The sequence below is a fragment of the Sus scrofa genome, chromosome 9 (genome assembly GCF_054392235.1).
Source record: "Sus scrofa isolate SSC_HxYL_T2T_F1_AM1 chromosome 9, Sscrofa_HxYL_maternal_Yorkshire_Landrace_v2.0, whole genome shotgun sequence".
Classification (NCBI taxonomy): Eukaryota; Metazoa; Chordata; class Mammalia; order Artiodactyla; family Suidae; genus Sus; species Sus scrofa.
The window spans coordinates 48,790,340-49,775,138 of NC_139391.1; the positions used below are offsets into that span (position 1 = coordinate 48,790,340).

The window sequence follows — 984,799 nt, forward strand, 5'->3', positions numbered from 1 at the left end:
CCCTTCTTGTCCCACCCCGGTTCCCCTCAAGATTGAGGGGAATCAAAGAAAGGGGGCGATTGATACAGCAGGAAGCTGCAGGGCCTTCTGTGACCCTCACTTCTTGTTCGTAGAAAAAAGCTTTAGTCTCCTAGGCCTTCCTTGAGTTCCAAAGCGCAGATTCAAGCAATTACTAATTAGGGAACTGAGGGAACACAGAAACAAAGGAAAAGCAGTATGGGGGAAAAGTAATGATAATAGTTTAGCCCTAAAAGAGACCTAGTTTGTCCTCAAGGAATATACGTAGCATATATACCTTTGAGTTGTTCTTCAGCAACTAAGACCCCAGGGGCACGATGATGACAACACCCAGGCCACAAGCACAATGACCTCAGGCTGATTGAAACTAGAAGGTTGTTAATTAAGACTCCTGGAACACCACCCTGTTACCTCATCACCAACCAATCAGGAGAAAGTTATGCACCCTGCAGCCCCACCCCCTGTGTTGCCTTTAAAAACCCTTCCCTGAAAGCCAATGGGGAGGTCAGGACTTTTGAGCATGCAGTACTCGTTGTATTATCCCTGTTTGGTGCCTGCAATAAACACTGTATTTTCCTTCTCCACAACCTGGTGTCAGCAAATTGGCTTTGTTGTGGAGCAGGTAAGTGGACCCAAGTTTGATTTGCTGACATGTGCTGTTCCATGTTTACTGCTGGTGCTGCTGGATGTACAAAGAAAGAACCCAGGTCACTGGAACACCAAGGGTGCCTGACCTGGAGGGAGGGGAGGGGAGGACACCCCTGCATCACCAGCACTCTGTACTGGGGAGGGGAACCCCACTCTGCCTCTCCAGCACCTGGTAATAGCCCAGGCGAGGGTGATGCCCCAACCACACACCTCCTCACTCCAGGTCCTCTCAGAAGTCCCCCCCACTTTAAGCACTGGGGATGCAAAGACAAAGGGGGAGCCAGGCTACCCCCAGTCCACAGGCTGGAGGGCCCAGCACTGCCAAGCACTGTGACAGAGGCAGCGGATTGATGCTGTGGAATCTGAAGGGGATGGAAGAGCCATACATTTGGGAAGTTGGGAAAGGCACCTGGGTAGTGTTGGCACTTGACTGGGGCTTTGCTGAATGAGTAGGAATTTGCCCAGTAGGAGGGTTGGGGTGAGGGCAGGTGTGTGAAGATTTTGGTCTGTGACAGGAGGTAAGTTGGGTGTGCCTGCTGTGGGTCATGTGCTGGTTGAGGGGTGGTTTCCAGGTGAGGATCATATTGTTGAACCCAAGTCTATATGCTCAAAGCAGAATGAGGCTAAACACATTGAAATGTTGGGGTTTGAAGTGGAGAATGGTTTATTTCAGGACACCAAGCAAGAACAGGCAGCTTGTGTTCAAAAGACTAAAAGACTAAAAGCCCTGATGGCTATCAGGAAAGAGTTTTAAAGGCAGCATTTGGAGTGAGAGCTGCAGGGGGCATGAATTTCTTCTGATTGGGTGGTGACAAGGTCACAGGGATCTTAACCATCAACCCTCCAGTTCCAGTGAGTCTGGGGGAGGGGGGGTCTGCCTGCTCCTAGTCAGCATAGAGTCAATGTCCTTCACCTGGGCCAGGGGTCTTAACTTCTGCAGAACAATTCAAAGGTTTACATCAGATTGTGGTGTATATCCCTTGAGAAGGAACCAGGGCTCTAATTTTATCATTGAACTATTGTTTTCTGACTACTTTTCCTTTGTTTCTGCATTCCCTTGCTTCCCTAATTAGTAATTGCTTGAATCTGCTCTTTGGAATTCAGGGAAGGCCTAGGAAACTAAAACCTTTTTTCTACAGACCAGAAACAGGTGTGTGCTGGGGGGGGTTGGGCCTTGGAGAGCTTTTGTACCTGGGAGGTTGCTCAGTTTCAAGGACATGCTAATTAATATGTGGCAGAGCATCTGGAAAATCTTCTGAATTCTTCTTCAGTAAAGCTTTTTGTTCCTTCTAAATTTTATTGAAGTAGAGTTGATTTACAATGTTTTAATTTCTGCTGTACAGCAAAGTGATCCAGCCATATATATGCACATTCCCATATCAGTTATCATAGACTATCAAGTAGATTTCCCCGTGCTGTGCAGCAGGTTGGAAATTTTTTTCTAGAACACCTGCAGTATCCTTCAAGTCCAGAGGAAGCATGTTGGAGCTCCCACCTTTTCTTCTCCCAGTGCTCCAGAAAAAGACAGCTTTGAGCTTGGAGGAACTGGAACTGGAACTGAGCACACAGATCTTACCATGGGCTCTGACCTCCACTTTTCTCCTGTGTCTCATGGTCAGGGTGCTTACAAGGTTTTCACAGGTAGAAATGTGGGTGAGGAGAGTTGGATAGTGAAAGCAAGTACAGACATACCATGTTTTATGCCACAGATTTAGTCTGGAAATTTATGTCAGTCTGTTTTCTGCAAATTCAATAGAATCTTCAAGAAATTAGAGGGAGCTGTCTTTTAATGGAGTTCAAACCTGCCTCTTTTTTTTTTTTTTTTTAAATCAAATGAAGGGTCCTTTTGTGATGCAAATGTATCCCATTCATGAGCTGTGATTCTGTCTTGACTTTCTTTTAAGGAGACACACCTCTTTAGGGCAAAAACGTGGGGCTTATGGGCTTCATTTTCTAGGCGCCTTTGTTGTAACCACTTGGTTTGGTGGTCTTTGTTTATATCAGGTATTATTTTGGCCACTGGAGGGCCCTCCAGATAGAGAATGACTGGAGAATCCCAAATGTGTTCCGGAGCCCAGCCTCCAACTCACACTCTGATTTTTGAGCAGGCAGCACATCTTGCAAATCGGATTTAACTGGGGAGAGTAGCAGTAGCATTGATGTTTCTTTTATTTAGGAATTTAAGTATAAAAGAAACCGCTATTTAAAAGAGCAGCTTTTGGATTATAGTCTATTTGGAGCTGGAAAGGAGGTGCTAATCTTGTACGTGGAGAGTGATCTTGCAGAATTCAGCACAGCTTAGGAAAGCGGAGCTTTGAACAAAGGTTATTTCTCTGTGTGAAGAGAATCACACCAAGATGTGTGGAGTGAAGTGGGGCAATAGAATTTATTTTGATAATGAGGAAAAGAGAGTCTAGCTAGGACTGGGAAGATAGTTTGGAAGCCTGGCCTCTTATACCTGGTAAAGCACAAAATGACCACTGTTGATTTTCATGCCACGCCTTTTTGCCCGCAGATTTCTACTTTATTCTTTGAGTCTAGTTCAGAAATTTTATTTTGCTGCATGTTGCCCAAACACACTAACTTCTGAGCTCAAAGATGTCAGTGCAGCATGACAAATTCCATATCGAGCTGCCCCCCTCCCCCCCATGGAACAAAAGACAGACCTGTTGCAAAACCAGGTAAAAATCAGAAGAATTCAAGGAAAAGAGTCCTGAAAAGAAATAGGGGCCCGTTGTCAGATTTCTTCAGTTTATAAAACAAAGAAAATTCATCAAAATTCTCCAGGGCAGATCAATATCCAACCAGACTAAAATAAAGTCTCATGTTCTAATCTCTTGTTGCAAAAACTAAAGTTGATTGTATTGCTTTGCATGGTTCCCCTGAACTAGAAACCTTCCCACCACCAGAGCAGGGGCAGCCTTGACTTGCAGGCAGCTTTGAGGATGAGTTTGGGTCCTAACAATTTAAGAACTTGGGTCCTACAGAAACAGATATGATTACCGGGATATAGCTAGTGCATGGCAAGGTCTGTGAGGACTGAGCTGGTTCTCGTTATTTGTTCAGCCGTGAAATGGGCATGAACCTTTTTCTGACTCATCCCTTAGATGGTAGTGTTGCTGAACTCAGGTCTACTCACCTACTGCACAACCAAGCCAGTTTACTGACACCGGGTTGTAGTGAAGGAAAGTACAGTGTTTATTTGCAGGGAACAAAGCAAGGAGAATAGCTCATGCTCATAAGATTCCCAGACCCAGAGAGAGGGCAGCTCTTTCTATATTTTTTTTTTGGGGGGGTGGGGGTGGGGGATAAAACAGAAGAATGGGAAAGATTTAGCCCTAATGGAGAAACTTGGTTTCCCTCTGAACTAGGGAGTTTATAGGTAAGGTGGGAAAAAATGAAGCAGATAGATGGATTCCAGTCATATTATCAGACTTTCCTCTTTTGGGAACCTCCAAAGTAGGCAGCAGAGGGCTGAGGGTGTGTTCAGTAGATGCATGTAAGGGAGGTAAAGAGACTTAGTGAGATCAGCAAGCCTGGATCTTTTCATTTGACCAAAGCTCTTTCTCCTGTAGGTTAAGCCCTCACAACCTGTATTTTGTTGGGAAGCTCTGTTCATATCTCAGAATTTTGCTTCTTGCTCAGGGATCATGCCTGGCTGTTGAGCTTAGGATCCACCTAATTCAGATTTGGGGTGATAGGATGCAGTTTGGATGGTCCCCTGACAGTGTTTTCCTCTGGCAATGAGCTCCCCAGGAACTGGAGAGAAGGATTTAAGACTATAGAAATGGAGGTCAAGGCTCAAGCAGGGTGACTGAAACTAGCCATTTAGGGAATTAGACTACACAAGGGATGATTGGGGGATTCAAACTTCTCAGAATTGCACCCAAACACTGAGAAAAGGTCAATTGAGGGTCTGGAATCCCCTCACTCTTTCTAAACTCACAGCTGTCATTATCACTTGACATTAAACATACATTTTCCTCTGACATATTTGTATTGTTTTTAAAACTTTATGACAAATAGTTGTGCTGAGTGAGTGCCGGGCACCTTGCAGGCAGGCAGTAAATATTTGCTGAACATTGAAAAAAGGCAGTGGCTTGGCTGTCAGGATGGCTCCTGTTCAGAACCCACCCCCAGCCCTCCATTCATAGGAGGCTGGGTGGATTTCACGTTCAAGGCTTAATCCACCCTGGCCTGTCGGGAATGATCTCTGTGACTATTGGAACATTCTCACACATGCAGAGTGAAAGCCACCATAACAGGCAAGAGGGAAGGCTGGGAGAAGTGCAGCTGGGAATTTTCCGAGAGACACGGTGCTGTTTCTTTGTTCTGGTAGATTTCAGCCAGAAAGAACAGCAAATTTTACTGTCTGCAAACCACCAACGAGCTACTCTCCTCCCCCTTTACCTCCTTCCTTCTCAACCTGGGAATTCATTTGCTGCCTCCCTCTCCTCCTCCTCCTCTGCCCCAGAGCAGTCCCCAGGGACAAAGCTCTTTGTTGTGAACACTCCGAGGCAATACGGAATTGCACAGTCCCCAGGGCAAAATCAGGGCTATCCTCCAAGGCGAGTGATCACCGGGGCAGAGACCCCCGCTCCCCCCACCTGTTGATCTCCCCTCCTCTTGGGGTGAGTGGCAACCTGCATTGTGCTTGGGACGCAGGCGCTTCTACACCAGGCTCAGCAGATGGCGCTGGTGAGCAAACCCAGCCCTTCCCTCCCTCGCCCCTCCCCACCGCCAGAGCCTTGCTGGTCTAAAGCGAAAACAGATGTTTTCATCATTTCTGGATCTGGCATGTGACTTGCAGTTCAGCAGTGTGCCGACATAACCCAGAGTTGTGCGTTCTCTTCATCCCCCACAAAATAAAAATTCTTCCTTGAACGAGCCTTTCTCCTAAGTGAGCCACTAACACATGATCTGTTCAATCCAAGGGCACATGTTTCATCCGGCTCCAAGTGCAACTGCCTTTGTAGCCAGCCTTGGCTCTGTAATTGGGAGGTTGTCTTTTTTTTTTTTTCCCCCCAGAGCAAAGCTAGGGCGGCCAGACCAGCTATCTTTACACCGAGGGCTGGGGAGAGGTGCTAGCTTTTTAAAATAACCCTGGTCTGGCTGGCTGCGGAACGTGTGTGCGTGGGAGCCAGTGCGTTCTGAACAAAACAGGAAGGCCGGGGCGGCGCGCCCTGTTCCCTGCGCCCACGGCAGGTGGCAGCATCGGCCTGGCCTGGCCTCTGCCGCTGGCCGCCCCAAAGCTGGGCCCTTTTACTTTCGGTGGCCTCAAAATTATTAGTTCCAGATGAGTTCTTGCAATTGTAATATTTGGTTTAACCCAATCTGCCCGATTGCGTCAGCACGCGTTCAAATACAGCCGTCTGAAGTCTAACCAGACATCAGAGGCATGTTTCAGGGGGTGTCAACATTCCTTACGCTTTGAAAGAATTAGGGGGAAAAAAAAAAAACCCACACACAAAAAAAACCCCCAGAGTTTGATTTATCCCCCAAACGAAAGAAGGGTTAGCTGCCTGGGGCTGAAGTGCTGAGAGGGATGGAACAGGGGAAATTCAGGGAAGGCGTAACAATAGAACTTGTGGGTCAGAGTCTGCTAGAATGGAACTGGATTTATTTGTTGAACTAGGAAAGGACCTCTGGGCTCTTTGAAGGTTAGAGCAAATAAGCAAAACTGGTGGGCATTTGGTTTTCTAAGAGAAGAGCCCTTCAAGTCACGTAGCTGCTATTGTGAGACACAAAACACATGCTATCTGCCTGTGGCTGGACCTCTGCTTGCACTTGGCCTGGTGGCTCAGGAAGGGGGCTGAGAGGAGGGGCCTGTATTTTAACACAAGGCTTTGACGGGTAGCCCCAGCCTCCATGCTAAGGACACAGATGGGGGTTTCCTAAAGCTATCAGCTGAAGGCCCCAGTTAGAAAACGCAGGACGTCCTGAAGGCTTCTGGCCAGGGGCCTCAAGTGTCTTGTAAACAGCCCTGCTGCAGTTGGTCACTGCCACACCCTGGTGCCTTGATAGCTGGGAAACCAGGCACCCGCTCTGGAGGTCTCAGGTTTTACAGCAGAGGCTGAAGGACTCTCAGATCTCAGGAGCAGAGTAGCCCCATGTGCTAAGGCAGCCAAGGAATCCTGCTCCAATCACTGGAACCGAAAGGGTGTCATGCTTTCCTTAGAGGAGAGGGAGTAACCTGGTATTAGGAGACAGCCGCCCTCATTCGCTCCCCGTCCCTCTGCCTGCACCCCACTTTTAAATCTGTTCAGATCCTTCAAGCCCCTCTCTCAAGGGGACAGAGAGATTCCAGCCGGCCGGCCCCGGGAGGCTGGCCGTTTCCCTGCAGGTCTCTGGCTCGACATGCTGCTGATCAAAAGCCGGCACCCGCCTGGCAGATGCTTCATGTCCTGCGTGTTGGGGGCTGGTGGCTAGTGCTGGCGTCAGGCAGGCAGGCTGATCGGCCATCTTGTTAGATGTGGTTGGGACCCTGCTCCCCTCCTGCCTGCTCCAGTGGCCACTGCGCTGCCCGGATTAGACCCAGGAGGGGTGATGGGACCTCCATACAGTTGGCTGAACACTTCCAGAATATTTAGGGGTCCAAGCTGCTGGTCATTTTTCTCTCAGTTTGAAAAATGCACAGATTGCTGGGGAGATGCTGATTGTCAGTGGTCAGAGCCACACCTGGATCCCAGCAGTTGCTCAGCTTGGGGAAATCAGCCCAACAAGTGAGCATGATACTCATGATATTTTTTTCTGTTTTTTCTTTCTTTTTTTGGCTACTTTCCCTGCATGTGGAAGTTTCGGGCCAGGGATCGAACCCAGGGCTGCCATTACAGTCTGCATTGCAGCTGTGGCAACCCCAGATCCCTTACCACAGGAGAACTTCTATGGCATGCTGCTTTACCAGGTTTTTGTATATTTAAGGGTGGTTGAGAAATTCTGGTATTCCTCTCTACTGCCACACTACCTTTATTCCCTTCTGAGAATCAGCTTTTGGAGATTCTATGATCCAGGGATTCTCAGCCCTGGCTATTTAGGAATTGTCTGGACACTACCCCACAGATGTTGAAATCAGAACGGAAATGGAGTGGGAGATGGACATCATAATTTGAATCCCTAGTCTCCCCCAGGTGATTGTACTGTACATATGGAAATTAAAAAAAAAATCACTGTGATTCTATCCCAACTTCCTCATGGTACAAAAAGTTAAGGAGTCCAGCCAAGGTCTGAACTGCAGTTCAAGTGCAAGCCTGGAATTTCTCTGTTAAGACCGCTGGCTCCTCAGTGATGATTGAAGCTCTTCCTTCAATCACTGAGCCAGCCACCTCATCTCCACCTGCCACTTCCCCTGTTCAGTGAAACTCTCCAAGGATCACAAATCTGTGGCATGGTTGCCTCCAAGAAATTTGGAAAGAACAATTACTTCCTGAGGAGTTTTGCTGGTTTAAATAAATGCATATACTCAGTTGAAAATGAGAATTGCCCCCACCCAGAGGGCCCTCATTTATTGTTTATATTTCCAAATGGGATTTGTGCCTGCCAATGGCCATCATGTGATAAGTGCTCTGCGGTGACCTGTTTTTATGTGTGAGGCAAGTGGGCCCTGGAAAAGTTCAGTGTCCGGTTTAGAATTAAGTAGATGGTAAAGTGAACATGGAGCCATCCTATGTCTTAGCGGAGTGAGGCCCAGGGCTTTGCTCTTGCCAGCCTCCCTGGGACTGTTTAAGGTGCTCTTTGCTTCAGTCTTTCCCCACTGGGGACAACAAGCACCCTCTGAAATAACTCCATCCTGTGTGGGCAAGGAACAGTCACTGGCTCATCCTTTGAGGTGAGGTTTCGGAGACTAGGTTTGCCTTGAATACTTTGGGATCTGCGATGCCTGTAGGTTGAGTCAATGACCATAAGTCATGGGGAACAAGAGAGGCCAAGAGCCCAGATGTTGCTATAGCAGATAAGAATCAGGGTCAAAAGTTCACTGTGCGACCTTGAAGGAGAACTTGCATTTCTCTGAGCCTGAGTTCTCTCCCCTGGACATGACCTCCAAGGCCTCTTCTCATTCTGACATTCCATGAAAGGGCACGAGTCTCCACTCTTTGGGACCTCCCCATCCTCAGTTAAATGCAAGGGACCAGATTCTCCACTCTCCCTAAGTGAGTTATTCTAGAGCCATTTCCCCAGTGGCCCAAGGATTAGTTCAGGATGATGAAAGTGAAAGCGTGAAGATAAGCTGCCACAGGCAGACAATGACCTGGTCTCCTAACCAGTGCCTGGTGATTTTACTAAGCACACTTGAAAGTCCCTCTGGTAGAATTCTGTCTCTTCTTAGAGGAATTTCCCAGGGGTCTTGCATCACTGGGTTTCATTTGTCCATCCACCTGCTTCTTCCATCATTAAACATTTATTTCACTTTTTAAAGTTTTATTGAAGTATAGTTGATTTACAATGGTGTGATCATTTCTGCTGTACAACCAAGTGATTCAGTTATACACATACACATATCCATTCTTTTTCAGATTCTTTTCCCATAGAGGTTATCCCTATATAGGTTATCTCTGTGCTATACAGCAGGTCCCCACTGACCATCCATTCCATATACAGTAATGTGCACATGCCAATCCCAAACTCCTAGTCCATCCCTCCCCCTCATCACGGGTCCCCTTTGGTAACCATAAGTTTGTTTTTGAAGTCTGTGGGTCTGTTTCTGTTTTGTAAATAAGGTTATGGAGTTGCCATCGTGGCTCAGTGGAAATGAATCTGACTAGCATCCATGAGAATGCAAGTTCGATCCCTGACCTCGCTCAGTGGGTTGAGGATCTGGCGTTGCCATGAACTGTGGTGTAGATCGCAGACGTGGCTTGGATCTGGCGTTGTTGTGGCTGTGGTGTAGTTCTGATTTGACCCCTCACCTGGGAACTTCCATGTGCCTCAGGTGCGTTCCCCCCCCCCCCCGCAAAAAACAAACAAACAAAAAAAAGGTTACTTGTATCTTTTTTTTTTAAGATTCTATATATAGGAGTTCCTGTTGTGGTGCAGCAGAAACGAATCTGACTAGGAACGACGAGGTTGCGGGTTCAATCCCTGGCCTTGCTCAGTGGGTTAAGGATCTGGCATTGCTGTGGCTGTGGTGTAGGCCAGCAGCTGTAGCTCCGATTGGACCCCTAGCCTGGGAACCTCCATGTGCTGCAGAAGCAGCCCTAGAAAAGGCAAAAAAAAAAAAAAAAAAAAAGACAAAAAAAAAAAGACTCTACATGTAATATACATGTCTTTCTCTGTCTGACTTACTTCACTCAATATCTCTAGGTTCATCCATGTTGCTACAAATGGCATTATTTCATTCTTTTTTTATGGTTGAGTAACATTCCATGGTATATATGTACCGTATCTTCTTTATCCATTCCTCTGTCAGTGGACATTTAGGTTGCTTTCATGCCTTGGCTATTATAAATAATGCTGAAATGAACATTGGGGTGAATGTATATTTTCAAATTATGATTTTCTCTGAGATTGATGGATCACATGATAGTTCCATTTTTAGTTTTTTTGTGGCATCTTCTTACTGTTTTCCATCATGGTTGTACTGTAAACATTTATTAAGTCCCTACCATGTTTAAAAAAAAAAAGATGAGACATGCTAATACCCAAGAGGAACTCTTCCAGATTAAAAGAGACTAAAAAAACATCTTAACTAACTGGAATGTGTAAACCTTGACTGGACCCTAGATCCAAGAGGGAAAAAGCTTATAAAAGATATTTTTAGACAATTAGAGAAATATGAGTGTAGACTGCATGATGGGATTACTGATAATTTTTTAGATGTGATAATAATATTGTGATTTTATAGGAGAAAGCTCTCATCATCAGAGGCATGCTGAAGTATTTAGGAATGAGTGTCATGATGTTTGCAATTTATCTTCAGATGATTTGGGGGAAAAAAGGCAAATGTACCAGAATATTAGCAATTGGTAAATCAAGAATAAAGTGTATTAGATGTTAATTGACTAGTTTATTAAATTTTTCTGTATATGAAAATTTTCCAAGATTAAAAAAGACCAGGAGTTCTTGTTGTGGTACAGCAGGATAAAAATCCAGTGTTTCTGTGGCTGTGGTGTAGGTCACAGCTGTAGCTCAGGTTCATTCCCTGGCTGAGGAACTTGCACATGTGGTGGCTGTGGCCAAAAAAGAAAGAAAGAAAAAAAAAAAAAAAAAGCAAGACCAAAAAGAAGTTCCTGTGTCCTCAAGGATTTTATCATTTACTTACAATTTATTCTTCACCAGGGAAAGGGCAAGGCAGGGGATTATCAGCTGAGGAGACAACAGAAACAAAGTTACAGAACTGGAAGTTGTCCAGTGTGTGTGAAGGGATGCACTAGGATTTAGATAGTGGTTGATATTGGGTGATGGGTGGCCTTGAATGCATTGGAAAGAAAATTCAAACTCTGACCTTCTCAAGAAAAGATAAACCAAATGTATACTTCATCTTATATCCACAACTGTTTGCCATACAAGCATCAATGCTGTTATCTAATTAATGACTTTTCTATGGCAAACTTATGATTCTTCAAAATAAGCACATGTGACTCCACTCTAAAGTTTTCTGCAGGTAATGTTAGTCACTCTTTCCTCTTCCATTCCTGTTCCTGACTCTCACCCACACTCCACACCCGTGTTGTGAGGCGTGTGGAAGACCGATCTTGACAACTAGTTCTTTCCCTAGAACTAACCCATTTCTCGTTGTCCTTCTTTTTGGACTTCCAGTCCTTAAGCTCCACAATTCAGCTCTCAATCCTTGCCTCAAGCTCTGCTTGCTACGGTAACCAGCCAATATTCTCGTGGTTCATTGGTTTCTTCAGATTAGTTTGCTTTTCTGGCTCCATGAATCATGGCTGCAGGAAAGTGACCAGCTCATGCCAGAGACCCACATCATCTGGGTTAGATTCAGTGGGTAAGCTTCATCAGTACAGAAGATGAGCGCATTTCTGCTTTACAGTCTCAGCAAATCTGTGTGTCTTTATTGTGTATAGTATTTATCATCTTGTGCTGGGATTACTTTCTTTGTCCATTTCCCCTACTAGATTATAAGTTCCTAAAGGGCAAGTACCGTGTCTTAGCTTCAGATCTCTAAGACTTATCACACTGTCTGTTACATACTAGATACTCAGTAAATCCTTATTGAAAGAGTGGATAAAGCAGTAGACAAAGAGGAATATCTTTTCATTGGCCTCCATTTAGATTTCTGCACCATTAGTCCCTTATTTGAGTGCATAATTGAGAATTGATTCTTTGTGTAAAAATGAACAGCCATAAATACGTCACAGAGAGTCTACCTTATTGAGGTTCCATCTCTGGGTTTATTTGTATTAGTGTGAGTTTTAAATATGGCTCCTAAGACAGAGTTTCCAGTGGTGTTCTTCTGGGAAGCTGCTTTTCTAATGTATGGAAAAGGTATCAATTCTGCCTTTGGAATGGCTGTGGGATTTCAAAATGTATCAACACAGAGCTTGGGAAGGGAGTTGAGTCATAAACCATAATAATAATAGCACTTTGCTCTTACGTGTGGCCCTTTTCACTAGCAGATCTCCCTAATATACAGCAAACACTAATTAAAATTAAAAAATTGCCAGAGTTGTATTCCTGTCCAGTCTAAACGGGAAATGCATTGTCATTACATCTACAGAGGCATGGCCATTTCACCTCTCTTTCACACACCGGTAAATTATGAGCAGAGAGTCAAAAGAACCAACTTCAGAACCCAAAGTGGTTCCATGAAGAGCCTAGGCCAGGAACCATGGGGTCTGTTCTGATCACTAAGTAACCACCCTTAGTCCGTGTAACAGATGGCGGGTAATTGTGTTGGCTTGTATGTTTTGTGCTGGCAATGTTTCCTTGATTACTGTTTTCAAAATTTTCTCTCTGTCCCTGCCCCCCACATCTAGGCTCTATCTCTGTAGGACAGGAAATGATTCTCTAGTGCTTTCTGAATTTAGGACCAAGCTGACCACGTGTGCAGGATTCTCGAGAAAATAGCATTTTCATGATGTGTCATGTAGCAGCTTAAATCCCATGTAGGACAACTTGCAGTGGCTTTGGGGACTGATTCCACTGATCAAGAATGGAAACCTGACAACCTGATTGGGTTTAGGGACTCAACCCTGTGATAGAGAGGGCCTCTCATCTCTTTATCCACCTTCTGAAACTATTGGCACAAGAATCTTCTCCATACAAATGGCTAAGGAATGACATACCCTCTTCTGAGCACTACTCACAGAACCATTCAGGTTGACTTCAGTTTAATGAGATTCCCTGATTATTTATTGAGTAACTCTCATGAATAAGACACTGAACCAGGTGCTATGGGAGTGTGAAATTATATATTAGACAGCAGTCCTTCTCCTCAAGGCCTTCTAGATCTACATACCATCTTTGCCTCCACTTCTTGTAGGACCACAGAACTGATCTCATCCTCAGATTCTGTCAGATAAATTGGTAGGGAGAGCCCAGGAAATAGGAATATGGGTGGGGTGAGGGAGAGTATATTCAGCTGAATGTCTTAAATGAAATTTGCTAATGCAAAAATCTGTTGTAAATTCATTTTCCTAAGACACATTCCCTTAGAAGTATTATCTCTAAGTTCTCTGGCTTCAGAAACAACCATCCTTCTGCCTGCCATTCAGAGGTCTGGTGATAAGAAGGCTATCAACAGTCTACTTTCATTATTTTGGGACATTTCCTATTCCTTGTCTTGGGTACTAAAGGTCCACAGTCATCAGGACAGAGAGCTGGAACTATAGGTACTAGGTAGAGATGCATTAAAAGATAGACAAGTAGGGTCTCAAAGTGGCTAAAGGAAAATGCTGGGTAAGCTTTGTGTGTGGGAGCTCAAGTGCCCCTAGCTGAAAGGGAATGATAAGTTTTGACTGAATTTTGCTCATTTCCCAGATTTCTTTCCTGCAGGGCACTCTCTTGAGATACTGTGATTCTCAAAGATTCTATGTTCTAGGTCATGATGAAGGGGTTCCTCACAAGCCACCTCATCCCACTATCCATGAATCCCTAATTCAGGTTGAGTTTATTAAACATCTGCTAGATGTCTTGCATGGCACTCATTGCTGATGGTAAGGGGGCCAGCCCCATCCTTAAAGACTGGTTGTGTCCCTTCCTTGTTGTTTATCATCAAGTTATTCAACTCTTCTGAACCTCAGTTTCTGTATCTGTAAGTCAGGAATAGTCATCTTATATTGTGGCATTTCAGTGAAAGATAAATGAAATATGTTTGACAAACCCTGGTACTTGGTAGATGGTCAATAACCTGAGTTCCTTCTCTCTTCCTTTCTTTAAACCTGAATTTCTTCACTGCAAAATATGGATAGAATATAGCTCTTTCAGTGGGATGTTTTAAGGAGTAAGATAATGCCTGTTAAAATGTTTCATAAGCCCTTAACTACTGCAATAATAATAATTTATTATTAGAGTTACCCTCAAAGAGCTTACAGTCATTTATGTGGCCATGGCAAACCTTTACCCGAAGTGTACAGCTAAGCTCTTCATTGTACCTGTGCCCTCTGTCTGAGTACACCAGTACCCCTACTACACTCTAAGTATTTGTCCTAAACCATGTTTCTTCTTCAAACATGAAAATGGTGTAATAAAGGAGCCTGATGGGCACCGTTCATGATTTAATGGTTTTTGAGTAGTGCCAAGTTATCCTTTCTGCAAGCTTAGCCAAACGAAGGTATTGCTGAAAGTTGTTTGCACTGCTCTTTACCTCACAACTTTGGCTCCACCAGGCCCCTCCCTGTACAATCCCTCTGTTCCAGCCAGGCTGGCTACCCTTATTTTTATTTATTTTTTTTGTCTTTTTGCCATTTCTTGGGCCGCTCCCGCGGCATATGGAGGTTCCCAGGCTAGGGGTCTAATCGTAGCTGCCAGCCTACGCCAGAGCCACAGCAACGCAGGATCCGAGCCACCTCTGCGACCTACACCACAGCTCACGGCAATGCCGGATCCTTAACCCACTGAGCAAGGCCAGGGATTGAACCCGCAACCTCATGGTTCCTAGTTGGATTTGTTAACCACTGCACCACGATGGGAACTCCTGGGTACCCTTATTTTTCAATAAATCTCTCTGTCCTATTCTACCTCTGCATCTTTGCAAATGCTGGACTCTGAAGCTGGAACTGGTGTCCCCTTTCTGTCTATACCATTTGTTGCGTTGTTGACTCACTTTCTTTGTATGTTTTGTCTAAATCTTTGTAATCCCCATGACAACCAGCACAGGCCCTGCCCATGGTATGTGTTCAATAAACATTTATTGAATGAAGGGTTAATTTTCTTCTCCATATTATATTCAAAAAGACTTAATTAAGTGATTAGCTCAATGAGGCACTGTGCCAGGTGCCCTGCTGAGATAATTACATGAAGGATTCCTGTCCCTAAGTAGCTTAACATCTAAAACTGTTAAACAGATATAAACACTTATTTATAGCAGCAAATGACCTTGGTTCTTAACCTGGCATCTATTGATAAGCACCCCCCCCAATGAAACCTCTGAAATTGTATGGTAAAAGTTGCATATGTGCATATTCTGGGGCTAGGTTCCACAACCACTATGAGAATTAGAGCAGAAGAGGAGCAGCAGACGTCGGTTTTTCAGTCTGGATTTATTTTGGACTGGAGAAAGAGTGAGAGTAGGGGTAGAAGCAGAGATAACTTTGGGGTTTTCTATTTGAATAATTAAGTCTTGCCTTGTACTCATGAGAGTGATGGTTTGGTGATGGAGGTGGGAGCAGATTTGGGGGAAAGGGAAATCAGTGGGTAAATAATGAGGAAGCTTGAGATGTCTATTAGGCATCAAAGTACAGATGCCATGGAGCAATGGCATGTATGAAATAGAACTCACAGGGAGAAGTCTGGGCTGGAGACCTACATTTGGGAATTGTCAGTGTGTAGATGGTACTTAGAGCCACCAGGTCAGATATGACCCAGGGGAGGAGAAGGCAGGGAAAGAGCCCTGGGACTTTCTGAAATGTAGAGAGATGGGGGAGGAGGATCCAGAAGAGGAAACTGAGATGGAGAAGCCACTGATTGAGGAAGGAAACCAAGTCAGTGTGGGATCCTCAGAGCCAGAGAAGACAGCATCTGGAGGAAATCAATGGTCAGCCATGCCGAGTTTCTCTCCTGGAAACTGTATCACCTTAATGTACCTGTTTACTTCTCTGTCTCTTACTAGGCTGAACTTCTTGAGTGCAGGAATCATGTCTTATTTATTTCAGAGTCACCAGTGTATAGCACAAAGCTGGACACATGATTGGTACTTGCTCATTATCTAATGAATGGGAAAAAAATCTCAAAGATCAAGCAGGAGACTAAGATGCCCCCCAAGCAAAGACTTCTGGGGCTGAGACAGGCACTGCTTCTGACCCGCTTTGGGGGACGTGTAGGGGGTATGGGATGGCTTGTCTCCATACAGCAGGAGGCAGGACAAGTAGCATTGCTGAGATGAAGAGCTGAGCCTTGGTGGGACACTTAACCAACAATGTCATTTGTGCACAAGGGTACTTGGCTGGGGAGCAACTGCACTTCCACCGCCACCATCTGCTCAGTTAATTCCCAGCTCACTGGCCCCAGTGTCACTTACCTCTTAATTACCGGCCTTGGTTCCCACCTGGCTCAAGAGATGAGCTTTCCTTCCCTGCTACATTTTAAACAGTGACCTGATGAGCCCATCTCTCCTGGCTTAGATGACTCACCTTCATCCAGTCCTTCCCCTCTGAGATGTCCTGAACTTGCCCCTTTAAGGGTTTAGAGCAGCCTGGCATCCTGGCAGCTCTGAGCTGGTTCTGTCCACTCAGGGGCAATGCCTCACAGGACAAACTGGCATTTAGAGGCTCTTAGAGGAGCTGGCACAGGGTAAAACCAATTAAGAGGATGGTTGAGAGATGCCTAGCACCTGAGGCATATTCCACTGTAGGTGTATTTTCCAAGTCAAGATGATGGTAATTACTGAATCTTGGATGCTCTGTATCAGGTTCTGATATTCCGGAAAGGAGCCTGATTTTGTTTATCTCACCTCAGGTGATATCTATTCTTGAACTATCCTCCATTTGAAGAAGTTTAGCCTTGGAGTTCCCATTGTGGCTCAGCAGTAATGAACCCGACTAATATCCATGAGGACTCAGGTTTGATCCCTGGCCTTGCTCAGTGGGTCAAGGATCTGGTTTTGCTGTGAGCTGTGGTGTGGGTTGCAGAGGTGGCTTGAATCTGGCATGGCTGTGGCTGGCAGCTGCAGCTCTGATTAGACCCTGGGAACTTCCATATGCCATGGGTACAGCCCTAAAAAGCAAAGAAAGAAGTTCAGCCTTTTTTTTTTTTTTTTTTTTTTTCCCTTTTTCAAGTGGAAGAGGTGGTGCTGGGATTATGACATCTTGGTTTTATGGCCTGACCACAGAGTGGAAAGCTTTCCCCAGCTGAGTTGGCCAAATGTGCCCATCTTAATTAATGCTTTTTATTAAACCCTGGTCAATAAAGAAACCCATTCTTCTGAATTGAGTTGCTTCTCTTCTAGTTTATTTTAGTCTTCCCTTGTGTGGGAAAATTTTCCAGAACCCTAACATTGAAGAGGAGCATGATGCCTCGATTTATGAGTGTTGTCTTCTCATTAGGGGCCAAAACACATACTTGGGGTGTATGTGACAGCCCTAAAAGGTAGATTTGTCCCATATATTTATTTTTTAATTAAGAAACAAACAAGCAGGAAAACATATTTTCCCACCGTATTCCTTGCTTTCCTAAGGGAGAGGGAAGGAAAGAAGATTCTTTATTCCCCTTTTTACAGATGGTAACTAAGACATAGAAGGAACTAGTTACCCACCACGTGGATCTGGGACTTGAACCTGACTCTTTAGATTCCACCAAAGGCAGAGTTTCCTTGAGGGCTCAGCTATATCTCTACGTATCCAGTGCATATCAGAATCTTTAGAAAGTGAGTATTTACATTATGAATTGCTTAGTAGAGTTCCCTGGTGGCTCAGTGGGTTAAGGATCTGGCATTGTCACTGCTGTGGCTTGGGACCTTTTGTATGCTGCACGCACAGTGCCCCCCGCCAAAGATAAACTGCTTAGCAGAAGTCCTTATAAAATCTTGACTAATGAGGTATGGGTTAAAAAGTATTGAAACCTAGTTTTATCTCTTTTGACCTCTCAATTGAAGAACAATGGTCTCTGCAGCTGGGACAACCACTGCATGGCTCAGCCATCATCCCACCAAACCCCAGCAGGGCACAGAATCAGAAGTAGCTCTGGAGGAATCTGCTCTTATTACCAAGCTGTGGGCTCAGATGGAGTGGATTTTCAGGAGCTGGTGAACAGAAGTTGACCCTGTATTAATCACCAGTTCTTACTACCCACATGTTCAGTGCTATGCCAGGTCCTTTGGCCAATAGAGAAAACCCACAAAGGGTGTGTGTTTTAAGTAAGGAGTCAAAATAAAATGCTTGAAGTTGTATTGAGCAACATTAAATGATATGTTTTCTTTTCTTTTTTTTTTTTTTTTTTTTTTTGTCTTTTTGTCTTTTTAGGGCTGTACCCACGGCCTATGGAGGTTCCCAGGCTAGGAGTCCAGTCGGAGCTGTAGCCTCCGGCCTAAGCCACAGCCACAGCAACACCAGATCAAAGCCACGTCTGCAACCTACACCACAGCTCATGGCAATGCCAGATCTTTAACCCACTGAGCAAGGCGAGGGATCGCACCCATAACCTCATGGTTCCTAATCAGATTCGTTTCCTCTATGCCATGACAGGAACTCCATAAATAACATATTTTCTTAAAAAAGGTCATTTTATAATCATTCATTCAGCATCCAAAGATTAAATACCCTCTATGTGCTGAATTCCCCATGTCAAATTTTGAAAAGAAAGGGCGGTATATTAATCAGGATAACGTAGGCTATGCTGAAGTAACAACAGTCCCCACATTTCTGAGTTTTAAGACAGTGAAGATTTATTTCTTGCTCAGGTAACATATCCAACAAAGGTTGTCAGGAATTGTTGGCTCCATGCAATCATTAAGGACCCCTATTGATGTAAGCTTGCCATCATGGAGTTGAACTTTTGGGGATCATATGATTTCTAAGTTTTCCAAGGAAGGGAAGAGAAGAATAGATGAGGCCCATTAGCTTTCAATCACCAGTTGGAAGGTGACATCCACCACTTTTGCTTATAGCCTGTTGACCTAAGCTAGTCATATGACCCCCAAATCAGGCAAAAGATGCTGGAAAATACAGAACACCTGGTATGCTTGGTCACTAATAGTTTCTGCTCTAAGTGGAGAGTGGCTATAAAGGTAGATAGAGCTCTTACCTTCAATTACTGTGCAAAGCTGTAGTACAAGCTAAGCCTCATTAGAAAAATACAGATCATGTGCTGAGGATGTTTGGGCACTGGATAGATGAGTGGGACTGAATCCAGGACAGAATTTTGGAGAGCATGGTATTAGAGTGGGGCCTAGGCATCAGTAGATTTTGATAGACTTTATGAACAACAGGTGTTGTTGGAAAAGCCAAGTAAAATAGTGAACAGCCTGCTGGAGGGCAGGATTTGTGATGGGGGGAAATGATATTCATGATAATGATAATAAGAAATACATAGGCAGTGCCAAGAATATGCCAGGCCCTGTTCTAAGTGTTCACATATATTATCTCTGTAATCATCTCAATAATCCTTTGTCAAAATAGAGGCTCAAGGATGTGAAGTGATTGCCCATGTTTGTACCAGTTGCCACCAATGAATTTCTGGTCCAAATCGCTTCACCTGTTAGAAGGAACATTATTCTGCCTTCACATCTATGGGTCAATTCCAGACTGGTCTTTTGTCCCAGTGGCAAAACCATTTGATAGAGCATAGGGGATCTGACTGCCATGTGATCTTCCAGAGGCCAGTGTATGCAAATCTGGGTTCTCACCCAGGTTTTCTGGCTCCGAAGTGAGTAAACCACCACCACCCACTAGTTGGAGGGATAGACTATGACCAGATTTCAGAGGGTCTAATATGCCTGAGCATCTCTTCTGAAGAGGGAGAGTGTAACTGTTACTGGCAGGGGTTCTTGGCCTCCTTAATCAACAGATATTAATAATGGCTAGACAAGAAATTTAGGCAAGGCTTTACTGGGGCTCCTGCCACAGCAGGAGGGAGTGAAAACCAGTAACGGATTCTCTTGCTGAGAAGGGATGAATTGGTTTCTTCTATGGGATGAGGGTAGGGGTGGGTCTGGAGTTTAGGCTGAAGGTGGGGCTTGGGTAGTCTGCCTACCTCCTTGGTGCTGCTGTGTGCAGGATGCACGCACAGTACCCTGCTTTTGCACCTGACTCCTCAGAAGTGGCAGTTGGGTTTTTGGTCTTTTTGTATCTTGTTCATAATTTGCCCCAACTGCACACAGTTATTTTTAGTCCTTTATAGTTTCTTTGCAGTTTGTTGCTGGAAGTAATAGTGATGTTTGCGCAGGTGCAAGCCCTATAGCAAAGAGTTCCAAGTCCTGAGTTCCAGCCTGTTTCACAATGTCAGGTTTTAAAGCAGAGGGGTGACACCATCAGATATGCCAGTAACTCCTAGACATCTCAGGTCCTGCGTGTGAGGATCTGGGAGAAGAAAGCAGGAGGCTTTGTGGAGAAGGGGACTTGAAGCTGGGTTCTGAGAGCTGGGCTGACTAGGGCAGATCAGAGAGAAATAAAGGACATTCCAGGCAAGGGACAAGCTTACCAGGAACTTAGGTGTAGGAGTGAATGTGCTTGGGAACAAGGTAGTGGGATTTGCCTGACTGACCTGGAGCAGGTCTCCTCGGGTTGGGATGGATGGGGAAACGCATCATAGCGAAGGATTTTAATGTCAGGCCAAGGAGTTCCAATTTGATTTAGTAGGAAGGAAGGAGACATTGACTGCTTTGAAGACACAGCCGGGGAATGTGTCAAGAGGTGCCTCTCTGCCCTTCACTGTCCCCAGTCTGACTCTAGTCACAGGCCCCAACACACCTGGCATTTCAAAGCCTGGGGGCATTTTTCAAAGTAAACCTGAAAGGCTGGTTGTCATTCTTTCAAAAGATCTCCTCTGCCCTACAAGCAATCAAATAATTGAAGTCAGGTTGTTGCTTTTTTTTTACTTTTACAAGAACCATTACAAAGGTGTGCAATATTAGCCACTTACGCATATGTGAATAAGACTGTAGGCTAAAACATACGAGTTCCTATCTCAGCTAATGAACTGGAATATGGTTTTAATTTTTGAACTGCAAGAATGTTCTGCCTTTTTCAGTCGTCCCTACAGAAGATTTCATATTTTAATAATTCAGTGTAGCCTAATTACTTTAATTAATCACCTTCTTTTCAGAGATGTCAGTGGGCTTCGTTATTTTCTTGATACTGTAGGTAATGTTGAGAGTTTTAAAGAATTTTTTTTAAAAATGTAATAGTCCAGGTTAATTCGTGAAGTCTAAGACATGTTTCCTTTCCCTGGCAGTGATCTGTCATTCACAAATCATGGGTTTGTCCCCATAACTCCCATCTGTCATATTTCTTCCCTGTGACTGGTTAACACAACTATCTCTGGTCATTCTGTGCCTTAAAAACTGCTGTCTGGAGGCAAAAGTAAAATACTATTTTGAGCAAGTCAATATTTTTGCATCTTTCTGAGTCATGATGAATAAACTGTGCATGACAATAGCTCTTATTGTACAATCAATATAATTTGCTTCCCTTGCAGGAAAACATAATTAGCTCATGGTTGACACAGTGGCAATGAAAATGTGCTCATTTCTAAAGTTTGTGGGTGTAGGGTCCTTTCCTGCTCAGAATGGGGGTTCCCAGCTCCTGACCCAGGCAGACTGGGTGTCACTAAGCAGACCTCATAACTTTCAGGGCCTTTGGTAGTTCTTTTCAACAAGGAATGACAGTGCTTTTTTTTCTTTTTTCTTTTTTCTTTTTAGGGCTGCATCTGGGGCATATGAAGATTCCTAAGCTAGAGGTTGAATTGGAGCTACAGCTGCCAGTCACAGCCACTTGGGATCCGAGCCGTGTCTGTGACCTACACCACAGCTCACAGCAATGCTGATCCCTGACCTACTGAGCAAGGCCAGGGATTGAACCCACATCCTCATGGATCCTAGTCAGGTTCGTTAACCACAGTGCCATGAAGGGAATGCTGATGATACTTTTATATAGAGTTAATAATATCTAAATTTGATATGTAGAGACTTGAAGTTAGAGGCTGGCCTTGAATACAATATGTATCATTTAAATGATAAAGCTCTAATATTGATTAACTGGCCCCATATTTTTTTCTCTCTCTTTTTCAATGAAAGAGCTCAGATCTTGGGATCTTTACCTATTTTGCCAATAAATATAAAAGGGCCCCTAATTAGTTAAGGCATTGGGAGGACAGAAGACATCATGTAACCTTCCTTCTTCTTTTCTGGGACCCTTTTGTTCCCCCATAGGAGGCTGCCTGGCCCCTCACTCCTCATTGTGGGCTGGCTACTTGCAACATCATTCCCATGCATTTTACACTCCACGGCACTAGTTTCTGGAGCCCCTGCTTCGTTCAAGCCAGGCAGCTTTGTAAGCAATCTGAGGTTTTACTAGGACTGAGAACAAAGTGAGGTTTGAGTAGAGAACTTGACTGAGGTGCATCTCACAGGATTCCCTGTAAAAGGCTGCAAGGAGACCTCCTGTTTGGGGCTTAGGTTGAATGCTTTTATTTTGAAATGCTGACTGTCTGAAATCAGATTTACTCAACCTCAACTTTGGCTTTGAACTGAAGCACACATGCTACCTGTCACCTGAAGGGTGCAATTAGGGTCTGTACTTGGAGCTGTGTTCTCTATCAATGCTGACGGGTGGTTGTGAGTAGAGCCTGAGATTTATGTGGCTGAAAAGAAAAGAAAAACCTCTTCTAAAAATCATCCCCTTTTTGCTTTTATCTCCTCCCATTTTCTGCTCATCCTTCACACCCTTTTTCCTCAAATCTTGGGAAGTCAAAGAAATCCACAAGAAAGAAATTGATAATCAGATCAATTCCTGCCATGGATCCAGTAAAAGCTTATGGTTGAAAATGCTCCTGGTCCTTTCGAATCTCCTAAAATATTCTATTGCAATCAGAGATGTTAATTGGTTGAATCTGCCTGTGGTCTTAGGAAGTGCTCCGATTACAAGGAGAAATCCTTTTATGTTGCTGGATTTCAACCACAGAATCTCTGAAGTTAGGAATCTGGCAGAGGCAGAGCCCCCTCCAGGGTGTAAATAAACTGGCCAGGTCTATAACCCAATAAGAAGTCAGTTTATTGCATCTGTGTTTCAAGTCACCCAACACACACACCCTGCACGTTTTATTAAAGAAAAGGTGTGGATTACAGCCAGAGCCTGGACTGGAAAATGGCAAGGGAGGTGGATGCTTGTCAAGTCTACACCATCTATGGAAGGAAAGATGGGGCCCAGCAGGGATCAAACTTCTCTTCCTGCCCAAGTTTGCAAGGAAGGATCAAGCTTCTGAGCATGACTGGCACACAAGACTACTAATACTTTGCTAGCTGGTGGAAGAAGGCTGAGACTCGAAAGGCTTAAGTGGATGAATGTTTTATAGCCCAGGTCTGGAAACCCAGTGACATTTTCCTGTGGCAACAGGAGGTTGTTTTCAGAACTGGAGCTTTCGCTGGACCAGATCTCACTAGTGACCCACTGAGAGGCAGAGGGAGTGAGTTGGGCGGTGGCTCCAAAACCTTGGGCAGGGAACACGATGAGCCCCTAGTTTAAATACAAAAACGTTTCACTTCCATTGCCAAAGGGTGTTTGGGGTTCACCTAATGGTGATCAAGACCAGAGGAAGAATCCAGCCCTGTTCCACCTACACTTCCACCTCCCGCGACTCCAGCCCTAGCTTAGTTGCACCCCACCCCTCCCCACAAAAGTGTAAGGGGGTGAAATGTGCCCAGCCTCGTTTGCATACTGCTCTAGACTTCTGGTGACAGTGAGCTATTCGTGAAACCCAGGACAGTGTGAACAAAGCTGCCTCTTAATTCAGCATTAATCTCTCGGACAACACTACTCGCCCACACTTTAAAAAAACAGACTACCCCCCCCCAATAAATTTACAGTATCCCGCTTTAACATAGCAAATACAAAAGTCCAGCCAGAGTCTTTTTGTTGTTGTTGTTACTCCCCGCCCCCTCCACCTCCATCTCCTTCATTCCCATTGGCTCCTGAGAAGTCCCAGAGAACCAATGGGATTCCTCTCCTTCATTCATGTCCTAGCAACAAGCCCAATTCCAATCTTTCTCTGCCAAACTAACACCTGAAAAATTACATCATGAATAATGGCAAAAGCAGCAAGGGCCAGAGAAGGGCCTTTTTTTTTTTTTTTTTTCATCTGTCTGCTGCAGAGTTCATTTAAGGTGTTTTAGTCTAGATTCTTAAAGCAACAATGTCCTAGATTTTTGCCTCTTTTTTCAGCTCGTCTTATTAACATAAACTATAAAATGAACAGTAACCTGAATGTAGCAAGAGGCCTTTAGGTGAAGTGAGGGGAAAACATTTTGTTGGGAGCATTCTCTGAAGATTCCTTTTCAGTCTTTTTTCAGGGAAGCCCTCAAAGTGGAGAAGTAGATTGTTCATATAGTATATTTTTTGGGAGGGGGGTGACTAAAATACCCTAAACTACAGAAGTTCCCACCCACTTTCCCCCACAAAAAGCCTTCCCGTGGTTTCTCTTGCTCCTGTTAACTATACCCAAGGACTTTTCTATTTCTGCTTTGGAATAAAGGGCTTATTCTGTTAAGGGGTTTGGAGCCAGGGAAGGGGTTGCTTTATGAATCTGTGAACGGCGTGGGGTGGTCATGGTTAGGGGGCCGCAGGGTGGGTGCTGGGGGCACGGGTGTGTCTGTGCACGTGCAGGGCTGGAAATGCAGACGGGCAGCTGGGAAAGTGCAAGGACAACGAGATCCAGATGACTGGGGAGGGGGGAGGCGAGGCGTTAGGGAGTGAACGTGGAGGAGGGAGGGGGCCTGGGAGGGGAGGGGAGGGGCGCTGCACAGGCAGACTTGCTCTCTCCAAATGTGCAGGGGTTTCTCATGAAAATGTCCACCCTTGTAGGCATTTTTCAAGACCCAGACGCTGATTTGCTGCTTCCGGTTTCCCCCACCCCACCCAGTCTAGCGCACACAGCCAGCCAAGCCGCAGACACAAAGAGCTGTGCAGCCCTGCCTGCGCACCCGCGGGGAGAGGGAGCTGGGCGGTGGTTCGCACCTGCTCGCGTCCAAGTGTAGGCAGCCAGCAATTGCCCCCACCCGGTCCAATCCTGGCCACCGAGGCCCACGCCCCCTGGCATCCTGACCTCTTTGCAAGCATCTGTGGAGTGCCTGAGGCACGCACTGGAAAGAGACCCAGGGCCCCCAGGCTGCCTCGGGTGCCTTACTGGAGGAGCAGAAAATAGATATGTTCGGTGTCTGGCTCCGATGCGGAGTTTGAGACTCGCCTCAGCCATCGCCTTGGCAGCAGAGTGGTTGGATGTGTTGGCAGACAGTCTGCCTTGGGACTTGTGAAACCGCATGACTATATAAGGCCCGGGAAGGAAAGAGAAGGATGCCAACCTGAGGGATGGGATGGGAAGGGAGAGGAGGAAGTGCAGGGGATCCTGCTAGAGATGTTCCCACTTGTCCATCCCCTCAGGGATGCAGCGATAACTCATTCTGCAGAAGTTTTGCCATCAGCTGTGGAATAATAACAGAATAATGGAGGGGGGCCTGGGAGGGGCGCTGCTCTGTGTCCGTAGGAATAGGTACTGTTTTCCTGGAGGCTACTTGGCCTCCTCCTCTTCTGGCTGGAAAATCTGCTGGCTTCAGGGTGGGCCAGGAAGGCAGCGGTCCAAAGTCTCAAATATCTTGGTGTATACCACGTTTTACAGTACAGAGAATTTGGGTCCCCTAGCCCGAGGGACACTTCGGAGAAATCAATGGCTAGACAGGCAGGCCAGGGAAAAGGCAGTAGGGAAAAGGAGCACTGGAGTGGGAGCCATTGGTGTCTTGCATTAGTTCGGTCTCTGGCAGGAGAGCTGGAGCAGTGCTGTTTCCAATCCTACCCATGGGGGGCTGTTGTAGCTCAAATCAGATGATTGGTGCCTAGAATGCAAAATAAGTACTCAATCAGGTGAGACATCAGTACCCTCCCACTGGCTTTCTGCATGAGTTGGAAGCATCCTGTCCCCAGTTGCATCCTCCTTGAAATTCTCTCTTCCCTTCCTGGGCTCTTGTGGTATGCAGCATTTGTCTGTTCTCCCATCTCTTGGTTGCTTCATTGTTCTCTGTGGAAACTTCATCCTTTGGCAGGGCTTTGCATGTTGGTTCTCTTCTGGGCTCTGTCTTGAGCTCTACCCCCTCACGCCCCTGTTTTGTGATCTTGTCCTCCCAAAGGTTTTAAGGATTTGTTCTGTTGTGATAGCTGCTGGTGTACAGCTCCAGCCCAGCTCTCCCAAACTGCCAAGGGGAGGTGCCAGAAATCAGGACTTTCCATATCAGTGTCCTCCAGGTTCTTTAGATTTAGCATGTCTATCATCTCTTCCATCCACCACTCAATTTGCATCTTCACCTTTGTATAGTTTTCTCAAGGGAAGAATGTTTCCACCCATATTAGTGTTCAAGAAAGACACTTGGCTGGCATCCTGGACACCTCCTTCTCCCTCTTTCCCCATGTCCAGCCTCCATCCAGAACTACCCATTTTACCACCTAATTGGCAAATACATTCATTCCTCTGCCTCCCCATTGCCATTGCCTGAGTATAAGCAGCCCGTCTTGTCACCTGGACTGTTGCATCAATGGTGGATCACTACCACAGGGTCTGACCCCATGGCTACTGCCCAGAACCCCTCCAGGGGCTTTCATCATTTTCAGGACGTACTTGGACATGGCTCCCTGTCTTTCGTGCTTCTTCTTATTCTACTTACTCCCTTGCTGTTAGGGTTCTGTGCACGAATTTTCCTTTAAGCTCTTCAAAATGCTTCCCTCCCCCACTCAGGGACTTCCTAATGCAAAACGCAACTCTCCATGTGATAAATTCTACCTACTCATATTTAGCCTCCCATCTAGCTTGGAGAGTCCTCTATGGCAGCTTTAGACTCAGCAGGTTCCTTTTTAGGAATCTGAAACCAGCTCTCATGGAGCTGTTCAACTTCTGTCAGCTTAAAATTGTACATTCCACCTCTATCTCACCCATGAGTCTGTACTGCCATGAAAACAGAGACCTCAGTTTTTTCTTCTTCACCATTACAGCCTTAAATACATAGCACACAGTAGAGCTGAAAGAATATTTATTGGATGAACAAATAGAAGACACCCTTCCTAGTATGAGCCACCAGTGCATTTTATACACATTCTTGCTATATAAGAGTGCAGAAGCCAACTAGGTTGAGGACAAAGCTGGGTACTTTTAACCCGATTATATAATCTTTTTTGATTAATTAAAATCAACATCGTTGGAGTTCCCACTGTGGCTCAGTGCATTAAGAACCGTATGTTGTCTCAGTGGGATGTGGGTTCAATCCCTGGCCTCACTTAAGGATTTGGTGTTGCCACAAGCTGTGGTGTAGGTTGTAGATGCACCTCGGATCTGGAGTTGCTGTGGCTGTGGCGTAGGCTTCAGCTGCAGCCCAGGAACTTCTATATGCTGCAGGTGTGGCCATAAAAAGAAAAAAAAAATAAGGTAAGATTATTGGAATATAACTTACATATAAGTTACATATGTTATAATGAACCCTTAAATGTATACTTTGAGTTTTGACAAATACATGGACCTATGTAAGTACCAACCACAATCAAGATCTAGAACAATTCCATTACTTAACGTGCCATTTTGCAGGAAATCTTCACGCCTCCTGGACTCAGGCCCTGTGTTCTGTCACTACTGATTAGTACAATGTTGCCTGTTCTAGAATCTCATATAAGTGGAATCATCCAGTGTATACTGTTTGTGTCTGGCTATTTTAACTCAGTGTTCTACATTTGAGGGTTATTCATATGGTAGCATATATTAATTGTTTGGTAATTTGTTCTTTTTATTGCTGAGGAGTTTTCCATTATATGGATTTATCACAATTTTTTAATTCATTCATCTGTTGTTTTAGACGTTTGAGTTATTTCCAGTTTGGAGTATTGTGGTTAAATCAGTCTGAAACATTCGTACAAGTCTTTGCATGAACATATATTTCACTTCTCTTAGGTAAATGCCTAAGAGTGGAATTGTTAGGGCATGAGGTAAATGTGTGCTTAAATTTATTTGAAACTGTTCAACAGTTTTCCAAAGCGTTGTCCTATTTTGTCCTCCCACCAGCCATTATGAGCGTTCCAGTTGCTCTGCATACTTACCAACACCAATTACTGTGTAGTGGTAGCTCATTGTTCAGTAGATTATATTTTGATGATGACCAATGATATTGACCTTCTTTGCATATGCTTATTGGCTCTTCATAAATATTGTCATTTGTGAGGTGTTCAAATCTTCTGTGTCCATTTTTGAATTGAGTTGTTTGTATTCATCTTTGAAATATCAAATTATAAACATTCTTTATTTTATAATAAAGAACATATATAAAGGAGAGAGAAAGATCCCTCCTCCTTTCCTTCCTCCCTCTCTCTGCTTCTTTCCAGCTAGCTATCATCTTTATACCACCACGTCCATGGCTTTACTTTTTATTTTCTCAACAATGACTTTCAAAGAACAGAAATTTTAAATTTTGGTGGGTTTAATTTTCATTTTTTCTTTTATGTTTAATACTTTATTTGCCCTAATAAATCATTGCTACCTGAAGATTGATAAGATCTTTTTCTCCTAGATTTCCTTCTAGAATTTTTGTAGTTGTAAATTTTAGGTTCAGTGTGATGATCCATTATGAGTTACTTTTTTGTGTGTGATCTGAAGTCAAGATTTGTTTTCCCCCACAAATTCCAGTTATTCTAACACCATTTTTAAAAAAAAAAAAAAAAACTTCCCGCACTGAATTACCTTGGTAATTTACTTGTTTGAATTAACTGACCAAAATGTTGAAAAACCACCTGAACAAATACTGTGTAGGTCTATTTCTAGACCCTCTGTACTTTCCATTGACTTGTATGGCTACCCTCACACCAATCCTGTGCTATGTTGTTTAGTGTAGTTTTACAGAAAATCTGAAATCAGATTGTCTAAATCTTCCAACTTTGTTCTTTATCTAAAGTTTATACACATATATAAATTTTATACACATATATATTAAAACACTTGATATTTCCATATACATTTTAAAATCTGCTTGTGAAATTCTACAAGAAATGTAGATGATTGTATAATTTTCTCCTTAATTTTGTTATTATGATAATTTTCAGTGGTTGAATTTAAAATATTACACCAATATTGCATTTGTGGTATAAGCCCCATTTAGTTATGATGCACTGTTATTTTAAGACATCACTGAACTTAACTTGCTAATATTTTGTTAAGACTTCTATATCTATATTTTTGAAGAATATTGGTTTAAAATTTTCTTGTAACTTCATTGTTTGGTTTTGATATCATAATATTGCCATCCTGTGAAATGAGTTGGCAATTGTTCCCTCCTCTTCTGTTTTCTGAAAAAGTTTTTGCAAGATAGATATTATTTCTTCCATATAGGTTTGTTAGAACTCACCAGGGAAATCATCTGAAGTTGGAGTTTATATGAGGGAACATTTTAATTTACAAATTCAATGTATTTAAATATATTTTGTATTTACTCATACATTTACTATTTCAGCATTCTTCGTTTCTTTATGTAGATCTGAGTTCCCATCTGGTGTCATTTTTCTTCAGCTTGAATTTCATTAACATTTTTTTGGAGTGTAGATATGTTGGCAACACATTCTTTTAGCTTAAAAAAATTATTATTTTTCTTCTATTTTTAAGGAGTATTCACAATAAATATAGAATTCTGGGTTGACTATTTTTCTTTAAAGGTATCACTCAATTGCCTTCTGGCTTGCATTACATCTAAGGGAAGTCTGCCGTCATTATTACTTTGCTTTTTTGGATATATCTTTTTCTTCTGGATACTTTTACAATTTTCCCTTTACCTATGATTTACAACAATTTCACTATGATATTTCTAATTTTTTTTTCCTTTATACCTGTTCTTTGTTGGGTGTTTTGGATCTGTGGGTTTATAATATTTACCAAGTTGGGTAAGTTTGACTTATTTATTTAAATATTCTTTTATACTTCCCTTTCTGTGGCTCCAATTACACATATGTCAGACTGATTTATATTGTTTCTTTTTTCTTTTTCTCTTTTTCTTTTTATAGCCACACCTGCAGCATATGGAAGTTCTCAGGCTAAGGGTTGAATTAGAGCTGCAGCTTAGCCTAGTTTGTGTCAATTCTGGATCCTTAACCCACTGAGTGAGGCCAGAAATTAAACCTGCATCCTCACATACACTATGTCAGGTTCTTAATCTGCTGAGCCACAATGGGAACTCCTGAAGACTGATTCATATTGTCATGAAAGTTGATGATGTTATGAGCTTTTTTTTTTTTTAATCTATTTTTTCTCTTTCTTTTGTCTAACAGCTCAACAGTGTCCACCTCCACCACTACTCCTGTGGTATTTAATCTGCTATTAAGTACACAGTAAATTTTCAATTTCATATATAATATTTTTCAGCTTTGGAAATTTCATTTTTTTTCTATGTCTTTAATTTATCTCATTACTTTTATATTTTCCTTTAAATCTTCAAACATATGAATAGTAGCCATTTAAAAGTCTTTACCTGATACCTCCATTGTTTCTATCTGTCCTGTCATTTTTTTTATTGTTTTATTATTATTACTATTGCCTTTTTTTTTTCCCTAGGGCCACACTGATTGTAACATTATTCAGTATCTAGATTGTGTTGTCTTCTCTTTTGGCAGGCCCTTAGGTGATTTTTTTGAACAGCCCGATCCTTTTAAGACTTGTTTCAAAAATTTTAAGAGGTAGGTTTATTTATTTTAAAATAAGTTTACCCATGGGATAGTTTACCATATTTCTTAGTCTCTACTGAATGTGCCAAGGATCAACAAACTCTCTGTGCTAGCTGTGGTGGAAATTGACTATCTCCCAGCCTCACATGAGCTCTAGACATGTTTAGTTTACATCTCCTCAGTATTTGTTCTTTGCCTGGCCTCATAGTTTCTTCTTGAGCATGTGGTGCTTGGTACTTAATGAAAGACTCAGGAGGATTATTATGCACATTCTGAATCACTTTTCTTGTGTCTATTCCTTTTCTGTGGTATTCTGTCCCACAAATTGCAGCTGCCTCAGCCTACTCAAACTCTGATCTCTGCCTCCTCAATTCAGCAAGACTTACTATACTTTGCTTGGACTGTTTCTCTCTGCACTGTGGTCTTGGAAATGCTTTCGGGCAGAATGCCTAGCCCACTACAGGGCTCATCTAATTTGCATCTCGTTTCTTAGGGATCACAGTCAAGTGCTGCCTGTTTCCTAATGTTTGAAAATGATATTTTTATTGTTTTTGTCTAGTTTTCTAGTTACCACAGGAGGGCAAACCTGATATCATGGCCCTTGATCTTTTTCTAACCAGATTACCTAATAAAATTCTCATTTTATATATATTCTTCTAAAGAAATTACAAAAGAGTATAAAACATTTTGAAAAATGAAGATACACTACCTTCATTAGGTATAATCATGCTAATAATCCTTTTTAAATAGAAAATAAGATTGGTGGTTCATTAGTCATAATGAACACATGCTAACCTAAAGGGATCACTTCTTTCCCTTAGGTCATTATTGAATAATATTTTCTCTGATTCTGCCTATATCATGTTCACTATTAAGCTGTTTCCAGAATTTTTCTTTTTAAGTATGAAAACTTTTGTCTATTTTTGGTCTTATGGCACAATAAAATTTATAAATAACATCTATTATAGAATGCTTACTTTGTGCCAGGCAGCATGCTAGGTATTTTACATACGCTGTCTTTTTGATTCATCACTATACCATCAGTTTCTTCTATTAGCCTCACGAGGTAGTCAAAGGAACTGAAAATAAGAGATATAAAATAATGCCCAAAGGCACTCAACAAGAAAAAGGTGGAACTGGAATTTGAATCAAGATAGTGTGCTTAGAAAATGCCAGTTTAACTAAATTTACATTTCCTTTCTCAATTTTCATGATTTCTCAGAATCTGTATTGTAATCAAGCTTCTTAATTCTTCTTTGTTTCTAAATATCATTTACAATACCCAAGGAATGGCCAAAAAGAGCAATAATATGGGGATTGTCAGTGTGTATTGAGTATATCCTGCTGATGAATTCACTCAACCTCTTTCCACTCTTTAGGGCATTGCAGGCAAGTGGAACAATATGTAAAACAACAACAGAGACACAAGACTGCAGAACTCATTAATTCCAATGCAATATGGGGATGCTTCCTAGCAACTTTGTGAGGGTAAAAAAGGAGGAAACACATTTTAGACACATAAGGTACTAATAATGAGAATGTGCATTTAAAGTTCATAGATATATTTGGCAAAACAATGACTACAACACCTGCATGGATTTAATTAGTGCTTTTCTTGTGAAGAATGTAAAGTACTTAAATATATTATAGAATATTATTGTTAGTGGTTTTAGGAGGGGAAATCATTTACCAAACAAGACAGACAAGAAAACCACGAGAGCCAGACAAGAGCAATGTGTTGGAGGCAGAGGAGACCAAGAAAGAGAGAGATCAGCCCAACCCCTCTATTTAAAGAAGAGGAAGAATTTGCCAGGCAGATGGGAACAATAAGAACTGGAGAGAGGGCATTCCAGGCTAATGGAACAATATGTGTAACAATATGGAGGCATAAAACAGGCCACATTCTTTTTGACATTTATACAAATATACATATTACATATTGTATGTGTACAATATATATTTTCATAGACCACTCAAACTTCATTAAAATATTTTCTTCCCCAGAGATTTTATAACATAGACAAATAGATCAAATACATCAAGTGTTGGAGTTCCTGTCGTGGCTCAGTGGTTAACGAATCTGACTAGGAACCATGAGGTTGCAGGTTTGATCCCTGGCCTTGCTCAGTGCGTTAAGGATCCAGCATTGCTATGTGCTGTGGTATAGGTCGCAGACGCAGCTCGGATCCCAAGTTGCTGTGGCTCTGGTGTAGGCCAGTGGCTACAGCTCCGATTAGACCTCTAGCCTGGGAACCTCCATATGCCATGGGAGCTGCCCTAGAAAAGGCAAAAAGACAATAAATAAATAAATAAATAAATAAATAAATAAATAAATGGAGTATGGAAAGAGAATATTTATATGACACAGGCCTGATGGGATAAATATCTGTTAACTGAATAAGTGAATGATAAATGATTATCAGGTTATGCTAAATGACTAAGGATAACAGTGAGACCTATGGGAAGACATAGCAAAGGAAGATCATTTTTGGATAGGGTGATTAGGAGAGTCCTGGAAGAGAAGTGGGGCTGGATCCAGACTTTGAAGTGTGGATAGCGTTTGGTAAATTGATGAGAGAAGGTATTCCAGGAGGGTGAAGAACAGTATGAGTAGAAGCAAGCAGGAGAAAGGCACATTTTGATTCAGGGAGGGATGTGTATAGAGAAGGGGCAGACCATGAAGCAGGCATCACAATCACCAGATCATGGTGGCCCATAAATTCCAAGTGGAGTTTGAACTTTGTCCTGTAGTTTGTGGTGGAATTCTTCTTTTTTTCCAATAAAACTTTTTTTAATATAATGTTTATTTTTCATTATAGCTGGTTTATAGTATTCCGTCAATTTTCTACTGTACAGCATGGTGACCCAGTTACACATACATGTATAGATTCTTTTTTCTCACATTATCTTGCTCCATTGTAAGTGACTAGATATAGTTCCCAGTGCTATACAGCAGGATCTCATTGCTTATCCATTCCAAAGGCAATAGTTTGCATTTATTAGCCCCAAGTTCCCAATCCATCCCGCTCCCTCCCCCTTCCCCTTGGCAACCACAAGCCTCTTCTTCAAGTCCATGATTTTCTTTTCTGTGGAAAAGTTCATTTGTGCCATATGTTAGATTCCAGATATAAGTGATATCATGTGGTATTTGTCTTTCTCTTTCTGACTTAACTTCACTTAGTATGATAGTCTCTAGTTCCATCCATGTTGCTGCAAATGGCATTATTTTGTTACTTTTTATGGCTGAGTAGCATTCCATTGTGCATATATACCACATCTTCCTAATCCAATCATCTGTTGTTGGGCATTTGGTTTGTTTCCATGTCTTGTCTATTGTGAATAATGCTGCAATAAATATGCGGGTACATGTGTCTTTTTAAGGAAAGTTTTGTCCGGATCTATGCCCAAGAGTGGGATTACTGGGTCATATGGTAGTTCGACGTATAGCTTTCTAAGGTACCTCCATACTATTTTCCATAGTGGTCATACCAACTTAGATTCCCACCAACAGTGCAGTAGTGTTCCCTTTTCTCCCCACCCCCTCCAGCATTCGTTATTTGTGGACTTATTAATGATGGCCATTCTGACTGGTGTGAGGTGGTATCTCATGGTAGTTTTAATTTGCATTTCTCTAATAATCAGTGATGTTGAGTATTTTTTTCTTGTGCTTGTTGGCCATCTGTATATCTTCCTTGGAGAAATGTCTATTCAGGTCTTTTGACCGTTTTCCAATTAGGTTGTTGACTTTTTTGATGTTGAGTTTTACAAGTTGTTTGTATATTTTAGAGATTAAGCCCTTGTCAGTTGCACCGTTTGAAATTATTTTCCCCATTATGTATCCTTTTGGTTTTCTTTTTGGTTTCCTTTACTGTGCAAAAACTTGTCAGTTTGATTAGGTCCCATTGGTTTATTTTTGCTTTTATTTCTGTTGCTTTGGGAGACTGACCTGAGAAAACATTTGTAAGGTTGATGTCAGAATATGTTTTGCCTATGTTCTCTTCCAGGAGTTTGATGGTGTCTTGTCTTACATTTAAGTTTTTAAACCATTTTGAGTTTATTTTTGTGTATTGTGTGAGTGAAGAATTCAAGAATAAAAGCAACCTTCACATTTGTGGACTTAGACGAGTTATGAGTAATTTGACACATTAAAAAAATTTCTCACAATTCTTAATTAATTCTTACTTAGATAATAGGTGTGTGGATACAGCAGTGAACAGAAACAAAGCTTCTAACTCTTTTGGAACTTATGTTCTAGTAGGAGAAGACAGGCTGTCAATGAACAAACGAATGCGAATATAACATGTCAAAAGGTGGTGGTGTAGGAGTTCCCGTCATGGTGCAGTGGTTAATGAATATGACTAGGAACCATGAGGTTGCAGGTTTGATCCCTGGCCTTGCTCAGTGGGTTAAGGATCCGGTGTTGCCGTGAGCTGTGGTGTAGGTCACAGACGCAACATGGATCTGGTGTTGCTGTGGCTCTGGCGTAGGCTGGTGGCTACAGCTTCGATTGGACCCCTAGCCTGGGAACCTCCACATGCCGTGAGTGCAGCCCTAGAAAAGGCAAAAAGACATACAAAAAAAAAAAAAAACCCAAAAAACAAAAAAACAGTGGTGGTGTATAGGGGAGAATAAAGCCCAGTAAGGAATCAAAGAGTGATGGTGAGGTTTATATTATTTGCATAAAGTAATCAGGGGTGAACTCTCTGACCATCTGGCCTTTGAGAAGATAAGACAGGAAGGAGGCAAGCCATACAACTTTCTGGGGACCGAGCAGAGAGTGAGAACTGCAAATAGGATGGATCTGAGGTAGCAGTGAGCATAGCATATGTGGCAAAGAGGTTGTAGAGTGGCAAGGGAATGCAATGATACCTGAGAGATGGGGCAGGGACCTTCCCAGAGATCATGTGGGCACTAGTAGGTCATGGAAAGGGTCTTGAATTTTGCTCTGAGATGGGGAGCCATTGGAAGTTTTGAACAGAAGAGTGTTAAGATCTGACTTATTTTAACAGTATCACTCTGCCTCCTGGGCAGAGGACACACTTTGGGGGATCTTGTTAGAAGTTATTATATTTATGTGAAGACAGGAAGGTGGCTTGGATTAGGTTGATCTTAGCAGAAATGGTGATGATTCTGAATATTTTCTGAAGGTAGAACTAGTGATTTGGATTTGAAGTATAAGAGATAGAGAAGTATTAAGTTGTCTCTAAGATTTTTGACCTCAGATACTGAAAGAGATATTTCAGGGAAAAGTAGGCTGGGTTGTGTGTGTGTGTGTGCATGCGTGTTGGAAGCTGTGTCGAAAATGGACATATTAAATTTGAGTCTTGTTAGAATATCAAGCAGGGAGTTTGTGAAGTTTAGAGAGCACTCTGGCCTACAGATGTAATTTTTCCAAGTTTTCAGTGTCTAGATATTCTTTAAATCTGCGAGGCTAGGTGAGTAAGAAGAGAAAAAGACCATATGTTCTAAGAGTTGGAGGTTGAGAAGATGATAAAGAGCCAGAAAAGGAGGCTGAGTAAGAATAGGCAGTGAGCTCAGGAGAGATCCAAGGGAGAGTCCCATTGTAAGGCCAGATGAAAAAAGTGTTTCAAGAAGGAGCAGTGAACTATGTCAAGTGCTGATCTTAAGCGGAGTACTATGAGGGCTGGAGGTAGCAACTAGATTTGACAACATCAAGGTCACTGGTGACAAAGATGATTCTCTTGGATGGTAGTGACTCAAAAGCCTAACGGATGTTGATTCTGAGATGAGAGAAGGGTAGATACAATAAGTATCATAATTATTTTGAGAATGTCCATTAGAAAAGGAAGCAAAGAATGGGGATAATGTGGAATCGAGGAGTTTTTTAATGGAAAGAAGATTTGTTGGTAAATTTGTAGGTTGATGGGATGAGAATAGTCCATTTGAGGAGGAACTAGTAAGGTGAGGACAGGGCTGATGGAGGATGAGAACTGAAGGGTGTTGGCCTGGAAGACAGGAGCAGGGACCGTTCACTATGGTAATAGGGATACAGTAGACTGCCCTCATCTGTGGTTCTGCTTTCCATGGTCTATTACCTGAGGTCAACTGCAGTCTGAAAATATTGGAGAATTCCAGAAATAAACAATTCATAAGTTTTAAGTCACACACCGTTCTGAGTAGTGTGACAAAATCTCGCAGCATCCTGCTCTGTCTTGCCCAGGGTCCCCAGCAATCGACATGGCTTTTGATGCCCGACCTCAGTATGATCACAGCTGACAATCCACGTTCACCCGAAACAGATAATCCTCCTTCTGAGGTAAGTTCAGGTCCATAGTAGCCTAATGCTACTTTACAAGCCCGTCATTCACCTCCCTTCGTCTCATCTTCATCATCTCACATCATCACAAGAAGGATGAGGACAGTTGAGTAAGAAATTTTGAGAGAGAGACCATATTCACATAACTTTTATTACAGTGTATTGTTATAAATTTTTGATTGACTATTTTTGTTAATCTCATACTGTGCCTAATTTATCAATTAAGTGTTATCATAGGTATGTGTATGTATAGGAAAACACATAAAGCTTTACATAGGAAAATACATATATGTAGGTTTAGTACAATCCATGGTTTCAGGCATTCACTGGGGGTCTTGGAATGTAAACCCTATGGGTAAGAGGGGACTACTCTCAGGGTAGTGATGTGTAGATGGATACACCTAAGCTGGTTGACTTGGTGATGAGCTTTTAGAAGTGCTCTTCTGATTGCCGCTACCTCAGTGAAATAAGGAGAAAGGCCACCCCTGGAGACAGAAGAGGGGAGGACGTGTTGGAGGTTTGGGAAGGAAGATGATCAGTTTGCGTCTTCCTGTGTTGAATTTAACGAACTGCTCGATCTCCCAAATGAAAATACCTGGCAGGCAGTTAAGGCAATGTGACCACAACTTGGAGGGTTACCGTCAAGGAAAAGACCAGGGTGTCCTGTGTAAAGATCTGGAGGTCGAAGCCCTTCTAGTGGATGTGGATGAATTCTCATAGCAGGTGGTAAACCCCACTGTCTGGGGGTGGGGGTGGGGGTGGGGGGGGGAGGTGGGATCTGAGAATCAATAGAGGAGTGTAAAGCGGGGAAATCAGTGCGATGTTAAGGACCTTCAGCTTTTGGGACTTTTCTCTCTGGGTCTTAGTAAGTGGGAAGGCCAGTCAAAATTATCACGGGGCTGCCATATGCCCACCATTGTGCCCTTTCATGGAATTCTTTCAGGAACCCTATTATTCTTGTTCTGGTTTTACAAGTGAGAAACAAAGAATTGGCAGGCACAAATGAAAGGGGTGAGCCGGGATATGAGCCAAGTCTGTCATCTCCTTTCCATTATATCAAATATGGAAAGTTCCAGAAAGAGAGACAAATGCTTCATCAGATCCTAGAGAATGGCATTCTGAAAGACAGCCATGTCTGACCAAGTACCCTACGCATTATCTATCACAGTGAATCTTTAGAGAAAAAGCCCCTCCACCTGGGTAGACTTGGCATTGCAGTCACAGGGGGTAGACAGCATCTCTGAGAGGTTTAGGGAATGGCAACCCTGTTTTCTAGCCACCCTGCCTCGAACCATGTGGCCTGGTTGTACGAGGGCCAGAGAGACTGCAGCCCCAGCTCACCTCCTCAGCCATAGGTACCAACTCCAACCATTATCATCATCATTTGGAAAATGAGGAAATGAAGCTCGGAAAGGTTATGCAACCAACCCAAGGTCACACAGGTGCCAAGGAGCTGAGTCAGAACCTTGACTCACTCCATTTAGCTTCAGAACACACACCCTTAGCATCAGGCATTTTGGTCACTCTTAACCTTGTCAGAGCCAGGAAGCCCCCCCTGGATTTCTGTTAGAAAGAAGCTGCTGACTTTGTTCTGCCTGTCAGACCTATATTAAGCATGTCCCTCGTGCCAGGGATTACTGATAGGGTGTGGTGGGAGGCAGAAGGCTGAGTGAGCAGCCAGTGCTGCTGCAGTCAGGAGGCTGATGCTCATATCTGAGTGGGTCTTGGGTAAGTAGCCCACTTAGTTAGTGTGAGAAGAGACCTCTTGCTGGTGGTTTCTTGTTGTCTGGAGGTACTTGCTTGAGCAGCCTGTTGGAACCATGCAGCCAGCTCCCAAATGCCTTCTGAGATCACGTGAAAAAGGAGATGCGAGTGTAGCTGGATATATCTACATATTGCAAGCATCCAGAAGGCCTGCACCTGAAGTGCAGACTGTCACGATCATCTTGCGTACCAAGACTTGATGTATTGCTGTGTTTGTGTGTCAATAGAAAGAGACCTAGAAATCCATCTGGACCCCTTTGTTGAGCAATATTGCTGCTTAGGGAGGTATTCCAGGGATTTACAAGTGAGAGTGATGGGGAATAAGTGTGTATTCAAGGCTGCCTCTGGCCCAGGCAGGCTGAGAAATTGGAGCTGAAAAACTGGCTAAAACCCTTTCTGCCCCTCACAAGCAATTCGATGAACTAGCCTTGGTGTTCTGCTCTGTAAAATGGGGTAATTATACTCTTTCTCACCACAGAGATGTAGCAGTTCCCATAATATGTGTGAAAGTGCTTTGCATAAGAAAAAAAATCACACGAACCTAAATATCAGGCAACTAAAATCACTGGGAATATATTTTAATTTTTAATCCAAGGGAACGTTAGCTCAAGCTAACATGAAAAAAAAAAATTTTGTGACTTCTAACTATGTATTTTATTGTTGCCCAGGGTTTCAAAGCTCTGTATCAGTACTGCCCAATGACGTAATGAGAGCCACACTTGTAACTTAAACTTTTCTAGCAGCCACATTAAAAATATAAAAAGAAATAAATTAAATACTTTTATGACATTTATTATTTTACCCAAATGTATACATGTTCATTTAAACATGTAATCAATATTTATTAATTATTTTCCATTACTTTTTCACATGAAGTGTTTGAAATTCAGCCCATATTTTATGCTTGTAATACATCTCAATTTGAAAGCTACATTTTCAATGGTTAAAGTAAAATGTAGTCCTACCAGACAGTAAAGATGTGTTTAACAGAAAAAAGATTTCACCCTGTTTCAATTCCTTAGTCTCACCAGGTAATATTGGCTTGTGGCTGACATTTGAACAGAACAAATTTCTTATCTGCCCCCCCCCCCTTTGGTCTTTTTTTTAAGGCTGTCTGGAAGTTGCCAGACTAGGGGTCGAATCAGAGCTGTAGCCACTGGCCTACACCACAGCCAAGCAACGCCAGATCCGAGCCACATCTGCGACCTATACCATAGCTCATGGCAACACCAGATCCTTAACCCACGGAGTGAGGCCAGAGATTGAACCTGCATCCTCATGGATACTAGTCAGATTTGTTTCCACTGGGCCACAATGGAAACTTCCTCATCTGGCCCTTCTTTACTCTAGGTTATACTTCACTATGTCACCAGGCACACTTGCCATCATGATCAAGTAGGTTCCTACATTATCCCATGAACATAGCATGATGATGGAGGCTCAGTTTGCTTATCTGTCCAGTGGGGTTACTGAGAATGACTCCCTCCCATGGTTGCTGTAAGGAGTCCACACGATGACTTAGGGAAGTCCCTACCCCAGTGCCCTTTGCATAGTAGGTGTCTGCAAATATTAGTTTCTCTTTTCTGCTTTATTGTTTCTACCTCTCCAGGGCTCTGCCTTCTGCCTTCTATCTCACAAATAGATGTTATCCATTTTCAAGATTTCGCGTAGTCCCCATTTGCCATAACATCGTCACGGGTTACCCTGCATATTCATTTATCTTTAGAGTTTATTAACTACAGTTTGGCCCTTTTGTCATAGCCAGTTTTGTCACTTGTATTTTGTCACATATTATCGGTCTTATTTTTCTAACATCAGTGTAGCAGGGTAGGACCAGAGCCCTTCATATCTCTCAAGCATTTTCCACAATGCTGAACTCACAGGTTCAAATAAATACATACATTTACACTTTTTGATGGACAGATTGAAGGGGGTTGCCACAGAGAGGTTCTTAATGACCAGAGGAGTCCCATTTGGATTCAAAATATTGAGTGTAGACAAAACACTTTGTGAATTCAGAGGCACATGAATAATTAAGAATTGACTGCAATATGCCCTCATATGGAGTTCAGCAATTTCAAGTTACACTAAATTTTACAATAAGTTAAAATTTTTTTCTTTAAGTAATGTAATCAAATTTCAAAACCATTGGAAAATAAAGAACAGGAAAAAAATCCATCTATAACCTATCACAGTCCTTACTCTGCTGTTTTTTTTCCTCCTGATGCAAGTTATCCCAATATTGTATTATTGATACTGGTTGTTTAAGTAGAAGATATGATGCTTTTCCATTTTACAGATAGTGAAACTGAGGCTCAGAGATTGAAGAAAACTGCTCAGTTTTACATCAGAAATCAGGGTGAAGCATGAGAAATGTAGGTGTCTTGACAGCATCTCTCAGTCTGGTACTGGCTGGTTATGTTAGAGCAGCTTCCTTCAGGAATTCCGGTTCTGAGCTTCCCTGAATGATGTGACTTAAAGTGTAAGGCTTACTAAGGAATTGCATTGCCTTTATTTTCATCGCCTGTGTAGTTGCCTTCTAGGATTATGTCAAGGTTTCTTAACATCCATAGAAAAGGGGGAGTTTGCAAAAACCAAATGATTACAGCACTTGCTTGCATCTCTGAGAGGAACCTGGAGTCAGATCATGGAGGCTTTGTTTGACCTTAAACAGCTTTGACAGTCTAAATTTGAGATTTTAACCTCTCCATAAGGCTGTTAAACCAGCCAGAAAATCTGGAGCATTTGAGAAATTCTGCAGATCCGGGGGACACAAACGGACTGGAAGGAGCCCAGCGCTGGAGCTCAGTTCAAAGGTGCAGGTAGAAACCTGGGTGGGCAAAGGCTCTGGAGCTCCCTAAGTGATGGGGTTCCTTCTCTTTTGCTCTCCCCTGTCCCAGCATGCACATGCCTTCCTGGTCTCTCCCATAGGCTGGCTCTCCAGCACCCTGGCATTTTGAGTGAGCATCAGGAGAAAGTTATAACAGAGCCCCCTTGCTGTGCTGTGTGGAATGCACTGACTTGTCCTTGCAGTGAGTTTTTAAGAGCCTGTGGCACAGACCAAATGTGCAGAGTGTTCAGAAACAGATTCCGGTGACATGCAAGGTGGAAGGTGTTGTAGATGCATAATGGGCCTCAGAGAGATGCTGGGGCGCCCCTAATGAACCAGGTTGATGCCATTTGGATAATTCTAGGTGTCATCTTTCAAGACTGATTTGACACCACTTTTCTGAGTTTACAGTTTTTTGCTTCTCATTATCAAGTGGGAGCCCAGGCTTCCCATCTATGCAAAGGGCAGAGTGGAGTAAATTCCAGCCCCAAAGGCTGTTTCTCACCACTTGGCTTGCTGATATCTCCCAAATCTCCAAGCTTTAGATTTATATTATGATGTTTATTCTCCAGTGGCTTTTCCCATGTCCCTAGAGAGAATTAAGTCCCAAGGATTCCAGTGTGGCCACCGCTGGCCACTTCATCCAGAAGTAGCTTAAATATTATGGCAATGAATGGCCTTTCACTATCTGAGGAACTTATCACCTGAACGGATGTGGTCCCAGATGAGCAGGCATTGTGATAACCACTTTTTGATAGGGCCACTGAGATGTCAGAGAGGGTAACCGATCACCTCAGAGACACCCAGCAAATCAGGATTAACTCCCACCCCCAAGGGCACATGCTGGTACTTGATCTCAGACAGATGTGAGTGACCTAGAACTCCAGGGGTTGTGGCTTGGGCTGTCAGAGCCCTCATGGCCTCTGTATGCCTTCCTTCTCTCAGCCTGCAAAAGCTGAGCAGAAGCTTGCAAACAGCTTGAGTTTCGTTGGGGGATGTAGTGGGAGGCAGGCAGGGCTGGCTGCTGTTGTAATTTTTCTGGTTTACTAGGTTCGTTTCCTGCCAGGGGCTCACTGTGGTTTAAAATTATTGTGGAGCTGGTTTCTTATTGACAGAGGTTTATAAGCCCCCAGTAAGTCTGTGTCTGCATCCATCCTAGAGGGATCAGCTTCACCCTAACCTTTCCAGGCCTTGCTTCTGTTACTGTGGGCTAGATGCTGTTTTCTTGGGTAATCTGCGAGGCCCTGAGTTCCACATTTGGCTTTCCTTGGTCCTTTTTCTAGTGAAACACTTCTACTACCCAATTTCTTTTTTGAAGGAAATTCTACTGGATTTTCAATACAATCTATCTTAGTCTCCCTCCTCTTTCTATGTATATGAGGTGTCCTATATGGTAGTCATCAGTCACATGTGATTATTACATACTTGAAACAGGGCTAGTCTGAATTCAACCATTTTTTTTTTTTTTTTTGTCTTTCGTCTTTTTTTTTAGGGCCACACCCATGGTACATGGAGGTTCCTAGGCTAGGGGTCTCATTGGAGCTACAGCTGCCAGCCTACACCATGATGAAATGATAATACTTAAATAATATTGGGTTACATAAAAAACATTCAAGTCAACGTCATCTGTTTCTTTTTTCTTGGCTATGTGGCTCCTGGAAAGTTTGTGACTAACACATGTGGCTCACAATCTTTTTCTGCTGGGCAAGTCTGATCTACACCAACTTATTTTCTGAAGAATGCTGATTGCTCCTGTGTTATTATTTGAAAGACCTGAGTTGGTCCTTGGATCCCATATTGCTAGTTTATCATCTCCAGCAAGTTGCTTACCTAAACCTAGATTGAGATTCTTTGCTTCCTGCCAATAATACTGTCTGTGCTTCCTGTGTCTTATGACACTTTATCTGCAGATGGAAACACTTTGAAAGTGTGGCCCTGGCTGTAAAGAATTGCAGTTCTTATTAGGTGGTAGTGGTTACCACCTGCAATAGGGAATCCAGTCTGTTTGGGATTATTTCTTATCCTCCACTCTGCGAGGAGAAAATGGTGAGAGCCTTCATCTTCCTAAGAGTTAAGACGAGGCAGTTTGAGAGAATCAGCCTGTCTTTTGGTTAACAGCTCCCAAAATAGATCTGGGGAGGTAAAAACAAAAAGGCCATCGAATTGAGTGAGCAGACGGAAAGCTGCTGGCATTTCACTTCTTTTGTTCTCTCTCTTGGCCGTCAGAACAGAAACCGATGGGCAGTCAGTGGCGTGGACGGGCCTCTGCAAAGTGGCCTGATCGGATTCCTGAGCCCGTAGGTCATTGGGCAGGACGGAGACTGGCCGGAGCCAGCGCCACGCCCTCCTGACCTTGAAAGGTGCCCGAAGTGGACTTGCATTTGTTGCTCTCTGAGCCTCTGCTGGTATCTGTGATGTCCTGGGCATCGATCTTGTCTTTATGAGAATTGGGTGAGACAGCAAGGGAGTAAATAGAGGAAATGAGAAAAAATACCTGTCTGACCTTAAAGAACAGCAAGGATAAAGAAACAAACTAGAAACAGAGAAGCATATCAAATGCTCTTCCCTTCCTGTCCTTTCCATCCTTTTTATCCCCAGAATGTGGCTATGGCCCCGGTGCTTATGGCTCTCCAAAAGGAATGAATGAGTGAGTAAGAGTTGTTTGTATCAAAATAGACATTCATTTGCGAAATAAAACCATGTTGGGTGTTGCAACTTCTCTTTTTAATCCCCAAATACGCTGCCAGAAGATGTCAGGCAGCCATTAAGAGCAAAGCAGTATTCAAAAGATACCCCATATATTGGCAGTTAACCAGAGAAGCTGAACTCAGCTTATATTTAACTGATATCATAGATTTTTCTGAGGGGTGGAGGAAATTATTTCTCTTTTCTTCATACAAACATAATTGTATGTAAACATGAAATGCCATCATATTATAATACCCTTTGCTGCTATTGTTAGTGTGGTTTTTCTTTTCTATTTTTCTTGGCTCCTTCCTCCTCCCACTGCCTTCACCCACATAACTCATATCAGTACCCTGATATCTTTCTTTGCTCACTTTTCTCCGTGTTGATATAATCACACACGCACATTGTACATGGATAGTATTCCTTTGTTGAGATGTGTTTTAATTAAATGAAATTGTATTACTTATTCAATGATTCCTCCAAGAAATCCCACCACGGCAGCCCCTAGATCTCAAAGTCATTCTTTTTAATGACTACATGATATTCCAGAGAGTGGCTAGATCATCACTTCCCAGTTTTCCCCTTAGCAATAGGCATTCACTTTGTTTCCAGTTTGGTTGGTTTGTTTTTGGCCTCTTGAACAATACTTGTCCACCTATCCTTTTTTTTGGTATGAGGGTTTTTATTTATATTAGCTAAATTTCCAGGAGTGAGATTACAGAGTATATATGCATTTTGCCATTTTTTTTTTCTTTTTTGACCATACCTTTGGCATATGGAGGCTCCTGAGCCACGGACCGAATCTGAGCTGGAGCTGTGACCTACACAACAGCTGCAGCAATGCTGCATCCTTAAGCCACTGCACGGGGCTGGGGATCAAACCAGCACCTCCGCAGAGATAAGCCCAGATCATTAACCCAATGTGCCACAGCAGGAAGTCCTGCATTTTACAATTTTTAGAAACACTGCTGCATTACATTCTGTAAAGGCCGTTAACACGTCTCATTTTCATCAACTACCTAAGGAAGTACTTCTTTGTCACATCTTCCCCTGAAAAGGGTGTTTTTGTAGAAAGAACATTTTGCCAGTAGGATAAATTAATCATTCATTGCTCTAGACCAGGAGTTGTTAACCATTTTGTAGGGGGTAGGCTCCTCAGAAGACTGTTTTTTGAAGAGCAGTATAAAATACATAGGATTACAAAGAAATTTAATTATATTGAAATATGGTTTTCAAATATCAAAAAATCCCATAGATATTCTATGTATCTCTAGTCACTTTTTTTTTCTCTTTTGCTTTTTAGGGCCGCACCCGCGGCGTATGAAGGTTCCCAGGCTAGGGGTCTAATCAGAGCTACAGGTACCAGCCTACACCACAGCCACAGCAATGCAGGATCCGAGCACATCTGCAACCTATACCACAGCTCACGGCAACACTGGATCCTTAACCCACTGAGCGAGGCCAGGGATTGAACCCACAACCTCATGGTTTCCAGTTGGATTTGTTTCTGTTGTGCCACAAAGAGAATGCCTCTACTCACATTTTAAGTAACAAAATCTAGTTGCAGATCCAATAGCTACCATATATTCAAAGAAGTAATGAATACAGAAGATATTTCAACACACATGCCACAACTGTAATATGATAGGAAAATATCCTGACTTCTATTGGATACAAAGTTACAGGTATGCCTCACAGGACTGTGGCTGGTTGCCTACACTTGTAATTGAAGCAAACACTACATTTCAGCTGGAAATTAAACTCAAAATGGGGCGTTTTTTCATCTAAGCGCATGGACTGCTCAGTATCATCCATAGACTCCTGGGGGCACCCCTGAGCCCCAGGTTATGTCCCCCTGCTCTAGACTTTCAGAGAAGAGGCCCTAGAGACCGTCTTACTCTACTCTCATCTTATAAGCTCTTATAAGACATCATCTTCTACAGCTTGTGCCCTGACCAAGACCCATGTTCAGATATCCTGGTTCCCTGCCTGGTATTCTTTGCCACAAATTTCATCCTCTCTAAGGAGGTCCACCCCAGCAGGTGGAGTTTCCTTAGCTCCCTCTGTTTGGCTCCAAGTCCTGGTTAGACCAGGAGTTGAAAGTCTATGGCTCCTGGGTCAAATACAGCCTATACTGCCTCTTCGTATAAATAAAGTATTACTGAAACACAGCTGCATCCATTCATTTGCATATCGTCTATGGCAAGTTCCTGTTACAGTGGCAGGGTTTGGGGGCTTTTTTTTTTTCCGCTTTTTAGGGCCACTCCCATGGCATATGGAGGTTCCCAGGCTAGGGGTTGAATTGGAGCTACAGCTGCTGGCCTATACCACAGCCACAGCAACACAGCACCCAAGCCGTGTCTGCAACCTACACCATAGCTGGCGGCAATGTGGGAAACTTAACCCCCTGAGCAAGGTCAGGGATCCAATCTGCATCTTCATGGATCCTAATCGGGTTCCTTAACCACTGAGCCACAAAGGGAACTCCCTCCAGTGGCAGAGTTGAGTGGTGGCAGCCGACTACATGGGCCACAGAGCCTACAATATTTGCTGCCTGACCCTTTACAGGAAAAGTTAGCCAACTTCTGGCTTAGATCCACAGGTGATGTACCCTCTCACCTCACCTGTACATTGAGGCTCTACCTTCCAGTGGTGGAGCTGGGAGAACAATTGTACTCTTTCTTTAGGGATTTTGCATAAGCCCTTCCCTTCCTTGGGAATCCTGAAGCCCCACCCTCACTTCTGTGATTTCACTCCCTTCACAAATCTTTCCCTGATCTACCCCTTTCTCCAAGGCTGCTTTATGTGTCCCAAATGTGTCCCCTTTTAGTGCCCTGTGCCCACCCTGATTAGCACTAGGTATATTTTACTGCAACTGTCTTTTCTGTTACTGATGTGTCTCCCACACTAGACATAAGCTCCCCGAGGGTAGGGACTGTGTCCGTTTTGTTCAGTGATCTAAGCCTAGCATCTGGCATCTAAGGAGCTGCTTAAACATATTTGTGGAACAGATAAATGAATGGATGAGGTAGGTGAAATTTATTCTCAGGGGGTTTTGCTCTCCCACATTTTCATCCTTTTGCATTTCTGGTCAGGGACAGCTCATTTCCACTCGGCTCTCCTTTAGGTAGTCTCTCTTGGTCCCCTTCTATGGACAGTGTGCTTTCAAAATGATTAGACTCATTCTTCAATGACTGACAGAGAGTCATGGAAATGCCATGAGAGCAGAAAGTGTCTATGTTGTTTCCTCCATTTATTTAAGGCCCAGCACAGGGCCTAGCCTCAGTGGGGGTGTTCAATCGCTATTTGCTGAATAAATGAATGTTTATGGGAGCTTAAGGTTGGGTTCAAACCAAAGGAAAATGTTTCAAATTGTGGGGTTTCCGGTGTCAGGGAGCCAAGTTGGGAAATATTTTTGGAAACTGAATGTCTTCATGTGTGCTTGTGAAATTTAACTAGTTCAAAGACTTCCCCTTCCACTTAACTAGAACTAGCAGGCTAGTGCGTGGGGTAGTTTTGGCATCTTGTATCGATGTAGGTGGTAGGAAATGGCTAGTGTCACATGAATTAGGAGAGGTGTGAAAAGCCAGGGAAGGTGTGTATTTTGTGAGAATCTGCTATTTTTATAGCTCCCATATCTCAAAATTCTTTAACCCCTTAAATACAGGAGTTAATTTTTTTTTTCCTATGTCTATGAGTGGCCTTGACAGCTCAGCTTTGGAACTCCAATTCTAACTCTGCTCCAATTCTAGCCACTCCTGCCAGGTCTGGAGGAGGGAGTACACGCAGTGGCCCAGGTGCTAGAGGAATAGAAACCTTCTTCTCTGGGCCCGTGCCCTGTCATACTGTCAGCTTTCACTTTCTTTCCCCAGTGCCTCTGGAGGCCCTCAGCATCAGCGGTTTGGGCTGTTTGTGGCCATGGAGGCTGCTGAGAGGTACCCCCTATTACTGGCCAGTACCCTGTTTTGTTTTTGGTTTTTTGGTTTTTTTTCCCCCCAGGCTTGGCCCCTGTCTTTCTCTATTGCCCTGAGTCTGCACCGGTAAAGAGACCCGACTACCCTTCCAAAGTGCCAGAAGAGCTGGGATTCTCTCCGCAAATCTCCTGCATCTTTTGCATGCTTCCAGAGCCCTGGAGAGGGGATGATGGTGTTTCCCCCTCAGAGATTTTTCTTCCTGTTATCAGCTGGGAGAGAGCCCAAGCTAGAGGGGAAGGGCAGGGAGGGAAAATGGAAAAAAAAAAAAAAATGACAACCATTTTCCACATCTTTGCTGTCATCCTGGGGCTGAAGCTGGGAACCACTAGCTAGATGAGCCAGCAATGACCCTCTTCTACCATCGCCGATTCTCAGGTGGCTTTTCTTGAGGGGAGGGGATAGGATAGATTGCATTTTGATGTAATGCCTGTGGCTCTGCAGACCCCCTCTAGCAGGGCACTCTCTTCCTCAGCCCCCTCCCCTTTGTCCAGCCTGGTTGAGAAAATATTCTTGACTCCCCACAGAGATGAGGCTCCCCCTCTGCCCCAGGAGGTATGCTGATCACCAGAGGGCCTGTGGTCTCATCCTCCCCATTTGATGCCTTCTTTGCCTGGGCGGCCAGCCCACCTGCTCGGGGGGTGGGTGGGGGGGGAGTGAGGCCTTCATCCAACCCCCGGATGCTCTAGCGAAGTGTGCAGAAAGATCGTACCTTGGCCCAAATAATGCCTGTAGCAAGTCAGAGCGGGAAAATCGTGTAAGAGCTACCAACTTCTTGGTCCACAGGGCGACCACAGATCCCTTCTTTTCCGGAACGTCCCATCAGCCCAGGGATGGACTGTGACGAATATTTAGCCTCTGGCAACGCTGGAGCCCCGGGAATGCTTTCCGTGCCTGTGTGTTTTCTCACAGAATTATAAAGCCCGGCAGCTCTCGGTGCCAGAGGCTGCAGAGACTTTTCTGTGTTTTTCGACTATTCATTAGTGATTACATACCCCCCTGAACACCTGCAAGACCGATGCATAAAGCGAGCATTCATGGACTTTGGCAAGGCCTTCATGGGAACGGCAGAGTATGGGCCACGGTCATTGTATCTCCAGATAAAAACATTCTCTTACCAAGGAGGCCTCTGAAAATAGAAGCAGGCTGCAATTTCAGTTCGACACCGCGGGGTATTAAAAAGAAAAGTGTTACTTCACCTCGTCTCTTTACAGAGTCAGCCCGCAGCAGGGCTGCGGCGCTCCTGGACAAATCCCCTTTCAGGACCCTTTGGGGAGCGAGAAGAGGGGAGTGGTGGGCCCGGCATTGATTGTGACAGAGGACGGGCTGGCCATCGGTGTGTGGTGGCATGCTCTCCTGCAAGTTACACTGATTTACAGCAGGATAACAGGAAACACGGAGCCTGGGTGGCCTTCTGTGTAATGCCGGGTGACAGATTGCTCCTGCCACTTAGGAAAGCGGCGCCATAATTAATTCGAAAAGGCCAGCAATAATAAATAACCATAAAAAATAACATCTTTATACAAAATACAGGGTTGACTTTTCACATGATTCCTTGTCACCTTTATTTTTCCTTCGAAACGCTTGCTCGTACATGACAAGATGGCTGCGGCCGGCCGGGCAGCCTCCGAGCATCAGAGCCGGGCCTTCCCGGCCACGTCTGCCTGCGCCGGACAGACAGCGCCAGAAGTACGCGCGCAGCTACCGGGAGGAGCATTTTACAGAAGAAGCTGGGACTTCTCTGGGCATCTGAAAGCCCAGGCTCCTGAGAACGTACTTTGTCTGCAGAGGCCAAATGAAGTTGATGTGGATCCAGTAGCAGATGCAAGTGGCTTTCCTGGATAATTGAGCAGGGTTTTGCTTGAGTATGTGTGTAGGGGGGGAGGGGGGGGCTCCAGATCCCCCCCTCTGCTCTGCCTGTGTAGACAGCCTCCAGTGCTCAATTAGCCTCCTGAAGTGCCTCATTCTCAGATAACAGCTTATACACCAGGAGCAGGGATGCTCACAGTATGTTTTATCCTCACACGTATAAACACACATCGTCGCAAACTCATTTAGGTTAGAAAAGACTTTTAATGGGACATCTGGCTCCCTTCCACTACATCTTGTCCAGGCAAAGGAGGTTCTCTTCTTAATACCCTGTCACAACCACACAGGTGGTTAGAATCCGTGGTTAGGTAGAAAATTTTTTTGTGGCTTGTTATCAATGCAACTAGTACAAGGGGGCAAACATTAAATGGTTGAGCCTAAGACATTACAGTTGGGGAGTTCCCTGGTGGCTCAGTGGGTTAAGGACCTGGCATTATTACTGCTGTGCGGTGTGGCGTTTCATCCCTGGCCTGGAAACTTCCACACACTGGGGGTTCAGCCAAAAAAAAAAAAAAAAGAAAAGAAAAGAAAACCAAAGAAATTACAGTCAGAATTTCCATATTTATCGTTGCGTTGAAAGGGAGGGGAAGCTTAAGAACTAAACAAATAAGGGAAACAATGGCCAGGACTCTAACAGAGAGAGGACAGTGGCTATGGTGATGAGTTGACTTGGAACCATAGTAAAAATCCTGCTCTTCTTCGGTTAGGGGAAACAATAGTGGCTAGAATTACAGACTGTAGAGCTGGACTCCTTGGGTTTGAATCCCAGTTCTGTTATGTCCTAGCTGTGTGACCTTGGACCGGGTTTTTACAGCTTCATTTTTCAGAGTTTAAGTGTCAACTGAGTGAAGTAGAGGAGTTAGACAGTGAAAGACAAACAGCCTGTGATAGCCCTTATATGTAGAATCTAAAAAAAGGATACAAGTGAATTTATTTGCAGGACGGGAACAGTCTCACAGACTTTGAAAACAAACATGGTTACTAAAGGGGACAGATGGAGGCAGGGAAGGGCTGGACTGGGGATTTGGGAGTGGTGTACGCACACTGAGCTATTTGGAATGATTGGCCAACTGGGACCTTCTGTAAAGCACAGAGAACTCTACCCAATATTCTGTGATAATGTGGGAAAAGACTCTGAAAAAGAATGGATGTGCGTACATGTGTAACGGAATCACTTTGATGTACAGCAGAAATCATCAACATTGTGAATCAACTCCACTTCAGTGAAACTTGAAAAACTGAAGAATAATCTTCTGTCGCTTGGTCATGCAAAAATTTTAAAAAGGTGTCTTTCTCACCCTGTAAAAGAGCCACGATAACAACTGCAAACCTTGAAGGGCTGTTGCAAGTATGAAATGAGTTAAATAGTTAAATTTTTTTATATAAATGTTTTTATCTGGAGATATTTAAATGAGTTAAATAGAGCAGTTTAAAGAGTATCCAGCTACTGTCACTCAGCTCTCCAGATCCTGGGATTGTTTATATCATTCATTGCATTTCTAAGAATGATTGCTCTCCTCCATTTGTTTAACCATAACAATTATTAAGTGCTTACTGTGTGCCAGGCTTGCTCATGCCTCGTCTCTTTTGATACTTGGAATGGCCCTCCATTTTACAAAAGAGAACACGGAGCTTAGAGCAATTTGTTTAAGATCGTACAGCCCAGGAAATGGTAGATCCGAACTCAAACCAGGTTGACTCCAACAAGCGTGGTTTTAATTAGCAAGCGCTCTCACCTGTACTTGCCTCTGCAGCATTAAAAGCTATGCCACGTTTTCGATTCCATCCTTGTCACTGTTGTTCTGTCCTGACCAGTTCTTTGGAAAGTGTGACACAGGCCATGCTGAAAGTCAGCAAGATTCTTGTGGACACAGCAGTACTCTCTCTGGGGAGACCCAGGGCAGAGCACAGAGAGCACTCAGAATGTGATTAATCCCACCTGAGTTTCTAGTCCGCCACCACTGCTCATGATGTCCCAGATCTCAGTGGCCTCACCAGTAAAAGCGGGACAATGAAAACCTACCTTGAAGGGCCTTTTCCATGTTTAACTGAAATAATAAATGCTGAAGGCCTGGCATATCTTTGGCATTCAGTAAATATTTCATTAGGATCGGCAATGGCCAGCTTCTCAAAGATTCCCGTGGATTGATCTGGCGAAGCACAAGCTGATTAATGAGAAAATTTCAGAGCTCCTGTGGTGGCACAGCGGAAACGAATCCGACTAGGAACCATGAGGTTGTGGGTTCGATCCCTGGCCTCGCTCAGTGGGTAAAGGATCCAGTGTTGCCGTGACCTGTGGTGCAGACGTGGCCTGGATCTGGCATGGCTGTGGCTCTGGCGTAGGCTGGTGGCTACAGCTCCAATTAGACCCCTAGCCTGGGAACCTCCATAGGTCATGGGTGTGGCCTTAAAAAGACAAAAGACAAAAAAAAAAAAAAGAGAATGAGAAAATTTCATTAGCTGCAGAAACATCACAAAAATGCTAGATTGACTTCTATGTCCTAATGTTAATATATAGCAAGGTAATATGCAGCAAGCCATTATTCAAGTAATTCAATCTGTGCAGAAAGTCAATAAAACCAGGTCTCCGCCACGTCGAGATTTTCCTCATGGTAGGATTTGTTGTTTTGTTATAATTCCCTAAGCGTCCCATTGTACTTTGCATGGCGGTAACCAGGATCTGTGATACTTGAAAAGAGTGACTAGATTTTGTAAGATAATTTCTTGTTATCCTGTTCATGTCACCTGAAACTTGTTTTAGCTTTAGCCACAGGGTAGACTCGGTTTAGCAGGAAGTGGAGAAGGTTGTCAGTTAGCTCATAATGATGAGACTCTGGATAATTTAGGCAGGATAAAAAGCTTGCTCTTTTTTGGATGATCTGGTTAATTATCTGGTTAAATTAGGTTAAAACCTTTTTGTCAGGGGGGTTCTCTAATTATCTAGAAAACCAGGTAACTGTGTCCTTTTAAGAGCCTTGAATTATTCATCAACATAACCCAGTATCCTGGGAAAACACCCAATTTTTCACCTGCCTTTTTGTGCAGGGTTTTGGATTGAGGCGCTCAAGCTGTTCTGTTTACAGCTTCTTGGAGGAGCAAAATCGTCAAACTATCTCCATTTTTTTTTTTTTTTTTTTTTTTTAAACACAAAAGAGAGATCCACCTTTGAGCTATGAGCATGCTGGTGCTCAACTTGGAAGATTGGTAGCAAATTTTCCCAAGAGACACAAACAAACACATACATAACTGGAATATCAATGAGGTCTTTTTAGAAGCGACACATTAAAATGCAAGGCAGGAGATAATGAGATAAGCAGCAAGTTACAGGTTTCTGAATTCTAGCGTGAAACGAGATAGAAAACAGAAAACCCCTGTAAAGTAGCTTAGCACAAGGATCTCCTGGGCTTAATAGAAAGCTTCTTGAGGAGGGAGTCGGGGGTTGTTTTCACCAGTTACCTCAGTGACACATACAGAAACTAAAGAGTTGTTCTAGAGGTGATAGGCGAGAGATTAAAATCACACACACACACACACACACACAGAGTTTTTTTCGGATCCTGGTTTACGTCTTTTCCTCTCCCCTACTACCATATTCCTGAGTCGAATATACACCCTCTCTTCTGGTTATGGCTTGACTCTTTCCTGTCTGGGGAAAAAATTGGTACCACTTTTCAAAAACAGACAATGTACCAGGCATAGTGCTGGGGGCTCTGATCTCATTTACAGCAACCTTACAGCAATGCTGCAGACTGCTACTGTCACAGATGGGGGAGATTGAAGCGCCAGGGTTATTGTTCAAGGCTGGGAATCAGACCCAGGTTGCTCCGACTCCAAAACCAGGCTCATCCACAGCTGCCTTCTGAGCCACTGGAGTTACGCCCAAATTGTCTATCTGCCAGGCTTCAGTCTAACATAGGAAAGAAACAGAACAAGAATGAGTCTGGGGCTACTTAGTGGAGGTGCAGTTGGAAGAGCATTTGACTTGCAGCCAGAAAATCTGGGTACCAGGCTAACTGCTGCCTTTAGCTGTGTGGCCCTGGGCAAGCTACTTAACCTCTCTGAGTCAGTTTCCTCTTTGGTAAAACTAAGGTACTAATACCCAAATTTCAGAGGGTGTGCTGAGGCTTGATACAAGAGAAAGCATGGGAGTACGCAATTCATGTTTAAGAAATAAAACCCAAACTAATCGACAAAACAAGCAAAAACCGAGTTTCAAGGAGGAAATCAGGATAAATATCCAAATAATTTAGAGTTTACTTCCTTTCTAGCCCCACAGATAACCACTTCAATTTAGACCTCATCTTTTCATCTGGACTTTTGTGGCATTCCCTTTCAGCTTCACCTGCCCCAAGTTTTGTCTCTTTCAAGGCATCCTCTAGCTTACTACCAAAGAGAGCCTTCTAAAACCTAAAGGATAATCTTGGGACTTCCCTGCTTAAATTCCTCCAGTGGTACCTCATCAACTATGGGACAAAATCCCAGTTCCTCACTGTAATATGGGTCTGTAGCTTTTTTAGCCCCTGGTTCTGACAAGATTTTATCTGCCTACCTGCAACTTTTTTTTTTTTTTAATTTTCTTTGAGCTACTTTCGATTTCAATAATGAATTGGAGTGGATTAAGAAGATCTGGTACATATACCTAAAGGAATACTATTCAGCCATAAAAAAGAACAAGATAATGCCATTTCCAGCAACATGGATTCAACTAGAGAGTCTCAAACTAAGTGAAGTAAATCAGAGGAGGACAAACACCATATGATATTACTTATATGTGGAGTCTAAAATAGGGCACAAATGAACCTATCTACAAAACAGAAACAGATTCACAGACATAGAGAACAGACTTGGGGTTGCCAAGGGGGAAGGAGTGGGATGGACTGGGAGTTTTGGGTTAGTTGATGCAAACTATTACATTTAGGATGGATAAGCAATGAGGTCCTACTATAGCATAAGGAACTATATTCAATCTCTTGGGATAGACCATTGATGGAAGATGGTATGAGAAATGGAATGCATATATATGTATGACTGGGTCACTTTGCTGTATAGCCGAAATTGGCACAGCATTGTGAATCAACTATAATAAAAAATTAGAAAGAAAGAATTGGAATATTTCCTATCCTCAGGTTTTTGCACATGCTGTGCCTTCTTTTTGGAATGTTTCTCAGCTTGGATATCACCTCTACTCCAAATTCTCTAATTTTTTTTTTTTTTTGGTCTTATTTAGGGCCACACCCATGGCATATGGAAGTTCCCAGGCTAGGGGTTGAATCAGAGCTGCAGCTGCTCGCCTACACCACAGCCACCGCAATGCGGAATCTGAGCCAAGTCTGCAACCTACATTGCAGCTCATGGATCCTTAACCTACTAAGCGAAGCCAGGGATCAAACCTGCATCTTCATGGATACTAGTCAGGTTCATTACTGTTGAGCCACAATGAGAACTCCTGAAATCTCTGCTTTTTCTAGCCAGAAATTGCTGCATCTTCTTTTTTGAGACCAGAGCCAAAAACTTAACCTAATTTGGCAGTGATGTCACCTGTATCTCATTTTCTAGATTCCGAGTTCTTCGAAGGGAGGACCAGGGTGATTTAGCTCTGAGTCCTGGCAGCAAGCACGGTGTTTCATTTACATCATTTGTTCGAGGAGGACTGGGGGTGGGAGTTGGACAAGGAACCAATTAGGAGGCTGCTGCAATTGTCCAGGGAATAAGTGACAAAAGTCTGGACCAGAATGTAAAAGAGCTCTGGTTTTTACTTCTTGTACAACCCATTCTCTCCGTATTGATTGACTGCCCCCCTGCTAAGTGAGGACCCGACCCTTGCCTGCCTTCCCACAGACACCTCTGCGGAAGCACACCCTTCCCCAAGAGTGGAGGACCTGGACTGAAAGAGCAGCAATGGGATGGCAAGGGGGGAGTGAATTTAAGAGATTATTTAAAAGGAGGATTAAGAGAAACAGCTGTATGTGAAAGTCAAGGTAGAGAAAAGAATCCAGCATGAATTATCCCAATGAGTCAGGCAGAAGGGCACCTTTAACAAATCTATTTATCACTCAGACAGGGAGAAAACTGCTGATTAAGGGTGTTGCCCAGGCAGATCTGAATGTTTCAGAACTGACAGTGGAGCCACAGAGACTAAATTGTGGTCAGGTGGACACTAAGGGTCTTCACTAACCTCATGGGTGAGCTCACTTCTTTGCAGAGGAGGGAGGCGAGTTCATTTAAATTTTGGAGCTGGCCCAGAGGAACTGGGTTTCCTACCAGAGCAGAAAGATTCCTGGTCTTATAAAGGACCAAGAATGTGGTTGTCCTATTATCCTGTTGTCCAGCAAAAAGGTAAAGACCCTACATCTGGATTTTTCTCTACATACCCCTTCTGGTTTTTTCTCCACATAGTTGGCAGTTCTGAAAAGGGCAGATTTTGTTTTTATTGTCAGGGCACATGGGTGTACTTAAATGGATACAGTTTAACAAGGGGTGACACTTTACTCATTTCTGATCAATCAGACAGCTCCAGGGGCATGGTGGAGGAAACCATTTGAAGGCTGTGTTTCACCAACCTCCGGAGATATTCAATTTGCAGAGGAGCAGGTAAAGCTCCAAAATTTAAATGAACTCCTTCCCAGTAGCAGTAGGGTCTGAAACACACATCCCCATTCCTAGCCTTCCCACGACTCAGCCCTTGTATATTTTTCATTGTTCCCGGGTAACCTCCAGACTTCACAACAAAATGCTTCAAGGATCAGAAAGCTGGCACGGTAGCTGGGTAAATTTTTTGCAGTTTGGCTACATACCTTGGTTTAGAAGATAAGCCTTGATCTTCGGACCTGAAGTTTTATGCATGTCCGCTTCAAGAAGGAAGCTTTTTGTTTATTTTTATTTATTTATTTATTTATTTATTTTGTCTTTTTGCCTTTTCTAGTGTCTCTCCCGCGGCACATGGAGGTTCCCAGGCTAGGGGTCCAATAGGAGCTGTAGCCACCAGCCTTCGCCACAGCAGCTTGGGATCTGAGCCGCGTCTGCAACCTACACCACAGCTCACGGCAACGCCAGATCCTTAACCCATTGAGCGAGGCCAGGGATGGAACCCAAAACCTCATGGTTCCTAGTCGGGTTTGTTAACCACTGTGCCATGACAGGAACTCCGGAAGCTTTTTGTTCCTATATTTCCTACATATTATTTGGGGACGGAGAGAAAAGCTCTTGTGGTTTTTCAACATAATTGACTTTAAAATAATGGTTTCAGTGCCGACTACATACTGAGATCACTTCAGGGCTTAAAAAAAGAGCCATGTCTTGGTCCTACTCCCAGTGGCCAGTTTATTTGGCCTGAGGTGCCGTGTGGGGACAGGGATTTTTGAAGGATCCTCATGTGTTCCCAGTGCACAATCCACACTGAGAACAACTCTCAGCTGCCTTGGCCTCCCTTCGCTTGCAATGGTTCACATGAGCTGTTAGCCTCACCTTGTGATGGTGGTGGTTGGAGGCCTTAGAGGAAATTAGAATGAGAACAAAGAAAGGAAGTTAAGGCATAAGAAAGTATTGAGTATAAAGGTTCATTATGAACCAAACCCAGCAATGGAGGGGAAAGATATTTTCATTTCTGCCAAAGGCCATATGTGAGTGCCTGTGGGGGAAAGCGTATCCATAGCTTTGTGACTGAACCAATAACTCATATCTGATTCAGAAGCTGACTTTGTTGGATTATAGCTCTACAGCTGTTCTCATTCTAAGTCCAGCCTCTCCCAATGGGACTTATTGTAGCAACACGTCTCATTTATAGAACTCATATGCAGGGGCCTGGAGACCCCAAACTGTAAATTAAAACCTTATGTATATTACTTTGGTGAATTCCATTCAAAAGCATTGTGGCTTCTCCAAATAGGCCATTTTCACTAGAGAGGGGAGGGGAGAACACAATGGAAAGGAAATAGGGCTTTTATAGTCACCCTTCCTATTTCTGGTAGGAGGTCTTGACACAAAGGTAATAATGGAAATACATTCTCATAAAATGTTTGAGGCTTTGGTGAGGCTTGGTACTGGCCTGTGTGGAGGCAGGGGAGGGAAAAGCAAGCAAGCAAGCACCGAAGTAAGGATAGAACTTGGGCTTGAGTGTTAGAGCTAGAAAGTTCCTCAGAGAGCACCAGAAGAGCTGCTCAAAGTTTACCTAGTTGGGAGGCTTTTTTGTTTTTCAAGTTGACTCCCGAAGAGGAAACTGAGACCCAGAGAGGGAAAGCATGTTGAACAAAGTCACACAGTGAATGAGCAGACAAGGTGCAACTTCAAGCTCTGTGTCTGAGAGCACATGATCTGTGTCCCTCTCTTATCCTGTTGCCTTGAAACTACTATGGGGATATTAGAGGAGACCTAAGAGCCAAGGAAGTATTCTAGGTCCTGTTCCCAAAACGAGGGAAGACTATGAATCAGAAAACATTTCCAGGAGTTTCAGGTCGAGAGAATTTTCCTGGTTTGTCCCAGATAAGATATGGCTAGGGCTTGAGAGGGATGTAACATGTGGGAGATATTTTAGAGGGAGAACTGATGAGGTCTGGGATGTAACTGGAGAAGAGGAAAAGGAACAACAGGTCAGGACACACAGGTTGGATCTAGAAATGCTTTGCTGGATTGGAAAAAAAAAAAAAAGGATTGCTAATGACCTGGGATGCTCTGTTCATCCCCACTCTCTAACTTCATTTATTTTTCATTCCTGATGAACGCATCAGGGTGAAATATGGGGAAGGCAAAGAAATACAGCGCAGAGACAGAGCAGAGCAGGGCATGGATTTGATGGGAGTGGACAGCTCACCTGGGTTAACTCATTCAATACACAACAAACATTGCATTGAGCTCCCCCTGTGTACCAGGCACTCAGGATGTGGAAAGAAATAAGACTCAGCCCCCACCATGGCAGGAGTTTGGTCTAGTGAGACTCTCTTGTCATAAGCGGAGACCACTGTGACAGTCCTCTGTGAGGAAGCTGAGGAGGGGTTCAGGCTGCAGCGGGACAGAGCCGTGGTTGGAGAAGCATCCCAGAAGAAGGAACTTTTAAGCTGGTCCATGGGATGGGTGGGTGTTGGCTGAGGAAGGTAGCAAAGAAGAGAAAGTGCCAAAACCAAAGACGAGGGGATGTAAAAACTAGCCCATGTTTGGGGCTTGGTGACCGGGTTGGTGTGTCTAGAGAGCAGGATGTGAGGGGCCATGGAGAGAAATAAACCTGGACAGGGGGTCACATTTGGACGCCATGCTGAGGAGTACAGCCATGCCCCTCAAGGGACTGGGGTGGGGAGGCCTTCATGGCTTAGAAGCCCAGAAGTGACATGCTCAGACAGGAGAGTCATAAAGTCATTGTCAGCCTTGAAATGATGTATTCATCAAGGGGAAAAGTTGGGAGTGGGGTGGAGACAAGACAAGAATTTCTGGCATAGTCCAGAGGAGGGAGAGTAAGGGTTTGATGCTCTAAAAGTGGGGAGGGACGTGGGGGACATTTTAGAGGGAGAAGCCACAAGACCTGTGACCGATTGGGTTTTGGAGAAGAGGAAAAAAGATATGTGAGGAAATGATTCTCTCATTTTTATATCTCCAAGATCTATGTGTCCTCATCCAGTTTGTTTACTCAAATTTCTTAGAAAAGGGCCTAAAATGTATAGTTCTCCCTCCCCATACTGCTAGAGCCAGATGTTTTTCTCCTGTCGAATGTTACTCAGAAACCAAGGGCTAGAGTTTCCATCGCAGCTCAATGGGTTAAGAACCTGACTGGTATCCATGAGGATGAGGGTTCGATCCCTGGCCTTGATCAGTGGGTTTAGGATCTGGGTTGCCCCAAGCTGAGGCATAGGTTGCAGAGGAGGCTTGGATCCAGGGTGGCTATGGCTGTGGCTGTGGCTGTGGCTGGCAGTTGCAGCTCTGATTCGACCCCTAGCCCGGGAACTTCCATATGTCGGAGATGCGGCCGTTTAAAAAAAAAAAAAAAAAAAAGTAAACAAGAAATGAAGGGCTAATACACTGTTACTCTTCTGCCTCCCACTGTTACCACTACTATTATTGATGCTGCTACTGATGTGCTGTTTGGGGCGGTAAGATATTTACACCCCCAACAGATAAGCCCAAAGCCCTCCCTATTTTCTAGGCACCCCCTACTCCTAACATTTGTAATCAAAATGCATTCCTTAACCCAACATTAAAAAAGAGCTTACTGGGTAAAATACTGTGCCAAGCTCGAGGGAGTAGTCCCAGGGCCAGGATGAAAGGCATTGTGAGCATGTCAAAGAGTTCAGATGGGGGGACACCATGCAGGTGGGGCAACAGGACAGTCCTGCAGAGGAGGCAGGAATGAAAATGTGCATCCTGAAGAAAGGCGTGGGTCAGAATCAGCGCTCTGCACAAGGGAGACGGGAGGCCGAAAGGGTAGGAGGGAGAGGGAGCGCTTGAGTGAAGCCGTACACTGGACACGTCCTTGACGTATTGTGTGACAGTGACTGGACCGGGTGAAAAGCATCAGAGAGGGAGGAAGAAGGGACTGGATTGTGCCTTGGGCTCCGGCTTGCTTTCTAGGCATCTAGGCATGGCCAAGTGTTGGATGAAGCCACTTGCCCCTTGTTCTGAACTATGTCATGACCTGCACTTTGCACCAGTGAGGATTGGATGGGATTCTACTGATGGTGCCCAGCAAATGGTGACAGTTAATTGCTTTTGGGTCTGTGAAATAAGTGAGCAGGAGATTGAGCCTCTGAACTTGGTCACATTAGCACCTTGACCTCAGCAACTTGGAGACACTTCACAGCCTCTGCACTTTTTTGCCTGTGACCCAGGACAGCCTCATAAATGAAAAGTCTTTTCTAATACAGCCGTGGCTAAGTGGTTTTGAGAGGAGACACATGGTTTGTTTTCTCTCTTTCTCTCTCTCTTTTCTTCTGTGTTTCCCACATGGAGTATGGTTTGCTAACCACGGAGGCACATGCTGTGGTTGCCTCAGGTAGGGAAGACAATGCTGGGTGACTATATTCCCTTCCTGTGAGGCATCCTGCCATTTAACAAGAGGAGGTACGTGTGAATGGGAAGGGTGTAGTGAAGAGGAGTTCGAGGGTCTGGGTGGTTTTTGGTTATGGGGTAGCCCAGCAATTCCAAGTTGGATCTCTATGGTAACACTTGGGGGCTTCTTTTAAAGACCAGTCTGGTCTTGATTACAGTGGAGCCTTACCTTGGTTGCCCTCAGAGAGTAGACCGCTTGTAGGAGTGGTCTGTGAATTCCGTCTCACCTGGATCTGGGGAAGGAGCTCAGGTTCACCGCCAGGATATTATCCAGGGTAGGTCTCAGCCAACCTTCCTGCTTCTCCTCCGCCAAGGTCAGATCCAGAGTTGCTTCTAACCACAAAGCCTGTCCGCATCACTCCAGCTGGCTGAGATTGTTACCTGTGTTAACTTCATAAATCTCAACGTCGGCACCTCTCACTTGCAGATAATTACATATTATCTTGCCAAACCACTTGTCATGTTGTCTTTTCTATAATTTAATCCTTATGCTTTACTTATATTTGCGATGTTTATGCATTGTTCTTCCAAATTGGTTGCAAGCTCCTTGTGAGTGAGGATCGGACCCCATGCTGAATTGCATAATCATGTGACTTCATGTGTCTCTGGCACTTCTGAGTTCGTAAATCCCTTTCACGTACATTACCTTATTTGGGCATTACAATAATTCCATCCATTTGGAAGAGCTGGTATTATTAGTATCCTGATTTCTCAGATGGGGAGGCTTGGAGAAGGAAATAGTAAATGGCTTTCCCAAAGTTACACAGAACCATGATTTCCACAGAGCAGGAACGTCAGAGATAGTAAGTATTGTGGATTTATCTGTTCATCCAATCCTAGCTCAATTCTGCAGCCTGGCTGAGGTTTTAAGCAATAGGATCTGTATTTGGGGGAGATGATTGGCTGTAAAGACATCCTGAGCTCACTGGCTTCAGAGGCGACCTTCTGCTTCACCCTCTCTGTTGAAAATGCATTTGGTAAATCAGGATAACACAGACAGATGAGAAATCTGATTTTTACTGTGTACTCTCCCCTGATATTTGCCTCCAAAGTAAGTTCCAGAGAATCCCTTTGCTGCCTAGAAAGACACAGGTGGGGGTAATGAAACAGTGGGCTTTAAAATCCTCCTTTCCAGATGTCATCTATTTAGCTCTTGCGATATTAGTTGGCAGCCATATTCGATTTTAGAAGTGTGAGGATTACTTGAAACCATATGACAGAACTGTTTTTCTTATGGAGCCAAATGTTGAAAAAGGCTTCAGTAATAAAAGTGGTGCAACAAAAATGGAACTCGTAAAGAGGGCTTTTATACCTTTTATATTTCCAGGGGTCTGTCAACCTGGGAAGGACAAAAGTACAAGCACTTTTTAACATCCTCAGTGGAGGGAAGGCCTTTCTCTGCTCAAGTCTGTACAGCAGAAAGTGAATCAAAAAGTTGAGCAGATTAGCTGCTCTCCTTCCTTCCTCCATCTCCTCTCTCTCCCCATCGACTACCCCCTCTGCCTCCCATTCTGTCTTTAGTGTATTTAGACTAAAGTTTTCAATTTGTCTGAATTACCTGAAAAGTTGTGAGGATAAATGAAGTGTGAAAGCACTTTGAAAGTAGAGAATTGCTTTGAAGAATCCAAACTCAGTCTAAACAGAACCCTCTGTACTCTATAATCCAAGAAGAAAGAAGATGATGACAATGATTAAAATGAAATTCGGAACGAGGTACAAGGGAACTGAACTTCTAGGGTGTGTCTCTGGTTCAAAGGCAGCTGCAGTAGAGAAAGCAAAGCATGGAGGTGGAAGGTTTGCAACCACCCAACTGTCACTTACTCCTGGTGTCACCAGGGATGACTCATCAGGTCTCTTTGAGTGGGTTTCCTTATCAGTAAAGTGGTGATGATAATGCTTGTCTCCTAGGGTGGGCGTGAAGAGCAAATGCGATATACCACAGGGAAAGACTTTGTAAATGGAAAGGTGCTATACAAAGCTAAGGGATCACAGTTATTATTTACAGCAGTATCTTATGCCTTTGACATGCGCATTTATGGAAGTGTAGTGTGGCATTTAATGTTCCCAAGGACAGTTGAGGCCCCAGAATATCGACAATAATTGAGAAAAGACTCAGCTGTGTCCCTGAGTTACTGATTTAGAAAGTGAAGTACATGCCCTTGAGAAACCATGCCCCACCATTCCCCAAGAGCCCCCTCGCTCTTGCTTGGAGGACCTCTTCTTAAGCCCACACATGTCTTGGTTTCCTTTCTGCCTCTGTTCTTTAGTCCATCTTAGTGCTTCAGCCTGGGAAGGGGCAGGGGCTCTCTTATTTTCTGTTGTAATCCTGCCCATTCTGCAAGGCTCCCTTTTCCCTTGTTCTGTGAAGTCATTTCTTGAGCTCTCCAGGGGAAATTACTTCTGCAATTATTCTTCAGAAATTAATTCCCCTTTTAAAAATGTTTGCATCTGTATTTGAGAGAATTTTCATCACCCTTTTCTTCTAGAATTGTAGTTCTGCCAGGCAGTGTTCATGGTGCATTTCGTTTGGTTTCTCCATTGCCTGGCACAGAAGCTGCCTTACTCATGTTCGCACTCACTGAATGGTAGTGGTTTGGAATCTCTGCAAGGTGCCTGGGCTGAGCTGGACAAGAATAGCCGCAGAGCCCTGAAGGAAGTATGTAGTATGTATTTGGAAAATAATTGTTGGCTGATTACTTGATTTTCAGCAAAGAGATTCAGAAATGGTTCCTAATTAACCTGTAGTTTGTCGCAACATTAAATCCATGGAAACATTTCATCCCTCTGAGCATTTTGGCTACTCAAGGTCTCATAATACAAGCTGGTTTTAATTTTAGTTTTTTTTTTTTAATTTTAATACTGTAGGTATTTTGTTTCTGATATTCAAAGTAGCAGATGCTCAACATGGAAAATTTGGAAACTGCAGAGAATTTAAAGAAGAAAATGATGATGATGGTGATAAAATATTGAGATACCTGTTCTATTTTTATTGGGTATTTAATTTTTGAGATTAAAATTTAACATCCAATTTTATGGTATTTTTCACTTAATGGAACATAGAAGCATTTTTCATGTTATTAAAAATTGTGACGAAGTAGGAGTTCTACTGTGGTGCAGCAGGTTAAGGATCTGGTGTTGTCATTGCAGTGGCTCGGATCACTGCTGTGGTACAGGTTTGATCTTGACGCAGGAACTACTACATGCTGCGGGCATGGCTAAAAAGAAAAAAATTCTAACAAAATATATATTTTTTGTGGCTACATAATGTTTCATCATTTGGATACATCATAATTTACTAAACTATTACCTTATACTGGTGATTTAGATTGGATCCAAATCTTCTTTTATTATGGATGATTCATACATGAATATCTTTATTAAAAAAATAATTTGCATTTTAGATTTTTTTCCTTAGGATATTAATATTAATAAAAAAGGAGGAGTTCCTGTCGTGGCTCAGTGGTTAACGAATCTGACTAGGAACCATGAGGTTGTGGGTTCGATCCCTGCCCTTGCTCAGTGGGTTAACGATCCGGCGTTGCCGTGAGCTGTGGTGTAGGTCTCAGACATGGCTCGGATCCCACATTGCTGTGGCTCTGGCGTAGGCCGGCAGCTACAGCTCCAATTAGACCCCTAGTCTGGGAACCTCCGTATGCCGCGGGAGCGGCCCAAGAAATGGCAAAAAGACAAAAATAAATAAATAAATAAATAAATAAATAAATAAATAAATAAAATAAAAGAGGAATCGCTAAGGTACAAATTTTTTTTTCTTTTTGCTTTTTATACCTGTGGATATGGAGGTTTCCAGGCTAGCGGTCAAATCAGAGCTACAGCTGCTGGCCTACACCACAGCCACAGCAACACCAGATCTGAGCCGCATCTGTGATCTACACCACAGCTCAGGGCAATTTCGGATCCTTAATCCGCTGAGCAAGGCCAGGGATCAACCTGCATCCTGATGGATACTAGTCAGATTTGTTTCTGCTGAGCCGTGACGAGAACTCCAGGTACAAATATTTTTAAGGCCCTGGGTGCATTTTCTCAAATTTACTTCCAGAATGATTGTACTAATAAGATACATTTTCATGAATGGCTATTAGAGTGCCCATTTCATTATATTCACTTTATATTTTATAACAAACTATTTGGCTGATTTTACTTTTTAATAAAGAAAGTATTTAGGGACCAACCTCATTTTAATATGTGATACTTATTTAATGTTCATAATTTATTTCTAGAGGTTTTTTGAGGGTGTGAAATTGTAGGTGCTCTATTCTGAATGAGTGATCCAGTGCAAGTACAATTCTAATGAAAATGAAATCAACTTTATTTTTTAAATTTATTTTTATTAAAGTATATCTGATTTACAACACTGTTAGTTTCAGGTATATAGAAAAGTGATTCAGTTATATACACACATATATCTATTTTTTTCAGATACTTTTCCCTTGTAGGTTATTATAAAATATTGAGTATAATTGCCTGTGCTATACAGTTGGTCCTTGTTGGTTACCTATTTTATATATAGTAGTGTGTATATATTAATTCCAGACTCCTAATTTATCTCTCTACCTTCTTTCCCCTTTGGTAACTGTAAGTGTGTTTTCTATGTCTGGGGATCTATTTCTATTTTGTATACAAGTTCATTTGTTTTATTTATTTCTTTAAGATTTTATATATAAATGATATCATATAATGTTTATCTTTCTCTGTCTTGCTTATATCACTTAGAATAATACTCTCTAGTTCCATCCATGTTGCTACAAATGGCATTGTTTCATTCTTTTTAATGGCTGAGTAATATTTCATTGAAAAAAAAATATATTACATCTCCTGTATCCATTCCTCTGTTGATAGAAGAGACGACATTTAGATTGCTTCCATGTCTTGGCTATTGTAACTAATGCTACCGTGAACATTGGGGTACACGTATCTTTTTGAATTATGGTTTTATCTGAATATATGCCTGGCAGTGGGATTGCTGGATCATATGGTAGCTCTGTATTTAGTTTGTTTTGTTTTTGTTTTTGTTTTGCTTTTTGGGGCCATACCTGTGGCACATGGGAGTTCCCAGGCTAGGGGTCGAATCGGACCTGCTGCTGCAATCCTACGCCAGAGCCACAGAAACACCAGATCCAAGCTGTGTCTGTGACCTATACCACAGCTCATGGCAATGCCAGATCCTTAACCCACTGAGTGGGGGCCAGGGATTGAACCCACATCCTCATGGACACTAGTCAGGTTCTTTACTGCTGAGCCACAGTGTGAACTCCTATATTTAGTTTCTTAAGGAATTTCCATACTATTCTCCACAGTGGCTGCACCAATTTACATTCCCACCAACAGTGTAGGAGGGTTCCCTTTTCTCCACACCCTCTCCAGCATTTATTATTTGCAGACTTTTTGGTGATGGCCTTTCTGACTGGTGTGAGGTGATATCGCATTGTAGTTTTGATTTGCATTTCTCTAATAGTTAGCAATGTTGAGCATCTTTTCATATGTCTTTTGGCCATAACGTTTACTTTAATACAAGCCACAAAGTGCTATACAGGTACAAGCTATCATTGTTGTCATTGTTACTATTTTCCAAGAAACAATAGAATTTAGGCAACTGACATATCTAAGCTGTCTTCCTAGCAATTTAGGAAGGAAATGGTCTTCTGTAGACCACAGTATGTAAGGAAGTATATTAAAATTGAAGAAGAAGTCAAACATACATTAAAAAATGGAAAAAGAAATCTAGGTCCATTGTGTTAAGTATATTATCAATGTTTCCCCCCACCCCCAGGTAAATTAGACACACAAAACTAAACTTAAAAGGGTGTGTGTGTGTGTGTGTGTGTGTGTGTGTGTGTGTGTGTGTATGAGTGCATGTGTGTATACAGACACATTAGCATTTAACTTTCTTCTAAAGCTTTTACATCATTATTTTCTCTTTCTTTAAGGTAGTAAAAGGACAAATACTTTCAGAATGAGCATCTTCATGGAAGAATATCTTGAAAAATTGCTAAATTTATATCACAAACCCATCAGAACTGATCAGAACAGCAATGTGGGATCCAGCATTAAGAGCTCAAAGAGATATTGTAGTCAAACCTTTCTTTCCATAGGTGAAGAGACTGGAGTCCACTGAAATAATTCTAAGGAGAGATAGCAGCATGGTGCCAGAAAGGAGTCTCTAATACAAGGATTTCTTTCTGGTGTACCTCATTTTCTACTTAAACGACTCTGTGTATCGAAAAGTAATTTTTTTTTCGTTTTTTTTTAATTTTTTTTTTTTTATTTTCCCACTGTACAGCAAGGGGGTCAGGTTATCCTTACATATATACATTACAATTACAGTTTTTCCCCCACCCTTTCTTCTGTTGCAACATGAGTATCTAGACATAGTTTTCAATGCTATTCAGCAGGATCTCCTTGTAAATCTATGAAAAGTAATTTTGTTAGCAGAGGGTGTTGCACAGAAATTTGTGAACTCTTCTTTATATCTGTTCACTCAAGACTTTGGGGCTGGATGTGTGAAACAGAGCACCTTTTAGTCTACTATTTATGGGGAGATCACAGAGGAGCCAGGTGGATTGGATAAGGAAGCACCTAAACAATATACCAGGGAGGATACTCTACTGGTCCCCAGGAACTTGATGGTGTACCCCAAAAGACATTTTCCCATCTCTAACTCTTGTCCTTTGAAACAAATCAGAGTGAAATCACTGTAAATTATTGAGCTTTGTTTTCTCTAGTACAACTAAGACCTTACCAACTCCAAATGGGTCCTCTGTGAGTGTTACAGGTAAGGAAGAAGATTTTGGATTGAAGGTTAATGGATTCACATTTAAATAGCATTAGGCATTTGTTGGTTTGTCTCCAGGAAAATATTTCGACTGAATAACCAGGGGGCTGGGTCTTGGTTTCCTGGGGCAAAATGAAGAAGAGAATGAGAACAATTCCTATGATTAGGGTACCTAAAAACGACATCATGATGATTCTGAGGTTTTTTTTTTTTTTTTTTCCTTTGCCTCAAATAATCAACATTGGTCAATGTCACCAGATTACTTTCATTTTTGATTTTAAATGTCTACATGAACATTTTCCTTGGTAAACTAGACAAAAGCAGACCTGCAACATTTCCCAGCTCCTGTCCCCAGTCCTGGCTCTCTGATCCACTCCCTTGGTTAAACTGGATAATAAATCCCTCAAGTTCAAGTGGAGACTTGGGTTTTGTTGATTTTCCACCCAAAAGGAGGAAGGACAAAGAGGCCGTGAAAAGCTAATATTTTCTTCTTGTATAACTTGTCTACTTTAATTCCTGATTGCCACCCTCATCTCCATTTTTTTAGGTTAAAGAATCAGAAGGCCATCTCCCCCTGGGCTGCCTCCTTATCCGGACACTACAAGACTTACTCAGATCCTAACTTTCATTTTATTACACTTTTTGGGAGTACCAGGTAATAAATCAACTCGGCAAGGACAGATATGGAAAAGTAATGTTTAAAATGAGTTATGATGTAAAAGAGATGACTTGCTATTATGTTTTATCAAAGGCAGCGTCTAACAAGCATAATGTAATTCACAATGCTTAAGCAGGGCGACTTTAATTGCAACAGTCATTAAGCTCACAGGATCATTAAATGCTTTAAAAGAGAGAGCCAATGAGTTATTGTGAATGAAATAAGGGCCCCCCACTCACCCACTCCACCTATTTAACTGGAATTGAACTTAGTCTGTGTCACAGCCCTTGGCTTTCTCTCCTCTTTCTGTACCAAGTCACTGGGACTGTTTCAGAACAGAGGCAACACAGAAGCACTTAAGAGGAAAGAAAGGGAGACAGAGGTATGGTCAAACTCCAGTTTAAATTTACTAGCAGATTCAATTTTGCCTTTTACATTTTCATAACATTTTAAAGTTCGAAAGCTAGCCACTTAGCTATTTTTTGATAAGTTTATTATCTTCAGAAGCCCACAAGAAACAAAAGAATTACCAGCATACTAAAAGTTCCATTTCCCCAGTAATTACAGAAATGTAAATCAAAACTTATCAAATTGCTAAGAAATAGAAACAAAATGATATTTCCCATTGATGGAAAGCATATAGGGAAGAAGGTACTCTCACATTTCTGATGGGGCTTTAAAATGAATAAAAATTTGTGGAAAATGAGTTGGCACTAGGTATCAGACACCTTAAAAATGTATTTATGGAGGTTGAACCAGAAATTCTGTATCTAAGAAGTTAGCAGTGGGATAGATGGGGAGTTTGATATTAGTAGTAGAAAACTGTTACATTTAGAATGGATAAGCAATGAGGTCCTACTGTACAGCACAGGGAACTATAGAAAATTTCTTGGGACAGAACATGATGGAAGATGGTATATACATGACTGGGTCACCCTGCTGTATAGCAGAAATTGACACAACATTTTAAATCAACTACATTCTAAAAACTTTAAAGTTTAGCAATGAGGATAAATGTAAAAAGAAACGGGAAATACTTTAAACAACCTGCAATAACAGATTGGTTAAAAAAGCAATGTAGAGCCAATAGATGAATACTACACATTTATTTAAAGTGACATTTTAGATAAGTGTATTTATGAGGAAGCAAAAGATGTTAACAACATAAAGTGATGAAATGTGAACCACAAAACCTTATGAATGGCATGAATCCATTTGGGGACACACAATATTTTTTTAATGCATATCTGCCTTTATGTGGGAAAGAGTGGGGATTGAGGTTCTCTATTCTCTTCAATGTCATCTTTCCACATTCATACGCCTTCACCCTACTGTTCTGACATATCAGAGTTATTTCAGTGTTTTGGATGCAAATGCACTTTCTCTCTCTCTTTTCTCCTGGGCCTTCTAGAATATTGCTCCCCACTTTTAGAGCACTGACTCTCCTGCCCTCCCGTCCACACAAGCACCTCAAGTTGGACCCAGGTCCCATGTCCAGTAGTCTCTGCTCACAGAAACCCTTTCTTGACCTTTCAAGGTGGGGTGGAGTGCTCCTTCCATGGGCTCCTCTTCCACAGCATACCTCTCATGTCACTGGGGTGACCTGTTTACCTGTTTGTGTCGTCTGTTCTTTCTGTCAGCACAGAGACCATTTCTAGGTTCTTACAGTACTGTGTGTGGTAGCCTCGCTTGATGCCATCAAGTCTTTTCCTCCCTCTGTCTTCATGCCACAGCCCAAGGAGAGGTGGAGTCTAGTCCTTCCCTCCCCTTGGATCTGGGTTGGCCTTCATACTCACTTGGACCTACAGAGTGTGGCAGCATGATGCTCAGGGACTCTGAGGGCTTTCACTCAGGCTTGTAGAACACTTGCTGTGGGAAGTTAGTCATCATCTGAGGAATATGACTGCTGCGGGACAACCACACCGTGAGAAATACAAACTAACTGGAGACGCCCCAGAGAATGGGACCATTGTGTGGGGGGAGGGCAGAAGGGTGGGAGGGGGAGAGAGACAGAGAATAATGGTCAAGGAGCACTGAGGTTCTAGACAAGTGCGTGAAGCCGCCATCTTGGAAGTCACCCCTCCAGCCCACCAGCCCCCCAGCCCAGCAAACCATGAGTGTATTGAGATGAGTCATTCCCGAATTCTTGACCCATGAAATTTAGCAACTAAATTAAGCACTTATAGAAGCAACTAAGTTTTGAAGTGTTTTGTTAGAGTAACTGATATAACTATAATATCAGTCTGGCAGGTAGTGAGCCTTCAGTAAACACCTGGTAAAGGAATGTGTAATTCAGGTTTTTACTATTTTTTTTTCTTTTTTTTCTCCTAGTTACTTTTACATTTAGTTTAATTTTTGCAGCCATACTCGTGGCATATGGAAGTTCCCAGGCTAGGGCCAGGGGGTGAATCAGAGCTGCAGCTGCTGGCCTATGCTAACAGCCACAGCAACATGGATCCAAGACGCATCTGTGACCAACACCGCAGCTTTCGGCAATGCCGGATCCTTAACCCACCAAGTGAGGCCAGGGATCAAACCTGCATCCTCATGGACACTGTGTCAGATTCTTAACTTGCTGAGCCACAGTGGGAACTCCTTTTCTAGTTACTTTTTTTTTCTTTTTTGTCTTTTTAGGGCTGTACCTTCGGCATACGTAGGTTCCTGGGCTAGAGGTCTAATCGGAGCTACAGCTGCCGGCCTACACCACAGCCACAGCAACGTGGGATCCTTAACCCACTGAGCGAGGCCAGGGATAGAACTTGCAACCTAGTCGGATTCGTTTCTGCTGCGCTATGATGGGAACCTCCCTTCTTCTAGTTACTTTTTGATTTCTCTGTAATGTAATGTGTATAAACATTGAACCAAAAAAATTTTTTTTTTTATTTTATAAAAGAAAGAGGTTCCAAGAGAAGAACTAAAAAGGAAAAGGACATGAAAGTTGCCAGATTATGGCCAATTGGCCAGAGAGTATCTCTGACTTAACCCGATTCTGTAGAAATGTCCTTAATTCTGTCTGGAAGGCCAGCTTTTCCATGACAGCCTTTGTCTCACTGGAGACATGAATAGTTTTCTAAAAGCCTAATGCCCTGACAGGGAAATAGAAGCATGGCATTGAATTTTTAATCTGTTTCTAGAACCTCAAATGATCACAGACAACTTCACCAGGTCAGCTTAGCCTTCTCTGAGCTTGTCATTCCGTGTTATTTAGGGAAGAAAAACATTATGCCGCCTCTTTCCTCTTAACAGAATAGGCTCAAGTTCCTAAAGTTAAGAGCATGGAAGGCTTCCTCCTTCTTCTAACAGTGTTTCTGTGGGTTGAGAGGAAAATACCTATTGGCTCATTATGACGTGGTGGGGGTGGGGACATTATACCAGCATCCTTCTCATGAGAATTTCTTTCCAGTCTGGGCCACACCTAAGTTTTGCTTACGAAGCCGAGGGAGGGCCATTACTTTTAGTGACATTTCTAAACCAGTTGAGTGTCTGTGTGTAGGATGAATTAGGTGTCCTGGATGGATGGAGTGAAACACTCTTTAGTGACAAGTGGAGGATTAAACTAGATGATCTCTGCTAACTCTTAGCTCAGGAATTCTATGGCATCATGAATTTCCGCTTGGAAAGCTGAGTGCATTGAGATCTTTCCAACTCTAGTATTTTGGATCCCATTATCCCATAGATATGTCTGTACATTCTAGATTTCCTTTGAGACTAAAGTAAAATAAATGAATTCATGAATGGATAAATAAATTAAATACACAGCTTTATTAAAATTCTTTTGGTGGTAAAATATGCATACGATTTACATTATTAACCTTTTTTTCCCCTTTTGTACAGCTGTATTTAGAGTACATGGAAGTTCCTGGGCTAGGGGTCGAATTGGGGCTGCAGCTGCAGTCAACAACACTGAATTGAGCTTCATCTGCAACCTACACTACAGCTTGAGGCAACACTGGATCCTTAACCCACTGAGTGAGGCCAGGGATGGAACCCTCATCCTCACAGAGATAATACATGGTTCTTAACCCACGGAGCCACAAGGGGAACTCCTAAAATTTTAGCCATTTTAAGTGTACAATTCAGTAGCATTAAGTACATTCACAATGTTTTGTAACCATGACCAACCAGTGTGTAGTCCCTGAATTTTTTATCATCCCTGTAACTTGATTTTAAAAAATGCCTCTTCTGCCTATTCAAAGGCTATTTTTTTTCTTATTTCTAGATTTTATAATGGTTGATGTGGACAATAACTGACCTTGAGATAAGTGCCTTATGACCAAAATCCTCCGTGGATGAACTCTTCTCAGAACCATAGTCACCAGAATAGTAATACTGAGACAGATTTCTCAATGTAGGGGTCATGTCAGTGGTTTTAAATCCTCTGAGAAGAGTGAACATCTATAGACCTAATAGCTACAATTAGTGAATCATTCAGGACATTTCAAGTTTGGGGGTGAGCATGGCTCTGTGCACTCAGTGTCTATTCTGCCTTCTTTGGCTAATAGATTCCAGTCCCCTGGCTCAGGGATGATGCTGTGGTCCCGGCCAGGCTAGTCATAGTGTCCGAATTCTGGGTCATAGTGACTGGTCCAAGGGATGGGCATAAGATCCAAACCATGTTTGGAAGCTTTATCCTCCCCCCCCCCCAAATTCCAGTTGAGAGAAGAGAGCCTTCATTTTCATCTCTGGTTTTGCAGCATTTGGGATATACATCTGGAATAGCTGGGAGCAATGTACCCCACTGTTAGGTAAGAGATTTTGGGAAAATGAACCTGATGTTTAAAGAGATGCAGAGATGAGAGATGAAGAAACTCCTTAGAACATTTAGTTGTCCATAAGGCCAAATTCATTCCTGCCCTTTATGCTATTGGATGATTATTAATCCCTCTCTTTTGCTTGATTTTTTTTGTTGTTGTCTTTCTGTCCCTTGTAACCAGAGTACTCATCAATATGGTCAGATTTATAATTGTAGCTAAATCATGTATTTTGATCAGTAATATAGATGTCAGCCAGTGTTGCTACCCTGTGACTTTATGGGCTAAACATAGGGAGACAGGAAGATAGTGTTTCCCAAATCCATCCACCCACAAGTCCAACCACCTCTCCATCCATATTCCAGCCCCACGGATACTGCATGCATGTGAATATAAAGCAACACTCTAAACTGCTTTTTCAGTTACTAGAGACTTGAATAGGTATTCATTGCGACGTTGTCCATTTAGGCCAAGCTCTTTACTTTCCTCCATCTTCCTGGGGAACTGTGTCCATGTTAATGCTGGAGTTAGAAAGAAAGAAGAGGGAAAGTCTGGATGTGGCAGCTCTCTCAGGATCCAAAATAAGATCTTATGATGGGGCGGTGGTTATGTGGAAGTCAGGAGAGGGGAAAAACATGGCTGAACTAACCCTTTCAGACGTTAGAGAAAAATCAGAAATACCAGTGCCTCCCTAAAAAGGATTTTAGAAATTCATCCTGGAGTCCCCTGGTGGCCTAGCAGTTAAAGATTCACTGTTGTTACTGCTGTGGCTCAGATCACTGCTGTGGGTTGGGTTCAGTCCCTGGCCCAGGAACTTCTACATGCCAAGGGTGCCACCAGAAGAATGAAAGAAAGAAAGAGAGAGAAAAAGAGGAAAAAAAAAAAAAAAAGAGAAAGAGAGAAAAAGAAAAGAAATACATCCTGTGGGAGATTTTAGGTGGAACTGAGATTTGAATGAGGGGTGTAATGGGGTTTGGTATAAATTATAATAGTTACTGAGTATTGAGCATATTGCATATGTAACCCATATCATGTACTCCTCACAGCATCCTTTTGAGAGCTTTTTGATTTATGCACGAGGAAAATGGAGCTTACAAAGGCTAAATAACTTGTCCAAGGTAACACAGCTACTAAGGGACAGAGCTAGAATTTGAACCCCATAGCTTATGCATATGCATAAGCTACTGTATTGCAGTTCACGTCCAAGCTGTGAAAGAATCAAAATCCAGCCGGTCATGGAGCCTGGGCTGTTAACAACTTGACCTACATAGCAGGGCCAGGAGGGTAAGGGAAGGCAAATGTCAGAACTATTTGGGCAATGAACCAGCCACTTTTCTCTCTATAGTTGGGATAACACAGTCAAATCTATACATAGCCAGGAATGCTATTTTGAGACATCTGTAATAACTCATTTTACCACCATTTATTTCAGTCACGGTTTCTCATCCATAAAACAGAAATAAAAGTAACTGCCTCAAAAGGTTGATGCGAGGGTTCCTTGAGATAATGTATATAAAAGTGCAAGGGAATTGTCTTGAAAGGCCTCCTGCCCTCAAATCTTTCCTCTTTCAATCAAACATACCATCTGAAATTCCGTTCTGAGAAATTTATCCCTGGGTAAGTCACTGATTCGCAAACTTTGCTATACATCAGAATTGCCTGAAAAATTTACTTAAAATATTTTTTTTTTAAAAGATCTTTTTTTTTTTTTTTTTTTTTTGTTGTTGTTGTTGTTGCTATTTCCCGCGGCATATGGAGGTTCCCAGGCTAGGGGTCGAATTGCAGCTGTAGCCACCGGCCTACGCCAGAGCCACAGCAACGCGGGATCCGAGCCGCGTCTGCAACCTACACCACAGCTCACGGCAACGCCGGATCATTAACCCACTGAGCAAGGGCAGGGACCGAACCCGCAACCTCATGGTTCCTAGTCGGATTCGTTAACCACTGCGCCATGAAGGGAACTCCTACTTAAAATATTAACCCTGGGACAGTCAGACCCTTTGGGGTTGGGGATCAGGCAACTGTATTTTTACTAGATGAGTCTAGTGCACAGCAAAGTTTGAAAACACCCGATCAAGGCATTATATCTACAGAAGTCCCTATTAAATTTCAAAATTTCTCTCTGGGAGGTTGCCGTGGTTCTCAAATTATAGCCTCTGTTTCCTCATTCTACTAAAAGTGTTCCCATCAATATTATTGGTAATCTCTTTATTGTGAACTCCAGTGGATTCTTTTTGGTCCTCATATATTATGGCATCTCTCCTCAGCCTCTTCTGCCTCTCTTCATCTCTGAGATATCAGTTTTTCCAGTCTTACATCCTTGAATGCTTCTCAGTCTCCTTTGCTGGCTTCTCTTCCCTTTTTGAGTTCTAAGTAGGGAAGTTTCCATATGGAAATATGGCTTGTAGCCAGATCCCCTGTTCTTCTCTATATACTCTTTTCCTGGACTTACATAGCTGATGGCCAGCAATTTCCAGATTTTTGCCTCCCACCTAGTCTTCTCCTGGAGTTCCCATTTTGCACTGCTAACTGCCTACTTGGATATCTCATGATTATCTCAAACTCAGTGGGTTAAACGTGATCCCCTAGATTTTCTCTTTCCCCACATCCTCTTTAAACTGCACTTCTGGGAGATACCACAGTCCACCCAGTTACTCAAGCTAGAACCTAGACATCATGCTGCTTCCTCCTTCTCCCTCATCACCCCCACACACTCCAGCAGCAAGTCCCATCAATGTCCTCCCAAATAAATCTTGACTCTTCCCATCTCTCTATCTCCCCTGTCCACTATCCAGCATGCTACCATACTTCTTCCTAGGATCCCCCTAATACTCCCTTTACGTGATTATCAAGGAAGCCAGATCATCCTTTTAAATAACTCAAAACATAAAAACATAAATGAGATCATTAATTTCTTCTCTTAAACATTCTGAGGCTTCACACTGCATTTAGACTAAAGTTGATATCTTACTATGTCAGTAAGGCACCAATTAATTTCTTCTTCATCTTGGTCTACAAAGCTAGTTCTTCATCTTCTACATATTTTTTTTGGGGGGAAGGGGGCATGTCCGTGGCAGGCAGAATTTCCTGGGCCAGGGATTAAACCCACGCCACAGCTGTAACCAGAGCCACAGCAGTGACAAAACTATGTCCTTAACCCGCTGAGCCATGAGGGAACTCCCAAGGCTCTTTATCTTCTGATTCACTACATTCCTCGCTGTATTCCAGTCACGCTGGCCTTCTTTAAGTTCCTCAAGTACTCCAAATTCTCTTTCCTCAGGGCCTTTGCATATACAGTTCGTTCTGCCTGGAATGATCTTCAACTTCCATGACTAGCTGTTTCTTATCCTTCAGAGCTTAGTTTAAAACTCACCTTCTTTAACCACTCTCTCTGAGTAGGTATTCTCTGTTATTTTCCATTAATTCTTCATAGTACTTTAAACTTGTAATTATTTATTCATTCATTTGTTTATCATCTATCTTCCACTCTAGGAAATAAGTTCCATGAATTCAGGAAGAATGTCTACATATCCAGCTTCCAAAATAGTGTCTGGCATGTGATATCTGCTCAATAATAAAAATCTACTTAATAATAATAGTCATAATAATAAATAATCTTGAGAGTGTTAAAAGAAAATATGCAGAATATTTAAATTTTCTAGGAAGTTTTTTTTTTTTTTGTCTTTTTAGGGATGCACCTGTGGCATGTGGAGGTTCCCAGGCTAGGGGTCCAATCGGGCCTGTAGCCCCTGGCCTACGTCATAACCACAGCAATTCAGGATCTAAGCCACATCTGCCACCTACACCACAGCTCACCGCAATGCCGGATCCTTAAGCCACTGAGCAAGGCCAGGGATTGAACCCATGTCCTCATGGATGCTAGTCGGGTTCATTAATCTCTGTGCCATGATGGGCGCTCCAAATTTTCTAGGAACTTTAAAAAGGTTTTTCTAAGCATACAAAAAACCTAGAAATGAGGAGTTTCCCTTGTGGTTCAGTGGTTTACAAACCTGATTAGTATCCATGAGGATACTGGTTTGATCCCTGGCTTCACTCAGTGGGTTAAAGGATCTGGTGTTGCCTCAAACTATGGTGTAGGTTGCAGACACAGCTTGGATTAGGCGTTACCATGGCAGCTGCAGCTCCGATTAGACCATTAGCCCAGGAACTTCCATATGCTGAAGGTGCACCCCAAAAAACAAAAACAACAAAACTAGAAATGACTGACAGATTTAGCTACATTAAACATTAAACATTTCTATGTGAACAGAACTAAAAGGCAGAAAACAAACTGAAAAAACTTTTCTAAATTATTCAAAGGAGGAGTTCCCTTTGTGGCCCAGTGATTAACAAACCCCAATATGATCCATGAGGGTACAGGTTCAATCCCTGGCCTCATTCAGTGGATTAAAGATCTGGTGTTGCTGTGAGCTGTGGTGAAGGTGGCAGCCATAGCTCTGATTCGATCCCCTTAGCCTGGGAAACTCCATATGCCATGACTGTGGTGGTAAAATAGCAAAAAAAAAAAAAAATATTCAAAGGAATTTTTTCAAATCAGTAAGAAAAGATAAAAAAATAGAAAAATGGGCAAAAGACACATTTATAAAAGAAAAATAGGAGTTCTCTAGTGGCTCAATGGGTTTAGAGTCTGATGTTGTCTCTGCTGTGGCTCTGGTTCCTGCTGTGGTGCAGGTTTGAGCCCTGGCCCAGAAGCTTCTGCATATTGTAGATGTGGCCAAAAAAGAAAAAAAAAGAAAAATAATAAATGGTCAATAAAAATATCATAAGAAATATGCTCAACCTCACTCTTAAAAACATCAGATTTTCATACTGTTAAATTAGCAAGAATTCCAGAGATTTACAAATACCCAGGTCAGGTGTATGTGGAAACATTTAACTTTCATACATTAATGTCATACAAAACAGTTAACTTTCTTACATGTGTTGTAAATTAGTGTAATACTTTTGTTAAATGATTTGGCCATGTCTGTTGAAATTTAAAATGTGCTTTACCTTTGACCCAGCACTGCTTTGAATTAACAATTTTAGGAATTCTCCCTAAAATAATACTTTCACAATGTGCAGTGTATGTTTATATAAGGATATACAGTATATTTATATAGTAATGCATGATATACATCATCTATGTTCAGTTTGGCATTGTGGTAATAAAAATATGGATAACGTCTGATTATGCAATTAAATAATGGTACATTCATACAAAGAAATAGTATGCAGCCATTAGAAAGAACAATGGTGTAGATTTATATATTCTGTTTTGAAAAGATATCCTTTGATATATTGTTAAACAGATTTAATTGAGTGGTATGTGTAGTAAGATTCCCCCCTTTTAAAAATCTAAAAATGCCGGTATTTACAAAGTGTTTAAATATGTTCAGGTATACATGGAGAAATAAAGAAATGACTGAAATTATTACCCATGGCTATATTGGGGAACCTGGATTTTGGAAAATACTCCCTTTCTAGGTCTTACGTGTATGTTTGGTACATTTCTATATTGTTTGGCTTTTTTAAAAACCACAAGTGTGTATTGCTCTGTAAATCTTTAAAAAATGAGAGCAAGAGGGCGAGAAAGGAAGGGAAAAGACAGAACAGTGTGGAGACAAATGATTTCTCTTTCATGCATTTTGCCATGAGCCCTGTTTGGAGCTGCCCGGCTGGGCCTTGTGGAGGGTCAGACTGCAGAGTCCAGGGTTCAGAGGCACCAGTCCTTCACTCTTTACCCCAAGAAGGAGAGACACTTCAGTATCGTATGTTTTTGTAAGGATTACATGAGATAAAAGTCGTGAGAAAGCCTTATTGACTATAAAGCTCTTTCAAATACAAGAGATTATTATCATCAGGGTCCGTTTCCGGTCCCAGATACCAGGCGGGACTAGCTGGTTGCTGCAAAAAACCCTCCCCGTGTGTGCTGGTGCCAGAAACCTGCAGTCCCTTTTTTTCCAGAAGAGCCTTTACCCCAGAGTCCCCCCCCCTCCCCCTCCCCCAGGGAGGCTGTCAGGCCTGCCTCCTGCTCCATCACTTCACCCCGGCCCTGGCCCAGCCGCTTCCCAGCAGAGCTTGGCTGTTCCTTGAACTTTTAGCGTTGGTTCGATTTCCTCCAGCGGTACCACATGCTGCTGTGCAAACAGAGCACGTGGTCGGGCCAAACAAAGGAACATGTGTGCTGCAAACCATCCCCCTATCACGGGAGCGTGAGCCCCGCCAGGAGAGCGCCCGGCCGCGCTATAATTTTTCACTGCAGTTGAAACACCCCATAAGCTCTCAGGAAGCGGCGGGGGTGGGGAGCGGCCCAGAGAAGGGCCCGCGTCTCAGCTCTTTCCATCACGGTCCTGGAAATAGCAGCGATCGTGCACCGCCCCGACCCGGCTTCCCCCAAGCTGCTAAGATTTCATTTCACCTCCGACAGGCTGCTTGGGGACTCGCTGTGAAAAGATCACTCTCCTGGGATGCTGTCAGGGGGAAGGGGGTCGGGACTGTATACAGCTGTCTAAACGTCTCAGCCTGGGAGGCTCAGGCACATCTGCACGACTCTGTCTCAGGCTGCGGGGCACGCAGGGAGCGCCTCAAACCTATCAGTGTGCCGGCGAGCGGTAATTGCATTAGGATTAGTTATCTCCTGCACTCTGCTCATTAGCCCTGAGGATGGCTCACATCCAGCGAGAGGGTGGCACAGGCAGAGGGAGAGGACGTGCGCCTAACAGGTTGTGATAATGAAAGACTTGCTCTCCTAGAGTTTGCTTCCCTCCTCCCCACCCATCCCCGCCAGGCCCCCTCCTCTCCTCCTCCGTCTTCCTCTAAACCTCATTTCCTGACTTCTTCCTTAAGGTCTTATGAAATGCGCAATTTAGGAAGATTGCAATGGAAAAAAAAAAAAAAAAATCAAGACCGGCTGGCAGTGGGGGAGGGATGCTGTGGAGGGCATGGGGATGGGTTTGTTGCCTGAGTCAGAACATGACTGTCTTAGTAGTTGGCAAGTTCTGATGCCAAAGCCAGCGGCCAGAGAATGCCCAGGTGCTTTTTTTTATGGCAGGCCTGGTTCCTGATGTTTCAACTTCCTTCCCTGATGCCTAACACTAGGGCAGAAGGGAGAGGTGGCAGTTTCCAGGGGATCTGGATTCAGAAGAGCCCCACTTTGGATTGTGTCAACTCATCCACCCAGCTGAGCTGATGGCTCCCTGCTCTGTAAGCCCCTGGCTCTCTGGCTGGTTGGATCATGGAAGCACCACAGGACAGTTACTGATTTCACATTTGCTCCAAAAATGGGGACCCAGTCCATCTATTCTTTACTGCACCTGGCATACTGTCTGGCATACGGAAAGTGCTCCAAGGTGAATGGTGGGTAATAATAACAACTGGGTCACTCTGATGTACAGTAGAAATTGACAGAACACTGTAAACCAACTATAACGGAAAAATAAAAATTATTAATAAAAAAAAATTAAAAAAAAATCAAGGAAATCACCTTCAAGAGGCACCACCATCCCAAATTTGATTTTTAGGCAGGCAGATTTACTAGCAATGTGATCATACAGATAATCTAACATTTCTAGATGTGTTTTCTCATTGGCAAACCAGGATGAATAATTTACCCATAGTCTTATACTTGTGTAAGTCACCCCATAGAGAGCCTAACACATAGTAGGTGCTCAGTAAACATTAGTTCCTTTCTACATCTTGCTTTATTCATCCCTAAGATTGGGACTGGGAAAAAAAAAAACTTCTTTGATGTCTCAAGAGGAGGTAATTAACGTTCTCTTAACCCATCGGAAAGGGCCAATAGAGTACAAAGTTGTTTTATAATTAAGAAATGTATCAAACCCTGTGCAGGACTAATTGCTGTGCAAATTTGATTGAGGCCTGTGAGGACAAGATTGCCTTTAATGGGTTGCAGTGAAGGGGACTATTTAATATTCTTTAGGGAAGTTCCAATCCTCCAGTCTCCGCATTGGAAATTGCATCACCAACCATTAGGAGCGCTATTCAATGGTTGAGACTGAATACACCAGGGCTTAAATAATTATTTTGAAACTGGAAGGTTTATTGAGAGTTCAGGGTTCAGATTTAGAAATGTCAGAAATAGAGTTTTATTTGTTTCCATTGCACATAATGAATTGCCCTTTAAATAATGAAGCCATGAAAATGCCAAGTACCACATACTCCAATGGATTGCCAAATGTTGAATTAGGCCCCTGTGAGACTCAGGCTTCAAAGCCACATACATTAGAGAATGGGGGCATTTACAATTTCCAGAGAAATCACTGATCCAGAGGGAGTTTGATGGAGGCATACCCCTCACCAAGTCTATAACCTAAACTTTTCAACTTCTGTTGTGGTTCTATGGGACTACTTGGCAATCCTTCTTATTGGCCATCTGGAACAATACTTTGGAGGGGTGACAATGGAGAGAAACTCTTAGAACAGCCTGTGTGGATTCCATGTATTTGTACAGAACAAAGATGTTCTCCCTTAGACCAAGACCATGTGTATATACTCAGGTTGGGGTCCAAGGGGAATGAGGAGTGTGGTAGGCTCCCTTCTTTGTGGCCTGAAGCCATTAGTTTTGCTTATCATAAGTGAGTCCAGAAGACTGGTGTGGTTTAGCCTTGGGGCCAAATCTTCCTCCACCAGCCCAGGAGCCCCAGAATCTTTTTCCCTTCTTACACCTCATTCTCCCTTTGTCTCTTCTCCATCCTCTCCAGATAAAAGATTACCCTCTTTATCTCTCAGACTAATTCACCCATGACTTCATTCACTTATTCCCCCTTGACTTCATTACTCTGCCTCTATCTGGAGTTTTGTCCCTTCATTATCACTTTTCTCCTAACTATATTTTATATATTTTTTCCAACTGGAACTTTACTTGGTTTACTTCTGCTTTCAATCAAAGTCTAGTCTTTGATAATGAGAATAAACCTTCACTTGAGTTCGCTCTTTTTCTAGTATTTTTTCTAGGTCTCTCTCTCTCCTTTTACTGCCCTTCTTCTGTGTCTACATCTGCTGTCTCCACTGTGACATTATCCAGTGTTCCCTGAATCCCCTGAGGCTTGATTTTGCCTCCTCTGGCTTCCTGATTGCCCCTATCAGGGGTCCACTCTGACCCCTCCCTTCTTTGTTTATCAGTCTCTCCTTGAGATCCTCTGGGCACTATTCTAAACCTTTTCCAAATTTCTCAGATTTTTTTTCCCTCCTCTGGGTCCTCCAGGCCTCCCTTCCTCTTCTTTCTCCCCAAATATATAAGTGCCTCAATCACCAGAGCTCACATTTATGAAGTCCTTACTACGCATTTTCATCCTTCCAGCAACCCTGTAATGCAGGTACATTAGCTGTTTCATTTGTATACGGAGAACTGAGGCTAAGATAGCTGGTAGCTGTCAAATCCTGCTTTGCTCTCTCTGACTCAAGTCCAAGCACTTAGCCAGGTGGCTCTATATGCCCCAGATTTGGTTTTTTGATCTCAATCCCCATTTGTCTACCGTTGACAGGCACACCTCACCTTGCCTGTCTCGTGGGTCTGCCTGTACCACCAGATCTCAAACCCTGAATGTACCATGTAGATGAGTTGACTGCTCTCCCCTCCTTCCTGGCTTCTGTAACAGAAACAACATTTTTCCAGGACTAAGGCTTGACCCACAGAAGCCTCTTCTCTTTTTCTGGCTCATTTTGCTCAGCCCTTCATCTTATTCGACACTAGGCATTGAGCATTTCTTTTATGATGTCTCTTGAATACTTTATTTTATTCCATTCTCATTACTGTCCCTAAGACAGACCATTAGATGGTCCCTTGTTTGAACTAGCACACTATTCTAATGTCCTCTGACCTGTTTTTCTTGTGGTTCCACCTAGCTTGCCTTCTTTATCGTGGCCTGAACAATCTTCTTAAAACATTTCTTTTACATTCACACAGTTTTGTTCCAAGAACCCAAAAGATTTCTCTGTACCTGCAATAAAATGGATGCTCCTAAACTTATTGCTCAAGGTTCTTTATGTTCTGGTCCCCGACTTTCATTCCATAGCACCTTAATATTTTTAAATAACCTCTTAGCTCTGTTTTAATGAATTAGTTAAACAATTGATATCCTCCCTTTTGCCAAAAGGCCTTGAAGACCTCTGTTGCAACTTCACCTGCATGAACCTGGGCAGTGGTATTTAGGTGTAGTTTGCCAATGCACGAGCTATGGACCTGGATTCAAAGTCCAGCTCTGCATTTGTCAGCTAGGAAAGCTTGAGGAAGTTCCCTGGCTTCCCTCTATCTTCCTCTGCTTGTCTGTATAATGAGGAATTGCCTTGAAGTTTAGAGAAGAAAATAGATGCTTTCATCTATTGATGGAAAAGCAAAGATGTTTAATGAATCTTTTTCCCCAACATGCTTGGTGCTCTTCTGATTCCACACCTTTGATGCTGATCTCCTTTATGAAATTGCCTTCCTTTGGGTCTCCACCAATTAAAATTCTCCCAATTCCTCAAAGCACATTCATTCCATTGCCTAAGTGAAACCCTCCCCACAGTATCCCCCCCCTCAGAGACATTTCTCTCTAATATTGGCACTTAGAACAGGTACCATGTAAATCAGCCTGCAATTAACACTGTCTTGTGTGTCATCCTCCACATGCCCCAGCCCTTTATCCTCACTTGGCCACCTGCTCAGGGCTGCCCATCAGAACATCAGGAATCTGGGATGGAGGAAGATGTGGGAATGTTGAGTGGCTGCAATAATGGGGTCAAGGGGGGCGGAAGTAAGTATTTTAAACAGGAAAAGTCAGGGAGGGTGTCAGGCATCCTCTTTCTTTCTTCCTTTCTGCCTTCTTGGACAAAATAAGCAGTGCATTTAACTGATATCTTTAGCAAGCACAATCGAAGGATGTGATCAAAACAGAACTGTATTCTGTGATAATCTATGTGGGAAAAGAACCTGAAAGAGAATGGATGGGTACAGGTACAACTGACTCACTTGGTTGTACAGCAGAAATGATCACAACCTTGAAAATCAACTATCATTCAAAAAAACTTTAAAAAATGAAAAAAATTAGGAGTTCACATCGTGGCGCAGTGGTTAACGAATCCGACTAGGAACCATGAGGTTGCGGGTTCGGTCCCTGCCCTTGCTCAGTGGGTTAAGGATCCGGCATTGCCGTGAGCTGTGGTGTAGGTTGCAGACGCGGCTCGGATCCCGCGTTGCTGTGGCTGTGGCGTAGGCCGGCGGCTACCGCTCCGGTTCAACCCCTAGCCTGGGAACCTCCATATGCTGCCAGGAGCGGCCCAAGAAATAGCAAAAAGACAAAAAAAAAAAAAAAAAAAAAAAATTAAATAAGCAAAAAACCCCCAGAACTGTAGTTTCTTTCCCACTGCCCATTCATAATTTATTCAGTGGGGATAAAGTTTTCCTGCCCTTGGATATGGATGGGTCTGACAATTTAAAACAAACAAATAAAAAACCTGTTGAGTTCCCATTGTGGCTCAGCCTGGTAAGAACACAACATAGTGTCCGTAAGGATGCAGGTTCTCTCCCTGGCCTCACTCAGTGGGTTAAGGATCTGGCATAGCCACAAGTTGCAGGGCAGGTCGCAGATGCAGCTTGGATCTGGCATTTCTGTGGCTGGGGGAGTGTAGGCCGGTAGCTGCAGCTCTGATTCAACCCCTGGCCTGGGAACTTCCATATGCCACACATGTGGCCAGAAAAAGGAAAAAAAAAAAACAACAACAAAAACAAACAAACAAAACAAACCTGTCTATTTACTGACATAACTTACATACAATAATAAGCACAAATTGTAAGTGTTCGCTTTGATGAGTTCAATAATTCTGTGCACCTGTGAAACTGCCTCCCCCAAACAAGATATGAAACATTTCTACTATCTCAGAAAGTGCCTTCACTTCTTTTTCCAGGTATTTGCTTTCCCACTATCTCTAACCCCATTCCCCACTACCAGACACACCACTGTTCTGATTTCTCTCACACTAGATTAGTTTTGCCTGTTCCCAACTTCCCAGAAATGGAATTGTCCGATATGTACTCTTTTGTGTCTGGTTTCGTGGGCTCCACATAATGTTTTTAATGTTCACTCATGGAGTTGCCTATGTCAGTAGTTTGTGTATTCCTTTTTGTTGTGTGTTGTATTGCATTACTGTGGAGTTCTAAGAGCTCTCCTGTTAGATGAATATACCAGACTCTGTTTATCCATTCACCTGTTAATTGACATTTAGGTAGTTTCTAGATTTTAGCTCTTCTGAGTAAGGCTGCTATTAATATATTTGTGAAAGTCTTTTTGTGGACACAGAGTTTTATTTATTTTGGGTGAATGCCAGGAGTAAATTGCTGGGCCCTAGAGAAGTCAAATGTGTGATGAAAAATAGGCCCATGGGGTGTTCTGTAGGGCAGTGGACCTGTATGGCCAAAACAGAATCCCTTTATCAGTTGTTCCACCTGAGTCTTAATTTTCCATGAGTTCTTTTCTTTCAGAACTCTGTTGCAAGCTGAATCCTCATGTTGCCAGCAATTTGTCTACTTTTATTAAATATTTACAGAGCGTCTCATAAGGAGCTGGGTGAATAATGAACTAAAAATTGTTTCTTACATGGTGGCCTTTGATTTATTTATTCAAGTTTTTTTGTAAGGAGTTGAAGAGCTGTGGAGACATCACACTTCTTAATCCCTCCATGAACCAAAGACAAATCAGAGATGTCCGTTTTACAGTTGGAGAAGTTGAGGCACAGAGAGGCAGCAGAGGGGGCACTACTTGTCTGCAGAATAGGATTTTAGAATGTCCCAGTATTGGTTTGTACCCCCCCCAGACTGAGTTGTTTGCTACTGAACAAGCGTGCAAACAACTAGCATGACAGCCCACAATATCCGTGCGCGTGCGTGTATGCGCGTGTGCATGCCGACACTCAGGCCATGACTTTTCTGCTGCCCTACATCACAAAACTAATACCCCATTCCCTGTAGGGTATTTCACCCCGGTACTGCTGCTTGGTAACTCCCTTGAGATGCATTCCAGATGGAGAATATTTGGCTGAAAAATACTACAGCCAAGGTCTACAGCATCACTGCTGTGATCTTCCCAGTTCGTATAAACACACCAGAATTTGGTCTCATCTGTATTTAGATGAGAAGCTGCTCAGGAAATTTGCCAGAGCTGGGAGAATAGGGTTAGCAATTTAGTGGTGGGACAGAGATGGGCATTGGGCCACGCGCTGCATAATTTTATGAGTCAACTTGACTGGGCCACGTCAAACGTTACTCTGGGTGTGTCTTTGAGAGGGTTTCTGGATGAGATTAACATCTGAATCACTAGACTAAGTAAATCACATTGTTCTTTCTATTGTGTGTGGGCCTCATCCAAACAGTTAAAGACCTCATTAGAAGGAAAAGTCTGAGCTTTCCACAAGCAAGAGGGAATGCCTCCTGCCTGACTGCCTGGAGCTGGGGCATTGGTCTTTTCCTGACTTTGGACCTGAGCTCAAATGCAAACACTATGCCTGTGTCTGGAATTGCCACCTTCTGGATTAAAATTATACTATTGACTCTCCTGGATCTCCAGCTTGCTAGCTGCAGGTTTGGAGACCTAGCACCCTCCTTATTCCTTATTTTATGTATACAGTTGACCCTTGAACAACCTGGAGGTTCAAGGTATTGAAATTTTGCACATAACTTTACAGTTGGCCCTCTGTATCCTCGGTTTTGCAGCCGTGTTATTGAAGGCTCAACTGTATCTACCTACTTATCTATATCTTCACTGGTTCTCTTTCTCTGGAGAACTCTGACTAATCCAGGCCATCCGAGGAAGAAGGAGTTGCTGAAGTTAAATAATTCTCATGCTGAGGAGGCGGGGCGTAGGATCCTATGAATAAGAGTTATCTTTCTTCGAACTTACTCATGCTCAGAAAGATTTCTAAAACTTTGGTTAAATATGTCTATGAATTGAAAAGTGGTTATTTCTGCGTGGTGGCAATACGCATAATTTTTAAAGTTATTTTTCTGCATGTATATAGTCCAGATTTTCTAAAATTACTATTACTTTGAAGAAATTAAACTTTTAAATTTGAGGTCATTATAGATTCACACGCAGTTGCAAGAAATAATACAGAGTGATCCCATGTACCCTGGGTCCATTTTCCCCCAGAGGTAACATCTCACAAAGCTAAAATGCACTATCACAACCTGGATACTGATGTTGATACAGTCAAGATTTGTCACCCCAAGAATCTCTCATGCTGCCCTTTCATAACTACACACATCATGCTCCCACTTCTACCCACCTTAACCTTTGGCAACCACTGATCTGTTCTCCATGTCTGTAATGTTGTCTCACTAAGAATTTTATATACGAGGACTCCTATAATATGTCATGCTCTGAAGATTCACCCATGTTTTTATATGTATCAATAATTCATTCTTTTTTTAAAAAGTTGTTGAGTAGTATCCCATGGTATGGAGGCACCACAAGTTGTTTAATCATTCACCTGTTGAAGGAGATCTAGATTTTCTTCCATTTTTCACTATAATTAATAAAGTTTAAGTAAATACTTATGAATTTATCCATTTGTCCTTTCATAGGTTGTGCTTTTGGTGGCAACCCTGAGATCTCTTTGCCTAGACCTGGGTCCCAAGCATTCTCTCCTATTAAAAAAAAATATATATATAATTTTTTAAAATGTTTAAGTCTGTGATCCATTTTGATTTAATTTTTGTTTAAAGAGTGAAGTTAGGTTAGGGCTCTCCTCCTCTTTTCTCTTTCTCCTTCTTGTCTATAGTTGTCCAATTTTTCACCACTATTTGTTGTAAAGTCAGCCTTTCCACCATTGAATTGCTTTTGCACCTTTGTCAAAGCTCAGCTCAGCACACTTAGGTAAGTCTATTTCTGTTTCTTTATCCATTTCAGTGATACATGTGTCTATGCCTCTGCCTCTTGATTAATGTAGAGAGATAAGAAGTCTTAAAATCAGGTACATTTCCTTTTCAATTTGTATGTCTTTTATTTCTTTTACTTGCCTATTGTATTATTTGGAACTTCCAGTACTTCATTGAATAAGACTGGAGAGCTGAGTTCCTTTTACTTTATTCTCCCTTTAAAAATTATTTTGGTGGATTTTCCTGGTGGCTCAGCAGATTAAGGATCCTGCCTTGTCACTGCTGTGGCTCTGGTTTAATAAATAACTAATGTGGCATAGGTTCAGTCCCTGGCCTGGGAACTTACACATGCTATAGCCATGGCCAAATAAATAAATAAATAATATAAATTTTTTAGATCTTTTAGTTTGCCTTTCCATATAAATTTTTGAATAATCTTGTCTATAATTTTTTTTCTAAATTTTGATAGGAATTGCCTTAAACTTGTGTGTAAATTTGGGACCAAATGACATCTTATACTATGTTAAGTCTTACAATCCATGAATGCAGTACAGTAGTCTGTTTATTTCAATTTTATTTGATTTCTTCCATCTTTTTTTTGGGCGGTGGTGCCGGTACAGCATATGGAAGTTCCTGGGCTAGGGGTTGAATCGGAGCTGCAGCTGCCAACCTATGCCACAGCCACAGCAACACCAGATCTGAGCTGAGTCTGTAACTTACACCACAGCTCACGGCAAAGCCTGATCCTTAACCCACTGAGCAAGGCCAGGGATCGAACCCACATCGTGATGGATATTAGTTGGGCTCATTTCTGCTGAGCTACAATGGGAACTCCCTTGTTTTGTGTTTGTTAGCATACAAGTCCCAAACGTGTTTTGTTAGATTTACACACAAGTATTTAATTATTTTGAGTGATTGAAATTGTAGTGTAATTTCAGTGCCCACATGTTCATTGCTAGTGTATAAAAATATAAAAATAATTTGCATATGATATATATGCATATAAATCTATGTTTATCTTACGTCCTGCAATATCGCTACACTCACTTATTGGTTCCATAGTTCTGTCATTAGATCTTTTGTGATTTTCTTTTTTTTTTTTGTCTTTTTGCTATTTCTTGGGCCGCTCCTGCGGCATATGGAGGTTCCCAGGCTAGGGGTCTAATCGGAGCTGTGGCCGCCAGCCTACGCCAGAGCCACAGCAACACAGGATCCCAGCCGCATCTGCAACCTACACCACAGCTCACGGCAATGCCGGATCGTTAACCCACTGAGCAAGGGCAGGGACCGAACCCGCAACCTCATGGTTCCTAGTCGGATTCGTTAACCACTGCACCACGACGGGAACTCCAAAGATCTTTTGTGATTTTCTATATAGATAAGCATGCTATCTGCGAATAAGGACACTTTCATTTTTTCCTTTCCAATTTGTATGTCTTTTATTTCCTTTTCTTGCCTATTCTATTATTTAGAAAGTCTGGCACTATGTTGAATAAGATTGGAGAGCAGATATCTTTACCTTATTCACGATCTTGGAAGAAAAGCATTGCCTTTCATGATTGAGTGTTAATGTTAGTCACAGGTTTGTTTAGAGAAAGTCTTCGTCAAGTTTACAAAGTTCCTCAATCCTATTTTTTTTCCCGGGAGTTTTCACAATGTTAGGCATAGGTGTTGGATTTTATCAAATACTTTTTCTGCATTGATAGATATGATCATGTGATTTTAATGCTTTATTAATATAATGAATGACATGGATTGATATTTGAAAATTCAACTAGCTGTGCATCTCAGAATAAATTCCACTTGGCCATGGTATTTAATTCTTTTTATAATTTCTGAATTATATTTAATAATTTTTTGTGAAGAACTTTTGTGTTCACATTCTTGAGGGATATTGGACTGTATGTAGTTTTGGGGAGTTTTGGACTGTTTTTTCTTAGTTACAAATTTCCTAAATATCATAGGGATATTGAAATTTTCAATTTCATATTATATGAGTTGTGGTGGCTTTTGTTCCTCAAGTATTTGTTCCATTTCATCTAAGTTGTTAAATTTGTGTGTAGTACGTTTTGGCATTTTGTTTTGTTTTTGGCTCTGTGTGCCTTTGGCATACGGAAGTTTCTAGGCCAGCAATTGAACCCAAGCCACAGCAGTGACAATGTCGAATCCTTAATCCTCTAAGCCACGAGGGAAATCTTGGGTGTAGTAAGTTTTTAAATCAGGAAATCCAACTTTGTTCTTCTTTTTCAAGATTGTTGACTACTTGGAGTCCCTTAAGATTTCATATGAATTTTAAGATGGATTTCTCTATTTGTGCAAAAGTATTGTTGGGATTTTGAGAGAGATTGCATTGATTTTGTAGACTACTTTGTATAATAGTGACATCTTAACAACATTGCCTTCCAATTCATGAATGGAACATCTTTCCATTTATTTATTCTTCTTTAATTTCTTCAGGCATTTTTTTTTGGTTTTATTGTATAAGTCTTTACCTCCTAAGTTAATTTCTAAAAATTTTATTATTTTTGGTGCTATTGTAAATATAATTATTTTCTTAATTTTCTTTTCAGACTGTTCATTGTTAGTATACAGAAATACAAGTGGTTTTTACATATTGAATTTGTATCCTGCCACTTTGCTGAGTTAATTTGTTAGGTCTAAGAGTTTTATTTTGGTTTGGAATCTTTAGGATTTTATGCATATATAATCATATCATCTGTGAATGGAGGTAAATTACTTTTTTCTTTCCAATATGGATACTCTAAACTTCTTTTCTTCTTTCCTTCTTTCTTTCCTTCCTTCCTTCCTTCCTTTCCTTCCTTCCTTCCTTCCTTCCTTCCTTCCTTCCTTCCTTCCTTCCTTCCTTCCTTCCTTCCTTCCTTCCTTCCTTCCTTCCTTCTGCCTAATTGCTCTGGCTAGAACTTCCAGTACTACAAAAGTTGAATAGAAATGGTAAAGTGGGCACCCTTGTCTGTTCCTAATCTTAGAAGAAAAACTTCTAGTGTTTCACCATTGAGTGTGATATTTGTAGTGGGTTTTTCATATGTAGCTTTAGTATGTTGAGGTAGTTTTCTTCTATTCCTTATCTGTTGAGTGTTTTTTATCATAAAGGCTATTGAATTTTGTCAAATGTTTTTTCTGCATTGATTGAGATGATCATGAGTTTCTTTTCCTTCACTCCATTAATGTGGTATATTATATTGATTGATTTTTTTTGTATGTTGAACTGTCGTTTTATTCCAAAAATAAATCCAACTTGGTCATAGTATACAATCCTTTCAATAGGCTGCTTAATTCAGTTTTCTAGGATTTTGTTGAGATTTTGGATCAATGTTCTTAAGTAATATTAGCTTATAATTTTGTAGTGTTTTTGGCTTTGTTATCAGGGCCATGCTAACCTCATAGAATGAATTAGGAAATGTTCCCTCCTTTTCAATTTTTTGGAAAAGTTTGAGGATTAGTGTTCTCTAAATGTTTGGTAGAATTCACCAGTGAAGGCATCAGGTCTGAGGTTTTACTTTGCCAGGAGATTTTTGACTAGTGATTCAATTTCCTTTTTATTTATAGGTCTATTGAGGATTTCTATTTCTTAGTGATTTATTTTTGATAGACTTGGTATTTCTAGGAATTTTCCTACTTCATTTGGGTTATCCAGTTTGTTGTCATATAACTGTTTGTAGTAACAATAATACTTTCATAATCCTTTTTATTCCTATGGTGTCATAGTAGTGTCTCCACTTTTTCTTTCTTTCTTTCCCTTCTTTCTTTTTGGCCATACCTCACCTGCAGCATGTGGAAGTTCCTAGGCCAGAGATCAAACCTGTGCTGCAGTTGCAACCTGCACCATAGCTGCAGCAATGATGGATCCTTAACTCCCTGCATCAGGGGAACTTTCTCCACTTTCATTTCTAATTTTAATAATTTGAGTCCTCTCTTTTTTTTGTAGTCTAGCTAAAGGGTTAATTTTTAAAATCTTTTTAAAGAACCAGAGTTTGGTTTTGTTGATTTTCTCTATTATTTTTCTTTTCTCTGTTTCATTTATCTATGCTATAATCTTTTTTTTTTTTTCTTCTTTGCTTTTTAGGGCTGTACTCATGGCACATGGAAGTTCCCAGGCTAGGGGTCCAATTGGTGCTGCAGCTGCCAGCCTATGCCACAGCCACAGCAATGCTATGGGATCCGAGCCGTGTCTGCGACCTAAACCACAGCTTGTGGCAACACCGTATCCTTAACCCACTGAGCGAGGCCAGGGATCAAACCTGCAACCTCATGGTTCCTAGTTGGATTCATTAACCACTGAGCCACGACGGGAACTCCAGGTTTGTTACTTCTGAGCCATGACAGGAACTCCCTATCCATGCTCTAATCTTTATAATTTCCTTCCTTCTGCTAGCTTTGAGTTTAGTTTGTCCTTTTTCTAATTCTTTAAGTTGTAAAGTTAGGTCATCAATTTAAAGTCTTTCTTTTTATATATATAAACATTTTTAGATATAAATTTCACCCATTTTTTTGACATGTTGTATTTTCATTTTTATTTGTCCCAAGATATGTTCTAATTTCCCTTTTGATTTCTTCTTTGTCCCATGGTTCATAGTGTATTGCTGAATTTCTACAGATTTGTAAATTTCCCAGTTTTCCTTCTGTTACTGATTTCTAACTTCATTCTCTTGTAATGAGAGAACACGCTTTGTATGCTATCTAACTTTTAAATATCTATTGATATTTAATTTGTGACCTAATATGTTCTATCCTGGAGAATGCTCCATGTGCGCCTGGGAAGAATATGTATTCTATTATTGTTGGGCAGAGTGTTCTGTTTCTGTCTGTTAGATCCAGTTGGTTAATTATGTTATTCAAGCCCTCTATTTTATCTTCTGTTTAATTGTTCTATCCATTATTGACAGTGGGTTATTAAAATCTTTATTATCCTAGACTGCTTTCTCATATTTCTATTCTGTCAGTCTTTGCTTCATATGAGGTTTCCACCGACACTGTGGTCACTGTGGTCTTTGCAGGGCAGGGATAAAAGCTGTAGCTTCTCACTTGGCCTTTCCCCCCCCCATTATAGCTGGTTTACAGTGTTCTGTCAATTTTCTATTGTACAACATGGTGACCTGGTTACACATACATGTATACATTCTATTTTCTCACATTATCATGCTCCATCATAAGGGACCAGACATAGTTTCAGGGCTACACAGCAGGATCTCATTGCTAATCCATTCCAAAGGCAATAGTCTGCATCTGTTAACCCCAAGCACCCCATCCATTCCACTTCCCTCCCCCTCCCCCTTGGCAAGCACAAGTCTATTCTCCAGGTCCCTGATTTTCTTTTCTGTGGGATGGTTCATTTGTGCCCTATATTAGATTCCAGATATAAGTGCTATCATATGGTATTTGTCTTTCCCACTTGGCCTTTTCTGACAACACCTGATGGGGGCATTGGGTGCCTCATTACAGCTTGACAAGGATAGAAATCTAGCTTCCCCACTGGCTTTTGCTGGCATGGGTAGGGTTGGGACAAAGTATTTTCTGTGCTTTTTGGTAGGAATAGAGCAATTATTGCCTGGAAGTTTTCTATCCTGCTGGGCTCCCTCTTTCCTGCCTTTGGCTAGGGAGAACAGGCTTTTGTTGAAGCTATTTTTAATCTATGCCTGTTGCCATTTCTGAGTTTCTGGCTTGTTCAACTCCAAGTCTGGAGTATATGAAGCAAAAAGGAAACCTGGGAAATAAATGCTGTGTTGACTTTTGGTTCTTGAGGTCCCTAGACAGTCTTCCATCTTCTCCCCACCTTTCGGAGTCTTAAGTTTTTTTATACACATGTCCCAGGCTTTTCAGTTGTACTGAGTGGAAGAATAAGGAAATGTATGCCTACTCCACCTCCCTGGAAGTGGAAGTATATTCGTGTATTGTTTTTATAATAATAATAATAATAATGCAGGCGTTCCCTCTGTGATGCAATGGCATTGGCAACATCTATGGAGTGCTGGGATGCAGGTTCAATCCACAGCTTGGCACAGTGGGTTAAGGATCTGGCATTGCTGGGTTGTAGCTGCGGCTCAGATCTGACTCCTGGCCTGGGACTCTATATGCCTCGAGGTGGCCAAAAAATTAAAAGAAAAATCCACATATTTTTAAGGAAGCAAGGCTTAAATTGGAGTTAAAGGCATATGAGTAAATTGAGGGTTACTTGTCTGATTTAATCCAGAAACAATAAAACTGGTGATTATGATAATGGGTGGTGATTAAAGAGCATACCATACTTTATTGAGCACATGCTATGTGATTTGCATACCTTCTTGTTTTTCATGAACCCTTGCATCCAACCTGGGAGGCCAGCAACACTCCCATTTTATTGTGAAGTAAGCTGAGAGAGAGAGAGTTTAATAAAAGTCTTCCAATGCTATGTACCTAATGTGTGAGACAGGAGAGATCTAGCTTTTCTTAATCCAAAATCCATGTTCTCAATCTCTGTGTTTATTGCCTCTGTGGACTTCCTTTTAGGAGAGGAGAGAGGAAGTATTTAGATGACATCCTGTAGAGAACAGAAAATATATAATGTGACTGAGTAGCCCACATTACCTGTGGTTCTGGAGGAAGCACTTAAGGTCCCCTTGAAGCGATCTGTTTTCACATAGACTATGGATGGCATTTCTACAGAACTCGTATTTTGTATGACTTCCTTCTAACAACTTTGAGATGTAGGTGGAAGCCAGACTCACTGATGAACAGATGGGGAATCTGTAGCTCAGAGAGGCCGAGTGACTTGTCTAAGACCATATGGCATTTAATGCTGGAAGCAGACCTAAAAAGAGGGTCTTTTGAGTCAGGAGCCAGTATGCAGTCCACCAGCTCCCAGCACTGCTTCCAGCTTGGTCTCTGCACCACTGCTTTGTTCTTACCAAGCGGAGTCCTGGTGTGGGCAGAGCTTGCTGGAGTTCAATCAGGGCCTCCCTCCAGCAGCCTCCTGGCTTGCACCAGTTTGTAGACTGTATCTGATGGAAACCTTATGCGGAACGAAAAACAAACCTGAAGACCAGGCCCATCTCAATATCTCCATCCGCTGGATAAACATCTCCGAGACAGATACACAGGGAGGCCAAGCTCCCTTTGCCAAGTTTTTAACCTAAAGTTTGGAAGCAGCTTGCATTTTCCGTAGAGCAGTAAACTATTTTCATTCCTTTTACAGTGAACGACTCCTTATGGGGTGATAATTTACTTTTAATCTCTATTTCAGGAACTGAATGATTTTTGCCTTCTTGCCTGAAAGAAGTTGCGGGTTAAAAGAAAAGGCCCATTTTTTTTGAAGTTTTCTTCTTTCCCAACTTTTCTTTTTTCCCCTTTGAAAGCCGGCTTTGGGAGTCTTTGGAGCCTTGCCTCTTTATTCGGCAAGAACTTGGCTCCTTCATGGTGCCCCCATTCCTCTGCCGAATCTAATCTGACTGTTCTATTTATAATTCTTGAGCAAGATGAATCTCGTCTTTGTGTTTCTTTCTGAGCAACAGCGTCCCCTCCCTAGGACTCAAGCCATTTAACCTCTACAAGAATCTCTTTAATTTCTCTGCAAATTGCCAGAAAGCAGGCAGCTGAAACCCTATCAGGTCCTGGATCATATCAGACCTGCTTTAAACTGGCACCCTCCTCCACCCCCAGTCTCCTGGGAGTTCATTTAGGAGCAGGGCTGTGCAAAGAAGTTCCCAGCAGCCCTTTGGCGACGCCAGCACAGTCTGGGAAGTTGGACAGGGAGGGTGCACTCTCTGAAGAACGGGGAGGCTGTAGGATGGACCCCCTGCACACTCTGGACCATGGCTTGGTTCCTCCCAGCTTCCCTCAGGGTTTATACACACATTATGTTCTATTCACCCTTACTTTGATTCATCAAGTTATTTTGCTTGGAAACCGTCTGCCCCAAATGCGTTGTTTTGCAGAGAAGAAAATAGAGTTAAGAAGGGAACTGACTGATCCAAAGTCACACGGCTAGTTAGTTCAAGGGTTAAGACTACAGAGGAAATATCCTACTTTATCCCTCCATGAACTCGTGAAGACATTATTCTGATTTAATGTATCCATTCCAACTAGATGCCTTTTAAAAATACATTTCTATTTTTAATGCATTTCTAATTTATATGTGTCTCCCAATTCCTCTTTTCATTCCTTGCCTCCTATCCTTCATTCTTGCCCATGCCTCTCTCCTATGTCCAGGACAGGTCTCTCTGATCTCAAGGTGTGTTAATAGACTTAGAGGAGTAGAACCTCTTCAATCAGGATTTGAGGAAGAGGTGATGAGCCTCAGAATCCCACATCTAGGGCAGGAAGTTCCCTGAGTCTGTGGGGACCTCGAAAGCTATGGAGGGGCAGCTTCCCAGGTAGCACAGCAAGCTAAAGACCAAGCAGGATGAGAGTTGAGACCCTTCCCCCTTCCTGTCCAGCATTCTACACTGCTCAGAGTTCTTGCTCTCTTAGGGTGCATCCCAGTTGTGATCTGAGGCTGGAATGTCCATTTAGACCATTCTTTTTTAATTAGGGCTCATCCAGACCAACCGGAAGGGCAACCCCTTGTAATACGGGGGTGGTCCATCATACTCATAAATTCAATCATATTTTAACATCCTTTGCAATAAGCTTCCTTGTTAAAATCAAAAAAGCAAGGGTCAAGAGATTTACTTTGACCTCCATAACATAATTGGACTTTTCCAGCAAGATAAATTAAACTAAGATGGTCTTATATGTTTTTGTTTGTTTGTTTTGCTTTTTAGGGCTGCATCTGCGGTATATGGAAATTCCCAGGCAGGGGTCATTCAAGCTATGGCTGCCGGCCTACACCACAGCCATGGCAAGCAGGATCGGAGCCACGTGACCTACAACACAGCTCACAGCAATGCCAGATCCTTTTACCTACTGAGCAAGGCCGGGGATCGAACTCCTGGCCTCATGGATACTAGTTAGGTTTGTGACCCCTGAGCCACCATGGGGATTCCTGCATGATTACATTTAATTCACACTGAGATGTAGGTGGTGGAAAGGCCATCATCAATGGTTTCCTAAACCTGCAACTGTCTCAGTGCCCCTGCCTCCCTCTTTCTATGACATACCTTTTCTCTGGGAGGTGTGACATAGTGCACATTTTGAAAGCACCAAAGAGAGGAGGTGGGTTTAAACATTTTGAAAGAGCACACTTGCCTTCCTTGTTGGCTCCTGCCTTGCTTAAAATCAAGGAATTTCCTCCAATCAATTTAGGATGTGAACATCCATTTAGTACATGGGGAGATGGGAAATGATGTTCTTAAAATTTTAGTAAGCTTCAGGTGGTGTTCTACATGCTTCATAAATGGTTTTTTTTTTCTCTTTTAATTTGCACAATATTTCATGGGAAGATATGGTTCCCCATTTTCATAATGGGAAAATGGGTCCTCATTTTAATAATGGAAAAATTAAAGCTAAGAGAGATTTTAAGAACTTTTGTCTAAGGCTACTCAGAGAATGAATGTTAGATAAGATTTAATCCAGGTCTCTGGATTAAAACTAGCTATTTTTATACCTACCTAGCAATCCTAATACCAAAACTAGCTATTTTTAAAACTTGCTATTGAATACCTAGCTTGCTGTTTGAATACCTAACTAGCTATTTTAATATCAAAACTAGCTATTTTTTTCATTTTTAAAATTTCCTTGAAGTATAGTTGATTTATAATGTTGTGATAATTTCTGCTGTACAAAAAAGTGATTCCTTTTCAGATTCTTTTCCCATATAGACCATCACAGAATAGTGGGTAGAGTTTCCCTTGCTACACAGCAAAACCAGCTATTCTTATGAATATTCTTATTTGTTTTACCTTATGGGATATATGTGAGAATTGCATGGTGTGTGTGTGTGTAGAAACGGAATAACTGGGTTGTGAAGTGTGTACATCTTCAACAATTGTGAGACGTTCCAACTTGCTTTCCATAGTGGTTGTACTTACTTTTAGTCTCTCCAGCCGTGTTTAAGAATTCTCGTTACTCTAGATTCTTGTCAACATTTGGTGTGTTCAAAATTAATTTTTTCCCCCGGCACAATTTGGTATGTCATATGTTTTCTTGATTACAATGACATTGATTATCTTTTAGATGTTTATTATTGTCTCTTCAGGCTTTCGTTGTGAATTATCTGTTGACAATTTTTCTACCTCTTCTTTTTCAAGATTGTGTTTTCTATTTCTAGTTGATATGTAAGAGTTGACATATATACACACGTATGTACTCACTGTATTCTTCTTTTAAAATTTTTTAAATTGAAGTATAGTTGATTTATAATGTTGTATTAGTTTCAGGTGTACAGCAAATTGACTCAGGGTATACATCTTTTTCATATTCCTTTCCCTTATAGGTTGTTAGAGAATGTTTAGTATAGTTCCCTGTGCTATCCAGTAGGTCCTTGTTGGTTATCTCTTTTGTATATAGTAGTATGTATGTATTAATCCCAAACACCTAATTTATCCACCCCCCCTCCCTCTTTGGTAACCGTAAGTTTGTTTTCCATGTCTGTGAGTCTATATAAGCTCACATATACACTCACTCACAAACATATATAGTCTTAATTCTAACTCTTCTATGACTATATGAATTTCAAATACCTTCTCCCAATCTGTTCCTTCTTATCTTTTCAATGATGACTTTAAAAAAAAAACCAAACATGCTCTATTGAAGTATAGTTTGTATACCATGAAATGTGCTCATCATAAATGTCCAGATTGATGTGTTTTAGTAAATTTATGATTGGACAACTATTGCTACAATCCAATTTTAGGGTATTTTCTCCACTGCCAAAAGTTACCTTTTGCCCATTTTCAGTCAATCTTACCTCCCATTCCCAGTCCCAGGCAATTACAGACTTGCTTTGAGTCTCTAGTTTTTTCCAAAGATGTCATATAAATGGAAGTATATGGTATGTAGTGTTTTTATGTCTGCCTTTTTTCATCTAATAAAATATTTTAGAATTCATCCATGGTGTTGCATGTAATAGTAGTTTTCTTCTTTTTTATTGCTGAATAGTATTCCATTGTCTGTGTATACTGCATTTTGTTTATGTACCCATCATTTGCTCTGTTTCCAGCTTTCATTTGGAATACTCCTATGAACATTTGCATACTAATTTTTGGTCAATATGTGTTTTGATGTCTTTTGAGTAGAAATTCAGAATGGAATTGCTGACTTGTATGTCGATCCTGCACTTAACTTTTTAAAACACTGCCAAGCTGTTTTACAAAATGGTCATACGATTTTCATTCCTGCCAGAAGTATACAGATTTTTTTAAACAGGAAAATGATTTGAACGGACACCTCACTAAAGAAGATATGTGACTGGCTAATAAGAACGTGAAAAGATGCCTAGCATCATTAGTCAATAAGGAAATGTAAATTAAAAGCACAATGACTTCACATTAAATACCCACTAGAACAGCTATAATCAAGAAGGTTAACAATACCAAGTGTCAGTGGGCATGTAGAGAAGCTGTTTCTCCTAAGGTGTGTAGTCACGAAGTATCTGCAAAATTTTTTTATTCTTAATTTTATTTTGGCTTCCTAGAGGTCCTGCATAGCTTAGGTGCAAGCCAATGGGTGGACAGGGATTGGGCTTGATTTGGAAAGGCTTTTACCCTGTGCTGATTGTGTGTGAATTGAGAAATCATTTACACTTGCGACTTATTCTCAGGTCTCCCTTGGCTTTTATCTCTAGAACTTCTTGGGTCTCCCCTGAATATATCTGTAGTTTTGCAGTCATTCAGCTGTGTGTGGGAAGTTCATTTCAGTTCTTCTATGGCTTTCTAATTTCCTGGATCTCTCCGTTAAATTTCTGGTCCACCACTCACCACAACTAAGGTTCCAGTCTTGGACTAGCAAACTCTTCTGAGTTTCCCCCATTTATTTCCCACAGAATTCAGCTAGCTCCCTCTGGCAGCAAAGCTGCTGGTTTTGCAGCTAGCCCAGCACTGGCAAAACTAAAATTCTCATGTGCCAATATGGGGAAAGAAGTAGGCACAGTGAGAAGTGAGAAGACCACACACCCCTTCCATTCTCACCCAAAGTTCTAGCAGCTGTTCAAGAATGCTTTCCAAGTCATTATCTACCTTTGGTTGATTTCCAGAAGCTTGACATGGTTGGTTTTGAGAATTTTGTCCACTGTTTTTTGAAGAGCTACGTCTTCATCCTGCCATAACCTCAGATCCCTCCAATTATGTCTTTTTGAGGCACATAATACTTTAATTTTAAAACAGTCAGATTAATCAGTCTTTTATTTCATGATTTTTATACTTTGAGTATTTAAGGAATTCTTACCCATCACAGAGTCATGACTGTATTCCCCTACAACTCTTCCAAAATGTTTAATGTTTGTATTTTTTTGTTTTTCTTATAAATGGCTTTTAATGGGTGCGGTGTGAAGTAGAATTTTTTTTCATAAAGATGACAGTTAACCTAGCACCATTTATTGAATAGTCTATTCTTGCTCACTGATCAGCAGTTTGCTCTATTATATATGAAGTTTCCTCATATACACAAATCAGTTTTTGAACACTAAAGCCTGTTTTCATTTTAATTTTTCCATTTGTGCACCCCCGTTCCAATCCCACAATGCCAGTCTTGAAATCTGTTTGGGCAAGTTTTTTTCCAGAGTATCTTGGCCTTTTCTTGACTTTTTGCTTTTCCATACAATTGTAGAATTTGGCTGTTTGGGTTCCGTGAGCCTTCTGTTAAGAGTTGTTAATTAGAATTATTTGAATGGATAGATTAATTTAGAAGTGATAGACATATTTCAATTACATGGAGTATTATTATACATGAACTTGGTACATCTTTCTATTTGTTTAGATCTTTAAGTTATTTTTTCAATAATATTTTATCCTTAAAGATTTTTTACATTTTCTATGAGATTATTTGGTACTTTTACTGGGCGTCAAAAATGGTATTTGTAAAATTATATCTTTTTGGCTTGATTTATAAGGGGGCGCAACTCATTTTTGTATATTTATACTACATCTAACAATCTTAATGAGTGGTCTTATTTAATCTACCATTTTTTCCCCATAGATTTTTCTATTTTACTGTTCCATGTAGGAAATAATATCAACTGCAATTATGAGCATTTTGTTTCCTTTTCTATTCTTATACTTCTTATCTCGTTGGCTTTTCTTACTGCCCGTATTAGAGCCTCTATTATATAGTTATAAGTGCCAATAGTGGGATTTCAGCATCCTTCCTATAAATTTTGAACATTTGATTATTAAAAATGATGTTTCAGGGAAGTTTTTGGTAGATGTAAAAAGTTCTATTCTGGAGTTCCCACTGTAGTGCAACAAGATCAACAATGTCTCTGCAGTGGCAGGGATATGGGTTCAGTTGGTCCCTGGCCCAGCACCGTGGGTTAAGGATCTAGCCTTGTTGCAGTTGTGGCATAGTCACTACTCCGGCTTGGATTTGATCCCTGGCCTGGGAACTCCATATGTCACAGGGCTACCAAAAAAAAGGAAAAAAAAATTATATTCTTAGTTTGCTGAGCTTCTCCTCTTCAAATTACAAATAGATGTTAATTTTATCAATTTTTAATATTTTCCTGCATCCATGGGTCTATGATTTTTAGCATGTTGTTTTTCTGCTTTAGTCTGTTAGTGCAGTGAATTATATTAATCAAATTTCTAATGTTAAGCCATATATGAATTCCTGGCATAAACACAATTTGATCATAAAGTTCTCTTTATTCACTGCTTCATTTGTTATATTTTATTTAATATTGCCTTATCTGTGTTTTTAATGGAGTTAGGTCTATACTTTTTTTCATGCTATTGCCTATTTCAAATTTTAGAATAGTAACATAAATGCTATTGACTATCGAATGGGGTAATCTTCAAGACCTCTATTAGTGTGGAAACAGTGAAAATAGGTCATATGTGGAAGATAATAGAAAGGAAAAAGGAAAGGATTTGGTGAATATTTATATTCTGGAAACAAGTGCTTGAATATGAGTGCTACCATAAGCTCAGGGATGAAAGTAAGGAACAAAAACTGTTTAAGGTAAACATGGATGATAAAGAAAAAGCTTAAGTTCCATTTAGATATGGGTTTGGAGTGTTGATATAGTTAGTGAAACCGTCCAGTAGGCAGTTGGTGTTTTATAAATTGAAATGTAGTGGCTAGAGATAACTGTCATGGGAGCCATTTGTACATCATTAAACTATGTGGGTGGGTGACATCATCATCTGAGATGAGAACACAGGGAAGAGGGTAGAGGATGGAACCTTGAAGGGTGACCACAATGAGAGGGTGGGGGAGGAGGGGAAAGAGGAGCCTGAGGGCAAAGAGAGGAAAGGAATGGGAAGTTGGAATTTTCTGAGCTAGGGCTCAAAATAAAAAGTGATAGCAGATGGAGTCTGATACCTCCTCGCTTAATTCACACACTGGAGAAAAGAGGACCATTGCTTTTCTCAAAAGTTATTTGGAGGCATCAGTCTTATAAAAACTGCTTCCCTGGGCCCAGAAAAGTATGTCCCATCCCCTAGGTCAATGGTAGTCACACACATTCTATCATCCAACTGGCTTCAAGCTTATTTGCCTTTAAGTCTCATGACACTATTAATCCAGTCTCATGGAAAATTAGTTTAAGTATGACCTTGAATTCAGACAGCCAAATAAGTAATCAAACATGGGTTTTCTACTTTCTACCATAAATATCCTATAGGTTATAAGACTTCTTAGCCTTATCCTAAATATGATATTGTCTATGTTGGTAACATAGTCTATGTTTTCTTTAATATCAATGTATCATTGACATAAATCAATCAGCTAATACAGGCACATAGAATTTCAAAGTTAAAAAGGATTTGGGGATTTCTTTGGTGGCCTAGTGATTAAGGACCTGGGGTTGTCACTGCTGTGGCTCAGGTCCCTGCTGTGGCACAGGTTCAATCCCTGGCTCAGGAACTTCTGCATCCATGGGCATGGCAGAAAAAAAAAATGACATCTTTCTCACTTCATAGATGAGAATACTCAGGACCAGCATGAGGCAATGACTTGACCCAGGTCACTTAATGAGTTAGAGGCAGAACTTGGACTAGAGCCCAGATTTCCTGACTTGAAGCCTTTATGATCCAAAGCCTTACAAGTATCAACACATGAATCGCTTTTGCCTGTGACAAAACTTTTTCTTTCTGAACTAATAATCTGTTCATTTTATTGATGGCTTTTTCCTTAGTTATGAGCTGTTAGTTTATACAAATGATATTTGCTAGTGCCTACAAATCCTCTGTCATTGTGTCCAATTTTTTTTTTTAAAGTAAGTTCTTTTTTTTTTTTTTCATGTTTAAAAATACTGTTTGGATATATTGAAGGCCCATAATGGAGACAGTTAAATAAGCATGCCATTAGTTTGCAAACAGAAATGTCAACTGAGGCAAGATCCATTAATTTGTTGATAAGCAATTCACTGGATGACTCCTACAGCATATTTATCAGCTATCTTTATTTTATCTTTTCTGAAGCACAGACTGGGTTCTTAAAAACATATAAGCTAATATTTGTACAGCTCATCGTACTTATTAAACTGTGTAAGCTCTTAGTACCCGATATTCTTTTATTCAACACATATTTATTGAGTGCCTACTGTGTGCTAGGCCCTACGGATGCAACAGTGGGCAAGACGTAAAAAGAGGTCTTGCCCTCATGGAGCATATATTCTAGCAGTGGGGAGGCAGCCAATAAACATGCAAGTAAATAAATGATATTTTTTCAGACAGTGACAAGAGAAAAGGGATAGAGAATGACCAGAGAAGATGTGGCCAGGAAGGGCCCCTATTGCAGGGCAGGTTTTGGGAGAGGATGACTCAGATGGAGATTGGCATATAGAGAGTTTATTATGGAGCTCTTTTGGGATCCATACCCATGGGGGAGGATAGGAAGTAGGATTGAGAAGAGAAAGAAGATGGGCTGTTATGTCACAGCAAAGCCCCAGCCTCCAAAGCCATAAGGCACTTTGGAGCTGGGGTTACCCTGCACAGTATTCTGAATTGGGGCTTGGGATGGACCTTAGACCCTCTTATTGGCCAGTATTGTACATGGGATGCCTTGGGTGGGGGTGAGTAAGATCTTGGATGAGGTGGAATGCTGAGGGCAATCTATGAAAGGGGCCCAGCTGTAAGGGCTCAGTGGCCAACACTCTCAGCAATTAGAGGCTGACGTGTCAGTCCAGAAGGGGGATATCTGAACATCTATTAACTGCTCCTCTGAGCTGGGACATTTGAGTGGGACCTGGATGCTGTGATCTCATTTACTCCTGGGGTCATTATCCCCATTTTCCATCCCCATTTACCTCTTGGAAGCTCAGAGGTGAAGTGATTTGCTCCAAGTCACATAGCTAACAAGAAGCAATGCTTGGTGTCTCCTAGCTCAGGGCTCCTAGTGTGATCTAGTTATAAGTTATTCCATTTATGCTGATATTTGTGAAAGTGTCAATGGCATTTATTTCTGTAAACATTTTAATAAAGGATTTGGGTACATTGCCAGCAGAATATAGGTTAAGACTCTGTGTATTTCACTTTAAAGTAGAATTACAGGGCAAGTCCATAAGGTCATGTTTGCATTTTTTTCAGATAAGCCATTAGATAGTTTTCTGCAAAATAGATGCTTAGAGCTTAAAAAATTTTCAAACAGTATGTTGATGACTTAGTTAAAAGAAAAGAAATGGAACAGATATCACTCGATGTTACTTGTTCCAAAAGTCAAAAGGCTAACCAGAGCCATGCCAAACATCTGCAAATATTTTTAGGCTTCTAATCCCTGATCTTTCTTTGGTTTCAGGTATGAGTGGAGAGAACTGGGGTGCCGTGGTACTTATTATTGACTGCTCAAAGTTTGTTCCTTGCCTGGCTTTCAACCTTTGACCCATTTGGCGGATCTCCTTTCTGGGGTGAGTTTTGGTCTGACAATGTCTCATGTATCATGTTCCTTTGTAGTTTTTAAAGCGCTTTTGCATAAATTACTTCATCTGGTCCTTGCAAAAACATAAGGAGGTGTGGACCTTTATTCCTCTTTCATCGGCAAGGAAACCAAAGCCCTGAAAAGTTAAGTGACAGAGGTGCATAAGTTGAACTCAAGTCCTTTGTTACAAAATTTTACATTCTTTCAATTCTTACTTCTCTGCCTGCAGAGCTCTGAGCTGGGGTGTGAGTGGGGATAAAGAAGACATAGGTATGAGGAGGAGAGAACAGATTATTTTTTCTAACTACATGGGCAAGTCATGTAATGGCCTTGCGTCTCAGTTTTCTCATTGGAGAAGTGACAGAACTGGACGAGATTGCTTTCCAGGACTTTTCTCAACTTTAAGCTTCTCTGGTATTGAGGAGATAGAAAAGAAAAAAATGAAGAGCCATCACAATGAGACAAAGCAATGAGACATCAACAACAACAAAGAACAAACATGCTATCCCGGGTCTGTACCATCATTACAACCATATAGTGACTCTTCCTTTTGGATTTTTCCAATGACCAAATGGCTTCATTTTGAACACTCCACTGCTCAGGTAGCTGCTGGTTTTCTGGTACCAATAGTACTGTTTTGCACATAACGGCGAACAGACTGAAGAGATCAAATGAAATCCATTTCCACTTTAGGATGGGAAATCTGTTCGGAACAATCAAGAGAGTTTGGAGCAGTAAGCTGGGGTTTTCAACTGCCTTCACATGGTAAATTGCTTAATGTCGACTGGCATTAAGTGGACTGACTTGTACTGCCTAATTAATATTCCGTGGTTGGAAAGGAAGAAAACAATTTCATTTAGCTGGATTGTTCTTCTCTGGGTTCTTCCTTCATGGAACTCCGAGTAGTTTGTGGTCATTCTCTTTTATTCCATCAGTCCTCTGGCCCTGTGGGCCCCATCCTCCCTTGTTGGGAAGGACAGGCTTGGAGAAGCTCACTTTAACTTTTTTCATGCCCCAGAGTCCATTTAGGGATGAATTAAACACAACAGGGTTCCTAATGAAACACAACATTAGTGGCACAAAAGAGTTAAGGCAGCTTTTAGAAGCATTTTGTTTCCAACCAGAGCCCCATTCCGGCCCCGGAAAACGCTAGTTTCCTAGCTATTAGGCTGGCTCCATCCACTCCCAGAATGTGCCTGCAAGACTCTTGCTGGAGAATCTGAGGGATCAAAGTAGTGCTGGGTTGCAAATCAGACACATGAAGACTCAGTGATTCCACAAGATCTGGAACCCACCCCTCTGGCACTGATATACAAGAGCAGAGGAAACACAGATCCCTAGATCATGGCCAGATGAAAAGTTGGCACGCAGCAGCTCAGCTAAGGCCATGCTCCAGAGACTCCCCAAATGCGAGGAGCCGTGTGAAACCACACGGATAGTCTGAGCTGGATGAGGGCAGATAATAGTCTCATTTTCACATCCACAGATTTTATGCTCCCTTTGGTTGGTAATTTACATTTATATAGACTCTTTCAAATTCTGGGTTCTAAAATGGCTTTGCTGGTTTATATGGATAGGGCACCACTTTGTATCAGCAGTTTGCTCTGTAGATGTAAACAAAACCTGACCATCTGTATTTAAATAGAATCATGTGACTGAGTTTTAACTTGGTCATTTTAAGCCATACCATACTTGAATGAATTTCCCTGAGCGTTTTTTTTTTTTTTTTTTTAAGGGCACATAAATGTGCATGGTTCTACTGGATAAACCCTTTAGTCTGACTCCATTTTGATGCTACGAGGCTCTGTAGCTATACTTCTACCATGATTTATGTCTAAACATAAAGAGCTGTGATGTAGCTGATAAAAATTCAGGTGAGGGCTCTTTCTCACCTTCCATCTAAACTCAAAATGTGTTTTCCACTCCTTCCTGTGCACTTGCCCAAAGAAATACCTGAGGAGAAAAAGGATATACATGGAAATCATCTGTGAATTGCTGGACTCCCTGATGGTGCTGATGCCTATTGCTGTCATGGAAAGAGGCAGCTTCTAGCAATAGAAAGATTTGTGCATCTAGGGTGAGGTGGGGTGAGGTCTGAACCAAAAAAGTGCAAGTTCGGAGCAGAGAGATCTTAGTCATGTCACCAAACTTCAGTTTCCAAATCTAAACTGGAGGTGTGTATACCAACTCTGATTGCTTAGGAAATGGTTGAGGACTGATGTCTGGCGCATTTGACATTAGTGACTGCCAGAGTCACTTTGGCTGGCTGTTTGATGGGCTGGGCTGACGTCCCTGCCCCTCAGTTGGAGAGCATAGCCTTAAATAGTGGAGGACTGTTCTTCAGTCACAATTATTCAAATAGATGGAGGAGCTTTAAATAGGATTGTTGTGAGGATGGAACGTGAACATGTATACAAAAGAGCCTCATTACCTCTAAGAGGCCACATGGATATATATATATATATACACCCATGTGGGAACTTGGTGGAGCTTTGTTTTCCCTAGATGTAATTCCCAGGACTGCTAGTGAAATCTTGCTGCTGAATCTAAGATGCTGTCTCTCTACACAGCCTGAAGGAGCCCTGGAAACATGAATTGTTGCTTTTCAACTCTCTTGTACAAGAGTTATTTGTACACATTCTGTTGTATCCCTCAGATTAGAGTTTTTCAATCTTGGTACTATTAACATTTTAGATCAGATAATTCTTTGAGGTTAAGAGACTGTCCAGTGTGCTATAGGAATATTTAGCAGCACCTCTGGCCACTACACATGAGATGCCAGTAAGACAATAGTAGTGATAATCAAAAGTGTCTCTAGACATTGCCCAGTGTCCTCTAGGGGGGCAAAATGGGGGGGTTCTCCCTTGTTGAGAACCACTGACTTAGATTATGAGCTCCATGGAAGCAAGATTTTTTCCTTCCTTTCTTTCTTTCTCCCTTTCTTTCTTTTTCTTTCTTTCTCTTTCTTTCCTTCTTTCTTTCTTTCTTTCTTTCTTTCTTTCTTTCTTTCTTTCTTTCTTTCTTTCTTTCTTTCTTTCTTTCTTTCTTTCTTTCTTTCTTTCCTTCCTTCCTTCCTTCCTTCCTTCCTTCCTTCCTTCCTTCCTTCTTTCTTTCTTTTTTAAAGTTGTATCCTTAGAGTTCCTATTGTGGCTCAGTGGTAATGAACCTGACTAGTATTCATGAGGATGTGGGTTTAATCTCTGGTCTTGCTCAATGAGTTAAGTATCTGGCATTGTTGTGAGCTGTGATGTAGGCCAGTAGCTGAACCTCTGATTCAACCCCTAGCCTAAGAACTTCCATATGCTGCAGGTGCAGCTCTAAAAAGCAAATAAATAAATAAAGTTGTATCCTTGCACCAATCAGCATAGCATCCAGCCCTGGTAGGTGCCCAATAAAACCTAGTTGGGTGAAATAAAACTAAACAGCTAAGTTTCACTTTGGTATGAGAGTCACTTTCTGCCCACTTTTAAGTCTTCATTAAAGAAGCCAAGTTAAAAAGCTGACAGCATGTTGTAGCTGTTAAATGGCCCAGGCTCAATGGGGAAACACCTGTCAGCAAAGAATGTAAGTTCACAGTATCCCTTGATGTGGATTTAGAAGAGGTGATTGAAATGATCCAAGATGGGAGTTCCCATTGTGGCTCAGTAGATTAAGAACCCAACATTGTCTCTCTGAGGATGTGGGTTTGATCTCTGGCCTTGCTCAGTGAGTTAAGGATCTGGCATTGCCACAAGGTATGGTGTAGGTTGCAGATGTGGCTCAGATCTGGTGTGGCTATGGCTGTGGCATAGGCCCCAGCTGCAGCTCCAATTTGACCCCTGAACTGGGGACTTCCATATGCCATGGGTGCAGCCCTAAAAAGAAAAAAAAAAAAAAGAAAGAAAGAAAGAAAGAAACTATTTGAGATGGTCCCCAGGTATCCAAGTGCTCTGGGATCCAGGGTGCTGGGATCTGTTTATACCTGTCTATCCATTTTCTTATCCCCTTTCTTCCTTTTCTCCATCCTCCTTGACTAGACAGAGATTTGCTCACCATATGATTTGCCAGTTAGCTCTGTGTCCTTAACATTTTCAGATCTCAGGTTATTTGCAGGTTTTCTGAAAAACCTACAGGGAGTTGGCATCATGCTGGGGGCCAGGCCCAACTGTGCCCACAGACCCAGGCAGGAAGAGAAGAGATGTTGATGGGTGGTGGTTAAACCCAAGCTGATAAGGGGCTGCTGCCTTGGGCCTTGCAGTGAGACTGTGCCTTCTGTGATTTTAGCAAGGAGATGGAGTAGCACTTCCTGGAGGTTCTAAACCACAGGCACATCCTCTGAGGGTGCTTAGCCAACCTTTAGAGCATCTTTCCACCCTGTGAGTGAGGGATGTGCCCTCAAAAGGCAATGAGCTTTTTTCCTGGTGGGTCTTGAGCTAAAGCAGAAATGTTTGCTTTTTTCAAACTATCTTGCCTTTCTCTGCTCCCTTTCACATGAAATGCCTTAAAAGAGTGAGCGGTATTGGCTGCTCCTGTTCTCTGACCCACTGTCTCTTAAACCACTACAGTCAGAATTTCACCATCACTTGACAGAATTGCACTTTCAAGGTCATGGTGACCTACAGTTGCTAAATGCCTAGTTAATTTGCATCCCCATCCCACTCCATCTATGCCACTTAATCCAGCTTGTTACAGACTCTTTTGTCACTTGGCTCTCAGGACACCACACTCTCCCAAGGCCATATCTTCTCTATGATCATCACTGTCCCTGCCTCATCCCATCCCATCACCCCAGGGCTCCATTCTCTAAACCTTTCGTCTCCTCTCCTCCCCTTCCTTCTCTTCCTTTCCCCTCCCCTCTTTTCTCTTCTATGCATTTCTATGCACATGGCTTGAAACACTGCTATGGACTGAATTGTCCACGCCCCCCAAATTATGTATTGAACCCTTAACCTTTAATATACTGATATTTGGAGATGGGGCTTTTGGAAGGTGATTAGTTTTGGAGGAGGTCATGAGGGTGGGACACTTGTGATGGAATTAATGGCTTTATAAGGACATCAGAGAACTTGTTTCTTCTTTCTCCCTTGGTCCTATGAGGACACACAAGTAAAACAACTCGCTATAAGGCATGGAGAGAGCCCTTACCAGGGAACTGAACTGGCTGACACCTTGCTTTTGGACTTCCCAGTCTCCAGACTATGAGAAATAAATCTCTGTCGCTTAAGCCACCCAGACTGTGGTATTATGGCAGCCCAAGCAGACTAATGCAAATACTATTTATTGGCAACTCATATATTTATGTATCCAGCCTGACGTCTTCCCTGAACCCCAGTCTTACATCTAATTGCCTATTCAACATCTCTGTTGAATGGCTAATAGGTATCCCCAAATCAACATATACCAAACAGAACTCTGGCCTCACCCCAAAACCTACTCCCACAACATTTTCCATCTCAGTAAATGGCAGTGCTCTTCTTCCAACTGGTGAGGCTAAGAACCTTGGAATTTTTCATATCCAATCCTCCAGGAAAGCCTGTAGCTCTATCTTCAAATATTTATCTAGAACCCAGTCACTCCTCTCCATCCTCACTATTTGCCCACTTAGTCTAAGCCACCAGCATCCTGAATCATGGCAGTAGCCTCCTAATTGGCACCATTGTCTCCAAACTTGGCTCACACTCCTGCCATCTCTCAGGCTATGTCAACATCACAGCTAGAGTGATGCTTTTAAAATGTGGGTCAGATCACATCATACTTCAGTTCTACTTCTTCCCGAAGCATCCAACTTATCTTAGGGTAAAATCCAAATCTTACTGTATTCTAACTTCCTACATCTGGTGCACTGCTTTGCTTTTAGATCATCTCTTGCTACTTGTCACAACCTCATCTGTCTTCAGTCCTCTCTGCTACACTTGGCATTCTCTTCCTCACACACACCAAGTATTCTCTTGCCTCAGAGCCTTTGCACATACTGTTCCCTTTACCTGGAATAGTTTCCCCTCACATACTTGCAGAGGCCACCTAACTATCTCCTTCAGGTCAAATAGTCATCTCCTCCAAACAACATTCCCTGACCATCCATCCTTTCTAAAATATTGATCTCTCCATACATTTTGTTATCGTCACCCTGATTTATTTCCTCTGTTATCAGTCAACCATATTTCTTATTTGTTTACTTTCCTATACTGTTTCCTCCTCTAGAATACAATCTCCATCAGTTTCAGAACCTTGCCTTGTTCCACTGCCACAACCCTAAATCTTTGATATCTTCTAGCTCATAGTTGATGCTCAATACTGTCTGTTGGATGAACGAATGAATTTATATCTACAACCATAAAAATCCAACATGATATAGTGGATTTGTCAACATTTTCCTGAAAGATTATAGCTAGTGTTGGTTCTTTATCCAAGTAAACCATTTGAGCGTCAAAATGAGATTGCATGCGCCACTGCTTCTCTTTCCAATGTAAAATGAATTTTTCATTTTTTCCATTGAAAATGAGAGGTGTAGGTTGGATGAACAGTTCCACCTCTAGAATTCTACTAATGCATGAATGCACCAAGGTGTCCTTTTATTATGTTCAGTTTAATTCATCAAAATTGATTGCTCCCTGCCCTATGATGGGCTCTGTGCTGGAGTCAGAAATGCAGATTGCTTAGACATAATACTGCCCTCAAGATGCTCACAGGCATGAAGGGATGGGGACTACAGACCGTCATCAATGCTTCAAAAGTTAAAAATTCTGATGAGTAGTACCAAGTGTCTATTCCTATCAAGAGCTGTAAGCGAAATGGGAACATCAATGCCTTCAGGCAGATTTTACATCAAACTTCCTCTAAAGGAAAGTGCCAGAGCTAGAGAGATTCACGTGGTCCAAAGGGCATAGCAGTGATAGGTGCCTTAAGGGAGATGAAAACAAAGAACTGTGAGTTGGGAAATAGGAAGTTGCCGTCCTTGAGGGAATCTTATGGACAGTTCATGAAAGAGACCACAGCTGAGCTGGCAGATAGGGAAGCAGGGCAGCAAGAGAAAGGAGGGCCTCCAGACAGAGGGAAGAGGCACTGGAACACAGGTTGTGTGTGTGTGTGTGTGTGTGTGTGTGTGTGTGTGTGTGTGTGTGTGTGTGTGTGTGTGTGTTTAGGAAACTCTTGTCTTTTTCTAGGAATGGCCAACTGTGGCTAGAGCATTGTACAGGAACAGGGCAGTCATTGGAAGTGGCGATTGAGAGGAAAACCAAATCATATTTGGTAATATTATTTTTTTCCCCAAAGCAACAGGATTGACAAACAAGGGCCCTGTTTTTTTCAACAAATGCAACAATTCTATTCTAAATCTGACCATTCCCATTTGCAATGTAATGCCCATATGAAGGGTTGGAGAATCCTCAAAGAGGATTAATTTACTTATAGCAACTTTTTGGTATATTTCCATGTTTCTTTCAGCCTTTGAAAATTGATAATCCATGCAGCATCTATAAAGACTCTATTTGCCAACCACCAGAACAACCTGTTACTCTCCCTTGATGGATAACAGAGTTTACTGGAAGTGCCTTTTCATGACCATGATGGAATTTCCCCCATTCTTTTTCTTTTCCCATAAAGCCCACATCTGCTGACCTCCAGGGTTTGATAAAAGATCTCTCTCATTAGCTCAAGTAGCTCAAGCTCTGTCTGAAGGGGATTCCAGTAAGAATGGCTATGCAATGAATAACAGTCTGTTTTTCCAAATAGCATGGACCCAAATACCGAGAGAAGCACTGATTTTAGTAGTCAGGACATGCTATATACCGAGAATGACTACAAACCATTATAGCCCCCAATGCAGACCATCTTGACAAGAAGTCAGGGATCTGGCCTCCTGACAAAAATACAGCTGACATTCGCCTGTACTCACAGTCCATTTTAATAGTTTTATTGTGATGTGGGTCACAAAGCAAAGATCAAGGAAGGATTCACAGATTCAAAGCATTTCGGAGTCAGAGATATAATAGATTATTTGGTTTAATTGTTTTGGATTATAAATGAGGAAACTGAGGGGCAGAAGTGGTTTGAACAAAAGTCAGTTGATGGTAGAGGTTGAACTTGAACTGGGGACTTGCAGTTCATTCCACAATGGAAGGTGACTATCTCTCATGATCTTCTATGGGAGAATCTCTTCATGGCTTGGGCTCTGGATCCATGAACTTGAAGGGCTTCTGTAGCTCTTACCCTGTACTTATCAGATATGCCATCACTGCCTTAGAAGGTCTGGGCACTGGGAAGATGCTATACATCAGCTTGGCCCCCAGCCTACAGGTCAGGTTTGTCTGTATGCTGTGTTTTTGCACTGTGCCTGGTGCCTCAGAGAAGCTCCATGAATCTTAGTCTCCTTCCTTTCTACTGCAGAATCTACTTTTTGATTGAACGGATGTGGCTGGGGAAGAGGGTGGGTATTTGATGGAGGGAGGTCACAGTAACCATGTCATTCACCAAGGGTGGGAGGGCTGGAGGAAAAAAGAAATAGGAGGGCATGGGAGACTAAATGAAAAGAAAGACAAAGGATGAGGGGAAAGCTGGGAAAAGATCACAGTTAAAAGTACAAAACTGGTTCTCATTTAAAGGCAAACATGAGTCCAGAGCATGGCCCATGCGTTCAGCTGGTGCAAGTGATTATGCAAATTAGTCAAAAAGAGGGAGGAAAGAAGAGGGGAGGGGCTGATGGATCCACATGGAAGTGCTCCCAAATACCGCTTAGAATCTCATCCCTCCTCATCAGTTTTAGAGTTTTAGAGAAGGATATGGGTTCCATTTGCGCTGCTGCTGTGAGAAAGAGGTTTTGGTTCTGAGCAGTCATGAGAAGGTGGTTTTGACTGCACAGCCAGGGGTGTGGGTCTGATCAGCCACATGGCACAGGTGGGGTTAACTCCTATGCTATTGGCTCAGCAAGCCTCCAGGCAACTCGGTTTGCTGCTATTTGCCTGTTTTCCTTTCCTCTCAAAGGTACCAATTCCCTCAGCAACTGGGCCAGAGCCTCAGGGCAACCCAAATGCCCCACTTGCCTCCGGCTGGGGCTCAGACTGAGCTGGAGGCAGAGGGGCAGTTGGCAGTGTGGCTTCCCATCCTGAGACAGTGCCTCAGAGGGAGTTGGGCGGCTGGTCATCTTAGATACGGCTGGTGGGACTGGCGTGGCAGCCTCTGCGGGGGTTTTTGTCCCTGTTTCCCAAGCTGGCTCAGTGCAACAAGCTGAACAAGTTGGGGCTGGGACCCAGACACCAGGGACACTTGGGGAGTGAACCCTTCAGAGTGCCTGGCATCACGCCAGGCCAGAGCGCCTGCTGCGTGCAGGAAATATTGAACATTTTGAATCTTAAAGAGGGAACCTGGAGCAGATCCAAGATTACACTTAATACATCTGCTGGGAGCTAGAGAGAAGGGAGACGGGGAAATCTGCAAAAATAACCCTTGCAGGCCCAGGAGAGCCTGCAGCATCAGCATGGCATGGGTAATGGGCAGAAATAAAGATCACTCCTGACCTCAGGTAGTGCATACAGTCTCCAGAGCTTGTTCATACACACAACCTCTCTGTTCTTCCTTATGGTTCTGGGAAGTGGGTGAGGAATGTTATTTTAGATAAGTTCCTAGAATATACATTTTATGCTTCCTACTGCACCTCACCTGGCAGGTTGTGCAAGTAAATGGTGAGTAAATAAATGGATGGATGAGTGGATTAACTTGCATCTTGCAGGTGAAAACCTGATTCAGGATAGTTAAGTTCACTGGAAAGCTTTCCAAATAGGGCCCTTACTACAAGTGAGGCACGGTGCTAGAACCTGGGAAGACGTGGTCCCCTCCCTCAGTGAAGAACTCACTGTCTAGAGGGCAAGATGGCCAGAGGCCATTATGCAATCTGATAAGCATCTAGGCGATGGCCAAACGCTTGGGGAGACAAAAAGAGACGGACCCCAAGCAAGAGGATGCAAGTGCTTTGCCCGATGTAGCAGGAGTTAGTGCCGAAACTACTATCCAGGTGTTCAGACTCTTCTTTCTTTGTTGTGCCTTCCCTCTGATCAGGAAAGTCCCTCACTTGTTTCCCTCGCCTCCACGTCTACTCTGGCTGCCAGTTCATTCCTGAAGTTCTACCTTCATCTGGACTTTATCTTTTGGCTATATTAGTGGTTTAAATTAAAATAGCTCCTGGGAAGGACATTTATGTGAATTAGGGATAAGAGAGTAAGCTTTCCTGGGGCTGGAAGGGAGGTGCAAAGGTGAGGGCTGGAGGTCTCTGAGCTGTCCAGGGGTGTGAGTGGGTTTAGGGAGAGGGAAATAACAAGAGACCAAGCAACCGGGAATGGCTGAAAAGAAGCACTGCCTTTGCAATTTCACTTTTCTCCCTCTGGCAATCCCTGTATCAATATAAATAAACCATATACACACGGTCAGGCAGATATACATACGTATGTATATGTACACACACACACACACACACAGACACAGTCTTCAAATCTGTCACCAAGATGGGTTGCAAAGTTGTTGCCTGCCCTTCTTACCCTGACCAATTTTGTAATGATGTTTGCCCGATATTTGTGAGCATGGGGCTTCATGTAGCTTGACAGCTGTGGGTTTCAGATTTTATTAAACTTCTGCCTTGTTCACAGTCTGATTTCTTTAAGGCCTTATCTAATTGCCTTGGGCCATGGGGCCTGCCACCTTGGCCATGTGCAAAGATATAAATTTCACCACATAATTGAGGGCAAGTAATAAACTAATGTATAATAAATAGCGAAGGATTTTGATGATCTGTGTCCTGGTGAAAGAAGAACGGCTCATAAAAACAATTAGGACACGATACATGCCTGCATTATTTACAAGGTACATGCTTACTCTCCTTTCTCCAAGTGCTGTTGGGCATTTGGATCTAATCACCAGAAATCCGGGCGTTTCCAAACGCCTACGTGTGTGCAGACATACAGTCCAAACATCTGGGTTGTTGACCGAGAAATGGGATTTTCAGCAGACTCCTGAGTTCCGGGGGCCCACAGCCTGTAAGTCACCTCTTTTGGGAAGGTGTCTGTGATTCTTCTGATTCATGTCTCCAGAGTGCCGTGTATGTGCGTTTCCCTGTCCATCTCTCCTCGCCAGCATGGGATCCTTTTGAGGGAAGTGATGGTTATGTCCTCCCAGATATATGCTGAATGAGTGGAGTGCTGAGCATGTATGTCTACTCCCACGAATCTATAATGCAGTGCCTTGCACAGAGAAGAAACACAATAAATATTGAATGAACATCTACTTTTGTGAGGAGATTCCGATCAGCTGTGTTGCATTACACAGTCTTTTATTTAAATGTCTCAAAGCCTGAGAAGTCATTTTGACACTGCTTCCCCAGCCCCAGGGGAGAAAACAGATAAAAATAATGAAGAAATGGCCGCAGGAGGAGAAGGGGGGGGGTTGGGAGGGTGAGTTCCCCACGTTCACTTGGGGAATGAGGCCCAGAGCCCAGGGTTTGGATTTCACTTCCCTCTGCGTCTTCCCTCCTGCAAACGTGCCTCCCTCTGCCTTTCCCTTCACATTAGAAGTTACATATTCCAGGGCCTCTCTATGTAAATCCACATTCCAATAAATCCCAAAGCTTTTCTTCTGTTTCAGAGCAAGAGGTTGAACAAGATATATGTATTTTTTTTTAACCAGCAAATGTTTTTTTCTTTTCTTCTTCTTCTTTTTTTTTTTTTTAACGGATCCACCTCTTCTACTGACAGATTTGCCTTCGGTAGACTTTAGGAATCTGTTTCTCCATCTCTCTCTCCCTCCCCCCAAAATACCTCTTCCTTAAGTCCCCAGACACTAATTGCTTCCTCTTCTCCGTCTCTCTCTTCCCACAGGTTTATCTGATTTCAGCTCTGTTCATAAACTACCGGTTTCTCCGGAGTCTTGTATTTCCCGCCTGCTGCGGCCAGCATTTTACAGCGCTAGTCAGATTTTGCCGTTTTTTCTTCACCCCGAGTCCCTGCCCCATCCATTCTGCCCTCCTGACTCTTAACCCTCCCACCCTCACCTTCATGGTGCATGGGCCTATTAAATGGTGTCCAGTCCAATTTCTGGCACCCAATAAATCTAAATTTTCAAGCTTGGGAAGCCAGGCTCACCCCCTGGCACCTAGATAGATGAGTTCTCCGTGAGAAACCTACTCTGGTCATTACTCAACACTCCTGAAACCCCCGCACAAGATTTCAGGCCGGAGAAAGGCAAGTCCTCCTTTCCTGCCTCACCCTCTGAAAAAGAAAATCGCCCACAGCGAAGGGCCTTGTCTTCCTCTGTGTCTCCCGCCCCTCCATACGGATGCTCAGGGCGGTTCCCGGCCTCCAGCTCCCAGCACCCAGCCGCTCCCGTGCCTTCCTGCCACCGCAGCGGTTTTGAAATGAGACTTAACATCCGGCACACGCGCCTGCCCTGCTCAGTTCGCCAGGGCTTCGAGCTGGAGATGAACAAAGAGCCTCCGTGCGTCGTTTCATTGTTTGCAACCAGCGCGGGCTTCTCTCCCCAGCCCGCCCCCTTTAGGGGGTACGGTTTCAACACCCGAGATCTCCGCTCCATCTGATTGACAAAGACCTTGACATTGTCTCTTGCGGGAGCAAGGGGGCTATGGAGATAGGGGGCACTTGAAACCAGGATAGCTTCCGGGAAAACGGGTGGGGAGGAGGAGCCAGGAGCCAGGGCTGCGGAAGGAGCAACAGGGGTTGTGGTCTGTGTTTCATTCGAGACCTGGGGACGGTGATCCGCTCCTGAATTTGGGAACTATTTGTATTTACTTATTGGTTATTTTGACTTGTGAAATTACCCCCTTGCATTCCGCCAGCCGTCTGCCTCTGCACAATAAAAATTAATTACAATGAATTAGAAGCTTTATAAACCACCCTTAACAGTGCCCTGGTGCAGAGACATCCCGTCCTCTGGCCTCTGCTGGTCCACGGCTCAAAATCAGATCAGGCAATAGCAGTTCTAAAAGGCAAAAGTCTCTACCATCGAGTACCTGCTTTTGGCTTCTGTGGAGTGAATCTGGGATCTGATAGGGTGCTACGATGGTTAGTGTTATACGGCAGCTTGGCTGGGCTAGAGTATCCAGTTATTTAATCAAGCACTGATCCAGGTGTTGACCTGATGGGTATTTTGTAAATGTGCTTAATGCTACAGTTGATTGACTGATTACCCTGAGTAACTAGGGTGGGCTTCATCCAATCAGTGGAAGGTCTTGAGAAAAAAAAACAAACTGAGGTTTCCCAGAGGAGAAAGTAATTCTGCCTCAAAACCACAGTATCAACTTCTGTCTGAGTTTCCAGGCTATTGGCCTGCCCTACACACTTCAGACTTCCCAGCCCTATAATTTTTTGAAATAAATTTCATGTATGTATGTGATCTATACCTATATCTATATCATCTATATCTCAATCAATGTGTTATTGATTCTGCTTCTCTGGAGAACCCTGATGGACTCAAGGGTTTAGAAATCTTATGCTTAATTTGAATGGTTCATTGTATATCTGGAAGGATGTCTGCTCTTCATTTCCTGAGCAGGAAGCCTTGTGCTGTGCACATGGTAGGAGCTTAATAAATGTTCACTGAAGGGATTGAAAATCTAAGGAAATCCCATAATGCTTTTCTCAGCTTCTGCCACCACATGTCCAAGAGGAAACATTTACTCCCTCTCATCAGCCCCACTTCGGAGTCCAGGTCCTCTTGGGCCCTTTCGATAACATTGTCAAGTTCTGATGCCGTCATCACGCTCTGCTCTGCCTTTAACATCTATTGATTGAACCATATCTTCCCTGCAAAGGAATGAAGGCTTCACTGCAAAGTGTCCAGGCACATGACGTCCTCTTGCTTCCTCAACACTTGTACATGGGAATCTCTAGGTTGATGTTAGTTAGTGGCGCTTTTCTTTGCCTGGCATCTTAAGATGCTGTGGTCTTTCTCTCATTAGCTGGTGGACCCTCTGGGGGAATTCTAGGCTCTGATGCTGTGGAACATTTATGGTCTTTGGAACAGCCAGACCTAGTTTGAGACCTGGTTTTCACATGAGCTTTGAGAACATGATGAAGTCATATAACTTTTATGAGCCTTCCTTATTGGTAAGATGGGGGTAAAATGGCTCAGAGGAACATGTGAGGGATAAATAAAGCAAATAGTTATCAATTATTTTTTTTTAACATTAGCAGTAAAACACTCATGTTTCCGGTAGTGAAATTCTCGGTGGAACTGCAAAATACAAAGCAGATGAGCTGGGAATGACTCTGGCTGGCACTATGGGACCCCTCCTACCTGTGCCCTAGAACTCCAGTCCTCTCAACAATGTGCCTTTAGCTATTTTTCCTCTGCCTCCATATATCAACATGTAACACTGCTCTTCTAGATCCTTCCTGGCACCTGAAAACATGGTGGTATAGTCCCCATCTTTAAACCAAACCACCAGCCCAAATCATCTTCCTTCACCCTCTGTACCCCTGCAGTTACTACCCCATTTCTGTCATCTTCTCTGCACCAAAACTCACTGACAGAGTAGTTTATACATTCTGTCTCCATCATTTCTCCTCCAGTTTTGCCTGAACTCCCTCCACTTGGGTCTTTGTTCCCACTGCTCCACTTGGCTCTAGTCTTCTACTATTGCCAGAAGTTATGGGTGATTCTCAGGCACCATCTTTTTTTTTTTTTTTTTAAGGTATGTTGTAATTTCTTTTCTTCTGAAAAAATTTAAAATGTATTATTTTTTATTGATATATAATTGACTTACAGTGTTTCAGATGTACAGCAAAGTGATTCGGATATATATAATATATACTATATATAAATATATATACTTTTCAGATTCTTTTCCATTATGGATTATTACAAGATATTGAATGTACTTCCCTGTGCTATAGGTCCATGTTGATTATAATTTTATATATAGGAATGTGTATCTGTTAATCCCAAGCTTCTAACTTATCTCCCCCTCTTTGCCCTTTGGTAACCATGTTTGTTTTCCATGTCTGTGAGTCTATTTCTGTTTTGTAAATAAGTTTATTTGTATCATTTTTAAAGATTTCACATATAAGTGATATCATCTGATATTTGTCTCTCTCTGTCTGACTTACTTCACCTAATATTATAATCTCTAGCCCATTCATGTAGTTGCAAATGGCATTGTTTCATTCTTTTCTATGGCTGAGTAATATTCCTATCTCTATCTTATCTATGTATCTGTCCATCCCATATCTTCTTTATCCATTAATCTGTCAATGGGCATTTAAGTTGCCTCCATGTCTTGGCTGTTGTAAATAGTGCTGCTCTGAAGATTGTGGTTCATGTATCTTTCCTATTATGGTTTTCTACAGATATAGGTCTCAGGCACCATATTGCTTGATCAGCAACATGAGTGACAGTTGATCACTTGAAACACTTTCCACTCTCTCTGTGTTCTCCCCACCTTACTGGCATTTCCTCAATTTGTTTTTGTTTTTGTTTTTAGTATGGTTTCTTTTTCTCCTCACAACCTCAAAATCTTTGCATGCCATAGGACTCAGTTCTCCATACACACACTTGGGGGCAGGAAAAAGGGATTCATTTAACCCCATAGTTTTAAATACCATGTATATACTGATAAGTCCCCAGTGTCCCACCCATTTTGGCTGTCTCTCCTGAAAGGCAGACTCTTAGAGGCAGCTGCCTAACAACTCTGCTCGGATGTCTGACAGATGTCTCACATTCATCATGTCCCAAACCAAACTTCTTATTTTCCCCTGAAATCTACTATTGTGAATTTTTTTTCTATTTCAATAAATGACAATTACATGGTACAATTTACTTATCTCTAAAGACTTGGGATCATCTTTGACACATCATTTGTTATCACACCCTACGTTGACTCCAATGGCAAATACTATTGGCTCTACTTTCAAAAATATATCCAATCAAACAACCACTTCTTATTACTCTACAGACACATCTGAGTCTAGTTAAGTTCACCACCCTCTCTTGCGGGGGTTACTTTAACAGCCTCCTAACTCTCTCCTCCATTCAACTCCAGTTTAGTTTCAACACACTACCCAGAGTAATCCTCCTGAAATACTAGTCCTGCTATGTCTCTCCTCTGCTCATTCTCCTCCAATAGCTTTCTATCTCACGCAAAACACAAGCAAAGTAAAATTAAGGGCCCAAGATCCTATACAATCTTTCTCTGGTCGGTTAAGATGGAAGCTTAGTTTCTACCATTTTCCTTTTTATTATTATTGTCTTTTTGCCTTTTCTAGCACTGCTCTCGTGGCATATGGAGGTTCCCAGGCTAGGGGTCTAATCGGAGCTGTAGCCGCCGGCCTACGCCAGAGCCACAGCAACGCGGAATCCGAGCCACGTCTGAAACCTACACCACAGCTCACGGCAACGCTGGATCCCTAACCCACTGAGCAAGGCCAGGGATCAAACTCGCAACCTCATGGTTCCTAGTTGGATTCGTTAACCACTGCGCCACGACGGGAACTCCCCATTTCCCTTATTAACCCCCGGATATGATCATGACTTCAGTCCCAGTCTCCTGGCTATCCCCTAAATACGGTGAAATACACACGCACCTCAGGACTTGGGTAGGTGCTGTTTTCTCTACCAGGAATATTTTTCTCCTGTGTACCCACATGAATCTCCTAGCATATGGTCAGCTCCTGCCAAATGGCTGTTCTCTTGCTCTCTGTACATCCTCAGCCTGCACCCTCTGTACATTACTGCTCTTCCTACTTGCCCAGGCCCCAGCTAGTGATTGTTCTTATCAAAGGGGCAGTGAGGGGCATGCTTCTCTACTGGTTTTTCTGGTAACTAATGAGCCAACCTGATGTCAATTCCCCCTGTAACTAGCAATTTCCCCTTCCCCTTGGGAGTGAAGCCTGCTGTGTCCTGCTTGCTATCTACCACACTCAGTAGGGTGTTGCTCCAGGACCCTGCTTTAGACTTGTAAGCTTCCCCATCCATTAAACCATGGATGTTTCTGCCACTGATTTCAGGCTCTTTGGTCTTTTTTTGTCTTTTTTTTTTTCAATTGGAGTATAGTTGACTTACAGTGTTGTATTAGTTTCAGGTGTACAGCAAAGTGAATCAGTTATATGCATAAACATATCCATTGTTTTTTCCCATACAGGTTATTACACTATTGAGCAGATTTTCCTGTGCTATACAGTAGGCTCCTGTTAATCACCTATTTTACACAGAAGTGTGTATATTGTTATTCCCACCCTCCCAATTCTTCCCTCCCTCAATGGTTTCACCTATGGTAACCATAAGATGGGTTTTCAAATCTGTGAATTTATTTCTGTTTTATAATGTGTTCTTTTGAATCATTTTTTATTAGATTCCACATATAAGTGATGGGCAGGTTGTGCCTTGCAGGCAGTGTGGTGCAGCCCAACCCCTAGCCTGCCTATCCCCCATGCCCCCCAGATATGCACATGGATCATTCCGTGTCTTCAGAGAAGAGACTTTCTCAGCAATTTCAACCTGACGGCCCTCGGTAAAAGGGGGCACCCTCCCTCATCTCTTCATAACCTCTTTACCTGCCTTTATTTTTTATGGCACTTATCAATACATGGCATATTATGGATTCCTTGATCTACTTATTGTCTACTCCCATAAAACTATAAAGTTGGTGGCATCAGGAACTTGGTCTCTGTTTACTGTTATATTTATTAGCACTGAGTACAGTGCCTGGCATGCAGTAGAGTCTCAATAATTATTTGTTGAATAAGTGACTGATGAAGTGAAATTGACAGGCCAAGAGCCACATCCACTGTCTCATCCACCCACCCCACCGTGGGCTGTGCATGTATCCTCTGGAGCTTCAGAGATGGTCTCAACCCCAGAAAGCTATCCTATCCCTTCCTCTCAGGTCTTTGCTATTTCACAGTAAACCTCTCTGGTTCTTTCCACAGTTCTTTAAATAGGATGGTGGCTCTGACAGCACCTCTGAGTTTCTTTACACTCTGGAAAGTGGTTTGTTTAGATTTAGGGATCTGAACACTTAAAGTAAGTCCATTGTTTTCTGATGATTTTCTTATCTGCCTTGGGTTTCAGTTCCACTGTGTCTATGCTGGTTCCATCACTTGTGTCTGAGGACCAGTCTCCTTGATGGGAGAGCTGGAAATCCAGGACTTTGAACCCAGATAGACAGTGGATTTAAGCCTTGGACCTGTCAGTTTCCTCCTCTGTGAATTGTGCTGAACCCATAACCTCATGTCGTAATGTGAGAATTAATTTCCTCTCAAGTGTGTCGAACACAGTACCTGACACATAGCAGACTCAAACGTCAAGTTCCCCTAGACCTTCTCGGTCTCATGTCAAACTTGTGCCTTTGCTTTCAAGCAGTGGAACTATTCTTTCCAGTTTCTTCTTGCTCCATGTGAAGCTTTGGCAAAGCTCTTCTTATCCATACCCTGCACATGCTAGGGTTGCTGAGCAAAGGAAGTGACTTTTCCTAAATACCTGTGCATAGAAGTTCTCAAATTTCAACAGGAGAAATTTGGGCATAGAGCTAAAGTAAGCTCAAATATGAAAGTAACTCCAAAGCTCCAAGGTAGTATATTATAGACTTTGGATCACCTCTTATTGTACTTAAAGACTGGTTGAATTAGGGGTGTGGATAATGTAAGTGTCCTTTAATTAGAAGGAGGTGTCGAACAAAGAGAACTGCTAGAAACAGTCATTTTATCCCCCAAAGAGCACGTTATGGCCTAAGTACGTGATGGATGCAAAAGTATTTCCTAAAAAGCCTATTTAAAACTTAACATGTTCTCTAGGTCTGTGGGGGTCTGTTTCTGTTTTGTAGATAGGTTCATTTGTGCTATATTTTAGATTCCACATATAAGTGATATTGTGTGGTATTTGTCTTTTTCTTTCTGACTTACTTCACTTAGTAGGAGAATCTCTAGTTGCATCCATGTTGCTCCAAGTGGCTGTAGTTGCCAAGGAGGGGGTGGGGAGGAAGAGAGAGAGGGATGGACTGGGAGTTTGGGGTGAGTAGATGCAAATTACTACATTTATAAAGGATAGACAACAAGGTCCTACTATATAGCACAGGGAACTGTATCCAATCTCCTGGGATAGACCATAATGAAAAGAAATATTTTTAAAAATGTATATATTTGTGTGACTAAGTCGCTTAGAAAAGTGTGCAGTAGAAATTAGCACAACATTGTAAACCGACTATACTTTAATAGTAATAATAAAAAAACTTAACCCAGATGATAATCAGGAGCAGAAGACAGAACATTCAAAAGGAGCGACTGCTGAGAGTATAACGAAGGGGTTATTTACTAAGGTGTGGGAAGGATGAAGGAAAGCGGAGCAACCAGGCACGATCCTGAGCTGGGAATTGGGACCAGCCAGACCTGAAGAGTCAAGGGGAGGGGGCTGTTTCTCCTCTGGCAGAGAGCAGCCAGCTTTAGCAGAGGCTGCCTGAGGTGTAGCTTGCTCATAGCAAGGCTGGGAGAGAGTCAGGGGACTGAACCCCCCCACCTCACTCACTGCCCCCTGCCATCTAGAGCTAGTGCCTCCCTTGGTAGCTCCCAAGTGGACACCAGGTAGCCAGGAAGCTATTGACACAGCCACTAAGGCCAGCCTCCAGAATCCCAGAGGAGGACGAAGAGGGATGGAGGGAGGGTCTGAAAGAGCAGCTGGGGAAGATCCAATAGGATGTACTCAGTAATAAACAACTTCCTTTTTTTTTTTTTTGGTCTTTTGTCTTTTTTTAGGGCCACACCCTTGGCACATGGAGGTTCACAGGCTAGGGGTCTAATGGGAGCTGTAGCCACTGGCCTATGCCACAGCCACAGCAACGCCAGACCCAGCTGTGTCTGCAACCTACACCACAGCTCACAGCAATGCTGGATCCTTGACCCATCGAGCCAGGCCAGGGATCAAACCTGCAACCTCATGGTTCCCGATTGGATTTGTTTCCACTGCGCCACTATGGGAACTCCATAATAAACAATTTTTGAAGAAGTGAGGACTTTCCCAGATGCTTCTGTTCTGTCTGGAATCGCAAATGATAAGTATGTATCAATTGTTTGAACAGATGAGGGTTTTTCTTTTTGGTGGTATGGAGGTGGGATGAGGGCTTTCTCCTTTGTTTTTTTTTTTTTTTTTTTTTTTTTTCTGTTAAAAAAGTATATGCTGTTCTTGAAAAAGTACCAGGGGACTGCAGGATTCCATTTGTATGAATTTAGGAACTGGCTGACCCAGTGTATGGTGATAGACGTGAGAAGAGTGATTATCTCGGGAGGGAGTGGGTATCAACTGAGAAGAGGAACAAGGCGGTCTTTCTGGGAAATGTGTATATCTTACATGGTCATTTATATAGGTAAAAATTCATTGAGCTGTACACTTAAGATTTATGTTTATTTAATTGAGGTATAGCTGATTTAAAATATATCAGTTTCAGGTACATAACATAGTGACTCAATATCTTTATAGATTACACTCCATTTGAAGTTATTACTGGAGTCCCATCGTGGCTCAGTGGTTAACGAATCTGATTAGGAACCATGAGGTTGCGGGTTCAATCCCTGGCCTCGCTTAGTGGGTTAAGGATCTGGCGTCGCCTCTAGCTCCAATGTAGGTTGCAGACCCGGCTCGGATCCTGTGTTGCTATGGCTGTGGTGTAGGCTGGCAGCTCCAGCTCTGATTAGACCCCTAGCCTGGGAACCTCCATATGCCGCGGAAGCGGCCGTAGAAAAGGCAAAAAGACAAAAAAAAAAAAAAAAAAAAAATTAAAAAATTTAAAAAACGAAGTTATTACTAAATGATGGTTATAATTCCCTGTGCTGTATAATATATCCTTGTTGCTCATTCATTGTATTCATAGCAGTTTGTGTCTCTTAGTCCCCTACTCCTTTCTTGCCCCTTCCCCTTCCCTCCCCCACTGGTTACCACTAGTTTGTTTTTCTGTATCAGTGAGTCTGTTTCCTGTCTTGTTATAGTCATTTGCCCTTTCTTTTTTTTTTTTTTTTTTTTTTTTTCCTTTTTACAGCCACACCTGCAGCATATGGAAGTTCCCAGGCTAGGTGTTGAATCAGAGCTGCAGCTGCCAGCTTACGCCATAGCCACAGCAATGCCAGACAGGAGCCGAGTTTGCAACCTACACTGGAGCTAGCAGCAACGCCAGATCCTTAACCCCCTGAGTGCAGCCAGGGATTGAGCCCACATGCTCACAGACACTGTGTCAGGTTCTTATCCTGCTGAGTCACAATGGGAATTCTTCCCTCCCCTTTTTTCTTTTTTGGCCGCCCTGTGGCATATGGAGTTCCCAGGCCTGGGATTAGATCCAAGCTGCAGCTGTGGCAATGTGGGATCCTCCAACCCACTGCGCTGGGCCAGGGATTGAACTTGCGTCCTGGCACTGCAGAGATACTGTCAATCCTGTTGTACCACAGTGGGAACTCCTATTTTTTTAATTTATTTTTAATTTTTTTATTTTTATTTTTGGCCACTCCTGTGGAATGTGGAAGTTCCTAGGCTGGGGACTGAATCCAAGCTGCAATGCCAGGTCCTTGACCTGCTGTGGCACAGCAGGAACTCCCTTGTCTTGTTTTTTAGATTCCACATATATGTAATAACATAGAGTCTTTGTCTTTGTCTGATTTATTTCACTAAGCATAATATCCTGTAGAATCTACCCATGTTGTTGCAAGTGGCAGAACTTCATTCTTTTTGTTTGTCTGTGACTATGGCAAGTAAAAGTTCTCGGACTAGGGATCAAACCCATGTCACAGCATCAATGGAAGCTGCTACAGTAACAATGCCAGACCCTCAAGCCACTGTGTCATAAGGGAATTTCCCAGAATTTTACTCTTTTTTATAGCTGAATAATATTCCATTGTGTACATATACCACATCTTTTTTGTCCATTCATCTGATGAGGATACTTAAGTTGCTGCCTTATCTTGGCTCTTATGAATAATGCCTCTATGAACATTGGGGTGCATATATCTTTTTGAATTAGTGCTTTCATTATCTTTGGCTGTATACCCAGAACTTGAATTGCTGGATCTTATGGTAAATCTATTTTTAGTTATTTGCGGAACCCTCATAACTATTTTCCAGAGTGGCAGGATTTATGTATTTTATTGTATGTAAGTTATACCTTAATAAAGAATAAAATAAAAAGCAATATGGTTATGTTCTTGGAAAAGCAGTGTTTATAAGCAATATTTTTACATGTTTATACAATCTCTGTGAGCATTTTTATGCCAGATCTGCATTGTCTCATCTGTTCTCTCTACTCTTGTAACCTGCACTTAGTTTTTCAAGGGGCAAAGATAAGGGAGGGGTGTAGTCTAGTTTCAGAGAAAGCTATAGACAATTACCCTCAGTTAAAATAAACATAAAACTATAGAAGTCTAATTTTTGCAACTTGAGAGGGTTTTTTTTTTCTGCAGCTATTCACTTCTAATCACTCTCACCTAATAAATGAATAGAATAGCTAATGTGATTAGACTAATTCACTATTCATCAAGAATATTAAATGAATAGAATATTTTGCATTTCACCAGTCACACATCTTGAGTATTTACCTGATATTACAATCAGACATGTGTTAGATTTTCTCCCTGCTTCTGGGCCATAGCTCATGGGTAATTAGAGTGTTTAATTAGCCCCACACGGCACTTGGTTCTTGGGTGTGGATGCAAATTACAGGATGTAGAAGGAACGAATCAAAGGCTTTAAAGGAAAGTAGCCCTTTGCTATATCTCCTGAAAACATAGTAGGGGCCATAGGCCACGCAGGGTGAATTGCATTATTCCAATTGAATAGAAAATAAGTTGCTTTCAAAATGGTTTTTTTTTTTTTTCCACTTTTTATGGCCATACCCGCAGCATATGGAGGTTCCCAGGCTAGGGGTCAAATCAGAGCTACAGCTGCCAGCCACAACCACAGCCACAGCCACAGCAACGCCAGATCCAAGCTGCGTCTGTGACCTATGCCACAGCTCAGAGCAACGCCAGATTTTTAACTCACTGAGCGAGGCCAGGGATCAAACCTGCAACCTCATGGTTTCTAGTCGGATTTGTTTCTGCTGTACCACAATGGGAACTCCTCAAAAAGTTTTTAAAAGTACATTAAATTTTAAAAATGCAGTAGTTCCCATTGTGGCTCAGCAGGTTAAGGACCCAACATTGTCTCTGTGAGGATATGGGTTCGATCCCTGGCCGAGCTCTGTGGGTTAAGGGTCTGGTGTTGCCACAAGCTGCGGCATAGGTTATAGATGGGGCTTGGATCCAGTGTTGCTGTGGCTGTGATCTGGGCCTCAGCTGCAGCTCCAATTTGACCCCTAGCCTGGGAACTTCCATATGCCACAGATGCAGCCTTAAAAAGAAAATAAAAATGCACTGAGTGAGCATGAAACAAAAAGAAGCAGAGAGTTTAATGTACTTTTTATAAAGAGAATTTTCCCCCTGAACCCCAGATAATTCTTGACCACACCTTGCATTTGACAAAATCATAGACTCAGTTCGTTGGGAGTTCCCTTCCAGGAAGCTGGACAGATAACTGCAAACTTGGGCCATCAAGCTGACTGCCAGAGGTTCAGAAGACTGTTGTTCAGCTCCTGAGGCCTGGAAGTGCGATAGAACAGTCTAATAGCTAAATACCTCATTTACCAATTACATGCAATAATTTGAATCAATTCAGTTTCTTCTCACAAACTTATTGTGAGCATCTTCTCTGGTAAGACATGGTGCTAAGTGCTAGGGAGGAGAGAGAAATAATACCATATCACACCCTCTAAGCTTGGGAAGTGTGGGAAGAGAAAGGGGTAAAAAAGTAACCGGTGATTGCCCTTTAAGATGGGGCACTGGGGGAGGCCCAAGGGAGCAACAAGTCTATTCTCCAAGTCCATGATTTTCTTTTCTGTGGAAAGGTTCATTTGTGCCATATATTAGATTCCAGATATAAGTGATATCATACGGTATTTGTCTTTCTCTTTCTGACTTACTTCACTCAGTATGAGTCTCTAGTTCCATCCATGTTGCTGCAAATGGCATTATTTTGTTCTTTTTTATGGCTGAGTAGTATTCCCTTGTGTATATGTACCACATCTTCCTAATCCATTCATCTGTTGATGGACATTTGGGTTGTTGCCATGACTTGGCTATTGTGAATAGTGCTGCAAAGAACATGCAGGTGCCTGTGTCTTTTTCAAGGAAAGTTTTGTCCGGATGTATGCCCAAGAGTGGGATTGCTGGGTCATATGGTAGTTCTACTGGGGAAATAAAAAAAAAAAAATAAGATGGGGCGCTGGGGGAGACCCAAGGCAGGAGTGGTCACCCATGACCTGGGGGAATCAGGAAATATCTGAGGATGAAGATGGTGCTCCAGATGGATCTTGATGGGTGGAGCTTTGAGGAGCTGAGGTAAGGGCAGGCCTGGCAGAGGGTCATAAGAGCTAAGACGTGGCAGTGAGAAATCTAGTTTGTCTTGAGGAAAAAAAGGGAGGGAAGCCAAACTTTTCTGCTTTCCATTTAAGCTTACTACACATGAATCAAACTTGTTCAACAGCCCTTGTGATGAAAGAAAATATATAGCTCATTTGAATATCTTTTTTTTTTTTTTTTTCCCCATGAAGCTCTTGCTTTGTCCTTACCCTGACGTTGTAAGGGCTGAATTTCCTCATTCTCTAGGAGGGCTACAAGGTTATCCTAAGCCTTCTTTTTTTCAGCATATTTTCCACTAAAGAATACTATGTGGAGATAATGTCTGTTCTCTGATAGGTGAGGGATTGGACATTTTTCATGCGTTCAGCAAATATTCATTAAATACTTACTATGTTCCTGATACTACTAACTGAGGCTCTGGGACACAGCAGGGAACTGACTGAGTCATGGAGCCTACATGTGATGTGTTACTTCATATATATCAGGAGATGATAGTGCCATGGAGAAACTTAAACAAGGCACAGGAAATAGAGTTCCTAGGGTAGTGTTTTTGTATATAAGGTTATTGGGGGACTGCTCTCTGTTATTCTTGAGCAGAGAAGAAAAAAGTGAGAAAGTGAGCCTGACAGGTATCAGGAAGAAGAGCATGTGCAAAGGCCCCGTGGTAAGAATATACTTGGCTTATATGGGGGTGTGATAAGGGTACTGGGGTACAGTGGGGTGAGGATTAGCAGCATGACAGGAGATGAAGGGGACCACGGACCAGTTGTGAAGGGAAGACTTTGGCCTTTTCTCTGTATGAGATGGGAAGGCATTGGCACACATTTTCAGCAGAGGGATGGCATGATATATTTGATGTTTTAAAGGGATCCCTCCAGCTGCTGTGTGGGGAGTATATTGAGAAGGGGAAGGCAGGGATAAAGATGAAAATAAACAGGGTGGTCAGGTGTCTATTGCATAATCCAGTTGAGGTAGCTTGTTAGCAGCAGTAGTGAGCAATTGCCAGGTTTTCAATTCATTTTATTTTATTTTTATTTTTATTTTATTTTATTTTATTTTTTTATTACTCAAATGAATTTATCACATCTGTAGTTGTATAATGATCATAACAATCCAACTCCACAGGATTTCCATCCCACAACCCAAGCACATCCCCCTCCCCCCGAAACTGTCTCCTCTGGAGACCATAAGTTTTTCAATGTCTGTGAGTCAGCATCTGTTCTGCAAAGAAGTTCAGTCTGTCCTTTTTTCAGATTCCACATATCAGTGAAAGCATTGGATGTTGTTGTCTCATTGTATGGCTGACTTCACTTAGCATGATAATTTCTAGGTCCATCCATGTTGCTAAAAATGCTGGTATTTCATTCATTTTAATGGCTGAGTAATATTCCATTTTGTATATGTACCACATCATCTTGATCCATGCCTCTGTTGATGGACATTTAGGTTGTTGCCATGTCTTGGCTATTGCAAATAGTGCTGCAATGAACATCGGAGTACATGGTCTTTGCGTGTCATGATTTTCTCTGGATAGATGCCCAGGAGTGGGATTGCTGGATCCAGTGGTAGTTCTATGTTTAGTTTTTTGAGGAATCTCCAAACTGATTTCCACAGTGGTTGCAGCAATTTACAATCCCACCAACAGTGTACTAGGGTTCCTTTTTCTCCACACCCTCTCCAGCACTTATTGTTTGTAGACTTTTGGATGATGGCCATTCTGGCTGGTGTAAGGTGGTACCTCATCGTGGTTTTGATTTGCATTTCTCTAATAATGAGTAATGTTGAACATCTTTTCATGTGTTTTTTGGCCATCTGCATGTCTTCTTTGGAGGACTGTCTGTTTAGATCTTCTGCCCATTTTTTGATGGGGTTGTTTGTTTTTTTGGTATAGAGCTGCAGAAGGTGTTTATAAATTTTGGAGATTAATCCCTTGTCAGTCGATTCACTTGCAAAGATTTTCTCCCATTCTGTGGGTTGTCTTTTCATTTTGTTTAGGGTTTCCTTTGCTGTGCAGAAACTTTGAAGTTTGATTAGGTCCCATGTGTTTATTTTTGTTTTTATTGTCACTACTCTAAGAGGTGGATCTGAGATGTTGCTGTCATTTATGTCAGAGAGTGGCCTATATTTTCCTCTAAGAGTTTTATAGTGTCTGGTCTTATATCTAGGTCTTTAATCCATTTGGAGTTTATTTTTGTGTAGGGTGTTAGGGAGTGTTCTAATTTCATTCTTTTCCATGTGGCTGTCCAGTTTTCCCAGCACCACTTATTGAACAAGTTGTTCTTTCTCCATTGTATATTCTTGCCTCCTTTGTCATAGATTAGTTGGCTATAGGTGCGTGGGTTTAATTCTGGGCTTTCTATTCTGTTCCACTGATTAAATTTAAAGTGCAACCAAGGACTTTGGCTCTGGGGTGAGCAAGAGGGGAGTTAAAGAAGAGTTGCAATGTATTTATTTATTATTAGGGTATAGTTGATTTACAGTGTTGTGCCAATTTCCACGGTACAGAAAAGTGAACCAACCATACATATATATACGCATTATTTTTCTCATATCTTCTTCCATCAATGGTCTATCCCAAGAGACTGGCTATATTTCCCTTTGCTTGTTACAGGACCTTCTCGTTTATCCATTCCAAATGCAATTGTTTGAATCTACTAACCCAGAGTTGTCATTTATTAAGTCGAGGAGGACTTGAAGAGAAAGAGTTTGAGAAAAGTCAGAATCAAGCTTATTTTTAGACATGTTAGGTTTGATATACCTATTGACCAGGGAGTGAAGATATTAAGGAAGAGGTTGGGTATGTGAACCAGGAATTCAAGGGGAGAGGTCTGAGCTTTGAGGATAAATTAGGGGGCCATTGTATGTAGATGGTGTGTAGATGGTAGTTCAAACTCCATGTGAAGTGAGATTTCTAGGGAATGCTTTAAATAAAGAGAGGAGGTTAGAGTCCTGGGGAGATCCAACACTTGGAGGCTGGGGGGTTAGGAGAAACCAACACGGCAGCTTCCAGAGGGTTGGTCAGAGATTTAGAAGAGATTCAAGAAACTGGCTTCTCAGAGGACAAATGAAGAGTGGTTCAAGTAGAAGGGCAGCATAGACTCTTGGAAAAGAAAAAGAAAATTTTTGTGCATATAGCATGCCAGACAAAGGAAGGACACGGCTACCGAGTGTGGTAGGCAGAGTTCTAGGGGGTCCCCAGGATCTCCCATGTCCTTTGTATGTGTGCTGGGATGGGGACTGGGGTGGATTTTATTCCAGTGATTAGCTTATGCTATGGGGCCCAGTGGATACTCTGACCTCACCACACTGGACCTTTAAAGGCAAAGAGTTTTCTGTAGAAGAAGAAATCAGAAAGACAGACTCTAGCTGCTCTGGAAGGAAGCAAAGGCCACACCGTGCATGGTCTATGGGAGCACAGGACAAGGAACTGCCAGCAACCTCTGGGGAAGGAGAGAACTCCTTGGCAGATGGGCAGCAGGAAAAGGGGCATCTCTGTCCAACAGCCTTGAGGATACGAATTCTTCCAACAACCAGTGATCTTGGAAGCAGACTGCAGCCGCAGCTGACACCTTGATGTCAGCCCAGGGGGACCCTGAGCAGAGAATTAAGCCATGCTCTGCCCAGACTTCTGGCTGACTTCTAGATGATAAATTTGTGTCATTCTAAGATGCCGATGTTGTAATAATTTTATTTATTTATTTTTATTTTATTTCATTTTACTTTTTAGGTTCACACCTGCTGCATAGGGAAGTTTCCAGGCTAGGAATCAAATTGGAGCTGCAGTTGGCCTACGCCACAGCAACGTGAGATCCAGGCTACACCTGCAACCTACATCGCAGCTCATGGCAACGCTGGATCCTTAACTCACTGAACGAGGCCAGGGATGGAACCCGCATCCTCGTGGATACTAGTCATGTTCGTAACCTGCTGAATCACAAAGGGAACTCCAATGCTGTAGTCATTTTAAATGCAGCAAGAGAAAATAATATCCCAAACAAGACTGAGGATTCATCTTTTTTATTTTATTTTTTTTTGTCTTTTTATCCCACAGCCACAGCAATGCGGGATCCAAGCCATGTCTGCGAACTACACCACAGCTCATGGCAACGCCAGATCAGATCGTCAACCCACTGAGCGAGACCAGGGACCAAACCTGCAACCTCATGGTTCCTAGTCGGATTCACCTACCACTGCGCCACGATGGGAACTCCCAAGACTGAGGATTTAAAAGCTATGATAAAAAAAGCAAAATAGCCAATGGGGACCTGCTGTTTAGCACAGAAAACTCTACCCAATATTCTGTGATAATCTATGTGGGAAAAAAAATCTGAAAGAAAATGGAGGTTTGTACATGTATAACTGAATCACTTTGCTGTGCAGCAGAAATTATCACAACCTTGTAAACCAATGCTACTTTAATAAAACAATTTAAAAAAAAAAAGCCGAAAAGGGGAGTTCCCATCGTGGCTCAGTGGTTAATGAATCTGACTAGCACCCATGAGGTTGCAGGTTCAATCCCTGGTCTTGCTCAGTGGGTTAAGGATCCGGTGTTGCCGTGAGCTGGGGTGTAGGTCGCAGACGTGGCTCGGATCTGTCATGGCTGTGGCTGTGGTGTAGGCTGGCGGCTACAGCTCCGATTCGACCTTTAGCCTGGGAATCTCCATATGCCACAGGAGCAGCCCTAGAAAAGGCAAAAAGACAAAAATAAAATAAAAGCCAAAAAGGGGAAAAGAGGAAGTTAGGAGATGCTAAGGGGAGAGAGAGGGGAGGGAGAGAGAGGCGAGAGAGAGGTGATAAGGGAATGCATCTGCGAAGAGTTTCGGGGTACACTTAATCATAAAGTAACTGACTCTCCTCTTTGCAGAGAAAGAATTTAAGAAGGTAAACAATGATTTATTGCTGAATCCATGAGGGTTTCAGAGGAAATGCTTGGCCAGACATGAAATCAGGCTGCTCTAGCAGCTGGCTCATTTGGGAACCTCTGCTTCCCTCCCGTTCAGTGTATGATTCAGGGCTTTTCTCTGCCATAGTCACTGGCCTGGGTTGCATTTCTAGAGGCAAAATTCCCACTTCTGTTCTCATCTTGAATTGTCTCTGCAAATTCTTACTCTTTTCAATATGGTCCAAACCGTGACAGATTCTTGACCTGGAAATTCAGAAATTCGATCCTGAAGTGGGGGAGCCTGCAGTCTGTGTCACAGCTGCCATTTTTCTGGGCTGTTTGGAGCAAGTCGAGGAGGTCACAGAAACCCAAAGATTCAGGCTGCAGTTTGGCTGCATTTTCTCCAGCTGTGTGACCATAACATGTTGTTGATCCTGGGCTATAATTTGGGGAGAATGTCCAATTCTCTTTTTTTTCCTAACACAGAGGATGGTGCCGATAAAGTGAGAAATGTGAAGCATCACATAAAGATTACTGCTATTTCAGCTTTGAGAGCAAGCGCCATCCTGTATCGTTTATTTGAATCCCAAGGTTTCCACATTAAAGGCTGTTAACATCCTAGTCACATAGGACCTACCCTTAAATATCACAATGGTAGGATGTTTCTCTAAGTAATTAGACACACAGAGAATTGGGGAATGAGGTGGGTTGCCACGACATAATATTATCATAATGGTAAAATTCCACTGCCATGAATATTAGCACAGTATTATGTGTCAATGCTATCTCCAAAAGAGTAATTTCTCTAATTATCTAAAACAAACAAACAAAAAGAGCCTGCATAAGTGAATGTCCTTCATTTATGGTGAAAGAATTTTGATTATTAGCTGTCAGCCAAAGACAGGGAAAACCTGAATAGAGCCGTTTGTACCACTTTTTTTTTTTTTTTTTTTTCTTTTTAGGATCTCACCCATGGTATATGGAAGTTCTTAGCCTTGGGGTCAAATGGGAGCTGCAGCTGCTGGCCTATACCAAAGTCACAGCAATGCTGGATCTGAGCAGTATCTGTGACCTACACTGCAGCTTGCAGCAATGCTGGATCCTCAACCCACCAAGTAAGACCAGGGATTGAACCCACATCCTCATGGATACCAGTCAGGTTCTTAACTCACTAAGCTACAACAGGAACTCCTGCACCACTTCAAAAAAAAATTATTGGTGTATAGTTGACTTAGAAAGTTGTGTTAGTGTCAGGTGTACAGCAATGTTTGCCCCACTTTTGTCCTGCTGTGACGTGAACATTAACCTTCAGAGTTTCTTTTTATTTATTTTTATTTTTTTATTTTTTGCCTTTAAGGGCCACACCTGAGACGTATGGAGGTTCCCAGGCTAGGGGTCGAATCAGAGCCGTAGCCACCAGCCTACTCCACAGCCACAGCAACCTAGGATCCAAGCCTTATTTGTGATCTACACCACAGCTCACGGAAACACTGGATCCTTAACCCACTGAGTGAGGCCAGGGATCGAACCAGCAACCTCACAGTTCCTAGTCGGGTTCGTTTCCACTGTGCCACAATCAGAACTCCCAGAGTTTCTTCTTTTCCCTCTTTCGGTATCACAGAGGCTAAAATAGTATTTAACTTCCAAACCACCAACAAAACCGAGTGGTTGTGAGGAAGAAAGTAGAAGTGAAAGGAGTCAAAACACCTTTCTCTTAGAGGGTAGAAAGCATTCCTTTTAACCTTTCAATTCACCGAGGAGAGATCGGACATGTGTTTTATGTTTAGCTTTCGCAGATGGGAACAGCAGCGACCTATCCCAACAAAACCTCAGGGTATAGGCACATGACAAAGACATATGAGAAAAGAAAACCTCATAGCTTTTTCACGGGAAGATTATACTCTTGGAACAGCCTGTTTAAAGGGTTGATGCCATTATTTGATTTCTCCAGACACGACAAGAGAACAGGTAGGAAGGACTTTGACCTCCACGACTGTGTTCAATAGTCAAGCTCATTGCGGGGACAGATATTAATTGAGCACTTACAACACAGGACAGAAAAGGCTCCTGCTCACGTGGGGTGTGTGCCCTAGTGGGGAGACAGGATGAACGAACTGTCAAACATACCATATGTGGGGGTGGGGGTAAGTGCTGTGAAAAAAAAGCTGGAGCAGGGTCGAGATGTGGAGGTGACAGCTGGAGAGGTTGTTGCTATTTCCATAGGATGACCAGTGAGGCCGTCGCTGATAAGGTGACATTTGGGTAGAGAACTGAAAAGACGGCTGAGGAAACAAGCCATGTGACCATCCGGGAGGAAATCATCCTAGATGGCGGACCAGCAAATGTGGATGCCTTGAGCCAAGAGCCTGTTCAGCCTTCATTCATTCCTCCATACATTCTTTCAATTCATTTTTTTCCTTATAAATAGTAACTCGGTGCCACTGATGTACTTCTAGGGAACATCTTTTTGCTAAACTTGTTCTTCATTTTGGTTCTGAAATGCCTATGTGTTGACTAGCTAATATATATTTGGTAGATATGGAAAATAATAAGTCTGGCAAGATTCTCACACTTAAAATGAATAGAACCCAATCTAAGAGACAGATGTAAACACATAAATGTAGCATTCCAGGAGGCTTCAGGGTATTGAGAAAATAGCTGGGCTTTGGAAAGAGAGATCTTAGTCCAGCCTTTTTAGTTTTTATTTATTTATTGTTCATTTCAGGGCTGCATTCATGGCTTATGAAAGTTCCTAGGCCAGCAATTGAATCCCAGTTGCAGCTGTGACCTATGTCACAGCTTTGGTGATGCCAGGTCCTTTTAACCCACTGCCCTGGGCCAGGAAAAACCGATGCCTGTGCAGCAACCCAAGCTGCTGCAGTTGGATTCCTAACTTAGGGCACCACTCGGGAAGCCCTCGTCTTTTTAAATGCCTACCCTGGGCAAGTGACTTTCTTCTTTGAGCCATAGAGTCTAAGGCAAGTAATATCTACTATAGACAACCATTGTGAGGAGTAAATGAGATGACATATGAAGTATATAGTAAACAGTAGAGAGTCAATTAATGTAACTTCTGTCTCTCCTATAGTAAGAGTGCCATACAGCTGACTAGTGGAACACATACTATGAACAGTATGCATTCATAATCCTAATATTGTACATATTAGGCACATTGCATTGTGGTTAGAGATTATAGGCCTATCTCCCATACTAAACCAAGGTTTTCTTGAAGATAAGCAACATGTGTTAAAAATCATTATTTCTATTAGCCCAGCTCAACATCCAGCACATAGTGGGGTATTCAGTAAATGTTTACTGAGCGAGTGGAATTAATGAGTGCTCAGAACAGGAGTAGCCAGGATTATTTCTGCCATAAATAATTACATAGAAGTTCCGAAAGATTAGGTGAATCATTCTTGATTTGCAGCAGTGGTCAGAAGTCAGGTTTTCTACATGGTCTATATAGGGCCTGGACCATGTAAAGAAATCATTTAAAATCTTTCTGAACATGGTCTGTTTTAGAGGCCAGTCTATCCTTGGAATCAAACAGCATCCGTAGGCACATTTCTTTTACAATGTGTTTAAGTGATTAGGAGATGATAACCCCCTGATTCTTAATGGCAGAGGACACATAATTCGATCCCATGAATGATGCAGAAGATGAGTGTCCATTAGTTTCAACTTGCCTTAAGTGGACTTGGTTAATTTCATTTTCTCTTCCCATTCTTGCTCACTCTCAGGCAGAGACACCAAGCAGCTTTGAATTCTACGTGGCACATAGTAGATACTCAGGAAGTATTGGTTTAATGAATAAGTGAATGATGAATGAACTCTTTTACTCACAACCATTCCCTAAGATGCTGATCTTTACTTTCATTGAGATGCCGACATCCTCCACCTTCTCATTCACCATTTTACTGCATCCAAGTCATCTTCCTCCCTGCATCTCCCATTAATGCCTTGTTCCCAATCCTCGACCAGCCTTGGTACCCCCGCCTCCTCTGCCAGCCAAACTGAGTCCATCCCAGCTCTGCTTCTCAGCAGCACAGCATCATGTGAGAGGTTCTCAAAATGTTGATGGTATAGACTGACACACAGCCAGGCCATCTGACTTCAGTGGACCCCTGCTGGTGACCTTGTTATTTATTGTTTCTCCACATTCTCCAAGCCTCAGTCTTATTTTCTTCCAGCTGTTAGTGTCAGCAGACTATCTCAGCTGCTACTAAACTAGGAATTTGCAGGCCAGCAGAGTCCATCTCAACCCAAGTCAGAGCAGATCCACCACACGTGCTTTCTCACCAACTTGCTCATTTATTAGTGTTTGTCCATTCCTGAATCTTCCTGGACTGGTCCTTGCATTGACCTCCAGCCTTCTGGTGACTGCTTCCAGAACTTGCCATGCCCTTGGCTCTGCTTTTGCCTCCTCTTCCAGTTGTCTATTGCTGCATATCAAACTCCCCAAATCAGGGGCTTTTAAGGTCTCTATTTTATCTCACACAATTTTGTCAGATATTCAGGCTGTGCTTGGCTGGTTGGCATCAACTGGGTCATTCAGTGGCATTTAGCTGGTCTGCAGAGTCCACCCCAACTTCACTCAATTGCCTGGCATCTTGGTGAGGGTGCCTGGAAGGCTGGGCCCAGCTGAGTTCCTCTCCATCTCAGAGCTTCTCTGTATTTTATTTTATTTATTTTGCTTTTGCTTTTTAGGGCTGCCCCTGCGGCATATGGACGTTCCTGGGCTAGGGGTCAAAGTGGAACTACAGCTGCCGGCCTACACTACAGCCACGGCAACATGGGACATGAGCTGCATCTGAGATCTACATCACAGCTCATGGCAACACTGGACCCCCGACCAGCGAGCAAGGGCAGGGATCGAACCCGTCTCCTCATGGATACTAGTCGGATTTGTTTCCGCTGCCCCCCAACGGGAACTCCATTCTCTGTATTTTCTTACGAGCAGGTAAGGACTTCTTATTTGACCCCTCAGGGCTCCGAGAGACCAAGTTCTCCCAAAGGTGGGAAATAACACAATGTGTCTTCTAACATATTCTAGAGATCAAAACCATCACAGGCCAGCTCTGATCCGAGGGAAGGGGACATAGACTCTACCTCTTGGTGACAGGTATGTGAAAGAATTTACTGCATTTTTGATTTATTACCCCTAGCCATATTAAAATGGGGAATTCCTTTTACAGACCCACCCATTACAGGCTAACCTCAATCCATATACCCACTGCTTAGCTTTGCTGCCCCCGTACCGGCACTGACACAGAGGAAGACCACACTCTGCTCTGTGGGTTATGGCAGTTGACATACCTTTTTGTTTCTACACATTCTTTTAAAAATGAATAGACTTTCTCTAAGAGTGGTTTTAGGATCAGAGCAAAGTTGAAGGAAAAATTATGAAGATTTCCCATATACCTCCTGCTTCCACTTAGGCATAGCCTTCTGACCGGGGGGGTGCTTTTGTTACAACCGATGAGCCTCCACTGACACACCATTCTCATCACAAGTCCGCAGTTTACATTGGGGTTTACTCATGGTGTTGTGCATTTTATGGGTTTGGACAAAGGTATAATGACAGGTATCCTCCGCTGTAGCATCCTGCAGAGTAGTTTCACTGCCCTAAAGGCCCTCTATTCTTCCACCCTTACATGGCAGACGTGGAGATGCACCTTCTGGATCCATCTTTAAGGAAGGGATTGTGCCCCATCATGGGGAAGACAGAGAGCAGCTTTTAGCTGCCTCATCTTTGGAGCCTGCCTCAGCTCTGGAGAGCATGGCCTCTCCTGACATCACACCTCTCCCAGGACAGCCCATATCCTCTGACACCACACCTCTCCTGGGACAGCCCATATACAAGTGTATAAAGGCCCAGGCCCCTTGGTCCAGCTATTTCTCATTGATCCCCTAGCAGTACTCACTCCAGAGATCTCCTCTGGATTGTGGAAGGTCTGCGTTGTAGTTCTACTTGGTCCTCTGCCAAATATGGCGTCTCCCTTCCTTTCACAGGTGTTTATCAACAATAAACATCTTGCAAAGCAAAGTGTCTCAGCATCTGCTTTCAGAGGACCTGGCCTGTGACATACCTTTGCAATTATATAACCATACATGTGTATGTGTGGGCATATGTATAGATGCATATACACATTACGTATGTATAAATTATGTACATAATATACATGCATTCACACCCAACTGGGTGCCTCTCTTCCTAACTAAGGCTTACCTTGGCAAACTGACACTGGTTGTTTCTGTCTGTTCTGTCTCTCATTTCTTGCTGGTCAAGGAAGGCACCACACCCTTTGTGGGAGAGTGAAGAGGAATTCCTCCTCTTCCATGTATATGTTTCTCATGAGGACCAGGAACCCTAGCACGCTCTCTTCTCCCTCTTTCCCTTATCGTAGGACTGGGAAAAAATCTCAGATTGGGTCAGTTGGAGCCTTGTTGGCCTTTGACTAGAGCTGAGAAATACTTTCTTTTTTGATGGAAAAGTTGGAAACATATATGCCAGAAGCAGCCTGGGGAATGGATCTAGCCTATGCTTGTCTTCAGAGGAGAGAATAGGGAAGATGCATACAGTGTAGCAGAGATGAGACAGTGGTCCAGTGGTCCTGGAAACATCATATCTCTAGGTCCCATCATCTCTTGTTACACTCCTCCTCCTGCTGATTTTGTGAGCCAGTATGTTCCTGTTTTGGCCTAATTTGGTTGATGAAGATCTGTCATTTGCAGCCAAGAGTCCTGATGAATAGACTCCTCCAGTTTTGCTCTCTCATCCATGTTTTTGTGTTCCTTGCGGGAACTTTCTGCTTTAATTATCCCATCTTCCATCTTTATTCTGTCCCTCTCTCCCGGCTGCTTTTCCTTTGCATGGAACAAACATCGATCTCACTCACAGTGGAGAAAAGGCTGTCCACTGAGTCTTCAGTTTCTTTAGTTACATTTCTGCGCTCATTTTTTTTTTTTTTTTTTTTGCTGCACAGCTAACTTTCTCTTAATAATGGGCCATACACACCCTTACATCCTAACTTCATTCTCTTAACCTCCTACAATCTGTCTTCTGCCTCACCTCTCTACTAAAACAGCGATTTTGAAACCAGTTATCTAGTAATGGCCCAAACAAAACAACCTTTCCTCAAGGTCATTATCTCGGATCTATTTCTGGCACATGACACTATTAATCACTGACAACCTCTTCTGCCCTTTGGCAAGTCATGGTCTTGAACTTCCCTTCTAAGAGGCCCTGCATTCCACTGGCATTCCTGAGGAGTGAGGTGCTGGTGGAGAGTGAGAAGCTCAGAGCCTAAGAGAGGAGGAGGCTTCTACTTCAGAGTTGGGGGTGGGGGTGGGGGTGGGGAGCAGCTAGAGAGATGATTGGGAGAGCAGTGGGTGGAAATGGAGGGAATTGGTTGGGTGACTTTGTTCTCAGTAAAGTAAGCATGAAGACCATTGGCTGAGCGTGTGGAAGATGAGGTGAAAAGGTCAGTATTGAAGAAACTGGATAAACATCAGAAATATTTTAAAGAACAAATTGACAAATCCAAGAGAAATGAATATATGATCATAAACCAGCCGTGATGGCCCAGATTAAGACAGGTAGGCGAATTCAATCAGCACAATTGTGTAGCTTGTGCCCAAAGTCCAAATTTAGAGGATGCCAGTTAAGTAGCAATTGCAAGCTTAGAGGCCTCACGGACATGGCTGCCCAGGGTCCAGACATGGGTCTGAACCTCAGACCACGGCAAATATAAGATTAGCAAAGTTGAGAGAAGAGAAAAATGATGACAAGTTGGCAAAGCAGAGATCTCAGAGCCCCACTGATGGCATGATCCAGGTGGGGCATCCTCTGCATTAGTGGTTCTTAAACTTTTGTGTATCAGAGTCACCTGGAGGGCTTGTTAAAGCACGGCTTGCTGGCTCCACCCCTAAAGATTCTGACTCAACAGTCCTGGCTGAGCCTCCGATTTGCAGTTTCAGGTGATCCTGATCTTAGCGGTCCAGTCTGAGAACCATGCTTTGAGAGCCACTGCTCTGTTGTGAGAAAGAGAAAGGAGGTGAAAGTCATTGATGCTGAGGAGGTTGAGATCCTGGGAGGCGTAGGCCATTAGTCCACAATAAAAGCTCAGTGTGCTCAGGGACTCTCGAGTGAACAGGTGCTCAAAGCGTTCGGGGTCAGAAGGGTCCATTAAGGAGCGAGGGAGGAGAGCGGCAGAGGAGAAGCGCTTTTAGGTGATGGCTTCGGACCTGCTCTGCCAGGTAGGTTGAGAGCGAGTGTGACTTGCTCTGAGTTGGGGTCAGGGAAGAGAAAACAGCTTCGCGAAGGGGTTGGAAAGCCATTTACCAAGAAAGGAAAGCCATGTTTCCATTTGACAGTGAGATGGGAAGAACGCTGCCATAAGGATTTGCAGCTATGTGGGAGTTTGCTCCTTAAACAGGATCCCACAGGATGCCAAAGAAGAGACCTTTGAGAAGATAGAGGGAAATAGGTGGATGGAAAACTGGTGTTGGTTGTACGTGGGGCTGACTGAAAGGGAAAGCAGGGGAAGGAAACAAGGTGGGTGGGCTCTGGACTTAGACTAGAAGTAGGGGAGACCAGAGCTGAAGTTAGGCTGAGTATGGGGCTAGGAAATGTTGTGGACTTGTGCTAGCGATGGGGTGAGAGGGCCAACTAGGCATGCCACCTCCATTGTGGGACATCAACCCCCTCTGTTGTGTTGTGTGAAGATCTGGCTGTGTTTGCTGATGGTAATAGCGTTTAACTGGGGAGAAGGTAGGCAAAGGATGTTGTGAGTGGGAATAGGAGGCCAGGCAGAGGCTGTGCCTGTGTGGATATTTTTAACCCTAGGGTCTTTGTAGTATAGCAGGCAGAAGTCAATATTTGTCAAAATACTTGGTCCATATAACTGACCCCCTTTGCTGTCCTCCTTGTTATATTGAGTTAAGAGTTGTAATAGGAGAACACTAGACTCATTTTAGCAGTTTAATGGGGCAAACACACACTTTGAAGAAAACACAGCTTTGGTCACTTTGCTGCCATGCAAAATAAGACTGAGCTAAGGGAGTTCCCATTGTGGCTCAGTGGGTTAAGAACCCGATAGAGCATCTGTGAGGATGTTGTATTTGATCCCTGGCCTCGCTCAGTGGTTAAGGATCCAGTGTTGCCACAAGCTACGGCATAGGTCACAGATGCAATTTAGATCCACTGTTGCTGTGTCTGTGGGGTAGGCTGCAGTTCCCATTGCCTGGGAACTCCCATATGTCACAGGTGTGGCCCTAAAAAGAAGAAAGAAAGAAAAAAAAAGGACTGAGCTAAGAATCAAGATTCTTATTTGCACTTGTTTGTATTTTCACTAGTGTTTGGGTCTGTGGTTTCTGAAGACCCTTGCTGTTGGCCACAGTACCATAGCTTGGAAACAGATTGGCTTCAAAATTAGGTATGCTGTGACCCTAGTCCTCGCTTACCCCCTTCGACTGTGAAGTTTACCCACCCATCTTGTTCTCAGGGTCTTTAAGTGGAAAAAAAAGATAACGGATCTCATAAATGAAAATGATGAAATGAAGCAACCCTTGTAAAGTATCTTGTTTGGCAGGAAAGTTGCCTCCATGTTACTAGCTCCTTTTCCATGTGGAACGTGCTTGTAATGCAGGGCTTGGATATTCTAGAAAGGGAAAGCTTCTCAGCAGAAAATAGGGATTACATTTCCCTGCACATACGCTCAAGTTTGAAATTAAGAGGAAGAGGCTTTTGCCAAGTCTGGGTCCTGCTTGGATGATTGTTTTGAACCTGAAAGTTCTTGGCAGCTCTCACAGCACGTACCTCCCTTCATCTGTCCTTGGGCTGGACATACATTGAAAATTTATAGTTTATTTTCCCCATGCTTCATCTGCGTGCACGTCTCCGATGGTGTCAATTAGTGAAAAAAAAGTGGAAAACCTATATTTCCAATGTTCCCCATGCCACAGTGAGCACAGGCTGGCAATAACTTTCTCTGACACTGTGAATACTTGAAACTTTGTTTCAAAACATTTTGGGGAAAAAAACCCCTTTTTATAACCAACTCTGTGTATACTTTGAGGCTCCCAGAAAAACTTGCATAAATGTCACCAAAGTTAGTTGAGAAGGATGGGGTGGGGGGGAAGGTCCTGCTCTGAGTTCTATAGGTTTCTATCCTATTTGGGGACTTGAGGGGTGGGGAGAGGAATTACTCTTTGTGGAGTAAAAATATTAGGGCATCCTAAGGTTTTTGCACAATGCGTTGCTCTGACAAAATTTAGACTCTAGAAAAATCTACGCACTTCAGTTGAAAGTGAAGTAAAGAATGAGTGAGCCGACATCCTTGTTCACTTACTATGTAAATGTCAGCGCTGTGAGCATGGGTTTTACTTAGTCCTGCCTTATTTTGTTTCTGTCATAGAATGTTTCTCTTTAGATTCCTTGAGTTAGATGATGCAAATTTCTAGAGTATGAGTATGAGAGCGCCACCCTGAAGCTTTTCCTTCTTACAGCTGTGTGGGTGTGTGGACATTTCCCTAAGGAAATGATCCTGCTTCTGGGGATTATTTTCTTTATGTTTAGAAGGAAGATGAGGCTTGTTAGTGGAATGGGGGAGCACAGATTTGAACAAAGTGGACTTTACTGTTTGAGGGGCACAGTGTCCTCATCCTTCCCTGAGATGCCCTTTGGGTATGGCTCATTTTCCCAATGGGCAGGTTAGGTCTTGCTTTGTCTGCTGTACCCATTGTGATGCCTCACATTTTCTCTTAAGGGAGAAATTTAGAGGAACAATGATGATCGCACCCATAACCCATAGGGTTAGCAGTCTAAGGACTCTGAGGCTTTAGAGACTGCATGTAAAATGGGAGTAGAGAGTTCCTGTTGTGGCTCAGTGGGTTAAGAACCTGACTAGTTTCCACGAGGATGCAGGTTCAAACCCTGGCTTCACTCAGTGGGTTAAGGATCCGGTGTTTCTGCAAGCTGCCATGTAGGTCACAGGTGTGGCTCAGATCTTGTGTTGCCATGACCTGGTGTAGGCTGGCAGCTGAAGTGCCGATTTGACCCCTAGCCTGAGAACTTCTAAATGCCTCTGGAGCAGCCATAAAAAGAAAACAAACAAACAAACAAAAAGCAAAAAACAGGAGCAGAGGCTGGGGTGAGCAGCCTCATCCTGGGTATCAGCATTCTCCCTTTATTAGAGCACTGCCCTTGCATGTTTTTTGTTTGTTTGTTCTTCGGTTTGGGGATTTTTTTTGGCTGCACCCATGCATATAGTAGTTCCCAGGGCAGGGATTGAACCCATGCACAGCAGCAACCTTGAGCTGCTGCAGTGACAATGCAGAGCCTTAACCCACTGTGCCACAAGGGAACTCTGAGCCCTTGCAGCTTTGCTCCCTGGTTGGTTTGTGCGGCCCCTGCATATGCTGGTCCCCACAGACAGAGGTGAACCTGGCATGTGCATGGTGAGTCTGGTCTCTGACTTGCAGGCTTTGTTTCCAGAACAGGCTGATTTCCTTCAGGTTTAGCCATGCAGGAACACTGAAGCATCTGTATTTTCACTCTGAGGTCTCGAGGAAGCCTGCAGCCAGACAGGTCATCCTAAATGTTCCTGATCAGTCCTCCACGGAGGAGGCAGTGGTCAAGGTCCAGGTGGGCTGCCATGGTCCTCCCGTTCATCACTTCATGTACAACAACAATTTCTCCTTCCTCCGTTCCCCTTTCCAAAGGGGAGGGGGAGGAAGGAGGAGGTCATGCATATTTAATCAGGGGAAAGTAGGCACACATTATTTGGATAAACTACTTAATAGCGATGCTAGCCCCTCCTCGGATGGGGGTGGATGCTGCATTGCCTGCCTAGCCTGCTTTCATCTTTAATCATCTCTTCTCGGTGGTTTCCTTTGAGTGGGGATCTACGAAGGCTCTGTCTCTCCATCAAACCGCATCTCTAATTTAAACGGCTGTTAATAAGGGTTAAATCTGCAGGCTGAGCTGGCCCTTCACTTGTTACTCGCAAAGGGGGGAAAAAAAATCAATGGAGCAGGAAGCCAGAGGGGCGTCCATTTTGAGAAGCCGTAACGAATGATGCTTCCTTCCGAAAGCTGGCAACCTCCAGTTCGGCTCCCTCAGCCTCCTTTTCACATAGCCGAGCCCTCTGCGACACATCAAGCTTAATGAGACTGCACAGATCTCAAATAAGGAAGGGGAGCACCACTGCTGGGGCACTTGATTAAGGAGGATCAGAGAAAACTGGCTGGCTTTTAAAAGGAGCCCTTAATGGCAAAGGATCTTTTGGGAGCAGTGGAAGGAGGCCCCTAATTTCAGTGTTTCATGTCCCCTCTGGAGCACTTGAACGACCTAATTCAGTGTGAGCTTTTGGGTCTCTGCACTGGCAAACCGGTCCTCAAACCTCAGAACCACCGACAAGCCAGAGGATGGTGGTAGGTAATTAGGGATCTTTGATTTAAGCGCCACCCACCACCCCCATAGGCCATTAGAGGGAAATGGAGAGAGATCTTCTGTAACCGTCTTCCCTGTGATGAATCATCCTCGTAACCGTATTTTCCAAATCAATAATTAAATCACTTATTTAGCCAAGAGGAACTGCACTTGTGCACACAATGGCAAGATGTTTTGAAATCTAGAGAATCTGGTGGATGTATGGGCTCTAGGTTTAAGAAACGGAGCATTATCTGGGCATCCAGAGACTTTTGTTCAAATATCAGCTTTGCTGCTACTTTACAAACTCCTGTAATAAAATGCTCTAACTTGGATTTCAATGTACTTGTATATAAAATGAGCAGGTGAGGGCCATCTGTGCTTTTCCATTGAGACTTAGAGCTCTGAGTTGGTCTTGGAAGACAAGATACCATGGTGCTAAATCAAGAAAACTTGGGTATGCTAGACACAGCTCCAGGGAATAGCTACAACCCATCTCTTTGGAGGTGGTTTTTTTTTTTTTTTTTTTTTTTGTCTTTTTAGGGCTTCATCCATGGCATATGGAGGCTCCCAGGCTAGGTGTCAAATTGGAGCTGCGGCTGCCAGCCTACACCACAGCCACAGCAACTCAGGATCCGAGCCACATCTGCAACCTGCACCACAGATCACAGCAATACTGGATCCTTGACCCACTGAGCAAGGCCAGGGATCTAATCTGCGTCCTCATGGATACTAGTCAGGTTCATTACTGCTGAGCCATGACAGGAACTCCAGTGGGTCCTTTCTGAATTCTCCCAGAACAACTCTCCGGGCTTGCAGGGCTCCGGGTATTGCACTCCATAGCCTCTCTCTGTCCCCAGTCTCTATTGCAGAAAAGTTTTCCTTATATCCTAAGTAAGAAAAATAATCATCAAATGATAATTGACATGTCCAACACTTATTATCACATCGCAGGCACCTGGCTGAGTGATATATGGGCATGATATAGAAAGTCCTGGTAGATAAGAACATAGACTGGCACCAGTCTTCCTGGGTTCAAGTCACCATTTGGCTACTTGCTAGCTGTGTGACCTTGGGCAAGTTACGAAACAAACATAATGTTTATTAATGTCTGGCATATAGTAAGTGCAATAGAAGTGCTCATGTTATGATCTCATCTTAATCTTGAAATATTCCTATGTGGGTAGGATTATTCCCATTTTACAGATGGGAACCTGTAATTCAACAACTTACTTGAGATCAGCTGGTTGGCAGGAGGCAGTGCTGGGAACTGGGCAAAGTATGACCTCCTAACCAGGGTTCTCATACTCCTTTTGGTCTTTTAAAGGATCTTTGTGCCTCAGTAGAAGTAAAATGAATCAGCAACATTGATGGAGTAGGGATTTTAATACTTGCCTCCACATTGCTGTCTCAAAATCCTCAGATTTCTCTTTACTTGGTATCATAATTCCTGTTTCAATTCTTTTTCTTATTTGTGTGGCCTTCTCTCCAAGGTCATTGCATCTTTCCCTTGAGAATCTACTGAGACGTACTTAAGGTGTCTCCCTCTGTGCCTTGATTGGGCGAACCCCTGTTCACCCATTGCTAAGCAGCCCAGCAGTGGGGGCAGGGGCAGGCCTGACCATACTAATTGGAATTGAAAGGGAACCAACTCATCTAGATCACTTTGCATCCCAAATGTCACCTTTACAGAGCACAGAGGTCCAGAATAAATAGCGTTTGAAAGGAAGGATGGAGTCTGGATAGGGGAGGTCAGAGAATAAAGCGTTGTTACATGTGGGACCTTTTTTAGAATGATCTGGAGGGATAGCAGTGAAATTAGAGTTGTACCTCTTGAGGGCAATATTTTATTTTCTTCTCTGTTGTAAATTAGTATGGGTGGTTCAAACTGAAGAGTCCAGAAGTTGTTATGCCAAGGTGATGAAATTAGCTGTTTGGTCCATCTACACCTCTGGCTCCATACTCTAGCTCATGGTCTGATTTGATCTCTGGGTAGACAGAGGAGAAAGAATTTATGTGTATAATTTGAGTTTTTTGTTTGCTTGTTTGTTTTGTTTTTAAGGGCTGCAGCCGTGACATATGGAGGTTTCCAGGCTTGGGGTCAAATCCAAGCTACAGCTGCTGGCCTACACCACAGCCACAGTGACATCAGAGCTGAGCCATGTCTGCAACCTACACCACAGCTCAAGGCAATGCCAGATTCTTAACCCACTGAGCAAAGCCAGGGATCAAACCCGCAACCTTGTGATTCCTAGTCAGATTCATTTCCACTGTGCCACGAAGGGAACTCCTGAAATTTATTTAAAGTCATGTTTTCTTTGTGTCCTATGTCTTTTCAAGGAGGTGCATCCTATTTCTCTGCTCATGCCACCTTCTTAGTCTTGAAGCTTCTCGTGTGTTAGGACAACCTTATCTCCTCTTTGTGTCTTCAGTTCTTGTTCCAGTAAAGGGCACTATTGGTTCTATTGTTTCTTAGAAGAGTCTTTATTGCAATAACTGAGCATTCCAGAGAGGCCTTTCCTCTTTCTCCTGCCTTGTCTGGTTCTCAGCACCCAACCCTGGCAATTGGTGGACTCTGACAGTAGATTGAACTCAAGTTATTCAGCTTGTGATAAACGCTACTTCTAAGGGTAAAACCAAATTCCTTAGTCACTGTGGGTTGCAGCAATTACCTTCCCCTAATCTAGACAAACAGGCACGAGGTTTCCTTTGGTCTTGATCTAGAAAGGGAGCCAATGACAGAAATCTGAGACATAATTCATAAATACACTAACAGTTTCCAATAAAATGGTCACACATAAGGACTGCAACATCGCAATCTCCATTCAGTTCTGAAAGCATTGAAGAATGGCAAATTCAACTTTTTGATGACAAAACAAAAGCAGACAAACCAAAAAAAAGCCAAAAACAAACAAAAGACTGGACCTATACTATGATTTCGCAACAGGTAGTTTTTTGGGAAAAATACCTGTGTAAAATCCCATTTGCTGGTTTACTTTCAATAATTGATTCATTATCTTCATTGAGACACAGCCTGGGTTCCAACAACCGGTGCATATATAAGTATTTACAGCTGTTCTGCTCCTCACTAAGTGTGTGCACTTTGGCAAGTCCACTGGACTTCCTGGTGGAAAGAAACCCAGGCTGGTTAAAAAGTGGAGGCAAAGCTATGAAAAGCATCTAAACTTTAAAAAATTAACACCAGTTCTAGCTGGCAGTAAGCAAAGGGACTTGGCCACAGTAGACACTGGCCAAGAGAAGGTCCCCAGAAGGGCATTTGTAAGGGCACAAGGGGACAACTCGACAATAAGCCCATTTTGCTGCTCAAGGGGCAACACTTGAAGACTGTGTTCAGTGCCAGAGCCTGGGACAAGCCTGGAGACAAGGATCAGATTGTAGCTTTCTGAGGCGACTTCAATCAGTACAGCCAAAGGGAATTGCAGAGCAGCAGGGAAAGAGAATTCTGTTCTCCGGGCAGAGCAGCTGAACTGTCATCACCTGTGCTGCCTCCCCTACACCCCACCAGCCCACCTTGGAAACACTCCTGAGATGCTATGTCCTGGGGAGACTTTCCAAGGGCTCCTCTGTTGCTTTCTCTTCCCTCCTCCCGAAAAAGTCAAAAATGTAAAGAAAGAAAAGTTGGTGGCAGAGAGGGAAGAAGGGAAGGGAGGAAAGAAGGAAGGATCTCTTGCCAGGAAGGAAGGCACTTGGGTAACCAATGAAGCTTTAGTCAGAGAAGGGCAAGTGGAGGGTTAAATATATAAGAAAAAAGAATGCAAAACATCAAGGCTCAATGGTGCCAAGAGGTTTGGTCTCCTGAAAAGCCAAGGACGTTTGGCTGAGAGTGTGGTGAGGGAAGCAGTGTTAGATTCAGGCATTTCTGCTCTGCGACTTTGGGCGGACTTCAAAACCGACATAGCTGTGGTGCAGAGCAGTGATGGGGGGACGATCCCCAGGGTCTGCCCTGCCTCCCCCTCCCCTGAGCCCCTGACACGCCCCCTCCCCACCAGGGCCATGAAGGAATGTAGGTGGAATCCAAGCCAGGCTGGGGCTCAAGGAGGGATAACAGAATTCACGGCCGGGTTGGGGAGTGGGCCAGCACCCAGGGGCTCAGAAAGACAAGGGGTTTGTAAAGCGGGGAAAATATTAACTCCCTTGCTTCTGCGTTCTGTACTTGACTCCAAAATTGCAGGATGTGCTATTGTTTTCCCTTAGGTTTTCCGCTCCTTTCTTACGTTATTCATGTCCTTCTTTTAAGTGCCTCTGCTCTCTGTGTCTCTGCTCAGCGAAGGAGGGAGGCTGAGTGGGGGTTAGGCTGGGGGAGGATCGTGGAAGCAGGAAGGAACAGCTCAACAACTGGACCTTCCTCAGCGGCAGGAAAATCATTCCAGATTTGAAAAGGGCTTTGGTGAGATTTACGGATGGGGTGCCTGTGACTTTGCCAAACAAGCTCTTTTGTCTCAATCTTCCCTCATGCCTGGGTCTCTCCGCCACCCTGAGCTCCGCTACTTTTAAGGAGTTAAATCGGAGGGAAAGCACAGTTTGGACAAAGGTGTTGCACGGAGGTACAGAGAGCAGGCTGCCTGATATTTATGCGATCTGGCAGAAGGGAGGCTGTGTCTTGACACAGAAGCCAGTAATCAGGAAACAGGAGGGTAAGAAAGAGCAGGAAGGAAGGGAAGGGAAAGGAGGAGGGAATAAAGAAAGAGGGAAAGGAAGAAGAAAGGAAAGAGGGAAGAAAGGATAGAGGGAAGGGTCAGAGGAAAAGAAAGTGCAAATAAACCATAGCCTGAAGTCCCAGGAGGATGAATAAATGGGGGAAAGGAGTGGAAGGAACTAATATAATAAAAGTGAATGTTTCAAATTTCCCCACCACTGTCCCTTAGAATTACAGAGCTCTGAACAAACAACCTGATGAAGATGTGAACTTAACCTTCAAAAACAGGCAGGTTGGAAGTTTATAGCATTTTAAACATTTTAAACAATAACAACAAGCCTCATTGTTTATGCCTTGAGAGTTTAGGCATGTGAAGTTCATACTCAAAGCAACCAAGAGTCAGGAGTTGAAGTATGTATCAATAAGAACAGCCGTGAAAGCAAAGCTTCTGACTTAAATGAAAATAGAATACAGCGGGAACTATTGTTTGTGGTGTTTGCGCTGGGACTTACTTCTAATTGGGTTATTATCTTGAACCCAATGCAGTCTATCTCATAAAAGCTTGAAACTTAACTCCCAGCCTGTTTTTAGGAGGAAAAGTCCCTTAAGCCCTTTCTTTTCCTCCAAGGTCTTGAACTTCAAGTGTGGCATATACCTGATGGATAATAGGGAAATGCACTGATATTAGGGAAGTGCTCTGGGGCTTGCTTTATGTACGTGCACAGGGAACTGCAGGTGCATTAGCCCTACTGTGCCTCAAACTCGGGCCCCCATGCATGGAAGCACCACAAAAGCACAGATGAGCATGTGGGATGAAATGTCTGGATGCCCCCCCGCCACCTCCCCATCAGGGGGAAAAGGCTTTTACAGTATTTCGAACTGTTCTGCATCTCAGCACAAATAGAAAGTAGAAGAGATGGACCTAAAGATTTTCACACTAAGTGACGTTAGTGAAAGACACACATCATATGTTACTGCTTATACATGAAATCTAAAAAGTCGATACAAATGAAGGTCCTTGCAGAACAGGAACAGACTCACAGACTTTGAAAACAAACTCACAGTTACCAAAGGGGACAGGTGGCAGTGGGAGGGGGGTGGGTAGAGGGATGGACTGGGAGTTTGAGATTAGCATATGCACACTGAAGTATATGGAATGATTGGCCAACAGAGATCTACTGTCTGGCATAGGGAACTCTACCCACTATTCTGTAATCGTTTATGTGGGAAAAGAATCTGAAAGAGAATGGCTGTGTGTGTATGTATAACTGAGTCACTTTGTTGTAGAGCAGAAATTATCACAACATTGTAAATCAACTATATGTCAAAAAAACTTTAAAAAATGGGGGGAGTTCCCATTGTGGCTCAGTGGTAAAGAACCCCGCTAGTATCTATTAAGGACACGGGTTTGATCCCTGGTCTCTTTCAGTGAGTTAAGAATCCAGTGTTGCCATGAACTACAGTGTAGGCCACAGACATGGCTCGGATAACACGTTGCTGTGGCTGTAGCGTAGGCCCACGGCTACAGCTCCAATTCAACCCCTAGCCTGGGAATTTCCATATGCTGAAGGTGTGGCCCTAAAAAGCAAATAAATAAATAAGGGGAAGAAAAAGTAGGAGAGACAAAGAAATGAAGGAGAAATCTGCCCCTCATGGGACCAGCATCTACCACGAGTGGGGCATTGGGCTGAGCACACCTTTTCCATGTCACGTGGCATTTCATTTCATGTAACAGCTGCTTTTAGAATCCTGTTTAACACATTGCACAGTCAAAGCAATCTCTTCTGGTAAACGGCCTCAGAGAGAGCCATCTCGCTTTACAAAGCCAGCTGTGAGGAGCTGGAAGGCACACAGCTGCAGACAGCTGCAAGGCTGGGCCGAAAGGGGATCCCAGAGAAGAGAACTCCTGCTCACAGGCCTGAGGCTGCAGGAGGGAAGTGGGGAGTTGCTGCTTCTGCATTTGCTGTCCAGGGCTTCTGCCTCCTGCCTCACTTATCTGATGGAACCGAACACATCAGCTGAACTTACAGAACCAAATGACCTGGGAACCGGAGCAGGGTTCTCCAAACCCTGGTTCTATATTTATGTAGTTTTGCTGTGTAGAATACTGTGATTTTTATCCCCCTAAGACGACCACCTCCCCCTCCGCCTCCCTCTGACTTAATGGATTGTCTCTGGAGATCTAGAAGACGCCTTTTGTGGGCTCCAGGAGAAACAAGGCAAAACCCTTGAAGCCAAAGAAAATTGTAAAAGTACATTAGGCAGGAGGTGGAGGAAGCCCTCCTCCTCTACTGCCAGTGAAACGTGTCTGCCCCAGGCATGAGAAGGCCACCTATGCTTGTTGCTCTCCCTTCAGTTCTTCTAGAGAAAAAGGGGCTTGAGCCCTGGGAACATTGCCTGGTGATTTGACCTCATGGGAATTCCCTCATCATCTGTACGAAAACTAATATAGTTGGTGCAAGCTAATAATCCTTCCCAGCATGAGTTGTCCCCAGGCTTTCCTTTTGAACTTGGTCATCGAGACTTATCATTGAGTAATAGAAAATGCTTTTAAAAACATGTTCTGAGCAATGAGAATAAAGAGGTCATAAAATGATCCAAGAAGCAGCTCCTTATTGACCCTATGACCTGGCCTGAGCCTTGACCAGCCTTGCCACCTACAAAGTACCCAGGAAAGCCAAGGTTCCTGCCATTCTGATGGTTCAAAGCTGGCAGTGCTGGGGGAGCAGTATCAAATGTCAGCTGGAGGGGTGGGGACGGGGAGAATTTCAGACTAGAGACAGGAAATGTGTCTAGGGGTTAGGGGCCAAGGAGAGCAGCAATGGGTCAGGAAGGAGACTGTGAGGTGGGGCAAGAGCAAAAAAGGTTCAGGACACAGGTTGAGAAGCTGGCAAGAATGAGAGAGAGTCTGTACTTATCAGGTACTGGTCACGTGGAAGCATAGTGGGTCCCACCCAATTTTTTATCTCCTCCACCAAGGAAATGGTCTACTTCCAGGGAAACAGAATATTTGCTTTGTAGTTTACAACATCTTACAGCCCTGATGCTCTCATTGGAGCCTTCAACAACCCAACAAGGTGAGCAGAACAGCTGGTGTTGTTGGCGTTTAATTGACTGTGAAGCTCAGACTAAAAGAGATGAAGAGATTTGCCCACTGTTACTAATGGCAGAGGCAGACCTAGAACTCAGGGCTGGTGACACCCTGTTCAGTGCCCTATCTCCTATATCATATGACTCCCTAACATTGTTTAGAAAGGATTGAAACCCGAGAGGAGGAAGGACTGGATAAGGGGAGCTTCTGGAATGTCAGTCCCAGGCATTGGTAAACTTTTCCAGCCGTGCTTCCAGTGACTGAAATCTCTCCATCTGCTTTCTGTCCCTTGATGTTTTCTTCAAACCACAACATCACAAGAAATAATTTATTTGGTCCAACTGGACCTGTGATCATCCTTGAGCTCAGAAGGTGCCCCATGATTGGCAGCTGTGCATGGAGACAGAGGTGTTTCTCCCAAGAAGTTCTGTGTCCACCTTCCTTCTCTCCAAGGGCTGGAGGAAGGTGCCAGTGAGACAACATTTGCTAAATTTTTATTTTAAAGTGTGAAGCACTATACATATTCATTCATTTGTTAAATGAACCAAACAGAAAAATTCAAGCGCCTCTGCTGAGCTAGATACCATGTTAGGTGCTGGGGATAAAAAATTGAACAAAACACACCTGAATAGAGAAATGCTTGGGGGGAGGTGATAAGACTAAGTACTGTATTGCCTGGTTGTTTTGTTCCCAAAATTGCACAAAGCCCTGGACACAGATTGTCTTTTAGTTCTTCAACACACCCCAAAGAGGCAGTTATTACTACCCAATTACAGAAGAGGCACAAGGTTAAATAAACTGCCCAAGTAAGCCTGGGTTTAAAGTCTGGGATCTTGACTCCAGGGCTAGTGCTTTTGTGAGATAAGATATGATATATATAGGAGAGGGTTAGAGAGGCAGGCTAGGTGGAAGGACCATGATGAGGAAGGTGGAACAGGCTCCAATGGGAAGGGATGCTGGAAGATGGATGAGGAACTGACCAGGAGGCAGAATGATGGTAGGGGGTCTACCCCAGCTAAGGGGAGAGCATGTAAAATGGCAGGAAGTAGGATGGAGGAGAAGCAACAGGCAACAAGGAGCCGTTTCTTTTCTCTCTCTCTCCATTTTCTTGGTTCATTTCTTACAGTTTAATATCAACGCATAGAAAACTTCTGCTCTGAATTTCAGTGTTTGTCTTTCCATTGAGTAATAATTCCATCCAAGGAAAAACCATTCTGGGTGGTAAGGAGGGTCACTATTTATTTATTTAAGATGTGGGCAAACCCCTAATCAAAACTTCTACCATCATCTAAGCTAGCGTTTTCCGCCAAGGCACTTTGTGAAAACTTTTGCCTAAGGCTTTCAGATTTGGTTTGCTAGTTAAAATAATGTAATTTGGCAATTGCTGAGGCTTTGTGTGCGTCTGTTGTGTGTTTAAGTGGAACCTCATGGCAGATTTGGAAAATCAGGTCACAAAGGCTGCTTGAGAGCTACCTCCCTTTGGAAACACACCATAGGCTTCCATCTCTCTGTGTTACCATCTTTTACAAAGTGTTCACATTTTCATCATCATTGAGGTCATCCTTTTCAGCTGTGGGTTCTGTGAACATCTGTTGTCATTATGGGACCATGAGCTATTCCCCCTGGGGGAAAATGGAACATGTATGAATATGGTCAAAGAGAAATAGGTAAATATAGATGCAGAATGCATAAAAGATTCCAGGGAACTCTGAAATTAAGTTAGAAGGCTGAACATTCATAGGAGTTTAATTTGCAAGAGGCATTGATGAGACCGTGGGAAGTGGTGCTGAATAGGGAAGCAAACTTGCATATTTGCATAATTTCTATCCTTATTTGAACTTCCACTGTTAATTTTGAAACTTTTAACCATTTAGCATTCAAATCTATCATCTTTATAGGAAATAATATACACCCAAACTGCTTTATGACTTATAAAGTCCCAGTGACTGGTTAGTGGTTCCTACTTTTGTTTTGGCTGTAAAGGCTTATATGTGTCCTTTTCAGCTTCTGGAAACCAAGCCTCAGAAGTCTGGTGATGTGGACAGAATCCCTGAAGAAATTAACAGAATAAGATGGGACTAAAATTCTGGTGTTATGACTTTCTAGAGATTTTTAGAAAAGATCTTGCCACCAGTCGGCACCTTGCTTTTACTTCTTGGGAAAACCTCTTTGCAGAACATAGAATATACAAATATAATTGGCAGAATAGTTCCATTTGCAGAACCTATTTATAAAATCAGAATCTCCCTCTCTAGAGACTTATAAAGGAAAATTATCTTTTGGATATGACTTAAAAGAAGGCTTCCTTATCCTGAAGCAGGGGCAAGTCTAAAATATTCTTGATCAAGGTCTAGGATCCTGAGATTCCACTGAATAGGGTTTCTTGTCCTCACAGTGATAGAACAGGAGAGCATCGCAGTCAGCCATTCTTATTACCTTCCTTTACCCAGGCAAAGCATTGACCTTCGACTGTTCTCCATTTTTTTTCCATTGCCTCCACCAGTTGCATGTTCTTAATGTTGTTGCATAAATGAGTCTAATTAGGAACATAAGTCTCAGACTGCAGAAAATCGCTTAGCTGCTCTCCATGAACACTGAGTTTAAAGGAAATAGAATTAAAATGCAGAACAGTATCACAGTATCCGTTTCTCCATCTCCTCTCTCTCTCTCGGTCTATCCTCACTTCGTTACCACAGTGACTCTCATGACTCAATATTCCTAACAGACATCTTGCCGTTGGATTTTCATCTCCACTCATTCTTCTTTTATAGTCTTTTCCTACGCCTTACAGATAATGTGAAGCAGATATCTTCCCAAAGTCACTTCTGCTTTGTGTAGTAAATCATTTCCAGAGGCAAACTCTTCCCTTTTGTTCTGCAAGAACTCCCCCACACCCGCTAACCTCAGGTCTCATGTTGATCCATCCATTTATTCATCCATCCATCTTAAATAACAGTTTATCAAGAGCAGATCCATTCAGACTGTGTGTTAGCCAACACACAGGGAACACACTTTAAACTTTGCACCCACCTCCCTCACTATTGAAGCTGGAGGATGAAAGCTGTGTTCAGTTTTCAGCAAAACACACACATCAAGCTCTCCATAAATGCACAACTTGTGAGCACGTACTATATTCTTTTTCTGAAGGCATATCTACCTAAAAGAGGTTGGAAAAAAGTTAATCCTCCCCCCACTCTCTAGGAGACTGAACCAATTTGAAAAACTGCATAATAAGCAATTAGATATTAAACGAAGTAAAAGCCTAAGAGGCTATGCACACTTAGGGAAGGTTTGCATTGATCATAAAAAGCTCATTAAAGAATTAAGCTGGTGTTTGAAAGATGGGTAATATTTGGATAAAGAAGACAAAGGATAATATGGATAATCTACTATTTTCTAGACCTTAAGTGCTATATACATAGACACTTAAGTGCTATTATTTATATAATATTATATATATGTGTATGTATATTAACTCATTCAATCCATATGGAAACATGTGATGTAGTACTGTTAATATATTCATTTTGCAGATGATTAAATTGAACAGAGAGTTTAGGTAACACAGCTAGGAATTATCAGAGTCAGAAGTTGAACCTAGACAAGACTGGCTATAGGGCACAGGCTCTCAACCACTGTGCAACAGAATTCCTAATGGTAAACAAGAGGGGAGGAACAGGAGAGGCCAGATGAAAGAGGCCTGTGAAAGAACCAAATTCAGCTGGGTGAAGGATGGGATGTTAACATTCTCCAAAGAAATGAATAACATTATTTGTTTGGTAGCATTCACCAAATAAATGCATCTTTCTTTACATAAAATCTCTCTGCCACTTACCTGGTTTTTAAAAGGAATGTCTGCTGATCCTCACAAGTTAGGCTCCAGGAATCCACAACAATGGGTTAACTTTGTTCCATGGGCCAAGTTTTATTTTTTCCCTGATAAAAATAATATTTAATACAGAGCTCAGACTATTTGATTTATCGCCTGTTGGAAAATCCTTTTCATCACTGTATATTTTACCAGTAAATATTTAATCCTTGGCACCAGATGCCACCCTGTTTATTAACTTAAGGGTTCATATTTTAGAGTAAACTAAATTCTAAAATATCCTATGAAGAGAAGGATTGCTCATCTACATAGTCCACTGAGAAATAATCTCCCATAATACCACTTGATCACCCTTTTAATTATTGGAAAACTTCATCACTATAAAAATAAACTCTCCTTAACAATAATATCTATATTGTATTACGCTTGCTGTGGAATCCCAAGTTTTCTTCCCAAACAATTGTCTTAGGCCCCAAAACATGACCAGAACAAATGGCCTGGCTAGAAGCTTCAGGCCTTTGCTTGGGTGGCCCCAACTGCTTGACGATCCTGTTCTTCTGTCTTTGAAGCTTTGGTTTCAAAAACTTAAAACCACTAGACTCAGAAAAGATAAATCTTACTCAGTTTGCTTCAGAAAATCTAAACCCAATAAGAAGTCAGTGGCTTCTGGAGAGAGTTACTCATCTGTCTGTGAGGAATGGGCCTTTGGGCTCGCCCTGTTTTCTTCCCGGACTATTGGGGTTGTGCTGTACCGCATCACTCTAAAACATCTGAGTTTCCTCTCCTCGCTGCCCTTCCACAAATCCTCTATTTTAAAATATCCTATACTTCTATTCTGTTTATGCCCTTGACTTTGGAGGAACTGCCTTTCCTTCTCACCTTCCCCCTTGTAATTGAAATTGTAAATGACCATTATTTTACTCAAAGTTTAATATAGAGAGCTCACACATCTTTCATGAAGACTTCCCCAATTTTAAGTTGTGAATCTTTATACACATCTTAATTCTTAGTACACTAACACTTTTTTTTTTTGGCCATTCAATACTTCTTATTTCTTTATAGTTAGTAGAAAACTTAAGTTGTCTCAGTTTCTGCGGTGAGGAAAATGTCCAGGAAATTGGAGAAATATCAGAGCTATAATACACCCTAATCCTAATAAAATTAAAGTTGAAGTGAAAAGAATAACAAATAACTATGAAACAACTATTCATGATCTGAATAGTTGAGTGTTGCTTGTTACATTTAGTAAACACTTGATAAAGAAGGATTTACTAGGAGTGTTATATATGTATTTCCAGTAATCCATTTGATAGCATGTTATAAAGCATAAATAATTTTACAAATGATCACTAATTAATATTACTGTGTAGAATAGGATCTCTCTCAACATATCTCTTCTTAATTGATATCTTGGGTTAATGAACGTCCTTCATTTCCTCTGTAAGCCATTCTCACTGATGCCCCATAGTACAGTGAGTACTTGTAACTAATAGGCTACTTTCTAGTAAGCCTATGCAATTCTTTTCAGAAAAATCACATGTTCACTGAGTCAGTTGAATTTATTCCCAAACCTATTTATTTCCAATTGTACTTGGATTTATAATTATATAACTTAATTTGATACTATATAGGGAGTGCCCTCTTGGTCTAATGGTTCAATCTCTGGTCTTGGAACTGAGATCTCATATCAAGCCACTGCATGTTATGGCTCCCTCCAAAGTCGATAGTATGTAAGCCAATGGACTCTGAATGTGAAAATGTTTATTCGAAAAAAATATATTTTCAAAAGACTCAATAAATATAGATTCTATAACCAGATATGGGTGAGAAAACTACAATTTCAACAAAAATATCTTAAAAATCTAGAATTCTGTACTTAGCTTTCTGTACAAATAACTTTAAGTTCTGACTTCCCTTTAAAGAAACAAAAACTAGAGATTCTGGATGTTGCTTTAAAAGTATATTGTTTTTCAAACAAAAGTAGATTACATATTCTTCTCAAGTTCATATGGAACATTCACCAAGACACACCACATTTTCTGCCATAATATAAACCTTAACAAATTTAAAAGAATAGAAATCATACAATGTCTGCTCTCAGACCAAAACAGAATTAAACTAGAAATAGAAAGATAGTTGGAAAATTCCCAAACATGTAGAGATTAAACAACACATGTCTGAATAGTACATGGGTCAAAAAATAAATCCCAAGAAAAATTTAAATTATTTTAAACTAAATGAAAATAAAAATATTTATCAAAATATGTTTTGATAAGGATGCAGTAACAGCAGTTTTTAGAGGGAAGTTTGTAACATTTTAATATATGAGTGCATATATTAGAAAAGAAGAAAAATCTAAAACCAATAATCTAAGTTCCCACTTTAAAACTAGAAAAAGAAGAGCAAATTCAATCCAAAGTAAGGAAGAGAAAGGAAATAATAAGGATTAGAGCAGAAATCAAATTGAAAATAGGAAATCAATATGTAAAATCAACAAAACTAAAACCTGCTTCTTTAAAAAGATCAATAAAATCAGTAAACCTCTAGCCAGGCTAACTAATTAGGAAAAAAGTAGAGAGGACACAGAGAAATGAAAGAGAACTATAACTACAGATTGTATGATATTAAACAAATAATAAAACTGTGAACAACTTTATGCCCACAGATTTGCTAACCTGGATGAAATGAACCAATTTCTTGAAAAAACAAAAAATTTGCCAGAACTTATACAAGAAGAAATAGACAATATGGATAGGCCTACATCTATTAAAGAAATTAAATGAATGATTAATGGGCCATCAAAATAGAAAGCCCAAGCCCAGATGGTTTCACTGGTGAATTTTATCAAACATTTAAAGAAGAAATGATACAAATTCTCTAAAACCTCTTTCAGAAGATCAAAGTAGAGGGAATACTTCCTAACTCACTCTATGAGGCCAGCATTACCCTAGTACCAAAACCAAAGACATAATAAGATAAAAAAAACCTACAGACTAATCTCTCATGAATGTAGATGGAAAAATTCTCAACAAAATGTTAGCAAATAAAATATAACAATGTTAGAATTATATACATCATGAAAACATAGAATTTATCCCAGGTATACAAGACTGACTTGACATTTGAGATAGGTTAATGTAATCAATCACATTAATGGGGCAAAAAAAATCACATATCAATAGATGCAGAAAAAGCACTTGACAAAAATCCATTATCTGTTTCATGACAAATATTCTCAGGAAACTAGGAATAGAGAGGAACTTCCTTAACTTATTGAAGACATCTACAAGAAACTTACAGCTCACATGATACATAATGGTGAGAAACTTGAAGTTTTCCTACTAAGATCAGGTACCAAGCAAGAGTATCTCCTATCAACATCACACTGGAAGTTCTAGATAATGCAGTCAGACAAGAAAAGAAAAGGTAAATACATTGGAAAGGAAGAAACACAACTTTATTTGCAGATGACATGATTTTCTATAGAGAAAATTTGAGAGAAATGATGAAAAAAACATCCTGGAATTAATAAGCAATTCTAGCAAGATTGTAGGATTCCAGATTAATACACAAAAGTCAGTTTTCTGTATATCAGCAATGAACAAGTGGAATCTGAAATTAAAACATTAGCATTCCCCCCAGATAAAATAATTATGTATAAATCTCACAAAATACATGCAGGATTTATATGAGGAAAACTGCAAAACTCTGATAAATGAAATCAAAGAAGTAAATAAATGGAGTGATATTTTATGTTCAAGGGTGGAAAAACTCAATGTCATCATGATGTCAGTTTTCCCCAACTTGATCTATATAGTCTATGAGATAGTTTAATGCAATCTCAACCAAAATCCCAGTTATGTTATGAATATTGAGAAACTTATTCCAACGTTTATATGGAGAGGCACAAACCACAAAATAAACAACACAGTACTGAAGGATAAGAACTAAGTTGGAAGACCTGTACTTCCAGACTTTAAGACATACTAGAAAGCTACAGTAATCAAAGCAGTGTGGTACTGAGGAGAGAAATGATAAATAGATTGATGAATAGAGAATAGAGATCCCATAAACAAACCTACATAAATAAAGTCAACTGAATTTTGACAAAGAAGCCAAGGTGATACAATGGAGCAAAGATGGTCTTTTCAACCAAAGGAGTCTGGAACAACTGGGCATTCACATAGAAAAACAAATTTAAACACAGACTTTATATCCTTCATAAAAAGTAACTCAGAATGGATCACAGACCTAAATGTAAAGTGAAAACTATAAAACTCATAGACAATAACAGGTGAAAACCTACCTGATCTTTGGTATGGTAATGAGTCTTTAGATACAGCACCAAAGGCACAATCTATGAAATAAATAACTGATAAGCTGGACTTCATTAAAATTGAAAACTTCTGTTCTATGAAAAATAACATCAAGAGAATGAGAAGACAAGCCACAGACTGAGAAAAAAAATTTTTTTTCAAAAGGCATTATCTACTAAATGTCTATTTTTCCAAAATATATAAAAACTCAACAAGAAAACAAAAGCCCTGATTAAAAACTGGGTCCCACACCTTACTAGATCCCTTAACAAAGAAGATATACATATGGCAAATAACTATATGAAAAGATGCTTCACATCACATGTCATCAGGGAAATGCAAGTTAAAATAATAGTGAGATACCATTATATGCCTCTTAGAATGGCCAATATCTAGAACGCTGACAGCACTAAATGCCAGTCAAGATATGAAACAACAGGAAAGCTTGAGGGAATACAAAATGGTACAACCGTTTTTTACAAAACTAAAAACTAAAAACCATGCAACCTAATAACTGAGCACCTTGGTATTTACCCCCCCAAATTAAAAACATATGTCCACACAAAAACCTGCACATGGATGTTTACTGCAGTTTTATTTGTAATTGCCAAAACTTGGAACTAACTAAGATGTCCTTTGGTAGGTGAGTAGGTAAATAAATGTGTTATCTCCTAACAATGGAATATTATTCATCATTAATAAGAAATGAGCTCTCAAGCCACAAAAAGACATGGAAGAACCCTAACTGCATATTACAAAGTGAAAGTAGCCAACCTGACAAGATTAAATACCATATGGTTCTAACTACTGCATAAATAATACACTTTTAAAAGTTAAGAATTTATTTTTAAGAGCAGTTTAAGGTTACAGCAAAATTGAGAAGATTTTCATGTGGCCCCCCACCCCCACGCACACATAATATATTATTTATTTTTATTTATTTTTAATTTTAATTTTTATTTCTTTATATATATATTTTTTTCTACTGCACAGCATGGTGACCTAGTTACACATACATGTATACATTATTTTTTCTCACATTTATGCAATAAAAACTAAGCAGAACATTTATCAGCAGATCAATATTCAAAGAAAAATTTGTTCTCCTATATTATAAGGTTGGTAAATAAGTTTACATTAGCTTTTAGCTAAAATTAATGTTTATGGTACTTTTAGAAATAAGCTCCTTATTGAAAATAAGTCATCCTCAATTTGAATGACTTTTCTCATTAACTGTGAAACTAAGGATTTCTCCTGGAGCATGTTTCTGTTAGCTATCAATGTTGGACAGGGTTTGGTCCTAATGAGGTTAACCTTGTATGATACCTTCTGACCAATGACTCCTTAGATACAGGAATATCTGGACACTGGAGAGAGCATCAAACAGTAACTCAAGATCCAAGAACAAATGCAACAAGAAGCCCATCTCTCTGGTGAAAGAGCCCTCTTTATGTTCTGGATGGTATGACTGCTTAGATCTGGACTAGATCAAAACTAATGGGAGCTTTGGCAGATGCGTGGTACTGTAGCCTGCCCAATGCAATCCCAGATGTCAAGCCAAGTCAGGTGAGATGTTGACCCAGGATGATTGATGCCTCCAGAACTGGAAGGAAAATATGAATCATAGTAGAAGAAAAAAACCAAAAGGTCATATCCAGGGAAGTTGTGCCAAATGTTGGTCTAAGGGCTAAATGAGGTTGTGAATGGAAAGATGAGTCAAAAATCACAAAACTTTATTGATTGGAAGCCAGATGAAAAGTTTTATATGAGATTAGTCATAGCTAAAGCTGTGATCAGTGAAGGTATTTGAGAGACCAGATTTTATTCCCCCTGGTAAATTTTTATTTAAGAACCTAGAAGATGGAGAGAGGCTAGGGAAGGTTAAAACTTATAATCTTTTAGGGTTACATTTGTATATAATGCATTAATATTATGTAACCAATTTACTGATGAATTGTATTTTGTTGAAGATATAGATTTGAAAGAGTTTAATTTTTCTATAACTGTCCTCTGTGTAATGTTGAATTTTCCTTTCATTCTAGATGGTGACCCCCTTAATGTTATCTTGACCTTTCCATAACCTCTTCTCTGTGCACTAATGGTTTGGTATCTCTTTCTGAGATCCAGGACTTTCATCTTAAAATTTGCATCTTGAGGAGTTCCCGTCATGGCTCAGTGGTTAACGAATCCAAGTAGGAACCATGAGGTTGCGGGTTCAATCCCTGGCCTTGCTCAGTGGGTTAAGGATCTGGCGTTGCCATGAGCTGTGGTGTAGGTTGCAGACGCGGCTCGGATCTGGCGTTGCTATGGCTCTGGCGTAGGCCAGTGGCTACAGCTCCGATTAGACCCCTAGCCTGGGAGCCTCCATATGCCCCAGGAGAGGCCCTAGAAAAGGTAAAAAGACAAAAAAAATTTGCATCTTTAATATCCAAAGTGGTCTTTTCCTCTCCGCCCAGTTCCAGGACTTAGCTCTCTTGGAGTGAGGTTGTGGGTTGTGTGGCCTGGCTCTCAGGTAGCTCGACCTTTTCCCTCTTCCTCTCAGATGTTAGGACAGGAGAAAGAGAAAAAGAAGACAACTTTCTTTTTGACTGGGCAGTATTGCCATCTTGTCCTTGGGTGGTCTTGATGGCTGTGAACTCTAAGTACATGGATGGTTGCTCTCACATGCCTTATGTATGAAGAACTCCTCCCAAAGTAGGTTCCCTAGTCATTGGTGATGTCTTGTAAGATCTGTCCATATCTTCCTGGTGACTCCTAGGAGGTGGTATCATGCTTCACTTCTCAGGTGTTCTGCTGTCCTCAACCTTCTGGGTCAGCTGCTGAGAGACTGAGCCCTTATCTCTTCCCTGTGGCCTACAGGCCTATGGAATCATCGTCTGAATCGCTTTGAAGCTAAGAACAAAGGAAGTCAGTCCTGTCCCCGCTCATCACCGGTAGCCTCCTGCCACATCATCTCTTCCCCCTTCTTGTATCTCCTACATCCAGTAGCCCAATAGACATCTTCAGGTGTAACAGGCATCCAGTGGTGTCATTAAATACTGGTTTTCTTATTTTACTAACACCCTCAAGTTTTACAAAGTGATTCTCTCTTGGGTATGGGGGAAAATTACCCAGGGAATTTTCATCCTCTTCACAAGCCCTACGATGACTTCAAACAACTATTTTCACCAAGTTCTCTCCTCCTACTTGACAGGGCTTAATAGTGGCACCAGTTTATTGCAGGGCTGGCCCTCCGAATTGGCACTATTTGATAAACCTTAGGGTGGTAAATGATACACTCCTCAATAATCCTCTGAAATTGAGATGGGATTCTTGTTTTTTGTTTGTTTGTTTGTTTGTTTTTGGCCAAGACGTGCAGTGGCTTGATGTGGGATCTCAGTTCCCAGATCAGGGATTGAACCAGGTGGTGAAAGTGCCAAGTCTAACCACTAGACCGCTAGGGAACTCCTCCTCCCATTTCTTAAGAGTTTTTTTTTTTGTTTTTTTGTTTTTTTTTTTTTTAAAGACTGTTGCCTTGAGTCTTAACTAATAAGAAAATCTCAGTTTGATTTTCTCTGACATCGGCTTTGGTAGCAGTGGCTTCGAGTTACTTTTTTTCCTTTTTTCACCCATTACCACTGGTGATGTAGAGCACTTTCTTGGTTCCAGATAATCCAGATAACCCTGGGTCAGACATTCTAATGAATTCCACTAATCCCACCTAAGAAGAGTCAAGTATAAATGGTTGGGCATAGGCCAATTCACTATACATTTCTTTGAACTCAATTTAGTATACTTTTATAGTTTTTCTACTGTATACAAGTGCTACAGGGTGGCAAAGAGTCATGATTCCAGGCTTCAAGATATTCTAGACAGGTAGAAATGTTTTTTTATAATTGTGTAATTTATTGTTTTTGAAAAAGTCATTTGATAGGCATTCAGGAGACTCTTTTTTTTTTGGCTGTTCCACAAACAGTTTCCACACATGCAGTTGAGGCTGTATAACGAGCAAGTTGAATCAGCTCTCTTTGTCTAAACTTTCTTGTTTTTTTAATAATAGGGTATTGGGGGAGTTCATCTCCAAGGGCTCAGTTCTGATATTGCTTAATAATATGAACCATAGAGATCTGTTTATTCCTGCTCATGTCCTGTAGCATTAAAAGCAGCCTTCTCATTTCCTTTCTGCTTTAATTTTTTTACCTTTTTTTTTTTTGACGGATATATAACTCAAAGTTTAAGAATTACTCTAGTAAACATTTGCCTTGATCAATGAAAGGAAATGATGTCCTGAAGATATATGGTAGTAGACTGAATCTATAGATGATTGGAGAGAATTAAAATCTTAACAATATTAGAGCTGCCTTCCAATCCATGAATATGATAGCCATCTCCATTTATTTAGATCTTTAATTTCTTTCATGGTGTTTTTTTAGTTACAACATATTTTGGAAACACTTTAAACCTAAGTATTATATGGTGTGTGTTTTTTTACAGTGATTTTGTAAATGGAATTTTGAAAATAGTCAATTTCCGATTATCAGTAACTAGTATGTAGACATAAATTTGTTTTTGTTTTTGATTTTTTTTTTTGTTTTTTTTTTTAAATATTAACCTGAAACCTTGCTAAACTCACTTATGGATTCTAATGGTTGTTTTTTTTTTTTTTTTAAGTATCATCTGTGAAGATAAATAGCTTCTTCCTTCCAATTTTATATACCTTTTATTTATTTTTCTTTATTTTTCTTCTTCTATCCCTACTCCTATTCAACATTTAACTGATGGTTAAATAAGGTATGACCGGCTAGGACCATCAGTTAAATGTTGAATAGGAGTAGGGATAGAAGATATCCTTGCATTGTTCCAGAACTTAGGAGAAAAACATTTAGTCTGTTACCTTTAAGGTTTTTTCCCCCAAGGAAGTTTCCTTCTCAGTTTGTTCAAAAGTTCTACCATGAAAGCATATTGCATTTTAAGTGCCTTTTGTACGTATACTGAGGTTATCATTTTTTCCCTTTAGTCTGTTGAGATAGTGAACAGAACATTGATTTATGTTTGAATGTTGAGCCAGTCTTGGATCTCTAGCATAAATCTCTCTTAATCATGATGTATTACCCTTTTTATATATCATTATATTTGACTTCCTAATATTTTGTTAGGAAATTTTGCAACCTGTTCATGAGATCAATTGTACTATAGTTTTCTTGTAATCTCTTTTGTTTGGGAATAAGTAATGCTGATCTCATGAAATGATTTGGAGAGAATTTCTATTGCTTTTATTTTTTGGAAGAACTTGAATAGAATTTATATTATTTCTTTCTTTATTAAAATTTATATATAGATAGTAATATAATTTAAGAATGTTGAAAATATATATCTCATTACTTTTTTATGCTTTATTGCACTGGTTCTATGTTCCAGAAATACATCAAATACTAGTGTATAGTGTACATTTTTTATCCTTCCAATGAGAGTGTCTCCTGAATTTCACCATTAAGTACATTGAAATATGACCTTGGTTTGATAGGTTTACTGTGTTTAAAAAAAAATAAGTCTTACTTTGTAAAGATTTGTATCTATCATGATGGATTTAGAAGTTTATCAAATTACTTTCAAGCATTTATTTTTAAGAACCTTCTTGAAATATAATTCATACACCATACTATTTGCTATTTAAAGTGTAGAATTCAATAGTTTTTTGTATACTCAAGAGTTTTGCAGCCCTTGCCAGAACCTAATTTTAAACTTTTTCATCACTCCAAAAAGAAACTCCGTGCCCATTAGTGGTCACTCTGCATTTCCACCTCCCACTTTCATCTAGTAACCATTAATCTATTTCTATCTCTATAGATTTGCCTATTCTGGGAATTTAATATAAACAGAATCTTAAAATACATATTTTGTGTGTATACAGTTTGTTTCACCTAGCATGATATTTTTAAGGTTCATTCATGTTGCAGCATGGAACAGTACTTTATTTCCTTTTATTCTCAAATAATATTTCATTGTATGGATATAGTATAGTTTACCCATTTATCAGTTGATGGACATTTGGATTGTTTCTACTTTTGTTTATGCTGCTTTGATATTCACATATAAGTCATTGTGTAGGCATATGTTTTTATTTCTCTTGGATATGCCTAGAAGTGGAATTCCTGGGTCATATGGTAACTGTGTGTTTAACTTTTTTTTTTTTTGTATTTTCTAAACCAAAGTATCTTTCCCATTTTAAATTCTAACCAGCAATGGATGCGAGCTCTTATTTGTCTTTTGGGCTTAGCCATCCTAGTGAGTATGCAGTGGTAGTCCCTTATCAAATATCTGATTTGCACATATTTTCTCCTATTCTGTGCATTGTCTTTTCTTTGATGATTTCATTACAGCACAGTTTTTTTTTAATTTTGATGAAGTCCAGTTTACCTAATTTTTTCTTTTGTTGTTTGTGTTTTTACTCTTGTATCTAAAAAATTATTGATTAACCTAAGGTCATGAAAATTTACTTTTTTAAAAAAGTTTTATAGATTCAGTTCTTAAATTCATGTCTATGCTCTATTTGAGCTTATTTTGTCTATGGTATAAGAAAGGGTTCTAATTTTATTCTTTTACACTTCAATATTATTTTTTTCCAGCATCATTTTTGAAATGACCATTATTTCTCTATTTAAATGTCTCGACATCCTTGCCTAAAATCAATTGGCCTCAACTATAAGGGATTATTTTCAGTTTCTCAATTGTGTTCCATTGATTTTTATGTCTGTCATTAGGCCATTACCACACTGTCTTGATTACTGTAGCTTTGTAGCACACTTTGGAATCAAGAGTAGGTGCTCCAACTTTGTTCTCTTTTCAAGATTGTTTTGGCTATTCTTGGTCTTCAAAAATTGTTGATGTAACAAATTATACAATGAAGGTTCTGACAGTCAATCATCATTATCAGTCATCATTATTGAAACCATAAAGGAAAAAATTAAGCTCTATGACTACAGAATTCTATATATGACAAAGCATTGTAAATCAGTTTAAAAGGTAAAGTATAAAAGTATTTGCAAATTATGAGAAAGCCAATTGGTGAATATACTTAATTTATAAAGTATTACAGTAAGTTAAGCAGTAAAGCTAGTGTGGTAAGGAACATAATAAACAGTTAAATTTAGAAATAGCATAGGAAGTGAACAGATAATTTATGAGAGAAATACCAGTGGCAAATAAGCTTAGACAAAAAGTTCGAGTTTATAGTAATAAAAGAGATTGGAATTAAAACAACAAAATATTTCTTTTTTTCCATCTTTTCAATTAGCAAGTGCATATATTTTTCAGTGACTAATGTAGGTAAGGATTATTTAAACAGAAACTCGGGTCTTATTGCTGGTGGGTGAAAACTGGAGCCACCTCACTGGAGGTGATTTGACAGTGGTTGTTGAGAACCATATATATGCTCAAATCCTTTGATCACATAATCTCATTTCAAGGTATTTGTTTTGAAAAAATTATCAGAGGTTTTCCCAGAGATTTATGTACAAATAACCTCACAGTAGTATTAGATGTGAAAAACTGGGAAATGTAATGGTTGTATAACGATTATATAACTAATGAATATAGAACTGTAAAATATATTGTATATATAATGATTCTATAACAAAACCACAAAAAGTGAATAATAAAATAATTGGGATTTAGTTATATAATCAGATACTTTGGAGACACTAAAAATAAATAATTTGAAGCAAATTGATGAGACAAATGCTCCTGATTTAATATACTTTTAGGAGCATTTTGTCTCACCTGTAGTATCTGGTTGTATACCACTACAAATATTTTCATTTCCCCCCACTCATTACTTCCATTCATAGTTTACAGTTTATTATATCTGAAGAAAGTCTTCATAATCTCAGGCTGTAAATCAGCTAAAGCCATGTGAAAAATCAAATTTAATTGGCTGTATTTTAAAATATCTTCAAGAGTTATATGGCCCAAGTAATACTGAATAAAGCAAAAATCCCAATAAACACAAAGGTCTTAGTTTGTAGGCTATGCAGACTGACTCTTCCATGAAAAAAAAAAAAAAAAAGTAAAAATATCGAGAACCCAATGAGAGAAGCTGAAGAGAAACCAGAAATCTTGAAAGAGAAGTTGAATATGGAAGTTTCTTTTGTCCCAAGGATGTCCTTGCTCACTTAAACTATTATTTTGATGTGAGGTATGAGGTATAAAAATAAAACCTAAAATAGAGCCCCCAAATGTGAGGAGTCTCATAGACAATATATGGTGATCTTGGACCATTGGTACTTCTGCACACTTGACAGAAGAAAGTGCAAATATTCTATGGAGAAGGCCTGGGGTCATTCCTACAAAATTTCTTTCAAGTACAAAGACTAGCATACTGCCAAAGATAGCTAACTCCCCCCATCCCCCCCCAAAAAAAAACACCTGATATGAGTAAGAATCAACAAAAACAAAATAAAACAAGATAGGAAAATTCATGTAAAGATTTAGATATTGGAATATCAGACACAGCCTATAAAAGAGCCATGTTTAATATACTTCAAGAAATAGAAGATAAGTTTGGAAATGGCTTCAAGCAACAGGATACCATAAAAATGATACCACAAATTTGATGAAAAACTAAGTATAAAACACCCAGAAATAAAAATGCTGTAACTTACTTAGATTAAAATCTCAATGGTTGAGCAACAGATTAGCCATGACTGAAGAAAAAATAATTGGCAAACTGAAAGACAGGCCAGAAGAAATCACACAGCATGCAATATTAGGCAACAAAAGGTGGAGATCACAGAAGAAAGAGTAAGAGACACTTAGGACAGAGTAAGAAGGACAGAATAAGAACTTTAATAGGTCTCCAAATGAGAGAAGATACAGAAGCAATATTTTTTTTTTTTTTCCCACTGTACAGCAAGGGGGTCAGGTTATCCTTACATGTATACATTACAATTAAGAAGCAATATTTAAAGAGATATTTGCTGAGAATTTTTCAGAATATCTGAAAAACTCCAAGCCACAGTTTTCAAAGGCCCAATGAATCCCAATAGGATAAATAAATAAACTCCTACACTTCCACACATCAGAGTAAAACTGCATAGCACCAAAAACAAAGAGAAAAATCTTAAAAGCAGCCAGAGGAAAAAAAGATATATTATCTTTAAAGGAATAAGAATTAATCTGAGGTTGACTTCTCAGTAGCAAAAGTGGAAACAAGAAAGTAGTGGAATATTATTCTCAATTTGATGCAATAACTACAAACTGAAAATACCTTATTTAGGAAAAATATCTTTTAAGATGAAAGTAAGTAAAGATATTTTCAAATAAACAAAAACTGAGTTTGTCACTGGCATACCTTCTCTAGAGGATATTCTAAAATGTATTCTTCATGCAGAAAGGAAACCGATCTTTGATAGTAGTTCTAAAATGCAAGAAAAAAGAGTAAAGAAAACAGTAAAATTTATGGTAAATACAAATTATTTGTGTAAAACAAAAATAGCATTGACTTGTGACTTAAAAAACAATTTAAAAACATGACAATATCAGTATATATATTTGAAGGGAAAAATTTGTGGTGTCCACAGATCTTTCTATTGTCCAGCAAAAGAATAAAGTTGCTTATTAGTTTTAGATTTTAAGTATGCATACTCTAATCGTTCAGTTAACTACTTACAGGAAAGAAATTTGGTATGTAACTTCCAAACATAGGAAAGAAATGGAATGATAAATATGACCTCTAAAAAATATAAAAAAGAAATAATTACAAGCAGGACAAAATAAGCAAAAATAAGATATTAAGTTTAAATTCAAATATGTGTGATTATATTAAATGAAAACAAATTAAATTATCCAAATTAAAACTAATTTAAATATACACTGTCTACAAGAGACTCATCTAAAATTAAAGATATAAAGAGTTTAATTTAAAACCTTGGACAGTGAAATACCATGTAAATCATGAAAATGCAAATCGAAGTAGGAAATATATAGTTTTGTTAACATCAACAAAATTGACAAGTTAAAAGGTAATAATAGAGATAAAGAGCATTTCTTTTGGCATTGTTAGAGCTTAAATTCACCATGAACATGTAACAGTTTAAAATTCATATGTGCCTAATAACATAGTCTTACAAATATATGAAGTAAAAATGGACAGAACTACTAGGAGAAATCAATAAATCTACAATTAGAAAGATTTTAACTCTTCACTCTCAATCATCAAACAAATAGAAAATATGATTACTTCTCTGGAGGGCTCTGCCAAGCACAAAGTTCTTTAGATTTAGATGGAAAATACATGTTCATGAATTGAGAGTAAGAAAAATAAAAGTTCTAAGCAAGTGTTCAGTCTGGAAAAAATATGTTCATTTCTGAGGGTAGTCAGAGAAACAAAAACTTTCTATGCTGCCTCAAAGAGAGGTTCTGCGTTATGGCTGGGGTGGTAAGTGTCTGCAATTCAATTGTTCTCAGCAGATGTCCAGGGCTCTAAGATTTCAATCTGGTCAGTATCCCTGGTTATAAGGAACTCCAGTTAACTAGGGTGGTTGTGTCTTGCCTCATGGGTAGGCAAACTCAAGTAACTGTCTTTCTTGAATGATGATCCATCTTTTAATCCTAGGAAAATGTTAAGTATAGAAATATTTAAGAAGTTAAAAACCATAATAATTTATAATAAAGAATCTGCATATATATTTCATATATGTTAAATGTTTTATAGAACATATCTCAGATTAATAGCCTTATAACTTCAATTTAAACAGTATAATTGAGTAATTAATTTAGACTTGTAGGTTTAAGTTGAACTGTTATGTAAAGTATTGGGCTATATAAGATTCTAGGGTCACCATATTTTTAAATTATAAGAGCTTTTTAAGATACATAAGAATTATTTAGTACTCATAAAGTTTCTGTTTGCGGAGTCATACAACTGAATATTAGAAAGGAATTAGATGATATTACATCTACAAATTTAGTTCAACATACTTAAAGGGTCTAATTAACTACATTCATAAGCGGGAGCAAATATTATTTATAGATCCTTAAAATTTATTGTTAAAACTTATCAGATATATAAACAACTCCATAAGATTTATAATTTGAACTTAATGAGGTATTTGCATTTATAAATTAAATAAATAGAATATCAAATTCTTTAAACCAAAAATAATCTTTTCTATGTGCAAAAGCACTCTCAAGAGCATTGAAAGCCTCCATCTGAAGATGTTCAAACTTCCCCTTTTTTGCCTCATAACAATATCTTGGACAGATACTGTCTCTGTTTGCTTTCAGTTACTAGTAAATGCAATCCCATCCAGTTGAATTTAATTTGTTTTAAAATTTCATTTCCAATCGAATGCTCATACCCAATTCTCCCTGCCCCAGCAACAGCAAAGCTTCAGCTCGAAGGACATTTTTGCCCTTCTTCCATCCATGCCATTGGAACTTCCTTCACTGCATGATGGGGAAACGAGGTCTTCTGTCCCTAAGGAAGGGGACGAAAAATATCCCACACTCCCCATGAGGCTTGTGAATCTTATTTCTAGTCAAGCCTTTGAATCTTACCCCAAATCTTCCTTCCTATTTAGAATCTTCTACGCCCACAAGTCTGCACAGCGTATCATGTGTGTATGTGTCCACGTGAGGTTACTGGGGCAACGAACCCTGAGAAAATAGCTGACCCCAAATAATTTCAGCTTTTTTGGGGTACCTAGGGTACTTGATTTCTTCTTTGTCCTCAGTATAAGTTTCTAGATGCCAATTACAGGGCTATAGAAAGAAAAGAGAATTTTAGCGATTGTTAATTATCTCTGAAGGGGGGGTCACGGATAATTTTTATCTTTATGTTAAGGTATATTTTTTTGCTGTTTTTTTTTAAATTGTAGTTGATTTACAGTGTTGGGAAAGAAATCTTTTGAAAAGGCATTCAAAATAGATATAAAATTTGAGCTCTTTTTGTGATAATCATAGAAATTGTACTTAGTAAAGGATGAAAACATTTTAACTTGAAGAGAAAGAACGACAATGTTGTATACTTAGAAGTTAGGAGACACTTTCTCTTTAGTGTCTTTTGAAGAGATGCTTAGGCTTTGGGTTTTCCCACTCAGTATTCGAACATTCCCAAGTGTCTAGAGGGCCTTTTAGGGACCCGATTATCTTGAGAAGAAAACTGGGAGGGGAAACTTCTAATGGAAAATAAGGAAGGAACGCAGTGATTTCCTAACTGAAGGGCTAGCAGATGGAGGTGAAGGCTGAGGGTCCTTGAAAGGAGAAGCAAAGCCAGCTTCTCCAGGCTTCTGTTCATCAGGGTGAAGGGTGCGGAGGAGTCAAGTGCATGGGCTGGAAGGACGAGAAATTTGAAAGCAGGAGAGGATGGGATGAGGACACTGAGAACACCTAATATTTCCCCGCAAATTAGTCATCTCCTGCGGATGGACTCTATGACGCAAAGGTTACTTTCTGTCTTGTTTTTCAAAAGCCTGGTGATCCACACTGAGGGGAGCTGGAGGAGAGACACAGCAGACTGGCTGATGTCAGAGGGATAAAAGAGGATGACATGTCAGCAACACAAACATGAGTTTCTGCAGCTGACTGGCTCTGAGTGTGAAAATGTCAAAATTGGGCTCTGCCCTGAGATGCCGAGGAGGTGTGATGTTAGTGCCGATGACACAGATGGAGTCAGTGAGCAGTTTTGGCAGCAGACTCTCCAACGCAGCTCCAGCCTTCTTCTGGGGGGCCCGTGATGGCTTGAGTAGCTGTTACAGAGATGTCGGAACAGAGTTTCACCCCTAATCTTGTGGTTTCCAGTTGCAGAGCTAACTGTTCAGGGAGCTGGTGTGAGCTGATTCCTCAAGTTAGAATTTTATCCAGCTCTTTGAGGGAGGGTAGGCTTGTGGTGAAGAAAGTATTCAACTCTAAATTAGAATTGTCTGGTTGCTTCACTATCTCCTTCCTCATACCGTGATTTCCTTGAGGAAGAATAGCATTCACTATCTTTATATCACCCAGCATGAAATTAGTGCTCAGTAACAGCTTTTAAAAAAGTGAGTGGGAGTTCCCGTCATGGCTCAGTGGTTAATGAATCCGACTAGGAACCATGAGGTTGCAGGTTCAATTCGTGGCCTCACTTAGTGGCTTAAGGATCCGGTGTTGCTGTGAGCTGTGGTGTAGCTTGCAGACACGGCTTGGATCCTGCATTGCTGTGGCTGTGGTATAGGCTGGAGGCTACAGCCCGATTAGATCCCTAGCCTGGAAATTTCCATATGTCACGGGTGTGGCCCTAGAAAGACAAAAAGACCAAAAAAAAAAAAAAAAAAAAATAGTGAGTAGAAGTTTTTGTTGTGACTCAGCAGGTTAAGAACCTGACTAGTATCCATGAAGACAAAGGTTCAATCCCTGGCCTCACTCAGTGGGCTAAGGATTGGGCATTGCCCTGACCTGTGGCATAGGTCTCAGACACAGCTTGGATCTGGCGTTGCTGTGGCTGTGGCGTAGGCCAGCAGCTGCAACCCTGGTTTGACCCCTAGTCTGGGAACTTCCATGTGCTATGGGTGGGCCCTAAAAAGAAAAAAAAGTAAGTAAACATCCTCTTACCATGGCAACGATTGAAATACTGGCTTTCAAATTTATTCCATGTAGCATCTGTGGCATCTCTATTTTTCTTTTCTTCACTGAACACCTCTTAGGGAAGTTATTTGGTCTTAGCAAAATTTGGGGGGAAATGTGGTATCTTTTGGCCTTCTATGTAGTCACTTACCAGAATATTAGTATTGTCTTGTACTAATAATAAGTTTTAGGTTTTTTTGGTCCCATTCATCAGTTTTAACCTAACAACAGGCCAGGCAGTCCAACTTGTCAACATAAATGTGTATTCAAAAGTCACATTCAGAGAATTTTCCATTGGGGGAATTTTAAAGCTGTGACTTTTTTAAACAAAATAAATTACACTGGAGTATAGCAGACTTAGAAAGTTGCGTCAAGTTTCAGGTGTACAGTAAAGTAAATCTGTTATACGTATATCTGTTCCTTTTCAAACTCTTTTCCCATATAGATTATTTCATAGTATTGAGTAGATTACCCCATGCTTCACAGTAGGTTCTTGTTACCTATCTATTTTATGGATAGTAGTGTGTATATGTTCATTCCAATCCCCTAATTTAACCATGTTCCCCCTTTGGAAACCATAAATTTGGTTTCAAAATCTGAAAGCTGTGACTTTTATTAGCCAAGAAACTATCCAGTGGTATTGGAGAGAATGGAAATAAAAATAATGCCACTGGGCTGAGGTCACTTTGTACACCCTTGCTCCATTGCTAAGAGTTGGAAGTTAACACTTCCCAAAGGATCCCCCCCAATTTTTTTTTTTTTTTTTTTTTTTTTTTTTTTTTTTTAAGGAGAATGTTAATAATTGCTGACCAGGAGAAACTCCTCTCTCTTCCTTTTTCCTGTGACTAACTTTGGGAATAAGTTTCTTTTCTCCTTAATAATCTCAAATGATTTGATCGACATTGATAGTATCATGCTATGGTTCCTCAGGAACACCAAGGACCAGCACGCCTAATAGAGTCATCCGTAACTTTGTAATGCCTTTGGTCTTTCGGGGAGTCTTCCGCTTTGGACAGACCACACTGATGACTGTGTTAGTGAACCACTCCTTTAACTACACTCTGGTTACAAGATGAGATTGGGAAGAGATGATGAAGGTTTAGGAGAAGAGTTGTTGCAAATCCAAGCAGTGGATGAAATTCCAGAAGCTTAAGGCTTCAAGGAAAAAAAAAACAAACAAACTATGAGAGATTTAAATGAGATAATGCTGTTTCTCTGGTCCTTCTGAGTCCATACCAAAGCGTTGTCCTCTAAACATTTTAAGACAGTCAGGAAAATGCATAGTTTTGAGCCATGAGACCACCTCTTAGTCTAAGAAAATTTGTGGAGATGAAATGGATTTTAGAGGTAAAACACTAAAACTATATTTTAAAGCAGAGGACACACAGGACCAGAGAGATTTTTTTTTTTTTTTTTTTTTTTTGTCTTTTTAGGGCTGCACCCTTGGCATATGGAGTTCCCAGGCTAGGGGTCAAATCAGAGCTACAGCTGCTGGCCTACGCCACAGCCACAGAAATGCCAGATCCGAGCCTTGTCTGCAACCTACACCACCGGTCACAGCAATGCCTGAGTGAGGCCAGGGATCGAACCCACAACCTTGTGGTTCCTAGTCGGATTCGTTTCCTCTGTGCCACAATGGGAACTCCAAGACCAGAGATTTTAAGTGAAGTGTACAATCCTTCGTGCTCAGGTTGTGATTAGAATCTAGTTTTGCAGTCCATGACTTCATTCATAGTACTTGCTGATTTTCCACCTTATAAAAATGGTTCATAACACTGTATGGATTAAAATTTTAAAAATTTAAAAACGCTGTGATGCTCTCTTGAAAAGGCTGGAGGAGGAAGTGTGATAGGCAGGTCATGGCATAAACATGGACTTGATAGTCTGGGTTTATGCCACTTCTAAGCTATGTAATCCCAGGTAAATTTTCAAACCTCTTTGAGCCTAAGCTTCCTTTTCTGTGAAAGGGGGATAAACAATAAGGTTACCTATTTCAGGGTTGTGAGATTTAAGTGAAATAGTGCCTGGCAAAGTGCCAAGCACAGAGTCATTATTTTGAGACGTGACTCAGTGTGTCCTGATTTATTCCTTTGCTGACATGTATGCTGTGAGCACACTTCATCAGTCACTTTTTCACTGTCATGCCCGCAGTGACCCCACACTTGTTGCGGGTCCTCTCTTAACAAGTTGATGATAATTGGACAACTGCTAGGGAAGGTGAATGATGATGTCACATATTTACTTATGAAATAATAAGCCCTTGGAACTTTACAACTGGAGTGGTCTTTGAGGGTACATAGCTCAGTGCTCTCTGAGATAGCAACATTTTCTTTAGAATACTCCAGAGTTAAAAACAAAAATAATGCATCTGGATGTCTTAGTCCCCTTCCTCAATTCATTCAGTCTTGTCGATGTTACAACCTGCATCTGCTGAGTACCTACTGTGTCCTGGGCACTTCATTATATGTTCTGTGTGTGATCTCAGTGAACGCTCATCATAATTTTGAAAGTTCTGCTACTTTGGCCCCATTTTTAAAGATACGTAGACAGAGGTTCAGAGAAGTTAAACAATTTGCCTTTGGACACATACGAGTATTGTGATTTGAAGTGTACTTGACTTCAAATTCTCAGCTCTGAACCACTTCCCACACAAAGAATAAACCTGAAATCATTTCCTCTGGACTGTGTATATGTTCACTACCTCAATAAGCCTATTTTTGATACATTAGGGAGATGGGATTGCATGAAGGTAACTTTGAGATTTCTTATATAAAGCCTTAAACAGTGGTTTTTACCTGCTACAGACATAACATTGATGCCTACTATAACATCAAGCTAAAAAAGACCCCAAACAAATAGAAACATAACTTTGCCTCTTTTTTTTTTTTTTTTTTTTTTTGCTATATATTTCTATTCTTCCTGCTTTTCTTCCTTGACTCTTAAGGATGGTGATGCCAAAGCACTGGGCAGAGAAAATAATCTTGCCAATTATTTTTATTTTTTCTGATTCTTCAGATAATTTGACCTCATGGAACCCAAACATCCAGATAAGCTGCATCTACACACAAAGTAACCAAACTGTCACTGAGCCATTTCAGCCAAATCGGGCAGTCCGGGATCTAGAAGGACCACAGATTTTTGCCCCTTGCCAGGACCCATCCGCCTGATGTCGTTCCTTTCACCTGGCCTCATTTCTCTCCTTGGGGTTATTATGTTTTGCTGCGAAGACCGTAGGCACAATATGAATTTTACCATTTCCATTCAGGGTTTGGGTGAGGAGCAATCCTTTCCATCCCCGGTTCCGCTGACCTCGCTCCTCGGAATGCTGCTTCCACCCAGTGGGTTACTGAGACGTTCTCTCTCCCAAACGCTGGCCTGAGATTGAAAACCTCTCCCTCCCACTCCACCTCAGCACCCCACCCCGCCGCCCCGCTTTTTTTTTTTTTTTTTTTTCCCACCCTGTGAAAATTGTTTAATCCTCTTCTACGCAGCACTCTTTGCTGCCTCTCTTTTATCTGCCACGGTCACGTGTCAAGATACACCTTAACACCATCTCTTTTTTCTCCTTTGTGATGCTCACTCCTTGACGTGAGGGTGAAGCGATTTCTCTTTTAAAACAACTCCTGGCAAAGCCTCTGCCCTTTTGTTCTGCTTGGATCTGAGCACCCTGTCATTTCTTTGCAGGCCGCAGTTGTATTTTTGCTCTGGCGTCACTGGAAATCGTGGCGTCTCGCTGAGTGATTTGTTAGAAAGCTCTCGTTGAGCCACTTTACCCATCTCCCAGCCAACTGCAGAAGAGACTCAGACTCCTCTGACGTTGCTGCGTTTGCGCAGTTCAGTGGAGGTTACTGACTGGATTTCAGCAACATTCCCTCTCCAAGTTCTTACCAACAAAGATTTTCTTGCATTTTACTTCTGAGTCAGGAACTGCTCAATTGCTCTTGAGTACTTACGGTCAGCTCAGCCTTTCCGCAACAGACCTTTTATGTGCCTCATCGGGGCTCCCTGTTTCCCCTTGACCTGGCTCTTTGTCCTTCCTGTGAGTTCGTAGCATGGCACTCTGGAGCAGAAGGGGGAGCATTATTTGGGTTGCAAGGAGGAGACCCTTCATGTTCTGCAGTAAACGCTGGCATTTGGCAAGTTATAGCACTTCCTTGGGTCTTTGTTTTTTCCTTCTAAACACATGCACTAGATCAGATTATCTTTAAGGGGGCCCTCCTTTCGGGGGAGACATGTTGTGAAATGTTAGCGTCTTTTGAAAGCCCTGGAATAGATTGCTGAGTGGACAGTTAGTTGAATCAGTTGGCAGCAGTCCATGATGATACTATTAAAATTACCTTGATTTCAGGAGTTCCTGCTGTGGATCAACAGGTTAAGAACCCAGTGTAATCTCTGTGAGGATGCAGGGTTGATCCCTGGCCTTACTCAGTGGGTTAAGGATCTGGTGTTGCCACAAGCTGTGGCTTGGGTCACAGATATGGCTCAGATCCAGTGTTGCTGTGGCTGTGGTGCAGGCTGGCAGCTGCACCTCTGATTTGATCCCTAGCCCAGGAACTTCCATATGCCATGGGTGTGGCTATAAAAAGAAAAAAAATTACCTTGATTTCTGGCTAAGGAGACTAATGATTTTCTATAACACGCTTGTTATCACCGAAAGATATACTGAGTGATGGATCCAGTTTTGTTTACTACTGTCTCCAACTGTTTCATATTGTTTGGCCCATTGCTGACTAATGAAAAAGAGATTTGTTTAAAAAAATTATTCATTAATTCACTCCCTAATTTTTATTTTATTTGATTTTTTATGGACACACCTGGGGCATATGGAAGTTCCTGGGCCAGGGATTGAATCCAAGCTGCAGCTATAGCAATGCCAGATCCTTTAACCCACTTCTCTAGGACAGGGATCAAACCTGTGCCTCTACAGTGCCCCAAGCCACTGCAGTCAGATTCTTAACCCACTGCACCACAGTGGGAACTCTACTTACTCCCTAATTTGTCCACCAAAGGACCATGCTAGACGTGTTCTACATCCTCAAAGTGTTTATACTCAAGCTAACTTAATTTCTTTGGTTAAACTCTGTCTAGAAACAGGGTGAAAAATTACAGTTCTTGTGTTATTTTAGAAAGCAGAAATTAAAAAAAAAAACTCATTAAAGATTAATTCTACTTGGAAGGATTCCCTTAGGCTGGCTCTGAATTCTCTTGTAATTGGTATAATCCAGTTCATTGGGATCAATGCTAGAGGTTAACTTGGAAACACTGGCCTCACTAGAGCCTCAATTAATATGCTTTGAGAATGTTACACTTTATTATTGATAGAATGAGACCTTGGGTGAATTAGGTGTGTAATTCTGACACTAAGAAATATAAGATATTTACCATTCAGGTAGATTTTTTTTTTAAACCTCTTCATACATAGAAAGGGGAATTCAGTAGAAAATATATGTGAAGTATGTACTTTGATGGTAAAGCATCATTATTATTATCATGGGTGCTGCCAAGATTTGGTAATGGGGGAATAAAACTGCAGAGTGTTAGTCAGCAACTCAGCTATTGGGACGGAAGTCTGACCCATGCGTGTTTCACCGGATTCAAAAGATAGACTTTTCTCCTTGGATAAAGGGGAACGACTTCATGTGGTGACCTAAATGATATTGTGGCATTTGAGAGCCAAAGTGATTTTTGTGGGTCAATAGCACATTTTCAGGGAATATTACTTTGCCTTTGAAGGAAATGATCCAAACAAGATATAAAAATAAGATAATCTGAAAGACATCAGGGGAAAATTCTCCTTGCCTAAGTAGAGAGTAAGAAAATAACCTTATAATAATGATAACCTACTTGCAAAAAGAAAGCACTATTATATTAAGCAAACTACAAGTCTCTCTTCCCAAACCCTCTCCCTCTCCCCGCACCACCTTCCTCTATTCTATGCAAATCTTGGTATAATCCCAGGTTAGGATTGCTCTACTCTAGCCAGGGACACCCACAGCCAATTTTACTGACTCCTGCTTCTCAACCAGCATCCCCATCATTTCTCAGTAGCTGGACTGTTTTCCTTATTTCTAGTCATGTCTCCACAACTTACCCTTTCCTACAACAACTCTGTAGGATACCCTTGCAAACTCCTGCTTTATTTGGATTCTGAAGCATCCTTCACAGCAATTTGTCTCATTTGCCCCTGGACTTTAAGTTCTTGGAGAGACAGAATCCTCACACCTCTTTATCTTTCCTTACCCCCTTTGGTCCTGTCTTTTGAGCAGCTGGTGGGCAATATTTTTGCCAGAGAAACAGTCCTCTGGATAGAGTTAAGTTTTAGCAAGATCCTCTCCCAGGCTATTCAATGCCTTACGATGTCTGCCTGTAGAAAGGAAAAGACATTTTGGGGTGACATTCAATCCCCTCATCTCCCAGAAATACAAAAGGAGTCTAAACGTCAACTAAGTTTTAGGTTACTTAGAGACAAGCTTTCTACTTCAGTGATTTCAGAAATTGGGTGGATTGTTCTTTGTCTCATAAAGAATTCATTTTTGAGATGCTGATGGCCTCAGCCCTGGCTGGTGGCCAGCCTCAGGAAGTGTGGTTCACAAGCCGTCAAGGACTGTGCATACTCCACATTCCTTGGGTAATGCAATTCTGGACCCAAATCGATTCCAGAAGTCTGATCTTCCAGGAGGGGCCCATGCTCCGAGCTTGTTGAACAGTCCCTCCAGGTCCCCCCTGCCCACCGCCCCGATCAGCCTGGGAGGGTTACGCAGCCAATCAAGGAGCTAAGCAAGCAGTTTGGTGAGACCAAAGTTGCAAGGATATGAACAAGCTGATGAGCTTGGCAGCTTTTGTTTGAGGAGTTTGTTTCATGTGTTGGATAAAGTCTGGGAATTTACCCTTCAAAATTCCTTAGATTTAGTAACATGTCAATGCACTACGTTAATGCAAGTTTTTCTTTCTTTCTTTCTTTCTTTCTTTCTTTCTTTCTTTCTTTCTTTCTTTCTTTCTTTCTTTCTTTCTTTCTTTCTTTCTTTTTTTAAGGTTAAAAGCCGCCTTCCTTTTAAAGTATGAGTAATCCATCCAAATCCTGCCTAAGGGAACAAAAGGGGTGCCGGTAATTTTCTCTTTCACAAAATGCAGAGACTTCCTCTCTGTCCTCTCCAAGTACTATTCTATGAACTGAAGGGAAATTACACTCCTCACCATTGAAAAAGAGATTATGCAAAACGAGAAGGTAAAGCCAATCACCATAATACAAATACAAATACCAGCTTAGTTCTTGCATGGAATGAGCCCTGTGCCTTTTCTTTCCAGATGTGGGTGTATATACACATCTACCTCCCCCCCCCAAATTCTGTTATCTGGTATTTTTAAGAGCTCACACAAAGTAGAATCCTTGGTAGGAACATCATGAGCTCCAGCTCTAGACTCCAGATCTTACAAAACTCTCCTCTTCCCCTTAAAAGGGAGCATCTCCAGTGAATCTCTCCTGGTGCTGGGGAGTAGGGAGAGGGGGAGGAGGGAGGGAAGCGCCAAAACTCAAGGGTTGCCATTTTAGGTAGAAATTAACCAAAGAGAAAATGATAGAAGGCAGAGGCTTGAGCAGAACATCTCAAACAAAAGTGATAGTTGGAGACCATGGAATTTGGGGTGTTATAAGCAGCTCAAAATGATTTCATATCTCATAGTTACCACTCAGAAAATACTATGTGCTAAGCACTGGGCCAAGTGCATAGTGTACATTATCCTCTTTTACCCTGTAGACTTGGTGAAGGAGGTTCCCTCTAGTTTTAAATATGGACACTGAAATTGAGAGTGGGTAAACCATTTGCTCAAAGGCCAGATATTTAGCAAGGGATAGATACAGTATTCAAATCCAGGCAAATCTGGTTTCAACACTACTGGGAATGAGGATTCTATCTGTGGGGTTCTGTAGAAGTTGGATGCCAGACAAGGAAATGTGGAATTTATCCTGTAGGCAATACATGATGAGAAGAGAATTAAGTTCTTTGGGAAGGAGGCATGGTTAGATTACTGTTTTCTTTGTTTTTTTAAATATTTTTTGTCTTTTTAGAGCCACACCCACAGCACAGGGAAGTTCTCAGGCTTGGGGTCAAATCGGAGCTGTAGCTGCTGGCCTACACCATAGCCACAGCAACACTGGATCCGTAACCCACTGAATGAGGCCAGGGATCGAACCCGCATCTTCATGGATACTAGTTGGGTTCCTATGCCACCATAGGGGCTCCAAGATTAGTTTTCGAATGATTTCTTTTTTGGCCAGTTGTAGGTTAAGTTGGAAGGGTGTGAGTTCATATTTTTATTTTGTATTCATATCATTTCACATTATATTAAAGTCAGTAGTTTTCGAATTACTTTTCTGGTGGATAGGGGCTGTTTAACTCTTTATCCCTCTGATAGCATATGGTAGTAGATGAATGAATGTAGTTTTAACTTCTACATAGAAAATTTCTATGTATGGCCACTTCCCCAACTCCATTTGCTGTCCCCTAAAAATGTCATCAATATAAATGAAAAACTGGCACTAACTTTGGGAAGAAGTCTTATGGGGTATAAAAGTGCAGCTAATATTAGAGGAAAGATTGCCGAAGTGGAGAAAGCCCTAGTCTTTAGCAAACTGGGGATTTGAATCCCAGCCTTAATATTTGCTATGTGCACTTAGGCAGACCTCTTCCCTTTTCTGAGCTAGAATTTCCTCATCTCTCTAATGAGAGTAACCTTTGAGGAAAGCATGAATGATTCAAAGTATAAGGGGGGGATTCTGGATCCTAGTAATATTCGCTTTTTTTTTTATTAGCGTATAATTGATTTACAGTGTTGTGTCAATTTCTGCTGTACAGCATAGTGACCCAGTCATACATAGATATGCATTCTTTTTCTCATACTATCTTTCATCATGTTCTACTCCACGAGATTGGACATAGTTCCCTGTGCTTTAGAGTAGGACCCAACTGCTTATCCATTCTAAATGCAATACTTTGTATCTACCAACCCCAAACTCCCTGTCCGTCCTACTCCCTCCCCGACTCCCCCCTGGCAACCACAAGTCTGTTCTCCATGTCTGTGATCTATTAATGTTTGCTTTCTTGTTCTGAACAACGGTTATGTGGGTTGTTCACTGTGTGAAAAGTCATCAATTCCATATATATATCTGCATGCGTTTTATATTTCAATAAGTTATTATAGAAAAGGAAATGAGGAAATTTGGGTCTAATCTCATTTATTGCTTTTCCAGTTTGGGTACTCAGTAGGCATAATTATTGATCCTTGACAGAAATAAAATTATAGATATTGTCACATCCAAACACAAATATCATGAAAGACTCTCCCGTAAACTCTCTAGAACAGCCATTTAAAGAAAGAAAGAGACTAGAATAGAAGGACTGCTGGTTAAATGTGGCAGAATGAATACAACTGTTCAGTACTACTTCTCAAATCTCCCTAAAAGGACAGTAAACAAATATAAAATGCACAAAGAGACTATGACAGAGAAAATGGGAAAGTAAATGTCATGAAATGAAAATAATATTTCAAAATTTATTTTTATTTTTACTTTTAATTTGAAATAGTTTAATAGTCATGAGAAGTTGCAAAGATAGTATAAAAAATTTCACCCAGCTTTCCCCAATGAGAACATCTTATATAACCACAGTACATTGTGGAAACCAGGAAATTGACATTGGTACAATATTATGACTCATCGGTACAATATTATTACAGATCTTATTTGAATTTCACCAGTTATAACATTCTTTTTCTCTCCGGTCTCTCTCTCTCTCCCTTTCTTTTTTGTTTTATTTTTTTTGGTGTATACTTCTATGAAATTGTATCATATGTCTGGATTTGATGAATACTTAACCACACACAGAATACAGAACAATTCTATCACTACAAAGAAATTCCTTCATGTTACCGCTTAATAGTCACGTCTCTTCCCCAACCCCTAACAGCTACTGATCTGTTCTTGCACTACAATTTTGTCATGTTGAGAATATTCTATAAATGAAATTGTGTAGTATATAAATCTTTGATATGGGCTTTTTGTCCACAGTCAGCATAATACCTTTGAGTTCATGCATAGTTTGTTCCTTTTTTTTTTTTTTTTTTTTTCCAGGCCAGGGGTTGAATCAGAGCTGTAGCCGCCCGGCCTACAATACAGCCACAGTGACATGGGATCCGAGCTGCATCTGTGACCTATGCCACAGCTCACAGGCAATGTCGGATCCTTAACCCACTGAGTGAGGCCAGGGATCAAACCCTCATCCTCATGGATCCTAGTCGGGTTCGTTAACCACTGAGCCACAAAGAGAACTCCATAGTTTGTTCCTATTTGCAGAGTAATCTATTGTATGAACATACCAGTTTCTTTATCCATTCACCTGTTCAAGAACATCTGTGTTGTTTCTAGTTTGGGTCTATTATAAATAAAGCGGTACGATAAACATTTGTGTACAGGTATTTGTGTAAACGGATTTTTCATTTCTCCAGGATAAGTACTTACGGCCAAAACTTGGCCTCTGTCCACCAGTGCTGAATATAAATATGGAGACAGAGTTTGGGGCAAAGGAGAAAAAAAATAGCTTTATTGCTTTTCTAGGCAAGAGGTCACAGCAGGCTAATGCCCTTAAGACTGTGCCCTCCTTTGTGAGAGAATAGGAGGTGGTCTTTCAGTTTTAGGAGTGGAAAATAGGGCCACAGGTAAGGATCAGGGTAGGTGCAAGCTTTCATTCTTCTTCAAGCCTGGCGTTTAGTGGCCCTGGACTTGTTCTGGTTGTCTTCCTTCTTTCCGGAATGAAGAATGCTTAATAACATCTTTCATTGATTCATTGGTTCGGGGTTTATTTCTGCAGAAGAGCTCAAAGGTACTTTTATGTGTATTCCTTGAGGAGGAACCAGGACCCTGCCCTAGGGCTGCACTGTTTTTTCTGGACTACTTCTCCCTTCTCTCTTCATCCCCTCCCTTCCCTGATTAGCAATTGTTTGAACCTGCCCTTTGGAACTCAGGGAAGGTGTGGAGGCTGAATGAGGCCTATTTCCTAAAAACAAGAAGTGGGAGGATTTCCTGCTGTGGCGTAGTGGGTTAATGGTCCGGTTTGTCTCTTTGGTGGCGTATTTTGATTCTGGCCTGGTCCAATGGGTTAGGGATCGAGTGTTGCCACAGCTGTGGCAGAGGTCATAGCTCCAGCTTGGATTCAATCCCTGGCCGAGGAACATCCATATGCTGCAGGTGTGGCTGAAAAAGAAAAAAAGAAATGGGGAACACAGGAAGGCTTTTTTGCCCAGGAGCCCCACAGGGCCCTGCTCAGCTTCATACCTAGGAGTATGACTCCTGACCCAGAAGGATGACTGCTTAACCTTGTAAGAAACTATCAGATATTTCTAGTGTCTTTACCAGAAATGTATGAGAGATGCAGTTGTTCTTCTAGTCCTTGGTGTTATCAGTATTTTTATTACCAATTATTATTGGTATTTTAAAATTATAGCCATTCTAGTAGATGTAAAGTGATATCTTATTGGAGCTTTAATTTGCTTTTTTCCGTTGGCTAATGATGTTGAACATCTTTCCATGTGTGGATTTGTCATCCATTTATCTTCATGGGTCAAGGGTTTGTTCAAATTTTTTGCCCATTTTCTAATTGGATTGTTTGTTTTCTTATTGAGTTTAGAGAGGTCTTTATATATCCTGATATCTTTGTTGGCTGTATGATTGCAAATATTTTCTCCTTGTCTGTGACCAGGGTCTTATAAAGAGCAAACATTTTTAATTTTGACGACATCCAATTTATTGACTTTTTTGGAGCATGGTTTTGATGTTTAAGGACTCTTTTGCCTCACTCTTAGTCATAAGATTTCTTCAATGTTTTCTTCTTGAAGTTTTATGCTTTTATATGTTGCATGGAGATAATCCATTTTGAGTAAATTTTTGAATAAGTTTATGTGTGGAGTTTATGTTGAGGTGCTTTGTTTTGACTATGAATGTTTATCCCAAAAGCATTTGTTAAAAATATATCCTTCCTTCTTTGAAATGCTTTTGCACTTAGTCAAAAATTATTTGGCCACATATATGGGCTCTATTTTGTGTTTTTTGTTTGTTTGTTTGTTTGTTTGTTTTTTGTCTATTTGTCTTTTTCTAGGGCCGCTCTTGCAGCATATGGAGGTTCCCAGGCTAGGGGTCGAATCGGAGCTGTCGCTGCCAGCACAGCAGAGCCACAGCAACCTGGGATCCAAGCCACATATGCAACCTACACCATAGCTCACAGCAACGCTGGATCCTTAACCCACTGAGCAAGGCCAGGGATCAAACCCACAACTTCATGGTTCCTAGTCAGATTCGTTAACCACTGAGCCATGACAGGAACTCCGGGCTCTATTTTGGATTCTTTATTCCATTAATCTGTGTGACTGTCCCTTCATCAATACCACACTGTTTTTGTTTATTGTATCTATATAATAAGTCAAAATCAGATCATTTTTTTCTGTCTTTATTCTTCTTTTTAATACTGCTTTTGTTATCATAGTTTATTTTTCTGCTTATATAAATTTTGGCATCAGCTTGTCTATATCTGCAAAGAGTCATTCTGGGATTTTGATAGAAATTGCTTTAAACCCATAGATCAATTCTGGGGAAAATTGATATGTATACTATGTTGAGTCTTTTAATCCCTGAACATGGTATAACTTTTCATTTATGTAGATCTTTTTTTGACTTCTTTCATTAGCGTTTAGTAGTTTACAACATAGAGGTTATGTATATGTTTTAGTGGATTTATAACTTTATTTCATTTGGTGGTGATTTCAACTTGTACAGTGTTTTAAATTTTACTTCTATCATATTGAAATCTAATTGAATTTGTGTGTTGACCTTGACCTTGTGATCTTATGAAATCCCTTATTAGTTCCATAAATTTTTTATAGATTATTGGATTTTTCTATGTAGAAAGTCATGTCACCTAAAAATAGAGAAAATTTTTATTTCTTCTTTTCTGATCTGTATGCCTTTCATTTCCTTTTCCTGCCTTATTGCACTGGCTCAAATTTCCAGTACTATGTTTACTAGAAGTGGTAAGGATATCCTTGCCTTAGAGTTGATCTTACAGTTGGTGAAAGCGTTCGGTCTTTCACAATTAAGTATCATGTTAATTCTAGGTTAACATCAGATCTTTATCAGATTGAGAAAGTTTTATTCTATTCCTAATTTTCTGAGAATTTTTAGTATGAGTGGTATTGAAATTTGTCAAATGCTTTTTTCTGCATCAACTGATATGATCATATGGTTTTTCTTCTTTATTGACCGTTAATATGCTTGATTACACTGGTTGATTATCAAATATTGAACCAAGTTTGTATTTCTGGAATACATCCCTCTTAGTCATGGTGCAGTAAATACTATTTTGATATATTTCTGGATTTCAGTTGCTATTTTTTTTTTTTTTTTTGTCTTTTTGTCTTTTGTTGTTGTTGTTGCTATTTCTTGGGCCGCTCCTGCGGCATATGGAGGTTCCCAGGCTAGGGGTTGAATCGGAGCTGTAGCCACCGGCCTACGCCAAAGCCACAGCAACACGGGATCCGAGCCGCGTCTGCAACCTACACCACAGCTCACAGCAATGCCGGATCGTTAACCCACTGAGCAAGGGCAAGGACTGAACCCGCAACCTCATGGTTCCTAGTCGGATTCGTTAACCACTGCGCCACGACGGGTACTCCTTCAGTTGCTATTTTTTAAGATTTTATGGCTGCACCTGTGGCATATGGAAGTTCCCAGAGCAGGGATTTAATCTGAGCCATAGCTGCAACCTACACTGCATCTGTGGCAGTGCTGGATCCTTTAACCCACTGCACTGGGCCAGGGCTCGAACCTGTGCCTCTGCAGTTACCTGAGCTGCTTGCAGTCAGATTCTTAACCCACTGTACCATAGCAGGAACTCCTTGAATTGCTAATATTTTGATGAGGATTTTTTGCAATTCTGTTTAGAGGGATATTGTTTGTAGTTTTCCTTTTTATAAATTATGGATTCAATTTCTTTAATGTTGTAGGACTATACAGGTTATCTATTTTGTTTGGGTGAGTTTGGTAGTCTGTGATTTTTGAGGTATCAGACAAATTTATCTAAATTGTCAAATTTATGTCTTCATAGTTACTATAATATTTTTTTCCTTTTAATATCTATCCTTTTAAATTTCTATAGTGATATCCTTTCTCTTATTCCAAATATTGTCAATAGATGTATTTTAATTTGTCAGTCTTGCTGGAGGTTTAGTTTTACTGATTTTTTTTTAAATCAATTTTAGATTACTGTTTTAAATTTTATTGATTTCTGTCCTTTATTTCCTTCTTTCCTTTTGCTTTAGATTTCTTTTATTTTTTACTCTTTTGAGGTAGATTTTCAAAATACTAATTTGATACATTTTTTTCTTTTGTGATAGCAATCTTTTAGTGCTATAAATTTTCATGTTAGGACTGCTTTAGCTGCTTCCCATGTATTTTAATATGTTACATTTTCATTTGAATTCCGTTCAATATATTTTAAATTGTATTGAGGTTTTCTGTTTGAGCCATGAATTATTTAGAAACATGTCCTTTAATTTCCAAGTGTTTGGATTTTCCTGTTATATTTCTTCTATTGATTTTTAGTTTGATTATATGATAGTAATAGAATGTAGTTTGCATTTTCAGTTCTTTAGAATTTGTTTGTTTTATACTCAAGATATGATCTATAGTAATAGTTTTATTTGTCGACTTAACTGGATCATGGTATGCTCAGATATTTTTTAATTTTTTAATTGTTATTTCCCCAAAATAATTTTTTTCTACTGTATAGCATGGTGACACAGTTACACATACAGGTATATATTCTTTTTAAACATTATTTCTTGATATGTCTGTGAGAATGTTCCTGAATGAAATTAGCATTAAGTTTGCTTGTCCTCCACTATGAGTGGCACCATCCAATCCATTAAGCCTGAATAGAACTAATAGGTGGAAAAAGGACAAATTCAGTCTTTCCTACCTTATTGCTTGAGTTGAAACACTGACTTTCCCCTGCCCTTGCTAGTCCTGATTCTCAAGCCTTCAGACTTAGACTGAATTAGGCCACCAATTTTCCTGAGTCCTCAGCCTGCAGACAGCAAATTGTGGGATTTCACAGTCTATGTAATTGCATAAGTGTGTGAGCCAATCTCTTATAAAACACTCGTAGTGTGTGTGTTTATACATACACACACAGCATTAATTCTTGAACAATGCAGCGATTAGAGGTGCCATGGTTGAAAATTCATATATAACTTTATATTTGCCCCTCTGTGTCTATGGTTCCACATCTGCTGATTCAACTAAGCTCAGATTATGCAGTAATATAATATTTACTACTGAAAAAAATCCACATATAAAGGAACCTTGCAGTTCAAACCCATGTTGTTCAAGGGGCAACTTCATGCTCAAACTTTATACATAGAATACATATTTTATATATTGTATGTTTTTTAATACATTTATTTCTAAAAATTAAATTATAGTTGATTTGCAATATTAGTTCAGGTGTACAACAGTGATTCAAAATTTTTATAGCTTATATCCCATTTTAAGTTATTATAAAATATTGACTACTTTTTCCTGTGCTCTGCAACATATCCTTGTAGTTTATTTACTTTATATGTAGTAATTTGTAACTCTTAATCCTCTTATTTTGTCCCTCCCCACTTACTCCTCCCCAATGGCAACCAGTAGTTTGTTTTCTATACCTGTGTGTCTGTTTGTTTTGTTGGATTAATTCTTTTGTTTTATTTTTTAGATTCCACATATAAGTGATAACATACTTATCTTTCTCTGTATGACTTGCTCCACTAAGCATAATACCCTCCATTCACATTGATGCAAATGGAAAAATTTCATTTTTTTTATGGTTTGATAGCATTCCATTATAATACCACCTAATGGTAATGGTATTATATAAAGAAGGATAGATATACTTCTTTATCTTTCATCTGTCGATGGACACTTAGGTTGATTCTGTATCTTGGCTATTGCGAGTAATGCTGCTATGAACATGTACCTTTTTGAATTAATACGTCTATATTCTTGAATGTCCCATGAACAGTTGAAAATAATGTGTAGTCTGTTCTTGTTGGGGGAGTATTTGTAAATGTCATTTTCATTAATTAATTGAAAGTATTATTCAGTTCGTCTATATTCATGCTGACATTTTGTCTAGTAGTTCAATTACTGACAGAAATTCTGAAATCTCCGACTATATTTTTGAATTTTTCTGTTTCTCTGTTCTGTTAGTTTTTGATTCAGGAATTTTTTGCAGCTCTATTTTTTTTTTTTTTTTTTGGTGCATATACATTTAAGATTATGTCTTCTTAGTGAATTAACCTTTTTATTTTCATGTAATGTTTTTATGTCTAGTAATTTTCTCTGCTCTGAAGCTTATTTTGTCTGATCTTAACATAGTTTCTTCAGCTTTCTTTTGATTTATGTTTGTGTGTTTTTCTTTTATCATTTTATCTTTAATCTATTGCTATAATTATATTTGAATTGAGTTTTTTTTTTTTTTTTTTTTTTGGTCTTTTTTGTCTTTTTAGGGCCACACCCATGGCATATGGAGATTCCAGACTAGGGGTTGAATCGGAGCTGTAGCTGCTGGCCTATGCCACAGTCACAGCAACCCAGGATCTGAGCCATGTCTGTGACCTACACCACAGCTCACAGCAATGCCAGATCTTTAACCCACTGAGCATCCTCATGGATACTAGTCATGTTCGTTAGCCACTGAGCCATGACAGGAACTCCCCTGAAGTGAGTTTCTTAGAGATAGCATATGAGTGAATCATGATCCACCCCCTCCACTTTTTTTTGATATCTTTGGAAGTTTCCCTTTTAATGGATTTTCTGACATGATTTAAACCTGCATTGAACTTTGGGATTTATGTTTGTTCTTCCTGTTTTACCTTCCTATTCTCTTTCTCCTATCTTCATGTGGAATACCTGAACTTTAAAAAAATTCTATTTTAATTTATCTAGTTGTTGTTTTAGTGTATCTATTTCTATAGCTATGTTAATGATTGCTTTGGGGATTATGATATACATACATAACTTTTTTGCAGTTTACTAGTATCAACATTTTACCTCTTCAGATAGAATTGTAAATACCTCATCACCATTAGGTTCACTTCCCCTTTTGCCTTTAGGATATGGTTTTTAAATTTTTTTTTTAAATCGTGTATACAATTTTTAAAAGTTACTTTTTATTTATTGTTATTATATGATACAGTTGTCAATGTTACATTAAAACTATATAAGACAGTGTTATAACTTTAATTATCAAATGCAATTAAAAAACTCAAGAGGAAAGGAATTATATATTTACCTATATATTTGCTCTTGGCATTGCTTCTTTTATTCTTAATGCTAGTAGATTTCTTCTATTACTATTTCCTTTTTGCCTAAAGAGTTTCTTTAGCCATTCTTTTAAAGTACATTGGCTGACAACAGATTCTCTTTGCTTTTCTTCATCTGAGAATGCCCTTATTTCACCTTTATTATGGAAGGATATTTTCACTGAATATATAATTCTAAGGTGACAGTCCCTTTTTTTTTTCAGGACATGAAAAATGGTGTGCCACTTGCTTTTGGCCTCCATGAATGAGGAATCTGTCATCACTCAAATCATTTTTCTTGGAAAGGTAATGCACATATTTTCCTTGCTGTTAGTCTTTGAATGTTTGATTATGATGTGTCTTGACATGGAATTTTGGAGTTTATTTTGTTTGGGATTCACTCAGTCTCCTGAATCTACAGGTTTATGTCTTTCACCAAATTTGATATGTTTGGGGGCCATATTTCTTCAAGTACTTTTTTTCAAGCCCACTCTCTTTCTCCTCTCCTCTTGCGACTTTAATGACAGAGATGTTAATTATTTGTTATCGTCCATAGATGTCTCCTCTTTCCACCAGAAAAAAAAATTCAAATACTCAGATAATTTATAAGTGAGTTCAAGGAAGAGATAATCCTTGATTTATACAATACACAGGGACACATATTTTTCATAGTTATGAAGGAAATTGAACCTTGATTCCAAGATTCAGGTAAAGGCAGCACCATTAAAAAAAATTATAGATACATTTTATTTATGAACACAGATGCAGAGATGTAAGTTATAAGCCTGTCAAAATAATGTATTAAAAATAACTCAGGTGTTCCCGTCGTGGTGCAGTGGTTAACGAATCCGACTAGGAACCATGAGGTTGCGGGTTCGATCCCTGCCCTTGCTCAGTGGGTTAACGATCCGGCGTTGCTGTGAGCTGTGGTGTAGGTTGCAGATGCGGCTCAGATCCCTTGTTGCTGTGGCTCTGGCTTAGGCCGGTGGCTACAGCTCCGATTCGACCCCTAGCCTGGGAACCTCCATATGCCGTGAGAGCAGCCCAAGAAATGGCAAAAAGACAAAAAATAAAAAACAAAAAAACTTCATAAAGTACAATTTTTACCTTAAGTGAAAGGAACAAAATTCATGTGATTATCTCCATAGAGTCAGGAAAGGAAAAAAAAAAAAAAAAAAAAAAAGCTGATCAAGTTTAAATCTACTTATAATTTATAACTATCAAATAACAGGAGTTAAAGGGAATATCCTTAATAAGATAAAGGATATTAAAAATGATGTCAAACATCATGTCCAACAGGAAAACTTTAAATGCATAAGACTTAAAGAAGTATATTCATCATCATTATTATTGCTCAGCACAGTACTGACAGCTCTGGCCAATATAAGAAGAAAAGAAAAGATGTCAAATGTATAAAGTTAGGGAAAGGAAAGAGAAAAATGTTGTTATTCATGGATGATAAGGTTATCTACAAAGAAAATGTTAGAAAATCAGGCTGTTAGTATTAATAAGAGAGTTCTATAAAAATGATAATGATCTTCTACACAACAATTAAGCAATTTCAAAAGATAGACAATAAAATACCACTTAAAATATCATTAAAACCTATGATGGACGAAGGAATTAATGGAACTCTAAAGTTTTATGTGAAACATTTGAAAACTCAAAAAAATATAGAAGAGTTACACTGTGTATGTAGCTGCAATGAGTTAATTCTGTTAATATTTTTTCTTCAAATTTATTTTATATTCAATGAAATTCAAGTTAATTAAATTTCCTACAAGGTATTTTTGGAAAAAAGGCAAATTTAATATCTAAAATTAGGATTCATGAATGAATGAGGCCAGGGCTAAGGGAATTTTCATAAAAGAGCTAAAAGACATGGCTACTGTATGATGTATAGCATATAAAGACATACAATAAGGCATAAGAATTTAAAACAAAATGGTGTAGTGGAACAAGAAGAGACAAAAGAGAACACATAGTTTAAAAAGAGGTCATGTAGGAGTTCCTGTCGTGGCACAGTGGTTAACGAATCTGACTAGGAACCATGAGGTTGCAGGTTCGATCCCTGGCCTTGCTCAGTGGGTTGAGGATCTGGCGTTGCTGTGAGCTGTGGTGTAGGTCGCAGACGTAGCTCGGATTCTGTGTTGCTGTGGCTCTGGCATAGACTGGTGGCTACCACTCCAATTAGACCCCTAGCCTAGAAGGGGGAGGGAGTGGGATGGACTGGGAATTTGGGACTAATAGATGCAAAGTATTGCCTTTGGAATGGATAAGCAATGAGATCCTGCTGTATAATACTGGGAACTATATCTAGTCACTTATGATAGAACATGATAATGTGAGAAAAAAGAGTGTATACATGTACGTGTGACTGGGTCACCTTGCAGTACAGTAGAAAATTGACAGAACACTGTAAACCAGCTATAATAGAAAAAATAAAAATCATGATTAAAAAAAGATTAAATTAAAAAAGGTATTGAAGAAATAGCAAAGTTACTGTGGCTTGATCTGAGGAAGTTAAGGTGGAGAATAAGAGGAAATGAGATAAGAGAGAGAAAGGCAGATAACAAGGACGTTGTATGTATTTGAAGAATTTGGATTACACTCTGAATAGGATGGAAAGTCATTTGAAGAAAATGTTTTGCGGAAGGAGTTCTGATGGAAATTAGGTATGCTTATAGCCTAAGATTCAGCATTTCCACTACTGGCTAAATTCCACAGGAAAACCTGTATACAGATACCTAAGACATATGCAAGAATTTTTTTTTATTTTAAATTGAATTTATTTATTTATTTTTTGATGAAAGTGAGGAATAGGAGGCAATTGAGGCATCCTTCATTAGAGGAATGAATAAGTAAAACCCTTTCAACAATCAGTGCAATGAAGAACTACATATAACTTCTAAATAGCTCAGAATGAAAGAAACAAAAACAGAATGAGATCTATGGCAATATATACACATATAAACTACAAATATACCAAAGGCAATACTACCTTTCAAATATACCCAAATTTCCAAGGATATAGACCACTTAATGTGATTGCCTTTGAAGAGGTAATGAGAATGAAATGAGAATTGGGGATATAAAATAAAAATAAATTTTCAGAAAGAGAAAAGGCTTATGGAGAGGCTAAAACAATCATCGGCAATATTACATTTCCTCCGTCACAACCAGCAGTCTATTTCCCTCTTGAAAAAAAAAATCAAGAACTTTTTTTTGTTATTATAGGGAATTTTGAGTAACAGCAAATCTCTAAGTAGCCATCACCCAGCTTCCCAAATCATTAGCTCATGGCCAGTCTATGCCCATTTGCACCCTCATTCATTTTCCTCTGCTTGCTTTTATGTATTTTTTTGAGCATTTAAAATCAACTTTTTAAAGATGTAATTTACATATCTAATAAAATACACCCATTTACATGCATATGATTTAAATGGTGTTGGATTTTATTCTGGTAAGCAGTTAATTTACTTCTGGATCAGCTTTGTTCTTTGAGGCATATTTTTAAGCTTTGTTAGGGTGATTTTGGAAATTTTACTCTGCAATGATTTTAATCCCACTGCTAAAGCATGATATTTCTGTGTCTCAATGAAATTTTTTAAGTGTTCAATGAAGTCTTTTATTGGTCTGGATAGGATTTGAATGTCTCCTAGTCCTGTATGTGTTCTGGTAGCTGTTCAGTTTCTAGTTCCCTGGTACTTGATTGTTCCTTAGTAATTGTTCTTTACCAAGCCTTGTGCAGTCTTATCCTCTGCAGCCACAGTTTAGTATTCATACAAAACTCTAGGAGATCCCTTCCTAGATTTCTGGAGTTCTTTCTCGGCACAGATCCCTTCTCTCAAGTAAATCAACTTGAGTATTTCAGCCACACCAGCTTCCCGGACTTGGAGTTCTGTTTTCTCAATAAAAATTCTTTGCTCTGCTAAGGACCTTGCCTCCTGGCTTTATGTTCTGGAATATGTCTTCAGACAAAAAACAAAAGCTATCGTTAGGCTTACATTTTTATCTTTTCTCATTGGGTCACAGTCTGTATTTGTTTCCTATATTTTGACCAATTTTCTAGTTATTAAAGGAGGGATCTAGTCTGATACCACTTAGTCTATCACAGCCAAAAGCAGAAGTCTCAGAAATCTTGGGTAGTAAGCTTTTCAGAAGAATATTTAGACTGTAGCAAGGGCCATGATATATATTCTTCTGTTCAATTATTTTTATCTGTATAGAACTATCAATTATTTAGGGTTATGCCAGATTTTAAACTACTCTTACAGTATTTTGAAGCAAATATCAGGCATATATTATTGGTAAATATTTTGTAAATGTAAAGTATACCCTTTAAAGACAGGGATTATTAGAAAAATTATAATTCCATGATAATAGCTAAAAATTCAATAATAATTCCTCATTAAATATACAATGTTCAAATTTCCAGTTGATTGAAGTTTTTAAAATAAAAAAAATTTTTTTAAAATAATCAGAATTCAGGGAGTTCCCATCATGGCTCAGCAGATACAAATTTTACTAGCATCCATGAGGATGCTGGTTTGATCCCTGGCCTCACTCAGTGGGTTAGGGATCTGGCATTGCCGTGAGCTATGGTGTAGGTCGCAGATGCAACTTGGATCTGGTGTTGCTGTGGCTGTGGTATAGGCCAGCAGCTACAGCTCCGATTCAACCCCTAACCTGGGAACCTCCATACCCTGCAGATGAGGCCCTAAAAAGACAAAAAAAAATTTTTTTAATCAGAATTCAAGATTCACAAATTGTCACTGTTGTATCTTCTAAGTCTTTGTAATTCTCCGTGTTAATTTTTCATTTCTTTTGCATTTCTCTTGACATACATTGTTTTCGGACTGTAGCATTTCCCACACACTTATATTTTGCTGATTGCATCCCTATGGTGTAGTTTAACATGTTAGCTTATTAAATTATCCCCACTAACTACTAGTAGTTGGAGGAAGAAGTGACTGTTTACAATAATCCATGTTTCCATTCAGGTTGTTCCTCTTCATTTTGTAAGTTCTATTTTTTATCATCTTCCACAAAGTTTTTTCCCACAATTTACTAATCAGACATTTCCTTCTTTACTTTTTGGTTCCTTATAGTTTTCCTCTTGATGTTATATATAACCTACATTTTAACTTCCTCTAGTTAGTCAGCTTGTTGGATTTGAAATTACTGGGCAAACCCCACTGTCCAGATTTATCTGCATGATACAGAGGAAAGGCATATGATATACTGGATACCTTGTTTATATCATGGAAATGCTTGGATCCCCAAGCAGACATGAAGGCCAAATGAAAGTAGTACACGTGTTGCAATTGTTTCTATGTGTGCATGCTCATTTGACTGTTGCTTGGACTATGTGGCTGTTTTAAGATATGTCAGTCTCTCTTTAGTTGCTTAGTACAAAGTTTACTGTTAACCTTTTAAACAGGTCAGTTTAAAAGTCCAAGTGGCCTTTCTTAAATTTCACCTGCAGTTTCGAGACACTGGAAGAGCCTTGGATTTTAATCAGAAACCCTGGAGTTAGGCTCTGGCTCTTATTCCAAGGCTTGGTAAACCACAACTACCTGAACCTTTGTTTCTATATCTTTAAACCAGGGATTATAGTACCTATTTTAAGCAACTCATGGGGCTATTGTAAAAAAGAAATAGTTTTTTTTTTTTTTTTTTTTTTTTTTTGTCTTTTGGCCATACCCTTGGCATATGGAGGTTCCCAGGCTAGGGGTCTAATTGGAGCTGTAGCTGCCAGCCTATGCCAGAGCACAGCAACACCAGATCCGAGCCTCATCTGCAACTTACACCACAGCTCACGGCAACACCAGATCCTTAACCCACTGAACAAGGGCAGGGATCGAACCCGCAACCTCATGTTTCCTAGTCAGATTCATTTTCACTGCGCCACAACGGGAACTCTGGTTGGTATTTTTGAAATTGCTTTATAACAGTACTGTCTAATAGGAATATAATGTGAGCCACAGAAGTAATTTATATTTTTCTAAGCCACATGACCGAAATGTTAGAAGAGTCCAGTGAATTTAACTTTAATGATATATTTTGTTCAACCCAATATAAGCAAAATGTCATTTCAACAAGTGACCAATATGAAAAAATGATAAAGGAGATATTTTACATTCTTTTTTTTAACTTAGTTTTTGAATCCAGTGTATGTTACACTTTATAGCACAGCTCAATTTGGATCCTGAATGTATATTTAGATTACAAAATATTTACAGTTAAGTAAAATTTCCCAATGTAAAAAGTTTTTCAGTAATGGAATCAAGTATTGGTTTTTAAATTAAAATTCATTAAAATCACGAGGGGCTTGGAGTTCCTGTTGTAGCTCAACAGAAAAAAACTGACTAGTACCCATGAGGATGCAGGTTCCATCCCTGGCCTCACTCAGTGGATTAAGGATTCAGCATTGCCATGAGCTGTGGTGTAGGTTGCAGATGTGGCTTGGATCTGGCGTGGCTGTGGCATGGGCCGATGGCTACAGCTCTGATTTGACCCCGGGCTTGGGAACTTCCATATGCAGCAGGTATGCCCCCCCCCCAAAAAAAATTAAAACCACATAAAATTAGAAATTCCTTAGTCATGCCAGCCATATTTCAAGTGCTTAACAGCCATATGCAGCTAGTGGCTATTATATTGGATAATGTCACTATATCAACTATTGAGCTCTATGTACCTGACAGCTTTTACAGACATTCTTAAATCTCAGTTGGATGTTACACTGTTTGTTTCACTTTGGGCCTCTACATTAGAGAGATGAATTTCCTTTGCTTTGACCTACAAAAGAATTTCCCAAGGAAAACCTCCCAGCTTTCCTGACAACTGGACAACAGATTGCTTCCATTTCAGTAATCAGAATTTATTTTGTCTAAAGAGTCTCTACACTTTCTGGGAAATAAATACATCTCTAAGAGTAGAGGAAAGATGACCAAAATAGACTGTTTTTAAAGAGCTGAAAAATCAATTCCTGGTAGTAATGCAATCTGGAATACATGAAACCATTAGTATAGGGAGCCCACAGCAAGGTCAGGATCTATTCTGAGCTGTGGAGAATCGAGTTCCCATGTGACTTCAGTGCATTACCAAGAACAGATTGTGATTCTGGGTAAGACCAAACCCATCATCTCAGGGTGAGGAGCATCACATGGGGTCACCTCAGATATCTGGGATCTCCTGGCAGAGGTGAGTCAGGGCAGTGGGGCAATGATGAAGGACACTCTACCCCAAGCATCTTTTCTTTCATGAATGCATCACAGAATTTGGTTCCAAGGCGTTTCTTTCCTCCTCCTTACTTGAATAACTAGGAACTCTTCACAGTTCTTCTTGGTCCCCACAGAGAATCTTTGATCTGAAAGAGCCTACAGCATTCAGTTAGCTTGGGTTGTTTTATCCAACACTTATCTAGTACTTGCCACATCCCAGACATGTTCTAAGCCCTTAACCTATATTAACTCATTTAATTCTTGCAATGAATTTATGAGGTAGAGAGTATGATAATGGCTACAGATGAGGAAACTGAGGCAGAGGAAGCTTAAATAACTTGCACAAAGTCATACTGCTAGTAAGTGATGAGGAAGGGATTTGAACCCAGAAAATATAGATTTCTGACTCAATAAACCCCATGGCCTGTGCTACTACTGGGTGTAGATCAGAGGCTAGATTTCCATGCCCAACCCAGAGTCACCCAGTCATTAGGAACTCAGAGGACACTTTCCCTAATTAACTAGTGAAAATGGGGAGGAGCTCGGAAACCCATCTGCCTCTACAGCTTTGTCTTGCTCCCACACTCCTCTAAGTGCGGAGGGCTTCCATCTCCACGGCCTCTAACACGATTCAATGCATCTTCCAAGGCTCAGCTCAAAACATACCTTTTCCACTAGATTTCTTAAATCTCAGAGTCAAAATGATTCCCTTTTTCATCTCTCCAACCTTTTCCAACCTCCTACTGCCTAATCTCTATTGCAGTTTTCTGAAAGCTGCCTTGAATTACAGAGCCGTCTCTCTCTCCTCCATGGCTGTGAGCCCCTAGAGGATGGGAAGTATGTCTTAGTCATTGCATTCCCCTATCATGAAGCCTTTGCCTTCTATCACTCAGTAAATGTTCATTACTAATTCATTACTGCTTATGTATTTCTAATTTTGAATAGAAATATATTACATTGGAAAATGCACTGCAGTGGATTTCAAGAAACTTGAATTCTAGACTTGGTTCTGTCACCAACTAACTATGTACATTTGGGCAATTTATTTCCTCTCTTTGAGCCTTAGTTGTCTGTAATTGGATGAGATAATCTCTGAGGCCTCATGACATTTATGGAATAGGCTATTATTTGTTCTGAATTGATAGACACGAAAGGTTGTTAACAAGTCCCTGAAGGGTGTTTCATACATTCTGAGATTGCTCCTGGGCTACTGGGTTAAGGTTCTTCTCGACAGGAACACAGGAGAGGGGTCAGCAGAAGCAGCCACTTAAGATGGGCTCAGGCTGGCTGGTTGGTTGTGCTTTAAAATTCCAGCCTGCTGAAAGCTTGGATCCTTAAGGAAAGGGCCCTGCATGAAGGGTGGTTATGATGGAAGATGGCAGTAGGAAACAGAAGGGATGATTCTGTCGTCAGTGCACTTCATATGTGCTAAGAATCTCTGGCTAACTAGGCTTCCTTCAAGAACACCCTGGAAATAGCATGCAGATAAGAGGTATGCACATACAGGTGATAAGGCAGTTGAAAACAAAAGATAGCAAGTGTGGGTGAGACGGCAGAGAAGTTGGAACCATTTAATGCTGTTGGTGGGAATGTAAAATGATAAGCCTACTCTGGAGCACAGTAGGGTAGTTCCTCAAAAAATTAAAAAACAGAACTACTCTATGATCCAGCCATCCCACTTTTGGGGGGATATACCCCAAAATTAAAATCAGGATCTTAAGATAACTGCACTCAAGCATTCACTGCAGCACTATTCACAATAGCCAAGGTATGGAAACACTCCAGATGGATGGATAAAGAAATTATAGGATATACACACAGTAGTATTTTCAACCTTTTTTTTTTTTTCTTTTCTTTTTATGGTCATACCTGCAGCATAAGGAAGTTCCCAGGCAGGGGGTTGAATCAGAGCTACAGCTTACGCTATAGCTCACAGCTAGATCCAAGCATCTGTGACCTACACCACAACTGACAGCAATGTCATATCCTCAACCCACTGAGCAAGGCTAGGGATCAAATCCATATCTTCATGGATACTATGCCTGGTTCTTGACCCACTGAGCCACAATGGGAACTTCTAGTCAGCCTTTTAAAAAAAGGAAATCCTGTTATTTTTTATGGCTGAGTAGTATTCCATTGTGTATATATACCACATCTTCCTAATCCAATCATCTGTCAATGGACATTTGGGTTTTTCCCATGTCTTGGCTATTGTGAATAGTGCTGCAATGAACATATGGGTGCATGTGACTTTTTCAAGGAAAGTTTTGTCTGGATATATGCCCAAGAGTGGGATTGCTGGGTCATATGGTAGTTCTATGTATAGTTTTCTATGGTACCTCCATAATGTTCTCCACAGTGGTTGTACCAGCTTATATTCCCACCAACAGTGCAGGAGGGTTCCTTTTTCTCCACACCCCCTCCAGCATTTGTTATTTTTGGACTTATTAATGATGGCCATTCTGACTGGTGTGAGGTTGTATCTCATGGTAGTTTTGATTTGCATTTCTCTAGTAATCAGGGATGTTGAGCGTTTTTTCATGTGCTTGATAATGTCATTTGCAGCAACATGGATGGAACTAGAGACTCTCATACTGAGTAAAGTAAGTCAGAAAGAGAAAGACAAATACCATATGATATCACTTATTTCTGGAATCTAATATATGGCACAAATGAACCTTTCCACAGAAAAGAAAATCATGGACTTGGAGAATAGACTTGCAGTTGCCAAGGGGGAGGAAATGGGATGGATAGGGTCCTTGCGGTTAATAGATGCAGACTATTGCCTTTGGAATGGATTAGCAATGAGATCCTGCTATGTAGAACTGGGAACTATGTCTGGTCTCTTATGATGGAGCATGATAATGTGAGAAAATAGAATGTATACATGTATGTGTAACTGGGTCACGATGCTGTACAGTGGAAAATTGACAGAACACTGTAAACCAGCTATAATGGAAAAAAATAAAAATAATTATATAAAAAAATTAAAAAAAAGAAATCTTGCCATTTTGGACAACAGTGATGAACCTGGAGGACATTATGCTGAGTGAAATAAACCAGCTACAGAATGCCAAACACTGAATGTTACCCTTTAAATGAGACCAAAAATAATCAGACTCACAGAAGCAGAGGATAGAATGGTTATGACCAGGGGCTAAGGGATGGGGGAAGTGAGGAAACTGTTATTCAATTGGTATAAAATTTGAGTTACATAATCTGATTGTGCTCTAGAGATGTGTTTTACAACCTAGTGCCTAGAGTTAACAATTCGTGCTGCACTTAAAATTTTGTTAAGGAGAGCTCAAGTATTCTTACCACAAAAACCAAACAAAAAGCAGAGGGACACAGGGAAACTTTTGGGGGTGATGGATATGGTGGTGGTTTCCTAGGCATTTTTGGACATATGACCACACTAATCAAACGATACCCATTAAATATGTGCAGTGTTTTGTGTATCAATTATACCTCAATCAAATAGTAAAATTAAAAAGTAAGGCATTATGGTTTTCAAGCCAGAAAAAAAAAAAAAAAAAGATTGGGTCTGTCTGGATCACTTAGAATTAACATTCAACTTTAAGAACAAATGAAGAGGGTTAGAAGGCAGGAAATAGTGGGATTAGGAGATTAAATATTTGCCTGGGTCAAATAGTTTCAAAGTCCCTAAATGTCAAATATAATTTTTTAAGTTACGAAATAATGGATTTTAAAATTACTTCTCAGGGATGTATCCTACTTATCAGAGCCATAGAAGAGGAATCGGTCTCACATCTCCACCCTGGATAAAGCAATGCAGGTTTGTTTTTGTTTTCATTCCTTTACTGGCACATGCTGGAACAAACCCTGGCTTCTGAACCATGGGATCCAAACTCCAGGTCTTTCACAGCCATGGGGAAGGTGCCACTTGGGTAAATCACTTTACCTTGCTGGATCTTAGTAACAGCTTCTGCGAAATGAAGGGATTTATTATAAATCCTCTCTAATAGCCCTTTCAGCTGGAGAAAAGGTGACAGATATCTTCCTCTAGATTCTAAACCCCTCAAAGGCAGGAGCTGTGCCTTGCACATCTCTGTAGCATCAGGTGCCAGCCAAAGGTCCTGGCATATACTAGGGGCTCAATAAATGTCAGTTGAATTGAACTGAATTGGATACATGAGGAAGTAGGAAATAAGAACTAGAAAGGAAAAAAAAAAAAAAATGAAAGCAAGCTTTTCCCTCTCTCTGTGGGCAAAAGCTGGAAGAGACCATTTTCGTAACAGGAAAGGACATTCCATCACCTGAGCAGCAGAAGCCCCTAAGGTGTATAAATGCTTTGGGGGAAGGTTATTGATTATAAAATAAGAGAGTGCTGATAAATTACAAGGCCCAGATCTAATAAAAATGGAGGCACAATGTTAAGCCTCTACATATAATAATACATAAAAAATCAGTGGAAAAGCTCCCAAATTGTAGCTTACATTTTCAAAATGTAAATAATATTTGTGAGTAGGTAATGCATAAATGTAAAAGATTTTTAAAGCTTTTATTAGAAATATCAATTTGGTCTTTTTTTTTTTTTTTTTTTTTTGCTATTTCTTGGGCTACTCTTGTGGCACATGGAGGTTCCCAGGCTAGGGGTCTAATCGGAGCTGTAGCCGCCAGCCTACACCAGAGCCACAGCAACACGGGATCCGAGCTGCGTCTGTGACCTACACCACAGCTCACAGCAACGCTAGATCCTTAACCCACTGAGCAAGGCCAGGGATCGAACCCACAACCTCATGGTTCCTAGTTAGATTCGTTAACCACTGTGCCACAACGGGAACTCCTCAACTTGGTCTTTTTATAAGCCATTCGTTATTCAAATAAAAATTTACTTTCCTTTTGAAAGTGACCTTGGAGCGGAAACACCAGTTAGCCTGTCTGATACTGTACCACCTGGGACTGAAGGCCAGACCCCTCCAGACTGCTGCATAGTGGGACGGCAGGGGAAATGTTGGCATCTTGATGGTGAACCATGAGTAAGGTAAGGGTGACATTAGCCCATTGTACAGAATGGGAACCCAAGGCCTAGAATGGAGACAGATTTGACAAAGTCACTTAGAGGGACACTGGTGGAACCCAATTTGGAAAATCAGCTAGCCTCTCATTGGGTTCTTTATTGATCACGCCTTCCTGCCCAGGGCAGTTTATTTGAAAGGGACGCTCACTACAGTCCTGGGGTCAGGAGCCAAGCACCCCAATGGCTCAGTGCCTGCTGGAAGAGGCAAGAATGTTTCTCTGGCTGAGGCTTATGACAGTTTCCAAGGAGAGCCAGGTTCGCTTTGGAGAGGAGCACATTGGCATCTTTGTTCCCAAATGGGTCACATTGCCTCATGTTTATTGAATTCTCTCCATCACAAACTTGATCTCTGAGTCCCAGGAAGGAGGGCTTGCTAGCTAGCAAACATGCAAAGCTGAACTTTATTGACTCTGGGTAAAAGAATCAAAAAAGGGAAGTTAACTTTTCACTCATTCTCTCCTCAAAGCCATCAAAAGAATTATGAAATCTTTTCAAGATCAAACACGGAGGTTCTTCACAAAGGTTGTTTCTGTGAATTAATCTGCAGATCTCTCCTCATCTCCTGCTGTGCAGAAGCCAGGGGTGGGGCAGGTCGCCTCCTCTCTGCATAGGCGTAAAGGCCATCCAGGACCCTGTTCCCTGCTTCCTGCGTTCCCCATCTTCAGCACACGTGGTCCACATCTCAGGCCCTGTTCCATCTGGAGGGTTAGAGGAACTAAAGCTGGAATGCAGGAGTAGGGACCCACCTGTTCTGTCCAAATAAGAGACTATTAAGACATTTGGACGAGGCACGTTTTGAGGACGTAATTCTGGAGAAAGGCACTCATCCCCCAATAGGCCCAGTTTATTTTCCTGACTTCTCTCCCTCCGTGACACCGCTGCCTCCATGCACTGACTACATTGTCTTTTATTCTCAGTGCTCCCAACTTGCTCCAATCATCACGTTTCTTAAACTCCTTGAAAACCAGCTTGTTAGAGCTGTCTCCAATGCCATGCAGTTCTAACTTCCTCTGATTAATTGGGAGGCTTGGCAATGTGTGAGTATGTTTTAGAAACTGTGCCGTGGGTGATTATGGCACTGAGCAAGCTCCCTTCTTTAATATTTCATGCTGAGCTATTTTCTACTCTTAGAGGTAGATTGGGGGAAGGGGCAGTGTGTAGCCATTGAGTGTATTTTCATCTGTCCTTTTTGCCATGTGTTGCTAAACTACTTGGCTTCCCCCTCCTTCAGCCAGAAAAATAAGTGAAGAGAAGGGAAGACCATTGTTCTTTAGGCAGGTGCTAAAAGGAAGCGTTGCTAAATGATCCAGGCAGCTTGGATCCTCTGCTCCCTTTAAAGAAGACACCGCTGGGGATGTGTGCATGGTGATTCATTATAGGCGGCAAAAATATCTGTGATCCAATGTGCTGCTGCTGAGCCTTCTGCCCTCCTGTTTTGCAGAGTTAATGATAAAGGCCAGTACATCCTGGCAAACCTAGTCTAGGCTTAGGTGTTTCTCCATTTCCCTAAATACCCATTTTCTGTCTGGTCGCCAGGCAGCTAATCTAATCTATTTTATTTTGCTTCTTGTAATTTCATTATTGGGTGTAACCTTGTCCCAAAGTCTGAGACTGTCACAGCCATGAAGCTTCTCTAATAGCCTTTTACAGTTAGTCCATTGATTCATTTACCCATTAAATATTTATTTGTAATCTTTGTGCTGGATGTTGGGTATCCAAGGATGTTTAAGACAAATACATCCCCTCTGTTCTTTTGAAGGGTACTATCGAGCCTCAAAGGTGTTCACTGAACAAGAATTTGCAAATGTGATGGGTATGATGCCGATATGCAGGGAGCTATGGAGTCACGTCAGAGGAGACTTCACCTAGAATGCGGATGCGTCAGGAATGGCCTCTCTGACAAAGTGCCATTTAACTTTAAGGGAAGGAGTGAGCACCGAAGAATCCATGAAGAGAGGAGTCACACATGTGAAGGGTCTGAGGTAGAAAGGGGTATCCTGTGTTGTAAGTAACAGAAGGCCAGTGTGGTGGGAGCAGAATAACGACCAATGGTAACTTGGCATTTTATGAACCTGGCTGTGTTCAAAGCAGTTTACGTGTTTAATTTTTGTAACCTTCATGGCAAGTCTTTGATGAGGTCCCTGAGAACACAGAGGAGTGAACTAAGTTAACTAACCCAGGGTCATACAGCTAGGAAGTTCCATAGCTGGGATATGACCAAGACAGTCTGGAGCCAACCCCTGCCCCCTCTGAGCACAGCACCACACTTCAGAGATGGCAAAGCCAGGACAGTCAAGGACCACATCACTTGATTTAGGAAGTCTGGAGTAAGATCATAAGTTAATTTAGACCACACTGAGAGTTCAATACAGCACCCAGGTCTTCTCCATACTAACTTCAATTTCTTTCTTCATGTGGAAAATTGGGAGAACCCACCAAGAATCTGACTCTATGTTAGGCACCGGAGAACCATAAGAAGAGATCAAATTCGTCCTTAAAAGGCTAATAAAGTCCCCATAACTTTGAGGGAAAGAAGAGGTTCATGTGGGGTAGAGAGCTGAAGGGTTCATGGAGCAAGCTGAATCTTGAAGTGACCGAGTAGGAATCATTAGGGTCTAGACTGAGGGAAACAGTGGAAGCTTGTCCACACCTTTCCATTCTTTTATTTTTTTCAGTATATACTGATTACGTAGTTTCTCCATGGTTTGGGGCTAGGGATCAAGAAGAGTGCAGTGAATTGGACAAATAAAATAGAAACCAGCATGAGGAGGGCACAAGCATGAGAAAGCTTGTGACTCTGGATAACACAGAAGAAGCCAGTAGGCACCCAAGAAGCATGTGGAGAGTTCACGGGGGCTGAGCTTAAGAGGAGGGAAATGGGGATAGTGAGATAAAGCAATTGATTGTTCAAGGTGCTATCAGTGTCAGATGAAAAAAAAATTTCCCCTGACAGATGAGAAGCCATTTCTAGCTCTTGTGAAGGAAAGAAAAAGAATTCATCTCTAGAATGCTTTGCTGGCAGTTGTGTGAAGTCCACACTGGACAGCAGTGAAACACAAGTGTTAATATAATGTCATGTCAGGTGGGAGAAGGCTCAAGGAACAGAAAAGTAGGTCTAAATGTCTTTCATTTCTCACATGCCTTGCATATCCTTTAAGATGGTAGTTGCTGGGAAATTAGTATGCATTCTCATCCTTAGAGGTCAGGATTAAATCAGTTTCTCTTTGTTTCTAAAAGTAGACAGGACTTTTGGCTGATAGGTCAGTTTTATTAACCAAAAGCTACCTTTAAACTTGGCACTTCTTCATCCAGAAACAAACATAATATTCACTCTGGACTGCCCTGAACAGAGTAAGAGCAATGAATGTAATTTAAGGAGATGGTCTTTAATTAAAAGAGCTACTTGGTAAATTTCAATGGGTGCCTTGTTTTGGCTATGCATTCTTTTCCATTTGAATATACTTTTCCAAATCCTCTTATTTGTTGGAGGGTTTATCACGTTTGGCTTTTACCTGGTAAATTTTTATTTAATCTGAGAGAAGGCTGTGTCAGGTTAACTGTAATTCAGGCTGGGCACGTGCTGGGTACTCTAGCTTCAAAGTGTGTGGGAGGACGCTGAGTCCCAAGGAGTCAATGCAGGCTGTTGTGTGGTGAGCTCTCAGGGTGACAGTTTGGTGCCCAGCTTATCAGGGCAGTCAGGAGAGTGAAGGGTGGTTTCTTTTCTTTTTACTGGCATACACTTTAAGCCTGCCTCCTCTAAGTAGCTCCTCTGGATGGACTTTTCTCCACTCTGTGTGTATATTTTCACTCTTAACACAGTGTCACACATTTTGTTGGTTGGCATTATTTAGGGTGTTGGTTGAGGTGCTATAGCAATAAGTGAATGCTGCCCATAGTCAAACAGGTCAAGCAAGAATCATTGTACTGTTCTAGCAACCACCCTGCATTGCTAACTGTCACTTGCAGAGCTAATGCAAAGGCATGAACATGTTATCTGGTTTTACCCTCAAATATTTTTTCCATAGTATCACAGAATTTTGGAACTGGAAGGAACCTTATGGATGGTAAAATGTATCCCTGCTATTTATCGACAAGGAAACTGAGACATAGAAAATGGGGCATGGAGGCCAAAGGCCACAGGGCTAGTGATGAAGTGCCTGGTTTAGAATACCAATTTCCAGACTATGGTCTCTCTGAAAACCTCACCACCTAAAGTTCTCATACTTTATGAATGAAGAAACATGGACTTGTAAGACTGGAGACTTATTGAGTGTTTAAAAAAAAAAAGCAATCAACCTAGAAATCATGTGCATAGATCTGTCTTCAACTCAGGTCTCTGGACTCCCAGATCAGGATCATTCAACCATTCTATGGTAGAGGTATTTGGGACTGTTTAGATGCATTTGGAAAATGCATCTAAACAGGTAGAGGTAGAATGAAACAATTAAAAAGTTTCCCCAAACGCCATGCTCTGTAGATCCTGACCCTTTTAAACACTGACCCCATGTCTATATTTGTCTTAGACATGTCAGGGAACTGCAGAGAGTGGGGCTCAGAGTGTGCTGAGATAGCCCCCAGGTTAGATAATTCAACATAATACTTCCAGTCACCAGAGTTAATTACTTCAGACGTACAGCTTAAGTATAGTCCATGAGTCAGATCTGAACCAATTCCTGGAAATGAGGCTTAGATGATGAGAGCTTGGGGAGTCAAGAGTTCTAATCCCTTGGTCCCACTGGAGGGGAAATGGGGATCTAGACCTACCCCTTCCAACTCTCTGACTGCAGAAGCCTCACATTGCCTCCACGCAGGACTGCTGGGGGCTGCCCACTTCAGCATCTCCTCCTCTCCTGTCTTCCCTGGGCAGCACTTTGTATGCTGGAATATTCTTCCCTGTCTTCTCACAGTATCCCTTCGTTCAGCTAAGGTGGCCTCTTTTGTGTTCCAGAGCTCTCTTCTGCTCTCCTTCATGACTATCAGGGGTCTTACCCGTTGGTCTATTTGGGGACATTACTGTAAATATGGTGAATTTATCATTTGTGGGATTTGTACCTCTATTAGTCAGCTAGGGCTGCCATAACAGAATGTCACAGAATGGGTGGCTTAAACAATCAGAAATTTGTCTTCTCATAGTTCTGGAGGCTGGAAGTCCAAGATCAAGGTGCTGGCACGTAGGCTTCTCCCAGGACCACTTTCCTTAGCTTTCAGAAAGTCACCTTCTTAGAGTATCTTCACATGACTAAGTTTTCTCTCATCCATGGTATATGGCTCTTCTGATGAGGACACCAGTTGTACTGGATTAAGGCCCCACTCTTAGGACCCCATGTAACCTTAGTGACCTCCCTAAAGCCCTCATCTCCAAATATAATCGTACTGGGGGTTAGAGCTTCAACATGTGAATTTGTGAGGACACAAGTCAGTTCATAACAGGCCTGCAAGTCATTCGTTTCTAATAAAGTATATGCAGACTTACCCCAGAGCAGTAACTCTCTAGAAGCAATAATGGAAGGCATGACTACAGGCAAATGAGGGAAGTGTTTTGGACAGAGACCCCTACTCCTAAATACACATCTCCTACACTGCTTACAAATAAAGCTAGATATGGACAACTGAAGTTTTGCATTCCCAATCTCCTCGTGATGGATAAGTGGAGTGGTAAAATCTCCAGGATCATAACTCCCGAAGCTGCCCAGTTGGCACTTTCAGTTGGTGCAGAGAATTACCAAAGGGAGGTACCCATATTCATCACAAGCAAGTCAGTTTTCTTTTGTTTGATGACTTGAGTTTCATTTTTAATATTTTCAAAAGTAGAAAGATGTTTATGGGTATCTACATTCATATACAAATAAATGTGACTATGTTATGTATACCTGGAAATATTTTCTTTCATTGTGAGCTTTGAGAGGGTTAGAAAAATTCATAGATTAGATCAGATGCTGGAGACTAAGGTCACCATAATCTGGGGCTTCATTTTGCCCCATGAGACAAACTACTATGACACTGAGCCAAACATCCCCGCATCAGGCACTGATAACCTTGATAATAGCGAACAGTGAGCCAGTGGTGCTTTAATCGATTGTCACTGTAACTCTACAAGGATAGTGTTATATTATCCCCATTTTATGGAGTGGAAAGTGTGGCATGGTTTGCTCAAGGTCACAGTTCTACTAAGTGGGGAAAGGGTGAGTATCTATCAGCCCTCAAAATCCAGATACATTTGTGGTCACTCTGAAGAGACAAAACACAAACATTAGAAATGAAAAACAGAGGGCTAATCTGTGTAGTTGACTTAGTGCTGTAGCCTTTGAAGGAAACAGTTGGAAGATAAATTGCTGGAAAAATGCCTGTCAAAGAGACTTTACCTGAACCAAGCCTTGAGACACAGGTAGAATTAATTTTTTAAATTACTTTTATTTTAAAAAATTTTTATTGGAGTACAGTTGACTTATAATGTATTAGTTTCAGATGTACAGCAAAGTGAATCAGTTATATATAGACATATATCCATTCTTTTTTCCCATATAGGTTATTACATACTATTGAGTAGATTTACCTGTGCTATACAGTAGGTCCTAATTAATTATCTATTTTATATAAAGTAGTGTGTATAAAATATGGGTAGAATTTAGAGAAGGACAGAGGTGGGGAAAAGGTGTCTGCAGAACTGGAGGCAGAAATGGCAAATTGAAGGCAGGAAAGAGAAAGAAAATTGGCAGGTCTTTGAGGATTTGGAAGTAAGAATGAAAAGAGGCTGTGTTCCTATTTGTCAAGATTGGGGTACGTGCATCTTTTTGAATTATAGTTTTGTCCAGATCTATGAACTCTACCCAATATTCTGTGATAATCTATGTGGGGAAATAATCTGAAAGAGAAGGGATATGTGCACATGTATAACTGAATAACTTTGTTGTACAGCAGAAATTATCACAACCTTGTAAATCAACTATATTTCGATAAAACTTAAAAAAAAAAAAAGATTGGGAGCTCCCGTAGTGGCTCAGCCGAAACTAATCTGACTAGTAACCACGAGGTTGCCGGTGTAGGCATGAGACTGTAGCTCTGATTGGATCCCTAGCATGGAAACTTCCACATGCCACAGGTGCAGCCCTAAAAAGCAAAAAAGAAAAGATTGGCTCTGGATTCCATCTTGAAGGATAAGCAAAGTTCTCACTGAATCTTGGAAGGTGGGTGGGACTTGAGCTGGTAGATGTTCATGAACAGCAGTTCACCTTGGTCAGACATGTGACTCTTGAGTCAAGTGGTAGGAATTTGTATGTGAAATCTATTTTAATAGCAAAAAAGCCACCAGCCCTTCTGCTTACTGAAAAATAATAATTAAACATAAAGAAAAAAACAAAACAACAACAAACCATGACATTTTTGTAGCTTTGTTCTCTCTTGGGTGCACATGGATTTGTATGGAATTGTATGGAATTGTTCTTACAAGAGCTATAGTCTGAGTGAAAGTGTGAGTCATAGTTCTGTCTTCTCTGAGCCAGAAAAAAACTTCCTATGCAATCAGTAATATTATGTTCTCAACAAAAGACATGCTTAACATTGTCAATTCAGACTTGAGGCTCTCATTATGTATGAGTTACCTTGAAGTCATTTAACTTCCATCCATAGAATGAAGAAGTATAAGAAGATCACCTCAGAATTAATTATTTTTCAACATATGTATCTTCATTCTTCATGGGTTTACCTGACCTATAACTTTATTTTTAAAAGATTATTGAAATATAGTCAATTTACAATGTTGTATTAATTTCTGCTATATAGCAAACTGATTTAGTTACACACACACACACACATATATATATTTTTCTGTAATGGTTTATCACAGGATATTGAATATAGTTCTCAGCGCTATACAGTAGGACCATGTATACCCATCCTATGATAGTAGTTTGCATCTGCTAATCCCAGAATCCAAATCCTTTGCTCCCACACCCCCTCTTCCTCTTGGTAACCACAAGTCTGTTTTCTGTCTGTAAGTCTGTTTCTGTTTCATAGATATATTCACTTGTGTTGCATTTTAGGTTCCACATATAAGTGATATCATGGTATTTGTGTTTTGCTTTCTAATTTTGCATAGTATGATAATGTCTAGGTCCATCTATATTGCTGTAAATGGCATTATTTCATTCTTTTTATGGCCGAGTAGTATTCCACTGTGTGTGTATGTATATACACACATACATACCATATCTTCTTTATCCATTCATCGGTAGATGGAAATTGAGGTTGCTTCCATGTCTTGGCTATTGTAAATACTGCTGTTATGAGCATTGAGGGTGCATGCATTTTTTCAAGTTTTGTCTGAATATATGCCGTGGAGTAGAATTGTTGGACTGGATCATATGGTAACTCTATTTTTAGGTTGCTGAGGAACCTCCACAATATTTTCAGTAGTGGCTGCACCAATTTACATTTTCTCAACAGTGTAGGATCGTTGCCTTTTCTCCACACCCTCTCCAGCATTTCTTTTATGTAGACTTTTTAATGATGGCCATTCTCACAGGCGTGAGGTGATAGCGTATTATAGTTTTGATTTATATTTCTCTAATAATTAGTGATGTTGACCATCTTTTCATGTGCCTATTGGCCATCTGGATGTCTTCTTTGGAGAAAGGTCTATTTAGGTCTTTTGCTCATTTTTCAATTGAGTTGTTCGTTTTTTTGCTATCAAGTTTTATGAGCTGTTTGTATATTTTGGAAATTAAGCCCTTATCAGTCCCATCATTTGCAAATATTTTCTCCCATTACGCTTGTCTTGTCGTTTTGTTTATGGTTTTCTTTGCTGTGCACAACCTTATCAGTTTGATTAGGTCCCATTTGTTTACTTTTGCTTTTATTTCTATTGTTTTAGGAGGCTGATCTAAGAAAACATTGCTATGAATTATGTCAGAGAATGTTTTATCTGCAGTCTTTTCTAGTTTTATGGTATCATGTTTTATATTTAAGTCATTAAGTCATTTGAGGTTTTGGGGGGTTTTTTGTTTTTGGTTTCTTTTTTTTTTTTTTGCCTTTTAGGGCCACACCCCAAGCCTATGGAGGTTCCCAGGCTAGGGGTTGAATTAGAGCTACAGCTGCCAGCCTACACCACAGCTCACGGCAATGCTGGATCCTTAACCCACTGAGCAAGGCTGGGGATCAAACCTGCATCATCATGGATCCTAGTCGAGTTTGTTAACTGCTGAGCCATAAAGGGAACTCCTTGAGTTTATTTTTGTATGGTGTGAAGGTGTGTTCCAACTTCTTTGATTTACATGCAACTGTCCAACTTTCCCACCACCACTTGCTAAAGAGACTCTCTTTTCCCTATTGTGTATTCTTCTATCTTTTGTCAAAAATCAGTTGACCATAGGTGTGAAAGTTTATTTCTGGGCTCTCTGTTCTGTTCCATTGATCCATATGTCTGTTTTCGTGCCAGTATCACACTGTTTGGATTTCTGAAGCTTTGTAGTATTATCTGACATCTGGGAAGTTTACACCTCTTGCTTTGTTCTTTTCCCTCAGAATTGCTTTGGCAGATATGAATCTTTTGTGGTTCCATATAAATTTTAGAATTATTTGTTCTAGTTCTGTGAGAAATGTCTTGGGTAATTTCATATGGATCACATTAAATCTGTGAATTACTTGAGGCACTATGGCCATTTTAAAAATATTAATTCTTCCAATTTAAGAGCATAGGATATCTTTCCACTTCTTTGAGTCATCAGCAGCTTCTTTAATCAGATTTTATAATTCTCACTGTAAAAGTCTTTCACCTCCTTGATGAGGTTTATTCATAAGTTTTGCTTGCTTGCTTATTTATTTATTTATTTAACATTTTAGGCCCTCACTCATGGCATATGGAAGTTCCCAAGCTAGGGGTTGAGTTGGAGCTGCAGCTGCCAGCCTATGCCACAGCAACACCAGATCTCAGCCACATCTGTGACCTACACCACACCTCACAGCAACGCGGGATCCTTATCCCACTAGGCAGGGACAGAGATCGAACCCACATCCTCATGGATGCTAGTTGGGTTCATTATTGCTGAGCCTTAACACAAACTCCTATTCATAAGTAGTTTTTAATGATATTTTTAAAATTTATTTATTTATTGTCATTTTGCCATTTCTTGGGCCACTCCCGCAGCATATGGAGGTTCCCAGGCTAGGGGTCTAACTGGAGCTGTAGCCACCAGCCTACGCCAGAGCCACAGCAATGCGGGATCCGAGACACATCTGCAACCTACACCACAGCTCACGGCAATGCCAGATCCTTAACCCACTGAACAAGGCCAGGGATCGAACCCACAACATCATGGTTCCTAGTTGGATTCGTTAACCACTGCGCCACAATGGGAACTCCCAATGAAATTTTTTAAAGTGATTTTTGGAGTTCCTGTTGTGGCTCAGTAGAAATGAATCCAACTAGTATCCATGAGGACACAAGTTCAATCCCTGGCCTCACTCAGTGGGTTAAGGATCTGGTGGTTTTGTGAGCTGTGATGTAGGTCACAGATGTGGCTCAGATCTGGCATTGCTATGGCTGTGACGTAGGCCAGCGCTACAGCTCCAGTTTGACTCCTAGCCTGGGAACCTCCATATGCCAAGAGTTCAGCCCTAAAAAGACAAAAAGAAAAGTGATTGATTTTTAATTTCCCTTTGTGATTTTTCATTGTAATGTAAAAAAGTGCAACAGACTTCTACACGTTAATCTTGTATCCTGCTACCTTGATGAATTTATTTATTCTAGTAGATTTTGCATGGAGTCTTTAGGGTTTTCTGTATAGAATATCATATCATCTGCATAAAATGCCAATTTTACCTATTTCTTTCCAATTTGAATCCCTTTTCTTTTTCTTGTATGACTGCTGTGGCTAGGACTACCAAACTATGTTAAGTAGAAGAGCTTAGACTGGGCATCCTTGTCTTGCTCCAGATTTTGGTGGAAAGGTTTTCAGCTATTCACCATTGAATATTTTATTGACTGCTGGTTTGTCATAAATAGCTTTTTTTATGTTGAGATATGTTCCTTCTATACCCACTTTGGTGAGAGTTTCTATCATGAAAGATACTGAATTTTATCAATGCTTTTTCTGCATCTATTGAGATGATCATGTGCTTTTTTGCCTTTTTTTCCTTGATATGGTGTATCACATTGATTGATTTGCATATTTTGGACCATCCATGTGACCCTGGGACAAATCCTATTGATAACGGCGTATGACCTTTTTAATTTGGTTTTTGGGATTTGATTTGCTAACATTTTATTGACAATTTTTTGCAACTATATTCATCAAAGATACTGGCCTATAATTTTCTTTTTTGGTCTTTGTCTGATTTATTCTTTTGAAAGAATTTGAGAAGGATCAGATCAGTATAAGTTCTCCTTTGTACATCTGGTGGAATTCCCTACTGAAGCAATCCTGTCCTGGACTTTTATTTGCAGGGAGATATTATTATAGTTTCTGTTTTACTTCTAGTGGTCAGTCTGTTCAAATGATCTATTTCTTCTTGCTTTAGTTTTGGTGGGATGTATGTTTCTAAAAAGTTGTCCAGTTCTATGTTGTCCAATTTGTTGGTATATAATTTTTCATAGTATTAAAGTTTTTTTGTGTTTCTGCAGCATCAGCTTGTATTTCTCTTTTATATCTTATTTTGTTTATTTGGTTCCTTTCTCTTTTCTTCTTTGTGAGCCTGGACAGAGGATTTTCAATTTTGTTTACCCTTCCAAAAGATCAGCTCTTGGTTATGCTTATTTCTTTCTATTATCTTTTAAATTTCTATTTTATTTCCTCTCTGATCTCTCTTATTTCCTTCCTTCAGCTGACTTCAGGTTTTGTTTGTTCTTCTTTTTCTAATTCTTTTAAGTGGTGGGTTAGGTTGTTTATTTAATATATTTCTTGTTTTTTTGAAGAAGGCCTGTATCACTATGAACTTCCCTCTTAGGATTTCTTTTGCTATAGCCCAAAGATTTTGTATGGTTGTATTCTCATTGACATTGTCTAGAGTTATTTTTATGTTACCTCTTTGATTTCATTATTGACCCATTGATTCTTTTAGTAGAATGTTGTTTATTCTCCATGTAATCTTTTTTTTTTTTTCTCATCTCCCTTTCCATGCTAGATTTCTAGTTTTATGCCATTGTGGTCAGAAAAGATATTTTAAATAATTTCTATACTGTTAAATATATTGAGGCTTTTTTGGTATGTGTTCCTGGTACACAATCTATCCCAGAGAATATTCCATGTGCATTTAAAAAGAATACATAGTCTGTTTTTTTGGGATGTAATGTCCTGAAAATAATAATTAGGTCTAACTGTTCTGTTGTGTCATTTAGGATCTCTGTTGCCTCATTTATTTCTGTCCGGAAGATCTGTCCATTGATAAGAGTGTGTTGTTAAAATCTACTATTACTGTATTCCTGTCAATTTCTCCCTTTATGTCTGTTAGTATTTGTTTTATGTATGTAGGTGTTCCTATATTGGATGCATAGATATTAACGAGTGATCCTTGAATTGATCCCTTTATCATTATGTAATGTCCTTCTTTATCTTCCTTTATGCCCTTTGTTTTAAAGTCTATTTGTTTGATATGAGTATTGCTATCCCTGCAGTCTTCTCATTTCCATTTGCATGAAATATCTTTTTTCATCCTTTCACTTTCAATCTATGTGTGTCCTTTGCCCTAAAGTATGTCTCTTGTAGGCAGCATATTTTAGACTCTTATTATCCAACCTGCCACTCTATATCTTTTGATTGGAGCCTTCAGTCCATTGACATTTAAGGTAATTATTCATAGATATGTATTTATTGACAATTTAAACCTTGTTTTCCTGTTGATTTTTTTATTTCTTCTTTGTTCCTCTCTCCCTTTTTTCACTTTTGTAGTTTGATGGTTTCTTTTGTATTATGCTTGAATTTTATTCTTTTTGGTTTTTGTAAATTTATTGTACGTTTTTGATTTGTGGTTACCCTGGTTGTCAAGTATGTTAACCCCTTCCTATATCTATTTGTTTTTGACTAGTGGTCATGTAGGCTCAAACACATTCTGGAAAATAATCTACATTTCTATATTCTCCTCTCCCACATTTGATGATTGTGATGTTGTCTTTTACATCTTTCTGTTCATTTTTTTTCTGTTCATTGTGGTTATCATTACTTTCATAGATTTTTTTTATTAAAAAAAAAATTGCACCAGCTTATTTAAGTGATTTACTTTCCAATTGTGATTTTTATCTTTCCTATAGATTCCTGCTTCTTTTCTATTTACAGAAGACCTTTCAAGATTTCCTTGAGGATAGGTTTAGTACTTATGTATTCCCTTAATTTTTGCTTTTCTGAGAAATTCTTTCTCTCTCCTTCTATTCTAAATGATAATCTTACTGGGTAGAGTGTCCTAGGTAGCAGCTTTTCCCCTTTCACGACTTTGAATATATTTTGCCAGCCCCTCAGACCTACAACGTTTCTATCGAGAAATCAGCTGAGAGTCTTATGAAAGTTCCCTTGTAACTAATTGTTTTTCTCTTGCTGCCTTTAGAATCCTATATTTAACCTTTGCATTTTAATTATAATATGTCTTGGTATAGGTTTGTTTGGGTTCATCTTGTTTTGGACCCTCTGCACTTGTACCTGGATATTTTCTTTAGGTTTGGGATGTTCTTAGCCATAATTTCTTCAAATATATTTTCAGCCATCTTTTCTCCTTCTTCTCCTTGGATCCCTATTGTGCATAGATTTTTTTCATACTTTATATTATTCCAAAGGTCTCTTATGTTGCTTTCATTTTTTTCATTTGTTCTTAATCTGTACTTCTATCAACAGCCCTTAATTCCTTTAGTATTTTCATTATCTTCTTTTTGAACTTGATATCTATTAGACTGAAGAGGTGTATCTCATTGTTCTTTCTCTTTTTCCTAATTGGGAGTGGCTCCCCTGCTTCTTTATTTTACTTAAATTTCTCTTACTATATGAGTTTAGGAGAAACAATTATCTACTGAGTTCTTGAAGGGCTACTTTTATGTGGGAGTATCCCTGTGTAGCCTGCATGGGTTTAATGTTTGGTGTGAGGGATCCTTTTACTATAGCTGCATGTTGCCTGTTTCTTCAGTGTGTGCTGGCCATTATTCTCTTGAATAGGGAGTGTGACTGATGTTGTGGTGACCAAAGTCTGCACTGGATATTGAGCTGGGCCTCCTCTCTTCTTGGTGGTTATAACTGCCCTGATGTTATCAGAGTCTGCTCCCTAGATGTTGGAGTAGAAGCCCCGAAATCCACTTCTGAAGTGTGTGAAGTAGGCATGACTGGAGCAATCCTGATGGGAGAGGGGCCACTGAGTATGCCTTCAGCAGAGCTGTCCACCCAGGATTGCACTCTGTGGTGTCTCCTGCATGGACTCACAAAGTACACTATTACTGTTAATGCCCTCAACCCCATCTCTACTATATGAATGCAATTGACCCTGGTGTCCTTGAAGTGCTTTGTTCACAAAGCCACCAGCACAGATCCTTAGGCATCAATCCACTGAGGTCAGGTACCCAGGACCACAGTAGTCACACACCTGGACCCACCATGGAGTTATGGAAGCAGCTCAGGCTCCGACCCTGCCTTTGAATGCACACACCCACAAATCCCACAGCTGCCAGGGCCAGACCCATCACAGCCACAGGAGCACATGTTGTTCCCCTCCCAGAGCTCCTAGTGGTGATGCCAAGAAATAAGCTCCTAGGGCAGGCCCTTCTCCTCCCTGTGTGTGCTCCTCAGCAATGGCATTTCACTTATATGGTAGAGCGCCAGGACTTCTGTACAACCCACAGTTGTGGCCTGTACCACACTCCAGCCATTTCAGGCTGTCTTTGTGCAGCCAATCCCAGTCTTCTCCTTTGGTCTATCCTCTGAGTTTCAGCACCCAGCCCCCTACCTGTATCAGCTGGCTTGGGATTTGGGATTGCTGTGTCTGTCATCTCTGTTCTGCCTGCTGCCAGCTGGCTGCTGGGCTCTCCTCTGAGCCTCTGAAGCTTCCTTTATGTACCAGCAGATCTCCCTGCCAGCGAAGGGGCTTCCCTGGGTGAGGGAACTTTTCCTATTTCATAGCTCTCTCCCAGGGGTGCAGGTTCCATCTCAGTTCCTTTTCTTTTTTTCTTTTGTCCTCCCTGGTTACTTGGAGTTCTTTGTTGGTACTTCTGGGTACTTGATAGCTTTTGCCAGTGTTCAGTAAGGTATTTTGTAAGAACTGTTCCACATGTAGATATATTTTTGATGTATCTGTGGGAGGATGTTGGCTCCATGTGCTTCTATTCAGCCATCTTGATTTCTCCCTGATCAACCACTTTGGTTATGTCACTAGATATATCTGTATGTTTCCAACCAAAGGCAGCTTCTTACATGGGTCTGGATCTTTTATATAGATCCAAATAGCCACATTGCCTTTTTCCTCTGCTCTAGATTTCTCTTCTCTTCAGAGATAAAATATTAGGAAAGAATGGAGGGTTTTGGTAAGAAGTTTTGTCGTACAGTAATTTTACATTTGAGAAGTTGTTTCATGGAGGTGGTATCAGAAGTAACAGGAATATGTTGCTGTTGGGAGTGAGAGATTAATACCATTATAACATTGGATATGGGGAGTATGGACAGTGGGGAAGGGCTGGAAAATTCTCAAAATTCCTATCCCTAGGTGGGTAAGCTTTGTGACTTTACTAAGATGGGGGTCATGTTAAACCAGCATGCTCTCAGCCTGTCATCCTATAAAGTTGACAAAACCCAATTTATCATATTATTGAAAAACATTTTCTGAGCATCTCTTCCTGCACTAGGGAAGGGAAATATCAAGGAAATAAGCTATGGTTCCAGTCTAGGATATCATGGTTTGCTTCTGGAGGCTAGACTCAGCTCATGAAAAATTACGTGCCATACACAGCAATTTATAACAAGTCCTAAACAATCACACAGTGCCCAATAATTTGCAAATGATGTGCATCAGAATCTGCTTTGGGCTTGTGAAAGTATAGATTCTCAGGCTCTATTCCTGGAAACCCGGGCCTTTGCATCTGGGTTTCTTAACAAGCTCCAAGTCCACTACAGATCTATTGGTGAAAACAAGGAAAGAGCAGGGGGAAACTCACTTCAGGCTGGGACTTAAGGACAGCCCCCCACCCTGATCAGAGGTGGGAGATGCAAGTTCATGGAGATGAAGATGTATCAGTGGATAGGCAATTTGGGTGGAGTGAGAGATTTTAAGAGGAGGTGGTGTCCACTGGGTGGATGCCTGGATGGCTGTGGATTAGTACCATCCTGTGAGAGAAGGAAGAGAAAAATGGTTTAGAATGGACAAGAACCCTGACAGAGAAAGTGATGGTTTGAAGAGGCAAGTGGGAGGAGAGGAAAGTAGGTCTTGGATCCACTGGGCACTCAGCTGGTGAGGCCGCTCAGGAGAAAGGAGAGGGGTACGGACACCTGTGTTCTCCACCCCCCTCCCCACCCATATGTTCAGTAAAGCTAACTGATTTCTAGCACAATGCAGGCTGTACTTTAAACAAAACACTAAGAGGAGCCAATCCACTTAGCTCCCCCAAAGGAGCTCACTCACCCAGAGGAAGCCTGACAAATGATCACGTAAAACACTATGCTTTTAAGAAGGTCCCTTATATCTCTCAGAGAGTCAATATAGTCCATTATGTCAGTTCCTCTCCACTGGCTTCTTCCTTAGCTATTTATATTTCCATTTAGTTGAAGCTTAGGCAAAGCTCACCAAGACCCAGAAAATTAGAGTTATCAGAGCCTCGTTAGTTATCTTTTCTACAACCATCTATCTTTTTCATTCCACCCACTCCGAGCCTGGCAGTTTGTCTCTTGCTTTGGACTTCCTTCTGAGACCTTCCAGTGTGAGCTCCTTTCCAGTGTTTCCACTCCAGATCTTTTGATGGTATCTTTTCCTTCATGGGTCTTCCTTCCTGTGTTTGTTCTTTTGGAGGGGGGCAGAGAGTAAGGAGTTGGAGGAGGGAAAAGAGCTGGTCTGTTCTGATTTTCCTGCACGCTCCGGTCTTACTTCTCTATTTACATCCTACACTTTGTACACCCTAGTCTAATCCCTTAAACACCACTCACAAAATCATAGGAAAGATGGGATGAGTAAATACGGACACAGAGATAAGCTGACAGTGCCTTGAAAGATAAAGTTAGGGAGTAAGAAGAGATACTGCTGCAAAAGAAAGTAAAAGGTGGGGGTGCTGAGAAAGGGATGGGAAAGGCCAGTATAACAACAACGACAATAGCAACAGAAACAACAATAGCAGCAGCAGCAATTACTATGTATTAAGCAGCCAATATGTGCCAAGTATTATGATAGCATAAAATCACTTAATCTTTATAATGCTCCTTTGACAGTAGATTATTTCTTCATTTGGAAAATAGGTACAGTAAGACTCAAAGAGTTTAACCATATTTTTCAAGGTCATACTACTAGTATGAGGCACAGCTGGAATTCAAACTCTGTCTTTATCCACTACATCATGAAGAAGTAATCAGCAACTTTTTTTAGACTTAAACTCAAGATATAAATATTTTAAAATTGAGATATATTTATACACTCATATACTTGCACATGCACAGACACACAAATCAAGAGTAAAAACATTTATTTAGTTCACTAATATTCTTTCACTTTATCTCATAATCTTAGAATTGGAAAGACCACCGGATTCTTCAAGTTCAATGACAGGAATCTCTCTAAAATATTTCTTATTCTTCCTCAAGTATTTTAAGAAAAAGGAGAACTCACCACCACAAAGACAGTTGGACAGCTTTGAAGTTTATAAATTTGTTCCTCTGTTACAGTGCTGTAAGGATGATCTCAGACTTGTCCAACAATTTTTGCCTTCTCAAGTTACACAAAATATATCACATTGTTTTTCTCACAGTATAGCTCTTTGTGTGTGTTGCTAAGAATTTCCACACACATACAGAGCCTTAAAGTCTCCTCTTTTCTAGCTAAGTACCTCTAACTCTTGCGATTATGACTAATTTAACAGTTTTCATCTTGCTTATTGTCCTCTGACCAACCTGGGTCATACAATTGAGCACAGAACTCAAGATACAGTCAGACCACACAACCCAAAGAGGATTTTTGCTTCTTATTATTGGGTACCATGCTTTTGTTGAAATAGCCTAGATTACATTAGCATTTTGAAAGCCAGTGACACTGTTGATTCCTGTTATACTTGTAATCAACTGAGACCTATAGGCCTTCAATCTAAGGTAAGGTATTAGGAGGTATCTCTGTTATTTTTAACCTTGTTAGTTTGGCCCTTGTTCTCTTCTGGCAAGATCTTTCTAGGTGGTAATTCTTTTACCGGTGGCTTTCCTTCAGAACTTTGTGTAATCTATGATTTGGTAAGAATATTTTTAATTTTTTTCATAATATATTGTTGAACATAACTAATAAGTTAAAACAGTTTTATAGTATGATTTTTTTTTTGAAAATATCTCTTATTTGTACAGAAATGATCTGGATGAAAATATACTAAAATGTTAATAGTCCTTATCTCTGATCATATGACTTAGGATTTTTAATTTTTAATTATCCATTTTTCTGATTTAATAAATTGTTATTTTTAAGAGGAAAACTTCTAAGTGGAAAAACTGGTGTATTACACATCTTTTTGTTTTGAATGCACAGTATCTTTATTATTACCTAATTGCCATGTTTGTTTTGAGTCTTCAATTTGACTTGAAGTTTTTTGAGGACAGGGCACTTATACCTTCATTATTCTTTATGGAGCTGGCATAATGCTGGATTGATTGGTTTGCCTCTAAATTGACTTTTCCTTTCTCTAGTGCTAAAGTCATGGCCTTTGACTTTACCTCTTGTTCATGTCAATGTCCTAAAATAATGGGAACATGATGTTTTATCTGTGACCTACACTTAAACAAATTAGGCTGATTCATTTCTGGTGAATAATCATTTAGTGTGTTAACAAATCTATTTAGCCAATCGAAAGTCAATTATTTTGATTTGCCATGGCTGGCTAATAAATGTACAATGTAAACATAAATAATGAAATAATTTTGGTGAGAAAGGACTGTTGTAAACCCTCCAAGTAGTGATTTGTTGAGACCATCACTATGCTAAGAATTCCTACAAGTGGAGATGAAGACACGACTCTAGATTTTATTTATTTTTCTTTTGATTCATGATTTTAAAGTGCTTACAGCTTAGTTGGTGAGATGAGACTTTCAAGAACAAAAAGATGTCAGGTTGCATATTGGGATGTTGGGTTGGTATTTGATATTGTCTCAAGGTCATTAGATTTCTTTCTTTGACAGTATTTGGTTATGGGAAGTGGTGGGGGTGGGGATAGGATTGGGCCTCCAGTTGTAACCATTGGAAGATAATAAACTGACATTCACAGAAAAGTTATTCCTATAAGGTTTTTCTATGTATTTGCTTTGCAGGATTGTAGAAAATACACATTTTCTATAAGGTAGAAATAACTTACCCTGGCTCTTCCATTTTCTGCCATTGTCCAGCTCACCCTGATTTCCCCTTTTTCCTGAGTCCCTGGGAAATATGGGCTGAACAGATCCTTTGTCTTTCAGGAATAACACACAGATTATACGGAAAATATGGTTGTGATAATACCTTACATGCTCACAAAGGGCAAAAACCATGAGGAGACACAACAAAATTCTAAAATTTCTATCAATTAACTTGTAGCCGCTTGTAGTATGCAACGCTCCACAATTAAAGTTTGACACCCCTCCTTGGGTAAGGATTTTTTTTTTGTTTGTTTTTTGCTATTCTCTTTCATTGCCGCTTGATTGTTCTCATTCCTGAGAAGCCTAAACTGGACTAGAAAATGAATGACTCTTTCTCTCCTTCTCTCTATTATTCCTTTCTTTTCTCCCTCCTTTTCTTTATGATTCTATTTAATCTACCAAACCACAAAGAAAAGTAAGAATTATTACTTTCTCTTAAACAGCAGAAAAGAAGAATAAGTTTCCCCAAGGTCACATAGCTAGTGAGAGGCAGAGGCAGGGTTCAAATCTTTCCACTCCAAAGCCAGCATCATTTCTTTGACACCTGCAGGGCAGGTACTGGCCTTCATCTCTGTCTCTCTAGGACCTGGTATAGGTCTTGGTACAAGATGACCACCAACAAGCTTTTTTTTTTTTTTTTTGGAATTGGATTTTAGTTTGAATCTTGGAACATCGAGTTGGACAGGGCCTTGGAGGTCATCTAGCACCTTGTTTCTATAAGGCAGGTACCCACCTGGCATCCTAGAAAGAGTAGGACCCAGAGATTTCCTGCTTCAGTCCTTCTTTCTTCTCCCACTGCTCCCACACAGTGCTTCTGGCCAGAGTCCTATGCTATACAAATCACAGAGCATGCCTATTTGTCTTTTAACTAACTGAAAATCTTTTCCTTTATGTAAAATTAATATATCTATCTGCATTGTAGAAAATGTACAAAGCCAACTCAGTAAAAAGAAAATTAAAAACCATATAGATATTTTATACAGATTATTTAACAAAAATGCAATCATATTGTACAAACTCTTCTAACCAATTCTTTCACTCAACTATGTACTATAAACATCTTTCAGCATTAGTGGTTATAGATGAACCTCACCTTCAATGACTCCATAGCTTTCCCTATGCTGGATGGATGGTTGGATAAATTATCACTCACAGCTAGTTCCTAGAAGATTAATATTTAGATCACCACTTTTTTAAAATTTTCATTTAAATGGTTTCTAAATAATTTCATTCATCCAGAGATTTACTTGCAGAAGTGCAGGAGTCATTCATTTCTTAAGTTTGCTTCTCTGAGGTCTAGACTATCCTACACATTCACATTAGATCATAGAGGAATATATCATTTTCTTGTGTATATAGAAATATATTTAATTTGGTACAAGATGTATCTAATTGTTCAGAAAGTACAAGTTCAAATGTAAAACATTATTCAGAATCAATTTATGTTGATGTATACATAAATTCAGTTCCAATGGAGATAGCCTATCATATATAGAAATATGTCTTTACCCAAGAAAAATAATATTTAAATAGTGTTCCAGTTTTATGATTAACAAGGTATTGCTTAGTTAACAGTAATGGAAAATAATTAGTTGTTAATTTAATCTTATGTTTCCTTCTTTCTACTTCTTTTGGGAAAAGAGAAAATTCTCTGTCTATGAAGAGCCACCTTCCTGAAGGCATTTAACATAGGGAACTTGTTATAAAAGCCTTGAAGAGATAAAACCTTTTTCCTGGTAACCCAGAAATTATTTGCCACAGGAAGGAAATAAGGCTAAAGAAAAAAAGGAAAGGATTAGTGTTTCTGCTGTGCTAATTAGTGAGGGTACCATGTATAATGCTGTTACCATGGATGATGGAGGTACTTAGTGGATACTGAAGCCATGGGGTAGACCACCCAATAGACACTGACCTCACAGAGAGGGAATCTCATGGTCACTATCAGAACCACCAAAGGATTGTTGACACCAAATCTGGGATCATCAAAGCAATTCAGCCACTTCCACAGTTGCTGCCAGAAGCAAAAGAAGAAAAAGGAGGAATAATAACTTGTCTTCACTTCCCATTTCTGATCTCACTCCAGTGTTTTGTAAAATGCAGAACCCATTAGGAAGGCAGTTGGCACAGAAGTCTGAGCAGTGAATGGAAGGATAGGTATGGGAATGACAGACAGTACATAAATAACTGACATCATTTTCTTCCTACTACTTGGTGACATAGAGGAAGCTTCATTGCAAGGCAAGAGATCTGGTTCTGGTTCAATTAAAAGACCCTAGCAATCTTACCTGGAGTTCAAGTGAGAGTGTCAAGGGGAGGGATAGTAACCATCAAAAGGGCTTTTATCCTCCATACTCAGTCTTAGTTAAATGGGGAAGCAGATACCTTGCTTCTTGGTCCTGTAGAGATAGGGTCTGGGTCCTTCTGTCACTTATGGCAGTCTCAGGCATGGAAAAGCTGGCAAAATGCATAGCGCTGTGGAGATGGAGAATATAGCTCCAGTCAGCATGCTTTGATCTCTTCCATCCATCTCGTCCCTTCCCCAACTCCACCCTCCTGAGACAGGTCTCAAGAGGTAAAGTCCAAAAGCCAGCCTTGGTAAAGTTAAGAAAATTGAAATCACATTAAGCATCTTTTCTGACCATACCACTATGAGACTAGAAATCAACTACAAGAAAAAAAAACCTGCAAAAACACAAACACAGGGAGTTTAAACAATATGCTACTAAACAACCAATGGATCACTGAAAAAATCAAGAGGAAATTAAAAAAAATACAGAGATGAAAATGAGAACACAATGATCAAAAACCTGTGGAACACAGCAAAAGCAGTTCTAAGTGGGAAGTTTCTAGTAATACAAGCTTACCTCAGGAAACAAGAAAAACTTCAAACAGCCTAATCTTACAACTAAAGGAACCAGAGAGGGAGGAGCAAACAAAACCCAAAGTTAGTACAAGGAAAGAAATCATAAGGATCAGAGTAGAAATAGAGGCGAAAAATTAGGAAAGATTAATAAAACTAAAAGCTATTCTTTGAAAAGATACAAACAAAACTGATAAAACTTTAGCCAGACTCATTAAGAAAAAAAAGGGAGAGGGCTCAAACTAATAAAATCAGAAATGAAAAAAGTTATAAAAGGACACCATAGAAATACAAAGGATCATAAGAGACTAACTACTAGGAGCCTACTACAATAAAATGGATGACCTAGAAGAAGTGGACAAATTCTTAGAAAGGTATAATCTCCAAAGACTGAACCAGAGAGAAATAGAAAATATGAACAGACCAAATACCAGTAATGAAATTGAATCAGTAATTAAAAAACTCCCAGCAAACAAAATCCACCAGATGGGTTCACGGGTGAATTCTACCAAATATTTAGAGAAGAGTTAATATCTATCCTTCTGAAACTATTCAAAATATTTCAGAGGAAGGAAACTTGTACTCATTCTATGAGGCCACCATCACCAGACAAAAATATCACACAAAAAGAATTATGGGACAATATTATTGATGTACATATGTGCAAAAATCCTCAACAAAATATGAGCAAATCAAATCCAACAATACATTAAAAGAATCATATACCATGATCAAGTGGGATTTATCCCAGAGATGCAAGGAGTTTTCAATATCTGCAAATTAATCAATATGATATACCACATTAACAAACTGAAGAAAAAAAAACTATACAATTATATCAATAGATGCAGAAAAAGTTTTTTATTAGGGAGTTCCTGTCATGGCTCAGCAGTAACAAACCACACTAGTATCCATGAGAATGTGGGTTTTATCCTTGGACTTGCTCAGTGGATTAAGGAACCCAGTGTTGCTGTGAGCTGTGGTGTAGGTCACAGACGCAGTTCGGATCCAGCATTGCTGTGGTTGTGGTATAGGCTGGCAGCTGTCACTCTGATTAGGCCTGGGAACTTCCATATGCTGTGGAAGCAAGCAAACAAACAAGAAACAAACAAATAAAACCTTTTAAATTCAACATTCATTTACTATAAAAATTCTCCAGAAAGTGAGCATAGAGGGAACCTGCTTCAAAATAATAAGGCCATATATGACAAACCCATAGCTAACATCATACTCAAAGATTTTTCAACTGAAACCATTCCTTCTAAGATCAGAAACAAGACAAGGATGCTGACTTTTGACACCACTCTTGTTCAACACAGTTTTGGGAGTCCTAGCCACAGCAATCAGAGTAGAAAAAGAAATAGAATCTAAATTAGAAAGGAAGAAATAAAATTCATTGTTTGTGAATGATGTGATACTATATATAGAAAACCATAATGACTATCAGAGAACTACTAGAGCTCATCAATGAATCAGTAAAGCTGCTGGATACAAAATTAATTTACAAAAATCTGTTGCATTTCTGTACACTAATGAACTACAGAAACAGAAATTAAGGAAACTGCCCCATTTACCAGCGCATCAAAAAGAATAAAATATCCAGGAATAAGCCCACCTAAACAGATGAAAGACTTGTGCTCCAAAAAAAAATTTAAGACAGTGATGAAAGAGATTGAAGTGGACACAGACAGAAAGAAATGCCATGTTCTTGGATTGAAAGAATCAATAGTGTTAAAATGACTGTAATACCTAAGGCAGTATTACAGATTTAATACAATTCCTATGAAAATTCCAATGGCATTGTTCACAGAAATAGAACCAAAAATTTAAAAATTTGTATGGAAACACAAAAGACTTCAGTAACCAAAACAATCTTAAGAAGAACAGAGCTAGAAGAATCACATTCCTTGACTTCAGACTATACTACAAAGCTAAAGAAAAGATAGTCTTTTCAGTAAGTGGTGCTGGGAAAACTAGACAGCTACATTTAAGAGAATGAAATTAGAGTATTCTCTAAGACCATATGCAAAAATAAATTCCAAATGGTCTAAAAACATAAATGTAAGACCAGATACTATAAAACTCCTAGAGAAAAACATAGGCAGAATACTCTTTGATGTAAATCACAGTGATATATTTTTGGGTCTGTCTCCTAGAATGGAAAAAAAAATTTAAAAATTGGATCTAATAAAACTTAAAAGTTTTTGCATAGAAAAGAAAAACATAAACTATACAAAAAACTACCTAGAAAATGAGAGAAAATATTTGCAAAGGATGTTACTGATAAGGGCTCAATTCCCAACTATACAAATAGCTCCTACAACTCAACAACAACAACAGCAAAAACCCCAAACAACTCAAAAAATGAGCAGAAGACCTAAGCAGACATTTCTCCAAAAAGACATACAGATGGACAATGGGCACATGAAAAGATGCTCAGTATTGCTAATTATTAGAGAAATGTGCATTGGGGTGCACTGAGGTTGTGGGATGGAAATCCTATAAAATCAGATTGTGATGATCATTGTACAACTATAAATGTAATAAATTAAGTAATAAAAAATTTTTTAATTACAGTGAGGTATCACCTCACAACAGTCAGAATGTCCATTATTAAAGAGTCTATAGATAATAAATGCTGGAGGGGGTGCAGAGAAAAGGGAACCCTCCTACCCTGTTGGTGGGAATGTATATTGATGCAGCCACAATGAAGAATAGAGTGCAGAGGTTCCTTAAAAACCAAAAGCAGAGTTACTGTATGATCTAGCATCCCATTCCTGTGCATATATCCAAAGAAAATTCTTATTTCAAAAAGTACCTGTACCACAAAGTTCATAGCAGTACTATTTGCAGTAGCCAAGACATGGAAGCAACCTAAATGTTCATAGACATATGAATGGATAGAGAAGATGTGTTACATATATACATGGAATATTAGCCATAAAAAAGAATGAAATAATGCCATTTGCAGCAACATGGATGGACCTAGAGATTATCATACTAAGTGAAATAAGTCAGAGGAAGACAAATACCACATTATATCACTTTTATGTAGACTATAAAAAAAAGGATACAAATGAGCCTATTTATAAAACAGAAACAGACTCATGGATATAGAAAGAAAACTTATGGTTACCAAAGGAGAAAGGGAGGATAAATTAGGAGTCTGAGATTAACAGATACACATGACTATATATAAAAATAGATAAATATGTAAATATGCAAAGACTTACTATGTAGCACAGGGAACTATATTCAATATCTTATCATAACCTATAATGGAAACAATCTGAAAATATATATTAATATATATTATTTTATATGTATTAATATATGCATATGTTCAGTGATATGCACATGACTGAATAACTCTGCTATGCACTTGAAGTTAATACAACATTGTAAATTTAAAGCGAGCGAGTCTAGGCCTGAGCTTGGGTAAGGCATAGCACCCCTAGAGGAGGTGAATGGGCCCCAGATTTCTTACTCCACCTTCTGAATCCTCCTCTTCACCCCTGATCCATACCCCAAATCCCATCCCCGGGGCAGGGATGGTATTATGAGCTTTCATTTAACTTCTCTGAGTGCCCCAAGACCACCACACACAACTTCCACTACGCAGATAACTGGGTGGAGGGGTAGGGGGAGTTCCTCACTGATCTTGGCTCAAGCTAAGGTGTTTGTAAACTGAGCACTGAGAAGGGTATAGAGAAGCAGAAGAGAACTATTTCTATTTACCCAGCTCTTAAAACTTATGCATGTCCCTTGAATGAATGACTGCAGAAGCCACAATCCATTCTTTTTTTTTTTTTTGATGCATATTGAATGCAATGCCAACTATGTGCCATTCACTCTGCTAAGTCCTGAGGATAGAGTGATGAGAATCATGCAGAAAAGTTATGACACAAGCAAGAATTACTCCTGCCACAAACGTCTGTGAGATCCCTCCTCAGTGCCCTCTTTGGACTCTTGAACATTCCATGACGTACAGGTAATTCTACTTTACAGATAGATAAACTGAGACCTAAAGCAAATCACTAACTACTCCAGCTTACATCAGGTGTGCAGTATTCTACTGAAATAAGAACACAGAGCTATAGGGTCCTATAAGGACAGTGCCTCCTTCTACCTCATTCACTCCCACTCTACACTCCCAGGGTGGGGTCGTAAGAGCAGAGCTATTGATTTTGCAGTTATTTACCTGATAGCCTTAAATGAGATAGCCTTGTCCATATAGTTGATATTCCTGAAAATCTTTGTCAAAGAGAAATATCTGGCTATCATAAGCCCTTTCAAGCTCTGTGTTTACACTCTGTGGCCACCATCTGGGGTAGATGAGGTGGAGGTCTGGAGAGTTCTACCTGGGACAGACTCTCCAGAAAGCACCGAGAGAGTGCAACATGATGGGCAGGGGAGGGTAGCCCCTTCAGCAACAACAAGGTGCTGCCCCGTTGTTGGCCAAAGACCAGTAGAGAGTCTCTTCCTGTTATCACTGTGATCCCCTTCCACTTGTTACTGTGGCAATTGTCATTTAGTGGCTCCATGGTCCATCGCAGAAAGCTCAGGCTTATTGTTTCCCAGGATTTAGTCAGTCGTCATCTGGGCCAGACTTGAGATGCCAGAGGAAAATCCTTGGTTGAAACAAGGCTCCCTCCCTCTGATGCTGGCATGGCCCTGGGGTCTTACGGACTTCTACTCTATGATGATGATCTGCTTGCCAAGGGCAGGTGCTTGGAAAATGCTGGAGTTTGAACATGTGGATCTCAACATTTAGGACTTTCTTGTGATAGCCCACTGGAGAGACGCTGAAGAAAAGGTGGTTCTGTTTGATGTACTCTCCTTAAAAGATGAAAGCATATTGCCTGTAAGAGTGTTAGGATTATTGACTACCCTGCTGGGATGGACCCTATGGGAGAGATCCATCAGGAAGCTGGGTGGGAATCGGGGTGAGTCCTGCATGATATAGCTCTTTCACTGTGTACAGGTATTCCATACCCATCTCCCCCTTCACTTCTGATCCCTGTCAGCAAGTGCCACCAGGTGCCACCAACAGGGCTACAGACCAACAAGGCTTAGTCCAGGGTCCAGGGTAAGCACTGATGTGAACAGTCTCTCTGGCACTGGCCTTATGCTTTCACATAGCTCAGAACTGAATGAATAAATAAATGAGTAGAGGAATAAGTTAATCATATCTTTACCCAGAAAATCAGCCCTTGTTTATGACAACTTCGTTAAAGAACTCTAGGACTTTTCTATTACTAAAACATTCTCTGTCATGCCTTTATACTTCCTGTGATCATAATGGGAAGAAGGCACCACTGGATCACAAAATCCTACAGGAATTCAGAGAAGGAAAAAAGCATTTATTTGAGACTTTGAAAATAGATGGTATTTGAAGGAAATGTTGATTTCAGATGGCAGAATGATTAAGGGAAGTTGTCCTAGGCAAGAACAATAAGAACAAAGGCATGGAGGTAAGAAAGTAACTTCACATGTTAGTTCTAAAGCACTTATTGTTGGAAACCATGAGAGAAAATGTTGATAGGGGATGTTCTTGATGGATGGAGTATTTGTCAGTATTAGATTCAGGATATATAATTTGCTTTTGTTATCTTCAGTGCCTCACCCAGAACTTGATAAAGAATAGCATTTAGTAAATGTTTATTGAGTGAGTAAATGAATAAATGAGTGGATAAATGAACACATGGATTAATGAATAAATTCGATGGGAAAGAAAGTGTTCAAATTGAAGCCAATGAGCCTGGAAGGATGGTGATGTTATGGGCATAAATGGGACATTTAGGCACAGTTAGATAATGGTAGAAGCGTCAAGTGGAAATTTCCCATAGGAAGCAATTCCAAATTAAGAAGAATGTGGAGATTTGTGAATCATTATTACAATGGTAATTTAAACCACAAGTCTGGATATGCTCTTGAGGGCAATTAAAGCTAAAAAGCAGAAGCTAAGGGACTAAGCAGCATGGTTTACACTTTAGGCAGTGGTAGAAAAAGAAGATAGAAGAGAAACCAGGGACTCCATGTTTCCCCATGGAGAACTAGGAAAATAATATGAGTGTAAGATAAAGAAGCATTAAAAAAAAAGAGTGTGGAGGGTGATTATGAGACTATGCAGCAAATCTTAGAGACAGTAGGTTGAAAGGACAGGGTCTAGTTCCTTAGACAACCAAAGACAGTGCAGATGGAAGGTAGAATTAGTGTTGGGAAATGGCTGGTGTGTATTATGCTGGCAAACCTCCAGGATACAGAGAGAGGATGAGACATTGGCAGCTGGGGCCAAGGAGATTTCTCTGAGTGTGGGACGTCACCTGCAAAGCTAAAGTTTGAAACACCATAGATGATTTTCAGGGTCAAGGACAGAAGTGTTATTCTCAGAGAAGATGACCATGAGCAAAGAAAGAAGAAATGCATAAATAACTCATATTTGGGGTACAGATTATGAAGTAGGTCTAAGAATTTCACATTTAGCAGCTTTCAGGCTGAATCTCTCTCAGCTCTAATTTAAGTAGGCAAGCCATTTAAGAGAGAACTCAAGACCATCTAAAAAGGAAATAACTAGGTGTTCCCATCATGGCTCAGCAGAAATGAATCTGACTAGTATCCAAGAGGACACAGGTTCAATCCCTGGCCTCACTCAGAGGGTCAAGGATCTGTGTTGCTGTGAGCTGTGCTATAGGTCGCAGACATGGCTTGGACCTGGCATAGTTGTGGCTGTGATGTAGGCCAGTGGCTACAGCTCCGAGTCGACCCCTAGCCTGAGAACCTCCATGTGCTGTGGGTGTGGCCCTAAAAAGACCCCAAAAAAAAGTGTGTAAAAAGGAAATAACTAAAAATAAATAAATAGCAAGATGGCAGAATATGAGGACATGGAGCTCACCTCCTCCCTCAGATACACAAAAATATATCTACATGTAGAATAATTATTACAGAATACCTACCAATGGCTGGCAGAAAACCTCATACAACCAAAGCTGTAAAAAAGATCCCTACATAACCTGGTAGGATAAAAGGAATCAGAAAGGGAACTGTGGGGAGTTCCCGTCTTGGCGCAGTGGTTAACGAATCCGACTAGGAACCATGAGGTTGCGGGTTCGGTCCCTGCCCTTGCTCAGTGGGTTAACGATCCGGCGTTGCCGTGAGCTGTGGTGTAGGTTGCAGACGCGGCTCGGATCCCGCGTTGCTGTGGCTCTGGCGTAGGCCGGTGGCTACAGCTCTGATTCAACCCCTAGCCTGGGAACCTTCATATGCCGCGGGAGCGGCCGAAGAAGTAGCAACAACAACAACAAAAAAAAAGACAAAAAGACAAAAAAAAAAAAAAAGGGAACTGTGATCCTAGTAGGGAGCAGTGAAAGAAGAAGGATTCCTTTATCCTGGGAACCCTCTTCACTGGCTGGGAGATCAGCTAGGACAGAGGGAGCTTTGGAGGCTCAGATGAGAGTACATCAGCCAGCAGGCAGCAGGCAGAACAGAGAAAGACCAGCACAGATAACCCTGGCCACCTCACTGCAGTCACCAGCCTGGATGCTTGTCTGCTGGTGCACACTGGGACTAGGTGCTGAAACTTGGTCTTCAGCATACAGACCCAGCCAGAGGACTGGGGTTAGCTGCATGGAAACAGCCTGAAGAAACTGGAATGTGGACTGAGTCACAACTAGGGGTGTGCCCGTCAAGGAACCCCAGACCATCATAGGAACTCCATTGTTAACATGTATGCAAAAGGAAGGAGTAGGGCCCTGTCATAGCAACCTCTTTATCCACATGTTCATAATGGACATGGTTCCACCTCTACAAGCTTTAGGAGCTTGCAAGCACAATGTGTTGCCCACAGGAAATGAGGCTGAAATCTGAGCCATGTACCAGTGACTGAGCAAGTTTGGTGGATTTATGCACTGCTGGCTTTGTAAGCTCAGCACCAGCTAGACATCTGAGGGAGTGATGGGTGCACTTATGGTTGGGGCAGGTCTAGCTTTGCTGAGGCAGGCTTTATGGGCATGCCCACTCAGAGGTGGGGCTGGGGTCTGGGCTGATTCCATAGCTCCTATGGTGGGTCCTGGTGCCTGTTTTTAGCAGATCTTTGCTGGTGGCTTTGTAAGCACAGCACCAGAGGGACATCTAAGCCAATTACCTGCATCCCTAGGGCTAAAGTGGGGCTGAGGGCAATGCCAATAACAGTGTACTTCGTAAGTGCACACAAGGGGTGACAGACAATGCCACAGAGTGCACTACACAGAGCTCTGGAGAAGGAATACCCAGTGGCTCCACTCCCAGGCAAGTGCTCCAGTCCTACTAACCTCACACTGAAGCTCAGAACCAGATCGGGAGTCTTCTACTCCAACTGGGGAGCAGACCTTGTTCCCCAACAGGGCTGTGACAGCCACAGGGCAAAGAGCAGACCCTGCTGGACATGCAGTGCAGGCTTTTGTCACCACAATACTAATCCTGCCCCCATCAAAGGAATAATGGTCAACACACACTGAAGAAAGATGTGGCAGCCATCCATACTAAAAAGATCTCTCACACCACACGGGCTATAGAGAGATGCTCTCATGTAAAAATAGCCCTTCAAGACCTGAGTAAATGTTTCTTCTAAGTTCATAGAGTCAGAGAAATACAAGTAAAATGAAGAAGCAGAGAATCACTCCCAATTAAAAGAATGCAAAAAATTCCCTGAAAAAAAAAATGAAACAGACCTTTCCAGTCTACCAGAGCCTGATTTCAAAAAGTACGTAATAAAAATACTGTAGGAATTAAGAAAGGCTATCAATAGAAATGCAGATCAGTGTAACAAGGAACTAGAAACTATAAAGATGAGACAATCAAAATTTAAAAACTCATTTGCTGAGGTGAGAGCCAAGCCAAAGTCAATAAATAGCAAACTAAAGAATGCAAAAGAATAAATAAGTGATCTGGAAGATAGAATAATGGAAATCATCCAATCAGAAAGGCAAACAGAAAGACAATTTTTAAAAAAGAGAGCTATATAAAAGACTTATGAGATAATATAAAGCAATACAATTTATACATAATAGGGATCCCAGAAGAAAAAGACAGACAAAAAGGGTTTGAAAACATATCTTAAGAAATTATGGCTGAGAATTCTCCAAACTTAAAGAAGGAAAGAAATATCTGGGTACAGGAAGCACAGAAGGACCAGAACAAGATGAACCCAAACAGACCTATAACAAGACATAATTGAAATGGCAAAAGTTAAAGAGACAATTCTAAAGGTAGCAAGAGAAAGACAAAGAGTTAGTTACAAGGAAACCCCCATAGACATTTCTCTACAGAAACATTGCAGGCCAGAAGGGAGTGGCAAGATATGTTCAAAGACATAAGAGGGAAAAAAACCTGCAATCTAGGATACTCTATACAGCAAGATTATCATGGCAAGATATGTTCAAAGACATAAGAGGGAAAAAAACCTGCAATCTAGGATACTCTATACAGCAAGATTATCAATTAGAATAGAAAGAGAGAAAAAGAATTTCTCAGACAATCAAAAAACAAAGGAATACATAAATACTAAATCTGGAGTTCCCGTCATGGCTCAGTGGTTAATGAATCTACTGAGGAACCATGAGGTTTCAGCTTTGCTCAGTGGGTTAAGGATCCAGCGTTGCCCTGAGATGTGGTGTAGGTCACAGACACAGTTCAGATCCCATGTTGCTGTGGCTCTGGTGTAGACCAGTGGCTACAGCTCTGATTAGACCCCTAGCCTGGGAACCTCCATATGCCACGGGAGCAGCCCTAGAAAAGGCAAAAAGACAAAAATACATACATACATACATACTAAATCTATCCTAAAGGAAATACTGAAAAGTCTTCTCTAAAGAGAAAAGAAGCACAAATCTATATGAAAGATAAAATCACAACTGGAAAGTAAATAAATCAGTACACAGATTTTTTAAAAAATTGAAATGTCTGTGAAAGTGAAGGTAAATATAATGAACAGGAAGATGTAAAAGAAGATATCAAAATCATAAACTATGGGAGAGGAGAGTAAGAAAATGTAGACTTTTTTTAGAATGTTTGAGCTATTATGAATATCAGTGTAAAACAAATAGATATAGGAAGGGGTTAACATACTTGAAAACCAGGGTAACCACAAATCAAAAACATACAGTATATTCACCAAAACCAAAAAGAAAACTCAAGCAAAACACAAAAGACACTTATCTAACTACAAAAGGAAAAAAAGGAGAAAGGAACAAAGAAGCAATACAAAATCAATAGGAACACAAGGTTTAAATTGTCAATAAATGCATGTCTATCAATGACTACCTTAAAAGTCAGTGGACTGAATGCTCCAATCGAAAGACAGAGTCACAGGTTGGATAATAAAAAAGGATTTTACTATATGCTGCCTACAAGAGACCCACTTTAGGGAGAATGGCACACATAGATTGAATGTGAAGGAATGGAAAAAGATATTTCATGCAAATAGAAATGACAAGAAAGCAGTGATAGCAATACTCACATCAGACAAAATAGACTTTAAAACAAAGGGCATAAAGGAAGATAAAGAAGGACATTATATAATGATAAAAGGATCGATTCAGTAAGAGGATAGCACATTTGTTAACACATATGCACCTATATTTAGGAGCTCCTAAATATATAAAACAAATAGTAACAGGGAGTTCCCATTTGGTGTAATGGAAACGAATCTGACCAGTATCCATGAGAATGCAGGTTCGATCCCTGGCCTCGCTCAGTGGGTCGGAGATCTGGCATTGCCATGAGCTGTGGTGTAGGTTGCAGTTGTGGCTCAGATCCCTCCTTTGTTGTGGCTGTGGTACAGGCCGGTGGCTACAGCTCCAATTTTTTTTTTTTTTTTGTCTTTTTGTCTTTTTAGGGTTGTACCCACAGCATATGAAAGTTCTTAGGCTAGGGGTCGAATCAGAGCTATAGATGCTGGCCACAGCCACAGCAATGTCTGTGACCTATACCACAGCTCACAGCAACACCAGATCCTTAACCCATTGAGGGAGGCCAGGGATCAAGTCCAAGTCCTCATGACTACTATTTGGGTTCATTAATCACTAAGCTACATTGGGAACTCCTACAGCTCTAATTTTTTTTTTTCACTCTAATATTTTACTTTGTGTTTTATACTTTCTATTCTATTTTATTCTTTTTTTTAATTTTTTTTTTTTATTTTCCCACTGTACAGCAAGGGGGTCAGGTTATCCTTACATGTATACATTACAATTACATTTTTTCCCCCACCCTTTCTTCTGTTGCAACATGAGTATCTAGACAAAGTTCTCAATGCTATTCAGCAGGATCTCCTTGTAAATCTATTCTAAGTTGTGTCTGATAAGCCCAAGCTCCCGATCCCTCCCACTCCCTCCCCTCCCCCATCAGGCAGCCACAAGTCTCTTCTCCAAGTCCATGATTTTCTTTTCTGAGGAGATGTTCATTTGTGCTGGATATTAGATTCCAGTTATAAGTGATATCATATGGTATTTGTCTTTGTCTTTCTGGCTCATTTCACTCAGGATGAGAGTCTCTAGTTCCATCCATGTTGCTGCAAATGGCATTATGTCATTCTTTTTTATGGCTGAGTAGTATTCCATTGTGTATATATACCACCACTTCCGAATCCAATCATCTGTCGATGGATATTTAGGTTGTTTCCATGTCCTGGCTATTGTGAATAGGGCTGCAATGAACATGCGGGTGCATGTGTCTCTTTTAAGTAGAGTTTTGTCCGGATAGATGCCCAAGAGTGGGATTGCGGGGTCATATGGAAGTTCTATGTATAGATTTCTAAGGTATCTCCAGACTGTTCTCCATAGTGGCTGTACCAGTTTACATTCCCACCAGCAGTGCAGGAGTGTTCCCTTTTCTCCACAGCCCCTCTAGCACTTGTTATTTGTGGATTTATTAATGATGGCCATTCTGACTGGTGTGAGGTGGTATCTCATGGTAGTTTTGATTTGCATTTCTCTTATAATCAGCGATGTTTAGCATTTTTTTCATGTGTTTGTTGGCCATCTGTATATCTTCTTTGGAGAAATGTCTATTCAGGTCTTTTGCCCATTTTTCCATTGATTGATTGGTTTTTTTGGTGTTGGGTTGTATAAGTTGTTTATATATTCTAGAGATTAAGCCCTTGTCAGTTGCATCATTTGAAACTATTTTCTCCCATTCTGTAAGTTGTCTTTTTGTTTTCTTTTGGGTTTCCTTTGCTGTGCAAAAGCTTTTCAGTTTGATGAGGTCCCATGGGTTTATTTTTGCTCTAATTTCTATTGCTTTGGGAGACTGACCTGAGAAAATATTCATAATGTTGATGTCAGAGAGTGTTTTGCCTATGTTTTCTTCTAGGAGTTTGATGGTGTCCTGTCGTATATTTAAGTCTTTCAGCCATTTGGAGTTTATTTTTGTGCATGGTGTGAGGGTGTGTTCTAGTTTCATTGCTTTGCATGCAGCTGTCCAGGTTTCCCAGCAATGCTTGCTGAATAGACTTTCCTTTTCCCATTTTATGTTCTTGCCTCCCTTGTCAAAGATTAATTGACCATAGGTGTCAGGGTTTATTTCCAGATTCTCTATTCTGTTCCATTGTTCTGTCTGTCTGTTTTGGTACCCTACAGCTCTAATTTGACACCTAGCCTGGGAACTTCCATATACCCTGAGTGCGGCCCTAAAAAGCAAAAGAAACAACAACAAAAAATAGTAACAGAGGAATTGACAGGAATACAGTAATGGTAAGAGACTCTAACAACCCCACTCACATCAGTGGACAGATCTTCCAGAGAGAAAATCAGTAAAGCAACAGAGATCCTAAATGACACAATAGAACTGTTAGACTGGATATTTTCAGGACATTGCATCCCCCAAAACCAGAGTACTCATTCTTTCCAAATGTACATGGAATATTCTCTAGGATAGACTATGTCCTGGGACACAAAGCATCAACAACTTAAGAGTATAGAAAATATTTCAAGCATCTTTTCTGACAACAATGGTATGAAACTAAAAATCTAGCACAGAAAGGGAAATGAGGAAAAAAAAAACCCAATTACATGGGGACTAAACAATGTACTTACTAAACAAGCCAATGATTCAATAATGATATCAAAGAGGAAGTTAGAAAATACCTCTAGTCAATGACAATGAGAACACAACCATATAAAATCTATGGGCTATACCAAAAGAGATCCTAAGAGGGATGTTCTTAGTGATACAGGGCTTCTTCATAAAAAATAAGAAAAATATTAAATAAACAACATAACTCACTATCAAAAAGAATTAGAAAAAGAAGAACTAACAAAATCTAAAGTCAGCAGAAAGAAATAAAAAATATCAGAGGGAAAATAAAATAGAGATTTAAAAGATAATAAAAATAAATAAATATAACCAAGACCTGGTTTTTTGAAAGGGTAAGCAAAATTGGAAAACCTCAGGCCAGGTTCACCAAGAAGCTGAGAGAGGAACCAAATAAAAATAAGAAATAAAAAAGGAGAAAAGCCAGTCAATACAGCAGAAATGCAAAATATATACATATATATATGAAAATACTATGAACAAATACATACCAGCAAATTGGACAACATAGAAGAAATGGACAAGTTTCTAGAAACATGCATCTCACCAAAACTAAAGCAAGAAGAAATAGATCATTTGAATAGACTGATCACTAGAAGTGAAAAAGAATCTATAATTTAAAAAATAACCCTGCAAATAAAATCCAGGACAGGATTGCTTCATGGGGGAACTCTACCAAATATGCAAGGGAGAATTTATACCAAGCCTTCTCAAATTTTTCCAAAAGACTGAAGATGAGGGAACACTCCCAAAGTCATGCTATAAAGCCACCATCACTTTGAAACCAAAACCATACAAAGACACACCAAAAAAGAAAATTACAGGCCAATATCTTCGATGAATATAGATTCAGAAATTCTCAGTAAAATATTGGCAAATCAAATCCAACAAAACATAAAAATGGCCATATACCGTGACCAAGTAGGATCCATCTCAGGATCTTATGAATGGTTCAAAATACACAAGTCAATAAATGTGATACACCCATCAACAAAAGAAATGGCAAAAACTTGAGATTTCTCTGGTGGCTCAGTGGGTTAAGGATCCAGCACTGTCACTCCTGTGGCTTGGGCCACTGTTGTGGTGTGGGTTTGATTTCAGGCCTGGGGAACTTCTGCATGCCATGGGCATAGCAAACAAGCCACATAATCATCTCAATAATGCAGAAAAAACATTTGCTAAAATTCAACATAAATTCATGATAAAAACTCTCACGAAAGTGGGTATAGAGGGAATATATTGCAAAAATAAGAAAGCTATTTATGACAAACCTACAGCCAATATAATACTCAATAGAGCCAAAAGCCTTCCCACTAAAATCTTGAACAAGGCAAGGATGTCCACTCTCACCACTTCTATTCACCATGGTATTGGAGGTCCTAGCCACATCAATCAGACAAGAAAAAGAAATAAAAGAGATCCAAACTGGAAAAGAAGAGGTAAACTTGCCATTGTACACAGATGACATAATACTCTATGTAGAAAACCCTAAAGATTCCACACAAAATCTGCTAGAATTGATAACTGATTTCTGCAAGGTAGCAAGATACAAGATTAACATACAGAAATCGCTTGCATTTTTTTACACTAACAATGAAATATCAGAAAAGGATAGTAGAAAACAACCACTTTTAAAACCTCATTTAAAAAATACTTATGAGGCGTTCCCATCGTGGTGCAGCGGAAATGAATCCAACTAGGAACCATGAGGTTGCAGGTTTGATCCCTGGCCTTGCTCAGTGGGTTAAGGATCTGGCGCTGCCGTGAGCTGTGGTGTAGGTCACAGATGTGGCTCAGATCTGGCGTTGCTGTGGCTGTGGCGTAGGCCAGTCGCTATAGCTCCAATTCGACCGCTAGCCTGGGAACCTCCATATGCTGTGGGTACAGCCCTAAAAAGACAAAAGGAAAAAAAAATATGAATAAACCTGACCAAGGAGGTGAAAGTGTTTACACTGAGAACTATAAACCATTGGTAAAGGAAGTTGACAATGATTCAAAGAAATGGAAAAGTATTCCATGCTCTTGGTTTAGAAGAATGAATACTGTTAAAATGGCTATACTACCCTAAGAATTAACAGATTTAATGTAATCTTTATCAAATTATCCATGATATTTTTACAGAACTAAAATGAATAACCTTAAAAGTTATATGGAACCATAAAAGACCCAGAATTGCCAAAGCAATCCTGAAGAAAAAGAACAAAGCAGGAGGCATAATCTTCCCAGACTTCAGATAATACTACAAATCTATGGTAATCAAGAATGTGATATAAGCACAAAAACAGACATATGGAACAACGTAACAGAATAGAGTCCAGAAATAAATCCACACACCTGTGGTCAATTAATCTTTGAGAAAGGAGACCTGAATATAAAATGGGGAAAAGATAGACTCTCCTGTAAGTGGTGTTGGGAAAACTGACAGCCACATGTAAATCAATGAAGTTAGAATACATCTTCACACTATATACAAAAAATAAGTTTAAAATGATTTAAAGACTTAAATATGACATGACATCATAAAACTCCTAGAAGAGAATGTAGACAAAACATTCTCTGACATAAATCATACCCATGTTTTCTTAGGTCAGTTTCCTAAGGCAACAGAAATAAAGATAAACAAATAAGATAAACAAAGATTAGCAAATAAAAGCAAAGATAAATAAGATAAACAAACTAATCAAACATAAATTTCTGCATAGCAAAGGAAATCATAAAACAAAAGACAACCTATGGACTGGGAGAAGATATGTACAAATAACGCAACTTAAAACTGATTATTTCCAAAGTATACAAACAGCTCACAGAACTCCATAACCAAAAAAAAAAAAAACACCTCATATCAAAAATGAGCATAAGACCTAAATAAACATTTCTCCAAAGAAGACTTACAGATGGCCAATAGGCACATGGAAAGTTGCTCAACATTGCTAACTATTAGAGAAATGCATATCAAAACTGCAATGAGATCTCACCTTACAACAGTCAGAATAGCCAGTTTTAAAGAGACTAGAAATAATAAATGCTGGAGGGGGTTGTGAAGAAAAGGCAACCCTCTTCTGTTGGTGGGAATGTAAATTGGTGCAGCCACTATGGGGTATAGTATGGTGGTTCCTCAAAAAACCAAAAACTGAGTTACTATATGATCTAGCAATCCCAGTTCTGCATATATCCAGACAAAACTATAATTTGAAAAGGTATATGCACCCCAGTGTTCACCGTAGCACTATTAACAACAGCTCGTACATGAAAGAAACCTAAAAGTCTACCAACCAATGAATGCATTAAGATGTGGTATGTATATCTAGTAGAATATTACTTGGTCATGAAAAAGAATGAAATGATACCATTTGCAGACCTAGAGATTATCATACTAAGTGAATTAAATCAGAGAGAGAGGAGTTCCCGTCGTGGCGCAGTGCTTAACAAATCTGACTAGGAACCATGAGATTGCGGGTTCGATCCCTGGCCTTGCTCAGCGGGTTAAGGATCTGGCATTGCCGTGAGCGGTCGTGTAGGTTGCAGATGCGGCTCGCATCCCGCATTGCTGTGTCTCTGGCTTAGGCTGGTGACTACAGCTCCGATTCGACCCCTAGCCTGGGAGCCTCCGTATGCCGCAGGAAGCAGCCCTCGAAAAGGCAAAAAGACAAATAAATAAATAAATAATAAATAATTAAATAAATCATAGAAAGATATCATATAATATCACTCATATATGAAGTCTAAAAAATGAAAAGAATGAACTTATTTATAAAGGAGAAACAGACTCACAACATAGAAAACAAACTTACAGTAACTGAAAGGGAAAGGGTTGGTGGGGGGTGAATTAGTAGGTACAAACTGCTATGGGTAAAATGAACAATAAGATCCTACTGTATAGCAAAGGGAATGATATTCAATATCTTGTAAAAACTATAATGGAAAAACTAAATAGGAAGTCAGGGCCTCTATTTGATAGATCAATTACTATAAAAACTGTACAGGGTTTATTAAACCTTTTGGCTCTCTGTTGTTTTTTCCTGTGATGGTGGTTATCTAGAGCACGAGGAGGAAAGAGGGCAGTCAGGGTTACTACCCCCTGCTCCACTGCCAGCCTTAGCAGGGAAAGAACTTGAAGATGGAGGTATGTTTCAAACGAGGAAGAAATGAGATGGTTGAGAGTCCTTGATGCTGGAGGGAGGTAGGCAGGAAGGGAGGGAAGGAGGGAAGAGAAGGAAGATAGGAGCCAATTCAGGACTGAAAAAGCTGCCTACAGGCTTAGCCATATGCCCTTGAATGTAAGACCAGTGGTTAACCTCAGGACTTCAGAGTTCTAAAAATCCCAGAGTCAAGTTCTGCCCTCTCTACTCACCAGACAAATAACTTAATCCTCAGCTTATCAGTATGAAATAGCATAGCAACAATAAGAACAATGACGAAAGTAATAGAATCTACCTCTGGAGTTCTTGTGAAAATTATACAAAATAATGTGCCTGATATAAGACTTGACATTCAATAAATGGCAGTTTTTAGAAAAGTAGGTTCTTCACAGAGATATATTAACTCTTTGGACCCCCAATGGTCAGTCTTATTGGATAAATGAAAATTCCAGTATCAGTTTACCTAAGTCCTAGCCCTTCAGACTGCTAAACAGACCCTGGACACTAGAATGTTCTTCATGCCAGGTCATGAGAATGGTATGTCTGTTGTTTTCCAGGATGGTGGGGTGCCATTTAAAGCCAAGAAACTCAAATAAGACCCAAAGGAGAGAAATCCGCTAATGAGCCCATCAAAATAAAGAGGTAAGAGTGTCAGCTTCTGACCATCTGTCTTGTTCTGGCAGCTCGTGCTGAACAGACCCCACCCCCGTGCCTTGTCCGAAACTTGCCAATGCCATTGATTTGTATTAATCTGATTGAACATTCATTACTCCAAGTACCAACCTGTCACTGTTTGCTTAGCTTGCATGAAATCAGAGCTACACAAATCAATGTGTGAAATCTTTGTATCAACATATAAGAAATAAAAAGGTTTATGCTGGCAGGTGCAGGTTTTCCAACAGATTAAAACTGACACATTGGCATGATCCATGATGCAGGCAATGATGAGGTGCAGTGAAATGTCAAAGGTTTTGAAAATGGCATACTGAGGAAAGAAATGCATTGGTGTCAGGGGAAAAATGTGGAAAGAGAGGGTTGTTTACAATAAAGGGCTTCGGGGTTGGCACACATATGATGACTTTTTCTGAAGAACTGACTTGTTTTCAGCAGGGTTGGCTTGGCGCTCTTGTCCCCAAGGAACCAATAAGAAAAACAAAGGTTAATGACTTGAGCAGGGTCACCATGGGCCATGGCAGTGCCAGGACAGAAAGGAAGAGCCTGGATGCCTGTTTTCCCCAATCACTAAACCCCCTGATGCTCAGAGGAAGAAACACTCACCTCTTGCCCTCTATATATCTTCTCCCTCTAAGAAATGAATGAGGGAACTCATCCCCATCCAAACAATCACAAGCCCCCAACAGAATCCTAAAGCAGACTGATCAGGGCAAACATCTGCATGTTTTGTGCAACGAATGCTGTGTTCTATACTTCAACTTATAAGACACTCATTCATTGGGTAGAATGTCATAGTTTTGCTTGAAAGAACACCTTTAATAAAGATTATGGTCAGCTTAATAAAAAAAGAAAAAGCCGCTTCTACTTATGACATACACTGCACTTAAGTACCCACACACAAAGCACCATAGCACTTCATAACTGTGACAAAATGTCCCTTTAATTTCGATTCCCCATGTCTCACAGCATACTTGTGGACCATCTGCTTTCAACACCGATGGATTGTGTATGCTTCAGGAATGCAAATTCTTTTTTTTAAAAAATAGTAGCCAAGAAAGGTAAATAAATATGCTGCTGCTGAAGAAAAAGGAATCCACTACCAAACAACTCCTAATCTATTAATAGCACGTGTATGCAAAAACAAAAGAGAAATCATCTTTGGCAAATATGTAGGATGATGTGGTAAAAAGAGACTGAGCTCTGGAATTTGACTTGAGTTTGAATCACGCCCCTACCTCTCATTGGTGTGAGATGTTTTTTTAAAAAATCAATTTTTGAAATTTTTCTGACCCTATAAAATGAGAGTAAGAGTCTGTAGGAGTTTCATGAGCATGAGGTGAGGAAAGAGTGTGAAAAGTCTAACATTTTGCCTAAAACATAGTAGACTCTCAATGCAGTTTTGTTTTCCATTGGATCATTCATTCCACTGGATCATTATCTGCATCTCCACCTCCATCTGTTAGAATCTATACTATAGAAATGCTATGATTAATAATTTGTTAACTGGTTGTAAATAGATACCCATATTTCCCAGCTTTAAAATTTCATTTCTTAGAGCAATAGAGACATAATAAAGTAAATAAAATTGAGCTTTATTACCATTTGTCCAGGATTCATCAGTATGCCTGCTGGTTGATACACAAGTGACTCTTTCTTCCATTGTCTCTTTTTATTCTGGCTATCTGTGGTTGAACACTCAATCACCCCAAAATTTAGTAATTAAAGCAACAACAATCATTTATTTTGCCCTCAAATTTGCAATTTGGACAAAGCTCAGTCTGGAAGGTTTGTCTTTGCTCTGTGTGGCAATATCTGAACAGTTCAACTGGAGACTGGCAGATCTGCTTCCAAGATAACTTGCTCACAGTGCTAGTAAATTGGTGCTTGAGGTTGACAGGGATCTCAAGTGGCTAGGGGTCTCAGTTTCTCTCCAAAAGGGCCTGTGTGCCTGGCCTTTCTTGCAATTCAATGCCTGGGCCTCTATAGACAGGCATCCAAAGAGAGGGTGAACCAGATAGAAAGTATATCACTCTTTATGACATAGTCTTGGAGGTCACATACTGTTACTTTTGTCTATTAGTCCAAGCAGTCACAAAGCCCGCCTCAGGTTCATAGGAGGGGTCATGGACTCTACATCTTAAAGAGGAATGACAAGTTTCTAGAAGAACATATGGGATGGGAAAAATTATTATGGCTATTTTTAGAAAATATAATCTGCCACATTTTTTCCAGGTATTTCAGTTACCATCTTCATTCATACTTTTATTACTAACATTTTCTAAATGTACCAAAATAAACTCAAAATTGACTAAAACCTAAATGTAAGACCATATACTATAAAACTCCAGGAGGAAAACACAGGCAGAACACTGAAAAAAATCACAGCAATATTTTGGGGGGAACCACCTCCTAAAGTAAAAGAAATAAAAGCAAAAATAAACAAATGGGTCCTGATTTAACTTAAAAGTTTTGCATGGCAAAGAAAACCATTGACAAAAAGACAACCAACTAAATGGGAGAAAATATTTGCAAATGATATGACCAATAAGAGATTAACATCTGATTTATATAAACAGCTCATACAACTCAACTCAAAAAAACAACCCAAGTGTTCCTGTGGTGGCTCAGTGGTTAACGAATCCAACTAGGAACCATGAGGTTGTGGGTTCAATCCCTGGCCTCGCTCAGGGGGTTAAGGATCCAGCGTTGCCCTGAGCTGTGGTGTAGGTCGCAGATGTGGCTCGGATCTGGCATTGCTGTGGCTCTGGTGTAGGCCAGCGGCTACAGCTCCGATTAGACCCCTAGCCTGGGAACCTTCATATGCCATAGGTGTGGCCCTAGAAAAGGCAAAAAGACAAAAAAAAAATCAAAAATGGGCAGAACTTAATAGAAATTTTTCCAAAGAGGAAATGTAGATGGCCAAAAGGCATATGAAAAATGCTCAACATCACTAATCTCCAGGGAAAATTATATCAAAACTGCAATGAGATATATCACCTCACAACTGTCAGAATGGTTATCACCAAACAGAACACAACAAATGTTGATGAGGATGTGGAGAAAAGGGATGTTGTTGGGGATATAAATTGATATAGCCATTGTGGAAACAGTAGAGTGATTTCTCAAAAAAAAAAAACAAAAAAACAAAAAAAAACAAAAAATAGAACTACCATATGAACCAGCAATTCCATTACTGGGTATATATCAGAAAAAAACCCAAAACACTAATTTGAAAAGAAAATGCACGTCAATGTTCATAGCAGCATTATTTACAATTGCCAAGACAGGGAAACAACCTGTGCTTAACAGGTGAATGGATAAAGAAGATGTGGCTTGTGCAGGTACACACACACACACGCTGGAATACTACTCAGCCATTAAAAGGAATGAAAATTTTCCATTTGTGGCAACATGGATGGACTTAGAGGGCATTATGCTTAGTGAAATAAGAGAAAGACAAATACTGTATGATGTCACTTATATGTGGAATTAAAAAAATACAACAAACTACTGAATACAACAAAAAAAGCACATTCACAGATCTTGAGAACAAACTAGTGGTTACCAATGGGTGGGGGGAAGGGCAATGTAGGGGTGGGGGAACAGGAAGTACAAACTATTGGGTATAAGATAGGTTCAAGGGTGTATTATACAAAATAGGGTATGTAGCCAATATTTTGTAATAACTGTAAATGGAAAATAACCCTTAAAATTATGCTAAAAAACTAAATTTAAAAAATCCTTTCTTACTCACTTGCCAGAACTTGGACTTTTCTCCTATTTGCTTTTCATCTGGTCTCTCCTACTCTCTTCTATATTGAACTCTACTCTTAAGAGTGGGAAGGAAATTCCTGATTATTCCCCATCCTCATCCCATTCTAAAATCTTCTTTGACCTCCACATTGCCTATTGATCTTTTAACATGATAGTCAGTCATTCTACACCTTTCATGATTTGGATACAACTTTTCAGCCCTTGCTTATTCTAGTCCCATATATATATAGCCTAACATCTCAGTGAAATTAAACAATGTTCTGTTTTCTCAAGGTAAACCTGTGAGGTGGCAAGACCGTGGACTCATAGACTGGAGTCAATCAGATGTGGGTTCAAATCTCAGCTATGCCACTAGGCTGTACCATTTGTAAAATGAGCTTAGTCATTCTTATCTTGCAGAATTGCCATAATTAAATAAAACAATGTTGGTACATGACTGGCACAGAGTAGCATTTAAATGGATGTCATGGCTTCCTCCTTTTCCACTTTCAAGTATTTAATTTCAGCACCTGTTTGTAAGGAGTATCCTTATAAAGTGGGTTATGGACTTGGTTCCCAGACCTCATTGCCAGTGGTCTAAGCAGGAGCCACATGCTGGGCAGCTAGTCTGTGGAACTACCTGGCTTCGTTTCTTTGGCCACAGAAACCCACAATGTGAGTTGGTGGCATCATTGCCCAGGATGGACTTTCCACAGTCTTTCAGTCTGGGTTCTTAAGTGGCTTTTCATACATGGTGGAAATGCATCCTGGTTTACATGCCTTTTGGAGATAACTGTGGTGCTGTTACTGTATTCCACAAATCCACACTGGACTGAGCAGATGTCTAAAGCAGTATCACCGTGATCCCTAAAAGCACCCAGTAATTTCCTCCTCAGTCTCTTTACTGTTTATACGTTTCCAATCAATTAGGGCATTTTTTGGTTACTTCTAACATTTTGCCTAATCACTTCACTTATTAATTATATTAAATGTATATCTTTCGAATTAGATTTCCATTTAGCAGATGATTTACTCAACCAATCAATAGGAAAGTTCCAAGAATTGCAATCTCCCTATTTCCAATAATTTGTAGTCTTGAAGAGGTCATCTCCCTCATCTGTATCAGAAGCAGCAGATCTATGGCAAGCAAACCAAGTTATTAGACTTAACCTTTTAAGAAGTTATCCACACTAAGAATAGCTCAACATTACAGCACACTCAATTTTTAATGGAGTTATACAAAAGCTATTCTTCATTCTAGGATAGACTTTGCTTTAATGCTGGCATCTCCCCATGCCTCCTGTAAGTCATCCATCTACAGCCTCTCCAATGACATTCTGCTATTTTACTGTTCCACAGTGTGTTTAAAAATGTGAAAGTCTGTGGAGATAGTTTGGGCATCCACATTCAGAGATGGACATATCTGTGCCTATAGGAGCATGAGGGAGAAGAAACAATGCCAGACCCTAAACCTGCTTTCGTTTTTTTGGCCAGCCTGTGGCATATGAAAGTTCCCAGGCGAGGGGTCAAATCAGAGCTGCAGCTGGGGCCTGTGCCACAGCCATGGCAATACCAGATCTAAGATGCATTTGTGACCTACGCTGCAGCTTCCTGCCAACCCTTGATCCTTAACCCACTGATTGAGGCCAGGGTTGGAACCTGAATCCTCATGGACATTAAGTTGGGTTCTTAATGCACTGAGCCACAATGGGAACTCCCCCCAATCTTACTTTCAAATTCCTACTGCACTTTAATTTCCTCCATGAAACTTTTCCTAATTTAACTCCATTCAGTTTCATTGCTCTATTCACTGCATTATATGAATAGTTACTATTTAACATTTATTTAGCTCTTCCTATCTGTCAGACCCTGTGCTAAGCACTTTATATTAATTATCTCATTTACTCCTCAAAATAACACCATGAAAATGGTATTATTATTCTCATTTCATACATGATGAAACTGAAGCTCAGAGGTAAGGGAACATGTCCTGTCACAGAACATGGGTTAGAGCTGGGGCCAGAAATCACATCTGCTGCCTCCACAGCCACCCTCACCCCATGGTCACCCTGAGATGTGGGGGGCCTTTCCTGCTACCTACCCTACCACCAATTCCACAGTTCTTCTGACTGAAGGAAGATTTTCATGTGTTCATAGTTTTCCATGAGTCTTTTGTTTTGTTTTGTTTTGTTTTTGTTTTTGTTTTTGTTTTTGTTTTGGCCTTGTTATGGCCATGCCTGCTGTATATGGCAGTTCCCAGGCTAGAGGTCTAATCAGAGCTATAGCTGCCAGCCTACATCACAGCTACAGCAAGGCAGGATCCAGGCCGCATCTGTGACCTCCACCACAGCTCAGGGCAACGCCGGATCCCAGATTCACTGAGCAAGGCCAGGGATCAAACCTACACCCTCATGGATACTAGTTGGATTCGTTTCCCGTGTGCCACAACAGGAACTCCCATTTTCCATGAGTCTTAATGCTCATTTCCTTGAGTATCTGCCTCTCTGTTCTTTAGACTAAGAATTGCAATGGTAAGAAATATCTGATCAGTGATCCAGGGCTTTATTTTTTTTCCCCAGGAAGCACCTCTGGTGCAGTGGAAAGACTGTTGAACTTGATGCATCGTGATTTGAGGTCCAACTCTTGGTTTTCCCTCTTCTAATCTGTTCAACTCTTGGTTGAGCCAATCTTGGTGACACAATTTCCTTACCTTTCAAATGATGGTTATTATACCTTCAGTGGCACTTGCATGTGCACAAATGTTAGGTAAAGCACAGTAAAGATGTAAAGCCTTCTTACATGTCATCTCTCAAAGCCCCTGCAGGATCTTTTCTCAGGGGGTGATAAGTCACTTGCGATCATTTTAGGATCCTAAAGAACTGTGCCCCAAGTATGCAAAGTAACTCCTCAGAGGAGCCAGGGGTTCATGCCTGGGTTCCTGCTGGGTGGTAGGGAGCCAATCAACACATGCCCAGAGCTTCCTCCCCTGAACAATGGAAATGTGGAATGGTGTGACTGGCAAGGGGCCAGGCAGCTGTTCTTTGAATCCTCAGAGGATAACAGTGGTCTCCCATTGCAGCGAGAGGGATTTAAGTAAAACCTGAGGAAGTATTTCCTGAGTATAGGCACTGTGAGACCCTGGAATGCAAGGTTAAGGAAGACTGGAATGTTCTTTGGAAATGCTGAAAAAAGAACAAAAAAACCAATCTATTGTCGCGTTGCCTGGAGGCAGAAGAATGGATTAGCTCCTTTCAGACTGAGGAGTTAATATTGAGCAAAGAGATCTGCTTCATGTCTCGTCTCACCTTGCGTAATAGAAAACTTCTTTTCAATGCTGGAAAGAAGTGACTCATGTATTATACCCAGATAATCGTCCCAACACCTCTCCCCTTCCTCAAACATCTGGTCCAGCTATCAACATTGTTTCATATGGGGTGGGGGATGGGGCTGACTCTGTCTATGGAATTCTTTGGAAAGCACATGCCCCCAGAAACAGGATCCTGATACCTAAGAAAGCTTTGGGAGTCCAAATATATCATGGAATCCTGCCCTGAGACCTTTCCAAGCTTCTTTTCACAGGTAGCCCTTAGCTGTAGGTTTTACTTTGCAGCTACAATCCTAAGGTTTCCATCGATAGATCAGCAACCAGCAAATACAAGGCACCGATTTTATGAGTAAGAATGCACAAAATCTTTCCCCTTATTGTCTCATTCCTACCAGCAGAGAATATACTTAATTAAAAGTCGTTGGGAAAAGCTCCAAAGAAGAAATGACACCTCTGCAAGGTTCAACATGTGCAAGCTCTGGGCCCAGAAAATCATTAACCTTTGGAATCCTAGGAGTTGCCAACACACAGTGGTGAAGAGTGTGGCATTTCTCCACGCAATGTGGCAAGCATATCAAGGAAATATGCAGCCCTGCAAAATAACTTCCAAGTTTGCCTCATTTTTAAAGTTTGTTTTTTTAATTTTTTTATTACAGTTGATTTATAATGTTCTGTAAATTTCTGTTTTTATGCTGTTTTTAACCTTCTTAGTGTTTCTGAAACATAGTTGGTCCAGATAGGTGATGAGAATGATAAATAGTGCTACAATTTAAGAAAAAATTTCAGTTTCTAAGACTTGATATTTTTCCCCCCAAGGCAATGCTACTTTAGTTGCTGTTTAATGCACCAATGAATATAATTTTCTTGGTCATCAAAAACAGTATTAGGAGTTCCCCCTGTGTTGCAACAGGATGGGTGGCCCCTCTACAGCGCCAGGAGGCAGGGTCGCTCCCCAGCTTGATATGGTGGGTTAAAGGATCAGGATCTGGTGCTGCTGCAGTCGAAGCTTAGTCACAATTGCAGCTCAGATCTGATCCCTGGCCTAGGAACTCCATGTGCCTCAAAGTGGCCAGAAAAGAAGCCATTAAATCCGGGATTCTTAGCATCTATGATGGATTTGGGGAATTAAAACCTATTAAAATTATATTCAAAATATCACATCTATACACTCTGTTCTGGGAGAGGATCTAAGCTTTGTTCATATTCCCCTGGGGTTTGTGTTTGTAAACTGTAAATAACCATTGCATTTAAGGCAAACTTTTCAGTCACCCCTCTGCCAACAGAGCTTCCCTCCCACAAGCCACCAGTTCTCTCGTCAATGAATGGCTGAGGGAGGTCCCTCCTCTCACAGGTAGAATGCAAGCAGGGGCAGCAGCACTGCACAGGAGGCAGGCCAAGGAGATGTGTAGGCAGATGCAGCAGACATAGAGAGATGATCTAGAGAATCTTTAGGGTCTCTTTCAGTTCCAAGGTTCTAGGACTCAGTGAAATGTTACCCAGAAATGAGACTTTGGGGCCACATCATATTTCTTCCCCCTGCTTTTCTTTTAAGGAAAATTGTCATCCTCATGCCGCAATTTGCTTTTCAGTGGGGACTAAATCTGACGAGCAGAATAGGAGATGATTGTGTTGGCTACAAGGAGAGGCTGAAAACTCTCCGTATCAAGGGATCCAGAAAGTGGGTAGTTAGATGAGGTGCCCAAGGGGCAAAGCAGATGGTCTTAGAAAATGCGGTTGCTGCTGGTGTGAGGTCTCTGTGCAGGAGTGTGTCTGTGGTCTGTGTTTGGAAAGGGTCGGTGTAAGTATTTTGGTATCTCCAGAACTACTTTTAAAGAGCCGATAGTCCAGAGTTCCCATGTGGCTCAGTAGGTTAAGGATCTGGTGTCACTGCCGTGGCTTAAGTCACTGCTGTGGCAAGGATTTGACCCCTGGCCTGGAAACTTCCATATGCTGCAGGCATGACCAAAAAAATAAATAAATATAGAGTTGACAGTCCTATTGCCTTTCCTCTACTTTTTATTAAATGGGGCTAAGAATTGATTTGGCTAATTTGCAGCCAAGTGGAGGGATCTAGAGATTCGCACACAAAGTGAAGTAAGTCAGAAAGAGACAAAGATAAACACCGTACCATATCACTTATATGTGGAATCTAAAATATGGCACAAATGAACCTATCTACAAAACAGAAACAGACTCACAGACTTAGAGAACAGATCTACAGTTGCCAAGGGAAATGGGGGTAGGAGAGGGAAAGATTGGGAGTTTGGGATTAGCAGAAGTGAACTGTTATATACATAGGATGGATAAACCACAAAGTGCTACTGTATAGCACAGGGAACTATACGCAATATCCTCTGATAAACCATGATGGAAAAGAACATATGTTAAAAAAAAAAAAAAAAAAAAAAAAGAATTCATTTGGCCAAGGTCCTCCACCTGCCACTCTGCTTCCACTCTTTGGTAGGAACAGATGTTCCACAGCAAAAAGAACACCAATAAAGTATCATGGTGTGGTTACTCCATTTGCCTTCAAACCTTCCTCACTTTCTGGTCTCTGACCATGGAGAAGGTACGGTGTAGCTACAGTCCAGTGACCACAGGCAGAGGAGATCAATAGAAAGTTACAACAAACCCCTGATGCTCAGTGGAAAGGACAAAAAAGCCTAGCATGAAAGAGACAGAGGAGTAAATTTTTAAATAATTAATATGTTCCAAAAAATATTAATGTTCTTACCATGTAAATAGCTCTGTAGCACCACACGAGCCACTGTGGGAGAATATATCCTCAAGGAATTTGTAAGCCCTTTACATAAACCATAATATTTTGAAATCTGAAGTGCAAAGAGCCCAATTAACTAACTGGGTAAAGCCAGTAACAGAGAAGGGAAAGGTCCCTCTATGGGAAATGATTAAGAAAGGCTTTATGGAGGTAGTAAGAATTATAAGCAACTTTAGAAGATGGATAAGATTTGGAGAAGGAAGGGAATAGGGGAAACTCCAGTTTGGGAGGGGAAAGGTGAGTGTAACTCTAGAGTATGAAAATATCAGGTGTTATTGATCCATAGTGAGTTAGCATGAAGCTATTGCGAAATACTCTGAATGTCATACAAATGGGCTTAGATTTTATCTCATAAGCAAGAATTTCCCAAACTTTTTAACATATGCAACCCTTAATGATTTCTCTTCCTCCCTTTCTTTTTTTCCTTCTCATTCTCTTCCTTCTCTTTCTCCCTTTCTTATTTTTCTAAATTTAATATTTAAATTTTATACACTGATTGTTGTACATTTCATTCGTGGTTGAAACATCATGGAGTATACTGGGATTACGTTTCCCCCCCCTGGAAATAATAATTGTATTATTTTAAAATTTCTTTTCAGTGTGCTTGAAAATTTACCTCCAGACCTCACCTAAGGGCTACATCTTTTCTTAGAACTTCTGTTAAAACATATCAGGGAGTTCCTGTTGTGGCTTAGTGATTAACGAATCTGACTAGGAACCACGAGGTTGCGGGATCGATCCCTGGCCTCGCTCAGTGGATTGAGGATCCGGCATTGCTGTGAGCTGTGGTGTAGGTCACAGACGCGGCTCGGATCTGGTGTGGCTGTGGCTGTGGCATAGGCCGGTGGCTACAACTCCGATTAGACCCCTAGCCTGGGAACCCCCATATGCCTTGGCCATGGCCCTAGAAAAGGCCAAAAAAAATAAAAAAATACATTAAACTCATTGCTTCAGGTTTTTCTGGAGACATATTTTTGGAGCCCTCTGGGTCCCTGTTCCAATCTGGACCTGTTACTTCCTAGATCCTGCTCTACACAGGGTCTCTCTAACATTTCCCCTTAACCTTTTCGGATATTCTTTCCACTTCTCTCCTGACTTGGAGATCCTGATTCTTGGAGCTTGCCTCTCCCCATTTCTTATTGATTCTTCATTTTGGTAGAAGCCACCCTCTAGTATCTGAAGAATGAGGGCAGAAATCTTACTTTTTTCTGTAGTTGAAATTTCAAATCAGCATTTAAAAAAATTTTTATTGGAGTCCAGCTAATTTACAATGTTGTATTTTCAGGTGTACAGCAAAGCGAATCAATTATACATATACATATATCCATTCTTTTTTCCCATATAGGTTATTACACTATTGAGTAGATTTACCTGTGCTAGTGGATTCTTGTTAATCACCTATTTTATACAGTAATGTGTATATTGTTATTCTCACCTTCCTAATTCCTCCGTCCCCCCAAGGGTCTCACCTATGATAACCATAAGATTGGTCTTGAAATCTGAGTTTATTTCTGTTTTATAAATAATTTCTTTTGTATCATTTTTATTAGATTCCACATATAAGTGATATCATATGATATTTATCTTTCTGACTTATTTTACTTAGTATGATAATCTCTAAGTCCATCCAGGCCTTATTTCATTCTTTTTATGATTAATATTACATTGTATATATGTACCACATCTTAATCCATTCCTCTGTCAATGGACATTTAGGTTGCTTCCATGTCTTGGCTATTGTATATAGTGCTGCAGTGAACATTGGGGTGCATGTATATTTTAATATTATGGTTTTCTTCTGCAAGATGCTCAGGAGTGGGATTGCTGGATCATATAATAGTTCTATATTTAGTTTTTTAAGGAACCTCCATACTCCATAGTGGTTGTACCAGCTTACATTCCCACCAACAGTGTAAAAGGATTCCATTTTCATTTTCTCCACACCCTCTCCAGCATTTATTGTTCATAGATTTTTTGATGATGGCCATTCTGACTAGTGTGAGCTGATATCTCATAGTTTTGATTTGCATCTCTCTAATAATTAGTGATGTTGAGCATCTTTTTTTTTTTTTTTTTTTTTGGCCATCTGTCTGTCTTTGGAGAAATGTCTATTTAGATCTTATGCCCATTTTTTAGTGGGTTTTTTTTTCATATAAAGCTCCATGAGATGTTTGTGTATTTTCAAGATTAATCCCTTGTTGGTTGCTTCATTTGCAAAGATTTTCTCTCATTCTGTGGGTTGTCTTTTCAGTTTTTTTCTTTTTATGTTTTTTGTTTTTTTGGGGTTTTTTTGGCTGTGCAAAAAAATTTTAAGTTTATTTAGATCCTATTGGTTTATTTTTGTTTTTATTTTCGCTATTCTAGGAGATAAATCGAACAAGATTACTGCAATTTATGTCAAAGAGTGTTTGGTTTATGTTTTCCTCTAGGAGTTTTACAGTAAATGACCTTACCTTTAGGTACTTAATCTGTTTGGAGTTTATTTTTGTGTATGGTGTTAGAAAATATTCTAATTTCATCCTCTTAGAGGTAGCTGTGCAGTTTTCCCAGCACCACTTATCGAAGAGGCTGTCTTTGCTGTCTTTTCCTTCTTTCTGCCTCCTTTGTCATCCATTAGCTGGCATTAGGTGGAGATAATACTTCCTGGAGAATTTTCTTGTCTGAAAACATCTTTACTTTAACTCTTCATTGATGCTATGTGTAGAATTCTACTTTGAAAATCATTTTCCCTTGGCACTTTGAAGGTATTTTTCTGATGTCTTCTAGCTTCCAGTGTTGCTGAGAGAAGTCCTGTCCTCTTTGGATCTACCTTTCTTTGTAGTTTCCTGGCTTCCTCTCTCTAGAACCTTGCGAGATGTTCTTTTTCACTGTAGTCATCAGTTTTTCTGGATATTTACAGATATTTCTATCTGGAAAATTATGTCTGTCAGTTCTGAAAATGTCTCTTGAACTACCACCATGGTAATTTTCTCTCCTCTGTTTTCTCTATATTCTTTTTTTTTTTTTTCTGGAACTCTTCCTATTCAGATTCCAGATAGCCATAAGTTCTCAAATTTTCTTATGTTTTCCATTTTCTGTCTCTTCGTCTTTTTGCCCCACCTTCTGTGATATATCCTCAACTTTATTTTCCAATTATTGTATTGAATCTTTCATTTCTGCTCTTTTCTTTAATCTTTCTGAAGGTCTTGATTGTAATTTTCTTTCTCCTTTCACTCCTCCTTTACTGCTCCTGACATTATCTCTATTTCCTCTGGTTTCTTCATCTCAATTTGTTTTCAGATGGAGGTTTTCCTCAGGTATATGGTGAGCCTTGAATCTCTCTTTCTACTGAGGCTATCAATGTTAAAAAAAAAAAAAAAAAAAAAGACTACTGGAAGCTATTTTTACTTAGGAAATGCTTATTCATTGCTAATCTTCATTGCAGGTTAGCACATGTGGGAAATCCAGTGGTCAAAATCTCTAGGTCTTTCTTTTATGGGCTGGTAACTTGTTCCTTTACTAATTTTTAAAGAGAGAATTCCTCCAATTTCTTGACTGGTTGGAGGAAGGGATACATAAGGCAAAACTTATGTGTTAACATTCATGAGCCTAATAGGAAAAAGTGCCCAGATATGTCATTGTTCCATGTGTAGATTTTTATTTCATTCCCTCTCTTTTCACAAACACATCACATCATTAGCTGGCCTGCTACCCCCTGTCCAGAATCCCTCTGGTTCATTCCTCTCCAAGACCCTAAACCTTTGGTCTTCTGCCACAGTAGAGGAGGGGCAGCTGCTATTCTTATACAGACTTTTCATTTTATTTTTTTGTGTGTGTAAGTTCCACTTTTATTTTTTTTTCCAGGTATCTTAACAAGTGTGTCCTAATATAATTTTCTCCACTGATTTGCAGTGCCACTTTCATTATATACCAAATTCATATGAATACGTGGATTTGTTTCTGGATCTTTTACACTCTTCCAGTGGTTTGCTTATTTAAATATCAGAACAAAACTATTTTAATTATTGACATTTTATGCTATATTTTTATAACTGATAGGACTAGTGTCCCTTCATTTGTCTTTTTTTTTCTGCAGAAGTTTTCTAATGTTTCTCACTGTTCTTACTTGTTTATTTTTCTGCATAAACATTAGAGTAAACTTGTCCAGTTTAAAAATAAGCCCTGCATTATTTCTATTTTTTATTTTATAAAATTCTATTATCCTGAAATATGGAATACCTTTCTATTTGTTTAAGTCTTCCTTTTTGAACTTCAGAAGTGTTTAAAATTTTTCTTTATTTTACGATTTTTCCATTATATTTGATTTACAGTGTTCTGTCAATTTCTACTGTACAGCAAAGTGACCTAGTTTATATATATATATATATTTTTTTCTCACATTATCCTCCATCATGTTCCATCACAAATGACTGAATGTAGTTTTCTGTGCTATATGGCAGGATCTCATTTCTTATCCACTTCTAATGCAATAGTTTGCATCTATTAACCCCAGACTCCCAATCCATCTCACTCCCTCTCCCCTTCCCTTTGGCAACCATAAGTCCATTCTCCAAGTCCTTGAGTTTCTTTTCTGTGGAAAGGTTCATTTGTGCTATATATTAGATTCCAGATGTAAGTGATATAATATGGTATTTGTCTTTCTGACTTACTTCACTTAGCATGAGAGCCTCTAATTGCATCCATGTTGCTGCAAATGGCATTATTTTGTTCTATGTTATGGCTGAGTAGTATTCCATTGTGTATGTATAGCACATCTTAATCCATTTATCTGTTGATGGACATTTAGGTTGTTTTCCATGTCTTGACTATTCTGAATAGTGCTGCATTGAACATATGGATGCATGTATCTTTTTGAATGAAAGTTTTATCTGGATATATGCCCAGCAGTGGAATTGCTGGGTCATATGTTAGCTCTATATTTAGTTTACTGAGGTGCCGCCATACCATTTTCCATAGTGATTGTACCAATTTATATTCCCACCAACAGTGCAAGAGGGTTCCCTTTTTCCCACATCTTCTTCTGAGCCCTAATGATGGTCTTTGGAGCAAAGCAGCTTCAACTTTGCAAATCGTCTGAGTCGGTTATTGTTCTCCATTGGCTTTCTAGCCAAAATTCTGAGGTCCTATCTCTCTTTCCAGTTAAGTCTCTTAAGGATGTGTGTCCTTTCTATCCTTCTGCTATTGTTTTTTATGGAAATCCAGGAGGGATCAGAAGAAAACATGATGCTTTAATCCATCATTATGAACCAGAATTTAGGGCAATTTCTGTAGATAAAAGAAATTGCACATTTGAAAGACAATAGCTCATATATGCTCTTCTAGTCCAGAGATAAGTTGAGATATGTATATATCTTTGTGTTATATTCATAGTAATGCTACAGTATCACAAGCTAGGACAATGTCCTCATACTGCCATAAGCAATTTGGAAATGAGATATGGAAAAAGCAGGATTTTAGAAGATGACTCTTCAGAAAATGGGGTGAAGGGTAAATTGAATGAAGGAAGGGCTAAAGAGAAAGGCAATATTATAAACTGGGGAAAAGATAATAAGGTCCACACAGGGGGATAAGGGTCATCCATTCAATCAACCATTTATATTTAGAGAGAGACTATTAAGTGTCAGGCATTTTGCCAAGCCCTGGGTTTATAACTGTGGCAGGTTGTATTTTCTAAAGATGGCCACCTGGATGGCTATATCTTATCCTGCGTGCTCTTCTCATAGGTGTGATTTGAGCCTCCTCCATGGGGTTGAGAGATGCATTATATTCCCTCTCCACTGAATAATGGTCATCTAGAACTGTGGCAAAAGTGGCATTGTGAGATTGGGATAAGTGGTAAAAGGCAATATGGTTTCTGCCTGGTTCTCTGTCTCTTGGAACACCTGCCTTTGGGAGCCCTGAGTGTAAGATGTGTCTTTGCCAAAGCCGCTATGAAGGAGAGGCAATGAGGAAGGATTGCATAGGGATGGAGACTATTCCAAAGGGCCCCAGCTATTTGAGTTTTCTCTGCCTTAGCAGCAGCCATGTGTGTAATGAAGGCTTGGACATGATCCCAGCTCCAGCCCTGACCACGCTGACATCCCTTCTCTGATAGTAGTTGTGAAGAGACCCAGTGACAAATATGTAGCTGAGCCCAATTAAACCTGAGAACTATGAGAGATAACAATAATAATAAATTGTTGTTTTAAGCCACTAAGTTTTGAGGTGGCTTGTTATTCAGCCATAGAGAAGGGTAAATAAATAATTACAGCACAATGTGATAAATCTCCTAATAGCTGTGCTGACACTAGGCTGTTGAAGCATAGGGAGGGAAGTGCCTGGGTCTGGCAGCATGGTGGGGGAGGGGGAGTGTTGAGGTCAGGCAAGTGTTTACAAGGGAGGTGAAGAATGAGCTGAGATTTTATGGATGAGGAGGTGGGTGTCAACTACCTACTAGAAATGGAGAGAAAGACACACATAAGGCAGGAGAAAAAAAGAATTGATAGCATTTTGAGACTGCCTGGCTATGGGGAAAGGAGCAAAGGAAGAGAGAGGCTATAAATGGCTATGTGGGTTTCCTCTCTTCCTTTTATCCATTTAAATGTATTCTAGTACCACTGGCCACTGCCTACACAGCCTCTATTGCTTCATTTAAATGAACTTTACCTGAATTAGATCAAAACTGACAGTGTTCAATAAAAGCGTCTTTATTGGTAGAAGCAAGGCAAAGCCTGGAATCTAGAGGTGCCATAACAATATCCTCTAATAACTCATGTGTGATCTTTTCTCTCTATGCAAGATTAAAGGACTCTCTGTAGTCATCATGAAGCTTGGCTTGATTGTGTCCATGATTCATGGTCTGAGCAGCATCTATGCACCTGCCATGGGCTGGGGCCATGCTTCTCCCCCGGCACTCACACCTGCTCACAGATTGAGATAAAGGGGGATCGCTCCCCAGTCCCTTGGTATACCTACTTCTGGACACTAGCCCCTTATTTAGAGACATGTTGGGGGTGGTGAAGTGAGCTGGCTGTGGAAGAGATAGGAGGAGAAATAAGCATCTTCCTCGAAAAGCACTTCTTGGAATTCTTTTCTGATCGCGTGTGCGGAAGACAGCTTAATTAAGAGACAGTGCTTAATGACAAGGAAGGGAAATGCTCCTTAACTGGTGGATTTCTTTGCTAATGGATCTTCCAGCTTACCCTGGCTAAGTTCACTGACTATGCTATGAGGATTCATTGCCTTAAAATATCTAACATCCAATTGCCAGGGGCAGAAGCCCCCATGATTTGGGCACAGACTGTAGCTTTCCCATGTTTTTGGATGCTCTTCTAATATGGAAACACACCTGCAGGTATGCATCCAGGACTTTCCCAGAAAAGGGAGGTGTTTTGCATGGTCATGTTTCTTTGCCATGCACACCTCCTCCACCCCATGCATGAGCCATATTTATTCCCGAAACACCATCCTCTTTCAGGTCTTTCATGCTTGTCCTGGATTTTTCTTTCTTCCCTTCCTCATCTAACAAATTCCTCCTCATCCTTGGAAGCAGACGTCAAGGACACTTTGTAAAAGAGGTAGAATTGATTGTTCCCACTCCATGCTACCCGGGTCCATTGTCAGGAAAGTGCAGAGGCCATGAATATGGATATTGAGTTCAGGCAGACACAATCAAATCCTGACTCTGGAAATGACTAATTCTGTGATTTGGGGCAAGGCAGTTGTATTAGCTTTACAGGGTTGCTGTAACAAAGTACCATAAACAGAGATGTCTTAAAACAACAGAAATTTCTGGTCTCACAGATCTGGAGGCTTGAAGTCTAAAGTCAAGGTGTCAGGAAGGTCATGCTCCCTCTGAATGATCTGGTAGGAGACTCCTTCCTTGCCTCTCCTAGCTCCCAGTGTTTGTAATCCTGGGCATTTCTTGACTTGTAGATTTGTCATGCCCATTTCTGCCTCCATTGTCACATGGCTACCAGCTCCTGTGTGTCTCCGTACTGTCTTCCTTCAGTGCATGTCTGTCTCTGTGTTCAACTTACTGCTTCTTATAAGGACAAGGGTTGTATTGGATTAGGGCTTGCCCTAATGACCTCATCTAAACTTGGCTATATCACTAACAACTCTAATTCCAAATAAGGTCATGTTCATAGATACTGTAGGTTAGGATTTCGACATATCTTTTGGGGGACACACAATTCATTTCATCAGAACAGTTAACCTTTCTAAGCTTTAGTTTTCTTATCGGTAAAGTAAAGGATTATAATAACATCAAAGTCAAAGAGAAACTGTAGGGGATATCTCTGAAGTGTCGGACATGAGGCTTTGCAAATAGCCCTCAATAAAACATGGTCCTTATTAAGGAAAACAGGCATGTAGTAAGGAGCTGGCTAGCTTTCTCTTGTCTGCTACTGACCTCCAAAATGCACCTTCATCTTGAGATTTTTCACTAAACCCATTGCAACCTCTGTATGTACATAATTCCTTCTGAGGCCTGGGTGATGGGGGCAGTGATAATTAGTAAAAGTCACCAAAGGGTAAGTGTCTTCAAAGAAGAGAAGTTGAAACTTGTTCTGACCTTTTCTTTCATCTCAAACCATGGCTGATCCAAGTTTGATCTTATGAATGGAGCTGGCAGTTCTCTTTATACTTAAAACAAGTACCATTTAAAGGAGAAGCCACCAACTTAGCTTTAACTCTTTTCTTGTGTGATTCATGGGAGAGACTTACTCTTTTGGAAGCTTCCCAGGAAGCACCTTGACTCTCATCCTGGAGATACCCACAATTTCAGCACCTGAAGCCCTGGACAGAGGTCTGGCTGGGACAAACTTTCCCTGTGTGCCCTATGCATAGCCCCAGACTCAGAAACATGGCCCAGCTCCTGGGAAGAAGTATTGAGGGTGAGAAATGCCTGGCCTTCCCAGCCTAAGGAAACATCCTAGGGCCCTGACAATTTCTTCACATCAGTGCTCAAATGAAAGCCATCAGCAAAAATTTATTTCACTGGGGGAGCCCTTCTGGTCCAGGCTCAGCTGCCTTTGCTACATGATCATTCCTTGGCCTTCTAAATCTGTAATAGTCAAAGCAATAAAGACTAATTTTATGCTCTAGAACCTGACAGTGAAAAATATTTTAGGTGATGGTCTGTGACTGGTTGATTTAGGAAACCAAGAAACCTGACAGCTGAACATAACACAACCCTACAGGAGTGATGGGATGATCATATGTTCTGTTTTGCACCATGCAACACAATTGAAATGCAATTTGCAGATCAAATGCAGCTCTTATTGCCTTTTGCTCTTTTTTCTTTTAGAAAATAAATATTTCAGAGTATTCCCAGAATATCCCCTTATTTAGGTCACATTTTAAAAATAATATGGTTGATTTTTGCACAGTTAAGAATACGGTTTTTTGATTCTCAATGCCTGAGTTCAGATACACTCTCAGATATTTGCTAACTATATGGCCTTAGGTAGGTCACTTATATCACTGCCTCAGTTTCTTCAGCTGTAAAATGCAGATAATAATAATTACTTCATAGGGTTTGTGTAAAGATTAGTTCAAGAAAGTTTCTTAGCACAGCACCTGACCCAGAATAAATGCTCAAGTGTTAACTCTTTTATTCCTCCCTCCCTCTTTCTCTTCCTTCTTTGAACATTTATAAAATACATCCAAAGGATGGAATATAAAGATGAATTAGACATATTTTCTGCCATTGATGTATTAACGGTATAATAGAGGATGGCATGCTTTTTAGCAAGAACCACATATGTGTACATACACACACACACACACATACACACACATACGTAAGGGCATAAAGGAGCTTTGACTAGGTAGAGGTCACACAGCTTGTCATTCTGATATAAGGGCTGGGATAGAGCTCTCCATCAGGCACTTACACAATGGGTATGGATACAGGTTGGATCAGCAACCAATAACTTCCCCCTCAAACACTTCCTAGTTTCTTCTTCTCTTCATAACCAGGCTTCTAGAAAAGGTCTAAATTCTATCTTCCCACTTCTTTACTCTCAAACATACTGTAGCCAGGTTTCTGTTACCTCTCCTCCACCATAATTTTCCTTCTGCAGGCCAACTTCAAATGATTTCTTTTAAATTCTCTTACTCTGCTGTTTTGGGTTGACTTTCTGATTCCTTTTTGTTGAGCCTCTCCTGTTTGACAACTGGGATGCTATTCTTTTCCCTCCTCTCTGACTTCTCTTCCTTTCCACCTGCCCCTGAAGTATTGCACTTCTCTGTTTTGGACTTTTTTTTTTCTTGGCAGATGCACACTCCCAGACTGACCTCAACTATCATGTCTGTGCTGTACTCACAGCTCCATCCTCTCTCCTTGACTATGATGCCACACCTCCTGAATGTTTTCACTTGAATATTCTGTAGCAATTCAGACTCAACATGTGCCCTTGATTTTAATTCACCAGACTACCCTCCTCAGCCACCCAGATGGGAAACCTAGAGTCTCCTGGTTTTCCGTTTAAGTCTTCTCAACTCTATGAACAAGGTGCTCTCAAATTTTTCATGCTGTTTACGCTCCTCACTGACAATGTTTTCATTCTGATTTTCATCATCTTTACCTCACCTCATGACAATAGACTCCTGACTGGCCTAATATCTCCAGTTTTTCCTTTATCTGGGCTACCGACCTCATACTGTCAGTTTTCGTAGATGCATGTCTGATTGAGGCACACCCTTGCTTAAAACTCTTTTGTGTTGTTATTAGTTCAGGAAAATGTCCACATTCCTCACTTTGAAGTTCTTGACAATCTTATTCCTACCTGCCTTTCTAGCCTACTTTCTTCAAGACTCTGAAATATAGCAGCCTGTTTGTTATAGGATGATTTTGTCCTCTTTCAAATTCATGTGAAATCCAGCCCTTGGAATATGACAATATTTGGAGATAGGATCTTTAAGAGAGGTAATTAAATTAAAAATAAGGTCATTAGGGCCCTAACCTAACAGACCGGTATCCTTATAAAAGGAGGAATTAGACACACACTAACAATCAACTATCCAAAAGAGAAATTAAGGAATCAATTCCATTTACAATAACATCAAAAATAATAAAATACTTGGTAATATATTTAAGCAAGGAAGCAAAAGTGTTATATACTGAAAATTATAAGACGATGAGAGAAATTGAAAAAGACACAAATAAATGGAAAGATATCCTGTGCTCATGGACTGAAATGATTAATGCTATTAAAATATACATACTACCCAAAGTGACTTACACATTCAATGTAATACCTATCAAAAACCCCATGGCATTTTTCACAAAAATAGAAAAAATAACTTTAAGATTCCCATGGAACCACAAAAGACCTGAGTAGCTAAAGCAACATTGCAAAAGCCAAACAAAGCTGGACGCATCACACTTCCTAATTTTGGTTTATGTTACAAAACTGTAGTAACCAAAGCAGTATGGTATTGGCATAAAAATAGTCACAGAGACAGTGGAACAGAATAGAGTCTATAAATAAACCCATACATATATGGTTGACCTATCTTTAATAAGGGCATCAAGAGTACACAATGGGAAATAAAATCTCTTCAATGAATGGTGTTGGGAAAGCTGGAGAGCCTCATGTGAACTAATAAAATTGGACTCTATTTTATACCATAAAATTAACTCAAAATGGATTAAAGGCTTAAGTGAAACCATAAAACCCATAGAATAAAACATAGGGCAAAATCTTCTTAACATTAGTCTTGGCAATGGTTTTTTGGATATAACACCAAAAGTATAAGCAACAACAACCAAATAAATGAGTGGTACTACATTATACTAAAAAGCTTCTGTTACATTAAAGAGTCAACAAAGTGAAAAGGCAATCTATGAAATGGGAGAAAATGTTTTCAAACCATCTACGGTAAGGGGTTAATATCCAAAATATATTAGGAATTCATAGCACTCAATAGCAAACTAAACTAAAGTAACCTGATTAAAAGTTGGGCAACAGACATGAATAGGTCCAAAGAAGACCTACAAATTACCAGGCAGTATAAGAAAATGTGGTCAACATCACTAATCTTCAGGTAAATGCAAATCAAAACAATGGTTTGATATCACTTCATACCTATAATGTTAGCTGTTATCAAAAAGACAATAGATAATAAATACTGGCAAGATTCTGGAGAAAGGGAACTCTTCTACTCTGCTTGTAGGAATGTAAGTTGTTACAATGATTACAGAAAGAACTATGGAAGTTTCTCAAAAAATTTAAAAAATAATAGAACTACTATATGGTCCATCAATCCCACTCCTGGTTATATATCCAAAGAAAATAAAACCAGTATTTCGAAGAGATATCTGCATTCCTCCATTCACTGAAGCAGTATTCACAATAGCAAAGACATGGAAACAACCTAAGTGTTCATCAATGGATATATTGATAAAGAAACGGAATATTACTTAGCCATGAAAAGGAGGAAATCATTCCATCTGCAACAAAGTGAACGAACCTGGAGGACATTATGCTAAGTGAAACATGCCAGACATAGAAAAGCAGATAATATATGACCTCACTTACATATGAAATCTAAAACAAACCCATAGAAGCAGAGAGTAGGACAGTGTTTTTCAGAGGTGGGGGAAATATTAGTCAAAAGTAAAAACTTGTAGCATGGTGACACTAGTTAATACTGTATTATATATTTAAAATGTGCTATAGGGCATATCTTAAGTAACAACACACACACACAGTAACTATGTGAGGTGATGGATGTGTTAATTAACTTGATTGTGGTCATCATTTCACAATGTATATTAAATCATCATGTACATTCTAAAAAAAAAAAATGAAATAAAACAAAGAAATGGGCCATATCTTCCAACCTGGAAAAATAAATATTGGCTTCACTGCTTACTGAAAAAGAAAAAAAAAAAAAAAAGAGAGGAAGTTAGCACACAGCTGCACACACAGAGAAGAGAGACCTTATGAAGACAAAGAAGACAGCTATCTATAAGTCAAAGATAAAAGCATCCTAAGAAACCAGTCCTGTTAACAAGGTGATCCTGGACTTCCAACTTTCAGAATTGTGAGAAAATAAACTTTTATTGTTTAAGCCACCCAGTCCCTCTGGAACTTTGTTATGGCAGCTCTAGCAAACTAACACACAGCCTATAGAGTGTATTGTTTAATGTAGACTACGCTGATTTTGGAAAACACCATACTTTTGCTTATGAATTTTCTTCTACTTAGTGTCCTTTTCTAGCCAATATTTGTCTTTGAAAATATTTCACCTCTTTATCAAAGTATTTCTCAAAATTCTACGCTCATCAAAGCTAGAAGTAATTTTCCCCCTCTATGTTTCTTTGTACTTTGCTCTTTTTTCTACTAAAGCAACCATCATATTATAGTCTATTTTTCCTGTAAAATTATGCTCACCTTAGAAGATAAGATCAGAGCAGCAATGACAGTCAAGTTATGCATGATGGTTGCTTGAAGTGATGTAACGATGGTGTTGGTGGAAATGTGCAGAAAGGGAATGGATGCAGGTGTGGCCCTAAACAGCTAAAGAAAATAAAAATAAAGTCAGAGGGCAACTGTTGACCACGTCTCCTCCTCAACTGTTGGTGCAGATAATCTGGCTGGGAATAGAGGGAACTACCCCAATAGACTGTTAAGGAGAGCTAAGAGATTAAGGAGAGAACAGCAGGCAGCTGATACTACAGCATGGAGAAGCAAAATGTGTTGGCTGCCTGATGAGAATTTTCCTTGCCACACAGCTCTTCCATTTACGTTCCCAGAGCAGCCTCAGCTTCACTTGCCAAAAATGGCAGGGGGTGGGAACACTGTTGGCCTCATGCCCACCTGGGTACCTGCTGAGGGAATTTTGCACATGCTGCTAAGTGCCCAGTGGCACTCAGGGACTCCCTTTTACATTTTTAATTACCCTGAAATTCAGCCACATGGTCCTCCTGCCTGTCTGGACAAGTGCTTGATGGCAGCTGGTATTAGAAACCTACTGTGCTTCAAGAGCCTTCCTCTGTCAGGGAGAGTTCTCCCAAGTCACTCAGAGTGGTATGTATGTATGTGTGCATGTGTGGAGGTACATATGTGTGTGCACCTGGGTTCATGTATGTACTTCTTGGTTCCAGACAATGACTAGCATGCATGTGCATATGTGGAGGACATAGGCAGTTACATGCTTGTCAGAGGTTTTCTCTTGACTACTTCTCCTGATTAGAGTATTTTAAACTTTCTCTGGGAACCAGAAATGTTTCAATCTCAATGTAGGGAAGCACAGAAATACTTTGGTAAATAATAACTGACTGTGTTTGTATTATTTCTTAAAAGAGAAGAGGCAAGGTTTGGGGGATGTTGCTTCTTTATATTAGGGCAGAGGGGAAGGAAGTGAGGGTGGAGGTGTTGGAGAAATTTTTGAGTTGGCTCACTTCACCCTCCCTGCACAAAAATTCCCCACGTACCTCTTCTTCTGATATTGTTTCTGGAGGAGGGTTTTGAATTAAGTATTGTGTAGTATGCAATTCTACACACATTCACATATGCCCATATATAGACACGCAATGTATTAACGTGCTTACTGGGAAAGAAAAAGTAGTTTTCCATCTACCTCAAAGATCTCAAACTCTGTAAATGAGGACAAATATGGCAGAAAGCAGCAAGTGTAAGCATCTGAACTTACCAAGCATCTGGTAAGTTCATTATGTGGGGAAGAAGTTCAGAGATGGAGGGAGTCACTTCTCTGTGGTCAGGAGCTGAAACATGAACCAGGTCTCCGAGTATCAAGAGACTGTTCTCAGATGAGTGTGTTGCTGAAAACTGCCACTGGGGGAAATAATGGAAGAAGGCAAACCAGGAGAAAAAGAAGAGGGCAAATTATGAATATTTCCAGAAATCTATTATACCATGGTCATTGACCCTATATTGAAGAGTGATTGGTCTACTCATTTATTAAGTGGCCCAACTCTCCTTTCTAAGGTAACAGGGAAGTCTTATTCTGATTTCACAGGGAGATCTCTTGCCAACTTTTTCTCCTTGCAACATGAAGGTGAAAGAGCCAATCAGAGGAGATGGACAAATAGATAAATAGTTACTGCCCATTCAAAATGATTGCTTGCTTGATAGACCAAGTCTTCCTTTTTATTAGTTTAACTTATTTAACAAAAGCTTCATTAACCATCTATAAATTGTCAGGCATTATGCTAGGCATTTTCTCCAAAATGCTTAGTAAAGAAGAGTCATAGAAAAGTATCAGGACACACAATGGGATAGTGATGTGTTTAGGATGCTCCGGGGAGTCCTGAGAGGACTTTCAAGAAACAGGGAAATTAAGAATGGCTTTATGGAGAAGGAGAAATTTTAGCTGAGTTTATTTTTTTTCTGAGTTCTGAAAGAAAAAGAGGAGTTAATTTGATGAAAGGGGAACTGTGTCAATGATGAAAGGAGCATTGTGTCAGTTGTGTCAATGTGGTAAATTCTTATTGGTAAATATGATGCCATAAATATGATGTTGTAAATTTCTATTGGTAAATATATGACAATGCTCATAGCCATTGTTGCTTACAGTTACTCTCTACAGGATGTTACTTCAAACTTGATTCCTGGACAGACTCATTTAATGCTACCAAATCTGATGGTTTAACTCACAGCACCAAATAGCACTAAGGTAAAGGTTATATCAGAACTAGTCATTTGTAAAAGGTATCAAGATAAAGAACAGTTCAGTAATCCACTGTTGTTTGTATTTAAGTCTTTAGGCAGTAGAACACAGTGTTTAACCATATCATTTGTAATAATTTGGTTACACAATAGAGGGAAGAAGTCAAGAATTACCCTTGAAAATATTCTTGAAAAGTATTTTTAAAGTTCAGGTTAAATTAACAAAGACCAACAAGGAGTGCTATATATATGTTTAGTGGGAAGATGGTTCACAAAAGCATGCTAGATCATCCTTGGATGTGTATATCAAAAAAGAAATAAATATCAAAACTGCAGTCTAGGAGTTCCCGTCATGGCTCAGTGGTTAACGAATCCGACTAGGAACCATGAGGTTGCAGGTTCGGTCCCTGCCCTTGCTCAGTGGGTCAACGATCCGGCGTTGCCATGAGCTGTGGTGTAGGTTGCAGACGCGGCTCGGATCCCGCGTTGCTGTGGCTCTGGCGTAGGCCAGTGGCTACAGCTCCGATTGGACCCCTATCCTGGGAACCTCCATATGCCGTGGGAGCGGCCCAAAGAAATAGCAAAAAGACAAAAACAAAACAACAACAAAAAAAACTGCAGTCTATTTATAAAATGATGACAATAGAAACTGTTTGCCAAAATTCATTGCCTAAAATGATTAAGGTAGAGATAAATTCATTGATTAAAATGATTTAGTTATAAGAAAATATATAATCATTTTTATCGGATAGCTAGAAAACTGAGATCAACCCAAGGAAGGCAGGAGGAATAAAACAGAGTTAACAGAAATAAATAAAAATTTAAAATTTAAAATGCCATCACATTTGAAATAAATGAGTAAAAAATTATATAATGCTACATATCTGTGCTATTAAAATAATTAATATTTTAATTAATTTTAATGAAAAGGCTATATGTGAAACTTCATGCTTTTAAAAGCACAATATAATGGTAAATCTCTAGGGAACTTACAAATTATCAAAGTTGATTCAAAAAGAAATGGAGGAGTTCCTGTCATGGCACAGCAGAAATGAATCTGACTAAGAACCAGGAGGTTGAGGGCTCTATCCCGGGCCTCGCTCAGTGGGTTACGGATCCGGCATTGCCATAAGCTGTGGTGTATGTCACAGACACGGCTCAGATCTGGCATTGCTGTGGCTGTGGCATAGGCCAGCAGCTGTAGCTCCAATTAGACCCCTAGCCTGGGAACATTCATATGCTGCAGGTGTGGCCTTAAAAAGACAAAAAAAAAAGAGAGAGAGGTGGAAATTTAGAACAGATAAAATAATACGGCAAAAATTTCAAAGAATTAAGGAGTTATCCTATCAGATTAAAGATTTAGGGACAGATATTTCCACTGATGAGTTCTTTAAAATGCTAAAAGTAATGTGACTGTAAAAAATTCAAGGACAGAGAAAAATATTGAATATATTTAATTCATTTAATAAAGTAAATGTCAATGAAATAATAACCTAAATAAATTTAATAAATAAATGGACATATCTAATTCATTTATTATAAAAATTATACCAAAAAAATCTTACATACAATGCATATAATAATACTACAGAATTCTATTTTGAATTTATGAGTGTGGATATAAAATTCAAAATAAAAGATTGGTAAATAAATAATAAAGTAAATAGACTAATAAATGAAGTTAAACAGTATGGTTAAAAAAAAACCCACTTTGGAGTCCCCGTCGTGGCGCAGTGGTTAACGAATCCGACTAGGAACCATGAGGTTGCGGGTTCTGTCCCTGCCCTTGCTCAGTGGGTTAACGATCCGGCGTTGCCATGAGCTGTGGTGTAGGTTGCAGACGCGGCTCGGATCCCGCGTTGCTGTGGCTCTGGCGTAGGCCAGTGGCTACAGCTCCGATTGGACCCCTATCCTGGGAACCTCCATATGCCGTGGGAGCGGCCCAAGAAATAGCAAAAAGAAAAAAAAACAAAAACAAAAAAACAAACCCCACTTTGACATAGAAGAGTGAATACTTGAAAAAAAGAATCTAAGTTATGAAAATAATATGTCTGTCAAGTCAAAACATGAGAGGCTACATGACCATATCAATCACATCTGATTAAATTCAGTATCCAATATTGGAAAAAGAAAATCATACTGAAGTAGGACAAACAGTGTTTTTTCTTAATATGAAAGAGTCTGTATCTTAAACCAATTACAAACATCAAATTCATTAAAATCGGCAGGAGATGAGAGGGAAGATGCTGACATATGATACAGAATAGGTAAAATTATTCACAAGAAAGAAGCTTAATACTCAAAATTTTCAAAATATTTTAGAATTAGAATAATTTAGAATAATTAATTGAATCAAGTGGCAGGTTACAAAGTATGTATATGATATTCAATTACTTTTCTACTATAGATATTTAGAAAGTATAAAGAATAAGAGAATACACAAAGCATAGCAAGACTATAAACATAAACAATTATAATAAAATATGCAAAAAGCCTATATTAAAAAACAGAAAAATACAAATCCATTAAAAACGTATTGGAAACTAAGCACAAATTGGCCAAGTACAAAATAGGCTATCCTCCAAAAAATAAAACAAATGCTTATTGAGTATAAGAAGAAAATTATTCCATATCATTAGAAATCAAAGAAATAAAATACTATTTTCCACTGATAAAATTAATGTAATTTAAAAAATAATAATACTTTATTTTGAAAAGAATGCTGATAAATTGTTCTTGTAAATCATTGTTAAAATGGAAATGGGTACTAATGTTCTAGAAAGTGATTTGGCAATACTTATCAAGAACCATAGAGACATTTCTACCATTGGTCCTGGTAATGCCACTTATAAAAATATATCCTTGGAAAACTAGGAGAAATGTCTGAAAAGATTACATATAAGGCTCTTCATCATCAGTTTATTTATTATTGCAAATTATTAGAAGCAATCAAAATGCCCAATAATAAGTAAGAGTCTGGAATAACTATGATATGTCCATATGAGGTAACATTTTAAGACCATTACAAATCTGGTTTTCATAAAGTAGCTCATGACATGGGAGAATGCATATAATTTATATATATATATAGAGAGAGAGAGAGCAAGAGAGAGAGAGATGGGGAAAAACCAGGAGGAAGCACACTAAATATTAACAGTTCTAAATCTCTTTGTGACAGCATTACAAATTATTTAAAAATATTTTTACCTTTTCCTTAATTCTTTAAAGTTTCAAGAACCAAACTTAAAGAATATTCCTGATCATATTTTCTTTCTGCCAGTACCAAACATGACTCTTGTCTCGCACAGCATCCACGTTATGACTAGCATATTGGTACTGCCTTTCTCTTTCACTCTGCTTTTCAGTTCTTATTTCATTACTTCACATTGATAGCTTCTCCCCTTCCAGACCCCAGGGTCAGTTTCGATACTTAGTGGAATGAAGCAAGGGACTAACCAAATAGGGCAAATTGGAAGAAAAGTGAATCACATGTCGTAAGTACTCAGATCTCTTCAGTTTGAGTCCAGAGTATGTCCAGAACATGGCCTTGAAGGCTTCCCATTTGCAGTTAGACTTGCTCTTTCGTGTCTGATTAAACACCTCAACAGAGTTTGCTCCAGGGCTAGTGACAGTTAAGGTCAGAGCTCCTGGGAGCTGCAGCCCTTCTTATCTTATTTTTAAATTTTTTTATTTTTTTATGATTTTTTATTTTTTCCATTATAGTTGATTTACAGTGTTCTGTCAATTTCTACTGTACAGCAAAGTGACCCAGTCATACATATATACATACATTCTTTTTCTCACATTATCCTCCATCATGTTCCATCACAAGTAACTGGATATAGTTCCCTGTGCTCTACAGCAGGATCTCATTGCCCATCCGCTCCAAATACCATAGTTGCATCTGTTAACACCAGACTCCCAGTCTATCCCACTCTCTCTCCCCTTCCCCCTTGGCAATGACAAGTCTGTGCTCCGAGTCCATGAGTTTCTTTTCTGTGAAAAGGTTCATTTGTGCCGTATATTAGATTCCAGATATAAGTGATATCGTATGATATTTGGCTTTCTCTGAGTTACTTCACTTAGTATGAGAGTCTCTAGTTCCATCCATGTTGCTGCAAATGGCATTATTTTGTTCTATGTTATGGCTGAGTAGTATTCCATTGTGTATATGTACCTCATCTTTACATTAGCATTTGGTAAAAAGCAGGGACATTGGAGAGAGAAGGCATAGGCAAGTCCTACCACATCTTCCACTCCCTATGCCTAGTACTATGGTTGGACTCTTGATTACACTCAGTGTTTGATGGACCAAGAGAGAGGATCTTTTTTCTTATTGCTGAAAACCTGATAACTCTGGAGCCAGGTTGAGACAGATCATTTCTCCATAAAGTTTAGTTTTCTGCAAAAAAACGTAATGCTAAAGATTAAAACTAAATTTTAGTTATGAAAGTTTTAAGGGGCAATCCACAAAACCACCTTAATGTTCACTCTTTTCATGAGAGGGGGAAAAAAGATCATTCTATGAAATACTTGACATAATGCTACTCTGATAAGTCTAAAGAAGTGTGACTCATTACAGAACCATTCTCTCAACTCAGAACAAAAAACTTCATGGAATTACTGTGCTTTTAATCCAAAGAGTTGGGTGCTTGGCATTCCACAGTGCTTGGTGCTGTCATGCCAACCAGGGGAACCACTCATGAAAACAGTGTATTGTTGAATTGTGAGTCTCAGCTCTTTGGGTTTGATAAATGGCAGTCAATTTTTTTTAAAGATCCCTCTTGAATAGAGAAAAGGATTAGAGGATTAAGGTGTGTCCGAGAATGTTTTAAACATTTAATGTAAATTATATCTCATACTGGGGATTAATTAGAAGCTGTGTGTTGTAGAAATTATTTTTCCCCTTAATAGGAAGAGATGTAATGCTAAATCACACATGAAGGTTAAGTTTGTTTAGAAGACAGAACTTAACAGTGTAGCTATTCTTGGAATTAATGCTGAAGGAAAATTATGACCTGCTATCTCTAGGTGTGCTTGTGTGGGAGTGTGTATCTGTGTACATGTGAGATGCATTTGTTGTTGGAGGAGCCATGGTTGAGCAAGCAGGAATCAAACAATAGTTCTTTTCGTTAACAGGTGGGGTCACATGCTATCAGAGTTGGCTGGTTGGAGTCATGGAATGAATGCTAAATATTGCTTTGTTTTCAACCTGAATTTCAATGCTTTATCTGCCCTTCTCCTCCCTCTATCCTTCCCTTTCTTCATACTATACTGTTTGTTACATTGTTATATGTAGCAATAAAAAGCCAGAAAGCAATATTAAAGCCAGGTATAACTAGTTGGTTTAATTCTAATAGCTTTTGTATTTATTTGTTTCTACATCAACTGGGCCTCCTGACTTTTCTCCATCCTACTTGGAAAGTGGAGATTTTTTTTCATTGTATGACTCTATGTTTTTCATTTTCTTTCTCAAAAAAAAGGAGGATTTTTGAATTGTGTGAGCAAAAAATATAGTAGCACTACATGGGTTTGTGAAGTTTTGGTCCCAAATGCCCTCCCTCCTCCTCTCTTTTATCTCAGACAAGGAACTTGAATCTCAAAGCAAATGAAGATGCTGTAGTCTTTTTAGCACATTCATTTGGAGAGAAAAAAAATCCTAAGCTGTTAGAAAACTTGAAATATAACTTTCCCTACCCATTATATTCAGCAGGACACATTGAATTATTGGTGTTTGCACTTACTGCTGTAACAAACCCCAAATTATATAAAGTATAAAGGCTCAAACATGGAAGGTGTTTACTTTTCTCCTAAAGTATAAACAGGTGTTCCCAATGGATACACAGCCCTCTTCCAAACGGCAAATCAAGGACCCAGAATTTGTCCATTTCCTACTCCATCATCAACACTTTGGTTTCCCAAACTGTCATCATTAATCTGTGTCAAGTTAACACAAGAGGAAAGAAGATGAAGAATGGTATGTAAGTGATACTTAGGGCCAGGTCTTCGAGTGGAGCCCATCTTATGTTCGCTTAGGTTGAAATTCCACTGGCTGGAGCTCAGTCACATGACCACATTCAAAGGAAAAGGAAGGAAGGGGGATGGTCTAGCTATGTGGCAAGGGAAAGGGGGACACAGGCTTAGTGAACAGTTAGCTATGCTCTATTTCAACTGAAAATTCTACTTGCTTACAGCACTTGCCATGGTGTTTTGCTTCATGAGCAAATGTATTGAAACATGGTAGGGAGATAAGCTTTGGCTATTTGCTAAAATGAGAATCAGAGCAAAGCTTCTACAAACACAAAAATGTCTCAATAAGTAGAAATCTTTCCTTGCATCCATTTCAAATAAAAAATAAATCAAGGATGGGGTCTAATGGCAGATTAATGGGCATCTAAAGATATCTTTTTGGTGTCTTTGAGGACCAAGACTACCCACCTGAAGAATATAGGAGGATGTAATGAGCAGGTAGAGGTGCATCTCTGATCACAGTTATGACCAGTTGGAACACTCAAAATTTGGATATTGTTCCAGCTCTTATACTAGCTAAGATCTAGGTACACTGACAACCATTATTATCAGAATATAGTAATGACAGCAGACCCAGGGTTAAAAATCAAAAGACTGAGCAAAGTTGCAACTGTTCTAAAACCTATAGTATTTCCTCCTGTCATATTGCTGCAGCTGGGCCCACTGATTTATAAGTTATAGTCTCTGAGCCTCCATTAATTTCACTAAGGGCATTTGTACACGTACAATAAATGTTTGAATTAAGACATTTCTTCTAAAATTGAATTGCATGTTAACCAGTTATTGGTTGTTGCTGGTGGTCCATGCAATTATAGAGAAGAGCATTGATCTAGCAAGAATACACATTGGCTCTTTAAGGAGTTTGGATTTGACAGCTACAGATGATGAAGTGTCTCTCTAACAGATAATGTGATACAATGATCAGAGGTGTGAGAGACCTGCGAACCCTTCCTCTCAACTGCCCACTTCAACCTAGAAGGGCGGCTTCAATCTGCCTTTCCCCCTCAGTGCACATTAGCTGAATCCACTGATAGGGAATAATGCCCCAAATTATCTGGATGGTTGGTAAATTACCAATACCTCGGTTCATACTTTGAGATAGGCAGAGGTTACTAGGAGAAACCTTCTTGGTTCAATTAGGTAGCATTAGAAGTAATGTTGGTTCCAACTGCAAATGCCAGGCAGAAACAGATATAAACAGCCTCAGCCAGGCATGACAAAGTCCATCCCCCAGGGATGCAAGACCATCAAGGGTACTGGCCAGAGATTTCACACTATTCAAAGGAACCCAGATTCCAGTAGCTTTGGCTAGCAGACATCTACTGAGATGTATGGTTACATAGTTGCCCAGCAGTTGGTTTGCTGGCTTTTAGGAACTTGATCTGAGTTCAAACACTTTTTGGGGAGAATGACACAGGTCTGGTTCTATCTAGTGACCTCAGTTGAGAGCTAGAACCCCCAGCTTCCTTGTCATGAATATCAGCAGCTTGACCTCTGCCCTCCTTCTCTATCCCAGTCAAGGTAGGAGGCCTTCGGTGAACAGCTCAGCTCTGCCTATCTGATACCAAGGCTGCCTCCAATAGAAGCCGTTTTGGGGTAGATTCCTTTGATTTTTAAGAGTCATCTATACAACTCCTCCAATGTAAGATGATCTCATTGTAAAAATCTCTCTGTCCTCAGGGGAGTGATGAGCAGTATTCTTTTTAAGAGCTTCAGGTCAAAGTTGAGATTCCCAGCTTTATTCCATCTCTGGGTGCATCTAAAGGAGGCTATTACTTTCCAGGGGTCAAGCTTTCAGATCTTAGCCCATCGAGAAGATAATAAAAAAGCACTTGTAGTTGGATTTTATTCATCATTTATGTAATCACTGAAATTACAGATGAAATAGGCCATTATGTCATCCTGGCTCTCTTGCTGGCCAATGTGTGTGTGTATTTTCTCTTTTATAACATCCCATAAAAGCATCCTACACAGGGTTAGATCATAACAATCTCTTAGCCATTTGTGGCAAGTGCAAAATATTCCAAATGAACTGAGTCTCAGCCTGATTTCCATCTGGAGGACTCTGGATGGCTCTGTCTGAGCAGCCGTGCCTTTTTCCTCATCCTCCCGCTCCATATCTGTGATGGCAGCACCGCCAGCTCTGTCTGGATAGTGCTATAGGACCTGTGTCATCATGGGCTCTGACAAAAGCAGCTCACTCAGGTGGTTCCCTGGTCCTATTTGTCATGTGTGGATCCTCCAATGGGAGGCTAGAGTCATATTCTTGGAAAGTCAAAAGTTCTCTATGAGAAGTTTTCTATCTTATATCTTCATTTTGACAATAACACATATGCTATGCATCTAGAGCATCTGAAAGGGCTTGTAACTGAGAACTGCCATGTGACTCCACTATTTCGACTGCATTTGTGTAAGGGCCAAGTAGTACCGGTTTCACTAGTGGGAAAAGGGGTGCACTCTAGTGAAAACCAAAGGACTTTGACATACACTGAAAAAATGGTGGCTTCTCAGAATTTTCATTAAGAGAAGTACTTAAGGGATGGAGTCAGTGCATAGCAGGTGACAGCAGAGGCAAACCAAACTCAAAATCAAGTACACCATAGCACTTGGAGTTCCTGTCGTGGCTCAGTGGTTAACAAACCCAACTAGTATCCATGAGGATGTGGGTTTCAATCCCTGGCCTTGCTCAGTGGGTTAAGGATCCGGCATTGCTGTGAGCTGGGGTGTAGGTCACAGATGCAGCTAGGATCCCACCAGGCTTGCGGCTACAGCTCTGATTTGACCCCTAGCCTGGGAACCTCCATATGCCGCAGGTGCAGCCTTAAAAAAACAAAAGACCAAAAAAAAAGTATACCATAGCACTTGGAATCATACTCACATTCTGAGCAAAAATTAATTTTTACCAAGCTGTCCTATGCCATCCTAAATTAATGGTAATAATGCTAATATTAATTTTTTAGTTTTGCTTATTTGCAAATTAATTTCGACTCTGTTGCCTAAGGGCTAATATGCATAAGGAGTAGATGCCTAGTTTATGGTTGTGTACATATTTAAGCACATTAAAATAAAATGAAGTAATGTGGGATTCCATAGCAGTTGTTTTTCTCTAAAAGGACACTTACATATTGTTCAAGTTGAAATACCATTTTACTGGATTACCTTGTGTCTTTCTGGGGAGGGGGGTGAATTTAATCATTCTATTTTTATCTGCAAGGGCTAGGAACAGAAATCATCAATTCTTAATTTTAGTAAATTTGGAAGCTAAAGGATTGGACTAGGCTGGACCATATTTAAGGAGGAGGAAACAATTTTCTTTCACTTTCATTTTTCTTTACAGGATGTTCTGGCCACATTACTGGAACAAGACCTCCCATGGACCTCTCTGAGCAATTATTTGCAAGTATTGTGAACTAAGAAAAATAGATGAGCTGTATATGCCCTTCCTAAATACTTCTTTCTATCCTCTGATGAGAGGAAGGGATGCTATAGCCTTTTGATAACAACCTGTTCAACCTGTTTTATAAAAAGTGTTCAATAAGCTGAATGAATGAACCCAGGTCAACAAGAAGAAGATATTGAGACATGGAATAAACATTAGCAATTGGCTAGTTGGTCAAAGAATATTCCAGTAGGATGGAAGACATCTTCCAAAGCAATCTTTGGAAAGGTCCCTGATGCACAGTCTATTAACTGGGGTTCCCAGAGGCCTGATACAGATTAAGCGCCTTCCTTCATGCTGTAAAAACAGAAGAAATCTAGTCCACTAATCCTCTAGGCAAATGCTTGATTGTTCTCTGATAGAAATCCCCTGACATGTCAGATGAGGTAGTTTTGGAGCGGGTGAACCATCTGGAGGTTTATATAGGGACACAGAATAAAGAAATGAGCGGAAAGGTGCTCAAGGGAACTGTTGGGAAAGAATTATGCCAAAAACACAGAGAGTGAGAGAGGAAGGAGGAAGATGAGGTAGACAAGAAGCTGTGAAAGGTCACATTAACTCATCCCTATTTTTTCCTCTCTTTCTTTTTATATCTTTCTCTATAAAATAAAAAGATTTGATTGAGAGCTGGATGCCAGGGATAGGCACTTGTATCCTGGTTTCTCCTTGCTATCAAAAGTGGCGTGGTGTTAGAGAAATGCAAATCAAAACTACAATGAGGTATCACCTCACACCAGTCAGAATAGCCATGATCAAAACGGTCTACAAATAGGAGTTCCCACTGTGGCTCAACAGGTTAAGAACCCGACAATGTCTCCGTCAGGATGCAGGTTCAATCCCTGGGTGTGCTCAGTGGGTTAAGAATCTGGCATTGCTGCAAGCTGTAGCATAGGTTGCAGAGGCAGCTGGGATCTGCTGTGGCTGTGGCTGTGGTGTAGGCCTCAGCTGCAGCTCTAATTTGACCCTTAGCCTAGGAACTTCCATATTCCATATGGTGCAAGTTGGCCATTAAAAAAAAAAAAAAAAAAAAAAAAAAAAGGCTACAAACAGTAAATGCTGGAGAGGGTGTGGAAAAAAGGGAACCCTCCTACATTGTTTGTGGGAATGTAGGTGGTGCAACCTCTATGCCGGACAGTATGGAGTTTCCTTAAAAAACTAAATATAGAACTACCATATGATCCAGCAATCCCACTCCAGGGCATCTCTCTGGAGAAAACCATAATTTGAAAAGATACATGCAGCACTGTTTACAATAGCTCATACATGGAAGCAACCTAAATGTCCACTGACAGAGGAATGGATACAGAAAATGTGGTACATATATACAATGGAATACTACTCAGCCCTAAAAAAGAAGGAAATAATGCCATTTGCAACAATATAGATGGACCTAGAGATTATCATACTAAGTGAAGTCAGAGAAAGACGTATATGAATCACTAGTATGTGGAGTTTAATTTAAAAAATGATACAAAAAAGCTTGCAAAACAAACAGACTCAAAGATTTTGAAACCAAATTTATGGTTACCAAAGAGGAAGCATACTGGGGGGATAAATTAGAGGGTTGGTTGGGATTGACATATACACACTACTATATATAAAACACAGATATTAACAAGGTCCTACTGTATAGCACAGGGGACTCTACTCAATACTGTGTCATATCCTACATGGGAAAAGAATCTGAAAAGGAATAGATTTACTTTGCTATATATCCAAAATTAATACATAAGTATAATTTTATATATATAAGTCAACCATACTCCAATAAAATTTTTTTTGAAAGTGGCATGGTGTGATGGATCACTTCTTTTGAAGAAAGGTCTCTTCCACTGACCACTCAGCTCTGGGTGGGAGAGGACACCTACCCAGAAAGTCACAGCAGGTGAGTGGGAGCTGGTGGCCACTGGCTGTACTTGCATTGCATTCCTCTGTGAAGGGGGGGCAAGATGGAGCTTTATCTCCAGCCTGGAAAATATCTTTGGACAGTGCACCTTTTTTTAATGCCTCAGTTTTCTCCTCTGTAAAATAAAGGCAGTGATGCCCCTTACTTTGGGCATGTCTGTCCTTAAATTACTTTGAACTCTGTGGAAGGAAAAGTCCTCATGCAGTTCTTTCTTCATTATCCTGAACTGTCTATCCTGTGTTCCTTGGCTGTCCCCCTTCTCATCATCTACCTTTGGGAATATTACTAAACAGGTCCTTTGTCTGATATATCTCTCATTCTCTCAGAAATTGTCTCATTTCAAAGAAAAATGGAAGCAGTGGGGAGTTAATTTCTCTTTCCTTCCACTCACCATGGGGCGTCATATGTGTGATTGTTTCATTGACCTTCTTTTTCCTCATCTCTAAATTGGGACAATCTACTCAAATGCCAGGTACAAAGAGCTGGCAGTAATTGAGTAACATTACGATTTAGAGTCATCAAATCAAGAAATCTTTGTTTTTGGGAGCTTTATGACATTATCTTTGCTGGTCCCTGTTTCTTTGCTTCCTGACTCACCCTGCTCAGATGCAAAGTTTTCAGGTGGGACACTTAGGTGCACTTGAGATGCCCCATAACCTTAGTCTCTTCCCCTTTCTGACAGAATCTGTCACTTACACAGTATCCTCATCCTTGTACATTTAGTGCTAAGGTTGAAAATGGATGCATAAGTGAGAGTCTCTGGGCAAAGTTCATAACGTTTCTCCTTTGCTCCAATAACATCTTAAACAGAACTTTATTATATTTATGACCTGACTTATAATTATTTATCTGTTTATCTCCCCCCATTGACAACTCTTTGAAGGGAATATGGATTATCTGCATGTAATGTCAAGAACTTAGTCCAGTGTCCAGTGCAGAGTAAATGTGCAATACTAAATGAAGCAGTACTACCAGAATTTTCTTTCTTCCTTCCCTACTCATCACCCACAAGCACCTCTTCAGCACGTGGCCATTTGGCCATGCCTTCTATTTTGAATGAACTCGAACCCTAGTTGCTTCCACAAATCCGATCACCCTCTAAACCCAAAGCATAACTTCTTTTTTTTTTTTTTTTTTTTTTGTCTTTTTGTTGTTGCTATTTCTTGGGCCGCTCCTGCGGCATATGGAGGTTCCCAGGCTAGGGGTTGAATCGGAGCTGTAGCCACTGGCCTACGCCAGAGCCACAGCAACGTGGGATCCGAGCCGCGTCTGCAACCTACACCACAGCTCACGGCAACGCCGGATCGTTAACCCACTGAGCAAGGGCAGGGACCGAACCCGCAACCTCATGGTTCCTAGTCGGATTCGTTAACCACTGCGCCACGACGGGAACTCCCCAAAGCATAACTTCTTACCTGACACTGTTCAAGACCTCACATAGGATACATGGCCCTGAAGGTGAGGTCTATTTGCCTGTGTGATCTATTCGAATGGTCTTAAGGAAACTAGTGAAACTGCTAAATGTGTGGAATAAGGTAAAGAAAAGGAAAAAATAGAGGAAAATAAAAATAAAAACATAAGCTCAGAGGACAGTGGGAGAGCTACAGAGGGAATGTTTCTGCATTTGTTTAGCTAAGTGAAATTTCTGAAAACAAAACTCTGTTACCAATAAAGTGGAATTTATCTTGGCTTAGACACTAGTGTTTCTCAAAGTACAGTGCACAGAAACTAGTTCTGTTGCTATTTTTACATATTAGCTTCAAAAATATCCCATGTTCAAATAAGTTTGTAAGGCACAGTGTTATATAAACATGTTTCTTTACCCTAGAACCTTTTATAGGACCATGTAGCTTAGACATCTTCCAGAAGACATCATCACACTGCTTTGAACAATTTTTTGATCACCCTTAATTGGAGAATTCCAGATCAAGTGCTCCTTGGAACACATTTTGAGAAATGTTGCCTCAAAGATACATAATCAACTTTTATCAAGGCCCTTGACAATTAGTTCCATGGTAACATGGAGCAATATGGGTCTAATGACAATACAATTAGGTAGATTCTTGCCTGATTAAACTACTGTCTTCAAATGGTTTAATTAATAGGAGGTTGGCAAGCTGGGCATATTAATTCGACTTGTCTTCCCCCAGACTCTTTTTTACGTCCCTACCCTTGTCAACCCATCCATAAATACAAAATGTTATACTTTGCCTCAAAGAAACAAATGCAAAATAGGAGCTAATATGACAAACAATAGTCTGCAATGTCCAAGGACTTTTATTGTTTTCAAAGTCATTATGAGTCAATGTACAAGACAGTTACAGAAACATATACCTAATCAAAAGCTTCCTCAGTGGTTACTTAAGAGTTACAGATCAAGGGAGACAATGATCCAATTGCTTTGTTCCCCATTAGATCCCACATTTTAGTGGCTACATTAATAAAAGTATCTCTACAGGAAAGTAGCAAAGATGGTGGTGGGTTTGGTGGCCATATACTAGAATAAAACATCAAAGAAATTGAGAATATTTACCTTTAAGGAGAAAAGGCTTCAGGGAAGGAGTTGATGTCTCTTTTTAAATGTTTGAAGAGTCACATGAAGAAAGGGGAGTGTTATGGTCTTCAAGTTCATATGTTGAAGACATAACTCCCATTAGCTCAGAATGTGACTGAATTTTACAGGTAGGGTCTTTAAAGAAGTAAAGTTAAAATGAGGTCATTGGGGTGGACCCTAATCCAATATGACTGGTGTTCTCCTAAGAGGTGGAGATTAGGACACAGACACACACAGAGAAGAAAGACTAAGTGAAGATACAGGGAGAAAGAAGATGGAATCTACAAGACAAGGGAAGTGACCTCAGAAGAAACAACCCTCCCAACACTGTGATTCCAGGCTTCTAGTTCCCAGAACTGTGAGAGAATAAATTTCCACTGTTTAAGTCTCTCAACCTTGGGTACTTGCTAAGGCAGCCCTGGCAAACTAACGGGGTGTGTCAAATCGACTAGATGGCAGATGTTATGAGGAGGAAGCCTTGTTCTAGATGTCTTTCTGTGTAACCTTGTCACATAATAAGAGCCAGAAACATGCTCAATAAATGCATGTTGAATGAGGGAACCAAGTTATTCTCTAGGTTAGTAGAGGAAGAGCGAAGATGGATACATGGAGCAGCTAGAGTGAAGACCTATGACTCAAACATGGAGTGGACGGTTTGACGAAATAGTGAGCACCCAAGTCACTGAAAGTGTTCGAATAGAGACCGACGGTCTGCCTATTAGGGCTGTTGCAAAGGAGACACCTGAACTGGGTAGAAAGAGACCCAGAAGACCCTGAAAGACTTTTCCAGGGGTCTCTGTTTCTCAGGAAGTAGAAAGGAACTTCCTAACCCCCTGATGGTTCACCAGGTATAATTCCCTTCCAGTAGTGCCCAGAGATGTCTGAGGCCTACAGTGACCATCTTCCAAAGGCCATCGAAGTCATGGAGCAAGGGGGACTTATGAACCACTTAAGGGGGTGTGACTTTTGATGCATCTCGTACATTGTACATGTACACGAGCAAATATCTTCTTGTAAGTTTTGGTGTTTTAAAACAATGGCAAAATAAATGAACAAGTGTGAGTGCTAGATAGCAGGACCTTGATGTGGCAAGTGGAAAAACATATGTGGAATGAAATCTTCCAACCTATGACCTTGGGAATGTTGGCCTGAGTACTGGCAGAGGGCATCCTGTAGGCACTGGGCACTGGGACAGGCTGTCCTGTTTATCATTCCTAGAGGTGGGCTGGAAGTTCCTGCCTTACATTCTTCTGTGGCTCTAGCCTCAGATGTTAATAAAATAGATGGCTGCCTACAAGAGGAAACTGGTGAAGTGGAAATGGTCCCTTTTGTCTCTAAACATCTCCTATGACAATCTGAGAGGAGCTTCATTGCAGAAGAACTTTTTTATGAGTTATCATCTTGATTAGAACAAAATCCTGCATATTTCTACAGCACTTTTCTGTTTGCTAAGCTCTTTCCCAAGCATCATCTGTGATCCTTCATCCATCCGTGGCTTTATTCATCTCCATGAATGCATCCTGCTTTTGGTGGCACAGAATGTTCCCATGTTCTTTCCCTTTTTGGCAAATGCATATGTCCAAGCACCCATAGTTTTCTTTCATAGAAATAATCACACCTGTTGCTTATCTGTACTTCCTGTAGGCTTTAAGTTCCATGAGGACAGGAACTAAGTTTGCTTTGCCATTTGCTCTATCGTGAAGCCTTGTGTAGTCTCTGGCAAAAAAATGGGCACTGACTAAAGTTTTTTGTTTTGTTTTTTGCATATGTGAATGTTTAGGAATGGTCTTTATTTCAACCCTGTGATATTATCATTTTTATATTACCTATAAGTTTGGAAAAAAATTAAGTGGTTTACCCAAAATTTCACAACCAAGTACTCAAAATGAAGTCTCCAGACCCTCATATCACAGCTATCTCTACCAATAACTTGAGCCCATGCTCTTTCAGGATACTAATAATCTTGATGTGGACAACTGGACATGACTCTCCCATTTATAACTCAGGGTGGAAATGGAGCTGAAAGAATAGGGGTGTTTATAGATGAAAAAAAATAATAGCATTTATCTTGTACACATGGCCAAATCTATTTTTTAGGAGATACCATGAGGAAGAGTAGAATAGCTTCCTGAGGGTTCCTCAACCAAACTTACTTGCAGTCAAGACTGATGCAAAATTTGTTCATCCACAGGGATGAATGGTGTAGACATTGCCATCCTGGTGGATTCAGATCTGCAGTCTGTGTAGACCCTGTCTTCCACCATAATTTAGCCAATTAGAAATTCGACCCTTGGATCTTAAGGCTGTATATGCAGGTGTGGGGATTCAGGAATGAGGAAGAGAGTGGAGGGGGGAGAGAGTGGTGGCAATCATGGGCCAAGGAGTATGACAGTCTGCTTGGGCCATGTGGCTGACAACCCGCCTGACGCTTGTTTTGACTTTTCTCTAACTGCACAACCGGTGCATGCAGATGACTTTACATCTCATAGCAAAATGTGCGACAGCAACGTGCTAAGCAAATGCAAACAAAAATATGCTTCCCCCACTCTAAACAAATCTCTCACACGTTGTAACGATGCTGTGGCATGGCGAGAGACAGGAGACCCAGACCCCTGGGGACCAGATTTGCTCATTGTTTAAACCACTCTCTGGGGATCCATCTCAATGCCCTGGAAAGATCAACATTAGCTATGTTTGATGGCTTGCTATTGTTTGGACATGGCGTGAACTTTAATTGCACTCATTCATGCACATATGAAGGCCTGGTCCATCCAATTCATTCAACATTTATTGTGCACCTACTATGGTCCCGGCAGAGCCAGGCACTAAGGAGGCACATCCTCTGAAGGACAGGGCTGAGCCCTCTGCAGAGCCTGTCTTTTAGGAGTTCCTAGTTTCTTTGCTTCTGCTCATGCCTGTCCGTCCACCTGGGATGTAGCTCATTCTACTTTCTCCATTTGACAGTCGCTCCCATTCCTTAAGGACTAATGTGGGAGCATTTTGTTTCACTTCTTCACAATCTCTTCCTGCAGGAAGAATGAATCCCTCCCTTCCCAGTGCTCCAGCTGCACAGTACTTCTACTCTGAAGTTGCACACTAGGTATCTGATCAAAGTGCCTGCTGTCACCTTCCTTCTCCTGCCTTTATTTTTTCCCACCTCACCAAGGCTGGTACAACCAGATCTTCCCTCATTCTGGGAAAATTCAAACAGAAGGAGGAAGTTTATTAGTGGCCTAAACCTCATAAAAGGGAGCTTTATAATTTTGTAATTTTTGCATTGAAAATCTCTTTTGGCTCAAACATAGCTTCAGGGCTCCAATGTGCCTTTCTCAAAACTCCTAATGAACTAGAATAATGGCAAGGAATTATGCCTCATGCTCCTCCAGGGTAGTAGAGCATGGTGACTAGGAGTGTGGAATCTGAAGTCCCCATTTGGCTGGCTTCAAATCCTGATTCTGCCACCAATTAAATGTGGACTTTGTGGAAGTTATTTAACATTTGTGCCTAGGTTTCCTCATCTTTATGAGGATGATAATAGGACATATTTTTCAGGGTTGTGGGGCTTAAATGTGTTAATATATGTAATTACATACTTGGAACAGTGCATAGCCCTTAACACATCTTCAAGAGATTCTAGGTGTTAGTTATTATTCTCCAAATAAAATAACTCCTACCTGGAGTTTACTGTGGAATTGGCTTACTGATGGTTCTTTCTAATCACACGAACGTTTGGAGTACTCAATTTTACAAAGGTCACCGCTGGGAATATATACTTCAAATCCTCCTATATTTTTGAAGAGTAAATCATTTGGAGTTAGATCCTGGAACTTGAGATTCACTATTTTTTACCACCATTGGGTGTCTTCCCTGGGAGAAGTGATTCGGGTCTCCCTAAGCTTGTATTTCCTCAACTTAAAAAAGGAGAGGTAATCATATAGCCCTCACAGGGTTGCCCTCACAGTGTTGTGAGATTGAATTAAGTAAATAACATATGGAAGTGTCTAGCATCCTGTGTGACAGTCTTAAGAAATGTTTGTTTTATTCTTTTATTAAAAAAATAAATGACACACCTGGGATGAGCCCTGAGTAGTTTGATGGTGCTGAGTGACCATTGTGGTTTTCAAGGTGCAGTGTGATCTCACACACACACACAGAGAGAGAGAGAGAGAGAGAGAGAGAGAGAGAGATCAGGAGCTAGAGCTCAAAGCATTTAATCCTCACAATAGCCCTATGTGGTAGTACCATTAGGACCCCTTCTCTAAGATGAGGAGGTAGATGAGGACCTGTCTTGGGTTTGCTTCTTAGTCTTTCCACACATCTATTCTGGGAGCAGTTTCATTTTCCTTGAGGACTGGGTTTTGTCCCCCTGACACAGCTGGCCGCAGGCCTCTGCTATTGCTTCACTCAACACAGGATTCTTTTCTCTGGGATAGACTCAGGGGGTTGAGCTTTTGTGTTGAATGGGCTGATCTCATGAACTCATCCTTTGCCCCACCCTTCTTCCAAAGGTCCACTGGGTTGTGTCTCAGGTGCAAAGAATTTCTTGAACCAGACTCTTTGACTGTTGTGTCTTTGGGAGTCTGGCTACCTTCTGCAGAGTCTGCCTCTGCTATGAAATTGGTCTTCCTCCTGTGTTTCCTGCCCTAAAGAATATGTCATTTTCCAGACCTGGTCCCTCCTGGTCCTTGAGGCTCCTGTTGCTGGCTGAGCTCTCAACGTGTTACAGGCCACGTGGGTTGACTAATAAAATGCCTGCACTATCTCTTCCGGGTGCTGGGGTTCAACTTTGTGTAGTAGTGAGCTGGAAGTAACCCAAATCATCTGGAGGCCTCAATTCCACAAACAACACAATATTCAGATCTAGGAAAGGTGTACTATGTTTGGGGAACAAATGATCATGGGAGTAGTGAATGCAGGAAATCTGGTGTTTGCATCTGGGTCTTTCAGGAAGCTGGCTTTGTCATGGGCTCACCCAGCAGAAGGGATATATGAGAGACATGTGCTGTGACGCCATCTCATGGTGAATGAATGTGGATTGTCAGGCGACAGAGGAAACCCTGGCCAACTGACACTGGCTCTTGCAGCAGAACCACCCAGGGGCCATCCAGAAAAGAAGCAAATGACAACTGTGCAGCTTTTTCTGTGTTTAGTGACCACACTTGATGCTTTTAGAGAATGAAATCCATACATCTTACTTAGAGTGGTTGACTTGAGGGATAATCCACATGGTGAAGAGACGGGGTAACTTTTTAAATAGAGTAAGAGATGGACAATGGTAAGCATCTTGGACAAAATGCAGTGACAAGTGGGACGTGTCTCCAGCAGCCAGTGAAGCAATTTTTTGCCAAGACCCTCACCTTTGGCCTAGAGAGATGTCCTCTCACTAGATCAGAGCAAAGAACAGGATCCTGACCCTTCATTCCATGGCCTCCTGGCTGACACATGGAGGCCAACTGCGATGGAAGTGGGAGGGGAGGTTTCCTCTATTCCTCTGACCCTTGGAGTGACTCCATCTGTGTTGGAGGCCAGAGGGGTGGAGAGTGGGGGCTATTCTCTACTCATCTGGCCACAGTCAGCCCTGTGGGCAGTGCCTGTTCTGTTCCTTTGCCTTGATATCTTAAAGTCTTTCAGATCCACGGGATTGACAAGGCCCTCCTGTCTCCGCTAAACACAGAAATTCACTCCATTTATCATTTCTGAAGGTGGATGCTTGGTGGTGGGAGGAAGAAAGATAAAATATAAACACTAGTTATTGGTCCAATGTTGGTTTTGTTTTAAAAGTATTTATATGGGTAAAAGGTGGCAAATGTCAGCCCCACCAGCCACCACCCGCCTCCGGTGCCTGCCCTTTCCTCACTGTGGGACACAATGAATTAATTCACAAGAGGCATTGCAGATAAATGCTGAAATCTCATTGATCAGCGTTCTTCCAGGACTCCCAGCTAGTTTAAAATCTAACACACTTGCTAAATGTTAGGGCCCCGAAAGTACCCTAAAACATATTCATCGACTTCCAGAGATGACAATCAATGTGCTTTAGCAAACAACAACAACAACAATAACCACGGAAAATGCCAGCTGCCTTTGCAAACAGGGCATGGGGAAAGGACTATAATTGCGTCCTTTCCCGCCCTGTCCAGGAACTTTGACTGCTACAGTGCTACATCAGGTATGCAATGAAAGACAAACAACAGGGCCTCTAAACAGAAGAGGGAAGCTGGAGTAACTGTAGTTTTTATGTGAGTGAGAGCCTGCAAGAGAAAAGGAGCATTGTATCTGGGATTAACCGAACTGCAGGATTTCATTAATGACAGCCCAGCTTTTTAGCAAAAGGAAGATAGTTAGGGCAGTAAAAGAGAACATGACTAGAATGTGCTCCGCTAATTGGAAATGTATATTATCTTCAGGCGATGCGTGTGTGGGGAGAGGGAGGGGGAGGATGAGAGGGGACACATCCTGGGAGGCTGGCAGGGAGAAGGGGACCTAGGGCGCCCCAGGTTGGGCTGTACCAACAGGGCAGTTGAAGGGCCCTTTCTTGTAGATAGGAACGCGAGGGCCCAGAGCCCTCCCTCCCCCATTCCCTTTTAATTCAGTGGCTACGTAGGGGTTTCTTTGATGGCAGCTTTGAAGTTGGTGGCTTTGAGATTACTCTTCCTCTGTGACCTTGACCACCAGCCATGAGGTAAGGGGGGATGGGGAGGGGAGGAAGAAGGCACTAGAGTTGGAAAAAGGAAAGGAAGGAGAGGGGAGGGGAGGGAAAGCCGCCCTAAGACATTTCTGCAGCATTCCACGACTTTTCTGATCACTCTGCAAAGTTGAAATATGATTGCAGCCTTTGCACCGGGAAGGAAAGAAACCATTTAAATGAAAAATTAGCTGCCTTAGCAGGTCAAGCACATAGTTACATTAATGTCGTGTAGAACAATAAATCAACTTCGATCTCCAATTGAAAAAATGCTAATTTAGCTCAGCGATTCACTGATTGTACTTTCCTCTGATAGAAATCTTTTCTTTTATTTAATGCGAAGCCTTGATTTGACAGCCTCCTCTAATGGTGCTTGCAGACTCTCAGCATTTCAGTGGAATTCTGATCATGGTTTTAATATTCCGTGCAGCTCTGCCCCCTCTGATTTCACGCTCACACATTAACGAGAGCTGACACTGGAGATTAGACGCAGACAGCTGGAATGCCAGGTCTTTGTTGCGGCATGGACAGGAGCCAACGTCGTTCAACCACAGCCAAGAGGGACCTGGGAAAGTCTTCTTAAGAAGGAGGGGAAGGCGGGGTGGGGGGCTTGCGGGGGGGGGGGGGGGGGAGCGGGGGATGGGGGCCTGAAAGAAAGGCTAGGTAGTTTCTGAAGGGCATAGGAAAAGAGATATTTGCAGAAAGCCCCTTTGTCTCTGAAATTCGCATTTGAATCCATTCTGATTTATTGAGAGGAAGTGGATCATTACAGGGAAATCCCAGATTGGTTGCAGTATTTTTCTGTAAACTCTGAAAATACAAGTGCGATGCAATACACAGAGTAGAAATGGCTCCCTGCTTCAGCCTCTCACTGGCTTGTCTCTGAAACAATGGTGATTACAAGCTGGAGGAAGAATGCTTACATAAGGAAATGTGTTCTCCCCTTTGCCTTAAAAAAAAAAAATCACTTAGTTCCAGGTGAATAGATGAGGAAATAAAACTAGATTTATGAGCCAGGGCTGCCTGCTCAACTAGTGACTACCCAGGCAAGAGAGGAAGTCTCGTAGCCTAACTGCCTTGATCCTAATAAATTGTTTCCTGATACCAGAAATCAAATAAAGATCCTCTAGTTTCATCTAAACCATGAAGCAACTTGTGTTCCTTTTGCAGAGGAGCAGGCAGGGTGCAGCCTGCAACGGTGGCACAACTTTCTCCAAATAAAATGACAGATGATCAAAGTTGCGAAGACGGCACATTAATACTATGTCAAAAAAAAATTGTTTCTGCTCCCCGGGGAAACCAATTGAGTAGAAATAACAAATGTCCTTCTTGCTAACTGTATCATTAATAATCACCGTACTTTGCATTTTTATGGGATACCAGGATTCTAGAGCCCTTTATAAATATGCATGGGGAAGGCTGAAGAAGAGAGGTGAACATACCCATTCTCAACCCATAAATTGAGGCCCAGGGCCCTGTAGGGCCTTACTGGGGATGAAACAGCAAATTGGAGTCCACCTGCAGCAGCTGGCCCAAAGTCATCCAGGCACTTTCTCTGAAGCCCACTGCTCTTTACTGAGTGTTGCTTTAGTTTGGGGTTGAGGTGAACTGAACCATCTTCTGTCACTTTGGCTTATTGTTCTTTTTGCCCTTCTGCCTGGTCTTGGATGGATCTTGTCCTCTGACATGTGTTTATTCACTCAACCAGTATTTATCAAGCACTGAACGAGGCAACAGTTTCATTTAAAAGAAGTATGAGTTAGGATGGAGATGTACATGACCCCAGATCCCTAACATTTTAATAAAAAATGCAGGGGTCACATCTCAGTGGTTAAGAGCACACTTATCACATGGCCTGTATCAGAGTAATTAAGAACAAGTCAGACAAAGCTCTCCATGAACCTCAGTTTTTCTCTACTAGCTTCATGACCTTTTGGAAGGTACTTAACTCCTCTCTAAACCTCAGTTTTCTGGTCTGTAAGATGGAAATTAAAATGAAAGAAGCCTTGGTGTTCCCATTGTGGCTCAGCGGAAATGAATCTAACATCCATGAGAACACAGGTTGGATCCCTGGCTTGCTCAGTGGGTTAAGGATCTGACATTGCCATGAGCTGTGGTGTAGGTTGCAGACGCGGCTCGGATCTGGTGTTGTTGCTGTGGCTGTGGTGTAGGCCAGCAACTACAGCCCCAATTTGACCCCTAGCCTGGGAACTTCCATATGCCATGGGTACAGCCCTATAAAGACAAAAAAAAGAAAGAAAGAAAGAAACTTTAAACTCAGCGCCTGACCCATAGTAAGCACTCGATAAATATTAACTATTCTGTGTTGTTGTTAGTTTTATATAGTTGCAGTTGTTGGGAGGATTCAATGAGAACTCACACACATACACACAGGCATTGCTCGGTCACAGTAAATGCTCAATAAGTTCTGGTTATTATTATGGAGCATGTTAGAATATACAGTCCTAAAGCAGTCCTATTGCCTTCAAAGTAATCTCCTTGAGATATGTATGCTTATTTCCAAGATAATGAAAAATTTCTCAAAGCATTTTTGGAACCACTCCTTAGAATCATGTGTGGACACTCTTGGCATTCCCTAAATGTCTTCAAACATGGCACATCTTCATCCAAGAGTGGCTCTCTTTTTGGAAGCTATTTACATTTACCCAGAAGTTACATCCCATGACTGTGGTGGGCAGTCAAGATGGGGGGGATATTGTTTTGGAAATAATATGCCAATAAAAGAATTAGACTGCTTTTCTTATATGGAATATAAACTGAATCCAATCACAATTCCAAAAGAAGTTTCTTGAGCAAATGCAGCCCTTCAAAAATAGCCTTCTGAGGAGAGTATGTAGAAAGGATCACAGATAGTGGTAAGTTTTGGAGGAAAAGAATTAAACTTGTTATCCCATGGTCATATTTTGAAAGAACTGACTGTGCCTTGCAGAAGAGAAGGCCATGCCCAGGAGTTCTTCAGACGCTGCAAAATCTAAGGTTCATTTCTCTCAACTTGGCCCTTTGGCTTGTGTACAGCTTCAGCCCAGGGTCAATTTCCTCATTTATTCAGAATTGATGAACCACCTACTAGGCTTCTGGATAGGCATTAAGGATTCGAGTTGACTTAGTCATGATCCCTCCCTCCAAGGCCTCACAGTCTAATAGGGAAGGCAAACAAATAGTTGGCATAGAGAGAGGTGAGTCCTGCAGGGTCAGGCATGAGCAGATCCTGCAGGACCCTGTACATATTTCCTGCTCAAGTGTGTGGATGTATCTTAGAGGTGAGTGGGAGCCTTTGATGGTTAAAGCTGGAAAGTAACATGCTCCTATTCCCTTTTCCCTTTTGTTCTACCTATGCTTTTCCTGACTCCTGGCTTCCATAGCTTAAGAACTGACTAAATCTTAGACTCCCCACCCTAACCTGAGGCACAGCTGAAACACCATTGTGCTTTTTCTTGATTTCTCCCTTACGAAGGGGTTCTTTGGCACACAGAGAGAGGAGAGACCTTTCCCGAGTCCTAACTCCAGGATGATTTAGGAGGTTCGATTTCCTATAATTCATTTATAAAAGGTTTAGTTTTGGGTTAAAAAGTTTTTGTTTGGATGGGTTTTTTTGTTTGTTTGTTTGTTTTTGTTTTTGTTTTGCTTTTTAGGGCTGCACCCACAGCATATGGGGATTCCCAGGCTAGGGGTTGAATCAGAGCTACTGGCCTACACCACACAGCCACAGCACTGTGGGATCTGAGCCGCATCTGTGACCTACACCACAGCTCCCCAACCCACCTAGCAAGTCCAGGGATTGAACCCTCATGCTCATGGATCCTATTCAGGTTCATTAACTGCTGAGCCACGATGGGTACTCCTGTTTGTTTTTTTAAGGTACCAGTGTCTGAGTCTGTTCCAAGGGCTGTAAACCATGGCAGGCTTCCAGTGGCCCCAGGTAGCACCCCAGAGGCACATTTGCTTGCAATTGGTAGTAAATGGCTTTGACCGAAGGGGAGAGTAGATCAGCTGAATAGAATGCTTAAGTGCCAAAAGAGGGAGGAGACTGCTTCTGGGGGTTAGACATCATTGATCAAATCAGTAGCAGTATTGCATACATAGACTGTGCTAGAAGACAAGGAGCCTGGGGTGGTTTTACTTCTACTTCACTGCTTTGCCTCTGTGACATGGAGGCAGGAGTACCATTTGTGCCAACACGCTGTCACTGAAATAGAAGCATTTGTTCAGTGTGCACAGACAATTATCCTGACTCTGGGTATTCATTCTGGGTCAGAGCACCTAGAAGTATCCCAAGGAGATGTCAAAGATAGCAACTGTCTCCTTGGATCTGAATTGGCTTCAATATGTTTGAACCATTCTGGATGGTTATCGTGATAACAGCATCTTTTAGAGACTAACTCTCAATCTCAGTATTGTACACACCACACACAAGTTCCAGGGGGGTTACAAGCATAGCATTTTTGGATAATTGCTCAAGTTTGTAAAAAATTTGATTAGAAAAAAAATCTGGGGAGATTATCTCTAGAATGTCACTCTCATGATTCCCTTACCAGTATACTTTCTGGAGTGAGAGAGAAAGGTGTGCTTATAGGGAATTGGGGAAAATCTGAAGAGTCCCCAAAGACTGTGCCATATTTGCTAATTTATGTAAATGTCATGTGTGTCCCAGTGGAAAAAAGGTTGAGAGCTACTACGCTGGAAAATGACATTCAGCGTAAACACAGGTATTATCATGTACGCAATTCAAATGAAATTTAGTCATTGTGAGATGAGAAAAGACTACATCATGATGGAGTCTTTCAGAAACTGGGTTTCCAGGTGTAATTTTCAAGACTGATGTTTCCCGTTGGATCCAGAAGAATAGGATACATGCCGAGGAGTCTATTTTTCCCATTATTGTTTAATCCTTAGTTTGCTTATTTAGGCCTGCAGACTTCTCCACTGCTTCCATTTGTCTCTGAGCAGTTCCTGGGATTATTAGGGATTATAGGAGTCATGGAGGTCATGAGTATAGGGAATCAAAATTTACTGAACACCTACTGTGTTGATAGTATATATATATATATACAGTATCCAAAGTTGGTGTATACATATAAAATTTAATCTTCACAATAATCCTACAAGGTTTTATCCCCATTTCACAAATCAGGATTCTGAGACACAAAGAACCCTACATACTTGGTCCTCTAAAGTCAAATCCTAGAAATAAGAGAGGGATAATTTGAATCTAGATCTTTCTGAACCCCTAGGTCCTTGTTTCTCTTCTGGGTGTGTGCCTGTCATTGGGTTGCTGTGCGTGGTAAGATGCATATATTCCCAGGGGCACCCCACTAGGACTGGGCCCAGTGTAAAAACCCAAAGTCTTGGGACCAATTTAAAAAATCAGGGCCAAGTAGTGCTCACTTGGGACAGCATCTAATAGAATACATAGGTTGAACCATGTAAAATTGCTAATATTTGATCATTTTCATCTGCAAGAATGGAAATTTCCTGTGAGCCAACCTAATAAAAGTAGGCTAATTGATGCTAAACATGCTTCATGTTTTCTCACACATAGGATTGAAATAAAAAGCTGGCTATCAAGATGGAGACAGAGAAAGGTCATTCACTTTGGCTCCCCAAGTTGTCGATGACTCCAGGTCCTCTGAATGAGCAGTCTAGCTCGAGACTTGTGGCATCTGCAGAAGCAAGGCTTCCACGATGAAAAGAAGGGGAGAGGTGACCTCTCACCCCAGAAGGCCATCACAGGCCCTGGGATATGAGGTACAGTCCCTTTGCAACTAAAATCACCTGTCTGGCTCTCAGTCCTATGTCCCTTTAAGCTTCAAGGAAGGCTAGTGACCCAGTGTCATGGGCTGAATTGTGTCTTTCAAAGACGCATGTTGAAGTTCTAACCCCCACACTACAGAAAGTGACCTTTTTTGGGAATAGGCTTGCTGCAGATGTCATTAGTTAAGTTACTAGAGTAGAGTGGGCCCTTTCTCCAATAGGGCCAGTGTCCTTAAAAAGAGAAAAGACACAAAGCGGGAAGATGGCCACATGGCAACACTGAAGCATCCACAACCTAAGGAACACCAAAGATCGCAAACACCAGGAGCTTGGGGAAGCAAGACAGGAGGCTTCCCTACAAATTTCAGCAGAAGTATGGCCCTGCTGATACTTTGACTGTGGAGATCTAGCATCTAGAACTGAAGGATCATAAACCTCTGTCATTTTAAGCGCCTCTAGTTTGTGGTTCTTTGTTGTGGCTGCCCCAGCAAACTGTTACACTCACCTGTTAGGCTCCCTACCTGTCCCTGTCTCCTGTGGTTAGTCAAGATAATTAAGAAAATAGACTGTATAAAAAGGTAAATCCTAGATTGCAAAAAAACACAGCTTACTCAACTTGCTCATTTCCAGACTGTTCTGAAGCATTTCTTTTTCTTTTTCTTTTTTTTTTCCCCTGAACCTTAATTTTGAGGGCTATTTATGCAGACTGGCTTCTTCTTAGCAGGAGATTTTTGTTCAATTTATGACGGTCAATCTGCCTGTTAGATTTACGCAGAGCCTAAGTCACGGCCTAATGAATTCTGAGCAAACGGGCTGCTTTCCCACTGAACGACACAGGAAGGAAAGTCAATGAGTTCTTCTCTGGCAACTCTGATTGGCCTTCACACAATTGGCAATTAATTTGAGTTATGTTAAGTTGAAAACGTTATTGGGGAGGCACCCTATTTTACACCATTATCATCATTGGTAACTCATCCAGGATTCATTCATCAGGTTAGTGGATCATTAGCTGGACCCAGACACAAGATGGCCACACATAGATTCACCCAGTACTTATTGAGTATCTGCCATATATATATTTATATATATACATATAAAATATATTCCAAAGACTTTGATGGCATGATTTCATTGACCTTGCACCACAATTCCAATGCATAGTTACTTCCTTTAAAACACAATGAAAATAAGACTCAGAGAGGTGAAATGACCTGCCAAGAGTCACACCACTAATAAGAGGGTCATGGTGAGCTTTGGACATGAAGCTCAGACATGAGGATGGCAGAAGGAACAGCGCCCAAAAGTGTCCACTAAGAGAATTTGAGAAAATGAATGAGCACTGGAATGCTAGGGACGAGGAAGGGATATTCAAAAACCAACCACTGGGTGTGAGGATGGAAGTCTGGAGTAGCCCCTCCAGTCCCAGTGATGTCATAAGAGGTCTGAACTTGGAGTCCAAAGATCTGCTTTTCAGCTCTACCTTGTGTCCTGTGTGGGCCTTGTGTCCAGGGCTGGATACTGAATTGCCCTGGCCTCACTCTTCTAAACTGCAAGATGGGAGTAACTCTTTCTCCTTGGGCTATTCTGAGGTTTCCCCACAATAATGAATGTACGAATACATAGCAGACATGCAGAAATCAGTAAAATTTAGCCTTCTGTCTTTCTTTCCCAGTGACATCTTGGGCTGGCCCAAAGCTGAAGTCAGGTCTTTCTGAGATACCCTATGATACAATGTGCTATTACAAACTTGATTTTTCAGAAACAGCCATTTTATTTTTTAAGATGATGAATAAAATAATCTCCAAAAAATTCATCCATTTAGTCATTAGATATTGTTTCTACATAGACCAAGATTCTATATATACTAAGCATGGCTGGATCAGACATAAGGGATTAGAAGATACTGCCTACCCTTGAGAAACAGCCTTTATCCTTTCATGGAAGCATTTATATTTTTATATTTTTCAAAAGTCTTTTTTGATGTATGTCTGTGTGTGTATATATATATATATGCATGCATAATCATAGGGAAGGTATGTTTTTGTTTTACCCCTTTCTTATTATTTTCTGAACACTTTACATATGTGGGGAAGGTCATTCTTCAGCCTTAGGGCCTTTGCACTTCCCTCCTGTATACTCATAGCTTGCTTTTTAACTTTTCTCAGGTCTCTAAGCACACATCACCCATCAGAGAGGCTTCTCTGACCACTTACCTAAAACACTCTCTCACTACCCCTTGCTTTCTCTTCCCTTACCATTTTGAGGTAACCCTTAGATTGTTCATTACTTAACATTATCTCGTTGGTGTATTTACTTGCTCACGTATCATCCATTTTCTCTGTATCCACCCCTGCCTCTTGGTCTGACATATCCCCAACCCCTAGGACAGTGCCAGGCTCACTGTAAGTATTCAACAAACATTCCATGTTCAACATGTCTATTGACAATATCGTAAATCACATTGTTTCCCTTGTGCTTCCAGAGCCATGAAACATTTGCTAATGAGATTCCCCCCGCTTTATTCATTTTATAATTCCCTCAACATGCAGCAAACATATGGGCAAATTTTATTTTTATGTATTTTGAGAAGGCTCACTCTTATCTTCCCGTCCCCTCCTGGAGCCCCTGGCCTGTACCTCAACTGGGTGCCTCTAGGGCCCTGAGAGCAAGGATGTCCCATCAAAATTCCCTGGGAATAGCCTCTGTTTCTCTCCATCTAGACTTTCACTTCCAAGCTGCACCCACAGGGATCTAAAGCCAGTTCTGCCAACAGGCTCGTATTTGCAGGGCTCCCTAATTCCTCACTAATAGCTATAAATGGACAAAGAAAGGAAAAGTGAAAAGTCTGATGGGCAATGAATCAAAATTGACCTGGCCTACACGGGTGTCCTTCCTGACACACACCTGAGACCTCCCTCCTTGCTCTCATGATCTCTCATTAGAAGTGACTCAGGAAGCACAAGGTAAGCAGTTCTAGGATGCCATTTGGATTTGTAGGGCTGAGCTGATAACAAGCCACATTTTTTTTTCCCTCCCTCCTTCTCTCTCTCTCTCTGAGTGGCTGTGTAGCAGGACCTTTGGAGAGAAATGTTTAGAGGTTAGCAAGAAAGTAATTAGGCCCAGAAATGCACATCAGCAACATTTCTCTATTTTCAAATGGCTAGCATTGAGCATTTTACATTGATACCTCCGTGCTAAATTAGACCAGGTTTCTTGGCGCCTTAGCTTTAGAGTTTGTTTTTGTGTATTTTTCTTTGCTTGCTTTTGTATAATTCAAAATTTTTCTGTACTACCAGGATACCACTGGAGGTAGCTACTTTTCTTAGTTCCATTCCTCATCTTTCAGGAATTTTCTATGTATAGAGAAGCCTGCATGTACACTTTTCTTTTTTCCCTCTGCAAATGGTAGCCCACCTGCTATTCCATACATCACTTTTTGCTCTGCAATTTATCTCATAAATTTTTCTTCAATATATACATAGAGATGACCCCATTTTAAAATCACTACCTCATCTTTAACTCCATGAATGAATCATATTTTATTTTACCAAACCCCTATCAAGGGATATTTAATTTGTTCTCTCTCTCTCTTTTTTTTTTTTTTGCATTTACAAACAATGCAATAAATCATTTCACACATGTGCAAGTATATCACCAGGAAAAATTTATAGAGGTGGAATTTCTAGGTCACAGGATGTGGACTGTTTACATTTTGATAGATCATTACAGATGCTCCTCTGTAGACAATCTGACAACACACCCTTCCATACAGTCTGGGCAAAGCACACGCGAGAGTCACTCCTTCCTCACATCGTCACCAACCTTGTCATCTTTGAGAATCTAATTGGCCAACATATTATTTCATGGTTTCCACATGCATTTCCCATCTATTGTAATGCTATTTATATTTCTGGGGACTGTCAGTTCATGACTTTATTATTGTTCTGGGTTATTGATCCCAAGGCTTTTAACAAAGAAGTCTGTCTGTATTACAGATATCAGCCCTTTGGAATATGGGACTATTTTCTCCAGTTTTTGTTCATCATTAAAATTTATTTATATTTCATTTACTGGGCCAAAAATAAAAAACTTTGATTAAATGTATCACCTCTCCATTCTGATTTTAAATTCTTAGGTATTTTAACTTCTTTCCTTGTTTCGATTTTAAATGGAATATTTTCTTCCATTACATTTTCTTTAAACTTTTTGTTATGAAATACATCATGAAATGATATTTTTAAAGGCATAAACAATCACAAAAAAGTTGCCATATGTTTACCACTTAGCTTAATATATACAACGTGACTCATAAATTTGAAATCCCCAAGTTACTCTATCACATTCTTCTCATTCCCTTCCAGAGGTAACCATTGTCTGCATTTGGTCTATACCATTCCTATGCATTTTTAAAGGATTTTTACTATGTAAGTATGTATTCTTCAACAACACATGGAATTTTTCTGTATGTTTTTTTAAACTTTACATAAATATAGCCTTCTGCAGCTGGCTTTGGTTACCCAATAGGTTTGTAAGAATTTATCTATACTGATATGTATAATTCTAGTTCATGCATTATGCTAAATAATTATCTCACATTTTATTTTAACCCATCCTCCTGGAAATGTACATTTAGGGTGTCCTTTTTCTCTTTTTCCTATTTGAAATAATGATGTTAGGGACATTCTTGTCCAGATATCCTTGAACACAGGAGAGAGAGTGTCTCTGGGACCAGAATTGAAGGGTAATGGGGTAATTCACCACCAAACTTACCAGAATAGTGTCAAGTTGTGTCTAAGGTGATACACCTCCACCAGCTATGTTTAGAGTTTCCTATGTCCCACATCCCGGCTTTCACTTAATAGTGTGAAACTAAATTTTTTTCAGCCTGAGGGGATATCAAAGAGTGTCACATTTAATTTGGATTTCTCTTATTATTAGCGAGCCTGAGCATCTTTCATATGCTCATGAATAATATAGGTTTCTCTTTCAAAAATGCACTGCTTGTGTGCATATCCTTTGATTTCTTTTCTTTTTGTCTTTTTAGGATTGCACCCACAGCATATGAAGGTTCCCAGGTTAGGGATCAAATTGGAGCTGTAGTCACAAGCCTACGTCACAGGTCACAGCCACAGCAACGCCAGATCTGAGCTGCATCTGAGACCTACACCACAGCTCATGGCAACACCGGATCCTTAACCCAATGAGCAAGGCCAAGGATTGAACCTGCGTCCTCCTGGATGCTAGTCAGATTCATTTCCACTGAGCCACAATGGGAACTCCTGATTTCTTTTTCTTTTTATACCCATCATTTCTAGAGTATCTTATTAGGAAGTTTGTTGTATTGGTTTTTTAAATATTTTTTATTAAAGTATAATTGATTTACAATAATGTCGTGTCACTTTCTGCTGTACAGCAAAGTGACCCAGTCATATGTGTGTGTGTGTGTACACATATACATATATATACACATATATATACACATACATATATATATACATTCCTTTTCTCATATTATCTTCCATCTTGTTCTATCACAAGAGATTGGATATAGTCCCCTGTGCTACATGGTAGGGAGTGTTGTGTTGGTTTTGTATATGAATTATGTATCGCGTACCACAGTGGTAGATGATGTGGCACCATGATGGTATTGCATCCTTTAATATTTGTCCTTTCAAGAGATGGAGCTCGATTTCCCCTCCTTTGAATGGATACACTTAGCATCTTACTTCCAATAGAAAGGATGGGGTGCCACTTCGTAAACGAGGTCACAAACAGTACCACGACTTCCTGTTGTCTTACACTTCCTCTTGAAACCAGCTGCTATGTTGAGAGGACATTCAGGCAACTCTGTAGATAGGCCCATGTGGGAAAGGGCAGAAGCCAACAGTGAGAAACTGAGGCCTCCTGCCAACGGCCATGTGAGTGAGTCGTCTTGGATGCAAATTATCCAGCCCCTGACAAACCTTCAGATGCTTGTAGTGCTGGCCAACAGGACTGTAACCTCCGTGGGACCCCGAATCAGAATTTCCCAGCTAAGCTATTCCTATATTCCAACCCTCAGAAGTTATGTGAGAAAATAAATGTTCTTTTTTTTTTTTTTTTTGTCTTTTTGCTATTTCTTTGGGCCACTCCCACGGCATATGGAGGTTCCCAGGATAGGGGTCTAATCGGAGCTGTAGCCACCGGCCTACGCCAGAGCCGCAGCAACACGGGATCCGAGCCGCGTCTGCAACCTACACCACAGCTCACGGCAACGCCGGATCCTTAACCCACTGAGCAAGGGCAGGGACTGAACCCGCAACCTCATGGTTCCTAGTCGGATTCGTTAACCACTGTTGTTTTAAACTGCTAAATTTTGGGACATTTTGTCAAGCAGCAAGAAATAACTAATACATGTATCTTCCTGAACTATCTTATTAATTATCATAGTTCTTTTTAATGGATCCTCTTGTGTTACTTAAGAATTGCATTATCTGCATAGAATGATAATGGTTTTGATTTTTTAAAAATCACCTTATTCTTTCTCTAAAAAGCCCAAAGCCAGATTTAGGATAGAGTTTATGAATTTTGTTATGCTAAGGAAATCTATTCATGTATTCCCATTTTATTAAGAGCGTTTTGAAAGTCAAGTATGATGTTGAACTTTGTTAATTTCCTTTTCAACCCTTAAGAGTATTCTCTTATGATTTTTCTGCTGAATTATATTTAACAAGTTTCATTTTTGCATTAATATTCATAAGTGAGAATGATCTTATTTTGCTATTTACTGCTTGCAAAATGTTGGCTAAGCCTGAAGATTTTGTGACCTATTGGATATTTTTATAATCAATAGACATGGAAGCTTTCCTCATTTTTTTCTGTCTTGCAGCAGTATAAATCAGGGTAAGAAACTTTTTCCATAAAGGGCCAGACTGTATATATATTATGCTTTGTGGGTGAATGATCTCAGTCCCCAAATATTCAACTTACCAGTGTAGTGGGAAAGCCTCACTACACAATATGTAAACAAATGAGTGTGACTGTGTTCCAGTAAACTTTATTTATAAAAAGAAGAGGTGAGTTGGGTTTGGTCCATGGACCATAGTTTGCCAAACCTTGGTATAAATCAGTTTTCTCAAACTTTAATATGCATGCAGTCTCCAAGGAATCTTGTTAAAACCCGCTTTTTCTTCAGTAGGTTTGCAGTAGAACCTGAGACTGTTTCTCACTAGCTCCCAGGTGATGTGAATCCACTGGTCCCCAATCACTCTGAACAACAAGGCTTTAAATAATATTGAAATTGTCTGTTGTTAAAGTTGGGTTGAATCCATTTGTGAAAATATTAGACCTAGTTGTTGTTGTTTTTTTTCAAATTTGTATCTCTTTTTATGAATATTGATAGATCTCTTCAGGGGTTGGTTTTGGCAATTTATAGTTTCTTAGGAAAAGGATCCATTTTCAACTAGGTTCTCATATTTGTCTGCAAAGAGCTGAGCAAAGTCATTTTTAAAGATTATTTTCCTCTCTATTGTGGCTATTTCTTGATTCTTATTTCTTACTTTACTTACTGTGCTTTTTGTTTTTTTCTGTTTTTTTGCCAAGCCCATGGCACACAGATGTTCCTGGGCCAAGGATCGAGTCCATGGCACAGCAGGGACCCAAGTCACAGCATTGACAATGCTGGATCCTTAACCCAGTGAGCCACTAGGGAACTCCTATGTACTTATGCTTTGATTAGCTAATGTTTTATCTATTTTATTTCCCTTTTTTAAAGGTCTATTTTTTTTAAAGTTATTATTGATTTATAATATTGTATTAGTTTCTGGTATACAACATAGTGATTCAATATTTTTATGGATTATGTTCCATAAGGTTATAAAATATTGCCTATATTCCCTTGTTGTACAATATATCCTTGTATCTGATTTGTTTTATACATAGTAATTTATACCTCTTAATCCCCTACCCCTATCTTGACCCTTCTCTCATTATTTCAAAAAGATTCATGTATCCCAACGTTCATAGCACCATTATTTACAATGGCCAAGATATGGAAGCAACCTAAGTGTTCATGAACAGACAAATGGAAAAAGAAGATGGGAAATATTACTCAGCCATCAAACGAATAAAATTTTGGCATTTGCAAAAACATGGATGGACCTGGAGAGTAATATGCTTAGTAAAATAAGTCAGAGAAAGACAAATACCATGTGTTAACTGTCTACTTCTTGAGTACATATATATTTATTCTACCTTTTCAGATTTTCTTTTTCATTTCTGCTTTTATTTTTATTTTGTTTTCTTCTGGATTAGTTTTTTTCCCTGACTTCTTGAGTTTCATACTTAATCCATTTAAGCATGAATCTTTCTTTTATTAAAAGAAACAGTATTCAACCATAAAATTTCCACTGAACTTTGCTTTAATTGTATCACATAGGGAGTGATAATTTCTTAATAGATAATCTGATGCCATTATTATTTGATCTTATTCATTAATTTATTTTGTCTTTTCAGGGCTGCACCTACAGCATATGGAGGTTCCCAGGCTAGGAGTCAAATCAGAGCTGTAGGTGCCAGCCTATGCCACAGCCACACCAGATCCCATTGGCATCTGTGACCTATACCAGAGCAACGCTGGATCTGTAATCCACTGAGCAAGGCCAGGGATCAAATCTGCATCCTCATGGATGCTAGTCAGATTCATTACCATTCAGCCACAACGGGAACTCCAAGGGTGATAATAGTTTCTACATAGGAATCAATTCTCATTCTAATTTCCTCCTTGACTCAATAATTATTTAAAGTTTCTAAATTTCCTAGGTTTTTTTTCCCTACAAGTTTCCTAGAGTTTTTCCTAGAGATTTTTTTCCCCCTTGTTTTAATTTTATTATATTTTGATCAAGGAATGTTCTCTGTAATATCTACTCTTGATCTATCACTAGCTCAGAGAGGCCTAATAAGTTTCTTTCTACTGATGTTTCCCATAACTTCTGTGAACTTTGCTTCCTGAATTTTGAGGCTACAAATTATTATTTTTTTGATCCTTCCCTTATTTTTTTAAATTTTTTATTATAGTTGATTTACAATGTTCTGTGAATTTCTGCTGTACAGCAGAGTAACCCAATTATATATACATACATACACATTTTTTTCACATTATCCTCCATCATGTTCCATCACAAGTGATTAGATATAATTCCTTGGGCTATACAGCAGAATCTCATTGCTTATCCATTCCAAATGCAATAGTTTGCAGCTACTAACCACAAACTCCCAGTCCCTCCCACTCCTTCCCTCTCCCTCTCAGCAAGGCCACAAATTATTTACTGCACAGACAGTCATGAGAATTCTTCATTGTTCATTATAGCTTTTGTCATTTTGATGTGTCCTCTTCAACTTTTTTTAGAGCTGTCACCCTGTGACAATTTCCCTGTTTCTAGTCTTTCTTAGCTATCTTTAGCTGTACCCATTTTTGATGAAGCTTACCTATAGACCTGGGAAATTCTGGCTTCTGAAAGAAGTGAATGAAGATCCCCGGCTCTGATAGATGCTTGCCAAATTGATCTAGCTCCTAGTGTGTCAAGGCAGAGTAGTTCTTAATATTCACCCCCTACTCCCCAACCTCAATCGTCTCCATTGGTCCAGGCCATACAACTGCCCTTCTGCCTCCATTTCTTTCTAACCTCAGTTCAAAGTCTGACCCTGCCTGAAGCCACTCCTGCCTGGCTAAAGCCCCTTGGTCTTAACAGCTTGCTGCATTGGCCTGGACTGTTAGACTGACCTCCTGCAATAATACTGACAACAAAATTTTGAGAATTACCTCAATTTCTTCTTGAGCTTATGCTGTTAAGATGGCAGATATTTTAAATAACCACTTTACAAGTATAGCAGATATTTTAAATAACCACTTTACAAGTATATTCTCTCTCTCCTCAGTGTGAGGCCTGCAGGACACACACCTGAGCTGCCCATTCCCTCCCAATACATTGGACTCAATAAGTTGCTCTTTCTGGGGCCACTCATGGCAGCCAAGCCATCCCACCAGGTTCTGGATGCATTTTTCATCTTTCTTATCCACATGGATAGAGCTTCTCACTCCATGACCACAGCTACTCCAGAGGACAATCTAAGTGACAGCAATGTCTAAGTGATTATCCCTTTCCTAGATCTTGACAGAAAGCTCTTACATCTGGCAAATATGTTTTGGGGATATTGCTTCTTATGCTTTCCTACAAAGTTCACCTGTCACAGTAAAATCTTCTTATAGAACCTGTGGGGACTGTTGCCACTAGCCTTAGTGAAGTTCTTTTCGACTCTTCAATTAATTATATTCTCTACTTCCGTCTTCATCAAAACCTTATTTATCTCTCCTCAAAAAGCAAAAGAGACTATCAAAGGATTAATTTCTCTCCCCAAAATAACCAGATCGAACAATGATGATAATAATGGCTAACATTCTTTGAACAGTTTTTTATGTGTAGTTTCTGTGTACTTTTACAGAGATTATCTCAGTTAATTCTCACTGTAATCTTATCAGGAAACATATAATTGTTATTATTATTATCATCATCACCATCCTCATTTTATAGATTAGGAAACTGATTCAAATAAATTGAGTAAGAAATGTAAGGTTATAGATGTTAAAAGTGGTAGAAGAGAAAGGATACCAGGTTTGTGTAACTTCAAAGACCACACCTTTATCCCTTATATGATGTTGCTTACTAGCGGATTTTCCCCAGGCCAAGCAGATTATATTGTCTCATTGATTTATGATTTTATACTCTAGGATGGATTCCATATCATGATCATGGAAGTATGGAAGCAAAAGTTCCTAGTCCTTTACCCAGATTACATTGCAAGAATCAAAGTAACAATAGCAATTTATCAGTCATAGGGTATGGCAGATATTTTAAATAACCACTTTACAAGTATATTCTGGAAGTTTTTTCTTTTTACAGCTGCGCCTGCAGCATATGGAAGTTATCAGAGCCACATCTGTAACCTACACAGCAGCTTATGGCAACACTGGATCCTTCACCCACTGAGAGAGGCTGCGGATCGAACCTGCATCCTCACAGGCAACGTTAGGTTTTTAACTTGATGAGCCACAATGGGAACTCCTATTCCTGAATTTTCTAAAAAGCCCTTAGGTGAGTATAATTATATTAATTCATGTTCAGAAGATCTTATAGACTTAACATTATTTCATCTGTTATCTTTGAATGAAGTCCCTTAAAAGACAGTGAATTAGAATGTTATACTAGCTGCTATAATAAACAATCCTCCAACCTCCAAAGATTTAAAAAATAAAGTTTAGTTTTGCTCATGTGGATTCAAATCAGATGTGCTAGTCAGGCAAACTCCCAATTGCTCATTTGGGAACCTGGGCATCTTTCTTTTATGGCTCTGCCTTCTACTAAGTCCTTGAGTCATCTCCAATCAGTATCTCTACTCAATAGAGAAAAAAAGAGGAGGTAGAAGAATTTTTTATGGGGCAGGTCTAGAAAGGGTGGATATCCCATTGGACAGAACTTAGACTCACAGCCCCAGGTACCTATGGAGGTGGTTAAGACATGTGCTCAAAGGGAAAAGGAAATGTGTTCTGTGCACACAGCAGGCACATCCATCCAACAGCACGAGATCTTGCTAACTTCTTATTCAGAAAGATAAAATAGACCCCATTCATATTTTATTGTCTCCTTTCCATCTAAGATCTTTTAGAACAGGACCACCAATTCCATTTCTTAACTGAATTCATCTTTTAAATGCATATACTGGTTTGAAAGATGTGTCCACACCTTCTTTGATTCTCTTTTGCTTAAGAGGTGGAGTTTCATTCACCTCCCCCTGAGTGTAGGCTGCCCTTTGTGACTCACTTCTGGGGAGTTGAATAGGGTAGAAATCATGAGATGTTACTTCTCATATTAGGTTATAAAAAGATTGTGGATTCTGCCCTGGGTGCACTTCCCAAGCCCCCGACCCTCCCTTTTGAATCATTTGTTCTGAGAGGAGTCAGCTGTCAAGTCATGAGCAGCTATGGTGGGAGGACACTCAGGCAGCCTACGGAGAACTGTGAGGGCTGCAGGCAAGCATGTGAGTGATCCAAGAAGTGGATCCCTCCCCAGTCGAGCTCGGTGTTAACTGCAACCCAGCCAATATCAGGACTTCCGCTCACAGGAGACTCACAGCTAAGTTGCTCCTGGATTTCTGAACCACATAAACTGGGAGATAATGCCCACTGTTTTTAGCTTCTGAGTTTGGAATAATTTGTTATCCACAATAGATTATGAATGTAATGCACTTTTAAAACTTCTTGTGTTTTTGTTCCTTCTATGCTATCATGTGGGTCTGCGGTCAGTCTTCTAGAGACAACATAATGATTCTTAAGCTTTGCTGTTATTTATGTGCAAATCTCTCAGAGCCAATGCTCACTGTTGGCCCTTGTCTCCAGGATTATGTATTCTGTCCCTGGATCCATGTGTTAGTGCAGCTGCTAGATATATGTGGAGAATGTCCCTCAGCCTCCTGTGTGCAAGCCTGCTTTCCCTCTCAGAGAAGCGTGACACACTGGTGAAGAGTGGTGTTGATTTTTACCTTTGAGTATGTTATTCTCTGGGACTTCACTGTATCCTTAGGGAAATCCATTCTCCTCTGCCTTGGTGTTCCCTGTGTCTCCCTGACCCCATAAGGCCCAATTAATTCTCCAAAACTAAGGAGAATCACAAAGATGAGAAAATCCATTCCGATACTGGCCTTTTGATCTGGGGGCAACTGCCATTTTCCTAGCACATTCTATTAGCAAGCAGTTTGTTTCAGTTCTTACATTAGGCTTCATACCAGCCATGCAAGGCTCATATTCATTGCATCTGTTTACAGATGGGGAAATGTAGGGAGCTACAAAGTGGGGTAGGCAGAATTTGATTGCAAATCTGTGACTCCAAATCTCATGCTTTATCATGAAATCTTCTAGAGTTTGATAGGCATAAGCCTCCCCTCTCTCATAGAGACAGAAGCTATTATATATTCTATACCAGAAAGGAAAGAATTTTCCAATCAAAACTCAAATGGTTACATAAAAGTAGAGCATAAAACTTCTGTAAATCCATGGATGGAAGCCTGGCAGGGATTGAACAACTTGAACTGGGTCTTTTTTTTTTTAATGTGATTACTATATCAATTTTTACTTATGAGTCTCTCAGGGTTTTTGCCTTAAAAGAGATCTCAAAGATGATAGAATACATCTCCTTTAGTTTATAGATACATTTATTACTTGGCTTCATTTCTGGAAATAAGAAGTCACGTCTTTCTTCCTCAGCCCAAATAGACCTGAGCCATTCTGAAAAGGGAGCTGGGGACCAGACATATGCTACAGGGAGCGCCAAATGGGGCTGCCTATGGAAGTTCATGCTGTATCTCACTTTTTAAAGTCCTTGTGGTCTCAGAATGACAGTGTCCAAATACCACTCTTGCTTATAGGGTACTCTTGCTTATAGCTCTTATGCACATTCTCAATTTCCATGCATGCTTGGAGGGCACATGACTACCTGGTCAACAGGAGAGAATTCCATAATGAGGTATGCAAGAACCATCTGAAGATAGCTTCTTACAGCTCATGGGCTCCTCATCCTGTGAATGAACTTGAACTTGGGCACATGCCCCATGCTTAGAGACAGGGCATTAATGTCTCAGCTCTAAATACTCATTTGCATGCAGAATACACTATGAGTGATTTTAATCTGAGAATAAAAAAACCAATACATATTTAATGGTGTTCAATAGCACTAAATATATTAGTATTGATCTCTGAAGAAAACACCTATTGACTCAGATTTCCTGTCCCTTGAATTATATTGTCTGCCAACTACAGCAAGTTTCTTGGCCCTAGGTAAAGATTAGTTCCAAAGCCTCGGTTCAGAATAAGACCCCAAAGTCTTTATTCCTCAATGAGTATTCTACTGAAGTTAGAAAATAGTGGAAAAGCTCAATGGAGGGATAGGGAGTAAGATGACCTTCCTCCTTGAGTGGAGCTATCAGACCTGAAGCAACCATTTCCAGCCTCTGTGCTAGACCATAGGCTGTGCCTGTAGGGTGTCTGCTGTGTGCAGGTCATTGTTTTGGAATGCCATGAGCAGCGTTTGGAAGAAGGACTGAAAGGAGAAACTGCAGGGTGACTGCCCCAGATGCTCACAGGGAAGTGGGTAGATAACTCAATAACATCTTTTCCGGGCATGGTAGGATGAACTGGAGACAATTCCTAATGCCTCGGGAACTCTACCCTGGCACCTGTGCCAGATGGGCTCATGCACAAACCCACTAGCTAGAGAGTAAGATGTATATATCCTCTGAGGTCTTCAGAAATTGTTTTAGAATTTTAATATTGTTAGGATTTGTTCCCATTCGCTTTGTTTCTAATTTGCTCTGATCCCGATGCATTTGTGCTAGACTCAGAATGCCTTCTCCGACAAGATGTGACTTTTGTGGCAGCCACAGACATATGCTACTCAGGCGGGCCTTCAAGAGAACCGCTGTGAGGAGAGCATGTGACTGCAGCCTCTGCGGGCTGTACCCTTGGATCCTCCATAGCGTGGGTGCCAAGACCACAGTCTTTAGGGGGTGCTCCCAGCCAATGACTGATCACAGAAGGTACTAGAGCAGGGCTGTTGTCCCTAGTGAACTTGTGGTCAGGGCTCCCATCATTCTGCTTGAGATCTTCTCTGTGCTGGGATACCACCCAAGAATCATCCTACCCAAGCCTCCTTTCTTCTCGTTCTCCTTTCACAAGTATCAGACCAGCATTGCCATCTGAAGGCTTTCTCCACATTTTCATGCTGCCTGATCATGCATAGGTGCCTCCTCCAATAAATCCCTTGCAGGTTTAATTCTGCTCAGCGTCTGCTTCTTGGAGGGTCTACACAGGTCCAGCTCCCTTCTCTGGCCTCTGCACTCAGTGTCCTTGCCCGCTTTCACAGGCACTTGAGCCTTAACTCTGTCCAGCCCACCTTTGTCTTAACCATGCCTGTTGCTAACCCTTTCAGGTTGTCTTCTCCATTCCAGCTCCTGGCCTTCAGAACTTCACATTGACTGGCAAGACAGTCCAACTCCCGTAGGTAAAAGAAACAAATATTGAAGGAATCAGGCATCATAGAAATACAGGTAGCTTAAACAAAGGCTAATACCACCTGTGTGCAAGAGTGGACCCACAGTCATTTGCCAATCCCCTCACGGAGAACTGCATTTCAAAATACGGAATGTTTTACATTCCAGAAACAGGAAACATGGCACATATTGAATATTACGTAATACACTCAGGGGTTCTGTCACAGCAAAAGCAGTAATATTTCTGCAGCAAAACGTATATATACTCACACTAAGCTGAATAAATAGAGTTAAAAAGAATTTTTAAATGATTAAAAAATACAAGATTAACTTAAGGTCTGTGTAGGTGGAGTTTGCAGTGAAATAAGTTGTTTTTAATATTTTTGATATTCAGAGCTTTCATATTTCTGAATAGAAAGTAGATTGTGAATAGTTTTTAATAAAACTCCCATTTCTTAAGCACTGGCTTTGTGACAAGCATTGTATTGAGCTGGAGCACTCTATAGGAATTATTTTATTTAACCTTCGCCTCAGTATCATGAATAGCTCCATTTTACAGATAAGGATACAAAATTTCAAGTAACTTGTCTGAGGCCACACAAATAGCAAACACCAAAGCTAAGCTTTGAATGCCAAGGAATCTGCCTCCAAAATTATTGGTCTTAACCACTGTGCCACACTGCCTGTCCATGTGAGTACAATATACCCCTGACTCCCCAGCAAGATATGATGTACAAAGCCTGGCCTAGAAGTCAGAAGGCCTGGGAATTAGCACAGACCTCATTCTCTGTAGTTTGCCCTGTCAAGGCTCCATTTCCTAATAAAAAATCAGGGTCAGCAACACCTAACTCATAGGGAGGTTTTAATAAGTATCAAAGTATAAATTAAGTGTGGAAGCATTTTGTGATCACACTGTCAAGTGCCAAGTAAGATGACACCATGACGGTAGTGATGATAATAGGAGCCATTACCATGCCTTGTGCTATAGAAAACTTAGGGAAATAAATAATTGTTCCCTTGGCAAAGAAACAGAGCATTTTCCTTGAGCAGCTCTGCCTTTGAGCACCAAGGAAGACGTGAGACCTTGATGTAGGAAAACGGGCTTATTTGCCATAGCTGCACTGCATCATTGGAATCTAAGAAGGAAGAGCTGTCTGTTCTGCACTGTAACTGCTTCTCTAAAGATTCCATTTCCATGTGACACACACACAGAACAGGGAAGAGACACTGGGGGCTTCCAACTTGAGTGGCCATGACCCTTGCAAGGGAAGTCACTGCCTCTGGAACAAAAGCTTTGAGAGCTCTCTAGCATTGTGGCTTTTCTTCAAAATGCCTGGCTTTTGGTTTCTCAGTAACATTGCCACATTTGCCCATTTCATTAGTCTCTTTGGGCCAGTATGGGTGGCTGCTAAATAAGGCAGGAAACCAAGAAATGTTTCCAAGGTAGGTATACAAGACAGAGTCCTTTGCTGGAGAATTTGGAAATTTGTGGAGAAAGAGAGGCTGTCTGATTTCATGAATTCAGAGTGTGAGGCTAGTCAACATCTTTAATTTTGGGTCGAACTGGAAAGATAGATAAGAGGAAGAGAACAATTGATGTAGAGGGGGTAATAGATCAAAATCAGTGTGGGATATTCTAAATCATATGAGAAGGTAGAAGCTCAATCTAAGACACAGTGGGTGGTAGGGACTTAACACAAAAAGAGGAGAGGAAGACAGAATACATGTTTATTCATGAGAAATAACATTCCTGGGTCAAGGAAGGAGTAACAAGGAAGGTTCACGTAGCTGATGCGAGTCATGGAAGTTAGTCTGACCTAGTTTTGAAGTTCAGCTCTGCCTCTTAAATACTTGTGATATTAAGCAAGCTACCCAACTATCAAAATTCCAATATATTCATCTTAAAAATAGGGATGATAATTCCTATCTTGTAGGGTTATTATGAGATATACAAAACCTTTGAAGATATGCCTAGAATATGCTACATGCTCTATAAACACTGATGATGATAACGAACCATCATCATAATCTTCCTTTTCTAAGGAAAGGGACAGTCTGTCTTCAGTTCTAGTTGTAAGTCTCCTGAAAGTGGGTCCTGGAGATAGTTAGTGGCTTCTGGAAATCCCTTGCATTGACACTGTTATCCTAAATCCAGAACTTCCCGATTATTTTATTTAACAGCCTTGGATTAAGGATCAGGTGTTGTCACTGCTGTGGCTCAGGTCACTGCAGTGGTGCAGGTTCGAGCCCTGGCCCAGGAACTTCTGCCTGTGGGTGCAGCCCCTCAAAGAGTATTTTATTATTTCATCAATTTAATTAATTAATATTTATTTGTCTTTTGTCTTTTTAGGGCCGCACTCACGGCATATGGATGTTCCCAGGGTAGGGGTCTAATCGGAACTGTTGCTACCACAGCAATGCCACATCCGAGCCGCGTCTGCGACCTACACCACAGCTCATGGCAATGCTGGATCCTTAACCCACTGAGTGAGGCCAGGGATCAAACCCACAACCTCATGGTTTGGAGTTGGATTTGTTGCTGCTGCACCATGATGGGAACTCCCAATTTATTTATTTTTGATGCTACTTCAAGGAGATGTTATCAGTAAAGCAACCAGCACAGCAACAGGCACAAGATAAATATTTACTATATGTTAGCTGCTAAAATGCTACTAGTGGTGTTAGTAGTAGCCGTGATGGTGGCAGTAGTAGAAGCAACAAAGCTGGTGGCAAGAACAGTAGAAACAGACTTGGAAACCACATAAATCTCTTCGCTCTTTCTAGCAGAATGGTTGACTCATACATCTGTACTTAGGAAACTAGACTATTGTTTTACAGATGACATTTCTACAACAATTTCCTTTTATTTCCCTTGCGCATGGAGCAATGTTCCATTTGAAAACTGGAAACAATTCCAGCTGTTTCAAGAGTTGGGAGGAGGAGAAGCAAGAAGGAGAGGCTGTCCTCTCCTTGGTCAGAGACTAAAGGCAGAACAATAAAGACTGGAATAGGGATGGGTGGTGGTAGAAGAATCCCAAGGAGAAGATAGAACGGTTTCCCTTCCTAGCTGGCAATTCCCCAGCCCTGGCTCTTCAGTGATTTCCCAAAAACTTTGGGACCAAACACACACTCCTATGCATGGTGAGTACAAGCATTTTCCCCACCTGGCCTTGCCTGCTTCTTAAATTCCAATTCTCTGCATTTTCCACCCTCTGCTCCTTCAGGACACAGAGCTGTTTCAGACCTTGGTATCTGTGCATGCAGCATCTGGGGCCTGAGCACATGACAAACACCAACTCATTTTTGAAGATGTGTCTTGTGCTGCCTATTTTTGAAGATTTTCTGAACTCATCTCTCCTGAATGATACTGACCATCTCCTACTTGGTGCCCCCAATTTGTGCTATTTCTGTCAGCATCTGGAAAGCTTAATGCAATTTTGTCTCTTCCTATGAAATTCCTTGAAGTCAGAGGCTATGTCTTTCTGGTATTTTTATTCCTGACAAGTAAAAGGAACATAATTGATGCTTTTTGAATGAATGATGAAAAGAAGGGAGGGCTGGATAGATGGATGAATAAATAAATGAATAAACCGATGAGTGAATGGATAGTACCTGTGTGAAGACACAAGTGAAGGGATATTCCTAAAGTACCCTTTAGGGGGACTGGCACAGCTTCGTCAATATCTTCCATTCCCCTCCAACTCTAGCACTTCACTACCCACAACTTCAAAGTTTCTTAATTTTATTTCCTTGTGTCTTTTTCTTTATTTATTGGGAAATCAGGATAAAATGCAGGTACAAGAAACTGGTGATGACTTGGGTTTTTAATAATCCTGATCTGAGATGCTAAGAAGACATCCATGTGGAAATGTCAAGAAGGTAAATAGGAATATGGGGCAAATACTCAAATCAGAGGCCAAAAGAGAGTACAGATTTGGGAGTCCTGGGGAACAGTGATGGTTAAAGCCAGAAGAAAGGATGAGATGGCTGTGAGGATAAAGGGGAGTGGTGGGATGCCATAAGGCAAGGACTACTTAGGGAGTTCCCATCGTGGCACAGTGGTTAACGAATCCGAATAGGAACCATGAGGTTGAGGGTTCGATCCCTGCCCTTGCTCAGTGGGTTAAGGATCCAGCGTTGCTGTGAGCTGTGGTGTAGGTCGCAGACGCGGCTCGGATCCCGTGTTGCTGTGGCTCTGGTGTAGGCTGGCAGCTACAATTCCAATTAGACCCCTAGCCTGGGAACCTCCATATGCCGCTGGAGCGGCCCAAGAAATGGCAAAAAAAAGACAACAACAACAAAAAAAAGACAAGGGCTACTAGGGTAACATGGGGAAAACACAGTAAACAGGAAGAAGGAGTCAACCAAAGGGTACGAGGAGGCTTTGTCCTGAAGCCAGAGAGGAAATCCTCAAAAAGGGAATGAATGGTTAACAATGGCCACTGAAGAAGAGAAGGAAGGTTGAGAGCTGGGATGAGGCCATTGGATCTGCCAATATACTTGAATAATCACAATTTGCCAATTAGTAGCAGAACTTAGAGTCTTTAGAAACAGGAAGCTTCCTTGCACCGTCTCAAATTCAGATCAATTCTCATGGAAAGGAAAGAGTTACAAAACTGTTAACACTATTGTTCAAAAATATCAAACCAGCATTTTTGTTCATCAATTCAGATTTAAAATTTAATTTCATGGTACAATGAACCCATACACAGTTATATCTATTAAGGTCACCCACTCCCAGCTCATCGGCTTACTCTGGGCATTGATGACTGTAAAACTCTTTAGGAGATAAGCATCACTGTTTTCATACTTCCCAGTGCTCACCGTTTTCACGTGAGTCAAGATTTTCTGACTCTGAAATGCTCAGTGAAGTTTATCCCCCTAGTTCTCCCCTAATTGTTCCTCAATCCATGGTTTTAACTAAACAAACAAAATCTGCAAGAGATTCCCAAAGGTTTGAGGCATGAAGACGTGGGGAAGGGAGTTTTTGATCAAGTCTTTCATTGTTTCAAGAAGAAACACGTGTATTTTGCTTGACTATTTGTTTAGCTTCGCATTTAAAAAAAAAAAAATCATCTATTTCTTCTTTCTGCTGCTCAAAATACTGAGGCCAGAATCCATCTAGCTTTTACTATGCTTCTTATTACTGTAATAATGTGTGCTTAATTCATTAAATTCTTTTCATCTTCCACATAAAGTGAATATAGAATTTTCCTTTAAGGCAACATGACAATTAGTCAATTTGGATTTAAAGTGGCCTGAAAATTATTCACATCCAGGGTCAAATGAACATGGAGACACACATACAATATTACCTCTTTCTCTTTCTCTCTGTAAATGTATATTCACATATATAATATATATGCATATATATACATGTGATATAGATATAAACATATCTAGATATCAATATATTTTACATGTATATGGATATAGGCATAGATATAATTTAGTGTGAAAAGTCATGAAAAAAAATCTGCCTGCCCCCCCTTTCCCCCAGAAACCATGCCTTCAGTTCAATTGTTGAAAATTTAGCACTTTCTGAAACTTAAACTGGTTCAGCACCAAGGCCTTGAGAAAAGTGGAGGTGGACAACTTCAGGAAAATTTTAAAAGCGTAGTTAATGTGGAATATTGCAGATCTGGAGAGCTGTTGAGAGCTAGTCATCCACCCCAGCTAGGATACACTATCTGAATTTTCTGGACAATTGTCTGGTTTTCCTCGTCTCTTCTTTCTACTTTTTCCTTTCAGCGGGAGTATCCTTTTCTTTTCTTTTTTGGTGATAATTTGAAAAAAATACTAAATTCTGGGTTTTTTAATCATATGTGAAATTTTTAATCTTACTTCCCTAACCCAGAATACATGTGTGTATATGTGTGTGGGGGCGTGTATATATATTCTCAATACAGTAAAGATATAATAATAACTATTAAATACCATTTAGCCGCACATGTATTTAACCCTGGATTCAACCAGTGAACAGTGGTTAAGTCTTCTTATTCTGGCAATATGATAGAAACATGGACTAATAAGACCTATTCCCTGCCCTCAAATAGGAAAAAAAATAGATTGGAGGAGTACATTCTGTGTATAAATAATTACAACATCATGAGGTGCATGTTAACGGAAGTATATGCACAGCCACATGGGAGCACTGGAGATGAAGCACAGAGCTGCATGAAAATCGCAGGGGAATGTAATGTTCAGTTTTGATTTGTGGTTGCTCTGTTGGACTCATGGCTATTTAAAGGAAATCAAACTTTTAAAAAATTTCTGTTATTATTTTTTGTCTTTTTTTTTTTTTTTTTTTTTTAGGTGCGTACCCATGGCACATGGATGTTCCCAGGCTAGGGGATGAATCAGAGCTATAGCTGCTGACCTACACCACAGCCATAGCAATGCCAGACCAGAGCTGTGTCTGCAACCTACACCACAGCTCACAGCAACACTGGATTCTTAACCCACTGAGTGAGGTTGGGGATCGAACCTACATCCTCATGGATGCTAGTCAGATTCGTTTCTGCTAAGCCACGATGGGAACTCCTTAAACTCTTTTAAAAAGGTGTTATAGATGGGTTCATACAGGTAATTATACTTTGCTGCAATGCATTTATTTTTCTCTGTTCTGAAAGTATGATCCTTTAAGACATACAGTATTTGAAATAACTTAAGCTCTTTTGTATGGACAAAACTTAGAGTAATAAAGTAATTTAAGACGAGAGAGAGAGAAAGAGAGAGAGAAAGAGAGAGAGAAAGAGAGAAAGAGAGAGAGAGAGAGAGAAAGAGAGAGAGAGAGAGAAAGAGAGAAAGAGAGAAAGAGAGAGAAAGAAAGAAAGAAAGAAAGAGAGAGAGAGAGAGAGAGAGAAAGAAAGAAAGAAAGAAAGAAAGAAAGAAAGAAAGAAAGAAAGAAAGAAAGAGAGAGAAAGAGAAAGGAAATAAATCATAGGGGAAGACACTTAGCAGATCTGGAAGGAAGAGTAGGCAGGCACCTGGTAGGGTGGGGGATAGAGGCAGCCCAGGTAGTGAGAACGGCATTTGTAAAGAAGCAGAAACTAGTCTTGTTTGGGAAAACCAAGCGGCCTGACGTTGAGGTGAGAGATTAAAATAATAAGCTAAGGGGAAGGACAGAGGATTTACGCCAGGCTAAAAATGTTTAATGTTTTCCTAAATAGTTAAAGAATGAAGATTCCAAAATCCCTTTTCTTGCTAACCAGAAATAAGATATAAAATATTGAAGTTGATCTGGTTGTAAAAAAAAATGGGGGGATTATATCAGTGAAAAGAGTCAATGCCTGGAGAAATGTTGGGCTCTTGGCTCTGAATCTTTCATTTTTCTTCAAAGAAACATGTCTTGTTGCAATGGCTGGACACTGTGGTTTAATCTAGTAGATTGCAGTGTGGTGCGATAACGGAGGCCACATTGGGAGGACTTTTCATTGGGCCAAGCGAGAGAAGCAGTCTGAGCTGGGGACCTCACCACACCCCAAAAGGATGAACATATTTTCTTCCTTTGAGGTGCAGACCACAGGAAGGGCAGCTTCCCAATTTGGGAAGGAAAATATGATTTCAAGAGCTTAAAACATCAAGTGAGTCTTTCAAACTGTATTTCGATGAGGTAAGGGTAAATGAATGAGAAACATATGGATTCCATTTTCTTGAAGATCCCTACAGATTTAAAATTAAGGAACAAGGAGCTTGAGGCAAAACACGCTTTAGACTTAATCCAAACATAAATGTTTGAGGAATTGTTTGAAATTTTCACAAATCTGCACAGAAATTCAGTTATGCATCTTTCCATTATGTGCTCTGTGAATTTCGCTCAGAATCCAGCCCTTTTGGCAAATACAGAGTCCTTTGTGGAGAAATGGCCTAAACAGACTTGGGGAAAGCTAATTACTGTAATGAGTATTCAGTGACCTCAGACTCATCAATAAAAATATTGATTTCCTGAGCAAGGGTTCAGAGACCATGCCCAAAGCCCACATCTACCCCGCACCCCAGCACACAAACATATTCATTGTACTCATCAGATTTCACTAGGTCATGCTGCAGTAACAAGCAGTCCCCAAATCTTAGTGGCTTCCAGCAACAAAGCATTTATTTCTCATTCTTGTCTCACTCCCATTGGTTGTGGGAAGATTGAAGTGCCCCTCCATGAGCCATCTCTATTTAGGGATAGGTAGAAAAACACAGTCTGTATCTGGAGCACTCAATTCTCGAGGAAGAAAGAAAACAAGCAATGGCAAAACCACAAAGAGATTCTTTAAATTTTTGCCTAAATGTAGAATAGATCACTTCTGCTCACAGTTCACTGGTCAAAGCACATCACGCATCCAAGCTTGGTCCCAGTGAGGTAAGAGTACACTTCCTGTAGGGAATGCATCAGGGAAGTTCCCCAGAGGAAATGGCACAAGAAAGAAGGGCAGCCAAGTGTTTGAAAAATACAATAGAATCTGCAATAACCATTATTCCTTAGCGTTATTAAAAATGCAAAATTGTGTTAACTTGTTTACTGGCTCATTTCTCCCTCCCTCAGATTTGCAATCTGCATATGTAAGAGCACAGATCATCTTATATTCATCACATAGTAGGGTTGGTACTTAACAGTGCTCAATGGATATTTGCTGAATAAACAAATGAAGTTTCTGCCGCCCCTTTTGAGAATTGGGCACATTGATATTTGGTCCTTAAAGGAAATGTTAGATACGGAATCTTCTTCCCTTATTTTCAGGGCACAAGCTTACAGAAGTGTTTTAGACAAATAACGTGGAGACTCTCCAGATGGGTGAGAAAGAGTGTGCACCCCAGAAGGGATACCCTTACCTACAGTTCTCAGACTTTCTTCTAATTTCCAGCCTTCTCCCCACTATCTGCAGCATCAGAGGGTCCCTCTGTCAGCAGGGATTGGCCTGTTCCTGTATTTTGTCTCTAGGTGAACTTGTTCCAGGATATCTGGTCACACAGATACCCGTGCCTTATTAAGGCTCTGGGCTTCTCTATTAATGGGATAAGGTCTTTCGTACCCTGGTGCTGGACAATAACTCATCTGTGCTACTTCAAAATACCTCCATGAGAACCTCCTCTGGGTCAGATGGACAGAAGTGGCTTGCAAGTCCAGTGAGAACATCTAATCTGTTGCTGGAGACCTAAGACATTTTAAAGAAATGTTTTTAGAGGAAGATCCAAGAGTAACCCACATTGTATCCTCAAATTTCCCAGGGAAACAAGCAAGGTTCACATATATATTATAGACTGCTTTGAAAACAGGGAGCCAACAGGATCCCCAGCATGATAATAATAGTGCCACTTTTTCCATATTCTGGAGATTGAAAACAATGTTCATTATTAATCATAGCTCAGTTAATTCAATACAAGTCATCATTTGGATGCTTCAGTGTGTTTGTTATACTTCTGGGCACTATTATTACAATTACATATTTTTATCTTTTTTTTTTTCCCCTTGCTGGATATAGATCTCATATACTTGTTTTCTCTAGCTCCAAAGCAGAGAGTCTGGAGTTTACCCTTTATTAATCAGACTGTTTTGGGGTCCTTTCTGTTTGGGGAAGCTCTTGGGGAATGTGAACGTTTACCAGTTCCAATCACTCTTTGATGAATCCCAGGAAACCTGTCTCAGGAGCCCAGAATGCCTTTCTCAGAATGCCACTTAATGACCCCATCTTACCCGCACATTATGGACAAGGATAGTGGAATCTATCCAGGGACTGCAGAGATAACTAGCTTCTCCACCAACTTCAGCAATAACCAGAACAATGTGGGGGAGGATGAGTATTCTAATCCCTTAATAGCAGATGTCATGCCACTTGGCTTTCTTGCCCTTTGTGTTTCAGCAAAAGCCAACGGTCATACCCAATGGCCGCCTGCCTGGCAGATTTCATAGCAGGAAGAGAGCTAAGGTGCAGGAAGAGAAGATATGAATGGATACCTCTCCCCCATGCCTTGAATGCTTCAACTTGGAGGGATGCTTTTTGAAATCACTCAGTACTGTCCCTCTTGTCCCTTAAGTGTTGATTTCTTCCAGGCGTCCTCTTTAGCCCTTTCCCCCTTCTACCCATGATCTCTGAGTGGCCTTAGAATTCAATTTGCCTTTGTGTTCTGATAACCCCCAAAGCACAGCCCATATATCTCTCCTATCCCCAGGCTTCCATTTCTTTACCTGGTGTCCTGTGGTTATTTCAAATATACTGTGTTCAAAATGACACTCCTTATTGTTCCCCTCAAATCTGCTTTTCTTTCTCTGTGTTCCTTTTTATGAAATTGAGTCCTTCCTATCCACTTAACCTGAGCTGGTTTTCTCACATCAACCACTCTGCCTCGTTCTTCTTGCCTGTCCCTTCTGCTTTTTGAAAGTAAGGTTTTCTTATTCCTCTCTATAAGCCTCAATGGTGGAGCCAAAAAAGTGACAGGCTGTAAATATTGGTATAAAAAGGACCAAATGAAGTATTATCATAATGCGTGATGCCATCAAGCATGGCCTGGTCAGTTTCAGCAGCTTAGAGAGGCTCCAGAAGAGTATAGACGTGGGCCTATACTAGTTCATTTGAGAGTAGGGCTCAAGAGGAAGCTCAGTCTGAAAAGTGTGATATTGGCAGGCCTGAGTTCAAGTTGGGCAGTGATGCAGGCCCACAGAGAGCAGTAGAATATATACGGGCAAGGAGCAGGAGCTGGGCAGGGCTCCTGGGAGACACAGAAAGGACAGGCAAAGTCAAGGGCAAGGGCCTGAGTTATTCCCTAAGCTGGGAGGTAAGCACATAAGTATCCTGATGACGGCTCGGTGGGGACACTCCTCCTGTGAACGAGGTTGCTGGTTCAATGTGCAGCTGGCCCACATCTGGGGCCAAGAGCCAGCTGGGTTGTTCACAAGGGAAGCTTATGGCTGAGGGCCAGGACACATGGCTGGGTCTGCGCAGATTCCCCCTATGCTGGTTAGGCTTAGCCTAGAGGCCAAGAAGGGAATGTGGCACCAAGTAGGAGTTAAGGACTCCAGCTACTAGGAAAATATATGTTGCTGCAAATCAGACCTCAGAAGTTCTGAAAATCTGGTTTGGTACTATTTAAGGCAATTGTCTAGATGTAGCTAGGTATTAAAATTGATCTCCTAGAAACATGGAGGGTATAGGAGACCTTTGTCTTGCCTTTGCAACTTTTATGTAAATCTAAAATTATTCCAAAATGAAGTGGGTTTTTGGACTTGGTTTTTTGTTTTGGGTATGGGTATTTGTTTGTTTGTTTCTCCACACTCATGATACATGGAAGTTCCTGGACCAGGTTTTGAATCCAAGCTGCAACTGTGACCTATGCCACAGTTGTGGCAATGTGGAATCCTTAACGTGCTATGCTGGGCCGGGGATCAAACCTGTCCCTCGGCAGCAATCCAAGCCACTGCAGAGACAAAGCTAGATCCTTAACTGGCTGTACCACAGTAGGAACTCCCAAAATGAGTTTGTGGTTTTTTTTTTTTGTTTTTTTTGTTTTTTTTGTTTTTTTTTTTGTCTTTTTGTCTTTTTAGGGCCTCACTTGGGCAAATGGAAGTTCCCAGGCTAGGGGTCCAATTGGAGCTGTAACTGCTAGCCTACACCACAGCCACAACAACTCAGGATCTGAGCCATGTCTGCAACCTACACCACCACTCATGGCAACGCCAGATCCTTAACCCACTGAGCGAGGCCAGGGATCTAACCCGCATCTTCATGGATGCTAGTTGGGATCATTAACCACTGAGCCATGATGGGAACTCCCCAAATGAGTTATTTTGACAAAACATTTATTAAAAATGTGTAACCTAACTGGGTTTAGAATATTGAATGAAGATTAAACATTTGGGAGTCTTCCACTGGAGGAAAAATCAGATGGGTATACTCTATTCTGTACTGTTATCAGATGCACCCAGACTGGCTAGGTTCTCTGTGAAGGGTAGAAAGGCATTTACTTAGGAGATGACTTTGTAGCCACAATGGTTGATTTGGGGTCCTTGCCATGAATCCTATTCAGGAAACAGGCATGCTTCCTATATATCTCCCCTCTGACTCTACTACCAGAATGGGCTGAGAGATGGGCTGAGGACTCTGGAGAGGAGAAAAGGGTAGAGGGAGAGAGGGACCCAGCCACTGCTGTGCTACGGAATTGTCATCCACCCTTTCTTTGCTGCTGCTACTACTTTCAAACTCATCAACCCCTGCCTGTCCTTAGATGACCCAGGGAGTCTTTTTTCTCAAGCTGCCAGTTAACAAGTAAGGTTGCCAACGGAAGCCAGTTGCTCTCTTCTGAGGCTGGAACTTGCAACCTGTCATCTTTTGTTGTCTGCAGAACAGAGAACACAGCCAAGCCGGCAGGGAGAGTCTGTTGTTTGAATGCAGATCTCACTGGAATAGTGCGGTTTATTCACATAGATCAAGGAAGAGCAATAAATCCTTACCACTGCCACCTTTTCTCAGTCTCCGAATGGTCAGGAAAAAAATCATAATGGGTGTGGGATGGAAAGAACCTAACATGGTGACAATTTTTCCCTAAATCTTAACATACTAGAAAGAATGGGCACAACAGTCACAATATAGGTGTATTCACTGGCCTGCATATTTAAGAGCATCTTTATGTGGCTCCCTGATCTGAGAGCCAAAACTCCCAAATATATTGGTAAGTAGGAGTGGGGGAATTAATTGATTGAGAAGATTTCAAACAACCCGAGAGAAAGAGAGAGAGAGCGAAGGGTTCAATAACTAGAGATGGAAGCATGAAAGAGAAGATCCAGCAAAACCAAGTACAAATTAAAAATCCCTCTTGAGAGTTATTTTATCAGTGCAGATGTGAATGATGGGCAAAGAGTCAGTGAGCTCAGCAAGAAAATCTAAATTATTTCAAACCAGGCTGGGCTGCAGAGTTGCCAGGAATTGTGGTGTGCATTTGTTAAGGCACCTCGTTCATTGCTTCCTTCTCATCACCCTCCTTCTTTGACCAGAAATGCCAGGATGGGAGGCTCCTCAGGTAGAATCAGCAGAAGAGAGTATTTGGAGACCCGCCAGGGCCAAATGATAATGCCACAATTCAGGGCAGCCCTGGGGCCTTTGCTGACTCAAATATAGAGAATGGGTATTAATTGAACCTAATTATCAAGTCATTGAAAAAGGACCAATGAGAAGAAGATCCCCTAAAGAGAGAGGACAGTGTATTAGGACAGAACTGAAGCCTCAAAGAAAATATCTAATTCCCAGAGCAAATGAGGACAAGTGGGAAGTGCCTGAGCTCAGGAAGAATTACCTGGGATTCAGCCTGAACCTTCCTGTGTGTCCATCCTCTGATCCTGGGTGAACCCTCTGAGCCAGCTTCCTCATATATAAGAAGTGAACCTGACCTGGCTCTCTTAGTTAGGAGAATCAATTGCCACGACACATAAAAGTCTTTTACACAAAGGAAAATTGTGATTGTAACTGTAGACAAGATAAGGCCCTGCTGACCTTGACCAGGACCAATTTTAACTGTCTCTCCCCATACTGGCCTCTGCATTTGTGAAGCTAAGTGCTTGTTTGATTTTACTTTTATGACTGATATGCAAAGATCTTATTGGCCCTTTTTAATTTGCTCACATTACAGATAGGCAGTATTTCTGATGACTATTTAGGCTGTTAGGATATTGTATTTACAGTGAAATCCCTATTGATAGTTCTGCATTGATTTCTTTTCCCACATCCATCACAATTGCTTTCAAGTACCTACAAATTGACTAAAACTCCCTGCTCAACAGCTCTCCTTACCCACAGTGCAGTTCTTCCAGTCTCCTGAATCAATGAATGAGGAATTATCTATATATCTACATATCTTTGTGCGTTCACATGTATGCCCACAGCACCTGTCTCAATGGAAAACCAAGTCTTTTGGAAATATTGCACAAGGAGTCCTTTTGTCCTCATTCCAAACTTCATTTCCCAAAAAAGGAATAGATATTTCCTCCACTTTACGGATGAAAAGCAGAGGCCCAGGTGCTCATGGAATGAATATTACTACTTCTCTGGAGACCCAAGGCCTCTTATATCGTATACCATAGTCCTGTCATTTCCATAGGAAGGAATTAACCATGGCTGCCTTTCATATTTATTCCACTCTTTATGAAAAACTGCAATTTCTGGGCTAAAGGGCAGTCTGTGTAGGGTCAGGGGGATGGAAGCAGACAAAAGGGGGAACTTAATCTACTACAGGTCTACCCAGAATGAATACCTCTGGTACTACTTTCCCAGTTGGTCTGTGTGACTGATAAATCAATGTGGGGCTGGCTGAGTCTCGAATCCCCCTTCCCTGGAGCCTGCAATATCCGTGCGTGGATGCTGTAGAATACACTGAGTTAGCTGTTCATATCTTCTATCTATCACATACCTCCAAGGCACAGCAGAGGAATCTTAAGGTGCTCGGGCAAAAGAATAGATTTGAAGAGCTCAGGGGAAGAGAAGTATGCGAGCAACCTGCTTTCAGCCCAAGAGTCAGAGGTAGATGATGGGATGTCATTAGAGGAGAATTCCTAAGCCTGGGGACATAATTAACAGAACCATGGCCACCTGCTGTCAGGTGCCAGCATTGGGGGTAATTAGCAAACCGGGTACCTGAGGATCACTAGGTCTAAGATGGGAAAGAAGCAGAAAAAAAAAAAAAGCATTTAAAGGAGCAGAATGAAATCCCAGAAAAAACCTTGTGAATTCAGAATAGCAATCTGGGAAAAAAAAAAAAAAGTCAATTGGCTCCTTTATGAGCTGCTGATGCAACAACAAGCCTGGTCTGGTGAAATATCACTGGACCTATGTGCCCGAGGTCGGAGGTTGACCTGCCCATGTCCAAAGCCAGCGTCATTGTGCTGCAGGGTTCATCCTTAGCATCCAGTAAATAAAGAAAAGGGTAGCAATCGATACAGGACTTGACGAAAGCCCAGGAGAGCCAAAAGGAGTTGGCAGGTCACGGTAGAGAGAGGCAAGAGAAACAAAAAAGCCCCAGAGATGTCAGCCTCAGATTTCTCAAACAACACAAAGGATGCTGGATTTCAATGCACACTGCTTGGCTCTGTTCAGGGTAGAAAAGGGAACAAGGTGGTCAGTGTTAAAGGAGAGAGGGGAAAATGGCTGACGGCAGCCTTGGAGTTGAATTAAAAAACCCCAAATTAAAGGCGTGTGTACTGGACTGAGGCACTGAGTGGGGGTGCGCTCCCAAAGACTCTGCAATTACCAGACTTGGTACTGAGGCTCCCAGGCAGCATGTCACCCACTTGGGGTGGCCCAAATCATCCCCTGCGCACATTATTTCCCTCATTTGAAGGTTGAGCCTTTTAGCCTCTTACGTGGATTCCACTGATTGTCCAGATTCTCCTGTGGAGACATCACCTTAGTATGGATTTCAGCATTCTTCTCCAGAGCATGTTGGATGGAAGGTGGCACAGGAGAGATTTACATCCCATTTTTTTCATATTAAATCTTTAAAAATACTGGCCCATTCCCTAATGTGGCTGACCTGCCCTTCACAGGAGGTGATAAGAACGATACTCCACAGAGGTGTGCAAAATGGTGGCCCTGGACCCACAGGCTCCAAGCTAGTTTTTCCTTGAGATTGCCAGCTACCTCTGTTTCAAGCATTTTTGGCTCCTCGTGCTTTGGGTTTTCTGTGTTTGCTGCCTGCTTGATTCCTGATCTTCCCAGCCTTGGATTATATATAGGCTCTGTGAGTCTCTCGTTTCTGCATCCCTAGGTTTCTCTTAACATTCATCTCATAGAACCCCCCTGGTCTTACCTACTTCTGGCTTGTCCTTACATGATGTCTCTGACCTTGCCCTACCTCCTGCAGTTTTGGTTTACAACTGTTCTTTGGGCTCATCAACTGTTCACAGGCTTGGGTGAAACTGGATACCTGAGGAAGGTGGCAAAGAGGATCAGGAAAGAAGAGAAGGAAGGTGGAACACTGAAGCATAGACTACCTTCAACAGGATTGGTTGATGGTGAAAACCATTACGAAGCATGTATACCTGAATCCCTGAATCGCTGTGTTGTACAGCAGAAATTATCACAACATTGTACATCAACTGCACTTCAATAAAACTTTAAAAAATGAGCAAAAAAGCACTCTTTTAGCAGCTGCTGATGAGATGGTGTGTTGGGTTATTTTTAACACATTGCACACTCAGATCATGTTTCCCAGGGTTTCAACACCAAAGCAATTGCAGCTATTCTGAAACAGCCCTCTCAAAGAAGAAATAATTGTATACATTGGGAGGAAATTTCCATTGATGATTTTAATATGTGGATGTCTGAATAATTGAGACTCTCTAGTTCTAGTCCTAATTTTGTTTTTAATAAGAGTGCACAGATTTATCCATCTCAAATCTGTTTTCTTACAAAAACATAAAAGAAAATTATCATTGATAATTTATTAGAAATAAAATTTTTAGGAGATAAATTCACCAGAGATAAGTAGCAAAAAGGCCTGCAGGTATCAGTGTAAAAATCAACGGCTGAGAGTTAGGCTATACAAATGCTATGGTTCTGCCACTCAGCAGTGGCATCTAGATCAAGGCACTTAATTTTAATTTCCTGCAAAATTAACATCTCTTACCAGTTCTAAAATTCTAAAATCCTATGAATCTAAAAGAATAGAGCTTAAAAAACTTAGAAAAATTAAAATATTGAAGGAACTTTAACTAATTTCTCAGACTAATTTACTTTTAATCCTTTATAATAATATAGGATTCCGAGTCTGGGCTATATAAAGAATAAAACAAGCAAACTTATTTGTAGGAGCTGATTTGTTTCTGTACCAGTTACAAAGCTCCCCTATCATTCCTTCTATGATAATAGAGAAACTGGAAGATTATAAATAGAATGATGTTACAATAAAAATCTATAGGGTAAGTACCAAAGCTTACCAACAAAAACCATAAACCTATGATAAAAAAAAAAAAACACACAAACTTATATGACTGGAAAGATATGACATATTTGTGGAGTGGAAAACTCAAATGTCTTGGTCTCCTCAAATTGATCTATTAATTATCCACAATCCCAATAAAAAGCCCAGAAGTATTTTTTTTAATAAATCAAGTTGATTCTAAAATGAACATGAAAATATAAAGAGCCACGGATAGATAAGCCAATCTCAAAAAGAAGGAAAAGGCTAGAAGATTAAACTATTTGACTTAAGACTTACTATGTGGAGTTCCATCATGGTGTAGTGGAAACAATCCAACTAGGAACCGTGAGATTGTGGGTTTGATCCCTGGCCTCGCCCAGTGGGTTAAGGATCTGGCGTTGCTGTGTGCTGTGGTATAGGTTGCAGTTACAGCTCGGATCTGGCATTGATGTGGCTGTGGTGTAGGCCAGCAGCTGTAGCTCCAATTCGACCCCTAGCCTGGGAACCTTCACATGCCGTGGATGTGGCCCTAAAAAGGACAGAAGGACAAAAAAAAAAAAAAAAAAAAAAAAAAGACTTACCGTGGAGCTATAAAAATCAAGATAGTGTAGCACTAGCCTAATACGAACACAGAAAATGGTGGAACAGAAGAGAGTCCAGAAAGAGACCAACCTATACACAGTCAATTATTTTTGACAGGGGTGCTAAGGCAATTCAATGGAAGAATAATGTCTTTTCAACAAATTTTACTATTACAACTGGATAAACATAGGCAAAAAATAAAAATAAACACAATCCTGGAACTCTACCTTACACTACACACAAAAAGACAGTTGAGATAAATCACATATCTAAAAACCAAAAAACCTTACCAACAGACAAAGACTACTCATCAGACAATGCTGCAACAGAGCAGATGAAGCATGTGGCCATGAATTAAAATAGATAAAACAACTTAAAGGAAATATTGTCTTTAAAAGGGAGACCCCAAGGCAGAAATAGAAGAATCTAGAGAGAACAGATAACAGGAGGAAATGAAACCTGAGCTCCCAGAACCTAAGAAGATAGTAAAGGGGAAAATGTCACCACATAAATGAATTCAAAATTATAAGAAGCGCAGTGAAGAATAAACACTATAGAAAATACAGAATAGATTAGAAGATATAAAAATGAAACATGAGTTAAAGCGAACTAATTAAGCACCACAAAATCAACTTAATGTAAGCAGAAGAATCGAGTTTTAAAAGACAAAGTGACATTAAAGTACTAGAAAACAGGAAAACAGAAAAATGAATATATAAGAAAGTTAGCACTTTCATAAAAATTAATATAACAGATGAACTACAATTCAACCTAATCAGTGAAAACAGGAAGAAAAACAAAACAAAAACAAAAACAAATCATGCAAGCAGAAAAAAATTAAAATACTCTTAAGGAAGGACTTTGTTCAAATTTATGCAAGTTAAGTTTGAAAGGGAAAATATTTTGGGAAACTAGGATATGCCAATCCTACACTAGAAGGCATTTATAAAATATAAATGAATCAATTTCCCTTGAAAAGACCCATCTGTAAAAAAAGTTCTTGGCCTACTATGTTTCACAGAAGAATGTTATCAAAACTTTAAAAAGCATGTAATTCCAACGCTAATTAAACTGTTCCAAAGAATGGGAAAAGAAAATTCGGAGTTCCTGTCATGGATCAGTGGTTAAGGAATCCAAAACATTAGGTTGTGGGTTCGATCCCCGGCCTTGCTCAGTGGGTTAGGGATCCAGCTTTGCCGTGAGCTGCGGTGTAGGTCACAGGCATGGCTCGGGTCCCGAGCTGCTGTGGCTCTGGCGTAGGCCAGCGGCTACAGCTCCAATTAGACCCCTAGCCTGGGAACCTCCACATGCCGCAGGTATGGCCCTAGAAAAGACAAAAAGACCCCCCCCCCAAAAAAAAGGGTAAGTTTAAGGAAAGTCAAATCATATAATCATATTATAGGTGCTAAAAAAGATGGGCAAATACAACATTAAGAACCAAAACTGAGAACCAAACCCTTACCCCAATCATGAGCTTGCAGTGACACAATAGCAGTTTACTCTGGAGATGAGGAAAGAGCATGAAAAGAGACCTCCTCTATGGCAGAGACACAAAGATGTCTGAAACCTGAGGATGGAATTCAAATACTGAGAGAAACCTACCCACAGGTCCTACAAGGCAATAGAAGTCCATAACAAGAGGAATTTGAAGCCTGTCATGCACTGAAGATTATACCAGCAACAGCAAACTACACACCCATTTCAATTACTGACACCATTAAGATAAAAGGCCTCTCTATCCTGTCAATGACTTGATAGGAGAGACTTGACCATTTATGGACATAAATGATATTTATCTCTACATTTACTGTTTCCTACACTTAATTCCTGGCATTCTAAAAAAACTTATGGAGCAAACAGAAACAAGGGGGAAAAAATGATCCGTTTTCAAGAGACAGAGCAGTATACATCCAAAATTTGGTTTGGATGTTTAGACCAATGACACCTGCCACATACTGAAAAGGTTTGAAAAGTTTATTGTTCACATATTGAAACTTTATAAGGAGTACACAGAGGGCTCCCAAGCTGATCTGAATTGGTTTGAAAGAGTAGGGAAAAGAGACTTGCTCAGGTTTTATGGTGTTTAGGGGATGGGACGAGGGTGGGAGTTCCTATATACAGACCAAGGCTTGCATAGTTTGAAATTCCCAATGGTGCCAAAGAAGGGCACACCTGGGCTTTCTCATCAACACATCTAGGGTGGGACAGAAAGAGAAAGGGAAGTGGGAGGGCTTTAAACGGTAGTCAGACAGCAAAAGCGAGTCAGGCTCTAATACACAATAATATGAAGGATGGGAAGGGGAAAGCTGAAGTAAACCACTGTAGGCATCTTAAATGATAGTTGAAGTGATAGAATGTTATTTGAAGGTAGAATGTTGTACTTTAAATATCTGTATTATAAATCCTAGAATGGCATTTCTCAGCTTAAATTCTGTTGACTTTGGGGCCCGAGAATTCTTTGCTGTGAAGGGCTGCCCTGCACATTGTAGGATGTTTAGCTGCATTCTAGGCATCTGCCCATTAGATGCCATAATGAATCCTCACAATTGTGACAATTAAAAATGTATCCAGACATTGCCAAATATCCCCTAGAAGGCAAAATGTCCCCCTGTTGAGAACTGCTTCTCTAAAGCAATCACTAATTTTCTTAAAAAAAAAAGTATAACAAACAAGCCAATAATCAAGATAAAATGGAATCAAACTCAATTAATAAAAAAGAATTCATTAAAAGAAAATGGAACAAAAAAAGTACAACAAATAGAAATTTGGCCAAGTGTTAGATTTCAACTGAATCACAGCAATGAGTAAATATCAATGTTCTTATCACTTCAGTTAAGAGGCAGAGATAGTCATATTGTCTAAAAGCACAAGACTCAATCTTGTGCTAACTACAAGAAACTCATTTTATTTATTTATTTATTTTTTGTTTGTTTGTTTGTCTTTTTGTCTTTTCTAGGGCCACACCCACGGCATATAGAGGTTCCCAGGCTAGCGGTCTAATCAGAGCTGTAGCTGCCGGCCTACACCAGAGCCACAGCAATGCGGGATCTGAGCCATGTCTGCAACCTATACCACAGCTCATAGCAATACTGGATCCTCAACCTACTGAGCAAGGCCAGGGATCAAACCCTCAACCTCATGGTTCCTAGTCAGATTCATTAACCATTGAGCCACAATGGGAACTCCAGGAAACTCATTTTAAATATAAAAACTATATAGGTTAAAAGTAAAAGGATGGAAGATATATCTCATTCAGTTACTAGTTTTAAAAGTTTTTAAAAAGCTAGAATGGCTTTATTATAAGACAAGAGAAAAAGTAGACTTTAGAACAAGGCCAATCATTAGGGATAAAGATAGACATTACATGATAGTAAAGATTTATTAGTTGATAGTATAAGAATACTTCAAAGTACATAACCAAAAATTGATAGGATAAAGAGACAAATTCACAGGTAAAGTTGGAGACATCAATACTCCTCTCTCAGTAAGGATATAGACCTAAATATTTACAGAATTTTTTACCCAAAAAGCAAAATTTATTCTTTTTAAAGAATACATCATTTACTAAAGTACAACATATTCTAGGCTCTAAATGTGTCAAAAGTTAGAAAATAATTGAAATCATATAAAGTATGTTTTGTGACCACAATGGACTCAAACTAGAAATAAATAAGAGATGTATTTAATATCCCAAAATATTTTGAAATTAAACTAAATAAAATGAAACAAAGGTAAAATTACAATGTCGATTAAAATACTGAGTTGAAAAAAATGAAAATACAATATATCAAAATTTGTTAGATGTAGAAAAAGTAGCGATTAGATGGAAATTTTTAGAATAAAATGTTTATAATAGAAAAAAATCTCAAGTTAAAAATCTAATTCTGCTTTATTAAATTAGCAAGATAGCAAATTAAATGTACACCATAAGGAGGAAATAAACATAAGAGCAAAAATCAATGAAAATTTAAAAACAATAGAGAAAAATTAGTAAAACCAAGAAATGTCTTTTAAATATATATAATAAATATATAATATAAATATTTATATAGCTTTTAAACTTCCATTAAAAAAACCTTCAGGCACAGATAGTGTCACTGGTGAATTTTACCAAACATTTATGGGAGAAATGAAGCTAATTCTACACAAATACTTTCAGAAAATAGAAGACAAAGGAACAATTTTCAATTCATTTAATCATTAAATGAATACTACCTAAAACCAAAACTACACAGATATTACAACACAAGAAACTAAAGAATACAGTCCATCAAACATGGATGCAAAACCTCCTACCAAAACTTTGGCAGAAATATATCAATAGGATAATACATTATGATCATGTGGAGTTGACCCCAGGAATGCAAGGTTGGTTCAATATTTGAAAATTAATAAAGAAAACAATGATCAATATATTTTAAAAGGGAAAATTATATAATCATCTAAAATAGACTCAGGAAAAAAAGACAAAATTTAAAATCCATTTATAATATATAACAAAATATCTCTGAGTAAACTACCTGACCAAGAGCATCAATGAAAAACTTTCAGCTAAAATTATCTTCAGGAGTTCCCGTTGTGGCACAGTGGTTAATGAATCCAACTAGGAACCATGAGGTTGCGTGTTCAATCCCTGCCCTTGCTCAGTGGCTTAACGATCTGGGGTTGCCGTGAGCTGTGGTGTAGGTCACAGACGTGGCTCGGATCCTGCATTGCTGTGGCTCTGGTGCAGGCTGGCAGCTACAGCTCTGATGAGACCCCTAGCCTGGGAACCTCCATATGCCACGGGAGCAGCCCAAGAAATGGCAAAAAGACAAAAATTTTAAAAATTAAAGAAAAATTAAAATAAAATTATCTTCAAAGGTAATTAATTTTATCCCCCAAGATCAAGGAAAGAGACAAAGATATCCATTCTACAGCTACAATTCCACATTACTAAAGGTTCTAGCCAGAACAATAAGGAAGAAGAGATGAAAAGAAAAGGAAATAAAACAAAATAAAAAGCTGTCCAGATTGGAAAGGAGAAGTAAAACTATCTCTATTCTTAGATCACATTCTTATATGTTTAGAAAATCTTGTGGAGTATACAACAGAGCATTAAGAATAAATCAGTTTATCAGTGGCAGAGGTACAAGCTAAATGTACAAAAATCAGTTTCTGATATGTTAGCAATGAAAATCAGAAATTAAGGAAAAATCAAATCTGTAGAAGAGCATAAATAACATGAAATACTGATTGACAAATCCAACAAAACATGTGAAAGCCCTGTAAATAATACAAAACATTGCTGAAAGATTAAGAAATACTTAAAGAAATGGAGAAATAGATGGTTTTCATAGATTAAGACAATCGATATTGTTAAGAAATTAATTCCCCCCAAATTGAATTTTATGTAAATAACGAAACCCTAGCTTAAAAAAAAAAAAAAAAGAACATGTTTTGTAGATATTGTCAAACTGATTCTAAAACTTACATGGTAATATAAATGATCTAGAATAACCAGGACAGGAGTTCCCATTGTGGCTCAGTGGTAACGAACCCAACTAGTAAGCATGAGGATGTGGGTTTGATCCCTGGCCTCAATCAGTGGGTTAAGGATCCAGCATTGCCATGAGGTGTGGTGGAGGTCAAAGATTCAGCTCAGATCCCACATTGCTATGGCTGTGGTGTAGGCTGACAGCTACAGCAGATTCAAACCCTAGCCTGGGAAATTCCATGTACCATGGGTGTGGCCCTGAAAAAATTAATTATTTTTTTTTTAAAAAAAGAATAACCAGGACTACTTTTAAAAAGAATAAGGTGGGGGAGTTCCCGCCGTGGCACAGTGGTTAACGAATCCGACTAGGAACCATGAGGTTGCGGGTTCGGTCCCTGACCTTGCTCAGTGGGTTGATGATCCGGCATTGCCATGAGCTGTGGTGTAGGTTGCAGATGCAGCTCGGATCCCGTGTTGCTGTGGCTCTGGTGTAGGCCAGTGGCTACAGCTCCGATTAGACCCCTAGCCTGGGAACCTCCATATGCCACAGGAGTGGCACAAAGAAATAGCAAAAAGACAAAAAAAAAAAAAAAAAAAAAGGTGGGAAGACTTAACATTACCCGAGTTTAAAATTGAATCTACAAGAACCAAAACAATATTTTGCTATAAAGATAGCCTATAAATAGATAAATGGAACAAAAGTGGAAGTCCTAAAATGCCTAACTTGGTCAATCAATTTTAGAGAAAGCTGCAAGGCAAGTCAGTGGGGAAATGGTAGTCTTTTCAACAAAAGGTACTGGAAGAATCAGATATCCCTAAGCAAAAAAGCAAGTAAGCAAAGAAATAAACCTTCAATTCATACCTTTCCTTTACAAAAAATAACTCAAATAGATCATAGGCCTAAATGAAAATCTAAAATTATATTTTTAAAAAATTTACAAACCCCAAACTATAAAAAGTCTAAAAGGAAAAAAATGGAACACTGGACTAGGCAAAGATTTGTCATATATGACACCAAATGCATCATCCATACTGTAAAAAAAATTGGTAGAGTGGACTTGATCAAAATTAAGAACTTCTGTTCTTCAAAAGACATTGTTAAGAGAATCAAAAGACACACATTAGGAAGTAATATCTGCACATCATATTTCTGATTAAGAACTTGTCCCCAGAATATATAAAGAAACTACAAACTTCAATAATAAGAAAATAAATTAGCAATAAAAAAGGGATAAGACATGGAGTTCCCTGTGGCATAGTGTTTAAGGATTTAGTGTTGTTACTGCTATTGCTAGGATCCCTGGCCCAGGAACTTCTGCATGCCACAGGTGCAGTCAAAAGAAAAAGAAAAAAAGGGGGGGGGGCAGAATACAACTAAAAGTACATTTCACCATTTAAGAAAGTATACAGATAGCAAATAAATACATGAAAAGACATTCAATATACCACTTATTAGGAAAACACAAATTAAAACTGCAAAGAGGTATAAGTACATACCTATCAGAATACCTAAAACAAAAAAGCCCTGACCATGTAGAATACAGAATACAGAAGCACTACAACTCTCCAACACTGCCAATGGGAATATAAAATGGTACAACTACTTTAAAAAAGTTTGCCGAGTTACATCAACAAAAATGACAGAGTACCTCCAAAATGTTGTTTTCCATAAAAACAATGAAGAAACTGACAAAAATGATCCAACTCGCATTTTAAGAACTCTTAGAATTACCCAAATGCTTATAGCAATCCAGGGAACAGCTATTAAAAAAACAGCGGAATCTTGGTAAGAACAGTTAGTTTTGCAACATTTTAACTTGCCCTATTCCAAGGTCCTGTTCTTCAGCTCCATAGCCACTTTGAAAAATAACAGCTTGCATTCCCAGTGCAGCCTGGCAGCCACTAGAAGGAACATAATGAAGCCAAAGCTCTTGCAGAACCTCATGTGCAAAGCACAACTATAGTTTTATCTATTTGGTGGTTCCCCAGAAGATCCAGCTTACAAGGCTGCCTGTATTTTATTTAACATGCAGCTTACCCAGTATGAAAAGCCTTCTCTCTAGTGAGCCCCTGTCAAAAAGTCACTGACAGGTATTTTAACTTTGTGGCTGCATGAAGTGGGGAAAATAATTGGGGTAAACAGTAGTTAAATCAAAAGTATTAAAAGGAAAAGCTGGGTAACAGAGTTTGCTTGGCAGGAAGTGAGAGCTAAGGCAGAGAAGTGTCAGTGTTCCCAACACACACACACACAGCCTTTTGGCAAAGACTAGGAGATTTATGTGTTCTTGGCTGTGGTAGGATTAATAGTGGCTACCAAAGATGCCCAAGTCCTAATCTCTGCAAATGTTACCATACATTCAAGCTCTTGAATGTTACCATACCTGGCAAAAAAACAAAAACAAAAAAACAAAAAAACAAAAAAAACTAATGTTATGATAAGGATACTGAAATGGGGAGATTATCTGGATGGGCCATAATTTTGCAATAAAAATTGCACTTATATGAGGGAGGTCAAGGGAGATTTGGCACAGAAGGAAAGAGCAATGAGAAGACCAAAGCAATCTTCTCTGACCACAATGCCATGAAATTAGAAACCAACCATGGGAAAAGGAAAGAGAAAAAACCTACTACATGGAGACTAAACAACATGCTACTAAAAAACCAATGGGTCAATGAGGAAATCAAGAAGGAAATTAAAAACTACCTTGAAACAAATGATAATGAAGACACAACCTCTCAAAATCTATGGGATGCTGCGAAAGCAGTGCTCAGAGGAAAATTTATAGCAATACAGGCCCTTCTCAAAAAAGAAGAAAGATCCCAAATGGACAACTTAACCCTCCACCTAAACGAATTAGAAAAAGAACAAAAAAGTCCTAAAGTCAGCAGAAGGAAGGAAATTATAAAGATCAAAGAAGAAATCAATAAAATAGAGACTCAAAAAACAATAGAGAAAATTAATAAAACCAAGAGCTGGTTCTTTGAAAAGGTGAACAAAATTGACAAACCCCTGGCCAGACTCACTAAAAAGAGGAGAGAAAGAACCCAAATAACCAAAATTATAAATGAAAAAGGAGAAATCACAACGGGTACAGCAGAAATACAAAAAACCATAAGAGAATACTATGAACAACTGTATGGCAACAAGTTTGACAATCTGGAAGAAATGGACAATTTTCTAGAATCTTACAGCCTGCCAAAACTGAATCAAGCAGAAACAGACCAACTGAACAGACCGATCACTAGAAATGAAATTGAAGAGGTCATAAAATCACTCCCTACAAATAAAAGTCCAGGACCAGATGGCTTCACAGGTGAATTTTATCAAACATATAAAGAGGAATTGGTGCCCATCCTCCTTAAACTCTTTCAAAAGGTTGAAGAAGAAGGAATACTCCCAAAGACATTCTGTGAGGCCACCATCACCCTCATTCCAAAACCAGACAGAGATACCACCAAAAAAGAAAACTATCGCCCAATACCATTGATGCATACAGATGCAAAAATTCTCAACAAAATCTTAGCCAACCAAATCCAACAACATACCAAAAAAATTATACACCATGACCAGGTAGGGTTCATCCCAGGTTCACAAGGATGGTTCAACATATGCAAATCAATCAGCATCATACACCACATTAACAAAAAAAAGGTCAAAAATCATATGATCATCTCAATAGACGCAGAAAAAGCATTTGACAAAGTTCAACATCCATTCATGATCAAGACCCTCGCCAAAGTGGGTATAGAGGGAACATTCCTGAATATAATCAAAGCTATTTATGATAAACCCACAGCAAATATAATCCTCAATGGGGAAAAACTGAAAGCCTTCTCACTCAAATCTGGAACAAGACAGGGATGCCCACTCTCACCACTGCTCTTCAACATAGTTTTGGAAGTCTTAGCCACAGCAATTAGACAAACAAAAGAAATCAAAGGCATCCATATAGGAGGAGAAGAGATCAAACTGTCACTGTATGCAGATGATATGATACTATACCTAGAAAACCCTAAGGACTCAACCCCAAAACTCCTTGAACTGATTAATAAATTCAGCAAAGTGGCAGGATATAAGATTAACATTCAGAAGTCAGTTGCATTTCTGTATACCAGCAATGAAACATTAGAAAAGGAATACAAAAAAATGATACCTTTTAAAATTGTACCTCACAAAATCAAATACCTCGGAATACACCTGACCAAAGAGGTAAAGGACCTATATGCCGAGAACTATAAAACTTTAATCAAAGAAATCAAAGAAGATGTAAAGAAATGGAAAGATATTCCATGTTCCTGGATTGGAAAAATCAATATTTTGAAAATGGCCATACTACCCAAAGCAATCTACAGATTCAATGCAATCCCTATCAAATTACCCATGACATTTTTCACAGAACTAGAACAAACAATCCAAACATTTATATGGAACAACAAAAGACCCAGAATCGCCAAAGCAATCCTGAGAAACAAAAACCAAGCAGGAGGCATAACCCTCCCAGACTTCAAGAAATACTACAAAGCCACAGTCATCAAAACAGTGTGGTATTGGTACCAAAACAGACAGACAGACCAATGGAACAGAATAGAGAATCTGGAAATAAACCCTGACACCTATGGTCAATTAATCTTTGACAAGGGAGGCAAGAACATAAAATGGGAAAAAGAAAGTCTATTCAGCAAGCATTGCTGGGAAACCTGGACAGCTGCATGCAAAGCAATGAAACTAGAACACACCCTCACACCATGCACAAAAATAAACTCCAAATGGCTGAAAGACTTAAATATACGACAGGACACCATCAAACTCCTAGAAGAAAACATAGGCAAAACACTCTCTGACATCAACATCATGAATATTTTCTCAGGTCAGTCTCCCAAAGCAATAGAAATTAGAGCAAAAATAAACCCATGGGACCTCATCAAACTGAAAAGCTTTTGCACAGCAAAGGAAACCCAAAAGAAAACAAAAAGACAACTTACAGAATGGGAGAAAATAGTTTCAAATGATGCAACGGACAAGGGCTTAATCTCTAGAATATATAAACAACTTATACAACCCAACAGCAAAAAAGCCAATCAATCAATGGAAAAATGGGCAAAAGACCTGAATAGACATTTCTCCAAAGAAGATATACAGATGGCCAACAAACACATGAAAAAATGCTCAACATCGCTGGTTGTAAGAGAAATGCAAATCAAAACTACCATGAGATACCACCTCACACCAGTCAGAATGGCCATCATTAATAAATCCACAAATAACAAGTGCTGGAGGGGCTGTGGAGAAAAGGGAACCCTCCTGCACTGCTGGTGGGAATGTAAACTGGTACAGCCACTATGGAGAACAGTTTGGAGATACCTTAGAAATCTATACATAGAACTTCCATATGACCCTGCAATCCCACTCTTGGGCATCTTTCCGGACAAAACTCTACTTAAAAGAGACACATGCACCCGCATGTTCATTGCAGCACTATTCACAATAGCCAGGACATGGAAACAATCCAAATGTCCATCGACAGATGATTGGATTCGGAAGTGGTGGTATATATACACAATGGAATACTACTCAGCCATAAAAAAGAATGACATAATGCCATTTGTAGCAACATGGATGGAACTAGAGACTCTCATCCTGAGTGAAATGAGCCAGAAAGACAAAGACAAATACCATATGATATCACTTATAACTGGAATCTAATATCCAGCACAAATGAACATCTCCTCAGAAAAGAAAATCATGGACTTGGAGAAGAGACTTGTGGTTGCCTGATGGGAGGGGGAGGGAGTGGGAGGGATCGGGAGCTTGGGCTTATCAGACACAACTTAGAATAGATTTATAAAGAAATCCTGCTGAATAGCATTGAGAACTATGTCTAGATACTCATGTTGCAATAGAAGAAAGGGTGGGGGAAAAACTGTAATTGTAATGTATATGTGTAAGGATAACCTGACCCCCTTACCGTACAGTGGGAAAATAAAAAAAAATAATAATAAAAAAATAAAATAAAATAAAAATAGAAGTATAACCTAAAAAAAAAAAAAAAAAAAAAAAAGACCAAAGCAAGATGCTACACTGCTGGCTTGGAAGATGGGGTAAAGACCCATGAACCAAGGTATGCAACTCTAGAATTTGGAAATTACAGAGAAACAGATTCTCCCCCTTGATCTTCTGGAGAGATTGCAGCCCTACTAACACCACGATTTCAGTCCAATGAAAATTATTTCAGAGTTATTCAGAACTACAATAGAATAAATGTATGTTGTTTTAAGTCATCTAGTTTGTGGTAAATTTTTTAAAACCATAGAAAACAAATAGACAGCTTTTATGGAAATCTTTATCCAATCATTTGATGACCACAAAGCTAGACATAGAGAAAACAAATAACAAAATGCAGACATAAGTCCTGCCTTATCAGTAATTTGATTAAATACAACTAAATTAAACTCTTCAATTAAAAACATAGATTGGCAGAATATGTTGAAATCATTAAACTATATGCTATCTACAAGGGACACACTTTAGGTTCAGAGACACAAATTGGTTGAAAGTAAAAGGTTGGAAAATATATATTCCATGCACATAGTAACCAAATCAGAGTTTGAGTGATTCCACTAATATCAGAAAAAAATAGACCTTAAGACAAAACTGTTACTAGAGACAAAGCAGAGTATTTTATAATGATAAAAATATTCATCCATCAAGAAGATATAATTATCAACATGCATATAACTAACAAAGAGTAAAATTAGCATAATTCAGGGAGAAAAAGACAATTCAATGATAAGAGTTGGCAACTTCAATAACCTATTTTATTTTATTTTTATTTTTTTTGGCCACTGCTGTGGCACATGGAAGTTCTGGGACCAGGGGTTGAACCCATGCCACAGCAGTAACAACACCAGATCCTCAACCCACTGAGCCACTAGGGAATTCTTCCATAATGCTATCTTTTATGTTATAAATATATTTTGTAGAATGCTATTTTAATTCCTTTGTCCCTTTTACTGTCTATTTTGAGTTATTTTTCTTAGAGGTTTCCCTAGGGATTAACATTCTCATTTATAACAGTCTTGTTCAGATTTACAGCAACTTAATTTCAATAGCATATGTTACAGATTGAATGAATTGTACATGCCCCCAAAACATACTGTGAGGCCCTAACCCTCAATGTGACTGTATTTGGATAAAGGGCCATTAAAGAGGTAATCAAAATTAAGTAAGATCAAAAGACTGGGGTTATTATTTGATAGGACTGGTATCCTTATAAAAAGAGGGAGAAACACCAGAGGCCTCTCTCTATTCGTACACACAGTAAAGGACATGTGAGAACACAGTGACATAGTTGCTGTCCACAAGTCAGGAAGAGAAGCTTCACCAGAAACCAGTTCTGATGCCATTTTGATCTTAGACTTCAAGCTTTTGGAACCATAAGAAATAAATGATTGTTGTTTAAGCCATCCAGTCTGTGGCAATCTGTTATGGCAGCCCCAGCAGACAAATACAATTTATAAAAACTTAGTTTCTGTATAGTTCCATTCCCACATCCTCTTTATGCAGGTATCTTTACAATGTACACATACTTACACTGCATGCCTATAAACACAGATTTATAATTATTGCTCTATGCATTTGTCTTTCCAATCAGGAGAATTACAAATAATAACATATGATCTTTTATTTCCTCATGTGAGTTTGAATTACATCTAATATTCTTTCATCAGATCCACGCATAGAGTTAAAACTGTAAAATTCTTAGAATGTACATAGATGTAAATTTCCATGACTTCAGATTAGGCAATGGTTTATTAACCATGTCACCTAAAGCACAAACAACTAAAGAAAAAAAGATACATGGAGTTCCTGACATGGCTCAGGGGTTACTGAATCCGACTAGGAGATTGCAGGTTCAATCCCTGGCCTTGCTCAGTGGGTTAAGGATCTGGCATTGCTGTGAGCTGTGGTATATAGGTCGCAGATGCGGCTCGGATCTTGCGTTGCTGTAGCTCTGGTGTAGACCAGCAGCTACAGCTCCAATTAGACCTCTAGCCTGGAACCCTCCATATGCCATGGGTGCAGCCCAAGAAAAGACAAAAAGAAAAAGAAAAAAAAAATATATATATACATATATAAATTAGACGTCATAAAAATGAAAAATATTTGTGATTCAAAGAAGCCTATCCACAAAGTGAAAAGACAATACACAGAATGGATAAAAATATTTTCAAATTGCATATCTGAAAAGGGTTAATATCTAGAATATATTAAGAACACTTAGAATGCAAGAATTAAAAGACAAATAGCCCAACTTAAAAGTGGGCAAAGGCTTTAAGCACATATTTGTCCAAAGAAGATAGACAAATGGCCATTAAGCACATGAGAAAATGCTCAATATAATTAGTCATTAGTCAATGTAAATCAAAATCCCAATGAGATATCACTTCATGTCAACAATCTTTTTAAAAAAGGAAAATAAGTGTGGCAAGGATGTGGAGAAATTGGAACCCTGATGGGAATGTAAATTGGTGTATCTGCTGTGGAAAGCTTTTGGATGGTTTCTCAAAAAGTTAAACATAAGTAGCCATGTGATACAGCAATTCCACCTAAGTATACCCATGGCAATTGTAAAGACTCATTCACAAAAGAATTTTTACATGAATTTCAAAATGTGGAAACAAGCCAAATGTCCACCAAGAGAGGAGTATATAAACAAATTATGGTTCATCTATACTTAAAATACTATTTGAGCAACAACAAAAAATGAAGTGGAACATGGAATACATGGAACAACTTAGGCTTATCTCAAAATAATTATGCCAATGAAAGGAGCCACCATAAAAAGAATACATACTGTATGATTCCACTTATATAAAATTCTAGAAAATATGACTTAATCTCAAGTGACAGAGATCATGTTCTTGATTCCTTGGGGATGAGGGCCAGGGTTAGGAGGTATGAGAGAGAAGAATTATAATGGGTCAAGAAGAAATTTTTAGAGGTTGATAGGTATATTCATTATCTTGATTTTGGTGTCAAAACTTATCAAGTAGTATACTTTTAACATGTGCAATTTATTGCTTTTTAATTATACTTCATTAAGCTGTTAAAATAATTGGAAGAAGACCAAAGTCCCAATTAAAAGATGGGCAAAAATATTTGAACAGATACTTCAGCAAAGAATAGCTATAGATCGCAAATAAGCACATGAAAAGATGTTCAACATCATTAATTATTAAGAAAATGCAAATTAAAGTCACAATGAGATATTGCTAGACACCTACAAAATTATTCCCCGACCTAGCCCCCCACCCCCGCCCCACCCAGCCAAAAAGAAAAAGGGTAAAACAAAGGGTTGACAGGACTACACAGCAATCGTAATTTTCATACATGGAGGGAATGAATGTAAAATGATATAGCCACTTGGGAAAACAGTTTGGAAATTTCTAATAGTTAAACATACACTTACCATACAACTCATATTTTTCACTTCTAAATAGTTAAAGAAATGAAAGCATAAGTGTACACAAAGATCTGTAGGTTATTTATAACAGGCTTAAATCTAGAAACATTCCAAATGTAAATGGATAAATAAACAGTAGTACATCCATATAATGGACTCCTCAATAATAAAAAAATCTATTAATAAATATAATAATGGGAATGTATTTCAAAAGCATTATGATAAAGGGACAGAAGATACAAAAAAACTCTGTACTGTATAATTCCATTGGTTCTAGACAAAACAAAACCATGGGTAAAAATATCAGATCAGTGGTTGCCAGATGTGGAAATGTTGGGGAAGTGTCACAAGGGAACTTTTTGTGGTGTTGAAAATATTCTTTATCTTTAATGTACTGGCAATTAGCAACCTATATACATTTGTCAAAATTCTCTGAGCTCTACACCTAAAAGCATGAATTTACCCATATGAAAATGACTCAATAACCTGATTTTTAAAAAATTTTTCATTACTCTTGATTTAAAAAAAAAAGCCTCAATAAATAGAGCTAGATACTTTCTTAATATAATTAAACACTTCTTTCTGAGCCCCAGTTAAACATCACTCATAACTATAAAACTGTAGAGGATTCCCACAATCATGACTATTATTTAACACTGTACAGGAGGTACTAGCCAACACAAATGGAATAGAGGAAAAAGTTAGCAGTACAAAATTGGAAAGAAGGAAGAAGACACAATCACTATTTGAAGGTGTTTGATGGTAACCTGGAAAATGCTAGAGAACAAACTGCATAAAAGTATAAACTCAAAAAAACAAGTCAGTGGAGATATACACAGAATGTGAATTAATCAATGATTTCCATCTATGTAAACAATAGCCAGTTGGAACACACAATAGAAGAAAGAACCCCATTCACAACAGTGACACAAAAAGACAAAAGGCAGAAGAAAAAATTAACACAAAAACAAAACATATTAAGGAAACTTTATAAAACTAACTAAAGATAGTAAAATTTAACAAATGGAAGGATATATACTTTAGATAGGGAGAACCAACATCATAAAGATGTCAATTTTATCCAACTGAATTAAAATAATGTAATCTTAGTAAAATTACCAAATTTTTCAAAAAGCTAGATAATTCCTTAAATTCACATTTAAACAATATTTAAAATATAAATAAACAATATTTATAAAATTTCCGAAAGGGAAAAGCAAGGGAGAGAAATGAATGATCTATTTGATTTCAAACATACTATAAATCCATGACATTAAGGCATAAAGAACATAAAGAGATGGACACAGTTATGGAAGAAAAAATCAAGAAAATTTAGAAATAGAACTAGACAGATAGGTAGCTAGGTAGGTAGGTAGATATTATGCTATATAACAAAAGTGGCATCTCAAATCGGAGGGGAAAGCAGACTATTCAGCAAAAGTTCCTAGAACAATTGGATTCACATGCTACACCTCAAACAAGGATAAATTCCAAATAAATCAATATTTAAGTGTAAAACTTGAAACTATAAAAGTACTGCAAGAAAGCAAAGAAGGATTCTATTACAGGGTTGGGTAGGGAAAAGCCAATCTAAATGTAAATCAAAATCCCAAAATTTTCTAAATTGTTATATTCAGCTACAAAAAGCTAAAAGAAAAATAATGCAAAACTTAAAATTTAGCATGAAGACATACCATTAAACAATGAAAAATGTAAACGTTAAAACCGAATAAAAATATTTGCAACCAATACAAAGAAAAGGAGCTTATCTCCCAAATATATAGAGTCCCTACATTTTGATAAAAACCAATAAGAAAATGGCCCAAGAATATAAAAGCAAATATAAATTATTTTTACATACACGAAAATACTTATAAGTGAAATGCAGTTTTAAAATTACACTGAAACACTATTTTTCACTTATCAGATTGTCAAAAATCCAAAAGTGTGATGCAATCTGTCGGTGGGGCTATAGGCAGAGTTACTTTCATACATTGCTGATGGGAATGTAAATGGTTACAGCCCTTAGGGAGGGCAGTTTAGTAATATCTATTAAAATCACAAATGCATATGCACTTTGACCCAGCTATTCCACTTCTGGGACTGTACCTTACAGTTATACTAGGACACATGCAAAATGATATACATGAATATCTATTGCAGCATTGTTAGTGATAGCCAAAGATTGGAAACGACCCAAATCTTCCATCAATAGGAGACTGAGTTTTCATTTAGCTCGCTTTTATAACTTCAAAGTGGAAAAAAAAAAAAAAGTGAGCCCCTGTTCATAAGGCTAGAAAAGGGCTGGCCTTAGCCATCTACTCCATTCCTCCTTGCCCTGGAGTGCCCTTCTTTCATTCCAAGGGAGTGGAGCCCTCCCAAGTGGGAGATGACCTCAAGCCAGCTTGAGGACATCAGCACCATGAGAGGGGTGTCAGAAAAGGGAGCAATGCAAAAGACCTCCACCCTCTACCAGTGACTACATCACTTTTCTTTTCTGGGATAAGTTGAGGGGAGAATAGAGGGTAGGGTGTGAACTTGCCCTAGATCTAGGATGTGCCACGAATACTTATTTTTAAAATCTCACTTATCTTTTAATTAGGGCAAGATATGACTAATACTGCTTAAGGTTTACATTTATCTATTTCAGTAAAGTGGTCCATTTTCCCCTAAAAATTATAAAACTAAGAGGAAATGCATGCTGGTATTTTTTTCCTGGGTACGAATGTTTATGACTAGTCCATGAAACCGAATCAGGGCAAAAATACTTGCCCACTGACAGCTCTCTAACCTCAGACAAAGTATTTAGAATATGCAAATAGTGTCCTGAGTGAGGCTGTACAAACTAAGACGACAAGGATGATGGAAAACGCTCAAGTTAGATGTTCCTCTTCATCTGCATTTACCTACATTTCTTTTTAAGAATCACAGGATTTTGGTAAAATTTGTTGTTGCTGTTTATTTGTTGTCTGTTGGGTTTGATTTTTAATTTGAGTAAACACAAATTCTTCAAAAGCCAGTCAGAGAAAAGGAGGGGAATCTCCCTGGACCATAGGTGCTAGAATTTTGCTGGAGAGTCCTAGTTTAAATAGAAACCACTTTATGTAAAAAGGCTCATTTTAAGTGGGTCAATCTGTATTAGTTGCACCACTTGAAACACTGAAGACACACTTTTGTGTATCTAGTGTTTGGGGACGTTTTGGGAACACACTATATTTATAATCCATTAAACTAGGTCAGCTCCTTTGTTGGGACAATCCCTGAGGGAGCTATACATTTCACCTAAAGAGAGCAAGGAGAGTTCTGGTATTTTACTCATTTGTCCATTCTAACTCATTCGGCTAAAGTCTAATCTAGTAATGTCCTAAGTTCCAGTGAATAAACAGTGACTCATCCATTTAAAAATATTTCTTTAGCGTCTAGTGTGAGTTGTTCATTGTGCTCGGTGTTTTGGGAAATATGAATTCCATCTGTCAAGGAGTCTTCTCTCTAAAAGGATAGTACCACATCTATTCATAATGACAGAAAGGCAGAAAGATGAGTTAGGTAAAGAGGTTGAGTTTGAGGTGGAGACAAGTTACTCAAAAGAAAGTGTCCTATAGGAAGGTAGGAACTAAGACGTGTACTGGAGAGAGCCCAGGCACACACACACACACACACACACACACACAAAGACACACTAATATATACAAATATTAGTTTTGAGTGGTAGTAGATTAAGCTCTAGAAAGAAAAAAACCAACCAACCAAACAAAAACACCAGCGTCCTCCAACTATAATGGAAAAAATCAAAATCATTTAAAAAAAAAAAAAGGGTCCTGACTCACACATAGATTTTTCCTGATTAAAACAAATAAGTAACAACAAAATATGATTTTTTAAATATTTTTCAGCATGCTTTAACTTTAAAAATGATTTTTTAATAAAATTCATATAGTTAAAAACGTGTTAATCACTAGAACATCAGCAAAGCTCATTGGTTTAAAAGAAGGCTTAAAACAGTGATCGCTCTCTCTAAAAAATTGTGGTGCATGAGTATGATTCATCATTATTCCAGAGACCAGAAATAGGAAAGTCATAAGTGAAAGGTCCAAAGAAGCCATCTGCAACTCATGATGCAGAATGGTTGGCTAGCAATTACAGCTGTCCAAGCATAGGCTAAGGTGCTTCGTGTGTGTGTGAGCAACTTAAGCAGCTGTTGAATGGCTTGTGATTAGAGATGCTGCAGATGAAATGCTTCTTAAACTTGAAGGTGCATTTGAATCACCTGAGTCTTGTAAAACACTCCTGGTCACCAAGCATACTTTGAGTGCCAAGAACATAGAGAATTTTCCTTCACTTGTCTAGAATCTTTTGAATTAGAGATACCTTAAATTCCCTCCATCCTGAAAAGTCTATTATTCTATCATTTATTTGAGTCTCATTGCAAAGTATTTGATAAATGCTTTGGGGCTAAACGAAAGTCAGGGTCCCTGAAATATTACAGTAAATTCCAAAACAGAAGCATGAGTAGCACATTTGGAATATAATAATTTGATCACAAGAAATGTTTCTGGTAGGAGCAGGGTTAGAAACTGGCTTAGAGGCAGGCCAAGTATCTGCAGTGAATATGAGATTAAAAACTCTCTTTATCTCAGGGACTGAATGTACCTGTAAGTAACATACCTTTGGGATAGTGGCTTAAATATACAAATGTTTATTTTTCTATGTAAATAAAAAAGGTACAGAATTAGACAATTCAGGGATCATATGACAACTCCATGAACTTAGAGAATGTCTCCATCTTTCTGTTTAGCCACTTTCGGAGGTAACCTCCAACCTCAAGATTACCATAAGATTCAAGACAATTGTTAGAGTTCTGAAAACATGGTCACAGTCCAGCATCAGAAAGGAGGATGAAGAAATTGTTCCTTTTAAAGGAAACAATTCTCCCAAAGCAACAGAAATAAAAACAAAAATAAACAAATGGGACCTAATCAAACTGACAAGCTGACAAGCACAGTGAAAGAAACCAAAAAGAAAATGAAAAAGACAACTTATAGAATGGGAGAAAATAGTTTCAAATGATGCAACCGACAAGGGCCTAATCTCTAAAATATACAAACAACTTATACAACTCAACAGCAAAAAAACCAACAACCCAAATGAAAAATGGGCAAAGGACCTGAACAGATCTTTCTCCAAGAAAGATACACAGATGGCCAACAAGCACCTGAAACAATGCTCAACATGACCGATTATTAGAGAAATGCAAATCAAAACTACCATGATATACCACCTCACACCAGTCAGAATGGCCATCATTAATAAGTCCACAAATAACAAATGCTGAAGGGCGTGTGGAGAAAAGGGAACCCTCCTGCACTGTTGGTGGGAATGTAAGCTGGTATAACCACTATGGAGAACAGTATGGAGACACCTTAGAAAATTATACATAGAACTACCATATGACCCAGCAATCCCACTCTTGGGCATATACCTGGACAAAACTCTCCTTAAAAAAGACACATGCACCCACATGTTCACTGCAGCACTATTCACAATAGCCAAGACATGGAATCAACCCAAATGTCCACTGATAGATGATTGGATCAGGAAGATGTGGTATATATGGAATGGAATACTACTCAGCCATAAAAAGAACAAAATAATGCCATTTGCAGCAACATAGATGGAACTAGAGACTCTCATCCTGAGTGAAGTAAGTCAGAGAAAGACAAATACCGTATGAGATCACTTATATCTGGAATATAATATATGGCACAAAGGAAACTTTCCACAGAAAAGAAAATCATGGACTTGGAGAATAGACAAGAATTGCCAAGGGGGAGAGGGAGGGAGTGGGAGAGACTGGTAGCTTGGGGTAAATAGATGCAGAATGTTGCCTTTGGGATGGATTAGCAATGGGATCCTGCTGTGTAGCACTGGGAACTCTGTCTAGTCAATTATGATGGAACATGTAATATGAGAAAAAAGAATGTATACATGTAAGTACAACTGGGTCACCATGCTGTACAGTATAAAAAATAAATATATATAAATAAATGAAAAAAATAAAGGAAACAATCCAATGGACCTACACAACTGCTATTTACATCTCATGGAGCAGAATTTGGTCACATGACTGAATGTAACTGCAAGGGAACCTGGGAAATGTGGGCTTCTGATCTAAGCACATTGTCTAGGGTTTAGTTTCTAAGAAATAATGGATTGATGGACACTTGGAGTCATAGCAGTCTCTACCACAAAGGGTGGGTCAAGAAATAGCTCCGCATTGAAAGAGGACACTTGCAAAGGACTATTTTTGAAAGTCTGGTATGATAGTAATACAAAGAATGAAATTGGAGGCTGAGATGGCCTGTGGTTAAGATGACTTGTTTCTAGGTGTAATGGAATCCTGGGGATGTTGGACTAAACCAAAGTAGTAACAAATGAAATGGAAAGAGAGTGGATTATAGGATGGTCATTACACAGCTATGATGGATGGAACTCTGAATTGATCTGGGTAGAAAAGGAGAGCGAGGAGCCCGGACAGACTACCTGTGAGGTTGAGAAACTAGGTGACTTGGAAAACGATGAAATGCACAGCAGAAACAGGAATGGCATAAATAAAGCCAACGTGTTGAGAAGAAATGAGTTTTGTTTTAGATACCCTGGGTTTGCTGTGATGATGGAACATCAGAGGGGAGATGTGGAAATGTCTAAATCTTTCATGTTTAAGACTGTAGGACTCTAGCTCTAGAGACAGTTGGTGTTGAAAGGATGGCTTCTAAGGTTTTTCATACACTCCCCACTTCCACCTGAATGTCTATTAGTCCTCTCATTCTTGGTGTCCAGAACAGAATTCTCACCCACCTTCCCACTTCAAGGTGTTGAGAACACAGGAAATGCTAGTCTATTTTATAATGCATTTCAACAAAATACTAATGCATAGGAAAATATGCTAAATATGAATTAGGATAAAACTCTAAAGCCAAATATAAATTGTTTGATATTCTCTATTCTTTCAGAATAATCCCCTCTGAATTTTGAAGTATTTCCTATAATCCAGTCTTTGGATGCCTTCAAATTTAATTTATCCATTTGCTTAAAGGGAATGATAACTCATAAACACAAAGTATCCCAATATAACCAGCTTCCATAGCACTCTCCTCATGGATAGACCCAATTTTCCAAATATCAACACTATATGCATCTGTTAATTGAAATGTAGACAACATTTCCTACCTTTTCCCTGGCTAAGAATCTGATTTTCCCTTGACAACATATTTCTAATGCCAAAGGTCATGGCTTATACTAACCCCTTCTGAACCTTCCTTCATATAGTTAATGAAAGATCCCTGGAGCACAACCTTGACCTTAACCTGAGCTGCATTTTCTTTAATTGCATTGGCTTTTCCCCCTGTCCTTCCTTTGCTCCTCTAGGCTTCGATCAGAGAAAGAAACCAATTGAGCTCCTGGGATATATTAATTACATGTTTTGGCCAACCATGTTTTGGTTTTTCATTCTGTTTATGCCACCTCTTTATTGTCCTCTACCACAGAACATCACATGGACTAACTCCTGGCTACATGCCTCCTACTTGCATGTAGCCAGGAGGACAACCTACCTCATGTGATATCAAGTCATGAGACAGGATTCCCTTTCCACATTCCTAAAGCTCACAGGAGTGCAGGACATCCCACAGACAACTGGATAAATGCCAGACCATTCTCCATAGGAATTCTGATCTTTAGGGAAGAGAGTGAAACTTGTTACCAAACCAGAAAGCTGGAAATGCTTTGAACAATCTGAAAATAGAAAACAGCTTATTAAGCCTATTGTACTGAGTTCATAGTTCACATCGTGGCTCAGTGGTTAACAAATCTGACTAGGAACCATGAGGTTGCAGGTTCGATCCCTGGCCTTGCTCAGTGGGTTAAGGATCTGGAGTTGCTGTGAGCTGTAGTGTAGGTTGCAGACGTGGCTCGGATTCCATATTGCTGTGGCTCTGGCGTAGGCCAGCGGCTACAGCTCTGATTCGACCCCTAGCCTGGGAACCTCTATATGCCGCAGAAGTGGCCCTGGAAATGGAAAAAAAAAAAAAAAAAAAGAGAAAAAAAAATGCTCTCACTTTATAGCCCTATCTTTTAAGATAGATATGAGAAGCGCTACATTCATTTACAGATGAGAAAAGGACACTGAGAAAGCTCATGGATCTGCTAAAGGCTACACAGCTGACACTATGGCAGAGCTGCGACAGGTCCTACATTCTTTACTTCTTTCTGTTCCCTCCAGTAAAATTGTCTGCCAGTGTTTATTTACCAACCAGGGGGTGTAGCAGACTGCTCTAAACCATGGTTGTCAAATAGGGGGGATTCACAGAATTGAACTACAGATCTGAATTTACTCTACTCCTTTCTCCCTCCCCTCACCCCCTCACACAAACAGCATTCCCTCCTCTCCAAACACCTTCAACCTAGGCTAAGACTTGACCAAATTCCTCTCCACTCCCCAAATGGACCGAGCCATTTACACATGGCTGCCATGATACTCTTGTTGGCTTCTTCCTCCCCGACCTCATCTATATGCACTGAAGCCTATTTGGCTTCCATCTCTGTGCTGTGAAGTTGTTGCTCCTTCCTTATAACACTCATAACATCATGTTTAATCACGTAATCATTAAAGAGAAAATAGACCATAGAGTCCAGGACAGTGGGTGTACTCAATACATGATGATGACAAAGATGTTTCTTCTATTGGTATTTTAACTCAAACATAAGGATATTTTCTTATTTGGCTCAATATCCACCACATGGTGAGAAATCATTAGAGATATTTGTATTCAATGTATATGTTATCTATGCAGGTATTGTATAGATAGCAATAAAGGCAACATTTGTATTAGTTAACAATAGGGAGTGGGGAAACATATAAATAACTTTAGCAATGATCATTTTAAAGTGATGCAGCTACATTACAATCCCACAGTGTTTATGAGTTTGAAATGACATCAGAGAGCATCTATTCCAGTGTTCTCAAAGTGCAGGCTCCCAAACAGCAGCAGTGCCTGGGAAGTCATTAGAAATATAAATCTTCATCCTCACTCAAGATGTCTTGGAACAGAAACTCAGTGTGGGCCAGAGAACCATTTTTATAAGCCCGCTAGGTGATTGTGAAACAGTAAAGTTTAAGAACCACTGGTCTAGTCCGATCACCCAACTTAGATAAAAGAATAAAGGCACAGTGAGTTTAATGATGAAGCTGAGAGGTCACACAGCTGGTTAACGGCAGAAGTGAAGCTAGAATGGTGATCCTCTGACAACCTGACCTTAATATTTCCTCCTATTACTATTCATTCTTTTTTTCTGAAGGTTCTTTATCCAGTTCATAGTAGAATAATTACATTCAAAGATGTGCTGCAGCTAGCAGTGCTTGCTAGAGTACCAGGAAGCCTTTGCACGAGAACACTAGGGTATATCTTCCAGCTCACCCCCCTACTCTCCAAATAGCTATCTGCAGCTGCCCTTCAAGAGAAATCCCGCTGTGAGGAGTGCAGTCAGCTGACAAGCTCCAGCGGCAGTGCCTTTGGGGTCTGCCTCAGTGTTAAAGCCAAGGGCATGGGTTCTCATCTGATGACTGAGCACGGCATGGGGGCATGGATATGGGGGAGTGGCCATTTCTGCCCACTGTGAGATTCCTCTCCTGTCGATCCTTCCTTTGAAGCTGGCCTTGGGCTGTCCAAGACTATCAGACCTGTGCCACAATGTGAACTTGGCTCTTCCCTCCTATCTTTTCACAGGTATCTGACCTCACTGTGGTTTGAAGGCATCCTGTGCCTATTCCTCGTTATGCTTCATGGAAGCCACCCCCTCCCCCAAAATCTCTTTGCTTCTAACTCCACCATGGCACATGACTCTGGGATGACCCAAACCAACACGCTACTCTCTTTGAGCCTTACTTCCCAATGAGTAAGATGAGTAAAATGTGATTGTAAGAATTCATTTCTAATACAAACTTTAGAAATGATACATGGTTGTAATATTGTTATTACTAGCAAGATTATCAACGTTTCAAGGTTATTATGCTTAAGTGAAGACATTGACGTAAAGTGTGGCAGTTGCTTATGGGATATCCAGGTGATCACCCATATTTTCACCCCAGGTGGATGATTCTGGCCAATGTGCTCTGAGCAGAAGCGATGCATTTTCAATTTAGGCCAAAACACAGAAGAATGAATATCATCTGAGGCTAGCACAGCAAATGCCAAAAGCTTGTGGTAAAATGATGGGGTTTTCATCAACCTATGATTTGTAAGTTAATGTGGAAGTCATCCCCCAAGTAAACCATATTGGATATATTGTGCAACAAGAAATAAAGTTTTGGTGTGTTAAGAAGCAAGATTCTGGAGTTCCCATCATGGCTCAGCAGTTAATGAACCCGACTAGTATGCATGAACAAGTATCCATTTGCTCAGTGGATTAAAGATCCGGTGTTGCCATGAGCTGTGGTGTAGGTCACAGATGAGGCTTGGATCCCTCATTGCTATGGCTATGGCATAGGCTGGAGGCTACAGCTCTGATTGGACCCCTACCCTGGGAACCTCCCTATGCAGTGGGTGCAGCCCTAAAAAGACAAAAAAAAAAAAAAAAAGCAAGATTTTGGAATTAATTTGTTACTACAGCTTAAACTATCCTATCCTGACTAAAACAATATGTTTTGCAAAACATATGGCACCACGAAAATAAAAGACATTTACATTTTAACTATTTACTTTCTAGCATTATTTTTAATGGCACTTGGGAGAAAAATGTAAAAATGAAGACAATTCAAAGAGAGAAGAAAAATAAAACTTGATTTAGGAATAAAATTTTCAAAATGAAGGGAGGAAAAATCAGTCATTTTCTGAATCTTATTTGAAAATTCTTACTGGGAGTTCCCATCGTGGCACAGTGGAAATGAATCCAGCTAAGAACCTTGAGGTTGCAGGTTCAATCCCTGGCCTCACTCAGTTGGTTAAGGATCCGGCATTGCCATGAGCTGTGATATAGGTCACAGATGCAGCTCAGATCTGGCGTTGCTGTGGCTGTGGCATAGGCTGGCAGATGTAGCTCCAATTAGACCCCTAGCCTGGGAACCTCCGTATGCCATGAGTGCAGCCCTAAAAAGAAAGAAGAAAAAAGAAAAAGAGAAAAAAGAAAATTCTTACTGGAAAAAAAAAATCAGCATTTTTCTTGAAAAAATATTCCCGAGTTAATTATAAATTAGACATAATTTGTGAAAAGCTTTATAATCTCATGATGTAGTAGAGGGTAGTTTTTCCCACATTAGTTTTCTAGAGTGAAATAACTCAGTGTTATTCAAATTCCTTATTTTTTTAATTGCACTAAAACTAGAACTGGACATTTCTACGTCAGTGGACATGCATACACTGGGGATGGCTCGGGTGAAACTATAGAGAAGAACTGCTGGTTTTGACCTTTTCAATATCTGGTATGTTGATTATCTGGCAAGTTTTCTCTTCCAATACTTAGAACACAACCAACGTGCAGGAGGGGCGGCTGGCAAAGACCAGTCAGTCAGAACAAGCAAAAATGAAAAGGTCAAAACAGGAGAAGGGCCAGATTTCACAGTCTGGATAACATTTGAAGTTTCACCTCCTCACTGCCATCGGATAAAGGGCAAAGAGTAGAACTAGTTTATGTGCTGCATTTCCAGGGACAAGATTTCAACCAGAAATATCTTGGAGGGGAGTTCTTATAGTGGCTCAGTAGTAATCAACCTGACTAGAATCCATGAGGATGCGGGTTAGATCCCTGGCCCCACTCAGTGGGTTAGAGATAACGGTGTTGTGGTGAGCTGCAGTGTAGGTCCCAGACGTGGCTCGAATCTCACATGGCTGTGGGATAGGCCAACAGCTGTAGCTCCAACTCGACCCCTAGCCTGGGAACTACCATATGCTGCAGGTGTGGCCTTAAAAAGAAATAAAAGAAAGAAAGAAAGAAAGAAAGAAAGAAAGAAAGAAAGAAAGAAAGAAAGAAAGAAAGAAAGAAAGAAAAAAGAAAAGGAAGATAAAGAAAAAAACAAAACAAAATATCTTGGAGGGAGCCAACATCTTAGATTTGGAAGCAGAAAAGTGAATGCTTCTATGCCTCTTTAGAAAAAGAATAAAATTTGAAACTTCTAAATGACATAACCTAGGAAATCAGTTTACATAGATATTACCTTTTAACTATTCTTGGGTGCTCCTAACACTGGAAAAAGTAATACTAGGTCATTCACTTTGTAGTTTGCCATAAATTAAGAAAGGAGCTGCAGTTATTCTTATGGCAAAAACTGGAAAAAGGGTAAATTCAAGGACTCTGAAATCCAACAGTACTAAATAAATATCCAACTGAATCAAAGATAAAGGAACAACTTTTACAGAGAAATGGCAGTAGAATGGGGTACTTGTAAATCTGTTGCTTTTAAGCTACCAATCTGTACTCAATCTACTTTCCTTTGTAAGAAATTCCATATAAAATGTGCAGCATCTTGTCTGGGTACAGATTCCACAGAATCTTATATCTGAAGAATCAATTGCTCTCACCATCCCTCTTCCTCATCCCTCCTTCCCACCATGCCTTCCTTTATTCTTTCCTTCCTTCCAGCTGGATTTATTAGTCTGCAAAGCTGTTTATTGATGTGTTCCTATCTTAAAGCCACAGGATAATTTGGTTAACCTATAAAATGGAAACAAATGATAAGAAGTTTTGCTATGATAGATACAAAACAAAAACAAAAACTAAACAGAAATAAAGCCTGATGATTAGTTTGTCACTTGGTACTCTTGGCCCCTGGCTCTAGAAGTTTGAAAACATATGCTTAACTCCCAATGCGCCCACTGATTTCCTGGGCAACTGAACTTATTCAATGCAAAATTTATTTGAATTTTCTAGATATGTGCCAGGTATTAATCTAAGAGTTTTCACATATGCCATCTTAGTTCATTATTATAAAAGCTCAGGAGTTCCTGTTGTGGTGTAGCAGAAATGAATCCAACTAGTATCCATGAGGATGCAGTTTCCATCACTGGACTCACTCAATGGGTCAGGGATCTGGCATTGCTGTTAGCTCTGGTGTAGGTCACAGATGTAACTCGAATACTGCATTGCTGTGACTGTGGCATAGGTTGGCAGCTGCAGCTCCCAGCTGGGAACCTCCATATGCCGCTGGTGCAGCTCTAAAAAAAGCAAAAAAAAAAAAAAAAAAAAAGTTCAAAGAGGTTAGAATGACTATAAATCCTGGTTTGCCTCGGACAGTGCCCATTTTCCAGCATCCCACTTAGTTGGCGCTCTTTTCACTCTCCAAGGTGTCACAAGATGGAAAATGAATGACATCGCATCCTACATAGGATAGGTATTATTAGAACATTCTATTTGTAGGCCTTTCTGGATCTTAGTTCTCTTATTGACGAAAACAGGATGCTTGAGTAGATAACATTGCAAGTCCCTTCTACGTAATGTAAAGCCGTCATGTCTATGATCTCTTGCACACTGGTAGATTTCTTTGCATCAAAGCTTTCTATCTGCTTTAAAAATCTGTTAGGGCAAAGACTCTTCCTCAGCAACCTGTCAACACTGCAAAGGGGAAAGGGACTCTCACTTTGCCACAGGAAATAAGAGTTTCTAGGTCAAAAACAATGGCAAAAAAAAATTTACATGCAGTAATGATGCAAGACTCTGAAGTTACCAACAGCTTATGTAAGAAGCACAGAAGAAAGTATACCAAGGAACACAGTGCAGTATATAGCTAAAATAACTGGCTAATATTGGTTGAGTAGTAAAATGGTAAGATCTAATACATTTCAATTTAGAATCATTGCAACAACTTAAGAATTATGAACTGTTTCCATTGTATGTTACTGTATTCCATTTTTTTTTTCCTTTCATATGTTTGCTAATGCTATATCTAGAACTTAATTTTCACTTTACCCACAGGCTACCTCCTGGGAAGCATGCTTTAGTGGAAAGACCTTGGGCTTTGGAGTAAAATATCTGAGTTTTAATCCTGGCCCTGCCAGTTGTTCAACTGTATGCTGTTTACCGTATCTTTGAGACTCAGTTTCCTCGTTTATAAAAGAGGAACGGCAATCCAAATTTAGAGGATCATAGTGCTGGCACACTGAGGGCCTTAAGCCAAGATTCTTAATTCCAAACTGCCCCCAAAGAGATGTCTATATGACATGTGTCAAGTATGTATTTCACCATTATTTTGTCACTATGAGCCTAAACCTCTCATCTTTCAATGGCTTTGGAAATAGCGTAGGTGGGACTGCACCAGATGACGGCTTTATGGTAAGCAGCAAGTGGCAGCTTGTTTTCAGCTCTGATTTACATGGCAGTTCTTGAGGGAAGACTCTCTGCCTTGTATAAGGCTGCCTAGAAGTTTGTGGATGCTCCAAAGCTGAACATAACGTTCTATACACAGAAGATGTTGAATAAAGTCCATCTGTCATCAGTTCTTTGAGTCAATAACCCCCACCAGTGATTGACATGACTCTCAAGCTAAGAGAAAGCCAGGAGCAGACCTCACCTGCGGTACTGAATTTTGTTCATACCTTAAAAGCATCACCTGTGTAGTCTTAGGATTGATGGTTCTGCAATGATTAGAGAGTAAAATTGTGAACAGCTGTAGCCAGGAAGAACATTTCAAAGTGGGGATAAATGTTACTCTGATGGGAGCACTTTGTCCAGGGGCAGTGGGGGTGCTGCAAATGACCAATTCTGGACTAAAATGAGCAGAATATTCTTTCCTTCTGGAAACACAGTACAGATAGAACATAGAGGCATCTGAGGAAAAGACAGAGAGACACAGAGACAATAAAATGCAGAAGCACTTGGGGGAACAAATCGTTTCCAGAATAAAAAGTAATTGGTAGCAGACACTTCCAGTGCACATCAGAAGTATTCCTTTGCAACCACTGTAAGTCTTGCTATTGCAAGTGAATGTTAAGCAATTTCATTGTAGGGATTGATGGGGTTCTTGCATATTTTTGGTAATCAGTGACAGGGTAAACCCAATGTAGAGTCACCTAGGACAAAAGTAGTAACATGAGGAGTCAGAGTAATAGCAGCTCCAATAGCGTCTTGGTGGAAGAATGGCTTTTATCTTCCAAGAATTTCCATCACTTTCTAAAGCTACCCAAAGCAAAAACAATAATCTTTTAAGTGGACAATGGATAAGTTCTTAATCTTAGGTGTGGGGTGAGTTAAAGTATCTTTAGAGAACTTATTGTATTAACTGCTCTGTCATAAGCAATGTAGGTAACAATTTTATATACTGTGTAGACAGAGTTCCAGGACCAATCCTCTAGTTTCTCCTTCCAACGTGACTGCCCTCCCCCAGCACCCTTGGCTCAGTCTCAATTAATGACTCTCCAAATCATCATGGAGTCTCCTACATAATTCTCCAAGCCTTCCACAGCATTCCTGTGGTACTGGGTTTAAGCATCACTTCTATATGACATTTAAAATGTTTATTATCAAATTTACAGAAAATTTGTATGAGACTTTATTCTCTTGTATGAATTAGTGAATCCCATAAGCACCTATCTTTTTTAATCTTATTTTTTTACTTTTCCAAAGCCTTATTTAAATTTTTAAAGTGTTAGAAGAGATGGCCATATACTCTTAGTCATTCCAGTCTGGATTCTGATGCCAAAGTGGAGAAATTTCCGAATACCCCTTCCAAAAGGTTGCTGAGTGTGAAATTCAGATGCATACTGAGTCACCAAATAGTAAGGCAATTCAAAACTATATTATTTAATTAATGATAGAAAGAATTAGGGATATTTAGCCCAGAGAAGCAATGCTCCTGGTAGCTACTGTACATATCTAAAGGTCTGTGGAGTAGAAGAGAGATATGGATTGTTCTAAATGAACTTTTTTTCTTTTACATTTTTTATTATAGTTGACTTACAATGTTTTGCCAATTTCTGTTGTACAGCAGTGACCCAGTCATTCATATATATTGATATAGATATATAGATATAGACATGGATGTAGATATAATCTCTTTTCTGAACTAAAAATTGAAACTAGAGTAAAAGGTGAAAACTACATTGAAATACATCTTCCTGTATAAGGTCTATGTAGCAGTAACAGCAAAGATAGAACTGGAAAGCAATGGGTTTAAAGACAGAGCAGGACTTTGGAAGAGAAGGTGTGTAAAAGTTTCAAACATCAGATTGATATGTGGACCGTAAACCCATTCCAGTCTGAGAGACGATAATACTAAGGGGATAAAATGAGGATGAGGGTCAAGGTATGTAACAAGTTCATCTGAGTTGCAGAAGATGGGAAAGCATGAGGTTTAATGAGAACATCCATAGAATTGTAGAAAAGTTTTCTGCTGTGATCCAAATCACACAGAGATGAGAAGACTGATATTCCTCATAAATAATATCCAATGCATTGGGATTGGGCAGCCAGGTTCTAACACTGTGTATAAAGCAAAATCAATTGAGCGCTGAGAAAGAGACCCACAGTGGTCAGAATAACATAAAATCTGAGCACATTAGTATTTCTGTCAAGGCAACCAAGAGTGTTATGGCATATGTGTCGCCAGGAATGACAGAAGCTATTACTGAAATGAGATTAGAATCTTTTTTGAAATATCAACAGAAGCATTATAGTTGGTAACATACCATCTAAAATAGATGACATTGATGCTATACAATCAACATACTAGAGGTAACAGCATACAAAATTACAGACTAGATTATTTTGGTCTGTATTGATTTTTCCCTTAGGAGTTTTAGATTAGCTGTCAAATCAATTAGTTTTCCTCAATCCCAAGTACAATATCAAATTTCTGCGGGTTTTTTTTGTTTTTTTCTTTTTTTCCTCAGAGAATTGGGTTATGTCTGACTTTCCTTCTCTTTACCAGGGTGTAAACTGATTGGACAAATAAATGGATAAATGAGCTGTAAGTAATACCCAGGGTTGGGGTGGAGGTATTCCTTCTGTCTCATCTTCTCAGCCTAGGTCAAGGCTGTCTTGCTTCTCAGCTGGGTCAGTGCAGTGTGAGATCTGTGTTCCAGGTTTTGCAAATCCCTTGAGATGCAAAACACAGTAGGATGATATTTTAAAATCGGAGTCTGTTTACCTTATCTTCCCCATCCTCTAATGATTCATGCATCATCAAGAACTTGCTATAATGCTGCCTTTAGGTAGGGCTGATACCCAAGAAAGAGCTCTTATGTTGATGTGGCTAGATATAAAGCTGGAAAAAAAAGTTTTGAAAGCGATGCCTTTTATTGCAAGAACCAAGAAGAATTACTTGACTTCCTTGTCTTTAAACGTGGAAAAGCCAAGACCTAGAAGATTCAAAACATAGTATAGCAAGAACAGATGGGTAAAGTAAGCAGAGAGATAGATGAGAACTCTAAGGAAAGCTCAAAGGGAAATTTTAGAAATTAAAAACACTGTAGCAGAAATAAAGAATGCCTTTATAATCACATCGGCATGGCCAAGAAAAGAGCCAGTGAACTTGAAGACATGTCAATACTTCAAACTGCAAAGAATAAAATGTAAAAAGAAAAAAGAATGAAAAATCATGGAGAAGAATATCCAAGAATTTCAGGAAAATTACAAAAGGCTTCGTAAGTATAATGAGACTACCAGAAGGAAGGGAGGGAGGGAGGGAAGGAAGGAAGGGAGGAAAGGAGATAGTGACAGCAGGAAGGGAGGGAAGAAGAAAGAAAGAAGCAGAAAAAATATTTGAAAGTACATACTGGCCAGGAATTTTCCAAAATAAACAACAGGCACCAAACCCCAGAACTAGGAAGCTCCAAGAACACCAACCATGCTAAAATGCCAAAAAAAAAAAAACCAAAAACCTACATACAGACATATCATATTCAAAAGGCAAAAAGAGAAAAAAATCAAAAACAAAGAAAATCTCAAATGGATGGGGGGGGGGGGAATCTTCACCTCACTTATAGAGGAAAAGTGGATAAGAATTACATGAGACTTCTCTTTACAAATCAAATAAGCAAGTAGCAAGTGAAGTGAAATATTTAAAATGTTCAAAGAAAAAGCCCACCAAACTGAAATTCAGTTTCCAATAAAATTATCCTTCAGAAGTAAAGGAGAAATAAAGACTTTCTCAGACAAATAAAAACTTACAGAACTTGTTGCTAGTAGATCTGACCCATAAGATATGTTAAAAGAAATTCTTCAGAGAGAACAAAAATGATATAGGTCAGAAATGTGGACCTATATTAAAAAAGAGAAAATATTAGGGAAAGAATAAATGAAGGTAAAATAAAATCTTTTAATTTTTTGTATTCTTTTTTGTTTTTGTTTTGTTTTGTTTGCTTTTTAGGGCGGCACCCAAGGCATATGGATGTTCCCAGGCTAGGGGTGGAATCGGAGCTACAGCCGCTGGCCTACGCCACAGCAACACAGGACCCAAGCCGTGTTTGAAACCTATACCACGGCTCACAGCAATGCCAGATTCTTAACCCACTGAGCGAGGCTAGGGGTCGAACCTGCAACCTCATGGTTCCTAGGCAGATTCATTTCCATTGTGCCATAATGGGAACTCCCTATTTTTTGTATTCTTAATTAATCTAACATATAACAGTTTATTCAAAATAATAATAGCAGCAATGTGTTTGGAGATTGTAATTTATCTGTAAGTGAAATAAATGACATCAATGCTGTAAGGAACAAGAGGAGAACTGAGAATACTCGGCTATAAGGTACTTGCATTACCCATGAAGGAGTATAGTATTATTTTTTAAGCGGATTTGGATTAGTTGTAAATGTGTTTTGCAAACTTGAAGGCAGCCACAAACAAAACCCTCACAGCTATATATACCATAAGCCAGAAAGTAAGACTGTGTGAATACACTAGAAAAGTTTGATCAAAGGAGGAAGAAAGGGTGGATTAACAGGCATGTCGCTGGGTCCCTTGGAAGTGGCCCATGTCCCTGATTATGATTGGACATAACAGGGATAATAGAATCCCTGATGGAAATACCAGACAGGCTGAGAGGATTGCAAAACAGGATGCATCATTTTCCAATCTGCCCTATGTGGGCTGGGTGACTGCAAACTTTGTAGGAAATTCCAGGTCCAACAGGGCATTTGAGTGACAGAGTGGCAACACTGAACAGATCAACAGGTGGCTCTGAGGGTAAACTCTGCTTCCCTCCAACCATGACATGGCAGGAGGAAAGAAGCTGGAGATACAACAGTGAGGCCACCCAAGAGGAGCCTCACTGTTGGGACAAGGGGGACACAGGTGCACAGAATTTTTAACTGGAGGCCATAGAGAGATGCTGTCATAAGCAGCAAGTGCTTCTGCTAAATTTTATTTCCTCACCACTCCAGAGGATGGCCCCACTCTACTCCATGATCTCTGGGCCTCCTTTCAGAATTCAGCTCTGTTTTAAAAGCCTCATCTTCTCCACAGTTCACAAGACTAACTGCAGAGTTAAGAGGATCTCATTAGCTTAGCTTATTCCCAAGTAAAGACTTATAGACTTCCAGGCTACACGCCTGCCGGGGGATGGCTTACTCTCAAGTCAATTATTCAGACTTGGTGAAGGAGGACACAGGACAATCTGTTTGAGAATATAGCTGTCCAGGGTGCTCACTGGGTCCTTTAGGAAAAGCTATGTGCAAAGTGGTGTCCCTGAGAAAAGGCTGTGGGTATCGCAGGCATAATAGTTGGACTTGACTTGCCTGATGATAATAGGTGGATGAATTTCAGATAGGTAGATATCAAAGTAAAACTAGTCTGTGAACAATAATCTATGGTAAAAGGAAATCATAGGTAAAAAATAATAACGTAGTATACTTAGAAATTATGATGGTAGTACTTTTCTTTATCCTTTTTATGTCGTTCCTTAAACAATTTATGTCAATATTAACAGTAATAGAAGTTAACATTTGCTAAATGCCTACTATGTGTTCAGCATGTTGTTTGATGCTTTACATAAAATAGTTTAATTCCCACAACCAGCCTATTAACACTCTGAGAGGTGAGCACTGATATTTCATACCACTAATGTAGAAATTGAGTCTGAAAAACTTAATAATACACATAATTTTTTGCTATTATTATTATTTACACATATTTTTTTCCTCAAAACAATGCCCTTGGATGCACTTTGGCACAAATTCATTTGCAAGAGCAAAGATAAAAGGGTAATTCAGAGAGAAGAGAGAAAGAAACTAAAATAAGAAAAAAGCCTATCAGAAGTTTATTTTAGATGTAGTACTTTTATAAAAACAATTAAAATTTGAACTTTTTTCCCAAAAAACCTAAAGAATCCTAGGAAGGTTTGACTGAAACCTAGGAAGGTGTGATATTTAGTTTATTTTTATTTTCTTTTTAAGTTTCCAGGCTGGGGAGTTGAATCAGAGCTGCTGGCCTAGGCCACAGCCATGGCAACACTGGATCCAAGGCACAACCATGACCTACACTGGATCCTTAACCCACTGAGTGAGGCCAGGGATCAAACCTATGTCCTCATGGACACCAGGTGGGTTCATAACCCACTGATCCTCAACAGGAACACTGAAATGTGAGTTTTAAAATCTTGATTTATAAGAGGAGGGAACAGAAAGTTTGGATTTTTTGCTTGGTTTTGTAACTCACTTATAGCAGAACCTTGACTAAGCTCCCTAACATTTCTGGCATTCGAGTCACCAGCACCAATAAAGCCTTCATCAAATGCTTTTATGAATATGGAATTATAGATAGGAAGGGACTTGATATTTTAGGGGAGGAAGTCTGAGTCCTTAGCCTGAAGACCAGATATGAAACATCATGCATGTTATGCAACAAGGATGCAAAAGTGAGAGGGTCCTTGTGAGTCCTTAAGGAACCTGCTAATTAAGGTCATGGCCAAGGACAATGCATAGCCTGCTACATTGGAAATCTTTGGTAAATAAATACGAGAGCAGAATCAGATTGCTCTTCCCACCTGGCCCATTGGTAAAGGCACAAGGGTTGCAAATAGGATTCGTCTTGTGTGCCAGCTCCTGTCAATTGCCAGCAGTCTGTGGTCCTGTGTGGAGAGACAGGTGAGAGATTGGAAAGAACACCACAGGTTCTCAAGGATGTAGGAGAGATAGGGCAGGGGTATGTGTGTAGAAGAAACTTTCAAACTCCAAGATGGCTTTGGAGTTGTACAGAACTGGGTTGGCAATCTCGTTTTGTCACTTAACCACATGAAATAGGACAGCTTGAGTCTCAGCTTCTTTTTATTTATAACAAAATATAGAGCACCTACACTCTGTGCTGTTGTAGGTGCATCATTATATAGAGCACCAAGCACAGTGTCTGACAAATAGTAGTTGGTCAAGACATGTTAGCTTCCTTGACTGGTTATCCTACTTCTTCAAGAGATTATACAGTAGCCAGGAGGTTCTTGGAATAGTGATCTTTGTAGAAAGTCCAGAAATCATGTGTCTGTGAGGACTCTAGACCCCTCTGACCCCTGAAGACATCCCCCAACAGGCCATTTCATTTACAACTTCATCCTTTAGATTTACGTATGTTCTAGTCATCTTCTGCTCTCCTTCCCCCAATTTTCCTCTGCTTTTTGGACTTCTCTATCAGTGACTGGTACTAACCTTTATCTGGGGACTCAACACACCAAACCTGGGAATCAGGGGTGCCTCCCAAGACTACCATTCTGATCTTAAGGAAAGAGCTGCCACCAGGTTGCCCTACTAAAGATTTGCTCTGTTCTCTGAAGAACTGGTGTCCAGTCCCCCGCAGCTGAGTCAGTCACAAGTTTCCAAATCACCCCTGGAAGCCTCGAGTAGCTATTTTGCAGGCCTTCAAAACCCACTGTACAGTTCAGCCCCATTGTATAACTGAATTAGTGGAAACAGCCAAATGTTTCTTTTTCTTTCCTTTAAATGTGGGTTCCCCTAGACCTCCCGGCCTCTCCACGCCCTTGGCTGCATGCATGAACAGAAACTGTCTCCCAGAACAGATCTGCAAAGGATCTTTCTGGCTGAGGCAACCTGAGGTCAAGAAACCACACAGCTGTCAGCTCACAGTAACAGTCTGAGGGGAAGAGGAGCCTGAGGCTTGGGTATCAGCCTCCTCACCAACATTTCAGCCAAACAATAACCACGATGGATAGAAGAAAGAACAAAGCAACTTCCCCAATATTTCTTTCTCTTTTTCTTTTTTTCTGCCCAGTATGCAATGCTTCCTGTTTCTCTAGTAATGAAAATGTGTTCATCTGTCAAACGGAAAGCTGCCCCACTGTCTTAGGTGCAGAGAACTTCAATCACAGCAGCTGCTGTGACCAGACCGAGAGCCAAGCTCCTCATTTGTTTTGGCTAACGCTGAAGAATCAGTTTAGGCATCCCCTAGAACAAAATGGTGCACGGGAACAGAGCCAAGCTATGGAAGAGAAGCAGCAAAGTTGCAACAGATTATTTGTCTGCTGAAACAGAAGGAGAGAGATATCAAAACCTGGATCCATTTGAGTCCAGCCTCCCTAACATATTCTCGATTTGCAACACAGATGATTTCCCCTAATATCATTCAACAGGTGCTAAACTGTAGCTTTTCTAAAGATCAATCATTGCAGTCTTGGCAACGGAGAATTAGGAATTAACAAGGCAGCTCCCAAAATTTACTCTATTTCTACTGGTTACAAGATGGTGCTTATAAAATACATATATGTTATATATTATAATACACATATATATGATGCTTGTTAATGGTAACCATAGTGAGGAAAATATCAGCCACCTTCTGTGTTCCCAAAGGAGGCTATGCCTATCTGTATCTCAAGTATGCCGCTGCTAAGGAAATTGTTTGCTTTCAGATCTTTTGCTTAGACCATGAATTCCTTAAAAATAAGTCTTTTACTTAACTCTCATTTTCAGAAATTAACGCTTGGTAGGCATCTCAGACGTATGGGTTAAATGATTTGTTGAACTAAATTGTATAAATATATAGCATGTCCATCTTCCAATTTCATTAGGGAGGTTTGGATAAGTACGTTCACCTTTGGCAATTTACCAGCCCCGTTTATCTTAAAAGCTCCATCTACATTTCTATTTTCACTCGTTTTGAGACAAAGACCAAGACAGCATAGACATAAATTATTTAACGGGGTCATCAAACCCACTTGTGGCTCAGATGGACTGGCTCACCTGGAAACATGATAGGACTTCACTTTTCTCCCGGATTTATCAGAAAATGGCTAACCTTGAACTTCCATATGAATATTGTAGATGTGATTAGAGAAGAAACAGTGAAGCTAAATTCTAAGCAGGAAAAAAATGGTATTAAGTGGAAATCTCGGAATACTCAAATGCCTCAACAACTTCGATAGTGTATCTCCAGTCTGGATAGCTTTTACAGGATTATTCTTATGTTGGTCAGCCTATTCTCTCTTCTCTTATGTCCCAAAGAACATCAAAATTGAGTATTTATCAGAGTTCCCATTGTGGCTCAGTGGAAACAAACCCAACTAGTATCCATGAGGATGCAGGTTCAATCCCTGGCCTCGCTCATTGGGTTAAGTATCCGGCGATGCCATGAGCTGCCCTGTAGGTCCACAGATGCAGCTCGGATCTGGCATTGTTGTGGCTGTGGCATTGCTGGCAGTTACAGCTCCAATTAGACCCCTGGCTGGGAACTTTCATATGCCATGGGTTCAACCCTAAAAAGACCTGGATATAGTAGTCATCTGCTGCCTGTATTTCCAAGTCTAAGATGAAGGTAGTGATAAGGAGTCAGTGAATGGACCATCCCTAAAGCCTGGAGTGTTTTCAGCATGTGCTGAGACACTGGCTGGGAAACTGAGGGAGGGAGAAACCTTTGTAAAGGTCTGTAGTTAGAACGGCCTTGTATGCCTGTCTTCCAAAATCAGAGTGTGAAGACATCACAGGATGTCCTCCTCTATAGAGTCAAAGATAAGAGGACCGGTCTCCCTGCTCTGATGCTGGGACAGTTAGCTCCATTCAGACCCACCTCTTTAAAGGAGGAGGTGAGAACTGAATCTCCTTTGCCTTGCCCCATATATCTCCTGCTTGTCTCCCCAAGCCCCATGCTTCTTTCACATTATTTCAGCAGTAAAATAGTCAATTTATTTTGTTTGGCACATTATGTTCCATGCAGAAACTGATAACATTTGGTTGAAATTATTAAATTGAGCAAAATATTGGAGTAGGGTTGTTTAGTTGTGTGGTGCTATCTAGTTTGATCAAAATGATTTTCATTTCATATTACTTATTTCTATTTTTCTCCAATGCCATGGCATCTGGTTAGAAATGAAAATAGTTAAACATCCAGGTAATTGAACTCCATCCCATCAAATATTAGATTTGGGAACATCAGGATAATAAAATACAGGTTTCTTATCTCCAGATGGATATTTGGCACTGTGTAGTCACAGCCTATGTAGGGTAACACTTTAAGAATTAACATCATTGGAGCAGAAATAGAAGAATGATATGACTCTTCAGCATAAATGTGACATTTATGTCAAATAAGCATTGGATTGAAATAAACCAATTTAATTTCCAAGAGCCTATTGCACTGCGCAGAAAATTCTGCATAATGCATGCAAACCTGTGACATTGCCCCATAAGCCACACTCTCTGAATTACTACTGAAGATTCGATCCAACCCAACCAAATGCATTATCTATGCGTGTGTATATGTGTGTCAAAATCTGAAGCCTCTGAAGCCAAAGGTCTTAAACAACATAGCAGGTGTCAACTTTGCATCGAGACAATGGTGGGAACCCTAAGTCAGAGCAGTACATACTTAAACCAATTTGTTCCAGTGAAATACACGCAAGTATCACATGCTTATTCAAAGAGAGACCACATATGTCTTTTCTGTAGAAGTCTGCCCCTCTTTATTTCCTCTTTTAGGTATGCCGGGGTACCCCAAAGTATTTCCTTAAGACTGAAGCTTAGCTATCTGTGATATGGGGACAGGACTGGGAGGAACTTGACCCAGTTTCTGCAGGGATTAGTTCTTGAACTCCTGAAAAGCGTATTTAAAGTGGCTTACGCACACGGGTGAGAATTCTTGCCTTGACATTTGAGATTGAAAACCCGTGATGGGAATCAGGTTGAACTCTAAAGCCACAACTCAAGAGTATTAACACCAGGTGCCTCTTTTTAATCACTAGGCAAGAACCGCATGTGAATTTAATGCTGCAGTGGTTGGCCACATGGAGCAAAATTTAAAATGTTGGAAAACATCTATTAACCTTGAACACCATGTTTAGGGTAGAGTCTTGCTAAGTTGATCACAAAGAGCCCTGCAACAGTCCTCAACTGTAAAGCCTTCTGAAGACCATACCCCACCACCACCATGTGGGGGGGGGTTCATGACCTTTGGAGTGTGATATATTGTAGTGATCACTGGATTTCCTTATCAGAAAACTTTGGTTGAGACTTAACACTGCCTCTACTCAAATCTCAAGAAAGTGATCTTGAAGGAAGTCAACAATTCTGAAACTTTATCTACTAAAATAGGGGTTCTCAAATTTTTCTGCATCAGAATTCCTATATCCTCTTAAAGTTATTTTAAAAAATTTTTAAAGTACAGTTGATTTACAATGTTCTGTCAATTTCTGCTGTACAGCAAAGTGACCCCATCATACATATATATATGTGTGTTTGTGTATATACACACAATCTTTTTCTCATATTATCTTCTATCATGTCTATCACAAGTGATTGGATATAGTTCCCTGTGCAATACAGCAGGACCTCATGCTTATCCATTCTAAATGTAATAGTTTTCATCTACTAATCCCAAATTCCCAGTACATCCCACCCCTCCTCCTCCCCTCAGCAACCCTAAGTCTGTTCTCCATGTCTGAACTCTTATTAAAATTATTGAGAGCCCCAAAGAATTTTTGTTTATGTGGATTATATCTATCGATATTTACCATATTAGGCATTAAAACTAAGCATTAAAATTATTGATTGAATTAAAAATAATAGCATTAAGCCCATCATAGATTACCATAAAAACATACTTTTGGAGAGAGTTCCTGTTGTGGCTCAGTGGTAACAGACCCACCTGGTATCCATGAGGATGCAGGTTCAATCTGTGGCCTCATTCAGTGGGTTAAGGATCCAATGTTGCCATGAGCTGAAGTATAGGTCACAGACATGGCTTAGATCTGGCATTGCTACAGCTGTGGCAGAGACTGGCAACTGAGCTCTCATTTGACCCCTAGCCTGGGAACTTCCATATGCCTTGGATGCAGCCCTAAAAAGAAAAAAAAATAACACTTTCGGAAAAATAACGGTATTTTGCAAAAATAAAATGTTGAAGAACATTGTTTTACAATTTTGCAAATCTCTTTATCATTGAATAGAAGACAACTAGAGTCTTAAATATGCAACTACGTTCAACCTACAATGATATTACACTTGATGTGATCTAGGGGAAACTTCATTGTTCACTCAGGAGTGAAAACGACACATGACATTTTAATATTACTATGAAAACAGACAGGACCTCATGCGCTGCCTGCAAAAGGGATCGCCAGGGGTTCCCCAAAGCATTCTTTGAGAACTATTGTTCTTATAAGGAAAATGGAGGATCACAACCACATCAATAATAATGACACCTAATATTAAATCTTTATTCTGTGCTTGTCCCTACTTAAGCGTTTTTCATAGAGTATTTCTTTGAATCCTTAGAGCAACACCATGAGGTAGATATATAGCTTCAGTGTCCAGATGAGAAAATTGAAGCAGAAAGGAGTAAAGGGGCTTTCCCAAGACCTTATACTTCATAAACAGTGGAGTCAGGGTAGGAATCCAGGCACAGCCCTGTTGTAAGATCAGCAGTTGTAGTGGTCATAGTATTCAGAATTTATGAAGTACTGACTATAGAAAATGCTGGATACCATACATTAAATATCTCTTTTTGTCCATACAACAGACCTATGATATATATCATCATCATCATTTTATTGATAAAGAGACTGGGTCTTGACCGAGGTTATACTCAGTATACGGGGAAAGTATATAAGCTCTCAAATTATAAAGCTTTGCTATTGAAATAGGAAATGATGCTAACATTAGGTGAAGTGGTCTGATGCTTCATTTAACTGGCATCATGGCAGAATGAGATACAGTTATCTGCAAAAGTGAATTTTCCAGAAGAACTCAACTTTACTACTTTGTGGAACTAAACGTTTAAGTATAACTGTGAAGGAAGGAATCATTATGAAAATCAGCTTTGATCCCATGCCTTCCTTTGGAGGTTATTGAGGTGAATAGACCTCTATTGCCCTTGTTATATAATCCAAGGATGCTTTCTGTGTGGTATGTGGGTTTCTTTTTGGAGTTTGTAGATTCTTACTTTCACGTTTTTTTGTGTTTTGGGGTTTTGTTTTTTTTTTTCTGTCTTCTCCTCGGAAAAACAGTATTTTTTTTTTTTCTCAATAGAATCCCTGTGCCTATTTCTAGCTATCTCTCTTTTGGTGACTTTGTAACTTACTGTTCATATTCTGTCCTCTTGAGAAACTAGGTAACCAAGTTTGCTTGTATGTTGTATAAAATAAGAGCAAAACCCTATCTGAGTTGATGGGCCCTTCACCCCTCTTTTGATGGTTCCCAAGGCTTCCTTGGCTCACTTCCATCTGATTGGCTTTGTCCAGATAAGTAAGGGTGCTGAGCAGATGTTGTTCCTATAAGTGAGATGTCGCTGAGTGATCACAACTTTTGACAGTTTGGAAGTTTTCATGCCATTTGTGATAAGGACAATTTGATTATGGGCTTTCTTTTCATGTAGTTTTACATTTGAGAGCTCTGCTCTTACCTCCACCTTTTAAAAATCCTTTAGAGGAAACCAAACAGGCTTTGTTCCAATTCTAGTAAGGCTGCTTTGAATGTTTGGAACTTGCAGTCATGGTTGAGACAACCTAATTTAAAACATATCTGAAAGTTCGACCAAGCCTAACCTAGGTAGTTGCAATGTTCTGTCATAGGAATTCACTTTTTGGTTGTTGTTTTTGACTCAATTCATGCCCCAGTATAGTTTACGTTCTTCTGTAGTTGAGCTATATATCTGAGAAAAAATCGCAAAGCCATCAAAATCATGTAAGAGGGAAATGGAAAAAGAGGAAAGATGAGAAGAGGTAATATTTGAGGAAGAAAATAAATATAAATAATTGCTTTACTAGACTAAAATCCATTCAGTAAACAATGATAGGTGCTAAGGCCTAGGGATAGACATGTAAGTCCTTCCAATCACACTCATAAGAAAGTTCAAATTCTGGACTCTATCTCCCGCCTCCTGCTCTAGGCTCTTCTCCCACTCCTCCTGGACTTATAAGCACAAGTCCTCCAGTGGCCATATTGCACCCTCCCTCCAAGTCTCTGTATGTGTGGTTCCTCTATTTTGAATATCCTTATGACCTCCACCTTTTTTGTCTGTCAGGAAAACTCTTAATCATCTTTTAATCATCAGAAGAAATGTAACCACTTCTGAGAAAGTTCTTTCTCCTCTCCAGCTGTCTGTCACCACTTCCATTTTCATACTCCTACTTTACCTTCTGGACTATTCTTCTCACAAAAAGACATTCGTATGTTTGTATGTTTACTTCTCCACTGATTTGCAAGCTCTTAAATCGTTTCTGTATCCTTACTGCTGTCATGATGCTGGACGTATAATAGACAAGCAATATATGTAGATTAAGTTTAAATTTGAGTGATAAAAGAGTCCTTGCTCTCCAGGAACTCAGACTAGTGGTGATACAGATTCATGAACTGGAAATTCTAGCACGAGATGGGGTATCACCAATGTTCTAATAGCCTGAATACATTGACTCTTAATTAGATCATCGATGGAGAATTTATACAACTTGGGTCTTGATTTGAGAGGCATATCTCAAGCTGACTCAGAAATAAGCCCTTATATGTACAGTCAAAGAGTTTGGATAAAGGAGTTCCCGTCGTGGCGCAGCGGTTAACGAATCCGACTAGGAACCATGAGGTTGCGGGTTCCGTCCCTGCCCTTGCTCAGTGGGTTAACGATCTGGCGTTGCCGTGAGCTGTGGTGTAGGTTGCAGACGCGGCTCAGATCCCGCGTTGCTGTGGCTCTGGCGTAGGCCGGTGGTTACAGCTCCGATTAGACCCCTAGCCTGGGAACCTCCATATGCCGCGGGAGCGGCCCAAGAAATAGCAACAACAAAAAGACAAAAGACAAAAAAAAAAAAAAAAAAAAAGGAGTTTGGATAAGGGTGCAAAGACCATTCGGTGGGGAAAGGACAGTCTTTTTAACAAACAATGTTGGGAAAACTGGATATCCATGTGCAAAAGAATTAAGTTGAACCCTTACTTTATACCACATATAAAAATTAATCCAAAATAGAATAAAGACTGAAATGTAAAAGCTTAAACTATAAAACTCTTAGAAGTAAACATAGGAGAAAACTTCACAACATTGAATTTGGCAACAATTTCTTGGATATGACACCAAAAACATAGACAATGGCAATAAGAAATTAAACCATACCAAAATCAAAAAAAAAAAAAAAACTGTGCATCAAAGGATATGATCAAGAGTGAAAGGCAACCCATGGAATATTTGCAAATCATATATCTGATAAGGGGTTAACATCTAGAATGTGGAAAGAATCCCTACAACTCAACAATGATTAAAAAACCAAACAATCCAATTTGAAAATGGGCAAAGGATAAATGAACAGACATTTATCTAAAGAAGACATATAATTAGCCAATAAGCATATGAAAAGATCCTCAACATCACCAGGAAAATGCAAATACAAACCACAATGAGATACCACTTCACACCAATCAGTATGGCTACTATTAAAAAAAACACAAAAAACAACCCACCCCCCCCCAGCCCCAGCAACACACAAAAGAGAACATAAAGCACTGGCAAAGATGTATCGAAGTTGGAACCATTGCGCACTGACAGTGAGAGAACAAAACGGGGCAGCCACCATGAAACACAGTAGGTTGTTCCTACAAAACTTAAAAACAAGAGTTATCACACAACCCAATAGTCCTACTTTGGGATATATAATCAAAAGACGTGAAATCAGGGATTTGAACAGATATTTGAAGGCTCACATTCACAGCTCATTATTCACAAGAGTCAAAAGGCAGAAAAAAAAAAACTCATGTCCATCAACATATGAATGGATTAACAAAAAATTACATAAATCAAATATTATTCAACCCTAAAAAGGAAGGAAATTCTGACGTGTCAACATGGATGAATGTCGAAGACATTATTCTAACTGAAATAAGCCAGACACAAAAGGACAAATACTGTATGTTTCCACTTACCTGAGATACTTAGAGAAGTCTAGGTTATAGAGGCAGAAAGAGGTGGTTGTCAGTCTCTGGAGGAAGGGAAAATGGGGGGTTACTGCTTAATGGAGGCAAAGTTTCCGTTGAGAAAGATGAAAGAGGTCTGGAGATGAATGGCGGTGATGGTTGCACAACAGGGTGAACGTACTTAATGTTATAGAACCGTTCCCTTAAAATTAGTTAAAATGGTATTTTGTCACATCTATTTTTCCACAACTTTAGAAAATTAAAAAAAAAAAAAAAAGCAGACATATCCCTGCTGTTACCACCCTGTTGTTTACTTGTTAAAGGCTGGATGCATGAACCCACTGAGGAGTCTGATAAACATCTTACTTCCATTATGGTAAGCAAGGCAGAAAGGAATTGACCTGACGCCATCACACTGGAGGTCGGCTGACAAATCTCAGCATAGAACCCAGGTGAACTGGCTCTTGACCCTGTGGGAAAGTCCCAGAGGCGCTGCCATTTCCCAGTGAAGAGCAGGTGACACTTGGAACGTATCTGAGCAGACAACTTCGCTGCTCCCAGGATCCCAGCCCAGCCCTCAGGAGAAGATGCCCTTGGGAAAAGCCACTGCTGATATGACTTGGCGGCAACCTCTGCCTCCTCTGGCTGCTGAGCATCTGCACTTACAATGCTAAGTAAAAGCTATCACTCCACGGACCCAAAAAGGGGATAAAGTCATCTGGCTGTAATTCAAGGCTGAAAAGAATGCCTCACCTTCACCCTCACGAGCAAGCCTCCTTCCGCCTTCTTCCTCCACCCAAGAAACTCAACAAACTACGTGGTCAGCGGGTTCTTTCCTCCCCACCACTCTCCCTTAATGAAGTGCAGGTGCGGGAGCAGTCCATCAAGGATGTGAGGGGAGGGGTGAAGGGCAACAACATTCCTGAGAAACTCAAGCCCTTAAATCCACTTCTCTTCCGTTGCCAAAGAGTTTTTGGTTATATTAGGGGATCAGCAAACTTTTCCTGCAAAGGGTCAGATAGTAAATATTTTAGGTTTAGGGGGCTATGGGGTCTCTCTCAGAACTGTTCGATTCTGCTCTGATAGGTCAAAAGTTGCATAGACAATAGATAAATGGACATATTTATGTTTCAATGAAACTTCATTGGTGGAAATTAAATTTTGAATTTTATGTAATTTTAACATGTCTCAAAACATTATTTAAATTTTTTTCAACCATTAAAAAACCGTAAAAACCACTCAGCTTGTGAGCCTTGCAAAGAGGCAATGGGCCAGATCCAGCCTATGTATGGTTTGTTTTTTGCTCACCCTTAAATACTTTTAATCCACCTGATTTAAAAAATTAATGTAGCTCACTTGTTCTTGAAAAGAAAGGAACTAATATTTATGGATAATTTATTCAACAAAATTTAGTATAATATGGTGGTTAGGAGCATAGGCTCTGGGAATAGAATGGTTGGGTTTCAAATCCCAGCTGCAGCCACTCACAAGCTGTGTGATCTTGATGAATTAAACTCCCTAAGCCTATGTCTCCTCATCGGCAAATTAAAGCTGATGAAAACAGAACCTAGCCAGCAAGTTTCTTATGTGGCTTCAATGAATCAATACACATTGAGCACTTAGACCAGGACCTGTTGCCTTATAAATGTCAGCTCCTTATCTGCTCCAGGAGGCCGAGCCCAGAATTAGGTACCTTTATTCCATGATCTCATTTTATCCTGCCAAATGGATATGATAACCATTGGATAAATAAACCAGTTTCTTGGAGCAAAGGCAACTTGCTCAAGGTTACAGCAAAAGAATGGTTTTAACCCAGGTGATCCGCTGTGGTCCACTCTCTTCCCTTTCACTCAAACTGGCAGCTTTTTACATTATGGACCCTATATTTCCTAATAAATGTCCTTTCTCTCTTGGATCCATGATTCTTCTTTTGTTAGTTCTCCTCTAACTTTCTTTGCTGTTGTCAAGGGTTTCTTTTCCTTTACTTAGCTCTAAAAGTTTGGACTTTAAAAAACAACAACAACAAAACAAACAAAAACTTACTTTCTAAGGCTCCTTTTTTGAGTTCCCTTGTGGCTCAGTAGGTTAAGGACCTGGCATATTCATTGCTGTGGTTCTGGTTACAGCTGTGGTGTGGGTTTGATTCCTGGCCCAGAAACTTCCACATGACACAGGTGCAGTCAAATAAATAATAAATAACGAAAGACTGGCCATTCCCATTGCTCAGGTCAAAGACCTCTATGTCTGCGTCCCCCACAACATTCTTCTGGCATCTCCTTCATGGTTGTGGCTTCAATTATGAACAATCACCTTTGTAAATGGGTCCCACAGCTAGTCATAACTATCTTCCCAGTCCCAGTTCTACATGTGCTCGACTCTTAGATGTTTCCGGAGGGCAGCAGGATAGATGGATTGCAACCTCAGGCTGAGCTGGCTTTATCCGAGCCCTGTCTCATCACTGTGGGATCCTGGGAGAATTAGACATCTCCAAGCCTTGGTTTAGACCTCAGTAACATGCAGATAATAATAACTTCCACACAGAGTTGTTGTAATGATAAGATAGGATGAATATAATGAAATTAAGAGGACTATCCATTCATTCTTATATTCATTTGTTCAATAAGCATCTATTGAACACCTCCAGTGTCCTACTAAATGCATCCTATTAGATGATATTATTAAGGCCCTAAATCACTTTACTCCATTATCTCTCCTTCCAAAGGGCTCTTCTCTATTTTTGCCCTTTGCCCATCTTCCAGTGTTTAGAATTGAGCCCCTAGTGCTTAGCGATGCTGCCTTCTGTTCTCCCTTATATTCTAAACATTGAGTCTTGTTTCTCTTTTCCTTTCTTTCTTGCCTTTTTCCACTGTTACCACCCTAGAACCAAGCCCAGATCATCTCAAACCTGGTTTCTTCCTTCAAGCCAATCCTCAACTTTTGATTTTATTTCAGTTTTCAAATTAGCATCCAGGAGAGGTTTGGAATAGAGAAGGAAAAGGATCCGAGTAGCCATGCTGTTTGAAGCGTAATTTGTACTCTGCAAGAATTGAAATAGGAAGAGGTCAGCAAGGAGATACGTGAGGAGTTTGGGGTTTTTGTTTTTGTTTTTAGTTTAAATATAAATTGATAAAGACTTAAAGTAAGGCGCTGACGTTAGGAATGGAAAGGAGAAAGAGGAGACTGGGAGGGGGATTTAGAAGGTGTCTGTATGGGAGTGAGGTAGGTGTGGGCTTTCAAGATGTCACCACAATTTAGAGTCTTGGTAACTAGGAGACTAAGAATCCTTTCTCACAATTTCTGCAGCACGTCCTTACTGTCTATGATGCTCATATGTATCTTTTCACCTGCAGTCTGGTGTAGGTTATTTCTTTTTCAAGATTTACTGTCTTTCTCTTCAGTTTGATTGTGAGCTCCAAAGAGCAACACCGACATCTCTTCATCCTTTTCTTTTTATTTCAAAATGTGCTTGCCCTGAGTCTAGGCAGTGCTAATAAGTGTTTTAAAATATTAATCATTAATTGGCATGTTCTTGTGATGGTTTGGATGGTATTCTAGGACTGGAGGGTGGTGGCAGTTCTCTTCCCCAGAGAATGAGAGTTAGGGCAGCTCTATCAGTTTATTGCTAAACTAAGTCTAATTCTATAAAGAAACATATATACCCTCGGTCACATATTCAGGTTATTCACAAAGTTTATTTTTATGAGTGAAATATAACCCCCATGAAAACTCCCACAAGAATCTGGTTATCTAGAAGTATTGTGCCCCAGAGAGAGAAATTAGTAGTGACTTTTAAGAGCTGAACCCCCAGCAAACCCTCTCAATGGAAAGGGCTGCTCATCTTCCTGTCTCCCTTGTCCTCTCATATATACTCCATCTGCCTCATGCTTCCCCCTCTTAACAGAAAAGCAAACAGACACTATACAAGAAAGAGGCCCGTTTCTTGACCTACATCCTATAAGACAAGGTCAGCTCATGTTGCATTTAGGCTCTGTAGTAGGTCCAGGCAAATGCTCTTCAGATTCCTTGAAGCAACACTTCAAACAATGGGCCTAGGCACGAGGTCTTGGAAACCCCCCAGCTGCAGGCAGAGCAGACTGGTTTGTGGCTGGAGAATGCCTGAGTGGATCCCTCTGCACAGCATTCAAGCAGATGGTGAGTCTAAGCATATTCAGGTGCAAATGGCTCCAGTCACATCTAAAAACCAAACAGGATTCATTAGACCTGTGATGTCTGGAGAGTGTTATTGGCTCTGGGGTGATACCAGAGACATTGCTTCACATCCTTCCTTCTGAATAGGAAAAAAATCAAACAAGGCACTAGAAGATCAAGGATAAGCAATGGGCATGACCTTGGCCAGTCAATTCACCTCACTGAGCCTAGGATTCTTCATCTTTGAAATGGGTAGGATAATATCTTGTTCCTAGGGTTATCGTGAAGATTAAATGAGTTCACGAATGAAAGGCTCAGCTCAGCCCAGTCCAGCTTTGGAAACAGAGGACATTCAATCAACAGATGCTCTCTCTCTGTCATTCCTCTTTTCCCATGGAAGAGAGGGCTCCCATGACCCCCTAAAGGGCAGAACTCTTTGATCACTGCCTTTAAGTGGAGAGGAGAGAGGATTGTCAGGAACTGCGAAGAGTCTGAAACTTTTTGCCCCTGTGAGGCCAACAAGAGAAGTTGACACAGTTTCGTGGATGCAGACAGAATATATGAGACTCCAGCATCAGAGACAAAGGACTGGATTACTCATAGCACAGCAAGCTACATGCATATCAGCATACCTGCTTTGTTTCCCTGGGCCCTAATTCCACAGGCCAATGGGAAGAGAGCCAAGTGATAGATGATGACACTGTGGGGTGCACTAAGAGAGAAGCCTGAGCTTAGAGGTTACAAAACTACCAGTTTTGTATACAGGTAGTCAGCATACCTGCTCTTTGCTCCAGACTACCTCTTTCAGTGTTGTTTGCTGTAGAAACATCCTTGAAGAGGTAGTCTAGAACAAAAGCATACGTATGCTCCTGCTTGCCAGACATAAAAAAAAAAAAAAAAAAAGTAAGATGCATGGAAAACTGTCTCCCAAAAGGCAAAACAGAAATAATCCATTTCCTTTCTTTCCTTTTACCAGGCTCATTAGCAGAGGCAGGGTTTCTGTACAACATCACTGTGCTCTGTGAACGGGCGTCTCCCACACCACTTATGCTCTGTGTTGCATTCCTGTTTGCCTTCCATCACATCTGCATTCAAGGACCCCCACCAGGAACTTTCAGTCCCCACTCTGAGCTGCTTAGGAGCAGTGGCACAGCCCACAGCTGTGTAGGCTGCTGGCAACCAGGACAGGACTTTTCCCCAGGAATCTAGTTTAAGATTCCATGAAGAATGTGGGAAGAGAGGAGTCGAGGTGAGGGAAGGGAGTCGAGGTGTGGGAAGAAAGTCGAAGAAGAGGACAAGACATCTCTTCTCTCCACACTTGAGCAATATTTGTTCCCAGCTTGGAGGCGAAAACTGAGCCAAACTGGTGTCACTGGAATGGAGCAGGAAGTTTTCAGAGTCTCAGATATCCCCCTTCAGGTGCATGGGCCCAAGGCCAGCTGGATGTCTGGAAAGAGCAAGAGGCCACCTACATGGAGTTATTTGAAGGACACCATGAACTCCACCTGTTTCAAAACATCTTCCTGCACCTGACATTTCCATTATGGTTTCTCCTCCAGGAAAGACGTGGTCTAAAAAGGACCCTGTTCCAATATAAATATGCTCTGCGGGCGAAACAATCTCAACTATTTATAAATGCTCTCAGAGGTGGCCCATTCATTCAACACATTTTTGAGTACCAACTACATACTAGACATTGTTAGGCGCTGGCCTTCTGGTGTGCTCAGCTATGGTCCTTGCCCCTGGGGATCCTTAGGTTAGTGAAAGTCAGAAATTTAGTTGCAAATTACGTATTTCAAGATGGAGAATTACTGGGGCGGGGGTGGGGGGGGAGAAAAGCTGCAGAGGAGAGGGGCACTTCATCCTATTTTGTAATATCTAGAGGTATTTTTTTTTGTTTTATTGTTTTTTTGGGTTTTTTTATTACTCAAATGAATTTATCACATCTGTAGCTGTATAATGATCATAACAATCTGATTTCACAGGATTTCCATCCCACAACCCAGGCACATCCCCCCACCCCCCAAACAGTCTCCTCCAGAGACCATAAGTTTTTCAATGTCTGTGAGTCAGCATCTGTTCTACAAAGAAGTTCAGTTTGTCCTTTTTTCAGATTCCACATGTCAGTGAAAGCATTGGATGTTGATGTCTCATTGTATGGCTGACGTCACTTAGCATGATAGTTTCTAGGTCCATCCATGTTGCTAAAAATGCTTGTATTTCGTTCTTTTTTTAATGGCTGAGTAATATTCCATTGTGTATATGTACCACATCTTATTGATCCACTCCTCTGTCGATGGACATTTAGGTTGTTGCCATGTCTTGGCTATTGCAAATAGTGCTGCAGTGAACACTGGAGTACATGTGTCTTTGCAAGTCACGGTTTTCTCTGGGTAGATGCCCAGGAGTGGGATTGCTGGATCACATGGTAGTTCTATGTTTAGTTTTCTGAGGAATCTCCATACTGCTTTCCACAATGGTTGCACCAATTTACAATCCCTCCAACAGTGTACTAGGGTTCCTTTTTCTCCACACCCTCACCAGCACTTATTGTTTGTAGACTTTTGGATGATGGCCATTCTGGCTGGTGTGAGGTGGTACCTCAGAGTGGTTTTGATTTGCATCTCTCTAATAATGAGTGATGTTGAACATCTTTTCATGTGTTTCTCGGCCATCTGTATGTCTTCTTTGGAGAACTGTCTGTTTAGATCTTCTGCTCATTTTTTGATAGGCTTGTTTGTTTTTTTTTGGTATAGAGCTGCAGAAGGTGTTTATAAATTTTGAAGATTAATCCCTTGTCAGTCGATTCACTTGCAAAGATTTTCTCCCATTCTGTGGGTTGTCTTTTCGTTTTGGGTAGGGTTTCCTTTGCTGTGCAGAAACTTTGAAGTTTGAGTAGGTCCCATTTGTTTATTTTTCTTTTTATTGTCTATACTCTGATAGGTGGATCTGAGAAGATGTTGCTGTCGTTTATGTCAGAGAGTGTTTGGCCTATGTTTTCCTCTAGGAGTTTCAGTGTCTGGTCTTATATCCAGGTCTTTAATCCACTTGGAGTTTATTTTTGTGTAGGGTGTTAGGGAGTGTTCTAATTTCATTCTTTTCCATGTGGCTGTCCAGTTTTCCCAGAACCACTTATTGAACAAGCTGTCCTTTCTCCATTGTATATTCTTGCCTCCTTTGTCATAGATTAGTTGGCTATAGGTGCGTGAGTTTAATTCTGGGCTTTCTATCCTGTTCCACTGATCTCTATTTCTGTCTTTGTGCCAACACCATGCGGTTTTGATGATTGTTGCTTTGTATTATAGTCTTAAGTCTGGGATAGAGGTATTTTTTGATGGGAATTCATTTTAATCTGAGACCCTATGAGTTAAATATTTCTTATCTCTTTTAGAGGTGAAGAAACTGAGGCTTAAAAAGTCAAATGTCTTACCTGCTCTTACTTGCTGTGTGAATGACAAAGTCAAGACACACTTACTTAGAAAACAGTTTTAGTGGGTGGTCCCTTGAATATATATCTTATAACATATTGGTTTGCCAAAGTAGCTATGGCCTTAGGAGATAGGATCTGGGAAAACTGAATCTTTTTTTTTATTAAAGTGTAGTTGATTTACAATATTGTGCCAATTTCTTCTATACAGCAAAGTGACTCATTCTTTTTTAAAAAATATTATCTGGCTATCCCAAGTGATTGGATATATGTGCTATACAGTAGGACTTTGTCATTTATCCTTTCTAAATGTAATAGTTTGCATCTACTAACCCCAAATTCCCAGTCTGTGCCACTACCTCCCCTCTCCCCCTGGGCAACCACTAGTCTGCTCTCTATGTCTGTGAGTCTGTGTTTGTTTTGTAGATAGGTTTATTAGTGCCATATTTTAGATTCCACATATAAGTGATATCATATGGTATTTGTCCTTCTCTTTATGACTTACTTCACTTAATATGAGAATCTCTAGTTGTATCCATGTTGCTGTGAATAGCATTATTTTGTTCTTTTTAATGCCTGAGTTATTCCATTGCATATATGTACCAAATCTTCCTAACCCATTCATCTATCAATGAACATTTAGGTTGCTGAGGAAAGCTGAATCTTAATGGTGGTTGGTGGTGGACAGGGATTAAATGAAGAAAAATGTGTAGGGTAAGGCAGGGAGAACGCCCAGAGGATGTGATGCTGCTTGGGAAAGGCCAGCCCAGTGACTGGGTGTGTTATAGATACGGCCTGGAAACAGTGGAGATTATGGTACAGGTTCTTGGGTGGGGGGAGAGAATAAGGAAAAGAAGTATTTAAGAAGTCATGATAGAAAAAAAAATTTTTTTGTCTTTTTGCCTTTTCTAGGGCCGCTCCCTCGGCATATGGAGGTTCGCAGGCTAGGGGTCGAATGGGAGCTGTAGCTACCGGCCTACACCAGAGCCACAGCAACTCGGGATCCAAGCCGCGTCTGCAACCTACACCACAGCTCACAGCAAATCCAGATCCTTGACACACTGAGAAAGGCCAGGGATCAAACCCAAAACCTCATGGTTCCTAGTCGGATTCGTTAACCACTGCGCCACGATGGGAACTCCTAAAATTTGATGTGAGCAGCAAAACATAACTTTCTCTAAGTTGCAATTTTAACAAAACCACTACTGCATGTACCAGCTTATTGCATTACTCCAGGAAGCAGGAGACCAGCACTTTCTGGATACCCAAAGAAAAGAGGGAGAGTTTAATAAACTCCTTGTAGGACTCTTCACGGGTGCTGAACCAGGGATTTTTCTGTTCACCCTCACCTGACATCCCCGCTCTGTCCTCTGTCAAGGGTTGCTCTGTTCCAGAGGGAACTCAAGAACAGGTGATGAGAACCTGCTTTGTCACAATACCTTCACCTCATAGGCGCCTGAAGTTCCCTGCAACCGGCCTTAGCATTTGGAATGAGCATGGTCACCTGTGTACGTTAGGAGGTTATGTCCAGATGTGAAACAATGACCTGAAAGAGTAGAAACTGTTTTGAGTTGTCCTAGGGCTTCTATCATCTGCCATGGCTCAAAACTCCCTCCCACTCTTAAAGCCAAGCCAGATTCATTTGTGTTTCGAATATCACCATTTAGCAATTGATGGGCCTGAGCCTCTTTCTCTCCCAAGTGAACTCTCAGCCAACCTAGGCAACATTTGGATCCAATTTGACAGAAAAATTGGGGGAGCTCCTTGCCAAATTCCTATGAATCTGTGTCAAACTCGGTGATTTAGGCTAAGGTTTGGGGCATGGCTGAGTCTCTAAAGGAATTCCACAGGAAATGAAGCAAAGGGTGTTTTCAAAGCTACCTCCAAGGAAGTGGACTGAAAAATCTCAGACTTAAGGGGCCATCCCTGATTTTGGAACTTTTCACCACAGAGCTTAAGTGTTCCCATAGCATGCAATGGTCCTCTAGGAATTGCTTACCATCTGTTCATTTGGCTTCCCCATCACCCTCATCATATAGGTTTTATCCATTTTGAACCAGAGGAAGTGTGTACATGGGAATGATATATTTCTTATGCAAGGCCAAGAAGAAAATGGCAGAACTGGCTAAAGACCTGACTTGATGAATTCTGTTGTATATAATCCACTAAACACTTGGTCTCTGATCCCTTCAAAGTTTGTGAGTTCTTCTTTCATTATGGGGCAGGTGACTACAACATAGAAGTCACCATAAATAGAGTGTGATGAGAATGCCATCCATTGGGCTCTTCTGGGAAATTGACTCTGGAGATTTGCAGGTAAGGCATTCTTAGGCATGCTCTCAAGAAACGTATCATTGAGAGAGTAAGGGAAGGAAGCAAGGCTGAGCAGAGGGAGAAGCTGACAGCATTGCATTCACTAGAGAGGGATTAACTGATCCTGCAGGAAATTGTGCGGTATGGATAGCCCTGAACAGTTGTCTGGAACTGTGGCAAAGGGCCTGGATAATCATTAGATATGAGCTACTTCTGAGAAAGGGATATGACTTTGGGCAAGGAAGTTTACTTTGACAGAGAGCAGGTTCTAGGGTAGGCTCAGCTGTGGGAGGTTAACAATCAACACTCTTGGCAGGTGGAGCACCTTGGTCCTGAAAGACACAGTATCCACTGTGGGAGGAGAGGCAGAACTGTATACTGAAGACCCAAAGTTCTGGGGCCAGTTTCATCAGTCAGGTCCACCATGATGAAAAAGTGTTCCTAGACCCAGGAATGGAGCCCATAGACATCTAAGGCTCCAGAGACTAAAGAGAAATAGACCCAGAAGTTGGAAATGATATGTAGAAGCAAACTACTTTATGGGTCCCACATTTGTATATAGGGAATTATTCAGGTTTGTTGGAGGAAAAGGTGATGACGGTGGGAAGATACATTAAAAGAAGGATCAAGCGCAGACAAAACAGTCTGCCTCTGGAAAGGAATATGATTTAGCAAAGGTGCCTATGGAAATTTTCAGAACTAGCTGAAAAATCTATGAGCTTTGAGCTATTTTTGAAGCATCTTGGAGTCCCTACTTTCTTCCCAAAAGCTACTCCTGAAGAGGCTTACAAGAGGCTTGGCCTTGGTGCCAACATGGAGCCTCAAAGCTAGCCTGGCCAGTGGAAGATCACTAGGATGGAGGTCAGGAGCCTCAAGTTTGGGGATCCAGTTGGCCAATTGGGTGACTTTGATCAATTCTTTACCTTTAACTATTTTCCTCACCTCTTCCCAACACTAAAAGTATTGAAAGATGTACTCATTGCCCTGCGCCACGCCAGATAACAAAGTGAACACTCACACTTTTTTTTTCTTTTTATGGCCACACCTGTGGCATGTGGAAGTTCCTGGGCTAGGGGTTTAATCAGAGCCACAGATGCAGGTCTACACCACAGCCACAGCAACAGAGGATCCAAAATGCACCTGCTACCTATGCCACAGCTTGTGGCAACGCTGGATCCTTAACCAACTGAGCAAGGCCAGGGATCGAACCCACATCCTCATGGATACTATGTTGTGTTCTTAACTCGTTGAGCCACAATGGGAACTCCCAATATTTACATTTTTTAAAACATGAGAAAACATGGGGGGGTTTCAAAAACAGGCTTCCCCCATCCTTTCTTTTCTCTCCTCTTCCTGTTTCCCATGATGATTTTTTATGGAAAGACTATTATGCTAATTAGACTCTTCATTTATTATTTTTATTTTTGTTTACATCTCTTCACCTTGAGAAGATTCTTTTTTCATATCAGCCCATAGTCCTCTGAATATGGCTGATGTTTATAACCTGACAAAGGTATTCCCACCACTGGAAATCCCATCCTGTCCATTTCAGAACTCTTTAAAAAATGCTATTTGATCATTATGACCCATCTCAATGGTACTATGTACTTGGTCCTTCAGTATCACCTGCATTACATTGTAATTACCCACTAACTTGCATTCATTCATTCATTAAACCTGCTTTTTGAAATCTTTTCTGGCTTTTAACTCTGGCATTTTACAAACTTTGTCCAGTTGAAGATGTTTGTAGGAAAAAGCTGGAATATATTAGCCAAGGACTGGTTCCCCATGGCCTTAGCAATTAGGTCCTAACTTCTTCACAAGCACCAGCACCAATGGACTGTGAGCAACAAAGGATATTGAGGTCATTTGTTTTAACTACCAGTGTAACTTTTCTGAAGAGGATAACTTGATTTTTCAAAAATGTGGGCTGGAAAATTGTCCACACTAATTTACAAGACTGAACTATATTCCAGCCAGCACTTAATTATTCATACGGGCATTTTCCACTTCTAGGTTATCAGTGGAATTCTTTCGCCTCAATTTCAGACTCCTTCTCCCTGCCACCCAGCATGTGCCAGGGCCACATCCCCCCCTCGGCTATTTGGTGTGGGCTTAGGGAATGCAAACTCATTTTAACTTTTCCCTGAGTGCAACATCACTGGGAAGGAAAATCTGAATCCCTCAAAGCCATACAAAGCATTCCAAAGTAAAATATAAGAAACGTTTTGATTGTTTTTCTGTTTTGGATTATCTGTGCCACTATTCATTTCCTTTTTTATGGATAATCAAGAACTGGCTATATTATGGTTAACAGGACTTTACAATTGCTGAGAAAACTCTGCAGGGTATTGAAAAGTTTTAAGGGTAAATTCATAATCCTCAATATTTACCCTTAATAGTAATACTGTCATGGACAAGGCGGGGGGGGGAGAATAGCTAGATAGTCCAACACTTTCAACTTCAGATATCTTTTTCTTTTTTTAGGGCATTTCAGCCTCAGCTGTTTCAAATCATATTAGGCCAGTGCTGATTAAAATCAGATAAGGCCCCTGAGACAGAGAGAAATGAAAAAGAAACTCCATCTTGAACTGCAAAGAATTTTTTTTTCAATCAACTTATACAAATGTATGACAAAAAAAGAAAGAAGATAAGAAACATTATTATTATTATTACTTTAGCCAAGGAATGTCTTAGCAGCATTGGTTAGCCAAATGTAGGCTCCACACCATTTAATCATTTTAACTCTAGCCATCTGAATGTCCTGGACATGTTCTCCAGGCACTGATAAGCACGCAGCAAAAATAAGCTAAAAGAACATTCTTGTTGCTTCATGATCTTTAGAGTCCGTGTCACTAAGGCACTTATCCAAATATTGCACATGGGTTATCTTTAATTCCAGCTTCAAGGCACCTACGGCCACCTAGTCAGCAAGGGAAGGCCTCTATGATCCAGAGGCAGCTTGTGGTGGACATGGAATGCCGAGCCCTTCGGCCCTTTCTTTGGTTGTATGTTTCCAAGTCAGCTCCAGCCAGACCTTAAAAACTCCAGGAAGTTCCCATTGTGGCTCAGCACTAACAAACCCCACTAGTATCTATGAGGACCAGGAGTCAATCCCTGGTTTCACTCAGTGGGTTAAGGATCCAGCATTGCCGTGAGCTGCGGTGTAGGTGGCAAATGCAGCTCGGATCTGGCGTTGCTGTGGCTGTGGTGTAGGCTGGCAGCTGTAGCTACGATTCTACCCCTAGCCAGGGAACTTTCTTATGCTGCACATGCAGCCCTAAAAAGACAAAAAGAAAAACAACAACAACAACAAATCTCTTGGGAAAGCAGACATGGCAAGATTGAATTTAAGACAATATAAACAAATTCATTTCATTTGTCTAGTCCTCTGCTGTACTAAGCACAAGTAACTAAGATAAAGGGGTGTGAAGATGATTACAGCATAATTCCTGCCTTCAAGCAGCTCAGTCAGAAAAGGAGGCTCAAGAATGTGAGCCTGAACCATCACACCATTGTGATGCACAGCCATCCCTCTGTTCCTTTAAGAGGAAATCGACACCCCTCAGGAGAAGCCTAGACTCTTTCAGCACCCCCCCACCTTTGCTCCCCTTGAGGTGATTACTGCTATTTTAAACAACAAAAATGAGATGATGGGAGTTCCCTTTATGGCTCAGCAGGTTAAGGACCTGACATTGTCTCTATGAGGATACTGGTTCGATCCCTGGCCTCACTCACTGGGTTAAGGACCCAGCGTTGCCATAAGCTGTGGCATAGGTCGCAGATGCATTTTGGATCCGGTATCACAGTGGCTGTGGTGGCCTCAACTGTAACTGCAATTTGACCCCTAGCCCAGGAAATTCCACATGCCTTGGGTGTAGCTGTTAAAAAAAAAAAAAAAGAAAAGAAAAGAAAGAAATGATAATAGTGCCATTTACTCTGCCTTCCTTAACAATAATAATAATGGCTAACCTTGTTTAGCACTCATGATAACGCGAGGCATTTGTGCTTAACATTTTACAGTTACAATCTCACTCAGAGAATCTTCACAACAGCAATTTGAGTTATGTGATTTTATCAACATGTCACGTTTTACAGATGAGGAAACCTCACCTTGGAAACCTTCATATGCCCATGGTCACACAGTTAGTAGGACTGAAACTCCTGGTTTTATTTATCACCCAAGCCCAGGTTCTCAACCTCTGTATTATCTCCCATAACAATATCAGTTTACACAGTGCTTCACAAAGGCACACAGAGTTTATTCCTTGTTATTGGATCATTTAATTACAATGGCCATGTGTTGTTATTTTGATGTTTCATTTGCTTTTTCTGTTCTCTCCTAGAGAATTGAGATGTGCTGCAAATATGAGTTAAAGGAAAGGAAAAGGAGAAAGAAGGGAGGAAGGGAGGGAGGAAGAAAGGAAGGAAGGAGGAGACAAATTTCAGATGGAGAAAGTTAAGGTCAGAGATTAAGCAACTGGTCTTGAGTTTAAGGATTCCTGACTTTACTATCTTTTCACTGGGTTATTGACTTTGGTGATAAAGGTCCAGTATCCCTTTTTTTTGGATATACGCTTGGGATAAAAAGAGATTTTTAAAAGCTTTGCTTCTATCCATGACTATCAGAAACCATATCATATTGAGGTAAGATAATTAGCTTTAGGAAAGCCACCAATTCTCTGCAGAAAAAAAAAAAAATGGCGTCTGACATGAAAAATTAAAGTCACATGATTTGGGGAGGACCTATTGTTGTTCACGGCCATAGTCACATACCAAGCATTGCACAGACAGACGGAAGGGGCGAGAGATGGGGCTCTCTGAGAAATGCATGAGAGGAATGTCAGAAGTGCATGAGGAGGACGCAGTAAATATCTAGGACAACAGTGATGGCAGCACTACTCCGAGTTGAAAAGAAATAGACAAGGCTGAAAAAGGAGTTGGGGATAAAGAATTCATTCCGAATGCCAAGTGGAAGAAAGCTAATGGTTGTTGCTATTAGTCTAGGACCTTCCTGAAGAATATTCTTTCTCCTGCCCCACTACTTAACTCCTAGAATTCCTTGACTCTGAAATTCTTTTATAAGTGCACCTAAAATGATCAAAAGAATATTGTGACATCAAATTTAAAGGAAAAACAAAACAAAACAAAACAAAATACCACCCATACCTGATAAGAAGAAAAAGTAGAAGTTGTATTAGTAGTAGGTTTGGAAAAAGTAAAGAAGAATGGGAAGAAATAAATATGATACTAGGAAGAATTCAGTAATGAAGAGAATCTCCATATCTTCTCCAGAATTTTTTATTTGTAGACTTATTAATAATGCCCATTCTGACCCGTGTGAGGTGGTACCTCATTGTAGTTTTGATTTGTACATCTCTAATAATCAGTGATGTGGAGCATCTTTTCATGTGGCCATCCATAGGACATCTTTGGAGAAATGTCTATTTAGGTCTTCTGCCCACTTTTACAGAAACTGGCACACCACTGTAAAAAAAAAAAAAAAAAAAAAAACTATACTTTTAAAAAACAAAATACAAATTACAAACAATCAACAGAGAGCGCTTGATGGTGCCTAGAACATCTACCCTTTTTTCTTCTCTCACCAAACCTCAATCAAGGAGCCCTTCTCATCCTGTTTACCCCACCTCCCACAGTTTACACAGTCTAATGCTTGTTTTCTTGGACATGAAGCTGCTATAACTATTTTTCCTGAGCTTTTCACGCTGAAAATTTACTTATCTCTGAAATATTAATAAGGGAAATATGACCAGTGGAAAAGTCCCCTGGGCTTGTTCTATTTGCTATACATTCTTCTCATTATGTCCATTTTGCTGTTGTCTGTTTCAGATTATAAAACCATTGAGTGGAACAACTATGTAATATGCTCTTTTACAACAACTCCCAGCAAAGACACATAAGCCTTAAGTCTGTTCATAATGAGGCTGAAGAGGAGGATGACAATGACAGTAACTGAGAAGGTAGACGTCAGGATTGCATGAGGATGGTGAGCATCAGGCTACCATATAGAGTATAAGGTAGCAAAGGCATGGAGCAGAAAGACTGAGCTTTAGAGGGTGAGACAGAAGGTTTTTTGGTTTGGGGGTTTTTTGTTTGTTTGTCTCTTTAGGGCCACACCTGCAGCACATGTTGGTTCCCAGGCTAGGGGTCGAATCGGAGCTGTAGCTGCTGGCCTACACCAGAGCCACAGCAACACAGGATCCCACCTGTGTCTGTGACCTACACCACAGTTCACGGCAAGGCCAGACCCTTAACCCACAGAGCAAGGCCAGGGATCAAACCCACATCCTCATGGATACTAGTCAGGTTCACTGAGCCACAGTCAGAACTCCATGGAGGTGAATTCTAATCTTGCTCCTCTTCATCCTGTAACCACAGCTTAGGGTTTGTTCCATGAGTTTAATGGCAAGACTGTGGGCCACTCTCTGCAGATAGGAACTGTATCCACGCCTGAATATTTAAACTACAGATGGATTCTTAAATTTCACCTTAGAAAGTCTCCGAAGTATTCCCCATGTTTGTTAAAAAACAAAACAAACAAAAACTTAAGAAAAGCGAACAGCAACCAACTTCAGGGGAAGACAAACCAGCAAAAATCTACCTGGACACAAATCTAGGAGGGAAAAATCCAAAAGAGCATTTCTCTCTCTCACCTGACTTCAAGAGGGAGTGACAAGTGCTCAGTGAAATGCATCACTTCAAGTAAGATTCAGAAAACTGGCGCCTGTTAGAAAATGTAGGTTTTCCCAACAAAAGTATTCCCGGCAGCCTCCCTCTACAAGGCACAGTGCATTTTCTGAAAATCAATCAAGTCCTCTCATTCAGTGGAAGCCCAATCGCATTGTCTGCCCCTTCCTCCAGAAGCCGATTTCTGCCAGGTAGAAAATTAAGTTTCCTTTACTCTTCTTTCAGGCACAATGCTTCCGCATTGCAGAACTGTTGTTCTGTGTGGGAAACCGACTTCCTGTCTCAATAAACAAGCACACACAGGCTTTTCTGGACACATAATGGAGCCTTTTTTATTTTATACAAAAATCATTCCACACTTAACACATCAATGAAGCCACTTAAGCTCTACTGCATCTGAATTAAAGAGGAATTGTGTGATCAAAGGGTGTGAAAAGAACCACACAGGGTGTTCTTCAGATCCTCTACTTTTGTTACATTTGATACATCACAAACCCAATAAATATGCTTATCCTAGGAGCTAGTTTCATTATCTCATACCCTTAAGCCTGGTGAAACTATTCCTGTATTGCTCTTCATTCTACAGCGACCATTCTATACTGACAATTTGGGGGGAGAAATGAAAAATAGTGGCATGTTTCAAGGGGCTGTGGGTGAAGTTGAGGGGGATAAGTAATTTTCTCTTGTGGTTTTGTTTGTTCCAATTTCACTGAATACAAATGTATTTTTATATGTATACACACCTATATAAATGTATATGTGTATATCTGTAGCTCTACCCACTGTTAGTAAAATACACACATAAATATATATTACACTCACACACACACATGAAACAATAACATGGGAACTTGTTTTCTTACCAAATAATGAAATATAAAGCAAAAAAGACGTAATGAAAATTATTTAATGCCCAGAATTGAAGAAGTGAGTAAGACATTCTCTAATCCTTTTATGGCTTTTCATGCTATGACCATAGCTTCTGTGAAGGTTACTAGGTATTTAACATTCACTGTATTTTTTAAAAATATCATGCATTCTAGAGAGACTGGAAAATTCCTCAAGATAGTTCAGGCATCCTCATAAGCCATGTATCACATTATGTATTTTGTGAATAATAATTTAAGTACTATAAAAACGTGTCTTTCATGCCGTTGCAGAAAAACATGAAATGCAAAATAGGTAGTCAATGAATTAAAGTTGATTGAACACATAATTATTTAAATTTATGTAATCAAATCAATATTGGATTGAGATATATTCCTTTAGCTATCATCTAGATAGCTGGAATGAACTGTTGAACAAGGACCCCAAATTATTCAGATAAAAATTCTCTCATTGAAGAAAAAGAGTTTAAATGAGTATTAATTCATTCAGATATCATCTGTGGAGTACCAGTTAAGAATCAGCCACTATTCTAGGCACGAGGAAGTCAATGATTACAGAGACATGACTTCTACTCGGCTCATAGTCCAATAAGAATGATTTGTGTGGACAAATAATGACAATGCCAAGTGTAATAGCAATTCTCTTGAAGTGCCCTGTAGGAGCGTAGTAGACAAAACAATTTAGCACAGGGAAGTCAGCATAGGCAGCCCCTAAGGAGTCAATACTTGAGCATGGTCTTAAAAGATGGAGACTGGAAAGTTTATCAGGCAGAAATTAGAAGAAAAACATGTCAGGGACAAGGCATATGAACAAAGACATGCTGAACTCATGAAAAAGCATGAGAATTTTTTTTTTTTTTTTTTTTTTGGAAACAGCATGAGCACTTTTAACTGGTGCATCATTTGTCAAGTTGGTTTATGGAATCCACCCACTGAAAAGAAGAAACAGATGAGGCTGAGACGATAGGCTGGGACCAAGCAACAGAGTGGCCTGGATGCCCTTTCAGGGCACTTGGACTGTGCTTTTGAAAGCAATAAGCAACAAGTTGTACAACTATAAATATAATAAAGTTCACTGAATTAAAAATAAAGAAAGCAGTTATCAATGAGTAAGGTCTTAACAGACGACAGAAAAAATATCTTGAATTAGATCTATATTTTGTCCCAGTGATATGTCTATATGAACCAACCTTTGAATAATGACTCAGATCTGGCAATCTATATACCTCTAAATAATTTAGTCAGTTGTGTTTTTCATTTCTTGCATTCAGTTGTTTGGCATTGCATGTGCCAGCCATGTAGATGATGAACTGAAAGGTTTAGTTTATAGCCAGATGTCTTCGGTGTTGTGTAGACAATCAGAAACATTGAAAGAAAAAACATTCCATGAGGGTGAAAGTCCCTTTACTGTGCTTCCCAAATAAATCCTTGTTGATGGTACCACTAATAGAGTTCAACTCTGTTTAAACATAGTTATTAAGATCAGATGACCATCTGTTTTCTGCTACAGTTTATGTCATGCAAACCCTTTCCATGGAATCTATGTTCTGCTCTCTCTTGTAGAGACAAATAAAGCTCATTAAATAATCATAAAATAACAACATATTGATACAGTTGTACATTCTCTTCTGGGTTAATTTGGAGTGGGTAAAGACCCAAGGTCCAGACATACCCTATTTCTACACAATCTGCATTTCTCTGTGGAAAAATAAACCAATAAGGCTTTTTGTCCCTTTGCTAATCCTGCCCCATATTTCCTGTCACCTTCCACTTGCACTACATAAAACAATGATGTTTCATTTTACTTTCAAATGATGGACAGAGAGTCTCTTTCTTATTTTCATTAGGGGTTTACTTGTCCATGAATTGTATGGCCTCCACTTGAGGTAAGATTTAAATTGTCGTCTGAGGGAGGATCTTTCACTCAATAGTCTGGAAGAATTTGAAAATAACAAGGGAATTTTTCAGTAAACAAATACCTACAAACATGCCACTTAGATGTGATAAGTGCAGAAATATCATGAATGTTGACTACAGAAGGGAGAGCTCAGGGAAGAAAATGTATCTACAGTCACTTTAAAGACGATATGACTCTACCATGGATTTTTCAAGGTCTGGGCATGAAGAGATCCATACATTTACTCTAATTAACACACTTAAGGGATGGAGTGACAACAAGGAAGATTTTCAGAGGAAAAAAAAAAAAAAAAACCAAGAAAGTGAAGGGCACAAAGTCATACCATATAAGTAACAGTAAAAGGACCTGAGAAGCTTTCATCTAGAGAAAAGTGTCAAGGAGATCTCAACAACAGGTGCTAAAACTCCCAGAATGACATTAGATAAAAAGATTCAATTTATAGCATATACCTCAGAGAGGAGCCATACATGGAAGAATCACTGGGATAAAAATTTCTAAAATATAAGGAGCAATCATCTAAAGTTAAGAGTCATCTGTACAATGGGCCAGTTGAGGAAAAGAGTTTTACAAGTCCAGAAGCTTTCAAACACAGGTTGGAACCCTTTAAGCCATGGATGGGATGATTTCAGAATTAGATTGGCTCTTAATTCTAATTGATCAGAATCTACTGATTTTCCTTTAGTCCAGCCCAAGATTATGAGCTGTAGGACCTTCTCTTCCCAGCATGAGTCTGACCTCTGCTGCTCCTGGCTTAGTCAGCCCTATGAAGCCAAACCTCAGTTTTAGATGGCATGTTTATTTGGAAGTATCAGCCTCATCCTAGATTCTGATATCTGGATTTTTTTGTTTTGTTTTGCTTTGCTTTGTTTCAGGCATAGCTAGTAACTGACATCACCTTCTGAATGACGCTCTCATTGGACTGTTTGGTTTTAGCATTTTTGATTTTGAACTCTATCATGCAGAGAAATAAAAAGAAGGACCTCAGCAGGCCCTTCCTTGCACAGAGGCATTTTAAGGCATCAAAAGTTGAGTACAGGGTTTTTACATCGGTAATAAGACAGTTCATGATTTGAATTGATGAGTTCTTACCACTTTTCAAAATGATCACCATGTGAGTTGAGTGTTTTTCTTTTCAAAGGCCTTTGCCCGTTTTTACACATTTTAGCCTCATGCCAAAACCTGAAGCCAATTAAGAGTGTACAGAAAATTGGGAAAAGCTTAGAAGTTCAGATGGTGATTACTAATCTCTTGGGAAATTCAATTAGCCAGTGACCTATTTCATCTACAGCACTATAACTCCCCCAACCCTCCCACTGGATTATTCTAACCTGTACTGGGAGAAAGTTCGGGGGTCCGTTTACAAGGCTGTTTGCCTTGACAGGCTTGGAATTTCTAAGTACCCAAATTTTAGAACGTGAGTTACCTCCCCCAAAACAAACTTTCCTGTCAAGAAAAGGAAGCTTAAACAGGCGTCAAGCACACTCTGGCACCTAAGCATTTTGATGAATGAGCAGTAAATGAATCACATGCATGTGAATTACATTACTTTCTATGCACTTACATGTTTCAACATGAAGGGGTAACAAGTTGATAGTTTGCTCTTGATTCTTGAAACCCAAACTTACCTGAACACGCCAGGTGAGCCCAATAGAAGCTTAAAATTCCCTTATTTCTGATGCTCATTACTACCTTTTGTGACTTTTCATGACTGAAATATTTTCAAATTTCCAGAAAATTCACTTTGGTGCAGATGGGAGTGGATAAAATGACCTCTGAACATCTTTTCGCATCTCGCAATCATCCATTTTTAATTTAAATAAGTCACACTCATTCCATGAACGTCTGCTGGGCCATATCCTCTAAAGGCAGTAGAGGGTAGGGATGGGAGAACTGTTATCTATTAGCAAAAGGAAAAGAAGTCAAGCTAGCAATTCTGGACTTTTGGAGATCTAGAAATAGTATTAATTCCCTTAACAAGCATTTATTGAAAGCCTAGTGTGGTACTTAAGATACAAAGCTACAGTCTCTGCTTTAAAGGAGCTCTTGGTCTGGTGAAGAAGGTTGATCAGAAAGCCAGTCATGTAAACACTGTATGTGATACCAGGACAGGAATATGTGCAGCGCACGTTGGGGAATACAGAGGAGGGGAATTCCACCCCCACGAGGGGTGGAGGAGGACGGACAAGTATTCCTAGAGGCACTGATGCTCAGGCTGAAGACTCAAGGATAAGAATTTAAGCCGGGAAATGAAGGTGGTGGAGGGTATGGATGTGCCAGGTCAGGCAGGTAGGAGATACTGGGCGTTTGGTGAGAGCTTAGAACGGAACTTGTGTAGGATTTCAGGTTGCAGTTGGGGAGGGGGGAAGGTCGAGGCTGGCAGACTAGGCTGGAGCCAATCACAAAGGGCCTTATTTGCCAGGTTAGGAAGCACAGATCTGATACTGGCTTGAGCTCGTGTTTGCCTTCTGCTGTTACCTAGTTGAGCTAGTATACATTAGCATGTGTCCTCCTGTGGCTGCGTTGTTCTTTCATCTACGTATTTCCCTTAAAAATCATACAGTTTATCCGAGGGTACATAAGGGTAGGAGAGGGAGTGGGTGGGGATATACTACTTAGTCTTGATCCCCAACCGAAGTATTGTGCCATCTGAATCTACATTGCTTGTTCAGCTTGGCCCAGTCCTTTCCCATTCTTGGACTTCGATTGCCCATCTGGCAAAGAGAGATCGCTGTGATCTGTTTCAGATGTGCTTTATGTCATTTGGAGAAAAGCTGTTATTTGACTACAAATGCTCTCATGTTCCTCATTAGACCCTATGAATAATTCACGGCTAACATCATCCGGGACTGGATTGTATTTGGAATTTTTATGTGGACTAATTCTCAAGTCAGACTGCTGTGATTCATCACAACTTTTGATGACATTTTTAAGAGGTAAAGAAAAGGAAACACAAGTTCTTTTAGAGATGAGGAAAGAATTAAGGAATAAAATGGCATTAAGGAGCTATGGAGATAACCAAAAATACAGTGGGTGATTATATATGTGTTTAAGAAGCATCAATGAAAGAGTCTGATTGCAGACACAGAGGAAGGTTTTTATATGGAATCTGATACCACTTTTTCCTGTTCTGGAGGTAATCTAAATAAATGTTCATGTGTATTGAACTCTTTCTACAAACTAAGAGCACTAGGCATCTGTGGCAACATCCTTGTGACCTCTCCAAAAGATAGGTTCTTATATCCATTTTACAACAAGACTTTTAATGTTTGAGAGGTTTGGCACTGTTGCCAAGGACCTACAGCTAGTGACTGGCAGAGCTAGAATTCAAAATAAGGTCTTCCTCTCATACACTGTTGGTGGGAATGTAAATTGGTACAGCCATTGTGGAAAGCAGTATAGAGATTCCTTAAAAAACTGAAAATAGAACTACCTTATGACACAGCAATTCTACTCCTGGGTATATATATATCAGGGAAAAAAAAAAAAAAAAAACCCACTGATTCAAAAAAATCGGAGTTCCCGTCGTGGCGCAGTGGTTAACGAATCCGACTAGGAACCATGAGGTTGCGGGTTCGGTCCCTGCCCTTGCTCAGTGGGTTAACGATCTGGCGTTGCCGTGAGCTGTGGTGTAGGTTGCAGACGCGGCTCGGATCCCGCGTTGCTGTGGCTCTGGCGTAGGCCGGTGGTTACAGCTCCGATTCAACCCCTAGCCTGGGAACCTCCATATGGCGCGGGAGCGGCCCAAGAAATAGCCACAACAACAACAACAAAAGACAAAAAAAGACAAAAGACAAAATATATATATATATATATATATATATGCATCCTAATGTTCGTAGCAGTATTATTGTAATTGCCAAGGTATGTAAGCAACCTAAATGTCCATCATTAGATAAATGGGTAAAAAAGATGTGGTATATACACACACAATGGAATACTACTCATCCATAAAAAAGAATAAAATTTTGCCATCTGCAGTAACACAGATGAATTTGGAAGACATTATGCTAAGTGAAATAAGTCCAACAGAGAAAGATAAATACTGCATAATATCACTTATACGTGGAATCTAAAAATATAAAACAAACTAGTTATATAGTACATAGGATATGCAGAACAAACCAGCAGTTATCAGTGGGAGGAGGGAAGGGGAGAGAGTCAAAATAGGGGTAGGAGGAAAGGGTTATTATGGGGTTATATGAAAATATGAGTCCTTACTAACTCATATTTTTATTCAACAAAATAATGAATGAGATAAGGAATTATTTGCCTTGAAACAGCCCCTTCAATCCCGCCCAAAAAAAACAAAATAATGTCTTTCTGGTTGCAGTACTCTTTACTATTCTGCTTTGGTATCTCCAAGGATGAGTTGCCTCAGGGATTGATTTTCAAATAAGGGGACAGTTTGGGATAAGGCTACAAGGTCTCTGTCACACATGAGATTTAGTAAAAAAAAAAAAAAAAAAAAAAAAAAAGATCTGAGAGGGAAAGTCAGGCGTTCTGGGAGAATCACAGCTTTCCTAAGCATTTCCATGGGAAGTAGAGCTGTTGAGTAAGATGTCCTGATCATTGGTCGACATTTGTGATCTGAGCCTCAGAGCATCTACCTACCCCGCACTCAGCCCAGCAGAATTGTACCAACTTCTGGCTTCATGATTAAATATTTCTTCTTTATTTAGAGGAGTGAGGCAGCAGACAAGCAAAGATGAGTTTTATTCAGTTGGCCTTTAAGGGAAATTATACTTCAAAGAAGCACTTGCGTAATTAGGGTTTTTGCCATTTTATAGATGAAAAATCCAAAGAACAGTCAAGTCAAGGACTTGTTTAACTGCCTACTAGGAGCTATTGTCTGACCAAAGATGAAGATATAGAGATTCTTTAAATGGTGCTAGAAATTGTGCATACTGAAAGGCCTAGGGATTTCTTCTTTTTTTTAGGTATGGTAAAAATACACATAACATTTCTAGGTAGACGTTACCTATTGAGAATCTCTATGAAGTCCTATGGGTCCCTAACAAACTCTCTTCCTTACACTAACCTGAAATAATTCTGCTTTCAACTATTCTTTTAAGACTAAAGATGTGTGGTAGTATCATTCTGCCTTAATTTATTTTCAACACAGTCTTATGCTGAAGCTGGATGAATAACTTAACAAGTTGTCTTTTAAGCAACAAGGCTTTTGAAAAAAATATGAAATCACCATGTGTTACATATAAATTATTTAATAATTACAGGCAAACATATTTCTTCAAAATGTCTATATGATATCAAAACAATTGGTCAGTTTCATTAAAATATCAGCCAAATGAAATTGCATAAACACAACTGGCTACTATTTTTTTTTTATTTTCCAATTAATTGTATTTCCTTTATGTTGATAAGACATAGCTTGGATATCTGGGCCTCAAGGGCAAAATATTATATAATAGAATTTTTTTAGTGCATACATTTATATGTCTATGTCTATGTATCCATTATTAATTATAAATGCATGTCATCTGATAACAATGAATTATTTCAGAAAATGTCTATAATATATATTACATCTATAGCTCGTATTTAATGGACTTATAGCTGCTATACTTAAAGTATCTAGATGCAATTTTTTTATAAAGAAAGTATTAAAAACAAATACACATCTGCATTTTCTTCTGTAATATGGCATCCACTAAAAGTGTCATCCAGGCTAGATATAAAAGCAGCCTGACCAGGTCTGAATTCTTGCTAATCTCAGATGAAGGAGGACATTTGCTGTTGATAAAGCTAGTTAAACTCCAAAGTACAACTTGGGCTTTATGTCTTTTAGATAAGAATACAGCAATTGCTTGGCATTTGCTTCTTATAGAACTTTAAGTGCCAGCTGCAATGAGATCTATGATCACCATTCAATGTATTATACTTCCAGTTTCCATAAAGAAAGAGACTCCAAAGCTAATACAGATGAATTATATTCTTTCTTTAATTTTGAAAATGCCTTACCATCATTACCTAATTAACAGATGAATCTGATGAGAAATATACACCATTCTATAGACTATCACCCAGAAGGATCCTCAGTTATATGTGGTGTGATACATTGCTATACAATGGAAAATTAACTTAGCTCTTAACAATAATTCTGGAAACTATGTAAAAACCAAGACTGATTCCATGTAGCATTAAGAAAAATGATTCCTGGTAGTAAACTCTTTTATCCATTACTTAGGTCAAAACCATTATGCCTTCAAAAAAAAAACCAACCCGCAGTCTTTGCTCATAGCTGAAATTGACTCTAAGGGTAGCCGGTATAAAATGCAGTAATGACTACTACCAATGTAACTCCACTTTAAGGAAAAATAAAGTTTTCTTTGGTCAGGTGATTGTTTTTCTTGAGATAAGTGACAGATTTCATGTTTCTGGAGTGGGAGACTGGGAAAGTGAGTTCTCAAACTCTTGGTTTGTCCAACATGTAGATAATGAAAATGGTCTTTTATATTCACATCCTGATAGAGACATAAAATTTCTCTAAAAGATATTCTATCATGTTGCCTATCATAGTTCATCGTGGTGTTTCTAGCACCTAGCAGGGTACCTGGCACTCAAAATGTGTTTGATAAATGACTAAATTAATAGCACCCAATAAATACTCATATTTACATTATCAAAAAAGTCTGTGTATTTGCAGTCTCTTGGTACTGATCATGTTTACTAGGATATCATACATATAAAAATTTATAATACCTAAGAACTATTCACACTAGGAAAATCCTTCAGAAAAATTGCCAAGTATGTCTGTATCATAGAAATCAGGTTCAAAAAAGTACCAGATAATGTATGGTTCAACAATGGATACATTCATGGTTACAACTGCTTACAAGTTAATGCATATGGATTTTTATTATCTGGACAATAGGAATCCATGTGAATCAAATAAATCCATTTTTGTTTTAGTGACCTGGGCACTCCATCTGGTGTCTTATAAATACTGTGAATGATGTTCTCTCTGAATCAACCATATTAATGCAAATAATAAATTCACTTTAAATTTCAGTTCATGTAGTATATCAGTATATCAGCATATGACTCTAATTAGCTCTCCCACTAATAGAATATCCTCTACCTTAGGTGAATAACATTCCAAAAAGAGATCTAGTTTAGTATTAAAGAAAATATAAAAACATGCTTTCATTCTGGTTCTTGTAGCTATAATTCTCACAGTCTTCAATAAGGTCAATGCTAACCAAAACTGATCTGAAAAAGAAAATTGGTAAGAAGATAGAATGTATTAACCTAAATGGTTGTTGCTCCTTGTTATTACTGAAATCCCATTATATACATATACACATATAGACACACACACATATTTATACAAACACACACACATTAAACAAATTTACTAGAGTATAATTACTAAAGTAGTATTTCTTATTATGAAGAAAAACTTTCATACCTTTTCTTCAAAGAACTTGAACAAAATGATTGAGCATTAACATACTTGCTTATACATGATAACTGAGTAACTGCTATAGGACTCTAAAGCTAGAGAAAATATAGGAAATAACCACTTTTAATTATTGAACAACAGGCAACATAGAACCATGATTATTGTGTGGAAAAAACTAAATTAAGTGAGCTCCATGTTTTCCCTGGCTATCTTCTTATATGCAGCTTCTGAATTATAGTGCAGGAAAAAGGAAGTCAGAAAACAATGGTCTTGCTGGGCTAAAGAGAAAAGGAACAGATTTTGGAGTTCCTCTGTTGGAATTTGTGGTACCAGCAAAAAGGGAGCTGTACAGAGTAGGAGCTTCAGATATGTATACTGGAAATCCTTGACTGTCTGACTGAACGCACAGCTTCATTTGCCCTGGACAAGAAACCATGAGGTCACGTGCAGAACTACTGAGCAAAGACAACTACTAGGGAAAGAGAAACTACTGAGATTCTGAGCAATGTTGAGGGATAGTCAAGTTCTAACCAACCAGAGTGTAGAGACCTCTCACAGAAGCCACAGTGATTGGTAGAGAGCCCAGAAAGTCAACGCCTTAGGAGAAGGTCAATTTTATCCCTAGAATAAAGGCTACTCTAGACTTGCCCTAACAAAGTTTAAAAACAAGACCAAGAGGAATCAAGCTACCTTGATTTAATACCCTTCCAGGGCTAAATTCAATACATAACCAAGAAAGACAACAAAAGCCAGACACTCAACAACATACAATCTGTAATGTTTAGCATCAATTCAGAAATTGCTACATAAAAAGAAGTTGGAAAATGTGACTCATAACAAGGAAAAAATCAGTTAATAAAAACATACACAGAAATGACAGAGATAATGGAATTAACATATATGTATTATAAATGTGTTCAAAAATTTAGAGGAAAATATGAATGAAATGGGGTAACAAGTAAAGTAACACAATAAATAATGGAAAGTTTATGAAAGAGCACAAAAGGACTAAAGAGAAATCCTAGAACTTAAAAAAAAAAAAAAAAAAAGGAGTCTGAAGCAAAAATTCCACTAAATGATCTTAACACAGCAAAAGGAACAATTCATGAATTTGAACACGGGAAAATAGAAATTATCTAAACTGAAAGATAAGAAAAGGTTGAAAAAATTGATAAAATCTCAGTGTAGAAGTTAAATGCATGATAGCAATAGAAAAAAAAAAACAGGGAAAATTTAAATTCCTGTTTTACATGAGTTAGGCTGATATTAATTTAAGGCAGACTATAATAAGTTAAGGATTCATTTGATAAGTCCCAGCACAATCATTAAAAAATAAATAAAATAATAAGCCAACAGAAGATATAAAATGGAATAATAAAAAACACTCAATCCAAAATTAGTCTGAAAAGAGGGAGAAAATAACAAAATATAGATGGGACAAAAGAAAACAAGTAGCAAGATAACAGCCTTAACTCCAGCTATTTAAATAAATACATTAAAGATAAATGGATTAAATATTCCATGAAAAAGGTGAAACTGTCATACTGTGTTAAAAAGTATGACTCAATATGTGCTGTTTACAAGAAACTCATTATAATGTGAAGACACAGAGAGCTTAAAAGTAAAACTGTGAAAAAATATATAGATACCACGAAAACACTAATCATAAGAATGATGAACTGGGTTTATTAATATCAGACAAAACTAACGTTAGGGAAAGTAGTTTCACCAGAAATAAAGAGAATGATGATAGAAGTGTCAAATTATAAAGAAAACATAGCAATCACAAAAGGGTATGCATCTAATAACATACTATTAAAATTCATGAGGAAAAAATAATGAAAAAGCAGTAAGCAACAAGCAAATTCATAATTATAGTTAGAGATTTCAGCACTCTTTTCTCAACAATTAATAGAATAACTAGACAGAAAATCAACAAGCATATAGAAGATTTGAACCATCCTAATAACCAACCCAATCTGATTTATATGTACAAAACACTCCTCTCAACAATTGGAAAATCCATATTCTTTTCCAGTGATCATAAAATATCTCAAGATAAACCTTTTGCTGAACCATAAGAGAAGTCTCAAAAAATTTAAAATAGCGTAAATCACTTAGAGTATGTTCTATGGCCACAATAGGATTAAATTAGAAACTAATAACAAAAGGGCATTTGAAAAATCCTCTAAGGTTTACCAGTAAATCAAAATACTTCTTATTAAACCCCAGAGCTAAGACAAAATCAAGAGGATATTTGAAAATATTTTGAACTAAATGAAAATAAAAACATAGCACATCAAATTTGTAGGATGAAATCAATGCAGTGCTTAGGAAGAAACTTACAGTTTTAAATTCTTATGCTAGAAAATAAAAATGGATTAAAAATTGTGACTTAAGATTCCATCTAAGAAGCTAGAAAAATCAGGGAAAAATAAGCCCCAAACAAGAATACAGAAGGAAATAGTAAGGATAAGAGTAGAAGTCAATTAAATAGAAAATTGGCAAATAATAGGGAATAAATACAAAAGTCACAAACTGACTTTTAAAAAAATTAATAAAATTAAGCTCCTACATATACTCATCAAGAAAAAAGAGAAAATACAAATTATCAACATTACAAACAACAGAAAAGATATTAATATAAATCATTCGAACTCAAAAACTTGGTAAGTTAATATTATGAACAGCTTCATGAAGATAAATTTGAAAATTTACAGCAAAAGGATAAATCCCTTGAAAATACATATTACTAAAGGTAAGATAAGAAGAAATAAAAAAATCAGAATAGCTCTATATTCATTAAGAAATTGATTCATAAGATAAATACATTCCCACAAAGAAAATTCCAAACTCAGATGGCTTCACTGGTGAATTCCATCAAATAATTAAAAAAGAAATAATACAATTGTACACTAACTTTTTCAAGAATGTAAAAGGAGAGAACACTTCTCAATTCCTTTTGTGAAACTAGATACCGAAACTAAATATATTACAAGAAAACAAAATTGCAGTTGACACTTCTCATTATATAGATACAAAATTCCTTGAGAAAATATTAAAACCCCCATCCAGCAATACAGAAAAAGGAAAATACATCATGAACTAAAGGGGTTATTCCAGAAATGCAAAGTTGGTTTATCTTTCAAAATAAAATGGGTGTAATTCAACATACTGATGAGAGAAATAAAAATTATTCATCTTATTAGTTGATGAAAAAGCACTTAACTAAATTTATCACCTAATAATGTAATGATAATAATCATAATGGTAGAAGTAGTAGTATAGTAACTATTAGAAATGGAAAGAAATTTCCTCAGCCTCATAAAGGCCATTTATTTTTTTGAGTACAGTTACCACATTTATTTAATTGTAAAATTTGAATACTTAGAGAACAAAGCAAGGATGTCCATTCTCATCACTCTTATTGTACTAGATGCTCTAGTCAGAGCAATAATACAATATAAAGAAATAAAAGGTGTATAGACTGAAAATAAAAAGCAGTCCTGGATAGTAGATGACATGATATATGTAAAAAATCCTAAGGAATCAACCAAAAAGAAAAAGAAAAAAGCCCAAAACAGCAGTCAACAAACCTACTAGACATAAAAAATGAATTTAGTAGTATCACAGAATTTAATTTGTATACACAAAAGTTAATTGCATTTTTACATATTAGCCATAAAAATGAAAAGTGAACTATAAACATATTACTTACAGTATCATCAAAACCTGAAATGTTTGGGAATAATATAAAAAAATTTCAAGAATTACACTTTAGAAATTACAAAATATTGTTGAGATAAATTTAAGAAGACTAGATAAATGGAGAAATATACCATGTTCATGGATTAGAAGGCTCAATGCTGTTAAGTTCTGTGTTCTTAAGGTGACCTATAAATTACATGATCTCAATGTTAAAAATTCAGTAGGCTTTTAAAAAATGGAAATTAAATTGATTCTAAAATGTATTTGAAAATGCAAGGACTCAGAATAGCCATAATAATTTTGTAAAGTATAGCATAGCTGCAGGACTCACAGTACCTGATTTTAATATCTATTACAAAGCTACAGAAATTAAGAGAGTGCGGTATTGTTATAAATATTAACAAATAGATTAATGGAACAAAGTTAATTGTAGAAAACAGAACATACTTATATGTCTATTAATTTTTGAACAAGGTGCTAAAGTAATTTAATGAAAAAGAAAGTCATTTTCAACAAATAGTGCTAGAATACTGGCTATCTCTATGGAAAAAGATGGAGAAACTGAAACCTCTACTTCATACCATATGCAAAAATTAATTTGAGATTGATTATAGCCCTAAACTCAAAAAAATAATAATAACTCTGCAACTCTAAATGTTCTGAAAGAAAACCTAGAAGAATATATTAATGATGGGGGAATAAATAAATATTTCTTAGTTACAACCCAGAAAGTACTAAATATATTTAAAAATACATTGTAAGGTAGATCAATTTAAATATCTATCTATATCTCTGTGTCATAATATTATAATCCTGTCACATATATATGACAAGACTTGTTTTCATAATATATAAATAACTTCTTCAACTCAATAATAATAATACAAATGACCAATAAATTGAGTATAAGGCATTACACAAAAAAACCCTCTATGTGTGGTCAGTTGGCACTTGAAAAAATGCTCAATATCATTAGAAAAATTTGCAGCAGGGAAATGCACATTTAAGTCACAATAAACTACTATTCACTTAGTAGAATGACTACAAGACTAACCACATCAAATGTTGCTGAGGATATGGAACAACCAAAGCTTTTATACACTATGATAGAAGTGTAAAATGGTACAGCTACTTTTGAAATTAGTTTGACCACTTTTCACAAAATTAAATATATATGTACCCTATGACTCAGCAATTTCACTTCTAGTTATTTACCTGAGAGAAAGAAAATCATATGTACACAAACAGATATGTACAAAATACTCACAGCAGCTTTATACAAGATAGCCAAAAGCTCGTAACAACCATAGTAAATAAACACCACTGGAAAATGGATAAACAAATCATTGCATATCCATCTAAGGGGTTACTACTCAACCATACAAGAAATGAACTACCAATGAACACAAAAAAATTAATGCATCTCAAAGACATGAGTGAAAGAAGCCAAATGGTACAGATTGCATGATTCCATGTATATGAAGTTCTAGACGGGGCAAAACTAATCTATACTGATAGAAATCAGAACAGTGTTAGCCTCTGCGAATGGGAGTTGGCAATTGATTAGGCAGAAGTATGAGGGATCTTTTAGCAGTGAGGGAAATGTTCTGTACAATTAGTTCTACTATAATATTTGTTTTGAAAATGTGAATTTGTTCCAGTGCAACTGATACATTAGGGAAAATTTTGAGTGTAATGCGGATTTTTTATTTGCTTATGTGTGATTTTGTCCGTAACAAACACTAGGTGAATGCAGAAAACTGCATCTAGCTAAATTGAGCTGCATAGGTAAACGCAAATCTCACAAAAAAGGAACTCACCTCGAACATACACTACCTACCTCAGTTTATCTCCTGTATCATGAGTCATAAAGCCATAGCTGATGTTACATATTTGTCTCATTTCTGGTAACCCTCCTTCATTCACTTCATAATAACGCACAAACTGCAAACTTTCTGATGCCCAACTTCTAAAGGCAGACTTCAGGTCTTTTTTAAAAGGAAAGGGCCATATTTATTACAGTATTTATGAACTTCTCAATCATCTAACATGAGTACAACTGCACTAGTATTTTTATGAGACTATGATTTATTTTTATGTGTCACTGACAAAGGGTTAGAATGCTTTACCCCAGCTGAATTTTTTGCAGAGGACTTATGAGGTGATGTTCATTGCATGATTTTGCATGGCAATGCTGATTTTTAGGCATCCATAATTTAGCACTGTGGCAGAACTGACTCTACCTTGTGGGGTATGGGTCAGACAAGTAAATTCAAAGGTCAAATCCAGTTAAACTGTACACCTAAAATTCCTGTTGGGTGAACGATACTTCAATAAAAGAATAATAATATTACAGTAATATTAACACACATTCATTTGTTTAAAGTCTACAACTTAGGAACATGTTGGTCCTTGATTTCTCATATATTTCATTTTACCTCTCAGTAAATAGCAAACTACTCATAGTCCCCTGGATGTGACATGTACACTTACGGCTTTCCAAATTCAATGGTACTTATGTCTATAATGTTCTCTCTCCCCATTTTTACCAGATTAAATTCTGCTGATTGTTTAAATGTTAGTTAAAAATCACTTCTTCCAGGAAGTCTTATTGGCTGTTATTGCCTTTTCAGTCTGATTAAATGTCATTCCTGTGTGTTTTCAAAGCACTGAGGACCTAGCTTTATCATAGTTTTGCCACTTTTTGCAGGAATAATTTATCATTGCTTTGCGATCATAGTTTTCAGGGTAAGAGTTGTGTTTTCAATTTGACTCTCCATTCCTCACTCAGTGATCGATATGTACAAAATAATAATCATCTTAAAATCATCTGAATAAATGAATGCATGTACTATTTCTTGAATTAGTTTATTAGATTCTAAAAATTGTTAATTCCTAATTAACTAACACAAAATTAGTGACTTAACACACACTTATTATCTTAAATTTCTAAAATCCTAAGTCCAAAACGGGTCTCAATGAGCTAAAATCAAGGTATGGGCATGGCTATATTTCTTCTGGAAACTCTAGGGAACAATTCATTTCCTTACCTTGTCCAACTTCTAAACGATCCCCTCATTCCTTCACCCACAGCATCTTTCCATCTTCAAGACCAGCAATCACATCACTTCAGCCTTTGCTTTCTATCATGCATTTTCTTCTCTGATTTTCCTATTTCCTTCTTTCATTTATAAGAACACTTGTGATTATACTAGATCCACTTGAAAACTCTCCCCATCTCAAGATCCTTCATTTAAGCACATCTGCAAAGTCCATTTTTCCATGTTAGGTAACATATTCTTAGGTTCCATGTATTAGGATAGGGCCCTTTTAATAACTCTGGAGGACGTCACAATTCTTACCACTACCAGCAAAGTACTCACTCTCCTTTGTGCCTTTTCAATGACTGTTTCATCTGCCTGGAGTACTCTTATTCCATATATTCACATATTTAAGTCCTTCTCGCATCTATTATCTTTGCTCAAAAGTTGTGTCAGTGACACCACCCATGTTTATCCTACATAAAATTGCAGTCTGTACCCCTGTTTCTGTTACCACTTCTGATTACCTTCATTCTATTCTTTCCCTATAGCTTATTACACTTATTGGGGCTTTTTTGGCTTATGTTACCTGATAAAACATAAGCACTATGAAAGCCAACTAGTTTTGTCTGTTTTGTGTACTAATATATCCCAAGCACCTAAAGTATCACATGGAACACAGTGGGGACTCAATAAATACTTGCTGATTGAGTTGAATGGATGGGTGATTGACTGGACATCTAGAACTCCCTTCTTCTACTGCAGAACATTGCAGAAGCCTGCAGAGACAGGCATCAGAGCTGCACACATACACAGAGAAGCCATTCTTTGGCAAAAGTAAAATGGCACACATTTTCAAAGGCCCTTGGAAGAAAGTAAATTCCTTAAACAGAAAATGATTGTGACTTTATATCTGCAAAATCTGAGCATGGAGAAATTGCAGAGCCAAGGACTAAAACTTACCAGAAATGCTCTAACAAGGGGACCATTTCAGCACAGACTGTCTTAGGGCAAGGATGGCAAGGGACAGTGAGGAAGAGATGATTGGCGACAGCTGACTAGGTTTCATACTGGATCAAGTAGCGATGGAACTACTTGGTTAATGTTTGTCTTGTCAGCACTTGGGGAGGTAGAATTTAATGATCATATTCACAGGGTGACTTATTCATAAATTATTGGATGTACAATAACATTTAAACTAAATGTGTATGAACTAAATATAGTCTTCATACCAAGGCACATTATTTCCCATTTTCAAGTAATTCTTCCCCTGTATTTATAAAGTTCTATGCTACAGAAAACTTTGAAATATTCCTACAGATAGCTCTTTAAAAAAATTTACTACTTACTAACAAAGGCAGGTAATATTCTTATGCTCAGAGTAGTCATTTTAAGCAGTATTTCTTATAGAATAGGGCCTTTAAAAAGCATACCCTTTTCTTTGAACTTTACATACTACAAGCTGTGTGTGTGAGAATGTAGGGGGGTACACACATATGGCACAGTATGTATCAGCTCCTCGGTTATGATTCTAGTACCCTGAAGAAACTGTAGTATATCTGTCTGGTCCAGAGCAAATTGAAAATGTAGTCGATCTTTTAAAAACTTCAAAACATAGGCACGAGCACTAAATGGTTAAAACCTCAAAAAATGAGCTGAACTATAGTCAACAGACATATTTATTGGTAGTTGTTCTTGTGTCCAGCCTAGGCCCAAAGAAAGCAAAACCTTTCTCTTGATTTCCTCATTGCAAAACTGAGGCAAGCAGGCCCTTTCAAAATGTTTGCATTATATAACAAGAGATGGCAAAAGGAAAATAAACACAGGGGTAGAGGGATATAAACAATATGGCTTTAAAATTAGAGGGTTCTGATCCTACCGGGGCTTATTTCTCTATTTTCTGAAAGCCGTCTCAAAATAATTACATTCTATAGGCTCCAGGGCAGGCACAATTTTGTAAGCAACAAGGCTGGGTCCCTCCCGTCTTAGCTCCCAACCCACTTCTTCACACCTTCTTCTTTGACCTCTTTACCCCAGTGTTATTCTCTAATCTAAAGCCTAATATCTGTGTCTGTTCTAAGAGAGATGCTTTTTCCTTAGTTGAATGACACCTTTCAGATAAGACCTTATTTCATATCCACAGGGATGGGGACAGATCTTACAAAATAACAAAGGAGCACTAATCTGGTAGTTAAGTAACCTAAATTCTCGCCCTGGTTTCCTCACCAACTTCTGAAATCTTAGCTCTAGAAGTGAGGTGATTGACCTTGTCTATCTTTAAGGCCCATTCAAGTTTTATTCTTCTGTTATCATCATTAGCACAGATGACTGAGATCCTTCTAAGGAACAGGGAATCCATCCTCAATTTTCAAAAGAAGATTAAGAAGCTCAGAAAGGTCCAGTGACTTGCTAACATCACACGTCTAGCATGGATTCACCTCCAGATCTTATCCACAGAATGAATGTCTTTGCCAATACCACACTGTGGTCTTTAAGAAAAATGGCTATGGGATCATAGGCAGATACAAAAAGATCCCATGTGATGGACACCTGGGTGCTGGCACTTCCACCTGTTCACACAGTTTCCTCAGAAACTGCCATATATTTGATAAGATCTTGGCAGCAGCTGGGGCTGATTAGCTCAGGGACAGGCATGACCCTAATTAGGAAAGTAGAATCCTTCCACGGGATTTGGAAATATGAAAGAGAATTAGCCTGTCTGAGATGATTAAAACCATAAAACAGAAAATTCAGGAGATGTTAGCGGCAGTGTTTCCGGCCAAGTGATGAAAGCCAGTTGCCGGTGAGAGACAAGGATGCCGCGAGGGAGGATGTGGAGTTCTTGCAGAATGTGGACCCTGAGCTGTGGTTGTTCCTGAGGTTCAGTTGCACACGACCTTCTCACAGCTTGGTTGTTTGGCTCTCCCTCAAAGTCTGTGTGTTAATGTGTCCTATTTTTGCCCTACCTGTTGAGTTTTGTTTCCTTTTGCCAACTTGTATTAGTTTCCTAAAGCTATTGCAACAAATCACCACAAATGTCACCACAAATGGAATGACTGAAAACAAAAGAGGGATATGCTTCATGGTGCTGGAGACCAGAAGTCAGAACCTGAGTTGCCTCCTTCTGGTGGCTCCGACAGAGAATTCATGCCCTATCTCCTCATTTCTCCTGGCTGCTGGCCATCCTCAGCATTCCTTGCCTCGAAGACTCATCACTCCAACCTCTGCCTCTGACTTCCTTCCCTTTTGTGTGTCTCTATGTATGCTCTCTCCCTTTCTCTTACAAGGAAGAGAACCTGTCATTGGAGGTAAAGCCACACTTACCCAGGATGGTCTCCTGTTGAGCTCCTTAGCTGAGTTATGTCTGCAAAAAGCCTTTATGTAAATTCACAGGTTCTAGAAGAACCTATCTTTGGAGGAGGCTGCTATGAACCTCCAGAAAAAGAGAATCCCAAATTGTAGGGGTGACCAGTTTGAAAATTTCATGATATCCAGCTCCATAAATTCTTTTATGTATCTAATTACACTTTCTCTACTGCCACCACCAATCATGTTTGTTTGGTTGTTTTCTTTCTTGTAAGGTCATTTTGACCTTTAACAGATGCAACACTATAATCTGAGAAATAATATGGTGTGGCAAAACATGTCAATATATCCATGAATCTTTAAGATTTACTTAGTCTTGTGTTACAAAGACAAGCAAGAAGATCAGGGGATTTCAGTTTGCTCAGTTCAAATAACACTAGTGACAGGTAACCATAGGTAAGATTACGATGTCCTATTCCACTTATGACTTCCATAGATAACTGAACACTCATTTGTGCTTTTGTAATTGCTCCAGGACCAGAACCTGGAAGAAGAATGGTTTACTAGAGAGTTCACATGTCTAGACGGTACATAGGTGGGGGTTTTGCTGTCGTCGTAGGTTTTTTTTTAATAAGTAACAAAGAAGAGGAAGTGTGTCGTTGTTTGGTGTTTCAACCAATATAAATTGCCTTCTTTTCTAGGGAAATGTTCTCTATTATGTGAAGTCAATTTCCACATAACCAGCCGTTTGTTAGGGTAACAAATTTACCCCATCCTGGAATCTCAAATAAAAAATCCATTGTAATGCCATTATATAGCTGGTTTTATGTTTACTAGCAGCTGTCTTTAAATCTTCACTACTGCAGAGTAAAACTATTATACTGATATTTTTTTTTTTAATCCCCATAACAACAACAAAAATACAAAGTCCCTGGTTTATGAGAGGTGTTTTATTGGGAAAATACTAAGGGATGGATTCAATAAAAAGCAAAACCATGCCTTCCGCTCACTATAATCTTATGGAGGCCTTCCACCTTCCAGATTCGTTACTGAGGTATTGTTTTACCTTACACAGAAGCGCCGCAAGGTTTAAACTGTGTATGGTTTTGGTATCCGGATCCCTTCACAAGGCAGTTTCTCATTGCATGCCACCTTAGAAATAAAGTTTGGATTTAAATGGGAACCAACCTCAAACCTGCCCTACAGGTCTTACGTCAGATAACAATATGGAATCTTCCAAAATGTATCAGTGATACCTCATTGTCAGCACGCTTACCTTGCTAAATTGTACCTCGTCTCTTAGGTATTACAGCATATGGCTTAGGTCTGTTTTAACAAAGTAAATCCAAAAATAGGAATGCCAAGCTCCTGCCATGTAAAATCTCCCAGTTTGGTGCTAAAAAAGAAGATACAGCTTTCATAGAGTGACAAAAATGCTATAAACATGTGATGGCAGATTTGTTTGGGGTAGAGTTAATTACTTCCTTGTTAATTCCTGATCGAACTTAGAAGGCTCTTTAACAGCTCACTTGTGGCTGTTGATTTATCTTTTTATATACAAAGTCATAGATTATTAGGGTTTTTTTTTCAATACATACTTTTTCTTGTAGGTTATGGTTTTATCTGATTTTATAATTTTCCATCTTTAAATTGCCTTGATCCTTTTTAATGATGTTCATGCCCTTAATCAAGAGGGTATAAACAATCCATATTACAAATTTCATAAAGACATATGTGAACATTTCACAGGCTTTGGAAGACATTTGCAGTTTAGAGTATATAGATGGATTCCGCCCCCCCCCCTTGGAGATTATCCCATACTAGTAACAGGCAGAGAAAATATTTCCCATGCCTGTGAGTACTTAGGCGTTCTTTTGTGTGCCTAGATCTTTTTACCCCCATAAAGGGGAAGTGGCGTGCATTGGGGGGTGGGCAAAAGACAAATGACAAGAAGCAAAAGCTTTGCTGCTATAGGATCAAATTCCAAGCAGAATTCCTTCATACATGTCCCTTTCTGTGAAACTGCAGTGCCGTGTTTCTTCTCAGTGTATCTGCTCACTTAATTGTTTCTGCCTGTTCATTTCGTTCTTCAGTGAAAACATTAGCCTAAGGGACACTGGAAAATCAAAAGGTAGGCTTGACGTTTAGCAGGAAATGAACAGTGGTGTTGCTGCAATATTAAAGTAAAAGTTTAGAACCAATAGGAAAGAGCCACAATTCTAACCTCAGTATGTCTAGTCTCCTTTTCCTTGTTTCCTTTTGCTCTCCCCAATGTCAAGATTAAAGAAAAACCTCCCATCGTTTCTATACTTCTACATGGCCAGGGGCTAGAAAGGAACCTGGCAGGTATGCATGAAATGGAACTTATCTGAGATCTGATGAAAATCAAGAGACGTTGAATTATTATGTAGCAATATTTAAAATCCAGGACAGAGTTCCTGACAGCTGTAATTAGTTAATTCTTTTAGAATTATCCCTCTCTGCCCCCAAACCTCCTCTTGCCAAAATTATCCAGATAATTAAGGAAGTGGTGAGAAGGTTAGAATCTGAACCCTCTCAAAACCAACACTGACCCGATAATTGTCCCAACCCTCTGTTTCACTTACAAAGTAGAAATACGATTTCAGTGTTTCCGTGGGTGTTGGTGAAGTCTTCAGACAGAACAGAACTTGAACTTCAGAAGTTCATTATCCCTCACCCAGGTTGCCCATTTATTCTCAAGGCGGGGTGGCTTATTGGAAACAAACATAGGTTATGCCAAATACTGGAATTTTTACCTACTCAGGATGAAGTGTCATTATTGTCCAGCTTCTCTCTCATCCCTGAGACAAAATATCAAGCAAATATTCAAAAACCAAGCTCAGAAGGTCACGGCTTAAAATACCACCCATTTTATAATACTTTCTCCACCTTAAGGAGGAAGTCAAGGAATTCAAGAAGAGCAAAGCAATTGGCAGAGCAAAGTTATCTAAAATGGTCCACCAGCTACGGATATTTTCAGGAGTTAAATAATGAGGTGGAAGATATCAGACTTAAAAAATAATAAATAAGCCTAAGTGTTTAAATATGCAAAATTTATTACACCATTTATTTTTGGAAATGATTTGGGTTAATTCAAATGGCCATGATGAGGAATAGTCAAATAATAAGTAATTACATTTCCCTGCCTTTGAAGAACAATGGGTTTGGGATGGATCCAAATTTGTAAAGAGCAATCATGATATTATATTCAATTACCTAATGGAAAGATCGCTCGTACTTCTGTATTATTCTGCTAACACTATATTTCATAGGCATTGCACACTTGAAGAAGTCATCTCATGAAAAGTTATATTCAATTATTGATTGATTATATGTCACACTGATTAGTTTTTGGAATAGCAGAACAAGAGAACTGTTGATTATAAAACAGAATTTTAGGAAGAAGAAGTGGTTCATTTAGCTTCCTTTTCTAATGATTATTCTCTCTAGCAAATATAATCTTTGGACTGTCTCTGTTACTAGAATGGAAGCAGTGTTTGTAGTGGGGGGGCGGGGGGTGCAATGCTAGGTATAGGTTTGAAATGGGAAAGGAAGGCAAATGAACAAATTGCAAGTTAAATGCTTTGGGGGGAGGGGATATATTTTTACAGGTATCAATTATTGTCGTTGCAAGTAATAAATAATGCTAAATAAAACATGTAACTAAACGGGCATTAAAGACCTTTTACATACATTGAAGAAAAGAAAACCTTTTTTTTCTCCTATGCTGCAGACTGCAGGCATTTTCCTCTCCCTCTGTCAAGTGCAATTCTTTCTTGATGAATGACAAGGCAGGATAATAGGCTGTGGTCGCCATGGCAACCAGACAGCAGCACTGTGTGCCTAGCATTTTTTCATCTGAAAATGAAACCAGAAGCAAAGAAAAGCTGAAAATGTAACCAACAGATTAACTGATACAAAAAAAGAAAAGAAAGAAAGAAAAAAGGAACAAAAAGGCAAGTTAGATTACAAGCAATTAAAATTACAGTACTAGTCTCTGTCTTTCTCACATACACAGAGTCACACACACACACACACACACCCCAACTAGATATTTTAAAATTCTATTTTGATAAACATGCAACAATCATGCTTTATCTTTATTTTACAAAGTGCCTCATTAGTTTTTGATAACTAGGAATAACCATTTTTTTGTTTTGTTTTGTTTTGTTTCAAAAGCAGCTTTCCTTCCAGGAGACACTGCAATTTATGAAGCTTTATGTACTGTGTTTGTACTGGAATTTTGAAATTCCTTTCCTCTCTAGTGCCACCCTGAGCTATCCAGAGACCAGGGCTTATGCGCAACAGTTTTTTCTGGGGACTGAATTGGTGGGGGGAGCAAGGGCAGAAAGGTGACCAGAGCCAAGAAATAAGAGGACAATTCTGCATTCACGCTCTGGGATTCCATGTACTCCATCCACTGTATTTACTGAGTAATCATAGTTGCTCTTCTGTTGAGCTAAAGAAAGCTGCAGTTCTTTTGCTCTCTTCTCATTCCTACACAGAAGATTCCTGAATTCCCCTTCGGAACACTACATATATATATATTTTGCTTGTATAATTTCCTTTCATTTACTGATCTCGAAAAATATTTAGGGAAGCTTTCTTGTTAGATATTTTCTGTCCCTACCAAACACAAATAGAAGAGAAAACAGACATAAAGGAGGATTTTCTGAGAGCAATCACCCCTCTGCGCTGGGTATTGGCAAAGCCAAAGAACCCTGAGCAAAGTCAGGCTGGCTCGGCTCGCACAGGAGAGGACATACCAACAGGCTTTGGAATCAATGGCCTCAAGTTCGAATCTCTGCTCCACCCGTTTGGTGATATGATAATAAGTATCAGTATCTACTGAGAATGAGTCTGTGTGTTTTTAACTTCTCTAAGCTTCAGCATTTTTCATCTCCAAAATGGGAAAGTCTTACCTACTTCATGGGGCTTCATTAATCTTCTCAAAAGATCATCTGTTGAGAGTTTCTGGTATATAGTAGGGGTTAGTTAAACATTCTTCCTTCCTGTAATCAAAACCTTCCGTTTTTGGGACAGGTGGAGAAGAGGGAGGGTTGGACTCCGGGTTTGGGATGGAAATGTTCTAAAATTAGGTTGTGATGATGGCTGTACAACTATAAATATAATAAAATTCATTGAATTATTATTAAAAAAAAACCCTTCAGTTTTCTAGTCTGTATAGTATAAATGTCTGGGGGGGGGCGGTGTGAGAGAGAGAGAGAGAATACATAAACACCTGTTTCAGAATGATGTAAGGATTTAGGGCATATAAGTTAAATTTTGTGAGCTCCTTTGTGAGTAAAGCAGTATCACCCAGAGATGTCCAGAAACTTCTTTCCTGGAGAATCCTAAGAGGGTGTCTGCCCCTGACCTGTCCTCATGCTAAATTGCAGGGGCTCCCATCCTGAGAAGACGGACATGCAGGAGGCTCACAGAGCAGGTCCAGGGAATTCAGCTGCAACCTCGGAGTGTCCCAGGGCTGATGCGGATCCAATGCGCCAGCTCCCAGCACTCCCGGTGCTTCTCGCACTTGCCCCGTGGTTGCACTGGCCACCCACAGCAAGGCCTAATAAATCCTTCCTTTGTCCCCCTTTCCCCCAACACACACAAATGCAAAGTAAACAGCTGATCAAAGCTTTTAATGTGCTTTGTACTATTTTATTTGAAAAGATCAGGTCTGATATTTGAGAGGAAGAGTCCATCTGGCTGGGCCGATCTCAAGAAGCCTCAGACAGATTGTAAACAAGACCAGGGTGCAAACTTCTCTCAGGGCCCACAGCCTGCCCCTGCCATTGCTGAAGCACTGTCCCATGCCAGCCGCCTTTCCCTGACCGCTCATGCAAAGGGAACTCAGTGTACTGAGACCGATGCTCTTTATGAGCTTTCCCTAGAATTTTCTAGCATCTACGTTGCCCAAAATGATTGCCAGTTCTATTTTAGCTACTATCTTCCTGAGACAACACTTGTTCACATTTTCAAAATTTCTAACAGTAGATACCATGGTGCTTTACATACCATCAGGACCCTCAGTTGTTTAAATAAACTCCCTAGTAATTTAGAAAGATGAGGAATAAAGATTTCAGGGAAAGGAACAATGGTTTTATTAAATGGTGTGTGTGTGTGTGTGTGTGTATTTTTTTTAATTTAAAGCTTGCATGTTTTGCCATTATGGAATACAAAGAAAGGACATATTAAAAATTGCATTTTCTCCATCACAGTATTTATCACGCTTGATGTTGTTATTTACATAGTTATCTGTTTTTCTTGCTGGATTGTGAGCTCTTACACACCCATGTAAGTATCCCTCACTAGTTCCAGCTATGGGCATCTATCTTCACTTGTCTAAACCTGATTCCTTATCTGTAATATGAGATGATGATTCTTCCTTTAATTGTCGTGGCTAATTAATATGTGTGTGAAAATGCATAGTTCTTGGCATAACATAGTATGTCTCAAAAGGTAACATACCTTTTGAATTCAATGCCTTTTGAGTAATAAAATGACAAATTTTATTATTATAGTTGATTTACAATGTTGTATCAATTTGTGCTGTATAGCAATATGACCCAATCATACATATATATACATACACTCTTTTTCTCATATTATCTTCCATCATGTTCTATCCCAAGAGATTGGATATAGCTCCCTGTGCTATAGAGTAGGATCCTTTTGTTGAATTTTTAAATGAACTACTTGCCATTGCAAAAGGTCTTTTCTGATCATCTTTAGAAGCCCATACAATGTGGACGGAGGAACCTGTAGGTTCCTACAGGGTTCATTCCTCAGAAAGAAGTTGGCTGGACCTCTTCCAAAGAGCATGTCTTTTAGAAGAGCAAATGCCATTTCTAATTCACTGGAAAAGGGAAGACCAGGTTGGAAAGCTGACCAGAGACCCCTGGGGTTGACAGCAGATAAGGAATCAAACATAAATGTACAGCATTTGAGCTATTAAATCTCAGGATGACCACCTGTGTGTAAGCATCTGGAGAACAAGCCAGAGCCCACAGAACTGGTGGCACAGGACAAGTGGGCTGCACATCGCATTTGCTGAGATCACAGAGTGAACCGACATTTGGGCCATATTCCTGGAGCACCTGATGTGTATGGGACAATGAATAGGAGCTTTCATACATTTACATCTCTTAACTTAGGCTGCAGCAGCACAGCAGTGAAACACGGGCTCAAGAGTCAGGCTATCTAGGTTTCTACCCAGACTATTCTGCTTCATGCTTTTGTGACTATGCACGTTCCTTAAATTCTCTTATCATGGCCTTTTCACCTATAAAAAGAACAAGAGTACTTACCTCACACAATTTTTTGTTGTCATCAAACGATTCAATACCTGTAAAAGCACTTAGAACAGGGACCACACATAGAAAGTACTCACTAAATTATAACTATTGTGGATTGATTTTTACTCATTCTTTTTATTAGTTAAGAGAAACTATGAATTTGTGACAGAAAAGAGCTCTGGATCCAGGATAAGGAGATCTCGGGCTGGAAGTCAGCTCTGCCACTTACAAGTCTCAGTTTCATCATCTGAAAGTGGAAGTAAGAAGACTACTTGAGATCTGGCTCAAAAGAGGTTTCGTGAGTGGTGTGTGTATTAAGGACCACACAGATGATCTGCAGCGTTTCAAATTGTAGGCAACCAGTATCAAGGGAATTTAGAAGCTGACCCCAGGCCAGGGCAGCAACAGTTATTAGAACCCAGGGACTAAGACATAGGAACAGGAACAGGAGCATCAGAGACGGGGGCTGTCAGGATCCACACGATGGCCAACTTAACCCTGAGACAAGGCGAAGCCAAGAGAATCTTTCAAATGCACCCTTCAGATGAGATGCTCATGCTCACAGGCCTCCAGTCACTCGGTATGGCCTAGGAATAACAACAATCTCGACTCCTGAGATGAGCATCCAAGCTCTTCCAGGACCTTCCCTGTGTTTACTTTCAAGGTCACTGAGACATTGGCTGTTTCCTATCCAGGTGCAGGGCATTCAAGGGAAAGAGACAGAAACTTCTGGTCTCACCCCTCTCTCCATCTAGAATACAGTCCCTTCCCTCTCTACTTGTCCAAGTTATCGGGAACCTTATAGTCTCAGCAAAGGCAACTTCCTCCATGGAGCTGGCCCCAGTCCTCCAGGCTATATGTGTTCTGAAGCTTTCCACCAGCCTCTACTTCGTATCAGAATCATTTTTATACCTGCCTTTTGTCCCCTTTGCTTGAAAAGGGGCTTAAACCTAGGAGACAAGCAATGCATATTTTGTCATCTTTTGTTTGACAGCTATGTTAAGTGAATGACTGAGTGAAGGCAAAAGTAGGTAAATCTACAAATCCCTTACCTATAGCCAGGTTTTGTCTTATAATAAAACCAAGGCTGATCACAGAGCTTGATGGTTGTGGAAATAACAACTATGACAACATTTATCAATACCTCTTTTGAGCTAGGCACTGAACAAGGAGGTAGGGATGTAGTGGTGTGTGAAACACACACATCTCTCCGCTCTGGAGCTCACAATTCTATAGAAGGGTCATACATGTATCAAATCAGTGCCTAAATATATAATTATAAACCATTAATGGTATAAAGAAACATTACAGCAAGTTATGAGAACACAAACAAAAGAAATAGGATCTCATTGGGGGGAGGTCAGGGGAGGCTTCCTTGAGGAATCGATGCTTCTATTGAGATTTGAATGATGATAGCAGTTGATCAAGGGCAGAGTAGTGACTTGACAGCAGGGGATTGAATAGGATGGCCATTTAAAGGCATTTCTACCCTGCAATCAGATGTTTCTAGGACTGTGTAAGGATGACAAGTGGTCTAGAATCAGTGCTAATAATTTTGAGTGTATGTTGAAAACAAAGTAGGCAGACAGTAAGGAGGATGGTTCAGAGAACATGATAAAAGAGGAGAGGGATAAGGCTGAGAGGGGGAAAATAGCTCCATGAAACAATAAACCCAAATAAGCAGAGAAATAAACACAAGGCAAAAAGGAGGAAATGATGAGTAAAACATCACTCTCCATCCTGATTGTCTCAAGTAAATCTCACAAACCTTTAACCTAAAAACATTTTGCTTGTGGTTAAATGTTTTCCATTTAGATTTTAAGGAAAGAATTCTGACTAAGGGAACCTAACTTGGCCTTTCATGAGAACACATGTGTCTCTGTCTAGGTCCTGACTGAATGTGATGTTATCACTCTGTTAGATCCAGGGACAGCAAAGAAGCAAAGAAGAGTAGGGGGTCCACGGGATTAAATGCAATGGATTGGAGTCAGTCTCTCTGTGCCTCTGGCTCAGGCTAGTTACCTATTTGTAAACAGGCTTCCAGTTGAACTTATGAGGACAAATGGGACGGCTAAAAGTTATACCTGGAAAAGTGGGAGAAGACAGGTGGAGCTGTTTAGATGACTTCGAAGGTCCATGCCAGGGGTCAGAACTCTAAAGAACTGAAAAAGCAGAGGGCAAGGATACATCAAGAACTCTGAGACACTGCATTCACTCTTCACCATCCACAGTGAACTCTTTAGGATGCAGAATGGAAACATCAAGGATGCAACAAAAAAGTAGCATATTTTCTGTGCACCACTCCACCCCATCCCCGCCCCACCCTGTGTGGACTAAACGAATTTTTCTAGCTCTGCTGACACAACAATGTGTCAGAAAAGTCTATCATGGGAAAGTTCTTCTCTGAGACGTTAAGTCTTTTCAGTGTTCAAGGTTCCTTTATTAAAGCACTAATACACGTGGGAGGTGCCTGCCTTATTAAATAATACCTCAAAGAAGCATAAATCTATCAGTTATTTTCTAATAAGCACTGAAAACTGAGCCTGAGACCCTAAAGGGAGGAAACATGTGGCAGAGCAAAGGGTTGAGCACAGGCATTGCTATTTGGGATAATGCTGGAGAAAATTCCATCCAGCTTTACCAGGGAGGCTCAGGCAGGGTCTCAACTGTATAAGCACCTCTACTGGCTCCCAAAAAACCAGCTCCTGGGATAACACAAAGTTACTGTTTTCATAGAGGGGACACTTGCATTCGTTACACAATAAAAATAAAAATATGCACATACTCAGAGCATTTGCTCTTTGTATTCATGGAACTTATATGATCACATATTTTGCCAAGTGCAAAAAAAAGTGATTATAAGCTACATACAAAATAAAAAACGTGCATGCCTTCCTCCACGGCAAGCATGGTGACCTCATCTCACACTTTGGTGAATGGACATGACTGACTGGCAATCAGACCATAAGCAAATCGGCCAGTCAAAACTAAGCAACGCCTTGATCTCAAACTGGTCAAACAGAAATGCCAGTTTTCAGAGCCCAATAACAAAACTTTAAAAGTTCTTTTAACGGAATTTTATAAACAACGACCACAAAAATCAGTTTAAAAGGTGAATTACTTACTCATGGTTACTAGCTAATAATAGCACTATAATCACTGCAAGAAAAAATCTTGGGGAACGCAAGATAGATGAGTGGGCTGAAGATGGAAACATGCTATGTTTTAAAAAGGCAAGAATGAGTGACTTTGGGAAAAAGTGATTTTTCATGACTCTCTTTCAGGGTTCGAAAGCCACTTCCAAAATTTTTCTCATCACTATTTCTAAGAGGTTTGTCATTTTCTTTATAGGGTCCTTTGGCTCAACATGTAATGGACTTGACACCCACAGATTGCAGAGCCTCTTTCTAAGTTCTGAAGAAGGCCTAGATGAAACCAGCATTTCCTCTCGATTAACGTGTTATGTTGGGATTGTGCCTTTGAAAAGAAGATATTAAAAAATTACAACCCAGATTTCCCGGGTGATGCTGTGGGTTAAGGACCTGGTGCTGCATGGCTTGGATTTGATTCCTGGCCATATGCTGTCCGTGCAGCCAAAAACATAAGAGGAAAAAAAATTAAAACCCAGAAGATAACCTTGCTCCTTACATGGCTCTACAATCAGCTGTTTGGACTTCATATTCATGATATTACAAATTCAATCCACAAATAAACCAGTTTTAGTTTCTTTCCACAAACACTTTTCCATCCTAACCAATGCTGTGATCTCAGATAGCCCAGCCTACATCCAGGAAGCAGAGGTCATTGTTTAAAGGCGACGGAACCATTGCTTAAAGAATGTATAGGTGGATCCATGAACATCTTTGACATGTGTTCAGCTAACTGCGAGCCAGTCAAACCATCCTGATATATAAAGGAAAGAACATTTTGTTACCTAAGTAAATGGACTATTTTAGGAATAGAGACATAATTCAAAGAATGAACATGTTTACCCATTGCTAGTGACTCCCCTGGACATGTTTTTAATGTATTTAATTATCCATAAGAATAGATGGAATGGACTCACAACATCCCAAATAATCCAAAAGCCATGCAAACTGTTGCGTTTGGAGTGGATAAGCAATGAAATCCTGCTGCATGGGACAGGGAACTATATCTAGTCACTTGTGATGGAACATGATGGAGGATAATGTGAGAAAAAGAATGTATATATGTGTATGACTGGGTCGCTTTGCTGTGCAGCAGAAATTGGTAGAACATTGTAAATAAATTATAACACAAAATGAAAAAAAAACAAAAGCCATTTCTATTAGACTTTAGCATACAATATTCACCACTCCTACACATGCTCACCTTCCTCCTTATTTTTTTTTTTTTTGCTTTTTAGGGCCTCACTTGTGGCATATGGAGGTTCCCAGGCTAGGGGTCAAATCGGAACTGTAGCTGCTGGCCACAGCCACAGCCACAGCAATGCAGGATCCAAGCTGCGTCTGCAACATACACCACAGCTCATGGCAATGCCAGATCCTTAACCCACTGAGCGAGGCCAGGGATGGAACCTGGGTCCTCATGGATGCTGGTCAGATTCCTTAACCACTGTGCCATGAAAGGAACTCCCCTCCTTGTGTTTTGCTTAACCTAAAACCTGAATTTACTAAAGGAGGTCATTGGAAGGTGTTGAATTGAACCATTATGCAAATTCTCATCTTTTAGTTTTCTCTAGATATTTTCACCGGTCTCTTTCCTCTTTTTTTCCCAATGCCAAAATCAGACTCACACCATTGATTTTCCTGGGACTGAATGCAGTTTAGAGCCAGAGAAAGACAATCATTTCCTTACATTTTTTTTTTTTTCTCTTACTGGGTGAGCACTTTGAGGACCAGCATCATGTATTATTCATCTTGGTATTCCCATGATATAGTAGGTCCTCAATTAATGTTTATTAAATGAATTCAGTACAAAATTGGTAACAACCCATTAAAATATTTTGCCAATCGATTCTATAATTTTTTTAACTGTTGGTAGAGTATAAAGCATTACATTGCTTTGGGCAAGCAGGTAAGTGGCTATTTCAGGCAGATTTATATATAATTGGATATAATGTATTCTAATGATCTGAACTGATTTGGTTAGTCTAATTGGGATGAAAGACACTCAGTCCATTGGTGTTATTTATTTCCTGGGTGGTAATAAATGAGATTCCCTCTAATACCTTGCTGATGGCAATTTGTGTGTCAGTCGAACAGCTGGAGGCTTTCGCTTTTGCAACAATGGTTTAGGGGCAAACAATAGGACCCTTAAAAATCCATCTAATCCAGCTTTATTGTTTCATAAGCTGTCAGACTCTTCATTTTCTTTGTCATGTTGGGAGGGCAAAACAGGATATAAGAAGAGCAGAGAGAGGACCATGGGACTTAAGGAGCTACAAAACTTGGAGATAATGTAAATAAATAATAAGAAACTGCTTTTCCTTTAGTCTCTCTTTCTCACTTGTGTTTTTGGAAACATGTAGGACATAAAACCAGGTAAATGAAAAATGTAGAAATTTCTAATTATTGTGCAGAATGGTAAGATTTTAAAAATAAACCAATGGCAAAACCAATTTGTAGAACCATGTAGAAATCTAGTTTGCCATGGCAGGAAAAACTGAGGGACAAAATTTGCCAGAATTAATTTGCTAACTTAACTGAAAGCCAAAGGTGGGGGATTATAGTTAAAAGCCATTATTCATGAACAGAGAAAGAGAGTTTTAAATTTATATATTTCTGACTGCAATTCTTTAAAGTAGGATTATTTTGTATCAGAACAGCCAATGACAGCTCTTTCTCAAAATTAAGCAATCTCCTAACTTATGGACAGTACATCAATAGATCAGAGCAGTTCATCCTGATTGAATGAGCTGAACTGGACTTTGGATTTTAGAAATTAAATAAATCCCTCAAGAATTCAAAGAGAACTCTGAACTAAGAGTCAGGAAAGCTAAGTTCAAGTCTTTTCCTGTGTATCTTCATGGTAATTGCCCAACATCTCTTCCTTCAATTCTCTTTCTTACCAAAATGAAATATTATCACATAGATATTAGACAGACAAATAAAAGATAAGGAAGTACCACTCTAACCCTTTAGGAGACATATATCATAGAAGTAAATATAAGGGGTTGTTATTTTTATTGTCAGAATAAAGGATAATCTTATATCTAGGACTAGCCCTCCAGCAAAATATGGATTTGGAAACAGTTCAAAGAAGAGCCACCCTGATGATTAAAAGTTCTGGAAATATATGTTATTAAGGAAGATTAAAGGAAGTAGTATTATATATCTCATTGACAAAATGATCCAGAGAGAATAACATGGGTTTGGAATTGGAGCAGTGGTTCTCAAAGTTTGGTCCCAGGACCAGTAGTAGTACTATCACCTGAGAAGCTGATAGAAGAACAAAGGTCTTCCCCAGACCTGCTGAATCAGAAACTCTGGGGATGGGACAGCAGTTTGTGGCACAAAATTCTCCAGGATAACTCTGATACATATTGCTGTTTAAGAATCACTTAGAGAACAGGAGTGGTGGTCACAAGGAGAAGAATCAAAATGAGTAGATGAGTAGTGGGAACAGGGGGAAAAAAAAAAAAAAGGATCAGTGTGTCTCAGTGTGTCCTTAAATGTTGACTCTTAACCCCTATCCAAAGAACCAGAAGGCTATAGGAGAAAGTGAGAAAGTAACTTAGGGGGGTGGGGGAAGGCAACACAGAAAAGATCCAGGGAGGGCTCCATTCTTTTCCTTTTTTCCCCCCATTCACAGGAAGTTCAGAACCCTGATAATAACGCATAGTTTTATCCCCAGATGAAAATTTAAGATTGGTTTATTCAAAGATGAAGTTTTGAGAGGGCAGTAGTAGCATGAGAAATAAAGCCATATGTACACATCAAACTCAAGCAGCAATGGCTCTTAAATAATTCATATTTAGTGGAAATAAAATCAATATAGAAAAAGAGAAGAAATATCAACAAAAAAGGAAGGAAAAAAGGAAAGAGAGAAAAAGAGAGGGAGAGGGAGGAAAGGAGGAAAGAAAGGAAGGAAGGAACAAGGAAGGAAAGAAAGAAAGAAGGAAAGAGCCAAAGAAACCGAAGTACAGAGAAAAACTTACCCAGTCTTGGCCCAGAAGGACTAAGAGAAAGAATAAAAAGAGGACTTTCAATGTTTCTGGATAACATTACCATCAGATAGCACAGTACACTGGAGCCTTGCTATGAATTCTGTCCTCTGGGGCCAGACTGTGAAACTGCTTTATCATGAATTTCAATTCATTTTACCGATTTCAATTGAGTTCAAATGCCATATTATGAGGATCTTTTGGCACTTTGGTGACTAAACCCCTTGAATAGATGCCAGACCATACTCACCTTATATAACTCCATCTCCTCTACAAACAACTATTACCACACTGAAGAATCAAAGTTCTTTTTTTTTTTTAAATCATTTACTTCCACTTAAATCTGTGGGAGAGTTAAGTCCAAAGATGTACTGATATATTAATATCTTTATATACTCTGGACAAAAGATTTCCAACTCCCCTTATTCTAGATTTCCTCTTTAAAGGAGGTTATTTATCAGGCCAAAGAGAGCAGGAGAGAGGAAAATCAGTGATTTAAAACATCAGCATATGCAGTAGTGATCTCAATTCTTCACAAATGAAATGTTTCCATTTTTTTGATTACTTAGCTTTTGCAAACTACTGATCCTAAACCAACTTTTCCCTCCCCATTCATCATTCAACTAGATAGCTGTTTCCCAGTATTAGTTTTTGATAAGAAAAAACTAAAACAAAACCTAATGTAAGTTTGAGACCAAACTGAACCACCAACAACAAAACATACCAGATTAACTTCGCTTCTTTCTTTGACAGTCATTAGCCTGAGAGTTTGGGGAAAGACATTTGACTTCAACAAGTCACTTGACAAGGCTTCTTATGATCTCTTTTGGGAAAGTTTGAGTCAAATACATGAATAAGATGACTCAGAGAAATATCTGATGTGTCAAGTATCTTAATTAGGATCAGAAATGATATTGGGAGAGAGGATAATGGGCTGAATCTAAGGATGAGGGACATGGGGTTTGACGGTGGCATGTACAAAATAGACTTGAGTATTTTTAATAGATAGTAAGACGATATGGGTCAATACTGCTAAATGGTTGCCACGAAGATTAATATGAGGGTTTATTCATAGAAATCCAGTACTTGGGAAGCATTTTTTTAAAAGTGATCATTGCATTCTGCTCTCCAATTACCAGCTCACGTCAAGAAAATTGCATTCAGCATTGAGAACTATGTCTAGATACTCATGTCGCAACAGAAGAAAGGGTGGGGGAAAAAACTGTAACTGCAATGTATACATCTAAGGATGACCTGACCCCCTTGCTGTACAGTGGGAAAATAAAAAAATAAAAATAAAAAAAAAAAAGAAAATTGCATTCAATTCTGAGTAGCACATTTGAAAAGGCAGACAGACAAACTGAAGTGTGGAGACTGACAGGAATAATCAAGATTTTTGAAATAATGCCATAGGAAGAGGGCTTGAAGGTGCTAGATGTGTATAGCCTAGAGAAAAGAAGACTCTGGTGGGAACATGGCTTCTTCTTTTAAATATCTGCAGGACTGATGAGCAGAAGAGATGAGACTTCCATTGTATGATCCAAGGGTAAACACGGAACAATGGACAAACGTCTCGTGATTGGATATGAGGAAAAAATATTCAAACTGAGTTGTCCAAAGATGGAATGGCTGATTAGTGAAGTGGTCCATTACAGGCTAAGAAAGAAAATTCAAGCAAAATATAAACTAGATGATCTTTATGGACTCTTTGTCACTAAAAGTCTACACATTTGGAATCCAAAAGGAAATTTGGCTGCAGCAAACATCAACTATGCATTTTGTTGCAATAATTCCATTTGCAGCAACAACTGGAGACTATCATACTAAGCCAAGTAAGGCAGAAAGAGAAAGGCAACGATCATGTGATATCACTTATATGTGCAATCTAAAATATAACACAAAAGACCTTATTTACAAGGAGTTCCTGTTGTGGCACAATGGAAATGAAACCAACTAGTATCCATGAGGATGTGGGTTTGATCCATGGCCTTGTTCAGTGGGTTAAGGATCCAGCATTGCCGTGAGCTCTGGTGTAGGTCACAGATGTGGCTTGGATCTCATGTTGCCACGGCCGTGATGTAGGCTGGCAGCTGTAGCTCCGATTCGCCAATTCTATCCCTAGCCTGGGAACTTCCATATGCTGAGGGTGTGGCCCTAAAAAGCAAAAAAAAAGAAAAGAAGAAGTTATCTATGAAACAGACTCACAGACATAGAGAGTAGACCAAGGAGGATGGGATGGGGAAGGGGTGGAGTGGGAATTTAGGGTCAGTAGATGCAAACTAGCATATATAGAACAGATAAATAACAAGGTCCTACTGTATAGCACAAGGAGCTATATTCAATATCTTATGATAAACCATAATGTAAAAGCATATGATAAAGAATATATATACATATCTGAATCACTTTGCTCTACAGTAGACATTAACACATTGTAAATCAATTATACTTTGATAAAATAACATTTTTTAAATCTGTAAAACTACATTAATTTTTAAAGTAATGTCTGCTTCCCTGCTCTTCTCTATTAACTTGGGTAGTTAAAAGCCAATGAATGATATATAATCTTGATCACCCCGCTCTGGTGGCCAGTGGGACTTGCATTTCTGGGTCTCACAGGAGTGTGGCAATTGGAGAGATGGTTCTCAGCAGGCTGCCACATCCAGGGCACTGTGCAGACAGATCGAGGCACACCCTCAAGTCCTTCTGTCAGGGAGGCCTCTTTGCTTGTCCTTGGGCTTCTGAAGGTCATACTACAAGTTTGGCACATTTCTAGTGAACACAAAGTTGTTCTCAAGGACCTCAAGGAGCACAGACTGTGTACATCATCTGAGTGCTCTGTCTCTCTGCTTTGCTCTAGCTGAGTGGTATCCCCCAGAAAAGAGCTTACACAGGCATGCCTTGTTGTTATTACCGTTTGCTTTATTGTACTTCACAGATTTTGTGTTTTTTACATTTTGAGGGTTTGTGGCAACCCTGAGTTGAGCAAATTTATCAGCACCATTTTTCCAACAGTATTATCTTTTAATTAAGATGCATTCATTTTTTAGACATAATGGCATGGTGCATTTAATAGACTACATCAGAGTGCAAACACAAATTTCATATATATTGAGAAGCCAAAAAAATCCATGTGACTTACCTTATCATAATATTTGCTTTATTGCAGTGGTCTGGAACCAACCTACAGTATCACCAAGGTATGCCTATAAACATGTCTGGAGTCTCAGTTTTTGTAACTGCCACCCCAGGAGACACCACCAAATTACTGGCCAATAGGAATTATACTTGTGGTCCTATAGGACTGTATATATTTGCATACTTTTAAAAGCTGATATACGAGGGTCTGGCTTCCAGCCAGATCTGGGTGCTGAGATTCTCCCCTTAAGGATACTGATAGGTTGTGGCACATCCTCAACTGCTGGGAACTATTAAAGTATAACAGACAAGCACAAAGATTTGAGAGATGACAGAGCTGGGGCAGGCTTGAATAACAAGGTTCACCTCCTATATAAGGCCACTCCTCCAAGACTAGGAGAAGTGGTTGTTTCATCCGATAAAAACCAACACAAAATGCCAAGAAAAGTGAAGAAACAGAGGAATATATTCTAAATAAAAGAACAAGATTAAACATTAGAAAAAATTAAGTAAATGGAGATAAGTAATTTACCTGATGAAGTATTAAAAGTAATTGTAATTGGTCATAAACACACACATTGAACTGGGGAGAAGAATGGATGAACATAGTGAAAACTTCCACAAAGAGATGGAAAACAGAAAAGAGTAACAAATAGAAGTCACAGAGCTGAAAGATACAATTAACTAAACTGAAAAATACACTAGAGGGGTTCAAACCTGACTAAATAAAGCGGAATAAAGGATCAGACGACTAGGAGACAAGGCAGTGGGACTCACCCAATCAAAGCAGCAAAAAGAAAAAAAAAAAAGAATTTAAAAAGTGAAGAGAGCTCAACGGATTTATGGGACAATATCAAATGGGACAACTTCAAATGGACTAACATTTGGGTTATAGGAGTCCCAGAATGAAATGAGAGAAAGAAAGGGGCAGAAATCTTATTCAAGAAATAATGGCTGAGAATTTTCCTAACTTGAGGAAGTCTACAGACATCCAGATATAGGAAGCCAAGAGAGGTCCAACTAAGTTGAACCTAAAGAGACCCACACCAAGACACAATATATGAAATGTCAAAGGTTAAAGAACAGGAGATAATATTAAAAGCGGTAAGAAACTTCCTAAAACATTTCATTTATTTTTGATATCTTTCTGAAGTAACGACACACCAACTACCATGCTTCTCATTTTACAGAAGAGCTAACTCAACTCCAGAAATTTTAAATGAAAGTTATTAATAGTGTTAGATCTAGAATATAGAAGTTTGAGTCACGAAAATTAAACTTTCAACTGTGCCTTTGGACCTTCACTAACTAACATGCCTTCCAAAATTCTCTCTAATCTCGATTGAGATCATCAGTTGATTAATTCAAGTTCATTGAAGGCCACCCAAGTCCATAATCCATTTTTCTAAAATCATGGCCATTACTTTATGAGAGCAAGTGTTTGATCATAGTCTAAGTGAATGGGGAAGTTGTAAAGGACCCTTCTTTAGAGGTCTTCAAGATATTGTGATCATTTTACTACTGGGTAGGGTACACTTTTCCATTCAATTTACCAGTTGTCACACTATGGGCAGAGTAGGAGAAAACTCTGGGAATCAAGAAATGCTAGTGATCTCACTTGTGCATGACAATGCCAGTTCATTTTGGTTTTCTCCATCCCACTACTCTAAGCAATGGTATCACTTTCCTCAGCACAATACTTGACCCCACATAGAGATAGTGGTAGGCTGTTCACAGTCTCTGTGGCATGCATTTACACTGCCCTAAGCATCAGCAAAAGACAAATGGTTCCTTTTAGTCCTTAAGTCTATCACAAGCTTAACGGTAATCAGATATACCCGATGTCAGGAAATAACCCTGGCCTTTTGGAAAGAAGTCTAAAGTGAGAGTTTTCTGATGGACCAACTTAAATAAAGTAGGTGATTAGGTACAAAGGATACAAGCAGAGCTATATTTAGCCTCATGCTCCACATGATATTTACTAGTAGAGACTAATCTGAATAGTTTCATCCTTGAAGATCTCTCCTCTCTAGGCAAATACCTACCACCGAGGGACCTCCCCAATATGCTGGGACTTATTCCACCATTACAATACTGCCATGTTGTAAAAATTCAGTGGGTGTTGTCAAACCAGGATGACAAATCTCTCAAAGTGTTAAAATAGTTGGTCGTCAATATATGCATGGGGTAAGTTGTGCAAATAGGTTAATAATAATCACAATAATCACACACACACAATCTTTTTCAGAACTTGGTTTGCCTGGAATTTTGGCATCCTGGCATGTCAAATGACTTGAAAATGTGATGATCTGAGCCTCCTGAATAGAGAGGCAGAAATCTGGCAAAGAAAAAGGCATAAAATGATAATTTAACATTCCACATTTTGCTGGCTATATATTGTCATCCTTGGGGTTAGCAGATGCCAGCATTCCTAGATCAATTAAATAGAGCACCTCCTCCCCACAGCTTCCTTTATGAAAACTGAATAAACTAAACAGAATGTTGATAATAGCAAAGATTTTGCTAAATAGACACTTTATATTTTTAAGAGTATCCCTGTTTAAAATGCAGGAACCTAAAAATATATACAAACCAAATGTGGATGCATGGCAAGATTTGCATGTATGATTTCCTCTTTGCATCTGGTAACTGCATGTTATTTGCTACACTTGGTACAACTTGATACAGCTTGACATATTCTGGGATTTATTAAAATGTAAATGATAAAGCAGAAAAGAATGTTCAGACAATTGGATTACTCCATTGACTGAATGTTCCAATACTGTATCTATTTTTGTCAAGGCAATGGTGGCTCCTGCTGTGGAATGCTGAATGGAATATTCCATTGCAGGGCATGGGGAGAACTTGCATACAGGAAATGGAAACCTAATTGCAGAATTTTTAATTCCCTTCTCCAAAAGCAACAGATTGCCAATACTTTCTAAAAGAAATTATGATAATTTTGGCACATAATTATTGGAAGGTTACCATTCACAGCTATGTATTCGGCATCTATTATTGGATCTGTAACTTCATTCATGAAAATAATGGTACATTTGCTTGTTTTTGCTCTTGGCCTTGGCTTGTTTTACTTATGAACCTTATGTGATGAGGATGAATATATGTGATATGGCTGGCAGTGAGCATGCACAATCCAAGAGAAAATTTTTCCTGATGGGAACTGTTATTATTTATTCCAGTGAAGAGAAGGCTGGGAGGTAGGTGTCTTTAAGGACTTGAAGAGATTGAGTTTAGGGAGAATGAAGACCAGCTGTTCTTTCTCTCCACAGGGAACAAGAGAAAATGGGATTAAACTAGTGTGAGGGATTTGGATCTAAATAAAACAGAATTTCCCAACTGTGTAGGCTCTCAAACACTGAAATGCATTTTGAAGGAAGTATGTGGGCATCAGTTTTATTTTGATGCCTTAAAAAAAATGGAAAGGGACATTTTTTACTACGTGATCTTATGTGGACAAAGAAGAGTGGATAGATGATTCACAGCTCCTGGATCCTCTTGATCTATGAGTAGAATTTAAAAATGAGGAGGGGGGGGCGTGGTAGCCGAAAGGAATAACCTTTTTAAAAATAGCAGTTCTTCTTCAAAGTCAGCTTTTCTCATGCAGAAAGACTGGCAACTTTTACCTGTATGTGAAATGTTGAACTGAATAGAACATCATGTAATAAGGTGGGTGGGGACAGAGAATGTGGAAGCACACTATTGAGTAGTTCAAGTTTAAAGGCAAAATGTCCTTCCTAGTTGTGTGTGGAGTTTAACATATGTAGAGTGATTTTTAAATTTGCATGAATATGATTAGGACTCCTAGGAAACTATGTATATATATATATGTGTGTGTGTGTATGTGTGTGTATATATATATATATAGAGAGAGAAAGAGTCATTATATTTTATACATTTGGTACATTTTTTTCCAAAAAAAAAAGTCATACTCTAACAAAATGAATTTGTGGTACTCGCATCTGATTAGCAGAAAATTTTGAGTACATGGGATTAAAATTGGTCCAAATTTAATTATTGCTTTAAGAAAATTACGACCACAGTGGATGTTGGTTATCTCTTGATTTGAAGATAATTATATTTTCCATTTCCCAGAGACAGCTTAGTGTAGCAGCAAAAAGAATGTTGTGTTAAGAGTCGAAAACCTGGGGTCAGGTCTTATCTGAGTCATGAACTGGCTGACTGACCTGGACAACTTAGTGACTCTTAAGTATGGGTTTATATTTTGAGGAATAAAAAGTAAAATGAGGATATGATGTTGGATGATTTGACAGGGTCTCTTTTTGGTTCTAATATGCTACTAATTATCAATACCAAGAGCTCTTGATCTCTGAGTTCACTCTGAGACTGTGTCCCCATAAGGGTAATTGTTTCTAACATTGGCCATTCCAATCACACAGGGAGCTTTAAACCAATCCCAATTTCCAGACCACAACCCATACCAATTAAATGAGCCTTTTGAGGAAGGACCCAGGTATCAATATTTTTGAAACCCACCAGGCAGTGAAAAGGTGCAGCCAAGGTTAAGGTTGAGAACTCCTGTTTTGGGCACAATGCAGGGAAAGGACCTGACATAATGCTTTTAATGTTGTTTCACTATGAACTAAAGAACTATGTACATCTTGATCCCTCCTCTATCTTCATGACCTAACAAAGTGTCTAGTATATTAGTACATTAACAGGAAATCATTAACATTTTCAGTGAACATTGGCCATCCCTAAAAAAAATAGGGTTTATCAAATCTAGTATCTACTTTGATCCATTTTTCACTTTGATCTTATTTACTGAACAAGTGCTCAATCCTCCACTTTTGTTTGCCAATGAAAACAAGGAAGGAAATTAAAATAAAGGGCACTCCTATTGCACTGACACAATTCAACTAACCTTGGGATGACTCTGAGGCAAGCATCTCCGTATCTCTAGGGAAGAGGCTCTTGAGGATCTAAAGACATGTCTCCTACATGACTCCACACATCCAGGTGAAACTAAGTAAAACACAATCCAGATGCATCATTCATTCAGCAGATACCTGTAAAGTACTTAAATTGTGCCAAGCACCGTGATAAGCTACTGCACTCTCTCAAAGAGGGTTTCATGTTAGAATCAAACCATACATATTTACACGTAATGAATGAACTTCCTTCCTACACATACAGTATACTTTTGGTTATGTATCATCATTGAGAGAATTGAAAAAAAAGTCACTGAAATGATTTTTTTTTCTTTGCTCACTCCATGGTTCAGAGGACAAACTGAGGAAAGAAAGCTGCAAGCCTAGGGGATGGCATGATAAGGAAACACAGTACTTATCTTTAGAACAATACCGTCCAATAGAACCTTATCAACAATGGGATTGTTCTATATCTGTCCTGTTCAATGTGGTGGCCACTAGACAATATGGCTATTGAGCACTTGAGACATAGCCAGTACATCTGAAAAACTGAATTTTTAATTTTACTTAATTAAACTGAAGTAGCCACATATCATTAACGATCACCCTATGGAACAAGTTAGCTTTAGAATCTCATATTCAAATGGAGGAGACTGGTATATAAATTCTCATAATCTGGGTGATATGCGCTAGTATGAGGTTAGTAAGAATGCTATGAAAGTATCTAGGTGAGGACGCAGGTCTTAGGGGTAGTGGCTGGTCAGGGTGAAGGCTTCCAAGAGGAAATGACTTCTAGGATGAGACCTAAAAGAGATGGAGTCTGGAAGGTGTGGTGCATGAGAAAGCCTGGAAGACAAAGAAGACATTAGGGAAAGGCAAGAACCTACCAAAGCAGTGGCACTTGATGAGTCCAGAGAGGAATGCTGTGGTCAGGAACCAGGGTAGGAAGGGCTCTTGGTGTAATAATATTTAAACGGCAATGAGAAGCCAGTGAAAAGTTTGAAAGTGTGGTAGGATATAATCATATATGTGGTCTAGAGAGATTTCCCTGGGTGCTACTGGGCAGCACCACAGAAGGGAAAAGCTGGAGGCCAGGTGAGATATGAGAGCTGTCTTAAGAGAGCTGCAGAGAGGATGGAAAGAAGGAGACACATTTCAAAACAGAAAAGAGGAGGAGTTCCCTGGTGGCTTGGCAAGGGACAAGTCCAGCGTTGTCACTGCAGTGGCTGCGGGTCGCTGTTGTGGCATGGGTTCAATCCCTGGCCTGGGAACTTCCACATGCTCTGCGTGTGGCAAAAAAAATAAAAATAATAAAAACAGAAAGAACAGAGTTCCCATCGTGGCTCAGTGGAAATGAATCTGACTAGTATCCATGAGGATGCAGATTCGATTCCTGGCTTCGGTCAGTGGGTCGCAGATGCAGCTTGGATCTGATGTTGCTGTGGCTGTGGTGCAGGCCAGTGGCTGCAGCTCTGATTCGACCCCTAGCCTGGGAATTTCCAAGTGCCATAGGTGTGGCCCTAAAAAGACAAAAAATAAATTTAAAAAAAGAAGAAATAAAAATAGAAAGAAGAATAAAGACATACCTTATCGGCCATGATAGGCGGAAAGAGAAAAGGGATCACGCCTTGCTTTCCAACTTGGGTAGATGATTGTGCCACTTATCGAAAGGCCACTTCAATTTAGAAATTGCCTCTAAATTTAGATTTTCCCATCATATTAGATTTGCTCCTTAATGATCCTGACACTAGCTTGGATACACACTAGTGAAAACATACAAATTATGAGAGCATAATCTTCCAAGAAATCAACACAAGTTCACAGTTGATGCAACAGTGCTTTTATTGGGGGGTTCAGGGGACATATGACAAAGTCTCATAAAATGTCAACAAAGTCACATTTTGTGCTTGGCTCGACTTAAAAAACTCTATGAACTCACTTAATGAGAATTGTGTGACACATGGCCAATGATCATTTTGAAAATAGGATGACCTGAGCCACCAGCAGGTCCAAGTGCAACAATGCCAGATATCTAACTGGAAATTTACAACAGTTAAATATTCAGGTACTTTCAAACATCTAGAAGCTTGCCCTTAAGTAAACACAGCTTAACGGACTTCAGACAAAATTGCATTTCAAATTTGAGTTCTCCAGCTGACCCCTCTATTTGGCATGACTGAATGCCAACTGAAGGCGAAGGGGCTGGTAAAGAATAAGGTTTCCTCAATTCCAGCTTTTTATTGCTGAAGTATTCTTGAGTTAGTCACCTGGATAAGTGAAGGTTAAAATAGCAAAGAACCACTGATACCGTCAAAAACATAAGAACTAGCGAAACAGTCGTGTTTAAATCTTGATGTGGAAGCTCTAATATATACTGTGCATAAAATTGGTTCAGGAAATGCTCATGAGAAGATCTGTTTAGGTGAACTGAGAATTCCAAATCATTGAAGACACTGTACACATAACTTGGGCCATTGTATGTTCTGTGTGGATGGACCACTGACAATTCCTGCATCTAAAGATGTCAGCCCAGAGCTATAGCTATTTTTCACGCTGAGGTGAGAAGCCAGAGAGGTGCAAAACTGAGCAGTCTACTAGGTTCCATGCCGCCCCTGATCACCCAGATGGAATGTTGTCATTGATCAAATTCAAGCTCACATTTCTTTTAGGCAGGATGCAGTTGTTTATTTAAGAGCCGCTGAGGGCATGGTTTCTGGACCTTGCTTTGCTACACGCAAATGTGGGATCTTCTGTAAGTCACTCTAACTTCATGGATTGACAACACCTGTAGAAAAGGACATTGTATAGATGACCTTTAGGCTCCCCTCACTTTCTATTTTCATTCTCAAGAAGTGGAGAGTTCATGCTCACCAAAATGAATAGTCCCATCAAAGGCTGGACACCCACCAAAGCAGCCTAAAATGCTGATAAACCCCATTTCCCCTCCAATTTCTGTCATGATAAAAATACGTTCCATCACTTTAGTGTAATTTAACCAGAAAACTGAAAAATTTGAGAAGATAATTGTTACCATTTACCACAGAAAAATCTCAAGGACTAGAGAAGTGGTCATATTGTGATGTTGGTCGTAGTATTTTGACTTAGTGCTTTAGATCATGAGCTTTGCGATGGCAAATCTGATTGTGACACCTGGATGTGGTGGTTTGGCAAGTTACTTAACCTCATTAAACCTCAGTTTTCTTAGTGTAAAATGGGGATAAATTTTGCAGGATTGTTGTGAGGCTTCAGAGAGTTAATGTATAAAATACTCAAAATGTAGTGAGAACTCAATAAACATCCATTGTTATCAGGCCAAGAGAAAAATCACAAATCCTCCTGTTATCGCCACTCTCACGTGCTTTAATGGAAGAAATACAATTATGATTCTAGGCGACATCTGAAGCGGGAGAGGGACAATGTGTCCATGAAGTCTTTACCACGTATGTACATACACACACACTGGCACTGAAAGTCTGGGGTGAAGGCAACTAGACATGTGTGATCATAATTCCCTAAAATTACATGTAGTCTTCCCGGACTTTGCTCACAACACCACATCCATCTAAAGGACTCGATTTTCTCCTTCTTTTCCATTTATCGAAATCTTTAACATCTTTTAAGATTCATTTCCTCCTCCTTTGCGAACTTTCTTCCCTAAACGGACCAGTTTGCCCAGTTTAACGTGACCACCTCTGAGCTCCTTGTTCATACATCTTTTGTCTTGCTTTGGTTTTACTGTTATTGTCTATTGACTTGATTTGTTACTTATCTTGTCAAAAGCGTACATACCTCTGCCTAACTAAACTTAAACTCTGCAGAGGCAGAACCTAGCTTGCCTGACAGAAAGCATGGTAGATTGGTGGTGTCACAGGGTAATGCCTTTCCACGCTGCATTCTGAGTTACCACCGTTATTCTATCCTTTGAGTTACCTCCGACGACTCCGCTGTTTCAAAATAACTTTATATCCTATTGTTTAAGTCACTCTTAAGGTCAAACCTTGTATGTGGCTAAAATTCATAGCATGAATTTTGTTCCTTAAAACATTAGCATGTGTGTGAAATTTTCTATTTTAAAAATTGGGTGTGTTGATAAGCATATTCATATCAGAAAACACTTTTTTAAAGATGAATGTCACACAGAATTGAAATACAAACAGAGGAATACACACGAGGAAGGGAAGTCAGAAATCTAGAAGTCATTCTCAAGTGTTCCTGTTTCTTGCAAAGATTGCCTCTTGTTCTGAGAGTCTACTGGCTGAACTGCATCATGTGGGTGTGTCGCTTAGCAGAAGAGGTGTCTTCAGGTGACCGAGTCCTGATTCCTTTGTTTCAACTTCACAGTTGGCTTGAGCGTCCACCAGTACAGCGGTCTCTGCAGTCTGTGTCCTGTCACTGGGGAGACATTCCTGAGATGGGGGGACTATAGGATTGGCTGAAAGGAACATCAACACAACTAAAAAAATAACAGAACATGTCACAGAAAGTTATCACATCGACTCTTGCACACAAATAAAGAAATGTAACGATACTCTGGGGGCCAGGCTGTTTCTAACGAGACGTGAAATGCTGCATCACGAGAAAAACGGAGGTTGTCCTCATTGTTCACCATGGTCAAGACTCAGTCAAGCAAGAACACTGCTTGAATGGGTGTGAGGGCACCCCATTCATGGCTCTGGAGAAGATGCTCCGTCAGAAAAGCTTCAGGTTTACCCAACAGGCAACTTACTGAAATAGGACACGTAGGAAAACAACAGAAGAACAGAAGACATTAAGGACACAGTCAAATAAATCTAAAGACTAAACGCAAAATAAAGGAAGTGTGGCTACAGAAGGGCTTGGCAATGCAGGAGTGAATGAAGTCAAGAGAATGGCTAGAAATCGATGTCAGTTCCTTGTTTGTGTCTGTATTTCCAGTGCCTGGCTCACAGCATGACAAAGGGTGCCCACTGACAGAATGAAAGGAGAAACAAAAGGGAGGGAAGGAAGAAAGGAAGAAGAAAGGGAGGGAGGGAGAAAGGAAGGAATGAGGGAGGGAGGGGAAGAAGAGGAGAGACAGAGAAAGAATGGAGGAGCAGGGAGCAAGGGAAGGAAAAGAAAGGTTTCTGACATGTTGAAGAGGTGGAGGGGCAAGTGTGCAGAGAGAAAAGCTTGGCTGTGAGCATCTTCAAAGATCTGAAAGCCCGGAAGAGCAGGCTTGCTTAATTCAAGAAGAGTTATATATTCCAAGTGCTTTGAGAAAATGGGCGGGGTAATGTTCAAGAGGTTTTGCACATGATAAGATTTAATTTGGGAAGTGGGGTATGTTAACGTAAGGTTGCAGGCTTTTGAAGGGGATGTTAACATGATCCAAATGCATCAAGTGGAAAGGGGAATATGAAACTCAAAGAAAATCAAACCCAACAGAAAAAAAAAAAAAACCAAAAGGCTATTGCAAGCAATTACTAAAGGCAGAAGGACTAAAGATGATAGTCTTAAAATAGAAAGGCAGGTGCTTGTCTGGGATTCTTCTATGTTAATGTTGAAGGAAATGGGCTTAGATCTCAGACCAAGAATTTCCTTCTCCCACTGGGTATCTTTTTTAGTTCTTCGGCTGTTCCTCTTTTCTGTCCCTGCCCTTCCTGAAAATGAACTTCAGTCTTTACTGTTTTAGCATCAAGGAAAATATGTTAGTAAACACAGCACCTGCGGGTGGAATCAAATATAACTTTACAGGGCAGCTGTTGGTACAGACAGACTCCAGAGTCAAGGGTCCTGAAGTTGTTCGTCTACCTCTGTGCTCTAGAGAAGCTTCCAAAATTCTTCGCTGTAAAAGAATTGAGAGACCAAGTCATCCCACCCCACTCATTTTACACATAAGGATATTTGGGAAGAGCTTTATTAATGTTTCTTTTATTCTACAAAAGTTGTTATGAATGAGATATACTTTGCAGGTGGATTTTAAATTAATGAAAGCCTTTATTGTCAGCCTCTTCATTATGTTAGCACAATGAAGATGCATAATGAGTTAGGTGCATCAAAGGGGATACACTGCCACACAAGCCTCTTACTGCACTAAACACTTTGGATACGTGTTGGTTCTCTTTCTAGATGGCAGTATATCCCGATATGTGTTGGTTCTCTTTCTAGATGGCAGTATATCTATCTATCCATCTATCTATCTTTCTTAAAACCTGTAAAATAACCTAATGTTAAATATTGTTAATAGGTGTTTTTCCATTCTGATCAAGCATGTCATAACTGCTCCTGGACGGATAAATAAACCTCTTAAAGATTTCAGAATTTATTATTTCGTGATCATAGAATGGGAAGGTGGGGTGCTAAGCTTTGATACATGTGTATGAGGCTCACTTCTGAGTCAACTAAAGTGCTACTGTTGCAAGGAAAGATATTTGACACAATTTTTGTGGGACTCCTTTGGGGAGCTAATAACACAAAGTCCTTGTCCGCATGAGCAGATGAAAAGTCAGTCAACGTACTGCTTTAGCATTGCCAAGATAGAGCTCCTGCAAAAATGTCTCTTTTATAATGTGGACCCCATGATCAAAATCAATGCTGAGGAACAAACAGTACAAATACGCTAACCACCAAATTCTAGGTGTCTAGTATGAGTCAAAAGTTTAACAAATCAGCATTCTTTGGGGCCTCTGCCTACTTAATCGGAATAAATACTATCATGTATCATCTCAACAAGAGCCTCCCTCAGAATCCTTTCTATCTCCTGGATGTATAAGTGTAAATCGGGTGCCTTGCATCGCTGTGCTCAGGGTCCCTCTGTGATCTGATGGTAATGATTCTCCAAATTTGCATCAAGACCATCTCCACCTACTGAGCACAGAGCAAGTGCCAAGTGCCACGCTGACCAATCAACTCCTTGTTGCTCTGCCTGGGTTTTTCCTCCATAGCTAGATCTTCAGGGGTCAGCTCCTCGGGGAGGGGGGTCTCCAGCCCAGGAGACACCAAAAGGGAAGGTGATGTTAGTGCACTGAGGACCTGAGGCAGAGTTTCAGCTATTCATCATGTGTGCCGTGCAAAATGGAGGAAAAATAGAAAAGTTGTTTGTTATTGTTACGATTTTGATTACTTAGACTAAATTAAAATTATTACCTCTGCCTAAGGCCATTTCCCAGGCATTTTCTCTCATTATTCTAACAAAGGAAATGGATTTCTTATGAATAAGATTTACTGTTCTAATATTCTCCATTACTTCAAGTTGCCCAAAGTCAAGATAAAGACTAAAAAAGTAAAGAGCAGCAAATAGTTTATGAATAATGCAGGTATCCACAATGCTAATAACCCTTTAAGTGATGGTTAATTTCTAACATCTAGGTCAGACATAGTCATTCTTGCATGAGCACACAGAATTCTTTTCTTCTTATGTTAAGTAACAAGGAATTCAAAAAAATAAAAGCTGACTTTAAAAACATTCTACTGTGGAGCCATTTCCAATGATGAGAAATGCCCAAGTGGGGGGAAAAAAATCTCAAGTAGGCAACATGTAAAGCAACACGCAACTATATGCACATTAGTATAATTACACATTGCAAATTATATCGGATGTATCTAATATCTAATTTTTTGAAAGCTGATTCCACTTGAGATTTCAATAACAGCATCAACATTTTGCAGGTGGCTCCTTCTGTGTAGTATCCAAAGGGAATTATTCCTCTAATGTGCTTACAACCCTCATGTAAAAGCTGAAGCTCTTCCTTAAAGGACCCATGAACAATGAACGGGGGGTATTACCTTTGATATATAAAGCAAAAGGGGAAGGTTCCACCAAATATAATATTCAGCATGGTTATTCATTCTGTTTCTTCTGGGCATAGGATCCTTATTTGCTTCGAGCATTGAGAAACAAACTTAAAGGAGAGCCTCCTTAGAAAATGTGGGGGAGGCAACATAAGTATTGAGGCAATGATATGAAAAACTAAGGGGTTGATGATTTTTTTTTTTTTTTGGATTAACTGAAAAGAGAGAAATGTGCAATGGATTATACCCTTGATGGAAAAGAGAGCCCTACATTTAATGCTGCTCTTTTAAAACATATGATTAATTTGTCCTAAAGAGGACACCAGATCCAAGATCCATTGTGAGGAACAGGCTTTTGTCCTCATCTCTCTGTATCAATCATCAATCAATCAATCACCAAATAACCAAATATGTATTTGTGATCTTGGAGAATGGCGCTTATTATTCAAGTTGATTGAATCCATTTTCTCGATTCCTCCTTAAAGATCTTTCTGCTAATTAGTCAGGGTTAGTATTGAATTATTTAATTATCTGCACTTTTGTGCAATGAAATATGTTGTCATATCACATACTTTATCACGCTGTTGCTGTTCACACTTAATGATGCCTCTATAGTTAGCAGTTTCCTTTGTTCTGCTCAGTAAGTGGTTTTAGAAAGGGGGTGGGCGGGGAAGAAGGAGCCCTGGGGTTTGTAAAATAAAATCATACATTCCTGGTACACATGCAAAACTTTATGCATTTACATGAATTTCATTTGAGAAATCCAGTTGCAATTCCATTTGGAATAAGCTAAGAGGCACAGGCCGGTGACTTCGAGCACAGCCAGAGCGATATTCCTATACCTTGCACATCTCTCCAGTGTATTTCCACTGCAGTGCGATGGTAAAACGACGATTTAATTTTTTTTTTAATCAGCAAGCAATGTCTTTAACAAGGAAGAAGTAAATTATGATAATTACTCTGAATGGTCGGATCCTTGAGCATTACTAATTAGCATTTATTGCCTGGATTATAGAACAATACATGTGAAACCGAACTGCGACTGCTCTTTTACGTCAAAGAACTGGAAAAGGCAATGGAGCAAGCTCCTCAGTAGTTGAGTCAGTAGTGTTACATCTCCTGGAGAAAGTGCCGAATGCCTTGCTTTTGAAATATACAAATGTGGTCCTCAGTATTTACGGCCCATTCATTTTTTTTTTTTTTGTGAGGCCCATATTTACATATGATATCATAGTCATGGGAGACTAATGAGAGGAGAAACATTTTGGCTATGATGTCATTTGGGGACAATTTTATCCATTGTGAGAGTTGAACAATAAAGAGCGTAAAAACTCGCCACATGAAAGTATGAATTTTTCTGTAGCAATTTTGACTTTAAAAGGAAACAAAGAACTCAGTTCTCAGTGAATAAAATTTTGCATTCACCTCCCCACTTTCTCTTCAGTGGACTACAGTTGAAGATAATTGAGAAAAGGCAGTTGGTCTCTGGTTTAAGAGCCCCCCTTTTTTTTTCATTACGGATTTGTAATAAAACAGATTCTGAAATCAGAAATAAATGAGATATAATCAACAGTCCCACATCACTCATGTAAATAAATGCCACTCACATAATTTGGCCACTGGAATTCCTAAATAACCCAGTAGGTAGGAGAAAAAGAGGAAAAATTATCCATTTATCATTCTCGCTGCAGACTCACGGTTTTCCTCCACACCCCATTACATCGAACGAAGAGAAAAAAACATCATAAAATATAAAGCCAGTACTAAATACAGGCGCTGGTCTTCCCCGTACCTTTCTAGATTCCCTACCCTGATCCTTTTTAGTTCGAAAGAATAAGTTTGGCTGAATCTGTGAGGAGATTAAACAGGCTGGTGATAAAAATTAATTCTGCTGAATGAGCAAATGCATTTGGATTGCAGAGATGCAAATAAGATAATACTTTTCTTTTCCTTTGACATACCAAGCGGATTAGTTTAGAATGTTAAATTTGATTTTATTAGAATATATTAGCAGTGTTTTAATTAATACCAATCAAACATTTTCTTTCCCTGGGGCTTGATGTGTTCCTAAGCTTTCCAAATCATCTGTCTTTTATCATCAAAAGATAAAAAAAAAAAAACCCCACCAAATTACCAAAGCCTTTTGTTACACTCTTCATAATTTTACTGTATTCAACACAAAACTATGAGCTGTTTACCTAAAGGTGTCTTGCCCATAAAATTACTTCCCAGGTGCTGGATTTAAAATGAGTACTGTTCATTTGTACAGTTGATTTTTTTTTTTTTTAAGGTAGAATTAGAGACTCAAAAAATAAACATCATCCGTGTTTTTCTTTGGGGGAAAAATGTTGCAAAAGGAGTTTTGGCTGCTTGGTCTGGCTTGGCTTTATTCTCACCAGAGCTTCCTAGAGCTGTTCAATTTCTAACTGCGTTGGTTTTGAGCTGGCACTTCTTTGGAAACAGAGGCAAAAAAGGAATTTAAAGGAAAAAAAAAAAAGGTGTGTGTGGTGGGGGAGAATCTAGTTACAAATAAGGTGAACCAGGGCGTCCTGTGTCCTGAATTGTAACTGTGTGTTGCAAAGAGGTGCTGCATTGCATTTCACTCATTATCCTCTCCTTTTCTCTCAAGCTTCCTGTCCTTCTGTGTCCGAAAGCTCCAGTTCACTTCTTTCTCTTTTCTTCCCGCAATGCGCCCCCCTCTTTTCCCCGCCTTATTTTTTTTTTTTTTTTTATCTGCCAAGCTGGATTTGCACTTTTAAAGATCAGTATCAATAATGCCCTGCTTGTTTCGGTGGCACTCTCCCTTTAAAAGACAGCCCCCTCTAATTGATGCGTCTGGGCTAGTCTAGACTGGTAGTGATTGAACCAACCACCAATTATGTTATTCATTTCACTGAACTTCACTGATGGGCTCGGTGAGGAAGAAGGGTGTTGAGAAACCTGCCCTTACACTGAAGCAGTTCCCTGTGGAAATATAAAATCTCGTGTGTCGTTACGTGCTCCTAAATGCCTGTGTGATCAATCGTATGATAGCAACCTCAGGACATGGGCAGTTCACTTGAAAACATGTACAGAACCAAAAAAGTACCTTGGAATATAAACTGCATCAGTTGTATTCAATTACTACGCTGCTCTCATTTAAGATCACAGAAGAATTACATCTAGCCTGCTTTTATTGATCCCGGCATACATTTTCATAGAGCAAATTGCAGATAATGTTTTGACTGCAAAAAGCAGTTTGGCAAATACTTGATATGAATCAAGTGGTAATATATATCCATGAGTTAGACAGATGCCTTTCCATAATTTCCAAATGCCTACACATACGCATCAGCAAAGATGGGGGAAAATCATTAATCCATGGTATAGAAACCCAAAGATAACTTGAAAATCAAAGGGCTCTTTTCTTGGAAGCATATTTAGACTATCAAAGGCTGGAAACTAATATTTAAATATCACAACTACACAGCAGTTTCAACAAAAGGCACAATGCAATTGTTGTACAATTCATGTTCTCAAGTCAGTTTTCTGACACAAAATGGTTTCTTGACTACGATTTGGAGTCAATGACTAAAAACTGCAATTAAACACTCTAAAAAAGGTAGGAAAAGAATAGCTTCCTTAACCTTCGACTCCATGTATAAAACGAGGTTATAACCAACATAAACTCTTTAAAAGGAGACGGCATTTGAAGTCAGGGTCGATTTAGTTATTTTCCAAAACGGAAGGCAAACGTCGCTCCAAGAGTACTAAAATGGTTTAAATGAAATTGAATATTGGGATTTTTCACAATAAAGTAAAGGTAAGTGACTCCTTCTCTCCTCTAACTATGAAATAGATCTAAATCACGGAGATCATTCTGTTATAAAAAGTTACATTTTGAGAAAACTACAAACTAGGTAATGCTAACAATTACCTTAAGAGAAGATTACTTCAAATGGATGATTTGCTTTATAAATAGCTTTGTTGGATTGAATTTAAATCCTGATCAATTTCTTTTTTCCAGTTTTTAAATGAAGACTATTAGCCACCGATAACTTCTAAAGGGTACAATACTTGCATTCATGTGCTGTTTTCTTTTATATGTTTAAAAATATATCTCCTCTTCTTTCCTTTTATATGTTTAAAAATACATTTCCAATCCCTATTACTTTTAAACTCATTGTGCATAATATTTTAAAATCAATGCCAAGCAAGGAGGCTACAGCTCTTTTATTTTTTAAAATCTCACAGAGCAATACAAATTTAATCTTTGTTAACGCCATAAATTCCATCCTTCTTGTACGTCTAGCAAGGGAAGAATTTTTAGCCTATCAATATTTTAGCTCAAACTCTTGGTTTGCCCCTATTTGTGTCTGTGTGTTCACCGTCTAGCCATACATGACACATGTGTGGGCACTGAAGAGAGACTGGGTCCACATGCCCATTTTCACGAGGCACAATCTGAAGATTAACTGTTGAGTTTAAAAGTTGCAGGCATGAGGCATGCTGGGACTTCAGCTGATATGTTCTGAGGTCAAGCACCAGGTACTGAGCTGTTCTTGTTACGCTCGGATAGTACTGCGTGTTGCTCTCAAGGAATAGACCAGGGAAGACGAGCTCCACAAGCCTCAGGCATCAGTAATGTACATGCAAACACACAGCAGCAACACGCTGTTTTAACAGAACAGATACCTACTTTCACAGAAATCCAGGGGCTGCCACTTTCTGGTCACCTGATCCCACCTAACAATGAAAACCTCAGAGGTGCACTCAAGCACTTCAGACAAACTTTCTTTTCTTTTGTTTTTGCGTTCAAGGAAAAAAGTTCCACCAAATTTCCAGGATGCAGGGGCACGGCTCGCAGCTCCCAAGAGCCTAACCCGTGGATTTAAACGGTAAACATCACAAGTTAGGGTCTCAGGGACTGAGAGGAGCGCAGTAAATTGTTCTTTCTTGAGACAAAACAAAGCAAAACAAGAATGACAGGCGATTTCTGTCCGAGGGTCACGGCTAAAAGACAACAAACAGGTGGCAGGGTACTCCCTCACTCTCCTCGCTGCCTGAGCTCACAAAATCAGGATTCCACTGAAATACAGTAGATACATACACACAAACGCAGTGTCTTTGGGCGCATATACATACCTGAACATACAATCGCCATTCTATCTGAGAAAACTCTTTGAAGCTTTGGGCAAAAGAGTTTACTAAAATGGAAAATAGTATGAATAGACCCAGAAATGCCCATGTTTTTAAAACCATGGTCTACAGTAGGGATTAAAAGTGTCCTCAAAGCTTTAATTTACAACTAGCACCGATGACGGGAAAGAAAATCCGAGGCATCTCTTTCCCCCCTGGGCAAGCATGCCGCATGCAAAACCATACAAATCAGGTTTTTAGGAGGAGAAGACCAAGAAGCAGGATGTGGAGGCTAGGAAAGTATAAATAGGAAGAGCATTTTAAACTCACCCATTGGAAGTGGAGCCGGGCTGCTGCCTCCTGTAGCACCTTCCGAGCAAGGGGGGGAAATGTGAGCTCGCAGTGCGCTCGCCTGGGCGAGGTGTTTCAATAGAGGACTGAGAACTGGGCGGGGAGGGGGAGGCGGGGGCAGGAAGCGATACACCAAATCTAGAGACTGTAACTCTGTAGTTTATGCTTTGACGAGAGAGAAAAAATAAACGGCAGGTCGGTGGGAGTGGAGGGCAAGACTGGGACTGATCAAATTTTGAGACTATTTAGTTAAAAATAAAAAAATTAAAAAAAAAAGGTTTTTATAAGAACGAGAACCCTCCCCAGGGCTGCTTTTCGAATTTTCTTCCTTCTTTAGTGTGCACTTTGCCAGTCCTGCGCGCGGGCCTCCTCTGCATCAGCTGCTTGGCTGAAGCCAAGGCCAAATCACCCCGAGCCAGCACCAGGCTGTCACTTGGTCGAGGCGAGTGGGAAGGGGTGGGTGCGAGCCAGGGAGGCGCATCTCCCCCGCCCCACTCCCGCTGCGGATCCTTTGAAGCCTTGTGCCAATATTTCGGAGGAATCCGAAGCATAACTCCCCTCCATCTTCGCAGACAGCTACCAGTTCTGTACCTGAATGATCATCGCTTCCCCTGTCTGCCTGGAAGCTGAGCTTTTCCTGTGCAAAGACGGCCCCTGCGCCGCCTCCAAAAATGAAACGAAAGGGAGGGGAAATGCATGGAAAGATGAATCTTTGAAAATTGTTTTCTTCCTTTTTTCCCTTTTCTTTCTTTCTTTCCTTTTTTCTTCTTTTATTCCAGCCCGAGCAAGGTAGATGGCTGGCTAGTCAAAGAGAATGACAAAGCAGCCCCTGCGAGGAAGGCACTGGAGGGGGCCTCAGGCACTTAGGAAAAATGTTAAATATTTTGTGTATATTTCCGCATGCAACTAAAAACCGTTAAAGCTCCAGGACCCCCCCCCAACCCTGTCCCCCTTCCAAAATAGAATCATACCAGCAAGACAGCTAAATTATGTCTCTTTTCCCTCTGTACAGGGTTATTCAGCATCCCCACCCCCATCCCCCATCTTCAAGACAACTTTTTTTTCTCACCTCTAAGGTTCTTCTCAGGCACAATCCTCCGTTCAGCTTAAGGTCTCTCCTTTTTCTCTCCCTTCCCTCTCTTCCTTTCGCTCTCAGAAAAGCTAGTCCGTCATCATCCTACCTAGTTTCTCTCTCTCTCTCTCTCTCTCTCTCTCTCAACCTCTCTCCCTTTTTCTTTTACTATTAAAAAAAATAATAATAATGGCCCTTTCGACATAGCAGCATGAAGTGGCTGCCTTTGAGAAAGCACATTTAATCTTTACTGGCTCCCCTAGGCTTCAGTGAAGAAGGAGAAGGCAAGAAAAAAAAAGGGAGCGAGAGGAAAAAAAGATTGTAAGGGAGGCTGCTGACGGACAGCAAGCATCAGGCACAAATCAGCGACAAGTTGAATTTTCCTAGACCACACTGCCCCCTTTCTTCTCCGCTCTCTCCCTAGGCTCCTGGAAAGCCCGAGTGTCTGGTTACAGGAGGCAGTGGGTCTCCTTTTGCCAACCATGGTGCAGATTCCTCGCATGCCTGCTTAAATCTCTGGCAGAATAAGGAATCAATATCCCCTCTAATCACCTTTAGCTCTTCCACGGCTTCTGAGAACCCACTTCGCGCTCCTCTCGGCGCCCCCGCCCTACCGGCTCCTCCATACAAAGCTTGCGGTCCTGTCATTTCTCACTTCCTTCCATATCTTGGAGACAAGCCTCTCTTCTAATATCCTCTCGCCCGCTCCCTCTCTCTGTTGTCGTGTGTCTTATCCCTGACTCCCAGCACCGGATGCACTAAGGCTTCACTAAGGCTTCTCCCTGACTACTAATGAGACCAAAAATACACCAGCAGGTTAGGGGGAAGGCCAGACATTGTCTTATACAAATACAAAAAAATCCTTAGCCTGCTAGAGCCAGAGATCAGGTATCACATTTTCTAAAAGGGAAAAAAAAAAAAGGTGGTGTGTGTTGGGGGGGAGCAAAGAGGAGCAAGCACAGTGCAGTTCTCTGCCTAATTGTTCTGTCGGTATCCCACGGGCATCTAAAAAACATGTATGCATATCTGGGAAATCTTGGTGGGTTTTCTTTATGGACAGAAAGTCAACAATGCCTAAACACTTCTTTGATACCGACATTCAGAAGGATAAAAGAGCAGTGATTCAAATCTGTATTTAAAATACACAGACGCTATTAAGGCATGTGATGGCTACAATGCTAAAACTCTGGTCCCTTGCAATGGCTGGGTTTGGAGCGTTGACTCTGCCATGTGTACTGATTACCACGTATGTTCCCTTGGATTTTGAAATGAACTTAGCAGTCACCGTAGCTCATCCTAGCCTTTCGCTTCTACTGCAGACATCTTCCTTATTCCTGAAGCATTTCTCCTCAAATGCCCATCAGATCCATACACATTTCAATGATTGGCCCAAAGTCCCATAATAAATGATAAGGAATCCTTCAGATGACCAAAAAGTGGCACGAGAAAAAATGAAAGACATCCTAAACTGACTATGGGAGCATCTCCTATCATTTCTGCTGGCACACATTTTAAACGCTCAGCTACACAAGGATCCTGTAAGGCAGGTATCTCTTGAAAATGAGGGTCTCTACCTATCTACAAACAGTGGATATATTGCCAGCTGCACTTGGTTTTTGTGGCTAGAATCATGCAAACAACAGGCTGTACCGTGTTAGATATAACGGCAGTTCTGTAGAGAGCAAGGGGGGAGGGAAGGAGGGAGGGAGCTGAGGTTACAGGTTTCTTCCAAGTCGATGTTTTTAAAGGTAGCTTCTTTGTGCTCAACTCAGATATTGTGCTTTGTCTCTGACTGTGAGACCTGCAGAAGCAGGGCTGGATGCCAAGGAAAAGGAGAAGAAAAAGCACAAATGAGAAGGAGATGCAGAGAGAGGAAGAAGGGAGAGGGAAGAGAGGAAAGCAGAACAAATTGAGGCAAAAAGAGAAAGACCTACAATCATAGTGTTGGGTTTCCTGTAATACTTTTTTTTTTTTTCTTTTTCTTTTCTGTCATTATTGGGAAGGAGAAAGAGATGGTTGGCAGGGGCCAGAGACTAGGTTAGAATCTTTTTCAAATTTGGCTAATAGGGTGTTTGCACTAGACTGATGGAGAAAAAGAAACATGCTAGAATAATCATAAAGGGTGGAGCTGTCAAAAAAAATCTTTGACTCACTGGGTGCCTCCCTGTAACACCAAAATGAATCATTCCTAACGAGAAACATCAATTGTCTTAGCGTACTCCTACATGAGGTCCAGATTATGGGAATCAGATTGCACTCATCTTCAAGGAGGAAAGGTAGACAGAGAAGGAAATTTCCAGAGACCCTCCTAAACCTTTATATATTGGCAAGAATGGCTCAGCATGATTTTTCACATGCGAAGCTAGTCTGTCCCCATCTGTATGCACTCTGCTTACTAAGACATACAAATATGTAACTTATAAAAGTTTTGCTATGAACACATCATTTTCTCTATACAACTCAGCGATGTCTTTGGAGGATACTTATTTCAAGCAGTTAACACCTGACCCCAATTTCTGTGGGTAATTAGTGAGCTAGATAACCACACAAAGTGGGTAATTATTTAGTACCCAGGGGTACGCTAGAAGTGGGTAGTGGTTTTGTTAACAAAAGCACATCTCTAATTATTGTATCTATGATGGGTGTTTAAAAAATACCAGTTACTATATCAAGTGAGCCGTGATAAATAAGTGAACTATTTTGCTGTCCTTAGCGCAGATATATATATATATATATATATATATATATATATATATATATATGTTCTATCATGGTTAATAATATTTACTGCTCCTGGATAGAGTGTCATGAAGATTAACTAGTTAACATCTGTAAGACATTCAGAGATGAAATATGCTAAGGAGCTTCTAAATGCAGTATTATTATTGTTATTACTTTGTTGACTAATAATCCCAGGGTAGGGGAAGCTGAGGGAGATTTTGATTGGATGGAAAATATGCTGAGATCACAAATGTGATGAGTTTGATTACGGGGAGTGGTCTCTGACCTGACCGAGTCTAACACAGGCAGTGAGAAAAAAGACAGGTAGATGCTGTTGCCCTGATAGCCGCCTCAGGATGGATCAGAGGAGTGGGGTGAGAGGAGGAGGAGCAGAAGGCGGGAGTCGAGATGGGCTGGGAAGGAAGCTGAATCAGCGAGACCACACCCTTGTTCCGAAGTCTGTCTATCCTTGCCTTTGATGAGCAGCAAATAGGCACAAAACTCCCCAACGAAGACGTCCCTGCCAGTCCTGGGACAAATTCATCATAATTACAATCAATCAGCCAGTTATTTAGTGTTTATTCTGGAGAACCACCATCAGTACAATTTATTTTCACAAATGCAGACACAGTTCAAATATGACCATGTGGAGAAGAGGCGCACACAGATCAACTTCAGATATCTTTAACGCAGGCTATGAGAGGCGACGAAGGAGTGCTTTCTAATTCAATTGCTTTTATGACTCACCCCCAGGAGGGGAAGGAGATATATTATAAATTTTTGCTGAGGAAAAAAAGAGAGGGGAAAGAAAAGGAAAAAAAAAAAAAAAAGAAAAAGAAAGACCTATGCTTTCGGGGGTTCTAATTCTGAAGAGCAACCAAGCCTTGAAAACAAACAACAGCAAGAACTTACTGCTGCTTTCTCTGTGAACGTCCACCTCCTTGAGCCTGGTGTCTGGGGTCTGGCTGAGGCAGGACAGACAAGAGACTTCTGGGCTCCAAATCTTCAAGTAGGCTCACCACATTTTTTCTTTCAAAGCAAGGTTGTCTTGGGGATTAACCCCAGGAGTCTGGGAGATGTGAAGCATGGGGGGTGGTGAGGGAAGGTATGCAAAGATGCTGTACTCAGCCCAGTTCATGGTCTCTAGGGCATAGGAAAGGAAAGGGGCGCCGTAAGACAGCCAATAGGTACCACTGCTGAAACCCTTCCTGGAGAATGGCCTCTGAGACAGGTGCTGAAGCTGTGATCGGAGGCCTGTGGTGTGAGGACTGCATGTTCAGAGTTTGGGAGCAGAGGGAAATTTTCTCCAAAAGCCACCCAAGCCAGGCTTCTGACCTGAAGCCCAGTATTTGTCACCCCCTCTCTGAGCTCAGAACGACAAAAGCTGACTGGCATTCTCCAACCCGCCCAGCTCCTTTCAAACCCACAGACTGTGCCAGACTGGCCCCACCTCCCACTGCAGCAAATTCTCTAGGCCTGCTCCATGCTGAGCTGGAGGGAGCCAGATTTCCGCTTGAATTGCCCTACCTGGCCTTCCCCTCTGCCACTGCCCCAGCTCTTGGTTCTTGGCGGGGTTTCAAAGGCCCAATCAATGGCTTTCCCTCCCCCATCATTGTTTTTTAAACACCTCTAGTTCTCTCTGCCCTCAAGTTTTGTGCCTAAAATCTTTTTATGTCCTAGTTTCTCTCTCCTCTGGCCACCACCATGTCCTTTTTGGGGGGCCCTCTCATTGGACATTTTTTTTCCATATCAAAATATAGTCCTATCTCATGTCTTGGATTGAAAATTCAAAAGCTGCCGCTGGTGTCTCCCCCAGTACCACCCTTTTCTATCCACGTTTACACAGCCAGCGATCCTGGTCATCGCAGGGCACTTCCTGAAAACGCACCTAAAAAGAGCTGAAGCCAGGAGTTCCTGTTGTGGCTCAAGTGTTAATGAACCTGACTTGTATCCATGAGGACAAGGGTTTGATGCCTGGCCTTGCTCAGTGGGTTAAGGATCCGACATTGCCATGAGCTGTGGTGTATAGGTCACAGCTCAGATCCCACATTGCTGTGGCTGTGGTGTAGGCTGGCAGCTACAGCTCCAATTAGATCCCTAGCCTGGGAACCTCCATATGCCTCGGGTGTGGCCCTAATACTAATACTGCGGCCCTCAGTATTTTATGGATGCAAAGAATGAGGTTTGGAGTAGCTAGACTTGCCAGGCTCATGAGTGACACAGCTAGGATTTGAATGTAGGTCTGACACCATAAGCCTGGTGTTTTCATCATTCTTTTCTTTCATTGCTTGGCTCAGTGTAAACGATACTTTCTGTAGTGAGTCCTCGCCAACTAGTCAAGTTTCTCCTTCTTTGTATTTTGCATAGCACCCTATACTTTCGCTCAGCATTTATTCCTTTTTTTCACCTAAATTCATTTTATCCAATAAATATTTACTGAGTCCTTGACGATATGTCAGGCCTTATAGTAAGTGGTGTGACTTCCTTAGTGAGAGGATAGAAGATGCTGTGGTACTGGCCCTAATTAAATATTATGCTGTCTCCACCTCCAAACTCTAAGGCGAATGAAGACAAAGGCTTTGTTGTGGTAACTTTTCTATTCCCAGTACCCAGCACAGCGCCTGGCACATGGCAGGAGCTCACCAAGGAGATTTGAAATTAACTTTTACACTAATGTAAGTGGGATCTTGATAGTAACTTTTGGAGAGAGTGGGATTCATGTCAAAATAACCCTTGAAATAATACTCAGTAAAATGCCACATAAAAGTAGCATTTAATAAATGGTCAATTGCAGCCCATTGTCCATGACTATACCGGGTGAAGGTCCCACCTATACTCATGTTTTGTGTTTCTGAAAAATAGCCAATTGGTTTGTTTTGTCCATTCTAAGAGTTCCAAAGGTGTTTCATTTCTGTTTGAAGCCAGAAGAACTCTGAAATCTCACTGCTCTGGGGATTAGGAGGTAACATCAAGTGATTACATATCCAGGGTAACATGGCCATGAACTGTTCTGAGCTATGTGCAGGGAGAGAGGGCTCTTACACTCTAGAGGGTATGGGAAAGTCCAGATCTGAGATAAGCAACCCAGCTCAGATGCCCTCATTTCAGAAAAGGAGGTTGAGAAGCTAGAAGTAGTCCACGACCATTTGACCTAAAGGCTCCAGGGTTTCATAACATCTTCTAATAAAAAGATAATTCCTTCTTTTGCCTCAGGAAAGACTAGTGAAGTAGGTAGAAGTGGTGTCCCAGGTGGGCCAGCTTCTATGCTGGTCCTCATCCGAGGCAAGGGGAATAGGATGGCATGCAATCTGTCCTTTGACATGCATGTCCTGAGCTTAGACACCACCACTGAATTCGGTCCCAAATATGGGATGGTCTTCACTAGGCTGGAGTAATTCCAATTATATCAGCTCAGAACACAGTTTCTAAAGATGCATCCTTCGGGGCTGGTGTACCCCTCATGAGAAAGCCGGATGGTAAGAGTCTGTCTCCTCCAGCCCATAAACTCTAAATGTGCTTTAGACATGAACTAACTTTTCTTGGCAAGAGTCCCTCATCAAGTGACAAAAATACTCCTTGCTGTTCTTCCTAGGAAGACGAGGAAGAGGAAGCTGCGTTACAAGTTTGGTTAGCAATGCCCCTTTCCTAAAGCAATGAGACTTTGACCCACTCGGGAGCAGTGTCTGGTACAGGCAATCTGTAGTTCAAGTGGTCTCAAAAGGAGTATTCTTGCAGATTTTATACCTCAAACCCACACCAGCTCCAAGTATCTCAGGCTGAGGAATGTCAAGCCAACTACTTAGATTTTGGCCTCATGAAAAATTTTTTTTTTCTTTTTTGCTTTCCTTTGGCCTTTTAGGGGAAATCAATGGCAAGATAATCTTTCAGTACATATATTTAATAATATGTTTTGATATGAATATGTAAAATAATTCTGCTCCCTTCTTTATGCCTCATCAGGTGAATTTCAGAAGACTTTTTCTGGCTTCTAGCTTAACTCCCTAGAAGGGCTGTAGTTTAGCTGATGGACTCATATGGTTTGTGAAATTCTCTGAAAGGTAATCTACCATCCAGTGCCTTGAAGCCTGACTCAACCAATCTTTAGGAAGTACAATTCAGCAGCCTTTCCGACCTAGGAAGGTAAAAGAGAAAATCTTTCATTCCTGTTTAATAGTGGGTAAAATAAGAGACAGAGAGAGAAAACACCAAGGTCCTTCTAAAAGCTGAGATCCCCATTACCTGTGCACTAAGAGAAATGAACCCCACATTATAAAGATCGTTACTCCTGGATGATGTGTATCATCTAAAAGCAAAGTTCTGTTTTGGTCTAGATTCCCTACTATTCAGTCACCAGGTTTAGGCTAGCAAGCAGAGGCATATTTCCATCCCAGGGACTTTGGGAGATTGAGATTGCTGGGCTGAGTGTAGGTGACCAAGGATATTGGCTAGGAACTAGGTCTCGAGTTTGCCTGTCTTTCAGAGTAACTACTGCAAAGCCTGGAGGCCGTAAGAGAAAGGAGAGAGAGAGGGGAAGGGGAAGGCTTTGGAAGCCAAGCGTGTTCTTATCTCACGACATCATAGTGCCTAGAAGCACCTTTGCTGACCAAAGTCATGCTCTTTAGAAGATGGGGCCCCTTTCATCATGTTCTCCACCCCTGGATCTCTGAGTACTTTCCAGTATGCTATACTGTACTATACAGTTCTTTCTCCCATTAAAGGCGAGAGGTAGCCAGGGCCATGACCCATCATCAAGAAGAGATGGGATTATAATTCTGACCCGTCCGGGTTTCCAGTCAAATTCCTATACTGTCTCTTGCCTTTCCATTAATGGACATAAAGATAAGACACCCTCCTTCTTCACTTTCCGATGTTGCTGCCGATCTTTTAAAGCTATTTTATGTTCTAAAGGTTTGGGACAAGGAGAAGGGGAAGCAAGTATCCTCATATTGTTATTCCTGTTTCACAGCTGGGAACTGCAACCCTCCGTGGCTAAGTACATTTCCCCAAGAAGGTTCTTAGAGGACCAAGAATAGAATCTAGGTCTCTTAACCCAGCTCTGGTAGGAAAGATGAGCTAATATGAATGATCTGCCTCAAGTTCACCCAGAGTGAGTTTGTGTAAATCCAAGGTATCATGAATAATTATCGTGCACCTTGGTTTTCTCCCATGGTTAACTAATGACAGTACAGTCAGGAAGAGCCTGAAAAAGATACAATTACGTTTACGTGAGCATTTGTCAAATACATGAGTTTCAAAAGCGATGAGTGTGCAGAATTAACCAAACTTAAAGAATACAGAAACATTTTGAAACACATTTTGGGGACTGAGGTGCAGTGGCAGTATCAGAATTCCCACTGAGATGAAAACAGGGAGCGATGAACAGGGAACACCCTGGGGAGAAGCGGAGGCAAGTTTTAAAGGTGGGAACCGCAGCCTTGGAGATTTTATATTCAGCACATTCGACATTTCTCAAGGAGTCTCTCCACGCTGCAAATAACAGGGGCATGAGGACCATAGAGAAGCAGGTCAGGGGGATCTGGGCTCCCCTTCTGGGGTTTGATGCCTTACCCTCCAGGAATGTTGGACGGTGCGCTCCGAGGCAGACTGGCCTGGAGCAAACCAGGTGAGACCTACTGGTACTCTCAAACGAGAGGAGGCTGGGTAAATCCTCTTGCCATTCTTAAGTCTTTAATGATTCACTGTGATAGCTTGACTGCCCCAAGTTAGGACTGTTGAGTATATGGGCCTGTGGGTGGTCTATGGGCTTAGCTCTGCAAGGGACTGACCTGCACAGGTGCTGATTTTGACTCTACTGTGCTTAGAACTGTGCCTGCTATGTGATAGAGGCTTTACAAAATTATTGTTACTTCTGTCCTTTTCTGGGAACTTAATATAATCCAGGGTCACAATGTTATGGAACACAGACCTAGCAACTGGTGATATGCAGACAAGCAAACCTCTAAGGGATGATTTTCCTCTCCTGCCATGCGCTTACTTACTCAAATCTACATCTTAAAATGTATGGAAAAGAGATAAACGTTCTAAGATAAGGAAGGGTAAAAAGAAATTTGAAAATTAAACACGTCTGGATGGTGTTAAGATTCTGTTTAAAAGGCTAATAGTGCTTTGGGTGTTTCTAGGAAACATCTAGGTGTCTGTTATCATTTATTTCTTTACTTACTTATTTTTATGGCTGTACCTGTGGCATATGGAAGTTTATGGGCCAGGGGTCAAATTGGAGCTGCAGCTGTGGCCTACACCATGGCCACAGCCTCCCTGGATCCAAGCTGCATCTGCTGCATAGGTTGTAGCTTGTGGCAAAGCTGGATTCTTAACCCACTGAGCGAGGCCAGGGATAAAACCTGCATCCTCATGGATGCTATGTCGGGTTCTTAACTGCCTGAGCCACAACGGGAATGCTGTCAATGTCTTTTTAAAAGGAAAGTAAATAGAGAAAACAGATCAGAAAACTGAAGTAGGAGTGGAAACATTTGGAGGACAGTCTCTTCCCCTCCACTAACATACAAGGGCCTGTGTCTCTGGGCTGTGATGATTCTTTTTCACTGTGAAGTAAAAACTGATTGAAATATCAGGCAACAGCTCTGTTCAAAGAGATCAGGTAAGGTATCTAAGACTGGGGTGGACCTGAAGGTGGGGGAAAACAATCCTACATAGTCAGTTGACCTCTTTTATTGAAAACAAGAGAAAGATTACTCTGAAAGATACCACTGCAGAGAATGAGTTTTCCTGTGCTGATCAGAAAAGGAGAATTATCGTCCCATCTACTGTCTTTCTTGGCTCCTTTGGGTGACTTCGGTCTTTTTTCTCAGGAGCCCCCCATCTCTGTGAGCTGCTCTCACTCAGACCCGTTGTACTGTGATTGTGTGAAGAGACTGTGTGTTCAGCCCACTGCACCGTGACTTCCACCAGGCACACCCTCAGTCAATGCTGACTATAAAATGATGAAAGCTGAGAAGAAGATAAAAATGTAAGAGCTATAGGATAAAGTGCAAATGCAACCATGTCCAAATAAATACAGAAAAGTGGGAGTTCAATCAGATGCAGAGTCTGGGCAGGGTCTTAGGGGATGAGAAGGGACAAAGAGGAGGCTTTGGCAACCATGAGTCCTCCATCCTTCACGAGGATATTACAGCCCCGCTGGCCAAAATGCGCACATGGAGTTGGAATCTGGCTCTGGGGAACATTAAGACTTACACACCCTTGTCTGGTCTGCTTTCTTGAACTTGAGGTTCTATTTCTGGTTACTGTGGTCCCAAGACACATGAACCAATGGAAAGAATACAGAATTGAAAGTTAAAGAGGCAGGGGTTCTCTGCCCTAGCTCTGTCACAGTGACCCTGGACAAGACATTGCTCCTCTCAGATCATTAGTTCCCTCCACTATAAAATGAGAAGGTTGGACTAGATGAACTCTTAAGTTTCCTGCAGGGAAATGCTAAAATCGTATGATCCCTCTCTCTGTGTAGATTCCATTAATTATCTAAACAGTTATGATGTACATGGAATTTGGATTTAGAAGATACCTAGAGTGTCTTAGCTGATTTTAAAAGCAATTTGGAGTCTGAATATACCAAATGAGAGAGGAAAAACATTAAGCGTCTCAGCGTGGTGGAATTCACGGCCCTAGATTAGGTCACAAGAAGGGGATCCCTGTTCACTTGTCTCCAAAATCTCCTAATCACTGAGTGGAACAAAGAAATGTTGACAAGATTCTTGGCCAATAAGAAGACATGTTGCTGGGAAGGGGCAAGAAATTAGTATTCATCCCATTTCATAGGAAGGGAAACTGAAAGTTCAGGGAGGATGGGTAACTCACTCAGGGTCACACTGTGAGGACTCCCAGGTCTCCCACCAATTATGCTGTTTGAATTTGTCCGCAAGGAAACCACCACAGCTTCCAGGAACCATGAGAACACGCTGCACATGCCCAGCAGAACAAGCTGTCTCCTAGCCAACATGACTTTCGTAAGTGCAGCTAAAGTCACACCTGCTAAAAATCTCTATAATGTGATCACTAGAGAAAGTGACCCCATGAGCAACACAGAGAAACTCTTCAGAAGATTTCCTGTGGTCAAAGACACTGCCACTGGCCTGGGGTCAGGAAAGCTGGTTCCCAATTCCTTTGTCTCTCACTTTAGTCTCCTGCTCATCAATTTCCTTCTTGAGGCGTAAAAGACTTATAAGAGAGTCTTATAAAGTATGAAGCGGTCCAAATCAATGTATGAAAAAATTATGAGAAGAATTTCTGTCTGGCATTACTAGTTATCTAAAGAAAGCACTCTTATCTACCTTTTTTTTTTTGTTTTTTGTGTTTTTTTTTTTTGGCAGCTGTGTTCTCATAAAACTTTCCTTTTTAAAAAAATTTATTACAGTATAGTTGGTTTACAATGTTGTGCCAATTTCTGCTGTACAGCAAAGTGACCCAGTCACACATATATATATACGTTCCCTTTCGTATATTATCTTCTAGCATAGTCTGTCTCAAGAGACTGACTATAGTTTCCTGAATTCTTTTCTTTTTTAATTTTTATTTTGTCTTATGGAGATTCCCAGGCTAGGGGTCTAATCGGAGCTGTTGCTGCCAACCTATGCTAGAGCCACAGCAATGCCAGATCTGAGCCACGTCTGTGACCTACACCCCAGCAATGCCAGATCCTTAAACTCACTGAGCGAGGCGGTGGATAGAACCACAACCTCACAGTTCTTAGGCAGATTCTTTTCTGCTGCACCACGATGGGAACTCCAGTTTCCTGCATTCTTGTCTACTTTTTAAATGTGTATGTAAACATATACCTGCATTTTAAGGATATACTAAAATGTATACAATTGTGTAAACACAAACATCATTCTTATAAAATTACATATGTATGTATTTATTGTATACCCATATACATACATATACACATACATACATATGTGTGTGTACACACACACACACACATATATATATACACATACATATATACACCCTTCAGTCTAGCTGGGAAATCTGTTTCAAAATCAACCCCTGCTCTCCTTGGACTTGATAGATAGCCAAGCAAGCCATTCTCGATTAACACAGCTCCCTCCTGGGAAAAGTCACAGAATAACTCTATTGATTTCCCTTGACCCTTTTCCACACTTCTCTGCTAAAATGTTGTCTTAACTCTTAAACGTAAAAGCAAAATGAAAAGAAAATTAAAGGCTTTTTTTTTTTTTTTTTTTTTTTAAGGACCATGTTGATTTTCTTATATTCTTATCTTCCAAAATCTTTTGTTTGAAGAACAGGCTACTTGTGTGGTAAAGATAAGGCAGGATGATGTGTTTCCCAGGGTTTTTAGGCAACAGATTTCTTGACATTGAATCTTGTGTTTTACACACAATGCAGGACTCAGTTCTACAGAAACCTCTGCTCCTCCTCATTCTCTTATGTCTTGGCCAGCCATCTTTGAAAACTGCCAAGACTTTTTGGCAAACAGTCCCTCCAGTGTTTCAAAGAGCAAACCCAATATGTAGGGATATAGGGAATGTTTACTTCTCATCATATTGTCCTACCTCAAAAGATGTCAACAAGATTAACTTTTATAAATACAGAAAATTCTTTACTTACAAAGATCCTAGGAACACTGATGAAATCTAGAAGTTTCTCTAATGCAGTTTTAGAAAGGCAAGGAGGAGTTTCTCCAGGCAAAATCCTTCTGCTCCATCTTTTAACATCACTGAGGGAAGACAAGGCAGAGCCTCCCTCTTCCTCTCCTTTCAGCTTCAGAGCTGCCCTGATTCGGAAAGGGGGGGGGGGCAGGGGGTCAAGGTAGTGGAAACATACAGAGAAGGGGGACACTGGAGTGGCTTCAATTAAAGGTCTAAGAACACTTTTTCCAACTTATTTTCCCCAGAGTTAGCTCTACTTACTGTAAGAGCTGAGTTCATAAAAAACTAGCCAAATTTTTATGGCTTTCCATTCTTTTTGAGCATCCACAGCTTTTCCTGTAAAGTGAAAGAAAGAACTGACTTATTTTACAACACAGCCTGTTCTTCACTCTAAGCAAATAAATATACTTAGTGAAATCGGAAGATTGCAGTATGTAAAATTGAAAGCTTATGAGAGCAAACCACCACTTAGAAACACGCTTAGGAAAAGTAAAGAAAGAAGGTGAAAGCCTGGTGACTAAAAAAAGGTTAAGATGATGACAATGCTGAGTGCGAAATTTAGTAGAGCAATTATTAACAATATGACAACTATCTACTTCAAAGGGACAAATGAAATACACTCAAAACTACAAAAGGATAGTGATGCTCTATGCTGCCCTTTAGTTTAATCACAGGGCTTTTTTTTTTTTTTTTTTGTCTTTTTGCCATTTCTTGGGCCACTCCCTGTGGCACATGTAGGTTCCCAGGCTAGGGGTCGAATCGGAACCATAGCTGCCGGCCTGCGCCAGAGCCACAGCAACGAGGGATCCAAGCGGTGTCTGCAACCTACACCACAGCTCACGGCAACGCTGGATCATTAACCCACTGAGCAAGGCCAGGGATCAAACCCGCAACCTCACGGTTCCTTGTTGGATTCCTTAACCACTGAGCCACGACAGGAACTCATTTATTTATTTAGCTTTTTTTTTTTTTTTTAAGCAAAATGTTTTCCCATGTATTTTATGTATTTACAAGCTTAGTTTTAATTAAATGCCATTTACTTCTCACTAACCAGTTTATCTTTTCATTTTCTTGTTGCACTGTGCAGTCTGAATTAAAGACAGGGATTTGCAAGTGTTACAATCAAAAGTGGGTAGAAAAGCATGCTAAGAATTGGGTCATGTTGTTGAAATCAAATTCACTTCTGTGTTGTGCAGGATAAAGAATGGGGAAAATGTGTCCTAATATCTTGCTGTATCTGTCCCAACTCATTCTTTTCATAGGGCCTCGGCAGGGGAATTCTAGAGCAATGCAATTTACCTACTGTTTTAATAGGAAAGTCTCTGGAGGACATTTCTAAGAACAGCCCCCTCTTGTCAAAAAAGCCAAGATTGAAGTTCTAAGAGGAAACACGGTTTCCTTAGGCAATGTAGGTTCTTTGTTGAAACTGGCAACAGTGTTCCAGTTGCAGGCAAGAGGCTCTATCCACCTCTGGATAAATAGAAGTGCAGAAGCTGGTGGTATCCAGGCTGTGCAGAGCACAAACCCAGTTTCTAGGATCTAATAAAAAAAGGTCTTTCCTGAGCTTCTATGGCACCCAGATAAAACACACCAAAAATCACCACAACTTGAAGCCACCATATAGGAATGTTCAGAATCTAACATCTATCCATCCATTCATTCAGCAAGTTTCAAAGGCACCCTCCTATAAGCTGTGCTTTATCCAAGCATAGCATTAGGTAGGAAGAAAAAAGTAGTTACATTCTGCCCTCTCCTTTTCCCAACTCCTACTATTCCTATATTTCCTGTAATTTCAAGTGCCTACTCAAAATCCCCAACTGAAAACAGCTTCCAAAGGGTCCTATATTTATGCCATTTTTTCTCTCACCTCCTTGTAGAATATCATCCGATCCAGGTTTGCCTGAGAAACATTTTCAATTAATGTTAAGTTTCAACGACATCCTCCTCTCAGTGCATTTGAAACTCAGATCACAAAGAAGCTGTATCTGCTACCTAAAGGCTAGAAAGATCCCCATGTTGACCTCTGACATTTAAAAGACAGGGATGCTTTTTAGGTTTGTTTCCCCTAATGCAAATAGCCCTGAGAGTGTTTGCTACATTTCTTAGAAAGAAACTAGAGCTGTGGGTGCCTAAGGGAGTCATTCCAACCAAGACTAGAATTTCAAGGGAGAGAACTGATCCGGCTCCCTTGGCTGGTACTTATAATACATGAAAGTATCACCCTCACCATGGCAGACCACAGGGACTGATCAGTGTGAATTGTTAAGTTCTCGCCTCAGTGATGCATTGCAAACAGTTTCCCTGGAAAAGTAGCAAGTTCCTGACCACAGTATTGTATGCAAATAAATAAATGAATTGCCCCCCCCCCCCACACCATGAGTAGACCTCAGAAACGTCTTGTTTCAATTGATAGGCTGGAAGCTGGAATCACAGAAAACATTTGCCTTTCAGTCCCAGGTCTTTGGCCAAGATACATTGTCAAATGGTGCATTATTCATGTTTCTAATTGGGAAAAGCCTGGTTATCCTGGGCAATCCAGGTGTAGGTGATCTATAGAGTATTGAGAGAGAAAACTGAAGGTAGAAGCATCTTAGCAGCAGCAGAGAGGCTGTATGTTTGGGTTTGGTGTTTCAGCTATGGCATACCAGAGCATAAGAAGAAGGAAAGTGCATTGCATGAACGAGCCCATGGGCCTTTCTCAACAGAATCAATATGAAACATGAGGTAAGATCAGCTGTAAGGAAAGATTCTCTCCTTTCACACCACGTCATGGAGATTTTTTGAGTTATTACTGTCATGGCCTCTTATTTCCCGTATGCTGTTTGGGTAGGGCTCAGGAATCAATGGTGCCCCCAATTAGCCACATCCAGAATGGTGGCACCTGAAATCAGAAAAGGATAACGGGGCTGTAGACAAAAGGCTGATGAAGAATAGCGGGAAGACAGCAGGGAGTTACACAGCACATTTTGAGATAAGTATGTTTTAGATCTTCTTTGGTGCTTCTATTTTGTCTATTTCATGCTCCAGGCAGACAAGTATCCAGGAAATATTTTGTAGTTTTTTTTAAACTTACAATGATTCCAACACTCAATTAGGGGCGACCACAGAATATTCTACTCTAGCAAAGTTTAAAGGTAACTTGGCAAAATCCATCAAGTGTCTTATAGAAAACCAAGTGGGCAAAGTGTGATTGACACCAAGAGCATGGAGAATGGGATCTTTCAGACTTGGATCTGAAACTCCGATCTGCCACTTAACAACTTCGTGGGCTTTGGCAAAGTACTTAACGCTTCTGAACCTCAGACTCTTGATATATAAAATGGGGATGATAATATTGTCTATGCCTAATTATTTTAAGGTTAAAAGAGATAAGGAATATGAATTGTTTATCACAATGTGTAGCACATGGTAAGCACTTAATAATGTTAATTCCTTTATTTCTCTTCCTTTATTGATGCTTTGTGGGTTTCCATTTAACCTTTTCTTCAGTGAGTTCATAGAATACTGATTTCTCTGTTTAGCAAGTCTGTTGTTTCATATTTTAAAAATTATTCTAAATATAAGAAAGAATATGAACATTGAATAATACTTCCCATTTCTGCAAAAGATGATCATAATCTACTGAGGAAATTAGAAATATGCTCATGGTAAGTATAAATTAGATAACAAGAGATGGAATAGTCTGGTAATTTAAACTGGGATGGAGGGGGTATCTTATTATGCGCCAGGCACCATACAAGGTGGCAGAGACACAAAGACATGGGATGCAATCATTCAACCCCAGGGTATAGGAAGAGATATATGAACAGAAAACCTCACAGGACAATGGAGAGTATAAATTATGTTAGATAAAGAAGTAGCACAAAGGATGAATGATCACTTCTTTTTTTTTAATGGCCACACCTACAGCATATGGAAGTTCTTAGGCTAGGAGTTGAATGGGAGCTGCAGCTGCAGCAGATGCCACAGCACACTGGATCCAAACCACATCTGGATCTACACTGCAGCTCGCAGCAACACCAGATCCTTAACCCACTGAGCAAGGCCAGGGATTGAAAGGCCGGGCATCCTCACAGAGACGATACTGGGCCCTTAATCCACTGAGCCACAATGGGAGCTCCTAGTGACCACATCTGTTGAAAGTTCAGGAAAGGTTTCACAGAAGAGAAAATGTCTAGGCTACATAAATAAAAGTAAGTAGGTCAGAACTTAAATAAAATGGAAAAATTCACTGAAAAATACAATTTACTAAAACCGATACAGACGAAGCAGAAAATCTAAATAGCCTTATATCTGTTAGAACAATTAAATTCAGTGTCTAAACCTTCCCACAGAGAAAACGCCAGATCCAAATGGTATCACTGGCAGTTTCTATCAAATAGTCAAGTAAGGAATAATCATACCAAATTCCTCCCAAAAATGGAGAAAAAGAGAACACTTCCAAATCGAATTTTAACCAAAATTGGGAAAATAAATTACAAGGCAATTATAGACCAATATCCTTCATGAACAGAGACTGAACATAGATGCAAAAATCCTTAACAAAAGTTTAATAAATCTAACATAAAAATACATTATTAAAAATTAGAATTTATTGCAGGAATGCAATATTGGTTTTATATTTAAAATTCAATGAAAGCAATTCACCAGTTTAGTAGGATAGAGAAAAGCACATCCTTATTTCAACAGAAGCAGGAAAAAAATCATTTGATAATTTTCAATACCCATTCATGATTTAAAAGAAAAAAGAAAAAGTTTTCAGCATATTAGGAATAGATAGGAATTTCTCAATCTGGTAAAAGGCACTCTATTAAAAAATGTACCATCAGCATCATACTTAATTATAAAATTATTTCCCCCTAAGATTGGAAAAAAGGTAAAGACACCTGTGTTTACAACTTCTAGTCAGCATTTCACTGGGCAGCCTACCTTTGAAATAATGCAAGAAAAATAAAGTCCAAAGATAGAAAAAGAAGTAAAACTGTCTTTATTTTTAATGGGCAGGCTCGTTAACGTAGAAAATCCTAAAGGAATGGACATGATGACCAAAACTAATAGCTGCGTTTTGTAAAATCACAAGATACAACATTAATGCATGCAAGTTAATTACATTTTAATATACTAGCAACAAATCACTGGAAATGATATTTTAAAAATCTATTTTAAAAAGCATCATAAAGCACAAACTACCTAGGAACATGTGGTTGCTAAGGGGGAGGGGGAGGGAGTGGGTTGGACTGGGAGTCTGGGGTTAATTGATGCAAACTATTGCATTTGGAGTAGATAAGCAATGAGATCCTGCTGTACAGCACAAGGAACTGTATCTAGACACTTAGGATGGAACATGATGGAGGATAATGTGAGAAAAAGAATGCATATATATATATATATATATATATATATGTGTGTGTGTGTGTGTGTGTGTGACTGGGTCACTTTGCAGTATAGCAGAAATTTGCAGAATACTGTAAACCACCTATAATGGAACAAATAAAAATCATATAAAAATAAGGGAAAAAAACCAACAAATTTTCAAATGTAATGTGTGTAGTGAGTGGGACTGTGGCTCCTAAAAGATATGTCTACTTGGAACCTCAGAATGTAACCCTTTTGGGGTGAAAGAGGTCTTTGCAGCTGTAAGTAAAGATACTGAGATGAGATCACCCTGGATTAGGCTAGTCTCAAAATCCAGCAACAGTGTCCTTATAAGAGATAGAAAAGGGGCTGAGTAGTATTCCACTGTACATATGTACCATATCTTAAGTGTGGGATCTATTTTGGATTCATTTCTGTTCCATTGGTCTGTAGGTCTATTCTGTCTTCTAATACTATGCTGTCTTTATTATTATATCTCTACAGTAAAAATTGAAATAAAGCAGTATAAAACCGCCATTCTTTTAAAATTACGTTGACGATTCAGGAGCACTGCTAGATATTTTAAGTTATAATTTTGACATGAAACCACTGATGGGATCATCAGTCCTGTATTACGTGAACAATTACTGAATTAAAGTTTTGTTTTCCCCTTTAGCGTAGTGCTTTTGAAAAGAGTGCAAGCAAAGATTAGTCCTTAGGGTTAAAGGGAACTGCAAAATTATTGCCTAAAAAGTGTTTGTTTTTTTTTTTCCCCAAGAATGGATACGTGTATGTATACAACTGAATCACTGTGTTTATAGCAGAAATTATCACATTGTAAATCAACCATACTTCAATAAAACTTTAAAAAATAAAAAAAGTCCAGAAAGTCCCTGATGCCACTTTTTTGGACAAAAATTGAAAAGTGAATTCTAAAATTCATTGAAACACAAATGTTCCTGAATTGTCAAAGTAATTTTAAAAGAATGGGGGTTTTATACTGCTTTATTTCAATTTTTACTGTAGAGATATAATAATAAAGACAGTGTAGTATTAGAGGACAGAATAGACCTACAGACAAATGGAACAGAAATGAATCCAAAACAGATCCACACTTAAAGAAGATATGGTACATACGTACAATGGAATACTATGCAGCCATAAAAAGAATGAAATAATGCCATTTGCAGCAACCTGGATGGACCTAGAAATTATCATACTAAGTGAAGTAGGTCAGACAGTGAAAGACAAACATCATGATATCACTTATATGTGGAATCTAAAAATAGGATACAAATGAACTTATTTGCAAACAGACTCATAGACTTTGTAAACAAACTTATGGTTACCAAAGGGGACAGGTGGGGAAGGGGAGGGATGGACAGGGGGTTTGGGATTGGCATATGCACACTGAGGTATATGGACTGACTGGCCAACAGGGACCTGCTGTATAGCACAGGGAATTCTACATGATACTCTGTGATAGTCTATATGGGAAAAGAATCTGAAAAAGAAGGGATGTGTGTACATGTATAACTGAATCGTTTTGTTGTACAGCAGAAATGATTGCATTATTGTAAATCAACTATATTTCAATAAAACTTTAAAAATGAAAAAAGATTCACACTTTATATAGTCAATTGATTTTCTGACAAAAGTGCCAAGGTAATTTAATGGGGATAAGGGGGAGGGTGGGAATCATTTCAACAAATGATGCTAGAACAAGATAACTGTATGGAAAAGAAGGAACACTGACCCTTTCTTTTCACACCACATATAAAAGTTGTCTCAAAGTAAACAATAGAGTTGAATATAAGAACTAAAACTCAATCCTTTAGAAGAGAAAATCTCTAAAATTTGGGGAGTAGGCAAAGATAAAACAAGGCACAAAAACAAGTAAATGTAAGAGAAAAAAATTCAATAAACTAGACTTGATCAAAATGTCAATCTTTTGTTCTTTGGTTTTTTCCTTCTTTTTAGGACCACAACTGTGGCATATGGAAAGTCCTGGGCTAGAGGTTGATTCAGAATTGCAGCTGTTGGCCTCTGCCACAGCCACAGCAATGCCAGATCTGAGCTGCATCTGCCCACAGTTCATAGACACTCTCACTCCTTTAACCCACTGAGCATGCCCAGGGATTGAACCTGCATCCTCATGGATACTAGTCGGGTTTTTAACCCACTGAGTCATGATGGGAACTCCTAAATATTTTGCTCTTTAAAAGATACCATTAAGAAAATGAAAATACACACAATAAATTGAGAGAAAATACTTGCGATGCATAGAATATGACAGACTGGTATCTAGAGAGTTTGTATATATAAGGACCTCTTATAATCCAATAATGCTAACAACCTAATAAAAAGATAAAAATCTAAACAAACACTTCACAAAAGAAAACATTCAAATATGGACATGAAAAAGATGTTCTAAGTCCTTAGTCATCAGGGAAAGGCAAATAAATCGCAAGGAGATAATATTACATGCTTACTATAATGGCTACTTAAGATAGGCTACCAGGATGTATTGCACAGCATGAGGATAGTTAGTATTTTGGAATAACTGTAAATGGAGTGTAACCTTTAGAAATTGTGTAAAAAAAAATGGAGTTGTCTTGTGGCAGAGCGGGTTAAGGATTTGGTGTGATCACTGCAGCAGGCTTGGGTCGCTGCTGTGGCACAGGTTCAATCTCTGGCCCAAGAACTACCATAAGCTGTGGGGGTAGCCAAAAAAAGAAATGTACAAAAAAAATAAAAGACTGGCAGTAACAAATTTTGACAAGAATATGGAGAAACTTGAACTCATGTATGCTCTTAGTGGGAATGTAACATGGGAAACCCCTATAGACAAGTGGCAGTTTCTTACAACTGAAATGTGTATGTACCATGTGACCCGACAATTCTACGTCTAGGGCTTACCAAAGAGAAATTAAAGCTTATGTTCACATCAAGACTTATACACAACTTTTCAGAGCAGCTTTATTTATCATAGCCCCAAACTGGAAACAACCCAAATGTCTATCAACTGAAGAAAGAATACATTGTGATACCTCCATATGAAATACCACTCAGCAATAAAAAGGAATAAACTTCTTACATGTGCAACATAGAGAAGTCTCAAAACCTTAAAACGGAATAAAAGAAACCAATACAAAAGAGTACAAACTATATGATTCCATTTACATCAAACAGTAGAAAATATAAACTAACCTATAGAGACAAAAAGCAGATCACTGCTTGTCTAGGGCCAGGGCCAGAAAGAGAGATGGACTGCAAAGCAGCACAAGAAACTTTTGGAGGTAATGAAGATATTTTAGATCTCGGCTGTTTTATAGACACAAGCCTGTCAAAACTCATCAGTTATGTACTTTAAATGGATGCACTTTGTCGCATATAAACTCCACATCAATAAATTTGCTAAACATAATGATGGGATCTGCAAAGAGAAGCACATGAACAGAGGAACAGAAGTATGAATGTATATGTACCTTCATATCTGAAAACAGCTTCCAAATTCCCTCCAAGTAACAACTCTGTCTTATAAATGATGTTTCTGAGTTGCATGGAGCTTATTCACTATACACCCACAGGTAGCTGTTTAAAGAGTGCTACATCTACTATAGGAAGATTGAGCACAAATCCCAATCCTTTCTTTATCCTTTTTGAGACCTCTCAAAGTCTAATCTTCATTCATTTTACCTCTCAAAGTCTAATCTTCAAAATGAAGATGATAATATTCCCATAATACAGTTGCTTTAAGGGTTAACACAATGCCTATTAAAGTGCCTAATAATATTTAAGTAGATGTTATACGTCCACAACAAATAGTAGGGCTTTTAAACATATTTGTTGACTGACATATCAATTGTTATCTGGCTCTTCATACACTCAAATCCCTTATTATCTGCCTAAGTGTTATCCATGTCAAATGATTTTCCTAATCAGAGATACACTTTTCTATCACTTCAGTCAATGTGGTACTCTAGAAATTAGAGTTGATTTTAATGTTAGGTTGGGCAGAATGAAATTTCCAAGGTAAATTTGTTCCTGTAAAATTCACATAAAGCCTTCCAAAGCAGGAGTGACTTGGGGATTATTCATTGTTTCTAGATTATCCATACCATTTCTCCTTATTAATGTAGCCAACAGAGAGTAGACTATTGTCTAAACAAAAAATAAACAGAAGATAGGAGTTCCCATCGTAGCTCAGTGGTTAACAAATCCGACTACGAACCATGAGGTTTCGGGTTCAATCCCTGGCCTTGCTCAGTGGGTTAAGGATCCAGCATTGCCGTGAGCTGTGGTGTAGGTGGCAGACACAGCTCGGATCCTGGGATCCTGCGTTGCTGTGGCTCTGGGGTAGGCCGGTGGCTATGGCTCTGATTCAACCCCTAGCCTGGGAACCTCCATATCCTGCAGGAGCGGCCCAAGAAATGGCAGAAAAAGACCAAAAAATAAAAATAAACAGAAGATAAACAAGTGGTGGGTAAACATTGTCTCTGAGTGAAGATTTCAAGGGGAAAAGGGAATAATGGGTACAGCAAGGGCTTGTGACTACAGAAAAGGCATAAGGAGACCTCTTAATACAGCTGCTTAGAAGAGGGAATGAATGTTTAGGAAAATGGCGAGAAGATTGTTTTTTAAGAAGTAACCTGACACATTCAGCAAATGAAACATAGGCAACCCTTCTCCCAGAAATTAAATGGATAATATAAGCAAATTTTCAAAGACTACTTCATACGAATGTTTGACTGAAATGGCAAATTACAAACGAGTGCAGTTACACTTGTTGAGAAATTCTATGATTGAAGAAGACCTCAGATAAGCTTTGTCATTTCTTCGTATTCCTGGCTCCTGGCAAAGAACTCTTCATCTCATATATGGACATGTGGGGCTGGTTTTTAATGCATTTTTGTTGTAAACAAACATCTTTCTTTTAGTGTAGGGGTCAGAAAACTACAGCTCTTGAGTTAAATCCAGTCCACTCCCTGTTTTATTGGAATCTAGACATGCCCATGTATTTTCTCTTGCCTATAGCTTTTTTGTCACTACAACAGAGTTGAGTGTAACAGATACCATGTAGCCTGGGAAGTCTAAAATATTTCTTCTTTGGACTTTTATAGATAAAGTTCAATGGGCCCTTGTTCTAGATAATGCAAAGTTAGATCCAGACATTAGAATACCTGCAGTGATGCCTTATCAAGAATAGGGAGGTTTGCTTACCAGAAAAAGTACAAATGACACGTTGGGCTTAAAAGAAAAATATCCATGTCCAATAACAGCAACCAACAACAAAAATGAGCAAAGAGAGAGTGAATTATATTTAGCTCTTGGGTCTTCAAACCACCCTGTGTTATGCAATCAATCCCACTGGGGCCAAAATCTGTAGGGAGTAAAGGGAAGCTTGTGAGGAAGAGAGAGGAAGCACTTTATCAGCTCAACAAAAAATGTCTCACCCAATTTCCCTTTCTCCAACAACAGGTAAATAGAATCATTATTCATTAAAAAATTTTGTTTGTCCATTTCATATTATTTTCTCTCTTGCCCTTGCATGTAGGGTCTAATGCCCAGAGAGGACAAGCTGGTGTTGAAGGAATATCTAGCGGTGGTGATTATGAAGGGTTTAAGGACGGGTCTATCCTAAAGGCTGATTAATGGGGCTTCAAGTTAATATCTTTTCATTCTCTCCTTGCACACACACACACGTGTGTGTGTGTGGGGGGGTTGTAGAGAGACTATAAATTGAGCATTCACTGAAAGAAACGAGTAGAATGTTCCATTTATAAGTAGGTAGATAGCCTTGTCAGAATATATACTGATGTGTTTTTTTTTTTTTTTTTTTTTTTGGTCTTTTTGCCATTTCTTGGGCCGCTCCAGCGGCATATGGAGGTTCCCAGGCTAGGGGTCGAATCGGAGCTGTAGCCGCCATCCTATGCCAGAGCCACAGCAATGCGTATACTGATGGTTAAAAACCAGAATATCCAAGATTTTGTTCCTGAGACTTTTTCTATGATTTGGACATAATTTATCCTAGCCAACCTCCATTTCCAAGATCTTTATAACCACCCTTTGCAAATGGATCTGCAAGGTTAAGAGATACTTGCTTCAGCCAGTAACAATATTTATTACTTTTACAATAATCCACTTATGTGCCATGAAACGAAAAGGTGCAGATGGCTCTGGTGATCCTACAGTTCTGCCATGCTACGAAGTTTCAACTTGAATATCTCTTGGAAAATTTTATCTAGGCTTATGTGGACACTGCCTCCTCGGGCTGAGGTTCTGAATGAAATGTCATTCTTGTCGCCCCTCACCGTTACTTCAAACACAAAAGCAAGACAGCCATCTTGCCCACCACAGGATTCTCTTTACCAGTTCCTTTGTTTCTGTCCTCTGAACCATCATTCTTCTAGATTTAAAACGTGGGAGTTATCTTGTATCTATTCCTCCCCAAACCCATTTTCAGTTACAAAGCCCTACTGCTCTTCTGTGGAACATCTATCTTTTATCTGTTCCTCCATCTTGATTTTTCACTAGTGTCTTTGTCTAAGCTTGTTGCCTCCTCACCTCCTGGGTAGCTCCAGCAGCTTCCTTACTAACTCCCTGCTCTCCAGTTTCTTCACCCTCTGGTCCATCTGGAGTTCCATTGACAGAACACTCTGCCTTTATTTTGTCATTCCTTAGCCCCACATTGTCATTAGCAACTCATACCATTTCATACCTACAAGACCATGCATGTGTAAAAACTCTACTAGCAGCACGATATCATTGTCTTTAGCAATAAGGACTCTTCCTGGCTTTTAAGATATGACACGTGACCCTTCCATGAAATATAACCCGATTTGAAACTGCCGGCCAATGTGCCACCTGGGGCTCTGGTTAGGTCAGGCTCATCACTGTCTGAGAGTATGCCCTGCTCTCCCCTAACACACACTCCCTCCAGAGAGGGACAGGGAGGCCGGATGACAGTACAAGTGGGAGCTTTTTATACTGTGAGATGACCAGACATATATGGTTTGCCCAAGAGCTCTGTTCTTGACCCTGTCATATTTATTAAAGCCCTGGATAAAAATAGATTCTATTCTTATCAAATCTGCAGATATTGAAAGTGGGGGAGAATAAAAGCCATGCCAGATGACAAGATCAAAGTTCAAAGAGAGCTCCCACAAGAAGTCAAAATGAAGAGCACAAAATGTGACAGAAATAAATAAGTTTTGAATGCTAGGTTTAAAACTCCAACGGAACTGTGTGGAGGAGACTTCATATAATAAATACTCTAAAATATCTCTAGGGGAGGAGATCAGAAAAGGGTGAGGGTGTGAGGAAGAGAGTGAGGGTTCATGGATTATTTATAAGGAAAACACAAACCAAGCCAAGAGTTCTACCTCCAAAATAGCTAATGTATATTTGACTATATTAATAAAATTATGCCATCTAGAATAAGAGAAAGCCTAGTTACAGGATGTTCTTTACTGGCTGGAAATCTTGAGAATATTTGCAATTTTGCTTGCCGTAGCCATTGACAAATAATAGAATTGTGAAAGATCTGTATATAGACTTATTCATGTTTAATTTGAATGGAAGGCATTAAGAAAAAAATGTAACAGCTAAACTTTTAAAGGCTATCTCCTGAATAAAAGAGTAGAAATATTCCCTTGTAACAAAGGAGGGAAGAACTAGATCTGTTGGCGAAAGTTTGGAGGAGGTAAATTTTAGTTTAATAGAAAAAAAAGTTTTCTATCTGTAAAAGATATAAATCAGTGGAATAAGATGTTTTGAGTTTTTTTTGTTTTTTGCTTTTTTGCACCTGTGGCATATGGAGGTTCCCAGGCTAGGGGTCCAATCAGAGCTACAGCTGACGGCCTACGCCACAGCCACAGCAATGCAGGGTATGAGCCGCATCTGCAACCTACACCATAGCTCATCGGCAATGCCAGTTCCTTAACCCACTGAGTCAGGCCAGGGATTGAACCTGCAACCTCATAATTCCTGGTCGGATTTGTTTCCACTGTGCCACAGCAGGAACTCCTGTTTTGAGAAATTAACTTCTTATGACTAGCAGTGTTCAAGCAGAGATTGAGTGACATCATCACGGGAACATTTTTGGCATTCTTAGAGTGCAGAGATTTAGGCTAGATAACCTGAAGTTTATGTTCTTGTCATCTCCAAGCTGTGGTATCGCTTTGCCACACCTGTGATACACTGTCTCCCATCTCTACACAAGTGATCATATTTGCTCTCCATTTAGAGACATCTATGTCCTTCTCATGAGCTTTGGACTTCCTTGAAGATAAGGATTCTGGTTTTTTTTACCTCTGTATTCCTGGATTCTTTCACAGTTCCCAAGGAGCTAAAGTACTCAATATATGTTACTGAATTATAAAGTCCTGCCTTGCAAAATTTTACCCACTCTCCAAAGCACAACAGGAGTTCTCTCTTTCCATAGGAAGCTTTCCCTAATCAATCTTACAGCTTTTATATTTTGTGGCACACAATTTGCCATGATGTAGTTCTCTGTATTGTTCCCTGTATAATGTTGTTTAGTGTGTGCTACATCTGTCTTCCCAACTAAACTGTCAGCTCTCAGTGAGTAAAAGAATATCATTTAAAAGTCATGCCAACTACTTATCACTGTGCTCAGAGCTGAAATTGATAAGCAGTAATGTGCTTTCTGATAACAAAGTAGTCTTCCAGGGAACTTTATCATTAAAAAAAAAACCCTCTTCCACTTATTAATTATAAAGAGAGAAATAGTAACTTTATAGTGGAGAAACATGGCAGACTCTACCTTAACCAAGTGATCAAAATGAATACCATCAGTAAGATGACATATTGACACCATTGACCCTGATATGATGCTATCATCTCTTCTGTGATATCCTTGTCAAGAATGAATAAGCTGGAGTTCCCGCTGTAGCTCAGCAGAACTGAATCTGACTAGTATTCATGAGGACACAGGTTCAATCCCTGGCCTCACTCAGTGGGTTAAGGATCCAGTGTTGCTGTGAGCTATGGTACAGATCACAGATGCGGCTTGGATCTGGCATTGCTGTGGCACAGGCCCGTGGCTACAGCTTCAAGTTGACCCCTAGCCTGGAAACCTCCATATGCCACAGGTGCAGCCCTTAAAAAAAAAAAAAAAAAAAAAAAAAGAAAGAAAGAAAAAGAAAAGAATGTACAACCTCAACCCATTATGATGAAACATTACATAAATCCAAAATAAGGGACAGTCCATGAAATATGTGAGCAGTTGCACTATTTAATAATGTTGGGGTCATGGTGGAAGACAAAGAAAGATTGAAGAACTGTCCCAGATTGAAAGAGACCCAAGAGACAGGACTCTAAATGCAATGTGGGATCTTGGACTGGGTTCTAGACCAGAAAAGGGGCATTCAAGGGAAATGGGGAGAAATTCTAATAAGGTCTGTAGTTTAGTTAGTAGCATTATAACAATGCTAATTTCTTGCTTATGATCATTGTACTTTGGTTGTAAAAATGGTAACATTAAGGGAATCTAGACGAACAGTGCACTTTTTAGCAAATTGTCTACAGATCTAAGATTACTTCAAAATAAAATTTAAATAAAAAATATTTTGGTTTTCATCAACCAATTAGTGAGAATAGTGTCTATACAAATTTAATACACTTCTATGAAAGAGTGGTCATGAGGGATAAGAATTTGAATGAGAATCCAAACAATGAAGACAGCTACCTTTCACTGAAATGGACAAGCCAGGGTTGATTTCTTTCATTTGTGGCAGTTATCATCTGTAGGGTGGCTGCAAACACTGAATTAGTGATTACTAAAGAATCAGTCCTGGGGGAAACACAGGGTTAGTTTCCTGCAAGCCTCTGGTCATGCTGTCATCAACTGAACAATACATAATCTTGCTTTTATGTGTGTTTCTGTTTAAAGACAACTTATTTAATATATACTGTTGATTCATTAACACACGGCCAATAGCACCATAACTCATGTGTGAATGAAGCTTATCTAACACACATGTATTTTCTCTATAAGGTGCATCACAGTTTTCTGTACTTAGGACACTGAACAGCACTTCAGCATTATACCTGGGGCTATTTTCAACAGAGAAATCATCAACAAAAAGTACAAAAATGCAAATAACATGGCACTAAATAAATTCCCAAAAGGACACAGTACGAGAGCTGGCAACAAGAAGGCAGAGTCACCTTGTTCAACCTTAGCTGGGAACACATGTGCCAGCAACACAAATTTTTTGCTGCCCTGTGCATGTCTGCAAATGACCACAAAAGCAACACTGGTGTTAATTTGGGTTTACAAATGAATAAATTTTTGTTAGTTGGTGAATCTGTCAATATGGCATTCATAAATAATGAGGAGTGACTGTACCTTTCAACCTATCCAATGACTGTGAAGTTATACCTTTGCTGTGAGTAAAAGAATAAATGCAATATTTGCATTTGAAAAAATAAATTGAGTTCTTGGAAAATTACAAAGTAACTGAGAATTCTGCACTTATTAGAACCCAGGAGAAAGAATTCACACTAAGACTTGCTCAATTTTAGTATCACACTTTTCTTAGCGATGAAGACAGTTCATGGACATTTGTCTCTGAACTTTCATTCAGTGTACGGATGCTTTAATTCTGTAATTTAGTTCTATCTCAGTTTATGGTTTTCTTTCCCTCCCCTGGGCTGCACTGAGGGCCTTTCCTAGTACCCTGGCCTCATCAAGTCCAATGGTGTTTATTTCCTTTCCATTTTCATCATCAGTACACATAGCTATAATATGAACTTCATCAAAATCTGGAACTGATTCAACCTCAGGGAAGCCCCTCTCAATAATCACATATCCAGCTCCTCACTTCTATTGAATCTATTTCATTTCAACCTGTGACCTAGAAACTTCAAAATTCCGACATATCTCCCAAGCCACACTTTTCTAGATGCACTTAAATGTTATTTAGTCAAAAACACTTGTGAAGTCATTTCAATGATGCTTTCATTAGCACCACAGGATCCATTATCTTTTGACCTTTTCATTTTCCAAAAAATGATCATAAGTAATCACCATTTGTTTCCTCTGCTTCCTTTCCTGGTCTGCCAAATACGTCTGCAAAAATCATAATACTATTGATGGTCAAAATCCAAAATGAATTAATTCACTCAATAAATCTTCAACAAGTCTTTACCAATCTTACTCTGATTCATCTATACTTAAATCCCAACTGCACAGACAGGATTTGCCAAACATTCCCTCCCTTCTACCCACAGCACCTAGTTCAGACTGATACGTAGATCACCTGTCTGTGGTAATAAGTTCTTAGCTAGTCACCCTCCATCCTGTCCTGTTCACTTTATAAGCCAATTAATAATCTTATAGTAGATAGTTAATCAACCTATATGCTCCCTATGCTACCTGGTGAAATTCCTTTACATGGCATTAGAGTCCCTTTAAGAAGTGATTTCTGGAGTTCCTGTCATGGTGCAGAGGAAGCAAATCTGACTAGGAACCATGAGGTTGTGGGTTCGATCCCTGGCCTTGCTCAGTGGGTTGGATATCTGGCACCGCTGTGAGCTGTGGTGTAGGTCACAGATGCAGCTTGGATCCTGCATTGCTGTGGCGCAGGCCAGCACTTAAGAGTTCCAATTTGACCCCTAGTCTGGGAACCTCTATGTGCCATGGGTAAGGCCCTAAAAAAGCAAACAAACAAACAAACGAACAAAAACCAAAACACCTGCCTGATTTCAGATTGCTTGTAAAGACTTTTCTTCTAAACAACTCGCAAACATAGAGAACAGACTTATAGTTGCCAGGGGGGAGGGGGAGACAGTGGGATAGACCGGGAGTTTGGGGTTAGTAGATGCAAACTATCACTTTTGGAATGGATAAGGAATGAGGTCCTACTGTACGGCACAGGGAACTTTATCCAATATCTTGGGATAGACCATGACATGGAGGATAATATAAGAATACACACACACATACACATATATGCACACATGCATGACTGGCTCACTTTGCTATATAGCAGACATTGGCACAACACTATAAAAATATACTTTAATAATTAAAAAACTTATCTTGTATGAAATCCATTTTCATACTACGTCTAAGCCCAAACAGACCATCTCCATTCCTAAATAGGTCCTACTTTTCTCTAATCAAGCCCCTTACTTATACTTTTCCCTTTATCAGAAATATTTTACCCCTGATCTCTCTCCCTCAAAATCCTATTCCAGCTCAAAATACATCATTTCTATGAAGACTCCTCTGATTCAACATCTGGAAATATCCTCTTCTGACTCACCACAGCACTCTGGAATTGTATTTAATGCACTTATATGAGTGAAGCAATTGTTTTATTCTCTTTACTACATTTCAAGATCTTTGAGGGTAGGAACTATACTTATCTTGCATTCACCATGACACCTAGCAGAAACATGCAGTAAAGCACTATTTAATAAATGAATGAATGAAGATGAGATATATATGTGTTTAATATGGGTATGTGCATTATATATAATGTATATATAATATAATCTAGGTATAACAGAGAAGACTGAACACATTGCTAATGGCCCATGTTATTGATTAATAAAAACTTGAAACAGACATAGAGGAAAAGAGAACAAAACAACAGTAAGTTAACAATTATTTTATAAAGTGAAATGAAATTGATTGGAAAAACTGATGAGTGCTTAACTATGGTAACATTAACACTTTAGATACGGTTGTACCAGAGATTTTTCATTCCTGGGATTAAAAAATTAAAGATAACATACGACTAAATATATTCAGTGAATTCTTAAATTGCATAGCTATCGACAGATGCAGTTCTTACTGCAATGGTATATCGCTTAATTTGAAGGACGTTTTCATTTTGATTAAGTTTAAAAAGTAACTTGGTATTTACTGTTTATTCCACTCACAACGTGGACACTCATAAAACGAATAACCATCATTGTTATCACTATCACCATCATCATAAAATATACTTCTTAGTTTAAAAAAAAAAAAAACCACTTCAAAAACTCTACTAGAAATGTAGCTCAGTAGGAAGCTACAACAACTGGGGAAGCTTACTAACATCAAAGCACAACAATTCGTCAACTTCATGACCACAGTGGTTTTATTTACACTAAATGAACAGTGCAGAAAGGGTATGTCAAGGAAGAATGCCTCCCCAGTACTTCTGTCCCATTGTCAGGAAACCACACGTGATTACCCTGACATGAAACTGAGCCGATACTGTAAGCATTCAACTCTTTCTCTTCGGGGCTGATTCTTTGTACCTATAGTTTAACAAATCGAAGGAAACTTTTGAAAAGCCAACCTTCAGCTGCACCCTATTTTGACTTGGATATTGACCCTATTCCAGATTCAATCTTGGGCACTGAAACAATAGTAGAATGAAAGTAAAAAATTCCATAAATGTTACAGAATACAGAACTTCAATGCGGGGTACAAATGTGGGTTACCTGAGTTTACTAGTTCCTAAATCACAGACCTGTTCAACGTTGTTCACCGAAAGAAAATCTGGTTCAACTGAACCAACACTTATTAAGTAACTATTATGTGTCAGTCTGGGAATAGAAGAATGATTAAAATGGTGTCCACTCCTTCAGAAGAATTCACAAAAACTATCAATAAAACAGACATGCAGGACACACATGATATGACAAGGTAGATGTGCGAACAAAGTATTAAGGGAATGCGACAGAAAGAGATGTCTGAGGGAGGTGAGAGGGAAACAGAAAGAGCAGTAGCGACCTTTCAGCTAGACTTAGGAGGACCCAGTCAAAACAAAGGATCCTCAACCTTGAACACAGCTCTCAGCAGGAACCTAAGTTTTAGGGTCATTTCAAAGCCTGAGCTATGAAAGATGAGACAAAAGATAAAGCAAAGGTAGAAGGTATGGTGAGATACTATATGAAATAAATTACTAAAATGAGCTGCAGTCATGAGGGTGATGGGCTCTCTCAAACTGTAAAACTGAAGGATGAAGAATACATGCTCCATTCCATACTGAATTTATTGTGGGAAGTGGCCCTGAAAGATGTCTTCCCATGACACAGAGGGGATTGGGAGTGACTTACTGAGGCTCTTAGCATATTTGATAAGAGAATCTGTAGCAAAACGATCATCTTTTTTTAAAGAAACACTTTAAGGATAAGGATGAACATAAGATGAATATAAACAACTTGCAGTATGTCAAGGATACCAGAAAACAATGCATGATACTTATATGGCACTGCTTCTTGGTGCTGAAACAGAAGGGATTTCCACATGATAAATCAGGATGCTGAAAGCAGAAAGAGGGGATGGATCACTCATGAAGCCCCGGACAGACTTCCTCACCACCACTATTTTCTTTTCTTTCTTGCTTTTTTTTTTTTTTTAGGGCTGCAGGTGCGGCATGTGGAAGTTCCCAGGCTGGAGGAAGAGGTTGAATGAAAGCTACAGCTGCCAGCCTACACCACAGCCACAGTAAGGCCAGATCCTTAACCCACTGAGCTAGGGTAGGGATTGAACCTGCATCCTCATGGATACTAGTGGGGTTCTTTTCCGCTGAGCCGCAATGGGAACTCCTCACCACCACTATTTCCATCAGAAAGGGTCAGCATCCAGACACCTCCTCCAAAAATAAAGAATGGCCTGAAGTTTCTCCAATTGTCTTAGGAACACAATCCATGGGTAACATTAGGGTTTGTTAATCTGCCTCAATTGGTGTATCTTAACCATTCTTTCACCACGTGTATCCCAGAGTGAGAAACTCTAAGCTTTCTGGATTACAAGAGCTCTTGACTGACCCTGTATTTATTTTTAAGGGGGACCAATGTCAAGTACGGAGGAGAACTGATTTAAAAATTTAAACACAACAATAATAACAACCATTTTGATGTTTAGTCCCAGATAAACCATTCAAAGTATTACCTTATGGGAAAAGTATGAAATGTTTATATAACATAGAGAAAGAAGAGAGACCTCAAAAATGTTCTCTTTGCCAACAAAGTCCTGAGGAAACAATTTTTTTTATTAAAAACTTGCGATTCCTCCCAATGCATCATTTGTCTAGATAAATGTAGCCCAAAGCTACAAAAGCACATTCTTAATAAAATTGAAATACACAGTGATTATGCTTTACTTATCATGCTTATATTTTTTGAGCAATTTTTATTTTTCTATCATGCTCAACATTTTAAATTTCCCATGTGCCCGGGACAGAATGTGAAATTAAAACAACAATTAAACCAAATCCTCATCCAAGAGCTTTCTTAATAAGTACAGCCCAGGTTTACTGATTTAACAGGGCAATACATTTATAATTTGCTGGTGGCAGGAGACTAATTCACTACTGGGGACTTCTGACATCTAAGATCTACATATTGAGATGCTAGAGGGGAACTAGAAAGAATGTCTATGATTTTAATTTACTTATCCTATTTAGAAAAAAAAAAAGTCACTTGAGTCATCCTGGCTCATTTTCCTTACCATTAGTCATACTGCATTTCCTTAAGCCTGTGAGTGTGTTTCTATGTAAATAAACTATGTAGTTCACTTGGGGATAAAAGTCACAGTATTTGGAGATTATAAAGACCTATTAGATCATCCGGTCTGGCCCACAAAAGATAGTCCCCAGATAGGGAACGTAATTGTTGATCTTTGCCAAGAGCCCAAGAAGAAACAGTTGGCAAAAATATTTTCCATGCTTTTTCGGTTTTTAACTTATCTAAGAGTGCTTTGGTCACTTCCCAAGTGGACTAGTAAAATTATCATTAAACAGTTTCACTTATCAGGGAGACACAAAGTTTAACTTATCTGAGTTGATAATGTTTCCACTGCCTCCATTTGTTGAAGAAATGATCTTGTTTGCAAAATATGAACAGGGAGGAATCTGTTCTTTGAACTAGCCAGGCAGTTTCCTTTCAGCAAAAAAAAGTCAAAAGGCAAGTTCTTCCTAACAGTTTTTTCTAATATATTTTCACAAGTTTTAGAGCAATTAGATATTAAAACATTGATTTATACCAAGTAGGAAGTGAATACAGTAGAATACAACAACCTACTACTTTATGAATCAAAGTGTTTTCCATTTCCACTGGCTACATTTCATAGAATTGGAAATAATTTCGAAACAAAGTATGGAGAGGTTTGACTTTATAGTGAAAATCAAAGAGCCAATCAGCACATGAACCACAAAGAAATAGAGAAGATACTTTTTCTGGTAACTATTCTTTTTATTCTGCAGTTCTTCAATCCTATTTCAACCACAATAGGTATGTGTTCCCTCTACCAAGATTATATCCGGAAAAAAATTATTACTACTAAAGAGGTAAAAGCCATGTAAATAAATATAGTGAAAATAGCATAAATAGGAAAAACTAACAAATAATAGCAGATGGGTTGGTAATGTAAAATATAGTTAGAGCTTAATATTTTACATAGAATTACTTCCCATCTACTAAATAGAAATCAACCTAGCCCATGAAGTAAATTTTCTATTTTTATTGAGTCGTATTTCCATTGTGGGTATATATGTGTCACATGAGACTATATTAAAAATGCTGTTTGAAAAAAAAAAAAAGATGTCATCCTGGTCTTCTTGAAGTCTACTTCCTCAGAGCTTACATTCCATCTAAGCCAATGACAAGTTCAAGGATTTCAGAAGAACTTAGTAAGATTCTCCATGTCCACTGAGCACGTACCATGAGCTAAGCCCTTTGCAGGTGTTGTCGAGAATTATAAAGGTGGTATTAGACATGGTCGCTGCCCTTCCAGAGCTTAAAGTATAGAGGAAGAGATGAGTATCCACTCCCCCATCCCTCATCTCCCACACGAGATGGAAAGTAGGTGACTGATTTCTGTCACCTAGCTTGTATTGACTTAGCTAGAAAATCAGAATCCAGACGGGAAAATGGCGCACTCTGATGGGGAAGCTGAGGGAAGCTTTGTGAAAAGATTATCTGCAAAGACTGGACAGAGTTAAGAGATGCTAGGAAGAAATGGGGAGGTATCCAAGGACTGACAAGAGAGGGAGTCACCACCCACGTAAGTCTGAGAGAACAAGGAGAGGGATGCTATCAGAAGGTGAAGAGAGAATTGAGATTTGCAGAGGTGGCCACCATCTTCAGTATGGAATGAAGCCAGGTCAGCCCCATGGCCTGCAGGAGGAGTCAGCTCTAAGTTCTCTCTCCACTTTCTCTTGGTCTCCTCTCTTGGGGCCTTCCTTTGGCCAAAGGTGCAGAAGCCAGAAGGCAAAAGGGGTTATTGAGACAGCCCATGGCGGTCAATTTCTGAAGGCACAAAACAGGATGGAAAAAAGGTAAAGGGAAGATCTGGAAAGGCAGAGAACTGCCAAGAGGACTGGCTAAATTTAGAACCACCTAAGTTCACAGGGTAACATATACACTGTATTAAGAACTAAATATTTTGGTAGCTTGGTTAAGAGTAGTGCTTCACTTGTGACAGAGTATTTGGCACCTTTCCATTAGATGAGATCACAGTCAGTATTAACATGAGTTTCCAGCTTAAGCTGTAGAACATTAACGGTAAAATCTAATTTAACCAGTATTCTGCCAAGCTGAGGTCTGCAATCGGCACTTCTACATGTCAACTGACTATGCAACACAAATTCCGCTTTATAATGCTGATCTTGAAGCATACAGGAGTCAGAGTAATTTATAAATCCTGGAGAAATATTGTACTGCATTTAGAACAATCTTAGCCTTAGGCAAAATATAATCTTTATTTTTAAAGTGGTCATTCATGTATCTCATAAATGGCAATTTTGTTAAAAGCTATATTAACAAGAAAACTCTGCTTCCAGGCCATGGAAGGTAATAAAAAGTTTACTCCCCCCAATCAAATAAAAGTTTACTTCTCTTAAATTCATCCTGCACCTTTCTGTTCAGTCTTTGGGGATATATTCTCCTCGAATTATGCTTGATTTAATATGTGTTTTGCGTATTCATTCTAGTATATTAGCAGCACTTCATTATACAGTAACAAAAAGCTACAAATAGATTAAAGACTCTTAAACCCTTGAGGATTCAGAACGCATATCATGAGTGGCCCGTTTATGCTTTGAAGTTGGTTATTAGCAGCTGACCAGAAACAACATACTGCTGGAATGCTGCAGCCTCATCACTGAGCATGATCTGCCCCAATCTGGAATTCAAGTTATGATTTGAAGCCTATACATTTTCCTCAAATTTTAAAATGGCAACCACAGATCACCTGAGGCCCTTGTTCATTAAACAATGAGTCATTCTGAAAGCCCTTTCCCTTTTTCCTGGACTTGATGAACTTATATACATGAAACTTGGCTGCCCTTGATGCCAACGAATCAACAATTAAGTACTAGTATCGAAGTCCATCAGCCTGGTTTGAAACAAGTCTAAGGGTGTCCAGTTCCATGTGAAAGCTGAATGCAAATCCCCACAGTTGCCCTCCTTCCCTCTCCCCTGAAAGCCAGTGCAGTGGTCATCAACAACGTACATCCTCCAAATGCTTCAAAAATTATGCATAACATAAAAAAATTGGTAACTGTGAGGTTCATCTAAACTGTGCAGATACCCCTTCCAAAATGGATTCCTGATCCCTATCTTTTACCAGAGTGAAAAGTCTTCAGTTCCTAAAGGACAGAACACCCCACTTTCAGCTTCCGATCGCAATTGAGAAACTATAAAACGAGTTTTCTTTTTAACGTTCTCCAGGAAGAAGTGACCTTGACTAAGGGATACCCTCAAGCCAATGGGTAGTAAGACCATAATGATCCTTCTATGACCTCACAGAACATCCAGTCTACTTCAAGGTAATGTTTAAGGAAAAATCTTAGCATAATCATAATGTATTTTTGTTGGCGGTGGTTTGTCTTGCCTTGGGTCCCTTTCACAAATGTGTTGGTCCATAGTTTCTAAAGACACAACAGAGAAAGGGAGGATGCCCAAGAATAGGATAGGAAAGAAAGAGGCAGCTATATAAATTTATGCATATCTATATAAAGTTTTCTGGCCATATTTGAGAAAATACCCCATAAAGCCTTCCACTATGCTTATTCAAAGAATCCTCTTTCCTTGAATTTGTACGTTTAAAGGTTAAATCTCACTCCCTCCTACCAGAACTGGCAGAATTTATTAAAGCCTCAGGAAGAAAATGAAGGCAACAGAAAACTCCCTCTAGACAAGACTCCGGCCATATCAAGCATGATGTTACATCAACCTGTCCCCTCCCCCATCCTTCCTTAATGCACCATATAGAGAGGGCTCTCATGCTGTAAAGATGTCATATATATTTTCTCTTCACTCAAAGCTTCCTGAATAAAGAGAGATCTATTTGTCTCCATGGTGTTTTCACCATTAACAGTATCAGAGCTGCAGGAACACAATGGGAGATGTGTTTTCCGTTAACCTCTTGACTCAGAGATGTCCTGATGCTAAACGTTATTGCATTTTGCATTAGCACAGAACAGTGGGAGTTCTGTGACTGATGGAAAAGGGTTGAGAAGGGCCACAGAAGCTCTCGTGTGCTCCATACTGCAGTTGGCGGTGGAGCACGAAGCACATAATTTTTGTTTAGAAAGAGCACAAACAGGAACCAGGGAAGGAGGTGGTGAATTTCACATGTCCCCCCATATCCCCCTCCTGTTCACCACTGAGATAATCTCTGCTGTAAAATGATATTCGGTGCTTTTAACCCTGTTCATAGACATTAACTAGACAGAAATTAATTTACTTTTCTTTATTACCCTAGTGAGCTACAAACCATGGAAGGAACAAGGGAATGAATATTTACTGTTTTCTTAGGCTATTTTTTCCATTGCCTTAATATGGCTTTCAGTGTTAGTGGCTTGTTGTGGTAACCATTACTCGGAATTGTTCCTTATCATTCTGCTCATGTCCCTTTGATGGTTCAGACAGAGAACTGGAAATGTCTGCTTCCATGTTATAAGACAGGAAGCTTCTAGTCATTGCAGAGTACGATTCCTGAATGACAGTCCCAGGATGGCAAAATATTCTGTATTAAAGGTGCCTCAGGAACTACCCAGTTCTAGTCCGTGGGTTTACATAATTGGGCACTGATGTTTAGAAGGTTTAAATGATATGAGCGGGGCACACCAGGTTCAATCCCCTCACGCCCCCAGTGAATTCTTTCTTTGCAGGTTCTATTGAGGGATGTCTTTTGAATGAGTGATCATTGTAACATGAAGATTTTTAGGACCATACTGTCACAAGGTCCTTATTTCTAAAATGCAACTTTCTTAGTGCTGCAATCTAGGGTTCTATATTAGTGAAAGAAACAAAAACATTTTTAAAAAATAAGCTGTGTGCTTGCAATGAAAGGGGAAATTTGCTGTATTTCTCTAAAGATGAGGAGCCATCTCCAGATTTTTTACCCTTGGCCCATGTCTGGACATCTTGGAATTTAGAAGCCTTGGATTATATAAAACTTTGCTACCTAAGAATGTGTTCCACACACCAAGAGCATCAGCCTCAATCAGGTGTTGGTAGAAATGCTGAATTTCAGACCTACTAAATCAGAAACTGCATTTTAACAAGATCCCTGGGGATTTGTATTAATCAAAGTTTGATAAATGCTACTTAAAGGAAGCATTCAATAGAACTTGGAAGAACAACTGCAAGAAAAATAAGCTATTAAAGATCATCAAAGATCAGCCTTACTCAGAAGAGAAAAACAAGTATTTCGGTGGGATTAGAACTTGGAGGTCAAAAGATGACGGGAAAATAGTACAGTGGACAAGACTAGAAATGCCATAGGGTGTTATTCTATTTTCAGTCAAAACTTGTACTAAATATTTAGAAAATACATGCTAATTGAATTAATAAAAACTTTCACTCATTTCTCCATGTCTTCTAGAGAGACTCCTTGAAAACAAGGAGCCAAAGCCAAGTGGGAGAAGGGTAATGTTTGTCTTTACAAAAATGACTTTGGAAATGCACTGATCCAGTACCAGAAGGGGGGTGACTATCTTCTCACATACTAAATGTCTGTCTTTACTAATAAGCCAAGTCCAAAAGAATCTAATGCATGCAAATACGGAAGTACAAGTGACCTGTCTTCAGGAAAGTTTATAAACTCACTATTCTAACTGGCCAGAGTCATCTTATATTGTGTCAGCAAAATATTCCTTGATTGATAAAGAAGGTCAAGATGCCAGCATTGTATCAAAGCTTATCAGTGTGCTAGAAAATAGCTGGACCAAATTGCCAGATTCTGAAAATGAAAATAACATTTACATCACCCATACAGAAATTATAATTTTTTTTTTTTCTTTTTAGGGCCGCACCTGCAGCATATGGAGATCTCCAAGCTAGGGGCTGAATCTGAGCTACAGCTGCTGGCCTACGCCACAGCCACAGCAACACAGGATCCAAGCCGCATCTGCAACCTATACCACAGCTCAAGGCAACCCACTGAGCGAGGCCAGGGATCGAACCCGCATCCTCACGGTTCCTAGTCGGATTCGTTTCCACTACACCACGACGGGAACTCCAGATATTATAATTTCTTAAGGATATTTTAAAAATGTAGCATGCTTAAGCTCATTTTTTTTCCTTTTTAAATCCTAAGATTAATTCTCAGAAGAGACTATAGTTATTTGTATGAATGGTGTATTTTGGATTTCTGGGACGAAGCATAATTTGTCAGACATAAAATTCAGTGAAGAGTTTGCCTCAGAAAACAGAATACATACTCACCAAAGATGAAGATATGGGATGGATCATTTTGAGGAATACTTTATCCATCCATTACTGATGAAAAGGACACTAGGTTGTGTCTAACGTGGCCTCCATAATTTATTTTCCTTGCAATTCCCCAAATCTTTACCCTACCATGGGCTCCTGACTGAAAAAACACAACCATATGATCTCCTAGACACCACAGTCATTCTGAAAGCAAAGAAGGCGTGCCTTCATTTATTTATTTAGCCAAGCCCGTGGCATATGGAAGTTCCTGGGCCAGGGATCAAACCCGTACCATAGCAGTGAACCAAGCAGTTGCAATGATAACACTGGATCCCTAACCCACTGTGCTACAAGAGCACTCCAAGAGGGCAACATTTACACTCTGGTAGATATCACTTTATGACTGAGTCAGTGGAAATTCAACCATATGAAAGTTGGTCTATCTTCAGAAGCAGGACCCCAGACATTACTTTGCTCTTGGAAACCAGGGCTGTGTGGAACCACTCAAGTTTATACCACTGGAAAGGAGAGGACATTATTGTCTTGTATAGGAAGATAATTCGATTAAAAAAAAAGCTTTATGAATGTATAAACAGTACTAAGTAGGTCCTTATGTGTCAAGTGGCTATAGATGTTAAATGCACAAACTCTTATCCAACATAGACACAGGTAGTAACTGTGTTTCCTGTAAAACTCATAATAAATGTGACAAAGTAATGACAACATCTTCTAGAGCAAGGCCACAGGCCCTTCTAAAGGATGGATGATGAGCAAAGAAATGAAGACCATACAGGAGCCTGAGGGTCTTGCTCCTATTCTTGCTGTAGACTTTCATGGTGGCCTAAAACTAATGCTGGACCCTTAGCTGTGCTTCATCGCCAAACTAGGGCTAGTTATCCTTGACCTATTAACAGCGTAACAATCACTATGATTCATCATGAAAATACTTGAGTATGGAATTAAAATGATGACCAGAAATCTCATTAAAAAAAAAATAGCAGAGAGAGAGAGAGAGAAAAGGAGAATGTTAGGGCTAGGATATGCAAAATCACACTCTTCTACATATATCGTGTACTTATACTTTGAAGTGCGAGAAAATAGTAAAATGAATGAAATAACTCATTAACTACCTTCTGATGACCTGTCTGCATTTTTCTATTGAAATGTGTCTGAACGTGGAACAACCAATCTCAGTCAACAGACTTGGGTCCTAGGGCTGCTTTGCTGCTCATATGCTGTGTAGGCTGTGTGAGTTCAGTCTAAGTCAGGAAAAATATCCATTGTTCATTGGTGATCATCATGAAACCACCAAGCCTCACATTCTGATATAATCAATTTCTACACTATTGCCATCCCAGTCTCGTGGCATTTTCCCCACAGAAGTTGGAGCATAGCTCACGCATTAGCAGAAATATAAATAGCATTCAGTCCAAGACAAGCTTAGCTCAAAATCCAAAGTGTGAATTTACAAACATGGCTCTTGATCTTGGGAGCTTCCTAGGATGGAGGGTACACAATTGCTCTCAAATTGGTGAAATTCAAGAAAGTGGAATGTGCTTGCAAACATGGCCCCAATTTGTCACGCCTTAAAATGAAGCATGCTGAAGTTCATTTTTTTTTTCCTTTTTAAATCCTAAGATTAATTCTCAGAAGACCAACCAAGACCAGAAAAACTTCTCACTCTAAATCACTGACCACAAACTCATGAGCTAAATATATGTTTACTGCTGTATGTCACTGAGGTTTTGTGTTATTATTTAGCATTCTTTTGACAACGGGTAACTAATGTACTGACTCTCTCAAAGTCTCACATTTTTGATAAGACAAAATCCAATGCAAAGAAACAAAATATGAAAATACCACACGGGTGCAAGAATTAAATAAAACATGACTTCTAAAATACCAGTACAATGACTGTATCCAATCTTACCTTTAATAGGTTTTCCTAGGGGAAAAAAAGAGAAAAAACAAAAACAGCCCGGAGGAGTCATGATCTTTCTCAGCATGTTGCTTTGTGCAAGACCCAAGGAAAGCTAGGAGGCTGTACAGTTATCTCCCTTGATACAATTCTAAACTATACAACCTACTACCTCAACCTGGGAACATGCAGTCACAATGGCGGGCAAGCTACCATTTCTTAAGCAACGACATTACAAGGTAGTCTTATAACTGTTCTTCATGCTGTTACTTATTTGGGTCATTCATAAGAGGCAGCACATCAAAGGGTCCGACGATAAAGAAAAATAACACAAGAACCTTGGCATGAGATTACTGTGCAGAGAGGAAGGAAGGAAACACTTGGGATTGGGCTTCTTGCAATTATTTGTGCATGGCAATTTTTATGGTAAGGTTATATACAAAGGCTGTTGTTCTGATCCATCTACTGCCTTCTGGTATCTATTAACAGAATGATGAAAGGAGACCAATATTCAAACTTGGACAATTGAAGAAAGAATTAGGAAAACAAATGTTTCCCTCATGAAACTGAAAAACTGGGATCTCTAAAGGGATTCAGTAAACAAGGAGAAATAGCTTAAGCAAAGGCAGACTCTGAGAAAAGTAGAGATAAATAATATAGAAGTTACAATGAACATTCTCTCAACAGTAATGAATATATATTACGTTATTCACATATTTATAAAGCCTCAGCAGTTTCTCCTAGTTTATCCCTAACAGTGTATTTAGAGATGTATAAAAGTGTGACTCTGTGTTTTTTCCTTATAGGGGAATGTATTTCCAAGTTGGTACTTTTCATTTTTCAGCTGGGTCTCTTCTTTATCTTCAAGCCCAGTTCAATGCTGGAACAGCAGACAGACCCCTCAAGCTTGGTGACCTCGCCTCTCTATGTGTTCCCATGTTTGGCCAGGTTTGTTATTTTCCCATGAGGACTGCTCTGGGGCCACCTGTCCTCATTGCTCAGCTGCATTCTGGTTTTGCCTGGTAAGAGCTGTTCCACAAAGGAGCTGGGCATCACCATACAGAGATGGGGGCGTGTCTGAGTGCACAGGGAATCAAAGAGCCATCAGTCTGTGGTGTTCAATAGATAGATCCAAACGCTGAAGAGCTGGTGTTTCTTCGTTACTCAGCCAGCTTGGCGCAGGATCGTTTTTCCAAAATTTCCAATTTTCTTCCCTCATGCAGCTCTCAGTAAGTAAGGCTGCTTTTTTGAGGAGGCCGTCTCTATTGAATCAGTGCTACCTGGTTTGGGGGAAAACCTGGGAAGTTGCCTTTACCAAATGAATTCCCATTCATCCGTCAGGCCTACATTCAAAGAGTTCTTTCTCTAATTGTCTCATGATTTCATATACGCATTTCTCATCTACCCCGGACACACCGCTGCATCATGATTTCTTTGTCTCCTTCACTAGACCCTGATGTATTTCAAGATGAGGCTGCACTAACTCACCTCTGCCAACCTAGTACCACCTGCGTGCCTACTACCTGGCACATAGTAGAGACTTAAAAACATGATGGTGAAAACAAAAACGAATGCATGGATAAAAGTGGAAGTATACGTGAATCTAAAGTTAAGGGCCGGGTGATTTTTATTTTTACTACAGGTCCCCTATTCTTTTACTTATAGTGTAACTTCAATGAGTAAAATGGATTTGCTACCAAGATTCCAGAGAGGGGAAACATCGTAGAATGGCTGAATCTCTGACGGAAACATCGTAGAATGGCCTGGATCTCTGACGGAAATTCAACAAGTTCCTCTTGGTCCTCTGCCTCTAGATACTCACTTATGCATATGATTTCCTATCCACTGGGACATTAAAAGAAAGTAGAATTCCTTTTCTTTCCTTTGTCTTTGAATTTCTTTCATTATCCTTGCACTGACCATTTGCCTGATTCTATAAACACAGGATCTAAGCATTAGAGATGGAAAACAAGGTAGTGGAGGGGCAAATAAGAGATAATAGCAAAAGAAGATACAGCAAAGAGAGGGTAAGTTTCAGGGTGCTAGAATGCCAGGATATCAGCCTAACCATATAGCCCGCAGAGCTTTTCAACAACTGGAAGTGGAAAAATGCATCTTTCTCCATGTATATTCTTCTTTGAGAGGGTCAAAGATAAAAAGATGTTGCTCTTAGAATACTAATGGTTTTCAATACCCTGCTCTTTGGGTTGTGTGAATTTCCTTGTTTATTTACACTGATTTTAGCCCATTATCATGTATTAGTGCAATTATGGCTCATTACATAATTAGTGTAAATATTTGTAGGCATGTAATAACAACATGCAATTATGATATGGAATGATGTCATGAAAAGTCTTATTGAAAAGAGAAAACAAAAAATAAACTAAGCATTGACAGAGAACATTAGTTACACATCTTTAGGTATAAAGAATCTATCGCACTATTTAAAAAATATTTTTTAAAGGTATTTTGAATACACGCAAGACACTTAGCCCATTGAACACTGAATTTTTAAATGCTACCAGCAACATCCTCCCAAATGAAGTGAGAATGAATCTCAAACAATGCTATGAATGTCTGAGATTACAGAAAAGCAGGACTCCCTACTAGTAAACACATTTTGTATTGATCAGATATTTGGAAATTTGGATAAATGTTATGATTAAAGCATGTGATTCATTAAAGTACGTGTTGGTATGGTCAACAAGCAATTCTGCCAGGGCCAGGCAATCAGTTTTTTGACATCAGAGTCATATCTTCACCCTCTAGCAAAATACTGAACAAAATACTAAGCATTCATAAAGGTTTGTTGAATGAATGACAGAGTGAATGAATCTTATCATGCTTCTAGCCATATGGCTACACTGAAATAAAGTGGCTTTACTCCAAAGCATACCATGTCAGGTGTTAATAAATGTTTGCAAATTTGGAAGAGTCATTCATACAGACTTCTCTGTAAAATCTCCACACTCTTACAGGCATAAGAAACTTTAAAAATCTTAATCGTAGAGGTGAGGTGACATTTGATGAGGTTAAGTACCAAGTCAGCAGACAAGGATGCAGAGTACCTAACGAAGGTTGGGGAAGGGTTGGTAAGCACAGTGACAAATAAGTCATCATATTAACTCAACATTCAAAGGTAACTCTGTCCTATACATAACATTTTCTTCCCATGAAGAGAAATCCACTTATCAATTTTGAAACATAAGCAAGAAACCCTCTCAAAATTAAATATCAGTTCCCATCTTTCCTCCCCAACCTCTGGCGATGAAGGGAGAATTGCTTTATTAAACACAAAAAATAATTATTTTTTCTGTTGAGGAAAAAAAAAAATCTAAAGTATATCCTGGTGTTACGGCTTAATATATTTTGACAGTGATCATCTGAGAATTTTACTAAAACTGGCTTGTTTTATACCCATTTCCTCTATACCTCGATGTAATAATGACTACTAGATATATATTTTTAGAGTCTTTCTGAAGAGAACCTGAAATGATTTTACTTTCTGCAGATTTCTGTAAAATGTCTGGTCCACTCTGAGGGAGTCACAAGGGAATAATTAATATCTTCAGAACTATTCGTTCATGAACATGGAAGAAGGGAAAAATACTGAATTTCAACATCATGTAAAATATTTAATATCCTGTTTCTTGTGGCCAGTGTCCAGGGGCTTTGGGCTTTCCACCAGAATATTTTCTAGCCAGGTGAATCAAATAACAATGTCCTAGGTCTTTTAGCAGGTTTGAAAGGATTGACTACCCTGCATAATCTTTTTACTTAGGGTAATGGGTTTAAGAACTCCTTAAAAGAAACATTTGGCATTCATCTACTGGTCATCCCTGTATAGAGAATACAGGCTACTAGTATCCCTTTAGATTCCTGAACTCCAGTGGTCCCACAGGTTAAAGGGATGATGAGCAGAGACATGATTTTGCCTTTATCAAACAGAAGTATTTATCCAGGGAAGGTAGAGGTTTAATCTGCTGCCCCCTTATCCATTCTAAGTGTTCCACTTCAAAGAGGCATGTAGAACAAATCGAGAAGATTGTTTACTTAATGGGTAGATAAACACCTTGGGCAAACAATTATACACGATACACACCAATGGGAATGATATTTTTCTCCTGGATGTAATGTTCCATCATTCCAGACTAAAGCAAGCTGAGATCAACCGTCCTCAATGCTTTGCAGAGCAAACACAAAGGAGAGGCATAAACATAACATCCTCAGTGTGTAGCATCAGGGGAGCATGGTATTCTCTGAGACACCTTTAAACCACCGTCATCTATATCTGAGCCTTCCTAATTCCAACACACAAAATTTCACTTTTATACACCTGATGGAAGAAAGAGCTCTAGGTCTCCCTGAACAGTGTGGCTCTTCACAGGAGACAACGTTTAGTGAAATAAAATGTATTCATTTGAATTTCAAACTCTTTTCTGATGTTAGCTCAATAACTAACGACTTCATATTGACTTTTTTTGCTAGAAGAAGCTTCAAAAAAACAAAACAAAACAAAACAAAACAAAAAACTTAAGGGAATTCCTGGCACTATGTTTGACCAAAAGGGAATGCAAAGATTTAAGAGTCATCCAAATCTGATCAACTTTTCACCCTGGGTTCTGTTTACAGACTCTTCAGCTCACATTGTTGGAATGAGACAAATATAGCCAGCTTTGCTTTGATCTGTAGTCAGTTTGGCTTTCCAGCCCTGGCACAATGGTGACATTTAAGAGGCAAAGGGATAAAATTATTTTCATTCCAGCCTTTTAAACATGGGGAAGAGTTATAAAACGGCTTTGGACAAAGATGAAGTTGGACCTAAATAGGCTATTTTTTTAAGTTCTTTTTTTTTTTTTTTTACAGTACTATTTACAAAAGTCCAAATAGTTAAGCGCATCCATTTCCCTCATTAATTTTATTTTTAAAGATAAGGACTTATTTGACTGCACCTGGAGAACAATGGGTGAGGAAGAATTGCTACAAGGTACAACCTAAACCAGGGTGAAATGGGCCTTATAAACAAGTCTCTGCCACTTTTGCCAAAAGATTGCGATGAGTTAGAAAACAATTAGCCAGGCTCACAGAAAGCAAAAGCAACCCTGGGGTAGGCCTCTATTTACGCATCATTCAACTGTGAGTTAGTTGTCTGAGTCACCCCGTTTCTGCTGCCTCACCTGCGAGCCCTGGCTCCTGGTGTGACAGCCAGGAGTAGTTTGGAGAGAGAAGGGAAGGGAGGGTGAGCCTCAAATCTCATCCTTGAAGGGCCTCATCTGTTTCAGAACAAAAGGTCTGCTTCTCCCATCGCAGCCCCTCTTTCCAGGTCTACCGTTACAAGAGTAAATGAAGGGGGAGAGGGGGAGAGGTGAGGAGCAGGGAGGGACTGTGATGACGGACAGGCAGAGCCCGCGGCCTGTGAGATCGCCCACAGACACATACCTATAGACACAAGCTTGTGTGCACTATCAGCACAAGTTCGGATCTACGGGTTTGTGGCAACAGGCCTCCGTATCTTCTTTTGTGTGGGGGTTTGACGTGTCTGAAAATGAAATGTTAAAACCATTAGTCCAACCAAAGGCTCTGCCGTTCGACTGCTGCACGCCAGAAATGTTAAGACGTCATCCTGCTCTCAAAAGGGCAAAAAATTAAGCAGCGTCTTCTCTGTTCTACTTTCACATTACTCCACAGACACAATGGGCACACCTCAGCATCTGACTGCTTAATATCAGGGAAGACTCATTTATTCAGACCTTCGCACGTAGTCGGAGCAGAATGCTATCAGGACTGCACATCGGTGGAATAAAGAAAGTCTTTCAATTACAAGGAGAGAAAGAGAGAGATGCAGGAGAACCCAACTGCAATTTCATTCTTTTAAATACCTGTAATTACATGGAAAAAAAAATGGTGAACATTTTCTTTCCTATTCGCATTCTGGAACAGCCATAGTAAACTAGCAAACACCACCATAGGGCCTCTAAGTACTTTCTGAAAATTATTCTAGAGCAGAAGTCCAGCTATATTAAACCGGAAGAGTCATCTTCAGGAAAAGTTTGTATTTCATCCTCATACCGCCTCTATTATGGGTCCAAACTCCAACACTAAGCAAGTTTGGGCATATTTTATAAAATCTGAATGAGAAAAGAAATTATATAATTGCTCTCCCTCAATCTGTTCTAGGATGTGGGGAGAGATCATTTTCTTAGGAGCTCTTACAAAAGGGTTTTGTTTGTCTGCATAACATCCTTTCTTCAAAACCCATGTTCTACAAGTAGGAATGGAGCATCCAAGACAAGGTCCTTCCATTAATGGCTCCTTTGGGGAATTTTATTGAAGACAAAGTCTTAATCGTGAATACTTCAAGGACAAATGATGGAAAGAAAAATAACCCTTCTCCCTAGATGCTGGGAAAAACCTATGCTCCTATCTCATTGTAGGACCTGAAAAGGGACCTTTCCACTTCCTGTTAGCAATATCTATAGATACCGACTCTCAAAAAAAACCCCAAAAACAAACAAACAAAAAAAAACGACCTTTGCCTTGACCTGTGCAGTGCCCATTCCTATCTCAAGCATCTGGGAGACTCTACTAAGAACCCAAAAGAGCTGAATTTGGGATTATTCAGAGAAAAGAGATGGCCCCTATTTATAAACTTTAAAAGGTGAAAACAAGAGGACAGAAAGCCAACAGGGGGATGAAGAGGGGCTGAGAGGCAACTGTTCATAGATATGTCTTGTCTGTCTGTTTCATCGTGATGGAGCTGTGGGTGTGACTGCTGGGAACCCACTGGTGCCGTGGAGCTTGCCAAGGCCGACAATCTAGTTGCAGCTCTGTGGCTTAACTTTTTAGATCCAAAGAGACAACAAGAGCAAGTGAAAGCAAGGAGGAGCCAAACCAGTCACCTCCAAATGGTTTTGACTTTATGTTATTTTAAAATGTTCGCTTCCTTTATAAAATAAAAGATTTTAAAATAAACGCCAAGCCTCTTATTTTTCTTTGATCTCTCTGACAGAGGCACAGGGCCAGAGGTATTTAAGGATGGCCATTCTGAACGTTGTTAAGCGAGGCTGGAACATAGAGTCTGACACAGGAACTCTTATTAATGGAAAGGAATAGGCTTAGGTTTCCAAAATGATGAGAATTGTCATTATCATTTCTTAGAAAGATATAATGCAATATTTGTTCGCCATGGATGAAGATCTGCCAAAGTGTTACATTTAATCATTCAGGAGGCATCACCTTCATAAATCTGCACCCCCGAAGCCCATGAAAAGGAGCTCAATACTGTGTTTCAACTTGGGGCTTCTCTGTATCGTGTGTGTGTGTGTGTGTGTGTGTGTGTGTGTGTGTGTGTGTGTGTGTGTGTGTAAAAGGCAGGACAGAGAACAGTTATTTAATCCTAATGGTCTGTAGTATTAACTTTCAAACAAACCAGAGTTTTAATTTCAGAAAATAAAATCAGAAGATGCCAAAGTTGTAGGAAAAAAGGAGAAATTCAAAAACCAACCCAAGAGAAGAATAATTTATTTAGGAATAGATATTTTCCCCCAACTATGAATTGAACACCTCCTTCAAGAAACTTCTTTGCGTTGAGGAGAAAAAGAAGGGTTCTTTCCAGACGAAAGTTTGGCTGCTCTATTAAACAAGTTCCGTGGGGTTCTCTCAGACAGTAACACTAACAATTAAATCGGAAAATGTAGGCTAATGCCTATAAACACTGGCCAAAGTAGGGTAATGTGCTTTATCAAGAAAACATATCATTTATATTATTTAATGCATTTAAGTGGCACAAAGTCCTTCACTAACACTAAAAGGAAACTACTTATATCATGACAGCTGAGCCCAAATCTTAGTCACTGGGGTTTAAGGACAGTTCCATTAAATGTCACACATACAGGATTGCTAATCTAGGACAAAAGTTAAAATATCAACTTTTATGCAATTATTATAAAACACTAGTTATTATGCAATTGTTATAAGCCACATCTTCCAGGAATTCAGAGCACATGGTAGGCTTTTTAGAGGCAATCCTCCATTACTATATTTCTAAATACAATTACCAAAGATAGCCACAGAATTTAAGAACAGTGCCTGATGGTTTCAAATGAGTTTGGCCTGAATTGCTGTCAAAAAAAAAAATAAGCACTGTTAGGTGATAACTTTATAAACATTTCTCTGAACTCTATAGAATTGAATGCAATGACTGCTCTACTCCTAAGCTATGAAATATTATAAAACTAGTTGCTATTGTAAAAAAAAAAAAAAAAAACAAGTTTAAAATGCAGTTATTCTTCATAATTCAATCCTTCAAGTTATGCCCTAAAAATTTATAATACTTGAGGAAATGGAAGGTTTGGGGAAATTATAGGAAAATATAATTACCTGGAAAAAAAGAACTTCTTATGAATCCTATTTTTCAAAGCTGTTGCCATCTTGCTAGGCCAGCAGCATCTTCAAGCCATTTGCCCGCGTCTGGAAAATAAAATTATTTTAAACGGATTGAAAGTATTTGCTTGTTTTGTGGCTGGTTTCTTTTTGTCACCCAACTCTTTTATAAAGCTAAACTAGAATTCATGCCAAAATGAGAGTAAAAAGGAACACTAAAAACTGAAATAAAATTTGAGAAAAACACTGGGAAGCATTATGTTTTCTTCATTTCCAGAACTACACATGATATAAAGGTTCGGCAAATAAGTCACTTTCACATTTTTCCTGGAATTTCCCTGGCTACCAATGAACCTTGAGAACGATTTTACCAGAAAAATGATCAAATGGGAGAGGGAGGTCTCTGAATACTCCCAAATTCCTACGTTTTATACCAAACCACTCATTTGCTAAACATGATTAAGAGATAGGTTATCAATAATTAAGACTGGTTAAGATACAATCAGGCTGGGCAATCGTTACCTGGCACGATGTAGCATCACTGAGACATCGTTTTAACTTTTTGATTCTGAAATGATTCGGGAGTCATTAGCTCTCTCTGCTGATGGGGCTGCTTAAAAAGTAGTGAAATATCGGACTGTGGTGGATTCAGGAGCCTGTCCCCCTTCCACCACAGCAGGATTCTTGGCTTCCATTCCAACCTTCTTTCATTGGCCAGGTTTTAGACGCAGGGTTTGCTTTTCCTTCATTGTTCCTGTGCTAATGGAAGGAAAACTCACTGCGCAGCTGCCTGCAAAAGGGAACATGTACTTGGGTTTTGCCTGCCTGTGGACGTGAACACCAAGTCCATGGTGATGTCAGCAGAAGGACACTGACAGAAAGATCCCCTGGCCTCCACCCTCCTGTTTAAAAGATACGTCCCTTGTACAGAACCTCAGCAGACCTCCTTTGTCCTGAGGGGGAAGAGCGAATCAGCTGAACAACCTGTGATGAGACAGACAGAGAAAAAGAGAAAGGAAGCGAGGGGGAGGAAGGAAGGGAGGGAGGGAGGGAGGGAAGAAGGAAAGAAAGGAGGAAGGAAGGAGAGAGAGAATTCAACAGAAAGTGAGAGGGAAAGAGAGAAAGGAAGGGGGAAGAAGAAAGGAAAGAAAGGGAGGGAGGAAAGAAGGAAGGAGACAGAGAGAAAGAGAAAAGAGAGAATGGAAAGTGAGAAAAATAAAAGGGGAAAGAGGAAGGAAGGAAGAGAGAGGGAGGGAGAAAGAAACAGAGGAGGAAAGGAGGGAGAATGAGAGAGGAATAGAGGAGGGAAGAAAGAGAGAGGGAACTCGGACCTATGCCCGGCATTAATCCGACATCAGGAAGCAGGGGACAGAGCTAGTCTTGGTCCCCCCGTGGCTTTTCAGTTCTCCAGAGGTCTTTCCGCTCACCCTCTGCAGCCCCTGCTCTCTGTAGAAAGATCCAATCACCTCAACAAAAGAGGCACCTCCAGCAAGGGCAGCTCCAAGAGGAATTCCTGGGTGCCATGCGTCATGGCACGTTTTATCCACCTGCGACGCTGCCACCAGGACACCAGCCCCCAGCGTGGGCGCATCTCTCAAGCAACCCGGGCAGAGGCTTCGGGCACCAGAGCCAGCTAGCTTAGGTAGAATGAATTCTTCTCCACCCAGGAAAAGCTGACCAGAAGGGAGCAGGGGAGGGAGGAGGCTGGCGAGGCAATGCCATGGTTTTCGACCTCCTTTCAGGCAAAGGGAAAAGTAGGAATTGACATTTACAACCTTCCTTCCATATACCCCCCGGATTAAAAAATACAAATATATTATGTAAAATGAAAAATGAATGTGTGGCTAGGTCGACTGAAGAACAAAGACATGAAAAATGGCACGACAGAATAAAACAGGTTGGACAAAAAACAAGAGATGCCCTCAGATGATTTGAGTGGTAGGCTGGTTTTTTTTTTTTTTTTTCCCTTTTTTGGTAATTTAAAAACAATCTTAAACCCACTTAAGTGTTCATTCACCACAGATGTATAACAGGGATCAACTATATAAGAGTGAGAAGTTGGAGGCAAATTTGCTTTTGACACACCCGGGGAAACAAAAGAGAGAGAGGCTGCCTGTAACAAGTTGTTCTGCGTGCAGCTGGCTGAGGAGACCACTTTCACTTTTGAAAGCATTAAGTTTGCTCAGGATGACAATTTTTCTTCCTTCTTAAAATGCAAACCAGGATGCTAGCCTACAACTTCCTTTCTAGCTATATTGTTAATAAAGCCCAAAAGGCTTTGAAAAGAACCAAACTTTTTCTTTTTTTTTTTTCAATGCAGAAGACCCTGATTCTGATACGGAAACATGAGACACATGCTTTTAGAAAAATCAGAGGTCTGTCATTTCTTGAATATAAGCAAATGATACACCACACAAAGCCTTCTATATGCCGGGCAACTTTAACACTTGTGATGTTCAAAGCTATGTTTTACTCTTGAGAAAGCCCACCACAATCAGATTAGAAAGCTGTAAATTAAGTGAGGGTTCGGGGTGGCTGGAGGGAAAATGAGGATTAGACCATTTGGATCCTGCAAAGAGGGAAACACACAGTAGGTAAAGAGTCCGTACTTCCTTAGAACCCTGGCCATCTAACGATGAGATTCTTACTCTGGGAAAAGTACAAAAGAGCCAGGAACCTCCACAAGGCTACCTACAAAAAGCAGCAACCATCAAACACAAGCAACTGAGTTCAGTTGCAACAGAGACCCTCCTTACTCCAGGGCAGATTCACCTGGGGGAGCACCTGAACAGCCTAGCAGCCCCCTCTCTGCCTCGCACCCCAGGAGACCTTCGCTTTTCTCCTCCAGGGCTGGCTCTCCCTGTCAACGGCTTTCCACATTTCCCCCTTCCTTTGGAACAACCAAAACCCACCAGATAGAATACGATTGTATTTATTTACCATCGAATTGAAGTTTGGAAAGGAAAAAAGGTATTAATCTGTATTACCCACTTCCTGCTCTCAACTTTTCCCCAAACCGATCAGTTTTTGTCTTCCAGCCTCCTACCCACACCCAGCGCTCCCACTCTCCTCCTCTCCCCATCTCGTTCTCACAGTCTCTCTCTCACACACACACACCCCCCCCACCACTTGGTCCAATCTGGTACCTGCCTAACAACAACAGTATGACAAGCAACATCTGTTTGTAAAAAAAAAAAAAGCCAAAGTCAAACCTTAACGTTTTCTGGCTAGGTTTCTTTTTTCCTTTTGTCCCTGACTCTAAAAGGGGAGGGGGCAAAAAGAAATATTAAGATTTGTATTCAATGTCGGCTCCAACGAGGCAGCCACCGTACTCCCCTAGAGTTATTTCAAGGTAAAGCAATTTTAGGGAAAACCGCTGCAGTATTTATGGCTGTCTCCCCTGAAGCAAGCCCAGTCACATAAATCCAACAGATCAGATTCCCAGAAGTCAGGTTTTTTTCCTAACAGCTTTATATCCATCTTCTAATTAGAATGATAGGATCGTGCATGCATGTGTGTGTGTGTGTGTTGGGGTGATGAAAGAGAGAGAGAAGAGCAAGACAGAAAAAGAAACGGTCCAGTCTCCCCTCATTTACAGCACACGGGCATATAAACAGGCACATTTACACGGCTGCCACGCACGAGAGCAGGCACGGCGAGCAGGAGGCTGCGGCAGAAATCCGCACAGCTGTGGCCATCGGAAACAGGCCCCACCGTTCCCCCACTGAGACGTGAATTTCTGGAAAGCTACCAACCATCCACAGAGTCACAATGCGAAGGATCAAGCTACCTAGACGGGGAGGGGGAGGGGTGGGAAGAAGCTGGTGAGGAAGAGAAAGGCTCCCTCACCCACTAAACGGCGTCGCCCTCAGGGAGGAGAAACCGTTTCACTCAGGGTTTGGAAGAAACCCATACACATTAAGGGAAAAATAAATTCAGACAAGTTGCTAAGGAGACTTGTGTAAACTCCAAGCGCAGGCATATTTCTTGGCCTTTCCCCCTGGGCTCCATCTTGCATTCTGATCACGCTGCTCTGCGGCAACGTTGCACCAACCTTCTGCATTCATCTTGGCCTTCCCCGTGCAGACTGGCAAAGCACGCTGGTTGTATATATCATCATCGTTCATACTTAACAAGTTAAAAGGGGGTGTGTGTGTGTGTGTGTGTGTGTGTGTGTGTGTGTGTGTGTGTGTGACTAGTTGGAGGGAGAGAGTGGGTGGGGGAACTTAATTTGGAATTTTAAAAACATAGGTGTTGAACAAAGACGAATATTTCAAGTGTATGCTTTGGGGGCAGTGGGGAAAGAGGCAGGGAAAGCATCTAGCGCTGGAAATTTCCCTCTGCCTGTGGAGTCCGTCCTTTCACCACTCTGCCAGCCTCCCCCTCCCACCTCTCATCTCCAGTTAAAACCCTCTATCTCCTGGCATCACTGCAGATGCCAATGGAGGGACCCTGACTTCTGCAGAAAAGGGTGCCTCCCACAGGGTGGAACCCTGCCCCCGCTTCCTGCTCAGGAGGGTGTCCCAGAGAGATGAGCTTTTTGAAAACTACCTGCAACGCTTCACAAAACCTCTACATCAGACCTGTTTAGATCCTAAACCAGCTAGCTTTTCCGAGGACAGACTCCGGCGTGGCGTTCTTCTCCCACAGCGACACACCTTCAGCGGCAGCTGATGCATGTCAACATTTGATTTAGGGGAAAATTAACATTTTCTTTCAGGACGGAGATGTTTGTACTGTAGGAACCAATATTTTCCTTTCTCAGCCTCCTGTATGAGAATTTCTAAAATCTTCCCTAGGACACAGAAGGGATAGACAATCCAGTAGCCTAAATCACTGTTCAGGGTGCTGGGACAAACCAAAGTCAGGCTTCCGTGTGCGTGTGCGTGTGTGAGTGTGTGCCCCTGCCTGTCTCGGGCAGGTTAGGAGGACACAGACCAGACAGCTGGAGGGGAAGTGTCTGCTCGGTCCCTTCTCATATTTAAGACGCTCACAGCATCTGCCCACCAGCCACTACAGAACAGCCAGCCAACCAGGCCTGCTACTGTTGTCACAGTTTTCAGGGGTGGGGGTGGGATGAGGGATGGGTAAGGGGACAGGAAAAGTTTCGACGTTCAGTAGCGCTGAGTGTGTTTCTTCGTGCTCCGAGACGGTTACGCAGCTCCCATCTCTTCCCTCTGCCAACCGGTATTTGGTTTTCACACTTCAAAGCTAAAGCAAGCTGTGCTGCCTCAGTTGAAACCAGGCAGCCGGGCAACCCTGAAGCTAGCAAGACGGAGGCCTGCTCCTGCCATTCGCGGAGAAAGACTGAGCCCTGCACCAGCCCCGCTGGCCCATCCTTAACCAACAATTCCACGTGAGCGAGCCCTAGACTTTAGGGAAGAGGAGACCACTGGCGTTCTTTGTGACCTTTCCCCTACAAGGCATGTCCTCAGATGTTTTGTGTCGCTGAGCCATCATGACTCAATCAAAATGAAAAATGAACCTTGAGGGAGAGGAGCAGGGTGGGCCACTGGGCCACTGCCCTGTGACCTGCTTGGCTTGCAGCAGGGGACTGACACCTGCATGTTCTCACTTGTCCAGGAAGCTGCAGTAGCTCCAACCCCAGCAAATCCTGCCTCATCGCCTGCTGGCTATTTGTTCTGCCTGCTGGGAAGAGGAGGACCAGACCGTCTCTCCCTAATGTGAAGACATACTTGCTAGCTCGCGGCATGATCTTGTATCATCAAAGAGGGGAAGAGCTTAATTCACAAGGTCAGTACAACACCTAGTCCTGCAATGGAGGATTCTCTTCCATTTAATCTGCCCCTCCCCAAGTGCTTTCCTAAGCTTGCGTACGACTTTCTCAAATACCCCAAAGAACTGAAAACAGATTAGATACCTCATGCCCTCCCCCTCCAGCCCCGCAAGTCCTCTGTGGACAAAGGACAGATAGCAATGAACAAAGGGTCCACACAGCCGGCTAGTCTGGATAACAAACTGCACGAGGTGCATAAAAACTTAATTCAGATAATTTTCATGTAAGAAATATGGACTTTCACATCATATTGGGAAATCTTTAAGGCTTTTGTTCTTTGAGATGCAGAAAGAAAAACAGCCAACTTAACAGTGGCTGGCAAACTATACTGCTGCCCAGATGCATCTCAAAGCATGCAGTAATACTACTTCTTTTTAAATATGGGTATAGGTACATATTTGTGTGTACACAGAGAGAAACAGAGAGAAATACACACACTTGCTATCCAAATCCCTCACTTCTAGCCTTAAGGTCAAAGACCACATCTTTCTCCACATTTTGTAAACTGACCTTCTCTTATTCCACCTTGAAATTCAGTCTTACGTCCTCTCCACCTTTTACGAGGTAATGCTTTAGACTGCAAAATGCTTTACACGTAAGTATGTCTAGTTGCTATTATTACTCCATATCATAGCAGAGAGATGACACAGAGGAGAGTTAAGTGTCTTTCCAAAGCTCATATATTTTTGTAATAACAGCAACAAAATTAAAGTTCCCCTTCCTGCCCCAGTTGAACTGGTGAGAGGGTCCTAGGTCAGGCTGAAGGAATTTCATGGCACCCCTTCTCTCGTTTTGCTTTATTTGTTAGTCAGGCATTTTCTTTCACCTATAATCCCAAGATACAGGAAACCCTGGCCCCACATGCTCTAGCAGCTGCCAACCTGGGTAACCCCAAAGACTAGGCCACCAGACACTCATGTTGGAGGCTGAAGTCAGAGGTCAATTAAGGCTGAGAAAGGTCTCCAATAGTGTGTTCTAGTCCAGCCAGTCCAACGGGTTTTATGAACATCAGGAAGTCATCACTGCCATGGGAAAAGGGGGTTGATGAGCAAACGTATACTTAGTATTTGCCATTCCTCACTGACCCCAAACTCCTCCTGTATCAGCACTTCTTTGCCTTCCTCATGACAATGGGAAGAGCTATTCAGTGGCCCTGTAATCCTGATCAGGAGCGACAGATGACAGGTCACAGGCTCCTGATTCTTCCAAACGGTTTCAGTCTATCTAGACCCAGACTAAAGTCCATCTATCCCGCTGTCCGGTGGAATTGTTACTGGTTGCTGAATTTGTATTTGTTCTCACACATGGGCGTGACTGAGGAGATGATGATTTCAAGATCAGAAGAGAGGGCATCAACTGTACAGTATCCTGTGAAAAATGCTGACATATTTTCTATTTATTTCCAAGACAGGTGGTTATTAAAGTATAGCCGAAGAAGTCCCAGGGTCCCTCAGGGGGTACTCAAGGTGGTTGAGCTGCTGTTCTTGGGTAGGATTCATACCCATAACAGAATCACATCTCTGTATTTTCTTCTCATATGATTTATTTCTGAAATTTAATATGGACCAGACATCACCTCACGGATGGCTCATAAAAGCACAATCATATTTCCCATTTCTTTTGGTGTGATATTTTGGGGGTGGCAGACAAGAATGGGTGGGGTAAGTGGAAAGTTGAGACTTGAATCCCATCTACATGATTTGTAAACAGAAAAGGCAGCAAAAGCCATAGATCTAGTCCAAAATTCCTCCTTGAGGTATTTTAATTATACCAAGAAGAACTCAAGATGCCACGTTTCTCTTTTTCTTTTCAGAAATTAATCCCCTTATGCCAACGCTGGCTGACCGGCAGGAGGTGTCTCAAGTACAGACTGAGAAAGATCCTGAAATCCTGCCTGATCTCTGTAGGAAAGAGTTTCATAAGCATCAGGAAGTCATCACTGCCATGGGAAAAGGGGGTTGATGAGGAAACGTATACTAAGTATTTGCCATTCCTGACTGACCCCAAACTCCTCGTGTATCAGCATTTCTTTGTCCTCCTCAGGACAATGGGAAGAGCTATTTGGTGGCTTCTATGTGATAAAGTTTTGAATTCCTGTAAAGTAAAATTGCTATGAGTATATTATTTCTGGACATTCTAGCTAATAAAAAAGGAGTTGGGGCAGAATTTTTACGTTTTATATAATAGGTCTTATGTATTTTACTCACATGATCTTTAGAGTACACTCTAAGTTACTAGAACAAGATAGAAAAAACTAGCAAAACAAATCCCATCCTCTTCTCACAACCTCTTCTGAGAGATACAGACCTGCTAGCAGGTAAGTCTCTGCTGAAGACAGGGAAAATTATGACAAGGAGCAGTTTCTCTGTAGCCAGGAATGCCAAATCCATTTATCCTAATTGAGTTCTCCATAGAATCTACTTGAGACAATGCATTTCATACCAAAGACCTCTCCCGGGGCAAGGCGACTGGTCCATATTGGCATCACCATGTCTCCTGAGAAACTTGGAAGGTTCCTGGTGTTGGGTGGGGCAAGGAGAAGAAAATGATGAGCTGTGGCTGCCTTCCATCCTACCTCATTGACATGCTAAGCTCCCTTCTGCTGGGAGGTTTGACACCAATGACGGGACAGGACCTAACATCAGTACAATTGCCTTTTCAGGACGCTCAGCCTCAGACAAAGGGCACCGGAAAGCCTTGGGCCCTGAGGAGACATCCTCACTGTATTTCATAGGTTCACTAATGGATGTCTGCCCCTTCAAGAAGGCAAAGCTTTCATCTAGAGTCCAAGTAATTAAAGTCGCTTTTCAGAAACAGAAGGCTGAGGGGACCTCATCAGAGACTTTCTCACTCCTATTGACCTGGCTTTCTCTGCTGAACTTCACATCATAGGCTGTAAAATCCACCTTCCCAAGAGACAGGCTGGGATCTCCCAAAGGGCATTTAGGATTGAGTCCAACCTGCTGGTGGAGCCAACTTTATTTTTACATTTCTGAGATGTGGGAGAAGACATTTTGCTGGGCTCAACCCCCAAAACTCAGCCTCACAGCCTGAAAAGGTAGGGCCCTTCCAACCATTCTCTCCAGAGTGGCCTTTGATCCTCTATAGACTGAGCAAAACAGCCAGGGCTCGAAGGTCCTCCCCGAGTCGGCCCATTACCTCCCTCTGTCAGTCACCACGGAGCACCACAGATGGGCTCCCCGGTTCCTCCCACTTCAATGCATTTGGCAAATGGACATGGAGGGTCAGGGCCACCAGATGTTTTTCAATGACCTGTGCACACGCAGTGAGGGATTAAGATCAAGTCACTGATGAGTTTTCCTTGTGGACCTGGAGCCCCAGCAGAAGTGGTGACCACGGGCACCAAGAGCCTCTACCTTTGAGATGGGAATTTTCAAGGAGGCTGAGAGGCTTGACCTCCAAAGGGAAGGCCTGGTTGGAGCTCAGAAATATAATACAATAAAAACTCTGTCTGGAACAGGTTTACATAGGATCCCTTGGGTAACAGAAAATTACAAGAAATTCCATCCGAGAGTTCAGCTGAGTATCGCGACGCTGGTTTCTGCACATCTGTGAGTCCTATTAGTGCTTACGAGATCGACTTGCCTGTGGATTGATTTGGAACTGTGGTTACACCGAAGGGGCCGTGAAGACATGAGCGCTAACATATGGCTTCCTCTGCCCCCTGCTCAGAGCGCTCCTGGTGGGGAATAAGAACAAGGGAATTATGGGCTCCAGGGAACCCCCTGTCCAAAGTCATCGCCACTGTCCCTGTGCGGGAGTGTAGCTGTGTGTCTCTCAGCCTCTGCTTAGTTTCTGTGAGTTTGTGGGTAGAGGTGTTGGCAGGCGGCTGCTGAGACCCAGAGCTGGATTTCCTTCTCAGCGTGTGTGAGCTCCCCGAGACCCACGGCAGACAGAGGCACCACCAAATCCTCACTAAGCTAATATAAAAGCTCAGAGAAAGAGAAGGGCTGCTTCCCTGACTGCCTTTCTTACAACATATGGCCTATGGGCCTCACGAATGCTAATACGATGAAATTCTTATTGAAATATCTTAGTGGAAGGCTCCACTGTGGCACTGGCACCACGGGGCTATGCATGTGCTTTTTTGCTGTTAGATCTCTGCCTTTCCTTGCGTCCTACCTCTCCACACACACAGACCTCACAAATGGGCTGTGCCAGATGGGCTCTTAATCATAGTGATCAGCTGGGAAATGAAATGTTAGGCAATCCAGCCAGTCTCCTGAATTTTCCCACTTGAGAGCAGGGCTTGAACTTCGGCGAGCTCCTCCAGGAGACCCAGGCTGCCTCTTATGGGAGGGTCAGTGTGAGGGACCCAGGGCAGGCTGCGTGCTTCGTGGGCATTTCTGTTTTTTTCTCAGGGAACTGAAGTTCAGTTTTGTTTGGGTTCTGATGGCTGCTAGCAATACCTCCTATTTATAGAGCACACACCTCAGAGGAGGTCAAAACATTTACAGAAATTAACCAAGCTTTGCAACATCCCTGACAAGTAGGCTGGGACTAGACTCTGTTTTAGAGGAAGAAACTGAGCTATTAAGAGGGCATGTCTTTGCCACCCCAGGTAGACAGGAGCCCATGGCCCACTCCTTTCCAGGGCTCTGCCAAAGCGAACAAATGAGGTGGGTGTTTATTTATACACTGCTCACTAGCTTATTATTCTAGTATTTTATCCCCCCCCAACCACTCACATCATGCTATAAGATCCCAGTGTGCAAATATCACGTCTTCTATGAAATCTCCCAAGTATCCATCATGGGTTCCCCTCTAGTTGGTGACCAGTATGTGTCACTGATGGGTTTGCAATAAACCGATAGCCCTTTCTAGAGTGGCTTTCTCCCCCTATGCCCAGAAGACTCCTAAATTCTGCTCAAAGATCGCTTCCCAGATGACCCTGCACAGCTAGGTTTTAGGAGTCTTGTAGTATCCACCTCAGCCAGCACTTACCCCCGGTACTGCAATTATTAAAAGGTGAAATAGTGAAAAGAAAATAACTTTGTAGTCTTTGAGACAGATATACCTCCTCTGGAATCCATATTCTGCCCTTGAGAGACCCTGGACAAGGTGACTAACTTTGCTCTATCTCCTCATCTGTAAAATGGGGGTGACAAGACTTACTTTGGAATCTATCCCGGCACTATTTGAAATAGGAAAGAAGAGAAGCAATTTAATATTCATCAGTATGAGAATGATTGAAAACATGACAGTACATCAGCCATTACAAAGACTAGCACGTATAACGAACTGACCAGAAAATAACTTGAAGCCATATGTAGGTACTGAAGAGTAAGTTTCAGAGAATATGTATGATTCTATACATACAAATAACCTCCAAGTTATGTTGTTATTATGGACAGGCTTGCCTAAAGGGAAGGAATGAGATAAACTCTTCAAAGCAGGATAAACAATGGGCTCAGGAAACAGTAGCTACTATTCGTTACAGGAGGGTTCTCTGGAGGTGGAGCTGTGTTTCAATCTTTGTGTCCCTAGCTCCTGGCACATCATAGAGGCAGAGAGACTGAGTAAAAGAAAACTACTCAATGAATGATGCATTCAGGAATTAACTGTTGAGTCAGGAAATAAGAGCACAAACGTGAGTCACAAAGAGTCTTGTGTATTGTTAGGAATGCTTTTTTTTTTAATGTGGGGAGGCAGCCTAGTCCTTTGGGATGAAATTGGACTGAGAGTCATGAGGCCTAAATTCCAGAGGAGACTTTCTTGAAGTGTGGTCCCGGGACCACCAGCCGCCAGATCACTCAGGAGGCTTATTAATCATACCGGTTCCTGGGCCCCACCCTGATATGAATCATGTTTTCTGGGACTGTGCTTCAGGAATCTGTATTGTAACCATTTTCTTTTTATCAGTAGATAAAAAAAAGATTGAGAATCACTGCTTTAGGTCCTCTTATGCCCTCCTGATCGACTCTGGATGAATCGCTAACCTTTCTAGAATTCATTCCTACTGTATAATGTAGAGGCTCAACTGCACATGCTCTTTTAAGTTGTAAAATTCTATGACCATGACTAATCCAATCCCCTGCCTTTGAGCTGGCCGGTACATAAGCCATGTAAGACGGACCATTCAAACCTGGCATGAGCTGCCTTTGGGTCCCTAGGCTATCATCTGGCTCCTTTTCAAATTTAGACGCTGCTTGTTACTTGCTCTCACACCTTATATTCTTTAATTACCAAGACTAACTGCTAAGGACATTCTCTGAGCACTGGTTCTTAATGATTAAAACACACAACTTTAAAATTTTAATATATTTGTGGTATAATTATATTAACATAATTGGATTACTATAAGAAGTAATATAACACACACATACATGCACCGAACACACACACACACAGGACAGGGAAGAAGAGATACTGAAAACGACATTAGAAAAGATTACTGATGAAAGCCAACAGAATGTTTCTCCCTGGCCTTGGGTATGGTTGAAAAAGAGGAATGTGTCCAGTCATTTTCAAGGAAATTAAAAGCCAAGAGCACAGATGGCAGAGATGCAGAAGGACCCTCTAGCATGTTCTATGTGTAGCAGACCTAGAAATGGCCAGTGATAGCATCCTCCACTAAATCCCAAAGGTTTTTAGGAGACAAGATTCAACCCCAAATCAATCCCTCCTTTAGTCTTCTGAAAAAGAAGACCTTCTTAGAGGCACCAAGAAATGGCTCTAAGTCTGAATAAGAATATTCTAGGGAGTTCCCGTTGTGGCGCAGCAGAAACAAATCTGACTAGTATCCATAAGGATGCAGGTTTGATCCCTGGCCTTGCTCAGTGGGTTAAGGATCCGGTGTTGCCGTGAGCTGTGGTGCAGGTCGCAGACGCGGCTTGGATCCCAAGTGACTGTGGCTGTGGCACAGGCTGGCAACCGCAGCTCCAATTCAACTCCTAGTCTGGGAACCTCCATATGCCGCGGGTGCAGCCCTAAAAAGCAAAAAAAAAAAAAAAAAAAAAAAAAAAGGAATATCCTAGAAGAGCTTTCTACCTAAGATAAGCTCTTTGAAGTCAGTGAAACTGGATTTAAGTGTTCCCGACCCCCTTTATTTCGTGTATTGTCTTGGGTGACTGCCTTAGTCACTGAGAGCCCCAAATGTCTAACCTGTAAAATGGGGTTAATAAGATCTATTCCACAAAGGTTATTGGGAGAACTGAATGAAATAATGCTTGTAAAGTGCCTAGGCTCGTGGTCAAGGCATATTAAGCACCAGGTCAATATTTAAAAGAAACCACTCCTCTTCCTGTCTAGCAAGGAATTGTCCTGTGAGCCTCTCTGGTCTTCTTCATGGGAGCCTAATAGCGCTGACTTAGGATTATTCCAGAGGGGCATGCTTTTGGAAATTCTCAGATTGTTTTAATTTTAGAATTTCTTATGTTATTCAGCTCGGCTCCACGTTCCCTTTAATGATTACAACCAAATCACACACATGCATGATGAGTCCTTTTATTGAAAGACAGATTTGTGGTGGCCAAGGGGCAGGGGGAGGGAGTTTGGGGTTAGTAGATGGAAACTATTATACTGAGAATGGAGAGGCAATGAGGTTCTACTGTACAGTGCAAAGAACTACACTCAGTCTCTTGGGATAGACCATGATGGAAGATAACATAAGAAAGGGAATGTATATCTATGTATGACTGGGTCACTTTGCTGTGCAGCAGAAATTGGCACAACACTGTAAATCAACTATACTTGAATTTTTAAAAAAATGTATTTATTTTATTTTATTTGGTGTGTGTGTGTGTGTGTGTGTGTGTGTGTGTGTGTCTCTTCGGGCTGCACCTGCAGCATATGGAAGTTCCCAGGCTAGGGGTCGAATCAGAGCTACAGCTGCCAGCTTATGCCACAGCCACAGCCACGCCAGATCCGAGCTACATCTGTGACCTACACCACAGCTCACAGCAACGCCAGATTGTTAACCCACTGAGTGAGGCCAAGGATCGAATCCATAACTTCATGGTTCCTAGCTGGATTCGTTTCCACGGTGCCATGATGGGAACTCCTAAAAAAATTTTTTTAAAAGGAGTCTAAAGACCCTTTTGGAGGCTCCTTGATATACATCTTATAAAAGGAAAGTCAAAATTACTAATTCCAGCACAGGGTCAATGATTTGGGGCTGATGATTCATTCCTAGGGCCTTGGACACTGCCTGGCGCATAGTAAGTACTAAGTAAGTATGTACTAAACAAACACAGGATCTAATGTTTCTAGCTACCGTAAAAGTAGAAACAGACCTAAAACGATTGCTTAATAGTGTATGGACAGTAGAAATAGAGGAGCTGAATCTGAAAATTCTTTGGAATCTTAGGTCAGAGTGATGTTACCTGGAAATAAACTGGCCTCCAATAACTTAGACTGGAATTATTTAGACAGTTCTCATACTTCTATTTTTAAAATTTGCATTCTGTCACCTCAAAAATATCAGGCTCTTTCTTGAAACAATTTCCAAGGGAGTAAGCTAAAATTCCTACATTCAAAGTCACCATCTTTGAAATTCTTCGGATCGAGAAGCAGGGACTGAGTGACCAGGAGCCCTCAGGTCTGGTCTCCTTTCTGTCTCCATCCTTTCCTTCCTCTCTCTCACTCTCACTTCTGTTCACTCATACTTACTTTCATTTTCAGGTATGAGTCAGATGTTTGTGTCCTGGCCTGTACCTACCTAGAAAACAAGTTTCACACTTTTCCTTGTCATTGCCATGTCCCCAGTGCTGGTGTAGCATTGAGCACACAGTACCATAGGAAAAAAAATTATTATATAAATGAGGCGCTGGCTAAAAGTATCAAGGAGATTTTGTACCAGGGAGAAACACTTATCTCTACAAGACATCCCAGCCATTTCTCTTGTACCCCTCCATTTCTTATTGACGGGCATGTATGAACCTATATACTTCATGTATTTATTTGTCCACTACCCCAACCCCATGAGCTGCGAGAGTCTCAAGATGGGGGTAATGTCTTCCCCCTCCACATCCTCCCACAAACAGCCACCTCAAGGCTCCACTCTCAGTGGTTGGTGATTCACCAAGTATGGCTGCCTGACTCAGAACCAACATAATCAGTACAACCCACTCCGGACCTTCCAAGGAAGGAGAGACCGTGTCTCACTTACGCTGACATATAGCCCAGTGCCTGACACATCTAAGACTCTCAATTAATACTGACTGAGGAAGGCAGCAAGGCGGTAAGAACGAATGATACCAAAAAGAAAAAAAAAAAAATCCAGATGTTTCAGTGAAGCCAAACATGCAGCAAAATAAACTAATGTGCTTTTCTAGTCATTCTATCTTACATTCATTCGACAAACATTTACTGAATGCCTGCTTTGTGCTAGCCATGTACTTGGCACCAGTGACTTGCAGATGAATGATCTACAAGTGGGCAGATAGCTCTGCATGGAATGTTCACTCTAGCAGGGAAGATGTACGGTGTGCAAGGGCCTGCATGTGTGCTGGTGTTGCCAGCAGACAAGGATAGAGGAGGCTGGCTGCCTCTTGCAGAGGAGGCATGAAGGAGACAGTGGGTGATCAGAGAGACCAGGAAAGGAAACCAGAGACCAAAGGACGGTCACCAAAATTCATCTGCCCCTGAAGCAAGGGACTTCTTGTAAAGACAAATATGCTCAGGATGTTAGTCATTCTTTCAACTGATGATTTAGTGTGATGGCAAACACGGGTACAGCAAACAGACATCTTTCATGCACAGTGATACTGACATGCATCCAGCCAAGAAACCCCAACATTCCCATTTGACTGACTCATTTGACAGACTCGAATGCCTGAGCTCAAGTGTGGGCTGACCTCCTTGACCTTGGCACCAGCACAGGAGCTGTCTCAGTGTTTCAACAAGTCCTGGGAAGCGGTAAGCTTTTGTCTTTCTTGGTTTTCACAGAGATATATATGTTGACTTACACCTGGCATTCAGTGAACTATTCTGTAACAGGAATTCAAACTCAGTAGAGAGGAGTGGCGGGGATGGAGGGTGAGGAAGGCATTTGAGAGATTATCAAGATAGAAACACAGGCACTTATGCGCTACATGAAGCTACTTGAAAAAGGAACCCCAAAATGAGTTGTAATATTGAGTTAGAATAAATCCAAGCTCAAGTGCAATTACTCTGAACACCAACATGGGTAAGAGGAAAACCAAAGTGCTCCAGTATTTGGCCACACACAACTCTGGTCTGGCACTGGTAAATCCATTCCTATTCTGTTTCCACCTCCCATAACAACCTTGGCCTGCCCAATACGAGACGTGTAGTCATGGGCCCTGATATCCACATCAAAGGTTCTGAAACAGAACCTTTGGCTGTTCTATCAACAGGAAGATGGGAGAGGGTTTAAACTCACCCATGTGGATGTACAAATGAGTGTCTCTCTGTGCTGGTCTGGATAGAGAAGGAATTCAAGGGAGTGAAAAACTACATCTTCAAATTGCATGCTCTATCCCCACAGCATGTCCTTGTACTGTTTCTCGGCATTTTCTATCCGTCCTGAGGGGTTTGTGCAGAAGTGCAGACACAGACAGCCAAGGGTTTCAAATCCAGTCCTGTCACTTAGGCAGCAGCTCTGGATAAGTGACTCAACACCTTGCAAGTTATTTTCCCTCGTCTAATAAAACAGGTTGAATTGGGGAGCAAGAAAAACCACCTGGCCCCTACTGATGCCCAATCTATGCTGATTATTGTTCCTCATTCCCCAATGGAAATATAAGGTAAAGACACATGCTTTGTGTTTATGTGTTTTTTGTAAGACAAGGAGGATTAAAAAGCAGCATAAGTGGTGATGTGGGAAACACAGTTGAAAGACTGTACTGAGTAATCAGAGGGAAACACAGGGCTTTGAGTAGCAATAAAGGAGAGAAGAGAGACACGGTTCCTTTGGGAGATCATTTCTTTCTGGTTCATTACTTCTCATTCTTGTGAACTCCCTATTTCTATGGTTCTCCCACATCACCGCTTGCTTCTGGATGCCAGTGTCCCAGATTTCGTTACACCAGAAAAAGAGGGATGCTGTAGGGAGCTATCCTAGCCACACAGCACTCATTCCCCTAACTTCTTCTCAGGGGAGTCTTCCCATGGGGACGAGAGGCTCTACAGATTTCCTGCAGGACGTGCTGCTGCCCTTACCTAGTCTCAGCCCTAGGTCAGGCAGGCCAGTGTCACTCTGATTCTGCTTGCTATTTCTCTGAAGAAAGGTAAGACTGAGAGAAAGCAGAAAGGGTGCACATCCACAAGACTGCTGTGGGCTCCTTAAATATTGCTCTCTCTGAACGGGAGCAACTGCAAAACTCAATTGCTAAGACGAAATGGTGCTTCACCCTCACTCAACGGCCTTACACGCATATTCTCTAAAATTTCTATTTGTCATGGAAAACAGGCATAGAAGACACTTTCTTTAATGGTTTATCAGTCACCTGAGCTTCAGAAACATATGTTGATAAAGACATCACATGAGGAATGACTGCATCTTCCTCATTGGCATGACTTAAATATAATATACATAATAAATAAGTTATTTATATAATAAAATATAAATCCATCTCAACAAATACTGAATAACTTATGTAGATTGGGCAATGAGCTAGACCAATAAAAATGCATATATACAGAAGGAACTTTCACATTTCCTGGAGTAGCATTTCTCAATAGAGTTGAGATAGAGATCTCCTGGGTATAGAGTAAAATCTGCTGTCATGTTTTTCCAGTGCATCGCATTTAGCTCTCATCATATTTTCACATACATAGCTTTTTCACTCAGTGCCTTCTCTCTTCAAAAATTTTTTGGCCAATCTCAAAAAACCATCACCTCAAGTTTAAGAAAAAAATGGAGTTGGTTCCCCACTTAGGATGATTCTACACCTGCTTCAGAAATATCAATTTTAAAAAGAGAGAGTCTGTGAATGGATCCTGTTGGCCTCAAATCCGTGGTAGAAAAAAAAAAAAAAAAAAAAAAAAAAGCACACAGTACCAGGATGATAAATGCCCTCAAACAGAGCCTCCTTTCCTATCATTTTCAAGGTGAGCCCTGTTTATAGGAGTCTTTAGAGAAACAGAATGGGTAATAAGGATGCATGAGAGAAGGACTAGTAAAAGAAAAACAAACATTTTCATGCAGACATTCCTTGTTTTCAGTTGGTTAAGATTTTCTTTTCCATTCCTTTGGCAAATATCTACTAGGACTTACGATGTGCAAGAAAATAAAGCGGGTTAGTACACATAGAGAAAAAAGGTCCCTAGCTAAATATACACTACATATCCTCTTTGAGTGATTGTTAAAATTAGAAAAACACGATTTTTCTAAAGACCGTAACACTTGTACAATGAGATTCGAAGAGTTTAATGCCAGTTAGTATCATTCTTTTGCCCACAAGAGGTGGGCTAGAGGACTGGAACGTGACATCGCTTAAGAGTGGAGGGTAAATTGTGTTGATGCTTATGAAGACTATGAAATGGCAGCTAATGACTGAGTGATCATACAAAGTCTGGTGATAATTTTAAAATTCAGCAAAGCATAAGACATGCCACAACGAGCATCACCCTACATGCTCTAGAGAAATGAATTCCATGCGACTCCTGCCACTGCTATCTAGAACCCTAAGTAGACACCAGGTGCACAAGATTGACATATATTCTCATTTCATTCCCACAAGAGCATAACGAGGTAGGTGATATTTTCTTTCACTTTATCCATTCTCTAAATAAAGACATGAGGCACACAGAAGTGCTATGGCTAAGCTTACACAGTCATTCCCGGCTGTGCAGACAGAGCCAGGGTCTAAGCCAAAACCAAGGCTATCTGACTCCAAAGCTTGCTCTATGTTGCCAACCTCTGATCAAGTTCTATCTGAAATTCAAATCCAGTTGGAGAGAATAAAGGATGCTTCACAACATTTTCTTCATCTATAATGGCGACTCTTCCTACCTGTTGTATCTCAGACTTCTAGAACAATTTTATGAAAGCTGCTCTCCCCAGAGACATCTATGTTTACAATTTGGGTGTATATATGCACTCTGGGAGATGTCTAGACTCCTCAAAACAAAGGCTAAGAACCTGTGACATGAAAACTGCAGAAATTGACAGGGATATAGTGGGTAAAAATACCTCCTTGACCAAATCAACCAGGCTGATGCAAAGCCTATAGCATAAGCAATTCATTACAGGCATAGAATTCACCCCTAACAGGTGTTAGTCATGAAAGACAGAGATCTCAAATTATAAAGACAGTCACAAAGAGCACAGGTCATCTGATTCTTGCTGGACTACTGAGTGAAAGCGAGTCAGCAATAGTGTCGAAGGGAGTGGGAAAGAATGTTGCTAGAATGAATGTCAATCCTACAGTTGGGCTGAGCCCCATGGTCATGACCTTGAGGCCGGAGGAATTGACTCAGACGGTTCTGAACTGAGTAGCCAGTTCACAGACAGCTCACGGCCCGGCAGGACGCCACTCTCTGACTCTGCCATCATGACACGGCCATCTGCAGCAGCCGAGCGGAGATTTCTCAAGACCCAATTTATCACACCCGAGACTCCATTCTTACATAAGGATCACCTGTCGCTGGTGCATAAATCTCAGCACCTCGCTGAGCCAAGGGTAATCAAGACTTAAAAGAAAGGGGCCTGGATAAATATCAAGCAGATTTCCTCTCTGTGGGGCTGAGATCTGAAAAACCTTTGGGCCCTCATATGCCCCTCAAAGGAGACTGTCCTTTTTCTACTTTCAATTTGTCTCACTGCTGCTGGGCGAAGGATGCTCTAAGGCCCACAGACAAGCTGTCTTCTTGGAGGTTCTGTTCAAAGGATGATCTCAGTGTATTCCAACGTACGTCTGTCTTCACCAGCTTCAGCTTGCTCCCATCCTCAGCCACGTTAACCATAGGGAAAGCCTTGACTCGCGTCACCAAAGCCTGAGAGTAAACAAGCACAAGCCCGGGGCCATGCATCTCGGTTTCAAAGACTGCAGGCCTAAGAAGAAATGCAGGAATGCCCCTTAAATTTATACAGCACTTTGGGTAATCTAGGATTTGTTTAGCTTGAGACCTTGGAGTAGAGGTTCAAGTGTGTTGTCTGAGAGAGCAAACCAAATGCTGGTGGAAAGTAACAGGAGGAAGAAGCAGAGTTGTTTAAGGATGAGCAGCATTGGGGTAACACCGGATGAGCAGGGGCAGAACAGAGGGAGGATGGAGGGTCCTCAACGAAAAAGAGGCCAAGAAAATTACCTACAGCTCTACTGGTGACATTTGGAAACATTAAATTAGGACTAACAAATATCTGGGAAGAGGAGTTCTCATTGTGGCTCAGCAGTTAACAAAGCCAATTAGGATTAACGAGGATGCAGGGTCTATCCCTGACCTCGCTCTGTAGGTCAAGGATTTGGCATTGTCATGAGCCTGTGGCGTAGGTCACAGACACGGCTCGGATCTGGTGTTGCTGTGGCGAAGGCCGGCAGCTGTAGCTCCGATTCATCGCCTATCCTGGGAATTTCCATGTGCCCCAGGTATGGCCCTAAAAAAAAAAAAAAAAAAAAAAAAAATCTGGGAAGGTTTGAATCTGTGACCTTGGGCAAATTGTTCCCTCCACTGGGTTTCCACTCATAAAATGTAGGACTAGGATGAAGGCTTCTTCCTGCACCAGCATGCCGTGATGGAAGGTAGAAGAAAAGGGCTTTGAAGCCAACATAATTACTCCTCTGTCCAGGGAAATATAAACAACAATAACTCCAACAGCCTTCAGCTCTGCTTTTGAATGAGTTCTTTGCTTCTGTCTGAGAGGCAACGTAGTCCACTCCTTGGGGAAAAGTTGAATGCGGAATGGTAGACCATGCCCGTTTCCATCTGGTTTCATTATGTTATTTTGAATTCTTATCAATACATAGAACACCTAATATAAGTTAACGAGATTTTACTGAGCATCTGCCATGCACCCAAGGCTGCAGCAGGTCCTCTGGGGTAGATAAAGAAAAACTCTGTGACACATTCAGGGTCATCAAGTATCTTAACAATTTCTCAGGCTTGTCTCATTTTAAAAGCCCTGTAGAAAACAAGCCGTTATATTTTAGAAGTCCAATTTTTAAGATAAATATGACTTCTATTAATGTAAGCAATCACGTTTGACTGAATTTGCTTGTTTTTATGCTATTACTAATATGCATTATTTATGTATTATTTATCTTGTTATGCATGTCTGCAAGGAGCCTCCCTTACAGATCATACACTGGCTTGAATTCTGGCTGGATGCCTCTGGGTAAAACAAATAAAAGTCAATCAAAAAACTTTTTGATTGTGGTTGCCAAGCAGGAAGGGATTGGTGAGGGATGGAGTGGGAGGTTGAGGTGAGCAGATATAAGCTATTATACATGGAGGGGATAAACAACGAGATCCTACTGTATAGCACAGAAAACTATATTCAATGTCCTATAATAAAACATAGTGAAAAATAATATTTTTAAAAGTGTGTGTATATATAAAACTGAATCACTTTGCTGTAAGAAGTTAACACATTGTCAATCAACTATACTTCAATAAAAAATTAAAATTTAAAAAATAACTTCGAATTTCCATGCCAATGCATACTTGCATATTTTGAAGTTCCACTCAAGTGCGCTATGATAGGAAAGAAAACTAAGTGAGTAATTTTCAGGAAACTACTCTAATTCCTGAATGTGCATATTGGTTAACATTTCTGCACATCTTCTGAACACTGATGTTGTCTCAGATTAATTTCCAGCAATGGACTCTTATCCTTTGGTAAGTACCTATTTTTCAGATACCAAGTAGACAGTCAGTTATGTCATCTTCCCTAGACTTGCTTTCCTCTGAAGTTTTCTAAGGCTAATCATTAATCAATTTATTGCACATGATAATCCTTTCAAAAATATGCAAAACAGAATTTTTCAGAAAGTAAAGACATTTCAAATGAGGTCCTTCCAATACAAATTATCTTTGTCATGACCTGAAAGTAACTGTCCAAACTGTTCTGTATGAATATTCCTTTTGTATACTTTCGATTACATGTATTTAAACATACAAGAATGATGTAAAACACAGCATATCCAATAATGGAAATTGCCAGCCACATTATGTATTTACAAGCAGTTTATAAAATGGTGCACCAAAAATTAAAGTGTATATTCTTCCTTAAGAAATGATACCCTGTATTCTTTTTCCCAGTAATTCAAAGCAATATTTTGGGAACTTGGGCGTTCACAACTGGGTTCACTATACTCTTTAGTTCATGAAATATCAAAGCATATTTATATCCACTGCCCTTATGGTGAATCCAGTAAGATGAGAGGCAGATATTTGGGGGGTCAAACCATCCTAGTCTTCCTAGGACTGGGGAGGTTCCCAGGATGTGGCACTTGCCATGGAAAAGTCCCAGCAAGTGGGAGATGTGTTGATTGTCCTGTGGGTATTATAATTCCTCTTTACAGTTGGAGAAATTCAGGTACAGAGAAGCAAAGTGCTTTGCCCAGTTTACCCAGCAAATGAGAAGCAGATGTGGGACTCAGCCCTTTGTATTTCAACAAGAGAACATCTGAAATGAAGCAGATCCCTGCTATTTCCTCTATACCTTACTTCCACCTGGAACTGTAAGAAAACCAATGTCATCCTTGTCTTTTTTGGGTGCTACTATTCCAAAAGCGCTAGGATGAAATATGGTGTGTACTAATGAATGAGGCCCTTTGTCAAAATCCCATATTATTTGGAAAGAAGAATATGGCAGTTTTGTGTTTAAAGAGGATGACAGAGGGACTGATCACTGCTCTTAAAAGCAGAGGAAACACTAGGATATGGTCTGTCTACTCCAACTTCCTCCTAAGACTATCAACTGTCTCCTGTCTTGAATGAGCCATTTGTGTAATTTCACGAAACAAATCAACTTAAACGAATCTCAGAAAAAATGACCAGGTAGCCACCCTTTGGATCACAACGTGGTAACAGCCAACATTCACTGAGGGGTTACTGTGTGCTATGTGCTTATGCTTAGAGTTTTCAGTGAATTAAGTCAATTCAGCCTCATAGTAACTCCATACAGTAGCAACTAATATTCCCACTTTACAGATAAGAAAAACGAGGCTGAGAAATGTCACACAGCTGATAAAGGTTGGAGTTTGGATTTAAACCTAGGCAGTCTGCTCCCAGAACCTGTGGCTTTTGGCCATCCACTATCTCACTTTTAATAAAAGCAGCTCAACAGCACAATTCCCACTACCCGGTCACTCAGACAGAACTCAGACCTAAAACTAGCTGGACCACATAGTCTTCAGATCCATAGTGGGTATGCTGGTTTACCTGACTAGGTCAAAAAATGTGAGGCTATCTGGTCATGGGTATGAACGGATCTGAGGGAACAGATTTTAATCTATTAATTCCAGAGTAAGATAAATTGTCCTGCCACGCTTCAACTATTTATTCAGGACCTGTATTTCCCTTTCTGGAAAATGCAAATAATATGTCCTGGCCTTCTAGGAGAAAGGACTAGGTGAAATAATGGGAAAGCACTATGCAAACTGTAAAGTGCTTTGTACAATCATCCCATATGTTAAGGAACTTCCAAAATAGCAATTTCTTCCAATGCCCTTGCAAAGCAAATGAGACACAGCTGCTAGAATGCTCTGCAAAGGGAGAGAAATCCAGCTCTTTAAAACATTCAAGGGGGAAAACACACACCATAAAATTACCCTGAAGATGAATTTTATAAGAAGCACGGAAGTGTCATCAAGTTTTTTTCCGTGGTTAGTTCTAAAAGAGTGCCAGCGTTGCAAAGATCAAACGAGAAGTTCTTCCACAGAAACCTGGGGAAATACGCTATTTAATGACACTTGCATAATAGTTAGAAATATAAGTTATACTCACATGAGGAGCCAAAGTGAGGAAGCCAAGTTTACTGGCTCTTCTGCGTCTTTTCCAAAGACAAGTCTGTTGCGGGAAAGAAGGGGAGACTTGTTCTAAACTAAACAAAAAGAAGCCTTAAAAAAAAGAAAAGAAAAAAGGAAAGTAAGAAGGATGAGGTGTTTGTGGAATGCTATGAAGTGCTGAGAGTGACTCAGCACTTGCCACGGGCCAGCAACAATTAAATGAATTGAAAGAACTCTAATAAAATCCACATTCCCTGTAATCTCAGAACAAGATTGCGCCACTAAAGAAAATGTTCGCCAACACATTTGGGGGACTATGGTTTGATGGAAGTTGCTTGGGGGTGGGGGACCTCTGGGATGAGCCAGAGACTCCTCAAATGAAGGGGTCTAAAGCTAGAGGAGGCTGGGTTGGGTGTCTGCCCTCTTCTTTTCCTCTCACCTTCTCTCAAGGGATTTCAGCCCTTCTGCAATGAGCCAAAGGAACAAGTGTGTTGGCCACTGGGCAACGGGAAATAGTTAAGCCAGTGAAGTCAAGTTTCTTTTGTAGTGTAAAACGTATACACTGTAGAAGCAAGTCCTGAGATGGGGTGGAGGGGAGACTTTCCCAGGATCCTCTGCACCCACGAGACTCTCCCTACAGATGCATCTGCAGTGAATGGCACCCAGGTTATCCAAGGTGAAGGCCAACGTAATTTTTTAAGTTCTTTGGTGAGAAAAAAAATCATGATTCCTCTCAGTAATAATTTCCATCTTTATCTATCCTCTTAGCCATTAAGTTCCATGCTAAAACTAGCTTCAGTTTCTTTAAATCCATTTTGTGGACATGGATGAATGATTTTGTTTTTGCCTTAAAAGTATACATCCTTCCCATATTTCCACATGTCGTTCTCGTACTAAAATCATAGTGGAAACCCAGGAAGTTCTCTTGTCTTCTCTCAAGTAAGAACTCCCCAGTGCTCCGCCTCAGGTGATAGGGAAAAAAAAACCAAAAAACATTTTGTGGTCTTGGCATCATTTTTCCTATTTTAAGTGGCCCAGTGTGGACTGAGTGGAGTGTTTAATTTTCACATCTTAAGAAAAAAAATGAAGTTAAGAGCTAGAGATTTGGCATTTCCACATTAACTTTTTTCCCCAAAAATGCTATTGTTGATTGCTTTTTGTTCCAAATTAAACTCAGGTGTAAAATATATTTTACATATCATTACTGAATGAAATTATTGAATTTATGTAAGATTCACAAACTGAATTGTGTAAGTTTTCTGCCAAACTACTCCTCCTTCCTTCATAAAGGGAGCTGTTCAGTGTTAATCAACTGATTACCATGAATGAAGTCTACAAAAACCTGTTAAAACCAAGATACGGCCATTTGGTTGCCCTTGAAAAAAGGAAGTTATTGTTCTACTTGCTTTTCTTTGGTTCTGAATAGGAAAGTTTTAAAAATCGGGTTCGAGAGTCTTTTTGGTGTGTTTGTTCTCTCATTTTGGCATTCCCATGGAGGAGAGAGGGAATGTCCTATTTTCATCAACCATAAAGATACTACTTTGAGTATGAAACACAGTCAGGTCCCAAAGAAATCACAGTAGAGCTTTCAGGAATGGGAAGAGCTTTTTCTCTAAGGGACCGAAGGTGAGATTTTCCTTTTCAGTTCAGCCTTTTAACACCAAAGTAGGAACCACTTCTACATCCATGTTTGGAAGCATGGCATGTCTGAATCCCATGACAGACAGCTTAAGTAAGGTGCCTCCTTGTTCCTGACCAAGCCAACAACATGCATTTGAATCTGAGTTGGATTTAGAGGAGCTATTCAATAACTTGTACAGGAAGTCTGGGGCATCGAGATCTTGGAGAGGATTTCACTCTTTTTGTGAGCAAATCTGTAGATGGCGGGGCGGGGGTCAGACTTAATTTACCTAAAATTTTGTGGAGTTTCCCCACTGTAGTAATTTCTCCCCAGTCCCTTCATCCATACAATCGGGTTAATACAACATACTGTGCACGTCGATCATAAGGTCCAAAGTGTATACATTAGATGCTTACTATAGTGCCCGGCACATAAGAGCTGAATGGTTGTTTCTTGTTTACTGGGCCCCAACATTGTCTACTGCTAACTGACAGTTCTCCAAGAAAGCAACGTTGGGCTATCAGAACCTTCTGCCACCCTCTCCCCTCCTTCCCCTGCAAGAAGAAAAACCATAAATAAGAATAATCCTCTAATGTTGACAATTCTGTTGTACCTTTTGTATCTTGTGAACCCCGTCACCTTATACCTACTAGAATAATTTACTGGATACGGACCATGGTCTGTTTACTATAATAAACACTTAACATGGGCAATCTCATTTCATTTTCCCTACAACCCTATGAGTTCAATATTATGGTTATTTTTCTTTTGCTTTAAACACACTTACTCACCAATATGAAGAACCCCAATAACCATCCATCTTATGTATTTTTCATCATTGAGAAATATTATGGAACACCTTCTGAATTAAGTTTTTCAAACTTTATTCAAGCAAAAAACAAAAATTCAGTTTCAATCCTCTAGAAAGTGACATTTTTATTTTACCCCTGAGAGGAAACAGAGTTGAGATTAAAGGGGCCCATTATCTCTCTCCCCCCTTTTCTTTTCTTTTTTTAGGGCTGCCCCTGGGGCATATGGAAGTTCCCAGGCTAGGGGTCAAATCAGAGCTGAAGTTGCCAGCTTACACCACAGTCACAGCAATGCCAGATTCAACCTGCGTCTATGACCTACACCACAGCTCATGGCAACCCCAGATCTTTAGCCCACTGGCGAGGCCAGGGATCGAACCTGCATCCTCATGGATACTAGTCAGGTTCATTACTGCTGAGCCACAACTGGATTGTCTCTCTTTTTTTAATCATATAGGTGTTTCCAATCTCTGATGGAGTGTATGACCTAATCATAAATAAAAATGGCAAGAACTCCTACTGAAAGCTGCTTAAGAACTGTAGCCAGTATCTACAAAGTGTCAAAATGACCACTCTGACAAGGTGGTAGAGATCAGCCGTACTGTCGAAGAGCAAGAGATGACCGGAGAAGAGTTCTCATGGAAATACTCTACCCACATTCACCAACTGAAAAAAATGCCATAGACATTCACGCACATTGAATTGGCAAATAAAATTTCGATACAAATACCCCTAATTTTAATAAACATGAAGGCTACTAGAGCAACAAAGAATGACTGTGCTTGCCACAGAGGCATTTTCCAGGGAGCGTCCCGACTTGAAAAGACATGACATCTCTATTCAAAAACCTCAGTCAATTCAGTTCATTTAGAAAAACTCCTCAAATGAAACATTTACTGCATGCTTTTCAGATTGTGTTTGGTTTTGTTTTAGTTTCTGAATAAATATAGACACATATATGTGGGCTTTGTTTTCTTCTGCATCATTTTTGATATTTGATGAGATAATGTTGGTGCTTCCCTCACGGAGAAAACTGAAACAATCAAAAGGGATTTTACAAAGGGTCTCAAAGCTACACTTACGATCCCCAGCGGCATTACCACCCCAAACACGCCTGTTCCTATAAAGGAAAATATCTGATTTCCCTGATGCCAAAACTCCACCTGGATACTAGATGTTGTCACTATTTGCTGACCCAATGAAATTGCTTGTGGGATCTTCCCTATCCTTCCTAAAACATTAATCTGCCTGTCCCTCTTGACTGGATCACATCCATCAGCAGACAACCCTATTGCTATTTCTCGAACCCCAGACAAACACAAACACCACCACTGCCAACACACGCTTACCGGGACCCCAGTTTTGTCACCTGTTTCCTTCTCATTTCTTTGCTTCCTTTTGCAGAAACTTCGAGAGTTGTCTTTCCTCGCTCTTTCTTCTACTATCATTCTATCTTAAGCTATTCTGATCAGACTTTAACCATCGACCACCCCCCAGATATATTCTTATTAGAGTTACCAATGATCTCTAGTTGTGAAATTCAATAGAAAATTTTCAGTTTTCCTCTTAATCAATCAGCAGCATTTGACACTATTTTCCCCTTCCCATCTGACTCTTGAGGGTTTTAATTTTTTTTTCTTTTTTTTGGTTAAAATCTTTTTTTTTTTTCTTTTTAGGGCCGCACATGCAGCATATGGAAGTTCCCAGGCTAGGGGATGAATCCAAGCTACAGCTGCCAGCCTACACACAGCCACAGCAATGCAGGACCTGAGCTGATTCTGTGACCTACCCTGCAGTCTGTAGTAACACTGGATCCTTAACCCACTAAAGCCACATTGATGGTACTAGGTGGGGGCCTAAACCTGCTGAGCCACAATGGGAACTCCTGTTTCTGGGTTCTGAAGACACTGCACCCTCCTAGTTTTTCTCCTACTTGGATGGTCACTCCGTCTTGGCCTCTCCTTGACAGTTTCCTCTACTTCTTGACCTCTTAGTGCTGGAAACCCCCAGGGTTGAGTTCAGTTTCTCTTTCTACTTTATCCAAACTTACTCACTTGATCATCTCCTTCAGCCTTACAACTTTCACTATCCATATGCTGATGACACCATCTTTTAGGCTCAGATATATCCAACAGATTCTCATAAGTCCTACCTATGGATGATCAGCAATGACCCTACATCTCCCATCAAGGGTCTAACAGTCATCTCAAACTCGGTATGTCCAATATTCCTCACAAGCTTACTCTTCCTATAGCCTTTCACATCTCAAACGACAGCAATCTCATCTTTGTAGCTTCTCACACCAAAACCTTGAGTCCTTTTTCTTTAGCATTCTTTATCCAATCTATCATGAACTCCTATTGAACTTTACTTTCAAGGTATATGCAGCACTGAACTACTTCTCACCACCTCTACTGATCAACCCATGGTCCAAACTACATCATCACTTGCTTGGGCTACCAGCACAATCTCAAACTAGCCTCTTAACTTCTGTCCTGGCCCTACTCAGTATATTCTAAACACAACATCCAAAGAGGTATTTTTTTTTAGAAAGCCAATATTTTGCCATAACTCCCATTTCACTCAGATTAAAACCATTCTCTTATAGTTCCCATTGTGGCTCAGTGGTTTTGACCCCAGCTACAATCTCTGAGGATGCAGGTTCAATCCCTGGCTTTGCTCAGTGGGTTAAGGATCCAGTGTTGCTATGAACCATGGTGTAGACTGCAGACATGGCTTGAATCCTGTGTTGCTGTGGCTGTGGTGTAGGCTGGCAGCTGCAGCTCCGATTCAACCCCTAGCCTGGGAACTTCCATATGCTGCAGGTGCAGCCCTAAAAAGCAAAAAAGAATAAAACCAATCCCTTCTTTGGTTGACACGGTCAACAAAGAATAAAACCAATCCCTTCTGAGGTTGACACGGTCTTGATCTTGCCTCTATGTGCCTCTCCAATATACTACTCCTCCCCCTTTCACACATTTTGCTGCGGTCCTATTGTCCTCTTTGCTCTTTAAATACACGAGGCATGTTCCTGCCCTTTGGCCTTTGCACAGGCTGTCCTCTCTGCCTGTGACACACCTCCTGATACATGCTTAAAGCCCTATCTGTCTCAGGTCTCTGCTCAAACAGCAGCCTTATTTACAATTGCAAGAACAAACAAAACCCTCCCCTGCAGGCCCCTAAAGTTGTGAACCTCATTACCCTGCTTTATTTTCCTCCTTTCCACAGCATCTACTACAAGGAATATAACATATTGCTTCATGTATTATGTTTACTGTCTCTGCTAGAATGTAGGCTCTGCGAGGGCAGGAATTTGAGTATATCTGGGTCATGTCTTTCCCTAAAGGCCTAGAATAATGCTTGGCATATGAAGTCACTCAATGTGTGTAGAATTATATTAAATTGAATGAAATAGGCTTCCGGGGGAAAAAAATGAATTGATAACTTTGTGCTTATAGGAAATAAGGGCTCAACTTAAAAAGGCCTGATACAGAATTATTGTCTATGATCCAATTATTCCCTAAAGCAAGAGGAGAAGACACTTGAATATGTGGTCCATTTTCTGGGAAAGAGAATATGGAACCAAAAATCACACCCTGGGGAAAAAAAATGGAAACATATCTTCTATTGCTTTTAAAGATTCAGTCAGTATACAGAGGACATGAGGAGGAGTTTGGAAAAGGCCACAGTCATGTGTTCTACAAAGTCAAGAAGGCGCTGGAAGTTTAACTTTTTAAAGAACTATCTGGCTTTCTTTCTTTTAATTTTATTGGATTATAGTTGGCTTAACAATGTGTCAATTTTGGGGTTATAGCAAAGTGAATCACTTATACATATATCCATTCTTCCTCAGATTCTTTTCCCATATAGGTTATTGTAAAATATTGTGTAGATTGTCCTGCACTATACAGTAGGTCCTTGTAGATTGTCTGTTTTATACACAGTAGTGTGTATATGTTAATCCCAAACTAATTCATCCTTTCCCCTTTGGTAACTAAGTTTGATTTCAAAAATCTGTGAGTCTGCTTCTGTTTTGTAAATAAGTTCTTTTTTGTATCATCTTTATTAGATTCCATGTGTATGTGATATACATGATATTTGTCTTTATCTGACTGGCTTCACTTAGTATGGTAATCTCTAGGTCCATCCGTGTTGCTATAAATGGCATTATTTCATTCTTCTTTATGACTTTCCTTCCCCCAGTATTCATCATAGCGCTATACAGACACCCTTGAGGTCTGTCTGTGATTTGCGCCATTGATGGCTTAGCTAAGTCTCATTTTATTAAAGTAGTCTCAAAAAAGAGGAGCAGTGTGTATATGCTAATCCCACGGAATATTTATTTTTACTCGCTTTGGCAATCGTAAGGGAGATCAGGTAACAGTGTTCTCAGTGTGTGGTCCTTGGACCCGCAGCTTTAGCAACACCAGGAAACTTGTCATAATTGGGAATTCTTGGGACCCATCCCACCCAAATCTACTTCATTAGAAATGCTGAAGATAGTATTCAGCTGTCCATGATTTAACAAGTCCTCTGGGTGATTCTGATGCCTACTTAGTGGTGGGCATTTTGGCTGAAGAGATATTAAGAAAACGAAATCAGAGAAATCATCAGTATTGTTCATTTTCAAGTTTACAATGTCTTTTTCTAAAACTTTTTTTATGGCTGCATCTGCGGCATATGGAAGTTCCTGGGCTAGGGGTTGAATAGGAGCTGCAGCTGCCGGCCTACGCCATAGCAACGCTGGATACAAGCCGCATCTGTGACCGATGCTGCATCTTGCAGCAACATTAGATCCTTAACACAGTGAGCAAGGCCAGGGATTGAACTGGAAACCTCATGGATACTAGTCAGGTTCTTAACCTACTGAGCCACAATGGGAACTCCACGATTAAAAAAAAAAAAAAAAAAAGCAACATTAAAATACAGATCATCTTCACTAATAAATGCAATAAACTCCTAAGTCATCCAGGACCCAACACTAACATTTACGAAATACTCTTTCTGGGTATTCTGCCTCAGATTAATGAGAAAGTGGCAGACTACTCACATATTCCAGGAGCCTTATTTAATGATTTCGCAATGCTCGGAGCTGTTGGCTCTTGGCTCTTCCCATTAAGATTTATGAACCCAGATTGCAGCAAACCATTTTTCAAATTATCTTCAAGTTGACAATTCCATTTCAACAATAAAGATGATCACAATAGAATGTGAATTAAGGGGAAAAATAGATATTGAGGGTTGTAGAAATTTGTCAAAAATGACATACTAATTACATACAGTAACCCACAAGTAGGTCACCAAGAGTTCCTTTGCATTGATTATTTGCTTGATACAGGATTATGACACAAAGACCATCAGTTTGTATTTATTTAAAGAAAAGAACTCCACCTGATCTGTGAAGTTCAAAACCAATATTCTGTAAAGCCCAACTTCTTGTAACTTTCATATTCTCATTGGGTGTTTAAGAGTAGCTAAGAACCCGATTTTAGAAAAGATATAACAAATCTAGTAACCTCTCCGAGGGCACATTGTTATGGACAAAGTCAAGATTGAGTCTCAGGTTTCTTGGGTTTTCTTACAGACGCCAATTCAGTATAAGAAATACATGTTAAGCACCTGCTCTGTGACAGACTATGAATTTGGGGATGGGGCTATAAAAATTTCTGACACTGTCCCTGTTTTTAAAGAGCTTGATGCAAGAGACCCTTTTATGCATTTCCCTGATTATTTAACATCCACCTTTAAGTTCTAGGAAAGTCACTGAAACAAATGGTAAAGATGGTCGATCTCAGCGCTACAGAAATCTTGGGAATTCCTGCCATGGCTTATCGGAAACAAACCCAACTAGTATCCATGAGGATGCGGCTCGGATCTGGACAAGCAAGGATTGCATCATGAGGTGTTCAAGTTCCTTGCGCTGACCACACACCATCCAATCAAGGCACCGTGTACATCTTGTTGATGAAGAGTTTCAAAGCGCCTGTCATAGCCTATTAATATTCCATGCCCCAGAACAAAATGTGGAGAAGCTATGTGAAAAACAACGATAAGCTTGCAGAAAGGCAGTGGGACCTGGAGCTCTAGGCTGGAGAAGACTAAAAGCTAGCTACGAACAAAGAACATTTTACGATGAACAAAATAACATGATATTCAGATACACTTCCAAACACAAACATATTAGAACTGCTATTGCTCCTTCCATTATTCTCTTCATTATCTGAATATGAGGTTGAGTTGGGGGCCGGTGGGGGGGGGGTCTGTATTTTTTTCAAAACACTAGCAGCTCCACTTTAGAAAATGTTCAGGTAAAGTCAAGAAACTTACGTGACTGGGAACTGGAGATCCTACTTCAGGTCTCCACTTTACCACTTACTGGATTTATAACTAAAAGAAAGATGTTTTTCTGGAGTAGAGGGGGTATGAAAATAAGACACCCTCCGATAATTTTTTGAGGAGGGTAAAGCTTACCATCAACTATTAGCAGTTACACAGATATGAGGCCATATTTACGCTTTTGGTCAACATTTATTTCAGCACTTGTGATGTACTCTGAGTGGCATTCAGTCCTGTGGGTACCCAGGTGACTAGGACAAAGTGTGGATGTTTTTATTCTATTATTAGACAATCTGGGGGACATCCTTAAAAGAGTAACGCCAAATGGCCTTAATTATGGAAGAACTGGACTTAAGAGAGTTTTTTTTTAACAAAGTGAGATTACTTAAAGAAAAAAATAAAGACTTCAGCTTTAATAACTTTTTTTAAGCCTATAAGATGCACTTAGGTCAGCCAATATGAAAGCTAAAAAAGAGAAAAGAATTTGCCTCAAATTATTATACCCCACTCCACCCTCCCCAAAGAAAAAGGAAGTTTGGAGAAGAGATCAGGAAGAAAGAACTTTCTCTGGAATACTGGAGCTTCTCTGATTGAATCTCTTTGTTGCTCTGTTGAAGATATTTTAGAAGTGATTAGCTAATTTTCTTTCTCAATGGGCTTAAAGATATGACGAAAAGCGGGGTGCTGCAATAGTCATTTTTTGGAGTTCCACTCCTAAAGCTCTGTGAATGGTAACTAGGTGGATTAAAAGCCTGTTTTCTTCTCTCTCCCTTATTTGGCTGATATGTCTTCTTCCAGATTTGGAAACTCATAGACATTGCTATGAAATGTATCACAGACCATGACTCACTATGAAAAGGACAAGTGTGTAAATTGCCTTACCAGTGACAAATCCTCTGCCTGTCCTCCCCTTTTTTTTCTGGGACAAAACTTCAGTTTTTTCTCTCTGATTCATATCCTGAGGAAATCAAATCACAAAATGGCTATGTTCAATTAAAAAAAAAAATCTCCAACCCACCACACTCTAAAGAATGTAAAAACTTTTTAATCCAGATGTTCACGATCTTTCTCTCCCAAAACCCAACTTAAAGATGTGAATCATCCAGAGAAAGAACTAAGTTTATTTGAGTCCACCAGTGCCAGGAATGCTAGGGGCTCTTCTATAATAATTGTTGACATTAATTGAATTCTTACTAGGTATGAGTTACCAATCAAAGTTTTACGTGCATTATTTTAACCCAACCTACTCCAGGAGATAAATACTATTATGGACCCTAACTCATAAAGGAGGGAAGCAAGGCTCAGAGAAGTTCACCAACTTGCTTAAATGATATAGTAAAGCAAGATGCAGGGATGGGATTCAAACGCAGAACTGTCTGACACCAAAACTTTAAACAGTTGGAGTTCCTGTTGTGGCTCAGCAGTAATGAACCCGACTAGTATGCATGAGGATGTGGGTTCAATCACATCCTCACTCAGTGGGTTAAGGATCCGGGGTTGCCATGAGCTGTGGTGTAGGTGGCAGACACGGCACAGATCTGGCACTGCTGTGACTGTGGTGTAGGCTGGCAACTGCAGCTCCAATTTAACCCCTAGCCTGGGAACCTCCATATGCCATGAGTGTGGCCCTAAAAAGACAAAAAAAAAAAAAAACAAAAAAACTTAAACCGTTAAAGACTATCCTCATTAGTCCTTTAAAAAAGGCAGATGTACTGTCTACAATATGCGCATAACATGGAAGCTCAGCGAAGTAAGTTGGTCAAGACACGTAGATTATAAATGTTCCTTTGGCCTGGCATTTAAACTCTGGTCAGGCAGACTCCAAGGGTCCAGTCAGAGACACTAAGCCCCAAATTACTCACATGCAACTCCAAGTAAATTCTTAAGTCAGTTCAAATAAATATCTACTCTGTACAGAGCACCACACATGAGACTCTGAAGATACGATGCAAGATTTAAATATGTTGTACCTACTTCCATAAAGAGCAGCTGAAGAGCCACATAAAAAAATGAACCTAGACCCAGACCTTATTTTACGCCCTTCACAAATGCACTTAAAAGGGATCACAGACCTAATTTAAAACTCAAAATGATAAAAATCCAACAGGTAACATAGGAGAAAAGTCTGGATGACCTTGGGTGACTTTTTAGACACAACACCAAAGCCACGATCCACAGAATTGGTAACCTGGACTTCATTAAACATTTCTGCCCTGCAGAAACACTTTTGAGCAAATGAAAATAGAAGCCGTAGATTCAGATGAAATATTTATAAAGATCTATGAAAAGAACTATTATCCAAAATATATAAAGAACTTCTAAAACTCAATAATAACATAACCAAAAACCCAATGAAAAAACAGATCAATGACCTCAACAGAAACCTCCCTGAAGAAAATATACAAACGGCAAATAAGCATATGAAAAGATGCTCCATATCATGGTGGCTGCAATACGTTTTGAAAAATGAAACATGGTTAAACAAAATTTTAAGTAAGTAAATTCTAGGTAACAGAGAAATTACATATATGAATGGACTGAGGTCAGTTGCAAATCACTGTGTCACCACAGGTCAAGTTGTATCCTGTGATTGAATGCACTGTGAGGGGATGCAGGGATGGGCAGTGACTGGAAGAGAAGTTAGTTGATTAATGAAAGCTTCTGAAAAGAGGAATAAAATAAAGCATACGAAGGGTGGAGCTGATCCCACTGCCACTGTCTTCCTATTTTGTTGATAGAAAGAAAAGATACTTTGGCCAGCCTGTGGAAAGAAATCACAACCTTAGCACTGACTAAAAGAGTTCCGTTAAAGATATGGCTTGTGATCACAGAAAAATGATAAGAATGAAGGAGAAGAAAGGATTTTTTTCTATAATTACAGCTCAAACTACTAGCCATTATTCTTTCCCTTGGAGAGTAGATTTCCATAGGGCCCCCTCAAATACAAACCGTAATAATTATAAATCAAACCCAGACTCATTCTCTACAAAGAAAAGCAGAAAGGCAGATGGGAGGGAAGAAAGTCAATTGCAACATTTCCAAGGGATTTTCCGTGAGATCTATCCCCAGTCTAATGAAAAAGAAGAGAAACTCTTTTTTAAAAAGTCATCTTGGAAAGAGAGCTTTACTGGATGAAAGGACAAGAACACCAATTGCTTCTTTCAGCTCCCCTCCCTGCAAACCTCAAATTTAATAAAGAATGGGCTGTTGAAAAGAATCTTTGGGGTGATAAACAAGTATTCCCTATTTACAAGGTTCTATCTAAGCTGTGTTCAACCTTTCTTCAGTCTAAGGCACAGACTTCAGCCTAGAATAGGAGGATTTACTGGAGTTCCCGATATGACACACGGGGTTAAGAATCTGACTGCAGCAGCTCAGGTAGCTGAGGAGACACAGGTTCTATCCCTGGCCTGGAGGAGTGGGTTCAAGGATCCCGCCTTGTTGAAGTGAGGTGCAGATCACAGATGACTCAGTTCCTGTCCCAGGAACTTCCATATGCCATGGGTGTGACCATTTAAAAAAAAAAAAAAAAGTGGATTTACTGAAGCTTGTCTAGGAATAACATTTTCCAAAATGTACTGAGGAGGAACAAGAGGGACTCAAAATGCTAATAAATATTACTAAATAAAACAGTTCTATGGTCAAATATCTTTGGCAAGGCTGAGTTCAATTTTTTCTTTTCTTTTTTTAAGGGCCACACCTGCAGCATATGGAGGTTCCCAGGCTAGGGGTCAAATCGGAGCTACAGCTGCCAGCCTACGCCACAGCCACAGCAACTCAGGATCTGAGCCATGTATCTATGACCGACACCACAACTCACAGCAACGCTGGATCCTTACCCACTAGGCGAAGTCAGGGATCGAACCCACAACCTCATGGTTCCTGGTTATTTTCGTTTCTGCTGAGCCTGATGGGAACTCCTGCAGTCTTAGATATGTACACGTACATTTTGCATCTCCGTGGGGACATGTTCAGCATTTCTCACACTTGTTTGACCTCAGAATCCCCTGTTATTTTATGGAACTTATATTAATATCTCATAGATATGGTATTCCAAAAGGAGCCACATTCTCTTTCCTGACATAAATTTTAGAAAGGCTAGGTAAATGGAATAATGAATGGAGAGAGAAAACACCAGCTGGCCATGGCTTTGACCCCACACCTGGCACTTCCTTGTCTTCTGGGTTCATCACTGAATAAGCATGAGTGATCAATCTCTAACGTTTTGTTCAATCATTTGCAGAGCTACCCTCATAGCACCACGAAAAAGCATGAGGGTCCTTCTCTCCAGCAATGATCAGTTCAGGCTAAGCCTTGGTGCTGAAAGTGGGAGAAAAGGCAGGGAGAGCCCTGTAAAACCGGAGGAGCTCATGGAGTGAAGATTATTTACACTGTGTGCCTACACCAGGGGGGGTCCACTAAAATTTACTATCTCATCCTAGTCTTTGAGATATGCTTAAAGACCCAGAGTTCAGGTTGCTTTAGTGGGTCATTCTGTGTCTGATGGATGCACCTGCCCGCTCTCTCCCGCACCAGAGCAGAACACAAAACACTGTCACATCCAATGTGATGGGATCACATGTCTTCAGACCCTTTTTATGAGGGTGACGCTCTAAAATGCCATCATTATTCACTATTATTTAAGGAGGAGGAAGGAGAGGCACGGAAGGGAAGTTTTACCCCTCAGAGGGAAAGCCTCAGGTGAACCTTCTGGCTACCAGAATATATCGTTCAGAATATACAGTGGGTAGAGAAGATACCTTGCAATTACGACATCAAAACAAATTAATTCCTACCATGTCCCACGTCCAGCTGAGTCAGACTGCCCTATCCTCAGAGTCAGAAATGTATAACAAGTCAGTCAAGTCATTAACAGGTTATGCATTTTGCAATGTCACTGACCAGAATGTTTAGTGAGTGAGTAAAATTAACCCAACTTCCAACACGAATTTTGCATCTTTCCATGTAAAGGTACTTATACCTCTTTTCATATTTCCAAATACTCCTGTCAAGCACACTCTGTTTTAACAATAAACAGACTTATGGAATAACTTAAGTTTGTATTGTGCTTTACAGTTTACTAAGTACTTTCATGTACAGGTCTTCTTTTATCCTCAGTATAATTCTGATGGATCTTAGTGTCTTCATTTTCTGATGTAGGAATTAGGATTATTGCTAAACTAATATCCAGCAGAGACTGAACCCCAGACTCTGATTCCAGATTTAGCCTGTCAGTTCCCCACAATTGGCACTGAAGGATTTCCCTTCTAAGCCCACGGCAATCTCAATTCTTTTCTATACTTCTTGTTCCATGTACTAATAAAATTCCAAGCACATTTCTGGAAACTATATTCTTTTTCTAGTTACTCCATGTGTCTCTGCCTCCTCTACCCAATTCAAACACAAGCCTTTGGTGACACTGTACTTTCAGGGACCCCTGAAGAACGTTCCTTCCCTCTAGACCCCATTCAACCAGGTTTAACCCTCGGCGACAGAACACAGCATAAGCCAGGAGGGGCGCCTTCCCACCCCTCACAAACTCTGCCTTTCTCAAGCCTCGTCCTTGAGTAGGGAAGAGTCTCTCCCGTGTGCTGTGTGTTGCTGGAACACCAGCTGACGTCCGGGGTGGACGCACACCACTGCCCTCTGCTGCAGGTGTCCGTTTATCATACGTCTCCCACTTGACCTTGGTCATCTTGAGAAGGGAGACCTTGGGTCACTTTTTTCTTTGAATCCCCAGAACCTCATACAGACTAATTAATAAATATTTTAATTTAAAAAGTAACCCGAGATCAATTAAGGCAGTTAGTGTCTTTGAGAGGTTCCCAGTCTCACAGGGAAGAAAAACATATACACAGACTACAGCCAATAACATGAGGCACTGTACCTCCGGGGTACAGATGGGTTCAAGGGGCTCTGGGAGCACAGACAGGTAGGGACCCAAGGCAGTTGGCCCTCAGAGACAGTGAAGTTGGGCAGAAACTTCAAGAAGAGTAGACACTCTCAGCCAAGGTGCATAGAGCTGACAGGAAAAGGGTGGGAGTGGGTGGCGAACAGGGGTGGCAGGCGATTCAGGGGTTTGGTTTGGGGGGCAGCATAGCAGCCCCTTCTCTGGGGGAGCTGCCGCTCTCTTCAGCCAATCTTGTGGTTCTAATAGCAACTGCTCATGATATCTCGTTCCCCTGGCCAGGAAGACTTCCCAAAGGTTTTGCGAATGTCTTCGGGCTCACAGAAGAAACAGAGTGAGAAAATAAAACTGGCCCAGAGAGATAAGCCAAGGAGAAAGTTGGTGGAAGTGCGTTGTGGAAGCACCCCAGTCCCTGATCCAGTGGTTTCTGGAATCTGGTGCACCTCTGCCGTTCCTGAAGTCTGGTTTTCTACCTCAGCTGAGTCAAGATGGGTTTCTGCCACTTGCAAACACAAGAATCCTGATCAATGCTAAGACCTTAAAAAAAATCTCCCACAACACGCACAGAGGTAGGCACAAAGTAGCTACTCAATATTTTACTCCTCAAACAGACCTATTTCCATCATCGAGTTCAACCTCTTTATTTAAAGATGGGGACACAGGCTTACATAATTTCCCCAAGAGGTTCTACAAAAGAGTTTACATCAGAACCTGAACTTTTCTCAGACCAGTGTTCAATACACACAGACTGCTTCCTTTGCTGTTTGCTGGCTAATAAGCCTCAAAGGGTTCCTATTTGGTGGGGAAAAAAAAGGAAGAAAAAAATCAAAATGGACAAAAAATTCCTGAAAGGACTGTAAAGTGATGACATTATTGTTTTTTAGTTAATTCTGTACCAAATAGTCCCTGACATGCACCTGCCTCTGGGGTAGGTGGATATTTTGAGACAAGGCACCCTCCTTGACCTCAAGGAGTTCACCAAGCAGAGTGAGGAGACTGCACAGGCTATCAGAGCTCACAGACGCTCAAATGAGCCATCTGGGAGAATATGCACTTGTTATGTTTGCAAGTGCTGGTAAGTCTCTTTTGAACCAGTTATGAGCCAAACAAAAGTGTCACCTCATAATTTCATAGCTGCATTTAAATTCATGTTAATCAAAAATAGTACCATTTCAGCTGGACCAACTGGATACGGCACTTGGTTTTTAGAAAATGCAAAAAAGCCTCCAAAGACAATGGTTTCCTCCTACTAAGTATATTCAAAAGAAAAGGCGATGGGTTCTGAGGTCTACTGTCAAATAGGAGGTTCGAAGATGTTTCGCCCAAGGCTAGGCAGCATCACTGCCCTGAAGGGAACAGCACTATTCAGGAAGGGTAAATGTTTATGATGCATTGTTAAAATAATGAATTCTAGAGTTTACATTACCTTTCCAGACAGGCATATATCTGCCTAGAGGCAGGTGCCAGTATCACCTGAAGTCACCTTGCATCTCTTCCCTCCAGCTCTGATTCTGCCACCGCTTACACTGGTTTTCTCTAAGTCTGTGATGGGCTGGAGAGCTATTTCCGTCCTAGTTCTTCTCCTTATATAGGTCAAATCCCATTCCAATGAGCACCATAACAATAACCACCTCATGGCCTGGTTATTTTAGACAGCCTGATAAAATGAGAATTAAGCATGACCTCCCAGCCAGAGTCGGCTGTTAGAGAACTTGACCTGAATATTATTTAAGCAAGGAGGCAGCCAGTTTCTTATGTTTTTATCTTTGTGGCCCTGGGGCATGGCAAAACAGTCAGACAGAGGTACAGAATCATCATCAATGAGTCCAAACCACAGTACTCAGGTTCCTGCATCAGTGACTCCTACTACATGATGGGCCCTGAGAAATCAGAAGGTCTGGGGGTTCAATGCTGAGAGTCTCCCTGTAAGAAGAGTCTCTGTGTTCAGGAGTTCCCATTGTGGCTCAGCAGGTTAAGAACCCAGCTAGTATCCATGAGGATGCGGGTTTGGTCCCTGGCTTTGCTCAGAGGGATAAGGCTTTGGCATTGCTGTGGCTGCGGCGTAGGCCAGAAGCTGCAGCTCCCATTCAACCCCTAGCCTCGGAACTTCCATAGGCCGCAGGTGCAGCCCTAAAATGAAAAATTAAAAAATCAAAAATTAAAAAAAAAGAATCTCCATGTTCTGTCCACTCCAGCCAAAGGAACTGTTCATCCTAATTCAGGTTATAAATAAGCCCTCTTGTCACACTGGGCATCTCCAACCTGAGGTTTTTTCCCCTCTATTCTTTCCCAGTAGGGCTGGATTCCTGTGTCTTTTTGCATGTGTTGCTGTTTCTTAGAACGAAGCCCTGGCTGTCACACTCGCCAATGCTCCTCCACAAGAAGGTAAATTCCCCCAGGATAGAGCTTCGTTTGTTCGGCTTCCAGCTCTGTGTAACATCTGAATCCTCTTGCTAGAAAGCTTGCTGCACAAGAATGTGAAATGTCATGTCTAGAACAGTGCCTGGCAGACAGTAAATGCTCCATTACTGTTCGCTAAAGGGTGCAAGTCCAACGCCATCCCTTCCTCTCCCGGAGCAGTCGAGGGTCTCTCCTCTGACCTTGTTGTCCTGTTAGCGTCTCTCTGTTCTGACAGTATGGGATGCCCTACTCATGCTCTATCAGTTTTCCCAGCTGAACTGGAAAATACTATGTTTGATAGCTCCATGTCTTCTGTGCCTGAAACAGTAAGAGTTCGCTCACTGCTTATTGCTTCAATGATTGAAAGAATGAATTAAAATGTTTCTTTGGTAACAATCAAGGCTGAGGATTTATGACTTAACATCATGCCTCAAGTTTGGCCTGGACTCCAGCGCTTTCCAAGCCGAAGCAGCCGTGAGTCACCGGGCTGGGCAGGGAGGGGAGGGGAGTTTGTTTGCGGAGGACTTGTTTCCCGACCTCGATGAATCACATGTATAATCACCCCAACTGCATCCTGTCTGGGGAAGTAACCAAAATCCCTATTTCTGGCCTTAATGGCTTTTTGGTTTTATGAGTAAATGCCACTGGCATGCCATTAAATAAATGCCCTCGGAAAGCCCTCAGCCAGTGCTGTGACCTGTGACAGGCAGGTTGTTGAAGAGCAGCCTTGGGAATGGAGCACAAGACCAAAGAAGTAGGCTATGCGTCCCACCTGGACCGTCGCTCTCAGAACTACCTGGTGACCTTGCTTCTGAGTTCTTTCCAAACATCTGTTAGGCTCTTTTCTGGTAAATCACAGGTATGATCAGGCCATTCTCCTACAGAAAAATATGCAGTGGTTCTCATCATCTCCAGAAGACAGACCAAACTTTTTCACCTAGAACACCATCTATATCCTGGCTCTGACCTACTTCACCCACTTTTCCTTCCCACGCCCCCACATAACCAGATGCTCCAAACAGAATGACTTTCTGATCACATATAATCCTATTCTTTGCTCTATGACTTTGTTTCCTGCTTCCTCCTCGTATGTCCACCCCCTACCACTTCCAGATGTCTAAAGAAATGCCACACCCTCCACAATATCATCCGCAGCCGTCCAATAAGAAAGAATAAAGTCTCCTTCAAGGACGCTCAGATTCCATTGGGGCTGCCGTTCCACTATCTCTAATGTGCTTTGGAAACATGTATGTGCATGTTCGTTTCTCTAGTAAATCATTTCCGGACGAATATCTGAATCTTAGTCAATGTGATGTTCCTTCGACTCCTAGCAGTGCTGGCCACAGTGGACACTCCAAATAAAAGTTAGCTGAGTGGAAAAAGAGAACGAGTTCCACTGTTCAAATCCTCATCTTTGAGAATCTTCAGGAAAGGTGTGACATAGAAGTTTCTTATTCTCACTCTCCTATTTTATCCCTTACCTCCTCTCCAAGAGAACACAAGATTAAGAAAACCTTTGGTCTCTGCAAATAACTTGGTTTTATATCCATGAAGCCTCAAGGCCAGTTATCTGTTCTAGACGTTCTTCCTCCTGATAGCCAGCACCTCAGGGCCCACCTTGCTAGTAAGGCAGAACAACTTCAGAGGAAAAAACAGAATTTTGGTCATTAACTGAGTCAAACAAAAAGATAGCTGAGAGGGTATCTGTCATTTCAAAGAGCAAACTTTTAAAAAGATAGCATATTCTAAAAACAAAGACTTTTCTGTTACTGGCTGTTTGGGAATATCCACGCCCCAGTGCCAATGTCAGGGTGGGCATACTCGTTCAGTGTGGATAAGTGAGAGCTGAAGCAATAAAGCTTAGCTTTGTCTGATCGCAAAGCAGTGCAGTCTCCTTTCTGTTGGTTGGAATGACTGCTTATGAGAACAGGGATATAGAAGCAGAACAGGGTTAAAATCACCTAGGGCGAGGTCAAAGAACGAGAGAACGGAACGTCAAGCATTTTGCTTCCTCTGCTGTCTTTGGGCAATGACCACTTCTGAGCAGATGAGAGATGGACGGCCACCACTGCAGCTTGAGAGCCACCTCGACACGCTGCCATCAGGGCAACGCCCTTCCCTCCCCAGGTGTCATCCTGCCACACCACGTAATGGCTGAAGGACCACAGAAAAGCCTGCAATGTCTTCGCCTGCGAGGTGAGGATGACGCCTCTGACAAGGTACCAGTGTTAGATCTTATAAACTGTAAAGTACTGCTTCGATATTAGTTGTTGGTGCAAATTCAGAGGTTTTTCCTATTACCCTACACCTGGGGTCAGCAAACAACTTCTCTAAAGGGCCAAGTAAGAACAATTGCAGGCTGTGTGGGCCATGTGGCTCTATGGTAACTACTCAACTCTGTCTGCCTCTACAGCAGGAAAGCGACCCCTGACAACATGCAAATGAAGGCATGTGCTTCGTTCCCATCAAAATTTACAGAAACCGTGGTAGACGGGACTTGGCCGTATTTGCAAATCCCCGCCCTACACCTTTAGAGTGAATGAAACACCAGAGGCAGACAGAGGGGCATATCTAAACTCTTTCCCAGTGGGAAGAGTGGCATGTCAGTTTTCGTGAACAACTGTCCTGAGCCTGGCAGACCTCCCTTTAAGGCACTTCTGGAAATCAGAGTTTTAGTTTTGTGCATTATACCACCATGGCCATCTTCAGCATTGTCAACCTCATTCTGCACCTCACTGAGAAGTGTTACTGACACAGGCATAAAAGAACCCTAGTTTTCTATACCTACCACTTGACCACACTCTTCTGGGAAAGACAGCTCTGATTATTGTTAAAGAAAATATCAATCATACTTGTGGTGAAAGGTCGCTACATTTTTTAACAAATTGGTCCTTTGAGCAAGATGAATTTTAATGGATTGGTTTATTAACCTAAAGGTTGAACCAGACTGAGAGTAACTGAATGATTCGTTCATAATTAGTATTATTTATAATTATTTTACTTGGGAAAAAAATATCACCTTAAATGTCAGGATGTTTTTTAATTGCTTCAGATGAGATTCAAAATAATTGACTTTGCAAATGTATTTAAAAAAAAACTCATTTAAAATTATCTGAAGCTGCTGAGAGTCTGTCTGGAAGGGGCAAGATATTGATATTCATTACTAGGAACAGGGCAGAAATTGATTCATGTTTTTTTTTTTTTTAACCACATGAAGTGTGTCCTGTGGTCACTGCTGGACAGAGCGGGGTTGCTGATACGGGGATGTGTAGGTTCCTCTTCCCCACCCAACCTGCTCTCTAAGTAAGTACGCTGTGTGACAGTCAGTGCACGTTTTTGCTTGCATACATATCTGCATGTATTTTGTATTAAAAGGCGGTAAGCAGAGGCTTGAAAAGAGAAAGGACATATACATGTATATGCTTGGTGGTTTGAGGAAAATACAGTCTCTGGCCATATGGTGCATGTGTACAAGTGATTTGGATGGAATACCAACGTGTTGAAGGTGAGTAGGGGTATCACCTAGCATCGCTGTAAGTATTTATCAGTTGATTGGCAGAAAAGAAAAGGAGAGTACATTAACACCTGGGGAAAGAAGGCTTTGAAACAATTACAGTTGTGAAATACAGGTAAATCGCTAAGAAAAAACATTCAGCAGCAGAACAATAATGATACTTTGTAACAATGCAACAACTGCAGAGATACAAACTTTTCCTGTCTTCATATACAGCCTCAGGAGTGCCTCACAGCTTCCTTTGGATGCAGGAGGGAAGGGTAGGAACAACTTCATTTGATAAAAGGTGAGAAGGTTCAGTGAATTTGCCCCTGGATTTGGATTTGCCCCTGATCTACACTGCCTTCCTCACATACCACACTCATCTGGAGCCTGCAGAAAGGGTGAATGTGTCCACAGGTACCAAGGCCAAGTTCGGCAGCCTTCAGAAGTCGCCTGAACCAGCCTGACTCAGAGAGCAGAACCCAAATCTCCCATCTGAGACTTTTCAGGGAGCAAGTAACAAGTGGTCTGAAAAGAACACCCCAGGCAGGGAATATGGCGATGGGATTATAAACACAGCCTCTCAGTCGCTTCTTCCAAGTATATTCAGTCTGATCATGTGCCTGAGACCTGGTGTGACATTGACTAGCACAGTGTCCAGGACACAGACAAATCACTCTTCCAGGGAGCTAAGCAGACACCATCAATCATTATCTGCATGTTTGAGAAGTAGAAAAATGTAGCCAAGGCCGGGAAAAGGAACATTTGAAGGTGACTAAAAGAGAAAGAACACAAAGTTTCCCACTAATCTGCCAAAGACACACACACACACACACACACACACAGGTTCTTCCAAAGCTCAGTAGGCGAATACCCTGCTGAGAGTAGTAAGGGTATATTAACTGATTAATTATTATTAATGCCATCTTTTATTTAGCTAGCAATTATAATCTATTAAGAGCATTTATTCACATTATCTTGCTTATTCAATCCTCAGAAAAAATTCTATAAGGCTCATCAGTAATATATTATTATCTCCCTTTTATAGACAAAGAAAACCAGAGACTCCGAGGTTTCCTTGCTGAAGCTCATCTCACTAAGGGGCAGAAAGAAAACTTGACTGCTGGTCCACTCCCGAGAGCAACAGCCTGAGACGAGAGGAAGGAGGGGGACGTCTGAGACAGTGGTTCACAGTGGAGAGAACCTCAACACCCGCGTGGAAAAGTCAGGAGTAGGTGTGGCTCTATGACACAACCAGAGTGATCTGAGCCACTTGCAGGTGCATCTACCCACTTTGAATTTTCTTGTGCAGCTTGGCATTTGCTCTCAAACTCCCAGCCTCCGAAGTCCCGTGAAGTTTCTGGGGCAGCCGAAATGGAGCTAATTTCAAGCAAGTTTAAATCTGACAGAGTCCTGAAAGCCTCCTCTCCAGCTGGGCTGGCTCCATGGTCAGTCTTTTGCATCATGACCCAAAGTGAGCAAGCACTTTTTCCTTTTTCTCTCCTTGGGGGCTGCTCCCTCACTCGCCCTCAATCCCCCAATCCTGTCTGTACCTCCCGCCCCTGCCTCAATCTCTGCTGTCCGCCCACCTTCCCACCATCAGGGGCTCTGTGCCTCTCTGCCCCCCGGCCTGTCCATCTTCCTCTTCCCAGTACCTACCTGGGCTCTGCAGCCACAGGTGCCTCCTGGCTGCCCCTCAGCTTTCTTGGTTCTCTGATGTCGCCTGCCTCCGTCCAGGGCCTGGGCTCCATGAAAGTCTTCAAGCTCTTTGTTACTTTTCCTCCTTAGTTTACAATGCTAGGTAAATAACAACAAACCAGAAAAAAGGGCATATCAGCTGTGCTCCTCACCCGCGGCCTCCAGAAAAGTCAGCTCTGGCCCCAACATTGCAACAAAGAAATCTCACAGTTGGGTACGGAAAATCAGAGGACAGCAGGAGGAAACTTCAGTGCTTCCAAAATTCTGCTGTCCTCCGGGGGCTCCCCCTGGTGGGTGATGCAGGGCATGGCAAGGCGGTACCCAGCCGCAAGGGCCTCCTGGAGGAGGGTAGAGAAGAGTACACACCCCCCCAGGGGTGCGCCCCGGGGCTATGCAGTCCTGCTCCAGCCACAAACAACAGCCTCTGTGTGAGCTGCAGGCTTGAGGTCCCCCGTAATTAATCAGGGAAACGATTTGGGGAGACAGAGTTCTCGGTGCCCAGGGGTCTCCAAGTCCAGGTGAGCCTGGCGTGACTCATGAGCTTGCACAGTTTATGCTCTGTATGGAAGTGGTAATTGGCAACCGCTGGCCTCTGCTTCACGTCCAAGTCCCTCACTGGCACAAATGTATCATAAAGTCGGACATTCACACAGGGCTGCTCTGGGGAGACAGGCGTGGTCTCCGCCGTCTGTGTACAGGGGGATGGTCTAGTCTCCTGGATTTGTGCCAGTGTGGGCACAGGGCCTTCTGGAGCCCCAGCCACTTCCTCCTCCCCACCTTGACGGAAATGGACCATATGTCCAAATAGTATCTTTCTTTAGAGAAATTCTGTTCATTCATTCTCACCTACCCTGGGAAGCAGGTAGGAAATCAAACATAGCACTCTTTCTGCAAACAGAATCGGAGGCTTATGCAACCAAGAGAGGTGTCCAGTGCCCTAGACACACCATCAGGGCGGGGGCGGGGGGGGCGTTGAGGGCCCAGCTGTCCTGACTTCTTCATTCCCTCTGTGCCTAGGCTGCCCGCTGTCTCAGGAGAGAAGGAGGGACGGGGCTCAGCAACCTTCCTCAGTGCAGGGTGACAAGCAGCACCATGAAGGAATACTGATCCACACAGCGGCCATGAAGACAGCGTGCTGGGCATGACACAGCTAGTGAGACCCAGACCCAGCCTTTAAGAGCGACTGTGTTCTTACGTCAAAAACAGCAGAAACAACTGGTGGGCCTACTGGGATGCTCTTTATCTACCAGAACCCAGGAAGGAAACTACAGAATGACAATAGTGCCCCGCCAGAGTTCATGTCACCACAGGTGTCTGGCACGTTATCTCATTTCACCAGCACACCATATCTGAGATGGAGTTGGGTTAATCCCATCTTATAGATGAAGAAACTGAGGTCAAAGCTGTTAACTGCCTGTAAAACAAGTGGCTGTGATAGGAATCAAACCTCAATCTATTTAAGCCTAGAACTCTTCTCACCATACCACACCACCTCTGACTCTTCTAAGCTGACGTTGGTAGCAGCTCTGTCCTGAACCATGCAGACACAATGAGCTTGGAGTAAAAACATAAAACTCTAATTATTAAAAACCATGGCTTCCTCATTGGCTCTTTCTCCATAAGCAACACTGGTACTACAGGAATGAAAACAAAACACGAACACATCCTGGGCAAAGGAAGCCAAAATGACATGAAGGAGGAGGTAAGTCCACTCATGAGAAGTAGGCACTAAATATTTCTCAGATATATATTTGCCTCTTGGCTGAATATGAAAAAGGCAACCCTCCCTGAAGACACTTAAACTTTGTAATAAGCTAAAGTCAGGTGGAAAACAGCAGCAAGGAGTTGGAGAATGCAGGGAAAGCTGCAAAAGCAAAAAAGATTCCCTTTCAGGCAACTGGATCTCAACGCTCAGTGGCAGGACTGCTGTGAAGGATGGAATAACTGCAAATCCAGGGATACATCTCAGGGAGAAAGTACCAGGTATCCAAAGCTCGTGAGGACACGGTGGGCAGGGGCTGCAGAGCAGGAACGTGAGTCAGGTGGTAAGGAAAGCCCTGTTTCCCTTTGTGCTGGCCAGAGAACCCCATTCCGCTCTGGACCCCACACCAGGTGGAATGGAGTATGCCAAAAATAGAGCAACCAAAGAACAGACGAGATCGGAAGCCTGTTGCGAGGAATTTGGAAATGTGGAAATGTTTAGGCAGGTGAAGATACGACTCTGTACAGGAAATAGATCCTGTCCTCAAATCTCCAAAGGGCTCTCACATAGAAAGTGATGGGATTTGCTCTGGGCTTCAGGGAATATGATGGAACCAGTGGGGAGAGACTCCAAAGGGCAACTCTTTGACTCCCAGAAGAAAAACATTCCCCTGATTTCAGTCCAAAATCAGAAGGATCACTTCCATCCAGGAGAAGGTCAGGAGGGCTCTGCTACTGCAAGTCCTTTGGTCAAAGAATGGGTCCAGGCAGGAGGACCTCTGGACTGAAATAAAACACCTGGGGAATCCCTCTTGCTCTGAGAGCATTAGGGTCTCAGAGCAACCTGAGGCACCAAAGGAGAACGTGGACAAAAGGAACAGAAAATCCTCACAGACAGCGTGTAACTCCTATTGAGGGATCTCATGTTCTAATGCCTTCAATGATCACCTAAACCCAGCGTGCGGACACCTTTTCTTCTTTTTTTCCTTTGAATGAAATTGTTTATTTTTCTGTCTCAGGTAACTCCAATATTTAAGCACCTCTCATTAGTATAGTGGAAAACACAAAAGAAAAGGCAACATTCTAATCACTTTAGGGAGACTCTCAGGTTGTTTTTAAAAAGATGCTTAAGAGTTCCCCTTGTGGCTCCATGGGTTAAGAACCCAACAGTATCCATGAGGATGTGGGTTCAATCCCTGGACTCGCTCAGTGGGTTAAGGATCCGGCATTGCCACAAGCTGCAGTGCAGGTTGCAGGTGTGGTTCAGATCTGATGTTGCCATGGCTGTAGTATAGGCTGAAGCTGCAGCTCTGATCTGACCCCTGGCCTGGGAACTTCCCTATGCTATAGGTGAAGCTGTAAAAAGAAAAAAGAAAAAAAAAAAAAAGCTTCGAAGCCATCGTGTTGAAGATCCGCCCCGCCCCATGTCTGAATTCCCTCCTTATCTCCCGTTTTTGTGCTGGCTCCAAAGCTGATCTCACCGTTGACCATTCTAAGAGGGAATTTAGCAAAAATACACACATGTAAAATGCATCAGCAAGACATGGAAACAAACGAAAAGAGAAATGGTATCTTTACTAAGTACTACATCAGAGTATAAAGACAGAAGCTAAAATTAATAAGATTATAAGAAGTCAGATTATGGTAATTTTTTAAACTACCACATCCAGTGTTAGTGGCCACGACTTACAACACAACGGTACTGGTAAAGAGCATAGGTAAAATTCTTGGGTATGTAGAAGGATAGAGGCAGGAGAAGTTAAAAAGGTGAAAGTTACTAATAAGGAAACAAGAAAGCTCTGAGCTTTGCGGGGTGGTGTGTGGTGTCCGATTTGCCCAATGGAGGCCAGGGCAGAGTTGTTAAAACAAGTGCCAAGCAGGCAAGGGTGGCAGACAAGAGAAATGGAGTATTCAAGAATGGACCTCTGATTGAGCAGAGAGAATAGGGGGGCTTAAGGGGAGGAGGGAAAAGACCCAGAGTTTCCGGATGGAGAAAAAGGAAAAGGGAATTCAGACGGAAGGAGCAGTGAGGAGAGAGCCCTCGGGAGGATCCAAGGCAGCTTGGATGTTTCCAAAAACCTGCCTGGGGTCTCGAGAGATGGTGAGAGGGGATAAGGGTACATGTTGAGGGGAAGGAAGAGATAAAGCCCCGAAAGATCTCCTGAGTGGAAAGACACGGAGAGGAAGCTAAATGTGGCTGAAGACTTAGCTTCTTCCTGGCTACAAAAGATCGTTAATCCATCAGAAAAATTTGAATCTGCCAAGTGTTGATGGACCACCTCCTATGTGCTCAGACATGTAATAAAGAGAAATCAGAGTATCAGTAAAAAAAAAAAAAAAAAAAAAATCCTGCTAAAGAATGTCCCGCAGTGGTCTTAAGGACTATCAGTCAATCAACAACCACTGATTTTGTAACTACCACGGCTGAGGGTCATGGTTAGCACGAGCTATACTGTTGGGATCACCCAGCCCATCCACATGGAGGTCATAAATAGGGAGGGGAGCAGACAGCAGCCAAATGAAAACTGCTACCACGAATAATAGGATGCTGCAGAGAAAGATGACACACAAAAGAGGGTTCCTGGTTTTTACATTTCTCACAGAAAAGAGATGGGAGAAGCCACAGAGAGGCAGGAGGAGTCAGGCCATGGCAAGTTCCTCCCTGGCCTGAGGCCGGCAGAGAGCATCCCTGTCAGCCTTTCAGGGTCCAGAGCCCAGCGAAGGACTTCAAGGGCAGTTGGGAAGGAGCCAGTCTGGGCCAGAAACTGGCTTCAGTTGTCAGGGAAATCCCAAGGCTCACAGCGGAAGGAGGAAGCCTTCTGCCTGAGTTCCTTCCCCTTGAGACACCCCCCTCACCCTGCCTGGTGACCAATTTGGCCCATGTGGCCCACAGCCACGGGCGAAAACCATCTCTAAGGAGCCCCTCTAATCTCGCCAATATTCTGTTTGCTTTGCTTTTCTACTTGGGTTCCAGATGAGCCTGTCCACCCTAAACCCTGGTTTCAGGGAAGCATTTGCATTTTCCCTGGCACAGGTACAGCTTGCTGCATTCTTTCAGGCCAGGCCAATCACAACAGGCCCCAAGAGTGCTGAGCCAAGCAGTTTCTTTGGGGATCTGCTTACATTCCCTCCCTGAAAAGAGCAGGGGGCCGCTCCATGCAGGCTCTGTGCACAAAAAGTGCACGCTCCACTTTTAAGGTGGAGCAGGCACCGGAGGCTTTTACCAAAGTGGGGGATGAAGCACAACCAACTTTTGCTTGGGTTGTTTGATTTGGTTTCATTCCATTTACGAGGATGGACAAGATGGCTTGGAGTCGGCTCCCTTGAAGACGGTCTGAAGAAAGGGCTCGGGAAACTTCTAGTGTAAGGACCCATGGGGTCCCATGTTGACAGAAGAAGTTGTAGGTCTCAATATCCTCATTCCTGAACTTCCACTTGGTTCAGGATTCAATATCTGCAATTACATTCTTATCAGCTGTGGCTTTGGGAAGAGGTGCAGTCAGACTATAGATGGGTTGATTTTTTTTTTTTTTTTTTTAGTAACCATGAAGTGATGTTTGGGCAGACATAACCCACTTCCCTAAGGGCTTCCTCCAAATGATGACTTTTCAGTATGTCTCTCCCCGTTGATTTCCTATCACTCCATCATCAGAATGTATAACGTCCCCAGGTAGCCCCGGCTGAGGCAAAAACATAGACGGGTATCTTAACAGGACCTTGTCGAGCAGCCGCACGGCCAGTCTGGAATTCAAAATTATGCGTGAATCGTTTGCAAAGCATGTGAGCCATGTGCCGATCATTGAGGACTGACTATTCTGAGAGATGCTGGGCTGAGGTTCGCCCGACAGCCTTGCAGTAACAAGAAAAGGCTCATAGAAGCGTGTCCTCAATCCTTGGCATCAAAGCACGGCTAAGGCCACAGCGCTGCAAGTTCATGCTTGGAGTCTGGGTATTCTTCACACGGGGCAAACAAGGTCTCTTGCAGAGGGAAATGTGAACCCCTTCACGCGGGGCAGGATGATCCGCACACACCCAGAGATACCTAGAGCTGTCATCCAGTGCTGAGCTTTCCCACTCGGGTGCAAACCGCAGAGTTCCCCGGGGTCAAACCTGCTATTTTTAACTAAGAAGACAAAGAAATCAGGGCATGGCTCATCGGCAGCTGGGTTAATAAATTCTAGGAACCTAAGCTGGCTTCTATGACTTGATCAAAAAGCCTGGCATTATGAGCAAGAGGGCTGATAGCAACAAGCCTTCTCAGAATGGGCTCATCCAAGGGCCCGCTTCGCCCTTTGATCCAGAAGCTCTCCAGCAGTTTCCAGCCACCGAGGGGACCTGCCAATCAGAGGTAACCCCACCTGCATGCTTTAGAGGAAAATTTACAAACTGAAGTTCACCTGACCTAACGACAGGGATGCTTGGTTTTCCTGGAGCAACTAATGAATGGTGGGCATTGGCATTTCGAACCAAGAAAAGAAAGGACATCTTAGGCCAGAAGTAGCCGCCATGTGGGAAACCAAATCGGGTTGTGAGAAGAGTCCCATTTCCTGCTCATAACTAAGACTACAGCCTGACCCTCCAGAGCTGCTCATCTTCAGGGGATTTCACGGGTCCTTGGCCAGAGACCAACCTGGATCAGAAGAGGAAACCCCCTGGGCCCTGCTTTTACAGAAACAGCTTTAGTCATCGGGCTTTGCTTATTGAAAGAGTATCCTTTCTTGTCCTGGAGCCAAGGTAAAAGAATATGCTGCCAGGTTATCTGAGAGGCCCACAGGGAGATGCCAGTGAGACAAGCCCTATGGTCCCATACTACCTTCTCTCATGGGGACGGCCAAGAAGACGCCATCTTCGCCACACTCCCCAGTGCCTACTGTCTGCAAGAGGTGTGACAGCAATGCACCCAGAACTCAGTAGCCACTTGTTTCCTTTTTCCCTGGGAAGGCCGAGGACATCTGGCATTAGCACCTTGGAATTCTGAGCTGGAAAATGGTGACAAGAAGAGTGAGGGCGGAAGGTCATTTTGAACGCTAAATGTCACCCAGCACTATGGGGTCCTGCAGGATGTTGCCGAGGTGTTTTCTGTTTCTCCTTCTCAGTTCTTTATGGAATTCTCCCGGCTTCTGTGTGCAGAGAGCCCTGCTAACTGACAGGAAGCCGAGTGTGAGATTTCGTCACCATTAAGAGTGGGGACAGAGCAGTGGCAATGGGATCACACGATCCCACTCACCCCAGGTCAAGGCCATCATTACTCATCATGATAGGTTACAGGGGCAAGTTTACCCAGCTCACAGACCACTGTTGCTCCCTCTTTGTTTCTCAGCCAGAAAAGTACAGCAAGTTCAGCTACCCCCACTGGCCACTGGACAAATGCCCAGTTGCTCCCTGGGGAAACCTCACGGCAACCATGTCACAGTGGACTCCGCCCGCCCATGTCTTCACAGCTGCTTCACTGTCCATTCTTTCTCCACTGCATTTCTTGAATAAGCCCTTTTCTTTGATCCATGCTGCTGCATCATCTTTGGAGAAGTTCTCATCTTTTCTCTGCCAGACTTTGGTTCTGTCTTCCTGCTTAATTTCCCGATACCAGCATCTACCCACTGTGTTCCATTTTACACGTGGCTCTCAGCTGAGTCTTCCTGATGCGTGCCTCTCGGATCACGTCTCTTCTGTCCACAAGCTCTTGGTGATACTTTGGGGCCCACTGCTCACAGCCCAACACAGCGATCCTGCATGGCTTACCCACCAAAGTCCAAAGAACTCCCAAAGATGAAACTGTCCAGTGAACCTGTGAAACTGTCACACGCTACCTTATGAACAAAGAAATGAGACCCACGACGTTGCTCAAACTCCAGCAGCCCAGGTACCAGTGGTGAATTTCACGTGTCCTGTCCAAACGGGTTTCTCTACGCAGCCTCCTTGTCACAATCCAAAAGTCCTTTCCCGTGTCTAACCTGAGTGATCCCTTGAGCTCTTGAATTCCACGATCTTTAACTCTTCCTGGTTTGAAGAGTGAGTTCCCCTCTCAGAAATGAGACTAGCAAAGTAAAAAAGAAACCAGCGACTCCTAAGACAAAGACCAAAGAAGGCCCACAGCTTTAGCGGAGAAGGGCCAGAACAGAGAGGCAGGTTAATGGGTGTTTGTGACTCCAGTATGCTCAGTGCCCCACATCTCAGGACCTTAACCGCCCACAGACAAGTCTCTTGATTTTGATGGGGAATCTCTCTGCGGCTCTTATGCTTCAGTTGCTCAAAACACAAGTGTTTATTATGCATCCGCACAATTAGACCATCATGATAAGCCCTGATGATAGCGGTGGTGTAAGGCACTGCTGGAGTAAAGACCCTTGGGGCATCAGCACAATGCATAGAGACTGTGGAAAGCAACTTGGAGAATAAAACGTGGAAAATGTACCCATCTTTCCAGCCCTGCCACTTCCTCCCACTTCTGGGGCGGAGTGCAACAGTGCTGAAAAGTGGACATTCACTCTTCACGGGGGAAGAGGGTGGAACACACCCTATCACACACAACTCTGAGGGTCCCAATTCTCCAGAGTTGCTTGTCATGTGTAAAAAATGAACACAGAGGATCTTACTGCTTTGTGAGGCCTGTGACAGTCATCCCCTTTCTCTAGAAATAACATGGGCTATAATGATAACAGCCTAGAAAGGTGAAGAACTAGCTTTTCTTTAAAAAAAAAAAAAAAAAAAAGAGAAAAGGAAGAAAATAAACAGGCAAAAACAGACTCTGAAGGACAACTTATTTTGTCTGATTATTGGCACACCACAATGCAGTTAGGAGGTTCTTCTTAAGATCTAACCTGCATTTCTATTGCTGTTTTTGTTTGACCATAGATTGCTCGAGCCTCTTTGCCAACAGAGAAATACTCATAGCCCTTCCCAGCTGGCCATTTGATTCAGTTGTAACAGAGCTGTTCCAAAATCCATGGTAAAGGAGTTCCCGTTGTGGTGCAGTGGAAACAAATCCGACTAGGAACCATCAGGTTGCGAGTTCCATCCCTGGCTTCACTTATTGGGTTAAGGATCCGGTGTTGCTGCAAGCTGTAGTGTGTAGGCCACAGTTATGGCTCTGATCTGGCACTGCTGTGGCTGTGGCATACTTCAGCAGCTGTAGCTCAGATAAGACCCCTAGCCTGGGAATCTGCATATGCCACAGGTGCAGTCCTAAAAAGAAAAAATAAAGTGAAATCCATGGTAAAATGTCTGTCCCTGAAAAGGGCCATTGAGCTTTGCTGCATAAGAGAGCTATGGACCATACCTCTTAAGCTAGATATCCTGGCCATACATGTGTGAATGCAGATGATCTCATGACCACTGCTTCTTTTCTACTTTAAAAAAAAAAAAAAGACTTGTGCCTGCACTTCAACCTGACAGAAGAGAGCTGAAGTGTCAGCCAGACACCCAGAACTAACCTTTGTCCCCTCATTAGGGCAGGACGCTAGGCCAGAGCTGGGTGGGAGCCAGAGCCCAGCCCTGTGCTTTAGCCTGAGGCCATTATCCCCATCTTGAAGGCAAGAAGGCGGAGGCAAGAGCAGAGCCCCATCCAGCAGGTGCTGGGAATTAGCAGGGTAAGTGGCTTAACATTCCCAACCTTGGTTTGTTTCCTCACTTGAAAAAGGGGGATAAGAGATGACATATCTCACAGGATTGCTGAGAAGATTCCATTCAACAGGATAAAGTGGGTAATGCAAGGCCTGGCACCTAAAGAGTGACCATTTCACTGCACCTCTTGTGCAATGACATTGGTAGAGCCACCTCTGGGGGCAAAGGAGCAAAGAGAGAGTGTGGGAAGGAGAGCTCCGGAAGCGACCCAGGCCCCGTCAGCCCCGTGGCCCTGCACTTAACTCCACTGTGCAGGGGGGCAGAACGTTCATGCAGGTCCGGCTCTCTCTCAGATATGGAAGGATCGGCAGCACAATAAAGACCTGCCTCCCACGAGATGGGCCCTGCGCCGAGCTGCCTGGATCCAGGGGAGACATCGCTGTCCAGCATTTCCATCAGGGCTCCCCCGAGCCAGTCCCTGGGGCACACACAAAGCCCCATTCAGGACGGCTGGAGCTTTGAGAGCAGGCAGAGGAGCTGGGGGCCCGGGAAGGGGGTGGAGGAGCAGCACAGAGCCTGGCACCAACCCGCCGCCGGCCCGCCTCGGGCGAGTGGGCGTGGAGGGCGCAGGTCCGCGGCCGTCCATGCAGCACCCTTTGTCCTTCCGCAGATTCCTTTCTCTGGTGGTCCAGGGCCCGGCGGCACCAGCTGCCACGGCTGGACCTGCGTGACCTCCCCGGAGGAGGCTGGGCACCCCCCACCCCCACCCCCCCTGATGCCAGCCCCAGAAGCAGGGTATCCAGTGGAAACAGATCATTGCTAACTGGCTTGCCATTTCAAAAGCACTTCTGGGAAAACCGCCTCTGAGAGGTTCCCACCCTGGGTATGTACTTGCTGTGGCACTGAAAAGAAGTCAAATTAACCCACGGTTACCACCCTTTATTCCTCAGGACCTAGGAAGCTGCTCCGTGTTCTTCAGCCTTGGCTTTCCCACCTGTACAATGGAGCCTGGTAAAACAATCTGCCGGAATTCAAAGAGCAGCTGTTGTGAGCGTTTCCAGGTAGCAGTTCATTCTCCCTGAGCAGGCAGGCAGGCAGGCCGGCCCCAGCCTTCCTCGCTGGGGCCTCCTGGATGGTACAGAGAATGCCCGGTCTAGAGTCCCCACGGACAGCCCCCAAATATGTCAAGTTTGATGCATCGAGGCCATGCTCGCTCTGCAGTGTGCTGAATTTTGGAGCAGGCTGCTCACGGGCCCATGACCCTTGGATGCAGAAGAAAATAAGTCCCCTCCTTTACCTTTTTCCTCCTCAAATGATGAAATGCTATCCCGATGACGTGTCAGATCAAACATGGAACAGAAAATGAGAAAATGGAGCCCCTTTTTGCCACCAAGATTGTAACACACGTCCTGCAGGACAATATTTTTCAGATGACTCAACTCAAAAGGGCTGAATGAAATTTCTATGGTCTGAAAGGGTTTCTACATCAATTAGTCTAGCTGTTCACTTTTCCTGACCTGCAGTGACTCCATTTTATTCACTGAGACATTTCTCACCTCAGTCCATGTACCATCTCCTCCAGGAAGCCCTCTCTGACTACACAGCTGGAGTCTGTGCCTCTTCATCATGTTCCCACAATGCCCCAGGCACGTCTCTCTCTTAGCGCTTGGGACATGACATTGAAGTTTGTTCAATGTCATTTGTCTCAAGTCTTCTTTGTGGTCAGGCACGTACTTTATCAGTCTTTTAAACTCCAGCTTCTAGTGCGGGGTTGGTGCAATGGAGGAGGAGAGTAAAGATTTGCTGAACTAAATGGATGTGTACCTATCATTGGAGAAGTTGCTGGCATAAACCCCCATGTGTCATTTATAAGAGTCTCCTGTAACCTTTGCACTCAGGAAGTTCTAACTCGTATCTGATCCCACATGCAGACATTATTTCTTTCAACCTCATGCAATAACAACTGGTAACTGTCTTCATTCTTATCAGAGCACCCTCAGAAATCACTGATGGGAGTTCCTACTGTGGCACAGCAGAAACGAATCCGACTAGTATCCATGAGGATACGGGTTTGATCCCTGGCCTCACTCAGTGGGTTGGGGATCTGGCATTACAGTAAGCTGTGGTGTAGGTCCCTCGGATCCTGTGTTGCTGTGGCGTAGGTTGGCGGCTGTACCTCTGATTCGACCCCTAGGCCTGGGAACACTCATATATCACAAGTACAGCCTTAAAAAAAAAAAAAATCACTGCTATCACTCATTTCTTTCTACCAAGTCAGCCTTCATTTTTTCAGGCTTAAATCAGGTATGAACTATCAGAACCCCAAATCTGACCATTTTAATTTTTAACAGATGACTAGAAAAGGACTTTCAAGAAGGATTTTGGCCAGAGAGAATGTATGCATTCAATAAGCTGCCGTGCAGCACCTACTCCGTGCCAGACTGTGCTGACAGAGAATAAACAGATGCCAAAATCCCAGGCCATCCAGAGATCTCTAACCTAGAATAGGGAATAAACAGGGGTACTTCATCTAACTAAGAAAAAGCAGCATTTTCCTTTATTTGCGGTGCCTCCATCAGAAGAATCACTCCATTTGGGGAGAATGTAAAAAAGTCCAGAGTGCTAAAAAGCACAACACATTTTACACTTCCTGAGTAGCTTGGGAGAAAACTAGTGGCCCAATCAGGGAACATGTTGGGAACACGTGGGAGAGCCCATGGAAGGATCAGTGCCCTGGGTATGTTGACATTGTGACAGAAGTCCATCTGCGTTTTTGTTGCTGGGCAGAGGCTGGCCTCCACTGACCACATATGCAGAAAGCTGGCAGGAGCCCCTGGTCACCAGCCCCCAAACTGGCAGCCTCCCCTCTCTGGCCAAGGAGCTCAGGGTCTGCGTGACTTGAGGCAATGTCATCTGGGGACACTTGGGATTCTGATCGGGTGAGCCAGTGGAGGCAGCGCAGATAAGACCGGGGCAGAAATCTGGCAGCCTAAATGACATCTGCTTCGTCTGAGGTTTTGGCTCTGGCTCCTCCTGGGAGCCTGGGGCTGGAGCCTGGGAAGGGTGCATTTGGAGCTGGTTACAGCAGGTGGCGCAGGAGAGCAGAAGCCAACCCTCTGTGGGGCCCAAGGAAAATGAAGGATTGATTCCGCCTCAGAGAGAGGCACTAGGGCCAAGAAAGGCAAAGGGGACCGACTGGTCTCTCCACATGGTGCCCAACATGGCATATTGCCCAGGTGACACACACAGCCAGATATGGACATGTCTCTGCTAAAGAAAAACCAAGATAGGTCCTCATAGGTCTGAGTAAAATCCTTGAATGGTCAGTACTTGCAGGAAGCATGATGCAAAGAAAAAGAAAAACAACATCTAGTATTCACTTAAAGGGCAAGATAAACACTCCTAGAGCTCAAAGACTCTGACCTATGGACGGCTGACGGGTAAAGTGTAAGTCCCCAAATAAACCTCCACCTCCACCACCACCACCGCCACCACCACCAAAACAAAACAAGAACAAAACCCCACTTAATCTTGTCAGTGGAGCTCTGGAAAGCAACATTTTTAAACAAGACACACAAAAAAGAAATTTATCTCCACTGAAAGCTGCCAGATGAAGCCACCTTCTTGATGTTCTTATCTCGGGGTAAGCTTGCCTCCAAAACACATACCCTCCCACATACACCCCAGGCTCCTCAGTTTCTCTGCCGCAAAGGGCAGAAAGCATGGTTCTACTTATTTATTTTATGCAGTGGCATAACTTGAAGAACTTTAATCAGGAAATTCTAAGCAGGGGATAAAAGTGTCACACAGAGGCTATAGGACAATCTCTCTCCTCTGAGAGATAACATTCAAAAGCAGTGAACTGCTGAGACTCGCCATAGAGAGTTTACCTCCTCTACTGAAGCAGTGTGGGCTGGCTCAGGGATAAGACTTAGGGAATGCAAGGAATTTTACTTATTTTTCCATTTGGTTTACTTTCGTTACTTCTCTTGTGGGGAAGCAATCCGAGATGCTTAAGGGCTGATGTTTTATAAATCAATTCTCTGTGTTTACTTACGTGCATATACATATATGCAAAATTGTGCACTGCTTGAAAAGCAAAACATTTGACATATTTGTTCTCCACCTTCTGCAAAAAGCAGGGTCTGCTCAACTAGTAAATGAGTCTGGGGTCTGTCCTACAATCTACTGCCTGCAATGGAATAGGGTTCACACCACAGATGTCTCAACAGCAGAAAGTCTCAGAGTATATATACTCCAGAAGGAGGAGGCAGATAGCGTTGTTTCACCCTCTGTGCCTTAGGACTTGCTCTGTTTAGCCTGGAATGTCCTTCCTCAACTCCAGTCTTCTTCATTTTGTGGGCCATCTTCTGTCTTTTTCAAGAATACTCATCACATCTGAAGCCCTCACCCCCCGACCAGCCTCTTACCCCCATGTGTCCTTAGAAATCCTGTGCAAATCTCATTCCAAGCACAGGACACAGAATGATGCTGTTGTCACCACCCGCTGCTATAAAATTCATGCTATGTTATAGACTACTTTTTTTTTCCTGCTTCTTTATGTCTTCCCAGATCCTTCTCTCCCCAGCTCCTCCTAAGTAGGGTTGCCAGATAAAAAGAGAATGTCCATGTGAATTTGAATTTCAGATAAAGAATTTTTAGTACATGTGTATCCCCAACATTGCCTGTGTTGTTGTATTTTTATGTGCTAAATGTGGCAGCCTCACTCCTGAGACCCCTAAGTTCATGCCTATTCCTTCCTCCCTGTCCCCATGCAGGGGAGGAATGGGGGGGGAGCATCCAAAGCTGCAGGTGCACTTCCTCAGCCCTGACCTCTCCCCTAGTCCCCCAGAAGTAACGGGTGCTCCTGGCACACACCTCCAGAAGAGTAATATAAGGTCTGTTTCAGATGTTTTGTGTTTTTTCCTCCTGCATTGAGCCTATTTATTCAACAGAGATGACGTTTAAATATTTCATCCAATATGAAAACATTTGCTCAGTTATTTTTAAATAGGAGGGTTATCATTGGCTTTTCATTTAAATGTGGTTTCATGACTTGGATGAATTCAATGACACTGGAATCTTGTTAAGTCCATACTGAATTTCAAAGTGTGGCTGGCTGGACATAGTGACATTTACCTTTTCAGTTCCTGCTGGCTCTTTCAACCCACTCTGTCCTGGAAGAAGCAAGGGAGATGCAGCTGGCAAGGTATGAACCTGCAGAAACACATCCATTCCCATCAGACAGTGTCTGTCATTGCAAAAGATCTCTAAGTTTCACGTGCGCTCGTTGCTTCACTATTTTAGCAAATGGAACTTTAAAAGCGAAAACAGCAACACCTTGGATTTCCCTAACACACCCCACACCAAGATTAACATTCTTTCCACTTGCACCCAATCTCCCAGGGTGAAAAACTGCAACAAGAATTTATGGGAATGTTGCCCTACCTTTTTCACGTCATTACACACAGGAAGTTGTAACAATTGCATAACTGGGATACAGTGGAAAGAATGTGGGCGAGTCTATTCGAGACTTAGTAAGAAAATTAAATTTTATTACTTATTTTTAAAGTTAGAAAATATTATGGATGATATTCAATATGGACTTTGTGTAAACTTTCCCAGCAAAATAAATCATTTTCCATTTAGAAACATCTAATGGAAGGTCTGCTTTAAAAATGTAATGATTAAAATCACATGTGCCTCCTATATTTTTAGAAAAAATATAAACTATAAGAGCAAATGAAATTCGAAAAAAATCCAACATTTTATAGGGCAGGTCAAACCAAAGAACATCATGGATAGTAAACAAATCATAACTAAAAAATAATAAAACTAGTACCAGGACATTTTAACAGGAATATCAGGGGGAACTAAACTGTACGTACATATCTTCTCAGGTCATTCTTGTTGGGGTGGGGGGGCAGTATTCATAGAGATTCAAATACCTAAACAGTTATTACAGAAGTCAGGAAGTTTACAGATGAAGCTATACAATGAATGTTCAAATAGAATTAAAAATTTCTAAATAGTTATCAAAACTGCTTTTACATAGTTTACCACTATAAGAAACCTCCAACCATCTGTATCTCAGGTAAACACCTTTAAGCCCTCCCAGTCCCCACCCCGACCCCCAAGCCCACCACAGCGCCCCTGGGAAGTCTGCTGTAGAGAATGAGATCCCAGCTTGTTTCTCTTCTGGTCCCTTTCTAGCCCATTGTTGGTGCTACAAGCCTAGTCAAGATAAACAGGTGCTGAAGAAGAGAAATGCGTTTGTCTTTTAGCCAAGGCAAAATCTTCCCCAAATATTAAGGCTTAGGGAACACTGAGCTAAGTCACACATGGAAGGCTCAGCCCTGGGGAGGGGAAAGGGCCCATGAACCATCCCGTTCAATCATAGATCCGGAGCAACTGGGAAATGCAAGCACTGGCAGAACCACCACCGGCACAAGTAAACGCCAGTCCTCTTTAGGAGTAGCTTACTGTGTGCAGAGTGAGACCTGCGCAGGGAAAAATGCAAGGGAATCTGTGGTTCACCGGCGTCTTGTCCATGATGAGGCTCGATGATTCTTAAGATTCAGGGATTCTTTCCCGCCCATCCTCAATTTATGCTATAACCAGACACATGATTTCATGGAGCACCTGGCTGTCTTTCTCTTTTCTCTGAAAACCTGCCTCAGTGTGACTGCTGAGAGTGCTTTTCTCCTCTTGAAAAGTAGGCTGCCTTTCCCTTCTCACTCTCAGGCAGCCCAGATGGTTTCAGAGCTTGGGGAGAAGCACACAGCACCACCCATCACCACTGGGTGACTGTATCCCTACACGCCTGGCATGTAAAACCCAGGTGCCTGGAGAGCAGGCTTGAAAATGAAGAGTTTTTAGGACAAAAGGGTTTTCTCTACTCATCCCACTTCCCAGGGCTCAGCAGGGCTCCGCTGAGCAGACGATTCTGAAATTGTCAGCCAGGCCCGTGCCTCTCAGGGGCCTGTCTCCTCAAGCGCCATTCCTGGAAGGATCACAGCTTTGAGCCATGTGGCTTTCATGATTCTGTCGTGGATGGCACATCCATCAGGGAGTCCCAGCTGAGCCCCCAGCAAAGCAGAGTTAACTAATGTGCATAAATTAGCACCAAACGTCTACTCCTTGGAGAAGTGCCAAAACCCTCTCTCCTACCCCAGAGAGCTGACCAGCCCATGTCCCGTCAGCCTCTCTCCCCAACAGTGACACCAACACCTCCCCTCCTCTCACGTTTCATTTTTCAGTTTGTCAAATGACTTCAAATGCATTTCTGCACTTGACCGTTGATATCTGGACGGTGGGTGATGGAGCTTTTATTTCCATTATATGAGAGAAACAAAACTCAGAGGGGTCACCAGACAAGCCCAAGTCACACAGGGAAAACCTGAAGGGCTGGCTGTCACACCAAGGGCTTTCCAGGACATAGTTCACAGTCAGTGGGAGACAAGGAGAGAAATGTTTGAGAAACTAACATGGAAGTTGAAGGAGCTGCCGTGCCCGTTCCCTGTTCTCTCAACCCCCAACCCACGATTCACTGGAAAGCTCTGATAAAGGTCCCATGTCTAAGTCACCTCTGGCGCACAGCTGATTCTGAGAAAAACTGCACAGATACAGGCATGCACGTACACACGAGTGTGTACACACACACACACTTTATTATCAGTCTCGCGTTAAAAACTATTTACTACATTTCACACTGTTCTCCCAGCAGTAAGTGCCTGGAAAGTAACGGAAGCTCAATTATCTACTGGGTGAATGAATAAACGAATGCTTCTCTCATCCCTTTTCACATCTCAGAATGGCCTTTCTTTTTCCACAAGTCCCATCCCCTGGCTGCCCCACCAACCACAGCAAAGCACTGGAATAGCCGGTGTCAGAGCATACCATAGGGAACTCTGGACCGGCCAAAAATAAAATGAGAGCGCCTGCTCTGCTGAAGCACAATTTACAAACTCTAGCATCAAAGGTGACTGGGGTAACCGACTGTTTCCATCCTCTGGGACAGATAATCCTTTGAAACAGATCCTCAAACCTCATTTTGTTGACAAACGGCTATGAGCTCAAAGAAATTAAATGATTAGTCGGAGAACACTCAACGGGCAAGTGACAGGGGCAAAATCTGAAGGCAGTTCTGACCGCTGGTTAATCATGTACATCTAGGGTCTGGCATGGTAACTCATCTCCCAGTACTTCTTGAAAGAGGTGTCTGGTACGTGGCACTTGGGGACCTTGGCACTGGCTGTCCACTCGGCCCCAGAGAGCGGCTAGCCAAGGGCTAACTCCCACAGCCTCTCCAAGGCCTGGCTTGTTTTTAACCTACTCATGGAGCACTTCCCTTCCCACCCGCAACTGCAAGCCATCCCTTCCCTCACCTCCAACCCTCTAGGTCCTCCCTATCCTACCTGGCTTTTTTCCATAGGACATACCACTTTGTAACCTATCCCAGGATTTAATTCTTTATTATTTTTATAGATATTTCCTAAGTAGGCTTGTTGCAGTGTGGCTTTGTCATTTTTGTACTTCAGTGGTGAGTCCTGAGCACTCAGAGTACTACCAGGAATAGAGGAGCTGTTCCCTAAATATGTTCTAAGCTGAAATGAACAGTGGCACCTGGTTCATATTTGTTGGATGAATGAAGAGCTTATCTAAGCTACCCCATGGATACATTCCACTTATTAAATGCCCCCTGTATGCTAGGCCTAGTGACTTAAGTGATCTCATTTAATTAGCCCTCAAGTCCTTTGAGCTAGGTAATCAAATTCCCTGTTATAAAGAGAGGCAGAGAAATTAAGTAATCAGCCAAAGATCATGCCACTGGTAAGTGACAGAGGCAGCATTTGAACTCAGTTCTAATACCAAAGCTCAGGGTCCTTCCAACCCACCACAGCACCTCTCAGTGTAGTCACAAGGGAATGAGCCACCTGGAAGTGTGCTGCCTCTGAAATGAAATATGGCCCCAAATGGTTTAGGTAAATCTTAATAACTTATAGTTAACGCTGTCCCATCTGACTCTTAGACGTGAGAGCACTCTATCACCTTCGATGAAGCTGGTGGTCTCCTATTGTTTTGGAGCCCAGAAGCAACGCCTGTTGCTCAACCCAGTCTGGTAATTTGCATTTCTAATCATTCAGGAATTTAATTAGTATCATGGCCTTAATCAGGTGCACTGCAAATCCAGCTGATGTCATCAGAGCTTAATTAGTGTGAAGGAGAAAGAAGTTTTTACAGTCTGAAAATGTCTCCACTGGTATAAAGGTGAAGGGTCTCAGGGGTTCGTAGAAGAGGAGAGAAACCAACTTAGAATCTAGACTCTGTGATTAAAGACTTCTAAAAAATATTATCTGGGAGAACCTTTGGAAAGTATAGCATCACTATCATAAAAATACGACAGTAACAAAGCACCAACATCAACTATTTTTTTTTTTTTTTTTGTCTTTTTGCTATTTCTTTGGGCCGCTCCTGCGGCATATGGAGGTTCCCAGGCTAGGGGTCCAATCGGAGCTGTAGCCACTGGCCTACGTCAGAGCCACAGCAACACGGGATCCGAGCCGCATCTGCAACCTACACCACAGATCACGGCAATGCCGGATCGTTAACCCACTGAGCAAGGGCAGGGATCGAACCCGCAACCTCATGGTTCCTAGTCGGATTCGTTAACCACTGCGCCACGATGGGAACTCCCTCAACTATTTTTTACAGCTCTACGGAAGGGTCATTTGCACACTATAGCATTCGCCCCTTTACAATTTAGTGATTACAGGTAAGTGGATAGAGCTGGACAGCTATCACAACAATCCAGGTTTAAAACACTTTCGATCACCACTCAAAATATCCTCCAGCCTGCTTGCAGTCAGTTTCTGCTCCTACCCCGCCTGTCCCATGCCACCCTGCTCTGCTTCTTGCCCCTATACATTTGCCTTTCTGGACATTTCCTAGCAATGGAATTACACAGCATGAACACCTCTGTGTCTGTCTGCTTTCTCTTAGCATGAGTTTGAGGCTCATCTATGTTGCAGCAGACCTCAGCATGCTCTTTCTCCTTACTGTTGACTAGTATTTCATTGTACGGATATACCTCATTTTGTTTCTCCATTCACCAATTCATGAACATTTGGGTTGTTTCCACTTTGGAGGCATTAGGTTATGCTGCTATAACTACCCATCAACCAGTCTTTATGTACATATGAAGTTTCATTTCTCTTGGGTAAATGCTTAGGGGTGAAACTGGTAAGTCTTATGCTGAATTTCCATTTTGCATTGTAAGAACTGGCAAACTGTTTTCTAAAGTGGCTTTTCCATTTCACCTTTCCACCAGCAACACATGAGAGCAACCAGTGATTCTTGAAATGACTGAGATGGTAGCACCCAAAGTCCTCTAATTTTTATGTCTGATCTTTGAACTGCAACCTTGAAAGAAAACTGAAATGCTCAAATCACACTACAGGAGGAATGATGGGAAATTAATTGGAATCAATGAGGTTTAGACAAGAGAACAGATCTGAGGCGACAAGTGTTCTCAGGGATAGTATTTTCAAATTTCATTTGCTAAGAAATTAAATCAATTAAATAAAATAACTCTCCAGAAAGATCAGTTACATTTGCCATATAGATTGCTCATTTACCCAAATTTACCCTGAGGTTTATATAACAAAGACACTGGTTTCATTTATTTCATTCTCCCTATTTTTAACTCCACATCCTGAAGGGAAGGAACACTTTGTGGGCTTCATCCAGTTTTAGTACATGTTAGTCAAACTGGATTGAGCCCACTCACGTGTAGGAAACGCCAACTTGCTTCATTTTGCGTGTGATCATCAAACCCTTTGATAACATGCACATCAGCCAAGGCAAGACGACAGCACAGACAACTCTTGAGCCACAATTTTTGGGTGGGAATACATTTGGGCTCCATGTTGTACAGGGCATTGAGTTCATTTATTTTTTTTTTTTTTTCTGAAAAACTTTTTCATATGTTCCTTGAGATCCGAAGAGTAGAAAGGCCTGAGCTGTGCCTTCAAGGGAGCGACAGACTTGTCAACTAATACTGGAGGGGGAGCTCCAAGGGCTGTCATAAAGGTAAATGCAGACAGGAGGGGGCAGGCACAAAAAAAGGGAAGGGACTAGGTCAGGAAAGGCAGCACCGAAGAGGACATTCTTGAGCCACTGTGTTAAAGTATTTGCCAGAGAGCCAGGACTGGGGTTAAGGGGAGGTCAGATGCTGGAACACGAGCAAAGGCCTGGAGCCCGGGCCTAGAGTGTGTTCAGAGACCTCCCTTCAGTGGGGCTGGAGCGTATAAGGGGGCTGAGGCAGGGGACAAACCTGCCTGTAGCAAACAGGGACCAAAATGACAGGATTTTCAATAGAAGTTATCCTAGGCTCTGACACTGTAAGATTTGAACTTTTACTGAGATCATGTTTACGATAGAAAGAAGAGAGCCAGGAAAGCAGTTAATAAGAGTACTGTAGTAGCCAGGCTACACGTATGAAGGCAGGCAGCAGCAGTGGAATCATCAGGAGGCCTGGGAAGAGGGAAGACCTAGAGCAGGGGTCTGCTGTGGACAGCGATGACCTGAGGCCCAGGAGAAAATGGGCCTCGTCCTTGGTCTAAGCACTCTGGGGGATTCTAGTGCGGGCGGGCTTGAGGATACTTTTCTCCAGCGAGGAAAGACTCATCACAGAGGAGCCTTGTGGAGAACCATTCATTCTAAAGCTACCACTGGAGCAGGGGAAAGGGGGGTGGGGGCTGCCTCTCAGAAGAAACCGGTAAATGTTGGGTCAGCTTTGCCGCTGGAGTCTGCTCGACTGGCCCCTCGCTCTTGTCTGGCTCACTTGGAAGAAGAAAATTGCACTTCAAAGAAAAACAATTTAAAATGTGTCAACCAAGGCACAAACTTTAATCAAAGCCTATCGGCCCATGTACAGGATTCCACAGAGACTGACAGTCACCTAAAATGAATTTCTATCTCACCAAACAGGTAAATAACTTCACGTTTCTATGAATTGCCTCCTGGTACAAAAATTTTTATTCTACCTTTTTCTTACCCATGACACAGATCTCAGTATCAGGCATACCGCTGAGACACAGGGTTCAGTTCTAGAGCAATGCAACAAAGAGAATATCTCAATAACCCAAGTCACAGAATTTTGTTGTTTTGATTCCTGGTACATGTAAAAGTTATGTTCAGGGAGTTCCCATTGTGGCTCAGCAGGTTAAGAACCCAAAAGTCTCCATGAGGATGCAACAGGTTTGATCCCTAGCCTCGCTCAATGGGTTAAGGATCCAGCACTGCTGTGAGCTGTGGCATAGGTCGCAGATGTGGCTCGGATCTGGCATTGCTGTGGCTGTGGTGTGGGCATGTAGCTAGAGCTCTGATTCAACCCTATCCCGGGAACTTCCATATGCCACAGGTACGGCCCTAAAAAGAAAAGAAAAGAAAACAAAACATTATGTTCATACTATAATCTCTTGTGTGCAAAAGCATTATGTCTAAAAAAACAATGTACATGCCTTAATTAAAAGAAATTTTATTGCTACAAAATGCTAACCATCATCTGACAATGCAAGGATGTAAAACCTTCCACTTGTTAAAAAAAAAATAATGCAGTCTGTGAAGCACATTAAAGCTAAATGAAATAAAACAAGGTATGTGTGTATTATCTCTTATATACCATAAACTCCAAAAGAGTAGACATTGTATTTGTTGAAGATCATTTTGTTCTGGCGTGCCTATGGAAAATACGCACAAAATAAGTGCTTTGTGTTGATGAAGCTGAAAGTATGTTGATGCTTTATTTGCATACTGCTATAAGTGCTGCATATATAATTTGTGTATTATGCCAATCTGAGAGAGTGGGGACTGCGCTGCATTTTGTTGTGCACAATATCTTTAAATGCAGAAAACACCAGGGTAATAAATTAAACATTTTAATTAAGTGCTGTGGCACCCTATTAGTGCACTTCTCTGTTACATGGTTCAAGTAATTTTGTCAAATAATGTCCTTATTAAACTTCTACACTCATGATAAGCCAGATGGAACATGGCTAGTCTACACCTGATCAATTTCTTATCACACCCCACAACCAGAATGATAAATACTGACTAATAAGATAGCCCGCTGCTATCTTATTTACAGCACAGCTGTTTCATGCCAGCACTTTACATGAAAGGTGTCAATGAGTGTTCACGGCAACCTTAAGTAGTTGATACCATTATTAGCCCCACTTTACAGATGAGAAAAATCAAGGCTTACATCAGTTACGTCAAAAAGGTCAAAGCCTGTGACAAGGAATTAAGGAGCAGGGATGTTAGCTAAGGTCTAGTTGAGTGCTCTCTAGAAATGAGCCCACATTGTTTCTCAAGTTTCCATTCTAAGCAATGAAACAAGTGGATTTAAAGTGATGGAAAAGGAAGAGGAAAATCTCGAGTATGGAAAATCCTACTTTATAATGGTCATCTCGGAAAGGACCAGCTGGCGGGAGTTCCCGTTGTGGCTCAGTGGAAACAAGTCTGACTAGTATCCATTGAGGACTCAGGTTTGTTCCCTGGCCTTGCTCAGTGGGTTAAGGATCCTGAGTTGCTATGGCTGTGGCGTAGGCCAGTGGCTGCAACTCTCATTTGATCACTAGCCTAGGAACCTCCACATGCCACGGTGCAGCCCTAAAAAGACAAAAATAAATACAAATAAAAAATAAAAAAATAAATGACCAGCTGGGAATTCACCCCACCTCCCTTCTAGTGGTGTGATGGTCAGCACTGAAGGCGCCCTGATCTGTCTGTAGCGCCTGCAGATTTCCATGGTAGAGATGCTCTCACCACCCTGCTGTTCCTGAAGAATGGCTGGGGAGACTTTGCACTGTGCCCATCTCCTCCTAAGAATCAGGTTTCTCGAGATCTCTGAACAAGCACCGGAGACCTTGAACGGGGAGGAGATACTTGTCCTGTTTTGTGAGAGGACCCAGTGCCCGGGAAGGGTGGAGCTCTGCAAGAGAGTGGTGGAATGCAAGTGCCACCAGGCTATTTTCATTAAAAAGTGATGACAGCTGAATCTATTCCCTGACGCTGCAGCTAATAGCTTCCTGACCTAGACCTCGCTCGCTAGACCCACTCCTGAAACCAGACCGCATTAGTCCCCATAGGGCTTCTATTATTGGCTAGCCGTCTCAACAGATGCAGGTCCAGCAAAATCCATGTCTAATACAAGCATGCAAATGGGGAGATGAAAGGGAAAACTCGTCTGTGCTGAATCTCAATCCACAGAGGAGGTGTGGGTATACGCAGCTGTTTGGAAGGGAGGCCACCAAAGGTCACTGTCGTGGAGTTCCTCAGCCACACAGGATTAATTCTGCCCAGCCATCATTCATGGCTGGAACTTTTAAACTCATTCTACACATTAAAAATATTTGATCAGCTGTCCTGTTACAAAGGGTGTATATTGGTTAAAACATGACTTTTGCAGCCGAACACGCCTGAAGCTTTTCATCTGCTTCCAATTCCATTTGCCTCTATTATTGTGCCCATTTTATAGCTAAGTAAACTGAGTCACAAGACATAAATGATAGTTCCTGAACTGAAATCTGATTTTCTAGTAACGTTCTCAGGTTGCTCAAACAGTAGATATCCCACCTACATTATACTCACTGGCTCTCTACAATGGTCATTGATTTTGCCTTGCCTCATGGCTTTGCGTTAAGTAACTTGTTTGGCTGCTTTTCTGGCCTGAAAACATAAATGGTCATGGGCAGAAACCACGTGCAGATCTTGTGATGCCTGCCAGGCTCCAGGAAGATGCTCATTTTTTAAAGTGATGAATAATACTGTATCCAGAGGTGCACTGATGGTATGAAATGCCAAGAATTCTAGAATTGGGAGGAAGAAGTCAACAATTTTGACTGCTTATTACCTGGTAAACCCTCAGAGAGGTATTTTTACATATACAGTTTTCTTTCAAACCATGATGTTGATATCGTGACTTCCATTTCACAGATTAAAAAAAAAAAAAAAAAAGACTCAGAGAAATTAAGAAGTTTGCTAACACCGTGTTGTTAGGCTGCAAGGCAGCTACAACTTTGATCTGACTCCAAAGCCTAACTGTGCTGCCCTGGAAGTCATCACATCCATCCCACCACATCTGGGAGAGAAGACACCTATACACGACTGCAGTGAATGGCTATCAAATCTCATTCAGAAAGACATTCCAAATGTTGCCTTGGTAACATATTCCAGGTCCGGTTAACCCTGATATACAGAAACGTGTTCCTCATGTCTATTTCAATTCTCCCTTGCTTCTGGTTCATGCCATTTCCCTCTGTTTGGTAGGCAAGAAGATGGAAACCAGTTGGCTACCACTGCCTGGACAATAATCCTTCTTGGCCTGGAAAATTCCCGTGACATGATATTCCTTTTCTCTGGTACAAAACAGAGCCACACGCCACTTAGAGTGAAGTCTCTCTTGCCTGACAGGCTCTCCTACCCAGACAGCAGGGCATGTGAGTGAGAGCCACCAGCAGGACTGGGTAATCCATGGACAGATGCTCCAGGATCAAAGAGCCATGATGAAAGCAGCTGTCAGAGCAGCAAAGTCCTGCTTCGGAGGAAAGAAAGATGTGGGGAACCAGCGCATGCACAGCCCCACCAGTTCCCTGCCATCACCACTTGGCTCAACATAAACTCGGATACGAGGTGGGGTAGAGAAGGGAAGCCAGGAGGCCACAGCGGCTCCTAATTTGGGAAAACCACGGGTTGGCAGGCAGCCCCCAGGCCCTGGCACCAGGGGAACAAGGGCAGCTGCTCAGAAAACATAAAAACCCAGTGGAGACCAGAAGAGGGGAGCCTTTCAAATGAGAATGTTAAGTGTTTGGAACCCAGTGGCTATGAAAAGCATTGCCAAGTGTCACGGTGAACACAGGAAAGCTTTCCTGGGCCCTGGGTGTGAAGGCCAGGGAACAGTGAAAGGGAAGCCCTGGAGGAAAATAACAGTGGCACAGAAGCCTGCGCTGGCCTGGGCAGACCCCTGCTCCAGTTCTTCCAGGAAGCACAGCAAACACCAGGCCGGCAGTGGGCCGGGCCTTCACTCCACACCTCCTTCCCCATCTGCGTCGTGGCAGGAATGGTGGTGGTGGGGTCGGCTCCCGGAGAGGGGCCAGAACAGCCCATTTCAAGAACAAAGCCTGTGCCATTTACCTGCAGATCAAAGTTGGCATTTAATAACGTGTGCATTGGAGGGGGCGGAGAGAGGAAGGCTGCTCCTCATTCCATTAAAAAGGGATTACGGGCCGGGCCGACAGACCAGGTGAGCAGTGTGAGCTGTGAACAGGAACCGGTCCTCTGGAAGCTGGGACCGTGGCTGAACAAAAGCCTTAAGAGACACAATCAGCAACCGTTCCCTGCAGCAGGGCGGCAATGCGTCGGGTCTGTGTTTGTGCGTGTGTGCAAGGGCGTGTGCAATCCTTCCTGCTGTTGCTAAGATGGTTTCCCCCCTCACTGGCCTCTAGCCCAATCAAAAGGTAGCTGCTCCTCATTGGCTGCCTGGCTTTATCGAATGACCATGACGAGCTGGAGTTGAGCCCACCTCATTGGTTCTTTCCTCTGGCCCATTGTCAGGGGAGAGCAAATCAGACACCTAATCAATATTTTGTGAAGTGGCACTAGACTCCTGGCTAAATTTGCATTACATCCCTCGCTGTCTGTGTCTCTGCACTCAGATAGCATCATATTAACCTCAGAGGTAGGGAGAGAGGAAAGCAATCAAGCACTGCCATCCTTCAGCCACTTTGGATGTATTCCCGAGTCTGGGCAAAAATCCTGGAACACCAAACATGCAATGGAAAAATTAGTTATAAACAAGATGTAAATCTCCTGAGCAGAAACATGTAACCAAGCTGCATTAGTAGTGTCTTTTCAAGATGCCCATTGAATATTATCTCCTTCCTTCCTTCTTTCCTTCCTATAGTCATTCAACCAACATTTACTGAACACTTACCTACTGTGAATCAGGTTCAGTGGTGGCCCTGCCTACATCACTGTGCCAGGCAAGAAAAGCTTCCTTGCTGGGCCACTCCATAGCAGAGCAGGGCACCAGATGGCCAGAGTTCATCACATTCTAAATAAGCTGGCCACAAAGGAAAATGGGCTCAAACCATCGTCCGTGGAATAAGATAGGACCAAAGTTCTGCACTTGGATTGCTCCTAGTGGGAGACACAAACTATGAATCAAAGGTTGGTCTAGTGACCAAGATGGCCCCAGAATTGTACATAAATCTCAAATAAAATGTGGGTGCACAGTCATCCTGAGGAGAGAAAATTTTGAGGTGTTAATAATAAATTTCCTCTCTTTCACGGAGAAGAGGAACCATGAAAGAAGCAACCATGGAAGAAACCCCATGTGCCTTCCATCACCACCTGGCAGTAACGTGTGTCTGCGACTCTCTCCTTTGTGCATCTGCCTGTCAAAAGGAATGAAAAGACTATGTTTCAATCAAAACCAACCCCTTCGTTTATGGCCTAGCCCCATCCTCACTCACCAACTCAAGAATCTCCTATCATTCTTACCTTGTTCTCTTATATCACCACATTTACAAATTTTCCCTCTCTTTTGGTCATTTTTCATCACCATGGAAATATGCTACAAGATCGTCACCTTGAAAAATGGAGATAATAAAAAAAAAAGTCCTTCACAGATCCAAGGCAGATGTTAAGCTGCAACACACAGGTACTACCGCAATTATTAAAATACTGAAGCAATTCTGGACTTGCTAAGAAGCACCCTCTACCCTGAGCTTCCCAAGTACCCTTTCCTTTTAGTTTTCCAACACAACCTCTCCCCTTGGACCTCCTGGACACTGCACAATCCAGCAACCAAAGGGTTAAAGTCTGGATCAGTGGGTCCTCCAAGACTCTGCTCCAGATCTACAGCCAGCACCCAATCTGTTTCATCAGTGCCTGGGTCTCATTTATTCACACCATGCCTGCTTCAACCCTATGCTTTCTTCAAGTCATTCTCCCCTCTCCCTCATTTGTTTCCTCCTTCTCAGAGCAAAGACGTCTATTCTTTCTGTCTCTATTTCTCTTCCTCTTTTATTTTGAACACGTTCCAACCAGGTCATCTTTCCAGTCTTTTCAGCATCATAGCTTTTGGCAAGGTTATCCATGAACCCTCATTTTGCCAGATCCAAAGGTCAATTCACAGTCTTCATTTTATTTAGCTTATTATCTGCATTTGACACAGGTACCCACTTCCTCTCCTTAAAGCACCTTACTCTTTTACTGCCCTTCTTGTTTTTGATGCATCAATCTCTCTTGGAACTCTCCTCCTTCCCATCAGTCTGCCTTCTGCTCTCCTTTCTGGTTCCTTCTCATCTTCTTGACCTCTATACTCTAATGTGCTCTAGGACTCAGTCTTGGAGCTTCACCTTTTCTCTCTCCATTAAGTTTCTGGTGATCTCTCTTTTTCTGTTGACACTGAATACCATCTATATGCTGATGACTGTGAAACTGCGATGTCCTGCTTCAACATCTCCCCCGAAGTCTAGATTCAAACACCCAACTATCAATACTGCATCTTCATTAGGGTATCTAATACCCATTCCAATTTCAAGTCTTATAAAGTTGTGTCCTTGATCTTCCTCTCAAAAAAATAGTCCCACTGGCTCCTACTCCTCTTCATCTCAGTAATCAGAAACATCTTCCTTCCCATCAATCAATCCGTAATTCTTGGACTCAGGCTTGAGTTCTTTTGCTCACTCCACACTATAATCCTCCAGCAAATTCTATAGTTGTACCTTCAAATCAGAGTCAGAATCTGACCATGTATTACAACTTCCTACCATTCAAGACCAAATCACTATGTTTCCCCTTTATTATTGCAAGGACCACCTCAAGCGCTCCTGCCTTTACACCCCGCCCCCTGTAACATCTTTTCTCTACAGAGAGGTGGAATAAGTCTCTGCAAATACTGTCTATGATTCTCCTCTGCTCAAAATTTTCAAATGGCATGTACCTCCTCCAGAATAAAGTCCAAAGTCTATATGCACTATTCCTAGACACTGAAAGGCATAGTTCACTATAACATGGGTTTTTCCCTCAAGGAGCCCATGGTTGATCAGCTAGGGTCCGGCTTCACTCTACTGTGTGACCACACTGCAAATATGGTTTTTATATCACAGGTAAGAATGGGCAAAGATACGAATGATTTATATGCAAATCTAAAACGAAACAATTCGTGTACAACTTAAATCTTATTGGTCAGTTATGATCATTAACTTTGAGGGGAGCATATTCTTCAATGTGCATTGAAATGATTTCATTTTTGTCTCTACTAACTTCAAAAGCTGTCATTAAATGATATCCAATTTCCAGTGTCCATAGTGAACACTCAAAACTTGTTTATTCATTGAATAAACACTTAGGAAATGAAGTTACTTCTTGCCTGTGATAATGAGAACCATGAGTTGAATATCTATTGTGTAAAGTATGGCATTTTTTATAGTTAAATTACAATTTTATGTCAAAAACTTTATGTCCTCTATTTTAAAGGGGAAGACATAGTTTTGTGGCTCAGAAAGGTTGAATACCTTTCTCAAGGTATCATAATAAGTGGGAGAGTTCCTATTTGAACAATGGGTCAGTGTGGCTTCAATGCCTATGCGTCTGCCATAGCCGTATCATAATGACTCACTGTACGTCTATGACACTTAACACTGTAATGGTCTCATCATGTCCACAAACCTCCAAAGGTCACTGAAAAGTGAGAGACAGACACTCCCGTCCTTACACTACGAGTGGACATGCTAATTCCAAAGAAGGTCAAGGTCAAGCAAGGAGATAAAGAACCCATTCGTCTGCTCCCTTCTCCCAGTGTGTCTTCACTGGTGTCTTATGCTATCTTACTGAATTTTTCTTGGCTAAGTGAAGTGGACCCATTTAGCTTTTGAGTTCAAAAATAGATTCCCTAGAACTATAATCCCATAATTTTTATAGGTTATTATTCACCTTTCTCATGTACTCAGCTTTAAAATGCCTAGGTACATGAAACTGTTTTCTAAGGCTTCTCTCAAGCCCATAGGAAGCTGAGTCCAATTTATCAATCCTCTAATGTTTGTTTGCCATGTGAAAAAACTCCAAATAAATTCCAAGTTCGTGCACATGAACTTGCCTATTCTAACATAATCCAATAAAGAATCATACTCTGAAAATTCCTATTGTGGTTTAGTAATAATGAGCCTGACTAGCATCCATGAGGATGCAGGTTTGATCCCTGGCCTTGCTCAGTGGGTTAAGGATCTGGCATTGCCATGAGCTGTGGTGCAGGCTGCAGAGGCAGCTCGGACCCTGAGTTGCTGTGGCCGCAGCATAGGCTGGTAGCTTTAGCTCCAATTCAACCCCTCACCAGGGAACTTCCATATGCCACAGGTGCAGCCCTAAAAAACAAACAAACAAACAAACAAACAAAAAACCCAAAAACGAAACCAAACAAAACCAAACAAGCTAAAAACATACTCATTGTGACAAAAATACCCTAGACTGAGAATCAAACTTCTATTAACTAGCAATGACTTACCCCTATTTACACCCAAAATGCCCCCCCCCCCCATCAGCAGCCTGTGTGTTGAATGATTTTTCTATGCTGAAGGGGAAAAGCCAAAGAGGAGAATCCTGTCAAGGAAACACAACAGTAGAACGACAGTGTGTGGCTTCTGCCAAAAGAAGATTGAGTTACAAAGCCAGGTAAACATGAAGCCCCAGCTGGCTAAGTGATTTGAGAATGAGTTTCGTTATTAGGAAAAGTGTAGCTTTATTTCAATTTGCCAGGGAAGAAAACAATAATTCATACAAAGCTCTGCGAAGGGGGTCAACTCCTTGGAACAAATAAACAAATGAATGGCCTTTCAGACTTTCAACAAGTCTGCCTGCTGTCTTTAAGGTGCTATTGTCAGTATTACAGGGGAAATCCTTTGTGAAATGCACCATTGTACTTACAGGTTCTATGTTACAAAGCCACTCTCAACTCTGCTCCCAGACACCTTCAGCACTTATACATCTGTGCATCCTGCTGGAGGACAACCACCCTAGGGAAATTAGGGTTAGAGAAATAATAGCCAGGTAACCATCTTTGCAGTGCAGTCCACACAAAGAACTTAAATGCATGTAAACACACAATGGAGACAGGCCAACCTCATTGAAGTGAGTTTAGGCTGCTTAGAAGAAATATTTTGAGACAAAGACAAGTCTAGTGTTTGCAAATGATGTAACTCCAGCAGATGGTCCAGGAGGCCAAATAAATGCATTTTTCAAAAAGCAGGTGAATTCTGGTTTGGTTTACAAAAATGAATTCTCTAGCTGATTTTTCACAAGTCAATCCACCTTCTTAAGATGAGGTGTACCCTGGAGCTACAACAGATGTTATCACGTGTGTGTCGCTCATTTGCCTTCTTGTATTTCCCAACTGTGGGATTCACAACTGCAGAATTAGAGCTATTTTCTTTTTTCCCTAAGCCTTCTTATCCTCTAGCATTTTATCAGTGCTGGGTATTGAAAAGACTCTTGTAGAAAGCCCAATCAATGGCCTTGCGAATGGGAACACTTCTGCAGACTAGAAAAAGGCTACCATGACACCAGGGACCAAGGGCACGGACATGTTGGGGACCTAAAAACTCACATGACCCAGAGTCAGAAAGGACTTGGGTAGGATCCTCTCAGCTCCTCCGTGAGGGCTGTAGGGCTCTCAGAGGAAAGTTTGAGGACTGCTGACCTTGCCTACCTCTTTTCTCAAAAAGAGAATGAAGACCGCAAAAGACAAATCATCTATCCAAAAACATATAACAGGTTATCGCTGAGTGGGAACTAGTTTCCTGATTCCCAAGACAGCCCTTTTTCTCATACCAGATGCCTCTCAATTTCAGGGCTGACTGCAGTCTCCCTACAGCAAAGTGTCTCCTCTATTTCAGGCAAGCAGAGCAGGCCAGTTTGGGGCTGAGCCACCAAAGGCCATTTGTCAGTGCCAGTCTCCCACCAGGCCATGCCAACCCTGGCATCTGGTCCTGGTCGCTAATGGACCAGGTTGCTACTTATGCTCTTGTAATTAAAGATCTGACATATATAAACAAATGGTAACTTAAGCACTACATCGTTAGTGAGCAGAGGTTAAACGTGGATGAGTACTGACTCACAAGGTAAGAAGGAGCCAGTTTACAAATTTCCAGTCTTGTTTGTCTCTAGTGACAGGTACATAAATATTGCAATTGCTACAAAGAGCCTATTATAACTCTTAACCAAAAATATTCCTCAACTCTCTGGCAAGTTTAACAAAATTTATACTATCCCACACTGGTTAGGTGGGATGGTTTGCAGGCCACTGGCTTGGAGTTATTTTCCAGTTTGAGTCAGGACTTCGTTATTCAGGGAACATGCCAGTGTCAGCACGGTGGCAGTGGGGAGCTCCTTGGTGGCTCTTTGTAAAATACCAGGATAACCTATTGGCTCAGACTCTAAATAAGTCTCTTCCTGGGACAGACCCCATTCCCAAGAGGCCTCATCAAGACAAGATCTAAAAACTCAAAACACCAGCAGCATAATCTGGAACATGCACGGTTTTATTTGTGCAAGCTGGTTGTGGCCACGTTGCTGCCCTAACAATTGTTTCCCTCCTTGTGAAATAATCTGGAGACATGCTGCTCAAACTGAGGTCAAGTGTGTCAGCACCACCTGGGAGCTTTGTTAAACTGGTGGAATCCCAAATGCCACCCCTTTGCCTGTGAATGAGAATCTGCACTTTAGCGAGATCCCCAGGTGATTGTGTGCACATGAGATCTGGGAAGCACCGACCTCGAGATTAAGACTGTGACTCTCTGGTTTCTCCATTAGCTCTGTCTGTAAAGTTTCAGTTAGGAGACCACCTTGGGTTCCTCGGGCACTTAAATGGAGAAGGAAAGGACCCCAATAAAATCCAATACTTCCTTGAAATGTGTTTTTTTTTTTTTTTCCTCACTCCAGGAAGTTGATCACAAGCCATTTTTTTCTGGAACAGAGTATGCTCTGGATCATCACTAAGAATGTGGAGGAAGACGCATCATGGACTGTGATAACCAATCATAAACATATCTGGCATTAAAGTACCTCTCCTTCAGTCCCAGACATCCAGTTGGCCACCAAGGCCTTCTGACATGACCTCTGAATGATTTTTTTAATCTGAGTCCCCCGTTCTTCCCCCACTGCTCTGCTTTAGCTCCAGGTCCTCATCCTCTAACATGGGCATTAACATAGTCTCTCAACTGCATTGCTGGTCGTCTTATGTAGTTTTTCTGCTCTTGCTCACTGAATCCTCCAAACCGTCATCAGAAAGAACATTCTCAAAGGCAAACCTCATCATATTACCTTCTTGTTTAAAGTCTGCTAATGATTTCTAATAAAGTCAATTCTTCCAAGTTTTTCAAGCAAGGTCATTGGTAATACTGCATCTTTTTACATGCCAAATCCTATTTTCACCACATTCCTACTTTCATACCAACATCCTAATATACATGTTCCAAATGCCTCCCTTTGCCCAAGCTGCCTCTCTGCTGGGAATATTCTCTTTTCTTTCTCTGCCCAGATAAACCTCTTATCTTCTAAGACCATGTCATTCTTTTTATCACCCCGTGAAGCTCTTCTTGACCATGACTCTCTACCACCGAGGGAGGGTTGATCACCCTTGGAGCCCGACAGCCCTTCATTATCCATTATCAGCACTTCCAATGAACTGCAGTGTTTGTCACCTTGTCTCTGTACACTACTCCATGGGTCCTTAGAGTTAGGAACCATGCTGCATTCCTCTTTGTGTCTTGAGGATCTAGTGCCATTGTCAACAGAGTAGGCACTCCGTGAATGTCTGATGAATTCAATAATTAAATAAATATGGTCACTGTGTAAAACAGTTATCACCATATCTCAGGGGACTGTGAAAAATACACTGCCACCACAGATCTAGTGGAAATGTTTTCAGTGGATTAATCTTTGAGATTCTCCAACAATGGAGATTAAGGAGGTGATGTTAGTAGTGAAAATACCTATGTTAGGAGTTCCCGTCGTGGCACAGTGGTTAACGAATCCGACTAGGAACCATGAGGTTGCGGGTTTGATCCCTGCCCTTGCTCAGTGGGTTAACGATCCGGCGTTGCCGTGAGCTGTGGTGTAGGTTGCAGACACGGCTCGGATCCCGCGTTGCTGTGGCTCTGGCGTAAGCCGGTGGCTACAGCTCTGATTCGACCCCTAGCCTGGGAACCTCCATATGCCGCGGGAGCGGCCCAAGAAATAGCAAAAAGACAAAAAAAAAAAAGAAAAGAAAATACCTATGTTAGCACTGCCACAACCCTAAAGGGAAATGACCAACCTCAAATCCTTTTATTAAATAACTTCATCACCTATGTTATCTAAAGATCAGCAGAACTGCAGCCTAAAGCAGAGCCAACAGGCAACATGGCCACTCTCCATGGAGGTCTGTCTGATGGTGTTGTCAGAAGGGAAGGCAAGGACAAGAAGTGAGTTTGATTAGAGGAAACAGTTCTGAAAGTTGGGTCTCAGCCTCTGCTCCCCCATGTTCCCGCTGCTTCAGGCTCAGCTCAACTGGTCACCGAGATGAATTAGCACCTCAAGCAGAAAAGATATTAGGAGCTCCGGCTCAGCATCATCAGTCAGAGCTCAGGTTTCTCTACCCTGTCTTCTGCCTCCCACTCCTGAGGCCCAGAACCTATCTTACACTCCAGTTTCTGCTGATGAAAACAATAATAATAATAATGCTATTTCACACATTAATACAACCTAACTACATGCCAGGCACCAGTCTCGGTACTTTACAAGCAAGTTTAATCTTCAAGACAAACCAGTTCATTAGGTACTGAATAATTTCATAGGTGATGGAAATAGAGGCACAGAAAAGTTTCCATCTGTAGCCTGCTCCTTGGTATCTCCTGATCATGGTCTATTTCCTATAGAGTCCATGATTTGAACTTTTTGGGTTCCTTTACCATTCATATAATATGCTCTGAACTTTGAGATGGACCTGCACATCCTCTGTCCCCAGGAACCATGCCACCTCCCAGTCTATAGATTCATCTGCTAATTCCAGTCCTGGCCTGAAGAGAAGAGCAAAAGACAGTCATAAGGTCACTTATTTTCCACTCTAATAGGGATTCTTAATGCTGATAGGATTAAACTTAGGGTGTGTAAGAAAAATAAAACATGGAGTGATGGCAGGCACCCACACTATGCAAAACCTAATTATGGAGAGAAGACAGACCTGATGCTGCTATTAAAAATGCATCACTTTGCAGACACTTCCCTACACATCTATGCAGGCTTCCAAACTCTCTTTATAACAAAACACACGACATACATTATCTATGCATGAGACGACACAACTCATTCTTGCTCCATTACCAGGGAGGGGGAATCCGTGGAAATATCTGGAAGAGATTCAGGATTTTTTTTGTTGTTGTTCACAACAAGCCTTTTCAGTGAATTGGGTGTTCATTTACTCTCACATTGGTATAGTTCAGATAATAACAGCTGTTTCATGCTCAGAGCTGAGGTCAATGTCACAGAAGTGGCTCAGCAATAATTCCCCATTTCAGGGAGTTGGGTGATCAGGTAGGAAAGCCTGTAGAAGAGGAAACAGAATCTGCCCACTGCTTGGACCTGGAACGCAGCCTGCATTTCCAAACATGTGTAGTACATAGAGGTGCCTATCAAATTTCCTCTAAGCTCTCTGAAAAATGCAGATTCGGTTTCATTGCACCTCTCTAAATCAGAACCTGCCAGCTCTGGCCTGGAGATGTAGACGGAGATACAGATATATAATCTTAAAAGGAGATTCTGATACATATTACTAATTTAAAAATACCCCCAGAATTATCATCTGAGAAAAGAACGCTAATAGCATGGATATTTTGCTCCAATATTATCAGTAAATATATATGAGATACTGACGAACTGATCCAAAAGACTGAGGAATACAAGGATGTCGTCAAATGTGGGGCCATCCCAATCGTATTGCAATGGGCCCTGGAAAAATCTCACAATGACGACTACTCTTCAATGAGATCTAATTTGAAGACAGAGGGAAGAAATGAGTGCACAGCTGACCCTCACCTAAGAGAAACATATGAAAGATGCTTAAATTAGAAGAGAGAAATTAAGAGTATAAATATGAGCTTTAGAGAAGACGCGTGAAAGGTGATTAACTATCAAGGTGTTTGCTACCTATCTGGTACCTTTAAGTTATAACTTAATTCATAAATGTTTGATGAGCATAATTTGAAGAAGGACTTCTTGGTCTATTTACTCTATAAAAATAAATCGATGCTGGCCTGTAAATGTCCAAATCTACAAAGGCGAATTTTCCAAAGTCACAACACTGACCAGATGTCTCTGCTCTTTAGCCTCCATTGATGACAGCAGTTGCCTGAATTGGGAACATCATGTAAGACAAAGATCCTATGATGGATCGCGTGGGTCTTACCCAAGCAGGACCCGCACAGACTGCAGGAGCTTGGGTCTTTTTTAACCGAGACAGGTCATTAAAAGAAATGAAAAGATGTCTTCTGGAAGCTTAATTAAGGAAGTTAATTCTAGGTCCTATCATAGGCCCATTAACCTTTTTCTGTTCCTAAAATATCTTATGTAATGTCAAAAAGAAGCAAAGATAAGAGAAAGAGCTGTGTAATTAAACCTACTTAACCTTAAAATGGAAATGTGTCAAGGGATAGACGCAACTGGTAGAAAGCTCCTAACCTGTATTTACGACCCGAAAACCCAGAACCCACATGTCTCATTTTGCGAAGCTTATTATTCACAATGTCTTTACCGTGGTGTTGGATAACTTGGCAAATTTACTCACCATGTCTGACCTGAACCATGAGAAGGCCGTTCTGAAAATGCTGGAAGGGCAACACTATGCTGGTATGAAGAACAAATAAATTGCGGATTTCTATAAAGATTGCTTATGCACAGAACATTCCTCAAGTTCTTCAAAGAGACGGTGTTCTCTGACCCAAAAAATTTCTCTTCCCCATCCTGTAAGAATGGAGCCAAGGCTGGGGGTGAGTTTGGTTCAAGAATGAAGAGAACCTGATATATTTGTATTTTCTCTCATGAGAGTACTTAGTGAGGAATGGAATGTAAATTCCTCCAGGACGCCAGTGGAAGGCTAAGTCTGAAGGTGTAGAGGCATAGCAAAAACTTGGCAGAACCATGCAGACGGAGTGTTCCCGGCAGATCCCTGCCCCGTTAGGGAGCCATTCCGGAGCTGGGAAAGATGGTTACAGTTGCGTCTGTTCTGCTTTGACGCTGAGCTTCCACTAAGTCCTGGGGCCTGGGCGACATTACCAGGAGAGGAGCATTTTCCAGCAATCCCAAACCAATCTGAAAGGCCCAAGCTCTAAAGATTAGCCTAAGCATGCAGGTCTCCACCACGTAGGCTGCAGACCACAAACACCACAGGCATTCATGATGATTCCGGAGTCTCCAGGGGCCTCTCAGAGCAACTTCGAATATTAGGGTTGACATAAAACACAGGACACCTGTATTTTTCTTCGCTAAGTCTGGCAACCCTGCCTGATAACCGACTGGTAATCATCAGCCACCACCACAAAACAGGACTTGGAACCAGACCTATGGCCTCATTTTACATATGAGAAAACTGGGATCCAGAGCTTTTTGGGGTAGGGGTGGAATGCTGTTTTTAAGTCTCATAGCTACTTCGAGACAGTGTTTGGACTAGTGCTCTTTTTATTACTGTAATTGTGTTAACTAGGCTTTCCAAAAATCTGTCTACAAATCTGACATTTTTTGAGCATACCCTATTCAGGCCTCTCTGCTATGTTCTGTGGGTAGACACAAAGAAGTAAACATACGGATCTTTTTAGTTTTTACAGTTTTAATGGGTGATGGGTCAAAAATATGTTTTGAAATTGGATTGTGATGATCATTGTACAACTACAAATGTAATAAATTCATTGAGTAATAAAAAAAGAAATAAAAAATATGTTCTGAATCCCAAAAGAAAGATACTCTTGTTTATATACTTTTTTTAAAGTATTTTTAAGCCACCGTACCTCTTCATCAGTGTCAAAAATCCATGCTGGTATTCCAGGCAGAGTGTCATAAAAATTGTCAAGTCTTAGCCAACCATTAGATCAGTTAGGAGTGATTATTCAAATCCAGCTGGAACATGCCTCTTATCTGCAGTCACTGTCCCTTCAGAATCCTTTTTTGTGCATTTTGGCCAGAAGACACGGTATGAAAATCCAATATGTACATAAGTTTCTCACTCACTTATGAAGACATGAACAGCAGAAATAGCCTTGGCCTGTAGACATTTTCGTGATGACCATTGTGACTGGTGTGAGGATGTGGTAAAAAGGGAATCCTCCTACACTGTTGGTGGGAATGGAAGCTGGTGCAACCACTATGGAAGACATCATGGAGCTTCCTTAAAAAACTAAATACAGAACTACCCTATGATCCAGCAATCCCACTCCTGGCATCTATCCACAGAAAACTGTAATTCAAAAAGATACACAAACCCAGTGTTCAGTGCAGCACTATTTACAATAGCCAAGGCATGGAAGCAACCTAAATGTCCATCAATGGGGGACTAGACAAAGAAGATGTGGCACATATATACAATGGAATATTACTCAGACATAAAAAGCATGAAATAATGTCACTTGCAGCATCATGGATGGACCTAGAGATTGCTACACTAAGTGAAGTAAGTCAGACAAAGACAAATATCACATGAGATCACTTATACATGGAATCTAATAAAAATGGTACAATAGAACTTACAAAACAGACATAGCTTGAAGATTTCAAAATCAAACTTATTTTTACCAAAGGGGAAACATTGGGGGGGGATAAATTAGAGTTGGGATTGATATAAAGACACTACTATGTATAAAATAGATGGGTAAAAAAAAAATAGATGGGTAACAAGGACCTAGTATATAGCACAGGGAAATTTACTCAATACTGTATAATAATTTATAGGGGGAAAAATTCTGAAAAGGGGAGTTCCCATAGTGGCTCAGCAGTAATGAACCCAAATAAATCCATGAGGATTTGGGTTCAATCCCTGGCCCCTCTCAGTGGGTTAAGTAGGTCAGAGACGTGGCTTGGATCCCGCTTTGCCGTGGCTGTGGCGTATGTTGTCAGGTGCAGCTCCAGTTCAACCCCTAGCCTGGGAACCACCATATGCCACAGATGATGCCCTAAAAAGCCAAAAAAAAAGGAAGAAAAAAAGAAAAAAGAAAAAAATCTGAAAAGGAATGGATCTATGCATAACTGATTTCCTTTGCTATATGCCTGAAATTAACAAAGCTTTGCAAGACAACTATATTCCAATAAAATTAAAAAAGAAAAATAGCCTTTGTTACTATATTCAAGATAAGCCTGTTCCTCTCCTGCCATCCATGCTACTGTGAACATCATATGTGCTGGTACCTTTCTTATTTACCATAAAATTTCTCCAGGTCTTCCTCTCCTAGGAATAACTGATTGTGTATGTCTTTATAGAACATATCTTGGACTTTTGAAATAACAGAGGCAACATCTACGATAATATAAATGAGCTTAATCTAAGACTTAGCTAATACCAGTAACTCAGTTAGAAATTAAGATTATATTCATGTCTTTAAATAAAGAACTTACATTTTTTCCAGATGATTATTCTTGTACACTGAGTTGTATCCTTCCAAGGTTTGTACACTGAAGCCCTAATCCTAAAAGTATTCAGAGATAGGGCCTTTAAAAAGATAATTAGGATTAAATGAAGTCACAGCAACTGGAGCTGCTAATCTACAACAACCAGTATCCCTCCCAAGAAGAGGACACTGGGGATATGTGTGCATAGAGGAAAGGCCGCATGAGGACACAGGAAGCGTGATCATCTGCAAGCCAGTAAGAGGCCTCACAGGACTCCAACCCTGCCAATCTTGATCTTGGACTTCTAGCCCCCAGAAATACATGAAGGTCATTTTTTGTTGTTTAAGCCACTCAGTCTGGCTTTCCTTATGGCAACTCCAGCAGACTAAAATAATCAGAATAACTTTCACCAGCATTAACGAACATAACTATTGGAGTGCAAGAGAGATGAAAGCAAGAATTCTATCTTGTGCACTGCAGCACTCACAACATGCATATAGTACCCAGCACGTAACTGGTACCAAATAAATAGCTGACAAGGTAAAAGAACCAAGTGAATGGATCTTGACCCATGCCCCACAAAGCTCAACTGTCCATACAATGAACCACAATGTGAGACTGGGAAAGCAAAGGCTTTGGAGCCAGACAGACTGATTTCATTCTTTCCTACCTGTGACCATAGGAAAGTTTCATAATCTTTCTGGGTCTCATGTCTCATCTGTAAATTGACAAAGAGTAGTTTATCATTTAGTTGTCAAGAAGATGGGTTGAGGTAATGTGCCTGGCACATAATAAGCACACAGGAAGTGAGTGCTACGGTAATGATGCAGAGCTTTGTCTTCTTTATTCGTTCAAGAGCTATTCACTGAGCCAGATCTTTCTATGCACCCATTGTTGTTCCCAGCATTGAGAATAAAATGGGTAATAAAATGGTGTGTCAGCTCGTGTGTACTTTACATTCTAGACAGGTATCAACGATACCAAGGACACAGAAAATGAAACGGAATGATGTGCTGATGACCATGTAGGACAGTGTATGTGAAAGGGTCGTTGGCCAGCGTCTCTCCAAGGAGACATTTGAGGCTGAGTCCCAAATGAAGAGGAGCAATCGGCCTGGAGAGTGCCTGGGGGGGGGGGCGGGGAGAGCAGTCCAGAGAGAAGAGCAGGTACAAGTCCCGAAGAGGGAATGACCTCAGCATACTCACAGGACAGGGGAAGTGTGGCGAGCAAAGTGGAGAGGGGGGACAAGGTGAAATCGGAGAAATGAGCCGGAGTCAGATCATGTAAGGACTTAGAGGCCAGGATGAGGGATTTGGATTTGTTCTAAATGCAACAGGAAACCATGGCAGGGTTTGAAGCTGGGGTGTGATGTGGTTTGATTACATTAACAACAATGTTCTGCTGTTATGAGAGGGGCTGTTGGTGGACAGGCATGAGTAAAAGCAGAGGGCTGGTCAGGAGTCCTGTCCAGTGTCCAGGAGAGAGAGCAATGGCTTAGAATAAAGTGGTGGCTGAGATGGACAACGGCTGAATGGGACTGTTGTGGAGGCAGCTGGACAGGACCTCAGATAAACTGAATATAAGCAGATAAAGAATGAGAGAGTCAAGGATGGAACCCAAGGTCTCAATTTAAGGAACCAAGTGGGCTTGTCTCATTTATTATGATAAATTAGGGGCAAAGAGAGAAGAGGAGAATCAGCTGAGATGACATAAACCCTAACTCTGTCTCTATGTATCAGCAGAGTTAATGCAAATTTCATGGCATGGCCAGGAGAAGCTGTCTATTGAGAAAAACTACCGGTGCTTGGCCATCAATATTTCAGATTAATTAGCAATTCACTGATGATTGCTAAGCCTTACACTTTAAGGGGTTGTATGAAAAACTATCTGGTTGAAGCTTGAGTTTTTCACTTGACTCCTACTTGATTTTCCTCCCTATGGAATTCAGTTTTTCTGGGGTGTTCATTTTTAAGTATTTCTCAAGTGAGCCACATCATCTCTCCTCACCCTGAAGAAGCAAAACCAGAGCAGGGGCATCTCCTTAGAATGGAAGAACAGACAATGGTCAATACTTGGAAATCGTATTCCTTGTGTAAAGTTCTGATCTCTCACGCTCCCTCTTTGCTTTGCTCCTGTCTCTCTCAGGCATCAGATTCACCGCATCATTTCCTGCATGTAGCGTTCACATGACTGCCATTGGCTGGCTTTTAATTAGTGTGCAGCACTGAGCATCATAACATCACTGGTGCTACACTTCAAGGTATTCAAATACCCTGAGTGGAAGCCACAGATTACGACAGCCACAGGGAAGCCAGCCTTGAACTAAACTGGGAGATAATTAAATCAGGCAGGAGAGAAGATTGTTCATACTGGCCTCTCCTGCACTCTGACCCAACCACTTTCTTTCAGTGTCATGTCCTTCCTTTGTCTCATTCATTTTCTCTCCAGCAAAGGTTACTATGAAGTGGGCACCGAACAAGAATGGCAATGTCATGGATAAGAAATAAAGCAAGTAGAAATGCAAAATGTTCAGAGAAGCTGCTTCTGGTGGGTATAAAATTATTGTGGAATAAAGCCGGAATGAATGGCTCAGAGAGGTAGCAAATGTCCCTTTTCAGTTCAAAGCCTTTTTGTTTTGTTTTGTTTTTTGTTTTTTCAGGGTCATACTCACAGCAATGCCAGATCCGAGCCACGTCTGCAAACTACACCACAGTTCACGGCAACACGGCCAGAGATCAAACCTGCATCCTCTTGGATACTAGTCAGGTTCCTTACTGCTGAGCCACAACAGGAGCTCCTGAGTTCAGTCTCCATTAGTCATGGGGAGTTCACATCATGGCTCAGTGGTTATTGGATCCGACTAGGAACCAGGAGGTTGTGGGTTCAATCCCTGGCATTACTCAGTGGGTTAAGGATCTGGTGTTGACGTGAGCTGTGGTGTAGGTCGCAGATGCGGCTCAGATCCCGCGTTGCTGTGGCCCTGGTGTAGGCCGGTGGCTACAGCTCCGATTCGACCCTTAGCCTGGGAACCTCCATATGCTGTGGGAGCAGCCCTAGAAATGGCAAAAAGACTAAAAAATTTTTTTAAAAAGTCTCCATTAGTCTTTATACTGGGTCTACATGAAGGTAAGCAGTTTTCTATCCATTTTACTGAAGAGAAAAGAGAGGCACAAATAGAAGCTAAGTGAAATTCACTGAGAGATGGTTTTAGAATTTACCTGAGCAAACACTTCAATCATTTGGCAGTTGCCCCACATATGCCTTTTCCCATATTCTGAAACCCATCCTCCCACTAACCTCCACTATCCCTGAAGCTGAAGTGAAATGCAAAGAGCTCTGATTGACAAACAGAAAACGTGCCTCTTATGTGGCTTGAGTAAATCAGTTGGCCATGTTGGAAGTCAGGGTAAGACTAGATTCCAGGAGATGCTATTATGGGAGCTATCTATCCAAAAACAAAAAGGCTGTAGGTGGCTTAGCATATAAGCCCAAAGCAGAGAAACTCATAAAACTGGCCTGAAACTCATGGGCTACTCCACTTCCATATTTAAATAGTTTCAGACAAAAGTTGTAAGAAAGAAATCAACCAGGTGTGGTCATAGACAAAAAGATAAGGGGAGGGAAGGTCCAAGAAAGGTTCAATTTACAAAGAAGCATGGAAAAGGAAGGGCAGCCAGGCTAAGAGCCAGAGAGAGAAAGAAAACAACAGGTGCAAAGGTCCTGGGGTAGGAAAGAGCTTGGAGTGCTTTGCAAAGTGTCAGGAAACCGGGGAGGGCTGAGCAATGATGACAGAGGGGACTGGAGCCTGGAATGAGGTTGGGGAGGAGCCAGATCAGGTAAGCAGTTGAAATATTTTCTAAGTAGAACAGGAAGTCTTTAAAATATTTAAACAGAGGAAAGACATGAACTGGCTTGGCTTTTCAAAGACCTTTCTAGATACCCTCTGGGGAATGGCTTGTCAGGGGTGGGATGAAAGTTAGACGGCCACTGCAGTAACCTGGGCAGCAGATAAGGATGGTCTGGGTTGGGACAGTGTTAAGAGGAGATGAGGAGAGAAATGCAGTTTGAAGTACACTGGGTCTAGAATCAACAGGAGTTGCTCATAGACTGGATATTGGGAATGATGGAGTGACAGAAATTAAAGGTAACTCTTAAGTTTCTGGCCTGACTTCATGAGTTGGCTGGTGATGCCCTTCGTGTTTAGAGGCAAGATTGGGAGGGATGGAGATTGGATGTAATGAGAAAGCATTTGGGAGGAGGAGAAGAATCAAGATTTCCATTTTGTATATCTCCATACTGAGATTCCTATGAGGTATCTAATTAAAGGCATCATTTAGAGCTAATTATTTAGTTAAACATAAGAATCGGGAACTCAAGTGGGAGGACACGAATGAAGATACAAATCTGGGAGCAGCATCAGTGATGATATGTAAAGTCAGTGGGCTGGGTGAGCTCATCCAGGGAGAAAGTAGCAGTGAAGACAAGAGCTCCAACAGAGAAGGAGACTACCTTCATGAAAGAAAGGGTGATTCAAGGCACAGCACAAGCCCAAAGTGAAAGGGACTGAACAGAGAGAGAGACAGCCACAGAGAACATGCACCCCCACCACCCCGCCATGTAAGTGCCTACCTAGAAAACCACCAGCCATTCTTGTGAGGACTCGGTGAAATAATAGACAATCATTTAGTGAATAACTTATTTAATATGCCATGGAATTATAATATAACCTTGCTGTCTGATCTTGAATTTCTTTTGTGTGTGTGTGTGTGTCTTTTTGCCATTTCTAGGGCTACTCCCGTAGCATATGGAGGTTCCCAGGCTAGGGATCCAATTGGAGCTGTAGCCACCAGCCTACGTCAGAGCCACAGCAATGCAGGATCCGAGCCGCGTCTGCGACCTACACCACAGCTCACGGCAATGCCAGATCCCTAACCCAATGAGCAAGGCCAGGGATCGAACCTGCAACCTCATGGTTCCTAGTCAGATTCGCCAACCACTGCACCACGACGGGAACTCCTGATCTTGAATTTTATGTGTTTCTTGTTTTCCTTCTAATAGGTTAAAACCTCCTAAGGACAATAATACCATCATGTCCACTGGTGTTTCTCCAGCATCTAGAACAAAATCAGTGCTGACTGACTGAATGACTATGACTTTGACTATGTTCAAAAGAATAACTGGCTGATGACTGCTTCAGGCTGCTTCTGATAAACCATTATTTAGGCCTTTCTGTTGCCTATAACTTTATCTGTAGGGCAGACATCAGAAGTCTTTAATCTCAATGAAAATGAGCAACGGAAGCTCCTTTTCTCAAAATGATGTGAACAAGAGAGAGAGAGACACTCATCTCTTTAGGATAGATTTTTCCTCCCCTTAGCTTTGCCAAAAAATTCAAAATCACACACAAGAATAAGAGAACTTGAACTAAAAGGAAACAAGGATTTAATGGAAACTCTTGTAAAAGTTCTGGACATTAAGTATCCTTCTGTGTGGGGAACATCAATGTGGCAGACCACCCGTGAGAGCAGAGCAAAGGTGACGAGAATTTTGTGAGGAAAAAAACGAATTTTCTTACTTTTTCCTCTCTCGCAATATTCTTGTCTACATTCCCAGGAAGACTTTCTCTTCATTCTGTGTTGTTAAACACAGCCACAAGAAACAACAACAACAACAAAAAATAAGACACTCTCACTGATATTAGAAATTCACCCTCCCTTCTCATAGGACATCTAAACTTCCTTCACCACCTAACTGACTTTCAGGGAAGCCAGGGTAAGAAAAGATTCATTTCCACTGCTAAAGGGAAGAGGTTTGCAGGTGAAGCCCTCTCATCAGCAAACAAGAGAACGCATTTCCAAAACACACTTTGGGAAAATGCACACGACTTACTCCCCCCCAACAATACCAACCAAAAAACAAACAAACAAACAAACAAAAAACCCCAAAAACCGCCATGGAGTTCCCACTGTGGTGCAACAGGATCAGCAATATCTCTCTGCAGTGCTGGGATGCTGGTTTGATCCCTAGCCTGGCACAGTGGGTTAAAGATCCAGCAGTGCTATAGCTATAACATAGGTTGCAAATGCAGCTCAGATCTGATACCTGGCCTGGGAACCCCATATGCTTCAAAGTAGCCAAATTAAAAAAAAAAAAAAAAAAAAAAAAAAAAAAAAAGGAAGAAAAAGAAAACTCCATGACAGCAGCCAATGTCTGAAAGGTCTAAATTTAGAACTGTGATATTGACCTGATAGGCTGGACACTGTCTAGATTTTGTAATTAAAGAGCCTTGACTTGCTGGGACCTTGGACAAATTATTTCTCTGTGTCTATCTTTCTTTCTCTATATATTTTTTTCTACTGCACAGCATGGTGACCCAGTTACATATACATGTATACATTCTTTTTTTCTCACATTACGTGTTCCATCATAATTGACTAGACAGAGTTCCCAGTGCTACACAGCAGGATCCCACTGCTAATCGATCCCAAAGGCAACATTCTGCATCTATTTACCCCAAGCTCCCAGTCCCCCCCCACTTGGCAACCATGAGTCTATTCTCCAAGTCCATGATTTTCTTTTCTGTGGAAAGATTCATTTGTACCATCTATTATATTCCAGATATAAGTGATATCATACGGTATTTGTCTTTCTCTGACTTACTTCACTCAGGATGAGAGTCTCTAGTTCCACCCACGTTGCTGCAAATGGCATTATTTTTGTTCTGTTTTATGGCCGAGTAGTATTCCATTCCATATATACCACATCTTCCTGATCCAATCATCTATCAGTGGACATTTGGGTTGATTCCATGTCTTAGCTATTGCGAATAGTGCTGCAATGAACATGTGGGTGCACGTGTCTTTTTTAAGGAGAGTTCTGTCCAGATACATGCCCAAGAGTGGGATTGCTAGGTCATATAGTAGTTCTATGTATAGTTTTCCATGGTACCTCCATAATGTTCTCCACAGTGGTTGTACCAGCTTATATTCCCACCAACAGTGCAGGAGGGTTCCCTTTTCTCCACACGTCCTTCAGCATTTATTTGTTATTTGTGGACTTATTAATGATGGCCATTCTGACTGGTGTGAGGTGGTATTTCATGGTAGTTTTGATTTGCATTTCTCTAATAATCAGTGATGTTTAGCATTGTTGCAGGTGTTTGTTGGCCATCTGTGTATCTTTCTTAGAGAAATGTCTATTCAGGTCTTCTGCCCATCTTTCAATTGGGTTGTTGGTTTTTTTACTGTTGAGTTGCGTAAGTTGTTTGTATATTTTAGAGATTAGGCCCTTGTCGGTTGCATCATTTGAAACAATTTTCTCCCATTCTGTAAGTTGTCTTTTTCATTTTCTTTTTGGTTTCCTTTGATGTGCAAAACCTTGTCAGTTTGATTATGTCCCAGTGGTTTATTTTTGCTCTTATTTCCGTTGCTTTGGGAAACTGACCTGAAAAAAACATTTGTAAGAAAATGTTTTGCATATGTTCTCTTCCAGGAGTTTGATGGTGTCTTGTCTTATATTTAAGTCTTTAAGCCATTTTGAGTTTATTTTGGTGCAAGATGTGAGGGTTTGTTCTACTTTCACTAATTTGCATGCAGCTGTCCAGGTTTCCCAGCAATACTTGCTGAAAAGACTGTCTTTTTCCCATTTTTTGCTCTTGCCTCCTTTATCAAAGATTAATTGACCAAAGGTGTCTGGGTTTATTTCTGGGTTCTCTATTCTGTTCAATTGGTGTGTCTGTTTTGGTACCAGTACCATACTATCTTGATTACTATGGCTTTGTAATATTGCTCTTGAGACAAATGATAATGAAGACACAACCACTCAAAATCTATGGGATGCTGCAAAAGCAGTACTCAGAGGGAAGTTCATAGCAATACAGGCATTCCTCAAAAAAGAAGAAAAAAATCTCAAATCGACAATTTAAGCCCATGTGAATGAATTAGAAAAAGAAGTACAAGCAAAACCTAAAGTCAATAGAAGGAAGGAAACTGTAAAGATCAAAGAGGATATCAATGAAATAGAGATTCAAAAAACAATAGGCAAAATCAATCAAATGAAGAGCTGGTTCTTTGAAAAGGTAAACAAAATAAACCTCTGGCTAGACTCACCAAGAAGAGGAGAGAAAAAACTCAAAACAAAATAAGAAATGAAAAAGGGGCTCGGAGGACAAGATGGCGGAGGAGTAGGGGGACACGCTCGCCCTCTCCCACAAACACAACAAAAAAAGCACATCTACAGAAGAAATGACTCGCACAGAACAACAACCAATCGCTGGCAGAGGAACCTAAACTCCAATAACGGCAAGAAGTTCGTGACATTATTGGGCAGAACGGGAGAAAAGAGGAGAGTGAGAGAAGGTGAATCCGAGCGGGACGGGCGCTCCCGAAAGGGAACTGCGGAGGAGAAAGGGATCCCGCACCCTGGAAAGTCTCCTACCGGGGGAAAGATCAAACGAACCGGAGGAATCTCCAGATGCAGAGAAGAGTGTAGCAGTAAGTCGGAGTACGGAAAAACGATCAAGAACCCAACGGACCATCTGAACTACGGGCACAGTCACCAAAAATTGAGACGCCTGGGTGGGGGCTGGGCACCGAATCCTCGGCTCCAGAGGTTAGTCCCCGGGAAAGGGCCGGGGGACGCCTGGGTGGGGGCTGGGCACCAAGACCTCAGCTCTGAAGGTTGGTCCCCGAGAGGGGGCCGGGGGACGCCTGGGTTGGGGCTGGGCACCGAGACCTCGCCTCCGAAGGTTAGTCCCCAAGAAAGGGCCGGGGGGCGCCGCCTGGGTGGGGGCTGGGCACCGAGACCTCGGCTCCAGAGATTAGTCCCCGGGCTAGGGGGGCGGGGAAGAGCGGAAACTGCTTGGGAGGTCTCTAAACCATTTGACGGGGCAGAGACTGCCTGGGAGACTAGAAAACAAAGCTGTCGCAGAGGAAGGGAGCAATACTCTAGGGGCGGGGAAGTGGAAAGCCGCCTCAGAGGGAACCTGGGAGAAGAGCCTGGTCTGCGCCCGTGCTGGGGAGGGGAGAGAAGAAGGGGTGGGTCCCCATAGAATACCCCCCACGCCACAGCAAGCTTACAGGCCCGCTAGCTAGCAGAAAGCTGTGCTTCCCAGTGCATTCCCTCCCCCCACCCCCGCCACCCCCTACGCTCTCGCCAAACCTGGGGCTGCCTGCCATCCAGGAGGGCTGGCCTCAACAATTGCCTGAAGCCTACCACCGCAGGGGCTCTCCCTGCACAGGCCTGCTTGCCCTTTGGAGGGGCTACACTTCCACAGAGCAGCACCAAACACCACCAGCCCCCTAGAAAAGGCCTGCAGCCCAGAAAAGCTAGAACAAGCCTAGCCAGGCCGTGAATAGATCGACCTAATTCTCCGACGGTTTTTCTGAGACGGGCTCCCCCGGGGAGGAGCCTCTTGAGTCTCCAAGGGCCTTGCTACACGCCCAAGACCCCAGGGGGTGCTAAGACCTAGGGGACCAGCTGCATAGGACTGCCAGCTCCAGGCAGGACCCCCTGCAGCCCAGAAAAGCTGCAACAAGCCTGGCCGAATCGGGAAAAGATCTCAGACGGTCTTTCTGAGTCGGGCTGTCCTGGGGAGGAGCCTCTTGAGTCTCCAAGGGCCCTGCTACCCGCCCAAGACCCCAAGGGGTGCTGAGACCTAGTGGACCAGCTGCATAGGACTGCCAGCTCCAGGCAGGACCCCCTGCAGCCCAGAAAAGCTGCAACAAGCCTGGCGGAATCGGGAAAAGATCTCAGACGGTCTTTCTGAGTCGGGCTGTCCTGGGGAGGAGCCTCTTGAGCCTCCAAGGGCCCTGCTACCCGCCCAAGACCCCAGGGGGTGCTGAGACCTAGTGGACCAGCTGCATAGGACTGCCAGCTCCAGGCAGGACCCCCTGCAGCCCAGAAAAGCTGCAACAAGCCTGGCCGAATCGGGAAAAGATCTCAAACGGTCTTTCTGAATCGGGCTGCCCTGGGGAGGAGCCTCTTGAGTCTCCAAGGGCCCTGCTACCCGCCCAAGACCCCAAGGGGTGCTGAGACCTAGTGGACCAGCTGCATAGGACTGCCAGCTCCAGGCAGGACCCCCTGCAGCCCAGAAAAGCTGCAACAAGCCTGGCGGAATCGGGAAAAGATCTCAGACGGTCTTTCTGAGTCGGGCTGTCCTGGGGAGGAGCCTCTTGAGCCTCCAAGGGCCCTGCTACCCGCCCAAGACCCCAGGGGGTGCTGAGACCTAGTGGACCAGCTGCATAGGACTGCCAGCTCCAGGCAGGACCCCCTGCAGCCCAGAAAAGCTGCAACAAGCCTGGCCGAATCAGGAAAAGATCTCAAACGGTCTTTCTGAATCGGGCTGCCCTGGGGAGGAGCCTCTTGAGTCTCCAAGGGCCCTGCTACCCGCCCAAGACCCCAAGGGGTGCTGAGACCTAGTGGACCAGCTGCATAGGACTGCCAGCTCCAGGCAGGACCCCCTGCAGCCCAGAAAAGCTGCAACAAGCCTGGCCGAATTGGGAAAAGATCTCAGACGGTCTTTCTGAATCGGGCTGTTCTGGGGAGGAGCCTCTTGAGTCTCCAAAGGCCCTGCTACTCGCCCAAGACCCCAAGGGGTGCTGAGACCTAGTGGACCAGCTGCATAGGACTGCCAGCTCCAGGCAGGACCCCCTGCAGCCCAGAAAAGCTGCAACAAGCCTGGCGGAATCGGGAAAAGATCTCAGACGGTCTTTCTGAATCGGGCTGCCCTGGGGAGGAACCTCTTGAGTCTCCAAGGGCCCTGCTACCCGCCCAAGACCCCAGGGGGTGCTGAGAACCAAGTGAAATCTGCTACCATCGTGGGGTGGACCTCCCAGTCCTGTCTGCCCTCAGGAAGTCCTCCTTTGCTTCAAAGAAACACTGTTAGTCCCATCAACACTCCAGAAAAGCCACACTGCCTCAAAAAAAGATTGACCAACAACGACAGCCCTCAGGAAATATTCCACGGCAGTGACAAGGCAAACACTACCCGATAACGGAGAGTACAACTCCCTCAGGAGAAAGAAGACAACAAGCAAGATGAAGAAGCTGAGAAACCACCCCCAGTCAAACCAACAGGAGAACTCACCTAAAACAGTCAACAATGAAACTGATCTCTGCAGTCTGACAGACCTGGAGTTCAAAAGAGAAATAGTGAAAATACTGAAGGAATTAAGAGAAGATATGAACAGCAATGCAGATACCCTCAGAAAGGAGCTAGAAAATATAAGGAGGAGCCAAGAAAAACTAGAACATTCATTTGCAGAGATGCAAACTGAACTAGGGGCAGTAAAAACCAGAATGAATAATGCAGAAGAACGAATCAGTGATATGGAAGATAGAATAATGGAAATCACTCAATCTGGTCAACAGACAGAAAACCGAATCAAAAAACTGGAAAGCAATATAAGAGACCTATGGGATAATATAAAACGAGCCAATCTACGCATAATAGGAATTCCAGAAGGAGTAGAAAAAGATAAGGGAATGGAAAATATATTTGAAGAAATTATCGCTGGAAACTTCCCAAATCTAAAGGATACTGGATTCAAGATACAAGAAGCACAGAGGGCCCCAAACAAACTGAACCCAAACAGACCCACACCAAGACACATCATAATAAAAATGGCAAAAGTTAGTGATAAAGAGAGGATCCTAAAGGCAGCAAGAGAAAAACAGAATGTTACCTACAAGGGAACCCCCATAAGAATATCAGCTGATTTCTCTACAGAAACACTACAGGCCAGGAGGGAATGGCAAGAGATATTTAAAGTGCTCAAAGGAAAAAATATGCAACCTAGAATACTTTATCCAGCAAGAATATCATTTAAAATAGAAGGGGAAATAAAAATTTTTCCCAACAAACAAAAACTTAAAGAATACAGCAACACAAAACCCAGGTTAAAGGAAATATTGAAAGGGCTTCTCTAAACCAAAAGAAAGGAAGGAAAGGGAAGAAAAAAGAAAAAAAAAAAAAAAAAAAAGAAGAAGAAGAAGAGGAAGAACTAGGACAGAGGAAGATACAATCAGAGAGCAGTCATTCAAATAAGCCAGCATACAGATTTAATCATGAACATGCTTCAAACAAAATAAAATTAAAAAGAAAAAAATAAAAGAGTCATCAAAACCATAAAATGTGGGCAAGGGATGTTAGGAGGTAAATAATCCTTTTTGTTTGTATGTATGTCTCTCTTCTTAATTTTAATATAATAATGAAGTGTTTGAACTTACAGGACCATCAGGCTAAAACACACAATTATGGGAAGGGGTTAGCATACTTAAAAAACAGGGCAACCACAAGCCAAAACCAAATATTGCATTTGCAAAAAATGAAAAAAAAAACACTCAAGCAGATAATAACAGGAGACCATCCAACCAAAAAAAAAAAAAAAAAAAAAAAAAAAAGAAAGGAAGAATGGAGAACCATAGAATCAACTGGAACACGAGGATCAAATGGCAATAAATAATCATCTATCAATTATCACCTTAAATGTCAATGGACTGAATGCCCCAATCAAAAGACACAGAATGGCTGAGTGGATAAAACGGCAAAAACCTTCAATATGCTGCCTACAAGAAACTCACCTTAGGACAAAAGATACATATAGATTGAAAGTGAAAGGCTGGGGAAAAGTATTTCATGCCAATAGACATGACAGAAAAGCAGGAGTTGCAACGCTCATATCAGACAAAATAGACTTTAAAACAAAAGACATAAAGAAAGACAAAGAAGGACACTATTTAATGATTAAGGGATCCATCCAAGGAGAGGATGTTACTATCATCAACATATATGCCCCAAACATAGGAGCACCCAGATACATACAACAAATATTAACAGACATAAAGGGAGATATTGATGAGAATACAATCATAGTAGGAGACCTAAATACCCCCCTCACATCAATGGACAGATCCTCTAGACAGAAAACCAATAAAGCAACAGAGATCCTAAAGGAAACAATAGAAAAGTTAGACTTAATTGATATCTTCAGGACACTACATCCAAAAAAATCAGAATACACATTCTTCTCAAATGCTCATGGAACATTCTCAAGAATTGACCACATATTGGGACATAAAGCGAATCTCAATAAATTTAGGAGCATAGAAATTATCTCAAGTATCTTCTCTGACCACAATGCCATGAAATTAGAAATCAACCATGGGAAAAGGAAAGAGAAAAAACCTACTCCATGGAGACTAAACAACATGCTACTAAAAAACCAATGGGTCAATGAGGAAATCAAGAAGGAAATTAAAAACTATCTTGAAACAAATGATAATGAAGACACAACCTCTCAAAATCTATGGGATGCTGCGAAAGCAGTGCTCAGAGGGAAATTTATAGCAATACAGGCCTTTCTCAAAAAAGAAGAAAGATCCCAAATTGACAACTTAACCCTCCACCTAAATGAATTAGAAAAAGAAGAACAAAGAAGTCCTAAAGTCAGCAGAAGGAAGGAAATTGTAAAGATCAAAGAAGAAATCAATAAAATAGAGACTCAAAAAACAATAGAGAAAATTAATAAAACCAAGAGCTGGTTCTTTGAAAAGGTGAACAAAATTGATAAACCCCTGGCCAGACTCACTAAAAAGAGGAGAGAAAGAACCCAAATCACCAAAATTATAAATGAAAAAGGAGAAATCACAACGGATACAGCAGAAATACAAAAAACCATAAGAGAATACTATGAACAACTATATGGCAATAAGTTTGACAATCTGGAAGAAATGGACAATTTTCTAGAATCTTACAGCCTGCCAAAACTGAATCAAGCAGAAACAGACCAACTGAACAGACCAATCACCAGAAATGAAATTGAAGAGGTCATAAAATCACTCCCTACAAATAAAAGCCCAGGACCAGATGGCTTCACAGGTGAATTCTATCAAACATATAAAGAGGAATTGGTGCCCATCCTCCTTAAACTCTTTCAAAAGGTTGAAGAAGAAGGAATACTCCCAAAGACATTCTATGAGGCCACCATCACCCTCATTCCAAAACCAGGCAGAGATACCACCAAAAAAGAAAACTATCGCCCAATATCATTGATGAATATAGATGCAAAAATTCTCAACAAAATCTTAGCCAACCGAATCCAACAACATATCAAAAAAATTATACACCATGACCAGGTTGGGTTCATCCCAGGTTCTCAAGGATGGTTCAACATACGCAAATCAATCAACATCATACACCACATTAACAAAAAAAAGGTCAAAAATCATATGATCATCTCAATAGATGCAGAAAAAGCATTTGACAAAGTTCAACATCCATTCATGATCAAGACCCTCGCCAAAGTGGGTATAGAGGGAACATTCCTGAATATAATCAAAGCCATTTATGATAAACCCACAGCAAATATAATCCTCAATGGGGAAAAACTGAAAGCCTTCTCACTCAAATCTGGAACAAGACAGGGATGCCCACTCTCACCACTGCTCTTCAACATCGTTTTGGAAGTCTTAGCCACAGCAATTAGACAAACAAAAGAAATCAAAGGCATCCATATAGGAAGAGAAGAGATCAAACTGTCACTGTATGCAGATGACATGATTCTATACCTAGAAAACCCTAAGGACTCAACCCCAAAACTCCTTGAACTGATTAATAAATTCAGCAAAGTGGCAGGATATAAGATTAACATTCAGAAGTCAGTTGCATTTCTGTATACCAGCAATGAAGCATTAGAAAAGGAATACAAAAATACGATACCTTTTAAAATTGTACCTCACAAAATCAAATACCTCGGAATACACCTAACCAAAGAGGTAAAGGACCTATATGCCGAGAACTATAAAACCTTAATCAAAGAAATCAAAGAAGATGTAAAAAAATGGAAAGATATTCCATGTTCCTGGATTGGAAAAATCAATATTGTGAAAATGGCCATCCTACCCAAAGCAATCTACAGATTCAATGCAATCCCTATCAAATTACCCATGACATTTTTCACAGAACTAGAACAAACAATCCAAACATTTATATGGAACCACAAAAGACCGAGAATCGCCAAAGCAATCCTGAGAAACAAAAACCAAGCAGGAGGCATCACTCTCCCAGACTTCAAGAAATACTACAAAGCCACAGTCATCAAAACAGTGTGGTACTGGTATCAAAACAGACAGACAGACCAATGGAACAGAATAGAGAATCTGGAAATTAACCCTGACACCTATGGTCAATTAATCTTTGACAAGGGAGGCAAGAACATCAAATGGGAAAAGGAAAGTCTATTCAGCAAGTATTGCTGGGAAACCTGGACAGCTGTATGCAAAGCAATGAAACTAGAACACACCCTCACACCATGCACAAAAATAAACTCCAAATGGCTGAAAGACTTAAATATACGACAGGACACCATCAAACTCCTAGAAGAAAACATAGGCAAAACACTCTCTGACATCAACATCATGAATATTTTCTCAGGTCAGTCTCCCAAAGCAATAGAAATTAGAGCAAAAATAAACCCATGGGACCTCATCAAACTGAAAAGCTTTTGCACAGCAAAGGAAACCCAAAAGAAAACAAAAAGACAACTTACAGAATGGGAGAAAATAGTTTCAAATGATGCAACTGACAAGGGCTTAATCTCTAGAATATACAAGCAACTTATACAACTCAACAGCAAAAAAACCAATCAATCAATGGAAAAATGGGCAAAAGACCTGAATAGACATTTCTCCAAGGAAGATATACAGATGGCCAACAAACACATGAAAAAATGCTCAACATCGCTGATTATAAGAGAAATGCAAATCAAAACTACCATGAGATACCACCTCACACCAGTCAGAATGGCCATCATTAATAAATCCACAAATAACAAGTGCTGGAGGGGCTGTGGAGAAAAGGGAACCCTCCTGCACTGTTGGTGGGAATGTAAACTGGTACAGCCACTATGGAGAACAGTTTGGAGATACCTTAGAAATCTATACATAGAACTTCCATATGACCCTGCAATCCCACTCTTGGGCATCTATCCGGACAAAGCTCTACTTAAAAGAGACACATGCACCCGCATGTTCATTGCAGCACTATTCACAATAGCCAGGACATGGAAACAATCCAAATGTCCATCGACAGAGGATTGGATTCGGAAGATGTGGTATATATACACGATGGAATACTACTCAGCCATAAAAAAGGATGACATCATGCCATTTGCAGCAACATGGATGGAACTAGAGAATCTCATACTGAGTGAAATGAGCCAGAAAGACAAAGACAAATACCATATGACATCACTTATAACTGGAATCTAATATCCAGCACAAATGAACATCTCCTCAGAAAAGAAAATCAATCATGGACTTGGAGAAGAGACTTGTGGTTGCCTGATGGGAGGGGGAGGGAGTGGGAGGGATCGGGAGCTTGGGCTTATCAGACACAACTTAGAATAGATTTACAAGGAGATCCCGCTGAATAGCATTGATAACTATGTCTAGATACTCATGTTGCAACAGAAGAAATGGTGGGGGAAAAACTGTAATTGTAATGTATACATGTAAGGATAACCTGACCCCCTTGCTGTACAGTGGGAAAATAAAATTAAAAAAAAAAAAAAAAAAAAAAAAAAAAAAAAAAAAAAAAAAAGAAAAAGGGGAAGTCACAACGGATACTACAGAAATATAAAAAACCATAAGAGGATACTATCAACAACTATATGCCAACAAATTTGACAATCTAGAAGAAATGGACATCTTTCTAGAGACCTACAGCCTGCCAAACCTGAATCAAGAAGAAATAGATCAACTGAACAGACCAAATCACTATTTTTTTAAATCTTAAATATATGGATCAATAGCACTTATCTCGCATGGTTGTTGTGAGGTTTAGATACAAAGCACAAAGAGTTGGTACAAACATGGCAGAAGATAAGGGGGGGATAGACAAAACATCAATGCATGCTTCTTACTCTTAGGTGGCTGTAATGACTGGAGGCAAACAGAAATATAGTAATAACAGACACTATTTTAAGTGATCCAGTAGGAAGTGATGGAGGAGGAGTTCACATGCAAGCATTTGGGATCCAGGGTTCCTTGTCTTCCCTGCTATATATAATACACTGGAGAGAGAGAAAGAAAAAAAGATAGTGGATAGAGAGGAAACAAACACATGGAAGCCAGGATGCTTGAGTTCTAGTTTTTGTTTCCCACAAATTATTTGGTCCTGGAAAAGGCACCTAACTTCTCTGACCCTCAGTCTTCCCCATTGTAAAATGGGGACACTAGATGCTAATGGGTTTCTAAGGTCATGTCTCTTCTACACCCCTGTGGCCTTATGATTTCTTTTCCAGTTTTATTCAGATATAACTGACATATAACCATGTATTAGTTTAAGATGCATACATTGTGGAATGATCACAAGTTTATGTAACATCCATCACCTCACATAGTTACAAAGTTTTTGTGCACTGAAAATTTTTAAGATCTACTCTCTTGACAACTTTCAAATACATAACACAGTATTTTTAACTATATATCCCAGGCAGTATGTTACATCCCCAGGACTTATTTATCTTATGACTAGAAGCCTGTACCTTTTGATTGTGGTCCTGTGATTTATGCTTGTTTTAATTAACTGAGGTCATTCAGCTTTTCAAAGCTGGTGAATCACTTGGCTGATGGAACAGAAGGCATGAAGGTCTCTAAGATGAATCATGTCTCAAGTGAGTGTTAAAGAAAACACTGAACCTCCCTTGAACCTCCAGAAATGAAAGGAAATGGCATTTTTCAGACATAACCAATGGTACATTCTACAAAGCGTCTCCATCCCATGCTCTTAACAGAGCTTCCTGCTACATTCAGACATGAAATATTTTACAGTGTAAATAAATGCCAAGAAAGAACGATGGATCTGAAGAGGTGCGGACAGATCCAAAGAGCAGTTGAAGCCACAATCACAGCTCATTGTACTGACTGGTTATTCCTGTACCCAGGGCACCTGTGGGAAAACAACGCCAATATGCACCTAGAAAACACAGCAGTGGGCAGTCCTGGGGCAAAGCCAGGCTTGGAAGCCAAATGTCTAACACGAACGTGATCTTCTCTTTTGACTTGGCTGTTTAATATCATCAAGCAGGACTCAAAGATCAGATTATCTTGATCAAAGATGATTAGGTCTCAAGTTTTCAGGCAGAGAATGATGGTGTTCCCTCAGCCCCACACACACTCATGACGTCATGACGAAGTCCCTCAGAACCAGCTGACAGAAAAGCCCTGTCATGACTCCAGCCTGAACTGTTGAGGCATCAGGATTATATGGTGCTATTATTATCTTGTGGAATGCGTGTCCCTGGGGTACTCCTTTGAGTTCAACTAAAATGACAGTTTAATTCTCAGTAAATGAGTGCTAATTAAAATGCTGGGGGAAAGACTGTCATAATTGAATAATGAGAATAATGCAGCATACATTTGTTTAAAGGTTCCTGTAAGCTGAATTTAGGGATCAAAAAAATGGTCTCTAGAAGCTCAGCGGCACAGCCAATTCCCGGAAAAGTCTTTACTACCCAGCGTGAGGGTGCACTAAGCGAAGTCTGCATCTTGGGTAGGAATTGCTTTACAGCTGCAGTGAGTCTAACTGTTACCGTTACATCTGTCTTTTGCAAAATGCTTGTCAACATGTTCCTCAATCCTAGACATTGTGAAATGTAGGCTGGAGTGGAAACAGTGGTATGGAAATCTATTTATGATTTATTCTTAGGGATTTGTGATCACCTGTCTAGATCCAAGTCTCTAGAAGGCAATACTCTGACAGAACACTGCTTTGTAGGAGTTCCCATCGTAGCACAGAGGAAATGAATCCGACTAGGAACCATGAGGTTTCGGGTTTGATCCCTGGCCTCACTCAGTGGCTTGGCTTGAGCTGTGTTGTAGGTCGCAGACACGGCCTGGATCCCACGTTGCTGTGGCTATGGTGTAGGCCAGCAGCTGTAGCTCCCACAGCTTCCACTCGACCCCTTAGCCTGAGAACTTCCATATGCCACAGGTGCGGCCCTAAAAAACAAAAAAAAAAAACCTTAAAAAATAAATCTACAGGGAGTTCCCATTGTGGCACAGTGGTTAATGAATCCGACTAGGAACCATGAGGTTTCGGGTTCGATCCCTGGCCTTGCTCAGTGGGTTGAGGATCCGGCGTTGCCGTGAGCTGTGGTATAGGTTGCAGACTCGGCTCGGATCCCGTGTTGCTGTGGCTCTGAAGTAGGCTGGCAGCTACAGCTCCGATTAGACCCCTAGCCTGGGAACCTCCTATATGCCGTGGGAGCAGCCCAAGAAATGGCAAAAAGACAAAATAAATAAATAAATAAATCTACAGAATTAAACAACACAAAGATTATACATGTTGAGAAGGAAGCAATGTGGTTTAGAGAGAAGTGCACTGGATTCTAATCTTAGTCTTGTCAATAATTCTAAGACAGGATGTAACTAATTTAGCCCAGATTCTCATCACTGAGTTAAGCCCGTCTGGAAGATGAGATGATACACTTAAAGGAAACATTAAAAGACCAGAAAACATTTATATAAATGGAATAATGCCTTATCTTTAGCAAATGGTTGACTCTACTATAAATGATGCAAGTCTTCCATTTATTTTCCTAACTTAGATGACTCCGGTATACACATACGTTTTAACAGGCTAGATCCATTTGGCCAAGCTCATTACAGCAATGTATTATTAGGAAAATATGAAATATCCTAAGGTACAAAATATATCCTTCATCCTACACAATGTCCAATTTATATACCAGCCCCCACCCACAGCTGCTGAGATAATTGGATTGACTTTCATGCTTCTCGTTCCTAAGGTTCCTTTGCTTCTAACATCCTAGTAAGAGTTAATTTCAAAGGCTTCAGGGACTGTACTGAACTATTCAGTGAGTTTCTGTTCCATCCTTAAAGATCTATGGGAAAAATAAATTCTATAACCTCCTTCTATGCCTAACAACTTTTACAGTGAGTCAATTCTGTACAATCTGAATTCCTTGATTGTGAAAAAAATGTCCCCAGGGCCACCCATTGGGAGGCCTCCCATGCACTTACTAATCCAGCACAGCTTAGCAGCCCTGACAGCTCCAGCAGTGCTGTTTAGACACCCCCCTTATGAATATGCAAAGACAATCTTTCACTTACAAAAGAAACTGATATAGCCATTATGGCCTGTGGTTAATCAGACCTCCATTCATTTTCCTCTGCTTTGAGAACCGTCATCAAGAAAAAAAACGTGTTGCTAAGCAAACTTAGCGGTAAGGACCTGGTTCCCGTAAAAATGACTGCCTAGAGGCCAGCTTGCTTAGAAATAAGGATCAGGGTTTGGGCTTTTTTTTTTTTTTCCCAGCCCCTAATTTGATTTCCTATAATATCTAAGCTCATCATTCTGTTAAAGGAAGATTTGAAAGTTGCTCACACATTATTCATTTTAACAATTTAGAGTTTACACATACACACACACACACAAACACACACCAGGTCCTTCCACTTGCTTCTGTAACTGCTTTTTGGAAAACTTCCAAGCTTAGGCCAAGGAAATGCATAATAGAGAAGCTGCTGACTTTCCAAGCATCTGGTGAATTCACAACTTTCATTAAGCCTTACACAATATATCATCAATATTCATTCTTTCATAGACATCTATCTTAGTCATTCCCACCTCCCCCAGAAAACATGATCAAGAGAAAACATAAAGGACTTTATATCTCCAATTCTTAATGAAGAGAACACAGGAGTAGAAATTCACTTCCTAGCTCTGCAACTAATTCTCAGTGCAACCTTAAAAAACCACTTAAAATCGTCTGTGCCATGGTTTCCATAAGCCCCCCAAAGGAGAGTAACACCATGACACCAACACGGGGCTTTAAGCCTGCCCACACAATAGCTTAGCAACTTTCACAGCTACCTGGATTATCAGATCCCATCAGACTTAATCAAAACCTCTTTCCCATAGGCTCTGGGCACCATTTCCTTCAGTAGGTGGTGGTTCAGTGGCCTCCATTTCCCAACTCTAGGGAACAGATTCAGTTTCCACTTGAAAAAGAATTCAAGGAGATGTGATCCAGCCCAGGCTTGGTCTGGGATTTGGAACTGATTGGAAATGGGATTCTGGCATAAATTACCAACTTCTGAGCTACTAAATTTATCTTGGAAAAAATAGTATGCTAGGTTATGGGGTAGGTTATAGACTAGGTCAAATAATCTTAACATCTGATTGCTTTATTCCAAATAATATTGCTTAGAACATTTGCCTACTTTTTTCACATAATAAACTTGATTAGGAAATGATGTGCCTGCCCACAAACTAGTTTCCTATGGTATTGTTATTTGATATAGGATGAGAAACTGAAACACCAAACTTCCCTCTATGACTTTTAAGCTCCACTCAACTCTGAGTTTCTCAAGGTGAAGAACCATGTAATACTTGTCTTTTGCACAGTACATGCCACGTGTGTGGTTCTGATTAATCAGTTTGAATTAAAAAATGAAAAATAAAATGGCTAATGTAGTATTCTCCACGAGTTGGATGGTGGCCGTAGGTTGGTGTTTCTCAGAACACAGTCCCAAGTCATCTGAGGACTTGTTAAAAGATGAGGTTCCCAAGCCCCACCTGAGGCTTACTGAACCCCATTCTCTCTTGGTGGCACCCAGGAACCTGCAATTTAAACACATTCCCAGATGGTTCTTGACCACATCTTAGTGAGACAACCTCCGCTTTGCTTTTTTTCTTTTCTCCTCAAAAGCACCATTTTTTGCTCCACGGGAACGCTTTGGTTGACATAAAACAAATGATGGTTGTAGTATGTGAGGAACTATGGTTCTAAAGGCCCAGTGTTCATTCTTGGTTTGGGGATCATACATTTGATCTCCTAAGAGCTGTTGGTAATGCCAACACACAGGTGACTATTTGGTGCTCAATCCATCTCTGATGTCAGAGACATGACATAGGTTTATCTACTTTGCTATGTGATTGGCATGGATTGATTAGTTAAGGCTTTCCAATAAGGGGAAACTAACAGACCTTTTAGTCAAGTGCTGTATGTGTGTGTGTCCATTTAAATGCTTTGGTTTTCTTCTGTTTATTCAATTAATTCAGCAACTTGCAACTGGTCAAATGTGACTTCTTAATGGCATGGGTCATGATAACTATCAACTCTTAGCATCTAACATCATCTCTTTCTTAGAACACCTGTGTAGGACTTCAGCTTTGTTGACACCTCATGGAAAGGGTTCTCTGTGGGGAAACTTGTGGGTTTTTATATTCAACCATGAGCACAACATGGTCTTATTCCTACAGTAACAGCTGATACAAATCAGAGTCTTAACCAAGCCTTCAGTGAAGTTTCCCATTCAATCTTCTTGGTTAAAACTGACATGTCTAGCACTTCTGTCAACACTGTACTTACAAGCCTCTGTGACACGACTGAAATTCCTCAAGGGGACCAAGTGATGGTATAGCTTTGTTTCCTTTCATCCTGTATCCTGCATTTCTCCAAAGCATCAGGAAAAATGCGAAATAAGATACCAAACTCTATGCAGGTGACAACGCAGCAACATGAATTAGCAGTTAAATAGAACTTGGTTTCTCAAACCTCTCAGGTTCAGAATTAAAACCAAAGAGGGGAGAAGGGTATAGGCTGAGTCCCTTTGGCAAATCTGCTGGAACTCCAGCTCCTCCAGTACTACGTCTGGGCCTGTGGCTAGTTCCCATGTTCCCCATGAAGGGCCGGGGCCCCTGTGATGGTATTGATCCGTCTCTCCTCTGTGCCATGGCCTGCCTTCTGGCTGTACTGGGACTTGCTGATTTCATTTATTGATGATTGCTGTTGGTGACCTGCTCTCTTATAAGGCCTCTGATTTTACAGACACTTTGGTCCTTATATGATGTGAAATACTACAAGATTTGCAAGATGTAAGATTAGGGTGGAGATGGAAGAGATGAGGGAGAAGAAGGGTTCTACCCCCCCCACCTTAAGTCCAAACAAAATGCCATTCTTTCTAAATCTCTTATTGATACAAAAACTATTTTGATTTCACTTTTCAGGTCTCCCCCCCAGCCCCCCAAAAAGCCACATCCCTCATAGAACAGAAATAAACACCTGCCACTGGCTCTTTCTGACTCTGAGTCAGAGACTGTGACCACACCCGTGACTATGGCTTTCTGCTCCCTGTCAAGCAGGGGCGCTGGTCAAGAAGAGCACAGGAGCTGTCCTTACCAGTCGTCCTGGGCATGGGGCCACTGCTGCCACCACAGCTCCTGCCTGTCCACTCCTCCCTAAGACACCAAGAAAGGGAAGTCTGCAGCCTGTCTGGCCAAGCCCAAGGGCCCTAGAACAGCTCCCTACCAGACACTCTGCTGTGGGGACTCAGCCAGACCTGCCAGAGATGAAGGCGAGCCCCCTCCAGCTATCCAGTAAAATTGCCAATTAAATGAGAGAAACCAAATTGGAGCTAGTGGATGTCTCTGACTCAGCTGGCCCTAGGGAAACAGTGACTGCCAGCAGGTGGCTCAGAACAGCTCTTTGTAATATTCATTTCATGTTGCTTAAAGATGTGAAAAAGACCAAGTCTACCAGCTTCTGGTGTTTGACAAACCAGACTGCGGTTGGAGCATATCTGAACAGACAGCTGTGTCTGAGTGTGCCAGGGAAAGCCTTCCCAGGCAATCAAGTGAGGTCAGCACAAACTTCCCAGACTCGCTAGGATATGGGAAGCACCTAATCCCATGAGAACTGGGTGGCAAGTTATGTGCACTGGTAACTTTCATAAGCACACTGATTCATTCACCCGTCATGCACTCACTGGTCACTCAGCAATTATTTACGCAGCTCTAATCTGCGCCCATCTCTATCATGGGTGCTGGGCACATCATGTCCCGGCCACCACAGAGCCTGAAGGCTAATGACCAATTCTGACCGTGGCTCTACTTTATCCTACGTCAGTCAGAACACTTCCTGAACAACCTACAGGATGCAATTATTGTTAGTAAAATAAGACTGTCAAAATTATTTAATGTTTTTAACTGCACAGTAAAGTAGCAAAATGAAGTGTTTCTACCACACATTCCAAATCAAAAAGAGGCTGCTGCCTATGCTGGGAATGGAGCTAACGCTGCCGAAGATCTAATCTAGCCCTTCCTCCCTCCTTTTGCAAGAGTGAGCCTGTATAAAGCATCCGTTTCCTAGAGTTAGGAAGAACTTGGAGATTGTGCCTGGAAATAAACCAAATGAACAATAAAATCACAATCATATAAAAGGCATTAATTACTGTGCCTTCTGGATAAAGCCTTAATGCAGCAATAAACAAACAGCATCTGAGTTCCAAGTCGGCTGATGAAAACACCTTCCTGACCTCTTTGTCCACTGGATTCAAAGACATAGACCTTCCTGTATGTACTGATCGCATACAGTTGGTCAGTCACAGTCTTGGCAACACTCACTGGCATGTAATTCTTAACAGTTTTTCTACTTGGGTTGTTTGGAGTATATCAGACTGTAAACAAAAAACCAGAGGAGGGCGAAAGGCATGATGGAGACACAAGTGCGAGTTGATAACATGGCAAGGACTGGCATCAGGCTCACAGCTACTCTGAGTAGTTGACTGTCTTAATGCAATTTGAAATCCAACGTGCTTGTGCTCCCTTGCTGAACTGATGACATAACTGAAATTCAAGAGGCTAAGTTTTAAGGTGATAACAAAATACATGCTAATTTTTTAAAGATTTCCATCAATAAATGATTTAAATAGAATTCACATATGTGTGAGTGTTCCAACAATGCACTGGTAACTCTTTAAATGCCCCCTTTAGAATGGCAACTTGTAAAGTCTGTTAAAGTTCTTAGATGTCTATTAAACACTTTTATCCTCATAGCAACCCTGTGAGGCAAGTAGACAAGTATCTATTTTTTTTATTGTTCATTATCTTCATTATTTTATTTGTACCGTCATTTTTTCTGTCAGTCAATGAGCATTTGTGGATTAGCTTCCTGTTCCAGGCACTGTGCTAGCCTGTTATCCTCTTCTCACCAATATGGCAGCCCCTAGCCACTCAGGGCCATTGAAATTAAATTTAAATAAACTAGACTTCGAAATCTTTAACATGCTTGACATGGGGGCAAGGGAAAGGAAGAGGAGAAGGGTACTGCCTAACCTGGTCCAGAAGATGCTCAGATAAGCATAGCCCCCCCCCCACACACACCTAATCCTTTCTCTTGTTAAGTGGTTTTTGTTCTGTATCTTCAGTATATCCCACCTGCCGACCTATGGGGTAGCACACTGCTAAACCACTTAGGCCGGTGACTGTCTCTCCTTTTTCTCCATGTTGTCCAGGAAACCCACATCCTCAATTGGTAATCTACGCTAATGTTCTGCCAAAGCCTTAAAAAGTATCTTTATTGTCCACAACTGAAAATGTTCCTTTTGAAACAATCTAATTCCCTTGCTCTTCTCTGCCTTGACCTCCATTTTTCAGGAGAGGCTTGGGACAATAAAACTCTCAAAGATGAGCTGCAGCACCCTTCACCCCCCTGCTATGCTTACTGCTGCTGCCTGCCTCCAGAATCAGACCTGTCTCCAAGGACAGCTGGAGCATCGTCCCAAGCAACGCACAGGTCTTTCTCTCCACCAGGAAAGTAGGTGTTGAAATGGAATGGTCTATGGTACTTTGCAGTTTCGTGAAGGTTTAAGTTCTTTTTAAGAAGAAAACAGAGAATCAAAATGCAAAGGAAGCATTACCATACCCCAGTAACGGGAAAAAAAAAAAAAGTTAACAGAGGAACTCGGGTGATGTAATAAGGGTTCTAGAGATTAATCCTAAGGACAGTTTGAGGATTTTCAAAGGATTAATGTTATTTATGAAGAGATTTTAAAAAAAGATAAAAGAAATAATAGAAATGTGAAGAGGCAATTCTGTGAGCCAACCAGAAAACGCTTTAAGAAATTACAGGAGGAATTCCTGTTGTGGCTCAGCAGGTTAAGAACCCGACTAGTATCCATGAGAAAGCAGGTTCGATGTCTGGCCTCATTCGGGGGTCAGGGATCAGGTGTTGCCATGAGCTGAGCTGCGAGTCACAGACATGGCTCAGATCTGGCATTGCTGCGGCTGTGGCGTAGGTTGGCACCTGCAGCTCCAATTCGACCCCGAGCCTGGGAACTTCCAAATGTCACTGGAACAGTGCTAAAAAGACAAAAAAAAAAAAAAAGTAAAGAAAAGAAAAAGAAATTACAGGAATGACCATATTGAGCTCAAAGGGAAATGTAGGCTCCGTTGTCACCGCCAAAAGCTTATCACAGATAAGAACACTGGGGAAGCACTGCAGCCTTAAAAACAAAACATGAAACTGCCTGGCCCTGAAAAAGAATGAGAGTTCTCAGGAGCCCCCCCAGCAGATGGAGCCCACAGGGGGTCATTCTGCCTGGGCATGCTTCAGTCCCCCAAGCAGAAGCCTTCCTTTCTCCTCCCTGTTCCCCAACCACTGGCTTCCAGAATACAAACCCATTCCCTCCTGGACCGAAGTCCTATTCCAAACCCAGGTGATTTGGGGGACTGGACATTGTGGGGCAGTGCTCTGACCTTAACATGCCTCTTACCACCTGCCCAGGGAGTACCATCACTGCTTGGAGAACCTTATTACAATGTTCCCATCCCAGACTGACCTCCTAAGATGAAGACCAGCCCGCACTGGCCCCAAATATGCCACACCCTACTGGTATTGTCATTTGATGACATTCCCAAGGCTGTGTTTATCTAACTCTGATCTACCTTCTCCCAGCCAGCTGATCAACGAGATACTATCAAGCTTCCCAGTCTCAAGCTGGTCACTGCAGATCTGAGCTGCTAGCACACCATCAAACACATGAATGTCATGGAGCTCTGTAGACCAAGTAAGGAATTTGGATTTTATTCTAAGTGTGACTGGAGGATGTAAAGCAAAAGAGTGATGTGATTTGCCGTGCCTTTAAAAATGCAACTTTGGCTACGAAGTGAAGACTGGATCTTGAAGTGGATGCAAGGTGACCAATTAGGAGGCCATCTAGTAGTCTGGTACTCACCAAGTACCTACCTGGGAGTCTGGGTGAGGAATGGTGATGACTTGAACCAGGGTAGTAACAGGAATGACAGAGAGAAGTAGACAGATTAGGGATATATTTTGAAGGTTAAATTAACATTCTTACACAGGAGAAAAAAAGATGGCTGCTACCCTTGTCCAAATTAGGGAAACAGCCATTTCAACCATAATACACAAGGAGGATTTCAGTAAGATATTAGTAAGAATTACATGTTTATTTAAGACTACGTAGCACTGACATATTTATCTATACGTAGATGTTGCCATTTTCCAGGGGGACTACCTTGGCATAAAACAAGGTTCTGATTGCCTAAGGTAACCTACAAGATGTTAATTTTAACAATAATTTCTTCTGGGATACTATGCTCTAAAACGTATTCCTTCCCTAAATAAAAGTTCCTCGGTTTGGTAAGTGTAATGCCAGACAAATAGAGTAACTCAGGGTTGTGACTTTTCAGCAGGACTTTGCAACAGAATTAAGAGCATCTTAATTCATTTTTTGAGAGAGTCTACTAGAATTTGTTCCAAAAATATATCATGAGTGCCTACTATAAGCATATTCAAAAACACTCTACAAAATAATATGGCTTATTGACAAAGGTGTCTCCATTCATGTCCATGGAAAGAATAACTTTTGGTAAAATAAGCTACCTAGCTTGAAGTATGTTACAGTCATTGACAATATTTCCAATGTCATAATCAATTACACATTAACAGATATGGTATCTGTAATTGCTCTCATTTGAATCCATTCAACCGCCTCTATACGAATCAGCCAATGTAGGGCCAGACGGCATTCTAATATAGTAATGCAGTTTCTCCATCATCCTTCATGTGCAGGAAAATCATTCTTACTGCTTATAAACATCAATTCTTCACAAAAATTCATTTGTCTACCCCCATCTTTATTTTGGCTTAAGTTTTAAATCAACTATAGCTTCTTTAAAATATGTTATACAAGTTTATCAACTTGAGTCTAAGGGTATCAAACATCTTAACATACCAAAAGCATTCAGAATGTAAATTAGATATAAATAACACCACAAAACCTGGGAGGAGCACTGATTCTGCAGGGTGTATCAGAGAAAGTTCTAGACATGCAACTAGGTCTGTAGACAGGTACTCAACAGTCTTCAAATGCACAGTGGATTATATATTTGAAACACTAAAACTTATCATTGAAGGAAATCCCTAAAGAAGACTGTAAATTAGTAAAACCTATACAGCCACTACAGTACATACAGTATATGTGGAATTTCTTAAATCCTAGAATCGCAGCAAGGGTTCTTTGACGATGTAAATTATGACTCTGTATGTGGATACACTATTCTCTGGAAGGAAACAAACAAGACTTCAGTGAGCCTATTATGTTGTGGCCTTTTCACATCCAACATTCTATCACCTTGTACCATGAGATACAATCCCTGAAATACCACCCTCCTCCACAACGATAAAATGGAAAAGTTCCCAAATTCGCCATTTGACACAGATTGCTCGGTTATGCAGTACAGCCACCAACATCCTAACTAGATTGTTGATTTCATTTGTGAGATGCCTCTCTGAAAAATGATGGACAGTTCTTGGATTTTTTTTAAGTGCTCAAGATTCCCACTAGTGTATCAAATTATCAACTGTCTTGGTCCCAGATAAAGCAAGACCAATGACTGTTACATAGGTTTGTATCCCAGACACCATTAGAAGCTAAACAGGCTTGTGCTTCGGATCTTTTTATCATATATGCTTCAAGACAAAATGAAAGTAGTCTATCACCACATGAATTCCAGAAATGAGGCTAGGAAAATCTCCAACAGTCTCCAAAGGAGTCATTTCAAACATAGGACACTGGGTTTCCAGGTTGGAAAAAGCATTCTTGTAGTACCTGAAGGGATTTAAACTACCAGCAGCTGCCCACATCTCTCCTAAAAAGGCTCCCTTCAGATTGGTGGAAGATGGTGATGAGGCTTTCCGCCAGCCTCACTTAATGGAGCCAAATACTCCAAACCGAAAATAAAATATGTAACAGCATCAACTCCATGAGCTCAAAATAAACAAAAGTCTCTACAATGAACCATAACACACGTGGCACGAGTAAAGCCTACAGTCTGTCTAGAGGCAGTACGCACAAGGTCACCGTTGGCTCTGTCTACCTAGCGCAATTGATTTTTGGTACTTTTGAAGCTAAGAGGCAGTAAATTGATTTCTTCTTTATATTCTTCTTTCAATAGTCCTTTAGAGATAATGAATGCAAAATTACTGCCCTTGAAATGCCTTACTTTAGCAAGTTTTAAAATGACAATGTGATACAAATTCCAAAAGGATTTGGCAGACGTCACTGGGCCTTGGGCTTCATGAAAGCTGGTCACCAGAAATACACATCCATTTCGGATGGGGGTAGGGGGTCGGGGGTGGGGAGGAGATTACACTGGGGTCAGAAGCCCTGAGTGTGTTCATGGTGCCCAATCACTAACTGCACACCCCTGGGGCAAATTCTCTAAACTTTCCATGGTTCACTTGCCTCACAAGGCTGTCAGACTACTGAAATATGGTTATCCTTCTTGCAAATTTTAACTCAAATTCACATAGTTGAATGCATGTTCAATTGATGACAGAACTGGGACAGTAGGTAAAAAATCTCCCTTGGTGGACCTGGAAATGAAACATGTTTGGTACCAAAGCAAACAATAGTGGAACACTCACTATATGTCCAGCTTCAAGTCACTCCTGGATCCTTACAGGAACCTTAAGAGGAGATGCTCTTGCAATTTCCCCCATGGTGCAGTGGAAACAAATCCAACTAGGAACCATGAGGTTGTGGGTTCGATCCCAGGCCTTGCTAAGTGGGATAAGGATCTGGCATCGCTGTGAGCAGTGGTGTAGGTCGCAGATGCAACTCGGATCCTGCATTGCTGTGGCTGTGGTGTAGGCCAGCAGCTGTAGCTCCAATTCAACCCCTAGCCTGGCAACCGCCATATGCCATTCTATAGCCCTAAGAAGCAAAACAAACAAAAACAACAGAGAGAGAGGAGGTGCTCTTACTACTGTTTTACAGGAAAGATGATCAATAATCTAAGCTTAGGGAGCCTAATCTTTCTGCCCATGGTCACTTCCCCAGCAGAGAGTGGAGCCAGCATTCAAACCCTACCTATTCTGAATGTAACATCCACGCTCTCAACCACTCTGGAGCTGATGGTTTAGAGAGCAGCAAATTCATGAACCCAGCCCCACATTCTGGCCCCCATACTCTCCACCCTTCTGCATCTACTCAGTGGCTGTCTCCAGCTCCGTAATTTTACTCCAGTTCTCCCTTTCTGAATTGGTCCCCTCTGCTTCACTGAATCCTCCGCATCCTGCCTGACTCACCAGAAGCCTTGCCTTTGGCATATATCTAACAAAATTCCACTTTGTACTACTCGCTCTCTGCTGTTGCAATAATTGGTCATACATGTTTTAGGACCATGATATACTTTTCTTGGCTTTTCTGTGAAGGCACAGAATACATAAATATGTCTCTTCTTTCTCTCTCCCCCAGAGCTCAAGACAGGAGGAGGTTAGCAGAAGACTCAACTAACTACCGGGAGACATTAACAATGGTCTAGCCGAAGGCCCTATGGACACTGAGGACATGTGAGGAGTTCAAGCAGGCTGTGTGCCTGGGCTCTAAAGTTCCAGGTGAGTCTCTGGTTACTCTGAGATGGACGTTTCTCAGTTGGGGTATAGGACAGTGACTGAGCCCGGAGGCCACCAGTCTACTCCTGAAGCGGATTCGTGGTTCTGCTCCACAGAGGCCTTTGGTGTGCTGGGTCTCCAGGGACACTGTCTTCCCTGCCCGCCTACCCCAGTGGCCAGTGGAGTCCTCCCTGCAAACAGATCTCACACCCACTCTGGGAAATAGAGGACCCTGAAAGATCCCAAGGGCTATTTTATTCATCCTTCTGCTTCCAGAAAGGACTTTTCTATTCTGCCAGATCCTATGAAGATTCCATAACTCCTAGTTTCCCATTTCAAAGTCAAACGGTCCTTTCCATGAAGACACACTTACTTTGTTCTGGTACAAACCCTTGCTGCTAAAAAGGCCTAAATTTCCAGCTCTGCATTCCTGCCTGGTAGAAGAACAGGTCACCTCCAAAAAGACTGCCTCAAACACCTGTACCATGGGCACCCTTGGACCTCACAGTCAGGATTTACCCCCTGGCTCTACCACTTGTGAGCTCTATGATATTAGGCCAATTCCTCAGCCTTCTAATGATTCATCTACCTATCCGTAAAATGGGCACAATAATAGGGCCAATACATGAACTCACTTTGAAGATTAAATATAGATAAAAGGCTTAACACAGTGCCTAGCTCATCATAAATGTGTATCAAAATGCAGCATAAAGAAGAAAAGGAACACCTGATTTCACCTACCTCTTGGGTTAATTTGTGCACTGTATGGGACACACAGATCTCCAGTCAACTTCTCCAGGGAGAACAACAACAACAACAAAACAAATGTCCCTGAACAGTAACTACACTTTCAGTTCTTTTCTGCCAGTATGTAGAAGAGTAGAAATCCACTTTTAAATGGCAGTTCTATACCAGTTATAAAAGTGTTAAAGAAATCCAGGAAGGCAGAGAGAAAAGACGGCAGAGACAGGAACCATCCTGCAGTTGCCATGACAACATGGCAAGTTACCTGGACAAAGATTTTGGATACCTCTTAAAAGAAGAGCCAGAGATGTTTCCATCTATCTGGGGAAGGACAAAGTCTTCCTTTATCCTCTGCTAAAGACAAACATCCACTTGTCTTCTGAATATCTTCCAATTAATGCAAGGCAGGATCTGAGAGGAGCTGGGCTGACCTGCGCAGGCAGGTGGTGGGGTGGAAAGGGATTTGGCAGGGGGCTGCAAGGTAAAGGCAGTACCAGTGGAAAACTCAAGCTCCAACTGCCCAGGATCCCTATTGTTTCATTTAAAATGCCCACGGAGCACTCATTAAAAAGCATCATTCTCACGTATGAAGACCCCCAACTGCTGCAGGTTACGCTTATGAGAAATTGAATTCTTGACCAATAACGTTGACATTTTTATTAACCGCCTGGACAGGAAGAATGTCATTGAAAACTCTGATGGGCAAGAAAGTCATGTTTAGTATGTAAAGGAATAAAGAGCATCTGAGTCATCCCAGGTGCCCTCTGAGCAGCTCTTCAAGTGCCGTGTACAGGTCGTGTGTCTCTCTGTGTATCTTTCCCTCCTTCGATCTGAAGTTTCCACTTAACATAATAATCTTGCACGCCTCACTCTCATTTTTCCAGTTAATCGATAGTATTTTTAAAGCAGCAAATAGGGGCTATGTGTAATAGTATTTCTTTTAATTGCATATTTTTCAAACATGAGACTATTAAAATAGCTGCCCATGAAAGCGGTCATTCAATTCTGCTCCGAGGTGCCCCTTCACTTGGAAAGGACCGCCCTCCTCAAACTCAACAGCCTCTCTTGGCTGCCTGAGAAAAAGCACTGGAGGGAAAAAAAAAAAGAAAGAAAGAAACCTATTTTCCAGATCAAAGTGATCCCTACTCCATTGCCATGGCTGCAGACGTCTCTTTCTTCTTTTCATTGACCAGACGAGGTTCTTCTCAGCAAACCTGCTTCATTTTTTTTTTTTTTTTGTCTGAATTTGTTTTCTCGTTGGGAAAAGTGGTCATTAAAGTATTAGTTTAGGTTGATTGGTTCTTCAGCGGCAGAAGAGGCTTCTGATGCTTTGTTATCTTTGACATGATCTCAAAACAGTGGCCTGATTATTATACAATATAGAAATAATAACTTGAGGCAGCAGCTTCTTTTTGGAAGCCCACGCGGGGGTGCTGGTATTTTCATGGGTGCTGATGGGGCCTGAGTGCCTGGCCGGATCCCTGGATGTGATGCAGAACTTCCCCTCCCTGCTCTGGCCACCAAGCCCCCCTCCCACGGACCTGAATTCTCCCCCTGTCGTTGAGGCTGCTGAGCACTTGTCTCCTTTATATCAACCAGTGGCGCATTCACTAAGAAGAATGGGAACAGGGAGAGGGCTGGCTTTGATGTTTCCAGGGGCAGGAAATCACCCGGAGCATTCTTCCAGGGCCACTTGGCAGCAGGTAGAGGGTGTGACAGCTGGTGGGAAGGTCGGCAACTGGGATGTGGCCGCTGAACCGTAGCCGGGAATTATGCGGCCCTTGCAAACGGAAAAGTTTATTCCTATAGTCTGGTGGGGGGTAGGGGTGAGGGAGAAAGATCAGAGGGCCCGGCACATACCACCTGGGAAAAAGAGAATTCAAAGTTATCAAATAACATGTCGGAAGCTTTCATTACTTTTCAAGACCAGTTGGCCCAAGATGTCAAGTCCAATCTAAAGAGAAGGCGTGATTGTCAATACTCAACAGGTGGGATTGCATGGGGGTTAATCCATGGGCCTCAACTCTGGACTTGAAGCATCTCTTTGCCCATCTGTTAAGATAGTCTGTAACGAGTTTATTGTGAGAAATTATTACATACTCACCACGTGCCAAACACTATGCATAGCACTTGACATGCGTTATCTTATTTCCTAGTCACAACGCCATGGCATGTTTATTATTAAATGCCCCCCTTTCTCATAAGGAAATGGGTGTAAAGAGTTGAAGTAAGTGATCCAGAGTCATGCAGCTGGTAAGGAAGCCAAGATTCAAATCCAGTCAGTCCAAACTCTAGAGCACTGTTAGCCATCACTTAGGAATTAAATCAAATAATACAGGAGTTCCTGTTGTGGCGCAGTGGTTAATGGATCCGACTAGGAACCATGAGGTTGCAGGTTTGATCCCTGGCCTTGCTCAGTGGGTTAAGGATCCAGCGTTGCCGTGAGCTGTGGTGTAGGTTGCAGATGCGGCTCGGATCCCACGTTGCTGTGGCTGTGGTGTAGGCCGGCGGATACAGCTCCAATTAGACCCCTAGTCTGGGAACCTCCATATGCCTCAAGAGTTGCCCAAGAAATGGCAAAAAGACCAAAAAAAAAAAAAAATCGAATTAATACATAAATTGATTCTGGTCCGAGACACTCAGCAAGAATACGGATCATTCATTTTACTTTGCCAACACTATTATTAAACTCCCCCGGTTGCTTTGTCCAAATGGAAAAAAAAGTATGTGACCATACCTCAAGAAATGAAAGGGCTTTATGAAAGCAAACAGATAAAAGGACATTATGATCCTTGGAGCCGACACACAGGAAAATCAGCAACATTTCTTGATTTGCAAATTCCATGGACTCCCCCAGGGAATAAAGGGAATGAAGGGTCATGGGAATGGGGGCTCATTTCTAGAGGGAGCTCAGCCATGAGGTCTGGAGGAAAGACACTGGCGTCACCTGCGCCTTAGCTGCATGGAGCTGGGGATGTGGGTGACCATCAAGAGGGGGGACGGGGTGCTGACAGACAATCCCGTGAGCTAAGGGAAGCCGCCTGGGCACATGCTCGCCGCCGTACATGCTCACAGGCACTCAAGCTTCCCCCACTCCTCTCTGAAGCCCCCAAGGAATCAAGTGTCACTGCCATCTGCAAATTCTTAGGGAGATTCAGAGGCTTAATTAAAAACCCTCCTTCATTTGCTTATTGGATTAGTATTTACTGAGAACCTTCTATGTGTTGAGCACAGCCAGGCACGCAGCAAATGAAACCGGCTGACTAGGTCCCTGACGTGTAATAGAGTAAGCGATCTAGACTGAAGGTGGGGAGCTAGGTTGTCACGAGTGCTGCAGGAGGGCTGGGCAGGCCAGGGGTGACCTGGTCTGATTGAAGGAAGGGAGAGGTGGGCTGGGAGGGAGTGGGACCCTGGAAGTCTCTTCAGAGGAGATGCCGGGTGGTCCTATCAGCAAAGTTCTTCAAACTGAATTTGGTTCTGCTGTGTGTATGGTAGAAAACTCTGGAACACAGTGCTGTCTCCGATGCTACAGAGGACACACACAAAAAGAAGGAAGAAACAGTATCCTTCACCCTTGAGAGCTTAAAATATGACAGCAAATCCAAAGAAGCGTCAACAAAATAATGAGATGGACAAAGCAACACAACCACGACTCTGGCTTTATAACTTCGTACAACTCCGTGACTTTTCAAACACCCGGAAGCAACTAAGAGTGGGTATTGATTGTTGAGCAATGTGTGATGGCCGTGGACTCCTGGGAGACTGGGGAACATTACTGAATGTGTCCACTTAGGGCACACCTACCAAGAGCACCGGGGTCAAGAGCCATTGTTCTCCACTACAAACCAGCTCCACCATCAGCTGTTTGCACTTGGGCACGCCTCCTGGCCTCTCAGAGACCACACTGCCTCACTGCAAAATGGAGATAGAATGACACCTATTTCTAGGCTTGAGATGAGGATGAAATGGGATAAAGCAAGAAAATGCTGGGACCAAAGTCCGCTAAGAGTAAGCTCTCAGTGGTGATAGTGAACTTATGGAATGTTGATTATTTACAACTGTTTATTTTTCAATAAATGTATATAATAAAAATTAATATTACTCACAAGCTGGGTGCCAAGGCAACTCTTGCTGTGTTCCAGTCATTATTCTAGCCACATGGTGTGTTTTGACTCATTTGATCCCTACAACAATACTATCAGAGAGATATTATTACCCTCCTTTTACAGATAAGGAAACAAGCACAGAGAGGTTAAATAATTTACTCAAGGTCACACAGCAGAGCCAGGATTCAAACCCAGGCACTTTGGTTTAGCCTGCACTCCTAACCAGTCTGCAATGCTGCTTCATATCATCATGAATAAGATATAGTCCTTGAGAAGAAAATTTTAAAGTAAGCTGGCTTATGATAAGACTCAGGAGAGAGGAGATGGGATTAAGATGGCAGAATAGAAGGACTGGAGCTCAACTTCTCTTCTAAAAACAACAAAAATTCACAACTAAAGAGTGAGCAGTCTCCACCCAAATGGACCTGAAACCCCATACCCTACTCCAGAAGAAAAAGAGGAGGCCACATCAAGAGGTAGGAGGGGTGATTTCGTGATATAAACAACCCCATGCCTCCTGGGTGGGAAGCTCCACAGACTGAAAACTAACTGGCTCACGGAGACTCACCTACAGGAGTCAGAGTTCTGAGCCCCACATCAAACTCTCACATGCTGGGATCTGGCACTGGGAGAAAGAGCCCCTGGAGTATCTGGCATTGAAGGCCAGTGGGGCTTGTGTGCAGGAGCTCCACAGGACTGGGGGAAATGGAGACCCCATTCTTAAAAGGCGCACACAGACTTTCACGTGCACTGAGTCCCAGGGCAAAGCAAAGTCTCCAAGGGAATCTGGGTCAAACCTGACCGCAGTTCTTGGAGGACATCCTGGGAAAACAGGGGTGAATGTGGCTTGTTGTGAGGGAAGGACATTGAAGGCAAAGCTCTCAGGAATATTCAGCAGTTGCCTTTCTCTGGAGGTGGCCATTTTGGGAAAATCTGGCCCTACCCATCAGCCAGCTGCTGAGAAGCCCCAGGGCAAACAACAATCCAGGTGGGATCACAGCCACACCCCTCAGTAAACAGGCTACCTAAAGACACCTCAGGCACACAGCTACCTCTAATCCCATCCAGAGACTAAGCCCCACCCACCAGAGGGATTAGAATCAACTCATCCTACCAGGGGGCAGGCATCAGCCCCTCCCATCAGGAAGCCTACAGCAAGCCGCCTACCAACTTCAACCACAAGGGGGCAGACATCAGAAGTAAGAGAGGCTACACCTCTATTATCTGTAAGAAGGTCGCCACACCAAAAACCTATAAAAATGAAAAGACAGAGGACTATAACTCAGATGAGGGAGAAAGGAAAAACCCCAGAAAATCAGCTAAGCCATGAGGAGATTCTCAGCCTCCAGGAAAAAGACTTTAGACTGTCGATGCTGAAGATGATGCAAGACATTGGAAATAAACTGGAGGCAAAGATGGATAACTTACAGCAAACACTGACCAAAGAGATACAAGATATAAAACATAAACAAGAAGAGATGCAAAATACAGTAACAGAAATAAAAAATGCACTAGAAGCAGCCAACAGTAGAATACAGGAGGCAGAAGAATGACTAAAGTGAGGTGGAGGACAGATTAGTGGAAATTACAGATGCAGAACAGAAAAGAGAAAAAAGATTGAAAACAAATGAAGAGAGTCTCAGAGAACTCTGGGACAATGTTAAACGCACCAACATCCGTATTATAGGGGTGCCAGGAGAAGAGAGAGAGAAGGGAACAGAAAAAATATTCCAAGAGATAGTAGCTGAAAATTTCCCTAACGTGGGAAAGGAGTCACTCACTCAAATCCAGGAAGCACAACGAGTACCATATAAAATAAACCCAAGGAGGAATACACCAAGACACATACTAATCAAACTGACCAAAATTAAAGACAAAGAGAAAATCTTGAAAGCGGCTGGGGAAAAGAAACAAGTAACATACAAGGGAACCCCAATAAGGTTATTGGCAGATTTTTCAGCAGAAACTCTGGAGGCCAGAAGGGAGTGGCATGATATACTTAATGGGATGAAAGGAAAAAACCTCCAACCAAGATTACTCTACTCAGCAAGGCTCTCATTCAGATTTGAAGGAGAAATCAAAACCTTCTCAGATAAGCAAAAGCTGAGAGAATTCAGCAACACTAAACCAGCCTTACAACAAATACTAAAGGAACTTCTCTAGGCAGGAAAGAAAAGACAGCAACAGGAAACAAAAATGCCACAAATGACAAGGCTCACCAGTAAAGGTTTATATATAGTAAAGATACGAAATCATCCATGCACAATTATACCATCAAAATCAGAAATCATGAGAAGAGGTGGGTACAAATGCGGGACATTGGAGATGAACTTGGAATTAAGAGAACAACTTAAAACAATCTCATATACATATAGACTCTTACATCAAAACTTCAGAATAACTGCAAACCAAAAATCTACAATTGGTACACAAACAAGGAATCTCTGGAGAAGAAATATATCTCATAGTAAATAAGTGCATAATCCACCATAAAAGGGGTCATTTGACATCATTCTTGGAATGCTGAAGTCTTCTTACATCTGATTCTGATTTCCTCTCCATCAAAGAACTTATGATAATTATAATTAAACAATGTGACTGTACAATTAAATAATACAGTTCTACAATTGTATTATTAATAACCATTTCTCTCCATGGTACAATGTAAGGTCTATAATGTCTTGTTTATCACATCACCTATAATGGTGTAATGCCTATATTGAGGAATCAATAAGATGTAACAAATTGTGAGGACATATTTATATAGTTACATTGTTTTTTAACCAATTTATGCATTTTATATTTTACTTATTTTCAGAGGGTGTATTATTTTTGTTATTCTTACCAGTTAAGTCATTCTTTTTTTTGTGCTATATAAAATATTTAATGGTATATTAGGCTTTCCTCTTTATAAATTTTAGCTGCATAACAATTTTAATATAATTCTAATTTTTAAAGAAAAATTGAAATGTAACAGATAAAACTAAGTAGTAAAGATGAAAACCATAAAAATGGGATAAAGTATAGAATAAATTTCCTATTTGTCTCAGCATATTTTCCATTCCACTTCTCCAGTGGGAGTCACTTAATCTGTTTCTTAAGATCCATGATATAATAATCTGTGTGAATGTAATCGTGTTTAAATGTATGTATTTTATTCTGTAAAAAATAAAATTATCCATAACAACAACAAAAAAAAAGACTCAGGATAAACAAAAACCATAAAACTACTGGAGAGAGAGCTGATGAGAGCTACAAAATCAAATGGGAAAAATCCAAGAAAAGCTGGCAAGGGTGAGATAGAGAAGTAAGAGCAAGGAGAAGCTGCAGAATGCTGTGCCATAGAAGCAAGAGGAAAGCAAGTTGTAAAACAGGCAGGTGAGTCACTGCTAGCTGTGTCACATGCTTCAAGGATGGAAACTCGGGTGAGCCTTGAGAACCACCAGGTCGTGGCACAGTGAAGAGATCTAGTGAGGGCACAGATCACCAACAGCCTGGAGGACAAAGCCAAACCACAAGAGATGGTCGGAGGTGATGCTGCTGAGTGCAGACTTACCTTCAGAAAAAGGTGGCAACAAAGGGGAGGCGAGAGAGGGATTTTAGCTCAAAGGTATTTTCTCCCCTCCCAGACAAGCCTGCCCCTTGTTCATGATCAGAGTGGAACTTGGAGGCAGAGAAAGATTAAAGATGCAGGAGAGCACTATAGACAATTTCTGAATGAAAAGAGTCTGGAGAGCTTGTACGGCTCCAGTGGGAGCTCCAGGCTCAGCAAAGAGGGAGACGCTTCCTCCTCTGATTCAGGAGGAAGGAGGAGAAGAGAGATTAACAGATGAAGACAGGGAGAAATGTGGATATGGAGGGAAGGTGAAGCAACTCTGTCTCAGCGCAGAGGGTTCTGGGAGAGGATGTGAGGGCAGCGCTGCGGACAACTTAGATGGGGCATGATGGAAACCACCAAGGCCCTTCCTGGCTGCCCAGCAAACTCCTACGAATCCTTCAGGACTCGGATCACCTCCTCCAGCCTCCGAAGTCCCCAGGCAGAGCTGGGGACTCTGTCACCTACACTTGTTCACTCACTCCCCTCTTATGCATCAGCCACATCCTATTGTAATTATTTCTGTTTCTGCCTTTCTCCCCTTCCAGACTGAAGTCCTCCATGGCAGAGAGCACATCTTAACTTGTCTTAATTTCTTGAATACCTAACCTAATACTAGAGGATATTCAGTTAAATGTTTGTTGAACGAATCAATACATTACTAAGTTATACATGAGAGAATTGCGGTTCAGATCCAGAGAGGCTGGGGAAGGGCGTTTTGGAACCAGCGTCCTAAAGGTCTAGGTTCATTTCAGATCGGAACAGTCTGCTCCTGGGCAATTTCACTGCTCTGTAGCTAATAACCCAGGCTCTGAAAAATGGGAAGCACGGTCTATGGAGCTGTGGGTTTCATTAGCGAATGCCAGGAAAGGCTTTTGAAGTGGCAAAGCAAATGATCACAGAAACTGCCTCTGAGGGAGAAGGAGGACAAAAATGTGTCTCAGAGACAATGGAGCAGCTTCCTTCCAGGATTTCCACCGCATTTCACTCTAACACAGAGGCTCCAAGGCCCTCTCAGAGGCCCTCGCCTCTCTAGGTCCTGAGGTTATGTGTTCGCTGAGTTTGCAAGCAGTTGTGAAAAGGCACAGGAGTCCTGCTATGCAGCCCCTCCCAGCCCAGGGCCACTCTGCCCTCTAGTTAGCTGGCAGCTTTTCCTATTGTTGTGTCCTGAGGCCTCTGCTTTCCACCTTTAGAGCTCCATCAGATCACTCAAATGTGCATGACCTTTGGAAATGCACTTGTGCTTCCAGAAAGTATGTGATCATCTATCACTGCCATTTACCAAGTGTTAGCTAGATAAATAGATACCTGGTAAGCCCTGAAAGCAGCCGCCAGCCCATCTGCACAAGATGTGGTACAGTCTGGGCCACCTGAGCTGCAAAAACCATGACACTGCACAATAAGCCGTGGGAATAGATGGGTATGTTCTGAGGCTTTAAAAAACAAATTTATGATTGACACATTGTATACTTATTTCTAAGGCTGTAGAAATGTAAGACAGCGGTACTTTATTTAGATGGTTGGTCCTAATGTGGAAGAGCATTGCTATGGAAAAGTTGAGAAAGATGGCAATTTTAAGTCATCTGTTTTATATTATTGTAATTCCCCTCTACATATACAAACACACACACACACACAAACCTGCCTCTAAAGTTGATTTTGCTGAAGATGCATTCATAATTAGTCTGCCTCCCAGATACACACACCCTATATTAGCAATACCTGTGATAATAACAGGTAAAGATGGTCTGGGAATTTTTAATTGTCATAGTTGATTACAAGGTACCTACATACTGGAGAAGAGATGAGAGTTGAAAGGAGTAGTAGGAGAAAAAAAAAAGGCATTAGAAGAGAGGAAAAGAACACAAAATAAAAAGATGAATAAGAATCAGCAAGTAGTAGTAGCCACAACTCCTTCCCACGCTGGTCATCAAATCACTTTTAAAAATGTATTTTATTGGAGTCTAGCTGACATACAATGTTGTATTAATTTCTGTATAGCAAAGTAATTCAGTTTTACACATACATGTTCTCTTTCATTATGGTTTATTGCAGGATACTGAATATAGTTCCCTATGCTATAAGGTAGAATCCTATTGTTTATCCATCCTATACATAATAGTTTGCATCTGCTAACCCTAAACTCCCAAAACTTCCCCCCACCCAGCAACCCCAGGTCTGTTCTCTATGTCTGTAGGTCTGATTCTGTTTCACCAATAAATTCATTCATCAATCCACATTTAAACATCTCCAGAGTAGGGGCATTTCAGGTTTGAGAAGGGACTTAAATGACTATATGTCGGATACTAAAGATGCCTTGATTACCTAAAACTGCAGGCTTCTTTCTTATTAACAAAGCAGTTAACAGTCAACAGTTACTCAACATTAAATGCAGAGTATTTGCTGCCACTTTAATTAAAACTCTGGTTGGTATCTACATTAGCTAGATGAGCTTAATTTTAGCCACTCAGAGCTTTTCAAAACTTACTTAGTTGGGAGAGATATAAAGTGACAGCATTTTTGTGTTATTGACATAACTTCAGGGTTCACGCAGAGGCTGAATGGCCTTTGGTCAAAGACACTGTATATGGAAGCTTTTCAGTTGTTGGAAAGTTAAGGTCAGTGACTTTGAATACCACTCCTAACTGTGAAGGTGTATGATTCAGTGACCTCAGAAGAAAATCACCTAGGTGACTATATGGTATGGACAAATTTAACCTCCCATCCCTGCTGGAAAGGCCTCTTGTTCATTCCATGGGAGAAACTGCTGACTCAGTGGTCAAGGCTACTCTTACCCCAACACTTGGCTGTCCTCCTTCAGGCTGTATGGGCCTTAAGGATAAACGCTGCTGGTTCCAGCTCATCACTTAGAGATACCTTTCTGTAAAGGGTCTTAGCTCCTGTCCTTTTCTGGCCAAAGTCAATGCAGACATTTTAGAACTCAATGCCTCTTAGAAAGTCTGGGTCACCTATTTCATCAACAATCAAAGAAATTAAGCTTCTTAAAAAGATTATATGGTTTAATCAGTAAGTCATCAATGTCACAGATATAAATTAGAAGAGTTGGGAGGATTTTTTTTTTTTTTTTTTTTGAGGTCCAGAACTCTACTGAAGTCCAAGCACTGAACCTGGAAAAGATTCAAATCTAGAAGAAAAATAAATAAATAAATAAATAAATAAAAGAATAGAGTGAAAGGAAGACCAGAGCTCAGAGAAAAAGTAGTGGGAAGCCAAGAGGCTATATCATGATTAACACTTGCTTTCTGCAACTCATCAAATGCAGGGTAGAGCAAAAGCAAACATGATAAAAAGTAGAAAACCTTAGCGTGTACCGTTAGAATCCAGAGCCTGTAGAAAAGCAGGAGATGTTGTCCATCTACAGATTTATGGAAACAAAGGCTCTGACACTATTTTAGCGGGAAGAGGAGGCAAAGCCACAACCAGAATTCAAGGACCAAGATCTGAAAATCAAGTAAAACGATGAAATTCTCCCCTTTTTCCTTAAAAAGCTTTCAAAGGGAGGAAACTATTCTGTTTAATGGCAAAATGTATAAAAATGCAAGTAATTCATAGATAATTCATAATTATCTGAATAACTGCCTCCATTTCTTCTGTCAATTTATGCATTTACATTCATGTCTTGTCAATTGTTTTATGTTTGTTGTTCCTGTGTCCCCAGCCCACCTCCAGCTACTTCAAGGCTTATGATTTATCCATGGATCTCTTTCCATGCCTACTGTGGTTGGGGAGCAGCTCAAAGAATCACTAAAATGCCTCACACAAACTCAACTTCTGCTTTTCCTCAGATAAGACAGACTAGTTGAAGTGCCTCATCTAAACATCATGAGGGAAATTCTCCATTTGAAATAATCATTGAGTACCTTCTTTCATCTGCATTGAAGTCACTCTAACTTTTCAAAGCATTTTTATGGTGATTGCTGCATTTTGGTATTCGTTTCAGAAACAGACCCCAAAGAATGGTACAACCACAAATCCACCACCATGTAGGTCACAGACGAGGCTCAGATCCCGCGTTGCTGTGGCTGTGGTGTAGGCCAGTGACTACAGCTCTGATTAGACCCTTAAAGCCTGGGAACCTCCATATGCCTGGGGTGCGGCCCTAGAAAAGACAAAAAAAAAAAAAAAAAAAACCCAAACAAACAAAAACCAAATCCACCAACGAAAGTTCTGTCAGGAGTCTTGGAGCCTTTCATTAAACTGATCACTGGTCATTCTCATTCTTGACAAGAAAGGGTCCATTACAATTCACCTGGCATACAACAGCAGTCTGCCCTCAAGAGACCACATTCAAAGGACGAGTTCTATCAACCCAAACTAGAGAAGAATCCAGAAAGTCAAAATGCAGGCCTTCCTAATCCTTGTAATGTTGAGAGGAAAGACCATTATCCTTCAGGGACCTCCTCAAGTAATGTGTCCACTTTACAGCTTCCTCCCACCCTGACGATTGCACATAGTTTAACATTCCCGGTAAGGCTGCAGTGAAAGCCAAATGTCTCACTGGAGCTAGGTCATGCTGACAGTGATAGCAACTGACAGGAGATTAAAAGGAAGCAAAGATACCGTGTTGAAAATGTCTCATCAAGGTCACCCACTCGTGATAAGGCAAGTGGAGAGTGAGGGAAAAATAGAGGCTTAACACTCAAGAACCAGCAGAGACAACTACATTATCTCATTATTCCTCTTCATTCCCATCTCCTCCAGCCTCCCATTCCTACACAATGCTTTTAACCAAGTCCACTACTTTAAGATTACTATAGGCTACGTCTCCTGAGCAAAGGTACCACTGCTGTAAAAGCAGTGTCACCATCTTCCCCAACCCCGCCAAGCAGAAGTCGTCACTCTCCACGGCACTCAGCTCACTCCTTGAAGACAGATCTTACATGGTACACAACCTTCTCCCCAGCAAACTGTGAACGCTTCCTAGGTTTGAGGCCCAATTTCCTCTTCTTCTTATCGGCCTGCACAATGACAGAGCTAGCTAGCTATCTACTAAAATTCATGATTTTCCTGCTGTAATACAGAATTGCTGCTGAGATGCTCCTACCAAGCCAGGACTGCATTTTCCAGGTCCATTTACATCTAGGGCTGGCCATGTGACTAGTTCTAGCCAATGATAAATAAGCAGTAGTGATGTCTTTCCCTTTAAGGCATTTATTTACAACCCACATCATCTCCAGGCCCTCTTCTGCCTGCTGCCAGCTACATGCAGAAGTTGATAAAGGCTCAAGAGCTGGCTGAGCTATGTGATGGAAAGAACCTGGGGCTCAGGATCACTGCATTCAAGAAAGCTGCTATTGATTAGAAATAATATGTCAGGCTATTACAAGAGGAAGAAATATATTTCCTTTTAAAAATAACTTTATTTTGTGGTCTAGTTGTTACTGGAGTGTACCTTAACAGATACATGTGCCTAAAATGGTGGCATACACAGACATTTAAAAGATAGTGAATAATTGAATAGGGCAGTCACCCATTTGCTTATGAAAGAACCTGATTACTTTGTACTTTTCCAGGAAAGATTAACTATGGATTGCATCTCATGCAATTATATCCAATAATTGTTATTATGGAAATCATCTCAGCATGTCATATGAGACAGATTGATGTTAGTAGAATTTTATTTAATCTTAGTCGTTTCTTCAAATTCATAGATACATATTTAAATTTTGTTGCTGTGGGAGAATGTCAAGGTTGTCATGGCAACAGGTTAAAGCAACAGAGTGTATGTGATGTACTGGGATGCTTGGTGCTAGCCATGCCAGCAAAAACATAAAATAATTATATGATACAGAGAACACTATACTCAGGGTAAGGGTGTGATAGTCAACTATTTGTCTTTCACCTTCTAGGAACCATAATTTAATGCACTGATTTGTTAACAATTTAGATAATACTGCCGGTTTTGAAATAAAATGAAGTTTAGACTAAGGATGAGATTATTTGAGATTATTGGTAGAGACCCATCATTCAGTTGTCACCTGCCTAGAAAAATAGACATGCATCCGCACAGCAAAAGAGTAGGGAGGGGAGAGAAAGAAACTGACAGAGAGAGAGAGGTGGAATGAATATGGGCCTATACAAGTAAAATCTGATAAAGCTGATGAATTGAGGGGGCAATAAATTTAAAGCAAGCAATCAAATTAAACCCCTCCTGAGCAGAGGCTCTGGAGAAAATTTCTTAAGTAATTACCCCAACTCTCTGATTTACTTCTTTCTCCATGCAGACAGGGCCTCTATTGATCCTTTCTCTGTGCATCAGCAGCCCATTCTCTGCAATATATTTGCCACTTATTCATGTTATCATCATTCTCTTATGAAAATTCAATGTTGCAAGCAGGGCTCCTCTGCCTTCCCTGGGGTTATTACCCTTCTCTCTGAGTGACCTCAGGGCTTCAAGGTGCCCAGAAGCAGTGACTATGAGATAGCACCGACAGCAGGTGACTTGGATATTCATTGAAGGACCCAGAATAAAAGAGAAAAGAAGTGGGCTTGGGGTCATGAGCAGTGCCAAGCTGCAAGAGGGCAGTTTGATGGGCCACAGCAATTAAGGGAGCCTAATATTTATAGCTGTTCCTTGGCTGGATAAAAGTAAAGAAAAAATTTCCTGGACTTTTCTCACTAAAGCCCTAGAGGTAATTCAGGAAAGCTTTCAATTCTAAGAAGGAAAAAAAGCAAAAGATGGTGCCCCTCCTTTTAGTCCCTTTCTTCCTCATCTTATACTGTCATTTCTGTTTATATGCACTGATTAAATAGTATCTTCTCCCTCCCCCTTCCAGTTATATTCAGAAATTATACTGGCTGAGTTCCTGGAAAAGAAACCCAAGCTTTGAGAGCCATTCTGGCCCTGGGACAGCCCAGTCCTTATAGGAGAGGGATCCTGAGCCCAAGAAAAGTCAGTACCCTATTGAGAGGCATGACACAAAGGATGCAGGCTCCAGACCCCACCTGCAATGGCACAAAACTATTTCAAGGCAGAACAAGAAGGCTGATACAAACAGAAAGAGAAGCGGAAATTATCACAATGCCAGACGGTCTCAGGTGGTTCCTCCAACTGCTCCTGCTGCAAACCAGGGTCAGAGACATCAGATGTGGCTCAGGAGTCAGAGGAGATCAATAATGCTAAAAAGAAGTGTCTGCAGTGAGAAGCAAATCATTGCAAATTTAGATAAAATGTCCTCCATGTGTGGGGCTCCTGATGGAAGCCCTACAGCTGCCATGGGACATTGCCCATTAGCCACCGACTCCTTTGGGAGGGGGGATGAGGAAGAGGCAGACAGAAAGCACAGGAGTCGGGGGTGTACAGCATTGCATCCTCTTCAACCGAGAAGCCCCAAGAGCACAGTGCCCATCCAGCCAATTCAAAGAGAAAATATCAATTTTCAGTATTGTCATACTATTTTTAGGATGATAGCGCTAAACGATACGCCCCTCTCAGAAGAGACAGTGAGATGGCTCAGCGAGGTTACTAACAGGAGGATAAACAGAAAGCAGTTTTTATTTAATGACTTAAAATGCTTGAGAACTAATTACATTACCAGACACCTTTTACCAGTAACAGAACTAAAGCTTAGGGAAGTCAAGTCACTTTCCCAGTATCCCAAGATTGTGAGCAGTAAATCCAGGACTCAAACCTGCGTCTGTCTCACCACCAAGTCAGACAGTAATCTGAACTCCAATGCCAAGAACTCATTTGTGCATACAACCAAATACGCCCTTTTAGGGTCATTCTCTTCCTCATGGTCTTCCCATGTTGGGGTTGCAGGCATGCACTTGCCCTGTCTGGATTCACAGGAACAAGAACAAATGGCTTCGAAGGTGACTGAGTTTTTCAGGCAGAGGGTGGAAGCATAAAACCATAGATTATCAAAAACTGTAGAAAACAAGGAGATTTAATCCTAGTACCCCACCATTTACTTCCCTCAACAGAGTCGGCTTCAAGAAAATTGGGTCATTGAATTAAAGCAATAAAGTGGTAAATTCTACTGTGGATGGCTCAAACCTCTACATTATTGTTATTGCTATTGTCCAATATATGACATACCATTATGAGAACCCACACTGATAGAAGCAGGGATGATGGAGGTGGCAGAGAGCTGATGGCCAGAACATAAAGTCCACACTGAGGGCACATATTCACCACTTACCAAGGCAAACAGCCCAAGCCTTCCCAACCCTCTTGACCCATTTCACAGACGCCGCAATAATTGTTAAAAAAAAAAAAAGGCAAAGCAAAAAGAAAAATTCTAAATGATCAATATTCATTTTGTTTGGCTTGTGGTTAAAAATTAACCTTCTGCTTTACGAAGAAAACTAGGATTTTCTGAGGGACAAGGCACACCCCCTGCTGGGTGATGTATACACTTGCTATCACACTGACATTTCACAACCACCTCTGGAAGCGCTGCATAACCGCCTTCCAGCTGACGGAACTGAAGATACAGGGATGGGTTTGCCCAGAGACAGGACCTATGGGTTGCATGGCGGTTCAAGCCAGTATCCTTAAAACTTTCAAAGTCAGTACTCTTTCTTGGTCCTCTTTAACCATGCATGTATTTGCCACCCCTTTGGGTCATTGTTCTAAACTTTAGGAGTCATAGCATAATAGTATAGAAAATATAGATTATTGAGCTGAAAAAATCATACTGTAATAAATATACATTCAAAGTTTTGTCTAAACTCCTAAGTGGTTTGCTCTCCTTTGTCTCTTTCATCTCAAATTGAAATATACAAGCATCATTCCAATTACTTGAAGGCTTGGATTAGTTGATTCCAAAGTTCCAGAGGCTTAAAGAGAAGCTCTTCCTGTCCAAAGGCCCTTTTGTGGATAATGGCTATTTGGGAAAGGACCCTGGGAAATGCAGGGTGAAGGGGAAAGAGCAGGGACCTGGGAGTTATCCAGAGGTGGAGAAGCATGACTTCACCACTGGTGGCGTGGAGCAAGTCGCTTCCCTTCTTAGCACCTCAGCCTCTTCATCTTTAAGATCAGAATGATGCCACCAACAACCTTAACGTGGTGCTGTGAGGACCAAGTAGGATCATCTACACAAAACATCAAGCATCAAGCCTTCCCCCCCGACACACACACACTCAAACTAGAAACTAAATTTTCAAACAGACTTTTAGAAACAAAGAGTTTAGTTTTGGTCTCAATCCCTTCTGATCTAGCTGCTTACTGATAGAGCTGTTTCTTGGACTGGAATAAGACAGGATGAGAGCATGTGCGCCGCCCACTGCTGGTCAACGGGAGAATCCATCGAGGGAGGAAGGGAAGCATCAGTTGTTTTGTTGGCTTGTTTTTGGCCATGGCATGTGGAAGGTCCTGGGCCAGGGATCGAACCCATGCCACAGCAGCGACCATGCCTGATCCTTGACCTCCTGCACCACAAGGGGAGTCCACACCAGTTGTTTTGATTCTCACTTTCTTCAATTTTCATTGGCTGCAGGAAGAGGCAGTTTTTAACCTTGCCATTTATAACCATGGCTATGCTGGTATTCATGGCCAGGGAGGTGGCCCTCCAAACAGGGAACATCTGCCAAGTGTAAGGCCCGATGGTTACTTTATTACTGTTCATTGTGTTGTGTAACACGTCTCCATAGTGTGTCATTCAGAGCCTCTCACAACTGCCTGGATCCCACCAGTGGCGTCTCCACGTTTACACTGCCCTACTTTCCCAGAATCTCGACATCTCCAGGGCCATTACCACCTCGCAACTCTCTCACTTATCCTATTATGCTATTATCCTGCACCCAGTGCAGGCTGTTTAATTTTCCACTTTCTGCCACAATATTATGGGCCCTGAGTTGCAGCCGCTGAGATGGTGCCTGTCTGCTTGCTGTTTGTGTGCTCTGCTGGGGAGAAGGGAGGTGGGGAACATCCATTTGTGTACATATTATCAGGGGAGGGACGACGCCAAAACGTTTCAGGGGGCAGGAGGCACCCTGACGGGGATGTTTCAGGCAGAGCAAGAGGAGGCGCACTCCAGCTAAAATAATGAAAACCCATGGTTTCAAGTCACTGCATACCCTGATATATACACACACAACCCAAACTGAAAGAGAACATTACCAATTAGCTGGTAAATGATCTTTACATGCATTCCCCTTAAAAAAAATCACTCTGGAGGATTCACTTTCGAAAGCAGCTGCCTACACAGAAGCCTCTGCCTCTGTTACCGCTCTTTTTCTGTGCTGATGGAGTAGGAAAGAACCGAGAGGGGTTCAGATACAGAGCTGAGTTAAAATTACAGCTGGAGATTCCCAGGTACAAGTTGTACCAGCTGGGTTACGTGTTAATTCTGGTAATACGGTCTTAATGCTGCAACCAATCGACCAAATTAATGTCTTTGTGCTTCCCTGTCCTCAGCTGTAACATGGGAATAACCCTGCTTATCTTGCGGGGTTTGGGGAATAGAACGGACATCGTGCCCATCATCCAGTAACCGACTTTTGTTTATCCCCCCTTCTCTAACATCCCACCTGGCCATCAATTCACACACAGCTTCATCATGTAATCCCAATGGCCCATCTTGCCAGCTACACTGCTTTCCATGGGGCTAGCCTCACCCCACATCACTCAGCCCAGGGACTTAGAACAAGGGCTCTGCAAATATTCATGGAATCAGGGACAGGTGGAATTGTAAGCCTGCAGAACAACTGGTGAGGTCAAAGGAAGAGAAGATCGCAGGGTTTTTTTAGTTAGATTTTTTTCCAGCCACATCCTCACAGATTACCATTAATAGTACCGTCTTCAAAAAACGAACTATCTCTACTTTTTTAGGTACAGAAAAGAGAGAGAGAGAGAGAGCGGGCGAAGTGAAGGAAAAGGGAGGAGGGAAAGAAAGAAGGAGGGAGGGAGGGAGGAAATCAAGCAACCTCTGGGAGCATCCTGTGTCAAACAGCAATCTCTCCCCACCCATTCTCAGTAGAATGCTTGTAGAAAACAAATCAATCTAACTGCTAACTACTTGTAAAGATAATTAAGAAGGAAAATGCAATTTGGGGAAAAACGAGAGGAGAATCTCTTACTCTCACAGTGAAACAGAAATGATTTTCGATTTCCCTGCCATTTTAATATTACCAGTGTTACTCTCATGTTCCAGCGAGGAAATACGTGGAAAGCTGACAGTATATCCTCCCTGGCTGCCCAAGCAGATCATAACCAGACATCATCATTATTTACTGAGCACCTACTACGTGTTCACAGCTCAGCAGCCCAGAAACTAATTCAGATCAGCTTAATCCCAGTGGGATAAAGTTTGAGCCATGCATGATAAAGCTTGAATTAAATGCTTATTTAGAAGGAAGGAATAAGCAAGCTGCCTCAAAAGGAAGGAAAAGGGCAGCAGACCCCACTGGAGGAGGGCCGTCTCGACCTCCCCTCAAAGGGAGTCTTATGTGTAGACCCAGGTGCTGCTGGGGGGGCCTGGGCGGGGGGCGGTGGAGGATAAAAGGCTTTCTGGAGGCCCTCTGACCCCAGCCATCCCACAGGAAATGAGCCAGGAGGCTGCTGGCTGGCAGACAAGCAGGTGTGCCCTTAAGAAGCCATGGAGATTAGCTGGGGCTTATCCAAACCTCTGCAGGAGGCAAATCTCTCCTGGCTTCTCAGGAGACCCCAGAGCTCCTCTGGCATCAAATAAGCCAGATGCAGAATGGACGTCAACTTGGCCTTTTGTGAACCCAGGGCCCCAGCGCAAATCTGGACACCATCACACTCACCAGGGCCCCAATGAGAATGGGTTTTTGAAGAATCTATTTAGAAAAAGGAAGAGAGGGAAAAAGAAATGACTTCCAGGCAGGACCACAGAGAGATGAACCTCATTTGTGCTTGGATCTTTGTAAGGGGGATCATTTTTGCCCACCAGATTGAACCAAAAGGTACTTCTTTCTCTAGAAAATGTGGCTTCTGGGGGAAATAGAGGGTATCTGCTCTTCAGCAAAGGTAAAAGCCATAAGATTCAAAGGTTGAGAGTTCCGCTTCCCAGGAGCCCTAAGGGAAGCAGTTAGCAACCTGCGCAGAGCGGGGAAGGGGCCACATCAGTGCAGAAGACTTGCTGTATTTTCTGCCAGAGTCTAAGGATGTGGAGATGGTGCTGACTTCACATCCAGCAGGTACGCACTGGAATCCTGATTCTGCGTTGAGGGAGCCGTGTGACTGTGAACAAGTCACTTCACCTCTCCAAGCATCTGTGTTCCCATTCTAAGAGGAGTCTGACGATGGCTCCTTCACGGAGCCCTGTGAGCAGTAAGCAGGATAATTTATATAAACACCTAGCACAGTACCCAGCACATAGAAGGTACTCCATACAAGTTTTTCTTCCCCCCTTTCAACAACTCAATTCTCCACATAAACAGCAGATGAAATCCTTGCTATCTGACACTCGTGGAAGCTCACTCCCAGTGAGGCTAAGTCACTTTCCTAGACCTCACTTGGATGGAACCCATGGGGGGCAGCAGCCAGATGTCCCCGATGGCCCGGCCCGGCGGGGCTGTTGGATGGGCACCATAACAATGACTCACTCGGTACCCAGTCTCCGAAAGGTCCAGTAACAGCTGTGGCAGAAGGATGGCCTCAGAATCAGATGCTAGCGGGCCACAGGCCACCTCCTGCAGAGGTGTCCACCAGGGCAGCCATTGTTGTGCCTGCCTCTCACACGGCACAAACTCACCCCAGAAATATGGGATGGCGGGGGCTTGGGGCGTAGCGTGGTGCTCGTGGTTACGGCTAATAGCATAAACAAGAGCTCTCTCACCCTTTTTAACTGACTGTGCCACATACACAGCCAGGCACAAGACAATTGGCTCTGGAATGGCTGAAACGCAGAGAAGATGTCCGTGATTCAATAGCAGCAATACCTCTAACAGGAATTTTGTTTTCACCTCAGACCCCAGCCCACCCTGCCTACACGTGTGCCACGAGTGGGAACACACCCCTGCCAAGATAGCACAGCCTTCTCTCTGGCCACCTCTCAGGTCATTTCTAGGGCAGAGAGGTTCTCTGTGGGAGGCCAGATGGTGGTCAATTCTGTCTTATGGCTTCCCAGAAGAGGCTGAATTTCTCCTATTTGAAACACCCTATCACTAATATCAAAACTTACATAATTTTAGAACTAGAAGAAAGCGTGTATGTGCTGTCATTTTACAAATGAGGAAACTAAAGGACATTGAGGGCTGAGGAATAAGTCTCCCAAGGCCAGCTATCGATCCAGGGCTGCCCTCCTCCACTGGGTGAGCCAGGGCTTATGGGCCCAACCCTGCACAACCATTTTCATCACGATAGAGCTAACTGTGCACAGAGCTCATAAGAAAGGCACTAGAGGTCAAGTGTGATAAGAATGCAATTAGCATCTCAAATATTCAAATATTCCATGAAACAGCCTCAGAAAAAGTAAATACAATGGAGATGGTAAATCACTACAAGTTAGGTCTTCAGTTTAGTCTCATTATGCCTGATAGAGTTGTTTCATTCAGCTATAACACACTGAGCACCTACTATGTACCAGGTATGTCCTAAGAGATAAGAATACAAAGATGAACAGCCACAGTCTCTGTGCTCAAGACATTCATTGCCTAGGAAGAGGTAAATGCAAGCACTGCAGAAAATAAATCAAAGACCTAAATGTAAGACCTAAAACTATACAACTCTTAGAAGAAAATGCAGGGGAAAAGTTTCATGAGATGATTTGGCAAAAATTTCTTGACTATATCATCAGAAGCCAAACAGGAAAAGAAAAAAAAAAAAAGGATAAACTGGACTACATCAAAATGTAAAACTTCTATGCATTACATGACATGATTAACAGAGTGAAAAGGCAACTCACTGAATGGAAGAAAATATTTACAAGTCGCATATCTGATATGGAATCCAGATTAAAAAAAAAAAAAAAAAAAAACTCCTACAACTCAACCACAAAACAAAGAACTCAATTCAAATATAGGCAAAGGGTTTGAATAGGCATTTCTCCAAAGATGACATACAAATGGCCAACAAGCACATGAAAAACGCTCGACATCACTAACCAGGAAAATGCAAATCAAAATTGCAATAAAATACCACCGCACACCCATGAGAATGGCGACTATCCAAAAACCTGAATGTTTAAGTGCTAGAAAAGATGCGAAGTCAACTCTTAATGCACTGTCGGTGGAATGTAAAATGATGCAGTCAAGGAGGTATATTTGGTGCCTCAAAAACTTAAAAACCGAACTACCATATGACCTCACCATTGCACTTCTGGGTACATATCCCAAAGAACTGAAAGCAGGGTCCTGAAGAGATATGCATCCCTCCATGCTTACAGCAGAAATATTCACAATAGCCCAAGGGTGGGAGTGATCCACAGGTCCATCCACAGATAAGTGGATGAATCAAATGTGGTACAGAATCAAATGTGGTATAGACATACAGTGAATGTTACTCAGCCTCCACTGAAAGAAGGCAGTTCTGATACAAGCTCCAATAATGATGAGCCTTGAGGACTTATGCTAAGTAAAATAAGCCAGTCACACACACACCAAAACTGATACTGTATGATTCCAGCTCTATAAAGTACCTAGAATTCCTGCTGTCTATAGAGACAGAAAGTAGAGTGGTAGTTGGATGGGCTGGGGAGGGAGGAATGGGCAGCTACTGACCCACAGGTGCAGCGTTTCACTTCTGGGAGATGAAAACAGCTCTGCGGATGGATGGTGGCGATGGCTGAACAATGATGTGACTCTACTTAATGCCACTGGACGGGGCACTTAAAAATGGATGGATTAGCAATGGGATCCTGTTGTGTAGCCATGGGAACTCTGTATAGTCACTTAGCATGGAATATGTAATGTGAGAAAAAAGAATATATACATGTATGTGTAACTGGGTCACCATGCTGTATAGCAGAAAAAATATATAAATAAATAAAAGATTAAAAAAATGGTTAAGTCAGTATTTCTTTGGCTATGTGTACTTTACCAAGGTTAAAAATAAAATACAGACACTGCAATCAGTAACCTCACCAAGAGGTAACTTAAGTCTCTGGTTCCCCAGCTCACAAGAGACCACGCTCGGGGAAGGCCCTAGAGAAAGCGCACGGAGGACTGTGAAGATTCTGGGCAAGGACGGAACACTGAGAGAAGCAAGCGGGAGGCCGTGTTCAAGAAAGCTGGTCAACTGCGCAGCCCTTGCCGGTTTTTCTCGCAGACCCTAAGCTCCAGCAGAGGTTTATAAAACGGCTCAGGTGAAATTTCTCCATTAATAGACATCATTTTCAGCACCATCGTCACGGAAGAGACATTAGGACACGCTAAAAACTTCTCCATCGTTATCTTCTGCTTTTGACCCTTAAGAGGTTGTGTTTTGTGCCTTCAGATGGGGGTGATCTTTGTAGGGATCTGTAGTACATCTTAGAAACAAACTATTCAACTTGCTGGTGAGGACTTACCAGTTCATGTCTAAGGGATGGTCTAGGATCTTGGTTCCCTCCACGGGGCCTCGGTCCTGGAGAAGTGAGAACAGCAGGATGGGGAACACCAGCATCTTCGCTGAGAGGGGGGAAAAAAGGAAAGACACATTACCTGAGGCGAAGGTGAAAGAATCTCCCCAAAGTCCCACCATTTATAAATTTCATGAAACTCTGGGGTGCCCTTAAAAAGCCACACCTCTACCCACAGCACTTAGCAAGCTTCCTTTCTGTCTTCTTCAGGCTCAGAGCGGGGCTGAGCTGGGAATGTACAGAAATAAGACGCAATCCCTGTGTCTGCTAACTTGACATGTTCAAGAGTGAGAAAGCATTAGGCATGAATTACACTCTCAGAATAGAAGATATATTGTGGTTTTGCCTGGATGAACTAGAGGAAGCACAAGCATGCCCCTCACACCACCTTCAGGTGAGAAAGGTAAAGCTCAGAGAAACAGAAGGTTAACTAAGAAGCAAGCGCCATGCAGTGAATTTTGCCCCAAACACGTGTTCCCTGGTACCCAGCATCCTTCTCCCTAGATGCCCAGTCTCTGCCTGGACTTGGCTGGGGCCCAAAGCTGAGGCTGAAGGCATGGGATTCCCTCCCTTTCCAAGCCTGCTTGCCTCCCCCAAAGGAGACTCTCTGTTCCTTGGCTACAGAACATGCAGCCATACCTCTGCTCAGAAAGGCAAGCAGCCAGAGAGTGCGAATGGCAGACCCATCAGCCCCACTATCCAACCTGCAAGGCTGGCAGCGCTGTCTTCACAGATTAAATATGACACATCACGAGGATCCCGGGGCCCGGATACACCTCCCTGCCTGACAGGCTGGGTCAGCCTAATTCCCAGCCTGTCTCAGACACCCAAACAAATGGACACATGTTCCTTGATACAAACTTGTGTTTTTGTGTGTGTGTATAAATGTGTGTGTGTGTTTCAAAGCCTCCAGGCAACTGTGTGATCATCAATTAAATATTTAACAGATCTCCACTGACCTCTGAAAGGAAGGCATCCTCCGCCCGCTCTTGAAGGAGCAGCATCAGCTATTTTTAAAAGACAGCTTCAGAGTTCCTGTTGTGGTGCAGCGAAAACAAATCTGACTAGTATCCATGAGGATGTGGGTTCGATCCCTGGCCTCAATCAGTGTTGTGGGTTCGATCCCTGGCCTCAATCTGGTGTTGCCGTGAGCTGTGGCGTAGGCTGCCGACGTGGCTCAGATACTACGATGCTGTGGCTGTAGCGTAGGCCAGCACTGTAGGTCCAATTCGACCGCTGGCCTGGGAACTTCCATATGCCCTAAAAAGCCAAAAAATAAAAAACTGTAAAAAAGGAAGCTTCTCGCCGTCGCTGCTGTGGCATGAGTTCAATACCCAGCCTGGGAACTTCTATAAGGCGCTGCAGTGGCTGGGAGGAAAAACAAAACAAAACAAAACTATACACTACAACACAGCTTCTCTATCGGTCCGTGGAATGGATTTAAACCTCACTGAAGAGCCCTCACTGTCTTTTGTCCTGGATCCATCCTCCAGGCTGAATGAGGCTTTTAGAACCAGCAAGAACCAGATGGCCCTCCAAGAGCATTTCTGAATGTTTGGATCTGAGTCACTTGTACGCGGATGTCTTCACAAAATAGCAATCTGGGTAACAGCCTCCAGGCTGAGTCCAGCTTTCCAGACAGCCCATCTTTGCCCACAATTGAGAAGACAAGCACAATATTGTAGGGTTCCACCAAAATATTACAGCATTTATCTATATGTGTAGCATCAAATACAAGCAGAGTCCCTGCCGGGCCGTCACTACAATGTCAGTTCACCACGACTACATGTCCCTCCCCAATTATTTTTCTCATTCCCACTGTGGCTACAATTCCTCTCCGAGCCCAGGCATACAGCCAGCTTTGTGAATCAGCCAGCAGAGGGTACTACAATACTGGTGCAATAACCCAAATCACCGCCAAGTCAGAGCTGAAAGATTTGGACTAATCAAAATGGGCTCCAGTTTTACTATGTTCTGGGAGCTCTGAGCCAGAAAGAGGAGGGCGGTGGGATGGGAGAGATGGGAGCCAGTAACGCACTGAGAGATGGGCTTTCTCTGGGGAAGGGGGTCCAGTGAAAAAAATTCAAGGGGAGGGGCAACCTAGTTCCAAAGGGGAAATGTGTGGGGGGGGAATAAACTAGGAGTTTGGGATTAACATATACACACTACTAAATATAGAACAGATAACCAAGAAGGACCCACTGTATAGCACAGGGAACTCTACTCAATATTCTGTATTAAACTATACGGGCAAAGAATCCAAGAATGGATATATGCACATGGAATAACCGAACCACTTTGCTGTACACCTGACACTAACACAACATTGTAAGGCAACTACATGCCAATAACATTTTAAAAATAAATACTGACCTCCTCCATTGAAAAAAGAAAGTCAACCCAGCACTAGGACTTGTCAGTATTTAGCCTAGAGAAAATTTATGTGTATACAAACACCTGTTTGTGGATATTTAAAGCATTTGTATTCACAACCACCCCGAACTGGGAACAATCCAAAGGTCCTTCTACTAGCAAAGGGATTAAACCATCCACACATTGGAAGATCACTCAGCAACTACAGGACAGATTATGGATACATACAACAAAACGGATGAACTTCAAAGGTATCACATGAGTGGAAGAAGCCCTTCTCAAGAAGTTCCATTTGCCTGATTCCATTTGCATGACATATTCAAGGCCTCAGCATTGCCAGGGATTGGGGATGAGGACAGGGGATGACTGCAAAGGAAACAGCATGGAAGAATTTTTTGGAGTTGATGTCCCCGCTGTATATCCTATTTGGGTGATGATTCCATGATAAAATTCACAGAACTATACAAGCAAGTACAAGCTTCACTGTATGTTAATTAAAAAATAAATTGTGGAAAACAAGCAAATAAATAAAAAGTGGAGATCCTGTCATGGCTCAGCAGTAACAAATCCAACTACTATTCCTTGAGGACACAGGTTTGATCCCTGGCCCCACTCTGTGGGTTAAGGGTCTGGCATTGCCATGAGCTATGGTAGAGGTCACAGACGCAGCTTGGATCCCGAGTTGCTGTGGCTGTGCTGTAGGCCGGCAGCTACAGTTCCAATTCAATCCCTAGCCTGGGAACTTCCATGTGCCACCCTAAAAAAAAAAAAAAATTTCAGAAAGAAAAAAATGGCACATAAAAAAATCAAAGGAGTGTAACTGGAGAGCTAGGATAAGTAGATAGAGAGGGAGATTGATTAATAGTCCTTGTCGAGAATGGAGGTAAAGCACAGTCAGCCAGAGCAGAGCTGAGCCTGGAGGACAGGCTGCCAGGGAGGAGGTGAGAAGATGGGGCTCATCACCGCCAAGTGGTTGAGGTGGGGTTTCGCTGAATACTCGCAATTCAAGCTGAGGGGACCAGAGGAGTCAACTGGACTCATGTGAAACTGACTGAGCAAGCAGGCTGCTAATCAATGTTCCTACAGCCCCAAGGGACTCTGCTCACCCTTAGGAGCCAACATTCACAGCAATGCAGGGACTGCCTCAAGTGACTGCCTTACCCCCAACTCACTGCTTAGGAGGAGCTTGTTAGATTTGAGCAGAGGTTTGGTTCAGAGAACAAGTGATAAACAAAAGCTAGACAGATCTAATCAAAGCTCTTACCTACAGACAAGGAACCAGGAAGAGCAGAGTGACATGAGTTCCCCAAATCACATAGCTTGTGATCCTTCCCAGGGGTCCTGAATCCCAGCCCTGGGCCCCTCCCATCATTTCTCCAGCCCGGGATGCTACGTCTTCTCATCTTGTCCTGAGCAGGTTGAGACCACGGGTTCCACTTGAGAGGAAAACAAAGGCAACTCCAGGAACATTCCATGACAACACATAGAAAAATCCATCACGCCCCTTAACCTTTTATCTGGCACTGTTACTCTTGTTCTTTTCTCAGACAAACTGCTCACTTTTTCCTGGGCCTGATTTCCTCGTCAGCCTCCTCTTATTCATGCCATTAAGTACAACAACAGGCCTGGATAATTAAAAAGATAATCAAAGTTCTTCCCTAACCCATCACTTCTTCCATCCTATCTATGTTTTTCACTCCCATCTAGCTTTAGAGAGCTCCAAAGAGAGACGACAACCGTGGTTCCCTTGGATGGACTGTTACAAGAGAAGTCTTCACTGAAAAAGCTGAGATCAAGGAACTGGCCCAGCCCTGCTAATTACTGGATGTGAGGTTTTAGGGAAGTCACTTCTTTCTGGAGACTTAATTTCTTCCTCTATGAAGGCACCTTCCAGTCCTGCAATGTTACATTCCATGTTAAGTCTTACGTGTAGGTGGCAAACGACTAAACTGATGCTTAAAAGGATGGGTATGTCTCAGTAATTCAGCCAACATTGAGAGGCTATTCTACTTTTAAGCTACACACGAGCCATGAGGTATTTAACAATATGTACAAAATGAATATAGCCTTAAGGACACACAACCTCATGGATCAGAACAAGGTACAACTGTCGAGATTTAAAGGATCTTGAGTCAAAGAACACCATCCTACTTAGACCCACGCGGGTCATTTGTTTAACCTCTCTGAACCTATTTCTTCATCCATAAACTGTGAGTAATAATGGCTCCTTCTAGGAGTGAAAAATAAATGAGGGTATATTAGGTTTTATTATTAACTCATATATATTACTGCCCTACCCTCCTGAAACAGCATTTTTCTTTCTTACCCCATACTTTCTTGCGAATAACCTCCATTTTTAATCTCCTCTCTTAAGGTTGTATTTTCTATTAGTGCTTCAAGAGGCAAGTCAAGTTGCTCTTTCCACAAAGACTTACCTGTCTGCTCCAGCCAACACAAACCTCCCTTGTCTCTGGTTTCCCATCACCTTTAAAGAATGCTGATGTGGTCTTTTCTATCACTTTGGAACGGACTTAGGTTATGTGTAGTTTTAAACTCTCCTGAACTCCAGCTTATGTTGCCAACTGTCTACAGAGACATCAAATTCTACATGTTTCAAGTAGAATCTGTAAACTTGTCAAAGACCCTACTCCTTTCTGGGGGCTCATTTCAGTGAAGAGTTTCTCAGTTACTTACATGACATAGCTACGTATTTTTATCATGTTTCTTCTCCATCACAGCCTCCTCCAAACCATCCTATTAATTCCACCTTTCACGCCTTCTTCAAATCATCCTTTCTCATCTCCTGACCAGATTAATGAAATAGCAGAGGGCAGAATGTATCAGCATCACCCAGCAAACTTTTACAAAAATACCCTTATTCACCTTCCCATCACCCCTTATGACATCAGAAACTCAGCTGAAGGAAAAGACAGAAGACTAAGGGAAAAAAACTAGGCTCATGTATCCTGCAAGAGCTTCCCAGGTTATCCTGATCCATTGCCCACCATCGATGGAAAACCACTGCTTTAAACCTTTCTCCTCTCCAATCTCTTCCCCGTTTGCTGCCCCAGCTTCTTTTCAAAACCTCCAACAATAATGGCTCCTCACTCCCTTTCAGAAACAAGCAAACAAGCAACAGATTCTTTGGCCTGGCTTTCACATTCTAGCTCTAGGCTACTTCCTGACTGGGTTACCCCCCTTCCTTCCATGCCCCGTGAGTCCCAGCCAAACCAAACTCAACCTTGTTCCTCTAGACACACCGTACCCTTGCTCAACTCCGCGTCTTGATTTGTGCCATCTCAGCTTCTCAGGGTTCCCTTCTGCTCTCATCTCACCACCCCTACCTGGGAAAACTCCACTGAACTTTCAACGTTCAGACCACCGCCATCTCCTCCACGAACTCTTCCCCAATTTCGACCCTCTTCCAGGCAAAGTTAGTTCTTTCTTCCTCTACACTTTCCTCTCACTCTCTTCGAGGTACTAATCTACTGAACAGCACTGTGGGTTGGCCATCTCTTGACACCCTCCAGAAGGATACAGGTTCCTCCTTTGGTCCCCTAAGTAATTGTTTATAATCTCTGTATAGTTAAACCCTATTCTACTCCATGTGTGTATTGGGGGGGGGGGGTGTTTCATAACCTGTTTAATCTACTAATCTAGACCAGGAACGCCTCAAAGATGGACACCATCTTGCCCTTCTCTGAATCCAGAGAACCATGCAAGCGTCTCTAAGTTTACTGGGCACTACATAAGTAATGCTTCAATCACTTATATGTGGAATATAATTTAAAATGACTCAAGAGAACTTACATATAAAACAGAAACAACCTTGCAGATTTCAAAACCAAGCTTATGGTTACCATAGGGAAAACCGCGGTGGCCGAGGGAGGAGTTAGGAGGATGGAAACAACATATACGGACTACTGCATAAAATAGACCATTATCTGGAACCTACTGTTTAGCCATAGGGGAATCTCTTCAGTAGTTTGTAATAACCTACATGGGGGGAAAAGAATGGAAATGTGTGTATAACTTATTCACTTTGCTACATACCTGACACTAATACAACACTGTAAGTCAACTATACTCCAGTAACTTTAAAAAAACAAAAACAAACAAACAAAAAAAACCAAAAAAGAGCCAGGAGAGTTCCCATTGCGGCACAGTGAAAAATGAATCCAACTAATATCCATGAGGATGCAGGTCCAATCCCGGCCCCATTCAGTGGGTCGGTGATGCAGCATTTGCTGTGAGCTGTGGTGTAGGTCGCAGACAAGGGTTGGATCCTGCACTGCTGTGGCTGTGGTGTAGGCCAGCAGCTATAGCTCTGATTCGACTCCTAGCCTGGCAACCTCCATATGCTGCAGGTGTGGCCCTTTTGGGAAAAAAAAAAAAAAAAAAAAAAGAGCCAGATTAGATACTGGCCCCTCGGTAAGCATTTACCAGCACTGGGAAGCAACAATACCTTTCTTCTTTACCACAGCACACTGCCAATACCATGTTTTACCGCAATGATCTGTTTATGCGTTCATATCCTGACGTAACACTCTAAGTCTGTTAGGGGTGGGAATGGTGTTTTTATCCTTTTCTGATCTGTAGCACATTGCACACTGCCTGAGGCAGTTTTTTACTCACCAAAGTTCTGGAATAACTAAACTGAATTATCATATCTTTCCAGATGATAAGCTCTTCAAGGACCCTCAGCGCACTCACAATTTCAACAACCTCTCCTCCAGTCCGGGATTGAGAACAAGCATTCAACAAAATATTGGTCCATCGACAAATTCTGATTGAATATTCCTGAACAAAGTCCGGCCTGCCTTCAGAGGCCGCAGTGTCCCTCTTGGCTGTGTGTCCAGGAAAGGAGGGATTTAGTGTTTCAGTAGCTAACTTCCAACTCTAGTTGCCATCCTGTATACATCCTAGTATTTCAGCATGATTAGTCACACACTAGAAAGGTCACAGCTGTCACTGTTCCAATTCCCAGCTTATTTACCTGGTCTCACATCAGCTACCTTCCTCCACTCCAATTGTCCCCAAATGTTCACCAGAATGGCATGTGCCATTTTAATCTTGACCAGGAGTAAAAATAATGCCTACTTATAAGTCCTAATCCAACAAAGCTGACAGCTGGATCACTGTTCCACGTATTCGTAAGACATAGGACCACTGGATAATGAAAAACATTATCCATAACTGAAATGTTTTGGAATTTTGCTTTTATTTAATTTTGTTTTATTTATTTATTTATTTTTTATCTTTTTGCCTTTTCTAGGGCTGCTCCTGCAGCATATGGAGGTTCCCAGGCTAGGGGTCTAATCGGAGCTGTAGCCACCAGCCTACGCCAGAGCCACAGCAATGCAGGATCCAAGCTGCATCTGCGACCCACACCACAGCTTATGACAACACCGGATCCTTAACCCACTGAGTAAGGCCAGGGATCGAACCCGCAACCTCATGGTTCCTAGTCAGGTTCGTTAACCACTGCACCATGACGGGAACTCTGGAATTTTGCTTTTAAAACATAAGCTAAAACATCATGGTATTTATGGAAATAAATCCAATCTCACATTATTAAAATAATTATGAAGACACTGTGTGGTATGTTTTATTTTAGGCAGTAATAAAAATTACCATGTTTAAAAAAAATAAAAGATCTCTTTATCCCTACTTTTTAAATAAAATAACACAAATATGCTTCTATAAATGTATAAATTCTCCAAACATTCTTGAATGCCTGGGCATAACTAAGCTGACATCATAACTGAAAATATTAAGTTAGGTACTGAGCAACCAATGAGTAGATAGTTTTTCTCGAAGTTGGGAAATTATATTAACGTGAGTTAAATAAAAAGAACAAGCTCAACATTGATGATAGCACATCAACTGCAATGAAAGATGGGAAGCTTGGCTGCCATCATATCACAATGTAGAGATGTCAAAAATTTTTAGCGTTTCTTCCAGATAAGTCTATGTATGAAATTACTTGGAGGCAGAAGACAATGACCCTGACATGGGATCTTGGTGAACTTTTTTAAAATTTTAGGGCCGCACCCGCGGCATATGGAGGTTCCCAGTCTGGGGGTCTAATCCAAGCTGTAGCCTCTAGCCTATACCAGAGCCACAGCAACATGGGATCTGAGCCGCATCTGTGACCTACACCACAGCTCACGACGACGCTGGATCCTTAACCCACTGAGCTGAGGCCAGAGATCAAACTGCATCCTCATGGACACGAGTCGGGTTCATTAACCACTGAGCCACAACAGGAACTCCCCAGTGAACTTGAATTCACACGTTTTTACCATATTTAAGTGTCCCCAGAACCATGATAACTCTAACATTCTATGATCTAGGATAGATAATTTTCTTTCTGCAGTGAGGTCATTTGTGTGATTAGCTGCAATGCAGTATTTTAAGGCTCCATCAAGAAATGAAATGAAATAAAAAACTGAGGCAACAGTACAGATTAGTCTCGTAAAATCTGACACTAGATTGGTCTGGGATTGAATGATTCCAATTGATTATCTATATAACTGAAACTTTTTGGTATACCATGAAGTGATGTGGAAATAACTAGTCCTAATACAAAAAGGACAGGTCTTAGTTAAGATCACCGCTCTGTAGACTTTGAGTTGTCATTTTAGATCATTTCTCAAATCTGCCAGTAGTCGAGACAAAACAAACATTTTCAGAAGTTTCAACACTTCAAGCATTATCCATCCTAATGTTCAAATATACTACTTGGTCAATGCTTTATGTGTAAAGAGAGCCCAAATCATGCGACATGTCTCATGGTGCAAAACAGTTGATTCTCTCTACCAAGAAATCAGCTCCTGAAGCCAGCAAAGTGCATCACATTGAAACAACTTTTCCCTTTGATGGTGAGCTTCCTAAGGGCAGTCTATGTCTTGGGTCCCACCAACCACCCCGCAGAAGCCACTGAATTCCTCTAAGACCTCAAGTGTAACCTTGAAAAGCGATGCCTGTCGGAACAAGGATTGGAGCTTGGAAGCTTAAATCTCCATCTCATGATTCAGCACCATGTCCTTTCTAACCCTGGACAAGCCGAAGCTCTCACAGGTCCTCAGTGGCCCCTTGTGTGTGTCAGGGGGAAAAAAAACAACAAAACTCTTTCAAAAAGGATGAAGATGAATTAGATTGTGACAGTCAAATGATTTTACGTTTTGGTAAATGCATTTGCAGCAATAACAGTAACCTGTTTCCTCCCAAAGGTTGAACAATTATTCTACAAGTTCTTGATTTATGCTTGGGTGAGCTGGTTTCACTGGGGTCATGGCACTGGTGTTTCCCGTCACGATTTATTTCAGTTCTACCTTGGTTGGGGCAGAGGTGGGACAAGAAAACTCAAAAGAATGGGGACTAGTAAAAGGGACTGAAGGTTAGAGAGGCACTACAGAAATGCTAACTTTTTGGAGGAAGGCTGATCTTAGATTCCATTTTAACACTTTCCCACAGACTCTCTTGTTAGCAGTTCTGGAGAAGGCACTATACGCTTCCTCTTCCATCTTCCCAGATCGACACTTAGAGAAGTGAGGAAAGGATATTTTTCTTCAGATGATCACTGTTTCTTTCTCTCTCAATCTGAATTTCACGTCAAATGAATATTGGGGGGGGGTTGGAATCCAGCCCTGGATTACCAAATAACTTCTCTTAGAATATTCTTGGGAGTTTTATGCTGTACCTAAAACTCCAACTGTCAAAATAATAGAATTCTTTTTTTCAAGGAAATCCCAAACATCTACAGTTAGCCAAGTGAGTCTACATCAACAGAAGAGAGACCAAATGCCCCCTGCCTTAGAAAAACAAATCTGGGGAGAAAACAGAGCTTCCTCAAAGCATCCTCTATCGATGGAATCCTCATTTTTCAGATTTGCTAATTTTAAAACCCAACTCTTTGAACATGTAACGCTATTTCTAAGTGCCACCTCTCTGCTAATTTAACACACCATTAGGAGCTTTCTGTTTGCTTCTGAAAATATCACAAGAACAGTTTGCTGTGCTGGTTGATTAGCACTGGAGAAAGTCTTCAATTTGCTAATGTGTCACATTTCTTATGAGTACTAGGAACCCTACGTTGCACAGGAAATTAAATGAGCATTTTGTCTCCGAAGGCTTCATGCAGTTAGGTAGAGGAAGGGGCATCTCGACTTTGTGCTCCAGATTTGGAGGGAGAAAAAAGAAATCTAAAAGGGTTTACAAAGTGGTAACTGTGAAAGGCTGTGTCTTCTCCTTAACTGTAGCGTCTCAATGAAGTATATGCTTTTGAGAAAGAAACCAATTTCCATTAATGAGGAGACTGAAAACGAGCCTTGTATTTTGGACCATATTGCCATTTTAGTGGTCATTTTAATCTGCCTGAGGGCACGTGGGTGAAGAGGAGTAAAGGAGCTACAGCCTATTTTATCTCCTACACACACACACCTGTGACTTTTCACTTGCTTCTTGGGAAATGGCTCTAACACGTCAAAGATGCTATTTTTCCACTTACTTTTTAAAGATGTTTATATTTAGGGCCCAAAGGACAGAAGGCAGAGATAGTATTCTGCCCACATTCTGCTCAATATGTAAAATATTAGAGGTGGGGTTTCCATTTTCAAGAAAAGCCCAGGTTGGGTATGATTTGAAAGTTTCATATCCATTGGAACAACTCAGCTCATTGGGTGAAATACTTGGATTAATGGTGGAATTTGAACTTGTGCTTTCAAAATGACTGGGGATTGACCTTGGCCATAAGCTTAGCTGTTCCTTTCAAGGTGACCCAGCAGGAATTAGACATCTGCAGGGAGCACAGGCTGTGCAATGGGGTTCCCTCTGAGGCTGCTCTCCTATGAGTCTGAGCATTTCTTCCAGCTCCGTGGAGAATCACACTGTCCAGGAGTGCCAAGGGGACTTGTTTACACTTCTTCAATCAGAGAGGCCCTGAGCCTTGTGCTAACCTCTTTGTCGTTAGCATTTTCAGGTGGAAATACCAGCCAGCCTTGCGATATCTTAGTCATTTTCCCCTAATTTCGCCCTTTGCCAAAGAAGCATCAGTCAGAAGACGGGGCTCTCCATTTCTTTCCGTCCAAAATTCTGAACAAGTTCAAGATACCAACTTCCCAGAATACAAAGGCATTGGAAGTATTTGTTTACATTTGACTTTTTAATCATTCCAGTGATGGCTCCTAGGAAAGATATGCTTTCTCACAGATAAAGTTTCCTTGCTCATCACAACTCCTGGCCTAGAGTCGCTGTAGGTTCTGTAGATGTGTGCTGGAAATTAAATAGTACCACCAGGGTGGCCGCAATTAAATTCAGACTTGCATTCAAACCATGGCCTGCTCTGCATTTCTTGGAGAAGTTTGCTCTCTATAGGCATTTCAGAATGTCTCTTTACAAAAGAAAGAGGCAGGGTGGCTGGGCCCAAGTGCTCTAAATCAAGGCAATGAAAATGGGAAGGAAGGCAATGTATTTGCAGGGTGCCAAAGTAGCTGTTCATATACATGAAGATCCCACACTTCCAACTGAGGTGTTATCTTAGGGAACATAAAAATTATTCTACCCCTACCTTCACAGGCAGATTACAATCATTATTTGGAGAAGAAAGAAATCGTGTGCTCATATGGAATATCAACCCAACAGCATGTGTCATAAAATGGGATGGCTCTTCCCAAGAAAACATTTCTTCCTCTGTATGCAGCTATCGCCCCTTTTGACTTAAAATACATTTTGGAATTGAAATACTGAATCTTAGCAAATTCTGACAACAGTCAGGGGTCTTGGGTTCATGCCAGAAGTTAGATGGCTTGAGGAATAATTTTTTCTAGATAATTATAGATAGTAAAATATTAGGAAGGGGAAAAACTATATAGTACTAATACAAGCCTGTGATTTTTCTAAGCTAAAACTAAGCTTTTAAAATTTGCAAGTGTTTGTTTTTTAGCAACATTTTTGGAAAATGGAATTCAAGTTTAAGATGTCTTCTGATTCTTCCTCTATGGAATCAATTTCAATCACATTTATTTATTTGAAGAAATACAGATCATATAAAGTAGAAGTTGCTGGGAAAAATCCCCAGTCTTTTCATGCTCATGGCAAATGCCCATCTGAAATGCTTTCCTAAAAATCTATTTTGAGAGTGTAACTCTGCAACCTTTGAAAACTTTGGGAGTTATCGGGGAGCTGGCTTGTTTATAGAAGATAATCACTTGTGCATAAATGTCACCCACAAGCACAGCTACAGTCAGTTAAAGTGCAAAATAACATAACCCTAAGGTTTATAGCCACACAAATGATAGTCAAAACCCTTTTTTTTTTTTTTTTGTAATATACACTGGAAAGTTACCACACACATTTCATATGCAAGCTTAAATGATTTGAAAAAGACAATTACCAATTCAGGCTGAAATGATTTCATCATTCGAGCAAATCACAAACAGCAAATCTGGCCTGGCTTAAAATTTCCATCTAGATGTTGAACTGAACAAAAAAAAAATAAACGAATGGAAAGGCTGACAGATGAATAAGACTTTTCTTCTGATTTTTTACAACTTAAAATGCAGCAGAAAACAAATACCACCACAGAAGTCGCTGCAAAGAAACTGCCTTTGGCATCTAGGCTGGAGCAAACAACCTCCAAAGACACCGATCCCCCCGCCCCGCACCCCACTCTCCCCCCAGAACCCTTCACTCTTGCTGTATTTCCTAATTTCACGGACTGTATTGCTGAGCTGTTTATCAAAACAGTGTGCAATAAAAACAGCTATACTTTACAACTCTACAAATTCTTGCAATTTTCTCCCTCCTCCTGGACAGAGGCCACTAGTAAGGGAAAGCCTTAGGGCAAAAAAAAAGAAAAAAAGAAAAAAAAAAAAAAAGGCAGAGTAGTGAAAGCGAAGAAACAATAGCCAACCATGGCTTTGACAAAGCCTTCTCTCAACCCTCTTTCTGCTCCTGCTGTGACACTTGCATTCAAGAGCAAGGGCGGCTGCCATCGGATGCGTGGACAATGGATGGAGGAATACAAGGCAGGGAGGAAAAAAGGAAATCAGATGAATTCTGAGCTAAGATAGCAGGGCTCTCACCTTTTCCTTTTTAAAATTTTTTTTTTTTTTTATTTTTCAAATAGCCTGGATGGAGGCATCCCGCAGAGAAGAAATAAAAAAGGTGTCTGAATTGTTGGATGGTTCTGAAGGCTTCTGCATTTGCACACGCATTTTAGAAATGTTTGCAGGGGTATACTTGCTACCAGCCAGCCATCTCTCTCTCTCTCTCTTCTGCTTTCTGGCCTGCAGCTTCCACCGCACCTCTTAGCATGAAGGCTTTCTGTCCGTGGAAGTAAGTGAGAGTGCATTCCTTAGTGTCTGAATAAAGACCCATGTCTGCATGCATTTCTAATTTAAGGAGCCTACAGCAGTTACTACAACTATCAGTTAGTCAGCAATGACTGAGAACCTCACTGCTTCTGAAGGAACAAAGGTAGAAATACCAGCAAATACCCACAGCATCAGGATCACACAACTTGCTGGCTACAAAGAACAGCACCTTTTCCTGTTTAAATCTCAAGTCTATGTAATATTATAGGCTATTAATGTATCCAGCTGCATAATTAGGTACCAGTGTCTAAAGGCATAGATGTTTCTTTGGCACCAATGGGAATAAAATGTATTAAGCTGAACCTAAAGGAAATACCTGGTGACAAGAGTTGATGACATTTGATCCATGCTCCATTTCAATTAACTGCCACTAAAATTTAACTATGTGGTAGAGTTCTTTGTCCATTTTAGCGGCTTTTATGAAAAAAACTAATAAAGTAATGATGAAAAGAGGGAAATATTCAGTCATAGAAAAGCATATAACAAGACTAATTCTTCTCCACAATAGGTAAAATTATTTTGGTTTAAATTCAAGTCTGGATTTTGTTCAACACTGGGTGAGTTTCTTTTGGAGTGTGTGTGTGTTTTAATTGCACAGGTTGTGAATACCAGCTTACATTGGATGTATCTATTATAACTAGCATGGGATGTATTCTGCTAACCATCTGAAATGATATAAAGAATATAAAGAATTCTTTTATCTCGTTTTGCAGAAACCTCAAAAAATCAACCCTTTTGAAAAGAAATGCTTTGCCTTTCAGTTTTCAAGGCCATCAAAACAGCGTTACGAAGAAAGGAGGAGGTATAAGTAACAGCTGATCTTACTCACTTTTGAATACGACCAACTGCAAAGGGAATGGTGTCCTTTGTTTCGGATACTGTCATTTTGCCCTGCTTTTCTGACGCATAAAAAGCTACATTTCTTTTCTCAGCACTTGTTGGAATTGAAATTATTTCCAAGTAAGATATGGGCGATATCCTGAAGGGGACTATTTTTTCCTACTTCTGCAAATAAGACAAAGTCTCACCTGAACACATGATTCTGCAGCCAAGCTGTGGCAGGGCTACACAACAGCAACACCTTCCCTCTGCTTTTTATTCCTCTGCTTAGGACTACCTCTCTCCAGAGCAATTTCTGTTTTCTTTCTTCCTGGACAAAATGACACCCACAATCATTTTACCCCTTTTATTTTAACCTGTGAGGTAACTACGGAAGCTGAGAAATTTGGTGATAACACTCAAAGAGAAAACCCCAACAACAGACCCTAAAAAACTGAGTTGCAGCAACAAGGATGGAGAATCTAACAAGCTTTCAGAATGAGACACGGTGCTGGAAATCAGGAGAAAGCAGGTCCTTATCCAGATACAGCAGGAATTAAAAAGGGAGGCTCAGAAACCCCCCACCCCCACCCCAAAAGCCCTGTCACTTAAGACAGAAAACATCCTAACCGTGTTTAGAGCGAGAAGGGAAACGGTGCTAAATAGCTGGCGAGGTGACCCACCGTCCTGGTTGCTCCTTGGCTCTCGCCGAGGGGAGTAACAGCCACAGCAGTGACAACGGAGCTGAAATATGCCAAGTGCAACCTCTGCCCAGGGCTCTCTGCCTCCCCAAAAAGCGAGAAAAGCATGGCTCAGACAAACACAACCGAAGGAGCAGGCTCTGCCGGCAAGTCACGGACCCCATCAGCATCGGCTGGTCTCTGAAAGCCCTGCATCAAGGGTCCTGTTCACAGGCAGCGAAGAAGCAGAGACAATGGCAAATCAAAACCTGGCAGGGCTTCTGGGATAATTTAATTCCTCACTCCAGCATCTAGATGGGTGTACAAGGAACAAGGCGAGAGCTCCTTCACACTGATGCGCGAGCATATGCCTGCCTCTCTGAGGATGTATTTTTAGACATAATACCAGGGGTAAGGCAGCCTGTGCTCTCAGCAGCAAGATTTACTTCCTAAGGTGGGAGCCGCCTCTTTTTCACTCAGAGAGGAGCTGATGATCAGAGGAAGCAGCCCACGTTTCTCACCAAGCTAAAGGTCAGTTACGAGGACCCCACACCATCATCCATTGTCTCTGTGCACAGAAAGCATTAAACATGTTTTCAAGATGTGTTCCAAAATGAGGTCATGCCACGTGGCAACTTGCTCACTTCCTATCTTTCTGCAGATGACTTATCCTGCCATCCAAAAGCACAACCAGGAGAAGAAATTACACCTTGAGAAAGACCATTCAAATACTAAAGACGAGGGATTAAAAAAATATATTTGGCAGGACATGTATTATTAGTAACATGTCCTAAACTTCTCCAAACAACAACGTTTATTAAAAACAAGAGATGAGTGATGTTTTCTGTCATGTCAATGTGCTTTGATTTTGAGTATTCCTCCCATTCACGTCAAAGTTCAAACATTTAAAATAATAAACACAACAGAAAAATAGCCCAGCTCACTGAAGCAGAAGCAGAAAGCAAGGAGACAAGCTCAGCCTTTGCAAACAAACTAGACATCATCTGATATGTTTTTGTTTGAGCCTGGGAATTTCTCATTCACAGACAGGATTAAGATATTTTAAAAGATTCCTTTTAAGTCTTCCATCTTAGATATACTTTTTAAATATGGATGTGGACCTATCTGTTGTACACATGCAAAATTCTCAAGCTGATTTAAATTCAGGGGGCTAATTCAAGGGATTGTAGGTCAAACAATCCAAAAAGAAAACCGCCCTAAAAAAATAATTTCTAACCACATACCACTCTCTGGAGTCTCACACCCCACTAGAATGAGACAGGCGTGACGGTGATGAAGGAAAGTAACACTTCACAAGCACAATATTCCAAATGAAATTATTTAAAACACAGAGCAAAATGCCCACTTCCTTAGAGTCAAAATTTGTTTCTATCAAAACTGGGGGATATTTTTTGTTTTTGTTTTTTTGTTTTGTTTTTTTGTACCATCATATATATGTAATCTATAAAAGAGAGGTACAAAACGGATTCTTTCCAACTCTGCAAATAAGCATCTTGAGTTTTGATTTTCCTCTGAGAGTAGAATCAGTTTATAATTTCACATGGCAAATCTCACTAGGACCAAATGCTCGCTCGCTCTCACAAGGACTGACCAAGCAAGAATAATTCACGTCAGACCAAAAGGCTTCTTTCAGTCAGTTTCCTGCAGCGTTTCTTCCAACAGATCTGGGCCAAAACGAATGAAGAATCTTGAGCAGAACTATCCATCACATTTTCCTAGTCTTTCAATTAATGACACTGCAATCGGATCGATAGAATGTAATAAGAAAAGAGCTTTGCATTTCTATACCTATTAATTCGCTGAGTAACTCCAGCAGTAAAACGTGACTTGAAAGGAAAAACACTCAAGGCAAATGAATTCTCCTAGCGTACTGAGCAAGGACTCGCTGACCCCAAAGTGAACACTGGTGCTTCTACCTTCCCAACCAGGGTTTTCAGAACCCAAAGACGAAACTGTTTTGTCAGGAGCAAGCTTATCCTCCCCCTGCCACCCCCCGCAAAATTCTCTGTCATATACTCACATCACCACAGGTCTAGTCAAATTAGTCATTTTGTTGGAATTTCAGAACAAACACCCTTGAAATCCAAATCAGACGGTCAAGCCAGGGCTGCCATTGTCCTTTGCCTCCTAGTCCAGCCGAAGTGCCAAATTTGTTACCCTACTTTTCTAGGGTATTCGGCGTAAGGAATGAGGTTTAGAAAGAGGAGGACGCTGATGAAGGCTGGCCCCATCTCAAATCATCGCCTTGGTTGGAGACAAGGCACACAGTGACAGTCAACAATGCAACATGCTGTTCAAATCCTCCATGTTTTTCACCGGAGACAGAGGACTGGGAAGCCAAGCATGAGTTCTCGGGGGGATGAAGGGGTCAAAGAAAGGCTGTTCTCTGGAATCATGTTGCCTGTCCAGATCTCAGTGTTACTCGAGTTGACAGTCACTTGATGAACTCAGAAGCTGAAAGCAGAATGACGGTGGATGCCAGGATTGGAGGGGATGGAGGGCCTAGGGAAACAGGAAGAGGCTGGTCAAAGGTTACAAACTTCCGTTCTAAGATAAATAAGTTCTGGAGTTCCCGTTGTGGCGCAGCGGAAACAAATCCGACCAGGAACCATGAGGCTGTGGGTTTGACCCTGGCCTCGCTCAGCGGGTTAAGGATCCGGTGTTGCCGTGAGCTGTGGTGTAGTTCGCAGATGCAGCTTGGATCTGGCGTGGCTATGGCTATGGTGTAGGCCAGCAGCTGCAGCTCTGATTCGACCCCTAGCCTGGGAACCTCCATATGCCAGAGGTGTGGCCCTCAAAAGACAAAAGACAAAAAAAAAAAAAAGTTAAGTTCTGAGGATCTAATACACAGCATGCTGACAATAGTTAACAGTACTGTAGTGCATACGGGAAATCTTCTAAAAGAATAGATCTACGAATTCTTACACACAAAAAATGGTAATTATGGATGTCTTAATTAGCTTGATTGTGGTGATGATTTTACAGTGTATGCATCTATCAAAGCATATTGTATACCTTATAGATACACACAGTTTTTATTTGGCAATTACACCTCAGTCAAAGCAGGGGGTAAACATCAGTGACTTCAGTTCTAGAGAAGGAGACTCTACTGAATCAAGGTTGCCATACAGTTCCATCAACTACTGGTATAGTGGGAAGAGCTTAAGTTTTGTTGCCAGACAAATCCAAGTTTGAATCTCAGTTGTATCACACATGAGGTAAGCACCTCTGAAGCTTAGACTTGTGCAGGTCAAGATCTTCTTACTTACCTCAAGGACTGTGATGAGGTTGAATGAGATAATGTATGTAAAGCACATTGCACAAATTCCTAATTGTCAGATGGCCACGTATAGAATAGCAATAAAATATAAGCTTACTGTACAGATTAAATGGGATAATGTATACAGGACATTCTATAAAATGTTCCACACTACATACTAGGAGGATATTGGTATTATCATGAAATAACAATAATGCTATAAAAAAATGAACATGTTCTTCGGTGTAAGCCATAGAGCATGAGTGCTATGGCCCAGTGCCTCACTGAGTGCCCAATTATGAATTTCAAACCCCCAGGGGAAATCTCAACACTCACTGTTACTGGAGGAGGTGTGTCGAGGAAAGGGTCACGACCAACCAGTCCTCTAAGGGATCCTCTTAGTTGCAGAAGTCATTATTTGAGGGTAGGAAATAAGGATTTTTAAATCCCCCAGGTGAAATTACAAGAAGAAATCCAGCAAAGTGTCAGGGATGCCTTTGCTAAGAGGTAAGAATATTACTATTCAGGGCCCCCTGTGTTGCTAATAAAAGGAGAAAGGGTCTAATGATTCATTTAAGAAATATTTATATGTCAGTCAAATATTCATGAAGAGCAACATAGGTAGGAGGGGTATTAAAAAAAAATTTTCCCCTCAAAGAGCTTAGAGTCTAGAAAAGAAAATTTTTAAATCATAAAATGAAAATAATTACAAAGCATTAAGTGAGGAAAACACGGCAGATCTTCAGGTTTTGTGGTAATTGGAGTTTGACATCTGTAATATCAGAACTATTTTTAAAGGACCCTTTTTATTACTTTGTCATGACAATTATTAACTAATGAAATGAGACAATAGATGAGATTTAAATAATAGCTACAAAATATCAAGCTTTATGAAGACATCAAGTTCATTATCTATGCATAGTTTGGATAGAAAACATCAAGAGGCATACAGAAACCAAAAAATACTAATTCAACAGCTGTAAGAGAATGTCTGCTGCTTTTTAGGGAAAAAAATAGTAACAGTTACCACTTATCCTGTGCCAAGCCATGTGCTAAGTACTTTATGCCCAATGACCCACTTAAACCTCACAGTGTTCCTGATTGCCTGCATGCTGTTGTCACTGCTTCAGAGGTGAAGCAGCTAAAGCACAGAGAGGTCAAGTGACCTGCCCAAGATCACAGAGCTAGCACAAGGCTGAGTCAAATTCCTCACGAACGTAATTTAATACCTGAGCCCACACTCTTGACCACTATACTCAATCACCTCTCATTCCTTCTTTTCCCTTAGATGCTAATCAGTTTTGATTTCCAGTACAAAGTGGGATCAAAAGGCTAACACGTTCAGCCAGCAATGGGTCACCTCAGAGACAGAGAGACATGATCTATGTAGTCAAGCAAAACTTGTAGCCCAAAACAAAACAGTAACAGCGTGAAGGTGCTACGAAGCCAGCCTTCTATTTTCTTCTTCAGTTCTCAAGTCCATTCTGCCTTCTACTGAGCAGGACTCTCCCAGATGGTACCAGTCCCTACCCCATCAAAGCTTACAGGCTTGTATAAGTGACTGCCACAACAACCAACAATTACGCTACAGGGAGGTGAGAGATTTGTTAGAAAATCTAGAATTGAAAAATCAGACATTTACTTTGCACCTGGGATAGCTTTTAAGGACAGCAGGTTCATGAGACATGTCTGGGTCTAAAAATTTCTCAGAGAGGAAGAGATCTTAGTAGCAGTTTCATCTGATAGAATGATAATCATAATTACTCCTCTTAATTGCCATCTTTATTTTCTCTGGCCTTGTGTGATAAGAGCAACTCACCAGGACTCCCTGTCCACTGCCCTGGAGATGCATGTACCCTGCTTTGCAAACTACCTGTGCCAGCCCAGATCCTAAAAGGGAAAGCAGACAGACACCCTCCTTTCCACTCCTCTCCCCTCATGCTGAATAGACAGCCCCAAAAAACTTGCGGCAAGGCAGGGACGCACATTTTAATAATGTGTATTACTAATGTCCTGATTATAATAGTACACAGTTGCTGCCAAATTTTTAGAAAAAAATAAAAATTTAAAGATGACGAAATTATCTGTGATATAGCAATTAAAGATAACCACTTTGGCATTTTAATAGAATTCCCACTCATCTTTCACGTATGTGGGTATTTATATATTAATACACGTATTTTTTTAATAGCATTTGAATCATATCATAAATAATTTTGCTTTTTACGCTCTTAGTTGCACACCATATCAGAATCACTTTGGTGTTTAAGCATCCTTCAAAAACATTAAAACATTATGTAAGATTCTATTCAATGACACATTATTTAACTATTTTCCCAATGCTGGGCATTTAGGATATACTTGGGATTTGTACTATAGATAAGGTGGTAAAGGCAAATTTTTACCTATTTTACTACTTTTCTTAGTACAGATTATAAGTGGGATTATTGGATCAAAATGTTTTCCTTTTTTTAAAAAGTCTTACCAAATTGCTTTTTAGAAAGTTTTTGCCAATTTACACACTTAACTATTGGAGGAAATTTTTACTGTCTGCAATCCCACCAGTCTTGAATTTTGTTTTACCTACTTTAATATCTACTATTTACTATTACTATACCTACTACTTTATTTAGTGGTGCTGTTTAATTTGCATTTTTTTGAATTCTAATGAGATTGGACTGATATTTTAAGAATTCACTGACCATTTACTCTGTATTATCTATTTATCCTTTAACTCCTTACTGTATTATTGTTTCTCTTATTGAATTGTAAGATTCAAACATATACATGTATATTTTATATACACACACATATATATATATATACATATATATGCCCTTTGTCAACTATTGGAAATATCTTTTCTAAGTTGTTTAGGATTTTTTTTAGTTTTCACAACTTTTGTGATCTATATATTCATATTGATATTTTCCTTCGTGGTATCATCAGATGTTTTTATGTTTTGAAGTATTTTTCACTCAAAATTGAATATTCACCCATATTGTCCTCTAGTTATTCTATGAAGAATTTTTGCATGTAATCTACCTAAGCTTTATTTTGGTGCACTTTGTGAGATAAAGATAAAACCTGAGGGTTTTTCCCCCTACAACTGCCAATTTCCCTACCTTTCATTTGGACCTCCGTTGATATTTTAAGTATGATAAAGTATCCATACATTCAAACTTGTTTTCAGGACCACCTATTCCATTCAGACGTTTGTATTTAAATTCTAATAAATGACACTGTCCAAGTATTTTTCTATTTCATCATCACTGGGACTGAAAGACTTCTATTATCAGAGTGAAAGACAAAAATATCCTGTTATTAAGGCCTAGGCCAACCTGTGTTGCTGATGTTGGGGGTGATAAAACAGCTGCTAAAACTAGCTGGGTCTCAGGATGGGCCTTGATGGCCAAAGGGCTGAAATTGAATTCAGAGGAGTTGAGATGAGGGCACAAGATTCCATCTTAGGGCAACAGGGGAAGGCAGGAGTCATAGGGGTTAATCAAATAAAAACCTGCAGGAGAAAGTCAAGACCCAGGTACTGACAAGAGCACTTACAAATTAAACTTTGAAGAGATCAGAGCAAGCTTGAACTCATCCATATACAACCAGATGAAGCCAGGAACCAAAGCATCTTCAAGATGGCAGACTGTGCAGATACAGAGGGTAGGGCAGTCAATTCGAGCCCGTCTTCCTGGACGATGCATGGATGGATGGACTAGGTGGATGCCAAGGAGCACAAATTCATTTGGGCGTGATGTTTGCAGAAACTTAACTACAGTTTATATTTCCCCCAAAGAAATACCTGACAAATGTATTACAGAGAATTGTTGTGGATCATCTAAATTTCCTGATTTTTCACTGGTACAAAGATACAAGTTTGGCTGAAATAAACACAGAAAGACACGCTCCTCAGTTCACCTTCTTCCTTTGCAGTGCCATCATCAGTTCAAGTGCAAAGGATGAAAACTGCAGCAGCTCCTTTAGCGCAAGTGTGTTAGTATTGGAAATATGAGAGTTTCCAATTAGGGAAAGCAGGTCAATTGGCGATGCAGGGTTGTCAGAGGAAAGAACACTTTCCCGTTCTTAAGGTAAAGGGGAGAAAGAAGGCTGTAACCTAATGGAAGCTTGTCAGCTTCCTACTGCACTTCTGACAAGCCACTGCCTGCTACACGGCTTAGTCCCTCAGTGCCACCACACTGAATGGTCCACACAGGACATTTCTGGGACGGTGTAGGGAGCAAGGTACAGGAGCTGGAAATACGGCCTTTTAGAGCAAAGCCAATCAAAGCTGGAGTCTAACTACATCTGTGACTAGCTATGTGATCTTGAGTAAGTTCCTTAACCTCTGAGCCTCAGTGCCTTCACCTGCAACATGGACACAACAGTTGTCTTCACCTCATAGGGTTGTTAAAACACTAAATAAGAAAACACATTCAGGGAGTTCCCGTTGTTGCGCAGCAGAAACACATCTGACTAAGAACCATTAGCTTGAGGGTTCAATCCCTGGCCTCACTCAGTGGGTTAAGGATCTGGCATTGCCGTGAGCTGTTGTACATCACAGAGGCAGCTTGGACCTGTTGATTCTGTGGCTGTGGTGTAGGCTCAGCTCCAATTAGACCTCTAGCCTGGGAACCTCCATATGCTACAGACTTGGCCCTAAAAATACAAAGGAAAAAAAGAAAAAAAAAAAAAGAAAGAAAGAAAACACTTTCAGACAACATGCATGGGTCTGATACATGAGTACCATTTGAATATTACCCTGTGTTAGGAGGCAGCATGGGGAATGCAAGGCGGGGAACCAAGCTTGGGTTCAAACACCAGCTCTATCCCTCCACACCTCCTCAACCAAACGGGCATTTGATGATAGTGATATCTACTCCATAGGGGCTGTTCTGAAGATTAAATGAAATGATACAAAGACATTTGAATAGTGCCTGTCTCTATAAAAATTAGCTGCTTATCAGACACAACCTAGAATAGATTTACAAGGAGATCCTGCTGAATAGCATTGAGAACTATGTCTAGATACTCATGTTGCAACAGAAGAAAGGGTGGGGGAAAAACTGTAATTGCAATGTATACATGTAAGGATAACCTGACCCCCTTGCTGTATAGTGGGGAAAAAAAAAAAATTAGCTGCTGTTATTGTTTTAGTACTCAGAATGTGCAGCTGAAGTCCCAGGTCCAAAGTCAGTAAGATACTGAAAACATGAAATAAGAGGACATTTCTTTTCCTCTGGAAATACAACTAAATCTGATCTTCCCAGCTGATTTTCCCATCTCTAATGGAAAATCCACACTGCAGTAAAATGGATTCCTGTGGCAATGCTAGAGGCATCCAGCATGCAATCACAGAGAAGCCAGCACCTCTATAACAGCTGGGCTGACAGTTCCAAGGGTCTACGGGGTTCATGCAGAGGGCACAGGGATGACATTTCTCTAGACTGTCACAGCAGGCTTCTTTCTCCACTGCTTTCAGTGAGAGCCTATGGGTGATTTCAGAGCCAGCAGCCAGGAAACCTCTGTGCCTAAGATGATAATCATAAAGTGTCCTGATTTCCAAGACCATCCATCTCTACCTGCTCATGCTTTCATTTCATCTTGAAACTCATTCATCCAACCATCATTTATTTCTGTACCTAGGCTAGGGGCTAAGTGTATGGTAATGACAAGGCATATTGTGTTTCATATTATGTTCCCGACTCATGGATCTTACCCTCTACTTGGACAGTCAGAGGCTGATCTGGTAACCACACAGGTAAATATATCATCACAAATCATAAAGTACCACGGTTGAGAAAACAAAGAGAAGACTGTGTGTGTATGCAGGCAAGATTCCTGAGGAAGTGGCATTTCATTTGATAAGATCACGATGTAAAAGATGCAACAGCTTTGATGATGAAATTTTCATGAACACTGGCTTGAAGGAAGCAGTCCTTGAGGCTGAAGAAATGACTGATACTGCCCTCCAGAAAGGATGCTGTAATTAGTGGGCAGCATGCTCTGTCATGGGAGAACCCTGACTACCTAAGTTTACCAGCCCTTCACTGAAGGTGGAAGGCAACACTGCCCACCAGGCCAAAGGAACAGCAAAGTGGGCAGTCATGGAGACTTTTCCATGGAACCAATTCCACCCACAGCACCAACCTGTATCTCATAGAGAGGGTCATGGTGGGAGGGCAACCAGCACAAAGCCCTCCAAGTATGAGTAACAGAAGCCTGGGTAGTTGGGGAAGGAGGAGAGTAAGGGCTATAGGGTAGATGGGGTGGGCCCTCCACGTGGAGAGGAGCAGCCCGAGGAAGAAAGGTGTGGAATCCGAAATTCCTATACAGCCTATACACAAACATTAGAAGGTTCCTCCCCAGCTCTCTTCTTTCTACCAATTTAAAGCCATTCCTCAAAAGCCAAGTCAAGACTGGCCTTGTTCCACGAGACTTTCCTCCTTCCCAGAGCATAGGCAGGTCTCTCCGCCCTCAGCATCATACTTCCACTGCACTGACTTGTTCTCTAGTCACTTCATGAATTATTTTCTTGCCCATTCAATAGGATATACTCCTGAAGGACTAGGACTATCCCTTTATTTCTTTTGTATTCCCCATGGTCTCCATTTAGCATTGTGCTGATTCTAGGCGCTTAACATATCAATACCTGTTAGCTAAATGAATGATTTAATTCATTCATACACCTGGAAGACTTCAGTAGGCTGAGGGCTGGCAGGGGGAGTGTTCTGAGTATAACAAAACTGAGCCATTCTTGGCCAGGGCAGGAGAGTCCTTTCAGGAGAGTGTTTAATACTGTATATTGATTTTTATTTAAGGGAATGGCATAGGGTCAGACGGTGGAGATTTTCACCTGTCTATGGTCACTGAAGGGCTTCTCAGCCTAGTGACGTGTGATGGACAAAAAAAAACCTTGCAACACCCCTTCCAACTCTAATCTGATTCTGCAGATTCTGATCCAGTCCTTACAACAATCTGTGAACCATCTCACTGGAAGATGCTGCTCTGCACACAGCAGACCCCTCTCAGCTCTAGGATGGAAGACCACCTCCATGACCTCCTCCGCCACTGCCTCGAAGCTTATTCTCAGAGAACACAAGAGTGCAGCTATGGGTTCACGCTCACCAGTGCTGGGCTTACGAGGGGGAGAAAGGAGAAGAGAAGACTGCTGCCTTAAAAGACTTGTGTCAAAACCAAACAAGGCAGACTCCGGCCAGAGAGCCAGGCGATTTTACCCTCTTCCTGGAGCTACTGCATGAGGTAAGCTTTGAAGGAAGGCGGGGAGGGCTGCAGAGACTTTACTGGGATTTCAGTATTATCCTCATTCAGAAGTCTCAGCTCTGGCTCCCAGTTAGGATCAAAGGGCTCCTTGCTCCTGGCTCCTAACAAGTTTTCATAAGAAACACAGGACCATGATGCCTGCCTCTCTGAGGGTGCCAGGAGCCTATCAAATCTGACATCACTGCTCAGAAGCTGTGGAAACAAAAGGCCAGACCCCTGCCCCCAAGCCAGTCATCTCACAGGGCCCAGCAGCAGCGAGGCCCCAGCACAGGGAGGTCTGAGCCTCCTGGGTGCATGGAGCATCCACCACTCCCCAGACTCAGCCCCAGCACAAAGGGCTCGGGGCTCTCGCCTGGCAGCACGGTGTGCCCTCTCCCAGACCCTTGTCACACTCTGACCTCCTTGGTCGGTGTGTGCTTCGTTGCCTCGTCTCACTTCAAAATGCTTCAACCGGCCCGGCACTGGAGCCCCACCCAGGCTTCCTTTTTAACATTTTCTCTCTCGAGTCCTGGACGAGTTTGCTGGTTGGTAGGTGTGATGCTTCCAAGTTATGAGGCGGCACCGCTCACCCAGTGTCACCTGTACGCAGCAGAAACATCCACGCAGCCTCCCCACACACAGGAAACTGCACTGTGGGTCCCAGGACAGTCCTCCTAGCCGCTCCCGCCTCCGGTTTGGAATTATTTGGACCTCTCTCATCCTTCTTAGTCCCTTCTCCAGCTTGTTCAGGCCCCACGAACCTACCACCCCAGTCAGAGTTCAAGGAAATCAATTCACTGATGAAGGAAGAAAGTATTTTGAGAGACGGATCCCCCACCCCCCGCCCACTCTGTGTAGCAGAAACTACAGCATAAATCACCAGAAAGGGTATGAAGGGGCGCTGAAAAGCCCTGTGAATGTCATAGTCCATTATGCACTTGGCCCGGAATAATGAGCCCTAATTTATTTTCGCCACATCACTCTTCAGTAGCGACGCCCTTCATCCCTCTGTGAAGATTTCACAATACTTTTTCTGTTGTTCTTGCTTTGCCTTTAAAACGGGGACTCCGGCTTATTCTCTACCTGCTGCGTAGCTACTCTACTCGAACCTTTCCCCCGGTGTAACCATCTGCCCCACTTGGCATTTTTCACCTCTTCCCACTACCTCCAGCTTAGCCTGCCTCTCTGGCTCATTCAGGGCTCTTTAATTTCTCCTCTGCCTTTCTGTCTGGTTGCTCGTGTTTGGGGGCAGACAATAGAGGTGATATAGGCCATTATTCATGAGTAGCTTCAAGGGTAACGTGAGAAATGCCTCATCTCCTGACCCCTCTTAGCATAAGAATTGCTGATAAAATTCTGAACTGAAAAAGAGAAGTTCTGAGAAAAATATCAGAGCTACTCTGGAGCAGCACTCTGGAGAAAGGAACTTGCAAGGAAGGGTGGAAAAGTCTTTAAAATTTTTTTTTAAGTAAAACAATGAAATTGTATAAAACACGGCTTACACAAAAAAGAAGAGTGACCATAATTAAGACAGTCAATTTTCCACCATCCCCACTAGCAGCTGGGAATGGCAACATACATTCCAAAATAACACAATCACATCCTGACAACCCGCAGCTCCATGGGCTCCTCTCCAGTCCTAGGAATCTGCAGGTCTTTCACAGGGAGCCCCGTGGACTCTCTCGTCTTCCCTCTCTCCATCTTTACTTGACTTAGCCTCTGAAGAGCAGTGACATGGCAGAAAGTGACCAGGAGGGAGGAGGAGGCCTCGATCAATTTCAGGCTGTCTCATCACTTCCTGGTGACTCATTCTGAGAAATGTGCAGACCCAGTGAAATGCCTGGAACTGTGATTCGTAGAGGAGCTTCATCCAACAATTATCATCATTCATGCAGTGAAAACTCCCTGGTCTCCACAAACACAGGCAGAGCCCAACAAGTTCTCACCACCTGTTCTCCCCAGGGACATCCGTGCCAGAGCTGAAGCTTCAGCCTGCACCCACGGTCCTGACACTGTAACCGACCAGGGACCTCTGTGGCTCCTGGGCACAATGCCTTTCTGTGTCCCCCATTTCTCGTTCCTGGGAAATGGGCCGCATTCAGCCTCCATGACTTTCCCTGCGTTCCAAGGGACAGGTTCCAACAGCTGCTGATCAGGGAAGGAAGGGAATGCAGAGACAAAGGAGGAATAGTCAAGAAACAATAGCACAGCCTTGGGGCGGGGTCCTGGTTCCCTCTCAAGGGATACACATAATAATATAGGCATTTTGGAGTTCCCATCATGGCGCAGCAGAAACGAATTTGACTAGGAACCATGAGGTTGCGGATTCAAACCCTGGCCTCACTCAGTGGGTTAAGGATCCAGTATTGCTGTGAGCTGTGATGTAGGTTGCAGACTTGGCTTGGATCTGGCATTGCTGTGGCACAGACCAGCAGCTGTAGTTCCAATTCGACCCCTAGAGCCTGGGAACCGCTTATATGCCGCAGGTGCGACCCTAAAAAAATAAATAAATAAAAATAATAATAATAATAATTTAGGCATCTTATCCTGTGTCTTTTAGAAATGAATACTTTAAAACAGAACAGCTGAGTCCTTCCTTATCCTTCTCCCTGTCTTAACTGCACCCTAAACACAACCACCCATAACCTAAAGATTAGGAACCCTGAGCACAATTGCCTGTGGGTTAAAGCTGATTAACATGTGATGTTTTTCAGGACTTTCCTAGTCTGTCCTAATCTCTCATCAATACGCCCGTCTTGCAAGTACTGTTATTCTAGGCAATAACCCAGAAAACCACCACCATGATCATGCTAAGATCTCCTGATTCCAGCTTTGACGACTAAGATTCCCCCAAAGAAAGAAGAATGCGTGTTTGTCCAATCCTGATACCTATCTGAAAACCCATTTTTCTCCTTTTTACTATAAAACTCCTTGCAATTCTTCCCAATGGGAGGCACAATCTTTAAGGCATTAGCCTGCTGTGGCCCCCTTTGCCTGGCAAAGCAATAAAGCTATCTTTCTCTCCTTCACCCAAAACTCTGTCGCCACGTTTATATTCAGCACTGGCGGACAGAGGCTGAATTCTGGCAACAACACTGCCCACTCATACTCTCTTTGTCATCCCTGGAGTCTCTCCAGAACACCAGACAGACTTTCCAAGTCCCCCAAGACTTCTCCCAGTGACGTCCAGGAAATAAAAATTCACCGTGGCTAAAAAGAACCATCATGAGCACCATTTTTCTCCCCTCGTGCATGACCTTATATGGCGATACCATGATGGCCAACCCTCCACTCTGCCACCCAAGCCAGAAGCCTAGGAGTCAACCCCACTTCCTCCTTCTAAATTAACTCTCCACACCCAGAAACTAATCCTCCCAAATATCCCCAGGAGAGCCCACCAGCCTGGGTCATTCCCCGAGGCCTCTGCTGTGGTTTTAATCCATACCCAAAGTTTCTCGGCCTAGATGGTAATAGGAATCTCAACCCTGCCTCCAGGTGGATACAGGCATCTTATCCTTAGCCACATAAGCACCAGAATACTCTCCTATAATAAGAGAGCATGATATTTTTTTGATTGTTCAAAATCAGGAGACGTTACCCTGCTTTCAAGGCCAAGGTGTATGCCCTTACCGTGGTATGCAGCCCCTCTGCAGTCTGACTGCTACCCTCTTCCTCAGACTCTCACGGGGCTCCAGTCATGTGGAGGTGCTTCATGTCCCCTCGCAATGCTTTCCTCCGTACACACCATCCTGTCTTTGCAATGTCCTCCCTTCCTCTGGTCTTTTGTCTAGTTAACACTCATCAAGTAGGACCCAAGCACATTTTTGCCAAATTCCCCTGGCACTTAAGCGCTTCCTTCTCTGTTCACACAAAAGCATCTTGCACTTGTTTTCACTATTTACTTAAAAGAATGTTTGTTTTTTATAGCTGTCTCACACACTAGATGTGAGCTCTCTGCATACAAAGACTGGGGCACGCTTCTATTTTAGCATCCTCAATGCCTAACACAGTGCCTAACCCTGAAGTGGTGACTCTAAGACATATTGAGAGAACATACTGAGCACTTATAGACCCAAGATTAAAGCCAATAATCCCTCTTCTCCCAGAAGAAACTTCCCTTCTAGTTTCCCTCCCAGATCTTGAAAGCCAGTAGAGCGTATGAGTAAAAGCACTTCTCTCTGAGTTGAACAGGAGGTTCTAGACCAGGTCTGTCATCAAGAATGTTAAGATTGGGGGAACCCACCAACAAACAGCCAACACATGTTCAACCCTGACTATGGTGGTGGTCTCCCTGCTAAGCGTATTATGCGTGTGATCTTATTTTTTCCTCACAGTCAGCTGAGGAGATAGACACTAATATCATGCACATTTTGCAGGTGAAGAATTGGGTAGCTCAAACCTATATATAATGCTGCCTCCCTTCATCTAAGTTATTAGAGGAAAAAAATGAGATAGGTATATAACAAAGCTTCATAAACTATTGAGAGCTGTACAAACATAAGTCCCCAAAAGTATGGAAAGCACTGAAGGTTGTCTAAGTGTAATTGATGCTTTGTGATTATAGTGAGAAACAAGAAATAACCATCTTACAAGATGAAGATCCACTTTATACACCTGAATTACAAAGATTCGGCTAAGCACACCCCAAATCAGAGATGTATTACAAAATCATAGGGTGAGGAGTGAGATGTGCCCAATCCCTTCTCATTTTGCAACAGAGGAAAACCAATGTCCAAAATTGCAGAAAGCCACAGAGCTAATTTACAGATAGGTCAAGACTGCTGACTCAATACTACACTATTTTTCCACCTGCCTTGTAGTAGGAGAATATGAAGTTTAGAGAAGAGAACCAAAAATTCTGAGTGTTTCCTTAATAAAGAACCTGAGTATTTCAGAGCCATCATTAAACTCACAACATTTTCTTGCCATCTTTTCCCCTCAAAGGCATTTTTAATCACCATACCTGTCTTTACAAAGCACCAACAGTACCACATTCAACAGGGCCAACATATAAAAAGCAGAAATAATATTTACCCCAAAAAACTGAGCTCAATGAGAACTATTAGGATGTATCATAGAGAGCAAAGGCTTTGGATCCGCATAGATCTGAGTGGAAATCCTAACTCTACCACTTACTGGCTCTTCGGCAACTGAGCAAACCACTTTTCTGAGCTTTGGTTTCCTTCTAAAATGAACAAATGATGCCTCATTATTGAGGGAATAAAATTGTTTCTAGTGCTCAATAAATGTTGGCTTTTCTTCTATTCATTAAGGACTGCTGATATAATATATGACCTGGCCAGTTTGCCAGCTCACAATATCATCTGACTTCTCTACTTTTAAGTGGCCACGTCTGTCTGAGATAACTACACATAAATGCAGATACAGAAAAGACCTAAAACATGTTTCCCCTTTCTCTTATCACAAGTATCAAGGCTCCATTTGGGCAACTTGAAGGTACTTAGCAAATTCTTACTGAATGATAGATTTAGTATGTATTTACTGATGCTATGTTCCCTCTACATTACTCTTTTCAGAAACCTAGAGAGGAGTGTCAGATGTGATGAAGAATAATTAACATCAGTTTAATAGACTTCAGATGCCAGATTCGACTAAACGTAGTAAATGAGAGCCTGGCTCTGAAATCAGAAATCAGATCAAGATCAACACAGATTTAAATTTCATTAAATATTAGCTATCTGATCTTGGGCAAAATTCTTCTACTTATTTATTCATTTTTATAGCCACACCCACAGAACATGGAGTTCCCAGGCCAAGGGTCAAATCTGACCCACAGCTGCAACCTATAACTGGGCCAGGAATCGAATCTGCACCTCCACTAAGACTCAAGCCACTGCAGTTGGAGGTTTTTTTTTTTTTTTAATTACTATTATTTTTTAAGGCCACATGTGTGGCATATGGAAGTTCCCAGGCTAGGGGTTCGAATCAGAGCACAGCTGCTAGCCTACACAGCAATGCCAGATACGTAACCCACTGAGCGAGGCCAGGGATTAAACCCGCGTCCTCATGGATACTAGTCAGGTTCCTTACTGCTGAACCACGACAGGAACTCCTGTAGTTGTTTTCTTAACCCACTATGCCACAGTGGGAACTCTAAATTTCTTTTCTTTAGAGATGGAATGGGCAGAATAATGGAATGTGCTTTATAGACATATGGTGAGAAATAAATCTATGCATATAAAGTAATTACCATGAGGCCTGACACATAATAATTACTTAATAAATGCAAACTGTGGTCAATACCCACTTTAGACCCACTCTTAAACGGAGAAGAAAAATATCCAAATAAGAGCAATTTTAACTTGATTCTACTGAAAGAGATATGTTTTGGTCACCTTTTAGTTGTATTACCATGACAACTGGTACATAAGGTTATATGTGCTTTGCATGGGGAGTTTCTCAAGAAGCTGATGTTCTTCTATGTTTCTCATTTTACTTCATATCCTTGGGAAATTCCCAAGTCTCACTGTGTTTCACTCATTAATCAGCCTTTAAAAGCCTCCAAAGGACCCCTTCCTCCACGATACATTCCTAGAATCACCAAAGGAAGAATGGCAGCTTTTCCCAATCATGCCTTATCTAAAAAGGAAGTTCCAAAGACTTCACCATTTATCCGAGGCCCCATCAATGCACTTTCCTTTGGTATCTATACCTATTTGGACAATGTCCTCTACTTTCTTATCTGAAGCAACTTTAGCTCTGTAAGAATAGCACTCAAGTTGGCATCAGATTTGGAGCTCATATCTCAGCCCTCTTGACTTTGGTGTAGAGCCTCAACGTCCTCATATGAAAATGGATATTTATCATCCATCTAGATAATGGAATATTATTCAATGCTAAAAAGAAAGGAGCTATTGAGCCATGAGAAGACACACACAAGAACCTTAAGTGCATATCACTAGGTAAAAGAAGTCAAATTGAAAAAGGCTACATACTCTGACTCCACCTATACAATATTTTAGAAAAGGCAAAACTGGAGAAAGTAAAAAGATTAGCAGGTGCCAGGGGTTGAAGTGAGGGATGAATAGGTAGAGCACAAAGGATTTTTAGGGCAGTGAAAATATTCTGCATGACACTCTCATCGTAGATGCATGTCATTAAACACTTGTCCAAACTCACAGAATATATGACACCAAGAGTAAAACTTCAATGTAAACTATGGACTCTGATGTCAATGCAGGTTCATCAGTTTAACAAATGCTCCACTCGGGCAGGGGTGCTGATAGTGGAAGAGCTTGTGGGGGACAAGGGGGGTGTATGGGGAACTCTTTGTACTCTCTGCCCCTTTTGTTGTGAACCAAAAGATAGTCTAAAAAAATAACTTTTTATGGGTATATTATCATCACATAGTTCTGCAATGAGAAAGATAAAAGGGGATAAAGCGTGTAATCCCGCTTTACAGAGCATCAAGAACATGTGTGCTCAATGAATGTCAACTACATCTCAATGTCCCCTGCACATGTGTCTATCCCGCGAAATCGCCAATTCCAAGAAGAACTGGCATCACATGTGACCAGAGTGATCTAGAAAACACTTAAAAGAAATCTAAAAACATTGACTGTTATTATAAGGATAATGATTAGGATTTTGCAAGTTATATTATTTATGCTACTTTTCTTTATCTGTGCTTGCTTAAGGAAGTATGCACTTTTTCTGAAATTGACACAAGTTTTTAAACAATTTCATTTGTTACTGGTACACACACACACTGAAATCGAATGAGATTGAGCTAGTACTGGAGTCAGATTAGTGAGGTACTTGCTTTGGGCACAGATTTAAGGTGGAGTCAAAAATATCACTAACCAAGATAAATGATATTTAAAGCAGCATTCAAAGAATAAAATTAATGCCAAAGAGTCCATGATGAACACAATGCATTTTTTTAAAGACAGGATCAGAGTTACTGATTTTTCTTTTTAATATAGGTTCCAATATGGCATGGCATGGCACTGAAGTGACACCCAGATGCCTGCCTCAGATATTCCACAAAGGTTCACTTAAGCTGTTATTCAGGGTCCTCAGCTGCATCGATGGTACCAGAGGCATTACTAACACTGGTCTGTAATTCTGAGGACCAGCCACTTTGTTTTTATTTTTCATTTTTTATGGCCACACCCCGGCATATGGAAGTTTCCAGGCCAGGGATTCAATCCCAGCTGCAGCTCCATCCAACACCACAGATCCTTTAACCCACTGCACCAGGCCTGGGGTCCAACCCAACCCGAGCCTCCACAGTGACCCAAGCTGCTGTAGTCAGATTCTTAACCCAGTGTGCCACAGTGGGAACTCTAGGAGCACTTTCATAATAATGTTCACAACTGCTCTTTAACTTTTGCATTGGTGTCCATTAGAGGACTTGTTTTAGATAATGATTTTAGGAAGCACAAAGCTATTTATCTCCAATTTCTATCTCCAACTACCTTATTCTCTCCCTGTAATGTGGTAAAATGGTTCACTGGCCTTTTGTCATTTTTATCATAACCAAGATGTTCTCAGTCCAATAACACAAATCGAGATCTGACTTGGGCAAAGGGCCCCAGGGCTCACCCGAGCACAAGCACCAAAGTAAATGAATGGTGGTGTTCACGGCTCTGCTATTTACCTTCTAAAGTACAGTGACAGCTGGGAAACAGTGAGTAAGTAGCTGTGGGTGTGGATATATGGGGGGGGCGGGTGTTCGAAGGAAGAGAAGCTTGAAAGGAAACTCTCCATGATCTCACTTTTCTAGATGACGCTTCGTCTCATCTGTCAACAACCAAACCCTAGGAGGACAATTAGCCAGCTCACTCTCTTTCTTGTGGAGATGATTCATCATTCATTCAACAGATATTTCCTGAGCATTTGCTACACACAAGGCACCATGCTTCACACTGTTCAGGGTGCAAAGTGCACAGTGTCAGTGTATAAGATGCAGGTCTGGCTCTCCTAAGAACTGCAACCTAATTTAAAAGACAGAATATACAAGAACCACCTTACAGTTGATAGCACTTGCACACAAATACCATTTTCACACTGGATCCTTACCATACAAAGGTATCTACCATCATTCCCATTTCCAAGATGAGTAAGTCATTTTTGTTTGCAAATGGTGAAGCTAAAATTAGAACCCAAATGTTCTAGGTCAAGATAATGCAGTATGTGATGAGTTCAGAGTGGGTTTATAAATTACCTATGTGTTACAGGGGAAGATGAGTAATTGTGGGCAGACTTCTGGATGGTGTGGTACAAAAAGGAATCACAAGAGAGATGTGGAAAAAAAAAAAAAAAAAGGACAGGCAAAAGGACGTTGGGAGAGTTGTGGTGACAGCTGAAATGAAGAAGGCAGGCATTTCAGAGAAGAGACTGGCAGGTACGATCAGCCATGGTAAGCAGTGCAGAGGACTCCAAGAGAATGTCTGCTTGGGAACTCATGTCAGATGAAACAATAAGATCAGATCAGGGACAGATTACAAAGTTTTAAATATATGGCTAAGAAGTCTGAACTTTTTTGGGTAGAAAAAAAGATTAAAATTTGAGACAGAAGAGTGGTGTAAATATTAATTTTAGAAAGATTAGTCTGCCCACAGATTGGATGCAGGGTCGTTTGGTGAAGAGAAACTCTGAATCCAAGAAACTTGCTACCAAGTTATTTCAGGGATCCTGACCTAGTGATGGACATGGAGAAAATGCAAAGAATGAACTACATGCCAGACACTAGATTAAGCATCAAGATTCTAAGGTGGAAAAGACAAGCCCATGCCCCTGAGAGGACCACAAGAGCTGGATAAAGAGCTACCAGCTGTCCTGGGGGAAAGTCGGGGAATTTTTTGTATAGAAGGATTAAGAGCCTGAGCTAAGCATGAGCATGAGGTTAGGCAGCAAAAAATGGAGTATATTTAGTCTAGAAGGAAACAGAGTATATGGATATTAAAGCAGAAATGGCACAGTGAGTTTTAAGAATTCCAAGTAATTTGGTAGGACTCAATGGTGAACCTGTGGGTTTTTCCCAGCTTTTTTTTTTGGGGGGGGGGTGGGGATAATTGACACACAACATTGTATAAGTCTAAGGTGTATATTTTGATGATTTGATACACATTCACATTATGAAGTGGTTATCACAATAAGGTCAGTTAACACATCTGTCACCTCACACAGTTTTGGGTATTTTTTTGGTTTTTTTACAGCAAGGACCTTTAAGCTCTATTCTCACAGAAACTTTCAAGTATACAATAGTTAAGTAAAGTCACCAGGCTGTACCTTGGGTCGCCAGAACTTATTTATCTTAAAACTAGAAGTGTGTATGTAGCCTTCAATCAACATTTCCATGTTTTCACCACCCCGGCCCACCCCGCCCCTGGAAACCACCAAGATTTCTACTCTATTTCTATGAGTTTGGCTTATTTAGATTCCACATGTGAGATCATACAATGTTGCACTGAATTGGTAGCAGGAGGAAAATGAGAAGGGGCATCACTGTCCATATTAAAGTGTCGGAATTTCCGTCTGAAAAGGAGGTGGGGTGATCACATCACCTAAGCAAGGCAATGACAGGATCAGGACTCCGTCATAATTCTGAAAAGAGGATGCAGAAAAGACAGGAAGAAATCAAGGCTGGAGATAAGGAGTTTGTCAAGAGCAATCTGGCAGCCAACTAGGCAAAAGCAAAGCTGTGGTTGGGTGCCATTTAGGAGGAAGAACCATCTACTTCTAATGTTTTGTTTGTTTGCTTTTAAGGGCCACACTTGCAGCATATGGAAGTTCCCAGGCTATGGGTCGAATCAGAGCTGCAGCTTCCAGCCTACGCCACAGCCCCAGCAATGCCAGATCCGAGCTGCACTTGCGACCTACGCCACAGCACATGGCCAGGGATCAAACCCTCATCTTCACGGATACTAGTTGGATTCTCATCTGCAATGCCACAATGGAAACTCCCACCCCCTAGGTAAGAGAGGTCGCAAAATCCACTAACCACAGAGGACAAACAACTTCTAACTTGTATTCTACCTTCAACCATTTGAAATTCCCCTAAGTTTCTTGAAACACTCTCCTGAATATCTGAGGCCTGCCCTGGTTTCAGAGAGAGTGGCGTGGGAGACTGCTGACGGAGGTGCTGCTTATTTGTAATTGCTGGCTTCCCACCCACCCCCCCCAACACTTGGAGCAAGATTAACCTAAACCAAGAGAGAAAACACAATCTGAGCTGCTTATAAGGACCCTGAGACAAGAAAAGCATGTCTCATAAAAAGCTATCCTGAGATGTCACAGTTTTGACTGCCAAGAAGAAATTCATGTCTAATATTTTCTTCCACAGTCTTCTTTCCCAAGATGAGTAATTTTCAACCATTTGGCCTTTTCCTTAGGGTCTTACTCTTCCCTCCTCACATCGACCCTGGATGATGGCATCTCCTACTAACCATGCCGATGCCTCCTACTCATACACCCTGAATCTTCCCTTTCTTCCCCAATCTGTCAGAATAACTGTACCTAAGACTTCACGCTCTGCCACAGTCTGTCCTTCGATTCTGACAAGCAGCCTGATTACTGAAGCCCTCGGCCACCTTGCTGCCTGCTCACACGGCCAGCAGCCTCTTAACTATGTGTGTTCCCCACACATTATTGTGTCCTGCTGTGGTGATGGCCAACTCCTGCCTAGAATTTTCCCTTCTGCTTCCTCTCTGTAAAATCATATCCTTCCTTGATGTCCAAGCCACACTCAAGACTTATTTTTCTGAGGAAGTCTTTGTTATGATATCTCACTCTACATGCACACATACACACCACTTGTGGGTGCGGAATGTAATGACATGACATTATTAATGCCACACTTGTTCTGCAGTTATGTATAAAGGACAGGCTAGCTTAATGGTTAAGAGATTGACGTCCACAGCCAGACTGCCTGGATTACAATGACTTACAACTGCTGTGCTTCAGTGTCCTCAGCTGTTGAACAGAATTCATAATAGTACAGTAACTACCTCGCTGGCGTGTTTTAAAACAGAATGAGTTATTATATACAAAAACTTGGCACAGTGCTGGGCACATCACAAGCTCTATACAGATGTTAGCTGATGTTATTTTTATAATAGTGTAGTGGTTAAGAGCGGAGGGTTGAACATTTCTGAATCTGTTTATTTAAAATATGCACATCCAAGAGTTCACAGTGTGGCACAGTGGGTTAAGAATCCAACTGCAGTGGCTCCAGTCAATGCAGAGGCACAGTTTGATCCCCAGTCTGGCGCAGTGGATGGATTAGCAATGAGATCCCGCTGTGTAGCACTGGGAACTATGTTTAGTCACTTATGATGGAGCATGATAGTGTGAGAAAAAAAGAATGTATACTTGTATGTGTAAATGGGTCACCATGCTATGCTGTACAGTAGAAAAAAAAATAATGTATTGGGGAAATAAAATTTAAAAAAATTAAACACAAAGGTCTCTGGGGTTGGGGGGGGGGGGGAAGATCTGGCATTGCCTCGGCTATGGCCTAATTCGCGGCTGTGGCTTCGATTCAATCCCTGGCCCAGGAATTTCAACATGCCACAGGTGTGGTAATTAAAAATAAAAGCACATCCACACAGTGAATCAAAACTAGGACACAGTTCTACTGACTCCCAGGTCTTCTTTCCACTATAAAACATGGCATTTATTGTTTGCTTTTTATCACTTCTGTATACTGTGCAATCCCTTCTGAGGAGTACAGTGCACCAAGAATAAGAACAATTTCTTCATACCTTTGAAGTTCTTCTGCTGTCCCTGTCAATATCCCAGACCATCTCCTGAGTCCCTGAAGACCTAATATAGTTCCCAGGGCACAGCATGTGTTCAAGCAATGCAATTAATTACCTGTCAAATAATTTTTTAAATTTTAAACAAAAAAATTAGTTTACCCATTTATCACACCCTCCATCCCACATCTTGCAACCACCAATCTGTTCTTATCTATGAATTTGTTTTGTTGGGTTTTTGTTTTGTTGGGTTTTTTTGCACTGTTGTTTTTACATTTCATAGGTAAAACAGAGACCTGGTATCTGTCTGACTTATTTCATTTAGCATAATTCCCTCAGGGTCCACCCATATTGTCACAAACAGCCCGATTTCATTCTTCTCTATGGCTTAATAATAGTCCATTGTGTAGATATATACAACAATTTTTAAATCTATTCATCCATCAATGGGCACTTAACATTGTTTTAACATCTTGGCTATTGTAAAAAAAAAAAAAAATACTGCACTGAAATTGGGGGAGCATGTATCTTTATGAATTAAGGTTTTCATCTCCTTCAGATAAATACCCAGAAGTGGAGTTGCTAGATCATTATGATAGCTGTTTTTATTTTTTGAGGAACCTCGATACTGTTTCCATAGTGGCTGCACCAATTTATAGTCCCACCAATAGTGCACAAGGGTTTCCTTTTTTCCACATTCCTGCTGACATTTGTTATTACCTTTTTGATAAGAGTCACTCAAACAGCTGTGAGGTGATAGCTCAATATGTTTTGATTTGCAGTTCCCTGATGATTAGTGACGTTGAGCATCTTTCCATGAATCATATGTATGTCTTCTTTGGAAAAATGTCTATTCAGATCTTCTGCCATTTTTTGATCAGATTGCTTTTTGGTATCAAGTTGTGTGGCCTCTGTGTATTTTCGATACTGACCTCTTACCGGATATATGATTTACGATTGTTTTCTTCCATTGAGTAGGCTGCATTTTCATTTTGCTTATGGTTTCCTCTACTGTGCAGAAAACTTTTTTTTAACGATTAGTTTTTCCATTATAGCTGGTTTACAGTGCTGTCAATTTTCTACTGTACAGCACGGTGACCCTTTTAGTTTAACATAATCTCACTTGTTTTTATCTTTGTTCCTTTTGCTTTTAGTTTCAAATTCAAAAAAATCACCAAGACCCATCTGAAGAAATTACTACCTATGCTTTTAAAAATTTTTATGGTTTCAGCTTTTATAATTTAAATGTATAAAATGCTTTGAGTTAATTTTTGTGTATGGTGTCAGAGGGTGGCTTAGTTTCACTCTTTTGCATGTGGCCATCCAATTTTCCCAACACCATTTACTGAAGAGACTGTCGTTTCTCCATTGTGTATTCTTGTCTCTTTGTACTTGATCATACACATGTAGGTTTGTTCCTGGGCTGCCCATTCTGTTCCATTGATCTATGTGTCTGTTTTTATGCCAATACCATACTGTTTTAGGCACTATAGTTTTATAAAATAGCTTGAAAATGGGGAGTTAAAAGTCTCCAAGCTTTTTTGTTCTTTCTCAAGACTGCTTTGGGTATTTGAGATCCTCTGTGGTTCCATACAAATTTTAGGATTGCTTATATTTCTGTGAAAAATACCATTGGAACTTTGATACCGAGTCTAGATTGCTTTGGATGGTGTGAACATTTTAATAATTCTTTAATCCATGAGCATGGAATGCCAAACCATTTGTCTTCAATTTTTTTCATCAATGTCTTATAGCTTTTTATCTTCTTGGTTAAATTTATCCCTAGGTATTTTATTCTTTTTGTAAATGAGACTGTTTTCTTGATTTCTCTGATAGTTCATTATTAGCATCAAGAAGTACAGATTTCTCTGTGTTGTGTATCAATTTTTTCTCCTGATATGTCAATGGGCCTGTTTATTCTAACAGTTTTTTGAATGGAGTCTTTAGGGTTTTCTATACATAACATCATGTCATCTGCAAATAGTGACAGTTTTACTTCTTTCCTTATGATTTTGGTACTTTTTATTTCTTTTTCTTGTCTAATTGCTCTGGCTAGGATCACCAACACTGTTGAATAAAAGTGTTAAGAGTGGACATCCTTGTCTTACTTCTTAGAGGAAAAGTTTTCGCCTTTTCACCAGCTTTAGTTTTATTGATATTTCCCATTGTCTTTTTAGTCTTTGTTTCTTTTATTTTTACTTTTTGTTACTTCCTTCTTCCTATTAAGCTTTGGGCTTTTTTCTTTTTCTAGGCCTTGGAGTATAAAGTTTGGTTGTTTATTTCAAACTTTTGTTTCTTGAGGTAGGCATTTATCTCAATGAACTTCCTTCTTAGGAACTGCTTTTGCTGCATTTCATAAATTTTGATATGCTACATTTCCATTTTCATCTGTCTCAAGGTATTGTGATTTTGCCTTTGATTTCTTCTTTGATCCAATGGTTATTAGGCAACATGTTTTTTAATTTCCATATATTTGTGACTTTTCCATTTTTCTTCATGTAATTAATATCTAGTTTTTCACCACTGTGGTTGGAAAAGACATCCCATGTGATTTCAATCCTTTTAAATTAAGACTTATTTTGTATCTTAACATATGATTTATCTTGAAGAACATACCACTGCATTTCATAAGAATGTATTTCCTATAGTTTTCGATGGAATACTCTATAAATATTTTAAGTTCTTTTGTTTTTTTTTTGTTTTGTTTGTTTTTTGTTTTGTTTTGTTTTTTTTTTGTCTTTTTGCTGTTTCTTGGGCCACTCCCGCGGCATATGGAGGTTCCCAGGCTAGGGGTCGAATCGGAGCTGTAGCCGCCGGCCTACGCCAGAGCCACAGCAAGGCAGGATCCCAGCCGCGTCTGCAACCTACACCACAGCTCACGGCAACGCCGGATCATTAACCCGCTGAGCAAGGGCAGGGACTGAACCCGCAACCTCATGGTTCCTAGTCGGATTCGTTAACCACTGCGCCATGACGGGAACTCCTAAGTTCTTTTGTTTAACATGTTGAGGCTAATACTTCCTTATTGATTTTCTGGTTGGATGATTAGACCCACTGATGCAAGTGGGGTACTAAAGTCCTTTACTATTATTATATTGGTATCTATTTCTCCCTTTAGTTCAGTTAATGTGTGCTTTATATATTTAAGTATTTCTATGTTTGGATGTATAAATAGGTTAATCCAGCAAGAAGATATTATATTTGTGACTATCATATAATGCCTTTGGTCTCTTATTAGAGTTTGTTTTAAAGCCTATTTTGTATAAGCATAGTTACTCCAGCCTTCTTTCATTTACATTTGTGTAGAACTTTTTCAGTCCTTCATTTTCAATCTGTATGTGTCCTTACATCTAAAGTTTGTCTCTTCTAGGCCACGTATAAATAGGCCTTTTTTTAATCCATTAAGTGACTCTGTCTTTTGAGTAGAGCATTTAGTCCATTTAAAACATTATTGACAGGTATGTGTTTATTGCTCTTTTGCTAACTGTTTCCTAGCTGTTTTTGTAGTTTCTCTCTGTTCCTTTCTCCTTTTTCTCTCTTTCTGCATGGTTTAATTACTTCTTTAGTGGTATGCTTATATTCCTTTCTCTTTACCTTTGCTGTATTTACTACAGGTTTTTGGTCTGTGGTTACCATGGGGCTTATATGTAACAACTTAAACGTTTAACAATCCATTTTAAGCTGTTAATAACTTAAGCTTGATCCCATTCTCAAGCTCAACATTTCTAATCTTCCCCCCTGCACCTTTTATGTTTTTCATGTCATATCTGATATCTTTTTGTCTTGTAAGGGTTGGTTTCATGTCATTTATTTATCCAAAAAACTTTTCTCAATGGTTACAGCAGTAGTAAGAAGCAGCAAAGATCAACTCTAGTCATTGAATGGTGAGTCCAAACAAACCTAGAAACTTACAGCCTTTGAGGCTAATGAGATCCTTCCAGCCCAGATTCTCCATTTCTCACAGTAACTCCTATGTACACCTTGGCATTACAGAGACCACAGCCTGGATTCAGGTGTCTAAGGATGTGTTTCATTATATTCTCTTCCGTTCCCTTTCCTTCCTTTCCCCTCTATTCTCTCCCTTATTTGCTTCCTTCTTTCCTTGCCTGCCTTCACTACATTTTTTCCCCAAAAGACATAAGCGGCATTTCTTCACACGTGTATAGTTTTTCAAGTACTTTACAGAGTTCAAAATATTTCCTTAGTTTTCTCACTTTATCTTTCATATCAGCCCCCATGAAAAAGAAACAGCAGCCATTTTTACAACTATTAAACAGAAACCCCAGGGAGGTCACACAATGAGTAAAAAATCCAGGAAAAGGACCTATTATCATCAATTTATTCATATTGAGATCTATGATATAAAATTCATTATGAATTCTTACAGGGAGCTGGACTCTGGCCAGGATGGATTTCTACACCAATGGTCCTCACCAGCATCAGATGCTCCTAAACCACTAAAACTCGGAGGTCAGCTAGATGAGATGCAGGCTATTCACAACAGTTTCTAGAAAGTACTCAGAGAGGATCTGAAAAGTACAAGTTGCTTCTCAGAGAACACCAGACTTTCCATTTCTGTCTTAATTCTTTGGCGAGGCCAGCCACAGGAAATGTTAAGTGCCCTCTTATCTCAAGCATCTCTCATCAAGCAAGAGATCATCTATTTCTCTTCACTGTTGCTGCACATATTCTATTACAATATGTATAATACTTCAATTCATTTATTTGTATACATGACTATCTTGAACAGCTAAACTCTTAGCTCTTAAATACTGAGATTTAGCCAAGCATCCCCAGGCCCCTGACAGTGTGTACTGAATGAATAAATTTGTTAATGCACTACTGTACTATACTGTATTTCCTCCAAGATACAGCAGGAACCCAGAAGCAGAAGGAAGGAAAGTGAGCTGATTTCAGTACTCTCTTCCCTTCTGGCCCTGAATTCTACACTTAAAGAGATGTGGAGTGAATTTCACCATCAGACCTAGTAAGGGATTCCTTAGGATAATACCAGAGGCGCTTGATAATTTGACTTTTCACTGATGTAGAGATAGAGAAGCAAAGGACAATGGTTCTTACTGGAGCAATTATAACTAGACTTACCCAGAACGTAAATTATTCCCTCAAATACATATGAATGCTTCAAAAATGTTTACAGTAAAAAGTTTCCACTTACTAGTTAAGATGTGTGAGAATGCTGAAGTATACTCTTTGGTCTTAAAGAATTAGCATGGCTTCTAAAGGAAACTAACCTCCCTGAGAAGGGCTTTTTTTTTTTTTTTTTAAATATAGTGGATGAATCGGCCCCTACACCTACGCTACTATTTATGAAAAAGCACCATGCTAAGAATAACACCTGTGCAGAGAGAAGAGAGGATGGTACTTGGTTCTAAGGCTTTGCCATTGAATCCTTCAGTCGCCGATCATTTCTTCTGGATCTCAATTCAAGAATATGAAATGTGGGGAAAGAGGCTAGTGTATGTACAGACAAACACCCTCTCTGTGAGGAAGTGAGGTTTCCCTTCACTCTGAGCACAATCAAATATCTGATTTACAACAGAACATAGGCTGCAGCATGGGAGAGGAGGACTGTTGTAACTCTCTAATACAGTCTTGACACAAACAGGAAGCAGGGAGATGAATGCTAGAGAATGCAAATAAGACTGCCTGTGTGTTGAAGCCCTGGGAGAACAGGAAGGGATGTGAATTATAACATTTGTTTTGCTTACTGTACGCCTCTCTCCTGATGAGCCAGCCCTGAGACATTCCACAAGCAAGTGAAGGGGAAAGTTTTTTTAAAAAAGCAACTTTCATGGAAACCCACAAGTGAATACTTGATCTTACTCTATTTCAATCTGTTTCTTTAAGAACTTTTTCCATAAACGCAGGCCTGAGAGCTGAGCAGTACGTGCATGGGGGCCACCTTCCGAGGGCTCCGAGACCTCCATGTTCCAGACCCAAGCCAAGAAAAACACAGATTTGGAAAAACGATCACCTCAAAGGGGCTGCTTTCCATCATCTGCAACTTCATATCAGGGGAAACGTGCATGCACAAAATCCCAGGGACCCAACTGTATCCTGACATCTTCCCTAGAAGAGTCCACAGAGAGTTAATCAGCTTTTGTGGAGCCACAGCTGGCTTCAAACCCAGGTAGGAATATGTGAAAGTTTTAGGCACTCCCCACATTCAAAAAGTCTGTGATTTTGTGTGCTTTCCTTGGCACAGAGTCCCCATCAGTTCAAGCCCCCAAGATGATACCCCTACAACAGAATATTTCAAGTGCAAACAACCCTGCCAGCTGAAATGCTGGAATCCTTAAAACTGGGGAACAATATACAATAGAATCAGAAATCCAGAGCTGGGAAGGGGTTTAGGAAATGATTTAGTGACACTTATATCCCAAGCAACAGAATCAGAAATCAAAAAGTAGGATGATATCAAACTAAAATGTTTCTGCACAGCAAAAGAAACCATCAACAAAGTAAAGAAAAACGAGCTGTGGAATAGGAAAAAGTATTTGTTAGCCACGTATCTAACAATAGGGGTTAATATCCAAAAAATATAATAAAGAACTCATGGAACTCAACACCAAAAAAACAAAACAAACCCAGCAACAAAAAACAGCCCAGTTAAAAAAACAAACGGGCAAAGCAATTAAATAGCTATTTCTCCAGAGACAACACACGAAAGGCCAATGCATACATGAAAAGATGCTCAGCATCACTAGTCATTAGAGAAATGAAGTTAAAACCATAATGAGATAGCACCCCAGGCCTGTCAGAGTGGCTATCATTAAAGAGACAAGAGGTTAAAAAAGGCTGGTGAGGATGTAGAGAAAGGGGAATCCTTGTATACTGCAGGTGAGATTTTCAACTGATACAGAGCCTTTTTGAAAAACAGTATGGAGGTCCCCAAACAATTAAAAATAGAACCACCACATGATCCAGCAACCCACTTCTGGGAATATATCCAAAGGTAATGAAAACACTAACTCAAAAATGTATCTGCACCCCCACACTCATAGCAGCATTATTTACAACAACCGAGACATGGAAATAGCTAACGTGTCCATCAATGGATGAAAGACTCAAAGTTGTGGTGTGTGTGTATATAGACACATATATATACTCAAAGGGAATATTACACACATATACATACACATACACAAGGGATTATTATTCAGTCATTAAAATATGAGGAAGTCCCAGTATTTGTGAAAAGATGAATGGGCCTTGAAGGTATTCATGCTAAGTGAAACCAAACTCAAACTCGCAGAAAAAGAGATCAGACTTGTGGTTGCTAGAGCTGAGGGGTGGTGGGAGGTGTAAGGAAAAAAGGGGTCAAAATGAACAAACTTCCAGTTATAAGAGAAATAATTATAAGGTATGTAACAATGCATCTAACGCTACTGTAAGCTGTTGAGAGTCAACACTAAGAGTTTTCATCACAAAGGGAAAATTATTCTCCACTTTTCAGATGGTAGATAAACATATTGTGGTGACCATTTCACAATATTTGTAAATCAAACCATCATGTTGTATGCCTTAAACTTATACAATGATGTACGTCAATTATTTTTCAATAAAATTGGGAAAAAAGAAATAGTCCAGGTCAGCACACAGCACTTTGATGTAGTATCTAAGCAATACCCAAGAACTGGGTGCTGGTGTCATTTTAATAGCCCTTTACAGAGTAAAATTAAAAGAGAGCTACTTTCTTTGGTGTGATCTTAGGCTCAATGGAAATCTTTCCTTAGCTAAGTGTAGCTTCAAAAAGTTCGCACAAATGGATAAAGGGGTGTGTGTGTGTCTGTGTGTGTATACATATATAAAATGGAGTATTTAGCCATATAAAAGGGAATTTTGCCATTTGCAACACGGGTGACTTAGAAGGTATTAATGCTTAATGAAGTAAATCAGACAAAAACAAATACTGTGTATTATCACTTATATGTGGAATCCAAAAAAAATAAGACTTAGTGAATTTAACAAAACAGAAACAGACTCACAAATATAAGTCAACGAACTAGTGGTTACCAGAGGGAAGGGGGAGGGTCAAGATTGGGATAGGAAATTAAGAGGTATGAACTAATATGTATAAAATAAATAAGCTGTAGGAATATGTGAACAGAACAGGGAATATAGCCTATATTTTATAATAACTATAAATCAAGTATAATTTTGAAAACTTTTGAATCACTATGTTATATACCTGACACTTACATAATATTGTAAAGCAAAAAAGTTCACAAATTGGGATTGTTCAACCCAACAAAATGGGCCTTGTTACAAAGCTACAGTTATAGCTATTCTTTTTTCTTGATTTTATATGTTACACTTCAAACAGAATTAAGACCCAACAAAAAAGCTTCAAGAATAAAGATGTTTGCTGTAAATAATCTTCATTGCATAACAAAATACTAAATGAATGAATGTTCTTTAGAAGATCTTAGGATATGCATGTGATAGGACAGCTTTAGAAAGGACATGGAAAACTGATTGCCAAAGCATTATTTGAAACCTCCCTTAAATTCAACGTAATACTAAACAGAACATCCTCTTCATGGTGATGCTAACCTCTTTTAAAAATGAATCAGGGAGTTCCCGTTGTGGCTCAGTGGTTAACGAATCCGACTAGGAACCATGAGGTTGCGGGTTCGGTCCCTGCCCTTGCTCAGTGGGTTAAAGGATCCGGCGTTGCCGTGAGCTGTGGTGTAGGTTGCAGACGCGGCTCGGATTCCGAGTTGGTGTAGGCCAGTGGCTACAGCTCCGATTCAACCCCTAGCCTGGGAACCTCCATATGCCGTGGGAGCGGCCCAAGAAATAGCAACAACAACAACAACAACAAAAGACAAAAGACAAAAAAAAAAAAAAAAAATCAAAGTAAAAACCCATTAATTTGGGTCACATTAATCCAAATTAATGGTCATTCAACCAAGCAGCTAAAGTTAACTTTTACACTGCTAATTCTCTTAAAGAAAAAAAAAAAAAAAAGAAAGAAACTTCTGTGCAATTGACACTTCCGCAGAGCAAATGAAGCCATTAAGGAAAAAAAAAAAAAAACCTTATGAAGTGGGAAAAAATACTTACACACCATATAAGGAATTAACATCCAAAATATACAAGGGACTTACACAACTCAATAGCAAGAAAACAACCCAATTTACAAAGAGGCAAAGGATCTGAACAGACATTTTTCCCAAGAAGATATACAAATGGGTCAATGGGTACATGAAAAGGTGCTTGACAATATCAATCATGAGAGAAATGCAAATCACAACCACAATAAAATATCCCCTCACAGCTATTAGAATGGCTCTCATCAAAGACGAGAGACCCCGTCGTGGCTCGGTGGTAACGAACCCGACTAGTATCCATGAGGAAGAGGGTTCCATCCCTGGCCTTGCTCAGTGGGTTAAGGCTCCAGCATTGCTGGGACTGTGGTGTAGGCCAGCAGCTGCAGCTCTGATTTGACCCCTAGCCTGGGAACTTCCATATGCTGCAGGTCCAGCCCTAAGAAGACAAACACACAGGATAAAGACGAGATACAAATGCTAGTGAGGATACAGAAAAAAAGAAACCCTTGCATGTGATTCACTGGAATGTTAACTGGTATAATCATTATGGAAAACAGTCTGGAGATTACTCAAAAAATTAAAAAAACAGCCACCATATGATCCAGCAATCTCAGTTCTGAATATATATTTAAAAGAAACAAAATCATTATCTCAAAAGAGGTATCTGTACTCCTGTGCTCACTGCAGCATTATTCACAATAGCCCAAGTACAGAAATAATCCAAGGGTCTACTGATGGATGAATGGTTCAATAAATGGATACATAATGAATTATTCTTCAGTCTTGGAAAAGAAGAAAACGATGTCATTCACAATCGCATGGATAAACAGGAAGGGTATTATGTTAAGAGCAAAAAGCTAGACAGAGAGACGATACTGCATGGTATCACTTATATTTGGAATAAAGGAAAAAAGGTTGAATTCAGAGAAACAGAGAACAGAGTGGTGGCTGCTAGGAAGGTGAGGGAAATAGGGAGAGGTTGGTAAAATGGTACAAACCTTCGGCTGTAAGAGGAATAAAGTCTGAGGATCTAAAGCATAACAGGGCTATAGCTGATAACACCGTATAATTGAAATTTGCTATGAAATTAAAATGTATTCGCACACACAAAAAAAAGGTAAATATGTGAGGTAAAGGGCATGCTAATTAACTTGATGATGGGAATCTTTCCACAATGTATAGCATAACAAATTATCAGGCTGTATACTTTAAATATATTACGATTTTATTTATCAATTATACCTCAATTTTTTAAAAAGTTAATTGGTACCAACAAGGAAAAAAGTATAATTGATTTAAAGCACTTTAATAGCAGCTACTTACACACAAATGTATGTCATATTATAATTTTTTTAACCCATTAATAACAAGTTATATGAAAAGGGCACTACTTTGTTAATTCTGAAGACAGCACAGGTGGGAGCAGACAGCTCTGTTGTGAAAGACTGGACCCTGACATTTCTAGGACCATTCACCAGCAGGTGGATCATGGATAACAACACTCATCTCCCTCATTTCTGTGGTTTCTGTATAAAAGGACACTTTAGTCTTATGACAACCCAGGGACCAGAGGCCTTCTTGAGCCCTCCAGGTTTCTCTGGTGCGCGTTTCTTGTAAATAACAACAACAACAAAAAAAAAAGTCTTTCTTTTATATCTCTTCCTGGGTTCAATTTTCTTATTAGATTGTCATTCCCACCAATTAATTCAAATTAACAAGATTTTATTGTACTACGTACACATTTCAGGAAGCAATCTGAAACGCAAATTGACCGAAAGACTAGATTTATCTTCAGTGCAGCCCTGAGCACAAGCAGACCAGGAAACCAAGCACTGTCCAAGGATGAGGACATTGCCTCCTCTCATTTTATTCATTTCTGTGGCCACAATCTCTGCCATCCGGAATCTAACAGGTCCTAACAGTCGTGGAAATCACATTCCCAGCTGGTCACTACTTTCCTCCTTTGCTCTCCCATAGCCAATTTGCAGTTTACATTTGATGACCTTCCAAGTAACTCAGCTCTTACATGAATAATTTCAGTGAAACTTTACACTCAGAAATCTCATATAACAGAGTAAGATTTACTATAGGTTACAAAGCAGATTGTCAGTGTCTATGACAGTATATGGTGATATTCTCACTGGAACCAGGAGAATTGATGCCATATTACCTACTTTTCAGAGAGACAACCTCTACATCCAATGAATTACAGTGTAAACAAGAAAAATGAGGGTGGGGAGAAAGCATGGGATTTGAGTCACAAAAATGTTTTTGGAGTCTAGTGGCCATTTATTAACTGAATTTGTTGACTCCACGGTTTGGGGATAACCGCTTCATCTCTCGGTGCTCCTGCTTCTTTACCTTTGACATGGGCATAATTATACTGACTCACAATGAAATTTAGGGACTATATGAGAAAAAGGGTAACTCAATGCCCTAGCACATCATCTGTCACAGCAGAAGTATCTGTAAATAGTACTTTCCTTTCACACAGAAACCCAGAAGCCCAAAGAATGCCTATCATCTTTACCTATGATAGGCACCAAAGGATACTCAATTCAGTCTTTCCATAAAGAGAGGCATTTTCAGAAAGTTTTTCATTAATCAGAAGAATTAAAAATCTCCAAAGACTAGGGACAAGAAAACAAAGTTTTATGTATGTATGGCTGCTTTTAACCCAGGGTTTTATCGGCATTTCTTTTCATTCCCTCTCCTTGATTGACGGTTCCTTAAGAGCAGGCACAGGGCCTTATCTCCCTGCCTTAATCCTTGCACGTGATACGTGTTATCTGAATATTTGTTGAGCTGAACTTATCTTAGAATTCTTGTGTCTATCAAGACTTAGATTGTTTTTAACTCACATGGTATTTGGATACAAAACAGCTAAGCTTCCATGACCCAGATGGGTCAGCAGACCAGATGCTGTGCAAGAAAAACTTGGTATCTGTAAATTCCAACTAAGATATTCCTATGTCTTGGTCCTATCTAAATACCCTCATATATAAATAGAAAAAAAGATCGTATTCTGAAGGCGTGTTGGAGGTTGCCTATTTGGTCTCTCCCTAGCTCAGAGTGGGCACTCCATTCACTGATGACAAAAAGACTGGAGCTAATTTATTACAGAATTCTGAGCTACCAACCACTTTAAAGAATCATGAAACCCGTATCTTCCCTTGGCATTTCAAGCACCCACTTCCACAGGAAAGAGCTTCTGCCCTCAGCCTAACAAGTACCTTTTCTTTTTCAAGTATCATCAAAACTCCTATTAATGAAACTTTGATGATGTTTGAAGATGATTCATTGATTCAATATATATTCGAGTGACTTGCATGCCAGGCAATGTTCTAGATGTTGAGGATTAGCACGAACACAAACACACACACCATGCCCCTCTTACACCATACTTTCTAGCAGGGCATGGACAGTCAACGAAGAAGTTACATATGTAGTAAATCTGACAGCAAGAAGTGCTAAAGAAAAATAAAAAAGGGAAGAAGGACCAGGAGAGCAGAGGGGAAGCAAGGTCTTGTAAATGGCAAAACAGAGCAAGAAATAACAGGAACACTGGACTTCTATACATATATACACACACACACCATACATTTTACATACAATGTATATTCTATTTATATAATTTAAGTAATACACATGTGTATATGAATAGAGAATATCCTATACAATATATACATATACAACCCACAGTGGTTCAGAAGTTATTACATAATAACTATTATTTCCATTACTTCTATTAAAATCTTTCCAAGAGATGGAGTAACTAAGCTAAGATTCAGTGGATGAGCAGAAGTTGGGGTAATGATAATAACTAACACTTATTGAGCATCAGGCACTCAACTGTGCAGTTCCAGGGCATCACATTAATCTTTGCAACATTAAGGCATCCCTGTTCTCCTTTAGCCAATAAGTATTTAAAAAGCCAGCACAATGAGGTCATCAGCACAAAGTCACAAAATTAATGGCAGAGTTAGATGTGGTTCCTGGCCCCAGGCTCTTGATATTAAATTGCCCTTTGCCCCAGGCACAATATTGTTGTTTGACTGATGTAGATAAACATCTCCAAGAAATGTAAGTTTCCTATTTTCCATCAGATACAGTCTATTTTGGATGCTCCACTTTTGGCGAGATCTACTCAACTGAATCCCACCACTTGCCTCAAAATTACAGTAGATTACAGGTACATCTTTCTGAGGTGAAAGCACACAGGATGCCACAGCTTTGACTTCTTCCTTAAGCTGCTCTGGTTAACAAGGGGGAAAAAAGCTGCTGTAATTTATGAAGACAAGGCAAACCTGGAGAGTTAATGAAACGTGACCTTCAGAGGAAAGAAACACAAGGCTGCTTAGACTGAGGGGACATTAAGTTTGGGGAGGGCCACAAGTCCAAACTCTGTCCTCTGTTCCCTGAGCATCCTATGTCCTAGACGGCCAACTCACAATCAAGAGCCCTGGTCCTAGGGAAGAGTGAGTGAAATTATGTGGATGAATTCACCCTGCAATAGCAGAGAACAGCAGCACTAAAGACTTACATTTCATGCTGTGCCCAGGTTGTTGCATGACATTTCAATTATTTATGTTTTGCTTTATTCTAGAAATGGGAAGATTCAACTAGATATGGGAGAAGAAAAGAAAGAAGAAAAATAAGGATAATACCACAAAATGGAAACAGGAGTGAAACCAATACAAAAATACATACCATAAAGACTTACGATTTATAGGGAACATGAGGACAGGAGGGGAAAAATTTAGCTCAAAACTGGCCGGCAATCCATCAAAGAGGAAAACATGATCACAGCATCCTGCAGATACCTCATCAGTCTTCATATAAAAATAATTGTTATTAAATAATGTCCCCCTCACAAATCAATCTTTTCCATCTGTGACAGAAGGTAGAAGAGGGATGAACACGTTCTTCACAAAATAGGAGATGGGATGAGTGAAAAGAACATGAATTCGTCTTCTAGAGATGATCCTGGCTATTATAAAGATTAAATAACCCCATGTTTTGGGCAGAAGACCAAAACAGACCTCTCTTCAAAGAAGACACACAGATGGGCCAGTAGGCACATGCAAAGACAGTCACCATCACTAATTATTAGAGAAATGCCAATCAAAACTACAATGAGACATCACCTCACACTGGACAGAATGGTCATCACTAACAACTCTACAAGTAACGAACGCTGGAGAGGGTGTGAAGGAAAGGGAACCCTCCCACACTGTTGGTGGAAATGTAAGTTGGTGCAGCCACTATGGAAACAGTATGGAAGTTCCTTGGAAAACTAAAAACAGAATTACCATATGATCCAGCAGTCTCACTCTTGGGAATTTATCCAGACAAAACTGTAATTCAAAAAGATACATACACCACTATGTTCAGAGCAGCACCATTCATGACAGCCAAGACATGGAAACAACTTAAATGTCCATTGACAGATGAATGGATTAAGATCTGGTACATATATACAATGGAATACTACTAAGCCATAAAATAGAATGAAATAATTCCATTTGCAGCAACATGACTGAAACTAGAGATTATCTTACTAAGTGAAATAAGTCAGAAAAGGAGACAAATACTTTATATCATTTATATGTGGAATCTAAAATATGGCACAAATGAACCTATCTATAAAACAGAAACAAACTTATAGACAGGTAGAGAAGACTTGTGGTTTCCAAGGGGGAAAGAGGAGGGAGTGGGATGGACTGGAGGTTCCGGGTTAGCAGATGCAAGCTATTACATTTAGAAAGGATAAACAACAAGATCTTACCGTATAGCCCGGGGAACTATATCCAATCTCCTGGGATAGACCATGATGGAAAAGAATATTCATAAAAATGTGTGTGTGTATATATATACACGTGAGTCACTTTGCTGTACAGTAGAAATTGGCTCAATACTGTAAATCAACTATCCTTTAATAGAAAATGTTTTTAAGAAAATGACCCCATGTTCATACAGTACTTGGTAGTATCTGACCTATGGTAGAGGTTCAGTAAATGGCAGCCGTTATTAAGGAGGTGGAGATGATGGAGTTCCCACCATGTCTCAGCAGTAACAAACCTGACTAGGATCCATGAGGACATGGGTTTGACCCCTGGCCTCAATCAGTGGGTTAAAGATATAGCATTGCCTTAAGCTATGGTGTAGGTTGCAGATGTAGCTCGAATCTAGTGTTGCTTGGGCTGTGGTGTAGGCTGGAAGCTGCAGCTCTAATTCAATCCCTAGCCTGGGGACTTCTGTGTGCTGCATATGTGGCCCTAAAAAGAGCAAAAAAAAAAAAAAAAAAAAAATGATGATGATGATGGAGATGGAGATGAGGAGGGGAGAGGAAACTACTTTGACATTCAGTTTTCTAGCTCATTAATCTTGGCGAAGTCACCACGTCTCTGAGTCTCATCTACAAAATCATGATAATCTGATCTATTTCATGGGTTTCCTGTGAGAATTAAGTGAGATAATATGTATGCAAAAATTTTTTAAACAAGGGTTTCTTGGGGGGGTTTTTGGTTTTGTTTTGTTTTTACATGTATGGGATTATTGATAAGCATGTTCTCTGATGGTTTGTGCAGCCACAAAGCTGACCCATAGTGAATGGGCTCTTTCTGTGATGGTGAAGAGCAGCTGAGGAATGTTCTCTCACCCCTTGCCCTCTCTGCTCCAGTCCCATTTGATCTCCATCATCTGAAGTCCTTCATACAAAACTGCTCACTCTGCTTTCAACCATCTTCTTCCACTGTCACCCTTTACCTGGAAGAACTTACTCATCTCAGGGCTCAGCCCGGAGGGTCCTTCACTAGGAAGACTTCCCTGCCCTTCCTAACTGGGCTCCACAAATTCCAAAACCACCCAGTTTGTCTCTGGTGACAACACTGCCTTCTAAGATTCAACTTTCTTGTCCAGATTCTTCCATTAGCCTGTAAACTCCCTGAAAGCAGGGAATGCATATTTTCCTTATTATGGTGGTTACAATATGCAGCCATGAGCTACCATATAGAAGGTACTCAGTAAATATTCACTGAATTGTGAGGTAACAAAAATGGAATCAAAAGAGAGAAGACTGGCCCTATGTGTCTTTTTCTCCTGAGGGTGCTATGACCCTTAACTGATTGCTAATCTTTCTGGCTCTCAAGTTGTAGCATCCACATTCTCAACTGGAATTATCAAGGGGTTAAAAATTATGGTTAAACCTATATTCATTTGGGTTTCAAAGCCATCTTCTAGGTAATTCAGCAACGTAAAAAAATAGGTTCAGATTTGAATTTTTTTCATCCAAGAACATTTAGAAGGGTTCAACAAATCAGTTCAACAAACATGTATCTTGAACATGTCTTTTTTCCTCTAGACTTTTTACAACTTTGTACAGTTCAAAAGAAACGTAATCCCTTATATTCTCCCTTCGTTTGTTCATAAGTCATTAATATGTTGGCTTGAATAAGCTTTTTAAGATGAAAAAATCACCCTCTCATTGAAGTTTTTGAAAGCAGATTTTCCTCTTAAATAGAGGTCATTTTTTAACAGAAAAGAAACCTAAATGTACAAAGATATTGTTGCCTGTGAACTTGAAGTATCAAATCTGACTAAATACACTTTCCTATTATTTATCTGTATTTTCAGGATATACCTAAGACTGCAGTGGGCCATTACAAACCACTCAGCAAGTCCGACATCAAAGCTTCCAGACAATAGCAAAATTTTCAGCCAGTAGTGAAAAAGGAGTCAATGTTTTGGTCACCTACAGCAACAAAGAGCTGTCAAATGGAAAAATAAAATCACTTGGGTTACTCATGGCAGCTCATGGCCAACACACGACCTTTCTTCACAGCCTTAGAAATTATCTTCTGCATCACATGTATTGCCAGAAATGAAGAGAGCCTTTAAAACAAGGCTTTTTATAGACAATAGGCTATTTACCTTCTAAGACTTAGCAAACTGGCTGTCAGCCAACCTTACATTTGGATACTCCTAGAAGGATAAAATATGACAGTTAATTGGTTTATGTGAGAAGAACAAACTATCTTCAACAAAAATATAGCCCATGCCAGTCAAGTGCTACAGGAAGAGTATTTTCTCAAGAAATCATGTTAACAGTATCAGATGGAAGCAGAATAGCTTGAATAATCACTAATGATGCATCTCCCCTGGGTATTCTCTCTCTCACCCCTTACTAGCTATGAACATGTACAATTCCTTCCACTGAGTCAATCTTTCAAGTATCCCAAAACCACCACGGTCAATAGCCAAAAGATCCAATCTAATATAGTTCTATAATAATTTCCCACAAGTTACCTCAAATCCATGTCAAGTTAGTCTATCTCAAATGGACATAATGTCTGAAAGACTATGTCAAACAACTCAGTAGTTTTCAGCTAAAATTTCACAGAAGCTGTGACTTGTCCTCTGTCACACAGCAATGACTATTAGCAGAGCTAGGTATAGAAATCAGGGATCCCTGTCAAAGATTCTGTCCACTAGCCCATGCTGAGACTTCTTCTATTACTATCTGGTAAGAATCAGGAGTGAAATTACTATTCTGAAGCTGTATTTACTCTATAGAGGTGTGCAGGTGTGTGTGTGTGTGTGTATCTATGATTTGATTAAGGAGCAACATTTATACTTATCTGAAGCCAGCCTAAAGTAGGGGAGTGAAATGCTGCCTAAATGAGGAGATGATATGGAAGAAATTTCTATAAGCAGAGGAAGGGATTATTACCTAAAAGCTTGGTGATCAAACTGAACAGGAGAAACAAAGGTAAAGCCAGAGGAAAACCCAGAAGGTGAAAAATGTGCTTGCTCAGAAGAGCAAGGCGTGTGCAGCACAGACATGGCAATAGGTCAGTGGAGAAGAGGATTAGATGATGGCTGGGGCAGATTGAGTGGTTGAGGACCCTAAAATGACAAGTTCTGGACGTGTGCTGGGGTATTCCTTAGAGCACAGTCTCATGCATCTCACTGATACTGCGGTATTCCCTAATGCAGGCAAGCTGGTAAGAACATACTCATTGATCCTAACATAGAGGAGCCTCCTTTTGTGGTCACATATCGTCACTGTGACTCTATGATGAATGGCATGGTCCCTACATCAATAAGCCCAGCTGGAAAAGCTCCTGCCTCAGGCTTTCTGCTGTTCCCAATCAGCCCTTGTTTCCTCATCTACAGAACAGATCAGTGTCTAAACTCCACGGAGACCAAAGCCATACACAAAAGTCTGAGAACCACAAGCAGAAAAGAGTTGAAGACTGCCAACCCAAGCTTTTGAAGATCAGCTGAGACCAGACCAGAACAAAAGCCAGCTGAAAGCCAACAACTAATGATGATATGTTTGCAATGGGTGTTTAGGCTTGATGAAGGGGCAGAGGCAGGGAAGGTAAGCAGTGGGAGGCAGGGTGCAGTCAGCATGGTAGGCATGTTAAGACTGCAAAAAAGAAAAAGAATTCTTTATGGTCATTCTACTATACACTTTCTAAAGAAATGTGAGCGTCAGCAAAGCTGCCTGTTATAGATAGATGTCTTCTGATTTACAATCCACAAGAGGATAATGTTTTCCCAACTTGAAGAATATTCTTATTAGTTCAGAGAAACATGTTAATATGCTTAATTTTCTATACTTCCAATGGCCCCAGTTATTTCTAGTTTAAAAAAGAAAAGAAAAATTACCCCAGAGGGACATTCTAGGGTTTCTTCCCTTCCAAAAACATCTGTTCCCCCAATGAGCCATGAACTCAGTTAACACCCAGGCACTTTCATTCTCTAAGTCCCTCTTGCCTACTCTGCAAAGTTAGGACACTGGCTCCAAAGACAGCTCAGTTCTCTCCGTACTCTAACAAGTCATAAATCTCAAAATACACTTAAGTTCAGCCTGTCCATAGGTATTTGGACTATCTTAAAACAACAACAAGCACACACCCTAGATGGGAAAGCTATGCTGAATAAAAACAAGGCTCTGTCAGCACAATGTATGGGTGTGGTGAAAATAGACAACCAGATAGCGTACAAGTCAAAAAACAAAATGACTAGGGGGAAAAAAAAAAGCAGATTGTGAAAAACAGCTCAAGATCACAGAATGTGGTTAAGGAGGCGAGCATATAAAATATTCCCGTTTCAGATCTGTTATAGCGTGAGTCAGACAGGGTAGGAAAAAAAAAAATAGCAAAAGATGCTCTTAGAGTGACTATACAGCCAAACATTGGTAATGACTGTACAGCTACTGATACTGACCCTACATTTTCATTTAGTTCTTTTTAGAATTTTCTTAACCCCATAACACATGGTCGAATCCCATTACTTCTCATTCCTCTCACCCCAAAATGAAACTTTGCATTATTCTGGAATGTAAGGTCTGCATTTGAGGAAATTTTGAGTCATCAAATAATTATATTAGAATAAAATAAGAAAGGGAAAAGAAGCATACCTAATTACTTGCACTCTAGACGTGTAAAAAAGATTGTTGCAAAGGAACATGGGAGACTTTCCTAATCTCCACCATTATCTCAAAAATCCTTCATCGCTTATTTCAGAGTTGGGAAGAGAACAGAAACGACTTCTCACCCCCATTACATGGCTGAAGAATCACAGGTTGAAAGAAGCAACTTGTCACACAGCTGAAAACAGGGCCTCAATCCTCTGGCTCTAGGTTTCTCTAAGACTGTGCTGCCTGGCTTGACTCTTGTTTGGAGCAAAATGCTAGGCAACAAAGCTCCTCCAGGCAGTGTGTTGGCAGAAACCTGTCTCTGTTGGGGTGAATGTGTTGAACCCCAATTGCTAAGAATAGCTTGAAGCACCTTGGAAGAAGTGCTTGTTTCTAAAGAAATCCCCACTCGGGGAGTGTTCCTCCTTCTCCTCGGCCCATCTGTCATTATAAATCTTGGTTAACACATCAGAGATTGTGCAATATATGGAAACATATTGAATGTATTATATATGTCAGAGATGTCTTCTCTCGTATTTCCATTAAAAGCTCCTAGCTATGCCAAAACTTTCTCATTCCCAAATGAGGTACATTTCAATAAACGAGATGATGGATAGAACTTAAAGAATCCTCTGAGGAAGAAAGAGTTGAAAAAATGAGTGGGGGAACTTGTCAAAAAAAAAAATATGAGCATCTCAACAGAAAGGATATTATTTCTCTGATGGTATACCATCTTTTAAGGTCTGAAACCTGCAATGTACAATTTTCAATTCATGTCACTGTCCTTGACTTCTTTCTCTAAACTAGATACAGATCAGAGGACCAAAACATGGACAGAAGTTAGTCTACGTGGTTATGCATGTGTGTAGACCTAAAGAGTATGGGTGCACCTGTGACTCTTGTTTGGAGCAAGAGAGTCCTGTCCATTGGTAGAAGAGTAATGGCTCTAAAAGTATTTATTTCCATGTCTCTTTCAGACTAAAAACTAATAAACTCAGTTTTATGATAAACATTTAAGCTTCAGGGAAGACCTTTCTGCAACAACTAAGATGCTTTTTTTATTATTATTTACTGAATTCCCACTCTATTTCAAACATAATCGGTGGGGGGTGTGGGAGGGGAGACAAGAGATCAGCTGACCAAGATAGACCCAGCCCTGTGCTTATGGGGATAATATTCTATGGAGAAATTATTATCATGTCTTAAGGGCAATGTTACAAATCTGTCAGTGAGATATAAAGAAAGTCTGCCAATTCTAGAGACAGGAAGGGATAACTAACCCATTCTCACCTTGAATTCTCAGATCATCTCAATGCTCATCACTTGGAATTTTGGAATCCTTGCAAGGTCTGAGTGTATCAGTGACAACCAAACTGCCAGAAACACAACAAAACCTATTTTCATCCATCCTCTTCCCATTCACCTGAAATGGCTCAGGTCACCAATGCTTTAGAAATGACTGAGCACTGGTTCCTATTCGGTTTTTATTTTGCTTCCTTCTTACTCTCATTGTCTAATGAAGACTATTTTTTCACATACACCTGGCACTGTGATGTACTTCCACACAGATGTTCAACAAATACAATGTATGATGCAATAACAGAAATAGAAATGGTAATTTCTTATGGTGGAAACGTGATGCAGTCATGATTTGTTCTACTTTTTAAATTGCCCTTTATTTTGGATAGTACACTAATTCTACTGAAATAAAAGCATGTGATGGGCTGTATATAAGCAGTCCTTTGTCACTCTAGATTTCATCTCTCCACTTATTTGATGTTTCCTTATCCTCCCTTCCTTCATCCTCTAATCCCATGGCTTCTATTGGAGATTCCACAAGGGCTCATTTCAACACATCAGCATATGCTTAGTTCATTTAAAGACCATCCAAGAATGCCTAAAACACAAAAGGGGGCTGAAATAAAGTGTAAGTTTTACATCGCCATACATCATCATGTGTCAGAGGTTGAGCTAAACAAGTGGGCTGTTTCCACGTCTTGGCTCTGAGAAGAGTGCTGCTATGAACACAGGATGCATCTATCTTTTTGAATTGTACTTTCGTCTAGATATATACCCAGGAGTGGGATTGCTGGATCATATGGTAGTTCTATATTTAGTTTTCTGAGGAACCTCTGTACTCTTTTTCCACAGTGGTTGTACTACTTAAGATTCCTACTAACAGTGTAAGCAAGTTTCCCTTTTCCCCACATCCTCTTCAGCATTTATTTGTTGACTTGTTAATGATGGCCCTTCTGACCAGTGTGAAGTGGTACCTCATCGTAGTTTTGATTTGCATTTCTCTATTAGTGATGTTGAATATCTCTTCATTTGCCTATTGGCTATCTGTCTTCTTTGGAGAATGTCTATTTAGGTCTTCTGCCCATTTTCTGATTAGGTTGTTTTTTGGTTGTTGTTGAGTTGTATGAGCTGTTTGTGTATTTTGGAGATTAGGCCTTTGTCAGTTGCATCATTGGCAAAGAAAAAATGGAATACTACTCAGCCATAAAAAAGAAAAAATAACACCATTTGCAGCAACATGAATGCAACTAGAGAATCTTATATTAAGTAATGTAAGAAAGAGAAAGACAAATACCATATAACTTATATGTGGAATCTAAGATAGGGCACAAACGAACCTACCCTACTAAATAGAAACAGACTCACAGACATAGTGAACAGACTTGTGGTTGCCAAGGCGGAGGAGGGGAGGAGTGGAATGGATGGAGAGTTTGGGGTTGGCAGATGCAAACCATTACATTTAGAACAGATAAGCAATGAGGTCCTACAGTACCACAGAGGGTACTACATCCAGTCTCTTAGGATAGAACATGATTGAAGATAATATGAGAAAAAATGTATATATGTATGACTGGGTCACTGTGCTGTACAGCAGAAATTGGCACAACACCTTAAATCAACTATACTTTAATAAAAAAATAAAGAAAAAACTGGTTCCCCGGCTTATATTTAAACCACAACAGAATATGTGATTGTAGTATTTACACTTTTCAAAGCTGCTTCTGGTTCTAGAATCATCTGTCACATCCTCCTGAAGTTTTCTGACACTCAGTTGCAGGAGGATCAAATAGCCTAATCTCTTTCTTTTCCTCACAACATTTAAGTCATGATTTCTGTGTAAATCATTAACTGACTGTCTAACCAGCAATTCACTACCCTCTCTACATTATAGAAGAGCCCACAGTCTATTCAATTCATACGTATTTTCAAAAGGCCTATTTTCCATTACTATAACCCTCTTTTATACTGAAGTAGAGGCTCTCCTAATTAACACTGCCAGTGAATAAATCTACAAGGTCAATTTAATTTTTGCTCCTACACTAACAGAGTGACAAAGTGACATCATTTTTAAAAAGTTCTTTAGTATTCCCATCATTCTTTTTTCTGGAAATAAACACACACATGGTCTTGAACCATTCTTCACTCTGGGTTCCAAACACCTTAACTGACCATTCTCCAATCTACACAGCACTCTCCTCTTTGTTCTTCTAGAGAATTGAGACAGGTTTCTTCCTTTGAAAGGTTTCCTCCTCCTTTCCTATCTGTAAGAGGGGCAGGGGGGATGCTACAAAACCCAGAAAGTTTCAAAACTATCACTTTTTATTTCATCTTCATTACAGGGTATACCAAGGCACTACAACTCCCATTTTATAGATAAAAAATGGATTTCAAGCCAGTTCAGAGACTTGCTCAAGCTGAGATAGCTGCGAAGCAAAGAGGGAGGACTCCAGCCCCGGGTCCTTCCATGTCTCAATCCAGACCTTTCCTGCCCAGTCTCCTCTCCACGTTCTCCTGGCCCACTTCCGGTGTTTGGAACAAGCTTTCTCCCTAACATACATGTCCCAAGGGGGTGGGGGTGGGGAAAGCTTTCTCCTTTCTTCTCAGTAAACTTATCACCTTCAGGAAATCCTTCCCAATTAGAAGGAAGAAGAAAACATACATAAAGCAAAGACCTAAGGGGGAAACTATTTCCTGTGCGCTTTCTTCAGAATGCCACTTCCCGGGAAATAGTAACCATTTCTCAAATGCTATCCAGGACTTGGCACATTTGTGGAGGCTTGACACGATTTATACTCATGGAGGAAGGAAACAACAGACGGTATGTCCCTAAGAGAGAGGGTGGTAGGATGGAGGGCAGACCCAGAATCTCCCATCTCTAATCACTGTTCTTCTTTCTGACTGGGCTGTAAAAGCACCAGCATTCTCAGTTGTCAGATGTGAAGAAAAGCCATGAGCTGGAATCTGTAACACTTTGTACCCCAGGCCACATGCCTCCCTGGCCATCAAGATCTCATCCTCTGTCGGGTCACACAGCAGAAACTTGCACGGTCCTTGAGCAGAAACTCTCGACCTGATTTCTGAGTCCAGGGATCTTGTCTTGTTTATTTCTGGGCCTTCAGTGCCTGGCTCAGGGCCTAGAATACTTATAATTGACATTTAAACTTGTTGGGAAGATAATTTAACTTGGTTGGTATAAAGTTTTCCCACCTTAGGTGAATTAGGCCATACCCAACATCTGGCTAGATTTCAGACTTCAAGCCCATCACATAATAAAACCCTCTCACTAACATAGAAACCATCCTAGATGAACAGAAATATATGGCTCTTGATAACCACATGCACTAGGTAGGCCTTGTTTGTATCTTGATTCAAACAAAATCTGAAAAGGCCACTTGGGGGCAACTGAGGAAATTTGAATATAGATGGGATATATTATCATCCAAAAAAAGATGATTATTGGTAGGATAATGTGGTCATACAAGAAAACGTACTTTCTGTATTTCTAATGAAATATTTAGGAGTTCCAATAGTATGATTTCTGGGATTTGTTTTAAAAACACTTTAACCAAAAAAAAAAAAAAACCTGTTAAACTCTAAATGATGAATATATGAGCACTCTACTGTTCTCTTTACTTTTAAGCTCATTGGTAATTTTTCTTAAACACTTTTACATGAAGGCGAGATGAGAATGTTCTTCTTTTACTTAAAACAGTGTCCCTTGTGCTTATCACAGTCTCTAAGGGGAGACTTGCATTTCTGGATATTTCATATTCAAGTTCTTTGAAGTCAATCATTTAGATGTTTTCAACAAGTAAACTTGTTTTTAGCACGTGCTTAAACAAAATACACAACCTGAATAATCCCACTTACATGCCTGCTACTGCAATCCTCATTCATGTCAGTGGACACCACTGGTGACTTCAGACCAGCTGGACAACAAGCAAATTCAGTCCCCCACCCCCCAAAAAAAAAAAAAATCAATGCCCCAATCACATGCCAGTCACACAGACAGAAAGCTGTCATCAGTAGCTACCAAAGGCAGAACTTCGTGTACTTCACTCAACAAAACTTAGGATATTTACAAGGAACCAGACTCTGGTCTATACCTTTTCCAAATCTTAACTCATTTTGTTACTCATAACCACCTTTGTGCAGATGCTATTATCTCCCAAATTATAGATGGAGAAACTAAAGTATACAGAGGGGCTAAAGGGCACAGTTTGAAGTGGCTGCCCTAGGATTTTAATCTAGGCGTCCTGGCTTCAGAGTCAGGTCTTAACCGTGATATGGACCCCCCCTCTATCATAGTGACTAACTCCAAAGTAGTCACTGATGTGGTTTTTTTAAATAATAGTGAAAATTAAGTTATCCATTCTTAGTGACTTATAAATGTTTCAATATCCATGAACTGGAAAGCAGTATTTGAATCAAGTATCCAAAGACAGGATCAGATGATCTGGGGAGAAAGCAACTTGCTCAGGTGGGACCTTTCTCCAGGGCACACCAGCCCCAGAACCAACCTTTGCCTCCCGCTCCTGCCCCTTTATTTCCAGACTGTTTCATCTCCCTTTCCTGCCAGTGAACTCCTAGTTCGAGAGCTAGGCCATCATCACTGTCTCTGAAGCTATGACCCAACTTGGACTAAAGGTCTCCATTTCCTTCCTCTGCCTTTGTCATATGTCACATGGCACTGCAGGTGGTTCTGTAACCACATCTCACAGCAAATTCAGGTACCTGTAGGAAGGGAAACTATCCTCACCTTAAGTGTCACCGGCACCACAGCATGAATTCCCTGACATGACACAGCCCTTGGCAAATGTCTGTTGGCTGCTTCTTCCAGTATCTCAGGGCCATCTGAAGACCCTGCTGATGTCTCTGCTCTAGCACTTGAGAACCTTGCCCAGGACTCCAGGTATCCCTCGTAACTTGACCATCTGGCAAAGATCTTTGGGACTGGAAAGGATGCATTTCCTTTTTGTATCTCACCACACCTACCGCAGTGCTTTGTTCATAGGTGATGTTCAATGATAAATTTATCATCAACGTTATCGCACTTGCATAGGTATGAGGAAATGCCAGTGACTAAAGTTCCAGTTGATGGAAAGACACTAATTTTGTGATACTGCCGTCCCCCAGAAATGAGGTATTTAGCAAAAGAATGGTGTCAAGCCTTTGGGGGGGGGTGATCTGCAGCCTCCCCGCCCCCCCTCCGCCCGCCGCCGCCCAGTGCCTTTGCTTCCTGTGGTTGTGGCTACTGCCCATTAGAATTCCTTCAGTTAAGGTGAGACTCTACAAGTCTAAAAAGTAACCTTTTTCTTCATAAGAACACAACCACAGACAAATAAGTAGAGACAATTAATTTAGAGGATGATGCCACCAAAAACTAAGATTGGGTGAAAAACAAAGGGAAGCTACTACAAGACTGGACTCACACACAGTCAAACCCTAATCACTAAAATCAGCAGTCTTGTCATTTATTGGTTCTAGGAGATCTAAACACAAGGTACAGCAAAACATAAAGCAAAATAGGGAGGGAAGGATAATTCACGGATGCTATGTTAACTCCAGAGTGAATGGCATGTTTGAGAAAACATGTATTAAACCCTTTCCCGGATGATAAATACTAGAAACCTCTAACAGTCCCCCATTCCTGGAAAAACAAGAGATGCTTTACAGAAAGCCTTCAAGAGAAAACTTAGCCATTTACATCAGAATTTGACTTTGTAATAATTCAAGAATTCTTTTTCATCCTAAAATATTGGTTAAAATAGTATCTACTATGATTAGAGACTCCTACTGTCCAATACAGTAGCCACAGGCATACAAAATGTGGCTCATCCAAACGATGTGTCTTTAGTATAAAATATACATCAGACGTCACAAGTTTGGTTTTAAAGAGTGTCAAATATCCCATTAATAATTTTCCTATTGATTACATATGAAGATGATAAACTGTTGGCTATATTAGGTTAAATAAAATATACTGTTAAAATTGATTTCCCCTCTTTATACTTTTTTATCATGATTATCACAAAATTTTAAGTTACAAATGGCTCATGGTATGTAGTTTGTATCACACATCTACTGGCTAACAATACTACCCACAACAAGGCAGTAAAACCCAGTAAGACAGCTCATGCTACAAATCAAACTGTCTTCCTCAAAGCCCATGTGCAGCTAGAAAAGGCTAGGAGCAGCTTTAAGCATGTGTAGTGCAATTCACCACAGCAGCAACTGTGAAACTCATAGCCAAGTGCAACTGGAACTAAGATGATATAGGGGAGAAGCATGGGTCATACAAAACAACTTTTTGACCCTAGAAATTAGAGATACATAGTCCATGGGAAACCCACGCTCAGACGGACACCACCTGCTCTCAGCCTAACTCTATACACTCAGCTCCCTGAGAAGAAGCCCCCCCACCCCACCACCACCCTGCAAAGGCATCCTTCCAGTTACCTGCCCATGAGACACCAAACAGAATAGAGCTTGGTAGTGGAAGACAGGCATTCCTTCTGCCATTCTAGTGAGGTAGGTACTGCAGGTCATTCATAGCTGATGCAAATTCCTAGGTACTCTCTATGGAACAAATGGTAGTCTTTGGTCCCTTCAAATGAGTAGGTGTAATTTATTGCTTGTTTCCATTAGAAGCACAAGAAGGGAGCCCCCAAGGGGAAGAATACTTACGAAATAGAAAGCGATTTTCTTTCTCCTCCAAATTTCAAGACGCAGAGGGAAAATTCATTGATGAGCATTTATTAGCTAATGATGAAAGAGCACTTCAAAAATGAAAATGGCTCTGAAATGCACTGCATTATCCTGATTGCAGAAAATGGAGACTAAAGAGAAAGGGCGCTCTCTAAAATGTTCTCTGCAATTGGCTCCGTCTCTCATGAGCCTCTCAGATTCCTTTGTCCCTCCCACGATAATAACTTGTCTTCATGGCCATAGCCAAGAACACATTCTTTGTTTGGTTACATAAGTATCTAAAAATAGCAGGTGATCATGGAAATGCTAAATGACCCTTGAAGATAGTGTTTTGAATGGGCTATTAAGTTATTGCAGGGTCTATTTTCTGTTACATACTATAATTAAAGATAAAAATCATTTTTGATGTTTTTCAAACCTTAAGAGTGTATCAGTTTCATACTTTGGGCATTCTTATCTTAAAAACTACGAAGAAAGGTTTCTCCCGGTCCAAGAAGTTTTACCACAGGCATAGAGATAAATTTTCTCCTCATTATTGAGGTCTCATGAAAAGGGGGAGGCTAATTCGAAGTGTAACTTATTTTTCTGTCTGTCTAGCTAGGTTTGATAAATGAATTCAAAGTAAAAGAACTGGAGAAATTACCTGGCAGGATGTTTAAGGGAAACCTAACAATGCATTATTTATTTCTTAAATCTAGAAATTTAAAACAGAAAGAGTCCCAAGAAATGATCTAGCTGATGTCTTCCTAGGACTAGAGAAGTTAAGATACCTGCCAAAGTTACACAGCAGGGCCATCTCGCTGCCCTCTGTCCCAGATCACATATTAATTACCATTCTCCCGGACACCAAGTAAATGAATGAGTCAGGGAATGAAGGGAAGAAGTGACTCCAACAGAACTTCAGTGCTCATGGAGCAAAAGAAAACCAAGGTGTCAAGATGAGGCTACAAAAGGCAGAGCAAAAAAATGTAGGGAAGAGAAACTGTCTTCACAAACTCACCAAATGACCAAGATTATACAGAGTCCAGAAGTCTTCCTCTATAGTCAGCTTATTTAGGTTTTCTTCTCCCACAGTATTTTTTAAAACTGCACATGAAATTAATGATTTCAAAGTGAACAATTCAGTGGCATTTAGTATATTCACGATGCTTTACAGCCATCACCTCTATCTAGTTATAAAACATTGTCCTCCCAAAAGAAAACCCCATACCCATTATGTTCCCCCGTCCTTTCCCCCTCCCCATTTGCTTTCTGTTTCTGCATATTTACCGGTTCTGGACATTTCACATAAATGTAACCAAACAGTGGGTAAGCTTTTACAACTAACTTCTTCCACTTAGAGTAGTATTTTCAAGGCTGAGCCACACTATAACACTGTAACATGCATCAATTTCACGTTTCTTTTTTCGGTTGAGTAATACTCCACTGTGTGTATATACCACAGTTTAGTCAACTCCTTATGTGCTCAGAAAGCAACTGTAGTGATTTGATCTTCCTACCATCCATGAATACACTCTGTAGAGTCCTCAAAGCCAGTCATTACCTGTTCAAACAGAAAGCTGTTTTAATACTGTGCTGGCAATGGAACAACTGTTTTTATAAGCTGTTATTTTCTACGATGCATGTCTAGCAACCACCCTGGGAACCGAGCACTGCTATCAACATCTTTATTTCGTAGATGTGCAAAGTGAGACAAGTTCAATGTCGCTGTCCAGCATCACAGCTGGCAAAGAGCAGAAGCAGGGCAGGACCCCTTTTCCCTTTCCTTCCACCCCAGGAGCAGCCTTCATCTAGCTGTCCACACAAACCCAGTACTTACCCCCTACATGACTATAAAGTATTTCTACAAATTAAATTTGGAAGAAAGATTCTCACATTCACGACAAAAAAGGCCTCAAGTCATAACCAGGTTTAGTTTTAAATACATGTTTGTGAGTCAGTCCTTGTAATTCATAAAGCATTTTCCCCAATAAACAATTATATAGTTTGTAGATTCTCATATTAGCCCACCAAAAAGTGACTCCATCATGCGGCAGAACTGTTAGTACTGCAGTATATCAGACTTAAAATTTAGGCATTCTATTACTTTTATGAGATACACATTCCAATTTGAGAATGGAGATGTCTTCCAGCAGGGCTTCCCCTGCACCCTGCCTTGCCCACATCACTGTGTTTCCATAACTGCGGGAATTCCAGAAGCAGTGAAATGGAGGCTTAAGCTAAAGAGGTTTGAGGTTCCCAGGCAAACCTCCTAAGAGAAACAGGGGCAGATATGAGGGTTGCACAAACTCTCCAAGTGGCAAGTTATTTAGAAAGAGTAGGAGAGGTGGAACAGAGAAAGGACATGGTTTGTATATATGATATTTAGTGGTTAGCTGGAGGCTGATTCCTAATCACAGCCCCAAATAAGTTCAAATGTTAAATGATGACATTCCCGATGCCATGATGCTGTCATAGTGCCACTCTGACAGGGGAGATAATGGAGACAATCCGAGTGCACATACATTTTAAGAATATGAAATAATACAAAATGAATTCTTTCCAGTACAGTGCTTGATTTCAAGTTGACAAAACACTTTACCACCGTCACTTCAGGGCCTCGCAAGAACCTTGTGAATTAGGAGAGCTATTAATATACCCATTTTACAGATGCAGAAATTGATCGTGACAGTGACACCCTGTAGCCACACAGCACACAATCTCAATTGTGGAGACAGAACTCAAAAATCAGGCCTTTTAAATCTACAATTCCCAAGTTCTCTCTAATACCATGCCACCTCGGGCTGACCTCAAGGAAGGTACCCGTATCTGCAAAAAGCAGTGGAGAAATTAAAATCACTCCAGTGGAGAAACAGAAAAAACACATCACACACTACCAATGGAGAAGCAAAAACAACTTTATTTAAGCGTTTCTTACTTGATACCTTACTCATCCCTTGCCCAAATCCTAAATCCTGAGATCAAGGTTACCTCAGACATGGTGGAGAGGCAGTCTGCTGGCTGCAAAAAGAAAAGTGCAAGTTTCTTTTCAAGAGTCCAGACCTTTCCAAACCAAAATAACTTCAGTTATTCCAGGGATATTCACGGTTACATTTTATTCCTGTACATTGGACACTTTTATTTATCCACAAGATTATCCCTTCTTCTTTCATTACAAAGACTTACTAAGGATAGAAATCTTTTTCCCTAATCCTGCCACGTTCTATTTCTAAAAATGGATTAACTCAAGTCCGGGGGGCCTCTTGATAGCGGCTCTTTCAGCCTCTGAGGTAGGCATGGAGACTGTTTACCTGGCCACCAGGCAGGATGAAGTGGGCTGCTCTTCCCCAGAACTAGACTGTCACAGGTGGATTAGGTCTGAATTGCCTGAGACCTGCTAGCCCACCATCACCTCAATCGTGTTCTCCTAATAGCATCACAGAAGCCCCTTTATACATCATGCTGTGGGAAACGGAGAGGTTCTTCAAGCTCCTGGGTTTATGGGCATGAGCTCCACTTGCCAGCCTCATAACTAATTGCTATTCTAACGCCCTGCCCAGGGTACGTTATAAGTGATGATGACTTATTTTAGTCTCTAGAAAGAGTGACAAAAAAAAAAAATCTGTATGTGGTTTGAGGTGAGAGGCTTGTATATGGGAAGGAGGGAGAAACAGTCACTAGTAAATATTTATTTAACCTTCTTCCAAAGGCTTTTTCATGCCTCAGATGGACTGACCTTAGGCATAAATCCTATGAGAAGTCTGCATATTTGGTTCACTTCAAATTCATTCCATCTGTGTCTTCCTAAGACGTGGGCACATTTTGACTCTTGTGCCTCTTACCCCCCAGCTTCTGCTCTTCAGTGGGTGATCTTGGTAGAATATTGAGGCCCCTGTACTCCAAGTGTCATGTACTGCAACCTGAACCTGGAACCAGAAAGCCTAGACTTGAATCCTCTATCTGCAGTTTATTAGACATGTGACCTTAACTGAACAGCAAGCTGTCTAAAAAGCCAGCACTTCTCAGGTATGTACTGAAAATAATAACCCCCATTTCTTAGCTTTGTTACAGAAATGAATTAAGTATATGAAACTAATTTTGAAAACTTTTTTTTTTTTTGGCTGCACCCATGGCATGTGGAATTTCCCAGGCCAGGGATTAAACCCATGCCACAGCAGCCACAACACCAGACCCTTAATCCCCTGCGCCACAAGGAAACTCTTTGAAACTTTAAAACCGCTTCCCCATATAACTTCCCAACTCACTCAATAAGTATCAGCCACCAACGAGGTGAAAATATTAAGCAACTGACATCCTTCCTGGAATTAGTTTATAATCAGATTTTCTAAGAAGACATAAGCTATTTTCACAGAGAAAAAAATGAAATGGGCATTCAAATAGTTATCTAGTAAAATGAGACCCTGGGAAGGGAAACTCAGTATGTTCTAGGCATGGAGGGGAAGGGAGGTTTATGTTAAGAGTGGTTTGATTTAATATCTCCCATGTCAGTCACTGTAATCCCAGGTCCAGGACTGACACAGGAATGCCCTGTTGTTGAAAATCCCCTAATGAAGAGAAGATGACTTTGGGAGTTGCCCCCCTGCCCCTGGAAGAGTTTTCCATCATTTCATTAAAAGAGAAAAAAACCTACCACATCCTGCTCAGTATGGTGAATGGCTCCCGAACAGTCAAGACCTTCTTTTCAAACACATTCCTCCCTTGCTTTGCCTTCCCCATGGGGCCCTGCTACGATTCCTGGCCCTCTGGAGCCTGGTAGCTGCGGCTTCCATCTTACTGAGCAGATCTTCAAACGGTCTTGCTGCTGCGGGCACAGAACTGCCCTCCTGAGCTGCAGGCAGGCGTGCCTGCAGGGGCTTCCAGGCTGAATTTATTTCCCACATCTTGGACGCACCGCACTGCTCCCTCTCGCCACCCTCCCTCCCTCCCTCCCCTCCCTGCGGGTCCCTGCTCCCTCCTTCCCCTCCCCCTTCATTCCTAAATCCTGCAGCCATGACAGAAATAAATTAGCCAGAGGTACAGGTCACACCTTGGAGAGCAGTAAACGTTCTGTGGGAAATCAATAGGGAAGACGGGATTCTTCCACAGCGAAAGCAGAAGGAAAGATGCATTGACGGCTATACATAAACCAAACAAAGAAGCCTGAGAACAGCCTTCAGGGAGGGGCCGGCGCGCTCTCGAGCTCATTCATCCCAACACCTGAACCCGAGAAAAACACCGCAGGAAAGATGCTTCCCAGACGTCTGTGCGCCTGGAGCCTTTTTTCCTGAGCAGTGTTGCTCTATGAGTGTTTGTGAAAATGCAAAGGGATGTTCAGAACGTGGGTGCTGACGCAGGGCCCCCTGGACGGCCCTAAGCTGAGTGTGCGAAACTTTTCCACCCAGGCTGCTGACAGCAAAGCCAGGGAGGGATCAACTAGATCAGATCGTCAGCTAAAGAAAGGTCATTCCTAAAGCCCTAAAAGTGATGAAACAGAATAAGCCTCAGGCTCTCAAAGACCTAGGTTCTAGTCCTGGCTTCATTATCCTGTAACAAAGGGACCTGAGGAAAGCCACCTTCAGAAAATGCCAACATGAAATCTACCTCTCAGGTCATTGAGAGGATGAACTGGACAACAAACATAAACCGAGGGCATGAAACAGACACCTAATAAATGCTAGTTACTTTGCCTCCCTCCCTCAGCCTGATTATTGAGTAGCTTCACTTCTCAAGTTCTGCAACTTCTCTCAGCATGGATCTCTCACAAAGGTGAGACCTGATGAAAATTTGATCCAATAGCAAATTCAGGGTCTACCAGAAAGCTCAGGAAGGCTTTCTGTAACTCCACAATCTGTATCTGCTACTAAACAGCACCCCAAATAATGCAGGTTAAAGTGGCATGTTTGCTATGTGTGAACACAGAGTCAAGACAAAATCCTACTCTTAAGCACCCCACGTATAGAAATTCTGGAATTCCCACTGCTCTGTCCCAAAAGCCTATTTTTCTCCCATATTCTCTTATTTTTTCATTTCCACCAACTGCATTTATTGAATGATATTACTCTCTTTTCCTTCTCAGTTTGAGTCTAACTTGCTCACACACAGCTGAATTTCAGTAATGAGACAAAATAGTTCCAGGGTCTAAGCCCTAAGAATTACCTAATATACTTTTTTATATTCTCATTTTTTTCTATTTGTAGTTGTACTAAAATTAGCCTAATAAAATTTTTAACTGTCTTTACCGTTTTCTAATATACAGTTTGGTAGCATTAAATACATTCCCATTACTGTGCAACCATCACCACCATCCATCTCCAAAACCTTTTCACCTTCCCAGCCGAAACTCTGTACCCATTAAAGAATAGCTCCCTGTTCTCTCCTCCGCCAGCCCCTGGGAACCACCACTCTACTTTCTGTCTCTCATGAACCTGACTTCTGTAGGTACCTCATATAAGCAGCAGCATGTAAGAGAGGAATACAATGTTTCATTGGTTCTCTTGTGCTTCAACTTTCTGCACTTCACACATATACTGCGTTATTTACAAATGAAGGATCTGTGACAAGCCTGTGTTAAGCAAGTCCGGTGGCACCATTTTTCCAACAGCATTTGCTCATTCTGTGTCTCTGTGTCACAGTTTGGTAACTGTCACAGTATTTCACTTTTTCATTATTATTATAATATTTATGTTCTGGCTAGGATCATCGGGGATCTGTGATGTTACTGCTGCATTTGGGGGTGCCACAAACTCCACCCAGATAAGACGGTAAACTTAACTGACAAATCGCTGTGTTCTGACTGCTCCACCAACCAGCTGTTTCCTCACCTCTCTCTCTTTCCTTGAGCCTCCCTATTACCAGAGACCTAACAATACTGAAATTAGGCCAATCATGCTACAATGGCTGTAAGTGTTCAAGGGAAAGGAAGAGTTAACTCAAAAGCCAGAGCTTAGTGAGGAAAGCATGTCAAAAGCCAAGAAAGTCCTGTCAAAAGCTAAGCTTCTTGCACCCAAAACAGTTAGCCATGTTGCAAATGCAAACTGAACATTACTGAAGGAAATTGAAAGTGCTCCTCCAGTCAACACGCAAACGATAAAGTGAAACAATCTTGTGGCTGATCTGGAGAAAGTTTCAGCGGTTTAGATGATGAAACAAGCCACAACATTTTCTTTAGGCCAAAGCCTCACCCACAACAAGGCCTTCACTCTCTTCAATTCTATGAAGGTTGAGGGAGCGGAGGAAGTTGCAGAAGAGAAGTCTGAAGCTAGCAAAAGTTGGTTCATGAGGCTTAAGGAAAGAAGTCATCTCCATAACATAAAAGTGTGAGATGAAACAGCAAATGTGAGGTCGAGCGGGAGTAAGTCATCCAGAAGCTCAGGTAATTAATGGAGGAGGATACACTAAGAGATTTCCAGTGTAGACAAAAGACCCTTCCGTGGGAAGATGTCATCTAGGACTTTCGTAGCTAGAGAGGAGAAGTCAATGCCTGGCTTCAACTCTTCAAAGACAGACTGACTCTCAATCTCTTGTTAGGGGTTAATACCCTGAAGCCACTGCTATTTACCATTTGAAAAATCCTAGAGCCCTTAGAATTGTGCTGAAACTACTCTGCCTATGCAAGGCTATCAAAGAACAACAAGCCTAGATGACAGCACGTCTGTTTACATCCCCATTTAGTGAACATATTAAGTCTCCATTGAGAATCCTGCTTAGAAAAAAAAAGATTCCTTAGAAAAGTTTTACTATTCACTGACAACCGTCACCCAAGAGCTCGGATGGAGGTGTACAATTACATTAATGTTGTTTTCACGCCTGTTCATACAACATCTATTCTGCAGCCCATTGATCGAGGAATAATTTCAACTCTTTTTTGGGGAGGGGGGTTCTTTCCTAGGGTCGCACCTGAAGCATATGGTGGTTCTCAGGCTAGGGGCTGAATTGGAGCTACAGCTGTCGGCCTACACCACAGCCACAGCAACGGAGGATCTAAGCCACGTCTGCAACCTACACCACAGCTCACGGCAATCCAGGATCCTTAAAACAACAAGCAAGGCCAGGGATGGAACTCAGGTTCATTAGCCACTGAGCCACAGTGGGAACTCCCCCATATTTTTTAATTAAGGTATGTATGTTGTGGGTTTTTGGTTTTTTTTTGACATAATGCTACCTCACAGTTAATATACTACAGCATAGCATAAATATAACTTTTATATGCACTGGGAAACAAAAAAAAATTTTTGTATGACTCACTTTATTGCTATGATCACTTTATTGCAGTGGTCTGGAACTGAATCCATAATCTCTCTGAGGTATAGCTGTATTTGTCTTTCTGTGTCTGGTTTGTTCCACTTGGCATAATGTCAAGTATCTCTGCATGTGTCAGAATTTCCATTGTTTTTAATGCTGAATAATATTTCATTGTATGCACAGACCATATTTTATTTATCCATTCATCTGCCGACAATGACTTGGGTTGCTTCCACCATTTGGCTACTATAAATAATGCTGCTATGAACATCGGTGTACAAATCTCACTTTGAGACTCTACTTATTTCGGTTATATACTTGGAAGTGAAATTACTATATCATATGATTATTTTATATTTAACTTTTTGAGAAACTGCCATGTTGTTTTCCATAGCAGGCACACCATTTTATATTTCTACTAACAGTACAGAGGGTTCCAATTTCTCCACATCTTTGTCAATCACCCTTTAAAAAAATTGCTATCCTAATGGGTGTGATGGTTCTTCCATCTTCCCAGAGAGTATGGGGGAAACATGTGTGTCAATGATTTGGTACTTGATTTGTTGTTCATTTCTTATTACACATACAGGAACTTCTCATGCTCAACCAAATTCTGCTCTGGCTACTTTTCTACCTAATTTTCCAGTCCTTTCAAAGTCTTCCATCTTTCACTAATTCAGGAAATATAAAGTTAATTTGGGCAATAAAAGAGATTTCAATGGGAAGAACTGAAGCTTCCATCAATAGATGAATGGAAAAAGAAAATGAGGAATACACACACACAATGGAATATTATTCAACCATAAAAAAGAATGAAATCTGGCCATTTGTGACAACAAGCATGGACCCAGAGGGTATTATGTTAAGTGAAATAAATCAAACACTGGTGAATTCACTTATACGTAGCATCAAAACAAATAAGAAAAACAGAAACAGATTCATAGGTAAGATAAACTAGTGATTACCAGAGAAGAGGAAGGTTGGGGTATTGGTAAAATAGACAAAGGGGAATAAGGGGCATAAAGTTCCACTTAGAAAATAAATAATTGATGGGGATGTCATATACAGAGTAGGGAATAGAGTCGACAGTATTATAACTTTAAATGGTGACAGATGGTAACTAGACTAACATGGTGATCATATTGTAATATATATAAATGTCAAATCACCACGTAGTACATTTGATATTAATATAACATTGTTTGTCAACTATGCTTCATTTAAAAAACAGTTTTCAGTACTCTGCTAAAAGCCGTTTCCCCAGCTCTGTTAATCCTGCCACCTTTCATCAGAGTGAAGGAGAAAGTCTTTTTACAACAGAAAAGGCGAAAACACTAGAATTCTGAGATAACAGCCAGGAGACAAGCATAGCAACAGGAAGCGTATGCATAGCAAGTTAAATTTTTAAAAATCACTTTAAAATTTGCTCATTGCACCTGAGGAAAGTCTCACTTACATTCCAATTTTCTGATGTGAAAACTGAGGCACAGGGAAGTAAAGTGATTTACTCAAAGTCACATAGAAAATCACAGGGTGAGGACCCAAATCCCAGCCATTTCACTCCAAATCCTGTTTTTAAACTACACAATACTACCAAACAATTCCTGAGATCTTTTCTTCTGAACCTGCAAAACTTTTAAAGACCTAATTGGGGTGGGGGGAGATAATCTGGATCTGCTGTTCAAGTGGAACAGCTCCCCCAAGGCAGGCGGTGCAGAGAGCTGACAAAGCAAACAACCTCTTCATCAGACCAGACCTGCCCAACTCTGGATAACATATGTGGATGGATCCAGAAACAGATAAAGACAGAGATATTCCCCACCCAAGAAACTTGCAGAAATACTACTCAATATCCAAGTCAATTGGGCTAGAGCCATCTTTTTCCACCTCACATGCTTTTTAGAAACCTTCCTATTACACATGGCATGGTATGCCCCATTGGTGGATCACACGGTCTTCTCTGCCTCAGTGGCCATGCGCAGCTGGACCTCAGTATCCTGCCCCCAGCCTTCACAGAGACCAAAGTCCACACACGCTCAAGTTTTAGTACAATAAGATTGGGGCAGCCCACCTTCCGTATAGGCCATCGGTGGTTGGATCAATCTGTGGATACGGAAGCTGTGGTTATAGAAGGCGGACTATACATTTCTCTCAAAGATTTCCTCAGCTTTAAACTTCCCAGGGATATTCTGAATTTGAAAGAACATTGGAAAAGCATAAAATCTAGTACTAGGTACCAAATAGATGCTCAAGACACCAACACCCATCGAGCCCACCCCCTCAGAGTGGCCTTCCCTTCCCAGCAAGGACAAGTGGCTGAAGGTCATGGTGAGGCATCTTCAGGAGAACACGGAACTTGAAAGAATTTAAGAGTTTTAAATCAAACTTTACACCTCACACCAGTCAGAATGGCCATCATTAATAAGTCTACAAATAACAAGTGCTGGAGGGGCTGTGGAGAAAAGGGAACCCTCCTGCACTGCTGGTGGGAATGTAAACTGGTACAGCTACTATGGAGAACAGTTTGGAGATACCTTAGAAATCTATACAGAGAACTTCCATATGACCCCGCAATCCCACTCTTGGGCATCTATCCGGACAAAACTCCACTTAAAAGAGACGCATGCACCCGCATGTTCATTGCAGCACTATTCACAATAGCCAGGACATGGAAACAACCCAAATGTCCATCAACAGATGATTAGATTCGGAAGATGTGGTATATATACACAATGGAATACTACTCAGCCATAAAAAAGAATGACATAATGCCATTTGCAGCAACATGGATGGAACTAGAGAATCTCATACTGAGTGAAATGAGCCAGAAAGACAAAGGCAAGTACCATATGATATCACTTATAACTGGAATCTAATATCCAGCACAAATGAACATCTCCTCAGAAAAGAAAATCATGGACTTGAAGAAAAGACTTGTGGCTGCCTGATGGGAGGGGGAGAGAGTGGGAGGGATTGGGAGTTTGGGCTTATCAGATACAACTTAGAATAGATTTACAAGGAGATCCTGCTGAGTAGCATTGAGAACTTTGTCTAGATACTCATGTTGCAACAGAACAAAGGGTGGGGGAAAAAATGTAATTGTAATGTATACATGTAAGGATAACTTGATCCCCTTGTTGTATAGTGGGGAAAAAAAAAATCGGCATAATGAATTTAAAAAAAAAAATCCACCTTTAAAACCTTTACTCATCATCCACTGTCCCCAAGTCTGCTTCACACTGCTGCCTCGGCACACCTGTTTGGCCAATCTATACTTCAGGGCTCCAAGCCTTTACATGCAGCGTTTACTCAGCTAGACCCAACATGCTCAGAGGGAAATGGCCCTGTCCTGTGTTTCGTTGTGCAGCCCCAGGACTGTGGACTTTCACTCCTCCACACAGAGAATACTCAGGGAGAAATCACTGACTGGTCAGAATGGGAGGTGAGCTTTCTGTCTCTAAGGGGATCTTGGTAACATGATGCCGCATGGAGGCCCAGGAGCTTCAGAGCCCAGATACTCCATCACCATCAACAGCCCAGTCAGTGCTGTTCACAGGGCCAAGAAACACAAAAGGAATAACCCCGGACTAGCCGTTCTGTTTCATAGATTCCTCACATGCAAGGGGCCTACTGGCAGCACTTGAAGGCCACCCAAGATAACTGGATATGACTCATGAGCGTTGCTTCTCTCAAACACATCTGCCCAGGTGACCTCCCACCAGCCTCTCCTGGGACAGAGACCAAGGAGGCCCCTGCTTTTGTCTCGGCCCCTTGTACCGTTCAGCACAGTTTTTGAGTTTTCAATAAATATACCTGAGATGCTACTCATGGGATGCTAACTCACCAACACAACCATCCCAAGGAGCTGGGAGTTGAGCTAAGAGCTGACTGGGAATCCCAGTAAGAAGAGCTGGCACTTACTCTGACTGATGCAGAACACAAGCAATAATAAGAGCGTGCCCCGTTCAAAACTCTGCACAAAGCATCATCTCCTATAATCCTCACAAAAACCCTGTGCTAGGTGTCCCCATATGGGCAAAAAGAGACACAAAAAATCCCAGGAAAGTCCATGGGCTTTGTCACTACACCGTAAGGCACACATGAGGATTCGAAGCCAGCTCCCCAACGCCCTAAGTGGGTGAAGCCCCTAACTTCTCCAGGCTGAGTGATCTCCTTCACGATGAGATTAACGGTATTTGAAGTTCCTGGCACTGCCACGACTCTCACCTTCCTGAATCATGGGACTCTTCTTGATTTATCCTTCCTACTCCAGGAGCCTCCACATAGGTTCAGCACGGTCTGCAATTTCAAACCCTGAACTGAGCAACTCCCATCCTCTCCGACCTTAGGCCACAAGTTCTTCAGCCTTTTAGGTTCATCATTTGTCAGAAGAAAATGTCAACACTGGTCTAATCTATTTTAATGGGTAGCACTGAAGGGAAGATAAAAGGAAAGATAAAGTTCCCTGAAAAGCTTTCAGAGACTTCTCCAATTCAGGAACAAATTAAGTTTGAGGAAATCATGGCACAAAATAACTGCCACTGCCCCAAAACCTCAAAGTGAACAGGGAAACTGGGTCCAAGATACAGAAACTAACCCCAGATGATCCCTACTGTTGCAGAGCTAGAGTCCTGGACTGGAGCTTGAGGGCTCCGTGTGCTGGTTCGAACTTAGTCACTGCTTTGGACAAGCCACTGGCCTTCACTCTGAAATAAGGATATGACACTAGCTGTCCCCAAGTGTCATATGGGTAAGGTGTGGGCAGGATGCAAAAACACTCGGAGCATGTGAGAAAAGAAAACCTCTAGGAAGTCAATTATTTGCATTTTTAAAAATGTGATGTCAGACTTTTTCTCCCACTCACTTTCCCTTGTCACAGTCTAAATTTTATCCAGATGTGAACATGCAGAGGCCCGTCTTTGTTCTCTGCCTCTACACGTATGCTTTGGTTTTTCTTTGTGCCTCGAAAGGTTTCAGGGCTATTCTTTAAGACAGAGGTCATGAAAGGAGAGCAAGGCTGGGAAGGGGTGGGGAGTCAGAGAAAAGAGTTACAGAATGCTCCAGAATGCGTACCTCCCCTCACGATATAGACAGAGCTAGGACAGGGAAGGGGTCCCTGACTCCAGACAAATGCCCTCAGCCATGCAAAGCCTTCTAGGCAGCACTGTCCCAGAGCCCAGACTGCAAGTGGTGTGCACGTGCTCACACGCGCATGCATACACACACACACACACGCTTTCATGGAGAACTGTGCTCTCCCATCACAGAAAGGATTTGTTGTTTCAATTAAACTCATCAAGATCTGCGCCACATGTTAGGGAAGAAAGGAAAAACGAAAATAAGACTGAATTACTTGGGCTATCTCCTTGGGGATCAATCTATATCAAATGAACCACCATCTATGCACCGGAGAAGCTTTTACTTATGAAAATCAGAGGCAGGTGCGGAATCGCAGCCATGGTACTAAATCAAAGCCCTGGGAGCAGAAGGAAGTAGATTTAGATGCATCCGCTTAGCTCTTTTACTTATGTCTAAGTCAGAGGATGGCTAGCAGATCATAGCCCTGGCGGGATCTGGCCGCTCCTTCCTCATCTCCCCTGAGGTCTCTTCCCTCCCACTTTGCTCGCTGCTTCAGCTGCCCAGTAGGAACAGATGGACAGAAGTTAAAAGAGCAAGGTCAGCTCATCAGCCAAGTCTTCTTTCACATGCTGGCTACCCCACCTCTCTCATCCCTTTCTGGGACACAAAGATGGAGAATGAAGAGCAGAGGTGCTAATGCATTTGATTTCGTATGAAACTATGGTGTTTTCATTCACATCCCCTGAACATCTGACCAGTCTGATTTATACACTGATAATATGTGATGCTTTGTATTCCAGCAAATATTTAATCCCTCACTGATCAATAATCCTTGCCTGGCTGTTCTTTTTTGAAAAGAAATAAATCCCCCTTTTTACTCTTAAATTCTTGAATAAAATTAAACGGCTTTAGCCCAGGATGCACTGTTCCTACATGAAGCCATGTGGTTTCATAACCTCGGTCCTCAGATGTTTTCAAGGGGCCGCCTTTGCTAACTTGCTTTCTCGGAGATCCCAGCATCTCGCTAGTCTGAGTTTTCGGTGCCATCCATGAATACTATAAAGAGAGCACTTTAAAGTCTGATCTACTTTTTTGAATTAACAAGTAAAATTATTAATATAAACTAAATCAATGAGTATACAGCATGCAATATTTTTGCATTCGCGGATTTTCACCAAGAAGGTCTTAATTTAATTCTTCCATTACAAACCGTGTTTCTGCCTTTCTAAATACTATTTCCCTCCAAAACTACATTTGAAAAGGTCCACTCCTACACAGATTCTAAAATAAAATCTGTGCCCCTTTGCCCCTTTCTCAGCATAAGAGTTGAACCTTGCAAAGAAAACTCACATTAAATATAGAAAAAGACAGCTCTCCTCTCTCAGAAGGGGCTCACAGTGCAGCCCCAAAGCCCACCAAAAGTTCCAAAAACAACAGCAACGGAAAACAAACTCTCTTTCATCTTTGGCAGCAACAAAAGCAATAACTTTCACCAAACCAACCCACGCCAAGAATTAATATAACACAGAACACATTCACATTCAGACCATTATGGCTACATCAGCTCACCACAATATTTGTTTGAAAAACACATAATTTGTGGTAAGAGCTAGAGAGAACCTCTAATACAAAGAGAGGTTCTTTCAAATGCAAATTAACCCAAAGACATATTTTCCCTGTGTTTGGAAAATCACTCCAATATATGAAAAACATACTTTCTGCGTGGAAAACAAAAATTTGATGTACATCCACTTAGTTGAAAAGGCAATTAAATTTGCTGTAGATTACCTTAAGAGTTGACAAAAGTTAACTCCTGGCTCCATAAGTCCTTAAGGACTTTATTAGCATTCACTGACCTAAGCAGTCTTCTGTTCCCAGGTAGCAAAGTTTCTTTTCTTCTCCACTGAAATGCTCGTGTGAACACTCAAAGACACTGTATTACTGAACTGATCGCAAAAGAATATCGTCTCCAATCTTCTGGCAGGGAGAAAAGAATGAGAAAGAGAGAAAGAAAGGGAAGAAAAAGAGAAAAGCAGGGCAAAATGCAGTCTAATCGAGCATTCTTCCTCGTGGAAAGAAAAAAAAAAAAGTAAATCCAGTATTCTGGAACGAGTTCAAACATAGCTTGACAGGCTACAGGAGAATTTACACTGAGCATGCTTAGCCCCGCACTGCTTGCATGAGACACTCTTAATGAATATTACTTCCTTCCCACTGGCTATTCCTGCTGGAAGTCCACACCCACTCCTCTTTCAGAAGTCAGGAATTCAGCTCCAGCCAAAGTCCAGAAAACATGCTTATTATGCAGAGACAAGACCTCACCGATCCATAAACTTTCAGGTTGTGACCTGCAGGTCAGTTTGACAAACAGAACATGGGGGTGAATTTTTTTCTGCCCTTGGTTATGGTCCCAGCTTTGTGCCAGTCCTAAACTGCAGTCCCCCTGGAGAAAAGAAAAACCGCCTCCTTTCTAAAGAACCAGGTGTCCTAAATGCAAGTTTAAAGGCCTTTCTGGATCAAGCTTCCAAACCCAGACCAGAATAAGTCATCTGCATATTAAAACACCATGAAGGTGTTTAGCATCTCGGTAAAATTTTGTTGAAATTTCTACCCCAAATGTTTCCGACAACTTAATCATCTCTTTCTAAAATGCTATATGCTGATGCATAATCTGAAAATAATGTTCAAAATTTGGATTTAATCTGCCATGCTGTCCAGGTCACACACAAAAAAAAGTAGTTTTGTATTTCAAACCATTTTGAATACTTTCCCTAAATCCTTCTGTTATATTTAATGACAGGAGGCCTGAAATTCTGGTAATTTAAAAATAGACTCTTTCTCTGACAGTCCCAGAAGGCAGGACTCTTACTCTGCAAATGCAAAGGGTTGGGGGGAAAAATGGTGGGGGCGAGAGGGCCTGATACAGACAGCATAGACAATGAAAGGGCACTTCAAATTTAAGTAATAATAAAATACCTTTTGTTTTTCCTCCAATAGTGTCAGGGGACCATTTACAGATCTCTGTTCTTTATCAAATTATGTTATAAATATTATTACTCATTTGGAATTAAAGTACTTATTTGCCTGGACACACGCACGTGCACCAATTTGTGTTTAAAAAGAAATGGTGTCACAGAGAATCAAAAGCAAAAGAAATTCTCTAAGTGTACAGAGAAATCTGGTGTGCCCAGCCTCTAATACAAAGCCTGCCTAGCTAGCATGGATTCCTTGGACTAATAAAAGGGGCTTCTGCGAAGGGGAAAGGTGGGAGGGGGGCGTGGATTGAGGGTTTGGAATTGGCATACGAACACTATTGTATATGGAATGGATGGTCAACGGGGACCTGCTTAATAGCACAGGAAACTCTACTCAATATTCTGTGATAACCTGTATGCGAGAAAAACCTGAGAAAGAATGGATGTGTGTATATGTATGGGGGTGAATTTTTTTCTGCCCTTGGTTATGAGCAGAAATGATCACAACATTATAAATCAACTATACTTCAATAAAATTTTTAAAAGTGAAATAAAGGCAACTTAAGAACAAAAAAAATAAAATAAAAAAGGGCTATGTGTGCCTCATGAGTAAATCCGCTGCCTTCCATACCTATAACTCTTCCAACAGCCACTGCTGAGCTGCTTTGACAAATTCCCCTTATCTAAGATCCTTGCAGCATAAAACATTTCCTTGCCTGCTGTTGAATAAATAAAATTTCCTCAGACATATTTTCCTTCCTGTAATTATGAAGTTTGGGGTGAGGTTAGACACAGGGGGTTGTTTTGTTTGTTTTATGCCTCAGGGAAGAATAAAATTCAGCCCCCTATTTCAAGTGTGTTTATTTATACTGTTACAGAACAAACTAAATTTTCAGCAGTTAGATGAAGCCTAAGAGAAGTGGAATTTCAAAAGACAAAAATCTCATGGTCTGCCACTAAGGGTAAAATAGGAAGGACATTTATTCATTTGACCCAAACAGACTGCCTAAGGATCAGAGAAGCACCAGGACAGATGGAGGGGACAGACTCTTGGTCTGACCTGTACACAGCCTGGCTCACTTGCCATTATAGTATAGTACATATGGAGATTCCCAGGCTAGGGGTCAAATCGGAGATACAGCTGCCAGCCTATGCCACAGCCACGGCAATGCCAGATCCGAGCTGCGTCTTGGACCTATACCACAGCTCACAGCAACGCCGGATACTTAACCCACTGAGCAAGGCCAGGGATTGAACCCGCAACCTCATGGATACTAGTTGGATTTGTTTCTGCTGCGCCATGATGGGAACTCCATGGTTTGTTTATTGTCTTCTCCCATGATGATATGCCCGCATCCTGAATCTAAGGGTCCTGTTGATGAAAACAGTCATGCCTTCTCCAGCTTGAATTTTAAGATGATTCTATGCAAAGATGGTTTGTACAGTGACATCATACTCATCCTTTCAATTAGCAAATATTTACTGAGCCCCCTACTCTGACACTCATCTGGGTCCTAGACATTGGGTAGTGACTGAGATAGACATGGTTCCTACTCTCAGGGAGCTTACATTTCTGGTGAAAATCTACATAAATAATTTTGTGAACAAATAAATAATGAATGCAGGTAAAGAGAAGGAAAGAGAAGGGAAATGATGAGAGAGAGTAAGTTATGGAAACCATGGTGTGTGTTAGGCACTAGGAGCCACAGAATCAGGAAAACAGGAGGCATATTTGAGGAACTAATAATTAGACAATCAAATATGTATTAAAAGAGAATTGTGGTAAATTTAGCAGAAATCAGGAAGTTCCCAGGCCAGGGGTCGAATCGGAGCTACAGCTACAAGCCTACACCGTAGCCACATGGGATCCCAGCTACATCTGTGACCTGTACCTCATGGATAGTAGCTAGATTCATTTCTGCTACGCCACAATGGGAACTCCAGCAATCAGGAAATCTGGAGAAAGAAAATCATGTCTAATCTATGGTGAACTCGAATGTTTACCGGATTTTAGTATGTTGAGTTTAAGAGTTATAAGGATATCCAGACTACGCTATTATTTTAGTCAGAAATTATATGTAACTATTACTAGCAACCTGATTACAGTCTCTTAAGTATCTGCAGGTTTACTTTTCTCTCATTTAAAAGAAATTCAGAGGTTGACAGTCCAAAACTTGGCCACCCGGAATCCAAGTTTTTCTTTTTGGTCTACCGTCCTTAATGCACACTGTCCACCCTCAGGTTTGTTTTATAATCCAAGACAGCTGCTGGAACACCATCACATCTGCATTCCAACAGTTAGAAGCAGAGGTAAAGTAAAAAGTAAAAATGACTGCTATACTTATATTGTTGCTGTAACAAATTACCTCAAACTCAGTGGCTTAAAAAATACATATTATCTCACAGTTTTATGGGTTAGAAATCTGAGCTGGGTCTCACTGGGGTATCATCAATGTGCCAACAGGTGGCTTTTCCTTCTGGAGCCTATAGGAAAGAATCTATTTCCTTATCTTTTTCAATTTCTGGAAGCCACTGCCTTCCTTGGTTTTGGGCCCCTTCCTCAGTTGCTTTACTTTGAACTCGTCCCCTCTCTTTCACTTTTAGAGATCCATATAATTACATGGGGCCCACCTGGATCATCTAGGATCCACCTGATTAACAACCTTAATTCCATCTGCAACCTTACTCCACAACTAAGATAACTTAGTTACAGGTCCCGGGGACTAAGACCTTGACATCTTTGGGGAGCATTAGTTTGCTTTCCTCGCTGCCTTCAGCTGATTTAACCATCTCAACATAAGCTTCTTAAAAGCTTTGTCCAGTGTCTTTCTCTTACATTCACTTCTCCCTCCTATAAGGACGGCTACACAAAACACTACCGTTGACAAGACAGAGGCCTTTCCTAAAGATTAAGGGAGAAAAGACACTGGGCAGGCAATTGGCAGTCTCTGATACACAGAGCTAACATGTGAGGCCAGGACTAACCCTGGATTATTGCAAAAGCATCTTAATTGGTTGGCCTTGTTCTAAACTATATGTGTGTCTAATCCACTGCAAGTTTAATCTTTCTAAATCACATATGATTACAACAAATTGGTGCTTTAAAATCTCTATCACCTACCTATTTTCTATGGGACACAAGCCAAAACCTTAGCTGGATGCTTAGGGCCTTTCACATGCTAGCCATCCACCACCTTCTCAGACTAATTTCCACCAATTATTCCAACTCTGACAATCCTTCAACCCCCTCAGGAATCCATCATTTGTGGATCCTGCCACTCATTCACTACCCTTGCTTTTCTCCCAACCAAATTTAAAGGCACAGGCAACCATCAGAGTTATTTTGAGCCCAAATTCCCCAGATCTTCTCTCATATTGTCAGACTCATCAAGTAGAGGGAATGCTGTGGGGCACTGGGAAGAGTCCTTCGGTCCTGAAGGCCACCAGTACAATACCCAAGCCAGGTCCATTTGCTACCAAGGGCTCACTGCTCAGTTGCTCGCTCTCCGGCTTCCCCATCCTTCATCCTCTCCAAACTGTACGCAGCCAATGAAAGCCTCCTCACCAAGGTCACGGCCCCTCCCCTTGAAACATCCACATTGATGGGCTGGTCCCTGAGGGGGTCCAGAAGCCAGGCCTTTTGACTTCATTTGGAACAATGTTGCCAGCTCCACTGCATGAGCACCACTGAGGTCCACCTCCCCTCTACCCACTCCTGCCACCCTCCCTCTGACAGCTATTTCTCCCAAGAGCATTCCCAAAAGCTTCATACATGCAAGTCTCTACCTCAGAGTATGTTTCAAGAAATCCTGACCCAAGACAGGTGGCACCATGAGCTCTTCGAAGCAGACTCTAAATACTTGGAGCCTGATCAGCCACCAGCTAGTTGGCAATCAGAGCTCCCTCAGCGCCTAGCCTGCTGTCATGGTACAACTGTTAAAACTTCCACCAGTGGTAAACTGGATGTGACACTGGTCTCATGAGCTGCACTAGCAAGGATATCTGAAAAACAGACTAGGAAGCTGAAGACCTATTGTTGGGAGCTACAGATGCACTTAAGAATGATAATGAAAGGCTGGGGGTGATTAATCATCAATTAAAGGTTAAGTGTGAAGGCCAGTAGGCCTCTCTAGTAGGTTTTTTCTTGTTTGTTTTTTTGGTCTTTTAAGGGCCAAAGCCGCTGCATATGGCAGTTCCCAGGCTAGGGGTCGAATTGGAGCTGCACCTGCCGGCCTACACCATAGCCACAGCAACGCGAGATCTGAGCTGCATCTGTGACCTACACCACAGCTTATAGCTACACTGGATCCTTAACCCACTGAGTGAGGCCTAACCCTCATCTGTGTCCTCATGGATGCTAGTCAGACTCCTTTCGGCTGAGCCATGACAGGAACTCCTTTAGCAGCATTTAATTAACTTTCTCAAGAGCTCCCTGGTGCCTCAGCAGGTTAAGGATCTGAGCTGTCACAGCTATGGCTGGGGTTCAACCTCTGGCCCTAGAACATGCTGTAGGGACGGACAAAAATAAAAACAAAAAAATGAGACTTTCTCTTCTGCAGCTGGAGAATCAGAAAGCTAAGGACCAGGGCCACGGAATTATAGGTGTACCAGAATTCTGGTAGGGGATGAATTCTCAGTGTCTGGGAAGCTGTTATTCCAAGATTAGGATCCTGATTAGGAGGGATGAAACCCTGAGACCTGGGATGGGGACATCTACATCAACGTACCTAAAAATCTAGACTCTGGCAGATTCCCTGGACCTCTTGGATCTGCAGCAGTGGCCCACTCCTCCCTATTAAAAGCTGGCACTTATGCCTTTTTTAAGGACATTTATGCCCTTTTTTAGGTCTTGGCTTGGCAAAAAAATATGTTCCTCCTGCAGGACTGCCATGGAGATGATTAATAAAAGATGGTTCTTATTAATCTCAAAGGAAAAGATGGTAGCCAACAAGGAAGTTGCTTAATTCCCAGAACCAAAAGAAATCAAGCATGGATGATAGGAAACCAAAGGTAGCCACTCCACTAAAATCCTTTGAGCAGTTTCTGGATCAGCTACAGAACCCACTGCTTGAAAGAGAGGCTGAGTTCCCCTGAAGAAAATGTAAGGAACACAGCACATTTATGTGAATATAATTTTCCCCATCCTTCTAGAAAAGGCAAAGTGAAAGAAGGACATTTATTAAGAAAGGGGGAATGACTAGGTATTTTGAGGACACACTGAGATCAGAGATCTTCACCGCCACCCTGTTCCAGTGGGGACTTTGGGAACCAGGTAATATATGGAGTCTTGTCCCAGGTCCAAATTAGAGCGGCTCCACTTCTTCCCCGACCCATCCAGTGGTGGTGTCTCTGATACCCACATGCACAATCAGAATGCACATACTTGAGAACTGGCAGGATTCACAAGTTTCTTTGGACTGTGGAATAAGACTTATAAACTGAGAAAACCCAAGAGGAATCCTCTAAACCTTATCCCTCTGGCTAAGATTGTAAATCAAAACAATATTTGAGCCCAGAGGGCAAAGGCAGAGATAACTCTCTCTCAGATCCAAAAGAAGGCAGGGGTGATGTTCTCCATCACGTCCCATTTAGTTCACCACTCTGACTGCTACAAAAACCAGATGGATTGTGATGGATGGCGGTGATACACAGCCAATCTGACCAAATAGTAACCCTGGTTTCAGCTACTTTTCCAGATATGGGATCGCTGCTGGATACACAGCCTTACACACACGTGGTATTCAGACATCCAATTATCCGGCCAATGTGCTTCTAGCTTCAAGTAAGGCCTAGAACAGGAGTCATGGAAAAGCCATATGGCCCAGCACAGCCCATGATACTAGATGTTTTTATTATAAGAAAAAAACATACACAGATTCCATAGTAAGCTTTGACAGAAGAATCACAACACAAACTCTTAGGGATCTGGAGCAAGGCCATGCTTTAACAGCTATAATTTCTTTGACATAATGCTTCTTGCACTGCTACTGAATCCTGGTAGAGATGGAGAATTTGACCACTGATCATTAAGGGACCATGTGACCAGAACTACCCATTATGGGCTAGATCTGATCAACCATCTGTAAGGAATGAAAATATAAATACACACACACACATATATCTATCTACATCCTGGGCACATGAAAGTTCCTGGACCAGGAACTGAATCTGCTGCAGCAATGCTGGAACCTTTAACCCACTGAGCTTGGGCTGGGGATCGAACGCCCACCTCCACAGCGACCCAAGCCACTGCAGTCATATTCTTAACCCACTGTGCCAAAGCAGGAACTACAGGAAAGATCCATATTTTGTAAGATCAGGAGGGCCCAAAGGCAATTCACTGTAAGATGGAAGTGGTTCACCAGGATCAGACACAAGCAGTACTGAAGGCAGGTAGGAGCTGCATGAGCCGAGAGCCCCCACCCCCACGTTTTCCACCACAATGACACCAATGTCTGTCTCTAAGCTCACACCAATGACTGCATGGGGTGGAGGATCATTCTGGCAAGTGACGAAAAAGTCTGTTTGGTTCATGGCTCTGTTGTTTCAGTACGTAGCTGCAAGACAAATAAAGGATTCTATTGTGTCACAGCCTTACTCAAAGGTGACCCCAAGTCACAGTGGTGAGAGGAAGTTCTCCCAGTAGACAGGCTTCCGGTGAACAACGTGTTCATCTATTTTGTGTAGAGAAAGACGTAGCCTGAGGCGAAAACATACATGGACTCATGATGATGGACATGGCTTGATGGTCAGGGCTTAGGTAGTTTGGAAGATTGCAGACTGTAGGTCGGGGAAGTGACATGTGAATGGAAGTACAGGAATAACCACCAAGTATGGAAATCTTTACTGCTGGCTATGCCCACAAGAGAGCACCCACCATGGAATAAACACAGCCAACTAAATGACTTACCCAGCCACTGTTATTAGTCACCCCAGGGCCAACATAATAGGCTTATATACATGGTGACAGGGATAGAGACAATTCATGGACACAATAGCATAGAATACCACTCCACAATGCCGATCCAGCTACTGATGCTACCAAACGCCAATCTGCTAACAGCAGAGACAAAGAGCCAGCTCCTGGTGAGGCCCTGCCACTAGAGGAGACCAACAATGGTGGCAAGTTTATCACATTGACTCTCTTTCACACAGGAAGGAGCAGCAACCCATTTTCACAGAAAACCCAAACCCAATATGGCTTTGCCTTTCCTACCAAAAAGGCCTTCACCAGCACTACTATCCAAGAGCACTCAGAATGTTTGATCCACCAGTGCAAAATGCCACGTAACAGTGACTGTACCAAGAAACTTTATGTAAAAGTAGGTGTGGCAAAGGACATATGAGCATAAGGTCTACTAGTTGCGTCATACACTACACAACCCCAATCCATAAAACTGACTCAACAGTAGAATGACCTTTCAAAGGTAAAGCTAAGACACCAGCTTGGAGACGATACCCTGAAAGGATAAGGTGCTATCCTCCAGGACACAGTGTATACCTTAATTCGGCAACTAGTGTATGATTCCAGGTCCCCATTATGTAGAATGCCTGGGTCTGGGAACCAAGTGGACCTGCTTCCAGGCATTCCTAATGACCCTCTTGAGGATACCCACGGCCTGTTCCCACACCTGTGCCCCACATATTTAGAGCCCCTCATTCCCAAAATGGAAATCAAGCAACAGACATACTATGTTGCCATTAAACTTTAAGCTATGCCTGTCGCCTGGTCACTTTGAACTCCTGGTACCAAAGTACCAGCAGTTGAAGAAAGGTGTCACCATACTTGCAGAAGAAATTGACCCTTATCAGAGTAAGGAAGGAAGTAGAAATGAAAACTGTGTTTGGCAACTAGGTAATCCAATCTGGCCTCTCTTGGTACTTCCCTGCCCAATTTTGATGGTAAATGGACAACTGCAACTGCCAAAGCCCAAGAGTCACCAGAGGCTCAGACACCTCATATATGAAAACTAGGTAAGCCATCTAGATAAGCAGAGGTGCTGGGCCAAGGGAGAAGAAATTCTACTATGAGGAAAGAATAGAGATGATGAACATTAGTGACAGTCTCTAAACCAGTTACAAAGGTGGGATTAGTCCCACTAACCTTGTAAGTCTGCCTGGGAAAAGAGACTCATAAGAAACCTAGAGGAGTTCTTCCTAGAAGGGGTAAACTGAAGTACATAAACAAGCACGGGTGGACTGTGTGATCGTGCACGTGTCGCCTCCCCTTAGCAGGTCCACTTGGTTCTCAGACCCAGGCATTCTACATAATGGGGACCTGGAATCATCCAGTAGTTGCCAAATTAAGGGGAGGTGACATGTGCACCTCACCAAGGCACTCTTCATCTCAGCTCTCAGGAGTACTGATTGCTTTCATCTCACAACTAAGTCCCTCTTGAGGAATTCCCTTCACCCAAAGGAAGGTTCCTTGACCAAGGCAGGGCCTCTTCCCAGGGGGATCCTGTAACTAAGTATCTACCAAGGGGCACAAATGTCCACCACCTCCTGCCTTAATTTGCGACAACTGTGAAGGCCATCTCAGCTCCACAGCTCCCCACTGAATTGCCTGAGATTCTGTTGCCAACTGCATTGGCATTCAACCTCCCCTCTGCCCCGTCCTCCTTCTCCCCTTCCCTCCTCACAGATGTTGCCTCTGAGCACACTCAGTAAACTTCCTCAACACGAATCATCTCCAACCCCGTATCTCCCTACCTACTAGAGTCAGAGCGAACATATTCCACTTTTTCTGTCATCATTTTGAATGAGCTCACCATACTCCTTCCACCTATGCACTAAATCTTTATTTTCTCTTGGTCCACCAAAGCTTCTCTCTTTCCTATATCATCAAATCTTTCCTTTCCATTAGGTCAACTGCAACATCATAAAACATGGTGACATTTCTCTGATCTTAACCTTTCTTAATCCAGTTTTACTTTTCATTTTATTTTCCTCCTTTCCTCACAGTATGACTTTCTGAAGGAATGTTCTACTAACTCTTCCTAATGTGTATCTTCCCATTCTTCTTTTTTAAAGTCTTTACCGAAATACAATTCATGTATCATAAAATTCATTCAACATATACAATTGAACAGTTTTTGTGTTCAGAGTTGCACAACCTTTAGCACAATCCCCCAAAAGAAACCTCCTACCAATCAGCGGGTCATTCCCTAACCATCCCTATTTCCTGACCACAGATTCAGGCAATGACAAGTCTATTTTTTATCTCCATAGATTTGACTATTCTGAACCTTTCATATACACAAAAACCAGTATGTACTCTTTTGTGACAAGATTCTTTCACTTTACCCTCATGTTTTCAAGGTTCATCCATGCTCTATCATGTATCAGTGATTCCCTCCTTTTAATTCCCAAAAGTATCCCTCTGCATTCATCAGTTAATGGACATTTGGGTCATTGCCATTTTTCAGCTATTATGAATAAGGCTGCTATGAACATTCATGCACATATTTTTGTGGAGATGTCTTTATTTCTCTTGAGGATATGCTAGGAATGGATTTATTGAGTTACATGGTAACTATGTTTAACTTCTGGAGGAACTTCCAGGCTCTTTTCCAAAGTAGCAGTACCCTTTTACATTCACAAGAGCAGTGTGTGAAGGCTCCAACATCTCTAAATCCTTTCCTTGCCAATTCATGTTATTATCTGTCACTTTTATTATAGCCATCCTGGTGGGTGAAAAGTGGTATCTCATTGTGGTTTTGATGCATTTCCCTGATGGCTAATGATGCTGAGTATCTATCATTTATATGTGCTCCCATTCTTTCTTAAACACACTCCAAATAAGTTTTTGTTCCCATCCCTCCACTGGAAGGGCTCTTCATGACGACCAAAGACCTCCGCATTGCTACATCCAAAGGTCATTTCTCAGTCTTCATCTTTGTTTACCTATCGGTCGCTCTTGACGTAAGTGAAAACTCTCCTCAAAACACTTCACATTCTTGGCTTCCAGGACAACATATTATCTTTGTTTTCCTTCTTCATTTCTGGCCGCCCTGATTTATTTGCTTTCCTTGATTTGTCCTCATCGTTCTGACTTTTCAATGTTAAATTCCCCAAAAGCTCAACTTTAGAATGTCTTCTTACTCTTTATACTTAGTCCCTATATAACCTCATCTAGATTCATGACTTTAAATGCCATTTATATTGTCAGGATGAACTGTGACCTAGCAATGAAGACTCACCATATTTTACCTTCAGCCTGAATCCTGGATTTCTCTGCATATAACCAAAACTGCCTGTTTAATATCACCACCTGGGTGTCTAAGAGGCATCACAACTGAACATGCCCCCAAACTGAGCTCCTATCATTTTTCCAAAACCAGTTCCTTACTTTCCTCAATTTACAGGAACTTACCAGAGCTTAGAGATTTGAGCTCTTCTTGAATCTTCCTTTTCTTGAACTTCATGTCCAAAGTATGATGAATTTCTGCAGTTCAATTTCACAATAAATTTAAAATTTGACATTTCACCACCCCCACCCACCACTACTCCGGTTCGAGTCAGGATCATCTCTCACCTGGATTGTCAAAAGAGCCTCCTAAATAGTCCTTCTGTTTCTGCCCTTGACTCCCTGCAGTCATTTCTCAATGTAACAGCCAGAGTGGTGCTGTTAAAACCTGAGTCAGACATATTTCTCTGCTCAGACTCCTCTAATGGCTCTCCATCTGCTCACAGTAAATGCCAGAGTCCTTACTGTGACCCACAAAGCCCCACATCATCTGTCTGCTCCTCACCTCCCTGATCTCACTTCCGCAGGCCTCCAACTAACCTTTCCATTCTTGTCATTCTGACCTCCTTCGGGTCCTTCAGACTCCTCACCTGTCCCAGGCTCGGGCCTTTGCTCTGTGTCCTCTGCGGAAAGCATTCTCACCTCTGATTTTCCTATGATCAGTTCCCTTACTTCCTTCAGACTGTCACTCACGGGCTACCTTCCCAGTGAGACTTTCCTGGTCCCTCATCTAAAATATCAACCTCCTTCCTAACATCTCATACTTCTCATGCCTGCTTCATTCTTTCTCTTTGCTACTTATATGTAACATATATATATATACATATACACACACACTTTTTTTCTTTTTACGGCCACACCTGCAGCATAGGAAGTTCCCGGGCCAGGAGCTGAAAGCCACAGCCACAGCAATGCTGGATCCTTAACTCAGCGAGCGAGACCAGGGATTGAACTCACATCTTCACAGAGACAACATCAGGTCCTTAACCTGATGAGGCACAATGGGACTTCCCTAACTTACCATATATTTTATTCACCTTATTTATTTTCTGTCTCCCCAACTAGAATGTAAACTGCATATACATGGAGTCTTGCCTGTCTGTCCACTGACAGATGCCCCCCCCACCCCACCCCAAGCAACTGGAAAAGCACTTGGCACATAGTAGGTGCCCAATAAATATTTGTTCAATGAATGCTTTTGCCACATCTTCCTCCCTAGGACATTCTTCCTCCTCTTCCTCAGATATATTTACCCACTCAGACAGAAATCAAATATTCCCTTTTCTCTGCAGCTGCCCCAACTTTGCCGACCTGTCTTCCCCAACCGACTTAGTTTTTCCTTTCTCTTGCTCCAAGAGCACATTATATTTAACCTCTGCCATTACACTTACAATATTTCCCTGTAACTTTCAGTATCTAATTTTCCCACAAGATAATGAGTTTCCTTCAATGCAAGATCATTACCTTTTTATTTTTTTTAATCAACCCTGGTGCCTGGCCTACAGTAAAATTCAATACAAGTGTTGAATGAATCACCAAACATGCCCTCTCTACTTTTCATTCCCTCCACTCCCCTTTCGCCACCCCTTATTATCCAGCTACCTCCTCTGCTCCCCAATTATCCACGACCCCCATGCTCTCCCGTGTCTGTCCCCTATTCCCAGGCTCTCCCCCTAAGGCCCTCCCCTAACTCCTGGTCAGACAGTTATTCTCTGAGCTTTGCTAAGTAAGGTAATGCAACAAACTAATTAGTGGCAAGACCCTAGTAAGATTTAATAGATTGACTATTGAATGTTTTAATGTTATTTTATGTTTTTTCAATTTAGGAAATAAAGTGACACAGTGCTGAGGAAGGAAATTGAGGGATGGGAGATACAGTGGGCTTTTTTTTCCTCTTTTTAGGGCCACATGTGTGGCATATGGAAGTTCCCAGGCTAGGGGTCAAATCAGAGCTACAGCTGCTGGCCTACACCACAGTCACAGCAATGGGGGATCTGAGTTGCACCTGCCACCCACACTGCAGCTTGTGCCAATGTTGGATTCTAAACCCACTGAGGGAGGCCAGGGATCAAACCTCTATCCTCACAGAGACAACATGAGGTCCTTAACCTGCTGAGCCACAACTGGAACTCTACAAGAGGGTCTTTTGAAGGTACTGACTGGCAGCAGCCCCTCTGCTGTGACCTGGGAGCTTTCGAAGGAAGGTATAATTTGAGCACCCAGAGTCATTCAACTATGGGTGAATTAACAGATTATTTCCTAAGAACAGAGAGGCTCTTTCTTAAGAGAATAGAGGAGAAGAGCAGAGACATACTGGACGTCTCCAGACAAGAGAGTGCAGCTCCCCCTAAGCAATGGAATGGAGAGCTGAGTGATGCCACTGTCAAAGATACTCTGGGGTGGGGAGGGCAAGGAAGAGGGCCTTCAGTCCCCTCCCAGCCACCATCCCTGGGGGAAACCATGACCCAAACCACCCAATGCAGAAATGGCCCAGTCAACATGCAGCTCTTGAAAATGCTTTGGAAACCAGAAAACACTATTAATTTATCTATACTCTCTGAGCCCAGAAAGGGAGAAGCATCTCCAAATATTTATATATTGCTGACTGAGCACTAGCTCTGTCAGACAATTAGGCACCAAGGTCACAAAGATGAGTAAAGCAAATTGCTGGTTTGAAAAGAACTTAGTCTCTTAAGTGAAAAATCATTGCAAACTAGTAGGGTAAGTTCTGGAGAATAGATGTGCAAACACACTATAGTAGAGAAGTAGCACTCAGCCCTGGTTAGGTAGCTCTAGTTACATGAGAAACTTACCTAGTAAGTGACACTTGAAGTAGGTCTTCAAGGACAAGGAATTTTCAGACAAAATAGAAGGAACAGCTTGTAAAAGGTGTAGCATCATGGAACAGTCATATCGTATAACTATCTTCCCCCCAAGATAGGCTATCAAAGGCTTTGAGAATGTGTGTGGTGGTAGATGACATTCGGAGATATTAAGGGACCAGGTTATGAAGAATCCTGAAGGCTTTCAGACTTCATACTTTATCCTTTTAGATGATGATAAGCTATATAAGAATCTTAAGCAGGGGACAAACATGCTCAGAATTTCATTTTTGCAGGATTACTCTGGCTATAGTGTGGGGAATGGATTGGAACAAGAGGAAGGCTCACTGGTACAACCACTATGAGAAACAGTATGGAGGTTTCTCAGAAAACTAAATATAGAACTACCATATGATCCAGCAATCCCACTCCTAGACAAAAGCTAATTCAAAAAGACAGATGTACTGATAAGTTTATAGCATCACTATCCACAATTGACAAGACATAGAAACAAGATAAATGTCCATAGACAAATGAATGACTTAAGATGTGGTATGTACATATACACATTGGAATACTATCCAGCCAGTAAAAGAATGAAATCATGCTTATTTGCAGCAACATGAATGCAACTAGAGTTATCATACTAAGTGAAGTGAGTCAGAAAGAGAAAGACAAATACCGTATGATACCAATTCTATGTGGAATATAAAATAAGGCACAATAAAACAGACTCATGGAGAACAGACTTGTGATTGTCAAGAGGGAGAGGAGAGGGAATGAGATGGACTAGGAGTTTGAGGTTAGCAAATGCAAACTATTACATTTAGAACTGGGGGGCAATGAGGTCCTTCTGTATAGCAGAGGGAACTGTGTCCAATGTCTGCGGATAGACCATGATGCGGATGATATAAGAAAAAGAATGTATGTATATGTATGGCTGGGTCACTTTGCTGTTTAGCAGAAATTGGCACAACATTGTAAATCAACTATACTGTTATAAAAAGTAAAGGTTGGGCTCAAAGACCAATTTGTGGACAACTGGAATGGAGGAGGATGAGGGAGAGAGTTAGGCGAAACAGGAGAGACAGACAAGAAGGGGACAAGATACAAGAGGAGACAGTCAAAAAAACCTCATGACCAGTTGGCTGTGATGGGGAGAGTCATGAATGGAATATGGTCGACTGTTCTGACAGATCTAGTGGATTTGCTGACATGGGTAATACTGAACATGGACAAAATTTTTTGTGGGACAGGTATACACGTGTTCTGGGACATACTGAGTTTGACCTTCTTGGAAGACATCAAGGTGGAGGTTTGGAAGGCAAATGGGATACAGCCAATCAATCAGGAGGTAGATATAATTTGAAGATGTAAACTTAAAAATCAAATCAGTATATGGTAGCTGTGACATCAAAAATTTTTGGTAAACTAAAATAGAATTTTTTTTGTCTCTTTAAGGCTGCACCCACAGTATATGGAGGTTCCCAGGCTAGGGGTCGAATCGGAGCTGTAGCCACCGGCTTACACCACAGCCACAGCCAACATGGGATCCGAGCTGTGTCTGCGATCTACACCACAGCTCACGGCAACGCCAGATCCTTAACCCACTGAGCAAGGCCAGGGATTGAACCCACATCCTCTTGGATGCTAGTGGGGTTCACTAACCACTGAGCCATGACGGGAACTCCTAAAGTAGATTTTTCTAATTAGAAGATGTCTTCTCAAAATTTCCAATATCCATTGTTTTTAAATGTTTAGGTATTGTTTATTACCTCACACTTTTTTGGTCAACAACTACCTACACATATTTAAAGTGCATAATTGGATGAGTCTTGACTCATGTATATATCCACGAAACCATCACAATAAGGAACATATTCATCACCTCCTAAAGTTCCTTGTGTCCCTTAGTAATTCTTCCCTCCTACCCCTCCCCCAAGAAAGACATCACTGATCTGCTTTTTGTTATAGTTTTCATTTTTCAGAAATTTCTGCAAATGGAATTATTCAGTATGTTCTAAAAAAAAAGCAAGAAAGAAAGAAAGAATAAGAAACCCTAGGTTCCTTTTCTCTGCATAATTATTCTGAGATTTAGCTACGTTGTTATATTAATTAGTGTTCCTCTTCATTAGTGAATAGTATTCCAATGTACGGAAATACCACAGTTGGTTTATCCAATCACCTGGGGATTTGGGCTGCTCCTAGTTTGGGGTGATTGTAAATGAAACTTCTACAAACATTTGTGTACAAATATATGCATACAGTGGTGGTGGAAATGGCGAGTAGATTAATCGTCCTAAGGGAGTATGTTAAGAGACAATCACAGTACAGCCAAACTGCTGTACTGGTGAACACTGGTTGAAAGGGGGAGCCGTATAGGAGTTTTAGATTTTCTGGAGATAGAAGAGGAAAATACAGAGAAGAGTTTAATGAAGGAGTGTCAAACACATAGCAAGGCCAAAAAGGAGGATTTTCTCCTGCCACACTCACGGCATGCAGAAATTCCTGGGCCAGGGATTTAACCCACACCACAGAAGCAAAAATATCAGATCCTTAACCCACTGAGCTATCAGGGAACTCCAAACAAAAGGGAACCTTAAAAGCCTACAATTGTTAATTCAATTTAACAACACAGAGACCACTAGTGTCCTTGGCGGGAACACATCCTCCTGATGAAGGGATTAAGACTTGAGAGAGACAGGTGAAGCACCCAGGGCAAAATTTAATGTGATGCTCACCCTCAAAGTTGTGCAAGAACAATATCAGTACCTGAGAGTACTGCATTAAACGTCACACCCTGGGTGCTTCATTTGCCTCACCCCAGTGTCACCCATGCTGAAGAGTAAATGAGAGTCAGCAAGTGTAATTTTATTGCCCTCACTCAAGCTCTCCATCATTTTCTCCTATAAATCACACCAGAAGAGTGGGCTTAAGCTATTATGTTTTGTCTTATAAGAACCCCAACACAGGCCACAGCTGACTGGCCTAGGCAGGGACATCTGGTCCCAAGGCAGCTACTCTTACACGCTCAGCATCCTGGGCCAATGACATTTCCTCTCCTAAGACTTGGACTATGAAAATATCATGAGAATTTATTAGTTGGCAATTAAGGAAAAGCTGAAGAAAGCTTATCCTTTAGAGGCCAGAGTAGCCATAATGAGTCACAGGCCAAAGTGACAGCAAGACCGAGTTCTAATAAAGCTAAGTAATTCGCTGGTACAAAGAAAAATGGAAGCTGGTAATGGAGAGAAGTGGGGCCACCGCAAGAGGAAGACGCAATCACCCATCTCTACAACCCCTTCAGCTCCACAGGGCTTTTCGTTTCCTGTGCAAACACATATATATTAGATTCCTTTTTTCTTCAAATTTGTTTGAGTTGAGTGTCTTCTTTGCAACCAATAGAGCCTAACTTAGGTTATTTTCAAAGGAGCCTTGTCTGTGAAGTGAAGTAAAAATGTAAGGCAATGGCAGAAAAAAGGGTTATGTAAAATCAAAGGCCATTTGAGTTCCATATGATGAGATGAAAAGATATTAATAAGCTACTTTGACTGACTTGACCAGCTGTTGGTCTTATTGATTTGTTCCTTAAGTATTCTAGATTGGGAGGAGTCTAATGCTTGGCCAACTCATTCAATTATTTCATAAGTCATGGAGTTCCCACTGTGGCACAGTGGAAATGAATCCGACTAGTAACCATGAGGTTGCGGCTTCGATCCCTGGCCTTGCTCAGTGGGTTAAGGATCTGGCATTGCCGTAAGCTGTGGTGTAGGTCACAGACATGGCTCAGATCTGGCATTGCTGTAGTGTAGGCCAGCCGCGGTAGCTCTGATTCAAGCCCTAGCCTGGGAACTTCCATATGCCACAGGTGCGGCCCTAAAAAAAAAAAAGCAAAAAAAAAAATTATTTTGTAAGTCACTTTATTTGGGTCTTAGTTTCCTTATCTATTAAGTAGTGATGTAAACATCTACCTACTTAACTCTTAGACTAGATAATTATATTCAAATTTTAGGCATCATATTAAAAAGTGAAAATGTGAAGTGTTAATACTAATTGTGAGTCATAACAACTATAGGAGCAATGGCTTACATTTCCTCCTTAGTAAAATCAGCCTGAAATTTACTGAGCAGTGCTATACCTACCCCATCCCACTGACCCATCACTTCCTTCTCTCTCTCATGGTGCTTTGAAGCTCTGTACTTACTCTGCCATCACTGTCTTTTACATCTGGCTGAGTTTTACTAATATCCAATAACTGAATAATAAATAGATCTCACCTGGAAACCTTCTAATGTGTTTGTTCCCGTGGAAAAGAAAAATGATCCCAGCTATAATGGGCAAGTGAGAACTTCGGAAATGGTAAATATTAGGTGGTAATGGCCACGTCAGTGACAGCAGTAAGCACTGGGGGTGGTAGTTGTTATGTCTACCCTACAGGAAATCATATTTGTTATCTGAAAGTGAACTTAACTCGTATCTTTAGACCTTATGGAACTCTATGGTAGGACAGACAGGATTAAGTTGGCATAATAGAAGGACTGGAGCTCACCTTCTCTCATAAAAACAACAGAATTACAACCAAATGCCTAACAACCTTCAACCAAATGGACTGGAAACTTTCAAAAAGATATCCTATTCCAGAAGACAAGACGCCACATCAAGATGGTAGGAGGGGTGATGACGCAATATAAGCAACCCCATACCCACCAGGTGGGAAGCCTACAGACTGGGAAGTAACTGTATCACAGGGACTCGCCTATAGGAGAGAGAGTTCTGAGCCCCACTGTTAGCTTCTGACATGAGAGTATACCTCAAAAATCCTAAGGATGCTACCAGAAAACTATTAGAGCTCAATGAATTTTGGCAAAGTCACAGGATACAAAATTAATACACAGAAATCAATGGCATTTCTATACACTGACAATAAAAGATCAGAAAGAGAAATTAGGGAAGCAATCCCATTTACCACTGCATCAAAAAGAATAAAATACTTTGAAAACTCTAAGACACTGATGAAAGAAATCGAAGATGACACAAACAGATGTAAAGACATACAATGCTCTTGGACTGTAAGAATCAATATTTTCAAAATGACTATACTACCTAAGGCAATATACAGAGTCAATGCAATCCCTAATCAAATCACCAAGGACGTTTTTCACAGAACTCAAACAAAATATTTTAATTTTGTTTGGAAGCACCAAAGACCCAGAATAGCCAAAAATATCCTGAGAAAGAAAAATGGAGCTGGAGGACTCAGGCTCCCTGTCTTCAGACTATACTACAAAGCAACAGTCATCAAAACCATATGGTACTGACCCAAAGACAGAAATAAAGATCAGTAGAACAGGACAGAATTAAATCCACGCACCTACAGTCAACTAATCTATGACACAGGAGGCAAGAAAAAACAATGTAAAAAAGACAGCCCCTTCAGTAAGTGGTGCTGGGAAAACTGGACAGCCACATGGAAAAGAATGAATTAGAACAGTCTCTAACACCATACACAAAAAGTCTCTAACACCATACACAAAAATAAACTCAAAATGGATTAAAGACCTAAAGACCAGATATTATAAAACTCTTAGAGGAAAACACAGGCCAAACACTCTGACATAAACCATGGCATTAACTTCTCAGATCCACCTCCTAGAGTATTAACAATAAAAACAAAAATAAACAAATCAAGCTTAACTGAAAAGTTCCTACACAGCAAAGGAAACCCTAAGACAAAATGAAAAGACAACCCACAGAATGGGAGAACATATTTGCAAATGAAGTGACTGACAAGGGATTAATCTCCAAAATTTATAGACACCTTCTGCAGCTCTACACCAAAAAAAAGCAATCAACCCCATCAAAAAATGGGCAGAAGATCTAAACAGACAGTTCTCCAAAGAAGACATATAGATGGCCAAAAAACACATGAAAAGATGTTCAACATCACTCATTATTAGAGAAATGCAAATCAAAACCACGATGAGGTACCACCTTACACCAGCCAGAATGGCCATCATCAAAAAGTCTACAAACAGTAAGTGTTGCCGAGGGTGTGGAGAAAAAGGAACCCTCCTACACTGTTGGTGGGAATGTAAATTGGTGCAACCACTGTGGAAAACAGTATGGAGATTCCTCAGAAAACTGCAAATAGAACTACCATGTGATCCAGTAATCCCACTCCTGGGCATCTATCCAGAGAAAACCATGACTTGCAAAGACACATGTACTCTGATGTTCATTGCAGCACTCTATACAAGAGCCAAGACATGGCAACAACCTAAATGGCCACTGACAGAAGAGTGGATCAAGAAGATGTGGTACATATACACAATGGAATATTACTCAGCCATTAAAAGGAAAGATAATGGCATTTGCAGCAACATGGATGGACCTAGAAATTATGCTAAGTCAGTCAGACAGTGAGACACCAACATCATATGCTATCATTTACATGTGGAATCTAAAAAAAGGACACCATGAACTTCTCTGCAGAACAGATGCTGACTCACAGACTTTGAAAAACTTATGTTTTCCAAAAGAGACAGGTTGAGGAGGTGGGGAGTGCCACTGGGGGTTTGGGATGGAAAGCCTATAAAAAACTGGGTTGTGATGATCACTTTATGACTGTGAATGTAATAAAATTCACTGAGTAAAAAAATAAAAAACAACAAAATAAAATAGCCACTGCTACTACTAAAAGCAAAACAAAATTCTGTGATGACCCTTTTTTTTTTTTTTTAAACCAGAGGGTTTTTTTTTTTTTTTTTGCTGTAATACCAATTTTAATATAACCTGGGAGCATCATAAACCCAATTCATTAGCAGAGTTGAGAATAACCTCTTTACAACTTCTCATGTCCTGCACAGCGCTACTCCCTGCCCATTAAGGCCAGAAGCTGATTCAGAAGGAAGATCTAGGTACTTTGAAGACCAGTGTAGAAGGAGCAGCCCTTTACTATAAACAGCAGCCTGTTTCTATTAGAACAGCGGATCCATTTTGTCACTCCATATGGAAATGAACGGTGTTATTCAAAGGAGGAGAACATTTTTTTTTTTGACCCTTCTCTTGGTCAACACTCAGAGTCAACCTGCCGGTCCAGATAATTTGATGATACAGTTTATAAACAGGTCCTGTGCAAACAGAGAACAATCATATGGGTAACAGCAGAGTGGCTAAAAGGCCTGCCGCCTCTGGCCCCTGAATGGCTTCCTATGTGGGTGCTCCAGACTTGTCAGGCCTTGTGACTGGCTAAGGGTGGGCAGAGGAAAGCACTAACATTCAACACCTGATCTAATACCCTAAAGGTGCCTGGGCAGTGCCCAACACTTCCTCTTCTGTGTCTGTCTTGAAGAAACTGTTTACCCCAGCTTGTTGAGCAGCCCTCCCTGGCTGAGGATGAGGTAAAAGAAAGGAATGGTAGGGCTCCTTTCTGCTCTCTATTTACCTGTCAATTGAGGTGAACGTTTGTCAAGAAGGCACTGGGAAGACGGGAACATGGAAGCCATTATACTATTCTCGTCATTTTTGCCAGTGTTTGAAATCTTCTGTAGTAAAAAGTTAAACCAGAAAGATAAGGTGGATTATACACTATTTAACTTTAGGGTTTGGGGAAAAGGGAGCTTTCTCTCCCCAACAATTTCTACCACCTCCTGGTCAATGCTTTTCGTTTCACAGTTGGAAATAAGATTGGAAATAGAAACACAAAGAGGAGTGAAGAGTGAGTAGAATTCACATTCAGATGGAAACTATTGAAAGCAGATCCTTTCCCAGGAGGGAGCAGCAGGGTACCAGGCACCTGAAGGGAGAGAGAGCCTCGGAGAAACGGACAGACATGAGAAACTAGGCGTTTCACAGCTATATTTTACTGACTTCACAGTTTGGCCATCTCTCTGCCTCAAAGGGGTCTTTGCAGGGGCAACGGGGGCTTACTGAGACCCCCTCTTCTCCTATGAGCTCACAATCCTGCCCCATCCCCGACACAGTTATCCTGAGCTTCAGAGACAAAGTCCCTCGCTGGCTTTTGACCCCTGCCCCCTTAATAATATTAGACCATAAAGTTGCTTAGCAGAGAAGAGTTGCCATGACGACGACATCCCTATCTCTGTAGTAGTGCCAGTACTGAGACCCAGGGGCTCGGGCACATGGCAAAAGGACAGCTTGCAGGGAACAATGGAGGGAGCCGACTGCAGATTCTTTTCATGCCTAATTACCCATAAGCACATGGCACAATGGCTTATTTAACTCTGCCTTGGCTCGGAAGGGAGACAGGTTCTTGTTCCAGTTGGAAAGGATTCCAGCCCTGGCCCTTGCATCCATGTCAAGGAGGGGCAGGGGGAGAAGAAGCATGAGTTATTGAAATGCAGAGACCTTGCCTTCTTAATTATTTTGCATTTGGCTATCTTTCCTTGTCCCGGAAGCTAATTATTCCAAGTCAGGAAAATTGTTCCACTGAAAGTTAAGCGGCATGCTCAATGCCGACAACCAGTTTTAGGAATAACTATTTTCCCCACCTTGCTAGGCAGCAGAACATCATTCTCTCTCAGAACAAACCCAGAGAGGCAGAGGATAGAATGGCTTATTAAATACTGAGGATATATAAGGTAGCCTTCCTGACTTCTTTCACACTGTTCTAGGAACCCTAAGACAGAATTCAGGCTTCACCCCAGGGAATACTGCAAACCATGGAGAAGCAGGTGTGCCAAGACCAGGCTGCAAGATGAGCCCAGGCAGAAGAAGTCAGAGCAGGCTGGAGGCAAAGGAGAGTGTCCTCCATGCAGCTCAGGACCGGCTGCTTCCCCAACTTAGTCTGGGAGCTCACAACTAAGCTTTCTAGTCCTCAAAGATGATGGGTGAGAAAATGAGGCTGTTGTCTTCAGGAAACAGGAGGATTTCAGAGATTCGTGCCACTGGTTCTTTTCTGGGTTTTCCGCCATAGCAGCCAAATACACAAGATTACCAATTACCAAAACTACACCTGAGTCAACTCAGATAACATGGTATTAACCATCTGTTTGGATTCCTGCTCCAGCGCTGACCCAAAGCATTTGCCTTCCAATGCAACTTACAATTCCGCATCTCATTCCAATCATAACACGCAGAGGGTCAAAGGCTTTCCAGCTCTCTTTCCTGGCTCAGCTGGAATGCCTCTGCTTATTTCTACCTTAGCACAGAATGCACTCCAATGGAAGATTTTCAAACCCGTAACTCAGAGGACCCAGGACACACACTCCTCACTAAGATGATAAAAAATGCACCAGGGATGGGGTACATCTCCTGGCATCTTTGAGAAGCTCGGTGGTGGCTTTCCTTTGTAGAACAGAATTGACAGGAGATGTAGCCATGAAATTGAACTTGATTTTAAGTGGAGTTTCAAATAAAGTTCAGACTAAGGTAAGGCTTTGCTTGCAGGTCTAGCTTAGTTCGATCTGTGCTGCCACTCAGGACTAGATTCAATGGTACTAGAGGTACTGCACAGGGATAAAAATGTGTAGGACTGCAAACCCCACCAGGACACTTGGAGCACAGACCCGTGAATGTGCAGGGAAACCATGTCTTCCGCAGCAGAAAGTGGCAGCTGTTTGAAAAGAAGCTCATGGGTAAATGAATGATATCAGGATACCAAGTGGCTATGTTATTAGAGCTGCCCATCACAGTCCGGGTGTTATCTGATCAGCTGATCATGACAGCAGGTGGGTAAGGAGAAATTCTTGGGCAACAGATATTGTGCATCAGGCCTATAGAGACCCACAAAGCACAACTCAACAACATGAGTGAATAGACTTCTCACGCCCCTTCCCCTCTTTGGCCTTCGACTCACCCCTAAAAATGGGGCTACCCCCTATTTGGTGCTTTCAAAAAAATAGACTGCTGACACTTTCCAACCTCATCCAGGAATGACACTAAGGACAGTGGGGAAGGAAAATTCTCCTGGAAGTCACAACTTCAAAGCAGTCATCAAGGCCGGTCACTTCATATGGAGGACGGCCTGAGGTCCAGATGTGTACTTGAACTCCTGAGAACTGGCCAAGTACTTCAGAATTGGCTGAAAGGGACACCACTGGAATATTTGTATATCTGTTTCCTGTGGCTACTCAAGCAAGTACCACAAACTTTGTGGCTTAAAGCTATAGACATTCATTCCCTTAGAGTTCTGGAGGCCTGAAGTCTGAAATCACTACCACTGGTTTGAAAGAAAGGTATTGGAGGAGTTCCCATCGTGGCGCAGTGGTTAATGAATCCGACTAGGAACCATCAGGTTGCAGGTTCGGTCCCTGCCCTTGCTCAGTGGGGTAACGATCCGGCGTTGCCATGAGCTGTGGTGTAGGTTGCAGACGCGGCTTGGATCACAAGTTGCTGTGGCTCTGGCGTAGGCTGGTGGCTACAGCTCCAATTCAACCCCTAGCCTGGGAACCTCCATATGCCGCGGGAGTGGCCCAAGAAATAGCAACAACAACAACAAAAAGACAAAAAAAAAAAAAAAAAAAAAAAAAGGAAAGGTATTGGAGGCTTGAAAGGAAAACCCCCTTGCCTCTTCCAGCTTCTGATGGCTGCTGGCATTCCTTGGCTTGTGGCCACCATCACTCCAATCCTGTCTCCTTCTGATGCCTTCTCAGTTTTTGTTCAATCTTCCTCTGCCTCTTTCTTATAAAGACATAAGTGATTTAAAACCCAGCCAGAGAAGCCTAGATAATCTCCCAATCTCAGAACCTTAATCTAATCACATCTGCAAAGACCATTTTTCCAAATAAAATATTTACAACATTCCAGAAATTAAAACCAGAGGCCTTTATCAATCTACAATTTGGGACTAGCAGGTCTTGGATAGAGATTTATGAATGGACCTTTGGCAATGGGCACAGAAAGTTTGCGGGTCTCATGTTACAATCTGCCAAAGGTATTCACCCCAGAAAATGTTCTCAGTTCCCAGGGAGACAGTATGCCCTCCTGTGGATGTCACGGCCCCCAAGCTGACTGGCTATGGTGACAAATATGGAGTGCTGCCTGGTCACCTCTTTGTTGCTGCACAACCTGCCAGCTGCAGAGACTGATTCTGACCATTCAATGTGGTTCCGCACGCCAGGACAGTGCTTCTCTACACTGGTTGTGGTGAGCAACCAGGTTTGCTTGTTTTTAAATTTCTAAGTATTAAATACTTTTCTATAATACAATAAAATAAATGACCAGAAAAATTATCAGAGGGTTGACTGCTGCAACAATATGTCAAATCACTTTTAAAAAATTTCTAGACCCTTACTATCTGTATTTTACTTATCACAGATTAGTAGATCAATTAGGCCTGATGGATCTCATTTTGAGTAGCACTATCTTAAAAATAGGCTTTCACCTACTGTTAGGTCAATTCTGTCAGATCCTTTCCATCCTAAAAGGAGCAGTTCTTCTCTATCCAAGGTCCTACCTATTCAGAAAAAGGGTTTTTCTTCCCTGCTCCCATGCACATTGCTTTCACACAATCCAAATGTCTCATCTATTGGTGTGGTAGGACTCTCAACATTGCTTCAGACCAAGAGAAATGCTTTACAGCCAAGGAGATGCAACACTGGACATATGACCATAGGCTCTACTGTGTTACCATGTACAGATGGACAGCCAAATAGCCTCATGGAATGGCCTGTGTCTCCAAAAGCTGGAATACATGATCTGGGAATGAAAGGACAGTAGTAAAATTGAACCCTCTCAGAATCACTCCCCAGGGACTTACTTGCATTGCAAAATGCATGCACCCCTCTCTGCATCATCGGATTCTACCAAGTTAAAAGTCCTGCCTCTTTGGAAAGAATGCTAAAGATGAGCACCTTTCTTTACTTTAGCTTATCCAAGAGTTAAAGAATTTCTAGAAAAGCTGTAATATGGAACGCCATCAGGTAAAGAACTTAAGGAGGCAGAGAGCAGTCTGGAAAGATCAAGAGGTTGGCACAGGACAAAGGAAAAGGTTCTAATATGAAGAACTTCTCAATGACACCAAGCTGAGAACTTCTGAATGAAAGCATTGCACCAAAAATGTGACATTCGAGATACGGGATTAAGATGGCGAAAGAGAAGGACTGGAGCTCGACTTCTCTCCTAAAAACAACAAAATTCACAACTAAAGACTGAGCATTCTTACCTGGGTTAACGATCCGGCGTTGCTGTGAGCTGTGGTGTAGGTTGCAGACGCGGCTCGGATCCCACGTTGCTGTGGCTCTGGCGTAGGCCGGAGGCTACAGCTCCGATTTGACCCCTAGCCTGGGAACCTCCATATGCCATGGGAGCGGCCCAAGAAACAGCAAAAAGACAATAAAAAAAAAAAAAGACTGAGCATTCTTTACCCAAATGGACCAGAAACCTTAAAAAAGATATCCTACTCCAGAAGAAAAAGAGGAGGCCACATCAAGAGGTAGGAGGGGTGATTTCACGATATAAACAACCCCATACCTCCTGGGTGGGAAGCTCCACAGACTGGAAACTAACTGGTTCACAGAGACTCACCTACAGGAGTGAGAGTTCTGAGCCCCACATCAAACTCTCACATGTGGGGATCTGGCACTGGGAGAAAGAGCCCCTGGAGTATCTGGCATTGAAGGCCAGTGGGGCTTATGTGCAGGAGCTCCACAGGACTGGGGGAAACGGAGACCCCATTCTTAAAAAGCACACACAGACGTTCACGTGCACTGGGTCCCAGGGCAAAGCAAAGTCTCCATGGGAATCTGGGTCAAACCTGACCGCAGTTCTTGGAGGACATCCTGGGAAAACAGGGGTGAATGTGGCTTGTTGTGAGGGAAGGACATTAAAGGCAAAGCTCTCAGGAATATTCAGCAGTTGCCTTTCTCTGGAGGTGGCCATTTTGGGAAAATCTGGCCCTACCCATCAGCCAGCTGCTGAGAAGCCCCAGGGCAAACAACAATCCAGGTGGGATCACAGCCACACCCCTCAGTAAACAGGCTACCTAAAGACACCTCAGGCACACAGCTACCTCTAATCCCATCCAGAGACTAAGCCCCACCCACCAGAGGGATTAGAATCAACAACTCCTACCAGGGGGCAGGCATCAGCCCCTCCCATCAGGAAGCCTACAGCAAGCCCCCATACCAACTTCAACCACAAGGGGGCAGACATCAGAAGTAAGAGAGGCTACAGCTCTATTATCTGTAAGAAGGTCACCACACCAAAAACCTATAAAAATGAAAAGACAGAGGACTATAACTCAGATGAGGGAGAAAGGAAAAACCCCAGAAAATCAGCTAAGCCATGAGGAGATTCTCAGCCTCCAGGAAAAAGACTTTAGACTGTCGATGCTGAAGATGATGCAAGACATTGGAAATAAACTGGAGGCAAAGATGGATAACTTACAGCAAACACTGAACAAAGAGATACAAGATATAAAACATAAACAAGAAGAGATGCAAAATACAGTAACAGAAATAAAAAATGCACTAGAAGCAGCCAACAGTAGAATACAGGAGGCAGAAGAATGACTAAGTGAGGTGGAGGACAGATTAGTGGAAATTACAGATGCAGAACAGAAAAGAGAAAAAAGATTGAAAACAAATGAAGAGAGTCTCAGAGAACTCTGGGACAATGTTAAACGCACCAACATCCGTATTATAGGGGTGCCAGAAGGAGAAGAGAGGAAGAGACAGAAAAAATATTCCAAGAGATAATAGCTGAAAATTTCCCTAACGTGGGAAAGGAGTCACTCACTCAAATCCAGGAAGCACAACGAGTACCATATAAAATAAACCCAAGGAGGAATACACTGAGACACATACTAATCAAACTGACCAAAATTAAAGACAAAGAGAAAACCTTGAAAGCGGCTGGGGAAAAGAAACAAGTAACATACAAGGGAACCCCAATAAGGTTATTGGCAGATTTTTCAGCAGAAACTATGCAGGTCAGAAGGGAGTGGCATAATATACTTAAAGTGATAAAAGGAAAAAACCTCCAACCAAGATTACTCTACTCAGCAAGGCTCTCATTCAGATTTGAAGGAGAAATCAAAACCTTCTCAGATAAGCAAAAGCTGAGAGAATTCAGCAACACTAAACCAGCCTTACAACAGATACTAAAGGAACTTCTATAGGCAGAAAAGAACAAGAGAAGAAGGAAAGAAAAAAGAGCAACAAAAACAAATCCAAAGCAATTAATTAAATGGCAGTAAGGACAAACATATCAATAATTACCTTAAATGTTAATGGACTAAACGCCCCAACCAAAAGATATAGACTGGCTGGATGTATACAAGAACAAGACCCATATATGTGCTGTCTTCAAGAGACCCACTTCACTTCTAGTGACACATACAAATTGAAAGCGAGAGGATGAAAGAAAATATTTCATACAAATGGGAATCAAAAGAAAGCTGGAGTGGCAATACTCATATCAGACAAAATAGACTTTAAAATGAAGAATATTTTCAGGGACAAAGAAGGACATTACATAATGATCAAAGGGTCAATCCAAGAAGAAGATATAACAATTTTAAATATCTACTCACCCAACATAGGTTCACCACAATATATAAGGTGACTGCTAACAACCTTAAAAGGACAAATTGACAATAACATAATAATAGTGGGGGATTTAACATCCCACTTACAGCAACGGACAAATCAACCAGACAGAAAATCAATAAGGAAACACAGGCCCTGAATGATGCATTAAACCAGATGGACTTAATAGATATTTATAGGACATTCCATCCAAAAGCAAGAGAATACACATTTTTCTCAAGTGCACATGGAACATTCTCTAAGTCTGATTGCATCCTGGGATACAAGTCCAACCTCGGTAACTTTAAGAAAATTGAAATCATATCAAGCATTTTTTCCAACCACAATGCTATATGACTAGCAATCAACAACAAGAAAAAAACTGAAAAAAAAAAAAAAAACACATGAAGATTAAACAACATGCTACTAAACAACCAATGGATCATTGAAGAAATCAAAGAGGAAATTAAAAAATACCTGGCAGCAAATGACAACAAAGATACGACACTCCAAAACCTATGGGATGCAGCAAAAGCCGTTCTAAGGGGAAAGTTTATAGCAATACAAGCCCATCTCAGGAAACAAGAAAAAGCTCAAATAAACAAGCTAACTTTACATCTAAAGCAGCTCGAGAGAGAAGAACAGACAAGACCTAAAGTTCGTAGAAGGAAAGAAATCATGAAGATCAGAGCAGAAATCAATGAAATAGAAACAAACCACAGAGAAGATCAATGAAACAAAAAGCTGGTTCTTTAAAAAGATGGAAAAAAATTGAGAAACCCCTAGCCAGACTTATCAAGCAAAAAAGAGAGAGGACTCAAATCAATAAAATTAGAAATGAAAAAGGAGAAGTAACAACAGACATCACAAATACAAAGGATCATAAGAAAATACTATATGCAACTATATGCCAATAAAATGGAAAACCTAGAAGAAATGGACAAATTCTTAGAAAAGTACAATCTTCCAAGACTAAACCAAGATGAAATAGAAAAGACGAATGGACCAATCACAAGAACTGAAATTCAAAGTGTGATTAAAAAACTTCCAACAAACAAAAGTCCAGGGCCAGATAGCTTCACAGGCGAATTCTATCCAACATTTAGAGAAGAGCTAACACCTATCATTCTGAAACTTTTTCAAAAAATTGCAGAGGAAGGGATACTCCTAAACTCATTCTATGGGGCCACCATCACCCTGATACCAAAACCAGACAAAGATACCACAAAAAAAGAAAACTACAGGCCAATTTCACTGATGAACATTGATGCAAAAATCCTCAACAAAATACTAGCAAACCCTTCCAACAATACATTAAAAGGATTGTACATCATGATCAAGTGTGATTTATCCCAGGAATGCAAGGATTCTTCAATATCCACAAATCCATCGGTATGATACACCACATTAACAAACTCAAGAATAAAAACCATATGATCCTCTCAATAGATGCTGAAGAAGCCTTTGACAAAATCCAACACCCATTTCTGATAAAAACCCTTCAGAAAGTGCGCATAAGGGGAACCTACCTCAACATGATAAAGGCCATATATGACAAACCCACAGCAAACATCATTCTCAATGGTGAAAAGCTGAAAGAATTCCCGCTGAGATCAGGAACAAGACAAGGATGTCCACTCTCGCCACTACTCTTCTACATAGTTCCTAGCCATGGCAATCAGAGAAGTAAAAGAAATAAAAGGAATCCAAATTGGAAAGGAAGAAGTAAAACTATCGCTATTTGCAGACGACATGATACTATACTTAGAGAATCCTAAAGACTCTGCCAGAAAATTGCTAGAGCTCATCCACGAATTAGGCGAAGTCGCAGGATACAAAATTAATACACAGACATCAACGGCATTTCTATACACCAACAATGAAAGAGCAGAAAAAGTAATCAGGGAAGCAATCCTGTTTACCATCGCATCCAAAAGAATAAAATACCTAAGAGTAAACCTACCTAAAGAGACAAAAGACCTGTACTCTGAAAACTATAAGACACTGATGAAAGAAATCAAAGATGACACAAATAGATGGAAAGATATACCATGCTCATGGATGGGAAAAGTTAATATTATCAAAAGGACTACACTACCTAAGGCAATATACAGATTCAATGCAATCCCTATCAAATTACCAAGGACGTTTTTCACAGAACTTGAACAAAATATTTTAAAGTTTGTTTGGAAGCACAAAAGACCCAGAATAGCCAAAGATATCCTGAGAAAGAAAAATAGAGCTGGAGGACTCAGGCTCCCTGTCTTCAGACTATACCACAAAGCAACAGTCATCAAAACCATATGGTACTGGCACAGAGACAAAAATATAAATCAGTGGAACAGGATAGAAAGCCCAGAATTAAACCCATGCACCTACAGCCAACTCATCTATGACAAAGGAGGCAAGGATATACAATGGAGAAAGGACGGCTTGTTCAGTAAGTGGTGCTGGAAAAACTGGACAGCCACATGGAAAAGAATGAAATGAGAACACTCCCTAATACCATACACAAAAATAAACTCAAATGAAGTAAAGACCTAGATATAAGACCAGACACTATAAAACTCTTAGAGGAAAACATAGGTCAAACACTCTCTGACAGAAATGACACCAACATCTTCTCAGATCCACCTCCTAGAGTAATAACAATAAAAACAAAAATAAACAGGACCTAATCAAACTTCAAAGTTTCTGCACAGCAAAGGAAACCCTAAATAACACAAAAAGACAACCCACAGAATGGGAGAACATATTGGCAAGTGAATCAATTGACAAGAGATTATCCTCCAAAAATTTATAAACAACTTCTGCAGCTCCATACCAAGAAAACAAACAACCCCATCAAAAAATGGGCAGAAGATCTAAACAGACAATTCTCCAAAGAAGACATATATATGGCCAAAAAACACATGAAAAGATGTTCAACATCACTCATTATTAGGGAAATGCAAATCAAAACCACGATGAGGTACCACCTTACACCAGCCAGAATGGCCATCATCAAAAGGTCTACAAACAGTAAGTGTTGCAGAGGGTGTAGAGAAAAAGGAATCCTATGACATTGTTGGTGGGATTGTAAATTGGTGCAACCACTGTGGAAAGCAGTATGGAGATTCCTCAGAAAACTACAAATAGAACTACCATTTGATCCAGCAATCCCACTCCTGGGCATCTGCCCAGAGAAAACCATGACTCGCAAAGACGCATGTACTCTGATGTTCATTGCAGCACTATTTGCAATAGCCAAGACATGGTAACAACCTAAATGTCCATCGACAGAGGAGTGAACCAAGAAGAGGTGACACATATACACAATGGAATATTACTCAGCCATTAAAAAGAACAAAATACCAGCATTTTTAGCAACATGGATGGACCTAGAAATTATCATGCTAAGTGAAGTCAGCCATACAATGAGACACCAACATCAAATGCTTTCACTTACATGTGGAATCTGAAAAAAGGATAGACAGAACTTCTTTGCAGAACAGATGCTGACTCACAGATATTGAAAATCTTACCATCTCCAGAGGAGACAGTTTGGAGAGTGAGGGGATGTGCTTGGGCTGTGGGATGGAACTCCTGTGAAATCTGATTATGATCATTATACAACTACAGATGTGATAAATTCATTTGAGTAATAAGAAAAAATGAGACATTCCACCTTCCGTACAAAGTAAAGTGAATTTGCAGGCATTAGCAGTGCTGAAGAAATGTGCTATTACCTTTAGCTAGAATAGTGTCCTTTTCAAGATTCATAGGGAAACTTCATTTAAATCTTCTAAAGTTATGGTAAAAATGTTATTTAACTAGAGTGCATGTCATAAGTGTAGATATGAGTATATATAAGGGTATTATGTAAATACATATGATCTCTGTGTATTATGGAATAAGTGCATAATGTTAAGGAACAATCTAAATTTCAGTTACTATTGGCATGCATAATCACAAAAGTTTGGCAACTGATGCTCTAGACAAAGAGAAACAATTGAAGATTTGGGGAGTGAGAAAGTGATATGATCAGAGGAAAGTTTTAGGAATATTAGGGGAATTCTTAAAATGGAAAAAAAAAAACTAGAGGTATTGTAGCAATTAGGAATACCTAGTCTCTTTTGTCATAGTTTTATTATTTCATGTATTATTACATTGGCTAGAACTTCTTGGAAAAAAATACGAATTTTAAGTAGCATTAGCAGGCATCTTTATTTTATTCCTGATTTTAACGAGAATGTTGCTATTACATTACCTGGAGGAACAAAATTATTTATAAATGTAGAATAAGTGTTCCTTACTAGATTGTTCTCTTGAAAAATAGTGAGAGTGTACTTTCACAGACAAGGAAAAGTAGAAACAAAAATCAGAGCAATAATCCAAGAAAAAGTTGAGGTACTTTTTTAAATGCATTATGTATTAACTGAAAGGACTGACTCCATATCAGATAAGTTACTTTAAATATATATATATATACACACACACACACACTACTGTATAAAATAGATAATTAACAAAAACCTACCGTATAGCACAGGGAAATCTACTCAATAGTTTGCAATAACCTACATGGGAAAAGAGAGTAGATATATGTATATGTAAAACTGATTTACTCTGCTATACACTAGAAACTAACCAACTTAATTTTGTTGTTTTTTGTTGTTGTTTGCTTTTTAGGGCTGAAAGTGCAGCATATTGAAGTTCCCAGACTAGGGTCGAATTGGAGCTGCAGCTACAGGCAACAGCCACAGCCACACCAGATCAAAGCTGAGTCTGTGACCTACACCACAGCTCATGGCAAGGGCAAATCCTTAGGCCACTGAGTGAGGCCAGGGATTAAAGCCAAATCCCCATGGATACTATCAGGGTTCTTAACCTGCTGAGCTGCAATGGGAACTCCAAAACTAACACAACTTTTAAGTCAACTATATGCCATGTCCTAGCAATTCTTTAAATTACAGAGAAATATATTCCCTACAGTCCTTATGTGGGAAAAAATTTTTTTAAATGATCAATGAAATCTCCAAAATCTTTGCAATATTAAACATCAATACAACACCTATGAGAACTGAAGAGAAAAACATTTTGACATAGAAATGTTTTTCCATCCTAAACAGCTTTCACATGTAAAGCATGGAAGGCAGCAACTACAATCTTAGTCCAACTCATGCCCTCCCACCCTGACTAAAGGCCAAGTCCTAAGCAAAACATTGAACCCCATCCTTCTGACTGTAGTGACCACACATACATTCAGAGATATACAATATAAACTCTCTCAATGAGAATCTTCCCTTGGAACCGTACTTGCCAAAACTGGAAGAAAGAAAAAGAAACTTGACTTTTTTTTCCTTTTTCAGCCTTACCCAGAGCATATGGAAATTCCCAGGCCTGGGATCAAATCCAAGCCGCAGCTGTGATCTATGCCACACCTACAGCAATGCCAGATCCTTAATCCACTGCACTGGGCCAGGCATCAAACCCACATTGCCACAGAGACAACCCCAGATCATTAATCCATTGCACCACGGTGGTAATTCTGAGAAACTCTTTTGATTCTTCAGTCATGGAATAAAATGACACAAACTTGGAGTTGTTGGTTCCAATGTTCCCACCAAATGGATAAAAGCATCCCTCCCATATATATGTGTGTGTGTGTGTGTAGGTGTAAGTTTGTGTGTGTGTGTGTATGTATATGTATATATAATACATGTATTGTGTGTATATATATACACACACACGTGTGTTATATATCAAGACAGAGATACAATAAAACCAAGTAGAGAGAAACATAGATGAGATTACAGAAAAAAAAAAAGACAGCATCTTCACAGTGGCTGAATCTCTAGAACCAATTCCAATCTTACTAGGATACATCTACCCTGAAATCTCTTCCTTCTAGAGTTTTAACAGTATTTTTTCAACAAAATTTTTTTTTAAATTATTCTTTATCTTTTCGTAAGTCAAATTGATCTCCTTCAATGGTAAGCTTCCTCACAGAGAATTGCTTCCAGGTTTAGGATATTATAAATGGAAGACACTAAAATATGGTATTTCCTACCTTAATCAGGTGGTGGGCATCTTTTTATAGAGGACGATGGATGTATTTTACCTCTCGACTCCACATCCCAATAATATCAAGATGATATAGCTTGAAAAGCCATTATCTTACTACAGAAATTGTTCTATCTTCCCCCTCTACCTTTTTTTTATATTTGCATTTAGCTTTATAACAGCAATCCTTGTTATGCAGCAAAGTTGAAGATTTCATGTGTCCCTTTTTGTGTTTTGAGTACTAAACAATACTCCCTTCCAAAGCTTCTGTTTTAGGAGTCTTGACACAGATGACTACGGGGCTACAGAAAACATTAGTTCAAGCCAGCTAGACTTGAAATCAGAAAGGAATGGCGAGGCAGAGGTACAGCTTTATTAGAGACCCTTTTCCTGCCTGCGGCCACTGACCCAAGATCACGGCAGGCCAGGTCATCATGGACCCTAAAGAATGTGCAAGTTGCCTGCTCCACACCTAAGTTAATGCAGAGAGGCCCCCGAGAGGTAGGTTGAAGGCAAAGAAATGGAGGAAACTTGATTTCTCAGACATTTCTCAAAACCTTCCTGCCTTAGGCTCTGTAAGTAAAGTAATAATCCCCATCTCCCTACTTCGTGAAATGCAACTAACTGAGGAGAAGTGCGAGAGCAGAGGTCAGACTCGCTCTGTCCACCAGGCTACTTTATTATTTCATGCTGCAGTGAGGTCAAGAGGCTGGAGGAAGACATCACATAAGGAAGAGAAACCACAGAGGAGGGGTCCAAATTCAAAGATCATAAGTTGAAGAAAAAAATTTAGTGTTTGTTACTAGCTGACATAGAAATTAACAATAAAAATGCTGATGTTTAAGTTGTATGCATTTTAACAGAGAAAACCCAAATCGGGCTACCCAAGTTTTTTTTTTCCCCCCTACTTCTCATATTTCCTACATATAAAAACAGTTTAAATGAACAGTATTTTTTTTTACTCTTTATACTTAAGACAACTGATTTATTTTGCTTTTTGTTACCCACTTCTCATGTTGACATCCAAATAATGTCAATATAATCTTGGTCTAAAAACCATAATCTTGCAATAAAATTATTCTTAAAATATATCTTATTTCTAATTTTTATACTTAATATTGTTTTCTAGTGATGTTTATAACAATTATTTAGTAAATCTGCATTTTAATTCTTTTTTATTGAGATTAACAAAGTATATTGTGTCAGCTCATTATTGTACTTGTGTAAACACCCATGTTACCATCACCTAGATCAAGATTCAGAGCATTTTCAGCAAGCCACAGGGCTACCCCTGCACCCTTCCCAGGTTATACCCCTAGCCCTACATGCCAACTACTCTGACCTTTGATCATGAAAGATTACTTGGTCTATTTTTGAAATTCACATATGTGTAACCATGTGATACATACTTCCCGCCCGCCTCTGGATTTTTCCACTTAATGTTATGTCTGAAAGATTCATTCAGGAGTTCCTGTTGTGGCTCAGAGGTAACAAACCCAATTAGTACCCATGAGGATGCGGGTTTGATCCCTGGCCCTGCTCAGTGGGTTAAGAATCTGACATGGCCATGAGCAGTGGTGTAGGTCGAAGAGGCTCAGATCCTGCATTGCTGTGGCTGGGGTGTGGGCCAGCCCTAGGCTGGGAACTTCCATATGCCGCACATACAGCCCAAAAAAGGGAGAAAAAAAAAATCATTTGTATTGTGACAGTCATTTTCATTGCCATGAAATATTCCACTGCCTGAATACACTACAATTTCTCCATTTAACCCCTGATAGATATTAGCGTTGTTTGCAGTTTTTGACTATTGCCAACATTCTTATAAATGTCTGTGGATAGACGTAAGCACTCATTTCTTTAGGCTATATATTCACTACTTTATCACAGAATATGAGTGTTTAGCTCTATTAAAGACTTCCAGTCTTTCTACTTACTTACAGGCAATGGACTAGAGTTTCACTTACTTCACACTCTCACTATCACTTAGTATTGTTAGTTTAATTTCAGACGTTTCATACAAGTCCAGCAGTACCTCATTATTTTAATTTGCATTTCTCAGTAAATAATAATGAAGAATACCTTTCCCTAGTCTTATAAACCATTTGGATGTCTTCGGTAAACGGCCTGCTGGAGGCTTTTGCCTGGAAAGGAAAGGTCATCCATGCTGAAGAAACAGGGATGTGTCAAATCACTGAGATGAGATACATGGTTTTCTCTCTATTTCTTTTACTTGGGGTTCATTGACCTCCTTGGCATCTTCTATTTTTCAAACAGAAGTTGGACTTTTCAGGGTGATTTCTAATTCAAATTTTTTTCTCCCAACTCTCTATTGTCAGGTATAATTTACAAGTATATACCTGAGAGAAGTACAAGAAATGGAAAACTGGATTTTGCTTTTTTTTTGTCTTTTGTCTTTTTAGGGCCACATCTGCAGCATATGGAGGTTCCCAGGCTAGGGGTCAAATCAGAGCTACAGTTGCCAGCCTATGCCACAGCAATGCCAGATCCAAGCCTCATCTGTGACCTATACCACAGCTCAAAGCAACTCTGGATCCTCAGCCCACTGAGAGAAGCCAGGGATAAAACCCACAACCTCATGGTTCCTAGTCAGATTTGTTTCTGCAGTGCCACAATGGGAACTCCCAAAAACTGGATTTTTAGTAAAGACGGCAGAGGAATAGGATGTATAGCTCACCTTCTCTCACAAATACATCAAAAAAATTCTAGACATAGAACAATTCTCACTAACATCTACTGAACACTGGCAGAAGACCTCAGAGTTCCAACAGGCCAAGAAAACCTCCATATAACTGGGTCAGGGAAAAAAAAAATCAGAGATAAAAAACCAATCAGGATGGGACCAGTACTCTTGGGAGAGAGCTGTGAAAGAGGAAAGGATTTTGCACACTGGGAGGCCCCCTGACTGGCAGGGAGATTAGTCCAGAGAGATGGGGAGCCTCAAAGCCTCAGAGAAAAGCACAGCAGCCAGTGTCAGTAGGACAAAGCAGAGACAGAGCCAGAAGACAGTCAGTGTCACTGACTGAGACACTCAGGTAGGGGCTGGGGACCTAGGCTCGGGCTTTGGGGGTAAGTTCTGGGTAGAGAACTAGGATTGGCTGTCTGAAAACAGCCTGAGGGGACTTGGGAGTGGTCTGTCACAGCCAAAGGAGTAAAGGAGGAGGCCTAAGCCTGCCAGAGAAGCAAGGCACCACTGCTGGGGTGTGTGAGAGGAGGGCAACAGGACCACAGTAGGAACTTCTTTCTCTGCACAGATACATGCTCTCAAGCAGCAGGGCACCTCCTGCACATACTGCAGGGTTGGGAGCAAGCTGCTGTACTATCTCAGATTTCAGAATTGGGCACAGCCCATCACTTAAAGTCCCATGACCAGGTACCACCTGCCACCCCCACTACCCCAAGAGTTGCTGCTGCAGTGGAGGCCCTGCAACTGGGCACCATCCACCATCCCCACCTCCACCAAAGTGTGTGCCGCCCACCACCACCTGAGGGCCCCACAACCCACCACCACTGTTGCTGCCAAAGGCCCCAGGACCAGGATCTGCCTACTGCCCCCCACTACCCTGGGGGTCACCACTGTGGCCAAGGGCCCTGCAACCAGGCATAGCCTGGTGCCCCCACCTCTATGGAGGTTGTAGCCACTGCCAAGGGCATACAACCAGTCACCACCTGTTTCCCCCACCACCTCAGAAGCACACAACCTGGGCTGTGTACCTGCACACCCCCTATCAAGGAGATAATGGCCTGCACGCACTGAGGAAAAAGACTGCAAACATCTAAAACAAAAGCAGCCCTCACATTTAAAAAAAAAAGAGTAAAGCCACACAAGCTACTCGGGGATGATCCCACATATAAATAGCCCTCCAAAATTAGAGGAGAGAAATGTTTCTCCAAAATTTGCAAAACAAGAGAAATATAAGCAAAGTGAAGAAGCAGAGGAACATTCCCAGGTAAAAGAACAGGAAAATTCCCCTAAAGGATCAATGAAACTGATCTCTCTATTCTAACAGACATTGAGTTCAAAAGGGAGGTAATGAAAATACTAAGGAATTAAGAAAGGCTATCAATACAAATGCATATTACTATAAAAAAAGGAAGTAGCAAGTATAAGGAGGAGCCAGACAAAAGCTGAGCAAAAGGCACTGAACAGAAGAATGAATAATGCAGAGGAATGAATAAGTGACTTAAAAGATATAAAAATGGAAATCACCCAATCAATATAGCAGACAGAAAACTAAATGAAAAAAATGAAAGCAATGCAAGATACCTATGGAACAATATAAAACTTACCAATCTGCGCATAATAGTGATCCCAGAAGGAGAAGAACAAGAAAAGAGGATTGGCAATGCACTTGAAGAAACTATGGCTGAAAACTTTCCAAATCTAGAAAAGGAAACAAATATCCAGATAAAGGAAGCACAGAGGGTCCCAAACAAGATGATCCCAAACAGACCTACACCAAGACTATTATAATAAAAATGGCAAAAGTTAAAAGATAAAGAGAGGAATCTTAAGGCAGCAAGAGAAAAACAAAGAGTTAATTATAAGGGAACCCCCATAGGCTATTACTGCCTTCTTTACAGAAATGCTGCAGGCCATTAAGAGAATGGCAAAATATATTCAAAGTTCTGAAAGGAAAAAATCTGCAACCTAAAATACTCTACCCAGCAAAATTATCATTTAAAATAGGAAGAGAAAGAATTTCTTAGATGGGCAAAAACCACAATGCTACTAAACTACAAGCAGAGCAATACTAAACCTATTTTAAAAGAAATATTGAAAGGTCTCCTCTATGTAGAAAAGAAGTAAAAAGATACAGAATGGAAGAACTCACAATTGGAAAGTAATCACTTAAGCCGGTATACAGATTTCAAAGAAAAAAAAAAAACTACTTATATAAGTGATGATAAACAAGCAAGGGCAAAAAGATAAACATGAAATGTAAAAAAAAGGACAACAAAATCATAAAATGAAGGGAGGAGAGTAAGAAAGCACGGACACTTTTACGAATGTATTTGAGGAGCTCCCATTGTGGCACAGCAGAAACGAATCCAACTAAGAACCATGAGGTTGCGAGTCCCATCCCTGGCCTTGGTCAGTGGGTTAAGGATTAGCTACAGCTCCAATTGGACCCCTATCCTTGGAACCTCCATATGTCATGGGTGTGACCCTGAAAAGACAAAAAGACAAAAAATAAATAATGTGTTTGAGTCTGTATAACCATCAGTCTAAAGCAAGCAAATATAGGAAGGGGCTAACATACCTGAAAAACAGGGCAACTGCAGATCAAAAACAAACAAATGATTCACAAAAAAAAAAAAAAAAAAAGAAGAAGAGGACGCAAGCATAAAGTAAAAGGAAATCATCAAACCACAATAAGAAAAAGGAACAAAGAAGAAACAGAAATCAACTGGGAAACAAGGTTTAAAATGGCAATACATACACATCTATCAGTAATTACCTTAAAAGTCAATGGACTAAACGCTACAGTCAAAAGATAGAGTGGCAGACTGGATTTAAAAAAAAAAATCTTAAAACATAGTGCCTGAAAAAGACCCATTTAGAGCAAAGGACACACAGAGACTGAAAGTGAGGTGATGGAAAAAACATTTCATGCAAATGAAAATGCAAAGAAAGTAGAAATCACAATACTCGCATCAGACAAAACAGACTTTAACAAAACATAGGCCATACAGGCCATGAGCTGAATTTTGCCTGCAAGTCATAGTTTTCTGACCCTTTACACAGATTCACTTGGAGTTAGTTGAAGATTTATGTTTTATTCATCAAAATGATAAATGTCTGCTTTATTCAAATCTTTACATGGCTCAATTTTTTTTGCCTAACAGTATTCCTCTTTTGTTAGATTTATTCTTAATTATCTTGTAGGTTTTATTTTATGAGCAATTTCCTCCTTTAACACTTTTAAATAAACTCACTTTGTATTAAAAAAAAAAGCCATAAAGATAAAGGAACTACTGATAAAAAGACAATATTACACTCATCAACATATATGCACCTAATATAGTAGTACTTAAAACATATATAGTAACAGATAAAAAAGGAGAAACTGATGGTAATACAATAATATATTTCGACAGCCAAATCACATCAATGGACAGATATTCTAGACAGAAAGTCAATAAAGCAATAACAATCCTAAATAACACGATAGAACAGTTAGACATAATTGATATTTTGAGGACATTACACCCAGTGTATTCTTTTCAAGTGCACATGGAACAGTCTCTAGCATTGACCACATACTGGGGAGCACAAAACTAACCTCAACAAATAGACGAGTATAGAAATTATTTCAGCATCTTCTCTGACCACAATGGCATGAAACTAGAATCAACCATGAGAAAAGAAATGAGAATAAACCAATTACATAGAGACTAAACATGCTACTAAAAAACCAATGGTCAGCAAGGAAATCAAAAAGGAAATTTAAAAAACACCTCGAGACAAGTGACAATGAAAACATACAAAAATCAATGGGATGCTACAAAAACAGTTCTCTGAGGGAAGACCATAGCCATATAGGCCTTCCTCAAGAAACTAGAAAAATCTCAAATCAACAACCTAACATGCCACTTCAAAGAATTAGAAAAAGAACAGCAAACAAAACCTAAATTCAACAGAGGAAGAAAATAAGAACAGCAAAGAAACAAATGAAATAGAGATTCAAAAACAACAGAAAAAATTAATAAAACCAAGAGCTGGTTTTTTGAAAGGGTAAACAAACTGACAAACCTCTGGCCAGGCTGAGAAGAAATCAGAGAGAACCCACATAACAAAATAAGTGAAAAAGGGGAAATCTTGTGAGTTCCTGTCATGGTGTAGCAGAAATGAATCTGACTAGGAACCATGAGGTTGCAGGTTCAATCCCTGGCCTCACTGAGTGGGTTAAGGATCTCACATGGCCACCAGCTGTGGTTTACGTCACAGACGTGGCTCGGATCTGACGTTGCTATAGCTGTGGTGTAGGCCAGCAGCTGCAATTACCATTGAACCCCTAGCCTGGGAACCTCCATATACCATGGGTGCAGCCCTAAAAAGAAAAAAGAAAAAAAAAAAAAGGAGGGGAGGGATCTCAACTGCAGAAATAATGCAGAAATACGAAAAGCCTAAGAAAATACTATGAACAATTTTAAGACAACAAATTTGACAACCAAGAAGAAATGGACAACTTTCTAGAAACATATAGCCCACCAAAACTGAATCAAGAAGAAATAGGTAATTTGAATAGACTGATCATTAGAAGTGAAATTATGTAATTAAATCTCTCCCTACAAACAAAAGTTCAGGACCAGATAGATTCACAGGCAAATTCTACCATACAAAGAATTTATACCCATCTTTCTCAAAGTCTCCCAAAGAACCAAAGAGGATGGAATACTCCCAAAGACATTTTATGAAGCCACAATAACCCTAATACCAAAATCTGACAAAGATACCACCAAAAAAGAAAATTTTAAGCCAATATCTTTGATGACTATAGATGCAAAAATTCTCAAAATTTTAGCCAAACCCAACATGAAAAAAAATTCACAAGGTGGGAGACATCCCAAGTTCAGAAGGATGGTTCAACATTCACAAATCATTGTCATACACCACATTAACAAATGAAAAGTTAAAAACCAAATTATCATCTCAAGAGATGCAGAAAAATCATTTGAAAAAATTCAATATCCACTCATGATAAAAACTCTGATAAGTTTTGGTTTAGAGGGAACATATCTCACCATTAATAAAAACCATTTATGACAAACCCATAGCCAATACAATACTCAATGAAAAAAGGCTGAAAGCCTTACCGCAGCATATAGAGGTTCCCAGGCCCGGGGTCTAATCCGAGCTGTAGCTGCCAGCCTATGCCAGAGCCACAGCAACGCAGGATCCGAGCTGCATCTGCAACCTACACCACAGCTCACGACAACACCGGATCGTTAACCCACTGAGCAAGGGCAGAGATTGAACCCCAAACCTCATGGTTCCTAGTCGGATTCGTTAACCACTGCGCCACAACGGGAACTCCCACTCTCAACACTTTTATTCAACATGGTATTGGAAGCCCTAGCCACAGCAATCAGACAAAAAAAAAAGAAAGAAAAAGGAGGAAAAGAGCTAAAATTGTCACTATACACAGATGACATGATACTATATATAGAAAACCCTAAGGACTCCGCACAGAAACTACTCCAACTGATAAACAAATTCAGCAAAGTAGCAGGATACAAGATTAACACTCAGAAATCAGTTGCATTTCTTTATACTAACAGTAAAATGTCAAAAAGGCAATGTAAAAAAAGATACCTTTTAAAATCACACCAAAAAAGGAGTTCCCACCATGGCGCAGTGGTTAACAAATCTGACTAGGAACCATGAGGTTGTGGGTTCAATCCCTAGCCTCGCTCAGTGGGTTAAAGATCTGGTGTTGCTGTGAGCTGTGGTGTGGGTCACAGACACAGCTTGGATCTGGCATTGCTGTGGCTCTAGCATAGGCCAGTGGCTACAGGTCCAATTAGACCCCTAGCCTGGGAACCTCCATATGCTTCAGGTGCAGCCCTTAAGAAAAAAAAAAAAAAAAAAAAAAAGACAAAAAAAATAAATAAAACCACAACAAAAAAAAAAGTATTTAGGAATAAACCTGAGCAAGGAGGTGAAAGACATATCCTGAGAACTATAAAACATTAGTCAAGGAAATTACAGAGGATTCAAAGAAATGAAAAGATTTCACATGCTCCCGGACTGGATAACATTAATAAAATGGCCACACTACTCAAAGCATCTACAGCTTTAATGCAGTCCCTATCAAATTACCCATGACATTTTTCACAGAACTATAAAAAATAATTCAAAAATTTACATGGAACTGTAAAAGACCCAGAATTGTCAAGACAAACTGGGTTGGGGGTGGGGGGGAGTGGCGCAGACAACACAACAGGAGACAAAACTCTACTAGACCTCAGACAATAACAAAGTTACAGTGATCCAAACAGTATGGTACTGGCATAAAAAACAGACATATATATCAATGGAACAGAATAGAGAGCCTAGAAATAAACCCACACATCTATGGTCAAATTATCTCCCACAAAAGCGGCAAGGACATAAAATGGCAAAAAGACAATCTCTTTGGCAAGGTGCTGGGAAAACTGGACAGCTACATGTAAACCAATGAAATTAGAACACACCATGCACAAAAATAAACTCCAAATGTCTTAAGATATGACACCTTAAAACTTCTGCAAGAGAACATAGGTAAAACATTCTCTGATATAAGCCATACAGTTTTCTTAGGTCAGTTTCCCAAGGCAATAGAAATAAAAGCAAAAATAAGCCAATGAGACCTAATCAAACTCACAAGCTTTTTCACAGCAAAGCAAACTCTAAGAAAAAAAATGGAAAGACAACCTAAAGATTGGGAGAAAATACCTGCAAATGATGCAACCGACAAAGGCTTCATCTCCAAAGTGTATGAACAACCCATGTAACAAAAAAGCAAACAACCCAAATGAAAAATGACAAGATCTAAATAGACATTTCTCCAAAGAATAGAGATGGCCAATAGGCACATAAGATGCTCGACATCACTAAATATTAGAGAAATCCAAACCAAAACTACAATGAGTTATCACCTCACACCAGCATGGCCATCATTGGTAACTCTTATAACCAACAAATGCTGGAGACGGTATGAAGAAAGGGAACTCTCCTACACTGCTGGTGGGAATAGAAGTTGGTACAACCACAGTGGAAAATAATATGGAGGTTCCTCAGAAAACCAAAAATTTAGAACTACCATATGATCCAGCAAGCCCACTCCTAGCCATCTATCTGGATGAAAACTAATTCACAAAGATATATGCACCCTTATATTCATAGCAGCACTATTCACAATAGCCAACACATGGAAACAACCTAAATGCTCACAGACAGATGAATGGATTGGGAAGATGTGGTACACATACACAATGGAATACTACTCAGCCATAAAAAGAATGAGACAATTAGCAGCAGCATGAATGGACCTAGAGATGATCATACTAAGTCCGAAAGAGAGACAAATACCGTATGATATCACTTATATGTGGAATCTAAAATATGGCACAAGTGAACCTATCTACAAAACAGACAGACTCACAAATATGGAGAAGAGAGGGAGTTCTCGTCGTGGCGCAGTGGGTTAACGAATCGGACTAGGAACCATGAGGTTGCGGGTTCAGTCCCTGCCCTTGCTCAGTGGGTTAACGATCCAGCGTTGCCATGAGCTGTGGTGTAGGTTGCCAACTCAGCTCGGATCCCGCGTTGCTGTGGCTATGGCATAGGCTGGCAGCTACAGCTCCAATTAGACCCCTAGCCTGGGAACCTCCATATGCCGCAGGAGCGGCCCAAGAAATGGCAAAAAGACAAAAAAAAAAAAAGATATGGAGAAGAGACTTGCAGTTGCCAAGGGGGAAAGGGGAGGGGTGGCATGGACTGGGAGTCTGGGGTTAGTAGATACGAACTATCTTATTTAGAATGGATAACATAAGTTCCTACTGTATAGCAGCACAGCAAACAGTACCCAATCTCCTGGGATCAGCCATGATGGAAAAGAACATAAAAAAAAAAAAAAAGTGTATATATACAAGTATAACTGAGTTGCTTTGCTATACAGCAGAAATTGGCACAATATTGTAAATCAACTATAATTTAACAAAATAAATTTAACAAAAAGAGAAACAGCAAACTGTCCATTGCAGCTGAAGGACAGGCTATGTGACAGTCTGGTCAGAGATAAGGATAGATACACAAGTCTGGGCTGTGTTACACAAGACTCTCTGACTAGGTCTCTCACTCTCATTTCCCTGTTCTATTCAACTCTTTTTTTTTTTTTTTTTCCAAAACTCTTAAGTATTTTCTACATGTAAGGCAATAGGCTAGGATATTTAGGGAATGCAAAGAATAAGGCAAGGAGCTGGCTCTCCAGAAGGTTACAACCCAGATAAGAAGGTTTAAGACATGTACAAAGCAAATAAATGAACCGTAGATAAAGCTCTACTAGGAGACTAGAGTCTTCGGCAGAAGCAGCCCAATTGCGCACTAGCCCCATGAGGACAAACCAGAAACAAAGGCAGATCAGCACTTCCTGGAGTGAGAGAACTAGAAGCAATATTATGCTATTAAAAAAAAAAATCACAGTCTGTGTATCTCAGGCTAGATTCACCCCTTCACTTCCTCTGAATAAAACCCAACAGCTAGTCAAAATTTGTGGGATTTTTAATCAGCTACAACATCCTGACCTAGTCAAGGACAGGGGTACTTTTACCTCTGAGTCCACTCTGATAGGGAAAACTGTTTACTTAAATCATAGAAACGCATCCTCAGCTAGAATGCAGTGAAAATAAAGTCCTAACAAAAAAGCTAAACTCCAGGCTCCCTTCTCTGCAAAGTTTACATACATCTTTCCTTCATAACTCGACTGTCTTGAATTCCACGTCACAAGAGGGTCCCAGGGCACAAGCCATTTAAATGTGACGTCTGTACCTAAGGGGAGAGAGGCCAGAAAAGGACTCAGGCACTCTTACTAATTACTGCTTTGGAAAAGTAAACTTGGCAAATTCATCCCTTCTTGGCATTAAACACATGTCGACTTCCCTGTGGTAAACGGCCTCCATGACTCAGCCTCGAGCTGCAAGGCAGATGAGGATGCATTAAAGCTGTCAAGGGGTTCACCCATCCCAGGCAGTGCCCTACCCACTCACCACCACACAGGCCAGTTCCTTGTTGCCTGTTTCTCAGATCATGACCTAAGATTTCTCCTAGCACACTTCTTTTTCCAATCCTTTTTTTGTTTGTTTTCTTTTTAAGGCCACACCCAAGGCATATGGAAGTTTCTGGGCTAGGGGTTGAATGGGAGCCACAGCGGCAGTCCACACCACAGCCACGGCAGCACCAGATGTGAGCTGCATTTGCAAACTACACCACAGCTTGCAGCAAGGCCAGATCCTTAACCTACTGAGCGAGGCCAGGAATTAAACCTGCATCCTCACAGAAACTATGTCAAGTTCTTAATCCACTGAGCTACAACAAGAACCCCCTTCTTGTTCCGGGATTATACTTTCTAAAATTTCCTGCCTATTCTGTTTTCTGCACATGGCAAATACTCAATATCATCTTCATGGTAGTAGAGGCTGCAGTATCAGAGTACATTACTGCGAAGGCTAGATCCTGAAATGCGGAAGTGTTTCCATTCTCCCAGCACCTAAATGTGTCTCCGAGTTACAGTAGACCTCGTATCTGTTATTCTCTAGCATTCAGGCAGGGAGATCTGCCCTGCACCTTCACCAGAGCTCTGATTTCTATTCTTCTCTTTACATCTTTGTGCTCCTAGTCTGGGATGATATCTAGGCAGATGGGACAGCCCTCTGGCTAGTCTTTCTGTGTTCAACCTCTCCCACTAGCCATCCTGCATGTATATACTACCTTGTCTTCCCAAAACCCTGTTTTTCCCTCAATGTGCTTTTAAAAATGAAGAAACACAAGAAAACCTAAGAGAATACGTTCATGGACTTGAGACAGGAAAAGATTCGAAGGTAGAAACCCAAAAGGAAAAAAAGTGATATATTGAGCTACCTTAAAATTGAGAACAAAGGTTGCATCAAAAAGCATTAAGAGTTGAAAAGGCAAGTCAAGGGGTGGCTTATATACACGACACACACATCTGACCCATATGAAGACCCATAATCGGACTATATAAAGAATTCCTCAACATTACATTCACTGAAATAAGCCAGACACAGGAAGAAAAAAACTTCATGATCTCACTTACACGTGGAATCTGAAAAAGTCAAATATGTAGAAACAGAGTAGAATAGCAGTTACCAGGGGCAAGCAGGTGACAAAAATGCGGAGATGTCGGTCAGGGGTACAAAGTTACCATTACGTAGGCTAAATCTAGAGACCTAATGTACAGCATGATGACTAGTTAGTAAGCTAACACTGAAAATTTGCTAAGAAAGTAGATTTCAGAGGCCCTCAACAGGCACACACATGCAAAATAATTATGTAAGAAAGTATGTTAATTATACTGACTACAGCAGTCACTATATGTGTGTATCAAAGCATATTGTACACCTTAAATATACACAATTTTGATATAAAAAATCCCAACTGTTGGAGTTCCCGTCGTGGCGCAGTGGTTAACGAATCCGAATAGGAACCATGAGGTTGCGGGTTCGGTCCCTGCCCTTGCTCAGTGGGTTAACGATCCGGAGTTGCCGTGAGCTGTGGTATAGGTTGCAGACGCAGCTCGGATCCCGCGTTGCTGTGGCTCTGGCGTAAGACAGTGGCTACAGCTCCGATTCAACCCCTAGCCTGGGAACCTCCATATGCTGCGGGAGCGGCCCAAGAGATGGCAACAACAACAACAACAAAAAGACAAAAGACAAAAGACAAAAAAAAAAAAAAAAAAAAAAAAAAATCCCAACTGTTAACAATATATAGCCAAAGTTAAGAATCACTGCACTAATGGGTCACAATGTGCAATTTGAAAACCACTATTGCTGAAACCCTAACGAAATCTATAAGTTACTTCATAGTATTGGGCCCATGTTAATTTTGTATTTATTGTATTATATCTATGTGGTATTAATATTAGAGGAAGCTAATATTAGAGGAAGGAACATTATATGGGATTTCTATGCGACTTTTGCAATCTTTCTCTAAACTCAAAATTATTTCAAAATAAAAATGTTTTGTAGTTCCCACTGTGGTACAGTGGGTTAAGATTTCAACTACAGTGGCTCAAGTTGGTGCAGAAATGGGGGTTCAACCCCCAGCCCAGCCCAGCCCAGGGGGTTACACTGCTGCAGCATAGGTCACAGCTGCAGCTCAGATTCAATCCCCAGCCTAAGAACTTGTATATACTGCAGGTGTGGCCACTGAAAAAATAGGTTTTTAAAGAGAATTCCTCAAATCAATAAAATAATTTAGATGTTCAATAGGAAATAGACAAAAATTTAAACAGGCTTTTTGTCTTTTTTAGGGCCGCACCCTCGGCCGATGGAGGTTCCCAGGCTAGGGATCTAATCAGAGCTGTTGCTGCCGGCCTACACCACAGCCACACCAGATCCAAGCCACATCTGTGACCCACACCAAGGCTCAAGCAATGCCGGATCCCTAATCCACTGAGCGAGGTCAGGGATGGGACCCGCAACCTCATGGTTCCTAGTGGGATTTGTTTCTGCTGCGCCAAGGCGGGAACTCCTAAACAGGCATTTCTTAAAGGAGACTATTTAAATGGCCAGTAAACCTATGAAAATATACTTCATTCATCATCAGAAAAATTAACATTTAAAACCACAATAATTGCGAAAAAAAAGAAGAAAAAGAAAAAAAAATAATTGCTACTGCACGCCCCACAAGAAAGAATAAATAAAGATAATGGAAAACACCAAGGGATGGTGCTTAAGTGAAGGGACTGCAACTCTAAAACCTACTGATGAAGACATAAATTCGTGCAACCATTTAGGGAAAACCATCTGTCATATCAGTAAAGTTTTGCACATACTCATAGCCTACGACCTGGAAACTATATCCCTAGGTACACACTAACAGAAATGTGCATATGTTTAATAAAAGACATTCAAGAACTTTCATTTATTTGGCACTTTTTGTAATAGCCAAAGCCTGAAGTAACCCAAATACCCACCAAGAGCAAAACAGTAAATATATTGCTGTATAATCATATTACGCAATACTCATGAGCAACAAGTATGAATGAAATACAACCACATGCAACAACGTGGATGAGTCTCAGAAAAATGATGTTGAGTGAAAAAAGCCAGGCACAAAAAGATGCATTCTGCAGAATTCAATTTACATAAAGTAGAAAAAAAAATGGAGCTAATCTATATTGAGCGGCTTCCATTATTGGAGATATTGGCTGGTCAAAGCCAGGAGGGAATCCTGGTAATGTTTTGTTTCTTATTCTGGGTGCTGATTGCATGATGAAAAGTCATAGGCTCTACACTTAGAATTTGTGTCTTTTTCCATAATAGACTATACTTTAGTAAAAAGTTTAAACAGAAGTACATGTTTTTCTATTATTCAATAATTTATATTGACTTTCAGTGACCTACCAAACCAAGTCTCACTTTCTCATACAGGCAGGCATAGCACATGCCCTCCTTAGCATCTTTACTTGTGCAGTTTCCCCACTGAAATATCCTTCATTCCCACATGCACAGCCTGATGAAGCCTCTCCCCTTTACATTAGAGTATCAGCTGTGCACCAATTTACATAGGGCAATCCTGGTTGAACATTTTTGCCCTGGGTAGTTATTGAAAATATCCAGAATGCTACTAAATATTTAGGATATTTCTCCCCGCCCCCGCTTTTTTTTTTTTTTTTACACTTGTCTTTACCAAACTTAATTTAAAAGCAATTTCTAGTGACTCTATTTTACCAATTCTTTACAAAGCATTCAACGGTTTTCACAGAAAATTTCTTAGGACATATATTTCCATATAATAATAAGTAAAATTGGCAAAAACGGGCTTGGTAACAAACACTACTGGCTCTTGGGTACTCGGCTGATGGAGAAGTGAGCTGGCTGCACTGTGTTAGATTTGCATCCATTTCATGTAGAACATATTACTGAGGGAGGGGAGCCTCAGTCTGTTTAGTAAGTTAGAGGTTGGATAAGAAAATTTCACCAATTTGTTAAGACAACTACCAAACACATCACATATAAAATTAAAGATACCAAATCAACCAATGGGGTGAACAGGCAGTTTCTGCTAGTTTGGCTTATAGTGAGATTCTTCGCCTTCTTCACACTGAGTATGAATTTAGTCAAGGGATGGAAAAGGTTTCAGGTTAAACTATATTGTTCTCTTGTGGAATCTAAAAGGCAACATTTATCTTCAGAGGCATTATTCTTCCTTACATGGCCAGATTCTTGGTCCAAAACCAGCAAGAGAAGTATATCACTAGGATATGGCTCACCTGGTGGCACCCAGAGTTTGCCTCTTGCCTCCCACCCTCAAGTTCAATGTTGGCACAACTACAGAAATCTGCCATTGGATCATTAGCCAGATTCTTGACAGAAGTGTGAGGAGCAGGGAAAGGAAGGAAAACTAATGGGATTAGAAAAGCAAGAAAGTAGACTGAAGCTAAAGAAGAACTTAGGATTCTGGAGAGGCTACGAAAGGGAATGTATTACAAGAAAGGACTTTTTTTTTTTTTAGGGCCACATCTGAGGCATATGGAAGTCTCCAGGCTAGTGGTTGAATCAGAGGTTCAGCTGCTGGCCTACGCACAGCAACACCAGATCCAAGCCACATCTGCAACCTACACTACAGCTCACAACAATGTTGGACTCTTAATCCACCCATCGGAGCCAAGGATTGAACACACATCTTCATGGATACTAGTTGGGTTCGTTTCCACTGAGCCACAACAGGAATGCCCCAGAAAGGACAATCTTTGTTCACATTATCTTGGCAAGATCTGTCCAACTTGATGCTAAAGACCTTGGCAAGAGCTACACTTGAAATTTAGAGAAGCCCTTTCCATTAAACTGCCTCTTCACATTATACATTTAGAGGGAAAAAGAAACCCCAGAGATGAAATTTTTGCCATCTAACTAACTATCCAGAAGAGAGAGCTGCCCTTTTTGTTTGCTTTTGTTTTTAATCTGGCAATACCCACTGTGTCCTAGTTAAGCCCATTAGGAACAAACTGACCCACAATGCCTCCAAGATGGAAATGAGAGCAAAAAGATCTTCCACCCTAATTGCCTTTCAAGAAATGTTTTGGGATTAAAAGTCTTTAAAAGAATGGAATTCAATTAACTGGTTGCTCTTACTGTTTTCCTAAAGTAACACTGACTGAATGGCTTCATAAGCCCTAGGACAGAGGCCCATCACTTAACCCTGGTTGGAATGAGAATCCTTTTTATGTGATTCTTTTGTTCTGGTAAAATCCTTTATAACTGTGTTTAGCTGTACTAGAAAGTCTCAGAACCTGGTCAACATACTTGCTCATCCTGAATAGACAGGATGTGAAAGCAATAGAGGCAGATGTGTGGTCCAAAAAGGACACAAGAGGCAAAAGAGCAAGGTGATAGGAAGCAGGTCTCTTTCTTCATTATCTGTTTCTATTAGAATTTTCAAAATTCCACCACCCTCACTCCAAGCCCCCAACACACAGACCCACAAAGCACTAGTTCAGCTGCTCCACTGCCAGGACCCACCTGTCTGCTGAGGACTCTCGTGATGTCCGTTGCTAAAGGCTCACCAATGGCCCTTCGTCTCCACTCACAAAAGATTCCTGTTCTATGTCCCCTGGCCATGGGGCTAAGAGCTGTGAATTTCAAGCTTATTTTGCACTACCATAGTTTCTAAACTTTCAAAAAAAGAAAAAAAAAAAAAAGCTACTCTTTTTCCCAAATACATACATACAAAGATAAAGAATGTCTTCTCTGATTGGAGCAGGAGAGGTGCACCAAGTTCTCACAAATTCACACTTCCCTTGTGCCCTGCCCCCACCCCCACCACCAGCAGCCATTGGGACCACTGCGTAGGGGAGCATGGCTTCTTTGAACACAACATGAAAATAACTGATAACAAGCCCCCGGCAGATGCGCTAATAGGAGAGCACAATAGGGCCTCCTTCCTGGCTCCCAGAGCGCATGCACTACCTTAAATGGCCCTCTGGAGACAATGAGGGTCAACAGCTCATCAACTATTTGAAGGTGTACAGAAATTCTATTATCTCTTCCCTCTAGGAACAATACTTAGGCTCAAAGCACTGTTCTAGGCATCAGAGAAGAAAAAAAAAATTCTAGAACATTTTGCATGTTATTAATTCTAGAACAAATTAATAAGACAGAAGAGATGTCTGAGCCAAAACAAATACACCCATCATCATCTGAATGGGGGCTTCTTATTGGAGACTGTGACGGGTTTTTGAAAAGCAGAGATCATAGCTTTCAAAGTTCAGGGTAAATGCTCCCCAGTCTTTCAAAGGTAGGTGAAAAATACAGCTTCAGTGGATGGTGAAACCCTCAGCAAAACTCGACAGTCCACAGGCTGATTCTTGCTCTAACCTTTCCTCTTTAACTCATTCTCACTAAGCGGTTGGCAATTAAAGTGTCAGCCTTGTCAGGAGGATTTGAAGGTTAGAAGAGGAACAGGAAGAATAGCCAATGATTTACACAAAGAGATGAAGGCGAACACCCACTGCCCAGCCCAACCCAACCCACATGGGCTGAAAAAGGATGTGCGTGCAAGTTGTCAATGATACTGTGGGCGCCTCCATGGTCATTTCCTCTCCTCTGGGTTCATCAGAGTATATCCTTTTTTAGAAATGTAAGGGGGAAAAGATAAAAATATGTTCTTTATGTTATTCTTTTCATTTTCAGCGAGAACAGCTATGTGATTGCAGAGTATGTTTGTTTGGTAGTTTTCCCACTGGGGGTGTTGGCAGAGTATGTTGGGGGTTGGGGTGCACAGGGGCTAGGTAGGCTATAAGCAGAAGTCACCTCACCTTCAGAAAAGCCTCTGACATCCACTGTGTGGGGTCACTTTTGGCCAAGAACAGTGCCTTGAGCCGAAGCTCCCTGCTACCTGTGACAGCCTCACAGCCAGAGCAGCAGGCTCCCATAAAGTCGGCCAGGGACCAAAGATTTTAATGTGTCCTAACCTTGCATCTGGAGACTACATCAGTGCAGAGCTAAAGGCAGATCATAAATTCAGTTTTCAAAAGGCAAAAAACTCCCAAAAACTAATTCTCTCGAGAATCTGAAGGTGTTACGAGTTTTAATAGTTTTACATTTTTTTTTTCAGGGTACAGAAACTCTTTTTGGCTACCAGATGTCCTAGGTACCAAGGTCAATTCTCTCTGCACTATCATCTTACAGAGGCTCATCTTCCTTTACTTCCTCCTCCTTGCCTCTCTCCATCCCTGCCCTTCACATATGTCCCACCTAAAGCAGGCAACTCATCTCCTTAGACTTGCAAAAGGTAAGGACTGACTTATGAAAAGCGTGATGACAATTCTCTCTTTGTGGGCTGGCTTTATGGGGTGGCCTTTTTATTTTCCTTAAGCACTTGGCTATGACGAGACTAAGCAACTCCAAGTACCCAGCAATATGTTAGTTTTGTTTTTATTGTTCAAATTTCAGTTTCCCAGTGTGATTAAAGGAAAGCAAATTACTAAAAAAAAAAAAAAAAAAAAAAGGATGGATGAATGAGAAAAATGAGTATTTTGTCGGAAAAATAGAACTAAAAACTAATTTATATCATTATTATAAAAAACTAGAGTAACACTTTCAGGTGGATAGGAAGAAATATGCACACTGAAACACATACACACTTGCCACAAACTCTTCATACATTTGGATATTTTATACACTAATTCTTAATGACTGACATTGATTCGTCTGTTTTAACTTTTTCCCAGGTTTACAGGGTAATTACAAATAGATTCCTTAATCTGACATTTGACCTCCTCAGTGGTCTGTTTCTGGAGTTTTTGACAACTTCAGCAGGTAAGAAAACCATGATAGTATTTTTTTTGGTTACAGAATTTTTTTTCTTAAAAGTCATTTGATAGCCTGAGGCTGGGGCTGGCTCTAGCACACTCTCTCTCTCTGCCTGCCATTTCCATGCATATTATTTTAAGCTTCTACCTTCTTTCTTTGAAAGAAAAAACTGCTTTTCTTCATTATTTACTTACAAAAAGAGAGGGACCATAAAACAATAGTGTGCATCTGTAACAACAGGATGACAAGTCTCTCTTTTGCCATCCAAAAAAGCTTAATTCTCCTTATAACAGAAGCTCCTCCCAGTCAGTGGTTAATGGCCGATGGATCTAAAGGCAATGGCAAGTCTAACACAAGACAGAAAGAAAACTTCCTGTTTTAAAGATGTTTTATCCATTTGGAGTTTCGAATCCTAGTTTGTGGATTTGAAACACATTTATACAGAACATGACAGTATTTTAGACCTGAGCATGAAATAATTCCATCCCGAGTACTTCAACTTGAGGTCAAAGTCATTTGGGCATCTGTTTGAAGTGTTCCTATAGTTACCTGGAATTGCTAAGTTGGAGAGTACAGTAACACTGGTGTCTGTTGACCATCAACAGCATTGCCTCATCTAAAAACATATAACCTTGAAAGTTCTGCATCCACTAACTCTTTCAAAGCCCCTCCCTTGGAGCTCTGCCCAAGTGACCTACTGTCATTGGGTTTGCTTAACTTGCTGGGCATGGGTTATCCTAATTCTGCTAATAAAATGTGTGACAGCAAGCAGGCTTTCCTTTTCTTTCTTTGGCCTCAATGTATTGTTTTCCGTATTTCTAAGTTAAAGACATACAAGGTCTCTCCTAGCAAGACCAGAATCCAAGGTCTGAATCCTGACTCTGCCATGTACCACCTGAGTGGCTTGGACAAGTTCCCTGAGCCATCATCGCTTGGTTTACTCATCTGTAACCTCACCCAAGGTGGCTGAGAACACTGGAGGAGACATATCTAACATGCTAGATGCTATGCCAATTCTATTACTCTCTTTGAAAGCTGGAGACTGATTCCCCCCCCCCCCGAACATTGTTAGGTCACAATGACTTGCCTGAATAACAGACCTCTGAAGCCGGGTCATAAGAAGTGTCTTAGCTCCAATCCAGGCATCATGGAACAGTAGCTTTGGCAGCCATGAAGCTGAACTACCTGGAGACCACCATTCTGAAGAGGCCAAGCAGAAAGACCCCTTAGAGAACAGAAAGGGAAAGGGATTCCTGCTCAGCTTAAGCTGTTTTCAGCCCCTTGTCATTCATGGCATCTCATGGAGGCCCCCAGATCACCATGTGGAGCAAAAAAGAAGAGGCCCACGTAATCCCATCCAACCGCCCAAGTTGCAGAGCCATTGTCTTAAGTCACCAAGTTTTGGGGTTGTTTGTTACACAAGAGCTAAGAAGACCACACACACAAGATTCTTGAAGGAGAGACAGTACCTAACTCATCTTTTTCCTGTGGTTGTCAAGTACAGTTCCATGGGTGTCTATTCCCTCTTCACTGCCAAACAAAGATTATGCCTGTTGGGAGACAGTTGCTAAGAACTAAAGCCAGAACTTGGCAAAGATGGCACTTAGGAGACCTTTCTGATACTGTATCCAGTTTGTAATAGTACCCTTTAAGGCCTTTAGATAGAATTGCATTAGTCCCCTCCACAGCTGTGGGTATACAAACAAACTCACTCAAGAATCTGGTGAGGTTATGATATTAGGAGAATGCTCTTAGGCCTTCCTTAGAGAACATTTACCCTCGTGGGATTTGCCTTCCTAAGGATGAAGCATTTGGGCAGAAAAAGCAGATCTCCAATTTCCATGAAATAGAGTCAATATACATATTATTTCCATGAAATAGAGTCAACATACATATTATTTCTTGCCCAATCATCACTAGACTAATGCACACAAATTCCATTTGGTTGCCTTAGTAAAACACAGATATGCTGACAGCACCACTGACCTTGTGGCCACTGGCAGAGAAGTATGGCACAGTATCACCTGGGCTGGTTAGGAGGGTTCACACCTCCCAGAAGCTCAGATGGACCATTAGCTGCTCTGAATACATCAACGCTTTGTGATTCTTTTACTTGATTTTTTCCAAGAAAAGAAATTCATTCCGAGGAACGATGGAGAACTTTCAAAAGAAAGGATGCCATCTTTCTTCAAAATGATATTTACTGAAAGAACTCAGAGTGAGAGGCTATTTTCTGTGGGTGAACAGGATGTCTTCCATACACTTTCATTTCTCAGGCTATACTCAGGATTCGAAAGTATAAACTCACACGCAACCTCAGGCTCCCAAATGTTCACACTGACACATCAACAAACCAGTCTTAAAAAGCCAGAAGCAAAAAAAAAAAAAAAATGAAACACACACTTTTTCCATTCAGAATGCGATGTTTTCAGTCAGACCTATAACTGATCTTTAAAGTAATAATTAGGTTAAACAGTTTCAAACCAGATTTTCTAGAACGCTTGAACTGGAAACAATCTTAAAGGCCGCTTTTTTGTTTTTAAGAAGGAGAACCTTTCCTTCAAGAAACTCTGGGGGAGACGTCCCTTGTTGGTCAGGAGTTCAGGTAAGGGGGCTAAGGCCACTGTGGTTACTTTTAAAATGCCTCAGCAGAACCCAGAGCTGAGTATGAGGCAGTTTTCACAGATCTAGGCCCACCTTGTTTTTTTTGTTTGTTTTTTTACACCAATGATGACACTATAAGTCCTAGAGAAGTTTCATGTGAGCCCAGGGTTCACAGAGCTAAGGGCATGCCATTACCAAGACTAGAACCCAGGATTCTCAATCCCCCATTAGGCTCCACAGGTTAACTATCCACTTAACCTGCTAAGACTGAACCAGTGGCATAACGTCATGGCTGTACATCTCCTTCAGAGCAGAGGCAGCTGGCCACCCGGGAACACGTACGCAGCAGGGCACCATTAGGCCAGCCCAGACGGACGTAACAGACAAGCCCAGGCAGCCCCAACCAATCAGCATCACTCAGAATGAGAGCTTTCTAATATGGAGCAAAGATAAAGACCACTGACACCTTTTAGCTTAAAAGACTCACTTCAATCTTCTTTCCAAAATCTGGACTCTGTATCAGACCTAGTCCCTTGCTTGAGAATGACACTTTCCTTACTAAGTGTTCCATCCTTGGCCTTTTAGTGTTTCGCTTCTCCTTAACACTACCCCATACCATACCACCCACATCCATGTGGACATCAAACTACAGGCTGGCTGAACTGAAGCAAGCACTAAGAAGGTTCTCAGTGAATTCCATTAGAGTACATGACTATGCTCCAATTACATAGCTTTTCATGTCCTCACCATATACAACATAGTGATGTGACATTTGTATATGTTACAGTCCATTTAAAGTTGCAAGATACAGGCTATTATTCCATGTGCTATACAATATATCCTTGTAGCTTATTTTACACATACATAGTGGTTTGTACCTTACTTCTAGGCTTTTCCTGCCCTTCCTCCTCTCCACTAGTAACCACTAGTTTGTACCTGCCTTTGCTGTATTTTTCATTTTTTAGATTCCACATTTAAGTGGTAAGAGATAAGATTTTTCTTTCTGACATTTCGCTAAGCATAATACCCTTCAGGTGCATCCGTGTTGTTAAAAATAATGAAATTCTGCCATTTCGCATGACTGAGTAATATTCTACAGTGTATGTGTATCACGTCTTTATCCATTCCTCTGCTGATGAACATTTATGCTTACTTCCATATCGTGGCTATTATAAATAGTGCTGCTGTGAACACTGGGGCACATGTAACTCTTCGAGTTACTGTTTTCATTTTCTTCAGTTATATGCCCAGCAGTGGGACTGCTGGATCATACAGCAATTCTATTTTTAGCTTTTCGAGGAACCTCTATACTGTTTTCCATAGTGGCTGCACCAATTTACATTCCTACCAACAGTATACCAGGAAATCTCTTGTCCACATCATTGCCAACATTTGCTATAGGTTGATTTTTTGATGACAGCCATCCTGAAAGATATAAAACAATACCTCACTGGGGTTTTCATTTGCATTTCTCTGATAAGTGATGCTGACTATCTCTTCATGTGCCTGTTGGTCATCTGAATGTCTTCTTTGGAAAAATGTCTATTCAGGTCTTCTGCCCATTTTTAGATCAGGTTTAGGGTTTTCTGATATTGAGTTGTATGAGCTCTTTATATATTTTGGATATTAACCCCTTATTAGGCATATCATTTGCCAACATTTTCTGCCATTCAGTAGCTTGTATTTTTGTTTTAGCAATGGTTTCTTTTGCTATGTAAAACCTTTTAAATTTAATTAGGTCCCAATTGTTTATTTTTGCTCTTGTTTCCTTTTCCTGAGATAAATATATATGGCTACAACTGATGTCAAAGAGTATTCTATCGTTTCTAAAAGTCTATGATTTTTACGATTTCTAGTCTTACACGTAGGTCTTTAACTTTTCAGTTTTTTTGTATATGGTATGATAAAATGTTCTCATTTCATTATTTTATGTGTGGCTGTCCAGTTCTACCAGTATCATTTACTGAACAGATCGACTTTTCCCCATTGCATATTCTTGAATCCTTTGTCATAGATGAATTGACCATGGTGAGTTTACATCTGGGCTCCCTATTCTGTTCCACTGATCTATAGTTGTTTGCTTTCATTTGGGAGCCAGTACCATATCATTTTATTATAGCTCATAGCACAGACTAAAATCAAGAAGCTTGATACATCTCTAGCTTTGTTCTTTTTTCACAAGATTGTTTTGACTCTTTGGGGTCTTTCACAGTTCCACATAAAAAGTTCAATATTCAGAAAATTGCCTGATTTCACTTTCAAGTTTTGCATACAGAGTTACAACTAATATAGTCTTAGTCATAGTAGGTGTTCAGAAATGAAGACTCGGAGTTCTTGAGTTATACTCTTAAAGCGACCAAAACAAAAATAAAGCACCAAGTTGGAGCCACACCATCTAAACCTCATCTTCCACATTCTCCATGGGTTTGACTAATGTCTTTCTTCTGCCAGATGGCCAGAACATTAAGCCTCACCAGTCCAAACATTTTGAGTAATTCTGGAATTTCAGCTCAATCTCTCCATGCAAGTCAAATATCCACCCACCTTACCCCAGACATGACTTCAGAAAAATAATTCTCCATTTCCAATTATTTCAAACAGTACTACTAACGCCAATTACACTAACTTCCACGCACTATTTAAATGACAGGGTAGTATTATAAAAGATATATCACATATATATCATACATATAGCAACATATTTAGCAATTTAATGTTTGCTTGGAGACTATAAAGTGGAAAGAAATGAAAAGGCTAATATAGCTGGGTGCAAATAACTTTTATAAATAGAAAATTAAAAAGCTAGCAGCCACAAAGCTTTAACTCAGGTTTAACTGAACAAAATGAGCCCACAGTTTTGACCTTACAATGTCACTACTCTGTATAACAACCTGATTAAGCAGACAGGCTCTGAAATTGCACCATTTGTGTTCAAGTTCTGGCTCCACCCCTTATTACCTATGTGGCCCTGTACAAATTAAATTTCTCTGTACCTCAAAGAGTAGCGATGAGGATTAAAATGAGTTAATAAGTGCATGGCTCAGAGTGAGATCAAAATTACTATTAGCGCTTAGCAATTTTCCTCATAGGTTTATTTTATCATAGGGTGTTCACAAGAATTAAATGGCAGTATTGTGTTATTCGTAGTGTGCAAGCAATACTCAATAAATACTACTTATTATTAAATCATAGTAATTTAGAACTGAAAGGAATTTTAAAGATGAACCAGGAGTTCCTGTTGTGGCTCAGCAGAAATCAATCTGACTAGCATCCATGAGGACCCAGGTTCGATCCCTGGCCTTGCTCAGTGGATTAAGGACCTGGCATTGTCTTGAGCTGTGGTGTAGCTCACAGATGCAGCTCGGATCTCGAGTTGCTATGGTTGTGGTGTAGGCCAGCAGCTACAGCTTCAATTCGACCCCTAGCCTGGGAACCTCCATATGCTGCAGTGTGGCCCCAAAAAGAAAAAAAAAAAAAAAAAGATGAACCAAACCAAAAACCACAACTCTCAGGTTAAATATGAGGAAACTAAAGATCAGAGAAGGGAAACGAATTGCCATAGTCATTCAACCAGTTCATCACAGAACTAGGACTTCATTCACTCATGATGTATTCAACAAATGTTATTAATATTATTGATATAAACTTCAGATACAGGTTTCCAGTTTCAGGTATAGTATATAGTGGGAAACAAAATGGACAAAGTTGATAGGATTTGAATCTTAGTCTTAACCCAGTGCATAATACTTAATCCAGTCTATAATACTTGTGGCATGGAGTTAACCTCAATCAAGAATAGACCTGGTGTCAATCTAAAAATTCCTCTAATTAGCTTTATCTTCTTGGATAAACAATTCCCACTCTTTGCACCTCAATTTCTTCAAAGATAAATTGAGAAGGTTGTTGTAAGGGCCATCCCAGATACATTAGGTAATTATTCTTTCAACGCCTTGGTCTCTTACTTGTTGATCTAATCCTTGATCCATTAGAGCATACCAAAGATCCCCATCTCCAAGAGATAATGAATTAACACCTATTGAAAACCTACCGGATACAGTCAAACCAAGTTTCTGTTTTTATAGTTAGACAAGTTCAGATGGTAAGAAACAGAATAATCCCTGTTTCTGAAGCAAACACCACAATTTCCCCACAATTTCCCATGTACTGAGATGTTTCTCTAATTGCAAAAAAACATTTGGTTCATTTAGTGAAGCTGTTCCATGGAGAGGTCTGCAAACCCAGTCAATTGGAATGAGGCTGATGACAACACAAGCCTTGTAGTTTTCAAGGTAAAAGTAAATACAAAACACCTAACTTTTCAGACACTCCAGTTTCAACACACCTAACTTTTCCGGCACTTCATCTGAGAAAAAACCAGTAATACTGTCAGACAGATAGGGAATCTTAAAAACCAGTGTGTGCATTAAATATTTAGCCTCTCAGAGACCCTCAGGATAAAATTTTAAGAGTCTTCTCTTGTGGTTTTCTTTTGGTTTAAATTCAGAATAACAAGTTCACTATAATTTTCAAGCTATTGAGATGTACTGTTTAAATTAGGTATGATTATCATGTGCAGTAGACCATTTTCAAAGGTAGCATTTTTTTTTTTTTTTGGCTTTTTGCTATTTCTTTGGGCCGCTCCCATGGCATATGGAGGTTCCCAGGATAGGGGTCGAATCAGAGCTGTAGCCGCTGGCCTACGCAAGAGCCACAGCAATGCTGGATCCGAGCCGCGTCTGCAACCTACACCACAGCTCACGGCAACGCCGGATCATTAACCCACTGAGCAAGGGCAGGGATCGAACCCACAACCTCATGGTTCCTAGTCGGATTCGTTAACCACTGCGCCACAACGGGAACTCCCAAAGGTAGCATTTGAATGATCCCCACTGGCACTCATACCCTGTGTAGTTCCATCCCCTAGAACATGGGCTAGACCCCAGTGACTTGATTCTCATTAACAGAATACAGCAAAAGTGATAGAATACAGCTTTCAACATGAGGATACAGAAGGCCGATTTTTGACTTGCTGGATTCTATCAACTTCTCAGTCCCCATCCTTCGAGGAAGCAAGCCACCATGTTGGAGAGACCCACATGGCAAGAAACAGTTGCCTCAAGACAACATCCAGTGAGGAACTGAGGCCCTCAGAGCAACAGCCCAGGAGGAACTCTGTCCACGGCCACACAAGCTCGGAAGCAGAACTTCCCAACATGAGACAAGGTGACAGCAGCCCAGCCAACACCTTGATTGTAACCGAAAGAGATTCTGAAGTAGGTGACCAGGACGTGCTGAGATGGGCCTGGATTCTTAACCCACAAATACTGTAAGATACCCAACTTAACCCACAGACACTGAGATATTCAACATGTGTTGTTTTAAGCCACTCATTACAGGATAATTTTTTACAAAGCAATAGACAGCAAATATATGATTCCAGACACCACACACACCCTCCTCTTAAAAAATCAGTCCTAGTCATCTACAGGTACTAAGACTCTTCATAAACAGGCTGGACACTGACTATTTCTTGAATCAAACCAGATGAAGGCAATAAGCTCATTGACAGGTTTACATCCTTCCTTCCCAATATAGTGAGTCTGAAACTGATTTCTCTATAAGCCTGGCCTCTCCTACCCAAAGTAAAACGTAGACTTCAGCTTTTCCAGGCTTTCCCATCATCCCCTGTTCTGTGTAATTCTTAAAATAAGAACTCTTTATTCCTTATTTGTAAATACCTCAAGACATATTAAACATTGGCTACATGACTATTAATCTTTGCTGTCCCATTTCTCATGGGGCTGGAAGTGGCCTCTCTACCTCTGGCCACTATGGGAAAACTTGCTCCATTCTTATATCTACTTGGAGTCAGAAAGCTGCTACCCTATTGAGGATAGAAAAAAGAATCCCCTGAAAATAGTTTTTTTAAACCCATGGAAGAGATTTTACTGATCATGCTGACCTTCCAAAAGACCACCAGAAAACTCAAGTAAAGCTAAGTTTATCAGAACCACCGCAGTAAGACAAACAAGCATCTTAACTGGAATAATAAAGGATAATAAAGGAGATATTATTTATAAAGTTTAAGGGTCTGAGTTGCATTATTTTAAGACAGGTCTTAGGAGGCATGGAACTGGTTGAGACTGAGCAAAGTTCATGACACAGAGCTTTGGAGTAGTGGGCACAGCATATCAAGGGTCTTACAGTGAGCCTTGATGACAGCCTAACAAGTTTTGTCAGTTTGGTTTTTAGGGAAATTCACATAATATAAAATTAACCATTTTAAAGGAAATAATTCAGTGGCAACTTGTACAGTCTTAATGTTGTGCAATCACCTCTACCTAATTCCAAAACAAGCAAACAAACAAAAAAAAAGCACCAAACCCACAGCAGTTGCTTCCCATGCCCGTACTCCAGGCAGACTTTATCAATTTACCTATGCTGGATTATCTCATCTAAATGAAAAAATAGACAACCTTTTTCATCTAGTGCACTGTTTTGATAAATTGTTTTAGTTGGTCTACAGTCTTATCCTCTAAGGGCAAATACTACCTGGAGTAGTTTTTTTCCTGGTTCCACTATTGCTTGGCACATAATTGTTAAAGTATGATTCATCACAGAATTACATACCACAGGGACGAGAAAGCGTGTTGGCTTTATTTCTAAATTCCCCATTTTGGTCACTGCTCATGTTTACAGATATGACCAATCCACATCTGCATGGGTGTCTGACAGTTTCCGATAGTAGTTATTCCAAGCCGTAAAGTTATCTTTTAAGTTATCCTTCTGTTCTAGAATATCACTTCTTGGATCATTTGACTGGTGCACAGTAGCATTTAAGACTCTGGAGACAGTATTTTTGAGCACTGAAACAGAACAAATACTTAAGAATATGAGAGTTTTCACTTTCCAAGACTGCTCAAATTACATCATGAAAAGAATTTCCATTCCCAATGCTAAGAGACCCAAGAACCAGATACGGGAGTATTAACTAATTTAACAATGTCGTGATTTCTTTGATCCTTAGATCTTGGTAATATTAAAGATACTAGAAGGTCTACAGAGACCTAAGTACAAAACTCTTCTCATGGGACACATTTTATCTCTAGGAGGCCAGCATTATACAAGTTCTATGATGGTAGTTAATTTTGTCTGACTCTGCTGTTCTCTTCCAAACCACAACATACAAGGCCTTCCCACGTTGTGGAATTGTAAAACAAAGAATGAAGGGGCCTGAAGGCAGAAAAGGCAGTCCAGGGTTCCCCATTCACTTCTTAAAGGCACTGAGCTCTAAACAAGACCCAGTTTTTCTCCTTCTTGAATTACATGAGCTAAAGATGTCTCCTTCTGAGAAGAAAGATTCATGGCCCAAGATAAACCCTTGATGGTACCTCAGACTATCCTGTATATAAGCATCAGGTGAGCAAGCTAACAGATCTCTGCCCCATTTGCACGTCATCTTCAACAGGCTTTCCCACTGCAAATTCATCTGCAGGCATTAGGGACATCCAATGATCTGTTTTCAGGAAGAAATACTTCAATGGGGTTATCAAATAATATGAGCAAGTAACTGGACCACACATCAAGTGATACTGCACCACGAGTCTAAATTTGCGATGCAGAGTGATCATTGGGTATAGCTAAATCAAAATAACTTGGAGTTTAAGTAATAAACTTTTCTTTTAAGGTCTGGAGTAAAAACAGCAAGTATCCAAAAACACAGCATTGTTTCTGAAATCATTCTCAAGCTCTAGTTCTAAAAATGTTTGATTACAAAAGATCTAATTTTTTCTACTATTCTTCCTTTTAGAAGGAGAAAGAGTCAATCTTTGTGCTACCTAACAGCCATACCAGGAAACCCAAAGATAGATTTTGGTTTTAACGGCTTAATTCTTCTGATTTGGGGATTTTACCTTAGAAAGCTAAAATGAAGAAGGGATGTCAAAGGAAATAAAATGGGAATAAAAACCATATCCAAAGGCAAAAAACAGGTATAGGCAGTATTTTTCAACTCACAAGAAAGACAATGATTATTAGAAATTTAACTTTTGTCTCAACAAAAGGGGAAATATGGGTCAAAATTATTCAAAATATGACCAAAATTTAGGCACTTAGCAGAATATATAGGCAATGAAAAGGAACCTCTTATTTCAATGGAGAATAACCAGATTTTTTTTTTAAAGAAAACCCAAATATATCTTAATTTTACATTTTGTATATATGTGTGTCTATATGTGTGTGCATATATATACACAGAGTCTATCATCCACATAACAATTTGCAGTGAAGGATTCACAAGCCTTAGGATAAATCTGTTAATAATGAGCCAACCTTCTAAATAATGTTTAACTCAATTCAGTTTCCTTTAACATGCTAGCATTATAAACCAAGCAAAGCAATTTCGCCTTCCTCAAACCCTTCATGTTTAGTTTTCCTTCACATAATCTTATATTACATTTATCTTTAAACTTCTCGAAATAACCCTAATATACCTTTATACATATTTAGACATAAAAATGTATACTTAGACATATACAAGTATGTAACTATGAAAATAGATTTTATCAGCACATAAAACATATACATGTGGGAGTTCCCATCGTGGCACAGCAGAAACGAATCTGACTAGGATCCATGAGCACACAGGTTTGATCCCTGGCCTCACTCAGTGGGTTAAGGATCCAGTGTTGCCATAGCTTTGGTGTAAGTCACAGACAGGGCTCAGGTCCCTGTGTTGCTGTGGCGTAGGCCAGCAACCACAGCTCCCTTTTGACCCCTAGCCTGGGAACCTCCATATGCCATGAATGTGGCCCTGAAAAGCAAAAAAATATAATAATGTATACATGTGTATATGAGTATAATTAAGTTTACCATCCTAATAAACTATAAAAAATTTCCTTAAAGGGCAAACAAACCCTATTTATTTTGCATACATACTTATATTTCTCTAAAATTATTGTACCTAGTATTATCTCGACAATTCATATAATTACTCCCTTATGAAATTAAGCAGCTTTTGCTTTTCCAGACCTAAGAGAGAACTGGAAGACAGGAACCAAAAACAAACTACCTAATTTTTTCTACACACATTTTATATCACTTTGATGCTATTTAAAGTAGAAAAATAAGTATATACACCACTTAAAGATATTTTCATATATTGTTAAGATATAGTCATTTATATATAAAATAAAGGTCAATTAGGAGTTCCCGTCGTGGCGCAGTGGTTAACGAATCCGACTAGGAACCATGAGGTTGCGGGTTCGGTCCCTGCCCTTGCTCAGTGGGTTAACGATCCGGAGTTGCCGTGAGCTATGGTGTAGGTTGCAGACGCGGCTCGGATCCCACGTTGCTGTGGCTCTGGCGTAGGCCGATGGCTACAGCTCCAATTCAACCCCTAGCCTGGGAACCTCCATATGCCGCGGGAGCGGCCCAAGAAATAGCAACAACAAAAAAGACAAAAAAAAAAAAAAAAAAAAAAAAAAAAAAAAAAAAGAATTGCCGGAGTGGCTCAGTGGAAATGAATCCAACTAGGAACCATGAGGCTGTGGGTTCGATCCCTGGCCTTGCTCTGTGGGTTAAGGATCCTGTGTTGCTGTGGCGTAGGCTGGCAGCCGTAGCTCTGATTCCACTCCTAGCCTGGGAACCTTCATATGCCGCAGGTACAGCCCTAAAAAGTTTAAAAAAAAAAAAAAAAGAATTTCCCAAGAAAGTTTATGGATTAGTTAACTTATTATTAACTGGCCATTAGTCTAAAGTGGACTAAACTATGGAAATTACAATTTAAGCCAATATGTCCCCATGACTTACAGCATTCTAAGAATTCACATCACCCCTTTTAAAAGACATGTACCCTTACAAATTTAAATGATTCTATATTCTTGCAATCTTAATTTGTAGAAATAACTTCCTGAGTTATAGAATTTATGTAGGAATTTTAAATTTTTAGAGAAAATCTTCCATCATGAGCAACTAAATCCAAATCTTGTCTTAAAACATTGTGCTAGCATTAACATGTTGCTAAAATCAGGAAGAAGAAACAGTCATTTTTAAGCTAAAGTTAAATCTTTCTAATTTCACCCAGAGGCATCTGTTTATCAGGAATATCACAAAGTTATTTTTAGTACACAATAATCTCTGTATCCCTATTTCAAAAAATGTACCTGTAAGCTGCCTCAGAGGCCAGAAACAGAAGAGGTCTGTTTCCCTCAGTCCAGACCCCTGTGCTGAGTGAGTGTGCAATCTACAGAAGTGACCGTCTCCACTGTGTACCCGGACTCCTAGGACACGTCTCTCCTGTTTTTCTCCACCAGCAGGACTTATTACCATAAATAAGCAGAAAAGTACCCCTTTCTCTCACTCTCCCCCTCTCCTCACATGCACACAGTCTTGCCTGTACACCTCCACCCTCACCAGTGATTTCCATTCTGACTGTACAAACAGACCCTCTTCAACAGCCCTGATTCTCCTTTCAAGGAGCCCCGATGCATGCGGGAAGTAGACGATGATGGGACACTCTGCCTGAAGATGCCATTCCAGCAATGGTCCTGACACCTTGATTGATCCCTCAGAAACCAATGTCATCTTGAGCCAAGTCCTAACCTGATGACAGAGCCACTGCTTGTACAAGCTTCAAGTGTCACTTATGTCAAATAGTCTATTTTTTCCTTTGCCAAAAATGTCCTGTCTTCTCACCAGCCCTTACATACACACCCCTGAAAATTAAAATTAAAAAAAAATTTTTTAAAAATCGGAGGACTTCTTTTTACATACCAGAAGTCCACCCTTCCCACTCTTACATTTCACAACCACCAAGACTGCCCACTGACGGATAATTGAAAGAAATATGAGCCAAGTGCCTATTAATACTCAGCAACATGTATGAAATATCCACCACGTAGTAATCACTATTCTCTTAATATACACTGTCATGTACAGAATCTACATAACATGGTACATAGTAACTTCAGAGTAGGCGATGTTATTTCCACTTCTATGGTTAGGAAAACTGAAGCTCAAAAACTAAGTTAAACTTGCCCAAATTAGAACACCTCTAAGGGTTTAGAGTCCAAATCCTGGTTGAAGCCATGTCCATCATGATGGCAGATGCACTTTTTACCGCCTCTTCCCAGAGGCCTTGGTGTTTTCCCATAAATGAAAACTTCGAGCGGGCCAACCTGGCTCCCCCTGTGCCAGCCATCCTGCCCACACTGAACCCAGGGGCTAAGCAGCTATTATGTGTATGCCCCATGCATGGCACTGCCCCTCAAAGACATGTTTTCTGAAAGTTCTTCTAGAACTTGGAAAGAAAAAAAAAGTTTCCTGACACCACCACAGGGACTGAAACTCCGGTTAAAGGATATACTAGTCGTCAGCCAACTAGGTAGGGGCCCAGGCGTTTTTATATAACGCAGGAGTTAAGGGTGATTCTCACATTTCTATATGGTGGAAAATAATTTTTGTAGTATTTTTTGACAGTTTAAAATGATACGAAATCCAGTTTCCAAGGTTCATAAATATCGCAACACCCACACGCGTTCCCTTTGGTGCTGTCTAGGGCGTACGCTTTTACATTACAGCAGCAGTGCTGGGCGGGTGCATCCGAAATCCTACAGCTCGCAAAGTCCAGAACACTTATCTGGATCTTTACAGAAAAAGTTTGCCAAGTGCTGGTATAAATGATTTTTAATAGAACCATTTTAGAAGCAAGCGTTTTTATTTTTGAGAGTCCAGGGATAAACGGATGTTTGAGAGTCCAGGGATAAACGGATGTTTAAAACCAGAAGTGTTGTCGTGGTGAAGGGAAAACAAAGCCCAGAAAGGAAAAAGATCTATCAGCCTAGTAAAGTGGCTTAAGTCCACCGTAGGCTTGGGAAATAAAATGCCAACTCTCCACTTTAATCAATTCTAATATGAATAAAATGATGATAATAATTAACGTAATAGCTAGCATAATAGCGCTTCATACAAGCTTGGCATCCTGTGAAGCACCGTGCATGCATTATCTCAATGTAACCCTTATCATGATCCTACATGATACTCCTATTACTCTACTTCTCAGATGAAGTTAAGGAACTGAGAGGTTGAGTCATGTGCCCAAGGTTGCAGGATGTGAACTTAGAATCTATAGTGTGAAGGGGCAAAAACTCTTTACAAATTATTACTATCCCTTTAAAAGCACTCACTTTCACCAAACATGCCAGTGTTGATAGCAAGAGCTGCCTAGGATCTTCTTTCAGAATGGTCCCAGAGCTTGAGGCTCAGTACTTGATGTTGAAGGCAAAAAGTTTCCAGCCTTGAGGGGGCATTTGATTTTATAAGTCATGTGAGGTCAAGTCTGGTGAGTGATGAGGCTGGATGGCAATGACTGGGATCAAAAATAAGGTGCTCCTGTCACTTTGAGTGGTGATTTTTCTTGGCGAATCTCTTCGCCTAACTGAAGAGGTAATTCCAAGAGAAATACTAATAGAAAAAAAAAAAAAAAAACTCGGAGCTTCCAACCAAACTATCAGTCATTACTTTAAGTCAGTGAAAGTTTAACCCTAATATTCCATTCTATTTTTAATACTCAAATATAAAATTGTAACCAATTCTTAATAGTACAAGCAACTCAAGCCATCCTGAAAGACTGGATTTTAGAATCAGAGAGGTAAGGTTCTCATCCTTCATTCCATCACTGCTGGCTGTAAGGAGCTTGAACAACTTCCCAGAGCCTCAGTTTCTCCAACTTTTATAGATACTTTCTAACTTTCTCCAAAGGGATTCTAGGAGAGAATTAAGCCTAATACCCCAAAGCATTCATTGTATACAACTGAAACAGCATGTAAAACACTGACCAGCTTTGGAGTGCCCATTATGATGCAGCGGAAACAAATCCAACTAGGAACCATGAAGCTGCAGGTTCTATCCCTGGCCTCATTCAGTGGGTTAAGATCCAGCATTGCTGTGAGCTGTGGTGTAGGTCCCAGACGCAGCTCGGGATCTGGCGTTGCTGTGGCTGGGGTGTAGGCCAGCAGCTGCAGCTCCGATTAGACCCCTAGCCTGGGAAGCTCCACATGCCACAGGTGCGGCCCTAAAAAGCAAAAACAAAACAAAATCCAAAAACAAAAAGAAACACCCCACTGACCAGCTTAAGTTGGTTTTGCTTCTTTGAAATAAGTTGTTAAATGCACAGTTATTTTACAGATATAGCCCTGAACATGTGCAAGATAGGAACCCATGTCTCCAGGATGACCCCTGAACCAAGTATCTTCAGTCCATGGAAGTTAAAGAATAGAAATGTTGGTACTGGAGCCCTTACAAGAAGTCCTTCAATAAGGAAAATCTGGCTTCCAACAAAAGGAGTAGTTTATACAGACTGATTCTGATTCAAGACTAGTCCATCAGCTTCCAAGTTTGGAATTTCCCTGTTTGGCCCTGAACTGGGGAGACAGATTTGAACCCTGCCTCTTGCTTCCTTGCCAGTCGACCTCAAAGTTCTTTCTTTTCTCAGAAACTGGTGCCACAGTATTGACTTTTATGTTCGTCATACAGCAAGCCCTATGCTCATTAACACAGTGAACCTATTTCTGTCTGTGCATCTAGGATGGTACTGGTTGTTTACTATCCTTAAAATGATGAAGCAAATTATCAGCTCATTTTGTACTGTACTGTTCAGATGAAGCCAGGTGCCACATCCGGACCACACAAGGACTCTACAGAACATAAATGAAATAAATCACCACCATCATCTATAGCACATGGAAGGTACTCAGGTCTATTAGCCCCCTTCCTTTTCTACAGCAGGTTAGAAAGAAACTGGGCTGAGGTTCTCATCAAAGATGACACCACTGCCCTTCCACATTGGGATTCTCAAGGCCAGCCTCCTGGCACTCATCTGTTCCAGAAGGGTAATTCTTTTCCTCTAAGAAGGCACTTTTGAAGAAGATAAGAGTAAGATACTGAGTAGCTGAGAGGAGGGGGCCAGTGCACGCCAGTGGGCATTCAGTATCCTACTCTTCCCTTCTGGAACAGAGGTCACCTCCTTTAACGAGGGAACTAAAGGGATCACACTGGTGGCTCTAATGGAACTGGCAAGACCATAAAGTTAACCTTCCCCCCAAAGGGCAGCACCTTACAGTTACTTCTCCCCTGAATGTTATCATCTGTTTAATTGTTTCTTTCCACTTCTCAACTGAAAGCTTCTGGAGGGCAAGGGCTAAGACTAGATGTCTTTTTTGTTTTGGTAACCTTATAGCCATAATGCCTAGCACAGAGCCAATACCCATGATGTCTGTGATGAATTAACAACAGTTGCCAACAAAAGCCAAAAGGTGTGAAACTAGAAGAGAACTATGGTTAAAAAAAAAAAAAACACCTCGCCTTTCACGGAACTTTCAGCCTGCAAGGCACTTTAGCAAGAGAAATTCTCCCAGACCAAGGAGGAGGAGTTCCTCACTTCTCAGAGCATCTCATATGTAAGTTTCCTTTGACAAGAGGAGAGGGCGACAGGATGGCTGCATATCTATCCCAGGCAGCTCACAGGCAAGCTGTCTGCCACCTCTAAGGAGGTGGGACAACTTTAGACTATGTTCTAGCATTTCACAAGCCTTTGGATGAGAAGCTCTCTAACCCCAGGTCCTCACGTGACCTCTAACATCCACCTGTCTCTTCTCACAGCTCATCTAGTCAAGCTGGGCTCAAAATACCCCTCCAACCGCCCAAGGAAACCTTGTCTTTGTCTTTTCAAATGATGTCCATGATATGTCAAGTGCACACACACCCAACGGAGAGAGTGAATAGAGCACTGCTTTAAAGAGGAGGTCTCTGGGAAGGCAGGACCCTCTACAACAAGGACCTTTTGCTGTGCCAACTCCTGAAACCTCAGCTGAGTACTATCCAAGTAAACAGTTTGTCCTTTTTTTCTAAGTGAGAGAGAGGGAGAAAGAGGATCGATGAAACTTGCCATGGGCATCTATCTGGAGTTAGAGAAAAATTAGTTTCCCAAAACAACAAAGAAACACAGCCTCCCGGAACAAGCCCGCGCCCCTCAGAGGCAGCGGATATGAAATAGAAGGGAACTGCACCCTGGAACCCTTGCGCCCGCTGCTTTGGAGAGGAACTCCCAGCCCCAAACTGCCAGGCAGCAAGAAAGAAAGCTGCCGGGCAGCCGACCCCACATTCCAGTGAACTACCCCGGCTTCCCCACCTGGGGTGCCAGCTTCTCCCTGCCTCCCCCACCGCCCTCCTTCTCTTCCTCCCCGCTTCGTCTAAACAAGGCAAGAGCTCAGGCAAAACAAAGAGAGGTTTGCCTTCAAAATAATCAGAAAAAAAAAAAACACCACCTTTTCCCTTCGTGTAATAGGTGATGGAGGAAACTAATTACAGAAATGTATGGCAAAAAAACCAGGCAGCATTTGTCTTTAAATTAATGCATTTTCCCCTCCCCCACTCCTCGACTCTGAGCAGCCAGCGCCACCCCGCCCCCAGCTCTTTTATTATCAGTTGAATCACGTCTCATGCCAAGCAAAAGGTCATTTCAGGTCATCTTGGAGAGAGTAAAGGACCCGGGTAATGTTGGAATTGGCAAGCCAGAGAGAGATGGGGGAGAGGGACTACAAGAAGACCCCACTTCCAAGGAGAACACAGTTGTGCCAGAAAGACACAGGGAACGTTTCAAAAGCATGACAAGCACTACCCAAGCGATCTGCAGCTAATTCCTTATAAAAACAGGAATATAGCTTGTATTGCGAGATGCCTGGAGAGTCATTCAAGTTTCTAATTGTTCTCACCCGGAACCTTATTTTCCACCATTCAGCAGAGACAGAAACGCTGCCCCTAGTCCAAGTCCACATTCTGGAAACAAGTGCCTTGTAAACCCGAACTTGGAGGACTGTGGGCTACCAGGCATAGGGGCAGGACTTAGTGCCTGAATAAATGGGGGGAGGGGCAGCTGCCTTCCTGAAAGAGGTTTAAAACCACCAGGGTATGTGAGCAGTGTATTTATTTGCCTTGTTTCAGGAACAAGCACAGATCTCTTTGTTTGAGGATAGAAAGAAAAAAAAAAAAAAAAAAACAATCAAGAAACCTTGCATATTTTTTTCTCCTACAACGTTTACTGCATAGTGATGGCCTGGCTGGCTGTTTGCTTGTTTTAACTTCTCCAGTAAAGAAGAAGCTTTTTTAAATTCAATGCCATTTCAATGAAGACAACTGACTGAATTCTTGCCAAGTGCATTTTTCCCTTCTCTTTTCCACTGCTGCGTTTGAACGTCCTCTATCTGCCTAATTTTTTTTTTTTTTAAACTAAGAAACTTCTTTTTTTTTGCAAGAACACAGATGCCAACAGCCATCTATCAAGGGAGTGGGAGGCTTGGGTAAGATTGTTTGCTTCAAGATTCCCAAAGTACCTTACATGGAAATTCCCCTTCTCCCCCCATCCCCCCATCTCTTGCTCTGCTCCCTCTCTTCCGAGTCTAGCTTCTGATAAAGGCCAATGGTAAGTGAGAGTCATTCATTTATCAACTCATCCTGGAAGCTAGCTCATCACAATGGTTATCACCTCAGTGTATGGCACCTGCTAGGAAAAAACCTGCCTCCATAGGCGTGTTCCTCAATTCACACCATTTATCATAAAAACATACTCACTGAAGTTCTATCAGTTTCCTTATTACTAGAGTTAATAGGTGTCCAAAGAAATACAGGTAGTCTTTGCTACTGTTAATTTTGTTGAAGTTATTACTTGTAGAAATTCAATTTTCTGGGTTGTTGAAGAGAATGGACCACCATCAGTTTATTTGGGGTGAGCACTATGCCAAGTGGAAGGAGGAAGAGATACAGAGAAGTCCATTATTGTTGGGAAAAAATCCCTTGTTTTAGAGGGAGTCAGGAATTGCCTAAGAACTGAACTGCTGCTACTAAGTGGGAGTCAGGAATTGCCTAAGAACTGGAGTGGCTGATGCTTGTACCCATCAGAAAATGTGGTCACCCAAAAGCAACCAATGAGAACTCTCATTTGAGTATGAGTCATTTCCCATTGGTTAAAGGTACCCTGATGAAAGACCCTGAAGGCAAAAGTGATAAAGGTAGACTGGGACATGGAGATGTCACAGAGAGAAGATGGCAGTTTTCCACTTGTAGCCATTGCTACTGAACAGCCCTGAATCACAGAGATAAGCACAGTAATAATCCTCCTGTATGTTCATGCCCTCCTTGGTCTCCCTAACAGGAGCCTCGAGGTTGACCACAAGTTCTAACAGACTGAGAACACCTCAGGCATTTCCCAGTGCCTTACTGGCAAGTAAGAAAGAACCAGTATTTCCTAAATAATCACGTACTACATACAAATGTAACTAATTTAGTCCTCATGACAACCCTGTGGCTAAGCACTATTTCATTCACTAGTGAAGAAACTGACCATCAAGCTAAGTGACAGACCACCACTCATCCAAGGGAAAGAAGCTCCTTTTTTCTTTTGAGGCATCCTCATTTCAGAGACCATGCTTACCTTATTACACATAACTTGTCAAGAACCCTGTTATGCCTAATATCGTCTTCAGTTTATAGATGAAAAAAAATCAAGATTAGAGGAACTTAAGTAGCTTGTAGGTTGTCCGTCACGAAGCAGGAGAAAGTAAAGGAGCCAAAATCACGCACACAGTCTGAGTCCCAAAGCCCCTGTTCTTTGATTACAATTGATGACTCTAATAGTAGCCTGAGAAGAATGAAAAATTCATTTCGAACCTCAATCCTAATAGATGACACAAAATATCCCCAATCTCTAGGAGGCAGAAAAACTTAACTTGGCGTTTGTCCATGAGATGACATCACTACAAAGGCCCTAAGGCCTAAAGGAAAACATTTCAGACAGTTGCAGGGAAGGTGACAAAGTAGCATCTAGATCTGATTTTAAACTAAGACCTCACGAGTGACACTCTTTGTTTGATGTTCCAAGGATACCAAAAGTGACAGGTGAGAAATTCCCAGAGTTTACTCTCCTTCTAGCTTTTTATTACTGAATTTAAAACTCTTTTTAAATGTGACCATCAAATTTATCATTTTCAGTTGATTTGGCCATCCCAGTGAATGGCATTTGTTTATTCAACAAATATTGAGTGCGTGCTAGGTACCAGACAACATGCTGTATGTTGGGGATACATCAAATTTGTTCAATTGACTAGATAATGCTGCTTAAGGAACTGTTTCAGGAACATCAGAGGAGGAAGAGGAGGAGGAAAAGGAGGAGGGTGGGATAGAGTGGGTGGAGAAGTTAATGAATAAAGGTTTGGCAGACTAAGTCTCAAGTGCCTGCAGAAACACCCCCTGGAGAAGTCTGGTAACCAGTTGGATTTAGGGGCTTGGCTCTCAGGAGACCAAACCAGTCTATAAAAATATACACTTGGGAGGGACTAACATGGGGCAGATGGTAACTGACATCCCAGTGGTAACTGAGATCATCCAGAGAAACAGGATTAAGTGGGAAAAGCGGGGACTTAGATGAACAGAAGCCTGAAAAACAGGATGTTTAAGGAATATTTGTGATCATCAGGCACTTCCCCAACTACATGTGCAGAAAAGTAAGCGCCCTTACATTCATTCACTCACTCATTCCATAAGCACTTGCTGATTACCTACCATGGGGGTAAGCACTCATGATACAAAGTACTTACACTATAAATAAGACATGATTCCCTCGCCTTGGGGAGATATAATAGAGAAATATTACAATAACTTACAGATGATAATACCTACATTCTTTCCGGACAAGAAAGAAATTCATGAGACACGGGTTCATAGTGGAAATGAGACTTAAACTGGACCTTGCAAAATGAATAGGGTGGAAAAAAGAAGAAATCTGAAGTTCCCATCATGGTTCAGCAGTTAACAAACCCAACTAGCATTCATGAGGATGCAGGTTTGATCCCTGGCCTTGTGCAGTGGGTTAAGGATCTGGCATCGCCATGAGCTGTGGTGTAGGTCGCAGATGCGGCTCAGATCTGGCATTAGTGTGGCTGTGGTGTAGGCCAGCGGCTACAGCTCCAATTAGACCCCTATCCCGGGAACCTCCACATGCCGTGGGTGCAGCCCTAAAAACAAAAACAAAAAAAAAAGAAATCTGACTTCTGTACCTTTTGTGCGATATTGATACTTAATAAATGCTAATATTGGGGTAGACCAAGAGTGCTGAAAAGGAACAAAATATAATGGAAGCACAAACTGGAGGACCTTGTAAACACGGTCGACGCGAGGAACCTCACAGTGATTACACATCAAGGAAAGGTATGAAAGAAGAAAAAGCTCAATCAGACAAGAATCTCTGCATTACTAGAGGAAAGGATTTCATCAAACAGCAACAAGTGGAAAGAGCATTTGGGCACACTTCCTTCATAGGGGTGGAGGTGGAAACAGCATCTAACTTAGGGAAATGAGAGCATGTGAGCCAAGGTTCTCCAATTACAACTAATGAAAACAAACTGGAGGCACCTGAAGAAAAACGTTGGCTCAGGAGATTTGTTAGATGAATGATATGGTATTAACAGAATTCCAGAAAAGGGAGAGCTGGGTCTCACGAAGGACTGGAAGCATGAACTGGCAAGCTGTCAGGAACACAGGCCTGACTCGGCCCGTCTCTCTCATCTCTGTCTGCTTCAAACGTCCTCACTAACCAACTTTCTCTGCTTCTCAGGCCACAGGCTAGAAAGTCAGTGCCAAACAGTTTACGTGTTATTGTTCCTACAGAGCATTTAACACTGTTTTGAAATCTGATTCTTAGAGTGCAGCAGGCTCTCTCTGAATCCGCCGTCCACCTGTGGCACAACCCCACAGCCCGAAGACAGGGCAAATGGAAGACAGAACAGGAACAAGGGAGTGGTTTTTTGATTGGACATATACCCCCAAGATGTCCAGAAGACTCGGGTACTTTGACCTGAACCAGGCCTGCGATGGAACCTGCCATATCATTTTCTTCAAGAACCGAAGACTAAGAAACAATTGAATGACAGGATCAAATCAGGGGGAAGAAGGAAAACAATCGTGCATTAAGTTCTGCACAGCTGGCCCCTGAAGCCATGGTAGGTGCCTATGACTGGTCTGCTGTAGCTGTTCACTCTGGGCAAGACTAGTTTATCGCCACCAACAGCACGGCCAGGACTGGGGCACAGTGAAGGCGGCAGAGTCATGCAAGTGCAGGAGAGGATCCCATCTTTATTTCACATGTTGGTATTTTGTTCACTGTTCATTTTTGTGTTAATGTAATATTTTAAAAATGAAGACTAAGAAATTATTTAGCTTGATTACTGAGGGTGCCCTCCTTAAACTCTGGCCCCAAGGCAAGTGCCCCACTCGCCTCCCTAGTCCCCCATCCTGCTAAACAGCTGGGAAAGCATGTGATGACATAAGTAACACCTTGTATGAAGAGGCTCTTCCAACAACTGAGAGAGACCAACCTAAGGGTCATTAGTCCAGACTGCCACTAATACAAACAAGTTAAAGGGAATAAAAGGACCTTGAATCCCATAGTGGTTGCCCCAGAGCTGTAACACAAGGGACTTTTGTTTGAATGCCACACTGATGTTCTGTTAAAAGTAAATTAACTTGGCATCTATATAGAAAATCCAACAACAACAAAAAAATCTATGAAAAAAGATACCATAATTAGTCATTTATAAAGGTTACAGGACACAAGGTGGTGTGAGTTGGATTGTGTCCCCCCAAAATAGGTGTTCTCTACCTATGAATGTGACCTTATTTGGACAATAGGGTCTTTGCAGTCAAGTTCAGGCAAGACCATACGAGGTTGGGGTAAGCCCTAAATCCAATGACTGGAGCCCTTACAAGAAGAGAGAAATCTGGACACATTCTCATGGAGAAAGAAATCAACGTGACTACATGGGCAAAAACTGGCTTGGAGCTAGGAGGGGAGTGTGAACACATTCTCTGCCAGAGCCTCTAGAAGGAGCCAACCTTGCTGTCACTTTGGCTTGGGACTTCTGGCATATAGAAGCATGAGAATAAATTGATATTATTTTAAGCCACCCAGTTTGTGGCAGTTTGTTACAGCAGCCCTTGAGAAGTTGTACACAAGGGTCAAAGTACAAAAATTGTGCTTCCAAATACTAGCAGCAATGATCAACTGAAAATTAAAATCTTTTAAATACCATTTAGGAGAGCCTCAAGGAGTTCCCATCATGGCTCAGTGGAAACAAATCTGACTAATATCCCTTAAGGATGCAGGTTCAATTCCTGGCCTCTCTCAGTGGGTTAAGGATTTGGCATTGCCATGAGCTGTGTGGGGCAGGTCACAGACGCTGCTCTTATCCCGCATTGCTATGGCTGTGGCATAGGCCAGCAGCTTTAACTCCGATTTGCCCCCAAGCCTGGGCACCTCCACATGCCATGGGTTCGGCCCTAAAAGACAAAAAAATAAAGTAAGATAGCCTCAAAAATATGAAATATTTAGGGATAGATATAACAAGGTATATGAGAAATTTGTTCCCTGAAAACTACAAGCCGTTACTGACTGGTCTTAAAGAGGACTCAAGTCAATGGAGAGACACACTGCGTACATGGATCAAAAGGCCCGTATCATTAAGACAGCAAATCTCTCCAAGTTGATGTACAAATTTTGAATGCTAACCTATGCAAAATCCCAACAAGCTTTTAGAAATTTACAGGCAGCATCTAAAATTTATATGGGAAGGACCTTGGAAAGGAACCAGGATAGACTAAATAATTAGGGGAAAAATAACTTGAGGAATTACATGAATTCAAAATTTACTACACAGAGTAAACAGAACCACAGAAGAGAAAAATTGATAACCCAAACTTCGTCAAGATTTCAAACTTCTGCTTTTTAAAGGGTACCAAGAAATAGCTAAGCTACATGCTTACCAGGAGAAAATATTTACAAAACTTACATCTGACAAAGAACTTATTCAGAATACATGAAGAAGTCTCAAAAATCAATTAGAAGACAACCAATAAGTGAATTAAAAGAACACAGTATTTGAGCATCTATTTCAAGGAAAATATATACACATCTAATAAGCACATGAAAAGAGGCTCAATATTTTTAATCACTAGGGAAATGCAAATTTAGAGTCATAATGAGATACCAGTATATACCCTCTAAATGGCTAAAATGTGAAGGACCGACAATGGCAAGGATGGAGAGCAACTGAATTCTTATAATTTGCTTATGGGAATGCAAAATGGTACAGCCACTCTGGGAAACGGCCCCCTTTTTTTTTTTTTTGGTCTTTTTAGGGCGGTACCTGCAGCATAGGAGGTTCCCAGGCTAGGAATCAAATCGGAGCTGTAGCCGCCAGCCACAGTCATACCAGATCTGAGCAGCATCTATGACCTACACCACAGCTCACAAGGAATGCTGGATCCTTAACCCACTAAGCAGGGCCAGGGATTGAACCCACGTCCTCATGGATATTAGTCAGGATTGTTACCACTGAGCCACAGGAACTCCTGATCATTTCTTATAAAGTTAAGCATATACCTACCATACAAATGATTCAATACTTCTATTCCTCGGTATTTACCCTAAAGAATTAAAATATATATGGTTACACACCTAGGAGATACTGGGGGTTTAGTTATAATCCACACCAATAAACAAATACAGCAATAAAGCAAGTCATGAATTTTTTTGTTTCCCAGTGTATATAAAAGTTATGTTTACACTATGCTATCTATAGTCTAATAACTGTGCAAGACCATTATGTCTAAAAAATAATACATAACAATTCTATTTTTTAGTTCTGTTTCCTATAATGGTTGCAACAACTTACATTCCCACCAACAGGGTGGGAGGGCTCCCTTTCCTCCACACCCTCTCCACCATTTGTTATTTGTAGATTTCTGGGTAATGGTCATGATGCTGACTGGGTGAAGTGATACTTCACTGTAGTTTTGATTTGCATTTCTCTACTAATTAGCAATGGTGACCATCTTTTCATATGCCTACTGGCTATCTGTCTGTCTTCTTGGGAGAAATGTCTCTTTAGGTCTTCCGCCCATTTTTCGATTGGGTTGCTCGTCTTTTGCTGAGTTACACATGACCTGTTCATATATTTTAGAAATTAAGCCCCTGCCAAGTACATAATTTGCAAGTGTATTCTTCCATTCCATAGGCTCTCTTTTCAATTTGTTAACAGTTTCCTTTGCTGTGAAAAAGCTTCCAAGTTTGATTAGGTGTCCTGTTTTTATTTCTGTTGCCTTTGAAGACTGAAAAAAACACTGGTACAACTTACATCAGAGAATGTCTGGCCTATGATCTCTTCTCAATGTTTTATGGTGTTCTGTCTTATGTTTAAAATGGAATTGCCATATGACCCAGCAATCCCACTCCTGGACATGTATCTGAAGAAAATTGTAATTCAAAAAGATACACTCACCCCTATGTTCATAGCAGCACTATTCACAGTAACCAAGACATGGAAACAACCTAAATGCCCATCAACAGACAAATGGCTAAAAAAAATTGTGGTACCTATGTACAATGGAATACTACTCAGCCTTAAAAAGGAACGAAAAGTACCATTTGTAGCAACATGGATGGACCTAGGGATTATCATACTAAGTGAAGTAAGCCAGAGAGACAAAAACCAATACTATATGATATCATTTACATGTGGAAATCTAAAATATGACACAAATGAACCTATCTATGAAACAGAAACAGACTCGCAGACAGAGAACAGACTTGTGGTTGCCAAGGGGGAGAAACAAAAGAATGGACTGGGAATTTTGGGTTATTAGATGCAGAGTATTACATAGGGAAGGGATAAAAAACAAAATTCTACTGTATGGCACACATATAACATTCAACATCCTGAGATAAATGAAAAAGAATATAAAAGAATTTGCGTATATGTATGTATAGCTGAATAACTTTGACACACAGAAGAAACTAACATTGTAAATCAGCAATACTTCAAAAAAAAAATGACAAACCTACAGCTAAGATCAGGAACAAGGCAAGGATGTCTACTCTACTTTTATTCAGCACAGTTTTTAAAGCCTAACCATAGCAATTAGAAAAAGAAATAAAAGGAATTCAAACTGGAAAAGAAAAGGTAGACCTGTCACTGTCTGCAGATAACATGATGCTATATATAGAAAATCCTAAGGACAGTACAAGTAAAGTACTAGATCTCATCAATTAATTCAGTAAAGTTTCAGGATACAAGAGTTCCCGCTGTGGCGCAGCAGAAACAAATCCGACTAGGAATCATGAGGTTGCGGGTTCGATCCCTGGCTTCACTCAGTGGGTTAAGGATCCAGCATTGTCACAAGCTATGGTGTAGGTCAAAGACATGGCTTGGATCCAGCATTGCTATGCTTTCTGGTGTAGGCCAGCAACTACACTTCCAATTCGACCCCTAGCCTGGGAACCTCCACATGCTACAGGTGTGAACCTAAAAAGACAAAAAAAGATTCAGGATACAAAATAGGCAGAAATATTCTACATTTTTAATATACTACCACTGAAAGATCAGAAAGAGAAATTAAGGCAACAGTCCCATTTACCGTCACATCAAAAAAGAATACCTAGAAAACAAAGCTACCAAAGGAAGCAAAGGACCTGTACTTTGAAAACTCTAAGATGCTGATACAAGAAACTGAAGATGACACAAACAGATGGAAAGATATACCTAACATGTCTTGGATTGGAAGAATCAATAGTTTTAAAATGACCATACTACTCAAGGCAATCTATAGATTCAATGTGATCCCTATCAAATTACCAATGCCATTTTTCACAGAACTAGAACAAAAACCATTTTAATTCACGCAGAAACACAAAAGACCCTGAATAGCTAAAGCAATCTTAAGAACACGAGCTCAAGAAATCAGGCTCCCTGACTTCAGACTACACTACAAAGCTACCGTCATCAAAACAGTATGGTACTGGCACCAAAAAAACCTATCAATGGAATAGGACAGAAAGTCCAGAAATGAACCCATACACTTATATTTAATTAATCTATGATAAAAGAGGAAACAATATACAATGTAAAAGAAGACACTATCTTCAATAAGTGGTGGTGGGAAAACGGGACAGTTACATAAAGAAGAATGAAATTAGATCATTATACAAAAATAAACTCAAAATGGACTAAAAACCTAAATATAAGACCATATACTATGAAACTCCTAGAGAAAAACACAGGCATGACTCTATTTGACATAAATCACAGCAATATTTTTTTGGATCCATCTCCTAAAGTACTAGAAATAAAAACAAAAATGAACAAATGGGACCTAATTTAAACTGAAGTGCTTTTGCACAGCAAAGAAAATCATAAATAAAACCAAAAGACAAACTAAAGAATGTGATAAATATCTGCAAATGATATACCCAACAGGGGATTAAAATATACAAACAAGTCATACAGGTTATTATTTAAAAAAAAAAATCTAAAAAAAATGGGCAGAAGACCCAAAAAGGCATTTCTCTGAAGATATACAGATGGCCAAAAAAGCACATGAAAATATGATCAACATTACTAATTATAAGAGAAATCCAAATCAAAACTCACACCAGTCAGAATGGCCATCATCAAAAAGTCTACGAATGGGAGTTCCCATTGTGGCACAGTGGAAACAAATCCAACTAGTATCCATAAGGATGGAAGTTCAACCCCTGGCCTTGCTCAGTGGGTGGGGGATCCGACATTGCCCTAAGCTGTGGTGTAGGCTGGCAGTGTAGCTCCAATTTGACCCCTGGTCTGGAAACTTCCATATGCCACAGGTACAGCCCTAAAAAGCAAAAAAAAAAAAAAAAAAAAAAAGGAACAAAAAATGCTGAAGAGGGTATGGAGAAAAAGGAACCCTCCCAGACTGTTGGAGGGGACATAAACTGGTGCAGCCACTATGAAAAATAGAATGAAAGTTCCTTTACAAACTAAAAATGTATTATCATATGATCTAGCAATCCCACACCTGGGCATCTACCCATAGTAAACTAGTTCAAAAAAGATACATGTACCCCAATGTTCAAAGCAGCACTATTTACAATAGTCAAGACATGGAAGTAACCTAAGTGTCCACCAACAAATGGATGAAGAAGATGTGGTATACATACATGATGGAATATTACTCAGCCATAAAAAAGAATGACAAAAGACAAAAAAGAATGAAATAATGCCATTTGCAGAAACATGGATGGACCTAGAGATTACCATACTAAGTACAAGTCAAACAGAAAGAGACAAATATCATGTGCTATGGCTTATATGTGGAATCACAGAAAATGGTACAAATGAACTTATTCACAGACATGGAAAACAAACTTATGGTTACCAAAGGGAAAAGGATGGGAGGAATAAATTAGGACTTTAGGATTAAAATATACACACTACTATAAACAGATAACCAATGAAGACCTACTATATAGCACAGGGAATAATACTGGATATCTGGTAATAACCTTTAATGGAAAAGCATCTAAAAAGAGTATATATATATATATATATATATATCTGAATTATGTCACTGTACACCTGAAACTAGTACAATATTGTAAATCAACATTTCAATAAAAATAAAAAATTAAACTATATATACACCTAATTTTAAACTCTGATTGCTAAAAAATGTCAACCATCAAGGAAGCATTCAGTGAGCTGTAATCTTTCTGCTGGTGGAGGTCTTGCTTCCATGTTGATGGCTACTGACAGAGCAAGATGGTGTTTACTGAAGGTTAAGCTCTGTCGATTTCCTAAAACAAGAGAACAATGCAGTTTACCACATCAACTGATGTTTCCTTTCACAACTGATTTCTCTCTAGCATTTTACCCACAATAGACCTTCTTTTAAAACTGGATTCAGAGTTCCTGTTGTGGTTCATCAGGTTAAGCCGATTAGTATCCATGAGGATGAGGGTTCGATCCCTGGCCTTGCCCAGTGGGTTGGGGACTCAGCATTACCATGAGCTGTGGTGCAGCTCACAGATGCAGCTCAGATCCCACACTGCTGTGGCACAGGCCAGCAGCTGCAGTTCCTATTTGAGTCCTAGCCTGGGAACTTCTATATGCCATAGGTGCAGCCCTAAAGAGAAAAAAAAAAAAAAAAAAAAAACCCTGTGAGTCAATTCTCTCAAACTCTGCTGCTGCTTTATCAACTAAGTTTATAATATTCTAAATCCTTTGTTGCCATATCAACAATCACAGCATCTTCACCAGGAGTAGGTTTCATCTTAAGAAACCACTTTTTGCCCATCCATAAAAAGTAATGCTTCATCCTGAAAGTTTTATTGTGACATGACAGCAATTCAGTCACATCTTCAGGCTCCACTTCTAATTCTGGTTCTCCTGCTGTTTCTACCACATCTGTAGTTACTTCCTCCACTGAAGTCCTGAACCCCTCAAACTCACCCAGGAAGACTGGAATCAACTTTTTCCATACTCCCATAAACGTTGACATTTTGACCTAATTCCCATGAATCATGAATGTTCTTCATGGCATCTAGAATGGTGAATCCTTTGCAGAAGGTTTTCAATTTACTCCTTTATCCACAGGCTGCAGAAAGTTGTGTTACAAGGCATGAAAACACATCAATCTTGCCTATTGCAATCAAAGCTTAGGTGACCATATGCATTGTCAATGAGCTATAACATTTTAAAAGGAATCTTTTATTTCTGCACAGTAGGTGTCAACAATGGCTTAAAATATTTAGTAAACCACACTGTAACCTGGTATGCTGTCATCCAGGCCTTGTTCCTTTCTTAGAGCACAGGCAGAGTAAAATTGGCATACATTTTAAAAGCCCTAGGATTTTTAGAATGATAAAGGAGAATCAACTACTTTATCATTCTGAAGTGATATGGCTTCAGCTTAAAGTCATCAGCTGCACTAGCCCCTAACAAAAGAGTCAGCCATCCTTTGAAGCCAGGCAGTGACTTCTCTTGAGCTACGAAAGTCCCAGGCATTCCCTTGTGGCAGAGTAGGTCAAGGACCTGGCATTGTTGCAGAGGCCTGGGTGACTGCTATGGCACAGGTTTGACCCCTGGCCGAGGAATTTCTGCATCCTGCAAGTGAGGCTGAATAAAGTCCTACATGGCCTATCTTCTTCCAATAGAAGGCTGTTTTGTCTACCTTGAAAAATCTATTCTTTAGTGTGCCCTCCTCCATCAATTATTGTTGCTAGATATTCTGGATAACTTGCTGCAGCTTCTACATCAGCACTTGTTTCTGCTTCACCTTATACTTTTATATTATGAAGACAGCTTCTTTCCTTAAACTTCATGAAACAATCTCTGCTAGGTTCAAACTTTCCTTCTGTGGCCTTCCTCCCCTCCCTCAGCCTTCAAAGAATTGAAGTTAGGACCTTGCTCTGGATTAGGCTTTGGCTTAAGGGAATGTTGTGGCTGGTTTGATCTTCTATCCAGACCACTAAAATTTCCTCCTTATCAGCAATAAGGCTATTTCACTTTCTTATCATTTGTGTGTACGCTGGAGTAGCACTTTTTAAGTTCCTTCAAGGACATTTCCTCTGCATTCGCAACTTGGCTGTTTGGCAAGAGGCTGAGCTTTCGGCTTAGCACAGCTTTGGATATGCCTTCCTCACTAAGCTTAATCATTTCCAGCTTTTGATTTAAAGTGACAGACATGCAATTCTTTGTTTCACCTGTACACTCAGTGGCCATTGTAAGGTTATCAATTGGCCTAAATTCACAATTGTTGTATCTCAGGGAATAATGAGGCCCAAAGAGAGTGAAAAAAAATTGGGGAACAGCCAGTCAATACAGCAGCAGTCAGAACACATACAACAGTTATCAAGTTCACTGTCATATGGGTATGGCACATGGTGCCCCCAAAACAGTTACAGCAGTAGAATAGCAAAGATCCTGGATCACAGATCACCGTTAACAAATATAATCATGAAAAAGTTTGAAATACTGAGAGAATTACGAAGAGGTGACACAGAGACACCAAGTGAGCAAATACTGTTGGAAAAACAGCACTGACAGGCTTGCCACAAACTTGCAAACGCAGTATCTAGGAAGAATGATCAAGTGAAGCTCAATAGAAAGAGGTGTGCTTCCGTGCAAAAACCTGTATGCAAATGTTTATAGAAAGTTTATTTATTTTTTTTTTTTTTTGTCTTTTTGCCATTTCTAGGGCCGCTCCCGTGGCATATGGAGGTTCCTAGGCTAGGGGTCCAATCGGAGCTGTAGCCTCCGGCCTACGCCAGAGCCACAGCAACACGGGATCCAAGCTGTGTCTGCAACCTACACCACAGCTCATGGCAACGTTGGATCCGTAACCCACTGAGCAAGGGCAGGGACCGAACCCGCAACCTCATGGTTCCTAGTCAGATTCGTTAACCACTGCGCCACAACAGGAACTCCAGAAAGTTTCTTCTTAATTAGCAAAATACTGGAAACAACCCAGCAACTAGCGAACTGATAAAAAATTTTTTTACTTTCATACAATGGAATACCACTCTAATAAAAAGGGGAAAAATACTGATAATCAAATGTGGATAACTCTCAAAAGCATTAAGTGAAAGAAATCAGATCTGATTTGTGTAACATTCTGGAAAAGATAAAACTATAAGTGATAAAAATCAGATCATTAACTGAAGATAAGAAAGAAAGCACAAGATTTGCCGTAGAGGAGAATAAGGCAATTTGTATGGGCTGTTGGTATGTTCTAGGCCTTGGCTTTCACTGTGGTTACATGACTAAACATTTATCCAAACTCACTGAGTGTTCCTTCTTCAACCTTTTGGAAAAGTTTAATGAGGATGGGTATAAATTCCTCTTTGTATGTTTGATAGAACTCACCTGTGAAGCCATCTGGTCCTGGACTTCTGTTTATAGGGAGTGTTTTTATTACATACTTGGTTTCATTTCTAGTGATCAGTCTATTCAGTTGATCTGTTTCTTCTTGATTCAGTTTTGGAGGGCTGTAAATCTCTAGAAAGTTGTCCATTTCTTCTAGGTTAAATTTGTTGGCACAGAATTGTTCACAGTACTCTTAAGGTTTTCTGTATTTCTACAGTATCCATTGAGATTTCCCCTTTTTTGTTTCTTATTTTATTTGGGTTTTTTCTCTCTTCTTGGTAAGTCTGGCCAAAGGTTTGTCAGTTTTGCTTACTTTCCAAAGAACCAGCTCTTGTTTCACTGATTTTTTTCTATTGTTTTTTGAATCTCTATTTTATTGATTTCCTCTTTGATCTTTAGGATTTCCTTCCTTCTGTTGACTTTAGGGTTTGTTTGTTCTTCTTTTTCTAATTCATTTAAGTGGTGGGTTAAGTTGTTGCTTTGAGATTTTTTTTTTCTGAGGAAGGCCTGCATCACTACAAATGTCCTTCTCAGCACTATTTTTGCATCATCCCATAGATTTTGAATGGTTTTCATTCTATGAAGCCACCATCACCCTAATACCAAACCAGACAAAGATACCACCAAAAAAGAGAATTATAGGCCATTATCTTTGACAAATATAGACACAAAAATTCTAAATCAAATTTTAGCCAACCAAATCCGACAACATATAAAAAAGATCATATACCACAACCAAATGGTATTCACTCAGGTTCACAAGGATGGTTCCCCATATGCAAATCAACATCATACACCACGTTAACAAAAGTCAAAAACCACATGATCATCTCAATAGATGCAGAAAAAGCATGTGACAAAGTCCAATACCCATTCATGATAAAAAAAAAAAACTCTTACCAAAGTGGGTATAGAGGGTTCTAACATACCTTAAACATGATAAAAGCCACAGCAAATGTAATACTCAATAGAGAAAAGCTGAAAGCCTTCCCACTAAAATCTGGAAAAAACAAGGATGCCCACTCCCATCACTTTTATTCAGATAATACTGGAAGTCCTAGTCACAGCAATCAGACAAACGAAATAAAAGGTATCCAAACTGGAAGGGAAGAGATAAAATTTGTCAGTGTATGCAAATGACATGATACTATATATGCAGAAAACCCCAAGGAATCCACCCCAAAACTACTCGAACTGATCAACGAATTCAAGAAGGAAACATTAACATTCAGAAATCGGTTGCATTTCTGTATACTAACAATGAAATGTTAGAACAGAAATATAAAAACAGAATACCTTTTAAAATCACACCCAAAAAAATTAAAGACCTTGGAATAAACCTGACCGAGGAGGTGAAACATTTATATGCTGAGAACTATAAAACCTTAATCAAGGAAATTAAAGAGGATTCAAAGAAATGAAAAGATATTCCATGCTCCTGGCTTGGAAAAACATTATAAAATATGACCATACCACCCAGAGCAATCTACAGATCCAATGCAATCCTTATCAAATTACCCATAACATTTTTCAAAGAGCTAGAACAAATAATCCGAAAATTTATACGGAACCATAGAAGACCCAGAATTGCCAAAGCAATCCTGAGGAACAAAACTGAGCAGGAGGCCTAACTCTCCCAGACCTCAGGCAATATTACAAAGCCACAGTAATCAAGACAGTGTGGTACTGGCATGTCCGTGGACACAGACCAATCGAACAGAATAGGGAACAGAGAAATAAAACCAGAAATCTAAAGTCAATTAATCTTCAACAAAGGAGACAAGAATATAAAATGGGAAAAAACCTCTTCAGCAAGTGGTGCTGGGAAAACTGGAGAGCTACATGTAAATCAATGGAACTGGAACACACCCTCAACACCATGCACAAAAATAAACTCAAAATGGCTTAAAGACTTAAACATAAGACAAAACACCAAACTTCTAGAAGAGAACACAGGCAAAACAAAGCATTCTCTGACATCAACCTTACAAATGTTTTCTTAGGTCAGTCTCCCAAGGCAACAGAAATAAAAGCACAAATAAACCAATAGAACCTAATCAAACTAACAAGCTTTGGCACAGAAAAGGAAACCCCTCCCCCCCAAAAAAGACCACCTACAGAAGGGGAGAAAATAGTTTCAAATGATGCAACTCTAAATACACAACTTATATAACAGCAAAGAAGCCAACAACCCAATTTAAAAATGGGCACAAGACCTGGATAGACATTTCTCCAAAGAAGATACACAGATGACCAACAATCACATGAAAAAATGCTCAGCATCACTGATTATTAGAGAAATGCAAATCAAAACTACCATGAGGTACCACCTCACACAAGTCAGAATGGCCATCATTAGTAAGTCCACAAATAACAAATGCTAGAGGGGGTGTGGAGAAAAGGGTACCCTCCTGCACTGTTGGTGGGAATGTAAGCTGGTACAACCACGATGGAGAACAGTATGGAGGTACCTCAGAAAACTAAATATAGAACTACCATATGACCCAGCAATCCCACTCCTGGGCATATATCCAAACAAAACTTTCCTTGAAAAGGACACATGCACCCGTATGTTCATTGCAGCACTAGTCACAATAGCCAAAACATGGAGATAACTTCAATGTCCATCAACAGATGAATGGATTAAGAAGATATGGTGTTCACAAAATCAAATACTTCGGAATACACCTGACCAAAGAGGTAAAGGACCTATATGCCGAGAACTATAAAACTTTAATCAAAGAAGATGTAAAGCAATGGAAAGATATTCCATGTTCCTGGATTGGGAAAATCAATATTGTAAAAATGGCCATACTACCCAAAGCAATCTACAGATTCAATGCAATCCCTATCAAATTACCCATGACATTTTTCATAGAACTAGAACAAACAATCCAAACATTTATATGGAACAACAAAAGACCCAGAATCGCCAAAGCAATCCTGAGAAACAAAAACCAAGCAGGAGGCATAACCCTCCCAGACTTCAAGAAATACTACAAAGCCACAGTCATCAAAACAGTGTGGTACTGGTATCAAAACAGACAGACCAATGGAACAGAATAGAGAATCCGGAAATAAACCCTGACACCTATGGTCAATTAATCTTTGACAAGGGAGGCAAGAACATAAAATGGGAAAAAGAAAGTCTATTCAGCAAGCATTGCTGGGAAACCTGGACAGCTGCATGCAAAGCAATGAAATTAGAACACACCCTCACACCATGCACAAAAATAAACTCAAAATGGCTGGAAGACTTAAATATACAACAGGACACCATCAAACTCCTAGAAGAAAACATAGGCAAAACACTCTCTGACATCAACATCATGAATATTTTCTCAGGGCAGTCTCCCAAAGCAATAGAAATTAGAGCAAAAATAAACCCATGGGACCTCATCAAACTGAAAAGCTTTTGCACAGCAAAGGAAACCCAAAAGAAAACAAAAAGACAACTTACAGAATGGGAGAAAATAGTTTCAAATGATGCAACTGACAAGGGCTTAATCTCTAGAATATATAAACAACTTATACAACCCAACACCAAAAAAACCAACCAATCAATGGAAAAATGGGCAAAAGACCTGAATAGACATTTCTCCAAAGAAGATATACAGATGGCCAACAAACACATGAAAAAAATGCTCAACATCGCTGATTATAAGAGAAATGCAAATCAAAACTACCATGAGATACCACCTCACACCAGTCAGAATGGCCATCATTAATAAATCCACAAATAACAAGTACTGGAGGGGCTGTGGAGAAAAGGGAACCCTCCTGCACTGTTGGTGGGAATGTAAACTGGTACAGCCACTATGGAGAACAGTTTGGAGATACCTTAGAAATCTATACAGAGAACTTCCATATGACCCCGCAATCCCACTCTTCGGCATCTACCCAGACAAAACTCTACTTAAAAGAGACACGTGCACCTGCATGTTCATTGCAGCACTATTCACAATAGCCAGGACATGGAAACAACCCAAATGTCCATCAACAGATGATTAGATTCGGAAGATGTGGTATATATACACAATGGAATACTACTCAGCCATAAAAAGGATGACATAATGCCATTTGCAGCAACATGGATGGAACTAGAGAATCTCATCCTGAGTGAAATGAGCCAAAGACAAAGACAAATACCATATGATATCACTTATAACTGGAATCTAATATCCAGCACAAATCATCATCTCCTCAGAAAAGAAAATCATGGACTTGGAGAAGAGACTTGTGGCTGCCTGATGGGGGGGGGGAGGGAGTGGGAGGGATCGGGAGCTTGGGCTTATCAGACACAACTTAGAATAGATTTACAAGGAGATCCTGCTGAGTAGCATTGAGAACTTTGTCTAGATACTCATGTTGCAACAGAAGAAAGGGTGGGGGAAAAAATGTAATTGTAATGTATACATGTAAGGATAACCTGACCCCCTTGCTGTACAGTGGGAAAATAAAAAAATTATTAAAAAAAAAGAAGATATGGTGTACGTACACACTATGGAATACTACTCAGCCATAAAAATGAACAAAATAATGCCATTTACAACAACATGGATGGAGCTAGAGATTCTCATACTAAGTGAAGTCAGTCAGAAAGAGAAAGAAATACCTTATGATATCACTTAATCTGGAATCTAATATACGGCACAAATGAACCTTTCCACAGAAAAGAAACTCATGGACTTGAAGAGAATGGCGGTTGCCAAGGCAGAGGGAGCAGGATGGACTGGGAATCTGGGGCTTATAGATGCAAACTATTGCCCTTGGACTGGATAAGCAATGAGATCCTGCTGTGTAGCACTGGGAACTGTATCTAGTCACTTGCAATGGAGCATGAGGAAGGATAATGTGAGAAGAATGTATATATATATATGTGTGTGTGTGACTGGGTCACTGCTGTACAGCAGAAAATTGACAGAACACTATAAACTAAAATGGAAAAAAATCATTTTAAAAACTCACTGAGCTGTGTACTTCAGAGCAAGTTTTATTTATGTAAATTATCCTTTAATAAAACTGACTTGAAAACTGACTGAAATGACCAAGCCAACTGAGCCAAATATGTATTTGGGCTAAATATAAACTTGAATACTATTAAAGACCTAATTATTTGTACTGTTCAATCACAAAATGAGAGCAAGGAGAAGAGAAGCCTCACACATCCTTCATAAATAGATTTGTTGCAGTTTTCCCATTTTTCCTAGACCTCATGCCAGGCATTTATGTCCATTGATCAAAATCCTTCCATTTCCTCTTCTAAGTGCTCTGACCTCCTCCTGCTCCCTAGGCTATGGGATCCAAGAGCAGAGATGCTTACTCCCAGCTAACCTATTCACAGGTATGTTCATGCCTCTCTTCCCAGACCTGGGCACCATCCCAGGACAAGTGCAAAAAGAGGAAAATATAATGAAACCGGGTTGATTTCATTTCCATCAGATCCCCCCTGATTTCCTCTGGAGAGTAGCTGATCTGACACTTACTGTGCAACTTCTCAACACCGTCTACAAAACTCTATCTCTTGGCAGTCAGTCCTGTATCTCAGAATAGGAAACCTTTTTTTTTTTTAATGGATCATTGACCCAAATTAAAAATCAGTTATGAACCAGACACCAAAGGATCTCCTTGTGGAGATGAACTATGAGCCATGTTCTGAAGGAAGACAGGAACGTGACTTAGCAGAGAGAAAAGGGAAAGACATCGCCTAAAGCAAGGGACTAAGAAGAGAACAGAGAACAGGTCTGACTGCCTGGTTCACTGGAATCTTCTCTCGGAAAATGCAACAGTGTCCCAAAATCCATACACCCACGAGAAGTGCAAATTTTCTGTGCCTTCTACCTCCTCTCCTTTCAAACTTTTCAACATGGCCAAGCTGCTTTTCTCCCCTACACTTGTGCATTTTCCTTCCCTACAAAAAATAAATAAATAAATCACTCCCCTGCGGGACAGAATTGAACCATTCATCTTGACACATAATAATGTTTAAAGCTGCTCCCAACCTGCCTCTTCATCAACTTTCAGTAACTACTACTTTTAACCCACTTCTTTAGCCAAACTTCACAGCTCATCATTTTAGCAAAGTGCCAAATAAACTGCCATTCCCATGCTTTTGCTTATGCACATACTCCTCAGGGAGAATGTTTACTTTTTGCACTATAGTTTCTCTGCCCTCATCTTTCTCAGAGAACTTAGCACGTCCCCAGGGGAGTCACTGCTCTGGGGGCTTGACCTCTCCTAGCTTATCCCATCTTCACACCTCTAAGATGTGTAACAATAACACTCCTCTCTAGTTAAGCAACTAGGGCAAGTACTTGAATCACTTGCTTTAAGAACAAGAGGACAGAAACAGCATTTTAAGGATTCAATATCGAATCTTAATTAAAGTCACGCTGTTCTATATAGTATAGTGTCTCTGCATGGGATCTTAGCATAAGTGAATTACTTTGTGTGTCTGTGTTGATTATTCAAATAAGGTGGGCAGTAACCTTTAGTTACGTTACATTTGAGCTTTAAGGATGGCATTATAGAAGTACACAATCTTCTTAAAATAGTTGATGAATATTTGATGAACAGCTTCCCTTCACTCCTACCAACAGCTTATCAAGTCATGAGTTTTTCCTGTGGAATTTTCATCATTGATAAAAACACAGATGGATTAAGCCCTGATACAATGTAGTCTTCCAAAAGATTTCAGAAATTACTTTTCAAAAAAAGGATCCTGTAGTTTTGTCCAAAGACATGTATAAAAGTGTTAACAAATTTGTTTTTAATTCTCAAAAACTGGAAACACCAACTATAATGGAAAAATTAAAATAAAAAATTTTTTAAAACTGGTAACAAGCCAAATATCCATCAACAATAGAATAAAAATTATGAGATATTTTTTACAACAGAATACACACAGTAATTTTTAAAACTACCAATATGTACCATAATAAAAATGAATCTCATAGACATAATATTGAGTGAAAGCAATCAGACTGAAAAGGATATACCACAAGTCAAAGTCATGAAGGAGTGACAGAGACTCAATTTACCTTCTTACTCTGAACAATTAGAGAAAGGACAAATGATCCTGGCAAAAGGGATGAGTCCAATCACTCCCCCTGCAGCAACCTGGGGAGCTAAGTTTTCAGGCTGCAGCTCACTGAATTAAAGAGACAGAGCGCAGAATTCAGAGACACCAAGACAGCTAGAATTTTTCAAACAAAATAATACACAAGAGGAAGCATATGAGGGAGTTTTAAAGATCTGTGGAGAGGTACATACAAGTATTTCAGTAGTGAGCTACAAATGTGAGAGAGGAGACTGTCAGAAGCCAATTAAAGATCAAATCAATAGTCAGTATAAGTCTTGGAGCTCCCACAGGACCTGGAATAGTTTATTTTCCAATTAGCATTGGTGAAAGATGGCCTGATGCATGGAGCATCAAGTAGTGTCCTCGAAAGAGTGTAGCCTCAGTATTGGGGTCAAATTAGTCCTACACCTAACACTGCCTGGAACTTGCCTTAACAAAACCTAAAAATCAGTCCTCAAATATGGCCAAACTGAGTTCACTTATTTGTATGCACCTTAGAACAAAACCCCAATCTTTAAAGAAATACAACAAAATCCAGCATGCAGCAAGGGCACATTTATCATGTCTGCCATTCAATCAAAAATGACCCAAGGAGTTCCCATTGTGGTACAGTGAAAACGAATCTGACCAGGAACCATGAGGTTGCAGGTTTGATCCCTGGCCTCGCTCAGTGGGTTAAGGATCCGGCCTTGCCATGAGCTGTGGTGCAGATCGTAGACACGGCTCTGGTTCTGCATTGCTGTAGCTGTGGTGTAGGCTGGCAGCTATAGCAACGATTAGACCCCTAGCCTGGGAGCCTCCAGATACTGCATGTGTAGTCCTAAAAATAAAAAAATTTTAAAATTTTAAAAAGACAAACAAAAATGACCAGGGAAAGGAGTTCCCTCATGACTAGCACCCATGAGAACACGGGTTCAATCCCTGGCCTTGCTAAGCAGGTTAAGGATCCAGCGTTGCTGTGAGCTATGGTGTTAAGCCACAGACATGGCTCGGATCTGGTGTTGCTGTGGCTCTGGCATGGGCTGCCGGCCACAGTTCCAATTGGACCCCCTAGCCTGGGAACCTCCATGTGCCAAGGGTGCGGCCCTAAAGGACAAAAGAAAAATGACCAGGGAAAGAGGATCAAGATGTCAGAGTATGACGACGAAGAGCTCACCTCCCCCCAACAAAAACATCAAAAATCCGTCCACATGTGGAATAATACTCACATATACCCAACTGGAAACTGGCAGAAGATCTCTCATACAATGAAAGCTCCAACAAAGATCTCCATGTAACCGAGTAGAATGGGAGAAAAAAAACATCAGGATGGGACAAGCACCCCTGAGAGGGATCTGTGAAGGAGGTAAGGTCCACATGGGCAGACACTCACCCTGGAAAGCCACCCTGGCTGTTGAGAGGCCCACCGGGACAGGCAGAGGACTGGAGGGGCCTAGACTCTGCTTGCAAAAACTGAGTGCATGATGGCTTGCTGGCCATCAGGGCAGAGGGACAAGGGTCACCTCACCACACTTCTCAGTCTGAAACAAGCACCAGGTAGGCACAGGCTAGGCATCAAATCTCAGCAGATGGGCCCTGGGAGAGAATTCCGTCTAGCTGTGTGAAGACAGCCTGAGGGGCCTGGGGTGTGGTCCAGGCCAAACCTTGGAACCCACTGTCAGCTGCCCGGGGGTGGGTCCAGCCACAGCAGATGTTGTTGGCACACACGCTGGGTGGCACCAAAGAAATGCACATCTCTTGGGGAGGAGTACATAGCCCTAGGAAGAAGAACTCAGTGGTTCCTTTCCTGGTGGGAGCACTTCAGCTCCATTCACCCCTCACGGCACCTTGGAGCTGGATCTCCGGCAGACAGGTCCCAGGTAGCAGCATAACCACCTCAATCCCTACAGTCACAGGACCCCAGCACCAGCTCACTTCATGCCACAGCCCCACTAGGTCGGAGATGAACACTGCAGTAAAAGGAATGTAATGTTGGGCTTCTCCTGGGCAAAACCATGGAAACCTACACAGGTGGCATATAGGTTTGTTGTGATCACACAGGCCACACTTGCTTCAGCACTCTCCTCTTTTGGGACAGAGCATGTACTCAAGGACAACACACACTCAGGGCTTCAACTCCAACAACTGGAGAGAAGACTCCACCACCAACAGGGCCATGAAGTCGGGGAACAAAGAAGAGGCCCCATCCTATTCCCAGCACAGACTCTGAACACCACAACACCAATCACACCCCTACCAAGGGAATAATGGCCAGCATACCATGAGGAAAGATGTAGCTGGCATACTACCAAAACCAGCCTTCACATCAAAAATACTGGGCTCACAGTCTACAAAGGGACCCTCCTTCAAGACCACAGTAGATAACTGCTTCTCCTAAATTCATAGAAACAGAGAAAGTTAAGTGAAATGAAAAAGCGGAATGACCCCCAATTAAAAGAACAAAATAAATCCCCTGCAATAAACAAATGACAAAGCAGACCTCACCAATCTATTAGATCACAAGTTTAAGAAGGAAGTGGGTGCCAAAGAGGGTGGGGAGTGGAATGGACTGCAAGTTTGGTGTTAGTAGATGCAAACTATTACACTTAGAATGGATAAACAGTATGAGGAACTATATTCAACCTCCTGGAATAGACCATGATGGAAAAGAATGTGAAAAAAGAATGTATATATATATATATGTATGTATAACTGAGTCACTTTGCTGTCCAGCAGAAATTGGCACAACACTGTAAATCAACTATACTTAAAGCATTTTTTATAAAAATAACCAAAGAATCAAACACATATATAACCTGGAGGAAAAAAAATTAAAAGAACCCCAAATTATACAGATGATAGGATTAGCAGGTACATTAAAACAGCTATTATAAATAGTATAAATGTGCTTCATATATTCAAAAGGGAGGAGGAAAACATGATTACAATGAATTCAGAAATAGGAGATATAAAATAGAGCCCTAAATTGAACTATTAGGGTTGAAAAGATAATACCTGAACTGAAAAATACACTGAGATTAGCAGCAGATTAGACAATTTTTGGAAGAGAAGATTAGTGAAAAGATTACACAGCATTCACTGATATTAAACACACGGAGAAAAGACCAAAGAAAATGAACAGTTCATCAGTGTACTATGTAACAGTATCAGCAAGTTTTATACATATATAATTAGAATCCCATAAAAAGAGAATGGGGGAAGACAACAAAAAATAGATGAATAGATATTTTTCCAGACTTGATGAAAACTATAAAGTCATACAGAAGTTTAAACTTTTTAAGAAGAAGAAAATCAAGAAAACCACACCAAGACATCATAATCAAATTGTTCTTTTTTTTTGTTTGTTTATTTTTTTTTGGTTTTTTGGGTTTTTTTTTTTGGTTTTTGTCTTTTTAGGGCCGCACCTGAGGCATATGGAGGTTCCCAGGCTAGGGATCGAATAGAGCCATAGAGGCTAGCCTACCCCATAGCCACAGTAATGCCGCAGGATCCGAGCCATGTCTGTGACCTACACCACAGCTCACGGCAATGCCAGATCTTTAACCCATTTAGCAAAGCCAGGGATCAAACCCAAGTGCTCATGGATACTGGTCAAGTTCATTAACCGCTGAGCCACAGCAGGAACTCCTCGAATTGTTGAAAACCACTATGACAAAGAGAAAATCTTAAATGAAGCCCAAGTAAAAAGATACATTATATGCACAGGAAAAAGATAAAATTAACATGTGGGCGAGAAGAAAATGGAGAAACATCTTTACTGGGTGCAAAGGATAGACCATCTAAAATTCCACATCCAGTAAAAATGCCTTTCATGAATAAAGACAAAATAAAAACTACTTTGAACAAGCAAAACTGAAGTTAATTACCAGCAGATCTTCATTATACAAAATATTGAACAAATTCTTCAGGCAGAAGGAATACCAGATAAAAATTGGGAATTGGGCTGAACACAAAGGAATGAAGGACACTGAAAATGGTTAAATATGTGTGTCAATATAAAAGATGCTCTTAAGAATGTTTCCTAAATTTCTTTAAAAGATGACTCTTTAAAAATAGTAATTTATTATGAGGTGCAAAATGTACAACACCAATAGCATCAACAGGATGTATGTTCAAAATTTCTAGAACACAATGTTGGAAGAATGTATTTCAGCCCAAAGGAAAAAAATATATATTATTTTTCAAACAGGCAAAAATAGCCTTTATGAGTGGTCAGAATAGTGGTTCTCCAAGGGGGTGGGGGTCTGGGAGAAGGCTTTTTGGGGTACTGGAAATATTTTATCTTGATCCTGATGGTACTTAAGTGTATATAAAAAATTTATCAGACTTTTACATTTAACAGTGTATGAATTATTCCTCTCTTTAAAAAAAATCCTACCAGGTAGGTTCAGAGGTCATTAATGACTTAAAAATCATCATTTTTCCTTCCATGTAAAAATATATGGAACAGTAGATTCTTCCTCTATCCAGTTCATTATAAGAATAAAATAAAATCTGAATAATTTAATGACAGGTTGGATTTTATATTTTCAAGTGTTGTGGTCTAAATTTTTCAGAATCTCTTAGTCTCATAATTGGAAGCCATCAGACAAGGGTTCTAACACCATCAGAATTCAGATTTCTGTACTTGCCACCTTTGCATTTACTTCACTCCTAGCTACCTCTACTTGTATACTTCACCACATCAAAAATCTAAAGTCTAAAATATTAAAAGTCTATAAGCAAATTCCTTATATCAAAGTACCCACCTACTTTCCTCCCCAAATTCTATCCCCTTTTTGTTCCATTTTTTACCTGGAACCACTAATATCACTATTACCCACTTGAAATATCATCTTGGAGTTTTCCCCATCTTTAACTAAGGTTAATCAGAGCTGTACCTGCCAGCCTATGCCAGAGCCACAGCAATGCCAGATCAAAGCCGGATGTGTAACCTACACCACAGCTCACAGCAACGCTGGATCCTTAACCCACTGAGCAAGGCCAGGGATCGACCCCACAGCCTCATGGTTCCTAGTCGGATTCGTTAACCACTGCGCCACGACAGGAACTCCTAACTCACTAAGGTTTCTTATCCTCCCTCTTTAACATCTCTGACATGTGTCCTTTGGGCCTTAACCCTACCAGCTTATTGGAATAAACTTCTAACTAGTGTTCTGGCTCCAGTCTCTCTCCATGCTTTCTGAGCACCACCAGATAAATCTTCCCCCCTCTGTAGTTCACGGCACTTCCCCACTGCCAGTGTTCCAGGTGGTCACCATCCTCTCTCTGCAGGACAAAATTCAGATTCCTTAACATTCAAGGCCTTCTGTACTGTCCCAATCTACCTTTCCAAACTCACCCTCCCATTAGTTCCAATATACCCCCTCCCATTAGTTCCAACATATCCCTAACACTCCGCCAGTACTCATTAAAGGCACTATGCAAATCCTTCTTAGACCCTTACTCACATTTTGATCCCCGCCTAAATGTCCCTCCTTTTTAGTATAACCAAATATCACACATCCTTAAAGAAAAAGACGGACATTCACCATCCTCTTTATTTTTGGGGGAAAAAAAATCTTTGAAATTTGTTTGCAGTTCTAGCTAACATTTACCTAGAAATGCTTCTAAACTTCAGTTCCATATTCTTTAACTTTTTACAGGTACAGTTGTTTTTTTTTTTTTTTTTTTTTTTTTTTTGGTCCACACATCTGGAGGAAGCTCTTGGACATCAAGAGACTCAGAGATTTTGAGTACTTTGAAATAAATAGGATGACATTTCACAAGGGAAATAGTTCCCACATGGTACTTCCACTATGAAATGGAAAAGTGGTAAAGTCATCTGAGCAAACTCAGAAAAGCTTGATTCACCCACTGCACCTCCAAACCACCTTTCCACAAGTATTAGGTGTTCTTCAAAGCTAGGACTTGAAGACTGCATACTGTCACTATTCACAGGCACTCAGAAGCCAGCATATTTGACTCAATTGAAAATTAGGAGTTAGAAGACCTGGGTTCCAGTTCTATTTCTTTTACCAGCTGGCTGTGTAATCCTGGATCACTCCCTCCCAATCTTATCTTCTACATCAGTAGAAAGACACAGAGGATCCTACACTGTTGGTGGAATGTAAAATGATACAACCACTATGGAGGTACCTCAGAAAACCACAACTACCATATGACCCAGCAATCCCACTCCTGCCATATATCCAGACAAAGCTTTCCTTGAAAAAGACACATGAACCCGTATATTCACTGCAGCACTATTCATAATAGCCAAGACATGGAAACAACCTCAATGTCCATCAACAGATGAATGGATTAAGAAGAGGTGATATATATACACACAATGGAATGCTACTCAGCCATAAAAATGAACAAAAGGCCATTTGCAGCAACATGGATACAACTAGAGACTCTCATACTAAGTCAGAAATAAAAAGACAAATACCAGATGCTATCACTTATATCTGGAATCTAATATATGGCACAAATGAACCTTTCCACAGAAAAGAAACTCATGGACTTGGAGAAGAGACCTGTGGTTGTCAAGGGGGAGAGAGAAGGGGAGGGAGCAGGATGGACTGGGAATTTGGGGTTAATAGATGCAAACTATTGCCCTTGGACTGGATAAGCAATGAGATCCTGCTGTGTAGCACTGGGAACTATATCTAGTCACTTGTGATGGAGCATGATGGAGGATAATATGAGAATAAGAATGTATATATGGAGGTGGATCAAGACGGCGGAGGAGCAAGACGTCGCACTCATCTTCTCCCATAAACACATCAAAAAAACATCTACATGTAAAATGACTCGCACAGAACATTTAGTGAATGCTGGCAGAACAACTTAAACCTCCAAAAAGGACAAGAAATTCTTAACTGGGTAGAACAAAAGAGAGAAAGAATCAGGACGGGACCAGCATTCCTGAGAGAGCACTATGAAAGAGAAAAGGAATCCACATCCTGGGAAGCCATGTAACTGACGGGGAGATCAGCCGAGATGGAGGGACCTCAAAGTCACCAAGAAAAGTGCGGCAGCTGGGATGAGGAGGGCAAAGCAGAGTGAGATGCACAGATCATCTGAACTACCAGCCTGGAAACCACAGCCTGAGACACTCGGGTGGGGGCTGGACGCTAAGACTTAGGCTCCAGAGGTCAGTCCCGGGGAGAGGACTGGAGTTGGCTATGTGGGGACAGCCTAAGGGATTAAGAAGCACTGTGCCATGGGTCGGGGAGTGGTGTGCTACGAGCTGGGGAGTGGAATACCACAGCAGAGGGAACCCAGGAGAAGGTCTGGGCCCGCAGCAGAGGCAAGGCACCATTGTTGGGGCAGGCCAGAGGAAGAGGGGTGGACCACCATAGGAAACTCCCTGTACACATGCAAGCTGGCTCTCAGAGGGCAGGAGGCTTCTGGTGCAGACTATGGGTGGCGAGAAGCCACTTGCTTGAGCTACAGGAGACTGGCTGCTTCTTGGGCAGGGTATAGGTAACCAGGCACCTCTTGTGTGGGCTAAGGGCAGCAGGGGGCTAAGCACAACATGGTAACCGTTGCGTGATCTACAGGCGGCAGGGACAGACTGTAGTGGTCATCTCAGAGGCCAGATGGAGGCAGGCCTGCCACCACTGGGGGCCTGTGAGTGGGTACCACCTGCAGCCTCAGGGGTCAGCAAAAAAGAGGGCACTGCAACCAACCACCACACATTATTGCGCACATCCCCCTGGGAACACACCTGCCCCGTAGCTGCCACTGCCAAACACTCTGGGCAGTGCCCAAACACTTGATCACTGTCCCTTCCCAGGAACCTGCAACTAGGAGCAGCTTGTGCAGCACCTCCTGTGGGAGCTAAGCAGTAAGAAGTGCTTCTTGAGTAGTCTGCAGGTGGTGGGGCAAACCACTGCAGTTATCTCTGACTCCAGAGGTGGGCATGGCCTGCCACCACTAGGGGTCACTGAACAGGCACCACCTGAGGCCCCAATCACCTCAAGGGCACCACAGAGGAGGGCACTGTGACCAAACACCACCTGTTGCTCTCACACCGGCCCTGCTGCTGCCACTGCCTAACCCTCCACGCAGTGCCCACACACTTTATCTCTTGTCACTTCCCAGGATCCTCCAAATAGAACCAGCCTGTGTAGCACCTCCTGTATAGCCTAAGTGAGACAGGGTACTTCTTACATGGTCTGCAGGTGGCAGGGGCAAATCACTGCAATTATCACTGATTCAAGGTGGATGTGGCCCGCTACCACTAGGGGTCCCTGAACAGGCACCACTTGCAGCTCCAATCACCTCAGAGAAGGGCACTGCAATCAAACACTACCTGTTTTTACTCTCATTCCCCTGTGAACTCACACACCCTGCTGCTGCCACTGCCAAATGCTCTGGGCACCTTGTAAATCTGCCCAAGGCTCTTTATGACTTCCCAGGGCCCTGCAACTAGGAGTAGCCTGTGCCACCTTCCTGCAGGTCCTTGCTGCTATTAAGAGCCCAGCAACCAGGCACCGACTATTAGCCCTACCCATTGCCTCCTTCTCCCTGGAAACCAACTCAGCACCCTGGGAATAACAGCTTGCTCACACCAAAGAAAGAGACAACCAATAGTCAAACTCCCATTCCAAAAATAGTAACCCCCCACAAAATACAAAGGGGTGCTATTGCATAGAAGTAGCCCTCCAAGACTACAGTTTGGATTCCCTAAACTCAGAAGAAGAAAAACATAAGATGAAGAAGCTCAGAAACCATTCGCAGTTAAAGGAACAGATTTCACATGAAGCAGCAAACAATGAAACAGACATCTCTAGTCTGACATACACTGAGTTCAAAAGGGAGACAGTGAAAATACTCAAGGAATTAAGGCTGAATATCAAGGAATTAAGAGTGTATGTGAAAGTAATGCAGATTTTTTGGAAGAACATAGAAAAATTAGAAGAAAAATTTTCATTTGCAGAGATGCAAACTGAGCTAAAGACACTAAACAGAAGAATGAATAATGCAAAGGAATGAATTAGTGATTTGGAAGAGAAAATAATGGACATCACCCTATCAGGAAAACAAAATTAAAAAACATGAAAGCAATATAGGAAATCTATGGGATATTGTAAAGCAGGCCAATCTACACATAATAGGAATTCCAGAAAAAGAAAAAGGGCGTTGAAAATATACTTAAAGATTATGTCTGCAAACTTTCCAAATCTAAAGGAAACTGATATCAAGATACAGGAAGCACAGAGGGCCCCAAACAACTTCAACCCAAATAGGCCCACACCAAGACACAGTATAATAAAAGTGGCAAAAGTTAAAAAGAGGATTCTAAAGGCAGCAAGAGAAAAACAAAGAGTTAATTATAAGGGAATCCCCATAAGGCTATTACCTTATTTCCTTACAGAAACACTACAGGCCAGAAGGGAGTGGCAAGATATTTAAAGTGCTGAAAGGAAAAAAATCTGCAGCCTAGAATACTCTATCCAGCAAGAATACCATTTGAAATGGAAGGGGAAATAAAGAATTTCTCCAACCAACAAAAGCTAAAAGAGTACAGCAATAGTAAACCCATCCTAAAAGAAATACTGAAAGGGCTTCTCTAAATAAAAAAAGAAGAAAGAAGAAATAGGATGGAGGAAACCACAATTGGAAAGCCATCACTTAAATAAGCCAGCATACAGATCTAAAAGAGGGGAAAAAAACTGTAAAAGCAATGATAAAACAAGTAACAGCAAAAGCAAAAGCATAAAGATGTTTAAAAAGGACTTCAAAATCATAGATTGTGGGGAAGGAAATTAAGAAAATCTAGATTTTTAGTACTGTGTTTGAGCCTATATGACTATCAGGCTAAAGCAAGCAGATACAGGAAGGGGTTAAAATACTTAAAAAACAGGGCAACCATAAATCCAAATCAAACATTACACTCACAAAAACTAAGAAGAAAAGTACTTGAACACAAAATAAATGGAAATCTTCAAACAAAAAAGGAGAAACACAGAATCAACTGGAAAACAAGGCTCAAAATGGCAATAAATACATATCAATAATGACATTAAAAGTCAATGGACTGAATGCTCCAATCAAAAGACAAAGAGTTGCAGACTGGATAAAAAAGCAAAAACCTACAATCTGCTGTCTACAAGAGAGATTCACCCTTAGGGCAAAGGACATATACAGATTCAAAGTGAGGGGATAGGAAAAGGCACTTCATGCCAATGGACAAGATAGGAAAGCAGGAGTTCTGATACTCCTATCAGACAAAATAGACTTTAAAATGAAGTCCATAAAGACAGAAAAAGGAGGGCACTATTTAACAGTAAAAGGATCCATTCAAGAAGAGGATATTATAATCGTCTATATATATATGCCCCTAATATATGATCATCCAGATACCTACAACAAATACTAACACACATAAAAGGAGAAACTGATGTGAATATGATAATGGTAGGAGACTTTAACAGCCCACTGACATCAATGGACAAATCCTCTAGCCAGAAAATCAGTAAGGCAAAAGAGATCATAAATAACACAATAGAAAAGTTAGACTTAACCGACACTTTCAGGACATTACCAAAAAAAAAAAAAAAAAATCGAAAGAAAATCAGAATATACGTTCTGCTCAAGTGCACATGGAACATTCTCAAGGACTGACCACATACTAGGGCACAATGCTAACCTCAAACAAATCTAACAATATAACAATTACTTCAAGTATCTTCTCTGACCAAAATGGCATCAAAGCAGAAATTAATCACAGGAAAAGAAATGAGAAAAAAACTAGCTACATGGAGCCTAAATGACATGCTACTTAAAAACCTATGGGCCAATGAGTAAATCAAGAAGGAAACTAAAAAATACCTCAAGACAAATGATAATGAAAACACAACCACTCAAAATCTATGGGATGCCGCAAAAGCAGTGCTTAGAGGGAAATTCATAGAAATACAGGCCTTCCTCAAAAAAGAAAAATCTCAAATCAACAACTTAACCCACTACCTACATGAACTAGAAAAAGAACAAACAAAACCAAATTCAGCATAATGAAGGAAATCCTAAAGATTAGAGAGGAAATCAATAAAATATAGATTCAAACAACAATAGGGGGGGGAAAAAATCAATAAAACCAAGAGCTGGTTCTTTGAAAAGGTAAACAAAATTGACAAACCTCTGGCCAGATTCACCAAGAAGAGAAGAGAAAAAAAACCCAAATAAAGTAAGAAATGAAAAAGGAGAAATCACAATGGATACTGCAGAAATATACAAAACCATAAGAGAATACTATGAACAATTATATGCCAACAAATTTGACAACCTAGACGAAATGGACAACTTCCTAGAGACTTACAGCCTACCAAAACTGAACAGACCAATCACTAGAAATGGAATTGAATGTCATAAAAACACTCCCTACAAATAAAAGTCCAGGACCAGATGGCTTCACAGGCGAATTCTACCAAACATACAAGGAGGAACTTATACCCATCCTCCTTAAACTTTTCCAAAAGGTTGAAGAAGGAACACTCCCAAAGACATTCTATGACACCACCATCATCCTAATACCAAAATCAGACAAAGATACCACCAAATAAGAAAACTATAGGCCAATATCTTTGATGAATACAGACTCAAAAATTCTTAACAAAATTTTAGCCAACCAAATCCAACAATGTATCAAAAAGATCATACACCACAACCACGTGGGATTCATCCCAGGTTCACAAAGATGGTTCAACATACACAAATCAACATCATACACAACATTAACAAAAGAAAAGTCAAAAACCACATGATCATCTCAATGGATGCAGAAAAAGCATGTGACAAAGTCCAACATCCATTCATGATAACAATTCTTACCAACGTGGGTATAGAGGAAACATACCTTAACATAATAAAAACCATTTACAACAAACCCACAGCAAATACAATACTCAATGGAGAAAAGCTGAAAGCCTTCCCACTAAAATCTGGAACAAGACAAGGATGCCCACTCTCAGCACTGTTACTCAACATAATATTGGAAGTCCTAGCCACAGCAAACAGACAAAAGAAATAAAAGGTATCCAAATTGGAAGAGAAGAGGTAAAACTCACTCTACGCAGATGACATGATACTATATATAGAAAACCCTAAGGACTCAACCCAAAAACTACTCGAACTGATCAACAAATTCAGCAAAGTAGCAGGCTATAAGATGAATGTTTATAAATCAGCTGCATTTCTGTATACTAACAATGAAATATTACAAAAGAAATACAAAAATACAATACCTTTTAAAATTGCACCCCCCCCCAAAAAAAATCAAATACCTGGGAATAAACCTTACCAAAGAAGTGAAAGACATATGCTAAGAACTATAAAACATTAATCAAGGAAATTAAAGAGGATGCAAAGAATTGGAAAGATATTCCATGCTCCTGGCTTGGAAAAATTAATATTGTAAAAATGACCATACTACCCAAAGCAATCTACAGATTCAATGCAATCCCTATCAAATTACCCATGACATTTTTCACAGAACTGCAACAACCCAAAATTTTATAAAAAGACCCAGGATTGCCAAAGCAATCCTGAGGAATGAAAACAAGCAGGAGGCATATAACTCTCCCAGACGTCAGGGATTACTACTGAGCCATAGTAATCAGAACAGTGTTGTACTGGTACCAAAACAGAAATACAGAACAATGGAACCAAATAGAGAACCCAGAAATAAACCCAGACACCTACAGTCAATTAATCTTTGACAAAGGAGGCAAGAATATAAAATGGGAAAAAAACAGTCTTTTCAGCAAATGGTGCTGGGAAAACCGGACGGCTACATATAAATCAATGAAACCTGAACACACCCTCACACCATGCACAAAAATAAACTCAAAATGGCTTAAAATCTTAAACATCAAGACGAAACACCATAAAACTCCTAGAAGAAAACAGGCAAAACATCAACCTTAAAAATGTTTTCTCAGGTCAGTCTCCCAAGGCAACAGAAATAAAAGCAAAAATAAACCAATGGGACCTAATCAAACTAACAAGATTTTGCTCAGCAAAGGAAACCAAAAAGGAAGGAAGGAAGAAAGAAAGAAAAAGACAACTTAACAGAATGAGAGGAAATAGTTCCAAATGATGCAACTGACAAGGGCTTCATCTGTAACATAAACCAACTTATACAACTCAACTGCAAAAAAGCCAACAACACAATTGAAAAATGCGCAAAAGACCTGAAGACATTTCTCCAAAGATACAGATGGCCAACAAGCACATGAAAAAATGCTCAACATCACTGATTACTGGAGAAATGCAAATCAAAACTACCATGAGGTACCACCTTACACCAGCCAGAATGGCCATCATCAAAAGTCTACAAACAGTAAGTGTTAGAGAGGGTGTGGAGAAAAAGGAACCCTCCTACACTGTTGGTGGGAATGTAAATTGGTGCAACCACTGTGGAAAACAGTATGGAGACTCCTCAGAAAACTAAAAATAGAACTACCACTTGATCCAGCAATCCCACCCCTGGGCATCTATCCAGAGAAAACCATGACTCGCAAAGACACATGTACTCCAATGTTCATTGCAGCATTATTTGCAATAGCCAAGACATGGAAACAGCCTAAATGTCCATCGACAGAGGAGTGGATCCAGAAGATGTGGTACATATACACAATGGAATATTATTCAGCCATTAAAAGGAAAGAAATAATGGCATTTGCAGCAACACGGATAGACCTAGAAATTATCATGCTAATTGAAGTCAATCAGACGATGAGACACCAACATCAAATCCTATCACTTACATGTGGAATCTGAAGAAAGGACACAATGAACTTCCTCGCAGAACAGATACTGACTCAGACTTTGAAAAACTTATGGTTTCCAAAGGACAGAGGTTGGAGGGTGGGGGGACGCTGGGGGTCTGGGATAGAAATGTTATAAAACTGGGTTTTGATGATCATTGTACAACTATAAATGTAATAAATTCATTAATATAAAAAACTACCATGAGGTACCACCTCACACCAGTCAGAATGGCCATCATTAGTAAGTCCACAAATAACAAAGGCTAGAGAAGGTATGAAGAAAAGGGAACCCTCCTACACTGTTGGTGGGAATGTAAACTGGTACAACCACTACAGAAAAGAGTATGGAGGTGCCTCGGAAAACTAAATATAGAACTATCATATGACCTAGCAATCCCACTCTTGGGCATAGATCCAAACAAAACTTCCCTTGAAAAAGACACATGCACCCATTATGTTCACTGCAGCACTAGTCACAATAGCCAAGACACAGAAACAACCTCCATGTCCATTGACAGATGAATGGATTAAGAAGATATGGTGTATGTTCACACAATGGAATACTATTCAGCCATAAAAATGAACAAAATAATGCCATTTACAGCAACATGGGTGGAACTACAGACTCTCATACTAAGTCAAGTCAGTTAGAAAAAGACATACCTTATAATACCACTTATATCTGGAATCTAATATACGGCACAAATGAACCTTTCCACAGAAAAAAAACTCATGGACTTGGAGAAGAGACTTGTGGTTGCCGCGGGGGAGAGAGCTGGGGAGAGAGCAGGATGGACTGGGAATTTGGGGTTAATAGATGCAAACTATTGCCCTTGGACTGGATAAGCAATGAGATCCTGCTGTATAGCACTGGGAACTACATCTAGTCACTTATGATAGAGCATGATATGTGAGGAAAAAGTATACATGTATGTATGACTGGCTCATCTTGCTGTACAGTAGAAAACTGACCAAACACTGTAAACCAGCTATAATGGAAAAAAATCATTTTAAAAAAGAAAAATTCAGACAAGATGAATTCTGTCTAACTCTAAAGTTACATTGGCATCCATCTTTTACTCATCTTTTCAACCTCATTATTATCCTCACACCCCCAAGAGTTAGCAAAGAGGTTTACAGTTAATAAGTACCTGCATCATCTTGATTCATTCTTGCCACAGACCTCTGAAGTAGCTATTGTTATAGAGGCTCTGAGGGTTTGAGTAATTTATCCGAGTTCCCAGAGCCTTCAAGAGACAGTAAAGAGTTGAGTCTCAGAATTTCCAAACTGATTTAACTCCAAAGTCAAGTCTTTTTCTACCACTTAAGTGGCTCCACTAAGATTTGCTCAAAAAATTAACTATAACTGATCAGAAACATTGGCCAAAGATGAATGTTGAAAGACATTTACATTTAAATACTAGTCTTGCTATGCAATGTTTTTAGGCTTCATCCCAGTATTAGAATTTATACTTTATATTTGTATAACCTTCTATGATCCATCTACATTATTTCGTAATTCTTGTACCCTTCAAGTGTTAATAACAGGCATTATTAACGCCATTATTTAAGAGAAGAAATCAAGGCTTGGAAATTGTTAAGCAACTCTACCTGAAATACAAGATGCAGATGTAACACAGTAGCATGGTTAAGGCTCTGGATTTTGAATTTCTGCAGGCCTGAGCTCAAATGCCAGCTTACTTGCTTATCTATAAAACATCAAGGGAATTACTTAACTTCTTATGTAGGAAATAAGAGTTGTAGTAGTATATAACTTACAGGATTTTTAAGATGATAAAATGAGAAAATGGAAGGCAAAAGGAAGGCAAAATATAAGTATTATGTCTAGCATACAGTAACAAATATTAACTGTTATCAACCACAGAACTCCCATATCTAAATCAAAAGTATATGTTCTTACTACTACCCCTCTTGAACTTTTGCACTACTCCATATCCACCAATCTCCTTTGGATATGATTTAAACATAGCTTTAGACTCAATTCAGTGCAAAATTAGCAAACTAATAAAAGGTGGACTTCTGAGTTATTTTCCAGGCATAGTGATGGTGGTCGATTTGCCTTGAACTGTTCATGAACTCTTGCCCAGTACTCTAATGACCAATTATTGCACCTGGGAGGTAATTGTGCCAATTAGAACACCTTCCCAATTGAGGATCAAAGTTTTTATCCAGGTAAAGATGACCAGCCTGTAGGAGGACAGAACCTTGGAGTCTAGCCTCATTAGCACCACATGCTAAACAACTGATTTAACAATTCCAGATTCATATCAGTATTTACTCATCATTTTTACTTTTTTGTTATTTTGGGGGTTTTTTTGTTGTTGCCATGGCACGTCCAAGTTCCTGGGTCTGGGATCAAACCCATGCCACAGCAGCAATTCAAGCCACGGCAGTGACAACACCAGATCCTTATCCTGCTGAGCGAGCAAGGAACTCCCCATGTTTACTTTTTGATTGTTGAATGAAAATCCTCAAACAATTAGTTGGCCTCTATTTTTGTTATGGTCCCTCAGAGCAGCTGGAAGGAAATTTTTAGACAGAAAGCACTATTTTTCTTTTTTCCCCCACATCTATTCACTATTAAAATACCTGGAGTTTCAAAATCAGAGTGTTGATATAGTAACTCTCACTGGTTGTGGGCATACTGGCACTGGATCAAAACCCCAGCCAAGTTTTAGAGTCGTAATTTTATTTTGATTTTAATTAGTATCAATTAGGCCCAAAAAATAGACAGTTTGGATAAACAATGTGAGGTTGACTTTAACAAGTAAATTAGATATTTTGCAGAGAAGGGGGGGGATTAAGGGAGACTCCATTTTCTTCCAGCCCCCTGACTCTCCCCTGCGGCTGTTGCTGCAGGCAACTCACGCTTTCAGTGCTATCTTTGTTAATGTCTTAGAAAGCGCCCCCTATCTGTTTAGGAGTATCAAAGGTGGGAAATCTGCACACCTCAGATTGCCTTGGGGGTCTGAGAATCTTATGTTATACAGCATGACGTTGGCACCTCATGTATGAAAGATCCTTTTCCTGGGAGTTTTTCAAGGTTTTTAAGCTGGAAGTCCAGACAAATTCCCCTTCTCCCTTCTTTTTCTGCACCCATTTTTCTGGATGCAGCTTGTCTTATTAATGAGGACTCTATATGGAAGGCATCCAGCGGTATGCTGGTAAATGTTTAATAGTTCTGTTTTAATTTAAAAAGAGAAAGTACATATGGGTGTTCTCTGATGGCCTAGAGCTTAAGGATCCAGCGTTGTCACTGCTGTGGCTCGGGTTTGATCTCTGGCCCAGGAACTTACACATGCCACAGGCATGGCCCGAAGAAAGTATATATGAATGTATGTGTATTAAAATTTTGTTGATACAGAATGTAGTAAACAATTGACAGATAATACATAATACTCTATCATCAATCCCATGTTACCAACTGATTCTCAGTATGCCTTCATTCACTGACTCTTACAGAACTCATCACACACATAGGTGTTCGGAGAAGCAGTCCATTCTAGGCTTCAGACGTCCTTACGTGTCCTTGCTGAGTCTGCCAAACGTCATGACCTCACCATCTTCTGACCCTGAGCCACTTTTGTGCTAGTCACACAGGCAATGAAGTAGGTAATCACCATGGCGTGACTATGGGAGGACTGGCTTATATAACCTCCATGTGGACCTGTTAACGTTGCCTTACAGCCCAGACGTGTACCAATGTGATGTCACTGAGCAGAGAGTTAGGAAGAGATGAGTATCATGCCAGTACCTAGTATTTCCATTATGTAGATACAATAGACATCAATAACTTCATGGGCACAGGTAATAGCAAAATGTAGGAAAATAATTAGGAAGCAGTCAGGGATAATATTTCTCTTATGGAATTCAGTCTAATGTGATTTGAGTTCATATAATTTTAAGGATATCCATTTTTCACAACCAGCAAGCAAAATCCCTGAAAATGTAACAGTCATCTCTCTTAGGAGCCACCATGAGCCAGCCCAGAATGTCACTGGATACATCACAGCCTGGTAGCCACAGTGCTTATCAAGTTCTTAACACTGTAGACCATTTAAGGACCCTGAAAAACAAGACAGAAAGATGTCCCACAAACTGCAAAGGCCAGTCTTCCCCTTTCATTTGCCTTTTCCAAATACCTTTTTTCTACTACTCCAATTTTTGTGGAGTGGATCTTATGTAGCTATGAGCCTCCAGTCTCATTATCTGTCACTGAAATGACTCAGACTGAACAGTCCAGATCAAAGCGGATAAATAGTCAAAGTTTCCAAACTTGGAATGGGAGAAGGAATCTGCCATTGGTTTCTCAGCCTATGCTGTTTTCTAGGTTTGAGCAAACTTAGGTCCTAACCCCTGGTTTCTAAGACAAAACCAATGACTTCTTGGCTCACTTAGGTCAATTCATCACTTGACCTGCCCTTGTGAAACATGATTCAAGTCTGTCTCTATAGAGTTCCTTATGTCTATTTGGGGTTACTTGGTTTTGAGAAAAGGAAATCACAGGAAACCTAGAATCCTAATTAGTGATGATTAGATAACATTCACACACATCCTCCTAAGCTCCATTAAATCCCAACTTTTAATCAGTACTCAGGCCTCCTCCCTCTGGTGTCAGATACCAGGACTGCACCAGGAAAGACCTCTGCCATTGATGTCACATTGAAAAAAAGAAAAAGACAAAAATACAAACAAAAACACTTGTAATTTAAATTCACTGGTTTCCAAAATAATCACGTCACCTCTTCACTGGAATCCACAAATACATACACGTGTGTGTGTGTGTGTGTACTGCTATGTACTACAGAGAGATACAGATCTGTAGTATATACATATGACTTTGTTCATTCACTTTTACAGATTGTCTATAGCACATTTTTAAGCAATGCTGCCTTTTCTTTGCTCATATGACTAAGTCACACACACTTTTTTTTGCTATGGAAGTCTTGACTGAATTTGAGGATGTGTGTTTTTATTTGTAGAAACATGCCTTTAAATCACTTCTCCAGGGAGTTCCCGTCGTGGCGCAGTGGTTAACGAATCCGACTAGGAACCATGAGGTTGCGGGTTCGATCCCTGCCCTTGCTCAGTGGGTTAACGATCCGGCGTTGCCATGAGCTGTGGTGTAGGTTGCAGACGCGGCTTGGATCCTGCGTTGCTGTGGCTGTGGTGTAGGCCGGTGGCTACAGCTCCGATTCGACCCCTAGCCTGGGAACCTCCATATGCCGCGGGAGCGGCCCAAGAAATAGCAACAACAACAACAACAAAGACCAAAAAGACCAAAAAAGACAAAAAAAAAAAAAAATCACTTCTCCAGGTCAATCCCCCTAGATCAACGGTTCTCAACACACTAGACTCACATGACGAACTTCTTAAAACTGTCATGCTACATTCCTCATCTAATGAAATTGAAGTTATCCAGATGATGCCAATATGAAATCACAATTAGAACTACTACCCTAGATGATCAATGACTTAGTGTTAACAGTTCAGTGCATGATTTCTCCCACCCTATCTATGCTCATACAATCATACAAATACATTCCAATGAGTTTTGATTAATTAAAATAGCATATTACTATGCACACTACTCTGCAACATGCCGTTTTAATACAATGGTTTACTGTGGACAGCTCTCCAAGTCAACACATATAGTCCTAACTCAGAAAAAATTTGGATTGGGTCACTTTGCTATACAGTAGAAAGTGGCACAACACTATGAATCAACTATACTTTAATAAAAATTTTTCAGAGTCGCATAATAAGAATACTATTTTGAGGAGTTCCTGCCGTGGCTCATCGGTTAACCAATCTGACTAGTACCCGTGAGCATATGGGTTCAAACCCTGGTCTTACTCAGTGGGTTGGGGAACCGGCATTGCTCTGAGCTGTGTGTGGTGTTAAGTCAAAGATGCAGCTCAGAGCCAGTGTTGCTGTGGCTGTGGTGTAGGTCGGCAGCTACAGCTCGAATTCGACCCCTAGCCTGGGCACCTCCATATGCCACGTACGGCCCTAAAAAAAGCCAAAAAAAAGTATTTTGAGATTAATCTGGTGGTATTACACAGGAAGAACTGGAGAGCAAAAACATCAGGTATCTGTTAATGAGTCAAATGAGATAGTCTAGGAATAAGAAACAAGGTTTCCACTCATCTAGAAGACAGACAGTCACAGACACAGAGAACAGACTTGTAGTTGCCGAGGGGGAGGGATGGACTGGGAATTTGGGGTTGCTTGATGCCACTATTGCATTTGGAGTGGATAAACAATGAGGTCCCTCTTAGAGCACAGAGAACTATATCCAATCACTTGTGATGGAACATGGTGGAAGATATTCTAAGAAAAAAAATGTATACATATATATGTGTATAACTGGGTCACTTTTCTATACAGCAAAAATTGATAGAATGTAGTAAATCAGCTGTAATTTAAAAAAAAATAGGGAGTTCCCATTGTGGCTCAGAGGTAACAAACCCTACTAGTATCCATGAGAATGCAGGTCAGATCCCTGGCTCTGCTCGGTGGGTTAAGGATCTGGCGTTACCATGAACTATGGTGTAGGTCACAGATGGGACTCAGATGCTGTGCTGTGGTGACTGTGGTGTAGGCAAACAACTGCAGCTCTGACTCAACCCCTGGCCTGGCAACTTCCATACGCCACAGGTGCAGCCATAGAAAGCAAAAAAATATATAGAATTTAAAAAAAAATAAGCAGCAAAGTTTCCAACTAGAGAGATGGAAGTAGGGATAGACAGATCCATGGAAGAATTCTTATTAACTGGTATAGGAGACAAGGAAGTGGGAAGAGTCAAAAATAGCTATGGGTTTAAGCTGGTAAGCCTTAAAGAGTAATTCAGAGAAGAAGTCATTATGATATCAAATTAAATGAATAAAAAATGACTAGTTCAGTTTTACATGAGCCTCAAATCCTGCCCTATGGGTTCCAGACTTGCCTAGCTAGCCCCCACAATTATATAAACCAATTCTTTGCAAAAAAAAAAAAAAAAAATCTTTATACCTCCTATGGGTTCTGTTTTCCTGGTTGAACCCTAACATGGTGGCCTCCATTTGTACAGTAAAATATGAGGCAAGAAAGATATGAGGCAAGAAAGGAGATGATGGAAGGAAAAAGGAAGAGTCAGAGAGACTGAGGACCTATGAGGAATAGAATAATTCAGAACGACCATTGGGAGAGTTCTTAATACATAAAGCTGTGTGTTAATGCTGTCTTCCCAAATATATGAATATGTCATTAGAGATTAAGCCTGTACATCCTTAAGGATGGCACACTGTCCCTTGATTGGTATATATTCACTGCATTACTGATTCTCCCTTTCTCATCCCATGGCTGTTTTTTCTTATTTCTGCTTTTCTGACCCCTCTTTTAACTAAGGTAGTAGATAAAAGATTTAATGAGGCCAGTTACCTATCTTTATCGTCACAGATCAAGGGGAGCCTATGGTTTGCTCCAATTGTCTCAGAACTCTTGCTTCAAAAATGGGAAGGGGCCTTTACTGAGTTCCCCAATTGTCCAATTCATAGGGATCATGTAAAAATACCATTCCAATACTCTTCACAATACGATCAAGGTACTGCCTAGAACAGACCCTACCAGTATATGACTACCATTTGTCAGGTTTTACATGACTAATGAGGGAATTACTATACTTTTAAAAGCAACTAGAGATTATAGTGGACAACTAGCGATCCTCCCCAGATCTCTCTCGTTTCTTCTAGTCACACCAATTCACAAGGGTGGACAGAAGGCTTCCGGGAAGCCACCAGTACCCTACCCTCCCTTCCTCGTCCAAGGAGAGGGCCCCAGAACCAAAGCCAGCCAGTCAGAATCCCCTGAATTGTTCAATCTGGAGCTGAGAGTGAAAACCCTTTTCTTTCTACACAGTGGTGAGGCTGTGAGCCCAGGAACAGGCTGTCGTGCACCATTCACAAGACAAACAGATCACAGCCATGGAGAGCAAACTTGTGGTTCCCCTGAAGTGGGATCGATGGGCAGTTGGGGGTTTTTGGATGCAAACTGTTATATTTGGAATGGATAGGCAGTGGGGCCCTACTGTTCAGCACAGGGAACTGTGTGTGATTGGGTCTCTTTGCTATACAACAGAAGTTGAAGAAACATTGTAAATCAACTATAATAAAATAAAAAGTTAGGAAAAAAAGAATGTATATATATGTGCAACCCAATCACTTTGCTGTGCAGCAGAAATTAACACAGCATTGTCAATCAACTATACCTCAATAAATTTTTTAAAAAATAAAAAAGAGATTAACCAACTTGTTGAGGAAAATGAGACCTGGGATGAAGGACGAACACCAGCAGTGTGGCATCCTTGCTTTAATTGCCCCCACCTGTACCCTTTCCTTCCTTGTTGTCCAGTAGAGGTCCCCCCCAAAAAAAAAGTGGGAATGAGACCAGCTAGGTCAAGTTGGCCTTCCGTGACCGTATCCCCAAGGAGTCTTAACCAATACAAATCCTAATCAAGGAGAGAATCCCAAACATGAGAGACGCATAAATGGGATGAAACATTAAGTTGTAGCCTGGAGGCGAGCTTGTAAACAGGAAATGAATCTGGGAGCAGGAACCAAGAGATCAGGAAAGGTCAGAGTACAAAGCATGTTGTGCTGGCTTGTCAACTATTGTCCCTTGGCTCCAAACTTTCCCTCTGGACCCTGCTTCACGACACTGAGGCAGGGATTGGTAAAACCTCACCTCTCTGCCAGTCAGATCCCTCTCAGGTTCTGTTGATAGACTGCTGGTCTAGAGAAGGGGCTCTTTCTGCTCACTTGCTGTTTCTCAAAGCATTGGCCAGAAAACTCTTCATCTCAGCAGTGGCAGTGAGCTGCAGTGACGATTGGTGATCAGGTTTTTCACCCTCACTTATCAGGCGCCCCTGCAGAGGCACCATCACCAGCTGAACAATGCTCCTTCAGATGTCCAAGTCCCAGCTCCATGGGGTCCCCAAACCAGTCTCCTGCGGCAACAGCAAAGTCAGAGCCCCTCCTCGCAGTCCTGGCTTCCTGGGGTCACACTCCTGTTAAGCTTTGGGCTCTAACACTCCCAACTAGTCTCTCATCCTGCCCTGGGGGACAGCCTAGGATCTGCATGTACCATCTCCATGTAGCCTCCATCCCCTGCTCTGCCTTTTCGTTCTCCCAATACCTATTGAACAAACTCCTAACGTTAAATCCACAGAGGAGAAAATCATGGACCTGGAGAATAGACTTGTGGTTGCCAAGGGGGAGAGGGAGGGAGTGGGATGGATGGGGTGCTTGGGGTTAAGAGATGCAAACCTTTGCCTTTGGAATGGATTAGCAATGAGATCCTGCTCTGTAGCACTGGAAACTGGTCACTTATGATGGAGCATGATAATATGAAAAAAAAGAATGTATACATGTATGTGTAACTGGGTCACCATGCTGTACAGCAGAAAATTAACAACACTGTAAACCAGCTATAATGGAAAAAAAATAAAATTCTAAAAAAAAAAAAAATCCCACTTTAAAATGCATCTGGTGTTTATTTGCCAGATCAAACCCTGCTTAGGATTGGGTCTGTGAGTGAAAGTGGTTTTCAGAACATTAGCACAGGCTCCAGTCTCCCAGATGTCCAAGAATCTGGGAGGAAATGGAATGGAATGGACATTTTAAAGGTATATTTTTGTGGGTAGACACTCATTATTTGGGGAGAAGGATGCTATTTCTCTCAATTCTACTGTGTTACATATTTTACTTAACCTTACCACGTACCTATTTTTGTCAAAGATTAGGAGATGAAGGTTCAGTAATTTGCCCCGTGAAATCCAGCTAGTTAGTGGTAAAGGTGGGATCAGAATCTAAATCAATTTTCTATCGAAGTCCACATCTAGAACCTGTAAGACCCACCTCCATGGCTTCAGCCACAGGACCACTGAAGCTCCCCCTCAACACCCCCTTTGACACTGTCTTAGGCGGTTGCCCCCCCAATGTGCTGACTGCATGTTTACTCAGATGCCCCTTTTGAAGGCCTAACTACTGAGGACATGCAGGAGCCTCCTGCACTAAAGTGCTATTTCACACAGGGAGCTGGAAGGGGTAGGCAGCTAGAAAGGATGGAGCTGGTCTTGCTGAAGCACCCCAGTGGTGTGGGTGGAGGGAGCAGGCAGGAAGTAGGGACCATTACAACCACACTGGTTGAAGCAATTAGACTACATGGTAACCTAATGCTCAGTAAGAGAAACCTACTTGTTCTCCGCATTGGCATATCCCTCACCATTACCCACAATGTCAGCCCCCAACAAGCAACAAACTTGTATTTCAATCTGAGCATCCATTCAGATATAACTGTGACTTAGAACATCTCCTAGCACACACTCTGCATGAATGTTGGCCCTTTCTTAGGCCCTGTGACTCTCTGGTCTCTGTGGCTCAACCATTTCTATGTGAGCTAGCCAAGGTCAGATTTGACGTAAAACAGAAGCTTTGGATTAGGAGTTCCTGGGACGGAGACCAACTCTACTGCTTACTGTATGATATTGAACAAATGACTTCATCTCTCTGGGGCCCTCAAAAAGGAGATAACACTGTCATGTGATCCTACCTATTACTATTTTCTAGGCATGTTGCTCCTATTTGACATGCACTGTCTCAATATAATCCTCACAAAAAGTCCTATTATCTTTATTCTACAGATGATAAACTGAGGCTCAGAAGTCAACGACCAGCCAAAGGTACATGCTAGTAAGTGCCCTGTCAGAACCAGAAAACAGGTCTGATTCAAATACCTACAACTCTTGGCCCATGAAAGAGTCCCATTGTAAACAAGGAAATAAAATACATGAAACAAGTATTTTTCAGAGATTAGCAATCACAGGCAGCACAGGACTGCAGTCCATGAGAGAAGGGAGACAGCAAGGGGAGCCCAAGGATGTGCCATCTTTCTGGAGACAGTGGTGCTCAGGCTGTTGCACACTGAGTTGGAACCCAAGCATAGCCCCAGGGTTTTACTGAGCTCAAGAATCAGAAATAAGATGCAACAAGAAATATGGGACTTGTGGCAGACTATGGACAGGAAGAAACTAGGCAAACAAAGATCCAAAAATCTGCGTAACAGCCCCTTCAAGTCTTTGGCTAAATACTAATCTGTGCAAGTTTCAAATGAAACTACAAGGCAGAACAAAAACTGACTCACTTTCAGGGAGCTAAGAGGTGAGCAATTCGCTGAGCCCACACATGCCTAGAAGACATTCTAGTAACTATCAACCAGAATGAAGAGACTTCACTGAATACGCAGGGCATGAGGAAGACATTGGAAAAGTCACACCCTGGTGGAACACTAAACTAGTCAGAAAAGGTATCAAGCTGATTAAGTAATTTAACAGACCTCCAAAACCTCAATTTTTAAGACAGAAAATACAAATATTCCACATTCATGATACCTAACATCCAATAACTACTAGACTTTTGAAGCAGCAGCAAAGAAGGAAAACATTAGTCAATAGAAACAGACCCAGAAATGACAGAGGTAATAGAATTATCAAATAAGGATCTTAAAACAGCTATTAAAGAAGTTCCCGTCATGGTACAGTGGAAAACAAATCCAACTAGGAACCATGAGGTTGCAGATTAGATCTCTGGCCTTGCTCAGTGGGTTAAGGATCCGGCATTACCATGAGCTGTGATGTAGGTCACAGACATGGCTCTGGCGCTGCTGTGGCTGTGGTGTAGACCATTGGCTCAAGTTTCGATTGGACCCCTAGCCTGAGAACCTCCAATATGCCGTGGGTGCAGCCCTAAAAGGACAAAAGAAAAAAAAAAAAAAAAACAGCTATTATATGACTTAAATCAGGCATTTAAAGCAGAGACGAGCAAACTTTTTTTGTAAAGGGCCAGATAGCAAATATATTCAGTTTTGTGCACCACATATGGTCTTTGTCGTATATTTTTAAGTTTTTAAAATAATCCTTTATAGTGTAAATCCTTCATAATGTAAAACCTCTCAGCTCACAGGTCAAACAAAAAAAGATTATCAGGTGGATTAGGTCCAGTTTACCAATCCTTGATTTACAAGAAATGTAAGCAAAATGTGGGGAAGAATGAAAGGTAAAAACAAAACAAACGAAACCTTCCAGAAATGCAAACTGCAGTACTGAAAGTGAAAATTTTACTGGATTACAGCATATTAGACAAAATCAGTAAAACTGACAATATAGCGATTAAAACTCTTGACTAAAGTTTGAGAAAAATTGGAAATTAAATGAACACAATTTTGGTGACCTATGAAACAACTTCAAGCAACTAGTTTTTGTATAGAGCCCCAGAAGCGAGAGGAGGATGATGGGACGTATTTAAAGAATTACTGTCTGGAGTTTTTCCAAATTTGACTTTTAAGAAACATCGATTCACATCATATGAAAAATACCAAAAATCAATGATAAAGACAAAGTTTAGAGGAAAAATGCATCCTACCTAAAGGAGGAAAAAAGACATAGTTCTGTAGACTTCTTACCAGAAATACAAGTCCGCAGACAGTAGAACTATACCTTCAAAGTGAAAAGAAGGCTCTCTTTTACCTCTTCACCAGTCTGCCTCTCAAGGAATATGGTAATAGTCCCATCACACCTTTCTATAAAAACTTAATTTATCTTACAAAAATAACTGAGGATTGCACTGCTGAGTAGCAAGGTCTTATTTTTCTAGTTGAAGTCTTCCTTTAGCATCCTTCCAGAAGTCATTTCTTTATTTTCTGTGTTCCCTTAATAAGTCACTTACACCAGTGTTGGTCAAACTTTACTGTGTGTATGAATCACCTGGAGCAGAATCTGAGTTCCTTAGTTTTACAAGCTCCCAAGTGTTGTCCATGTCGCTGGTCTGAGAGGATGGCACTGCTGAACAGCAAAGTCCTATTCTTCTAGTTGATGAGATGAAAAAAATATAACTATTTAAAGAAAGTGAGTTATTCTCACCTTTGTAATTACCATAGCACTTAATAGAGGGCTATGCAGCTAGTCGATACTGTCTAGAAAGACATAAATAGACATCCCCTTAGTCTGCTGCTTCCTAGTGAAACTCTGACTTCCCATTCGCTGACATCTATGGCTATGTATTTAATTTTTAACTCTTCAGGGAAAGTAAAACCTAGTTTCCAAGTGCTGGTACCAATGTTTAGCCCACTATTTTATGATAGCTACATTAGCCACGTATTATGAGAAATTTGTTATATCACAGTATCATTCTTAACCATCATTTATTTTCCTGGATTTTAAGATGTAGATTTACTCAAATTTCCCACAAACACTTTAAGTGCCTACGGTCTCTGGGGAAAAAAGAAAAAAAAAAAAAAAGCAGCACATGTGTGATTATATTTTAGTCCAAGGAGTAAGGTCATTCTAACTAAAAACAGAAAAGCATTCCTTCCAGACTCCTATAAACTTAATGGAGTCTCTCTATTTAAAAAGCTTCAGAGACCTTTTCTTCCCTTCCCCACCCCCACAGCCCGTGCTCCAAAGGCTCCTGGGTAGCACTGCCTAACTCCCCTGTATCCTGTCACATGACTGACAGCTCCGCTATCAGCACCTCAGTATTGTTTTGTACTGCAGGACTCAACATGTGTTTCCCCTTTAGAAAAATTACATCATGTCTCAGGAAGTCTCTTTTCTCCGACAAAACCAGCGGATATTCTCCATCAAGGCTTTGCAAATAAGAAAAGATAAATTAATCCTGCTGCAGTTGCTTAAGTGCATATACTAGCTATAGAGTCGTCGTCTACTCACAGTCCAGCCCCAAGATCAACGCACTCTGTCCCAAATGTCTTCCTCTCCAGTAAGATGAACAAGAACAGGATGAGAAGCTGATACTTTTTATACAAAGTACAATTATTTTCTATACTGGCCTTTGCCCCGAAGTGAGCCAGGTGATAGTTTGACTTCCACTCTGACAAATGCTTTTAACCTGTTGCCAAAAGAGTTGGGAACTGCAAAATCCTGAGAATTCTGTTTCGTTCCATGATGCCTTCTCCATTTTCTCAGAAGGCCAACAAAATCCCTCACATGCCTAGTTTGAAAGTAAAATTATCTGTGACCACATTCCTTACTTTCCAAAGTATATTTGCCCTTGTTTCTCAGTGTGTTTTAGCACTCCCATCTCTGTACATTATGCAAAAATTTCTCTTTCTAATCCCTTTTTTAAAGGATCAGATTTATGTCCAACTTCTAAGCCCTGCATATTCTAATGACTGTTGTTTGTCAGACAAACAAAATATTCAAAATATTTTATAACTGTCTTCACTTCATAGATCAGAAACCTAGAGCCCAGAAAAGTTAAGTGACTTCCCCCAGTCCACATTGTTAGCTGTGGGTTCAAAGGATATGGCAAACACCAGCTTTGTCAGAGAGTGACCCAAGCCCAGACACTGCCATGCCCATGGCAGTGATAATCAGCTGCCAAACCAAAGTTTCGAATAAGTTACGATGCCTTAGCATACTGGTAAGAACATGAGAGTAGCATCAAGATTCAGGTTCTAGCTTATTTCCTAATGCATTAAATAAGGTTAGTATTTTTTAAACATTGTTACTCAAGAGTCCTGGGGTTCTAAGAAATGACCAACCAGTCTGAGGGGAGTCAAGGGAGGGAAAGTTGGCTCTGTTCCAGAGTTAGCCAGATCATCAAAGGTTCAAGCTGTTTTATACACCAAAGTTCTACTTATTTTGCTTCAAAAAAATTTAATTAAAAAAAAATCAGCAACGAGTTAACTGAATTATCTAATTCTTTTCCATCATTATGAGCTACAAGTCTGTTTCTTCTCAGAGCTGCTCAATTTCCAACAGATGGATGAGCATGGTTGATCCTAGAGTCTTGCTATTTTAAATATCATCATTTATCAGAAAAACTGGCATCTCCTGGAAGCTTCCAAATAGTGCAGGATCTCAGACTCCCCCCCAGAACTTCTGAATCAGAATATGAACTTTTCCGTGATCTCCAGGTGACTTGATGGACATAAAGTTTAATTATCACTGATCCAGAATATAGTGGCATCTTTGTCAACATACGTCATTGAACTCCATTCACATTCTCCTCTCTGGTTTGTAACAAAAAGTTTAGGCTGGTTGGTCACTCCTGTCTGCCCCACCTCTCCGTAGCTCTGGGAAAAAGTAGAGTTAGGATATGGGCAAAATTGGCAAATACAAACTTAAATGTTGCCATTACCATCTGCCGACTTATCCTTACAAAGGTCCCCCAATACCCATGACAATTTACAATGTCAGGGATATTGACAGCAGTTCTTCTCCCATAGAGAGCAGGGGCCCCTTTGATGAGATCATCTTTCCAATCCAGTCCAATGCTGAGACTCACTAATTCTATAATACAGATATTCATAACAAAAACTCTCAGATCCTTTACACACTGCCCCAGGCTTGTCCATGTGTTATTAAAGTTGGGCTGAGTAATAAATGCTATAAATGTCCTACAAGACAGCACTCACACCCAGTGAGCATGACATCCCATAATAGCCCTATTTGGCTTGTTACCCTGGCGCCTCTCTCCACCCTGATCTCTGGAAACCAGAGAAATGCAAACACCAGAATGTCAATCCAAAGGCATAGACATGAGTGTAAGATGCTTTGCTTGGAGAGTTTTCATAAGATCATATTTCTGGCCAGATTCCTGTTACTTCTGAGTTGTAGTCAGGAGGTGATTTTTTCATTAGCATTTCTCTTCCCAGAAGGAAAACATTATCCCCCAGCTAAAATTCAAGTGAACTAAATCACTTCCAACCTCAGCATCATTTCAGGCTTGGTGTCATTTGTGGATTCAAGATCAAGTCCTGTTTAATCTACTCAAGTTCCACTCCTAATAGGAAAAATGCCAAGAAACAAAAAAAGACGCATCCCATTTTCAGAGGCAATCACCTTCTATGTTTTAGATTGATCATAAAGCAGTTCAATTCATCAACTTCTTACAGAGTCAGCTTTCTAGCCAAGTCAAATAGGACTGCCTTCATTCTCTCAAATATTTCTTGAGTGTCTATCAAGTGCCAAGGCCAGGCAACAGGGGCTAGCCACCATGGGCAGAGGGGACTTTTTTTTTTTTTTTTTTTTTAAATCAAGAAACTCACAGCTTGCCTATAACAACAAAAATGTGGAAAGCTATTTAATTATATAGTCAATACCTTAATGATAGCTTGAACAATATAAGAATATTATTGCTGATAAAAGAGTCAGCAATAAGGATTCAAATATGGGTAAGACCCCATGCCTGCTTTCAAGGAGATTTTAATCTAGGTGGTGGGAAAATAAAACACATCCTAGCACTAGTAGGCAATGCCTGCTGAGTACCACATTATCCAAAGCACATCCCACTAAATGTTGATGGTACACTGACTACAATATCTATGCAGCAGTTGAGAGTACTCATGGGGTGGGCGGGGGCTATGGTGAACTTGGCAGGACGGAGGAATGGCTTTAAGCAGACTATAAAAATGGGAAGAGGAGTTCCCGTCGTGGCGCAGTGGTTAACGAATCCGTCTAGGAACCATGAGGTTGCGGGTTCAGTCCCTGGCCTTGCTCAGTGGGTTAACGATCCGGCGTTGCCGTGAGCTGTGGTGTAGGTTGCAGACTCGGCTCGGATCCCGCGTTGCTGTGGCTCTGGCGTAGGCTGGCGGCTACAGCTCCGATTCGACCCCTATCCTGGGAACCTCCATATGCCATGAGAGCGGCCCAAGAAAATGCCAAGAAGACAAAAAGAAAAAAAAAAAAAAGGGGAAGAACTTCTGTTGCATCAAATAAGAAGGGGGAGGTCTGAGCAGAGGGACTAGTATAAAGAAAAGTATGTAGGTAGGAAAGCAACTCATCTCGCCACCCTAGAGCAACAACGAAGCTTTCAGTCTGCTGGGAACAGAGGTTTTACACACAAGAATGTGTTCAGCTGACAAACTTGGAAACAGTGAACCCAGAATATGGAGCCCTGAATTGCATATATAGAAATGTGGATTTTATTCCATAACCAATGAAGAGCTCATATGCATTTCTGAGCAGCTGAATGAAAGAAAATCCGTAGGAAAATTCAACTTTTGGTGGTTTGTGGGATAAACTGGAATAGGAAGGTACTATGGAAAGAGGGGAAATTTTGAGAGTAATTGCTATGAACAGAGTCCCATGCTTATATTTAACCATTATTAATAAGCAGTGCTTGTATGGGGGTGGGGAGTATCCATGAAAGGGAATCCAGGGTTAATGGCGTCATTATTTCTGAGGAGTGTTCCTTGTACACAGTACAGTGGAGGATCCTGGACTTAAATGAAGAAAGTGACCTAAACCTGGTGTCTTACGTTTAATTTGGTCAAATCCAATTAGCAAGCACTGTAGTGAGCATTTGGGAGCTACCATCTTACATCTCAGAACATAGATTATTAGCAGAATAGGGAGCCAGAGGCTGTTTTGTCCAAAGACCTCATTCTGTGGGTGGGCAGAGCCCCTAAACAACAATAGCCAGGCCTGGAGTTAAAATGCCGGTACCTAATTCCAAATCCACTGTCTTTCCACTGCTCATAACTTTCTTAAATAGGAATGTGTCTCCTCTCAAAGAGCTTATACCCATTTGTAAAACCCTAACGTTGTTTTTCATGCAAGGAAGGTATAAAAGGATATGCTCACAATTCCTGTTGTGGCTCAGTGGTAACGAACTTGATGAGTATCCATGAGGATAGGGGTTCGATCCCTCGCCTTGCTCAGTGGGTTTAGGAGGACCTGGCGTTGCCATGAGCTGTAGTGTAGGTTGCAGACATGGCTCAGATCCCAAGTTGCTGTGGCATAGTTGGCAGCTGCAGCTCCAATTCAAAACCTAGCCCAGAAACTTCCATATGCCAGAGGTGCGGCCCTAAAAAAAAAAAAAAAAAAAAAAAAAGAGAGAGAGAGAGAGAGAAAAGGGCATGCTCATCCTATTGTGACACAATGGGATAATCTTTCTTAAAGAAATGATAGAACAAAGAAATGATAGAACAAGTCCCCTGCACATTATGAGAATGAAGTTTTCTGGTGGGCTTAAAGGTCAGATATTCAAAAGTTGTATTTCTCCTTGAGTTTCAGTTTCTGAAGGTAAAGTTTGCCCCAGGAGATTAAAGAAGAAAACTCTGTCAAAAGAAAGCTTTATTTAGAGTTCCCATTGTGGTGCAGCAGAAACGAATCTGACTAGTAACCATGAGGTTGTGGGTTTGATCCCTGGCCTCGCTCAGTGAGTTAAGGATCCAGCATTGCTATGAGCTGTGGCGTAGATGACAGACATGGCACGGATCCAGCATTGCTGTGGCTGTGGTGGAGGCCAGCAGCTACAGTTCCATTTTGACCCCTAACATGGGAACCGCTACATGCCTCAGGTACGGCCCTCAAAAAAAGCAAAAAACAAAGAAAGCTTTATTTGCCTAATGCTAGCTCCATTCTGAACAATGCCCCCAGGAAAGCTGGACCAAGAGATTTGCAATTTGGAGTCACAATGTTAAGATTCCAATTTTTTTCTTTTTTTTTAAATGGAGGGTTTTTGTTTGTTTTTTAGGGCCACACCCATGGCATATGGAAGCTCCCAAGCTAGGGGTCAAATCGGAGCTGCAGCTGCCAGCCTACACCACAGCCACCAGATTCAACACCAGATTCAAGCTCAGTCTACAACCTACACCACAGCTCATAGCAACACTGGATCCCTAACCCACTGAGTGAGGCCAGGGATCAAACCTGAGTCTTCATGGCTATCAGTCAGGTTTGTTACTGCTGAGCCACGAGGGAAACTCCTAATGGCCCAATTGTTTTAAAAAGTTGCAAAAAAAATCGATGCAATAGTTCAAAGCCCACTAAACAATATTCATGAAGTCTCGAACAGTGAGTCATGTTCTCTGTTGAGTCCTTTATGAGAAGCCAAATAGACATCTGGGGTTCAGAAGGTAATAGAAAGGCACGTGCTCATGAAAGCATCTCAACCATGGTCTAAACCCCCTCTTTAATGCCCCCAGCTATTTTAATATGCATGGACATGAGAGAGTCATCAGGAATGATTCAAAAAGATTCTGATTTTTCCCAAGCTCACTGGAACATAGTTTTACTTAGACTAGGTTTTCCACCTACAAATCTTTATGTCTGTTTCCTCTTTAAAACATTTTCTAAGACCACTGATTATGCTCCATATTTCAGATGATTAGAAAACATGTTTTATAAACCCATCAAGTGTGCATCAAAGTTATGGAGTAATACAGTTTATTGGGATGTTACAGGATGTTAAGTCCAGCCCTCCATTGGCAGCTTAAATCTTCACTATCATACCTTGTATCCAGTGGCTCTTCTAGCCTCTACCTGAATACGTTGAATGAGAGAAAACCTACTACTTTCCAAAGTCACCTATCAATTTCATGCATTACCACTTAAGGAAAGCCAAAAGCTGCTCTCTAGTAGTTTTATGGCTTTGCCTTTTGAGATACAGAGACCAAATCTGTCACCTCTTCCACATGACAAGTCAATACACATTTATTGCATGTGCATCAGGCACAGCACTAGGTGCTAGACAATAAGTGAACAAATGAACGAGGCATAGCCCTTGTTACAGGGATATACTCAACTCACACTGTAGTGGGAGACAGATGTGTACTGGTATACTCAGAGTGTTCAGACATACACAACAGGGTAATGTATTCAGATTTGAAGAGTTAGAGGAAGTCTTAAGAGGTTTTGTTTTTTTTTTTAAAGACAAATAGGAATTAGCTCAAGAAGTAATTCCCTAAAGGAAAAAAAATGTAAGGAAAGGTACACGTAAGAGAAATAAAGTGGTATATATTCAAGAACTACAAGTAGCATAAGATGAGGGGTGAGTAGTAGGCAATGGGACTAAAGACATTGGCAAGAACCTCATCAAGAGACTTGTGTATCCTGCCTAAAACCCTTCAAGTGACTTAATAAAATCCAAGTACCTTTTTGTTAGGTTGCTCTAGTGGCAGTGTAGAGAAACAAGGGGCGAAGAAGTGAGACCATTTGAGTTGCTACCCAGGTGAAAAAAAAAAAAATGATAAAAACCTGAATTCAACCTGTACTAATATGTATACATTTAAGAAATAAAATCGACAGCCCTGGATAGCTAATTTGAAGCACATGGTCAAGGAGAGGTGGCAGTCTATAGACGACTCTGGCTTCTAACTTGGGTACTTAGGTGACCGTTTGTACTGCCAGTTACTGCTACACCCAGCACCATGGGTTGAGACTGGATTCGTCTGATGTTAATTTAAAACACCAGTGAAGATGAATGGTTAGTAATTACACACAAGTCAGCAGCTCTGAAGAAAGACTGAGCTTGGAGACATGAACCCAGCATCTAATAATTACCTTAAGAATATGAGAGATCCGTCTGGTATAGAACACAACCTGAGAAAGGAGAAGCCTAAAAACTGAACCCTGGCCTAACTAATATTTAAGATGATTTCCAATAGCTGAAGATAACCACTGAGCCCCTCCAAGGCCTTCTCTTTTCTGGAGTAAACAGTCACAGATCTTTCCACTGTCTCTGCTATTGCTTCCAAATATATTTTACCACTTTTTCCTCCTAAAATGGAGTGCTCTCAATGAACAATAATCCACAAACTAGGCACTGGCCAAAGCTGAGAATATCTGGATGCTCTAAGGGGCATGGATGGTAAATAGGTCAACAATATAGGTCTTCCTACTTTTATAACATTGATGTGTCACTGTGAAGCAACTGTCCAACCAACTCTCCCTCCATGATTAAATGTGAGGGGAAATGATGTGTTAACTTTGGGCCAAGGTTTTTATGAAGCAGAGGTCCCCTCTCCACTCTTCAAGCAAGATGCAAATGTCAATGAGGACAAGGCTTGGAGAACTATGGTATCCACCACATGGAAGGAACCCAGCACCTGGGTTTCCACCGTGGAGGAGAACACAAAATGTAGCTATCTGACTGGCCGAATGAGTTAGATTCAATTACGTTAAGCCACTGGGATTTGGATTTAGAAGGTTTTTTGTTTTTTAAACAGCAGCTATTACCCTAGTTATCATACATCTATTGAAACAGCATAATAAGTGACTTATTTCGAGAGGCGGGACACCATACCAATATTGTCACCTCAAACTCCCCATACTAGCAAACTAGGATTTTCCCTATTCTGCAATTATGCACTGCTTTTTAGATCCAATTTCAGAATTTTACATGCACCCCTATTAAATTTCATCTTCTCAGATATAGCTGATCTGAGTATTTTAGATATGCACTTGGAATTTTGATTTTTTCCAGTGTATTAACTATTTTATTCAATTCTCTACCATTTGCAAATTTAATCAAGGTTTCCATCTTTGAACCATTAATAAAAATAACTAAAGTGTTAGGCTTGGACTAACATTTCCAGAACTATTCTAACTGCATTCCTTGAGAGCTCTTCAGACTTTTCCCAACTTTGGTCTCCAAATGAAACCTCCTACTGGAGCACACCTGTATCATCCTACTCAACCCCTACTTTGAGTTTGCAGGACTTGAAAATGAGAAAATAGGAAGAAATAAAAGGATAAAAATAGGAGTTCCCTGGCAGCCTAGTGGTTAAGGGTCTGGCATTGTCACTGCTGTGGCCTGGCCCAGAACATCAGCATGCCCTGGGCATGGCCAAAAAGATAAAAATGGAATACAACCAGTAGGCATCTCATCTCCTTTCCGTCCTGCAGCCCAAGCTTTCCACCAGTCCCAAATCACCACTTTGGATGCCATGACATCCTAACTGGCCTCTCTGCTTAATCTTCTCTCACTGCCATTTATCCCAGATGCCTTTCTCATGGTTGTTTTCCTTAAAGTCCATCTGCTGATGTCACTCTCCTGCTCAAGAGTTCCAATGATTTCCTACTAAATCCAAATCCCCCCATTTTATGTAGGATGGCCTTTTTGACAAGGATCCCAGCCAACTACCCAATCTCAGTTTCCTCCAATCCATCATAAACTTGTCATTCACAAAATCTGTTAGGTGCTTCTGCAAGCCTCTGCCTTGTAAATATTGTTCTCTGGCTTGACCTGAGGTTTCCCCTCTTTTCCATCTTCCCCAGGAAGAATGACTGGCCTTCTCTGTGCTTTCACGTCTGGTCTGCTCAGCCTGTTTACAGATCCTTCTCCCTCCTTAAACCTGTAAACAAGCGTGTTGAGGACAGGACTGCTGCTTTCACCTGTTCCCCTTAACATAGTTTGCACTTCCCAGGTGGTGCTCAATAAATGTTGGTGGAAATAACGAGTGATGAGAGGGAAGCACAAAGGGTGAGTGAATCCAAAAGGTGGTAAAAGAGAAAAGACAGCGCTGACACGGAAATCAAAAAAGGCCATTTGTCAATGTTTGTGCTGTATAAGGTGAAACAACATGCACTAGTGCCCACCCTATCACCAGGCAGCTTTAAGAACCAACAATTTTTTCTTTACAGAATGACAGAGGGTCACCATATAGACACGGCTTTATTATTACGAGCCTTGGACCTATACTATTACACACAATAGACATCAGAAAAGTCTCTTGATACTTAAATACCAGTATACTTAAGCATGAAACTCCATATTTAATACTGGTTCTAAAATCACCATTCTCACACCCGGTCAGGTCAAATCATTATTGTTATTTATCATTGTTGTTTTAGTCACATAAAGCCTATCAACGAGAAATATCCAAACACCTAGAAGTAAACTAAAAAGAATAAATCCAGTAATTAGTCTGCGAGTACAAAGCAGGGTTGATTTCATTACATAATAGTTTCCAAAGGGAACAAGCTGTCTTCCTTTTGAATCTTGATTAAAGGTGTACATAGGAAGGGTATTCTACTCAATGCTCCTCGGGGATTTCTTTCCATGATTTGGTTTCCCTTGAGTAGTTGGTATGATTAACAGGGCTGGTTTCTTTCATAATTGTCCTGAAGCCCTTTGTGTTTTCAAACCGCTTTGTAATTGTTTTTCTTAGGATGTCCTTTAAAGTGAACCCATCAGGCAATGTTGTGGGGCAAGCTCAGTTTGGGGAGGCTGTGGTTGGCAAAGCCAGGAAAAGCCATAGAAAGTCTGCTTTAGTGTTCTTAGGGGGCTCTTTTCTAAATATTTTGATTTCCAAAATAATATTTTAAAAGACATCCAAAAAGAACAGCAAGTTTAGCTTTCCCTCTTTGGTCTCAGGATAGAGTTGCCAGATAAAACACAGGAAGTCCAGTTAAACTTGAATTTCAGATAAAGAGCAAATGGGTTTTTTAGCATAAGTATATCCCATCAACACGAGGAGTACTCTATTTTTATTGGCTAAATCTGGGAATCCTAATTTAGGAAGACAACACTTTTCATCCCAGAGCTTAACCTTTCTGGGTTGAAATTTCCTAATCTCCAAAAATAAAATGTTGTGCTGCACGACCTGTGACTTCTATTGCTAACCAGTCTGTGCTACCACATCTTCCCATCATCCAAGACTTAACTAGGAGTGTAATTCCAGTGTCATGGAAAGAGAGCTGCATTTGCACATCAAAACTACAATGGGGTATCACCTGGTACCAGTCAGAATGGCCATCATTAACATGTCTACAAATAACTAATGTTGGAGAGGGTGTGAAAAAGGTACCTTCCTCCACTGCTTGGAAGAGTATAAACTGGTGCAGCCACTATGGAAAACAGTAGGGAGGTTCCTCAGGAAACTAAGGATAGAGTTACCATATGATCCAGCAATCTCACTCCTGGCATACATCTGGACAAAACTATAATCTGAAAAGATTCATACACCCCAATGTTTATAGCAGTACTATTTACAACAGTCAAGACACAGAAGCCACCCAAATGTCCAAAGAAACAGATAAAGAAGGTACGATTATACACACACAGGAATATTACACAACCATAAAAAAGAGTGAAATAATGCCATGTGTAGCAACATGGACAGACCTAGAGATCATCAAGTCAGAAAGACAAATATTTTATCATTTATACATGGAATTAAAATATGACACAAATTACCTATGAAACAGAACAGACTTGTAGTTGCCAAGAGGGAAGGATGGATTCAGAGTTTGGATTGGCAGATACAAACTATTAAATATAGAACAGATAAAAAACAAGGTCCCACTATATAGCACAGGGAACTATATTCAATATCTTATGATAAACCATAATGGAAAATACGAAAAAGAATGTGTATATATTTTTAACGGAATCACTTTGCTGTACAGCAGAAATTAACACATTTTAAATCAACTATACTTCAATTAAAAAAAATTAAGAGTGTCGTATTTGGAGTAAAAAGCCCTGATTCCTTATCTATCACTAACTAGCTGTAATTTCTTTGGCAAGTCAAATCCTTAGGGGCTCAGATTCTTCATCTACATAACTGGGGCGATAAGATATTATAAGCATTGAATTAGTTAATGTGTGAAATGCTTCTGTCCATGTAAAGCTATAAACAAATGAGGACTTATTCTAAGTTATTCTCAACCAGTGTTAAAATGAGTTACTATCATATTCTATAGCAGAGAATCTGTTCCCGTTGTAGTCAAACTAGGTTTTCAAGTTTGGCTAAGTTCTCAGAAGGTGCCCTCAGTAGTCGTTTTACCATCATCACTCTTTGAGTTTCGAGAGACATAGGTTTGAATGTTGGCTCATTCTCTCCAAATAATCAACAGGCAAAATAATACCCACTGCACACAGGTATTATGAGAACTGAGTGAGGAAGTACACACAAAGGCAAGGCAAAGAGTTTCCTACTGTTAACACCAGCTCCTTCTCTGTGGTTTCTGCTAGATGCCTTGGTTGAGGCCTTGGCCTTGAGTCCCTCGGTCGGTGGGTGTGTTTTAAGGAGGAGTATGTCTCAGTATCCATTTCCCTCCTGCCCCCACCAGCTCTGCTGTCACAGCCCAAAAGGACAGAGAAGGCCTCCCTCCATCTTTAGACCTCCCCTAGGATGAAGTCTAAGATGCCAGCTCATTTTGTGTCCCCTGACCTCTCCGGACCCTCAGGACAATGGTCACCTTCCCTAACGTCAACCAGATTCAAACCAGAAAGCAGCAGGAGAAAAGTCGCCTTGACCCCAAGGGGCAGCCAGCCTCTCCCACACCAGACGCAGGGTAATGCAATCCAGACCACCCTGTATTTGATGATGGCCTAAGCCCTCCGTGTACCGGGTCATCAGGCCGCTCGTCCTCTCGCCTCCAACATAGTTCTTCATCAGCTACATTTTTCAGGTCACAAGGCCCGTCCTCCATGGGGACAAAAAGATGTCTGCGCTAGGGAATCTCCAACCTGCCCAGGGGATGTCGGATTCAACCTCTGCCAAAGCCAACCTGCAAAGGGCAGCTCTGTGCTGTGCACACACATCTATGGTACAACAGTGACCTCCAGCGGCCAGCCGAGTAGAGAGGACACAATGCATGCACCCAGCTCTCTCAGGGCAACCTATTCCTTCCAGGAGGCTAGTATGCAGGATGACGACAGCTTCTTGGGACCACTTTTCCGAAAACCCATGCTCAGCATCTTTTAAGGTATTGAAGAAACAACCCCAGAGTTATGGGCCAATTTAATCTAACCATGTCCCTCCACCACTGACCAACCTTAAATGCCCCCTCCACTGACTACAGGGTCAGGGCTCTTTAAGATCCAGACACATCTACCTGTCATTTCCTACAACCTTCCCATCCTTCAATACATATCCAATTTCTCTCCAATCCCTGAATGGCCTGTGCCATTTCCTCTACATGTCCTCCTCCACTTCACTGCCTGGTAAAATCCTTCTTTTTCAAGGGTTTCATATCAGAAATTGCCACTTTCTGTATTGTCTCCTAGCTACTATGAACTGTTTTCAAAACATACAGCAAGCAGAGCTGGTACTGATCCGCTAATTCAAGAAAACAGGAACAGGACATCTATTATAATGCCAGTCATCGTGCTTAGGTTTCTGGAAGAAACAGGCAGCAAGGTTTCTGACCTAAGAACACTTACAAATGTGCTGGCAAAGAATCACCATGCAGTGTAGTAAGGAACTATGTGCAAGTTACACACTTGGCATAAGGCCGGGGGTTACGTGCAAAAGGCAGAGACCCTGCCCCAAGCATGAGAGGCTTTGTCAGGGTCTTGACGCATGAGTGGAGTCAGCCAGGCAGATGAAAGAAGTTTAGGAGGAGGACAAGATGGCGGAGAGTAGGGGGACACGCTCGCCCTCTCCCACAAACACAACAAAAAAAGCACATCTACAGAAGAAATGACTCGCACAGAACAACAACCAATCGCTGGCAGAGGAACCTAAACTCCAATAACGGCAAGAAGTTCGTGACATTATTGGGCAGAACGGGAGAAAAGAGGAGAGTGAGAGAAGGTGAATCCGAGCGGGACGGGCGCTCCCGAAAGGGAACTGCGGAGGAGAAAGGGATCCCGCACCCTGGAAAGTCTCCTACGGGGGAAAGATCAAACGAACCGGAGGAATCTCCAGATGCAGAGAAGAGTGTAGCAGTAAGTCGGAGTACGGAAAAACGATCAAGAACCCAACGGACCATCTGAACTACGGGCACAGTCACCAAAAATTGAGACGCCTGGGTGGGGGCTGGGCACCGAATCCTCGGCTCCAGAGGTTAGTCCCCGGGAAAGGGCCGGGGGACGCCTGGGTGGGGGCTGGGCACCGAGACCTCAGCTCTGAAGGTTGGTCCCCGAGAGGGGGCCGGGGGACGCCTGGGTTGGGGCTGGGCACCGAGACCTCGCCTCCGAAGGTTAGTCCCCAAGAAAGGGCCGGGGGGCGCCGCCTGGGTGGGGGCTGGGCACCGAGACCTCGGCTCCAGAGATTAGTCCCCGGGCTAGGGGGGCGGGGAAGAGCGGAAACTGCTTGGGAGGTCTCTAAACCATTTGACGGGGCAGAGACTGCCTGAGAGACTAGAAAACAAAGCTGTCGCAGAGGAAGGGAGCAATACTCTAGGGGCGGGGAAGTGGAAAGCCGCCTCAGAGGGAACCTGGGAGAAGAGCCTGGTCTGCGCCCGTGCTGGGGAGGGGAGAGAAGAAGGGGTGGGTCCCCATAGAATACCCCCCACGCCACAGCAAGCTTACAGGCCCGCTAGCTAGCAGAAAGCTGTGCTTCCCAGTGCATTCCCTCCCCCCACCCCCGCCACCCCCTACGCTCTCGCCGAACCTGGGGCTGCCTGCCATCCAGGAGGGCTGGCCTCAACAATTGCCTGAAGCCTACCACCGCAGGGGCTCTCCCTGCACAGGCCTGCTTGCCCTTTGGAGGGGCTACACTTCCACAGAGCAGCACCAAACACCACCAGCCCCCTAGAAAAGGCCTGCAGCCCAGAAAAGCTAGAACAAGCCTAGCCAGGCCGTGAATAGATCGACCTAATTCTCCGACGGTTTTTCTGAGACGGGCTCCCCCGGGGAGGAGCCTCTTGAGTCTCCAAGGGCCTTGCTACACGCCCAAGACCCCAGGGGGTGCTAAGACCTAGGGGACCAGCTGCATAGGACTGCCAGCTCCAGGCAGGACCCCCTGCAGCCCAGAAAAGCTGCAACAAGCCTGGCCGAATTGGGAAAAGATCTCAGACGGTCTTTCTGAGTCGGGCTGTCCTGGGGAGGAGCCTCTTGAGTCTCCAAGGGCCCTGCTACCCGCCCAAGACCCCAAGGGGTGCTGAGACCTAGTGGACCAGCTGCATAGGACTGCCAGCTCCAGGCAGGACCCCCTGCAGCCCAGAAAAGCTGCAACAAGCCTGGCGGAATCGGGAAAAGATCTCAGACGGTCTTTCTGAGTCGGGCTGTTCTGGGGAGGAGCCTCTTGAGCCTCCAAGGGCCCTGCTACCCGCCCAAGACCCCAGGGGGTGCTGAGACCTAGTGGACCAGCTGCATAGGACTGCCAGCTCCAGGCAGGACCCCCTGCAGCCCAGAAAAGCTGCAACAAGCCTGGCCGAATCGGGAAAAGATCTCAAACGGTCTTTCTGAATCGGGCTGCCCTGGGGAGGAGCCTCTTGAGTCTCCAAGGGCCCTGCTACCCACCCAAGACCCCAAGGGGTGCTGAGACCTAGTGGACCAGCTGCATAGGACTGCCAGCTCCAGGCAGGACCCCCTGCAGCCCAGAAAAGCTGCAACAAGCCTGGCGGAATCGGGAAAAGATCTCAGACGGTCTTTCTGAGTCGGGCTGTCCTGGGGAGGAGCCTCTTGAGCCTCCAAGGGCCCTGCTACCCGCCCAAGACCCCAGGGGGTGCTGAGACCTAGTGGACCAGCTGCATAGGACTGCCAGCTCCAGGCAGGACCCCCTGCAGCCCAGAAAAGCTGCAACAAGCCTGGCCGAATCGGGAAAAGATCTCAAATGGTCTTTCTGAATCGGGCTGCCCTGGGGAGGAGCCTCTTGAGTCTCCAAGGGCCCTGCTACCCGCCCAAGACCCCAAGGGGTGCTGAGACCTAGTGGACCAGCTGCATAGGACTGCCAGCTCCAGGCAGGACCCCCTGCAGCCCAGAAAAGCTGCAACAAGCCTGGCCGAATTGGGAAAAGATCTCAGACGGTCTTTCTGAGTCGGGCTGTTCTGGGGAGGAGCCTCTTGAGTCTCCAAAGGCCCTGCTACTCGCCCAAGACCCCAAGGGGTGCTGAGACCTAGTGGACCAGCTGCATAGGACTGCCAGCTCCAGGCAGGACCCCCTGCAGCCCAGAAAAGCTGCAACAAGCCTGGCCGAATCCGGAAAAGATCTCAGACGGTCTTTCTGAATCGGGCTGCCCTGGGGAGGAACCTCTTGAGTCTCCAAGGGCCCTGCTACCCGCCCAAGACCCCAGGGGGTGCTGAGAACCAAGTGAAATCTGCTACCATCGTGGGGTGGACCTCCCAGTCCTGTCTGCCCTCAGGAAGTCCTCCTTTGCTTCAAAGAAACACTGTTAGTCCCATCAACACTCCAGAAAAGCCACACTGCCTCAAAAAAAGATTGACCAACAACGACAGCCCTCAGGAAATATTCCACGGCAGTGACAAGGCAAACACTACCCGATAACGGAGAGTACAACTCCCTCAGGAGAAAGAAGACAACAAGCAAGATGAAGAAGCTGAGAAACCACCCCCAGTCAAACCAACAGGAGAACTCACCTAAAACAGTCAACAATGAAACTGATCTCTGCAGTCTGACAGACCTGGAGTTCAAAAGAGAAATAGTGAAAATACTGAAGGAATTAAGAGAAGATATGAACAGCAATGCAGATACCCTCAGAAAGGAGCTAGAAAATATAAGGAGGAGCCAAGAAAAACTAGAACATTCATTTGCAGAGATGCAAACTGAACTAGGGGCAGTAAAAACCAGAATGAATAATGCAGAAGAACGAATCAGTGATATGGAAGATAGAATAATGGAAATCACTCAATCTGGTCAACAGACAGAAAACCGAATCAAAAAACTGGAAAGCAATATAAGAGACCTATGGGATAATATAAAACGAGCCAATCTACGCATAATAGGAATTCCAGAAGGAGTAGAAAAAGATAAGGGAATGGAAAATATATTTGAAGAAATTATCGCTGGAAACTTCCCAAATCTAAAGGATACTGGATTCAAGATACAAGAAGCACAGAGGGCCCCAAACAAACTGAACCCAAACAGACCCACACCAAGACACATCATAATAAAAATGGCAAAAGTTAGTGATAAAGAGAGGATCCTAAAGGCAGCAAGAGAAAAACAGAATGTTACCTACAAGGGAACCCCCATAAGATTATCAGCTGATTTCTCTACAGAAACACTACAGGCCAGGAGGGAATGGCAAGAGATATTTAAAGTGCTCAAAGGAAAAAATATGCAACCTAGAATACTTTATCCAGCAAGAATATCATTTAAAATAGAAGGGGAAATAAAAATTTTTCCCAACAAACAAAAACTTAAAGAATACAGCAACACAAAACCCAGGTTAAAGGAAATATTGAAAGGGCTTCTCTAAACCAAAAGAAAGGAAGGAAAGGGAAGAAAAAAGAAAAGAAAAAAAAAAAAAAAGAAGAAGAAGAAGAGGAAGAACTAGGACAGAGGAAGATACAATCAGAGAGCAGTCATTCAAATAAGCCAGCATACAGATTTAATCATGAACATGCTTCAAACAAAATAAAATTAAAAAGAAAAAAATAAAAGAGTCATCAAAACCATAAAATGTGGGCAAGGGATGTTAGGAGGTAAATAATCCTTTTTGTTTGTATGTATGTCTCTCTTCTTAATTTTAATATAATAATGAAGTGTTTGAACTTACAGGACCATCAGGCTAAAACACACAATTATGGGAAGGGGTTAGCATACTTAAAAAACAGGGCAACCACAAGCCAAAACCAAATATTGCATTTGCAAAAAATGAAAAAAAAATACACTCAAGCAGATAATAACAGGAGACCATCCAACCAAAAAAAAAAAAAAAAAAAAAAAAAAAAAAAAAAAAAGAAAGGAAGAATGGAGAACCATAGAATCAACTGGAACACGAGGATCAAATGGCAATAAATAATCATCTATCAATTATCACCTTAAATGTCAATGGACTGAATGCCCCAATCAAAAGACACAGAATGGCTGAGTGGATAAAACGGCAAAAACCTTCAATATGCTGCCTACAAGAAACTCACCTTAGGACAAAAGATACATATAGATTGAAAGTGAAAGGCTGGGGAAAAGTATTTCATGCCAATAGACATGACAGAAAAGCAGGAGTTGCAACGCTCATATCAGACAAAATAGACTTTAAAACAAAAGACATAAAGAAAGACAAAGAAGGACACTATTTAATGATTAAGGGATCCATCCAAGGAGAGGATGTTACTATCATCAACATATATGCCCCAAACATAGGAGCACCCAGATACATACAACAAATATTAACAGACATAAAGGGAGATATTGATGAGAATACAATCATAGTAGGAGACCTAAATACCCCCCTCACATCAATGGACAGATCCTCTAGACAGAAAACCAATAAAGCAACAGAGATCCTAAAGGAAACAATAGAAAAGTTAGACTTAATTGATATCTTCAGGACACTACATCCAAAAAAATCAGAATACACATTCTTCTCAAATGCTCATGGAACATTCTCAAGAATCGACCACATATTGGGACATAAAGCGAATCTCAATAAATTTAGGAGCATAGAAATTATCTCAAGTATCTTCTCTGACCACAATGCCATGAAATTAGAAATCAACCATGGGAAAAGGAAAGAGAAAAAACCTACTCCATGGAGACTAAACAACATGCTACTAAAAAACCAATGGGTCAATGAGGAAATCAAGAAGGAAATTAAAAACTATCTTGAAACAAATGATAATGAAGACACAACCTCTCAAAATCTATGGGATGCTGCGAAAGCAGTGCTCAGAGGGAAATTTATAGCAATACAGGCCTTTCTCAAAAAAGAAGAAAGATCCCAAATTGACAACTTAACCCTCCACCTAAATGAATTAGAAAAAGAAGAACAAAGAAGTCCTAAAGTCAGCAGAAGGAAGGAAATTGTAAAGATCAAAGAAGAAATCAATAAAATAGAGACTCAAAAAACAATAGAGAAAATTAATAAAACCAAGAGCTGGTTCTTTGAAAAGGTGAACAAAATTGATAAACCCCTGGCCAGACTCACTAAAAAGAGGAGAGAAAGAACCCAAATCACCAAAATTATAAATGAAAAAGGAGAAATCACAACGGATACAGCAGAAATACAAAAAACCATAAGAGAATACTATGAACAACTATATGGCAATAAGTTTGACAATCTGGAAGAAATGGACAATTTTCTAGAATCTTACAGCCTGCCAAAACTGAATCAAGCAGAAACAGACCAACTGAACAGACCAATCACCAGAAATGAAATTGAAGAGGTCATAAAATCACTCCCTACAAATAAAAGCCCAGGACCAGATGGCTTCACAGGTGAATTCTATCAAACATATAAAGAGGAATTGGTGCCCATCCTCCTTAAACTCTTTCAAAAGGTTGAAGAAGAAGGAATACTCCCAAAGACATTCTATGAGGCCACCATCACCCTCATTCCAAAACCAGACAGAGATACCACCAAAAAAGAAAACTATCGCCCAATATCATTGATGAATATAGATGCAAAAATTCTCAACAAAATCTTAGCCAACCGAATCCAACAACATATCAAAAAAATTATACACCATGACCAGGTTGGGTTCATCCCAGGTTCACAAGGATGGTTCAACATACGCAAATCAATCAACATCATACACCACATTAACAAAAAAAAGGTCAAAAATCATATGATCATCTCAATAGATGCAGAAAAAGCATTTGACAAAGTTCAACATCCATTCATGATCAAGACCCTCGCCAAAGTGGGTATAGAGGGAACATTCCTGAATATAATCAAAGCCATTTATGATAAACCCACAGCAAATATAATCCTCAATGGGGAAAAACTGAAAGCCTTCTCACTCAAATCTGGAACAAGACAGGGATGCCCACTCTCACCACTGCTCTTCAACATCGTTTTGGAAGTCTTAGCCACAGCAATTAGACAAACAAAAGAAATCAAAGGCATCCATATAGGAAGAGAAGAGATCAAACTGTCACTGTATGCAGATGACATGATTCTATACCTAGAAAACCCTAAGGACTCAACCCCAAAACTCCTTGAACTGATTAATAAATTCAGCAAAGTGGCAGGATATAAGATTAACATTCAGAAGTCAGTTGCATTTCTGTATACCAGCAATGAAGCATTAGAAAAGGAATACAAAAATACGATACCTTTTAAAATTGTACCTCACAAAATCAAATACCTCGGAATAAACCTAACCAAAGAGGTAAAGGACCTATATGCCGAGAACTATAAAACCTTAATCAAAGAAATCAAAGAAGATGTAAAAAAATGGAAAGATATTCCATGTTCCTGGATTGGAAAAATCAATATTGTGAAAATGGCCATCCTACCCAAAGCAATCTACAGATTCAATGCAATCCCTATCAAATTACCCATGACATTTTTCACAGAACTAGAACAAACAATCCAAACATTTATATGGAACCACAAAAGACCGAGAATCGCCAAAGCAATCCTGAGAAACAAAAACCAAGCAGGAGGCATCACTCTCCCAGACTTCAAGAAATACTACAAAGCCACAGTCATCAAAACAGTGTGGTACTGGTATCAAAACAGACAGACAGACCAATGGAACAGAATAGAGAATCTGGAAATTAACCCTGACACCTATGGTCAATTAATCTTTGACAAGGGAGGCAAGAACATCAAATGGGAAAAGGAAAGTCTATTCAGCAAGTATTGCTGGGAAACCTGGACAGCTGTATGCAAAGCAATGAAACTAGAACACACCCTCACACCATGCACAAAAATAAACTCCAAATGGCTGAAAGACTTAAATATACGACAGGACACCATCAAACTCCTAGAAGAAAACATAGGCAAAACACTCTCTGACATCAACATCATGAATATTTTCTCAGGTCAGTCTCCCAAAGCAATAGAAATTAGAGCAAAAATAAACCCATGGGACCTCATCAAACTGAAAAGCTTTTGCACAGCAAAGGAAACCCAAAAGAAAACAAAAAGACAACTTACAGAATGGGAGAAAATAGTTTCAAATGATGCAACTGACAAGGGCTTAATCTCTAGAATATACAAGCAACTTATACAACTCAACAGCAAAAAAACCAATCAATCAATGGAAAAATGGGCAAAAGACCTGAATAGACATTTCTCCAAGGAAGATATACAGATGGCCAACAAACACATGAAAAAATGCTCAACATCGCTGATTATAAGAGAAATGCAAATCAAAACTACCATGAGATACCACCTCACACCAGTCAGAATGGCCATCATTAATAAATCCACAAATAACAAGTGCTGGAGGGGCTGTGGAGAAAAGGGAACCCTCCTGCACTGTTGGTGGGAATGTAAACTGGTACAGCCACTATGGAGAACAGTTTGGAGATACCTTAGAAATCTATACATAGAACTTCCATATGACCCTGCAATCCCACTCTTGGGCATCTATCCGGACAAAGCTCTACTTAAAAGAGACACATGCACCCGCATGTTCATTGCAGCACTATTCACAATAGCCAGGACATGGAAACAATCCAAATGTCCATCGACAGAGGATTGGATTCGGAAGATGTGGTATATATACACGATGGAATACTACTCAGCCATAAAAAAGGATGACATCATGCCATTTGCAGCAACATGGATGGAACTAGAGAATCTCATACTGAGTGAAATGAGCCAGAAAGACAAAGACAAATACCATATGACATCACTTATAACTGGAATCTAATATCCAGCACAAATGAACATCTCCTCAGAAAAGAAAATCAATCATGGACTTGGAGAAGAGACTTGTGGTTGCCTGATGGGAGGGGGAGGGAGTGGGAGGGATCGGGAGCTTGGGCTTATCAGACACAACTTAGAATAGATTTACAAGGAGATCCCGCTGAATAGCATTGAGAACTATGTCTAGATACTCATGTTGCAACAGAAGAAATGGTGGGGGAAAAACTGTAATTGTAATGTATACATGTAAGGATAACCTGACCCCCTTGCTGTACAGTGGGAAAATAAAATTAAAAAAAAAAAAATTAAAAAAATAAAAAAAATAAAAAAAAAAAAAAAAAAAAAAAAGAAGTTTAAAAAAAATGAGTGAAGAATATCTGGGGCATGAAGTAAACACGGAAGGAGGAATACATACGTTGGGGAGGGGCTGCAACGGGAGGCAGGCAGCAGTTTAGATCAGCTGGAGCCTGGGCTCTGCATTGTACAGGAGAGGCGTACAGGATGATGAAGCAGGCTGGGATCAGAAGATAGCCCTCAGTGTCGATAACATCTGCTATGGAAGCGAGGAGAATGGAAGCAACACTTAGAAAGAATGAACAGACAGAGGAGCTAGTCATAGCATAGAGGATAAGCCAAAGGAGATCAAAAGCAGGTTTCTGCCCACTACTAATACTCAGACACTGTGGGTGTCAGCCAAACCCAGCCTGAGAGGTAAAGACAAAGCTCATGAGTGAACAGACAGGGAGGCACAGGACTCAGAAGACGACGATGTTTCAACATACAGGCCACCAGTGTGGTTGTGATCAGGGGCAAAGTCAAGGTCTCCAAGTGTGGGAAGTCCAAGTGCAAACACAAAGAAGTCCAGCTTGGTTCTGCTGAACCACATCTTGCTGGGCTCTGGTTGCTTTGAAAGGCCTGGGCCTTGATGTCAAGGCAGCGGACCTGCTCAAGCTGCCCTAAAAGGTCCAGTTCTGACCCTCTAGAGGGCCTACCCGTGAAGGGCCAATGAGCACCACTCTTGGTTCAAGTATGGGCCTGAGCATCTGGGAGATGACAGAGTCGTAGGTCTGTTCCTCAGCTTCCAGGTAATAAATCCTGACTGTTGTAGGGTTTGTTGCAACCCTCCTGGTCATTTTACTCCGAACAGGGGAAGATAAGGACAGACAGGGCAGGAAAGTAACAGTGGATGAGAAGGGAAATCTTGCAACCTTGTAACTGTGCATCCATGCATTTTTGCGTGTGGGCCCCAGAGACCTCCTGCAGGCAGATGAAGGACCACAAGCAACCCAGAACAGGGCCTCTCCTGGGGAAGCAGACCACACAATGAAGAGGGGCATCATGGCTCTCCATCCAAGTTCCCCTGGCAAGCTGCCTCCCTCTGTCTGGACACTCAGCACAACACAGAGGGCCCACTCAAGCTGCCTTAAAAGGTCCATCTGCTTACGCAGCAGCCACTTGAAGAGAGAATGAGCTCCTCAACAGTAACACACCCAACGTGCTCAGCTAGCACAGCACCTGGCATGGTCGGCACTCGATCATCGTTACTGGCTTGAAGAACAAATATGCAAACCTGGAGCGGGGGGAACTTCATAAAGTTCCCAGAGACACTGTGGCCTAGGCTGGAGAACCAGCAAGTATCGTTATCTTCCCAGCCTTTGTCCTTCATCCTTTCACTTTGCTAACATGTACTTTAGAAAGAATATTCATTCTGGAAACTAACGAAAATATTTAAATTCGAGCTGTGCCATTTTATTCGCTTGGGCAATTTACTCAAATCAAGATTCAATTTCTCCGCCTAATATGCAAGGATAAAAATAACAATACCCTTCTCACTAAATTGTGGGGAGTAATCATCCATGCACAGGATGAAGCAAATGGCAAACCTCAGGTAGGTGGGAGCGGTTGTGATGATAACATGCTCTGTCTTGTGACGGATTATGAACCATCACAAACCTCCAAAGCCTTCATGGATACTCTTACCCCTCAAGCAGTTCTGCTAGAGGACTCAGGACCCGGAAAAAGCCTCGGCAATACTGGAGAGCTTGTGCCCATGATTCTGTGGTTGGAACATGCAGATCTTTGCTTGTTCACTGGCCTGACAGTACCTGGCTTTTCTCAACTTGAAATAAGGTCAGTATGGAGGTCTGAGTTCCTACGCCATGTTGTTGTTGCTGGAGTTAGAGATGGTAAGCTAAGAAATCTTCACGACAGAGTCACTTATGGGAGTCACACAGGTATTCTGACATACAAGACAAGGCAACGGTACTGCAGATCCAGGCTGCAAGAAGATAGGTGGTAAGAGAAAGGAGGGGGGAAATACCTCATGGATAGTAGTTGAGAGGCACATTCAATACCTTAAAAATCCAGCTGAGCAACCACTTGGCATCAGCCACCTCAAGTTAGCACCAAAATCCATAGCCTGGCCCTGCTTTTCCACATGGGAAATAACCCACTAGTTGGAATTTGCTGCCTCAAGAAAAAGGATTAAACATCCAATTTCAGAATCCCCCTGGGTCAACGGCCACATTTAAGACACTGACTTCAACCAAAACTTGTTGTTGACCAAGACATAAGTATGGCCTCTGTGGCCTCAAGGAACCAAGAGGCCCCAGAAGTCAAGCTGAAGAACCATGGACTGGAGAAGATGTGAAGCAAAGTCATTCACTTTGTGACGGTAACTCTAAAATACAAACCTACAGACCAGACCCAAGGTGCAGAGCCTACATCCAACCACCTGGAGAACATGTCCATTTGAATCTCTGATCCCCAGAATACTACTTTTCCCAAATTAAACCATGGCAAGAGCATGGATTTCCAAGCACTCTGTTTTTAAATTATGGTTGATTTACAATATTGTGTTAGTTTCAGGTGTACAGCAAAGTGATGAAAGTAATTCAGTTATTTTTTTTTCATATTATTTTCCATTGTAGGTTATGACAAAACCCAAACTCTCTCCCTAATTCTGCATTCTTCTTCTCCCCCACATCTAGTCAGTTACCATGTCTGAGTGAGTCCCTGTAAGCAGTGACTGCTGCATGCAGTGCCAGGCTGAGCCCTCCACACATGCATGAGTTTTCTATTGCTGCTGTAACAAATTGCTCCAACACTGAAGGTTTACTGTATTCTCTTATATTTCTATAGGTTAGAAGTCCAACACAAGTCCCACTAGAGTCAACTCAAAGTGTTGGTGGTGCTGCATTCCTTTCTATGGGAGCATCCACTTCTTTGTCTTCACCAACCTCTCGAAGCCGACATCCTTTGGCTCATGGCCCTTCCTCCATCTTCAGAAACATCATCATCACATCTCTGACCCACCTCCATTGTCACATATCTGTCTACATCCAGGAGATGGTTCCACTTTAAGGACTTAGGCGATTAGACTGAGACCCCTGAGATGATCCAGGAAAAAGCTCACCTCAGGGTCCTTAACTTTCACATCTGCAAAGTCTCTTCTGCCCTAGACAGTAACACATTCACAAGTTCTGGGCATTGTGACATGGAGCTCTCCTGGGGACCGGTATTCTGGCTACCACAACATCCATTACCTTAATCTTCATGAGCTCCATGAGATGGCTACGGTTATGGCCATTTACAGATTTAACAAAGTCGCCTAAATTGCCTAAGGTCACTTTAATTTACAGCAGAGAGCTTTGTCCTGAGCTCTGTTTGGCTTGCTATACAATCTTGCATTCCTTTTCCTAAAGGTCTCCAGACTGTGTGGTCCACCGCCCTTATTCAGGCCACCACTGTGATTTACTTAGATTACAAGATTATCCTAACTGGTCTCTCTCCTCCATTTTTATGATTCTCTGTCCATTCTCCACTGCGCAGCCAGAGCTATTGTTATAAAGCACACATCTAATAAGATCACCACCAATGACATTCCATTTCTTCTGGGGTAAAGCCCAGATTCCTGGACATGGTGCACAAGGACCACAAGACACAGCCTCAGAGTTCCCCCGTGCTGCTCAGCAGGTTAAGAACCCGACCAGTATCCATTAAGATGCAAGGTCAATCCTTGGCATCTTAACAGTGCGTTAAGGATGGGCATTGCTGCAAACTGCAGTGTGGGTCACAGACGTGGCTTGGATCTGGCGTTGCTGTGGTGCAGGCCAGCAGCCACAGCTCCAATTAGACCTCTAGCCTGGGAACTTCCACATGCCAAAGGTGCAGCCCTGAAGGGAAAAAAAGACACAGCCTCGTGCCATGAGCAGGTCTTAAAAAAGACGCAGCCTCTACTTAACTTTAGTTTTACTATCTCTCCCCACCTCCACCCCCCTCCCCAACAATCTGCATTGAAAGCAACACTACTACTATCAGTTGCCCAAATTTATCATACCTTCTCTTGGGTAGGATTACCACATTATGTTTCCATGTGCTAAATCTTCATAGGGTTGTTGGACAGGTTAAATAATAGATACTACATTCAAAGTATAGTCATAAGCACTTAAGTACTTGAAGGACCTACCTGCACAAAAAGGCAGGGCTTTGTGTGACTGACGAATATGGAAAATACCTTGCTAATACAGATCGAAAATAAATAGGAAGTATAATAGAAATTACCTATTTTTCCAATTTGTTTTTCATGGGTCACCCCCACAGACTTGTCTGCGATAAAGAGAATGAAAGCATAATTTCAAAAACATGGCCAAGAATGACTAACTCATCCCGGCCATTCTGCTAAGACTATAAGCACATAAATGGAACAAAAGTAACATGGATCCAGAGATTAAACCACAGCTCCCTCTGTTATAAACTACAAGTACAGGTAATGGACTAGTTAATGGGAAGGTATCTTTGTTCTTGAAGCATCCTGTCACAGAGCAGACAAAGGTCTAGGTGGTTTAAGGAACAGGGTGAGTGATCTTTACAAACAATTTCCATTTCTATGTCAAACACAATTTTTCATAGTATGATTTTGGGAAAATAGTCAAGGCTGGGTCAGATGTTATCCCAGACCTACGCATGGCGTAAGCTACACTATTAATTCATTTGACGAAGGTTGACTGCACATCTACTTGTATTGGGCACTGAGAGACATAAATAACCAATTACCTGCTTTTAAGGAGCTTAGAGGTTGGTGACACAAATAAGCAAAGCACGAAACTATGACAATGCACTATAGATATGTAAATAGTCCCATGCACGGGGAGCTGAGGGCATTCAGAGGAGATGAGTCTCCTGTTTTGGAGGGTCAAGATATATTATGAGTGGTGATGCTCTGGCTGACTTCTGCAGAATAAACCTGCATCAAGAACAAGCCAGACATCTATTTGCAGCAACATGGATGGACCTAAAGATTATCATACTAAATGGAAAAAAAAAAATCAGAAAAGACAAATGCCCTATGATATCACTTACATGTGGAATTGCTTTCAAAAGATACAGAAGAACTTCTTTCTAAAACAGAAATAAACTCAGATTTCAAAATCAAATTTATGATTTGAACCATGGCAGGGGAGGGATAAATTGAGAGGATAAGATAAAAATATACACAGTATATACAAAATAGATGACAAGGACCTACTATATAGTACAGGGAAATCTAAATATTCTGTAGTAACCTATATAGGAAAAAAAGAATTGACATATGTATGTGCATGTGTAACTGATTCCCTGTGCTCCACACTTGAAACTAATACAACACTAAGTCAACTGTACTCCAATAAAAATTAACCAGGCATCAAAGTATAGAAGCAAGCAGCATACAGAATGACAGAGACACAAAGAGTGTGAGGTGAAAGCACTGAGGAGGAGCCTGGGAAGGGAGGCAACAAGACTGTGCAGCATCTTGATCATGACGTTAAAGACCTCGAACTTGATGTGAAGTGAAAAGAAGCCCGTGAATACTTCCAAGTGCAACACTGACATGGGTAAATGTGAACTTCCCACCCATTATGGGCTGCCATCTAGAGGCTGGATTGGTAGGGGAGGTAGAGGTTTGTTTCCAAGCTGTAGTAATAATCCAGGAAAGAGTTTTTCACGCTGTCCTCAACACTGCTCAACAGTGAAAAAGGAAATGAAGGGACAGAAGTTAAGAAGGTAGCTCTTTTGGGGGGGGGGGTGTCTCACTGTGGCTCCGTGGGTTACGAATACAGCTAGTATCCATGAGGACGCAGGTTTGATCCCTGGCATCACTCAGTGGGTCAAGGATCCAGCATTGCCATGAGCTGTGGTGTAGGTTGCAGACAAGGCTCAGATCTGTCGGGCTTTGGCTGTGGTGTAGCCCGGCAGCTATGGCTCCAATCTGACCCCTAGCCTGGGAAACTCCGTATGCTGCGGGTGCAGCCCTACAAAGACGGAAGAAAAAAAAAATTCTTTTTTAAGTACCAGCTGATCAGATGACGCCAGTGATGCCATTCCCTGACACAAACAATTTAACATGAAAACCAGTCCGGGGAGAGAAAAAGATTAAAATGGCTTTGGGGGTGTTCATTTCATCATCTCGAGGTGCTGGCTAAAGCCATCATAGACAATGAAGGAGGAATAAGGAAAGTCTCCAGGGACATCTGACACTTAGGATTTTGGGTGGATGAAGGGAAAAGTTCATAGAGGGGATTTGGGTGTCATCACCAAGGTCAGAAGACAAACCATGGGAGATGAGTATCACTGGAGCCTAAGAAGACGGCATCTTCAGACAGTAAGAGCTGGCACAGCAGTACCATGCAGGAAAGAGACAAGAATGCAGAGTCTCAGCGGCCTCGAATGCCCATCCACGTGGCCACCTCCCCACCTGTCTTCTGGCCATGCTTGTCACCTTCTATTACTCTTTTACTTTAATCACCCCATAGATTCTAGCTAACACCTTGGTTTTGTCTCCATTATTGTCTGCATTGTCTACAGGATATAAGTGCCAGGAAGACACAAGTCTCATACTTCTATTCACCACTGTCTTCATCTGGATTTCTTAAGCGCTAACCCTGAGATCAGGATGTGCACATCAAGAGGTCACTGGGGAGGCAACTCAAGGAAACTGTGGGGAAGGAAGACCATCAGGAGTCAGCAGTTGACCACTATGGGTGACTCATGTGTAATCCCACCAGGAACTGTAGTTCGTATGGAAGCTACACATCAGAGATTTCCCACCCAAGGGTCAAGAAGCTGGGGTTTTTACTCTCTACGTATGCTTATAGGTCCCTCTGGGAGGGAGGCTGGGGAGCAGGGAAGAAGGGATTTTTTTTCCCCCTGCACTTCTGGGCTACCCTAGACAGAGGCAGAACTGCTCCAGCTGCCAGAGAAAGCCCTGGAGCAAAAACAGCAAGGCTGCCAAAGCCAAGTGGGAGTTAGGACACAGCGTATAGAAACTGTAGGTTCAACAGGAGCAGGCCCTTGACAGCCAGCATCCATCCTAAATCCCCAATCTCTGGCACAGACAAGGGAGTCAGGCACGGGGTGAGCATTCAATAGCTATTTGAGTGACTATTACAATCAGTGAGTGAGAGGAGGCGTGGCCTTCCCCAGCTTTATTTCAGGCCACAGATCTACCTTCCAGCCATCCTAGACTTTGGACCTGTTCCTCCCCTCAGGGAGCCAGTGTTTCCTTTGATATTAAGTGTCACCTCCTTAAGAAAGTCTTCTCTAACCTCCCTCCCAATGGTTTATATCTCCAGGTTATGTGCCTTTGGCTCAGCACCCTGTCACCTCCTCCCTAGTCTAACACCATATTTGAGATCACCATCTACCTTCTTACTCAGTCTGACTCTCCTCAGAGATAGTGCCTATTTATATAGCAAGTTCTTAGCATCTTTATTAAGTAAGATTAGAGTTAGATGACCATGTAGAGGCCTCATGTTTAAAAAAAAAAAAAAAATCAGGCGCTGAAAGAGTCGCTAAAAGAAATGCAGAAAATTGCTGACTAGAGACACCAAGATTCCAGGCAATAAGAAAGAGCAAACAGCACTTGGAGATGCTCTAAAAAGCAGATATAGGGTCTATAGATGGCACGTGGTCCTGTTGCTACATCACTGAGGCTATTTGAGAGCAGGACAGAGAAGAACTAACCTGGCAAAGGAAATGAGGTCATTGGAAAAGGGATGAAGTGCTATCTTCAACATCTGGGTTGATCTCAAGGGGAAAAGTAGAGCCACTATGGTAATGGGTGTGTGATGAAATGGCTACCACAGGAAAGATTAGAGGCTTTTGTGGGGGGACTAGAAGGATAAAAGACTGGCCTGACAGTAGAAGATTAAAGTTTATGATTTCAGAGGTAGAGGGCTACTGCAATAAGGAATAAGGGATTCAGGTTCAGCATGATCAGGACTGAATTAGGCTCCAGCTGGAAAAAGATGACAGATTTAAAGTTATGGCATTGGTTTATAAGGCTTAGTGAGGTCTCTTGTGACACTCCCTTGAAAACAGTTTTTGTCTATCTGTTCACTGCTGCATCTCTGGCACCTGCAGCAATTCAGAACAGTTAAGGATAAAACAATCAAGACTGAGTTTTCTCCATACATAGGCCTTACCTTCTGTTGCCATGGCCTCAGTCCTAGGCTTCACGGGATACCAAAACCTAAGAGTCACTTTCCCCCAAATTCTAGCCAAATTCTCATTGTCCCTAATGGACTTTCCTGGACTAGCCACTGTGTACAAGAGCATGATCATGATTGTCTTAGGCCTGGATCACATGTTCTACCCTGAAGGCCAAGATGGACTTAACGCTCACCCCAGCCCCAGAGTCTGAGATTGGGGAGAAATTAAAATTCTACTAAGAGCATGGGGGTTCCCATCGTGGCACAGTGGTTAACAAATCTGACTAGAAACAATGAGGTTGTGGGTTCAATCCCTGGCCTTGCTCAGTGGGTTAAGGATCCAGCATTGCCGTGAGCTGTGGTGTAGGTCTCAGACACAGCTCAGATCCCACGTTGCTGTGGCCGTGGCGTAGGCTGGCAGCAACAGCTCTGACTAGACCCCTAGCCTGGGAACCTCCATGTGCCTCAGGAGCAGCCCTAGAAAAGGCAAAAAAAAAAAAAAAAAAAAAAAAAATCTACTAAGAACAGAGTTAATGGATGTGAATGAGAAGCAAAAACACCAGGGGCTCATGACAAAGAGCATGGCCCATCTTTTCTCCAGTAGCAATGGGGAGCTGCTCAAAGATTTAAGCAAAGCAGCACAGTGATATCTGCATTTCAGCAAGATCAACCAGGAGCAGTATGGATGACACTCTAGAAAAGGTTGAGGCTAAGAGAAGAACATACAGGACTTCATTCCAACGCCAAATCAACTCTGTCCATAGAGGGGGAAAAAAACTGTCTGGAGGCACAGCAATGAACAATACCTAGGTCCACACTCAAGGAGCTTCTGGTCTAGAGAGGAAGACAGCCAAGTACACTGGCATTTACAGTACATATAAATACAGAAAGGCTTCCTGATGGACCAGGAAGTGCCACCTAAGTTAAAGTCTGAAAGACAAAAAGGCACTGACAATGTCTGCAACCAGACACAGGTGACAACACTGCACCATTTGGAAGAGTAGTAAGAAGTTCAGCATAGCCGGAGCAATTCCAGCAAAGCAGAAAGAAAATAAGGGGAGACAAGATTATTTCAAGAGCAGATCCTGAAGGGTTTTGCCAAGCCAAAGTAAGGTTTAAGGCTTTATCCTCAAAGTTTTGCAGAACCATGAATATTTTAAAGTTTGAGAAGAGCATTATCCAATCGGCACTGGAGAAAGACCTAGCTCTGTGGAATACTAATTGCAAAATTAAAAAATAATACGCAAGATCATCACAGAAAAGACTTTTGTACTAATTCAGCAAAGAGATGATGGTGCCCTCTACTTAAACGGTAGCCATGGTAAGAGAAAATCAGGACTCAACTGTCCTTGGAAACAGGGAGAAGCATATGACGAAATAAAGGAGAGCAAGAAGTCAGTGACAATGATTAGACATTTAACTTGCGTGACTGAATGCACACGGATGCATTCACAGCAGGAGAGCAGGTTTGTGGAGGAAGATAATGAACTTGTGTGTGGACACACCCAAGTTTGAGATGCCTGTGGAATACCCATGCGGGGCTGCCTGGCTTGTCACTGGACGTGTGCACCTGGAGCTCAGAGAATCTGCAGCTGGCAACATACATTTGTGAACTATCAGCATGAAATGGTAGCTGAAACTTTGAAATGGCTGAAATCACTCTGGCACAATTTAGGATTCAAAGAGATGGATCCTGAAGCAGAAGCTTAGGAAAAACCACCACTTAAGGGATGACAAAGGACTGGGAGCCATCAAGGCAGAAGAGAAGAACAAGCCTAGGGCCGGAGGAGCAAGCACCTGGTTGGAACAAGGGCTGGAAAGAAGTATACAAGGATAGCACTGAGAATTGTACTTAAAATGTAAGATGAACAGAGCTCAATATCCTGGATGAGGAAAGAGGTAGAGAATGACTCCCAGGTTTCCAGCTTGGGTGAACAGCTGGCTGGTCAAGATAAGAGGTTAGGTTCTAGAAACAACTGTTTGAGGGGCTAGTGGGATAGCAAATAAAACACTGAGCAGCAGAATTCAAGGTAAGCATCTGAATGGAAGCCTAGCCTTGGAAGTGGTCCAAGCAGAGGTGGCATTTACAATCAGGGGAAAAGATGAGATGGTCCTGGAGGAGCCCCCAGTTGAGACTGGAGCCCCAGGAAGGCTCTAATTTAAGGAATAAGCAGCGGAAGAGATATCAGACCAGATGAACAGAGAATACAGAGTTCGTCCTTTAAAAGAAAGCTTACTTACCTGTAGCCCACATACTGCTTTGGAATATGGGTTCTCAATCGTTTTTCTGCCACCAATTTCCTCAGCTGCTTTGGGCCGTATAAAGTCTAATCACATAATGATTCCACATATCTTCCAAATTGATCCCAAAGCATCTCAAAAGTCCTAGGACCCATAAGGAGTTCTTTTATAGCTTCCTAACTTGCCTTTAAATAAAGGACTTCCATGGGTTAAAAGAAGTAGACCACTTAATCCCAAAATGGCTTAAACTTAACTTCCATATTTGGAAATACTTCAATCATTAGGGTTGAGCAGAAACACACAGCATCCTTCAAACACTGTTCCTCCTTCTTTGCATGGTATTGTGAACAGCTCAGCAAGTGGGCCCATCATTTTCTTGCTAATTAATTTAGGTCTAATTGGTTTCAGCCCACACAACAGTGCAGGTTGTAGGAGAGGGCAATAGCAGTCACATTCTACTGAAAGTACCTGCCAGCATCAAAGCATCCACCATTAAGCAATTCACTACCAGAGGGAAGAGCGCTTAAGAGCTAAACAAAGTGAATTAAATCCCCTCCCCCCCAATTAGCTTCAGAAAAAAATCTGAGGGCTCAGAACTCTGTCAAAGCACCGGGAAGCGTTTCATTCTACCATCTCCATCCTAGCATAACAGGAGTTACCAAACATTTACCAGCCTGCACGCTGTGTATTGTTGAGAAGGATGTCAAGTTGAGCCCAAGATTGTTACCTCCATTGATGCCATACCTAGGACTAGTTTGCTTGTTATTTTATCCCCAGAAATTAACACAGTGCACACAAATGGTGCATAATATTCGCTACGCAAAGGAATGAATAAAGAGGAAGAAGGGAGAAGGAAAAGAGGGAGGGAAGTCATGATTGGTGGAATTATTCCAATTCAAAAAGTGTAATAAAAGAGCTGGACCGGAGTTCCCGTCGTGGCGCAGTGGTTAACGAATCCGACTAGGAACCATGAGGTTGCGGGTTCGATCCCTGCCCTTGCTCAGTGGGTTAACGATCCGGCGTTGCCGTGAGCTGTGGTGTAGGTTGCAGACGCGGCTCGGATCCCGCGTTGCTGTGGCTCTGGCGTAGGCCGGTGGCTACAGCTCCGATTCAACCCCTAGCCTGGGAACCTCCATATGCAGTGGGAGCGGCCCAAGAAATAGCAACAATAACAACAACAACAAAAAAGACAAAAGACAAAAAAAAAAAAAAAAAAAAAGAGCTGGACCTTTAAATCCCAAGAGCCATCCCCATCACCTACAAGCTGGGGGGACCACAAACAAGTCCTTGAACCTCTCTGCATCATTTATTTAATGGGGATCATTCCTGCATTACACACTTTAACAAGTTACACTTTATGAATTTGAAAGTGTTTTGTAAATAAAGAGTTGTTGCTATTAAGATTTGGAACGCAGTAGTTCCCGTCATGGCTCAGTGGTTAACTAACACAACTAGTATCTGTGAGGACTTGGGTTCAATCCCTGGCCTTGCTCAACGGGTTAAGGACCTGGTGTTGCCGTGAGCTGTGGCGTAGGTCATAGATGCAGCTCAGATCCCACGTTGCTGTGGCATAGGCCAGCGGCTACAGCTCCAATTGGATCCCTAGCATGGGAAGCATAGGAATTTTCATATGCTTTGAGCGTGGCCCTCAAAAAAATTTTGTTAACTTGAAATTGTTCCCTATAGTTAGATCGTACATATGTGTCCTATCATGACATTTTAGTCTCACTAGATTTCTGATAAGACTCTTACCATGAGTTTATGTCCTTGAGTATACAAAGAAGAATGCAGCCTGGTCCTTCAGGAACTCAGTTTAGTGAGAGACCCCAACATGAAGACAGAAAATTATAATTTAAGGAGTACCAACATGCAACAGAAACTCATATAAATGAGTGGTACTAAGTCACGGGGGAGGGGCTGGAGAGGGAGTGGGATCTATATTGGGTCATAACAGAAGCAGCTCACCAGGTGGGGACAAGACAAGTTTTGGGTGCTCTAAGTTTTCATAAAGAGTATTTCACTGTTTTTAACTTGTGATAATCTTGTTTGATACCTGCCCATTTATAGGATGAATACAAGAGACTTCTTCTCTGGCTTATTCCTATGTTTGGAACGTTCCATGATTAAAACTGATTTTTGGGGGGGGGGGGGGAACAAAGTGGTTAGTTTGTTTTTTTGTTTGTTTTAGGAAACAAAGAAATGTACGTGGCTGGGGGCAAACGATAGGAAGCAGCTGGGAGGTGGGTTTTGATGGATCTGGGCCAGATGGGGGAAGATGTAGTGTGTTGGAATGAATGTTTTATATTTTGTTGTTTAAACAAAAGGGAGTAACATCAGATTATTAAACGGAATTGAAATGACTTTTGTCGTCACCAGACAGCTATGTCAGGGGTGGCAGTGGCAGAGACTGACCAGGCTGGCCCATCCACCTTTGCTTACCGTCTCCAGAAACAGTGCCCTCCGGATGCTGAGAGCAAACCAGACAAGAAAAGATTAGAATCTGGAGGACAAAGGATGCTCTTGACACGTTCGAGCTGGCCAGAGTGCTTTCGAGGCCAGCACATTAGGCGCAGGGAGGTGAGCCAGGCAGGAGAACATGTGTGTTCAATTCCAGTCCACCAGCTCACCAGTCAAGCCATCCCTGCACCACCCCGTTACCTCACGGGGTCCCACCAGCCCCAGGATTGAAGGCCAATTGTGTGTTGCTGTGACAGCAAGTATTGAAAAGGAAAATAAAGAAGCGACGAGCTGCGACACGCTATCATTAAGTAATCATAATTTCCTCCCTCTATTACGACAATAGATGTCACTCTCTCATCTGGAAGGCAGGCCACGTATAGAAACACCATGTCAAAAACCCTTTCACACTAAGACAGAGGGGGACGAGTTCGCTGGGTGTGGAATAGAAGATCTTGATGGGTTGCATCCACCCCGTTTCCCACCCTCCAACTCCTACATGCGCTGATAAAAGTCAGATCTGTAAAGAACTTCAAAGCCTCCCCAGTCTGACAAACAGTAATAAAACAAGAAATTGAAAAAAAAAAAAAAAGTGCACAGAGGAAGCAGAGCTGACAAGTGTTATGATGGTTCTGTTTTAGTAATCAGCACACTGACTGCGGGGCACTTCCTCCTCGCGGGAAGCCGCGTCTGGGCTGTCAGCGATGAAGGAGGACAGAAAGGTCAGGCGGCGAGGGATGCTGCTGGCCTGCAGGGAGCCACTGCACATTCTTCCCAGCTCCTTTCCTCCAGTCCACTTCCCAGCCCAAGCCCAACTACTCCCTCACCGCCTTCCAAAAGGGAAAATATGGGCAAAGCAGACTCCGTCTGGCCGCTCCCCTTCCCGGCCTCCACTTAACAGAGGACTTGGGTTGGGGGGGGAGGGCAAGGGGAAGGGGAACAACGAGGAAATAGCTCTGGAATCCAGGACATCTGGCTTCTATTCAGACCCAATCACCGACCTTGGGAGCATATTGAAAGCATTTGGCTGTCTCCACAGTCTAAAAGGAGCTATTTATTTCAGACTCAACCACCAGCCCAAACATATGCCTCCATTTGGAAACAATTGGAGGTAAACTTTTTTTTTTTTTTTTTTTTTTTTTAAAGGAGGGAGGTGGAAAGAACACAGGACTTTGAGTCAGAAGACGGACCTCCATTCCAACCACTGATCGGCCACTTGCTCGCGACGGCTGTATGACTCTTTGGCTCCCTTAATCTCACTGCAATTTCCATCTCTCAACAGTCAGACCTTGATTTAGTTGCTCCCTCACGGAGAGACTGAGGAGCCGTGCTTGGTAAAGGGTCGCCTCTCTCTTCAGGCACAGGCTTGGCTGGAGTTTACTCACTGGGTATAAAATGCCCAGCTCTCCCCTAGTGCTGCATCATCATGTGGCTAAGGTGCACCTGAGTGCTGATTTACTTTCAAGTGTTTCCTGGTGTGCGGGATTATCGCTGGGACTATTTTTATGCCAATAATGCGCAACAACCCATCGCTGAGATCAGTCCAGGGCAAACTGGAAATGCCAAGTTCCCAAGCCATCACTGGACAGTATGTGCCATAATGACTAACCCTGCCTCAGCATTAACCATCCACAACAGGTCATAAGCTTTCTCCATCCCTTGCTAGAAGCTGCCTCCCATATAAGCCCCATGGCTTCTGCTGTCCTGAATCAGATGAAAGGCGACCATCTTGTTGGAGTTGTTACTGGAAATATCTGCTAAGACACCAAATGTGCACTCGTCCACGGAGAGGGAGAGCTGCTCCTACCTCAACACCTGTGTTTTGGGGTTTTTTTTCTGTCTTTTGCTTTTTAGGGCCATACCTTCAGCATACAGAGGTTCCCAGGCTAGGGGTCTCATCAGAGCTACAGCTGCCAGCCTACACCACATCCATGCCAGATCCGAGCCGCATCGGCGACCTACACCACAGCTCACGGCAATGCCGATCCTTAACCCACGAAGCAAGGCCAGGGATGGAACCCAAAACTTCATGGTTCCTAGTCGGGTTTGTTTCCACTGCACCACCACACAAACTCCTCAACACCTGTGTTTTATTAGTCCTGTTTTCTAGCCTCAAGGTCACACCTGAGCTTCCTTTGCTATGGCCAGTTGGTGGAGCCCCTCATGGGCCCATTAGTGTTCACTCTAGTATCACATCCAGAACATTCCTAAGTCATCACGCCTCACTAAATCTCCAATACTAAAGATCTCAAAAACCCCAACAGGGGCTATTGCCACAGTATTTGACAAAGTATAAGACAGTTTCACTAGCTGCTCTCACAACCACCCTGTAATTGTATGCAACTCTGCAGAGAAGCAAACAAGTCTTGCCAAAGTGGCACCCCACAGCTCTCGGCTCGGAATCCTCCGCTTCATGTCACAGCTTCCGAAATAGGTCGTTGGCACTGCTGCCATATGTGGGGTTGTGGGGAAGGGAATCCCAGGACAGGAAGGTACAGGAGGAGCCCCAGCAAACATTGTATTCAGTGAAGACCCCCATCACACACACACCAGAGGACTTAAGTCAGATACAGGTATTCCCCATTCCCACCCCTACTGAGCTTTTTGCCTGCAACAAAATTTTTTTTTATATTTTTCCGCTGCACAGCATGGAGACCAAGTTACACATACGTGTATACATACTTTTTCCTCCCATTGTTGTGTGGCAATGTAAGTATGTAGACATAGTTCTCAATGCTACACAGCAGGATCTCATTGTAAATCCATTCCAAGAGCAATCTTAGCCCTTAAAATCGTGGAGGAAGCAGAGCTGGAGTGGAAATTGCCAGCCTCCAGACCTAACTACGACACCCGCCCCCTCATCTCCCAGTATTTCTAAGCCCTGCCTAAGGGTTTGGTTGTCTGGGACCTTAGCTTCACCAGGACATTGAGTGAACTTGTTGTCTGCCCACCTCGGTGTGAGCCCAGCTAATGCTTCAGCCAGACGTTTGTTTCCTAGGTTTCCTACCAACCAAGTCTTCTGGAAGGACTTTAGTATCACTGAAGGCACCTTTAGGCCAGCAGAGAAAGTAAAGAACGAATTTCCGCACCTTGATCTAACTTCAACGCTGGCCCCTCTGGGGAAGCCTTACTTTGGAGGCTCCAGCTCCCTTCCCACTCCTCCCCCAGACTGATTCGGTGTCTCCTATATACCTGTACCTGCTCGATGCCTTCCCTTCTCCTGCAAGAGCACTCGGTCCGCCGTTACCCAACCAGGTGCCTCTTGCCCACAGCACGGCAAAGCCAAATCGCTGAGACCGCGACGTCTGTAATGAATAAGGTTTACTTAGGAAACAGCCAAGCGAGGAAACAGGAGAGTACGTCTCAAGCCCACCTTCTAAAGGCAAAGGGTCCCGGGTACTTATGGGAAAAGGAACAAACAAGCAGGGCGTTCTGGGGCAAGCAGGGCTTGGGGAGAGGAGATGGGGAAAACATGTGAGCATCTTCATTCTGCGCAGGCGTAACTGAGCTGCAGGCACGTTCTAGGGGTGGAGTTTTCCACCCTCTGACGTCAAAAGGACACTCGCGCATGCTCAGTTGAAGGGTGGAGGGACCTAGTGGTCTCAATCCCCTCAGCTTGAACGAGATTCAGCTGACTTCAAGTTCCCAGTGAACAGGTCAGGCAAACATGTTGTTTAGGCTACGTGCCGCTTGGCCAACTTGCAAGCCTTAAACTGACGTTTATTAGTGAAGGCAGGTGAGACGGTTTTAGCTCATCCTTAGGTTTCACCACCATATTGGAAACGTCTGCGTGTTTTTCTATCACTGCCTCTGCCTTGTGGGCATGGATATTCTGTCTGGACTGCTAAGGCCATAGTCCCTGGTATAATGTCTTTGATATAAGCACTCAGGATACAGTTGATGAATGAATAAATGAACTATGTTTTTTTTTTAAAAAAAAGCCTGTGTAAAGATAAGCTGCATCATAGGATGTAAAAAATAAAAATTGGTACAATGATGATATTAAGTGATTTTGTTTTATTTTCCTTATTTAAAAAATTATTTATACTTCTACAGCCTGGAGAAAAATAAGACCTGCTTCCAAAAATTTTTATGAAGTAAGAAAAACACTGACACCTGGCGACAGGCGTAAAAGGAAGCTAGAGGCTTAAATTTCAGAACTCCTCAATACCAATGGCGCTTTCCAAAGGCCTGACTCCAAATTTATATTAATCATTTTCTATTGTTTTTCTTAGGGTGCTTCCCAAATTGCATGTGCTTTAGGCCGTTTAGGTCCGCTCCTGCTGAAACCAAAACCCAATAAAAATAGCACAAAAATAAGACCACAGTAGGACTGGACTTCTGAGTATCAATGCAAATAATCCTAAACAAGATTTTATCAAGCAGAACTCAGCTGCATATAAAATTATGACCAAGTGGGTTGTATTTCAGGATTGCAAGGAAAGGTCAGTATTAGGAAGCTACTAATATAGTTGATCATTATAATATCTCTAAGGAGGAAAATCTTACATTTTCATGGTTGTAAAAAAGCCATTGGTAAGCATAGAACATTTATTACCTATTTCAAAAACTCATTAGATACATTCTTTCTTAACATGATAAATATATATGTAACTTTACTGAAAAAGCCAGTGTCCTGTTATCCACTGTTGAGTAACCAACCATTCAAAATCAGTGGTTTTAAAACAATAACCATTATTTATGTTGCTCACAAATCCGGGTGTCTCCTGGGCTCAGTGAGGCAGCCCCTGCCTGGGTCTGTCAGAGATGGCCTCGAAAGCATCAAGGACTGAACTTGCTCCATGGCTTCTCTACTCCAATGTCTGGTGCTCAGCCTGAGAAGGTTAAAACAGCTGGGGCGCCTCAGGCATCACTCTCCGTGGGTGACCTTCAGGTAGAGAGCCCTCAGAGGAACTAAAGTTTTTAAATGGCAACTGAAACTACCCCAAACCAGGTATCCTGGGAGAGAAAAACAGGCATGACCTTTTCTAACCTTTCTGGGAAAGCCTACAGAGTCGATTTTGCTGAATTCTGTTCCCTGAGGCGACCATAAAGGCCTATCCAAGTTCAAGGAGACAAGACTCCATCTTTACGGGAGACTGTCAAAAATGTGCAAATCTGTTTTGAAAACCACCAGGGTACTTAAATGAGGACACATCAGAAGCATTCCTGTTAAAGTCAGAAACAAAATGAGGATGCCCACTATGCACTGTGATTTGGTATTTGACATTGCTCTAGCACAGAGATGGGCAAACTTTCAGTAAAGGGCTAGATAGGAGATATTTAAGTCTTTGCTGTCAAATCTATTCAGCTGTAGCGTAAAAGCTCATAGATAATAGGTAAATGAATGCATGAGGTTGTGATCCTGTTGAACTTTACTTGCAAAAATAGGTGGCAGGCTTGATTCGGTCAATGGGCTGTCAGTGACTGAACCTCATTTCTGGCAGCACTCATTTAGAAAAAGGAAGGAATGAGTAAAAACATTGGAGAAGAGGAGATAAAATTATTTTTTTGCAGATAATATGCTATTTTTTTTTTTGCGAAGCCCAAAGAATCAACTGAAAAACTCTAACAATAAGAAAATTGAGAAAAATGGATGAGTGTGTAATTGGAATACAGAAACCAATAGCTGTAGTATTGTGATATAATAAATATTTATTTTATCTGTAGTATTGTGATATAATAAATATTTATTTTATCTTCACCTGTATTCTTGATACATGAGTTTCTAAAACCCTTGGAATTTTCTGCGTGGTAAGGATGGGGGGACATCTTTTATCATTCGTAATAAGCCCCTTTTAATCATACTTGGGTTTATGCTAATAAGGTGACTCTTGGTGGTCCACCTAGATCTGTTGACAGAGGAAGCAACCACATGATTAGGGGGTGGGAACTTTCAATCCCACCCCCAACCTCAGGGGAGGGGACAGGGGATTGAGATTCAGTTAATCACCAATGCCCAATGACTTAAATCACTCATGCCTATGTAATGGAGCCTCTACAAAAATCCCTAAATAATGGGATTCTGAGATCTTCCAGATGGGTGAATGCATATAAATGCTGCTCCCAGAAAAGGCATGGAAGTTCTGCAGCCCCCATTCCACGCCACCACATACCCTATGTACCTCTTCATCTTTGTCTTGCCCTGTGAACTTATCCTTTTTTTTTTTTTTTTTTTTTTTTTTTTTGCATTTTAGGGCCACACCTGCAGCATATGGAAGTTCCCAGGATAGGTGTGATCCTGTTGAACTTTACTTGCAAAAACAGGTGGTGGGCTTGATTCGGTCAGTGGGCTTTCAGTGACTGAGCCTCACTTCTGGCAGCACTCATTTAGAAAAAGGAAGGAATGAGTATAAGTATTGGAGAGAAGGAGATAAAATTATTTTTTTATTTTTTCAATCAGAGCTACACATGCCGGCCTAAGCCACAGCCACAGCAACACCAGATTTGAGCTGCTTTTTCTGACCTATGCTGCAGCTTGAGGCAACGCCAGATCCTTAACCCACTGAGCAAGGCCAGGGATAGAACCCACATCCTCATGGATGCTATGTCAAGTTCTTAACCCACTAAGCCACAACAGAAACTTCTGTATACTTACTTCTGAATACACAAAATGATGAAAATGCAAGGTTATATGTTACAGTAGTGTTTGGAATAGCAAAATATTTCAAACAAGGAGCCCAGCAATAGAGAATTGGTTAAAGTATTGCATGTGCATTCAAAGGTCACTAAGTATCCATTGGGGAAGAATGAGGAAGTCCTTTGTGTATGAATGTGAAATATATACTGTTCCATATATACTGTTCATTAAACCTGCAGGCATAGTGCAAACCATATGTATGGTCTCTTCCATTTGTCCAAAAAAGGTAGGAAGAGGATGGAGTTTCCTTCATGGCTCAGTGGTTAACGAACCCAACTAGGACCCATGAGGATGCAGGTTCCATCCCAAGTCTCACTCAGCAGGTTAAGGATCCGGCGTTGCCGTGAGCTGTGGTGTAGGTCACAGACAAGGCTTGGATCTGGTGTGGCTGTGGCGTGGCCTAGGCCAGCAGCTATTGCTCCCATTCAACCCCTACACTGGGAACTTCCGTATGTCTTGGATGCAGCCCTAAAAAAGAAAAAAAAAGAAAAAGGCGGGAAGAGGAAATAGATATAAACATACGCATACAGGCATTTGCTAAAATGTTTATGGAACACTGCACAGGAGACTGATACATTATTTGCTTCCAGAAAGGGGAACTGGATGCCTGGGGGGCAGAGATAGAGACACATTCTGCATCAAACTGCCCCAACTGTGTTCTGATCCTTGAACCATGTGAGTGCATTAACTAGCCAAAAAGTAAGTAGCATTTTTAAAATATTCTTTCTGCACTAAATAAAAATCAATGGACTTTACATCTTTCAAATTTTTTGTTATTATTTACTTTTCTTCACAAGTTATCACAAGCCCCAAATTTTGAAGTCACACAGATCTGGACAGACATATTGAACAGCGATTAAGACCACAGACTCTACAGGTCCAAATGGCCTGGATTTGAATCCCGAACCTGCCAGCTAGAAGCTGTAGGATCTTGAGTCTGTTACTTAACATCTCTGTACCTCAGTTTACATACCTGTAAAACAGACGTATTGATAACTCCTTTGTCAGGTAACTGGGATCGTCTCTGTTCAGTGTTTTATCCCATGCCTTGATGGAGTGACTATGTAATAAAATATGCTGTAGTGTCTATCAGGACAAATAAAAGATGAAGGAGGAATTAGAAAGGTGGGCATATTTCTGAGGATATATAGAGAACACAGTCTTAGAACTGAAAGTGACCTTAAATTTGAGCAACACCTCGATCGGTACTTTATTTTTTTATTTTTTTTACAATAAAAAGTTATTAATTTAATGGAGATATGTGCACAAACATTTGGAGAATAATTTCCCCTGGGTCAAATACCCTTAGTTTCAGAAGCAGGCTTCACTCCTTTCTAGAGCAAGAAATCCTAACTCAAACATTGTCATTTGGCAACCCCACCCCTTTTTTTTGTCTTGACCACATATGTATTTGTGATCATACACATCAATGAATACATTAAACAAAGTCCTCCAGTCTCCAGCCCACCTTCTCAGATTCACTGTTTGATGTTTCCTTAAAAACCCGTTTTCCTATAGTCCAGCCCATATTTTTTAACAGTTTTGTTGAGATATCATTGACATATAAAAACAGTATTTATTTAATGTATTTATTTGTTGTCTTGATATACATATACATTGTTTGTTTGTTTTTTTTTAGGGGTACACCTGAGGCATATGGAAGTTCCCAGACTGGGAGTCGAATAGCACCTACAGCCGCTGGCCTACGCCACAGCCACAGCAATGCAGGATCCAAGCTGAGTCTGCAACCCACACCACCGCTCGAGACAATGCCGGATCCTTAGCCCACTGAGCAAGGCCAGGGATCGAGCACTCATCCTCATGGATACTAGTCAGGTTCGTTACTGCTGAGCCATGATGGGAACTCCCTACATATGCATTCTGAAATGATCACCATAGTCAAGCGAGTAACATTCATCAACTAACATAGTTAACCATGTGTGTGTTTGTGTGTGCGTTTGTGTGTGTTAGGATTTAAATTGAGAGCTATCCTCTTAACAGATTATAAGCATACAAAACAGTATTGTTAACTATCATCACCATTGCTATACATTAGATCTCCAGAACAAGTCAAGCTGTCAAACTATTTCTCAATCACAAATTTTAAAAAATGATTTTGATATCAATCCTTGGAGAAAATAATCTTAGATTTGAATAAACAAAAACAGCAAAACCTTTGCTCTTTTGAACTTCATACCAGTCATCTGATGATTTTTTTTTTTTTTTAAAGAATAGCCACATCTAGGTATGGCTATGTTTCCTTTTTTTTTTTTCAATCGGTACTTTATAATGCAGGAGAGGATGCCTAATGCCTTAAAGCCACTTGTTAAGGGCAGGTGTTCTTGAGCTTGTTTGACAATGGCACCCTTGACCTACAGAAAGCCTATCATTATCTTTCAGGAAAATACTATTTAGAGCAGAGCTTCTCAAACCTTAATATGCCTATGACTCCTACAGCCACTGGCCATAGCCACAGCAACTCGGGATCCAAGCCTACCTGCAACCTACACCCACAGCTCATGGCAATTCCAGCTCCTTAACCCACTGACAGAGGCCAGGGATCAAACCCACATCTTCATGGATACTAGTTGGATTTGTTTCCACTACGCCACAATGGGAACTCCGGATTTATTCTTGAAATGTAGCTTCTGATTCAGTGGGTCTGCGGTGGGGCCTAAGAGTTTTTATTTCTAACTTTTTCCCAGATGATTCCAATGCAGCTGGTGAAATGCTGATATGTACAGTGTGTCTGCAAAAGGGGAGTTCCTGTCATGGCGCAGCGGAAATTAATCCGACTGGGAACCACGAGGTTACGGGTTTGGTCCCTGGCCTCGTTCAGTGGGTTGAGGATCCTACGTGGCCGTGAGCTGTGGTGTAGGCCGACAGCTATAGGTCCGATTAGACCCCAGCCTGGGAACCTCCATATGCCTCTGGTGTGGCCCTAAAAAGCAAAAAGACGAAAAAAAAAAAAAAGTATGTCTGCAGATGTATTCACGTACAGGCTTCCATTATTCAAGTGCATTGACTTGTCAATTTGTGTTTAATTGTATTTGCACCTTTAGCATTACAGGTTTTGCTATTTAAATGTGCCAGGCAGTTTGTTATGCAGTCAAGGGAAAAAAACCCGCAAGCAACCCCAATAATAGTGACAAACTTCAAAACTTATAACAGTGCATACATTTTGCCTAAAATGAAGACAGCAGCCACAACAAATATGCTATTTTCAAATGACATAGCATGACATTTGTTAACTGGACAGTTTTTGCATTTTGCAAATCTTAGGACAGTGGGTAGAGACCTGGGTTTGAAATTGCTCACTTTTCTGATCTTTGGTTTCTTCAACTATAAAATGAAGATAAAATTTCCCATGTCAAAAAACTGAATTGAAGCTATCAAATAAAAAGTGCTTGGCATTTAGCAGTCAATATATTGTTAATTGAAATCATTGAAGATTGTATTTGCTTAGGGTCCCACGTCACAAAACGTAGAGATTCTCTAAAACAGTTATTCTCAAGCTTTAGAGAATCACCAAGATTCTCTAAAGAAGAATCACCAAGAGGGCTTATTAAAACATAGGAACAAATGCCCAGGTCTCTAAAGTGGTTAGGCTGGGTCCACACTTCAAGAACCACCGCTCCAAAAGAAAAGAAAAACACATGAGAAACCATATACATTTATAGAAAAGGCTGCTATGATACGTGGTGCTTCCCCCGACCCCACACTACTGAGATATATGGATTTGGTCAAATACTTCTGTTGTAGAAAGTGGGTGAATTATCAGAAACTCAGAGACAGGATTCTGAAAACAGGTGGTCTTGATGGTGTACCCGAGCAAGGGCTGTTTACAGGGCTGTTTGCAAATACGGACTGGGGAAATGACAACCATGAAGAAAGAGAACTGGTGCATCAAAAGCACATCATGTCAGAGTAAGCTTGTTCCTTTCCTGACAGTGTTCTTGCCCTAAAACAGATTTTATGAAAGCATTTACAATGACTTTAAATGACATCTGGTAGAGAGAAAGAAAAAAAAATATATATATATATATGTATAAAAAGATAGCTAAGAGGATTACCAAATTCTAGGATAAATAAAGAATTAGTATAATGAAACATGTCCATTAAGAGCTTCCTGCTGATGGGTCTTCCGCTGACAAATGAAAACTAGCCTTCATGTCTTAGGAACGCAATACAGTTGCCCTGTTAGATAGACCCATATAAGGACACTATCCGGGTAGGTCAAAAAAGGGTTCAAACATTTAACCTAGTAGGTGAAGAGTTATCCCACAAAGTCTTCCCTCTCTTCTAAATCTCTTAATGATGCTCAGCTCTCACTGATCTATAAATTTCTTACTCCCATATGCAAAGACCTCTAAAATTCAGCCCAGCTTCATGGACCCATGTTCCATCATAGCCCCACACGTACCTAACACTTCAGCCAGCTTGGATCGCATAATCTTCTCCAAACATACTCCTAACTTTGTCTCTGCCTTTATCTGTGATATAGCCTTTAAAATCTTCTCCCTCCATCCCACAGCCGTCCTCCATATGGCACGTAAGGGTGGAAATCTATTCACTCAGGTGTGAAAGAAAAGAGATTAATTTTATGTCTTACTGATCCAGTGTTCCTCATAAGCCCCTGCCCCATGGTTAAGTAGGAAGAAGGGTCTGCCTGGATTTAGTTGAATCCAGCATAGTAATCGAAATTGTCCCTTTAAGCAACACTTAGTCTCTGTATGGAAAACAGAACACCTGTGCCCTGACGGCTCCTTCTCCTGCTGGCCTCCCCAGCTCTTCTCTGCAGAGGCATCTGTGAGTGACAGGGAGGCAGGGCGTGACTTGCTGGACCACACAGTGGAAGCAAAGGCTCTGGGATTCTTGAGTGTCTCAGTCTCAAGAGGGAGGGAGAAAATGGAATCTGTCTCTTCTTCCTCTCTCACTCCCTTCTCCTTTATATTCCTTCATTAAGAATCCTAATCTGAGTAGTTCCCACTGTGGCTCAGCAGGTTTGATCCAATTGGTATCCATGAAGATGTAGGTTTGATCCCTGGCCTCACTCAGTGGGTTAAGGATCTGGCATTGCTGTGGCTGTGGCATAGGCCGGCGGCTACAACTCCTGGGAACGTCCATGTGTCATAGATGCAGCCTTAACAAGACAAAAGAAAAAGAAAAAAGAATCCTAATCTCCCTCTAAGTTGATGAATCTATAAGACCAATAAGAAGGCCATATACCCAGAGAGCCTTGAAAAGAGAAGACATATACTTACCTTCCTTCCAAACTCCTTCATAACACTTTTTACTATTGGAAAATGTATCACTGGCATGGTACAGGTGTTTACTCTATCTGGGTAGAAAAGACATCAGCAAGATGCAGAGCAAGACAGAGGCAGTGGGCAGAGGGACCAGAGCTAGAGTGAGAGGAGAGAGGAGAAGAACAAAAACATAAAACTAGAAGATCCAAGAGGAGAAGAAGGGAGAATAAGAAATGAAGCAGAATGCTTTGGCAGAAAGAGCATTCCTTTCAAGAAGCCTTGGAGTCTTCAACTCTGTATTGGATGCATCTCATAACGTGCCTCCACTGTAGTATACCTAAGGAGGTTGGACCCCAAGCAGAGAGGTCTAATGCCTTGGAAATTTCTCCCATGTTCTGCATATGGCATGGAGACAGCCAGGCAATGGTCCTGAAGGGATAAATCCATGGAGATTTGGGCTACTCAGCAGACAGTGACTGACAACTATTGAACAGAAGGGCCTCCCCAATGCGTTAGCAATGGCTGACCTTTGGACCTTTGCATACCCTTGGGGAAAGGAACTCCAATAATGATGAGGCTTAATTTCCTGCCGGCAAGTTGATTAGAGATTTTGAGTCAGAAGCAATTTGATTTAAAGGAAATTAAGAAATTTGATATGCTTCACACACCTGGGTTTGCGTTCTAAGGTCCATCCCCACTATAATAGCTTAGCTTATGCTAAGGGAATTTGAACCTGGGGATGAATGAATCTGTGTTTGCAGAATTTAATATAACTCCTTATACTCTCTTTCCTGTGGCCAACCAGCTTGGGAGTATGCCCAGGCCACTCCACTTATCTCATTATCCGGTTATCTCATGATAGACAATATGAACACAGCAGAGGGATAAACAACAGAAGACTGTCTTGACCCTTCCCTTTTAAGGCTTACAACCCATGCTAGGCACCCTGTAGGTATCACAGTACTGCACAATACAATATCTTGCCTGTTTCCAACAGGGCTGGGGAATTAATTGACCTGACATTTGAGTCTTAAGCATCTTCACCAAGTAATTTCTCTCTCTTCTCCATCAGCCCTGTCAGCAGGCTCCCCACACATATAAATGAGATTAAACAAATGCACTCAAAATCAAAAACCCCAGAAGTTCCCAAGAACTTTGGCATCCTAAAGTGCTTCACATTCTTATTTCAAACTACCTTTCAGGTTTTAACTCCTACCACATACCTGCACACGCGCGCCCACATACACACACACACACACACACACACACACACAATTGTTCAGCCATACCTGGTTGCTTCCTTTCCTGAATGTGCCCTATCATACGTTTATGCATCTGCACACACTATTTTCTCTGCTTCTGTTGGCCTCCCCCTTCTCTCGACACCAACTAAAGCATCACGGTCCACTTCAGGTGTTGCTACCTCCCCTCTCAGGACGTATTAGAACTCCCTACTCTGTGTCCTCAGAGCACCTAGTGATGCTGGTCTAAAGCACATATATTATTTAGCAGTTGGTTTACCTGCCCCAGTTACTAACACATCAGCTCCCAGACAAGGAAGGGCTGTGTCCTGTGTATCTTTGCACCCGCAGTGTATTGCAGTGTCAAGCACATGGTAAGGTGTATAGATGAATGGCTGAACAAAGCAACTACATGGTCAGGAAGCAAAAGTGATGACAATACCAGATACAGAAACAGTCCAATGAGCGTGGGGAAGATGCTCAAATTCAAGTCTATCTTAATAGATAGTCAAACACTCCCCCCGATCGGAAGCTTGGGCTTATCACTTAACACAACTTGGAATAGATTTACAAGGAGATCCTGCTGAGTAGCATAGAGAACTATGTCTAGATACTCATACTGAAACAGAACAAAGGGTGTGTGGGGGGAATGTATACTTGTAAGGATAACTTGATCCCCTTGCTGTACAGTGGGAAAAAAATAAATTAAAAAAATATATAGGAGTTCCCGTCGTGGCGCAGTGGTTAACGAATCCGACTAGGAACCATGAGGTTGCGGGTTCGGTCCCTGCCCTTGCTCAGTGGGTTAACGATCCGGCGTTGCTGTGAGCTGTGGTGTAGGTTGCAGACGCGGCTCGGATCCCACGTTGCTGTGGCTCTGGCGTAGGCCAGGGGCTGCAGCTCCAATTCGACCCCTAGCCTGGGAACTTCCATATGCCGCGGGAGCGGCCCAAAGAAATAGCAAAAAAGACAAAAAACAAACAAACAAACAAACAAACAAACAAAATATATATAGTCAAACACATTTTTAAATTCAGGTTTTCTAAATGCGAATTTAAACCATTCCTTGGTTTTGTCCTAAAGACAAAAGGTTAGATGCATACACACATATCATAGATTAATTTCATAGACTACTCTTAAGGATAGGGGAAAAAAATCACAGAGTGACTGCAAAATAAATCAAAATATCTCCTAAACTTATTCCCATTCAGACTGCAGTTCTTCAGAATGCCTTAGGGACATTGGTATCTATATTTTTCATACACTTTTACCTCATGTATCATCAATAGAATTGCTCATAAAGTTTCTTAAACTACTTAAGAAATAACTTTAAAATATATGTGTATGTGTACAAATATTTTATTTCCGGCAATGATGGTGTGAGGAAGTTGAGGGATTCTCTTCAAGGAAAAAACAAGTATAAAACTAGACAAAATGATAAAATCAGCCATTTCAGCAAACTGGAAAACATCAAAAGACAGGGACCAACTTGAAAAGCATTTACTCATGAAAAATTGCTAATGCATTTAGTGAGAATGGCACATTCATGACCTTATTGCCAAGAACACTGCTATTGCTCCCAGATCAGGTGGTATGAAGCCACAGCTTTACTAGACAAGGAAGACAGTCAGTGATGTGTATCAGAGCTGACAGATACACAGCAAGAAGATTCTGGAAGCCAGAGAGCCATGGGAGAGCTGCAGTAAAATCTTCACACATCCCAGGCTGACTGCTAAACTACTGATGTGCTAGAAACATCAGAGAATTCAACCAAAAAGGTAAGCAAGACTTATAAATATGCTGGACCTTTTTTTTTTCTTTTTATGGCTGCACCTGCGGCATATGGAAGTTCCCGGGCTAGGGGTCCAATTAGAGTTGCAGTTGCTGGCCTATGCCACAGCCACAGCAATGTGGAATCCTAGCCACATCTGCAACCTATGTCACAGCTTGGGACAATGCTGGACTCTTAACCCACTGAGCAAGGCCAAAGATTGAACCCACATCCTCAGGGATACTATGTTGGGTCTTTAACCTGCTGAGCCACAATGGGAACTCCTATGCTGTATCTTTTAATACTCTCTTCAAGCCACAAACAGCTTGGGCAGCAAAGAACAGAAGCCTTATACTCTGTGCATATATCATTGACTGACCCTTAAGCTATGGAAAGGTACATGGGAAGCTCCTAGGAAGTCACACTGAAAGAAAAAAAAAAAAAAGGGCAGAGCCATTAGCAGCTGCACACAGAGAGGAGAAAGATTGGGTGGTTTAAGCAAATTAGGTGATTGCTACTTATTTAACAAAAATTTTAAAACCCTCAGAAGAATGGAACAGAATCCAAAGTCACTACAGCCTGCTATTTATAATATCCAGTTTTCAAAACAACACCACCATGTAAAGAACAGGAAAGTAGGACTCATACTCAGGAAATAATGTACGATTGATAAAAACTGACTCCACTGAGAACCATGGGCTGGATTTAAGAGACAGACTTCAAAGAGCTCCTATAAATGTGTGAAAAATGCAGAAAAACATGTGCAGAGAATTAAAGAAAACTACACTAAGACTGAATGAAGAGGAATATCAAGAGGAAAATTAAAACTATTTTGTGAAAAAAAGCAATTTCTGGAACTGAAAAATAAAAAGAATGAAATGAAAAATTCACAAACGGGCTCAAACGATCCAAGGTGGTAGAAGAAAGAATCAGTAACTTGAAGATAAAAAATACCTGATCCAAAGAATAGAAAGAAAATGATTGAAGAAAAACAGTCTTGAGATCTGTGAAACAATGTAAAGAATTCCTACATAAGTAGAATTGGATTCTGAGAAGGAACAGAGAGCAAGAAAGGGAAATATATTTAATATAGAAAATATAAAGAAATAATGGCCTAAAAATTCCCAAATTTGACGAAAAACAATAACAATTCTAAGAAAAAGAAGCCCTTTTAAGTAACAAATAGATGCCCATCCACCATGGCTTGGGGATAGACAGGTGGGGCAGGGTGCTGGCCAGACAAGGTGGGAGCCTTTCAGTGGCCTTGGCTCCACTCTGCAGCTGGGAGCACCATGTCAGTCAAGGCTGTTCCTACCTCTAACTTCTCCAAGAAAACCAAATCATCATGGAGGATCTACTTGATCCCAAAGTAACATCTTATTGCGACTTCTAACATCTCCAAGGAACCAAATCATGATGGAGGCTCTACTTGAGCCCAAGCTAACATTTTAGAGCAAGTAAAGAAACCCTTTTAAAAAATTAATGTATAGTTGGTTTACAATGTTGTACCAATTTCTGCTGTACAGAATGACCCAGTCATACATGTATATACATTCCCTTTCTTATATTATCTTCCATCATGGTCTGACCCAAGAGAGTAAATATAGTTCCCTGTGCTATACAGTGGGATCTTGCTGTTTATCCTTTCTAAATATAACAGTTTGCATCTACTGACCCCAAAACTCCCTGTGCATCCGCTTTCCTCTTAGCAACCACAAGTCTGTTCTCTATGTCTGTGAGTCTGAAAAGAAATCCTTTTAATTAACAAATTGAAAAACTCAAAAAAGACAAAAAAAAAAAAAAAAAGGAGTTCCCTCATGGCTCAGTGGTTAATGAATCCAACCAGGAACCATGAGGTTGCGGATTTGACCCCTGGCCTTACTCAGTGGGTTAAGGATCCAGCGTTGCCGTGAGCTGTGGTGTAGGTCACAGACATGGCTTGGGTCTCGAGTTGCTGTGGCTGTGGCATAGGCTGGCGGCTACAGCTCCGATTCAACCCCTAGCCTGGGAACCTCCATATGCTACGGGAGCGGCCCTAGAAAAAGCAAAAAAGACAAAAACAAAAAAACAAAAAAAAGAAAAAGAAAAACTGCCAAAACCGTTAGTTTCTGCTGGGATAATGTAACAATTAGAAGATAACGAACATCACTTACCCTCATTCCCCATCAGAATTACCGAAGCACAGCTGGAGCCACAGGTCACTGAAGCTTGAAAGTCCCTTCTCCCAATTCAGACTTCTCCAGACTCCCCTTTTACTCAACTCTTTGGTAACAATAATAGTAGCCATCACCTCTAAGCAGAAGGCAGTGTGAAAACTACTTTATCAAAGGAGCTCTTGGGATTCTCAAAATTCTACGAGCCTTAATCCTGTGAAATTCCTGAAGTGTGTGGTGGAGTCAAGACCATGTCCTCCATCACTGGCGGGTCCTCTTCCTCTGCTTGCTTCCAGTACTGGGCATGGTCCAAAGCTCAGGACCCTGCCAGACCACCCTGAGGTGCCGTCCCATCCATCCTCCAGCCTTGGATTCTGTTCACCTGAGTACTTTTCTGGTACCTCAAATCACTGTTAAAATGAGTTCGTCTATTGCCAGCACTGCCCCTTCTCCCTCCTGTTTCTGCTTTTAGGACCAGCTTCTTCCAGTTACACAAATCAGAATCTCTCTGTCCCCTCTCATTCTGAACCTTCCTTAACAGCCAATTCCATCTTCAAGGCATCTCTGGCATCCATCCCCACTTCCACCCAGAAGCATTACAACACGATCCTCATTGACCCCACTCCTTCCATCCCACCTGGTGGTACCAAGCCCACAAAACATTTGAGGGCTCCACTCTCTCCACTGATCGTCCCTCCACTCTTTGTCCTAAGACACCCCCCCCCCGATTTATTTTCTGAGAAGCCCTGGTAGCAGGCCAAATGCAACTCACCCTCCTCAAGAACACAAGAGCTCCTGGAAGTTCCATCTACCATCTGTACCTTTGCCAACAGTCAGCAGGCTATGGCCTGTGGCCAGATCTGGCCTTTGCCACCAGAGTTAAGAGGGTTTGCACATTTTTTTAATGACTAAAAAAAATCAAAGGAAGAAAAATATTTTGTGACACATGAAAATTGCATTAAATTCAGATTTCAGTGTCCATAAGTGAAGTTTTATGGGAACGTAGCCATGCCTGTCTGTGCACCTGTGGTCCAGGGTTTCCCCCATGTCACACGACAGGGTTGTGTCACCACAGAGAACGGGAGGCCCATAAAGATTACTCTTGAATACCCGGCCCTTTAAAGAGAAAGGTGGCCAATCCCTGCTCTTCACTGTAACCTTGACAATATCGATTATTATAACTGCTCGAAAGAAAAAAATTTGTTTTTGTCTTTTTAGGGCTGTACCCGCAGCATATAGAAATTCCCAGGCTAGAGGTCAAATCGGAAGTGTAGCTGCTGGCCTACACCACAGCCACAGCAATGACAGATCTGAGCCGCATCCTACACCACAGCTCACAGCAACACGGGATCCTTAACCCACTGAGCGAGGCCAGGGATGGAACCTGAGTCCCCATGGATACTAATCGGGTTGGTTACTGCTGAGCCACGACAGGAATCCCTAAAAATTTTTAAATACATTATAAATTTCTTAGTTTGTCACTTCTGATGTTTGTTAATATCTGTAAGTTTTCAATTTTGTGAGATTAACTCTATCCTTGTTTCCCCTTACTGTTCTCTTACATTTATGCTTGAGTAAGTCTTACTTTTTGTTAGTATCAGAAAAATATTTGCTTACATTTTCTTCTAACTTTTTAATGGTTTATTATTAGTCTTTTAACTTTTCTTTTTTTTTTTTTTTTTTGTCTTTTTGCCATTTCTAGGGCTGCTTCCACAGCATATGGAGGTTCCCAGGCTAGGGGTCGAATCAGAGCTGTAGCCGCCAGCCTACGCCACAGCCACAGCAACGCAGGATCCTTAACCCACTGAGTAAGGCCAGGGATGGAACCCGCAACCTCATGGTTCCTAGTCGGATTCGTTAACCACTGAGCCACGATGGGAACTCCTAGTCTTTTAACTTTTTAATGAATGTAGAACTTATGTCAATAAGGGGTGCAAATTAAACAAAATTCTCTTTTGCCCAAACCATTATTCAATTGTCCTAGACCATTTGTTGATTATATATTTATTCCCTATTATTTTGAAAAGATGCTATTGAAATACACTATTTTGTTCATTAAAATGATAATTAAGGAGTTCCCATCATGGTGCAGTGGAAATGACTAGGAACCATGAGGTTGCAGGTTTGATCCCCGGCCTTGCTCAGTGGGTTAAGGATCTGGTATTACTGTGAGCTATGGTGTAGGTCACTGATGCAGCTTGGATTCTGCATTGCTGTAGCTGTGGTGTAGGCTGGCAGCTGTAGCTCTGATTGGACTCCTAGCCTGGGAACTTCCACATGGCACAGGTATGACCCTAAAAAGCAAATAATAATAATAATAATAATAATAATTAAGCATCCTAACTATAAAGTTAAAGCAATGCTGTCTTTTCTATGAATATATTGAATGTTTTGCAAATGAAAAATGTTTTCAAATGTGTAAATCTGATGTTAAGGAGTTCCCATAATGGCTCAGTGGTTAACGAATCTGACTAGCATCCATGAGGATGCAGGTTGGATCCTTGGCCTTGCTCAGTGGGTTAAGGATCCAGCATTGCCATGAGCTGTGGTGTAGGTTGCAGATGTGGCTCGGATCTGGCATTGCTGTGGCTGTGATGTAGGCTGGCAGCTACAGCTCCAATTAGACCCCTAGCCTGGGAACCTCCACATGCTGCAGGTGTGGCCCTAAAAAAAAAAAAAAAAAAAAAAAAAAAAAAAAAAGAAAGCAACAAAACAAAACAAAATCTGATGTTAAAACTGAGAATGTAAAACTCTTATTTAGAATTAAAGCTTTCTTATACATTTTATCAACTTGGTTATGAAATCATAAAACTTTCGGATGTACAACAAAATTTGTTGTGCTCAATTCACTAAAAACAAAGCCAAAAAACAATCAAACAAACAAACAAAAAAACCCAGGAGTTCCTGTTGTGGCTCAGTGGGTTGAGAACCCAACATGGTGACCGTGATGATGCAGGTCCAATCCCTGGCCTTGCTCAGTGGGTGAAGGATCCAGTGTTGCCACAAGCTGAGGCTTAGGTCAAGGATATAGCCCAGATCCAGGGTCTCCATGGCTGTGGCATAGGCAGCACCTGCAGCTCCAGTTTGACCTCTACTCCAGGAAATTCCATATGCAGCTGATGCAGCTGTGGAAAAAAAAAAAAAAAGAAAAAGCCACCAAGTCTTAGGGTATTGCCTGCATCTGAACTCCCTATGTGACTATTTTGACAGTATTGCCTCACTGTTTTCACTGTAGTGGCATTAGATATTTTACTGTCTGCTAAGGAACTTCCTTTAATGTTCCACTTTCCAAATTGTCCTTAATATTTTCTCCTGCTTCTCCTCCTAAGTAAGATTCAGAAGTAAAAAGTGATTACTGTGTAATTTTGATTTTATGCTAATTTTTGGAGACTTGTCATCCAAAGAGCATTTAGTTCTCCTAATGTGAGGCATGTCTAACACATGTATTACACTGTACTGATGAGTGTGTTAAATAAATACTACCACTATGTCCCATCTTACAAAGGAGGACATGAAGGTATTGCAATACCACAATTTAGTTCTAATACTAAAAGACTCCACAGGTTAAGGGACACAGTCTGCGACAAGACTGCCCTAACTTCAGATACCAATCATGAGTACACTTTATAATGTATATAATCCATGATAGTGCATTATGAAATGCATAAAATAAGTACACATAAAACAAAGGGTGAATGCGCAAACATGATTCTTACGATCAAACTTTAGAGACAACTGAACCAGAGAAACACAACATACTACCAAAAGGAAATTAATGCAGTAACACTAGAATGAAGAAATTTTTTCTTAAACCATGAAATAGAACAAATGTGAGAAACCTACAGGAATCTTTACAACTCAGAAACTGTGGAATGGTGACAACTTACACAAAACTGGTTTAAAATAACCACGAAAGACAATTTTGAATATGGAAGCTTAACACCCAAGTCCCTATATCAAACTATTTCAGAAGACACAGATATTTATAAATGATTTTTTAAAAAGTGTATGAACAACAGACATCATAGAAATGCAAAGGATCACAAGAGACTACTACAAACAACTACATGCCGATAAAATGGACAGGCTAGAAGAAATGGACAAATTCTTAGAAAAGTACAATCTTCCAAGACTAAACCAAGATGAAATAGAAAAGATAAATGAACCAATCACAAGTATGGAAATTGAAACTGTGATTAAAACTTTCCAACAGGAGTTCCTGTCATGGCTCAGTGGTTAATGAATCCGACTAGGAACCATGAGGTTGTGGGTGTGATCCCTGGCCTCGCTCAGTGGGTTAAGGATCCAGCATTGCCATGAGCTGTGGTGTAGGTCACAGACGTGGCTCGGATCCTACATTGCTGTGGTTCTGGCATAGGCCGGTGGCTACAGCTCAGATTAGACCCCTAGCCTGGGAACCTCCATATGCTGCAGGAGTGGCCCTAGAAATGGCAAAAAGATAAAAAAATAGAAAATAAAAAAAAAACCCTTCCAACAAACATTTCTCCAAAGAAGATATACAGATGGGCAATAAACACATGAAAAAATACACAACATCAATGATTATTAGAGAAATGCAAATCAAAACTACTATGAGGTACCACCTCACACCAATCAGAATGGCCATCATTAACAAGTCCACAAATAACAAATGCTGGAGAGGGTGTGGAGAAAAGGGAACCCTCCTACACTGTTGGTGGGAATGTAAACTGGTACAACCACTATGGAAAACAGTATGGAGGTGCCTCAGAAAACTAAATATAGAATTACCATATGACCCAACAATCCCACTCTCAGGCATATATCTGGACAAAACTTTCCTTGAGAAAGACACATGCACCTGTATGTTCATTGCAGCACTAGTCACAATAGCCAAAACACAGAAACAACCTCCATGTCCATTGACAGATGAATGGATTAAGAAGATATGGTGTATACACACAATGCAATACTATTCAGCCATAAAAATGAACAAAATAATGCCATTTGCAGCAACATGGATGGAACTAGAGACTCTCATGATAAGTAAAGTCAGAGAAGGACAAATACAATATGGTATCATTTATATGTGATATCATTTATATCTGGAATCTAATATATAGGATAAATGAAACTTTCCACAGAAAAGAAACTCATGGACTTGGAAAAAAGACTTGTGGTTGTCAAGAAGGAGGGGGAAGGGGAAGGAGTGGGATGGACTGGGATATGAGGTTAATAGATGCTAACTATTGCCTTTGAAATGGATAAGCAATGAGATCTTGCTATATAACACTGGGAACTACATCTAGTCACTTATGATGGAGCATGATAATGTGAGAAAAGAATGTATATATGTATCTGTGACTGGGTCACCTTGCTGTACAGTAGAAAATTGACAGAACACTATAAACCAGCTATGATGGAAAAAATAAAAATCATTAAAAAAAAAAAAAACTTCCAACAAATGGAAGTCCAGGACCAGATGCCTTCACAGGCGAATTCTATCAAACATTTAGAGAAGAACTAACACCTATCCTTCTGAAATTATTCTAAAAAAATTGCAGAGGAAGGAACACTACCAAACTCATTCTATGAGGCCACCATCACCCTGACACCAAAACTAGGCAAAGATACCACAAAAAAAGAAAATTATAGACCAATATCACTGATGAACATATATGCAAAAATCCTCAACAAAATACTAGCAAACCGAATCCAGCAATACATTGATCCATGATCAAGAGGGATTTAGCCCAGGGATGCAAGGATTTTTCAACATCCGCAAATCAATCAGTGTGATACCCCACATTAACAAACTGAAGAATAAAAACCATATGATCCTCTCAATAGAGGCAGAAAAAGCCTTTGACAAAATCCAACACCCATTTCTGATAAAAACCTGCAGAATGTGGGCATAGAGGGAACATACCTCAACATAATAAAGGCCATATTTGACAATCCCAGAGCTAACATCATTCTGAATGGTGAAAAGCTGAAAGAATTCCTGCTAAGATCAGAACAAGACAAGGATGTCCACGCTTGCCAATAATTTTCATCACAGTTTTGGAAGTCCTGGCCACAGCAATCAGAGAAGAAAAAGAAATAAAAGGCATCCAAATTGGAAAGAAAGAAGTAAAACTATCATTGTTTGAGACGGCATGATACTATACCTAGAAAAATCCTAAAGACACTGCAAGAAAACTGTTAGAGTTCATCAATGAATTTGGTAAAGTTGCAGAATACAAAATTAATACACAGAAATCAACTGCTTTTCTATATGCTAACGTATAGATCAGAAAGAGAAACTAGGAAAACAATCCCATTTTCCATCATATCAAAAAGAATAAAATACCTAGGAGTAAACCTACCTAAAGAGAAAAAAGACCTGAACTCTGAAAACTGTAGGACACTGATGAAAGAAATCAAAGATGACACAAATAGATGGAAAGACTTACCATGCTCTTGGACTGTAAGAATCAATATTTTCAAAATGACTGTACTACCTAAGGCAATCAACAGATTCAATGCAATCCCTATCAAATTACCAAGGACATTTTTCACAGAACTCAAACAAAATATTTTAATATTTTTTGGAAGCACAAAAGACCCAGAATAGCCAAAGCCATTCTGAGAAAGAAAAATGGAGCTGGAGGAATCAGGCTCCCTGACTTCAGAGTATACTACAAAGCTACAGTCATCAAAACCATCAAAGCTACTGGCCCAAAAACAGAAACATAGATCAGTGGAACAAGATAGAAAACCCAGAATTAAACCCATGCACTTACAGTCAACTAACTAATCTATGACAAAGGAGGAAAGAGTATACAATGGAGAAAAGACAGTCTCTTCAGTAAGTGGTGCCGGGAAAACTGGTCAGCCACATGGAAAAGAATGAAATTAGAATACTTTCTTAACACCATACACAAAAATAAGTTCAAAATGGATTTAAGACCTAAATATAAGACCAGATACTATAAAACTCTTAGAGGAAAACATAGGCCAAACACTCTCTGACATAAACCACAGCAATATCTTCTCAGACCCACCTCCTAGAATAATGAAAATAAAAACAAAAATAGGAGTTCCCATTGTGGCTCAGTGGTTAACAAATCCAACTAAGAGCCGTGAGGTTGCAGGTTCGATCCCTGACCTTGTCAGTGGGTTAAGGATCCAGAGTTGCCATGAGCTGTGGTGTAGGTTGCAGACACGGCTTGAATCTGGCCTTGCTGTGGCTCTGGTGTAGGCTGGAGGCTACAGCTCCAATTAGACCCCTAGCCTGGGAACCTCTATATGCCACGAATGTGGCCCTAAAAAGACAAATAAATAAATAAATAAACAAATGGGACCTAATTAAACTTAAAAATTTCTGCATAGCAAAGGAAACCCTAAACAAAATGAAAAGATGACCCATAGAATGGGAGAAAATATTTGCAAATGATGACTGACAAAGGATTAATCTCCAAAATTTATAAAAACTTCCTATAGCTCAATACCATAAAAAAACCACGCCCATCAAAAAATGGGCAGAAGATCTAAACAGACATTTCTCCAAAGAAGGCATACAGATGGCCAAAAAACACATGAAAAGATGTTCAACATCACTAATTATTAAATTTGCTGAAATGCAAATGAAAACTGCTATGAGGTACCACCTTACACTAGCCAGAATGGCCCTCTTCAAAAAGTCTACAAACAGGAGTTCCCGTCGTGGTGCAGCGGAAACGAATCCGACTAGGAACCATGAGGTTGTGGGTTTGACCCTTGGCCTCCCTTAGTGGGTTAAGGATCCGGTGTTGCTGTGAGCTGTGGTGTAGGTTGCTGACGTAGCTCGGATCTGGCATTGCTGTGGGTCTGGTGTTGGCTGGCAGCAGTAGCTCCGACTAGACCCCTAGCCTGGGAACCTCCATATGCCGTGAGTGTGACCCTAAAAAGACAAAAGAAACAAAACAAAACAAAAGTCTACAAACAGTAAATGCTGAAGAGGGTATGGAAAAATGGGAACCCTATTATACTGTTTATGGGAACATAAATTTGCAATGCGTACTATGCAAAACAGTATGGAGATTCCTCAAAAAACTAAAAATAGAATTACCATAGATCCAGCAATCCCACCCCTGGGCATCTATCCAGAGAAAACCATGACTCAAAAAGATACATGTACTCCAGTGTTCATTGCAGCACTGTATACAATAGCCAAGAGATGGAAACAACCTACATGTCCATCGACAGGAGTGGGTAAAGATGTACATATACACAATGGAATATTACTCAGCCATTAAAAGAAAAGGAATAATGGCATTTGCAGAAACATGGATGGACCTAGAAATTATCATCCTAGGTGAAGTCAGTCAGGGAGACACCAATATCTTATGCTATGGCTTACATGTGAAATCTAAAAAAAAGTTACAATGAACTTCTTTGCAAAACAGATACAAACTCACAGACTTTGAAAAACTTAAGATTTCCAAAGGAGACAGATTGGCGGGTGGTGGGAATGAGCCGGGGGTTTGGGATGGAACGCCTATAAAATTGGGTTATGATGATCATTGTACAACTATAAATGTAATAGAATTCATTGAGTTAAAAAATAAAAATAAATAAAATAATAAAATAAAGAGTTGTATGAAGTGTTTTTGTTTGTTTTTCGTTCTTTCAGTTTTGGCCGCCCCATGGCATATGGAGCTCTTGGGCCAGGGATCAAATCTGAGCCATAGTCTTGACTTAAGCCGAAGCTCCAGAAACACGAGATCCTTAACCCACTGTGCCGAGTGAGCGGATGGAACCTGTGTCCCAGCACTCCCAAGAAGCCTGGGATCCCATTGTGCCACAGTGGGAGCTCCTGAAGTGTTTTATACTGGTGGTTTTCAAACACCAATCCTTAGATCAATGCCAAATTTGATAAATTTTTCACCCATTTTTAACAAAATTGTAAGAATAAGAAAATGTGATATTTTCATTAAGCTAAATATGCAATTAAAAAGGCTGCCCTTTGGAGTTCCCATCGTGGTGCAGTGGAAACAAATCCGACTAGGAACCATGAGGTTGCAGGTTCGATCCCTGGCCTCACTCAGTGGGTTAAGGATCTGGCGTTGCCCTGAGCTGTGGTGTAGGTCACAGATGTTGCTGGGATCTACGTTGCTGTGGCTCTGGCGTAGGCTGGGGGCTACAGCTCTAATTAGACCCATAGCCCGGGAACCTCCATATGCCACAGTGCGACCCTAAAAAAGACAAAAAAAAAAAAAAAGGCTGCCCTTTTATTTTTCTGAAACTCTTTGTGAATTATTGTCCTTCAAGATAATGGTAACCACAGATGTTGGATTTTTTTAAAATATTGCTTAGCAAAATAAAAAAAAAGTTGCAACCATGATCTGACTTTATTTATTCGAGATTCTTCTGGGATTTTTTGTTTGCCTTGTTTTTCTTATTTTGTAATTCATAAAAATCTAAAAGTCTGGAAACTATGTATGGAGTTTACAAACGTCAGGTGCCACTTTGTCCACCAGATGGCAGAGCAGCTCTACACTTGGCTTCGCAAGGCTCCACCTTCTGCTGCCTCTGCCCATTCTCCCTAGGCAAAAATCACCCGTTCATCTTTCAAAAAATATCTTGTTTCCTCTTTTTAGAATCTTCCCGCAAGGAGTATTTTGAACAGAGGTATTTTACATTTCAGCCTAGAAATGAACTTCCCCCATGGTGTTGTGTTTAGGCTTGCCATCTTTTAAAAAATATTATTCATTATAAATCTCTATTAATAAAACAAAGACCTAACCTAGCTGATGATGTTAGGAAAAGAGGGGACATAATTGATCCTAAATATTTATCCTTCTCCCTTCTAACTCCAACCCCCACCAGCAACCCCCCCTCCACACACACACACCTGAAGCTCAGGACAGGGACGCTCGGGGAGGGAGGGAAGGAGGAAAATGTAGTTGGTGTAATGGAATGGAATCTGATACCTTAGGTCCAGGAAAATAGAGCCACTAACTAGAAACAAAGAGGAGCGCCATACTGCCACCCAGTGGTGTGTGCGAGCTGATTCTTTGTAGATTTTTGCAGACAAGACCTTTCTGTTTATGTAACACACCTGAGGACTTTACACGACACTTTATTACACCGATCTTCTGGCCCCACCAGTACCTGATAGGGTCAGGCCTGCCGGAACCTAGCAGTCAGTGTATCGGCAGACCTTTGACTTCCGGTTACTGGCTTGCCCAAATGGTAGGTCCGTGAGGACCTAAATAGTCTCTGCTGCCTTGCAGATCCAGTGACTATCACAGCGGACTATTTGTGCACCCTTAGAGCCAAAGCACTACCCTAAGGCTTCACTGTTATCTGAGCAAGAGACTCAGCCATCGCATGTGGTCAACTTTCTTTAAAATCCCCCATTTCAAAAATCTGAGTAAATCTTGGATTCTCCCCCCAATGCTTTGTCGTAGGAGGAACTGACTGGCTGTCTAAAAAGGCCCACGTCTTCCTGAGAACATCTTGCTAAAGTCATCACTTCCTTGTCCTAGGCCAAGACCACAGAGCCTAGGAAAGAACTCAGGGACATCTGTGGGTGCAGAGGATGGAAAAAAACAGTATCATTTTTTTCCCTATTTCAGTTTGGCCTGAGGGACTATTCAGAATACCCAGGGTCAGCCCTGTCTTCCTCATTCCCTCCCGCCCCCCTTCCTTCCTTCCTTCCTTCCTTCTGCGTTTTACTTTCACTTCCCAAATCACCCCTCTACTACACTTTGGGATTGAACAGATTGGGGTTCAAATTCAGACCACCTCCCTTGCTAGCCAGGTGACATTTTAATGTTTCTTGATCTTGTTTCCCATCCCTTAAAAGAGGATAATGGAACCTCACCAGTGCCCTCGTGTGGGCCTTCATCCCCTTTCCTTAAAAAACATCCTCATGCTTCCAAATTCCACGCTCTGTTCCTACCTTCCCATCCAAACTCAATTTCCTTCAGTGTCAGGCTACATCAGATTCTGAGAAAGCACCCTAAAGGAATTAATGTATGATAATGTGAAAAGGACGAATAATAGCCTCTCCCTCTCAGATCCTAGAGTTAAATAAGCCTCTGTCAGAATTGCAGAACTTCCAAATGATTAGATGTGAGTTCGAGGTCATCTGGTTCAAATCCCATATTCTCCAAATGATGCAACTGTATCCTGGAGACATCAGGTAGATGGTCCAGAGTATCTCCTAGAAGAGCACAGACTGGGACACAGTAGACACAGTGTACTGACCTCTGCCCAGATTCCTTCCAATATCCTACACTGCCTCTGGGAGTCTATTCCTGCCTCTCCTCCTGGGCCTCTTCCCGTTGTCAGCTTCAGAACCCGTTAGTACCATTCTCCTCCCCTCTCCTCTCTTCCTAATTATCACTGTTGCCGGTGGCTGATGTAAAGACCTCATTCACATTATCCCGAACTCAATGTTCAGTATTCCTTAGGGAACGGCCCTAAGCTCCACATGCACGATAATTTAGAATGGAGTTGTTTTGGGAGAACAAGTAGAAGAAATTTCTGGAAGTGAGAAAACTACATGAGCAAAGGCAGGCAGGTGTGGAGCCTTTATATCAGTGACTATAAGACAGTACAAATGACATAAATACAAACTGAAAGGCCACAGATCAGACCTAAATTTCAACTGGGAGGATGACAACATCTGTGAGCAGAAGGGGACCAAGGGGAAATGATGCGGTTCACATTCAGCTGCTGCATCTATTAGGGGGAAAAAAATCAGAAAGTTGGGCAGCAAGTGGGAAGGAAGATTCTGTGCAGAGAAGTAAAAGTGATGGGAGAACACAGCTCTATAAGGCTTGGTCCGCTCTGCTGGCCATTTCCCATCCTCACAGCCCCAGGGAGCCTTATAAAATGTGAACACTCAGGACTTTTTGGCAAATTAAATCAGAATTCTGGGGAGTGAGGCTGCTGTAGACCGAAGATCTGTGCCCTCCACCACCAAAAGGGAAGTCCTAATCCCAAATATGGTAATATTAGGAGGTGGGGCCTTTGGTGTGGCTATTTCATGAGGGTGGAGCCCTTATGAAGGGGATTAGTGCCCTGATAGGAGAGGCCTGGGGCTCCCTCACCCTTTCCATCACATGAGGATACAGAGGGAAGACAGCCACCTGTGAACCAGGAAGTGTGTTCTCTCTCACCAAATCCCAAATCTGCCAGCATCTTGATCTTGAACTACCAGCCTCCAGAACTGTGAGGAATTAATTCCTGTTGTTTAAGCCATCCCGTTCATGGTATTCTGTTACAGCAAACAGAGGTCTAGACATTGGTCATTTTTTTCCATGATGTATTATGAAAAATTTTAAACCTACAATTTAGTTAAAAGAATGTTAGAGTGAATATGAGTAGATCTGTCATTTAGATCCTACCATTAACATTGTTAATTTTATTTTTTAAGTCATGTAGTAATATTGGCTTATTTTGGTAGCTAGGTCTTTGGATCTGAATACATGTCTGTACTCATGTAACTGCCACCTGGGATACAGAATAGTTCCGTCACCAAAAGATCCCTCTCCTTGTCCTTATATAGTCACACGCTCTTTGCCCTTCCATTCCCTGGCAACCTCTGATCGGTTCTGCACAGCTACAGTTTTGTCTTTTTGAGAAGGACATGTAAATGGAAGGACATGTTACATAACCTTTTGAGACCATTTCTTTCACTCATCATCATACCTTTGAGGCTCATCCAAGCTGTTAAAAACAGCAACAGTTTATTCTTTTCTATTGCTAAGTAGTATTCTGCTTTATGCATGCACTATAGCTTGTTTATCCCTTAACCTATTGAAGATATTTGGGTTGTTTCCAGTGTTGGGCTATCACAAATGAAGTTGCTGTAAATATGTGTATACAGTTTTTTATGTGTACTAAATTTTTCATTTCTCTAGGGGCTTGACAGGAATTCTATCAAACATTAAGGGAGGTGAATGGAAGTTGTGCAAATAAATATCAAGACATAGATAGCTAAATAAGCAGTTTACTTAGAAACACGAAAGGAAATAACGTAAGAAGCAGCTGAAAAGAGTTCCATGGGCTGCTTACCCGAATTCCTACAATGACTCCCCTTTGCTTGAAATATAGTTGCCCCAGGCTTTCAAGCCCCTCTCATAGCCCAGCGTGGCCTCCATTCTTCTTCGTTCTCTCCTACAGACTCCCTGCTTCAGCCAGGTTAATAGGCTCTCTTTTCTGCACATAAACCACCTCCTAACCACAGGGTGTCTGAATAATGCCTCTTTCTGAAATACTTTCCATGCTCATAACATTTCCTCCATACGCTCCTGTTATAACAACACTCACAGGTGTTCATTTCCCTGGGCGACTGCACTGTGAGGTCTCACCTGCCTTATCACACTTTTCAGCATATTGAGACTTATGGATGCACTGAGGTGTCCTTGATGAGTTTAGCCTCTGGCAAAATCCTAGGCTACCAGCTGCCACTTTAGGAATATTTGTTGAATTTTGTTTCAGTTTTCTCCTCATGCATCTCCTGCATTTCATCCTTCCAATTAGATGGTCAGAGCAGCTCACGCATAGCACCCTTTTCTTTTAGTGTCCACCGTTTCTAGAGTCACCCTGGCTCGATTACTTGGGAGGATGGTGCATGAACCCAAAAGTTAACACTGTGGCCCTTCTGGGGGTTCCTGGTGAGTCTCTACTTCACGGTTTCTCAAAATGAGTTAACAGTGTTGTCTCCTGAAATGTTAGGAGATATTCTATAGAAAGGAAAAGCGTTTTTGTGATGGGCAGCCTCTAAAGTGACCCCAATAGTCACTACCTCTGGTATTGAAAGTCCTATGTAATCCTCTGTCATTGAGTGCAGGCTTAATATATTGATGAATGTCTAATGAATGGAATGTGGCATAGGGGATGTCACTTCCAAGGTGAAGATATAAAAACACTATGTCTTAAAAGAATAAAGACAGGGACTCACATGTCTTGATTTTAAAAGTTGCTATAAAGCTACAGCTTAGGGCACTGCCACAAAGGCAGACAGACATACCAATGAACTGGAATAGAGAGGCAAGAAATAAACCCACACGTATATCATAAACCTATATCATCAAATGATGTTTGACAAAGGTGCCAAAGACAGCTCATTAGGGAAAGAACTATCTCTTTAACAAACAGTGCTGGGAAAATAGTATCCACAAGCAGAAAAAATGAAGATGGAATCTTATATCCTATTTTTAAAAAACTCAAAATGGATTAAAGACCTACAAATAAAATTATAAAACTCTTGGATAAAAACATAGGAAAAATCTTCATAACATTATATTTGTCAGTGATATCTTGGACATGGCCTTCAAAGCATAAGCAGCAAAAGAAATATACTAGACTTTATCAAAAGTTAAAAACATGTGCATCAAAGGACACTTTCAAGAGATTTAAAAGGAGTTGCCATTGTGGTGCAGTGGAAACGAATTCGACTAGGAACCATGAGGTTGTGGGTTCAATCCCAGGCCTTGCTCAGTGGGTTGGGGATCTGGCATTGCCATGAGCTGTGGTGTAGGTCACAGATGTGGCTCGGATCCCTTGTTGCTGTGGCTGTGGTGCAGGCGGGCAGCTGTAGCTCCAATTAGACCCCTAGCCTGGGAACCTCCATATGCTGCGAGTGTGGCCTTAAAAAGAAAAAAAAAAAATTAAAAGACAGCCCACAGAATGGGAAAATTAAATATATTTACGAACCATATATCTGACAGGAGATTAATATCTAGTATATGCAAAAAACTTTTAGAACTCAACAACAACAAAAACAATCAAAACTAGGCAAAGGACTTAAATAGACCTTTCTCCAAAGAAGATGTACAAATGTCCTACAAGCACATGAAAATATGCTCAGTATCACTAATCATTAAGAAAATGCAAATCAAAAACACAATGAGATATCACTTCATATCCACTAAGATCTCTGTTACAAAACAACTAACAACAACAAAAAACACCCAGAAAACAATATATTGGTGAGATTTTGAAGAAACTGTAACCTTTGCACACAGTTGGTGGGAACTTAAAATGGTTCGGCCTTTATGGCAAAGAGTGTGATGGTCCTCAAAAAATTAGAAATATGTTTATCATACTATTCTAGCAGTTCCACGTCTGAGTATACACACAAAAGAATCAAAAGCAGAGATTTGAACAGATATTTGTACATCCATGTTAGCAGAATTATTTACAATAGCCAAAATTGGAAGCAAGACAAGTGTCCTTGGACAGAATGGATAAATAAAATATGAGTTTACATACAATGGAACAGTAGTCAGCCTTAAAAGGAAGGAAATCTTGACATATGCTAGAAAACAGATGAAACTTACAGATGTGCTAAGTGAAATCAGCCAGGCAAAAAAAGACAAATACTGTATGATTCCATTTACATGAGGTCCATAGAGTCATTAAATTCATAGAGACAGAAAGCAAAATGGTGGTGGGGTTAGGAGAGGCAAACTATTGCATTTGGAGTGGATAAGCACTGAGATCCGGCTGCAGAGCGCAGGGAACTATATCTAGTCACTTATGATGGAACATGATAGAGGATAATGGGAGAAAAAGAATGTGTTATATATGTATGACTGGGTCACTTTGCTGCAGAAATTGACGGAACAACATAAATCAACTATAATAGAAAAAATGAAAAATTAAAATAAACATTATGAATAAATTTTAAAAAAAGAAAGCAAGCACAATGGGGGGTTCCAGGAACTGGCAGGAGGTGGGGTGGGGAGTTATTGTTTAATGGGTACAGAGTTTCAGTTTTTTTATGGGTTTATTTATTTATTTATTTTGCTTTTTAGGGCCACACCCACAGCACATGGAGGTCCCTAGGCTAAGGGTCAAATCGGAGCTATAGCTGCCAGCCTACACCACAGCCACAGCAACACTAGATCTGAGTTGCATCTGTGACAATGCTGGATCCTTAACCCACTGAGTGAGGCCAGGGATCAAACCCAAGCCCTCATGGATACTAATCGGGTTCGTTACTGCTGAGCCATGAGGGGAACTCCCCATAGTTTCAGTTTTGAAGGATGAAAAAACATTCTGGAGTTGGATGGTAGTGATGGTTGCACAACAGTATGAATGTACTTAAAGCTACCAAACTATTCTATGTTATGTATATTTTTCCATAATATAAAAAGGGAACTGGAAAAAAACACACCTATCTTGGTTCTCTCTCTCTCTCATTCTCATCATTCACACTGGGGGAAGGCAGCTGCCCTATGGAGGGGCCCTCGTGGCACAAACTGAGGCCTGCCAAGGACCACACATGAGGAGGGAGCAGGAGGATGTTGGAAGCTATGGACAGCGAGCCTAACAGGGATCCTGACACACAGAGCCTGGAGGAGACAGCAGCCCCTGCCAATACCTTGCCTGCAGCCCACAAGAGACCTCAGGACAGGCCCACCTGCCTGGGCCACTCTCAGACTCCTGGCCTGTGGAGAGCAGGAGACAACGTTGGTGGCTTTCAGCTTAGGTTTAGAGTATGTTGTTACACACCAAAAATAACCAATGTAAGCCCCATGGTCAAATAAATGTGGAGAAGGTTCCAAACTCTATACCTCTTTTGTAGTTTCAGAAAAAACATTGAGAGTTCCCGTCTCATGGCTCAGCAGAAACGAATCTGACTAGTATCCATGATCATGTAGGTTCAATCCCTGGCCCCACTCAGTGGGTTAAGGAGCCTGTGTTGCCATGAACCATGTTGTAGGTCGGAGATGCAGACTGGATCCCTATGCTGCGGTGTAGGCCAGCGGCTACAGCTCTGATTGGACCCCTAGCCTGGGAACCTCCATATGCCACACGTGTGGCCTTGAAAAGACCCAAAAAAAAAAAAAAGAACATTGACATGTGGAAAGGGAGGAAGAAAGGAAGGGAGAGGGAAAAGCCCCCTCGGTAAAGAAAAGAAAACCCATTAAACTTTATCTCAATGATCCACAAGTTCGCTTGCCTATCAAACCCTTTCATTAGGGAGCACCTATAACATTTCACAATATAATGCTATTCTAAGAAACATAATTGTGTAAATATATATATATATATATTTAAATTAGCACTTAACTTGTAATCTTTATGGCTAGTCATTTTGGGAAGCATTGACCTCCCAATAATAGAAAAATTTTCATGGTTAAATAAATATAGATATATCTTTCTGACTTAAGAAATCTGGAGGCAGGCAGCTGGTAGCCCGGTTCAGGAGCTTGGTGACATCAGGGTCAAATTCTTTGTGATCCTCCCCTTTCTCTCATGAGGATGAGTCTGGGTGGCAAGAAGGAAGCACTGATTTCAAGCCTAATAGCAATTTTCAAAGAACGAATAACACTCATGCCAGGCCTATCAGTCTTTTTTTATCATAAGAAGCAAACTCCTTCTAAGGAAGATTTTTACTTGTATTTCATTGCCCAGACTTGTGTCTCCTGGCCATTGGTACCTGAAGGAGAGGTGGGAAAAGTGAGCATCTCATCCGGGCTGCACACATTTCTGCCATGAACAAATAAGGATTTATTCCCAGTGAAGGAGGGGTAAATGCATATTGAGTAGGCAAAGCTTAGGGTCTGCAGCAGAAGATAAAAAAAGGACAGAAATCCACCTTCACTCCTAGAAAGACAACTCAAGGTTCATTTGAACTCTAGATGAGTATACTCATGAAATAAACTATAAAATAGTAATGAGGGAGAAATTAAATATTTTAAGTCCAGAGGCTCAGAGGGACAGATATTGGGGGAGGGGGAGGGTGAAGGATAGGAAGCAATTGTGAGGTAGAGTTCATAGTCATAGGATGACAATCTTTCAGGAACAACCCAGCTGTGAAATTGTTCTTTCCCTGCCAAAAGTCAGTCTAAAAATCCCCTCACCTGACAACCTCAGAGGGTATTATCCTGAAGCTGGAGCAAGCCTGAGTGCACCAAAGCAGAGTTCGGATGCAATCAGACCAGAAATGACTCGACCAGTGCAAATGCAGGTGGTGAAGTTGAAGCAGTTCTGAGATGAATGACTGAGGACTCTTTCCAATCGGTGTGTCCAGAGGGGATGATAGAAGTGAGATGGGAGCTGTTGGAGCTCATTGAAAATAATCAGAAAATGACCACAAAGAGGGGTGGGAGAACTTAACCAAAATCACAACAGACATTTACCAGTTGTTCTTGACCAAAAGTTTCACGAGTATCCTGGCAAGGAGGTATTGGCCAGAATCAGTTAGAAATTGCTATCGCTACAATTGCTGAGCATGTTCTATGGCCAGAAAGACAATACCATTTTGTAGCTATTGTGGATGAAGAATGTCACCTGCAAAGGATGTTGCAGCCATCAGGCTAGCAGCCTCTGCAGCTACCCACAGCAGTGTACCCTGCAGGGATTCAGGATGGAGAAAAACAGGATCCTAGCCTTAGAGAGTTAAAGTGTATATCAAAGAAATGATTTCATTAAGCCCAACCTCTTACATCTTCCCATATATAGAAAAGTGCTAAATTTATTAACTTGAGATGTCTCGGGTTTTTTTCCTAATTAACAGTAATCTTTTGAAATTCCAACTGCTTGTTGTTTTCTGGCTTTTTTTTTTTTTTTTTTTTTTTTTTTTTTTTGGTGGTGGTGGGTTTTTTCCTATTTGTTTTGTTTTGCAAAAACTCCTATAAATCTTGGTTCTTCCCCTACCTCTTCAGAACAATCCCTCAGAGCTATTGGAGAGGCTGTGTCCTAGGCTGAAGTCCTTGGTATGTTTGCCAAATAAAACATACTTCTCACCTTTTAGGTTGTGGATTTTTTCTTTTCAGTCAACACTATATTATCTTACTCTCGCAGTACCTTTGCACATACATCCAATTTTTTTTCCAATATGCACAAATGAGAAGAATAAGATTCAGCAAGGTTTAGAAACTTGCCACAAGCCACATCGGCATTAAGGGGCAAATGTAGGATTCTGACGAAAATCTCCATGTCCCCTGGGCCCAAGCATTTTTCACTCTCCCCCTGGATCACCTCTGGTCACTGCAACACAAGCAAACTCTGTCAATAATATTGTCTTTTCTCTAGTGTGTCCAATAGATTTTACCTGCCCAATAAGTCCAGTCTAATCTAGTCCCTAATGCTTCACTATGTGATCATTTTCCCTTCATAATTAAAAAACAAATCACATTAGAGACCGTATTCATTGGCTAAGGCTGCCAGAACAAAATACCATAGACTGGGAGGCTTAAATAACAGAAACTGATTTTCTCAATGTTCTCTTCTGGGAGCCAGAAGTCCAAGATCAAGGTGTGAGCAGGGTTGATTTCTTTTAGGTTTTTCTTTTCAGGACAGCACCCGCGGCATATGGAATTTCCCAGGCTAGGGGTGGAATCAGAGCTATAGCTGCCTGCCTACACCACAGCCACAGCAATGACAGATCCGAGCTTTGTCTGTGACCTATGCTGCAACTTGCAGCAACCTTAGATCCTTAACCCACTGAACAAGACCAGGGATTGAATCTGAGTCCTCAAGGATACTAGCAGGGTTCTTAACCTACTGAGCCACAATGGGAACTCCATGGATTGATTTCTTTCTTTCCCTTTTTTTTTTTCAGTCTTTTTAAGGCCACACCCACTGCATTTGGGAGTTCCCAGGCTAGGGGTCTAATTGGAGCTGCAGCTGCCAGCCTATACCTTAGCCAGTGCAACACAGGATCCAAGCTGCCTCTGTGACCTACACTGCAGCTCACGGCAATGCTGGTTCCTTAACCCACTGAGTGAGGCCAGGGTTCAAACCCACACCCTCATGGATACTAGTTGGGTTCTTAACCTGCTAAGCCACAGTGGAAACTCCATGGGTTGATTTCTTTTGAAACCTCTCCTTTGCTTGCAGTTGGTTACCCTCTTACTGTGTCCTCACCTCACTTGTTTCTGTCCTCTGGACACACATGTCTGTGTCCAAATTTTCCTTAAGAACATCAGCCCTATTTAAGTCTCATCCTCATGGTCTCATTTTAACTTAATTATCTCTTTAAAGAACTTACCTCCAAATATAGTTACATCCATAGGGCTTTAACCTATGTATCTGGTAGGGACATGGTTCACCCTTAACAGAGACTCTTAAGTCAGATCCTAAAAAATACCTTATGGACAGTGTTTTGGTTAAATGGTTGACAATATCCATCATCTTGGCTACCAGGGACCCATCCTTAAAATCCCACGCTGTGACTCTTAAGGGATCCTGGGATGAACTAAAAGACCAAGACCAGCAGTTCCCTTCGTGGCTCAGTGGTTAACGAATCCTACTAAGGAACCATGAGGTTGCAGTTTCGACCCCTTGTCTTGCTCAGTGGGTTAAGGATCTGGTGTTGCCATGAGCTGTGGTGTAGGTCGCCGACACGGCTCGGATGCCGCATTGCTGTGGCTGTGGTGTAGGCTGGCAGCTATAGCTCCAACTGGACCCTTAGCCTGGGAACCTCCATATGCCGTGTGTGTGGCCCTAAAAAGACAAAAAACAAAAAAACCAAGACCATTCAGTCAGAGGGTTTGTAAGATTGTACTGGTACAATACTTGATGAAGATTAGGGAATGTTCCGGTTTTAGCCTAAATCACAAAGAAAGGTTTTCAAAAGATTTTACATTAACTCCTCAGTGCCCCCCTCCCATCATGCCCCCAAGCATCATGGAAGGCCACTGGGGAGAAGCCTTGAAGACCCACTGACCACATCATCAGAACAGTTTTTCATTCTCATACGAATCTGGCAAGATTTGCAGACTCTGACAATTGTCTATTTTTCCTAATTAATGTACTGAAGGTATCTGTATATGCCTTCCCCAAAGAGAAGCTGTAGATTTGCAACAAAAAAAAGAACATATTTTGTTTGCAAATTTCCCGTGAAAAGTCTATCTTTGCCCAGGAATTATATGTATTTGTTTCTGAAGATTTTATTAAATAAAGAACAGGGAAGGAAAATCTCTTAGTGTCCACATAAGATTTTTAAAGAGCACGGTGGGATGAAATGTTCCTATAAAAGTTGCTTTAGGAGTTCCCATTAGGGCTCAGCGGTAACAAACCCAATTAGGACCCATGAGGACGAGGATTCGATCCCTGGTCTCGCTGAGTGGATGAAGGATCTGGCTGTGAGCTGTGGTGTAGGTCGCAGAGAGGCTCTGATCCGATATTGCTGTGGCTATGGTGTAGGCTGGCAGCTGTAGCTCCAATTTGACCTTGAGCCTGGGAACTTCCATATGCTGCAGGTGTAGCCCTAAAAAGCAAAAACAGTTGCCTCGAATTAGCTAAGAGACTTATGTTTGAGTAATAAAATTAGCCTACAACTTCTTCACTGAGAACTGTATAAAGGGTCAGAACACTTCCCTCCTTGAAGGCGACCTCTGAGATAATTGCAAGGACATGGCGACAGACAGAGCAGCCATCTCCTCTGTCATCTACCTTCAAAGACTGAATAAATTGAACCTCTGCTGGGGCTCTGAATCATGTGTCTGATCAAAGATACTCACCTTCAGAAAGAGGGCAGGAACAGGGCACAGAATATAGAGGCACCTCTGGGCATTACATTTTGATGTCCTGATGTTATCCTCTCATTATGGTTAAAATTATAAAATTGTGTGTTTGTCTCAACAGAGGAGGAGTCCCAGGTTTTGGCAGCCCCTACCATGAGCTCATGGAAGGGACAGGTGGAAACAGAGGTCCATGTGACCTTTGGGTCTAGGAGTCTTGCTCTCCTCTTTCCCTTTGCTCTTCCGAGATATATGGAGCCACTAATAAGTTCAGTCTTTTGGAACAAAATCAGTCTCCCTATGTTATTACAGATAATGTTGTTTATTTTCAAAAAGATGACATGGAAGATGAAAAAAAAAAAGTAGTGTACCAGGACAAGACAACATACACCAAGAACAAACAGAAAGTTTACAGTGCAAATATCTAGCCATCTATACCCTTTTTCCTGGAGGGGCACAGCTAGAAAGCGGGGTCCAGAGGAAGGTAAGAAAAATTTCTGCTTTGATGAATTATCAGGACTCTTTGTGAACTGTCAAATCTCTTATGATTTTTATTGTTGCTCAACCATAATAGGAGAGGTAATAACTATAGAATGTTAGAACAACAAAGGTTCTCCTAGTTCAGATTTTTCAACCTTTATTTAGCTATAAAAGTCATCATCTTTTTGAGTTCCCTGGTGGCTCAGTGGGTTAAGGATCTGGCATTGTCACTGCTGTGGCATGGGTCTGATCCCTGGCCCTGGAACGTTTGTATGCTGTGGGTACAGCCAAAAAAAAAAAACCTCATAATTTTTTTAAAAGAAAGGAATGAATAGAAGCACAAACAAGTGAACAGAAGGCAAAAGAGCAAGAAAGAAGGAAAAAGGAATCACTAATATGTAAAGCAGTGGGAAGGGAAGCCTCTGTGCCTGAAGAAATGAGGGGTGAGGTACTCACTAAACTCCCATGTTCTTTAGAAGAGCCTCAGAAATTTCTACAGAATATCTGAGACTTGTGAAGCACAGTTTGTAAACCAATCATTCTAGTCCAGTCTTCTCCTTTTACAGACCCAGAACCACTAGTACAAAACCAGACGCAGAACCGAGATTTTCTGGCCCCAGTCCGAGCTTGGAAAAAGAAATTTTCCTCTTTCCAACAGCTGTTGATGCAAAGATGAAGCCTAGAGATATCTGCCCTGAACAGTATACTTTCTGCTAGAAAACAGATTAAACCAAACTTGAAAACACTCAGGAATTGATCTTCATTGCAAGTAATGAGCATGAGAACGTGTGGTTAGAAGATTTTGCTAATGAGCTGCATCCTGCAGCCCCCAGACCTCCAGAACCACGGTGGCAATGAACCCAGCAGCCAGCCTTGAGTTTCTATACATGGTGTGATGGCTGCAAACCAGCCTGACGCAGCCCCGCATTGACCTAGACAACTTTTCTGAGTTTGTTCTTTTGGAATAGCAGGATCAGCACAGAAAAACTGAAACATGGAAGTTCCCTGGTGGCTCAGCAGGTCAAGGATCTGGCATTGTCACTGCTGTGGCTCAGGTCACTGCTCTGGTGCAGGTTTGATCCCTGGCCTAGGAACTTCTACGTGCCATGGATAAGGCCAAAAACCAACCAGCCAAACAATAAACATGAATTATCACCTAAAGAATACAAAGAACTTACATAATATTAGCACATAAGAATGTCATGAAGAACACAGCCAACTCTTGGCCGCTGGACTGTAATTAGACACTGAGTTTAGTCAAAATGCATCCATTGTGATTCATTTTAAATGTTTGGAAGCCCAGCTGAAGCAGGGCTCGTGGGAACTGGAGGAAGGGAACCACTGTAGGTTTGCAGGCCATGGGAGTGGAGATGAATTCCACACCTGCCCGTGGGCAAGGGCTGCTGCTAGGATCACACTAGTAGAGCACTTGCTGGGGCACAGACCCTCTAAAGACACTTGACATGAGTGTTTCGAACTGTCCCGACATTCCCCTGATTTTCATTTTTCAGAGGCAGAGAACTGGAGGGAAGGTGAGTAACCAACTAAGTTTACACAGCTGTAAACTAGAAAGTCAGTGTTCATGCATTCAACCACCATGTGTTCAGCATCAGTGGGATGTCAGGCTCCCGGAGGTGCTGAAGGTCTATGGCCGAGAAGAGAAGCAATATCCACCCTCTCGGAGCATGCAGTCCATGGAAGATTCAGTGAGCAAACAGGACGGAACCATCTGGGGACCAGCTAACAGCCACAGGACTTCCTGCCTGGCCACAAGCCTCCTGTTCTCACTGATGCAGAACCATTGGGGAAGAAAACCCTCACAACCTCAGAGACTCTCCCCAGAGCACCTAGCAACCCCCTCACTCAGCTTTCCAACAGCAGAGCTTCTGGTTGTCCCAGCCTGGGAGTAGAAAGGAGTCATTTTCTCTCTAGGCTTGGACAACAGAGCGCCCAGGGGAGGGCACCTTCAAGCAGGGTGAAGGCTTAACATTTTCCTTGTCCAATACTAAGTGGATAAATTGCACAAGGCGTGTAAATTCCACTTGGAAAACTGGAACAATGTTTCAGAAAGGATTTCCTTCTCTTAACTAGTTACAAAGAATGAGTGCCCTCCCCCCACCCCAAACATCCCCAGGAGATCCCTACAGGGCAGCAGCTGATGTATTAACCTCTACACACCCACCTTCCACCCTATTTCTCTTCTCCTCCCAACCCCTCCTGCCACCTTCTGTGACATCCTAAGTCCTTCAGCTCTGAAGGTAAAAGCACCTTCTTGCAACAGAAACCGCTGGGGTTCTCCTCTTCTGCCTCCCTCCCCTTCCTCTTTTGTGCCTTCCCTAGGCCTGGCCATCTTCCACATTCTGATTTCTCCAATTTGTAGCTTTTGGGGTTTCTTTCTTTTCAGCATCCTCTGTTAAATTCACTGGAAAGGGAAACAAGAACGTGCAGAGACGGTTCTGTTTTGCTTCGTGGATGCGGGGTGTGTCACAAACTTGCTGCATGTAGAAAGTACACAGGTTTTTTTCTAGGAAAAACAGGAGCCTGGTCCCCACCCTCATCTCATTGGGATGGAGTGCGGCCCAGGCACCAGGATTTCCCAGAATCTCCCAGGGCGAGTCTAATGGGCAGCAGACTGACCTGTCTTGTTGTTCTTTCTCGGGGACAAGACATGGGTGTCCACGCTAAACCCGGCCTTCGGTTCCATCGGCAGAATCTGCAGCATGTGGATCAAGAGGGGGCCCATTTTGAAGATGCAGCGCCAGGCTCACCCCTTCAGAACACAGCCCTGGCCCCTCTCGCCGTTCTCAAATCCAGATTGTCATTCTGGAGTGGATATAAAAACAGGATTATAAAAGAGCATTGAGTCCAAGCCCCAAAGTATTGTGCGATGCTCAGCAAAAGAAAAACAAGGAGACAGAGAGAAAGGCAACTCATCATGATATTAGCCTGAAAGTACAAACTTGAAGTCAATTTATTTTTCATACAGGAGATGTCAGCTCTGGTCAAAATTCTATCATCTCCTTTAATAGCTCCTCTTCCAGAAGGCAGCAGGAGAATATATACTCTGAACATGATAAACCTGAAGCTCAGGAAAGTGAAATCATTGTCCTAGTGTCAGATGATCAGTTTATGGTAGACCCAGAGGTGGAGAAACTCAAGTGTCTTTTGAGAATGTTCAGGCAAGTTAAAATTGTCATCGAGGAGTTCCCTGGTAGCTCAGCCATTTAAGGATCCAGCAGTTGTCACTGTTGTGGCTCTGGTTTTGATCCCTGGCCAGGGAACTTCCTGCAAGCTGTGGGCATGACCAAAAAAATTCTGCTAACATTGTTATTATCTCATTAGTAAGTCATTGCTACCACTATGATTTACGGTAATAAGTACATTTGGCTGCAGCACCGCCCACAGACAAGGACGTGATGATGACTTCCTGACCTCCGCACAGCCCTCCCCGGAGAGGGATGTTTGTACCAACCTTCCCCATCTCCACCTCGCTCCCCCGAGTCTCCAGTTGGATTTCCTGATGACAATACCACGAGGTTTTCACTGGAAAGTGATGCATCAGCCTGAGTGGGTGGTCCTGACTTCAGACACAGAGGCAGCCAAGCCTGCCTTGGTTTTTAAGCACAGCCTGCTATCCAGAGGGGAGAAGCCTTCCGCTGAGTTTATTAATTTCCTAATGAGAGACGGACAACTTGGTGTACAGGGAGGTGCCCTGGTGGGGGGTTGGAGCCACGAATCCTGGCTGTGGATCTCCACTAACACGCAGTGTGGCCTTGACTGGCTGTGCCAGGTCCAGATCTGCAAAATGAGGGACTTGCCCAGGACAGTCTCGAAGGGCCCTTCTAGCTCTCAGATTCACAGAGTCCTTGATCAACACAGAATAGCCGTGCAAAGTCTGGCAGGCTCAGAAATTTGCAGCTCCCTGGAGTTCCATAACCCAAATGAATAGGCTTCTTGAAGTAGACTTGGAAGTTGGGGGAACTGAATGCTTTATTTGATGACAGGTGAACAGAGAGGTAGCGTAATTACAGAGAAACCAGAAATTCAGATTTTCCAAGCATGTATATATATAGTCTTTTGTCTTTTTAAGGCTGCCCTTGTGACGTATGAACAACCAGACATATGGAGGTTTTCAGGCTAGGGGTCGAATCAGAGCTACAGCTGCCAGCCTCCACTACAGCCACAGTAACACCAAATCTGAGCCATGTTTGCAACCCATGCCACAGCTCATGGCAATGCTGAATCCTTAACCCACTGAGCAAGACCAGAGATTGAACCTGAGGCTTCATGGATACTAGTCGGGTTCGTTAACCACTGAACCATGACGGGAACTCTTCCAAGATCATATTTTTATTGTTCTGGTCCATCATCCCTGTAAATATAGCCTTGTCAGACTGCGGTCCCTGACAGCTGCATAAGAAAGCATAGTTTCGGAGTTCCTGTCGTGGCTCAGTGGTTAACGAATCTGACTAGCATCCATGAGGATGCAGGGTCTATCCTTGGCCTTGCTCAGTGGGTTAAGGATCCAGCGTTGTTGTTGTTGGGAACTGTGATGTGGGTCCGAGCTGCGGTGGCTGTGGTGTAGGCCAGCAGCTATATCTCAGATTAGACCTCCAGCCTGGGAACCTCTATATGCTGCAGGTGTGGCCCTAAAAAGCAAAAAAAAAAAAAAAAAAAAAAAAAAAGAAAAAAAGAAAGTACACTTTCTATTGGTATAAGACCTGCTACTCATCCTTGACTTACCTCGAGCAACATGCACAGCCTTGTTCTTTGGTTTTATTCTGTAGGAATGAGGCATTTGTGTATTTTGTCTCAAAAGGGTGCTGCTTAATATCCTCCCTTACAGATGATAAAATTGAGGTCCAGGAAGGTTAAATATTTTGCTAGCAAATGTCAGAGTCTCTGCTGACGCAACTTTGGTCTTCCAACTTTATTTCCTGTTCATTTTTTGTGTAGTCTTTTTTTGGGGGGTGGGGGGAACCACACCAGCGGCGTATGGAGGTTCCCAGGCAAGGGGTCGAATTGGAGCTACAGCTGCCAGCCTACGCCACAGCCACAGCTATGCAGGATCCAAGCTTTGTCTGTTACCTACACTGCAGCTCACGGCAATGCCGGATCCTTAACCCACTGAGCGAGGCCAAGAATTGAATCAAGGGTACTAGTTGGGTTCATCAACCGCTACTCCATGATAGGAATTCCCTTCCTGTTCATTTTTAATTCCGAACAATAGCAGTTTCTACCCTTGGAAAATTTAACCATCACTTGATTTGGGGTCTTGAATTTGTCAGGCATACAGCAGGCTCACTAGAATGAGACAGGGATCAAAACACTGGTTCAGGGTCCGAGTCAGTAACGAAAGACAGCTGTGAAGGTTCAGGGTCAGACTCAGGACTCAGTGAGAAGGCTCAGGGCACTTGTAAGCCCCAGGCCCACAATACTGACCTTTATGATCCTTGCAAGCTGCGCTGTGCAGCTAAGGTGGCTGTTTGTCATTGAAGCCAGGCCCCGTGCTGAAAGCAATGGTCCTGCCGATGGACTCAGAATGGAATTGGTCTATATTCTAGCGACTCCAATAGCCTGTGGGCGTCAACTTGAGCTTGTTAAAATGCAGAAGCCACACTGCACCCCAGATGTACCGAATCAGAATCAACACTTAACAAGGGTCCATGTGCTTCATATACACACTCCACTTGAGAAGCACGTCTCTGAGCTCTTCTCCATCTTTGAGGTTCTACGGGCAATGATTTTACAAATCTGACTCCTTGTCCAGCACCTTCTGGCCAGCATACTAGCAAGAGGGGGAGTTCGTGCAGGTCCATGGCTGGCATCTTGGACACTGAGATGGTAAAACATGATGCTCAGCAAAAGCAAAGATAACAACTGCATAGTGCAAATGTATGGGGCACCCAGCAATGTGGGAAGTGCTTCGGAAGCCACCCGTTAGTCCATCTGATAGGAGGAGGAGCAATATTACCAGACTTTCGCACTGTCCTAACTTACACTTGAGAAGGTGGAAGGTGAGATTTCAAAAGCCAGTGTCACGAGCGTTGGTGGTACAGCGGTGAGCATAGCTGCCTTCCAAAAGTCGCTGTCATTATGCTTTCCGCTCACTGCCTGGTCTAGATTAGGAGCCAGTTTTCTCCCTCTGCCCTCCCATTGTCATTGCTCCATTTTCATGTTGTCCTTTCTCCTTGCCTCTTGCCCACCCCGCCTACCCCCCAACACACTCGCACACACACAGTTAGATCTTCAAAGTTAAAGAGATGTGAAGAGCATCTTTTCTGATGAGGACCCAGGAGAGATGCTTCTGCAAAGACATTTGCATTAATTACCACATTAATTCCTTGTCCCAGGGAGAGCTCAGCAAACCCTAAAGCCTTCCTGCAGGCAAACACCTGCAAGGCCTGGCAGTGGACTCAGAAGGCTCGGGACTGGTGGGGCTGGTGAGGTAGTAACGAGAGCTCTGGAAAGAAGCCCGAATGGCTAATGGCTTCCGTGCAGGTGCTCAGCATAACAGAGTGTTAATTGGGTAACAGGTGGAGCCCAGAGGGTAGAGGGAGCCGCAGGGTGAAGAGGGCCGAAGCCGCCTGCCAGAACCTAATTTTAACCAGAGTGGAATTTTCCTTCTTTATCCTGTAGTCCCGGTTCAGAATGCTAGAGAGAAGGTAACAGCACAACAGCCTGCCCAACAGCCAATATTCAGAGCTGCTTTCTCAGTACTGGCCGGCCTTGTGCTGTATACATTTCACACTTTCTCCCAGATCATCAAAGCAGGGTAGTATGAAGAGCTTATTGGAAGAGAATGCAGAAGCCAAGGCTCAGCACCAAGGGAATAATTGCTCATGGGCACAAAGTTTGTAGGTGGCAGAGCCAGCATCCTCGGTACATGAACCCATAGCCGGGTCCTGTCTTTCTGAGTCAGTGTTCCTAGGAGATGCAAAGAGACTGCTGGTCTGTGTGTCTGTCACCAGGTTGGAGGTTGTCCTCAAACCTGGAGGCCATGTTTTAAGAGGGGATGGACAGACAGGGAGTTGGTCAAACAGAGGCGAGTGCAGGAAATGCCAGAGCACTGCCTACATCAGGGCTCAGCAAAATTACCACCCAAATCCCAGCCTGCCCCTGGTTTTTTTGTTTGTTTGTTTTTCTGCTTTTTAGGGCTGCACTCGCAGCATATGGAGGTTCCCAGGCTAGGGTTTGAAGCAGAGCTACAGCTGCTGGCCTATACCACAGCCACAGCAACCCCAGAGCCAAGCCTCATCTTTGACCTACACCACAGTTCACGGCAACACCAGATCCTTAACCCAATGAGCGAGGCCAGAGATCAAACCCTCCACCTCATGGTTCCTAGTCGGATTCGTTTTCACTGCGCCAGGATGGGAACTCCAGTCTGCCCCTGTTTTGGTAAATAAGGTTTTATTGGAACAGAGCGGTGTTGTTGGTGGCTCCTTTCAGGCTGCAAGTGCAGGACTGAGTAGTTGTGACCGAGATGGTTCAGCCCACAAAGTCCAAAGATCCATGACCTGGCCCTTTAAGGATAAATAGTGCCAGCACCTGGCTAAATAAAGCATCGCCAGCTTGTAAGGCTGCTCTCAGAGACCTGGCTTTGGATTACTCAGTAAATATACCAGGGGTATTTTACCCAAAACTGAGAAAAATCAGGGGCACTTACTGGACCCCAGGGAGGGCTGGATTTGGTGTAAGCCAGGGGGCAGAGATTTCCACGATGTTTTTCTGGCCCCACCTAAAGAATTTCTGTTCCTAAGGAAACCATGTACCAGACCCTAAATCTTTGTGTTTTGAAGTAAAAGACCTTTCCTTTAAGCCTCCCAAACCTCCCCTCAGTCTCAAAAGGCTGCCTCAAGGGTTAATGATTAGGAAACATTGTTACAGCTAGGAACTAGTTACTACAGCCTCCACTATGCTATGTCCTGCCCGGGCCACTTATTACTACTATTTACTTTCTAGTTGGAGTTATATCGCACCTAGTGTTTTCTTTTGTAATTGCAGCACTCCCTGACACCCCTTCCCTGTAAGCAATCTTCATTCCTAAGGGCAGGTCAAGGAACAATTACCCCAAAGACAACCAGAAACTGTCACTGAACCCACTGACAACCGCTGGCCTTGATGTCTGAAATGATCTATGGATGAAGAATAATATCAACACCTTAATCAATAACCCTGTCTTCTGAACTGCTGGAGTCCAGCTCCAGCAGCCAGGGTACCCCCTCCGGGGATGGACAGTGTCGGCAAAGCACACGGAGACCGCCTCTTTGTCCCTTCTTTCAGGGCGCTGGACTGCTCAAATTTTATTAGCATAGGTAACAGTTTATATAGACAGCTTAATTGTAACTTACATCACAGTGCTTAGATCATATTCTCAAAGGTTAAATTTTAGACTACGTGGTACAGTAGATATACAATGTGTTCTAAGAATTTTAATCAAAACTAACGGACACAATGCATCGTGCAAAATTATAATGGGTACAAAACATTATGTGGACAAATCATTATATGAAAATAAGGCAATTCGGTATAAAAATGTCTTGTGGTTACTTTTAGCAAGCGCCGCCCGTTATTGTTTTAAGCTAAACTTTAACAACTAGAAAGGTCACAAGCACAAGAATTTAATATTTACAAAAACTCATTTTTAGATTAAAGCTTGAGGTACTAACTTCAAAGCATTATGGTCAGGGGACAGTATGAGAAAATATTTTTTATATCAGAGCAACTTAATTTCATAAAACTTAAAAGCTCCCTACAAAACTTATTAAAAGCAAGATTATATTTTTTCCATCAAGAATGATGTATGTCTAACCTATTCTAACCTATTGTACACTCCACAATTACCTAACTCTACAACCTATTTTTACTTGTAACAAACCAATGAACACTTTGTTTTTGCTTGCATTAGATCTGAATAGGGGGAATTTCACCAAGGTGAAACTCATTATTTTATTACTGTTCCAATATTTGTTGTTCCAATTTTATTGAATCACAAAACAATATAGAAAAATAACAAATAACAGAAAAGGCTGAGTAATAAGTAAATAACAGGAAAGACTGAATTTTCCAAGAAGCAATTTTTATTCTTGCACTATTGTGCAAAGCCTTCATTTTATTATTGTTGTCGTTGTCGGGTTAGCAGGTGAGCCTCATTTTTTTTTTTTTTTTTTTTTTTTGTCTTTTTGCCATTTCTTGGGCTGCTCCCGCAGCATATGGAGTTTCCCAGGCTAGGGGTCTAATCGGAGCTGTAGCCGCCAGCCTACGCCAGAGCCACAGCAACGCGGGATCCAAGCCGTGTCTGCAACCTACACCACAGCTCACGGCAATGCCAGATCGTTAACCCACTGAGCAAGGGCAGGGATCGAACCCGAAACCTCATGGTTCCTAGTCGGATTCGTTAACCACTGCGCCACGACGGGAACTCCGAGCCTCATTATTTTTAGAACTTGCCCTCGGAACTGTGCCGCCGGGTAAGCCCTTTTCCCTGTTTCTAAACCTGCCCTCAGAACTGTGCTGGCGGGTAGGCTTTTTTTCCTCGGTTAGGTACCCTGCCTTAGGAACTGTGCCGTCAGGCTAGTTCCCTTCCTTGGCCTCCTGTATCTCCTCGGCTCCCCCCACTGAACTAAACTACAAAACCCCTTTCTATCCCCTCTCAGGTCAGGACATAGTTTTGAGGCACTAGCCTGCAGTGTCCTCCTTTGCCTGGCAAAACTCAAAACTCTGTCTCCGAGACTTAATTGGTGCTGGTGTACAGAGGTCGCATTTTTGGCCGAACTCACGTTTGTGAGTGAGCTTGTAGGGTAATAAGGTCTCTGTCAGTACTAGTATTCAAGGAGTGAGATGAACATCCATCAGAAATGTCATAGAGTTTATCCCAGGTGATCTCTTTGTTCCTTTACAACTCTAAGATCTCAGGACTGTGTAAATTTCAGTATGATGGCTAAGGTCATAGGGGACTTTTCCTTTCCTGAACCCTGTGTTAGAGGCATCATCCCCTCCTCCTCCCCATGACTATAGTAACAATGTGTCAATTGTCAGCAAAGAACAAGCTATTGTGCTTTAGGGGAGTTTCAGATAACTGGAGTTCAACCTGTGGTCAAGATGCATTCACCTTTAAGTGTCCTTTAGTTTTTAAGAATAACAATGAGAGTTCCTGTCCTGGCGCAGCAGAAACGAATCTGACTAGGAACCATGAGGTTGCAGGTTTGATCCCTGGCTTCGCTCGGTGGGTTACAGATCCGGCGTTGCCGTGAGCTATGGTGTAGGTCGAAGATGCAGCTCGGATCTGGCATTGCTGTGGCTGTGGTGTAGGCCAGCAGCTGTTGCCCGGATTAGACCCCTAGCCTGGGAACCTCCATATGCCAAGGGTGCGGCCCTAAAAAGACAAAATACAGGCGTTCCCGTAGTGGGGCAGTGGTTAACGAATCCGACTAGGAACCATGAGGTTGCGGGTTCGGTCCCTGCCCTTGCTCAGTGGGTTAACGATCCGGCGTTGCCGTGAGCTGTGGTGTAGGTTGCAGACATGGCTCGGACGGATCCTGCGTTGCTGTGGCTCTGGCGTAGGCCAGCGGCTACAGCTCCGATTAGACCCCTAGCTTGGGAACCTCCATGTGCCACCGGAGCGGCCCAAGAAAGAGCAAAAAAAAAAGACAAAAGAAAAAGAGAGAGGGAGTCGGGAGAATCATTCCTCAAAAAATGTAAATAATGGGACAATCTCAAAGTGATTTTTAAATAAGTACACATAAAGCCTCAAAAAGATACAGAAAGCATAACATTTCTTTAAAAAAATTTATGAAACAAAGACACAAATGTGGTAGAGGAATGAAAGATAAACGCCTGTTTCCTGGGGCGTCCCCACTCCTTACTTGCTGAGGATTTTGACTCAGCTCAGCTGTCATCCCATCTTCCTTGGAGGATCAAGCCTGGCCAGGCCTATGAGACAGCGTGATGCCCAGTCAGGAGAAGGCAGATAAAGTAGCCAAGAAAAAAAGAATGAGAATCTGGCAGGAGTCTGAGCTGGGCAGGGCATAGAGTGAAGAAGGAAAGAGAATGCTTGTTTTGAAACCAAGCAGGGCTCTGTGAGGTTCCTGGGCCTTTCTGTGTCCCCCATTTCTTGTTTTTAAGGAATGAGCTTCAGCCTCCATGACCTTCCCTGAGCGCCAAAGGACAGGTTCAAACAGTTGCTAATCAGGGGAGGGAGGGGAGGCTGAGACCAGGGAGAAGCAGTCAAACAATAGTACAGCCTTGGGGCAGGTCCTGGTTCCTCCTCAAGGAATACAGAGAAACATACCTTTGAACTCTTCTGCAGAACTATACCTCCAACCGATGAAAGATGTTGTGAAACATTCTTTATTCCAGAAAGAAAGAGGACCACCCAGACCAGTCCTGGGCCCACTAAATACCAACTTTGAAGAAGAATGAAAACTTGTATCCACCTGATCCTTATCTGTGGCTCTACTTTCTACTCCTCAAACTATAAAACCACTTCCTATTCTCTCCCAAAGAAGGGCAGTCTTTAGGGCATTAGTCTGCTGTGGCTTCCTTTGCCAGGCAAAGCAATAAAGCCATTTTTTTTTCTCCTTCACCCAAAATTCTGTCTCTGTGTTTCTATTTAGCACTGACGGACAGAGGCTGAGTTTTGGCAACAGTTTTGAGGGAAGTTATATGAGATTAGAAGGTTTGTTGCAATGTGCACATTCAGCCACATATACATGAGACATGTAAGTGAAATGCTCTGATTTTAGAACAATCTTTGTTGCTGCAGGGCACTTTTTTAATCACAGAATTTCCTGAGATGGGACAACAAAGGTTATGGCATTATATGCATATAACCTTGATTTATTTATTTTTATATTATTTTGGAAATATTTTTAAAATGCATCATATACATTCCCATTTTCTTGAGCAGAAGAAACAATTTAAATCCTCTTCGTGACATGGGGTTATATGATAAAGCCTTCCTCCTAAAGAAGGTAAGGAATGCCTCTTGCTGTTGGGGACTTCATCCTGTTTTTTCTATCTCTGGCCATTTCTGAAGATTTCAATGGAGGTGATTCTCCATTTCTGTCTCTACCGTCAGTCCTTCATGGCAGGACTTCAGACAATCAAATCAACACACTTAGGTTACTAAAAGACGCTGGAATCTACAGACCTGAAGGTAGTTCCATCCTTTGCAGAAGCAGAAAGTAAAGGGTAAAAACTTTGTGAAATTCATTTTCTGGCTACTTTACATGGCTTCCTTCTAGGTTCACAGCTACCCTACAAACCCTTCAGAATGCTTTAAAAGTCAAAACTGGGAGTTCCCGTCGTGGCGCAGTGGTTAACGAATCTGACAAGGAACCATGAGGTTGAGGGTTCGGTTCCTGCCCTTGCTCAGTGGATTAACGATCCGGTGTTGCCGTGAGCTGTGGTGTAGGTTGCAGACGCGGCTCGGATCCCGCGTTGCTGTGACTCTGGCGTAGGCCGGTGGCTACAGCTCCGATTAGACCCCTAGCCTGGGAACCTCCATATGCCGCAGGAGCGGCCCAAGAAAAGGCAAAAAGACAAAAAAAAAAAAAAAAAAAAAAAAAAAGTCAAAACTGGATGCATGTTGTGGCTCAGCAGGTTAGAAAACAGACTAGTATCCATGAGGATGCAGGATCGATCCCTGGCCTTGCTCAGTGTGTTAAGGATCCCTCATTGCCATGAGCTGTGGTGTATGTCATAGATGCGGCTCAGATCTGGCATTGCTGTGGCTGTGGTGTCAACTGAAAAAAGTACAACCTGAAAGCTGAGAGTTAAGTTTTATCTGGGGTGAAATTAGGACTTAAGCCCAGGAAACAGCATCTCAGGTAGCCCAGAGAAACCGGAAAAGCTAGGATATACGAGTTTTTGCAACAAGGCGAGGTAGTAGGAACAAAAGATTTACAGTTAACCAGATTTACAGAAAATTTACAGAAAATCATTTCTATGGGAAGAAGTGGAATCACTCCTTTGATATGCTTTCCTGAGTCCCCTCAGGGCTCCCTGGCCCACCATTGGGAGTGGCTGTTCTCACAGGTGACCATGACATCTTTTGTTTTGCCCACTGACTACAACCCAGGAGGCAGTATTTCAGATAGTGCTAAAATACTGCCCTAAAGGAGAAAGGGGAATATCAAGATAAAGTCAGAAAGGTGAAGGGGGAGGTTCCAGCAGCCATGCACGCATTTTACAGACGTTTTCTGCTCATCTTGTGAAGGTTACTGCTAGTCACAGATATCTGTCATCACAGACGGATTTTAGTGTTTTTCTAGATAAGAGGAGATTCAAGAATTGGGCTCATAAAATCTTCTGAAAATATCTACCTGAAGGCCCATTCTTCCAGTCTTCCCAGAGCACAGAGGGCCTCACTCCTGGTCTCCATCCTGAGCTCCACGCAGGGGTTGCTGCGGGTGGGCAGCTGCAATGGCTCATGTTCTACTCCATGTAGAGGCTGATGGCAAGTGCCTCACTTCCGTTCACAGTGGTATTTAGGCAGGCAGCTAGGGGTAGAACCAGAGCTGCAGCTGCTGGCCTACACCACAGCCATAGCAATGCCATGTCTGAGACCTATAACACAGCTCGTGGGGCAATGCCAGATCCTTAACTCACTGAGCGAAGCCAGGGATCGAACCCACGTCCTCGGCTGCAGCTGCAGCTCCAATTCAACCCCTAGCCTGGGAACTTTTCCTTTCTTTCTTCCTTTCTTTCTTTCTCTCTCTCTCTCTCTGTGTTTCTTTCTTTCTTTGTCTTTTTAGGGCTGCACCCACAGCATATGGAGGTTCCCAGGCTAGGGGTCGAATTGGAGCTACAGCTGCCGGCCTACGCCACAGACATCAATGCCAGATCCGAGCCGCGTCTGCGACCTACACCACAGCTCATGGCAACACCAGATCCTTAACCCACTGAGCAAGGCCAGAGATCAAACCTGCAACCTCACGGTTCCCACTTGGATTCGTTTTTGCTGCACCATGATGGGAACTCCTAGCCTGGGAACTTTCATATGCTGTAGGTGCAGTCATAAAAAGAAAACAAAAACAGAACTGGACACATGAAATACTACCACATGTGAATCTCTGGCCAAAACTGAAAATGCTTTAACCTCTCCGAGGGTTGGCAACGGAGACACTGTCAGCACTTTAGAAGAAGATCCCTTGAACAAACTTTCTCAAATCCACTTCAGGTCACAGCCAAAACTCAGCTGAGGACTACCCAGCAGAGGTGGGCAGGTTGGGGTCTAGGAGAGAGGTAGGGTCAGGCTACTGATCCCAGAGGATTCCTAGATGTATACAGATGGTACCAAGCAGATCCTAAGTAGCCAACCAGAGTCATTTCATCCATCCATGAAGGAGAGCTGAAAACATAAAGCCACCTCATCTCCCCTGTCTCTTATATGCCCCCCCCCCAAATTCAATTTATTGACAACATACTTTTGCCAGCAGCTTTACTGGGCACTAGAAGAATATGAAGATGAATAAAGGGAAAAAAAAACCTTTCAAGGAGCCCACAGTTGGGTAGGGGAATATAGAGAAGTAAACAGATAACAAGAACAAGGCAGAATGAGAGCATGAGGGAGATAAAGAAATCTGCTTTGGAAGCACAGAAAGGAACAATTCATTTTTTAACTGCTTTATTCAGATGTAGTTGATACAGCACTGCATATCTTTTTTTTTTTTTTTTTTTTTTTGCAGAATGAAAGCATTTTAATATCTACGTGTCATTAGGAAAGGGAAGAGAAGAGCGATATTAAATCTAGGCTTTAGGGTTCAAGTACGCACACCAAAAATTTCAGCGTCTCAAGTCCCCACGTTGTGGTCTCTGAGCACCAAGAACAGGGGGGATCAAACCTGCATCCTGACGCTGCAGAAATGCTATGGATCCTGTTGTGCACAGTGGGAACTCTGAGGAACAGCAATAGGGGATCCGAGATGTCTCACGGAAGAGGTAACAATGGAGCTTGATCCTAAGAGATGAGAAAGGTTTTAATTCCCAGCGATGGGAGGGAAAAGGCTTGGTGGACTGAGGGGGTAGCACCAATGGGACCCAGGGATCAGAACCTGCATGGATGTGTCCACAACAATAAGCCTATGAGGCTGCAACTTCTGATGAATGGAAGGATGTAGAGACAGAGAGGGCTCAGGAAAGTGGAGAATGATATGCTTTTGGTCTTAAAAAGTTTCAACTTCTCCAGACATGGGATGCCTTGACAGGGGTTTGAGGAGGGGAGACCTGCCATCTGTTCTGTTTGCCCCACTGTGTGGACCCTACGTGGTTGTGCAGACCCATGAAGACCTTATTCTAGGAGCCCTCACAAGTACAAATGCTATAACATGCTAAGATTTTTCCTTCAGTCTTCTCTATTAGATGGAAGCTCTTGAAAGAAACTCTGGCCTTCATGTGAAGGAATAAGTGGGTGCAGAATGGGGAGCCAAGATCTGGGCAAAGACTGACTCAGGCCTGCTTGCCCATGATGGACCTCGTAGCATGGATTCCAGGCCCTTTGCTGCCTGGAGGGCAGCTTCTCTCACTCCATCCTGCCTCTATGGACGCCTTGTGTCCCTCCAAAATCCCTATGTTGAAGCCAAATCTCTCCTGTGATAGTATCAGGAGGTGGGCCTTTGGGGGGGGTGACAACATTGTGAGGGTGGAGCCCTCATGAATGGGATTAGTACCCTTATGTAAGGGGCCCCAGAGAGCTCTCTAGCCCCATCCATCATGTTGAGAAGACCTCTGTCTATGAGCCTAGAAGCAGGCCCTCCTCAGACACCTAATCTGCCTGTTTTTTGATCTTAGATTTCCCAATCTCCCACCTGTGAGAATTAAATGCTTCGTGGGAGTTCCCTTCATGGCTCAATGGGTAAAAAACCCAATTAAGATCCATGAGGGTGCGGGTTCAATCCATGGCCTTGTTCAGTAGGTTAAGGATCCAGCGTGGCTGGGAGCTGTGATGCAGCTTGAATCCCATGTTGCTGTGGCTGTGGCATAGGCTGGGAGCTATAGCTCCAAGCCCTAGCCTGGGAACTTCCATATGCCAAGAGTGCAGCCCTACAAAGAAAAAAAAGAAGAAGAGAAAGAGAGAATGAAATGCTTCTTGCTGAAGCCATCCAGTCTGTAGTACTTTTATTCTAGCAGCCCAGAGTGACTAAGATGCTGACCAACTCTGTTGACCTCTGCTGGTCATCCCCATGTGTGTACAGCATTCAGAACTAGGTCTGGTAGAAAGTCAGTGCTACACAGTGGATTGTTGAGGCCTAGCTGCTCTCTGGGTCCCCGATTCTCCCTGTGGGAGCTGGGTATAAGAACCTCAGGCCTTAGCTATGGCCTGTATTGTTCTAGCAAGTGACTCCTCAGAGCCAAGTAGCCCCCAGCATGGAGAAAGCACTCCAACTTGCCAATCTGATTTGGACCCAGGGGCCCTCACTGGCTGACTTCCTTTGGGTTAAAGGAGGTTTTCAGTTACACCACAGATAGATGCTAATCAGACAACTCCTGCAGGCCCCGGGGGACCCCCAAATCAGGAAGGGCTGATGGCCTGTCCAGGTAGTTTTTGGAAACTCTTGGCTTCAGAACACAGTACTTCTTTCCAACATGTCTATACTCTCTCTGTCTTTAGTCTTTGCGCTGCCACCAGAGTGCATTTCTAAACTGCAAATTGGAATTCCCGTTGTGGCAGAGTGGAAACAAATCTGACTAAGAACCATGAGGTCGCAGGTTCAATCCCTGGCCTCGCTCAGTGGGTTAAGGATCTGGTGTTGCCGTGAGCTGTGATGTAGGTTGCGAACACGGTTTGGATCCTGCATTGCTGTGGCTGTGGTGTAGGCCAGCAGCGGTAGCTCCAATTCGACCCCTAGCCTGGGAGCCTCCATATGCCATGATGTCACAGTGTTGCAAAAAAAAAAAAAATCAGCCTGCAAATCCCAGCATGCCAGCTCTATTAGTTATCTATTCACACAGGATATACAACCCTTTTAAAAGAGGGTCTGAAAACAAGATCAATGATCCAAGATTATTACTCTCCTGGTCCTGGAGTTTGACTGGATTAAGCCACAATGGCTCTCATTTGGGGTATCTCCATAGCGGCTGTCAGGCAGTAGCTGGGACCAGGATCAGCAGCAGCCTCACTCACTCCCATGACGGGTACCTGGCCTGGGAAGATTCGAAAGGCCAGGGGCTCCCCGGGCAGCCCTCTCTATTTTCATATGGTCTCTATTTGTGGTCCTTCCATTGTGGCAGCTGCAAGGCAGCCAGACTTCTTATCTGGTGGCCCAGCGCTCCAAGGTCAAGAATCCTAAGGGAGAGCCAACTGGAAATTATATCGTCTGTTCCCACCTGGCCTTGGAAGTCATTCAATGTCATTTCTGCCACTTTCTATTCAAGAGACGTGAGTCACTAAGTCTGACTCACCTTCAAGAGGAGGGGAATTAGACTTTCTCTTTTGAAAGGAAGAGCATCTGTCAAGAGTTCAGATAACTACCCAATGCTGTTGCTGCCTCAGCATCCATTTTATTTGGCGAAGAGCCCCCTGGGACCTTAAACTGACCTTAGCCCCTCATGCAAGCTCATGCCCTAGATAAGAGTCTAGAAAAAAGGCCGCAGGCTTATGTAAGTTCCTGATCTGACTTCCCAAGCAACCTTTGTGAGACAAGGACGCCCCTACCTCACAGGGCCTTCCCCTAGCTAAGCAAAGCTCCCCAATTTTGGTTCGAATGGATCAATCCAGCCTTAACTCAGGGACCTCCAAAGCACCCCCTCCGCACCTTTATTGGCATGTCCTCCCTACAGCAAATGTACTGCCTTGCTTTCTGCCCCCACCCTGTGCTCGCCTCCCTGTGTGGCCCCTCCAGGAGGGCTGTGTAATTTCTCCTGTGAGCAGTAAATGTCTCCATTTCCATTTCCCTCGTGGTCTTTTTTGGAACCTCGGCTCACCAACCAACATCCCAGGGCTCTACTTAACCAATGTTCATTTTGCGAAGTCACAGCTGTGTCACGGACTTTACAGATGCACTTTAAGACTATGCCGCTCTCCCTCCTCTTGACTTCCAGCCATCGTCTCTCACTGTGTCAGGACGAAAGGTAAGCCCCTTAGCTGGCTCTCAGGGCCTTTCTCCATCTGGGCATTGTCAGGATGTGTGGATTTCAGCCTTCCTACCTCACACCTACGCTCCGGTCACCAAACAACTCTGGGGTCCCTGACTGAGCGTTTCAGGACCTGGACCGCTTTCACACTTTTCTACATGGATGCCCCTCTGCCTAAATGCACCCATTTCCCACTGCAGCGCCACCCCCACGCAGCTGACTTGAAATCATTCACGAGACAGTTCTGCAGAGACTTCCTCTATCATCATCCCATCCTGTGGGTTTGGCACCAGCCTCGGTTGCTCCACCACGTACACGTGCACTTCTGCCCCACTAACTTCTCTGCAGTGTTTCTGCCTCATGCTTGCCTGTGTCCTCCACTCCAAGTGGCCTCCCTGAGCACATGAATCAGATTTTACTCATCATCATCTCCCAGCTCCCATCAAACTCAGAATATCGTAGGTCCTCAAAACATGACCGTGAATGAATGAGAGTCAAGGGTTTTCAGAATTTCTTCTATGACCCGTGGAATTCAGAGTCTTTTTAAATTTTTATTTATTTATTTTTGGCCATGGTGTGCAGCAGCTTGATGTGAGATTTTAGTTCCCAGACTAGGTATTGAACCTGGGCTACAGAAGTGAAAGTACTGAATCCTAACCACTAGACCACCAGGGAACTCCCAACTTAATATTTTTAAAGATAGATAAATGACAGATAGATAGATAGATTCTTATGTCTTTTTTGTTTTTCTTTGTTTGTTTAGGGCTGCACATGCCGTATATGGAAGTTCCCAGGCTAGGGGTCAAATTGGAGCTGCAGCCGCCAGTATATGCCACAGCCATAGCCATGCCAGATCTGAGCCACATCTTCGATCTATGCTGCAACTTACAGAAACACTGGAACCTTAACCCACTGAGTAAGGCCAGGGATCGAAACCGCATCCTCATGGATACAAATCAGGGGTTCTTAACCTGTTGAGCCACAATGGGAAGTCCAAAATTAAAAGCTTTTATCTTTTTTGGGCCACACTCAAGGCATTTGGAAGTTCCTAGGCCAGAGACTGAAGCCATACCACAGCAGGAATCCCCATCACAGCAGAGACAACCCTGGATCCCTTTGTGTGTGTGTGTGTGTGTGTGTGTGTGTGTCTTTTTAGGGCTGCATATAGAGATTCCCAGGCTAGGGCTCAAATTGGAGTTGCAGCTGCTGGTCTCCACCACAGCCACAGCAATACTGGATCCGAGCCTTATCTGGAAACTACACCCCCGCTCACGGCAATGCTGGATCCTTAACCCAGTGAGCGAGGCCAGGGATTAAACCTGCATTCCCATGGATACCGCTCGGATTCGTTACTGCTGAGCCACAACGGGAACTCAAACCCAGGATTCTTAACCCACTGAGCCACCAGGGCACTCCTTATATCTATATGTTTATCCTTACACATGGAAAATCATGGTAAAAGCTTAGGCACTGTAATATAATTATAAGAGTATTTAGTTAGGGTTCTCTAGCAAACAGAGCTTGATACTTTGTGAGATAAAAATTAAGAACAGGAAAAATGAGACAAGAAAAGATTCAAGGCCATATTAGTGCTCTGGCTCCTGTTCAGGACAAGCCACCAAGAGACACTGCAGATCTTTGCAGATGTGTCCTTTTGGCATGTGGGATGCCTCCAGAAAGGCTGTGTGCAGAGGATGGGGGAGGGGTGAGTCTGCTCTGATCCCACCAGCCTTCAGGCTCCTGTTGGTCGAAATTCATTCCATGGGGAGTTAACTCTCCCACATTTTTCAGTTTTTCAGAATGTAAGTTGCAGTAAAGGACCACAAGGAGATGCCTAAGACACAGGCCATACAAAGTAGCGTATTGGGAAATGTGCTGTAGAACAGTGTTCTTCAAACTGTGGTGAAAAACAATTTTTTAAAAAATTTCCATCTTATGACAGACTGATATTTTTGTAACCTACAATGAAAACAAATTACTTAAAAAATGAAATTTCTAAAAAAAAAACAAACTTTCAAAATACATTCTGAATAGTACTGCAACAGACCATATGAGTCACTCTTGGCAGAGGCCAGAGAGAGGGAAGTTGTATGGCAAATAAATGCGAAAAACACTGTGTAGACCACAGCCTCCTGTCTGAGGAGATAAACCAAGACATTCTGCAGTGAAAACACCTGATTCCTTGTTTAAACCCAGGTTTACAAAATGTAGTTGATCGTCAATCGCAGTCCTGCCAAAACACCCATTAAACTTTGTGGACTTCAGCCTCATCACACTGATAAAATTGAAGGTACTGGTTTGTTAGGTATATTCAAGGAGCAAGTTGAATTAACTTATAAGCCAGTGCTAAGCAAAGTAGGATGTGCCCAATGTGAGGCACTGGGGTCATTATAGTCTAACTAGAGAAATAAAGTGCTGAAAATGAAACATTTAGACTAGCACAGGATAATATAACCAAGCACCAATGAAAATAGCACAGGGTATACATGCCTTAAAAGGTAATAGAGGAGCTCCCGCTGTGGTGCAACAGGATTTTCAGCATCTCTGCCACACCAGGTTCAGTCCCCTACAGAGTGGGCTAAAGGATCTGGCATCACCAGAACTGTGGTGTAAGTCACAGACACGGCTCAGATCCTGTGTTGCTGTGGCTGGGGCGTAGGCCGGCAGCTGCTGCTTGGATTCAACCCCTAGCCTGGGAACTTCTGCATGCCATAGGTGTGTCCCTAAAAAAAATAAATAAATAAAAGAAGGCACTAGAACTAAGCAACTTAATTCTATGAAGGTTTAAGGAGTATAAAATTCCAGTATGTTAAACTATTCCAGTACATCAAAAAAATAAAGTTTCCAGAGTTCCCACTGTGGTGCAGTGGAAACAAATCCGACTAGTAACCATGAGGTCGCAGGTTTGATCCCTGGCCTCGCTCAGTGGGTTAAGGATCTGGCATTGCTGTGAGCTGTGGTGTAGGTCAAAGATGCAGCTTGGATCCTGCATTGCTGTGGTTGTGGTGTAGACCGGCAGCTGTAGCTCCGATTAGACCCCTAGCCTAGGAACCTCCACATGCCTCGGGTGCAGACCTAAAAAGCAATAATAATAATAATAATAATAATAGTAATAATAATAATAAAAGTTTCCAATTCTTCTTATGGAGTAATTAAGTACTGATACCACATTTAATAAATCACAGTAATACCTAAAGATAAAGACTAACGTATGAATATGACTGCAAAAAGACTAAATAAAAAGTAGTAGAAATATAATTCAGCAACTTGTTAAAAAATAATATACCAGGACTAAATAGAGTTTAAACATGGAAAGACTGGATGGATATATATTAACAATTGTATGTACATAATTCACTAACTTAGCCTATTAACATGTCAAAGTAAAAGAAATGTGTATCCTGAGATACCATAAAGTCACTTGATAAAATTAAACATCTAGTCTTGATCTTGACATAATTCTTCCTTAATTCAATTGAATATGTCTCTGCCTGTCTGTATCTGATCTGTATCTACCTTTATATAGTTAAATGAACTCTTAAGACAAAGCTAGGGTCAAGTTTAATAATGAAGGGATGTAAGCAATTCTATTAAAGTCAGAAACTAGACAAGGTCATTTATTATTACCAAATCTATTTAACATATTTCTAGAAGTACTTCCAAAGCAGTTAAATATATATATATATATATTTATATATACATAAATATGACAGCGGGATAGAGTTCCCTTGTGACTCATGGGTTAAGGATCTGACATTGTCACTGCTGTGGCTCTGGCTACAACAGGGCCATGGGTTTTATCCCTGGCCTAGGAACTTCCACATGCTGTGGAAGAAAGAAGAAAGCAAAATTATTTTTTGCAGGTGACATATTTATAGTAGAAAATAAGCTATAAAATTATTACAAGCAATAAGAGAAATCAATAAGGTAGCCATGTAACAAAAATAATAGACTTTTGATAACAATAGAAATCTGAAAATAGACCTGTACTAGTAATGATAGCTTTCTTATATATAAATAATATATTTTTCCTTGCTCTACAGCAATCATATTTTATCTTACTTGCAAATTAACAATTTAGTCTGCCACAGTTTCCCAGATGCTGGCAGAAGACACCAGACTCCTGGGTCAGAAACAAAGGATTTCATTACTCACAGAATTACAGTAGTCAGATTATTAGCATTTTCTTGGGCCAGTTCCCTGAGCTCTAGTTCCCAAAGAGCAAGACAAAAGAAGACCAGGTGACACCTGCACATTCAGCGGGTTGCGTTACTGGAGAAGAATCCTGGGCTTAGGGAACCCGGATCTTTTATCTACATTAAGCATGCCTGCCCTTTGCTCAAGAGGAAGACAGTATCTCTATCTTTTAAGACTGTTTACTATACAAAAATCCTTGAAAAGATAGTCTGGAAAAAATGCAGAAACACAAGACATAGAGAAACATGAGAGGCCCATGGAGAACTGTCTCCCAACGTATGCAGAGAAAACTTGAAAATGCTATTTGAGGATTTAAATGAAGATTACATAAACTGAAAGATCTATTCTATCCTTGAATAATCATGATATATAATGACAAGTTCAGTACTCCTAAATTAATCTATAAATTTAATGTTTAGTGGAAATTCTAAGAGGTGGAACAACAGGGACTCACAATCATTGCTGGTGGGAATACAAAATGGTACAGCCACTTGGAAGACAGTTGATGTCTCCTAGGAAAACTAACCATATTCTTACCATGTGGTCCAACAACTTCACTCCTAAATATTTATCCCAGGGAGTTGAAACCTTATGTTCACAAAAAAAAAACCTGCTCATAATTTTTTTTTCCTTTTCTTTTTAGGGCGACACCTGTGACTTATGGAAGTTCCCAGGCTGGGGTTGAGCCGAAGCTGCAGTTGCTGGCCTATGCCACAGTCATAGCAACGCCAGATCCAAGCCCCATGTGTGACCTATGCCAAAGCCTGTGGCAATGCCAGATACTTAACTCACTGAACTGAGGCCAGGGATAGAATCATCTTCTTATAGTCGGGTTCCTTACCCGCTGAGCCGCAGTGGGAACTCCTGCACACAAATGTTGAGAGCAGCTTTATTCATAATGGCCCAAAATCGGAAGCAACCACGTTGACCTTCAACAGGGGAATGGAAAAATAAACCGTGATACATCTATGCAATGAAATATTATTCAGTGCTAAAAACAAGACATCAAGCCATGAAAAGACAAGGAGAAAACTTAAATGCAAATAGCTAAATGAACGGGCCAGGCCGAAAGGCTACGTACACTATGACTCCAGCTACATGATATTCTGGAAAAGGCAAAACTGCAGAGATAATAGTCATGTCAGCTGTTGTCAGGGAGTCAGCGTGTGTTGGGGGAGGGGAACCACTGAAAGGAAAGGAATAAATAGGAGGAGCACATGGTATTTTTAGGGCAGTGAAACAATTCTGCATGATGCTGTAACGGTGGATACATAATAAACGTTTATCAAAATCTGCAGAACTCTACAGCAGAAGGAACTCTGTTGTAAACGGCTGTCTTTGGTTAATAATAGCGTATCAAGATTCACCAATTATAACAAATGTGCCAGATTAACACAAAATATTAATAAAAAGGAAAACCCTGGGGTGAAGAGGAGGAAGTATATGGAAGTCTGCGTACTTTGCGTTTGTTTTTCTGTAAACCTAAATCTGCTCTAAAAACTAAATGTACCTAATTAATTAATTAAAATATCAGTAAGCATTTTTGTTAAACTTAATCTAATTCCAAAAGTCATGTGGAAAAAAATATACACAAAATTGTGAAATTTTGAGGGAGAACAAGAACTAACACCTATTAAAGTATGGTGTCAAACCACAATAAATTTTAATAATGATACCCAAGCAGGCAAATATCACTAAAACAGTATAAATTATGGAAACAGACACAAATGCATTTGGTAATTTGGTACATGACAAAGTAGCACTTCTAATCAGAGGAGAAAGAGTGTCATTGAAATAGCTAGACCTTGAAAAAAAAAGTGACCAATCCCTACATCACAGTGTACATAAAACTAAAACCCAGATGGAGGACAGATTTCAATTTAAAAATGAAACTATAGGGAGTTCCCATCATGCCACATTGGAAAGAAATCTGACTAGGAATCACGAGGTTGCAGGTTCGATCCCTGGCCTTGATTAGTGGGTTAAGGATCTGGTGTTGCTGGAAGCTGTGGTGTAGGTCACAGATGCGGCTTGGATCCTGCGTTGCTGTGGCTGTGGTTAGGCCGGCAGCTGTAGCTCCGATTGGACCCCTAGCCTGGGAACCTCCATATGCCACGGGTGTGGCCCTAAAAAGCAAAAGCAAAAAACAAAAAACAAACAAAAAAAAACCTAAAAAAAAAAACAAAAAACAAAAACACCCAACTATAAATAACTGGAAGAAAATAGAGGAAGTAACATTTTAATCTTTCTAAGCAGGAACCAAGACCTAGAAGAGAACTTTTAAAAAGGACCAAATTTTTTTTTCAGAGCAGTTTTGGATTCCCAGCAAAATTGATCAGAAAATAGAGGGAATTCTCATAGACTCCCCCCAGCATACATGGATGGCTTCCCCCTACGCCTTATCAACATCGTCCACCAGAGCAGTACATTTGTTATGACTGATCAACCTACGCTGACACATTATAATCATCCAGAGCCCATAATTTACCTTAGGGTTCACTCTCCGTGTTGTACATTCTGTGGGTTTGGACAAACGTATAATGACATGTCTCTGTAATTATAGTACTATACAAGAATATTTTCACTGTCCAAAAAATCCTCTGTGCTCTGCCCATTCACTCCTATCCCTACCCAGCCCCTGGCAACCACTTCTTATGCTCGCCCTAGTTTAGCCTTTTCCATGATGGCATATAGTTGGAATCATACTGAAGCCTTTTTGAATTGGCTTCTTTCACTTGGTAACGTGCATTTAAGTTTCCTCCATTTCTTTTTATGGCTTGGTAGCTCATTTGTTTTTAGGACTGAATAATATTCCATTGTTTGGGTGCATCACATTATATTTATCCATTCACCTACTGAAGGATACCTTGGTTGATTTCAAGTTCTGGAAATGACAAATAAAGCACTTGGTGGTGTTGGTGTTCCAGATTTTGGCCATTCTAATAGGTACGTGGTGGTATCTCATATTTATTTACAATTTCCTGATGACATGTGATGTGAAACATCTTTATACATGCTACCTGCCATCTGTAAAACTTCTTTGTGTCTTTTAAGGTCTTTGGTCCATGTTTTAACTGGGTTGTTTGTATTCTCCTTGTTGAATTTTAAGACTTCTTTGAACATCGTTCCTTTATCAGAAGTGTCTTTTGCAAATATTTTTATCCTGCTGTGTAGCTTTTCTTTTTGTTATTTAGCAATATCTTCCTCAGGGCAGAAGTTTTTCATTTTAATAGAGTCCAGGTGATCCAATTATTTCTTCTGTGAATTGTACCTTTGATGCTGTTTCCAAAAATTCATCACAGAGCTCACGTTGTGGCTCTGAGGAAATGAACCTGACTAGCGTCCATGAAGATGTGGGTTCAATCCCTGGCCCCATTCAATGGGTTAAGAATCCAGTGCCAGGAGTTCCCGTCGTGGCGCAGTGGTTAACGAATCCGACTAGGGACCATGAGGTTGCGGGTTGGATCCCTGGCCTTGCTCAGTGGGTTAACGATCCGGAGTTGCCGTGAGCTGTGGTGTAGGTCGCAGACGCGGCTCGGATCCCGCGTTGCTGTGGCTCTGGCATAGGCCGGAGGCTACAGCTCCAATTCGACCCCTAGCCTGGGAACCTCCATATGCGGGAGCGGCCCAAAGAAATAGCAAAAAAAAAAAAAAAAAAAAGAATCCAGTGCCGCCTTGAACAGTGGTATAGGTAGCAGACACAGCTTGGATCTGGTGTTGCTGTGCCTGCGGCGAAGGCTGGCAGCTGCAGCTCCAATTTGACCCCTAGCCCGGGAACTTTCATGCCACAGGGTGGTCCTAAAAAGCAAAAATAAAATACAATAAAATATAAAAATAAAAATTCATTACTATAGTCAGAGTCATATAAGTTTTCTCTTCTGTTGTTTTCTAGGCATTTTATAGTTTTGCATTTTATGTTTTAGGGCTATGATTCCTCTTGTGCTAATTTTTGTGAAAGGTGTAAGGTTTGTGCCTAGGGGAACCACTGAAAGGAAAGGAATGAATAGGTGGAGCACATGGTATTTTTAGGGCAGTGAAACAATTTTTAGAGCATGTGAGTATATAATTCTTCTAGCACCATTTGTTAAAAGGTCTACATTTGCTCCATTGTATTACCTTTACTCTTTTGTCCAAGATCCCTTGACTGTATTTATGTGGATCTGTTTCTGGACCCTCTATTCTGCTCCATTGACTTATTTGTCCATTCTTTCACCAATACCAATCAATTGTTCTGATTACTGTAGCTTTACAGTGAGTCTGGAAGTTGGGTAGTGTCTGTCCTCCAACTTTATTCTTCTCCTTCAATATTGTGTTGACTATTTGGAGGTTTTGGTCTTGCCACATAAACTTTAGAATCTGACTGTCAATATCCACAAAAATAACCTGCCAGAATTTTTATTGGGATTGCATTGAATCTATAGATCTTGAGTTGGGAAGAACTGACATCTTGACATTACTGAGTTTTCTGATCCATGAACATGGAATATCTCTCCACTTATTCAATCTTTGATGTTATTTACCAAAGTGTTATAGTTTTCCTCAGATTGATCTTGCACATATTTTGCACATAACTAGATATTTACCTAGGTATTTCTCTCTCTTTTTTTGGTCTTTTTTGTATTCTTAGGGCTGCACCCAAGGCATATGCAGCTACCAGCCTACACCACAGTATAGCAACACCAGGTCCAGGTTGCATCTGTGACCTACATCGCAGCTCATTGCAACGCCAGGTCCTTAACCCAGTGAGGAGGGCCAGGGATCGGAACCCCTGTCCTCATGTATACTAGTTGTGTTCATTACTGCTGAGCCACAGTGGGACTCAAGGTCTTAGTCTTTAAGTGAGTCTGAGCCTTGGCACTGCAAACTTCACAAGACTTTCTCAGGGTTTCTTTCCCCCTCCTTAAGTGGGAGAGGATGGTTGGAGTGAGCTAGTGTGGGGTAGTTCCCTCCCCAGGTCACTTAGGCTCTGATAGTACCCTGGCAGGTTAAACTCTTGTTAACTAGTCTCCGGGAGTTCCCATCATGGCTCAGTGGTTAACGAATCCGACTAGGAACCATGAGGTTTCGGGTTCAATCCCTGGCCTTGCTCAGTGGGTTAAGGATCCAGCGTTGCCGTGAGCTGTGGTGTAGGTCGAAGATGCAGCTCAGATCCTACGTTGCTATGGCTGTGGCGTAGGCCAGTGGCTACAGCTCCAATTAGACCCCTATCCTGGGAACCTCCATATGCCACGAGTACGGCCCTAGAAAATTCAAAAAAGCAAAAAATCAAAAACAAACTAGTTTCCCCTGAAGGCAGGCCTTGTTAAGAAAAGTAGAAGGCTCTGGCTTGTTGGGAAATGGTTCCTTTTCAGAAGTTCCCTGGTGGCCTAGAGGTTAAAGATTCACTGTTGTCACTGCTGCGGCTCAGGTTACTACTGTGGCGTGGATTTGATCCTTGGCCTGGGAACTTCATCATGCCACAGGTATGGCCAATAAATAAATAAATATATAAATGTTCCTTTTCCTCTACCCCTGCCAGAAGCACTAGGGGCTTTTTCTCCAAAATTTACTGTGGGAATATGATCAAGCTCCCAGAGGTAGAACTCCCAGAGTATGGTGGAGGTCCCCCATGACTGGGTTTCCCTAGAGTGATTTGTGTTTTTTGTTTTTTTTTTTTCTTTTTACAGCTACACCTGTGGCATATTGACATTCCCAGGCTAGGGGTCAAATTGGAGTTGCAGCTTCCTGACTATCCCACAGCCACAGCAATGCCAGATTGGAGCTGCATCTGCTACCTACACCCTAGCTTTCAGCAATGCGGGATCCTTAACCCACTGAGCCAGGCCAGGGATCGAATCCACATCTCCGCAGACACTATTTCAGGTTCTTAAGCTGTTGAACCACAATGGGAGCTCCTCCCCAGAGTTTTTAATTCTCAGCCTGGTGCACACTGAGCCTCCAGCAAGCAATTGGTCAGTGATGGTTCTGCTTTTCCTATCCCAGCCCTGGCTTCCGGGTGGTTTCTAGTCCCGAGCCTCTGTTTGGGGAAGCCAGGACTTCCTATATTCATCTGACTGGCTACAGTTTGTCCTGTGTCCTCATCTGGCTTTCAGATGCTAGTAATGTTGATTTTTTTCAGTCTGTTCAGCCTTTTTACTTGTTGCTAGGATGAAGTGGAAACTTCTAAGCTCCCTACATGCAGAACCTGAAACCAGAAGTCCTTAACTTTTTTAAGAGCAATGCATTTTCCCACATGTAAAAAATTTGCATTTTAAAAAGGCCATAAAGTCAAAAAACAGATTACATCTTAGAGAAAATTTTTTTCTTTTCTTTTTTTTTGTCTTTTGTCTCTTTAGGGAAAAATATTTTCATTTCATGTCATATACAAAGTCTGATCTCCTTAACAGAAAATGGACAAAGAGAACAGAACTTGTGGTCAAGGTGGAAGGGAGAGGGAATGGGATGGACAGGGAGTTTGGAGTTAGCAGAAGCAAACGATTACATTTAGAATGGATAAGCAATGAAGTCGTACTGTACAGCTCCAGGAACTATAGCCAATCTCTTGGGATAGAACATGATAGAATATAGGAGCTCCTGTCGTGGCGCATCGGAAACAAATGTGACTAGGAACCATGAGGTTGTGGGTTCCATCCCTGGCCTCACTCAGTGGGTTGGGGATCTGGCATTGCTGTGAGCTGTGGTGTAGGTCATAGATGTGGCTTGGATCTGGCGTTGCTGTGGCTGTGGCATAGATCAGCAGCTGCAGCTCCAATTCGACCCTTAGCCTGGGAACCTCCATATGCCTCGGGTGTGGCCCTAAAAAGACAAAAGACAAAAAAAAAAAAAAAGAACATGATGGCATAGGAGAAAAAGAACGTGTGTGTGTGTGTGTGTGTGTGTGTGTGTGTGTGTGTGTGTGTAAGGCTGGGTCACTTTGCTGTATAGCAGAAATTGACACAATGTTGTAAATCAGCTATATTTTAAAAAAAAGAAAATGGACAAAGGATAAGAATGAAATTACAGAATAATTACGAATGACTTTTAAGTATTTAAAAAGATATTTAAATATATACAAAGTACTTCAAAAATGCTTACTTAACAATTACTTGTTACTGTTTTTGTTACTTTTATTGCACTATTATTATACCTTTTCAAATAAATGCAAATTAAAACTATTAGACATCATTTTAAATTTAGATTGGCAAAAATAAAAAATGGATAATGTAATGTATGAGAGTTTCTATATTTTGTTGTTGAGAGAGTAATTTGATACAACTTCTTTTGGAAAGAAATTTAATAAGATTTCTCAAGAGTGAAGAGACATATTATCCTTTTATGCAGAAATTTCAATTTGAGGATTGATCCCTCAGAGATATACATATATATATGTCTCCAAATATGCATGTACAAGAATATTAATTGCAGCATCTTTAATAGTACAAGAGAGAAACAGGTATACCCTACCATGATTCAGCAATATAATAGAATACTATATAGCTCTTCAATAGAATAGGTGGTGTAGGTCCTGGAAAAGTTTTGAAAACATAATGTTAAGAAACCAAATACATAGAAAACAACTGTGCTACCATTTATATTTAAAAGGTGGGGATACATAAATGTATATTCATAGAGAGCATTTCTGGAAGGAGGGAAAAAAATGTTAGTGGTTGACCCTAAGACATCATGAGCCAGAAGTCTGCATGGGAAGATCACCTATGTCTTTCATTATGTGCTTTTATTGCTTCAGAGAAGAGGCGGGGATAGGGTGGTGGGGGGAGAGAATGCAATCAAGCACACATCTCTGTAGAAGGTTGCTGCTAGTTACAAGGAAACTGTATCTAAGTTAATGGTTTTAGTGCTTTTCTAAGTATGGGAAGATGCAAGAATCCAGAATCCTAAAGATTCTCTCCTGAAAATATCTAACTCTCTGGAGTCCTATTCTGCCAGCTTTCCAGAGCACAGCATGCCTCATCCCAATCTGAATTCCTTTCAGGGTATGTTGAAGTCGGTCACTGCAATAGCTGATAATTTAATTCTTGTAGAACCAGGTGGCAATTAACATTCTCTAGTTGGCAAGTGGGTATAAAGTTTCAGTTACACAAGATGAATAGGGTCTGGAGATCTGCTGTACAATATTGTAGCTACACTAACCACACTGTATCACACACTTACAAATTTGTTAAGAGGGCAGATGGTGGAGTTCCCGTCATGGCTCAGAGGAAAACAAATCTGACTGGCATCCATGAGGACACAGGTTCCATCCCTGGCCTTGCTCAGTGGGTTAAGGATCCAGTGTTGCCGTGAGCTCTGGTGTAGGTTGCAGACGTAGCTTGGATCTGGTGTTGCTGAGGCTGTGGTGTAGGCCAGTGGCTACAGCTCTGATTTGACCCCCAGCCTGGGAATCTCCATATGCCACGGCTGCAGCCCTAAGGGAGGGGAAAAAAAAAAAAAAATCAGGCCCTGGTAAAATTATCTTTCATGTTCCTACCTCATCCAGCACAGATAATTGAATATAACAGATATGCATTAAATATCTGCTGTCTGCTGTGGGTTTCATTAAATGAGTCTTACTACCATTGAACATTAATTTATCTGCCTTTATACAGATTTCTTCAGTTAAAAGTCCTGGATAAAACCTCTTTGAAAACATGAACATCATTAACATTTCACCCTTGGCTTTTAAATCCCTGAGGCCAACTGTGCCAGCAATTTTCATTTTGCTCAAGTATATAAATAAGCTCTTTGATCAGACGGCTGCTGCAGGCTTGTGCTCTTCTTTTCCAAAATAATCGTTCAGCTGTGATTGAAATAAGGGTAGCGGCTCCCGCCATTGGGAGGCGAAGGAGCGTGGGGAGGAGCTGCAAGCAGGCTTTGGGGCTGGCAGGGCTGCGATTTCCCTCTGCGTGCAGCAGTTGTGTTGAGCTGTGTGTTTCTACATAGACACATTCCCTTGGCAAACAGACTGTTCTTTTCCATTTACGCCTCCAACAGACTGGTGGCATCCTGTCCAGGAAGAAAGAGGCAGACTCCTCCGAGGATGGAAGCCAGTCCGGAGGCATGCAGGGCTCAGGGCAAACCGCAAGGGGTCACTCTTGCACCCAGGTGAAATCCACTTTAGGAGCCAAATGTCTGATGATGGCAAAGGAGTGGAGGAGGTGGCTGGAGATTGCAGAGCCCGAGGTGTGAAAAGCAGAGACTGTAATTTGTAAACTGGCGGAGCCGAATCAGCCTCACACAACTCCAAGGTCCTTTTGGAGCAAACCAGAGCCACCAAGGAATTTTAAAGGCAGCAAAAATTAGCTGCTCCCTTACAACCTGGCTACGTGATAAAAAGGAAAATAATGCTCAAACCAAATGCGTACAAGAATTTATTAAACAAGCATCAGGCGCAAACTAAAAGAGCATAGTTCGTATAACCCTGTTTGGTAAACACAGTGAATCTCAGCTCTCTTTTCTTTCAGGGCTCCAAACATTCCCAAGGGAAGGATTCTGTTACCCTGAGAGGCAAAAGTAACTAGAAATCTTCCTAAACCAATAGATGGACACAGGACCTCATAGAGATCAAGTCTGGCATGTTGTTTTCCAAGGGAGCTGACTCAGCTCAGGGATTTTTTTACTCTCTGTTCAAAGTGTGTGTCTATCTTATTCCACAGGTAGGTGAGACCATGCCCTCTTTTCAAAAAGAAAGGAGGTCTTATTCACATTTTCTTCTCCTGTTGTAGAGAAGCCACCAATATTTCCTACCAGCCCATCAAGAGGTGGAACCTAATTCCCATTCCATTGTATCTGGGCTGGTCTTGCTATCTGTGACCAGTAGAAGGTGGTGGAAGTGACACAGTGTCAAGCCTAGTCCCAGACCTTCTGACTGGTGGCTTCCACTTTCACCCTCTGGGAAGCCAGCCACCACATAAAGAAGTCTGATTACACTGCTGGAGAAAGAGGCCATATGGCGAGAGTTCAGCTCTGGGGGATAAAAGCAAGAGAGACCCAGCCAGCCCCCAGCCATTCCAGCCTCGCCAGCTAAGGCATTGGACATGTGACTGAGGCTGTCCTGGACCTTCCACCAATACCCCAGGAGCAAGACAAGTCATCCCTGCCAAGTGCTGCCCAAATTTCAGAATCAGGAGCAAATAAACAGCTGTCATTCCCACCCACTGAGTTCTTGGAGCAGCTTATTACATAGCAATAGATAACTGAACACACCCCTCGGCAGCACCTCAGCAGTCGCATTCATAGCTGTGGACAAAGAATGTGCCTGCCATATTAGCAAAGGATGTTGTGGCCATCAAGCCATCAGCTGCCCTGTTGGCAAGCCCTGAGGGAATTCTGGACAGAGACAATCAGGCTGCCCATCATCAAGGGGTCAGCCATGGGAACCTCCGCCAACCCTGCACCCTGAGGGGCTCCAGGATGGAAAAGAAGTGGATACTAGTCTTAGATAATCGGAGTGCCTATCAAAGGAATAACTTCATTAAGCCCAGACTCTTGCATTCTCCCAGACAGAAAAGGGCTAAATTCATTCCTTTGAGGTGTTTGTTTTTAATTTAACTAGCAGTAATCTTTGGATGGTCCAACTACCTGGTTTTCATTGCAAAATCTCCTATATAGCCTGACTCCTCCTCCCTCACCTCTTTGGCGCTGTCCCTCAAAGCTATCTGAGGGGTGGTGTCTCGGGCCTAAGTCTTCGGAATGTCTGCTGAATAACACAGAGTTCTCAACTTTTAAATGGAAAAAAAAATATTTAGAGAAAATTTTTTGTCTATTTTTTTCAGTCGACACAGTAAGAGCACAAAAGTAGGCTGAACTCGGATATTACCCTGTCCAAGAAGCTGAACAGTAGGACCTCCTCATTGCTTATCCATTCTAAATGTAATGTTTTGCATCTACCAACCCCAAACTCCCCATCCATCCCACTCCCTCCCCCTCCCCTTGGCAACCACAAGTCTGTTCTCCATGTCCCTGATTCTCTTTTCTGTGCAAAGGTTCATTTGTGCCATATATTAGATTCCAGATATAAGTAATATCATATGGTATTTGTCTGAGGCTGGAGTTTCTGTCTCTTCTCTCAGCTTCCCTCCAGGAAGGCCACTAACAAGCTGGAAAATGGTCATGATGCAGCTGTTATGCAGTAGGAGCCACGCAGACCTCAGGCTGTCAGCTCCTGGGGTTTGTAGGCCAGGCGGGCCCCCGGGCAGGCAGAGGTAACAAGTGGGTCACAGCCAAGAACTATAAGAATCATCACTGTTCGGTGGCCCAGTTGGTGTCACTAGAACATCCCTCCTCGAGGAGAGGGGGGTGATTGATAAGTGGAAAGGCTTTCTGCTTGTTTCCTGGGGTGATCCAGCCCCCAGGGGAATGAGACTTTCTCTGAATCCTTTTCTCACAGCCCTCCCACTTCCAACACACACGTCTACACACACACACACACACACACACACACACACACACACACACACACATCACTATCTCTTGGTCTGGACACTTTCACAGGCGCTGACAGCCTCACTCTCAACCAGAACCGTGAAGAGCCATAATCTCGGTGGTGATGGTTCCCACTCATTGGACCTGGGAGCAGAGACAAAGGTTCCAATGCAATACCAGGCATCCAGGGCTTTGGAATGTGCCGGAGGTTGCTGAATCTTCCCCATTTCAGTCTTTCATGTGATCAAAACACTGATGGAGGGTCTGTTTTTATTTACTTGTTTGTTTGTTTAATTATGAAATGTAGTTGATCTACAAAGAAGGTCTGTTTGTTTTATTATGATTTAGCCATAATAGTTGAGACTCTTATGCTATCTCTTAGATGTCCCAATACCCAACTGTCCCACAGCAAAAGAGAAGGGCATGGGATCCAGTTCAGACTTGTGGAAGCAATGCACTGTTGAGAGCATCAGAAGAAACTGGAATTTGATATATTGAAATAATCATCTCTAAGTAGCTTGTAAGATAACTGTGCTGTTTTTGTTTTTGTTTGTTTGCTTTTGCTTTTTAGGGCCACACCTACAGCATATGGGCATTCCCAGGCTAGGGGTCGAATCAGAGCTACAGCTGCCAGCCTATGCCACAGCCACGCCAGGTCCAAGCCACATCTGTGACCTACATCACAGCTCATGGCAACACTGGATCCTTAACCCACTGAGCAAGGCCAGGGATTGAACCCACATCCTCATGGATACTAGTTGAGTTCGTTACCGCTGAGCCACAGCGGGAAATGCACTGTGTTGGTTTTGCACTGGGTCAACTTTAGTAAGGAGAATCCATGTTTCCCAGAATTCCCTTCCCCACGTGCTTCCGGGTTAGGTTGGCCTCAAGGGAAATTTGCATGAAATTTGGAAAGTGGAAGGGAAGCTGTAGTGATTATTCTAGGAAGGCTGGGTGTGAGACCTCAGATGAGGCACCCGTTTTCTGAGTTGCTACTCATCTGCTGGCTTCTCTTATCCCCGGGGCAGTGGTGGGGCCACGGACCCTCCAAGTCCCACTGGCTCATCCTCTTCAGCTTCTCTGAGTCCCCTGCCGGGCAGGTCTACAGTTCCAGGAAAAAGGCACCAGCTTCTTCCCACGCTATTGGAAGTAGAGGTGGGGGGCATGAATATGGGGTCTACTTTGTTCTTGCGCTTAGGCGCCCCTCTGTCCTCAGGGGTTCTAGTTTCTTCCTATGGATTCCTGTTACCCCACCTCCCACCCAGCTTTTCTTCTCAACCGCCTGCCCTGCTGATCTTCAGCAACTTGGCGCCCCCTCCCCAGAGGAGAACCTTCCACAGACACCTTCCCCCGCTGGGTATCTCCAACCCCTACAGCAGGTCTCTTCCTCCACATCCCGCAGAGTGGTTCTGCTTGCTTCAGGGAATCCCCGCTGCTAATATTTATGTCAGTGTTTATCTGCCTCAAAAAAGGACATGCTATGGATGAAGGTATAAAGAAAAAGTGGTACCTACATACGATGGAACACCAGTCAGCCTTTCAGAGGAAGGAAAGCCTAACGCATGCTACAGTATGGAGGAACGTTGAAGATCTTATGCTCAGTGAGGTAAGTCAGACACAAAAAGACAAATACTGCGCAACTTCACATATATGAGGTACCAAGAATGTCAAATTCACAGACAGAAAATAGAATGGAGGTGGCCGGGGCCTGGGATGGGGGGGAGAGGGGAGCTATTGTTCAATGTTAGTGGATGCAGAGCTTCAGTAGGAAAAGATGAAAACATTCTGGGGGTGAAGCTGGTAGTGATGGTTGCAGCACCAAGTGACAAATATTTAATGTCATTCAACTGTACATTTTATTCTGATTTTTTTTGTTTTTCCTTTTTAGGGATGCACCCTCGGCATATGGAAGTTCCCAGGCTAGGGGTGGAATCGGAGCTACAGCTGCCGGCCTACACCAGCCACAGCAACTCAGGATCCGAGCCATGCCTGCGACCTACACCACAGGTCACGGCAATGTCAGATCCTTAACCCACCGAGTGAGGCCGCCCTCATGAACCCACATCCTCATGGATACCAGTCGGATTTGTTTCTGCTGTGCCACAACGGGAACTCCAGAGCTGTATACTTTAAAATGGTCAAAAATATCACAAATGTTTATGTTATGCATACTTCACATTGTATGTATTTCATGTATATTTTGGGTCATATTTTACCACAATAAAAAATACAATACCTATTTGATAATTTTATGGATTAGAACATCTTTCTCTCTCTTCTCCCTCCCTCCTCCCTGCTCTCTCTCTCTGCTCTTTTCCCATTTACCTCATCCCAACTTCTCCATTAAATTTGAATACTTGGCACATAAGTGTCGCCTAGAATGCTGGATGTAGGTCAAAGATGTCACTATTTTTAAAAAGCAGGAGAAAGAAAAGCTCCCTCCTCCCTCCCAGTGTTTGCAAGGCAGCAGCCCCGCGATAAACCTGACAACAGCTACACTCCCCAGTGGAGAGGCCACGGAGTTCAGTCTACACAATGGCACCTGGGTGTCCTGCTTTTGCCAAAAGAATCAGTTGTTGAAAATGTGAATTATTTGAGTAGGCATTTCAGAAGCACTCTGGAGGGGAGAAAAATCTACAACTAAAATAAGTTAAAAAAAAAAACAAAACCCGGAGTTCCCGTCGTGGCGCAGTGGTTAACGAGTCCGACTTGGAACCATGAGGTTGCGGGTTCGGTCCCTGCCCTTGCTCAGTGGGTTAACGATCCGGCGTTGCCGTGAGCTGTGGTGTAGGTTGCAGACGTGGCTCGGATCCCGAGTTGCTGTGGCTCTGGCATAGGCTGGCGGCTACAGCTCCGATTCAACCCCTAGCCTGGGAACCTCCATATGCCGTGGGAGCGGCCCCAAAGAAATAGCAAAAAGACAAAAAACAAAACAAAACCAAAAAAACCCCAAACCCAAAACAAAAACACAGCTTCCCTATTTCTATTCAGACTTGCCCGAGGTCCTTAGATGATCAGCTCTGACTCTGAGCCCCCACTTCTGTCCTAGAAATAGGAGATTCTGTCACCCTTCCTCTGTTTAGTCTCTCTCCTGCACGTCTTGCCCTGCCCCACCGCACACTCCATTTCCAATCTTTATGATAGTTAAGTCTCATTTCTCACCTCACCTTTGGATAATAACACTTGGCATCACGTACAGCTTTGGCATTGCTTTGGTTTGGTTTTTGCCTCTTTAAACCCAGTTTTAGTTCTCCTGGTAGCGTTTGGTCACCATGACCTGGAATTTGAGCTCATGAGTTGTGTCCCAGTGGCTTTCCCCTAACTTTGCAGGCACCTTCTCACTTTCTTTATTTCTTTGGCCCTGTTGCCAGAGTAACTGGAACATCTAGAGGGGAAAAAAACTCATCAACATTAAGAGGCAAGTAGATTTCTTTAACGATGTGAAGGAGAGAGGATGTGGAACTTGGGGAAAACAGGCACAAAGTCAAGTCCAGATGAAAAATGAACTCAGGTCTGAGCAGACTGTTTCCATTTCGCCTAAGGAGGCAGTGAAGTATAGTGAAAATGGGCGTGGGGCTGGGGATCAGATGTTTCTGGATCCTGTCCCAGCTCTGCTCTTTACTGTTTAGGCAAGTGACTTATCCTCACTAAGCCTCAGCCTCCTCACCTGTGATCCTAATACCTACCTCATGAGTTCAGGAGAATTCAAAGAGACAATGCTGGCAAGCAATTCACAATGCCTGGAACACAGTAAATGCTCAATTAAAAAGAATGATCGTTCTAACCATTTCCAAGTGAAAAACCAAGAGAAGACTCAGAGATCTGGATGACAAAGAAACTAAAATTGTGTCATGCAATGAACTGAAGTGTTCATCATGGAAAAAAATAGATTCAAGAGCTATCTGGAGTTCCCATTATGGCTCAGTGGAAAAGAATCTGACTGGCATCCATGAGGATGCAGGTTCGATCCCTGGACTTGCTCAGTGGGTTAAGGATCCAGCATTGCCGTGAACTGCGGTGTAGCTTGAAGATGCAGCTCAGATCCAGCATTGCTGTGGCTGTGGCATAGGCCAGCGGCTACAGCTCCAATTGGACTCCTAGCCTGGGAACCTCCACATGCCTCAGAGGGCATCTTAAAAAGACAAAAAAAAAAAAAAGCTGTCTTTGAATAGATGATGGACTGTCATGCAGATAGTGGGTTTCAAGTGTTTTGTACTCCTATTGAACTTATCAAGAAAGAGGAACAGACTAACAGACATAGAGAACAGACTTGTGGTTGCTAAGGGGGTTGGGGAGGGATGGATTGGGAGTCTGGGATTAGCAGAGGCAGGCTATTACACATAGAATGGATAGACAGGATCCTACTGTATAGCACAGGGAACAATATTTAACATCCTATGATAAACACATATGGAAAAGACTACACATATGTATAATGAATCACTTTGCTGTACACCAGACGCTAATACAACATTGTAAATCAACTATACTTCAATAAACTACATTTTTAAAAAAATGTGTTTTGCATTCCTCCAATGGATGTGTTTTTAGATGGAAAAATGAAAGCTTAAGGCAAACAAATTGTAGCTCAATATAAAGACAACTTTCTTTTTTTGCTCTTTTTAGGGCTGTGCCTGTGGCATATGGAAGTTCCCAGGCTAGGGGCCAAATTGGAGCTGCAGCTACTACTGGCCTACACCACAGCCACATCATCACCAGATTGGAGCTTCATCTGTGATCGCTGGATCCTTATCCCACTGAGAGAGGCCTGGGATCAAAATGCATCCTCATGGATGCTAGTCGGGTTTATAACCTGCTAAGTCATGATGGGAACTCCAAGAAGACTTTCTTTCTGAACCAGTGGCCTTGGTTAGCAATTCAGTCCCAGGGATGAGGATTGAGCTGACAAAGGGAGAATGACAGGGCCATTGTCACAGAATTCAGGCCTGGACTAATTATTTCTTTCAGCTCTGGAATTCTAGGTCTTCTTTGTTCTACTGCTTACTGTAAATATTACCAAGTATCAAATATTTATTGATCATTTCTTGAGCACCATGGTGGGGTTAGAGAATAAAAGAGGTATAAATAAGTAGAGAACAAAGTTCCTGTCTTTGAAACATTTCCAGTCTCCTTAGGCAAATAAGACACACAATTCAATTTAATTTAATAAATATTTATTAAAGTTGACTTTGTGGTTAAGCCCATGCTTGTTGGTAGAAATTCAAAGAGGAATTGAGACAGCCCCAAGGATTTTGGAGATGCCTAAGATAGAACAAGATGATTTACCTAAGGGCTAAATGATTTTTTTTTTCATAGGTTCTACATGAATTCAGAGGAAGGAGCAAAGCTTTTTTTTTTTTTTTTTGAGCAGGAGCATAATTATGTATAAGCACTAAGGCCTTGGTGAATACTTTTGTCCACACAACTCTCCTGACTAATATCAAGAAAATGTGTTTGTATTTGATCTGAGGACTTACTATGAGCAAGGTTGCAGGACAGAACAAAGAGCCACTTGCCAAATGTCAACAACTAGAATAAAAAATAGGTCCTTCTGCTTTCCAGAGTGGTGACAGTATTGGGAAAATAGGAAGTGAGCAATGGGTCCCCTGCTGGGCAAAATGATGAGCAAAAACAATACCACTGACTAATTTTCAATTTTTTTTTATGTTTGGTTGCTTTGTTACTATGTAACTAGCTTAAAGATTACTCAAACCTATGTTCCCAACATATCCAATATGCTTCAATTACATCTTTTTTTTTTTGTTTTTTGGTCTTTTTAGGGCTGTACCTGCAGCATATGGAAGTTCTCAGGCTAGGGGTCAAATTGGAGCTGTAGCTGTGGACCCACACCACAGTCATAGCAACACGGGATCCGAGCGGGGTCTTCGACCCACACCATGGCTCACAGCAATACTGGATCCTTAACCCACTGAATGATGCCAGGAATCGAACCCGCATCCTCATGGATACTAGTTGGGTTCATTACCGCTGCGCCACAACAGGAACTCCAAGGGAGTAATAATTTCTGAGCCCCAAGATTCGATAATTTGCATACTCGTATGCTCAGGCCATTCAAGATTGCTGTTCTCTTGCTCTGTGTACATTCCCTGCTCGACCAATCCCTGCTTCGATCCTCTTCATTATGGGGCTCAGTTAGTAACTGCCTTTGTGCTTGCCCCCGCCCCAGCTGCTGGTGCTATGGTAATTGATGAGCCAACCTGACATCAATTTCCCCTATAAATGGTAGGAGTAGTGGCGACTGCTGCCATTCCTGCCCGCCGTCTGATGCAGGTGATGGACACTCTAGGACCTTGCTTCAGACAGGTAAGTTCCCCGTCTAATAAGCCATCGATGTCTCTGTCGCTGTCTCCAGGCTCTTTCTTTGGCTGGAGGCTGGGCACACTCCAGGGCTTGCAGGCCTGCAGGGTGCCGCCCAACAGTGCTTTATCCCAGTTTCTCCTGAAAACAGTTATGTGGGTATCAGAATCACTTTTACTTAATCAAGGCAGAAACGGACACCTCAAGGGGCAAGTAATTCACCAGGAGAGGAAAGAATTCAAATTCAGAGCTGTTTGGTTCCAAAACATATGGTTTTGAACTAAAGCACACTGTTTGTCCGTGATACTGATGCAGACGGTGACAGTGAGGATGATGGTGGTGACGGAGATAAGGATGGTGAAGATGACGGGATATTGGTTGTAAGAAGCTAATGAACTCAGGTGTAGAAACATCAAGTTCCAGGGACAGAAGCAAGACGACGTTAACAACCAACACAAGAGGGACCTGTAACACCAGACTATAGGGAACCAGAGCCATCTTCTGAAGCAAGCCTGCCCACTTCTGAATCCCAGGAGAGAAGCGTTCTGGCAACACGTTTGCTGCCTCCAATATAGTGAGTTCAACATTTCACTTTTATCTTTAACAGATGTAAAAGTCAACTATTATCCTTTGGTTAAATTTTAAGGAGTCCGTTAACGAGACATTAAGATGGAGTGGGTGCATTGCCTCAACATCACATGTGGCTTAATCACACATGATTTTTTCTTTATTATTTTATTTAGATTTATTTAGAAGTGAAGTAGAGAACTTCATTTTCATGAAAAAAAAAAAAACTTTAAAGTAAACAATCCAAGAAGCCTTATTTTAAGTGGGAACAGAAGGAATTCTCTAGTTTCATTCCAGTAACAAACCCAACAATTTCATTAAAGCGAAGGTAGTCAAATGAGGTCACGCAGCTATGTTCCCAGCTGAGCTGTGTGTTCTTCGGGTGGGGGAGAGGGAGGGAAGAGAATAAAATAAATCCAGAGAAGAGAAAGAGAATGAGAAACAGATGGTCTCTAATTTCCAAACCGGAAACTTTTTTTTTTTTTTTTGGTTGTTTACCGTATGGAATCTGAACCAAAAAACTGGAGGCAGATACAATTGGTTTCGAGGGACAGCTTGCAAAACTGGTGGCTAGAACCATGACAGCAACTCCCTTGGCTTGGAGCAGGGTGAGGGGGAGCCCTGGGGCCCCTGGTCCCACCCATGCATGGTCCTGGCCATGGGTCCTGCTGGCCACGGCATCTTCCAGTTCAGGGCTTGGTTCAGCTGACAGGGGATCACTGGTCCTGGGGAACTGGCCTTGCTACAGGCTCTGTGTGTGGTTTCTATCCTCAGCCTGATTGATGTACTGTGTGATGAGTGCAGAGGCCACCGGGCCCAAATATAGTGGGATGGGTGTGTCTTCTAGTTCTGCCAAGTTTCATCTCTCCAGTTTGCTACCATGCTGGCTTTTCAAGTGCAACATGTTCAAAACGAATTTTGCAAACCCTCCTCAAATTTTTGAGAAGAGAATTTCCTTAGTCTTGTACACAAATATTTTTCATTTACTTTCCTTATCTCCATTGTTTTCAATCCTCCAGAAGGGGTAAATTCACCTCCAAAATATCTCCTGAATCCAATTTTTTATTTTCAGGAACAATTCAACTGTATTTATTATTTTATTTTCAACTGTACTGCCAACATCCTATTGAAGCAGTTGTCTCACCTGGGTTTTTGTAACATCATAATCACTCTCTCTGTGTCCCTGAAAACAATATTGACTTTACACCAGGAGGAGAAAGTCCCATGGTCCTTCAGTGTTGACGCAATACATTTAATTTAAATACATGTAAGCATAAACTTAATTATGAGTAGTTCTAACACTATATATGGTCAGCCCTCCACATCTGCATGTTCCATATCTAAGGGTTTTGCATCTCCAGATTACACATCCATGAGCCAACCAAACTTGGATCAAAAATATTCAAAAAATTTCCAGAAAATTGCAAAAAGCAAAACTTGAATTTGTCGCACACAGGCAAATATCCACAAAGCTTTCACATTGTATTTACAACTATTTACATGGTATTTGCATTGTATTGGGTACTATTAGTAATCTAGTGATGGTTTAAGGTATACAGGAGGATGTGAGTAGGTTGTATATAAATAGTATACTTTTTTTTTTTTTTTTTTTTGCTTTTTCTAGGGCCGCTCCCTTGGCATATGGAGGTTCCCAGGCTAGAGGTCGAATTGGAGCTGTAGCCACCAGCCACAGCCACAGCCACAGCAACTCGGGATGCGAGCCGCATCTGCGACCTATACCACAGCTCACGGCAACGCCAGATCCTTAACCCACTGAGCAAGACAAGGGATCAAACCCACATCCTCATGGTTCCTGATCGGATTTGTTAACCACTGAGCCATGACGGGAACTCCATACACCATTTTATATAAGGGAGCATCTGCAGATTTGGGTATCCATAGGGGTCCTGGAATCAATCCCCTGCAGATACACAGGGGCAAATATGACTAAAACATTTTACATTAAAAAACAGACATGCGGGAGTTCCCATCGTGACGCAGTGGAAATGAATCCTACTAGGAACCATGAGGTTGCTGGTTCGATCCCTGGACTCACTCAGTGGGTTAAGGATCTGGTGTTGCCATGAGCTGTGGTGTAGGTCACAGACGCAGCTCAGATCCCACGTTGCTGTGGCCATGGTGTAAGCTGGCAGCTACAGCTCCGGTTCAATCCCTAGCCTGGGAACCTCCATATGCTGCAGGTACAGCCCTAAGAAGCAGAAAAATTAAAAAATAAATTAAAAAATAAAATGTTTGAAAAATAGACATGTAAAACTCATGAAACTAAATACATTAATTGACAGTGTATTGTTTTATTGAAACTAGTGTTAGAAAGGTGAATTTGTTCAGTTTGTGTTTCCTTTGCTGTTAGATGAATTCTTTTAATTTTGAGTGTGGTGAGCCACTTTTTGAGTTCTGCCACATTATTTATTTAACAATAAACCCTCTTGAAACTGTCAGCGAATGGTATAGCTCATAATTCTAACACAAAAATGTTTAATGCTTTCTTTTTTGTTGCTATTGAACAGTTCCAAGTTAAAATGTAGAGACAGAATACTCAGGAGCCATGAACCCCTGAGAGGTTTCATGTCTCCAACCGGTTCTTTGGAGTCCAGGTTGCCTACACTTCCACGTGCCAGGTAAGACCTCGATTTCCTCATTCATCTTCATATAACCTGCTTTGCAATTTCTGTGCTTTTCTGGTGTTGTGACATCGTATTGCCTTAACTCGGTATTAATGCCATCATAAGCACAGATTTGAATGCTAGAAAGTAAACTCCATAAGGGCAGAGGTTCGTTAGTTCTTTCTTTCCTTCTTTCTTTTCTTTCTCTTTCATTTCCTTTCTTTCTTTCTTTCCTTCTTTCTTTCTTTCTTCCTTTCTTCCTTTCTTCCTTTCCTTCTTTCTTTCTTTCTTTCTTTCTTTCTTTCTTCCTTTCTTCCTTTCTTCCTTTCCTTTCCTTTCCTTTCCTTTCTTTCCTCTCTTTCTTTCCTCCCTCCCTCTCTCCCTCTCTCTTTCTTTCTTGCAAAAAATATCAAGCATACATAAAAGTAAGGGAGAAGAGCACAATGAATTTGTTTTTGGCTGCTCTTGCAGCATACAAAAGTTCCTGGGCTAGTCATGGAACCTGTGCCACAGCAGTGACAACACTGGATCCTTAACCCACTGAGCCACTGGGGAACTCCGCAATGAACCTTTTTGTATCCGTTGCCCAGCTACGACCACTATCAACTTCCTGAGCAATCTTATTCCACCTATACCCACTTTGCTCTATCCCCACTCCCCTACTGGACCGTCATGAAGCAAGTCCTAAACACCATGTAAATTTAAACATAGCATTTCAGTATGTATCTCTAAAGGATAAAGAACTCCTTTAAAAACACAACCATCTACAATGATTACACCTAAAAAAATTTCTTAATATTGATGAATATCCAGTTAGTGTTCACATTTGTAGAGGGAGACTTTTATCTGCCTACGCCACAGCCGAGGCAATGCCAGATCTAAGCCGTGTCTGGGACCTACACCACAGCTCACAGCAACACTGGATCCTTAACCCACTGAGTGAGGCCAGGGGTCTAACCTGCAACCTTGCGATTCCTAGTCGGATTCGTTTCCACTGTGCCATGATGGGAACGCCAAAGATTTTTTTATATAATGCGATTATTCAAATACTCCAGAATATTAAAATTGTTTAAGATTCTCATTAGAATAAAAATACAGGGCAGTTCCTGCTGTGGCTCAGCAGGTTAAGAATCCAGCTAGCATCCATGAGGACACAGGTTCGATCCCTGGCCTTGCTCAGTGGGTTAAGGATCCAGTGTTGCCATGAGCTGTGGTGTAGGTCGCAGACTCGGTTTGGATCCCCCATTCCAATGCTGGACTGGCGATGCAGGCTGGCAGCTGCAGCTCTGATTTGACCCCCAGCCTGGGAACTTCCATACACCACAGGTGCAGCCATAAAAAGAGAGGAAAAAAAAAAAGAAAAAGAAAAGAAAAAAAAGGATAAAAACATAATTTTAAAACTATTGTAGAATTCACAGAGCACAGAGAATGCATTCACAAATCTCAGTTGAGTAACACTTGTTTATAGATACCCCTGCCAATTAATTTCAAGTTCTTATTTTGGCTCTTCTGATCTTACAAACCTTTGGTGCTTTCCATTGCTTACAGAGTTAAGGTCAAGTTCCTTGTCCGGGCGTTTGGGGCCCTTGGGACTCTGGCTTCAACCTGCCCACTTTAACTCTCAGTATCCTCCTCCCCCATCCTGTTGGGAAGCAGTCTAAGGGGCTCATCCCAGCTCCCCTGCTTTCTTCTTCCCACTCCTGACCTTCTTAGTGCCTCCCCTTCTTGAATCCCATCACTACTGATTGAAACCCTTCCTGTTCTCCAGCCTAGCCTCAAAGAGCATCTTCTTCATGAGATCTTTGATGATGCTCCAGCTGAACTGAATTGCTCTTTTCTTTTCTTTTTTTTGGTCCTGCCCACAGCATGTGGCAGTTCCCAGACCAGGGATCAAACTCGCACCAGAACAACGACTTCAGTCACAGCAGAGACAATGCTGGATCCTTAACCTACTGAGCCAACAGGGAACTCCAAGAATTGCTCTTTTTTTTGAATTCAGCTAACAATTAATTGTACTTTTATTTATCATGGTTTTAGTACTCTGCCTGGTATGGGGTTGTTTTTGTTCATTTTGTTGTTGCTGTTTTATTGAAGTATAGTTGATTTACACTGTTGTGGTTGTTTATGGTATACAGCAAAGTGATTCGGTTATACATACATACATACATTATTCTTTTTTTTTTTTTTTTTGTCTTTTTGTCTTTTTGTTGTTGTTGTTGTTGCTATTTCTTGGGCCGCTCCCTCGGCATATGGAGGTTCCCAGGCTAGGGGTCTAGTCGGAGCTGTAGCCACTGGCCTACGCCAGAGCCACAGCAACTCGGGATCTGAGCCACGTCTGCAACCTACACCACAGCTCACGGCAACGCCAGATCATTAACCCACTGAGCAAGGGCAGGGACCGAACCCGCAACCTCATGGTTCCTAGTCGGATTCGTTAACCACTGTGCCACGACGGGAACTCCACATTATTCTTTTTTAGAGTCTTCCCCATTATAGTTTATTACAAGAAATTGAATATAGTTCCCTGTACTATGCAATAGGACCTTGTTGTGTATCTATTTATATACAGTAGTCTGTACCTGCTCATCTCAAACTCCTAGTTTTTCCCTTCCCTCTTCCCCTCTGGTAACCATAAGTTTGTTTTCTATGTCTGTGAGTCTGTTTCTATTTATAAATAAGTTCATTTGTATCAATTTTTTAGATTCCACATATAAAGTGATATCATACAATATTTGTCTTTGACTTTACTTAGTACAGTAATCTCTAAGTCCATCCATATTGCTGCAAATGGCATTATTTCATTCTTTTTATGGCTGAGGAGTATTCCATTATATATATTATCTATATATATTTTTCTTGTTAGGGCCATACCCATGGCATATGGAGGTTCCTAGGCTAGGTGTCAACTTGGATATATAACCACTGGCCTACACCACAGCCACAGCAACACTGGATCCCAGCTGCATCTTCAACCTACACCACAGCTCACGGCAATGCCGGATCCTTAACCCACTGAGCGAGGCCATGGATCAAATCTGTATCCTCATGGATACCAGTCAGATTCATTTCTGCTGAGCCATGATGGGAACTCCCCATTATATATGTTTTTGTTTTCATTTGGTCTATCTCAACTCTTTTCCTGGACTGTGAGGTTGCTGTGGTGTTTTTTTTTGTTGTTGTTGTTGTTGTTGTTGTTTGGTTTTTTTATTTGGCCACACCAGTGACTTAGGGAAGTTCCCAGGCTAGGGGTTGAATTGGAGCTGCAGCTGCCAGCTGATGCCACAGACACAGCAGATCTGAGCCACATCTGTGACCTACACTGCAGCTTATGACAGTGCTGCATCCTTAACCCAAGGAGCGAGGCCAGGGATTGAACCCAAGTCCTCATAGATACTGCTGAGCCACAGCAGACTGTGAGTTTTTAAGGGGGAGCTCTGAATGTTCTTTTCTGTGTATTCCCCACCAGGTTTAGCTTAGAGCTTTGTGCCATTGCTTTCAACAAATAGTTATTGACTGAGCAAAGCTAACAGAAGCTAGATCTGATCTCTTTTTCACTAAAGCCCTCCCTTACTTCCTGTTGACCTCAGTTTAAGTTGAAAACCCTTCCCAGGTTTCCCATAGCCTTCGAGGCATGGTCGAGACTCCTTTGCAGGGCTCAGGAGCCTAAGCATGAGGGGCCCTGCCCAGACCTGACTTCCTCTCTTACCCTCCCCCCGATACCCCTTCCTTCTTTGGTTCCTGAACTCGGTGTCTTCGTTGGCCTCCCGCACCCACATACTCCATTCCGTTTGCTTGACACACTCTCTCCTAGCCCTCTTCATCTCTTACCATCATCTAGCTTTTAGCCCAGGTATCACTCCCTTTGGAAAGTCTTCCCCTGAGCTCCTCGACGTGACCAGGTGTCCTTCCTGTGAGTTTCCACGACACCCAGAACCTGACAATTACAGCACTGATCCCTGCGCCACCATGGCCTCTGTCTCCGTCGGGCACCAGGAGTGCTGGCATCTGTCTGGGAGGCTGGGTCGGAGTCTCACTCACCTCTGTACTGAATTGCCGCACCGATCACCCATGTTACTTGTGGGGATGGAGGGTCAGAAGTGGCAGTGGGTACATGATGTGATATTGTAGAGGAAAACAGAGACCACTGTAAAAAGGATCTTGAATTGGGGATTTGGACTTCAATTTTTTTTTTCTTTTGGAGTTCCTGTCGTGGCTCAGCGGTTAATGAATCCAACTAGGAAACATGAGGTTGCGGGTTTGATCCCCTGGCCTTGCTCAGCGGGTTAAGGATCCAACATTGCCGTGAGCTGTGGTGTAGGTCGCAGACGCGGCTCGGATTCCGAGATGCTGTGGCTCTGGTGAAGGCCAGCGGCTACAGCTCCAATTAGACCCCTAGCCTGGGAACCTCCACATGCCGCGGGAGCGGCCCTAGAAAAGGCAAAAAGACAAAAAAACAAAAACAAAAACAAAAATTGTAGCAAAAAATTTTTTTTCTTTTTATGCCTGCACCAACAGCATATGAAAGTTCTTGGGTTACGGGTTGGATTGGAGCTGCAGCTGCTGGCCTACACCACAGCCACAGCAACACCAGATCTGAGCTGCATCTGTGACCTACGCCATAGTCTATGGCAATGCCAGATCCTACAACCCACAAAGTGAGGCCAGGGATTGAACGCTAATCCTCAGGGATACTTTGTCGGGTTCTTAACGCACGGAGCCACAATAGGAACTCTTTGATTTTCGGCTTTATTTTGAAGGCAATGGAGGGTCCTTCAAAAGGATCTGTAGCTTGGGAAAGACACGAGTACATTTCCCGATCGGATTTTAGAACGAGTGCTTTATTTAGTGTGCAGAGGACGAATGCCAGCCAAGACGAGCACCTCCCGGACACCAGCCTTTTAAGCATCCTCGCCAGCTTGCCCTGCTCTTGGGACATCTACATTCCGGTCTCTCTGACTCCTGACCCCTTGCCAAAGCTGACTGGTCCTGGGTCCTACAGTCTTGTTTTGTGACCGCAGTTACAGAATTAATCTGCTCTCATGTGCTCACGATAAGGAAGTATGATGCAAAGGGAAAGGTCTGCAGTTGAGACCCTGAAGTTAATTTCATTTCACTTACAGCCAGCGTGGGACCTTGGGTGAGGCAATTCTGGCTCTAACATCCATGCAATGTTGCTATGATGATCAAAATCAAGGTGACTTTTGGTTTCAGAGAAGAGAGAGATTTCTTTTCCAGCAAAGGGAGAGAGGGAATTAGGAAGGTTTCATGGCATAAGTAACGAGCTAGGCAAAAACCTAGAGAGGAGAGACTGGGGCATTTCTTGGGTTTTATTCTCAGGGAATAGAAAATAGTTTAAATGTTATCTCAAGGATAGGTTTGGAGATTGCCAAAGATTGAATGTTTGTGTCCCTTGAATTCATATGTTGGAACCTAATCACTGAAGTGATGGGGTTTTTTTTTTGTTTTGTTTTATTTTTTATTAATTTTTATTTATTTTTTTCTTCTTTAGGGATGAACTTGCAGCATATGTAAGTTCTCAGGCCTACACCACAGCCAGAGCAATTCAGGATCCGAGTCATGTCTGCAACCTATGCCACAGCTCATGGCAACACTGGATCCTTAACCCACTGAGCGAGGCCAGGGATCAAACCTGCATTCTCCAGGCTACTAGTTGGGTTCATTACCCCTGAGCCACAACGTGAACTCCCCAGTGTGATGGTTTTGGAGGATGGGGCCTCTGGGGTGATAAGATCATGAGGGTGGAGCCCTTGTAAGTGGGATCAGTGCCCTCATAAAAGAGACCCCAGGAGTTCCTGTCATGGCTCAGCAGAAATGAATCTGACTAACATCCATGCAGATGTAGGTTCGATCCCTGGCCTTGCTTAGTGGATTAAGGATCCGGTGTGGCTGTGAGTTGTGGCGCTGGTCTCAGACATGGCTCGGATCCCATGTTGCTGTGGCGGTGGTATAGGCCACAGCTACAGCTCCAATTCCACCCCTAGCCTGAGAACCTCCACATGTCACAGGTGTAACTCTAAAAAGACAAAAAGAGAGACCCCAGAGAGCTCCCTCATCCCTTCTGCCGTGTGAGGATCCAGAGAGAAAACAGCCATCTATGAGCCAAGAAATGGGTTCTCATCAGACACTGAATTGTCCAGGGCCTTGATCTTAAAACTTCTGGCCTCCAGAGCCAGAGACGTTTCTGTTGTTTACAACAGTCTACGGCATTCTGTGACGGCAGCCTGTACAGACTACGACAGCCATCTAGGTGGGTGAACTTGGTTCTAGAGATCTGAATCTGCCACTCAGGGCTCAGATAAAGCTAAATTTTACTGGTTTGGCTCCCTTTTTCTTACACTATCACAAGCCCACCTTGTATTAATACACCATTAATACTAGTACACTAGTAATACACTGCAAGCCTATTTCTCTCTCGACTGATAACATAACAGCCCTTTAACGTTAACAGGGCTCTAGGCTCCCGCCTGGATTTGTATCATATTCTGACTGTCTCAGCACAGATGGAAGAATAAAGCTATTGTAGGTGGATAAATTTGTGGATCGTGGAGCTCATGTTTGTTTAATCAGATTTTCAAGTCACGTGGTGACCTTCTCCTGTTCTGTCCTTCTATCTGGGGGAAGGGAAGGCACCACCGCAGCCAGGACCTGTGGGCCTCTGCACGCCTCACGCTGTGGATGGGGTCAAGTGTGAAAGCCAGACACCTCTGTTCACTTCCCGAATCTTATACAACTCCTGAGGTGTCTGAAGCACTGAAGAATGCTTAGGATTTTTCCAGCAGTGTGACTCTGAATCCTCTCAAGAAACTACAGGTAATGTTTGGGTTGGGCAGGATTAGGGGAAGGTGATTTGTACAGGAATTCTCCCCCAGTTTGGTAGATCATTCTTATTCCAATGCTGTTAAGGCGCAGATTGCAAATTTCATCAGACAATTGTCTTGTTCAGCACACACACACACACACACACGCTCACACGCACACACCATTTCTCTGTTGAGACAGATGCAATGGAGAGGGAAGCAGTCAAGATCTGGAGTTTGAATCCCTAGGGTAAGGCCCTAGTTCTCCTGTCTAAAGCTGTGTGACTGGCAGGCAATTCGTTCCCTCTCTGAACTTTAGTCTCCTGCCTATAAAATGGGGGTAACAGTAGTAGGAACCTTTTCAGGGTCTCCCATGCTGTCACAGGCATGGAACAACACTCAAGGGCAACGTGATGTTCAAATGCTTATGAAGTGCCATTATTCTTTTTTGTTTCTTTTTTGGCCGCCCCTGCGTATGGGGGTGCCAGACCAGGGATCAGATCCAAGCCTTAGCGGTAACCTAAGCCACGGCTGCGGCAACACTGGCTCCTTCACCCACTGTGCTGGGCCAGGGATCAAACCTGTCCCGAAGCCCCCAAGAGGCCACCAATGGTGTTGCGCCACAGTGGGAACTCTGCCATTATTCCTTTTTCTTGCATAGGTTGGGCGCAAGTGAGTTGGGAGGAGGGGAGCGAAAAGTGGAGGACCAGGAGCCCCAAGGCAGTTCATGCACAAAGAATGTGTCAGGGGAAGATGGGGGCGAGGCAGGGTGAGCAGAGCAGAGGCCGCAGTCAGGGCAAATCAAAAGAAAAGCAGCACTCCTTCCTGGGTTCCGCTCTTCCTTCCTTCCTCCCACCTCCCTTCCTCTGTCCCATTTGGCCACACTTGAAGAAAGTGATCAGGAGGTTCCCTGGTGGTCTATTGGTTTCACTGGTGCAGCCCAGGTTCAGTCCCTGGTCTGGGAACTGGAATCCCACACCAAACCACTGCACAGCACAGCCAAAAAGAAAAAGAGGAGTTCCTGTTGTGGCTCAGCAGGTTAAGAACCCAACATAGTGTTCTTGAGGATGCAGGTTAGATCCCTGGCCTGGCTCAGTGGATTAAGGATCCGTCATTGCCATGAGCTGTGGTTTAGGGCGAGGATGCGACTTGGATCTGGTGTTACTGTGGCTGTGGTGTAGGCTGGCAGCTGCAGCTCTGATTCTACCCCAAACCCGGGAACCTCCATATGCCATGCGTGTGGCTGTAAAAAGAAAAAAATGAAAAGAAGAAAGAGTGATCAAAGAGTAAACACTGCCCCTTCCTCCAGGGCCTTTAGAGTCAAGTGAGCGGAGGCTGGGAGAAGTGGGGTTGTAGGGACCAGCAGGGTCAAGGGTGGCATTTCGGACACCCCGGTGGAGATCTGATATCTATAAAGCGGGAGCAAGCTGGCAAGGCAGGTGAGCTGCAGAGAGCAGGGCAATGTGGGCTTACAGGGTGTGTTGCACCAGAACACTGCCCTTCTGAAGCTCTCCCTGGCCAGCACATCTCTAGGCATTTCTGCAAAGATGCTAAGAATGGCCTAGGTGTGTGTGTTTCAGTTTGGAAGGCATTTCATTTCTTTTCAACCACTATGCTCTAAGTAGCAGTGTCCATTTGACAGGTGAAGATGCTGAGGCCCAGCAGTTAAGTGATTCGCCCAAAGTCACGCTGCAGAAAAGCAACAGAACCTGAACCAACTGTGAAACCCAGCAACTAAATCTAGTCATCAAAGCAGGACACCACCCTGCACACTGGGCCCAAAACCTTGGACTTGCAAGTGGGAAGCGAGCCTGATGGGAGGGGAAATGGTCTAATTCCTCCACCGCCCCCTTAGCTCTTCCCCCTCCCCATCCCATCCTCCACTCTCACTCCCCAGAGCATCCCTCAGCCCACGCTGTCCCCCGCCAGCTGCAGCTCTGACCCCAGAACACGTCCCACTTCACAGCCTGCCCCAGACCCCGAAGCACAAAAACCACCACAACAAAAGGAAGCAGTTAAAGGCCCAATTCCTCCGGCTCTCCCTCCTCCCTCCCTTCTCTGCCTAGACCCTTCCTCTCCCCCCTATCTTCCCAACACAGCAAAGGTTGAAATCCTCTTCAAACTAACAGCAAGGGAAAACATTTGGGGACCTTCTGGAGCTGGCTTCTGTCCCTTCTCATGGGCCCAGGAGATTTGAAGAGGCCAGGCATTTTAAGAAATTTACTTATTTTCCTTCCTTCCAGATCATTCCTGCAACCCCAGCACTGGTGCTCATGTCGTGGCTGCTCCCTGGGGGTGGGGGTGGGGGTTCGTAATATGCGAAGAGCCTTCCCCTCCGGGTTTTAATGAGTAAGAGAGGAATGGGCCTGGGAGGCAAAATGGGCCTGGACTCTGTTTTGACCCGTACCTGTCTTGTTTTTGCTTTTGCTGTCCTTCCTCCCATTCTAATCCCAGCATTACTGGTTGTCAGCCAGTCAGCTAGAACCAAGCCCATTGCAAAGACCTACACCGCCCTACCGTGGCCACGCGCCAACCACACGCCTGTTAGGGCCAGCCTGACTTTACAGATCATGTCTCATCGTCTGGTCCTGTGAGCTGCTGTTGGGGTCCGAAAACACAGTCACCTCGTTGATACCTTCCCCTGGGGCCTAGCAAGGCTTGTTTCTTACCACATGTTTCTTGGGTAAGAAAGCCGGCCTGGCTGTATCCATCTTGTCTTGATTTTTTTGGGGGGGGTGGTCCCATGGTATGTGGAAGCTCCCAGGCTAGGGGTCAAATTAGAGCTGCAGCTGCTGGTCTACAGGCCTATGCCACAGCCACAGCCATAGCAGATCTGAGCCTTGTCTGTGACCTACACCACAGCTCACGGCAATGAGGGATCCTTAACTCGTTGAGCAAGGCCAGGGCTCGAACTCACGCCCTCATGGATACTAGTGCGGTTCGTTACCACTGAGCTACAATGGGAACTCCCATCTTCATTTTTGTAACGTGTGCCCACCACCCCCTGAGAGTGTGGAGGGACTAAGCTAGGAGGAGAGGCTAAGAGGACAGCCGCTTAAATGAACACCCACAGTCCAAGCCCTTCTTGGTGACATCCTGTCCTCAGGGAGTTCTCAGCTGGCAGTGGAGACTGGCCACTGCTTCAGACTGAGCACTGTCATCACAGGATGTCATAAAGTGGTTCCTGATTTCCTCCTCTGCAAATGGCAACAATACTGCAAACCTCCCAAGACTATTGTGAGACAGTGAATGTGATAATTGTCAAGCACCCTCTGGAGGAAGGCTCATCTGATGCCTGTCAGGGGCGGGCCCTTATAGGGATTCACCAACCTGCATAATGAGTGAGCAAATAATGGAAGGAAGAGTGACTGAATAAAGGAATACAATGGTTTATTGTTGGTATAAGAAGAGTGATGTGCTAACTCACCTTTTGTGGGATTCGACAGCCTGCAAGGCACAGGGATGCACTTCCTATTTTATTTTATTTTATTTTATTTTATTTTGTTTTCTTTTATGTTTTTGGCCATGCCCATGGCATGCAGAAGTTCCTGGGCCAAAGATTAAACCTGCGCCACAGAAGTGTCAATGCTGGAGAGTTCCTCTTGTGGCTCAGTGGGTTAAGAACCCCACTAGTATCCACAAGGATTTGAATTAAATCCCCAGCCTCACTCAGTGGGTTAAGGATCTGGCATTGCTGAAAGCTGCAGTGTTGGTCAAAGATGGGACTCAGATGTGGTGTTGCTGTGGCTGTGGCATAGGCAGGCAGCTGCAGCTCCAATTAGAATCCTAGCCTGAGAACTTCCATATGCTATTGGTGGGGCCCTAAAAAGAAAAAAAAAGTGACAATGCTGGATCCTTAGCCCAATGTGCCACCAAGGAAGTCCTGTGCGACCTTATTTTAATCTTCACATTCCTTTAAGTAGCTTTTTATTTTTTAGTTTTTCTCTTTTTGCCTATCAGGAATGTGAGTCTACACTTGCTTACAGTGAACTAGGTGAGACGTAGCAGAATGGGAATTTGAACTCAGGTCTTTTCCATCTAAGCCTGGCCCCACTACCACTTCCCTCTGGAATGCTGGCCTCAGCATCAGCCTCGCTCCCTTGACGCTGGCCTTCCCTGTCCAGCCCAGGCAAGGGGGCTGCCTCCCCTTCACTCTCCCATTCACCTGTGTTATTTATTTACTTCCCCTCATCAATCACTTCCACTGTTGGATGTCATCCTGTTTACTGCTGTTAAGTCTGTACGTGGTTCTGTGTACCCAGCTCTGTGCTAAATTTGACCTTCATTCTTTAATAAAATAATCACAACAACCTTATGAGATCAATATCACTTTATCTCTATTTTACGTATGCCAATATGGACGTTTTTAGAATGTAGGTTACTTTCCAGGTTTAAACAGTAGTAGCAGAGTTACCCTACATAGAAGAGTTCCCATATTTGGTATCTGAATGCAATGATCACACTTTTCGATGCTGTGCTAATGTCTCCTAAAAGTGCTAAATGACTATTTTTTAGGATGGGGTGTTTTGTCATTGTTATTATTGTTTTCAGGATGAATTTATAACTTCTACAGCATCTCTTAAGGAAACCGGTGACTTCCTAGTATCTACTGACTTCAGGAAAATTGAGAGTTACTGAAACAAATAATATAATTGATGTGTACAACAATGGAATGATTCAAGTGCATTTTTCAGACTTGGGGAGATAAGCAGGAATGTGGACCTTGTTAAGACTGGCCTGAAAATGCATGTTCTTGTTCTTTTTTTTTTTTTTTTTTTTTTTTTTTTTGTCTTTGTATCTTTTTAGGGCCTCACCCGAAGCATATGGAAGTTCCCAGGCTAGGGGTCTAATTGGAGCTGTTGCCCCTGGCCTACACCAGAGCCACAGCAACTCGGGATCCGAGCCGCGTCTGTGACCTACACCACAGCTCACGGCAATGTTGGATCCTTAACCCACTGAGTGAGGCCAGGGGTTGAACCCGCAACCTCATGGTTCCTAGTTGGATTCGTTTCCACTGCGCCACAACGGGAACCCCTCCTTCTTGTTCTTTACAGGAATTACCGAAGATGATTTCACCAAGAGCAGATGCTGACTGGTTATGATGCAGAGACGGTTCAGATGCGTATTTGGGGATGAAAGGAAATGAGCAGTTTAAAATCTGCTGGCTGTCACCTGTCACTCTAGAGTAGAGTTGTCTATAAATGACTGGAGATGGGAACAGAGCATGGGTTTTAGCTTCTGGAACTTCTGTGTTATAGGTATGTCTCTTAGCTCCCTGAGTCTTGCTCTTCTCATCTGTAAAATGAGGAAAATAAACCTTATTTTCAGGGATGTTGAAAGGATTAAATGAAACAATTCATATAAACTACCTGGTGCGCAACTGTTGATAAGTAAGTTTAGTCTCCTTCCACTATTCCTGGTTCGTAATGATTGACAGTCTGTATATGAGGCGTAATTATAAAGTAAAGAATAATATCAGTTTACTAGGAAGGAGAATGGAATGCATATATCTAAATGAGTGCTGCCCCCAGCATAGATGTCTAGGGAGCTACCCACTTGGCCTAACTGTGCTGTGTTGGCTCAAAACATTTTCGGAATGCTTCTCTCTACCAGTCAGCCCTCTGTGCAGAAGACATTCACAGGAAATGAAATCAACAACTTGTTATTTATCCATCTCAGATCGTTACTCATCCTGGACAAGTGAATGAGTGATTATTTTTCAAAATAGACGAACAGAGCAGAAGCAAGCCACAACACTACACCACTTTCTGGAGTGGCCATTCAGCCCTCCGGTCAAGTATCATTCAGCTTCCCAGAATCTTTCCAGATATGCTCAGAGTAGCCCTTGCTAGCAATTTACCAGTAGCCACTTTCTAGAAGGGGAAGGTGGACTGGCTCTCAGGGACAGTGTGTATATTTGTCACAGGAGGTGAGGGATGGTGACATTCTTGAAAACAGAGGGGACCAGAAGTAGTATTACACATATCTAGAACATTCTTTTCTCCAGGTTCAAAACCACTCGCTTTAAGGAGGGTGGTGTGTACCAAAGCTGATGTGGAGGTGAGTCAACCCCATTTCAGTTCCCTGGAGAAGAGCCCTTATGGACAGAAAATTTTGTTTTGACCGTGAGCATCCTGAACTACTTAGATTTCAAAGGCCAACAGTATTGATGCTCTTCATTAGTAATTGCTAGCTAGATTTGTGGATCTACTGGCCTTGGGACTCTTGCTGCCTCATCTAGAGAGTCTTTGTTAAGAAGAAGACCTGTCTCCAATAGGCCATTCCCTGCTCAGGTGTGCCATCCTTCCTGCAAATGTATCACTAGTACTGGACAGAAACCCAAAGTCTTTTCTAATTTGAAAGGCTTCACTGCAATTCCTTAATTTTTTTTTCAATTTGAACATTTTCTTTCTCTCTCCTCCCAGCCTCCCCCCCCCCCCCGACCCCCCGCCCTTTTTTTTGGCCACAGCAGAGGCATGCACAAGTTCCCTGGCCAGAATCAAACCTGCACCATAGCAGTGACAACACTGGACCCTTAACCCACTGAGCCACCAGGGAACGCCAGGGTTTTTGTTTTTGTTTTTGTTTTTTTAATTTGAATATTTTCAAACCCACAGGAAAGTCGAAAGAATAATACAACAAATACAGATATATTCCATCACCTCAATTCACCAACTGACAGTTTCTGGCTATGCCCACCTTACTTCCAGCTCTATTTACACAGCCTTTTCCTTCAGCTAGATCATCCAAAAGCAGGCTTCCCATATCATGACATTTCAGCTAGAAAATCCTCAGCTTGCCTCTCCCAAGGACAAGAATATTCTCCTACATAATCACAAGACCATTATCATGCTTACGAAAATCAATAGTAATACAGTAACAGCATCCAACATGAAGTCCATACTTCCCAATGGTCTCCAAAATGTCCTTTACAGCAGATTTTTTGGATCTAGGATCCAACTGAGGTCTAAGCATTGCATATGGCTGTCCTATCTCTCTACCGTCCCCCCATGCAGAGCACCCCACCCTCTCATTCGGATCTTCACAGTGCTGGGGGCTTTAATGAGCCCGGGCTACTTGTCTTGCAGAATGACCCATATTGTGGATGACTGCTTCCTCGCTTAGATTCAGGTGACATTTCTGACAAGTGCATCACATGGGCTGTGGTGTGTACCACCCACTGCATCTCATCTCAGGGGTCACAAGTCAGAATCCCCTGTGCTTGGCAATGCCAAGGTTAAGCTCTCAGTTTAAGGTGGAGACCACTGGATCTTTTTGTATTCCCTCTGCAATTAATGAATAAGCCAGGGGGGGTGACACTTTGAAACACTATGAGTATCCTTCTTCTTTAACCCACTGGCTTTAACCTCTATGAGTGTTACACTACCTTTATTACACTGAGGGTTGCAAAATGGTGATTTTTTTTTTCTCCTAATTTTGTCATTGTTTCTATGCTCATTTGCTGGCTTTGTTTTGTAAAGAACAGTTTTCTCTTTTCTCTCCCCCCTTTCCCTCCTTCTCTTTATTTTTTAAAGTATCACTATAGATTTATGGGTTTTTATTTGCTTGTTTAGCCTGCTCTAATCCAATATCGTTATCTGGGGGCATGGGAGGAGGGTGTTCAAATTGGATTTGGCTGTGGGAGCTCCTTTAAGCCGGCTCCTGTATCCTTTTCATACAATCCTATTAATCTTGGGGCAATTCAACACTCTGGGACATAAGATGTTCCAGGCTAACCTTGTGCTTTGCTTGCCTCTGACCTGGAATCAGCATCTCTCCATAGAGCTCTGATTCTTTTTAGTAGGAAGTGGTATTTAGAAATCAAAATCTAGGAGTTCCCGTCGTGGCTCAGTGGTTAACGAATCCAACTAGGAACCATGAGGTTGTGGGTTCGATCCCTGGCCTTGCTCAGTGGGTTAAGGATCCGGTGTTGCTGTGAGCTGTGGTTTGGTTTCAGACGAGGCTCAGATCCTGCATTGCTGTGGTTCTGACATAGGCCGGCGGCTACAGCTCCGATTCGACCCCTAGCCTGGGATCCTCCATATGACATGGGAGCAGCCCTAGAAATGGCAAAAAGACTAAAAAAAAAGAAAAAAAAAAGAAAAAAAAAAAGAAAGAAATCAAAATCTATGTGCTAGGTGTGCTTTCACTTGCAATTTTTTCGCCCCGCTTTTAGGGCCACACCTACAGCATATGGAAATTCCCGGACTAGGGTATCAAACTGGAGCTGCAGCTGCCGGCCTACAGGAGCCACAGCAACAACAGATCTGAGCTGTCTGTGACCTATGCCTCAGCTCGCAGCAACACCAGATCGTTTAACCCACTGAGCGAGTCCAGGGATCGAACCCTCATCCTCATGGGTAAGAGTCGGGTTCTTAACCCACTGAGCCACCTCAATTGCAATTTTAAAGTGCGATTTTAAATCAACAGATTTCTAGACCTCTGCTCACCCGACCTGAAATTACTGAGACATCATGACAGCTGACAGCAATACAGCTTGACTCCAGAGGATGCTTAAACCTTCTTCCTGGGAGGATCTCTGTCTTGGATGCTCTTCTTAGGCTGAGGGGTGATCCGAGTCTTCGCTTGGCCTCACCTGAGATTTGTCCATATGCCTTTAAGGAACCTGTGATAACCTTTAAGAATACCAGGTTATAAGACATTTTTGGACCAAGCCAGAGAAAGAACATTATTGGAATGGCTTGCATTTCTGAAAAACTTAGATTTAAACACTGATTTACTCTCCTGCATCACTGTCTTATCATGGGTATATTGCATAATTTTCCTGAGCTTCAACCCCTAAGAAAAATGTATTCAATGTTTTGTTTTAAAAATGTATTATATTGTTTTGTTTTCTTGGGGGTAAAAATTAAACAAGGTATTATGCCTGTAAGTGCTTGAAAATTGTAAAGAGCTATGTGAACACTTACTAAACAGGAACGAGAGTAAGATTTTAGGTGGGTGGAAACAGCATAGATAATTGAAATGCAAGAGCAATCTCAGTCCCTGGTTCTTTAATTAAAGTCTCTAACCAAGGAGCCAATTTGCACTTGCACTTCTTCTCTTCCCTCTAACCAGTAACAGAGAATAGCTCATGAGGAAACTTCTAGGAGGGGTCAGGAGGCTCCATCCAGGCTCATGCTGGACGGTCAGTCTCAGGAGCACCGGCATAGGGTCTGATGGGAGGGCAATGACTAATGTAAATGTTGGAGACTGAAAGAACAGAGTCACTTGTCATTTAAAGGCACGTGTCCCCCAAACCACCCTTCCACGGAACAGTGGAGAGTTGAGTGACTATCACCTCTCTTCCTGGTTCAGGCCACCCATTCAAGGAGGGTCATTATCCCTCTACAGCCCCTACAAGCCTCCAGTCACAGATGCTCCACTGCTGATGTGTGGCCCTTAGACAGACCTTTCAAAAAGGCTGGCTTTAAGAAGACCTGCTTTGGGGTTACTCACAGTGTCATGAATCAGAGATGTGAACTAGGCATGAATATCTGTCTAAGCGCCAAGCAAACGGAAGGAGGGAGAGGAAAGGTTCTGACCAGGGCTCTGAGCCAGTCCAGCCAGGGCCGGGGGACAGTTGCTTTGCCTCGGATTCAAAATCAGAGAAATGCAGTTGCGCATGTGCTATCCGGGCTGCTCCTAACCAGGCTGGAATGCAATGCAAGTCAATTCAACCCCGCATTTATTAAGCACCTACTAAGGGTGCAACCCTGGGTAGGGCACATGGAGCGTAATGGAGCTCACGTTACCTCACATGGGAGGTAAACATTAAGTACATGAAATGCCTTTCACTGTGCTTAGTGCAATGGTAAAGGGGACAGGGAGGACAAGGTGGGGTACAGATTGCATCTCTGCAGTTTGGGCAAGGAGGGCCGGTGAGGTCAGGCAAAGCCCCTTAGAAAAAGGGGAAGGAAGAGTTCCAGGCAGTGGGAAGAGCATAAATTGAGGACAGTGCCCTTTTCCAAGAGGATCGGGAAAGGATGATTTACTTACTCATTTCCTGCCCCTCCCCATAATCTTGTTTACTCCCATTAACCCAGATCAGGAGGTTGAAAAAACTTCTCTTGAACTCTGAAGTTCATCCAGCCTCAAAAATAATTTCTCTAAGGACTACCAGTGTACTAGGCTAAATAATGGCCACCCAATGATACCAGGTCCTAATCTCTAGAACCTGTAAATGTTCCTTGGAAGGAAAATAGGGGTTTTACAGACATAATGAAATGAAGACTTTTAAGATGAGAGATGAGCTTGGATTTTCTTCATGGGCCCTAAATGCAATCCCAAGTGTCCTTATAAAAGAGAGGCAGACGGAGATTTCAGACAGACTCACGGTGGGGAGTGGGGGGTGGGGGGGAGATGATGTGAAGACAAAGCAGAGAGGTATTTGAAGGTGCTGCCTTAAAGATCAGATCAGAGTGATGCAGCCATAATCCAAGAAAATTCCAGCAGCCTTCAGAAGCTGGAAGAGACCAGGAATGGATTCTCACCCAGAATCTCTGGAAGGGAGGACAGCCCTGCAGATGCCTTTATTTCAGCCCAGTGACTTTGATTTAGGGCTTCTGACCTCTAGAATTGCGGGAGAATAAATTTCTATTGTTTTAATCCACCCAGGTTTTGAAAAGTTGTTATAGCAGCCACGGAAATTAATAACATTCAGATTCTTCCAGAGAGCAAGCATCTATTTTGCCCAGGGCACTTTGGGAAGGAAGATGGAGACGAGAAGGAAAGAAGGTAGTCTATTCCTTGCTGTATTAATTTTGCCTTTATTTTCCCGGGTGATAGTCTGGCCAACCCCTCCCCTCCCCCAGGGGTGGCTCCAGCATCCCCATAGGATACTGGCCAGCACTGGTGATTTCCATTCTAAAGAGCCACGTTTGTGGAAAGATTTGGCCTGGATTTTTGAAGTTGACAGGTCTGACTATGTCATCTTCTCTTCTGGGCTTTTTTACAACACTAGTCGTGGAGGGCATAAATTTTCAAGCAAGTCCACATTAATACCCTCTTCAGCCTTGTGCTGTGGTCCCGACTAGCTGGGAGCGCATAATCTATTGAGTATTGTCTCCATCAATGACAGATATTTCAGGGGTTCACCTGGGAGGTAAAAATGATGCAGTGACAGTGAACAATCCCCACTGGCAAGTAATTTAGAATTAGATTGACTAGGCCTGACCAGTGATCATCAGTTTTACTAAAAAACAATAGAAGAAAATGTACTTAAATGTTACCCTTTATCACTTCTATTTGAAATGATTCTTTTTCCTTCTTTATTTTTGACATTAATTTTACGATAAAAAAATACCTTACTGTATTGCTCCTATAATTTTGTGTTTTATTTATTTACGATTTTTTTCTATTATAGTTGATTTATGTGCCTATAATTTTTAAAGAATTGACATTTAAGAGAGAATGAAGATGTGAAAGAAAAGTAAAAGGCAGCATATTATAAATTATCCATGAGACTTGATTTGAAAAATGCTCTGAGTTTCAGTAGCTGGGGGCCTGGGAAGACTCTTGGACATTTCAGAACTTTGGGTTGAGCTTGAAGAATGAGCAATATTTTGAGATGTCCCTCTGATTTTTTTTCCTTTGGGTCTTAGTCCATTTGAGCTTCTAAACAAAATACCATGGATTGGGTGGCTTATAAACAATAGAAATTTATTTCTCACAGCTCTGGGGGCTGGAAGTCCAAGATCAGTGTCAGCTCAGTTGAGTGAGTCCTCTTTGGGTTGCGAACACATAGGGCAAGGGGCAAGGGAGCTCTCTAGGGTCTTTTTTTTTTTTTTTTGGCTCTTTTGGGTGGCACCCATGGCATATGGAAGTGCCCAGGCTAGGGGTCGAATAGGAGCTGTAGCCACCAGCCTACACCACAGCCACAGCAATGCATGCTCTGAGCCACATCTGTGATCTACACGATGGCTCCTGGCAATGCAGGATCCTTTACCCACTGAGTGAGGGCAGGAATCGAACCCACATCCTCATGGATACTAGCCAGATTTGTTTCTGCTGCGCAACAATGGAACTCCCTCTGGGTTCCTTTTCTACAAGAGCTCCACGGACATGAAGGCTCCACCTTCATGACTTAAGCACACCCCGAAGCCCCACCTCCTGATACCGTCATCTTGTGGGTTAGAAATTCAATACATTAATATTGGGGGAGCAAAACAATTAATCCATAGCACTATGGATTCTGTGTGATTTTGGGTTATGAACCCAGTCATTGGGTAGTGATAGATTTCCTAATACAATATCAAAGGTGGACAGACATCAGCTAAGGAAATATTACCTATAAAGAAGTGTGGTTCTGCGGTAACCCAAACTCTCCAACCCTGTTCTAATAGCTGAATTGCCTCCATTTCCCCAAAAACCTGTGCTTCTACCATGCAGGTCTTCCAAGATGGCTCGATCTGTTCCATCTCTGATCTTTGCACTTGGCACTTGCTCAGCCTGGAATATCATTTCATTCCTCCTCTATCAAGCCGCATTCCACCCCTATTTTTCCATTCCACATTTAATTAACCTCCATTCATCTTCCAATATCCAGCTCAGACATCACATTCTCTGGGAAGATTTTCCAACCACCCTCCTGCCATTCCACCCCTGCAGCAACTTAGGCAAACATCTGGCTCTCTCCGTTATCCTGTGTTGTTATGGTCTGATCCTGCCTGTATCCTGCTAGACTTTGCATATCTTGAAGTCACCACTATCTTTGAGCCCGTTGCCTGGACATAGCAGGTATTCAATTATTGTAGAAGGGAAAAACCACAGGAGGGAAGAATTTTCTCTTTTACTTGTTAGTCACACTTGTTAGATGTGTTTAATAAAGTTTACTTCAGTGCTAGATTTGCCACAACCTTTTTTACCTACCTATCTTCAAATAGTCTTGACTGGTGGATTCAAACAGGCTTTTGGTTCATTTACTAGCACATCCAAATAAAGTATCCCTAGAAATGAGTTGCCTATTAAAATATTTTAATCAATATTAATTAATTAAGGTTAATTGTAATATGCCCTGAAGCTAGATCCGAATGTCTTAGTTTGTAACGCCAGCACCACCACTTAGCAGCTGTGTGAACTTGGGGAAGTTACACAACCTCTCTGAACCTCAGGAGGTTTATCAGTTTATTGCCCATATAGATAACTGCCTGACAGTGTTGAAATAATGATATGTGAGAGTCCTAACCTACAGTGACCACTTAATATATATTTGTTCTTTTTCCTCCAAGGATCATTACGGACAGATTGTTGGAGGGTAGGGAAGCCAGAGTCACTGAGCCCTCTTCCTGTGCCCTGTGCTTTAGGTGAACCCACTCATTCACTTCTCACGGCAACCCTTTGAGATTGGGTTCTGAGAGGTGGAGTAACTCACTTTTGAATTGCATCCGTACAGTAGTATGCACACCCCCTTCCCACTCTCAGGAGGAAGAAGCCCTGGGGAAGCACTGGCCAATTTTCATAGTGTAAATTCTCCCACTGTGGCTGATTTCCAGCTACTGATGGTTTAACAACTGGCTCTGGGTACTCCTGAAAATTTAATAATTGAGTCTGACCCCCCACTGCCTGGCTTAGTTCTCCCCTCACTCACTGTGCTCCAGCTTCACTGGCCTTCTTTATGTCCCTTTGAGGATTTTCACCTTCAGTGGTTTGCATTCACTATGCCCTCTGCTTAAAATGCTCCCCCTCAGCCTCTTCATTTGGCTGCCTCTTTCTTATTCTTATCTTAGCTCTGAGGTCACCTTCACAGGTGACCTCCCTAGCCCATTTTTGCTCAGGGAGTCCCTGACCCTAAGCTACTTTTAAGCATGTCACTCTGTTGTCCTTTATAGCACTTATCATTGTATGGAATTTACATTTACTCACTTACTGCCTGTTTCTTCCTACTAGAATGTAGGATCCTTGGGAACAGGGACTTTTAGCTTTTTTTTTTTTTTTTTTTCTTTTTTCTTTTTTAGCCCCACCCACAGCATATGGAAGTTCCCGGGCCAGGGATTGAATGTGAGCCCAGCTGGACCTATGCCACAGATGTGGCAATGCTGGATATTTAACCTGCTACCACAGCAGGAACACCAACTTTATCTTGGTTATGTCTGTGTCCTGAGCACATAGATGTTCAGTATGTAATTGTCGAGTGAAGGAATGTGTTCAAGATCCCATGGCTCATAAGGAAGAAAGTAGAAATCAAACACAGAGCCCATACTCTTGAACTCTCTGACCACATTACCTGAAGTGGCTTGTAGAATAGTCTGGAATACAGAATAATTATAGCCATAGGCAACCACAATGCAAAGAATTCTCTCATGTGCTTGTGGTGAGAATGTAAATTGGTATAACTTGGAAAACATTTTTGTCTTTCCTTCCTTTGAAGATGACCCAGCAATTCTACTCCTAGAATAACCCGAGTAATTCTTGCACACATGCGGCTGGAGAGATATGAAGAGTAGTCATAGCAGCAGAATAATAAAAGAAAACATTGGAAGTAATCTAAACAGGAATAAACAGGAGATGTACTATTATAAATCAACCAAACCAATGAACTATCCAATATGCAGTGGTATGGATATGCCTTAGCTCATACACTGTTGAGCAAAAAAATAAATACCAAAATATTACAAACAGTGTTATACCCTATGGCATCAAAACAGCTGAAAATAATTTTTAAGAATACTTTTAGGACTACTTACAGCTTCAATAAAATTATATGAAAAGGAAAGCAAGGAAATGATAAGCATAAGATACAGGATGAAGATACCCGGAGCTTGGGGAGGCAGGGGATGGGCTTGTGGAGTAGGAGTGGTCATCTGGTAAGATGTTGGTTACTGCCAATGTCCTAACTTTTGTTTCAGGTGAAGAGTTTGTGGGAGCCTATGGTATTAGTAAAAATGAACTGATTAAATAAGTAACTAAATGGCTGAAATTGAGCCATGTGTGGACCACTGGTTATGATTAATCGAATTCTACAGTCCTAAGGTCTCATTAAACCAAGAAGCTGCACAAATGTCATGAGAAAGGGGAGGTGAGTAGTGCAGAGGGGAAAAGAGTGTCATTAAGCTCTCAGCAAGCATGAGCCCCCTTGCCTGGTACTTTCATATTCACGATTGACTTAATTATCATAAAAACCCTATGGAGTACATGTTGTTTCCATTTTAAAGATGAGAAAACTGAGGTAAACCATTTTACTTACTTTCCCAAGCCTATAACCCAATCCTAGAAGGGAACTTGTCATAAAATGTAGCTAAACACTTTCTAGGGTGGCTTGGGTAGATGGTGGGCCAGGCGACCTGGTCGGGGAGGCAGCCACTGGCACTTTTAATATTTTAACTTCCAGAATGGAGATGGAAGAAATAACAAACTGGGAGTTCCTACTGTGGCACAGTAGGTTAATCATCTGGCTTGTCTCTGTGGAGGCACCGGTTCCATCCCCACACAGCACAGTGGGTTAAGGATCTGACATTGCTGCGGCTGTGGCACAGGTCGCAGCTCTGGCTCAGACTTGATCCCTGGCCCAGGTGTGGCCAAAAAAGAAAAAAGAAAAAGAAAAAGAGAAATGGCAGACTGGCCAGAGTGTTATTCTACCAGTAGCTTGGCAATACCAAATGTTCCCTATTTGTATAGGTCACAATCTGTTTATATTTACATTATGTATTATGCATGATTTGGAAAAATATACAACAATGTACGCAGTCCCACAAAGATTCATTAAAATGCATTTTACAGAGTTTTGAGGTAAACTTGCATTCCTAAAAAGAAATATTCAAAAATTTTATCTTGCAATCCCTGAAGCCACTCTGAATTTTTACATGGTAAAACTTATTTTTCCAAGTGTTTTGGTCAATGGTTGTTGTTTCCACTCTTTTAAATCAAAGCTTTTTGGTTTGGGGGTTATAGCTACTTAATTTGATAGCTACTTAATTTGATAGCTACTTCATTTGATTTCTTCCTCTTTATGTTGCCTGTATGTTTCCTTTTGTAAACAAAATGGAAGTTGTGTGAGAAGGGGAATAACCCTTTTTTTTTTCCCAAGCTTGTAATTTCTTTCCCAACATTTCTGTTGTCATGTGGCAAGTCAGCGACACAGACCCTTGGGCAGTGACGTTTGGGATGAGGTTTTACTAGGAGGAAGCATGGACAATGGAGTGTCTCCTATGAGGATTCCAAAATAGACATGCTGATTTGATTTTAAGCTTTTTTTATTCTTTTTTCTTTTTTTCCCTTTTTAGGGCTGCACCTATGGCATACAGAAGTTCCTGGTCTAGGGGTTGAATTGGAGCTTTGGCTGCCATAGCAACACTGGATTCGAGTCAAGGCAACTGCTGGATCCTTAAACCACGAAGCAAGGCCAGGGATCAAACCCACATCCTCATAGACACTATGCTGGGTTCTTAACTTCCTGAGCCGTAATGGAAACTCTCATCTTTTTACTGGTTTGGAGTGATGCTTCAAGTTTTGTTTCAGCCTTACTTTTTCTTACCATAGGACATAGCTTCACAGATCACACAACCCATCACTAATTGTGCAAGGACAAGTACAGACTCTCTATGTGCCCTGTGCTGTGCGAAGTCCTACAGCCAAATTGACCTGATACCTTTATATTGAAACATGATTTCCACTGTGGTGCTCTATCAAGTCACTAAATTATCCTTTCTTCTAGTGGTGGAAACAACATGACTTTTTAAAGTCACCCTAACATTCTACCTGTGTGGATGCTTCTCCTCTCCCCCTCATCCCATGGCTCACCTGTCCCTCCTTCCCAGTTACCTTGGTCCTCCTTCTCGCCCATCCCACTCCATTCTCCTTTTACTTTCCTTCTTGTTAAATGATGGTCTCTCAGAACTAAACTGGGCCTTAAAAGATCATCTATTTCAGTGCTTTCCAAAAAAACTTTTTTTGGCCATTCCCTTATGCCTGGGGCATGCGGAAATTCCCAGGCCAGGGATCAAACCTGTGCCACTGCAGTAACCAGAGCCGTAGCAGTGACGATACCAGATCCTTAACTCACTGAGCCACCAGGGAACTCCTCAAAATGTTTTTTGAGCCTCTAAACCATCTTCCCACAGAAAGCCTTATAGAAAACCCCCAAGATGTAAAACTGATTAAATGTACCCACTCTGAAAAGAGGAAGAGAAGACACCACACTTTGCCCTCCCCGCCTTTCAGTTGATAACCCCAATTCCTGCCCACAAGAGTCCCTGAGGGTACCTTGGTAAAGTCCTGGGAATCCCCACTTGGCAGGAGGAAACAGAGGCCAAGAGAACATACGGAAGTCACAGCCAACACCTAGGTGTCTCGATCCCCAGTTTTGGAACCCTCTCAAAGGGCTTCCTTTCTTTTCTTACCACATAGTTTCAAAACTTGGCTATGAGGAAGCCTTTGTAGTCTAGGGGCTAATGGCATTCCCAGTGGTTTGAAACGTGCCTTTGCCAAAGCAACATGCCAGTCCTTGAGGAGATGTTCTGCAGACTTTACTGCCTGTCCTTTTTTTTTTTTTTAATTTTAATTTTTTGCTTTTTTAGGGCCACACCTGCAGCACATGGAAGTTCTCAGGCTAGAGGTCAAAGCGGAGCTACGGCCCTTGGCCTACGCCACAGCACTAGACCCGAGCCATGTCTGTGACCTACACCGCAACGCTGGATCCTTAACCCACTGAGTGAGGCCAAGGATTGAACCTGAGTCCTCATGGAGACTAGTTGGGTTCATTACCACTGAGCCACAATTGGAACTCCTTTACTGCCTGTTCTTAAGGGGGTCACTTGACCATTTCTCCTTCTTCTTCTTTTTTTTAATGATTTTTATTTTTTCCACTATAGTTGGTTTACAGTGTTCTGTCAATTTTCTTCTGTACAGCAAGTGACCCAGTCACACGACCCCTTCTGAATGACAGAGAGAAGCAGAAGGGAAAGACACAGGACATGCTTTAGAAATTATGAGTAGTTATTGGGGCCCTCCTGGGCATCCCTATGGCCATGTCAGAAGAGCTGCCACCCCCCCAAAAGTGGGTGCGGCCAGTGGATCTGGAGTTAAACAGCACTCACATGAACAAAAAGAGGTTTGTGGTCTAGGGTGGATTCTGACATGACCCGTGGGTGCAGGGGGACATGACAACTTGCTTCCTTTCTGAGGGAGCAGTTTGATGCTGGTGTGTCATCTCCCTCACTGCACAAGGCCACGCTCTCCCCACTGCGGTCCGTCATCCTGTCCAAGAGATAGTCATTCCTCTTCCCTTTGTAATATAACTTGGACTTTTTTTTTTTTTTTTTGGTCTTTTTAGGGCTGCACCCACAGCATATGGAAGTTCCCAGGCTAGGGGTTGAATCAAAGCTGCAGCTGCTGGCCTCCACCACAGCCACAGCAACTGGGGATCCGAGCCTCATCCTCGACCCACACCACAGCTCATAGCAACGCCAGATCCTAAACCCACTGAGCAGGGTCAGGGATCGAATCTGTATCCTCATAGTTATGAGTCAGTTCATTTATGCTGAGCCACAACGGAAACTCCTAGAGCCTCCCCTAGATTTTCAAAATTAATACTATTAAAGCACAATGCAACTTAATTGCCAGCCCCTTACCTGGTGAAGAGCAAAGGGTCATAGTCCTAAATAAGATGACTGCTGGCACTGGGCTGAAGGGTGAGGAAGGCCGGGCTGGGATTTTTGTAAGGTTTGCATCTAAGGTTTTCTAGCGCTTTATCCAAGCTACCTAAAACATTCTTTCTTTCTTTTTTTTTTTAAGGCTGCACCCACGGCATATGGAAGTTCCCAAGCCGCAGCTGCCAGATCCTTTAACCCCTTGCACCAGGTAGAGGCTCAAACCCGTATCTCCGCAGCAACCGGAGCTGCCACAGTCATGTTCTTAACCCACTGCGCCACAGCGGGAACTCCTAAAATTATTTTTGTATTTATCCTTTCCTCTCACAGTTTGCCTCCAGGAGGGAGAAAGACAATTAATTCAATTTTTCTAGAACAAACAGAGATCCAGCAATTCTGTGTCAAGGGACACAGGAGTGAAACCAAGTCCTCATAAAACTGAGTTCCCTTATGGAGTTTATGACTAATCTGTCTAAAACTTTATTCCCTTTCTTGTCCCCTCTGACCTCAATCCTATGCTAACTGAACACGAATAAACCAGAGTCAGATGACTAAAATTGCTATGGTCGAGATAACATCGTTAAAGGTACTGAAATTGCTCTTGTTGATAACATCACTGAAGTACTAAGTTGCTGTTGTATCATCAGATATCATCACTAACAAGCAAAAATCAGTCTTCTCCAGGGCAAGATGAGCTAACAGGCCCCTGAGCTGTGCACCACCTGGACTGAGAATTGTGAACCAGAGACATCCCGACTCTGAGAAATGTCACCAAAATGTCACAAGATGATGATAAATCCCAACCTCTTTTTCTTCAAAACAAAAACAAAAAATCCAGAAAACCTAACTCAGAGATCAAATTGGAGTGCATCTGATGCTTGTCTCCCACTATGTTGCTTGACACCCTGCAATAAACACTATACTTTCCTTCACCACCCGGCAGCAGTAGATTGGCTTTGCTGCACAATGAGTGAGTGGATTGGAGTTAGGTTTGGTAACAGGAGGAGTCAAAAAGGTGACCGTGTGGTTTTAATGGCTGGCATCCCTTCATTATAACAATGGCAGTAAGTGATTCTTTGGACAAATTTTAAGTGCTCAAATCTTGGCTCTACCACTGACTAGCCATGTGATCTAGGACAAGATGCTTGATCTCTGTCTGCCTCAACATCCTCATTTGTTGACAATGATAATATGGTAGTACCTACTTCATTGCCTGGTCAAGGGATTAACGAAATATATGTGTAAGAACTAAGAACAGCACCAGTGTATAGTAAGTTCTCGATAAGCTTGAGTTATTTGTGTAGTGCTTACAGTTTACAAAGTGCTTCAATCGCTTGACTAGGCTCCAGATCATTTGACTCTCAGCCCAGGTATTTGGAAGAAATTCAGAATATCGGGTAAGGTCCAGTAGCCTTTTACTGAAGATGTTTCAAGGAGGCTAGTCTACTAAGTATGGTTTTCCCAGCCCAGTTCTGACTCTGTCCCATGCCCAACAGATGATCCCCGCCCCCCAATCCAGAGAATAGGAGTTTTTCTCAGCGCTTAAACAGCAGGAGACAGAATTATGCACATTGTTGCTGAAGCCCCAGTAGTCCTTATCTCCCCACTTCCAAACACCACTGGACAGTCTTTAGAAAACCAGTTCTGGGCTAAGAGAATTAAGCTGTGTCATTTCCCTGATAAAACCCTTAGATGACTTACAAAGAAAGCAACATCAAAAAAAAGCTGGTCTTTGAGAGCTGGTCATCACCCCTCCCCTCCCCCCATTCCTTCCCCTCAAAGCTCCAGGCAGGAAAAGGAGCTGACATTTTTGGAGAACCCAGCATGCATAAGGCTAGCTACTACGATGCATACAGATAAGGACATGGGGCTATAGATGGCGGAAGTGACTTGCCCAAGGCACCACAGTGGATATAAGCTCCGGCTCTGACTTCCCAGTTTATGACCTTCTTCAACCTCTCTGAGTTTTCTCTTCTGTAAACTGGGATAATAATCGTACACATCTCACAGGGTCATAAAAATTCAATGAGTTAATTCTTTGATTATCTTCACTACAATGACAGATACATACAAGAGCCCGATAAACGTTAGGTATAATACTAATTTATTATCTGAAAAAGAGCAGCTAGGGTTTACTCTGTGCCTTTTTCATTATACCAGGTTGGGCCCTTTTTCCCAACTAAGGACTGTGAGCTTGTCTCAAATGAAAGAGCTTTTGGCATTCTCTAAGCCAGCTTCATGGTGTGGGGCAATGGGGAGCGGGATGACTAAGACTTCC

General features: G+C 41.3%; 2 protein-coding genes, 1 long non-coding RNA gene and 4 other non-coding genes across 57 annotated transcripts; 2 read left to right on the plus strand and 5 right to left on the minus strand.

Annotated features, from left to right (window-relative positions):
- The first annotated feature begins 518 nt into the window (after positions 1 to 518).
- Positions 519 to 108,994, plus strand: LOC110255448 (uncharacterized). 2 transcript variants are annotated; one of them, XR_014815512.1, is made up of 4 exons: positions 519 to 640; positions 68,421 to 68,528; positions 104,979 to 105,087; positions 105,328 to 108,994. It is a non-coding gene; the product is annotated as an uncharacterized LOC110255448 (long non-coding RNA). The 2 variants fall into 2 exon arrangements; XR_002335695.2 differs by adding an exon at positions 36,838 to 36,933 and having other exon boundaries at positions 104,979 to 108,983.
- Positions 108,995 to 203,009: 94,015 nt separating this feature from the next.
- LOC146399891 (uncharacterized) lies at positions 203,010 to 596,150 on the plus strand. The gene is made up of 4 exons (XM_084976388.1): positions 203,010 to 203,113; positions 341,744 to 342,117; positions 540,195 to 540,403; positions 592,164 to 596,150. The coding sequence occupies exon 4, from the start codon at positions 592,307 to 592,309 to the stop codon at positions 593,207 to 593,209; it is 903 nt and encodes a 300-aa protein (XP_084832514.1). The 5' UTR covers positions 203,010 to 203,113; positions 341,744 to 342,117; positions 540,195 to 540,403; positions 592,164 to 592,306; the 3' UTR covers positions 593,210 to 596,150.
- Positions 326,395 to 326,473, minus strand: MIR9804 (microRNA mir-9804). The gene has a single exon (NR_128486.1). It is a non-coding gene; the product is annotated as a microRNA mir-9804 (primary transcript).
- LOC102164776 (uncharacterized) lies at positions 437,076 to 878,338 on the minus strand. 50 transcript variants are annotated; one of them, XM_084976403.1, is made up of 12 exons: positions 878,160 to 878,338; positions 784,290 to 784,414; positions 783,529 to 783,764; positions 677,352 to 677,463; positions 656,116 to 656,597; positions 638,774 to 638,873; positions 559,609 to 559,686; positions 545,170 to 545,307; positions 499,265 to 499,354; positions 462,181 to 462,255; positions 461,879 to 462,044; positions 440,522 to 441,061 (listed from the first exon to the last, which is right to left on the minus strand). In XM_084976403.1, the coding sequence occupies exons 5-9, from the start codon at positions 656,142 to 656,144 to the stop codon at positions 499,319 to 499,321; spliced, it is 381 nt and encodes a 126-aa protein (XP_084832529.1). In that variant the 5' UTR covers positions 656,145 to 656,597; positions 677,352 to 677,463; positions 783,529 to 783,764; positions 784,290 to 784,414; positions 878,160 to 878,338; the 3' UTR covers positions 440,522 to 441,061; positions 461,879 to 462,044; positions 462,181 to 462,255; positions 499,265 to 499,318. The 50 variants fall into 50 exon arrangements, 21 of the variants coding, with proteins under 21 accessions (XP_084832522.1, XP_084832519.1, XP_084832530.1 ...); XR_014815509.1 differs by lacking the exons at positions 440,522 to 441,061; positions 461,879 to 462,044; positions 656,116 to 656,597; positions 677,352 to 677,463 and adding exons at positions 453,182 to 453,412; positions 496,325 to 496,424; positions 522,939 to 523,051; XM_084976396.1 differs by lacking the exons at positions 440,522 to 441,061; positions 461,879 to 462,044; positions 462,181 to 462,255; ... (2 more) ...; positions 784,290 to 784,414; positions 878,160 to 878,338 and adding exons at positions 437,076 to 439,983; positions 522,939 to 523,051; positions 532,589 to 532,664; positions 540,811 to 540,892; positions 719,943 to 720,306.
- MIR125B-1 (microRNA mir-125b-1) lies at positions 447,842 to 447,921 on the minus strand. Its single transcript, NR_038579.1, has one exon. It is a non-coding gene; the product is annotated as a microRNA mir-125b-1 (primary transcript).
- Positions 490,989 to 491,068, minus strand: MIRLET7A-1 (microRNA let-7a-1). Its single transcript, NR_038520.1, has one exon. It is a non-coding gene; the product is annotated as a microRNA let-7a-1 (primary transcript).
- Positions 496,312 to 496,391, minus strand: MIR100 (microRNA mir-100). The gene has a single exon (NR_038550.1). It is a non-coding gene; the product is annotated as a microRNA mir-100 (primary transcript).
- Positions 878,339 to 984,799: the final 106,461 nt, after the last annotated feature.

Excerpts from the sequence above, each read along its gene's own strand:
- LOC146399891 (XM_084976388.1), top strand. The coding sequence starts at position 592,307 with ATGAAAAAGGGGCTCGGAGGACAAGATGGCGGAGGAGTAGGGGGACAC.
- LOC102164776 (XM_084976389.1), bottom strand. The coding sequence starts at position 654,265 with ATGCTGATGGGGTCCGTGACTTGCCGGCAGAGCCTGCTCCTTCGGTTG. Across the intron at positions 545,308-559,608 it reads AGCCAGCAGGAACTGAAAAG|CATTGTAAACTAAGGAGGAA; the intron begins GTAAATGTCACT and ends TTATTTACCTAG. Across the intron at positions 499,355-532,588 it reads AGGCAGAGGATTTGTCACTG|ACGCGGGCAAATGGCTTGAA; the intron begins GTAAGGCAATTT and ends TTTATTTTCCAG.